Source organism: Dermacentor variabilis, unplaced genomic scaffold (genome assembly GCF_050947875.1).
Source record: "Dermacentor variabilis isolate Ectoservices unplaced genomic scaffold, ASM5094787v1 scaffold_13, whole genome shotgun sequence".
Lineage (NCBI taxonomy): Eukaryota > Metazoa > Arthropoda > Arachnida > Ixodida > Ixodidae > Dermacentor > Dermacentor variabilis.
Genome location: NW_027460291.1, coordinates 6,788,356 through 7,941,788, shown reverse-complemented (window position 1 = coordinate 7,941,788; position 1,153,433 = coordinate 6,788,356). Strand labels below are relative to the sequence as shown.

General features: G+C 46.6%; 1 protein-coding gene and 1 non-coding gene across 3 annotated transcripts; both read right to left on the bottom strand.

Moving 5' to 3' along the window:
* Nucleotides 1-628,049: 628,049 nt before the first annotated feature.
* LOC142566810 (cGMP-dependent protein kinase, isozyme 1-like) lies at nt 628,050-1,092,221 on the bottom strand. 2 transcript variants are annotated; one of them, XM_075677691.1, is made up of 15 exons: nt 1,092,085-1,092,221; nt 1,034,666-1,034,832; nt 926,357-926,470; nt 923,664-923,769; nt 902,222-902,285; nt 899,141-899,218; nt 830,039-830,133; nt 829,360-829,428; nt 788,185-788,268; nt 779,511-779,619; nt 700,471-700,700; nt 668,460-668,601; nt 649,143-649,492; nt 646,591-646,657; nt 628,050-629,949 (listed from the first exon to the last, which is right to left on the bottom strand). In XM_075677691.1, the coding sequence occupies exons 1-15, from the start codon at nt 1,092,192-1,092,194 to the stop codon at nt 629,854-629,856; spliced, it is 1,881 nt and encodes a 626-aa protein (XP_075533806.1). In that variant the 5' UTR covers nt 1,092,195-1,092,221; the 3' UTR covers nt 628,050-629,853. The 2 variants fall into 2 exon arrangements, with proteins under 2 accessions (XP_075533806.1, XP_075533807.1); XM_075677692.1 differs by lacking the exons at nt 1,034,666-1,034,832; nt 1,092,085-1,092,221 and adding an exon at nt 929,986-930,190.
* Nucleotides 965,193-965,378, bottom strand: LOC142566872 (U2 spliceosomal RNA). The gene has a single exon (XR_012825152.1). It is a non-coding gene; the product is annotated as a U2 spliceosomal RNA (small nuclear RNA).
* Nucleotides 1,092,222-1,153,433: the final 61,212 nt, after the last annotated feature.

Genomic DNA, 1,153,433 nt, shown 5'->3' with positions numbered 1-1,153,433 from the left:
AGGAAAATGTTGAGCGCCGTATAGATTGATCTGTGGGCTCTTTAGGAATGTGTGTCAGGAGTGGTGGCGAGGGCGGGGATGGAAAGGTGGGGGTAGGCTGCTTAAATTCGGGAAGAGGGGTGGTTTGTTAGTTGTTGAGATAACGTTAATTTTGCGAGCAAGAACAGTGTTTCTCAGAAATCATGTTTTAGGGTTCAATTGTCAGTCATTGAGCCAGATGCATAACTTCTAGAAATCTTCAGTCAACCTTTTCTTTGTAAATTATTCACGGCAAATACTCTACCTTTCTTAGTTGTCTTGCTTTTGAGTAATTGAATGAAACACCAGCGATCTTTATGTGACTCACCCACGTGAGGCTGGACTGATCATGTTTCTGACGCCAGCTATGGCATACCGGGTACCGCTGATTCTGGTGTAACTGGTGTATTATTAGTTATTTTGCAAACGTTCCTTGACCGAATTTTAAAGACATATATATATAAAAGCTTAATATGCAACCCCCCCATTTCACAATATATTTAAATAAAAGCTGTCTTGGGTAAATAATAATGTTATTACTCAACACGTAAAAGCTTTGCGTCTGGTACGTAGCGGTTGTATTGGTCGTTTCTTCCTATGTGAGTCGTCGTTCGTTTTGCGCTAATTTTCTTGGTGCATTTTTTTCTTTCTATTTAATAAGAAACGAGGCATACCAGTCTTTTGTGTGTAGCATGTGTACACGTCCACTTTTTCTTCAGAATTTGACAAAGTTTTAGAATTTGAACTGCGATGAACCATAATCAACGCTGTACATACAAACAAACAGGCTTCCTCCAACGGTAAGCAAAGCCATTTTTGTCGAATATTTAAAACTCTGAAAAAAAACTACAATCTGTTATGAAGCCACATCCTCAATTGAATAATAATAATAATAACAACAACAAAACTTCTTTCAACTTATTAGCTTTTCATGAAGAATTTCTGTCAAATCGGTGTGAAGCCAAGCAAATATCAAAGGCAGCAGGACAACTTTGGTACAACTTTTGAAGTATTTCTAACGCTCATTCCGGCCCGGCATTAGCAGGATATATTCGCTCTAAAAATTAGGTATTCATTGATATCTACATTAAAGAAACTTAGGGGATATGCGACCACACCACTGCATCGCGAATTCGTCCGCTTACTTCTAGCTTTGCAGCCATCTATTGCCCTACCTGGATACCACTGAGTCCCCTGTGGCTTGCCCAAAGTGTGCGAGCAGTAGGATCTACACAGGCACGAACTCTTTTCTGCTTGCTACAGTTTGGACGCTTTCGGCTGCAGTTCATTCAAAGGACAACTTCCCCTGGCTGCGTGTGCTTGTGCAGACACACATGGGCGTGTGCCGAACCGGCACATGGAGCATCATTGCAGTGGTTTACTCGTCATCGTTGTGGCGCTACATTCAGCTCTCCTCCTCTCAACGTGCTCTGGATAAAATACCGTGCTTCGCTTTCTGTATCGAGATTTGTGACCATACCACTACATCGCTAATTCTTCCTCTCACTTCTACGTGAGCGTTTTTTCACCTGAAGAAAAGACCTTGCTTTAGTACTGCGTGGTCGCAAATCCTACCTGCTTTCTTTCTGTGTCTAGTAAACGCGGATCGCTAATCATGGGCAACGTTCTTGCTAGTTACCGTTCTCATACAGGCAGGTTCACATGTTGTCACCGCAGAAACTACTTGCGCCGGTCAAATGTTTACACCACTTACATTTTGTTCTGCCCTGTTCCCAAAGCGTGCGTGATTCTGGCTGCTTGCCTTGTCACAAGTTTTTTGCTGTGCTGTGGTGATGTTGAGCCCAACCCCGGTACTGGTGATAGCAAAACCTTGATACTATTCTCGCCAAGCTAGATGTTTCAGTCGCAAGAAATATTGTCTCGGACAAAGAGCATCAAAAGTACACCAAGCATCACCTGAATGGTATTGCGGGAAAAATTGATCACCTTGCCAAACGCACGTGCACTCTTGAAACTGCCGTCAAACACGTGGACAGGTTGAAAATGCCTGTTGCCGAAACATCTTCGACGAATAATTCATTGCAAATAAAAAAGATACCACCAATTGTCAGGCAACCTGGATGACCTAGAGAACAGATCTAGGCGAAACAACATTATCGTGAACGGACTTCCAGAGGGGCAAACGGAGACTTGGGATGAAAACGAAAAAATTGTTCGAAATTTCTTTTCAAGCAAGTTGCGTCTCCAAGTAGAAAACATTGAACGCGGGCATCGTCTGGGGAGTCCGAAAAGTGGTCTCAACAGGTCGATCAACATCCACTTTCTCAACTTCAAAACCAAAGAGGAAGTTTTCGCGAACTCGACGAAACTGAAAGGCCATAGGGATAAGAAAGTGTGGTTCGAGGACGACTTCTCATCTAAGATGCGTGCAATCAGTGCGCGGGATTGGGATTTCGGAAAACCATTCCGCGATCAGGGGCAGAAAGTACGACTCAAGTTTGACAAACATTTAGCTAGCGGCCAAACGAACGTTTTTTGTTTATTCTGCCTCTGGCACGGTTGTCCCCTTGGCAAACATGTTATCTCAATCCACGCAACCCGCTGGCTTGCAAAGACATGACAAGGTGATGCCTGTAAAAATGTAAAAACAAGCCGAAAAACGTTCTTCCGCTCTCATTTTATCTAAGCAAGATGACCTTGGCTGTTCTATGACCGCGTGTGGACCTGACATTTTAATAGGCACTGAGACATGGCTCAGTAATGACGTACCAGAATCTGTATTGACTATTCATTCCGAGTTCAACATATACAATAAAAGACAGAAGTACAGCGCGTGGTGGCGGTGTTCTTGTGGCTATAGGAAAATAAATCTACTCTGGAAGTGTGCTTCTGTCATTACATTCTATCATTGTGCGCTCCACTTCATGACATTCTGCCGTTCTTATCACTGTTTTCTATCATCCTACAGTGCCCGATTCTAATTTCATTCCATGATTGACCTCTGAATTAGAAGATATTCGGAACAGGTTTCTTCGCATCCCTATCATTTTAACAGGAGACCTCCACTACCCTGGAATCGATTTGAGCAATAATTCCGTTTTCAGCTCTAGCTTACAAACAGGAATTCTCTTCACACTCTGGGGGCGGGGAGGAGGGAAGAATCGTTAGGCCTAGCACGACTACGGGCGCTCGCGGGCACCCCGGCCTCGCCCAGAGGGACGATGCAGCCTGGAACGGACAACCGCCCCGAGAACCGAGCCGATTCTAGACGGACAATGGACTGACAACCCAGGGACTTTTTAGACGCTCAAGAAATGGAGGAAGATTACCTCGACGCCGCTGAACTCGAGCTTTTAGCGGGCAGGGGCAACGAGGAGGCCGCCATGCAAGACCCACAACGCGGACCACAACGCGAAGAAAGCCAAAACTGGCAATCAGCCATGACTAAACGCCAGAGGAAATGCCAGAAACAAAACGAACGGAACCCCGGAAATTCTCCACCGGCCGCTCAGGGTGACCTCGGCGGAAAAAACCCGGCCGACGCTCCGATAAAAGCTGGCACGCCAGCTGCGACGAAGCAGTACGAGAAGCAGACGATGCGGCGGCCGAGAACGAGGCTGCCTCCGCTCCCGAAAGACGACCTCAAGATAATTTTGAGACCGAAAGGACCCATTGTGAGATCATTGCAAACCCACCAAGTCGTCCGGGCCGTAGTGGCGGCAACCAACTCGAAATGTAAAGGTGAAGACTTGAATATCAGACTTCGCAACGGCTCGAACATCATTATTATAAGCACGGATAACGAGGAAGCGGCCCAATACGTGAGACGCATCACCCATCTCAAGTTCAGAGAACGCACCCATGAAGTAAACGCTTACGTTGCAGTCGCCGAGGACACCCAACGAGGGGTAATTCACGGCGTAGACCCCGAAACATCGCCGGAGGAACTCAAGGCCACCCTATGGGTGCGGAATCAAGGACTCACGATCCACAGTGCCCGCATGCTTGGAAAGTCAAAATCCACCGTCATCACCTTCGACGGCCCCATAGCCCCAATGTAAGTCCTATACTACGGAGGAGACATGTGGTGCTACCCATATCGCCCGACGCGGCAGATTTGCTACATTTGCTGCCAGTAAGGACATCGATCGGACGTTTGCCCGAACCCGCAGACCAAGTCTGCAAACTATGCGGGACGCAGAATCCGGCAGAAGGACACCAATGCACACTCAGGTACCTGGTTTGCAACGGCGATCACGGAACCGGCACGAAAGAGTGCAAGCTGCGACTCAAGACGGCCGGAGAGCTGCGAGGGTGACCCCCGCAGAAAGGCCAGCGGCAGAGCCGGAGCCGATGGCGAGGCCCGAGATGGTCCAGTTCGGAGGGCGACAGGGGCCGATCCCAGAGCCACAACGGGGCCGGGTACGAGGACCAGTCACGGAGTCGAAGCAGCGGCAGGAGCCGAGGAGGGGGCCGAAGCCGCCGCGTACCCAGGGACGAGTCCTTCCCACCCCTGGGGAAGCAGAACGGTGGCCCGGGGCAGCAGAAGCAACAACAGAAGAAAGGCGGAGTCGAGGTGAGCTGGGGAGCAGGCTTCGCAATTCATTGTTTCCGCACTCAGGTGAAAACAACCAAACAAACAACGAAAAGAAACTAGCTGAGGAAAATAGAGCACTCAAAAAAGAACTTGAGCCCGGGCGAGAAGAAACGCGGCAGCTAAAGAAGAGAGTAGACGACCTAATAAGGGAAATGCAGTTGCAGAGGAAAGGCAGGAACTCGCCGGGGCGAACGCCGAGCCCACCAGTAGACCAGACCACACAACAATAAGAGGAACAGAGTCTAAGAAACGAGCTAAAAAGCTTCGTGCATACAATGCCGAATCAAATGTTACAAATGCAGCAGAAAAGTAGCGTTGCAAGACTAAAGCTTCCGCAGTTACGTAAAAAACCAAAGCACACAGAGAACCACTAATGACGCCAGAGAGAGGCTCTTTAACGAGAGAAGATTTGGACCAGAAAGCCAAAGTAACAACAACAATACATCATGGCAGGACAAAACAAACTAGAAATATGGCAATGGAACTGCAGGGGATACCGGCGAAAGGAGGGACTCCTACAGCAGTAAATAAACACTAGAGACAAACCACCAGACATTATTATGTTACAAGAAACTAATACAACACCCACCCTAAATTGATACACGCGCCAGGAGAGCGGACGCGCCGCAACCGTCATTAACAACAAGATAGTCACCATAGCACACAAAGGAATTGAGGACACGAAAATCAAACACATAATAACAAAGATAATACCCAAAAAGAAGCACAAAGCTAAAAGCACAATTATAGTCAATCTATACAGTCCCCCCAGGCACAAAGATGGCGACTACGGCAAACTCTTTGCAGAAACAAACAAGCTAGTCAAGTCAAACAACCTAATAATTGCGAGGGATTTCAATGCCAAAAGCCCGAGCTGGGGATACAAGAAAATCGGAAAGAAGGGGCAGCAAATATGGATTGCGGCAGAAAACATAGGCTGCGACCTCTTAACGGACGAAAATTAAAAAATTAAATTATAGGGTTTTACGTGCCAAAACAACTTTCTGATTATGAGGCACGCCGTAGTGGAGGACTCCGGAAATTTCGACCACATGGGGTTCTTTAACGTTCACCTAAATCTAAGTACACGGCTGTTTTCGCATTTCGGCCCCACCGAAATGCGGCCGCCGTGGCCGAGATTCGATCCCGCGACCTCGTGCTCAGCAGCCTAACACCATAGCAACGGAAAGGACGAAAATCAGCCAACGCGCCAGGGTAATAGAGTTAGCCCAGACACCTGCCCAGATCTAACATTTTTTAAAGGAGCAAAGCAGGCCGAGTCGGAGAACCTGCTAGAGAACATAGGCAGCGATCATTATGTATTGAAAACCACAATGGAAGCGGAGAACATAAAAAGAAAAGTCGGCACAGCCCATATCACAGATTGGGACGCCTTCCGTAAGCACAGCGAACAACTAAAAAGAGAAACCACCTCGATAGGGGACTGGAGCCAACATCTAAAACAGATACAATAATTCTACACACAGGAAATAGATAGAACAGAACAAGCACCGGAGGCGGACCGGCGCCTACTCGGGCTATGGGAGGCAAGACGCGGGCTCACAAAACACTGCTAAAGACAGAAGCTAAACAGGAAACTCAAGAACAAGGTAGGAGAGATCACAAAGAAGGCATTAGAGTACGCAACACAACTGACCAGCCAAAGGTGGCAGCAGTTCTGCAGCTCACTGAACGGCATGCTCAGCACAGCCAAGAAGTGGTGCATACTAAAAGCCCTCATGAACCCAACCAAAACGAAAACGGAAAGCGGAAAGCAATCCAGAAACTGGTCCACCAGCACGAAGGCTCCGACGAGGAACTACTGGAGGCAGTTCGTGTAAAATGCTACGGCAAAGGGAATCCCAAAGGCTACGATGGGGAGTATCTGGGGACAGAGAACCCCGACATGGACAGACCGATTACAAGAGAGGAAGTTTACGCGGCAATTAGAGCGACAACCAAACACACAGCCGCGGGCGCCGACAAGATCAGAAACAGCCTAATACGCAACCTCAGCGACGAGGCGATAGATCAGCTCTCAGCATACCTCAACACACTGTGGGCAGAGGGCACGATACCGAAGGAATGGAAGCACGCTGTCGTGGTGATGATACCTAAACCCGGCAAAAAGCTTCAAATTGAAAACCTTCCTCACCTCGTGCGTCGGCAAATTCTACGAAAGGATAGTCACCAGAAGAATCCAACACCACCTGGAGGACAAGGAGCTATACCCGCACAGCATGTTTGGCTTCCGGGTGAACCTGTCAACACAGGACATCTTGCTAAAGATAAAAGAAGAAATCATAAACACGTCAAACAGATAGTTCAGCAGAATGCGTTGGCGGGCTAGTTGGTGCGAATCCATGAATACTTTGTTTAGCACAAAACAAAAGGCACAAGAAAGACGACCAGGACAAGGCGCTACTCTCAATTGACATCATTTTATCGCGTCACTCCTTTATAGATAGCTGAAACTAGAGGAACATGCGCAGTGAGCACCATGTGGTGGAGCCACCAACATCCGATCACAAGAGCGCACTCACGCGACAGAATAAAAAAAATAAAATTCAGCGCTGTACAAGGGTAAAGAAGGCACACTAATGCACTGTGACCTCAATGACTGAATGAAGAATGCTTCCGATAACTCTCGGGCGCTGGTGTCCCGGCTCTTTCTCAAAATCATGGTATCACGAAATATGGGTTTGCACTTGCATATCTTACAATGCTGAGCCAAATGGGAACCTGTGCCTGTTGGTATGGATCACTCATGTTTTCTAAGGCGCTCGTTAACACAGCGGTCTGACTGCCCTACATACATTTTGCCACATGACAATGGCATATATAAGATTCATGACGTATGGTATATGATTCCCTTGCCATGTGGCAATGTGTGTGCAGACCACGCATCCTGACGCTATCTTTGCTAATGTTCTAGAAGTAATCAGTGATCACAAGGTAATAGAGTTTAATTACCAATTTAGCACTAATTTCCTCAAGAATGTAGTCCAGCATAAATATACTCATGACTATTCTAAAGCAAATACCCCCGCAGTCTGTAGGTATCTTAACGATTCCTTGTCACCTTTAGAGCATGACTTTAGAAGCCGTTCTCTTTAGGAAAATTGGTCACTATTTAAGCACATAATTTTGCGCGTAAGGGATATGTTTTTCCCAAAACTTTGTATTTGTCTGTGTTTGAAAAGCTCATGGTTTACTTGGCATTTCAAACGCTTAATAGGAAGAAGAAAACGTGTTTACCGCACTGCTATGCATGCTAACAAGGCTGGCGCCTTGGCTAAGTACAGAGATATTTCACGTCTTCATAAAACTGAAATAAAAACGTCTCAGGATTCATTCTGCCATAGCACCACTCCCAGAAATTCTAAAAATTAATGACAAGCACTTCTGGAAAATAGCTACCTGGAAAGTCTGTAACTAAGCCTAACTTACAGGACGCAGGTCAGCAACTCTCCCCCGTCAAGACGGCTAACCAACTCAATAAGTCATTTGCTGCGTGTTTGCAACTGAAAGGAACATGCCCCCATCATGTGTCTTGCCTTATTCTCTGTGTGTTAGTATGCCGGATATGGTTGTAACTGAGTTTTAAAAGCCACACACCGTCTTCCTAATAAATCGAGTCCTGGTCCTGATAGCATATGCTCTAAAATACTAAAAAATGCTGTTCCACACTCATCCGCTTTTCTGTGTATGCTTTTTCACCAATCTATAGATGACCCTGCCATATGACTGGAAACTCGCGCACGTCATTCCCATCTACAAATCCGGAAATCGCGACGACTTCGGTAACTACAGGCCGATATTATTAACGTCAATACCAAGCAAATCCTTGAGCGCAATCTGTACTGTAATATTATGTAACACTTAGTAAATACAAATCTGCTTTTTCCGAACCAGCATGGCTCTCAGCGAGGGGAATCCTGTGAAACACAGCTTTTCGAATTCATCACAGCTTTTCACTTGGTTATTCACTCAATAGGTCAGATTGATGCAGTGTTCATAGATTTTTCTAAAGCATTCGACCAGGTTCCTCAGCACCACCTACATGCACAACTTCAAATTTTTAATGTTAATGAAAGCATAATATGTAGGATTCATAATTTTTTAACCGATAGATCTCAGGCTGCCTTACTTAACAGCATTCTTTTTTTCACCTAGTGCTGTGAAATCTGGATTTTTTCAGGGGTCCGTCTTAGGCACACTATTATTTCTTTTGTGCATTAATGATTTCACCAATAGTCTTTCGTCGCAAATTCGTCTTCATGCAGGTAACTGTATCATGTATCGTCAGATTAATGAACCTAACCGTTCTCTTCTTTGCAGGCTTTTTGACTACATTATCTTCATGGTATGACATGTGGCTGGTGCATATAATTGTTAATAAACTCCAGGCATGCACTTCACGTCGCTTGAAATGATCATTTTTTCATAATAACAACAATGCTGCCATTGAGCCGTTCAATCAGTTTAAACGCCTCGGTGTCATCATGTCAACTAACTTAGCATGGAATCGCACCTAGAATACATCTCCAGCAAGGCGAGTAAAACACTAGGACTAATCCGTGAAACACTCTACATGGCTACGCCTGACACGAAGCATTTGGTGTACAATACTCTTGTCAGACCACAGTTGGAATATGCCTACATTATTTTGAATCCGCATCAGATTTAAATTAACGTAGTCACTGGAATTATCACCGAATCGTGCGATTAATTTTATAACAAGCAACTACACACGCGACAGTATTAGACACCTTCTAAACACTTTGAATCTTCAAGCATTTTAGCAACGGAGACGCATTTCTTTACTTCATTACTTCTTCAAACGCTACCACAGCATTTGTGCTTTCCGACTAGAACAAATACGCCCTGCTTCATACATCTCCATACGCACTGATCATCCATTCAAAGTATACCTATCCTATTGCAGGACCAACTTGTTCAAATTTTCGCCTTAGCATTCGGCTATTAAACTAGAATGAACTGTTGAAAGACTTAGCGTCTATAAAAAATTTTGATGCATTTTGTACCGCTGTACCTTCTGTATAAGCCTGCGCTTTTTTCGTTTTTGGTGTTATCTGTGAGTGTGCAATAATGATCCCCCGCCCATGTGATGTCTTTAAGGGTACTGTAAATAAATAAATAAATAAATAAATAAATAAATAAATAAATAAATAAATGTTCTTCAGGAACATTGCCTACTATCCCCGAAAGGGATGGTAGGCAGTATTGGTCAGGTTTCTTCAAAAGACAATTAAATAATTTAGCCAAGTTTATAACATTGCTATAAGGCCAGGAAGGTTAGCGATAACTGCAGTAAATACGCGTGTTATTCCAAATACGCATGTTATAACCCTCTCATCTTTGTCATCGGAAAGTTCTTGATAAATTCAGGTGGCTTCTTAAAGTATCATTTTTAATACGGTGCCCATTGAGTTACGCTTGTGCTTGGCGGTGAATTTCGACAGACGGCCGCAGTGGCTATGTCCAAAATTCCTGCCTATGTCAGTCAAATAAAAGCGTGTACTTCGTGCCGAAGCGACATGACCATGAATGTGGGCGCACAAAGCGTGTGAAAACTAATTTATTTCCGACGAATTCCTTGGTGTCCCGTTACCCATACGAAATAAATTGAACGTGAGGATGTGGGGTATCAAGGCGCCTTCCCACGCCTTATCGCTCGAGCCGCGCGCTGTGTATCACTCCGAGGGAACCGCCGCTCCAGTGGCAACGTGGCGGACACGGCTAGCGCGCCGGAGCTAATTCTCCGGCGCAAACAGTGCTTCTGCATCCAGGCGTCGAGTCACCGCGCGAGCACACGTCACCGGAGCCAGTGTGCCAGGTCGAACAAGGCTGCACGGTCCAAATGTAGCCAAACACAAAAAAGAGCAAACAGAATTCGTAGTCAAGTATAGCCATTCTTATTCGCAGTTTTATTTGTCTATACATTTGCGCATTCGGCTAGGGCAATCCCTTTTTTGCGCAGCGCGAAGTAACAAAGTCATCAACTACTGGGACATCACGCAAGCCCACAGAACACTTTTTGCTTGGCCCCTGAAGCTTAGATTCTGGTGAATCGCTACAGAGGGTGAACCTATCGAAATGAATCTCGAATGTAAGCGCGAACAAAAAACTTGGAGGACGCTTCGCTTTTAAGAATGGAATGCGATATCATTCAAAGATCCCTGACTGCTTCTTACGCTTCCCGGCAACTGTGCCTTATATAGCCGTAATGTTTACCTGCAAACGCTGGCGCCTAACGCTATGCACGAGCTTACTGGTTCTTTCTTTTTTGCCTTTCTGCCGCACGGCAGGCGCCACTGCTGCCGCGGATGCGAGCGCCATCCGGATGGTGTTGCAAGGAATCGAACCCACTAATGGCGAATTCGGTAAATCGCACCGCTGCATCCCGGAGCGCCCCAATTTCATCCAATCACCCCAGGGCAACCCGGTGAGCACCGTTGCGATTTGCTGAATTCGCCATGAGACACCTCAAAAAGCTGCTAGAAAAGGGGTTTGTGTTTGAATCCGACGCCATCATGTCTGTAGGTAGTGAGGAGGTGGAACGATTTTTCTGGCGAATTCAGTTACCTAAGTAACGCTTATGCGCTAGGCAGAAGGCCTGCGTGGTTCGGGATAATTTTTCTCATACGCGCAGCGACGACGACACTGGGCGCTGACACCGGGCTTTCGGCATCATGAGGCCCTTAACACTGTCGGGTTAAAACTCATATCGCAGTCAATGGTAGTAAAGCTTACCGTGAGAAACGGGGGCAAGTCGAAAGTGGCACCTAGCGCGATACTTCACCAAGAAATGATAGCCATCTATCTATGTCACCTATCCGTGCTTCCCTTCTTTCATGCCGGCGCTATGATTGCCCGACCCTATTTTATTTATCTCCCTTTCTTAGCATAGCCATGTTAGTACAGTGTACTGTGAAACACCCTCTACGCCCAGGCTCATTCCGATGCCCGGTGATCGGGTGTCTGATGACTGAAACCGACTGATGACTGATTAGACGAAGATGAGACGATGTTGCTGGCGCAGATGTAGCCTGGTGAAGCGCGGTGTAACTTTATCTGCATCAAAGGTCAAAGCCAATGGCTCAGACAAGAGTGCGCTGTGAGGCAATTTCGTGCGCGCACACACATACGGCCGCACTGCCGGCTCAGCCATTTAAACATGGCCTTCTAGATTTGGTTCTACACGATGAGAGTCACGTCTGAATCGTGGGTTAGGGAGCGACGTATAATCCAAACAAAGCCAAGTTGCAGATTTTCAGTATCCCAAGTATGGCCACATCGCCAAGTCGCCCAAGTTGACGCCAAAAATGTTTTCTGTAGCGCAATTTGTCTATACATATATAGCAAAACCTAGCAACACTGACCGGAGCGCTCCCTGATTAGCCTCTCGAGTGGCGGCCCCCGCGGCGCCCTCACCACCCGAACTCTCTACCTGAACTCTTCATCGCCGCGGCAGATGATCACAGGCCCGCAAAGAGTTGGTTACGTGGGGCCATTGTCTGGCGCCATCTCGCTCCCGCGCTTGGCGGACCACAACACGGTTAGCCCTAGCGCAGCGGGCGCGTGTACTCGATGGGCCTTGCGGTGAGCCTTTGCCCGTAAGTGTCGTGACTGTCGCACTGTGCTGTATCTTGTGTTCAACCTGTGCTTGTTGGCGATCTGACACCACAGTCTTTCTTCTCTGCGCCATCTCGGAGAGTGGAGGAAACATGCCGTAGCGCCTTTGTACGTTGCGGAGTGGAGGAGCGTGGCGCCCTTTCCTGACCATCGCTCGTAGGTTGAACCAAGTGCAAACCAATCTACACAGGGACGCGACGCTAATAAATAAAATGTGTTCAAGGAAGCCACATCTGGAAATTGGTTACGTGCACTGCAGATATGCTAAAATGGAATGTGTGACAGTAACATTCGTAGTATTTATGAAGAACATTCTTAAGAGAGCATAATAATTTTGCATAAAAAATGAGTTTGAAATCCGGAAACTGAAGTGAAAAATATATGCGATGGAACGCTTACCAAAGCTTACCTTATCGTCGCATTAAAGGAAGCATCAGTCCTTGTTCTTGTTCGTGTTCTCAATGGCGAAATGGCGTAACCCATTCAGGGGGATGACCATGAATCGGGCTGTGAAGAATCTGTTATCAATCTTTTAAAAATAAATTTGGGTGAAACGAAATAAGTATCTTCCAAATGGCATTTAAACTGTCTACGGTGTCAGATATATTACGGATACAATTATCAATTATCTAAGTATTACATACAGCGAATTTTGTGAGCGTTATAAGTATTAAGAAGAATTCTAGCATGCAATTCTGCTTTGCCATTGATAACTTCCGTCCAATCTCTCTCACATCATCCATAGGAAAGATCTTGGAGCACGTAATTCACCTACGCTTCTCCAAATACATCGAACATAATCACTTGTTCCCTTCGGAAATGACTGGCTCTCGCAAATATCTTTCTTGAGAGGATGTCATGCTAAGGCTCAAAGAAGACATTCATGAACCGAGCGACGCACGTGACACACAAGCGTTGCTCGGCCTCCACCAGAAGGGCGCCTTTAATAACGTGTCACACTTGACCATACTATGCGAACTTAGCAGTATAAACAGCAGGGAACGTATCTACCGCTATATACGCAGATTCCTCACGATGCGCACTGCGATGCTCCAATTAGGCAGCGAACAATCTGTTCAAATAAGTTTAGTAAGCACTGGCACACGCAAGGGGCAGTACTTTCCCGCCTGCTCTTCAATTTGGCTATGCGACCTTCAGCTTTCACTCTGAAGAAGATCCCTGACCTCCTATTCACACTGTACGCGGACGAAATTACGCTATAGAAGACCGGAGGCTCTACGGACACATCCAAGACACCCTCCAAGCAGCAATTGATGAGGTCGAACATGTGGGTCACGAATTGAATCTCAGGTGCTCCCCTACTAAATCACAGCTTCTCCTTCTGGCCTCCACGAGACGCTTCAGGACTTCACCCCCGAATATTCAACTCACAATTGAAGGGGGCCCTATACCCTGGGTAGACAGGATAAAGGTCCTAGGATTACACCTGCAACACAGCCGAGCAAATCAGCATACCTTTCAAGCACTACAAACAACGGTAGATGATACGCTACGCATGATATTGGGGATCTCCAACAAACACGGAGGTCTTCGAGAAAAGGAGCTAATTCAGCTAATCAAGTCTTTTGTCTTAAGCAAAATAACGTTTGCACTACCTTATCTCTCACTCTCTAGGCTGGAAGAGGATACTGTTAATTGCTTTATCCGCAAGATACACAAAGCCGCTCTTGGTGTTCCAATTAGAGCCTCCACAAAAAGGGTGGTGGCCACGGCCGCACTAATTACCCTTCAAGAATTAACCGAAGAACATGTATCATCGCAATACCACAGACTCACCACCGTTGAAGCGGCGCGTGAGATCCTGAGAGCACATCATGCTCCACCATTCAACGAGAGCAAGCGACGTCAGCTTCCTCCGAACATACACGACCAATACCACATCCAGCCCCTACCCAGAAACATGCACCCCAAATTTCACTTGAAACGCCGCAAACTTCGAGCCAAGGCGCTGCAACGCAGCTATGGGCAGGCTGTAGGAGTCTACTATGTGGACGCTGCAGCCTACACCGCTAGACATCGTTATGCTCTAGCGGTCGTAGACAACCAGGGCAACACTGCTTCTTCAGCATCAGTCAAAACCACCTCGGCGGGCGACGCGGAAGAAGCCGCCATTGCACTCGCATCGGGGCTACCCGATTGCGGCGTCACCATTAGTGACTTGAAAGACTGCTATCCGGAATTTCAGTAACGGCTACATTTACAACCTCGCGCACTCTCTACTTGTCGTTCACCCACCAGAATACGACATCACTCTCGTCTGGACTCCAGCCCATCAAGGACTCCAAGGCAGCGAAATGGCTCATGCCGCTGCTCGAGGATTCACGGACTGAGTGGCCGGAAATTTAGGCCTAACTCTAGAACCCAATGACTCCCAACAACACACCAATAAAGACACACTCGTCACATTCCATGAAATTTCCACACATTACAGACATCAACGCCTATTGTGTCCACCTCTCTCTATGCCTAGAACGCGCCAGAGAGAAATACTGTGGCGCCAACTAGAAACTCTCACTTTTCTTACCCCACGCACTTCGCACTTATTCTTTGCCGCCACATACCCGACATCCAAGTGTCGCTTTTGCCCTGTCCCGATAGCAGCTCTCCCATATCATGTGGCAACGCCCCATCAAAACTACCCCCCCCCGCCCCGCACGCTCAAACTATTTATTAGTAGCGAGGAGCTGTGGCAGACTGCCCAGCCCAGCTCCGATCCCACCCTACCGGACCGAGTCCTGAAGTGGGCTGAAGAAGTATCGGAGCCCTACCACGACTGGTAGACGGACGTCTAGCTACATAATATGGTGATGGACGCCTCGTCAAAATGGAGTACATAGACCTACCTCTGCCCCCCCAGCCCCTCTCCTCTCTTAAAAGGGGAATGAAGTTCATTCATTCAATCTTTGCCTCACGCAGACACGCAGGGGACATCACAAACATTCCTGTGGCTGTAACATAGTATGGTAGCCCTAAAGAAAACAATTAAAGGAAAAGTCAAATTCAAACCAAGCCTTTGGAATGCATAAGTTGATATAATGTTAACATGAAGGCCGCCGCCGTCGCCAGCGTCGTCGTGGCAATAATGCCGCCATCGTCTCTGTACGATCACTGTATTCCATGTTTCTTCAGGTAGATTAGTTTATGATGATGAATGCGCTTCTCGTAGCGCACTCATCAGTTGTCTGTCATGGTTGTCATCGTGTCATTGTTTCGAGTTGTTATGTGATTTGTGAATTAATTGTTAAAAACCGTCGCACCATGCCCGAACAAAAGCATGACGAACGCACGCACGCACACAACCACGATGGAACAAATAAGAAGAATAGGACAATTTTCGTCCTCATAGCTCTTCAAAAAAGTAAAAAAACAAAGCAAGCAGAAGAACACACTTCAGCGATTTCTATGTCGTTTAACTCATTTAGTGGAAGAGCTGCAGGCCCTAACAGAAGAGACAGCTTCTTTGCGAGGCGCACGACGTCATGTTCTCCTTTACACGCGCCAGACGTTCGCGGCACAGCGTTGTCCTTACAGAGAACAGTATGAATCTCAACAGTTCAACAACTTACATAGTTCGCCCGCTAGCAAAGAAGCTGTAGTGGATTTAGCGCTCGAGAAATTTTATGGGAGAATCCCAACACTTCAAGACGATGAATACTTCGAGATATTTGTTGCTACAATGACAAAAGAAATATGACGATATTACCACTAGAACAACATCGAAGACACTTGCAATGAAACTGAAAATAACGTGGCTTTATACATTGCGCATAGTGCTCCAAATGTGCACATGTTTGCACATCCGACTACTACACGTAGTTTGGTCCCGTATTAAAGGGTTCATGTGTACTTGGAAGCACGTACGAAATTTTATCTCTAGCAGGAGTCGCCTGTCTCAGCGGTAGACCACTTGTGGTTGATGGCACTGGCACCTTTCTACACACTTCTGTAATGCAATGAGACAGCTTCAGCGGGCACTTGCACCTATAGAGCGCCAGCAAAATTAGAGCCGCGCATTAGAGGTGTGAAGTACGGCCCTTTAACACTGGGCTGTACTTTACACACGTGTAAACGTGTTCAATAAGTTACAGGTCAGCAAGGATAGGAAGGCACTCTTAGCGCACATCAGGTGTCCCGCGCAGACAGTCGGGTCCTCCTATTCGTTGTCCATTGAAAATAGTCATCACGCTAAAATAAAGAAGCTGCGACACAAACCATTGCTTCAAATTTTCAAGTCCCGCAACGTCCCATCCGACCTTCACATGACATGGTACACGCACTCATGAGATTTATTTATTTATTTATTTGCATACCCTAAATGCCCCGAAAGGCATTACATACGGGGGGATACAATTCGCACATGATATGTCAACGCAATAAAACAAAAACAAAAAAACAAGAAAGAAAATAAAAAAAAATCAGGGTGAGAGTACACGGTACAATTAACATTTGCTATACATGGCACGCTTTAACAAGGTTACACGCGGCAGGTGGGTGTTGGAAAAATTCACATTGAAAACTTTAGATATATAGAAAACAGGCCTGGCAAGGAGAGGCAGCTGAACATCTTATACATTTAAATATGTGCGCAGGGCAGGTTGGAAGACAGACGGGTCAGTGATTGTTACGATATTATGGGGTAGGGCGTTCCATTCAGTCAATGATAACACCGAAGGAGAATCTTGGAATTTTTTGGTCCTAGCAAATATGGGATACACTTTGCATACATGGTCATTGCGGTTGGACAGATAATTGGCGGGAAAGATGGGAGCATATGAAAAAAGGTGAACCGCAAAAGTAAACGGAGTGACAAAAATATATACGTAGATATTTCCGTCGTGTGCCAAGATCCGCAAGATTAAGGGTCTGCTTCAACGCAGACACACTTTGGTATAGAGAGTAGGAGCGCAAAATAAAACGGGCATCCTTATTTTAAACTGATTCAATGCAATCAGATAGGTTAGCTGTGTGAGGGTTCCAAATAATTGAGACGTAATCGAGCGTTGCTCTCATAAGGGAAATGAATGCACGAAGTCTTGTGCCACTGTTGGCAAGGTACAGACGGCCCTTTAAAAAGGCAAGTTTTTTTAGTGCCTTGTTAGTAATATGCTCAACATGCATGTGCCAGCTTAAATCAGATGTAAGAATAACGCCCAGGTATTTAAAAGGAGAGGCTCGTTCGAGTATGCAATTGCGTAGAGTGTAGACGTTGGACGGAAAGCTTAACTTGGAAGAAAATATCATGACCCTATTTTCATCTGCATTAATTTCCATCTTCCGTACGCGACAGGCCTCAGCTAATTTGCTTAAATATTTTTGTAATATGGCAACTTCATCAGAGGTGGTTATCTCTCTATAAATTATACAATCATCGGCAAACAGCCGTGTTGTTAAAGTTATATTCATACCTATATCATTAATATATAATAGGAATAATAACGGGCCTAACACTGAACCTTGAGGCACCCCTGACCTAACGCGGCCGAAAGTAGATCGATCGTTATTAAAAATTACTGATTAAGAGCGACGAAATAAATACTCGTTATTCCACTGGGTAATTTTTTCATCTAACTTAAGGATGTTTATTTTCATAATTAGCCGTTTATGGGGAACACGATCGAAGGCTTTCGAGAAGTCCATAAATATTGCTTCAGTATAAAGCAGATTGTGCAATGAGTCATGTAGGTCAGTGGTTAGCTCGAACGACTGCGTATGGCAAGACCGTTTGTATCTGAAGCCATGCTGATTTTTGAACAACAGATTATTTCCATTAAGATGGCCCATAATGTGGGAGTAAATTATGTGCTCAAGGAGGTTGCAACAAACTGATGTCAGTGAAATTGGGAGGTCATTGCTTGCATATGAGGGATTACCAGAAAGCGTTTGTTTCATTCGAAACCTCAGCAGTCATGGAGGCATTACGGAATCAGGGCGTAGACGAGCTCTATGTAAAAACACTGAAGAATATCTATAGCGGCTCCACAGCCACAGTAGTCCTTCATAAAGAAAGCAACAAAATCCCAATAAAGAAAGGCGTCAGACAGGGAAATACGACCTTGCCAATGCTATTCACAGCGTGTGTACAGGAGGTATTCAGAGACCTGGAGTGGGAAGAATTGGGGATAAGAGTTAATGGAGAATACCTTAGTAACTTGCGATTCGCTGATGATATTCCCTTGCTTAGTAACTCAGGGGACCAATTGCAATGCATGCTCACTCACCTGGAGAGAAGGGTGGGCCTAAAAATTAATCTGCAGAAAACTAATGTAATGTTTAACAGTCTCGGAAGAGAACAGCAGTTTACGATAGGGAGCGAGGCACTGGAAGTGGTAAGGAAATACATCTACTTAGGACAGGTAGTGACCGCGGATTCGGATGATGAGATTGAAATCATCCGAAGAATAAGAATGGGCTGGAGTTCGTTTGGCAGGCCTTCACAGATCATGAACAGCAGGTTGCCTTTATCCCTCAAGAGAAAAGTATATAACAGCTGTGTCTTACTAGTACTCACGTACGGGGCAGAAACCTCGAGGCTTACGAAGAGGATTCTACTTAAATTGAGGACGACAAAACGAGCTATGGAAAGAAGAATGATGGGTGTAACGTTAAGCGATAAGAAAAGAGCAGATTGGGTGAGGGAACAAACGCCAGTTAATGACAACTTAGTTGAAATCAAGGAAACGAAATGGGGGCATGGGCAGGGCATGTAATGAGGAGGGAAGATAACCGATGGTCATTAAGCGTTCCAGACTGGATTCCAAGGATAGGGAAGCGTAGCAGGGGGCGGCAGAAAGTTAGGTGGGCGGATGAGATTAAGAAGTTTGCAGGGACAACATGGCCACAAGTAGTACATGACCGGGGTAGTTGGAGAAGTATGGGAGAGGCCTTTGCCCTCCAGTGGGCATAACCAGGCTGCTGCTGCTCCTGATGATGATGATAAGGGCTCACCAGAATTAAATATGGGTATGATATGGCCAGAATTCCAATCATCTGGAACACAGCCGGTATGCAGTGATTGCTGGAAAATTAAACACAGTAAAAACGATGATACCAGGGAAGTTAGTTTTAGTAGTTTTGAGCTTATACCATCCGGTTCAGGACAGCAGCTAAGTGGGAGCCTGTCAATAGCCCGTGATACACCTGCTGCAGTAACGGTGATGGGCTTGCTTGGGTGAGTTATCGTAGGAAGAGAGACGGTACAAAACTGGTCGAGTGGCGATTCGTCGGTAAAAGCTTCACTGAATGTATTGTTCAGGAGGTCACCACATGCTTCATTGGACACAATGCAGCCATCTGCGTCCTTTAAGGTTATTACAGTGTCCGTGTCTTAAAGGGTAATTACACGCCAAAACTTTTTTTGGGATCAGATTTTAGCAAAGTGGGCAAAGTTTGATTGAAATAATGATCCTTAGTCTCTTCAATTGTTTCTTGGGATTCACGAGCTAATTCTTTATATATTTTCCACGCATAATCAGTTTTGGTTCGCGAGGCCGTATTATACGCCCGTTTTTTATTCAGGCAATGTTGGAATTTTTTTGTAAACCAGAGAGCATTTGTTCTTTATGTGAATGAAACCTCAGGTATGCACGTATTTTCAATTTTGTTAAGGAAGTCATGGAACACTGTCCAATTGTCATTAGGTGTACGATTAATAAATACATTTGCAAAGCAGCTTGCAAACCCGGTAAGCATGCTATTCATTTTTTTCATAATCTGCCTTTTTGTAATTAAGTATGCGTTCTAGCTTTGTTGGCTTATTAGGAAGTGGGATGAAGCTTAACTAATGAGGGCTCTTCAAGATTCACACGCGCAGCTTTCATCTGCAGTCCTAACATCACTATTTGCTTTAAGAAGATGTCAAAATGAACTATATTATTTCATCCAGAAAGCACCAAACGCACGACTTATTCACAAAGGACTATAAGTGCCCCATTAGCGGTGACATCGGCTGCACACACTAAACCCTTCACTGCAACTCAGGCCTACGGCCAGACTACACCAACGTGAAGCGTGTCTCTTGTGTCGGTTGTGGCTGGCAGTTGCCTTCACGAAAGCTTATTCAGCAGTGATTGGAATGAAGAATAGTCCTGCATGGGATGTTTACGGATGCGAGGAGAACATCGACCACTTATTGTGCCACTCTCTTCAATTTCGAGCACAAAAAAAATATTTGGCCAACACATTGAGGAAACTAGATGATCCTCGTCAGAGTGAACAGACAGTACTAGAGCCCCGCCTCCACCGATCATCGGCTCAGAAGGCAGTGAAGGCACTTTTGTGCTTTCTGAGAACGTCTGCTTTCCACGAGCGGCATTCAATCAAGTACTGAGCGTGCACGTCGCTATACCCTCTCTCTCTCCACTTCCTCTCTTCCCCTTCTCCCTTCTCTAGCATAGGGTAGCCAACTGGAATCTTGAACGACCAAAAGCTGAGATAGTTGGTAGGGATTCATAATGCAAAGAAAGGCTGTGTCCGTGTCTGCACGCCTCATTCCTTTTCGTATCTCCCTGCCTGACGCCCTTCTTTAATGGGATTTTGTTGCTTTTTTATGGATTACTACGGTGGCTGTGGAGCCGCTGTAGATATCTTTTACTATGTTTACATACGGCTTCTCTACACCCTGATTCCGTAATGCCTCCATGACTGCTGGGGTTTCGACTGAATCAAACGCTTTCTCGTAATCAATGAAAGCTATATATAAGGATTGGTTATATTCCGCACATTTCTCTATCGCCTGATTGATAGCGTGAATATGGTCTATTGTTGAGTAGCCTTTACGAAATCCGGCCTGGTCCTTTGGTTGACAGAAGTCTAAGGTGTTCCTGATTCTATTTCCGGTTATTTTAGTAAATATTTTGTAGGCGACGGACAGTAAGCTCATCGGTACAAAATTTTTGAAGTCTGCGTCCCCTTTCTTATAAATTAGGATTATATTAGCGTTCTTCCAAGATTCCGGTACGCTCGAGGTCATGAGGCATTGCGTATACAGGGTGGCCAGTTTCTCTAGAACAATCTGCCCACCATTCTTCAACAAATCTGCTGTTACCTGTTCCTCCCCAGCTGCATTTCCCCTTTGCATAGCTCCCAAGACATTACTTGTGGGATCTCAACTTCATCTAGACTATTAATTCAGAGCATTGAACAGTCGTTTTCTTGTTAATGTTTGAATGATTGTTACACATTAATGTCAACTGTCTTCCTTGGCATACCTGGTGAGTGCAAGAACATGTGTTGCAGCAATCAGCTTAGTGATGTCATGCATCATACAGTTTGCTTAATTATGTCACTGTTTTGATTTATTAATGACTCTATCCCAATAGAGCAAGTGTAGCCCTCAGAGATGTGTACAGTGTAAGTGAGCTTCTTTAGTATTGCTTAAACTGCCCCGCAGGGGCGTCTGCATCAGCAGGCGTTTGGTGTGTTGCGACACACGAGGGCTGGACCCTCCCCCGTGTAGCCGTGCGCGGCTTAGCCGTGTCTGGCGAAAGGGGGATCCTGGAGGCTGAGCCGATGTCGGGTGTTTGGACCTTTAAGGCCCCCCGGCGGAGGCAACACACCTCTTTGGCCTCTGCTTCACATAGACGGTACCCCCGGACTGACCCACCCGGGGGAAATCGGCAATCGCCTTTTCCTGTCCCCCTCTTCAATTTATATTCTTTCCTATCATCTTTCTTTTACTGTCCTATAATCTCTTTTCTTCCATCACTTCCGAATTTCCTAGGGCGGCTAGGGTTAACCTTGTGTATGTGTCTTCCCTTGGGTATAATATATTACGTTATAGTGCCAATGTACGGTTGGCGTCTGCAGCCTTACGCGTTAAGATCTGCAGCGTCCCCATGTTGGGCTCCATGGTGGGTGGCAGCCATTGCTGCCGAAAACGAACCGAAATAGCATGGGAACACCCCAATTTCCCCGCCTACTTGATCGTCACCCTCAGAAGAGGGGACGCACCGAAGACTTCAGCACATGTTTGAGCCGAACAAAAGAGACCTACCCGAAATGCCATGTTGTACACATCGAGAACGCTGCGAAACAGGCCAGACTTATCTCACCATTCATAGTTTCCAAATCTTTGACCGAAGCGTTAGGGTCAGGTTATAAGGTGACAAAAATGGCAAGCGGAGACCTTCTTCTTGAGATGCCTAAAAAAAATCAGTACGAGAAGCTAGGCAGTCTGGTGACATTTGGTAACATACCCGTTTCCATCACACCGCACCGATCAATGAAAAGCTCACGCGGAGTCGTGTCAGAGGCAGACCTTCAGGATTTGACAAAAGCTGAACTCCTGGAAGGGTGGAAAGATCAAAATGTGACTGATGTAAAGCGAATTATCCTTAGACGGGACAACAAAGAAATTCTGACCAAACACCTCGTCTTAACATTTGCATCTATCGTTCTTCCGAAAACCACTGAAACAGGATACATTAGGCTAACAGTCCGACTATATATTCCAAACCCTAGATGTTGTTTCATATGCCAAAGGTTCGGCCATGGCTCGCAGAGCTGCCATGGTCAAATAACTTGTGCAAAGTGTGGAGTCCAGGGCCACCCCTCCGACAGTTGCAGTAGCGCACCCCACTGTGTGAACTGCAGTGGTGACCATCCAGCCTACTCACGCTCCTGTCCGAACTGGAAAATAGAAAAAGGAATGATCACCCTTAAAGTCAAAGAAAACATTTCGTTTGAGGAAGCCCGTAAGAGGTGCTCACCTTTCCACAGCACACCTTATGCTGATGCGGCGCGTCGGGGGGCAACGTCGCAGCGGCCATTCCCAAGTGCCCAGCCCGCGTGCAGCGAGCAGGTACCTTTGGTTCCTGCCCCCTGGGTGGAAGTAGGTAAGCCTACTCCCTCCAACCAGCAAGCAGGCCAGGCTACCTATCGGTTGCCGGCCCCAGAAGAGTTATCTGCGGCAACCTGCGCTACACGCAGCGATCCCACAGGAGCGCTAGCGGCCACGAAGGTAGGCGCAGCCGAGGCTGCCTCAAACTCCCCGGTTCCTTCCAGTGCTGGGAACAGTCGGCGCAGCCAAATCCCACAGGGAGCCCCATCGACCTCCGGGCTGGTGGGCGCAGGGGTCTTGCCTTCCGAGGTGAGACCCTTTCGAAAAACTTCTCGCTCTCAACAGCGCGTGTCCGGCGCCTCACAAGAGGCAATGGACACAACACCTATCCCCACGGCGCACCAAGCGCCCAAGGAGCGGCGAGGCTCCCTCGAACGCTTCACAAAAGGCAAAACCCCGGCTACAGGGCCTCGCAAGAGCTCTGTAATCTAATGCTTCACTTTTGTTTCCGTATACACAGCACCAAGTTACTTTAAATATGGATACACAAATCATACAACGGAACGTCAGAGGTATTCTCAGAAACCTTGATGATGTACAAGAACTCATTCACCAACACAATCCAAAAGTGCTGTGTTTACAAGAAACACACCTAAAATCAAAACACACAAACTTTCTCCGACAGTATATAACTTTTCGCAAAGATCGCGATGATGGTGTCGCATCATCGGGCGGTGTTGCAATTGTCTTCCATAAAAGCATTGCGTGCCAACTTTTACAGCTACAAACGCCTCTTGAAGTAGTGGCGGTTCGAGCTGTTCTCCTAAACAAACTTATCACTATTGGCTCTCTTTACATACCTCCACATTACAAATTAACGAAACATGGTTTCCAATCCATTATGGATCAATTGCCAGAACCTTATGTTCTGGGTGATTTCAATGCTCACAGCAGCTTGTGGGGAGACTCTCGTATCGATGTGCGAGGTCGTCTCCTTGATCAATTCCTTTTTTCGTCCGGTGCGTGTCTGCTGAATAAGAAGGAACCCACTTATTACTGTTTCGCAAATGTACCTTTTCTGCAATTGATCTTATCCTAGTTTCCCCGTCAGTGTTGTCTGAACTCGCATGGGAAGTTAACAACAATCCTTACGGAAGCGACCACTTCCCCATACAGCTAAGAACACCTAAAAAGGGGATATCCACCACAGGCTCCTAGGTGGAAGATTGACACAGCCGACTGGGAGAAATTCCGAACTCTTACTAGTATTTCATGAGATGACATGTCCTCGCTAGGAATTGATGCTGCTGTGGAGTATTTTACAGCCTTTATAATAGATGCCGCATGTAAATGTCTATCAGAAATAAATGGTTTGGCATGCAAACGGCGTGTCCCGTGGTGGAACGACGAATGTAGGATCGCTCGTAAATAACAGAAGAAAGCGTGGGGGTTGCTACGCGCTTCTCCCACTGCGGAGAATCTTATTAACTTTAAGAAAGTAAAGTCTCAAGGCAGGAGAACGCGCCGACAGGCCAGACGAGAGTTGGCAGAAGTTTTTATCGGGCATCAACTCACATGCAGACGAGGCCAAAGTCTGGAATAAAGTTATTAGGATAAGAGGGCCACAAACATATTCACTCCCTTTGGTAAACACACAAGGCGCTATTCTGCAAGACCAGGCAGACTCACTTGGGGAGCATGTTGAGAGCGTGTCAAGCTCAACAAATTATTCACAATCCTTTCTGAAATTCAAACAAATAGAAGAATGTAAGCCATTCATCAGAAAATCTCGACAGAATGAACCATACAACCGTCCTTTTGGCATTGCCGAGTTGAGAGCTGCCTTGAGTGCATGCAAGACCTCTGCACCGGGATCTGACAGAATCATGTATGAAATGATCAAAAACTTGCACACTGACACCCACGTTACACTACTCGCACTTTTAAACACCATTTGGGTTGTAGGAAGCTTCCAACCGCATGGAAAGAAGCCATTTTCGTCCCTGTTTTGAAACAAGGCAAAGACCCTACCTCAGTGGCAAGTTACCGACCGATAGCCCTCACAAGTTGCCTTTGTAAGGTATTTGAAAAAATGATTAATCGGCGGCTCATTCATTTCCTTGAACTGAGAAAAATGCTTGATCCCTGTCAGTGTGGCTTCAGGGAAGGGCGCTCCACAACTGATCACCTTGTACTTATTGAAGCAAACATCCGTGACGCATTTGTACACAAACAGTTTTTCCTATCCATGTTCCTCGATATGGAGAAGGCATACGACACAACGTGGCACTACGGAATCTTGCGAGACCTGTCAGAAATGGGAATCCATGGTAATATGCTAATCCTAATAGAAAAGTATTTGTCCACTCGTACCTTCCGGGCAAAGGTCGTCAATGTACTCTCACGTCCTTTTACACAAGAAACTGGTGTACCTCAAGGAGGCGTGCTCAGCTGCACGCTCTTTATCGTGAAGATGAACACGCTTCGTGCTTCATTACCACGTGCCATTTCTTACTCTGTCTATGTGGACGACATTCAAATGGGTTTCAAATCCTGTAACCTCGCAGTGTGCAAGAGACAGGTACAGCATAGTTTGAACAAGGTGTCACAATAGGCAGAGAAAAATCGATTTAAAATCAATCCTCACAAAAGTTCTTCTGTTCTGTTTACAAGAAAGAGAGGCCTGGTTCCGGATCCTTGCTTAGAACTCTGTGGACAACAGATACCTGAAAACAAAGAACACAAATTTCTAGGTGTTATACTTGACAACAGACTCACTTTCATCCCACACATTAAACATCTTAAAGAAAAATGTCTGAAAACAACAAACCTAACGAAACTTCTATCGCAGACTACGTAGGGTAGTGAGAGGACGTGCCTAATGAATCTCTATAAGAGCCCGATTCGGTCACGATTAGATTATGGTGCCGTGATCTATCATTCTGCCGCCCCGAGCGCACTAAAGATGCTAGATGCGGTCCACCATCTAGGAATCCGCTTAGCCACGGGAGCTTTCAGAACAATTCGCATTGAAAGTTTATACATAGAATCAAACGAGTGGTCACTTCATCTGCAGAGACCATACATCAGCCAAACATATTTTCTGAAAGTGCACTCTAATCCTCAACGTCCGTGTTTTAATACCGTTAAAGATATGACTTTTGCTACACTCTTTCGCAATCGTCCCTCCGTAAGGCAACCTTTCTTGCTGCGTGTGAGGGAGCTTAGTGAAGAAATGCATGTCCCACTCTTCGAGCTTCGGCTAATGCATCCAGCCAAGCTGCTACCTCCTCGGGAGTGGCAGCTTATACAATGCCATACATGTTTCACTCAAGTTACAAAGCACGCTCCAGAGATTGAAATCCAAATGCATTTCCTGGAACTCCAGTAGAAGTACGCCTGCACCGAGTTCTACACAGGCGCATCGAAGTCAGGCGAGGGGTGTCCTATGCAGCCGTCGGTCCATCCTTCTCGAAATCCGACGTACTGCATCCGGAAACTAGTATCTTTACGGCTGAGGCCTACGCACTGCTGTCGGCCGTAAAGCATATAAATAAATCAAAACTTCAGAAATCAGTTATATATACGGACTCCCTTAGTGTTGTGAAGGCCTTGATGTCTTTCTGTAACCACAAAAATCCGGTAATTAATGAACTCTACTCCGTACTGTGTAAAGCATATATACCTAACCAACATGTGATTATATGCTGGGTGCCTGGACATAGGGGCATCGAGGGAAACGTTCTAGCGGACCAGATGGTCACACCAATTTTATTGCATGCAGTTAATCCTACTGCTTCGGCCCCTGTCACAGACATGAAGCCTTTCTTAAGAAGGAAACTGCTAAAACACTGGCAACGTATGTGGGACGCAGAAGTAAATAACAAACTGCACGTGATAAAGCCACAGTTAGGTTCTTGTCCCTCCATAACAAAATCACGGCGAAAAGATGTCCTATTCTGTCGCCTCAGAATAGGACACACATTTGGCACCCATAACTTTTTACTAACTGAAAATGATCCTCCAAACTGCGGTAGATGCGGGGAGAGGCTGACCGTCCTCCACGTCCTCCTGGAGTGTCTGGCAGCCGAATCTGAGAGAAGGAAACATTTTTTCCTAGCATACCGGCAGCACATCCCCCTACATCCCGTAATGCTACTCGGCTCAGTACCGCTGTTTGACACCAACGCAGTCCTAAATTTTCTGAAAAATGTTGTGTTGGATGTTGTTAGCCCCACATGTTCGTAGCGGGTCCTCTCTTAAGAGGATGCCGCTGTGATAGCTCTTTCGTATAGCACATGCCTCTAGGCCCTTGTGTTTCAAGGGCTCTGGCGAGGCAGCAGTGCTCCAAGTAATTTTACCAGCTCATATACTTTCTATTTTGCATCATTCTTCTACGATGGACTTTAATGTTCATAATATTCGTCATTAATCATCGCCATAACTTTACAGCACGTACATTTTACGCACTTTACAGCGACTATTTTTAGGCCCCTTAACAGCCAAGTCACATCTTCTTCGCAGAACTCATCAATCTGCCGCAAAATCACTACCTGGCCATACCTGGCTCTTGCGCCACTAAACCACACATATTCATTCATTCATTCATTGCTTAAACTGGGCTTTAGATGACCTGTGAATTGGTGTAAACACCGGTGTGGCGATATCGTGTTTTCCTTGTATTAGTTTGGTTTGTTTGTTCCTCACACTCTTACTTTCTGTAATTCCTCTGCTGCAACAACTGTCTTTAGTACTCCAAATTATACTGTAAACATCTGTGTTGCGTGCTCCAAATTATACTTTCATGTGCGGGGCATTCTCCGCAGTTGCCCGCAACAAGGTGCTCCCTATACTGGGCATGTAGCAACTGAAGATCTGACGCCTATGTTCATAACTATTTTTAAACAATATAGTTTGGGCATAACTTTACTGTTTCCTAGCCTAAATTTTAATTTAATAAACAGTAATTGACAGGCTGGTAGTTGTCTTTAGTTTTGTGAAGCCACTGATGGTGTCGGTTCTTTTTCCTACACAATTGTGAGATAACGGGAGAATGGTGACTTAAACAGCTCTAAAAACAGTTTCACATGGCTGAACTTGCCAATGTTGAATGGCTGCTTGTAGTGTATAGACACCCCACAGAGATCCCAAGAGTGCTGCCAGCCATAAAAACTACAGTCAAATTCGACAATTCGGTGCTTAGCTGTGTTGATTGTAGGCGCATCCTGTCTGTACTCTTTCCTTGGTTGCTGTGTTTGTTGAATCAACCATGCTAGTGGAAGCAACAGTGTTCTAAATGTCTTCCTGGCGAAAATTTTAAGTTTTTAGGCAAACTAACTCTAACTGGCTCTTCACAGATTACGGTTTGCTTTGAAATTGTCATTGCTTGTCTGTTGTACTACGACAGTGTTAATTATGCTCTTGCAAGCCTGCCTCTTCCATTAATTAATGTTTTGCAGCTCACAAACAGCTTGAGACAACAGCAACGTAATCTTTATGTCATTCATGACTTTCAAGCTGCTCAGGCTCGTCCCTGCTTTCTCGTCAAGCGATTCATCTGATGAATGCCTTCAATGCAATCATTGTGGAACATGATGGCAAGTGTCCGTTTTTCAGGTAAAGAAGCCAGTGCGTGTGGTATATTCATTCCCGAAACCAACTATATGAGATATGCTGGCATTACTCAGTATTGTCCAGCACTGCCTACGGAATTTTGGGAAAATAGTATGAGATGCCTTTGTATTCCATAGTGCAGTTCAGTGTGATATCTGGGGATTTCAGGATATAACTGGTGTTGGTCTCAAGTACCGGAAGACACAAATTATGTCATTGTATTTTCTGTGCTGCGGCAGATTATTAAACTGTTACTTAGTAGTTCTTAAACTGTAAATTAAACTCAGTGGACTGTCTTGTGCACGTAAGTACTGTGCTATCTGAACTGAAATATTACATAATCTGCATAACGTGAATATTAGCTAATGTATTAATATATTCGAAAAATAGTAAACAATCTGTTTTATATGTAGAAATGCACACCAGTCAGTCAACCTTAAAATGTACCTTTTATCAGATTTCTGAGCATATAGCAGCCTCGACATCGCCATGGACAAAGTCGAAAGCTAAACACGGTAATGGCAGCAACGCAAATTCATACTGAAACCTAAAATGAGGTTTCTTTTCAGTGGTTCTACGCATTCTCCAAACTATTGAATGTGTTCTAACACGCGTGCAAGCGCAGCGGCTTATTCTGGTACTGATTTTTCAATGAATGTTGCTTTGAAGGGCAACGCTTGTCAACTAAGTCTGGTTTCTTATTCGATGACTGCGTCAGGTAAGACATGCTACGAGCAACCTGAAAAATTCGTGTTCTAAACTTGTTTAATGACGCGAGGATGCTTCGCGAAATCTGCGGATACGAAAGTCTGTGATCAAGAAAACGGCTGCTTGTCGGTGTGCGTATGCGAGAAAATTGATGATTCCGACAGGTGACTGGTTTCCCGTCGACATCGCACCAGTACTACGCTTCTGCTGCTGTTAAAAATACGAATATCCACTGTACTGTCCATGAGCCTTGCCGTGCGATATGAGCACCTGAGAATATTTGCCGTCAAGTGCCGCCTAATTACAACATCCTCTTACCATTTTGTGTGTTGTAGATTTTGCGGAGTTTCCACACTTGCGTAAGTATTTGGATCAATGGTAATAATATTTGGGGTTTTACGTGCCAAAACCACTTTCTGATTATGAGGCACGCCGTAGTGGAGGACTCCGGAAATTTTGACCACCTGGGATTCTTTACCGTGCACCTAAATATAAGCACACGGGTGTGTTCGCATTTCGCCCCCATCGAAATGCGGACGCCGGGGCCGAGATTCGATCCCGCGACCTCGTGCTCAGCAGCCCAACACCATAGCCACTGAGCAACCACGGCGGGTTGGATCAATGGTGTGCCTACTTCGTTTGTAAACTTATGTGCTTGATGTCTGTGTTCTGTCGCTACTAAAGAGATTCGCAGGTTCATAGAAAACTAACTAGTCGACGACAGTGCGGTCACGGGTGTAACCAATATTAGGAGGCCGTAATTCCTCAACAAATAAATGGCCAAATATACGTCAACCCATTTGCGGTTTAGTTTAGGCTTTTCATTTTATTTCCTGGAGTACTTCCATCTTGGTCTTAACGAAGACCTACCATACGAGTGCAGAGATTTTATTGAACACACGCCATTTTTGCACCAGGCCAGATTCTATAGGCTGCGGCGTGCTTACAATCTCGCATCTTTGCTCTATTGCTATCCCCTTCAAACCAATGCGCACAATTGGCACTGCTTCTTTGGCTATACATTATCACCACCGCTTCCGCATGTACAATAATAATATTCTTTGTAATGCTGACCCGTTAATTGTATTTCTTCAGCTGTTTATACCCTTGCACAGAAGCACCTGGCACGTGCACATTATGCTAAAGCAACGTCTGCATCACTTAAGCTTCTCGGGGTTGATTATATTAGAGAGCATACTGGAAGGCTCCAGTGCACTGTGGGAATCACTAGACACGAAGCTTCTTTGATGTAAATGCTGGAATTTATGCTAAACCTGTTTTGTTATGTAATGTTACGTTGTGGATGCTATTTTACATGTGTTAATAGTGTCATGTGGTAGTGACGCTGGAGAAAGCAGCCCACCTGCGAAAGACGAAACTAGCGTTTTATTGGGCGAACTTGTGCCCTCAAAAACAGGCTACACTCAAAGAATGGCGACAGCGGCGAACACAGTCGGCGATCGTCGAAAATCTGATCAGCGGGTCAAGCGCGTCGGCTTTTATATAGCAGTCGTCGAATTTTCCAGACTAATCGTTCGGACTCGCGTGCCTTCCACAAAGTTCTACACCATTCGCGTCACGCGATGAAATCAGATAACATAAGGTTCGCCAACAACAGACAGCGGATTGAAGCATCGATAACTTTCCAGAAACTTCGGATACATGCAGGCACGTCCCGCGCTGTGCGATAACATTTGTTAGGCGGCGAAACGTGGTCGCCCGATAAATATGCGTACACATGTCAATACCCCCCTCTTAAAATAGCATCGACCCGATGCTGCAAACGAACGAAAGTAATAAAGAAAAGCACTCGTAACAACGAAAACAAAATAAGGAAGTTCGTCAGCGTCCGTAAAAGGGTTTAAGGCGCACCCCGTGGACCACTTCAGATCGTGCGCGGCGCCGCTGTGAATGCGAAATGCTGTCTGGCACGACCTCATATTCCAGTGCGCCAATACGTCAGATGACCTTGTAGGGTCTGAAATAGCGTCGCAGTAGTTTCTCACCGAGTATTCGTCGGCGTATTGGGGTCCACACCCATACACGGTCGCCGGGCAGGTACTCCACGAAGCGTCGTCAGAGGTTGTAGTGGCGGCTGTCGGTCCTCTGCTGGTTCTTGATCCGCAGGCGTGCGAGCTGTCGGGCTTCTTCGGCGCGCTGGAGATAGGTGGCGACGTCAAGATTCTCCACGTCAGTGACGTGCGGCAGCATAGCGTCTAGCGTCGTCGTCGGGTTCCTGCTGTATACTAGCTTGAACGGCGTGATCTCTTGTTTCTTGCACCACCGTGTTGTAAGCGAATGTTACGTACGGCAGGACGGCATCCCAGGTCTTGAGTTCGACGTCGACGCACATTGCTAGCATGTCGGCGAGGGTCTTATTCAGCCGCTCCGTAAGACCATTCGTCTGTGGGTGGTAGGCCGTTGTTCTCCTGCGGGTTGTATGGCAGTAGTGCAGAATGGCTTGGTTGAGCTCTGCTGTAAAAGCTGTTCCTCGGCCGGTGATGATGACTTCTGGGGCACCATCTCGCAGCAGAATGTTCCCGACGAAAAATTTCGCCACTTTGGCTGCGCTGCTTTTCGGTAAAGCTTTAGTTTCAGCGAAACGGGTAAGATAGTTCGTCGCCACGACGATCCATTTATTTCCGGACGTTGATGTCGGAAACAGTCCCAACAAGTCCATCCCGATCTGCTGAAAAGGTCGGTAAGGAGCCTTGATCGGCTGTAGTAATCCCGCTGGCCTTGTCGGTGGTGTCTTGCGTCGCTGACAGTCTCGGCATGTCTTGACGTAACGGGCGACATCGGCGGTTAGGCGCAGCTAGTAATACATTTCTTGTATCCTCGATATGGTCCGGGAGAAGCCGAGGTGCCCAGCGGTCGGATCGTCTTGTAGGGCGTGTTGTACTTGTGGACGCAGCGCCGACGGCACAACAAGAAGGTAGTTGGCGCGGACTGGTGAGAAGTTCTTCACGAGTAGGTAGTTTTGAAGCGTGAACGAAGACAATCCGCGCTTGAATACAGTAGGGTCAACGTCGGTGTGCCCTTCCAAATAATCGACGAGGCCTTTTAGCACCGGGTCTGCTCGTTGCTGTTCCCTGAAGTCTTCCGCGCTTATTACTCCAAGGAAGGCGCCGTCATTCTCGTCATCTTGCGGCGGCGGGTCAATGGGGGCGCGTGATAGGCAATCGGCATCTGAGTGTTTTCGCCCGGACTTGTAGGTTACAGTGATGTCATATTCTTGTAGTCTGAGGCTCCACCGCGCCAGCCGTCCTGAAGGGTCCTTCAAGTTAGCTAGCCAACACAGCGCGTGATGGTCGCTGACCACTTTGAATGGCCTTCCATATAGGTAAGGGCAGAATTTTGCTGAAGCCCAAACGATGGCGAGGCATTCCTTTTCGGTTGTAGAATAATTGGCTTCCGCTTTTGACAACGATCGGGTAGCGTAAGCTATCACGTGTTCATGTCTATCTTTTCTCTGGACTAGGACGGCACCGAGGCCTAGGCTCTGGCGTCAGCGTAGATATTGGTATCGTAGTGCTCGTCGAAGTGCGCAAGTACGGGCGGCGACTGCATGCGTCGTTTGAGTTCTTGAAATGCGTCGGCCTGTGGCGTTTCCCACTCGAACTCGACGTCACATTTAGTTAGTGGTGTCAGCGGCTCAGCGATGCGTGAAACGTCCTTGACAAATCGCCTGTAGTAGGCACACATGCGAAGAAATCTACAGACAGCCTTCTTGTCGATGGGCTGCGGGAAATTTGCCATGGCAGCTGTCTTCTGTGGGTCGGGGCGGACTCCAGACTTGCTGATGACATGGCCCAGGAACAGAAGATCATCGTAAGTGAAGCGGCACTTTTCTGGCTTCAGAGTGAGCCCTCAAGACTTGATGGCCTCTAGTACTGTCGCAAGCCGCCTAAGGTGATCGTTGAAATTTCGGGCGAGGACGACGAGGTCATCCAAGTAAACAAGACAGGTCTGCCACTTCAATCCTGCTAATACGGTATCCATGACGCGCTGGAATGTTGCACGCGCCGAGCACAGTCCGAATGGCATGACCTTGAACTCGTAAATGCCGTCTGGCATGATGAAGGCGGTCTTTTCGCGATCTCTCTCGTCGACTTCTATTTGCCCGTAGCCAGACTTGAGATCCATCGACGAGAAGTATTTTGCGTTGCAGAGCCGATCTAGTGCGTCGTCTATCCGTGGTAGGTGTTATACATCCTTCTTTGTGATCTTGTTCAGTCGACGATAATCGACGCAGAAACGTAAGGGTCCGTATTTTTTCTTCACCAGGACAACAGGGGATGCCCACAGACTTTTTGACGGCTGGATGATGTCGTCGCGCAGCATTTCGTCGAACTGTTCTCTTATAGGTTCACGTTCTCGCAGCGAAACTCGGCAAGGGCTCTGGCGGAGTGGTCGAGCGCACTCCTTGGTGATTATGCGATGCTTGGCGACTCGCGTTTGTCGAATCCTCGATGACGCCGAAAAGCAGCCTTTGTATCGTCGGAGCAGACTTCTGCGCTGCTGTTGCTTAATCACGGGGAAACTTGGATTAATGTTGTAGTCTCGCTCGGGAACCATGGTCGTCGGGGTAGATGCGGCGGAACCCGAGAGAACAAACGCATTACTGGTTTCCAGAATTTCTTCGATGTACGCGATTGTCGTGCCCTTGTTGATGTGCTTGAACTAATGGCTGAAGTTTGTCAGCAACACTTCAGTTTTCCCTCCATGCAGTCGAGCGATCCCTCTTGCGACGCAAATTTCACGGTCGGGCAGTAGACGTTGGTCGCCTTGGATGACGCCTTCTACGTCAGCGGGCGTTTCGATGCCGACCGAAATAACCATGCTGGAGCGAGGCGGGATGCTCACTTGATCTTCAAGCACACTCAAGGCGTGGTGACTACGAGGGCTCTACGGCGGTATCGTTTAATCTTCCGACAGCGTTATTGACTTCGACTTCAGGTCGATGATTGCGCTTTGTTGGTTCAGGAAGTCCATGCCGAGAATGACGTATCGTGAACACTCTTGCCGGCTAACGAAGGTGACAGGGTAAGTCTCGTCATGAATGGTAATTCTTGCCGTGCAGATTCCAGTCGGCGTGATGAGCTGTCCTCCAGCTGTACTAATTACCGGGCTTTCCCATGCAATCTTAACTTTCTTCAACTGGGCTGCGATGGGTCCACTCATCACGGAGTAATCGGCTCCTGTGTCGACTAAGCCAGTGATTTCGTGGCCGTCGAGAAGCACGTCGAGGTCGGTGGTTCTTTGTCTGGCATTGCAGTTAGGTCTTGACGTCGGATCACGGCTGCGTCGTGTTGAACTGAAGCTGGAACGTCGCGTCATGAAGTCGTCTTTCGTTGGTGTAGTCTTGGCTGCCTGACTTTGTCGGGACGGCGGCGTGTCGTTATTATGTCGTCGAGATGGTCTCTTCGTCGTCTTCGTCGGCGGCGGAGGATGTTCGTCAGTTCGACGAACAGCAACCGCACCTCCATCGGTTGCTGCTTTTAGTTTTCTGGACATGGGCTCGTAGAGCGGCCCCGGGCTGGGCCGGTGTATAGTCGGCGCTGCGGCGTCAGGTAGTGGCCTGGTGACGGCGAACGGGACGGTCGTCGAGGGCTCCACTGAATGGCGGTGAGGTAGTCGGCGATATCGCGAGGTCGTTCGCTATTCTGAGGTCGCGGCGCGTTAACGGCGAACCCTCGAAGTCACATCTCCCGGTATGGGCATCGGCGGTAGATGTGCCCGGCTTCATCGCAGTGGTAGCAGAGCGGGCGGTGGTCAGGGGCGCGCCAAATGTCCGTCTTCCTCGCGTAGGCGCGCTGGGCGACGGCTGGTCGTGCTGGCGAAGGCGGCGGTGGCGGACGACGAAACTGCGGCGTGACAGGGCCCCGGCGCGGTCGCGGAGGGGGACCTTGACGGCGTGCGACGGCGGCGTAGGTCCTCGCTTGCGGCTCAGGCTGCGGAGATTCAGAGGCTACTCAGAGTTGTTGTTGGAGCTCCTCACGTACGGCGTCGGCAATCGAAGCCACTTGAGGCTGTGCTGACGGGAACAGCTTCTGTAGCTCCTGCCGCACGACTGCTCTGATAGTCTCGCGCAGATCGTCGGTGGCCAGAGATTGAAGTCCTGTGTAGTTGGTAGAGTTCGTGCGGTGGTTGAATGGCCGATTCCGCATTTCGAGTGTCTTCTCGATGCTGGTGGCCTCGCGAAGGAACTCTTCTACGGTCGTCGGTGGGCTTCGTATCATTGCGCCGAAAAGTTCTTCCTTCACACCACGCTTAAGTTGGTGGAATTTCTTCTCCTCGGGCATATCCGGGTTGGCGTGGCGGAACAGACGGCTCATTTCTTCCGTAAAGATGGCAACGTTCTCGTTGGGTAGCTGCACTCGGGCGTCCAGCATAGCTTCGGCCCTTTCCTTTCTCACGGCGCTTGTAAAGGTGCGCAGGAAGCCGCTATGGAACAGGTCCCATGTTGTCAAAGTTGACCCACTGTTCTCAAAGCACGTTCTGGTGACGTCTTCTAAGGCGAAGTATACATGCCACAGCTTCTCGTCGGAGTCCCAGTTCTTGAAAGTTCCGATTCGTTCGTAGGTCTCCAGCCAGGATTCCGGGTCTTCATTCACTGCTCCATGGAAGGTTGGTGGGTCCCGAGGTTGTTGTAGGATAACGGTGGACGCTGGGGCAGCCATTGGAGTTGTCTTGACCACGATGTTCTTGGCCGTCTGAGGTAGAAGCCCGTGCTCTGGGGGCAGTCCTTGCAGCCTGCGGCTAGCACGCTGGTCTTGGGCGATGTTGGTTTTTTCAGCGGGCTTCGGGCTCGGATCGCGGCTTTGCGGGGGCGTTCGGTACATGAACGCACTAGCACCTCCACCAGATGTCACGTGGTAGTGACGGTGAAGAAAGCAGCCCAACTGCGAGAGACGAAACTAGCGTTTTATTGGACGAACTTGTGCCCTCATTTCAAATGGCTCATAGTCTGCAGGGACACCCTTAATGTCAATTTTGTTTGTTCGAGAATAGAGTTCGAGGTCTTAGATTAGGTCGGTTAGCCTGCTGTTTTCCTCCTGAAGAGCTTGGTTGCTAGTCTTCGGTGACTTAATTTCTTTCATCAGTTCTCTGACCTGCATCTGACATCCAGCCACTGTATCACAGATATCGCTACAATACTGAACCCTTTTCTTAAGCGCTTTGAATTCAGCAAGAACTTCTTTGTGAAATTATTCATTCCTTGCCGTGAAATGTGGACGTCATCTGTACCTTCGCGCTTTGCCATCGGGGGCGGCATTTCTTAACAGGGAAGCTGGTAACACACCTGAAAACTGGTAGCACACTCACAAAAATGAGGAACAACCAGTACAACGGCTGTGTTCGGCAGCAGTGCAAAATGAAATGCAGCAGTGCAAAAAGCAGTGCAAAAAACACGTGCAAAAACTTTGCTTACCTGCAAAAAGCAGGAAATTCAATACGCGTGACCGTTCACACCATTGCCAAACTAAGCGTCTCCGGCTGTAGCAGGGTCCTTTTATCATTGATCCAGGTGGGGGTGATTTCGGCGCATGCTCGGTAGCAGGTCCGGGCTGATGGCAGTCGGCGATGAGAATTTATTTCTTGGTAAATTAGGATCCACCCCTTGGCAGTGCTGTCTTGTCCAGCACTGAAAACAAGCTTTCGATGCAGCGTCCAGCCACATTGTAGTCAAGCTTCAAAAAGCAGGAAATTCAATACGCGGGATCATGTCGCACAGCTGCCGAAGTAAGCGTCTTCGGCTGTAGCAGAGTCCGTTTATAATTGATCCAGGTGGGGGTGATGGCGCATGATCGGTAGACGGTCCAGGCTGATAGCAGTCGGCGATGACAAATTCTTTCTTGGTAAATTAGAATCCACCCTTGCCAGTGTAGTTTTGTGCAGCGCTGAAAACAAGCTGTCGATGCAGCGTCGACCCACCATGTAGTCAATCTTCAGAAAGCAGGAAAGTCAATCCGCGTGACCGTGCCGCTCCACTGCCGAAGTAAGCGTCTTCGGCTGTAGCAGGGGTGCCTATATAACTGATCCAGGTGGGGGTGATGTCGGCGCATGCTCGTTAGCAGGTCCGCGCTGATAGCAGTCGGCGATGACTATATATTTCTTCGTAAATTAGGATCCGCCCCTTGGCATTGCAGTCTTGTCCAGCGCTGAAAACAAGCTTTCGATGCAGCGTCCAGCCACCTTGTAGTCAAGCTTCAAATAGCAGGCAAGTCAATACGGGTCACTGGGTCGCAGAACTGCCGAAGTAAGCGTACTTCCGCTGTAGCAGGGTCCTTCTATAATTGATCCAGGGGGGGGGGGTGATTTCGGCGCATGCTCGGTAGAAGGTCCGGGCTGATAGCAGTCGGCGATGACAATTTCTTTCTTGGTAGATTAGGGTCCCCCCCTTGGCCGTGCAGTCTTGTCCAGCTCTTAAAAACAAGCTTTCGATGCAACGTCCAGCCACGTTATAGTCAAGCTTCAAAAAGCAGGAAAGTCGATAAGCATGACCGTACCGCACCACTGCCGAACTGAGCGCCTCCGCCTGTAGCAGGGTCCCTGCATAATTGATCCAGGTGGGGGTGATGGCGCATGCTCCGTAGCAGGTCCGGGCTGATATCAGTCGGTGATGACAAATTCTTTCTTGGTAAATTAGGTTCCGCCCCTTGGCAGTTCAGTTTTGTGCAGCGCTGAAAACAAGCTTTTGATGCTGCGTCGAGCCACCTTGTTGTCAAGCTTCAAAAGCAGGAAAGTCAGTACGCGTGACCGTGTCGCACCACTGCCGAAGTGAGCGTCTTCGGCTGTAGCAGCGTCCTTGTATAATTGATCCAGGTGCGGGTGATGTCGGCGCATGCTCGGTAGAAGGTCCGGGTAGATAGCAGTCGGCAATGGCAATTTATTTCTTGGTAGATTAGGTACCGCCCCTTGGCAGTGCGGTTTGTGCAGCGCTGAAAACAAGCTTTTGATGCAGCGTCGAGCCACCGTGTTGTCAAGCTTCAAAAGCAGATAAGTCAGTACGCGTGACCTTGTCGCACCACTGCCGAAGTAGGCGTCTTCGGCTGTAGCAGTGTCCTTTTATAATTGATTCAGGTGCGGGTGATGTCGGCGCATGCTCGGTAGAAGGTCCGGGCAGATAGCAGTCGGCAATGACAATTTATTTCTTGGTAGATTAGAATCCGCCCCTTGGCAGTGAGGTTTTGTGCAGCACTGAAAACAAGGTTTCGATGCAGCGTCCAGCCACCTTGTAGTCAAGCTTCAAAAAGCAGGAAAGTCTATACACATGACCGTGTCGCACCACTGCCGAAGTAAGTTTCTTAGGCTGTAACAGGGTCCCTATATCTTTGACCCAGGTGGGGTTGATGTCGGCGCATGCTCGGTAGCAGGTCCAGGCTGATAGCAGTCGGCGATGACAAATTCTTTCTTCGTAAATTAGAATCTGCCCCTTGGCAGTGCAGTTTTGTGCAGCGCTGAAAACAAGCTTTCGATACAGCGTCGAGCTACCGTGTCGTGAAGCATCAAAAAGCCGGAAAGTCAATACGCGTGACCGTGTCAAACTACTGCCGAACTAAGCGTCTCCGCCTGCACCAGGGTCCTCGATAATTGATCCAGGTGGGGGTGAAGCCGCATGCTCGGTAGTAGGTCCGGGCTGATAGCAGTTGGTGACGACAATTCATTTCTTGGTAGAATAGGATCCGCCACTTGGCAGTGCTGTCTTGCCCAACGCTGAAAAAGCTTTCGATGCAGCGTCCAGCGACCGTTCAGTGAAGCTTCAAAAAGCAGAAAAGTCTATACGCGTGACCATGTCGCACCACTGCCCAAGTAAGCTTCTTCGGCTGTAGCAGGGTCCCTGTATAATTGATTCAGGTGTGGGTGATGGCGCATGCTCCGTAGCCGGTCCAGGCTGATAGCAGTCGGCGATGACAATATATTTCTTGGTAAATTGGGAACCGCCCCTTGGCAGTGCAGTTTTGTTCAGCGCTGAAAACAAGCTTTCGATGCAGCGTCCAGCCACAGTGTAGTCAAGCTTCTGGAAGCAGGGAAGTCAATACGCGTGGCCGTGTCGCACAACTGCCGAAATAAGCGTCTTCGGCTGTAGGAGGGTGCTCATAGACCTCAGACTCCGCTCAGGCGGCGCTGCGAAAAACCCGTCACCAGCGCCCCCATCGGAGCCTTGGCGCGAACTGAGTAGTGCAAGGAGAGCTGTCCGCAAGCGAAGGTGCATAGGCCACAATGGACCCTTCTTTTTCGTTTGTGTTGAGGCACGGTTTCCTAAAAATCAAGGACCTGGAAAGCTTCTTCCGCCCATCCACGCTTCGGAAAGGAAGCTCAGCAGGGCGAATTACGCGTACAATGTAAAATAAAGTCTCAAGTGCTATTTCGGCGTGCTGCAACTCGCAAGTACAGAGAGCATCAGGTTTGTCTGTATGCATATCAGCATAAAAATCTAAGCATTTCAAGTTGGTTCATCTTGAATATGCCCTGAACACAAGTATTAAGTATCTCCTATAACTTTATGTATTTCATCGTAATGTTTTGTCGCGGAATTATTTACAGAGAGTAAATCCTTTCATAGCCTTTTCCAGGGCAGCAAACAGAAAACGTATTCCAAGGCAGCAAAGAGCATGCGATCATAACGAAAGTAAGCTTCCTACAGTGCCTACGCACTGTATCTTTCTTTCTTGCAGGAGCTACAGCATCGTTCAGTACCTTAATTTGAACTTTTCGGAGACGCTTCGAGCAACAAGCGCGGACAAATAAATGTAAATAAATGCGACGTTTTTTTTCTTTCACCAAGGGCGTTACTTCACAAGTACTCGTCCAGTGCTCCTGCAGCAACTTTGTTGGTCACATTTGAAAACCGCAGTCGAGCAGGCTCAGGACATCGCGAAGCGTGCTTGTTGTATCGGCGCACAACATACAAAATACCGAAAGTAGAAATGAGCTCGCGATACAACGATGCTCTAAAACAGGATTTTGAATTCATAAACCAACCAAATGTTTGGTTAAGCTGACCTGCCAAATCTCTCCGTTCCACCTGTTGAGTCAAGCGGAGGCGGACGTCTGTTAAAAGGTGGAGATATCGATGCACATAAGCAGGATGGTTCGCAACGTTGCTTTTCCTCTTACCAAAGAAGGGGCGGCTGCAGATTCTTGAGTTTTCGCTTAGTTATCACGGTCCTCCGTCAGGGCTTCGCAACAGAATTACAGAAGAACAAAATTGTCGCACTTTCTTACGCCAGCCGCTGTGTTGTGGGGAATGCAAGTAATCCGATTACCCAATAGGTTGTAACGGCCCGTATTCAGCGCTCTCGCCTTTTCCCTTCATACGATCGCGGTGAAAGTCGCCAAACTGAACGTTATTATTCCGTCCTTCACGTTTATGGCAATTTACAACACAAGAGTAGCGTCGATTGCGGCGTTTCTTCGTAGCGCACGGAGCTATCGCGGTTGCCGTTGTTCCAGCCATCAGTCTGAAGAGAGAGCCAGCAAGCGCTTTATGGCACTTCGGCGGCGCGTCCGACTAGCGTAGGAATTCATAGCTCTCTGTCTGGGTGTTACATGCGCAAAACAACAGTCGCATTATGGACCAAAATCTAGTTAAATCGTTGTTTCGCAGTCGCTAGCTGCATAGGCAACTTAGCAAGGGAATCGCGCTTCGCACTACTCAATTACTGCCTCTTTGCATCGGCAGGTGGCGCGACGCGTCTTGCAAAACTCCAGAGCCTGACGTCCATATAATTGACTCAGGTGGGGGTGATGTCGGCGCATGCTCGGTAGCAGGTCCGGGGTGATAGCAGTCGGTGCTGACATTTTATTTCTTGGTAGATTAGGATCCAACCCTGGGCGGTGCAGTCTTGCCGAGCGCTGAAAAAAGCTTTCGATGCAGCGTCCAGCCACCTTGTAGTCAAGCTTCAAAATGCAGGAAAGTCAATACGCGTGACCGTGTCGCACAACTGCCGAAGTAAGCGTCTTCGGCTGTAGCAGAGTCCGTTTATAATTGATACAGGTGGGGGTTATGGCGCATACTCGGTTGCAGGTCCAGGCTGATAGCAGTCGGCGATAACAATTTCTTTCTTGGTAAATTAGGATCCGGCACTTGTCAGTGCAGTTTTGTGCAGCGCTGAAAAAAAAACTTGCGATGCAGCGTCTAGCCACCGTGTAGTCAAGCTTCAAAAAGCAGGAAAGTCAATACGCGTGACCGTGTCGCACCACTGCCGGAATAAGCTCCTTCGGCTGTAGCAGGATACCTATATAATTGATCCAGGTGGGGGTGATGGCGCATGCTCGGTAGAAGGTCCAGGCTGATAGCAGTCGGAGATGACAAATTCTGTCTTGGTAAATTAGAATCCACCCCTTGGCAGTGCAGTTTTGTGCAGCGCTGAAAACAAGCTGTCGATGCAGCGTCGACCCACCATGTAGTCAATCTTCAGAAAGGAGGAAAGACAATACGCGTGACCATGCCGCACCACTGCCGAAGAAAGCGTCTTCGGCTGTAGCAGGGGTACCTATATAACTGATCAAGGTGGGGGTGATGTGGGCCCATGCTCGTTGGCAGGTCCGCGCTGATAGCAGTGGGCGATGACTATATATTTCTTCGCAAATTAGGGTCCGCCCCTTGGCAGTGCAGTCTTGTCCAGCTCTTAGAATAAAGCTTTCGATGCAGCGTCCAACCACCGTATAGTCAAGCTTCAAAATGCAGGAAAGTCGATACGCATGACCGTACCGCACCACTGCCGAACTGAGCGTCTCCGCCTGTAGCAGGGTCCCTGCATAATTGATCCAGGTGGGGGTGATAGCGCATGCTCCGTAGCAGGTCCGGGCTGATAACAGTCGGTGATGACAAATTCTTTCTTGGTAAATTAGGTTCCGCCCCATGGCAGTGCAGTTTTGTGCAGCTCTGTAAACAAGGTTTTGCTGCAGCGTCGAGCCACCGTATTGTCAAGCTTCAAAAGCAGGAAAGTCAGTACGCGTGACCGTGTCGCACTACTGCCGATGTAAGCTTCTTCGGCTGTAGCAGGATCCCTATATAATTGATCCAGGTGGGGTTGATGTCGGCGCATGCTCGGTAGCAGGTCCGTGGTGATAGCAGTCGGTGATGACAATTTATTTCTTGGTAAACGAGGATCCGGCCCTTGTAAGTGCAGTTTTGTCCAGAGCTGAGAACAAGCTTTCGATACAGCGTCCAGCCACACGGTAGTCAAGCTTCAGAATGGAGAAAAGTCAATACGCGTGACTGTGTCGCACCACTGCCGAATAAGCTTCTTCTGCTGCTGAAGGATCCCTATATAATTGATCCAGGTGGGGCTGATTTCGGCGCATGCTCGTTAGCAGGCCCGGGCTGATAGCAGTCGGCGATGGATATACATTTCTTGGCAAATTAGGATCCGCCTCTTTGCAGTGCAGTCTTGTCCAGTGCGGAAAACGAGCTTTCGATGCAGCGTCCGGCCACCTTGTATTGAAGCTTCAAAAAGCAGGAAAGTGAATAGGCGTGACCGTGTCACACCACTGACGAACTAGCGTCTTTGCTTGTGGCAGGATCCTTTAATAATTGATCCAGGTGGGGGTGATGCCGCATGCTCGGTAGCAGGTCCTGGTTAATAGCAGTCCGTGATGACTATTTCTTGGCAGATTAGAATGCGCCCCTTGGCACTACAGTCTTGTCCAGCGCTCAAAACAAGCTTTCGATGCAGCGTCCAGCCATCGTTTAGTCAAGCTTCAAGAAGCAGGAAAGTCTATACGCGTGACCGTGTCGCACAACTGCCGAAGTAAGCTTCTTCGGCTGTAACAGGGTCCCTGTATAATTGATCCAGGTGTGGGTGATGGCGCATGCTTCCTAGCCGGTCCAAGCTGATAGCAGTCGGCGATGATAATATATTTCTTGGTAAATTAGGATCCGCCCCTTGGCAGTGAAGTTTTGTGCAGCGCGGAAAACAATCTTTCGATGCAGCGTGCAGCCACCTTGTATTCAAGCTTCAAAACGCAGCAAAGTAAATACGCGTGACCGTGTCGCACAACTGCCGATGTAAGCATCTTCGGCTATAGCAGGGTTCCCCATATAATTGATCCACGTGGGGGTGATGTCGGTGCATGCTCGGTAGCAGGTCCGGGCTGATACCAGTCGACGATTAGAATTTATTTCTTGGTAAATTAAGATCCAACCCTCGGCAGTGCAGTCTTGTCCAGCGCTGAAAACAAGCTTTCGATGCATCATGGAGCCACCGTGTAGTCAATCTTCAGAAAGCAGGAAAGTCAATACGCGTGACCGTGCCGCAACACTGCCGAAGTGAGCGTCTTCGGCTGTAGCTGGGTCCCTTTATAATTGATGCAGCTGGGGGTGATGTCAGCGCATGCTTCCTAGCCGGTCCAGGCTGATAGCAGTCGGCGATGACACTTTATTTCTTGGTAAATTAGGATCCGCCCCTTGGCAGTGCAGTCTTGTCTAGCGCTGAAAACAAGCTTTCGATGCAGGGACCAGCCATCCTGTAGTGAAGCTTCACACAGCAGGAAAGTCAATACGCGTGACCGGGTCGCACAACTGCCGAAGCAAGCGTAATTCGGCTGTAGCAGGGTCCTTCTATAATTGATCCAGGGGGGGGAGGTGATTTCTTCGCATGCTGGGTAGCAGGTCCGGGCTGATAGCAGTCCGCGATAATAATTTATTTCTTAGTAAATAAGGATCCGCCCCTTAGCAGTGCATTCTTGTCCAGCGCTGAAAACATGCTTTCGATGCAGCGCCGAGCCACCGTTTAGTCAAGCTTCAAAAAGCAGGAAAGTAAATACGTGTGACCATGCCGCACCACTGCCGAAGTAGGCTTCTTCAGCTGCAGCAGGGTGCCTATATAATTTATCCAGGTGTGGGTGATGTCGGCGCATGCTCGGTAGCAGGTGCAGCCTGATAGCAGTCGGCGATGACAATTTATTTCGTGGTAAACTAGGATCCGCCCCTTGGCACTGCAGTCTTGTCCAGCGCTCAAAATAAGCTTTCGATGCAGCGTCCAGCCACCTTGTAGTCAAGCTTCAAAAAGTCGGAAAGTCAATACGCGTGACCGGATCGCACCACTGCCGAAGTAAGCTTCTTCGGCTGTAACAGGGTCCCTGTATAATTGATCCAGGTGTGGGTGATGGCGCAGGCTTCCTAGCCGGTCCAAGCTGATAGCAGTCGGCGATGATAATATATTTCTTGGTAAATTAGGATCCGCCCCTTGGCAGTGAAGTTTTGTGCAGCGCGGAAAACAATCTTTCGATGCAGCGTGCAGCCACCTTGTATTCAAGCTTCAAAACGCAGCAAAGTAAATACGCGTGACCGTGTCGCACAACTGCCGATGTAAGCATCTTCGGCTGTAGCAGGGTTCCCCATATAATTGATCCACGTGGGGGTGATGTCGGTGCATGCTCGGTAGCAGGTCCGGGCTGATACCAGTCGGCGATTAGAATTTATTTCTTGGTAAATTAGGATCCAATCCTCGGCAGTGCAGTCTTGTCCAGCGCTGAAAACAATCTTTCGATGCAGCGTCCAGCCAACACGTAGTAAAGCTTCAAAAAGCAGGAAAGTCAATACCCGTGACCGTGTCGCACCCCTGCCGAAGTAAGCTTCTGCGGCTGTAGCAGGGTCCCTATATAATTGATCCACGTGGGGGTGATGTCGGCGCATGCTCGGTAGCAGGTCCCGGCTGATACCAGTCGGTGATGACAATATATTTCTTGGTAAATTAGGATCCGCCCCTTGGCAGTGCAGTCTTGTCCAGCGCTGAAAACAATCTTTCGATGCAGCGTCCAGCCACCACGTAGTCAAGCTTCAAAAAGCAGGAAAGTCAATACGCGTGACCGTGTCGCACCACTGCCGAAGTAAGCTCCTTCGGCTGTAGCAGGGTCCTTGTACAATTGATCCAGGTGGGGGTGTTGGCGCATGCTTCCTAGCCGGTCCAGGCTGATAGCAGTCGGCGATGACAATTTATTTCTTGGTAAATTAGGATCCGCCCCTTGGCAGTGCAGTCTTGTCCGGCGCTGAAAACAATCTTTCGATGCAGCGCCCAGCCACTGTGTAGTCAAGCTTCAGAAAGCAGGAAAGTCTATACGCGTGACCGTGTCGCACCACTGCCGAAGTAAGCTTCTTTGGCTGTAACAGGGTCCTTGTACAATTGATCCAGGTGGGGGTGTTGGCGCATGCTTCCTAGCCGGTCCAGGCTGATAGCAGTCGGCGATGACAATTTATTTCTTGGTAAATTAGGATCCGCCCCTTGGCAGTGCAGTCTTGTCCGGCGCTGAAAACAATCTTTCGATGCAGCGTCCAGCAACCCTGTAGTCAAGCTTCAAAAAGCAGGAAAGTCTATACGCGTAACCGTGTCGCACCACTGCCGAAGTAAGCTTCTTTGGCTGTAACAGGGTCCTTGTACAATTGATCCAGGTGGGGGTGTTGGCGCATGCTTCCTAGCCGGTCCAGGCTGATAGCATTCGGCGATGACAATTTATTTCTTGGTAAATTAGGATCCGCCCCTTGGCAGTGCAGTCTTGTCCAGCGCTGAAAACAATCTTTCGATGCAGCGTCCAGCCACCACGTAGTCAAGCTTCAAAAAGCAGGAAAGTCAATACGCGTGACCGTGTCGCACCACTGCCGAAGTAAGCTCCTTCGGCTGTAGCAGGGTCCTTGTACAATTGATCCAGGTGGGGGTGTTGGCGCATGCTTCCTAGCCGGTCCAGGCTGATAGCAGTCGGCGATGACAATTTATTTCTTGGTAAATTAGGATCCGCCCCTTGGCAGTGCAGTCTTGTCCGGCGCTGAAAACAATCTTTCGATGCAGCGCCCAGCCACTGTGTAGTCAAGCTTCAGAAAGCAGGAAAGTCTATACGCGTGACCGTGTCGCACCACTGCCGAAGTAAGCTTCTTTGGCTGTAACAGGGTCCTTGTACAATTGATCCAGGTGGGGGTGTTGGCGCATGCTTCCTAGCCGGTCCAGGCTGATAGCAGTCGGCGATGACAATTTATTTCTTGGTAAATTAGGATCCGCCCCTTGGCAGTGCAGTCTTGTCCGGCGCTGAAAACAATCTTTCGATGCAGCGTCCAGCAACCCTGTAGTCAAGCTTCAAAAAGCAGGAAAGTCTATACGCGTAACCGTGTCGCACCACTGCCGAAGTAAGCTTCTTTGGCTGTAACAGGGTCCTTGTACAATTGATCCAGGTGGGGGTGTTGGCGCATGCTTCCTAGCCGGTCCAGGCTGATAGCATTCGGCGATGACAATTTATTTCTTGGTAAATTAGGATCCGCCCCTTGGCAGTGCAGTCTTGTCCGGCGCTGAAAACAATCTTTCGATGCAGCGCCCAGCCACTGTGTAGTCAAGCTTCAGAAAGCAGGAAAGTAAATACGTGTGACCGTGCCGCACCACTGCCGAAGTAAACTTCTTCGGCTTTAGCAGGGTCCCTATATAATTGATCAAGGTGGGGGTGATGGCGCATGCTTCCTAGCCGGTCCAGGCTGATAGCAGTCGGCGATGACAATATATTTCTTGGTAAATTAGGATCCACCCCGTGGCAGTGAAGTTTTGTGCAGCGCTGAAACAATCTTTCGATGCAGCGACCAGCCACCTTGTATTCAAGCTTCAAAACGCAGCAAAGTCAATACGCGTGACCGTGTCGCACAACTGCCGAAGTAAGCTTCTTCGGCTGTAACAGGGTCCCCATATAATTGATCCACGTGGGGGTGATTTCGGTGCATGCTCGATAGCAGGTCCGGGCTGATACCAGTCCGCGATGACAATTTATTTCTTGGTAAATTAGGATCCGCCCCTTGGCACTGCAGTCTTGTCCAGCGCTCAAAACAAGCTTTCGATGAAGTGTCCAGCCACCGTTTAGTCAAGCTTAAGAAAGCAGGAAAGTCAATACGCGTGACCGGATCGCACCACTGCCGAAGTAAGCTTCTTCGGCTGTAGCAGGGTTCCCATATAATTGATCCAAGGGGGGGGGGGGGTGATGTCGGCGCATGCTCGGTAGCAGGTCCGGGCTGATACCAGTCGGCGATGACAATTTATTTCTTGGTAAATTAGGATCCGCGACTTGGCACTGCAGTCTTGTCCAGCGCTCAAAACAAGCTTTCGATGCAGCGTCCAGCCACCGTTTAGTGAAGCTTCAGAAAGCAGGAAAGTCAATACGCGTGACCGGATCGCACCACTGCCGAAGTAAGCTTCTTCGGCTGTAACAGGGTCCCTGTATAATTGATCCAGGTGGGGGTGATGGCGCATGCTTCCTAGCCGGTCCAGGCTGATAGCAGTCGGCGATGACAATTTATTTCTTTCTAAATTAAGATCCACCCCTCGGCAGTGCAGTCTTGTCCAGCGCTGAAAACAATTTTCGATGCAGCGTCCAGCCACCTTGTAGTCAAGCTTCAAAACGCAGCAAAGTCAATACGCGTGACCGTGTCGCACAACTGCCGAAATAAGCGTCTTCGGCTGTAGCAGGGTCCCCATATAATTGATCCACGTGGGGGTGATTTCGGTGCATGCTCGGTAGCAGGTCCGGGTGATACCAGTCGGCGATGACAATTTATTTCTTGGTAAATTAAGATCCACCCCTCGGCAGTGCAGTCTTTTCCAGCGCTGAAAACAATCTTTCGATGCAGCGTCCAGCCACCACGTAGTCAAGCTTCAAAAAGCAGGAAAGTCAATACGCGTGACCATGTCGCACAACTGCCGAAGTAAGTGTCTTCGGCTGTAGCAGGGTCCCCATATAATTGATCCACGTGGGGGTGATGTCGGTGCATGCTCGGTAGCAGGTCCCGGCTGATACCAGTCGGCGATAACAAATTCTTTCTTGGTAAATTAGGATCCGCCCCTTGGCAGCGCAGTTTTGTGCAGCGCTAAAACAAGCTTTCGATGCAGCGTCGAGCCACCGTATAGTCAAGCTTCAGAAAGCAAGACAGTGAATGCGCGTGACCGTGCCGCACCACTGCCGAAGTAAGCGTCTTCGGCTATAGCAAGGTCCCTATATAATTGATCCAGGTGGGGGTGATGTCGGCGCATGCATTTAGAAGTTCCGGGCTGATAGCAGTCGGCGATGACAATTTATTTCTTGGTAAATTAAGATCCACCCCTCGGCAGAGCAGTCTTGTCCAGCGCTGAAAACAATCTTTCGAGGCAGCGTCCAGCCGCGTAGCCAAGTTTCTAAAAGCAGGAAAATCAATAAGCGTGACCGTGTCGCACCACTGCCGAAGTAAGCTTCTTCGGCTGTAGCAGAGTCCATCTATAATTGATCCAGGTGGGGGTGATGGCTCATGCTCGTTAGCCGGTCCAGGCTTATAGCAGTCGACGATGACAAATTCTTTCTTGGTAAATTAGGATCCGCCCCTTGGCAGTGCAGTTTTGTGCAGCGCTAAAACAAGCGTTCGATGCAGCATCGAGCCACCGTGTAGTCAAGCTTCAGAAAGCAGGACAGTCAATACGCGTGACCGTGCCGCACCACTGCCGAAGTAAGCGTCTTAGGCTATAGCAAGGTCCCTATATAATTGATCCAGGTGGGGGTGATGTCGGCGCATGCTCGTTAGGAGTTCCGGGCTTATAGCAGTCGGCGATGACAATTTATTTCTTGGTAAATTAAGATCCACCCCTCGGCAGTGCAGTCTTGTCCAGCGCTGAAAACAATTTTTCGATGCAGCGTCCAGCCGCGTAGTGAAGCTTCAAAAAGCAGGAAAATCAATACGCGTGACCGTGTCTCACCGCTTCCGAATTAAGCGTCTTTGGCTGTAGCAGGGTCCCTATATAATTGATCCAGGTGGTTGTGATGTCGGCGCATGCTCGGTAGCAGGTCCGCGCTTATAGCAGTCCGCCATGATAATTTATTTCTTAGTAAATTAGGATCGCCCCTTAGCAGTGCATTCTTGTCCAGCGCTGAAAACAATTTTCCATGCAGCGTCCTGCCACCTTGTAGTCACGGTTCAAAACGCAGGAAAGTCAATACGCGTGACCGTGTCGCACAACTGCCGAAGTAAGCGTCTTCGGCTGTAGCAGAGTCCGCTTATAATTCATCCAGGTGAGGGTGATGGCGCATGCTGGGTTGCAGGTCGAGGCTTATAGCAGTCGGCGATAACAACTTCTTTCTTGGTAAATTAGGATCCACCCCTTGGCAGTGCAGTCTTACTCAGCGCTGAAAAAAAGCTCTCGATGCAGCGTCCAGCCACCGTTTAGTCAAGCTTCAAAAAGCAGGAAAGTCTATACGCGCGACCGTGTCTCACCACTGCCGAAGTAAGCTTCTTCGGCTGTAACAGGGTCCCTCTACAATTGATCCAGGTGGGGGTGTTGGCGCATGCTTCCTAGCCGGTCCAGGCTGATAGCAGTCGGCGATGACAATTTATTTCTTGGTAAATTAGCATCCGCCCCTTGGCAGTGCAGTCTTGTCCAGCGCTGAAAACAATCTTTCGATGCAACGCCCAGCCACTGTGTAGTCAAGCTTCAGAAAGCAGGAAAGTAAATACGTGTGACCGTGCCGCACCACTGCCGAAGTAAGCTTCTTCGGCTGTACCAGGGTCCCTATATAATTGATCAAGGTGGGGGTGATGACGCATGCTTCCTAGCCGGTCCAGGCTGATAGCAGTCGGCGATGACAATATATTTCTTGGTAAATTAGGATCCGCCCCTTGGCAGTGCAGTCTTGTCCAGCGCTGAAAACAATCTTTGGATGCAGCGCCGAGCCACCGTGTAGTCAACCTTCAGAAAGCAGGAAAGTAAATACGTGTGACCGTGTCGCACAACTGCCGAAGTAAGCGTCTTCACCTGTAGCAGGGTCCCCATATAATTGATCCACGTGGGGGTGATGTCGGCGCATGCTCTGTAGCAGGTCCGGGCTGATACCAGTCGGCGATGAAAATTTATTTCTTGGTAAATAAGGATCCGCCCCTTGGCAGCGCATTCTTGTCCAACGCTGAAAACATGCTTTCGATGCAGCGTCGAGCCACCTTGTAGTCAAGGTTCAAAACGCAGGAAAGTCAATACTCGTGACCGTGTCGCACAACTACCGAAGTAAGCGTCCTCGGCTGTAGTAGAGTCCGCTTATACTTCATCCAGGTGAGGGTAATGGCGCATGCTGGGTTGCAGGTCGAGGCTTATAGCAGTCGGCGATAACAACTTCTTTCTTGGTAAATTAGGATCCACCCCTTGTCAGTGCAGTTTTGTGCAGCAGTGAAAAAAAACTTGCGATGCAACGCCGAGCCACCGTGTAGTCAACCTTCAGAAAGCAGGAAAGTAAATACGTGTGACCATGCCGCACCACCGCCGAACTAAGCTTCTTCGGATGTAGCAGAATCCATATATAATTGATCCAGGGGGGGGGGGGGGTTATGGCGCATGCTCGATAGCAGGTCCGGGTTAATAGCCCTCGGGGATGACAATTTATTTCTTGGCAGATTAGATTGCGCCCTTTGGCAGTGCAGTCTTACCCAGCGCGGAAAAAAAGCTCTCGATGCAGCGTCCAGCCACCGTTTAGTCAAGCTTCAAAAAGCAGGAAAGTCTATACGCGTGACCGTGTCGCACCACTGCCGAAGTAAGCTTCTTCGGCTGTAACAGGGTCCCCATATAATTGATCCACGTGGGGGTGATGTCGGTGCATGCTCGGTAGCAGGTCCGGGCTGATACCAGTCGGCGATGACAATTTATTTCTTTCTAAATTTAGATCCACCCCTCGGCAGTGCAGTCTTGTCCAGCGCTGAAAACAATCTTTCGATGCAGCGTCCAGCCACCACGTACTCAAGCTTCAAAAAGCAGGAAAGTCAATACGCGTCACCGTGTCGCACCACTGCCGAAGTAAGCGTCTTCGGCTGTAGCAGAGTTCGTTTGTAATTGATCCAGGTGGCGGTGATGGCACATGCTCGTTAGCCGGTCCAGGTATTAGCAGTCGACGATGACAAATTCTTTCTTCGTAAATTAGGATCCGCCCCTTGGCAGTGCAGTTTTGTGCAGCGCTGAAACAATCTTTCGGTGCAGCATCGAGCCACCGTGTATTCAAGCTTCAGAAAGCAGGACAGTCAATACGCGTGACCGTGCCGCACCACTGCCGAAGTAAGTGTGTTAGGCTATAGCAAGGTCCCTATATAATTGATCCAGGTGGGGGTGATGTCGGCGCATGCTCGTTAGAAGGTCCGGGCTGATAGCAGTCGGCGATGACAATTTATTTCTTGGTAAATTAAGATCCACCCCTCGGCAGTGCAGTCTTGTCCAGCGCTGAAAACAATCTTTCGATGCAGCGTCCAGCCGCGTAGTCAAGCTTCAAAAAGCAGGAAAATCAATACGCGTGACCGTGTCGCACTACTGCCGAAGTAAGCTTCTTCGGCTGTAGCAGGGTCCCCATATAATTGATCCACGTGGGGGTGATGTCGGTGCGTGCTCGGTAGCAGGTCCGGGCTGATACCAGTCGGCGATGAAAATTTATTTCTTGGTAAATTAAGATCCACCCCTCGGCAGTGCAGTCTTGTCCAGCGCTGAAAACAATCTTCCGATGCAGCGTCCAGCCACCACGTAGACAAGCTTCAAAAAGCAGGAAAGTCAATACGCGTGAGCATGTCGCACAACTGCCGAAGTAAGTGTCTTCGGCTTTAGCAGGGTCCCCATATAATTGATCCACGTGGGGGTGATGTCGGTGCATGCTCGGTAGCAGGTCCGGGCTGATACCAGTCGGCGATGACAAATTCTTTCTTGGTAAATTAGGATCCGCCCCTTGGCATTGCAGTTTTGTGCAGCGCTAAAACAAGCTTTCAATACAGCGTCGAGCCACCGTATAGTCAAGCTTCAGAAAGCAAGACAGTCAGTGCGCGTGACCGTGCCGCACCACTGCCGAAGTAAGCGTCTTAGGCTATAGCAAGGTCCCTATATAATTGATCCAGGTGGGGGTGTTGTCGGCGCATGCATTTAGAAGGTCCGGGCTGATAGCAGTCGGCGATGACAATTTATTTCTTGGTAAATTAAGATCCACCCCTCGGCAGTGCAGTCTTGTCCAGCGCTGAAAACAATCTTTCGATGCAGCGTCCAGCCGCGTAGTCAAGCTTCAAAAAGCAGGAAAATCAATACGCGTGACCGTGTCGCACCACTGCCGAAGTAAGCGTCTTCGGCTGTAGCAGGGTCCGTCTAAAATTGATCCAGGTGGGGGTGATGTCGGCGCATGCTCGCTAGTAGGTCCGGGCTGATAGCAGTCCGCGATGATAATTTATTTCTTAGTAAATAATTATCCGCCCCTTGGCAGTGCATTCTTGTCCAGCGCTGAAAACATGCTTTCGATGCAGCGTCGAGCCACCTTGTAGTCAAGGTTCAAAACGCAGGAAAGTCAATACGCGTGACCGTGTCGCACAACGGCCGAAGTAAGCGTCTTCGGCTGTAGTAGTGTCCGCTTAGAATTCATCCAGGTGAGGGTGATGGCGCATGCTGGGTTGCAGGTCGAGGCTTATAGCAGTTGGCGATAACAATTTCTTTCTTGGTAAATTAGGATCCACCCCTTGTCAGTGCAGTTTTGTGCAGCAGTGAAAGAAAAACTTGCGATGCAACGCCGAGCCACCGTGTAGTCAAGCTTCAGAAAGCAAGACAGTCAATGCGCGTGACTGTGCCGCACCACTGCCGAAGTAAGCGTCTTAGGCTCTAGCAAGGTCCCTATATAATTGATCCAGGTGGGGCTGATGTCGGCGCATGCTCGTTAGAAGGTCCGGGCTGATAGCAGTCGGCGATGGCAATTTATTTCTTGGTAAATTAAGATCCACCCCTCGGCAGTGCAGTCTTGTCCAGCGCTGAAAACAATCTTTCGATGCAGCGTCCAGCCGCGTAGTCAAGCTTCAAAAAGCAGGAAAATCAATACGCGGGACCGTGCCGCACCACTGCCGAAGTAAGCGTCTTAGGCTATAGCAAGGTCCCCATATAATTGATCCAGGTGGGGGTGATGTCGGCGCATGCTCGTTAGAAGGTCCGGGCTGATAGCAGTCGGCGATGACAATTTATTTCTTGGTAAATTGAGATCCACCCCTCGGCAGTGCAGTCTTGTCCAGCGCTGAAAACAATCTTTCGATGCAGCGTCCAGCCGTGTAGTCAAGCTGCAAAAAGCAGGAAAATCAATACGCGTGACCGTGTCGCACCACTGCCGAAGTAAGCTTCTTCGGCTGTAGCAGGGTCCCTCTAAAATTGATCCAGGTGGGGGTGATGTCCGCGCATGCTCGGTAGCAGGTCCGGGCTGATAGCAGCCCGCGATGATAATTTATTTCTTAGTAAATAAGGATCCGCCCCTTGGCAGTGCATTCTTGTCCAGCGCTGAAAACATGCTTTCGATGCAGCGTCCAGTCACCTTGTAGTCAAGGTTCAAAACGCAGGAAAGTCAATACGCGTGACCGTGTCGCAGAACTGCCGAAGTAAGCGTCTTCGGCTGTAGCAGAGTCCGCTTATATTTCATCCAGGTGAGGGTGATGGCGCATGCTGGGTTGCAGGTCGAGGCTTATAGCAGTCGGCGATAACAACTTCTTTCTTGGTAAATTAGGATCCACCCCTTGTCAGTGCAGTTTTGTGCAGCAGTGAAAAAAAAAACTTGCGATGCAACGTCCAGCCACCGGGTAGTCAAGCTTCAAAAAGAAGGAAAGTCAATACGCGTGACCGTGTCGCACCACCGCCGAAGTAAGCTTCTTCGGCTGTAGAAGGATCCATATATAATTGATCCAGGGGGGGGGGGGTTATGGCGCATGCTCGGTAGGAGGTCCGGGTTAATAGCACTCGGTGATGACAATTTATTTCTTGGCAGATTAGAATGCGCCCTTTGGCAGTGCAGTCTTACCCAGCGCTGAAAAAAAGCTCTCGATGCAGCGTCCAGCCACCGTTTTGTCAAGCTTCAAAAAGCAGGAAAGTCTATACGCGTGACCGTGTCGCACCACTGCCGAAGTAAGCTTCTTCGGCTGTAACAGGGTCCCTGTATAATTGATCCAGTTGGGGGTGATGGCGCATGCTTCCTAGCCGGTCCAGGCTGATAGCAGCCGGCGATGACAATATATTTCTTGGTAAATTAGGATCCGCCCCTTGGCAGGGAAGTTTTGTGCAGCGCTGAAAACAATCTTTCGATGCAGCATCGAGCCACCGTGTATTCAAGCTTCAGAAAGCAGGACAGTCAATACGCGTGACCGTGCCGCACCACTGCCGAAGTAAGTTTCTTAGGCTGTAACAGGGTCCCTATATAATTGATCCAGGTGGGGGTGATGTCGCCGCATGCTCGTTAGAAGGTCCGGGCTGATAGCAGTCGGCGATGACAATTTATTTCTTGGTAAATTAAGATCCACCCCTCGGCAGTGCAGTCTTGTCCAGCGCTGAAAACAATCTTTCGATGCAGCGTCCAGCCGCGTAGTCAAGCTTCAAAAAGCAGGAAAATCAATACGCGTGACCGTGTCACACCACTGCCGAAGTAAGCTTCTTCGGCTGTAGCAGGGTCCCTCTAAAATTGATCCAGGTGGGGGTGATGTCGGCGCATGCTCGGTAGCAGGTCCGGGCTGATAGCAGTCCGCGATGATAATTTATTTCTTAGTAAATAAGGATCCGCCCCTTGGCAGTGCATTCTTGTCCAGCGCTGAAAACCTGCTTTCGATGCAGCGTCCAGCCACCTTGTAGTCAAGCTTCAGAAAGCAGGAAAGTCAACGCGCGTGACCGGGTCGCACCGCTGCCGAAGTAAGCGTCTTCGGCTAAAGCAGAGCCCGCTAATAATTGATCCAGGTGGGGGTTATGGCGCATGCTGGGTTGCAGGTCCAGGCTGATAGCAGTCGGCGTTAACAACTTCTTTCTTGGTAAATTATGACCCACCCCTTGGCAGTGCAGTTTTGTGCAGCGCTAAAAACCATCTTTCGATGCAGCGTCCAGCCCCCTTGTAGTCAAGCTTCAAAAAGTCGGAAAGTCAATACGCGTGACCGGATCGCACCACTGCCGAAGTAAGCTTCTTCGGCTGTAACAGGGTCCCTGTATAATTGATCCAGGTGGGGGTGATGTCAGCGCATGCTCGTTAGAAGGTCCAGGCTGATAGCAGTCGGTGATGACAATTTATTTCTCTGTAAATTAGGATCCGCCCCTTGGCACTGCAGTCTTGTCCAGCGCTCAAAACAAGCTTTCGATGCAGCGTCCAGTCACCGTTTAGTCAAGCTTCAGAAAGCAGGAAAGTCAATACGCGTGACCGGATCGCACCACTGCCGAAGTAAGCTTCTTCGGCTGTAACAGGGTCCCTGTGTAATTGATCCATGTGGGGGTGATGGCGCATGCTTCCTAGCCGGTCCAGGCTGATAGCAGTCGGTGATGACAATATATTTCTTGGTAAATCAGGATCCGCCCCTTGGCAGTGAAGTTTTGTGCAGCGCTGAAAACAATCTTTCGATGCAGCGTCCAGCCACCTTGTAGTCAAGCTTCAAAAAGTAGGAAAGTCAATACGCGTGACCGTGTCGCACAACTGCCGAAGTAAGCGTCTTCGTCTGTAGCAGAGTCCGCTTATAATTGATCCAGGTGTGGGTTATGGCGCGTGCTCGGTTGCAGGTCCAGGCTGATAGCAGTCGGCGATAACAACTTCTTTCTTGGTAAATTAGGATCCACCCCTTGGCAGTGCAGTTTTGTGCAGCGCTAAAAACAATCTTTCGATGCAGCGTCCAGCCACCTTGCAGTCAAGCTTCAAAAATTCGGAAAGTCAATACGCGTGACCGTATCTCACCACTGCCGAAGTAAGCTTCTTCGGCTGTAACAGGGTCCCTGTATAATTGATCCAGGTGGGGGTAATGGCGCATGCTTCCTAGCCGCTCCAGGCTGATAGCAGCCGGCGATGACAATATATTTCTTGGTAAATCAGGATCCGCCCATTGGCAGTGAAGTTTTTTGCAGCGCTGAAAACAATATTTCCATGCAGCTTCCAGCCACCTTGTAGTCAAGCATCTAAACAAAGGAAAGTCAATACGCGTGAACGTGTCGCAGAACTGCCGAAGGAATCGTCTTCGGCTGTAGCAGAGTCCGTTTATAATTGATCCAGGTGGGGGTGATGTCAGGGCATGCTCGTGAGAAGGTCCGGGCTGAGAGCAGTCGGTGATGACAATTTATTTCTTGGTAAATTAAGATCCACCCCTCGGCGGTGCAGTCTTGTCCAGCGGTGAAAACAATCTTTCGATGCAGCGTCCAGCCACCACGTAGTCAAGCTTCAAAAAGCAGGAAAGTCAATACGCGTGACCATGTCTCACCGCTGCCGAAGTAAGCGTCTTCGTCTTTAGCAGGGTCCCCATATAATTGATCCACGTGGGGGTGATGTCGGCGCATCCTCGGTAGCAGGTCCGGATTGATACCAGTCGGCGATGACAATTTATTTCTTGGTAAATTAAGATCCACCCCTCGGCAGTGCAGTCTTGTCCAGTGCTAAAAACAATCTTTCGATGCAGCGTCCAGCCACCACGTAGTCAAGCTTCAAAAAGCAGGAAAGTCAATACGCGTGACCGTGTGGCACCACTGCCGAAGTAAGCTTCTTCGGCTGTAGCAGGGTCCCTATATAATTGATCCAGGTGGGGGTGATGTCGGCGCATGCTCGGTAGCAGGTCCGGGCTGAAAGCAGTCCGCGATGATAATTTATTTGTTAGCAAATTAGGATACGCCCCTTGGCAGTGCATTCTTGTACAGCGCTGAAAACAATCTTTCGATGCAGCGTCCAGCCGTGTAGTCAAGCTTCAGAAAGCAGCAAAGTCAATACGCGTGACCGTGTCGCACCGCTGCCGAAGGAAGGTTCTTCGGCCGTAGCAGGGTCCCGATATAATTGATCCAGGTGGGGGTGATGTCGGCGCATGCTCGGTAGCAGGTCCGTGCTGATAGCAGTCGGCGATGACAATTTATTTTTTGGTAAATTAGGATCCGCCCCTTGGCAGTGCCTTCTTGTCCAGCGCTGAAAACAATCGTTCGATGCACAGCCGAGCCACCGTGTGGTCAAGCTTCAGAAAGCAGGAAAGTCAATACGCACTACTGCCGAAGTAAGCTTCTTCTGCTGCCGCAGGGTCCCTATATAATTGATCCAGGTGTGGGTGATGTCGGCGCATGCTCGGTAGCAGGTCCGGGCTGATAGCAGTCGGCGATGACAATTTATTTCTTGGTAAATTAGGATCCGCACCTTGGCACTGCAGTCTTGTCCAGCGCTCAAAACAAGCTTTCGATGCAGCGTCCAGCCACCGTTTAGTCAAGCTTCAAAAAGCATGAAAGTCTTTACGCGTGACCGCGTCGCACCACTGCCGAAGTAAGCTTCTTCGGCTGTAACAGGGTCCCTGTATAATTGATCCAGGTAGGGGTGATGGCGCATGCTTCCTAGCCGGTCCAGGCTGATAGCAGTCGGCGATGACAATATATTTCTTGGTAAATTAGGATCCGCCCCTTGGCAGTGAAGTTTTGTGCAGCGCTGAAAACAATCTTTCGATGCAGCGTCCAGCCACCTTGTAGTCAAGCTTCAAAAAGTAGGAAAGTCAATACGCGTGACCGTGTCGCACAACTGCCGAAGTAAGCGTCTTCGGCTGTAGCAGAGTCCGCTTATATTTGATCCAGGTGTGGGTTATCTCGCATGCTCGGTTGTAGGTCCAGGCTGATAGCAGTCGGCGATAACAACTTCTTTCTTGGTAAATTAGGATCCACCCCTTGGTAGTGCAGTTTTGTGCAGCGCTAAAAACAATCTTTCGATGCAGCGTCCAGCCACCTTGCAGTCAAGCTTCAAAAATTCGGAAAGTCAATACGCGTGACCGGATCGCACCACTGCCGAAGTAAGCTTCTTCGGCTGTAACAGGATCCTTATATAATTGATCCAGGTGGGGGTTATGGCGCATGCTCGGTTGCAGGTCCAGGCTGATAGCAGTCGGCGATAACAACTTCTTTCTTGGTAAATTAGGATCCGCCCCTTGGCAGTGAAGTTTTGTGCAGCGCTGAAAACAATCTTCCGATGCAGCGTCCAGCCACCTTGTAGTCAAGCTTCAAAAAGTCATAAAGTCAATACGCGTGACCGTGTCGCACAACTGCCGAAGTAAGCGTCTTCGGCTGTAGCAGAGTCCGCTAATAATTGATCCAGGTGGGGGTGATGGCGCATGCTGGGTTGGAGGTCCAGGCTGATAGCAGTCGGCGTTAACAACTTCTTTCTTGGTAAATTATGACCCACCCCTTGGCAGTGCAGTTTTGTGCAGCGCTAAAAACCATCTTTCGATGCAGCGTCCAGCCCCCTTGTAGTCAAGCTTCAAAAAGTCGGAAAGTCAATACGCGTGACCGGATCGCACCACTGCCGAAGTAAGCTTCTTCGGCTGTAACAGGGTCCCTGTATAATTGATCCAGGTGGGGGTGATGTCAGCGCATGCTCGTTAGAAAGTCCGGGCTGATTGCAGTCGGCGATGAGAATTTAATTCTTGGTAAATTAGGATCCACCCCTTGGCAGTGCAGTCTTTTCCAGCGCTGAAAACAAGCTTTCGATGCAGCGTCGGGCCACCGTGTAGTCAAGCTTCAGAAATTAGGAACGTCAATACGCGTGACCGTGTCGTAACACTGCCGAAGTAAGCTTCATCGGATGTAGCAGGGTCCCTATATAATAGATAAAGGTGGGAGTGACGTCCCCGCATGCTCGGTAGAAGGTCCGGGCAGTTAGCAGTCGGCGATGGCAGTTTATTTCTTGGTAGATAATGATCCGCCCCTTGGTAGTGCAGCTCTGTGCAGCTCTGAAAAGAAGCTTTCGATGCAGCGTCTTGCCACCTTGAAGTGAAGCTTCAAAAAGCAGGGAAGTCAAAACGCGTGACCGTGTCGCACCACTGCTTAACTAAGCGCCTCCGCCTGTAGCAGGGTCCTTTCATAATTTACCCAGGTGGGGGCGATTTCAGCACATGCTCGGTAGGAGGTCCAGGCTGATAGCATTCGGTGATAACAATTAATTTCTTGCTAGATTTGGATGCGCCCCTTGGCAGTGCAGTTTTGTGCAGCGCTGAAAACAAGCTTTCGATGCAGCGTCCAGCCACCTTGTAGTCAAGCTTCAAAATGCAGGAAAGTCAATATGCGTGATTATGTCGCACCACTGCCGAAATAAGCGTCTTCGGCTGTAGCAGGGTCCCTATATAATTGATAAAGTCGGGGTGATGTCGGCGCATGCTTGGTAGAAGGTCCGGACAGACAGCAGTCGACGATGGCACTTTATTTCTTGGTAGATTAGGATCGGCCCCTTGGCAGTGCAGTCTTGTCCAGCACTGAAAACAAGCTTTCGATGCAGCGTCCAGCCACCTTGTAGTGAAGCTTCAAAAAGCAGGAAAGTCAATAATCGTGACCGTGTCACACCACTGCCGAAGAAAGCGTCTTCGGCTGTTGCAGGATCCTTTTATAATTGATCCAGGTAGGGGTGACGGCGCATGCTCGGTAGTAGGTTCGGGCTGAGAGCAATCGGTGAGGAATATTTCTTTCTAGGTAGATTAGGATCCGCCCTTTGGCAGTGCAGTTTTCTGTAGCGCTGAAAACAAGCTTTCGATGCGGCGTCCTGCAACTGTGTAGTCAAGCTTCAAAAAGCAGGAAAGTCAATACACGTGCCCGTGTCGCACCACTGCCGAAGTAAGCGTCTCCGCCTGTAGCAGGGTCCCTATATAATTGATCCAGGTGGGGGTGATGTCGGCGCATGCTCGTTAGCAGGTCCGGGCTGATAGCAGTCGGCGATGACAATTTATTTCTGGAGAGATTAAAATCCGCCCCTTGGCAGAGCTGTCTTGTCCAGCACTGTAAAAAAGCTTTCGATGCAGCGTCCAGCCCCCATATATAAAAGATTCAAAAAGCAGGAAAGTCAATACGCGTGACCGTGTCGCACCACTGCCGAACGAAGCGTCTCCGCCTGTCGCAGGGCCCCTGTATAATTGATCCAGCTGGGGGTGATGGCGCATGCTCGGTAGCAGGTCCGTGCTGATAGCAGTCCCGTGTTGACAAATTCTTTCTTGGTAAATTATGTTCCGCCCCTTGGCAGTGCAGTTTTGTGCAGCGCCGAAAAAAAGCTTTTCATGCAGCGTCGAGCCGCCGTGTTGTCAAGCTTCAAAAAGCAGGAAAGTGAATAGTCCTCACCGTGTCGCACCACTGCCGAAGTAAACGTCTTCGGCTGTAGCAGGGTCCCTAATTAATAGATAAAGGTGGGGGTGATGTCCGCGCATGCTCGGTAGAAGGTCCGGGCAGATAGCAATCAGCGATGGCAGTTTATTTCTTGGAAGATTAGGATCCGCCCTTTGGCAGTGCAGTTCTGTGCAGCACTGAAAACAAGCTTCCGATGCAGCGTACAGAAACCTTGTAGTGAAGCTTCAAAAAGCAGGAAAGTCAATACGCCTCAGCATGTCGCATCACTGCCGCAGTAAGCTTTTTCGGCTGTAGCAGGGTCCCTGTATAATTGATCCAGGTGGGGGTGATGTCGGCGCATGCTGGGTAGCAGGTCCGGGCTGAGAGCAGTCGGCGATGAGAAATTCTTTCTTGGTAAATTAGGATCTGCCACTTGGCATTGCATTCTTGTCCAGCACTGAAAACAAGCTATCGATGCAGCGTCCAACCACCTTGTAGTGAAGCTTCAAAAAGCAGGAAAGTCAATAATCGTGGCCATGTCACACCATTGTCGAAGAAAGCGTCTTCGGCTGTTGCAGGATCCTTTTATAATTGATCCAGGGGTCGGTGATGTCGGTGCATGCTCGGTAGCAGGTCCGGGCTGATTGCAGTCGGCGATGACAATTTAATTCTTGGTAAATTAGGATCCATCCCTTGGCAGTGGAGTCTTTTCCAGCGCTGAAAAGAAGGTTTCGATGCAGCGTCGGGCCACCGTGTAGTCAAGCATTAGAAAGCAGGACCCTCAATACGCGTGACCGTGTCGTAACACTGCCGAAGTAAGCTTCATCGGATGTAGCAGGGTCCCTTTATAATAGATAAATGTGGGGGTGACGTCGGCGCATGCTCGGTTGAAGGTCCGGGCAGATAGCAGTCGGCGATGGCAGTTTATTTCTTGGTAGATAATGGTCCGCCCCTTGGTAGTGCAGTTCTGTGCAGCCCTGAAAAGAAGCTTTCGATGCAGCGTCCTGCCACCTTGAAGTGAAGCTTCAGAAAGCAGGAAAGTCAAGACGCATGACCGTGTCACACCACTGCCGAACTAAGCGTCTCCGCCAGTACCAGGGTCCTATATAATTGATCCAGGTGGGGGTGATGTCGGAGCATGCTCGGTAACAGGTCAGGGCCGATAGCAGTCGGCGATGACAATTTATTTCTTGGTATTTTAGGACCAGCCCCATGGCAGTGCAGTTTTGTGCCTCGCTGAAAACAAGCTTTCGATGCAGGGTCCAGTCAACTTGTAGTGATGCTTCAAAAAGCAGGAAAGTCAATACGCGTGACCGTGTCACACCACTGCTGAACTAAGCGCCTCCGGCTGTAGCAGGGTCCTTTTGTCATTGATCCAGGTGGGGGTGATGAGGCATGCTCGTATCAGGTCCAGGCTGATAGCAGTCAGTGATGAAAAATTATTTCTTTGTAAATTAGGATCCACCCCTTGGCAATGCAGTCTTTTCCAGCGCTGAAAACAAGCTTTCGATGCTGCGCCGAGCCACCGTGTAGTCTGCTTCAGGAAGCAGCGAAGTCAATACGCGTGACAGTGTCACACCACTGCCGAACTAAGCGTCTCCGCCTGTGGCAGGGTCCTCTTATAATTGGTCCAGGTGGGGGTGATTTCCGCGCATACTTGTTAGCAGGTCCGAGCTGATAGCAGTCGGCGATGACAATTCATTCCTTGGTAGATTAGGATCCGCCCCTTGGCAGTGCAGTTTTGTGCAGCGCTTAAAACAGGCTTTTGATGCAGCGTCCAGCCACCGCGTTGTCAAGCTTCAAAAAGCAGGAAATTCAATAGTCGTGACCGTGTCGCACCACTAACGAAGTAAGCGTCTTCGGCTGCAGCAAGGTCCCTATATAATAGATAAAGGTGGGGGTGACGTCGGAGCATGCTCGGTAGCAGGTTTGGGCTGATAGTAGTCGGCAATGAGAATTTTTTTTCTTTGGAGATCTGGATGAGCCCCTTGGCAGTGCAGTTTTGTGCAGCGCTGAAGACAAGCTTTCGGTGCAGCGTCCAGCCACTGTGTAGTCAGGCTTCAAAAAGCAGGAAAGTCAATACGCGTGACCATGTCGCACCAATGCCGAAGTAAGCTTCTTCGGCTGTAGGAGGGTCCCTATAAAATTAATCCAGGTGGGGGTGATGTCGGCGCATGCTTGGTAGCAGGTCCGGGCTGATAACAGTCGGCGATGACAATTTATTTCTTGGTAAATTAGGATCCGCCCCTTGTCAGTCAAGTCTTGTCCAGCGGTGAAAACAAGCTTTCGATGCAGCGTCCAGCCACTGTGTAGTCAAGGTTCAAAAAGCAGGAAAGGCAATACGGGTGACCGTGTCGCACCATTGCCGAAGTTAGCGTCTTCGGTTGTAGCAGGGTTCCTATATAATTGATCCAGGTGGGGGTGATGGCGCTTGCTCGGTAGCAGGTCCGGGCTGATAGCAGTCGGTGATGACAATTTATTTCTTGGGAGATTGGGATCCGCCCCTTGGCAGTCAAGTCTTGTCCAACGCTGAAAACAAGCTCTCGATGCAGCGTCCAGCCACTGTGCAGTCAAGCTTCAAAAAGCAGGAAAGTCAATACGCGTGACCGTGTCCCACCACTGGCGAAGTTAGCGTCTTCGGCTGTAGCAGGGTTCCTCTATAATTGATACAGGTGGGGTTGATGTCGGCGCATGTTCGGTAGAAGGTATGGGCTGATAGCAGTCGGCGATGAATATTTATTTCTTGGTAGATTAGGATCCGCCCCTTGGTAGTGCACTCTTGTCAAGCGCTTAAAGAAAGCTTTCGATGCAACGTCCAGACACCGTATATACAAGCTTCAAAAAGCAGAAAAGTCAATACGCGTGACCGTGTCGCACCACTGCCGAACTAAGCGTCTCCGCCTGTAGCAGGATCCCTGTATAATTGATCCAGGTGGGGGTGATGGCACATGCTCGGTAGCAGTTCCGGGCTGATAGCAGTCGGTGATGACAAATTCTTTCTTGGTAAATTAGGTTCCGCCCCTTGGGACTTCAGTCTTGTCCAACGCTGAAAACGAGCTTTCGATGCAGCGTCCAGGTACCTTGTAGTGAAGCATCAAAAAGCAGGAAAGTCAATTCGCGTGACCGTGTCGCACCACTGCCGAAGTAAGCGTCTTCGGCTGTAGGAGGGTCCCTATATAATCGATCCAGGTAAGGGTGATGTCGTAGCATGCTCGATAGCAGGTCCGAGCTGATAGCAGTTGGAGATGACAATTTATTTCTTGGGAGATTAGGATCCGCCCCTTGGCTGTCAAGTCTTGTCCAGCGGTGAAAACAAGCTTTCGATGCAGCGTCCAACCGCCTTGTAGTCAAGCTTCAAAAAGCAGGAAAGTCAATACGCGTGACCATGTCGTACCACTGCCGAAATAAGCGTCTTCGGCTGTAGCAGGGTCCCTATATAATTTATCCAGGTGGGGGTGACGTCGGAGCATGCGCGGTAGCAGGTGCGGGCTGATAGCACTCGGCAATGACAATTTTTTCTGGGTAGATTAGGATCAGCCCCTTAACAGTGCAGTTTTGTGCAGCGCTGAAAACAAGCTTCCGATGCAACCTCCAGCCACTGTGTAGTCAAGCTTCAAAAAGCAGGAAAGTCAATACGCGTGACCATGTCGCACCCCTGCCTAAATAAGCGTCTTCGGCTGTAGCAGGGTCCCTATATAATTGATCCAGGTGGGAGTGACGTCGGAGCATGCTCGGTAGCAGGTCCGGGCTCATAGCAGTCGGCAATGACAATTTTTTTCTTGGTAGATTAGGATCAGCCCCTTGGCAGTGCAGTTTTGTGCAGCGCTGAAAACAAGCTTTCGATGCAGCGTCCAGCCACTGTGTAGTCAAGCTTCAAAAAGCAGGAAAGTCAATACGCGTGACCATGTATGTCGCAGCACTGCCGAAGGAAGCTTCTTCGGCTGTAGCAGGCTCCTTTATATTTGATATAGGTGTGGGTGATGTCGGAGCATGCTCGGCAACAGGTCAGGGCTGATAGCAGTCGGCGATGACAATTTATTTCTTGGTAGATTAGGATCCGCCCCTAGGCAGTGCAGTTTTGTGCAGCGCGGAGAACAAGCTTTCGATGCTGCGTCCAGCCACTGTGTAGTCAAGCTTTAAAAAGCAGGAAAGTCAATACACGTTACCGTGTCGCACCACTGCCGAACTAAGCGTCTCGGCCTGTAGCAGGGTCCCTATATAGTTGATCCAGGTGGGGTTGATGTCGGCGCATGCTCGGTCGAAGGTACGGGCTGATAGCAGTCGGCGATGAATATTTATTTCTTGGTAGATTAGGATCCGCCCCTTGGCAGTGCAGTCTTCTCCAGCGCTGAAAAAAAGCTTACGATGCAGTGTCCAGACACCGTATATACAAGCTTCAAAAAGCAGGAAAGTCAATACGCGTGACCGTGTCGCACCACTGCCGAACTAAGCGTCTCCGCCTGTAGCAGGGTCCCTGTATCCAGCTGGGGGTGATGGCGCATGCTCGGTAGCAGTTCCGGGCTGATAGGAGTCAGTGATGACAAATTCTTTCTTGGTCAATTAGGTTCCGCCCCTTAGCAGTGCAGTTTTGTGCAGCGCTGAAAACAAGCTTTTGATGCAGCGTCGAGCCACCGTGTTGTCAAGCTTCAAAAAGCAAGAAAGTCAATAGTCGTCCGGGTCCGGACAGATAGCAGTCGGCGATGGCAGTTATTGTCTTGGTAGATAATGATCGGCCCCTTGGGAGTGCAGTTCTGTGCAGCGCTGAAAAGATGCTTTCGATGAAGCGCCCAGCCACCTTGTAGTGAAGCTTCAAAAAGCAGGAAAGGCAATACGCGTGACCGTGTCACACCACTGCCGAACTAAGCGTCTCCGCCAGTACCAGGGTCTTTATAATTGATCCAGGTGGGGGTGATGTCGGAGCATGCTCGGTAATAGGTCCGGGCTGATAGCAGTCGGCGATGACAATTTATTTCTTGGTAGATTAGGATCCGCCCTTTGGCATTGTAGACTTGTCGAGCGCTGAAAAGAACATTTATATGCAGCGTCTGGCAACCTTGTAGTGAAGCTTCAATAAGCAGGAAAGTCAATACGCGTGACTGTCACACCACTGCCCAACTAAGCGTTTCCGCCTGCAGCAGGGTCCTCTTATAATAGACCCAGGTGGGGTGATTTCAGCACATGCTCGGTAGCAGGTCCAGGCTGATAGCAGCCGGCAATGGCAGTTTCTTTCTTGGTATATTAGGATCCGCCCCTTGGCAGTGCAGTTCTGTGCGGCACTGAAAACAAGCTTTTAATGCAGCGTCCAGCCACCTTGTAGTGAAGCTTCAAAAACAGGAAAGTCAATACGCGTGACCGTGTCACCCCACAGCCGATCTAAGCATCTCCGCCTGTACCAGGGTCCTTTATAATTGATCCAGGTGGGGGTGATGTCGGAGCATGGTCGGTAGCAGGTCCGGGCTGATAGCAGTCGGCGATGACAATTTATTTCTTGGTAGTTTATGATCCGCCCCTTGGAAGTGCAGTCTTGAACAGCGCATAAAACAAGCTTTCGATGCAGTGTCCGGCCACCTTGTAGTGAAGCTTCAAAAAGCAGGAAAGTCAATACACGTGACCGTGTCGCACCACTGCCGAACTAAGCGTCTCGGCCTGTAGCAGGGTCCCTATATAATTTATCCAGGTGGGGTTGATGTCGGCGCATGCTCGGTAGAAGGCACGGGCTGATAGCAGTCGGCGATGACAAATTCTTTCTTGGTAAATTAGGTTCCGCCCCTTGGCATTGCAGTTTTGTGCAGCGCTGAAAACCAGCTTTCGATGCAGCGTCCAGCCATTGTGCAGTCAAGCTTGAAAAAGCAGGAATACAATACAACGTGATAGACATCACGTTGAATTCAACGTGATGGACAGGTGATTGAAACAATGTCGTGGGGAAGGCCATTCCAGTCTGACGCTGCGCGACAAAAAAAAATGATGCAGAAGAAGTTGTGGTGCCACAACGGGGTCGGGTGACTTGAAGTGGATGGCCCGTGCGGGGGAAGTGCGCGCGGCGGGAGTAATGTAAGGAGGATGGCTGAAACAACTGTAATAAAACTTGTGGTAAAGTAATAGTGTGGAGCTGTTACATGACATTGTTAAAATGCTTGTAAAAGTAATTGTAATGGTATTTGTACTGCTTTATTATTAGCAATGCAATATCTCTAACGCGAACATCAGAGGGGCACTTGCTTTGGGGAAGTTTGGTCAGATAAATTCCTGAAGCAGCCCAAAGCGGCCGCAGCAAACACTCTCAAAAAGCTCTGTAATATAAAAAAACAATGTTGTCAGTTACTGGTTTCTAGTTTGGTGGTGCTTTTGTGTTGCACGATAAGTTGAATAATGGTTGATAATGTGTGTGTGACGTAATAGTTCTGCGGAAGCCCACAATGTGGAGAGAAATAATAAAGGGAAAATCAGACATCCACCCTTTCGTAGCAATTGCTACAAAGGAAACCTGTATGGATTCCTCAAAAGGAGAGCCTCAAATTGAAGAAAAATTGGTCCTGGTCCGGGACTCGAAACCGGGACTACCGCCTTTCTGGGGCACCCGCTCTACCATCTGAGCTAACCAGTGGGCTAGCAGATGGCAGGGCGAAGTCGAATTTGTCGACAACACGAAGCAAAGGCAAGGGCTTCACGTAATGTTTTTCCCCCTTTATTAATTACTTCTCTCCAGCTCGCGGGTTTCCGCAGAACTATTACGTCAGGCCCTTGCCTTTGCTTCGTGTTGTCGACGACTTCAGTGGCGTCGCTGTGATAGAGAAATGCCGTCTTGTACAATCTCATAGTCGAGTTCGCCAATACGTCGGATGATCTTGAATGGCCCGAAATAGCGGCGTAAAAGGTGCTCGCTCAGTCCTCGTCGGCGTCGGCGTCCAAACCAAAACACGGTCGCCGGGCTGGTACTCTACGTAGCATCGTGATGGTTGCCTTTTGTCGGAGTATTCTTTGCTTCCGGACTTCGTCGGGACGGCAGCGTGTCGTTGTTATGTCGTCGAGGTAGTCTCTTCGGCGTCTTCGTCGCCGGCGGAGGATCTTCGTTAGTTCGGCGAACAGCAACGGCACCTTTATCGGTTGCTGCTTTTAGTTTTCCGGATATGGGCTCGCACAGCGGCCCCGGGTTGGGCCAGTGTATGGTCGGCGCTGCGGCGACAGGTAGTGGCCTGGTGATGGCGAAGGGAACGGTCGTCGAGGGCTCGACAGAGTGGCAGCGACGTAGTCGGCGATTTCGCGAGGTCGTTCGCCAAACTGTGATCTCGGCGCGTTAACGGCGAGCCCTCGGAGTCCCATCTCCTGGTATGGGCATCGACTGTAGATGTGCCCGACTTCACAGTGATAGCAAAGCGGACGGTGGTCGGGGGTGCGCCAAACGTCAGTCTTCGTTTGAATGCTGCGTGGGGTGACGGGTTGGTGTGCTGGCGGCGGGGGTGGTGGCGGACGACGGAACTGTGTCGTCACTGGGCCCTGCCGTGGGCGCGGAGGGGGAACGTGACGGCGGGCTACAGCGGCGTATGTCATCGCTTGCGGCTGAGGCTGCGGCGATTCAGGGGATACTCCGAGTTGTTTGAGTTCCTCACGGACGGCGTCAGCAATTGAAGCCACTTGAGGCTGTGAGGAAGGGAAGAGCTTCTGTAGCTCCTTTCGCACGACCGCTCGGATAGTCTCGCGCAGATCGTCGATGGCAAGTGACTGAACTCCGGCGTAGTGTGTCGAGTTCGTGCGGCAATTGAATTGCCGGTTGCGCCTTTCCAGTGTCTTCTCGTTGCTGGTGGCCTCGCGAAGAAACTCGTCAACGGTCTTCGGTGGGCTCCGTACCATTCCAGTGAAAAGCTCTTCCTTCACACCACGCATCAGTAGGCGGACTTTCTTCTCGGACATTTCCGCGTCGGCGTGGCGGAATAGGCGCCTCATTTCTTCTTTAAAAATCACGTTGGTCTCATTAGGCAGCTGCACTAGGGTTTCTAATAGTACTTGTGCTCCTTCTCAGCGTACGACGCTCGTGAATGTCTGCAGGAAGCCGCTTCGGAACAGGTCCCAAGTCGTTAAGGTGGCTTCTCGATTCTCGTACCACGTCCTGGCGGCGTCTTCCAATGCGAAAAAGACATGTCGAAGTTTGTCGTCTCTGTTCCAGCTGTTAAATGCAGCGACCCTCTCATACGTCGTCCAGGGGCCCTATAACGTAAAACTATTCCGATATGTTTCTATTCCAATTTCCTGACGTCAGATTTGCGTAACCACCGACGCAAGCACCAGGCGGTCACCCGCAGGGTTGTCTTAACAGACCAATCAAACGCTCTCCTCGTTCATAGGAGGTCACTTTTGTTTTCTTGAAAAACGAATAACATTGCCTACACTGAGCGGCTTGTCGTATCTAATTGGCTGACAAGAGGCGAGGAGAACGCTCAAGTGGGAGGAAAATCGATAACCGGATGAAGAGGGTGGTGCCGGCGTCCGCGATTGGTCGGCTTTCCCTTACTTAGCTTATGGTGGCTGGTCGAAAATCGCGGCGGCATGCAACGAAAGCTTAAGAATGACGCTAAAACTGACCCTCAGCAAAGAAGAATTCGCAGAATAAGGTAGTAAACGTGCCGAAAGTGCTTGAAAACGTTACACGGTCGCGCAAGAAGTTTTATTATACGCAAATGCACCCACGTGCTCCGGCAGGTGCGAGTAGCCAGCGTCTCAGCGATCGGCGGCTGCCATCTTTTATTCCTTTCGGAACGGGGCAGCCTGCGGCTATTCCGAACAAAATTCAGTTTTGTTCGGCATATTATTGCATCTTTATCGCGTACACGTGAGTTTGACGCGTGAGTTCGTGCGGTTTTGTGACGTCGCGTGACGGGCAGGTGAAGCGGGTGCAACCCGAAAACTTTTTTCCAATAGCCGAGCGCTAATGGCGAAAAGGGGTCGAATGAGAAATAACTGTTTTTCTTTTTTCTGTCAAATCATGCATAATCAGTGTGTACAGATCATGTCAGATGGGGAGGTATTGCGGTTTTCGTGACGTCGCGTGACAGACAGGTGAAGTGGGGGTTGTCAAAAAATGTTTTGGCCAATCGCGGAGGGCTGATAGCACAATTGGAATAGAAAAGTTTGGAATAGTTTTACGTTATAGCGGCCCAGGTTTGAGGGTCCTGGAATGTTGAACCACGGAACGTCGGAGGCTCCCTAGGCTGCGGCAGCAAGATGGGGAACGCTGGGGCTGCATAGGGGTTGACTGGGTGACGATTTTACTGGTCGTCTCAGGCAAAAGTACGTGCACCGGGGTCAGTCCTTGCAGCCTGCGGCTACCTCGCTGGTTCTTGGCGACGTTGGTGTTGTCATCCGCGTTAGGGCTTGGGTCACGGCTTTGTGGAGGCGTCCGGTACATGAACGCAAACTGAGGTGAAACAGCGCGAAAAAGACGAGGACACAACGAAAGAAATACCACAGCGCTTGTCTGTGGTATTTGTATCCTTGTGTCCTCGTCTTTTTCGCGCTGTTTCACCTCAGTTCTAAGTATGAACCAACTAGCCCTCATCAAGATCTTACTTATGAACGCAAAGCACCTCCACCAGATGTCACGTGGTAGTGACAGTTGAGGACACAACAAGAAAACTGTGAATGGCGAAACTAACTTTATAGGACGAACCTGTGCCCAGAAAAACAGGCTACACCCAATGCTGAACAAAAACGGCGAACACAGTCGACGATCGGCGAAAATTTGATCAGCGAGTCAAGCGCGTTGGCTTTTATAGATCAGTCGTCAATGTTCCATGGTACTCGTGGGGACCCGCGTACCTTCCACAAAGTTCTACGCCATTTGCGTCGAGCATCCATGCAATGAGATTACACAAGTTTCGCCGACAACAGACAGTGAATAGAAGCATCAATAACATTTCTTAGACGGTAAAAGCGCTCACCGGTAAAAGATAAACGAGTTCACGTGTCAATATCCTTTTAGCTGTATGTCTTGCTACACGTTCCGCGAGAAAAGCAGAAACGCTTTGACCACCGTTATTATTATGCTTTCATGCAGACTTCCAACAGCTCTGCCCACACAGACTCTATGTTCTTAATTACATTTTTCTAAGAATTCACTATTGTATATTATATTATTGTGTTTTACATGTTTTTCTTTGATTTTTTTGGAGGGGGTATGCATCCTTATAATACTACAGAGAAAGGGACCTCAAAACAAAAAGCCACGAAACGTGGGTTAAAAGTGTATGAAGCTTGGAATTGTACACTCCATCTCCTAAAGTGCTGCCAGTAGAAAAACATTTCTAATTGCGTTTTTTATAAGCTGGCGGCCAGATACATAGTCCCCTTATGAGACTATGTTCTTTTTTCTTCTTTTGTCTGACTTGTTTTGTTGAATGTTCTCCTTGTTAGTTCAGAATTTGTTTTCTTGCCACCTCACGCAGTACTCCAACTGGAGCCTATGAGCTATGTGTACAATAAATAAGTTCCTGATGCATGCAACAAACCATGCAGCATAACATTTCAATGTGGCCAGTTTATAATGCTTCTCGAGTGCAGCGCAGCATAGAGCTTGAGGCTGAGCTCTTCAGATTTAAAAAAAAATATGCAAGTTATGAAAAGGTGGTACCACAAACTGCTGGTTACGCATGTCAGTCAGCCTGTTTCAGGGGTCACAATTGAAAATGTAACCAAAAGCTGGGCACGCTTGTCCCTTTTGCATGTGACACATGATAAAGCTTAAACTCTGCTCTTGCTTCTCTTATAGCAGAAGGAGCGCTCTCATCTTCGCGTCTTATTATTCTGTCGAATTGCCAATATGCATGACTAATAGAGACTTGGTTATGAGGTTGACTGCTGAAATTGGTTTATGTGTGCCTGAATAAATAGTGGTACCCTTGAAGCAATGCTGTACATTGCGCGCACGTTAATATGGTCAGATATGGTCAAAATATGCAATTGTCTGTGACAATCATAGGGAAACAATGTATTGTGCTGTGAATAATATATAACCAGTTCCCTAAAAAGGAGCAGAAACAATGTTTCCTTACCTAATAAAAGTGGTTAGGCACTCCATGGTCAAGGCATGCTTTCTAAGAAATAAAATTATAGCATGTTGTGTCGACCATACTTCTAAAAGTGCCAAACAAAGGACATAACACGCTTTAATTTGACTACAACAGGGGTGTTTGCCTAGCAGCACTAGTTCTAGGTTGTAGCGGTAGGCTTAAGCAGGTCGGTACTATCGCGAAACGGGGAAGCCAGCTATTCTCGTTGTCTTCACTTTCACAATGACTATGACCACCGCCCAGTGCCTTGAGTACAATCACTCCCCGCCGAAAGAGGAGCCATCCTGGCGACCTAGGGGTAGGAGAACACAGGGGGGTCATGGCACTGCTTCAGCCGGGAGACGTGGACAATTTCATGGCCGCGACGACGCTGGTCGGAAGTCGGTTCCATTCGCTCGATAAGGTAGTTGACCGCGGATGTTTGTTTCAGTACCCGATAGGGACCGTGGTACTTGGAGAGCAGCTTGGAGCAAAGGCCTGGAGGGGTAGAGGGCACCCACAACAGACCAGCGAGCCAGGAGCAAAGCACGTAGCCGTAGTGGATGAATCGTGGCGATGCTTTTGGTGCCACTGGTCCTGGGATGTGAACGAACGGGTGAGCTGGCGACGTTCTTAGGCGTAAGCAGCCGCTCTAGAAACAGTCGTCCACTCTTAAGCGTCCGGCCGGTAAGGTAAAATTGTGTCCATAGTACATGAAAGTTCGTGTCCGTACAGGAGAAGAAAAGGAGAGAAACCAGTGGTGCTTTGCGTGGCGGTATTATAGGCGTAGGTGACGAAAGGCAGAATGCGATCCCAATTCAAGTGGTCTGATGAAATATACATAGACAACATGTCGCCAAGGGTGCGGTTGAAACGTTCTGTCATTCCATTAGGTTGAGGATGATATGCCGTGGTAGTGCGGTGAATGATGCGACACTCCTTTAGCAATGCTGAAATGACGTCGGAGAGGAATACGCGACCACGGTCGCTCACCTCAGTAATTCTCGAGGTGCTCCATGGCGTAAAATCAGGTGTTCAAGGATAAAACTGGCGACGTCTTTTGCTGTGGCAGATGCAAGGGCTGAAGTTTCAGCGTACCGCGTAAGGTGGTCGATAGCAACAATAACCCAGCGGTTGCCGCTTGGAGTGTTGGGAAGCGGACCGTATAATTGAATGCCGACCAGGTCGAACACGCGCGCGGGGCATGGTAAGGGTTGCAAGGGGCGGAGGCATGTTGAGTTGGCATCTTACGTCGTTGGCATATGAGGCATGACTGGACATACTGTCGAACGAAACAGTACATACCGCGCCAGTAGTACCGAAGCTGGAGGCGAGAGTATGTCTTTAATACACCAGCGTGGCTGCATTGTGGGTCATCGTGGAACATAGCGCAGATGTCGAGCGGAGGTGTCGGGGTATAACAAGCAACCACTTGCGGCCGCTCGAATTGTAGTTGCGTCGGTACAGCAAGTTATTCCGAATGATGAAGTGCGCGGCTCGACGACGGAGCGTCCGAGAGGTCGGCGGTGGCGACTGTCTAGACAGGAAGTCAATGAGCGAAGAGATCCATGGGTCCTTGCGCTGCTCTGATGGCATGTCGGAAAGATTGAGGGCGAAGGCACGGCAGGTGGAAATAGACGAGTGGACAGGAACAGAGGGCAGGGGTGACCGGGATAGAGCGTCTGCGTCTAGATGGTTTCGGCCTGAGCGATAAACAATGCAGTTGTCGTACTCTTGTAGGCGCAATGCCCAACGGGCGAGCCGATCCGTTGGATCTTTTAGTGAAGATAACCCGCATAGGCCATGATGGTCGGTCACGATGTCAAATCGACGCCTGTACACATAAGGACGAAATTTTCCTCTAGCCCAAATGATGGCCAGACATTCCTTCTCCGTAACCGAGTAATTCGCCTCGGCTTTGGTAAGGGTGCGGCTGGCATACGCGACGACGTACTCTTCGAAGGCGTCCTTGCGTTGTGCAAGAACAGCGCCGAGCCCGACACCGCTAGCGTCTGTATGGATTTCACTTGGAGCAGAGGGATTGAAGTGTTGCAGTACTGGAGGACAGGTGAGACCGCGTCGCAGTTCTTGGAATGCGGCATCGCACGCCGCGGTCCAGGCTGCCAGGTCAGAACTTCCGGTGAGAAGCTGCGTCAAGGGGGCGATGACAGAGGCAAAGTTACGGACGAAGCGTCGGAAACATGAGCAAAGGCCGATGAAGCTGCGAAACTCTTTCATAGTGGTTGGTTTAGGAAACTCGGATACGGCGCTAAGTTTCGTGGGGTCCGGGAGGATACCGTCCTTTGAAACTACGTGGCCCAGAATAGTAAGTGTGCGAGCGCCGAAGTGGCATTTCTTCAGATTTAGTTGCAGACCTGTAGTGCAGAGGCACGCAAGGACTTGCTCAAGGCGGCTGAGGTGCGACGGAAAGTCGGCGGAAAAAACCACAATGTGATCTAAAACAGAGGCACGTTTTCCACTTCAGCCCTCAAAGAACGGTGTCCATCATTCGCTCGAAAGTGGCAGGCGCGTTGCAGAGGCCGAACGGCATGACGGTAAATTCATAAAGCCCATAAGGTGTTACAAAAGCAGTGTTTTGGCGATCGGCCTCGACCATTGGCACTTGTCAGTACCCGGAGCGCAGATCCAACGAGCAGAAGAATTTCACTCCCTGCAGACTGTCCAAGGCATCGTCGATGCGCGGGAAAGGATATACATCTTTGCGTGTTATTCTGTTAAGGCGGCGATAGTCGACGCAGAACCGAATGAAGCCATCTTTTTTTTAACGAGGACAACCGGAGATGCCCATGAACTGTTAGAGCGCTGGATGATGCCACGCTCCAGCATGTCGTCAACGTGCTGGTCGATGATACGGCGTTCAGCAGCCGACACACAATATGGATGCTGGTGCAATGGTGTTTGTTGACCGGTGTCGATACGGTGAACGACTGCGGACGCTCGGCCCAAGGATGGTTGGTCAATGTCAAATGAGGCACGAAAACACTGGAGGAGCTTGATGATTTCGGTGTGCTGCGCAGGTGCGAGTTCTGCGTCGATGGCACGAGCGAAGACGTCTACAGGGGCATCGGTCGCGGTGGGAGGAGTTACGGCACAAATCGGAAGTGATGCCGTATCACCAAGCATGGTGGCCGGGAGAACGCTCTCGAAGGATTCAGCGGTACCCAGGCACTCGCCACGGAGTAGGGATGATGGGTAGATGGACGGATTGCACACGTAAGGGGCAGCATAACCTTCCCAAAAAGTGACGACAGCAAACGGAAGCAGGAAGTTCCGGCGGCGCACCCAAGTGGCCGACGGCGTAAACAGAACAGATGAGTTCGCAGCAGATTCACATAACAGGGACGAGAGCCGCGGAAAAAGGTTCGATATTGATGTCAGAGGCGGCAACAACTTTAGGAGAAAAATGGTCGTCAGGAGTGCAGCGGTGGCGTAGAGGTAGAACACCCGCCTCGCGTGCAAGAGGTCCGTGGTTCGAATCCCGGCGCCGGCAATTTTCCACCGGATTAAAAAAAAATCCGCGTGTTGATAAAATTGCACAAACAGGCCTGGAGTGTGGCCTGATCCCGGTGACCAGAACTGGTAACGCACTCCCTCACCAGAGCAGGATTGGCCACCCTGGTGCAGTACTTGGCCACAACCTCCTATGAACACAACAATCAAACCCCGGCCCTCAGTCCCCAGCAGCTGCAAAGCAACTGACCACGGCGGCGGTCCGACCTGCGACGCAGCAGAGGGTGCTAAGAATCACTGGCTCCGGACAGGCCACCATTGGAATATGAACCTGGCAACGTTTAACGCTAGAACGTTATCTAGTGAGGCGAGTCTAGCAGTGCTATTGGAGGAATTAGAAGGCAGTAAATGGGATATAATAGGGCTCAGTGAAGTTAGGAGGCCAAAAGAAGCATATACAGTGCTAAATAGCGGGCACGTCCTGTGCTACCGGGGCTTAGCGGAGAGAAGAGAACTAGGAGTCGGATTCCTGGTTAATAAGAATATAGCTGGTAACATACAGGAATTCTATAGCATTAACGAGAGGGTGGCAGGTCTTCTTGTGAAACTTAATAAGAGGTACAAAATGAAGATTGTACAGGTCTACGCCCCTACATCCAATCATGATGACCAGGAAGTCGAAAGCTTCTATGAAGACGTGGAATCGGCGATGGGTAGAGTGAAAACCAAATACACTATACTAATGGGCGACTTTAATGCAAAGGTAGGCAAGAAGCAGGCTGGAGACAAGGCAGTGGGGGAATATGGCATAGGCACTAGGAATAGCAGGGGAGAGTTATTAGTAGAGTTTGCGGAACAGAATAATATGAGGATAATGAATACCTTCTTCCGCAAGCGGGATAGCCGAAAGTGGACTTGGAGGAGCCCGAACGGCGAGACTAGAAATGAAATAGACTTCATGCTCTGCGCTAACAAGGTGCTCGGCAAGGTGCGCTGCAGTGACCACAGGATGGTAAGAACTCGAATTAGCCTAGACCTCAGGACGGAACGGAAGAAACTGGTACATAAGAAGCCGATCAATGAGTTAGCGGTAAGAGGGAAAATAGAGGAATTACAGATCAAGCTACAGAACAGGTATTCAGCTTTAACTCAGGAAGAGGACCTTAGTGTTGAAGCAATGAATGACAATCTTGTGGGCATCATTAAGGAGTGTGCAATGGAAGTCGGTGGTAACTCCGTTAGGCAGGATACCAGCAAACTATCGCAGGAGACGAAAGATCTGATCAAGAAACGCCAATGTATGAAAGCATCTAACCCTACACCTAGAATAGAACTGGCAGAACTTTCGAAGCTAATCAACAAGCGTAAGACAGCTGACATAAGGAATATAATATGGATAGAATTGAACATGCTCTCAGGAACGGAGGAAGCCTAAAAACAGTGAAGAAGAAACTAGGAATTGGCAAGAATCAGATGTATGCGTTAAGAGACAAAGCCGGCAATATCATTACTAATATGGATGAGATAGTTCAAGTGGCTGAGGAGTTCTATAGAGATATATACAGTACCAGTGGCACCCACGACGATAATGGAAGAGAAAATAGTCTAGAGGAATTGGAAATCCCGAAGGTAACGCCGGAAGAAGTAAAGAAAGCCTTAGGAGATATGCAAAGGGGGAAAGCAGCTGGAGAGGATCAGGTAACAGCAGATTTGTTGAAGGATGGTGGACAGATTGTTCTAGAGAAACTGGCCACCCTGTATACGCAATGCCTCATGACCTCGAGCGTACCGGAATCTTGGAAAAACGCTAACATATACCCAATCCATAAGAAAGGGGACGCCAAAGACTTGAAAAATTATAGACCGATCAGCTTACTGTCCGTTGCCTACAAAGTATTTACTAAGGTAATTGCAAATAGAATCAGGAACACCTTAAACTTCTGTCAACCGAAGGACCAGGCAGGATTCCGTAAAGGCTACTCAACAATAGACCATATTCACACTATGAATCAAGTGATAGAGAAATGTGCAGAATATAACCAACCCTTATATATAGCTTTCATTGATTACGAGAAAGCGTTTGATTCAGTCGAAACCTCAGCAGTCATGGAGGCATTACGGAATCAGAGTGTAGATGAGCCATATGTAAAAATACTGGAATATATCTATAGCGGCTCCACAGCCACCGTAGTCCTCCATAAAGCAAGCAACAAAATCCCAATAAAGAAAGGCGTCAGGCAGGGAGATACGATATCTCCAATGCTATTCACAGCGTGTTTACAGGAGGTATTCAGAGACCTGGATTGGGAAGAATTGGGGATAAAAGTTAATGGAGAATACCTTAGTAACTTGCGATTCGCTGATGATATTGCCTTGCTTAGTAACTCAGGGGACCAATTGCAATGCATGCTCACTGACCTGGAGAGGCAAAGCAGAAGAGTGGGTCTAAAAATTAATCTGCAGAAAACTAAAGTAATGCTTAACAGTCTCGGGAGAGAACAGCAATTTACAATAGGCAGCGAGGCACTGGAAGTCGTAAGGGAATACATCTACTTAGGGCAGGTAGTGACGGCGGATCCGGATCATGAGACGGAAATAATCAGAAGAATAAGAATGGGCTGGGGTGCGTTTGGCAGGCATTCCCAAATCATGAACAGCAGGTTACCATTATCCCTCACGAGAAAAGTATATAATACCTGTGTCTTACCGGTACTAACCTACGGGGCAGAAACCTGGAGGCTTACGAAAAGGGTTCTACTCAAATTGAGGAGGACAGAACGAGCTATGGAAAGAAGAATGATAGGTGTAACGTTAAGGGATAAGAAAAGAGCAGATTGGGTGAGGGAACAAACGCGAGTTAATGACATCTTAGTTGAAATCAAGAAAAAGAAATGGGCATGGGCAGGACATGTAATGAGGAGGGAAGATAACCGATGGTCATTAAGGGTTACGGAGTGGATCCCAAGGGAAGGGAAGCGTAGCAGGGGGCGGCAGAAAGTTAGGTGGGCGGATGAGATTAAAAATTTGCAGGGACGACATGGCCACAATTAGTACATGACCGGGGTTGTTGGAGATGCATGGGAGAGGCCTTTGCCCTGCAGTGGGCGCAACCAGGCTGATGATGATGATGATGATGATGATGATGATGATGGTCGTCAGGGTCAAAGCACGTTACTGATAACGTAAGTTCGGCACGAACGCAGTCGATAAGAGCTTGATTGACAGATAGGAAATTCCATCCAAGGATAACGTCGTGCGAGGAACGAGGAAGGACGACAAATTCGATAACATACATATCGCTTTCAGTGACGACCCAGGCTGTGCACGACACTGAAGGCTGAATGCGATGCGAAGTTGCTGTACGCAGAGAAAGAGAGGTAAGGGGAATGGTCACTTTGTTCAAATTGCGGCAAACCTTTTCACTTATAATAAAAACGGCCGCTCCGGTGTCGATAAGTGCGTGTACGGTGACGCCGTCTACAGACAGTTCAATTTCGTTCGCCGGGGCAGAATGAGGCCTTGAAATGTTCGACGTAAACACAGTTCTTGCCTCTAGAACTGCGACTGTTAGTGTTCCTCTCGGGTTGGGCTGGGTCGGCGAACCATCGAGGAAATGGATCGGCGACGTGGGGAAGGCGACCGGCGTGAATCGAAGGGGTGGCGACTGTAGGAAGAGTCCGGAGGAAGGTTAGGTGGGTCCTGACGCGGAAGTAGAGCAGAGGTTGGCAGACCTGTAGCTTGAGGCGCCACCACCGTCATGTAAACTGCGGCTGCGACGGCGGCAGAATCGTGCTACCTGGCCAGGAAAATGGCAGTAATAGCATATTGGCCGGTTATCAGGTGTACGCCATGGGCTGGCAACAGGGTTTCCAGCGGCCGAGTAAGGGACGGCAATCGGACGCTAAGGTGGCGGCGGCACATGGAAGGTGCCGGTGGTCCTGTAGGCATCAAGAGCCGGAGGAACGTAAGGCCAGGCGACAACGTCAGCGTAAGTTAGCGGTCCGGCTGCAGGCTGCGGGGGAGGGGCAGATGGTAACGCCGCGCCAACTTGCGTCTCAATGACGTGACGAAGCGAAGCAGCCAAGGTTCTCGACGGCTCGGGTGTGCTATTCGCCAGAGAGAGCTCGTGTGCGACTTCCTGACGGATGAACTGCTTTATCTCTGGCAATAAAACAGGGATGTTGGCAGCGTCGCGGCCGAAGTCCAACGGAGATAGATCCGCGGAATCCTGCTGAGCAGCGCGTGTTGATGCGCGCTGCTTGCGCAACTCGTCGTACTGCTGACAGAGCTGTATGACCTCGGCAACCGTCCTGGGACTCTTTGCAAAGAGCATCTGGAACGCGTGGTCATCGATGCTTTTCATGACGTGCTTGATCTTGTCTGCTTCATCCATAGATGTGTTGACGCGCTTGCAAAGCGAGAGCACGCCTTCAATATAACTGGTGAAAGTCTCGTCCTGGCGTTCAATTCGGCCACGCAAGCTCTGCTCAGCGCGAAGCCGGCGAATGGCGGGACGGCCGAAGACCTCTGCCAAAGTTGTCGTGAAAGCCGACCAGGTGGTAAAATCGGCTTCATGATTGCGGAACCATAGGTTCGCCACGTCAGTCAACTAAAAGATGACATTTGTGAGCTTGGCGCGGTCGTCCCACTTGTTATAGGCGCTTACACGGTCCTATTCGGCGAGCCAGTCTTCCACATCGTGGTCATCTGAGCCGCTAAATATGGCCGGATCGCGCTGCCGGATGACACCAGAGCAAACGATGGGCGGGGGCGCGGGAGCAGCAGCCTGGGACGGTCCCGGTTCATCCACTGAAGGAGCTGGTGGTAGCGTCCGACTGCGGAGTTCCAGGATGTCGAAGAGAAACCCAGAAGCTCCACCAAATACAACGGGGGTGTTTGTCTAGCAGCACTAGTTCTACGTTGCAGCGGTAGGCTTAAGCAGGTCGGTACTATGGCGAAACGGGGAAGCCAGCAATTCTCGTTGTCTTCACTTTCACAAGTACTATGCCCACTGCCCAGTAACTTCAGTACATCACAATTAAAATGTGTGTGACCACCTAACTTCTAGCCTTAACCCCTTTTGTCGTAGACACACCATTTTGGTACAAAGGGAGCTCTATGTCATTAGCTAGCTTCTGGGATAAGTACAGACTGAATAGGCACTTGTGAAGATTCTGATGCAGCACCATACTAAGCCCCATCCAAAGTTTTCTTTTCTTTTTCCATTTCGGCCATCAAACCACTTATCTCTTAAAGCGAACGACAACCATTCAGAACGTAAATCAAGGTAGCTTCGCTGATGGGAAAATTGCGTCTCATATTGGCTGAAACGAGGACTGCTTTTCTCATTAGACAAGGAGTTGTCTTTTTGATACTTGACAAATAGCGAAAAATGACTTTTGGCACCCTCATCTCTCAAAAGCATGACAAAAAATAGGATGCCCTATTATGTTCCTTTCTATAAGTGTAAGCAGCTAATCGGCTTCTTTAAATATGTTGAAATGTGGTAGATTTCTTTCTTATAGAAGTTTTCTTTTCTGTAATTTGCGAAACGCAGCTAAATCTTCAATTCTTATGAGCAGAAAAATGTCATCACAGTTTCTGAATTTAACAGGGATAGGCGGGCTAGTTGGTGGTCGATGTTGGAATGCCTCACGTAACCGCGCAAACAGCAAGGGAAAAAGAAGGAAACATATCCGCGTCTGTCTTGTGTGTTTGTTGTTCGCGCGGTTACATGATGCATTCCAGTTTCTGAAGCAGGGTAGTGCATGCTGTAGCCCACTCTCGGAGACCATAGTGGCACTGTGAGAACTTGCATGTTGCTTTTTAGCGCAAAAAACTCGAACACAAAGAAAAGGCGAAAGAAAAGACCAGCGCTACACTTATAACTGTTTATTCCGAAAAACAGGGCATCTTATATATGTACAAAAATGCACCTTCTATATCCATACCACTGGTCGACCTCGCGTGAGTCAAAATTCTGTTATTATTTATGATTCGGAATTCGGATTGCTAAGCTTATAAAACTTGACAACAATACCTTCGGCTGACTGACATCCTTTGCTTGTTTTATGCGATTGCGCATGTGCATTATTGTGTATATGTGGGATGCTCTGTCTCTTGGAGTAAACAGTTGTAAGTGTAGCGCTCGTCTTTACTTTACTTTTGCCTCTCACTGTCTTCTTTTTTTCGAGTTTTTAGCGCTAGAAAGCAACATGTTAAATGAGAACCAACTTACCCAAGAAGAATTTATCCTCTACAACTTGCATACATAGCCGGAATAGGGCACCACAGACGCAGCAGCATATTATGGTAGCATTTTATTTCCGAGGGGTTTTTTGCAAATGGTTAATTAATGTTGAACTCATCCCTGCGAAAGCCACCCATCATTCTGCTTTCAGAATTAGCGAAATAGGCTGTAGGCATTGCTCTCACTTCTGTGTTGCTGGCGTAGGGGTTCCTATTTTTCGGGGGGAAATCCTGATCGAAAAATTCTGCTTACGAAATTTCTGCGTGATATTGTAATCGCTGCAGGTATAAAAACTTTCGAGTATGAATATTTATTTGGGCCACAAATGACCCAGCTCCTTAGAAATCTGTTGTCAGTCCCTTCAAAACTCTCCTGTTGCGTCACACATGGAGCATCCTATTTTTTCCTCCCTTTACTATGACTCCTGTTATTCAGTTTTATGTTGCATGGAATACCAAGGTACTTTAAACGAGGCAAAGGATAAGTGCACGGTTTGAATGCCTATAGGATGACTAGGTTCACATGACTCGGTAAACAAGCTTGCAAATTTCACTTTAAAGGAATGCTAAAGGGAAACACAAAATCATTTTAGATGGATTAAGTGTTCTGCGAGGACGCTTTCTCTACTAAATTTTTAATAAGATTTTAATTACGAGGAGATAAAGTGAAGGTCAAAATTCAATCTTTCAAATTGTGCGCCAGGATCTCACTGCCGGCATGCTAGGGCCACATCATGTATTCCAGACTATTTTCTTGTATTTTGGCTATTGCGGTTCAGTTCACCTGCTTAAAACTTGCTAAGTTCAGTTTCTGGCCGACTTATAATGCAATGTTGTGAACATTTCCCAAAGTCAAATTAATTAGACCCCTAGCAGGCTGCGTCAAAATTCAAGGCATCACGGCAAGCTGGTGCGGAAACTTCATTGTGGTTTCACCGTCTACCTTTCATTTTGTCTTTTTGACATATGAAGCCTCCTCTCTTGGTAACTATAGTTTTTGGTATTGTGGTAGAGTAATTTACTAATACAGCGAAATTATTATTTTTCTATGTATGGCCCTTTAAGGTTTTGCATAAATCATGTGGCATGAGATGACAGGGCCCGAAATTCAGTTGCACGTCAGCAGTTTGCGATATATAATCACCAGCACTGTTCTCATGTGCTCAGAGATGTCAAATCACTGGCTCCTCATTGTAATCACTCCCTGCAACTCCATAAAGAGGATCTATTTATTATGCTCAGCAGTAAGCTCACTCATACAGGAGGAATGACAAACCATTACAGCAGGAAAGCACTATATAACTCTGAAGATTGGCTTTTAAACATTTTAAAATCTGATATGCTGTATTCTCCAAAACATGTTGAGTGTGTGGGGAATGTTTCAGAACTTGTTTTTACCTCAACATTCGTGAAAAGACAAGTTCATCATTTTGTCTGCTGCATACTTGTACCTAGCTTGATCTCTGAAGTTGACTGTATGATTATTTTTGCATAAACATTAAGGTGATTTTCAATGATTCCACTTTTCCACAATACTCCATAACCACCTGTTTGTCCAAGTAATTGAACAAATGTAATCTTCTGTAAAACAAACTTGCTTTGCACAGCAAATCGAATAAGCCTTTTTCAGTCCAGTGGCAGGTATAGGATATTGGTAGAAAACTGTTTCATCAAGATGTACTGCATCAGAAGGTATGTTTTTTGCTCATTCTATCCAACGTAGCATTATCAGGTCTATGTTCCTTTCAGCTCTGTTCACAATGCATGCACACTAAAGATATAAGGAACAGGAAGATGTGGTGTTCACAGTGCACATATATCGAGGAAATAACAATCAGACAGAGATTCAAAGAGCACAGCGCTCTTTCATTGTGAGCACCATCAAAATGAACTCTTGCCAATTTTCCCAAGCTTCAACTGTTGTGGTTGGTGTTTTCAGTCTAGAAAATGCTCATATGCAATTCGTAGCACTGGCGATTTTTGTATGTATGAAAATGGCTTATACAATTACAGAATAATATCGGTTGTTGAAAACATGGTACGAAACTTGCCACTGTTTGTTTTAAGGGCTTTGTTAGATAGGAAGCTATTGTGCCATTCTTTATGGTGCCCTGGTGCACTAAGCTTCTGCAGATGCTTAAAGCTTGTACTATGTTGATGAAAATTAGGTTGAACAATAGAAGGATGATTATCGAAGTGTAATAATGACCTCTTGGTACACACGCTGAGTTATGCTTCTCGGGACACTTATTAGTTAACATTATCAGGTTATACCATTAGCCTTATGAGTGCTATATTGTTGCAGGACGTACAGGATGGCCAGAATTACAACATACATTAAAATTGTTATACAAGTCATTCAATGGTGTGGGGTTTGGCCCACCAAGTGACAGCCTTTGATTACACTATACCTGGGATCCGCCCAGCTTACTCAGCCAGGCAGACATCCATGTATAAGGGGAGGGGCATGGCAAAAAGAGGGCGTTCGATTAATTTTTCTGGCATAGATAGCTCATACATACAATATTTATTGGATGCTTTGTTGCTCAAAGTGAAGTTAGTTATTGGCACAATGTTTGCATTTCGTTCCTATTTATGCATAACCAAAGTTGCTTTGTTCAGTGTTACTCTTTATATTGTTTCGCTTGCGACACTAAGCTCACTTGTTTTATAGCTGCTATAGGTATGGCTGGACCTGGTGAAGAAGTGTAAGCAGACCATGCTATGTTGCTGATCTGCAACGACCTCCACATCCAAGTTGGTCCCGTTACAGTTGGGCACCACTGTGCCTTGCTTCATTGATAAGGTGATATAATATGGTGAACTTCTACCTCAAGATCGGTATTGAAAATACCTTAAGAAAAAAAACACCAGGGTTGCTCTTTATGATACATACACTCATGTTCTTTCCTGAAGGCGCTCTTTTGACACTGTTCTGAATGGATATATTTTTAGAAAACGCTAGCACCCCTTTATTGCAAACTGCCATGGAGCCAGTTTATGCATTAAAGTAGCACTCTTTACCCAAAAGAAAGCCTTATTTAAGCACACAATTCACAAGGAAGGAAAGGAGGCAACAGGAGAGAGCGCTACAACAGTTCAGTTTTATTACTCGCACAGTGATATCGTGCGAAAGGTAAAAGGGGGAGAATATATAAATCTGAATACATGCTGCTCGCACAAAAAACCAAAAGGACACATGACACTTGTTTTACAATGATAATAAGCAGTCTCACTATCTAGTGATTCTCTGCATGGGGAGCTAGTGCTAGGTTCACCGTCATACATATAAGAAAATCCTCAGATATCTCTCCAGCGCTTTTATCTTTATATTTCCACAATCAAGCAGCTTTCAAACAGGTGCATGCGCACCGAGAGCAGTGCACTAACAATGCTAACTGACCACGCATCAAGTTTGCTTGCTTATGCAGCCAGTCATTTATACATTGGCCGGTTTAGCCGTTGTAACATCTACTGCTCAAAACGGTATGTGATAGACACTGCACCAGTGTACTGTACGTGCTTTTTTGCATGCTTTTTTACAGATAGGGATGCAAGCATTTTTATTATTTACATGCCTACAAAACAAACCAAGCGTTATCTGAGCTTGGAAAGAATTGTAGGAAAAGCCAGCAAGAGGCAACTTTCCTCAGCACAAAACAAACTTGATTCGTTGGTTTTGGTTCATTGGTGCGATGGGTTTTGGAACCCATGCAGCTTCCTTGTTCGCACTAAGGCAGACAAGCTCGTAGGCGGGGCTTCTGCAATTCGTAGAGCACACTGACAGCAGGCGTGGGCCTCATCTGTGCGCTGACTGGCGGCACTTACCACGGCGCAGATGACTTGTGTTGGGCGAGGCACCAATGTTGATGTTTGTTCCCTTGTGCAAAACCGCAGTCTCAGGTTGAGAGTAGTTGTAGGAAGACAAGGTAAACATAACTTCCATGGCTTAGTGGGCTCATTTCTCTTGGGGCATCTAGTTTTTTTACTTGTAACTGTGCAGAGGTGCTTTTCTAGAGTCGGTGTGAAAATGGCATAGAATTGTGCATTCCGGAACTCCTGAAGAATGATCTGCTGTAGTTAGTGCTTTACGAAAAAATCCACTTTCTACCACGCCACTGATTTTCTGTTGGCATGCTTGTACTCGTGCTGTCAGTAATTTCTTGATCTTGAGGCCACACGCTGATGCTACCAATGTCTTTATGTGCAGACTTTTCAGGATCAGGTTTTTTGCTTTGCAAGTGTTGTTGAAGGGTAGGTGGCGCTTACAGGTAGCTATTCTAGATATTAGTGAAACGAACTGCCCCATCTTGCTTACGTCTTATCCATAATTTTGTAGGAGTTAGTCAAAGATTTAGAAAATTGATCTCACTGGTAACGTTATGATAGTCGCTTGGTCAACGACCACAACCTTGTCATCATGTTACTAGACTAGATGAATTTTAGTCAAACCTTCGACAAAATCTCCCACAGAACTTATAGATAAGACGTGCTGAGCGAGGCCGACTAGTTTGTCTTAGTGGCGCCCAGAATAGCCACCTGTATGTACCGCATTTCCTTTAACCAGTCTAGCAAAGCAAAAACCTTTGTACCGAGAAGTTTGGGCTTGGAGACGTTGGTGGTGTCAATGTGGGGCGTCAAGATAATTCGGCCAGCCAGGAAGAAATGAATTGAATCAGGAGTTCAAGAATGGTGACAGAAAATCAAGGGCTTGAAAACTGGCGCATTCTTCACACGGTGTCAACTAGACCAGGCCATTGTTTACATCTTTCAGGTGATACAGCTCCGTATCAACTTCACGGCAACGCTAAGAGACCACCTGTACGAACACTCGCAAGCAAGCTTGACGTATAAAAATCAATAGAGCCCATTCAAACCAAGAAGTTATCTTCAGCTGCTCTTCTGCAAGCTCACTAAATCTGGAACTGCCATTTTGTGCAAAGGGGTGAATTTAATACTGCAGAATGCTTCACCCGATCCAGGCAAAAGTAACCTGCAGCGTAGAACATGCCATCAGTCGGCTGCTTCTGAAGGAAAAAAAGGCCGACGAGCTTCTGCCATGGTGTGACCCAGAAATCTGGCTCTGCTATTGAATCTGAGTTTTTTCGTCTTGACTTGGTTAGTGGCCACAATTTCATCCCTATGAAACAATGCATTAAGAGGTTCAAACTTTGGGTAATGGTTTAATCTGCATGATTTTGTGGACAAAAACTGATGAAAGGAGACCCACAGTGACTAGTGAACCTGTACAGGGGTCTGTCTCATCAAGAAGTTTGAAACCCATTTGATGGGCTAATGATCAGAAGGCACACTTGTGCTGTTGCTTGAAACAATACCATGCACTTCTTCAAGGAATGGGATAAATCTTTTTAGCTGTATTCAACACCATGGATGTACACTGCCCCTATAATTTTGGTTAAAAGTAAAGAATATAAGGCAGAGTAGGGCATTTAAAACTAGTGGAAGTAATTGTGACTTTAGTAGATTGTTGCTGAAAACATCTGACCATATCTTGTTTTGGAAAGTATGAAATTGTAAATTTAGCTGGTGTCAGGTTATTTTCTATAAAATTTTGTCTTATGAATATAGTAATTGTATTAAAATAATTCAATCCTTGAGTTTTACATGCTAAAGTCACAATATGATTACGAGGCATGCTGTAGCGGGGACTCTGTATTATACATTAAACACTTCTGAACTCAAACCCTGATATCTCGAAATATAATAATAATAATATTTGGGGTTTTACGTGCCAAAACCACTTTCTGATTATGAGGCACGCCGTAGTGGAGGACTCCGGAAATTTTGACCACCTGGGGTTCTTTAACGTGCACCTAAATCTATGCGCACGGGTGTTTTCGCATTTCGCCCCCATCGAAATGCGGCCGCCGTGGCCGGGATTCGATCCCGCGACCTCGTGCTCAGCAGCCCAACACTATAGCCACTGAGCAACCACGGCGGGTTATCTCGAAATATCAGTCAAGTGAAATTCTTTTCCTGGCTCGGTGTTAACTCTATGAATATTTCACTTCTGATCCCGAAATGCTTTGAAGCTGTGCTCCCGATATCTCGAAATCTTGACTGCGAAAATGTAGGGAAAAGTCATCGCCCAAAGGTTTCCATACTTTTTGCGCAAATGTGATATTGCTACAAAGTGGAAAGATGGCGAATTGTAGCAAATTCCCCTTCATTCTACGCCACTCTTACCTACTGTTCACGTGCGGCTGCGATCTCATCATCTTGGCGGAGAGTTCCTCTGACCCCTTAAAAAGTGCGATGAGCACAAGAAGGCACACGTGACCTTCACAACATGCACGCTCACATGTGCGCTGCGATTTGTCAGCTTGCTGTGCTCTGTGGGCCGGCGCGCTACGCCATGCTTCGCGCTTCGCCAAATGTTTGGTATGCTATAGGTATTTTCTTTATTAATGAGTTCAGGGCTGCAGTTTTGTTAGAATGCCTTTTCCGGTGCCGTTTCTAATCGCACTTTGTTAGTGGCCATAGTGATCTCCAGCTACGTTATCAGTACGGGATAAGCCAGCCAAAAACGGTGGAAGAAAAAGTGGCACATAATCAAACGGATGGCATGGTTACAAAACCTCGGCTCTTGGGCAGTATTGCCAGTCGATTTCTTTTTTGTCATACGAGCAGTTTGGCGATAATTTGTTTGAATAGGCTTTGGACGTGTCAATACCTATGTGCAACAGTGTTTGCTATATGTGCAAGAATTGCCGTTGCCCGTAGATGCCCAACATGTCGGGTGCCAAATTGTAAAATACCTCGCAAAAGTGATCTACCGAAAAATACCGCTTCTGCTCTATTTAGCTTTTGCAAGAAATTTAGCGACTTGAAACGACCTTGAAAGGCTTTATATGGGCTTCGCATGGCCAGGGCCTTATACTTTTGTGAGTTTGCTTATCTCGAAATTTCCCCCCGTTTTTATAACTTCAAGTTGATGGGATTCCTAGCCTTCTTTAACGTGTACCCAATGAACCTTGCATAGTGGTTTTTGTATTTCCCTGCCATCGAAATGCAGCCATTGTGGCAGGGATTCGATCCCATGCCCTCTGCCTGAGCAGCGCAATGCCAAATTCAGCACACTATGGTATTTACTTTGCTGCCAGAAGGGTTTAGTTTCTGAGTAATTTATTATCTCTACCTGTCGGTGCAGTTTTTAAAGGCATTTCATGCTTGTATTTTGTTGCTTCAATACAAGTAATTGTTAATCAAACAATGTGTCCATCTTTTTGCTGTAACACTTGTTTCAGTAGCCTGCTAATTATGACAGCTTATTCTCCCACAGTAATCCATGCTCGCTTGAAACATAGGCAGTGTATGAAACCACATATTTTTCAATAAGGTTTGTTCATTATCTCTTATGTTTGGAATGCTGAACCTTTCTGATCTGTGCGAACATAGGCAAATTTGCCTATGTGTTAACCTGTTGCATGTGCGAAGATAAATTATTGGCTTTACTTTTTCAGGTGCCCTGTTCACTGTTACCCAAGCAACACATTCCAGCGCTCTTCTCTCGGCAGACTGGGTGCATCGAAGTACCTTTAGAAGGTCCAATAAACAGTGCTTGTGACATGTATGACATGCTTTTGCTGAAACCAGAAGACTTCAGGCTTAATGAAAGCTCAAGTAGGCGTAAAAAGGTACCTACGTAAAGTTTAGTTATCTTTTTCAGTTGCAAGTACATGCCAATACTTTGCCTGACATTTTCTACCCCAAGATTACGCTTTACTGTAGATTTGTGAACAAGCCATTGCAGCAAAAAGCGCTGCAGTAAGACGAGTACAAGTAATCAAAGATGCACTAAACTTGCAAGAATTACATTTCCTTGCTTGTAATAAATATGAAAATGACGGATAGTCTTTTTCAGGGTGCATTTTCTTCTAGGTCATGCATAGGGAACGTACTCGTTGGTCATACAAAACTCATTTGTAATGTATCACATCAGTGTTGGTAGTGCTAATCAATTTATGTCGAAGACAGTGTTCATCTTTGTATCAAGCAATGTACGAGGCAAAGCTACATATGAAAATGGCATTCTTGGAGCAAACATAATGCAGACCTACTAGTATTCAATGCTGATCTCAAATACACAAGTGTACAAAATAGGTTTAAAGAGTAAATTAAATTAAGCGACATCAATCCATTCTGAAAGAACCTGATATGAATGTAGCAAAAAATAGGTTTGAACAGGAGCAAACAGGTCTGGGTTATATAGGGCAGAATTAAATGGGTCAGGAATAAACAGGACTAATCAGGATATAAACGGGTCAGGATTTAGCAGGCTTAAACATGATTTAAACGGGCCAGCATTAAACAGGATTTAAACAGGTCAGGACTGAACAGGATCAATTTTGATCCTAATCAGGACTGAACAGGACCCTATTTGATGAAACCTGTTTGAAAATAAATAGGATTTTCTAGTAAGGAGGTACACCACGTTTTTGTCACTTTCTCATCACTCATCATTTTAGGGCACTTCCTCATTTGTGCCTTGTGTTTGTACTGACTTCGTAACCATCAGTCAGACATTCCAATTAGTGTCCTGATACGATCAAATTTAGACTCTGACTACTCATTTTTCCGCATATGACCACAACACCACACGAAATCAGACTTTTGTCACTACAGTACACATACCAGAGATGTACTGTTTCGGTCATAGCCAACCTTACTGGCCGAATGACAGTCGCAAAAAGTCGCCGAGAGCACAAACATCATAAAATGCATTTGCGATCACGATGTAGCTTGCACAGGTGGAGCCTGCAAAGTACAAAAACCATCGTTCAGCCTCTAAAATATTGGTTCCTGTTATACATCGGCTCTGGGGCAGTGCCAGGAAAGATGACACTAGTAGATTATGTCCATTGCTGACTATGAGAGTCTAGAACTTAATACAATGCACTTGATTTGGTCGGAGCAATAACAGCTGAAAAGCAGTTGACATCACTTGCAATTTCTGGTTGATGACAACATTGTATGGTTTTTTGGTAATCAGGCTTCAGAACTAAAGGCACACAAATGCATTGCCATATCTTTATACACACCAATGCAACGGTCATGTTCAAACACTTAATACTTGACTGCTACAACGTAATAAACCAACAAGGAAACCAAGCACAGCATAGGGAATTTGCTTGTACTCATTAATTGAATTAAAGAAACGGTAAATAAATTCAAATGAAAGTGGATGAAAAGACAGCTGGCCGCAGGTGGGCCACGAAACCACATCTTCGCATAACGCATGTGATGCTCCTAGGCTGTCCTTGATGTCTTTGTTGGGTTTTTATAACTAATGAAAATTGGACCCTTTGTTTCCTTTCTTATTGTCTGCTACAAGCTATACAGACATTTGCTATAGGAGTCAATACTCTTTGCGAGAGTCAACACGAAGATGTGCAGCAAATGACGCTGCTTTAAATACCACCTACATCATATGGAATTTGAACTATTCGCTTGGACTTGGACAGCACTCTTGTAACTTCAGTTTTTTTTATGCGTCCACCATTAAACAATAGCACGCTTTAAGTTTTTACACTTGCGTTTTCCCTTTGAAGGCACCCGGGAGAACTGTATGACTGTGCTCAAAAAGCACTGGTACATGAATACCTGACTCTTAGAGACTGAATCTGCGCAGGCTATGTATGTGCTTATAATCTTCACGGATAAACTGTGGCGAGCCAGCATTTTAGAACCACCCAATGTGTGTTTTGTGGTCACGAAAAGCTTGTATATATTTTGCATTGGTAATAGAGCTTTCCACGCAATAAGAAAAAGTTGCCTCAGTGTGACATTGTGGAGGGGTGTTCTTTTTCTCTTCATTCCTGCTGTCTAATCTTTTATTGTGCGACAATTTTGCTGTAGGATATTTAATGTGAATACCATCCGATTGCCTTGATGAGAGAGGAATCATTACCCAAGTGCTTTCTCTCCAGTATTGTGAGATTTTCACACCATGAAATCACTATTTATCCACAGGACTCATGGAAGGCGGCCATTCAGTTTAGAATGGGCAAAGTCCGTAAACTGATGGGCAATGTGCCTTCTGTGCAAGCGGCCGGAAGAAAATTTAGCTACAAAAGAAGTGTGCAGGACACATCTCGGACTTTGAAAGCATGCGACGTGGTTAGTCAAAAACTTTAATTTTCAGCACTCTTAAGTGTGCAGTTTCAAGGCTTTCTTTAGTAATGCACAATCCATTACATTCTTGTATGTGTCATGCAAAAACATTGACGAATGCAATTTTTACCTTCAGTATGCAAAAACTCGCGTGTGCAGCCATAGGTCATAGGTTAACCTTTCCCATAGGTTATATTTGCTTGCCTACTTCATGTTTTACAAATTATGTGTCGTGAATTTTGCCTGGCATGACTGATTGACGATTGACAGGCTACGATTGACATCCCTGATGATCTTGTTAACTGTGTGTCACTGGCTAGACATACAAGTTTCATGAAAGCAGAGATGAAGACAGGTGTCCCAGAACTAAAACTAGGAGACTCAATGAAGAAAACGCTGGCAGAAAAAAGAAATTGAATTAGGGATGCCAATCCATCGACTGTTCAGGTGCTAGAGAAATATCTGGCTTTAGCAGTCAGTGACATCGTAAGTACCTTTTCCCGCTTGTGCTTTATATGGGAAAACTTTTTGTTGTTTCGAAGCAGTGCAGTCAGTAACACATTCTATCTAATTTATGGTCTTGGGCGAAAAGATCGGCTGTCCTGTGGCTGCTGCCCATATAAATATTAATGAAGGGTAAATGAGACATCCACATTAACGTAGCGAAGTGCTACAAAGGAAACCCTTATGGGTTTCCTTTGTAGCACTTTTAGCAGCACTATTACGCCAAACTCTTGCCTTTCTTCCGAGTTGTTGATAAATTTCGACTTCGCCTGCCATCTGCTAGCCGTCTGGTTAGCTCAGATGGCAGAGCGGCTGCCCCGGATAGGCGGTGGTCTCGAGTTGGAGTCCAGGACCAGGAAGAATTTTCTTCAACTGCGAAGCTTTTCTTTCGAGGAACTCGTATGGGATTTATTTGTAGCACTTCGCTACGTTGGTGTGGATGTCTCATTTTCCCTTCATTAATTACTTCCCTCCACCTTGCGGGTTTCCGCAGAACTATATTACGTCAAACGGAGATATTGTTCACCGCGAACCTGCTAAACAGGGAACCAGCATCATAGCACGATTTTGCTCTAGGACAAAAAGGTCTGACTTTGCATCGAAAGCGCCAAAGGCACGATTCACTACGACCGCTTTGACTCCCGCGTAAGCCATCGACATCTATTTTTTTCAACCATTATCTAACACCGAAAAATAAGGGACTTTTTGCGCCGGCGCTAGATCTTAAAATTATCTAAGCGTTAGAAATTTCTGTGGACCGACAACTACACTATCAAGGCCAGAAAGTCGAAAGAGAGCCGTGCGCACCGCATCTCCCGTGTGACTGATCTAACAGTCTTCACGTAATCACATGTCGTTTTGTTAGCACGCTCTGATCTTTACAATTCATTATGGCTGTGTCTGTTTGTTCTCTCGATCAAACTAATTCTCTACTGAAAAAAACAGCCCACGCTATCTTTAGTACATCTTAACATCCGCAGTATTCGTAGGCACCACCAAGCTCTTGTCACGTTTCTTTCCATTCTGGACCACGCTTTCTCTTTCCTTTGCCTGTTCGAGACATGGTTGTCATCACACAACGGAAACCTCTACGGTCTTACCGGTTATACTTCTGAATGCTGTCATCGCGAAGGACATCGTAGTGGCGGCTCCGACATATTAGTAAATTCAAAACTGTTATTTAAATGCAGTCCTGACCTCACTCTGTGCACCTCTCTCTGCGAATCTGTCTGGTCAGAACTAGATCAAAGTAACCTTCAGCCACGCAAGAAGAAAGGGGGTTATCCCAGAAGCCCGATTTTTATTACTCATATCATAAGAAGTGAACAAACACTGAAACCGAGGACAACATAGGGGAAATTACTTGCGCCTAATGAATGAAATAAAAAGCGATAAATTAAGGCAAATGAAAATAGATGAAAAACAACTTGCGGCACATGGGGAACGATCCCACAACCTTCGCATTTCGCGTGCGATGCTCTACCGATTGAGCTACCGCGGTGCCACTTGCACATCCACTTTCTCAGGTATTTATGTTTCCTAGTAGAACCCTGGGAGTGTTAGCCAGCGCTACCAGTCACAGACCTTGGTGGCGGACGTGGAATATCCTTTCTGCCGCAGGCGTCACGAGAACGTGATCTTTTTTGGGGTGAAGGCAACCGGTCAATAAACCCATACATGCTACCTAAGGCATCAATGTTGCCGAATTCGAGACCCTCGTTATGTAATAAACGAGAAGAAAGGAGGTCAACCGAGGGGCCCGATTTTTGTTAGTTATAATTTGGTTAAACAGGAACTTGTTGCCGACCAATCGTAATATTATAATTGCGTCCATCTATCGCTCACCTTCGTCTTCTTATATTGAGTTCTGCAGAGAATTCGAGCAGTTACTGAACAATTTAATTGACTAGAACAAGGACATTATTATTTGCGCCGACATTAATATCAATATTATTGACCCTAACAGTCAGTCATGCTCTGAGTACGTTAGCACTTTTCTCAGCTATGGATTTTCTTTGCTAATTCATACGCGAACTCTAGCACAATAATAGATCATATCCTTTCCAGCTTACCTACTGATAACACCACCGCTGGTGTAGTAAACTATGATATAACAGACCATTATCACATATATTTTAGCGCAGGCTCAGTAACATCGAGCCTATCTAGAAAAAAATATCAGGTCATTCTTTGATTGAAATAAATTAATTCACCTAATTGGTGCGACTGACTGGACGGACGTGTTTCAGGAACAATGTGCAGAAAAAGATTTTGCATTTTTTGCAGCGAATATGTCACAGTGCACTAACCTATGGATGAGTAACTTCACCGTGACGCGCTGGTTCAGTACACCAAGGAAGCCTTGGATCAGGAACAGTTTAATGGGGTGCATGGTAAAAAAGACAAACTTCGCAAGAAGCTCAAAGCTTAGCCATTTAATAACACATTGCGTTCACGATTCAAACCATATTCAAAAGTTCTTGCAGCCACCCTAAAATGTGCTAATCGTAAGTACTACGTAAACAAGATTAGACAAAATGCAAACGACACCAGACGAAACTGGTAAGTAATTAAGGAATTTTTAAACACTAATACCACTGATAGTGGCATATCATACGTCAGCTACAATTCAGGTCATTTAACCGACCCTAAGGGTGTCGTTAACGGTTTCAGCAACCATTTTATTGATGTAGTTGATCTGCAGCATGAACCACGCTTACCCCGCAGTACCTATTCATTTTACTTATACCCTACAGTTTCACAAGAGGTTTGTAGTATCATAACATCACTCAAAACAACTAGGCCTGGCCTTGATCTCATCCGACTGTCAAGCTTTAGGCTTGTGCATAAAGAAATTTCACCGGTGCTTGCCGCCGCAATTAATAAATTAGTTAAAGATGGTGTGTTTCCTAAAAGCATCAAAATGGGTAAGGTAATATCAATTTTTTTAAATGTAATTGTGAATGTTTGACTAATTTTCGTCCTATTTACATTTTGTCTTTCTTTAACAAGGTAATTGAAAAACTAATTCACAAGCTCTTAACTAATTACTCATCCGAATTTAAGCTATTATCTCCTTATCAATTTGGTTTTAGAGAGAATTTGTCAACAGAACTTGCACCTAATAAGTTTACTGACAAAGGTAAATTAGCTATAGACAAAGGCCTATTAGTCGGTGCTCTCTTTATTGATTTCACTATAGCGTTCAATACGATTAACCACCTCATCCTGCTACACAAACTGGAATCTTATGGCATTTCTGGACCGCCTTTGCAGCTAATTTGTGACTACCTAACAGACAGACCACAAATAGTCATAGTCCAAATGAATAGTTCCTTCTCTTCACCTAAAATTATTAATAGAGGCATCCCTCAGCGATCAATACTTCTCTATGTTGATGACACAACCATTTTCGTAGCCGACAAAAATTCCGTCAAGCTAATAAACAAATTAAACAATGATCTCGCTAATCTTCACGCATGATGCCTGAAAGACACGTTACATATCAATCCATCGAAGACAACATTTATAGTATTTCATTCCCCTCAAACACTATTCATAGATTCCTTAGTTGTTTCACCTAACAGTCACATAATTACAAGATCTGGGTCTACCGAATTTCTAGGCATTATCTTAGATGAGCACTTAAAATTCAATCGCCATGCCGGATCCCTTGTTCCAAAAATTTCGTTTGGCATTCACGTCATTATCAAATCGCACTCCTTTTTTGAGCCAAGTATTCTCTTCTCTTTGTATTACGCGTATATTTATAGCCATGTTTCATATTGCCTCTTGTCATGGGGTAATACATACTTCACTCATCTCCACCAACTAGAAGCTTTAGAAAAGCAAGCGGTACAATTGATGACATTGCGACCTTTTACGTCTCACCCTGCTCCCATTTTTCGTTCCCCAAACCTTCTCCCCTTGCTCATGTTATGCAGTCAAAAGCTGTTGCTAATAATGTTCCGCCTTATAAATACGGAGCTAGGTATCGAAAGCTTTACCCGTACTGACCTCACTAATAATAATAACAGAAGCTTTTCCACACGTCACAATTTGCTCCTTCCTAAAATTCGAACTAACTATGGGAAATTTACTGTCAGGATTTCAGGCATATCATTGTGGAATTCAGTTCCGTCCGATATCAAATCACGTGCATTTGAAGCCTTCAAGCGCAAAGCTAAGGCGTATTATAATAAATCTTTACAGAAGTCCTAGTATTGTTATTGTGCGATGTTCCCGCCGTGGTTGTTCAGTGGCTATGGTGTTGGGCTGCTGAGCACGAGGTCGCGGGATCGAGCCCCGGCGGCCGCATTTCGATGGGGGCGAAATGCGCAAACACCCGTGTACTTAGATTTAGGTGCACGTTAAAAAACCCCAGGTGGTGGAAATTTCCGGAGCCTTCCACAGTGGCGTGCCTCATAATCAGAAAGTAATTTTGGCCCGTAAAACCCCATAATTAAATTAAATTATTGTGCGATGCAAACATTATTGACTATATTTCTATTGTACTGTTCCTAATTTTCTTTTTACATTTTTATTTTTTAAATTTATTTTGTCCCTGTCAACACTTTACAGCATTGCTTGTTCCCTACGCTACCACCCTCTAGTTTTGTATTAAAACGCTGTTCTTTGTTTCTTCCCGGTGAAGACTTTGCCGCGTTGCATGTTCCACACACTACAACCACACATTTGTATTCAAAGCTCTTTTTTTTCTTTTTTACCCAGTTTTTTTTTTGCTGACAAACACAACATCTGTATGATGTAACCTGCTACTGTTGCCTCAATTGTACTCACCCCCATTTGTTTCCTGTTTAGGAGGTCCCCCGACAGTTTTCACTTTGGGACCTCTGACTGTGCAATTAAAATTCACCTCATTGTACTACTGTTTGTACTACTGATGAAAATAAATTTAACGTTAATTTCAGCTACACCAGCAGTTTCAAGGTGTCCCTGATGCCAACCTTGAGCAGGAATTTATCAAATTTATCATTGTGTGCGGCGAGAGGTGTCTTTATTTAACAAAGACACTCAGCACTGCAAAAGGCACTCGATCAACGGTAGGCGCCGAGAGGGCCACACTGTAAGGCGATGCTAAGAAACGTACATACCAAGTTGTGTTCGTTGTATAGCGCGTGTGCGATGTATTACGAGTGCTCGATACAGATAAATAAAAGCGGCCCTAAAATCACATTCTAAGTCGACATGGACTGTTTAAGTACCGTTCCAGAAACCCTGCAACGCTTGTTTCGTGCCGTATATTAGAAAATTGCACCTGAAGGGTCTGAATACCTTTATCGCAATTCAAATTTCCCGCCACCCAACAGTGGAGTGATGACGTTGCATACGCCATCATCGCCCTTTACTGCCGTCGGTGGTTAAAACCGCGCCCGACAAACTGCAGTAGGGTATTTTGCATAAAACGCAAACATGCGGCCATAGCGAAACCAAGCCAAGAGAAGAGGCAAAGCGGTGGATTTGGTTCAGGCATCCTACTACATCTCGTGGAAGTGGAATTCTGTGCTACTTGCAGTTTATGTGGGTTGCATGTGGATCCAGAGCAGCAAACGGTGCGGACACACGCCAGGCTTGCTTAAGCAATAGACAGAGCAAGTCAGAAGGATGATCACGAGAGTGTCGCAAAGACGGAGCGGCACGAAGTAGGGGCACAGGATCAAGCTGGTCAGAAGCCTGGTGGTCAGCAGGGTCACGTACTCACTCCCGTATCACAAAATGACGCAACAAGAGAGAGAGAACAAGCCGCGACTATCATCAGGAAACCATACAAGACGGCGTTGCATCTGCCCAGAAACACGTCGAACGACACGCTACTCACGCTAGGAATCCATAGCACATTTGAAGAGCTCAAGGAGGCACAACTGGGTGCGCAGTGGTACAGGCTCCCCCAGACAACCACTGGCAGGGCGTTCCTTAAAAGATTAGGCTATAAAAACATAGAAGCAACGAAGGGTAGGATGGCTAACATACCGGACTCTTTTCGCTAGACACTGAAAGCTAGCCCCTACCGAGGAATATGGACCCGAATGTGCATGTGGTCAGAAGACAGGCGCGAGCAGAATACGTAGAAAAACACCTGGCCACTAAAAACAAAGTGGTATACACGGATGCAGCCCTATACCCGTGGGACCACAACACCAAAAAACATAGAGTTGCGGCAGGAACCGTGGATCACATGGGAGAGCTGATAAGCAGCGAAACCCTAAGGAGCTGCACGGTAACAGCGAGGGAAGAAGCAGCTGTGGCTCTAGCAGTGGCGAAGGGTTACCGTAGAAACAGATCCTTGATAATTCTTACAGGCTCCAAAGAAGCAAGCAGAAATTACACAGCAGCTCGAATCAACAAAGGGGCGCTGCGAATCCTCTTCGACGGAGGGCTGCCGAACGAAAAGATACTGCATACGATTTTCTGGGTGACGTGTCACACCGGAATAGAGGGTAACCAGAGGGCCGACAGTCTAGCTCGCGAGCTCACATACCGAGTGGTACAGTCAATGGACCCGGATACCATTATGACGACGGAACCAACGTACGCGGAAATACTAAACCATCACAGAGGCAAAAGGATAATATATCCACCACCCCACCCATCTTTAACACAATACGAAGCAGTCGGCTGGCGAAGGCTGAAGACAGGAACATTCTCCAATCTACACATCCTACATAAAATGTTTCCCAGTCAATACGGGGGCACATTCCCATGGTGTGGGGCCATCCCAACACTAAATCACATCACATGGGAGTGCAGAAATAACTTCTCTTTCCACAAAGAAAAAAAAACCCAGTGCGGAATAGTGGCAGGGCCTGCTCACCAGCAGCGTGCTCACAGTCCAAAAAGGACTGGTGCAACACGATCTCAAAGTGGCCAGGCTCAACGGTGCTCGAGAATACACAATCTACAGGAACATCGAGATTAAAGGTATTCCTAAGGCAACAAACGAAAACCTCGGCAACATACTTAGGGCTATTGGGGATACAATGAACGAACCAATTTCGGAGAGCGACATTGCGATATGCAACCGTGTACCAACTCGGGACGCCTCGCCACAGAATATTGTTGTCCAGTTTCATAGCCGTTGTAAACGGAATGCTCTGCTTGAAAAGGCACGAAAAAGCGCATTACCACCACTCACATCGGACAGCAAAGTTCCCAGCCCATATACGTAAACGAGCACCTTTACCCTGCATTAAAAATGCTGCTTAAAAAGACAGTAGCCAAAAAAAAAAAAGAGACGAGCTCGCGTTTCTGCTGGACTAAAGAAGGCAAGATATTCGTGAGGAAAACTGAGTCGTCACGTGTTCTTCGTGTCACAAAGCTCAGCGACCTTGATAATATAGCGTAAGTTATGCACGTGTACACCTTTCATTTCAACAACATGGAAAACCACCTATTATCGGTTTCAGAATTGCGCACGTTGTCGCAAAACAACAAATATTTATCTTCTCGGCTTCGCATTAATACCCATTACGCTAGAAATAAAGAGGAAGAAATACAGTGTTTATTTTTCCGTAGTGCTTATCAGCTTGATGTTGTGATGCTGACTGAGACATGGTATCGAGACGCTACAGAAGTGTTGCAAATTCCAGGATATACGTCTTACTTTTTAAACCGCGGCTCTAAATATGGGGGCGGAGTTATGATGCTAATTAAATGTAACATCAGCTGGGTTATTGTACAGGAATTTTCGAAAATCACCCCTGACTTCGAAATACTCACCATGAAAAGCGGTGCAGGTGCAAGAGTGTACAGCTTAATGTATCGTCCACCCAACGCGAACGTTTCCCATTTCTTCGCATTTCTGGAAACCTTCCTAAGCTATTTTAACAATATGGCCGACACTGTGATCCTTGGAGGTGAAATGAACATCGACTGCTTGCAACAATCATCAAATCATAACGAATTTTGTAGAATCCTGCATGCGAACAACTACATCAACGCAATTAGGCTACCGACACGAGTGCAACCAACTTCATCGACCCTACTTGACGTCTTTATTAAAATATTACCTCCGAGCATCTCAGTGCTGGTGTCATCAGCTCTCACATGAGCGATAACTTCCCGATTTTTCTTTTAACGCAGTACGCTAAACCACCCAACACATTAAAACTCCGGCCTGCCAAACCTTACAGACAGATAAATTCTTGTAGACTGGAATCATTTTTCTGTAATCTACGTCTCGCTGACTGCAGCCAAGTCATAGATTATACTGAACCAGAAGCATCCTATACAGAGTTCCTAAGGGTCTTTAAGGCGGCGTATGACCAAAGTTTTTCGTGTAAGTTAAGAAAACGAACTCGGAAAGCCCGTAAACCATGAGTCACATGGGAACACCTGCAGAGTATGAAAGAAAAACATAAGCTCTACCAGCGTTTCATGAAAACATGACACCCGACTGACCTGCAGGTTTTGAAGCGTTTCCGAAACAATCTAAAGAAACAGCTCTGAAAAGCAAAACGGATATACATGACCAATCTTTTTTCTCCCGAAGTGTGAGGGAAACCCCACCTAGTCTGGAAACGACTAAATACCGTACTGCAAGGCGACCCAAAAGAGGAATCAGTTTTATCAATCACCAATGGAGGCGAGTCATTAACAGATGCCCATTTAGCGAATTCCTTTAACGAGTACTTTGCATCATTAATCAAGAGTAAGCACGATCCGAAAAGCCTTGACTACTTAACAACACGAATATTAAATGGTGCATTTTTGTTTCCCACTACGGTGCACGAAATTGTAAGTTCCGTCATGTCCCTGCGGAACAGTATGTGTACCGATGCTTATGACTTCCAGGTACAACCTGTAAAATATGTAATCATTATATCGCACCTGTCTTAGAACATGTAGTCAACCTTAAGTTTTCCTACGGCACTTTCCCCAAAGTACTTCAGACATCAAACGTATCAGTGATTTTCAAGGGCGGTGATATTAACAACTTCTCTAATTACAGGCCAATTTCAATTATTCCAATGTTTTCAAAATGCATTGAAAAGTTGATATATGAACGCATGTCCAGCTTTGCAATAAAGCACAGCATTCATTATCACGCCATGTCAATACGGTTTTAAGAGAGGCTGCTCAACCGAAACGGCCCTTCTCAGCAAAAGAGAACACATTTTGCAGTCTTTTGAAAATCGACTACGCACACTAGGCATATTCGTTGATCACTCTAAAGCATTTGCCTCAAATAATTACCAGTCTTTACGTGAGAAACTGGAACATTATGGCTTTAAAGGCACTTTCCTAACACTTCTCACATAGTATTTTTAACATCCTTGGCAGCAAACCACTGTTAACGGTTTTCTATCTGAAGTAAAACCAATTCATGCTGCTGTGCCTCAAGGCAGTATCTTAGGCTCATTACTCTTAAACATATATGTGAACGATATAGTAAACATACAAAGTAACACAAAATTTATTATATACTCAGAAGAGACAAGTACTTTCATAACAGAGTGTGATCCGTCTAGCCTCATAGAAAAAGTCAACGTGGTGTTAAATAAACTTCATGCTTGGAGTGTCGCTAACTCATTAAACTTAAATGCTGCAAAGACGAAAGCAGTTTTACTTCGCCCTCAGCACAAAGCACTCAATATAACCAGCAGTCTAAAAATTGGGTATCAGATATACCAATATCGCGCGAAGCTAAAAGTCTTGGCGTCGTTTTTGAAGAACACGTGACATGGACAGTTCAAGTAAATGAAACATTAAATAAACTTTGAAAAACTGTAGGGGTTTTGTGCAAATATCGCCATACCTTGCCTCAGAATATGAAATTATTAATTTACGAATCCCCGTATTTGCCGAAATTATCGTACTGCTTTTTAGTCTGGGGCACGACAACACAAACAAACACTCCGAAACTACATAAACTACATTAACCAAATACTCAGAAACTTCAAAACATCGTTAATGCTGCATATGACACACACACGGAACCAATCTTTAAGGCCCTCAATCTATTACCAGTAAATGAGCGCTACCCTTTAATGTTAAATAAACGCTACAAATTGGAAGTGAAAAATAACAATTCATTTCTTACTGAATTGTCCGGACTACGCCGGCTTGAGCATGCCCGTACATTGAGAATGCGTGAGCTTTGGAAGGTGCCTACAACACGTACAAAGTACGGCACTCAGATGTTAAATAACAGATACTTGCGCTGCTTAATAATGCAGAGTTCCAAATATAACACAATGCCATACCTAATTGTCTTCTCTGCTTTACTGTGACGTTCTATTTGTCGGTGCTTTTTGCTTTCGCTATAGAATGTGTAATCTCATGCAGTATTCATGTACTCATTTGACCCTGTTGTGTGTTCAAGCGTATTTCTTTCTTATTTTATTATTTGCTTCTACACAATGATTTGCTCTTATGCTTCTTTTACTAGTATTTATGACAACAGCAGCTGATTTAAGAGAGTAAAAATATGCACCTGACTTGTGTACACTGTTCGGTTTATTTATGTTGGCGTGCTGTATTTGTTATGCGCCTTGTCTGCCAGTATTCGGGGGTGCAGACCTCGTCAAACCTGATGAATGGCTTTTTGTGTGTACCCACCAAGTGTCTTTGATACTGAAATAATTGATTGATTGATTGATTGATTGATTGATTGATTGATTGATTGATTGATTGATTGATTGAATGAATGGGGGCGCCTACCACTCAAGACGACGGAGACTTCAGTAAAACATGAAGACCTCTGTTAGCCGATGAAAGCTGTAAATAGAGCAATAAAGTTTTTCCTTCCTTCCTTCCTTCTTTCCTTCCTTCGTGAACCAGCAAAACCAGCGCAGCACTATGCGATAAGGAAAACAGCGAAATTCAAAAGCGTGGGTGGTGCAGAATACAGCGAAAACGAAACCTTTCGACCACCTGCATCGTCAAAGGTAATGTCAATGACTTATTTTTTCTAAACATGAAATAGGACTGGAGAAGTAGCATTGTCTTTCGTTTTATAATGCAAGGCAATGATGTTTTTATAAGGAGTGGTTGCGTACTAGTGACAGAATTTAAATGAGCAGTGTCTTTGTCATCGGGCGAGTACTTCAATGTCCCGTGGGCGTCTTTAATCGTGTCCTGCACTTACCTAAAGTTCTTGAATGCAAAGGCTGTCTTCGCCATAATATTGACTCCTTAGAGATTCTCAAGCACCTATCTGTGACTTTAGCTTGACTTAATATTTCTTTTAGTGTCCCTTTAATAACAAAAAAAGCAAATAGAATATAAACAGCATGCATTGAACTGTCTAGTGGGTGCCTCTTTTTGTGTACAAAGGGTAAATGACCGGTAATAATTAACCAAAACAAGTTATAATCAAGCCCACCGAGGTTTAGTGGCGGAGCTTACGGTAATGAAGATGTCATGTTAAAAGCTTTTCGTTTTTCTGAAAAGATACGGGCCGACCTACTTCAAATTATTTTTATTTCTCGGTGACTTCTTTGCGAGCAAATACTGTACGACGCGGCAAAACTGCGCCGAAATGAAAATGAACATTTTTGATATACCCAAACTTCACTGTGTTGATGTTGGGCCGTCTTCTTTTCTGATATGTAAGTGGGCACAAGAAGGGGACTTGCTGTTGGTGAGTTTTAACTTAACAGTAAATGTAGTGAAATTGTACGAATTAATGTTTCGACTTTTAATACCCCAAGCTATATGAAGCAACTGACGGACATTAAAAGGCAATAGAAAGTGAGGAAGAGTCAGGAATCATTAAAAGAAGGCAACGAAATCCGGCAGCCTGGAAAGCATAATCGCGACCGATGCTCTTGGGCAAAAGTGGTTCTTGTGTAGCCCTTGCTTGTGAATAAACCCCGTTACAGTTTATGATTTGCATTACAACATATTTAGTGGCTACAAACTATATTGCACTTGATTGCAAGTAGGTTGGACATAAAGATACATCAGTACTAAGATGTACTATGTGCACAATAGGAGATACACAAACTGGACCTGGCTTTTCAATGCTTTGTCTCTCGCTTGCGAGAGGCCAGTATCACCTACAGTATCTTTTCAGCTGCAACCCCAATATAGAGGAGGTCAACACTTACTTTTCATTAGACAATTCTGTTAAGCTTAGTTGCTGAATCACATCCTTATTAACAACTTTTTTATCAGAAACTTATTACCAGCTGGCTAGTGGTTTGAAGTTTCCTGTATTGCTTTCGAAAGCAATAATGAAAATATTTCTTCAATGAAAATAGGGGCCATGAAACCAGGATTGCACTGCTAAAACTGCTATAATTGTTTAATGTTAAGAAACAGCGAACTGAACATAGAACCATCATTTCACTGCACGATGTTGTTCCAGTTTGATTTTTTTTTGTAGATGTCGTCCTCTGCCACTCAAGCTGTTCCAAAATAAGTCGCGGCTGTTTAATGTAACGGAAATGGTTTCTTGTGACTAAATATACTTGCCGGAATATGCTTAGACGCACTGTTTTTTTAATATATGTCTGGAGTGACAAAACTAGCTGTCCAAGAAATAAGAATTATTGTTGCTGTCTACGGCTGCGAATACTTTTTTGTAATAGTGAGACATTGCTACTGTAGATAGATAGTATTTGTGGAATGTGTAAAAAATAGGTTGAAATTTTTAAAAATTCAAAGTTAGAAAATACATAGTTCTAAGAGTAGTATAATAACATTGTGCGGCATTTGTGGAACACAAACTTCACCTTAGTTATTTACCGACTGAAGAACTTTTTGACAAAATAAAATGTAATTCACCAATTGAGTCACCTGCTGTATGTCTATTAAGACTACTTCTGTGCATAATTTCTCCCTCCGTATGAAGCAAATTACAATTTTTATGAAACGTGTTGTTTCAAACGATAGTTTTCTCGCCACAGAGATAATTTTACTGTAGATTGTGCGTCTTGACATACTGCTCAATGCCAATAATTCCTATAAAGCAATTTTTTTTCCTGAATATACGCTGCACAAACATAAATGCCGCACTTCTGTTTTACAGAAAAAAGAAAGAAAACTAAAACTTTTGTGGGGCATATTTATCTTCAGTAGCAGCGTCGCAAGGTTGTTGACCTGAAATATTTGCTGTCATAAGTTTAACAATTGTTTTAAAATTTTCCTATAAGAGGCCTTTTTAGCCTCTGAGTGCAACATAGAAACACAGACAGACATCGTTAAAAATATTGAGCAGCGACGACTACCTTTATTGCGGATATTAGGTGTCTGAGCACACTATCTTCCACCGACACATATTTGAAATGATCCATTTGCATGCACTGCCCATTTTTTCTTATCATTGTCCTACGCGTGTTTCTATATTTTTCAAGGTAGTATGTTTTGTCAAGATTAATCGCAAATTGCTGTGTTGCGACGAACCCGATTGACATTTATTCACGGCATTAATCTCTTGTTCTTACTTCTCATTGTCCACTATGCTGTATCTTATTTGGGGTCTCGTTCAAGACTTCAATTTTTTCCACAGCATCAGGTTGCGTTAGTATTATCTTATTATTGCTTAATGAGCGCTTTGCTATTGGAGTGTTGGAGATGTTAACCTTCCTGGTGAAGGAAAAACCAACCTTTTCAGACGTGCTGGTAAGAAATGCTTTTGATTTTATCTTTTGCTCTTGTGTGCTTACCTATTTTAAATGTTATTACAGAATGTCTACCCGGCAAATATCAGCAACGATTCAGAAGAAGGAAGCATCTTGTATGCAACATTTGAAGGACTTCAACTAGAAGTTCTTGATTTATTAGGAGGATTTGTTCTCCCCATGGAACATTACTGGTTGTTTAATGTCAAGTACTCCCAGGAGAACAAAAAAAATTTGCGTTCGTTGAGAATTTCTGTGGATTGGCATCATCAAGACCGGCAACACTTGTTACTTTACAGGCAATTTCGGCCATTAAGAAGCTGCCCGAATGATTGAAAACAAAATTTAGTTCTACAGTTCGTGAAGTGTCTGCTTGGTTCCTCTAGTGAATTGCACTGAGGCATTTGATGTGTCTACGCCAATGCATAATTCCTGCTTTTTGCGTGTGCATAAGATCATAATAACATGCCTGGATCTAGTGATATTTACTAGCCTAATTTGGTAGGGATAATACTTACCTAATTAGTATTTCCAGCTGCTAAATGTGGTAGTGCTTTTGACTAGCCAGTTAGTATTTGGGTTAGTGCTATTTACTACTTTGTTAGTGCTTTCAACTGCCCTGAACGTAGTGCTTTTAACAACCCAGTCGGTGTTATTTACTAGCTAGTTAGTTCTTTCAACTACCCTAAATGGTAGTGCTTATCACTAGCCATTTAATGTTACTTATTAGCCTGCTAGTACTTTCAACTACCCTAGAGGGTAGTGGTTCTAACGGGTCAGTTAGTGTTATTTACTTGCTAGTTAGTATTTTCACCTACCCTAAAAGGTAGTGCTTTTAACTAACGTGCTCGTATTTAGGTTACAGTTACTTACTAGTCTGAGGGGCTTAGGTTAGTGTTCGGTACTACCTTTAGGAGGTAGTGGTTTTCACTACCACCACTTTTACAACCTGCATTTACTAACTGGGCAGTGCTTTCTGGAACAAGTAATGTGTTAGTATTTGGTTAATGATTATGCCAACCTTTATTTTAAGACTGTACAGCGTTGTTGATTTTCTGTTAGCCGAGTGCGGTGTATAAAACGCATTGGTGACACCAGCCACACAGCTTTTAAATTGGCAGCTTCGTGTTTGCGCACTGTTTAACAGCACTTGGTTGCCACAGTTCTATCACGGCGACAGCAACACTGTGCGCTACGTACTGCCGAAGACGTGACGAGGAAAACTAGCGCAAGCAGGAAGTTCAGCGGACATCGTCAGAGCGGTGCTACCCAGAGGCACCCCTCTCCCTAGAACACATGCGCGCCCCTTGCACCATGGGGCTCCACTCGGATCCCGTCTGCCGAGTGGCACGTTGGCCGGCAAACATTGCCGCGGCGAGGTTAAGTTCGCCATCCGCGTTGATCTTTCAATGGGCTGAGTGGAAATGAGTTTAATCTGCACGTACCGCGTCGCGCTGCAATCCACGCGTTACCGTCGATTACTTCTAGCGGTTGTGTCAACCGAGTTCTCTCGCCATTACAACCCTCTCGTCCTTTGCAGATATCCAAAGCCGAGTGGTTTACTGTAGGCAATGCGCAGCCCGGAGTTTCGATTGGCTACGCAGAGAAACCCGATATCATTGGCAGACGCCTCTTGAGTGTTTAAAGAAAGAGCTAAAGAGCCTCACACTCATTTCCGTTTTCTCGGGCATCGTCGGATAAAACGCATAAGGTTCGCAATAGAACATTACGATTATACCAACTTGTGGTGGAGAGCTAGTGCTCCGAGCCTTTCTGCCAAGAACGTGAACATCGCAAGGATTTCTCCCTCTTCGCCATGCAGTATAGATATGTGTTTTTCGCAGCTCTCTTCAGCGTAATCCTAGTGACCGGTACAACTTCGCGCCTCCCAGGTATGACCTCATGTTCTGGCCTTCTTGCTAGGGAAGGAACCTTTTTGATAACTCTCACTTACAGGGTGTTAAATTGTTTTTGCTGATATGTTGACATTGATCTATCCATTGAATCACTGATTGATTTAGACACAGGGAGAAAGATCATCGGCATTAGTAGAGGTTAACCTAGCGACAGGCTTCGCATGCTACTTCAGGCGAGATGGACAGGGATGAATTAAAGGGGGTGAGCAAACCAAAGCGAAAAGCGCACACGCGCTAATACCATGCGCATGAAATGCATCAGCACGTCGGCGCCGTAGTGGGTTCTAGCACCGCTTGCGATGCAACACACATGCTATATGAGAGACGCCGTATAGTGAGAGTGAGGGGTTCAAGTAAAATTTTGACCACCTGTGGGTTCTTCGGTGTGCGTGGTACACCAGCATTTTGTTGCCCTTCGCCTCCCTTGCAATGCCAGCGCAGAGGCCGGGCATCCAATCCGTGCCCTCGGAATCAGCAACAGAACGCCATAGCGGCTGAGTAACCGCATCGGGCATTGATTTATTGAGGAAATACGGGCCCTCGTTAACCTGATGAAATATACTAAGAAGCACTGTTCTATAGCATACTGGGTTCAATTTCTTGCGCCTTGTGCATTCCTAATCGAAGTTTTTTTTTATATATCTATAATGGTCACTACACTCGGAAGAACGTTAACTAGCTGTCGTCTCTATCGTTCCTTCTTTGTTGTTGTTGTAAACCCTAACAGTATGTTAGTGGTATTTTGGTTATGATATTTCACAACGTTCATATTTTCTTCTTGCGCTACATGCGTGAAAACACGGAGGCAGGAATACACAGACGAAAGAAAGCTTTTCGGTCTCCGGTTCTTCCGTGTATAGCGCAAGACGAAAGAACATGCAGAACCACCAAATATAGCCCCTTTCATCAGCCTTTTGAATTTCACAGCCTTCTTTGTGAATTGATATAACGTCCTTCACGCGGCGTTGATGATTGCCCAATTGCACGCTGATGTTATAAGCACGAAATAAACGGCATAAAACGGCAGCTTATTTGTGAAGCGATGAAATTGGCATCTGGTACCAACAAAACGAGAAATTGACAGCATCGCAGGTTTGCAGTTAAGTTTGCTGTATGATAATGACACGTGACATTTTATTATCACATCCACAAGACATTTTACAGTGTAGACCTCTTGCCAATGGTGTCAGTGAGATACTGGTGCTGTTAGCATACAATCCCAATCCAACTGGCATAGAATACACGCTAAGAATACGCGAAGTTATTGAGTTAAGACTACACGAAAAATATCCCTTTGAATTTTGTGGTTGATGCTACCATCCAGTGTAATACAATGTGCGTACTATTGCTATTATACTGCTGCCGTCGTTGTAACATTGGTTGGGAATAGAGAATGTACCTTTATGGAATCAAACGTAACATTTTAAAATTAATCGTAAATATATATTTTATTTTCGCTTCTGCACTGCGTGGTTGCAGTTATTTGTCGGACTTAATCAGTATGTAACTCGTGGAAACCTTCGCTCACGCGGGCGGTGCTTGTGCCATTCCATAGCGTCTCCAAAATTAGCCGACCGATATTTTCACGGGGAGTACTTTCGCCTTTCTTGGCGAAGTTGGCGGGGAGCTTATTAAGCTGTTGTAATTATCAGCGTGGGCTTTTTTTTTATGTCTGCATCGTTATAAACGCCTCGGATTACGGGTCCTATAACTCATGCACTGAGAGAAGAATCGTCTGATTCTTTCACTTACCCAAGGTAATTAGCCGAGCCTTTATAATTTAGTTGCCTAATTACTGTCTCGAGTCATTTTGAAAGGCATGTCTCCTTGATAAATGCAATCGCGAGGGAATTGCCTAGTCTTGCCTATATTTAGGGAATTTCGAGTGCACGCGCTGAAACACCCTGTATTATCACGTGGCTGCAGTTAGCGCGTTTCGTCACCACAAATGCCTCACAGCGATATCCGGCCGTATGCATTTCAATGCGTACCGCCATCCGCCTATCCACACTAACACGGCGATGGTAATAGCACCTATAATTCGATATAGTGGCTAACAGTGAAATCATTGTCCTCTTCTTCAACTTATTTTTTTCTTCCCTAGGTGCAGGGTAGCCAACCGGGCTCAGTTCGGGTTTACGCCCCTGCGTGAATTTTTGTTGTCCATACGTCTCTCTCTCTCTCTTTATGTGGCTCGCCTAACTGTTGCAGCCGCCCACTACAGACAGAGATGTTATGTCACACATGTGCAAAACACGCGTCGTATACTAAAGAATAGAAGTTTCCCGAAGACACATTGCCAGTTGTGCGCTCCCCCTGTCAGCATATAAATGCAGATAACTGTCCCTGCGGTGCCAAATTCATGCCGAATAAATTAGTTATACTTTAAACTGGCGGTCAAAAATGAGACCCCATAAAAAGTGTTGGCCGCTGTCAGACAGCCTTCTGGTTCATTATGCAAAAAGGAGGCAACTCGTGCAGACAGGACACAAGAGTAGGGAAGTGCACAACACGAATGCCGGCGTTCGTGTTGTCCACTTCTCTACTCTTGTGTCCTGTCTGCACGCCACAACGCTCGTGTTGTCCACTTCTATAATATTGTGTCCTGTCTGCACGCCTCCCCTCCTTTTTGCATAATGAATCGTTACCTACCAGCTCAGCTCTCTGTCGTTCTAAGTCTTCTGGTCTTACATTTCTTAACGATGGGGAAAAATTACGAATTTTAGAAGACGCGAGAACTGCGACCTACTGCCGCCTCTGTATGGCGCTCAAATTTACGTCTGGGGTCCCATCACTGGCCATATTGGACGTTATGCGTTGATTGTGCCTTTTGAGCATGCATCGCTTCGTGTTATGTGCCTTGGGACTTTCAAAAATTTACTTCATTCGATGACATTGGCAATGTAACACTTTCATCACCGGCTTTCACACTTAGATTGACTGGGAATTTAACAAGCTGGTAGTGAGTAATCGGCTGAACTCACAAAACCTTTTTTTCGTAATTGCATTTTGCCATTGGCCTGCTTTGTATGGTAAGGATATGGTCAGCATTAGGATTGGCAGGCATTTTCTCTTACGAACTGTATTAGCGTAAAAGCTTTTTGCGAATACTGGCCCATGTTACTGAAATGCTGGCGTGCAAACACAGGCACAAATAGGAACGAACAGGATCGCACAGACTCCGACTATCAACGGAAAGGCCGCGCAATGGCGGAAATGAAGGAAGCCACGCAACCTTATGTGCGTAAGCTCAAAGGAAACCAGTGTCAACCCGCCAATTATGAATAGGTGCGAGCACTCGCGAACTGTTTAGGCACGCCAACTTTTCATTGCGCAAAAACTCTGGGGCATTTCATTGTCAAATGAACAGACAAATATGACATGGTGGAGTAAGAAAATACATGCACGCAAGCCGGCACCCCCCCCCCCCCTTTTCAGGATATATTATCCTAATCTATCCTCCCATTGACTTCGGCGCACTACATTATTGTTCGGCTTGTCTGTTATTGCACGTCGGCGCCAATATGGCAATGTTAATTACTGCTTAACTGTTGCACTTTGCGGCTGCGGCTAACCAGTATGGAGGGAGAACGGCACATGCGTGCATAATTTACCAAGCATACAGAAAAAAACAGACGCACATTAAAAGCCCCTGCAAAGCGTCCTGACTTGCAGAGATAAGGCTGACATTGAAATTTATCGATACATTACGCGAACAACGTGTGGAAACATTTACTTGCGTGAAGCCATTACGTCCGGCTCTCTAGTTGTCTGATGCATGTTTGTTTACTTCTTTTTTCTTTGCAGTTTCATGTGACGTGGTGCGTTGCCGGGGTTGTCCCCGTGGATCCCAGCTCAACCCCGCGCCGGTGACTGCTGCAGATGCGTTGGTACGTAAATCTTATTTCTTACGTGATTCAACGACCGCGATAACGAAGTGGAAAGACAAGTCATTTGTTTGGTAGTACTCAGTTCTGCGGCACGCAATCGAGTCACTACTGTCTCCAAATACTCCCCGTTGCCTGCGCTTGTTGCTTAGTGGTTATGATGCTCGGCTGCTAAGGACGAGGTCGCGGATCGAACCCCGGCCACGGAGGTCGCATTTCGATTGGAACAAAATGCGAAAAACAACCGTGCAATTAGGTTTAGTGGCACGTAAAGAACCCCAGGTGGTCCGAATTATTCAGGAGTCCCTCACTACGGCGCCCCTCAAAATCAGATCGTGATTTTGGCACGTAAAGCCCCATATATATATATATATATATATATATATATATATATATATATATATATATATATATATATATATATATATATATATATATATATATATATATGGGTAATTCTCCCCTTAATGGGGGACATAAAGATATAATATACAATAATGGCAAGAGGGAGCACCGCTCTTTCACAGGTCCGCGATGCTTCGCTTGGACGGCGGTCTGAGAAGCGTGTCTGTCTTCTACACTTGCTGTGACATCCCATCTGTGCGTCACCGTAGAGGTGTGCTTGTACAGAGCAGAAGTTATCGATGGTGTGAATGTGGTAGAATTTCAACTCCTTTCAAGTCCCAGGAAAGAAATATCATGATGCACCTCGATGATTATTTTGCTCGCATTGCGGCATGGGGTATATGCAGCAAAAACGTTTGCACCATTAAGGGTGCTGCGTTGTCCCGTAGCTAACACCCTGGTTCTTAGGACTCTAAATTATTTTCCTGTGGATGACAGCAAAGTCAGTCATCTGCCATGAAATAAGCCTTATAGTTGAAAATTGTGTAATGATTCTGACCACCTTGTGCTCAACAAAATACCTCACACGAGAGTTTGACGTCAATAAAGTTTATTTCAAGCCACTTTCGTGTCATCTGCTGCAGCTATCGTCACGTTTACTTGGCCACGAAAATTCGCCAGCAAGAAAACTTCATTTTCCCCCATCATGACGACAGTTCGACAGTACGGCAGTTCGGTCGTATACCTTTTAGGTGAAGTTGTTGCCCGAAGGGTTAAACATGGGGCAAATCACAACCATTACATGTGAAAGTACTTCTACTGGAGCAAACATTTTTACTGTTGAAGGGGACAGCGAGTTCCAGCTGCCGCAGTTGTCAGTCACGCGAGGCGCTTAGTACCAGTTGCTATGTTCTCGTCACAACGGGCATTATTCCTACTGTGAGCGAAAAGCTGTTCTATTGCTCAGAATGTCTTAAACGGGAAATCCGAAAGCCTGCAGGTGTCTAGCTCGCAAATGAGGAGCAACACTGATGCGTTAGCGCCGTGTTCAGTAGCGCCACCATTAAGTAACTAGTGCTGAAAACTTGGTGAGTAGGTCACTGACATTATTGCACATGTTTATAGCTCCAAGGAAGAAGACAAACGAGAACTGCACAGGATAGGCACAACAAAAACAAAAGGATAGGTGCCTGGGTCAACCATCGTCCGTTATGCGCAGTTCGTGTTTGCCTTCGTAAATCCTCACACGCGTATCACAACAGTGATGCGTAGCGCGCTCGCAGAGCGAGTATTTGAACTTATATAAAGTGAAGTGGGGCTGGCCATTAACACATACGAAGCCGAAGAAAAAGACAACAAGAGCGCTTTCTTTAGCTTCGTATGTGTTGATTGCGCTCCCCTGCTGCACCATGGAATCATAGCAGCTCGCCCAAAAGTCTACGTTGAAGTCATCCGCCCATCCAGCGTCTTCTTTATTGAGACAAAAAACGAAACGCTGTCGTCGGAGTTATTCGCGGCCGCGGGATTGGGCAGTACGCCATTCGCGTGCTCGATGCGAGGCCGCTGTAGATGGAGGGAAATTGCGCGTGGCACGTGCACTGGCTTTGTTCCAGGCACTTACCCTGGCTGTATCCTTTCCTTCACAAAAAATAATATGTGCGCCATTAGCATCGTAAATCTCAACTATTGAGTACGAGGAGACGGCGCGTGCTGGGTACGTATTCTCAGATGATCACTTCCGGAGCTTCTATCGCTTTCGCTTGACGCAGAGCTCAACAAGCCAATTAGCTCATCCTTTATTTTTTTTAAATTTTTCCTCAAGCAGCCAATAGGCGCGCACTGAAAGTGAAATCGCCAAAAGCAATCGTAAGAGAATACGGGCCCTGGGGTGCTAGGAAGGATGCACCGAGTTTCTCGTTCACCCGAGTTTTGCCCGAGTTTGCTCGACGGCAGTCAGTGAACGGAGATAGCGTGGAACGCGCATAAGCTACAGGCAAAAAAATATGTAGAGAAAAAGCCGCGTATGACAACATGAGCGCACCCTGTGCGGCACGCTGCTTCCGCGTTTCAAGCGCATAAGGTACACAAACGAAACGCTCGAGCGCCGCGTATCGTTATCAACGGATTATCGCAACTGAGCAATACCATGACTGTTCCGTTGTCTTTCTGCACACCTGCCATGAGCCCCTTGCCACGCCTTTCCCGGGCGCGTCAAGGGAGTGCCTCCTCTTTCGCGCACTATCTTTTTATCCTCCATCGAATGCGAACAGAGTACATGCGGCGTATTCTTGCGCCTACACTTTCGCTCAAACGAATACGTTCAAATACAATAAATAAAATAACAAACATTTTTATTTCTTTAGGTATCTCTTTTTCGTTTTGAATGCTAGAAATTTCTGATGACAAACGGTGATCGAGCATATAATTAAATTTTTCACTTCTTGCCGCGAAAGGCGACAATGAGGCGAAAGCTTAGCAGCGGATACATTGAAGAGGGTCGCACGCACGAGGGAGTTCATATGGTGAGCAGTCGCCTAGGGTCGCTGCAGTGCTATTCTCAATTAAGTCACTCATGACCACTCTTTCTGTATTAAGGGAATGGAAACGCAGCGCTGCGGTACGGCTGTTCATCGCGAGTGCTTCACTATGGTATTAAGGCCCCCGCTTTATCAACTAAAACCGACGCACTAGCCTTAGATACGGGAGCAACGGCTGTCGCTGCAAGATGGCGGTACGTTATTGTAGGGTCCGTAGAGACGCAGTTCAGTGAAAATGAACCAGTTTATCTTTGTGGGCCAAGCCTCTGCGATGCATTTAGAAGAAGTGCGTGCTTCCCAGTGACACAATTCATCGCTTGTCATCGCTTGCCCAGTTAAGGTGCCTCTGAGCGCAGGCACGCAGTATATGAGTGTTGTGCACTGCAAGGTGCTTGCGGATTACGTCTGCTGGAGCAAGCAGCGATCGCAGATGGGTATCGTAACGACACCGCAGCAATCGCATTTTTGGCAGGTGAGGACTCTTGTGTGCAGCTATCAAATGAAACTTCGAACGGAGGAAGGTGTTGGAACTTTGGATTGCGCAGTGCTCGTGATGAAGAAATTCTATTTCACTGGGTCTAGAAAAGCGAGTGATTCTCGGACGCTGATCGCGTTTACGACGCTGTGGCTCCGATACATCACCGATGACAGAGCAGCCATCTCAAACGACTGCTGCGATACGCACTCCACAGCATCATCGTACCCCTCGGCGCATTGACGCCCTGCAAGCAGCTACACTGACGTGCCGATAAATATTTACTGTGTGCTGCGTCGCCTGAATGCAGGCAATGAAACCGTGTTGTGGGGCCATCTCAGCCCGAGAAGATATATGCATAAGCCAGCAACAGTGAACGCTTTGTTTTTGATAGTGGTGCTCAGTACATCACCGATGACAGTGCGTTGTGCTTGTTTTATGTCGGCGGTCAAGATTGTTGATGCCTGTCAGCTCGGCACCGTGTCGGCATTGCCGAAAAATAAGTTACGCGTGGCCCAACCGTGATGGGTTCGCGCACAAGAGTTACATGCCTCGCGAGGGCGTGACCTCTGGTTTTGATTGACAGGCGAACTTGTGCTAAACTCGTACTTCGCGAAACCCCCTGCAAGTTCAACTCGGGAACATGGCGGCAGTAGCAGCAGCCTGTGTCATGGCATCCAGCGGTAGCAAGCGTCAGTATGACCGTCTGGACCCGTTCACGTACATGACCGACATGGAGTTTCAGCGTCATTTTAGCCTGTCTGAAACAATAGTGCGCTGGCTGTGTGACGAGCTAGGCGAAAACTCTTCTGTGGAGACAGCGTGGCGGCCTTCATTCGCTCACCGTCGAAGAGCAAGTCCTCTGCGCCCTCCGTTTCTACGGGACTGGGAGTTTTCAGGGAAGCGTCGGCGCCAAGCGTTACATTGGACGTCATCAAACTACTGTGAGCCGCTGTGTCAGGGATGTGTCTGACGCGCTTATCGATGCGGCAGTGCGTACGCGGTGGCTGGCTTTCCCTAAGACGGCGGCAGAGCGGGCATATATAAAAGAACGCTTCCTACTTCGTGGGAACATTACGAACGTATTCAGGTGTGTCGACGGAGCGTCCGTAGGAATTAAGGCGCTTTCAATGTCAGCGTTACTGTGATTAGCATTGAAGCAATCTCTAGACACACTATATTGCCAAATTTGTCACTTGCGTGTAGCCGGCTTAACTTTTGTGTTACTGACATCTCACATGTGGCTGGTTATGATACTGACTTTTTCGCTGGTTGCTGACTTTTTGCAGATTATTCTACTTGTGTTTCAGGGTGTCTTCCAAATGGTTCAATTTCTTGGTAAAGAGGTTAATTAAGTATAAATAGATAAATAGATATCACACATTGGGTGAAGTACCCTACGAATGCTAATCTCATAAAAAGTTGAGGTTCTTCATTGGTGAAGTTACTTAGTAGGCATAATGCTGAATTTTGGTCATGCGTCATCTATCGGCCGCACTATGGAACAGCGAGGAATTGCACAATTCGTTGCATCGCGAGACGCGGATGTTGCGCCAAGCCGGTTGTGCCTATGCATTTGTGGCGAAATGAAAATGCATTGAGAATCTTAGTGTGCTGGCTTGCATGAAGAAAATACTTCAGAGTGTTTGCTCTGTTCACTGTTGATGCATGTGCCGGAGGTTCAGTGTATTTTTTGGAGGGGGGGCAGCATTGTTGTGGATGGACAAATCATATTTTCGTCTCATCATGAGGCTCTGACTCATAAGCAGTAGAACAATGCAGATCCAATTCTCTGCAGAACTCGGTGTGCGTGAAGGTGTCATGAACCACCAAGGTAAAATTACATATCGGGAGAAATGTGGTGCAGATGCCAATGAAAATTGTGTCCCTAACCCCCCAAGATAAAAATAAAAATTGCAGAGCGAATAGACCAGCTTTAGAACAATGATTACGCAAAACGTAATATGCTCAAACGTGTAAAAGCTTGCCGCAACGCCAAAGTAGGATGAGCGACATGCAGCATATCAGGTCAGGTCAGTTTATTTCCTTAAAGGCCCTTTTATCAGGGGTGTTACATAAGGGGTGGGGTACATCTTGTAACAAAAATTCAACATGATAACAAACGAAACATTTGAAAAGTGGTAGATACTTTGTATAAACAAGTGCATACTCGTGTCAAATTGTCAATTAGAATAAGAAAGCAACAGTTAATTTGGCCGAAGAGAAGAAACAGTGGCAATAGAAAATTCATTTCAGTAACTAGTGGAACATTTGGAAAAAGGTAGATACATTGCATACAATCAAAAACGTATGGTAGATGATGAATTTGTACAAAAAGGTAATTAATTTGACAAAATAGAAGCAACCTCTGCAATGAACACATGGTGATTATTTGTATACACAACATGGTGGGGAAGGGCATTCCAATCAGTTGCTGTTCGCGAAAAAAAAGAAGCAGAGAAGGTAGTTGTGTGTGAGCGTGGTTTTAAAACTTGGAGTGGATGACGAGCGCGTTGCGATTTTCTTGCAGGTGGAATGATGTATGGCACACGATTAAGGGAACTGTAGAAAAACTTATGAAAGAGACCAACGCTGGCTATCCCACGGCGGTGCGAGAGAGACTTTAACTCAGATTTCTCTTTTAAAGATGATGTGCTTACGTCATATGAGTAGGATGAATGAATGGATCTTACCGCACGATTTTGGAATCGTTCAAGTGCGTTAACGAGATGTTTTTGATATGCGTTCCGGATTGGGGACGCATATTCGACTTTAGGCCTGATAAGTGATTTGTACGCCACAAGTCTGACATCCTGAGGCGCAGGACGGAAGTGGCGCCTCATAAAGCCGAGTGTTTTTTTCGCCGATGATACTATGGTGTTGATATGCGTGCCCCAGTTAAGATCACTGGAAATTATGACGCCTAGGTACTTGAATGATTTTACTGTTTCAATCCGATTATTGGTTATTGTGTAAGAAGGCAAGAAGGGTGTACGACTACGAGTAAATGACAAATGTTTACATTTTTGGGGATTAAGAGTCATTAGCCAATGGGCACACCAAGAGTGTACATGGTTGAGATTTTGTTGCAAATTGTCTCCATCAGTGTCATTGTTAATGGTATGATAAAGCACGCAGTCATCAGCGAACATCCGAATTTTGCAAGTTACATGAAGGGGTAAGTCATTGATGTACATTAAAAAAAAGTGGCCCAAGAACAGACCCCTGAGGGACACTTGATGATACCGGGAGGTTGACGGAGGACTGGACGTTGACAGTAACGAATTGCTCGCGGTTAGTGAGGAACGTTTCTAGCCATTTTAATACATCCATCCATTCAAGAAAGAAAGCTTATGTAATAAGTGACGGTGAGGGTCTTTGTCAAAAGCTTTTTCATAGTCGAGGAAGATAGCATCAGTTCGTTTATAAAAGTCAAGATTCGCATGAAGGTCGTGAAGGAAAAGAGCTAGTTGGGTCTCGCAAGAAAAACCCTTACGAAATCCATGCTGAGCAGGATGAAAAAAATTGTTGGCGTCTAAATGGTGCATGATGAGTGAGTAAATGACGTGCTCCATTATCTTACATGGAAGACTTGTTAAGGAGATGGGGCGACAATTAATGGGTTATTCCTGTTGCCTCCCTTGTAGATAGGAATGACCGTTCCTACTTTCCACTCATAAGGGATGTAACCTGCTAAAAGTGACTGAGAAAATAAGAGACACAAAAATGCAGCTGAGGTATGTTTAGTATTTTTTAATAGTTTCGAGTTAATACCATCGACACCGGTGGATGAAGATAGTTTGAGGTTATCACTTACTTTGGAGATACCATCTACGGAGAACGCGATGGCCGGCATTACCGATACTATGTTACTAGACATTAATGGTAGGGGAGAACTCGTATCTTTAGTAAAAACTGAGGCGAATGCATCGTTGAACGAAATGGCGCAGTCGGTATCAGTCATGATATCTCCAGAATCGTCAGCGAGAGTTATGGCGCGAGTTTGAGGGGGTTTATTACTTCCCAGAATTTCTTGGGGTTGTCTTTGAGTATTTTCGGTAGATCGATGTTAAAAAAAGTATGCTTGGCGCAGCGAACAGCAGATAAGTACATTTTTTCGGCAGAATAATAGTTTTCCCTTGTGTTAGCATTTGTACTTTGCTTGGCGGATCGAAAAAGTCTTTTTTTCTTATTTTCTAGTCGCTTTACATGATTAGTGAACCATGGGTTCCGACGGTTTGGACGGAAGGTAATTTTCGGTATATGTTTGTCAGCTAATTCAATAATTTTAGTTTTAAACAGCGTCCAATTTGTACGAGTGGTTCGCTCGTAAAATCTAGATTGAAAGTGTGGTAGAAAGGCAGCCAGTTCGTCATTAATGGCTTCGAAGTTTCCTTTATCGTATAGGCTGATAGTTCTGCGATATGTTGCACGTGGTGCTGCGGAAAAGAAAAACGTAGCGTGAAGAACTTTGTGGTCGCTGATAGCAGGAAGGAAGGTTAATGATGTTGAGCTGTCGGGGTGATTAGTTAGTATAAGATCTAAGATGTTCGCACAGTCAAGCGATACACGTGTTGGTTCAGAAACAAGCTGTGAAAGATTAAAATTCAAACAGACATCGGTGAAGTCTCTAGCTTCAGCATTAGTTGATTCTGCTGAAGATGGGTCATGCCAGTCAATACCAGGAAAGTTAAAGTCACCGAATAAAATAATATGAGCGTTAGGATGTGCGGCAGTAACCTGGCATAAAATGCTGTTTAATTTTCCAGGGAAATCAGGGCTGTTTACAGGTGGTCGATAACACACACCCAGCAGGACAGCCTGTGGAAAGAGCGGATAAGTAGCCAGGCTATCTCAAGGCCAGTAGGAGGCGCGATTGGTGTAGAGGGCAATTGCTTGCTAAATGCTATAAGAACCCCCCCCCTCCTCGCGTTCCTTGGTGGTCACAGCGATGAACTTCGAAGTTTGGCAAGTCGGATAATACCTCATTATCACTGATCTCCGATGTTAGCCACGTTTCTGTTAAAATAAGTAAATTACTTCTGATGAAGAAACGAGACTTGATATGTCTTTGCGTTATCTGCTATTTTCACTACGGGAGTTAGTGAAAATGGCATATAAAGATAGATTATTCGTTATGGTGATATGGCGAGGGTTAGGCGAACCTCTATTGCACTTTGATTGCTAGTGAATCTCCTTTACGGTTTTAGATGATCCATCATTTTCCTAGCGTTTGGATCCTATGACAAGTGTTTTGAAACGTAGCTTGGAAGATGTTGCTTTGCTTTTGCCGAAAAGAACAAGATGTTTGCGGGCATTTCGAACAGCGGGTGAAGAGTCCTCGCCAATACTGCAGTTGCTCCCCTTTAACTTGCGATCATTAGACAAGACCAATTCTTTTGTTTTATAGAATGCAAACTTGGCAATGATGGGGCGGCTACGGCCAGGTGAATAGCGTCCTAGCCGGTGTGCACGTTCAATTTCTTTTGGATCGAGACTTCTGTTCATGTGCTCTTGAGTGTTATCAATAAATAGTTTTTCCAATTGCGCAAAGGTTTCAGCAGGGTTGAGGTGAGGAATGCCATACAATATTAAGTTGCTTCTGCGTGAACGGTTGTCAGTATCCTCTATGCGGCTCTCTAGGCTAGATACCAGGCGACCAGTTTCAGAGGTAGTAGCGTACTCAGCTTCTAATTCGCTTCGCAGGGGTATCAGTGCCTGGTAGTGTTGTTCCAGTTTCATAACTCGCTTATTTACATCTGTTAGTGTTGCATCGGTGCACGAGAGTTGATTCTTTAGACCTTGTACCTCAGTGATTAGCGTGCTTTGTCCAACTGTCAGCTTCTGCAGCTCAGCGAAAACGTCAGCTATACTAGGCCCCGGATTGGTTTGGACATCGCCCGACAGCAACAGCAATGACTGAATAGCATGCACACATTCACTAAGCATAGCGAGGCAGCACTGAGGGCTCGGGAGCTGCACCAAAGAGTAATTGCTACATTTCTTACTGAAAAGACTGTATTTTGCACTGACCTGCATGCTGAAAGCCAGCATGTTACGTGACAGCGTTGTGGCGCAGCCACCGAGCCCACAAGGCAGTCGCGATGGTTGCTGCTCCTTTATAGTAGACAGACTTGATAGTGTCATTGTCGATGCGTGGTCCCACGCTGGTTGGAGGGTTCAGTACCCGAGTGGCGGCCTAGGTTTCTTCAGCAAAGGCAAGGTAGGTGAGATGTCGATCTGGTTGGGGTATCGGCATAGTGATGGCGCATGCTCCGTTGATCCCGCGATGCAAGCCATCTACAGGGGAGGCAGCAGTACGTGACAAACAACGGCGGTGATCATCTGCATGGTGAAAGCCAGCATGTTACGGGACAGCGTTCTGGCGCAACCACCGAGGACACAAGGCGGTCGCGATGGTTGCTGCTCCTTTATAGTAGACGGACTTCATAGTGTCACTTTCGAGGCGTGGTTCCACGCTGGTTGGAGGGTCCAGTACCCGAGTGGCGGCCTAGGTTTCTTCAGCAAAGGCAAGGTAGGTGAGATGTTGATTTGGTTGGGGTATCGGCATAGTGAAGGCGCATCCTCTGTTGGTCCCGCGATGCAAGCCATCTGCAGTGGAGGCAGCAGCACGTGGCAAACAACGACGGTGATCATCTGCATGGTGAAAGCCAGCATGTTACGTGACAGCGTTCTGGCGCAGCCACCGAGCCCACGCTTTGATCATGTCTTGTAACTGCTATTTTTAATGCAAGCCTCGCTGTCACGCCTTTCCCTCCGGTACTCCCTTTACTGAAACGTGACACTGTCTTTCCATTGGTTTCATGATGATGATGGTAACAGAAGCAGTAAGGTTGGTTAATGCTTGCCTCTTTGATTTGATTCCTGTTAGTATAGTGGTAAAGAACATGGTAAATGCATACACCTTTGCTGCAAAATCTAACGCTTGTGGTGATTTTTTAGAGCTAATTTGTGTTGGGACACTTGAAAGATGTGAGTCATTGTGGCCTAATAACTAAACCATTGGCGAGGTTGAAGACTGGGTGTATTGGTATAGAAGCTTGCAGTTGAATTGCACAACAGTTCAACGGGAAACAAAGACGAGAAATACGCACAGCAGAACGCTCTGCTGTGTGTGTTACACTTCTTTGTGTGCCTTCGAATTGTGGCGCGATCCATCTTCAAATAAAGCATTGGGCTTCTTTAGTGCAGGACCGAGAAAGTGAGCTATTCAACAACATGCCAGTGCCTTGCCACATATTTATGGAAGTCGGAAGGTTTGTAAACAAAACATTGCTTTCAAATCCACCTGCTCATGTAATACAAGCACTGATTGAAAGAACCATCATACAAAAATAATGTTGAAACCAATAGCCTTTGCAAAGTGTAATTTGTATATTGACACTGTTGACATAATAGGTGCCACACCAGAGTCAACAATTGTACTGGACAAAGCACTTTGTTTCCTATGTGAAGCACAAGCTTCCAGTACATGCTGTGCAGATAACCAAGCTCCGATTGTTTTGACGTGGTACACAAGATTCACTGTAATCTGTTTTTGATTCTAAAGAAGTGCCAGACACCATCTCTTTTTCAAGGACGTCATGGGAATATTTGGCAAGACCTTTTTACAGCCCCTCATAATGGAAGTGTGGCCAGCCAGCTTTGATTGGATGCCTTTATAGATTTCTGTTCCTGATCATTGTGTGCTATCAAGTTGCTAAAGTCTATGCAACCGGTGCAAGGCATTACGTGATTCTATAGTCGGATACAACTTTAGGAGGCCTTGGAATCTGCACTTCAAAGGCAGGTGAAAAATAACCTCAGCAATGGGCACGCACTCTAGACTGATATGCCGCCAGACGCACTAATACCCGCTCGTTTGAGCGGGTCTATTTCTTTAGAAGTGGAGGCAATCGGCTGCTGCGCTTTGGTCATCTGGGCGGGGCCTCTCCTGTCTTCTGAAGTTGTATCCGACTGTATCGGAAGCCGCTTTTTTCCAACAAAAAAGGCCAAAGTGTACAATTACTTTGCGTATGAAATGGATACACCTCAAGTGAGCTATCCAAGGGCTTAAGCTGGGCGAAATTAGTACATGCAAATACATGACACTGTTAAAGAATACGTGGTATCGAACAGGCTTGTAATGGCACGTTTGAATCGGGGTGTGTTGCATTCATATGCACAGTCTATAGGTGATAGCATTATTAAGCTCCTGCTGTTTCCTGTCTTTCATTACGAATTACACCGTTCATCTTGTGGCTAATCAACGCGCACTGTATTCTTGCACATAGAAAGAACAAACAGCACAATGACGTGTATGCTGCGTTAGTGTATTTTTCATTTACATGGTCCAAGAGTGGCTCAGGTTGTCTTTAGTTTTTGCCCGTTTTGAAGAGACACCAAGTGCATGTTACAAGTGTCCTAACACGCACAGCACAATGTTTACTGCAATAATTTGATTCATGCTCTTGAATATTAAACAAAATAATAAACTGAAAACTACTTTATAAGGTGTCTTCTGGGGGCTCGACTGGAGAGAAGTGAGGGCACCGATACTGCTACTGCAGGGCAGCCCTCTGAACCTCTGCCACACTCTCAAGAGCACGTGCCTCACGATCGCCTACAGCCACCAGGCGCTAGAGTGGCTTCAGCAGCAGAATGTTTTGCTGCGAAGAAATGTGGATTGTTGGAATGAATCAACCGCATATAAGCCATTATTTACAAAGAAAGATGCTCGTTGCAATATTGGTACTAAGTGTCCTTAACTGTGGAAGTCTTTAGTGCAGGATGCATAATAAACCAATGTGTCGGGACAACGTTGCCTTATTTTTCATAAATAGGTTGACCTTTTTCATATCCAATTGTCATGTTGATTAGTGTGCCAGCAGCTGAGGTGTCCCCTCACCTTCACGAGTCTCTACTGTCAGCGCCACAAACCTATTTTTGTTCACTGTAAAACAAATGGCTCTCCCTACAATCCCGTCTTATGCGAGCTGATTGCATCCTATGCCTACAAACATCATATCTTTGTCCCATTACGCAATTTTCTACCATCCTCGGCTGTAGTTCTCTCTCCTTGACATCCATTCTGTCATGCTTATGTAATCACCTGTTATGAATTGGCAACAAGTGATCGAATACGTGCATGGCCTGCCTGCCGATTCCTTTTTTTTTAAATCTCAGCTAGCATATCATTTGCCACAGTTTACTACGCCACTGTCTTCCTGCTTATGCTATCTCCAACAATTTTTGTTACTTCGCTTTCTGCACAGTCCTTGACATCTCAAGTTTCTTTGTTAACCTCGAGGTTAATGTCTCATATTGCATAAACGGTAGAATGAAATGATTCTAAACTTTTTTCAAGGATATGGGTAACTTGGCAACCACGATGCGGTAACGCCTTCCATGTTCTGTTCAACGCGTGAAATGTTTGTACAAGTTTCCTGCTTTATATCTGTACCTGCTATTGATATTTCACTTGGATAAAGCTACTCTTCCATAGATTTCGTGTGCTTAATGTCACTCATGATTTTCTGTGATTTCACGAAGTTAGTGAAGGTTACCTTCATCTTTTCCATATTTTCGCGGGCCCATGTGCATGTAAAAGCACGGACACTCATTGGATCTCAATGCTATTTTAAACTGCTGGATATTCAGTTCGCTATTACGAAAGTGGCTTAATCCGTGCACTATTATTATGCTTAATATGAAACAGTAGAAATATACTTATCTGCAGTTTGTCGATGTCTCCTTCACTGTGTTGGTAGCGAAGTCCATCGTCGGCACCACCTCCTTCTCGCATCGTAGCTATATAGGCTGTCTTCCTTTTGCTCACACTATGCAATATTCGTGATGCTCGCAGTCCCGCAGAGTGGAGGAGCTCGGCGCACTCGAAGAAGCAGCACCGGACAAGTTGTTTCTTCAGCATTGCGCTGTGAACAGTAGTTGTGCGTTGCGATCTGTAAAATCGCCGAAGCTATCGGCACACTTACAGGGTGAGCGGAAAGATTGCTCACGGAGAAACAGAACTATCCAAGAAATAGGGGTCATCGTCGAGCCTGACCACTACGTCGCGCACTGCAAGCTTGGGGCGCTATAATGTAAAACTATTCCAAAATTTTCTATTCCAATTCTGCTATCAGCCCTCAACGAATCGCCAAAACCTTTTTTGGACGGCGCCCACTTCCCCTGTCTGTCACGCGACCTCACCGAAACCGCAATACCTCCCCATCTGATATGATGTGTAGACACTGATTATGCATGATTTGACAGAAGAAGAAAAACAGTTATTTCTGATTCGACCCTTTTTCGCCATTAGCCCTCGGCTATTGCTAAAACGTTTTCGCGCTGCACCCACTTCACCTGCCTGCCACGCGACGTTACAAAACCGCACAAACTCACGCGTCAAACTCACGTGTACGCGATAAAGATGCAATAATATGCCGAACAAAACTGAATTTTGTTCGGAATAGCCGCAGGCTGCCCCGTTCCGAAAGGAATAAAATATGGCTGCCGCCGATCGCTGAGACGCTGGCTACTCGCACCTGCCGGAGAGCATGGGTGTATCTGCGAATAATAAAACTTCTTGCGTGGCCGTGTAAGGTTTTCCAGCCCTTTCATCACGTTTATCACCTTATTCTGCCAACTCTTCTTTGCTGAGGGTCAGTTTTAGCGTCATTCTTAAGCTTCCGTTGCATGCCGCCATGATTTTCGACCAGCCACCACAAGCTAAGTAAGAGAAAGCCGATCAATCGGAGACTCCGGCACCACCCTCTTCCTCCGGTTATCGATTTTCAGTGCACAAGCTCTGCCCCAGTGAATCCCTCTCCACTTGAGCGTTCTCCTCGCCTCTTGTCAGCCAATTAGATACGGCAAGCCGCTCAGTGTAGGCAATGTTTTTCGTTTTTCAAGCAAAAGTGACCTCCTATGAACGAGGAGAGCGTTTGATTGGTCTGTTCAGACAACCCTGCGGGTGGCCGCCGCGTGCTTGCGTCGGTGGTTACGCAAATTTGACGTCAGGAGATTGGAATAGGAACATATTGGAATAGTTTTACGTTATAGGGCCCTTGTTGTACGAGTTTGCTACTCTGGGCCTCTTCGATCTTTAGCCGCCATGGTCGCCCGGTGAATGGATGTGATGACGTCACCCCAGCGTTCCCTCGTTGTTTAATGCGAAGCGTACTAAATTACAAATTATTCTAATACACATTCAGTCTGCATCTTGTAAGCTTTGAAGTGCTTCTAAACCACGGTAAAGTAACTAATATTATTGTACTAAATGCATTTGTTTCATTACTTGCTTGTGCATGTAATGCACGCGGTGGAACGACAAATAAGTGAAAGAAGGCAGGACCATGCACCCACGGTATGATCACGTGAGCAGCAGTTTGTCAACCGCCGAGAAGGCCACGCGCAAGGAATGACAGCCACCCATAGTGGATCCAGGTAAGCCAATGAAACTGGAGGCTTGTCGAAAGATAAACTGTGTCTCGGCACAATTTGTGCTTTCATCTTGGGGTGTCATTAGAGCTCGTGAAGATCCCGAGTTTCGCCAAACTCGGCCATCCTACATAGCACCCCTGGTCGCGACTTGGTGCTGACTGCATTAGACGCGTGGGCTCTCGATCGGCTATGAGATTACGCGCGGGTGAAGACGAGGCGAAGTGCAAAAGGGCTCTTTCACGGCACTAATTAATTGGAGAGTGCTTAAAAAGTAAAATGCCGACTAACATGACAGGAATATGGGCAAGTTGGTTGTACTTTGTTGACATTTTGGTGCACTGTTTTGAGAGACACAGGAAAACTTTGTGTGGTAGACAAAAAGTGGGACCTTAATCTTCGTCACTTCAGGTAGACTGTATTTGCTCGAACAGGCACGTAAGAGCTCAAAGCGCATACAGTAATGTCAAGTCTATATTCTCACAAAAAAATTCGCAAATTGACATTATGCGCGGATCGCCTAAAAGCTATGGATGGTGATTCTATAGTATGGCATTTTCAGGAATGGCTCTCAGACATGCTCTTTAGTTCCCTCCTTGTTTCTTCCATTTTTGGAGCACGTAAGATAAGTACATCACTGTTCGTGTTGAAATAAACGTTCGTAATTCGCGCTGTTTGTGCATCGTGCAAACTTCTCCACGTCGTCCAGGTTGCAACGAGAGCCCGCCAAAATTATAACATAGATGGCACCAGAAAATGCAACGATATATATTCCTTTTTTTCTATCTTTCTCTATATGTTTTTAAAGATTGGCAATTTAAAATGCGCTATGCCTAAACTGCTCTTGCTGCATTCTTAGAGGAACGAAGCGAGGGCGGTTTAGGCGGCCGATTAGGGTTCGTTCATAGGTTTGGGTTCATTGCAATCGAGGGGCGCGAGCGGGCACGACACGTGCTTTATTCTATCTTAATTTTTTATATTTCGTGCGCTTTCATTAGGATGCACAAACGAATATTATGTAAAAACTAAGAAGTTCAAAGCTGCCGCATTAGATCTTTCTTAGAACGCTCTAGACCTTTTACATGGAAACTTTTGCCCTAAAATAATTATTTGCGTAGTCTTGACAAATTAGGCAATTGAGTAGAATACAAAGAATAGTCTGACTTACTCCATACAATAGCCACCAAGATGCATATTTGGTCGTCTATCCTACAGCTCTTCGGCATATATTCAAGCCGTAACTACAGTTAGCAGGGACGCCCTATATACGTGTAACCCACAAGAACTGGCACATGTAGAAAAGAAAGTATATTCATTCATATATATTCATATATATATATATATTTATAACTGATGAAAACAGTACGGCGTACGTTGAATAAGCATAGTATATTGCACTGACGTTTCGGCTAGTGGTCCAGCCTTTGTGAAAGTAACATGTACATGCCTTTGGACTTCCTTATACACCCGCGACACATCAGATAAAGTTGTGCGCAATAATAAGAACAGGAAAAACAACATAAATATAGCGATACAACACACGTGAAGGACTGTGCAGAACTAACTCGTTCGTTTACTCAATATTACAATGCATGCAACTTGAAATAAACAAAAAATAAAAAAATAGTACAATAAAAGGAAACATGGAGATAATAAGGCACTGCGCGATAGTACATTCAGGGTGCAGGTGAATCGCACTGCTCAGTAGTCGTCATAGCAAGCAGGATGAATGATCAGGGCTCTTGTTGGTATGCGTACGATGGAATACAGTGTCGTATACAGACTATGAACATTATGTGACACAGAATTGACGCAACAGCGAAAAAAAAGGACAATAGAGGGTTCTTGAAAGAAAGCTGCGTCACAATGGCATACATAAGGAGACATGACTAATGTCAAGGATGCTGAGTAGGCACGCTGGTTAGTGTGCCTGTGCTTTTGTTAATGCCAGATGGCACGGTGTTAAACTTATATATTAGGTAAGACTCGTGCACTTCGCAATCGTGATGGGAATGAAAGTCTCATTCAAGTATAGTGGCCCTGAGTTTTTCGAAAGAATGCCCTGGTAAGCGAATATCTCTTGATAATGGTAGGTTAGGAAATGTATTAGCATGCGATCTGTGGTTATTAAAGCGTATTCGAAACGAGGTTTCTGCTTGGGCAATATACGGTTTCGGCAGACTGTGCACTCAAGCATGTATACAACATTCGAGGTATCGCAATCAAAAGATCTACGAAGTTTTAGGGTAAAGTCTGAGGACGTACTAATCGCTCTCTCTGTGGTTTGCATGTGCACACACAACTTGCAACGTGCTTTGTTGCATGGGGCGGAGCCAGGCGTCTTGTTGTGGTCTTTAATTTTGAGGATGCTCACATATCGCGGATGTTCTTACACCGTCGGTACACGACGCGAGGCGGTTCAGGAAAAATATCGAGATGTTCACTTTGGGAAAGGATATTGTGGTGGGGTGTCTATATAGAAAAGACTTTTGGCGCTGATGCCGAGAATGTTAGTACAAGATTGGTGCTGTTACGTTTCTCGGGTAACCGGTTTTCGCTAAGAATATCGGCTCTGTTTTATTGATCTGCTCGCCATATGTCATTGTGACGCAGCTTTCTTTCAAGAACCCTGTATTATTCTTTTTTTCGCTATTGCGTCAATTCTGTGTCACATAATCTCCGTAGTCTGCACTCGACATTGCCTTCACCGTAGGCGTGCCAATAAAAGCCCTGTCCATTCATACTGCTCGCTCTGACGACTACTGAGCAGTGCAAATCTCGTGCACCCTTAATGTACTATCGCGCAGTGCCTTATTATCTCCCCCCCATGTTGCCTTTTATTCTACTACTTCTTTATATTTTGTTGATCTAAAGTGGTTTACAATTGATATTGAGTAAACGAAGGATTCAATTCTGCACTGTGGGCCACGTGTGTGGTATCACTATCGCCAGTGGTATCGCTGTATTTATGTTGTTTTTCATGTTGTTATTATTGCGCACAACTTTATCTGATGTATCGCGGGTTTTTAAGGAAGCCCAAAGACATGTACATGCTACTTTTACAAAGGCTGGTCCACCAGCCGAAACGTCAGTGCAATATACTGTTCTTATTCCCCCAACCCCCAGCGTACCGTCGTACTCTTTTTCTTCATTTTAGTTCCGGGACCAGCGCGATTTCAAGCCATAACTGTGTGTTCGTGTGGCGTGTGTGCGTGCTTGTGTGCGCCTGTGTGCGTGTGCGGGGGGGGGGGAAACGGAGGCGTCCCATTTGTGTTAGTCACAACAATTTTAAGCCAACAGATAACGAAGTGACGGAAAGCAATGGGGGAATTATTTGGTTTTTATTTGAAAGACAGAAATGAAAAGGGACATGCAAGCAGAGGATGTGAGTTCCGCTCCAAGTGGCGGGCTTCTTCGTCTGCCCCATCATCTCTGCATTTCAAAGTTCCCCTGCGTTTTCCTTGAGATGTTATCTTGTGTAGGAACTTTTCGTAAGTAGACGGTGTCACAACTAACATGTATTAGGATTTAAAAACATGCAAATGGCACGCAGCTAGACAGAACCGAGGCTGTGCTGTTTGCTGTCGCTTAGAGGTACTTAGATTCATTCATTCATCATCAGCCTGGTTAAGCCCACTGCAGGGCAAAGGCCTCTCCCATACTTCTCCAACTACCCCGGTCATGTACTAATTGTGGCCATGTTGTCCCTGCAAACTTCTTAATCTCATCCGCCAACCTAACTTTCTGCCGCCCTCTGCTACGTTTCCCTTCCTTTGGAATCCATTCCGTAACTCTCAATGACCATCCGTTATCTTCCCTCCTCATTACGTGTCCTGCCCATTCCCCCCCCCCCGATTTATTTTTTTTCATTTCAACTAAGATATCATTACCTCGCGTTTGTTCCCTCACCCAATCTGCTCTTTTCTTATCCCTTAACGTTACACATATCATTCTTCTTTCCATAGCTCCTTGCATCGTCCTTAATTTAAGTAGAACCCTTTTCGTAAGCCTCAAGGTTTCCGCCCCGTACGCGAGTACTGGTAAGACACAGCTGTTATAAACTTTCCTCTTCAGGAATAATGGCAACCTACTGTTCATGATCTGAGAATGCCTGCCAAACGCACCCCAGCCCATTCTTATTCTTCTGGTTATTTCAGTCTCATGATCCCGATCCGCCGTCACTGCCTGTCCTAAGTAGATGTATTCCCTTACCACTTCCAATGCCTCACTACCTATCGTAAACTGCTGTTCTCTTCCTAGACTGTTAAACATTACTTTAGCTTTCTGTAGATTACTTTTTAGGCCCACCCTTCGGCTTTGCCTCTCCAGGTCAGTGAGCATGCATTGCAGTTGGTCCCCTGAGTTACTAAGCAAGGCAATATCATCAGTGAATCGCAAGTTACTAAGGTATTCTCCATTAACATTTACCCTAATTCTTCCCAATCCAGGTCTCTGAATACCTCCTTTAAACACGCAGTGAATAGCATTGGAGAGATCATATCTCCCTGCCTGACACCTTTCTTTATTGGGATTTTGTTCGTTTCTTTATGAAGGACTAGGGTGGCTGTGGAGCCGCTATAGATATCTTTCAGTATTTTTACATACGGCTCGTCAACACCCTGATTCCGCAATGCCTCCATGACTGCTGAGGTTTCGACTGAATCAAACGCTTTCTCGTAATCAATGAAAGCTATATTTTTTGAAATGAAAGCTATATAGTTTTTTTTTCATTCCGCCTAATTACATAGTTAGTCTTAGTTAATCAGTCAACCTCTCAAATATTATAGTTACATTAAAGATGTCAATGGGAAAATTGTAGAGCAACAGGAAGAACTCTCGAGACAGCTTTCTGCTGCTCAATACGTGCTATAAAAAGTGTGTTCCGAGCGTAAAAGAAATCCAGGACTACACGCAGTGCCTCGAGCGGCCAGTCGCACGGCAATTTTGTGTGTATTCGTGGGCTTCTTTCATGCTCGCAAAAGTCCTTTTATGTTACTGCAGTGGATTAGTCTTTACTTTCAGAGTAACAGCATAAAAGTTTGCGTAGTCGAAATGAAGCCACGGCTCCTGCACCGACGCACACTTCCGGACCCCTTGATGACGTCGGCTAACAACATGAATTGGGGGTACAAGTACGCCAAATCACCTTCAAGTGCATTGTCACGTAGAGCAATTTGAACCTTTCTCACAGCAATATTCAAGTCTGCAACAAAACTGTTAATAACAGCCTCAACACAGCAAAGTGTTTGTGGTAATAATCGGCTCGCATTATGCCAAGTTTCCCAGCGGGTGATAAGAGAGAGAGAGAGAGAGAGAGAGAAATCAAGGAGATGAAAGGCAGAGAGGTCAGTCAAGCGAAGGACCGGTTTGCTATCCTATACAGGGTATAAGAGAAAGGGGGAATACCAAAAGAAGCAAAATAACGACATGACAAAGAAGCAAAAGAACTTTTAGGCTCTCTGAATCCAATATAGGCAACATCGAAATAGGTGTTTATAGGCATGATCAAGAAGCCCACTATATTATTTCTAGAACCACAGTTTATGCTTCTGTGTTAAATAGGCACGGTAAGGACGTAAAGAAAAATTAGGCATTTTACCGAAATTTCTGGTCTCTAGTGACTACTCCGCATCGGGAATTGGCCCGTGACACAAACCGAGTACAGCACCGACGTCCCAATTTGCAATCTGTATAAACCATTAAAAAGGCATCCCTTTGTTCCAATACCAAAATATTGTTATGGTGAAGGGAAGGAAGAAGTTGGATTGGACAAGAGGAAGACGAAGTCTGGCAGTTGCCTGAACGCCATTAACCTCAGTTGTAAATACACATTATTTTACATTCGTGGGCCTGCTTTGTTCCTGCAACATTTTGGTGGAAGGTGCGGGGTACAATCACGGAACTTCGCAGAGGACGTCATCTACCTGCCGTCATAACGGCAAATCAACCGACACAAGCGACAACGCCTCAGCAGCCCGTGCCAACGGTCATCCTCACTCATCCGCGGCACCCAGGGAAATTTTGTGGCACGGACAACGCCGACGTCGAGGACTGGCGTACGATGTACGAGTGAGTGTGCGACAACAACAGGTGGAATCCAACAATGATGCTCGCAAATGTGATATTTTATCTAAGAGGAACTGCGAAGCAATGGTATGACACACACGAAGCTGACCTAACGAGCTGGGATGTCTGCTAAGAAAAAAATGCGAAACGCGTTAGGCAGACCTGTCGGTCGTCAGCTGGCAGCAAAAAAACAACTCGCGTACCGCGCTCAGACGTCCACAAAATCTTATGTCATGTACATACAGGATGTGCTGGCCCTCTGTCGCAAGGCTGATAACAACATGACCGAAGCAGACAAGATTGGTCACATACTGAAAGGTATTGCAGACGATGCCTTCAATCTCCTGATGTGTAAGGATTGTGCCACTGTGGATGAAATTATAAAGGAGTGTCGGTGCTTCGAACAAGCGAAGGAACGCAGCGTCGCTCAAACTCTCGACACATTGTATAATACCGCCTCGTCATCTTCTTGCGAAGACCCGCCGCGCTTCGTTCAGCTGACGGGACCGGAAAATATAAGGCGTATCGTTCGCTGTGAGCTTGAGCCCATGGCTCCGGCTCCAGTTCGTCCCGACTGTCGGGAAAGCGTGCCCGCTATCTCCCTTATACAAGCGGTCGTTCGGGAGGAAATAGCAAGTTTGGGCATTCCATCTCTCTACTCGGTGCGCCATACAAACTCCTACCAGATTTCTCCGGCCGCTCGCTCCCAGACGCAACGCTTTCCGCCACCCCGTCGCAACCCAGCTGACTGGCGCACAACGGATGATAAACCCATCTGCTTTAGTTGTTCCGGTATTGGACACATCGCCCGTCATTGCCGCAACCACTGGTCGTCGCCTCCTCGGTGGTCGCCTCCGAATCACTACCGTCAAGTACCAGACAATCGTACTTTCTCGCCCTACACGCCGACTAGGAACATCAACGCCGACAGTGCTCCACCAAGACCCAGCCGCTCACCATCTCCGCAAGGTCGTAGGTCCCGTTCGTCTCTCGTTCGCCGCTCTTCGTCCCCTTCTGCAACCGGTCGCTTCGCTTCGGTAAACTAGGCGGTGCAGCTCCCGGAGGTGAAGCTGCAACTCCGACTCGGCCCACAAATCCTCTGTTGACCCTGCCTACATGTGGAAACCTACTGGACATTGAAGTTCATGGCATTCCTCTTAGATCTCTCCTTTATACAGGAGCGCAGCTTTCAGTTATGAGCGCTACTCTCCGCCGAAAGCTCAAAAAGGTTCTAAAACCCGCCATACCAGGCACTGTGCGAGTCGCCGTTGGGAGTACTTCACCTGTCCCTGGAATGTGCACAGCACGTGTGACCATTGTGGGCCATTATGCCGTTGTTCTATTTATCGTCCTTGAACACTGTCCGCATGACCTAATTCTCGGTCTCGACTTCCTTTCGAAACACTCTGCCCAAATTCACTTCTCCGCAGGTGTTGTACACTTGCATCTGCCGCTTCCTGCCGACGCAACAACTTGTGCTTCACACCGCTTATGTTCTGCTGACTTTGCAAGGCTGTCTCCACAGGCGGCTACAAATGTCCTCCTGACGCCCTGTCCTCCCGTACCTGATGGCGAGTACATCGTGTCGCCGCTTACTGACGTGGTTTTGTGGCGCAATATTGCCCTGCCGAGCACCTTCATCCGGATCCGAGAAAACTGCACTCGCGTGCCCATCCTCAATTTTGTATTTTCGTCACATGTGCTGCCACATGGTATAGCCATAGCGCATATCACTCCTTTGGAAGAATTTGAGGTTTATTCTTTGACCTCTGAATCCTTCCTCAGTACCAACGGACCTTCCTCACCCACTCCTCCGTACTCGACGCCAGCGGACGATGTTTCTAAGATGATTGCCCCTGACCTTCCTTCAGAGCAAAGAGCAGCTCTTCGTCACCTCCTCTCATATTATCGGGATATCTTTGATTTGGACGAACATCCACTTGGCCAGACATCTGTTGTCACTCATCGCATCAACCCCGGTGACGCCAGCCCCATTCATAGGCGGCCATATCGTGTATCCGCAACAGAAAGGGCCATCATACAAAAAGAGGTAGACAGGATGATGGTTAAGGACATCATTGAACCTTCCAGTAGCCCGTGGGTATCACCGGTTGTCTTAGTAAAGAAAAAAGTCAACTCGTGGCGCTTCTGCGTTGACTACCGCCACCTCAATAGGATAACAAAGAAGGATGTTTATCCCCTGCCTCGCATTGATGACGTTCTTGAGTGCCTTCACGGATCCCAATATTTTTCATCAATTGACCTCCGCTCCGGCTATTGGCAAATTAGCGTCGATGTGATGGACCGCGAGAAAAGCGCCTTCGTCACACCAGACTGTCTGTACCAATTTAAAGTCATGCCCTTTGGATTATGCAATGCACCAGCTATATTCGAGCGCATGATGGACTCTCTCTTGCGCGTCTTGAAGTGGTCTACATGCCTCTGTTACCTCGACGATGTGATTGTGTTTTCTCCGGACTTTGAGAGCCATCTGCGGCGCCTCAGAATCATACTCTCCGTGTTTCGGAGGGCTGGCCTTCAGCTAAACTCCTCCAAGTGCCATTTCGGTCGCCGTGAAATTAACATGCTCGGCTATCTCGTAAACGCCGCCGGAATCCAACCTGATCCAGAGAAAGTTCACGCCGCGCAAAATTTTCCTGTACCTTGTTCAACAAACGACGTCCGTAGTTTTCTGGGCTTATGCTCTTATTTCCGGCGATTTGTGAAAAATTTTGCCGACATCGCTCACCCTCTCATTGACCTTCTTAAGAAAGACGTCTCTTTCTCATGGGGACCAATGCACGAGAAAGCGTTCTCTACCCTGATTGAGCGGCTTACACGTTCCCCAATTCTGTCACCCTTTGACCCTTCTGCGCGAACTAAAGTACGAACTGACACGAGTGGTCATGGCATCGGCGCTCTCCTCGCTAAGCGTCAGCACGGCCAAGACCGTGTCATCGCTTACGCCGTCCGCCTTCTTTCCACGCCCGACCGAAATTACTGCATTAATTAGAGAGAATGTCTCGCGGTCGCATGGGCGGTCGCGAAATTTCAACCGTACCTTTTCTGTCGGAGCTTCTGCGTCGTAAACTATTATCACGCCCTCTGCTGGCTCTCTTCTTTGAAGGAGCCAACTGGACGACTTGCACGTTGGGCATTGCGTCTACAAGAATATACATTTTCTATTATGTATAAGTCAGGGCGCCTGCATAAAGACGCTGACTGCCTGTCCCGCAATCCCGTGGATCAACCGGACAATACGGCTCCAGACTCGGACATCAGTGTTCTATCCCTCTCCGGCTTCCTCGATATTGACGATGAGCAGCGCAGAGATCCTGTTCTTCAAACACTTATGGAACGCCTAGTCTCCTCGCCCAATGACCCGTCCCTCATGATGTTCACCTTGCGCGATGGAACTTTATTCCGTCGTAGCGTTCGTCCTGACGTCCCCGAGCTCATCTTAGTCGTTCCCAAGCACCTCCGACTAGCCGCTCTCCAGCTACTTCACGACGCTCCTACTGCTGGACATCTGGGCATCACTCGCACATACGACCGCCTGCGGCGACGCTTCTTCTGGCCCGGCATTTATCGCTCTGTGCGCCGTTATGTCGCTTCTTGCGACCTGTGTCAGCGCCGGAAGACGCCTGCTATGCCTCCCGCTGGTTTGCTGCAACCAATAGATATCCCTACAGAGCCCTTCTTCCGTGTGGGCCTAGACCTCCTTGGCCCCTTTCCAATTTCCATCAAAGGAAACAAATGGATTGCTGTACCAAGATTATGCCATGAGATATGCCATAGCACGAGCGCTACCAACCAGCTGCTCTAGAGATGTCGCCGACTTCTTACTATACGACGTCATCCTGCACCACGGCACCCCTCACTAGTTGCTGACGGATCGTGGCCGCTACTTTCTATCGAAGGTCGTCGATTATCTGCTCTGCTCCTGTTCTACAGAACACCAGATTGCTGCCGCGTACAAGCCTCAAACGAACGGCCTCACCGAGCGACTCAACCGCACGCTAACTGAAATGCTGGCCATGTCCGTTTCCGACGATCACCGCGGCTGGGACGTCGCTCTACCATACATACTTTCGCATACAACTCGTCCCGTCATGACACTGCCAGATTTTCAGCATTTTACCTGTTGCATGGCCGCGACCCACCTTGCCCTTTGAAACGTTGCTACCTTCCGCAGCACTGGGGCGCTATAACGTAAAACTGTTCCAAACTTTTCTATTCCAATTCTGCTATCAGCCCTCCGCGATTGGTCAAAAACGTTTTTCGACCACCCCCACTTCACCTGTCTGTCACGCAACGTCGCGAAAACCGCAATGCCTCCCCATCTGATATGATGTGTACACACTGATTATGCATGATTTGACAGAAAAAATAAAAACAGTTATTTTTCATTCGACCCCTTTTCGCCATTAGCCCTCGGCTATTGGTAAAAAGTTTTCGGGCTGCACCCACTTCACCTGCTTGTCACACGATGTCACAAAACCACACAAATTCACCGCGTCAAAGTGACGTGTACGAGATAAAGATGCATTAATATGCCGACCAAAGCTGAATTTTTTTCGGAATAGCCGCAGACATCCCCGTTCCGAAAGGAATGAAAGATGGCTGCCGCCGATCGCTGAGACGCTGGCTACTCGCCCCTGCCGGAGAGCATGGGTGTATTCGCGTATAATAAAACATCCTGCGTGACCGTGTAACGTTTTCAAGCACTTTCGGCACGTTTACTACATCATTCTGCCAACTCTTCTTTGCTGAGGGTCACTTTTAGCGTCGTTCTTAAGCTTCCGTTGCATGCCGCCGCGATTTTCGACCAGCCACCACAAGCTAAGTAAGGGAAAGCCGACCAATCGCAGACGTCGGCACCACCCTCTTCATCCGGTTATCGATTTTCAGGGCACTGGCTCTGCCCCAGTGAATCCCTCTCCGCTTCAGCGTCCTCCTCGCCTCTTCTCAGCCAATTAGATACGACAAGCCGCTCAGTGTAGGCAATGTTATTTGTTTCTGAAGCAAACAAAAGTGACCTCCTATGAACGAGGAGAGCGTTTGATTGGTCTGTTAGACAACACTGTGGGTGACCGCCCGGTGCTTGCGTCGGTGGTTACGCAAATTTGCCTTCAGGAAATTGGAATATTTTTACGTTATAGGGCCCCTGGCTACGCTCGCTATGCCATTGACTTAGCCCGCCAGGCCCGAGAAGTCGCCCGTCATCGCCTCACAATCTTGCAAGCTTCTCAAAAGCGACGCTACGACCTTCGGCACCGAGACTCCCATGTTTCACCTGGTTCCCGTGTCCTTCCCTGGACGCCTTCACGTCGCGTTGGCTTGTCGGAAAAACTACTTTCCCGCTATTCTGGTCCGTACCAGATCTTACGCCAACTGTCCGACGTGACATATGAGATCACCCCAGTCGGTCAGCCTTCAGTGCTTCCCAACGTCACCAGCGATGTTGTTCACGTCGCCAGGCTGAAGCCCTATGTCCCCCAGTAAGTGAGGCTCTATAACTTGCTCCGGGACGGATCTACTCCGCCGGGAGGGTGATGTTACGGTGAATGGAAAGAAGAAGTTGGATTGGACTAGGGGAAGACGAAGTCTGGCAGTTGCCTGAACGCCATTAACCTCAGTTGTAAATATAGAATATTTTACATTCGTGGGCCTGCTTTCTTCCTGCAACAATATTTCTGGATCACTCAGTATCTATAGCTGAAAACAAGGTGACATATACTAATCTTGTTTCGACTGAATAAGTATACCTCGTATCGTATGTATTTTCCTTTCAGCTCAAGTCGACTGCCGCACCGTGTTCTGTGACCCGTGTCCTAGGGGAACAATCCTGCGCCAGGGACCCGGAAACTGCTGCGAGTGTGTGAGGCGGAACATAGGATAAGACAACGATGGCTGCTTTCCCAAAAGACACTGACGAAGAAATGTTGTCGAGGCCAGTTGCAGACGGCGCTTATGTTTCTTGAGTATGAGCAAATAATGACACTGAAGCAAGCTTTATCAAAGGCTGCTATGCCTCATAACAACAAAAGCACGAAAACGCTTTTAGAAGTCTCATCCGCCAGCCTACCGTAGCTGCAACTATCGTGGCTAGGTCATAAGCGCGACTCGCTTTAAGGCCGGCTCTGCGTGAAAGAATTTTCCTGATTTGAGCTCTCGGACGATAAGACAAAATTTTCAGCACTTGGCGTTCGCACGGCTGGCTCGTAAATTATTAAAATAAGTTACTGAAAGCCAACACATTGCAGCTTTCCGGGTCACGCTGCATTCCCCACCAATATGAACTTGTTCGCCGAAACCATAGAGAGAATAAAAGAAAGCAAAATAATGGGAAAATAACGACCCATAGTTCTAGAAAAATGGCTATGCATGATCTGCACTGAAAAATATCTTAATGAAAAGCTGTTGTGCTGCATTATGGTTGTAGCTTTTCGCTGAAAAGTGAAACATACCGCGCCTTCTATCGTTTCCGATGGGAATAAGTTGACCGATTCCGACTTGCAAGATACGAGTATTCCCTCGTCTTTAAAAAAATAGAAACACCCAGGATGCCCTAACAGAAGCAAGGTAGTTTGATCACGCCAATATAAACTGCTTGGTGCATCCCGATAGTCAGTGAGATAATTGTCGAGTTTACTCTAAATACCTTTTTACATATACTGTGTTTACGGCATAAGTTTATATGCAAATTAGAAGCATTTCCCTCTCAAAGGCCCTTCATATGGTGAAAACTTATCAAACCTGGCCGGCGAGATATTTGGAAACGAAAACATAGCATTTCATCAGCCTGACAATCGCACTGCGCAACCCACCATGGCGATGACGCGATGCACGCAGGCAAAATTATAATTAAGCCAATCACTTTATCGACGCGTGCACCTTGCTTACTCACGATGTATATACTTTTCTCTTCGCTGTCATTAAACAGTTGTTAGTCTGCGGTTCATGTGTTTCTAGTCTCCAACTTTTTTTACATTATTGTTCACAGTGTTGCTTCGCAACACGGTGCTCCGTCAAGTATCATCGTTCGCGTAATACAGAAACGAAAGCAAGTTATGCGAAACCAGTGCTTTCACTCGTTTGAGTCAATAATGAGGAATAAAAAGAATAATGAAACACTATCATGTGACGGTAAATAAAATATTTGGTACAAATTGGGCAAATCAAATATTAACTGCAAAGTTATTCTTGCCCCTATATATAACCCTATATATTGCCCCTAATATAACTCGCTCGGCAACCTGTTGAAAATATCAAGCCTGTCTAACTTGTTTGCTGCTGAGATAATAACCCGTAAAGCAAAGAGTGCCATCAGCGGCGCTATAACGTAGAACCATTCCCAAACTTTTCTATTCCAATTCTGCCATCGGCCCTACGCGATTGGTTAAAACTTTTTTGGACCACCCCCACTTCGCCTGGCTATCACAGGACGTCACGAAAACAACGATAGCTCAACAACTGAAATGGCCTGTGCACACTGATAATGCATGATTTGACTGAACAACGGCAAGAATGTTATTTCTGATTCGGTGCCTTTTCCCCATTAGCCCTCGTATATTCGTCAAAAGCTTTGGGGCTGCGCCTACTTCCCCTGCCTTTCACGGGACGTCACAAAACCGCAAGAACTCACCGCGTCAAAGTAGCGTGTACGCGTTAAAGATGCATTAATATGCCGAAAAAAACTGAGTTTTCTTCTGAATGAGCGCGGGCTGCCCCGTTCCGGAAGGAATAAAAGATGACTGCCGCCGATCACCCAGGCACTGACTACTCGCACCTGCCGGAAAGCATAGGTTTATTTGCGCATAATAAACTTTTTGTGTGGCCGCGTAACGTTTTCGAGCCCTCTCGACACGTTTACAACCTCGTTCTGCCAGCTCTTCTTTCCTCAGAATCCATTTTCGCGTCATTCTTAAGCTTCCGTTGCATGCCGCCGCTTTTTTCGACCAGCCACTGCGACTTAAATGAGGCAAAGCGGACCAATCACAGACGCTGGCACCACCCTCTTCATCCGGTTGTCGATTTTCAGTACAGTGGCTCGGCCCCATCAAATCCCTCTCCATTTGACCTTGCTCCTCGCCTCTGGTCAGCCAATTAACACTCTAAAAACTAGGTACGCTATCGCAGGAGTGCAGCGGCCGATTTACTCTTCAAATCGTTCTTTTACTCTCGCAAAATGTTGAGTCGAGTGAAATGTATTGTTCACTCCGTCACCAAGGAAAGAGTGAAATGCGCTTTTCACTCTGTCCTTCTGAGAGAGTGTAGAATGCCCGTTCTACTCTTGCGGCAATAGAGAACAAAACGTAGCGTAATATTCTGCTTCAACTGTTGGAAGCTGGCCCCGAACATCGTAATGTATCACTCACGCACGCTGAGCAAAGAGCACACTGTTCTGCTTCTAAGCGAACAGGCAGCTACAGTTGAAAGAAACGCGGAGCGAGCGCTCTACTTTTTTACTCGGAGTTACTCCACTGCGTGCGCGCTCAACCTCGCGGAACAGCACAGTACCGGAAAAAGGTGATCCGTCCAGCGAGCAGCAACGGAGGCCATCCAAGGGAGAAAGTGTGTCAGGCACCTCGCGTCGCCGCGAAAACACGACAGTCGTTCGTCATTCGTTGGATATAACAACAAATGCTCCACGGTAAGTGAATTCTGACTTAGGTGCACATTCTGCGTATATGACATGCTATCGCCAGGAAGTCGTCGCGGCGCTTAGCCGACGCGATAGACAACGGACTAGGCAAGTGCGCTGTGTCTCGATGTCAATCGAAAAAGCCAATCGTCGCGATAATTGCACGTGATTTTATCACTGGCCTCTATCCGTAAGAGCTTTCAAAATCGCAAACGCTGCCAGAAACATGGTATGTTCAATAAGACGTGAGGCCAGAGGACGCTTAAAATGGTTTGTTCACCAGAGCATGTTTCCGAACCTATGAGGAGCGTGCTTAGCGTACGTTTTGTGTGTTTAAATTTATTCAGTTTGGCAGTCTACTGTGTACGGAACGCTGTTGAAATAAGGAGTCGCATAACAGTAGGCGTCATTTTGCTTACGGCATGCTTTCGTTATAAATAAGCCGCGTGCTTGACGGTGTCTCGCCTATTGGTAATCTGCGAGCACTGAAGTACCGTGCAGCACCAGTGCTAGTTACAAACTTTGCCGCAAGCATTCAGCTGATTCAGCTACATGCTGCAAGGCGTCAATTGGGCGCGTTATCTTGAACTTATTGAAAACGCATGAGGAATCCATGTTTTATGCTGAATGAAGCATAAACCCCATATAAGCGATCTTGCGCGCGACAGCTACAAGCTATGCGATGGAGATGGCTATCGCGTTCGCTCGTCGCCTTCAAGTCATGCTCCGGGCGAGCGACGATTTTGAGCGACGCCTCCCCGGTGTTGCCGGTATGAGGGCTGCCAATACGGATCGAAACTAGCGTGACGCGTGCTTTAGTAAATTAAGTTGATGTATTTTACTGCCAAAAGTAGCATAAAATATTTCCGAAGGTCTTTCAGTAGGTTCTTATCCTTGCACGTATAAAAATTCAATCGTTTGCTCGTTCCGCGAGACAATCGGTAGTATTTTAGCGATGTACATACATCCAGTTCCGGCTTTGCGCTATTGGCTAGTCCCTCATATCACTTCTGGGAGACGAGCGACAATTTCTAGATTCCAGAACCAAGCGATGTGTTCAAGCGACCGCCCGTTTTGTCGCTCAAAGCCGTTGCTCGTCGCCGTCACGCACTAAATCGCTCTCATGGTGTTTAGCCCTAAGACAGAATTGTTTTTCCTCATGTATTGAAATGGTGTGATTATATGTCTGATTTTATGTATCCTCTGGTGGTTTTCGAGCCCTGTGCGAATCTGAAAGGGTGCTTATGTCTAGGAACTCGGTGAATTGTCAAGCATGCAGTTATGCATCGGCATCGAATATAACAGCTGCTGTGTGGAATTACAATTGCAGGGGCGCTTTGCATACGCTTATTGTTTTGGACATGCCTGTGCATTTGCTAATATGAGTTGGCGTTTCAGAGTTATGTCATATGAACAGCTAAAGCACCCTTCCTCTGGGAGTTACAAGCATAATGTGTGCCTCCTACCACTGCATGGCGTATCAAACTGTTTACCGTTTTAAATATTTTGTAGAGAAATAAAGTGTGAAAATAAAACGTTGCTATAATTCCGTGTTACCAGTCGTCTGTCGTACACAAAACAAAGAGTTGGTCTGATAAACTAATAACTGCAGTCTAACTGCAACATTTAGATGCTTCAAGAATGTGAAATGCTAGATTTCAAACTGCAGCAGTAGTTGAGTCTCTCGAAAATGAGCTCCACTGCGTACCTCATAAATGAAAACAAGTTTGTGCCTTTGTGTAAGCTTAGGTCCAGGCCGCAGTGAACTTTCTTGTTATAATTGAAATGTGGGTAAGCAAGCCATCAGAAGCCTTGTTGCCCTTTCTTATAGGCACATCCAGTCATACCTATTGAACTGGAGGACCATATTTTCATCTCTGCTGAACATCATGTTTGCAGATATGATCCTCAAATTATGGCTTGAGCAGTGGCACAACCAAAGATGGTGCGGGGGGCACACTGGGCACGTGTTTAGGATGTTTCAGAAGTGGTGTTTGCGACACACCAGACTAATGACAGACCTATGACATCTGAGAATGACCAATATTCTGTTTATTTGCAAGAGTATTTTAACATTGGTGCCGAACGAGGATGAACTGTCGGATATTTCTTTTTTGTTTAAATCTAAAAATGGAAGTTAGTTTAGCAGTAGACTGTTGCAGTGATTAAGATGTTTCCCATACATTTCAGTAGGAAGACTAAGAGCTAAGAATTTATTTTAGTGTCATGACCTTGACTGTCTTGATGTTGTTTTACACCATGTCCTCGTGTTGACTTTTTCACAAGATCTTTTTCAGGCACCAGCTTTATGTAACACGCAAGAAGGCAGCAGCAAGGACACAAGGATGTCAAAGAGCCCAGCCCAGCGCGACTTCACGTAGTGCAGAGGAGGGCAGGCCAAAGAATCAAAATACACTGCCATGCAGTTTGGACAAGAAAACTAGATTGTGGGCATACTGGGTGTACCATTTCACTAAATGTCAACAAAATTAAAATAGATTATGTCACACCAAGATGAAAATTCTCATGTGCTCTAGGCAATTATCTTAACATGGTATACTTATGTAACGTCTCCGATGGGAAACTCAAAATCAAGTATGCTCTCTGGAGACAAACACATAGGAGCAAGTGTCATTGAAAACTTAGAAATGTGTTTAAAAAAAGCTGATTAGCTGTCACAAGTGACTGCTTTCTGTCTTGCCTCTCAAAGGATATATCCATCTGATAAAAGAATAGTAGTGCATTTAAATTGCATACTTGCATAGCGACATGATACATACTTGCAATGAACATAGTGCCTGTGTTCACTATAAAAAGCAACAGCTCATGCTTGGTTAGGTGCCTACATACATTTAACAGCTTTATTATCTTACATTTAACAGCACGTGAATGCAAGGGTGCCAATACAAACCACTGATTCTGTATTTTAAATGCTGACATAAAGCAGACATATTTTCATGTATTCCTGTTTATCTAATTTTTACACTTAATTTTAGAATTATGGCTTCCTTTGAGGTTCCAGAAAATGGAAGCATTGGGGGCAGAGAATCCCACGTTTAAGAATTCATTATCGTTTATGTGCATGCTCACGAAACCAGTTTATTAGAACCGCTTGTGCCTCCCGAAGCGAAAGCAAGGAGCAATTAGGGCCTTTAACAGTGTACACCGTGCTGCAAACCTAACGTCTTAGCAGCCGGAGAGTCCCTTAGAATTGACAATTATTATGAAAATGTAAAATTGTGGTTTCTTCAATCTACTTGCCAACCAAGTGGAGGTAGAGATGCATTCAATGCAAAGAACTGTGAGCATCTGAGTGGAAGACTTGTTCATCAATTGGCGGATGTGAACATATAGTGTTAAGCAAAAGCCCCTTAGTTTCATGGCTTCTGTAGACATTATTCTTCTGGACTTAAGATAGAGTGCCACAGTGAAGCAATGTATTAATCTTCCTAGATACATATGTACTTGATTTGACACGAAGATTGTGTGAAGTGCAATACTTTTTCTTTAGCGCATCTTAACCATATCAGTAGGAAAAAAGCTTTGGCTTAAGGTAGTTGGTTCATTGTGCAAGTATATGCTTTGTCCCATGCAAAACTCATGTCCATGGAAGGGATATGTGAAAAGGGATGGTGCCGTTCTAAATTTATATTTTGCTTCATTGTTTTGCTTTTTCGCACACTTTCCTGCCTGTACTTATGTTTATGTCACCTTTGATGCATCATATTCATCACATGTGATTTTTGGTTCCCATCTGAAGCCACGCTATACTTTAGTTAGATTGCATATTCAATTAGCCACAATAATTGATCATGTAATTATGACAGCTGCTCCTCAGAAGTATAGCATTCTTACCGTAATTGGAATGAAAAGCTACCATATATGACAGGAAATTTGATGCGCAAGATTTTAATGCTAATGATCCTTGCAATTTTATACTCATTTGCTACGCACTAGATTATATTGTAAATTTTATTTCATTTATTTGTGAGAAACTGTAACGGATGAATCTCAACAGCGCCAAGAAACTACTTTCGTTAGAAGGCCAACCGAATAAGAAATATAATATGCATCTGTACCGGTTTGAGACCGCACAGGATATTGCTGCAGAACCACGACAAGACACACTTAGAAACAATGGGGTGCAGCCCATACATGAATAACATTGTGTAAAATATAAGGAAAGCTAGCTAGACCTGCACTCTCATAATAATATACAACACATTTCTAAATGCACTGTACTCTCCGTCAAGTACATCGAAACGCTGTACAGGATGTTATCAAATGAGCTGCTGTTTTAGAAAGTGGCAGACAAAAAAAGTTTCCTGCACAATTTATCTACATTACCAGCCCCATTCTTAGCAGCTCATCTGGTAACGTCTTCGATATAAGCGCATGCGTTTTGTGCCAGAAATGCGTTTGCTGGCCGGTAATGCGGCTCATATTTCTCTTCAATCATAGTGTCAATACTTTGTGAGTTTGCACATGTTTGTTCTATGTTTAACTATCTATTTTATACGTTATTTTGGAACAGAAGGATCCAATTTAAATTAAAAGTTATTTCTACACTGCAATACTGATTAAACTTTAGAGAATATTCGTATGTTTTATTACAAGATCTGTTCTAAAGTCATGGGCATCATCGTAATCTGATTATATGTGTTTGTCAGTATATTTCTCAAATTAATATTCAGTTTGTCTTGTGATTCATCAATAAAGATTTTGACCTTTGTAGAGAAAATGTTTCATTTCAGTAACTCGGCGACTACAGATTACATCCCATTCACCAAGCATAAATGCAGGAGCTGCTTATGAAGGAATCAAACATTCCCCACATGTAAGTATTGCGAATCCCTTCAAACGTGACCATGGATCTACATCGTGCTATCACACTATTAGGAAGAGTACTAGCACTCTGTTGTGAAGGAGTACAAGTACCCTGTTCTGAAGGAGTACAAGCACTCGGCTTGGAGGAGTAGAAACACTCGGCTTGGAGGAGTAGAAATACTCGCTTTGCAGGAGTAGAAGCACTCGGTCTGGGCCCGTACTATTACCCTGTGAGGAGAGTATTAGAACACTGCGGAAGTGTACTAGCACTCCCTTGCGGTGGAGTAACTAAAGTCTGTCGGGAAGAGTTGACCTACTCTCTCTCAAGGTGGGTCGATCTGCTTTCGAAAAGAGTGAAATATGGGACAAGCAGATACTCTCTCAAAGGGAGTGCCCGGAACTCTCTTTGGTTTTAGAGTGTAAGACAAGCCGCTCAGCGTAGGCAGTGCTATTCGTTTTTCAAGCGAACAAACGTGACCTCCTATGAACGAGGGGAGCGTTTGATTGTTCTGTTCAGACAACCCTGCGGGTTACTGCCCGATGCTTGCGTCGGCGGTTACGCAAATTTGACGTCAGGAGATTGGAATGAAAACATTTTGGAATAGTTTTACGTTATGGGGCCCCAGATGCCACTAATTTCTTTTATTTATTTGGGCACAAGTTAATATGAAGGAAAAAATCATGCCTTCACGTGACTGCTAGGAACATTACTATGGAAAGAAGCAATGATACTAGTCCTGCGGCGAAAGTGAAGGGTTATGGTTGCACTCATACTGTTTACGACACCAACAGAGAAAACACAAAAAGAAACTCAGTGCCCTTCCACTCTGCGGAAAAGGATGACCAGCGAAGGTCATGTGGGCCCCTCAATGGCGAAGTGCACCTCCGCCGCGGGTTGGCTAGGCATTTCGCTGTCTTCGAGATCGGCCCACGTATGGGGAGGGGGGTGTGCTTAAGGGCCTAAACATGGTCAATCCGCCCGCGTGCGGACGCCCAAAAGGCGGGTGGTTTCGCAAAATTCGGTGCACGCTCAATCCACACGAGCGGATCGCAAGCGCACTCCTATTGGGCGACGCGGCATGTTGACAGCTAGCAACCATTCGGCGGAGCAAAGGTGTTCAAGGTTGTCAACTACCTTTCACAGCAGACGACACTGGCATATTTTTGCAGAGGTGGTTTCAAGTTTCCGCGTCCCGGTGAAAATGCGACTCAAGGCTGCCACATTCTGTTCTGCAGCCGCATGTGCTTGCATTGGCACCGTCATCCATCTTGGAAACACTGCACAGTCGTCTTATCTGTGCCACCTTTTACAGATGTATTGCAATCGTATCACGTCGTAGCATGCGACATATTATCGGACGATTAATTTCCGTGCGCGTTGCCTCGGCTGCTTGAATAGAACCTCTCGAATGATCCAACGTGCTGCGTTCTACGTCACGCGGAACTGATAGTGTCGCCGGAGGCGATTCGTCCGAAATTCCCGTGTTTGGCGCGGTGGCGTTGTTTCTGTCGTGCTAGTGCCAGCTTGCAAGAATACTGAATACACGCAAATCTGTCGCGGAATACAGCTGTGTGGGTAGCCAAGACATGCGTCTTTACCACTTAGCACGCTTGTGAGGCACGTAGGACAGCTTGCCGATATGGTTAGATGTGCTTGCTCATGGTTTTTTTTTTCACACTGCCAATTTTAAGAGTGCGTAAAGCACTTGTATGCACGAAATGCTTTTTTTCTTTTTTTACGTATATAAAGCCACCAAAGATGAGGCATCAAACATGCATATTAGAAATGTATTACTTGCTGCTTGTAAACTTTCCAAAAAGATATAGCCTTAAATGATGTGCTCAGCGATGAATGAAGTTCTCACTGTGAAAAAAGGTTGTGCATAAGTGGTAAACTTCATGCAGCAAGAAATTGAAGGTTAGGCAGCGAGTGTACAATTCATTATGACTGGCATAAAATCAATATGTATGTATAGTGGTGACCTTATGCAGTTATATACTCATGAGATGTTTCCAAGGGGAGCATTTATTTGAAAGCGAATAATTTTATTGCTGATAAGAAAACTTATTTTGAGTGAAATCAAACAATTGCATTCTTTCTTGCCAGCCTGGGTGGCCAATTTTTTGCCACCTTACTACTTAGACATGCGTAAATTAACATTTCAACAACGTAGAAAATATTACCAAAGTGCAAAAAATTAAGCAGTACTATGACGGGCATGCTCTCTCTCTCACCCATGACAGCAAACATGGATGATCGACTTCAGACTCTTTGATACTGTCAGCATCATACATGCGTGTTCTATTTTGATTGCTCTACATATAAAAAATGAGCTCACACAGGATGCACTTGATACATGAACTATTGTAAGCTCTACTCAGGTTATTTAAGTTATTAGGGCATGGGCTGCATGTTGTTTATGTGTTTATGCAGTGACAACCTTGCTAGCTGATGCACAGTGCCATATTTTAGGAAAACGAAAAATACATAGCATAACGTAAACTGCGGGCTAATACCTGTATTTTATTTGAAAACAAACCGAGATTATCAAATGACTTGACTTAGCAGTGAGTTCAGTGACCTCTTGTGGTGTAAAAAGGTTGATGTAGTTAGTGGTTTTGTGTTCGTCTTTCTTCATTAGTAGCTGCTTTAACATGCACATGATAAAGAAATGAAGGCTCATATGGCAGAAGAGCGGGCCGCAAAAAAAGTGAGGAAACACTCATTGCCATTTTTTTTATTTGCATAACAAACCAGCAAATAGTTCCTTATGTTCAGTTTTGTGAATGATGCACAAGCTGTTCTGCGTAAAACTTTAAGATTGTTGTGCTCCATTATCTATTCCCTATTCGGGTAGCCAAATGAATGATACTCCCATTAGCACTGCGAGAGCACAGAAATTTGCAGTCAAGAGGCCGTAGTGGCTCAGCCTCTGTGCCAAATGTGAAATTGTTCCAGAAGAAAACATGCATACTGGTGAATTGGGTACCGTTGCTCACCATTGTACAGACTTTGTTTCAGCGCTGTGTGTGTCCAGTAATATAACTTGGTAAATCAAAGCTGTGGTTATTCAGTACCCTGGAAGCAACTTTGCATGTGCGTTAGGCAACATAATGCTCCTACATATGGGTCAACTTATTATTATCAGCCGCTTTGTTTACTAGTTCACTGTTACGCCTGAACTATTCGGTGCCACTGGATAATGCTATATTCCTGCAGGCATGTTAGAACGGCTTGGCCATGCACTAACGACCCTTTACATTGCACTTAAATTAAGGTGGTGTAGATTCGCTGTCACAGTGGGCTTATAAGCATAACTGCCGAGCATTCAAAAAAGTGTTTGAAATGTAAGGGTGGATGCTCAGGTTTGCAAGTGTGACATGTTGCACTTATAGTGCAAGGACACATCGATAGACAGGAAGGATACCACACAAATCCTCGTGTTGTTACCTCGCAGTCACAATGCAAGTAGTTTTCTGTGGTTTTTAGGGAAAACATGTGAAGCAATCTGTAAATTCAAAACTATAATAAGTAGACTGAGACACCATGAAAAGTAACATAACACTAAGGCCCAAACAATGAAACGTTGCTTTCCTTCTAGCGCTTCCTAACCTTACGTGAGGCCTCCTCACAGCGAGTACCGATGGAGGAAGCAAGCGTAGTCTGAAAGATCCCTTCACCCGTCCTCACGTAAGGAGCAGTGGTTGCCGCATGCCTGGGTTCGAGATTATCTCTTAATAGCTTTCCGCGAACACCATTATTCAATAAAAAATGTTGTATCGTAGCACAATCTTTAAATTGAAGAGCTAATACAGAGAAGCGTGGACGCTTTCTTCTAGTTTCGTTTACTAAACTTAAAAAAAAGTTGCGCATTACAGTGCAAAACTTGATTTGCTCCATCAACGCTGACACACCGGCGTCGTGCAACGCCTAGCAACGCCTAGCAGCTCTTTCATGCCGCCTGCGTGCCTGAAACGCACATGCCTGGCAAGACGCACCGTGCTCGCGCTTCTCCGCAGGTAGGCGACAGCACGCATGCGCAAGCAAACGTCACGTGGTTAAGCAGTGAGGTGAAGCGCTCGTTCAGGGCCAGGAGTGGCATAACGACGTATGAAGGTAGCTTTGGAGCTACCTTATGCTGACGAAGCACCAAGGAAGCCTTTACCGAGGGCCCCTCAGTAAGGAAGCTTTCAGAGTGACATAAGGTAACCTCACCGCAATGAAGGCTTCCTTACTGAAGTAAGGAAGATTTCATTGTTTGGCCCTAAGGTGTACACATTTCTTTGTCACATCAGATCTTTGTGGTGCAGGTCAAATATGTATACACGCTATTTGTAGCTGAAAACAGCATGCATTTCAAGTTTAGAGCTCAGAATGTTCAATGGAAAATATTTTTAATGCGTGAGACATACATATGGTACATTGTCCAATGCTTTGCACAAAGACAGCTATATTCGACACAACTTCAGTAGCACATTCAAAAGGGACTACTACATGCAAAATCCATTTTGCACCTCTCCTTTGATATTCGACCCTGCCCCACACAAGTACAGAGTGGAATTTTTCTTTATGTTAATATTCAAAAGGCAAACAGGTTTTTCGCATCACAGGTCTCAATCTTCCACACAGGGCACTTATTGCATGTTCTGAATGTGCATTCGTTGCCGATGGTATATCTTCTAATATGAAAAAAGTTTGTTTGACATAGTTTTACCTGTATGTTTTTGAACTAGCCCATAAGTTCTCTGCCCTACTTGTATATGCCTCCTTCAGTACTGGCATCTGTGCTGTGCCTTCATTAGCGCAGTAAATGTTATGAAAGCTGTTAATTCACAAAGTAAGAAGCATATCCAATCTAAATAATAAACTTCCAGGCAATGTAATCAGGCAAAACCAGCTGAGATGATGGCAGTATTCTACTTGTTTTCGCTTGTGATAGCACAAGTGTTCCCACTTGTGCTGCCAGATGGTTGTGACCGATATGCTCACGAAGGTTTGGGTCATTCACATTTCAAGGGATGAGTAACTGCTACATACGTGCAATATCTTCCTCTGAATATATCAATGACTTAACTGAATATGGGAGGTTTAGCTGTGTGATCATTGGTCTAGCTGAAGTGATGTATCACACGTAGTTTGCGTACACTACCCGATTGGCGAAAAGCATGCAGGAATTGGACTTTGAGCTCTTGGTACAGTGGTGACTGTCCACTAAACTGACTGTTGGAGAGGCAGATTTCGCTTCATCGAAAGACCCATGTGAAAATTAGCCTAGAACTCACGACGCCAAATACAGTCACCTTGTGTGACTGAAGAACAACACGTGACAGAACAATGAGCAGTGGAATTCATCTCACTAGTATACAAAGAATCACAGTTGAATTCAGTATTTCACTGCTGGTATACTAAACACAAACCTTTATATGAGTTGTTTGGATGGCATAATCAACAAGATCCCTCTAATAAGCTGTGGCAAAAGCTAAATTAAAAGCTGCTACCTCAGTTACTGCATTGGCCTAAAATATGCATTCTCACATGCAGTGGATACAGTTCCAAAGTGGTTTACATACAGGTATGAAATGTTGTAACTGCACCACGTGATAAAATATCAATAAGATCAGCTAAATACCACATAGAACATCTTTAATGGGGTGGTGCAATAGTTGGTGCAACATGCCTTGATATGAGAAGTTATGCTGTTTTATTCACAAACACAGGCACGTAAATGCAAGGTACACATAAATTTGTATTTACGTGTTACTGTGTGCATCAAATGAACAGTGCCACTTATACAAGCCATAAAGAAAAATGATTTTTTCGTAGCAGTCTAATTTCTATTAGCTGCGCATTGATTTTTTTCTCACATGCAGCAACTCAACTCCGTGCAGAAGTTAAGCTGATGTTGCTCATCTAAGCTAGACATGGGTGTCATTTCCACAATGTGATAAAATAAAGAAGTGACCACGTGTATGGGCCTAAAATTGATGGTTTGACAATATATTATCTGACTGGGTAGTAAAGTTCTGTCAAAAAAGAAAAATTTAGCACACGGACAAAGCAGTGTGGCTAACAAACACTCTGCCGGCAGAGTCACTTGAAAATTTTGCCAACAGTTCGTCCTCATTGGCTGGCTTCGATCACGTAACTAATGCTGACATACCTGTGAAAAATTGTGTTCAGGATAAACTCATAGCAGCCAATAGGCACGTTTTATATTGTGATAGCAGCTGACTTCTCAGGGGCAATGCACTGTGTCCATGAACATGCTAAAGAATGACAAGTGGCGAGGCCCCCCTTTACATAGCCTGGTAGCGCAGCTGAAAACGGTTCAGTTAATGAGTGGAACCATGGCCTGTGCAAAATAAAGATCAGTGAGATAGCCACTTATAGCGTCCAACATCCTACACCAACGAATGACAGGTAGCAGTAAGCTTACTGGCAGATGAAAGTGCGCCGGAAAAAACATTTATTGGACATACTTTGCAGGCCCAAGTAAGTTTAATGCACATTATTTGCTAATGACTGTTGGCAAAATAAACACGAGGAAAGCAAATAAAGTACTTATCAGGTACATAGTCCTGGTACTTGTGCTATTGTTCAAATTAAACTGAAGGCTCGTGCCAAAACAGACGACACGAACTAGATAACCAAATAGGGTGGATATAGAAAGTAACGGCAAACTTTCGCTTATCCAATTCTGCGTGCATTAGTAACGTGGCCATAGCTAGCCAGTGAAGAACTCTGGGCAAAATTTCTTTTATGTAGTTCTGCTGGCTGCTAGCAGAATATTATATAACACTATACCTGTGACACTTAATTCTTATAACTTATCTTACGTGTTCATTTTTACATTCATATTGTTTTTTGTCACAAAACGTAAAATTTTTACGTAATAAGAAGGAAGTATCCAGTTTTCACCTATGACATATTCATCTACCATGCCACTGGTGTCTTCACAAACAGACTTTGTGCTTAATCACTAGTCAAAAACAAGCAGCAGGGATTTTTGGCTGTGTAAGCTTTTTGCATCACAGAATATAGAGCAATTTACTTCGTGAAATCTGGAAATTATTGTTCTTCACGCTAATGTCCACATTATAAAAATCAAGGCTGCCAGAAATTTGCATTCACGACATTACTGCTCTCAGGCGCGTCCACATTTCACGACAGCGCTGAACGTCTTGACGTATGCAGTTATTATGATGTTCCCTAATTTCCTCCCACCGATAGAAACATCTTCAACCGTGCAGTAACAACTTTTGAAAGAAACGATAGATGCAAGAAGCAGAAAAGGCCGGTGTGATAGGGCTTATCTGCAAGGGTACTAAATAAGAAAACGCGATCGGCAACACTTCTGCACAGTTCACTTCTGAGCACAGGCACATCGCGTAGAACGAGCACTTCCACACCCAGCAACGCTGCGACACACCGCCCATACATATCACGGTTTGTAGATTGCAAACACATTTCATAACAGCAAGAACACATCTCGAACATCGCGGTCACCTCGGCTTGTCGCAGCAGGCAAAACGGATCACACGCATTATAGCACACGCGGAATGGCAGCGATAACAAGGCGATAAAAACTTATCGCTACTGATCGTATCATTACTTCTGAAAGTTTCGAAGGGCAGGCGCTCACCACTTCGCGGCAACGAGCCGCATACACAGAACAGAAACCAATCGTGTTCGCTGGGTGCGCTAATCGGCCGCTACTTATTTCGCCACGCCTTGAACATGTGTCCTTCTCAGTATGCACGTGTATGTGATGGACTTTCGTTTGCGACGGGCACGCGAAGCATGGAACAAAAAATCACCAAGTCGACGGCTTCAAATATTTCTTCCGACGCTACCGTAAACACAACATACTTCGTGCGCTCTGTTTGTTTCTTTCGGCGACCGCACGCTCTCACGACGCCTGGAAAGGTGCACCGGTTTCCTGCCTTCGGTGAATATCTCCGTGGATGCCAGATAACTCTAGTAAAAATCATAAGAAGGAGAAAAATAGACTGTTTCTTACGCGTCTGTAGCTTAGGTCTCGCGTCGCCCGCTTCGCTTCGAGTAGGCGCCATTTTTGCTGTGACGACACCCGACACCGTGCGCCCGTCTCGGACGAGCCATGCTAAATTCGCACGAGTGGATCGCAGGCGCAATCCTTTGGACGACGTGGTCTGTTGACAGCTAGGAACCATTCGGCGGAGCAAACGGTTGGCAACTATTTTTGACAGCAGACGACACGCACATAGTGTAAAATTACCCCTGGATAAACTTTTGTTGCACAAATGGGCAGCGTAAACTAAAACATAGAGAGTAAGAGAGAAAGATGAGAAACAAAACCACCAATATACAGGGCAGAGCGCTTCTTGGCAGATGCCGAAATTTCTTTCCCGCAATAGACCTTTCGCTAACACACAAGATTCACCAATAGCCATACAGTTGGTTTTGAGAAATGTGTGTATGCTGTACAGACCAGCTTTGCACTTTAGCTTTCCGCCTGCACCTTTCCAGTGCCTTTCAAAACCATTGTATTCAATCCACACACCCTTCAACACTGAGGATTCCTGTGTGGTGGCCAAAATTGGCGTACATGGCAAACACATAAGAAATAGGATTGGCCAATGGGTAGCTTTAACACTGAACCCAGCCCATACTCTACAGCTGCACTGGAAACTGTGAGGTGGATCCATTGTGTGCGCAGCCTTATTTAATGCCACATATTTTACAAGCAAATGCTGTCACATTTCAAGAAAAGGTGGAGGGGGAGGAGTCAGCTTCAGTTCCTTGCATAATATTTTCAAAGCTCAATAAGAACACTTTGTTTCGCTCTGTACTTGTGCGGTAATGCAAAGCACTGCATTTCATAATGATGTTTAGTGCCACATCTGAGAGTGAAAGTGTGAATGCTTTCAATGTGTTCGGCGAAGTTGCGCAACCTCTGTGACAGACCATGCTGCTTAGCTGCGATGAGTGGTTTAACGTCTCAACCCTGCTGCATATAGCACGTGCTGACAAATGTAAAAACTATGTTTTGGTGTAGCTCCACTTATCAGAATTGCTGTGAAAAATATTTTCCTGCAAAGGAGCACCCTACGTCAGTGGCGACCAATACGCAGAAATGAAAATATTACTGTGAGCTACTTCAATCCTCTCAACATGTAACGCAATGGTGAGAGTACCAAGACGATAAACTCAATCCTAGAACGTTTTCGTATGAAAGCGAGAGTAGTAAGGGCACAATTTCGTTTTTACGTAGACATAGGAGCACATATAGCGCCCCAACCTGCGAGCAACTAACCAGAAAGCACCCAGACCATTTTCGAAAACACCACACGGCATACGCGCCTCTTTTGTGAGATCATTGTGGCAGCAGAAGGGCGATAAAACTTCTTTTTGACAAGCCATCGTCTCATTGGCTGTTTCCACACCATCCGACAATGGAGCAGGTGAAGGCGACATTGCCATTTGTTGGGCGTGTAGGAAAACTGAAAGCATATTTAGCGCCAGCAAACAAGGATGGAAGGGAGACAGCGCATTGTGGTGTCGTCTGCCTTCCGTCCTTGTTTGCTGGAGCTAAATATGCTTTAAGGCGACATGTTTACCAACAAATTTAGATTTCTCTGAAAGCGCAGCTGCTGAGTGGCATCTGCACTGATTGTATTATTTCTTTCACATTTCTTATATTGAGATGCAATGGTAGATTCTTGTGGGTATGTGCCATTATGTTGTGAAATGTGTAAAGAAAGAAGCAGTGTCTTGTTTTCATTTAATACAGCACCAATGCTGCAAATAGGTGGCGAGTAACCAGGCAAGCCTGATCGCTCAATGTAACCTCTTTCACTGTAGCGCACAGCATGCCCGCAGGGCACTGTGACATTGCGTGAGAAAAGTCTATTCACGTCCCCTCTGTAGGTTGTTCCATCTAGGTGGGGTCCAGCAAAGTGCTGATGTAGCATGCATGTTACTATTACTAAAACAGAGCTTTAAGTATATACAAGTGCTGTGGTACAGTAATATGGCAACATGTGCTGCCACTGGGTTACAAAGGGTTGAACTTGAAATCATGACACAAGAGCCTTCCCTAATGACCAGAAAAGAAGAGCTGTGGGGCTATATTTACATAACATTTAGAATGTCAAGCCACTCTTTCCCAACACCATGCAATTTGTCTATGTTTCTGAAGATTAGTAATTCATGTGCTCACGATAGCCAGGACTACATGTCTTGCATATTGCATAGCAGCTGATGTCTATGAAATTCTTCTTGCATGTGGCAAAGTATTACACAGGGAATATTTTTAATTTTTTAATTATGGGATTTTACGGTGCCAAAACCGCTTTCTGACTATGAGGCACGCCGTAGTGGAGGACTACGGAAATTTTTACCACCTGGGGTTCTGTAACGTGCACCTAAATATAAGTACACGGGTGTTTTCGCATTTCTCCCCCATGGAAATGCGGTCGCCGAGGCTGGGATTCGATTCCGCGACCTCGTGCTTAGCAGCCCAACACCATAGCCACTGAGCAACAACGGCGGGTCACAGGGACTATGGGCACTGACAAAATAACATTCGGGGAGCATTATAAATATGTCAAAAGAGGATATCTTGGTTGGCTGACTCTGCATTGTGACGCATGTTTCAAACAAGCCTTGCTGTGTCCAGGCGCAAGTATTAAATGGATGATCATTGCGGCGGAAAGAAACAGCAACTTTGGGTCCTGATTATGCAAGGAAGTGTGCCACCTGCATAACAAAAGTGGTTATCATTCGTCAAGTCAAGTTTGCACATGGTGTCCTTGGACTAAGCGTCAACATTTTGTGTTCACGTATCATAGGTTAATGAGGCCTACCATTCACCTCAGTTTGAACAAAGAAAGAGTAAAATTGGTCAAGAAGGAACAGGTCAACCTAGAGGCAGACAAATTCAGGCCGGAACTTGCAAACAAATATGCAGCCTTAGAACAGAGAGATGATAATGATATAGATGTAATGAATGAAACCGTAACTTGGCTGGCTTTAGAGGCAGCAATTGAAGTGGGAGGCAAGGCACCAAGGCAACCAGTAGGCAAGTTGTACCAAGTAACAAAGGATCTAATAAGGAAATGACAAAGAATGAAAGTATCCAACTCAAGAGATAAGATAGACTCCGCGGAAGTGTCAAAACTGATCAAGAAGGCAAAAATTAGGGATATTCGAAATTATAACTTGAGAAAGACTGAAGCAGTAAAAAACTAACGTAGCCTGAAATCAGTGGGAAGGAAACCTGGCAAAGGACAAACCAAGGTCTATGCACTGAAAGATAAGCAGGGTAATATCTGCAATCTGGAAGGCATAGCAAAAGCAGCGGAACAATTCTATACTGACCTGTACAGAGCCCAGAGGAGTCGGGATACCTCCATTAGAAACAGTAATGAGAAGGATAGAGAAATTCCTCCTATAACTAGTGATGAGGTCAGAAAGGCCTTGCAAGACATTAAACGAGGAAGAGCGGCAGAAGATGGAATAACAGTCGATTTAATCAAAGATTGAGGAAACCTAATTCTTGGTAAAACTGGCGGCTCTTTATAGAAAGTGTCTGTAGAGTGCAAGGGTCCCAGAAAACTGGAAGAATGCAAACATTTTGCTAATCCACAAAAAGGGAGACGTTAAAGAATTGAAAAATTATAGGCAGCTTACTCCCTGTATTATATTAAATATTTACCAAATAATCTCCAATAGAGTAAGGGCAACCCTGGACTTTAGTCAACCAAGGGAACAAGCTTGCTTCAAAAAGGGATGCTCTACAATGGATCACATCCATGTCATTAATCCGGTTTTTGAGAAATCCGCAGAGTACAATAAGCCTGTCTATATGACTTTCATAGATTACCAAAAGGCATTTGAATCAGTAGAGACACCAGCAGTCATAGAGGCATTACGTCATCAAGGAGTACAGACGTACCCACTATAAGACATACGTGTGTAATTTGACTTATTCAAATGAAATGTGTGACATCGTGATGACCGAATCTCTTGTAGTATACTGCAGCGAGCACAAGGCTACTCTGCTCGCTTGCCAAAAATTTACTGTTGAAGTTTCCGATGTTCAATAAACATGTGCTTCACTGCCAACAAAGTGAGGACAGTGGCAGATTACATTCACGTTTGAGTGCTTTTCGCTGCGGTATTGCACTCAGGTGAACGTACCCTCTACTATAAGATGGATGTGTATAATTTTACATATGCCAATGGCATGTGTGACATCGAGATGACCGAACCTCTTGCAGTATACTGCAGCGATCACAAGGCTACTCTGCTTACTTACAAAACATTGAGCGGTGAAGTTTCTGATGTTCAATAAACGTGTTTCACTGACAACTTGTCTTCACTGATGTCACCAGTATCCACACAATGCACATCTTGTTAATCACAGAGGCATCTTCAAGAAAACATAAAGTTCAACGCAAAGGAGACGGTTAGTTATACAAATGCACAAGCTTCACTTATCATCCATCTTCACGGAGTGTAAGGGCCGGCGATTTTTTAGGGGACTTTAAATATTTCTTCTGACAGCCATCCCTATTGCAAAAACCAGCGTCTTCCAGTGTGAAACCAGCGCGCTTGTTGGCGCTGGGTCGCACTGGGTACGCTGGCACTCGCTGGGACTCACTGGGACACAGTGAGAACGCTGGATAAGAGCTGGGTCACACTGGAAGAGACGCTGGTTCCACTGCCATGACGCTGGGACGCACTGGTTTGTGCTGTACAGGCGCTGGTTCTCGCTGCAGTTCGCTGGTTCGCACTGGAAACTGCGCTGGTTGTGTTTGTGCCGCGCTGGTTCCAGTACACAAGGACGAGCGCTGCTGAATATTAAACGCTTTATACAATTTTATCGCTTGATACTAGTCTCTTGTCCTAAATAACGCTATACCTTGGGGTTATAAAAGCCTTTTTTAGTGTCACAGCTTGGAATAAAGGTGCATGAGCTGCCCTGTTTATCCATGCACATTTGAAATTGAAAATCACTTTCGTTTTTTTATTTTACCTTTTGACTGGACGGATAGCTAAATTCTTGAACGAAACCACGTAAACCCATAGGACGCCGCGTTTTTTAGTAGTTCGCACGTAACGTATGACTGGAAGTTGTCGCCGTTGTCGCAGTGTTGTGGAGTGGACATGAAATGCGGTAGTCGTTCAGACGCGCGCGAACGGACCCCGAGTTCGAAGCCTATCGCTGACGGATATTATCGCACCGCTAACAAAGCTGAAGTGATTCGTGCGCTTCCACTTTCCCTATTGTACTAAAAAAAGTTCTGAGGCTCAAATACACACATTTTAGCTTTCGCCAGCTACCCGCGCCGAGATCGGTCCCCACTGAAGCTTAGGCCTAGCGTATCGAGTCCGTCCTCACGCTATCGGCGCGTCTAGGCTCAGGAATCAAGAAATATAACAAGGATAAATCGCTCTATATTTTTGCTTTCGCATCGGTGTTCCTAAATAAACAAATTTTTCATGTAGTGCCAGCACGAGAAGCGATGACCGCTGATGTGACGTGTCATAAACACAGGTATATGTGCTATGGCCGAAGGCTCCCAGCACTAGCCTGCGCTTCTCTGACGAAGATATATGACTAGACAGGCGTGTTGACTGAAAGGCATCACTGAACTAAGGAAACGTTGCACATCCTTTGCGTGAAGAACAAGAAACGGCTATCGAAATCGGCAGTAACAGCCCATACACCGACCCGGGTCGGCGGTTCATTTAGGGCTTTTTTTTAAAGTTAAAATAGCAATCGCAACTGGAAATCGATGGTGTGGCACTTCCAAGCATACTGCTGAATACGGACAGGAACTTTTTCTTTCTGGTACAGGCGTGAGTTTCAGTTGCTGGGCGATTGCGCATCAACCATGCCTGTACAAGACGTAGCTTTGCGAAACAAACTGCTTCTCGGCTTTGACATGGCAAATTATCATTGTGCTTCTGCATGCCGGCGTGGCGTAGCGGTAAAGTGCCTGGCTTGGGATTTGTAGGTCGGACGATCGAATCCTGGTGGGAGCGGTTTTATTTTTTACGTTTTTTTTTCTATTTTTTTTATTGCACTAAAACGCTCCTTGTTGCTTTCTGTATTCAAAAAAATATATACGGCGTCCCGGCACCATATATTTACCACGCTAGAGCTGTTTTTCGCGCGAGTAGCCAGTGCCTCCCAGCACGCTGCGCCTTCCCAGCGCCCCAGCATCCAGCGCGCTGCACTGGGCCCATAATCCGGCGCACTGGGTCCCAGTGGCACTGGGTTTTGCAATAGGGATACGGATATGAAAATCATATGGCCAAGCTTTATTCGTCAGTGTTGTTTCTTTTTACATGCATATGACCTTCTATCAGTAAAGGCATAGTGGTAGGACTCAAAATCAAGCATGCGGTTTTAAGGTCTGCTGCCATAAGGTCTGCTGCCATGTCACTGGTGTCGGCACAAACAGCTTGTATTCTCGGGCACCAGCAAAAACCAGACCGCTTAGGTTCTCGTTTATGAAAGACGCTTGCATCCCCCAAATGTAAGGTCATTTGTTTCAAGTAATCTTAAAATCTATATCACAACTGTTGCTCTTCAATCTAATGTCCACATTATGAAAAATTAAGGCTCTCAGAAATTTGCATTCATACCATTAGTGCTCTCAAGCGCGTCCACATTTCACGACAATATTGAACGTCCTGACATATGCAATTATTATCATGTTCCCTAATTTCCCTCCACCAATACAAGCATGTTGAACCGTGCTGTAACAACTTTTCAAATAAACGATAGATGTACGAAGCAGAAAAGGCCGGTGTGATAGGGCTTCCCTATCGGGGTACTACATAAGAAAACGCCATCGGCAACGCTTATGCTCACTTTACTTCTGAGCACACATACATCGCGTAGTACGACCACTTCCACACCCAGTAATGCTGCAACACATCGCACATATATATCACGATTTGTACCTTGCAAACACTCTTCATAACAGGAAGAACACAGCACGAACGTCGCGGTCACACCGGCGTATCGCAGCCGGCAAAACGGCTCACACGCAGTGTAGCACACGCGGAATGGCAGCGATAACGAGGCGATAAAAACTTACCCCTACGGATCGTATCATTACTTCTGAAAGTTGCGAAGGGCTTGCGTTCACCAATTCTCGGCAAGGATCCGCATACACTGAACAGAAACCGATCGTGTTTGCTGGGTGCGCTAATCGCACGCTACTTATTTCTCCACGCCTTGTGTGCTGCTACAAATGCACGTGTATGTGGTGGAGTTCTCGTCTGCGACGCACACGCGAAGCATGGCACAAGAAATAACGAAGTCAACGGCTTCAAACATTTCTTTCGACGAGCGCGTAAGCACAACACACACTTCCTGCGCTCCGTCTATTTCTGTTGGTGATCGCGCGCACTGATGAGGTGTGGAAGGGTACACTGGCTTGCTGCCTTCCATGACTATCTCCGTGGGTGCATGATAACTCTAGTAAATATCACAAAAAGAAGAAAAAATAGACTGTTTCTGACGCGGTTGTAGCTTAAGCCTCGCATCCCCGCTTCGCTTCGAGCAAGCGCCATGTTTGCTGTGACGACACCCGACACCGTCCACCTCGAACCAGCCAATGAGAGACGAGCAGTCGTGCGGACGGGAGAGTTGCGACCACTCGCCCCTCTCTACCAGAGAGCCATCGTCACGCGGGCGAACGAGGGTGGAACGGACTGGCGGATTGACCATGTTTGAGCCCTAACGCCTGCTTCACCTCCGTCGTGGGTCGGCCTGGCATTGCGCTATGTTCGAGATCTTTTTCCACACGTGGACACGATTGGGGGGCAAGTAGCCCTTAACAGGTCCGCTGTAGAAAGAAATCAATGCGTATTTGTGAATACTGTGTTAGAGCATATAAGTAGTTGCTCTATATTCCACCAATGCCTTATAGCAGCCATTGGACCAGTGCCGTATAATCGGCCACAATTATCCACGTACAGCGTGACATTTGAAGTTAACCGCTCTGGCAAATCATTTGATATAAACTAAACAAACTAGCGGTCCTAATATTGAACCGTGTGGCACCCCGGAAGTCACGTCAACATACGAAGGACAAGAACCCATTTGGGACAACAGACTGCTTTCTACCACATAATTAACCACTCAACGAAACAAGAACAAAATCAAATAGGCATATAAATAAGAAATGTAACTGAGTACGAGGGTGGAGTAACGGAGTATGAGGGCACCTCTCCGTCTCGCTTGCTGTGTGTTGTCTTTTTCGGCGCAGCAACCCTATTCTGTAAATATAAATAACAACTTGTGGAAGAACAGAGCATATATAACAGTATCGATTGCAGTTTGAAAACCTACGAATATCGAATCAACTTCTGGCCCCCTATCGCATAATCCTAAAACATCATGAGAAAATTCACGCAGTCGTCTAACGCACGATAAAGCGGACCCAAAACCATTTTTAAGGTAATAGAATGGAAAACATTATTGACATTCATTGGAACGTGCACTAGCACTAAGTGGGCCGCTCCCACGTCGGGACTGAAAGACCTAGCCTCTGCGCCACGTCACGGGCCCGTTGGAATACCCATAGTTGGGCTTCAAATCGGACTGCGTAGGGCAGCCTCTCACTTGGACGACGTAACGTCTTCGTCGCCCTGTAACGCGGGGCACCGTCAGAACATGTGCTCTAAGTTGGCAAAGTCTGAGCAAAACACACAAGTGTTTGACGTTTGAATTTCATAGCTGATCCGGTGTAAGAGGGCGGGGCTAGCGTATGCCCCGACTTGCTATAGTCTGAGTGTCAATATCTGAAGCTTGTTCAGTTTACTGGGCGGCGGCGGATACTTTCGCCTCCCTTGATAAAAGTACATTCTGAAGTAGCAACGCTACTTCATGGTCTTTTCGATTGTTGTCTTTGTTTTCTTTGTGCTGCTTGAAGTTTCAGTTTCTGAGTTCGTTTTACGAGGCAGTGTGATATACCCGCCGTGGTTCCTCAGTGGTTATGGTGTTAGGCTGCTGAGCACGACGTGGCGGGATCGAATCCCGGCCACGGCGGTCGCATTTCGATGGGGGCGAAATGCGAAAACACCAGTGCATTCAGATTTAGGCGCACGGTAAAGAGCCCCAGGTGGTGAAAATTTCCGGAGCCGTCCACTACGGCGTGCCTCATAATCAGAAAGTGTTTTTGGCACGTAAAACTCCATAATGTTTAGGCATTGTGATCTCTATTATCCGGAACTTCTGCGCCATGTCACCCGGTAGCTGCGCGATCGAACACTCCTCGAGCAGCTCTGTGAGTCGACTAGTTGAGGCTGGACGGGGCGCCCTTGATCTGTCTCATGTGAGCGGGGAACCGGATGATCGTGTGTTTCTTGATTTACTTGTCCCGTAGGATGCCCAAGATCAGTTTCGAAACGGTGCCCTTGGCGAATGCTCGGACCGCCGATGTTGAGTCGCTGTATGTTGTCGTTATCCCGTAGTCCAGTAGCCCAGTAGGTGGTGGTGTACAGTGCCGTTATCTGGAACATCAAGGGGCACGTGATTTTCCCTGCTTGATCAACGCTCAGGGTAGCGAACTCCTTTCTGTCGGGTTACCGGGCTGCATCGACGAAACAGCAACTCCGGGCGCGTGGGCCGGCCTCTTCCAGGAGGGCTTTATCCTTAGCCCGTCGTCTGTGCACAATGTACTCGGGGTGGCGATTCCAAGGAAGGGGGGCAACGGTAATGCGCTCTCTCTGTTCTCAAGGCAGGCTATGGAGACGGGCCTCAATCTCCGTCGGAGGAACTTCAAGCTCTCGCAAGATGTTTCTCCCGACACTGGTGGTAGACAGTCTGGTAAACTGCGCCCTCTCCTGTGACTCCGCTATCACCGCCGGAGTGTTCTGCATGCCGAAGTGGAGCAGTCGCTCCGCGCTTGTGTACATTGGAAGCCCGAGGGCTCTCTTGACCATCTTTCTGATCAACGTGTTCAGCTTGTCCCGTTCCGCCCTCTGCCAGTTGTGCATGGCCGCGAGGTAGGTAAAGTGACACATCACGAAAGCGCAAACCAATTGGATGACGTGGTCCTCGCTCACTCCTTGCGGCCGGTTGGTAACCCTTTTTATCAGCCTGATGGCATTGTCCGTTTTCATACGAAGCTTCAGTACCGTCTGCTTATGGGAGCCGTTCGATTCGACTATCATACCCAGAACCCGCAGAGAGTTCATCCTGCGGATTAGACAGCCCTCGCTTGTCCTTAGAGTGATGCCGATGTCCTCCATAGGCTTCCAACCTTTCGGTTTGAGGCCCCTGTGCTTGGGCCTGCACAGTAGTAGCTCTGATTTCTGCGGTGAGAATAGAAGGCCGCTTGGTCTTAGGTAGTCTTCTGTGACTTCGATGGCTTCTTGAAGCGCAGCCTATAAGCATCCGTCGCTGCCACCGGTGCATCATATGGTGACGTCGTCCGCATGTATCGTGTGGTTAATGCCGTCGACCTCGGAGAGTTTATTTGATAGACCGATCATGGCGAGGTTAAAGAGGGCCGGGTATATGACTGTCCCCTGTGGCGTAGCTCAAGAACCGAGCCTTACGGAGTCTCATGCGAAGTCTCCAAGTTGGACGATGGCTTCTCTGTCCACCAGGAAATATATCGTGAAGTCATGAAAGTGCTTGCCCAAACGAAGGCTCGAGATTGCTCCCAAGACAAAAGAATGGAGGTTGTCGTCGAAGGCCTTCTCCAAAAATAACGTTCTGCGCGAAGGACAAGGACTGCGAGAGACGACCTACACAACGCTCCTCCATGTCCAGCCCAAGTATGGGTATTGTATCTCTCTTGTTGCGATCGATGACCTGATCCTTGATCAGCCTCTTGGGGTCTTGCTTTCAAAGGCCCGATCTGAAGCCTATCATGTTGTGGATATAGATGTCATTGTCTTCTATGTACCGGCAGACCCTGTTGTGGATTTCGTGCTGCGCGACCGTGCCCACACACGATGTGAGCGAGATTGGCGTGAGATTCTCGAAGATGGGTGGCTTGCCGGGCTTGGGAATGAGGATGGTGGTGGCCCTATTCCGCATTCCCGAAACTTTGCCGCTGCTCCACGCCTCATTCATTATCTTGGTCAGGTATTGATTTTTCATCCAATTTCCTCAGGGCCTTGTTCTTGATCTTTTCCTTACCGGTGGTAGCCGTGTAGCGTGTAGGGCCCGTCTGGCTTCCTTAACCCTAAACTCCGCGTCCAGCTCCGGGTTGTAGGACTACCCGTAATTCTTGAGGGGGATAGTCCCCGGGCCTGAAGCCACCGGTAGGTAATTGTTTACCAGCTTTCCTAGGACTTCGCTGTCCGAGGATTTCTGCTTGGCTGTGTGCAAAATGCATGCCAGCGTGATTCGTTTGTTCAACTTGGTATTCGTCTCGTCTAACAAGTGCTTGAGGAGGTCCCAAGACCCCCTTTGCGCATTCGACCGTCTATAGAATTGCAGTCATCGCAGCACTGCTGTCTGGAAAAGACCTTGCAATACTCCATTTTATTGTTGACGTCGGCAATTTTTTTCCTGAGCCTTCTGTTGAGACGCTGCCCCTTCAACCTGGACAGGAGGAACTGCTTGGCCTCGAGCAGATGGGCGAGTCTTCTGTCCATCTTCTCGACCCAGAGGTTGCGTGCTAACTTCCTTCGTGGCGGCTTTTATATCTCGTCCGATCTTTTCGGTCCCGCGCTTGAGTTCTGGCTTCTCCTCTAGGTCTTCCGCATATTCCCCCCTAATTTTTCGAAACTTGTGCCAGTCGGTGACTCTGAACTTGCGCGCTCTTCTTTGCTCTACCTGCAGAGCTGTGGCCAGGATGTAGTGGTCAGTGCCCAGTCCTATGTTGAGGTTGGCCCACTTAGCTTCCACCGCTTCTCTGACGAAGGCAGGTCCGGAGTTGTATCTCTGCTGGCTAACGTACTGCATCCAGTAGGGAATGACGGGTCGGCGGCGAGCATCACGTCCCGGTTGTGCGCCTCACTCCAAAGGTCTTTCCTTTTGTGGCTGTCATACGGGTAGACCCAGCTGGATTACGGAGCGTTAAAGTCGGCCGCAATGACGAGGGTTGAGTCTGGCAAGCATCGCTGTTTTGGAGACGAGAGTCCTGAATGGCTGCCTCCAGTCATTCAGGCTGCTGTACACGTTCAAGATGGAGGAGGGCGGATATCATAGAAGCTGCGCTGTTCGTACGTAATTTTTCAGCCGAAAACTTCGATTGTGGCGTCGTATGAAAGTGAGGAGGAAGCAAAGCTCAGAATAAACAAGAAATGAAGTAAGCGCGGTCAACTGATACCTATAGAGTTTCACAGAATAATTAGTAGAGAGAACTTTGACGCTGCGATCACTAAGCTATCATGAGAACGATTGGAAGTGCATGGCTTTGTCTGATCTTCGTACTTGTTTCTTCAGACATTCTTGCGGCTTTGATTATTACGCTTTTTCTGCCTTCTTCGTCCTAAACTTCGAAGCAATCTACGCTTTTCCAAGTGCGCAATACTTTGCGAACACGCACAATCGACAGTAACTGCAGTGACCTGTCGGGATGGCGAAATTTAAATGCACCGAGCGTTTCAATGCGCTCGCTCCCCGTGAGAAATCGATAAGGGGGTTCTGTGCCGCTTGTCGAAGCATGCGTCCGTGCCGTAATGGTTTCAATATCAGGCTTGTGTGCTAGAGGTCCTGAGCTCGAATCCTGCCATCGGACAATTATAAGAATTTTTATTTAAATAATTATCAGGCAGCAATTTGGTCAAAAATGATGAATTTACAAAGTCGTGGAGCCAGTTGAAGCCAGAAAGACGATGTTTAGGCAAATCCATGTACTTCTCATAATTAGCTCCCGTACACACTGGCGCTGGAGTTTTCTTCAGTAATTATTTTATAATACTCTATGCTGATAGCATGATCGCCCAGCATGGATCTGTAATTGAGGCTATATTCTTATGGCAAATGACTACACACCCCCATTCGACAGTCTACATTTCCGGGCGCCTGCTACATCTCCGACAAGAGCGCAATCGCGTTCGCCTGTACATAGCGCTGCCGTCTAGAGAATGGCAGTGGAATTGTCACGCATTCTTATTATATTTCTGCGAGACACCGCAATGATGAACACATGATGACATATTTCGCGCAGAAAGAGACATAAAGGCAGAGCATTGTCACTGCGATCGCTAAACTATCATGCGAATGATGGGAAGTGCATAGATTTGTCTGATCTTCATACTTGTGGATACACGCCTGCTGCCAGGCTAGCCCTGTCAGCAGGAAATAACCACCTCCACCATCACCATATTACAAAGCGACTAAATAGCTTTAATTCGATACTAATTCTGGACAGAAAAAAATTCACCGATGATTACGGCAGTCTCTATACGTAACTCTATACGTGTTTTTATTTCGCGATATTATGGCTCGCGCAGACAATCTGTCACGTGCGGCACGTTAGAAATGGAGCGAAGTGTGGAGCGACTGCCTTGCTAACCGGGAAATCGTGAGAGCCAGTGCTTGGGTGAGTGCGATTCACAGCAGCCGCCGTCTACAGACCTCCCAGACGACATGCGCTACTCTGGCGCCATCTCGTAGCCATCGTCGCCACACTAGGCTTTTTTTATTTATTATTCGAAATACCCACAAAGACCCTCATTACGAGGGTATTACAAGGGGGGGGGGGCGGTGATCACAGGCACTGATCATAGTATGTGCATACTACAAACAAGATAATGTAACAGTAGTAATAATACAGTGAAACATAGGTAATATATAGGATAATTAGGTCACAATCATTACAGAGAAAACATTAGTACATATTAGGAGAACATAAGGCCACTGCAATGAAAAACTCTAACAAATATCGAAAACACTGTAAAAGTCCCAAATAATAATAATAATAATAATAATAATAATAATAATAATAATAATAATAATAATAATAATAATAATAATAATAATAATAATAAGATTAGTCGACAAGTCATGAGCGAATTAAATGTTGAAACTTAGTCAAGTCTGGTTCCGTGGCAATCACTGATGGTAAGGCGTTCCATTCTGTTATTGTGCGTGGTAAGAATGAATATTCATAAAGGGAGGACTGGCAGTTAATGAGTTTGACTTTGTACGGATGGCTACGGCGTGGAAAAATAACTGGTGGTGACTGAAAGAAAACATCGTGAAGTGATGGATGGTGATAATGCTTATGGAAAAGTGCTAGGCGAGCAATTTTGCGGCGAAGTGCTAAGTTGCCCAACTCGGCTTTATTTTTTAACGAGGTGACGCTGGCGTAATGTGAATAACCAGAAAATATAAATCGCGCAGCACGGTTCTGCAAGGCTTCGATGTTACTGATGATATAAGTTTGTTCGGGATCCCATATGGCAGACGCGTATTCTAGTTTAGGACGGATTAATGTAGTGTATGCTAGTTGTTTAACATGCATTGGGGCTTCTTTTAAGTTATGTTTAATAAGTCCGGAGTACGGTTTGAAGAGGCAAGGGTAAGATTAATGTGATTATTCAATGATAAGTTAGACCGCACATTGATGCCAAGGTACTTGTAAGTAGTTGCGAGTTCCACAGCGTTGTTATCAAGGGAGTAGGTGTTTGGAATTCGTGGCCTGTTGGTGAGAGATATGAGTTTAGCTTTGGAAATATTTAATGGCATTAACTAATAGGAACACGATGCACATATTACGTCCAGGTCAGTTTTTAGTAAGTGACTATCAGTGTTACTTGTTACACATCAATAAACAACACAATCGTCTGCAAATAGTCTGATTTTGGATGACACGAAACTGGGTAAATTAATAATATAAATTAGAAAGAGTAAAGGTCCAAGTACGCTGTCTTGTGGAACTCCAGACGTAACATCAGCATAACATGAGTTGGAATTGTTAACTGATGTAAACTGAATGCTAGATGAGAGAAAATCGGTGAGCCATGCAATTATAGTAGGGTGAATGTTAAGCTGGTGAAAATTTAAGTAACAACGTATGGTGTGGAACACGGTCAAATGCCTTAGAAAAATCTAAAAATATTGCGTCAACTTGGAACCCGGGGTCTATTAGTGCGTGTATGTCGTTAATAAATCCGGCAAGTGGGGAGTCGCATGAGTAGCCCTTGCGAAAACCGTGCTGATGCTTAAAAATAATGTTATGGTCTTCAAGGAAGTTCATGACTTGACTGTGTATGATATGTTTGAGTAATTTACAAATAGTGCTCGTCAAGGAGATGGGACGATAATTAAGGGGAGAAGCATGATCACCTGATTGGAAAATGGGTATTATTTTAGCAATGCGCCAGTCATTAGGAATACCACCAGTTGATGGGGACTGGAGAAATAGAGCGGTTAAGATAGAAAAAATACTATGCGATGTATTGTTTAACACTGTATTATAGAAACCTAGATGGTCGGCACTAGATGGCATTTTAAGATTGGTTATAAGAGATAGAACACCAGCCTCACTGGTGACCACCTCATGCATTGTGATTACCACTGATGGCTAAAGTTGGCAATGAGTTAACGTTTTCATGAGCGAAAATTGTTACAAACGTATCATTAAGAAGTTGAGCGCAATCTAAATCGGGGATAGGAACACCATAAGAATCAGAAAGAATAATGTCAGTGCAAATTCCAGGGTTCAACACACACCAGAAGCGACGAGTGTTATTTTTTAGCATGGATGGTAAATCATGAGAAAAAAAGTTATGGGGAGTAGACTTTAGCAATGCCTTATAAGCCTTTTCACACGCTTTGTGTTTATCATGGGTACTCGCTAGACCAGTCAGCTTTGCCTGCCTGTAAAGTCTCTTCTTTTTGTTATTAAGCCCCCGAAGCTTGTTGGTAAACCAAGGAAAGCTGCTTTTGCAGGAAATGAATAACATAGGAATGTAGGTGTCAATGAGGGAACTGAGGGTGGCTTAAAAGAGGAACCAGTTCTGTTCAATGGAGCGTCAATAAAAATCATGCAGAAATTGACCTGAAAATGTTGTTACTTCACTGTTTATTGCGTCGAAATTGGCTTTACCGTAACACCTTATTTTCTATGTGGTAATTATTCTTTTGCTTACGCAAAAGTTAATGCATCCAGTTATAACTTCATGGTCAGCGATGCCTGCTTCATGAGTTATGTAGGAAAATATATCAGGATTGTTAATTAAAACTAAGTCTAGTATATTGGCGGAAGTTTCAGTGGATCGTGTTTGACTAATAAGTTGGGTTAATGAAAAGTCAAGACAAGTGCCGAGAAAGGTATGTGCGGCCGCATCCGTGGTCGATACGGAGAGCGTAGATCAGCCGATATTAGGAAAATTGAAATCAGCAAATATGATAATTGCCGACCTCGGAGAAAGCACGCAAACCTCGCTCAGCACTCGATGATACTCATCGGAAAACGCGCCAGACATGTCGGGTGGACGGTAACAAACGACAATGATCACACCAAATGCAGCACCTCTCAAGGAAATCTAAATACATTCAAGAAAAGAATCGATAATGAAGGTTGTGGCAATGAATTCTTCCTTTATCTCGATGACCACACCGCCCCGTCTACGCTGTTGCCTATCACATCGAAAAAACTTGAAAGTGGATTCACTCGTAAAGATGCTGTTATCTTGTATGGTGTTGTTATGCCAGGTCTCGGTAAGTAACACTAAAGAAGCCTGGAGTGAAACGATGAGCGATGAGAGTGCAATACCATTAGCGACAACACTTGTAGCGATGGTGTATAAAAAGAGAAATTTGTTATCAGTGCTACAGTGCAATTTTACGGGTGAGCTAGTAGAGGAACTTGAGCTTAATGAAACAATGGAGCAACATCATTCATTCCTGCGCCGGGAAACAAGGACAGCCTGGCCTTCATTGGTGTTACACTCGTAAACGTCATTGTTCAAATGCAGTTTGCTGAAAACAAGTCGCACACGATCTCCGTCTTTCTTTATAGTTCGCGACAAGTGGAGACGCTTCCGTCGCTTTTCGCGAACTGCTTCCGAGTAATCTCGCGAGATGCTCAAGTTAGTATTCTTCAACTTATGGCCGCGGCTCAGAACCAGTTCAACTTCCTTCTCATTGAAAAATTTGGCCATGATAGGCCACTTCTTCTCAGACGAAAAGCGGCCCACACGATGTGCTCTCGAGATTGACGTCTTGGTAAGCCCAAGTTTTTCGGTACAGAAATTACTTACGAGTCGTTCTGACTCTTCCTAAGTTTCAGACTTCGCCGAATCTGCTAAGCCATAAAAAAGAACGTTAGATAGCCTACAGCGATTTTTCAGGCCGTCAATTTTTTCCGCTACGCCTACGAGACCGTTGTCAGTGCTCGCGATGGACTGACCACATGTGGCTGCTGCAAAATTGTGCTCTAGATCAAGGACACGCTTCGTCAGTTTTTCTAAATCATTCGTTAACTCTACATGCTTTGATGCACCTTGTTCACCGATTCTTGAAGTACTGAATTGCTAGCTTCAACACGCCAGATAGAGCAAGCTACAAGGTCTAGCTTTTCCTCTTGAGCCTTGGTCATGGGTCCAGGGTTTAGCTCGACATCACCACCCAAAACAAGCCGACACAACAGATACGATACACACGGGTGAACACTTTTCAAAACATGAGGTGGCCACGACACCGCTAAAATACAGACATCATCGTCACGATAGGAATAAGAGTCATAGTAGCTAACCTGTATAAGCATCAGCGGTGAGCGTAGGATTGCAGTAGCGGTGCCGTGGCCCAGGGTGGCGTCGCAATGCGCGCACTGTTGTACTGCCCGCTCAGCTGACTCAGTCCCACTTTGCCAGATGGAAAAAACTGCGGCGTCCAGAAGTGGCGGAGTATCCAGGAACGGTGAAGTGACCACAAATGGTATTGATAGGCCGCAGTCCAGTGAAGCTTGTATCGTTGTGCCATTCCCACATGGGTGTCATCGGGACCGGCCGCATCGAAGAAACGGACCATGGCCGGCCTAGGAAAATCAGCAACAGGACCTGTATAAACGTCCGCGGTGAGCGTAGGATCGCAGTAGTGGTGCCGTGGCCCCCATGTCTTCTCACGATATTGCCCTCCTCCTCTGCCTACCGCCTCATGGTTCTGGCGCACCCTTCACTGCGCTTTCCCCCTAGCGTCTTTCGTTCCCCGCTGCGCTCCCTGTTCGCTTTCATCCTTCGCTGTGCTCGTTCACTCGGTTACGCCGACGCTCGCTGCAGGAACTGGCGATTGAGAGCTGCCCTCTAAAAAAGAAAGCTGCATAATAAATGGCTCATATTGCTTCAAGGAAAGGCGACCAGCACCCGTCCATCGGTACGTGATCGCACTGCACATGGTTGGAGATGCGGTTCTAATGCCGTGGGTGAATATCCACTCGCTCCGCAGCCGGTACCGTCCAGTGTGCTGGACGACGTTGTCGAAGAGTGCCAACAGACTACGGAACGCGAACTCCCTTCGCCTAGGGTCCATGTCGAAGGCACAGATGGCTCTTAGGTTAGGTCTGAAAGAAAAATGCAGAAAGAAGTCTTGTCTACCAAGACTCACAAAATTATGCGTTAAAATTTTCACTACGTAACATCTGCATGTGCAAATTTCGTTGCCTATAATACCTTGACATCGTATAAGCGTTCATCGCTTCTTCTTGGCTTCTCCTCAGCTCTTAAACACGATGATTGCTCGTACCAGGTCTAGAATTTGTTTTACACGTTCAATTCCGCTTTCCGACAGAGACAGGTTAACCATGATGGCTTACATGTCCCTGATATTGAGCGCGCAGATGTCATGAATTCATATTTTTCCTCCGTGTTCACCCACGAACCTGCACTTCGTATTCCCCCAATACCCGAAACTAGTTTTTCCCTAACGCCACCAGTTTTTATAACCCATGAAGGTATCGCCAAACTCATCGACAACCTTAAGTTGTCAAGCGCTGCTGGGCTAGACAACATAACTGCCAAAATATTGAAGGGCACCGTGAGCATTTCTAGCCGTAATTTGCAAATTATTTTTCAGCAGTCTGTTTCAAACGGCGAAATACCAAGTGATTGGAAAACTAGTAAAGTAACCCCAGTATTTAAGGCAGGCAATCGATCCGATCCTTCTAATTACCGCCCAATTTCATTAACAGCTATTCCATGCAAGCTACTGGAACATATTTTATATTCGCAGATCGCATCACACCTCGACAATAACGCTTTCTTTTATGAAAAACAGCACGGTTTTAGATCAGGCCATTCTTGCGAGTCCCAGCTTTTCCAATTCACCGCAGGCCTTCACTTAGATTCTTCTTTTCAAACTGACGTCATTTACCCAGACTTCTCCAAAGCCTTCGATCGCGTTCCACATCGGCGTTTAATGGCAAAACTGTCCTGCCTCCACATTAACCCTTTAATCTTGTGATCGATTGACTGCTTTCTCCGCGAACGCTCACAATACACAGTAATAGGGAACCACAGATCGCAAAATACTACAGTCATCTCTGGTGTCCCCCAGGGATTGTTGCTGGGACCACTCCTTTTTCTGATATTTACAAATGATCTTCCTAATGCCATATCATCTTGTATCCGCCTCTTCGCAGACGATTGTGTCCGTTACCGCCGCATGTCTACTCGCGAGGATCAGACTCTGCTTCAACGCGACTTAAATCTCATAGAAACCTGGTGTGCGTCATGGCTTATGCAACTGAACATTTCCAAATGTAAGTTCATGCATGTATCAAGAAAGCGAAATAACCTCAGCTATCCGTATTCATTAAATTCTACACCACTCTCTGAAAAAGAATCATCTTTGAATCATCTTTGAATCATCTTTGAATCATCGTGAACAACAAACAGGGTATGAGCACATTGCAAAACTTTGTGCAGATGCTTCTACGTTGCTTGGGTTTATCAGACGATCCCTCGCTTTTTCACCTCGTTCTGTCCGTCAACTCGCCTACGTAACATTCATCCGTTCGAAACTCGAATATGCCTCGGCGATCTGGAATCCCCATCAGAACTATCTAATCGATCAGCTTGAAGCCATCCAAAATCGCGCGGCCCGTTTTATCACATCGCAGTATGACAGACGACACAGTATAACTCTTATCAAGGCATCCCTTTATCTTCAACCCCTCGCAATTCGGCGTAAAATTTCACAGCTTTGCCTATTTCACAAACCGTACTATACCTTCCCACAGCTCAGAAATTCTGTATTACACCCGCCGCTTCGCACCTCACGCCGTCTTTTCAACTCTTTCAGTTTGCAGCGCATACATGGCTCCACAAACTCATTTAATAAATCTTTTTTACCTAGCTCCATTACATTGTGGAATGACTTACCCGATTCCATAGTTACTGAAACAGAACCTAATAAATTCAGGCACTTATTAACAGCACATTTCAAGGGCTGAGTTATTTTGCCGTGTTTTTGAATGTGTATGCGTGTTTTGTTTTGTTTACAAGCTGTTCTTGAGCCGCTTTGTCTATCTTAGTGCTGATGCTTCTGATGATGTTAATGTTGAACATGAACCCTGCACTTTTTATTGCTTTTTTGTTGTTACCGACCATCGTATATGTAGCGACTGCTCCCCCTCCCTTATGTAATGCCGTAAGCCAAGGGCCTTTAAGGGTAAATAAATGATGATGATGATGACGAGATGCACAAAGCCACGTACACTTCAATTTTGGAGACCGGTAATAAATTATATACTGACGAAAGCTGGACCTAGAGCCGCTGATTACACTGTATGTCATAGCCTAACTGGCGATTCATAGAAGTCAAAGCTAATCAGTAAACATCACCACAATGATCAGCACCAACATTTCCATAAATTTACCGGCCGTATAGGAACACACGTTGAAGTGCACGTCAGAATACTTCACAGCACGATATACGAAGCGCATAACGGTTCAATATTCTTGCTTGTTTCGGATCAAAGCGGTTCAAGTCATCAATCTTTCTACACTGATGCACCTTTTTCCGCGAAGTCACTGCACATATAGCACTACGACAAAGTGGTATCCAAGAAGTGCGACAGGCACTACACTCTAAACATATGAATGCGACCTCACAGTACGAAGCTAACTGGGCCTCAAAAGGAACAGTGGGTTCAAATTTTGACCGAATTTTGTATGTTGTAAAACGTCATCAGCGTTCCCTGCAAGGCGGAGGCCTCTGCCAATGATCTCTAATTACCCGTGACTTGCGATAGCTGATCCTTAACATTTTCGTTCCATCACTCGTTTGAGCGGCTCTAACTTAAGCTTCTTTGTTAACCTCCAAGTTTCTGTAAAGTGGAAAGTTGGGCTAATTGGTGAGTAATCATCATACCTTGCTGGTGAAGCAGTGCACTGACACGGAAACAGTCAAGACACACAAGAAAAGACGACACTCGCTGCACTTGCAACTATATTATTTCAGAACACATACTTCATATTTATATACCTGCGCACCCTCAGGCGTCAAAGAAAATCAAGGCAAGATTAAAAACATTCTTTTAAATATCATTTGCCCGAGCATACTCTTGCGTCAAAGATATGGCACCTATCTATCATGGTGTGCAATCGTATCGTATTTGTTACAACCCTAACAACCATTTTTATTACACATTTTTTTATTTTAGTGTACTTCGAAAAAGGCAACCTCACCATGGCTTAGATGTACAGATGGCTGACTGACACAACCCTCTCCCCTCTTGTGAATATGAAAGGCTTCGATTATTTCCCTGTTTTCCCTGATTCCCTGATTTCCCTGATTTGTTCCCTGATTATTTCCCAAGTTTCTGCCCCAAATGTTCTTACTCATAGAATGCAGCGATTGTACCACTTTCTATTCAACGACAGCGTTGAACTCCCGGCCATGATTTGGTGATGCCGACAGTATGAGCTCCAGCCCATCGTCATTTTTCTGTAAATTTTCTTGTAATAATCAGGGTTCCCTGTCGGTAATTTATCTAGACAAACTTACTCCTACACAAACACTGCAGGTGGGCTGCAGAGCATGAATTATTGTTCGCTTGAGATCCATTGAACAATACCTTTGTCTTCTGCATATTATTTTTCAAGGTAGTCTCACACTTTCTTGATTAAGGTCCTCATTCAATTGTTGCGCGGTATCCCCAGAATAGATGAAGAGGATAACGTCATCGGCAAGCTAAAGGTTTTTGATTTATAGGGAACTGATCGTCGCTTCTAACGCTTCTCAGTCTAGTAGCTTGAACATTCCTTCTAGGCACGCAGTCAATATCATTGGAGAGATTGTAATGTCTTCTTGCCTGAAGGCTTTCTTGATAAGCAGGTTGCCACTTTTCTTGCGGGTAACTAAAATATATGAAGCCGAAACTGTTCCTAAGGCAGAGTCCGAGCGAATCTGAGGAGTTGCGGATACGTGCACTGTGGTTTAACGTAAATATGGAAGTTACACATGAATGAAATATTTCTCAGTTGGCCACCGAATTCAGTAAGCACCACGATGTTGATGTGAAGCTGATTACATCCTTCAAAACAATCCATATTATATAAGCTCATAGCGTTAATTAGTCACAAAATTGTAGCTTCGTCCCAACGCACTGAATTAAGCGATCGAACTGTACACCGCCGGGAGAGTACACCAGACTGCATAACTTGAGCGAATATAAATGCTTATCTTGCTGATGCGACGTGTTTTAATTACCACACTTCACGTCGTGCAAGGCTTACATTGTTCATTTCGCGATACCAAGCTATTGTGACGGCCTTTTTCGTGCCTTCATGTTGAACGGAGTACTGCACGCGCGCAGCAGGAGCGGAGCACCGCGAGAGAGTCGCCGTCGGGAAGAAAGCTCTTTCGCTGAATTCATAAGCGTCTATGAATTGTTTGTTAAGTATAGAGGAGAATATAGAACGAACATCGCACGAAGTGGCTGAAAGACGTGAGTGACGTGATTTAGCCAAGCAGCGATGCTAGGCTGGGGATTAGAATAAGCATTTCCAGCCCATTATAAAAGGACGATGGCTGTCGTTTGCTGTCACTTTTCCTTGTCGTCTGATCGTCCCATGGCCTGTTGCCTTGTTACTCGATTTGCACATGCAAAGCAAAACATAGTGGTGTCTTCGCGAGCACTATGCTGCGCACTTTCTTTACAGAAAACGAAGTGCCTTCGATCATGTGCGCCTGTGGGGTCATTTACAAAAATTTGCTTGTGTGTGTAAGCGTGTGTGTGTGTGTGTGTGAGTGGGAGTGTGAGTGTGTGAGAGTGTGTGAGTGTGTGTGTGTGTGAGTGTGTGTGCGTGTGAGAGTGAGTGTGTGAGAGTGTGTGCGAGAGAGTTAGTGTGTGAGGGTGTGAGAGTGAGTGTGTGAGAGTGGGTTTGTGAGAGTGTGAGAGTGTGTGTGTTAGAGTGTGTCTGTGTGTGTGAGAGTGAGTGTGTGAGTGTGTGAGTGTGTGTGTGTGTGCGTGTGAGAGTGAGTGTGTGAGAGTGTGTGCGAGAGAGTTAGTGTGTGAGAGTGAGAGTGTGTGTGTGTGTGTGAGAGTGAGAGTGTGTGTGTGTGTGTGAGAGTGTGTGTGTGTGTGTGTGCGTGCTTGTGCGTGTGCTTGTGCGTGTGGGTGTGCGTGTGGGTGCGTGTGTGTGTGTGTGCGTGTGTGTGTGCGTGCCTGCGTGCGTGCGTGCGTGCGTGTGTGCGCGCGCGTGTATATGTGTCCTCATGCGACAATTATGCAGTCCGTTCGTGAGGTGTATTTTATTTCAGAGCATTGCGCTTGTCAAGCAGTCTGCATGATTTTCGTATCAATCGTAGTACGTGATCTTATTCGCCATTTCATGTCATTCTATGTCATCGTATTGACGGCCCGTTTCACGTCGTCCCGCCGTCCATTGTGCGCATACGTTCGCTCACACCGTAGGCCACCGGATGAGCAAAACCGTTATCGCGGACACTTCTTCGCTTGAATTTACTGCTAAATTTAAAGTAAGAGCGATAAAATAGAAGACGGAGGCACACATCACGGAAGACGACAGCAAGTTTTTCAATAGCAACAAATTTTTATAATTAGAAACGTATGGCTGTTTTTCCGTTCGTTAGCCTCGCATGGCGGACCACTAGACCGAGAAGTCAAGTGGTCTCCCGACTGTTTTTCTCGTTCGATACTTCTTTTGGTGCAGCAGATGTCTAACAAATATCTTCAGGAAATCTCTCTCAATCACCACCCTTCCTCCCTCGTGGAAAGTTACTTCAATTCTGCAATCATGTAAGTAGGGTAACGTTCAATTGTTATCAAACTATAGGCCAATCTCTTTAACAGCACACCCATGTAAATTACTCGAACACATTACCTTTAAACATATTATGGAATTTCTTGAAACTAACAAAATTTTATGCACTTTCCAGCATGGTTTTAGACGCGGCCTTACCACTGTAACTCAACTGACAGAATTCGTTCATGACGTCAGCAGCTCTTTAGACATAGTTGACCAGATTGATGCTATTTTTATAGACTTTTCAAAAGCCTTCGGCACTGTCCCACACCATAAACTTATGGACAAGCTGTTCGCTATATTAAAAAAAAATGCATCTTTGGTTGGCTGGATATCGGACTTTCTTTCCCAGCATTCTCAATACGTATGTCTAAGCTCTACCAACTCACCCTTGATGCCTGTTTCATCAGGGGTTTTTCAAGGCTCAGTACTGAGTCCTCTTTTATTCCTGCTTTATATTAATGATCTCCCCGTATACACCTATGTTGATATACGCTTTTTTGAAGAAGATTGCGTTTGATATTATACCATTAATTCTCCTACTGATAATGTTGTCCTCAACAATTATTTTGCTGACTTCTGTAACTGATCCAACGCACGACAAATGACTATCAACTTTTCCAAAGCTGTCTCCATGTCCTTTACACGACGTTCATCCCCTTTCTTCTTTGCCTCTGCCTTTAACAATATTACTTTAAATAGGATATCATAATTCCAATACATAGGAATGCTACTAACACACGATTTGTCATGGTCGAAACAAATTGATGTCACCTGTAACAAGGCCCTTAAAAGACTAGGTTACTTAATTTTTTAATATTTGGGGTTTTACGTGCCGAAGCCACTTTCTGATTATGAGGCACACCGTAGTGGAGGACTCCGGAAATTTTGACCACCTGGGGTTCTTTAACGTGCACCTAAATCTAAGCACACGGGTGTTTTCGCATTTCGCCCCCATCGAAAATCGGCCGCCGTGGCCGGGATTCGATACTAGGTTACTTACATCGCATGCAGCGTCTTGCTCCTCAAGAAACTGAACTTCTTACTCGTAAAACCATCACCGCCTCATCCTCTAGTATGGCTCATTTGTTTGGAATCCATACAAACACTGTGACGTAAAAAAACTAGAATCAGTGCAAAAAAAGGTCGTGCGTTTTATTTGCAGAAGATATGACAAGGAACTTTCGCCGTCTAACTCTCTTCCCCTACTTGGTCTCACTCCTCTTGCATAGCGTCGCAAATTTGAATGTCTAAAATTCCTTCTCATGTTAATGAATTCTCCTCGCCGCTTCTCTCTAGGTAACTATTTGACTTTTTCCAAACCCTCATGTACGAGGAGTCAACATACTCTAAATATCTCAACCTTTTTTGCCCGCACTGATTCGTCTAAACACAGCTTTTTCCATCAACAATTGAAGTCTGGAATTCACTACCGGGTAGCTTCCGTTCACTACCACTAAAACCATTCACGCAAGCTTGTTTATAAATGTTTCTATGTTTAATGCTCCTCCCACTCCTGCAATAGCCTCATTGAGGCTGCAGTATGTATAAATAAAAAACTAAACCTCGAAAGCGTCGGGAAAAATAATAATCCCCAGTCCTATGAGTGCGAGAAAGCTCAAACTAGAAAAAGAAACTATAGGAGTGCTCAGAAAACATTATTGGCAAACCTGGTGGTTGTCAGCGACGAACACCAAACTTCCATATGCTACCACTCAATAGAGTGTCATGACGAATATGAAAAGTCTGGGTATTGCACGCATAAGAAACACAGCTTCTCAGACATTAAGCAGAAGTTCGCAGAACAGCATTAATACGCCCAATACAATTACGTACTAAAACTGCGCAATGGGCTTTGAAGTGTATAATAATGTTACGATGAGTTGCGAAGGTATGGTTTTATTTACAGGAGATGGACGATGGTCGTAGCGTGATCGCAGCGCAGCCCGGCCTCTCAAACTCCTCGTTCTCTTCGTCCTCTCTTCCTTCGCTTCTTGTCCGTGCCTTTCGTGTCTGTTACATTTCCCCGCAAGCAGACGAAGCCCGTGGGGCGAGTCAGGATGGACAAGGAGGGTAGAAAGGCTTCAGGCGAGCAATATGAGTCCGTTGAGTTCTGCTTGATCGCCGACCATTGCACAGTAGGCGAGCTATGACGTAAGTGAGTTCGCTCAGGCGGTCCACAACTACATATGGGCCTGAATATTGTGACAGTAACTTTTGGCACAATCCACGCTTGCGTTGCGGTGTCCAAAGAAGGACTAAGTCACCTTTTTGCAGCGATACGTGTACGCGACGGTCGTCGTATCGCTCTTTCGAACGACTTTGCGAGGCCAGAGTACGAATACGAGCTATTCGACGGGCTTCTTCGGTGAGACACAAAGTCTCCGATACAGAATCATCACTGTGCAGAACGAAGGGTAAGAAAGTGTCCAGAGGGCTTCGCGGTAACCTTACATACAGGATATAAAATGGGCTATAGTTCGTGGTTTCGTGCTTCGCCGTGTTGTACGCATAGGTGATGAAAGGTAGCACGTCGTCCCAGTTCTTATGATTGGAGGAGACGTACATGGCAAGCATGTTAGTCAGCGTTCTGTTTGTCCTTTCAACGAGGCCATTGGTCTGTGGATGATGCGGCGTGGAATGACGAAACTGTGAAGTGCACAAACGAAGCAACTCTTCAATGGCATCAGCCGTGAACTGGCGACCACGGTCGCTGATGATGACACGTGGTGGGCCATGACGAAGGACCACGGAACGGAGCAGGAACACCGCCACGCAAGCAGCAGTGGAAGACGGTATGGCTGCAGTTTCTGCATACCGTGTAAGATGGTCTACGCAGACAATTATCCAGCGGTTCTTGTTGTTGAATAACGGGAATGGACCCAAAAGGTCAATGCCTACTTGCTCGAACGGCGTACTGGGCGGTGTCAATGGGTGGTCGGTCGCTTGTGACATTGGCACGTTTCACAACTAGCGACATAGCGCTTGGTTGTTTCGTACATGTTGGGCCAGTAAAAGCGCTCCTGCCTGCGGTGCAGCGTTCGTACGAAGCCGAAATGGCCGGATGTCACATCGTCATGCATGGCGCGTAGAACGTCGGAACGGAGACTCTCGGGGACAACCAGCAGAAAACGCGCTCCATGCCCGGAGTAATTAGTTTTGTACAGCAATTTATCACGGACAGTAAAGCGACCGCTGCCTTTAGAAGTACGGGCGGCGACAAAAAGCGGATCAAGGGTAACATCATCCCGTTGTTCTCGCTCAAAGTCTGCCGCGTCAGGGAACGTAGGAGTAACAGCAGCGAGACAGTCGTCAAAATTCTCAGCATCGCAGTCGGTAGTCGCGAGAGGAATCCTAGAGAGGCAGTCTGCGTCAGCGTGACGACGGCCACTCTTGTACGACACCACAAAGTCGTATTCCTGGAGGCGCAGCGCCCAACGTGCGAGGCGACCAGAGGGATCACGCAAACCGACCAGCCAGCATAAAGAATGATGGTCGGTGATAATCTTAAATGGTCTACCGTAAAGATAACAGCGAAACTTTTCTACGGCGAAAACGGCTGCCCGGCATTCCTGTTCCGTAACCGTATAATTGCGTTCAGATTTGCTCAGACAACGGCTGGCATATGCGACAACATGTTCTGCGCCGCTGTGACGTTGTACAAGCACCGCTCCTATCCCGATTCCACTAGCATCAGTGTGAACTTCAGTCGGGCAAGATGGATCAAAGTGACGCAAGAGGGGTGCTGACGTTAGTATAAACTTCAGTTGAGAGAATGATGCGTCACACTCTGGTGTCCAATGGAAGGATGCATGTTGTCGCAAAATACTTGTCAATGGGTAAACGATGTCGGCAAACCGGGGAACAAAACGACGAAAATACGAACATAGGCCAATGAATGAGCGAAGTTCTCGTGCTGACTGCGGTGGCTTGAAGGAGCTCACTGCTTCAATCTTACGAGGATCGGGTCTGACGCCATCCTTGTCGACTAAGTGTCGCAGGACCAGTGTTTGACGTTCGCCGAACCAACACTTTTTTGAGTTTAGGACCAGTCCAGCTTTCTCAATGGAGTCGAGAACGAGGCTGAGGCGTTCGTTATGTTCTTCAAACGTGCGTCCAAAGATTACATCATCGAGGTAACACATGCATATCTCCCACTTGAGACCACGTAGTACTGTGTCCATGAATCTTTCAAAGGTGGCAGGAGCACTGCAAAGGCCAAAAGGCATAACATTAAATTCGAATAGGCCATCTGGAGTCACGAAAGCGGTCTTTTCCCTGTCGGCAGGGTCCATAGGTATTTGCCAATACCCCGATCGCAAATCAAGTGTCGAAAAGTAAGAAGCAGCGTGTAAGCAATCAACGACGTCATCTATTCGCGGTAGTGGATAGACATCCTTCTTCGTCACTGCGTTTAGATGTCGGTAATCCACGCAGAGTCGCCAGGAGCCATCTTTTTTTCGGACCAGGATTACTGGGGCTGCCCATGGACTAGATGACTCTTGAACGACACCTTTGTTCATCATCTCCTTGACTTGCTCGGCAATAACTTTGCGCTCGGTCGATGACACTCAGTAGGGCTTCTGGCGGATGGGGTGTGCTGAGCCGGTGTCTATTCTGTGACGAGCGCGGGACGACGGTAAATGAAGGGGTGCATCTCCATGCGTGAAGTCGAATGCAGCCTCATGCCTGGCAAGGACTTGTACCAGTGCTTGCCGTTCCGATGTACTGAGAGCCTTGCTGATCATGCCAAGCATTAGCTCTTCAGAATGGCGATTATCGCAAGGAGAGCAAGCTGCAGAGACGCCCGCAGTTAGTGCCGCTATTGAGCTACATGCGGCTTCATCGAAAAGCGCGATTTTCATACCGCGAGGAAGGACAACCGGCGTGGCGGAACAGTTCAGCACCCACAATGTGGCGACTCCTCTCGTCATGCACACGACAGAGCAGGGCATGAGTATATTTTTTAGCACAGTTTACGCGGAGAGGCTTAACTACAAGGTCAACACAATCAGCATCAACAGTAGTGGTAGAAACACGAACGGGCGTCAGGCACCACGATGGTGCAATCACTTCATCAAGAACACTGAGTGTGTCTGTGTCCCCGTCTTCACCACCCAAGCTTTGTTCGGAATGTGCTGATATAAATAACTTGTTGAATGAGATTTCGCCACAACCGCAGTCCACGGACGCTCCGCACTGTTCAAGAAAATCGATACCAAGAATAACGTCGTGCGAACAACGAGAAAGAACAAGGAATTCCGACACAAACACTTTCCCAGCCAACAAAACACTCACAGCACAAACACCAAGGGGATGATGCCACTCGCCGCCTACTCCACGAAAGGTAATACCGTCGTTCCAAGAAAACATAACTTTGTGGCCTAGCCGGTTTTTGAAAGCGAGGCTCATCACAGACACAGTCGCCCCAGTATCAACTAACGCCATGGTCGGTATTCCGTCAATCGAAACATTCACTTTGTTTTGAAACATCACAACAGGCAGAGGTATTTCTTGCGAAGACCGTCCGGCGACCACACCTCCACTGACCGCGGATGCTAGTTTGCCGGCGGCGGTGAGGAAGAACGGCGCCGAGGGGACGGAGAGCGACGGGGACGGTTATTTGGTGGTGTCAAACTCCGCTCAGATGCTGGCGAATCGCTGCGCCTGGTCTCATGTAAGAAATGGTCCATTGGGGGCAAATCGGTCGTCCGCAAGTCATATGAAGTACGGGTTCTGGGTGGGAGAACATCGGTGGTGTCCTACGTGGTTGACGGCCTTGGCCACAATACCGAGCTATATGGCCTGTGGAACCGCAATTGTAGCACACGGGATGGTCGCGGTTCACAGCGTCTTCCTCAAAACGAATGGTAGGCGGCTGCGGTCGGCGAGAAAGTTCGTTGTCATGTGGATAACGTGTCTCTGCTGCTTGCTGAGGTCCGTTATATCGTGCATAAGTCGCGTCGTGGTAATAGGGTCGGTGCTGTTCTTGTCGCGGCCTGACGGAAGTCACAGGGCCTCGGAGGTGAAAACGCGGCTGCTCTCGTTGTGGCCGAGCGTCATAGGTAGGGCCTCTGTTGTAGAGACGTGGCTGCTGTCGGGGCGCGAGTTCATAATCCTCAGTGCCTCTCGCCGCAGGATACGGGGAGAAGGATGCTACGTTAGGCTCGAAATCTGGTGATAGGCGGCAGCTATGAGTGCCTGGATGTGTCACTTGCGCGTGCAGGCTTAGCTCTTCCCGAACTATTTGTCGGATCGTTGACGCCAGATCGAGGGGCTGGTTGGTGTCCACGCTAGCAACTGTGGTCACATTGGCTAGCCTGCCAAACTTCGGCGTGACGCGCCTTGTCTTCAGTTGCTCGAAAGTACGACAGTGCCGAATGATGTCAGCGACGGAAGCCAGGTTGTCTTTTGCGATGAGGAAGTTATAAACATCCTCGGCAATTCCTTTTAGGATGTGTCCGACTTTGTCTTCCTCGGACATTCCAGAGTCCACCATCCTACACAGTTTTATTACTGCCTCCATGTAGGTCGTGCAGGTTTCGCCTGGCACTTGCGCACTTTGCAGTAGCGTCTGTTCTGCCCTTTTCTTTTTCGTCGCGGAGTCGCCGAATCGTTCTTTGAATTCCGAAACAAACCCTCCCCATGTCGTGAACGTTTCCTCGTGATTGTCGAACCACAACAACGCAGTATCCGTTAGATAGAACACGACGTTCGAAAGCTGAGAAGCGCTGTTCCACTTGTTAGCGGCACTCACCCGGTTATAATGGATGAGCCATTCCTCGACGTCTTCGTCCGATCTTCCGGCGAAGGGAGGCGCATCTCTCAGTTGTAGAAGGGAACTGGTCGGTGCAGCAGTTGGAATGGGCCGTTGTTCGTCTGCGTCGTGGGACATATTCAACACCGGTGGATTCGGTGGGAGTCCAGCAAGGCGACGGCTCCGTCGAAGAACTTGTGATTCAGCCTCCGTCTTCGGGTGTCGATTACCCCGCACCTTACAGCACAACGGTTACGATGAGTTGCGAAGGTATGGTTTTATTTACAGGAGATGGACGATGGTCGTAGCGTGATCGCAGCGCAGCCCGGCCTCTCAAACTCCTCGCTCTCTTCGTCCTCTCTTCCTTCGCTTCTTGTCCGTGCCTTTCGTGTCTGTTACAATATATAAGCAAGCGCCATTCTCGGCTGTCAGTTTTGGCCTCTGGTCAATCGGCCGCAACAGGGCGTTCCAGCGCTTAACTGTGTTAGCTCGAGCAGCGTAGACAGCAATGGTTATGTTCGTAAGACTTCTACTCCCTACCATAGAAATTGGTCCTTACGCCGGCAGCTGCGACGGCTGGCGATGTTTTGTGAATAGACCTACGCTTACTGATGTCGCAAATACTGAGGTTTGCATCTGTGCTACCATTATATATACGCCTTTTACAGCGAAGCTGTTGATGGCTAGGGTTCCCTGGATTTTTCAACACCGTGATCAAATGTCCTGATGACAGTGCACAAAAGGTCCAAGCGCAATGGCACATATGCCTATGGACTCCAGGTAGTGGGCTCCGAGACATGTAACGCGCCCTTGAACTACCTTGGTCACACCTGAAAGAGGTCCCAGCCAAAAAATAAGATATTTTATTGGAATGTTTAGAACACAAGTAACACGGAGAAAAGTTTGAAAGTTTACAATAAGTTTACTGACGGTGAGCGACGTGGCGCTGGCGCGAGTGCATCTTAGCCCAAAAGGCCGACCCACGTCGGCGACGTCTAGGTGCGCGCCGCCCTCTCTTTGTCGGCGTTGCAAGCGCTTGCGTATCTAGTTTCGTTCTGCCCTAGTGTAGTGGCGGTGTCGTCTACACGTCACGAATGTGTATATATATATATATATATATATATATATATATATATATATATATATATATATATATATATATACAGTGAAGTAGACGCGCGTATGCAGCGGTTTATTGACGTTTCCGCCGGGGCCCGGCCTTCATCAGAATACATTGCATGGTGTCAGTACAGTTAATATACATGTCCCTATCAACCAAATGCAGATACGTTTACATGAAAAACGAATAAAATGGGCGAACAAAATGCATCCGAATCATTCAAAGGATAACTGACAAGTGTACATACCGATGGCGATTGCAAACATATCATCTAAAATACACAGCATAAAGACGCACCGAAATAAATTGTAAAAACCAATGGCCACGTGACAACAAAACGTGAATATGTGCTCAATATGTGTTACGTTATCAAGCAAACATAGACACCGAAAAAGGGGAATAGCGACGTACTAGTAGAAGAAGGGACAAGTGACGGGCTACAAAGACAGGCAACTCAATTTTCCTACACATTCATTCCTACCACACGCGACGGATAGGGAAGGATTCGCGGGCTTCTCTATTATAATTCGAAAAAAATCCAGATTCAAGCAACGTGACTCTCAGTTTATCAAATGAGTGGTAAGGATGATGCAGGTTGGGTAACGTGTTAGCGTGGGATTTATGATTGTTAAAGCGGAATCTAAAAAACCCTTCTGTTTGTCCGATGTACCGTTTTTTGCAGAGCGTACATTGAAGCATGTATATTACGTTTTTTTGTGTCGCAGTCGAAATCGCCTTTCATTTTTAAACAAACGTTTGAAGACGTACTAGTAACCTGTTGCGATGTCACCATGTAGAAGCATACTTTACATTGCGGTTTTCGACAAGCACGGCATCCGATGGCATCAGGGCAGTCAGTCTTAGATGATGATGCTAGTATGTCTCGAATATTTCTAGCTTTACGGTATACTGCTTTAGGCGGATCACAGAATATGTTTTGAGGTGTTGACTTTGCATTAGAATATTGTGGTGTTCTTTAATACATGCGAAACACCTGAGATTGACGCAGAGTGGGTTAGGACAAGATTTGTCTGGGGTGAGGCAGTTGGTTTGTTCTTAATACAAAGAAGCGTCCTTCGGTCATGCACGTCTGAGCATTTTATTGCATCGTCAATTAATTGTGGTGGGTAATTTTGTTTGGCTAAAGGGTTTTTTAGGGTACCGCAATTCTTTTGAAACTCTGATTGCTCAGAACAAATTCTTTTAAAACGTAAGGCTTGGCTATAAGGAATGCTAGTCTTGCAATGTTTAACGTGACTGCTATCGAAGTGCAAATATTGACAGCTATCTGTCGGCTTTTTGTATAGGGCAGTAGATAGTTTATCATTTAGCACTGAAACGCTGACGTCAAGGAAGGTAATAGCAGATGCAGAATACGCGTGAGAAAATGATATGGACGGATGGGCATTGTTAAAGTATGATATGAAAGAAAGCAGTTCCTCTTCCCCATGAGGCCAAATCAGAAAAACATCGTCAATGTAGCGTGTGTAATAAAAAGGTTTTAACGTCCTGGTTAGCAAAAATTTTTCTTCTAGCTGACCCATAAATATACTGGCGTAGTACGGGCCAATTCGCGTACCCATACACGTCCCGCTAAATTGCACATAGTGCTGTCCTTCAAATTCGAAGTTATTTAGTTCTAAAATAAGGGCTAGCAAAGTTGCCAATGTGTCGCTATAGATGAGTTTCTCGGGTGATAGACATTAGTGGCAATTGACGACTGCCATGATGCCATCAGAATGTGGAATGTTAGTATAGAAAGATGCTACATCAAGTGTGACCAAAAGAGAACCTTGAGGAATAATGAGATCGATTACATCCGACAGGAAGTGGGTAGCGTCTCTTACGTAAGAGGCAAACGTAGCTGGGATATTACTAATCAGGGAACCTACGTAGCTGGACCAATTTTCTGTGACTGTACCTATACCAGAAATGATGGGACGACCTGGGTTGTTTATCTTATGTATTTTAGGTAAAAGATAAAAACGACCAGCAACAAGACTCAGTGGAATTAGAGAATGAAGCGCATTGTCAGGCACCTTTTTCTTCTTGAAGAGATCTAGCACTGTGCTTTTGATCAGAGATTTATATTGCTCAGTGGGGTCATGATCAAGGCGTTTATAAAACGTCGCGTCCGCTAGCTGTCTGTGGGCCTCTGCGGCGTAATCGTACTTGTTCATTATGACAACGGCACCACCTTTGTCAGCAGGCTTAATGACGATGTCTTTGCGAGAGGACAGGGTATCTAGTGCTTTCATTTCGCTGGCGGACAAATTACGGCGGAAGGGTGCTTGTTTTTTATACAATTGCAGAACGTCTCGTTGTACTGCTTTGATATACATGTCCAAAAATCTATCTCGCTGCGTAGGAGGGACCCAGTGCTTGCCAGAGGGTAATGCTTGTTTCGAATCGCTTGAATTGGTGCGGTCATGGAAGTATTCGCGCAAGCGTAAGTTACGGGCGAAATTATCCAAATCTTTCAGTAGTTGAAATTCATTATGTCCACCTGTTGCTGGACAAAAATTAAGACCACGACGTAGAACACTGCACTCCTCAGCTGTTAGCTGAATGTCCGAAATATTAACAATATTATTCTGCTCCTGATGGGCAAACCTACTAACAGAGGATGACGAAGAAGTGCCGGAGTGTACTTCTAGAGGTTTGGTTTGAAGAGGGGCAGAGTTGATTACCTTGTCCTGGCTTCCAGAAGAGCACACAACACCATCTCGGGACAGTTTCTTGGCTTTCATTGGGTAGATTTCATTCCGTTTTTTGGTTGCGAATGCCTCTAATGCGGCGGATTGGCTAGAGGACAAGTTTAAACTCGAAGCAATTTGACTTTCTAGGTTCATGAATTTCTTACTGGAAGAACGATAGTGATCTAACACGACACGGGTGAGTTGTAGTGAAGCATTTGTTAGTATTTTATCCCATCTAGCTATATTGCGCACAGATATGTCCGACCGAGCTGGTTTTACAACAATACGGAGACCCTTTCATCGGATGCCATCCTTGTCGAAAACCACAATGTAAAGTATGCCCCTACATGTGACATCGCAACAGGTTACTAGTACGTCTTCGAACTTTTGTTTAAAAATGAAAGGCGATTTCGACTGCGACACAAAAAACGTAATATACATGCTTGAATGTACGCTCTGCAAAAAACGGTACATCGGACAAACAGAAGGGCCTTTCACATTCCGCTTTAACAATCATAAATCCCACGCTAACACGTTGCCCAACCTGCCCATCTCAAGACACGTGCATCTTCCTGACCACTCATTTGATAAACTGCGACTCACGTTGCTTGAATCTGGATTTCGTTCAAATTATGATAGAGAAGCCCGCGAATCCTTCCTTATCCGTCGCGTGTGGTATGAATGAATGTGTAGGAAAATTGACTTGCCTGTCTTTGTAGCCCGTCAGTTGTCCCTTCTTCTATTAGTACGTCGCTATTCCCCTTTTTTTTGTGTCTGTGTTTGCTTGATAGCGGAGCACATATTGAGCACATATTGACGTTTTGTTGTCACGTGGCCATTGGTTTTTACAATTTATTTCGGTGCGTCTTTATGCTGGTGTATTTTAGATGATATGTTTGCAATCGCCATCGGTATATACACGTGTCAGCTTTCCTTTGAACGATTCGGATGCATTTTTTTTCGCCCATTTTATTCGTTTTTCATGTAAACGTATCTTCATTTGGTTGATAGGCACATGTATATTAACTGTACTGACACCATGCAATGTATTCTGATGAAGGCCGGACCCCGGCCGAAACGTCAATAAACCGCTTCATACGCGCGTCTACTTCACTGTGAATATTTACCTGGACCCAGAACTGCTTTTTTCTGGTATATATATATATATATATATATATATATATATATATATATATATATATATATATATATATATATATAGTTTTCTCCGGCGGCTGAGGGCAGGGGTGTCGTTCTCGTCTCTGTTCCTGCCGTCGCTATCCATAGGCACTTTGCCCCTCGGGAGTCCGGACTATTTGCGAATATGATGGCATTACTATATTAATATCACAGGTGATACGAGAATGTGTGTAGGTGACGATGGCCACCGATCAGAAGAATAAATATGTTGGTACCTTTGGTAAAAATTCTGCACTAGAAAAGAAACTTGGGCGAGTTAGTGGTGATTCATGTTTCGGAAATTAACAGCGTAAAACAGACAAACTGACGAAACTGACGAGACAGCACCAGTGCCTTGTTCTTGTTTCCCTTCGTGCTCGTGTGTTTTGCGCTGTTGATTTCCGAAAAATTCTGTGCCACTTCTGCGTGATGCACCAAGCAGCTTCACTGGTCATCCATCTCCGTAGAGTAAAATTCCTCATGGGTTTATTTTCTGCTTTTTTGTTTTTTTTTCTTTTACAGCGCAGCAGTATATGTCTACTCCCCCATAAATTTTGCAGTGCCCCTGCTTCAAGATTACCGCGCCCTTGATGAGGAGCCAATGCAAACCAGTAAAGCATGTACTGACACCTGGCGTAGCAAGAGGAGAGCTAAGGAACTACCCAATACATGCTTTCATACAATAATACTAGAGGAAACTCTGGCGCTATTATTTACGGCAGCCGCGAGGGGGCTAGCTTAGCCAGCATGAGAATTATGTGAAGTACATTGATTTGCTTAAAGTTCGTCCTTCAGGCTTTAAACGTCTCTTCGACTTTGTAAACTCGTCATTTTCAGCACAGTACTGTGTAACGAATAATTACATCAACATTATTCAAATGACTCGCAGACAGGATTCGAACACAAGTACTCTAGCGCACAAGCGACATTGAAACCACTACCCCGCGGACGCATCTTTTCTTTATTGCATGGAATTATGAGTAGTGCAATTGGAAAATTGTTACATTACATTCGGGCACAGATGAAAAGCAAATACACATGCTATGCAGTCCAATGAAAGTTCAAAATTCTGACAAACAAACAGAAGCGTCCAGATGCGAAATCCATTCAGGAGCCGGAACAAAAGTTGCAACCACACTACGGACTTGAGCAGCCTCTTCTCGAAAGACAGACATTGTCTAGCTAAATGGCTCGTCATGTCTGCCGATCACTGGGCTTCTCAATAATGAATAGAGTCCTTATAACATAAGCAAATCATATGGTCTATTGCTGGCTGTCTTTTCCATCGACAAGCGGCACAGAACGTCCTTATAAATTTCTTGCGTGCAAGCCAGTGTTTTGAGATGCTTGGCGCGTTAGTAGCGCTATCAGCACAGATTGTGCGTATTCGCAGAGTATTCCACAGACAGGGAATGGGAATGCCACTAAACAAGTAAACTTTTACACTAAGTGGCGCACTTTGTCTTTTTTACAGCTCCGCTAGTAGCTCACTCTCAGAGCGGAATGGCTGCGAATTTTTCGACTACAGCGCTCGTATTTGCAGCGGCGGGCATCGCAAGCTTGCTGATTTTAAGAACAGCTTTAGCTTTGTGAATGCGCTTTGTCTTTGTAAGATGTTTCTTACGCCAAAATTAGTAAATTAGTGAATTCCACCCTGGATCTGTAGTTAGCGATGCTAGTTTTTTTTAACGCTCACCCGCCTTGGTTGCTTAGCGGCAATGGTGGTGGGCTGCTCAGCACGAGGTCGCGGGATTGAATTCCGGCCACGGCGGCCGCATTTCGGTAGGGGTGAAATGCAAAAACACCCGTGTACTTGTATTTAGGTGCATGTTAAAGAACCTCAGGTGGTCCAAATTTCCGCATTCACCCTTTACGGCGTGCCCCATAATCAAATCGTCGTTTTGGCTCGTAAAACCATATAATCTAATCTATTTTCATACATAAGTATGCGCACATCATTCGAAAAGTTCCACTCAGGCGGTAGTTCGTGATCTTCTAGAAATAAAACCACATAGGAACAAAGGGCGCCAAGGCGCTTGCACATCTCTTCAAATAAGTGTTTTTATTTATTTATTTTATTTATTTGCAATACTGCTAGTCTCAGTGAGACCAGCAGTATTATTATCTGTTAATCTGTTGTCATGCAAAATGAAAACGCCCCCGCCACGCGCATCGCGATCCTTGCAATAGACGTTTACATGAGATGGGAAAAAAATGACCGACGATTACGATAATTCCTAATGGGAAATTTGAGAGCACAACATTACGTTTTTTTATCTCGCGATATATTGTACGCTGGCGCGTACAATCTTTCTCGTGCGGAACGTTGCAAACGGAGCGAATTTTGGCGCGACTTCCTCGATAAACGGGAGATCGTTAGGGGCAGCGCGTGGATCACGCGTGGGCGTGATTCACAGCATCTGTCTCAGACAGATACCTCCCAGACGACACGCGCTTCTATTGTGCCATCTCTTAGTCATCGTCGCAGCACTACTCTTTTCTCCTATCTCCTCACGCTTTCGCCATATACCTCCTCCTCCTCTATCCGTCTCGTGATTCCGCTGCGCGCTCCTCCTCCGCTTTTGTCTTCGCGTTTATCATTCCACGCTACGCTTCGCGTTCGCTCTTTCATCCTCCGTTGAGCTCGTTGGCTCGGTTACGCCGACCCTAACGCTCACTGCCGGAGCGGGCGCGGAAGAGCTGCCCTCTTAAACTCCTCTCCATTGTAAGTGCTACCGTCGAGCCACAACTTGCTTGCTGCCTATAATGATATAGCTATTCGTAGTAGCAGAGTCCTTCAGTGCTTTTCTGGCCACGAAACTCCGCCATAACGCTATGGGAGAGCTTGCTATGTTGCCGCAGCTGCCAGACGATGCGCGGGGAGCACGGTGGGGCCTAGATGAAAGCGCTGCGTCAATTGGTTATTTATTCTATGGCAGTAGTCCGGCGGCATCGCCAGTCGCCGTTCCTATTTTAAACAGGTAATGTTCTTATCTCACGGCTTTGAGCATTGTGTACGAGGACACAGGTATAGCGGACGTGACCGACGATGCCGAAAACTTGCTGTGTACCGTGTTGTCACTCCGACTACAGTGGTACGAGCGAAAAGGTATTTCTATTTCGAAAAGGTTGTTTTCTTTGCCTAGTGACGCTGATGAGCCAGAGAAGTGGAAACGCGCAATACCACGACAGGAAGCTGGCAGCTTCGACACTCAAACCGTCAGAGATGTGAAAGGAGACGCTGTGTCGTTGCTCGACGCCGTTCCGAGGCTGTTGGAAGGGCTGCCGGTATACTAGGCATCACGGCAAAAATTGTGCATTTTTTCCTCAGATGTCGTCCGCATTTCTTCACAAGAGAAAAGAACAACCTTGCACGTGCAAGTAAGTGCGCAACAGGTCCAGCCGTCGGGGGCAAGAAAGGGATGTGCTGAATTGCTGCTTTAATGGCTTCAGCCAGGCAAACAATCAGGAGTTCTTTCTTTCACTGCTTTTTCTACACGCGATAGATAATTCTAAAAAAATCCATTTGCTCTTTACATTCACTAATATGTCAACCATATTCATTTTTCTATTTTTAAACTACTTCAGTAGAACTAATTCGTGCTAGATGTGCTAGCCTAGGCTATAGATCAGCGTTTACTCACGCGACACACGGACGTCGCTTTAGAAAAGCTTCGTCGTTCCCGTTTTGAAGTGTTGCCGACGCTCTCTGCGATAGGCTGCAGAAGAGTGAAGTCAGATTTTGTAAACTTTAAACTCGAGAAATCTAGAGCTTTTCTGTTTCGTAATGCAGTAGAAGCAAACTCCGTCGGCGTAGACGGTCTCATTGGAAATAGCTAGCGCGAACGGCGCGGCTACAGTCTCGCTGCGAGGCTAAAATTTGCGAGTTTCTAAGGCTCGCATAATGTCAAAAGCCCGACCTATTCTTAAATATATAATCTCATGCTCCCCTGCCTAAGATGAGTAACTGTGGTCCAACGGCACACGCATTCAATATTGCTGCGTCGGCACGACCGTCTCCATCGTAGCCTCGCTATCCTGCAAAGGTAAGCGAAAGGAACTTTTTCACACGCAGATGCGATCCCCACGGTGTATGTAAGGCGAAATATGAGTGATAGTAGAATGTTAGCTGCTTGATGAAAGATAAACAATTGCCTCGAACCGGTATGGGAGTTTCGGCCCAGTTTGATGCGCGCGAACGCCGAATGCCCCAACGCTAACGGCAGCTGCTGTCCCTGTATGAAACTGCGGGCGGAGTTTCGCGACAGAAAATCATTGAAGGACTCTGGTTGAGTGCCAGAAAGGCATCGTTTTTATTTCTTCTACCACGACAGTTCAGAACGACACAGACAAATTCTTGCTGATTGCGCCTTTGGCGTTGCAAGTGTGGATTGTTACTGATGCAAAAGCATTATAGGCACCATTAGGCGAAGATCCAGCGCCTAGTCAGCGGCGTGAAGAAATTATCGTACTAAAAATGGCCGATAGTGCAAAGAGTAAAAACACGTTTATAAATGATCGACTTGACGTTACATTTCTCAGGGAGGTCCCTTTGAACAAATGAAATTATTAGCCTTGAAAAGAAAGTTTGGCAAACTTCGGTCTAGGTGGGACGCTTCTCCGATACCTCGGCGGCTCCACGGTTCTCGCTGACTGAAGGTGTGCCTGCCTAGTGCGTGCGTCATTGCATGCGTCACGTCGCACCCATCTGCCTGACTAAAGGTGCGGTCTAGGCGGGAGTCATTCGGCACTTGATGAGGAGGTGGTGGCGCCATGAGTACATGAATTGAGTGCATAAAGTAAACAGTAGTGATTGAAGGGCGCTGAGCGTCCTTTGAGTTAGGAACTACTGGTGGGCAAGCGTGCTCGGTGAACTGCTTGGCGCGTTTTCATTTGGCCTTACCGAGGCCATGGTGTAAGATATACAGGGTGCTTCAGCAAACACTTTGAAAAATGTTTAAATATTGCTTGTGGCGGATGGAACATTTCTAGTCTATGAGTTAATCCACACGAAGGGTCGGAGGTTACTTGCACAAAAAATTCAAGTGCAGATTGGACTAATTAGCAAAACTTATTAATTAGATTTTTTACCTAGTTAACTTATGGCACATATTGCAAGTTACGAAATCGAGCCGGAGAGTTCACAATGTGGATACACTTGGAATCAAATCTCAGGATGACGCTAATTTTGTTAGGAAAGTAATTGGAACGAGAGCGCATTTTTAATGCAAGTTTGACGGCGCATATATCGTAAAAGGTGTCACCAACATAATTATTTACAAGTGCATGCACCTTACAGTCTTACGGAACACAATTTGTAAGTTGCAATATGTGCCACAAGGTAATTCCTGAAAAACCTATATTGGGTAGTTTTTATTATTTAGTCGAATATGCAATTCAATTTCTCGTGCATGTCCATCTCTTCGCGTAGATCAGCTCATGGAACGCAATCGTGCTATCTGCAAGAGCCAATTAAAAATTTTTTTTGGAAGTGTTCATTGAAACACCATGTACACTCTTGGGAACACTTCTGAGTTTGCCTTGACAGGTGCCATCGACATTGATCAAGAAACAAAGTCGCGCACCGCTCGGTCCACTGCAGGTAGCGGCTACCTATGGGCGGTACGACGCAACTTCAAGACAGAGAAGGTATTATCTCCCTCTGGTATAGCAACCGGCGCTTGGCGAGGCATTCGAAATGATTGTGTGACGCGCGAAAGTAGGTGACCCTGGTGAGGGCTCAATGCTTCGATGGAGCCGAGACGGCGACGATACGGAGCGTGCAGACGCTTTTCTCTGGTTGCTTGTGTTATACGCGCGTTCCTTGTCAGCGTCTCGCCTGGGCTGCACTTACGTAGTCCAGCCAGTACATATCCGCGGCCGTCACCGGACCGTGGGCCAAGCGCGCCTCGCGAGTGTCCTTGCTTAAATAGTGGTGCACCACATAGAGACGAAAATTCAACAGCGGACACTCCCATCGAGCCCAGTGGCCGAATAGACTGCAGCACCCCAAGCAGCCGACATTAATACAACACTTCTGGTTTCCGTTTTGGGCGCGTGCGTCTTGAAGGCTAGCTGGAACGCGTTACACGCTGATCGGCACGGCATTTGCTTTTTGTTTCACGGCTCAACCGTGCGCGATCTTGGTGCGCAATCGTTTTACTATTAACTAAAATGATGGCGAACATCTTTACAAGCATTAATCGAATGTGTGCCACGTGCAATTTCATAAAGAAGACGCAAGACACCTTGTGAAAAGAGGAAATGCTTATTTTAGTGCATATAAATGCTCGTTCCGGGCTTTTTGTGCATTCATCTAATGTTGTGGCAACGGGTAAGCAGCAGCAGTAACCCTATGAAGCTCCACCGGAGAACGTCAGCTCAAAAAAGCAAATTAAAAACATGTCTCAAATTGGAATTAACATCTAGGGATAATGCGTGTTGAGGCGAAACGTGTGAAAGTGGGGAATGGGCAGCATTAAAAACAAGAGCAATTCGCTTTTACATACATAGCGTAGAAAACACCCAACTAATCCCAAACAATACCGTAAACTATGAAGAGAACAACCGATTTCCAAGCATTCTCCCACTCCCGGGCGTTATTTCTAGCAAAAATACACGAGCGACTGCGAGTTTCCAAAAGAACTTGGCTTCAAATGGCGCGATATTACGCTACGTAGACAGAGAGGTGGCCACAACACAGGCTGTCAACCAGACCATGCTCGATGCTCGCAGGTTTCTATCTACTTGCACTCAAGACAGATGCTTGGGTGAAAAGCCAGCTTTAGTCGCTCAAAAAACACAATTTTCGAGTTACAAGTTCCTAGTGTTTGAGCTCCTTGGCATTTTGCGCGTTCTGCCGGTGCAAGCAACACATTCGCGTGTATTCACTTTTGGCAATATCTCGTCGCGTTTTCGAGAAGCGTGAGTACTGAAACCATGTATATCTTGTTACGGGGCCATAAAAAGCCTCACAAACTTGTCCCACTAAGATTCAGTATACGCCAGACTAACTTTGTCCCCACGACCGAGCTGCTTTACGCTGCGTGACGACGACAGGCGGGGCGGCTGTGCCTGAAAACTATCCCAAAATGCAACGAAATTATTTACAATAATGCTGGGGGTCAGAGAAAGCCTCAAGAACTTGTGCCAGTAAGATACACTACTCGCAAAACTAAAATGCGTCACATGGGCGAGCTGCTTTTCACTAACTGCGTCACAACGCCGGGTGCGGCGGGCGCGCCCAAAACTACCAAAATAAGTTACAATACTGTTAGGGCTCATAGGAAGCGTCGCAAACATCCCACAGTACGAGTCATTAATTAATGAACTGCACCGGGACGGCCGAGTCGTTTTTCGCTAACTGCGTCACAAGTCTCGTTTTGTGCCGCAAGCGCAACGCTTCTTGAAATGCGTCGCAGACTGTCAAAAAGAAAAATCTCACGTTGCCGTAGTTCAGTAGAGCAGTGGTACTGTGTCGAAATGCAGAAGGAGCGCAAGAACAGAACGGTCGCCCACCAAACAGGGCTTCATGCAAAAAGGGAACGCCGAACAGGTGAACTTCACAGGTGCAGCCGCGGACCGCGCCAGCTTCGGTGGCGAGTCTGCGCATGACGCATGCATCTGGCGCGTCATTAGTTTGTCTCTAGGTAACGCAAGAAAAGTAGCGAATTATAACTTTATTTATACGTAGGTATTTTTAGTTTTGCCGGGAAAGAATAAAAAAGAATAAAACAATGTCAGTTAACTTCATTTCACATACTTAGTTTTCGATGCTAGCGGAAGCAAAAGGTCGACTTTAATACTAGCGTGACGTATTTCTTGTAGCCAGTTTCTGCCGAGTGTCCCCTCTTGCTGAATTTCTTTCTCTAGGCTTACAGCCTGGTCGAGGTGCATTTAGAAGGCAGGCGAGAGCTTGCGCGGACAAAGCACGCGCGGGAACGAAAATTTCACCAAAGGCACCATAATGCTTTCACATTCCCTCACTTAACCTATCCTAAATGTATCAGCCAAATTTGGGAGCATTTCCACTTCCTCACTGGAGAAATTTCAAAATGTTGCCCCCTGTAATGAACTTATTAAAGAGAAGATCGTAAGTTTCATTGTGGTTCGTCGCAAATGCGAGCAACTTTTTCTTTCCAACCGGATGCATCTGAGGAATCTTCACTTATTAACTTGCTGGTACCTATTAGTTTGTGTGCATTCACAAGTGCATATTTTTTCCTTTGGAGGAACGAAGTTGTGCTACGATGGGACATTTCCTTGTAACAGAAAAGCGGCCTATCCTGTGATCATCTTACGTGGACACGAAAATGATCTGCACAAAATAAAAGTGTTTGACGCTATTGGGCCGCACTACGTGCCTATCATCCAGGCAATGGGGGCTCCCTTCGCACCCCCCCTCCGCGTTCTTCTGAAGTGGTTACCATTGTACTGGCTCCAAACATCCACTGGCGATCTTGAAAGTTCCCCGAGATTTCTCAACCCTTTCCGAGGGTTGAACTGAGGAATCCGTGGGCACAGAACACCACGACGAATCCACTAACAGCCTTCAAACTTCCACAGAACTGCTTAACCCTTGCTGTGTAGTACGGTGGTATGCAACTTGGACTTCTCCCGCGACGAAAGAGGAAGGCGACGCGATTGACGTCAGCTCCCGCCTCGCCAAAGGGATTTAAGGCAGAACCGGCCCATTGTTAGATCACCACCAGTCGCCCCCTCAGTCTGATGCACACTTATCGCTACGTGAACGCTAGCTTCTATCTGTACATATTGAATAAAACTTTTCGTTTCCTCTTCGTCTGCTCCGAGAGGCCGTATTTCGACCTCCACTCCGATCTCTCAACAGTAGATGACAAGCTATGAGATTCTAAGCCGGATAGCGCCCGCTATATCGCCCAACGGCAGCCACGAGATCGACTTGCGCCAAACAATTTGGCGGGGTGAGTTCTCGACGTTTGCCTTTCACATCGCCAGACCTTTGTCGCACAAGTAAATGCTAATGACATTTGGTCAAGTATTGTGAAATGGGATTGTAGCGAATTTTTTGTCAGTTTGTTTCAAGGCTTGCATAGATTTGCGGCTTCGGAAGCAAGGCTTATTGAGAGTCAAAACCGTGGACGAGCCATCATATCACGATGGAGAAGCTCAGAATACAGGTTTTTCTTGATGTTTGTCTGGAGATGGGAATTTCTGTTGCCGCGGCAAGGCGAAAGCAAGCGATTCTTGATGTTATGATGGCCCAAGAGGTAACTGAGGAGGAAGTCGAAGAGGTCTCGGGAGATATTATTGAAAACAGAAACGAGATAAATATGCGCAAGTAGGCAGAAGCGCTGAGAAGGCCCGAGGAGGCAGAAGGGCAGAAAAGGCGCGAACAACGAGAACATTAGCTTAAAACGAGACAACTAGAAATCGAGCAAAGCCGAGTAAGGTCGGCACGTTCAAGTCGTGCAGTTTGTGGAGGAGACGATACGCCAAAACTCAGAATGCAGGACCTAATCTACCGCGCAGGACAGATGGTGATATCGCCATTTTTTTTGTGAATTTCGAAAGTACGTGTGAAAAAAATTGGGCTGGACGAAAGTCTTTGGTCCCAAAAACTTTTTTCCCGTTGTCCCAGGAGAGGAGTTCTCGCACGCTTGCCAGAACTATGGGAAGATAAAAGCCACGTTTCTTCGTAAATACCACCTCCCTGCCGAGACCACATGAGAATTCCTGGGCGGGTCACCTCGGTATCCAGAAGACAAAGACTAGGCTAAGGTAGCATTTCTACTGGCCGGGACGCTGGAAAGAAGTTTAAACTTTTGTTCAGTCGTGCGACGCATGTAAACGAGTTGGTAAATCAAATGGCAAGTTGAAGGCCACAATGAAATTGGTGCCCATTATTACAGAGCCGCTGGGGAAGCTTCTCATAGATGTGGTAGGGCCCCTCCCGGAATCCCGTTCAGCTTGCCGATATATTTTGCCCATACTGTGTGTGGGAACAAAGTTTTACGAGGCAATTCCACTTAAAGAACAAAGGTCCCCGTGTATTCTCGATGCACTATTGTCTACATTCTCCCGTGTTGGCTTCCCGGTGGAGATACAAGGGGACAACGGGAGCGTGTTTACTAGTTGCTTGACAACAACGTTATTTGAAAGCTGCGGGATAAAGATGTCATAGCTCTATTTATCGTCCTCAATCGAATCCTGTTGAGCGGATGCATTGCGTACTTAAGCGTGTAATGAAAGCACTATGTTTTGGGAACGACGAGAACTGAGAGGTTTGCATCACAGCAGCCCTGTTCGCAATAAAGTCCGCTCCCACGAGAGCACTGGCTTTAGCCCCGCCGAGCTGATTTAAGGGCGTAACCTAGAGTCACCACTGAGACCATTTAAAGATGCTTGGGAGAGTTACCACCGCGACCCCCGTGTGGTAAACTACGTGTTATACCTGCTGGAAAGGCTCTAAATATCAAGGAACTCGTAGTGGACAATGTAAAGGTTGTTCACAGCTCATCAAAGGCTTACTACGATAAATGATGACGAAAGCGCACGTTGCGCATCGGCGACGAGGTAGTGTTGCTAAGACAGTGAAAGTAGAACAAAATGGATGTTAAATTTGAAGGGCCAGCTAAAGTGGCGAGGCGTCCTGACACGAACTACGAGGTGAAACTCGGCAGAAAGTCGCAGATAACGGATGTAATTTTTAAAAAGAAGCGTATTTCGTGGAAGTAATTTTCGCGACACGAATCCTCTGGACGATATTTAGCTCGTCAAGCTCTTCTCCTTGTTCCATTAAATTGTAGAGCGTGAGCGATGTATGTCGTATTTCGTTTACGAGAGAGGAGAGCGTGTGTGTGTGTGTGTTTGTGTGTAGGCGCTTGCGAATAAGTTGCCTCAGACTGCGACATCCTACAAACCGATATCAATTCGCTGCATCGTCGCCATGAAGCTGTCAACGCATATTATCTTTTCATGCTGGCAGAGGATGTGTGAGATTGAATCAATTTAGGAGAACTTGAAATGAAGCCGTTAGCGCTGTTTCTTTGTGTTTTCCTTCTTCCTCAAAGCAATCCTCTTTGTAACCATTGCATGCCGTATAATTGAAACAGGGTACATTCACTTCGGACAGGCCGCCATTGGAACCTGAACCTGGCAACGTTTAACGTTAAAACGTGATCTAGTGAGGCGAGTCTAGCAGTGTTATTGGATGAATTAGAGGGTAGTAAATGGGATATAATAGGGGTCAGTAAGGTTAGGAGGACAAATAAGCATATATAGACCTAAAAAGCGGGCACGTCCTGTGCTAACGGGGCTTAGCGGAGAGACGAGAACTAGCAGTCGGATTCCTGATTAATAAGGCGATAGCTGGTAACATCCAGGAATTCTATAGCATTAACGAGAGAGTGGCAGGTCTTGTTGTGAAACTTAATAAGATGTACAAATTGAAGGTCGTACAGGTATACGCCCCTACATCCAGTTATGATGACCAGGAAGTCGAAAGCTTCTATGAAGACATGGAATCGGCAATGGGTAAATTCAAAACAAAATACACTAAACTGATGGGCGACTTCAATGCCAAGGTAGGCAAGAATAAAGCTCGAGACAAGTCAGTGGGGGAATATGGCATAGGCTCTAGGAACAGCAGGGGAGAATTATTAGTAGAGTTTGCAGAACAGAATAATATGCGGATAATAAATACCTTCTTCCGCAAGCGGGATAGCCGAAAGTGGACGAGGAGGAGCCCAAATGGTGAGACTAGAAATGAAATAGATTTTATACTCTGCGATAACCCTGGCATCATACAAGATGTGGATGAGCTCGGCAAGGTGCGCTGCAGTGACCATAGGATGGTAAGAACTCGAATTAGCCTAGACTTGAGGGTGGAACGGAAGAAACTGGTACACAAGATGCAAATCAATGAGTTAGCGGTGTGAGGGAAACTAGAGGAATTCCGGATCAAGCTACAGAACAGGTATTCGGCTTTAAATCAGGAAGAGGACCTTAGCGTTGAAGCAATGAACGACAATCTTAAGGGCATCGTTAAGAAGTGTGCAATAGAAGTTGGTGTTAACTCTGTTAGACAGGATGCCAGTAAGCTATGGCAGGAGACGAAAGATCTGATCAAGAAACGCCAATGTATGCAAGCCTCTAACCCTACTGCTAGAATACAACTGCCAGAACTTTCGGAGTTAACCAACAAGCGTAAGACAGCTCACATAACGAACTATAAAATGGATAGAATTGGACATGCTCTCAGGTACGGTGGAAGCCTAAAAGCAGTCAAGAAGAAACTAGCAATTCGCAAGAATCATGTGTAGGCGTTAAGAGACCAAAGTCGGCAGTATCATTACTAATATGGATGAGGTAGTTCAAGTGGCTCGGGAGTTCTATACAGATTTATACAGTACCAGTGGCACCCTCAAAGATACTGTGAGCGAGAATGGTCTAGAGCAATTTGAAATCCTACAAGTAACGCTGGAAGAAGTAAAGAACGCCTTGGGAGCTATGCTAAGGGGGAAGGAAGTTTGGGAGGATTAGGTAACAGCAGATTTGTTGAAGGACGGTGGGCACATTGTTCTAGAAAAACTGGCCACCCTGTAAACACAATGCCTAATGACCTCGAGCGTACCAGAATCTTGGAAGAACGCTAACATAATCCTAATCCGTAAGAAAGGCGACGCCAGAGACCTGAAAAATTATAGACCGATCAGCTTTCTGTCCGTTGCCTACAAAGTATTTACTAAGGTAATCGCAAATAGAATCAGGAAAACCTTAGACTTCTGTCCAGCAAAGGACCAGGCAGGATTCCGCAAAGGCTACTCAACAATAGACCATATTCACACTATCAATCAGGTGATAGAGAAATGTGCGGAATATAACCAACCCTTATATATAGGTTTCATTGATTACGAAAAAGCGTTTGATTCCGTCGAAACATCAGCAGTCATGGAGGCATTACGGAATCAGGGGGTAGACGAGCCATATGTAAAAATACTGAAAGATATATATAGCGGTTCCACAGCCACCTTAGTCCTCCATAAAGAAAGCAACAAAATCCCAATAAAGAAAGGCGTCAGGCTGGGCGATACGATCTCCCCAATGCTATTTTACAGCGTGTTTACCGGAGGTATTCAGAGACCTGGAGTGGGAAGAATTATGGATAAGGGTTAATGGAGGATACCTTAGTAACTTGCGATTCGCTGATGATATTGCCTTGCTTAGTAACTCAGGGGACCAATTGCAATGCATGCTCACTTGCCTGGAGAGGCAAAGCAGGAGGATGTGTCTAAAAATCAATCTGCAGAAAACTGAAGTAATGTTTAAGAGTCTCGGAAGAGAACAGCAGTTTACGATAGGTAGCGAGGCACTGGAAGTCTACTTAGGGCAGGTAGTGACCGCGGATCCGGATCATATGTCTGTAATAATCAGAAGAATAAGAATGGGCTGCGGTGCGTTTGGCAGGCATTCTCAGATCATGAACAGGAGGTCATCATTATCCCTCAAGAGAAAAGTGTATAACAGCTATGTCTTACCAGTACTCACGCACGGGGCAGAAACCTGGAGGCTCACGAAACGAGTTCTACTTGAACTGAGGACGACGCAACGAGCTATGGAAAGAATAATGATGGGTGTAACGTTAAGGGATAAGAAAAGAGCATTTGGGTGAGGGAAGAAACGCGAGTAAATGACATCATAGTTGAAATCAAGAAAAAGAAATGGGCTTGGGCAGGACAAGTAATGAGGAGAGAAGGTAACCGATGGTCATTAAGGGTTAGGGACTGGACTGGAGGGAAGGGAATCGTAGCGGGGGCGGCACAAAGTTAGGTGGGCGGATGAGATTGCAGGTACAACATGGCCACAGCTAGTACATGAGAGGGGTTGTTGGAGAAGTATGGAAGAGGCATTTGCCTTGCAGTGGGCGTAACCAGGCTGATGATGATGATGATGACGTTGACTGTATGCTATCAGCGGCTACAAAAGCGAATATATTTATGTGACGCTGTGGGAATTGTATCCTCGATAAAAGCACTAAATGTTTCAAATGGAGTTGTGCTCTACGTTCTCGTAATGTGAGCGGTTGAAAAACGTAAATTTACGAGCATAATCTTGATCTTGTGAATTTTCTTCAGTTCGAGAATATCGATAGTACACAAGTCACTTGCACGGTAAGTTATTTCAGTCCTAATAAATTTTACTTACGCTGCTATCTGCATCGAAAACAGCCCCATTACACTGCGGAGTGATTGTGAACCTGTTGCTCATCTCCCTGCAAGTACAGATACATCGCTCAGAAAGCTTGATTCAGAGGTGTCTCCAAGGATTCAAGATGACCTGAGAAGCATCCAGCTACTCAATACCTTGATTACTTTTTATTCTTTTGGATTCCATTCTTGCCCCATGTCTTTATTATTTTACTTTTAAATAAAATACTTGTTCGGATGCTTCAGACTGCATTGATCTACGGATATATAGCATTGCTGGTGATGTATTTAGCGCCTGTTTAGCACTCCCACCCAGGCAGTGTGGGAGCTCTCGAACACTAGCTCTTTTGTCAGGCGTGTTTGTGTAGACTGCTCAAATAAATAGGGGGATCTGCAGTACAGAACGTACAAATGGTTGAACATGCCATGTGTTGATGCATAATTGCCACGACCGAAAGGGATGTCACTAAACTTGTGACAGTGTGTTCTATGACATTATTAAGAAGAAAGTGCACTAGATCACAAAAAAACATTTGTAAAAGTTCTCGATCGTGGATTCAGCTACTGCCACTAGGGACAAGAAACACGTGATGCGAAGTAAGGCACCCATGTAGACTGGCCCAAGCGGCTCCCACGCAAAAGGACGCCTTCCAAACTCGGGGTAGCAAAGAAACACAACATTCCACCTTGAAACGTAATTTGACTCTCACAACAACATATACTACCGTAAACAGCTAGGGTCGTAAAACACTTGGCTCGAGACGGAGGGAGACGCCTGCGGCCAGCGAAGGAGGTCGGACCGGAGGTGGCGGTTAGGCTGTAGGCAGGCAGACCGCCCCTTGCGGCACTGTCTCCGCAATGTCTTTTAGACGCCTCTTTTTCTGAGAAAACAAAGCCTGATGGTGGCAGCGTTAGTTGCCTATACATTGGATCTAAGCAATTGTGGCTTTTACCAAGGAGGATGTTTGCAATTTTCTGCTAAACACGAATGCAATAGCTGACAATTTTGTGGACAGAAAGTCGGCATTGAGTGTCTGGCAAGAGAAACTTAGACAACGCCGCTGAGTGTCAGTAAATTCAGAATTCATTCATATATGCGGAAGCACTTCTGTTTTTACTAAACGAGAAAAACCGTGCGTCCGTCTGCCCGTCTGTACCGTATAACAATCGCTTTAAAGATAGCGCCCGCAGCAGCGAGCGAGTTCACCTTCGCATTGCCTCTCGTTTCAACGCGAGCTACGCGGCGTCACCACAGAGCACAGAGACTAGCCGCACTGAGCCGCCATCACAGCCTGCTTTCAAGTTTGGGGCCAACGCATTTCTGTTCAACGCAATGTCAGCGGCGAGAACAGAGAGAAAACTAGGCAGTCGGCACTCTCTGTCGCCATCGCTGACAGATTTCAAGATAGGGCAATAGAGAAAGAACTTCAACAATAAGGGGCACTGGATGAAAACAGACAACAGGAAATATGCCACACTAGTACTGATGTCAGGCGTCAGATGACCCGAGCATCGAAAAAAAAAAGAATGTGAAATGAACTTAACAACAAAGTTCTATTTTTGAATTCTCTTTCGATAAAAGTAAAAAAAAAGTTTTGCCCATAAATGAACTTACGATTGCCGACTCATTTTCCTTGCGCTACCCAAAGACAACACAATAACACGCCAGACGCCAAGATGCATGATCCATGCGCTCGACACGCCAACGAAGCGAGCGAGGCCACCTGCGCATATGAGCGCTTGCTTGTTCGGCGACCCGTCGGTCTTTTTTCACAAGAGGGCGCTAAAGACCCCGCGTCGGAGAAAATGCGCTGTCGGTGTCGGCGGCGCTGTCCGTTAGAGAAATATTGTTGCGGTGAAAGGAAAGAAGAATATGACATGTACAAGACGAAGACGAAGTCTGGCAGTTGCCTGAACGCATTATACACCAGTTGTAAATATACACGATTTTACACTCGTGGGCCTGCTTTCTTCCTGCAACATTTTGGATGAAGGTGCTGGGTACAATCACGGAACTTCGCAGTGGACGTCATCTACCTGCCGTGACAATGGCAAATCAACTGACAGAATTGACGACGCCTCAGCAGCCCGTGCTGACGGTTATCGTCACTCATCCGCGGGACCCGGGGACATTTTGTGGCACAGACAACGCCGACGTTGATCACTGGCTTGCGGTGTACGAGCGAGTGTGCGACAACAACTGGTGGGATCCAAAAATGATGCTAGCAAACATGATATTTTATCTAAGAGGAACTGCGAAGCAATGGTACGATACACATGGAGATGATATAAGGGGCTGGGATGTCTGCAAATAAAAAAATGCAAGACCTGTTTGGCAGACTTGTCGGTTGTCAGCTGGCAGCAAAAAAAGAACTTGCGTGCCACGCTCAGACGTCCACAGAATCCTATATTGTGTACATACAGGATGTGCTGGCACACTGAGGCAAGGCTAAAACAATATGACCGAGGGAGACAAGATTGGTCACATACTGAAAGGTATTGCAGACGATGCCTTCAATCTCCGAATGTGTAAAGATTGTGCCGCTGTTGATGTAATTATAAAACAGATCCGGCACTTTGAACAAGCGAAGGGCCGCCGCGTCGCTCAAACTTTCGACAGATTGCCCAATACCGCCTTGACATCTTCTTGCGAAGACCCGCCGCGCTCCGTTCAGCTGACGGGACCGGAAAATATAACGCGTATCGTTCGCTGTGAGCTTGAGGCCATGGCTCCGGCCCCAGTTCGTTCAGACTGTCGGGAAAGCGTGCCCGCTATCTCCCTTATACAAGCGGTCGTTCGGGAGGAAATAACAAGTTTGGCCATTCCATCTCTCTGCTCGGTCCGCCATACAAACACCTACCAGATTACTCCGGCCGCTCGCTCCTCGACGCGAAGCTTTCCGCCACTCCATCGCAACCCAACTGACTGGCGCACAGCGAATGATAAACCCATCTGTTTTAATTGTTCCGGTATTGGACACATCGCCCGTCATTGCCGCAACCACTGGTCGTCGCCTCCTTGGTAGTCATCTCCGAGTCACTACCCCCAAGCGTCAGACAATCCTACTTTCTCGCCCTACACGCAGACTAGAAACATCAACGCCGGCAGTGCTCCGCCAAAACCAGCCTCCGGAAGGTCATAGGTCCCGTTCGCCTCTCGTTCAGCGCTCTTCGTCCCCTTCTGCAACCGGTCGCTTCACTTCGGGAAACTAGGCGGTGCAGCTCCCGGAGGTGAAGCTGCAACTCCGACCCGGACCACAAATCCTCTGTTGACCCTGCCTACATGTGGAAATATATTGGATATTGAAGTTGATGGCGTTCCTGTCAGATCTCTAGTTGATCTCTCGTTGAAAAAGGTTCTGATACCCGCCGTACCGTGCACTGCGCGAGTCGCCGATGGGAGTACTTCACCTGTCCTTGGAATGTGCACAGTACGTGACCATTGGGAGTCATTATGCCGTTGTTCTATTGATCGTCCTTGAATACTCTCCGCACGACCAAATTCTCGGCATCGACTTTCTTTCGAAACACTCTGCCCAAATTGATTGCTCCGCAGGTGTTGTACAGTTGGATCTGCCGCTTCCTGCCGACGCAACTTGTGCTTCGCACCGCTTATGTCCTGCTGAGTTTGCAAGGCTGTCTCCACAGGCGGCTACAAATGTCCTCCTGACGCCCTGTCCTCCTGTACCTAATGGCGAGTACGTGGTGTCGCCACTTACTGACGTGGTTTTGTCGTGCAACATTGCCCTGCCGAGCACCTTCATCCGGATCCACGAAAACTGCACTCGCGTGCCCATCCTCAATTTTTTATTTTCGTCACATGTGCTGCCACATGGTATCGCCATAGCGCATATCACTCCTTTGGAAGAATTTGAGGTTTCTTCTTTGACCTCTGAATCCTTCCTCAGTACCAACGAACCTTTGTCACCCACTCCTCCGTACTCGACGCCTGCGGACGATGTTTCTAAGATGATTGCCCCTGACCTTCCTTCCGAGCAAAGAGCAGTCCTTCGTCACCTTCTGTCATCTTATCGGGATATCTTTGGTTTGCACGACCATCCACTGGGCCAGACATCTGTTGTCCCGCATCGCATCAACACCGGTAACCCCAGCCCCATTCATAAGGGGCCATATCGTGTCTCCGCAACAGAAAGGGCCATCATACAGAAAGAGGTAGACAGGATGATGGACAAGGACATCATCGAACCTTCCTGTAGCCCTTTGGCATCATCAGTTGTCTTAGTAAAGAAAAAGGACAACTCGTGGCACTTCTGCGTTGACTACCGTCCCCTCAACAGGATCACAAAGAAGGATGTTTATCCCCTGCCTTGCATTAATGACGCTCTTGACTGCCTTCACGGATCCCAATACTTTTCATCCATTGACCGCTGCTCCGGCTGTTGGCAGATATGCGTCGATGAGATGGACCGCGAGAAAAGCGCCTTCGTAACACTGGACGGTCTGTACCAATTTAGAGTCATGCCCTTTGGATTATTCAATGCTCCAGGTACACTGGAGCGCAAGATCGACTCTCTCTTGCGCGGCTTGAAGTGTCTACATGCATCTGTTACCTCGCAGATGTGATTGTGTTTTCGCCGAACTTTGAGAGCCACCTGCAGCGCTTTACAACCATACTCTCTGTGTTTCGCAGGGCTGGCCTTCAGCTAAACTCCTCCAAGTGCAATTTCGATCACCGTGACATTAACATGCTCGGCCATCTCGTAAACGCCGCCGGAATCCAACCTGATCCACAGAAAGTTCACGCCATGCGAAATTTTCGTTTACCTTGTTCAACAAACGATGTCCGTAGTTTTTCTGGGCTTATGCTCTTATTTCCGACGATTTGTGAAAAATTTTGCCGACATCTCTCACCCTCTCACTGACCTTTTTAAGAAAGATGTCTCTTTTTCTTAGAGACCACTGCAGAAGAAAGCCGTCTTACCCTGATTGAGAGGCTTACAACTTCCCCGATTCTGTCACACTTTGACCCTTCAACGTCCACTGAAATACGAACTGACGCGAGTGGTCATGGCATCGGCGCTGTTCTCGCTCAGCGTCAACAGGGCCAACACCGTATCATCGCTTACGCCATCCGCCTTCTTTCCACGCCCAAGCGAAATTACTGCATTAATTAGAGAGAACGTCTCGCGGTCGTATGAGCGGTCGCGAAATTTCAACCGTACCTTTTCGGTCGGAGCTTCTGCGTCGTAAACTACTATCACGCCCTCTGCTGGCTGTCTTCTTTGAAGGAGCCAACTGGACGACTTGCACGTTGGGCATTGCGTCTACAAGAATATACATTTTCTATTATGTATAAGTCAGGGCGCCTGCATAAAGACGCTGACTGCCTGTACCGTATCCCGTGGATCAATCGGTCGATGCCGATGTGGACCCGGACATCAGTGTTCTGTCCCTCTCCGGCTTCCTCCATATTGGTGACGAGCAACGCCACGATCCTGTTCTTCGAACATTTATGGAACGCCTAAGCTCCTCGCCCAGTGACCTGTCCCTCCGTACGTTCACCTTGCGGGATGGAACTTTATACCGTCGTAGCTTTCGTACTCATGGCACGGAGCTCCTCCTAGTCGTTCCCAAGCCTCTTTGACTGGCCGTACTCCAGCAACTTCACGACGCTCCTACTGCTTGACATCTGGGCATCACTCGTACTTACGACCGCCTTCGGCACCGCTTCTTCTGGCCGTGCATTTATAGTTCTGTGCGCCGTTATGCCGCTTCTTGCGACCTGTGTCAGCGTCGGAAGATGCCTGCTATGCCTCCTGCTGGTTTGTTTCAACCAATTGATATCCCTACAGAGCCCTTCTTCCGTGTGGGCCTTGACGTCCTTGGCCCCTTCTCAATTTCCATCAAAGGAAACAATTGGATTGCTGTAGCAACAGATTATGTCACGAGATACGCCATCGCACTCGCGCTACCAACCAGCTGCCCTACAGACGTCGCCGACTTCATACTATACGTCATCCTGCACCCCGGCACCACTCGCCAGTTACTCACGAATCGCGGCCGCTAGATTCTATCGAAGGTCGCCGATGATCTGCTCCGCTTCTGTTCTACAGAACACCAGCGTGCTAGCGCGTACCACCCTCAAATGAACGGCCTCACCGAGTGGCTCAACCGCACACTAACTGAAATGCTGGCCATGTACGTTTCCGACGATCACTGCGACTATGACTTCGCTTTACCATACATCACTTTCACATACACCTCGTCCCGTCACGACAGTGCCGGACTTTCACCATTTTACCGATTGTATGGCCGTGACCCTACCTTGCCCTTCGACACGTTGCTACCTTCCGCAGTACAATCACCCAGCCCTGGTTACGCTCGCGATGTTATTGCCTTAGCCGCCCCGACCCGAGATGTCGCCCGTCATCGCCTCACATTCTCGCAAGCTTCTCAAAAGCGACGCAACGACATTCGGCACCGAGGCCATCTTTTTTCACCCCGAGCAGTGCAGGCCATCCGCCTGGCGCATAGGCGTTGTTCATTTATTTACTTATTTGAATACCTTCAGGGCCCACAGGGCGTTACAGAACGGAGTGGGAACAATAAATAGGAAATAAAAAACACAAAGCAAAGGTTAGGCAACACATTCATGCGCATTTTTAATGTCACTGGGGTCGGTAATAGATGCAATGGAGGTGGGAAAATGGTTCCAATTATTACAAGTTTGAGGGATGAAGAATGAAAGTGTTGATTAGTGTGACAACGAGGAACAAGCACTTTATAAGGATGGTCAAAACGAGGTGATATGCATGAAGGGTTAGAAATAATTCCTGCTTAAGACGAAGGTTATGGTAGTAAATCTTATGAAATAAGGAGAGACGTGGAGGGACGACGAGTGGAAGCTGTAACGCTGTTTACACAGAAGAAGCACTGGAAATACAAGCGTAGTTGGAAAAGATGAAGCGTGCGCTACGATTCTGCACAGTACAAAGGTGACTAATAAGACTTTGAGTGAATGGATCCCACACAGCTGATGCATATTCTAGTTGAACAAAGGGTTTATAAAGAAGGAGTTTAAGACAAGAAGGCGCCACTGAAAAATTACGGCGCAGGTACCCAAGCATGCGGTTAGCATTACTGACAATATAAATAATGTGTGGTTGCGAAGACAGGTTAGAATGAATGTGGATGCCTAAGTATTTGTAAGTATTCACTTAATCGAGAGGGAAACCATAAATGCTATACTCACAAGCGTTAGTGGAAAGTTTACGAGAAATTTTCATTTGTTTGCACTTCGTTTGCGTTGAGTTTAATTTTCCATGTGTTACACCAGTCAGAAATATTGTTAAGGTTAGCCTGCAGTAGCGATGTTTCATTACCAGAGGGAATCATGCGATATTCAACATAGTCGTCTGCAAAAAGAGTAATAGAGGAATTAAGAATATCAGGTAAATCGTTTATGTAAATCAGAAAAAGAAGGGGCCCCAGGACAGAACCTTGGGACATCCCTGAAAGGACCTTACAGAGACAAGAATCTTAGCCATTAGCACTTACAAATTCCTATCGGTTTAACATAAAGTTCTTTATCCAAGCAAGAATGTTAGAGTCAAGATTTAGTTTACTGAGCTTAAGATAAGGTAGTCCATGGCAGACAAGGTCAAACACCTTAGAGGAATCGAAGAATACACAATCAATATAACATACCAAATTTTGGGATACTAATAGGTCATTAGTAAATGAAATTAATTGAGTTTCACAGGAGAATGTGTGATTCTGAACTCAACTAATTGAATTTCCCAAAGCAAAAGGCGTCGAAAAATTTCTAAACCGTGACTTACGCATTTTATTAACGCTGGTATGAACCCTGCACACGTTGCAATCGGAAACGATCACAGGTTTTCCACACCACGTATATCAAGCTCACTTTTTTTCAAACTGACATGTGTGGGTGAAGTACGTGATCTTATCAAGACATTAAAGAATGATGTTTCAGCTGGCGTAGACGGTATCAGTCCTATTCCGGTTAAATATGTGTCACACGAAATAGGGCCAGCGCTCGTGCATGTTATATACTTGTCTCTTAGCACAGGCGTTTTTCCAGACGAGCTCAAGGTAGCGCGTGTCCCACGAATTTATAAAGGGGGAAGTGCAGACCAATTGAACTAGAGGCAAATTTCAGTTCTTACGGTATTTTCAAAACTTTTTGAAGGTGTTATCTACGCAATATTATCAAATTTTTTACGAATCACAACGTTATTGCGCAATGCCAATACGGTTTGAAAAAAGAATAAGTCAACTGAGCGAGCTTTACTGGATATTAAAGATCGAATAATTGGTAACATCGAACCGAAGAAGTTAACGCTTGGCCTGTTTTAGGACCTGAGATAGGCGTTTGATTCGATTGGCCACTATATCCTAACTGAAAAATTGGAAAGATACGGAGTACGAGGCGTTGCAAATGACTTGATAAAAAGTCATATACGTAATAGAAAACAGTTCGTGCAGCTGGGAACTACTGCATCTGACATGCTTACCCTACATCAAGGTGTCCCACAAGGTTCAAAGTTAGGACCGTTACTATTTCTAATTTACGTTAATGATATTACAGATTTATCACGTTCACAAACATTGGCAATGTATGCAGATGATACAAAGGTGTTCTTTACAGCTGATAACACAACAGAATTACAGCAGTGCGTAAATGAATATACAATTCTGTTATCTGACTGGTTGGCGACCAACAAACTCCAGCTGAACTCAACTAAAACAACCTACATTACATTTAGGGCGCCTAATAAAATAATTGACGGTAGAATACTAGTAAAATTTAACAACTACCTCATTAAACAGGTAAAACAACAAAGGTTTCTGGGAATACATTTCAGTGAAGAATTGTCATGGAATACACATGTAAATTCCCTTTGCGGTGAATTGTCAAAAAACATCGGTGTAATCTGTAGAATTGCACACCTGATCCCTCTACGGCTGAAAAAACAACTGTATAATGCACTTATTTATTCAAAGCTTTGATACGGGATATTGGTTTGGGGTACAACCACCAGAACCAATTACACGAAATTCATTACCTTACAAAAAAGAGTTATCCGCTTATATGCAAATTACTATGGCCGTTTTTCAGATCTAAGAACCGGTCCACTATTCCAAAAATATGATATGCTGCGTGTGGACAAGATATATTATTTGCAAATTCTTCTAGAAATCCGAAAGAGAAATTTAAGCGCTCAATGTAGTGAATGTAACCTCTCCGGATACTCCTTGTGACACAGCTCACGACACACACCAAAAGCAAGGACCAATTAGGGGAAACAAACATCTCTCTATCAGTCCACAAAAATAATGAACAGTTACAGTGCATCTGTATCCTTAAACACTTCTTTACATACATTTAAAGAAAGAATAAGAGATTGGTTAGATAGGGAAGACATATATATTAAAATTGAATAAATGCGTGTAATAAAATGAAAAATGTTTCTGCAATGAATCACATATTTTCTCTTTTCAGGATTCACATGATTTCATTTAATATCTATTGTTGGGTTTTGTATTAACACAAATATGTTTGCATCCACGTACTGTTCCCAGCATTTTATTACTTTTTGCACACAATTATGTTTTATTTCTTTTCGCGCATGTTGTTGCTCTATATTGCTCCATAAGTTAGCCGCCGTTTATTTGTTGTATAATTGTACAACTTTAGCATACCATTAGCATCTCAAATGCTTACTTGCGCTTAGCCGTTGCTGTACATTGTACTATACATTTGAAGAATCGAATGACCATGGACATTGCTACCATGAATTTTCACAGTAACCAACGCTGTTGTAACGCGCAAAATTGCGCAAATGTGTGTGACCTGCTGTCAAAGCTGTCATTCGTGGGGGCTGATACCTTTGTCAGGCTTTATGCCTTTAGTCTCAGTCTACCCTCGTTTGAATGCGCCAGAAATAAAATTCAATTCAATTCAACCTGCAGCCATCATAGCATCGGACTGCAATTTGAATATGCGCGAGAACATATTTCTGTTACGCGAAAACTCAAACTTCTTTTCCAGCTACCGTTAGAAGTCTCTCTTAGTTCGCTTGGTTCCTGCAACCCTATTCAGGTGGCGCTCGCCTCCGCAGCCCCGGTGGCGCCCGCGGCGGGGCCCTCGCCCTCCGTTCGCCTCCAGCGTTTCTAGGAAAGCAGTCACATAAGCTGCAGTTGCCGGGAACCGTGAGGGAGCTTTGAATGCTATCGTGCTCGAAATTTAAAGGCCAAACGTAAGCGTCCTCAAGGCCTTTTTTTTATGCTGCGCGAAAGAAGCACCGAAAAAATAAGAAATCACAATTCGTATATGGGTTGTATGGCATAAAATTCTAGCTAGCAAGGCGGAAAACTCCCAAGTAATCCCTATTGCCTCGCAAGCAGACTTGTGAAAGATTGTGTAATGATATATAGACTCTTAAATGCACGCCCTTTGAGGTGTATATTTGCCACACAACAATATACGTCCTCTATCTTGCTTGCCTTTGATTTCTTGAAAACACTGTATTCGCTCCTTTACTAAAGGGAATGCTCTGTCATGCTGATAACGCGCATGCCGTTCGTGACTTGGAAGTGCCGGGCTCGCAGCGTTAAAGAAAGGAAATGCGGACAAGATAGAGGACGGTTATTGATGTGTGGCAAGATACGATCTAAAGGGTGTGATTTTGTTTAAGAGTGTAGTTGATCGTAATGTTGACTTTAGGCCATGATGTTCAGCGCTCCCAATGCAACCGGCACCTTTGGAGGAATAACCCCCGTATTCAGAAATGCACCTCGACTCAACCCTCCACTCGAAATGCTCCTTGAGTGTGGTTTTTCGTTTCACAAATCGCCCTCCACTCGAAACGCGCCTTTAGGGAAGGAAACATTGAGCGTTTTACTCGAGAATATTGAGGTAGCCTCACAGCTACCTTGAATCGCTCCTTGAGTGAACTTAGTGCGTAAACATGGCGGCCTTGTTATCTGTCACTCGCCTTGTCAGCTTTTTCGGATGGACGCCGGTTGCCTCTGTAGCTTTTTTTTAGTTAACGATACTAGGCATATTCAAAGACTTCGTTTTTGGGACCGGTGAAATCCTCTGGAGCGCTTCGGCAACGGAATTATTCCACTGCGGCGCCAAGATAGATCGGCCGTCCTGTCAAGAAGATCGAGAGCTAGTGCAGTGACTTTCGTATTACTCCTGGCATGAGCCAGTTGTTGACGTGCAAACAGGTATTCTTCGCGCGAGTGCTCCAAAAATACTATTGGCGCCGGATCATTCACGTGTTACTCGCCGCTGATCGTACAAGGCCTCATCACTTCAAGCACGGCGCGATACATAACTCCGGCAGACTTCAAATCTATGAAAAGGAAACAACGACGAAGATTGCTACGATTAGTGCGTGTATTATTTTTGCAAGCGCCGGCAGTCTCCCGCGTTCGCGTGGTTTGTACTTGGGTAGATCGTCACTGACTACTCAAATCCAAGGACGGCGAAGCACACCGCAACAAGGCGATCATCTCTATAAACGTGCTGGTGCGTTCACTTTATTTTTTTATTTTTCTTTAATTCCATGCAGCTAGTTGGGCTAGGGAAAACAATATAAGATACTGTAATTTTGCATGGATCATGTGCAGTTGGTGGAATTTAAAGCCGTAACCAATAATTAGGTGAGCCTTGCTTCAAAATATTCAGTTTAACTATATAGCTTATCATGCCTCTGAACATCCGAGCCCAACGAGGAAGTGGCCAGTTATGAAACGTCATTCGTTACTAAACCTGCATGTATACACAGGCGAATATAATGTTTTATTTGTAGAAAAACACAATAACAATACAACAGAGTATACTTTTTGCACATCACACAATTTTTATTGTGATAGGGAATGCTGTAGCAGTGCAGTGACTGCTCCTAGTGCAGACATTACTAGCAACCGGTAGCAGATATATCACGCATATCTTTGTTGCGAACATTCCAGCTCTGTAGACGGTTCAGTATGTAAGTGTTAGATCGCTGTATGTCGATATGGCTGCGCAAGCGGCAAACCAGCTAAAAAGTGTTTCTTTAAAAATATAAATAAGTAGAGTATGAGCTTATTACAGCAACAAAATCGCCCTCTAGAACATAAAAGTCCTAAACAAATTTAATTATTACGAAAAGTAAACTAAAGAAAACGAATGCAGTACCAAAGCTTCTTTTCATGCACCCTTAACATCAATGTATATTTATCAGCAACCCCTTGTCTTTCGCAGGAACCAGGCTGCCAACACAAGCACGCACAGCAACTGCCTTTCCAAGTGTGCTGTCTGTGATGCGCTTGCATTGGTGTGCAAGTGAAGAGCTCCAGTTAATGTGTCCTGCTGCACTACAATATTTTTCACAATATTCTGGCTAAGATGTATAACCTATCGCATCTGACATCCTAGCAGCTGAAACGCCCCTTAAAGCAGTTTGACTGCATGCATTTGCCTTCATAGACACGTTGTAGCTGAAGGAATTGTATTTTTTATCCAGTTTTCTTTCTTCAGTCATATATATTAAAATAGTATGTACCTCTTAATAATTTCTGGTCAATCGAAGTGTCATTATTTTTTCTAAAACAACTTAAAATTATGATCGTCTTTTCGCACTTTGATAGTATCTCTCATCTAACGCACCATCGATTCGGGACACTGGATATACATATTTGCGGGTTATTTTGTTCAAGGCGCGGTAGTGTACGCAAAATCGCACTGAGCCGTCTTTCTTGCGAACCAAAACGACAGGTGACGACCAAGGACTTGAAGATGGGCGTATTATGCTACGTTTCAGCATGTCGGCAACGTGGGTATCGATGATCTGTCGTTCAGCGGAAGAAACCCGATATGCCGCCGGCGCACGATGGTAGTTCCATCTGTGTGTATGCGATGAGCCGTCGCAGAAGTCTGTCCCAGAAGAGGAGAGTGGACATCGAAGCAGTCTTTATGCTTGGATAACAACTCCAGTAACTCCCCCGTCTGCTGTGGCGTTAGATCGGAGCTGATGGTACTAGCGAGATCAGAAGCAGGGACCGGATCCATAGCTGGGGGTGGTTGTGAAACAGCAGTTAGTCGAGGTAAGCACAGAGACAGGCTGAGTGTCCAAGACGCACATGAGAACGGCGCCTTTAGAAAGCAGGACTGGCTCATTGGTTGTGTTGAGTACAGCCAATGTGGCGATGCCGTTGGTGAAGCGAACAAGGCATGGTGCCAGAGCAATCCCTTTGGATAAGCAACGGGCTGACGGTACAACTAAAACGTCACCATCGGTGATGTCAGAGTTGTTCGCAACCAGGGGGCACCATACAATCGTCAGCAGTTTGTAAGCGAAGGCGCGGTTCGTGCACGTCGTCGGAATTGTCTGTCTCTGTCAAGTTAACGAGGCGTTCACGGCACGAGATGAAAGCCGACGCTGATGAGAGAAAGTCCCACCCTAGTATAAGCATGTGAGCACAGGACGTCAACACTGCGAACTGGATATGTTGGCGCATCCCGTGGATCGAAACTCTAACGGTGTATTGCGCCGATGGCCGAATCACAACATTATTTGCACCACGAAGAGGTGCTCCACTGTAAGGTGTCGTAACTTTGCGTAGACGAGCGCACAAACCATCGTCAATAATAGAAGTAGCTGCTCCCATATCAAGCAATGCTAGGACTGGCACACCTTCTACGCATACGAATAAAGTATTGGCCGGGCACGCTGGAGGAATTGTAGTCTGTGCGAGCCATGCAGCTTTCCCTCCAAAAACTGCACCATGTAGTTTTCCGATCGGTAGTCAGGAGTGCGGGTGGCCGGTTGCAGGGGTGATGTAGGGCGTCGGAGAGCGGCGGTGCCCTGGACGGTAGTTGCGAAGCGCATCGGGAGGTGGAGAAAGTGAGCGTGGGGAGAGCAGGCGCTGGTAAGGACTCGGAGGAAGAAACGGGTCTCCCTCATAAATATCGTAGCCACGGCGTTCGTCCTATTGTAGTCTTCGGAAAAAACGCGATATCTGACCGCGAATACCACAATAATAACAAATAGGGCGGGGTGTAGACCGGGTAGTGTAAAATCCTGTGGCAGGTGGAAGGGGTGGTAGAGTCGCCATATGATTGGGGGCCGTAGCAAGAGGAGGAAGCGCTGTCCGAACGAACGCTGGTTGCATAGCCGCCACCTCAGCATACGAGGTGGATGGCAAAGGAGGGCCACAGCTCGCAGCGCAGGTCATGGAGGATAGCTCCTCTTTGATGATGTCGCGCAGCCTAGGAACCGATGGCTGAAGCTGGAGAACGGGAGGACTGAGCAGGCCACACGCTTGGAGCTCTTCGCGTGTGAGAGTCCGAATCAGCATACGCAGGTCGGTATCTGACGAAGCAGGCGCGTCACCGGCGACAGGTTGTAAACGGAGGGCCTGCAGTGCGTCCAAGTGTTGGCAAGTCGCGATCACATCGTTAAGGGTATTAGGATTCTTGATCGCCAGTGCGTTGAACGCGACATGAGCAATGCCCTTTAGGATGTGATGAACACGATCAGATTCCGTCATGGTGGCGTCCACAAGGCGACAAAGGGCGAGGGCGTACTCGATATAAGATGTTTATGTTTCCCCGGGATGTTGCGTGCGTCCATCAAGCTTTTCCTTGGCGACCTCAGAGAGGACGTTGGGAGCGCCAAAAATCTGCCGAAGTTGGTGTTTGAATGCCGCCCAGTCAGGCAAGGTGCTCTTGTGGTTGAGGAACCAAGTCCTGGGAATATCATCCCACCGGTTAGACTCACTCACGCGGTCATAATTGTCCAGCCAGTCATCAACGTCGTCCCTACGAAGGCCAGCGAACATGGTGGGATCGCGCTGCCGCGTGCTGACGGTCCATGAAGAAACGGCCGGTGGGGAAGAGACGGTGACGCCGGGGGCTCCTGGAGGATCTTCTTGGGGCATCCTGGAGGAAAGGTGGAGCAACCGGTGGCCTGAACGAAGCTCCAGGGGAACTCGAAGGCGTAGATGACCAAGGGATCGAAAGCAGCCTCCACCACTTGCAAGACAGCTGTTAAGCCTCAACGGATTATTGCGCCGGTCGCGCCCTGAAGACGATGATGCTGGCCATGATGATGAATATATAAAGAGGAAGAAGATGAAGGGGTAATATAATGCTCACAGTATGCAAATACAGCGTTAACTCTGATCTTGCAAACAGAAGCAGTAGTATTGCTTGCAAATATATTCTAGAATAAAACTCCACCTATAATCTAGTAGCCTGTCGTGTGTAGGCACCCGACAGCGTGTAATGGTAAACCCTTGCGCAATATATGCTGTTTGTGCTCTGGTTCTAGCTTCAGCTTAAGATGAATTATGAGGGTCGCAACAATAAATTTCTTGCAGTGGATAGCGATGACAGCTGGCTTCCATGGGGCTTGCAGAACTTCACTACTTGAACGAGGAACAAAGCGCAGGATAGCAGCGTGTCTTGTAGGATCCCAAATTAGGGCAAATGATGCAGCCTGTCACAATGACGATCCTGAAAAATGCAGTATAGAATGCATCGCTACCGCTAATTCAGACAAGCTGCGTTTAACCATAAAATTATGAAATATTTCTTAATGTACACTAGCTCATGCTAAAGTAGCTTCAGCATACTAAAGTGCTGGCTACAAATGCTACAAAACTGCCGCATCACTAATTGTTGGCAGTAAGAAGCTCACATCGCAATCACAACGCATCATGGGCAACTGATGACTTCGCACATCATAATAATGAATATATTGCCTCCAAAACAAGCTTATATGACAGTTGAACAAGAATAATATATGCATATGATTTCATTATGGTATGGCTGCTTCATGTTTGTGGTTCGAAATACCACAGTGTCTATTTCGCCATTTTGTCAATGTAGTGAGACGTAACATCAATATTATTACAAAGTTGGTGAAAATAAGCACAGACTAAGTACCGAGTAGGTTAGTCAAGTACTTCTTGAGCACCTAGTTTCTTTCAGGGAAGCTGGCTGGTGCAATTCCAACAAGTAAGGCACCGCATCTATCGATATTTCCAGGTCTGCCACAAGCCTTGCTGTGCAGCACAGACATTGAGTTTTTCATCAAATGGTCCTTCCAAAGCCCACATCCTGCACCAGAATGCCAAAAGGTTTATGTACACTGGGCGTTCGCGCGCTAAGTAAAATCAGTGTACCTAAGCAACGGAAATGAAAAGACATAGCGCAACTAAAGAAATGTGGCCACAGTGTGAGCTTAAAGCACAGTTTATGGAACACGTATGAGATGCTACCACATAGCACATTGAAGGAGGTAAGCAGAAGAAACACAAATGCTGGTGATTAACTATTGACAAGTGAATTTGCAGAAGATTAAAACATTGCGCAGCGTGTATGTGAAGACAGGAAGCACTGGAAATGCAGGCACCATGCTAGTTCACTGATTATGTGTGCTAGAATTTGAACAAACCGACTAACCACAATGGTTTCTAAAACGAAGCACAGGACTTAAAAACGCTTTTCTTCAACCTGCCACTGTTACGCACACATCCATATGCATTCTTCCCCGTGTATACTATGACGGCTTCTCCTCAGTACTGAAAGATTTCATACGCGATACCGGCATGAACGTTGGACCTAGGCGCCGATAGGTACATTCTGCACTTTTGTTTAAAAAAGCGGAACCAATAACAGACTGTCATGCCGAATCTCCCACAAGCTCTGATTAGTAAAAAAAAATGTTTTGCGCAAGCTTATGCTGCCTCAAATATGCTTCAGCTGCTAATGTCCGTAACACGAAAAACACTCAGGCTTGAGCACATTGGAAACGTTTTATCGACAGCGCCGCAGCAACCTCGCGAAAACCACGTCCACATAATGCGCTTCTATGAAAAAATAGTTCACTCAGCCGTATTTTCTGTCCTCTTGTTGCTTTCAGCAAACTTTCAGCACCAATCTGTCTTGAATCTTGAAGGTAAACAAAGCTGCTCATCGGCCGTACCATCTGTGGCCTCCTTCGAAGTCAATTCGGCTCGGTCACCATACACACACGGACAAAATCACCCATAATGACCGCGATTAACAACCGCAATGTGAACCACCAACAAAGCACTTGGAAACAAAGAGTAGCGGAGAGTTGCCGGCGCAAATTTTCTTGGTTTTCAGCCATGCGCCATGCTCTCAGCTGTTGGGGTGCAATTGTCGCCAGACATCAAACACAGCTCCTGCTTGATCTATCAGTCGAATCCTCAAAGTGGCAGCGTTACCGAGCTGAAGTTGTGCATTGGGCCATGTAGTTGTTTGATTAGGAAGATGAATTAACAGAAAAACATATTTATCCTAAATAATTGTACCTCTGATAAGCAAATTTAGGAATAGTCTCGATATCAGAGGCTTTTCTCGGTAGGTGCACTTCAGTCGAGTCAAGGACGCACATTTCAAGGCGTTCCTTGGCGCAGGAAAGGTGGAGTAGTGTTCATGAAACGCAACGGCTCCGAGACTGAAGGAGGCCCCGTCGCCTCGACTTGGCTGAGTCGAGGAGAAGCTTCAAGTGAAGGCGTGCTTAAGAATAGGGGGGTAAGAATCCCTGGTTCCGGATAGGCGGCCATTGGAATCTGAACTTCGCAACGTTTACCGCTAGAACGTTATCTAGGGAGGCGAGTCTAGCAGTGATATTGGAGGAATTAGAGGTCAGCAAATGGGATATAATAGGGCTCAGTAAAGTTAGGAGGACGAAAAAAGCATATACACTTCTAAAAAGCTGGCACGTTCTGTGCTACCGGGGCTTAAAGGAAGGCAACATACAGGAATCCTATAGCATTAACGGGATGGTGGCAGGTCTTGTTGTGAAACTTAATAAAAGGTACAAGTTGAAGGTCGTACAGCTCTACGCCCCTACATCCAGTCATGATGAGCAGGAAGTCGAAAGCTTCTATGACGACGTGGAGTTGGCGATGGGTAAACCCAAACCAAAATGCACTATACTGACGGGCGACTTCAATGTCAGGGTAGGGAAGAAGCAGGTTGGAGTCAAGTCAGTGGGGGAATATGGCATAGGCTCTAGGAGTAACAGGGGAAGATATAATTAGAGTTTGAAGAAAAGAATAATATGCGGATAATTAGGACCTTCTTCCGCAAGCGGGATAGCCGAAAGTGGACGTGGAGGAGCCCGAACGGCGAGACTAGAAATGAAATAGACTTCATACTCTGCGCTAACCCTGGCATCATACAAGATGTGGACGTGCTCGGGAAGGTGCGGTGGAGTGAACATAGGACGGTGAGAACTCGAATTAGCCTCATGGGCTAATTCGAGTTTCGAACTCAGTGCCTCATGATGTATCCATAAGAGTGTTTGCTGATGAGTGTGCTCTTTTTAAGAAAATATCATCCAGAAATGATCATTTCTTGTTGAAAAACACTCTTTCGGCAATGGATGATTGGTGTATGCGTTGGGGTATGGCGCTGAATTCGGAGAAAACTGTACTTCTGAGTGTCACAAAGAAAAAATGTCCTAGTTCTTTTTCTTATCAGCTGCAAAACGAACCTGTATTAGAAGTTTCCCAATATAAGTACTTAGGTGTGACTCTAACTAATAAGCTTGCTTGGTCGGTCATATATTGGACATTTCTTCATCAGCCCACCGGGAGCTGTGGTTCCTTAAAACAAAACGTAAACACGCTCCAGTTAGTACCAAGATGTTAGCTTACAATACATGTATTCGATCAAAACTAGAGTATGCTGCTGAAGTTTGGGATCCCCTTTATGAAAAGGATGTTATGCAACTCGGAAGAGTCCAAAGAAAGGCAATAAGATTTATTTTTGATAGATACTGAAAGCACGATTCGCCATCCTTATTGATGCAGAAGTACAATGCACCGACTCTCGAGGTTCACCGGAAAATTGGTCGTCTTGGCTTTCTTCACAATTGTCTTGAAGGGAAAACTAAATTAATACTTCCCAATTGCATAAAACCTTTAACTACAAGGACAAGTAGACACAGCTATGAATACTCTTTATCGCAAATTTTCGCTAGAACCAACGCACACAAGTACACTTTTTTCCCTCGAACAGTGTCCGAATGGAATTCCTTCCCCCGGCAAATTTTTTAATCCGCCGACTTTAAAAGGCACTCGAGTCACATATTGTAAACTCCGATCGATGAACATTGCTAAGGTCTTTGTATTCTGTTGATTTTTGTTGTTCTTGATCTTCGTTACATTGAACGTATCCTTTGTAGCACCTCCTGCTAGGGCCAAATTACTGGCCTGCAGTGTTGTGTAAAAAAAAATAAGAAGCCGATCAATGGGTTAGCGGTAAGAGGGAAAATAGAGGAATTCCGGATCAAGCTGCAGAACAGGTATTCGGCCTTAACACAAGAAGAGGACGTTAATATTGAAGATATGAACGACAATCTTGTGGGCATCGTTAAGGAATGTGCAATAGAAGTCGGTGGTAACTCCGCTAGACAGGATGCCAGTAAGCTATAGCATAAGTCCAGAGATCTGATCAAGAAACGCCAATGTATGAAAGCATCTAACCCTACCGCTCGAATAATACTGGCAGAAATTTCAAAGTCAATGAACAAGCGTAAGACAGCTAACATAAGGCAGTATAATATGGATAGATTGAACATGCTCTCAGGAACGGAGGAAGCCTGAAATCAGTGAAGAAGATACTAAGAATAGGCAAGAATCAGATGTATTCGTTAAGAGACAAAGCCGGCAATGTCATTACTAATATTGATGAGATTGTTCAAGTGGCTGTGGAGTTCTATAGAGATTTATACAGTACCAGTGGGAACCACGGCGTTTATAGAAGAGAAAATAGTCTAGAGCAATTTAAAATCCCGCAAGTAAGGCTCGAAGAAGTAAAGAAAGCCTTGGGAGCTACGCAAAGGGGGAAGGCAGCTGGGGAGGATACGCTAACAACGGATTTATTGAAGGATGTTGGGCAGATTGTTCTAGAAAAACTGGCCACCCTCTATACGCCATGCCTCATGACTTCGAGTGTACCGGAATGTTGAAAGAAAGCTAAAATATTCCTAATCCATAAGAAAGGGGACGCCAAAGACTTGAAAAATTATAGACCGATCAGCTTACTGTCCGTTGCCTACAAAGTATTTATTAAGGTAATTGCAAATAGTATCAGGAACACCTTAGGCTTCCATCAACCAAAGGACCAGGCAGGATTCCGTAAAGGCTACTGAACAGTAGAACATATTCACACTATCAATAAGGTGATAAAGAAATGTGAGGCATATAGCCAACCCTTATATGTAGCTTTCATTGATTACGAGAAAGCGTTTGGTTCAGTCGTCAGCTCAGCAGTCATGGAGGCATTACGGAGTCAGTGTGTAGACGATCCGTGTGTAAAAATACTGAAAGATATTTATAGCGGCTCCACCGCCACTGTAGTCCTCCATGAAGAAAGCAACAAAATCCGAATAAAGAAAAGCGTCAGGCAGGCAGATACGATCTCTCGAATCCGATTCACAGCGTGTTTACAGGAGGTATTCAGAGACCTGGATTGGGAAGAATTGGGGATATATAAGAATTAATGGAGAATACCTTAGCAACTTGCGATTCGCAGATGATATTACCTTGCTTAGTAACTCAGGGGACAAACTGCAATGCATGCTCACTGACCTGGAGAGGCAAAGCAGAAGGGTGTATCTAAAAATTAATCTGCAGAAATATAAACTAATGTTTAACAGTCATGGAAGAGAATAGCAATTTAGAATAGGTAGCGAGGCACTGGAAGCGGTAAGGGACTACATCTACTTAGGGCAGGTAGTGACCGCGTCTCCAGATCATGAGACTGAAATAATCAGAAGAATAAGAATATCCTGGGGTGCGTTTGACAGACATTCTCAGATCATGAACAGCAGGTTGCCATTATCCCTCAAGAGAAAAGTGTTAACAGCTGTCTTAGCAGTACTCACGTACGGGGCAGAAACATGGAGGCTTACGAAAAGGGTTCTACTTAAATTGAGGACGACGCAATGAGCTACGGAAAGAAGAATGATCTGTGTAACGTTAAGGGATAAGAAAAGAGCAGATTGGGCGAGGTAACAAACGCGAGGTAATGACATCGTAGTTCAAATCAAGAAAATGAAATGGGGCATGGGTAGGACATGTAATGAGTAAGGAAGATAACCGATGGTCATTAAGGGTTATGGACTGGATTCCAAGGGAAGGGAAGAATTGCAGGGGGCGGCAGAAAGTTAGGTGGGCGGATGAGATTAAGAAGTTTGCAGGGACAACATGGCCACAATTAGTACATGACCGGGGTAGTTGGAGAAGTATGGGAGAGGCCTTTGCCCTGTGGTGGGCGTAACCAGAGTGATGATGATGATGATGTTAATAATAATGATGATGATGATGATTGTAGCTCTCTCAACATAACAGAACTTCATTTCCCATCAGCGAATATCAAACTCTAGACGTGAATGCGTGGCATTGTGTGTGTCCACTTAATTAATGGAATTACAGGGTCTTTTTGATTTCTCTTGCACTCTTCAAATTACACCCTTTGGGTCGTATCTTGCAACACAACAACAATCGTCATCCGTTTTGCCCGCTGCGAGCCCGGTACTTCCAAGTCACAAACGACATGCGAGTTATCAGCATGACAGAGCTTTCTCCACAGGAATGTAGCGAGCGCAGCTTTTCATGAAAGGAAACGCAAGAAAGGCAGATGACGATAATAGTTGTATGGCAAACATACAACACAAAGAGTGTAAACTTTTTTGAGAGTGTAAGAGGTGAAGGCGAAAGGTAGACCATTATAGCTCTCTCAGCATAGCAGGATTTCATTTCCCATCAGAGAATCCATTGTGGTCTTTACAAGCCGTCGTTAGACATGTTGGTCATGTCACAGTCTTTAATCTGTCGTCATGGCATGATGACGCTTCGGCGTACACTCCTGCGGTCAGGTCTGCTGACACAAACTTCACCATGAGCTTAGAAATGCTTTCGCCTTAATTCAGGAAAGTCGGGCGCGGAACGGAAACGTCGTTAGGAGAGCAACACGGGCTCTTTATTGACCTGGACCTATGTAAGCATATTCGTGGTATGCAGTATACCTGAGGGAAATTTTATATCTTTTCTGGGAAACTTAGAAAACAAATTTGAATATGGGACAGATACAAAACGTAAAGTGGCAACCTGTGGGGCTTTGAACGTTGACGTTGATGACCATTCAAGTGCACAATTCGGCATCTACTTGTGTCCTATAGTTTTTAGAAATAATATCACACATGATGCGGGTGTAACGGCAGCTACATCGTCCATAATCGACCACAAGCAAAGAAGCATCAAAATGACAAACACTCATTCCGCATCTCTGAAAGATCATGTCAGCGGTCATTTCCCGCGTCAATTTGTATCCCCATAAACGATGACTGGGCAAGGGAGTCAATCACACGCACTTTTTGCCGGTTGGATGACCGGGCTGCCTACCATGATTTCCGGGCTGCCGAATTTTCCCCGTTAGAAAATAGTGATATAAATACGACATCAGAAAACTATTTTTTTGCAAACCTGCAGCCTGCCAGTACCAAAAAAAGTGTACCTCGTGCCAAAACGCTTACCTACCAAATCCTATATGGCCTTGGATGAAGTACGCTATCTTAAATGTCATCATCATCATCCACCTGGCTACGCTCACTGCAGGGCAAAGACCCCTCCCATACTTCTCCAACTACCCCGGTCATGTGCTAATTGTGGCCATGTTGCCCATGCAAACTTCTTCATCTCATCCGTCCACCTAACTTTCTGCCGGCCCCTGCTGCGCCTCCCTTCTCTTGGAATCCAGTCCGTAACCCTTGATGACCATCGGTTATCTTCCCTCCATATTACATGCCCTGCCCATGCCAGTTCCTTTTTCTAGATTTCAGCTAAGATGTCATTACGTCGCGTTCGTTCCCTCACATAATCTGCTCTTTTCTTATCCCTTAACGTTACACCTATCATTCTTCTTTCCATAGCTCGTTGCGTCGTCCTCATTTTGAGTAGAACCCTTTTCGTAAGCCTCCAGGTTTCTGCCCCGTACCTGAGTACTGCTAAGACATCTGTTAACACTTTTCTCTTGAGGGATAATGGCAACTTGCTGTTCATGATCTGAGAATGCCTGTCAAACGCACCCAAGGATATTCTTATTCTTCTGATTATTTCAGTCTCTTGATCTGGATCCGCGGTCACTACCTGCCCTAAGTAGATGCAGTCCCTTACCGCTTCCAGTGCCTCGCTACCTATTGTAAATTGCTGTTCTCTTCTATGACTGTTAAACATTACTTTATATTTCTGCAGATTAATTTTTAGACCCACCCTTCTGCTTTCGCTGTCCAGGTCAGTGAGCATACACTACAATTGGTCTCCTGAGTTACTAGGTTAGGCAATATCATCAGCGAATCGCAAGTTACTTAGCTATTCTCCATTAACTCTTACCCCCAACTCATCCCAATCCGGGTCTCTGAATAGCTCCATAAAACACGCTGTGAATAGCATTGGAGAGATCGCATCTCAGTGCCTGACGCCCTTCTTTATTGGGATTTTGTTGCTTTCTTTATGGAGGACTACGGTGGCTGCGGAGCCTATATATAGATATTTTTGAGTATTTTTGCATACGGCTCGTCTACACCCTGATTTAGTAATGCCTGCATGACTGCTGCGGTTTCGGCTGAATCAAACGCTTTCTCATTATCAATGAAAGCTACATAGAAGGGTTGGTTATATTTCTCACACTTCTCTATCACCTGATTGATAGAGTGAATGTAGTCTAATGTTTAGTAGCCTTTACGCAATCCTGCCTGGTCCTTTGGTTTACAGAAGTCTAAGGTGTTCCTAATTCTACTTGCGATTACCTTCGTAAATACTTTGTAGGCAACGGACAGTAAGCTCATCGTTCTATAATTTTTCAAGTCTTCGGCGTCCCCTTTCTTACGGATTAGGATTTTGTTGGCGTTCTTCCAAGATTCTCGTACGCTCGAGGTGATGAGGCATGGCGTATAGAGGGTGGCCAGTTTTTCTAGAACGATCTGCGCATCATCCTTGAGCAAATCTGCTGTTACATCTTAAATGTAATAAGTCTCAAAGAGTTACCGGGCTGTGCAAGACGAAACAAAATCGCGTAAACACCTACTACAATTAACAGTACAAGATAACGAGGAATATATCGCTCTCACTTATGCGATGACGAAACGCCGAGTATTATAGCAAGCCAATATTGCAAGTCGACAGCAAGTCGAAAGAAGTCTGGCGTATAATTAATTTCGCAATTAAACTAACCGAAAGACACGCTATTCTACCTGATCTGTGTATGCTAAAATACGGTGAAGCGGATCTTGCGAATAAGCTTAATAATTTCTTCTTCAGTATAGCTTAAAATCTTTCTACTACTACTAATGTTGATTGTTCTTCTATTCTGCCACCAATCCATGATAACACATTCGCGTTGAGAGAAATTACTTCAACTGAAGTAGTAATGAATGCCGAAAAGATGGCAACGAAGAAGACGGTTGGGCACGACGAAATAACTGTTAACCTATGAAAACACAACGTCAAATTGCTTGTCACCATCTGGGGAACATATTTAATCACTCCTGTTCACATGATTCATTCGGACGTATTAAAGCATGGAAGAGTAGTACTACACTCTAAAAAAAGTTTACACCTTTGGGGCTTATCTCGGCCCCAAGCAATAATCGTCATCTGCCTTACTTGCGTTTCCTCTCCTGCAAACTCGGCGCTCGCTACGTTCCTCTCGAGAATGCTGTGTGAAGCTCATAACGCATAAGCAGTTTGTGACTAATAATTACCGGGCTTGCAGCGTTAATGAAAGGAAATGCGAACAAAACAGATGGCGAATAATGTTTGGGGACAAAATACAGCCCAAAGGGTGCAAACGTTTTTTTAGAGTATGGTATATTAAACTGGTTCCAAAACGCTCTACCTAATTATCATGGAATTACTCTACCCTCCTGCAAAAATGCGCTCTTTCGAAATACATTTAGGCAAGAGAATTATTGAATTGCATGAAAATATAATGTCTTAACTAAACACCAACACAGTTTTCGGGGCAACCTTTCCACTTTCTGCAGCTGTTCGCTCAATGCCAGAAATCAATAACCACCCATTGAACAGCAACAAAATTTGTTTGGGCATATTTGTTGAGCATTCGATTCTGCTTACCACGATATTCTCTTGCGTAAACTTGAGCTGTATGGATTCCGTGGTCCGCAATTAGGTTTCTTTAGCAGTTGTCTGAGTAATCGTGGACGATACACACGAATAGCAGAAACAAAATCTGACGCTAAGCTCTTGACAGCCAGAATCACGCAAGGTTTCACATTCGGACCTCTTCTGCTTACCTTGTTCGTTAACGATTATTCTACGTATTTTGCGCATTCAAAGGATCTACGCAGATGACACTGCCTTTCTGATAGCACACCGCTCATTAGAGTCAGCGGAATGTTCTCGTGAATGAGGACCTAAATAACTCGACGAAATGTTTTGCTAGCAATAAATGAGTCATAAACACATACAAAAGAAAAGTGATTGTTTTCGCATCAAATCTATGTGTGTGCCACCAAGTAGTTGCAGGCTCCGCCCTATTGGAGTAGCCATACAGCGTGCCGATGCATATAAAACTTTGCAGTTACACTTTACACGGCTTTTCTTTGGGTATCCCACTCTGACCACACATGTAACAGGTTAACGGTTGTTTGTTTGGAAATAATTAGGGTTCGACGGCATTTTATTCAGGAAGTACTGCGGCTAATATATTTTGCATTTTCCACTGACATATGACCTATCGAATAAAATGAAGAGGTCACCATTACACTTCTAATTACGCAACTGTAAGCACTTTGCAGAAGCGAGTAACTAGACTTAAGAGCTTTTCGCCCACAAATGTTCCATCAGCTCAACTCTTTGAAGATTTGAACCTGATACCATCCATTAAGACTCGTAGTTGTAAAACTTCAGTTCAAATTCACAACACAGCTAACACTAACATTGCCTTTCCGTGATCGTGCCTAAAGTTGCACCAACGTAACTAACACAAGGCAGGCGAAGTGCATGAATTTAGATTGCGCAAAAGCCAATGTAACGTGTACGGCCGTTGTGTGATGTCATTTGCTGTCCCCAAAAGCTGGAATGAGATACTCCTGTGGATTAGGCATACCTGAAATTTTACATAACTTTCAAGAAACCACATAATACCAGAAAATTATAATAATAATAATCTTTATATCCATTGGGATGATGAATGAGGTTGTGGGTAAAAGCTGTTCGTGAACGGCAGCTTGACAAAGGCCCACAGCCCCCCTCTAAAGGACAACAGCAGCAAACCAGGGAAAGACACACACAAGTATACATGACTTTGACTGACTTTGACTGACTTTATTGAAATTTAGACAATATACAGTTGTCCGGGTGAAGGGGGCTAAAGGTGACACGCGTGGTCACCTGACTAGGCCCTAGACACCCTGAATTCACGCAGGCACAGTTTCGACATGGTAAGTTACGAAGTACAAACAATTTTTTTATAGGAAGACTACAATAATTCATATGCAGCAATATACATACATTGTACATTCAAATGAAACTAATTAAGAATATATAATAACTACAAACATGTTGAATTGAGGAAAAAAAAACAAAGGAAGGAATCCAACTGGATCTTCTATAGGACAATAAAAAAATTTAAAAAATGTTCACATGACAAATATGTTCACTTGACAAAAAAACAGAGGAAAAAAATTCTAACTGGTTTATACACGATTTAAGAAAAATCTCTTTCGAAAGCAGGCAAAGAGGAACAGTTTTCCATGATGGCAATCAGAGCAGGATAAAGGTTTAACAGATTAGGAATTTGCCAACTTAACAGCTGTGTGCCGTAATTCGTCCTACAGTTAAATTGATGAAGTTGGTTCTCCTAAACTCGTAATGGGATTCATGTTTGGTATACGTCAAAGAGAAGAGATGTGGATCAATTTTGAAATCTGAATATGCAAGCTCTGATAATCGCAGTTTATATACGGATTCAATGTCCAGGATGCGATTCTGCAAAAAATATACAGATGTTGATTCACGTTGTGGTAGATTTTCAATAAAGCGCACACTTTTTTTCTGTAATCTATGGAGGCTTTCCATGTTAGACCTTGTAGTGGTGCCCTAAAAAAGCAGGCAGTAATGCAGTCGCGAATGAACAGTATTAAAATACAGTTGACGTCGTATATAACGAGGCAACAATAAGCGAAACTTATTAAGCGTACCAATGCAATGTGCAATATTGCGCTTAATATAGTTAACATGGCAAGACCAACGAAGGTTTTCATGAAACTGAACACCTAAAAATTTAATTTGTGTTACCTTTTTTAGCGGTCGCGACTCGAATGTCACATCATTATTAAATAAACAGGTCTGTTAACAGGGGTAAAAACAATGTACTTAGTTTTGTCAACTATTAATGAGAGTTCATTTGTAACAAGCCAGTCAGATAGATTCTTAAGCCATAAGTTTACACGCGGAATCAAGGAACCTAAATAGTCACCAGAAAAAAAAATACACTTGTGTCGTCAGCGTAAAGGATAATAGAAGGGGTTTGTGGGATCGATACCATGTCATTGATGTATAAAAGAAACAGAGTAGGTCCTAGGATTGACCCCTGAGGAACCCCAAATTTATTAGCTCAGAATTAGACGCGGCATTATTAATAACACCATACTGGGAACGACCGGAAAGGTAGTTCTGCAATAATTTAAGTTAAGTGCCTCGTATTCCATAATACGGTAGTTTGTTAAGAAGTATATTATGTTTAATAGAATCAAACACTTTGCTGAAGTCTAGAAAAACACCTAATGTGTACAATTGATTTTCTATGTTGTTAATAAGTTTGTCCTTAATACTGAGCAAGGCAGATTCAGTTCATTTCTTCCTCTGTAATCCGTACTGGCTGGGAGAAATTAACTGGTGCTTGTTAAGATAGGCAGTAATCCGTGTATTAATCACTTTTTCTACAATATTGGAAAACAACAGTAGAACTGATATAGGTCTATAATTACTAATTATATTAGCAGCACCGCCTTTAAACAATCTCTAATCTCTCCTAAACAATCACTAACATAATCTCTTCGCAATGTAGCAGAGTCAAAGATAACAGGATCATTTTACAAATATAATAAAATATAAACAAAGAAAATAGAACAACAATCAATACAATAATTACAGAGGGTATAAAGCAGTACAATAAACACAGGAATAAATATACACATTATAGGAATACAGGTGGAGTTTTTAAGAATGTGTGCAGTGAAGCTGTCGTATTTCATGTTTAGATAGTTCAAGTAGGTAAGTCCCAGATTTTTTATAGTTGTTTAATAGAGTTTGAAGTTTGAAGGATAATTTTTCCATTGCGTAGTTGTTTCTAGGAGTTGGTACAACGCACTCTTCTTTATGACGGGCAGGGTAACACACAGTGCTCTTTTCCAGTATTGACAACTCACGCAGAGATTCAAGAGGACATTTTAGTTCGCGCTGGAATGCAAGTGCTAGCTTATAATTGTAAAGATTGAATACTAATATTATGTGAGCGTTGGAGAAAAGACCTTGCGAGTGGATGTTGTATGGTAGATTAAAAAGTATTCTGATAAGCTTTTTTTAAGTATAAAGATCTTTTGCGGATTTGTATACGTGGTTGTGCCCCAGACCAAGAAACAGTAATTAAGATGAGATTAAGACAGGGAATTATAAAGCAGCATTTTTGCTTGATAGGGGAGATATGATCTGTAATAGGAGATAATGCGGACTGTACGAGCTAACTCAGAACAGCATCAATGTGACCATCCCATAGCCTGCTCTGACAAAATGTAACGCCCACAGTATTTTTTGTGATTTCTATTGGTGCATCACCATAACTTAAGCTTACATGAGAATTTAGCTGCCTCGATTTAGGTTGAAATATTACAGCTTTCGTCTTCTTAAAATTTATGTTTAAATGGTTCACTATTGACCACGTTTTAAGCTTGCTAAGGAGAGAATTCACGTCGTTGTGTTAGATACGGGAATCTGGAGCAGATAGAAATATACTAGCATCGTCGGGATACAAAACATATTTAGGCTCAGTAGAGAGGTTAGTGATATCATTGATGTAAATTTTAAAAAGAAGCGGACCAAGAATGCTGCCCTAAGGAACTCCTTTAACACCAGAAAATTCCTTGTGTTATTAGCATTAGAGGTCAATGCATACCCCATGGAATCTATGCGTTACATTGAATAAATATTGCATATATTTAGGAATATCTGTTATAAATTCTGTACCCACTATCCAAGTATACAGTTTCTTGTTTTATAAAATATTTTTGCGATGTGGGTGCCTGTTCCTCCTACTGCCGCTTTCTTCTGTCTGAGAATATTTTATGTAATGGGTCCATTACTAGCCTAACTGGCTAAGGCTCCACATCGGTGATTCAAACATTGTTGTGCCATTTATGCTTGCCAATAAAAATATTTCAGTTCCTTTCCTATCAGAATAACACTGGAATATGCCAGCACCTGTTCAACTTCTCTACATGCATAATCTAAGAAAAAAAATATCCGTCAGTTCACTCATGTGATGGTGGTCGGTCATAGAAGCCGAAGATATGTGGGGCCTAATGTAGGGTAACTTGTCAAACACTGGTCGCTTGATGGGATCCTATTACGCACATTGCTCTTGAAGGAAATATATGATACAATCACACGTTTCAATGCACGTTTACAAAGCCTTTGTATTATTTATTACTTTGAAATTACTGCTTTAACTGCTATGTGGTCTGTGTGCTACACAAAGATGTTTGCGTTCTTATTTGAGAAACGTTTTTGGTGACAGTTAAAGCGATGCATGATCTGTGTAGGGTAGTTGGTTGAATCGGATAGTTGAAGTAACCGAGGCGAAACGCTTCCACGAAGTGCGTTTACGCTACGTTAATGTCTCCGACAACCACCACCGGCGAGGAATTGGCGTATGTTTATGAACGCGGAAGTGCACGCGCCTCGTCATGAATCATGTCATTTGACGGCTGTTTTTTTATTTGTCCGTTTCGTATTGAAACGAAAGCGGCGCCGTATGTTCGCTTCACGCCTTACGCCGATATTGGTCATTGCTTCCTGCCCCTGCACTCCTACCGGGATCGGCCACTGAGTTTTCTGTCGATGTGATGTACGCGAAGCATCCCGGGATACCAGCCATAGAGAGCGTCGGTTTAAAAGTAGCATCTGCGCTAGTGTTACTACCCCAAATGATCCGGCAGCGTGTGCCAGTACTTTTGGTTTCTTTCTGTAACAGATTCTGCGGAGAAGTAGTGTACCGTCGAGCGCCCCTACAACGAAATGACTATTATAAAGAAGCAACAAAGATTTCCCAATTTTAATGTGAGCGGTGCGGTGCGCGACATTATCAGCGAAGTCACCTGTGTAATGAATTAGTTTTGAGGCCCCACTCTTTATTCCGAAGGTGCTCGACTGCATATTGCTTGTGGTCGCAAAGGCTTCACATTTGCCCAAATGTGGAAGAGTAGAAAAATTTGGCAAATATTAACCGTCTCATGAAGATCTTTATGTTTTGTGTTGACCAGCATATACCAGCGCGGATAAGAATGCAGGACTATATTCAGTAGTGCACTTAAGTGGGCACGCTTCATCTACGTAACATTCACTTCATAATCACAGAAGGTTTTCCGCCAATTTATGCAAGAGAATATGGTGTAGCGCTTTCAGGCGTACGTGCTTCGAGGCGTGTGAGGTTTTAGTTGCTGTAGTCGATGTGTCCGGGAACCGTCAGCTCGTGCAGTGTCGGTTGCAGGGCGCGTTCGCGGCCCAAGTCCGCTACCCGCCTCGTGTAGAGATGCGCTGGTTAGTGTTGCCTGCTCACTGCAGATTCGCTTAGACCGGCACCCACAATGCGTCGGGTATGTCCGACCTTCAAGAAAATGGCCGGTGGAGTATCTGATCTCCATGGAGCAAACAATAAGAGAACAAATCGGACGTGCGCAGCCGTTGTCAAACTATCGTAGTCACACTGTCGTCGTTACGCTCTCCTCATGCTGCCTTGGTCAAGCTGTCGTCGTCGTCTCGCCGTCTTCACCTCGGGGTAGTCACCCATTGTCGTTGTTACGCTGGGCTACCGTCCGCCAAAACAGACCCACGATGGCTTCCGCCGCCATCATGAAACACCGCTATCGACGTCTGTAGCATATATTGCAAGCAAAGGTAGTGTGTTCATTTCATTTCTGCGACCCGCATAAGTGATTCCTTGAATAGAAGTCAATGTTTGATGGTGTCTCGGCGCATTCTTCTTCATTTTCTCAATTAACATTTACTCATTTTTATTTTTTCACATGTTGGTATTTTATTTTTTTTCTGGTGGACCACTATGCTTCCATCCATGCGACCAACACAGAAACTTGCGATCGTATGGCATGTCGAAACCTCGGGCAGAAAGCTTACACAGCGGTTAGTTCCTTGCGGCTCCTTCATTAATTCGTCAGTGCCTGCATCTCTTACTTGAGAAGCAGATTATTTGCTATGCATAATAATGCAAAGTTCAGTGAGCCTTCTCAAACATAATTTGTCACGGCGACTAAAAATAGCGAGACTCAGTTGATGATGAAGAGGTAGCAGAAGTGCAGAGCTCACGGACGTGATCGTGCAAGCGGCTGGCCGATTTCAGTTTCCTGTCGTGAGGAGCTGCGCGTTCCCTACTGTCACCCTGGCCACTTCCAGAGCATATAAATTGCCGAGTGACGGTCAGCATTGCCTCGAGTAGCTGCGGCACTTGTTCGCGTGCTTTTCGCAAGCCGAGGACGGCTCGAACTGCTGTGAAAATTGATCGCGTGCTCTTTTGCTGCCCAGGCATGTAAAAGCCTGGGCCGCAGGGAGGAGGAGCCGAGTAAGGGAGGGTGGTTCACTTTCCCTCACCCGTAACAGTGCAAAAGAAAGAACCCGTGGCTGAGTGGGTGCGGAACCTGTAACTATCTTGAACCTAAAAATCTATCGATGAAAGGTCCATAGTTATGTATTCTTCTAAAGGTCTGTCTTTGTGTAGTGATGTTATTCATTTTTGAAAAATCTATATATTTAATTAACCTCTTTTAGCCACTGATGGCAGGTTGCTACTTGTTATACGCTAGTAGTGACAAATTCTACTGAAAAAGTAAAGGTCTTTTTTAATTATAAGCCTTCAAAGTGTTCTGCGAGATCTTGAAGGGGTGCTTTGTACTATGTTGTAGTTTACCACACGGTGTTACTAGAAGTTTTTGCCATTATGATTATTTAGAAGCCCTTTTACCTTGTTCTACATTTCCGATCTGCTGTGTTTGAGAACGACTGTGTTCATATTTACAGTGTCGGTGGTATAATATTTATTTTAATGATGTACTGTAAATGTTGTGAATTCTAAAATAAAATTGTACTGCACGATCTAAAGTCTGTTTTGATATCTAGTTATTACGCTGCAAGAGCTTCCTTTCGCACGTGCTGTGGCTACGTTTAAGAATGTGACCGTTGACCTGGGCAGCGAAATTGCGATGTGTGACGCTCTTGTGCAGGCGTATGCAGATATCAAGAGTGCTGGGCTCTATCTCTCTAGGCGAAATCAGAACTTATGGACAACGTCTTCCACGCGATTAAGGATCGGTATCACAATGTGTTTAGCTCTGGTTTGTACGTTGATCAGCTGCCAAACGGAACAATTACATCCCCACCCAAAACTGGTTGGTCGAACTACCTTCGAATGCGAAGCGCGGGAACGGCTTGCTGCTCTTTCTCCTAAGATACGCGGAGTAATTTCGCCGCTCTAATTGGCGGTTGCTCAAATTGATCGTCTTCCGTTGCCGCAGCGCAGAACAAAAGTAACGCTAAGCTGCAAAAACAAGAACAAAACACTGAACCGGATTCTTCACGACGATGTGAAAACGCCTAGAAACCGATTTTGACAGCGGTTTCGGTGAGATTCTTTGGGTATTTGGAAACGCCGTCACTAGACGGAGTTTTTTGCGACGTTTTTAAAACCAGAACTAGACCCTCTCTGGAAAGAGTTCAAGCGAGACATTAGACTAGGTATGCGCCATTTTCGAGAGTTTGAGCATATATTCCGCGTCTTATTTTGGGCGTTGTCATTGTCTGGGATAAACGGTAATAAAAACGTAATGAATCCCTTTCGCGCTACCTCAGGAAGATGAATCCGCTCGCTGCTTCGGGTCTTATCTTGAAAGCGATAGTCTTAAATGACGGACGAATGAACGGGTTTCATTTTTGGGTAGGCAAAGAAATGCTTCCATATTTTAAAAAAGATGACATTCTACCACTGCATAAGTTGGGCTTAGGAAGAGTCTCCTTAAGCCGCCGTCGCATTGCGGTTGATCACGGTTGATAATTATTCGAAGCTAAAGAATACGGAGCTAAAGAGCGATTACGGGTTATAATTATCGTAACGCAATCAGCGCACCTGGCGCTGCCACCTGCAGTACTTTGCTTGCGTCAACAATTCACCTGGCGTCGCCATTCACAGCAGTTCGCGTCGCCTCAGCACTGTCGTTTGTTCTTGTCGGATCAAATTGCATAACATTGGCGATTCCACCGGGCCCCATGGAGATGAGGAAGTTGCACAGTGCTCATCCATACTTAGACAACTCTAAGAGGAGTTTCTACGCGAATTTTCTTCGTGTGCTCAATCGTAAGCATATGATCTTAGCGCACTGCAATGTATGGCCATTTTTGGTCTGATTTTCGCTTACCGATGCATCGTTAGACTCTTTAGTTGCACTGGTGAGCAAGGAATTCTGTTTTCTTTGATGGCGGTGGTTATACTGTTGCCTTTTAATGCTTTAATTCTGTATAAAAGGTGAGAAAAGGTGTATAAAATGTGACTTAGGTGAGAACAAATTGTTTCGAAATTTGGTATGCTTAGAAACATTAGCTCTTATGAAAGATCTTGTTACGGCCTATTCTGGCGATAGTTGGTACGGCATAGCCGAAAACCAGCAGTAAACAGTACATAGTTTCATAAAAGCAAATGTCCGTCATGAGATTTTTTTGGTCTTTTGATAGCTTTCTTTTAGCTGTGCAGCGCTAATTTTCGACAACATTGCGAAAGAGCACAAATACTGAAAACCACTGATTTTCAAGCCTACAATAAAACTTGGAACTGCAATGCTCTGCGAGAGGTATGGCGCAATATATATGTCGCCAGTGGCATAGAATTCGGCCCTTTCTGGAAGCAGGGAGTGTATTCCTCATCTGCAAGACATACCATGGCAAACTCTGCTTCAGAACAAAACTCCACTTTGGAGCTCCTGCGTCGACAGAGTAAAATTATTTGCGAGAGAGGTAAGCTTCGTGGTAAATAAACTAAACGCATTTGAGAGGAAGCCCTGACCAGGGGGAGGCCCGCCTTTTGTCACGCATGCGCTCGCTTGAAAGCACGCGGTGGTCTTGACACAGGCGCCGACTACGGGAGGGGGCACAGCCCCTCCCCCTGGTGGTGCCAAAGAAACCCTCACGCCCACCCCCGCCTCGAGTGTCCTTACCAGAGTTTTCTCACCCACAGCATTTGAGGTTTCTTGTGGCTTGCCTTTACCTGTTCACTTAAATTTAACAACTGAAAGGCTAAAGCTTAAAGCTAAAGCTGAAGCTTACTTCAAGGCCACATTGTTGGCGTGGGCGTGCTCGGCTTTTCGTTCATACTTTCGCTTTATTTCTGCAAATCCTGGCAATAGGACGACAAGCATAGTATAAGCACCAGCGGCGGCTGCCTCATTCGTGTTTTCTCACTTCAACATTGTTTTAAAATTACACAGTAAGCACCACGCACATACGCAATATATATGCTCCGCCGTAGTTGCTCAGTGGCTATGGTGTTGGGGTACTCAGCACGAGGTCGCCGGATTAAATCCTGGCAACGGCGGCCGCATTTAGATCGGGGAGAAATGCGAAAACACCCGTGTACTTAGATTTAGGTTCACGTTAAGGAACCCCAGGTGGTCGAAATTTCCTCAGCCCTCTACTACAGCGTGCCTCATAATCAGAAAGTGGTTCTGGCACGTAAAACGCCACAATTTAATTAATTAATACACAACATACTTAAAGGTACACGCAGGAGAAAGCTTATCATATTCTTGAAAGAGATTGAGACAGGCAATTAAGAATTACTTCTAAAGGTGCGAATACCCTATGCCTAGGGAATGAATATTTTGCTGCATGTTTAGCTCGCTTCAAGTTTGCTTGCATGCTTTTCTGACCGTGTAAAAAACAAGCAAACTTCAGTGACCCTTCGGAAGACTCTTTCGTCAACGGCCGACGAAATGTACCTGAATGATATGTGTCCCAGTATTGATTCTCTTCCCAGTAAGCAATCATAACGGCTCATGAAAAAAAGCTCTTCTAATGGTTCACAACATTTATTAGGGATGTAGCATCGTCACTTGCATGCATAGGTCATAAATATATACAAGTTGTCAGATTAACTACCATGCACCCAGATTTAAAATAAAAGAGCAATTGCGTTACTCAAAAAAAAGCTTCGTGCAATTCGTTTCCTGTACAATGGAGTAGCAGCCAGTTATCTTTTTTTTCAATATTGAGACTTAATTACGTAATTGTAATTAATTATCTAAGTCGAGATGTACTATTGTAATTATCAAAGTGCCAATGAGGCATATGTAGACATAGACAAGGGACATCTAATTGTGGCACTCTCACCGACGTACTAATGACGTAATAATTTTTTGCAAGTGATAACCAAAACCCGCGAAATATAAAATACACCACGTAACTGCGCTCCCAACCGCATCATGAAGCAGCGCTCTCGAACAAGGGCAGTCTGAGTTAGTCAGAACGAAATAAAGAAAACATCGTGATCGAGCTGGTCCCCAGAGCCTTACCAGCCCTGCCCCGGCCGAAGTAACACGTCGCGTTAGTGTTAGTCGGAAACAAGCTGTAATATATCTGTTGTCTTTGCGTAGATAATGTGACCGGATGTTTTTTTTTTCTGACACCAAACCTATCACCACAAAAGCAAATTGGTAATTTTAGTGCAAATATTTAAAGGTGCTCTTCGTTTAGTACCAGTCGCCATGTGCTCTAATCAGCAAAAGGAAAAGATGATCCTTGCCTAGGGAGCTCCAAATAGCAACACGAGGAAGTCCGCAAATATACACCAGTCATCGAAGTGTGGCTGTATACCAAACGCATCGACTATCATCAGAAATCATGAAAACCTCAGATAGACCGGTAGCTTCTCGAAACAGTGCCGCAGGACTGCACCTTTTGAGTCCTAGCCTACTCACGGATGTTCTAGCATTTATGGCCTCCAGCACTCATGCTAGGATGCGGGACATTGCCTCAACACGTTCCGCACCCTCAGCACTGTGTTGTTTGATAATTTGCATTTATTCAGTTGGGTAACAAGGTAAAATTCAAAGCACACCCCGCGTATTGATTTGACTACTCGAGAGAAATACAGTTTTATAGGCTCACGGAACTTTACGCTCTCCTAAGGTCTGGTGTGTGCCCATGTCCATGACAAGTATGAAGTAAGGAACGAAGTCAGCGTTTGCATACGCTGAAAGTAGGACTCTTCTCTTTGCTTAATACGGAAGAGAACCTTTAATGAACGAAGCACTCCTTAAAACAAACGAAAGAAGACGATGAAGGAAAAAATCGGCGTCACGCGCTTTGACCGTTTCTTTAACTGCCTCGTGCCACGTTCTTCACTGCACGTGCTTGTATTCTCTGGGTGGCCTTTTGCTGCTGACTCCCTTGTAAAGCTTCTCCTTTGCCACGGCCATTACGACTGCAGGCAACGCCATTTTGTTCTGTGAATTGCCTGTCAGAACGAGCTCAATGAGCGACGAACAGTACGATGTCGATATCAAGGCTGCCAAGAGAGCGCACCACAGAGACGTGGAACGGCATAGGAGGAACGTTATTAAACAAACTTTCACGAGCTTGCGTGAGGCCGGGCCAGGTCTACAGCTGCAGAAGGCATCCCGGGCTCGGATCCTCGAGCGGACAACCGACTACATCGAGTCCGTGCGGCGGAAGAACAGTGAGCGTCTGCATTCCATCGAAGAGCTGAGGTGAGAGGAGCTTATCGACATCGAGGCTTTGAAGAAACTCAAGATGACCAGGAGTGCTAGCACCTCGGCTGACTGCACGCTCAACCCATTGGACCGGGAGTGCGACTCGGCCTCCGATGGAAGCTCTGATTCCGCCGCCCAGCCTTGTGGCTCATCTGACGCAGCGGCTCCCCGAGCTTCATTTGAGAGAAGCGACCAATAGTAATAAAAAACACTGCAGAATGAACTATGTCAACCATTTGATTCTTGAACAAAAGATGTCCTGTGACACGTACAAAGGCGGAAGATGCAGACGCGTAGGTGGCATGGCAGGTTTGATGGCAGTTGGACGCCGCTGGGGCATGAGCTTAGAACATTGGGCAGGAGTGTAAAGGGTGTGCGTCTCCAGTTCCGTGCTCGAGGTGTATAAGGAGCATAAAAGTAAAAGTTGTTTAGATGTGAATTTCAAGGCTGCATTATTTGTGTCATTTTATAATATTCGCTTTCTGTAATATAATTTCTTGCAGCATTCTATTGTTGATTTTTTTTACCCGTATGCATTTCTTTTATACAATGTTCAGTATTGTTCGCTTTTTTTTCTCGTTTATCCATTATGGCATGTTTGTGTTCTCTTTATTGGGCACAGTGCCATTTCTGTAGGGGGGTACAGACCCCGTCAAGCCGAATTAATTTGGCTTTTTGTCTGTACTCCTGTCATTTGTACATGTATAGATGCAAATAAAGTTGAATTGAATTTCGTCAGCTTGCTCGACTAATAAAACTAACGCCGAATGAGTCATAATTCATCGAGCCACAGCAATGAACCTTGGTAGTTTACACAGTGTAATAAGAGGGTGCTCGTGCTTTCCATTTATAATACTTTCCAGTTGCAACTTTCCAGTTGCAATACAACACATCTAGCAATAGTTGAAGCCCTATTTGTATTGTATCGACTACGAAGCTGCATTGATCAACGTAGATGGTGCCCGTGAAATGTTGTACTTCTAATGATACTCTTGCAAGTTCACTGAAGTTTTGTGATGTCGACAACAGGACCGGTACAATCTTTATTTTTTAATGTGGCCCTGGCGGTTTCCTGCATCGTACCGAACAGGGAGAGATAGAATATATATGTAAAGAGGTACGCAGGCTAACGAGATAACCATCCACTTGGCTACCCTACACTGTAAACACTGTAACGTATCTTAGACGCGCACTTTTTAAATTAAAAAGTAATATCAATACTGATACGTTTCAATACAGGTAACTTTGTCACGGTTGGGTGGTTTTCATTGATTTTTCATCTGAAAGCATCAAATTGCTCATTGAGCGAAAATACTGGCGCCTGAGAAACAGCAGTGAAATTCCCATTGGCCGCGACGCCACGTCATGTACGCGCCTCCACGGAGCAGAATGGGCTCAAGACCCACACTGGCGCGCCAGGCGTTGCGTGGTGGGAGAGGGAATCGCCGCGACGCTACATCACCCTCGCTCTCAGAAGCCTGCGTTGTCCGCGCAGCCCTCGTTCGCACAAGCTTTCGCCTACTTTCTAACTTCTCCTCGGTAATCGTTGTAAAAAAATTAAGCATGAAAATCGGAATAAATTCGAAATGAAAAATGTTGGCACTAATGGGGCTCGAATCTAAGACACCATGCTCAAAAGCTGAGTGCCTTAACCACTGGGCTAAACCAGCGCCTCCTAGATAGGAGCCTGTGCACCCTGCTTTGCAACATCGTCCTACTTGGATCGTATCGAAATTTCCATTGCCGAGCCTGGCGGGACGAAAGCGCTGGTGTGAAAATTACCGCGGCCGGGTTACTCGGGAGCGTGCTCATTAGATTTTTAGGCAGTCGGGCAAGGTAGCGTGACGTCACGGATTGAAGTGCGCCGGCCTTCTGCTACCAAGGAGGCGTCTCAGAGTCTCAAAGCGCTCGCTTGCAAGCGAGGAGTTCATTATTTGAAGGACCGCTCAGCGGCGTTCAATTGAACATTATGTACTGAAGGCACTGGGCAGTGGTCATGGTGCTACTGAAAGATTGGTTGGTTGGTTAAATGTGGTTTAGCGGCGCAAAAGCGGCTAAGGCTATGCTGCGCCAAACACGAGCTGTTTTATAATACTATTTAAGAGGAGAAAGGCCATGTTAATCTATATTTTGTTTAAAAAGCCAGTGTCGTCTAGGAATTTACGCAGGTCAGGTAGTGGGATTATCGAATCATCTCCTAAAATTAAAGAAGGATGTAAAGGTATGTGCATTTGATATAGGTTGTGCAAAAAGTTTTGTCTTTGTACTTCAATGTGTGGGCATGTGAGTAGTATATGCATGACTGTTAGTCGTTCTTGGCATTTTTCACATGTTGGCACGTCTTCTTTTGTAAGTAGATAATTGTGTGTGAGGTGCGTGTGCCCAATGCGTAGTCGGCATAGAACTACTTCAATGAAGCTCTCCTGATGGTTGCACGACTTCCACTGACCAAGTACGGGTTTAGTGAGATATAGCCTGTTTTCTCTACAATAGTCCCATTCGTGTTGCCACTTTGACGTTAAGGCCTTCCTAATGGCACGGATACTATCTTTATATAGAAGTGTTGTGTTTATTATGTCTTTGAATGCTGCCATCGATGCACATCTATCGGCTCCTTCGTTACCCGATAACACAACATGACTTGGTACCCAGCATAAGCGGATTGATCTCCCATATTTGTTAAGCGCGACTATGTTTAGTATGTCCCCTAACAGGGGTTCACACTCAGATTTCAGGTTTAGAGCCTTCAGTGTACTTAAGGAATCAGTGTATATGACTGTGTTTTTGTGCTTGCCAGTGATAATCTTTTTAACTACAGCCCATACAGCATAAATTTCAGCAGTGAAAACAGAAGGATGTATTGGTAGACGGATACTTGTTTCCCAATTTTCTGTTACGGCCCCTACACCCACGTGTTATTTTGTTTTGGAGCCATCCATGTAGAATTCCATGTGATTTCGATACTTGTCCTGAAGAGCACGGAATTCTTGTATGATGTGTTCGTGTGGAGTGTTTCTTTTCTTTAAATGTGTTAATGTCCAGTCGCACAACTGTGTGAAATTGTACCATGGGGCCAACCATTGTGGTTTCTTGGCAACCTGGAGGACTTCGTGGGGGATGTCATAATCCCGACAGTATTGCTCGTACCGCAGGACAAGTGGCCTAATCATGTTCGGTTTATTTGTGTACTGTAAGCGTGAGTTGCACTGTGTGAGGATGTTGTAGCATATGTGTTGCGGTGACGACTGAATTCTGAGTAGGTAAGAGAATGTTAGTAATGCTCTGCGCTGCTGTAATAAGGTTTCATTACACTCAACATATAAACTTTGAATGGGTGACGTTCTGTAGGCACCACTTGCCAGTCGCAATCCAAGGTTATGTACTGGATCAAGTAGTTGGATGTAGGACTGCCTGGCTGAGCCGTAAACCACGGACCCGTAGTCTAAAAGGCTACGCACAAGAGACCGGTAAATACGTAAAAACAGGTTCAGTCGGAACCCCAGTGCTTATGGGATAAAACTTTCAGGATATTCAATGCTGTATTTGCCTTAATCTTTAGTGTTTTAATGTGGGCCAGGAAGTTTAGTTTTTTGTCAAAGATTACTCCCAGGAATGTATATTCTTGTTTTACCGGCAGCGCGACATCATTCAATTTTAGAACCAGGTCTAAGTACAATCCTCGTTTTTGCGCGAATACCACTGTAACGGTTTTTTGAGTAGAGAAGCGGAAACCATTTTTCTCAGCCCACTCGGTTAGTTTATTAATTGTTATCTGGAGCTGCCTTTCACATGTTTGTAAGTTTGAGGAGCGGCACGCTATTTGCAGATCATCGACGTATATGGAGTGCATAACAGAGGAGGGAATGACTTTGTTAACAGAGTTCATTTTTGCTATAAAGAGTGTTGTGCTTAGTACGCATCCTTGTGGCACACCATTTTCCTGAATGAATACACGCGACAGCGCTGTTCCTAAACGCACCTGGAATGTTCGGTCCGACATGAAATCGGCTAGACATTTGAGCATTCTGCCTCGGATTCCTAAATCTGCTAAGTCCCTTAAGATACCAAACCTCCATGTTGTGTCATACGCCTTTTCTAAGTCAAAGAAAACAGTGAGACAATATTGTTTGTGTAGAAAGGCCGCACGTACCTCGTGTTCTAGCCGGACTAGGTGATCTGTTGTGGAGCAACCTTTCCTGTATCCACACTGATGGTTGTCTAGCATGTTTTCTGTTTCAAGGACGTATGTCAATCTTATGTTGATGATGGCTTCATAGGACTTTGCAAGACAACTTGTGAGTGCTATCGGTCTATAGCTGGTTGCTGTTGTGGGAGGTTTTCCAGCTTTCAAGAAAGGGATTATGATAGCTTTCTCCAATTTTTGGGCAATTTTCCCGTTTCCCAGATTTTATTATAAAAACGAAGCAAGGTTTCAACTGCATTAGGAGATAAATGAGCGAGCATCGCGTAATGTACTCTGTCCGGACCAGGTGCTGTTTTTTGTCAGTTGTGAGTACTCTATTGATTTCCGGCAGCGTTAAAGCGGCATTATACAGTCTTTCTGAACATCCTGTGGTCGGAAGCTTTAGTTTTTCTGCTAATTGCTTATGTTTAAGAAATGCAGCTGACAAGTTTACCGAGCTTGATATATCATGGAAGTGTTGCCCTAATATGTCTGCTTGTTCTTCTATAATTGTTTGCGCGCCTGGAGGTGATAGTATGGGGATAGTATAAGAAGCGTAGTCGCCTCTAAACTTGCGAACCTGATCCCACATTCGTTTGGATCTTATTGAGTTATTTATAGACGAGACATAATTTTTCCAGGACTGTCTTTCGGCTTGTCTGCGTGTGTACCTGGCTTTCGGTTTTGCTTTTTGAAAGAGAGTAAGTTATCTTGTGTTGGGTGTCGCCGAAAGATACCCCACGCTTTGTTTTGTAGTTTTTTTGTTTGTGTACATTCCTTCGTCCACCAGGATTTCAGGTTTTTTCTTAAGAAGCCAGAGGATTGTGGGATTGTTTCTGCTGCTGCAGCAGGTATACAGGCTGTGATCTTCTGATTCGTTTCGTCTATTGTTAGCTCATCTGATATGTTATCCAGAGTGGCCTTCTCTGTAAAGAGAGGGCAGTCTGCTAGAGGGAGTTTCCAACGGGGTGGTCTTAATGGTGTGGTAGGAGAAGGAGATGTTCTTTTAATAATAGCAGGCATATGGTCACAACCATAGGGATTGTCAATAACACTCCATTGAAAATCGTCGCAGTTCGATGGGGGCGAAATGCGAAAACACCCGTGTACTTAGATTTAGGTGCACGTTAAAGAACCCCAGGTGGTCGAAATTTCCGGAGTCCTCCACTACGGCGTGCCTCATAATCAGAAAGTGGTTTTGGCACGTAAAAACCCATAATATATATATATATATATATATATATATATATATATATATATATATATATATATATATATATATATATATATATATATATATATATATATATATATATATATGTCAATTGTTAGGATAAAATCTTCAAGCGTTTGACCCCTGGTGTCAGTTGTTTGACTACTCCACAACGTGTTATGTGAATTAAAATCGCCGGCTACTAAAGATGGTTCGGGTAGCTGGTTTAAAATTAACTCTAGGTCTCTTACGGTAAAATGTAAATGCGGCGGAATGTATACTGAACAAATGGTGATGGTTTTATGAGCTAAAGCGGTGACAGCAACGGGTTCTATGTAAGTACTAATGGGAACTTCTCTGGCTGCTATACCACCTGGCAGGACAATGGCTACACCACCTGACAGCCGGTTCACCTGAGTATGGTCGCGCCGTACAGCAGTGAAACCTTTCAAAATGTTTTTGTGTTTTTCGCCTAGGTTTGTTTCCTGTAAGCACAGGGCTACAGGAGAGAAGTTTATCAATATGTCTTTAATGTCACCTAAGTTGTGTAAAAGCCCTCTACAATTACAGTGGATAATAAAAGCCACATTAAAATGGAAAGATAAGAAATGGTACTACGGAAAGGTTAAGAGGTGTGGTATAGGTGACATGGATTTAAAAAGGCGAATACAAATGAGCGATAACCTTTAGGTTAACGCTTTCTTATTTTGAGTTGTTATTGGGATTTTGTCGCTCTTACCGCGCTCAAGAGAGCGCTTGTCCTTCGGTGTCAATGACACCGGGGTTTTTGTGTCAACCTCCATCGCTCTCTCTGAGGCGCTGGAGGACCGAGAGTTAGGCGCCGAGACACGTGCCTCGGGCGTCGGGGTTCGTTTGATTTTAGGGCCCTGCGGGACTGGTGTCTGCAGGGCCGTCGAAAAGGGTGGAGCAGTACTGACTGCTTCCACCAAGGCGGCGGGAGGAGTCACTGCGGCACCACTGCGCGTGGGCTCGGAGGACTCCGGAGGCCTCTGTGACGCTGCCCACGCCTGCGTCACATCGGCATAACTTCTTCGGGGAAGATACTACAGTCTCTTTCCGGCTTCGAAGAACGAGATTTTTTCTTTAACCGTTAGTGCAATGACTTCTTTTTCGTTTTTCCAGCAAGGGCAGCACCGCGAATAAGCTGGGTGATCTCCCTTGCAGTTAACACAATGTGGGGAAGAGGTGCAATTCTCAGATTGGTGTTCGTTGGAGCTGCATTTAGCACAAGTTGTTTGTCCTCGGCATGCATGTGAAGCGTGTCCAAACCTTTGGCATTTGAAACATCGTCTGGGGTTTGGGATATATGGTCTCACATTGACTTTGACATAACCGGCATCGAGAGAGGTAGGCATTACGCTTGTTCCGAATGTGAGTATAACATGTTTGGGGGGGATTTCTTGATCGTTTCTGCGGATTACTGTTCTTTGTACTTTGGTGACATATTGTTCCTGGAAACCTTCCAGCAGTTCCTCGTCGCTTAAACCAATAAAGTCTTCTTGAGATATTACTCCCCTGATTGTATTAAGTGTTCTGTCGGCTGAAACAGTCACTGTCGCCTCGCCAATACTGGTAAGTTCAGACAGCTTATCTGCTTGATCTTTGTTATCCAGTTCTAGGAGGAGGTCCCCGCTAGACATTTTTGAGGCTTTGTATGTTTGTCCGATTTTATCTTGCAGGCATTTGGCTACCAGGAATGGAGAGAGTTTTCTAACAGGCGTGTTGCTTTTACTGTGGACTGCATAGTATTTAGGGAAAGATGGAGCTTTGCTTCGAAAGCAGAATTGAAATGGTACTTCGGTGCGGCATCTTTTCAGACGCCGATCATGGACAACAGAGATTTGAGCTGTCATAGGAGAGTGTGTCTGTTCGGCAACAGCGCCGACCCCCCACCACGGAGCACAACGAGGGGACGTGGCAGAGCTTGTGTACAAGCCTGCACGACGCCAGCCGTACACCATCACTATAAACCAATATGGTGTACCCAAGGTAGGATATCCACACAAGGTTAACCCTTGCCGCCGTGGAGAAAGGAAGTAAATGGAAGAGAGAAGAAGACAGGAAAGATATAAAGTGAGAGATAAAGACGAAGGTTTGAGAAGAGAGAGACAGGAAGAGGCGACTACCGATTTTCCCCGGGTGGGTCAGTCCGGGGGTTCCGTCTACGTGAAGCAGAGGCCAAAGGGGTGTGTTGCCTCCGCCGGGGGGCCTTAAAGTTCCAAATACCGAACATCAGTTCAACCCCCAGGATCCCCCTTTCCCCAGACACGGTTAAGCCGCGCACGGCTACACGCGGGATGGTCCAACCCTCGTGTGCTCGGGTACGTGGTGTGGCAACACACCAAACGACTGCTGACGCAAACGCCTCTGCGGCGGTGTTACTGAAAGAAGACGACGACGAGAAGTGCTGGCTCCCCGGTTTTGATATAGCGCCGACCTGTTTAAGCCTACCGCTACAAACTAGAACTAGTGCTGAATTATTCTCCTGAAGTTGTTGCCGCCTCTGACATCGATATCGCACCTTTCTCCGCCGCTCTTGTACCTGTATCATGTAACTCTGCTGCGAACTCATCTGTTCTGCTTATGCCTTCGGCCACTTCTGCGTGCCGCCGGAACTTCCTGCTTCCGTTTGCTGTCGACACTTTTTGCGACGGTTCTGCTGCCCTTTACGTGTGCAATCCGTCCACCTGCCCATCATCCCTACTCCGCGGCGAGTTCCTGGGGACCTTTGAAGCATTCGATTGCGTTCTCCCGGCGACCACGTTTGGTGACACGGCATCACTTCCGATTTGTGCCGTCACTCCTCCCGCTGCGACCGATGCCCCTGCAGACGTCTTCGCTCGTGCCATCGACGCAGAACTCAAACCTCCGCAGCACGCAGAAATCGTCAAGCTCCTCCAACGGTTTCGTTCCTCATTTGACATTGACCAACCATCCTTGGGCCAAGCGTCCGCAGTCGTTCACCGTATCGACACCGGTCAACAAACACCATTGCGCCAGCGTCCGTATCGTATGTCGGCCGCTGAACGCCGTATCATCGACCAGCACCTTGACGACATGCTGGAGCGTGGTATCATCCAGCCCTCTAACAGTCCCAGGGCATCTCCGCTTGTCCTCGTTAAAAAAAAAGATGGCTCCATTCGGTTCTGCGTCGACTATCGCCGTCTTAACCGCATAATGCGCAAAGATGTTTACCCACTGCCGCGCATCGACGATGACTTGGACAGTCTGCAGGGAGCGGAATTCTTTTCATCGCTGGATCTGCGCTCCGGGTACTGGCAAGTACCAATGGCAGAGGCCGATCGCCAAAAGACAGCCTTTGTTACGCCTGATGGGCTATATGAATTTACCGTCATGCCGTTCGGCCTGTGCAATGTGCCTGCCACTTTCGAGCGAATGATGGACGCTATTCTTCGAGGGCTGAAGTAGAAAACTTGCCTCTGTGATTTAGATGATATTGTGGTTTTTTCCACCGACTTCGTTTCGCACCTCAGCCGCCTCGAGCAAGTCCTTGCGTGCTTCTCCATTGCAGGACTGCGACTAAATTAGAAGAAATGCCACTTCGGCGCTCGCACGCTTACTATTCTCGGCCATGTACTTTCAAAAGATGGTATCCTCCCGGACCCCGCGAAAATTAGCGCCGTATCAGAGTTCCCTAAACCAACCACCATGAAAGAGCTTCGCAGCTTCATTGGCTTGTGGTCATATTTCTGACGCTTCATCCGTAACTTTGCCTCTGTCATCGCCCCATTAACGCAGATTCTCACGGGCAGTGCTGACCTATCCGCCTGGTCACCGGCATGCGATGACGAATTCCAAGAACTGCGACGCCTTCTCACCTCTCCTTCAGTACTGCGACACTTCGATCCCTCTGCTCCAACTGAGATCCATACGGACGCTAGTGGAGTCGGGCTCAGCGTTGTTCTTACACAACGCAAGGAAGGCTTCCAAGAATACGTCGTCGCGTATGCCAGCCGCACCCTTACTAAAGCCGAGGCGAACTACTCGGTTACAGAGAAGGAATGTCTGGCCATTATTTGGGCTATCGGAAAATTCCGTCCTTATGTGTACGGGCGTCCATTTCACATCGTGACCAACCATCATGCCCTATGCTGGTTATCTTCACTAAAAGATCCAACTGGTCGGCTCGCCCGTTGGGCACTGCGTCTACAAGAATACGACATCCGCGTTATTTATCGCTCAGGCCGAAAGCATTCAGACGCAGACGCTCTATCCCGGTCACCCCTGCCCTCTCGTCCTGTCTCCGCGTCTATTTCCACCTGAGGAGCATTCGCCCTCAACATTTCCGACATGGCGTCAGAGCAGCGCAAAGATCCGTGGATCTCTTCGCTTATTGACTTCCTGTCTAGCCAGTCGTCCGCGCCGATCTCTCGGACGCTTCGTCGTCAAGCCGCACACTTCATCATTCGAGATAACTTGCTCTACCGCCGCAACTACAATTCGAATGGCCGCAAGTTCTTGCTTGTTATACCCCGACAACTACGCTCCGACATCTGCGCCACGTTCCACGACGACCCACAATGCGGCCACGCTGGTGTATAAAGACATACTCTCGCCTTTATCCTCGCTACTACTGGCGCGGTATGTACTGTTTCATTCACCAGTATGTCCGGTCATGCCACATATTCTACCGTCGATAACACAGAGCTTAATACTTTCCTTCTTGATTTTGACATATTTAGGCGGGGTCGTGTAGGCAAACGCGGAGGAGGTGTTCTGATAGCTGCCCATCGCAGCCTTTGTTGCTCCATTATCAATATCACTTCACCTCTAGAAATCTTATTGGTATTGTGCAGTTCTTCATACCTACAAACTATTATCGGTGTATGCTATCGACCCCCCGATGCAGATGCTTCCTTCACTATTCACTTCCACGAGGCACTGCAAACTGTTACGAAGTCATTTAATCATGCGCAACTACTCCTCTTAGGTGACTTTAACTTTCCTGATATAACATGGTCCGAACCAGCCATAACACTGTCTAAAAATAACCTTGAATGTAATTTTCTTAACACATGCCTTACCTTTGGTTTGACGCAGCTAGTGTCTACCCCAACGCGGAAAAACGAACAGTGCTCTAACATACTCGACCTTATCCTAACATCCCTTCCCGACAGTGTTTCTTCTATAACACATCTACCAGAACTAAGTGATCACTCGGTACTACATGCAGAATTATCCTGGCAGCTACCTCATTGCAAAAAATCAAAAAAGAAAATAACACTCTACGATAAAGGTGATTACATCAGCATCAACAATGCACTAACCGAGTTTTACAACTGGTTCATTATAGATTTCCCGAAGCGCACAGTAGACGCCAACTGGACGCTTTTTAAAAATAAAATGATCGAACTCACTACGACTTACATACCAACCATCATTTTAACAGAGCGACCTTCGTCCCCATGGTTCAACAACACATTAAAACGACTAAACAATAAAAAGAAAATATTGTTTCGTAAAGCCAAGCGTTCCAATACCGCTCCGGCCTGGGAAAAATATTACGTCACTGAAAAGGAGTTTGATTCCTCAGCCGCAACAGCTAAACGAACCTTCTACTCAACTACACTCCCTAACATGCTGCGAAACAATCCCAAACAATTCTGGAAATACATTAACCCAAAAAACCGTAAACCATTACTATTATATGATAACGATAATAACCGTGTTCCAGACCATAAAGTATCTGAAGTACTAAACTCTGTCTTCTCTTCCGTGTTCACTTCTGAACCTAACACTGACCTCCCAGACTGTCCTTACCTCAACAACCCAACGATGCCTGACATAACAATCGAAGCACATGGTATCACCAAGCTAATTGAGTCCCTCAAATTAACATCCTCAGCCGGCATCGACGGCATCAATTCCAAAATGCTTAAGAACACCGCGCACATCTCTAGTGTATTTTTGTGTCATATCTTTCAGCAATCATTATCATCTGGAGTGGTGCCGCAAGACTGGAAAATAGGTAAGATAATTCCAGTACCAAAAAAAGGATCATCATCATCGTGCCACAATTACCGTCCAATTTCCCTCATCAGTGTTTGTTCTAAACTAATGGAGCATATAATTTATTCTCATATTGTAAACTTCCTAACATCCGCTAATTTCTTTAATCCAAATCAACACGGTTTTCAGAAAGGCATGTCCTGCGTGACTCAACTAGCCCTATTCGTTAATGACATCAGCTCGCATCTTGATCAAAACATACCCGTAGACGCCCTCTTCCTAGATTTCCAAAAAGCTTTCGACAAGGTTCCTCATGAACGGCTCTTTCTAAAACTATCATGTCTTAATCTTAACCCTCGTGTTCTCCAATGGATACGCAACTTTCTCACTAACCGTCAACAGTTCGTTTACGCTAACCAATGCTCGTCTACCTTATCACCCGTTATCTCTGGCGTGCCACAAGGCACAGTCCTGGGACCACTACTCTTCTTAATATACATTAACGACTTACCTATAGGCTGTTCTTCCAAAATTCGTTTATTTGCCGATGACTGTGTAATCTATCGTCCTATTACTAACGACGCTGATTATCGCGCCCTCCAGTCCGACCTTAACGTCATTGAAACTTGGTGTAACAATTGGCTAATGTCCCTCAACGTCAAAAAAACATCACTACTTTCTTTCCATCGTCGCCAATCATTTATGTCAGCTAATTACACTATCGCCGGTTCGGAAATATGTGCTGTGACTTCATATAAATACCTAGGCGTTAACTAGTCCAATAACCTCAGTTGGTCCTCACACATTTGCAACATTAGCAATGATGCCAATCGTGTACTAAGCTACCTGCGCCGTAATCTACGTCTTGTCCCGCACTCAGTAAAACTACCCGCATACTTAACAATCGTTCGACCCAAACTAGAATACGCATGCTCAGTATGGGACCCACACCAATCTAACCTGGTAACAGCACTAGAATCCATACAGAATCGTGCAGCAAGGTTCATTCATTCTCACTACTCTTACCACACTAGCGTTACTAAACTTAAATCATCTCTGAAACTTCCAACCCTCGAGCAGCGCCGCAAAACAGCAAGACTGTGCCTCTTTTACAAATTTTATCACTCTCTACTTCATCAGACCGACATCACGCCTGCGCATCGCACTTCATCCCGTCATGGCCATTCAAAGGCTGTTTATCCCCCTCCAGCTCGCACCTCCGCTCATCTTAACTCTTTCTTCATTCAAACAGCGAAAGACTGGAATCATCTACCTTCTGAAGCGGTGCACCACTCTAGTCATTCATCGTTCAAGGCATTTATTGAAAATATTATGTAAATATGCCCACCCCTCATGTAAAACCCCAAATGGGGTATTTGAGGTACCAATAAATAAATAAATAAATAAATATGCCAACGACGGAAAACGCCACCTCAACATGCCACAGGCCCCTTGCAACCTCTAACATGCCCGAAACGCGCGTTCGACCGCGTCGGCATTGACCTATACGGTCCGCTTTCCAACACTCCAAACGGCAACCGGTGGGTTATTGTTGCTATCGACCACCTCACGCGGTACGCTGAAACTTCAGCCCTAGCATATGCCACAGCAAAAGACGTTGCCAGGTTTATCATTCAGAACCTGATTTTACGCCATGGAGCACCTCGAGAACTACTGAGCGACCGCGGTCGCGTTTTCCTCTCAGATGTCATTTCAGCGTTACTGAAGGAGTGTCGCATCATTCGCCGCACTACCACGGCATATCATCCTCAAACTAATGGGATGGCAGAACGTTTCAACCGCACCCTTGGCGACATGTTGGCCATGTATGTTTCATCTGACCACGCGAATTGGGATCACATTCTGCCTTTCGTCACCTACGCTTACAATACCGCCACGCAAAGCACAACTGGGTTCTCCCCTTTCTTTCTACTTTATTGACACGAACATTCATGCACTATGGACACGATTCTACCTTAACGGCCAGACACTTCGGAGTGGACGACTGTTTCTAGAGCGGTTGCTTACGCCGAAGAATGTTGCCAGCTCGCTCGTTCGTTCACATCCCAGGACCAGTGGTGCCAAAAGCATCGCCACGATTCATCCACTACGGCTACGTGCTTTGCTCCTGGCTCGCTGGTCTGGTTGTGGGTGCCCTCTACTCCTCCAGGCCTTTCCTCCAAGGTGCTCTCCAAGTATCACGGTACTTATCGGGTAGTGAAACAAACATCCGCGGTGAACTACCTCGTCGAGCCATTTGAAGCGCCTTCTGACCAGCGTCGTCGCAGCCCGGAAATTGTCCACGTCTCCCGGCTCAAGCAGTGCCATGACCCCCTGTGTTCTCCTGTCCTTAGGTCGCCAGGATGGCTACCCTTTTGGTGGGGAGTGATTGTACTGAAGGCAGTGGGCAGTGGCCATGGTGCTAGTGAAAGAACACGACGACGAGAAGTGCTGGTTCCCCGGTTTTGATATAGCGCTGACCTCTTTAAGCCTACCGCTACAAACTAGAACTATTGCTGCTGGGCGAACACCCCAGTCGTAATTATTTCAAGGAACCGTTGAACATCGAGGGCGAAAAGTCTTACGCGCACGAGGTGTGTCGACGGGTGACTGAAGACGAGGGAAGCAGGTGACGACAATGACAAGATGACAAGTCAGCACTCGCTCTATACCGTCAACACAAATGCAACATTGCCGCCCCGCGGTTGTGCGACAAGTTTGGGACGCTCCTTGCTGTTCGAAGTGAGGGCGGGATCGAGCCCTTCGGACCATTGTGCTCATGAAAACGTACAAAAATGCTGTGATTGGTGTGTTGTACTGCGCATGCAAAAGTACAGACTGAACGATCGAACACGTATGGCTGAGTGAGTGAGTGAGTGAGTGAGTGAGTGAGTGAGTGAGTGAGTGAGTGAATGAGTAAGTGAGTGAGTGAATAAACTTTTAATACGTGCAGCAAAACGCGATGAAACGCACACCCGGCTAATTCCACGACGGGACTGACAGATCTTGTCTGCCGGCCCGATTGCGGGCGCGCTGGACGGCCAGGATTTGGTCCTCAAAGACGGCACTTTCGTAGGAGCGCGTCCCACTCTTCCTTCGTGAACTTCGGGCCCAGCAACCCGCACTCCCAGATCATATGCGGCAAAGTAGCTACCTCACCACAGGCCACGCAAGAACAATTCGGATAAATCTCTGTATATATGCTGTTAAGGGGCGCCGGATTTGGGTAGGAGTTCGTTTGCAAGAGTCTGAGCGTGGCCACGTGCGCCCTGCTTAGCTTAGAGTGAGGCGGCGGGAAAACCCTTCTAAGTAAAAGAATTTAGTAAGTTCATTGTGCGTGATAGGAGCATCTCTTTATCCGGGGAGAGCGTCAACCAATCCGAGGGCAGCGCGGTCGGTGAAGCCACGCGCAGCCTCGTGGGCAGACTCGTTGAGGTTCAGAGGAACCCCCTGAATCCTCCCGACGTTGGCAGGGAATCAGAGGATGGAAGGTATGCAGGTGTCACCGTGTCTGCGCCTTTCGGCATTTGAATTACCTGCTGGGCTAGCCGGCCTTTCTGGAAAACCCTGATGGCCACTTTCGAAACGCTATACACCCTTTCACTGCGACCGTCTTGCATGGCGAGTGCAATGGCCACTTGCTCGGCCACCTCGGGGTTCGTCGTCCGGACAGAAGCACAGTTGATGACTTAGCACAGTTGACCTAGCGTGTGCACGACGGAAACCGCGAAAGCCTTGCCGTCTCGGTATGCAGCTGCGTCCACGAAGCTTGCTCCGATCTTTTCCTTGTTTATTTGCCTCAGTATATTCAATGCTCTTGCCTTGCGACGACCTGCGCTGTGAACAGAATGAACGTTGCGGGCAAAGGGGCGACCATGATCTTCTCCCTTATGTCTCTGGGGATTTGGGTGTTTTCAGCCAAGTTCTGGGTTGGTGCGAGTCCGATCTCCTTGATGATACGCCTGCCAGCCGGCGTGGTGGACAGCCGAATTTGTTGGGCCCGTTCCTGAGCCTCGGCTGTCTCCTCCATGGTGTTGTGTACGCCGAGCCCAAGGAGGTCCTCGGTATGCGTTCTGACGGGCAGCCCGTCGGCTCTCTTAAGAAATTTTCTAATAAGGACATTAAGATTTTCCCGCTCGGCTCTGAGCCAGTTGTGCATGGCCACCGTGTAGGTGAAGTGACAAAGCACAAAGGCGTTCATGAGCCGAAGGTAGGTTGTCCTCCTTGAGGCCACGATGTCTGTTCGTGACCCTTCGCACAAGGAGAAAAGCACTGTTGGTCTTCGCATTTATCTTGCTCAACGCAGTGCCATTGCCGCCTCGTGATTCGATGGACATACCTAGGACTCTGATGGTGTCGACCCTGGGTATCGGGTCACTGCTCCGAGTGAACAGGTGAATGTCACTTTCCGAGACCGGTTTCCAGCCCTTGGGTCTGCGGCCTTTTTCTTTTCTATAAAGCAGAAGCTCGGATTTGGTCGGGGAGCATCTGAGTCCGGTGGGTAGCAGGTAGTGCTCCGTGACGTCTACCGCCTTTTGCATGGCGCTTTCCACTTGCCCTTCGCTTCCGCCGGTGCACCAGATCGTGATCTCATCGGCGTACATGTTATGTTTGATACCTTCAACTTGGGCCAGATTCTTCGAGAAGCCGATCGTGCAGATGTTGAAGAGAGCAGGCGAAATGACCGAGCCTTGTGGCGTTGCCCGTGGGCACCTGAGCACCTCCTCGGAGACAAAGTCGCCGATCCCCAGCTTCGCTTTCCTCCCCTTCAGGAACGAACGAACGTAGTTAAATTGTCTGGGGCCCAGCTCGAGGTCTGCGACGGAGGCCAGAATGTATTCGTGGAGAACGTTGTTAAACGCTTTCTTGAGGTCAAGTCCGAACAGGGCGCTGGTGTCCCTGGTACTGCCGTCGCTGATTTGATGTTTGATCATCTTGATGGCTTCCTAGGACGAGCGGCTGGCACGGAAGCCAATTATGTTGGGAGTATAAATGTTCTCTTCGAGATATCTGTTTAGTCTGTTGAGGACGACGTGCTCCGCCACTTTCCCAACGCAGGAGGTGAGAGAGATGGGTCGTAGCTTGTCCACGTTCGGAGCTTTGCTGAGTTTGGGGATAAGGACGACGTTGGCGGTCTTCCATTGCTCTGGGACGCTGACGTTTTTCCACGTCTCGTTGATCTTCTCGGTGAGGTATCCGATCGAACTGTCGTCAAGGTTCCGCAGCATCTTGTTGGTGATTCTGACGACACCTGGCGCACATTTGCTGTTGAGCGCAAAAATGGCTTGTCTAATTTCCCGCACGGTGAAGTCTTCGTCCAATTCCGGACGGGCTGGGCCAAGGTGGTGGGGAAACTGGTCTTCCTCATCTCCGTGATTTACGGTATGGTACTTCTGCATGAGCTTCGCAGCCAGCTCGTCCCCAGAACAGGATGTGGTAGCTTCGTGCAGGGCTCTGGCGAGCGTGTGTCTCTGACTGGATCTGGTGCTGCCCTCGTTGAGGAGTTGTTTTAGCATGTCCCAAGACTTGCCGGTACGCATCTGCCCGTCGATCGAGTCGCAGACCTCGCCCCATTGCAGCTTGCCGAGGGTGCGACAGTGATCTTCGATGGCCTTGTTAAGCTCGGATATCTTTTTCCCCAATCATCGGTTAAACCGTTGCCCCTTCCATCGGAGAAGCAGCACCTGCTTGGCCTCGATCAGATGGGCTAGCCTGCTGTCTATCTTCTCTACCTCCAGGTCGCGGACGATCTTCTTAGTACATGACTCGGCCTCTCTCTTAGTTCGCTCGCACCAATTTTCCAGGTCATTGGGGACGGGTGTGCTGTCGTTGCCGCGGAGCTTGCAAAAAAGGTTGCAGTCCGTGATGGTGAAATCTCTGGATTTACTTCGGGCGACTTCGAAGCGGGTCTCGAGCACATACTGGTCGCTACCAAAATACATTGCAGTGTTACTCGACTAGGCTTCCTCGACGTTCTTCACGAACGCCAGATCGGTGGGGAATGCCTTGTCCGTGATGGGCGTGAGGTCCATTTCGTTGGCGTTTTGCCACAGACCCCGGCCCTTGTTCTTGTCGTAGACGTACCCCCACACTCCGTACGGTGTGTTGAAATCCCCGACGACGACCAGGGGATGGGTGCCGGCCAGGTCAACGAACTTCTTGAGTATCGTTTTGAACTGCTGTCGAGAGTCCCTAGGATTGCTGTACATGTTCACTATAAACACGTTGTGTCTCCACTGGTTGCGTTGTCTCGTGTTGAGCAGAACCTCCGCCATGACGTATTCGACCTTGAACTCCCCAGCTTCAGGTCGTGAGACAAGTGTGTAAGCGCCCTGTCAACTAACTTGCATACTCCCCGACCACCGGGCTGCGCAGAAAGGGCCCGATAACCAGAGAGGGATGCCATAGAGACGAGGGTTTCCTGTAATGCTATTATTTGTGGTTTGTTAGCTAGCTATATAAAATATTGCTGCAACGGAGGCGGCTTATTGGAGTGTCCCCTGCAGTTCCATTGCCAAATTTTGAACTCCTCTTTGGAACTATCTATGATTAGACAAGTTTTCCGCTGTATCCTCTGTAAGCACAGGTGTACGTAAAAAGTGCGCCCCACTCTGACGCGCCGATGTGCTCATAGCCCTAATTATAGTCCCCGACGCGTTTGGTACAGGGACCTGCATCGGAGTTACGGACGTATTATTTGTGATCACCAGACGCTCGAGGCCGTCCATGCGATCGTCCAGCGCGCCTAGGCCTCTCTTCAGGTCTTCTAGGGTGATTTGCACCTGTGCTAAGCCTTGCTGTAACTACTGCACGCTCTTAGTGAGCGTGGCCAGCATGCCTTTGATCTCATTCGTTTGCGAATCTGAATGTTCCTTACTACCCTACTGCAAAACCCAGTACCACTGGGTCCCAGTGCGTCGGATTATGTGCCCAGTGCCGCTCGCTGGATGCTGGGGCACTGGGGAGGCGCAGCGTACTGGGAGGCACTGGCTACTCATGCGAAGAGCAGCTCTAGCGTGTTATAGATGGGGTGCCTGGACGCTGTATATATTTTCTTGAATACAGAAACTAACAAAGACCGTTGTAGTGCAATAAAAAAATTAAAAAAATAAACCAGCTCCGACAAGGATTCCATCGTCCAACCTACAGATATCAAGACTGCCACTCTACCGTTACGCCACGCCAGCAGATGGACAGAAGCGGATAATTTGCCATGTCCAAATCGAGAAGCAGTTTTAGTTTCGCAGAGCTACGTCTCGCACAGACATGGCAGATGCGCTATCGCCCAGCAACTAAAACTCACGCCTGTACTACAAGGAAAAATTAGCTGTCCGTATTCAGTAGCATGCTCGGAAGTGCCACAACATCGATTTTCACTTGCGATTGGTATTTTAACTTAGAAAAAAGTCCTAAATGAACCACCGATCCGGGACGCTGTATGGGCTGTTACTGCCGATTTCGATAGCCGTTTCTTGTTCTTAACGCGATTGATAGGCAACGTTTTCTTAGTTCGCTAATGCCTTTCAGTCAACACGTCTGTCTATCATATATCTTCGTCAGAGAAGCGCAGGCTAGTGCTGGGAGCCTTCGGCGATAGCAAATATACGTGTGTTTACGACGCGTCACATCGGCGGTCATCGCTTCTTGTGCTGGCACTGTAGACATGAAAAAATTGTTTATTTAAGAATACCGATGCGAAAGCTGAAATATAGTGTGATTTATCCTTGTTAGACTTCTTGATTCCTGAGCCTAGACGAGCCGATAGCGTGAAGACGGACTCGGCGGGTACGCTAGGCCTAAGTTTCGGTGGGGACCGATCTCGGCGCGAGTAGCTCGTGAAAGCTAAAATGTGTGTATTTGAGCCTCAGAACTTTTTAGTACAAAGGAAAGTGGAAGCGCACGAATCACCTCAGCTTTGTTATTGGTGCGATAATATCAGTCAGCGATAGGCTTCGAACTCGGGGTCCGTTCGCGCACGTCTAAATGACTTCTGCATTTCATGTCCACTCCACAACACTGCGACAACGGCGACAACTCCCAGTCATTTGTTATGTGCGAACTACTAAAAAACGCGGCGTCCTCGGCATTTGCGTGGTTTCGTTCAAGAATTTAACTACCCGCCCAGTCGAAAGGGAAATGAATAGAAAACGAAAGTGATCTTCCGTGTCAAATGTCCATGAATAAACAGGGCAGCTCGCGCATCTTTATTTCAAGCTGCGACACGAAATAGGGTTTTATGACTCCAAGATATAGCGTTATTTAGGACAAGAGAATAGTATCAAGCGATGAAATTGTATAAAGCATTTAAAATGCAGCAGCGCTCGTCCCTGCGTACTGGAACCAGCGCGGCACAAACACAACCAGCGCAGTTTCCAGTGCGAACCAGCGAACTGCAGCGAGAACCAGCGCCTGTACAGCACACAACAGTGCGCCCCAGCGTCATGGCAGTGGAACCAGCGTCTCTTCCAGTGTGACACAGCTCTTATCCAGCGTTATCACTGGTGTCCTAGTGAGTCCCAGCGAGCGTCAGCGTACCCAGTGTGATCCAGAGCAAAAAAAAAACGCGCTGGTTTCGCACTGGTTTTTGCAATACGGTAGAAACTACCCTACGCTTGGCGGCGCCGGCCGAGTCGCGTGCCGGAACTGGTGTTTCTGTGGCGGACGGAGCAGACGCGTTGGCCGAAGCACTCTGACTGATTATCAATTTCTTAATTTCTAGCATTTCGCTTGCCATCTTTCTGACAATTTCTTTTAAGTCCGCGTTTTCCATCTAAAAGCGCGCTACCTCGGCGTCGCTGGCTTGCACTGGAAGCGGGTCGTGTGTGCCCTGGGAGGGTCGCGCTTCGGCGCCGCCAGCAAGCCCATCTGCCCACGATAGGGTCGACTTTCTCTTCCTCTGCTGGCCGGCACTGGACCCATACCGGGCCCAGGAGTCAGAGCGGCTCCTGGAGCGGCTACATGACCTGGCGCTGGGCATGAATCTGCCCCTGGATCTGCCCCTGGACCTGGATTTCCCCCTAGACCTGGAGGGCGCCCGGAATGCGGAGAGGGGCTCCTGGATCTAGAGCATCCGTGAGCCGGGGAGCGAGCGGCGACGGCCCCGACCTGTCACTCGCCCATGTCAAAGGCCGGAGACTTGCTTCAATTGACTCGGGATCGGCCCCGCGCCTGCGTCTGACGAGCTATGGCGTCTGGTACCTCTGCTTGCACTCTTTCGCAGCGGTGAAGTGTCGGTCACCGCCCAGCCTGCATATGGGGTCGCACTTGTGTTGTTCGTCCGGGTTGGCGACGCCGCATCCCCTGCATATGGCTTCGTCCGGCGAGGGGCAGACGTCCGCTCGATGCCCGAGGCAGCCACAGGCATAGCACACCACCACTTGCTTCCTATATAATGCACACTTGACAAGTGTGCCGCCGTACGACAGGTAGTTTGGGACCTTGTAGCCGGCGAAGACGACTACCACGGTGCCCGTGCTCTTGATTCGTTTGGCTCCCAAGGCCAGTGGGTTCTTCGTGTTGACAATCTTGCGGTCGAGCTCCTCCGGGCCGTCACTCGGTGCGATGCCACGGATGACGCCTTTGCATGTGCAGTTGGGCGCCGCTTCGTACGTGTTCACCTCATGCTGCTGACCGTCAACGGCAATGAACTCGACCCTGACGTAGCGGGTCGCATTCTCTCTGCTTGGGGTACTGATGAGCACGATATTTTGTTGGAAATTCGGTCACATGGTGTCCGAGTTGCGCTTCGCCGGGTCGAAACCGACAGCGTTCCAAATGGCCTCGGCCACAACTGTCGGCCCCACCTTGCTGATGTTCAGTTCAGACCACTCCTCGAGCTGATGATGATCTTCGCGTCTTCTTTGGCCAGCGGAGGCATCCTTCCATCCCGAATATTCTTTGCTTTAGCGCTGCCGTGGTCTCGGCGACCCTTGGAGGTCACGTCATTTGGCTTAGAGCCGATAGAAATGGCACCAACTCGCTCGAAGGGCGCCGATTTGGCTCCGGAGCGTCTGGCAGCAATTGTTTGCCATCCGAGATCCTTGGTAAATTCCTCAGGAGTCAGAAACTCCCCTTCCACTTCACATTCCATCAGTGCAGACACAAGCGAGAAAAGCTGGCGCCGCAGCAGCACTTCGCCGCGCTAATCCAAGCGCAGCTAGGGTTTGTGTCGCAGCGGCGTGGTCTTGAAGGAGAAGGCCGATAAAATCGTAAAAAAGCCACCCAGCTTCAAGAGTCGGGTGTCTACGCGATCGGCACAATATGACGAGTCCGTTGGCACTAAAATCGTCGACCTGGGCTTAAAATAAATCACCGAAATCATTTTCAGAAGTGGGAACCGACCTTCGCCGCTTACTCGCACGTTCGCCGTCGTCGTCGTCTTCACCCACGTGTGGTTGAACTGCAACAAACTAGGCGGCCCATCATGGCGAACACAAGCTGTGAAGTTGCGTTCGGTTTCGCAAACACGAATGGGGCACTCGACACCAGTGCTGCAGCGCTGTTCAAGCCACGCCTTGAGTGGTGGAGAAGAGCAACGCTCGTGCTGATAGTTGCGTAGACCAAGTGGTCCTTAGGTTCCATGGAGGAAGCAAATAACAGAAGGGAGCATGCCGCAACGCGAATGAATCCGTTGCGGCGTCCCAACACGTGAGAAAAACGTCAGAGCGCTCGGTAGGTTTTAGTACGCCCGGCTGATTTCTTGTTTTTTTTTCGATACACATTCTAAAGCATTCGAAACTCTTCAAGTAAGCAAAACTATGGCTACCACCGCGGCAGTTTCGCTTTATGCCGCGCTGAAGTTTCTTGATTGTGGCGTCGAATCGCAGTGTTGCGCTATGGATGTCCGTTAGGTGAGGCGCATGAAAGGGAATGCCTCTTAAGCGTGTCGGAAGTCGAAGAAAGCAAATGTTGCAGGCCTGTCCGAAAGGTGCGCGGCGTTGCTACACTGCTGACTGTTTTTGCGGTAAGTTTGCACTGCAGTTGGCGTTGCAGTAAATTGCATAGTAAAGTCTGTTGTCATTTCAGGCTAAGCACGCATATCTGTTACTTATAAAGGGCAGGTAAAAACTTTTTTGAAGCTGGTCAGTTCTTGTGTGAGGGATAAAGCAAAGTTTAGCTTGCGTTGGAGCACACCTTTCTCTGTCGTTCACCGATACCTGTTATGATTTACCCGTCATGGTTGCTTAGTGGCTATGGTGTTGGGCTACTAAGCACGAGATCGCGGGACCGAATTCCGACAACGGCGGCCACATTTCGATGGGGGCGAAATGCGAAAGCACCCGTGCACTTAGATTTAGGTGCACGTTAAAGAACTCCGGGTGGGCCAAATTATTCCGGTGGCCTCCCTGCGGCGTGCCTCATAAGGAGATCGTAGTTTTGGCACGTGAAACCTCATTTTTTTGTTATACGATCGTATGCGTTCGATGACCTACCGCTTGTTCGTGTTTGCAGTACGCTGTGTTCGAAGCAGGGCCAGTGCTTGGGAACATAGCGGAGACCGCATGCCCCGGCCGTATAACGGCCTCAAACGCTAAAAGCTGGAACAAGTGGTTTTTGCTCCTTTTCTTGGGATCAGATAAATTGACAATGCACCGCATTTCACGAGAGAACAGTGTAGTATGTACGTAAGAAATGCAACTCACCGTTTCTTGCGAAGGTCAGCATTATCTGAGTCAATAGGCTCCCTCGCGTTTGGCCTGCAAGGATGACTCCGCTCCCGCACTACGATCAATCGCATGCATGAAAACATGCATGAAAACCCTCATTCGTAAGATGCTACTGATCCAGCAACAACTCAAGTCAATTAAGGTCGCATAGCAGGGCAACGTACACACGGGCAAAGGCTCGGTCAAAAATGTGGCAAATAATTATCTCTCTATACCGCTCACAACGGTCTGTTTACTTCGGCCGAAGTATACCTGTGGCCTAGGAGCGCTAATCTTGGATTGGGATCCTCTCACAACTAGTCCGAAATGCGCAACACATGCCTCGCAGGAAACGACCGAAGAGAAACAGGTGACCAGGGATACATGGCTGATTAGCCATGGAGGCCTCCACCTGAGCAGCTGCTGGCTGCCGGCTGAGCACGCGCCGCACAAAAGCTACCGGTAGCCAAACGTCTCTGCAAATCTCGAATTTCCTCCGTGGTCTTGACGCGAGAGGTGCCGTGTTGGGCCGCTACTGTGGCTTTACAGAACGTTCGCGTGCCAACGCTGGCAGCGTGACGTTAATCTCCCTGCTATCTTTTTCTTCCTCCACGTTAATTTCCCTCCCCCCTTACTTGTGGGTCATGCATGCTTGCTTTCCTGTTTATTTAGGTTTTCTTTGTCTGTGTTCTTTTTCTTCATGGCTTTGGCGTGCACTTGAAATTCTAGCCGGCTTTAGACGTAGTAGCCGTATTGCATCGACATTATCATAACCACTTTCGCGTTCACAACTCACAAAAAGTGCGTATGCCCCCTCGGATTTTCACAGCGTAGCTGTGACGGGCTCATTCCTCCAGGAGCCTGTCCGTGTGCAGACACAAAATCCCGAACATAGTGCGATGCCGGACCGGCCATAGTGGAGGTGAAGCCGGCGTTAAGCACGCCCCTACGTTCGCGAGCCGATCCTGAAGATAGTGCAATGCCGGGTCGACCCGTGGAGGGGGTGAAGGAGGCCATACGTGTGCAGATCCCGAAGATAGTGCAATGCTGCGCCAACCCGCGGCGAAGGTGCAGTTCGCAATTAAGGGGTCCGCATACACAGCTTCACTGGCCCTCTTCCCAGAGTGGAAGGGCACCAAGGTTTATTTTGTTATCGCTGTAGGTAAGACTACAGAAATCCACATTTCGGAATATATATATTTATTTATTTCAAAGTACCTTACAGGCCCCAAGGGGAGCATTGAGTAAGGGGGGCATCATTGAACAAATGACAAGAGAAAACAGATATATGAGCGCTAAAAAAATGTGAGAGTCAAAAATGTTTGTAATGATCACATGCTTCCAAAACAGTGTTAAAAAACGCTAAATCAATACAAAGAGTTATCGGGAAAGGAATGAAAAGTACATTTCACCCTAACATAAAAGGCGATGTAACACTTGCGCAAAATAACGTACATAGCGCGAGTACATAAAGCAAACAAAATTGAAACCACAATAACAAGAAAAAGAAAGTCACGCATTGTATGACATGACATATGTACAGATGAAGATATTTGTTATGATGAAGACTGTAGGTTCAGTAGTTGTCTAAATTTATCATTGCTCATTTGAGCGACAGTGCTATTAGGAAGCGAATTCCATAACCGAATCGCTCGTGGTAAAGCCGAGAAGTTAAATGCGTTAGTGTTGCCATAAATGCGAGTGAGACTTAAATCATTATAAAGTCGTCGTGATGTGCAAGACGCTCGTTCCAGTGGCAAGTTTGGTGGCTTGATTTGGTGAACATATCTATGGAGCAAGGACAGGAGTGCTATGTCACGTCGGCTACTCAGTGATTGAAGGGAAAGGTCTAGTTTTATTTGAGTAATGCTTGACTGGTAGCTGTAATTTCGGGAAATAAATCGACTAGCTCGGTTTTGGATGGCTTCTATCATGTGGATTAGGTATTCATGGTAGGGAGACCATATAGGGGACGCGAACTCGAGCTGAGGGCGTACAAATGATACGAATGCTAATTTACGGATGTTAGACGGGCTATTACGCAAGTTGCGGCGAATATACCCAAGAGATTTGGAAGCGTTTGCGCATATGGTTGCAATGTGAAAGGCCCAGGAAAGGCTCGGTGTAAGATTTACGCCTAGATATTTATATGCTGATGCCTGAGATATTATATTTGAGTTCATATAATAGGAAAACCTATGAGTTGATGTTTTTCGCGTGAATGTCTTTAGTTGGCATTTAGATGAGTTAAGTTTCATTTGCCAGTCTTCACACCATTTTGTAACGAGATGAAGGTCCTCTTGAAGAGTGTGATGGTCATCAAGGCTGAGAATTGGTCGATATAATATACAATCATCGGCGAAAACACGCATGCAGGATGAGATGTTATTGGGCAGTAAACGAGAAGACTGTTAACCGAGGTGCCCGATTTTTATTAGTCATATCATGAGAAGCCAACAAACACCGACACCAAGGACAACATAGGGGAGATTACGCGTGCTTAATAAATGGAATGAAGAAACGATAAATTAATGGAATTTAAAGTGGAGGGAACAAACGCGAGTTAATGACATCTTAGTTGAAATCAAGAAAAAGAAATGGGCATGGGCAGGACATGTAATGAGGAGGGAAGATAACCAATGGTCATTAAGGGTTACGGACTGGATCCCAAGGGAAGGGAAGCGTAGCAGGGGGCGGCAGAACGTTAGGTGGGCGGATGACATCAAGAAGTTTGCAGGCATGGCATGGCTACAATTAGTACATGACCGGGGTTGTTGGAGAAGTATGGGAGAAGCCTTTGCCCTGCAGTGGGCGTAACCAGGCTGATTATGATGATGATGATGATGTCATGTGAATGAAGCAGCTTTTTCGCACGATAAATGGGCGCTTATGGTAGATTTTTGGACTGTAGTTTAAGATGCGCTGCAGCGACTAGCATTTGCAAAAAGATACTCGTGAAATGCATGAAGTGTCGGCCTCACCACGAGCCACGTGCTTTTACAACCAAATGGCACCCATGGAGATGTGAGCAATATTGAAATTAAAAGGCGGAGTGCTGGAAATTTCATCCGCACTACTATGATTATTATGTAATCGCACAAAAGCTGCGCGTCTTCTGAGTAATACTGTGTGCTTTGAGCTAATCTGATGGCTAATCTACAAGCAGTTGCTTATTTGTTTTACTGATCACACATTGTCGAAAGCTTTCTATCAATAAGTTCGTCTTGAAGTGCTTTAATTTAAATGTTACCTGTTACTTTAGGTGCAGTAAAGTTTGGAATGGTACTTCTCATTCAGTGAAAGATATACAATTTTGACATCTGTGGAGTTCTGGTGGGAACCTTTTCGAACACAACCGGCTAATTTCATACCTCGAAGACAACGAATATTTTCCAAACACCATGTTCGGTTTCAGGCAGAACCTGTCAACGCAAGATGTTTTCCTTCTACTCAAGGAAACCTCATGGACCACCTGAGTACCATAGGCAAATAATCGATTTTAGCCATTGACAACGTAAAGGGAGGTTTTGACAACGTCAGTCATGAAGCTATCCTCTGCTACCCCGAAGACCTGGGCTGCAGGTCTCGGACATACCACTATGACAGAAATTTCTTCACGGGCCAAGAAAAACGCCTACAGGAAGCAGTAGATAACATCGAGAGCTATTTGCACAAATGCGGCCTCCGCTGTGCTCACGAGAAGTCGGAAGACCTCATTCTCAAGTCAAGAACGAAAGGCAGACCACCCGAAGCACCGCAGCACTCCAATCCCCTACTCCTGCATGACATGGGTTCCTGCGCACGAGGGGCTGGAGGGGAATAAGGCGGCCCACGCTGCGGCCCGAGGCCACTCCTGCCAGGCCAACCCTTCCTACTCTCGAGACGCCTGGTCTGCGTCAGTGGGGGCAGAGACCGTAACCATCACCTACTCAGGGATCCTTCAACATCATAGACTGGAACGCAGGGTGTACCCTGCGTTTAACAAAGCTTAACAAAGAAGAAAGCACTACACTAAGAAGACTACAGAGTAATGCTTACGCCCACGGAATCATCATGCATAGACTATAGCGAACGCTACAAGGATACCACTGCCCAATGTGCGGCGTACCGGACAGCTTAGCTCACCTGATCCTCGAATGTCCATGGTATCTAGACAAAGACGCATTGCTTCACCGAAATACTGTTGTAACGCCAGAGAACAAAGCGAAGACCTCATAGAAACGGTGGAGGCCAAGCTCGTCCCCGAGAACCTGGAACAACAACGACGCCTCGTCGCCAACGCCAAGGAAGCAGCGAAGGCCAGAAGGTTCCCGGAGTGAGGAGACCTCCCACGGAGAGTAGAACCGGGGCTTACCCCGTGGTACTGTTTCAACATTGAAGTTTATTCCTCCTCCTGATCGCGTACTTCATTCAGAAAACTTCTACACATTTTTGAGACCAGGACCTCGCCACTTTGCAGCGTTTCATCCTTTTGCCCTTTTCAAAGCTTTCAGTTTTGTTTTTAAGAGTTTGCCAGGAGTAACGGACTCTGCAGTGCGCAGGAAAGTTGGAGGTCATCCGAATGCACACCCGATACTACAAGACTAATGGGGAGATGAACCTAAACGTTGACGGCCAGGCCATTGCCGAAGTTTCCAAAGCCCGAATCTTGGGCTACTAGATCCATAGGAATGACAGAGCCACATAAACGGTCGCCACACTAAACACTACGTCCAGGCAGGCTGCCCGAATGATTAGGCATGAAAGCACAAATGAGGGAGACACTGTCAGATTTGTCCAAGCATTGGCCATGTGCAGGGTAGCGTACAGTTTACCCTGTCACACGATCACAAGGACTGAGGATCACAAGGATCACAAGGACTGATGCTATAATCTGAAACACGAGCAAGACGGTCCTAGGGTATTGGCGCTACAGGCCGAATGAGAGACTGCTAACCGTCGGCATACACAATACGTACACCGAGCTAAATAAGGCGATATTGATCTCGCAGAGGGACCGATTGGGCAGCACATCTGCGGGTAGAACATTATTAAGCAGGGTTGGCATCCCACCCTATACGCAGCACCTAGAGGAGAGGAGGTGCTGGTGGACCCGCCGAGAAAACCCGATGAAACCCATTTCCGTGGCTCTGCTGCCGAGAAACATTCATCCGGAAAGGCAGAAAGACAGACGAATCCCCATGGTAGAGCGGCTACGCAAGCAGATGGAATCGGAACCTAATACAAAGTGCATACGTCTACGCGATCAGGTACCACGAAGGTGACTGAGGCCACGTCATTACGGCAGTGAACGGAATACTCAGTTTGCGAACGAGCTCGCCGATGCGCACCGCTTCATCAGCGGGGGCAGAGGCAACAGCAATTGTCCTGGACATCAGAGAACGGTAGTGCGAGGTAAGGTCGTCCATAATCACTTTTGACTTCCAAGACGCGTGCCGACCTTTACGGCGGGTCGTGGGCCCGCAGCCTCGGCGCGACCACCCAAACCCACGCCAACCACCGCTTGGTCTGGTGCCAGCACCACGCGGGACTTGACAGCAACAAAAGGGCTGACGCGCCAGCTCGCGAACTTTCTAACTGAGCAGCTGCGGTGGACGGTCCCTCCTAATCGCCCGCGAGCAGTATAGCATTCCGTGTTCCTGAAATTCTAGATTCGCGCGTCAAAAATACGGTGCTCTTCACAAGTCCCTTTCGGGGGAAGAGGTTGTCGACCTTAAGGCCCAACCACTGGCGCGCGTCTGCAAGCTACGGCAGGCACTAATGCGTCAAAAGCGTCTGTCGGGAACAGGGTGACCCGTGGCGACGCGCAGAGGTTTTGTCGATTACCGATGCTAGAAGCTCGCCGACTCGTGGTGACGCTTCGCCGGCGTGCGCCAATCAGAGACTGCGATGCGTCGCCAGCGTCAAGCAATCGGAGGCTGCGAGGCCTCCCGCTGCTATGCCTATGATGGCTGCCGATGCGAAGACGCCGACACCAACAATCATTCGAGTACTTAGGATGCGCGAAGCACGCGACAGTGTTCCTAAAAGACTGTTGTGACAGTAGGCCGACAAAGACACGAACGACGACCGTAGGTTGTGGCAGTGCGACGTGGATCCGAACAGACTTCAAACGCAGCCGACAAATACAACGTGCCCACTCTGTTCCGGCAGTCTCAGTGCTGTCGTCTGCTAAAACATCCAACCGAATTACTGTTGCCGAACGTCTGTGCTTATTGTACGTGTATTTTGTTGCGCTCGAAACAAATGGAAACATGCTTCCGAACTCCACAGTCCGGATAATAAGCGCTCGCCTACCGCCAATTTTATTTACGTTACGCTTTGGTCTAGCCCATCCTTCGAGTTCGTAACTGGCGAGTGAAAAAGCGCAGCTGAGAAACTCTGTCGAATGAAATGGAGTTTCAGTTCCTTTTGGCTCTGCTGCTATTTAAAATATGGCAATCCTGACTTCGCGTGCTGTTTGATGTGGTGAATGAAGCGTGTGGAACTTTGGGTGGTCAACCGCGGCGTGTTTTGTGTGGTCTCGAGTGATTCAAGTTTAACGAGCAAGATCTGCGCTGTTTCCAGTGGCAAAGATAACTTTCAAAAGTGAAAGACATTAGTAGCCGAACAATCAGAAATATGCATATATCATCAGCAATGCCACCCGCTTCAGCTGACGGTGCGCTCTTCTATTCGTCATGTGAATCCAGCTCACTGTACTCCTTCACTTACTTCTTTCAAGGGCATGCGTCTTTTGGGCTAGTTGGGGATAAATCGTTCGTCCAGCACTGAAGAACGCTGACGCACTCAAGGGAACGTGAGACAGCGCAGTCATGTTTGAGTCAGTGTGTCCTTATACTTGAGCAGTGCAAAAAGAAATGATCGGTTTGCAATAGGTGCACGGTGTGCAATGGACAGGAGGAGCTGCATCATGCAATGCCTATGCATGCAGCCGCGTATACTTGGATTGCTTCGATGGCTGATTGAGATGCAGCATGTAGTGAGTCAGTGAAACTGTAATTGGCTTTTGATCTCTTTTTTGTTTACGGAAAGAGTAGATGGTATGAGTGCATTGCGGAGAAAGTGAAAAGGTGTCATCCTTCCCGCTGAGAACAAATCAATGAGACAAAAAATCCTTACTTGGTAATGTACTCAATAAGAAAATAGCTACAATAATATATAGCCAAAGAGTATCTGATCTATCTGGTCTCGTAAATAAATACCTTCGGAGAGAACACTGCCAAGGCTTGCGACATACGTTTTATAAAAAGGAAAAACCAGCGCACAAACTACGGCACCCAGAAGCTTGGTTATTTAATACCAGATATCTTACACAAACAGCCTATTGCATTATCCATTATCAAAAGAAGCACTGCTGTCCACGCCCTGAAAAACAACTATGCATACCTACCTATTATTATTTCAGTAGGGACAGACTATGTAGGCAAATGATCACCTTTGTTTTACCGAATTGTTGTTGTCATATTTTCAATGTTATTCATTATATCGTGAAGTGTTTGTATAGTGACCGTTTAAGTCATCATATTTGACATATATTGTGTATCCTTGCAGTTATATGTGGTTTTCACTACTTTTCCAATTTTATTAAACTATGAATTGCCGTTTTTTTACTTTTCTCTTTTTCTTGTTATTTTTGTTGTTATATTTTTCTTGTTATTGAGCGGGCACGGCGGACCATCGACAAGCATGTGGCTTAAACCGTTTTACTACCTCGTGCAGGTGCTTGCTCATGACCTGGCCGGATCAACGATACTACAATTGCCGCAGCCTGACCAGTCTTCAAGAAATGCAATCGACCATCCCTATCTACGAAACTTCGCCACGTGCACTTCGACCACAACTAGAACACCAATGCCACGTCACTGCTTTCATGATGCCAATTCTTCGCTGTTTTGGGACGCGTCACTTGAGGCGCCACCTATTCTTCACGTGACGTCGACGCACTGGTTTATAAAGGAACAGCTCCAGACGTACACTTTCAATAGGCACGGAGGACCATCAACAAGCATGTGGCTTGAACCGTTCTACTACCTCGTGCAGGTTAGTAACTGCTATAGCACGATGAGAAGTGATTGTCGAGGTCTTTTGGTCTTGCCGTGCCCCCTACGGTGTGCTTCTATTGTCCATGATGTGTACTGCGTGTGCTTGCTGCTGATGTGCGGTGACATTGAGTTAAATCCCGGCCCCACTGACGGTAGTGGGGCTTCTATCGAATCCATGCTGGAAGAGTTGCTGTCTGGTCAGAACAGGTTGGCAGCGGACGTGGCTGCGCTCAGGGAGCAACGTATGTTGAATTCCAATGGCGGAGTCGGAGCAAGTTTTTCTGCTCGTTTCGGAGCAGGTTTGTTCCAATGACAGAGTGAGGGCGGGAGTAAGGTGTTCCAATGAGAGAGTCAGAGGGGATTCAGAGCGGGAGTCACAGCGTGGAGCAGAAAAAGATGCTCCGCCAAAATCGGCGGAGTGGACCAGAACTCTGCGTGACGTATTTCCTTTACCACGTTTGTCTGCTGGGAGGCGCCACCGGTCACGACTCGCGAGGAAGCAAAAGCTGCTGCACGCTTGGCGAGATATCCATTCCGCACATTAAAAAAAAAACAACAGCTGAACGGCGCTGAAGAGACAAGTTACCAGTGCGGCGGTGCTGGGAGCAAACAGCGGAAGGAAATGACAACACGCAAGGCATCCTGGGTAACTCGGAGATAGAAGTTCCGCTTGCGCCTTGCTCCAGCGGCGCAGGTTGTGTTCCACTCGCGGATTTGGAGGCGTTGCTCTACGCTGAGTCGAGTGCTCGCTCGCGGAGTCCCTCGGCTGCTCCGACTCCGCCATTGGAATTCAACAATAATAATGTGGTAAACGTTATAGCTGATTGGGGAGCCAGATTCGTTGAATTAGAAAAACGAGCCTCGCGTGTAGATGACCTTGAGCGTACAGTGAGATCACTGCAAGCAAAGTTGACTGATCTGGAGGATAGGAGCAGGAGATCCAATCTGGTAGTTCTTGGCATTCCGGAGGATGCCGGCGGAAATGAACCTATTCTTAAAAAGAAAATTCTTGACGAGGCGTTTACTGCAAAGCTTGCTCTTCCTTGCAAATCTGTCGGCCGAATTCATCGTCTTGGTAGCAAAGGTAACAACAGACCAGTCATCATTTACTTCCAGGATTTTACCGAAAAACAGCTTGTCTTAAATAGTGCGTGCAAATTAAAGGGTAGCCGAATGTCGATTCAAAACGATTACTCGCTCAGCACACTAAGGAAACGTAAACTCTTGTGGGATAGTGCTAAAATTGAAAGGGAACAAGGCAAGAAAGTTCGCTTAATTAATAATAAGATGCCTGTTAACAATGAGCTTCTCGCATGGGATGACAGTAAGAACTTGAGGATTAAAATTGACGGCCATGTAAATACTTCGAAAAATGACTGACTTCCCTCCGCTGACACTTCCCCTGGTGCTAAAGAACTGAGAATTTTAAATATCAACTCCAGCAGTGTCGTTAATAAATCAGAAAGCCTTGAGGCAACTATCATGGGTTACAATCCCCATGTGGTAGTGATAACAGAAACATGGTTGCATGACAATATTGGAGATGCTGTTCTGTTTCCTCCATCTTATCGAGCATATCGCCGTGACAGGTGTACTAGAAGGGGCAGGGTGGCAGTTTTGGTAAAGAAAACTATATCCACTACTCTGTTATATGAGGCCGATAACTTGGAATCTGTTACAATAAAGCTTACTTGCTGGGATAAATCATTCTTGCTATTTGGAGTTTATCAAGCACCTGACTCGCCCCCAAAATTCTTTCCTGATCTTTTTGAACACATGGTTTCATTCATAAGCGATAAAACACTACTTATAGAGGAGTTTAACCTACCAGATATTGATTGGGAGAACGGGTTTATCTGCACCGGGATAAATTCACACTTAGGTTACTTGCATGACATCATTCTGTCTCACAATCAACAACAGGCTGTGAGACAGCCAACGCGCACCTATTGTAAGTCAGCAACCATACTTGACCTCGTTTTTGTAAGTCGTTCATTAGAAAACTTTTTTGTTTCGGTTGAGCCTGGAATTTCTGATCATAGTCTAGCATATTTTTCTTGTTCTTTGCAAGTGCTTAACACCAAAAAATTAAAACAAACATTGTTAAAGGTTTTTCTCGTGCTAGAGACGAATGTGTCTTGGATTATCTGGAAAAATGCCTTGATAGCTTTCACAGTAACAATACTACTATGCTTTGATATAAATTTAAAGAAATTATCGCCCACTGCCTTAGCTACATTATTCCTAATAAAACAGAAACCTTCCAAGACTACTCCATGGATAACGAGAAAGATCTTGCACCTTAAAAGAAAAGTTAAGCGCTTGAGACGACGATGTGCCTCACATGTTTCAAATCACGAAATCCAAAATAAACTCAACCAAGAAGTACAGCAAGCTAAGCGCTCGTAGTTTGATCATACATTGCCAAATTTTATTCAAACGGCACCCCCAAACTTTTGGGTTTTTCTAAGCGCAAAAACCAAGCCAATTGACCAAATTGTTCACGAGGACCATGTAGTTCTCGAGAAATAACGTATTGCAGAGCACTTCAATAATTATTTTCAGAGTGTTCTTTTTTTTCAAATTTCTATGGTGTTATAAACCTTAAACGTATGTCATGTAACTTGACTTCTGATATTATTTCGCAACCTGGTGTTTTGTCGATGCTGCTGAACCTCAAAGCTAAATTAGCTCAAGGACCAGACAACATACCGAATGCTTTTCTGCGCAGATATGCTGAAGCGTCAGCCCCTTTTCTAGTAGTTATCTTCCGTTCCTCGTTAACTTCGACTAATCTTCCTACAGACTGGCTTACTGGCCCGTGTCGTTCCCATACCAAAAAAAGGTGACAAAACCCTAGTAACTAATTATCGTCCGATATCTTTAACTTCATCACGTTGCAAGTCAATCGAACATATTATAGCTAATGAAATAACCAAATTCCTAAGTGACAAAAACATACTGTCCCCTCATCAGCATGGTTTCCGGGATGGTTTCTCTACTGTGACACAATAAACCACAATTATTCACAACTTTGCAAGTGCTCTTGACAATTCAAGCCAAATTGACGTAATATTTTTACCTTAAGAAAGCTTTTGACCTTGTTCCTCACAATAAACTTATATAAAAACTACAATCGAGAGACCTTCCAGCCTATACTATTAACTGGGTGGCGGTTTATCTTTCTAATAGCAAGCAGTTTGTTTGAATTGATAATTACTCTTCTAACGAACTTTTAGTAACCTCTGGAGTACCTCAAGGTAGCGTGCTAGGACCGTTACTATTTCTTATAGACATAAACGACACTACTAACGAAATTTTTCATCCTGTTCAAGTTAGACTATTTGCTGACGATTGACTGTTGTTTAACAAGGTTACTTGCCACGAAGATCAATTAATGCTAAACTCTGACCTTCAAAACATTATTTCCTGGTGCAGTCGGTAGGGCATGGAATTGAACAGAGAAAAGACTGTTTACATGTCCATAACATAAAAATAAATAAAATGTCGTTTTTCCATAAGCTCGACTCTGAACAGCTGACCAAAGTCAGCCAGTATAAATATCTTGGAAGCACAATAACCAGTGAAGTCAGCTGGAATAGCCACATTTCTAACGTATGTAACTCGTCTTTCAGGAAGCTTTGTCTCCTCAGGCACAAACTAAAGCACGCTCCCTCTCGTACAAGATTACTAGCTTACACTTCACTCATCCGACCGAAACTAGAATATGTATGCATTGTGTGGAATCCCTATAAGAAAATTAACACTAACGCTTTAAAGATGGTCCAACGTAAAGCTGTCAGGTTTATTTTTTCTAAATATAGACAGAGAGACCCTCCAACTAGCCTAATAATCAACATAATATTCAAACGCTACAACTATGCAGTAAAATACAATGACTGACGCTACTTGCTTAAAAACAACTGTTTGTTTCTCGACCCATGGGCATATGTTAAACCCCTTACAGCGCGCCGAACACGGTATCGACACGCTGATTCTTTAACAACTTATAACACCCGAACTAACCTCTTTAAGTTTTCCTTTTTCCCACGCACTGTAACAGATTGGAACAGCCTGCCATTATCACAATTGATAAACACCGATTATATAGAACGCATGTGTCTTTAATACAAATGGTATTTCCATGTCGGCAAGCCTTGTTACTGTTTTCTTTTTCTTTTTTTTACACGCTGCATTTTTTTGATACTTTCCTGATCTTCCTTGTCATATTATTTTCAGTATTTTTCTATGGTCGCTCGTTCAACTTCTGGTATTAGTTCTTTGGTTTTTTTTTTCCTCTCTCGATAGTGGTTGTAAGTGCTCATATATGCGTGTGATACTGTTCTAATGTTTGACGCGTTGTCTTCCTTCAGTGTACCTTGTCTTAATCGTATTATCGTCGCTTTCTTTTTAGTTTTCTTCTGATATTTACATATGTTGCATTGCTTTTGTATTTCCTTTTCATCTGTGCGTGTGTATGTATATATATACGTACACATGTATATATTTATATATTATGCCCCTCCTGCTTGGGCCCTCATTTGGGCCTGCAGTATTGTGTATATGAATAAGTAAATAAATAAATAAATAAATAAATAAATAAATAAATATTCCCACTGAGTGTTTGTGCTTATGGGTAGCTGGCGATTTGTCAGGCATTTATTTGCCTTTTCGCCCGTGTCTACGGAAAATCTGTACATATTATCGTCCGAAATAAATAAACGTCTTGGTCTTCTTTTAAAAAATGAGTGTTTTGTGCAGTTGTTATGCTTAAACTGCATAAATCTCTTCAGCTGCCACTACAATCTTTCTTGCAGCGATACTACAAAGTGTAGTCAGGAAAAAGATCAACTCAAAATCAGGTTCCTAATGCATCTTCGCAGAATGTGTTTGATTAACATGTTAACACTTGCACTGGAATATTATGCTGATGTGCAGCATTTGCGCTTGAAATAAATACATTCCGTAAAGGTGAAAGACTGGGCTTTCAATGACAAACTTTGTAGAAGCACTGCAAGAAAGTGCTGCCATGCCTATCAGCCACAATAAAACTGCTTCCTGTGCAATCTACTTCCTAGGAGACGCTCCTATGGAGACCTTTAGGGCCCTTCCCATTCTAGCTGTAACAATCAGCCCATCTCCTGACTTTTCCGTACATGTCAACAGCACCACAGGCGGAGAGTTTTCATTTTTCCCGGGAGGGGGGGGGGGCGGCTGGTACTCAACCAGCTTTCCGAAAGCCATATATATATATATATATATATATATGCATTTGAAGAAACTTCATTTGGCCTCGAAGAATTGAGCGCTGAGGTGACGGCGTTATGTGAGTATATACACGACCTCATAGTAGGAGACAGTTCATTTTCACAGCCTGAGTCCTCTCGGTGGTGTAATCTCCCTTCATGTAAGTGTTTCCTACTTGGCTATCACACTGCTCCGCCTTTCCGGCGAAAGTGCCGCCTCTCTACCTTTTTTTCTTTTTCTGTGAGCGCTGCTGCACATGACTGCTGTTGATTCTTATTTCGAGTAAATCCGGCTTGGCCTCATTTCGGTTACGAGGGAATTATAGTGTTCCCCAACTACCATGCACCAAAACTTAAAAAAAAAGAACAATTGCGTTACTCGAAGAAAACCTAGTGAATATTGTTTTCAGTACGGTGGAGTAGCCGCCAGTAATTATTTCGTTTATGAGATTTAATTAGGTATTTTAAATTATTTATCTAATTCGAAATGTACTGTCCTAATTTTCAAAGTGTCAATGAGGCATTTGTAGCCACCACAAAATGACATCTAACTGCGGTGTTTTAGCACCGTACTTATGGCGCACAATTTTTTGCGACTGGCAAAGATACCTCACGAAGTATCAAAAATACCACGTGAGTGCGCTCCCACACACATCATAAAGCACCGCCCTCAAATTAGCTGATTGAAAGCAACTGCATTGCCTAAGGCAAACCCGAAGAGAGAGCGCATCGCCTTGATAATGGTACGGAAGGAGCACCAATGGCAGGTTTCGCGGCTTCGCAGCTATTCCTTCCTCTAATTTATACGTCACACTTATTATCCGTCTCTCAAGACCGACTGATCACATTGATAACAAAAGCCCCTTGATAACGCGGCCGAAGCGCCGCTCTGACCACGCACGAAATGCGAAACGCAAAGAAGTAGGCATAGAATGTTTCAAAATCGCGGCTTTACTCGCACCGCACCGGGAGCATCGAAAAATGTACGCGAAGCTATATTTCGCGCCAGAGACTTTCTTCGGTAAAGCCAAATAAAGTGACCGTTTTATTTTTTTTTACAGTGTATAGGCGCTGCAAAAACAGGTTTCTGTCAAAAAATAGAAGCTAAACAGTCCGACCGGGAAGCGACCAACGTGTAGAGAAAAGGCAAAACTGATGTGTTCAAAAAATATACCACTTCTAAATGAGCCGAATTGGCAATCAGGACGTCTGCACAAAGAAGAAGAAAAAACTTTATATTTCAGTGTGCCCTTATTATATACGAATTCGTAAACAGCGTTGAACACCAGCCGAGAGGACGTGTTCAAATACGTCTTTTTTGCAGCTACGCAGCATTCTGTCCGTTTTATCACATCTTCGGTGGCTTTCTTGGTGACCGAGGCTGGAATTTTACGGCAGACATCCGTTATCCTTGCCTTGAACTAATATGAAAAAAAAATATAGGGTTTTACGTGCCAAAACCACTTTCTCATTATAAGGCACGCCGTAGTGAAGGACTCCTGAAATTTCGACCACCTGAGGTTCTTTAACGTGCACCTAAATTTATGTACACGGATGTTTTCGCATTTCAGCCCCACCGAAATGCGGTCACCGTGGCCAGGATTCGAACCCGCGACCTCGTGCTCAGCAGCCCAACACCATAGTCACTGAGTAACCACGGCGGGTGACTAAGCTGACGTCCGTCTCGATCAGGTGAGCACGATCTTTGGCATAACCTCAAAGAAAGAAATTGAAGAATTAGCATTAGGTTAGCATTAGCATTAGGTGGCGTTAGCATTAGGTGGCCTAGCCGGCCAGTTCACAGGTTTGTGCCTTCCAATCTATTGCGCATGAAAAGTCGCATCCAGCCAGTTTGTGCTCGGCTGATGCTGTGTACAGGTGCCCCATCTTGCTGATACCACAGAAGTGGAAGACGTGACAGTGGGACTTTGCAGAGAAACTCAGCCATCAATCCTTCAAGGATTTAGTTCACGAAACGCTGTGCAGTCAGTGTCTGATCGAAGATGAGACCAATTATAACACTGGCGTAAATCTCGAACTGCACATTGAGCGCCCACTGGTACTGCTGCCGATTGCGCTTTAACCAGTGTAGATTGAAGTCGTTCCAATAGTGTGCCTAGACGTTTTGCGAAAATTGGCTTCATCTTTGCACACGGTGTTGCTCAAAAGTCCGGTGACTCATTGGCTTTTGTGAGGACTTAGTTCGAGAAATTTAGACAATTCTGCCGGTCCCTACGTCCAAGCATTGCAGCTGTTGAAGGTGATACGCGCGAAAGGCCGTCATTTAGAATCCTGCAAACTGATCACTTGGAAAGTGGCACTAGGGCAGCCACTCCCACACGCCAGCGTGAGTGTTTGAAGCTATAAATGCTAGAACGTCCATGAGTAAGCTAGGACTCAAAGATGGAGTCCTTCGCCGCTGTTTCTTGAAGCTGCTAGTTTGTGTCGGGTTTTCAAAATTTCTGATGATAATCGATGCCTTTAGACTACCGCCACACTTCCATGACCAATGTATCTATTTACCGCCTTCCGCTTGTTGCCATATGCTGATCCCAAGGCAAGGATTATGTTTACGCACCTTTAAACCTGTGCACTGACGTTGTCATCGCTTTTGTGGCGACTGGTTTCCTGGCAGAAAAAACAACAACAGTATCCGTGCTCTTTATTTACGCGAAGACAACAGCTATCACAAATTGTTTCCAACTAACACCAAACGCGACGCGTTACTTCTACCGGGAAGCGGCAGATAAGGCGCTAGCTCGATCACGATGATTTTCTTTATTTCCTGTACTTCGTTGTAGATAACTCGGAGTGAGCCTATTCGAGGGCGCTGCTTTACCATGCGGGTGAGAGCCCAGTCACGTGGTATTCTCCACACTTCGCGGGGCTCATTTATCAGTCGAAAAAACTTAGTACGCAATTAGTATGTCGCTTAAAATACCGCAGTTAGATGTGCCTTGGCTGTGCCTTCAAATGTCTCATTGATACTTTGATAATTAGGATAGTACGTCTCGAGTTAGATAAATACTTACAATTACCTAATTAAATCTCAACAACGACACAATTACTGGCAACTACTCCACTGTATACTGTAAACCATATGCAGTAGGTTTTCTTCGAGTATCGCATTGCTCTTTTTTTATCGCGTTGCTGTATAGTTAATTTGGACACCCTGTATACATCCATTACCTTTGCATGCAACTGACGATGTTTCCATCCCTTATATATGTTGTAAATTATTAGGAGAGTTTTTTTATTAGTCGTTAGCATTGCTTACTGGAAATAGAATCAATAATGTGACACAACATTCGCGTGCATTTCACACGCTATTGATAAAAGTCTCAGTCGAAATGGTCGCTCAAGTCTATAGGTTTTTTTCAGTTGTCAAAAAAGGATGCAAAGGAATTTTAAGAGTGGTGAACATACCGCAACATATTGATTCTGTAGGCATAGGGTATCCGTACCTTTAGAAATATAATTTTCATTGGCAACCTTCATTTCTTTCAAAAACATAATACATTTTATCCTGTGTGTGTCTTTAAAGATATTGTTTGTATGCATAATGTTTGCAATGAAAATATAAAACAATGTTAAGTGAGAAAATACGGATGAGACCGCCGCCGCTAGTGGTTCTGCTACGCGTGTCCTCCTATTGTCAGGATTTGCAGACATAAAGCGGAAGTATGAACTGAAAGCCGTGGGCGTCCGGGTCAACAAAGAAGCGGTAAGCTATTAGCCCCAGTAAAATTTTAAGTGAAAAGGTCCAGGAAAGTCAAAAGAAACCTCAAATCATGTCGGTGAAAAAGCTCTGATAATGGCATTTTAAATAAGTGCGTGTGTGGGGCTGTGAGGGGGAGCATCTGCATCGCCCGGGGGGGCCCGGTGCCCCCCCCCCCCGGACAACTCCGGAGAGGGATCGGACCCCGCAGCCTCGCCGTAGTCGGCGCCTATGACGAGCACTGTATTTAAAGATTGTCGCACTTCTGAGGTTTGTGTCCCGTGTCTCCCTTCCCTGTGGAACTTAGGCTTTCCGAGCACTCTACACTTCTGTCATTCTGCCACGGCTTGAGTACTGCATATCAGTATAGTCCCTCTACCAAACTCACGTCGCTGTCAAACTTCAACTTGTTCAGCACCGGGCAACACACACCCTCTGCTCCCGTCTTTTCAATCGTCGCAAGCTCATGCCAGCCTACGAGGATTGCCTCAAAGCCGTCGAGTGGCATACCCTGCAATACCAGCGCAACATTGTACTAGTCTGTCGATTCTGCAGGTTGCTTGAAGGGTCTCTGGACAACACTCATCTTCTTCAGTTTGTCTGAACAAGCGGTCAGCATAGGACGAGCCGCATCACGCTTGTACGGACCGAAACCGTGAATTCGTGCTTATATCTGGCATACAGGGCTTTCTCTCCACACTCCTGGCCATTCGGACTCCCCTTTTTTGTCAGCAGACGGAATTGGCATTCCTGCGTTTTATGCACCGGTCGACTGCGTGCATGTGTGCAGTACTCTCCGATTGAGCAAGTGTGTGTGTGTGTGTGTGTGTGTGTGAGCAAGTGTGTATGCTAAGTGTGTGCATAATTATCGCCCCATTTCTATCATGCCTAGTGTAGCAAAAGTTCTAGAAAAACATGTTTCTTAGTAATGAACAGCTTTACTGACAAAGCGGGGGGGTTCCCCGACTGTCAATACGGTTTTATTGAAAAGGGGGCACTCAGGCTTTATTAGAAGAATTGAGTACCCATTTATTTTCTTCACTTGAAAAAAATCTTGTATGTTGCGCACTTTTTTTAGATGTGGCAAAAGCCTTTGACACGGTATGCCATTCGATTATGCTAGAGAAACTCTTCAATTTAGGTTTTCGAGGACCTTTCTTCCGATTGCTTCGCAATTTCCTTAGAGATCGCTCCCAGATTGTTTCCATTTCAGACATTTGCAGTTCCCGTGTTTTTCTGAAGGCCGGTTTGCCACAAGGTTCCATACTGTCTCTCTTACTTTTTAATATATACGCTAAGGACATGTGCAACGTGCTATCTGTCTCCAAGTTATTTCAATATGCGGACGATACTGCAATTTTAGCCACACATGTGAATTTTCCAGACGCATTCTCTATCCTTCAAAATGACGTCGGGAAATTGATGGATTATCTTGTTGCAAATGTAATTGACATCAATCATTCTAAATCAAAGTTGGTTTGCTTCCATAGCCCACTCAAGCGTCTTTCACTTTCTTCTTCACTTTATCTGCACAGCTCTCGATGTAATAATTGTTCCTGCCCTCCAATAAAATTTTCGGACTCTGTGAAGTATTTAGGCATATGGTTTGATTCTAGTCTTCTTTTTTCTACTCACTTATCTTACATATGTGGCAAACTTCGTAAAATCGTCTGTTTACTGTACCGCATCAAAGTGATTTTACCCTTGTCTGTTAGGAAACTTTTGGTCCACTCGTTAGCCTACAGTGTGCTCAGATATGGTATTACAATATTTGTACATTGTTCGAGTACCTGGCATCACCGTGTAAATACGTTGCTAAAGTGTATGTTAAAAAGTGTTACTTATGACGTATACAAACCAAAAGGGATGAACGTTTTTCAGATGCTTAAAATGCCGAACATGCGCTCACTGTTTGTTCAAACAGTGGTACTGAAACACTTCTGGACGGATACCTTTAAAATACCCGCTGTGCCTTGCCGTCCTTTACAGCGTGCACCTGCTTTTTCAGTTCCTCACACACGAACCAGATTTGGCAGATATACTCGAGCCTTTTATGTTCCAGATATATTCAATGCCCTTCCTTCTGAAATTTCTTCCTGTAAGTCAGTACGCGACATTCGCAAAACTTTAAGGGCATTGTACACAGAATGATTATAGGCGTCGTATCTTTATTTTTCTTGTCATTGTTGAAACGTCTTCGCTCGGCGGTCGTTTCTTCGCTTTTCTGTTTTCTTTGTTGTTGTTTTTTCGTGATTCTCTTTCTTTTTCCTTGTACTTTATCACTCACTACCTTAGTTTTCAATGTCTTTTTGTTTTTATTTCTTGCAAAAGAAAGAAAAGTCAGTTTCTGGCTGAGTCTTGTTATTGACTGCCGGGTTTCGCGTGACAAGCCACTTTGATGGCTTAGGCGAACCCGATTTCTGTACTTATACTCGCAGATTTGATAATAAATTATTATTATTATTATTATTATTATTATTATTATTATTATTATTATTATTATTATTATTATTATTATTATTATTATTATTATTATTATTATTATAGGTCATAGTTGGGCTGCCCTCTGCGAGGCAACAAGCTGGCGACTACAACGACGGTTGCTGCAGGACGTGGACGACGTCCTCTCATTGACGAACAGTAGGCACGCGCACGGCTCCTTTTTTTTTCCGCAAGACTACTGCAGCACTGCCCCGGGCGGCGCTGGTGTGCGTGCGTCGCTGCTTGCTGCCCTCAACGTAAAAGCGCCTGCCTCGCCTCCCTGCTCGTCATAGTTGGGCTGCCCTCTGCGAGGCAACAAGCTGGCGGCTACAACGACGGTTGCTGCGGGACGTGGACGACGTCCTCTCATTGACGAACAGTAGGCACGCGCACGGCTCCTTCTTTTTTTTTCCGCAAGACTACTGCAGCACTGCCCCGGGCGGCGCTGGTGTGCGTGCGTCGCTGCTTGCTGCCCTCAACGTAAAAGCGCCTGCCTCGCCTCCCTGCTCGTCATAGTTGGGCTGCCCTCTGCGAGGCAACAAGCTGGCGGCTACAACGACGGTTGCTGCGGGACGTGGACGACGTCCTCTCATTGACGAACAGTAGGCACGCGCACGGCTCCTTCTTTTTTTTTTTCGCAAGACTACTGCAGCACTGCCCCGGGCGGCGCTGGCGCGCGTGCGTCGCTGCTTGCTGCCCTCAACGTAAAGGTGCCTGCCTCGCCTCACTGCTCGTCATAGTGGTCGCCTTGGGCTGCCCTCTGCGAGGCAACACAAGCTGCCAGTTCCAGTGACAGTTACGGCGCGCCGCTAACGATTGCTGCGCTTCGCCTGGTGAGCGATACTAGCTGTGTAGGTTTCGACAAGAATTCCTTCAATGAACAGTTTTCCCCTTCTAACGCCTGTTTTGTTCATTAGTTTCCAGGCTGTAGTATATTAGCATGTTTATAATATATAACTAGTTTGCTGCGAACAATGGGAAAAGACGACAGCTGCATTTCCTGTCATAAGGCTCTGCCTACTGATGGAAAAATAATGCTGTGTGCTCATTGCAAATATTCGTATCATTTAGGACAGTCATGTTCTGGAATAGCAGCTAACACTTTCACTACTATGGGGAATGCTAAGAGAGATGCGTGGGTCTGTAAAACGTGCAGAAGTAACAAGAAACTAAACAGCGGCACAGAGGCTGAACTGGAGGATAACAGTGGTTCTGAGTCATCACTGTTGGATGAGCTAAGGGAAATCAGAAAAAGCTTGCAATCATTGCCGATTCTGCATAAGAAGGTTGATTCTCTCCTACTGCTGCAGGAAGAGTTCACGGCTATATCGAAAACAGTTAAGGAACTCGAAGGATCGGTGTCGTTGTTTTCCAAGAAGTATGATTCTGTTTGGAAACAACAACAGGACATTCAGGAACGTCAAATGTCTGATTCTGCTAAACTGGAAGCTCTAAAAACAACGGTGGTAACTCAGGCAGCAGTAATACAAAAGCTAGAAGAAAAGCAAAATGAAAGTGAGCAGTACAGCAGACTAAATAATCTTGAGATTCACGGTTTGCCAGTGAAAAGTAATGAAAGCCTAACACAATCAATCACGCAAATGGCAGCGAATCTGGACCTCTCGGGGTTTTCATCTGACGATATTGCAGCCGTACACCGCTTAAAAGTCAAAATCAGCGGTACACCTGTGGTCTTGGTGCGCTTTAAATCTGTAATTTGGAAGGAAAAATGGCTTGAAGCGCGGGGAAAGTTGAAGAAACTACGTGAAAGTGCATCTTTTCCAAAGATCTACTTCAATGATAACTTGACCAAAGTTAACCGTGATCTCTTCTGGAAAGCGAGAACGAAGGCAAAAGAGGAGGGTTATCAGTTTTGTTGGACGAAAGGAGGCAAGATCTTCGTGAAAAAGAATGAAACTGCGTCTCTTGTTCGAATTGGTAAACAAGCAGACCTGGAAAACATTGCTTAGCCAACATGCCTTTTTCTTTCAGTGAACTACCAGACTTCAGTTCATTTAAAACAGAATTTCTGTGCAGATCTGATGAAGATTTTACCATTATGAGCGTTAATATTCGCAGTCTGCGTAAATACTGGGACGAATTTAAATTTCAGGCTGAATCGGCAGCTAACTTTGTAGACGCATTTGTGATTACAGAAATCAATGTTTCCCAGGCTTGCCTTGATACGTTTACATTACAGGGCTTTTCCGCACATTTTGTCACACGAAGCGGGCGTCGTGGCGGGGGCTTGCTCTCTATGTAAATGAGAACTGTGAAGTTTCTTCTATTGATGCATCTTTTGTACATGCCGAATCTATGATGGTCAAAGTTTGTAAAAGGTCATTTTCTGTCCATATCTTATCGATTTATCGACCACCCTCATGCAGCCTTTCACGTTTTCTTGTTGAGCTTGAAGAAGCTCTGCGGCAGTGGAGTTCAGTGGACCAATTTTGCTTGATCGGAGACTTGAATATCAATATTTTATGCCCTGAAAAAGTGACTGTTTGTGATTATTTATCTACGTTGTCCGCTTATGGTCTGGAATGTACAATTGCAGCTCCTACTAGAGCGGAATTAGTTAATAATAGCCTAGTGCAATCTTGTTTAGATCACATAGCGGTCAGAGCTCCCGGCTGTTCATTTAGGTCATGTACTATTCTGCAACGCATGGCGGATCACTATTTCGTAGCATGTCGTCTAGTTCTACCAGACGCGTCTAGAACGTTATCGGTGGAAACTGGATCGGGGCAGCGTAAATGCCTTGTCCCTACTGTTAATCAATCCAAGCTTGATAACCTTATCGTTTCGTTTGACTGGTCATCCTTAGCCAAAGAAGATTCTGCGGCCAAAGTATATGAAAGGTTCTGCATGCAAATCAAAAACTTTGAATTGCGTTGCACACGGCTGATAGCTAAGCCGATAAGGAAGGGTCACTGCTGGATGAACACGGAAATTCTTGCTTCCATTTCGTATCGAGACAACTTGTGGAAACGCTGCAAAAGAAATCCCAGAAACCAAAGACTGCGATTAGAGTACAAGTCGGCAAGAAATAGAGTTGTTTTTTTTGCGTGGCGCCAAACGCCGTTACTTTTTTTATAAATTCCAACAATCTTCAAATAATGTAAGCAAAACTTGGTCTTTGGTAAATCATCTCAGAGGAGTGAGTTCCAATAGCCGTTCTATTTTCGGTGTTTTTCAACAACCTCCCACAGACGTGGCTGATGCTTTCAACAGGCACTTCGTTAAAGCGTCCCAAAGGGCCGTCTCTCCATATACAAGCACTTCACCGTTAGGGCATTCCGTATCTGCGTCGGCTTTTCTTCCGAAAATTTTGAAGGGTGATCTGGAGGCCATTATTTTCAGTTTCCGTCCTAATAAGCCCGCTGGATATGATGGAATTTCTTTACACACCATCAGAAGGAATTTCAATGCGCTGTCAGATATTATCCTGCATATACTGAATGGTTTTTTGGAAGGCGACGAAATTCCAGAATGCTTGAAAACTGCAGTTATTGTACCACTACATAAGTCAGGGAAGAAAGATAGTATTGAAAACTATCGGCCAATTTCAATATTGCCGATTATTGCTCAGGTCTTAGAAAAATTTCTTTTCCACACTATCTCTTCTTTTCTTAACAAATTTTCTATCCTGACCAATCGACAGTTTGGCTTTGTTTTAGGGCGTGGTACTGTGGCACTGCTTGAGGAATTTTCAGATGAACTGTTCTCGGCATTTGATCAGAATCTTTTCACATGTGCGCTATTTTTAGATGTAGCGAAAGCGTTTGACGCCCTGAATCATCAAATCTTGTTAAGTAAACTGCATTTTTGGGGATTTCGTGGGCCTTTTTACAAAGTTCTCGAAAATTATTTGAGCAACAGATTTCAGGTGGTCTCTACCGATGATAAGGGCATATTTAGTTCTAAGCTGTCGGTAAAAGCTGGAGTTCCTCAAGGGTCCATTTTGTCGCCATTGTTGTTTAATATCTTTGTTAACGACTTCCCTTTGGCAATTTCGAAATGTTCATTATTCCAGTATGCTGACGACACTGTATTATTAGCGAAACACCTTTCTTATAAAACATCCACTGAAATGTTGCAAAATGACGTGCACAAGGCAATGCTTTGGTTCTCTAATAATGGAATTGTTGTAACTGCCCAAAAAACAAAACTTGTTTGTTTTCGCTCCCCACTTAAGACTACTGTTATTAACTTGCCTCTCTACTTGCATGAGTCAGACTGTGTTCATTGTAAATGCGCACCTATTCCATACGTGGATTGTGTGAAATATCTCGGAATCTATTTCGATAGTAATTTATCGTGGCAACATCACTTATCACTTATTTGTTCCAAACTGAGGTCAGTAGCCTGGCTGTTATTTAATATCAAAAGTATTGCCCCCTTGTCTGTAAAAAAGATTATAGCACAGGCACTAGGTTACAGTGTGTTAAGGTATGGTATTACAGTCTTAGGCTTTTGTTCGGATCGTTGGAGATGCAGGGTTGACCGGATTATAAAAAACATTCTTACAAACGTTGCGTACAATTCCCCAATAGGAACATCTGCAAACATCTTCCGTGAACTTGGGCTACCAAACTTCCATTCATTACTTATAGAAACAGTTGTAGTTAAACATTTCTGGAATTCCGCTTTCAAACAAAAACGTGCCGCCGCAAGGGAGCTTAGAAAACATGTCCGTTACGTAGTTCCGCATTCAGCCACAAGGTATGGCACGGCCAGACGCTGTGCTTATGTGCCTGACATATTTAACAAATTACCAGAAGAGATATTTAACGCGACATCAAAAAGAACGCTCAAACACATCTTAAAGCAGCTAGAGTAAAATTACCCGCTTGTACATTGTTTTTTTTTTGCATCGCAATATTTACCTCTTCAATTTTGTTATATGTAGATAACTAAATGTTATCTTGTTCTTCTTAATGTTTTGCCTTTCATTTTTTTTTCATGCATCTCATCAATTCTTGTACATCTTTCTGCCTTGTCTGTCATTTTCATTGGCACGGTCCTACAAGCCAACTAAGGCTTAGACCGGCCTGCTTGTGCTGTTTTGTATATTGTGTGGCAATAAACATTATTATTATTATTATTATTATTATTATTAGAATTATCGCTATGACAACAGTGAATGTGTTGAAGCAAGCATGGCAGGTAATTCAAAATATTTCTGAAGCGTCGTGCGGTCTCACTCTTCTAAAGAGAGCGTCAAAGATGTATGTCTTCTTGATATAAATGATGATGTTATCTCGAACACTGCTGATGTCTTTGCAGAACATTTCTGTTCTGAATATTGTGTAAAAGATGCTTCAAGTGGCAAATCACCTTCCTTCTCAGTCTGGCATGGTGTGTACGCTATCAGTCAATGAGCACTTTGTTTTCAAGTGAATGAAGCGCCTCAAACCTTCCCTTTTGTGTGATGCTGGTGGTTTTTCTTCTGCAGTGATTAACCCTTTCAGATGTTCTCTGCACCATTCTGCACATCAGGATAGTTCATCAACAGCAAAAGCGCTGATGTAATAATGATATTTAAAATGTGTTGCTTACATCTTGAAACACTTATAATTGGAACCATGCTGCAGTTTTGAATAACGTGCAGAATATTGAGCAAAATGAGTGGGAAGGTAGATGGTTGGGTGTTTTTACTCGATATCAGTATGTTTTTCACAATGTCATGCACCAGGAATAATTCTCAAGTGGCTGGATAAGTGCTTTTCAAGCTTTGGAAAACACGAAATATTTTATGTTCTCATGTTTGACGTTGCTGTATTGAGTTTTCGCATGGAGTCCACATTCTGTAAACATGACAAAACTCCATAAACTGTTGACAATTCTTAATCTTTTCTGCAGCTGTACACTCTCTATGATTATGAAGACGCATAAAATGTGGGGAAAGCAAGTTTTTCAATTAATGGGATAAAGTTGCACCTGAAAGAGTCAAGATGCATGGAAGCATACTTGTTCCCTGTTCTCACAAGCAACTTCAAAAGTTCTCTACAGTCTAGCACATTTTCTAGTACTCAGAAAGTAGCATGGATATTGCCCGTCCACAAATTGGGTACTAGCCGTACAGTTGCCGGCCTATATGTGTCCTCTGCACTGCGTCAAAGTGTTTGGATCGGTATCGCATTCTTTGCTTTCCCTTAGTGTTGAAAACGTTTTCATAAATGAACAGCACGGTTTTATGTGCTGAAGACTTAAAGGTATTTCAGACGGTCAACAGTGTTCACCCCTGCATCGACCTCCAAAAAGTAATTTTTTGAATGCGTCCAGAATAAATTCACTTATATCTTCAAGCACCACTTTTGCCCTTCTGGAGACCATTGTTAAGCGTTCTCTAATATACCTCAACTTGCACCTCTAGACTCAAGGCTTAATTATTCAGACCTTTTGTTACTGTATACGGTGGTCCATGGCACCATATTTTCCCCAAAGCTTCTTGATCGTACGCAATTTTTCGTGCTGCAACAATACACCAGGCAGCCTTTCGCATTCTCGGCCTGGATTGACCCAAATAAAGACTGTCCTATGTATGGCTTGACTAAAGAAAATTACAAGAATTGTGTCTGTATTGGCCTATTTTTGAGGGCATTTCCTGTGTTTTGTATCGTAATCAGCCTACTTTATATACACGGCAGGACGAAGGTTTCTCCCTGCGATATCCAATTACCCTTGGCCTCCGCCAACCAATTCCCTCTAGCGCCTGCAAATTTACTTCCTTTTAACTCCACATTACGCTTCCTCATTTCTTTCTTCCTTTTTTGTTTCTCTATATCACGTTGTTTAGGCTTCCGCATTTATGTTCTCCGTATATTTTGGTTCGCATATAGCTTTTTAGGTGCAGCTGTACGAAGGCTCTCTAGCTGTTCACGGGCATTATAATGAACATTGATTGATTGATTAGCGGATTATTATTCTAGTATGAAATTGTGTTTGTTTAAGTATGAACTACTATATTATTTCAGTGCAGTAACTTTTGTGAAATATTGCTATGTGCGGAAATTATACAAGCATAAATTAAGAAAGTGCAATGAAATGCTATGTGAATTGATCATATGCACTCTGCTGTTAATTTCTTCTGAAGTTTGATAAAGGTTGACTACCGTATCCACCGCTGTACCATAAAATCATATGCCACAGCACTTATTGATTGCCTCGCAGAACATAATGAATAGATTTCTGAGTCAAAACAGCATAGTAGGCTGAAAACAACAGAGTGGTATTTTTGCGTGTGGGGACTTGCAGTGCAAAAGCCTTGAAACTAACCTCTCTAATACATATTTATATATATATATACATATATATATATATATATATATATATATATAGAGAGAGAGAGAGAGAGAGCAAATGAGTTGCGACTACTATTCATTTTAATAACTACTTCAATAGCACCACTTGGCAAAGGACAACAAAAACCACCCATTAAAACCTCCCTCTTCTCAAGTTTGCATTGTCAGACGGTATGTCATTTCATTAATGTGGAGAAATACAGACTTGACGCGTTGAAACCAGTTATAATAGACAATGGTGTTTGCAGAGTACACAGTTTGTAGCAATACATTCAATGCCAGTCAATGTGAAGCTCTCCCGATGTGGCGTTGATGCTTCAAAACAATCTAGAAAAATAAATGAGGTGCTCCATGGGCAACATTACAAAAGAACAAAAATTGGGAGGAGACAAGCTACAAAATACGTAAATTTTACCGGTTCTAAATGTTTTTCTTTGTGTGAACGCTACTGGCGTTTCCATTCTTTTCGCTTATTTTCTCTCAACCCACTTTTTCAACTTTCTTTCATACACCAACAAGCATAACTATATTGACACGCATACTTATTTACCTGCACCTGGTGACCGTATTTCACCAGCGAACGAATATTAAACGTTATTGCTTGGCGCAGGACGCGCCTGCACGTATCGGAAGTTTCGCGAATGTTATCAATGGATCTATCCGTTGTCTGTAGCTACGGCCTTTTATAATCTGGTTGCATGCACGACACGAATTGTTTAGTCGTTTCTGGAAGGAGCGTGAGCACCCGCGAATACGCCGGAACTTTCGACGACTGACATATGAAAGCCGACGCGCATGACCCGCAGATGCGATTTTCGACGATCGCTGACCTTTGCTCGCTGCTTTCATTGCGATTGAGCGTCACTTGTTTTGCTGGGCACAAGTTCGCCTAATAAAGACTTAAATTTGTAAATTCCAGTTTTGACTATTCATCATTCTTCGCCGTCACTTTAACGTGAAATATTTCTAATACAGATTTTTCAATGATACTTTGCACGTCTAATTCTTAGATAATTGGCTGTACAATGAGCCACCAAAAATGAAATCATACGACAGCTTCTGATATGTTATGGCATAGTCGTGCAGGTGTTTGGAAAGCAATTTCATAGGCAGACAACGACGACGCGAGCGCTGATGCCTATGTTTGGGGCACTATTGTTACTACAAAGGTGAAAAGAACCCGTTGCTGCCGGCGCAAATTCGTTGATCAAACTTCTTTTTTAAATCCAAATGAGTATAGAGATCACAAAACTATTGTTTCAAGCTACGTTTAGAGGAGGCTGTTTTAGGCCGGACTTTGACGGATGAAGACGAAACAGTCGAGCAACAGTGCGCCGCAGCTGAAGAGTGGGCGTTGGCGCACGTCAGAGCGTTTGTCAAGTGGTTGCGTGGCCATTTCCTCCTACGGAGGTGGAGCGACGCATTCGCTTGTCGGTGCGTGGCGAAGCGTACCGACGCATGCGAGTGGTTGGGTCTTTAGAAAGATTCAGGTGGAAATTTACGCGCATTTGCTAAAGCCACACGTCCTACATCCGACGCTACGCCCAAACTCCTGTCCGTGGGATGAAGGCAGGGCCACACTACTACATTTCGTGGGGGTGTGAGAAAAAAACCATAAAGCCAGGCAATTAATTACCTCGGAAAAGCATTAATCGCAGTGATAGTTACAGCAGCTCGACAGCTCGGACCCAGAGGTTCAGATTGTGCTTCTGAACCATGTCCGGCAGGAAGCCTAGACCATTGAAACCTAGGACCTGTGGATCCACCCAAAGGATCTCCAAGACCGTCTTCTTACTTCAGTAAGCGTGTTCTCCATCATCATTATCGGCTACGCGCTTGTCTTCCTAAATTTAGATTAGGCTGAAAACTTTCCGCAGCTTGAAGTGGAATGATTGCTTCTTACGCGGAAAATTTGGCGTACATGATTAAATTTCAGCATCCATGCCAGTCAGAGCTTATGGCACTTCGCAGTAGAGCCTAGTTTAGAGAAGCAAATTCACGCAGTGTTGGACCCTACAGTTTTCTTCACTCAGTGTTTACGGTGTCACGTAGTTACTCAATTAGCGTCAATAGCTGTGGCACACTACAATGCGCAGACGCAGTGTACTTAAAATCATCTTTAATGGGTATCTTATTCCACTGGCGAGGTTCTCTGGCTAAAGGCTAATCAATGCACTTTGAACACGGAACAACTCGAGTTCTGTGAACAAACCTCGTGAGCCACTTTACGTTGAGAGGTAGAGAGAGATGTGTGTCAGATGTGACATTCCGGTTTGCAATCCCGCACAGAGGTGTCAGACATAGGGGTTGGAAAGAAAGAGAAGCAAAGAAAGAAAGAACAAAAAAAGCAATACTCGACATTATTTGCAAAGTTTTATTTGGAGGCACGGTAAATACTTTTAACTGAAATGCCTCAACTCAAATTCTACTTCTGGATTTCTAGCAGTATCTTAGAAAAATTTATATTTCTCTTAAACGGCAGATTCCATAGAATGTAAGATCAATTTAGATATATACAAAATTGTGAAAAATGCGAACTTATACTGCAATTTACCCTGTTGGAGTAAACTTCTAAATTGCTAGCGTTTATCTGAGAGAAATATATAATTCTCTAAACAGCCCATTCCTTAGAATGTAACATCTATCTGTATGTATACAGAATTGTGCAAATACACACTTTTATTTTGAGTTACCATGTGAAATTGTACACAGGGAAAGTAGCAGGATGGCGTAGAAAACGGAGGATCTGTAAACACCTGTAGAAGTTGTCGCTGCGCGAGAAAACAATAAAGGTACAGCACGCAACCACCATCAAAACTGTCACACAATGTAGGTGAAATAATATGTCGCCTGAATTTTTGTACTCGCTAAGTGACACAAAGCTAACTTCCACATAATTTGCATTGATGCACTTCAGTTTATTGGGTAAATTTGGACCCTTTGTTTTTTATGCTTTTTATGCCCTGGGAAATTTTGTTTTTTCCCACATCCTCACATTTCTTGTTACAGCCAGTAATTGGAAGTTTCTTCATGCGGGAGCATCTGCACCTACGATAAACTTAATACATCGAGAAACATTTCACATTATTAAAGTCATTTAGGCGAACACTACATAGAAACAGTGTGAAGATTAGCACTTCTGCGAAGGAAAGATCAGCTGTGAATTCTCTATCCTTTTTGCAACATTTTTGTGGCATGCTATGACTAGTCCCATTTTGACATACTTTTTCATCCCGACCAAGTCCAAAACTACTGTGTTATCAAGTGTCAGAATAACCTATTCACATTTCAGATGGAAAATTTCACTCGGCAAGTAAAATATACAGGGACGATTTAGCGGTAAACCCGAGAGAAATGCGCTAGCAATACGTCACAATTCTTTGAAGTACCGAATCCATGATTTAAACCGCATTCACCACATTGCATAGTGTTGTGCAGGAGCTCACTCGATACACGTCTTGCATCTTTGAGGAGCGAAGTGCAACTGACGGTGGTCCGGAGCAGACCACCATCAGTAGCATAGTATATGGTGAGACTTCTACCAGGTGACCAGCTTCCGACACTTCACAACCCTGCTCTTCTTAGCACTTTTACGCTTCTAATGCTAACACATTAAAATTATCAAACGTGACATAGACATCGGCCCACTCAACACACATTAGTCCATTAGCCGTCTACAGAATGGTTTGACAAGTCTTGGCAGTCATTTAATAACGTCTACGGTATTTTTCTAAACATTTGCCAAAATATCTCATAAGTATTGTAGCCATCTTGACGCAGTTTTGTCAGATGCCTTAAGAGGTCTTTTAGTCATCTTAACGCAACATGTCGGATGTTTAGGTCATCTTAAAAACGTATCTTGAAAATGTATTTTCGATGGTTTAAATAGACTCACGAAAACCAAGGTATGCCACCTTCTAGTCTGTATTTATGTAACAGAGCCTTACATTTTGTTGAGTGACAGGGCATTTAGGACCGCAAGGTGACATACAAGGCGTTTCAATGCTCTTGAAGAAGTGGTGACACAGTGTCTAGCCAGGGCTGTTTAACATTCATAAAACCGTCAACACTTCAAAATATAATTCAAAAGCACCACTCCTTCATTGGACGAGTGAGTAGTTGCATTGAGGAGAGCAAGATCTACCAAACATGTCAATTCACAACAGGAACAGCGTTGTCAAAGGAAGCACTAGCACGAAGGTGATGACATTTTAAATAGCCTGTAGGAATAAAAATTCCGCCACATCGGTGCAATCCAGATGATCTGCTTCCTTCCGATGTGAGGGGTTGTCAAGCGAAATATTTCTTAGCTACAGTGATCTAGCTAGAACTGGCATACACTGCACCTATGCAATGGTGTGGGAAAACCCAAGATCATTTTACTTACTTTGTCAGCGTTGATCGAGATTTGTAGATAGAATACTCTAAAGGACTCAAGCACAGTTTCACGCAAGTTTTTCTTAGAAGGTTGTTTCGCATACGCTCAAGAATTTAGAAAAGCAAAACACGCTTCCGTTAGTAACATGATGGTGACGGTAGTTGGTTAATCTTTGCACCTATGCTCAAACAGCACGACTGAAACAAGGACACACAAAGGAACGAATATCGCAGAAGCCTTCCACTAATTTATTCGTTATAAAGGAATTGAGCATCTCCCGCTTACTTCTAAATGGACAAGGGAAGGGGGTGTTCGTAATTATATTAACATTGAAGAAAAACGTATCTTAGACCCGTTGCGCAGGTTGATTCACCAGCAGAAAATTCAGCTTGTTTGGAATGATGCTTGTCCTGAGATAAGGCAGCAGCAACTAGATGGTAAGACAAACTATATTACCGAATAGGTTACAGCAAAACCTCGTTATAAAGAAACAATATATAGCGAATTATTCGATATAACTAAGTGAAGTCTCCTTTGAAGTCCTTAAAATTTTACGTGTATTTATAACTTCGCTTGTCGGACACGCATGTTCCTCTAAAAAATAGGCTGGTGTGGTCTGCATATATAGAAAAGTAGCTCTATCGCTAATTTTAACAATGTCGTCAATATATAATTGAATAGTAGTAAGTTTATTATCAGATAATAGATCACTGACAAGTACCTGTTGAACGAGATGTTAAATAGGATCGCATTGAGGTAATGAAAACATCCTAGTAACCATATACACGAAATTCGGCAAGCAATGTATACTGGCTAATCCTGTCGAGTGCTTTAAAAAAGACCACGTAAATACCTAATGCCAAGCTTCTAGTTCTGCTTTAGCTCGGTACGTCATTTCATTTCGCGATACATTGGGGGAGGCGGGCAATCTGTCTCGTGCCCCACGTTGCAAACGGAGCGAAATGTGGCGCGGCTGCCTCGCTCATCGCGAGAGGTAGCGTGTGGGCGACGCTTCGGCGCTATTCACAGCAACCGCCACAGACCTCCTCTCAAGCAGCGCTTCGTTTGCGTATGCCTGACGCGCACTATACTGTGGCGCCATCTCGTAGGCATCGTCGCTGCCTTGCGAGGCACTGCGCTTCCCACTTATTCGTCACGCCCTCTTCCACCGTTTTCTCTCGCGTTCTCTTCGCTATCGCCGGCTTTCATCACGCGCGGTGCTCCGCTTTCGTTGTTCTGCGACAAAGTACGGGAGGAGAACGCGGCAATACTATGTTCCATCCATATTTAATAAATTGCCAATGCCTGTGTTAGAAGCAAACACAAGACGTGGGATTAAGAAACTACTTAGAATTGTCGATGTTTAATGTAACATTTTGTATAACTGTTCAACATTTTGCTCCGACCCGCTGATAGCTAACTCCGCTATTAATCCTGTGCAATTTTCTGTGACCTGACTATCAGGCACTGCCAGTCAAGCCCTCTGAGGCTTTAGTAGGCCTGCTATATGTACATTGTTTTCCTTATGCACAATAAAGATTGTATTGTATTGTATTATATTGTATTACTGTAAAGGCAATCGTGTCAGGTGGCAAGAAATCGACTGTTGCGGACTACGAAGTTTGTTTTTTTGATGTTTCATTAAAATTTCAGCGCGCATGTAGCCTTGTAGCGATTCTTCGCGCCACACGGCCTTTTTTTGTGCATGTTAAATTTTTTTTGCTCGGCATTACGCATATATTGCTGTGAAGTCAAGGGACTGACGGAGAACCGTCTGTCCAAGTGAAGTCATAGTAGGGCAATTATAATTGTTGTCAATGACCAAAAAACGACGAAATTGACGTTTCGGTGCCTGCACATTAACCTTGTTCAGAAAACACAAATGAAATGGCTATCGATGCATGAAACAGTTTATGTATTGTGGGGACCTCTCTTGGACCCCTGTCTCCTGTTCATGCGCGACTGGCCATTCGCCCGCGCGATCGCTGGGGACACGCGGTTCTAAGCCTTATTTTGGATAGCGTACATTCCCCGCGGCCGCTGGCGCCGGCGCGATGAGGAGCCTGCTGCTTGCGCGCGCTGCTCACGCTACGCCGTGCGCCGCGCGCAAAAACAGTGCCTGAGGAGCGGGCCCCTCTCGCCCTCTCTTCGGCTTCTCTCTCCTTCAGCATCGGAGGGGCGCGGGCGCCTTCGCCCGGACAGATTCACTTTCGGCACTCTTGGCTGTCGGACGTGCGGACCCACTTGGTCCCGCGCCCCTCTGAGCAAGGCGACCCCCTTCTGTATGGCGAACCTGCTCGAAACAGCCAGCGTGGCGGAGCGGACTTCCCGGGAGCTTTCACCCGTAGTCTGCGACTGCCACCCCAGTGCCGTATTCCTGTACTGCACGCTCATTTTTTACATTACAGCGAATAAACCCCCATTCGTTGGTGCCACGGCTGGAGTCGTCTCTACGCCTTGCCGGTGAGTCAGCGAACCCGCCGCGGCGCCCTTTTGCGTGCGCTGCGGAGTAGGGACGAGCTACGTCTCTCCTTAGACCTTAGCTAGCCGGGTCCGGGCACGTTAGCCCGAAGCCCCACAGTATTTACTCATGAATATTTGACGAAGTGACTTCGCATTAGATGGTGTTAAGATTGTCGTCCATTCCAGTAAGGGTGTTTTGAGTAGATTGAATAATAATTGATTCTAGATGAAGGGGGCCGTGGTGAAATATTTCTGTTGGCCGCCAACACGCTAGCGCTGTCCCAACAAATGGTTGGTATGACTGCTCGCGTGAGCTCCGCTAAGGTCTTTGTCGACGTGTTTTCTTTCTTGACGTCATTCTCGTGCTGCTTCAAACATGTGTTTAGATTTAGAGTCACACCTATACACACACATTTCAAATCTGTGCGTGATATCTTGTACACTACCCCAGTAAACTGGCAACGGAGCTGAGCATGCTTCACGTTGACGAGATCCTGTAATCGGCTAGTGCGCTATACCACGTGCAAGCTGTGTTTTAGAAAAACGTGCTCGAGTACTTCACTTATCTGTGCCATATACAGGTACTCTTTAGCACACTTTTTCGAAGCGCGGTTGTGAATGCTTTTGTTTGACGTTCCCTTGGAGGCGGTTCTCGTCACCTTCTAAATGAAGTACTTTGGGTACCGACTTCGCTTGAGATAATCTTCTATCTTTTTCAGTTCCGCTCTCAAGGTGTCCTTCTCAGAACACGTCAGCACTGTCACTTTGGCTAGTGAAGCCCAACTGAACGCTTGGGAGACGTAGGTCGCACCGATTTGAAGTCGAGGTCTCTATCCAAAAGTGAAGGCTTTCTGTACACAGAAAAGGACAGATCACATGATTTCCGCTGTACCAGTATGCCCAGGAACGCAATACAACCATCGGCTCTCGACTGTGAACTGTAAGAACGGTTCCACGTCGTTCAGGTGCTGCAGAAAATGCTGAACGTGTCTTCTGACTAAGACGCAAAAGCATTCGTCCAATTACCGAAAACACAGCTTTGACCTAGGGTTGAATGGTTCCAGGGCCGTTTTTCTGCCCTCCATCGTTATGGTGGCCGTTCTTACGAATATAAGTGCCGAATCTTTGCTGGTAGAAGTCAGCCTTAACGTAAAGTACGGGCTAGTCAAACGGAAGCGAAGAAGGGCACAAAGCCCTTCCAGGTCAAATGGTTTAGGGTCAGGTTGGGTGCGGTCTTTCTCAAGGAGCTCTTTGTAGGTTTAAACACGAAAGTTCGCACTAAGTTTCACGACGTTTTCTCGTGAAAAGCGAGTAAATGCTGAAGGAAACGCGCGCATTGTCGTTGTGCAGGGTCGATCCCTTCACATTGTCGAACTAGGTTCGAGTACAAGCACCGAAACGTCACTTTCGTCGTTTCTTCACCAGAGACAAGAATATTAATGGTAATATATATTGCAATGAAGAGAACTAAGGAATACCATGAATTTCGGCTGCCCCTTAAACTCCATTATCAAGACATTCGACTGCATATGGCTAATAAGAGACCCACTCATTTGTGCAGAAGCCTTGTTCGCTAACAGTAACTGTTCGATATACAAACTAGGCATCTTGTCCATGCAGACGGAATAATGTCATCGCTGCGATTCAGTGCTTTTCTGTAGCCTGAGTAGCAAGCAACCGAGCTACCGCCATGATATCCAGTTTCTTTCTTGTCGATAACGAAAACCTTTTCCGTGAAGGTTATTCTAGTGATTAGAGGCTGCCACATCCTCCACAAGTACGTCGCAAGTGACATTTTGGTTTTCTCATCATAGACACACTTTTACAAACACATTCGAAATTGCACCTTTTTGTTGATGTAAACGTAGAGACAGTTTGCACAGGGTATGTGTGCGAGTATACCATGCCGAAAAATCGTTCCTTCTGCAGCCTGTCCTTCATATAGACGAGTTAATGATGCAACTTGCAGACGGGAACATGCGCCACGTTGACTTCATAAATTTTCAGAGCACGTGCCAGGGCATCACTTCTGGGACATAGCCAATGGCAGCTTTAGCGCAAACACGCGCGGCCAAGCGAAGTTACTGGCCTGTTATAATGATGTTCCACGCTACGGATAAAACTTTCAGAGTAGGCGCACTGAGCAAGTCCGCGGCGTCTACAAGCGTCCTGATTAGAGTAAATCTTCCGGGGCTCGCTGTTAGATTTTATTTCCATAGCAGTTATAGGGACACTCCAGGCGCATTTCTGCTACCGCCGTAGCCGGCATGTTCCTCATGAACTCCAAGGGCAATAACATCGTCGCCGCGTGCCGTATGTGAGCGTGTGCTAGGGTTAGCAGATGATGGCTGCTCGATGTCACGTCTGCTTGGGGAGCAAAGCTTGGATGAAGCGCGCCGTCTTACGGGCTAAGCGCCGGAGGGATCAGAGGGGGCCTTCTACTCCGGCGGCTGCTGCGTATGGCGCAAGGCTTATCTTGAGAGCCAACTGCGATGTGCACAGAGTCAAGATGCATGGAAGGCTCACAGCTTCGGTGCGCTTTGTCTTCGGCGCTTAGTTCACGTTGAAGCGAGACGCAGCACAAAGCTCAATTACCTGGCTGCTGCTGCCTGGTTTCCTCATGGCAGCGTTTTGACAGCGACATTCCGCGCTCATGAAGGGAGATGTGTTTATGTTTGCTTCGGCGCATATGACATAATGCTTGTTTGTTTAGTTAATAAGCTAATGTTCACATATTTATGCCGCCTATAAACTGCTATCGTTAGTTCGTATAGCTGTCTAATAAGTCGCTATCGCAATCGAGGCTTCGCCATTGAGACGAAACTGAGATTTTTTTTTGCTTTAATCCTGACAACCTATTCTCTGACAGTGACCTGCAAAGAGCTGGTGCATGTTAGAATAAACCAAATTTTCATTTGTTACGTGTTTATTTCCTTAGGGAGGCCTGCTACATTGCATTCCTTTCTCCCTCAAGCTAGCACGACTATTCCCTGTGCCCTTTGAGTGAGCGGGTCCTCGGTACATGTCCGGGAAACCTATGCTGTCAATGAAGCCAAGGTTTCCGCCCACTAGTTGCTGCATGAACTGGCAAATGCGAAGATGCAGAAGAAGGACAAGTTTATAGATGCTGTATGCAGAATACTTTACATCGGCGGAAGCAGTACTTTCGAAAGCGCTTGAAGCAATATACGTATGTATGATGCGAAATAGAAGAAATAGAAGTGAATTAGAAGTGAAAAAAAAAGAAAAGAACCCGCTGCAATGGCTTAGCAGTTATGGTGTTGCGCTGCTAAGCACGAGGCCACGCCGGTCTGGATACAAAACGCCCGGTACAGCTTTCTGTTGCTCAGTACGTGCGACATAAACAATTTTTCCGAGTGTGAAAGAAGCCCTGGAATACAAGCAAACTGATTCGAATGGCCAGTCGCGCGGCAATATTGCGTGTATTCGTGGGCTTCTTTGACGCTCAAAAAAAAAATACTTTTATGGAGCACGTATTGAGCACCAGAAAGCTGTATCGGGAAATTTTTATGTGACTCTACATTTGATTTTATTGACGCTTTTTCATCTGATAATAATATTTGAGAAGTTGATTAAGTAATTAAGACTAATTATCTATAGCCGGAATGAAAATAATAATCTGAGTATCATCATGCGATGGCAAACAGCATTACCTGGGTTCGATACAGCTACATGGCATTTGCCTATTCTTTTTAAATCTTGGTTCGTGATAGACGGGACACCTCTATAGCGCTACGTTAAATGTCTGAAACCTCTTTAAAATGGCAATTTGCGTTCGCATCCAGTGAGGAGCGTTGTAGTAAATACCTATAGGATAGTAATATTCCAACGGCAAGCGCATTAAACGCTGATTAAAAATGCGGTAAACAATAAGCGAAGCAGCAAGGAACAGCTGCGTGCAAGCGCGTAGCTGGCCTGGCGACATTTCTGTAAGACATGAAACCATGACAGACTCAAGGAAGGGACGTGCTGTACCTGCGTATGTGTGCACCGGCGAAAAATTCACAGATTAAAGAAACGTCCATCCGTAAGACGATTGCACATGTGTCGCGGTTTATAGCGGCGACGGTTATACGGCACAGCATCTATCGTAAGTAATACGTTCCTAACGTTTCGTTCTCGCGTCATATTAGTTCGAGTTCTTTTCAATGTTATTCGATTTCACGAGAAAAAAAAATTTAAATTAAATTATGGGGCTTTACATGCCAACACCACTTTCTGATTATGAGGCACGCCGTAGGGGAGGACTCCGGAAATATTGACCACCTGGGGTTCTTTAACATGCACCTAAATCTAAGTACACGGGTGTCTTCGCATATCTCTCCCAGGCAAATTGCAGCCGCCGAAGCCGGGATTCAATCCCGCGGCCTCGAGCTCAGCAGACGCACACCATAGCCACTGAGCAACCACGACGGGTACAGAAAAGAAAATGGTTGGTTCATCTATTGCACAACACAATTCCGTATCGTGAATTATGCCAATAAGTGACCCTGCTACTAATGGTCCACAAATAACGCTCTCTCCAATGAAATAAGCCATGTTTCTGGAATAATCCATCCCAGTCGAAAGTTTTAAATTAGACTGGCACACGAATTCTCAAAATCTTGGGCAAGCATGCGTGCTTGGCACATAGCGGGCAGTCGCTAATTGCCTGTCATTGACTAATGTGCAATGACTAATTACGTATATAATAAACTGCTTGCACTATTGTCAGCACAAGTTTAATGGGTCAAAAATTGTATGCAAAAACAAAAAATAAATTCTAGGACGCTTAACTTCGCCTTCAAGCCGTCGACCCGCCAAGGGGTGTAAAACAATGCGCTACGGCGCAGCGATCACTCACGAGGCGCCCCGCATCGAACTTTGCGCCCACCAACCACGCGGTGAGCATCGAGAAACGCAGCGTTCGGCGCGGCAACGAAACGTGCGCCTGAGCAAGCGCAACGAAACAAAGAACTCGGTGTCTCGGAACGTCGTGATCTGGCACGGACAACCGGGCGGCGACGGGCCACGCACCGGCCCCCGCACAGCCCCAATGCGCGCGTGGCGTGCGACCTGTCGGGGCAGCGCCGTACATTGCGAGGAGGGGGTCTTCTATATTTGCCGCAAGATGGCTCTGCGTGTGCGGAAAGCGCAGAAGAAATGTAGCGGAAACGTACTTCGCTACGCGTTTACCTGCGACTTCTGTAATTTACATGCTCATAATTACCGATATACAATGCAGTATAACTTTTTACGGCACGTTTGTAAGTCAACACCGCATTCACTAGAGGCATTTTTGTCCCACTTTGAACGATTCAACTCATGGCTGAGTGCATACACTTCCGGCCGCGAAAGCCTACGGACGTGTTTTTGGTGTGCTCCAACGGGGTGGTGTTAGCGGCCTAGTTTAGCGGCGGAAACAGGGACGACATGGAAGACAGCCAGGACTACCAAGTGCTCCTGTCTCATTTGCAAAAAGGTCGCATTGTTTTGAATACACTTTTTTTTTTGCACGGTGACCTACGAGCAAGGCCGTACAGAGTTGAAGACTACCGGGATGCCCTTGGACGTTTGGAACTGCTGCCTGAGGTTGACGCCTTAGGAGAATTTCAGATGAATCATGTGTGGGCTGTTGCGTTCAAGAGCCATGAAAGCATGAAGAATTTGTTGACTACGGGGAATATTACCGTGAAAGGCAGAAAATGTCGGGTAGTAGACCCGAATAACCAAGATGTCCGAGAGAAAATCCACTGGGTCCTCCCTAATGTGACGAACGACGACATACGTGTGGCCTTTGAGCCATACGGCGAGGTTATGGAAACGACAGAGTAGCGCTGGCGTGTCCTTGGCACTTCTGAAAAAGGTACGACAATGCGCGTGCTGAACCTCAGCTGAAGGCCGGTGTCACGACTGAAGATATTCCATATCAAGTACGTGTCCCTGGGGAGCCTGCTCTCGTAGCTATTCCAGTAAAGGCGCCACTTTGCTTGCGCTGCCAGGGTAGAGGGCATATGTGCCGCGACTGCCGGATCCCGCGATGCTCACGGTGCCGACGCTTCGGCCATAACGAATGGGAGTGCGTGCCCACGCACGCAAATATAACGGGCCACAGAAAGGACGCTCACATAATGGATAATATCATGGACGAGGCTGAAGCTGAAGAAACAGCTGCCTTGGTGACGAAGGAACAAAAAGCTGTGGAAACGCCTCCGGCAGCGCTGCAACAACGTGAGCCAGCTAGTGAAACAATAACGTGTGAAAAAAGTCTGGCCGGTGCAAACAGTGACGACGTGCACAAGAAAATGAATGGAAAATGTCATCAAGGGAAATCTTCTAGTGAAGCTATGGTGACGTCGCCAAATGAAAGACCAACAGTGCAGTGTCAAACAATAGAAGGCGTTGTAGAGGTGTCTGCAAAGCGCGTGCACAGTGACAGTGTCGGCGAACCGGACCATCTGGGTGGGGCACGTGGCGGGGGCCCGCCTTTGAAAACAGCGTTCACGCGACGAACGCCGTTAAAGCCGAAACCTAACATTCCTCCTGATAGACGCCCGGTGGATAAACTGCCGGAATAAAGGCGGGGACTCGCTTCCCCTTGGTGAGTGAGCAAGATGGGACCGAATAAGCGACGCCGCCTAAACGATGCTGTCCCGTCCAGCTAGCGAACTTCGGTTGAGGAAGCAGGCGATGGGCAGCGAGTTCATCCTGATTCACAACTGAACTCCGCTGCATCCTTGGCTTCTGGGGTGAACACTGCCCGATCCGAGTGCTCTTCACAAATTAAGGACGAAAAACTTGCTCTTCCCTTACGTGTTGCCACTTTGAATGTACAGGGATTGGCGACTAAGAAACGGCAAAATCAACTTAACCGACTTTTTCTGGAAAATAACTTATACATAGTAGCCGTGCAAGACACAACGATAGAAAGTGAGGACCAACGGATCGAATGGTGGGAACTTTTCGAAGGCACTTCAGTGTTTGTGTTAGCGATGCGATAGGCACCTCTGGTGGTTGTGCAGCTTATATAATGAACAACGTGGGCAATAAAGGTGAACAAGTAGTTGCGTCAGAGCCGGGACGGTTGCTTGTTGTTGACTTTTCGTACTGCGCAAGGGAATGGCGTGTTATCTCTATATATGCACCAAACATCGATTATCAGCGTGTTGTTTTGTTTGAAGACTTAGAACAATTTTTAGAGAGTGATAAATACTTAATTTTGCTTAGTGATTTAAATTGTGTATGTTTGGCTGAAGATCGAGCCAAAAACACCCCTGTACAAGATAAAAGTTCCTTAGTGCTTGTTTCACTGCTCCAGGAATATTATTTAGAAGACCTCGGTTATTTATTGCTAAGAGGAAGTAACCCTATCTATACGCATTAACAGCGCGGAAGCTGTGCTAGGCTGGACAGAATCTATGTCACAGTTGAGCTTGCAAGAGATTACGGCCACTATGAAGTGAAAGATGTGTCTTTCAGCGACCATAGCCTTGTCATGACTACACTAGGAAGCAACCTCAGAAAAAGCCGTTTTAATTGGGCTTTGTGGAAGTTCGACGTGAAACTTTTGCAAGATGAAAAATTTATGGAGTGTGTTACAAAAAGATTTAAACAAATGATATCCAGAGGGCCACATGGGTGGGCAGCTGAGTGGGAAAATTTTAAGAACGATGTCAAGATCATTGCGATTGAAAGGGGAACCATTATTAGTCAAAAGCAAAAGTGTAATGAAAAAGAACTCCAGTGCCAACTCGATTTTCTTATATGTATGGAAAGCGGCAATCCCGGCATGTATATAAAAGTAATTCGCGAATTGATAAGCAAACTAGAAGTAATTGCAACCTAAAAGTACAGATTAGCAGTGATAAGGGCCCGAGCCGAAAAGATATGGTTGGGTGAAACGCCCAACAAGCGAGTGATGTGTGACGAAAGAAAATACGCGGCTCAAAACGAAAAACGACAGATCAACTACCGTAACGAACAGACATCAGACAGGAGTAAAATTGAGCAGGTATTTCTATAACATTACAGCGAATTATTTGCGAATAAAAGAGGCGATAAAACTGGGCTGAGAACAGAGGTTATTAATCTAATGCCTAAGCTCGATGAAGAATGTAAGAAGTGATTAGAACAGCCAATAAGTATAGAAGAAGTGAAAAGTGCCAGAAGAGAATTAACTCCAGGAAAAACACCTGGGCCGGACGGAATAGGAGCAGCCTTTTACGAAATATTCATTGAAAAAATCAGCCCAATTTTGCATAAGGTTATTACCAAAGACTATGAGGAAAACCGGTTACCGCCTTCCTTCCGCGCTGCCCATATTGTTTTGATACCGAAGACAGATGATCCAACTAGACTGCTATCAGTAGGGGCCTATCGCCCAATAGCTCTTACAAATGTGGACTATAAGATCTATACAAATATTTTAGCTAAACGTTTGCAAAGCGTTATTACGCTTCTCGTTGGACCGCACCAGACATGTGGAATAAAAGGACGTTCGATATGTACAAATGTGCATGTAGCCCGCAGCGTTCTAGAATGTTGTGATGCCATCTCGGGACGAGTTGCCATGTTACAACTCGATCTCGCCAAGGCTATCGACCGTGTCGCACACGATGTTCTTTTCTCTGTGCTTGAACATGTCAATATTGGCAAAGGGTTATTAGAAGGTTTAAACATGGCTTATAATGATTGTACTGTACGCATTATAGTTAAGAAGAACCTCACAAAGAGTATTGACGTCCGGTCATATATAAAACAAGGATGTGCGTTGTCATCGCTGCGTTTCGCTCTTTATATTGAACCCTTCTGCTTCACTCGTATTATTAATGAAAAGGTACATGATTTCAGGCTTCAGACGCATCATGTGAAAATCCTTGCCTACGCTGATGATGTAGGAATCTTTTGCACTGACCGCAATAGCATAGAAGAAGCCATAAGCGTCACCAAAGATTTTTGCAAACAGATAAATTCCGCGATAAATTGGGAAAAAAGTGTCGGTTTCTGGCACGGAATATGGGACTTTAAATCAGAAAGATTTGCGACCATCACGTGGGCGAGAAGACCTTCTACGTATTTAGGCGTGCCTCTCGAGCAATATAAACGAACTGCAGATTACTGGGATGACCTGACGCCAAGGGTGAAGGAAAAAGTTGGAGGGTGGCAAGGCCGCGAATTATCGATGTTTTCTAGGGCCAGTGCGTGCAATGTTTTTTGATTGCCAAAGTGTGGTATGGTGTTGCTGTTTTTGTCATTGTCACGCGTCAATGTGCACAAAATGCACCGAATATTTGCGTTTTTTATTTGGGGCTCCAATTGGGAGAGAATCAGCCGCACTAATCTGTTTCGCCCAGTGAAAGACGGAGGCCTCTGCTTTCTCATCTGTTCATCCGACAAATTGTGTTGTGTTTTATGTTCCTGCGGGACGAGAGAGACCCGTTTTTGAGAGCGATGATGCAAATGCGCCTTAAGAATGTATTGGCCGAATTTTTTGCGTCTAGTGCGGCTGCAATCCACTGTGGTGTAACAGGTTGCTTGAGGGAATTAGTCACGCCATTTAGTATACTTAAAACACGGTTCTCATTCGAGTACCGAGAAAGAAACTATATAAAGATTCGAGCCTTGTACCGACAAAGAAACTATATAAAGATTTAATCGATGTAATGATGCCAGTACCATTATACAGATCGCCAAACATTGCAGGCCCAAGGCAAGATGTATTAAAAGGAGCTCGAAAAATGACTGTTAGAGGAGCTGTTAAAACATTATTTTTCAAATTACACACAAACACACTCCCTGTAAAAACATGGCTCGATGAAAAGGGAATATTTGTACCGTGGACAACAAACTGCCTCTTGTGCAAGAAAACAGAAACAATTGAACACACGTTCATTGATTGTTTGGATCCAGTCCTTTTTTGGGATGTTTTGCAACGAACCCTGAAGAAAGAGTTACCGATAACACCACACGGAATTCGATATCTCTCAGTACAGAATGAAAACAGCTTTCCCTATGACATGATCATGATACTGGGGCTACATAGCCTTTGGATCTCAAGGATGGAAGACAGGCACGCGGACCCCAAAGCAAAGTCAGCCAGAGAAAACTTTATAGAGAGCATAACCTACATGCGCGAGGTATATCGTACTTTAACGGAGCCACCAGATCGGATTCTGGTACTTTATGAGTTGGTACGAATGACAAATTTTTAATTAACCACACTGGTCAAGCAGACCAAGGTGGGTTTTATGTATGTACATGCCTTTTCTGAATCAAAGTAAAAAACTCATGGCTGAGTGGTAGCGTCTCCGCCTCACACTACGGAGACCATGGTTCGATTCCCAGCCAGCCCATCTTGCAAGTTGTTTTTATTTATGTATTGCCTTCCGTGATTTTTCGCTCACGGCCAACGCCGCCGACACCGAAGACACCGGCTTTTCTGCGACACGAGCTCCTTAACGCTGTCGCGTTAAAAGCTCCAAGGTCCCACGCACTGTGGGAATCGATGTCATGCGAAGCACTGTGCGGGGGAGCCTAGCACGTGAACGAAACGACAATGAGAGCACCAAGACGTAGGCGGCTGTTTCATGACCTACATGAAGCATGTAATGACATTCATGTCATGACCTATGATTTAAGTTCATCATACAGTCTTTCATACTATGCGAATTTTGGACATACCAGGTTTACGAAATGGCCATTAGAGCACCAAGACGTAGGCGGCTCGATGGATAGATAGATACCTAGACAAGTAGATCGATAGATAGATCCTGTCAAAGTGGCAAATACTCGCCAAAGAAATGCTTCGCATTTACAAAATTCTCTCTGATGAATTCGACGAATCGTTTGTCGGCTCGATGCAGCCACATGTTACGATGGGGTGCGTTAAGCGTGTCCCTCACGTGCTGCCCTTGGCTTAAAAGGTCCTCTCAGGTACATGGCAAGCCTGCAATCGTTCTGGGGATTAGAGAGTTATAGCTCAGCGGTTTTACGGGCTCGCGGGACTAGCGGGCGAGTGGAGATGCCACTGTGCATGTGCACTACTCTGGGTGAGCCGCTCGCTCGCTTGTCTGCTCTCCAAAGCGGAGCGCGCGCAGCAGACGAGCGTTAAGGAGTCCATGTCGCTGAAAATTTCGTGTCGGCGTTGCACATCGTTTCGGCAAAAAATATTTTCGAACAGCGCATACTCAAGCCCTCCATGTGACGCAAGGAATTTACTGAAGTAATTGAATTTATCAAGCTAAAATACGTGGAAAATTGTAAACTGCGACTTACACACATCCCAAAGAAAGGATAGCTCTCAGATTGTAAATTTATTGTACGAGAAAACACATGGCGCGACCGGTTCCTTGCAATTCCTCCAGCTGGAGGTATGCAGCTGGGCAGCGTTTCTACAAAAAAGCCCGGCATATCTATCGCGGCTAGCGTTTCCCGACAAACATTATGATTACATACGCTCCAGTTGCCGGGAAGCGTGGGAAGAAGTCAGGAATCTTTGAATACTATCGCGTTCCACTCTTAAAGGCGAAGCTTAAAAAGCGTCCTGAAAATTTTTTGAGAAGCAAATATGGCGACAAACATCCCTACATATCTTCAAACGGGGCGCTGGCTCGCCTGCAGGTGAAATAGCCTTGGAAGATTCACCACTGAAGAGAACGGCTCTGCCCTACGAGAGGTTTCAGTAACGAGGCCATCTGACGATGATTTCAAGTAAATGACTGCGATCAAGACTGAAGGCGAGCACTTGGCCGCGAGCTGACGCTTCGTAACAGTAATTCCGACCTAGTTCGACAGATGGCGCAGCAAAGCACTCCTCTCTAAAACCGTTTGATAATTTTAATGTAGAGCCACTCTGAACTCTGCCGCAGCCGCGCGACCTCCTCACCACTTCTTCGGCCCTTGCCTGCCCCCCCCGCCCCCTACCCCCGCGGGAAGCGGTCTTGCGCCCGTTTTCCTGTACGACGTTTCCCTGCCGTTGCCCTCGAAAACACGCGGATCTTGCGTTGTGCTCGTGGTGTTATTTTTTGCCCGCGCCATTTTTCTCCTCAGCTCGGCTGGCTCGGCGCTTTAGCTTGGCTTAGCGAACGTTGTACGCTGTGCTTCCAGCCCTCTGTGCTATCGCTATGCCGTGCTGTTGCGCATATAACTGCAGCAAGAAGCCTGATGATGGTTAAGCAGTTTTTATGATACCAAAAGGAAAGCGTGACCTCTTGTCTATACAAGATTGTCCGAAAGAAGTTTGTTCCGACAAAGAACAGCGCTGTTTTCGAGGTGAGGCGTCTTCATTTTTGCCCGTATCAATGCATCCCCTACTACTGCATTTTTTTAAATTCTTCCGGCCTGCTCACCAGCGTTTTTGCTGCAGCAATTTGTACGTTGCATAAAAATAGGATTGTGGATGCGAGGTGATGGAACCATCACCTCGCGCGTCACCAAATGTTGCTATTCAGTCGGAAATTCAGCACTATAGATTCTGCTTTCCGCTGTGAACATTTATGTGCGAAGTTATAGCCTCTCGATCGCCCTTTTCGCGATTGTTAGAATCCGTTGCCTGTTCTCATCATCATCATCATCATCATCATCATCATCATCATCAGCCTGGTTACGCCCACTGCAGGGCAAAGGCCTCTCCCATACTTCTCCAACAACCCCGGTAATGTACTAATTGTGGCCATGCTGTCCCTGCAAACTTCTTAATCTCATCCGCCCACCTAACTTTCTGCCGCCCCCTGCTACGCTTCCCTTGCCTTGTGGTCCAGTCCGTAACTCTTAATGACCATCAGTTATCCTCCCGCCTCATTACATGTCCTGCCCATGCCCCCATTTCTTTTTCTTGATTTCAACTAAGATGTCAATAACTCGCGTTTGTTCCCTCACCCAATCTGCTCTTTTCTTATCCTTTAACGTTACACCTATCATTCTTCTTTCCATAGCTCGTTGCGTCGTCCTCAATTTGGGTAGAACCCTTTTCGTAAGCCGCCGGGTTTCTGCCCCGTAGGTGAGTACTGATAAGACACAGCTATAATACACTTTTCTATTGAGGGATAATGGCAACCTGCTGTTCATGATCTGAGAATGCCTGCCAAACGCACCCCAGCCCAATCTTATACATCTGATTATTTCCGTCTCATGATCCGCATCCGCCGTCACTACCTGCCCTAAGTAGATGCAGTCCCTTACCGCTTCCAGCCTCGCTGCCTATTGTAAATTGCTGTTCTCTTCCGAGACTGCTAAACATTATTTTAGTTTTCTGCAGATTAATTTTTAGACCCACTCTTCTGCTTTGCCTCTCCAGGTCAGTGAGCATGCATTGCAATTGGTCCCCTGAGTTACTAAGCAAGGCAATATCACCAGCGAATCGCAAGTTACTAAGGTATTCTCCGTTAACTTTTATCCACAATTCTTCCCAATCCAGGTCTCTGAATACCTCCTGTAAACACGTTGTGAATAGCATTGGAGAGATCGTATCTCGCTGCCTGACGCCTTTCTTTATTGGGATTTTGTTGCTTTCTTTTTGGAGGACTAGGGTGGCTGTGGAGCCGCTATAGATATCTTTCAGTATTTTTACGTACGGCTCGTCTACACCCTGATTCCGTAATGCCTCCATGACTGCTGAGGTTTCGACAGAATCAAACGCCTTCTCGTAATCAATGAAAGCTGTTTTACTGAAAATTTAAATAGTGGCTTGTAGAGTAGATATTATATTCCGCTTATGTCGATGTGTGCGACATTCATACAATGAATGCAGGGCCTGCCCTGAAAAAATTGTGGCAAGTATACCCGTGCTTTTGAAGTTTATAAGTGCTAGCTAGTCCACATTGCCGTCTTAAGTTTTAAGGCGAAATACTTTACATCTGTTTGAAGGTGGCGTTGCGAACAGAAAATATCATGTGACCCAGGAAGGCCATAAGCGACCCAAAACATGACCAGCCATATATACGAGATTAGTGTTTAGGCAACTTAATGATTCATTAGTGGTTGGATTAAGGTGGAATGGGGAGAATTAAGGTTGATTAGGGTGTATTAAGGTGGATTAGGGTGTGTTAACAGGATTAGGGTGGATTAAGGTGTTCTTACGTCTCAACAGCACCAAGGTTGGTAATTGAACGTTTGCCACGTATCAATCCACCACACCTTTTATCCAGACGTCAAATGCGGCGTGGGCAACCGCTGAAAGTTCTCACCCCACCATTACCTTGAAACCGGAGAAAAGCATGAACGGGAGGGAACCACTGCATCAAATGGACAGGTGCAGTTAATTAGTCCTGTCAAATCACCGCTCATCTCTCGGCACTTATCCCGCCGTTAAGACAGCCTGTAAACCGGCGGTTGCACGGTTCTACGAAAGGACGTCACCGCCCTTTCAGACTGAGCGAAGAACGGGGTGTGCAACTACGAACGAACCAAGTACCGCCGGATGGTTTCTTTCTTCCACAGATTCCAAGCCAGTTTCTTCGAGCCGAAGTAACTGCGGGTTAAGGATAGCATTGGCGTGGTATCGCAAAGGAGTCGACGATGGTGACTTCCTGCTGGAGAGTGTTCAGATTGCTTAGTCGACTCACCTAGGAAAGACAACGGGATTAAAAGCAGAAACTTTTCGAGAGTGAGGGCAGGGGGTCCTCATGTGAACTGAGAACTTGCTACTGCAGGCAGTGGGTTTCTGTACTAAGCGTAACTAAGCTAATAAACCCTTTTCCCTTTTTTTCTACAACTTGACGTCGTAGTCGATGGGCTTGTTGAATTGTATGCCCAGCACGCCACCCTAGCCTCAGCAGTGTATTAAGAGGACTATGGTGGAATAAGGTAGGTGAAGGAAGATTAAGGTGGATAAAGGAGGATTAGTGTGAAAGAGAGGGACTAAGGTGGATTAGGGTTTATAAAGGAGGATTAAGGTGCGTGAACGAGGATTAAGGCGTATTAAGTAGGATTAGGGGAGATGAAGGAGGATTAAGGTCGATTATGGCGGGTTAAGTTGAATTAGGAATAATAATGAAGGATTAAGACCTATTATGGTGGATTAAGAATTAGATTAAGATTAGGAATGTGGATTAAGGTAGATTAGGGTTGAAGGAGGTGGATCAAGATGAATTACAGTAGGTTTTAGAATACTTTCGCATTCGCGTGCCCTAGGCAATACTTAAGGGCGCCCTGGTTTTTGGAATTTCCTTTGAACTGTACTTCCACGCACGCACGGGTGGCGGCGATTTATTTTTCGTTTTCCCATGGTTACAGGCAGGGTGCAGGGGGTGTTCACATCAATGTGCACGCTTTCTATTGATACCGTCATCTAGGCGGAGGCCGGAAATCTTTGCTTTAATAGCGAACGTTTTATATATATTATTCATAATAACTGTTATTTCTTTCCTTTCACAGAATATATAATGAGAGCCGACTTAAGGGTAAAATGCGCATGCAGTGGTTCGAGAAAACACCATTACGCTCCACGTGACAGTATGACGAGGAAAAAAAATGGCAGCAGTGGCGTAAACAGCACTGGATCATTCGCAAGGACTGACAGCAGTATCTTTTTGCTGCAGGTTCGGTAATCAGTTCATTCTGATCACGCGTTTTTTCCTATCTACGTCCTGTGCCTACCTGCCAGGTGTGGTCAAGTTTCTTCCTTCGGCCGCATTCCGAGCAAAGTGCTGACCCTAAGACGAAACGTGCGGACTCTTCCTAGCTGCTGGTTTGCTGAAGCATCTCTACGTGATCAACTAAAAGGCTACAAATACCCGGACCTTCTCGGACACCGACCAAATGGCTGCAGTGGCGTGAACAGCACTGGCCCCCGTATTCACAAACGCACCTCGACTTGACCCTCCACTCGAAATGCTCCTTTTTTTCATTTCATTTCATTTTTCATTTCACAAATCGCCCTCCACTTGAAACGCGCCTTGAGTGAAGGAAAGCTCGAGCGCTTTACTCGAGAATCTCAAGGCAGCCTCGCAGGTACCGTGAATCGCGCCTCGAAGTTAGTGCGTAAACATGGCTGCCTTGCGATCTGTCGCTCGCCTCGTCAGCTTTTTCCGATGGACTCCAGTTGCCTCCGTAACTTTTCTTGGGTTAACCATGCTGCGCATTCTGAAGGGCTACGTTTTAGGAACTGGTGCAGTCGTCTGGAGCGCATCGGCAACGAAATCGCCCCACTGCGGCGCCGAGACAGATCGGTCGTCCTATCAAGAAGACTGCGAGCTTGTGCAGTGAGTGTCGTCTTACTCCGCGCAAGAGCCAGTTGATGACCTGCACACGGGTATTCTTCGTGCCAGTGCTCCGAAACTACTATCGGCGTCTGTGCATTCACGTGTTTCCCGCGACTCATCGTAGAAAGCCGCATCAGTTCAAGCACGGCGCGATAGATAACTGCGGCGGACTTGAATTTGTAGAAAGAAAACAGCTACGAAGATTCCTGTTATTAGTGCGCGTATTGCCTGTGTGCGTGTGTTGCTTGCGCGAGCGCCGGCAGTCGCCCCGTCGGCGCCGTTTTTACTCGGGCAGATCATCACTGCCTACGCTAATCCAAGGACGGCGAAGCACACCGCAGCAAAGCGAACATCTCTGTAAACGAGCAGGTGCGCTACCTTTTATTTTTTCAATTTTCTTTAATTTGATGCGGCTAGTTGCGCTAAGGAAAATAAGAAATGTACTGTAATTTCGCGCTCGCCGTGTGCAGTTGGTGCAATATAAAGTCATAAGCAATAATTACGTAATCCTTGCTTTAAACCATTCAGTTTAATTAGCTTGTCATCCCTATGATGATCCGCACTCAACAAGGAAGTCGCCAACCATGAAATGGCATTCAGAATTATACCTGCACGTACACACAGGTTAATGTAATGTTTTGTTCGAATAAAAGAGACAGAATAACAATACAACAGAGTAGAGTTTTTGTACATCTCATTATTTTTTATTCCGATAAATAAAGGTGTAGCAGTGTAGCGAGAGCTCCTAATACAGACAGTGCTAGCAAGTGGTAGCAGATGCGTCTCGCCCGCCTTTATTGCGAACATCCCAGCTCTTTATAGGGTTCATTATGAAAGTGTTAGATCGCTGTTGTTGGTCGGTAGACCAGCTGAAAAATGTTTCTTTGCAAATAAAAATATATAAGAACAGTATGAGCTAATTAATGTAAAATAAATCGCGCTCTAGAACGCAAAATTTTTAAACGAATGTAGTATTACGAAATGTAAATTAAAGACAACGAATACAATACCTAACCTAGTTTTCATGGACCTTTTTTAAAGTCATTGTATGTTTATTACCAACCTTTTCTCTTATGCAGGAACCCAGTTGCCAACACACGCACGAAGAGCAACTGAATTTCCAAATGTGCTGTCCATGCTGCGCTTGCATTGGTGTGCAAGTGGAAGACAGGTCCAGTTAATGTCCTGCTGCACTATATTAGCCGTCGGAATATTCTGCTTAAGACATCTATCACTTTTCTGACATCCTACCCCCCCCCCCCCAACTCAAACATCACCACTAAAAGCAGTTTGACTGCACGGATTTGCCTTCATAGACACGTTGTAGCTGAAGTCATTGTATTTTTCATCCAGATGTCCTTTCTTCTGTCATATTTATTAAGACAGTATGTACCCCTTATTAATTTCTGGTCAATTCAAGTGGCAATTTTTTTCTAAAACAATAAATTAACATTATTCTCGCCTTTTTGTACTTTGATAGTGTGTAATAAAGCGTGAACTCTTATCCTACAAACAGAAGCAGTAATGAAGGAGAAATAAGAAAGGGGGTTAGCCGATGGGCGTGATTTTTAATAATCATATCATGAGAAGCCAACAAGCAAAGTCACCAAAGACAACATAGGGAAAATTATTTGTACTTACTAATTTAATTAAAGAAATTATAAATTAATAGCAATGAAAGTGGATGAAAAAATAACTTGCCGCAGATGGGGAATGATCTAGTTCTTGTAGTAGTAGCAGTAGTACGTTCTAGTAGTAAAATATAAATACACAAAAAGTGGATGGGAAAACGGCGCTGCGGTAGCTCAATTGGTTAGAGCATCGCACGCCTATGGCAAGTTGTTTTCTCATCCACTTTCATCGCCATTAATTTGTCATTTCTTTAATTCAATTAGTAAGTACAAGCAATTTCTCTTATGTTGTCTTTGGAGTCTTCGCTTGTTTGTTTCCAAGGTTATAAACAGAAGGACTAGTACTGCTGACAAAGATATTCTAGGATAAAACACCATCTCTGTTCAAGACAGTAGCCTGTCGGATGTAGCCACCCGACGGCATGCAGTGGTAACCCTGCTTCTAGCTTCAGCTTAAGATAAATTATGATGGCCCGAGCAATGAGTTTCCTCCATTGGATGCGGATGTCAGTTGGCTTCAATGGGGCTTGCAGAACTTCAGCTATTGACCGAGGTACAACACCCAGGGTAGCAGCGTGTCTTGTGGGATCCCCAAATAGGACAAATGGTGAATCAGACTGTCACAATGACAATGCTGAAAAATACACTATAGAGCGCATTACTACCGTTATTTCAGAAAAGCTGAGATCAACCATCAAAGCTATGGCATATTTTTAACCTACACTTGCTCATGCTAAAGTAGCTTCAACATGCCACTAAATACTGAAGTGCTGGCTACAAATCCTACGAAAGTGTTGCATCACAAATTGTGGGCGGCAAAAAGCTCCTGTCGCAGCTGCAACGCACCACGTGCAACTGATGACTTCGCCCATCATATTCATGCTATTTAAAACACAACTTATATGACATCTGGAGGGGAATAAATAATTTGTTTGATTTCATTAGGATAAGGCTGTTTCATTTTTGTGGTTCTAAATAACACGGTGCCTATTTCGCCATTATGTGAAATAACGTAACAGGAACATTTTTACAAAGTTTATGAAAATAACCACAGACTAATTACCGGGTAGGTTAGTCAAGTATTTCTTCAGTGCCTAGCTTTCAGGGAAGCGAGCTGCTGCAATTCCAACAGGCAGGCACCATATCTATCGATGCTTTCAGGTCTGCCAGAAGCCTTACTGCGCAGCACAGGCGTTGATGTTATTATCAGATGGTCCTTCCAAAGCCCACATCCTGCCCCAGAATGCCAAAACTATTATGTAGACAGGGCGCTCGCGCGTTAAGTAAATTCAGTATACCTAAGCAACGAAAATGAAAAGACGTAGCATAACTAAAAATATGTCGAAATTGCGTGAACTTGAAAGCACAGTTTATGGAACGCGCATCAGCTGCTGCCAAAGAGCACACTGAAAAAGTTAAGACGAAAGAACAAATGGCGGTGATGAAGTATTAACAAGTGATTTTTCGGAAGATTAAAACATTGCCTAGCACATATGTGAAGTGAGGAAGGACAGGAAATGCAGGCACCAGTGTTGGTTCGTTGACCATATGTGCTACAAGTTGAGCAAGCCGACTGAGCACCACGTCTTCTAAAACAAAGGACAGGACTCAAAAGAGGCTTTTTCCCCAACCTGCCGGAGCTACGCACTCAACCATATATGCATTCTGCCACATGTATACTATAACTGCTTCTCCTCTACCGAAATATTTCATACGCGATACTGGAATGATAGTTGGATGCAGGCGCCGATCCGTACCTTCTACATTTTCGTTTGAAAAAGTGAAACCAACAACAGATTGTCTTGCCAAATCTGCCACAAGTTCCCATTAGCAAAAAAAATAAATATATGTTTTGCACAAGCTTATGCTGCCTCGAATATGTTTCAGGTACTAATTAATACCCGCAGCATAAGCAAGTGGAGTCAACCATGCTTGTGCACATCGGAAACGGCTTATCGACAGCGCCGCGGCAACCTCAAGAAAATGGCATTAACATACTGTTCTTCCATAAAAAAATGGCTCACTCACCCATATTTTATGTCCTGTTGTTGCGTTCATCAAACTCACAGCACCACTCCCTCTTGAAGGTAAACAAAGCTGCCCATCGGCCGTTCCATCTGTGGCCTCAGAAGTCACTCAGGCTCGGTCACCATACGCAGAAAGACAGAATCACCCATCATAACCGCGTATAACAACCGCAACGTCAGTCACCAATGAAACGCTAGGAAACAAACAACAGCGGACAAATGGCGGCGCAAATTATCTTGGTTCTCAGCCATGCGCCATGCTCTCAGCTGTTTGGATGCGATTGTTGCCAGACCTCAAACACAGCTCCCGCTTGGTCTATCAGTCGAGCGCTCACAGTGGCAGCGTTGCCGAGATAAAGTTGTGCATTGCGCCATGTAGTTGTGTGATTAGGAAGACGAACGAGCTGAAACACATATTTATCTTAAATAATGGGGCTTTTAATAAGCACATTGAAAAACAGTCTCGATATCAGACGCTTTTTTCGGTCGATACATTTCACTCAAGTCGACGGCGCACTTTCAAGGCGTTCCTTGGCGGAGGAAAGGTGAAGTAGCGTTCATGAAACGCAACGGCGCCTTGAGTGAAGGAAGCCCCGTCGCCGCGACTTGGCTGAGTCCAGGAGAAGCTTTAAGTGAAGGCGTGTTTAAGAATACGGGGGTGCATCATTCGCAAGGACTGACACCAGTATTTTTTTGCTGCAGGTTGGTGAAATCTGTTTACTCCTTTTGTAAGTTCATCACTACACTTGAAATTGTGCCGCGCCACTGCTGCCATACGATAGCATATCAGTGCTGTTGTCACTTGCTGTTGGTGCAAAAATAAGTAAAAAATTGGTAAGTGCCCTTGAGGACCTGCAAAAAGAAATCAGGATCAACCTCAAGAATTTGAAAGATTCTCAGGAAGGAGACTTTCGAAATGAACTCAGATAAATTAAAGCTAATCTCAAGTTTATTGATGACAAATTTGAGGATATGGTAACCAATCTGAAAGCAATTCTAGAAGAAAATGAACGTTTGAGCAGTGAAAATGACAACCTAATGTCACGTTGTGATCAGATAGAAAGTCAAACGAAATCGAACGAGTCTCGAATCGTGAACTAAGAACAGTATTCGCGAAAAGCCAATAGAGAAATAAAAGGAATACCAGAGAATGCTAATGAAGAGCTGACGGAAATCATGATGAAGCCTGGTGACTGTATTGGGGGAACCCATATAGCCGTCTGATATTGACGTGTGCCACCGGCTTTCAATACTAGGAAGCCAAACTGGAAAAAAACATTATTGGCTAGATTTCACTCCGAAGGAAACGAAATGCAGTGCTGGAAAAAGGAAGACGAAAGAAACTAACGGCTAGCGAACTTTCTGAATCTGTGCCCATTTAGGTGAATGAGCACCTGTGTCCTGAAAAGAAGCGCCTCCTTGTGCAGGCCATTGCTAAAAAACGTGATACGAGCTGGAAGTCTGTCTGGGTGCGTGATGGGTACAGTTATGCTAGCAAATAAGAAAATAGTGCCAGACTAAGGATCACTAGCACAAACAATTTGAAAAAAATGAGCTAAAAACATGGATGCCCCCTGAGCTGCCTCGAACTTCCTTCTGTCGCAGATCTAGATACCGTTTACTGTGAAAATAGCGTTGCTGTTTTTCATATGAACTGTCGTTCTGTGTGCAGCAAGGCTAATGAAATACATAGGCTATTTACTTCCCTTAATTCTTCGTTCCATGCAATAATGTTTACTGAAACCTGTAACAGCGATGATTCAACATATTTTGTACTCACTTTGCCAATAACAGGCAAACTGGAAGAGTTGGCGGTGTATCCCTGCAAATTGTGAATTCACTTCCTGCAACAATACTTGAAAAATTCACGTTCTGCACTCGAAACTGTGAAGTGTTAACCATTCAGAGTGACAAAAACATCTTTTGTGTTGTTTACTGCCCAAGATGGAAAACTTGCAATTTTTCTCATTGTTATAAGCCCTTATGATTATGTGTCTATAAATGAGCATGTGCTATACCGTTCCGGTGATATGAATATTGATATGCGAACCACGTCATCAGAGGAGACAGAATTTGCTTCTTTGTTTGATTCTTACGCTCTTTTGAATCTAATTACTGTACCAACGCGCGCAAATTGTTCCACTTCATCTACTTTAGATTTAATTATCACTAACAAAAATAAAAGCACTATAACTTCCGTAACTTTGACAACTGACATCAGTGATCATTTTCGAGTATTTGCCTTTTTTGCTAATACCAACCCTAAACATACACCCAAATCATTGGCGTGTTATTATCATGGCATTGATTCGAAATCCCTTGGCAGCTTTCGTAATGAAATATGTCCTGCCGACTTCTCCCATATATTGTCACTCTCTGATGCAGATGTTGTATACGATGCACTAATGACCGAGTTAAAACACATATATCAAAACTGCTTTCCTTTAAAGTGCTGTCGCAAATTAAAATCGAGGACACTATGGATTACGAACGCCTTGTTGAAGAAAATAGAAAAAAAACGAAACTATATGCGCAATTCATTAAATCCAGGGATCCCGTGAAACTGTCTCAATATCAAAAATATCGCAATAACTTGAACAAAGAACTACGTCAAGCCAAGAACGAATACTTCAGCTATTCGTTTTCAGATAAATTTAGCACGACCCCTCAGCATCCATGGCATCAAGTAGGTAAACTACTTGGACGCCACTACAATAGTGGTCCAGAATTCATTATGAGCGATGGCGCTGTGCTGGCAGGGCGAGATCTCTCGAATGCGTGTAAGAATTTCTTTGTGAATATCACAAATGCTGTACGTTCTCCTATTCATTCGACAAACACGTCAATTCACCAAGCACCAGGAGTCTCGCTGTCGTCCCCTACAACCGAAAATAAAATGATTTCTGTATTCAGAAATAGCATGGCATTAAATATAACGGCTTCAAATAAAACCTCTAAAATATGTAATTTATTTGTTAGCCCCAATCTTAACATATTCAACCTTTATCTCTGTAGTGGAGCATTCCTAAGCAAATGCAGATTGGAAAAGTTTTTGTGATACACAAAGGAGGCGATATCTCCGAATTGTGAAATTATAGGCCAATATATACTCTACCGGTAATGTCTAAAGGTATAGAGAAAATTATTCACAAGAGAATAACTAATTTCTTAGTTCAAAATTCTTTCAAAACTAATTCAAAAACTTGAACCTGAAATCTCGCAGCTTACGTCAGACAGAAAAATATGTGGTACCTCGTGTGTACACAAACTACGGCAAGAGGACTCGTGCTTTCTACGTGCCAACTAATTTCAATAAATTGAATGAGAATGATATCGCGGTAACATTTAAACAAATAAAATCACATTTAAGGTCATGTGTGATACGTAATGCCCATATTCCTTGAAGTTTCCTTCGGGATTTGAAGCATGCGAACCTGATTGTGAAGTCATCTTTAATGTCAATGTGTTTTTCTTTCCTGTTGTTGCAATAGTATCTCTTGTTCAAATAATATATTTTTTCATTTTTTTGCAATTTCATTTTTCCGACATTTTTATTTATTTGTACACATATCAGTACTACCAGCTGACTGCCCAGCCTCGCACACAAGCAATGTTGCTTATGTGGGCTGGATCTGTAACCATGACATGACTGGATGCAATAAACATTATTATTATTATTATTATTACTATTATTATTATTATTATTATTATTATTATTATTATTATTATTATTATTATTATTATTATTATTATTATTATTATTATTATTATTATTATTATTATTATTATTATTATTATTAAGACCGCCAAGGAACAAGCCACGTCTAGAGATGCGGAGATCAACGCCCTCCGAGCAACAGTTCAGACACAAGCCGAACAGCTAGAGCGCCTGCAGGTTGACATGAATGAGAGCGAGCAATACAGCCGCAACATGAACTTGGAAATCCATGGTCTCCCAGAAAAAGAGAATGAAAATCTGAAGGAAGTGCTTTACGATATCGCTGAAAAACACCTCCAAAAATTTTCCGTGCTGGATGTTGAGGCGATTCATCGTCTGCCGGGCAAACGTAACTCTATTCCGAGGGTCCTTGTGCGTTTCACTTCAATTGCTGCCAGAAACATTCTGTTCGATGCCCGAGGAAAGCTTCTACAACTCTGCGAAGCTAGTTCGCTTGAAAAGATATTTTTGAACGAAAACCTGACAAGACTAAACCGTGACCTATTCTGGCGCGCTAGGATTAGAGCAAAGCAAATGGAATACAAGTTTCCCTGGGTGAAGCGTGGCAAGATTTTTGTGAAAAAGAGTGAAGGATCGTCGCTTCTTCGAATAATCAGACATGCTGACTTGGACAACATTGTGTAGCTATCATGGCCAACATGTGCTACCAGCTTCCACATTTTCAGTCGTTCAAGGACACTTTTGGTGTGAGCGTTGATAATGATTTCACTATTGTAAATACCAATATCAGGAGCCTTCGCAAATACTGGGAAGAATTCAAGCTTGTCGCTACGTCAGGAATTGGATTCGTCGATGTATTCGTGCTGACAGAAATCAATACTTCAGATGCCTGCTTGCGTACATTTTCAGTGCCAGGCTATCAAAGTCGTTTTGTGATAAGGCCTCATCGTCGAGGCGGTGGAATCGCCATCTTTGTAAGTGATAAATTTGATGTCTCATCAATGGACGTGAACTTCGCGCATGCGGAATGTTTAGCGTTGAAGATAACCTGCGGCGCCCGGTGTTTAAGTTTCTTGGCCGTATATCGGCCGCCGTGCGCTAGTATCACCCGATTTCTGTTAGAACTGGAAGAAATATTGCACCTCTGGAATTCCGTGGAAGAAGTATGTTTAGTGGGCGACTTAAACTTAAATACATTGTGCCCTACAATGGGTACCGTTTCCGATTACTTGTCTGTCCTGTGCTCATGGGGTTTAAAAATACGACAACATTTCCTACTCGTCAAGAAATGGTTAACGATCATCTAACGAGTTCATGTATAGACCACATTGTCTTACGTGCTCCTAACTACACGTTTGCCTCCTGTGTTATATTACAGCGCTTCGCGGATCACTATCTGGTTGCTTGTCGTTCGTCTCCATCTTTTCCTTTATCAAATGCTTCACGAAACGCTGTTCCAAATAACCTCATCTATATTACAATAACGGACCATGGAGTCTTAGATAGCTTAATTAGCAATTTTAACTGGTTAGCAATAACTGAGTCTAATTCACCGGGGAAGGTCTATAGTATCCTCTGCGACCAAATAAGGAAGTTTGACAACAATTCTAAACGCGTCGTAATAAAAAAGCGCCGAAGAGAATAACTGGTTGACCCCCGACGTAATCCGTGCCATTTCATACAGAGACATACTTTGGAGACGGTGCAAACGGGTACCAAAAAATCAAGCCTTACGACTGGAGTATAAAGCCGCAAGAAATAGGGTGGTCGCTCTGCTAAGGTCCACGAAACGCCAGTACTTTTCTCAAGAATTTCGCCAGTCGTCAAGGAATGCCGCTAAAACGTGGTCATTGATAAACCACCTTCGGGGCAAAAATTCTGCAAGTACCTCCCCGCTTTCTTTCTTTCCGGGCGATTGCGTTGAAGTCGCAGATAGTTTTAATCATTTTTTGCGCTCGCCTCAGAGAAATCATCTTCCAGTCAGGCATACCAATACACGTTGAAGGATTCAAACTCTGCGTCCGCTTTTCTAGCCAGCATTACCAAAGAACTGCGTGATATAATCTTTAGCTTCAAGCGGAATAAACCACCTGGTATTGACGGCTTGTCAGCAAATTTGCTCCAAAGAAACTTCGAGGCATTGTCTGATGTGCTGATCTTCATGTTAAATGGTTTTCTGCGCACTGCGTTTTTCCCGGATGAGCTTAAAACTGCTTTAGTTAAACCGCTATTTAAAGGAGGACAAAAAGACATGAAAAACTATCGACCCATCTCGATCTTGCCTATACTTTCCCACATAATCGAGAAATTTCTTTCGAGATCTATGTCATCCTTTGTTGAAAAATTTTCCATTTTGTCAACCCGCCAGTTTGGTTTCGTTCCTGGTCGTGGTACTGTAGCTCTTCTCGAAGAGTTCTCTGATCAACTTTATTCAGCTTTCGATCAAAATATGTTTAGTGTTGCTTTGTTTTTAGACATTTCTAAAGCTTTTGAAACAGTTCATCAGGGTATTTTATTACAAAAACTATACTCCATAGGCTTCAGAGGTCCGTTTTATGATGTGCTCAAGAATTACCTTTCCGGTCGTTCACAAGTGGTTGTTTTAGACGGGATGACAAATGTAAGTAGTCAACTTCCAATGAAGGCCGGGGTTCCACAGGGCTCCATATTATCACCTCTTTTGTTCAATTTGTTCGTTAATGACTTATCTCACGTTATTTCCAAAGGTCTATTATTTCAATATGCTGACGACACTGTTTTGCTTTCCAAGCACTTTTCTTACAACATGGCCATTACTAATCTCCAGAATAATATACACAAAACAATGACTCGGTTCAGTAATAACTGCTTGGAGGTTAACCCAATTAAAACGAAACTCATTTGCTTCAGATCCCCACTAAAACTAACAGCTATAGATGCGCCCGTTTTTCTACATGTTCACGGCTGTTATCCCTGGCAGTGCATGCCTGTCGCCTACGTGAATTCGGTAAAATACTTGGGAGTCTTCTTCGACAGTGATATGTCTTGGCACAGCCAGCTATCACATGTTTGTGGTAAGCTTCGGAGCGCGGCCTGGTTGTTTTTCCATATAAAATCCATTGTTCCTTTTCACATAAAAAAAAAACATTGCGCATGCTCTGGTGTACAGCATTCTCAGATATGGGATTACTGTTTTTGCTTTTTGCTCAGCCAGATGGCAAAACAGAGTTGACACTTTATTAAGAAACGTAGTAAGAAACATAGCATATAACGCCCCCTTCTCTGTGTCTGATAATATTTTCACAGCCCTTGGTCTTCCATGCTTTCGAACACTCTTTCTACAGACTGTAGTGGTACAACATTTCTGGGACAGCAATTTCAAATCACGTCATACAGCCTCCCGAAGCCTGCGTAGTTCCATTCGTTTTAAGGTGCCGCGCTCCTCAACAAGGCATGGGGAAGCCAGGCGCTGTGTTTATGTTCCCCAAATTTTTAATGACTTACCAGAGGAAATGTTTTCCGCAACATCAAAAAAAGTGCTAAAAATCATGGTTCACTCATTGTAACACGGTTCCTATGTGCCTGAAAAATGTTCATGATCAGGCACGAATTGTTAAAATACTGTTCCCTGCTCTTTACTTTTCATTTCTTGTTGATGTTACATTTCCTAACTTTTTTCACCTCGGTCACTATTGATTTCATGTTAGTATTGTGTTGATATATAGTGTTTATATTATGTTCATATTTTATGTTTTACTGCCCGTCCGTCTGCCGACTTTGCCGGGCCAAGTCCCTCAAGCCACTAGAGGCTTTGACAGGCCCGTTTCATTGCCCTGTATACGTTATGTGCAATAAAAGATTATTATTATTATTATTATTATTATTATTATTATTATTATTATTATTATTATTATTATTATTATTATTATTATTATTATTATTATTATTATTATTAGATAAGCATTCCGTTTTGTCGAATGATCAGTTCGGGTTCAGGCCAAAAAGATCCACATAGTTGGTACTGCTCAAGCAAAAGGAACTCATTATAAATTCATTTGAAGACAAGTTCCTTGTCCTCGGAATTTATTTTGGCTAGCCTTTTAATTAATCAGTTATGACTTGTTAGAAAATGAACTAAACCACTATGGTATGAGGGGGAGTCTCTTTGATACGGTCATACCTGCAACATCGTAAACAAATTGTAGCACATAATGATGCTCTATGATGGCCCATACATAAACTCGGGCGTGTCGCAAGGCAGCCTCTTAGGCCCTTTGTAGTTTTAGTTTACCTTAATGATATATTTTACAGCAAACTACCGGTGAACCTTACTGACTAAGCTGATGACCTTACGGTGCTCATTACGGGTTGAAGAGAAAATTACTTTTCGTCTACAGGTAATCAGTGTTTGCATTACATGTGTCAGTGGTCGCAGGAAAATTACCTAAAAAGCCGAACTCAAGCAAAGCTAAAGCGATGGTATTTCGAGCGAAAATGAAAGCTGTATTTTTACAGCTGTTACGCTTAGGTTTGGGGACAACAATATTAAAATCGGGCGTAGTATCAAATGTCTGGGAGTAACCTTCTCGGGATCGCTTAATTTAGATGCCCAAATTTATAACATGCGATCAAAAATGAACAAAGTGAATGGGGTGCTATGTCGTCAACGGTATGTGCTATTAACAAGAATTAAACAATTAATCTGCAAAGCATTCTTAGATCCAATAATTAACTATTGCCGCACTCTCTGGGGCACAAGTACGACGTATAATTTATTCAAGATAATTGTAGCTCACAAACGTGCGATAAGGTTAGTTGCTAACATACCATGGTATGACCACACAGAAAACTATTACTACGAGTTTAACATTATTCAAGTGGCTAATCTTTATGCCTTCAGGCTAATTCTTATGTACAAGAATGCTATTAGAACAAACAACGCAGATATGTTGACACTACTGAACCTTCAAAGCCATGTACCCATGTACTACGTACGCCGTTGCACCGTTGGTCTACACCGTTTTGTCCGTCTTTGCACCGACTTCAATCAAGCGCCTATAAACTTCCCTGTTACCTTAACACACTTGAACGGAATAGCATCACACTGTAAGAAACATTGAAAAATAAGTGTTTGGCATTCTTGCACTAATGGATGGTGTTTTATTCTGTTTTTGTATGTTTTGTTATCGTTTGTTACATCACGCAATGTTGACAAATGCTTTAAGGCGGTGCTCAATTTTGCACGCATATTTCTTACTGATCCCTACTGTAAGTATTTTTGCCCCTGTAAGTTCGCAAATTCAGAATGTATTCCAGTGTTTCCAGTATTTCTCTGCGTTCGCCATGACTAAGCTGTTTCCTCGTCCTACTCTCATGTGGGGCGTAATGGCGTTTTCTCAAGCCGCGGCTTTTATCCTTGCGTCCGCTCTCATTAGGTAAAGCACTTTTGTGCGGTTTCGTTCTGTGGGAAAATTTTTCCATTGATTTACCACGAACTGAAACCATTGCATCAACGCGCTTTGATTATGAAGGTTGAGCAATGAGTCATGACTGTGGTCATAATGTAGTAATGCAGAGAATATTCTGCAGACAATAATGTTTAGCACTGCAACGTATTTCACCGTAATGCACAACAATCTACCTTCATCCTCCTTCATCGACCTTGATCCTCCTTATTCCACCATAATCCTTTATCTATTTTAATCCAGCATAATCGTCCTCAGTGCAGCTTATTCCTGCTTTATCCACCCTAATCCACCTTCATCAACCTTAATCCACCCTAATTCTCCTTAATACATCTTAACGCATCTTAATACAACCATTTATCAATTATTAGTTTACTTTGCTAATCAGTAATCATCTCTTATACATGGCTGCACATGCTTTGATTCGCTTCCGGCCTTCCTTGGGTAACGTGATACTTCTGTACCTCACAACGAGACCTTGAAACCGATCTATGGCTTTTGCTTAATAAGCCACATACAGAGGAATGTGCTACAAGCAATACTAGATAAGACGCACAAAGTACACCATCTCATCACGTGGCAGCAAAAATTGTCTGGAGTATAGAACTCGCCTTAAAGCTCCTTTTATATCAGTGTTCCCCGTTCATACGGCTTTAAGAAAAAAACAAACCTAGTCATAAATGTTGCCTTCACCATAACCGATGCTGTTATCAGCATTTCTAATAATTTTCGACACCACTGGGGTGCGCAACTGGCCCAAAATAATAACGCGCCTCCATACAATCTGCGGCCCGTCCTCGGGAGTGCAGGAGAAAAAGCGTACTGTGCGCAGCCGGCGGGCGAAGATAATCGAGGAGGAAAGTGCCACGGGGAGGAGAGTCTCCCTATTTTCAAATTACCAAGGGAATTTACTTCGCTCTAGTGTTCCAGTATATGCTTCCCCAGGCAGCAGAGTGGCGCATAACTTTTCCGGTGCTGCTCGCACCGCTTTTCGCCCAGCGCTATTACGTGGTACAAGATGACGTCAAACGTTGAACTGCGCCGCTGCTAAACCAACTTTGGGCGCAACCCCTACTCGTCGTTTCCGTCAGTAGCATCGACATTGCAATAAGCGGACCATCGAGCGTGCAATGCATTCATTTGCTCCGGGTTGCAGGCACCGGTATTCGACGATATTATGTCAAGAACCATGGGGAAGTGCTATGATACTCATCATATTGACACTTTTATTCCAGTATAACAGAGTGCAGCGCACCTACTGCACGAAGCACCCTGAAGGCGGCAAAGCTGTACGGTGCGCACTGAGAGACCTGCGCCGGCGAGTGGCGTGGCTACTGCGTATGGGCCGAGAGCAGCCGGCTCCGAAATGGACCAGGATATGCGTGGTGGGTTTGCTTTGTTTATGTGTAAAGAAACATTTATCTCGAATAACAGCCCTGTTAACGCTGAGATTACTACGCCTAGCGTAAGAGGTTGTTAATTTTGCGATTTTTGCGTATATGTCCAGCGCAACACAGACACGACACAAAGGATGAAGGACACGTCTGTGTCGCGCACAGGGTTTGTCCGCAAAGTATTGTCAGTGGTTCTATGGTGCCGCGACTATACGTCGCAGTGCCCTCGGACTGGATGGGATTCGCGGAGGGGGAGGTTAGCGGGCCCACGCGTGGTAGCTCAGTTCCCTGCTACAATCTGGAGAGTAAGGACGTGATTTTTCGTGAAATTAGGTTTCATTTCCCGTGCAAACTGTAATGCACAGCTGGTGAGAACAAAGGATTGCTATCATGTTTTCTGTGAAATCCAGCAAGTCCCCACTGGAAACTTTCCCTGTGACAAAGACGACCTTTGGTGATAATTGTTTGTCGGATCGTCACGTCTACCGGTAGAAGAAAGCCTTTTTAGACGGTAGTGAAGAGGTCAGCGATGAAGCTCTAGCTGAATGGACATCAACGACAATCACCAATGAAAATGTCACGCGTGGAGATATATTTTGAACTCAGATCGTCGTTTGAGTATCCCTTTAGTGGCGTAGGCATTAAACGTTCCAAAAGCTACCATTCACGAGATTTTGACGAAAAATTTTCAGATGTGAAAAGTGTGCATCGAGATTGTGCGCAAAGTTTAACAGACAACCAATAAATCTTACCGAGTTTAAACGTGGCAAGAAATGTGGGACTTGTGTGAAAGTGACCGCCACTTTTTTAGACAATGTCATCACAGGTGACGAGTCTTGGTTGTTTGAATGCGACCTCGAAATAAAAAGGCAACGTGCCGAGTGGCGCATCTCAGGGTGTCCGCCCCAAGAAAACCAGAATGAGCATGTAAAGGTCGAGATCATGCTCTTCGTGTTCTTTGACATCAGGGGACACCACAAGTTTTCAGCACATCGTACAACCGTCACGCCCAATTCTACGTGGAAATGCTCAAGAGATTCAAACGAATTAAGGCTACATCGCGTCCGGTCTGAAATCGTGGACGATCGGAAACTTCAACATTAAAACACCGCCGCCCACAGCGTCTTACTCATGACCCGCTTCCTGGTCGATTCAAAGGTGCCAACATTTTCCCAGCTGCCCTACAGTCTTGACTTGGTAGGCCAGGCTCGTTTTCGTTTCTGCACTTGAAAACTCCTATGAAAGGACATCCTTTCGGGACAGTTGACTAAGTTAAATAGCCTTGCACCAAGCCTATGATTGGCATTCCGGAAGAGGCCTACCGTGACAGCTTCGATTCCCGAAAATTTATTTATCTTTCATTTATCAATACTACAATCCCCATTGGGGATTTTAGCAGGGTGAGAAACAATACATATATAAAGAACACTATAGCATAGGCATCGAAAACAATACAAATCAGGTTAACAGAGCTTGAACATAGCAGTGGCACAGCAAGATAACAAATTGTTACTCAATACTTGAAACAAACGCCGAAAGTGATGATTTTGAAACTTGGTCATTGGTTAGATGATTCCATTCAACCACTGTTTGGGGAAAGAGGGAATACTTAAATCAATTATTACGTGTACTAAATGGGGTGATTGTTTGGCTATGTCACTGCCTAGTAGCATAACCAGATGAAAAAGTAATTATTTCCGTGAGATCTGTCTATTAATGACCGTTAATAAGTTGAAAAAGGATTTTTAGTCGTCATACACGATTTTTTTTTGCATTAATGGTGGCAGGTTTGCTTTTCTTAAGAGGTCGCTCACTGAAGTGCGTCCGGAGCTGTTATGAATTAAACGAGCTGCTTTTCTTTGCACCATTTCTATCTTGTTAGTGCAAGCTTTAGTAAAAGGGTCCCAAATTACACATGCACAGTCTAGCATCGGCAGAGTTACAGCTTTGTATGGGAGTAGGCTTACAGTGGGAGTAGAAAGTTTCAAAGCCCTCCTTCAAAAAAAATAAAGCTTGCGGTTAGCATAAGCTACTACATATGCTCACTGCAAATCTTGCTGGAAGCGATGTTTCGACGCAAGGGGAGTCTATTTTGCAACTTTTTAATATGTTGTACTGATCTTATCAATTAATTTGTTTTAACCGACTCATTGACATTACTTTTTGTACATACCCAGTGCACGCCAAGAATGGTAACTTAGCAACCAGCTCAATTTGATTTTACCATTGTTCTGACTATGTGGGTCTAGAACAGTGTGCTAGAAACAGAGTAATTACTAGCAAATAGAATTTGTCCGCTCCACCTTGGTTTATCTCTACCCGGTGTTTAATTGCATTTTTTGTCGTCGTTCTGATTTTACATGTAAGGTTGATTGATGTGCTAGTGATGATTGTTTTGTAATAAGTGAAAACCTCGCACGCTCTGGCTCATGAGACACTTGTGATAGCTTCAGCATTTACCGCCCGCATTATCTTGCTTGTTCAACCAGCCTTGCTGGACATGAGGAACATAATATTCTGCCTGTATGTTTAATGACCGCTGTGTTAACGTAAATTTACCCGAGTAGTATGAAGAGATAAAAAAAACATGTGCGCTCATATTACAGTCTGCAATATGTGAATAATTATTTTACAAGTTTGCTCTCTTGATATGATTAGTGCAATAAAAATAACCTGTAGATGCCCTTAGTAGCTTGTTGCCTTTCCAGTTGCTTTGAATTCTGCACCGCGAGCTTCGCAGAACCAGCACTCTTGCCCTGCGGCCAGAAACCATTGGTTATCGATTCCCTTGCACGAAATAAATTTTATATAGAAGATCCTGCATCTTGAATCTTTTTGCACTTGCAGATTTTCTGCTACGAAGCAGCTGTTTGATTTGCGGTATGAATGAATCATAAAAATAAGCATTGCACAAAATGTGCTCATCTGAACATTTGAAATGCCTTTAAGTCTAGGTGTCTGAGCCGCATATATTAAAAACATGCAGACGCTGTGAACGATAGTTAATGATAAATGACCCTCTCTTAACGGTTGCTCACATAACTCAATGCACGATCGTTCGCTCGGCGACGATCATCAATCGGCTGATTTCGACAAACGAAAATGCGTCACCTAATGATCCACCTTATATGTGTGTACGTTTCTTCAAACACCTTTGACAGATTTCTTGCCTTTCGGCCTCGGGAAGAAAAGTTCATGTGCATACGGAAAAACATTGCACCGCATTTTGGTGGAATGTGCTGCGTGTGTGCACGCGAACTTTCTGGCTGATCAAAGCACGGGCGTAGTCAAGATATTATTTAGGGGGATCGAGTGGAGTCCTAATCTCTATGCGCACGTTCGTGGGTGTATTTGTATGTGCGCTGAATACATGTACATAAAAACTAAAAATTTCGAGGCGTTGGAACCCTACCCCCCCCCCTGTGGCTATGCCAATGGTTCGCGCATAGCCTGTATTAAAATAACCATCTCGCTCAGCGCTTGGGAAACATTGCCGCATGTAGCTCCCGAACAACAGAGAAAAAAGCAACACCACGCGGCTGTTGCCTCTTGCGCGACCGAGGAGTGGCTTCGCTGCATATCTGGAACATAATGCCGGATCTATGCGGCACTCTGGTCCTTCCGGGACCATATACAGAAACACAACTATGCTCTAGACTATATCCTACCAAAGTGAAAGCACATACAGGGACACTACTCTGCTCTAGAGCATATGTTACCAAAGTGGTAGCCTATACAGAGACACTACTCCGCGCTATAATCTATGCTACCAAAGTGATAGCATATACAGGTACACTACTCCACTCTAGATTATATGCTAGAAAACTGGTAGCATATTCAGAGAAACTATTCTGCTCTAGAGTACGTTACCAAAGTGGTAGCATATACAGGAACAATACTCTGCGCAAGATTATATGTTACCAAAGTGGTAGCATATACAGGAACACTACTCCGCTCTAGAGTATGCGCTACCAAAGTGGCACCATGTACAGAAAAAATACTCCGCTCTAGAGTATATGCAACCACAGTGGTAGCATATACAGGGACACGACTCCGCACTAGAGTATATGCTAAAAAAATGGACATATACATGGATAGTACTCTGCTGTATAGTGCATGCTACCAACGTGGTAGCATATACAGGGACACTTCTCCACTACAGAGTATACGCTACCAAAGTGGCACCATATACAAGAACCATACTCCGCTCTAGAGTATATGCAGCCACAGTGGTAGCATATGCAGGGACACTACCACGCTCTAGAGTATATGCTACCAACGCGGTAGCAAATACAAGGACCCTACTCCGTTGTAGAGTATATTGACACCAAAATCAGCGCCATGAATGACGATGAAGAGCGTAAGCTGCACGCTCTTGTTCTGGACCGCCATTAAAGAGAAGCGTCTATTTTGCAAGACTCCATCTCCAATCTATGTTACATTTTTCTGGTGAAGCAGCTGGGTGCATGCTACCAGTCCCAGATCGAACACCGTCTACAAGTCCAGTGCGAAGTCTGGTCGAGCTGACCCTTGTTCCCGTAGGGACAAGCCGCCGGCTTCAAGGAGTGTCACCTGAGCACGAGCCTCTACGCAATCAACTCAGAAGGATGAGCACATCGGTTCCATCTCCTTCCTCAACCGTGCCTACCGAGGTCGTGCACAACCAGCGGCGAATCTCCACGTCCTTCCATGGGGTCACCTTCGAGGATGTATAGAACTGGCTCGATCACTTTGAGCGTGTCGCAGATTTCAGCGGCTGGACTCCAGAGCGCAAGCGACGTAACATCTACTTTTCCCTCGAGGACTATGCGCGGACATGGTTTGAGAACCGTGAGGCCACCCTATCGACATGGGACGAATTCCGACGGCGGCTAATCGGCACATACGCTAGCCTCGATCGCTAGGAGCGAGCTCAATCTGCAATTCAGGCGAGAGTACTGAGGCCGAACGAAAGCGTGGCAATGTTCGTCGAAGATATGTGCCGACTTTCATGGCTGAAACACGACCCCCCCGCAAGAGCGACGTATGGCGCACCGCAGACCGGAGGCCCTTGTGTTTTGTTGCAGGTGTAGCCGATCACCTCTACAGGGCGCGTCCTTACCGGCGAGCTGGGCTCCGTGAATTTTCAATGAATGCGCCGTGCCCGCGCAATGGTGAACGCCCCCTTGTCGCGGACTCCAGGACTTCGTTTGCCACACGGTTCAGTGAACCCCAGTCACCGTCACCCGCCCGAGACAGGTCTTCCAGTCCCCTATTCCGGCCGAGAGCAACGAGGCGTCGCTCACCCAGCCCAGCCTCCCGGGAATACTGAGTCTAGCAACCGGCGGAGGTGATGTCGCTGACGTTGCGAACTCTGAAGATCCTCCACAGAGACGAACGCGATATGACGTAATTGAGACGCAAAGAAAGCAGTGTAGGGCCGTGTCAGTATCCTGCGACGTACAGTTACCATAGATGACCACGAAATCACGGCGTTAATCGACACGGGTGCGGACACGTCTGATATCAGTCAGAATCTCGCGCGTATAATGAACAAAGTTTTGACACAATGGACCTCAACTCAGATTCGTACTGCAGGAGGGCACCGCGTAACTCCAATGGGCCGGTGCACGGCACGAGTGAACATTCGGCGCTTCACGTACATCGGCGCCTTCGTCATTCTTCCCGAATGTTCAAAGAACCTTATACTCGGCATGGATTTCCTTCAGGCGAATGGTGCCATCATCGACCTGCAAGAGTCTAGAGCCAGCTACGCTACTACGCAAGCCATAGCGAACAGTATTGACAACGACCATGACATCGCGCTTCGCGTAGCGGACGATCACGTCACGTTGCCACCCAAGAGCAGCGTGCTTACCCTTGTCCGATGCGACATATAGGATGACGCCGAAGGAATTGCTGTGGCAAACATGCCTTGGCTTTTTCAGCGCCACATTTGTATAGCCAGAGGGCTTCTTCAGGCGCGAAACAAATGTTCAGTCGTTTTGCTTACAAACTTTAGCAACGAGTGTCGGTATGTACCGCGAAGAACGACTATCGCATTTCTTCGCGAAATCATTGATGTTACTGGCATTGCCACATTGGAAACCGCATCGCGCCAGCAATCTGAGTTACCCAGACTAAAAGAACGGATTCACGTTCACTCTGCTCTGCCAGACCATCGGAAAGACCGTCTACTGAGTCTCGTGCATGTATTTGCGGACTGTTTTCCACATCATCCAAAGTACGGCGCACGTCCATCACAAAGCACCGCCTTATTACCGACGAGTCCGCACGTCCTGTTCGTCAGCATCCTTACAGAGTGTCTCCAGTGGAAAGAGAAGCGATCAACCATCAGGTGAAAGAGATGCTCCATGACGACGCGATCTAGCCGTCCACCAGCCCGTGAACCTCCCCTGCAGTGTTAGTCAGAAAGAAAGACAACACACTACGCTTCTGTGTAGATTACAGAAAGTTGAACCGTGTCACCAAGCGCAATGTTTATCCATTGCCACGCATCGACGACGCATCGGATCGTCTACAACATGCCAAGTTTTTTTTCTTCTTTGGATCTTAAATCAGGGTACTGGCAAATCGAAGGTGATGAACAGGATCGTGAAAAAACAGCGTTTGTGACACCTGGCGGGCTTTATGAGTTCAAAGTTCTTCCTTTCGGTGTCTGTTCCGCACCTGCCACCTTTCAGCGGATGATGGTTACCGTGCTTGCTGAACTCAAATGGCAAACCAGCCTCGTTTACTAGGGCGACGTCATCGTATTCTCGAGCACGTTTGACGAACATCTCGCACGACTCGAGAGTGTCCTCGCGGCGATCCAAACTGCCGGCCCCACCATCAAGCCTGAAAAATGCTACTTCGGGTTCCAAGAGCTCAAATTTCTTCGCCATGTCATTGGTCCTCAAGGCGTCCGACCAGACCCCGACAAGTTAGCTGCCGTCACCGACTTTTCGCCATCCACATACAAAGAGGCTGTCCAACGCTTCGGTTGTTTGTGTGCATATTATAGGCGCTTTGTCGAGGGATTCTCGAGAATTGCTGAGCCTCTGACTCGGCTTAAACGCGACGATGCGCCTTTCATTTGGGCGGACGAGCAGCAGCAGTCGTTAAATGAATTGCGCAAGCGTGACAAGAGGCCCCAATACTTGCTAATTTTGACGAGGACGCTCACACGGAAATTTATACTAACGACAGCAATGCGGTTCTCGGCGCAGTTCTTGGGCAGTAGCAAGCTGGTGCAGAACGCAACTTTGCTTATGCAAGCCGCAGTCTCACCAAGGCTGAGAAAAACTACTCAACCACTGAAAAACTATGCTTAGCGGTTGTGTGGGCAATTGGTAAATTCCGACATTACTTGTACGGTAGACCCTATAAGGGCTGTCAGCGATCACCACGCCTTGCGCTGGCTTGCCAACCTCAATGATCTTTCAGGCAGACTCGCCCGTTGGAGCCGGCGCTTACAAGAGTACGATATTACAGTTGCCTACCGATCTGGAAGGAAGCACAGTGACGCTGGCTCTTTGTCGCGTACACTACTGCCTACGACACCATCGGACCCTGACCATCACTTGCCATTTGTCGCCGTTATCGAAGCCATAAAGATGGCTGAGCACCAGCGCACTGACGCTGAGCTGCTGCCGTGGTTCGAGTACCTCCAAGGAGTTGAAGGTGTTTTACCCCGCTTGCTCGTGCGCGGCTTATCATTATACTACTTGCACAACAATGCCCTTTACAGGAATAACTGCGGAAGCGGTCCCAATACGTACCTCCTTGTCGCGCCGTCGGCGCTACGCCTAGACATTTTGCAAGCCTGCCATGATGAGCTATGCGCGGGACACCTGGGATTCGCTAAGACATTAGCAAGGATACGAAAGAAGTATTACTGGCCCCGGCTTTATTCTTCTGTACAACGGTACGTGAAGACCTGCCGCCATTTTCAGCGCAGCAAGAAACCACCAGTTAAACCGGCTGGTTTTTTCCATCCTGTGAACCCTCCTCAAGCAGCGTTCCAACAAATAGGAATGGATTTACTCAGGCCATTCCCAGGGATCTCTTCGCGCAACAGATGGAAAGTCATTTCTACCGACTACTTAACCCGGTACGCCGAAACCGAAGCTACAGAGCAAGGAAATTCATATGAAGTGGCCAAGTTCTTTGTATGCCACATCGTCCTACGACATGGTTCACCGTCTGTCCTCATCGCCGAAGGCAGTACAGCATTTACAGCGGAACTGATGCAGGACGTTCTCCAGCTGACGCATAGCTGTCACCGCAAGAGCACTGCGCAACACCCTCAAACCAATGGATGAACGGAACGTCTGAACAGAACGCTGGCTGATATGCTCTCCATGTATGTCGACGTAGAGCACAAGACGTGGTACGAGCTTTTACCCTATGTGACTTTCGCGTATAACAATGCTGTACAAGAGATTACAAAGTTTACGGCGTTCGAACTTGTATACGGGCGCCACGTCACGTCAACATTTGACTCTATGCTACCTCTGGCTGAGAATTGCCCGGCCAGCGAACACGTGGAAGAGTTCGTACAAAGAGGCGAAGAGGCACGCTATCTTGCTCGGCCTCGTATCCGGAGCCAACAGCATACCGACACCCTTCGATACAACTGGCTTCGACGCGACATGCATTACAACACCGGCACCTGCGCGTGAGTCTGGACGTCCGTACGTCGCTGTGGACTCTCGAAAAATTTGATCCGCCGGTATTTTGGTCCCTACAAGGTTACACGCCACCTCAGTGACGTGACCTACGAAGTTGTCCCCTGCAATTCTGACACAGGTTCGCTCCGTCGTCGTCCTCGCGCTGAAGTTGTTCATTTAGCGCGCATGAAACCATACTATGCGCGTACGTGAACGCCGAGATGCACCGGAGGAGCTCCATTTCTTATGTCGCTGAAAGAACTTTTTGACGTGACCGATACGGTTGCTTTTCGCATGGGGGCAATTCACACAAAGATGTGGGGCTCCCGCACCGCAGGATGGCGCGCGCAATGGCCAGCGCCACGAAAGACGACGAAGTCCGTAAGCTGCAAGCTCTTGTTCTGGCCCGCTAATAATGAAACGCGTCTATTTTGCAAGACTCCGTCTCCAATATACGTTACATTTTGCTACCAAAGTGGTAGCCTATACAGGTACACTACTCCGCTCTAGAGTATATGCTACCAATGTGGTAGCATATACAAGGACACTATTCCGTTCTAGAGTATATGCTACCAAAGTGGTATCATATACATGGACACTACTCCACTATAAAATATATGATACCAATATGGTAGCATATACAGGGAAACGACTCCGCTCTAGAGTATATGCTAACAAAATGGTAACATATACAGGGACAATACACCGCTCTACAGCATATGCTACCAAAGTGGTAGCATATGCAGAGACACCACTTCGCTCTGGAGTATATGCTACCACAGTGGTAGCATATACAGGGACACTACCCTGCTCTAGAGTATATGCTAACAAAATGGTAACATGCAGGGGCATTACTCCACTCTAGAGAATATGCTACCAAAGGGGTAGCATATACCGGAACGCTACTCCGTCTCTAGAGTATAAGCTACCAAAATGCTAGCATATACAGTCGCACCACCTTGCTCTACAGTATATGTTGCCAAAGTGGGAGGAAATACGGGGACACTACTTCCTTCTCGAGTATATGCTACCAAAGTGGTGGCATATACAGGGATATTTATCGACTCTAGAATATATGCCGCCAAAGTGGAAGTATATGAGGGCACACTTCTTTGCTCTAGAGTATATACTACCAAAGTGGTAGCATATACAGGGACACTATTCCTCTCTAGAGTATGCGGTACCAAAGTACTAGCATATACAGCGACACTACTCCGCTCTAGAGTATATGCTACCAAAGTGGTAGCATATACAGAGACACTATTCCTCTCTAGAGTATACGCTACCAAAGTAGTAGCATATTCAGCGACACTACTCCGCTCTAGAGTATATGCTACCAAAGTGGTAGCATATACAGGGACACTACTCCGTTCCTGAGTATACGCTACCAAAGTCGTACCTTATATAGGAACCATTCTCCGCTCTAGAGTATACGTCGCCACAGTGGTAGCATGCAGGGAAACTACTCCGCTCTAGAGTATGCCCTAACAAAATGATATCATATACAAGGACACTAATCTCTCGAGTATAAGCTCCCAAAGTGGTAGCATATGCAGAGACAGTACTCCGCTTTAGAGTATATGCTACCAAAGTAGTAGCATATACAGAAATACCATTCCTCTCTAGAGAATGGGCTACCAAAGTGGTATCATATACATCCACACTACTCCGCTCTAGAGTATATGATACCAAATTGGCGGAATATACAGAGACACTACTCTCTAGAGTATAAGCTACCAAAGTGTTAGCATATGCAGAGGCACTACTCCCCTATAGAGTATATGCTACCAAAGTGGTAGCATATACAGCTATGCAGTATATGCATAGCTGTATGGTAGCATATACAGAAATGCCGTAGTCCTGGTGTCGAGTCCGCTTCCAAGACGAACTTTTCTTCAACTGGAAGTGTTTTCTTTCGAGGAACGCGTATGGATTTCCATTCTAGCTATGGCTACGAATGGGTGGATATATCATTTTCTCTTAACTAATTACTGCTTTCCCACTTGCGGGTTTCCGTAGAACTATTATGCCAAACTCTTGCCTCTGCTTCTAGTCCTGACAAATTCGACTTCGCCCTGCTCTCTGCTTGCAGCCTGTTTAGCTTAGATGGTAGAGCGGCTGCTCCGGTAAGGCAGCGGTCCTGGGTTCGAGTCCCAGACCAAGAAAAATTTTTGTTCAACTTTCGGCTTTTCCTTGTGGGAACCCGCATGGATTTTCTTTCTAGCAATTGCTAGGAATGGGTGGATGTCTCATTTTCGCCTAACCAATTAGTGCTATCCACCTTGCGGGTTTCGGCAGAAATATTATGACAAGCATTTGCGTTTGGTTCTAGTTCTGCCAAATTAGAATCCGCGGAAAGGCAGTGGTTCTGGGTTTGATTCGCGGACCAAGACGAATCTTTCTTCAACTGCGAGGCTTTCCTTTCCAGGAACCCGTATGGGCTTCCTTTCTAGCAATTGCTAAGAATGCGTTTATGTATGATTCTCCGCTAATTACTGCGCTCCACCTTGTGGGATTCGACAGAACTATTATGTCGAACTGTTGGCTTTACGTCTAGTTGCTGACACATTCGACTTCGCCCTGCCTTCTGCTTGCCGCCTGGTTAGCTCAGATGGTAGAGTGGCTTCTCCGGAAAGGCTGCGGTCCTGGGTTCAAGTCCCGGACAAAGACGAATTTTTCTTCAACTGCCAGGCTTTTCTTTCCAGGAACCCGTATGGGTTATCTTTCAAGCAATGGCTACGAATGCTACGAATGGATGTATGATTTTCTGCTATATAATTACTGCCCTACTCCTTGCGGTTTACCGCATTACTATCATGTGAAACTCTTGCATTTGCTTCTGGTTATGACAAATTGGACTCCGCCCTGCCTTCTCTTAGCTAACTGGTCAGCCCATGTGGTAGAGCAGCGGCTCTGGAAATGCCGTAGTCCTGGTTTCGCGTCCCGGACCAAGGCGAATTTTTCGTCAACTGCCAGGCTTATTTAGAGGAACCTGTGTGGATTAGCTTTGTTGCAATTGCTACGAATGTATGGATGTATGATTTTTCCCTAACTATTTACGGCTCACCACGTTGTGGGTTTCCTCAGAACTATTACATCAAGCTCTTGCCTTTGCTTCTAGTTGCTGACAAACTCGTCTTGGTGCTGCCTTCTGCTAGGCGCTTGGTTCGCTCAGATGGTAGAGCTTCTTCCCCGGAAAAGCAGTCTTCCTGGTTTCGAGTCCTGGACCAAGACAAATTTTTCATCAGCTGCAAGGCTCTTCTTTTGGGGAAGCCGTATCGGTTTACTTTCTGGCAATTGCTACGAACTGGTGAATGTCTGACTTTCGCTTATTTAATCACTGCTCTTCACCTTTCGTGTTCCCGCAGAACTATGTTGTCAAACTCTTGCATTCGCTTTTACTTGCTGATATATGGACTTCGGACTGCCTTTTGCTAGCCGCCTGGGTAGCTCAGGTGCTAGAGCAGTAGCCCAGTAAAGGCGGTGGACCTGGTTTTGAGTTCCTAACCAAGACGAATTTTTCTTCAACCCGAGGCCTTTCTTTCAAGAAACCGGTATGGATTTCCTTGCTAGCAATTGCTACGAAAGGGTGGATGTATGGTTTTCCCCTAATTCAAAAGTGTTCTCCACCTTGCGGGTTTAACCCTCTCATGCATACGGGCCTCGTATGAAGACACATATTTATCCTGCTATAAAAGTTGTCCAGTTGCTGGCAGCGAGTCACTAGCTGCCTAGTGTCCTCATTTGAGGACATGCCAAGGTTTCTAAAGTGTTACACAGATGGCGCCTGCTGTCCATGTTTTTTGAAGCGCCAGGCTCCAAAGGAGAGTAGGCTTGTTCTAGGTCACTGAATGTTCGTAGAAAACAAAAAAAATAATTTCTCGACAGCCTATGGTGCTCTTAGACTGTAAAAATATCTGCCCAAAGAACAACTTTTGATCCATATTATCTGCTTTTGTTGCCGTTTTTTCTTGGCTATGGGCTCGGTAGAAGGAAAAGAACACGTGTCCTCAATTTTGGACACTATGCATGAAAAGTGTAGCCTTACCTGCAGGGCCCCCAAACAAAAATGTACCCGCAGAAAGCCCAACCTGGGCTGAAAGTGCGTGCATTTTCCCGCGCTCTTCGTGCGCGGTTGAGGCAGCTTTTTGCGGGATTTTTTCGGTGTGTATAAGTTCCGCATTTCCGTAGACCGTGGGAAAAACAATATTTTTCCAAGATGTCTTCAAAGCGAGGGCTTTTCAGAGAGCAACTCGATGCTCTTTTGGACCTCTCATCTCACTCTGATGACGATTCCGAGGCGGATGATTGGGAGCAACTACTCACCAACCTTTACACTTCAAGCAGCTCAGAAGAAGGGAGCATGACCGTGATCCTGTGTGTGCTAACGGCGCTTCAACAAGCTCTGCTGCAAGGGCCCCTCGAAGACATCTGCCGCGAGAACGGACAGCACAGTGTGGATCGGCGACAAAGACAACGACTAGGCAGGAAAGCCTCCTGATTTTCTTGGTGAGCATAGAGTCCACGTGCACGGCACACTTCCGATCGACTACATCCTCGCCGAATTTCTAGACTCATTGCTGGAGCACTTTGTTTTTCAAACAAATTTGTATGCAGTGCAAAAAGGCAAAGATAACCTACAGTTCACTTTGCCAGAGCTAAAAGTGTTTCTTTGCATGGTTTTCGTAATGACTTACATTAAATACCCAAGAATCAGGAATTACTGGTCCACAGAATCCAGCCTTAGAATGGACATTGTTGCCGATTCAACGCCTATAAATCGTTTTGAGGAGACTCGAACATTCCTTCACTTGATAGATAGGACCAGTCCTCTGAGCTTCCAGAATGACCGCGTGGCTAGGATTACGCCAGTCATTGATGCACTCAAGGAAGCATTTTGCTCGGCAGTTGATTCTGAGGAATACCAATCCGTGGACGAGATGGTGATTCCACTCAAGGGGCGCTCCTCCATAAAGCAATACCTCCCAAGTAAGGTGGAAGTTCAAGGTGTGGGTGAGAGCAGGAATGTCTGGCTACATTTATGGCTTTGAGGTATACCAAGGGGAAACTGGCTGGCGAGCCAAAGTTTCAAGCGAATTTGGTATCGTCGGAGACGTTGTCATCAGGTTGTCCGAGGGACTTGACGGGAAAAATATAAACTTTTAGCCGATAACCTTTTCACATCTCTGGCTCTCGTCCGGAAACTCAGAGACGACGGAATAATGTTTGTTGGGACATGCCAAGCAAACCATCTGCAAGCAGCGGCTAAAAAGCGAAAGCCCTTGAAGGAGCTCAAAGCAGACAGAAAGGAAAGCACACCAATTTGCACCTCAGCAGACAACATCACAGTGACAAGGTGGCTGGACAACTCGCTTGTTCACGTTGTTTCCTGCTATGCAGGACGGCAGCCCGAAGGCACTACCAGAAGGTACAACAGAAAAGAGAGCAAAGTAATAGATGTCACCAGACCGTACTCCGTGGAAGGTTACAACAAACACATGCGAGATGTTGACCTCATGAATTCCTTGATTGCAAGGTACAGAAATGACGTCCGGAACAAAAGGTGCTACTTGAGAATGTTCTTCCACCTACTAAATGCAGCAGTTGTGAGCACCTGCATTGTGTGGCAGTGAGACAAAGGTGCGGAGCATTATATGGACCAACTTGTGTTCCGAAGTCGCATTGCCTAGGCGCTGATATCTCGTGGCGAAACAGCACAGAGCTCGAAGCGACAAGGAGGGCATCCAACGATTCTTAGCCATCGCCTATACGAGAGGGCCCCACCATGTGCCCCTGGAAAAGAAGTTGGACGGCGGGCGCCATTTCCCAAAGAAGAGCGACCAAAACTGCGCCAGCCGCTGCCGAAGTCTCGCCTGCCGCAGGAAGACAAGGTACCTCTGCGGTCGCTGCAACGACCCTCTTTGTCCTGAGTGCTTGGTGTCCTTCCACAGTGTTTAAGTGGAATTTGCAAGACTGATGGTCAGCATTTCATTTTGAATTGTAATTGTTTCTTTCAGTGTTCTAGTATGCACGCTCAATAAGTTTTAGTGACTAATGTAGAGACTAATGTAGACTAATGTAGGCTTACAGCATGTTGTATTCATTTGGGGACAGATCGTAAATGTGATGCAGAGACTCTTGATTCCATGCAATACAATTTTATCATAATCTTTGTGGCGTCTAGTAATACTTCTAAGGAAAAAATAATTTTTTATCCTCTGGATTTAATTCAGGCATGAGAGGGTTAATAACTATTACGTCAAACTCTTGCCTTTGCTTCTAGTTCTGACAAATTCGAATCCGCCGTGCCTTCTGCTAGCCGCTTGGTTAGTTCAGATAGTAGAGCGGCTGCTCCCGAAATGCCGCAGTCCTGGTTTCGAGTCCCCGGCCAAGATGAATTTTTCTTCAACTGCCAGGCTTTTCTTTCGAAGAACCCGTATGGATTTCCTTTCTAGCAATCGCTACGAATGGGTGGATGTATGATTTTTCCCTAACTAACTATCACGCTCCGCCTCGCGGGTTTCCACGGAACTATTATCTCAAAGTGTTGCCTTTGCTTCTGGTTATGACAAATTCGACTCCGCCCTGCCTTCTGCTAGCCAACTCGTTAGCTCAGGTGGTAGAGCGCCTGGTCAGGAAAGGCGGTGGTCCTCGGTTTGGGTCCCGGACCAAGACGAATCTTTCTTCAACTACGAGGCTATTCTTTCCAGGAACCCGTATGGGTTTCCTTTCTAGCAATTGCTACAAATGCGTTTATGTATGATTTTCCGCTAACTAATTATTGCTCTCCTGCATGTGGGTTTTCGCAGAACTATTATCTGAAACTCTTGCCTTTGCTTCTGGTTATGACAAATTCGACTCCGCCCTGCTTTCTGCTAGTCACCTGGTAAGCTGAGTTGGTAGAGTGCCTGCTCCGGACATGCCGTAGTCCTGGTTTCGAGTCCCGGAACAAGACGAATTTTTCGTCAACTGCCAGGATTTTCTTTAGAGGAAGCGGTATGGATTACCTGTCCAGGAGGGGCTACGAACGGGTGGAGGTATTATTTTCCCTTATTATGTATTGCTCTTCAACTTGCTGGTTTCCGATGAACTATGGCGTCTTACTCTTGCATTCACTGCTATTGCAGACTAATTCTACTTCACCCGGCATTCTGCTAGCCACTTGGTTAGCTCAGATGGTAGAGCGGTTGCTCCGGAACGGCGGTAGGCCTGGGTTTGAGTCCCGGACCAAGAGGAATCTTCCTTCAACTACGTCGTAGGTTTTTATTCCGGGAATACGTATGGGTTTCCTTTCAAGCATTTGCTACGGATGCGTTTGAGTATAATTTTCTCCTAATTATTGCTCTCCACGTTGTGGGTTTCCTCAGAACTATCACGTCAAACTCTTGCCTTTGCTTCTAATTCAGACAAATTTGACTCCGCCCTGCCTTCTTCTAGCCGCCTGGATAGCTCAGGTGGTAGAGCGGCTGCTCCGGAAATGCCGAAGTCCTGGTTGAGAGTCCCGAACCAAGAGAAATTTTTTTTCAACTGCTAGGCTTTTCTGTCGAGGAACCCGTATGAATTTCCTTTCTAGCAATTGCTGCGAATGGATGGATGTCGGATTTTCCCCAACTAATTATTGCTCTCCACGTTGCGGGTTTCCGCAGAAGTATTAATGCAAACACTTGCCTTTGCTTCTAGTCCTGACATATTCGACTGCGTCTTGCCTTCTCCTAGCCGCCTTGTTAGCTAAGATGGTGCACCAGCTGGCCCGCAAAGGCGGTAGTCCTGGTTTCGTGTGCACGGACAAGGCGAATTTTTCTTCAACTGCCAGGCTTTTCTTTCGATGAATCCGTACGGATTTCCTTTCGAGCAACTGCTACGAAGGGATGGATGTTTGAGTTTCCCCAACTAATCATTGCTCTGCACCCTGTGGGTTTCCGCCAAACTATTATGTCAATCTCTTCCCTTTGCTTCTAGTCCTGACACATTCGACTCTGTGCTGCCTTCTCCTTGCCGGCTTGCTATCTAAGATGGTGCACCAGCTAGTCCGGAAAGGCGGTGGTCCTGGTTTCGAGTCCACGGACAAGGCGGATTTTCCTTCAACTGCCAGGCTTTTCTTTCGAGGAACCCGTATGGCTTTCCATTCGAGCAATGGCTACGAATGGGTGGATGTATGATTTTGCCCTAAATAATTACTGATCTCCACCTTGCGGTTTTCCGAAGAACCATTATGTCAAACTCTTCCCTTTGCTTCTAGTTGCTGACAAATTCGACTTCGCCCTGCCTTCTGCTTGCCGCCTGGTCAGGTCAGGATTACACTATGTCGGATGATCTTGTACGGTCCGAAATAGCGACGCAAATGCTTCTCACTCAGTCCTCGTCGGCATATAGGGGTCCAAACTCAAACGCGGTTACCGGGCTGGTACTCGAAACAGCGTCGTCGGAGGTTGTAGTTTCGGCTGCCGGTACGCTGGTGGTTCTTGATCCGTAGGCGGGCGAGCTGTCGGGCTTCTTCGGCGCGCTGGAAATAAGGCGCGACGTCAAGATTCTCTTCTTCGGTGACGTGTGGCAGCGTGGCGTCGGGCGTCGCCGTCGGGTTGCTGCCGTAAACCAGCTTGAACGGCGTGATCTGTGTTGTTTCTTGCACCGCCGTGTTGTAAGTAAAGGTTATGTACGGCAGGATCGCGTCCCACGTCTTGTGCTCGACGTCGACGTATATTGCTAGCATGTCGGCGAGGGTCTTGTTTAGGTGCTCCGTGAGACCATTCGTCAGCGGGTGGTAGGCAGTTGTCCTCCTGTGGCTTGTATGGCTGTACTGCTCAGTGGCTTGGGTGAGCTCGGCTGTAAACACTGTTCCTCTGTCTGTGATGAGGACTTTTGGGGCACAATGTTGCAGCCTAATTTTCTCAACGAAAAATTCCGCCACTTCGGCTTCGCTGCCTTCTGGTAGAGCTTTAGTTTCAGCGAAGCGGGTGAGATAGTCCGTCGCCACGACGATCCACTTATTTCCGGATGTTGACGCCGGAAACGGTCTCAACAAATCCGTCCCGATCTGCTGAAATGGTCGGCGAGGAGGTTCGATCGGCTGTAGTAATCCTGCTGGCTTTGTCGGTGGTGTCTTGCGTCGCTGACAGTCTCGGCATGTCTTGACGTAACGGGCGACATCGGCGGTCAGACGCGGCCAGTGATACCTTTCCTGTATCCTCGACAGCGTTCGGAAGAATCCGAGGTGGCCAGCGGTTGGATGGTCATGTAGGGCGTACAATACTCCTGATCGCAGCGCTGACGGAACAAGAAGGTAGCTGACGCGGACTGGCGAGAAGTTCGTTACGAGGAGGTTGTTTTGTAATGTGAACGAAGACAATCCGCGCTTAAATGCCCTAGGTACTCTGTCGGTGTTCCCTTCCAAACATCGACGAGGCCATTTAGCTCCGGGTCTGCTCGTTGCTGTTTAGTGAAGTCTTCTCGGCTTATTATTCCGAGGAAGGCGTCGTCATCCTCGTCGTTTTCCGGCGGGGGACAGATGGGGGCGCGTGATAGGCAGTTTGCGTCTGAGTGTTTTCGTCCGGACTTGTAGATTACAGTGACGTCATATTATTGCAGTCTGAGGCTCCACCTCGCCAGCCGTCCTGAAGGGTCCTTCAAGTTAGCTAGCCAACACAACGCGTGATGGTCGCTGACGACTTTGAATGGCCTGCCCTATAGGTAAGGGGGAATTTCGCTGTAGCCCAAATGATGGCGAGGCATTCCTTTTCAGTCGTAGAATAATTCCCTTCCGCTTTTGACAGCGACGGCTAGCATACGATATCACCCGTTCATGTCCGTCTTTCTTCTGGACTAGGACGGCAGCGAGGCCTAGGCTACTGGCGTCAGTGTGGATTTCGGTATCGGGGTCTTCGTCCATGTGTGCAACTACCGGCGGTGACTGCATGCGTCGTTTTAGTTCTTGCAATGCGTCGGCCTCCAGCGTTTGCCACTTGAACTCGACATCAGATTTGGTTAAATGCGTTAGCGGCTCAGCGATGCGTGAAAAGTCCTTGACAAAGCGCCTGTAGTAGGCACACATGCCAAGGAATCTGCGCACTGCCTTCTTGTCGATGGGCTATGGGAACTTTGCGATGGCAGCTTTTTTCTGCTGGTCGGGGTGTACTCCAGATTTGCTGATGACGTGGCCTAGGAGCAGAACCTCATCGTAAGCGAAGCGGCACTTTTCTGGCTTCAGAGTGAGCCCTGATGATTTGATGGCCTGTAGTACTGTCGCAAGCCGCCTTAGGTGATCGTCGAAATTTACGGCGAAGATGACGATGTCATCCAAGTAAACAAGACAGGTCTGCCACTTCAGTCCTTCTAACACCGTGTCCATGACGCGCCGGAACGTTGCAGGCGCCGAGCACAGTCCGTATGGCATGACCTTGAATTCGTAGAGGCCGTCTGGCGTGATGAAGGCAGTCTTTTCGGGATCTTTCTCGTCGACTTCTATTTGCCAGTAGCCACACTTGAGGTCCATCGACGAGAAGTATTTAGCGTTGCAGAGCCGATCCAAGGCGTCATCTATCCGTCGAAGGGGGTATATATCTTTCTTCGTGATCTAGTTCAGTCGACGATAATCGACGCAGAAACGTAGGGTTCCATCCTTTTTCTTGACCAGGATAACAGGAGATGCCCACGGGCTTTTCAACGGCTGGATGATGTCGTCGCAGAGTATTTTGTTGACTTGTTGCCTATTAGCTTCACGTTCTCGCGTCAAAACTTGGTAAGAGCTCGGGCGGAGTGGTTGAGCGCACTCTTCGGTTATTATGCGATGCTTTGCAACTGCTGTTTGTAGAATCCTCGATGACGTCGAAAAGCAGTCCTTGTATCATAGGAGAAGACATTTGAGCTGTTGCTGCTTGCTCATGGGGAGATATGGATTTACGTCGAAGTCTGGTTCGGGAACTATGGTCGTCGGGGTAGATGCGGCAAAACCGGAGAGAATAAACGCATTACTATCTTTCAGAATTTCCTCGATGTACGCCCTTGTTGATGTGTTTGCACTCCTGGCGGAAATTTGTCAGCAACACATTAGTTTTTCCTTCGTGCAGTCGAGCGATCCATCTTGCGACGCAAATTTCACGGTCTAGCAGTTGACGTTGGTCACCCTCGATGACGCCTTCTACTTCGGCAGGTGTTTTGGTGCCGACGGAAATGACAAGGCTGGAGCGAGGCGGGATGATGAGTCCGCACCGATAATGACGTCCCGCGAACACTATTGGAGGATAACGAAGGTGGCAGGGTAAGTCCGGTCGTGAACGGTAATTCTTTCCGTGCAGATATCACTCGGCCTAATGAGGTGTCCTCCAGCGGTCCGTATTTGAGGGCACTTCTATGCAGCCTTAACCTTCTTCAACTGGGCGGCGATGTGTCCACTAATGACGGAGTAATCGGCCCCTGTGTCGACTAAGGCGGTGACTGCGTGGCCGTCGAGAAGCACGTCGAGGTCGGTGGTTCTTTGTCTTGCATTACAGTTAGGTCTTGGGGTCGGATCACGGCTGTGCCGTGTTGACCTTGACTGGTATGGGACGTCGTCAGCTCGTCTTTCGTCGTTGTATTCTTCGCTTCAACACTGCGTCGGGAGGGTGGCGCGTCGTTATGTCGTCGAGGTAGTTTTTTCAGCGTTTTCGTCGGCGTCGGAGGATCTTCGTCAGTTTCACGAACAGCAACCGCACCTCCATCGGTTGCTGCTTTTATTTTTCCGGATATGGGCTAGCTGACCGGCCCCGGGCTGGGCCAGTGTATGGACGGTGCTGCGGCGAAAGGTAGCGGCCTGGTGAGGGTGAACGGGACGGTCGTCGAGGGCTCCATTGAGGAGCGGCGAGGTAGTCGGCAATGTCACGAGGGCTTTCACCTTCCCTCGGCTGCTGTGCGTTGACGGCGAAGCCTCGCCATCCCAGGTCGCGGTAAGGGCACCGGCGGTACACATAGCCGGCTTCGCCGCAGTCGTAGCAGAGCGGGCGGTGGTCGGGGGCACGCCAAATCTCCGTTTTCCTCGCGTAGGTGCGCTGGGCGACGGGTGGCCGTGCTGGCGGCGGCGGCGGCGGCGGACGACGGAATTGCGGTGGTACAGGGCCCTGGCGCCGTCGTGGAGGGGGACCTTGACGGCGTGCGAAGGTCATCGCACGCCGTCATCGAGGTCATCGCTTGCGAGGTCATCGCTTCTGACTAGGGATACGGTAATTGAGGTTGCACCTCAGGAACTCCCAGCGATCGCTGAAACTAATCTATCACGATGTCAGCGATTCAAGCTACTTGAGGCTGCAACGAAGGCAAGACCTTGCGCAGTTCTTCGCGCACTATGGCCCTGATGGTCTCTTGGAGATGAACGGAGCCCAGCGCTTGGATGGCGCACTGCCACAGTGACAGCCCATGCAGAGACACTACTCCACTCTAGAGTATACGCAAACAAAATGGTAGCATATACAAGGACACTAATCTCTAGAGTATAAGCTCCCAAATTGGTAGCATGTAAAGAGAAACTACTCCTGTCTAGAGTATATGCTACCAAACTGGTAGCATATGCAGAGACAGCACTCCGCTTTAGAGTATATGCTACCAAAGTAGCAGCATATGCAGGGACACTATTCCTCTATGGAGTGTGGGCTACTAAAGTGGTAGCATATACAGCGATACTACTCCGCTCTAGAGTATATGATACCAAAATGGCGGAATATACAGGGACAGAACTCTCTGGAGTACAAGCTACCAAAGTGTTAGCATATGCAAAGACACTACTACACTCTAGAGTATATGTTACCAAAGTGGTAGCATATACAGTTATGCCGTATATGCACAGCTGTATAGTAGCATATACAGAAATGCCGTAGTCCTGGTTTCGGGTCTCCGGCCAAGACGAATTTTTCTTAAACTGCCCGGGTTTTCTTTCGTGAAACCCGTATGGATTTCCTTTCTAGGAATTGCTACGAATGGGTAGATATATCATTTTCCCTGAACCAATTACTGCTCTCCCACTTGCGGGTTTCCGTAGAAATATTATGTCAAAGCCTTTGCTTCCAGTTCTGACAAATTCGACTTCGCCCTGCCTTCTGCTTGCCGCCTCTTTAGGTAAGATGGTAGAGCGGCTGCTCCGTAAGGTCCTGGGTTCGAGTCCCGGACCAAGACGAATTTTTCTTCAACTTCCAGCTTTTCCTTGTGGAAACCCGAATGGATTTACTTTATAGCAATTGCTACGAATGGGTGGATGTCTCCTTTTGCCTAACGAATTACTGCTATCCACATTGCGGGTTTCGTCTGAACTATTATGACAAACCTTTGCCTTGGCTTCTAGTTCTGACAAATCCGAATCCGGCGTAATAGGTAAGATGGTACAGCGGCTGCTCCGGAGAGGCGGTGGTCCTCGGTTTGAGTGCCGGACCAAGACGAATCTTTCTTCAACTACGAGGCTCTTCTTTCCAGGAACCCGAATGGGCTTCCTTTCTAGCAATTGCTGAGAATGCCTTCATGTATGATTTTTCGCTAACTAAATACTGTTCTACACCTTGCTGATTTCCTCATTAGTATTATGTGAAACTCTTGCAGTTGCTTCTGGTTATGACAAATTGGACTCCGCCCTGCCTTCTCCTAGCCACGTGGTTAGCCCATGTGTTAGAGCGGCTGCTCCGGAAATGCCGTAGTCCTGGTTTCGCGTCCCGGGCCAAGACGAATTTTTCGTCAACGGCCATGCTTTATGTAGAGGAACCGGTAAGGGTTAGCTATCTTGCAATGGCTACGAATGGATGGATATATGATTTTCCCCTAACTAATTACTGCTATCGACGTTGTGGGTTTCCTCCGATCTATTACATCAAACTGTTGCCTTTGCTTGTAGTTGCTGACAAACTCAACTTGGTGCTGCCGTCTGCTAGGCGCTTGGTTAGGTCAGATGGTAGAGCTTCTTCCCGGAAAAGCAGTCTTCCTGGTTTCGAGCCCTGGACCAAGGCATATTTTTCATCAGCTGCGATGCTCTTCTTTCGAGGAAGCCGTATGGGTTTAATTTCTGGCAATTGCTATGAACTGGTGAATGTCTGATTTTCCAATAATTAATCACTGCTCTTCACCTTGCGGATTTCCGCAGAACTATGTCGTCAAAGTCTTGCATTCGCTTTTACTTGCTGATATATGGACTTCGCCCTGCCTTCTGCTTGCCGCCTGCATAGCTCAGGGGCTAGAGCAGGAGCCCCGTAAAGGCGGTGGACCTGGTTTGGAGTCCGGAACCTAGACGAATTTTTCTTCAACCCGAGGCTTTTCTTTCAAGCAACCGGTATGGATTTCCTTGCTAGTAATTGCTAGTAACGAAAGGGTGGATGTATGGTTTTCCGCTAATTGAATACTGTTCTCCACCTTGCGGGTTTAAGCAGAACTACTACGTCAACCTCTTCCGTTTGCTCCTAGTTCTGACAAATTCGACTCCGCCGTGCCTTCTGCTAGCCGCCTGGTTAGCTCAGATGGTGGAGCGGCTGGTTCGGAAATGCGGTGGTCCTCGGTTTGAGTCCCGGACCAAGATGAATCTTTCTTCAACTACGAGGCTATTCCTTCAAGGAATCCGTATGGGTGTCCTTTCTAGCAATTGCTACGAAAGCGTTTATATATAATTTTCCGCTAACTAATTACTGCTGTTCAGCTTGTGGGTTTCCGCAGAACTATTATCTGAATCTCCTGCCTTTGCTTCTGGATATGACAAATTCGACTCCGCCCTGCTTTCTCCTAGGCACCTGGTAAGATCAGGTGGTAGAGCGGCTGCTCCGGAAATGCCGTATTCCTGGTTTGGAGTCCCGGACCAAGAGGAATTTTTCGTCGACTGCCATGCTTTTGTTTAGAGGAGCCGGTATGAATTACCTTTCTAGGAATTGCTACGAATGAGTGGATGTATGATTTTGCATTATTAATCACTGCTCTTCACCTTGCGGGTTTCCGATTAATTATGGCGCCATACTCTTGCATTCACTTTTATTTGCAGACAAATTCGACTTCGCCTTGCCTTCTGCTAGCCACCTGATTAGCTGAGATGGTAGAGCGGCTGCTCAGGAACGGCGGTGGGCCTGGTTTGAGTCCCAGACCAAGACAAATCTTCCCTCAACTACCTCTTAGGCTTTTCTTTCCAGGAACCCGTATAGGTTTTCTTTCTAGCATTTTCTTCGAATTCGTTTGCGTATAATTTTCTCCTAAATACTGCTCTCGACGTTGTGGGTTTCCCCAAAACTGTTACGTCAAACTCTTGCCTTTGCTTCTAACTCAGACAAATTCGACTCCGCCCTGCCTTCTGCTAGCCGCCTGGTCAGTTCTGGCGGTAGAGCGGCTGCTCCGGAAACGCCGAACTGCTCGTTTCGAGTCACGAACCAAGACACATTTTTTTTTTCAACTGCCAGGCTTTTCTTTCGAGGAACCCGTAGGGATGTGCTTTCTAGCAATTGGTACGCATGGATTTATGTCTGATGTTCCCCAACTAATTATTGCTCTCCACCTTGCGGGTTTCCGCAGCACTACTAATGCAAACTCTTGTCTTTGCTTCTAGTCCTGACACATTCGACTGTGTCCTGCCTTCTCCTTACCGCTTTGCTAGCTAAGATGGTGCACCGGCTCGTCCGGTAAGGCGGTGGTCCTGGTTTCGAGTCCACTGACAAGGCGAATCTTCCTTCAACTGCCAGGCTTTTCTTTCCAGTAACCTGTATGGATTTCATTTCGAGGAATCGCTACGAATGGGTGGATGCATGATTTTCCCCTAAGTAATTACTGCTCTCCATCTTGCGGTTTTCCGAAGAACAATTACGTCAAGCTCTTGCCTTTGCTTCTAGTTGCTGACAAATTCTACTTCGTTCTGCCTTCTGCTTGCCGCCTGGTTAGGTCAGGATTCCACTTCCGGCTACCGACCGGGACGGACGTGTATGTTATGGTCTCCGTAGGAGCGGCTTCAGCGGCCCAAACGGGCAGCGGTAACAGGATTTCTGCCTCAGACAACGAGTATCAAGTTGTTTTGCCTAGTCTGCCAACAGGGCGTTTTGTTTTTAATACGATTTTCCTACACTGTGTTATCAGGGCCCACCCATACAGGGTGGAAGATTTTCGCGATGCGCTGGCTCAGTTATCGCTCCTGCCGAAAGTGTCTGCTCTCGGAGCCTACCGTATGAGCCATGTGTGGGCCGTGACCTTCCAGTACAACCACGCGGTGAAAAAGATCGTTAGCGTTGGAGAGCTACAGGTAAAAAAGGGCAGGTGTCTCGTCATTGACCCCGCCAACCAGAACATACGCCTGAAAGTGCATTGGCTGCTGCCCAGCGCTCCTGACGAGGACGAACGTCTTGCCTTCGCGCCATTAGGAAAGGTCACGGACGTTGTCCCAGTGCGCTGGCGGGTTCACGGCGTGGCTGGTAAGACCTCAACAAGAAAGCTGGTTACGCTAAAGTTGAAGCCGGGCGTAAAGCTCGACGACCTTCCGCATCAGGTGAGCGTCGCCGGCGAACTGGCTCTCGTGTCGGGCAGGGCTCCTCTCTGCCTACGCTGCTGCGGCACGGGCCATGTTTGTATCGAGTGCCGTATTCCACGGAGTGGTGCCTGCCGACACTTCGGTCATGACGACAGTAAGTGCGAGTGCACGTACGCTAGCGTGACCGGACCCGTGGGCAACGAGGACAACTCTGCCCTACTCATGGACGAGGCGGACATGGCACACACGTCGTCTGCGACGGGTGAAGCAGCTGACGTCGTGGCAAAGTCGGCGGTACGGCTTGAACAGGAGGAGAAACAAGTCGCTCAGGCTGTCGCCACAATACACCAACAAGCGACTGTAGAGGGCATTGCGGCCATGCCGAATGCTGAAGTGAAAACGCCACCTGAGACGGAGGCGACCTCCTGCCTCGTTGAACCTGAAGGCATAGACACCCTTACCGGCTCGACTAGCCGACCGACGAGGAAACGGCCCCACCACCAGACCTTTAGCCGGACGGCGAAACACGACGGCAGCGGCGGAAACGAGCCACCACCCAAAGCGCCAGGTATAAGAAGGTCGACCTTGAAGCCACGGCCGAACATTACGGTCTATCCACGGCAGGCGGGTAAACCGCCTCGTAATTCTGTGCTGACGAGCTCGAGTGTGGTTGGGGGGTTGGTGAGTGCAATGGCCGGCATCCTGAGCGCTAGTTTTTCAGAACCTTGCCAGGAAGGGGGGCCCAAGTTACACTTGAGTGCCCTTTCCGGAAGGTCGAGCTGCGTCTCCTTTAGAGGCATTCGAAGTGGTTATCGGCGCACCTTTATGAGCGCTGATCCTTGTGTAACTGTGATGGGCACCAACCTATCGTTTAGCCATGGCGGTTAATATCGAAGGAACGCTACGTGTAGCTACGTTAAATGTACGAGGATTCAGTGCAAGAAGAAGGCAATGTCAGCTAAGTCCTCTCCTCTTGGATAATGGCTTACACATTGTAGGAATCCAAGGAACAAAAATTGAGAGTCAAGAGCTAACCGATAATGGTGTCCAATTTTGGAGCTCACTTTGACGTGTACGTTTCTCACGCGGTTGGTGGATCAGGCGGCTGCGCTATATTCCTGCTAAATAAGTTTGGCATTTGTGTGCAGTCAGTGTTTTCGTGTGAAACTGGGCGTCTCTTAGTGGCTGATATTTGTTGTGGTGATGTGCATTACCGTGCTGTTTGTATCTATGCGCCGAATATTGAAACGGACTGGCGATCTTTCTTTGAGCGCCATGAAGTGTACGTAAACTCTTCCAACGTGGTAATACTGCTGGTTGACTTTAACTGTGTATGCAGTGCTGAAGATCGAGCAAAATGTCGACTATAAGAAACGTCGAGTATAAAATATTCACGAAAGCTTTGGCCAAACGACCGCAATGTGTAATTTAAACATTGGTAGGGCCGCACCAGGCTTGTGGCATTAAAGGCTGCAGTATCACAAAAAATGTACACGTGGTTCGAAGTGTGCTTGAGTGTTGTGAGGCGATTGGCGATCACGTCGCGATGATGCAGATCGATTTGGCAAAGGCCTTGGATCTCGCCTCGCACAAGGCTTTGTTCTGCATACTGGAACATGCGAACGTTGACAACGTCATAACTGAAGGCGTCAAGATGGCGTACAGAGAATGCTTAACGCGCATCATTGCTAATGGGGAGCTCACCGATAGCTTTCGCGTGCTCTCGTTGGTGCGGCAAGGATGCCCGCTGTCGCACCTTCTATGTGATGCGTATCTAGAACCACTCTGTTTGGCATTTGAAATTGACAATCACATAGCATGCTGTCGACTGCAGGCAGCGCACGTAAACATTTTGGCATATGCCGAAAATATCGCCATTTTCTGCGCAAACAAAGCGAGCGAGCACGACTGTCGTTGAAATGTTTTGTGATTCAACTGGAACCCAGATAAACTGGAATAAAGAGTTACGGCTTCTGGCATGGTAGTTGGAAAGAAACGCCGGATATCTTTTATCGACTGAAGTGGTCGTCGTCACTTACGCAGTACTTGGGTGTGTCACTCGGAAGGTAACGTGAGCCTGAATCGTACTGGCTCGATCAAGTTTCGAAAGCAAAGGAAAAGCCTGACGGGTGGCGAGGAAAGAAAATCTCAATGGTTTCTAGAGCCACTGTCTGCAACATCTTTTTAGTATCTCAGATATCGTACGTTATGAATGTGTTGTGTGCTGCGAGGGTAAGCGCACAAAAAATTCATCGAGTTTTCGCTATCGTCATTTGGGCGTCTACCTGGGAGAGGAGGAGTCGAACGAACTTGTTCCTCCCTGTCAAGAAAGGTGGGCTTGGTCTAGCTCATTTGTTTCTGCGAAAAGTCGCGTCACGTTTTGTGTTATGACGGGATCGAAACGATCCTTTTCTCCGAACGGTGATACAGGTACGGCTGTGTAGACAAATTCCAGGATTCATTGTTTCGACTGTTCACAATATCCAGGAGCCGTGACTGGTTACCTGCGTGAAGCGGTATTGGTATGTTCATATAGGATGTTGAATGTACGTTTTTTACACCAACACCTGTCCACCGTCAAAAAGGAAAAAAAAAGTATACAGAGATCTCGTGGACATGATGTTCCCTGCACCTTTGTACCGTTTTCCACACCTTGGAGGCCCAGGACAAGACGTTCTAAAGCGAAAAAAAATGCCAATACGGCCGTCAGCTAAATCTTTCTTCTTCAAATTGCACACAAACACACTTCCCGTTAACATCTGGCTTCATGAAAAGGGTATTTTCATCCCCTGGAGCCCCGACTGCTCATTATGTGTAAAACCGGATACAATAGTACATGCATTCCTAGACTGGTGGAAGGCAATCTTTTACTGGGATTTTCTGAGGAGAACATTGAAAAAACACTTACCCCTAGACCCACATGGAATACGCTTCTTAACGATTGATAACACCGAGGATGTCCCGTATGACGTTATTGTGGTCCTGAGCCTACAGGCCGCTTTGGAATTGAACCTGGCAACGTTTCACGCTAGAACATTATCTAGTGAGGAGAATCTAGCAGTGCTATTGGAGGAATTAGAGGGCAGTAAATGGGATATAATAGGGCTCAGTGAAGTCAGGAGGACAAATAAAGCATATACAGTGCTAAAAAGCGGGCACGTCCTGTGCTACCGGGGCTTAGCGGACAGGCGAGAACTAGGAGTCGGATTCCTGAATAATAACAATATAGCTGGTAACGGAGAGGAATTCTATAGCAGTAACGAGAAGGTGGCAGGTCTTGTTGTGAACCTTAATAAGAGGTAGAAATTGAAGGTCGTACAGGTGTACGCCCCTACATCCAGTCATGATGACCAGGAAGTCGAAAGCTTCTATGAAGACGTGTAATCGGCGATGGGTAAGGTCAAAATAAAATACACTGTACTCATGTGCTACTAAATGCCAAGGTAGGCAAGAATCAGGCTGGAGACAAGGCAGTGGGTGAATATGGCATAGGCACTAGCAATGGCAGGGGAGAGTTATTTGTAGACTTTGCAGAACAGAACAATACACGGATAATGAATACCTTCCTCCGCAAGCGGGATAGCCGACTGTGGACGTGGAGGAGCCCGAATGACCAGACTAGAAATGAAATAGACTTTATAATTTCCGCTAACCCTGACATCATACATAATGTGGACGTGCTCGGCAAGGTGCGCTGCAGTGACCATAGGATGGTAAGAACTCGAATTAGCCTACACTTGAGGAGGGAACGGAAGAAACTGGTACATAAGAAGCCGATCAATGAGTTAGCGGTAAGAGGGAAAATAGAGGAAATCCGGATCAAGCTACAGAACACAGGCTTTAACACAGGAAGAGGACCTTAGTGTTGAAGCAATGAACAACAATCTTATGGGCCTCATTAATGAGTCTGCAATAGAAGTCGGTGGCAACTCCGTTAGACAGGATACCAGTAAGCTATCGCAGGAGACGAAAGATCTGATCAAGAAACGCCAATGTATGAAAGCCTCTAACCCTACAGCTAGAATAGAACTGGCAGAACTTTCGAAGTTAATCAACAAGCGCAAGACAGCTGACATAAGGAAGTATAATATGGATAGAATTGAACATGCTCTCATGAACGGTGGAAGCCTAAAAGCAGTGAAAAAGAAACTAGGGATAGGCAAGAATCAGATGTATGCGTTAAGAGACCAAAGCCGGCAATATCATCACTAATATGGATGAGATCGTTCGAGTGGCTGAGGAGTTCAATAGAGATTTACACAGTACCAGTGGCACCCACGACGATAATGGAAGAGAGAATAATCTAGAGGAACTTGAAATCACCCAAGTAACGCCAGAAGAAGTAAAGAAAGCCTTGGGAGCTATGCAAAGGGGGAATGCAGCTGGGGAGGATCAGGTAAGAGCAGATTTGTTGAAGGATGGTGGGCAGATTGTTCTAGAAAAACTGGCCACCCTGTATACGCAATGCCTCATGACTTCGAGCGTAGCGCCATCTTGGAAGAACGCTAACATAATCCGAATCCATAAAAAAGGGGACGCCAAAGACTTGAAAAATTATAGACCGATCAGGATACTGTCCGTTGCCTACAAAGTATTTAATAAGGTAATTGCAAATAGAATCACGAACTCGTTAGGCTTCCGTCAACCAAAGGACCAGGCAGGATTCTGTAAAGGCTACTCAACAATAGACCATATTCACACTATCAATAAGGTGATAAAGAAATGTGAGGCATATAACTAACTCTTATATATAGCTTTCATTGATTACGAGAAAGCGTTTTATTCAGTCGAAACCTCAGCAGTCATGGAGGCATTACGAAATCAGGGTGTAGACGAGCCATATGTAAAAATACTGAAAGATATCTATAGCGGCACCACAGCCACCATAGTCCTCCATAAACAAAGCAACAAAATCCCAATAGTGAAAGGGGTCAGGAAGGGAGATTCGATATCTCTAATGCTATTCACAGCGTGTTTACAGGAGGTATTCAGAGACCTGGATTGGGAAGAATTGGGGATAAGAGTTAATGGAGAATACCTTTGTAACTGGCGATTCGCGGATGATATTGCCTTGCTTAGTAACTCAGGGGACCAATTGCAATGCATGCTCACTGACCTGGAGAGGCAAAGCAGAAGAGTGGGTCTAAAAATTAATCTGCAGAAAACTAAACTAATGCTTAACAGTCTCGGGAGAGAACAGCAATTTACAATAGGCAGCGAGGCACTGGAAGTCGTAAGGGAATACATCTACTTAGGGAAGGTAGTGACGGCGGATCCGGATCATGAGACGGAAATAATCAGAAGAATAAGAATGGGCTGGAGTGCGTTTGGCAGGCAGTCCCAAATCATGAACAGCAGGTTGCCGTTATCCCTCAAGAGAAAAGTATATAATAGCTGTGTCTTACCAGTACTCACCTACGGGGCAGAAACCTGGAGGCTTACGAAAAGGGTTCTACTCAAATTGAGGACGACACAACGAGCTATGGAAAGAAGAATGATAGGTGTAACGTTAAGGGATAAGAAAAGAGCAGATTGGGTGAGGGAACAAACGTGAGTTAATGACATCTTAGTTGAAATCAAGAAAAAGAAATGGGCATGGGCAGGACATGTAATGAGGAGGGAAGATAACCGATGGTCATTAAGGGTTACGGACTGGATCCCAAGGAAAGGGAAGCGTAGCAGGGGGCGGCAGAAAGTTAGGTGGGCGGATGAGATTAAGAAGTTAGCAGGGACGGCATGGCCACAATTAGAACATGACCGGGGTTGTTGGAGAAGTATGGGAGAGGCCTTTGCCCTGCAGTGGGCGTAACCAGGCTGATGATGTAGATGATGATGATGATGATGATGATGATGAACGTAATGTTTAACAGTCTCGGAAGAGAACAGCAATTTACTATAGGTAGCGAGGCACTGGAAGTGGTAAGGGAATACATCTACTTAGGGCACTTAGAGACGGCGGATCCGGATCATAAGACGGAAATAATCAGAAGAATAAGAATGGGCTGGGGTGCGTTTGGCAAGCATTCTCAGATCATGAACAGCAGGTTGCTATTAGCCCTCAAGAGAAAAGTATATAATAGCTGTGTCTTACCAGTACTCACCTACGGGCAGAAACCTGGACGCTTACGAAAAGTGTTCTACTTAAGAGGAAGCTTTAGCTCGGGCCCAACTCCGACGCGACCTATTCAAATACATGTTAAACGCAAAAAATGTTTTTGATGATATAACCCTTGGACCGATTTTGATGAAATTTCTTGCATTTGAAAGAGAAGGTTAAATTCTAGTAACTGTTTCAAGCGGAATTTCGATTCAGGCCTTGAATTTTCTTAAAACGATTTTCAAATATTTGACCGTTTGAAAAAAATAGAAGCACGAAGTTTACAAATTCATAGCTCTGCATCAAGAAATGACATCGCGGTTCTGTAAACGGCATCCATTAGTTCATTCAAAAGGGACAAATTCAATATATCAATTTACATCTTACGGGAATTTGTTCCGATGGTTACAACGGTTTTGCAAAAGTTTTATTTCCGTATGATTAAATTTTTTTATGTTCATGTGTAACATATCAATTTTGTCCGCTTTAGATGTACTATTAGGTGCAATTCACAGAATTATATTATCATTTTTATTCACGAATGGGTGGATGTATGGTTTTCCCCTAAGTAAATACTGCTCTCTACCTTGTGTGTTTCCGCAGAACTATTATGCCAAACTCTCGCCTTTGCTTCTAGTTCCTGACAAATTCGACTTCGCCCGGCCTTCTGCTTGCCGCCTGATTAGGTCAGATGGTAGAGCAGCTGCTCAGGAATGGCAGTGGTCCTGGGTTCGATTCCATGTCCAAGAGGAATCTTTCTTACACTACGAGGCTTTTCTTTCCAGCAACCCCTATGGCTTTCCTTTCTAGCAATCGCTACGAATGGGTGCATGTAAGATTTTCCCCTAATTACTGCTCTTCACCTTACGGTTTTCCGCAGAACTATATTGTCAAACTCTTGCAATCGCTTCTAGCTGCTGACAAATTCGACTTAGTCCTCCCTTCTCCTTGCCGCCTGGTTAAGTCAGATGGCAGAGTGGTTGCACCGAAAAAGCAGTGATCCTCGGTTAGACTCTCTGATGAAGATGAATATTTCTTACACTACCATGCTTTCCTTTCCAGCAACCCGTATGGGTTTCCTTTCTAGCAATTGCTACGAATTGCGTTTATGTATGATTTTCCCATAAATAATTACTGCTCTCCACCTTGCGGGTTTCCGCTGAAATCTTATGCCATACTCTTGCCTTTGCTTCTATGTATGACAAATTCGACTCCGCCCTGCCTTCTGCTAGCCGCCTGGTTAGCTCAGGTTGTAGAGTGACTGCTCTGGAATTGCCAAACTCCTGGTTACGAGTCCCGGACCAAGACGAATTTTTCAACTGCCAGTCTTTTCTTTCGAGGAACCCATATGGATTTCCTTTCTAGCAATCGCAACGAATGGGTGGATGTTTGATTTTTCCCTAACTAAATACTGCTCTCTACATTGCGGGTTTCAGCAGATCTTTTATGTCAAACTATTGTCCTTGCTTCTAGTTCTGACAAATTGGACTCCGCCCTACCTCCTGTTAGCCGCCTGGTGAGCTCAGGTGGTAGAGTGGCTGCTCCGGAAATGCCGTAGTCCTGGCTTCGAGTCAGGCTTTTCTTTCGCGGAACCGGTATGGATTACCTTTCTAGCAATTGCTACGAGTGAATGGATGTCTGATTTTTCCTTATTTACTGCTCTCGAACTTGCGGGTTTCCGAATTGTTCATTACGTCAAACTGTTGCCTTTGCTTCTAATTGTTGACACATTCGTCTTTGCCCTGCCTTCTGCTTGCCGCCTGGTTAACTCAGTTATTCCTCTTCCGGCCACCACAGTGAACGGTCGTGCAAGCATGTGCTCCCCCAGAGTGGTTACAGTGGCCAATGGCCGCGGAATCAGGTCTTCTGACAAGCAGGCTGAAGATTACCAAGTTGTTTTGTCGCATCTACCCACAGGTTATTCTGTTTTGAATACCGTTTTTTTTGCATGCTTGCCAAAGGGAAAGGCCGTATCATTGCGAGCATTTCCGCGACGCACTGGACTGTCTTTCACTGCTGCTGGAGGTTGTTGCCATCAGGGCATACCAAATGAATCACCTGTGGGCAGTGACGTTCAAGGACGAGGGCTGCAGACACCTTTAATGTCAAGAATGAGCGCTGCATGGTTATAGACCCTTGCGATAGAGGAGTACGCCTGAAGCTCTACTGGCTACTCCATGGTTTGCCGGACGACGATGTGCGAACGGCTCTGGCGGCGTTCAGAAAGGTGATTGAAATCATAAGAGAGAAATGGAAGGTGAAAGGCTGGTACTGACAAAGGATCAACAACGCGCTCCGTAACACTAAAGCTGAAAGTGGCCGTCACCATCAAATATTTGCCTCATGAATTGCGTGTTGCTGAAGGTGTCGCACTCGTTCACGTTCCAGGCAGAGCTCCGCTCTGCCACCGGTGCCGTGGCATCGGCCAGATACGTCGGGAGTGCCGTGTTCCACCTTGCGGGCTCTGTCGTCGGTATGGCCACGACTAGACCCAGTGCGTGCGCTCTTACGCCAGCGTAGCAGGCCCAGCCCGGAGGGATTTGGTTTCCGAGCACATAATGGACGCAGTTGATGCTGAAGAAGCTAGCAGAGAACATGGCGAGGAAGGAAAGACTGAGGCAGCAGTGCCTCTGCACACCCCAGGCGGAGACCCCGACGATAGGAGTAGCGAGGTAGACCCTGGGCTTGTCGCTACCATAGCGAGCCAGGACACACCGAAAGAAGACGCAAACATCACCCAAGACCACAGCAGCGATTCTTTTCCTCAAAACACGAAAGCCACAGGGGAAATTTCCGCAGATGTCGATATGGCAGCGTCTGGCAGCGGACCTGCAAAGAGAACCCGAGAGGAAACTGGAGACACCTCTGCCAGAGGTGATAGAACGAGCACCGGAGTACCTCCCACAAAGGCTGCAACGTCCAGACGGCAGCCTTTCAAGCCAACGCCAAACCTTGCGCTGGCCCGACGGAATTCAAAACTGTCGGCTTCTTAGCGGCGGCTTTTTTCTTTTTCTTCTTTTGTACAACCACGCTCAGTCAGCAGAGTACTTGTTCGCGTTAATACCCTGGAAAGGCCACATATATGGAAGCATTGTCAGCTCATGCCCCTGTTTCACGAAAAAAGTTGAATCGAAGTTCATCGAAAATGTAAAAAAAAACTTCCTGTTTTTGTGACTATGTATTTTTATTCTTGCCAACCCTTATGTAATGCTCCATTTAGTGGAGCCTTTAGGGTAATAAAATGAAACGAAATGAAATATTGGCAATAATCCCAAATTGATATGGCAGTAAACTGGAAAAATGCCTTGCGTATCGCAACATTTAAATTAAGACGCCTTTCTGCACCAAGACGGCAATATTGTCACGTGGTGGTGACGTTGAATAACACAGTAGCAATACTGTGAACGACAAAACTAACTTTTATTGGGCGAACCTGTGCCCACTAAAGAAGCTACACTTATAGCACAACGATAGCGGTGAACACGCTCGGCGATCGTCGAAAATCTGATCAGCGGGTCAAGCGCGTCGGCTTTTATACAGCAGTCATCGAATGTTCCAGACTAATCATTGGGACCCGCATGCCTTGTACAAAGTTCTACACCATTCGCGTCAAGCGATGAAATCAGATAACACAATGTTCGGCGACAACAGAAAGCGGAAAGACGCATCGATAACTTTCCAGAAACTTCGGATACATGCAGGCGCGTCCCGAGCTGTGCGATAACATTTGTTAGGGGGCAAAACGTGTCGCCCGATAAAGACAAGTACACGTGTCGATATCAACTAAGTCGCATTCTCTTAGAAAGTGATACAAACCTGTCAGCGGTCCAAGAAACCAAAATCGAGAGTGAAGAACTTACTGTTAAAATGGTTGAAGTCTTCCGTAGCAGATATAATGTATGCGTGAGTCATGCAGTTGGTAGGTCCGGCGGTTGTGCTATCTTTATTCGAAAAAGCATTGGGATTATTGAATCTATGCCTAGTAGTGAAAATAGACGGCTATTATTTTGTGATTTTGTTTTCGCTGAAATTGCTTGGCGTGCTGTAAGTGTCTATGCACCGAATAGAATGAATGAGCGGCAAGATTTTTTTAATACTGTGCGACCTTGTCTAGAAAGCGAAAGGAGTGTATTACTGCTTGGCGACTTCAAATGCGTATGTCGACCTGAAGATCGATTTAGTTACAGAAATCATAGAGATAAAAGTGCAGAAGTATTACGCGTAATGATTGAGGAGAATAAACTCGAAGATATTGGCTTAGTGTTGACGCATGAAGACCAAGCAAAATACACTCACTTTCAGAATGTGTCTCATGCAAGATAGGATCACATTTATGTGCCTGCTGAATTTCTACCTTTGTGTTCCCAGTACCATACGCAGCATGTGAGCATTAGTGATCACTGCTTAGACACGATTACTTTAGGTGCAAAGAAAAAAGTGTCAAAGTTCAAGTGGGAGTTGTGGAAATTCAACAACAAGTTACTACAGGATGAAATTTTTGTTGCAAAGATAAAGGAACATATCAGCAGTATGCAGCTGAAACAAACATGTAATTTTATACCGGTGTGGGAACAGTTCAAGATTGACTACAAGTCGCCGCTTTGGAAAGAGCAAGTATTTTAGGGCAGAACGAAAAACAGCAAGAAAAGGAGCTGCATATTGCGTTAGATTACATGGTCAGCGCAGAGAATGCTGAGCCCGGGTTGTTCTCTAAAGAAATAAAACAAGTAAAGGCCAAGCTTGAGATCATAGAAACAGAAAGGTGTCGCGGCGCAGAGATAAGCACGCGGTGCGAGCGGCTATGGTTGGGCGCTCAGCGATGAGAAGAGACATGCAGTATCGAAGGAAATTAGTGAAATCAATTTTCAAAATAACGTTACTCGAGAGAACGAAATGATAGAGTGTGCCTTTGTTCAATATTACAGAAAACTTTTTAGTCATAAAGCATGCGGTACTGAAAGGTTTCGAAGCATTTCTCTGCCACTCATGCTTAGTCTTGATGACGAGACAGTACAGTCACTTGAAAGACCAATTGCAGTTGCAGATGTTGAGCAGGCCATAGGCGATCTCAGTCCTGGTAAATTACCTGGCCCAGATGGTCTCGGGGCAGCTGTATACAAGTTCTTGAAAAGTGAAATGGCAGAATTTCTACACCGAGTTATTGAAGAGTGCTATGAAACTAACACCAGCGTCCTTTCGAACATCCCACATCATACTCATTCCGAAAACTAATGACCCGGTGAAACTGCTTTCAGTAGAAACACACCGACCGATAAGTTTAACGAATACTGATTACAAGGTCTTCATGAAAGTTTTGTCTCGCAGTTTCCAAAGTGTTGCAAAGTCTCTTGTAGGTCCGCATCAGACCTGCGGAATTAAAGGAAGACCTATTCGTACGAATATCCATGTAGCAAGAACTTTTCTTGAATGTTGAGATGCCATGCAGGATCGGGTTGCTATGCTTCAACTAGATTTGAATAAGGCATTCGACAGAGTCGTGCACGAAATATTGTTCCTTATACTGAAGCACGTCAATGTAGGATCTTTAGTTCTAGAGGGCGTGAAAATGGTGCATGACAAATGTACAGTGAAACTTGTGATTAATAAGAAGCTGTGTGAATGTATTTGCGTTGAAACTTCTGTAAAACAAGGCTGTTGTTTATCATCCCTCTTTTTTGATCTTTACCTCGAACCCTTTCGTTTAATAGTACTTGCAAATCTGATTATTCGGGGCTACACTTTTTCCAATACTGAAGTTAGGGTCCTTGCTTACGCTGACGATATAGCAGCCTTTTGCGAAGATGAAAGAAGCGCGCGTGAAGTTGTACGAGAGGCTAAGGATTTTCGTACAGCAACAGGAAGCGTGATTAGTTGGTCAAAATGTTTCGGCTTCTGGCATGGCAACTGGCAACACGCTCCAGATACGTTTTGCAACATACAATGGAACTCCACTCCGGATAGCTATTTGGGAGTTCCACTGAAACACTTTAAGGACTAGGGGGCAGATGAAGCATGAAGAGTTAAGTTACAAACAGAAAAATGGGGGGACAATATTTTTCAATGTTTTCAAGAGCCGCTGTTTGTAATGTGTTTCTTATTGCTAAGTTGTATTATGTGCTGCAGGTGATAGGAATTACTGGAGTTTTTATACAAAAACTGCATGGGTCCTTGCAGTTTTCATCTGGGGGTCCACTTGGGAGCGCATGAGCCGTTGCAACCTTTTTCATAACGTAAGAAACGGGGGCTGGGGACTATCACATTAATTTTTCAAGCAGATTGTGTCGAGATTTTCTTTTTCTTGCGTAAAGAGGCTTACGTTTTTCTTCGAACTGTAATTCAAGTGCGGTTACAGGATTCCTTGCCAGACTACGTAATATCAACATATTCTTTGAGACCGGCAGTCTTATCTGGCTACCTACGAGAAGTTGTATCTTCTGTGCAGATTCTTAGGGCAAGATTCTCTTAGGGGTACCTAACGTGTGTGACACGTAAGCGTTTATACAAAGATCTGCTTGATGTTTTTTTGCCGATTCCTGTGTACCACGGTTTGTACCAGCTGGGCTCTGAGCGTGACATCCTCAAGCGTATTAAGCGAATGCCGGTGAAACGCTCAATGAGATCTTTTTTTTTTCCAAGTGCTTACCGGCACACTACAATGTGAAGCCATTGTTACACAGCAAAGGCCTTTTCGTTCCATGGTTGGACAATTGCCCAATTTTTATAAAAACCAGAAACAATTGAACATGTTTTTCTTGACTGCCAAGATGCGATGTTCCTATGGGATGTACTTCAAAGAACTTTAAAAAAAGACCTGCCTTTAAGCCCTTTCGTTATTCGGTACTTACCTTGTGCTAAACCAGGTGTACCTAGTGATATGTTCATGGTAATGTGCATGCACAGCATCTGGCGAACAAGAATGGACGTCAGACATGCGCATCTGTATCCCCAATCGGCAAGACACTATTTCGTTGAAGCTGCCATATATATTGGAGACGTTTATAAGGCACTAAATGACCCTCCTGAGTCCATTACTGTTTTTGATGAATTAGGCAAAATTAAGCCATTTTAAAACATACGAATTAGCCGAATGGCCAGGGATTTGATGTATATTTTTTGCTGTTCTGTTTGTGCAATGTTCATCACAAGGTAATGAAGAAAAAAAGCCTACTTAGCTCAGATGGTAGGGCGGCTACTCTGGAAAGGCGGCGGTCATGGATTCGAGTCCCGGACGAAGACGAATTTTTCTTCAAGTGCCTGGCTTTTCTTTCAAGGAACCGATATGGATTACCTTTCCATCAATTCCAACGAACGGGTGCATGTATGATTTTTCCCTAATTACTGCTCTCCCTCTTGCGGCATTCCACTGTACTATTATGTCAAACTCTTGCCTTTGCTTCTAGTTGCTGACAAATTCGACTGCGCCCTGCTTTCTGCTTCCCACCTGGTTCGGTCGGATGGTAGAGCGGCTGCTGCGGAAAGGCAGCGGTCCTGGGTTTGACCCCCTGACCAAGAGGAATCTTTCTTACACTACGAGGCTTTTCTTTCCAGTGACCGGTATGGGTTTCCTTTCTAGCAATTGCTAGGAATGTGTGTATGTATGATTTTCCCCTAACTAAACACTGCTCTCCACCTTGCGGGTTTCCGCAGACCTATTATGCCAAATTCTTCACGTTGCTTCTAGTTGCTGACAAACTCGAATTCACACTGCCTTCTCCTAGCCGGCTTCTTGGCTCAGATTGTAGACCGGGGGGCCCCGAAAGGCGGTGGTACTGGTTCGAGTGCAGTGGCAAGATAATTATTTCTTCAACTGAGAGGCTTTTCTTTCCAGGAACCCGTATGGGTTTCTTTTCTAGCAATTGCTACGTAAGGGTTGATGTATGATTTTCCTTCCCCCAATTGATTACTGTTTTCCACGTTGCGGGTTTCCGAAAAACTATTACGTCAAACTCTTGCCTTTGCTTCTAGGTGCTGACAAATTTGACTTCGCCCTGCCTTCTGCTTGCCGCCTGGTTTGGTCAGGGCAGAAAGGTGGAAAGGCATCAACCTGTCCATTTTCGCAAAGGCAACTGTGTGTAACATGTTTTTTTTACGAAGTTGTGGTACGTCATGCAAACGTCGTACAGTTCAAAGGTAAAGGTGCAAAAGCTGAAAAGAGTGTTCGCGGTTTTTATCTGGGGCTCTCCGTGGGAAAGATTAAGCCGAACAAATCTCTTCAGGCACGTGAAGGAAGGGCGGCTGGGCATGGCGCATCTGTTTCTACGGCAGCTTCTCAAAAGATTTTTTTTTGTTTTTTTCGGGATGTGCGTGATCCTATTCTGCGTACAGTATGCCAGCTAAGTTTGAGAGGCGCTTTGCCGGCACTTGTCGCGAGTACGCATTGCATGCCGGGAACACTTCATTGCTATATGAAAGAACTTGTAGATAGTGCACGCTTTATTTCTGTGCGTTTTTCTTTTGATTATTTATGCGACGTTAAAAGGAAAACATTATATAAAGATGTTTGCGACGTTGTATTTGCAGTGCCATTGTACAGAGTGCTATACAGCGGAAGATCAGGACAGGATGTCCTTAAACGAGTGAAAACTAGGGAGGTGCCTACAGGGGTAAAGACATTCTTTTTTAATTTACACACAGGAAAACTCTCAGTCAAGACATTCATAGATAAACATGGCTTCCTTGAATTCTGGGTTTCGCACTGCCTGATTTGCAAGCAACCTGAAACAATAGACCATGTCTTTTTGCATTGCTGGGCCGGGGTGTTCTTTTGGGATGTCCCACAAAGAACAATGAAGAAGGAGGTACGGTGAAATACGCATGGGATCAGGTACTTAGCGGTAAGGAATGACGAAGGGGTTCCCTTCGACCTAATAATGCTCAAAGGCCTTCATAGTTTGTTACGTACAAGGATGTCTGTGTACTACTGCCACCCGGACGCTAGGCGTGCGCGTACTTATTTCCGAGAAAGCATGTCTACTTTCACTGAAATAAAGAAAATACAAGAAAGTGTACCCGAATGGCAGTCGAGGATAGAACCTCTGACAGCATTGAAAGAACTTTAATTAGACAACGCCAATTCTTAGAGGATTGATTGCATGTATGTCCATTCAAAAAGTTTTTGTAATTGTTAATTGTATATTGTAATTTTGTTGTGTATTATGTACTCTGTACAATGTCGAAGACGGGCACTAAATAAAAAAAAGCCTGGTTAGGCCAGATGGCAGAGCGGCTACTCCACAAAGGCGGCGGTCCTGGGTTCGAGTCCCAGAACAAGACGAATTTTTCTTCAACTGCCAGGCTTTTATTTCGAGGAAGAGGTGTTGATTACCTTTCTAGCTATAGCTACGAATGGGTGGATGTATGATTTTCCCCTAACTAATTACTGCTCTCCACATTACGGACTTCCGAAGAACTATTATGTCAAACTCTTGCCTTTGCTGCTAGTTCTGACAAATCCGAATCCGCGCTGCCTTCTCCTAGCCGCCTTTTTAACTCAGATGGCAGACCGGCGGGACCCGAAAGCCGGTGGTTCTGGATTCAAGTCTCGGTACAAGACTAATTTTTCCTCAACTGTGACGCTTTTCATTCGAGGAACCGGTATTGGTTTCCTTTCTAGCAATCGCTACGTATGGGTGGATGTATAATTTTCCCTTATATAAATATTGCTCTCCACCTTGCGGGTTTCCGCAGAACGATGGCATCAAATTCTTGTATTCGCTTCTAGTCCTGACAAATTTGACTTCGCCCTGCCTTCTGCTAGCCGCCTGTTTAGGTCAGATGGTAGAGCGGCTACTCCGGACAGGCGGTGGTCTTGGGTTCGACTCCCGAACCAAGATGAATATTTCTTCAACTGTTTTTCTTTCCAGGAACTCATATGTGTTTCCTTTCTAGCAATTCCTAGGAATGTGTTTATGTAATATTTCCTGCTAATTACTGCACTCCTTATTACGGGTTCCCACAGAACTATTATGTCAAAATTTTCCATTTACGTCTAGTTGCTGACATATTCTAGTTTGCCCTGCCTTCTGCTTGCAGCCAGGTTAGCTCAGGGATTCTGCTTCCGGCAGCTGAGCTGTACGGACGTGTGAATGATGGGCTGCGAAGCAGGGGCTTGTGCGGCCATCGGGCGCGGTAATAGCCTTATCGACGATAACGAGGAAGTGAGCTACCAGTTCATTTTGCCACCACTGTCCAAGGAATATGTCGTGAAAAACACCGTGTTTTTACATGGCGACGTGCGAGCGAAGCCCTATAGGGTCGAAGACTTTCGAAATGCGCTCATCCCGACTGGATTGCTGCAGGAGGTTATTGCCCTTGGAGCCTACCAGATCAATCGCGTACGGGCAGTCACCTTCTGGAGTGATGAGCAACGAAAGGGATGTTGGCGTTGAAAGAGCTCAACGTGAAGGGGCTTCGTTGCGTAAGCGATGACCCTCAAGACCACCAGGTACGCCTCCGCCTTCATTGGCTGCTGTATTGGGTCGCGGACGAATATATAAAAGCATCGCTGGCGGCCTTTGGCTAATTCGTTGATGTGGCGAGAGAACGAAGGCGGGTCAGAGGCGTAGGCGACAAGGACTCAACGTGTCGGACCGTTCTGTTGAAGTTGAAGAGCGGGACGAAAGGCGATGACATCCCGCACCAAATCGCAGTTGCCGGTGAACTGGCCCTTGTCGTAGCGCATGGACGGCTGATGCAGTGCCTACGATGCAAGGATGTCGGACACGTCCGTGGCGAGTGCAAGGCACCACGATGCGCTCGATGTCGCAGCTTTGGACACTCAGAAGATCAGTGCATGCGCAGGTACACTGCAGCTGTGGGGCCACCAGCGAACGAAGTCTTCACGCAGATGACGATGGATGCAGGTGAAGCCGAGGACGCCGCCAAGGGGGCTGGTGACCGGACAGCGCCAACAATGCGGAGGGGAGGCAATGAAAGATACGAAAGATGTTTTCGTTACCCCTGAAAAGAAAGACTGCGCCACGATGGGTCCTGGAGAAGAGCATGAGAAAGGAAAGGAAAACTGCGTTGTAGTTAATGAAGCCGTAGGCGAGGGAGAAGGTGGGTATCCGCGCTCAATCATCGACCCTAGTGATACGAGCGGCAACGCCACCTTTAGGAGGCCACTAGGTGCTATCGACGATAAAACAACTACTAAGAACCACACCAACGGGCCGCCTGCGAATACATCTATAGCGAGAAGGAGCAACTTCAAGTCCTCTCCAAACATTCATCGGGATAGGAAGGCCGGCTATGGGCAACAGCCGTCTACGGACCACACCAGACCACCGGACGACCCCGGAGGCGTCTAGCCGCTGGCTAGACGTTGTGGTGAGCACCGTGCTCCAGGCCTCTCTTACTTCCCGTATTAGCAACGGCAACCAATGCCACGCTTAGCTTAGGCACGCTAAACGTGAGAGGTCTGGCCGCCAAGCGTAAAGATAACCAAGTGTACCGGATGATGGTGAACCAAGACCTCGTTGTTCTGGCCGAGCAAGAGACAAAGGTCGAGTGGGAGGCGGAGACCCGGGGCACGGTACTAAGGTTTACTCCTTTTATTACGCGATAATGAGCCATGATAAAGAAGCGTCGGCGGGCGCTATTTTATTTATTAGGAAACGGCCCCGGGCTGTCTATGGAATTATATTATTCGTGCCCTTCAGGCAGATTAGTGTATGCTGACTTTACATTTGGTGATGATTCGTGGCGTGTTTTCTTTGTATATGCATCCAATGTTTGTGAAGAGCGAACTTTTTTTAATCCTTAAACACACACATTTGCCTGAATAGAAATATTATTATTCGGGGGGATTTTAATTGTGCACCAACAGATCGAGATAGAACAGGCCGGAGAACAAATGACAAAAGCTGTCATGTACTTACAGAATTATTGTGCGACTTAGATGACGTGGAAGATGACCTGGTTGGAACACGCGAGGTTCAGTACACGCACTTTCAGGGCAATAGTCACGCTCGTCTAGACAGAATGTACGTTTCACTAGACGTAATACCCTATATCACAGCTATGGTGTCGTGCCTCTTTGATTTACTGTTCATTGTTTCGGCAAGACATCTGTTGGACGTATAGGAAAACGCAACACGTTCACGTGGGAAATGTGGAAAATGTTTCCAAATTGTTAAAGGATTAGGTTTTTATAGGCAATGTACAGGATCATTTGAAGAAACTTGAAAATAACAACGTTGCGCAAGTCACCGAAAAGTGGGAAAATTTTAAACCACAAATTAAACTAGCCGCAATCGATCGCTCCTGTAAAAAAAGTACGAAGACAAAGATAAAGAGAAGGTACTAAGGACGGTGTTGGAAAAATCAATGGCTATAGAGTGCAGGCAACCGTGTACATACAAAGACGATCTGCGCAGCATAAAAGCGAAATTGAAGCTTTGCTGTGAAGAACGATATCGAGGAGCGATTATACGCGCAATGGCCGAGGCATTGACAGCAGATGAGGCGCCAACTAAACGCGGGCTGGGGCTTGAGAAGAGGCATGCACGGCGTAATCACATAGATGTAATTGACGTAGATAATCGCGAAACAACCGAGTGCGAGGACATAGCACAAGCGTTTTTCCAGCACTTTCAAAAACTTTTTGCATCGAGTACTGTTGACGTATGTGCCTTTAGAGTGACGTTTTTTGGACGCATGCCACAACTCAGCGACGAGACGAAGAACGGACTACAGGCACCGATATCAGCACATGAATTTGAAAACGCAATTGATGATTAAAAAACAGGAAAATTGCCTGGTCCGTATGGCATTTGTGCCGCTTTTTATAAACAGTTAAAATCAGAATTGTCCCTTCTGCTTGCTGACGTCTTTAACGAAGCGTATCAAGGAAATGGTTTGCCATATTCTTTCGGGGAAACGCAGACTGTGCTCATCCCTAAGACCGACGAGCCAGCGAAAGTAAAACATGTCACATCGTACAGACCAATATCACTTACCAACAATGATTATAAAGTATTCATGAAGATAATTCCTGGCAGGTTACAATCAGTAATGGAAACCCTAGTAAATAGGCGTCAAACATGCGGTATCAAGGGACGTACCATTAGAACAAACATACACATAATGAGGTCAATTCTGGAATGTTGTGATGCATTAAGTTGCTATTAAGTTGCTATTCTCCAACTTGATTTGGAGAAAGCTTTTGACAGTGTTGATCATGTTATTTTACTTGCGATTCAGAAGCATATAAACGTCGGGTCCGTAATTACTTACGGGGTAGCCATGGAGCACCGGAACGGCACTACTAAGCTTACAACTAGCAAGTCACTGGGGGCCCCCATCAGCATTCAACGTTCCGTACGTCAAGGCTGCCCAGCCAGCTCACTTTTGTTCTGTATTTATCAAGAGACTTTATGTTTGGCACTGTTTGAAAACAAATGTTTTCATGGGTTTACGATGCTAGCGTCAGAAGCCAAAGTCCAAGCCTATGCGGATGACGTAGCCGTGTGTTGCAAAGACTTGGAGAGCGATTTGCAAACCATAAATTGTGTTGAAAACTTTGCTCAAATCAATGGAAATAGAGTAAAATGGAGCAAGTGCCTAGGTATTTGGCATTGTTGAGTGGCCTGCAGCACCCGCTACATTTTCCAATGTCAAGTGGTCAACAATGCCAGCAAAATACTTGGGCCTACCAGTTTAAGCTTATAAACAGAGCGACGAATACTGGCAGTGCGAGCTCAAAAGCGCAAAAGAAAAGGCCGAAGCGTGGAAAGCCAAACACCTTTCGGTAATTGACAGGGCTACTGTATGCAACCTGGTTTTCGTAGCCAAGCTATGGTATGTCATATAATGCATTTTCTGTAACAGGGCCAATGTGCAAAAATTGCACAGAGTTTTTGCTGTGTTTGTATGGGGTTCCGGATGGGAGAGATGTAGCCTCAACAATTTGTTCAAAAGGGTGAAAGATGGAAAACTTGTTTGTGAGGCAGTTAGTTGGACGATTCTTTCACTTCAGAAACAATGATGATCCATTTCTGCAAACAGTCTGCAAGGTTAGGCTAGCGCATTTGCTACCCGAGTTTATTATATGCTGTCAAAGTGTACCGGGGGCAGTGTTCGGTGCCTATAAGGAAATTGTGCTGAGTGTTCGGTTCCTTGCTGTACGGTTTTCCAAAGAATGCTTGTTTACGGTCACAAGAAAAAGGCTGCGCAATTATTTATTGGAAAGCCTTTTCCCCGACCTCTGTACCGAACTATATACAGTCAAGGCCCAGGCCAGTATGTTTTGAAACGGGTTAAAAAAATGCAGGTACCGCCTGGTATGAAAACTTTCTTTTTCAAACTACACATTGGTACACTCTCAGTTGCAACGTTTTTAAAGGGGATTTTATATGCCATGGAGCTCACAGTGCTTCCTATGCAAACAACCAGAGACAATAGACCATGTTTTTTTACACTGCTGGGCGGGAGTTTTCTTCTGGGATGTTCTACAGAGAGCAATAAAGAATTTGCTCTTGATCCAAAGGGCATAAGGTATCTGAGGAGAGATGACGATGACGGAACACCTTTCGATCCGATAATTTTAACTGGCCTCTACTGTATATTGACACCTGTACTTATATTTAGCGGGCGACCACGTTTCGCCGCCTAACAAATCTTATCGCACAGCTCGGGACGCACCTGCATGTATCCGAAGCTTCTGGAAAGTTATCGATGCTTCTATCGCTGTCTGTTGCCGCCGAACCTTGTGTTATATGATTTATTCGCGTGACGCGAGTGGTTTAGAACTTTGTGGAAGGCACGCAGGTCCCAACAATTAGTCTGCACCATTCGATGACTGCTGTATAAAAGCCGACGCGCTGGACCCGCTGATCAGATTTTCGACGATCGCCGACCGTGTTCGGCGCTATCGTTGTGCTATAAGTGTAGCCTGTTTTTCTGGGCACAGCTTCGCCCAATAAAAGTTAGTTTTGTCCTTCACTGTATTGTTACTGTGTTCTTCAACGTCACCACCACGGGACAATATGGCGAGCCCGCATGGCAGGCTTTTGTTGCGATCCCGATGCAAGATCAGCGCGTGTTTTCTTTCGAGAACAAATAACAAGTTTTCTTGATGTACTTGCTACACAAGAGTGTCCTCCGCCTTGGATGGCCAGGATAGAACCCCTGGTCAATCTTAAAGAATGTTAGATATCGCCAGCCTAACTAAAACATGAGGCTCTTAATTCTTAATTTGTTGTAACTGATGAAAAGTTCGTCTATTTTTGTATATATGTTCATTATAATGCCATTCTTTTGTACTGCTGATTACTGGCAAAAAAGGAAAAAAAAGCCTGGTTATCTGATATTGTAGAGCGGCCTCTCCGGAAAGGCGGCCGTCGTCGGTTCGAGTCCATGACCAAGACGAATTTTTCCTTCAAGTGCAAGGCTTTTCTTTCGAGGAACACATATGGATTTCCTTTCTAGCAATCGCTAAAAATTGGTGGACGCATGATTTTCCCCTTACTCATTAGTGCACTCAACCTTGCGGGTTTCCGAAAAACTATTACGTCAAACTCTTGCCTTTGCTTCTAGTTGGTGACAAATTCGATTTCGCCCTGTCTGTACTGGCCGCCTGGTTAGGTCAGATGGTAGAACGGCTGCTCCGGAAAAGCAGTGGTACTGGATTTGACTCCTTGACCAAGAACAATCTTTCTTACACTACGATTCATTTCTTTCCAGCAACCAGTAAGGGTTTCCTTTCTAGCAATTGCTACGAATGCGTTTATGTATGATTTCCTCCTAACTAAAAACTGCTGTCTAGCTTGCGAGTTTTCGCTGTAATTTTACGTCAAATTATTGCCTTTGCTTCTGGTTGCTGACAAATTCGACTTCGCTCTGCCTTCTGCTTGCCGCCTGGTTAGGTCATATTGATGAGCGGCTGCTCCTGAAAGGCGGTGGTCCTGGGTTCGACTCCCGGACCAAGACGAATCTTTCTTCAACTACGACGCTTCTCTTTCCAGGAGCCGATATAGATTTCCTTTCTAGCAATTGCTAAAAATTCTGTAATCTATAATTTTCCGCTAACAAATCACATCTAGCACCTTGCGGGTTTCCACTTAACCTTTAGGTCACACTGTTGCCTTTGCTTCTAATTCTGACAAATTCGACTCCGCCCTGCCTTTTGCTAGCCGCCTGGTGAGCTCAGATGGTAGACCGGCTGATCCGGAAAAGCGGTGGTCCTGGGTTCTAGTCCCCAACGAAGACAAATTTTTCTTCAACTACGAAGCTTTTCTTTCGAGAAATCCGTATGGGTCTCCTTTCTAGCCATTGCTACCAATGGGTGTATGTACGATTTTGCTCTAATTAATTATTTCTCTTCACCCTGCGGGTTCTCCAGAACAATTTCGTCGAACTCTGGCCTTTGCTTCGTGTTGCTGACAAATTCGACTTCGGCCTGCCTTCTGCTAGCCGCCTGGTTAGCTCAGATGGTAGAGCGGCTTCTCCGGAAAGGCAGTGGTCCTGGGTTCGAATCCCGGACCAAGACGAATCTTTATTCAACTAAGTAGCTTTTCTTTCCAAGAACGCGTATGGGTTTCCTTTCAAGCTATTGCTACGAATGTGTGGACGTATGATTTTCTTCTATTTACTGCTCTCCACCTTACGGACTTCCGAAGACCTATTATGTGAAACACTTGCCTTTGCTTGTAGTTATGACAAATTCGAATCCGCACTGCCTTATCCTAGCCACCTTGTTAGCTTAGATGGTAGACCGGCATACTGCTTCCGGCTCGCGAGCTGAACGGATTACGGTATAATGAGCTCCAATGGAGCGGCTTATGCGGCTGTTAGCCGCGACAACAGGCATTCGACGGAGGAAGATAAGGATTTCCAGATTATTTTGCCTCGGCTACCTACAGGACGCATCGTTTTAAACACCGCTTTTTTTTTGCACGGCGACGCTCGTGTTCGTCCGTTCCGTGTGGAAGATTTCCGGGACGCGCTTAGGGCTGTTGGTATGCTCTCTGGCGTCGTCGCCCTTGGAGCGTACCAGATCAACCATGTATGGGCGGTAACGATGAAAACACCCGAGACTGCTCAAAAGCTGGCGGCACTAAAGGAGCTGTAAGTGAAGGGGCGTCGCTACTTGGTCATCGACCCCAAGGAACAACAGATGAAGCTTCGTCTCCACTGGCTTCTGCATGGGGTGGATGACGAAGACGTGAAGACCGCGCTGGCATCCTTTGGCAAAGTGACCGAAGTGACTCGCGAGCGCTGGCGAGTAGATGGCGTTTCCGACAAGGCCTCGACGATCCGAGCAGTGCTGCTGCAGCTGAAAACTGGGCTGAAAGTTGACGACCTGCCCCACCAGACCGGTGTCGCCGGCGAGCTTGCGCTGGTGGTAGCCCCTGGTCGTCCCATGCAGTGCCTGCGCTGTCGGCGCTCTGGCCACGTTCGTCGAGAACGTAAGGTTCCCCGTTGCTCCCGGTGCAGGCTTTTCGGAGACAACGACGCGGACTGTGTACGTTCATCCGGAGCAGCCGCGGGTTCGGCGGAGAGCAAGCCGTCGACGTTAGACCACATGATGGACGTGACCGAGGCGGAGGAAGCGGCCAAGGGAGCTGGAAACGGCAACGTGGCGGCAGAAATGAGCAGGACGACCATGCCGACTGAAGCAGGACCGAATAATATCCCTCCTCCCGAAGAGCCAGAAATCACACTAACCAGCGTCAGGGTGGCACAGCAAGAACATGGGAGCCGCCAGCCGGCTACTGATACTACGGAGGCAGCGGAAAATGACAACGCGACTCCTGCTAGCGCCCGCGTCGAAAGCGTCTCGGCACGGGGGAAGAGGTCCCTGCAGCAGGAGGAGAAAGTCGACGGAAAGGCCCGCGGTCACTCCGAGGCACCGCCCGCTAAGACGCTACCCCGAAGGCGCTCCACCCTCGAGCCTAAGCCAAACCTGGAGGCTGACCGTAGGCTCACCCCGAAGCCGAGCAAAGACGAACTCGGGCGACGGCCACCGGATGACCACGGCAGCGTCTAGCGGTCAGCTAGACGTAAGGTGACCACCATGCTCCGGGCCTTCTCCCCTCCGGTTTTCATCAATAATGGCTACCAACCCATAGCTTAGCCCTCGGCACGCTAAACGTTCGAGGTCTGGCCACCAAAAGGAAACAGAGTCAGGTTTACAAACTACTAGTGGTCCACGACCTCGACGTTTTAGCCGTGCAAGAAACCAAAGTGGACGGCGACGAGGAGACTGGGAGCGTGGTGCAAAGGTTCGCGTATAACTATTATACGGTAGTGAGCCACGCCTTAGGGATTTCGGCAGGGTGTATGCTGTTCGTGAGGAAGCTCCCTGACCTTGTCACTGATGGTTACTTCTCGTGCACTTCTGGACGACTTGTCTATTGTGACTTCAGCTGTAGCCATGTCCAATGGCGTGTGTTTTGCATTTATGCGCCGAATACTGTGCAAAAGGGGGCAAATTTCTTTTCCAGTTTAAACCATCATATCCATGTGCACAAAATGATAGCCTGTGTAGGGGATTTCAACTGCGTATTGAATGCTGAGGATAGGTCTACGCGACGCGTAGTTTATGATAAAAGCAGCGATATCCTGGCACAGATTATACATGAATTCCAATTAGAAGATGTGGCTGAGTGTTTTTGGGCTGACCAAGACGTGATGTACACTGACTTTCAGGGCACAAGTCACGCACGAATAGATCGGATCGATCTTTCATACGATTTAGTAGTAAAATGCCAGTGCTATGCAGTCACGGCCATATTCTCGGACCACTGCCTGGTAAACTGCAGGGTAGGCAGTAAGAACGAACGAAACAAATTTGTATGGGAACTGTGGAAAATGAATGCTGAGCTGCTACGGGATGAAACAATTAATGAAATGGTAGTGACTGCTCTGAATTGCTTAGCAACAGACAGTTCTGTAACATTTGGCGAGGAATGGAAGTTGTTGAAGCAAACCCTTAAAATGAAAGCGATTGAAAGACGTAGCGTACTGCGTTATGACGAAAAGGCGAGAGAAAAGGATTTAAAACATTGCTGGTAAAATTGGCAACGCTGGAATGCAAGCAACCTGGCGCTTATCAAGACGATATGAGCGCAGTTAAGAAAAAGCTCGAAGTGTTCGGCGAAGAGCGCTATCGCGGCGCACTCGTGCGTGCTAGATCAGAAAGACTAACATGCGGGAAAACGCCAAGGAGAAGAGCACTGGGACTAGAAAAAAAACCATTCCAGACGTAAGCAGCTTGAGGACATTGCATATGAAGGGGTGGTATTAACCGTTAACAATAACATAGGGCATGCGTTCTTTGAACATTTTTTTTTTATTTGGGGTTTTACGTGCCAAAACCACTTTCTGATTATGAGGCACGCCGTAGTGGAGGACTCCGGAAATTTTGACCACCTGGGGTTCTTTAACGTGCGCCTAAATCTAAGCACACGGGTGTTTTCGCATTTCGCCCCCATCGAAATGCGGCCGCCGTGGCCGGGATTCGATCCCGCGACCTCGCGCTCAGCAGCCCAACACCATAGCCACTGAGCAACCACGGCGGGTGTTCTTTGAACATTACCAAAAGCTTTTTGCATTCAGGCATGTCAACATGCCTGATTTCAAGCATCTATTTTCGCAGCGAATGCCACAGCTGTCGAGCGAAGTTAAGGAAACGTTAGAACGATCAATAACAGAACATGAAGTGATGAAGGCCATCGAAGACCTGAACCCTGCCAAGTCACCAGGTGCAGACGGCCGTTGTGCCGCTTGGTACAAATCGCTTAAAGGCCACATAGGTCCTATCTTAACCGCAGTTTTCAATGAAGCCTACGAACTGAAAATATTCCCACCATCCTTTGGCCAGTCCCATACAGTACTAATACCGAAAACAGAAGAGACCGAATAGCTCAAACAACTTTCCTCCTACAGACCCATAGCGCTTACTAACTGCGACCACAAATTATTGATGAAAGTGCTGGCACGGCGTGTGCGGTCAGTTATTAAGGAAGTAGTCGGCCCACATCAGACGTGTGGCATCCGCGGCGGAACCATTTTTACTAACATTCATAATATGAAGTGTGTGCTGGAGTGTTGTGACGCCATGTGTGATGCAGTAGCGATCCTCCAGCTTGACTTGGAGAAAGCGTTTGATTGCGTTCCTCACGAGATATTGCTCACCATCCTTGAACACGTTAATTTTGGCCACATAATCACTGAGGGGGTGACCATGGCATACCGGAGCCGCTATACCAGACTTATAATTATTCAGACGCTGGGGGCCCCCATTAACGTGAAGCGCTCCGTTCGCCAAGGTTGTCCACTCCAGTTTTGTGTTTACGTAGAAACGCTGTGTCAGACCGTCATCGAAAATGAATGCATTAAAGGATATTGTCTTAAATCAGCAGAGGTGAAGCTATTGGCATACGCTGACGATGTGGCTGTGTGCTGTAAAGATAAGCAAAGTGTATTGTACACTGTGAGCATATTCAGACAGTTTGGTAACGCCACTAATAGCTTCGTGAATTGGCAGAAATGTTTGGGGTTTTGGCAGGGGAGATGGGCGGCCACACCAGACCACTTTTCTAACGTAAACTGGGTCACGACGCCGGTTAAGTACCTTGGAACACCCCTTGATGCCTACAAGGACAGTAGCGAGTACTGGAAAGAGCGTACAAAAGAATTAAAAGAAAAAGCCGACCGATGGAACGCCGTTCACTTGTCAATGTTCGCGAGAGCTACAGCGTGCAACATGTTTCTCGTGACAAAGATCTGGTACGTAACGCAGGTCGTACAGTGCTCTCGTATTAATGTGCAGAAACTGCATCGCGTGTTCGCTGTATTCGTTTAGCGATGCAGCCGAGATAATCTCTTCCGACGTGTGAAGGATGGTGGTCTGGGGTTGGCACACCTCTTCTTGCGTCAGCTGGTGAATAGATTCTTCTTCTTTCGAGATACAAACGACCCATTTCTGCGCATGGTGATCCAAATGAGGCTGTCATGATCACTTGCAGAATTTATTTATTTATTATTACCCTCAGGGCTTACAAGAAGCATTTTAGAGGGGAGGGGCTTTAGTATATCAGAACATATAAAATAAATACAAGGAGAAGTGAGGAACAGTTACACCGCAAATAAGATATAGCAAGAACAGGTAAATGAACACAAAAGTAACAACGGAAAAATGAACACTCAAAAATCAAATAACAAGAATACAAAACGAGAACACGGAATAATAGTAATGAAAGGAAACGATACCAGTAGGTCACAACATTAGTGACGCAGTTTTGAAGTAGGCTTATAATTCGTTTGATAGTGCTGTGCGAAAACGGTGTGTATCAGTGATAGCGACTAGTGACGCAGGCAGGTGCTTCCACTCAAGACACGTTCTCGGCAAGAACGAGTATGAGTAGGTAACTGTGCGCCGCGCAGGTACATGAACTCTGAAGCGATGATCGATACGTGCGGAGACATAAGATGCTGGTGTAATGTAACGGAACTTGAGCTCATGGTTATGGTGGTAAATTTTATGAAAGAGGGAGAGACGAGATAATTTTCTTCGGGAAGAGAGAAGGGAAATGCCAAGAGCAAGTTTCATGTTAGTAACGCTAGAAGTACGGTGATAATTGTTAAGAATGAAACGGACCGTTCGATTTTGCACGCTTTGAAGGATATTTATTAGAGTAGCATGCCAAGGTTCCCATATCGAGCATGCGTATGCGAGGTTAGGTCTGACATAAGTGACGTAGAGTTGTTTTAATTTCGGTGGAGCTAAAGAAAAGTTACGTCTGAGATAGCCTAGCATGCGGTTAGCTTTCGACGTGATGTATTCGATGTGTCTTTTCCATGAAAGATTGTTAACAATATGCACACCGAGATATTTGTAAAAAAGTGCTGGGTCAAGGAGAGTATCATTAAGTATGTAGGCGGGGCAAGCTGACTGGTTACGGGAAATTCTCATTGTTTTGCACTTAGAAGTGTTTAGTTCCACAAGCCAAAGCTTGCACCATGCTGCAGTGTTAGTCAGATCATCCTGAAGTGTTAAAGTATCGTTGGTGCTTTCAATCTTGCTGTATATGACACAGTCGTCAGCAAATAGACAAATGGAACTTGCAATTTGGTAAGGAAGATCATTGATATAAATTAAGAAAAGTAAGGGCGCTAAAACAGAGCCTTGAGGTACCCCGGAACCGACCTGAACTTCAGGATAATCATTATCAATTATGCTTACATATTGTGTACGGTTAGAAAGAAACTCTCGAATCCAGTTGAAGACCAGGGGATCAATATTTAGCTGGCCGAGTTTTAGTAGGAGTAAGTGGTGGTTAACTCTTTCGAAGGCTTTTGCAAATTCTAAAAATATACAGCCTACTATAAAGCCAGCGTCTAGAAAACTATGAAGATCGCTACAAAATGTTAACAACTGCCTTTCGCATGAGAAGGACTTACGAAACCCATGTTGACTGTTATGAAAAAACCGGTTTGATTCCAAGAAGGTGACAAGATGAGAGAAAATTATGTGTTCAAATATTTTACATCGTACTGAAGTCAAGGAAATAGGTCTGTAGTTGTATGGGTTATGGGTGTCGCCTGACTTGTGAAGTGGAATCACCTTTCCTTTTTTCCAGTCTCTGGGCAAGGAGCTATTATTCAGAGATTTTGTAAAAATCAAGTTTAATATAATGGAACTATATTCGGTAGTACCTTGCAAAAATTTGGACGTAATGCTATCAATACCGCACGAAGAGGACCTTTTTAGATTGTTAATAATAGAGCAGATATCAGATGAATCGAGTAAAATCGGTTCCATTGGAAAGAAACTAGGTGCTATGAATGGTGGAGAGCTGCCAGAGTGAGTGGGGCAAAATGAATGGGTGAAAGCGATGTTAAGTGTAGACGCGCAATGAGGGCTTGGGATTTTCTCACCTAATTCATTAGTAAGATTTATACCTTGACTATCGCGGCTTTTCACGATGTTCCAAAAGCGTCTGGGATTCGTTCTGAGTAACGATGGAAGCGTGGTGTTATAGAAATTAAATTAAGTTTCTCTTAAAGCATTGGAGTAGACTTTTGCTGCGACGGCATAAGCGGACCACTTGCCAGTAGTTGACGATTGTTTTGCAGCACGGAAAAGTCTAGCTTTTTAGAGCGCAGCTCTGTGGCGTCCGTTCCTGGGTTTCGCGTCGTCGTCGGCGTTGTCGTCGGCCTCGTAACCAGCTCCGCCCCCCTTTCATCCCCCCAGCGCTAGCAGCGACCGACTGATACCGCTGGATGCCGCTGACACCGCTAGAGAGTCAAGATAACGTGACTGCATAGAACACCGTCGCCGCCATGCAGAAAGAGGAGGAAAGGGTCGCCCCCCCCCTGTTCTTGTGTGGCGGATAGGGTGCTCTTCAGTTGCCGACGCGCCGGTTATTTCACGTAGGCCCCGGCACGTCGACGAATACGTGACCACCTTCCCACGGCTAGACCTGGTTCTTAGCGCTGCGGAAGCGAGGGTATCATATTGTTTGTGTCGGCATCGGCGGCGTTGTCCCTGAAACCAACTCCGCAGCTGGGGTTGACTCACTATCGGCGTCAGCGGCATCAGTCAGTCGCTGCTATCTCTTCCCTCCTCCCTTTATCGTGTTGTCCGCTTGCTGCGCGCGCTTCTGCCCCCATCGTTTGCCGCTGGGTGTACACGCCGCCCCCCTCCCCCCTCTTCCTGCGAGTCTCCGGTTGTCAAAGCGCCGGCTCGAACTTAATTCCTTTCTTCGCTCCTCCTCCAATGCAACCCCTGTGCGGTGGCAATCAGAGAGCCAGATCGGTGGCGGCGGATCTGTATATGTGCACCGCCCGAGCCGAAATTGCCGCTGCCGTTCGCCCTGTGCGGTGGCAATCAGAGAGCCAGATCGGTGGCGGCGGATCTGTATATGTGCACCGCCCGAGCCGAAATTGCCGCTGCCGTTCGCCACTGCGAAATTATCTGCCAGTTCTTTCTGAGCCATGAGCGAGACGACTGATGGAAGTCCTCCGTCTGCTGCTGCTGCTGCTGCTGCTAAACGAGCTGCCAGAGCAGAGGCCCTGCGCCGTCGCCGTCAGAATCCAGAGGTGCGTGCCGCCGAAGCAGAAGCTTACCTAGTGGAGTCTTTGTTAAAGGAATACGTGTGAAAAATAAAAAAAAAATTCTGTGATAGCGCATACATGTGTTGCTCGATTTCTTTGCCTCAATCTATCGAAAAGGTGAAACAGCTTATTTGCTGCGCTCAAATTTCGCATTAGGAAGTAACGTAATCGTCGGTAATTTTTTGTTAGATAGTCGGTTAAGGTGTCTGGTGTACCACGGCGCGTTAGATGATTGATAAACCTTTCTTAAGGGAATGTATTTGTTTATTAGATGCATTGCTTTAGCTTTAAATGATGCGCACAATTCTTCGACTGATGCGTCAGTGTAAGATATATAAAAACTGTCGAGGAAGGAAGAAAGGTCGGTGTTGATAGCGTCACAGTTAGCTTTATTATAATCTCTGATAAGCTTAAGGCGCTTGTTCCTTTTAGCAGTTGGTACAGAGATAGAAAAATGTATCACGTTGTGATCACTGAGCCCTGGCGGGTGAGTTATTGTTGATACAATTTCAGGTGATGACGTTACTATCAAATCTAGTAAGGAGGATGTCGTAGAAGTAACACGTGTAGGAAGGCGGACTAGTTGCGATAAGCTGAAATCCAAGCATGTGGCTACGAAGCTACTAGTTTCGGCGGAAGCAGGTTCTGCAAACGGACATAAATGAGACCATTGGATTGATGGGAAATTAAAATCACCTAGAAGAAAAACTGGTATACCGGGAAATCTGGCTGAAATCTGGCTTAGACAATCATGAATTGCCTCGCAAAAAGAGCTGTTGGAGTTAGGGGGCGGTAACAAATTCCAAAAACCATTTTTCTAAAAGCAATGGTTATACAACACCACACTATTTCTAAATTACATTGAATGTTCAAAAGAGTGCATTCAAAGCATTCATTCACGACAATGAGGACACCGCCACCCGTTCTCTTAGCGCGGTCACGACGATATACGGTGAATCTTTTCTTGCACTGAAAAAGTTCACGGGCTGAAATTTTGTCAGATAGCCATGTTTCAGTCAGCAATTTTATACCAACATCTGTATCATTAATGAAGGCGCTTAGATCGTCTGTTTTCGGGATAAGACTGCGAATATTTGTAGAAAGCATGGAAAGCACTGACGGGTTGCCACCACCCCTCGCACTGTTCTAGCTAGTGGCAGAGTAGGTACGGCCTGAGCGGGTCGCCCTCGGGGAAAGGGCATCGGCACTTGTCGAAGTGGTGTCGGATTGTAAGGAAGGAGTTCTCGAAAGCACCATACATGTAACACTTTTATTTGCATATAGCCGTTTGTACCGCAGCTTGAAAGGAGTTTTGAGACCAAGGCCAAATTCCACCAGTTTTTTACGGGCATGGCGAGTTGGTGCGGAGAAATCTTCAGTAATGCTGATGCCGGTACCCCGCAAGGCAAACCGCTTAGATAATAAGAGTTCTTTGGATTTGAAGAAGGAAAATTTAACAATGAATGGCCGACCTTTGCCTGCCACATATCTGCCTATTCTGTGGGCACGTGCTATGTCTTTAGATGACATGTGCATGTCCAGCCCGTCACGGGCCATAGCGATAACTTTTTCTTCAGACTGGCGGGCGTTCTCTTCTGAAGTGTCCGATATGCCGTGAAACAACAAGTTGTCCCGTCGAGACCTATCTTCCGCTTCGTCAAGGCGGGCTCGTAGCTCAGCCGCCTCTTGTTGCACGCGGTTTAGCGATTGACGTGTCTTAGCTAGTTCTTGCTGCAGATTTGGAAGATCGGTAATACTGTTTTCTACAGTTTGCAACCGCACGGTAATGTCGGTCACAATAGCAGAAACCGTCTCGTGAGAAATCTTAAGATCCGCCATTGCCTGTGACATACTGGGTTGGTTAGATTTGATCGTAATACAGCGCTCATTTGTTTCTTTGACCATCTGAATTAGTTCCGCCACGGCCTTGTCAGGCCCCGGATTTCATTCAATGTCGCCATAAAGCAAAAGCAGCAAAGAACAGAAGGGTTTCAACGATGCTTTTGGGCACGGAAGCACGACCGCAAATGGGTTGTCTGTCCTGTAACATCTACAATGTAGGAGAAAGGTATCACCAACCTACACAACAAAAAAGATGCGCTGTGAGTATTTCATTCCACTTGTGCCTCCGTGCCCACTAGCGTGGTAGCAAGCGGTGCGTGCTTTTAAACTGTCCGTTATCGTACGTGACGATGTCGCTGACGTTGGACAACGTTGCTCGAGGTTCGAGCAAGGAATGACGTCAGAAGGGCCTGGCGCTCTGCTCTCTAACGTACGTCAAGATTCAGTGGCGGCGCAGGTGATAGCCAGGCGTGTGGATGTCGAGCAGCAACAAGGGATTTGGACAGCAGGAGGCGTTCGATGATACGGGCCATTGCTTGAAAGGAAGCCCAGAAGCTGCACAACAAAAAAGATGCGCTGTGTGTCCTTTCCACTTGTGCCTCCGTGCCCACTAGCGTGGTAGCAAGCGGTGCGTGCTTTTAAACTGTCCGTTATTGTACGTGACGATGTCGCTGACGTTGGACAACGTTGCTCGAGGTTCGAGCAAGGAATGACGTCAGAAGGGCCCGGCGCTCTGCTCTCTAACGTACGTGAAGATTCAGTGGCGGCGCTGGTGATTGACAGGCGTGTGGATGTCGAGCAGCAACAAGGGATTTGGACAGCAGGAGGCGTTCGATGATACGGGCCATTGCTTGAAAGGAAGCCCAGAAGCTGCACAACAAAAACGATGCGCTGTGAGTCCTTCTTTCCACTTGTGCCTCCGTGCCCACTAGCGCGGTAGCAAGCGGTGCGTGCTTTTAAACTGTCTGTTATCGTAGGTGACGATGTCGCTGACGTTGGACAGCGTTGCTCGAGGTTCGAGCAAGGAATGACGTCAGAAGGGCCGAGCACTCTGCTCTCTTACGCACGTGAAGATTCAGTGGCGGCACAGTTGATAGCCAGGCGTGTCGATGTCGAGCAGCAACAAGAGATTTGGACAGCATGAGGCGTTCGATGATCGGGGCCATTGCTTGAAAGGAAGCCCAGAAGCTTCACAATAAAAATGATGCGCTTTGAGTCCATCATTCCACTTGTGCCTCCGTGCCTACTCAATTCGTTGTAGGTACGGAAATAATGGCAGGACCAGTCCGTGGTTTCTTTCGGGAAATAGTTCAGAGTGTTTCTTTTTTGCGTGTTCGTTTTTCAAGTGCATATTTGTGGAGTGCACAACGGAAAAAGCTATATCGTGATTTGAGTGACAGTGTCTTGCTTGTACCCATGTACATAGCCGTGTAGAGTGGAGGCCCAGGCCTAGACGTATTGAAAAGAGTGAAGATGATGCCAGATCAGCCAGCCACGAAATCGTTCTTTTTCAAATTACATACCGGCACATTACCTGTAAAAATCTTCCTGGAACATCTCGGGTTCTACATGCCATTGGTAACACATTGCCTTATTTCTAAAAAACCAGAAACCATAGAACATGTCATCATCCACTGTTGGGAAGGGGTTTCTTTCTGGCACGTGCTGCAAACGACTCTAAACAAGGAGTTACCGATAGATCCCCACAGAATCAGGTTTCTGCCGGTAAATGACGAAGGTTTCCCGTACGACGTCATCATGCTTACCGGCCTCCACTGTTTATGGCGCACAAGAATGGCAGGCTACCATTGTGACCCGGATGCCCGACCAGCGCTTGCATACTTCCGGGAATGCATGCAACGGTATGTGGAAGTGCACAAGTTGAAACAGCCTGTTCCTGAGTGACTGTCCAGGATTGAACCCCTGACAGCACTAAAGGGATTTTAATAAGACAACGTCACTCCATAGTAGCCGACGGCAACGAATGTGATATCACTGTTTCTTGTTCGACTTTTGTATTCATTCCTGTTTTGTTTCGGCTTTTTGTATATCATTTAAGGAATTTTTGTTGATATGCCGAGGACTGGCAATAAAGAAAAAAAATGGTAGACCGGCGGGTCCGGAAAGGCGGTGGTCCTGGGTTCGAGTCCCTGACCAAGACGAATCTTCTTTGTACTACGAGGCTTCTATTTCCAGGAACCCGTATAGGTTTTCTTTCTAGCAATCGCTACGAATGGGTGTATGTATGATTTTCCGAAAACTAATTACCGCTCTCGACCTTGCAGGATTCCGCAAAACTATTTTGTGAAACTCTTGCCTTTGCTTCTGGTTATGACAAATTTGACTCCACCCTGCCTTCCGCTGGCCACCTGGTTAGCTCAGGTAGCAAAGCGGCTGCTCCGGAAATGCAGTAGTCCTGGTTTCGACTCCCGCACCAAGAAGAATTTTTCGTCCACTGCCAGGCTTTTGTTTCCACGAGCCCGTATGGGTTTCCTTTCTAGCAGTTGCTACGAATGGGTGAATGCATGATTTTCCCCTAACGAATTATGCTCTCCACCTTGCGGGTTTCCGAAGGACTATGACGTCAAACTTTTGCTTTTGCTTCTAGTTGCTGACAAATTCGACCTAGCCCTCCCTTTTTCTTGCCGCCTGGTTAGGTCAGATGGCATAGCGGCTGCACCGGAAAAGCAGTGATCCTGTGTTAGACTCCCTGACCACGACGAATCTTTCTTACACTACGAGGCTTTTCTTTCCAGCAACCCGTAAGGGTTTCCTTTCTAGCAATTGCTACGAATGCGTTTATGTATGATTTTCCCCTAACTAATTACTGCTCTCCACCTTGCGGGTTTCTGCTGAAGTGTTATGTCAAACTCTTGCCTTTGCGTCCAGTTATGACAATTTCGACTCCGCCCTGTCTTCTGCAAGCCGCCTGGTTAGCTCAGGTGGTAGAGCGGCTACTCCGGAAAGGCGGCGGTCCTGGGTTCGAGTCCCGGTCTAAGACGAATCTTCATTCAACTACGACGCGTTTCTTTCCAGGAAGCCGTATGGGGTTTCCTTTCTAGCAATTGCTACGTAAGGGTTGATGTATTATTTTCCCCTAATTGATTACTGCTCTCCACCTTGCGGATTTCCGAAGAACTATTACGTCAAACTCTTGCCTTTGCTTCTGGGTGCTGACAAATTTGACTTCGCCCTGCCTTATGCTTGTCGCCTGGTTAGGTGAGAGCAGAAAGGTGGAAAGTCATCAACCTGTCCATTTTCGCAAAGGCAACTGTGTGTAACATGTTTTTTTATTACGAAGTTCAGGTACGTCATGTAGACGTTGCACTGTTGAAGGGTAAACGTGCAAAAGCTGCACAAAGTGTTCGCAGTTTTTATCTGGGGCTCTACGGTGAGAAAGCTGTAGCCGAACAATTCTGTTCCGGCACGTGAAGGAAGGGGGCTGGGCAGGATGCATCTTTTCCTGCAGCAGTTCTTGAACAGATTTTTGTTTTTTAGGGATCTGCGTCCTCCTATTCTGCGTACGGTATGCCAGCTAAGTTTGAGAGGCGCTTTGCCGGCACTTGTCGTTAGTACGCATTGTATGCCGGGAGCACTTGATGGCTATATGAAAGACGTGTTAGATAGTGTGAGCTTTCTTTCTGTGCGTGTTTCTTTTGATTATTTATGTGCCGTTAAAAGGAAAACATTATATAAAGATGTTTGCGACGTTGTATTTGCAGTGCCATTGTACAGAGCGCTATACAGTGGAAGATCAGGACAGGATGTCCTTAAACGAGTGAAAAATATGGAGGTGCCTACTGGAGTAAAGACATTCTTTTTTAAATTACACGCAGGAACACTCTGAGTGAAGACATTTATGGATGAACGTGGCTTCCTTGAACCCTGGGTTTCGCACTGCCTGATTTGCAAGCAACCTGAAACAGTAGACCATGTCTTTTTCCATTTCTGGTCCCGGTTGTTGTTTTCGGATGTCCTACAAAGAACAGTGAAGACGGTTACCGTTAAATTCGCATGGGATCAGGTACGTAGCGGTAAGGGATGACGACGGGGTTCCCTTCGACCTAATGCTCAAAGGCCTTCATAGTTTGTGGCGTGCAATGATGTCTGGGTACTACTGCGACCCGGACGCTAGGCGGGCGCGTACTTATTTCCGAGAAAGCATATCTAGTTTCATGGAAATAAAGAAAATACAAGAATGTGTACCCGAATGGCTGTGGAGGATAGAACCTCTGACAGTATTGAAGGAATTTTAATTAGACAACGCCAGTCCTTATAGGTCTGATGGCATCTATGTCTCTTCAAAAATTTTTGTAGTTGGCAGTGCGCCTGGTCCTGATGGCATTACCTATTCTACCTTGCGCCATCTAGGCCCTCGAGCGACTGAAGAGCTCCTGGCTTTATACAATCTCTCGTGGTCCTCGGGAACTGTGCCTGCGCATTGGAAGACAAGCAAAATTGTGGCATTATTGAAACCAGGGAAGACACCCCATGCTATGCTTTCCTACAGACCTGTGGCGCTGGCCAGTTGCATAGGTAAAACCATGGAACGCATGGTTTTGACGCGCCTGGAGTGGTTTTTGGAGAAGCGTAATATATATCCAGACACAATGACAGGTTTCCGAAAGGGTAGGTCGTCAATCGACAGCGTCATTGACCTAGTAACAACTGTTGAACATCAGAAACGTCGCCGTCGATTAACGGCTGCTGTCATTCTAGATATCAAGGGTGCTTTTGACAACGTTCTCCATGATGCAATTTTAAATGCCCTAGAAGAATGTGGCGTCGGGGGACGTATGCATCAATGGATAGCCAGCTATCTTCAAGAGAGAACGATATTCATGACAACTCCAGACGGGGAAACAAAGAACCACCCCGTCTATCGTGGAGTGCCTCAAGGAGGTGTATTGAGCCCAACCTTATTTAATATCGTTCTCATCGGACTGGTCAAAGAACACGCAGGCGCAGTCTCGGTCTCTGTGTATGCAGACGACATCTGTATATGGACTACGAGCTTAACGCGCTTACAAGTGCAAACGAAGCTGCAGCACGCGGTGTCAATAACGTCGACATACCTAAACAGTCGCGGACTGCAGCTCTCACCGGAAAAAAGTGCAACCATGGCATTTACACGAAAGTCAATGGCCTGCTACCACGTTATGATTGATGGGAAGATTATACCTTCAGTAACCCACTACAAGTTTCTCGGAGTCATCATCGACTGTGACTTATCTTGGTCGAAGCACCTCTCAGGATTAAGAAAAAAGCTAGACAGCTTTACTCAGATCATTCGACATATGTCTGGAAAATCATGGGGGCCATCCAAGTCATCTCTTCTGCAGCTCTACCAGGCACTTTTTGTTGGCTACTTCCGCTACAGTGCGCCTGTACGTTCTCGGGTTAGTACAACTGCTGTACGCACACTTGAAAGTCCTCAGGCTCGCGCACTGAGAATTTGCCTAGGACTACCACGATGTGCGTCTACTTGGGGCACTATTGCAGAGGCACGTGCGTGGCCAGCTCGAGTTTATCTGCAACATGAGCCATTGCGTGTGCATCTAAGGGTACTGACTAGACACAGGAACCATCCACTCACGAACGTCACAAGCGTACGGCCTGTGTCCGCCTACTCAGAAGCCGTGTTGTCGCAGCAAGACTTATTGCCGTCGGACTTCGAACCGTATGACATACCCGAAGTTCCACTCTGGACAATGGCAAAGCCAACGGTGAGGCTCTCAATCCCTGGAATAACGAAGAAGTCGAAGATGCCGCTTGCTGGCCTCAAGCATTTCGCGCTATCATACATTACTTACATGTATGGATATTACGAACATATTTTTACAGATGGTTCTGTGACACAGACCTCTTCCGCGGCGGCCTACACTGTGCCAGGAATGGGGATCGCACAACGGTTCAAGATAGGACACAGGACGTCGTCTACAGCAGCTGAGTTGACCGGAGTTCGAGAAGCAGTTCGCTGCATACTGCAACAAAGTCTCGAGAAGTGGACAGTGTTCTGCGACTCAAAACCAGCACTGCAACTCATCAGCAATTATATGAGTGACAGAACCGCATATAGTCCCCTGGTTTATGACATCATGTATCTGCTTGCTGAGGCGTCTCATTCCGGACATACCATCGTGCTGCAGTGGATTCCTGGCCATTGTGGAATAGCTGGAAACGAACAGGCTGACGCAGAAGCAAAACAGGCGCACACTGACGGAACTATTATACAAATCCATTTTTCCCGGTATGCCATTAATGCCTTGCTCCATACCTCCCTTAAAACTTCTACGGCGCAACATTGGGACAACCCCGAACATCGACAAGAGCGCCTCCATAGACTTGACGCTGGATTACAATTCCGGCATACACTTCGGTTGCGGAGAAGCCAGGAAACGCTCATTCATCGATTACGGCTGGGTGTGGCATACACCAATCGATACCTTCACAAGATTGGACAAACACGGGACCCTGAATGTAGCGTCTGTCACACTCTCGAGACAATAGCTCACGTACTTTGCGTGTGCCCTCAATATGCGGCCGAACGAAGAAAACTCAAATCTACAGTTGACAGCTTGGACTCCCGCCCCTTTTCAGAAGAAAAGCTTTTGGGCGCGTGGAGGAGTGTTGACTGTGCCCAACGTGCCATAAAAGCACTTTTGAACTTTTTAAGTGAGACTGGTTTAGACGGTCGCCTCTAGAAGCTGTGAGACGTGTAGTCAGTGAGAAATGTGTTTGCGCAAAAACTTTTTGTGGCAAGATTACTTTTTGTATGGAAAAGATTACTCTTAGTGTATTGCGTCTCCAGTGCGCATCCGCATATTGGACAACGTGTATATAGTATCTCATTGTATCATATCATAATCATCCGCCACCTACCTTTCCCTGTATTTCCCACTTCCCCATTCCCCAGTGAGGAGTAGCAGGCTAGAGACACGCTCTCCAGGCCAACCTCTCCTCCTTTCTCTCCATTAAAATCTACTCCTCCTCCTCCTTTGTAGTTGGCAATTGTGCATTGTAATTTTGTTCTCTCTGATGTGCTCTGTACAATGTCGAAGACCAGCTATAAATAAAGAAAGCCTGGTTAGCTCAGATGGTAGAGCGGCTACTCCGCAAAGGCGGCGGTCCTGCGTTCGAGTCCCGAACGAAGACGAATTTTTCTTCAACTGCCAGGCTTTTGTTTCGAGGAACAGGTATGGATTACCTTTCTAGCTATTGCTACGATTGGGTGGATGTATAAGTTTCCCCTAATTACTGCTCTCCACCTTAATTGTTTTCGAAGAACTATTACGTCAAATTATTGCCTTTGTTTCTAGTTGCTCACAAATTCGATTTCGCCCTTACTTCTGCTTTCTGCCTGGTTAGGTCAGATGGGAGAGCGGCTGCTCCGGAAAGGCAGTGGTCCTCGGTTCGAGTCCCGGACCAAGGTGAATGTTTCTTCAACTAGGGGGCTTTTCTTTCCATGAAGCCGTATTGGTTTTCTTTCTAGCAATTACTATGAATGGGTGGATGTATGATTTTCCCCTAATTCTGCTCTCCACATTGCCGACTTCCGTAGAACTAATATGTCAAACTCTTGCCTTTGCTGCTTGTTCTGACAAATCCGAATCCGCGCTGCCTTCTCAAAGCCTCCTTGTTAACTCAGATGGTAGGCCGGCGGGACCCGAAATTCGGTGGTCCTGGCTTCAAGACCCGGTAGAAGACTAATTTTTGTTCAACTGCGACCCTTTTCTTTCGAGCAACCGGTATTGGTTTCCTTTCTAGCAATTGCTACGTATGGGTGGATGTGTGATTTTCCCCTATACAATTACTGCTCTCCGCCTTGCGGGTTTCCGCAGAACTATGGCATGAAACTCTTGCATTCGCTTCTAGTCCTGACAAATTGGACATCGCCCTCCCTTCTGCTAGCCACCTGTTTAGGTCAGAAGGTAGAGCGGGTGCTCCGGAAAGGCGGTAGTACTGGGTTCGACTCCCGAACCAAGAGGAATATTTCTTCAACTGCTTTACTTTCCAGGAACTCGTGTGGGATTTCCTTTCTAGCAGCTGCTAGGAATACGAATACGAAAACTCTTGCCTTTACTTCTAGTTGCTGACATATTCGACTTTGCCTTGCCTTCTGCTTGCAGCCTGGTTAGCTCAGTGATTCTGCTTCCGGCAGAAGCTCACGGATTCTGCTTCCGACGTGTGAATAATGAGCTCCGAAGGAGCGGATTTTGCGGCCACCGGGCGCGGTAACAGGCTTATCGACGATAGCCAGGAAGCGAGCTACCAGTTCATTTTTCAACCACTGTCCAAGGGATCTGTCGTGAAAAACACCATGTTTTTACATGGCGACGTGCGAGCTAGGCCCTATAGGTCGAAGACACTTGAGATGCGCTCGTCCCGACTGGATTCCTACAGGAGGTCATGGCCCTTGGAGCCTACCAGTCAATCACGTATGGGCCGTCACCTTCTCGAGTGAAAAGGCAACGAAAATGATGCTGGCGTTGAAAGAGCTCAACGTGAAGGGGCGTCACTGCGTAATCGATGACCCTGAAGACCACCAGGTACGCCTCCGCCTTCATTGGCTGCTGTATTGGGTGGCGGACGAAGATATAAATGCATCGCTGGCGGCCTTTGGCAATGTCATAGAACTGACGAGAGAACGATTGCGCGTCAGAGGCTTAGGTGACAAGGAAGCAACATCTCGGACCGTTCTGTTGAAGTTGAAGAGCGGGATGAAAATCGATGACATGCCGCACCAAATCCGAGTTGCCGGTGAACTGTCCCTTGTCGTAGCACCTGGATGACCGATGCAGTGCCTACGATGCAACTGTGTCGGACACGTCCGTCGCGAGTGCAAGGTACCGCGTTGTGCTCGATGTCGCAGCTTTGGACACTCAGAAGATCAGTGCGTGCGCACGTACGCTGCAGCTGTGGGGCCACCAGCGAACGTAGTCGTCGCGCAGAAGACGATGGATGCTGCTGAAGCCGAGGACGCCGCCGAGGTGGCTGGTGACAGGACAGAGCCAACAATGCGGAGGGGACTTCGGAGGCAATGAAAGATAAGAAAGATGTTTTTGTTACCCCTGAAAAGAAAGACTGCGCCACGACGGGTCCTGTAGAAAAGCATGAGAAAGGCTAGGAAAGCTGCGTTGTAGTTAATGAAGCCGTAGGTGAGGGAGAAGGTGGGGATCCGCCCGCAAGCATCGAGCCTAGTGATACGAGTGGCAACGCCACCTTTAGGAAGCCGCTAGATACTATCGACGAGAAAACAACTACTAAGAACCACACCGAAGGGCCGCCTGCAATGACATCCATGGCGAGAAAGTGTAGCTTCAAGCTCTCTCCAAACATTCATCGGGATAGGAATGCCGGCGACAAGCCACAGCCGTCTGGGACCACACCAGACCACCGGACGGTCCCGGAGGCGTCTAGCCACTGGCTAGACGTTGTGGTGAGCACCGTGCTCCGTGCCTCTCTTACTTCCCGTATAAGCAATGACAACCAACCCAACACTTAGCTTAGGCATGTAAACGTGAGAGTTCTGGCCGCCAACCGTAAACAAAGCCAAGTGTACCGGATAAGGGTGAATCAAGACCTCGATGTTCTGGCCGAGCAAGAGACAAAGGTCGAGCGGGAGGACGACACCCGGGGCACGGTACTAAGGTTTACTCCTTTTATTACGCGGTAGTGAGCCATGCTAAAGAAGCGTCGGCGGGCGTTATTTTATTTATTAGGAAACTGCCTCGGGCTGTCTATTGAAAATTATTATTCGTGCCCATCAGGCAGATTAATGTATGCTGACTTTACTGTTGGTGATGATTCGTGGCGTGTTTTGTTTGTACATGCACCCAATGTTTGTGAAGAGCGCACTGTTTTTTTGAATGCCTAAACACACACATTTGCCTCAATAGAAATATTATTCGGGGGGATTTTAATTGTGTACTAACAGATCGAGATAGAACAGGCCGGAGAACAAATGACAAAAGCTGTCATGTCCTTACAGAATTATTAGCTGAGTGCGACTTAGATGACGTAGCAGACGGCCTGGTTGGAACACGCGAGGTTCAATATACGCACTTTGAGGGCGTAATGTACGTTTCTCTATACCTAATACCCCTATGTCACAGCTACGGTATAATGCCTCTTTCATTTTGCCTCTTCCATTTACTGATCATTGTTTGGTCAAGACATCTGTTGGACGTAACAAAAAACGCAACACATTGAAGTGGGAACTGTGGAAAGTCAATTCCAAATTGATAAAGGATGAGGGTTTTCTAGGCCATATACAGGATCATTTGACGAAACTAGAAAATAACAACGTTGCGCAAGTCACCGAAAAGTGGGAAAGTTTTAAACCACAAATTAAATTAGCCGCAATCGATCGCTCCTGTAATATAAAGTACGAAGACAAAGCTAAAGAGTACGTACTAAGGGCGGTGTTGGAAAAATTAACGGCTAAAGAGTGCAGCCAACCGGGTGCATACAAAGACGATCTGCGCAGCATAAAAGCGAAATTGAAGCTTTGCGGTGAATAACAATATCGAGGAGAGATTATACGCGCAATGGCCGAGGCATTGACAGCAGATGAGACGCCATATACACCCTCGTTCGGTCTTTTGAAGAGGCATGCACGGCGTAATCACATAGATGTAATTGACGTAGATAATCGTGAAACAACCGACTGCGAGGACATAGCACAAGCCTTTTTGCAGGACTTTCAACAACTTTTTGCATCGAGTACTGTTGACGTAGATGCCTTTAGAGTGACGTTTTTGGGACGCATGCTGCAACTCGGCGACGAGACGAAGATCGGACTAGAGGCACCGATATCAGCACATGATGTTGAAAAGTCCATTGATAATTTAGAAACAGGAAAATCGCCTGGTCCGGATGGCATTGGTGCCGCTTTTTATAAACAGTTAAAACCAGAATTGTCACCTCTGCTCGCTGAGGTCTTAAACGAAGCGTAGGAAGTAAATGGATTGCCATATTCTTTCGGGGAAACGCACACTGTGCTCATCCCTAAGGCCGACGAGCCGGCAAAACAAAAACATGTCACATCGTACAGACCAATGTCACTTACCATCAATGATTATAAAGTATTCATGAAGATAATTGCTGGCAGGTTACAATCAGTAATGGATACCCTAGTAAATAGCCACGAAACATTCGGTATCAAGAGACGTACCATGAGAACAAACATACACACAATGGAAAGTTGTGATGCATTAAGGTCGCGAGTTGCTATTCTCCGACTTGATTTGGAGAAAGCTTTTGACAGGGTTCCTCATGTATTTTTACTTGCCATTCTGAAGCATATAAACGTCAAGTCTATAATTACTGACGGGGTAGCCATGGTGTACCGGAACGGCACTACGAAGCTCATAATTAACAAGTAACTGAGGGCCCCCATCAACATTCAACGTTCCGTACGTCAGGGCTGCTCAGCGAGCCCACTTTTGTTCTATATATATCTAGAGACTTTATTTTGGCACTGATTGAAAACAAATGTATTCATGGGTTTACGATGCCAGCGTCAGAAGCCAAAGTCCTAGCCTATGCGGATGACGTAGCCGTGTGTTGCAAAGACTTGGAGAGCGATTTGCAAACCATAAATTTTGTTAAAAACTTTGCTCAAATCAATGGAAGTAGAGTAAAATGGAGCAAGTGCCTAGGTATTTGGCATTGTTGAGTGGCCTGCAGTCCACGCTACATTTTCCAATGTCAAGTGGTCCACAATGCCAGCAAAATACTTGGGCGTACCACTTGAAGCTTATACACAGAGCGACGAATACTGGTAGTGCGAGCTCAAAAGTGCAAAAGAAAAGGCCGAAGCGTGGAAAGCCAAACACCTTTCGGTATTTTCCAGGGCAACTGTATGCAACCTGTTTTTCGTAGCCAAGCTATGGTATGTCATGCAATGCATTTTCTGTAACAGGGCCAATGTGCAAAAATTGCACAGAGTTTTTGCTGTGTTTGTATGGGGTTCCGGATGGGAGAGATGTAGCCTCAACAATTTGTTCAGAAGGGTGAAAGATGGAGGATTAGGGCTGGCCAACTTGTTTGTGAGGCAGTTAGTTGGACGATTCTTTCACTTCAGAAACAATGACGATCCATTTCTTCAAACAGTCTGCAAGGTTAGTCTAGCGCATTTGTTACCCGAGTTTATTATATGCTGTCAAAGGGTACCGGGGGAGTGTTCGGTTCCTATAAGGAAATTGTGCTGAGTGTTCGTTTCCTTGCTGTACAGTTTTCCAAAGAATACTTGCTTACAGTCACAAGAAAAAGGCTGTGCAATTATCTATTTTCCTGATCTCTGTACCGAACTATATACAGTCGAGGCCCAGCCCAGACTGTTTTGAAACACGTTAAAAATGCAGGTACCGCCTGGTATGAAAACTTTCTTTTTCAAACTACACATTGGCTCACTATCAGTTGCAACGTTTTGAAAAGGGGCTTTTATATGCCATGGGGTCACAGCGCTTCATATTCAAACAACCAGAGACAGTAGACCATGTTTTTTTAACTCTGCTGGGCGGGAGTTTTCTTCTGGGATGTTCTACAGCGAACAATAAAGAAAGTATTTCTTCTTGACCCAAAGGGCATAAGATATCGGCCGATAGATGACGAGGACGGAACACCTTTCGATCAGATATTGTTAACTGACCTCTACTGTATATGGCGAGCCCACATGGAAGTCTTCTCTTGCGATCCCGATGCAAGACCAACCCTTGTTTTCTTTCGAGAACAAATAACGGGTTTTCGTGATGTGCTTGCTACACAAGAGTGTCCTCCGCCTTGAATGGCCAGGACAGAACCCCTGGTTAATCCTAAAGAATGTTGCATAACGCCTGCCTAAATAAAACAGGAGGCTCTTGCTGCTTATTTTTGTTGTAACGGATGAAAAGTTCGTCTATTTTTGTATATATGTTCATTATGTTGCCATACTGATGTACTGCTGATTACTGGCAAAAAAGGAAAAAAGAAAGCCTGGTTATCTTAGATTGTGGAGCGGCCTCTCCGGAAAGACAGTGGTCCTAGGTTCGAGTCCACCACCAAGACGAATTTTTCTTCGAGTGCCAGGCTTTTCTTTCGAGGAACACATATGCATTTCCTTTCCAGCAATCGCTAAGAATGGGTGGACGCATGATTTTCCCCTTACTCATTACTGCACTCAACCTTGTGGGTTTCCGAAAAACTATTACGTCAAACTCTTGCCTTTACTTCTAGTTGGTGACAAATTCGACTTCGCCCTGCCTTGTACTGGCCGCCTGCTTAGGTCAGATGGTAGAACGGCTGCTCCGGAAAGGCAGTGGTCCTGGGTTTGACTCCTTGACCAAGAACAATCTTTCTTACACTTCGAGGCATTTCTTTCCAGCACCCTGTATGGGTTTCCTTTCTAGCAATTGGTACGAATGCGTTTATGTATGATTTTCTCCTAACTAATTACTGCTGTCTACCCTGCGAGTTTCCACTGTAATATTACGCCAAATTCGCCCTGCCTTCTGCTGGCATCTTGCTTCGCTCAGCTGGTAGAGCTTGTGCCCCGCAAAAGCAGTCTTCCTGGTTTCGCGTCCTGTGCCGAGAAGAATTTTTCTTTACCTGCGGGCTTTTCTTTCGAGGAAGCCGTATGGTTTTACTTTCTAATAAGTGCTACGAATTGGCGAATGTCTTATTTTCCTTTAATATTTACTGCTCTTCAGCTTGCAGGCTTCCGAAGAACCATTATGTCAAACTCTTGCCTTTGATTGTAGTACTGACAAACACAAATCCGCATTGCCTTATCCTAGCCGCCTCTTTAGCTCAGATGGTAGACCGGCGGGTCCGGAAAGACGGTGGTCCTGGGCTCGAGTCCCGGTCCAAGAGGAAGCTTCCTTTAACTACCAGGCTTTTCTTTCCATGAATCCGTTTGGCTTTCCTTTCTAGCAATTTCTACGAAAGGGTGGATGTATGATTTTACCCTAATTGATTACTGCTCTCCAACTTGCGGGTGTGCGAAGAACTATTACGTCAAACTCTTGCCTTTGCTTCTAGTTCTGACAAATTCAAATCCACCCTGACTTCTGCTAGCTGCCTGGTTAGCTCAGGTGGTAGAACGGCTGCTCCGGAAATGCCGTTGTCCTGGATTGGAGTCCCGGACCATGGCGAATTTTTCTTCAACTGCGAGGCATTTCTTTCGAGAAACCCGTATGTGTTTACTTTTTAGGAATTTTATCGAATTGCCGAATGTCCTATTTTCCCTCATTATTTACTGCAATTCACCTTGCAGGTTTCCGAAGGACTATGGCGTCAAACTCTTGCATTCGCTTCTATTTGCTGACAAATTCAACTTCAGCCGGCTTTCAGCTAGCCACCTGGTAAGCGCATATGATAGAGTGGCTGCTCCATAAAGGTTGTGGTCCTGGGTTTGAGTTCCGGACCAAGACTACTCTTTCTTCAACTGCGACGCTTTCCTTTCCAGGAGGTTTCCGTGTAGGTTTCCTTTCTAGCAATTGCTAAGAATGCGTTTATGTATGATTTTCCGCTAACAAATCACAACTCTTCACCTTGCGGGTTTCTTCAGAACTATTATATCAAACTCTTGCCTTTGCTTCTAGTTGCTGACAAATTTAACTTCTCCCTGCCTGCTTCTTGGTGACTGGTTTGGTCAGATAGAATGGCTACGCCGGGAAGGCGGTGGCCCTGAGTTCGAGTCCCTGACCAAGTTGAATCTTTCTGCAACTACGGGCTTTTCTTTCGAGGCACCGGTACGGATTACCTTTCTAGCAATTGCTACGAATGGGTGGATGTATAATTTTCCCCTAACTAATTACTGCTCTCCACCTTGCGGGTTTGCGAAGAACTATTACGTGAAACTCTTGCCTTTGCTTCTAGTTGCTGACAAACTCTACTCTTGCCTGCCGCCTGGTGAGTTCAGAGGGTAGAGCGGCTGCCCCGGAAAGTCGGTCGTCCTGGCTTCGAGTTCTGGACCAAGACAAATTTTTCTTCAACTTTGAGAATTTTCTTTCGTTGAACCCGTATGGATTTCCTTTGTAGATATACCTAAGAATGGGTGTAGATATGATTTTCCCCTAATTATTGAAAGCTCTCCAACTTGCGTTTTCCGCACAACTTTTACGTGAAACTCTTGCTTTTGCATCTAGTTGTCCACAAATTCGACATCGCTCTGCGTGCAGCTAGCCGACTGGTTAGATCAGGTGGTAAAGTGGCTGCTCCGAAAAGTCGGTGGTCTTGACTTTGAGTCCCGGACCAAGACGAATTTTTCTTCAACTGCGAGACTTTTCTTTCGACGAAACCGTATGGGTTTCCTTTGTAGATATACCTAAGAATGGGTTTATGTATGATTTTCCCCTAATTAATGAAACCTCTCCACCTTGCGTTTTCCGCACAACTATTACGTCAAACTCTACCATTTGCTTCTAGTTGTTCACAAATTCGACTTCGGCCTGCCTTCCGACTGGTTAGCTAAGGTGGTAAAGCGTGTGCTCCGGAAGGGCGGTGGTGCTGGGTTGGAGTCCTGGAACAAGATGAATTTTTCTTCAACTGCGAGGCTCTACTTTCGTGGAAACCATATGGGTTTCCTTTGTAGCAATTGCTACGAATGGATGGATGTCTAATTTTTCCCCTCATTATTTACCGCTCTCCACGTTGCGGGCTCCCGCGTGATGATTACGTCGAACGCCTGCCTTTGCATCTAGATGCTGACAAATTCGACTTAGCCCTATCTTCTGCTAGCCGCCCGGTTAGCTCAGCTGATAAAGCGGCTGCCCCGGAAAGTCGGTGGTCCTGGCTTCGTGTCCAGGACCATGAGGAATTTTTCGTCAACTGCTAGGCTTTTCTTTCGTTGAACTCCTAAGGGTTCCCTTTCTAGCAATTGCTACGAATTGGTGGATGCCTTATTTTTTCTTTATTATTTACTGCTCACCACGTTGTGGATTCTCCAGATAATTACATCAAACTCTTGCTTTTGCGTCTTTTTGCTGACAAATTCGACTTCGGCCAGCCTTCTGCTAGCCGCCTGGTTAGCTCAGACGGTGGACCGGCAGGTCCAGCAAGGCAGTGTTCCTGGGTTTGAGACCCGGACCAAGACGAATCTTTCCTCAACTGCGACGCTTCTCTTTCCAGGTACCCGTATGCGTTTCCTTTCTAGCAATTGCTGCGAATGCGTTTATGTATGAATTTCCCCAAACTAAATACTAATCTCTACCTTGCGGGTTTCCGCAGAACTGTTATATCAACCTCATGACCTTGCGTCTAGTTCTGACAAATTTGATTCCGACCTGTCTTCTGCTATCCGCCCGGTTAGCACAGGGGGTAGAGCGGCTGCTCCGAAAATGCCGTAGTCCTGGTTTAGAGTCCCGCACCAAGACAAATTTTTATTCAGATGGAGTGTTTTCTTTCGAGGAAGCTGTATGGATTTCCTTTGTAGCAATTTCTACGAATTGGTTGATGTCTGATTTTCCCCTAACTAACACTGCTCTCCAGCTTGCGGGTTTCCGCAGGACAATTATGTGAAACTGTTGCCTTTGCTTCTAGTTGCAGGCACATTCGACTTCGCCCTCCCTTCTGCTTGCCACCTGGTTAACTCAAATAGTAGAGCGGCTGTGAGGGAAAGGCGGCGGTCCTGCGTTCGAGCCCCGGACGAAGACGAATTTCTCTTTTCCTGCCAGGCTTTTCTTTCGAGGAACACGTCTGGATTTCCTTTTTAGCAATTGCTACGGATGGGTGCATGTGTGATATTCCCCTAACTAATTACTGCTCTCCACCTTGCGGGTTTCCAAAGAACTATTACGTCACACTCTTCCATTTCTTTCTAGTGTCTGACAAATTTGACTTCGCCCTGCCTTCTGCTTGCCACCTGGGTACGTCAGATGTTAGAGCGGCTGCTCCGAAAAGGCGGTTGTCCTGGGTTCGAGTCCCGGACCAAGATGAATTTTTCTTCAACTGCCACGCTTTTATTTTGAGGGACCCGTATGGATTTTCTTTCTAGCAATCGCTAGGAATGGTTGGATGTATGATTTTCCCCTAACTAAATACTGATCTCCATCTTGCGGTTTTCCCCAGAACAATTACGTCGAATTCTTGCCTTTGCTTCTAGTGGCTGAATAATTTGACTTATAGCTGCCTTTTGCTGGCCGCATTCTTAGGTCAGATGGATGAGCGGCTGCTCGGGTAAGGCAGGGTTCCTGGGTTCAAGTGCTCGACCAAGGAAGAATCTCTCTTCAACTACAAGGCTTTTCTTTCCAGGAGCCCCTATGGGTTTCCTTTCTAGCGATCGCTAACAATTAGCGAATGTATGATTTACCCTTTATTATTTACTGCTCTTCACCTTGCAGGTTTCCGCAGAACTATGGTGTCAAACTCTTGCATTCGCTTCTAGTTGCTGACAATTTCGACTTCGCCCGGCATTCAGCTGGCCACCTGGTTAGCCCAGAATGAAAATCGGCTGCGCCGGAAAGGCGGTGGTCCCGGGTTTGAGTCCCGGACCAACACGACTTTTTCTTCAACTGCGAGGCTTTTCTTTCCAGGTACCCGTATGCGTTTCCTTTCTAGCTATTGCTACGAATGCGTTTAAGTGTCATTTTCCCCTAACTAATGAGATCTCTCCACCTTGCGGGTTTCCGAAGAACTATTACGCCAAACTCTAGGATTTGCTTCTAGTTAATGAAAAGTTTGACTTCGCCCTGCCTTCTGCTTGCGCGTGGGTAGGTCAGATGCTAGAGCGGCTGCTCCGGCATGGCAGTGGACCTGGATTCGAGTCCCGGACCAAGAGGAATCTTTCTTCAACTACGAGGCTTTTCTTTCCAACAAACTGTATGGGTTTCCTTTCGAGCAATTGCTGCGAATGGGTGGATGTATGACTTTCCCTTAACTATTTACTGCTCTCAACGTTGTGTGTTTTCGCAGAACTATTACGTCAAACTATTGCCTTTGCTTCTAGTTGCTGACAAATTCGATTTGGCCTGCATTCTGCTAGCCTCCTGGTAAGCTCAGATGGTAGAAAGGCTGGTCCGGAAAGGCGGTGGTCCTGGGTTTGAGTCGTGGATCAAGGCGAATCTTTCTTCAACTACGAGACTTTTCTATCAAGAAACCCGTATGGGTTTCCTTTCTAAAAATTGCGGCGAATGCGTTTCTGTAAAAATTTCCACTAACTACTCTCCACATCTTGCGTTTCTGCCCAACAATTACGTCAACCTCTTGCCTTTGCTCCTAGTTGGTGACAAATTCGACCACGCCCTACCTTCTGCTAGCCGCCTGGTTAGCTCAGATGGTAGAGCGGCTGCCCCGCAAAGTCGGTGGTCCTGGCTTCGAGTCCAGGACCAAGACGAAATTTTCTTCCACTGCGAGGCTTTTCTTTCAACGAACCCGTATGGGTTTCCTTTGTAGATATTCGTAAGAATGGGTGTATGTATGCTTTTCCCCTAATTACTGAAAGCTCTGCACCTTACGTTTTCCGCACAACTATTACGTCAACCTCTTGCTTTTGCTTCTAGTTGTTCTTAAATTCTACTTGGCTCTGGCATCACCTAGCCGACTGGTTAGCTAAGATGGAAAAGCGGCTGGTGGTAAAAGGCAGTTGTCCTGGGTTGGAGTCCTGGAACAAGACGAATTTTTTCTTCAACTGCGAGGTTTTTCTTTCGAGAAAGCCGTACAGGTCTCCTTTCTATCAATTGCTACGAATGGGTGTATGTATGATTTTCCCCTAATTTATTACTGCTCTCTACCTTGCGGGTTTCCGCAGAAAAATGGCGTCAAACTGTTGTCTTCGCTTCGAGTTGCTGACAAATTCGACTTCACCTTGCCTTCTGCTTGCCGCCTGGTTAGCCCAGAATGAAAATCGGCTGCGCCGGAAAGGCGGTGGTGCCGGGTTTGAGTCCCGGACCAACACGACTTTTTCTTCAACTGCGAGGCTTTTCTTTTGGGGAACTCGTATTGGTTTGCTTTCTAGCAATTGCTACGAATTGCTGAATGCTTATTTTCCCTTTAATAATTACTCCTCACCACGTCGCGAGTATTCGCAAAACTAATGTGTCAAAGTCATGCTTTCGCTTCGAGTTGCTGACAAAATCGACTTCGCTCTGCCTTCAGCTTCCCGACTGGTTACCTCAGATGGTAAATCGGCTGCCCCGGTAAGACGGTGGACCTGAGTTGGAGTCCCGGAACAAGACGAGTTTTTTTTCAACTGCGAGGCTTTACTTTCGTGGAACACGTAACGGTTTCCTTTGTAGCAAATGGTACGAACACGTGGCTGTCTGATTTTCCCCTAAATAAATACTGCTCTCCAACTTGCGGGTTTCCCCCGAACAATTACATCGAACTGACGCCTTTGCTTCTAGTTGCTGACAAATTCGACTTCGGCCTGCCTTCTGCTAGTCGCCTGGTTACCCAGATGGAAAAAAGGCTGCGCCGGGGATTCGGTGGTCCTTGGATCGTGTCCCGGAACAAGAAGAATTTTTTCTTCAAATGCGAGGTGTTTCTGTCAAGAAACCCGTACGTTTCTACTTTCCAGCAATTGCTACGAATGGATGTATGTATGATTTTCCTCTAATTAATTACTGCTCTCCACCTTGCGGGTTTCCGCAGAACTAATGTGTCATTCTTGTGCCTTCGCTTCTAGTTGCTGACAAATTCGACTTCGCTCTTCCTTCAGCTTGCCGACTGGTTACCTCAGATGGTAAATCGGCTGCCCCGGTAAGACGGTGGTCCTGGGTTGGAGTCCCGGAACCAGACGAACTTTTCTTCAACTGCGAGGCTTTACTTTCGTGGAACCCGCATGGGTTTTCTTTGTAGCAAATGCTACGAACGGGTGGCTTTCTGATTTTCCGCTAAATAAATACGGCTCTCCAACTTGCGGGTTTCCCGCGATGAATTACGTCGAACTCATGCCTTTGCTTCTGGTTGCTGACAAATTCGAGTTCGCCCTGGCTTCTGCTAGCCGCCTGGTTACCCAGATGGAATAGCGGCTGCCCCGGAGAGGCGGTGGTCCTGGGATCGTGTCCCGGACAAACATGGGTTTTTCTTCAACTACAAGGCTTTTCTTTCAGGGGACTCGTACGAGTTTGCTTTCTAGCAATTGCTACGAATTGCTGAATGCCTGATTTTCCGTTTAATAATTAGTGCTCTCCACGTTGCGGGTATCCGCAGACCTAATGCGTCAAACGCGTGCCTTCGTTTCGAGTTGCTGACAAATTCGACTTCACTCTGCCTTCAGCTAGCCGACTGGTTCGCTTATATGGTAAAGCGGCTGCGCCGGAAAGCGGTGGTCCTAGGTTGGAGTCGCGGAACAAGACGAATTTTTCTTCAACTGCGAGGCTTTACATTCGTCGAACCCGAATGGGTTTCCTTTGTAGATATACCTAAGAAGAGTGTATGTAAGGTTTTCCCCTAATTAATTACAGCTTTCCACCTTGCGTTTCCCGCACAACCTTTACGTCAAACTCTTGATTTTGTTTCTAGTTGTTCACTAATTTGGCTTCATCTAGCCGTCTGCTAGCCGCCCTGTTAACTCAGATGATTAAGCCGCACCCCCGGAAAGTGGGTGGTCCTGGCTGCGGGTCCCGGACACCACAACGAATTTTTCTTCATCTGCGAGGCTCTTTCAGGAAGAACTCTCATGGGTTTCCTTTGTAGCAATTGCTACGAATGGCTGAATGTCTTATTTCCCCCTGATTAATTATTGCTCTCCACCTTGCCGGATGCCGCCGGATGTATACATCAAACTCTTGAATTCGCTAACTCATGCTGACAAATTTGACTTCACCCCGCCCTATGGTAGCTCCCTGGTTAGCTCATATGTTAGAGCGGCTTCCCCCGAAAGGCGGTGGTCTTGGTTTCGAGTCCCGGACCAAGACGAATTTTCCTTCAACGGCGAGGCTTTTCTTTGGAGTAAGTCGTATGTGTTTCCTCAGTAGCAATTGCTAAGAATGGGTGGATGTCTGATTTTCCCCTCATTAATTACGGCTCTCCAGCTTGCGGGCTCCCGCGGGATGCTTACGTCGAGCTCTTGCCTTTGCATCTAGTTGCTGACAAATTCCACTTCGCCCTATCTTCTGCTAGCCGCCCGGTTAGCTCAGCTGATCAAGCGGCTGCCCAGGATAGTCGGTGGTCCTGGTTTCGACTCCCGGACCATGAGGAATTTTTCTTCGACTGCAAGGCTTTTCTTTCGATAAACCCGTATGTGTCTCTTTTCTAGCAATTGCTACGAATGGGTGCATGTATGATTTTCCCTAAATATCTACTGCTGTCCACCTTGCGGGTTTTCCCTGAACAATTACGTCGAACTCTTGCCTTTGGTTCTAGTTGCTGAAAAATTCGTTTTCGCGCTGTCTTCTGCTAGCCGCCTGATTAGCCCAGATGGTAAAGCCGCTGCCCCGGAAAGGCGGTGCTTGTGGGTTCGAGTCCCCAACGAAGAAAAATTTTTCTTCCGCTGCGAGGCTTTTCCTTCGGCAAACTCGTAAGGGTTTGTTTTGTATCAATCGCTACGAATTGGTGAATGTCTGATTTACCCTTTATTAATTACTGCTCTCCACCTTGCGCGTTTCCGCAGAAATAATGCGTAAACTCTTGCCTTCAGGTCCAGTTGCTGACAAATTTGACTTCGCCCTGACCTCTGCTAGCCGTCTGGTTATATCAGCTGGTAGAGTGGCTGCCTCCGAAATGCGGCGGTCCTGGTTTCGAGTTGAGGACCAACACGAAATTTCCTTCGACAGCGAGGCTTTTCGTTGAAGGAACTCGTAGGGGTTGAAGGAACTCGTAGTAATTGCTACGAATGGGTGGATGTCTGATTTTCCCCTCATTAATTACTGCTCTGCACCTTGAGAGCTCCAGCAAGATGATTGGATCAAATTCTTGCTTTTGCTTGTAGTTGCTCACAAATTTGACTTCGCCCTGCCTTCTGCTAGCCGCGCGGTTAGCCCAGATGGTAAAGCGGCGGCCCCCGAAAGGCGGTGGTCCTTGGTTCGAGTTTCAGACCAAGACCAATTTTCCTTCAAATGCGAGGCTTTTCTATGGATGAAGAAGTACAGCTTTCCTTTGTAGCAATTGCTACGAATGACTGTATGTGTGATTTCCCCCTAAATAGTTACTGCTTTCCACCTTGCAGGTTTCCGTAGAACAATTACATCCAACTCTTGCATTTTCTTTTAGTTGCTGACAAATTCGACATCGCCCTGCCTTCTGCTAGCCATCTGGTTAGCTCACATGGTAAAGCGGCGGCTCCCAAAAGGCGGGGGTCCTGGGTTCGGGTCCCGCACCGAGACGAATTTTCCTTCATCTGCGAGGCTTTTCTTTGGAGGAACTCGTATGGTTTTCCTTTGAAGCAATTGCTACGAATGGGTGGATGTCTTATTTCCCCCTCCGTAATTACTGGTCACCACCTTGCGGGCTCCAGCAGGATGTTTATGTCGAACACTTGCCTTTGCTTCTTGTTGCTGACAAATTTGACTTTGCCCTCCCTTCTGCTAGCCGCCGGCTTAGTTCACATGGTAGAGCGGCTGCCCTTGAAAGGTGGTGGTCCTGGTTTCGAGTCCCGGAACAAGACAAATTTTCCTTCAACAGCAAGGCTTTTCTTTGGAGGAAATAGTATGGGTTTCTTTTGTAGCAATTGCTACGAATGCATCGATGTCTGCTTTACCCGTCATTAATTACTGCTCTACACCTTGCGGGCTTCAGCAGGATGTTTATGTCGAACACTTGCCTTTGCTTCCAATTGCTCACAAATTCGACTTCGCCCTGCCTTCTGGCAGCCGCCCGGTTAGCTCAGATGACAAAGCAGCTGCGCCGGAAAGGCGGGGGTCCTGGGTTCGTGTCGAGGTCGAAGACGAATTTTTCTTCAACTGCGAGGCTTCTTTTGGGAACTCGTATGGGTTTGCTTTGCAGCAATTGCTACGAATAGGTGAATGCCTGATTTTCCCTTTAATAATTACTGCTCTCCACGTTGCGTGTTTACGCAGAACTATTACGACAGGCCGCCATTGGAATATGAACCTGGCAACCGCAAAGGCCTTCGATCTCGTATCGCACAAGGCTTTGTTCTGCATACTGGAACATGCGAACGTTGACGACGTCATAACGGAAGGCGTCATGATGGCGTACAGAGAATGCTTAACGCGCATCATTGCTAATGGGGAGCTCATCGATAGCTTTCGCGTGCTCTCCTCGGTGCGGCAAGGATGTCCGCTGCCGCCCCTTCTATGTTCTTCGTATCTAGAACCACTCTGTTTGGCGACTGAAAATGACGAGCACATAGCATGCTGTCGACTGCGGGCAGCGCACGTAAAAATTTTGAGATATGCCGACAATATCGCCATTTTCTGCACAAACAAAGGGAGCATTAAGGACTCCACGACTGTCTTTGAAAAATTTTGTGATTCAACTGGAGCCCAGGTAAACTGGGAGAAAGAGTTACGGCTTCTGGCATGGTAGTTGGAAAGACACGCCGGAGATCCTTTATTGATTAAACTGGTCGTCGTTACCAACGCAGTACTTGGGTGTGCCTCTCGGAAGTTACCGTGAACCTGAATCGTACTGGCTCGATCAAGTTTCGAAAGCAAAGGAAAAGGCTGACGGGTGGAGAGGAAAGAAAATGTCAATGGTTTCTAGAGCCAGTGTCTGCAACCTCTGTTTAGTGTCTCAGATATGGTGCATTATGCATGTGTTGTTTGCTGCGAGGGTAAGCTTAAAAAAATTCACCGAGTTTTCGCTATATTCATTTGGGCGTCTACCTGGGAGAGTGTTCCTCCCTGTCAAGAAAGGTGGGCTTGGTCTAGCTCATTTATTTCTGCGAAAAGTCGCGTCACGTTTTTTTGTTTTTACGCGATCAAAACAATCCTTTTCTCTTAACGGTGATAGAGGCACGGCTGCGTAGACAAATTCAAGGATTCATTGTTTCGACTGTTCACAATATCCAGGAGCCGTGACTGATAAGCTGCGTGAAGTGGTAATGGTATGTTCATATAGGATGTTGAATGTACGTTTTTCACACCAATACCTGTCCACCCTTAAAAAGAAAAAAACTATACAGAGATCTCGTGGACACGATGTTCCCTGCACCTTTGTACCGTTTTCCACACCATGGACGCCCAGGACCAGACGTTCTAAAGACAAAAAAAAATGCCAATATGGCCGTCAGCTAAATCTTTCTTCTTCAAATTGCACACAAACACGCTTCCCGTTAACATCTGGCTTCATGAAAAGGGTATTTTCATCCCCTGGCGCACCGACTGCTTACGTTGAAAACCGGAAACAATAGTATATGCATTCCTAGACTGGTGGAACGCCGTCTTTTACTGGGATGTTCTGCAGAGAACATTGAAAAAACACTTACCCCTAGAACCACATGGAATACGCTTCTTAACGATTCATAACACCGAGGATGTCCCTTATGACCTTATTGTGGTCCTGAGCCTACAGGCCGCTACTGGAATTGAACCTGGCAACATTAACGCTAGAACGTTATCTGGTGAGGCGAGTCTAGCAGTGCTATTGGAGGAATTGGAGGGCAGTAAATGGGATATAATAGGGCTCAGTGAAGTTACCAGGCCACAAGAAGCAAATACAATCCTAAAAAGTGGGCACGTCCTGTGCTACCGGGGCTTAGCGGAGAGACGAGAACTAGGAGTCGGATTACTGATTAATACGAATAGACCTGGTAACATACAGGAATTATATAGCATTAACGAGAGGGTCACAGATCTTGTTATGAAACTTAATAAGTAGTACAAAATGAAGTTTGTACAGGTCTACGCCCCTACATCCAGTCATGATGACAAGGAAGTCGAAAGCTTCTATGAAGACGTGGAATCGGCGATGGGTAAAGTCAAAACAAAATACACTATACTGATGGGCGACTTCAATGCCAAGGTAGGCAAGAAGCAGGCTGGAGACAAGGCAGTGGGGGAATATGGCATAGGCAATAGGAATAGCAGGGGAGAGTTATTAGTAGAGTTTGCGGAACAGAATAATAAGCGGAGATTGAATACTTTCTTTCGCAAGCATGATAGCCGAAAGTGGATGTAGAGGAGCCCGAACGGCGAGACTGGAAATTAAATAGACTTCATATTCTGCGCTAATCCTGGCATCATACAAGATGTGGACGTGCTCAGCAAGGTACGCTACAGTGACGATAGGATGGTAAGAACTCGAATAACCCTAGACTTGAGGAGGGAACGGAAGAAACTGGTACATAAGAAGCCGATCAATGAGTTAGCGGTAAGAGGGAAAATAGAGGAATTCTAGATGAAGCTACAGAACAGGTATTCGGCTTTAACTCAGGAAGAGAACCTTAGTGTTGAAGCAATGAACAAGAATCTTGTGGGCATCATTAAGGAGTGTGCAATAGACGTCGGTGGTAACTCCGCTAGGCAGGATACCAGGAAACTATCGCAGGAGACGAAAGATCTCATCAAGAAACGCCAATGTATGAAAGCCTCTAACCCTACAGCTAGAACAGAACTGGCAGAACTTTCGAAGTTAATCAACAAGCTTAAGACAGCTGACATAAGCAAGTATATTATGGATAGATTTGAACATGCTCTCAGGAACGGAGGGAGCCTAAAAGCAGTGAAGAAACTAAAAATTGGCAAGAATCAGATGCATGCGTTACGAGACAAAGCCGGCAATATCATTACTAATAAGGATGAGATAGTTCAAGTGGCTGAGGCGTTTTATAGAGATGTATACAGTACCAGTCGATCCCACGATGATAATGGAAGAGAGAATAGTCTAGAGGAATTCGAAATCCCACAGGTAACGCCGGAAGAAGTTTAGAAAGCCTTGGGAAGTACGCAAAGGGGGAAGGCAGCTAGGGAGCATCAGGTAACAGCAGATTTGTTGAAGAATGCTGGGCAGATTGTTTTAGAGAAACTGGCCACCCTATATAGCAATGCCTCATGACTTAGAGCCTACCGTAATCTTGGAAAAACGCTAACATAATCCTAATACATAAAAAGGGGACACCAAAGACTTGAAAAATTATAGGCAGATCAGCTTACTGTCCGTTGCCTACGAAGTATTTAATAACTTAATTTCAAAAAGCTTCAGGAACACCTTAGACTTCCGTCAACCAAAGGACCAGGCTGGAATCCGTAAAGGCTGCTCATCAATAGACAATGATCACACTATCAATCAGGTGATAGAAAAATGAGCGGAATATAACAAACCTTTATATACAGCTTTCATTGATTACGAGAAAGCGTTTTATTCAGTCGAAACCTCAGCAGTCGTGGAGTCATTGCGGAATCAGGGTGTAGACGAGCCGTACGTAAAAATACTGAAAGATATCTATGGGGCTCCACAGCCACCGTAGTCCTCCATAAAGAAAGCAACAAAATCCCAATAAAGAAAGGCGTCAGGCAGGGAGATATGATCTCTCCAATGCTATTCACATCCTGTTTACAAGAGTTATTCAGAGACCTGGATTGGGATGATTTGCGGATAAGAGTTAATGGAGAATACCTTAGTAACTTGCGATTCACTGATGATATTGCCTTGCTTAGTAACTCATGGGACCAACTACAATGCATGCTCACTGACCTGGAGAGACAAAGCCGAAGGGTGTGTCTAAAAATTAATCTGCAGAAAACTAAACTAATGGTTAACAGTCTCGGAAGAGAACAGCAGTTTACGATAGGTATTGAGGCACTGGAAGTGGTAAGGGAATATATCTACTTAGGGCAGATAGTGATGGCGGATCCGGATCATGAGACGGAAATAATCAGACGAATAAGAATGGGCTTGGGTGCGTTTGGCAGGCATTGTGAAATCATGAACAGCAGGTTGCCATTATCCCTGAAGAGAAAAGTTTATAACACCTGTGTCTTACCAGTACTCACGTACGGGGCAGAATCCTGGAGGCTTACGAAAAAGGGTTCTACCTAAATTGAGGACGACGCAACGAGATATGGAAAGAAGAATGATGGGTGTGACGTTAAGGGATAAGAAAAGAGCAGATTGGGTGAGAGAACAAATGCGAGTTAATGACATATTAGTTGAAATCAAGAAAAAGAAATGGGGGGGGCATGGGCAGGGCACGTAATGAAGAGGGAAGATAACCGATGGTCATTAAGAATTACGGAATGGACTCCAAGGGAAGGAAAGCGTCGCAGAGGGCTGCAGAAAGTTAGGTAGGCGGATGAGATTAAGAAGTTTGCAGGGACAACATGGCCAGAATTAGTACATGTCCGGGGTAGTTGGAGAAGTATGGGAGAGGCCTTTTCCCTACAGTGGGCTTAACCATGCTGATGATGATTATGAAGATGACGATGATGATTACGTCAAACTCTTGCCTTTGCTTCTAGTTGTTCACAAATTCGACTTCACCCTGCCTTCTGCTAGCCGCCTCGTTAGCTCATCATTCCACTTCTGGCCACCGCAGTGAACGGTCGCGGAATGTCTTGCTCCCCAGGATTGGTTACAGCGGCCCTTGGCCGCGGTTCCCGGTCAACGGAAAAGCCGTCTCCGGACTACCAGAGGATTCTATCACAACTGCCTTCAGGTGCTAGTGTTTTGAATACTATTTTTATCCACGGCGAAGTTAACGCGCGGCCTTACCGTGTTGAGCACTTCAGGGACGTGCTTTCAAGACTGATGCTGCTGCCGGAAGTGCTGGCCCTCGGGGCTTATCAGATGAATCATGTGTGGGCCGTAACTTTTTCGAACGAGGCGGCAAAAAAAGAAGATACTTTACGCTGAAGCACTTCTTGTTAAAGACCATTGATGCGCAGTCACTGACCCGTGCAACGAGGGTGTCAGACTCAAGCACTTCTGATTGCTGCATGGTGTTCCTGATGAAGACGTCCGAACAGCGTTGGCACCGCTCGGGAGAGTGACGGAAGTGACGAGGTTCAAGTGGAAAGGACAAGGCTGCACCGATAAAGGAACCCCGACACGGTCTGTGGTCCTGAAACTCAAGCCCGAATGACAACGGACAACCTACCACATCAGCTTCGGTTAGCGGAAGACCTGGCTCTCGTCACTGTCCCGGGCAGGGCGCCCCTCTGCCTCCAGGGCCGTGGCACCGGACACATTAGACGAGAATGCCGGGTTCCACGCTGTGGGCTGTGTCGTCGCTTCGGCCACGACGAGATCCAGTTCGTGAGAACGTACGCCAACGTTGCTGGTCCAGGCAGGAGCGAAGACACATCGGAGCTCCTTATGGATCAAGAGGATGCCGAGGAGGCCACTAAGGAAGTACCTGAAGGGCCGGATGCTAAGTCTACATCTCTGGAACTGAAGGCTGAAAAGGTGAACGTGAAGGGGACTGATAAGGTCAACGTGTCGGCTTCTGCGCCTTCATCCGCCAAGGTTCAAGTCACGGAAAGTGGTGTTGAGGCGACGTGTGCGTCTTCAACTATCCAAGCACCCCCAACCACCGCGGTTGACGAGACAGTCAGCATCTCAGAGAGCATTGTCATAACTTCCGACGCTAAGGGTGCGGGATAGCGGTTGCGCGACCATGTTGAGGACCACAGCCGAGACACCAATGGCGCGGGTACCGAAACACCGGCACAGAAAACCCAGACAGGCCGACGGTCGACCTTGAATGTCAAACCCAACGTACCGCCAGACAGACGGCCATCACACGGGCCACCTCCACCTTAGCGGAGGTGGTGTCCCGTAAAGAACTTCCAAAACGCGACCTTTAATCGGGAATACGCCTGCGACTACGTGGGTTGGCAGTCGTCGTCTCGAAAGGGAGGGCTATGTTCAACGAGCATCACTGCATACCAGAAGCCGTATATTTCCTAAGAAAGATTGTGTAGGGGCGTACTATAAATATATCTAAAACAATAGTAGACACCATTAACCTCACCAGTCCACTTTTTTTGGCGACATTAAACGTCAGAGGGTTGTTACAGAGGTAAAGAAAGCGTCAGATAAATTGCATGTTACTAGAGAAAGACATTGATTTGATGGTCCAAGAAACAAAAATTGAATCTGAAGAAAAAACGGCTCGATTGGTTGAAATTTTCGGAAATAAGTACAACGTATGCGTTTGTCACGCGAGTGGCAATTCTGGTGGCTGCCTTTTGTTTATTAGAAATAGTATTGGGATAACAGAGCAACAAGTTACTTCATGTGAGGGGGGCGTTTGCTTATTTGTGATTTTTCTTTCTCTGGACTGCTGTGGTGGGCGTCTGTGTATACGCCCCTAATATTGCTCAAGAACGTGAATAATTTTTTGTTTACCTGAGGTCTTTCTTGCGGTGTGAAAGACACGTTCTAATGTTTGGCGACTTCAATTGTGTGTGCCGGCCTATAGATCGATCGAAAAAGCCACTTAGCCAAGATAAAGGTGCCGCACTTCTGCATGAAATGTTGTATGATGTTGATCTAGAGGATGTTGGGAGTGTTCTTGGTTCTTACAGTCATGTGCAATATACACATTTTCAAGGATACAGCCACTCGAGGTTAGAACGCATCTATGTTCCTTTTCACTTAGCTATGCTACTTTCTGAATATGGTGTAGAATGTATCAGTTTCAGTGATCATTGTTTGGTAATGGTTACGATAAGTATGAAAAAGAAAGAGCAGAAATTTAATTGGCACCTATGGAAACTTAACGACAACCTTTTGCAAGATGAAGTATATCTTAAAAGAATAAAGGAAAAATTAGACGCTGTTCTCCTTGAGGATGAAAAAAATGTTTTAGAAGCTTGGGAGCAGTTCAAAACCGAAATGAAAACAATTGCTTTAGAGAGCGCATGAGTGTTGCGGCAGAAACAAAAGCAAGAAGAAAAGCAACTGCACTGCACGTTAGCATACCTGTTGAACATGGAAAGCGGCGCGGCTGGTATATTTGCACATGATATCAAAGAACCTAAAGCGAAATTTGAAGTGATTGATGAAGAGAGATATCGTGGCACAGATTTAAGAGCACGCGTTGAACGTGTAAGGTTGGGTAAAAGGCCCACCAAGCGAGCTTTAAGAGAAGCGAAGAGGTACGCTATGGGGGACCAAGGAAGTAAAAGAAATTGTTTATTAAGGGCAGCTTAGAAATGACGGGGAAATGATAGAAGGCGCTTTCGTTGACTACTATAGCACGCTGCTATATCTACGCGTTTAAGCGATATCTACGCGTTTAAGAGTGTATATTTAATTTACCTCTGATGCCGAAAATTGATGGCGAACTTAAGGATGCCCTTGAGAGGCCGATTTCTGTAACAGAAATTGAAAGGGCTATAGATAGTCTTAGTGCAAAGAACTCGCCTGAACCGGACGGACTTGGGGCAGCGATATAATAAATTTTCAAGGTTGAAACGGCTGACGCTCTCCACCGCGTCTCAACCAAGTGTTACGAACAAAAATGGACGCCTCCTTCTTTCCAACGCACACATGCAGTACTGATACCTAAATCAACAGACCACCCCAAACTTCAATTCGTAGAAGCCTACCGGCCAATAAGCTTAGCAAATATTGATGATCAAGTACTTATGAAGGTGCTCGCCCATCGCCTTCAGAGTGTAGTGAAATCCCTAGTAGGTACACATCAGACATGCGGTATACAAGGTAGGACTACATTCAGAAGTAAACATATAGCGCGAAGCACACTTGAATGTTGCGATGCGATGGGAGATCATGTAGCTATGCTACTGCTAGATTTAGCCAAAGCTTTTGACAGGGTGTCACACTAAATCGTGTTTATGCTTCTTGATTATGTTAATGTCGGATCAGTCATTTTTGATGGGGTGAAAATGATGTATGATGGTTGTACCACAAACTTAACTATTAACAAGAAACGGAGTAGGCGGATTGCATTAATGTCTAGCATAAAGCAAGGCTGTCCAACCACGGCCTTGATTTTTGCACTTTATTTCGAACTTTCTGTTTAAAGTTACTACGTAGCCATAATATTCGCGGATACACAATCCTTGGTAGAGAAATAAAAGATTTAGCGTATGCCGACAACATTGCAGTGTTCTGTCGCGATAAACAGAGCATTGCAGAAGTTGTGAGAGAAGCCCAAGTTTTTTGCAATGCTTCTGGTTGTGCCATAAGTTGGTCAAAATGTTTAGGGTTTTGGCACAGGAATTGGCCAGATGCACCAGAAGTCTTTTGCATATTGCAGTAGAGTGTATTAGCCGGCATTTATCTTGGGGTTCCGCTCAGTACCTACCGTCAGCTATTCGAATACTGGACTAGCGAGAGAGACAGAATGAAAGAGCAAACTAACGAATGGGGGGGGGGGGGAGACCACAACTATTCTATGTTTTCTAGGGCCAAAGTGGTGTAATACATTTTTAGTGGCTAAAGTGTTCAACGTCCTGCAGGTGCTATGCGTGAGCCGATCTTCAATTCAAAAAATACACAGCGTGTTTGTAAAGTTTATTTGGGGTTCGGTGTGGAAACGCACGAGCAGAAGAAATTTGTTTCACACATTGCGCAATGGGGGACTTGGTTTAACGCATTTGTTTTTCAAAAAACTTGTGTCGAGATTGTTTTCTTCGCAGACCAAAGCGATGGGTTTCTGCGGATGGTGATTCAAGTCAGATAGCGCAACGCTCTGCCCGATTTCGCTGTATCGTCGCACGCAAACAAACCGATTGCACTAAAGGGCTATCTGAGCGAAGTTTCTATGGCGATACGTCTTCTAAACGCTCGTTTTTCGAAAGACTACTTGGTTGCAGTGTCATGAAAACATTTGTATAAAGATCTTGCCGAAGTGTTTGTACCTACACCAGTGTATTGTTCTATGTATTACTTAGGGCCTGAACGAGATATTTTCAAGCGAGTGAAGAATATGCCTGTAAGAGCTAACGCAAAATCATTCTTTTTCAAAATGCATACCGGCACACTGCCTGTTAAGCTATGGCTAAGAAGCAAGGGCTTGTTTGTCCCATGGTCAGAAAACTGTCTTATATGTAACAAGGAAGAAACTGTCGAATGTATTTTTCTTGACTGCCACGATGCCCGCTTTCTTTGGGACATGCTGCAAAGAACATTAAAAAAAGAGCTTCCTATCACTGCGTTCGGAATAAGGTTTTTGCCATGTGCTGAACCTGACGGTGTGCCGGTGGACATGTTTATGCTATTGTGTATGCAAAGCGTGTGGCGAGCTCGTATGGCTATACGCAATGCTGATGTACATGCGAGGTCAGCAATGTATTATTTTATTGAGAGTGTTAATTATACAAGCGAAGTGTTGAAACTGCTAAGTGATCCACCAAATTGGCTTTCAGCGTTGGAGCGTTTGGCTTCGATGAAGCCATTTTAACATGACACGTCAGTCTTACTAACGACAAATTACGTCAAATTCTTGCCTTTGCTGCTAGTTGTTCACAAGTTCGACTTCACCCTGACGTCTGCTTGCCGCCTCATTAGCTCAGATGGTAAAGTGGCTACCCCGGAAAGGTGGTGGTCCTGGGTTTGAGTGCCGGACCAAGAGCAATTTTTCTTCAACTGCGAGGCTTTTCTTTCGAGGAACCAGTATGGATTTCCTTTCTAGCAATTTCTACGAATTGGTGAATTCCTGAATTCCCCTTTCTTCATTTAATCTCTCCACTTTGCGTGTATCCGCAGAACTAATGCTTAAAAGGCCTGCTTTACCTCCGCTGCGGGTCGACACGCATTGCACTACCTTCGGGATCGGGCCCCGTATGGAGAGTTATTACCACGTGCTTACCGCGTCTCGGCTCGCATTGCATAATCTTCAGGATCCGCCCATGTATGGTGAGTGCTTAACGCTTGCTTCCCCTCTCACGCTGGCCGGCTTGTATTGCACTATCTTCGGGATAGGACGGTTAAAACTGTGACGGCGCTGACCAATACGATGCTCACGTTCAATGTCTCCAACGTTGACCTTCAAATGAGTGGAACAAAATTCCTTCACAATGGCTTCGGATTCGGCGTATCCTTCATGGTCCCCTTCTGGGATACCCTAATTTAGAAGGTTGTTGCGCCTCATTCTGTAACTTATGTCGTCCACAACATCGACGAGGTTTTCATTTGATTTAGATATGTTTGTCTTGACTTCCTGAATGGAATTCTTGACAGCGTCAAAGAAGTTTTTTTTTTCAATGGTGGTGACCCGGGTATTTAAGCTTGCAATTTGTTCGTTATCTTGTTTTAAATCGGATGAAATTTCTTCACTAAACTCTTTCAGAAAGGTAAGCACATCCCCCCCCCCCCCAATGTTGGGCCTGAGGTTACTCTCCACGTCTCCACCTCGAAGCAAGAGCAGAGCGACACAAATTCACAGCAATGTCAATGAGGGTCTGTGGCTAAGCGCGCGAATAAAGCACGAGCTGTCATATAAAACTTCAACCCCGCTGTGACTGCGGCATGCGAACAAAACAAACCGTGCTGCGTATGTGCACAGATCCTGTTCCATTTGAACATCTAAAATGGAACATATACGAGAGATCCACGGCCACAAAAATCACCTAGGCCTAATCGAACAACTCAAACTTATTGCTGACAAATGACAGGAAAACGCACAACTCAGTACAGGCTGCTTGTCGTCGCAAATCCCAACGAGTTGCTGCAGTGCTGGTGCCTTTATAAGGCCAGGTGGCGCTGCTTCCGATACCGGCGACGCAGACGCAGTGAAGTTCACTGCGAAACGAAGTTAGGCTTAAGGTGATGCAGAACTTTGGTTTTTGATGATGGGTGCCAGGCAGCACACGGCGGCAAGCACGAGTCAACCTTTGACAGGAAAACGCACAACTTAGTACATGCTGCTTGTGGCCGCCAATTCCCTGCCTAAGTAGATGTATTAGGACAGGGCCTGCCTAAGTATATCTTTGGGATCGGGCCAGGTACGGGGAGCGCCTAACGCCTACTTCACCTCGGTAGCGGGTCGACTCGGCATTGCACCATCTTCAGGATGGGGCCACGTATGGGGAGTGCTTAGCGCCTACTTCAGCTTCGCCACTTGCCGGCCCGCATTGCACTACCTTCGGGATCGGGCACCGTATGGGTAGTGCTTAAGGCCTGTTTCCCCTCCGCCGCTGGTTTATCCGGCATTGCAGCATCTTCGGGATCGGACCCCGTATGGGGAGTGCTTAACGCCTGCTCACCGTTGACGCGGGTCGGCTCACATTGCACTATCCTGGGGATCGGGCAACAAATCGGGAGTGCTTAACACCTGCTTCATCGATGATGCGGGTCGGATCGCATTGGACTATCTTCGGGATCGGGCAACGTATGAGGAGTGCTAAGCGCCTGCTGCACCTCCGGCGCGGGACAACCAGGAATTGCACCAGCTTCGGGATTGGGCCTCGTATGGGGAGTGCTTCACGCCTCCTTCACCTCCGCCGCAGGTCCACCAGGCAGTGCACCATCTTCGGGAATGGGCCGCGTATGGGGAGTGCTTAACGCCTGCTTCACGTCGGCCGCTTGTCGGCCCGCATTGCACTATCTTCGTGATCGGGCCACATATGGGAAGCGCTAACGCCTGCTTCCCCTTCGAAGCGGGTCTGCCCGGCATTGCCCCATCTTCGGGATCGGGCCACGTATGGGGAGTGCATAACGACTGGTTCACATAGACAACGCGTCGGACCGCATTTCACTATCTTCGGGATGGGGTCACGAATGCTTAACGCCTGCTTCGCCTCCGCCGCCGGTCGACCCGGCATTGCACCATCTTCGGGATCGAGCCACGTATGGAGAGTGCTTGACGACTGCTTCACCTCCGCGGCGGGTCGACCCGACATTGCACCACCTTCTGGATCCGGCCACGTATGGGGAGTGCTTCACGGCTGCTTGACCTCCGCTCCGTGTCGGCCCGCATTGCGCCATCTTCTAGATCCGGCCACGTATGGGGAGTGCTTCACGGCTGCTTCACCTCTGCTGCGTGTCGGCCCGCATTGCGCCATCTTCGGGATCGGGACCCGTAAGAGGAGCGCTTAGCGTCTGCCCTACATCTGACATGGGTCAGCTGGCATTGCACTCTCTTCGGGATCTGGTCCCGTACATCAGGTATTGTATCGGGGAGGCGAAAGCCCGTCACACTGGATATCTAGATTTTTCTCTCCCGTTCCCACATCCTTATATTGGAAAATAAAGGCATTAAAATTATTATTATTGGGAATGCTTAAGGTCTGCTTCACCTTCGCCGCGGGTCGTTTCGCGTTCAACTATCTTTGGAACCGAGACGGTTATTGGGAGTCCTTGAGGCCCGCTTCACCTCTGACGTAGGTCGGCTCGCATAAAACTAACTTCGAGATTGGGCCACGTATGAGGAGTGCTTAACGCCTGCTTCACCACCCCCGCGGGTCGACACGGCACTGCACCATCTTCGGGATCGGGCCCAGTATGGGGAATGCCTAACCCCTACTTTACCTATGACGAGGGTTGGCTCGCTTTGCATTATCTTCGAGATACGGCCCCATATGGGGAGTGCTTCACCTCTCATTCACCTCTGACGCGGGTCGGCTCGCACTGCGCAATCTTCAGCATCGGGCAACGTATGGGGAGTTCTTAACGCCTGCTTCACATTCGCCCCGGGTCGACCCGGCATTGCACTATCTTCGGGATCGGGCCCTGTATGGTTAGTGCTTAACGCCTGGTTCACCTCCTTCGTGGATCGACCCGGCATTGCAACATCTTCGGGGTCGGGCCCCGTATGTGCGGTACTTCATTCCTCCTTCACCTCCGATGCCTGTAGACCCGCATTGCGCTGTCTTCGGAATCGGGCCACGTGTGGGAAGTGCTGAACCAATGCTTAACAACCGCCATGGGTCGGCCCACATTTCATCATCTTCGGGATGGAGCCGCGTATGACAAGTGCCTACCGCCTCCATATCGTCCGCCACGGGTCGTCCCATTATAGCACTACTACTCGATCGGGCAATGTATGGGGAGTACCTAGGCCTGCTGCAGCTCCACCACGGGTTGGCTGGCATCGCACAATCTTCGAGATCGGGCCACCTATGGCCAGAGCTTAACGCCTGCTTCAGCTCTGCCGCGGGTCGATCGGGCATTGTACCATCTTCGGAATCCGGGCCCATATGGGGAATGCTTAACGCCTGCTTCACTTCTGAAGCGGTTGGCTCCCATTGCACTACCTTCCGGATCGGGCCACGTATGCTTAAAGGGAAGCTGAAATGGTTTTCAATTACCATGAATTGCTGGGTTTGGGAAGAACAGACCTATTAATTTACGGTTCTGAAATTTTTTCTTTGTATTGCCAATATAAGGGGCAGAAATCGGTTTCTAAATCCCCCGCGCGGACACGCCCCCGTCGCTTCCTGGAGCGCCGGGTGAGGAGGCAGCCCGAGGAGAGAACCGGCGAGAGTGACGTCATTCCCGGGGACCGCACTGCCGGACCGGCGTGCTGGCATGTGCTGACATATTTCTTTCCGTCCTGCGCTTTACTAAACGATGCTACGAGAGGTCTGCCGCCGCTAACGTTTGTTTTCTTTTGCGGTTTTCGTGAACTGTGCTTCCTTTCTGTGCTGCGTGAGTGCCTACAGCCAAGGGCACCCAACATGCCCTCGTTCTGTGCAGCATTCGGCTGCGCAAACGCAGGCGGGCGAGACGATGTGGTGTTTCACATGTTCCCGTTGGACAAGAAACTTGCAGCGCAGTGCGGTGAGGAGAGATAATTTCTTGCCGACGAAATCAAATGTGCTGTGTTCGCACCATTTCCGCTACAGTGATTATCATCGGAGCTTGACAACGATGCGGGCAATCGGTATTCCAATTAAATCGGCGTGACTGAAGGCCGGTGTTGTTCTGTATATATTCTCCCACAAGAGAAACACCTCGCCACTTCCAAGAGCGGCCTTCGCCAAGAGGAGAAAGGGTGAGGTAAGGGTTTTAATGTGCACACGGGCAATTTTTGAACGGGTGGTCAGCTGAGTGTCGAACAAACGGCCTTACAGCGGCCTATGATAAAGCGAGGTGGAGGCGCAGCCGGGAATATGCACATGCGTGCAAAGTGCTTGCCGTTTTCATCCTGTTTTTCGACTCCGCTTTGTCACGGAACACTGTACTACGGCTGTTTGTTCGGCGCTGTTTTGGTACGGTGAAATAACTCGCCGGGGGTACGCTTCAGTGATATTTACTATTCGTCCTACCCCGCGGTGCCCGCAGGTTTAGCTGTTCAACATTCGTGTTTATATCGCACGACATAAGGCGTTACAGTAATATTTTCATGATCGCGTTAGAGTAGTTGAACTCGGCGTGTAAAAACTTCGTTCCGTAGATTTCGCACTCAGAGCTTGCTACCAGCAGCGAAATGCCGCAAAAACGAGCGTCGGCACAGCCACGCCCGTGGCAAGGCGAACGGGCTCAAATAATGAAGTAACGTTGTGAGGTATTGAACTTGTGAGCGTTCGACGTGGTCTAGCCCAATACAGGCATCGCTGCTGGAGAAAAAAATGTTTTCTTGCCTCTAACTGGCTATGCATCACGCATGAGAAAATTAATATTTGAAAGTAAATATAATACATTACTCATTGCTTTCTTATTCGCTCATTGATTTGAGATACATTACCAATTACCGCTCTCAAAAAGTAATGGTATTACTTTACGATTGCTCCCAAAAACTTTTCATGCATACAAGAAGCAAAAAGCAAAGTATAAAGGGACGCCAACCTTTCTTCAAGGTTGGCGTCCCTTCAAGGTTGGCGTCCCCAAGTAACATGTACTTGCCAACATTTCGTGGCCCCTCCCCCCCCATGTGTCTCCACGACACCTCACGACACTACCAACGTTCTGGCGCCGTACACAGCTTACTGGTGCATATTTAACGCATATAATAAATTACTTTAGCCATGAAATTACAGACACCAAATAATTCACATTAATAAATCACCAGACAACTAATCCATCACATAAATTACTGAAGAAGTATTTCAGTTACTGTAAGCAATCCAACTGCTGTCATGTTTGCTGATATGCATGATATGCTGAAATTCATGACATCCTTGCCTTGCACTCATTCAGGTTCTAGCAGAGCACCTTGAGAACCGAGCCCCTGATGAACCTGTTCCACTACCATCACCAATCGAAGAGTTTAAAGCAGCCAGTGTGACACAGGCAGATAATGTGGAAGAGTTTGAAGTAGCCAAACGCGGCACTTATGTTCGCGATCGTGTATCAACACGCAAAAAACCACGGAACTTTAGACAACAGCGGCAAGGTGCAGGACATCGCGGAATTGCACCCGTGTTCACAGTCTAATGAGATGTTAGTGCTTCGGCATTCTTCCAGCAGCAAGTTCCCAGTGACACTTTAGTGCGTTTTTTCTCCCGTCATTGGAACGTGCAGCTACATGAAAAGACATATGTACAAGCTAAGATTTCCAACGCGCGAGAAGGTGCACACATCGCTCTCGCTGTTGGCACACTCAACATCGTCGTTGCCCCCGTCGCCGCCGTCGTTTTCTGTATCGGCTGTCGGTTCGAACAAGTACGGCGAAAATACAAGCTCTGCGAGACAGCGAGAACGTTCCATAATGCTTACAACTCAGCTGTGAAGCCAGAACAGAACAGCGTGCTACGCCATAGAGAAGGCTACGCTCTGAAAGGGCGACGCCTACCGGCGATCCCCCTGAATGACGTCAAAGCGGTCCCGACCAATCACGGGCAACAGCGGCGTTCTCGCGATGCCCTGAGGCGCTGGTGCGCGTTTTGTTGCAAAAAACAGCCGCTTGCGTTTGTTTCTGCCCTTTTTAAACGAGATATTCGTGTTCAGTCGACTGAAAACTGTAGAATGCCACAGGGAACTCATTTTTTTCGAAAAGTGTTTCAGCTTCCCTTTAACGTCTGCTTCACCTACAACGCCGGTCGGTACGGATGGCGCTATCTTCGGGACCGGACCACGTATGGGGAGTGCTTAACGTCTGCCCTACATCTGACGCGGGTCGGCTCGCTTTGCCCTAACTTCAGTATCGGGCCACGTACGGGGAGTGCTTTACGCCTTCTTCACCACCGCCGCTTGTCACCCGCATTTCACTAACTTCGGGATCGGGCCACGTATTTGGAGTGCTTTACGCCTGCTTCACCTCCACCGCGTGTCAGCCCGCATTGCGCCACCTTCGGGATCGGGCCCCGCAAGGGGAGCGCTTAACGTCTGCCCTACATCTGACCTGATTCGGCTCGCATTGCACTCTCTTCGGGATCTGGCCCGGTACATCATGTATTGTATCGAGGAGGCGAGAACCTGTCAAGCTGGACATCTAGATTTTTCTCTTCCCCTCCCACATGCTTGGCTTGGAAAATAAAGGCCTTATTATTATTATTACTGGGAGTTCTTAAGGCCTGCTGCACCTCCACCGGGAGTCGGTTCGCATTCAACTATCTTCGGGACCGGGACGGTTATTGGGAGTGTTTGACGCCCGCTTCACCTCTGACGTAGGTCGGCTCGCATGAAACTAACTTCGACATTGGGCCACGTATGAGTAGTGCTTAACGCCTGCTTCACCTCAACCGCGGGTCGACCTGGCACTGCATCATCTTCGGGATCGGGCCCAGTATGGGGAATGCCTAACCACTGCTTCACCTCTGACGAGGGTTGGCTTGCTTTGCATTATCTTCGGGATACGGCCCCGTATGGGGAGTGCTTCACCCCTCACTCACCTCTGACGCTGGTCGGCTAGCATTGCGCTATCTTCAGGATCGGGCAACGTATGGTTAGTGCCTAGCGCCTTGTTTATCTCCTTCGTGGTTCGACCCGGCATTGCAACATCTTAGAGATCGGGCCCCCTAGGTGGGGTACTTCATTCCTCCTTCACTTCCTATGCCTGTAGGCCCGCATTGTGCTATATTCGGCATCAGGCCACGTGTGGGTCGTGCTAAACCACTGACTAACATCCGCCGTTGGTCGGCCCACATTTCATCATCTTCGGGATCGGGCCGCATATGGCAAGTGCCTACCGCCTCCATATCGTCCGCCACGCGTCGTCACATTATAGCACTACTTCTCGACCGGACCGCGTATGGGGAGTGCTTAACGCCTGCTTCAACTTGGCCGCGGGTCGACTAGGCATTGCACGATCTTTGGATCGGGCCCCATATGGGGAGAGCTTAAGGACTGTTCCACCTCTGAGGCGAGTCAGCTCGCTTTGCACTACCTTAGGGACCGGGCCACGTATGGGGAGTGTTTAACGCCTGCTTCACCTCCGCCGCGGGTCGACCCGGTATTGCACCAACATTGGTACCGGGCCTAGTATGGGGAGTACTTCACGCCTCCGTCACCTATAACACGGGTCGGCTGTCATTCCACTTGATTCAGGAAAGGCCATGTATGGGGAGTGCTTAATGCCTACTTGACCTCCGCAGTGCGTCCACACGGCATTGTACCATCTTCGCATTCGGGCAAAGTATGGGGAGTGCTTAATGGCTGGTTCACCTCCACAACGCGTCGGTCCGCATTTCACTGTCGTCGGGATCGGGCAACATAATGTGAGTTCTTAGCTCCAGCCTCATCTGTGAAGCGGGTCGGCTCGCATTTCACTATCTTCGGAATTGGGCCACACATGCTTAATGGCTGCTTCACCTCCACCGCGGGTCGTCCCGGCATTGCACCATCTTCTTGATCGGCCCCGTATGGGGAGTATGGGGAGTATGGGGCCCCGAATGGGGCTGCTTCACTTCTGCCGCGGCTCAGCCTGCGTTGCACATCTTCGGGATCGGGCCACGTATGGGTTGTGTTTAACGCTTTCTTCACCTTTGACGCGGTTAGGCTCGCATTGCACTATCTTTGGGATTGCGCAATGTATGGTAGGGCTTAACCGCTGCTTCACATCTGCCGCAGGTCTACCCGGCATTGCACCATCTTTGGAATCGAGCCCCGCATGGGAAGTGCTTAACGCCTGCTCCACATCTGCCAAGGGTCCGCTGGCATTGCACTATCTTCAGGATCGACCCGCATATAGAGAGCGCCTTACGCCTCCTTCCCCTCCGCTGCGCGTCGTCCCGGTGTAGCACTACATCGGTATGGGCCACGTACGGGGAGTGCTTCGCGCCTGCTTGACCTCCGCTACGAGTCGGCCCGCATTGCCCTATCTTCGGGATGGGGCAACGTAGGGAAGGGCCTACCGCCTCCATACCGTCCGCCACGGGTCGTCCCGTTATAACACTACTTCTTGATCGGGCAACGTATGGGGAGTGCTAAACGCCAGCGTCACCTCCGCCGCGGGTCGACCGGGCATTGCACCATCTTCCCGATCAAGTCCCATATGGGCAATGCTTAACGCCTGTTTCACCTCTGAAGCGCTCGGCTCACATTGCACTATCTTCGGGGTCGGGGCACGGATTCCTAATGACAGCTTCACCTCCGCCGCGGGGAGACCCGGCATTTAACCAATTCCGGAATCGGGCCCCGTATGGGGAGTGCTTAACGCCTGATTCACTTCCGCCGCTGGACGGCCCGCGTTGCACCATCATCGGGAGTGAGCCCTGTATGGGGAGGGCTCAACACCTGCTCAACTCCCGCGGCGGGTCGGCCCGCATTGCACTATATTCGAGAACTGTCCCCGTATGGGGAATGCTTCACGCCTCCTTCACCTCTGATGCGGGTAGGCCCGTACTGAACAATTTTCGCCGTCGGGACACGTATGCGCAGTGCTTAACCATTGCTTCCCCTCCGCCGTGTCTCCGCCCGCATTTCACCATCTTCTGGATCGGGCCCCGTATGCGGAGTGCTTCATACCTCCTTCACTTGTGATGCGGGCAGGCTCGTGGTGCACTATCTTCGCTGATCGGGCCCGTATCGGGTGTGCTTAACGCATGTTTCACCTCTGATGCGGGTGGGCTCGCGTTGTACTCCCTTCAGGATCGGGCCACGTATGGGGAATGCACAACGCTTTCTTCACCTCCGCCACGGGTCGGTCCGCATTGCACGGTCTGACGCGGGTCGGCTCGCATTGCACCATGTTCGGGTTCGGGCCACGTATAGGGCGTGCTTAACTCCTGCTTCAACGCCGCCGCGGGTAAGCCCGCATTGCATTATCTTCGGGATCCGGCGACCTATGGGGTGCTTAACGGCTGCTTCACTTCCGCCGCGGTCCGACCCTGGTATGTATCCTTAACGACTGCTTTACCTCTGCAGCGGCGTCACCTGGCATTGCACCAATTCCGGCATCGGGCCCTGTATGGGGAGTGCTTAACGCCAGCATCACTTCCCCCCGCTGGTCGGCGCGCATTGCAGTATTTTCGGGATCGGGCCCCGTATTGGGAGTGCTTCACGCCTCTTTCACCTCTGATGCGGGTAGGCCCGCATTGCACTATTTTCCGGGTTGGGACACGTATGGGTAGTGCTTAACAATTGCTTCACCTCCACCTAGGGTGGCCCGCATTTGACCATCTACTGTATCGGGCAGCGCATGTGGAGTGCTTCCCACCTCCTTCACCTGTGATGCGGGCAGGCTGGCGTTGCACTACCTTCGGGCCCGGGCCACGTATGGGGAATGCATAACGCCTCCTTCAACTCCGCCGCGGGTGAGGCCCGCATTGCACTATCTTACGCGGCTCGGCTCGCATTGCACCATCTTCCGGTTTGGGCCCCGTGTGGGGCGTGCTTGACGCCTGCTTCACCTCGGCCGCGAGTCAGCCCGCATTGCAGCATCTTCGGGATCGGGCCTCGTATGAGGCGTGCTTGAGCCTTCATTCACCTCTGATGCGGGTCGGCTCGCATTGCACTATATTGAGGATCGGGCCGCGTATGGGAAATGCTTCACCTCTGCCGGGGGTAAATCCAGCATTACGCCATCTTCGGAATCGGGCCACGTATGGGGAGTACTTAACAACTGCTTCACCTCCGCCACAGGTTGGTCTGCATTACATTATTTTCGGGATCGCGCAACGTATGACGAGTGCCTAACACCTGCTTCACCTCTGGCCCGGGCAGTCCTAGCATTGCACCATCTTCGGGATCGGGCCGCGTATGGAGAGCGCCTAACGCCTCGCCTAACGCCTCGTCATCTCTGACGCGGCTCGGCTCACTTTGCACTATCTTTGGGTACGGGGCACGTATGCGGAGTGGTTAATGCCTGATTCACCTCTGACGTGGGTCGGCTCGCTTTGCACTATCTTCGGGATCGGGCCACGTATGGGAAGTGCTTAACCACTGCTGCACCTCCGCCGTGGGCCAACCCTTCATTACAACATCTTCGTGACCGGGCCTCGTCAGGGGCGTGCTTAACGCCTGCATCACTTCCCCCGCTGTGCTTAACGCCAGCTTCACCTCCACCCCGTGTCCGCCCGCTTTGCGCTATACTCAGGATCAGACCACGTTTCGAGAGTGACTCAGGATCAGACCACGTTTCGAGAGAGTGACACCTTATTCCCCTCCACCGCGGGTCGATGCGGCATTGGACAAACTTCGGGTTCCGGCCCAGTATGGCGAGTGCTTAACGCCCGCATCACCTCTGACGCGGGTCGGCCCGCATGGGACTAACTTCGGGATCGGGCTTCTTACGGGGAGTGCTTAACACCTGCTTCATCTATGCCGCGATTCGACTCGACAATGCACCATCTTCGGGATCGGGCGACGTATGGGAAGTGCTTAACGACTGCTTCACCTCCGCCGGGGTCGACTAAGCATTTCACTATCTTTGGCATCAGGCCCTTATGGGGAGTGCATTACCGCCTGTTCCACGATCTCCGGGATAGGGCCACGTAAGCTTAACGACAGCTTCACCTCCACCGCGAGTTGACTCGGCATTGCACCATCTTCGGGATCGGGACCCGTATGGGGAGTGCGTAACAGCTCTTTTGAATCCACCTCGGGTCGGCCCATCATTGCATTATCTTCTGGATTGGGCCCCGTATGGGTTGTGCCAAGCCCGATTCACCTCCGTCGCGGGTCTACCCGGCATTGCACCATTTTCGGTACCGCGCCCCGTAAGGGGAGTGCTTAACGCCTGCTTCCCTAGTGATGCGGGTCGGCTCGCATTGGACTATCTTTGTGACGGGATCACGTATGGGGAGTGCTTCGGGCCTCCTTCAACTCTGACGCTGGTAGGTTCGCATTGCACTATCTTCGGGATCGGGGCACATATGGAGAGGGCTTAGAAGCTGCTTCTCCTCCACCACGGGTCGACCGGCATTGCACCATCTTATGGACCTGGCCCCGTATGCGTTGTGCTCAAGGCGTGCTTCACCTCTGACGCGGGTCGGCTTCCACTGCACAACCGTCGGGAGCGGGCTACGCATGGGGAGTCCTTAACGCCTGCTTCACCTCCGCTGCGGAACGGTCCCATTGCACTATATTCGGGATCTGGCCACGTATCGGGAGTGCTTAACGTCGGTTTCCCCTCCACCACGGGTCGACCCGACATTGCACCACCTTCGGGATCGGGCCCAGTATTTGGAGCGCTTCACGCCTCCTTCACCTCTGATACAGGCAGGCTCGCATTAAACTCTCTTCGGAATCGGGCCGCGTACGAGTAGTGCTTATTCACTGCTTCACCTCCGCCGCGGGTCAGCCTACTTTTCACCATCTTGCAGATCGGGCCGCGTATGGGGAGTGTTTAACCCCCCCCCCCCCATCATCAGCGCCGCGGGTCGGCCCGCATTGCATTACCTTCAGGATCGGGCAACGTATTGCAAGTGCCTACCGCCTCCATACTGTCCGCCAAGGGTCGTCTCGTTGTATCACTACGTCGGCATCGGGCCACGTATGAGGAGTGCTTTACGCCTGCTTCACCACCGCCATGGGTCGGCCCGCATTCCATTAGCTTCGGGATCGGGCAACCTATGGTGAGTACCTAACGTCACTTTCCCCTCCGCTGCAGGTCGTCCGGCATAGCACTACTTCGGCATCGGGCCACGTACGGGGAGTGCTTTGCGCCTGCTTCACCTCCGCCGCATGCCGGCCCGCATGGCAAAATCTTCGGGATCGTTCCCCGTAAGGGGACTACTTAGCCTCTGCCCTACATCTGACGTCGGTCGTATTGCACTCTCTCCAGAATTCGACCACATATGGGAAACGCGTAACGGCTGCTTTACCTGCCCTACAGTTTCGGCCGAATTCCACTATCTTTGGGATCGGGCCCGATAGGGGTTGTACTTAATGCCTACTTCACCTCCCCCGCGGGTCGAGCCGACATTGCACAAACTTCGGTATCGGGCCGCATATGGGGAGAGCTCAACGCCTGCTTCACCCTAGACGCGGGTCGGCTCACTTAGCACTATCTTCAGTATCGGGCCCCGTATGGAGAGCCCTTTAAGCATCATATCCTCCGACGTCGGTCCACCCGGCATTACACCATCATCGGCATCGGGCCACGTATGGGGAGCGCTTAACCACTGCTTCACCGCCGCCATTGGTCGGACCGCAATGGATTATCTTCGGGATTGGGCAACGTATGGCGAGTGCCTAACGCGTCCTTCTCCCCCGCCGCGGACCGTCCCGGTGTAGCACTACTTCGGGATCGGGCCTCGTTCGGGGAGTGCTTAACGCCTGCTTCCCTTGTGCCCCAGGTCCGACCGCACTGCGCTAAATTCAGGATGAGACCACGTTTTGGGATTACTTAACACCTGCTTCCCCTCCGCCGCAGGTCAGGCCAGCATTGAACCATCTTCGGGTTCGGGCCCGGTATGAAGAATGCTTAACGCCCGCTTCACCTCTGACGCGGGTCGGCTCGCAGTGCAATGTTTTCGGGATCGGGACCCGTATGGGGAGTGCTTAACGCCTGCTTCACCTCACCCGTGGGTGGGCTTGCTTTGCAGTAACTTCCGGATCGGGCTACGTATGGGGAGTGGATAATGCCTGCTTCACCTCTGCCGCAGGTCTGCCCGCAATCCATTATCTTCGGGATCGGGCCACGTAGGGGGAGTGCTTAACATCTGCTTCACCTCCGCCGCTGGTCGACCCGCATTGCACCATCCTCAGAATCGGGCCCCGTAGGGGAGTGCTTATCGTCTTCTTCACCTCTGACGCGGGTCCGTTCACATTGGATTACCTTCGCCATCGCGCAACGTATTGGGAGTGCTCAACGCCTGCTCACCTCCGCCGCGGGTCGATCCGCCATTACACCATCTTCGAGATCAAGCCACTCATGGGCAGTGCTTCACGACTGATTCCCCTCCGTCCCTGGTCGGCCTGCATTGCAATATGGCGAGTGCCAATATGGGAACGTATTGCGAGTGCCTACGCCTCCAACCCTTCCTCCGCGGGTCGTCATGGATTAGCACTACTTCGGGATCGGGCCTCGTAGAGGGAGTGCTTAACGCCTCCTTCACGTCCACCGCGGGTCGGCGCGCATTGCGATATCTTCGGGATCGGGCCCCGTAAGGGGAATGCTTAACGTCTGCCCTACATCTGACGCGGGTCGGCTCGCATTGCACTATCTTCGGGATCGGGCCACGTATAGGGAGAGCTTAACACCGGCTTCACATCCGCCATGGGTCGACCCGGCATTGCACCAACTTGGGGTCGGGCCCCCAAGGGGTTGTGCTTAACGCTTGCTTCACCTATGCCCCGGGGCGGCCCTGATTGCACTATATTCGGGATCTGGTCACGTATGGGGATTGCTTAACGCTTGTTTCACCACCACCACGGGTCGACCCGGCGTTGCACCAACTTCGGGATCGTGCCCCTTATGGGCAGTGCTTCGCACCTCCTTCACCTCTGATCTAGGCAGGCTCGCATTAAACTCTCTTCGCATTCGGGCCACGTATCGTTAGTGCTTAACCACTGCTTCACCTTCGCCTAGGGTCAGCCTACACTTATTTATTTATTAGTACCTCAAAGGCCCCATTGAAGGGGTATTACATGAGGGGGTGGAATTTCAGCAGTACATTGCTTTTATGGACGATCTGAATGACGTTGAGTCGATCTGATCAACGATGGCGTTTGGCAAGTCCTCCCAGTCCCTTGCTTTATGGACGAAAAATGATGGCAGATGCGAAGAAGTGCGTACAGGGGGAGGGTAGACGGCCTTGCCGGAGTTTGTTGACAGACAGGGTCCGGAAATTTTTCGGTGGTTCGGTGAGGTTGTGAGATGAGGATTATGTTTTGGTTCAGTTACAGTGACATGATAGTTATAGGCGGAGAAAATGAAACGAACTGAGCGATTTTGTACAGATTCAAGAGCAGTGGAAAGGTTATTTTGATGAGAGTCCCAGATGCATATTCAAATTTGGGACGGATAAGTGTTCAGTAAGCAAGATATGCAGTAAGCAAGTAAGGAAGCAAGTGCAGCGGTGGCGTAAAGGTAGAACACCCGCTTCGCGTGCAAGAGTATGGGGAGTATGGATGAATGCAAGAGGTCCGTGGTTCGAATCCCGGTGCCGCGCAATTTTCCACCGGATTAAAAAAATCCGCGTATTTAATAAATTGCATAAACTGGCCTGGAGTGTGACCTGATCCCGGTGACCAGAACCGGTAACGCAATCCCTCACCAGAACAGGATTGGCCACCCTGGTGCAGTACTAGGACAACCTCTTATACGAACACAACAATCAAACGCCAGCCCTCAGTCCCGAGCAGCTGCGAGGCTCACGAAAAGGGTTCTGCTTAAATTGAGGACGACGCAACGAGCTATGGAAAGAAGAATGATAGGTGTAACGTTAAGGGATAATAAGAAAAGAGCAGATTGGGTGAGGGAACAAGCGCGAGGTAATGATATCTTAGCTGAAATGGGGGGGCATGGGCAGGACACGTTATGAGGAGGGAACATAACCGATGGGCATTAAGAGTTACGGAATCGATTCCAAGGGAAGGGAAGCGTAGCGGAGGGCGGCAGAAAGTTAGGTGGGCGGCTGAGATTAAGAACTTTGCAGGGACAACATGGCCACAATTAGTACATGTGCGGGGTAGTTGGAGAAGTATGAGAGAGGCCTTTGCAATGCAGTGGGCGTGTAACCAGGATGATGATGAAGCAAGGTATTTGACTGATGGGGGTGTTAGTGGCGTGGTTTGTCGAAAGTAACCAAGGACGCGATTTGCTTCGTTAGTATCCTGTGATTTAGATCCACTGATTTAGATCCACTGAGACCAATTTAGATCAGTTGTCGAAGGGATGCCTAAATACTTGTAAGTTGAGATTGAAGCGATTTCTGCATTCCCGATTAGATATCTTTAAGATACTTGTGAGTGGCGTCAGTGGAATGATGGCAGAGATGTTTTTTTTATTTTGGCATTTAAGGACATTAGTCAGTACGTGCTGAACGTCAGACTGTAGAAACCAAATGTCCTCACTGTTAGTAATAGGCCGGTAGATAACGCAATCATCAGCGAATATGCGAATGTTAGAACATATTTTAGCTCGCAAATCATTATTATATACGAGAAAAAGAAGGGGCCCAAGGCTGTGCCCTGAGCTACCCCACATATAACAGAGGAATAAGTAGATGAACATTTATTAGCAAAGACAAACTGCTGCCGATTAGTGAGAAAGCTGCATATCCAATTAAAAACATGTTCGTTAAGATTGAGACGAGAAAGTTTAAGGAATACTCGTTTGTGAGGATGTTTGTCAAAAGCTTTTTCCAAAATCGAGGAAGAGGGCATCAATAGGAATGTTAAGGTCAATGCTAGAGCTGAGGTCGTTAATGAAGAGGGCTAACTGTGTTTCGCAAGATAAACCTTTTAAAAAGCCAGGCTGGGGTTGGAAGAAGTTGATGGACACTAGAAATGTTATAATTTGAGAGAAAATTATGTGTTCCTTTAGCTTAGAAGTGATACATGCGATAAATATTGGGCGATAATTATAGCGAGAAGATCAGGGCCCTTTTTGGGGACTAGGACGACTTTGCCTATTTTCCACTCATGGGGTATAATGGCTGATGAAAGGGATTGCTGAAAGTTATGAGAGAATAAGGTGCTAGTTGCATGTTTTCAATTTTTTAACACTGTAGTATAATTTCTGTCAACACCAGCGGAGGCGGTTAATTTCAAAGAGTCGATTATTTTGCCAATACCATCAGGTTCGAAGCTGAAGTCCGGCATACGCGGAAAGTTAAAGGAAGGGAAATCGAGTAATTCGTTATTCGGTTCGTGAGTGAACCGAATTCCACTGACGCCACTCACAAGTATCTTCAAGATATCTAATCCGGAATTTTGCCACATGGTCGTGTTAATATTTTTTTGGCGGTTCGGAAAAGTCTTTTCTTTTTGTTATTAGGGCGTTTTAGCACGGAATTGAACCATGGTGATTTATGGCGCTCAGTCACAGTGATGGTAGGTATAAATTTTTCAATTAGAGCGTGCATTTTGTTTTTGAACACTAGCCAATTAGTTTCAGGAGTGCGATCATGAAAATTCGTTAGTAACCAAGTTAGGAACGCATAAAGTTCATTGTTGATGCATTCATAGTCTCCTTTGCCATAAAGTGGGATTGCTTTGGTGATTTTTGGGGGTGCGGTAGTGGTTGAAAAACGATTCCCGGCAGATTCAAGAGTGATAACAAATTTTCTGTATGTGATGTTAGTATTACGTCTAATAAGCTGGATGATTGAGCATTCTGCCTTGTCGGGCTGGTGATGAGTTGGGTCAAACCAAAAGTGTGACAAGTAATCAAGAAATCGCGCGCGCAAGAATTGGTCGTGTCAGGTGGGTTCTTCCAATTATTTTCGTGAAAGTTGAAGTCGCCTAGGACAAAGACAAACGCGTGGAAGTTCCGAAGTTATCATACGAACGGCGTCGTGGAAGGAAGGAATAAACGAAACATCACTGTCTGGAGCACGATAGCAAGCCGCGATTACTGTCGGCGGAAATCAAGCTTTGGAACAGATGAATAATATTTCGATGGCAGATTCAATCGGCATAACATGAAATTTCAGGATACAGTGTGTTGCTATTAGAACGCCACCGTCTCGTTTACGGATGCGGTCGCAGCGGAAGACATCACAGTTGCGGAATGCGATCTGTACTTCGCTATCCGTTATGTTCTGATTTAACCATGTTTCTGTTAGTACGACTACATTGCTTTTTGTGGTGTTGATTAGGCTAGATAGAGCACCGCGTTTAGGCAGGAGGCTTCTAATGTTAGTGTAAATGACTGAGAGCGAGTTGGGAGTGTTTTTTGGTCTGTTTGGATGGTAACTATGGCGTTCGAGGTAACAATTTTTGCGAATGCGTGATCGAATATGTACGTGATAGTACTGATTACCATCCTGTCGTGTCGAAGGGTAAACTTTTTTTGATGACTTTTAGCGTAATCTATGAGGTTTTTACGGGCAATACGAGTGTTACGGGAGTAGTCTTGCGATACGCTGTGAATTGTACCCTTACAGAGTTTTGCGTTTGAAAGAACCAGTTCCTTGGTTTTGAAGTGTGCGAATTTGAGAATAATAGGCCTGTTTTTATTATTTTATTTATTGATACTGCAATACCTACCGGGATTTTAGCAGGGTGGGTTACAATACATGAGAGAAAATACAACATAATGGCAAACAAAATATATGTACATGCCTAGTTCCCAGTCAAGAAAGAACAAAAAAATTAAGCGAGACATTTATCAAAAGTGCAAATGAAACAGAGGAACACTCAACGCATATATCATATAGACAGTCGCTATAAAATAACCAATTATGTTTCAGCCATCAAGAAGGGATGCGAAAGCTGACAAATATTCTGCTTGAACGATAAAGCTGCTGAGGTTATTCCAGTCTCTGACTGTTCGTGAAGACAAAATGAATACTTGAAAGAGTCATTATGGGAACGAAAAGGTGTTATTGTTAGTTCATGTCTTTGACGTGTTGAATAACCGGAAGAAAATGTAATCCATTCGCTAACGTTGACTTTATAGTGCCTTTTACCTAACTGATTTAAAAATTTTAGTGGTGATGAGCGTTTTCTATCGGATCACGGGATTAGGTTAGCGCCAGCTGGTTGTTCAGTGACTGACCTACATTGAAAGTTGTTTTAAAGGAACTGAATGGCTTTTTTTTGACATTCTCTAGTTTCACAATATTACCTTTTGTATAGGGGTCCCATATTATAGCAGCATAGTCTAAGACTGGGAGGACAATGGATGTGTATGCTAATCTTCTTACAGCAGGGGTAGCCAAAGTTAACGTTCTTCTCAAAAAATAATATTCTATAAGCATTCGCTGTAACGTAGTGAATATGTTTGTTCCACCTAAGGTTGTTTGAAATCCATAGCCCAAAATATTTGTATTCAGACACTTCAGACAAAAGCACATTGTTAAAATTATACGGAAAAAATAAGGGCCTCTTCTTTCGAGTGATCCGCATGAAAATTGTCTTGTCGAAGTTTATACACATCTGCCGCCGCTTACGCCAAGATGCTGCACGCTGAAAATCAATGTTTAACAATGCCTGATTAGATTGATCATTGGCCTCCGTATATAGAACACAGTCGTCTGCGTAGAATTTTATTTTCAGAGATGTCTTCTACCATGTCCTTTATATACATAAGTAAAAGGAGTGGCCCTAGGACCGAGCCCTGCGGGACACCTGATTTCACTGGTAACTGGTTAGATTGATGGCCTTTGAATGCAACAAACTGGTGGCGATTGTTCAAATACGCTGATATCCAATTGACAAGTTGAGAGTTTTTAAGCAGACTATTTAATTTAAATAACAATTTACTGTGTGATACTTTGTCAAAAGCTTTCGAGAAGTCCATATAAATGGCATCAATTAGTTTTACGTTATTTACAGATACGGAAAAATCATGGAAGGTAGCATCTAACAGTGTACAAGTTGAGTACTCTTCTACGAAATGCATGCTGGCATTTTGATAAGATGTTATGCGTATCTAAGAAATCCACGATATGTTTATGCATTATGTGCTCTAATAATTTGCAGGAGTTAGAGGTTGAAGAGACCGGACGATAATTCTTTATAGACTGTTTGGCGCCGTGTTTATGAAGTGGTATTACTCGGGCTGTTCTCCAATCATCCGGAAGTTGACCTTCTTCTAAGGAACGTAAAACCACAATGTACAAGTATTTCGACACCCATTCGGCATACCTTTTTAGGAAACTGTTGGGTATATCGTCTGGGCCTGACCTTTTCTTTTCATCAAGTTTTAAAAGCATGCTGAATATACCCTGTTCGCTTATTGACACATCAGAAATAGGAAGCAAACAATTCTCAAACGTAGGTAAGACACCATCATCACAAGTAAAAACGGAGTGGAAATGCTCAATAAATAAGTTAGCAATTTTTTTTCGTCGTTCAAGTGAATACCATAAACTTCAAGTACGCCGCATTAATAATGTTTCAGTGACACCTCCCGCCAAAATCTATCTGGTGACCCTGTGATGAATTTAGGCAATGATTCTTCATAGTAACGTTGTTTCTCAGTAGATAGTTGGATCCGAAGTTTGGATGAAAGAGAGAGAAATTTCTGCCGTTGGTCTGGTAAGGCACTGCTTGATTTTTTCATTTTATTTTAAACCTCTTGAGCTGCCTTTCAATCTCAGCGTCTTCCGAGAAATCCAGGGATTCTTTTTCTTATCTTAACAATAGTTGGTACATATTTTTCAATGCATTCATTACCAAACCCTAAAAGCGTTCCCATAGTTCCTGCACGTCTACAATATTCTCTGAAAATGAGTCTACGTAAAACGAATGCCTATCTATAATCCGGACATCATCAGCTCGGAAGAAATCACGGAATCGGACAGCGCTAGAGCTGTCTTTCCAATTCATATTATTTATTATTAGTAACACAGCCTCGTGATCCGATATACCGGGAAACACATCGCACTTAGTGTGACTACTTATGGTGCCACTAACAGAAAGAGGTCCAGGAGTGTTTCAGAATTACCCTGTGTTCTAGTACAGGTAACCAGTAAGTGTAATAAATTAAAGGAAAAGGCAATGTCCAGCATTGCCTCCCCTAAGCTGTCGTTATCGCTTTTGACCGTCATCGTTTCCCCATCAATGCTTGGCAAGAGAAAATCTCCCGATAGAATAATGCGGTCAGCGGGTTTAATATGCTCACTCATGCATAGCTTCAAAGAATCCGAAAATTCAACACCAGACTTAGGAGGTCTATAAAGACCAGCTATGACATATCGAATATTTTCATGGTAGGCCTTGCAAAAAATGCATTCATCATCTAATAAATCAGGCATTTTTAAGAGCCTAATGTTATCCTTGAAAAGAATGGCTACACCTCCGCCCCTGCTACCTGTCTTTTCTGAATGCGCTATACCCAAGTGGAATGAACTCGATATCACATATTTCTTCATTTAACCATGAATCCCTCAAGACAACCTTATCTGGGTTATATCACAAAAGAATTCACTCTAACTGTGCACACTTGTTTATAATGCTCCCACAATTTACGTTATGTATTCCGAAATAGCCACGCTTGCACATAGTCCGTCAATTTTGAGGACTTGATTTTTTCAGCTTATAACGGCATCTTTTTATCAGCATCCCAACCAAACAAAGTGCCGTTGATGCTCAACTTATCGTAATGCAGCTTTGCTTTTATGTTTTTCTGCCTTTCTTCCTTAGAACTCTCCCATAAAAGACTCCGTGTGTACGTACTCGCTTCTATATACATTCAGTACATGCAGTACATTTCAGTACATTCTCAGTACTGAAATTACCAAACCGGTGGGCCCGTTCTATGTCCATAGGTTGGATTGTGAAGTTTATCTCGGATTTGCAAATATCTATTATAATATTCTCGGATTCCGCCCAGGTTTCGCCGTCAGTATCCTTCAAAGCAAAGAATACGAGATTGGAACGACGGGCCCTGTCCTCGCTGTCGTCTAGCTTATGTACAAGATCTGACAGATTGTTTGCGTTTTCTTGGGTGAGGCACTGGACGTCCTTAACTTCTGTTGCGACATCAGGATTTCTGCCATTACGTCAGACATGTCTGTTGCAACTACATAAACGTTAGGAACTTCCGCAGTACAACAGAAATTTCTGCAGTTGAGACAGGAATTCCGGCTGTCTTTTTGAACTGAGAACAACAGAAGCTTGTAGCATCACATAATTTCAATGCACTTCGGTTGTCATCATTGGGTAAATGTTGCGACGATAGGTTTCTGTCCTACAACAACAATTCTCTGTAGTAGAACAGAAGTTTGTCGCATTACTTCAGGAATCCTTCTGTTATGACAATTGGGGGTCCGTTGCAACGATAGGTTTCTATAGTACAACATTTTTATGTAGTACAACAGAAGTTGGTCGCATTACTTCAGGACACTTCTGTTGTGACAATTGGGGGCCTGTTGCCACATAGGTTTATGTAGAATTTCAACAGCTCTCTTTAGCACTGCAGAAGATTGTCGCATTACTTCAGGAACATCTTGTGTTGGGAAAACAGGGTGCCTGTTGTGATGACAAATTTTTCTGTTGTATTACAATAATCTGTTGCATAGTTTCAGCTTTCTGTTGTAACAATAGACATACGAAAGACTGTACTTCTGTAGTCACAACAAGAATGTCTGTTGTACATCAGAAAAGTCTGTCCCTCCATCAGGAATCTGTAGTTACTACAGAAAAATGTTGTACAACAGAAATTTCTGTAGTACTGAAGGCAAGCTCTGTTGTCATTTTCAGCTAGGTAACGCCTCCTTCCTCTCTGGCGCGGGTCGTCACGGTATAGCACTACTTTGGGATCGGGCCTCCTACGGGGAGTGCTTAACGCCTGCTTCACCTCAGCCGCGGGTCGGCCCCCATTGCGCCATATTCGTGATGGGACCACGTTTTGAGAGTGATTGACACCTGCTTCACCTAAGCGGCGGGTGGACCCGGCATCGCACCATCTTCGGGATCGGGTCCCGTATGGGGAGTGCTTAACGCTACATCACACCGCCGTGGGTCGGCTCGCATAACACCATTTGTGGGATCGGGCCACGTATGGGGCGTGCTTGACGCCTGCTTCACATCGCCCGCGAGTTAGCCCACGTTTCAGCATCTTCGGGATGGGGCCTCGTACGGGGAGTGCTTGACCCCTTATTCACCTCTGATACGGGTCGGCTCGCATTGCACTATCTTGAGGATCGGGCCGCGTATGGGAAGTGCTTCACCTCTGCCGGGGGCCGGTCCGGCATTACGCTATCTTAGGGATCGGGCCACGTAAGGGGAGTGCTTAACGACTGCTTCACCTCCGCCTCAGGTCCGTCCGCATTACATTATCTTCGGGATCGGGCAAGGTATGACGAGTGCCTAACACCTGCTTCACCTCTGCTTCTTGTAATCCTAGCATTGCGCCATCTTCGGGATCGCGCCGCGTATGGAGAGCGCCTAACGCCTCGCCTAACGCCTCGTAACCTCTGACGCATCTCGGCTCGCTTTGCACTATTTTCCGGTACGGGCCACGTATGCGGAGTGGTTAAAGCCTGCTTCCCCTCTTACGTGCGTCGGCTCGCTTTGCACTATCTTCGGGATCGGGCCACGTATGGGTAGTGCTTAACCACTGCTGCACCTCTGCCGTGGGGCAGCCCTTCATTACACCATCTTCGTCGATGCGGCATTGCACAAAATTCGGGTTCGGGCCCTGGATGGCGAGCGCTTAACGCCCGCTTCACCTCTGACGAAGGTCGTCCCGCATTGGACTAACTTCGGGATCGAGCCTCTTACGGGGAGTGCTTAACACCTGCTTCACCTCTGCCGTGATTCGACTCGACAATGCGCCATCTTCGGGATCGGGCGACGTATGGGGAGTGCTTGACGACTGCTTCACCTCCACTGGGGTCGACTAAGCATTTCACCATCTTCGTGATCAGGCCCCGTATGGGGTCTGCATTACCACATGCTTCAACTCTGAAGCTGTCGGCTCACATTGCACGATCTTCGGGATAGCGCACGTAAGCTTAACGACAGCTTCAACACCGCCGCGAGTTGACTCGGCATTGCACCATCTTCGGGATCGGGCCCTGTATGGGGAGTGCGTAACACCTGCTTCACATCCACCTCGGGTCGGTCCGTCATTTCATTATCTTTGGGATTAGGCCCCATATGGAGTGTGCCTAACGCCCGATTCAGCTCCGCCGCTGGTCAACCCAGCATTGCACCATTTTCGGGATCGCGCCCCGTATGTGAGTGTTATACGTATGCTTCCTTAGCGACGCTGGTCGGCTCCCATTGGACTATCTTCGGGACGGGATCACGTATGGGGAGTGCGTCGGGCCTCCTTCAATTCTGACGCTGGTCGGTTCGCATTGCCCTGTCTTCGGGAACTGGCCAAATATGGGGAGGACTTAGCAGCTGCTTGTCCTCCGCCACGGGTCGACCGGCATTGCACAATCTTATGGATCGGGCCCCGTATGCGTTGTGCTTAAGGCGTACTTCACCTCTGACGCGGGTCGGCTCGCGTTGCACAACCTGCGGGATTGGGCCACGCATGAGGAGTGCTTAACGCCTGCTTCACCTCTACTGAGGGTCGGCCCCATTACACTATATTCGGGATCTCGCCACGTATTAGGAATGTTTAACAACGGTTTCCCCTACACCGCAGGTTGACCCGACGTTGCACCACCTTCGGGATTGGGCCTAGTATGTAGAGCGCTTCACGCCTCCTTCACCTCTGGTGCAGGCAGGCTCGCATTAAACTCTCTTCCTGATTTGGGCCACGTACGGGTAGTGCCTAGCCACTGCTTCACCTCCGCCGCGGGTCCGCCTACTTTGCAACATCTTCGAGATCGGGCCGCGTATGGGGAGGGTTTAACGCCTGCTTCATCACCACCGCGGGTTCGCCCGCATTTCATTACCTTCAGGACCGCGCAACGTATTGCAAGTGCCGACCACCTCCATACCGTCCGCCATGGGTTGTCCTGTTGTATCACAACTTCGGGATCAGGCCACTTATGGGGAGGGCTTTACGGCTGCTTCACCACCGCCATGTGTCGGCCCGCATTGCATTAGTTTTCGGGATCGGGCAACGTATGGCGAGTGCCTAACGTAATCTTCCCCTCCGGTGCAGGTCATCCCGGCGTAGCACTACTTCGGGATCGGGCCACTTACAGGAGGTGCTTAGCGCCTGCTTCACCTCCGCCGCGTGTCGGCCCGCACTGCAAAATCTTCGGGATCGGGACCCGTAAGGGGAGTACTTAACGTCTGCCCTACATCTGACGCGGCTCGGCTCGTATTGCACTCTCTCTGGAATTAGGCCCCACATGGGAAGCGCTTAGGGGCTGCTTTACCTCCCCGGCGGGTAGGTGCGAATTGCAGTGTCTTTGGAATGCGGCCCCATATGGGTAGTGCCTAACGCCTGCTTCTCAACCGCAGGTCGCCCTGCCTTGCACAATCTTCGGGATCGGGCCCCATATGGGGCGTGCCCTACGCCTCCTTCACCTCCGCCGCGGGTCGACCCGGAATTGCACTATTTTCGGGATCGGGCCACGTATGGGGTGTGCTTAACACCTGCTTTAGATCTGATGCGGGTCGACCCGGCATTCGACCATCTTCGGGATCGGGCTCCGTATGGGGAGTGCTTCACGCCTCATTCATCCCTGGCGCAGGCCCGCTCGCATTGCAATATGTTCCCGATCGGGCGACGTAAGGGGAGTTCTTGACGCCTGTTTCACCTCCGCCGTGGGTCGAACCGGCATTGCACCATATTCGAGATCGGGCCAAGTATGAGGAGTGCTATAAGCCTGGTTGACCTCAACCGCGGGTCGGCCCGCATTGCACTATTTTCTATTTGGAGCAACATATGGGGAGGGCTTCACACCTCAGCCACCTCTGGCGCGGGTCGGCTCGCATTGCACGATGTTCCCGATCGGGCCACGTAAGGGGAGTGCTTAACCCCTTTTCACCTCCGCCGCGAGTCAACCCGGATTACACCATTTTCGGGATGGGGCCACGTATGGGGAGTGCTTAACGACTGTTTCACCTCCGCCGTGGGTCGGCTCGGTATAGAACTACTTCGGGTTCGGGGCTCGTAAGGGGTTAGCTTAACGTCTGCTTCACCTCCACCGCTCGTCGACCCACATTGCGCTATATTCAGGATCGGACCACGTTTTGTTAGTACTTCAAACCTGCTTAACTTCCGCCGCGGGTCGACCCGCATTGCACTATCTTCGGGATCGGGACGGTATGAGGAGTGCTTAACCAATGTTTCACCTCCGCCCCATGTCGGCGCGCATTGCACGAGCTTCTGGATTGCGCCACGTATGGGTGTGCTTAATGCCTACTTCATCTCCCCCGCGGGTCGACCCTACATTGCACCATCTTCGGGATCGGGCCCCGTATGGGGAGAGCTTAACGCGCTGCTTCACCCTAGATGCGGGTCGGCTCACATTGCACTATCTTCGGGATCGGGCTGCGAATGGGGCGTTCTTAACGACTGCTTCACCTCCGCCGCGGGTCTACCCGGCATTACACCATCTTCGGCATCGGGCCACGTATGGAGAGCGCTTAACGACTGCTTCACCTCCGCCGTTGGTGGGCCCACAATGCATTATCTTCGGGATCGGGCAACGTATGGCGAGTGCCTAACGCCTCCTTCTCCCCCCCGTGGGTCGTCCCGGTGTAGCCATACTTCGGGATCGGGCCTCGTTCGGGGAGTGCTTAAAGGGAAGCTGAAGAGTCTGTCGAATTCAATAAGACGCTCATATACGGATGCGGGAACCTTACAAACCATGAAGGTATAATTTTTTTTGGGGGGTGACTTTTCACTTAGGAGCGACGGAATCATCGGTTAAAATTGCGCTGTAGCTCCGCCCCCCGTCGCGCGCCACGCGCTGCTGCTGACGCTGACGATGCGAGCGGAGACTGGAAACCGCGGCTTAGTGACGTCAACACTGGTGTTGCGCTCCTTCGCTGTCTCCGCGACCGTGCCTGACCGGGCTTATTTCTGCGTGCGTGCCGTCCTAATCTGCTTCGCTCGACCCTACATTCATTTATTTGAATGTATTTAGGAGTTGTAGTTGACGTGCGCAGCATCAATTGAACTTATAGGCCGATCATTCCGGCGTTCTGTGCAGCCTACGCTTGCACAAACACCAGCTGCGGCGACGATGTTCCGATGTTCCATTAGTTCCTGCAAGACAAGAAGCTTTTAGCTAAGTGGGAGTCTGCTGTGAAGGGCAACAACTTCAAGCGCTCAAGAACAAGTGTTGTGCTCTAACCACTTCCGTGACGATTACTACCGGAGGGACGATTACTACCGGAATAATGCGTGCTTTGGATTCTCCTTCGTGTTAGCACGCTGAACGGATGGTGCACGTTTATCGCCCACCCTTGACGCAGGTTTCATCGCCAGGCGCCGCGAATTTATTATTCGCACGTGTGCTGTCAACAGCCTGCATGCAGCGACCATAACGCAGTGCAAGCGCAAAGTTTGCATGTGTTGGAAAGCTTGCTCACGCCAAGACTCTGCTCTTCCCCTTCTCTCGCACACACAAGAAACCGACCATCTCACGTAGGCGACAGAATTCGCCGGTTACCAGTAACGTGCGGATGGTGCGCTGATGAAGGATCTATACTACACGTGCTACAACAGCCGGTAAACTTTTCCCGCGTTTAAACCGTCTGTGTAGATTGCCGACAGCTTTGGGGCAGCGCAGAAATGCTGAAGATCACCGCTTACGTTCTACGAGGAGGCATGCAGGAACATAACACTACAGTTGTTTGACCGGAAACGTACTCACTGGAACGCTGAATGCAGCTTAGCAAAAAACATACTCGCCAAAGAACATTTCCAACACAAGGAGATGCTAACACTTCGCCTTCGTTCGCGTGGAAAGCAGTGCTTGCACCAGCATTTTTTGCTTCTTGGAGAGGCCGGCTCTTCGCAATCGGCTCGTACATGTAGTATGTGCAAGTATGTACGTACGTGTAGTATGTACAAGTATAAACCCCTTACAAGTGATCTTGCACGCGACAGCGACAGTGCTACTAGCGAGGCGATGGCTGTCGCGTTCACTCGTCGTCTGCAAGCCGAACTCCACGCGAGCGACGGCTTTGAGCGACGACTTCCCGGTATGAGAGCAGCAATATACGCGCCGAAACTAGCGTGACGTATGCTTTATCAATTTAAGTTGATGTATTTTACTGAAGAAGGAGCATAAAAAATTTCTGAAGGTCTTGCACTAGTTTCTTATTCTTGCACGTGTACAATTCAATAGTTTGCTCGTTCCGTACGACAAACAGCAGTATTTGAGTTATGTACATCCAGTTTCGGCTTCGCACAATTGGGTAGTCGCTCATAGCACTTCCGGGCGACGAGCGACGAGTTCTAGATTTCTTGAAACGAGCGATCGAGCGACAACACCGAGCGATTTATTCAAGCGACGGCCCGTTTTGTCACTCGAAGCCGTCGCCTGTCACCGTCGCGCACAAAATCGCTCTCGTAGAGTTTGGACATAACGAGGAACTCCTCAGAGAAACGCAAACTCTCGAAAATTTCCATGACCGTCTCAGCAAAACACCACCAAACTACCTTGCACCGTGCTTCGTGTGTAGCGGCAGCAGTCGGTCCGGACGAACACCATTGTTGACGTCACGAGGCGCCCGACCAATCACAGGCGAAAACGAGGCGCTCGAGCTGGGCTTGTCTGCTGCTGCACTTTTCGTCGAAATAAAATATGTTTGCGCTTTATTCCGCTCAATTTCGATGCAATATTCGAATTCCGAGGGTTGAAAACCACGGCGTACTGCTCTTTACTCATTTTTTCTGGAAAAGCTATCAGCTTCCCTTTACCGCCTGCTCCCCTCTGCCCCGGGTCGGACCGCATTGCGCTATATTCAGGATGACACCAGATTTTGGGAGTACTTAACACCTGCTTCCCCTCCGCCGCGGGTCGGGCCAGCATTGCACCATCTTCGGGTTCGGGCCCGGTATGGCGAAAGCTTAACGCCCGCTTCACATCTGACGCGGGTCGGCTCGCCTTTCACTAACTTTGTGATCGGGCAACGTATGGGGTGTGCTTAACGCCTGGTTCACCTCCGCCCCGGGTCGTCCCGCATTGCAATATCTTCGGGTTCGGGACCCGTATGGGGAGTACTTAACGCCCGCTTCACCTCTCACGCGGATGGGCTCGCTTTGCACTATCTTCCGTATCGCGCTAGGTATGGGGAGTGGATAATGCCTGCTTCACCTCTACCGCAGGTCTGCCCGCATTCCATTATCTTTGGGATCGGGCCACGTAGGGGGAGTGCTTAACGTCTGCTTCACCTCCGCCGCTGGCCGAACCGCATTTCACCACCTTCGGGGTCTGGCCCTGTATGGGGAGTGCTTCTCGTCACCTTCACCTCTGACGCGGGTTGGTTCACATTGCATTACCTTCGCCATCGGGCCACGTATGGGGAGTGCTTAACGCCTGCTTCGCCTCCGCCGTGGCTCGATCCGGCATTACACCTTTTTCGAGATCAAGCCACTTATGGGGAGTGCTTCACGAGTGATTCCCCTCCGTCCTGCGTCGGCCTGCATTGCAATATGGCGAGTGGCAATATGGCAACGTATGGCGAGTGCCTACGCCTCCTTCCCTTCCTCGGTGGGTCGTCATGGTATAGCACTACTTCGGGATGGGGCCTCGTACAGGGAGTGCTTAACGCCTACTTCACCTCCGCCGCGGGTCGGCCCGCATAGCAACATCTTCGGGATCGGGCCCCGTAAAGGGAGTGCTTAACGTCTGCCCTACGTCTGACGCGGTTTGGCTCGCATTGCACTATCTTCGGGATCGGATCACTTATGGGGAGTGCTTCAGGCTTCCTTCAACTCTGACGCTGGTAGGCTCGCATTGCACTATCTTCGGTATCGGGCCACGTATGGGGAGAGCATAACACCTGCTCCAACTCCGCCATGGGTCGACCCGGCATTGCACCGTCTCCGGGATCGGGCCGCGTAAGGGATGTGCTTAACGCCTGCTCACCTACGCCGCGGGTCGGCTCCGATTGCACTATATTCGGCATCAGGTCACGTAGGGGGAGTGCTTAACGCCTGTTTCACCACCACCGCGGGTCGAACCGGCGTTGCACCATCTTTGGGATCGGGCCCCTTATGTGGAGTGCTTCACGCCTCCTTCACCTCTGATGCAGGCAGGCTCGCAATAAACTTTTCTTTGGAATCGGGCCACGTGTCGGTAGAACTTAACCACTGCTTCACCTTCGCCGTGGGTCAGCCTACATTTATTTATTTATTTATTTATTAGTACCTCAGAGGGCCCATTGAAGGAATTTTACATGAGAGGGGGAAATTTCAGCCGTACATTCCTTCTATGGACGATCTGAATGACGTTGAGTCGACATCCCAATGGCGTTTGGCAAGTCATCCCAGTCTCTTGCTGTATGGACCAAAATGAGGACAGATACGTAGAAGTTCGGGCGGGGGGAGGGTAGGCGGCCTTCCCGTGGTTTGTGCGATTGTAAATGCGATTGGCAGGGCTGATAATGGAGTTCAGAGATGGATGAATAAAGAATTTATGAAACAGACACAGTCTGGAAATTTTTCGGCGGTTCGGTAAAGTTGTGAGATGAGCATTACGTTTTAGTTCTGTTAAACTTACATGATAGGAATAGGCGGAAGAAATGAAACGAGCTGTGAGATTTTGTACAGATTCAAGAGTAGTGCGAAGGTTATTTTGATGATAGTCCCAGATCGCGCATGCACATTCTAATTTGGGACGGATAAGTGTTAAGTAAGCAAGATATTTCACTGATGGGTGTGCTAATGGCAGAGTTTGTCGAAAATAACCAAGGACGCGATTTGCCTCATTAGTAACATGTGATATATGAAAAGACCAATTTAGATCAGGTGTCAAATGAATGCCTAAATACTTATTAGTTGGTACTGAAGCGATTTCTGCATTCGCGATTAAATATCTTGAAGATGCTTGTGAGTGACGCCAGTAGAACGATAGCTAGTGGAAGGACATTAGACATGAATTATACCAGCTTAGTACGTGCTGAATGTCAGACTGAAGAAACGAAATGTCATCGCTGTTAGTAATAGGCCGGTAGATACGCAATCATCAGCGAATATACGAATGTTAGAACATATTTTAGCTCGCAATTCATTAATATATACGAGAAAAAGAAGGGGCCCAACGCTTTGCCCTGAGGTACCCCAGCTATAACAGAGGAATAAGTAGATGAACATTTATTAGCAAAGACAAACTGCTGCCGATTAGTGAGAAAGCTGCATATCCAATAAAAAGCATGTTCGTTAAGATTGAGACGAGAAAGCTTTAGGAATAGTCGTTTGTGAGGAACTTTGTCAAAAGCTGTTTAAAAATCGAGGAAAAGGGATAATAGGAATGTTAATGTCAATGCTAGAGCTAAGGTCGTTAATAAAGAGGGCTAACTGGGTCTCGCAAGATAAACCTTTTAAAAAGGCATGCTGGTTAGGGTGGAAGAAGTTGACGGACACTAGAAATTTTATAATTTGAGAGAAAATTATATGTTCCATTAGTTGAGAAGTGATACATGTGATAAATATTGAGCGTTAATTATGGCGAGAAGATGAAGGCCCTTTTTTGGGGACTCGGATGACTTTACCTATTTTCCAGTATTGGGGTATAATGGCGGATGAATGTGATTGCTGAAAGATATGAGACAATATGGTGCTAGTTGCATGTTTTGAATTTTTTAACACTTTATTATTATTTCTGTCAACACGAGCTCAGGCGTTTAATTTCAAAGAGTCGACTATTTTTACAATACCATCATGTTCGAAGCTGAAGTCCGGCACAGGTGGAAAGTTAAAGGAAGGGAAATTCGTTAACCGGTTCGTGAGCGATAACTGAGATGAATGATGAATTCAAAACTTCCGCAACGTCATGATCTTCAATTGGATTATTATCATCGTCACAGTTTTCTATTTCTGATGGGGTTAGGATTGATACAGTTCCAGAATTGACGTGGGTTTGTACGAAGCATGTCGGGTAGAGTAGCAGAAAGAAATGGGTGTTTAGTTTCGTATATTTCTGGGCTATAGGATCTTTCGGCTTCGTAATAATGTTGCCACGTAGTCGGGTTATTAGTTTTTTTTGGCAATTCCTAACATTCTTTTCTCTTTGCTATTCATGCGTTTTACCACGGAATTGAACTAAGATAATTCATGGCGCTCAGTTACGATGATGGTAGGTATAAATTTTTCAATTACAGCATGCATTTTGTTTTTGAACAGTAGCCAATTATTTTCAGGAGTGCGATCATACAAATTGGTTAGAAACCAGGTTCGGAACGCATCAAGTTCACTGTTGATGCTTTCATAGTCCCCTTTGTCGTAAAGTTTGTTTGTTTAGCGATTTTTTGAGTAGCGGTATGTGGTTGAAAAACGAGGCGTGTATATCTGAGTGGTCACGGATTCCCGGCAGATTCAAGAGTGATATCAAGTTATCTGTATGTGATGTTAGTATTAGGTCTAATATGTTCGATGATTGAGCTTTCTGCCTTGTTGGGCTGGTGATCAGTTGTGTCAGACCAAAACTGTGACAAGTATTCAAGAAATCGCGCGCACAAGAATTAGTACTGTCAGGTGGGTTCTGCCAATTAATTTCGGGAATGTTGAAGTCACCCACTACAAAGAGACAAGCTCGTGGAAGTTCCGAAGTTGTCATATGAACGGCGTTGTGGAAGCAAGGAATAAACGAAGCATCAGTGTCTGGAGCACGATAGCAAGCCCCGATTACTGTCGGCGGAAATGAGGCTTTAGAACAGATGAATAATATTTCGATGGGAGAGTCAATCGGCATAACATGAAATTTCAGGGAGTGCTGTGTTGCTATTAGAACGCCACCGTCTCGTTTACCGATGCGGTCGCAGCGGAAGACATCACAGTTGCGGAATGCGGTCTGTACTTCGCTATCCGTTATGTTCTCATTTAGCCAGGTTTCTGTTAGTACGACTACATTGCTTTCTGTAGTGTTTATTAGGCTAGATAGAGCACCGCAGCAGGCTTCTAATGTTAGTGTAATGGACTGAGAGCGATTTGGGATCGTTTTTTTGGCTCTGTTTGGTTGATAGGTATGATGTTCGAGGTAACAATGATTGCGATGCGTGATCGAATGTGTACGTGATGGTACCGATTACCATCCTGCCGTGTCGAAGGATAAACCTTTTTTATGACTTTTAGCGCAATTTATGAGGTTCTTAGGGCCAATACGAGTGTTACGGGAGTAGTCTTCGAAAACGCTGGGAATTGTACCCTTAAAGAGTTTTCCGTTTGAAACAATTCCTTGGTTTTGAAGTGTGAGAATTTGACAATAATAGGCCTGTTTTATTTTTTTTATTTATTGATACTGCAATCCACACCGGCCTTTTAGCAGGGTGGCTAACACTACATGAGAGAAAATACAACATAATGGCAAACAAAATATGTGTACATGCCTCGGTTACAGTCAAGAAAGAACACCAAAAGTAGAGCAAAACATTTATAAAATGTACAAATAAAACAGAGGAACACTCAACGCATATATCAGATAGACAGTCACTATAAAAAGCCAATTACGTTTCAGCCATCAAGAAGGGATGCGAAAGCTGAGAAAGAGTCTGCTTGAACGATACAGCTGCTGAGGTTATTCCAGTCTCTGACTGTTCGTGGAAAAAAAATGAATACTTGAAAGAGTCATTATGAGAACGAAAAGGCGTTATTGTTCGTTCATGTCTTTGACGTGTTGAATAAACGGAAAAAAAATGTAATCCATTCGCTAACGTCGATTTTATAGTGGCTCTTGACTAATTGATATAAAATTTTTAGTCGTGATGAGCGATTTCTATCGGATAACGCGATTAGGTTAGCGCGAGCTTGTAGTTCAGTTACTGAAGTACATCGAAAGTTGTTATAAATGAACTGTACGGCTTTTCTTGACATTCTCTAGTTTCAGAATATTACCTTTTGCATAGGGGTCCCATATTATAGCAGCATAGTCTAAGACTGGGAGGACAATGGATGTGTACGCTAATTTTCTTACAGCAGGGGTAGCGAAAGTTAACGTTCTTCTTAAAAAGAATAACTTTCTATAAGCATTCGCTGTAACGTAGCGAATATGTTTGTTCCACCTAAGGTTGTTTGAAATCCATAGCCCAAGATATTTGTATTCAGACACTTCAGACAAAAGCACATTGTTAATATTATACGGAAACAATAAGGGCCTCTTCTTTCGAGTGATCCGCATGAAAATGGTCTTGTCGAAGTTTAAACACATCTGCCACCGCTTACGCCAAGATGCTGCACGCTGAAAATCAATGTTTAACAATGCCTGATCAGATTGATCATTAGCCTCCGTATATAGAACACAGTCGTCTGCGTAGAATTTTATTTTCAGAGATGTCTTCTACCATGTCCTTTATATACATAAGTAAAAGGAGTGGCCCTAGGACCGAGCCCTGCGGGACACCTGATTTCACTGGTAACTGGTTACATTGATGGCCTTTGAATGCAACAAACTGGTGGCGATTGTTCAAATACGCTGATATCCAATTGACAAGTTGAGAGTTTTTAAGCAGACTATTTAATTTGAATAACAATTTACTGTGTGATATTTCGTCAATAGCTTTCGAGGAGTCCATATATATGGCATCAATTTGTTTTACGTTATTTACAGATACGGCAAAATCATGGAATGAAGCAACTAGCTGCGTAAAATTTGAGTACCCTTTCCGAAATTCCTGCTGGAATTTCGTTAAGATGTTATGTGTATCTAATAAATCCACGATATGTTTATGTATTATGTGCTCTAGTAATTTGCAAGTGTTAGAGGTTAAAGAGACCGGACGGTAATTCTTTATAGACTGTTTGGCGCCGTGTTTATGAAGTGGAATTACTCGGTCTGTTCCCCAGTCATCGGGGAGTTGACCTTCTTCTAAGGAACGTAAAAACACAATGTACAAGTATTTCGAAATCCATTCGGCATACCTTGTTAGGAAACTGTTGGGTATATCGTCTGGGCCTGACCTTTTCTTTTCATCAAGTTTTAAAAGCATGCTGAATATACCCTGTTCGCTTATCGACACATCAAAAATAGGAAGCAAACAATTCTCAAACGTTGGTAAGACACCATCATCACAAGTAAAAACGGAGTGGAAATGCTCAATAAATAAGCTAGCAATTTTTTTTCGTCGTTCAAGTGAATACCATAAACTTCAAGTACGCCGCATTGGTAATGTTTCAGTGACCCCTCCCGCCAAAATCTATCTGCAGACGCTGTGATGAATTTAGGCAATGATTATTCATAGTAACGTAGTTTCTCAGTAGATAGTTGGATCCGAAGTTTAGATGAAAGAGCGAGAAATTTCTGACGTTGGTCTGGTGAGGCAGTGCTTGGTTTTTTCATTTTATTTTTTAACCTGTTGAGCTGCCTTTTCAATCTCAGTGTCTTCCGAGAAATCCAGGGATTCTTTTTTCTTATCTTAACAATAGTTGGTACATATTTTTCAATGCATTCATTACCAAACCCTAAAAGCGTTCCCATAGTTCCTGCACGTCTACAATATTCTCCGAAAATGAGTCTATGTAAAACGAAAGCCTATCTATCATCGAGACATCATCAGCTCGGGAGAAATTGCGGAATCGGGCAGCGCTAGAGCTGTCTTTCCAATTCATATTATTTATTTAAAGTAACACAGCCTCGTGATCCGATATACCGGGAAATACATCGCACTTAGTGTGACTACTTATGGTCCCACTTACAGAAAGAGGTCCATGAGTGTTTCAGAATTACCCTGTGTTCTAGTACAGGTATCCACTAACTGTAATAAATTAAAAGAAAGGGCAATGTCCAGCATTGCCTCCCCTAAGCTGTCGTTATCCCTTTTGGCCGACATCGTTTCCCAGTCAATGCTTGGCAAGAGAAAATCTCCCGATAGAATTATGCGGTCAGCGCGTTTCACATGCTCGCTCATGTATAGCTTCAAAGAATCCAAAACTTCAACACCAGAATTAGGAGGTCTGTAAAGAGCAGCTATGACATATCGAATATTTTCATGGTAGGCCTTGCAAAAAATGCATTCAACATCTAATAAATCAGGCATTTTTAAGAGCTTAATGTTATCCTTGTAAAGAATGGCTACACCTCCGCCCCTGCTACCCGTCTCTTCTGAATGCGCTGTAGCCAAGTGGAGTGAACTCGCTAGCATATATTTCTTCATTTAACAATTTCTCCATCAAGACAACGACATCTGGGTTATACGAGAAAAGAATTCACTCTAACTCTGTACGCCTCTTTATAATGCTCCTACAATTTACGTTAAGTATTCCTGAAGAGCCACGCTTCCACATAGCCTGTCAATTTTGAGGACTTGATTTTTTCAGCTTATAACGGACTTTTTTTTCAGCATCCGAACTAAACAAAGTCGCGTTGATGCTCAACTTATCGTAATGCAGCTTCACTTTCATGTTTTTCAACTCTCCTATAAAAGCCTCCGTGTGTCACTTACTCGCTTCTATATACATTCAGTACATTCAGTACTTTTGAGTACATTCTCAGTACTGAAATTACCAAGCCAGTGGGCCCGTTCCGTGTCCATAGGTTGGATTGTGAGGTTCATCTCGGATTTGCAAATATCTATTATGACATTCTCGTATTTGGCCCAGGCTTCGCGGTCAGTATCCTTCACACCAAAGAATACGAGATTGGAACGATGGACCCTGTCCTCGTCGTCGTCTAGCCTATGTACAAGGTCTGACAGATTGTTTGCGTTTTCTTGGGTGAGGCACTGGACGCATTCTTATTCAATTTTTGCTAGTCTTGATTTCATCCCCTTAAACACTTTCTCTTATTGAGCCAGTCTTGTGTGAATTGATTTCATCTCGATTAGAAGGGTTATTTGGCCATTTTTGAACTTTTTTAATTTTTTTAACAATTCTTTGTGCGAATCTGTATTGCCTGAGCGGGTGTTAGATCCAGGTCCAGGATTTCTTTCAATGTCCCCACATAGCAATAGAAGGTGGAAAATGAAATGTGTGCTGTCAATCGCAGAGGAAATACAACAGTGCACTCGAAAGCACTATAAAACCAGCGTAACGTGCACGCTTCGCAAAAAGAACGTAAGTATTGTTTACCAGCACGAAGTAAAGGCGAGTTATTTTGACGTGACTGTCTATGGAAGTGCTGCCATGACCACTGAAGGGGGTTTTGATTACCGGGGGTTTTATACTTGGTGATAGCGGTCTAGATTGGGATGGCGTTAGTCCTGGGAGCCCGATAGGCAAGCTGTATGGCTATTCCGGGTGTGGCGCTGCGGGGCAGGAACGTCGGTCCTTCGGTAGATCCTGTGCCGGTGCAGGACGGCGCAGCTGGCACCGTGTGTCCGCGATGGTAGCAGGATTCCAGGACCGCGAAATTCCGGCGTTCGGCACGGCAGCGCGGCAGGTGTAGGAACCGGGTGACCATGAACAGGCAAGGAATAGCAGCTGCACGTAGAGGTAGAACACCCGCCTCGCGTGCGAGAGGTCCGTGGTTCGAATCCCAGTGCCGGCAATTTTCCACCGGATTAAAAAAAATCCGCGTGTTGATAAAATTGCATAAACAGGCCTAGAGTGTGGCCTGATCCCGGTGACCAGAACCGGTAACGCACTCCCTCGCCAGAGCAGAATTGGCCACCCTGGTGCAGTACTTGGCCACAACCTCCTATATGAACACAACAATCAAACCCAGGCCCTCAGTCCCCAGCAGCTGCGAAGCAACTGCCCACGGCGGCGGTCAGACCTTCGACGCAGCAGAGGATGCTAAGAATCACTCGCTCCGGACCGGCCGCCATTGGAATATGAACCTGGCAACGTTTAACGCTAGAACGTTATCTAGTGAGGCGAGTCTAGCAGTGCTATTTGAGGAATTAGAGGGCAGTAAATGGGATATAATAGGGCTCCGCGAAGTCAGGAGGTCAAAAGAAGCATATACAGTGCTAAAATTGGGCACGTCCTGTGCTACCGGGGCTTAGCGGAGAGAAGAGAACTAGGAGTCGGATTCCTCATTAATAAGAATATAGCTGGTAACGTACAGGAATTCTATAGCATTAATGAGAGGGTGGCACGTCTTGTGAAACTTAATAACAGGTACAAAATGAAGGTGGTACAGGTCTACGCCCCTACATACAGTCATGATGACCAGGAAGTCGAAAGCTTCTATGAAGACGTGCAATCGGCAATAGGTAGAGAGAAAACTAAATACACCATACTAATGGGCGACTTCAATGCCAAGGTAGGCAAGAAGCAGGCAGGAGACAAGGCAGTGGGGGAATATGGCATAGGCACTAGGAATAGCAGGGGAGAGTTATTAGTAGAGTTGGCGGAACAGAATAATATGCGGATAATGAATACCTTCTTCCGCAAGCGGGACAGCCGCAAGTGGACGTGGAGGAGCTCGAACGGCGAGACTAGAAATGAAATAGACTTCATACTCTGCGCTAACCCTGGCATAATACAAGATGTGGACGTGCTCGGCAAGGTGCGCTGCAGTGACCACAGGATGGTAAGAACTCGAATTAGCCTAGACCTCAGGAGGCAACGGAAGAAACTGGTACATAAGACGCCGATCAATGAGTTAGCGGTAAGAGGTAAAATAGAGGAATTCCAGATCAAGCTACAGAACAGGTATTCCGCTTTAACTCAGGAAGAGGACCTTGGTGTTGAAGCAATGAACGACAATGTTGTGGGCATCATTAAGGAGTGTGCAATGGAAGTCGGTGGAAACTCTGTTAGGCAGGATGCCAGTAAACTATAGCAGGAGACGAAAGATCTGATCAAGAAACGCCAATGTATGAAAGCCTCTAACCCTAAAGCTAGAATAGAACTGGCAGAATTTTCGAATTTAATCAATAAGCGTAAGATAGCTGACATAAGGAAGTATTATATGGATAGAATTGAACATGCTCTCAGGAACGGAGGAAGCCTAAAAACAGTGAAGAAGAAACAAGGAATTGGCAAGAATCAGATGTATGCGTAAAGAGACAAAGCCGGCAATATCATCACTAATATGGATGAGATAGTTGAAGTGGCTGAGGAGTTCTATAGAGATTTATAGAGTACCAGTGGCACCGGCGACGATAATGGAAGAGAGAGTAGTCTAGAGGAATTCGAAATCCCACAGGTAACGCCGGAAGAAGTAAAGAAAGCCTTAGGAGATATGCAAAAGGGAAGGCAGCTGGGGAGGATCAGGTAACAGCAGATTTGTTGAAGGATGGTGGGAAGATTGTTCTAGAGAAACTGTCCATCCATTATACGCAATGCCTCATGACCTCGAGCGTACCGGAATCTTGGAAGAACGGTAACATAATCCTAATCCATAAGAAAGGGGACGCCAAAGACTTGAAAAATTATAGACCGATCAGCTTACTGTCCGTGGCCTACAAAATATTTACTAAGGTAATCGCAAATAGAATCAGGAACACCTTAGACTTCTGTCAAGCAAAGGACCAGGCAGGATTCCGTAAAGGCTACTCAACCATAGACCATATTCACACTATCAATCAGGTGATAGAGAAATGTGTGGAATATAACCAACCCTTATATATAGCTTTCCTTGATTACGAGAAAGCGTTTCAATCTGTCGAAACCTCAGCATTCATGGAGGCATTGCGGAATCAGGGTGTAGACGAGCCGTATGTAAAAATGCTGAAAGATATCTATAGCGGCTCCACAGCCACCGTAGTCCTCCATAAAGAAAGCAGCAAAATCCCAATAAAGAAAGTCGTCAGGCAGGGAGATACGATCTCTCCAATGCTATTCACAGCCTGTTTACAGGAGATATTAGGAGACCTGGATTGGGAAGAATTGGGGATAAGAGTTAATAGAGAATACCTTCGTAACTGGCGATTCGCGGATGATATTGCCTTGCTTAGTAACTCAGGGGACCAATTGCAATGCATGCTCACTGACCTGGAGAGGCAAAGCAGAAGAGTGGGCCTAAAAATTAATCTGCAGAAAACTAAATTAATGTTTAACAGTCTCGGAAGAGAACAGCAATTTACTATAGGTAGCGAGGCTCTGGAAGTGGTAAAGGAATACATCTACTTAGGGCACTTAGTGACTGCGGATCCGAACCATGAGACGGAAATAATCAGAAGGATAAGAATGGGCTTGGGTGCGTTTGGCAGGAATTCTCAGATCATGAACAGCAGGTTGCCATTATCCCTAAAGAGAAAAGTGTATAATAGCTGTGTCTTACCAGTACTCACCTACGGAGCAGAAACCTGAAGGCTTACGAAAAGGGTTCTACTCAAATTGAGGACGACGCAACGAGCTATGGAAAGAAGAATGATAGGTATAACGTTAAGGGATAAGAAAAGAGCAGATTGGGTGAGGGAACAAACACGAGTTATACCCCTGTCACACGGCAAATCTAATGTCAGTTACAACGAATGACATTCGCTGATAATGCCATTTGTTTGCTGTCACAAGGTAAAACGTAATGACATTCGTCGAAAATGACATTTACAAACGAATGAGTTCGCCAAACTCATTCGCATTCGTTTGGAACCGAATGTGTATCCTCGACACCACGAGTGTACCAGTGTTTCGCAAACAGTACATGCTTCTTTTTTTGTTTTAACAAAAATCACTATTATTCTATCAATTTTATTACCTAATTATTGCTTTAACGACATTGAAGTCCACCGCGTGCGTAAATACAGAAAACTACTCTCAGTCGAGTGACCAGACAGCCGTCTTTAGCTCTCGCTGCAGCAGTCGTGTTGGTTCGCACCGGAGCATCGGCCGCGGCCGCTTCAACTTACTTGGCGTAAAAGCATGCGCGTGTTTTCCTGTGGCACGCGCCAAGAATGAGGATATTAGAAGCCCGCATGCACATCAGAACGGCGATGACATGCAACTGCCCTTCTCGTACCACTTTAGCAGATGTAGCGGACGCGCCTATCGTTCTCTTCGCCCTGTTGCTTGCCTTAGCTTTGGCTTGGCTTGGCTCGACTCGACTTCGTTGGCAATGTCAAATAGTTGGCGATCCAACGCTACGGTTTGAAAGCAACGATCACATATTCTAGTGGAATTTAGCATATTGGAAAATAATTATTAGACAAAAGTGGGTTTGAGGCGTGTCTTCTTTTTTTTACTATCGTCATTGTCATCATTTTCAAATGACATTAGTTTTCACCGTGTGACAGCGCGCTGTGATAATGACATTAATCGCAACAAATGTCATTTGTTGGAAATGACATTAGATTTGCCGTGTGACAGGGGTGTTAATGACATCTTAGTTGAAATCAAGAAAAAGAAATGGACATGGGCAGGACATGTAATGAGAAGGGAAGATAACCGATGGTCATTAGGGTTACGGAGTGGATTCCAAGGGAAGGGAAGCGTAGCAGGGGGCAGCAGAAACTTAGGTGGGCGGATGAGATTAAGAAGTTTGCAGGGACGGCATGGCCACATTTAGTACATGACCGGGGTTGTTGGAGAAGTATGGGAGAGGCCTTTGCCCTGAAGTGGGCGTAACCAGGCTGATGATGATGATGAAGTAAAGGTGAGTCATTTTGACGTGACTGTCTTCGGAAGTGCTGCCGAGTTCACTCTTTCATCATCATCATCAGATTTCATCAGTTTCGGCATCGGGCCGCGTATGAGGAGTGTTTAACACCTGCTTCATCAGCGCCGTGGGTCGGCGCGCAATGCAATATCTTCTGGATCGGGCAACGTATGGCAAGTGCCCACCGCCTCCATGCCGTCCGCCACGGGTCATCCCGTTGTAGCACTACTTCGGGATCGGGCCACATATGGGGAGTGCTTTAAGCCTGCTTCACCTCCGCCATGGGTCGGCCGGCATTGCATTATCTTCGGGATCGGGCAACGTATGGCGCGTGCCTAATATCCCTTTCCCCTCCGCTGCAGGTCGTGCCGGCATAGCACTACTTCGGGATTGGCCACGTACGGGCAGTGCTTATCGCCTGCTTCACCTCTGACGCGGGTGGGCTCGCTTTGCACTATCTTCGGGATCGGGTCACGTATGGGGAATGCTTGATGTCTCCTTCACCTCTGACGTGGGTCGGGTCGCATCGCATTATCTTCGCGATCGGGCCACATATGGGGAGTGCTTAACACCTGCTTCACCTCTGCTGTGGGTCGTTCCGGCATTACACCATCTTCGACATCAAGCCACGTTTGGGGAGTGCTTAACTTCTGATTCCCCTCCGCCGCTGGTAGGCCCGCATTGCAATATCTTCGGGATCGGGCAACGTATGTCGAGTGCCTAACGCTTCCTTCCCTTCCGCCGCGGGTCGTCCCAGTGTAGCACTACTTCGGGATCGGCCCTCGTAAAGAGAGTGCTTAACGCCTGCTTCACCTCCGCCGCGGGTCGGCTCGCATTGCGCTATATTCGAGATCAGACTGCGTTTGGACAGTGCTTAGCACCTGCTTCACGTCCGCCGCGGTTCGGCCCACACTACAATATCTTCGCGATCGGGCAACGTATGGCAAGTGCCTACCCACTTGAACACACAACAGGACATTTTGAGTCTGTCGTATTTTGGGACGTTGTTTCTGTAGTTCTGTTGTCTGACGTCCTGTAGTCGAAAGTTCTGTAGTTACTGATCACTATTTAGTTATAAATTGACAGAAACCTCTTTAAGGATATGTAAATTTATTAGTACAATAAAAGAAAAACCTTCCAGCCCGGTATTCGAACTGGGGACCTGAGGATCCCGAGCGCAGCATTTTGCCACTGCACCACGCTGAAGATGGCGGTCAGAGTACATTTTGGCTGTGTGAGTAGTAAAATCGCTGTCTGTGTTGCCGTTTACATTTACATTTTAAAAGCCAAGATGCGCTTTTACTCCACTGCGTTATCTGCCGCATCTCTAGAATAGCAGAGATGTTGCTACCATCGACGGGTACATCGTGGAGTGCTAGAACATCGATTTTGCTGTAATGACATCCATAATAAATAAGAAATTCAGAAATATACAAAGGTGACCGGGGACATGTAGGGTTGTTACTGCTAATTTCGACAGTTGTCTCTCGCTCTTTGCACTTTTGAGCGCGCATATAATTTGTGTGTTCAATGTGAAATAGCTACATAAACCCTCGTGGATGAGTCTTCATTCTGACAGGGTACTGGCTTCTCACGGCAGCGCCGTACCAGAATAAGTTTTAAAAATTATAATATGGGGTTTTACGTGCCAAAACCACTTTCTAATATGAGGCACGCCGTAGTGGGGGGCTCCGGAAATTTCGACCACCTGGGGTTCTTTAACGTGCACCTAAATCTAAGTGCACGGGTGTTTTCGCATTTCGCCCCCATCGAAATGCGGCCGCCGTGGCCGGGATTCGATCCCGCGTCCCCGCACCAGAATAATGAGACCCGAGGGAAACAGCTTTTCACGCAACTTTGGGGAACAACCCAAAACTTCTTTTCCGCTTCGCATAAGCTTGTGCAATATTTCTAGGAAATTAACTAATGTGTCAGTGTAACCGCACATGTAAGTCCACAGGCCTGTGTGCCACATCTTACCAAATAAAACAAAACGGATACGCAGCCATTCCCACAAATAGTATCATTTTGATCAGCGGCCGATTTTGAGGAGGCCGGTAGGGCGTTGCTGGTGCCGCGTCGTCACGGCACAATTATAACAATTGGCCACGTCGACTATAATACCGGTGTCGGTGCTATCAGCCCTGCCGGCTTCAGAGAAGCACGATTGAATACCACGCAAGAGAAAAGTACAGTGTACATCACCGATGCGAAACTGAAACACAGTTTTAAAGGGCCGCTACGGAAAGCGCTTCTGTGCAGACTTCAGAACTCTTGGCCTTCGCCACCGAATGTTTCTGTTGCGACGTCAATATTGCTGTCGTAACGTCAGTGTCGCTGTCATGATAGAAAGTTGTTGATTCAATTTCAGAACTCTTGTTGTCGCGACAGAATGTTTCTGTAGCGACTTCAGAACTCTTTTTCTTCGCGACAGAATGCTTCTGTTGCGACATCAGGATTTCTGCCATTACGTCAGACATGTCTGTTGCAACTACATAAACGTTAGGAACTTCCACAGTACAACAGAAATTTCTGTAGTTGAGACAGGAATTCCGGCTGTCTTTTTCAACTGGGAACTACAGAAGCTTGTAGCATCGCATAATTTCAGTGCACTTCTATTGTCATCAATGAGTAAATGTTGCGACGATAGGTTTCTGTCCTATAACAACAGTTCTCTGTAGTACAAGAGAAGTTTGTCGCATTACTTCAGCAATCCTTCTGTTATGACATTTAGGGGTCCGTTGCAACGATAGGTTTCTATCGTACAACAGCATTTTTATGTAGCACAACAGAAGTTAGTCGCATCACTTCAGGAACATTTCTGTTGTGACAATTCTGGGCCTGTTGCCACAATAGGTTTATGTAGTATTTGAACAGCTCTCTTTAGCACTGCAGAAGATTGTCGCATTACTTCAGGAACATTTTGTGTTGGGAAAACAGGGTGCCTGTTGTGATAACAAATTTTTCTGTAGTATTACAATAATCGGTTGTAGAGCTTCAGCTTTATGTTGTAACAACAGACATACGACAGACTGTACTTCTGTATCACAACAAGAAATGTCTGTTGTACATCAGAAAAATCTGTCGCTCCATCAGGAATCTGTAGTTACTACAGAAAAAATGTTGTACAACAGAAATTTCTGTAGTACTGAAGGCAACCTCTGTTGTCATTTTCAACTGGGTAACGCCTCCTTCCCCTCTGCCGCGGGTCGTTCCGGTATAGCACTACTTTGGGATCGGGCCTCCTACGGGGAGTGCTTAACGCCTGCTTCACCTCCGCCGCGGGTCGGCCCGCATTGCGCCATATTAGGGATGGGACCAAGTTTTGGGAGTGTTTGACACCTGCTTCACCTACGCGGCGCGTGGACCCGGCATTGCACCATCTTCGGGATCGGGTCCCGTATGGGGAGTGCTTAACGCTACTTCACCTTCGCTGTGGGTCGGCTCACATAACACCATTTGCGGGATCGGGCCGCGTATGGGGAGTGCATAACGCCTGCTTCACGTCCGCCGCGGATCGGCCCGGTATTGCACTATCTTCGAGACTCCGTGTCTACACACGGACAAAATGCTGGTCCAGCTAGCCCTTAGCAGCTTTGCTGTAAAAGAATCAAGTCAAGCATTGACGCATGCGCAGCTCTTTCGGTGCAAGCCAGTCATATGCTGCTTCCATCTTTCGCGGTCACGAGTACTCGAAGCGACTCGTCCATGCACATAAAAAATACAGGGTACGAAAACCACCAAGTTACGTGCCGTTGCGTGTATTTACGCTAATGCATTAAGAATCGCTGTGGAAGTTACGAAGTCGACACGCGCACACGAACGCTTTCTGCGTAGCTTTCTTTCGCATCCAAAACGCAGTTTTGTATACGTTTTGACCTCCGTGGGCTTTCCGTTCTGAAAGTGAACCGAACAGACGCAAACTAACGACGCCGAAAGGTCTTGAGCGGCACTGTTTGGCTTTTATCACAGGCCCACGGCTCGGTAAGGCGAGACACTCACTATCGCGTAGTCCACAATACCCTCCTCATTTCATGGGTACCCAAATGGGTTCCTCTTTTTTATATTTGACAACGATTTGCAGAATGGAATACTCGGTTGGAAGCACGTATTACCCGTTTGGGCAGATTGTATTGTCCGCTTTGCGCAAGAGATGGCGCGCTAAGTCTTGCCGTGGCTGCCCCATCTCCAGTAAAACATGGCTTCCTCTTGCCCGCACGCGCGTTTTCGGCCCCGCGGTAAGTAAATTTTCTTGCGCTGCCTTGCGGCCCTCCTCCTAAACTTTGTTGCTGTGATAGCAATGAAGACACACCACAGACCTTGCTGGTACATGGTTAGTACGAGCATTACACGAAGTATTGATACTAGGTGAAGTTTCAGATACACAATTGGGTACTTGGGGATTCAGTTGTTCTCTGTTGATTTAGACAAAATTACCTCACGGACGAAGAAATTGAGGCTCTTTTGGAGCAGAGTGATGCGGATTTGTCAGACTGTGAAGAACGAGTGCTTCGACAACGTGGCACAAAGCTTAGACTGATCCGACCAAGAAAGCAGGTCTGACGATAGTGAAGATCAACTGAACCAGCCTTAAACTGCGGACTGCATGTGGAAAACTAAAACGTAAGTGTATTTATTTTCTAATCTTTACATTTTAGCACTTGCATTATGCACTCAAATGGATATCTCCCTTAGTTACAATAAACAAAAATATTTGTTCATAGCAATTTTTTTCAGTTTCACAAGTATGAAAATCGCTCAAGTTGCAGCTGATATCAGTGGGCGAGAGCCAAATTCTCCTTACAAGTACTCAGCATACATCACTCAAGACTTTTCGAATGAATGTGCGTTACCGACCAATCTGTACTATGTTCAAGAGAGAGGAGGTAGATCCGTAAAGACAAAGACAGCAGAGCTGCGCACCTTAGCAGGTATCCATATTTTAATGGGTGTCCTGAAGATACCCCGAGTACCAATGTACTTGTCGCGCCATCTCAGTGTAGAGGCAATCACGAATGCAATGCAGCGAGACAGGTTCTCTGAACTTCGAAACCACCTACACTTTGCTGACAGGCTGTCTGTAACTGATCAAGAAAAATCAGAAAACAAGCTTTTCCTCGTAAATCCAGTTACCGAGTTTTTCATAAAAGCTTGCCTAGAGCTTCCGCGTTCAAGAGAGCTCTGCGTGGACGAACAAATGATCCCGTTCACTGGAAGGTGCCTAATGCGACAGTGTGTCCTAAGCAAACCAAACCCTGTCTGGCTAAAGAATTTTGTGCTGGAAGCATCGGACGGCTTGGTTTTCGATTTTAGAGCGCAGCTCTTTGGCGTCCGTTCCTGGGTTTCGCGTCGTCGTCGGCCTCGTAACCAGCTCCGCCCCCCTTTCATCCCCCCAGCGCTAGCAGCGACCGACTGATACCGCTGGATGCCGCTGACGCCGCTAGAGAGTCAAGATAACGTGACTGCATAGAACACCGTCGCCGCCATGCTGAAAGAGGAGGAAAGGGTCCCCCCCCCCTGTATCGGCGTCAGCGGCATCAGTCAGTCGCTGCTATCTCTTCCCTCCTCCCTTTATCGTGTTGTCCGCTTGCTGCGCGCGCTTCTGCCCCCATCGTTTGCCGCTGGGTGTACACGCCGCCCCCCTCCCCCCTCTTCCTGCGAGTCTCCGGTTGTCAAAGCGCCGGCTCGAACTTAATTCCTTTCTTCGCTCCTCCTCCAATGCAACCCCTGTGCGGTGGCAATCAGAGAGCCAGATCGGTGGCGGCGGATCTGTATATGTGCACCGCCCGAGCCGAAATTGCCGCTGCCGTTCGCCCTGTGCGGTGGCAATCAGAGAGCCAGATCGGTGGCGGCGGATCTGTATATGTGCACCGCCCGAGCCGAAATTGCCGCTGCCGTTCGCCACTGCGAAATTATCTGCCAGTTCTTTGTGAGCCATGAGCGAGACGACCGATGGAAGTCCTCCGTCTGCTGCTGCTGCTGCTGCTGCTAAACGAGCTGCCAGAGCAGAGGCCCAGCGCCGTCGCCGTCAGAATCCAGAGGTGCGTGCCGCCGATGCAGAAGCTTACCGTCGCCGCCGTCGAGATGATCCAGGAGTACGGGAAATATAAAAAAAAATTCTGTGATAGCGCATACATGTGTTGCTCGATTTCTTTGCCTCAATCTATCGAAAAGGTGAAACAGCTTATTTGCTGCGCTCAAATTTCGCATTAGGAAGTAACGTAATCGTCGGTAATTTTTTTCCATTTACCTTGGAAAGGGAGCTGTTCCTGATGAAGACGAAGGAACTGGGCCTTGGGGGAGCCGTTGTAAAGAAACTTACCAATGCAGTGAATCGAGACGATACAACTTTTCTCTTCACAAATAGATATTTCATGGGAATAAAGCTTGCAGACTTCTGGCTCAGGGAGAACATATATATTACTGGGACCACGATGGAAACCGCACCGGTAGCCAGGCAGTCCGAATGCTGAACGGCAAGAACATGAAACGTGGAGAATGTCACGGCAGAGTACGCAGTGATGACAAGCTGTGCATTGTAAAATGGAAAGACAAGTCAGTCATTTTTCTGTCGTCTGCCTTTGGGACTGAGCCAGAGGCCAAGTGCCGAAGATGGTCGAAAGAAGAAAAGAAAAGAGTTGATGTAACTAAGGGATATCTCCCTTAGTTACAATAAACAAAAAATATTTGTTTGTGAACGACAGACACCCTTGCCGTTTTTAACTACTGCGGAAATATCCCTTTTTCTAACATTAGGTTACATATGTGCACCAGGACGAGCGCAACTGCGTTAGTAGGTATCGACAGGTATGTAGCTTATTATAGCATCATGGTGCGAAGTAATAAGTGGACTGTGCGCGTTTTCACCCATTTTTTGGACCTAGCCTGCTGCAACAGTTGGGTGCAGTACATGAGGGACTGCGAAAAGGCCATGCTTCCAAAGAGGGATCGGCTAGATTAGCTGAGCTTCAAAACAAACATTGCTCATGTGCAATTAAATGCAGACCTTCGCAATTCACACCAGCCTAATTTCGGCGCAGTAGGCTATCAAGAGTCGACACATCCCAAGAGAACCAAGGTGATTCCTCTACCGCCAGCCGAGGTGCGCTACGACAGGAATGGACACTTTCCAGAACATGAAAAGCTGAAGTTCCACATGAAGTGTTGGAACCCGCAGTGCAAAGGGAAGTCGCGAGTACCGTAAATGTAACGTGTTTTTTGCTTGCGAAGTAGGAACGGTTTCCTGTAGTTCCATACAGCCTAACTTCCAGAGTACCCAATTGGTACCAACAAAAACCTACCTTTCGTTCGAATTTCTCACCCGAAACATTTTTTATCAGTTGTTGTGCTGTATTTAGCGTTTAATAAACAGGCTTTACCAAAATTGTTCCAGAATTGATGTTTTAGGACTGAAGAGGATAACCAAACGAATATTGCTCAACCGAGCAAGATTGCTGGGCACGAAGGCTTTTCTACATAGAGCCACTATGGTATAGTGTCGATTCTCAGGCGCTGAAGGAACCTTGCGCACACCGCGAATTCTCTCCACACAAAGACAATCTTGTGTCCGCGTCAACGTCAATGGTAGGGCTATTACATGAACGCTTGTCTCATTCGCTGGTTGTTAGTGCAGCCAGCGGCGGCAGGGTGCCCCTCGGACATAAAACCATTGTACTACAACCCGCTCAGAAGATTCGGTAAGAAAACGTCTAGAGTAAACACCTCAGCACATGTGTCAAGAATGTGAAAGTCTTTACGCCAGCATAGCGGGTGGCTGGAAACGCTAATCTTAATGACTATTCGCATGACAGTGCTTGGAACGCCGGAGAGCTCTCGACACGGGAGGACAGCGATCAGAAAGAACCAGCTGAACGTACGGCGAAGAGTATTCATTGCCTTTGACCAGCTTACGAAGAAGCTACAGGTATGAAGGCTGTTATGCCTATTAACCCGCATTTCTAGCGCAGCGTGTACACTAGGTGTTGGCAGAGTTCAAGAGACCAAAACAAGCTGCTCTGCAGAACATCAGACCCGCAGGTGAAGGCAGAGCGAGAGCGTGTTCACGAAACGCCAACTCTCAACGCATTCGGTCACGTTATAATTCTAGGCGCCGAGATGACGCCAGGGCCGTCGAGCATGGCGGCATACAGCATAAAGAAAAATATGAGATTTGAAGTGCATGCACGTGTCATTTCAATGAGGGCTGTCTGGTCAATTTAGGCGCTAAAATCTAACCGTACGAAACTCAGGAAACCAACAAAATGAATGTTTTACACTTATATCCGAATAAGGATCAGCACAGATATATTCTGATGGTTTTGCAATTTTTTGGCTATCCTACCTATTCATAAATGTGAGTTAAATAATGCAACATAGCATTCTTATTACAGAAAATATAAAGAGAAAACACTGAGCCATTTTTACGAATTAGCATTATGAAACATCGTTCCAGCGCACAATTGAACAAGGACGAGAAGAGAAAGACAACACGAACGCCGGTTAGTCCTTCACAAATTAGCCCTTCAGTTGGACTGGTCTTACGTGTACCAGGAAATAATCCCTAGTCTTTGTTATGATATATTCTTGAAAAAAAAATTAGCGATATACGAAACTGCTTTTCCACGGACTCGTCGTACTAAATACAAAAGGTCGAGAAAGCCCTGGATAAATATGGAACTATACAAAAGAATTGTTCACAAAAACAAACTTTTCGCCAAGTTTTACAAAGTTGAGATTTAATCTTACTTCATACTTACAAAGTAACGAGAAATAAACTAAGTTCTGATTTGAAGAAAGCTAAGCAAGAATATTAAAGCAAGTTGTTCTTTGAGAAACATACCCCCGAGCAAATATGAAAAGCTTTCAATAAATTGCGTTCGAAAGCCAACCCATCAATACCAAACGAGACCAAGATCGGCGGAACGTTTATAGCGGTGCCTCTCTATCAAATAAATTTAATGATTACTTTCTAAGTGTATGTGCTAATAACAGTGTCACCTCTACCAGACCAGGCCCTACTGACTATCTGCATACTTGTTCGGCAAGTTTACTCTATCTCAAGCCGGTGACGCCATACGAGATGCAAAAGTACGTGTCATAAGTAAAGAATAATTCTTCTACTGAAGCTGACGATATTAGAGTGGAAGAAGTGAAAACAATAACCAATGTAGCTGCACCCGTCTTGGTGCACATATGTAACCTAATGTTAGAAAAAGGAATATTTCCGCTGCAGTTAAAAACGGCAAGGGCGTGTGTCATTCACAAAGGTGGGAGTCATGATGATCTTAATAATTGCCGCCCAATCTCAGTTCTATCTGTTTTTTTTTCCAAAATGGCAGAAAATGTTATCAAGAGCCGATTAACATCTTACCTAACTAAAACATCAGCAATAATAATTGATCAGTACGGAGTACGGTTTCTAGGAAGGAAAATGCACTGAAATGGCACTTATAGAAACAAAAGACAAAATTAACATATATAAGTTAATAACATTTCATCAGGCAATAGAGGCTCATTGCTTGATCCACAGCAAACCCAACCTTAGCTTTTGTTCAGTTGCACGGCCTGATGCTGTTTATCAACTCCGATATGTCTCTCGCAAAATTCCTGAGGTTAGAAGGAACTATGGGCTTCAGACCATTGAACATACCATTATATTTTTTCTTGAATGACAACAAAGATATCGAAACGCTAATAGACGAGTTCCCAAGTAAAATATTTTATAAAAAAGAGTTGTGGATCTATTCTTAGGTCATAACACACAACTTATACCTACTGTAGTCTTAATGTGGCAGATTATTTACAACATTGCTCAATAACGGTGGTTTACTTAATTGTTCATTTTTGTGTGCTCTCTTTCCTGTTTCTTTTCACAGCTGTAATTTCATAAAGTACTATCTCGAAACATTTATATACTGGACAGAATTGTGAATGTTCTTTTTTTGTGAGATTGTAATATTACTTTAGAGGAAAGCTTGTTGCCATAAATGCACTGTTTGTCACTACGAGTAGGATAGGCCTCGTCAGGCATATACAGCATTTAGCCTCCCTCCTGACGTGGCGATGTATGTTTGAATGCTGTATATAACGCTGAAAAACAGAATAACATTGAAAAAGAGAATAAAAACGAAACCATTATCAAAACTTGTTAACAAGATGTAAACAAAAAGCAGCTTAACAATACATCGTCCACCCGTCTTTCGCTAGGCGTCTTCTAGACATGCATACAATAACTTTTGTAGCCGTCTTACAATAGATGTTTTGGTCAATTTTGGTTGGTTAAAGACGCCTACAAAAGCAATCGTGTGCAGGGAGAAAAGGGGCACATAGTGGGCGCGTCGCCGTCATATGTAATCTTGTGTTTGCATCGCCTTTTCGTTTCTCTGCTATTTTATTTCATACTTTACAAACTGGACAAATGTTCAGTTTCCAGATAAGCAGTTATTCATGAAAGAAATTAAATTAAACTAATTGGTTTTAGGTCATTCGACGCTAATTATACCAGCGTTTTTTCAACCGTCACAGTTACAATTGAAAGAATTTCCGCGTTTCTGTAAATTCAGTACTGATTCTCCCTGTTAGTTTTCTTCCCAAAAATCTTCTAGTATATTAGGCGAAAATTTAGTGTTCTTGCCCAGTCGAGCCAGAACGCACCAATCAACAGGTTTTTTAGAGGCACATTGTATGATCCAGTGGTTCAAATGGTGTGTATAGCAAGATAATGTAGCGATGTGACTGCCAAAGCAACCAATACTACAATATATTTGATCACTTCGAGTGGTTATAAAAGGGGAGGTGGTATATCAATTTTTATAAAGGAGAATGTACAGTATGAAGTGCTGAGCGACCTGACTAGATGCGATCAAGTTATTGAAAGCCTGTTCGTCAAATTGTCGAACGTCACGGTTGGCGCAATCTACAGACCGCCAGCAGGCAAATCGATGGAATTTGTCGACTTTATCGACAGTGCTCTTCGCACTTTACAGACTAACAAAATCATTTATACTTCTTGGTGACGTCAATATAGACACCATATCAGATAGTCCATGTGCAAGAGACTTTCATGACATACTAAATTCCTATGCCTGTTCTAATCTGATATCACTGCCAACCAGGGTCACAGTAGATACTGCCACGTGTGTTGATGTGTGTGTTACCAACATAGATGATGCAAATGTTACGGCTGGCGTTCTCAGATATGACATCAGCGATCATCTGCAAGTGTTCTGCTTGGGCTTTCCTTCCGAGAAAAATTATGTTTTTCCTCAAGAAAAAATTTTGTATCGAGCAATAACTAATGAAACCTTGATGACGTTTCATAACTATATAGCAGAAGAGAACTGGGATGATGTGTTCAAGCAACGCAACGCCACACTGGCTTACCAGGTCGTTTTGATGAAATTTCAGCATTTCTACGATTTGGCCTTTCCACTCCGAGAAAGTGCCCAGAAAAGTAAACGGATTAGAAAACCGTGGGTTACTAGGAAGCTGTACTGAAGAATAAAAGAGAAAAACCGAAAATTTCAACAGTTTCTTAAAACCCGAGATCCATGCGTACTGAATGAATTCAAACAACTGAGAAACAAATTGAACTCGGATCTAAAATACGCAACGTCCAATTATTTCTAAACTAAATTCCAGGACGTTCAAAATGACAGCTAAAAGACATGGGAGCTACTAAACAACATATTAGCAAGAAATCAAGCTGACTATGGTGTGAAGGAAATCTGAATTGGCAATGTCCTTCTAACTGGGAACGATTTAGCAGAAGCAATGAATCGGCATTTCGTCAAAGTAGGTGTTTATTGAGGACGGCATGGCACTTCCAGTGACAGCGTACATATATATAGCTTGATGGAGTCAATCATGCTTGCCCCTACAACGACTCATGAAATTGAACCCCCCCCCCCCAATATTAGGAAATATAAAAAACCATGTCGCTTGTGGAGACGACGGGATAAAAGTTTTGCCTATTAAGCATGTGGTATGCTTTATAAGCCCCATATTATCGCATATAATAAATCAGATGCTTCTTAGCGGAGATTTTTCAGACGATTTGAAGATCGCAAAAGTTACACCTGTCTACGAAGGCGGTGGTGAGAGCAACATTAATAATTATAGGCTAATTTCAGTTCTGACAGTGTTTTCAAAGGTATTTGAATACGTCATCAATCACAGGCTAAGCGGTTTCTTTAATAAACACCGAGTAATAACAGAAGCTCAGTACGGCTTTCAAGCAAATAAATCAGCAGAGATTGCTCTCGTTGACATAAAGGATAACATAATTGAAAATATAGAAAAAAAATTGCTCACTCTTGGCTTATTTATAGATTTCATTAAAGCCTTCGACACTGTTCAACATAACATATTGTTAGGAAAATTGGAAAAATATGGTATTAGAGGAGTAGCAATAAAACTAATCCGGAGTTATCTAGAGAAACGTTATCAATATGAACGTGTTAACAATTTGTCCTCCAGCAAACTCGAAGTACAACAGGGCGTTCCCCAGGGCTCTATTCTGGGACCCTTACTTTTTCTTATCTATATAAATGATATTAGAGCAATACATGGATCCTCGCACTTAATAATGTATGCAGACGATACTAATGTTTTTGCCACCGGAGAAACCATGCAATGCTTAGAGACGTCTGTTAATGACTACTTATTACAGTTATCTACATGGCTTCAAAGAAATCGCTTGAGTCTAAATATAAATAAAACAAAGTACGTTATTTTTAAGCCAATTAATAAACATGACTGCTACCCGGTTAACATTAGATTTGAAGGACGCTTGCTGGAACAGTTTACTGAACAAAAGTTTTTAGGTGTCTGGTTTAACCACAACCTCTCATGGAATATTCACGTTATTCAACTAAAATTATGCATTTCTCGCACCATTGGGTGCATTTATAAAGTACAACATCTAATACCCAAACGTTTAAAGCAGGCACTATACTATTCGCTGGTTTACTCCAGAATGAGTTATGGAATCTTTACTTGGGGAACAACAACAGCTACTAACTACTACAAACTTAATGTATTACAAAAGCAAATTTTGCGCATACTGAAAAATTTTAAAGGCAACAAGCAGTTATTGAGAACACAGCTGTAATTTACCAAATATAACATGTTAAAGGCTGACCAGGTGTACTAATTTAAGCTATTGCAATGGATCAATAAATACAAGATACATATTCCCACAGTGCCCAGCTCAAGTTCATACAGTACCCGAAACCCAAAACGAAAAATGCCGCAAGTTAGGACCAATTATGGAAGGCAAGCATTATCTTTTCAAATAACCAATGCTCTAAACAGAAGAGATATGCAAGTCGACTTTAATAAAGGTGTACATACATTTAAGAAATACTGTAGGAAGTTTCTTGTGAACAGTGACATTATGTTGTCATTATTGTAAATTACCTCAAAAAGTGCGCTTTGTTCTCCCTTGCCATGCTCCTCTCAGGCACTGCAATTTTAATACACGGCTGTGAAATTGTGCTTGGTTTCGGTGTCTTGGTTTTCGTGATGAGTGCCATGGCTATGAATGATGTTAAATGAACGTGCTGGACTGATCACTGAATTGCTGTGTTCTGTATTTACGTTACAGACATTATGTTGCGTATGTAAATATTTTGTACCAATTATTTGCTGACTTCATATTCAAGTAGTGACTAGTCTCCCTTTTTAATATTGCCCACTGTCTGAACCTCTGATGTCTGTCTAACTGAACTTTGTTGATGTATTTTGTCTGTGTATATTGTGCAAGGGGGCCGAGGCCCTTGTCAGGGGCTCTGTCGCTTTAGCCTCGGCCCCCTCTTAGACTGTGTCTGAGGAAACAATGAAGAAAGAAATAAAGAAAGAAAAAATCGATAAAATTGCAATGTTTGAATTTTTTTTGCAACACAGGAAAACTCAGAAGGTGGAAATTAAAGATAGAATTGTAGTCCGGTTTACAGCAGCAGCTGCAGCTGCTGCTGCCGACGCCGCCGCCGCCGCTGCTGCTGCTGCCGCTGCCGCCGCTGCTGCTGCTGCCGCTGCCACCGCTGCCGCTGCCACCGCTGCTGCTGCCGGTTCTGCTGCTGCCGCTGCGGCTGCCGTCGCGGCTGCTGCCGCTGCTGCTGCCGCCGCTGTTGCAGCTGCTGCAGCTGCCGCTGTCACCGCTGCCGCTGCTGCCGCTGCTACCGCTGCTACTGCCACCGCTGCCGCCGCTGCTGCCGCTGGCGCCGCTGCTGCTGCCACTGCCGCCGCTGCTGCTGCTGCTGCTGCCGCCGCCCCTGCTGCTGATGCTGCTGCTGCTACCGCCGTTGCCGCCGCTGCCGCCGCTGTTGTCGCCGCTGCTGCCGCCGCCGCCGCCGCCGCCACCGCTGCTGCTCCTGCTACCACGGCTGCCGCCGCTGCCGCCGCCGCCACTGCTACCACTGCTGCTGCTCTCTCTCCTCTCTCTCTCTCTCTCTCTCTAGGAAAATGCACTCCAGCATCGATTCATTGTCGTATTGCATTCCACATAAGCTCTTCCTTTTTGCTGCTTCAAAGCACTGTTTCATGGCAAGCTGCTGTACTGGAGGTAGTGATTGTATCATTGCTGCTAATGCTTGTTCAGTACTAGCGAAAGATTCATTTTTCAGGCCCTGAATGTGTTCTTCAAGGCTTCCCAGCCTCAACAACAGCCTCTTGGTCCTGCGCTTGCGTACCTTTAGCTTCCGCTCGGCACTTGCACATGTGTTAGCCGTTGTTTTCCTGCGCTTCTTAATCACGACTGCCGCGTGGGAAGGACTTTTCTTAAATACTTGCAGGTGATGCAAGTCGTTCCCTCATTTTTCGAGCTTCCAAGGCACTTAATGCAGAAAACAGACCCACACTTGAACTGTTTTTGGCCTTTTAAGTTTGTAATGAGGTCGCTCAACAAGGAATCGGGTTGAGTAGCTGCTCCTTTACACAAGTGCAGTGCGCATGCTTGACCCAGAATGGTTTCCACATCCCGCATTGTAACTGCTGCCGCCTCTACTATGAGCTTGCTGAGCACAAACGTTCTCGAGTTGAAAGCACCATCGCTGTTTACTGTGGAAAACACTGCCTTTTCTACGCTGACGTTCCCTGTGCCGGCGTTCAAGGAGCAAGACGTAAAACAAGCACCCCTAGCATTACGTAGCTCATGAAACATCCAGTACTTATCAAGCAGTCTCGCTCCTTTCAAGGAGGCAACCGTTAAGGTACATTCACACCGAAAGCGGAGCGTCTAAGCGGACAAGCGGATTTTCAAAGCGGCGAGGCGGCGAGCACCCGCACCTGTTCAGACCGGCCGCGTTGTCTGGCTATCCTCGCCGCCGGGAAGGAGGGGCATCTCACAATTTCTTTAGCAATTTCAGGGACGTGCCGCCATCTCGCGGCACTTTGGGTTTGTGCGCGCACTTTCGATATTTTTTTCTTCGTGGGTCGGCGCGCTCCCGTGCGCTATCTACTTCTGCAAAATGATGAGCTCAGACGAAGTAGACGAGATCGTTGGCATTTTACTCGCCACTTGTCTAGTCGATTTTCAAGATTTGTTACAGCGCAACACAAGACAAGGACAAAAGAAGGTATAAAGCGACGACACGGCGCCGTGTCGTCGTTTTATACCTTCTTTTGTCCTTGTCTTGTGTTGCGCTGTAACAAACCTTACTATGAATCCCAACCAACTGGCCCAACTTGCCGTTTTGACGCTTTTGAATAACAGAAGCGAAAAGCCCAGAGAAAGACATTCGTTTACATTCCTTCACCAGCGCTTCCGTAGTGTCGGGTTCTCATTGGCTGCGGCCAAAGCGGCCAACTTATCCGCGCGGAAAAAATCGGTCCGGGCGCGATCCGGCCAAGCGGCCGCGTATTTTCCGCAAAGCGGAAAATCCGCGGCCGCTTGGCCGGATCCGCTTGTCCGCTTGTCCGCTCCGCCTTCGGTGTGAACGTGCCTTTACAGCGGCGCCTTTGCTTGTCGTGGAAGTAGTTGGCTAATTCTATCACCTTCTCCAGTACATCTCCAACTTGGCACGACACACCTAGTGCAGGGCACACGCAGCCTGCTGCAACTCAGTCGGAGCGTACTTCAGCTGCAGCGGAACGAAAAGCCAAGGCTATGCGAGCCTACTCGGCGGCTTCGGAATCCGCTGACGGGCGGCCAGTCCTGCTTCGGTAAAGATCTAAGCACACAATTGGTGCTGCGTTTTTCCAATTTGCCTGATGTGTCATATACGCTACGCTATACTTTAAGCCTCGCAATGCTAATGTAAAAGCTGGAAACCTAAATGCGAAGTCTATAGTTACGGTATTGATAGGGAGGATCAAAATGTCAGGTGTAGATAGCTCAACCGAAGTAGTGACGTTTTACAGGAATAAAATTTTCCTGTTTTTAGTACAAATGTACTCGCTATGGCCAGAAATAAAGATCAACAAGTTCCTACACGTTTATTCATTGTGATACTTTGTTTTTACATTACAGGGTTAAGAACAGCTCGCAGCAGAGTAATGAACAATTATGTGGCTTCAGTCATGCTCTCACCTGAGCGGAACTGTAGTCTTAATGAGTGGAAATACAAAGGATGATCACAAGACTAGATACTTGCCATCAGCAGAATTGGACTGTAGGTAAGCGTGAGGTGGACAAGATAGACAGAAGAAACACACCGCACTTTTATTTCACCTGTCTTTATTACCAGTATTTCAGCTGTTGTATCAACACATCCCCTGGAAAGCATGCAACCTGCTTGTGCCAGCCAAAATCGAAGCTTAGCAGTAGTTTATGAATGAACATCTGCATTTGGCTATGTTTGAACGTTCATACTTGTTATATGGTGCACATCCCTCAGTACGACAGGAATGGAGACATTACTTATCCTCTTCGTTTATTCCATCCTCTTTTTCCTCCCCCTTGGGCGGCTCCCAGCGCGCGCCTTCTCATGGCGCTGCGGTAGTCAGCGACGCCTTATATAGCATATCCACTCGTGAAAAAAAATTGTCCGTTACCTCCTGATGTAGTCATGCAGCTTCTTTGGTGTCTTCTTGTTGCGGGCGCTTCTCCTCACGCGCTCTTCGCATCTTGGCAAATCACCTGAAGCTTGTTGCGTGCGCCCTCGAGCAGGTGGTTCACGATTCAGGGGTGCATTATCTGCGCTTGACGTGCCAGGTTGTGACGAATGGCTTACAGCCGCACTAGTTGAGTGATCGGATGCCGGTGACCAGTTCATGACAGCCGTGGTACCTAATTTCATTCTGCTGATAGTTTCAGGGTGAACGGCCGTTAATTTGGAAGCACTCCACACCCGCCCATCTTCCAAGAGGTAAGGGGCGGGTCCGCGCTTTCCAATGATTTTCTAGGGCGCAGAAAACTGTGAAGATAACTTACCATAAACTGCAGGTAATTTAACCCGCACGTAGTCACCCACGGCGAAGTTGGGTTCCTTGGCACTGCGTTTTTGATCGGTGTAGCGCTTCGACGTCATTTGCTTGTTCTTGATGCGCTCTCTCAACTGCTGTAGTGCCTTTGAAGGGTCATTGGTGAAACATTTGTCAGGAAATCCCACAATGTCAAGTCTGGTGCGAGGTTGGCGTCCATGAAGAAGAATAGCGGGTGCAAAACCAGTAGTCGCATGAGGCGTACAGCGATATGTTTGTAGGTAATCAAACATCGCTGTTATTATCGCACGACGTTCTAACAGGGCTAATTGAATATAGAACTTTAATACCCTGTTAAATCTTTCCACTAAACCGTTAGCTTGCTGGTAATACACAGAAGAGTTGTAATGGGTGATTCCGCGCTCTGTGAGAAAATCTTCAAAATTCGCTGAAGAAAATTGTGGTCCATGATCGGATACGATACCACGTGGATATCCTTCTCTTGCGAAAAGTTCAAGTAGGAATTTGGTCACTGTAGACGTGGTCGCATCGCGTACGAAAGTCACCTCTGGCCACTTGCTGTAATAATCAATAAGCATAATGGCAAATTGACAGTCAGCTGGAGGTTGCGTGAAAGGGCCCACACTGTCGATAGCAACTTTGTCCCAGGCTTTCTCGGGAGGAGTGACGGGTTGCATTGGGGCTGCAGATGTACGCGCTGATTTGTCACACGACTGGCAGGCTACAAATGTGCGTACAAGTTCTTCAATGTGATTATCCATGCACTGCCACCAATATGACTCCCTAAGACGAGCCTTGGTACGAGTAATTCCTGAGTGTGACTCATGAGTCAGATCCATAAGACGGCGGGTCAAAGCGGAAGGCACGACAATCCTGTCACCCCGGCAAAGAATGTCGCTAACAACAGAGAGTTCAGATCGCAAGTGAGAGTAAGGTAGCAGCTCTTTTGACAAGGATTTCTTGTCAGGCCAAGAAGTAGTGTTAAACTGCTTAACTTGAGAGATAGCCTGATCGGCGGCACTTGCTTCTTGAAGCTCTTGCATGGTAACTACTGGGGACAAGAGACATATAAATTCTTCTTCGGGTGCATCATGGGTGAAACTCTGTACGGGCTGCCGGGAGAATGCGTCAGCCACGACGTTTTCACTAACCTTCCTGTATTCCATGCTGTAGTTGTACCACAGCAACCGTGATGACCAGCGCGCAATCCTTAACGGACGGTGACCTGTGCCTTTCGTTGAGAGGGGCGTAACCAAATTATCGTGGTCTGTCCGCAAGGGGAAAGGTCGGCGCCACAGGTAAAAGTGCTAGTGCTCGCAGGCCCAGACGCAGGCAAGAGCCTCTCGTTCACCGACGGAGTACTTCCGTTCATGCGGTTGAAGAGTACGTGAGGCGAACGCGACAGTTTGCAGTGATGTTCCGTTATCCTGCTGCAGTACAGCACCTAATCCATATCCCGAGGCATCAGTTGTAACGTACACGGCTAACTGAGGATCAAAAAGGTGAAGAACTTCGCAAGATGTTATCAACGTTTTCAGCTGCTCCAAGCCGGTTTGGGCTGCCGCAGTCCAAGCGAAAGGCGCGTTTCCTCGAAGCAAAACATGCGTTGGCTCCACGACATCAGAAAAATGCGGATGAACTTGGAGTAGAAGCCTGCGAGTCCCAGCAGCGAGCGAAGTTCATTAATATTTGTAGGTGATGGCGCCTTGGTTATCCCCTCGATAGATGACATCAGTGGGAATAACCCTTTGGCGCTGACAACATTGCCTAGGAAAGTCAACTCAGTGAAGTCAAAAACACATTTATAGTTGAGCCTGAGGCTAGCGTCAGACAGCCGTTTCTAAACAGTGCGCAAATTGACCAAGTGTTCCTCTCTGGAGCGTCCGTACACGACTATGTCGTCAATGTAAAACAACACGCTTTTGCATCCTCGGAGGATCATGTGCATCATCTTCTGAAACGCTGACGGTGCCGATGCCAGTCCGAAGCACACCCTCCTAAAGCGAAATAGCCCGTCGTGGGTTATAAACGTCGTAAGATCACGACTCTCTGGACTTAGTGGTAACTGATGGTATGCAGAAGCTAAATCTAGCTTGGAGAATCGCTGTGCACCAGCCAAGCTGTTCAAAAGTTCATCAGTTTGTGGCAGGGGAAAACTGTGCTCTACTATAGTTTTGTTTGGCTCTCGTAGGTCTACGCACATGCGAATCGAGTCATCCTTCTTTCTGGCTACGACTACTGGCGAGACTCACTCTGAAGAATCGACGCGCTCGATGATGTCCAGAGCTTCTAATTTCTGTACTTCTGCCGTGACTTGCTCCCGAATGACGAGTGGTAGTCGTCTCAGTTTGCTAGCCACTGGTTGAACAGATGCGCGAACTCTGACCTTGTGAGTGAAACCTTTGACAGTTCCTAGCTACTTTTCGAACAAGTGCTCGAACTCGGAACGTAATTCAGGAGGGAGCACAGGAGTTTCTTTCGTCATTAGCAGACACCTGAGAGGTGACCCTTGAATCTTCATATCCAGAGCCGCGATACCATCTAAACCAAGAATTGTTGTTCCTCCCGACACAACGTACAGAAGGACAGAAGTGCAACGGCCATGAAATAAAACTGGAGCAATGAAACACCCTTTTATAGGAATTGCTGACGTAGAATAATCGAGGAGCTGGACAGATGTTGATGTCAGAGGAAATACAGTATCGAAATCGCGTCGGTAAAGTTCTTCGGCTAGGATTGAAACCGATGATCCAGTGTCAATCAGGAACGACACGGAAATTCCTTCAATTTCCAACACTGCATAAATTCCCTTCTTACGACTCCAGATGTGAGAAACACTTATGTGATCGTCCGTGTCAGCTGTATGTGCGTCGCCTTCCGTGACATGCTGAATTTTCTTTTCAGACTTTCGGGAAGACTTGCACACTTTTCCCAGATGGCCAGTCGTTACACATCTGCGACACTTATGTGTCTTAGCTTTGCAGTGAGGGCTATTCGCCAGATGGTCCAAAGAGCCACAACGATAACATTTTTGCTCTTTCAGAGCTCGACGACTTTCAGTTGGCGTCTTATAGCGCGTGCAGGAGCCACAGTGCTTTTCTCTCATATTTGACGTGTTTGTGTTTTTAACGTGATGCACTTGTGCTTCATGTCGTGCAAGTTCTCTCGCTTCTCTAGTCGCCTGATCATGCTGTCTCCTAATGGTAAGGGCCCGAGAAAGCGTAAGAGACTCTTCCAGTAAAAGACGTTCACTCAAATATTCGCTAGTAGTTTTTTCTATAAGCTGGTCGCGCATCATGTCGTCCGCCAAGTCACCGATGTTGCACGCTCCTACGAGACCTCGTAGCGCGGTGACGTAATCGAGCGCAGTCTCACCTGGGGCTTGTGCACGTCGACGGAAACGGTGACGCGCTGCGGTGACATTGACAGTGCTCTTGTAGTGACTTTCAAGTGCCGCAACAGGGCAGTCGAACTCATCTGGGGCAGGAGTCGTCAACGACCCTCCGGTAGCGCTCGAAGCCAAAAAGCGCGGGTCGTCCTCCGACGTGAGAGTCTGGAATATGCGTTGTCTTTCCAAGCCCAAGCAGTTGAGCAGAATCGCCTTCCGACGCATGACAGGTAGGTCGGAGGCGCCCGACGCCACCATGTAGTTCTTGAACGCTTGAATCCATTGCTCCCATGGGATGACGGGGTCTCCAGGTGATGACAGGAACGAGGGTGGCGGTTGTAGCCCCGAAATGCTCATCGTAGAGGATGATATGCAGCAATTGACGGCACAGATGAAGGGCAACCCGGTAGCACATGGGTTGTTACATCCTCGTCGCCAATTATGTTATATCGTGCATATCACTCAGTACGACAGGAATGGAGACATTACTCATCCTCTGCGTTTATTCCATCCTCTTTTTCCTCCCCCTTGGGCGGCTCCCAGCGCGCACCTTCTCATGGCGCTGCGGCAATCAGCGACGCCTTCTATAACAATACTATTGTGAGATTGTGTGTCTCACGTTTCAGAAGTGTTGTAAAAGTCCAATCCAACTAATGCTTCTGTCATGCTTATGTACCACATAATGTTGAACAGCAATGTATCTCTCTTATGCAGAAGGCGACACACATGTAGTGTCGCCTGCAGTATCTATCCTGCATGGGATGTATCCAGACGAAAATGACGACCCAAGCATCCATGCACACTTGGAGAATTTCATGCCATCTAGACCAGACAGCTGTTTGAGTGCTGTTACCAACAGAGCTGACCAACAAATGAATGAAAGGAGGCACAGCACCATTTGTGGGTATGGTACCTGTGGCAGCAACAGCCCTCAAGCATGTTGTCAGGGTGTAAGTAGTGTAAATGAACCCATTAAAGCAGGTATGGTTTAACATATCATTTTAGGTGTTATACTTTCCCATGCAACCATGCTGCAAAAAAAACTGTGCAGTGACAAACTGTGAGGTGTCAAACCCTAGGCACGTGTCAAGCAAAATATTTTACACTTGTGTCAATCACTGAAACCTAGCATCTTTGTTGCATTCACATTTGGTAGTGTCCTTCTACCCAGAAGAAGCAAATTCCAGCTAAAGTGCAATCACACTGGCAACTTGAAGAGGTTGTGCGGCCATTTGCGATTGGCGACAAAAAAGTGACTGAATCAGACCGATGCTCACACCGGCAAGCCCGGCTGAGCGTGACCTGCAAGTCGGAATCCGGGACATTATTTTCCTCAGCGAAAACTGTATAGGGATCTATGCAGTTCGCGCACACTTCGCTGGTTTTGTGTTCCGGCAACAGCTATGGATTTTCATTCGACCAAAGAGAAAGTTGTCATCCCTGTGCTGATGTGCTATGCCATGGTGTCAGCTATATCACCGCGAAAGCCTCTGAAAAAGCGACAATAGTGCGTACGCTTGTGCCTCCATTCGCGATAAGTGGCTGGCCATGCGAGCCACATCCTGGCAGAATTCCAGGTGCATGACGAGGAGTGTTATTGAGAGTAAGTTCTAATTTCTAGTTCACCTTGCGTGGGAATTGATGCGTACTTTTTGTGCATTATTTTGCAGCTGTTTAGCTCCCTGTGAATGGTACTGCGTACATTCAACACATTGCTGTAACTGCTGCACCCCAGCATCACGAGGCAAGACACCAACTACATTCCTGGGAAAACACAGAGGAGGCGGGATATGGCAATTCAAGGCGATGAGATAAAGAAGAACAATGTGAAAGCAGCAGCCAATGTTTTCGTACAAGAATCTATGGAAACGTTGGCTCTTGCTTTCACCTTGTTCTGGTTTTGCTCATCAACTGCATTCCTGTAATTCATCATGGTGGCGCAAACTTTGTAAATACATTCCTGTAGTCTACTGTGGTGGCGTCGACTTTCTATTTTTTGCGGCCTACGAGGATGCCAGATGAAAACACACGCTAACATAACTTTTACCGCAGTGCTCAATGGTTGAGCAGGAAAACATATATAAGCACAGGGTGGCTAGCGTCGCTGTCAGCGCTGCTATCTTTAGCAAGCACGCTTTGATCCTTACTGAGATGTATGTTCTTTTGCATCAAATATACTGAAGAATATTATGGAAGGAGCAATATATATAATAGGTAGAAGTGTAATTAGAACTTACATTCTTGTACATGTACAAAAACTAAACACTGCTGAATGTGCCTCTGGTGGCTACTTTCAAAACTCGTTATTGGCCTTGTGACACAACCCGAATTTTCTTGAGATCAAACTCCCTTAAAGAGTCTAGTTCTCACTTATACTAAAGGAGTTTGTGGGTGCCCGTGTGACATGGGTATAAGGGAAGCAAAATAATGAGTGTCTTTCAAGAAACTGGGCTTTGGAAAATATTGTGATACTCGACGGAAGGTGAGGGTAAGAAAGTATGTGACTAAGAATGGCAGCCAATGGGACGCAGAATGATTCTCACACGAAAATAGTTACAGAGGTGTCTTTGGCAGCAGAACAAATGAATGTTGCCAATGCCGATGCCCCATCCGGAGCCAAATCATATAAAAAATACAGTGCACCGCGGTAGAGTCCAAAGCGCCGACTCCCGATAAATTGTCCGAAGAAAACCGGCAAGTGCTTGTGATGTTTTGGTCCCTTATACCTACCCTTCGGGAACTTTTCAGCAAATTGCATATTGACACGTGTACTTATATTTATCGGGCGACCACGCTTCGCCGCCTAACAAATGTAATCGCACAGCGCGGGACGCGATGTATGTATCCGAAGTTTCTGGTAAGTTACCTATGCTTCTATCCGCTGTCTGTTGTCGCCGAACTTTGTGTTATCTGATTTCATCGCGTGACGCGAATGGTGTAGAACTTTGTGGAAGGCACGCGGGTGCCAACGAGTAGTCTGGAACATTCGATTACTACTGTATAAAAGCCGACGCACTGGACCCGCTGATCAGAATTTCGACGATCGCCGAACGCGTTCGCCGCTATCGTTGTGCTATAAGTATTGCCTGTCTTGTGGGCACAGGTTCGCCCAATAAAAGTTAGTTTTGTCGTTCACAATATTGCTACTGTGTTCTTCTACGTCCCCACCACGTGACATCTGGTGGAGGTGCTTTACGTTCATGTACCGGACGCCCCCGACAAGCCGTAATTCAAGCCCGGACCGCAAAGAGAACACCAACGTAGTCCCGGACCATCGAGCAACCCGCCGTCTTCAACAGCTGCCCCCGGAGCATGGACTTCTACCTGAAAAGACCAAGAAGATTGCTAACAAGGCAACCCCAATGGCAGCCCCAGCGTCCCCCATCGTGCTGCAGCAGCCCAGGGAACCACCGACATTCCGCGGTTCCACATTTGAGGACCCGGAAAGCTGGCTGGAAACGTGTGAGAGGGTCGCTACGTTTGACAGCTGGGCGAGCGATGACTGGCTGCGACCTGTCTATTTCGCACTGGAGGACGCCGCCAGGACGTGGTTCGAGAATTGAGAAGCCACCTTGACGATGTGGGACCTGTTCCGAAGCGTCTTCGTGCAAACATTTACAAGCGTCGTGCGAAAAGAGCGAGCCCAAGCTCTACTGCAGACCAGAGCGCAGCAGCCGAATGAGACGATTGCGATCTTCACTGAGGAAATGACCCCTCTGTTCCGCCACGCCGACCCGGAAATGTCCGAGGAGAAGAAAGTCCGCCTACTGATGCGTGGTGTAAAGGAGGAACTTTTCGTCGGAATGGTAAGAAGCCCACCGAAGACCGTCGACGAGTTTCTTCGTGAGGCCGCGAACATCGAGGAGACACTGGAATTGCGGAACCGGCAAATCGAGAGGCGCACCGAGCCAACAAGCTACGCCGGCGTTCAATCAGTGGCCACCGACGACCTGCGCGAGACCATCCGGGCAGTCGTACGAGAGGAGCTTCAGAAGATCTTCCCTTCATCGCAAGCTCAAGTGGCCTCAATCACCGAAGTTGTCAAAGAAGAAGTCCAGCGATCGCTCGGAGTTCCCGAGGTACAACCACAATCATCGCAGCCCCAGCCAGAAGCGATGACCTACGCCGCCGTCGCCCGCCGTCAAGGTCCCCCTCCACGACAGCGCCAGGGCCCTGTAACAACGCAATTGCGTCGAACACCGCCGCCGCCGCCAGCACGCCCACCCTTCGCCCAGCGCAGCTACCCGAGGAAGACAGACGTTTGGCGCGGTCCTTACCTCCGCCCGCTCTGCTACCACTGCGGGGAAGCCGGCCATGTCTACCGCCGATGCCCATACCGCGACCTGGGATTGCGAGGGTTCGCCGTCAACACACCGCGCCTTCGGGTAGGGGAACGCCCTCGTGACATCGCCCGCTACGTCGCCGCTACTCAGTGGAGCCCTCGACGGCCGTCCCGGTCGGCGTCACCAGGCCGCTACCTGTCGCCGCAGCGCCGTCCATACACTGGCCCAGCACGGGGCCGCTCTGCGAGCCCATATCCGGAAAACTAAAAGCAGCAACCGATGGAGGTGAGGTTGCTGTTCGTCGAGCTGACGAAGACCCTCCGCCGCCGACGAAGACGACGAAGAGACCGTCGCGACGACATAATAACGACACGCCGCCGTCCCGACGAAGTCAGGAAGCCAAGACTACACCGACGAAAGACATCTTGACAACGCGACGTTCCAACTTCAGTTTAAAACGACGCAGCCGTGATCCGACGCCAAGACGCAACTGCAACGCCAGACAAAGAACCATCGACCTTGACTTGCTTCTCAACGGCCACGCAGTTACCGCCTTAGTGGACACAGGGGCTGATTACTCCGTAATGAGTGGACACATCGCCACCCAGTTGAAGAAAGTTAAGACCGCATGGGAAGGCCCTCCAATTCGGGCCGCTGGAGGACACCTCATCACGCCGACTGGAATCTGCACGGCAAGAATAACCATTCATGACCGTACTTACCCTGCCACCTTCGTTATCCTCCAACAGTGTTCACGGGACGTCATTGTCGGTATGGACTACCTGAACCGACACGGTGCACTCATCGACCTGAAGTCGAAGTCAATAACGCTGTCGGAAGATAAAGCGATACCGCCGCATAGACCTCGTAGTCACCACGCCTTAAGTGTGCTCGAAGATCAAGTGAGCATCCCGCCTCGCTCCAGCATTGTTATTTCCGTCAGTACCAAAACACCCGCTGATGTAGAAGGCGCCATCGAAGGCGACCGATCTCTACTGCTAGACCGTGAAATATGCGTCGCAAGAGGGATCGCTCGACTGCATGCAGGGAAAACTGAAGTGTTGCTGATAAACTTCAGCCAGGAGTTCAAGCACATCGACAAGGGCACGACGATCGCGTACATCGAGGAAATTCTGGAAACCAGTAATGCGTTTGTCCTCTCGCATTCCACGACATCTACGGCGACGACCATGGTTCCCGACTCAGACTACGACATTAGTCCAAGTCTCCCCCTGATTAAGCAATAGCAGCTCAGAAGTCTCCTCCGACGATACAAAGGCTGTTTTTCAACGTCATCGAGGATTCGACAAACACCAGTCGCCAAGCATCGCATAATCACCGAGGAGTGCGCTCGACCACTCCGCCAGAGCCCTTACCGAGTTTCCCCGCGAGAACGTGAAGCTATAAGAGAACAAGTCGACGAAATGCTCCGCGATGACATCATCCAGCCGTCGAAAAGCCCGTGGGCATCCCCCGTTGTCCTGGTAAAGGAAAAGGACGGAACCCTACATTTCTGCGTCGATTATCGTCGACTGAACAAGATCACGAAGAAGGACGTATACCCCCTCCCACGGATAGACGACGCATTGGATCGGCTCTGCAACGTTAAATACTTCTCATCCATGGACCTCAAGTCTGGCTATTGGCAAATAGAAGTCGACGAAAGAGATCGCGAGAAGACCGCCTTCATCACCCCAGACGGCCTTTACGAGTTGAAGCTTATGCCACTTGGACTGTGCTCGGCGCCTGCCACGTTCCAGCGGGTGATAGACACGCTTTTAGCAGGATAGAAGTGGCAGACCTGTCTCGTTTACTTGGATGCCGTCGTGGCCTTCGCCATAAATTTCGACGATCACCTTAGGCGGCTTGCAACAGTACTCGAGGCCACCAAATCATCAGGGCTCACTCTGAAGCCAGAAAAGTGCCGCTTCGCTTACGATGAGCTTCTGTTCCTAGGCCACGTCATCAGCAAGTCTGGAGTCCGCCCTGACCTGCAGAAGTGAGCTGCCATCGCAAAGTTCCCGCAGCCCATCGACAAGAAGGCAGTGCGTAGATTTCTTGGCATGTAGGCCTACTACAGGCGATTTGTCAAGGACTTTTCACGCATCGCTGCGCCGCTTACACAGCTAACTAAATGTGACGTCGAGTTCAAGTGGGAAACGCCGCAGGCCGACGCATTTCAAGAACTCAAACGACGCATGCAGTCGCCGCCCCTACTTGCGCACTTCGACGAGCATGCCGATACCGAAATACACACTGACGCCAGTAGCCTAGGCCTCGGTGCCGTCCTAGTTCGAGAAAACATGGGCATGAACACGTGATAGCTTACGCTAGCCGGTCGTTGTCAAAAGCGGAAGGCAATTATTCTACAACGGAAAAGGAATGCCTCGCCATCGTTTGGGCTACAGCGAAATTTCGCCCTTACCTATATGGCAGGCCATTCAAAGTGGTAAGCGACCATCACGAGATGTGTTGTCTAGCCAACTTAAAGGACCCTTCAGGACGGCTGGCACGGTGGAGCCTCAGATTACAAGAATACGACATCACTGTAACATACAAGTCCGGACAAAAACACCCAGATGCTGATTGCCTATCACGCGCCCCCATTCACCCACCGCCGCAAGATCACGAGGATGACTACGCCTTCCTTGGAATAATAAGCGCAGAAGACTTCGCCGAACAACAACGAGGGGACCCGGAGCTAAAAGCCCTAGTCGAGTATTTGGAAGGGCACACCGACGTTGTCCCTAGGGCATTTAAGCGTGGATTTTCTTCGTTTACGCTTCAAAACAACCTACTCGTAAAGAAGAACTTCTCACCAGTCCGCGCCAACTACCTTCTTGTTGTTCCGTCGGCACTGCGTCCAGAAGTACTGCACGCGCTACATGACGATCCGACTGCTGGGCACCTCGGTTTCTCCCGGACGCTATCGAGAATACAAGAAAGGTATTACTGGCCGCACCTAACCGCCGATGTCGTCCGTTACGTCAGGGCATGCCGAGACTGTCAGCGACGCAACACGCCACCGACAAGGCCAGCGGGATTACTACAGCAATCAAGCCTCCTTACCGAACTTTTCAGCAGATCGGGATGGAGTTGTTGGGACCGTTTCCGACATCAACTTCCGGAAATAAGTGGATTGTCGTGGCGACGGACTATCTCAGCCGCTTCGCTGAAACTAAAGCTCTACCGAAAGGCAGCGCAGCCGAATTCGCGAAATTTTTCGTCCAGAACATCCTGCTGCGACATGGTGCTCCAGAAGTCCTCATCACCGACAGAGCTTTTACAGCAGAGCTCACGCAAGCTATTCTGCAATACAGCCAGGCAAGTCGCAGGAGGACAACTGCCTACCAGCCGCAGATGAATGGTCTCACGGAGCGGCTAAATAAGACCTTCGCCGACATGCTAGCAATGTACGTCGACGTCGAGCAAAAGACGTGGGATGTGGTCCTGCCGTACGTAACATTCGCTTACAACACGGCGGTGCAAGAAACAACAGAGATCACGCCATTTAAGCTGGTCTACGGCAGGAACCCGACGACGACGCTCGACGCCATGCTGCCGCACGTCACTGACGAGGACAATCTTGAAGTCGTTATCTATCTCCAGCGCGGCGAAGAAGCCCGCCAGCTCGCCCGCCTGCGGATCAAGAGCCAGCAGAGGACCAAAAGCCGACACTACAACCTCCGACGACGCTTCGTCGAGTGCCAGCCCGGCGACCGTGCTTGGGTATGGACACCGGTACGCCGACGAGGACTAAGTGAGAAACTACTCCGATGCTATTTTGGACCTTACAAGATCATCCGACGTATTGGCGCACTGGACTATGAGGTCGTGCCAGACAGCATTTCACTGTCACAGCGGCGCCGCTCACGACCCGAAATTTTCCACGTTGTGCGACTGAAGCCGTACTACCAGCGTTTATGAACTTTGGGTCTTCGCGTAACTGACCTTTGGACTTTGTTTCTTTTCGTTGTTTTGTTACTTAGGTTTAATAAGTTTCCTTTTGGTGTTTCGCTCTCTTTTATTTGCAGCATCGGGACGATGCTTTCTTTAAGAGGGGGGTATTGACACGTGTACGTATATTTATCGGGTGACCACGCTTCGCCGCCTAACAAATGTAATCGCACAGCACGGGACGCGCCTGCATGTATCCGAAGTTTCTGGAAAGTTATCGATGCTTCTACCCGGCTGTCTGTTGTCGCCGAACCTAGTGTTATCTGATTTCATCGCTTAACGCGAATGGTGTAGAACTTTGTAGAAGGCATGCGGGTCCCAACAATTAGTCTGGGACATTCGATGACTGCTGCATAAAAGCCGACGCGCTGGACCCGCTGATCAGATTTTCGACGATCGCCGACCGTGTTCGCCGCTATCGTGGTGCTATAAGTGTAGCCTGTCTTGTGGGCACAGGTTCGCCCAATAAAAGTTAGTTTTGTCGTTCAGAGTATTGCTACTGTGTTCTTCTACGTCACCACCACGTGATAATATTCTGTCAGCGCGAAGTGCAGTGCATGTACTGGATGGTTTTATTCCAGTGGATGCAACTCTTGAGTGAGCCCCATAGCTCAGCTGCAGCCTCCTATTCGCACAACGACCACTGGTCCTTTAGTTGTCCCAGATGTGATCAATGCAGATCACCAGCTATAGAACTCGACTTTGGTGTCATGGTGCTTTACTGCACACAGTCGTCATTTCCTTCTTTTTCTTCTTTCATTTCCCTTTCCCTCACCCTCAGTGTAGGGCAGCAAACCGGACGTTTGGTTGACCTCCCTGCCTTTTCTCTCCTTGCTATCTCTCTCTCTCTCTCTAGCACATTCCCATTGCACTCTGGGTGTGGAACAGAGTAAACTGCAACAATTGCGCACTGTAGAGGACGTGAGAACAGCACATGAACTTCATTTTAAGGTAGCGTTCACCACAATAACGATAAAACTGGAAGTAGGCTAAACTTAGATCACCAAATGATGGTGTGCCCAAATGTGTGAGACAAACTGATGGCCACACGATGTAAAAGTAGAGGGGTAATGCCGTGGCTTTACAGAAGCGTATTGTTGAACCATTTTCAGCTGTTTATTGTAATGCATTGACAAAACATTTCCGTAAGAATGCGTGCCTTGAGATATACTCTTGTGTCTAGGCACTACTCTTAACGAAGACAAAGACTATTTCAAGGAGCCTTTAAGCTGTCCCTTGTTATACAACTGTTCCATTATTCGAAGTGGCAAAACCCACCATCTTATTTTTGCTACGTTTCTCTTACGAGCTTGAGTGCACCTTTTTATTGATTTTATTAATTTATTTCAAATAGTTTCAATGCCGGAATGCATTACAGAATCCTGTGGGTGAACAGAACACAAAAAATTGTGCAAGATACAAAGACATATTCAACATAGCGTTTCATGAATGGTGGTTTTGAAGGTGTCGGTATCCAGGATGGCTGCAACGGTGGCGGGAAGGTGGTTCCAATCTTCGCTTGTGCTAAGGATGAATGTATTACTACTAAGTATAGTACGTGAAGACGCCACACCAACTTTGAAACTGTGGTCAGAACGAGATGATACGTATGACGGTTGGGTGATAAGCTGTTCTTTCAACAAAGGGTTGTGGTGGGAGATTTTATGAAAGAGCGAAAGCATCTACGACGGAAAGAAGGTTCTGGCTAGCTATGTGTTGTTTTCGTTGAGGAAACGCTAGCATATTGGGAGTAATTCGATAAGATGAAACGCGCTGCACGATTTTGAATGGCTTCTAAGCTGTTTATGAGTGCAATGTTAGCCGGGTCCCAAATGGCGCATGCGTATTCTATATTGAAGATAACTAATGTTTTGTAGAGAGTTAGTTTCAGTGACGATGGTGCAGATGGGAAGTTTCGGCGCAAACAGCCCAACATGCAATTGGCATTGCTACATATAATGTCGACATGCATGTGCCAGGAAACCTTGCTGGTGATGTGTCGTCCAACGTATTTGTAGGATGAGACAACTCAGAGAGGGCTGTTATTGCGGAAATATGTGTACATATTAGTAGTATTAGTACGCTGTCATACGCGCATCCATTTACATTTGCTTACACTTGGCCGCTATTCAAATCTGAACCTGGCAACGTTTAACGCTAGAACGTTATCTAGCGAGGCGAGTCTAGCAGTACTAGCCTCTAGCAGTCTAGCGCCCAGCTTGATTGTGATGGCAGTCGCTGAAAGCCTGCTACAAAAAATGAAGAGTGCGGCTTTGAGAGCTGGGGAAGATCCCCGTCGAGAAGAGGTGGTGAGGCCTGTGGTGGTGCCCTATGTACACAAGATGACCCACAATTTAAAGACCGTTGCTAGCAGGCATGGGGTGCCGCTTATATTTTCAGCCCCCCGAAAGCAAGGAAGCCTTTGTTCTCGTATGGAAAAAATACGAGATGATAAAAATGAATGCGGCACCAAGCATGCGCGACCGTTTATGAAGTGCACCGAAGGCGTCGTGTACAAAATCTCCCTCTCATGCAGCCGCTCCTACATAGGGCAAACTGGGCGCTGCGTTAACGACCGAATTAGGGAACATGAGAGAAATGTAGAGCAAGATAAAGAAGGGCCAAACATTCCCAAGCACATAAGTCCTGCCCGTCACGCTCTATTGAGTCATGTTTTGCAGGGGCGCGAATTCTGGCAAAAAGTAAAAATCAAAAAGTTCGTGCAGTAATTAAAGCTTTCTTTATCGGAAAGAAAGGAAGCATGGGCGTCAGCGAACCGTCAATATCTTTCCGTCAAATATATTGCCTAATGGCTGAAAAGAAGTATTTAACCAGTTCACTTCCATATCAATCTTGATGTGATTGTGGTCCTTGCGTCTTAGACGGGTATATAAGTTTGTGCGTTGCCTCCGAATAACACCAGTTGTAAGTGGCGCTCTTACCGCCTACTTCCTTGTGTCGTGTGTGTTTTCGCGCCTAGTACCCAAGATGACTTCCTTTAAAACTTCAGCCAACTCTCTAGCAATTACGTTCTAACAACTTAAATTATGTGCTGTTAAGCAACGTTCCTTCATATGTGTTATTTTAGACTCCTACTTAAGATATTCTATACTTATTTAGCACAAACGAAAAAATGACCTATGGGCTGATAATCCTAATAAAAGCACGACAATACTATGGCCACCCTACGTTACTATCATTGTACTACACTTTCATTCACAGTCATTTTACTTACTATGCATCATCCTGGTGTAATACGTGTCCATCCAGTAAATCCACTTAATCATTTCAGTTATTTCCATCCCAACGCCCTTGCACTCCTTCAGGAACATTAAATCCCTCCGCGAATGCTTATGGTTAAATCTTATGGCTATGACTTATGGTTAAATATAACTAAATATCATGCCATTCAAGAATATAAACAACCTCATTCCAATTATTCTATATGAACAGGTATCCCTTTACGATTCCAATAACACGCTTTCAATAACAGCTTTTTGCTATCAGAAGTATGCAGCAACTATGAAAAACATGGCCCAATTTGCAGCTGGAATACTTTGGAATAACCTGCCTAATGATTTAAAACTATGCGCATGCCCCATTACATTTAGGAAAAAGCTAATCCTGTTTCTAATAGAAGGTTGAGTTGATGGTCCTAGTGTTTACAGCTGCTATATTGTGGTATATGAATTATGGTTAATAGCTGTGCTTTCATCTCATTGCTAATGTGTATTCACTATTGCTGACTCACTTCATGTACTTCAAAACAGGAGGTCGCCTTGCAGCTATGTGCTATGGGACCTCTTTCCGTATGTTTCATCGAATATGTATCACCTTTGCAAATAATATACATTCTTTGATTTGATTTAAAGACACACTGCAGTTCCCATGTGGCATTTTGCCAGGTCTGTTGTTTAGAAACCAGCTGTTGTGCTTGTCAAGACGTCAATGCGCAGAAGATGCAAGTATATATGAATGTTCCATCTGCAGGTCTGACAGCACACAATTACTCCAACATCTGTTTTATTCCTGCCGAAATAAAGTGGCCCATTGCTTCACCGGGCTATACCGTATATTCATTGCTATAGCCAAAGCATGACAGACATGCACATATGAAGTTTTCCTGCAAAAAATTTTCCACAGCCCGATGCCCGTTTCCCTATTTCTATTTTCCCGTGACAATTTAGGTTGTCTCAAGCCAGTGGTTGCCACACTAATTCTCATGCAACAGTGATGCACTATTCTTGACTAATGGGCTGAAAAGTGGCTCTCTTTTACGATATCTCCATGTATTTGAACTGTAAGGCCAACAACCTAAGGGTCCAGTTTCAAAGCACAAATATGTGCACTTCTGTGGCGTTGTACAGCAAGCCTGATGTGTACAAGGCACAAATAAAACCAATGAGCGCTTCAAATGCCAATAAACATAGTTCGGAGCTTTCAGTAATCATAAATGAAAGGCGCTACTTTGCCATTAAGTAAATAAAAAGATTGGTAAATTTGGTACCAATATCTGAAAGCACACCGCAAGTAAATTAACACAGATGTTCAATTACCTCTGCAACCAGATGCACACAGTTTCTCGAGCTTTTGGATTGCACGCACTTACCCACATCATGACGTCGCCCCTTGGCAAACTATGCCATTTGGGCACATCATAGCTTGATATTTTTGCACGTAGTGCCTCTTGTGCCCTCAGTAGTTTTCTGGCTGGTCCACCGTTGGGCGACAAATCTGACGTGCCGTCCCATCGATGAAGGCTCAGACATTATCAAGCAGGGCACCCTTTGCTTGGACAGCCTGAGAAAAAAAATACCAGCCGAAAATTGAGCACAGGAGGAAGGTTGAAAAGATATGTTGTTGCATAGAAGTTAACGGTGGTAAAGCGAGCACGCCTTGTCAAACTGAGTTCCTCAATTACAATGCTAACATCTGGCATGAATCGTGTCAAGGGTCGTTCGAGGAAATCAAGAGTACGTTGGCATCATCCTCGATCCTGGCGCATTACGACCCATGTAAACCTTTGCGAGTGGCATGTGGCGCTTAACAATACGGTGTGGGCGCAGTACTTTCTCATGTAACTCAAGATGGAAGCTCTCGGCCTGGGTTTTTTGCGTCGTGCACATTAACTGAGGCCCAAAGGAGTACAGCCAGCTAGAAAAGGGAGCGCTGACCATTATCTTTGCCATCAAAAAGTTTCATTTCTACATCTATGCAAGATGTTTCACGTTGATTACGGATCACATGCCATTGCAAACAATTCTGGGGCAGAAAACAGGCATTCCACTACGAGCCGTCATGGAATAAACCACGTTTGGTTTTGCTTCCTTCGGCTGCGGTTTCCCCTCCCTCCACGAAAACAATCAGCATCATCATCAGCCTGCTTACGCCCACTGCAGGGCAAAGGCCTCTCCCATACTTCTCCAACAACCCCGGTCATGTACTAATTGTGGCCATGTCGTCCATGCAAACTTCTTAATCTCGTCCGTCCACCTAACTTTCTGCCGCCCCCTACTACGCTTCCCTTCCCTTGGAATCGAGTTCGTAGCCCTTAATGACCATCGGTTATCTTCCCTGCTCATTACATGTTCTGCCCATGCCCATTTCTTTTGCTTGATTTCAACTAAGATGTCATTTACTGGCGTTTCTTCCCTCACTAAATCTCCTCTTTTCTTATCCCTTAACTTTACAGCCATCATTCTTCTTCCCATAGCTCGTTGCGTCGTCCTCAATTTAAGTAGAACCCTTTTCGTAAGCCTCCAGATTTCTGCTGCGTAGGTGAGTACTGGTAAGACACAGCTATTATATACTTTTCTCTTCAGGGATAATGGCAAGCTGCTGTTCCTAATCTGAGAATGCCTGCCAAACGCATCCCAGCCCAATCTTATTCTTCTGATTATTTCCTTCTGATGTTCCGGATCCGTGGTCTCTACCTGCCCTAAGTAGATGCATTCCCTTACCACTTACAGTGCCTCGCTACCTATCGTAAACTGCTGCTGTCTTCCGAGACTGTTAAACATTATTTTAGTTTACTGCAAATTTTTTTTAGACCCAACCTTCTGCTTTGCCTCTCCAGGTCAGTGGGCATGCATTGCAATTGGTCTCCTGAGTTACTAAGCAAAGCAATATCATCAGCGAATCGCAAGTTACTAAAGTATTCTCCATTAACTCTTATCCCCAATTCTTCCCAATCCAGGTATCTGAATACCTTGTGTAAACAAGCTGTGAATAGCATTGCAGAGATCGTATCTCCCTGCCGGACACCTTTCCTTATTGGGATTTTGTTGCTTTCTTTATGGAGGACTATAGTGGCTGTGTAGCCGCTATAAATGTTGTTACGTGTAGCTGATGTACAAGTCTATATACAATATATTTACACGTAGACCAACGGTGGCAAAGATGGCGACGCTATATCAAGCGGGGCCACGTCGTATTCTTCCTCAGCGCAGCCACACTGTGGCGGCTGTTCCGTAGCGTCACTCCCGGCAGTAGAAGCACCGTCCCGGTGCTTAATCTACACATCCGCGGTGAAAGGTGTGTGGTATGGCTTTCGTCCTCGCCACGTGAACGATGTCACTTGCAGCCGACGATAACGCTGAGAGGTTGGCGGGGATGACATCACACGTGACATCGGTCACTTGTCGCACCACACGGTATGAGTCAGTGTAGTGCGACAGCAGCTTTTCGGAAAGGCCCACACGTCGAATGGGTGACCAGAGAAGCACCAGAGAACCCGGAGTTAAGTGCACGTCGCGATGGTGGCAATCATAGAGGCGTCTCTGACGCTCCTGCGAGGCCTCGAGACGGGTGCGGGCGAGCTGGCGCGCGTGGTCGGCGTGTGCGACCGCGTCGCGGGCGTATTCCGTGGCTGCACGTGTGGCCGAGGGCAACAAAGTGTCTAAGGGCAACGCGGGTTTTAGGCCACATAGGAGACAGAATGGTGTATAGCCGGCGGTGTCGTGACGTGATGAATTATACGCGAACGTCACATATGGTAAGGGAAGATCCCAGTCGCGGTGGTCGGTCGCACCTGCTTGGATAGCATGTCGGTGATGGTCCGGTTGAGGCGCTCCGTGAGGCCGTTGGTCTGTGGGTGGTAGGACTTGTTGAACTTGTGCTTAGTGGAGCAGGAGCGGAGGATGGCCTCGACGACTGCCGACAGAAAGCTGCGGCCATGGTCACTGAGTAATTGGCGCAGAGAACCGTGCACTTAAATGATGTCATAGAGTAAAAAGTCAGCAACGTCAGTAGCACCACTTGTCGGGAGGGCCCTGGTGATCGCGAACCGCGTAGCACAATCAGTAGCGACGGCGACCCATTTATTCCCGGAGCCCGAGAGAGGAAACGGTCCAAGAAGGTCTAGACCAACACGGGAAAATGGTTCCGGTCTGATGTCGATCGGCCGCAGACATCGAGCTGGAGGTGTGGAGGGCTTCTTCCGGCGCTGACAGGGCTCACAAGCGGCAACGTCCCGCAGCACGGAGCGGGCGAGACGCGGCCAAAAGGATCGACGGCGTACACGGTCGTATGTGCGCGAGACGCCCAAGTGTCCAGCCACGGGAGCGTCGTGAAGTTGTTGGAGGACAGTCGAGCGAAGGTGTGTTGGAATTATGAGCAGAAGGTCAAGGCCGTGTGGATCGAGATTGCGGCGGTATAGTGTCCCCTCCTTAAGGAGAAACATCCGGAGAGAGGCGTCGCCAAGCGTTGACTCCAGGTGGTAGATGAGGGCTCGTAATGAAGGATTGCGGCGTTCCTCGTTGCTGATTTCAAGCAACTGGGACAAAGAGAAAACGCAAGCGATGGAGTCCGCATCAGCCGGATCGTCGACGGGGTAGCGGGACAAACAATCGGCATCCTGGTGCAAGCGTCCTGTCTTATATACAACGGAGAATGTATATTCGTGCAGGCGTAATGCCCAGCGAGCGAGTCGTCCCGTGGGGTCCTTGAGCGAGGATAGCCAGCAGAGCGCGAGGTGATTAGTGATGACACAGAAGGGGCGTCCGTACAAGTATGGACGAAACTTGGTAACAGCCCACACAAGAGCGAGGCACTCGCGCTCTGTGATTAAATAATTGCGCTCGGCGGGGGATAGAAGTCGGCTGGCATAGGCTATAACGCGATCATGTCCGCGCCGGCGTTGTGCTAACACTGCTCCTATGCCGTGACCACTGGCATCAGTTCGAACTTCCGTTGAGGCAGACGGGTCAAAATGGGCCAGAATCGGAGGCGTGGTAAGGAGAGTAGTGAGCTGCGAAAAAGATGCGGCATGGTTAGGTCCCAAAGAAAATAGGACGTCTTTCTTCAAGAGGTCGGTAAGGGGACGCGCGATGGTCGCAAAATCATTCACAAAGCGTCGGAAATAAGAGCACAACCCTACGAAACTACGAACGTCCTTGGTAGACTTCGGAATAGGAAAGTTCGTAACGGCGCGAATTTTGTCCGGATCAGGTCGCACGCCTCTGGCGTCCACGAGGTGTCCAAGGACGGTGATTTGGCGGCGAGCGAAGTGACATTTTCAAGAGTTCAACTGGAGACCGGCGCGGCGGAACACGTCAAGAATCGCTGAAAGACGGCCTAGATACGTGTCAAATGTGGGCGAATAAACGATGACGTCGTCCAGATAGCACAAACAGCTGGACCACTTGAACCCCTGCAGTAAAGAGTCCATCATTCGTTCGAAGGTGGCGGCCGCGTTACAGAGACCAAGAGGCATCACCTTGAACTGATAAAGGCCGTCAGGGGTAATAAATGCAGTCTTCTGTCGGTCCATGTGGTCGACGGATATCTGCCAGTAGCCGGACCGTAAGGCTGATTATTTAGATACACTATCTAAATGGGGAATTGAAATCACAATCCATGCAGCAACTCGCGAGGAATTCCTATCTCAACGTCTTGTTTCATCCTGCATTGATCATGTAAATGTTAGAGCCCGTAATCTGGAAGTAAAATATACCATTGCACCAGCTTGAGCTTTCTGACCACTACTTCGTCCGCTGTTCACTGAAACAGGCTGCGAATCCTTTGTTATCAGAGGCTATTAACTCTGCCAAACAAATCTGTATAATTGATCCAAGGCTTTTCGATAAAGTAGTCCAGAAAAATGATTGGGATAATTTTTTATTTACTGTGTCACTGGAAAACATGTACCGCGAATTTATAGCTGCCTTCGATGATTTTAGGCAGGCGGCAACACACGTTGTCAAAATCAGGCAACGTAACCTGAGCCAGAAATGAATGACCAGTGAAATCTTAGCTGCTATAAAGGAAAAAGACTTGTTGTGGACTAAGGCCAAGCGGTCGTCAAACTGCAATGACACAGCCTTAAGATATAAATGCGCCAGAAACAAGGTGAATGCAATGATCAGACTTGCGAAGCGCGTTTATTTTAGAAAGAAATTTCAAGAAGCTCGATCTGACATAAAGAAAACATGGTCCCTAATCAGTAATCTCAGAGGCGTCAACATTTCAACGCTTAAACAGCGCCTTTCATCTTATATTTCTGCAGATGACGAAACTGTGGCAAACTTATTTAATCAGTTCTTTTCAAGTGCCTCGGGATTGAGGACACGGCGACCATCGGTGTGTACTTTAACAGATAGCTTGCTAGATTCCGCATATCTTCCTTTACTATCGCTTGATAAATTAAGGTTCATTGTCTTCAATCTTAAGAAGAACAAATCACCTGGCTTCGAAAAAATCTCTGTCAGTGAACTCCACATAAATTTTGACGCAATCAAAGAAGTATTGCTATCTGTTTTAAACTTTCTTTTAGATCGTGGTGTGATTCCAGTCGATATGAAAACCGCAATTGTAATTCCGCTTCATAAGCAAGGTGCAGGCAAAAGTATTGAAAATTACAGATCTATTTGGATAATTCGCTACATAGCTCAAATGTCAGAAAAACATGTGGCTCTTATGGTAACACAGTTTCTAGATAAGCATGATGTAATATCATCACATCAGTATGGATTTGTACAGGGTGAGGGTACACAAACAGTGTTAAATAATTATGGGGTTTTACGTGCCAAAACAACTTTCTGATTATGAGGCACGCCATAGTGGAGGACTCCGGAAATTTTGATACCTGGGGTTCTCTAACATGCACCTAAAGCTAAGTACACGGGTGTTTTCGCATTTCGCCCCCATCAAAATGCGGCCGCTGCGGCCGGGATTCGATCCCGCGACCTCGTGCTCAACAGCCTAACACCATAGCCACTGAGCAACCACGGCGGGTATACAAACACTGTTGGAAGCTTTCTCTGATCTTTTAAACGTGACACTAGACCGTAACCGGGTAGCATGTGCCCTCTTTATAAATGCCTCTAAGGCATTTGACAGTGTTTGTCATGACATTTTGTTGCAGAAACTGTCTCTCCTAGGCCTTCGTGGATCATTCTTGAATTTATTAACTTTCTTCAGGGTAGACGACCGTGTGTAAAGGCGGGAAATGGTGTGAGTGTTTTTTCGAATATTCATTCTGGAGTCCCTCAGGGTTCAATATTAAGCCCCTGCTTTTTAACATTTATGTAAATGATTTGTTCAGTGTAGTAAGTTATTATATATATCAATATGGTGATGATACTGTTCTTGTATCCTGTGCAACTAATTACTCTGATGCAATCCGCTCCTTGCAGAATGAGGCAACTAAAGATATGGACTGGTTAGCGCCTAATTTAATAAGCATCAACCCTTCTAAAACGCCACTTGTCTGTTTCCATAACCCCATGAAAAAATCCTGCCTACGACATCATTATTCTTATACTCATCGCACTGTTATGAACGTACATGTCAACCTGTTAAAAATGCATCTTCTGTTAAATATCTTCGGTTGCTTTTGACTCTGATCTTTTATGGAACTCGCAATTATCCCACCTCTGCAAAAGGCTGCGCGCGGTCTCCTGTGTATTATACAATATGCGATATCTTATGCCAATCTCCGCTCGAAAAATTATTGTCCATGCTTTAGTCTACAGTGTGCTACGTTATGGCTCGACTGTGTGTGGCCATTGTACTCTTAGGTGGAGCTCAAGAATTAATTCAATTTTACGTTCACTGCTGTCAACAGTGGCTTACGATTTGTGCCAAAGCAAGATGCAGACATCTTTACGTTCTTGAATTTCCCAAACTTCACTTCCCTGACTGTCGAAAATTCGGTAATTAAACACTTCTGGAATAATGATTTTAAAACACGATATACGCCTGTCAGCTCCTGAAGACCGAAGGAACCCTACGTCATCCCCAAGACTGCGACAAAGTACGGAAGGAAAACGCGGCAATAGTTTGTTCCAGCCATATTTAATAAATTGCCACCGCCTGTGTTAGAAGCAAACACAAGACGTGAGATTAAGAAACTACTTAGAATTGTCGATGTTTAATGTAACATTTTGTATAACTGTTCAACATTTTGCTCCGACCCGCTGATCGCTAACTCCGCTATTAAACCTCTGTAATTTTCTGTGACCTGACTGCCAGGCACTGCCAGTCAAGCCCTCTGAGGCTTTGGTAGGCTTGCTATATGTACTTTGTTTTTCTTTATGCACAATAAAGATTGTATTGTAATGTATTGTTTTGTAACATAACCGCCTTCCCTCTCTCCCCAATTTTTCTAATGTGCAACCAGAACATTTTGACGCCCATCTCTGATGTGTTAAAAATGGAAGCAGACAAGGTGAAACAGCTTAACAAACTTATTTGAGCGATATCCTCAAGAAAATTAAGCTTAACTTTTTTGCTTCACGCATGGTGTGCACATTTGTGTCGTCATTTGTTTTGCCCGTCATGTGCAGTGGTAGCAAATAAAAAGCAACGTGCATCCAACTGTGGGTGTAATGAGCAACCTGCATCCTTTCACTTCCATGTGCTGCACATAGCTACAGGCAACCATTCTGCCGACGGCACTGCCAATTTCTCGAACGTGACTGGCTCCATCCAGCGAGTAACGCAAAAAAGCCAATCTCCCTCGAGAATTTCGAAAGAGGCTGGGCTTGATTTCGATTGAGTGCCCGTGAGGCCGAGGTATCGGATGGCGCGTCCAAGGTGGCCGCGCTCGACAGAACTTTTCGTTTCTCGTAACGCTTGTCAAGCGCATGTACTTCGAGCTGTTGAATGTTATGCACAAAAGCAACTTTACTAACTGCACAACAGATAGACTGTAATTATGATGATTCATTAGGCAATGCACAAACCAACATCTTACTGCACGTCTGTTTATGGAGTGTCCGGTGCCTTCTAATAAAGTTGCGTAAATGTGACTGATGTATCGACAGTCCATCGTGATTCGCGCCTGAAGGAGTAGCACTAGACCCACTCACCTCGCAGAATTTCTCGACGGCGAGCAAGTTTAGCCACTTGTGCGTATTCATGCCAGCCAGCAGGTGGTCCGATATGAGCTAGCACTGAACACACGACGCTTGATAGCGCATAGCTATGCCTGCGAAACAAGAGATCCAGCTCGCACACACGGTTGGGGTAGGCCAGGCGTCGAAGGGCCATACAGAGCGCCTCATTGCCTGGAACCCGGACGCGCTGGGGGCTGACGATCTCTTCGGGCATTAGCAGAGCCGATGCAAGGTATGTGAAGTCAATGTTTTGAAACTGAAACAAATGATAAAACCCGTCGCTGTCCATCGTCTCCACATCCAGCAAACTGCGGTCGTGTAACTTACGGCGTGACGCTGGGTGCGGTTGTTGGAGTAAAATGCCATCTATTTCCCTGCATGGCAGAGAGCGCATTAGGAGATCGTCGTTAAACAGGCCGTGATGTGACATTTGCACTTAGTTTACTCCACCTATGCCATGCCCTAAGAGAAAACCTCGAAACAACGCAGACTTTCAACGCGGTTCTGCAGAAGCCTAACCATGTACAGTGAGCCCTCGCATTGACCCAACAGCCAACCGGCGAACCACGCGCGCATGCACGCACCTATGAAACAAGGCTTGGGCTTGACAACAAAATCAAATACTGCAGTGAAAGGTTTATAGATGTTTTGCATATATATTGCTACGAAACAGCCACCACAGTGTGGCTGCACTGAAGAGGAGGAAGACGACGCAGACCCGCTTGATATAGCGTCGCCATTGTGGCCTTCCGTTAGCTTCGTGTGAATAAATGTATATAGCATTCGGCTACAGCTACACGTAACATTAATTTGGTGGAAGTGGACGTTCCCCGTACCCGTCATGAAGCTTCGCAGCGGTCGCAACGGCGACAGTGCAACTTTGGCTACTGCTGGCGGCACTTCATCTACACAACCGTCTCCGCCTGCAGCCCCGACCTACGTCGCCGTTTCCCCCCCTCGGGATCCTGGTGTTTTCAACGGAGTCGGAAGTCCTGGTGTTGACGACTGGCTCCGCTTATACGAACGTGTTAGCACCAGTCACAGGTGGGATCCGACTATTATGCTTGCGAACGTTCTTTTCTACCTCGAGGGAGCTACACTTGCATGGTTCCAGACTCACGAAGAGGAGATCTCGAGCTGGGATCTCTTCAAAGAGAAGCTCCGCAACCTTTTTGGCAATCCGTTCAGTCGCCAAGTCAATGCCAAAAAAGTCCTTGCCACACGTGTACAGACGTCGACCGAGTCCTACGTGTCGTACATTCTCGACGTCTTCGCCCTTTCTGCCAAGGCTGACCCGACCATGTCTGAGGACGAGAAGGTTAATCACGTCCTCAAAGGCATTGCTGACGACGCCATCAACTTACTGGTGTTTACGAACGTCACCAGCATCGATATGATGCTCAAGGAGTGCCGCCGTCTCGAGCTGGCTAAAAGCCGCCGGGTATACCACCACATCACGCGACTTCCCAACACAGCTGCTACGTCATCCTGTGACGACCTCTTCCACCAGCCGTCGCGATGTGACAAGTTGATCCGCATCATTCGTGGTGAGGTCGAAGCGGCACAACCGGCGGCCCCTTCGTTCCCATCACCTGATCATTCTCCGGCGACAATCTCCTTGATACAGGCCGTTGTCCGTCAAGAGTTGGCCAACGTCAGCCTGCAATCCATTCGTTCCGTACGCTCAGAACCTTTCTCTCCACGCACGTCCCCACCCCGCTCTCCTTACTCTTATGAACAGCGCAACCCCTCCCAATGGCGAACCGTGGACGACAAGCCGATCTGTTTTTACTGCCGACGCATTGGACAGGTCGCTCGCCATTGCTGCAGCCGCTGGACTTCTCCGATGCCCTATTCATCTGATTACCACCCTCGCCCCTCTAGCGCATCCTTTTCCTTCGCCCCTTCTATGCCCACTGCATCATCTGACCCTGCGACACCTTTGACACGACCCCGCTACTCCCGCTCATCTTCTTCCTCCCGTCGTCAATCTCGTTCGCCCCCGTCACGCCGTGCTCCTTCTCCAACCTACTCGCCGCACCCCCGACCGGAAAACTAGATAGTGCAGCTTCTGGAGGTGAAGATGCAATGACGACATTGGCACGAAATCCTCGCTTCACATTATCCACGAACAAGAATCTTTTGGACGTTCTCGTCGACAATGTTCCTGTGAGCGCGTTGATTTACACCGGAGCGCATGTGTCCATTATGAGTGCTGCTCTTCGGCGTCGGCTCAAGACAGTTCTGACGCCCGCCCCGAACCGAGTTGTACAAGTCACCGACGGAGGGACTGTCGCTATTGTTGACATGTGCTCAGCCCGACTCACTATTGCTGAGAGACACACCGTCGTTCTCTTCACCGTCATCGAGCATTGCCCTCAGGAACTCATTCTCGGTCTGGATTTCCTTGCCAATCATTCTGCCCTCATTGACTGTTCGGCCGGCTCGCTTCACCTTGACTTGCCTCTTCTTGCCGACCCTGTGGACCCGCCTCCAAGCTGTTTGAGCTGCATGGATTTTATTCGCTTACCGCCCCACTCTGTGATACACGTCGACTTGTTGTCCTCAACAGCTGTACCTGACAGTAATTATGTGGTCGCACCAATTCCGGCACTTACACGTGGGGTTACCGTGCCGCACTCTGTGCTGACAATTACTGGCAACCGCACCTGCCTTCCCCTTGTCAATTTCGCACTAACCGCGCAAGTTCTGCCTCAGGGGATGTCATTGGCTGTAATTAGCGCTTTACTGGATGATGAGATCGAGCCATTCACCGTGGAAGATCGTCCCAGCTCAGCCCATACCGTGACGTCATCGCACGGTACTGACGTCGGCATTGAGAAGATGGTTTCCTCTGACCTTACACCTGCTCAAGCTGATGCTCTTTGCCGCGTTCTTGAAGGCTATGGCGACATTTTTGACTGTGACAATCGACCCTTAGGTCAAACGTCCGTCGTGACCCATCGCATAAACACTGGCGATGCCAACCCTATATAAACTAACTATCTTGGTCTCGGCAAGCCGCACATTTAATTTGCAATAGACACGATCGTCATAGTCATACTACTGTTCCGTGTCGAGCAACCTGCACAGCTTAAACATTTTCGGTCAACGCGGTACGGTAAGATGGAATGGTAATACCGTACCGGATACCGTACTTTCCGTAGCACTGCTAAAAGACGCTATTGCCGCTGCTGTTCTACTGCTGCTGCTGGGTGCGCCGCCGCCGGTGTGCGTACAGTGGAGTTCTAAATATATTGCCTCGGCATCATATTTGTCATTTTGAATAGTGAAAAGGAATTAAATACGTTTCTCCCCCTATGCAGGTTCTCATGCCTGTATTCGGAGTATGCAAAAGTTTACCATACTGAAATGTTCTCCAAAGCTATATGATTCACAAGAAATGTGCCACTGCTACAGAAGGTAGTAGAACTATGGTAATTGAAGTATATGCGGTGAAAGAGAAGTAACATCAGTAGTGCAGTTTTACACGTTCGCCTTTGGTGCTAAAGCAGTGGCCGTTTCAACCTGTCACGTCTGCTGGATGGGGCTTCGCACCATGCTTCTTAACGAAGAGCAATCGGAAGCTTGTTTCACATATGACAAGGGCATGAGAGTCAGATTTTAAGGGACTGCCCTTTGCACTTACGCATACGTGTAAGGTCATTGCTTATTCCACGGTCCCCAGTGTACGGCATATCAGGCGTCTCACGTAAGTTTATCTAAGCTTTAGGAAATGTTACAGTAATAGAGATCAGCTGCATGTTTTTAGTAGTCCACATTTTAGTAGTCGTTATGAGTTACCCAGAGCGTTTTTTGAAGTGTGATTAGAAAAATTACTGCACAATCAGTCCGTGCGGATGGTTAACTAGCAAAGCTGAAACGTACGGCACCGGTGTTTATCACTCGTTTAATCTCCCGACGTTTCAATAAACCTCGGCTTGGTGGGCTGCCTGATGCTCGGTACGCAGCTGATCCTTGCGCTCGGCTGCACGAGCACGTTCTTGCGCCCGGGCTGCAGTATCGGCATGGCGTAGACGAGCTCGTTCCCGGTTCTGCTCGCGGCGTTGCTGATCGAAAATTACCTGCCCCTAAGGAGTACGTATGACGCCTGGCATACCCATTTCGGAGCCGGAGAGCAACTGCTGCACGCGCGCTCGGCTGCGATGGAGAGCAACGACGTCACTACTTGTGCAACTAACCCAAACCACCTGATAGCTCAAGGCCTTTTCACTCCGGTCCATGACGTCATGTTACCTGGCCCGAGTGCCATATAATCTAATGGGGATGCTCCCGAGTAAGCGACTGTGATTTCAACGTCACCGCTTTCATCAAGCCAGCCCAGTCAATGGAAATTTTGGGCCAGGTAGCGTGACGTCATGGATCGGTGTGAACAGTCCTTGTGCTATCGAGGTGGTGTTGGCTAATCGCACGCCTCTCTTCCTCCCTTTCTTTTTGTGCATGCCCATGGAGTTGCGCTGGAGAAGTTTTCGGCTTACAGGCAACCGACAGACGGACGAGCGGACGAATCGGCTAGCCATATACAGATTCGCTTTAAAAAGAGCCAAATATACCAGCCATAACGACGACTGGTAGTAAAATTGCTTATTTTTCTTCCACAATTATAGACCGTGTCATAGTTGTTCGAATAGCAAACTACTACAGCTAAAAAAATTACAACAGAACATCAATACGGATTTCAAAAAAGAAAGTGTACTGAAAAGCTCTATTATCTGTTAAAGATCAAATGATTGAAAATTTTGAGCAAGAGCGTCACACTTTTGGAATATTTATTGATTTTAAGAAAGTTTTTGATTTTATCAAGCCTGCCATTCTTTTGCAAAAGCTGAATGAATATTGAATAAGAGGTACGCCCCATAATTTAAGAAAAAGATAACTTACTATTTGGTTTCGGTAGAGGGATATGCAACCCTCAAACCCAAGAATGGGAAAGATAAATTACGGCGTCCCACAGAGGTCTATACTTGGCCCACTTCAATTCTTATTTTGTATAAATGACATTGTAAATATACCTCTGGCGCCAGATATAGTATTATAGGCAGATGACTCTAAAGTTATTTTCGGGTAAAGATATCTGTAGTCTAGAAAAAGAAGCGCACCTTTGGCTAAGCAATTCGTATTTATGGCTCAGAACAAACATGCAAGAATTAAACGCTAAGAAAACAAAGTGCATTATTTTTCGACCACGAAACCATTGTATTCTCCGCAATAGGCGGCCCAAATTACGAGTAGCTTTCATTGAGTGCCTTCAGACTAAAACTTTCCAAGCCGTTATCTTTCACGAATCACTGAGTTGGTCCAACGATATAGAAAAACTTTGCTCACACATATCGCGGTCCATTGGTATAATTGGGAAAAAATCCTATGCGTATTGCCGCTCGGGGTGAAAACGCCGCTTTATACAATTTAGTTTATTCGCACATACATTACTTCCTAATAATTTGGGGCTAAGCAACAAAAAGAAACAAACACAGTATTCACGGGCTGCAAAACAAGAATGTTGCTTATACTCGAAAATGTTGCACGAGGAACAACGCGTTCTGCTCCACTTTTCCATGAGCACAGCATCTCAAAATGCCAAAGTATCCTTTATAAAAAAGCTAGCGACAGTTCTACACAATCAAATTAATTTTAACACAGATACATTTAAGGATAATTACTCCCGGTAGACACACACATATAATTTTAGACAGACCACTTATTACAGCGAAAGTATTCGGATCAAATATGGTAGGCAAGGAATAACACACCTTATTCATTTATTTCTAAACTCTAACAGTAGGGCCACGAGCATAGTAAATGAAAGCCGGCCAGCAGCATTTTTTCTAAAAAGATGGACGCTTCAAACATGACATCTTTTTTTTTCTCCTCTGTGTAGGCTTGCTTATCTTGTACACATTTTTTAAAAGTATATTGCCCTAAAATTCAGCCGTGAAATTCTCTTCAGGATAAGTGTGTTCTAGTTCACTTGTTAAAGCCACTACTTAGTTTCTTGTTTTATATATTAGAGCACCAGGTTGAGCGTTCTGCAATATTTTTGTTGTTTTACTTTTCAGTGCATTCGTGCATTACATGAAGCGAAATGCTGAGTGCTGTGCAATGTCGTGGCCTGGGCGGGGATTGGCGCTTTGTCAGGCATTCAGTTGCCTTTTCTTCATTCCTTACTGCTGAGCCACAGTATAAGATATGGATGCTTGAATTGGTGGAATAAACTTCCAACTTCCAACTTTTGTACTAAGTTTTGCGCGCACGGTAAAAAATACTCCAAGTAGTGCAAGCCTAATCTGGAGCCCTTCACTACACGGCACGTGTCATAGCGGCAGTGCACCTTCGGGACGCAAAGCTCCATCAGACGCACCATAAGCTATAGTCGGGTATAACTTTAGAAAAAAGGGGTCGTTTACTCTTCCGAGCATCCGGCCACTACACGAGTATCCACCAATGTGCGCGCAGTCTGGACTGACATTATCAGCCGGACGGCTGGTGACCCCGCCGAAGGAAAAGACGGCCGCCCGCGCTTCGAACTGGGCGTAAAACACCTCGATCTCTAAAAGTAGCGCCAAACACTTCCCTCCTCCTCTGCTCGGCGCGGCCTCGACGGTGGCGCCGCCCGTGCTGGCCCTGCCGTAGCAGACGAATGCTTACACGCTACCGGAGGAAATCCGTGGAAAAGTTCGTTCGAGCACTGCGGAGCAGTTTTAACGCGATAGCGTTAAGGAGCTCGTGTCGCAGAAAAGCCGGTGTCGTCGGCGTCGGTGTCGGCGTCCGCGGCGTTGGCCGTGAGCGATAAATCATGGCAGGCACTTTATAAATAAAAAGCAACTTCGAAGATGGGCTGGGTGGGAATCGAACCAGGGTCTCCGGAGTGTGAGATGGAGACGCTACCACTCAGCCACGAGTTCGATGCTTGAAATCGGTACAAACGCGCTTTTAGTGAACGCGGTGTTGCCTTAAAAACGTGCCGTAGAATGTTATACTGCGGTGTATATCGGTAATTATGAGCACGTAACTTACAGAAGTCGCATTTACACGAATAGCGAAGTACGTTTCCGCTACATTTCTTCTGCGCTTACCGCACACGCAGAGCCATCTTGCGGCAAACACAGAAGACCCCTCCTCTCAATGTACGGCGCTGCCCCGACAGGTGGCAGCGCCATGCGCGCATTGGGGCTGTGCTGTGCGCGGACCGGTGCCAGGCGCGTTGCGGCCCCGACTCCCTCTCCTCTGGCGACGCTTCGCGGTGCTCCCACGCGGGTTGCAGAATCAAGCGCCGTTCCTTTCTTTAGATTACTATCTGTCTATCTCTCTGCCCGTGCCGATCACGACGTTTGGCTGGCGTAGATCGTTTCCCCCTCCGAGACACCGAGTTCTTTGGTTCGTTCCGTTTGCTCAGGCGCACGTTTCGTTCCCGCGCAGAACGCTGCGTTGCTCGACGCTCTCCGTGTGATAGGTGGGCGCAAAGTCGGATGCGGGGCGCCTCGTAAGTGATCCCTGCGCCGTAGCGCTTTGTCTTACACCCCTTGGCGGGTCGATGGGAACGCTTTCGCGTTCCACTCTTGAAGGCGAAGCTTAAGCGTCCTCCAATTTTTTTCAATCGAGATCTTGCTTCTTCAGTCGGTAACTGGCCTTAAGAGTGTCGTGTTGGAATTGCGGAAAAATGGAGAAAAGGACTATTGTTAAAGGCGGAACCCACGTGCACGTTGAGAGTTCGTGGTGCTGAAACACGACGCATGCACGAGGTGTGCTCTAACACGGGGATAATTACTAGAGTTTCAGTATTTGACAGCGGAAAGTACGTGGTTTCTTAGGTTCACATACAGTGCATATGACACATGCGATACCCATTTATTTAATCGGACGCATAAAAATGTTAACTTTAAGAAGTAAAAAATGTTAATCCTTATCAGCGGGCCTGTGGCCCTTTGCGGCCTTTCACGGCCAATATAATCCTGCACACAAAACGTGCGAGTAGCCGCTGCTCATGCCTCCAGTATTGAGGACACGTCCGGCAGCATACGGGATAGAGGCGAAATGCAGGAGGTCCGTGGGTTGTATCCTCTTTGGTGTTCCGTAATTCTCCTCGCGCGGGCGCGGTATGCTGCACCAGTCGCGGGGCGCTTTTTTCGTTCTGGGGTGCTTTGGTAATCGCGACGAGAGATTGTTTTTTTACAAGTACTTCTCCAGGAGGGCACATGTAACGGCTCACAGAGGCGTCTAGAGAGCACATTACATTATAAGTGTTCCGATTGCCGCTTTGGTGCCCTGGAGGTGCCGTCAATAATAGGAAATAATGACAGGTTGTTACAACTAGTAAATAAAATCTAATAAATAAACACAATCTGACTAATCGCTGTGTTTTCTGTCCTTGCTTCTTGTGTTGTTGCCGCAATGTCATTAACCAACTTGCTCAGCACAAATTTTGATCGCCTATGAAAGCAGAAAGGTTTACAGATACATTTTCTTAAAAGCGTAATGTGGGTTGCACAGTAACTTTGCCACTTACCTCTGTTCATGTTTATGCATCAGTGCATGTGGTAGCTCGCCAGAAGTGCACATGAAAGGGTGCGTATTGCAAAACAGCACCTTGCTATGCTGTTGCATTGTTGACGCTTTCTGCTTTAGTAAACAGGCGGTTTCGCTGCCTCCTGTCACATATGCTGGTAAAAATTTTCAACACGAATAACATTGTGCAGTGGAGTGTCATTTCCTGTCTGACGGCTTCATCGTTACAAGCCCATTTTTCAGTGAATGGATACCAGCCAAGCAGTGCACTCAGAACTTTTGCAACTTTCACCATTTATTACTTCATCAATGTCATTGTCTGAACTTGGCCGTCACTATGCCGGCGACTTGTGAATTAAATAATTGCCTCATTAAAACACATTCAACTTTACTCAGCATTCTTAGTTCAAACAGTTCTAGCAGAGCTATTCAGGGTGAATAATTCTGCATACATTCGTGTTACTTGCCCTGACACATAAGCAAATACAACAATGGCTGCGGCATGACTGCGATTTGATGTGCAGACTGCAAACGATGCCTTTTAGGCGTGCCCTCGACTACTGCTATTAACAGCTACCCAAATGAGTTTTCTGGGCCTCACTAAGCTAATGATGTTTGATAATTGTTCTTTTATTCGCATTACTTGCCTGGGCCAGATAACCAAAATAAAGAATGAAACCACATGACTCTGCTTTTGTATGCAAGTTGCCAACAGTGGTTGTCATTTTCGCGTTGATTCCTGCCGTTTCACAAGCAATGGCTACGGCATGACTGCGCTTTGACGTGCAGACTGCTGATGGTGTTTTGCCAGGGTTCGCCGACTACTTTTATTTCATTACAGGGCCCGTCATGTTCAATGGTACCTGCCCAATAGAGTACTTTGGGCTTTCTGACATTCGCATTATTCATCTCAACAGGCTGGAAAAAACAGTAGTGACAGCACAACTACCTGGAAGCAGGCTGGCTAACAGGGGCATGCTGCTCTACATTGCACTTATTTGTTCAAGTTGCTTGATGAAATTAAATGACTTTGCGGTGGAGTAAACCGAGCCGACGGTGTGTTTTTGTTATTGCTTGGATGCATGTATTGGGCCTTTAGGGACATGTAAACTTGACGATGGCTCCAACACGACTGCTATTTTCCTTTCGACATGCAGGCTGCCAACATTGGCTGTCAATTTCGTCTTGGCTGCTGCTACTTCACCATAGGGCCCGTCTAGTCGAGAATGGCTGCCCGAGTGAGCACTTTGGGCCTCACTAAGCCAATGATGTTTTATAACTGTTACCTTATTCACATTATTTGCCTGAGCCAGATAAACAAGATATACAATGCAACCACAGTTATGTGCGTTGGCGTGCAGGCTGCTAAGAGTGGCTGTCAATTTCACGTTTACTACTGCTTATTCGTGTGAAGCTGGAAAGTGGCTGACCGAATGATCATCTTGGGCCCCACATAGTTATTCAGGGCTAATAATTGTATTTGCATTCAGATTTTCCAGCATTTAAGCACGTTTGCATGCCAATACCTACACTGAGCTCGATCTGTGCAGGCTTGACACTCCCAGACGTGCCAAGCCTGAACTTTGCCTCCAGGTCATTCGCGTGCGAATGTTCTTCCTCCAATCTTCCGCCATGACCTGCTTGATTTTTCCCCTCAAGACGTCTTCGACCGTGGACAGCTTGCAGTCTCTGTTGTCCGCAGCGATGCCATTTTTCACCTTTGCCCACACCTGCTCGATAGGATTAAATTTGCAGTGGTACTTGGGAGCCTGAGTAAAATGCAACCGGCCCTTTCAGCTGCATTGTCTACGATGTAGCTCAGAAAGTGGGGCTTTACAGATGCTACCAACTCCAGCAGCTGCTCTTTCACCATCCTTTCGCTGTAGGTGACGTTTTTTGTCTTCTGAGCCACTCCTGTATATTTTTCCTTCTTCCAAGCTGTCTCGTCAATTTCTCTTGTCGCCGGGAATGGTAAGATGCATTGTCCAAAACAATGACGCTACCAGTAGGCTACTTCTGCAGAACATCATTAAACAATCCCTCGAAGCAATTGCCATCCATTTCTTCGTGGTATCTAAGCAGCCCTCGATGAAGCCATCATCACTGCCGATGTGCGTCACAATCAGGCGCTGGGCTTTTCCAGGAGGTTGCTTCAGACCCGTCGACAGGCCATTTGCTCGAGCTTATAGGCTTCCGCACTTCTGCACCACGGTGTCTGTCCACACGATTGACCGAGTGTGTCCCGCTGTCACCCATGTCTCGTCCAGGAAAAAGATCTTTCGGCCTTCCACCCGGTAGCGCTCCATGTCACGAAGGTAGCGATTCCGCCATTCAGCGATGTCATCCCTGTCGATAAGCTGCGAATTGCGGCTCCTCTTCTCGTGCTTCAATCCGATCTAGACAAACAGGCGACGCACAGTACACCGGTTCAATGGTGGGAGATCCATACGCTTCGAGAATTTGTTAGTTATCTTTTCGACTGTCGGTATCTCGATGCGGCGAAAGAAATCGTGCGCCCATGACCTCTGCGCGCAACACGTGAAGATGTAACACTTCGTGCTGCGTCTTCTTTTCTCCGCATTTCGTGGGCGCTTTCGCGAGGGCGTCGATAGTTTGCCACCAGAAATACGCGAAGCTTTGACCTCCGCCCTCACCTTGAACACTGTGCTTCCCCTGACACCGAGCATCTCGGCAAGAAGCTTGGTCGTGGCCTCCACTCTGTGTTCAGATTCCCTGTTACACCAATACGTGTAGCAGTGGAGGATCATGTTGCGTGAATCACTGTTCAAGATGTGACCATTGTTGTTCATTTTGTCGAGGCTCCTTGGTGGTGCGGACATCGAGGCGACACAAGGCGCGTTCGGCAGCAAAGGATCGCATTACGATATCACCTCGCTGGGTTCCAAAGATTGCCTTGCGCGAACTGGCGAGATTGCAGGCTTGCGAAGAAAAGTGAAAAGAGAAAAATTTGTGAAAACAAAACGAAACGAAAGAATATCAATTTTATGCTATTTAAAACGCAGGGTATTTATATAAAACGATGAATGAAGCATTTTTGTACCTTTGCTGCCTCGAGTATTCACGTCCCAGGTTTTTAATGGTTGCCTTACATTGTTTTATATAAGTACTTGTTCAATAGCAATTGATTAATTTTAGGCTGGGAAGAGAAGTTGTGAATGTGCCGCGTACATGTAAACAAGCGCAAAATCCATGCGGAGCTGCTCTTTCTACTTTTGTCAGTTGCGCATTGAAGCTAAAGAGCAGAAGACGGGCAGCGTTGTGGAAGGCACGGGGATATTTTCCCGTCGCGACCCGGCATGTGCTGTAGCACATGAAAGTTCTGCTAAACCAGTCATCAAAATACAAAAGTCTTCATTTATAATGCGAATTGCGCGTTTCAGAAGCACAATTTTTTGAGCGGAATTATTTTATTCGCCTAGGCAACGTGCTGTCACTCTTCGGTCATCTGGGCGAGGCTTCCTCTTTTTTCTAAAGTTGCATCCGACAACAGTTACTGATACCTTTAGGTCCTGTTACATGTCATTAAATACTTTCTTTCTCCTTTCTTTGCAGCGAGAGGTTGCAAAAAGAAACCAGGTGGTTTCGATGTGAAAGAAAAAAAATTGAAGCTCATAACGCATCGGCCAGAGGCCGCAAGTCTTGCCGTCTACTACCGGTTTCCTTGCCACGTTCTTCAACGCTTTGCTCCTTGCCATGGATTTCATTATGTCTGGCACCGCACACCCGTGCATCGCGTTTTTTGGAGCCGAGGTCGCCCCAGTTAACCTAGCACTGCTCGGTCAATTCAATCATCTCCCCAGCGCGATCACGTACTCGTGCCATTACACGGAGCTTTCACGTCACGGAGAGGGTTTGCTAATCCCAGAAGTCGTGACCAATCAGGAAAGTTTGCGGAGATACCGCCACTGTGAGACAGTGCCTATGTCAATTAACTCATTTTCATTTTGTCGTGTTTAAACATACTAGTGTCTTCTGCATATATAGTAAAAGATGCCTCAAATATGAAGTCCAGCGTCTGCGGATTCGACAAGATACGGTACCATGCCCTGCTCAGAGATGCGGTTGTTCACAACGGTATCGGGTTCATGGAATATGAATTCAGGAAGGAAGCAACGAGAGAGCAAATACAGTTTGTCCAATAGGCTTCAAAACACACCTGCACTGAAGAACGTGCCCCTCAGCGCGCAGAAGAAACAACGTTTGCTTTTGTTTCCGAATGGCGCGAAATGATCCTGACGGGCTCGCGCTCCCAGGAGTACACTCGAAACGTACACCGCATCGAAACAAGTACACCGAAGTTAAGTCCGTGTCGTTCTACCTGCTGTCCTCGTCAAAACCGTGCTGTTCTGTTTCAAATATGGCTTGCCAACTCGCCCAAACGTCCGTTTTAACTAAGGGAAACCGTCTCTCTCATGTATGATGCCCATACAGCTACACACACGCGCGCACTAAAGGACCAGGCGGGACTCGCTCATCAAGGAGTACACGTGTTCATGATTACATTGCGCTCACGATTTTAAGTGAAAGACAGGACGTAGACGTACGTAGCGCAAGCTACCAACTGTTTAATACTGTTAAAGAACGCGCTTATATACAAGTAGATATGGCGCGTGGGGGGAGATGTAAAAAAGATATGACAAGGTGACGACATGTGATCATACTTTGGGCCAGGCATAGACCGTTCACTGGCACTCGTTTGCCCTGCCAAACTCGACCTCAGCTTCGATAAGCGCGATGGACGGAATGCTCATGCACATCTCTTTTGCTTTAGCTGTCGCAAGCGTCTCCCATATTTCTCGCTTCGTTTTTGTTATTGATGTGCCAATGACTGTGGTGCTTTCTAGTAGCGGAGAGCATTTGCATTGTTTACAGTGTGCAGCCAAGTTGCTAGGTGCTGTCAGAAGCTGGCACGTGTATTTGTGCTCCCGTAACCTATCATTTAGACAACGTCAAGTTTGCCCAATGTATACTTTCCCGCAATCTAGTGCGATTTAGTAAACCACTGAAGTGGGACATTCCACGTAATTTTTCACGTGCTTAGTCTGACAAACCATAGCGTTTGGATTGCCCTCTTTTGAATCCTGCGTTCACCCTCTTTGGATCCTGCGTACACCCTTTTAGTTTTTGCGGAGCGGAGAGCAATACTTGAACATCATGGCGTTGGGCTGTCTTTTTTATCCTATGTGCTTCTGACAGCACCCAGCAACTTGGCTGTACAATGCAAACAATGCAAATGCTCTCCGCTACTAGAAAGCACCAAAGTCATTGGCACATCAAAAACAAAAACGGAGCAAGAAATATGGGAGGTGCTGCGATATCTAAAGAAAAAGATATGTGCATACGCACTCCGTCCATCGCGCTTATCGAAGCTGAGGTCGAGTTTGCCAGGGCAAAAGGGTGCAAGTGAACGATGTATGCCTGGCACAAAGTATGATCACATGTCGTCACCTTATCCAATCTTTTTACATCTCCCCCCCCCGCGCCATATCTCCTTGTATATAAGCGCGTTCTTTAACAATATTGTACAATTGGTAGATTGCGCTACGTACGTCCGCGTCCTGTCCTTCACTTAATATTGTCAGTGCAACACTAAGCGCAATATAATCATGAACATTCACCAACTAGCCCCCTTCATTCCTTTACTGAAAGTATCCATGCACACAGTAACAAGGGAATGCTGCTGCGGCTAAAAACGGTATGGTACAGTAACGGGCCAGAGAGTTGTGGAGACCGTTTATGTTGCCTCTGTCAACCAACTGCTCCCCCTGTGATACCTCCTCCGCGATCACTGGAAATTGCAAGTTCTGTAGCACCTTGTTCTTGCGGAACACAAAGGCCACAAGGAGTGAACTAGCTGGCATCTGCGGAAGGTGTCAAAAGGTCAAGCGCCTTCCTCCATCCTGCAGCCTCTGAGTGGACAGGCACGCATCCGGTATGATGGCTCGCTGTGCATTATGCATACTCCGCAGAGCTGAATGTCTAACGTCACTTCAATGCGAAGCACGAGCATCACCCGCGGGATTTAGTTTCCACGAGAGATGGGGGCTCCGTTGCGTGGCACTTAACCCATTGCGAGGGACATTGCTCCCAAAGGTAGAGTCCCTACGATGGGGTGCTGCAACGCTTCTATTGCCTCTCAGCACGTGGTTGAGAAAGGAAGGGTGCTACAGCGCACTCGTTAATTTTATTTTGAGCTGCCAGACAAAGAATGAGTGGTTACAGAAGGCAACACCTCCAACAAGGGTTATACTGTGCTTGTGCGTTCAGGGAAGTTCAGCTGTAGGTTACGCGAATTGCCACTTCCCATGCGACGTAGATGGTCATCCACATGCATTGCATTGAAATATTGGCGCGTGTACATATTTATCTTTTTCTTGGCGACTGCATTTATACCGTTAACAACTTAATGTTATCGCTTAGCGCAAAGCGCGCTTGCATGATTTGAAACTTACTCGAATGCTATCGTTTATTCGATCTGTTGTGTACGTTCTCGCCGAACCTTGCATAATGCGATAGCATATGCGAAACGAATTGTGAAGTCGTTTCCAGCGATCAGCGTGGAACCTTCGACGAGACAGGCATAAAAGCCGACGCGCTTGACTCCCAGATCAGATTCTCGACGCATGCCAACTTTGCTCGCCGGTATCTTTGTGCTGCTGTGTTAGTTGTTTTGCTAGGCATAAGTTCACCCGATATATAGTTAACTTTGTAACTCGCTGTTTTGACACTGTATTGTTCTTTACCGTCATTACAACGTGTCGATATGGTAGTTTATAGAGGCCGTATGTCGCTTTCGAACACGACAGTTTGACAGGCTTCGGATGCAATGGAATATCTCATTATTCCTACACACGATAATATCACTTCGAACACACACGAAGGAATTACGGTTTCTTCAATATGGTTTGTGTACTGCCGCATCGGCTGCAGTGTTGCCTGAAATCGTATAATGTCCTGGTAGCCACCAAACGATAGTGTGCGTTACGCTTCCTTTAAAACAGCGAGTTCCTTTGCCTCAAAAGATATCACAGCGCTCAATGTTTCCGTGCTTGGGGAGATTATGATAGTGAGCGATGGTACTATGAGATGTGAGTGACGCCTGGGAGTTCCTGAAGACTACCCACTTACGCAATTATTGCGTAGAAGTCATAAATTGATTCCAACTTTTAGGCTATCAAATAGTTTACGCGTTTTCTCTTTACTAAATTACCCGAATTGCCCTATAAGATTCTTGTTTACTGAACTAAAGCGGGCGAATGCCTAAGCATAGGGTTTTTAAGACAGGAGCTATATACGAAAAATAGCAATGAATAGCGCCCACAGGACGAGACAGTAAAATTCAGACACACGCGAGCAGTACTAGCGCTAACTTCTAACCAAGGAAGGACTAGTATGTGTGCTGAGTACCGCATGTATCGAATCTTTATTTTTGTTTTTACAGCAATAACCGCTACGGGCTAAATCGTCTAGTATTTACTTCTAGCATCGCGGATCGCCAGTGTTCTACATTGTACGCCATTAGGCGTCGTAGAAATCCCAATGTTTCCCGGAGGTTCAAGGACAAAAACAAAAAACAAAAACAAGGGAATGCGCCGCCACCTGCTATGCATGAGGCCACACTATGTATTTTAACTCTAAACCAGCACGAAATTGATAGAACACAAACGAAGCCCGCCGAAAGAAGTGCTAACCTAAATACAGAGTGATAAGATAGGAAAGACGAAAAAAAATGTGCAGATCCCACGCACTGTGGGAATCAATGTAAGAGAAGATTTGTCTGCTGTTTGCGTTCATGGATGTCAAGCGGAGGTGATATAATGATGGTATGCGACAGCCTTGACGTGATGTGAAATGCTACCTTGCCTGCTCCATTGTGTTTGTTGTCCTTGCTTTGCTCGAGCCTTTATGCTCGCCTCCGTCTCGTCAGCACTAAGTGCCGTCATTCTGCGTTGCAGCATTGCAACTCACAAAACTGACTTCCCCCTCTCTCTATTCCTTCTACAACATTCTCGCCACCTCCTCTCTCTACTGCCGTTGCTGTTGCGGCTGAGCACGGAGACAAGCGCGGCAGCCCCTGCATTGCATTTGTGGCGGGTGACGCCTAGTTACAGCGTCCAGAGGGCATTGTGCACATGGGACGCCGCATTTTCTAGCATTTTGGCGTAAATTTGTTGTTCTTGCTCAGCTGAGCCAGAAGACCTCAATCAGTAATTCTTTGAAAGGCACATTGTATGAACCAGTCGTTCAAACGGTGTGTGTGCGAAGACGATGTAGCAGTGTGACTGCAAAAAAAAAAAATCTAAGCCCCTTTCTCAAAAAAAGATGGTCGAACGCGACGCTTTCCTCCAATACAAACTGAATCAAAGTCAAGGCCAACGACCACGCAACGAGCTCAAGGAAAGCTGAGCGACCCGATGCTATGCACATGTGATATGATTGCTTGTTTAGGATTGTATTTTTTGAACGTGGAGGGTGAACGAAGACACATTTCGTTAAGTTGCATAGCCTTTATTTTACATCACGTAGCAGTTGATTACACGCAGACACTCACAATTTCAAGAACGGCTCTACACTTGCACAGTATTGCCTTGACATCGCTGTGGTAGGCGGTCTAAGGCTATGCCATCGTAATGTGACACAGCCTGCTTGCAAACTTTAGATCAGTGCAGGAACGTTGTTTCAGTGTTGCGCTGTGGGTATCCGTAGCGCCTTCAGTTTCAACGAGTAGCGTTCTAGCATGAATTGCTAGATCTAATCGCCGTGCTCTTTCGCTACATCAATGTTAAGGTCACCGCACACGAGTATCGGCGTACTATGTTGCTTTAAGATCTTCATTGCTTCTGCCTGGAACGTTTCCGCGTCACAGCGAGATGCGTTTGGTCTTATGTACACACAGACTATGAAATACCAGTAAGCATCTCGACTGCACAAGCGTCTCCCACATGGCATCTGCATGCCATTTCCGATACACGGGATCAACCTTACGGGCACGATCACGCTCGCTCTTACGTTCCCGTACGGCAGCCTTCTGCCACACTCTGCACCCGCGGCCTATCCATGGTGACGGCCGGGAGTAAATCGAGTGACGCGCGTAATGCAATGCAGATATATACATTCGTCTGAAGAGCGTGGCGTTCAACGATCTTTCTTTAAGAAAGGGGCTTTGATTTTTTTTTCCAGACCCTGAGATCAACGCGTGCTCACGTGCACTTGCTGTCTCTGATAAGCAGGGAAGCTCACTTAATCGCGACAGGGGAGGTGTCACGCCTAGCAGACGCAACTTACGCTTCAAGTTATCTATTCTGAGTTCGTCGCTTCGCCCCAGGGGTGAATCTCCGCACGGCTGCCCTTGGCTGTTTTGAAGCAGACGCTCTTTCGACGCTAGTGCCAAGGTCCCCTTCAGTTACGGCTCTAGCAGGAGGGCGATGCTTTGGCAATATGGCGGCGCACACGATTGTTTACGTTGTCATGGCAACAGGAAGAGCAGCCGCGTGGCGCCTGCTCACGCTAGCGCTCTTTGGTTTTTCTTTTTGTTTTTATAATGACGACCCGCTCCGCTCCCTCTCCAACCCTCCCCATGCCCCGCGGACCTTCACTTTTGCTTTCTTTTTGCCTCTCGGCGGCGTGTATTTTCTTTATCACGCGCACGCGCTACCGCAGGCATTGTCTGTGACCTGGCGCGTGGTGCGCCGCGGGTTCTTTATGCGTTAGCACGTGCGCAGTCTTGTCCGTACTTTGAGTATGCCAGCATATGGCAGAACATATATAAATTCCTCTTTTAACACAACGCATTTTTGGCCTCGTTTTATTGACTTCCGTTCCCGAAAACAAATATTTTCGCATAACTTGGTATGATACACGCTCAGAAAATGAACAAAGCTGAAAAATGGAGGACATGTACATGGCTAAAAGCAACACAATAGTTCAGACAGTGAAATTAAAAATAATACTCAAGAAAACGTGAAGGCTCTTTCATGCACACACATATAAAATATTTCTATATAATGCCCTAAAGATCAAAGTCTAGAAGAACTTCTGATATGCGAACTGAGAGCTTCTGATATACTCACTGAGATATTGCATAGAACTGGTCGACGAGTATAGCATAGTCATGACAACTAAAGAAAAGGAAAATTCACTGGTAATGGCAAAAACGCTGACACGCTAAGTACCTAAAAATGGAATAAACTACTAAGATTGTTTTATTGACAGCCACACTAAAAAATGAACTGACTTATAAACCTGCACAAAAGTATATGAAATGCGTGGCATGTTCATTACTACTGAACAAAATGAAAAAGACATGGCAAAAAAAGACAACACAAATAACATTGTACTGAAAACGGAAATGCATATTACCACATTATTTGGCACTTCGCCACAGCTTGAATATTGGTGGCAAGGGGGAGCTTCTGCTCCCCCTTCGCACCAATAATTACTGAAGTTGTATTTACTCATATAATTTTAATTTATGTGGGGTTTTACGTGCCAAAACCACTTTCTGATTATGAGGCACGCCGTAGTGGAGGACTCCGGAAATTTTGACCACCTGGGGTTCTTTAACGTGCACCTAAATCTAAGCACACGGGTGTTTTCGCATTTCGCCCCTATCGAAATGTGGCCGCCGTGGCCGGGATTTGATCCCGCGACCTCGTGCTCAGCAGCCCAATACCATAGCCACTGGTTGTTCGCGCGGTTTTCCCATCGGCGATTACTGAGATAATACACAAACACGAACAGTAATTTTTCCTTTCCTAGTACGTTTCACGAGCGGTGACAGAAAAAGCACTGAGGGCGGTATGGACAGCTGGGCGAGTTACAGAAGTTGCAGAATGAGACTTGGCCCCGGAAAACACAAGTCATAGACCAGGCGACAATGAGGAGGAACATCTTTTTGTCAGCTTTCTCTACCGGTAAGAGGGAAGTGTAGCACCATCAAGGAGCAAAGACGTCCGGAGACTAAAGGAGCACACACAAGAACTGGGCCGTGTTCGTCTACATGGACCTTCTAATGTCCTTGGGTCTGCGCGCTCACCTTTTGTCTTTAGTCACGCGGAACAAACTTGCAAGGCTTGTTTCTGAGACATTCGTGCGCCACTGCACGATGCGCGAGTGGTGCGAGTCGTGAAACATCGCGGAGCACAAGCACACAACTATCGAGGACCACGAAACTGACGGAACTCCGCACGCCGGTCAACGCGCAGCAGCTCACGCTTTCCAACAACAGCAGATAACGAAACATGAAACGTCATGGAGTGGGCTAAGCGGCAGCCGGGCCGGCGGGCGGGCGCGCAGACTGACCGGCCGGCCAGTCGAAGCTGGCGTGGTACTGCGGATGTAAATCGGTCCCTCTGGTTATGCTCTCAAACATTTTATTCGAAACAAAACCAAGAAGCAGCATCCCAAAAACCCGTGGATAACTAGAAAAATTATTTATCTAGCGCGGAAGGTTAAGCGTATGAAAAAGCGCTCCTCAATAGGTTTCTTGCTTCATAAAATAAAAGGAATGCTTTCTGAAGAAATGCAGTCTAGCAAACACGTTTTCTATTCGGTAAAGTTACTTCAATTCCGTAAAAGTGATGCCATGAAGTTGGGGCACCACATCAAAACTAACAAACAAAAAATTTGGAACTGCATTAAAATCGGCGATCAAATAACTCAAGGTGAGAATGAAATAGACACAGAGTTTAACCATTATTCTCACTCTGTTTTTTCGAACGCTTGTGTGTTCGAAAGTGACAATGGTAACAGTATAGAAATAAATCCTGATTTTATAACATTCGAAGGACACTTTTCCGTGCTTCTAAAGATTAAAATAAAATCTTCTTGAGGTCCGGATAAAATGCCAAACGCATTTTACGTCGCTGCGCTGAATCGCTTTCCCGCTCCCTCGTCGCAATCTTTCGCTTATCTTTATCGCAAGTTATTTTACCAACAGACTGGCGAAACGCTCGAGTAATCCCTGTATTTGAAGAATAATACCCCATAACCAACTACAGACCGATCGCTTACACGCACCTCTTCTATAGTGTTGGAACACGTCATTTCAAATTAGGTGACCATTTTTTGAGAAGCACACAACATTCTACCGCTATTGCAACACGGTTTTCGTAAAGGTGTTTCTACAACTACCCAACTAATTTCTTGCGTCCATTCCTTCTCCTCTGTTCTAGATAAATAAGGCCAAACCGATGTTATCCTCCTTGACTTCAGCAAGGCTTTTGATACGATACCCCACTCCAAACAAATTTATAAACTTAATCTCATTCATTTCCCTTCTACCATTGTTAACTTGGTTTCATCGTACTTAACATCTCGCACACAGTTTGTTGACATAAACGGCGTATACCCTAGCCCTCTCCCAGTTAACTCCGCAGACCCCCAGGGAAGCGTCCCAGGAGCGCTATTGTTTTTTATTTAAAATAGTTATATTACAACATGTGCTAAAAAAGGTATTGAAATGCGTTTGTTTGCTGCTGATTGTCTTCTATTCCACTCTATTGACTATATAGAGGACCAAATAGTACTGGACCAATCTGTCGATGAAAGCACTACCTGTGTGACTGCGGGGGCATGAATTTAAACCCTGATAAAACTGTATTTATGCGTATCTCAAATAAGAAACAACCATTTATTTACCAATACAGTATCAAAGGAAACCCTAATTTACTAACAGACGGTTATGAATATCTTGGCGTCACAATCATCAGAAAACTCACATGGGCCTCCCACATTGAAAAAAGTTGTTCGCCTGCACGCAGGAAATTAGGCTTGCTAAGGCATAAACTAAAAAGCTCTCCCCCTAGAACAAAACTCCTCGCATATAGTACAATAATATGGTCTAGCTTGGAATATTCATCTGAGCTTTGGGATGCGCACACTAAAATGATAATAAAAATCTCGAGAAAACCCAAAGATTAACCGTTCGTTTTGTTTTCAACCGCTTTCTGCCGCTCAGGCTGCCCAACTGAACTAATGAATAAAAATAAAATTCAATATTTAGAATGTGGAAGGAAAATCGCAAGAATAAATTGTCTTTACCGCCTATCTTGCAAAAAATGTATCCTAGATCTAACAGACATCCTTGCTCCGTTATCCTTGCGTCCCACTAGACGATACCGTTCACTCAACTTCACCCTCACCCTATCTTTGCCCGTACTAACAATTTTACTCTTTTTTTCCTCGCACGATAATAGATTGGAGCAACTTGCCGCCCCAAATTCTTTCCTTCCGGAAAAAATTTGGGGCGGCAAGATTGATCGAAATTAATTGGCGGCTAAATTGTTTGATAATTATTGTGAACTGTGATTTGTTTTTGTACTTTACTATGTTACATACCTGTCTGTTCTTTTGCCACAACGGTATGGTTATGTATTTGGTTGTGCAAATTTTTTTTCTGTAAGGCCGCCCACTCCTGCTTGGGTCATTCCTTGGCGTGCAGTATTTTCTTAATAAATGAATAAACTGTAAAGTTCTACGCAGATGTGTAGAACTTTCTACGCAGATGTGTAGATGTGTAGAAAGGCGTTTTAAGCGCTCAGGGAGGAATGAGTGAGACATAGAAAGCTTCGATTTAATAACTAATACCTTAATTATTTGACCACTTGGAGTGCTTTGGGCACGGGCGATAGTCGGTAAAATTGCAAAATTTGAATTTTCTTCTCCGAACGCAGGAAAATTCAGAAGGTGCAAAATAAATATGGAATGGTAACCCGGTTAATTTAGTATAGCCGAAAAATATTCGAAGCTTTGAAGGTTCAGTAGATCGCCTGAAAACAAACCCTAAAGTTGCAACTTTTTGCAAAAAGCTTCTTGTTGAAGGTGGAAAAAGTCACTATTGTGGTCGCTCTAAAAATATTGGATACATCCATAGTTGTATGAGGCAAAAGTACTTAGTTCTCTTTTATTGGGTTGCTTAGTGTGATTTTTTTTCTTTCCTCCCTTTTTCCTTTTATTTATATAGTTATTCCATGTGCGTATTTTTGCCCACAAGCACCACTTTCTGCCGCTACATTTATGCTCTTTCAGAGAGACAATAGCTCACTGACCTCTCGGGGAACAGATAGCCCGCTGCCCCCCGGCGTCGTCCAGGTCTCAAAAACACGCGGCCGGTGACCGGCTGAAACCAATGTGCTTCCTCAAATTGCTCCACCGACGTTGATGAACGCACCTTTCTTTTCCTTTATGCACCCTTGCTCGTTGCCTCGCCCACCTGCATTACCTCGTTTCCACTTTAGAAGCACCATATATATATATATATATATATATATATATATATATATATATATATATATATATATATATATATATATATATATATATATATATATATATATATATATATATTGTTAATGAAAGGAGTCCGAGAAACTGTTCAACAAACTGTGACTGGCTTTTCTTGTTTACCTATACGAACGCAAGCGATGTCAAGCGACGTAGCGTCGACTCGTATTTTTTTCCGTGAATGGGATAAGTGGACGACAACCACGTCTAAGGAAGTCATCCTGAACAGGCGATGTATGAATTCTATGGCCGACCATGTTCGGCTAGGCCGTCGAATAGCGATAACGCGCAATACCATGTAGACGTCTTTGTTGACGTTCATGTAAGATTTCTGTTGTAATAATAATAATAATAATAATAATAATAATAATAATAATAATAATAATAATAATAATAATAATAATACTCATTACTTCTTTATTTCCATAAGTGATTGAGGATACTGCGGGTAAAAGTCGCTTTAGAGGCAAGCGACTTGACTAGAGCTCGCAGCCACCTTTACAAGGCAAACAGCGATTGAATTGGACACACACACACACACACGTATATATATATATATATATATATATATATATATATTGTAACCAACAGTTACAATAGCCGTTTGTACGAAAGCTGATTTATGCTGGGCGAACCTGTGCCCGTCAACAAAAACCGACTGAGCACTCAACAACAACAAAAACGTCCCTCGAGCTTCGCTCCTTCGAACGTCGTTCTCCTCTTTGTCGCCGCCTGCCGCGTGCCAATCGTCCGATTCTCGCGCACGAGCCGCCGGCCTGTCAGCACCGGCCGAGCGTTGCCTTGCGGTGCTTTGCTTGACGCTCGCGGTGTGGCGGCTACGCAGTTGGGATATGTCGGTCGTCTTTGTCTTCTCGCAATGCTGGCGGCATTAGCCCCCTCCGAAGAAGCATCGTCCCGATGCGTAGGCAAGGCCTAGAGAGGCCAACTGCTTTGGAAGGACAGTGGTCAGAGGATGGCCGGTGCTAGGCTTGATCGTATGTGCAACTTCTGTTAATCAATGTCTTTCATAGTATGGCTTCATTCGTACTACATGTACGACCTCTGGGCGAGTCCTGCGTCGTGTGGAGCAGACTTGGCCGTCAGGAGTTACCTCGTAGTTTAAGGGACTTAACCGGCGAAGTACTTTGTAGGGGCCAAAGTAACGGCGCAGTAACTTCTCCGAAAGACCGGGTGTACGTATAGGCGTCCATACCCACACTTTGTCTCCGGGGTTGTACTGTACCTCTCTTCGCCCTAGGTTGTACCGGTTTGCGTCCACGTGTTGCTGTTGTATGATACGGTGCCTTGCCAACTGCCGTGCTTCTTCTGCCCTTTCTATGTATTCGCTAACGTCAGGGTCGTCTTCGGTGCTGTTGTCTACAGGTAACATCGCGTCCAGTGTCGTTGTTACTGTCCGACCGTAAACAAGTTCAAATGGCGTGAAATCTGTCGTTTCTTGTACTGCAGTATTATACGCAAAGGTGGCATATGGTAGAATACTGTCCCATGTCCGATGCTCGACGTCCACGTACATTGAGATCATGTCAGCGAGCGTTCTATTGAGCCGTTCAGTCAGACCGTTTGTTTGTGGATGGTACGCCGTGGTTTTTCTATGAGCAGTATGTGTTAGTTTCATAACAGACTGCATCAAACGGGCCACAAAAGCTGTTCCTTTGTCTGTTATGAGTACCTTAGGTGCGCCATGTCGTAATACTATGTGTGTGACAAAAAACTGAGCCACTTCAATGGCGGTTCCTTTTGTAAGAGAACAGGTCTCAGCATACCGGGTCAAATAATCGGTTGCTACCACAATCCACCGCTTTCCTGAGGTTGAGACTGGAAATGGTCCAAGTAAATCCACTCCTATTTGTTCAAATGGCGCTGTTGGTGGCTGTATCGGTTGCAGAAAACCTGCTGGTTTGAGTGGCGGTGTTTTGCGTCTTTGACAATCTCGGCACGATTTGACATAGTGCTGCACTGAATTCATCAACTTCGGCCAGTAATATTTCTGGCAGATTCTCGCCAGAGTCCTACTAACGCCTAAGTGGCCAGCTGCAGGGTCATCATGGCAAGCTTCTAAGATTTCAGCTCGCAGCGATGATGGTACGAGAAGTAGAAACGTCTCACCACTGTGCTCGAAGTTTCGTTTGTAGAGGACTTTGTTCCGGAGGACATACGAACACAATCCGCGAACGAAAACTCGAGGCACTTTCACTTGTCGACCCTCGAGGTACTCGATGAGCAGGAGTAATTCGTGATCAGTACGCTGATGATGAGCCATTTCCGTCGTGTTCACAGCCCCAAGAAATGGGAAATCTTGCTCGTATTCAGGTGACGTAGTTTCGATTGGTGCGCGTGATAAGCAGTCAGCATCATTGTGCTTGAGACCGGACTTGTAAACGACCGTGATGTCATACTCCTGTAGACGCAAACTCCATCTAGCGAGTCTTCCAGAAGGGTCCTTGAGGTTCGCCAGCCAGCACAATGAGTGATGGTCGCTTATGGCTCGAAACGGTCTGCCATATAAGTAAGGCCGGAACTTACTGATGGCCCATATAACCGCCAGGCATTCCTTTTCTGTAGCTGAGTAGTTTGTCTCGGCTTTCGATAAGGTACGGCTTGCGTACGCAATGACTTTTTCTTCTCCATTCTGCCACTGAATAAGTATGGCACCGAGACCAACGTTACTCGCGTCGGTGTGGATGTCCGTTTCGGCATTTTCATCAAAATGGGCAAGTATAGGAGGACTCTGCAAACGCTGTCGTAGTTCAGAGAAGGCGTCTTCTTGTTCTTTCTCCCACGAAAAAGGGACATCTTCTTTTGTCAGTCGCGTGAGTGGTTCGGCAATTTTAGAAAAATTTTCTACGAAACGCCTGTAGTAGGCACACAGTCCCAGGAAACGTCTAATAGCTTTTTTGTCTCTTGGCTTCGGAAACATTTCTACTGCAGTGATCTTCTCAGGATCGGGACGGACGCCTTCAGCACTGACAATGTGTCCGAGAAAGCGGAGCTCGCGAAAGCCGAAGTGGCATTTTTCAGGTTTTATGGTCAATCCTGCCGTGCGAATAGCATCCAGAACTGCTCTCAGTCGCTGCACGTGCTGCTCGAATGTAGTGGAGAAGACCACCACATCATCAAGGTAGACGAGGCACGACTGCCATTTCAGTCCGGAGAGAACAGTGTCCATCATCCGTTGGAATGTGGCTGGCGCAAAACACAGACCAAATGGAAGCACCTTAAACTCGTATAAACCATCCGGTGTCACAAATGCCGTTTTTTCGCGATCTCGCTCGTCCACTTCTATCTGCCAGTATCCGCTTTTGAGATCCAGAGAAGAGAAGAAGTAAGCATTGCGTAGTTTGTCCAAGGTGTCGTCGATGCGGGGGAGTGGATAAACATCCCGCTTCGTGACGAGGTTGAGTTTCCTGTAGTCAACACAAAATCGTAGGGTGTTATCCTTCTTTTTGACTAGGACTACCGGAGATGCCCATGGACTATTGGATGGCTGTATTACATCGTCCTTGAGCATTTCCTGTACTTGACTTCTTATAGCTTCTCTTTCCTTTGGAGCTACTCGGTACGGGTGTTGGCGAACTGGTCTTGCAGGTTCTTCGACCACAATGCGGTGTTTTGCGACGGGAGTACGACGGACTTTCGATGAAGTCGAAAAGCATTCCGCAAACTCTGTGACCAAGTTCACAATCTCATCTCGTTGTAGTGATGACAGCTCTCGGTCAATGTCGATAGAGGTAAGAAAACTGTCTAAGGTGGCAGAAGCTGGTGATGCTGCATCGAGGGTTGACACATCCGCAAATTGTGCATAGTCATGAAGAGACGCTATGGCTGTTCCCTTCGCCACTTGTTGTGCCTCATTGCCAAAGTTAGTCAAAAGGACGTCCGCATATCCGTTACGCAGGTGAACTAGGCCTCTTGCCACGCATATTTGCTTTTCCAGTAGCAGCCCGATATTTCCGTCTGCAAGTCCCTCATAGTCACGAAATATGTCGCTCCTTACAACGACAGTCATACTGCACCGTGCCGGCACCGTCACGTCTTCATCCACAATACGGAGAGAGGAAATATGTGGCTCTTCTGTATCAGAAATGGTAACAGCATTTTCTGTGGAAAACAACACGCGTGATTCTTGCAAGTCGATAATTGCGCCATTCGTTCGCAAAAAGTCCATGCCCAGTATCAGATCACGGGAACACTCAGGGAGAACAATAAAGGTGCTGACGTATGTAGAGCCTCTAATTCCGATTCTTGCTGTGCACATTCCTACGGGGTCGACTAAGTGTCCCCCCGCTGTACGTATTGGAGATCCGGTCCAATGGGTCAATACCTTTTTCAGTTTTCTGGCGAGTACACTGCTAATAACTGAATAGTCCGCACCAGTGTCTATCAATGCAGTCACTTCGAAGTCGTCGATGATGACGCGCAACTCGGAAGTAACGGTGTCATCACTGCACTTGTCCGTCGTTTCGTCACTGCCGTCGTCTTGTCGGATTGGCGATGGAGGGCCTTCGGTGTTCCGGGCGTCAGCGGCCTTGCCTCCACAGGTCGCTGGCTCTAGTTTTCCCGTCGCGGACTTTGGGAGCGTCGCCTCGGTGAAATGGAAGCGGGACGCGGACTGGGCGACCTATAACGCATAGGTGCTGCTGATCGAGGTTCATGTTGCTGGGTGTTCCGACCAGTTTGGCGCGTAGATAAAAATGCCTCAATCTCATAAGGGCGCTCACCGTTTCGAGGGCAAGGTGCATTCACAGAGAAGCCACGCAGTCCTACTCGGCGATACTGGCATTCCCGGTATAGGTGACCAGCCTCTCCACAGTGGTAGCAGAGGGGACGCCGGTCTGCAGTGCGCCATACATCGCTTTTACGTGGGCTTCCTTCTGGCATGGGCTGCACATTGCGAGAAAGTACCTGGGGTATTGTGGCCGTTCGTCCAAAGTCGGCGCGTCCTAGGTCCTGACGTAAAGCTTGGGCGTACGATATCCGCGGCTGACGCTCTGGCTGTGCGTGGGGCCGTACCTGAGGCTCTGGCTCACAAATTACTTGCCGGACTTCTTCACGTATAACATCAGCGAGTGAGGACACCGTAGGAGGGCTTTGGGCCAGCTGCAGTTTCTGCAGCTCTTCCCTTACGACGGACCTCACCATTTCGCGTAGGATGTCCATGTTGTTGGGGAGGGCTCCTGACCCAACGTCAAATGATGCGATGCATACATCTCTGTTGTACTGCCGCGCACGCTGCTGCAGCGTCTTCTCCATCGTCGTTGCCTCTGATCGAAATTCGGCTACAGAGCGGGGCGGATTACGAACCAGGCCGGCAAAGAGTTCCTGTTTCACACCGCGCATTAGGTGCCGCAATTTCTTGTCCTCAGCCATGTTTGGATCGGCTCGGCGGAAGAGGTGGGTCATGTCTTCAATGTACATGGTCACACTTTCGTTGTTCCGCTGGTTCCTCGCCTGAAGAGCGGCTTCTGCCCTCTCTCTGCGGTCCGTGCTCGGGTATGTAGCTAGCAGCTCTCGTCGGAAGTCGTTCCACGATGATAGCGACGCTTCGTGGTTCTGAAACCACGTGCGGGCAGATTCCTCCAGCGCGAAGTACACATACCGGAGTTTCTTTGTCTCGTCCCAACCGTTACACCTGGCGACACGCTCTAAGTTTTCGAGCCAGTCCTCGGCATCCTCAAATGTGTCTCCGTGGAAGGATTCTGGCGTCCGGGGTGAGTCAACGACGACGTGAGAAGGGGTTATTTGAGTAGCCATCGCACTAGTACCTCGGCTGGCTGCCGCCGCTGCCCTTGGTGAATCGGCGAGAGGACCAAACTCGGGGGCCTCACCTTGTATGCGGCGACTCGTGCGTTGGTGGACAGGCGTTAATTCTGTTGGTTCCAAACTTCGGGGATCCGGGCTACCTTCCCTTGCGTGTGTGGGGCTTGGAATCATACCCAGCACCTCCACCAGATATGTAACCAACAGTTACAATAGCCGTTTGTACGAAAGCTGATTTATGCTGGGCGAACCTGTGCCCGTCAACAAAAACCGACTGAGCACTCAACAACAACAAAAACGTCCCTCGAGCTTCGCTCCTTCGAACGTCGTTCTCCTCTTTGTCGCCGCCTGCCGCGTGCCAATCGTCCTATTCTCGCGCACGAGCCGCCGGCCTGTCAGCACCGGCCGAGCGTTGCCTTGCGGTGCTTTGCTTGACGCTCGCGGTGTGGCGGCTACGCAGTTGGGATATGTCGGTCGTCTTTGTCTTCTCGCAATGCTGGCGGCAATATATATATATATATATATATATATATATATATATATATATATATATATATATATATTGTCATGGGGTCGTGACGTCAAAGAACACAGTAGTAATACTGTGAAAGGCAAAACTAGGTTTTATTGTTATATTGTATATGGCAGAAAACCTGTCAGGTTTTCTGTCATATACATATCAGATTGGACAGTGGGCAAGCTCTTTCTTTTTGCAAGCCATTGTACCTTGATTTCTAAACGCGTAAAGCGGACAATAATTGTAGGAATCTTATCAGTTTTAGACGACAGTCTGTGGATCGCGGAGACGACACTTTGAGATAGTGGAAGCTTGGAAGTCAAAGATAGTCAAGCTTGGAAGCAATCTTGTTTATCTCCGTCATGAGGCATTCATCTTCTTGCCGCTTCAAGCAGTGAATTTCTATGTTGAGCTTACGAAACTCACGGTCATTAATGGCAGTCGATAGCCTTTGTACCTCGGTGTTTACTTTGGTCTCTCCAAGCTTTGTCACCCTAGAGTCGGTATTCTTTAATTGAGTGTCCAATATGCACTGTTCCATATGGACGCTGCCCAGCTAGAAGGAGGAAACTGCCTGAAAGCCGCCCGACAAGCAGTGAAAGGCGCACTGCCTAGCTAGAAGAAGAATGAAGGGAATTTTGGGGTTTTACGTGCCAAAACTACGATTTCATTATGAGGCACGCCATAGTGGGGGACTCCGGATTAATTTTCACCACCAGGGGATTTTTAACGCGCCCTAAATTCACGGGACCACGTGCGTTTTTGCATTTCGGCTCCATCGAAATGCGGCCGCCGCGCCGAGATTTGATCCCACGACCGCAGCCGAACACCGTAACCGCTGTGCCGCCGCGCTGGGTAAAAGCGCCTGAAGGAGGCGCCACGCAGCGTGGCGTCATCTCTCGGTACAGCGCAGAACTCGCGCACCACTTGCGTTCAGCCTCAGCGCCAAAACTTGACACAGAAGTGCATAGTGCCCTTTATCTGCTTTGGAACGTCGCTATTGGAAATCGCAAATAACATTTCAGCGTACTAGAAGTTACAGCTTGATTGATATAGCGAACGAACATTAGAAAAAACTGAGAAGCAATATTTTTGGTAACTTGTTTGGGCAGTCACTAGCGTACAAAATGCCGTCCTGTACGAAGGGTTGGGGGCCACGACCGAATTCTTGCAAGTTTAGACTGGTTGCCTAGGCGATCTCATTTTGTACTCGCAACATGTGCTATTCCTTATATTGTATATTTTATCCCTCCCCCCCCCCCCCATCGCCCAGTCAGCCCCGGTGTGTGTGGTTCAATGTATAGGATGATGGGGCGATGAGTGCACGTGGCCCCTCCGGGGTCCTCTTCCCATCTAACAACGTTCACACCACATTTGTGAGCGTACCTGCGGGTGAATAAATTTCCTTGTCAACTTGCCTTAATAACGCCTCTGGCGTTTGGCTCACAGTAACTTGAAGGTTGCCGACAACGGGTACTAAAAGCATTTCCTGATTAAAGAAACGCGGCGGATGAAGCTGACTTGGAATGAGTGCTGCCAGATAAATTTCAGTACCTTAAGAAAAGGACGGGAATAGCGTCAAAATGTCGTAATTAGAATGTGCTAGAATAGTGTGGAGTGGGACGAGTAGCCGGGGCAGGCTGCGATCGAAGAGGACTGGGCTAAAACAAGCTCACGCCGTTGGAAACTGCTGGCGATACTGCTAGGCGGGGTCGTTCGTGCTACTATGCGCTCTGGTATTTGCAATCGGGCGGCTCAAATGGTGTTTCTAAGTATATATGACCTGTATTATTGCAACATCAATTATATGGACATTCCAGGCGCACTGCTGTTGTAGCCGTGATGTTCCTTGTAACGTTCAAAGGCGACAACAATGTCTCCACGCGCCGTGTATGCGCGAGTGATGCGGGGGTGAGCCGTCCATGCTTTCGCACCACGGCAGTCGCGCGCGCAAGGGAGCGGGCAGGAAGCCCGCCGTCTGTCGTCACAAGCCACGACATTCTACTCGGACGGTTGCTGTGTATGGCGCGGCCGCGCGGGCCCTGTCTGAAAAGCGATCTGCGACGGACACAGAGTGCTGATAGCTTTGTACGCGCTGTGATCTCGTCGCTCAGCTTTCCGTTAAAGCGGGAGGCAGGATGAAGGTCAATTCGCTAGCTGCTGCTGCCCCGCTTCCTCATTCCAGTGTGTTGAGAAAGAGTGCAGTACTCGAGTGAGATGCGCTCATCCTTGCTTGAGCATGCGTGACGTCATGCTTGTTATATTTGTTAGTAAGCGATTGCTTACACGTTTATATGGCCGATGAAATACTATCCTTACTTTGTATAGCTGTCGAATAATTTCTTAACGAAATGGATGCTTCGCCTTTCAGGCGAAATTGAGCCGTTTTTATGTCTTAAGAATAAATGTATTCCTTTTTTCTTCTTTCTTATGCCTCGCGGCCGATGGCGCGCATAGTGGCCGCAGTGTCCACTTTCTAGGCTATTGTAGTTGCCTCTGAAAATTGATATTTTGCTTGTTCTTCAAGCAGCATGTGTTGCTTGCGTGCATGTTTGCAAATATAGTTTTCCGTCCCTACGTCTTGCGAAACGCAAACGGAACAACTTATGTAACCTTTTTATTTGGCGCTTTAAGCCAATAAAACATACCTTGCGCCCCATCCGGCATCCTGTTGTCGCGAAAACAGTTTACCGCGGGCCCCTTTTCTTTCCTTCCGCGAATATCGTGGCCTCCTCCATACGGGGTAAGGTTTTGAGCAGAAATGACAGCGACGGCGCCTGGGGCTCCCGTCCGGCCGACGCCGCCGCATCCGAGGTGTCATTGCGTGCACGTGTCGCGCCCTCTTCTCACGCTCGGCTGTGTCGGGCGTCCAAATTGATCAGTTATAGGCGAATTAATTTTGAGTGCCGAGTGTTTACGCGACCATTTTTGGTCTTAAGCTCTGGCTCTTGTTCGATGCTGTCAGCCTGCCTGATTGGTCGAAATAACCCATTGGTACAGAAACCTGCACCTCTCGCCGGACCGCGGGTCCCTTGAATGCTGCAGAAACTCATTTAAGGACTGGTTTGAGTAGTTTTGAAGAGAGAGTGAGGAGCCAGCAGTCCACGGCGCCACTTCAACAGCGGAGACCAGGCCGGTCAGGCTTGGTCTCCATACATACATACATACATACATACATACATACATACATACATACATACATACATACATACATACATACATACATACATACATACATACATACATACATACATACATACATACATACATACATGTCATATCCGTCGACGACGGGTATGACATGTATGTAATTATTTGCACAGTGTGAACTTAAAGTTAAGGCCAAGTTAATAAACCTAGTTCTTTCAATGCTACTTCTTGTCGTCGTACCTGCGGATCTGCACTTGGCCTTGCCGGAGCTCATCCCCTTCATCTTTGTCTTCCTGGTGAGCAGATGTGTCAGAACTCTAACAGCTGCGTCACATGGCTACAAAGTGGTAGAGGGTACTGGATAGCGAAGACTCCGCTCCACTATCATTAGCCATGATAACAAATCTTCAGGAAGCCCCCTCTAATAGTTATACTAGTACCGAACCCCATGCAGTTTTCGCCACTATGTCTACCCCTTTTATCGCACCGCCAACCTTCAGAGGCGCGCCAGAAGAATCTAGCTTCTAATAGCAGCTTTGCTACGAACATGTAGCGTAACTTAACAAGTGGAGTCAAGCGACAAGAATAAATTTTTGTATTTGGCATTCGATGGGAACGCAAGAAAGAGGCACACCACTCAAATTTTAACGGGAGCCCCTAACTCATGGGATGAGTGGGTGACATTACTAAAAACGTCTTTCACCAGTCGCTACTCAATCGAAATCGCATATTTGCGGCTGCAAAACCGGACCCAGCTACCATCAGAGTCCCCAGAACAATATTACTATGATATTATGCAGCTGTGCGCCAAAATTAATCCGTCTGTGACGGAAAAGGAGCGTTTGCGGCACCTCATGCGCGGCTTGTATCCGGACGTGCTGGAAAAAATCCATATTGCAAACCCGGACCCCTGCTCTGCCTTCCTCCAAATATTACAGTGCATTGATCGGTGCACTGTTTTTGATGGTGCATGCGTCCCAGCCACAACTGATCGGCACCCATTTCTCTGCCGGCCAGCAGTCGTGGCACCCATACGCCGCGGCACCTTGCGCCGGAGTGACACCCGCTGTAGCAATAATGCAGCCGCCTCCGACATGTATCGCTACCTGCGCTGCGGCAGAGCGTGATTTCCCGCGAGAGGCCACGGACCACGATAGGGACTTGAGGAAGATCGCGGACTCTATAGCCTCATTATCTGAGCACCTGAAGGCTATTGAAGAAGATAAACGTCGTCCTCCAGTGCCTTGGGCAGCCAAAGTACCCGTTGCCAGCTGTGCTGCCAGCTGTGCGACCGCATCGGCCACATCGCGCTCCAGTGCCGGCAACGGTTCCAAGAAAACGGACCCCAATGGAAGGAGCAGCGCAACGCTCAGGATGAGCAGCTTGAATGACCGGGCATAGGAGACCCGTACGGCCGACCACTTGGCAGTTTGCCGAAAAGTCGGCCCCTCTCATCGCCTGTCCGGGCGAAGGAGATTGACGTAGAGCTACGGCAGCGCTCTAACTTTGAGCAGAGAGAGTCCAGCACGCTTTCCCGACTTCCACATGATTCCGCACCTGCAAGCGAAGAAAGCCCCTTATTGTTGCTCGTGCTGGATCATGTAGACATTGGGGAAAAGCAGAGGGAGGATTCATAAATGAAAGAAGTGATACAACACCTAGAGCAGCCGAGTGCGCCCGTTGTCAGGAAAACGAAAAGAACGGCACGGAGCTTTCGGTTGATCCACGGTGTGTTGTACAGAAGAGCGAAAGGCTGTCAAGAAGATCGCGTAGCACTCGTTGTCCCAAAGTGTTTGAGATCGGAGTTTGTAAGGCACTGCCATAGCGACATCACGGCGGGCCACCTCGTTCTCAGGAGCACATAGGAGAAAGTTCGCCGCCGTTATTTTTGGCTGAAGATGTTCTCTCATGTCAGCAAATACGTCCACTCCTGCTCTGACTGCCAGAAACAGCGGCTAGCCCTCAGAAAGCCAGCCAGTGTCTTCATGGCCTCCAAGGATGTGCCGATACTTGAAGTTGACAAAGGCAAAAAAACGCAACGCGGAATCCAGGACGCCAAGAAAGTGACCCACCAAATGGAGCCTCCTCGGAATAGTAAACGAAACCAGCAAAAAGCGCGACGTTGTTAACGTTGCGCGGTTAAAACCGTGCCACGTCAGACAGTGCTCCGATGATAATGACGCAGACGACGAATCTGCTACCGAACGTCCGAAGCAAAAGAAAATATGTGATGTTCCTTGCATTGTGCACAAACGTAGTTCGTGTGGTGACCGGAGGCTTGCCTCGTGTGATCGTGTGTGTGAGACGGAGAGCCGTGATCAAGTGGGACAAGCCGAGAACTCGGACGGGACTGAACTTTGCTCCAACTGGAGGACATTTCTTAGCGAGGCCGAACCTGGAACCATCGCTCGGTACGACACGGACACTGATATGTACTACTGTACAAGTCAATAAGCTTCAGTGTTAATTTTTTTGTGTAGCGCGTGTCAATGTATCTTCAAGAAAAGTAATTTTAATGTTACTTTTCTTGATTTTCATGATGTTCCGGGTTTCCGTTTTGTAAAACGTGATTGTTGTTTTGCTTTTAAGTTATTTTCTATGTTCTTCTATGAAGCACTAATGTACGCGTTTAATTCCTTCAGCCCCCTTTTCTTTTCTAATAAGTGCTTTATAACGAGTGGGGCACTCTTTTTCATAGGGAGGCGGTGTCGTGAAAAGCGTTTACCGCGGGCCCGTCTTCTTTCTTTCCGCGAATGTTGTGGGCTCCTCGATGCGGGGGAAGCCTCTGTGCAGAAATAAAAGCGACAGCGGCTCGGGCATGTGCTCCCGTCCGGCCGACGATGCCGCACCTGAGACGTCACTACGTGCACGTGTCTCGCCCTCTTCCCACGCTCAGCTGTCTCGGGCGTCAAAAATTATCAGCTATGCGTGAATTGATTTTGTATGCGGAGTGCTTACGCGACCATTTTTGGCCTCTTAAGATCTGGCTCTTATTGGATGATGTCGGCCTGCCAGGAGAGGAGGAGACAAAGGAGAGGAAAGACAGGGAGGTTAGCCAGTGTAAGTACCGGCTGGCTACCCTGTGCTGGGGAAAGGGGTAAAGGGAATAAAAGGAGAAAGAAGAAGAGGGAAAAAACGGAAAAAAAAGAGAAAATTCACACAGTAACGCGAAACTACGCGCTACAACGTTCAAAGGCGGTCGCACAATTCGCAGTTCCTTAAAAACTTCAACAGAGCCCTTAAGGCCTTCAGTGCCGAAGCCCGTCTGGACCAATGTCCTAGAGCTTTTTCCTCTGTAAAGGGGCGATTGTCCAGTTTTGCGAGAGCGGTCACGAGCACTTTTCTTCGCACTGCGTAACGGGGACAGTCACATAGGAGGTGTTGAATCGTCTCCTCGCAGCCGCAGGTGTCACAAGTAGGGCTGTCGGCCATGCCAATGCGGAATGAATATGAGTTCGTGAATGCCACGCCGAGCCACAGGCGGCACAGAAGTGTTGCTTCCGCTCGTGGCAACCCTGGTGGTAGGCGGAGTTGCAGACGTGGATCCAATTTGTGGAGACGTGCGTTCGTGAAATCACTGGTGTTCCACAGATTCTGCGTAAGCTCGCGGGCGAGGGAGCGAAGACTTGTGGCTGCGTCTGTTCTTGACAGCGGTATGGGTATAATCTGGGCACCATCATGAGCCGACCGGGCAGCGTCATCCGCACTGTCATTTCCTGAAATTCCACAGTGTCCCGGTATCCACTGGTAGATGATGTTGTGTCCCTTGTTGATTGCGTGATGGTGGAGCAGTCGGATGTCTGCGACTAGGTGCTCATTTGGTCCATGGTTGAAAGGAGACATCAGACACTGAAGAGCTGCCTTTGAGTCACATAAGATGGACCATGAATGTGATGATTTGTGAACTATAAACTCCAGAGCAGCACGGATAGCTGCGAGTTCTGCAGCCGTCGATGACGTAATGTGAGATGTCTTGAACTTGAGGGTGACGCACTCTGCGGGAATCACCACTGCTCCAGCAGAACTATTAGAGGATACATCGGCCTGCCAGATTGGTCGAAATAACTCATTGGTGGAGATGCCTGTGCCTCCCACTGGTACTTGAATGCTGTAGAAATGCTTGAGTGCTCGTTTAAGGAATGGTTTGAGTAGTTTCGAACAGAGAGCAAGGAGGCAGGCAGCACACGGCGCCACTTCACCAGCTGAGGCCAGGCCGGTCAGGCAGGCCGTCGACGACGGGTATCACATCGTTTTGCATAATATTTCAGTACACTGTAAACTAAAAGTAAATACCCAGCTAATAAACCTAGTTGCTCGAATGCTACTTCGCGTCGTCGTACCTGCGGATCTGCACTTTCCCCTGCCGGAGCTCATCCTCCTTCATCTTCTTCTCACTGGTGAGCTGATGCGTCAGACCTGTAACAGCTGCGTCACATCGCTGCACTGTATTCAGATTTATGGTGAAGTATATGTACAGAGAAAAAAACACTTGCGCCACGGCATTCTGTTCATGTTTGGGTATTCCTCGCGTAATGGAAGGTCGGAGTAATTGGTACGGGGTCTTTTATTGCGGTCGAACCTCGGCTCAGAAAACAGTTTCATTTACTCATTCTCTACATGAACTTTTGACCAGTAAGCCGTGTTCACATTTTTGCACTCTTTGTTAAAAAAAGAAACCACAAGAAAGTCCGCCGTGCTTGCTGATTTAGTGGCTTTAATGGTTACGAGGCGTTGCATTGCTAAACTCGAGGCCCCAGTTTCGATCCTGGTCGCGGCGGCGGCATTCGATGGAGGCGAAATCGAAGACTCTCATGTACTTATATTTTAGTGCGCGCTAAAAGACCACAGGTGGTAAAAATTACACCGGGGCCGCCTTCGATACTTCAAAGTGCTGCTAAGCGTTTCTTTTGAATAGGAACGACTATCAACAAATTGTAATAGTGAATTCTGATATCAAATGCGATCTGAATAGCAAATACCATTTGAATAGACTTATATATTTCTACTTCATTTCACGGGCTGGCACGCTCGAGGACATCGCATGACCAGCCTTTGATAATACATTCATCTTGACTTCGTAGTATCCCTGGTTCAGTCTGAGGGCGTAGGTTCCTTTCTCTAGCAGTGTTGTTCACATTAGCGTGCACTGATTCCCGACTGCAAAGTTGCACTGATTGCAAAAGCCCATTGGTACACGTCCGACTTGCTCCGTCTAGAGTGTACTAGGCTTGTTGCATACTATGGTTCCACCTGTGATAAGGCCTCCAGCCACATACCACCGCTCGAAGCTACCGTGCGCGTTCCTGTGAGCGGGCCTCTTTACTGGAGAATGGCAGGCGGCACAGCATTGCAACGCACCTGTATGCAGTTGCATGCTGCGAGTCGTTGCTCGAACCCTTGCACGTCAGCACACTCGGAAGAAATTTTTGTCCTCCGAGGCATTTGGAATGTGAGTCCTCTGGAATCTCCAGCGTAGAACCTTGCACCAACACGAACACGGAAAACCACCCAGGCCGTTGCCATCGCCCGCGTGGAGTCACGTTCGCCTGAATTGGCCGCGTGTGCGTCCGCCGGGCTCACGTGAAGGAGCGAGCTTCGCGTCGTTTTGTTAGAAATCCCGAATGTTTGCACACTCTTTGTTACCGTTGCTGTATCACCTCGCCTTCTTCGAAGCGCGCCTGTCGGATAACTTATGCAGTACTTACGGTGCAAAGTATAAAATTGAATCCGTACACCGTGTTTCAGGTTAACCACCTCATCCTATGGAGCGATCAATGCTCAAATAACAGAAAAAGTGCAAGAACCTCTACACTTTCCGGTAGATGCGGTAGATTTCATGGCTTCACATGCAGAAAGTTATAGTACATGGCGCCGTGTTTGTTTGCAAGCATGCTTATTCTGGTCGAGAGCTTTCCCCTTTTCGATTAGTACATTTATGTTCTCTGATAATTTCGTATCATATATATACGTATCAGTATATCGTGAATACGTCTTTACCGCTTTACTTATTGACCGAGAAGTTTAGTCGTCCGCTTCTCCTCCTCGCGCCATGCAATTAAGAAACCTGCTTTAGTTAAATATAATATTGTTTTCTTTTATTGTTGTCACTGCTTTTCAATATTCCGTCATGAAGAAGAGAGCGTGAAACAACAAGATACCAATAAAACTTTCTTTTGTAGCATCGTGGTGCAGATCAGTTGCTGCTGTGACAAAATTACGAGCTACTTTTAGAAAACAGTGTTGAAGACAGCAGTTCACCGGGCTAAAATTGCAATGGGTAACTGCCGATAAGAGTCATGGGCTGGCCGAAGTTAATGAAGGCATTGAAAATATTCACTGTATAAACTTCCCACAACAAAAACGGGGCGTCTGCGCAACGAATGCTGTCTCATTGACAGCAACATTTAAAACATCATGCTGCATAATGCATGCCTCAAATATATATACGTGGCAAAAAGGGAGGAAATATAAATTTGCACTTGAAGTAAAGCCCCATTCTAAGAGCGTACACGCCAAATCTGTGTCAGCGTCCGCAGTGAAAGTATTGTTGTGGCTCTGGGTGGCGTAAGGGCATGCAGTCCACCAAGGCCATCGACGAATACGTACAGTAGAAAGGAAGGAAATGGGTTTATTTGACATTAGTTACACGGCTCCAGTTCAGGAAGCCCGAGCAATTAAACATCCGACTTCACACCAGGACGCGTCGGTCCCACTGCGCGAAAGGTCTCCGCTTTTCATATTGTCGTATTCCCTAGGCGATTCGACTAGGAAATCTGATGACTGTCGCGGCCAATCACAATCGTCGAATTGGTTACGATACCACGCCCATGATGTCGCATCGCCCCGCCGTACTCGTGCCTCCAATGCACCCACACCTTCGATGGTATGGAATACGGGACATGATAGCAACCTGGGAATACAAGGTCGCCACGGTTCTTCGGTAGCATTTGACGTTGCTCCTTTTCATCATTAGACCAGGCTCTCAGGTAGTGGTGTGGGGGGGGAGGGGGGTTGCTTTTGCGGACCCGTCAGAAGTAGGTGCCAACGCTGCGTTGACTTCTTGGTGGGCGCTTAGAGATGGGTGAAGTTGCCTCGTGGAAAACGTTTAATTAAAGCCTTTGGCCATATTTAGACGCAACAGCACGTTGAACGTGCCGCAGAGCGTGTGTCCACCCCAATCAATTCCGCTCGCCGCGTCTTCGCATAATTTTTCGTCACTTGGCGCCTCAGCGGGAGAGCGCCGTTCGGCCCACTCAACTCTAGCCGAAATACAAATCAGTTTGTTGGAAAATAGCGGATGCAACAAACTAAGATAGTAGGCGTCTAGACAGACGTCGTCAATAATGTCGAATAACGAAGCAATTATCCAAGCAATTACGCTGCTTGAAGCAGAAGTTTCCAACGTATCGATAGCTTGAATGACTCCCTAAGGCTCAAGAAAGCTCAGGTCGAAGTTAGCGGGGATTAGCCAAGCAAGGAAACTAAATACAGGATAATGAGCACACGAGTGAAATCGTCCGTGCCTGAAAAAAAAAACCAGGCAGCTTATGGAATACACAATCCGCTAGCCAGGCGATAAATTCAGTCGAGAAAAATAAAATGATACTGGTCCAAGAGTTCCAAGAGTCTTAAACTGGTCATCACTGCTAAAAGGCGCACCTCGATAATCTTCGACCACACAATCTGACGTTTACTAAGCGAAGCTTCAAGGCGGCTTAATGATGACCCGCAGCTCAAATGTAGACACTGGAGTGGAGCAGTCGAGAAGCGAGTGATTGAACCTGCGAGTCTGCAATCAGAGCATCCAACCTTCTTGCATGATCCTAATGCAATCAAAATTAAAAGTGCAGTCCTTGCCAATGTACAGTGAGGGAGGGCTACATATCTCGCTGAGGATTGCTTACGTTACACCAAGAACGCAATGATCAAAGAAATATCTAATTGAAATTGAAGTGCACCTTGCTGCTGTTTTTGATGCATATTATATTGGCGTTTTATGTACAGCTCCCTCTGATTTTAACTTCAAAGCTTCGTTGACAGAATCGTTAGAGGGACAGCTTGACGCCATCTGGAAAAGAAAGGACATTGTCTGATTTTTTTATTATTGAAATTATTATTAGGAGAGGTTTGGGCCTGGTATGGTGGCACCAGCTGCTCCTTGTCACTTGGCAAACGAAGCACATTTGCGTAAGAAGGAAAAATAGTGACACAAAATATGACACTCACTAGAACACTGGATGAGTAAAAAATATACAGTCCAAAAGCACATGACTCACAAAATTTTCTGCATGAGTTCAGTAAACGTACGCATATATAGTCAGATATTTTTAACAGCCAAAACACACAGCACAAGTAATAAACTGCAAGTACAGAACAGAATTATACATATCGCGCAAAAGTTGCAATCACCACATAAATCAATTTGGAACCCAGAACAACATTTATGTTACTCATTTAGCGCATTAGGATCATCTGAAACCTAATATTTCCCCGAATTGTTGGTGTCCTCTAAAAACTTTTTCAGAGTAAGAAGTGCTCTTTTCTGAAGGCCCGCAGCTGGCCATGGGCCAAGTATCTTTTTTAAGGTGAATGGTCTTCTGTCTAATGTCAACAAATTTGTTCGCAGTACCATTCTTTGTGCATCGTATTTCGTGCACTCGAGGAGGAGATGATGCACATCTTCGTCTGGATGGCCACAAGAACACTGCGGCCTAGAGACACGTTTTATCCTGTACAAGAAGTGTCTCGTAAATGCAGTACCACACTGTAAAAAAGTTCTTAAGTTTACGGTCAAAGCTGAAGGTAAAATGTTGCCGGACACTTTTGAGTAAGTGAAAAACGGCGTTTCCGTAAAACGGACAGGCCGTAAAATTGATTTCCGTTAAATGGAAAGCGGTGAGCTGTGTAGTTGTGATCAGAAAATTGTACATAATTTGCAACTAAGAAAAACGGCGAGTTCCGTAAAACGGAAATGCTGTAAATTGAGCCCGGTGCTTGTGATTACAGTACAAGGCCGTACTTTGGTAATAAAAAAACGGCGACTTGGAAAGCATACAGACCATGGTAAGGAAAGGTATGCACATGAAGACACAAAAGGAATGAAAAAAATGGAAACAAGATTTTTTTCATGCTTCTTGTGTCCACGTTTTCTAAGCTTGCATTTCCATACCATGAATCCATATTAACTTGATCAACTTTGCGTTGCTTCGTATGGACAGGTGCAAATGCTGTTTGCAAAATTTCTATATTTTATAAATGTTAATGCTCGTGTTCTCCTGCCAACTTGTCTCGTTCATTGGAATAAGTTATTTTGGGCAATGAACCACTCAAGTCGTACAATACAACTTGGATAACTTGCAACATTTAAGAAATACCGCAGAAGTCATAGCACACAAGACATACACCCCACCAAACGTGCTCTGTTTGCGTGTTTCCTCCTAGTGTCGTTGTTTTCTACACCACTTATTCTTCGTGTCAGCTTTGTCATGTTGCCCTTGGGTTCTACACGACATGTACACAGCATACATAAAGATTCGTGTCCGAGAAACAACAAGCCACTTGAATCTGAACAAACCTGTGTTTATTCCGCTTTGCTGAAAAAAAAGGAACTTGCATGACTAGACACTAGAACAAGGTGTGAGACCGGGCTAGTTATGCCATGCTGAAGTGACTAGCGTAAGAGTGGACTTGGGAAACTAAAAATGTCACAAGGACAAGTGCAAACTTCCAACTGGTGTTTACTACAAAAAGGTATGTATATATACTCTTGCGCACTTGATCATAATCAGTTACAGTCGTGCAAGTCAACATGGTCATCACAAATAAACAAGAGCGGACCAAGGCCGCGCGAAGGCCTCACGCGGCATCCCACATACAGACCCCAGGTATGCAAATTCTTTAACGTCAATGCGAGGGATGGTTTGCTAACGCAGTTGCCATCTGCGATAGCCACTGCCTCAATGATGGGCCTAGTGTTTTCTTGCGCGTTGCTTGCTATTATTTCTGTTTTTCAAATAGTGGATTACATTTGCGCTAGGAGCAATGAATTCCAAGGGAACCCTCTCTCCCTTTTTGAACTTTCTGATTATGTTCATGTAGTCTCATGTTTAGGCACCTTCCCATTTCTCCTACGTAACGCTGCCCACAGGAAAGAGGTATGCTATACACTACTGCCCTTGAGCATTTGACGAAACCCTTTCTGTGAACAATGTTGGATGATACTCATTGCCTACTGACAGGGTTGGTTTTGGCGCATAACTGAGATAACTCGTGGGATGCGGAAAAAACGACTGAAACTCACGCCCTTTGGCCTATTTTCATTAGTTTATGCAAGATAACGTGAATGTATGTTACGACTGCTAGATTCCTGCGAACAGTATCACATGGGCGTAACTCCAGTGCTACCAAGCTATGACAGTAAATAAATTATTTTGAATTCATCGTCATTTCAGGCTAATCGAGTTAATTTTTTTAGATCACATGAGAGAATGGTTAGAAAAAATATTGGAATCAGTCAACAATGTTGAAGCAATTTTATGACGGCCTGGATATAGAAAAGAGAAGGAGACAGGGGAAAGGGGAAAGGCAGGGAGCTTAACCAGCAGGGAAGATCCGGTTTGCTACCCTGTACCTGCAGATTGAAGTTGTTGAAATAAGACAAGGGGCATGGCGAGAAACGAGAAAGAAGTGTGATTAAAAAATATGGGGCCTGTGATGTGCAAAACAGCAGATGTAGGAGATGGAGACCCTCAGGTGGTATTTTGCATTGTTGTTTCGTGAAATTGTGTCAAGGAGCGTGTCTCCTTAATTATATTCATGTAACTTTGAGTAACGGATGGCATAAATGATATAGTACTTGTTGACAGTTTCATAGTGAGTCATAAACATGATACACGCGGGAGTTAAAGAAGCACCTCTAAGAAATGCTATAGATACTTGCAGAAAGCAGGTCGAAAGCAAGTTTCTATAGTCTCTCACAAGACTGAGCTTCGCCTACAAATGTGGTAACATTTCCTTGCAACGTGTAGCACTGTTTTCACAGATATAATTTAAATCACTGTGTCACAAGCTTTCGAAACAAAAGTGCATAAAGGCTAAACAAGCACATATGATGCCCTGCCTCTACTGCACAGTCACTTTATCTACATCAACACTTATAGATGGATTATGTCATCCGTTTGGTAGCCTCTGATCATGTGCCAAAGCATGAATCTCATAACTGCCAATTCCGCAAGAATGTGATACCTACGGATTACTTGGGGACCGCACGAAAAGACGGGAGAGGGCTAGACAACAGGAGCGCAGGCTAATACTTTGGTTAAATGCACACGCATACACACACACACACACACACGCACACACACACACACACACACACACACACACACACACACACACACACACACACACACACACACACACACACACACACACACACACACACACACACACACACACACACACACACACATAAATATTAGGCCTATTTTTCCTGCCTTGTTTCTGCTGCAGGACAGCGGGATGTTGTAATGTTGTAAACAACCACACACTTGAACTGCTGCATGTGCATCTCAAGGCCTGGTCTGATTCACCTTTTTGAACCCAAATTATTTAACGTGAAAAATAAAAGTTCTAGCTCTCCCAACAGTTTTTTTGAAACTGTGACTGACCTTGTGCATGTGATCTAACAGAGGTCACCCCACTGTAGGCCAATGTTAGACCTGAGTATAGAAGCTACTCTGTGACAGAGCTTCACAGTCAAAGAGTGCGCTGATGCGAAAGGCAGAATTCCCTCATTTAAAGACGGACATAGATGCAGTGCACATGACACTCACCAAAGAAAACACTGGGGTCCAGAAAAGGAAGATCACTACTTAATGGTAATTTTCGAATAGAACAGGTTGCGGGGCTACTTGGTTCAGAGCTTTCCGAAGATGAAGAGCAAACCGAGATAGCACACTAAGAAAGAACAAAGACAGGACAAGGCGCTACTTGCAACTGTTTATTGAGGTCAAAAGCGGCTGTATAGCCATGGGGAGAAGGGGAAGAAAAAAAAAAGAAGCACTGATTTTCCGAAGGCGCACGAGTTGAGAACACAAAAGATGAATATAAAGGGAATCACAAAATTAGCCAAAATCTAAAACTTATCTAAAAAGATGCATTGATTTGTGTAAATATTCAGAGAGGGGGTGCTAACACAGGCGTCCTCTCGATTCCTTATCTGGTCGGTCTCCAACAGTTCACGCGCCATAGTGTCTTTGCATTTAATGAAAGCAGCATTCCGGGCAAGTTGGTAATCCATTACTTAAATGATATTGCGCGACAAAAAAAAAAACGACACGGACGTGAGAGAAGACGACACACCAAGCGCAAACTTTCAACTACGTTTACTGCGCCACTGCGTCGATTTTATACATGGGAGGCAGTGTATACCACGCATGCGCTTACAAGAAAATGAAGTGCGAATTCATGTAACATAGTTACGAGTCATGTGATGCCGGGTCCAAGAAACTTAATCAGTTTTCTGTGAGAGCCAGAGACGGGAAGCTAACACACTTATCACCCAATTTCGCGATCATCTGCGCTTCAGATATTTCACGGATGAGCTGCGTGCTGCCACGGGGAACAATCGTGCATTGATCCAGAAGAGGATTGCATCCATGATCGCAACAGTGGATCGCCAAGAAACCACCAGAGCCGTTTTTTACATTGTTGCTGTTTTCGCGGAGCCGATCATTGAGGAAACGCCCAGTTTGTCCGATATATTTCTTCCCACATGAAAGCGGGAGGTTGTACACCACCCGGTGGACACACTCGACAAACTTTTTGCGGTGATGCTTTCTGCACTTATCGGAAGGGACAGCATTTGGATCCGTCAGCCTGCAAAGCCTGCCGAGCTTGTTGGGAGTGCCAAAAAGCATAAACCCGGTGTTCCGTTACGGGTTATTGTGTCAGAAATTGATACTTGGCAAAAGCCGTTGGGGGTGTTTTTACAACAAATGTTGGGCTCATATCGCCTACGCGTCTCAATGTATTCCATATGAAATCAGTACAACATACGCTACACTTTTTATCACATGCTCGCAATGCTGCGGCTTTATCAATACTGATTGCCAAGCGGGAATGTCGTTACAGGGCATGCTCACACAACACAGTTGAGCCGGTCACTGGCCATCGCAGTGCATTTCGCACGCGCGACGTGCACCAACAACGAAAAATGACACTTAAATCACTTACTTGCGTAGGAGTCCATCGTCGATTCTATTCACAGAGTGAAATTCCAAATGGAACAGGTATACCACCTCCGCACTCCGCCATTTCCAGTCGCTGTCCACTCTGTACTGTTGTGCCGGAAAATGCAACCCGCCGTGTAGGAACGATGAAGGATGATAAGCAGCGCCACCGCTGAAACTCTTCCGTTTGTGTGTGTGTATTTGCGTTTAGACGATGAATAATGTTCAAACAGCGTTACCTATGGTGATATGAAACTGCTGGTGAGCGTGGGCCTCGTCTTTTCTTTATACTCTTTGCGTGTTGATTTTTCTCTCTTAACATGCTCAGTTTCCCCTCACATGAAATTACGGACAGCTCTCCGTATTTCAAAAGCAGAGCTCACATCCGCTTTTTTTTTTACGTAGAATGCCGCCATTTTTCATAAAACTGACCGGTCTACGTAATTTTTACGGCAGGTTTGACCGTAAAATTGCGGAATTCTTTTACAGTGCAAGACGCAGGCGGTGTACCAATGTTTCAAATTTTCTGTTGTCTCTTAGATTTTCCGGCATTGATAAGTTTACACATGGGTCCATAAAGAATAACTCCGAGTTTTTAGCTTCCTGATAAAACCAGGTAGTTTTGCTGAGGCGAGAGGAAATGTGTCTCAGGATAAAATGGCCTTCACTACGCTATAGGGGAAGATTGGTTGTGTCTGCGTCATTCTGGGCCCGATTTGCAGCAGCGCCCGCTGCAGTATTACCAGAAATATTGTAATGCCCAGGTATCCACTGAAATGCAATTAAGTGGTTCATTGAGCTTGCTTTTGTAAGTTCATTGAGCATCTCACACAATAGCAAGGTGTTCAAATAATTTTTCTTATTGCTTTGTATTAATGTAAGAGCGGCTTGCGAATCGCTAAAGATAACCCCTTTTTGCGAATGCTTTTCTGATGTTATGAAACGCAAAGCACACAGGATTGCAAACAGTTCTGGCACTGTGGAAGATGTCTCTCGGGATAATTTAAATGTTTGCTCTAGCGCTAAATGTGGAATGACCAATACTGAAGTCGAGAAATTTCTATGACACGAACCATCTGTATACACGTGGATGGAGTGGTAATATAATTAGTAAATTTGGAAGAGTGCCAGTTGTTCTGCGGCTACTATGAAAATGTATCTCTTAGATATAATCCGTCAACCGATAATTCTATTTTAGGACATGTTAACATCCAGGGATGGTAGCTAACATCCACTTTGCAGAATTCAAATCTTGGTAATAATGCTTTACGTTCTCGAACTACATCGTAAATTTTGCTTTTGTTAATTTTGTTTACTTCGGTAAGCACGAGGTTTAATGGATGCTTCTCGTCTTGGGTTAAGATGCGATAAAGAAGTGGGCGTTTCAACCGTTCGTATGACTGGAAATGGTGGGTGACGAGCTTCAGCAATTACTAACGAAATCGAGGTGGCCTGCGGAACTCCAAGACACACTCGCAGACCCCTTGGCAAAAGGTTGAAGACGTTCCTCAGAAGTTTTCGATAAACCAAGGAGAATAGGTACCGAGTAATCAATTTTTTTTTGTTTTGTGAGTGAGTTATGGGGGAACTTGTAGTAGTGAAGAGACTGATCCCCCAGGTTGTGCCAGCAAATCGCCGAAGTACGTTTATTACAGCATTGGTCTGCTTTTCAATGGTGCCGATGTGTGATGCCTATATCAGCTGGCGGTCAAGAATAACTCCAAGAAATGTATGCTCTTTCACAAACATCAAAGCTTGCCCATTAAGCGTAAGTTGGAAATTATTTAGCTGTCATCTAGTGAAAGGAAGTACGGCTGTCTTTGTGTATGAAATACTCATGCCTCTTTCTTTCAAAAAGGTTTGAATACTATGAAGACCCTCTTGCAGCGTTGCTTGAATGTCTTGTATATGAGATCCAGAGGCACATCTGCATATGCCGTCTGCGTACAGAGAATACTGTAGACCAGACGGGAGTTTTTATGGCAAGGCAGCCATGACACAGTTGAAGAAAAACGGACTGAGAACACTGCCTGCGGAACGCCTTGCGTGATGCTGTGATAATTACTCTCTCATTCAATTGTTTCCACAAATATTTTTCTATCTTTCAAGAAATTTGATACCCATCGCAGTGTTCGACCATTTAGGCCCAGCTCTACATACCAGCAACGACGTGTATGTCATTTACAGTGTATAATGATCTTGCAATGTCTAAGAATGCTGCTACTGTCACATTTCCACAAAATCGTTCATGTTCGACGCACGTGGCGATGTCAAATAATGCATCTATTGTGCACCGATTTTGTAGAAAACCGGTCATGTAGTTGGAAAACACATTTGTGTGTTCACACCACGATTGCAGTCGACTGTCTATCATTTTCTCAATTAGTTTGGAAAAACAGCTTGTGAGACTGACGGGTCGGTAGGATTCAAGACAAAGGAGAGTCTGCCCTGGTTTCAATACTGGAATTACCCGAGCTAATTTCCATGAATCTGGAAGAGTCTCTCTTATCCAGATATCACTGAATGTGTCCAAAAGAGTCATTCTTCCTGCTGGACCTAGGTTCTTTAACATCACATACGTAACACCATCTAGGCCTGCGGTTTACCTTGTACGGCATGACGAAAGAGCACACTTCAATTCATATAAACTAAACACACAGTCAAGTTCAGGATGTTGTGACATAAAGCACGCACGAACCTTCTGTTCTGCTACTGTTGTCGTACTTGTCATTTGTAGGCAAGTAAACGGAATTCCTGGTCTGGATATAGGTTGACAAGATTCGTCAGCAACAGATGTTTCCGGAGTGCTTCGAGATACGGCAAGGGCTCGGAAGGGATTTGTCTCAATAACTGAACCACTAAAAGATCAGACAACTGAACATATTCTGGGAACTGGAGTAAAAGTAGACAACGACGCGCAGGATTCGCGCCATCTTCTCGTATCTAATTTCTGTAAGCGTCTGCGCGAATTAGGCTGAACTTTCTGTGCTATTTTGCAGTCATCCAGTTTTCCACTGCAGCGGTAAGCACGTTCTGCGCGTCTTCTAATTGCTTTGAGACATTCATATTTACAGTCGACTGCAGCGTATTGATTTGTAACAATGACTTGCTTTGTGTAGATTTTGTAAGACTCACACAATATATTTGCAAAACCCTGAAAGTTTGGATTTTCGTCTAATGAGTTACTTAAATAGTGACGAAAACTTTGCCAGTTAGTATATTTTGAGTAGCGCCGGGTCCCTTCTCTCCGTATGAGACGATGTTTTGCCAGAATCAGAAAATGATCACTACGGTGCGTTTCTATGTGCGTTGACCATTCAACGCCATCAAGAAGTTCTTGTGAGCAGAGCCTAACATCTGTACAGCTTGAGTAACAAAACCCCCGCAAGAACGTTGCAGAACTGTCATTTAACACGATCAGATTACTTTTTCTGCGGCAGACTCTATAATGTTTCCGGGGGGAATCATTAAATTGTCGCGTATTTCGTATGTCGCGTAATTGTCGCGCTGGAGTATACAAGCTGAATCAAGATACAGGCGGTTCCACTTTACGAAAACGCAAGCGGCGACACGCGATGCCGAGACGAACTTCGTTCTCCTCTTCTTCAGTTTCTTGCTGCGCCACACCATGTGGCATTACCCATTCTTCAAAAAAAAAAGAAAAAAAAGAAGGAAAGCATGCATAGGCTTCACCTGAGAGCGCCGAGATGGTCTAGGACGAACACATAGGCTATAGTCACAATCACTGTGGTGTGCGATATAGTCCCAAGGCACTGATGGACGAGCAACCCCAAAAATAACCGAAGTGGCTGAAAACGTCGAATATTAGGGGCTATAGTACGGTTTCAACCGCACAACGTGCACAATCTCAGATTGTTGTTGTCGACGTCGGGGAGGCTGACTTCCGTCAGGAAGGACTTCGTAGTTCACGTCACTAACTCGCTGCAACACTCTGTAAGGTCCGAAGTAGCGACTCAAAAGCTTCTCGGATAGTCCTTTTCGGCGCGCGGGAGTCCAGACCAAACCTTGATCACTAGGTTGGAACTCGACATGTCGATGGAGGAGATTTTAACAGAGCGCATCGATGCTCTGTTGATGGTTTATGTGCACTCGGGCAAGCTGACGGGCTCCTTCCGCGCGTTGCACGAAAGGTTCGGCATCTTGGGCGAGATCGAGATGATCGATGTTGTCGCACGGCAGCATTGCTTCTAACATAGTCTGCACTTCACGGCCGTAAACGAGGTAAAAGGGCGTGAAGCGTGTTGTTTCTTGCGTAGCAGTATTATAGGCAAACGTTACGTAATGGAGTATCTCGTCCCACGTCTTGTGCTGTGCGTCTACGTACATTGTCAGCATGTCAGTCATCGTTTTGTTCAGTCGTTCGGTCAAGCCATTTGTCTGCGGATGATAGGCAGTTGTCCTTCGACGGGTCGTGCAGCTGAGTTTAAAAACGTCTTCAATGAGCTGTGCTGTAAAGGCTTCGGCTCGATCTGTGATGACGTGCGATGGAGCGCCATGCCGTAGGACGATGCTCTGTATAAAAAACTGGGCAACCTCGGAAGCTGTGCCTCGAGGCAGCGCCTTTATCTCAGCACATCGCGTTAAATAATCCGTGGTGACGATTATCCACCTGTTGGCAGAAGACGAAAGTGGAAACGGGCCCAGGAGATCGATGCCGACCTGGTCGAAAGCTTTGCCAGGTGGGTCAATCGGATTCAGTAATTCCGCAGGCTTCACAGCTGGCGACTTTCGGCGCTGGCATTCACGGCAGGCTTGGACGTACCGCTTAACACACTCGGCCAGTCTCGGCCAGTAGTAAGATTTGCGCACTCTATAAGCGTTCGCGTAAAACCCAAATGGCCAGATGGAGGCTCGTCATGACAGGCGAACAAAACTTCGGCACGGAAGTCTGCTGGAACGACTAAAAGGTAGGTCTTGTTGGGGGCAGCGGAGTTCTTCTTGTATAAGACGCCATGTCATAAACAAAGAGACGACAATCCTCGAGCGATATGCCGGGGTATTGATGGGTTTCGTCCTTCCAGATGTTCCAATATAGGCCGTAGTGTGTCGTCTGTGCGCTGCCGTGTGGACAAATCAGTAACGCTTACGGCCCCAAGGAAAGCGCCGTCGTCCTCAATGTCGTGATCGGTAGTGTCGATAGGGGCGCGCGAGAGTGCGTCAGCGTGTTCGTGTATGTGGCCCGACTTGTACACGATGGTCACGTCGTACTCCTTCAAACGTAGACTCCATCGTGCCAGTCGTCCAGAAGGGTCCCGGAGTTTTGCAAGCCAGCATAACGAGTGGTGATCAGTTACAACTTTGAATGGGCGGCCGTAAAGGTAAGGTCGAAATTTGGCCAGCACCCATACGACGGCAAGACACTCTTTCTCCGTGCTGGTGTAGTTGGTCTCTGCACGCGATAGCGTGCCACTTGCGTAGACGATCACTCTTTCAATACCTTCCTGCCGTTGTACAAGGACCGCACCAAGACCAACGTTACTGGCGTCTGTATGAACTTCCGTGTCCGCCTCCTCGTCAAAGTGGGCCAAAACTGGTGCTGACACCAGACGCTGTCGAAGCTCGGTGAAAGCAGTCTCTTGCTCTGAGGACCAGACGAGCGATATATCGTCCCTCGTGAGGCGAGTCAGCGGCTCCGCCATCTTCGAAAAATTTTCGATGAAACGCCGGTAGTATGCACAAAGGCCCAGGAAGCGTCGGACACCTTTCTTGTCGGTCGGTGTTGGAAACGAGGCTACAGCGGCAGTTTTCGCAGGATCGGGGCTAACGCCTTCCGTGCTGACCACGTGTCCGAGAAACATCAGCTCCTTGTAGCCGAAATGACACTTCTGAGGCTTAAGGGTGAGGTTAGCCGATCGGATAGCTTCGAGAACTTGCCGCAGTCGTTTGAGGTGGTCGTCACATGTCGCCGAAAAAACAACCACGTCGTCAAGGTAGATGAGGCAGCTTTGCCACTTCAGACCAGCGAGAACGGTGTCCGTCATTCGCTGGAAAGTTGCTGGTGCCGAACAGACACCGAAAGGAAGTACTCTGAATTCGTAAAGGCCATCTGGAGTGACGAAACCAGTTTTTTCACGGTCTCGTTCATCGACCTCAATTTGACAGTGACCGCTCTTTAGATCGAGAGACGAAAAATACTTAGCTCGCCGCAACCGGTCTAAAGAGTCATCGATACATGGTAGTCGGTACACGTCCTTCTTGGTGACATCGTTGAAGCGTCGATAATCAACACAGAAACGAAGCGTTCCGTCTTTTTTGTTGACTAGAACGACCGGGGAGGAGCACGGACTATGCGAAGCCTGAATGACACCATCATCTAGCATCTCCTTGACTTGGGCTTTATTTGCCGCACGTTCTTTCGGCGAGACACGATAGGGCTGTTGTTTGATGAGACGTGCGTCGGCGGATGTCGTTATTCGGTGCTTTGTGGTCGGCGTTTGGGCCACCTTAGTAGCCCGAGCGAAGCACGCGCGGAATTCGTTCAAGAGCTCCTGCAGTGCGCTCTTTTGGTCGTCCGTAAGCTCGGAGTTTACATCGATGTCTCTGAGCGAACCGTCGTCTGTGTCCACCTCAGAAGCAAAGCACTCGACGATGTCCGTTGATGGTTCGGCGTAGGCGATGGCAGTGCCACGAAAAATGTGCCGATGCTCAAAGGTAAAGTTGGTAACGAGGACCATTGTCTGGCTTTCACGAAGTTCCACAAGGCTTCGTGCTACACAAATACCTTGTGCCAGCAACATAGCAATGTTGCCTTCGACAATGGCTTCACCTTCTTGTAGTTTGTCGGACTTGACCAGAACCACAACACTCGCACGCGGCGGTATCGTGATGCTCGCGTCCGAAATGCGAAGTGCGGATCTGTGTCGAATGGCGTCGGTCTGTGTTGCCCTTTATGTCTAGAAAGTGATGCAGCGCTCGCGGAGGTCAATAATGGCGCCATATTCCCGGAGAAAGTCCATCCCAAGGATTAAATCGCGGGAACACTCGCGCAGAACCAGACAAGTGGCGAGAAAAGCAGCACCGCGAATTTCTACTTTGGCCGTGCATAGGCCAAGCGGTGCGACGACGTGGCCACCTGCCGTACGAACTGGTGCCCCGTTCCAGGGCAACGTAACTTTTTTTCAGAAGGCTCGCCAGTTTTCCACTAAGAATAGAGTAATCGGCGCCGGTATCTACAAGTGCACTCACTGTTTTGCCGTCAATCAACACAGGAATGTCCTGTGAAATCTTGTTCGTGGAAACTGGTTCTGGCGTCATCGTGTTTTCGTTATTCTGCGGTCGGCACGATACGTGGTCTTCAGGGCGCTGAGTATCAGCGGCCCCGCTTCGGAAGGTCGCTGATGTCAGTTTTCCTGGCGTGGACTTGGTGATCGCCCTTGCGTCGTCCTCGAAGTGATATCGCGAGCAGGGAAATATCGCTGCGGTGAGAGTAGGCGTGAATGTCGCTGCGATGGGCCCGGGTCTGCGCTGCTGTTCGCTGCTGGGATGTCGGGTGGCCTTTAGCCGAACCTAGGTCGAGGTGAATCGATAGAAAAATCCCGCAGTCCGAGTCGTCGGTAGGGGCACTCCCGATACACATGACCACCTTCGCAGCCGTGTTAGCACAGCGGTCGTCGATCGGGTGCTCACTAAACCTCTGATTTCCTCGCCGGTGTTCGGCGATCGTCGAAGCACAGTAGCGGAGTTGTCGGAGTGGCTTGCGCCGATTCCAACGCAACTGGCGGCGTCACATAAGTAGGTGCGAAAGCTTGGACGGGCTCAGTAATGTTTCTGCGTACGTCTTGCGCCGGGATTCGCTTGGCAGAGGGGGTGCTTCGCTGCTGGAAAGAGATGCCTGCAGTGCCTGCTTTACTTCGTTACGTACGATGCTGGCGAGGGAGCTGATTGGAGGTGGCGACGTACTGTGGTGGTTCTGCAGCTCGTCGCGAACCACTGAGCGAATCAGCTCGCAAAGCAAGGCGACGTCACACCCTAAGCCTACCGGCGTATCCGGAGTGCAGGCGGCATTTCCTTGTCGGTTGTACAAGTTCGACCGTTGCTGAAGGGTCTTCTCCATCGCGGTGGCTTCGATGAGGAACTCCGCAACATTCTTGGGCGTATTCCGAAAAAGACCGCCAAAGAGCTGTTCCTTTACGCCTCTCATCAGATGAGGCACCTCACCTCATCGCTGAAAGAGACGCGTCATGTCCTCCACGTACATCGTGACGCTTTCGTTGGGATTTTGGACGCGTGACTGAAGGGCCCGTTCCGCTTTTTCTCGGCGATCGGGGCTGGAGTAAGTCTCCAGTAGCTTGCGCTGGAACTCAGGCCAGGATGACAGGGCACTTTCGCGGTTCATAAACCACGTGCGAGCACCATCCTGGAGGCTGAAGTAGACGTTCCTGAGTTTGGCGTTGTTGTCCCACTCGTTAAACGCAGCCACGCGCTCGAACTCCGCCAGCCAGTCTTCCCCGTCTTCAAATGTGTCGCCATGAAAAGCCGTCGGCACTTGGGGGTTCAGCAGCGTTAGTTAAGTTGGTGTCACCCGTTCCGTAGAGGTCGCAGTGGTCGCAGTCATCACTTTTTCCTGGAGGTTTCCAAATTCTGGGACGAGGCGTCGGATTCGCCGGCTTGTGCAGTGAAGTGGAGTCAACTCAAACTATGGGGCGAGGTTCTTGCTGCCCAGTGGGGTCTCCTGCATAAGTTGAGCGTACCCAGCAAGCTCCACCAAATGGTTGCGAATACCCTGCTGGAGTATACAAGCTCAATCAAGATACAGGCGGTTGCACTTTACGAAAACGCAAGCGGCGGCGCGCGATGCCGAGAGAAGCTTCGTTCTCCTCTTCTTCAGTTTCTTGCTGCGCCACACCATGTGGCAATATTCACTGCCCCAGATGACGCTATGTGCGTTGAAGTCCCCAAAAACCAGCACATGTGAGTTTACGATACCAAACACATTCACCAAGCTGCCTACTGATATTTTGCTAGAACATTGTAGATGAAGACTGATCACTGTGACGTTTGTATTTCTAAACGATATCTTGCTACGAACTCCAGCATATCTAAATCGCTCGACTGCATTAAATAGGACGGCACGTCATTTCTCACGCACAACATCGCTCTGCTACTTCGAGCACTGTACGATGATTTGTATATAACATAGTTTGAAAGACGAAAGTCATCTCGTACGCCTGGCTCCTGTATACATAAAACCGGAAAGTTATACGAGCTAGTAGTTTGCAAAAATCAGCAGACTTATTTCGAAGGCTATTATCATTCCACTGAAACATGAAAACATTGTTGTAACTTGTAACTTGTTGTAACTGAAAACATTGTTGTAATTATTCATTGTAAGCCTGCTGTGGAGCTGTTGGTGGTTGTGGAAACACCCACGATTCCATAGAAAGCAGTGCTTTTACCTCTGGTTGGTTGTTTGCGTGTGGAATGGCACTGAGAATGGCACGCAGAGCTGTCAATAGCATGGGCTGGATCATCTGTGCCCCGGATAAAGACGCCTAATCACCAAACGACGCTGAAGCTCCTTTGGCTCGAAGCAGGTCGCGGAACAGTTGACTGAGATGGTCGCTGGGATGACTGGTGTGGTTGAGGCGAATGCTGAGGTAGTCGCTCAGAGGTTAGATGAGGTTGCTGTGTCAGCGACAGTGGACGTAGATGAGAAGGTCGGTAAATATCACTTGATGCCTGCGCAAGATGAGCAGTATTCTCTGAAGATGGATCGTGTCACTCGCTGTCAGAACGTTGTCGATCTAAGTGCTTTAGTGCTGCAGCATAGTTCAAATTGACCCCTTGCTCTTTTTCTTTGTTGGGAGTTGGAGGCGCGTACCTTACAATATCAAGGTTGGGTGGCGGCGCATTACGAGGAGGCTGCCTTCCGTATTTCAACTCATGTCTGCGTAACCTTGAGGCAGCTCTGCTCTGAGGGCACGCGGAGTAGGAAGCTGTATAGTTTCGCGTACATCGAGGAAATTTTGGAAACGAGCAATGCATTTGTCCTCTCAGATTCTGCCGCATCTACCCCGCCAACCATAGTCCCCGAACCAGACTTCGACGTAAATCCAAGTCTTCCTATGAGTAAGGAGCAACAGATGAGAAGTCTGCTCCGACGATCATATCCAGCTTTAGTGGACACGTACCAACTAGCGCCCCAAGCGACCCCGGCACGAACCTAGCGCGTTTTCAATGGAACGAGCGGGTTTTTCGCAAATAACAAAAACTGCAGGTCGATTATCGAAAAAGGCAGGTGACAGACGTGTTCTGGAAGACAATGCACACGAGCCAAATGCAGTGATCACTCCATGGCACGTAATAGTTTTGTTCCCACAGCGGTTAAAGATTTAGCAATGGAAGCCTATGGAAACGACAAAAATTTGTACTCGATTTTAGAGGCAAGAACCGTCTGTGATAATACTACGGCGTCTATCGTAATACCCAGTGCAGCGTATGTAGTCCGGAGACTCAGCGTTCGATTGATGCCTATCTCGACTCTCCACACATTGCGTAACAGTGTTCCCAAAAGCGTTTTTGTAACACTGGCGTGAAAATTCACGTGGTATCTATAAAGAGATGAGCGTACCTTTGAGCGCAGCCTCGGCAGCCGTGGCCGAGTGGTAGAATTACGCGCACCTTTAGTCCCGCGTCGCGGTGGCCGCGGTTCGCTTCGCGCTTTTTTCTTTAAGCCGCATACGACCTAGTTTTGTAGTCTCTCAGTATGTGGCAGAAACAGAAAAGCCAACATTTGCTTTCGGTTCTGGTTTTTCAGCGGAGCAGTTATTTTTAAAAGCTGCATAGGACTTATTTTTATAGTCTCCCACCAGATGGCAGAAACAAAAAACTCATGATTTGATGCCGGTTCTGGTTTTCCAGTGGTTCTCTTGAAATATTATGTTTTCTATTTTTCCTTCTTAAAACATAACAGTGTCGTGTTCATTTGTTAAGTCATCGCGTTTACGAAGATCTTATTCATTGGACATCATAATAAGATGCCTGCGCATAGCTTTGTTTTATGAAAAAAAAAACACTTTCGCGCTTTGTAGCGTGGAACCTGGGAGAACAAAATGGCTAATCTTATTGCGTTCTTCAGAAAGGTCCGTTTCCTTCGACTTTCGCCTGTCTTTAATGGCACATACTCTGAGCGAATCAGGTCCACCTGGGCCACAATGCCACCCGATGGCCAGTGCCATTCCTATGCAACATTCGTTTTGAACAAAGGGTGAGCTGAGTCGCTGCCCGAACGTTAATTATTTCTAAAGATTCCTCCAAATAAGAAATGCACCAACTAGGAGAAGATGTGCAGCGTCTGGATTAATAGCTACTGCTAATGTGTTCCCTACAACCAAGTGGTATGAATCCGTAGGTGTGGCCGTAAAAAACCATTTGAATAAATGTACCGTGTTGTGTGTGCCCCGGTCGCTCTACAGAGAAGCTAGCTTGGCTAGTCGTAAGTATTTAGGATCAACACATGGCGTCGCTCGCTCGGTGCATTTGCTTTTACTGCGCAGCATTCACTGGCGAGTACCCCAGCAATTTGGTAGCAAAATCGTGCAAAATCGTGTCTGTAACGGCAAAAAACTTGGCGTATTTCCCATATGAATACATAGGTCTTTATAAAAAGGGTTGGGGTGGCCAACTTGAAATTGGAAGTGGCATCAGCATAAATTTGGGCGTGATACAGAGATGGGCGAAGTTGAATTTGGTAGTGATATGCAAGTGGCCCAACCTAAATTTCAGGTAAAATGGTAATGAGCCAAGCTGAATTTGAGGCTGATATGGGAGTGGCCCAACCTACACTTGAGGTGATATATGGGTGGGTAAGCCTAAGTTTGGGGGAATATGGGGGGTCGGCCAGCCTGGCTTTGGGGATGATAGGGGGGTGGGAGAACCTAAATTTGGGGTGGATATGGGGGTGGGCCACCCTAACCATGGGGGTGATATGGGGCTGGGCGAAGCTGAATCGGGGGTGATATGGGGATGGACTAACCGAAATGTGGGAGTGATTTGCGGTGGGCCATCCTAAATTGGAGGTGATGGAGGGGTAGGGCAGGCGAAATTTGGGGCTGATATGGGAGTGGGCCAACCTGGATTTGGTGATGATATGGGGGTGGGCCAACCTAAATTTGGGGGTGACATGGGGACGGGCTAACCTAACCGTGGGGGTGATGTGCGGCTGGGCCAAGTTGAATTGGGGGGATATATGGGTGGACTAACCTTAACTCATGGGTGATTTGCAGTGGGCCATCCCAAATTTGAGCTGATCGAGGGGTGGGCCAACGGTAGTTTGGGGCGGATATGGGGGTGGACCAACCTCGATTTGCAGGTGGTATTGGAGTGGGCCAACCTAAATTTGGTGGTGTTGTGGAGGCGGGCCAATCTGTATTTGGGGGTGATGTGGGGTTGGTCCTACCTAAATGTGGGGGCAATCTCGGGGTCGGCCAATCTCAATTTGGGGGCGATATGGGGGTGGGCCAACCTAAATTTTGGGGTGCGTCGACTCGAAATTTGGAGGACAATTTATGGAAATTCGTGCGTGGACTAACTTGAAAATTAGGGGTGGCCCAATTGAAATTTGGGATTGAGCCAGCTTGAAATTTAAGGCTGGGCGAAAAGAAAATCGGGCGTGGCCGACTTTAAATTTGGGGGTGGGCAAATTTAAATTTGAGGGTGTGCCAACTTGAAATTTGGGGGTGGGCCTATTTAATGTTTGGGTGGGCCAACTGAAATTTGGGGGCCTGTTTACGAATAGTTAGACAACACCAGTGGTGTTTCTGCATATTTTTCATCATCGCAAAGCACGTGAATCAATAATTGTTACCCAATGCCCCTCAAGGTGAGCTACCACTCGAGCCTTCCCAGCCCACTGAGCTAATAATGTCACAGGAATGCTCTCATCGTGACGACTGTGACGTGCAATGTGGAGATCTACGGGAATAAATCGCAGACCGAGCTGACCATTTTCGCACCACTGTCATCGCTAACACTACTCGCTCGTGCAAAGGCAACACAAGCTTACAACGATCATAACTCAACTTTCCATCACACGCTAGTCGACACGTTCTCAGTGAACAACTTCGTCAATCATCTGGATAGGAACCTTGCTGGATCTTTTACTGTTATGTTGCGTCGTTTTTCACGAAAGCCTTCTCCCGCAAAGAGAATACATTTTTGAGATTGACCAGGCAAGCTAGTATGTATGTCATACGAAGCAAATGTTTGTTTGGATGTTTCGAGCAATCCCGTAGCATGTGCTAGAATGTGGCCGTCTCCCTGCAGCACGCTCAGCTCTTGTAATGGGGGTGCGATTCTGGGTACATCCTATGTAATAGCCCCGGGCTTGGAAGCATTCTCGTTTGTAGTTGCCTGAACAGCGCGGCCTGCAACCTGCTCAGCCCTTTGCAGGGCGGCGGGAGAAGTCTGCGGGCCAGCCGAAAGCCTTGGTAAGTTCGTTATAGCTGGTCATCTGGTCTTTGGCGCTGAACCACAGAGGAAAGCCGTTGCCTTGGGCGCGGTCGGTTAGTCCTCGCGCTCGGGCGTGTGCCGTTTCGTTGCGATTGGCATGCTTCTCCGACGCTTGTCCTGCGTGCGCCGGGACCCACTTGATTCGAGTCCTCTTGTCGCGGTCTGCCTGTAGGAGCAGGACGCGTGCCGCCGTTGAGGCAATTCTTCCTTTGGCGTAGTTCCTCACTACCTGGCTGGAGTCGCTGAGGATCATGTGGCATCCTCGGTCTACGATGGCCAGGGCGATGGCTATTTCTTCTGCTTCCTCCACTTGCTTGCTCGATGTGCTGGCGGTGGCCCGCACGTTGCCTCCACAGTCGACCACCGGGATCGCGAAGCCGTTGCGGCCGGCATATTCGGCTGCATCCACGTATCTGGCGCTTGTGTCTTCCGCGTGCAGGTCCGTCAGTGCCTTGGCTCTAGCGCGTCTTCTGCCTTCGTTGAATTCCGGGTGCATGTTCCTCGGCAAGGGGTCAACCCGCACGTTCCCTCGGACGTGGTCCGGGACGGGGCATTTTGGTCCCTGCTGTTCGTGATAAGCGATGCGTAGACTGCACATGATCTTTCTGCCGGCCTTTGTTGGTGACAGCCTTTCCAATTGAGCGGCTCTTTGCGCTTCGGTGATCTCGTCGAGCGTGTTGTGTTTGCCCAGCTGGAGGAGACGTTTCGTGTTGGTAGTTTCGGGTAGACTGAGGGGTGCCTTGTTAGCCCTCCGGATTAGGATGCCTAGCTTGTTTTTTTCGCTTTTCATCCACTTGTCGAAGGCTGCTACGTACACTATGTGGCAGAGTACAAAGGAGTGTATAGGTCTGATAAGTTTTCCTCCTTCATGACTCCCTTCTTGGTGGTAACGCGCTTGAGCAGTGTGGTGGCGTTGGCCGCCTTACCCATGATGCGGGGGATGGTGTGTTCGTTCCTGCCGAGCGCTTCGATCGTCATGCCCAGGACTCGGATCTTTGTGAGCGTCGGTATTGTGTTACCATCCCTAGTGCGGATCTTGATCTTTCCGTGTTTTCTTTGCTTCTTGATTCAGTGCGTTTTGATCGTTTGGTAAAGCAGGAGCTCCGACTTACTTGGGGAGCAACGCAGTCCCATACCTTCCAGGCTTTCTTCGATCGTGTCGACGGCCGTCTGTAGTGTGGATTTTATGCGGGCATCACTGCCCCCGTCCACCCAGAGCGTAATGTCGTCCGCGTATATCGTGTGCTTCAGTCCGCCAAGGTGGCATAGTCTTTTGGCAACTTGAACCATAACAGGGTTAAATAGCATGGGTGAGATGACGGAGCCTTGGGGAGTGCCCTGGCTCCCTAATGTCTTCTCGTCCATCTTCAGGTCGCCGGCTCTGAGCCCAGCCGTTCTGCCGGTGAGAAAGTGTTTGAAATATTCGTACGACCTCTCACCTAGGTTTAGATGGGATACCTGCGCGAGGATGGCTGAGTGCGTCACTTTGTCGAAGGCGCTTTCTAGGTCGAGCCGGAGGATGGCTTTGGTGTCCCTGGTTTCGCCGTCGATAACCTGAGGTTTTGTATGTTAAAAATCTCAGTGCCCTCCCACTCTGTGAAGAAACATGACCAGCAACGCTGTGTATGTGGGCCCCTTAATGGCGAACTGCACTTCCACCGTATGTCGGCCCCGCATTACACTGGTGGCGTTCGTATTCGGGATCGGCTCACGTATGGGGAGTGCTTAAAGCCTGGTTCACCTCCACCGCAGGTCGGCCTGGCATGGCGTTACATTCGGGATCAGCCCACGTATGGGGAGAGCTGAACGCTTGCTTCACCTCCGCTGCGGGTCAGGCCGGTATTACGCTATCTTCGGGATTTTGCTCTACACCCGCCCTCGATAGTGGGGAAAGTAGCCCTTAAGAGGACCCTTTAGCTGTGGTGGTCCTATATATATACATGTAAAAGAAGAATTTGTTTTTCTCCACAACCACTGCATCAAATTTTACAAGGTTTCTTGCACTTAAAAGAAAAAACTTAATACCTAGTGACTGTTGGTTTAGAATTTTTTTGATTTAGGTCATAATTTGTTTATTCAAAACTTGCAAAAATCGCAAATTTTCAGAAAACGAAACCATCAAGTTTACAACTCTGTCTTTCGGCAATGAAAACTGATATCACAATTCTGTACATTCCATCTAACAGCACATCTAAAGCAGACAGAATTGATATATTACATATGAATCTAAAAGCATTTAGTAATGTGGAAATACAGCTTTTCCACAACGCTTGTTCACAAAGTAACGACATCACGTAAGATATAAATCGGCATATTGGATTTGTCTACTTCGAATTGTCTAAAGGATGCTGTTTACAGGACCGCGATATCAGTTCTTGATGCGGAGTTATTAGTTTGTAAACATCTTGCTTCTGTATTTTACGCACTTTCGAATTTTTGAATATCTTTTACAAGAATTGAAGCCCTAAATAGAAATTCCGCTTTCAATAGTCACTAGAATTAACCTTTCTCTCCCGAATCCAGTAAATTACATTAAAATCGGCCCAAGGGTTATCTCCGAAAAGCGTTTCGGCGTTTTACATCTATTTGAATAGGCCGCGTCGGAGTTGGGCCCGAGTTAAAGCTTACTCTTAACGACTTCGTTGTAAAAAAAGCAATAAAAGAAAAAAAAACGCCTCAGCCGTCAATATCGCCGTCTCAGATTTCGTCATGATGGCGCCGCCACCATCGGCACGGCTCCGTGAGCAGCTACCAAGCTGTTCACTTTCGTTATCTTCCTTCCCTCGGCGGCAGCGCATTGTCTTGATGCCAGCGACGCGCTAAATCTGCACAATCATTCCATCATGCATCACTTCTGCGACCAAGCAAGCTTTCGGCGGCACACGTTCACTGCTGTATTGACACTAAAACATTAAAATGATTGCCTTCGAGAAAGCAGCATGAATAAAAATGGAACGCGACTATGTGGCCATGGGGAACGTATTCACTGGGCCATACCATTGATGACAGAATCAAAAAGGCTAGATGTGGTCAGGTTGACTTTACAGGTTTGGAAGGGATGACTGACGGGCTAGTTGCTTCATTATCATATAAAGCACAGCGCTTAAAGTTAGCGCAGTTTGTGTGTGGTTCCTCCTTTGTGTCCGGTCGTGAAGTGCTGTTCTTTGTGTGACTTTACAGATGTTCTTTTTCTGCGTCTGTTACGTCTTCCAAGAGTGTTTACTTGGAAAATTTTTGTTCGCATGGCTCTTACAGAAGCATGTTTAGTCAAAATTTTTTCGCTTGGATGCATAATCTCGAGGACGGGCTGCAAACTGCTCATTTCCTTTAGCCACGTAGGAACCATTGCTGAAAACTTAATTAACGGAGCTTTGTTAATTACGGAAACAACTTCTCAACTTACTCCGCATTTAGAGGTTGCCAATCTGAACACTCGAATTATAAAATGATGTTAACATTGTTTGTATCGTTTCAATAGTTTTGTTTCGTGCAGTCAGTGGCGTAGGTGGGTCGTCTGGCACCCGGGGCCCATAGGTCTTCTGTCACCCCCCCCCCCCTGATGTAGTCGAGGAAGGCGAGGATGTCGACAATTTCCGGGTTTCAGCACCAGTACAGCCGCCTTGGATACCGCGCACGTTCCCCGGGTCACCCTCTCCTTCGCTTTCTTTCAGAGAGATTGCGAATGCAGCAAACATACACGCTGTTTTTCCTGCGCCAAATAACACAGGGTGCTGCACTGATAACGTGTGATGAGCCCATGTGCACATCTTTTGTCAGACTGTAAGGCTTGGCATCCATTACAAATGCGGCATCGTGGAAAACATGACTCACGTCACAAGTAACAAAAAATATCTTTATAATAAAGCTTCAATTACCAATTTTAGCGGCAATATTGCAGTTGCAAAATTGAAGCCCGACATTCATATCTTGCCCAACAACAACATCACAAAAATCGTCGTAGGCACTATGGCACGCAGTATTTTGTCTGTGGGCAACCCTGAACGAAAACGAAAATTAAATTGTTTGTCAGTGACGCTGATCTCCCCACCCTATTAGAAAACGCTACCTGCCTTCCCGCTGCCCGGGCGCCAATGCTATGACAATTACGAGTTCTCTTCATTCTGATCAATAAAGTTTTGTTTTCAATTGCTGCTATACGGACAAACGTGATTATCCGAGTTGCGGTACCACCGCAAGATTGGGAACAGAATAGAGCACACCTGGCGTCGATTCTTGGCGTCACCATAAAAAAAGAAAGAAAAGGCCGCGATGAAGCCCGTGCCAGCGAAAGCTTGCACTGCTGTTGGTCTGCACTCGCAATGGAGAGGATTAAGGGATCAACGTTACTGGTCCACTATTTCATATTTCTTTCACTGCTCCACCCGCAGTGCCAAAGTACTGTAGGTTTTAGCACACAAAACAATTTTGTTTGAGACGTTTTTGTTGAGTTAATAATATGACTTTGAGTCCTGAATTCTCGAATTGAAGTGCTTCCTCTATAAGTACTGATTACGGGATTATTAAGGATATGGTTATTACTCATCTGCCATATTTTTCGCGCAACCGAGTTCCTAGTAATCACAAAAAGACATAATTTCATGGAATCTCGATCGGGAAATATCCTTACAAAATTCACCTTTCTTTCTTTATAAAATTCTGTGCAGCTGATACAGACACTGTGCTTGTGACATGAAGTCACGCAACAACAACAGTTTTCTGAAGCTTTCGACGGTAAGAAAGAAAGCGTGAAACATAACGGCAGGTTTCGCAGCGGTTTCTCGGAGTGAGCAGAAGAGGGGAAGTAAAAGCGAGCCGGACATCGCGGCGGGCCCACGACTACAGCCTGTCGAGTCATACACCACCAAACTCTTAGGCCGAACCGAGTCTGAACACGATCCAGAGCATCCCATTCTCGACTTCTGACGGCCCCCCTTATGCAACGTCGCTCTGAACGAACGCCTCACTGTAAATGCGAGCGCCGGGCGCGCTGGTTGAACGCCCTCTTGCTGCTGTCTTTGTTCGTCTTCGCTGCGCTTTCTGAACGGAAGAGGGACCTAAGAGCCCCAACGCCTTACAATGCCTCACTGTATGTTTAGCGACTCCTGCTCCCAGCATGAACGCACAGCACGAGCGCACCCCACATGAAACGTTCCGCTAAGGCGAGTAGTTTAGCGACCATTTCGCGAATTAAATTTTTTAGCCCGCACATTCGTGCAATTATTTCGTGGGGTGTTGATAGAGCTGCAGTCGACAATTATGCGGCGCAACGCATCGGGCGCATGAGCTCGGGCTACTGGATACCGGAGCATTCTTAGCAATTTGCGCCCAGTCAAGCCGGCGGCAAGAGGGGTGTCTTCGGGCGTATATGACACCTCCCCCCCCTGGCCCCTTGCACCTGGGGCCCACGGCCCCCCGGCCCCTCCTGTTGCTACGCCACTGCGTGCAGTTAAAAGCAGCCGGAATATTGATGGTGCTGTAGAGACTTCTTATAAAGTAGGTGCGAAAGCTTGGACAGGTTATCTTGGCACAAATAAACTTCATGAGCTTAAGCGCATGGCCCAACCTTGCACGTCTGTCTTTACAACCGATTCTCATACATTATACAAGAAGCACCTCAGCGCAACGGTACATCCCAAAAGGTGTGCGAGAACATTGTGCGCGCTCCCGATTAGGTTTCTGAGCGTTGGTGGCATCAGGCTCGGTTTCCTGGCATCATAAGGAATAAACACAGCTTCCTGGAGGATGCCTGTCCACGCTTGGCTTCACCTACCATCAGCAACAGGACCCCAAACAACCGATCCCGACCGACATCCGTAGCTGGATCTACATAGACCCTATCCCTAGAAATATGCACCCTGAATATAACAGGGCCCGGCGCCAAGCTCGGGCCGGAGCTATCATAAAAGCCCTTGCCCACGTACCTGGCGTCACATTTGTTGATGCAGCCCAATACTCCCATGGCACACGATTTGTGGCCGTCGCCACACGCGATGGAGCCCTACACCACGCCTGCAGCGTCACTACCCCCACTTCCGAGACGGCTGAAGAAGTGGCCATTGCCCTGGCCACTTTGGATCCCACCTGTCACACCATAGTGTGTGACTCTCGCTCAGCCGTTACTAACTTCAGCAAAGGCCGTATTTCTCCCCAAGCTCTTCGCATCCTCTGCCAGGCACCACACTCTAAAGACAGCATAATCTCCCTAACATGGATCCCGGCCCATGCGGGCCCTGTCCACCCACACCTCCCCAATCTCAACGAGGTCACCCACTCCATTGCGCGAGGTCTAGTAAACCGCGTCGGAGTCACTGGAGATGAGTTGGACACCAGGGACAGTCTGACCACTTATAACGATCTCGTTAAGGCATTTCACCTCAGTCGCCGAATCTTCCCCCCGCCTCACCCAAAGTTCAGCCGGGCGCAGGCTACCACCCTGCGTCTACTACAAACAAACACGTACCCTTCACCCGCCCGCCTCCACCTTATATTTCCGGACGTCTACACTACCCCCAACTGCCGGTGCTGTGGAATTCACCCGGCTACGCTTCCGCATATGCTATGGGAGTGCCCAGCACAGTACACCCAGACTAACACCACGACTCTCTCGTCGAGGTTGCATGAGGCTCTGCGGAGCTCCGCCCTCGACGACCAAACCTGGGCGACCCAGCACGCCCGCGAGGCGGCGGCGAGGCAAGCCCTCGACGTCCCTTCGTGGGAGGCTTAGGCCCGGCCATCATAAAGTGCTGGTTCTACAATAAAAGTTTATTCCTCCTCCTCCTGGAGGAAAGCATTGGGTACATCTTCAGTACGTTGTAACATATGGATCAGCACGGATATGTACGTTAGAACGAAAAGTACTTAAATATTGGGGTGAGGGTTTCTCTGGATGTACTTCAGCTGTATAATTATAAGATCTAAAGAAAAAAATAGTGTGATTTTGTGACAAATATTGCTGACGCGAAATATGAGCTGCGACACAGTACCCGTAGTGGATCTGGCCCCTGGACTACAGGGCTACATTGAACCATGATATGCTGTTTTGATAAATACCAGTAATTGGAAAGTGGTTCGCTCTTGAATTTCCTGTATGTCGGCCGCTGTGCAGTGTTGGGAGCCCTTTTTAAGCCACAAGTACTATGCTTCAGCTAATATTGAAAGCAACTGTATTCTTTAAGGGGGAGGGGGGGGGCTTTCGTTAGCGTCTAACCACAGTTACAAAGTTCTCAGCTCAAGATGCGCCTGCATGTGTTTCTAATATCCAGTATGTTGTCACGGATTCAATAGCGAAAGGGCGTTATCTTATCAGAGTGCGCGCGTGAAGCGAATACTGGCGTACATTCTCCATCACATTTGACGACCCGAGATTGCGCTGCAATGTACGAGCATTCCAATCTGACGAACCGACGCCTTGATCCGTAGATCGGAATCAGAGGAAGCACTTTGCGCGCAGCCATCGTTATCTTTGAATGCTATTTTCTTTTCCAGCACAAGCTCATCTTATAATGACTAACATTCGTGAGTGACACTTTTGGAAGCGTTTTGTTCTTGACATTATTACAACGTGAGAGTATAGAGGTGCTCCATCTTCATTGACTGAATACTGGGAAACGGACTAGGCCTTTTCTTGCGTCTGCGTTTACACATTTACCGCACCAATTTATTTTCATACCTTCCTTTTTTAATTTAGGGGGCTGTAAAGCACAGCAACCTTTTATTAACAGGATGTTTTAATAGCACAGAAAATTTTTATCCTTATTAGTCGGCTTTCACCTCATGGTAAGGAATTTCAATAAAGATATACTTATGATAATTAAAAGCTATCCATTTGACAACGTTTCTTCTGAGTTCCCCTTTGCAAGGTAATACAGTCTTGCAGGTGGCGAATATCGGGGACCCTCGACATATGTCCAACCGCCAAACAAAGGGTTATTCTGAATGTTTCATTTCAGGAAGGCATGTTACCCTCCTGTCTTTTATTCCCGTTCGCAAACACGCATAATACGAAAGTACTGCGTGAAGAGCGTCGTTAGTTTAAGCCAACGAGCTACGGTAACTCACCTCGCCTATATCGCTGTCTCCCCCACCCCCATTTAGGCTTATACAAGAAACATATCTATTTTAAATCGACGCATCACGAATTCAAAAAGAGCTGCCCTCGACCAGCCCAGCTAGGTTTTTTTCATTTCGCACTTCGTCGTAGCGGCTAATCGTAGCTCACGAAGCAGAGCACTGAGTGTGGATATGGCAGAGAAGGTGTTCTATATACTGTCTCGTCACCCACCCAAAATTGCCCGCTGTTGCTACTGGTCATTGCTAGAAAATTGTATATGTGACGCCCAGCCATTTGCAACACAGCAACTTTGTTTTGCGATGGGAGAGTCCAGGTGAGAGACAGGGTGGTTATGGAGATAAAGACACGCTATTTTCTGCAGTAACTTAGGAATGCATGAATGAATGCCTTCATTTATTGAGAAAAAGGAGGAGCAAGCATCAGTGGAAGCACGTCTCAGCAGATTGGGAAAGAAGCGGGCGACAAAGAGGAAAAGCTGGGGCCCGGGTGGCAGGCGAAGTCGCAGCTTAGGGGCGAGAGAATATAAGGAAGAGTTGGTGAAACTAGTATAATTCCAGTGTAGATGTGTGATGTGGAGAGTAAATAATTGGAGTCACCGCCCAGCATCCGTCCTATGCGGCAGTATAAGCTCCCGCCGTTCTTGGTAACAAACCTTTACTGGAAACCAATCTTCGCAATTACTTATTCATCAGCCATGCCTAGCCACGTGTTCCTTAGCGACAGGGTCTGTGGATTACAGCGACGCTGTCCCGACAAGTTACAACCATAACGTGACGCTTGCGGTTACGGATGTCATACTCGTGACTCTTACTATACTATTACAATACTGCGCGAATACTATAAACATGGTTTACTGCACAAGTTAATGAACAGACATTTTCGAACCGCGTTTTTCGCCTTACATACGCTCAACGCAAGCACCATTGCAGCATGTTACGGTGCGCGTCCCTTCAAGACAGAGACGCAAACATAAGAAGACAGGGTCTTGGGCCTCGTGCCAAACATGTCCAAGCCAATAATATGTTAACAATCATGCCGTCGTTTCTATGCAAAGGGGTTATGTATGTAAACTTCTGGAGTGACAGTCCAATTCGGCACACACACACACACACACACACACACACACACATATATATATATATATATATATATATATATATACATATATATATATATATGTGTACAAGGGAGCCCGTGAAGCCGCCGGGCGCCACATTGTTAGAGGAAAACGAGCGCGGCCACAGTACGTGGCTGCGGCATACGCGCGTTGCAGCCTGTGCTTGCGGTTCAGGGATGAAGAGATAAGATTAAACCCCTTTAGGAAGTATATCAGTCCGCCATTGTGTGTCGCTGTTGTCAAAAATACAATGTCATGGTGGTGGGTGCCTTGTGTTCCGTGTACAATATATTGCGAGAACGGAAAAACAGTCGTTGCATGTTTTCGTTATTCAGTAACCTGCCGCGTGCATCGTCACTGTGATGCCCTTTCGTCGATACGTGGTGTCGACCCGTATTGACACAACGACATGACTTCGAAATACAGCATCCTTATGCCATTTCTTTAAAAAATCACTATTTGTATAAATTAGCGTTTTTGGTTTAAACCTAGAACACAAGAAAAAAAATATTCAACGTTAGGTCTCATTTTTGTCCGGCATTTCAGTTCTAGTTGAAAAGAGTCGGTGAAAGCAAATTTACAATAAAGCTAAGGCGACCCACAATCTGCACGCAGCCGCAAGCCTACATGCGCTCCAATGAGAATAACCTGCCAAAGTTAAGGTCATGTGTCAGCTGGCGGCAGCAATCTTAACATTTTTTCTTTTCTGCATCCGTTTTGCCTGCGTCTGCGGCAAAAACGTCAAGTCGGAAGGCAGATAAACAGATATTGGTGCAGGCAGGTGGTAGCGTAATGGCTAGCGTGCCCATCTCCCAAATGCAAGATGGTGCATTTGGGAGCTGAGCTCGAATCCTGGTGATTTGTTTGTGCAGACAGTTTTCTGTGCTCTCTGGTGACTGCGAAGCTCAGAATGAGGTGGCAGCCTGACGACAACGGTCGCCGTCAAAGTAACAGAATAAGCGGGCGTGTAAGGTCACACCTAAAGCCGAAAGGACATTCAGAGGAAATACACTATGCTCTTGTCGACAAAAAAAAAAAAGACGTGGTGACTAACGAGCGGTGTTATTGAGCGAGGCTGTAGACCGATAATGTCACCATAGACAGGACCACGCTCCAGTCCCGGTGCTCAGCGGAAATATGCATCGACAGCATGTCAACTAGCGTGTAATTGATACTTCATTAAGGTCGTTGCGTGTTTGTGTTGTGTCTAGCAGGAGCGAGTAGTGTAAGAGATGACATTGGAGAGAAGGCGGTGAGCGAAGTCCGCGAAAAGTAATTGAGGATAGCCTTATTGAACGTCGCCCAAGTTGCCCAGCCGCCAGAAAGGCTTGAGTGGTAGCATACCACTGGGCGTATTTGGTAACCGCAGCGATAAACACACACTTTGCGGAAGTAAACCGAGGAAAGGGACGCAGTGAACTGGCCGCTCTTTTCAAGCTCTGGCATAGTTTAAAGAATTAATGTGGCGAAGTATGACGTGTGTGTAGTGACTTTTGAAGGAGAGGAAGAGAGAAGTGCAGTGCCGTAACTGTCTCTCAGAGGAGGACACCTCAACAGCACTGCACAGGACGCACAAAACAGTAATAATAATATCTGGGGTTTTACGTGCCAAAACCACTTTCTGATTATGAGGCACGCCGTAGTGGAGGACTCCGGAAATTTTGACCACCTGGGGTTCTTTAACGTGCACCTAAATCTAAGCACACGGGTGTTTTCGCATTTCGCCCCCATCGAAATGCGGCCGCCGTGGCCGGGATTCGATCCCGCGACCTCGTGCTCAGCAGCCCAACACCATAGCCACTGAGCAACCACGGCGGGTCGCACAAAACAGTATATGTCAACCCAAATGAATCAGCGTGGTCATACTTGCGCGACACGCCATGGTGGCTTGCCACCAGGACATCATGAAGTTGCAGCGATGAGTGTTTTATTGGGTACTTGAGAATAAAAACGAGCACATCAGAGACGTACGAGGGACATTTCTAAGGTACAAGAGCACATCGCCACCCCCCCCCCCCCAAAAAAAAAAATCTGGAATATAAGCTTGCGAATAGGGACATCATAAGATCGAGCAATACGGCGCTTGTTGATCTTGTTTAGGATGACGTCAGCATTTAATTCACCGTTTATTTTTGAGAAAATGAGTTGAAGTTCCGTTTATTTGCATCACAATGGCAGGCGTAATCAGGTGAACATTGACAGCATTTCAATGGAGAGTGCACGTCTACTCTGTGGAGATTACGTATGACAATGACAGCAAACACAGAAAGCTTTGCTTACATCGATTCGCAATTACATGGGATCCGCATAATTTTTTGACTGTCAATTTAAATGCTTAGGAATGGCGCTCATTAACGCAATATTTCCATTCACAGTGAGCAAAAGCGGCTGTCGTATTCACAGTATAATTGATTTAAATGGCTTTAATCCCATGGTCATTATACCGTTGCCAACTTCCGTGGAATTGGAGTCGTCAAAATGGGATACAGTTGACATGGAAATCAGAAGGTTGATGAACGGCAAGAAGGCAGAAGCTTCCACAAGACCTCCGGGATATCAAATGACCTTTTGAGCAGCTTGGTCAGGGGGCCACGCAATGGTTTCCACGTCTAATAAAGATGCTTCAAGATATAAACAGAGGTCGACAAAAATGCGGGCATATTGGGAAAGATGAAACCGCTGGAAATTTCAGGACAGCGTTAGCCTAAATATAAAAGATGACTTAAAAATAAGAAACCATAACGTTGACAGGGCGGCCAAATTTTGGCACAAATAAATTGGCTGTTGAAGCAGTTCAGCTGAAAGGCAATGGTGCGAAATAAGGCGAGAATTTCGGCAAGTGTTGAACAAAGGTCAAGTAGGTCCTGTGGCCGACGCCAGCGCTCGGCAGCTGTCAAGCGACCGCACGTATTAGCGAGATGCCTGGTCGTCAGTAGTTACAGTATGATTCGGGTCTGAAAAATTGGACCCGGACTCCGTCACATTGAATACAGTGCATTATACGGTGTCATTCTTCCACAGATGGCACAGATTCTCGCGCAATGAGGATGGGAACAAATTGTCTCACGTGCAGGCTGTCACCTTCCTCCTACTGCCAACATTCCTTCCCCTCCGTAGTTGCTTAGCTTTAATTGGGTTCGGCTGCTAATCACGAGGTCTCTAGATCGAATCCCAACCACGGCAGCCGTATTTCAATGGATGTGAAATGCGAAAACCCGCGTACTTAGGGTTAGGCGCACGTTAAAAAATCCCAAGTGGTCTAAATTATTCCAGAATCCTTCACTACGGCGTGCCTCATAATGAAATCGTGGTTTCGGCAAGTAGAACCTCATGTTATGTAACATTCTTTAAGGATGTCCTGGGCAGTCGCGCAACTCTTGAATACAATTAAGTGTCAGGAGTTATGCGCGAGGTCTTTGAGTAAGTGGATAGCCTTTATGGCGTTCGATAGCTCCTAGTCTACATTGCGGCTATATACTAAAGGCTGAACGGCAACATGGTAGAGAATGCGGAGAACGTACAAATCCCGCATATATTACTGCACAATCATTTTAAATAGCGTTCTTGCTTCACGCACGTGGATAACCGCCATAGGAGACTACTTTGGAAACTAACTGCAAGTACTGTATACGTCGTACCCAAGGGTGTACCTGGCCTAGTGACCAGTAAATGCGACGTAATATTGCGAGCAGCTTCGGCAGTAGCATAATAACGGACGACGACACAGACTGAAGTGACTAGCGCAAGAGTGCACAAGGAACACTAAAGACGCTGCAAGGACAAGCGCCCAGTTGGAAGTTTGCGGTTATCCTTGTCGCCTCCTTAGTGTCCCGTGTCTACTCTTGCGCTAGTCATTTTAGCATGGAATACCAACTAGCCCGGTCTCACACCCTGCGACGACATAGGGACAGTTTGCTCAACTGTTGTGTTGAGACTTTTGCGTCAAGGTGAAAAACCAACTTATCCATGTATATGTCTTAATATGTCTAGATTTGCAGCTGCGGCGGTAGCCCATGAGTGCGCATTGTAAATTCGCTAGTGAAATAATTGTGTGCACCTTAATGAATTGGAGTTAGAGTTGGAGTCGATAGGGCAAAATCAAAATCCGTCCACGACGGCGTCTCTAGTAGACGCTGTGCGATGCTCGGACGTCAGCAACGTGTGCCGACTGAAGAAATAATAATAATAATATTTGGGGTTTGACGTGCCAAAACCACTTTCTGATTATGAGGCACGCCGCAGTGGAGGACTCCGGAAATTTTGACCACCTGGGGTTCTTTAACGTGCACCTAAATCTAAGCACACGGGTGTTTTCGCATTTCGCCCCCATCGAAATGCGGCCGCCGTGGCCGGGATTCGATCCCGCGACCTCGTGCTCAGCAGCCCAACACCATAGCCACTGAGCAACCATGGCGGGTGACTGAAGAAAGGCTGCCCCGTAGTGCTTGTGACGGTTAGGCTAGCTTCTTTACTCCGCAGAATGAAAAAAAAAGAAAAAAAAGGAAAAGAAGAAAAAGAAGAAAAAAAGAATCACATCAAAAGCCCAGAATCCGCCATTGCCCGTCGCGACTAAACACTCTTAGGATGACGAGTAATTTCCAGGCGACGAGCGAATACGCTTTATCAAGAACACTGATAACACTGGCGGGACAAGCATTGTGGCAAAGTTCAATGCGCAGGGACAGCTTTTATTTCTTCATTTTTGTTTAGTTGACGTCATCACGCGTCACCGCGGGAAGTTTGAAAAGTTTAAGGTCAGTACGCCACGTGGTGGCACTCACGCGAACAAAACCCTTGTGTCCAGAAAAGCTGGATACGACAAAGACTGCTTTTCGACGTCATCAAGGATTCGACAAACACCAGTTGCGAAGCATCGCATAATAACCGAAGAGTGCGCTCCACCACTCCGCCAGAGCGCTTACCGAGTTTCGACGTGACAACGTTAAGCTATTAGGCAAGAAGTCGACGAAATGCTGCGCGACGACAACATCCATCCGTCGAAAAGCTCGTGGGCATCTCCTGTAGCCCTGTGAAGAAGAAGGATGGAGCCCTACGCTTCTGCACCGATTATCGTCGACTGAACAAGATCACGAAGAAGGACGTATACCCCTTCCACGGATAGACGACGCATTAGATCGGCTCTGCAACGCTAAATACTTCTCGTCGACGGACCTCAAGTCTGGCTACTGGCAAATAGAAGTCGACGAGAGAGATCGTGAAAGGACCGCCTTCATCACACCAGACGTCCTCTACGAGTTCGAGGTCATGACATTCGGACTGTGCTCGGTGCCTGCAACGTTTCAGCGCGTCATGGACACGGTGTTGGCAGGATTGAAGTGGCAGACGTGTCATGTTTACTTGGATGACGTCGTTGTCTTCGCCGGAAATTTCGAAGATCCACTTAGGCGGCATGCCACAGGATTACAGGCCATCAAGTCATAAGGTCTCACTCTGAAGCCGGAAAAAAATCCGCTTTGCTTACGATGAGCTTCTGTTCCTAGGCCACGTCATCAGCAAATCTGGAGTACGCCCTGACCCGCAGAAGACAGCTGCCATCGCAAAGTTCCCGCAGCCAATCGACAAGAAGGCAGTGCGCAGATTGCTTGGCATGTGTGCATACCATGGGCGCTTTGTCAAGGACTTTTCACGCATCACGGTGCCGCTAACACATCTAACCAAATCTAATGTCGAGTTCAAGGGGGAAACGCCGCAGCCCGACGCATTTCAAGAACTCAAACGCCGCATGCAGTCACCGCCGGTACTTGCACACTTCGACGAGGACGCCGGTACCGAAATCCACATTGACGCCATTAGCCAAGGCGTCGGTGCCGTCCTAGTCCAGAGGAAAGACGGACTTGAACAGGTGAAATCTTATGCTAGCCGGTCACTGCCAAAAGCGGAAGGCAATTATTGTACGACTGAAAAGGAATGTCTCGCCATCATTTGGGCTGCAGCAAAATTGCGCCCTTACCTCTATGGCAGGCCATTCAAACTCGTCAGCGACCATCACGCCTTGTGTTGGCTAGCTAACCTGAAGGACCGTTTAGGACGGCTGGCGCAGTGGAGCCTCAGAATGCAAGAATATGACATCACAGTAATATAGAAATCTGGAAGAACACACTCCGACGCCGACTGCTTATCGCGCGCCCCCATCGATCCCCTGCCGCAAGACGATGAGGATGACGACGCCTTCCTTGGGATAATAAGCGCGGAAGACTTCACTAAACCGCAGCGAGCAGACCCGGAGCTAAAAGGCCTCGTCGAGTATTTGTAACGGAACACCGACGTTGTCCCTAGGGCATTTAAGCGCGGGTTGTCTTCGTTCACGTTACAAAACAACCTGCTTGTGAAGAACTTCTCACCAGTCCGCGCCAGCTACCTTCTTGTTGTACCGTCAGCGCTGCGTCCAGAAATACTCTACGCCCTACACGACGATCCAACCGCTGGGCACCTCGGATTCTCCCGGACGCTGTCGAGAATACAGGAAAGGTATTACTGGCCGCGTCTGACCGTCGACGTCGCCCGTTACGTCAAGACATGCCGAGACTGTCAACAACGCAAGACACCACCGACAAGGCCAGCAGGATTACTACAGCCGATCGAACCTCTTCGCCGACCATTCCAGCAGTTTGGGATGGATTTCTTGGGGCCGTTTCCGATGTCAACATCCGGGAATAAGTGGATCGTCGTGGCGACGCACTATCTCACCCGCTTTGCTGAAACTAAAGCTCTACCAAAAGGCAGTGCAGCCGAAGTGGCGAAATTTTTTGTCGAGAACATCCTGCTGCGACATGGTGTCCCAGAAGTCCTCATCACCGACAGAGGAACGGCTTTTACAGCAGAGCTCACCCAAGCCATTCTGCAGTACAGCCAGACAAGTCACAGGAGGACAACTTCCTACCATCCGCAGACGAATGCTCTCACGCAGCGCCAGAACAAGACCTGTTCACGTACTCCAAAAAGCACGTAAAATGCGCTTATCAACTGAGGACCTGGGTTTTTCACATACTTGGCCCTGTTGATCAACGAACACCTTTGTCCAGTACTAAAACGAGTACTTGGCATGGCTATTGAACAAAAGAAAGCAAAAGGGTGGAAATTTGTCTGGACAAGCAATGGCAGGGCTCTTGCACGGAAGGATGAATCGTCATCGATTCTGTACCTTCGCAATGCTCAGGACGTGGAAAAAATGGTTTAAGTGTCTTCACTTGTTTATATTTTGCATCTCGCCTGTAAAATGGCTCAGTCTCCGCACGACATAAACACCACATTTAATACATCGAGGAAAATCGGCTTGAGATCTTTTCATCTGAATATTAGATCAGCAAGGCATAAAGAAGACGAGCTTTCTATTCTTCTAAATGAATTTGTTTTTGACTTCGATGTTGACAGAAACGTGGTATTCATCGGATACAGAGGTTTACAGGCGTGATGGACATAATAGTTTCTTCCTAAACAGACCTAATAAACAAGGTGGTGGAATTGAAATCCTCTTCAAAAATAATCTAGAATGTGAAATAATTCCTGAACTGTCTCAACTGACTTAAGATTTTGAATGTCTATGCTTGAAATCCAGAAAATACATCTACTGTGTAGTCTACCGACCGCCAAACAGTCAATTCAATCAATTCATTTCCCACATTGAATTGCTATTCAACTACGTGAATGTAAATAATTTGGAATTACTACTTGCGGGCGATTTCAACATTGATGTGCTAAAATCTTGCCCTGCGCAAGAGACCTTTCTTTTGGCAGTAGAAGCAAATGGTCATGCTATCACTACTAAAACTGCAACCCGTGTTACAATGTACACAGAGACTTTGATAGACCTTTTTATCACCAACATTGATGTGAACAATGTAATATCAGGAGTTGTATGCAATGACATAAGCGACCACTTTCCGATATACCTTTTTGTTGAATGTGAAGATAAAAGAACGCATGCGCAAACTTCGATGACAGTAACTATCCAGAACATCACCCCTGTAACATTGGAATCTTTCTACTCGAGTCTTGTGAATGAAAACTGGGATGGTGTATTCCATTGTGACACTGCAGATGAGGCGTATGAAACATTCATATCCATTTTTAAGCGAATTTACTGTGAACAATTTAGAGAAATTATTTTCAAGACACATCATAACAACCGAAAGCCCTGGATCAGCCGTGAGTGTTTAAAACGAATAAAAAAGAAGGGTAGATTGTATAAAGAATTTGTCAAAACGAGGTAAGTTTTAGATTTGAAAATATTTAAGCAATATATAAATAAGCTAAATTCCTTCCTGAGAAATGAAAAGCGGCGCTTCCTGCAGCATCAGTCCCAACAGAAAACCTGTAAGGATAGCGTAGACGTGTGGAAAAAACTAAACAAGTTGCTAAACAGAACCCCATCATCGCTAGTTATCAAAGAGCTCGATTTTCAGGGCCGCCGCATACATGGCACAGAGCTTGCCGAAGAATTTAACACATTTTTTAAAGATGTTGTAAGCAGTTCTCAAAACCCTCAATCTCTGAGCAGCACTATTCCTAGGAATAACCGCAGGATTTATTTTGATCCGACACATGAACGCGAGGTATGTAATATCTTCAATTCGTTGAAAAATAGCAAATCACGGGATATTGATGGCATACAAATTATTCGAGTTAAATATGTGCTGAATGTTATTGCCCCCTACTGACTTATATATCTAATCTGGCGTTATCAACAGGTTGCTTTCCCAAATTAATGCAAATCTCCAAAGTAATCGTACTTTTCTTTCTATTCTGCCAATTTTTTCTAAGGGCCTAGAAAGAGTAATTAATAAAAGACTCATGAACTTTTGCAATAAGTTTAACCTCATTAATTCGTCACAACATGGTTTCCGCGCAAACAGGTTCACTGAAACAGCCTTACTAATGCAAAAAGAGATCATCCTCGAGGCACTTGAAAACAGGGAGATATGCATAGGTGTTTTTGTGGATTTCTCGAAGGTTTTTGATCGCCTAAACCGTCAAATACTGCTCACTAAACTAGAAAGATATGGAATCCGTGGTACTGCAGCTTGTCTACTAAAGTCCTACCTACAGCATCGATATCAATGTGTAACAATAGATCAGCATGTTTCAACCCTTCAACCTATAACCACTGGAGTTCCACAAGGAAGTATTTTAGGACCGCTACTGTTTATTATATAAATAAACGACATAACAGATATCAGAAACCTTCCAAAATATCTTCTGTATGCAGACGATACGAGTCTCTTGTTTAGGGGCAATAACATTCCATTGCTCATTTCAAACATAAACAGTGTACTAGAAAGTTGAAATCATGGAGCACAGCAAATTCCTTGATAATAAATAGTAAGAAAACAAAAGCAGTACATTTTTCATTACCGGCAGAGCATTGTTTCATCAGACATTAGCCTAAAAATAGACAATTCTATTAGAGGTGGTAGACACTGTAAAAACACTAGGAATTTTCTTTAACAAGAACATGAGCTGGGATCCTCACATTAACTACACTTTAACCAATATATCAAAGTGCGTCGGAATGCTCGCGAAATTTCGCTCCTATCTACCTGTATCCATTAAATTAATAATATATAACACATTATTCATGTCATATGTTAACTACTGTTTTCTTGTTTGGGGCACTACTACTCAAACTAACCTGCACAAAATACGCATGCTGCAAAAGAAAGCAGTACGTTACATAGCAAATGTCGATTACCTCGCACACACCGAAGAATTGTTAAAGCGATTCAAAATCATACCCGTTCATAAGCTATAGGAATTTTTCTTAGCCGTAAGATATAAAAAATCCATTTTTCAGAATGACAACTTCTTGATAGCATTGTCATCCCTCGAAGCAAACTCAACGCCATACTCGTTTCGAAAACACGAACGTTGGATCATTCCCTTTTGCCGTACAGAACATGGTCGACAGATGATGCGTCATGCAGTTCCAAGGTTACTAAATAAATCCATATTCGAACGTTTTTCTCTTGAAACATCTAGTACACAAACTCTAAGAAATCATTTTTTGTAAGCCGCTGTATCCCCTTTGCATTAAAGTCTGACACGAATGACATTTTCATCTCTGTTCACACCTATATGCATTGTGTATTAATGAGCGTGTACCAAGAGTTTATATCGACTGTTCTGAATTTCTTGTATTATATTCTGTTATGTAGTGTGTGTGGATCTTGTACTTTTTTTTAACTTTTGACCTTGCTGTACGCCATGTAGGGGGGCTCGGGCTCCCTCAAGCGAAAATTGTTCGCTTTTTTGCCTGAGCCTACCCACATCATAATGATTTAAATAAAACTGACTTGACTTGACCCTCGCCGGCATGCTAGCAATGTACGTCGACGTCGATAACAAGACGTTGAACGCGGTCCCGCCGTATGTAACCTTCGCTTACAACACGGTGGTGCAAGAAACAACACAGATCACGCCATTAAACTGCTTGACGGCAGGAACCCGACGACGATGCTCGACGCCATGCTGCCGCACATCACTGACAAAGAGTATCTTTTCGTCGCGACCTATCTCCAGTGCGCCGACGAAGCCCGACAGCTCGCCCGCCTACGGATCAAGAACCAGCAGCGTACCGACAGCAGACACTACAACCTCCGGCGACGCTACGTCGAGTACCAGCCCGGCCACCGTGTTTGGGTTTGGACCTCGATACGCCGACGAGGACTGAGTGAGAAACTATTGCGACGCTATTTCGGACCCTACAAGGTCGTTTGACGTATTGGCGCACTGGACTATGAGGTCGTGCCTGACGGCATTTCGCTTTCACAGCGGCGCCGCGCCCGAACTGAAGTGGTTCACGTGGTGCGTCCTAAACCGTTTTACAGACGCTGGCGAACTTTCTTATTTTGTTGTTCTCTTTGCTGCGGGTGTTTTCCTTTAATACTTTCGTTTGCAGCATCGGGTCGATGCTTTTTAAGAGGGGTTATTGCCACGTGTGCCTGTTTCTCTTTATCGGGCGACACGTTTCAATGCCTAACAAATGTTATTGCACAGCGCAGGAAGCGCCTGCATGTATATTAAATATCTGCAATGTTATCGATGGTTCCATGAGCTGTCTGTCACCAAACTTTGTGTAATCTGATTGCATGTATGCGTGACGCGAATAGTGTAGAACTTCGTGGAAGACACGCGGGTCCCAGCGATTAGTCTGGAACATTCGACGACTTCTGTATAAAAGTTGACGCGCTAGACCGGTTGATAAAATTTTCGACGATCGCCGACTGTATTCGCCGCTGTCGCCATTCTGTGGGGGTAGCCTGTTTTTGAGGGCACAAGTTCGCCCAATAAAACGCTAGTTTCGTCTTTCCCAGTTACGCTGCTTTCTTCATCGTCACTACCACGTGACAATATCTTGCAGCGACGTGGACTGCGACAGTTCTTTGAGAAATGTCTAAATCTCTGGTAGTTGTAGCATCTCAGATCACGGCCACGGTATTCTTCTGCGGGATTTCTTGTGAAACCTCAATGCAATCGTTGCGGCATTGATTTGTCTTCTCTGAATTGGAGAATGGGGCGAATGGCGTGATTCTACGGCTCCGTCTTGGCGATTGTAGCGCGCCTGACGACGGGCAGATGTCAAGCCAAGATCCTTCAGGCAGTCAGCCACCTGTTCTTCCGTATACTGAACTGGCACATGGCGTATCTTGCCAACGTTCTTGGTATAAGATGCCGGACTGGACGGCTTGACTCCTAAACCAGCCAATTCACTCATCGACAATAGATGTCTTGCAGATGAGACTGAAGTAACGTCGACAAAAAAACTTCAATCTCTATTCATGCAGAATGACTGTACCTTTTCCTTTCCGCGGAAACAATTTCCGACGCAGCGCGGTTTGGATTCACCTGGCAGAAGTTGTGTCCTTCCTGTGAGCGTCGAAAAACAACTGAAATTCCCCCAGGCCGCTTCTTTTTATACATTACCAAGGAGAACGGCGTTTCATCGCAGCCTATGTCTTCTTCTTCACTTAGCTCATAGGTAAATGTCCTGTAGTCATCAATTCCAGTTTTTATGGCATGCACCCATATAAGGCGATGAAATGGAAGCTGTTTTTGCGAAGATTGAAAATGGACCAAATGTGGGTGCCGCGTACTGCCCCCGTAGTTCAGTGACAAATGTTCTTCGAAAATTTGAATTGGTGCTAATCAATCTGGAACATCCATACCGCGGAGGTTTTCTGGTTCTTGGCGTCTTTAATATAGATTTGTTGTGTGTCATGGAATACTGAAAATGATTATACACTGCTTCTGAAATGGTTTCGTATGTGCAACCTCATAAATGACGAAGGTGAACATACTCCGCAACGGTTAAGCGCAAAGATGACGATGACGCGAAAGAAGATCCACACAAAAGCATACATGCGCCGTTCAACCAAGCAGTGCTTGCACGGGCGATAGCGCTTGTGTGTATTGTTTCACGTGCTGGTGATATTTGCGCTTAACCGTTCCTGAGATGATAAATGAACCTACGCGAATAGCCTACTCACCGAGTACCGTAATCGACCCGGCCTTTGTGAATATTGACATTCGTGTTTGTGTTGGTGCATATACTGATCGAACAGCAGACCACTTTCGCAATTTCATTTTTTAAAGCGAATATTTTCTGTGCGAGCATCGCTGGTTTCTCTTGACCGCGGGTGCTGCGTGGCTGTTCTCTAGCCGAATAGACGAACAAATGGCAGCGGAGGGCACGAGTGACATCACCGCCACTGGGGTCCTTGCACCACCACCAGATGGCGCTCGCCTCCGCGCATTCGATTGCCATGAACTGGATTTCGTGGCGAATGGACATGCTTTTCAGGGCTCCGTGGCGGCGACGGAACCATAGGTCATTGTGCATGCTTTGAGCTTCCTTCTGTTTACTATTTCCTGATTTTTTTTGCTTTTTAATAGTAATTTGGTGGTTTTCATTTTGTCTCCTTTATTTTGTCTCTCGTATTTCGGGTGCGCGGGTGTGCTTCGTGTACATTTGGTTTTGCAGGATGGTTAGCGCGTCCTTTCACGCCACGTGCTTAAACACGTTCAGCTGGGAGGGACGTTGAGTGTTTGTAGTCTCTAAATGGTAGCTAGAAAGTGGCAAGACTAATAGCTATCAGTGGTTTTACTGTGCGTGTTTTGGTAGGAAAGTGAGATCGTGGCCGCGTGGTTGAGTGCGTGCGAGAGCGTGCCATACCTTCGGTCTCCGCGGCAATGATTGCTTTTGTAACAGCGATGAGAGTTACTTTGCGACATTTTGAGGATTTGGATTCTGTGCGCATCGGTTTTTGGTAAAAGGCACGTGCTCTGCATTTATATAATATAATAGTATTTGCAAAAAGCCGTGCAATACATGGCGAGAAAGCCGCGAAAGTTGGCAGTGCGCGGGGGCTGCCTCAAGGCAGATGAGAAGACCGACGAGAATGAGAGGGCATTGAATCAACCGGCACACAATCTGATGCCGATACTAGGCTGCAGGAAATGGAGGCTTTCCAGATAGAGCTTCTCAAACAAGTTCAAGAGCTCAAAAATGAGCTAAACAGGGAGCGTGATGCACGGAAGGTATTTGGAAAGAGACTTGAAGCAGCCGAGGAAAAGCTGAACACGACGCCATTGTAAACGAGAATGTGCGTGACAATGGAACGCACGCACGCGACAGGCGAGGGAGTGTCAGCAAAGTACGTGGAATGCATGCAGCGTGATGAAGGGTTAGCTGGGAAGAGCGGCACCAACCTTGAGGCCGCCACGCGGAAAAAGCAGGAGCCCAGGGGACAATGCCTCTTGTCGCGTCCGAATCAGGCGGAAAAGGACAAAGGGAATCAGAGAGAGGTAGGAGAGAGTGAAAGGGTGATTATCGCCGTCGACTCAAATCTGGCTGCGTGCTCAAAAGCAAGTGTGGAGAGCGTGAAAGGAGATAAACGAGTAGCGGTAGGGACATTTCCAGGGTGGACACTCGGTTCTGTCATGGAGTGAGCAAAAGAAAAGCTCGCGCCAAATTCCCACTTGCGCAAACTTGTCATAGTAGCAGGTGGGCTAAATGACGTCCTAAACAGGAAAGGGACTGGACTAACTCAGAGCTTGGCGAAGGGGGTAGACGACTTGCGTGAGCTATCCCCTCAGGCGCAGGTCGTGGTGTGCACGGTGCCGGACGTGTCTGTATGTGATAGTCACGTACAAGGAGCCGTAGTGGCTGCTAATGAGGCAATATGGAAAATGAGCCGAGAGAAAGTCTTCGAGGTTGTCGAAATAAACAGGGAAGTGAGAAGGTGTGGTGGCTGTAAACGAGACCGGATCCACTTCAATTACAGGCTGGCATGAGAAGTGGGCTGGCGACTTGGTGGTAGCGCTGTTGTTTTTAGGGGGCCCACGAGCGTTCAAGGAGCCAGACTAGATAGTAATGAAGAAGGTCCCCTAGGGGAACTTCAGAAGAGCATCGCCGTCGATAAGAGAAAAAGGAGGAAATCGGGAAAGACAGCTCGCCATGCAATAACCTACATAAACATGCAGCGTGGCAGAAGAAAGGAAAAGTGGGCAGAGATTGAGGAATAGTTAAGTAGAGAACAAATAGGGGTGAATGCGGTTACAGAAACGCACCTTAGAGACTCGGAAGAGCCGCCAGTTTCTGAGAATTATGTTTGGGCAGGGTGAAACAGAACTAAGTCTTGAAAGAAAGGGAGGGGGAGTCGGAATGCGCATCCATGGGGGAGCCAAATGAAAAAGAGTAAGTTGAAAATGTCAAGAACGTCTTTGGTTATCAAGCACAATGAACGGCAAAAAAACTTAGCTGGGCGTTACGTATTTGTGGAGCGGAAATATTTGCACAAAGAAGAATAAAGAGAAAATAAATAAAGGGAATGGTGCTGAAATTGTCCTATTACGTGACATGAATGCCCACATACAGGATTTAGATGGCTATATCGACAACAACGGGCAGTCAATGCTTGACCTTTGTAAGCAACATAACCTCGTTGTCGTGAATACCGGGCCTAAATGTGAAGGGCAGATCACGTGGGAAGTGGGAAACTGGCAATCGACCATTGATTACTGTCTGATGACAGAAGGAATTCGTGATAGTATGAGAGAAATGGTCATCGATGAAGTGTTTAGCAGCATAGGGAGTGACTGCAAACGCATCATATTGAACATGGGATATGTAGTTGGGAAAGAGAGCAAGGAGCGCAGAATGACCAATCCAAATTTGAACGCTGAACAAATAGCAAATATAGTGACTAGAGTCGAGGAAGAACTTGGCAAATGGCGAAGAGTGGGAATATGGTGACCTTCTAAGTGTAATAACGACAGAAAACGTAAAGAGAAACAACATGTTCGTTGGAAAGGACGAAAGAAACCTAAAGACTGGTGGAACAAGGAGATAAGAGAAGCGATCGCCGAAGGACAGAAAGCATCTCGAGAGCACAGGCAGGAAAAGAAGGCGCAGTTGCCGCAGGATGAAGTAATCAGTAAATGGGAAATATACTGGGAGAAAAAGTATAGGGTTCAAATAGTAGTGAAAGCAAAATTAAAAGGTGAAAGTGAACGTTGGTTGTGATAATACGTGAGAAAAGAAGGACGCACCTAGAATATCTTGAAACTACATAAAATTACTAGACAGGAAGCCAACAACAATACAACAACATATCCTAGACGAAGATGAAAACAGACTGGAAGGAGAAGCGGCGATAAATTCCATCCGAAAAATAACAGCCGAATCTTTCCAAGGCTATGACGAGGTTGTAATTGAAGAAAAAAAAGAGCATGGAAGAGACTCAAGTGGAAAAAGGAACTGGTGCTGACAAATTTCAATTGGAAGAAAGCCGAACAGAACATTCCTAAGCGCACAGCCACTGGGCTAGACGATGTTCCCGTTACGCCGAATAATGATCTAGGAACAAAAAGTAAGGAAGCTCTGGCGAAACAGTGGAAAAAGCTTTAAAAGATAGACTAATACAATAAAGGGGAGACAGTTGGCGACAAAGCAGAATGAATTTAATTTATAAAGGTAAAGGGCAGAAAGACAGAATTCACTTGTATAGACAGTTGACCATTACAGCGGTAATATACAAGGTAGCAATGCAGGCAATCAAATTAACGCTTCAAGCATGGGCAGAGAATAATGGCATTTTGGGAGAACTTCAGAATGGCTTCAGAATAGGTAGGCGTTTAGATGATAACTGATCTGTTCTTAGTCAGTGTACTGAAATATCCAAAGTAGAAAGCAGACCATTATGGGCCCTGTTGCAAAAACCAGCGTCTTCCAGTGTGAAACGAGAGTGTTTTTTCGCACTGGATCGCACTAGGTACGCTTGCGCTCACTGGGACTCACTGGGGCACCAATGAGAACGCTGGATAAGAGTTGGGTCACACTGAAAGAGACGCTAGTTCCACTGCCATGACGCTGGGGCGCATTGGTTGTCTCTGCAGTTCGCCGGTTCGCACTGGAAACTATACTGATTGTGTTTGGGCCGCGCTGGTTCCAGTACGCAAGGACGAGCGCTGCTGAATATTAAATGCTTTACACAATTTCATCACTTGATACTAGTCTCTTGTCCTAAACACGCTATATGTTGGGGTCATAAATCCCTATTTCGTGTCGCAGCTTGGAATAAAGGTGCGTGAGCTGCACTGTTTATTCATGGACATTGGACACTGAAGATCACTTTCCTTTTCTTCAATTTCTCTTTGGCTGGGCGGATAGCTACATTCTTGAACAAAACCACGCAAACGCAGAGGATGCCACGTTTTCTAGTAGTTCGCAATTAACATATGACTGGGAGTTGTCGCCGTTGTGGCAGTGTTGTGGAGTGGACATCATATGCAGAAGTCGTTCAGACGCACGCGCCGGGACAACGACTTCGGAGCCTATCGCTGACTGATATTATCGCACCGATAAGAAAGCTGAGGTGATTCACGCGTTTCCACTTCCCCTATTGTACTAAAAAAGATTATGAGGCTCAAATACACATTTTTCAGCTTTCGCCAGCTACCCGCGCTGAGATCGGTCCCCACCGCAGCTTAGGCCTAGCGTATCCGCCGAGTGCAGCGGTGGCGTAGAGGTAGAACACCCGCCTCGCGTGCAAGAGGTACGAGGTTCGAATAGAGGTGCCGCGCAGATTTCCACCGTATTAAAAAAAATCTGCGTGTTGATAAAATTGCGTAAACAGGCCTGGAGTGTGGCCTGATCCCGGTGACCAGAATCGGTAACACACTCCCTCAGCAGAACAGGATTGGCCACCCTGGTGCAGTACTTGGCCACAACCTCCTATATGAACACAACAATCAAACCCCGGCCCTCAGTCCCCAGTTGCTGCGAAGTAACAGAACACGGCGGCGATCAGACCTGCGACGCAGAAGAGGGGGCTAAGAATCCCTGGCTCCGGACAGCCCACCATTAGAATATGAACCTGGCAACGTTCAACGCTAGTACGTTATCTAGTGAGTCGAGTCTAGCAGTGCTGTTAGAGGAATTAGAGGGCAGTAAATGGGATATAATAGGGCTCAGTGAAGTTAGGAGGCCAGAAGAAGCATATACAGTGCTAAAAAGCGGGCACATCCTGTGCTACCAGGGCTTAGCGGAGAGACGACAACTAGGAGTCGGATTCCTGATTAATAAGAATATAGCTGGTAACACACAGGAATTCTATAGCATTAACGAGAGGGTGGCAGGTCTTGTTGTGAAGCTTAATAAGAGGTAAAAAATTAAGGTTGTACAGGTCTACGCGCCTAAATCCAGTCATGATGGCCAGGAAGTCGAAAGCTTCTATGAAGACGTGGAATCGGCGATGGGTACAGTAAAAACAAAATACACTATACTGATGGGCGACTTCAATGCCAAGTTAGGCAAGAAGCAGGCTGGAGGCAAGGCAGTGGGGGAATATGGCATAGGCACTAGGAATAGCAGGATAGAGTTATTAGCAGAGTTTGCGGAAAAGAATTATTTGCGGATAATGAATACCTTCTTCCGCAAGCGGGATAGCCGAAAGCGGACGTGGAGGAGCCCGAACGGCGAGACTAGAAATGAAATAGACTTCATACGCTGCGCTAACCCTGGCATCATACAACATGTGGACGTGCTCAGCAAGGTGCGCTGCAGTGACCATAGGATGGTAAGAACTCGAATTAGCCTAGACCTGAGGAGGGAACGGAAGAAACTGGTACATAAGAAGCCGATCAATGAGTTAGCGGTAAGAGGGAAAATAGAGGAATTCCAGATCAAGCTACAGAACACAGGCTTTAACACAGGAAGAGGACCTTAGTGTTGAAGCAATGAACAACAATCTTATGGGCCTCATTAATGAGTCTGCAATAGAAGTCGGTGGTAACTCCGTTAGACAGGATACCAGTAATCCTTCGCAGGAGACGAAAGATGTAATCAAGAAACGCCAATGTATGAAAGCTTCTAACCCTACAGCTAGAATAGAACTTTCGAAGTCAATCAACAAGTGTAAGACAGCTGACATAAGGAACTATAATATGGACAGAATTGAACAAGCTCTCAGGAACGGAGTAAACCTAAAAGCAGTGAAGAAGAAACTAGTAATTGGCAAGAAATAGATGTATGCGTTAAGGGACAAAGCCGGCAATATCATTACTAATATGCATGAGATAGTTCAAGTGGCTGAGGACTTCTATAGAGGTTTTTACAGTATCAGTGGCACCCACGACGATAATGGAAGGGGGAATAATCTAGAGGAATTCGAAATCCCAAGGGTAACGCCGGAAGAAGTGAAGAAAGCCTTGGGAGATATGCAAAGGGGTAAGGCAGCTGGGGAAGATCAGGTAACAGCAGATTTGTTGAAGGATGGTGAGCAGATTGTTTTAGAGAAATGGCCATCCTGTATACGCAATGCCTCATGACCTCGAGCGTACCGGAATCTTGGAAGAACGCTAAATAATCCTAATCCAAAAGAAAGGGGACGCCAAAGACTTGAAAAATTATAGACCGATCAGCTTACTGTCCGTTGCCTACAAACTATTTACTAAGGTAATCGCAAATAGAATCAGGAACACCTTAGACTTCTGTTAAGCACAGGACCAGGCAGGATTTCGCAAAGGTTACTCAACAATAGACCATATTCAAACTATCAATCAGGTGATAGAGAAATGTGCAGAATATAACCAACCCTTATTTATAGCTTTCATTGATTACGAGAAAGCGTTTGATTCTGTCGAAACCTCAGCAGTCATGAAGGCATTACGGAATCTGGTAGTAGACGAGCCGTATGTAAAGATACTGAAAGATATCTATAGCGGCTCCACAGCCACCATAGTCCTCCATAAATAAAGCAACAAAATCCCAATAAAGAAAGGTGTCAGGCAGGGAGATACGATCTCTCCTATGCTATTCACAGGGTGTTTACAGGAGGTATTCAGAGACCTGGATTGGGAAGAATTGGGGATAAAAGTTAATGGAGAATACCTTATAACTGGCGATTCGCTGATGATAGTGCCTTGCTTAGTAACTCAGGGGACCAATTGCAATGCATACTCACTGACCTGGAGAGGCAAAGCTGAAGAGTGGGTCTAAAAATTAATCTGCAGAAAACTAAAATAATGCTTAACAGTCTCGGAAGAGAACAGCAATTTACTATAGGTAGCGAGGCACTGGAAGTGCTAAGGGAATACATCTACTTAGGGCACTTAGTGACGGCGGATCCGGATCATGAGACGGAAATAATCAGAAGAATTAGAATGGGCTGGGGTGCGTTTGGCAAGCATTCTCAGATCATGAACAGCAGGTTGCTATTATTCCGCAAGGGAAAAGTGTAAAATAGCTGCGTCTTACCAGTACTCACCTACGTGGCAGAAACCTAGAGGCTTACGAAAAGTGTTCTACTTGAGAGGAAGCTTTAGCTCGGGCCCAGATCCGACGCGGCCTATTCAAATACATGTTAAACGCAAGACACGTTTTTTATGAGATAACCCCTGGACCGATTTTGATGAAATTTGTGGCATTTGAAAGAGAAAGTTAAATTCTACTGACTGTTGGAAGTGGAATTTCGATTTAGGGCTTGAATTTTCTTAAAGCGATTTTCATATATTTGACCGTTTGAAGAAAATAGAAGCACGAAGTTTACAAATTCATAGCTCTGCATCAAGAAATGATATCGTGGTTCTGTAAACGGCATCCATTATATCTTTCAAAGCGGACAAATTCGTTATGTCATTTTACATTTTACGGGAATTTATTACGTTGGTTACAACGGTTTTTCAAAAGTTCTATTTCGCTATGAAGAAATTTTTTTATATTCATGTGTAACATATCAATATTGTTCGCTTTAGATGTACTATTAGGTGCAATTCAAAGAGTTGTATTATCATATTTAGTGCTTATGTTACAGAGTTGTAAACTTGATGTTTTCGTTTTTTGAAAATTTTCGATTTTGCCAGTCTTAATAAAGAATTGACGAAATTGACGATCTAACTCAAAAATTCGAAACCAGCAGTCACTAGATTTTAAGGTTGTCTTTCAAATGCAGCAAACCTCGTCAAATTTGGCGCTGTGGTTGCCGAGAAAAACGAATTGTCCTTTTACATGTATTTAGATAGGAGCACTCGAGCTAAAGCTTCCTCTTCAATTGAGGACGACGCAACGAGCTATGGAAAGAAGAATGATGGGTGTAACGTTAAGGGATAAGAAAAGAGCAGATTGGGTGAGGGAACAAACGCGAGTTAATGACATCTTAGTTGAAATCAAGAAAAAGAAATGGGGCATGGGCAGGATATGTAATGAGGAGGTAAGTTAACCGATGGTCATTGAGGGTTACGGACTGGATTCCAAGGGAAGGGAAGCGTAACAGGGGGCGGCAGAAAGTTACGTGGGCGGATGAGATTAAGAAGTTTGCAGGGACGACTTGGCGACAATTAGTACATGATCGGACTTGTTGGAGAAGTATGGGAGAGTCCTTTGCCCTGCAGTGGGCGTAACGAGGCTGATGATGATGATGATGATCCGCCGAGTCCGTCTTCACGCTATCGGCACGTCTAGGCTCAAGAATCAAGAAGTCTAACAAGGATGAATCACTCTATATTTCAACTTTCGCATCGGTGTTCTTAAATAAACAATTTTTTATGTCTACAGTGCCAGCACAAGAAGCTAGGACCGCCGATGTGACGCGTCATAAACACACGTATATTTGCTATCGCCGAAGGCTCCCAGCACTAGCCTGCACTTCTCTGACGAAGATATATGATAGACAGACGTGTTGACTGAAATGCACCACTGAACTTAGGAAACGTTGCATATCCATCGCGTGAAGAACAAGAAACGACTATTGAAATCGTCAATAACAGCCAATACAACGTCCCGGGTCAGCGGTTCATTTAGGACTTCTTTCGAAGTAAAAAATATCAATCGCAAGTGAAAATGGACGTTGTGGCACTTTCGAATACGGATAGCAAATTTTTCATTGTAGTACATGGGCGAGTTTTATTTGCTGGGCGATATCGTATCTACATTGTCTGTGCGAGACGTAGCTCTGCGAGACTAAAACTACTTCTCGATTTTGACATGGCAAATTATCCGCTTATGTTCATCTGCTGGCATGGCATAGCGATCGAGTGCCCGGCTTGGGATCTGTAGGAAGGACGATGGAAGCCTGGTCGGAGCAGTTCTATTTGTACCCCTTTCTTTTCTTTTTTTTATTGCACTAAAACGCTTTTAGTTGCTTTCTGTCTTCAAATATATATGTATATATATATATATATATATATATATATATATATATATATATATATATATAAACAAAGGTAACTCATATATGGAAACACAGGAAAAAACAATAACAGTGAGGAGGACGAGCAATGTCAGTCACAATGAAGTACAGAGCGCTATGGGGATACAGTAGGTACGAGGTCCTCCGAGGTATGTGGAAAGGTGTAATGGTTCCACAACTTACTTTTGGAAATGCGGTTGTTTGCAATATATCAGGGATACAATCAGGACTCGATGAGAACCAAAGGTGAGTGGGGCGGATCGCATTGGGCGCTCACGGGAAGACTACAAATGAAGCTGTGCAGGGTGATATGGGCTGGACTAGTTTTGAAGTGAGGCAAGCTCGCAGTAAAATTGAGTATGAAGAACGTCTGGGGATTATGGAAGAAAGTAAATAGGCTGGGAGAGTGTTCAAGTATCTGTAGAGGAAAAATATTAATTCACACTGGAGGAAAAGAACTAGGAAGCTTACCAGCAAGTATGCGGCCTGTAGGGTGGGCAACACAGCAACAAAGAAGGTCAAGCGGAAAGTCAGAGAGGCTGAAATATTCTCGTGGGTGGCGACAATGGAAAAGAAACCAGCCATGAGTAACTACTTAAGAAGAAAAAACGATATCAGGAAAGAAAAAATTTATCATAACTCAAAGGGAAGCTCATTACTTTTCGAAGCGAGATCGGGAGGCCTTAGAACACGCACCTATAAAGCCAGATACAAGACGGAAGAAGAAGCATGTGCTTGCTGCGGTAAAGCGAGGGAAACCATGGATCACGTTTTATTATAATGTGAAGACGTCTGCCCAGCGGTCGATTTAGGCACCACCGGCCTCCTGGAAGCCCTTGGGTTCAAGGAGCGCAGTGGAAAAGTAAACAAGTCCGCAATAGGCATTAGTAAGAAGTGATCGGAGGATTAGTGGAAGAAAAGTAGGGAAACCACAAGGATGCAGACTTACAAAAGCCCAGTTCGCAATAGGGGATCAGAAAATTTGGGTATGGTAGTTCATAGTGTTTTTTTTCTTCTTTTTATTGTTTAACCTAGGTAGGACATTAGGCAGTATAATAGGAAGAGTTTGGTGGCGCAACTCACCACCCCGTTTCAAAAGGGACGCTCATAACATCTATCCATCCCATCCATCGATCTTGCTGGTGTAACCCACCGCTCCCTTCCAAAGAGCACGCTGATAACCTCCATCCATCCATCGATTTGCCCACCTGATGCAAAGGGCCAATCCCAGTAACAGTTTCTCATCATCATCATCATCATCGTCATCAGCCTGGTTACGCCCACTGCACGGCAAACGCCTCTTCCATACTTCTCCAGCTACCCCGGTTATGTACTAATTGTGACCATGTTGTCCCTGCAATCTTCTTAATCTCATCCGCCCACCTAACTTTCTGGCGCCCCCTACTACGCTTCCCTTCCCTTGGAATCGAGTTCGTAGCCCTTAATGACCATCGGTTATCTTCCCTGCTCATTACATGTTCTGTCCATGCCCATTTCTTTTGCTTGATTTAAACTAAGATGTCATTTACTGGCGTTTGTTCCCTCACCCAATCTGCTCTTTTCTTATCCCTTAACGTTACACCCATCATTCTTCTTTCGATAGCTCCATCATCATCATCATCATCATCATCATCATCATAACCGAGGAGAAATAGGTGTGTGCGCGGTGACAGGAACGGACTTTAAAGGCTGAGAACAACCACCACTGATAGAAAATCATGTTTGGTAAGCGCGCAAAAGAACTACATCGGAAAGAGAGCGAATGGGAGTCCAAAAGCTCATACAGCAGAAAGCCAAATGGGAAACAGTAAGTTCAGTGTCAAGAGCATCTTTGGTTGTCAGGCACAGTGAGCGTAAAGGAAACTTGGGTGGGCGTAACGTATTTATGGTTGGCATAAAATTGCAAAGAGAAGAACCAAGAGATAGTAGAATGCCTTAGTGCTGATATTAAGAGTTTTGGGAATGATGCCGAAATCATCCTTTTAGGTGACATGAATACCCACGTACAGGATCTAGACGGTTATACCGACAACAACCCAAACTTAATGCTAGATCTGTTTGAGCAACATAACCTCGTTATCGTGAATACGGGGCCTAAATGTGATGACCGCATCACATGGCCAGTTGGAAATAGGCAATGAACGAGTGATTACTATTTGACGACAGCAGGAATTTATTATAAGTTGAGAGAAATGGTCATTGCTGAGGAAGGGTAGAGCAAAATAGGGAATAATCATAAGCGGGTCATTTTGATAATGGTTTATGTATTAGGGAAGAGAGCAAGGATTGCGAAATGGCCAGTCCAAATTAGTCACAAGAGTCGAGGAAAAACTTTGCAAATGGCCACGGAAAAAGTGGGAATATAGTGCGTATCTAAGTGTTATAACGGCAGAAATACGGAAAGAAAAACAACATGTTCTTTGGAAACGAAAAAAGAAACGGAAAAGCTGCTGGAACAGGGAGATACGGCAAGCGATCTCCGAACAACAGAAAACATCTCGAGAGCACAGGCAGGCAAACAAAAAAGCGCAGTTGCCACAGGATAAAGCAGACAGAAAATGGGAAATTCACCGTGAGAAAAACTATGGTTCTCATACTTATTCAAGCAAAGAATAAAGGTGAAAGTGAACGTTGATTAACACAAATAAGTGTGAAAAAGAAGGCCACACCTGGACTATTTATGAACTGCAGTGACTTATTAGGCAGGAAGTCTGCAACCAATGCAACATATCATTGACTAAGATGAAAGCAAGCTGGACGGGAACACGGCAATATATTACATCCGAAAAATAACAGCCGAATTATTTCAAGGTAATCGGGGTGCTTTCCGAGCTAAAAAGAAACGATATGAACGAGAACCAGGTGGAAAAGGGGCTGGTGGGAAAATTTTCGGCTGTAAGAAAGCGTAACATAATATTCCTAAGCAAACAGCCACAGAGTTAGACGTGGTTACCAATGAGCAGAATAATAAAGCAAAACCATAATATAACTAAGCTCTACTGAAAGCAGTGGTTGAAACCACAGCTTCTCGAAAATGTAAAATGAAGTTAATTTATAAAGGTATGATAAGCGCTATTACCATTACATCGGTAATATACAGGTTAGCAATGCAGGCAATTAAATTAGAGCCGCAAGCATGGGCAGAGAACGACGACATTTTGGGAGAACACTATTGTGGCTTCAGAATAGGTAGAAGTCTACATTATTATTAACTTGTTCTTACTCAGTGCATTGAAACATCCAGAGAAGAAAGGAGACGGTTACATGTGGCATTGTTAGACATTACCGGAGCGCGTGAGAACGTAGACTGCAACATATTGTGGGATATTTTGGAAGGGGAAGGGTTGGGCGACGATTGCATAAAGCTTTTGAGGGAGATTTAACTTTGCATTGAATAGGAATTGATGGAATGGGAATGGGCCCACAGAAAAGATACACAACGTTTTTATAGCGTTTATTTGAGACGATAAACACGGTTTAACGGAGACGCGAGTAAGACAACTTCGTTGTTGAAACGTCGTATATGTCTGCTAATTTCCGGCTTAAATACTGTTTTCAGACTATCTATACCAGCTCTTGAAAACGTGTTCGAAAAGCTGGCCTTCAAATAGGATTGGGAAAAACAAACAATCCCTTCGCCTGGGCTCTTCATATATGATTTCTAAATGCTTTTAAAGTGTTATCAAACAGCTGGTCTAAACGTAGTCTCGAAAGGTTTACAATAATCTGAAGCTCGTTTTCTGCGGTTCGAGATGAGTCGAAGCGTCCGTGTCTAGTGCTATGGCCTGGCGCACTGTTGCCTATAGAGGCCGATGCATCACCGACAAAGTCACCTGAAAAAGAACATGTCGGTGAAAATGACTCCGCAATGCCGCCTTTGGCGATGATGTTTACAACGAAAATGCGAACGACATCCGGCTAAGAAATCGTGACAATCGGTCCGGCCCGGAGCTTGGTGCCAAGAGCGCGTGGAATGAGAATATCACAAGGTAACACTTTATTGACAAAAATTTTATTCAAGGTTTCAGTACAACATATCATAAATGCAAAGTAAATCGAATTAAGGTACATAACGAATGACTAAAAATTCCAAAAACAATTCTATAAAAAATAGCAAATGATCAACGATGAATAGAACAAACATATACGAAATTCGTGAATGCACATACAATGAAGAACAGAAATAACACGGAATCTCGTAAATTTTCTTATTTTGCACAGTAAAGAGCTCATGCTACCACATGAACAAACTATAATTAGTTTTAATTGATATCGCAGCAACTGCAAGAACTAGAATAAAAATGCGAAATTGAATCGCACGGTAGTTGCGTACAAGCAATGTTACGAATAATCTAGCAGCTTGAAAAGAACACAAAAAGGAATAACGACACATACCATCAAAATAAATCCTGTATACAACCTCACAATGGGAACATGTTGAAAATGAAACTATTTTCTTCAGGGTACATCAAATACAGCAATGGTGTGAGAATTAAAGGGGCCGTAAAAACAACTAAGTGAAAAATAGTACATAATACTCAAACAAGGAAATCTGTGAAAGAAGTGAGCACCACTGTAATGTAGACTACGATGAGACCGAACAATGCTACATAACTAAAATAGTCGTAGTACTCTAGTAGACGAGAAATGAATGTGTAAGCCTCATAATTAGAAGCTCGTATAAACCTGGAAATGAACAGAAATCCACAGGATGCTGTGTTTGAGTTACCAAAGAAGCAATGATCATAACAAAGACGAATCGGTTTATCGAAAAATCATTGTACAAGAGGCACGTAATGCCCCACTCTTGCGAGAACAGGCGTTAAATCGCAATGAATCATTTGCAAATACATAAATACATTAGTACACTTTGCACACATCTACAGTCTCCTAAAGTGAGAAAATTAATCAGCTTGCTATCTTCGCCCTGCGAAATTGGATGTCCAGAGAAGCTGTTCAAAAGCACCACTACAACTGCTGGTGCGGAAAGCTTTTGGAGTGATGGTCATTCCGACAGCACGCCGCCTCCCGTAGCGCTGCTACATTGACATCAGTAGCCAGGCTGGTTATTGAAGTTGTCTTCAAAGCCATAACGTTTTACGTCCGCACAACATGTATTTATAGCAAAACATTCCACATCCACAGCAGTTTTATCCCTTTCCCAGATAATCAACCATGCATTAGAGAAGATTAAGTTAGTAGCTGCAATCGTCTTAGACCTAGAAATCGCATTCGATACCGTGGATAGCCCAATACTGAGAAGTAAACTAAAGACATATGGCGATCGTGGCAAAGCTTTTGAGCTATTTTCAAGCTACATGGAGGCACGCGAGCAAACAGTAATAATAGGCGAGTTTATGTCTTCGAAAAAGACATTAGTAACAGGAGTTCGGCAACGATCTGTATTAGGTCCTTTATTTTTCTCATTATACGTAAATGTCCTACGATTACACTTACACTATGCAGAAATTATCATGTATGCCGACGATACCTGCATGGTATTAACAGCCGACAACCTTACAGGATTGGGGGCAAAAGCTAAATTTGATCTAGGCAGAATTGCTAGATGGTATTTGCTGGTTATCTCACCGTCAATACTAGAAAAACAAAGAAAGTTGTGTTCTATTCTCCACAAAAAAATATATCTGTACTGCCAAAGTAGAACTATTAAGATAAGCCTTCTGGAGCAAACTAATTCATATAGATATCTTGCAGTAATTTTTCATAAAAGTATGCAGTGCCACAAGCAGAACCAGAGCTGTTTGCTCAAAAATAGTATCTAGATGCTAGGCTTTGGTACAAACACGGAACTATCTTAAAATGAATATATAGCGCATTGTTTGTACTGCCCTTATTTACAGTCACTTATTACACTGTATCAAAACTTAGGGACGTATTAATAAAACGTATATTGATATTTTCACGTGGTAGTGACCTTAAAGAACACAGTAGCAATGCTGTGAAAGACAAAACTAGCTTTTATTTGGTGAGCCTATGCCCACAAAACAGGCTACATTTAAAGCACAACGAGTGGCGAACACAGTCGGTGATCGTCGAAAATCTGATCAGCGGGTCAAGCGCGTCGGCTTTTATACAGCAGTCGTCGAATGTTCCAGACTAATCACTGGGACCCGCGTATCTTCCACGAAGTTCTACACCATTCGCGTCACGCTATGAAATCTGATACCACAAGGTTCGCCGACAACAGACAGCGGATAGAAGCATTGATAACATTCCAGATACTTCCTATACATGCAGGCGCGGCATGCGCTGTGTGGTAACATTTGTTAAGCGGTGAAACGTGGTAACCCGAAAAAGATCAACATGTAATGATAATGACGCCATGGATGGGAGAGCACGTGGCTATGGGTTGTGTATATAAGTGTACGTATGCCTTCGAATAAAGTTAGTTGTGAGTTCAGCGCTGTCCTGTGTGTTCCTGCCTTCTGTCATCGTCTTTTTGCGCTGCCCCTTCAAGATGTTCAACCAGTACCAACTCGCCCAAATGTCGATCCTTCTACAAAACCTTGGCTTGGCGGTTCATTTACAATATATATGCGTTTCTTTCCATAAACGTACACTTTATAGGGGATTTAAGAAAAAAGTCGCTCGCAGCAATTTGACGGGCCTTAAATCCGGTCTGAGGGCAGCAGCAGAAGGCACAGGCACTGATTTAGAACCGACAAAAACAATACATAAGAAAAACAATGACAAGTTGGCTTAGACAGTATGCCAGCAAACAGAAATCAAATGAAAAAAGAAACATTACAAACCATAAAACAACGCAATCCACAGTGTACACTAGAACAACAAAAGCAGTGATAGATGATCAAAGTAATCATTGTAGGAAAGAATTAGACATGACTGAGCCGTTGACAGAGGCTAATATTGAACGGAGATGTGTGACGACAGTCTACTTCCGAGAACAGTAACACAATCACAATTTTTGATATCTAAATGGCAGGTACCAACTGCTTCCTTCAATTTCTAATTAGGATGAGCTGTCGAAAATTAAAATTTGGTTAATAATTGCAATTATTAACTCATTTCACCTGCCTTCTCATTAATTTTAAAAAGCCATGCTTTTACCTTGCAAAACCTACATACAGGGCTTTCTAAAGTGAAGCTATCAGTAACTATTAACAGCTACGCTAACTATGAAAATGCTGCTTGTGTATGTGGTTTATTCACTTTGTCAAACACAATATTTACACACAAGCGCAGTCAGACAATTGTATTCGAAGACAATTGCACCTTGTTTGATACCTCTAGAGCAATTGTGCGTCACAAATCAAGCTCAGATTGACCCTTGGCCCACTAATCAATCAAGCTCTAAGCTTTCAACGACTGTTAGTTACTAGAGCTGCACCAGAGCTTTCCCTGTGTCAAGGGATGTCACAGCAAAGAATTACACGCGTTTTCTTAGATCTAAGCAGATGCAGCACATTCATTTGCATTGAAGTTCCTGATACTTTCTAGTCTTGGGTGAAAGGGCACAGCATGGCACAGTGCATGCTTGGTATAGGTAAGGCTGCTTTGTTCCTTAAAGGGTTCCTTAAAGCATGCATTGTAGGCTCTGCTCTTGTCAGCTCAAAATGGCCAGACCTGGCGAGGGGCCCTTTAAGCTGAATCAGCAAGACAGCTGCTGATATTTTCGCAAACCTTGCTCTATTTCCTAATCATTCCTGGATCAAAAATTTATAAAATGAATCTGTGCCTGTGCTATTGTTTCACATGGGAACATCGGGGATGGAGTCTGCGTGGAGGAAGGGCTGCTCAAGAGGCTGCGCCTAGATGCGAACAATTCAAGCTCGCGGTTCGCAAGGGGCCTCCTCAAAGCTATGTTTACAAAAGAAGACCACGAAGGGAGGTCCCTCTTTGGGCGTACCTCAAATGCACACAAAGGACTTCCTCGAAAGGAGCCATTGGGCAGCAAGAAAGTGAACGCCATACTGGGTACATGTGTGAAAAAGAAGCATCTTAATATTTTTTTGCACTTTTCAACAAAACTCTTTTCATGACAATTTAAGCTCTATGTTAGGGTAGTGTTAGCTTTCATGGTAAAATAGCTATTAGCCTGATTAACAGCATACTTTTGTCGCAGGGTTGTGACGTTGACGAACACAGTAGCAATACTGTGAACGAAAGAACTAACTTTTATTGGGCGAACCTGTGCCCACAAAAAAAGCCTACAATTATAGCACAACGACAGCGGTGAACACGGTCGGCGATCGTCTAAAATCTGATCAACGGATCAAGCGCGTCGGCTTTTATAAATCAGTCGTCGAATGTTCCAGACTAATCGCTGGGACGCGCGTGTCTTCCACAAAGTTCTACATTATTTGCGTCGCGCACACATGCAATCAGTTTTCACAAGGTTCGGTCATAGACAGCGGATGCAACCATTGATAACATTCCATGAACTTCCGATACATGCAGGCGCGTCCTGCACTGTGTGATAACATTTGTTAGGCGGTGAAACGTGACATCCGATAAAAACAAGTACACGTGTCAATGCACCCTCTGCCAACGTTACTAGATAACTCATTTGTGATAGAGGCCTTGGGCATATGACTGCACTAAAGCTAAGCTGTTTAGTAGCAAGCTCACATTGACAATGTCTGCCTGCACAGCAAAAGCATTTTATAATCATGCTGTAGAACGTTCATAATGCCTGTTCAACTGCTTACGTGTTGCTTGTATCATATCGTGGTCCTTAAGTGCTGCTCAGTTAAGAGGAAGCTTGAGCTCGGCCCCAACTCTGAGACGGCCTATTCGAATACATGTAAAAGGCAAAAGCGCTTTTGTGAGATAACGCCTGGACCGATTGTTTTGAAAGTTATTGCTTTTGAGAGAGCAAGTTAAATTCCAGTGATTGTTGGAAGCGGAACTTTGATTTAGGGCCAGAATTTTGTTCCAAAAATTTGAAAGTTTGAAAAAAGAATAGAAGCACCGAGTTTGCAAATGAATAGCGCTGCATCAAGAACAGATATCGCAGTTTTGCAAACGTAATTCATTATATCATTCAAAGCGGACAAATTTGGCACATTAATATATTCCTGAATTTCTTACGTTGTGTACAAGAGTTCTACAAAAGCTGTATTTCTATATTAATAAATTTTCGAGATTCATGTGTAACATCAATTTTGTCCGCTTTAGATGTACCATTAGATGCAATGTGGTCTCATTTTTTATTGCTGAGTTAGAGTTGTAAACTTGATAATTTCGTTCGCTGAAAGTTCGTGATTTTTGCCAATCTTTAATAAAAAATTGATGACCTAAATCAAAAATTCGAAACAAACCGTCTCTAGATTTTAAGTTTTTATTTTCAATGAAACAAACCTCGTCAATGTGGTGTAGTGTTTGCCGAGAAAAACGAATTCTCCTTTTACATGTATTTAGATAAGGGCATACGAGCTAAAGCTTTCTCTTTAGTCAACTCGTCTGTGTACCTGTGCCCAAGCAAAGCTGCGACACAGTTACGACTGGCACCTTGCCTTTCCTAAGATAATGCACACACATGAAACTTTCATGTACTGGTCAGGATAAGAACGTAGAAGTTCATTAGACTTAAGTTGATTTGCAGCTTTTGTTTGTATATGGCAATTGGTATGATAGCGCTTACGTGACTTGCATCTGTTGGTGCTGCGCACATCTATCATGCTCCCAGTTCTAATGCACTAATTCAGCCATTTCATGTACTTTCGAAGGACTTTGCACGAAACAGGTGGAGACGATTAGAGCTAACAGGGTTGAAAGCTTGCATCTTGTGCACTTACTTTCTCAGAAACAGATGTGTGTATGGTCTGTTGCAATGTCACAGTAGCAAAACCAATATACTGCGTTCTTTTTTTCTCTTTTCTAGACTACACAACGCAACACTTCAGTGTGCTGCCAGGTCAGCTCATAAACTCGTTATCATCATTCTTAGCCAGGGGCTATTAAATGGCTGTGTTCAAGCACACATGTGAATCTGTCTTCTTCTGTTGCATGCTACACCTAGTAATTATCAATGTACGACACCCGCCTTTGTTTAGTGCCTGCTTCTATGAGGGAAACAATTCCTGTACGTAGTCACTATATACCTTACAATGGCCAGCATTCTAAAGTTTCTTGGCAAATTTCAGGGTAAAGCATGCTGCATTATTAGGTACATTAGGTAGCTTTCATTAAAGCTTGCATGCAATATATATATACTAAATAATTACTGCAGTCAGTTGAATGGTACATATATTTTAAAACGGCAACACATGTGCGTTACTCAGAACGTCATTATAGTGCTCATTGAAGTCTGGCAAGGAGTTCTTGGATTTCAAACAGGTTTTTAGTTGCAAACAGGTTTTTAGTAAGTATATAAAAATTATATTCAGTGGATAATAAAACATATGTAAATGCTTGCAACATATCTGTGGCGAACAGTTGACAGGATGTTACTACTAAGTTTATAGGATGTATAAAAGTGCTTAATAAATAGTCTCTTTACACTTTTTAGGAAGTACATAAAATTTTATTCATAGATAACAAAAGGGTATTTTTGTAATATTTACTGCAAAAGTATCTATATCTGAATAAAATTTTATATACTTCCTAAAAACTGTAAAGCGACTATTTATTAACCATCATACATCCTAACTAGCAAGTTGTTGGGATGTATAAAGGCGGTTAATAAATAGTCGCTTCACAGTTGACACATTGTACCGACGTAAGATAATAAGCAGTCGAAAAGAATTTTGTCGACATTTTATATCTATACTTTCAATTCAATATCGGTGGTCAGTAGTCGGTAGGAGGTTACTAAGAAGTTGTTACGGTGTCTAAAGACGGTTTATAGAATGTCGATAGGTTCTACTAACATTTGTGTAAAGACGGTTTATAAAATGTTACTAAAAATGTTTGTACGGGGTAGTTGTTTTCGGGCTACTGCGCTGGCCGACGGGCTTGGCATCCGACGATAGGATCAGCACTCTACACCTAAAGCTTTCGTCGGCCTCTAAAGAAAGCATCTTTTGTGCAGGGGCGCGATTTCAACAACCGTACGGCTGGCCTTTTCCTACATCGGATTCCGCGCTGAAAGCTCAAAACGCCCATCAAGCCGAATGGAGGGGCATTTGAATATATAGCTCCATAGGCAGGCCAACAAAACAAATTTCGCGCCTTCAAAAACAAAATGACGTCACTTCTGCTTTTAACGGACATGTCATCACATTATTTTTCCTTCCGCCGGAAGTGTTCCCACCACATACACATGGCGCTAAGCCCCATGAACCGCCGATGGACAACCATGTTTTGAACGTATGGGTTCCTATGGAAGCATCGCTACCAGGTATATTTACCTTGGCGTGTACCTGGGAAACGGAATGAGTCATCGTATATTGGCGCCAACGCGCTTGTTATCTCAAATGAGACAACATACGCAACGTACCAGTTGTGATAGCGCACAATCTAGAGCGCTCAACCCGACTCGGTTGGCTGAGAAACGGCGGACTATCACCGATCGCGTTGCGCGCGCCAGAGGTATCGGCTTGCGCGACGCAAGCGCCGGCGCTGCCATCTCTTGTTCACTTCGCTGCTTACTCGCACCGTGTGAGGAAAGTTGAAGGCGCCGCCTCGCATAAATTTTTTTTCAGTAAAAAAAGAGCCGCCGTTGTCATAACCTGTGATGATGTGAAAACTCATTATTCTTGATTACAATGCAAACACAGCAGTGAAAAGTGCAAAAAGTCACATAAGGTTTGCAATGTTCAGCCTGTTGTGTTTATTACAAATAAGCGCGTTCTTTTAAAGAATGATGGCCTAAAACACAAATGCCCACACCACCCGAGAGGGATGTAAATGCTGTGGGCACGCGTTATGAACAAAAGAGTTTCATGGCCCCAAACGATGGGGAAAATGCTGCAATACGTGTGCCTCTCAGTGGACATTTCATATGGCCGCTCATTGGAATAATTTGCGCGTCATGTCTCACCACAAATTATGGCGGAAAATCTCTGCCCTGTGGCCCAGCGCAACGTCACGCAACGTCACATTGACTTTACAAAACGGCCCTTCCTGCGACGCGCCCCACGGCACATTCCTTTGGCCAATTAGCAAGCTGACATGGCGCCTAACTTGGATCGCCACCACGTATTCGCGAAATTGCAGAAACATTGCACTGTATTATGTGCGCTACCGCTAATTTTATTTTTGAAGCGCTAACGTCGCAATACAGCTGTCACAGGCCAGAAAACTGTATTAGTTGATAAAATTTGCAGCTCCACATTATGTTTCGTCATCTTCACGAAAACTCAAAATAGCATTTTACAAAACATCCGCTTCCCGGCACCAATTTCAAGACACGTGAGCTCTCGACAGCCCATCAGAGAGCAACATGGCCGATAATCGCCACCGTGCAGCCGCCATGCGTGTCGAGAATACAGCCTCTAGTGTGTGAAAGCAGACAACCGGGTGGCATGCTTTTGGTAGAGATCCGCCGCAAGAAAAGGGCCAGTTGTGTCTGCGATTGGCTACACAAGGTCGCACATTCAAGGGGCGCACGTGGCAAGAGGACTGACGAGAAAAAACGGATGATTCGCCATTAAAAGCTCTCTGTCGGCCACTATGATCCTGCTTGGAGGAATGTTTAAGGACCGCTTAAACAGGGGACAGTGCGTCTTCCTCCGTAGTGCCTAGGTAAAGGCAGATCTTGCGAACCAAGGAGTCCTCAGCAAAAGTCGCCTGGAGACTCATTGGTTCCCTGGGGAGTCTTAGGTCGGGCAAATCGATAAAGAAGCTGTCGTGTCTAACGATTTGATGTGCGCCATCGTCCCACACGTGAAATATTAGAGGTCACGTGATCAAGTGCGCCCAAGCAATTGGGCGCAAGGGGGCAAGGCCCGGCTGTGACTGTGAAGAGCGTAGATGAGCGTGCGGGGGAAGACAAACCAGACAGACGCTGGTACCCGGTGTCCGCAAATTATATTTTTATCCGACCCCGCTCAATCAGGCCGAAGCCTGATTCCGCCAATTGCCCTGCTCGCGAACCGTCAGCGTGCTGGTAGTGTCATCATCGTCTTTTGTGACCGGACCATTGTGGCACGTAGTAGTGCGCCACAGGGCCCCCCTTCTAGCGACGAAGCCGTAAGCTCTAAGATTGACATAGCGCGCATAGCGGTGGTGCGAAACGTACGTGGCGAGTAGAACTGGCCAGGTCGGGAGGGAAAGTGACAGCAGAAGTGGCTAAAGTGTCACACTCCAAGTAGGCAGGCTTCACATGGTTGACGGGGACCGTAACTTCCCGGCCGTTGATGAGCAATAAAAAGTTTTTAGGTGCATATGGCGGTCGTAAGCGAGGACGCACATCGTCGCAGCGCACAAAGACCTGCATGCAGTTCTCAAGGACAGGGTCGACGTATACACGCCGGGAAGAACGTCGTTGTTGGGGCGGAACGACAGTACGCATAGCGCTGCGTAGACGGTAGCCGTAGTCAGAAACGTCAGCAGGTACGGTGGGCGAGTCGTCGAAGAATTCTCCAAGGACTCGTAGAGTGCTGCCAAACATAAGTTGGGCGCCTCTGTTAGAAGAGTAACTGCAATGAACGGAGCGTATGCCAATCATAACGAAAAGAAGGCGCCCGATTCATGATTAAGGAAAACTCGAAGCCATGACTGAAGCCTTCAGTTGGCTATGAAAACGTTCGATGGTCCCACTCGATATCGGGTGGTGAAAGGTAGGCTTGATGCGATTGATACCGAATAGCCGGGATAGATTGGCGAAAAATGTTGCGTCCAATTGACGACCACGGTCAGTCGTAATGGTGAAAGGGACACCGTAGCGGCTAATTCCGAGTGTGATGAGTCCTTGAGCTATCGACTTCGCCGTTATGTCCAGGAGGGGCATCACTTCAGGTCATCTGGTGAACCTGTCAATGCAGGTCAACTGGTAGCGATTGTTCCCGCTTCGACCAAGGGGCCAAACGGTACCGACCTGCAGATGGCTGAAGTGGGACGGGAATGTGCCAAGAGGAGTCGCAGTAGGGCGATGCATTTCATACTGTTGGTAGCTGAGGCACGCGCGTCACCAGCGACGAACGTCTACGTTGACCCTGGACCACACAACGAAAAGTGACGAGTTGCAGTATTGCGTGAATGCCAGGATGAGCCAAAGAATAGAAGGACAGCAAAGACGGCCCGGCGGTATGGGCGTGGAAGAGGACGTCCGGTCGACGTACGACAAACGAGGGGCACGTCGCAGTGAGGAAGCAAGATATCTTCGAAAACCAGAGAGGTAATTCTCGTGCTGAGCAGCTGGACATCGGTGTCGACACTCTCTGCAGTAGCCATAGCCGTGAAGTCGATGACCGGTCGGCTGTGCTTCGTTGCATGGATGGCGGCGTGAGAAAAATCGCCGGCGAGGGCGTTGTATTTTCCGCTGACGTGAACAATGTCGCTGTTGAAATGAGAAATGTAAACGAGCTGTCTGATTTCACGGGGATCCTAGGAGCTGCTGCTGGACGCAAGGGCAGAAGTGAGTGGTTTATGGTCGGTAAGTATATAAGAGGAGCGTCCCTGGAGAAAATATCGAAAGTGATTCACAGCCAAAAAGATGGCGAGCAGCTCTCGGCCGAACGTGCTGAAGCGGAGTTCAAAGGGCGGAAGCTTCTTGGAAAAGAAGGCGATGGGCTGCAAAGCCACAGGAACTAATTGCTGCAAGACTACACCGACAGCGGTGTTCAATGCGTAAGCCATGACAGATGTTGGGACGTCGCAGTAGTGCGGGCGAGGAGCGTCGCGCCGGCAGTGGCTTCTTTGATGCCAATAAACGCCCGGTCAGCGGTGTCCTTCCAACCCACGAGAGTATTCGGTGTCTTGATACCCGACAGAAGGTCGTGTAAAGGCTGAGGTATATTTACGAAGCGTGGAACGAAGCCGCCGTAATAGTTGGCGAGGCCAAGAAATTCGCGCAGTTGCCTGGTGGTGTACGGCTGAGAAAACTCACGGATGGCTGCGACGTGGGTCCGACGTGGGACCGATGGCCGAGGAAATCCAACTACGTAACGCCGAACTCGCTCTTCGGACCATTAATAAGACCAAGCCTGCTGAGACTTGCGAGCACTTGACGCAGATGGAGGTTGTGAGCTTCAGCGGTAGTGCTGTAGACGAGGATTTCGTCAAGATAGGCAAAGCAGCACGTCAAGCCACGTATTACCTGGTCAACAAAACGCTGGAAGTTTTGGGGCGCAGAACAAAGACCAAAAGGCATGCGCAGATACTCGAGCAGGCCGAAGGGTGTTATAATGGTGGTCTTGGGAATATCTGAGAGTTCCACAGGAATATAGTGGTAGGCTTTCATCAGGTGGAACTTGGTAAAAATGGTGCAGCCGTGCAATGGCGATGTAAATGTGAGCTATTGGTTACCGGTCCGTGACAGCCGCTTTGTTGAGAGCACGGTAATCGCCGCCGGGGTGCCAGTCACCGGTCTTCTTGGGCACCATATGGAGTTGCTAAGCCCAGGGACGGGAGGAGCAACGAATGAGGCTAAGGTCAGGCATGCGTTCAAACACCTCTCTGGTGACAGCTATACAATGCGGCGCTAGGAGACGAGCGTGAGCAAACACGGGACGGCCAGTCGTGACGATATGATGTGTGACACTGTGAGCGACCCAGACCTGAAACAAGTCGGAAGATGTCGGAAAACTACGCAAGGACGGCTGACGAAGGGTCCCGAACGGTCATGTGCGCCTGGAGAAGCCTTAGTGGTGGAGCGCAACAAGCAATTCCTTGGACTGTTAAGCTCTTCTGTGAGTCCAAAATGCGCCTGTACCGCACGTCGACGACGAGCTTGTAGTGCCAAATAAAGTTGGCTCCGGGGATGGGCAGCGTGCGGACGCGATGACAAAGATTGAGCGAAAGGTACGTCTGAGGCCGATGTCAAAAGTCAGTGACTTTTGTCCGTAGGTCCCGATGGTCGGTCCGTTGACTGCGATGAGAGGAGGCGAGTCGGAAGGATGGCGGCGCTAAGACAACGTAGGAGGAAAGACGCAAATCTCGGCGCCATTATCGATCAGATAGCGGACTTCGGTAGAGCAGTCGGTGACGTGGAAAAAGCGACTAGATCTGGGGTCTGGAACAGGGGCCACCGTCATTGTTCGGCCCAACCGTTTCCCGCGTAGGAGTTGGGCTGGCGGCACTGGTTTGCGCGAGAGCCATAGCGGCGGTGGCACCAGCAAAGCGTAACGGGAGGAGGAGAACATCGTTCAGAGTGACTAGGGCTGGGGCGGTGAGGTCGTGACAAAGAGCGCGGCTGGTGTGTTCGGATGGCAGTGACCTGTGCTGTCAGTCGGGCTACATGCCGTGTGAGCTCCTCGTTAGCTTCGAAGAGACGCGCGTAGCTGTCGCCAGCTGTTGTGTCGTGGTACGGAGGGTCAGGAAAGCGATGAATTGTGGCCATGGAGGGAAAAGCAACATCAATAATCTTGTCGGCCAACTGGCCCAGAGATTACAATGTTGAGAACGAAGGCGCGGTGAGGATCATGAGCACCTGCGGTAGAAGGCGCTGCAGGAAAAATTCTCATAGAAGTAAGCGGTCAGCTGAAAGAGCCAGGTCTCAAGCCAATGTTTGCATGCGATGCAATTAGTCGATAGGTGTGCCGTCGCCAAGCTCCTGCAATGTAGGAAGTTGCTGTAATTGATGCTCCTCCTTTTCAGTGGTGCGCTGGCTGAGCGTCGCCGTAAAAATGTATAGCGGTGGTCGACAGGCGGGGAGCGTTGAACATCGCAAACAATCACAGCAGTGGAAGCGCTCCAACGACGTGGTCAAACATGGTCAACTGTAAGCTGATGCGGTGGTGACGGAACAAGGATTCTGTGGTAATGAACAAAAGTTCCGAGTCCGACGACCACAACTCCAGGAACTTGAGAGCGGCGAACTTGGGACCACAGTATAGTGGCGCTGACGGCAGTACTTGATCGGAAGAATCGGAGTCACCAATTTGTGGGTGAAGAAAAACCAGACAGACGCTGGTGCGTGAAGTCTAAAATTATATTTTTAACCAAACTCGTTCAATCAGGTGGAAGCCTGGTTCTACAGATAGCAGTGCTCGCATACTCTGAGCGTGCTCGTCGTTTGGTCGTCGTCTTTTGTGACTGGACTCCATGTGGCACGTGGTAGTGCGCTACGAGAGCATACGCAGCCCGCGCGCACTATCTTGGAGGTAAGCTGCAGTGGGTGCTAGCTTTGGCCGAGCCGTGATAGCTGGTTTGTTAGGGTCAGCCGTCTTCACGGGTGCCTAGTGTTGAAGGCGACATAATCTCCATTTTCGGAAATGCGTTGAACCCGCTACTAGCGAACTTTCTCACGCCAGGGCTGTGACGGCGAGTATTCACGGTCATTGAGTGAGATCTGTCCATATTTTCCTGAGCGTGACACCATGCTTGGTAATTTAATCAGTAACTTAATGCTTACAGTAATATATATGGCCGTAAAACTTCGTGTTGTTCATCAGTAATTTGTATATCTCTGTGAATGCTTCGCCTTCCGGCCGAAACGTCGACTATTTCTCTTAATCTGGATACGCTGTTTCCTTTGGTTATCCTCCCATTCATGACGCAAGTCCATGTCCGACCACATGGCTTTTCTGTCAAGCTCAAACAGCTTTGTGGTGAAATACTTACCATGAATTACTTAGAGGGCACGGTAGCTGCTATAGTTTAAATGAAGCGGAAAAATGTTACTTGAAAATTTCATGTGGTGTACAGAGCAAGTAGGGGGTGGTTTATTAAGGCTAAAACCTAACACGCCCCTGCAGCGAAAAATGCGGCATCCGTCCGGCGTTAACGTACGATGGTACCAAAACCCATGTGACCAAGTGATTACGTTGGATTACCGGCGCTGGACCTGCTGCGGCTCGTACTGCGAAATCTCACAGTTAAAAGCCATGGCTTGGGACCGACACCGTGGCTTTTCCCCTATGTTCTCTTTGTTTCATTGTTTGTTGGCTTCTTATGAAATGGTTAATAAAATCGGGCCCCTCAGTTAACCCCCTTTCTTCCCGTTCATTATATAAAGAGGGTCTCGAATCCGCCAACATCGATGCCTTCAGGTAGCATGCGTGGGTTTATTAACGAGTTACCTTCGCCCCAAGAGATCGCGTACTCGTGACGCCTGCGCTAGACAGGATGTTCCACATCCGCCGCCAAGGTTCGTGAGCGGTGGCGCTGGTTAACACTCCCAGGGTTACTTCTTGTCATCATCACCATCAGCGTGGTTATGCCCACTGCAGGGCAAAGGCCTCTTCCATACTTCTCCAACTACCCCGGGCATGTACTAGTTCTGGCCAGGTTGTCCCTGCTAACTTCTTAATCTCATCCGCCCACCTAACTTTCTGTCATCCCCTGCTATGCTTCCCTTCCCTTAGTATCCAGTCCGTAACCCTTAATGACCATCGGGCATCTTTCCTCCTCATAACATGTCCTGCCCATGCCAATTTTTTTTAATGATTTCAACAAAGATGTCATTAACTCGCGTTTGTTTCCCACCCCCAATCTGCTCTTTTCTTATCCCTTAAGGTTACACCTATCATTCTTGAGCTCTTGTAGTAAAACATAAATACCAAAGAAAGTGGAAGGGAAAACGGCGCCGCGAACGCCACTTGATAGAGCATCGCACGCGTAATGCGAAGCCGTGGGATCGTTCCCCGCCTGCAGCAAGTTGTTTTTTCATCCACTTTTTTTTTCCATTAATTTATAGTTTCTTTAATCCAATTAGTAGCTACAAGTAATTTCCTTGTGTTATCCGTGGTGTCATTGTTTGCTGGGTTCTTAGCGGATCTGCAAGACACGTCGCAGCATTTTCAATAAAAAAAGCACAAGGCAGCTGTCAAAACCACATGATACATGATAAGGCGCGTTCGAACAATGCGAATCACGCAGCGCTCGCCGCATGCGTTTCACGGTAAAGGTTGCGGTTCCATAAGCTGTAGTTGCTGGGAAGCGGCAACTCTAGCATACGAAGCAAGGAGTGACGCCACTACACTTTCATATGTAAAAAAAGGTTTAAGTGCTATTGGCGGCACGCATATCTGAGGGGACGATGATGCACAGAAACACACACACACACAGAGTGCTGTGAAGCAAGAACAAGACCAACGTGCAACCTCAGCCAACTTCATTTAGCCCTGCCTGTGTGTTTCAGTGCCTCTTGGTCCCGTATTATACGCGCTACGCCAGTGGCTTTTAATACTGCGCACCACCAAGCCCAACGTGCAACTTTACCAAAAGACGAACTCACCTAGCAACGGCTTTCATTTGTGTTGTACTAGTGGTATGGGAAGGCCACGCATAGTTTGGACATCTGAAGTGCAGCGTGAAAACTATAAGCAACGAAGGAAACAGCAACATCAATATGCACAAAGGCGTCGTGTCCATTCAACTGTCTTGCTCGCCATCATTTCATGCAGTGCATTGCTCAATCCTTCAAGGCTATGTCGCATTGGTCTGTTGGAACAGGTGATACTACATATTCGCTGGCCAATCACCTTCAAAGGGTTGATTGGAGCCAATTTTTTTTCTGTATTGCGTGTGCGTTCGTTTATGCTGTCATGTTCGTAGCATCCGAACGACGCTTTTTAAGAGCGAGGCATAGAAACTTGTACTTATTTATGCTTTTTACTGGAACGGCATTTCACCCCTTAACAACTGGGTATCGCTCAGCGCAAGACGCGCCTGCATGATTTGGAAATTCCTCGAATGATATCAAAGGAGTGTGTGTTTCTGTGCCTCTTGGTCCTGTATTATAGGTGCTACGCCAACAGCTTTTAATACGACGAACTCCCTGTATGTTCTAACCAACCTTTCTTAATCATATTGTGTGCATGGCACTAATTGTGTAGCACTTTCTGGAAAGCACGCGGGAACCAGCGTGCTTTCCAGGAACGCCATGCAGGAACGTTCTACCTGTCATGTATAAAATGCGACATGTTTGAGCCGCAGATGAGATTTCGACAGTCACCACGTATACTCGCCGCTATGTTTGTGCTTGAGTGTTTGTTGTCTCGTGGGTACAAGTTCGCCCAATTAAGAGCTAGTTTCGTGATTAACAGTTCTCGCTACTGTGTTCTTTTACGTCACTATAACATGATATCAGGTGGAAGTGCATTTGCGTCCATGTACCCGACGCCCCCGTTAAACTGTGAGCACATACCAAAGCATGAACAGAACGGCGGAGCGCCATCGAGGTAGCCGGAAGCAACAGAATTTGCCTCCGGAGCACGGGCTTCTAACCGAGATGACCAGGAGGAGCGTAGTCAAGTCATCTACCACCATGGCGAACCGAGCATCGCCCTGCAGCCATGATACTGCAAAAACTCAAGCACGCCCAATAAAGAGCAAGTTTCGTGATTAACAGCTTTCCCTTCTGTGTTCTTCAACGTCACTAAAACGTTATATCAGGTGGAGGTGCTTTTAAGTCCATGTACCGGAGGCTCCCATTGAAATGCGAGCAGAGTCCGAAACGTGAAGAGAACGGCAGCGCGCCATCGAAGTAACCGCAGGCTACAGAATATTCCTCCGGAGCACAGGTTTCTACCCGAGATGCTCAGGAGCAGCGCAGCCAAATCGATCTATCACCATGACGAACTGAGCATCGCCTGCAGCCATCATACTGCAAAAACTCAAGTTCGCCCAATAAAGAGCTAGTTTCGTCATTCATAGTTTTCGCTACTGTGTTGTTTACTGCAACTAAAATGTGATATCAGGTGGAGGTGCTCTTGTGTCCATGTACCGGACGCCCCCATTCAACTGCGCTCAGAGTCCGAAACATGAAGAGCACGGCAGCACGCCATCGAGGTAGCCGCAGGCTACATAATTTGCCTCCGGAACACGGAATTCTACCCGTGTTGACCAGGAGCAGCGTAGCCAAGTGATCTACCACCATGACGAACTGAGCATCGCCTGCAGCCATCATACTGCAGAAACTCAAGTTCGCCCAATAAAGAGCTAGTTTCGTGATTAACAGTTTGCGCTACTGTGGTATTTGATGTCACTATAACGCGATAATATGCGGAGCTGCTTTTGTGTCAATGCACCGGGCGCCACCCATTCATGTGCGAGCAGAGCCCAAAGCGTGAAACGAATGGCGGCGCGCCATCGAGGTAGCCGCAGGCTACATAATTTGCCTCCAAAGCACGATCTTCTACCCGAGGTGAACAGGAGGAGCGTAGCCAAGTCATCTACCACCATGACGAACCGAGACTCGCCTACAGCCATCATACTGCAAAAACCCAAGTTCGCACAATAAAGAGATAGTTTCATGGTTAAATGTTTTCTATACTCTGTTATTTAACGTCACCATATATCAGGTGGAGGTGTTTTTGTGTCCACGTACCGGACGCCCCCCATTCAACTGCGCGCAGAGTCCGAAACGTGAAGAGAATGGCGGCGCTCCATAGAGGTGGGTGCAGGCCAAACAATTCTGGCTATGCTCTGTATCGCCATGATCGAAGCATCCGGAGAGCATGGGGCGTTTAAACAGCTACAAAAACACCTTCTCATCTTCCGTGATCAGCCGGAATGATAATCTCGAGTTATTGTGGACATGCGCTTACAACGGTACTGGAAAGACCATTTTTGGCGTGTGCTTTAGGCCGCCGGACAGCCATCCGTCATTATGCGATATACTCCGTAAATCACTAACTGTCATCACGGGCAAATTCCCTAACGCACCTATTCACCTCCTTGGCGACTTCAATTACGCTAACATTAACTGGCCTAAACTTTTTGTAATGAAGAAGTTGCCGTTATCCGAAGCCATACAATTTATTGATCTTATTCTAGACTTCAACCTGCATCAGGTGATATCATGTCCTACAAAGGGGGATAACACCCTTGACTTTATGCTCATGTGTTACCCTGATACCTTAAAGAGCGTTACCACAGTGCCCGGTGTTAGCGATCATAACCACATCCATATCTGCATGACAATAGCGCTTAAGAAAAAGTCACCCACAAGAAAAATAATTAAGGATTACGAAATGGCAGAATCTGACCTCATAAATAACGAACTACAAATTTTTTTAAAGATTTTCAGCAGTCTTAAATATCAAGAACTGTCGATAGCAACTTGGAACTACATAAGAATATATTGCTCAACTTGTAACCTAGATACATACCAACAGTTCTCGTGAAATCGGACTCTAACAATGAATGGTTTTATAAGCGGCTCCAAAGCTCTTCTTACTAAAATAAAAGGGTTTACAGAAAAGCCAAACTTACAAATAACTCAGAAACATGGGGAAAATCCGTACTGTGCGCTAACCAATATAATCAGGAGCTTACAATAGCCAAATATAACTTCCTTAATCATGACCGTCTGACCATTCTACGATAAACCCCAATAAATTTTGGCGCTTACTTTCAGTAAAGGCTTACACTTGACAGATTGAACTAACAGATCCGGACGGTAATCCCATTACCTCGAGCAATGCGCCTCAACTCTTAACGACTACTTCATCTCAGTTTTCTCCAACACCAATGGCGCTCCGATTGAACCAATACCACCACTTTCAGTAAAATTAATGCCAGCCATCAAGATCAGTCCTCATGACATATGTAGTCTAATTATTTCACTAAAACTAACCACCTCAGCTGGGTGTGATGGAATTAACGCCAAAATACTAGTTAAAACGAGTAACATTTCTAGCCATGTACTACACCTAATATTTACGCAATCCTTAAAGAATGAAAGCTTGCCCGACGGCTGGAAAAAGGCCCATGTCGTACCAATCTTTAAGACTGGCGACCGCTCCCGTGCTATAAATTATTGCCCTGTTACTCTGACCAGCATTCCTTCTAAACTTCTAGAACATATAAACTCATCAAACCTAATGCCTCACCTGGAATCAATCAACTACTTTTACCCTCGCCAGCACGGCTTCAGAAAACTATTTTCATGCGAGACCCAACTCGCCGAGTTCACCCGTGACATTCTGCATTTCATGGACCTCCATTTGTAGATTGATGCAATTTTCTTGGATTACTCGAAAGCATTCGGCCGCGTTGTCCACAATCACCTACTTCAAAAACTCGCATCTATCAGAATTCCAAATAGCTTGCTTACCTGGCTTGAACACTTCTTAAAAGGGTGCACACCAGTTTACCTCTGCAAATAACCATAATTCATCTCTTAGCAGCGTAACATCGGGTGTCCTACAGGGCGCTGGCTTATCGCCTCTACTTTTCCTCATCTAGATCAATGACTGCTAACCAATGACCTGCTAGCATTAAGAATAAATTACTTCTTTTCGCGGATGACTGCGTCCTGTATTCCCCTATCAAAGGCTCGAATAACATCACCGCACTACAACAGGATCTCGATTCCATCGCAGTATGGTGCGAGAAATGGTTCATGCCGCTTAACCCTAATAAATGCGAAGCTCTCTCATTCACCCGCAACCACAGCTTAAGAAGTCCCACCTACACAATAAGTTCAGCTCCTATCAATCATGCCCGGTCTTACAAATATCTCGGTGTTCACATCACATCGACACTAACATGGACAACTCATATTGGCACCATCTGTTCTAATGTTTCACGCAGCCTTGGGTACTTAAAACGCAACCTGAAAGCCGCATCACCAGAAATCAAAAAGCTAGCATATCTAAAAGTCGTACGTCCGCATTTAGTATATGCGTCCTCTATCTGGCACTCTTCCCAATCATATCTTACCTATGACATAGAACAAAACGTGATCACGGTTAGTGCAGGAGCCAACGTTCCGACAAGTGTACTTGTCTTCTTCAAGGCGACGTACGCTTTCCTCGGCACAGTATATATAGGTGGGGTTCTTTTTAAGGGGAGAGGGTGTGAGGCGGGAGGGTGCGGAAACGAGGGAAGGTCGGTTGGCGTGTCGAATTGAGAGTAAAGGAATGCTGTGCACAAGGTCAAAGTCGCCCCCCCCCCCCCGTTCTGTCAACGCACACTTGTTAGCCGGCGTGTCAAGGGCGTCTGACACGCTGGCTGAAAAAAGCAAAAAATTGAATGGAAAGGGAAAAAAAGAGGGGGGGGGATACGCCACAAAATCAAACTCAGTGTTGTTGCCTATAGCTTGAAGTTTAGCATAGTGAATAGATTCTAAAGCTCCCTTTGAAACGTTTATGCCTATTGGTTGCAATGTCTTGAACTTATGGATAAAATATAATTCTGTGTATTTTCTTTCTCGTTCAGAACGGAAATTTGACTGTAAGATGTAGAGTTTAATTTCATCAAAGTTATGACCTGGTTGGTTGAAATGCTCGGCGACGGCTTTGGGAAGGTTTTTAGCTGTGTCCGCGCGATGTCCGTTTAATCTGTCGTTCATTGCTTGTCCTGTTTCACCGATATATTGTTTCTTGTAGAAGGAACATTCAAGCATATAAATCACTTCCGAGCTTGTACATGTGAAGCTAGATTTGACTTCATGTGTATAACTATTTGCGGGGGAAGCAGTCACTACAAGTACAAGCACGAACACTTCCCACCAGGTCAACACTCACCACACAATAGCTTTAAGAGCGGTGACACAAAACACACCATCCGAGACCTGATTACTGCAGCACCACAGCACATCACACATTTCGTCATTCACTGCGGGACTAATGACCTTAACCACGACACTGGTGGCAATACAGTTGAGGCCATGAAAACGCTCATAAACGATTTGCACACCAACAGACCAAACGCAGAAATCACCCTGACAACAGTACTTCCCAGGCTCGCAAACAAACACAGACCACTTATTCAACAATCAGCGACACTCCTAGCTGAAGCAATAGGGACACGTAAGCTCAATCATTTTCTTCATGGCATTGGAAACCAACACGAAAATGTTGATGTCATCCACCACGCTGAAATGCACCAGGACCCAGACATTCTGCTCGCCCGGGTAGGATTTCGCCCCAATTTTTTTGGCGTCAAGGTAATGGCTAACAACATCAAGTACAGGCTCAGCAACTCTTTTAAATCGACGCAACCTACAACACCTACAAATCCTGCGTCCCAGTCTGCTTCAACACCGAAACACACGCCTGAAATTTTCAACACCAGCTCTCACGCACGTTCCACCGAAGCTAGAACCCAAGAAGCATATAGACAGACGGTGGACGCGGAACCAATACCACCTTTACAACATCCGCGAACACGGAAGCCCACAACCACTCGTAAAGCTTTCACGCAAACAGCTACATACATTAACAAGCAAACCTATAAGCAGGCAGACATCGGTGCAGGCCTCGACAAGAAAATTAAGCGTAAAAACACACCACCTGAAGATTTTTCGTCCCGGAGGTCTCCCCGAACCAAACAGAAATGACTACCACGCGCTAGAGATAGCACACGCAAGAACAAATCTTGCCCTTTCCTCCAATCCCGCAAACTCGTCGCCAAACAAACAAAAATACAGATTTCTTCTAAAAACTTACACTAGCTGCTATAAACAGAGGAAAATCCCAAAAGATCTCAGGATTAAGGTAAGATGCGCACTCGTTTCCTTACCTTCCAGGCTACTATTAAAGTGGGATGCTGTCCCAGATATTGCATCCTTCTCCCTTACTGACATTTTCGAAGAACACTGCAAGGAACAACTTATGATAATCACTGATCAACTCGAGAGCATAAAGTTATCTGAACCAGAAAGATGAGAACTTAAACAATTCGTCCAAACTAAGAAGGATAAATTACTAGATAAATACCAGCGCAAAGATATTACAGCTGCAGATCCACCCAAAGAAACTAATGTAACCCTTGCAGCACGTAGCTCCACCGACAGTCCTACAGGCGAGCATCCAGAGCCCTGCAGCAATGTAGTAGACATATCCAAGAGTCTAATCCCCGAAGAAGTTGACCTGCTGAAACGTGGTCTAACGTTTTGTCCGACGAACAATGCAGTAAACGAATACGAACTCCACAAAGATATAACAGAGTTTTCACGACGCCTGCGCATCAAGGAGTTCTTTTTCGATAGACCAGACGTAGGAAAAAACGATAGAGACTCTCTTAGACCACCTAGTATGTGGACACCGGAAAGCGAAGGGTTCCCAGACCTCGATTTATACATAAAACTGATATCGAAGGAAATTCTAGAGTCAACGCTGCATTCCCGAAAACGCAAAAATTTGGCCCCCGCTCCACACCAAATCCTTAAAGAACTTGCGAGACGGAATGATATTGTAATAAAACCAGCAGACAAAGGCGGCAGTATCGTAATCTGGCCTATATAAAAGTACAAGAATGAGGCCTCTAAACAACTGAGCAACCACACCCATTACAGAAAACTCGAGTCTAACCCAAACTCAGATTACAGCAGTATTGTGATAAACACAATAGCGGAGCTCCTGTCCAGGGAACCAATCACGCAATGTGAATATCGCTTCATGATGCCCAAGAACAAAACAGCAGGCTGCTTTTATCATCTTCCTAAAATACATAAAGTTCCAATCGAAGAAATACTCACAGCAGAAATCTCAGGTCGGCCTATTGTGTCTAATAACAACACACCTACTGAGTCAATATCTAAATTCTTAAATCACCACCTGTCAAACATACCCACCACACTCCCATCTTTCGTTCAAGACACGCCGCACTCCCTTCGAATTATCGACGGCATCAACGCCAAAGAAATCCTTTCCGACCGCGCTATTCTAGTCACTTTGGAAGTTTCTGCCCTTTACAACAACATTCCCATGAGTGAAGGAATTCAAGCCGTTTCAAGATCCCTCGCAATCAGTCCCCAAGCGCACGCTTCTGAAGTTTACTTATCGCTCCTTAGGTTAGTTCTCACGCTCAACTATTTCTAATTCGATTCTATACACTACCTGCAAATTTTCGGCACTAGCATGGGTACGCCATTCGCTCCCACGTATGCGAGCACTTTCATGCGACACCTTGAAGCAGACCTGCTGAAATCCTACCCTCTAAAACCGCACACCTATCTTCGTTACATTGACGACATATTTATAATACGGGAACACGGCACAAGCGCTTTAACCGACTTCATTAGCAATTTCAATTTCTTTCACCCGAGTATTAAATTTTCTACTCAACACTCCCCTAGTCATATCGACTTCCTGGACACGACGGTCTACATAGAAAGCGGAAAACTGAGAACGACACTTTACCGAAAGCCTACAGATAGCCAGCAATATTTACACTACAGCAGTCATCACCCGCGACATTGCAAGCAAGAAATTTTTGTCGGACAAGCGAAACGTATAACAAGAATCTGCAGCGAAGACCACGATTATATCCACCACCTAAATGATCTTAAAACAACGCTGGCAGAAAGGATCTATCCCAAAGCTGCTCACTATAGAGCTTATGATGCCGCGTGAAGATTGGAGAGAGTCGGAATTGGCGAAGAGACAGCCCACACTAGAATCTCACAGACCACCGACCTTTGTAACAAAATATTCCAATGCACTCCCAAACATAAACAACATCCTAAAAAAATACCACCCAATATTATCAAGTAATGAGCGTCTGCGAAAAGCGTTCCCGGATGTACCTAGGGTTACCTATTATCGAAACAGGAACATTAAAGACATGTTAGTGCACGCAAAAGTCAGCCAACAGCATTCCCCCGTAATAAAAGAATGTTGTCGCCCTAGGTGCAAAACCTGCAGGCACCTTTAAAGTGACATTAAACTTAAAAGCACCGCCAACAGTTATATACATGAAGTCAAATCTAGCTTCACTTGTACAAGTTCGGATGTGGTTTATATGCTTCAATGTTCCTTCTGCAAGAAACAAAATATCCGTGAAACAGGACAATCAATGAACGTCAGATTAAACGGACATCGGGCGGAGACAGCTAAAAAGCTCCCTAAAGCCATCACCGAGCATTTCAACCAACCAGGTCACAAGTTTAATGAACGTAAACTCTACTTCTTACAGTCAAATTTCCGTTCTGAACGAGACAGATAATACAGAGAATCCTACTTTGTCCATAATTTCAAGACATAGCAACCAATAGGCATAAACGTTTCAAAGGGAGTTTAGAATCTATTCGCTATGCTAAACTTCAAGCTATAGGCAACAACACTTAGTTTGATTTCTTGGCGTATCCCGCCCCTTTTTTCCCCCTTCTTTTCCCCTTTATATTCCTTTTTTTCCTTTTTTTCAGCCAGCGTGTCAGACGCCCTTTACACGCCGGCTAACACGCGTGCGTTGACAGGCCGGGGTGGGGTGTCCCCGGCTTTGACCTTGTGCACAGCGTTCCTTTACTCTCAGTTCCACACCCTAACAGACCTTCCCTCGTTCCAGCAACCTCCCGCCTCACACCCTCTCCCCTTTAGAAGAACCCCACCTATATGTACTGTGGCGAGGAAAGCGTACGTCCCCTTGAAGACAATCCACTTGTCGAAACGTTGGCTCCTGCATTCACCTTGTTCACGTTTTGCTCATCGTCTTGAATTTCCATCTCCCGCATTCCCCGTGTTTTCTCTCTAGACATAGAAGCAAAACAACATCGCGCTGCTCGGAGGAGCGTTGCAATTAACGCCAAAATACTAGTTAAAACGAGCAACATTTCTAGCCAAGTACTACACCTAATATTTACGCAAGCCTTAAAGGCTGAAAGCTTGCCCGACGGCTAGAAAAATGCCCATGTCCTACCAATCTTTAAGACTGGTGACCGCTCCCGTGCTATAAATTATCGCCCAATTTCTCTGACCAGCATTCCTTCTAAACTTCTAGAACATACACGCTCATCAAACCTAATGTCTCACCTGGAATCTATCAACTTATTTACCCTCACAAGCACGGCTTCAGAAAACTATTTTCATGCGAGACCCAACTCGCCGTGTTCACCCGTGACATTCTGCATTTCATGGACCTTCAGTTGCAGATTGATGCCATTTTCTTGGATTACTCGAAAGCATTCGGCCGCGTTGTCCACAATCACCTACTTCAAAAACTCGCATCTATGGGAATCCCAAATAGCTTGCTTACCTGGCTTGAACACTTCTTAAAAGGGTCCAGAAAGTTTACCTCTGCAAATAACCATAATTTATCTCTTAGCAGCGTAACATCGCGTGAGCCAAAGCGCGCTGGCTTATCGCCTCTACTTTTCCTCGTCTACATCAATGACTGCTAACCAATGACCTGCTAACATTAAGAATAAATGACGTCTTTTCGCGGATGACTGCGTCATGTATTGCCCTATCAAAGCCTCGAATAACATCACCGCACTACCACAGGATCTCGATTCTATCGCAGTATGGTGCGAGAAATGGTTCATGCCGCTTAACCTTACTATATGCAAAGCTCTCTCATTCACCCGCAACCACAGCTTAACAAGTCACACCTACACCATAAGTTCAGCTCCTATCAATCATGCCCCGTCTTACAAATATCTCGGTGTTCACATGACATCGACACTATCATGGACAACTCATATTGACACCATCTATTCTAATGTTTCACGCACCCTTGGGTACTTAAAACGCAACCTGAAAGTCGCATCACCAGAAATCAAAAAGCTAGCATATCTAAAAGTCGTACGTCGGCAGTTAGTATATGCGTCTTCTAACTGGCACCCTTCCCAATGATATCTTACCTGTGACACAGAACGAGAAGAAAGGGGGTTAACCGAGGGGCCTGATTTTTATTAGTCATATCATAAGAAATCAACAAACACTGGCACCACGGAGAACATATTGGAAATTACTGGTGCTTAATGAATGAAATAAAGAAACGATAGATTAATGGAAATTAAAGTGGATGAAAAAACAACTTCCCGCAGGTAAGAACCGAACCCACAACCTTCGCATTCGCGAATGCGAAGGTTGTGGGTTCGGTTCCCACCTGCGGTAAGTTGTTTTTTCATCCACTTTGATTTCCATTAATCTATCGTTTCGTTATTTCACTTATTAAGCACCATTAATTTCCCCTATGTTGTCCTTGGTGTCAGTGTTTGTTGATTTCTTATAGATATGACTAATAAAAATCGGGCCCCTCGGTTAACCCTCTTTCTTCTCGTTCATTACATACCGAGGGTCTCGAATCCGGCAACACTGATACCTTCAGGTAGCATATGTGGGTTTATTTACCAGTTGCCTTCACCCTAAAAGATCACGCTCTCGTGACGCCTGCGGCAAAAAAGACGTTCCACGTCCGCCGTCAAGGTCTACGAGTGGTGGCGCTGGCTAACACTCCCAGAGTTCTACTAGGACACATAAATACCCAAGAAAGTGGATGGGAAAACGGCGACGCGGTAGCTCAATTGGTAGAGCATCGCACGCGAAATGCGAAGGTTGTGGGTTCGGTTCCCACCTGCGGCAACTTGTTTTTGCATCCACTTTATTTGCATTATTCTATCGTTTCCTTATTTCATTTATTAAGCACAAGTAAATTCCCCTGTGTTGTCCTTGGTGTCAGTGTTTGTTGGCTTCTTATGCTGTGACACAGAAGAAACACAAAATCGCGCTGCTCGGTTTATAACTTGGAAATTACTCTCGTGAAACCAGCATAAGGGCACTAAAACGTACACTTGAACCATCATCGCTTGCTTCTCCGCAGATCATCTCTCGTCCCTGCTTGCTTCGCACCTTTTATTTCCGCCCACATTCCAGGCATTCCCTATCGAATCCACCCTTACGTACATCCTCTCGCTTAATCCACAGTCGTCGCATAGCAAACATTAACACCCGATCATCTGCAAAGAGCACTTCAGTCTTCCCCGACGCAATAACTCATTGGAATCATCTCCCAGAAGATACCGTGTCATGCACTGACCGTAAAACGTTCCGCAAAATGTTAAATAACCACACTGCTTAATTACCAATCCCGCCTGCCCTTACTCTAACACGACATTCCCATTTTTTCACAATTCTTCCTGGCTTGTTTTTGTTTATTGTTGTTTCTTTACTGTTCTGTACATTTGTTCTAACATTGTCACAATGATTAAAGCCCTACCTTATGTAATGCATCCGGGCCTTTAGGTCAAAAATGAATGAAACGAAATTTACCGCCGGAGCAAGGGCTTCTACCCAAGATGACCTGGAGCAGCGTAGCGAAGTCATCTGCCACCGTGACGAACCGAGCATCGCCTGCAGCCATCATACAGTAAAAACCCAAGTTCGCCCAATATAGGGCTAATTTCGTGATTACCAGTTTTCCCTGCTGTGTTCTTTACCGTCACTATAATGTGATATCCGGTGGAGGTGTATTTGTTTCCACGTACCGGACGCACCCATTCAACTGCGGGCAGGGTCCGAAACGTGAAGAGAACGACGGCGCGCCATCGAGGTAGACGCAGGCCACACAATTCTGGCTATGCTCTGTATCGCCATGATCGGAGTATCCGGAGAGGATTGGGCGTTTTATTAGCTATAAAAACACCTTCTCATCTTCCCTGGTCAGTCGGAATGATAATCTCGAGCTATTGGGGACATGCGCTTACAACGGTGCTGCAAACACAATTTTTCGCGCGTGCTTTAGGCCGCCAGACAGCCATCCGTCATTCTGCGATCTACTCAGTAAATCACTAACCATCATCACGGTCAAATTCCCTAACGCACCTATTCACCTCCTTGGCGACTTCAATTACCCTGACATTAGCTGGCCTTTACTTTTTGTAATCAACAGGTTGCCGTTATCCGAAGCCATAGAATTTATTGATCTTAGTCTAGACTACCACCTACATCAGCAGATGTCACCTCCTACAAGAAGGGATAACACCCTTGACCTTATGCTCACGTCTTGCCCTGATAGCATAAACAGCGTTACCACAGTACCCTGTCTTAGCGGTCATAATCTCATCCATATCTGCTTGACAATAGCGCTAAAGAAAAAGTCACCCACAAGAAAAATATTTAAAGATTACAAAAGGGCAGACTTTGACGCCATAAATAACGAACTCCAAAATTTTTTAATGATTTTCAGCAGTCTTACTTATCAAGAACTGTCGATAGCAACTGGGAACTTCATAAGAATATATTACTCAACTTGTAACCTAGATACATACCAACAGTTCTCGTGAAATCCGACTCTAACAATGAATGGTTTTATAAACGGCTGAAAGCTCTCCTTACTAAAAAGAAAAGGCTTTACAGAAAAGCCAAACTTACAAATAACTTAGAAACATGGGGAAAATACGAACTGTGCGCCAACCAATATAATCAGGAGCTGAGAATACCCAAAGATAACTTCTTTAATCATTACCTTCTGACAATTCTACGATAAACCCCAATAAATTTTGGCGCTTACTTTCAGTAGAGGCTTACACTAGACAGATTAAACCAACGTATCCGGACGGTAATCTCAGTAACTCTGAGAAATGCGCGGCCACTCTTAACGACTACTTCACCTCAGTTTTCTCCAACTCTAATGGCACTCCCATTGAACCAATACCACCACTTTCAGTAAAATTAATGCCAGCCACGATGATCAATCCTGATGACATATGCAGTCTAATTATTTCACAAAAAATAACCACCTCAGCTGGGTGTGATGGAATTAATGCCAAAATACTAGTTCAAACGAGCAATATTTCTAGCCAGGTACTAAACCTAATATTAACGCAATCCTTAAAGAATGAAAGCTTGCCCGACGGCTGGAAAAATGCCGATGTCGTACCAATCTTTAAGACTGGCGACCGCTCCCGTACTATAAATTATCGCCCAGTTTCTCTGACCAGCATTCCTTCTAAACTTCTAGAATATATAAACTCATCAAACCTAATGCCTCACCTGGAATCAATCAACTACTTTTACCCTCGCCAGCACGGCTTCAGAAAACTATTTTCATGCGAGACCCAACTCGCCGAGTTCACCCGTGACATTCTGCATTTCATGGACCTCCATTTGTAGATTGATGCAATTTTCTTGGATTACTCGAAAGCATTCGGCCGCGTTGTCCACAATCACCTACTTCAAAAACTCGCATCTATCAGAATTCCAAATAGCTTGCTTACCTGGCTTGAACACTTCTTAAAAGGGTGCACACCAGTTTACCTCTGGAAATAACCATAATTCATCTCTTAGCAGCGTAGCATCGGGTGTCCTACAGGGCGCTGGCTTATCGCCTCTACTTTTCCTCATCTAGATCAATGACTTACTTGCTAACATTAAGAATAAATTACGCCTTTTGGTTGATGACTGTTTCCTATATTCCCCTATCAAAGGCTCGAATGAGATCACCGCACTACAAAGGAATCTCGATTCCATCGCAATATGGTGCGAGAAATGTTTCATGCCGCTGAACCTTACTGAATACAAAGCTCTGCCATTCACCCGCCACCACAGCTTCACAAGTCACACCTACACAATAAATTCACCTCCTATCAATCATACCCCGTCTTACAAATATCTCAGCGTTCACATGACATCGACACTATCATGGACAACTCATATTGAAACCATCTGTTCTAATGCTTCACGCACCCTTGGGTACTTAAAACTCAACCTGAAAGCAGCATCACCAGAAATCAAAAAGCTAGCATATCTTAAAGTTGTATTTCGGCAGTTGGTATATGCTTCTTCTATCTGGCACCCTTCCCAATCATCTTACCTGTGACATAGAAGGAACACAAAATCAAGCTGCTTGGTTTATAACTTCCAACTACTCTCGTGAAACCAGCATAACCGCACTAAAATGCACACTTGAACCACCATCGCTTGCTTCCCGCCATAACATCTGTCGACCCTGCTTGCTTCACATCTTCTATTACCACCCACATTCCAGCATTCCCAATTAAATGCACCCTAACGTACATCCTCTCGCTTAAGCCGCAGTCTTCCCATAGCAAACATTACCACGCGATCATCTGCCATGGGCACCACATTATTCCCCGACGCAATAGCCCAGAAGATGTCGTGTCATACAGTGACCGTAAAACGTTCCGCAAAATGTTAAATAACCACATTGCTTCATTACCAATCCCGCCTACCCTCACCCTAACACGACATTCCCCTTTTTTCACAATTGTTCTTGGCTTATTTTTGTTTATTGTTGTTTCTTTAGTATTCTGTGCATTTGTATTCTTTAGTATTCTTGTATTCTTTAGTATTCTGTGCATCTAACATTGTCAGAAGGATTAAAGCCCTACCTTATGCAATGCCTCCGGGCCTTTAGGGCAAAAATAAATGAAATATTTGAAATGAAGTTTGCCTCCGGCACACGGGCTTCTACCCGAGTTGACCAGGAGCAGCGTAGCCAAGTCAACTACCACCATGACGAACTGAGCATCAGCTGCAGCCATCATACTGCAAAAACCCAAGTTCGCCCAATAAAGGGCTAGTTTCGTGATTAACAGTTTTCGCTACTGTGTTATTTACCGTCACTATAACGTGATATCAGGTGCCGGTGGTTTTGCGTCCATGTACCAGACGCCCCATTCAACTACGAGCAGAGTCGAAAGCGTGAAGAGAACGGCGGCGCGACATCGAGGTAGCCGCAGGCTACACAATTTGCCTCCAGAACACGAGTTTATACCCGAGGTGACCAGGAGGAGCGTAGCGAAATCGTCTACCACCACGAAGAACCGAGACTCGCCTGCAGCCATAACACTGCAAAAACCCAAGTTCGTCCAATAAAGACCTAGTTTCGTCATTCATATTTATCGCTACTGTGTTCTTTATTGCCACTATAACGCTATATCAAGTGGAGGTGTTTTTGTGTCCATGTACTGGACGCCCCCAATCAACTGCGGGCCGGGTCCGAAATGTGAAGCGAATGGTAGCGCCTCATCGAGGTAGCCGCAAGCTACACAATTTGCCACCGGAGCACCGGCTTCTACCCGAGATGACCAGGAGTAGTGTAGCCAAGTCATGTACCACCATGACGAACCGAGACTCGCCTGCAGCCAGAATACTGCAAAAACCCAAGTTCGCCCTATAAAGAGCTTGTTTCTTCATTCATAGTTTTCGCTACTGTGCTCTTTAACGCCACTAAAACGTGATATCCGGTGGAGGAGCTTCTATGTCCATGTACCGGACGCCCCCATTCAATTGCCAGAGAGTCCAAAGCGTGAAGGAAATGGCAGCGCACCGTCGAGGTAGCCGCTGGCTACAGAATTTGCCTCCAGAGCACGAGCTTCTACCCGAGATTACCAGGGCGAGCGTTGCCAATTAATCTACCACCATGACCCACTGAGCATCGCCTGCACCCATCATACAGTAAAAACCCAAGTTCGCCCAATAAAGCGCTAGTTTCGTGATTAACAGTTTCCGCTACTGTGTTCTTTAACCTCACTATAATGTGATATCAGGTGCAGGTGGTTTTGTGTCCATGTTCCAGACACCCCCATTTAACTGCGAGCAGAGTCCGAAACGTGAAGAGAACGTTGGAGCGCCATCGAGGTAGCCGCAGGCTATATAATTTACCTCCGGAGTATGGGCTTCTACCCGAGATGGCAAGGGGAGCGTAGCCAAGTCATCTAGCACCATCACGAACCAAGACTCACCTACAGGCATTATACTGCAAAAACCCAAGTTCCCCCAATAAAGGGCTAGTTTCGTGATGAACAGTTTTCGCTGCTGTGTTCTTTATTGCCACTATAACGCGATATCAGGTGGAGGTGTTTTTGTGTCCATGAACCAGAAGCCCCCATTCCACTGAGCGCAGAGCCCAAAGCATGAAGAGAATGGTGGCGTGCCATTGAGGTAGCCGCAGCTACAGTATTTACCTCCGGAGCACGGATTTCCACCCGAGATGACCAGGAGCAGCATAGCCAAGTCACCTTCCACCATGACGAGCTCAGCATCGCCTGCAGCCATCATACAGTAAAAACCTAAGTTCGCCCAATAAAGCGCTAGTTTCGCGATTAACCGTTTTCGCTACTGTATTATTTATCGTCACTATAACGCAATATCAGGTGAAGGTGTTTTTGTGTCCATGTACTGGACGGCCCCATTCAACTGCGAGCAGAGTCCGAAAGGTGAAGAGAACGGCAGCGCGCCATCGAGGTAGCCGCAGGCAACACAATTTACCTCCGGAGCATGCGTTTCTACCCGAGATGATCAGGAGCAGCGTAGCCAAGTGATCTACAACCATGAGGAACTGAGCATCGCCTGCAGCCATTATACTGCAAAAACTCAAGTTCGCCCAATAAAAGGCTAGGTTCGTGGTTAGCAGTTTTCGCTGCTGTGTTATTTAACGTCACTATAACGCGACATCAGAACGAGGTGCTTTTGTGTCCGTGTACCGGATGCCCCATTCAACTGCGAGCCGAGTCCAAAGCGTGAAGGGAACGGCAGCGCCCCATCAAGATAGCCGCACGCTACACTACTTGCCTCCGGGGCACGGGCTTCTACCCCAGACGACCAGAAGCAGCGTAGCCGAGTCATCTACCACCATGACGAACGGAGCATCACTTGAAGCCATCATACTGCAAAAATCAAAGTTCCCCAATAAAGAGGTAGTTTTGTGGTTAACAGTTTTCGATACTGTGTCATTTAACGTCACTATAACGCGATATCAGGCGGAGGTGCTTTTGTGTCAATGCACCGGGCGCCACCCATTCCACTGTGAGCAGAGTCCAAAGCGTGAAGGGAATGGCAGCGCAACGTCGAGGTAACCGTAGGCTACACAATTTGCCTCCGGAGCATGGGTTTCGACCCGAGATCACCAGGAGCAGCGCAGCCAAATCATCTGCCCTCATGACGTACGGAGCACAGCCTGCAGCCATCATACTGCAAGAACTCAAGTTCGCCGAATAAAGAGCTGGTTTCGTGATTAACAGTTTTCACTTCTGTGTTCTTTAACGTCACTGTAACGTTAGATCAGGTGGAGGTGCTTTTGTTTCGATGCACCGGACGCCCCCATTCAACGGCGAGCAGAGTCCAAAGCGTGAAGAGAACGGTGGCGCGCCATTGAGGTAACGGAAGGCTACATAATTTGCCTCCGGAACACGAGCTTCTATCCGTGCTGACCAGGAGCAGCGTAGTCAAGTGATCTACCACCATGACGAACCGAGCATCGCCTGCAGCCATCATACTGCAAAAACCCAAGTTCCCCCAATAAACAAGTAGTTTCGTGGTTAACAGTTTTCGCTACCGTGTTATTTAATGTGACTATAACGCGATATGAGCTGGAGGTGCTTTTATGCCCATGTAGCGGACGCCTCCATTCAACTGCAAGTAGAGTCCCAAACGTGAAGGGAACGGCGGCGCGCCATCGAGGTAGCCGTAGACTACACAATTGACCTCCCGAGCACGGGTTTCTGCCGGAAATGACCAGGAGCAGCGTAGCCAATTCATCTACCACTGTGACTAACCGAGCATCCCCTGCAGCCTTCATTCTGCAAAAACCCAAGTTCGCCCAATAAAGAACTAGTTCCGTGTATAATAGTTTACGCTAATGTGTTCTTTAACGTCACCATAACGTGATATTAGGCGGTGGTGCTTTTGTGTCCATGCAGCGGACGCCCCCATATGGTGCGAATAGAGTCCAAAGCGCGTAGAGAACGGCGGCGCCCCATCAAGATTACTATTTGCCTCCGGAGCCCGGAGGCAAATAGTGTAGTTATAGTAGTTATAGTAGTTGTAGTTATAGTTATAGTGTAGTGTAGAAGTCTGCGGACAGACTTCTGACCCGAGATGACCAGTAGCAGCGTAGCCAAGTCATCTACCACCATGACGAACCCAGCATCGTCTGCAGCCATCATACTGCAAAAAAAACAGATTTCGCCTAATAAAGAGTTAGTTTCGTGATGAACACTTTGAGCTTCTGTGTTCTTCAACGTCGCTACAGCGTGACAGTAGCGGCTTCGAATTATAGGTGTGGCAGCTTGGAATACCCCCAATAAAAGGAGATGCGTATCCATAGGTTCGATCGAACCTGGCTCTTCGAGCATTTGCAGTACAATTCTCTATCCATCAGGTGACGATCAGGCGCACGCTTATGACAAATCCAACTATCATCCTGAAATTTGCTGCATGTGCGTCACGCGCCCGTTTTTGGTGTTCATACCTGGTGACAGACTGCGCTTCGACGTGCTGTCTTAGACTGCACTGTATTCAGGATTGGTCAGTATTTATCAGCCCTTTCCTCGGAACAGCTAACGCTACGTAGAAGCTATGAGAAATCGTACCGCTTTCATGATAGGCGGAGGTTGAACAGGTTTCTTTACCGAGTTGAACAGAGTTGAACAGAGGTTTCTTTACCGTAGTACAGACTTCATCGCAGCTTTAAGGTGCACGGATGGAGATAACAGACAGAAATAGTAATGTGAGACCTATCCCGCTTTGTCGCAGGTGGCGTTACGTTCTGTCTTCTAACACACAGCAGTTCAGCACCTACGTATGTCTCGACAATCAGTCCATATCCTAAACTGGCGCCGAATTGCAGAAATTATGCCATTGACGTCAAACTATCGTCACCGTCGTCATTGCAGTCTTGGTGCTACCGTCACATACACATACATGACTGCTCAAATTACACAAAAATATTGCTCGACCTAGTGCTCGACCCCAAGCGATGCTAGATGGCGACTACCAAAATGTTTGACGTGACATTGATTCCACGATCCGTGGGATCTATATATTGTTTATATTGTTCTTGTTTAAATACTCCTGTCCAAATGTGTTTGACACCCACCCCATGTTCCCCGTCCCCTCTACCCTCTAAGAAAAATAAACCTGAATTTTCGTGCAGCCACAGCTGCTCATTCGCACTAAGGCTGTTAGGAATACACAGTGGCGCTCTCAAGTTCGGACTTTTTAGCAAGGTCGCGACGACATTACTCGTGAGAGCCATGTTTGAAGAATTAATCTGCACAGGTACGCATGGAGGTGTCTGATAAGCATGTAGGCCAGTGAAATATCTGACATTAGATGACGCCCTTTTTAGGACAGGTTTTCCCAGTTTATTTGTGCAAACAAAACAACCTTGAAAAAACAATATCCACACGCACAGCGTTTTTCATGAATACAATCAACGTACTGCGTCACCTTGGTTTCTGACAGAAGTGTTGCACATGTGCATCTTGTGCTCTTATAGTTCCTGTGGTCAAGTAAAGAAGTATACGCGGACAGATTTACAGAAAAGGAGGCAAAGTTTGTTAGTACTGGAAAAACTACTGTGGACAGATATGGTGCTGAATTTTTGTGGCGATGAAGCATTTCCTTCTGACTTCGAGGACACATTCTGGCATAGCGGTTATCGGGTGACGATATTTAGAGCATATACACTTCGCGTTGGTTCACTTCCTAGTGACAACTCATTAGCGTTCGAATGCGAGTAACGCAAGTGAGTCACGTCTATTTAAGTTGTCTGAAGGCTGCTAACGAGGCGATTCAAGGGACTACACATGACTGGAATAATCGTGAGCACGTTAGCTTACCTAATGAAACTGCAAACAGCGCACTCGTTGTAGCTGCGTTTGATGCGTAAAGTGCACTGTCTGTGGCAGTTGTTCATTTTTAAAGTGCTGCGCGTCATGTAATGTCTATGGTAATAGCCGCGATGAACGGGATAACCTGCGCCAAATTAGAACGCTAATAAATGTCGCGCGTTGATAAGGATTCGAAACACGCACTTCCTATCTACGTACAACAAGGCACCCATTGCCATCGTCCTCGCGCATGTGTTGTACTTGTTCTTGGAGCGCGTAAATCTATCAGTTGCAAATAATATGATGGCGCGATCACCTACTATCTGATCACACACAATACTTTCTGACTACAGGAACCAGCCACCAGCATCTCACAGCTGCTGCCTTCGATTAAGTTGGTCGTTTTATAGAAGAGATGAAAAAAGCGTTCATCCACCACAAAGCTCCTCTATATGCCATGTCACGCAAGAAACTCCTGATCCCATGCCAGCGCTTGACCTTCACGGCACTGACGGTGCCTACACTACAGGAAATACTGGTGCTTACGAAAAATAAACTGTCTGACTGTAGCTATAAATAAACTTTTTAGTGCGTTGATATAGGCCACGGAACACGTATAATATTGAGCAAAAAAGCAGGACATCAAGATATGATCAACAAGGAGGCGGTAACTAGGTTCCACGACATCATTTGTCGTTATGAAACGCAACTACCGCATTCAGCGCACATGCGAAGACACAAGGACCGGTGCTTACGGCAACCTGTCAGGCTAAGTAGATCTCGCTTGCTATCTTGGCACACTAACTCATTCGTGGCATTCAAATCGATATGGTATCTCTTTGGGTCCCAAGTCAATCATATTCCTATGCAAAGGGCACTGGCTTTGGCATCAAATACAACCGGGAATGCCCGTCGAAAACATGCGCACGCACAAGAGGCACAACTCTGTTGTACTATTAGACACATACATACATAAATAGATAAAACGACAACTAGTAGATGTAAGTGCAGGAGTGCAGCCACTCAATAACGTTGCTTCTTTTTGCTGACCGTCGTGTGAGTGAATATTAATTGCCTTTGAACGGCGTAACGTTCCTGGGTGATGCATTGCTTGGCAAGCCTGAAGAAACACTTCTGACTGCAGCATAAAGTTCGTAAACAGGGATAAGGTGCCTCAGAAAGACATCCCTGTTTACAAACTTCATAGCACAGTATGTTATTTCATCTGTCAGCCCCTTTCTTGATTTTGAACTTCTCTCTGCAGTGGTATTTATGGGGTGCTCAGACGAGGTGCGGGAAAATGTCTCGTGTTAAAAGTCCTCGTCCCATCCGGAGGTTTCATCAGGTGGGATTTCAAAGTTTCGGGGGTAAACATCGAAGTTTGAGCTGTCTGCGGGTCCTCGGATCTGAAAAAAAGACAAATAACACATTAGGTTAGGGCTCTATTGCAGACAGTCATAGATGCAGAGGGGTACCATATTCTAAAATGAAACCGGCAGTCCGATTAGATTGCAAATTATTCGCCCACCCATTCTAACTGAAAGCGTCTGACCTAAAAGTGCCAGAGTAATAGGTTTCAGACAGAATCGTTTTTTCTTTTGCTGGTGACGGAACAATTTTTGCAACATGTTTCAAGAAAAAATTCTTGTTTTCCAAATATAGATGGGCACTGCCAACGGAAAAATATTTGTCAAGAGTTCATACCAATGCCTTGACACTAACGGCAAACTAGTAAAACAGCAACAATCTTGGCCTGAATACCAAAGCTTTTCGTTCGCTCGCCCATAAAGAATTGTTTGTCATTGACCAACCACGATTGCTAATAGTCACCATTACAGCAGGCTGGCACCGGGCTGTAAGAACGAAATGTCTTTTGAATACGAGCAAGGGCTTTGGTATCAAAGACCGAATCAGTTTTTTCCGTCTTTTTAGATAATTCCTTCAATTCGTTAAATGAAGAAAAAACAAACAAAAAATGTAGACGAAGTAAAAGAGCGCACTGAAGTTCTTCCAATAAAGTGTGTAAGTGGCATCTTTCAGATATAGAAAGTATTACACTGTAACTGTACAATTAACAAAGGTGAAAAGCATATGCCACGGCTTGAAACTGAAGAAATGTGCTGTGCTTAACTTCTAACCTAGACGCAAAAACTAAACCGCAGTCATACCGCGAGAGTGAACGCTTTTTTACGCACGCAACAGGGTCTAAAGCATAATAGCAGCAGCGGCAGCTAACCTATAGCGTCGCTCACGTTCGTCCTTCTACTGATTGCAGCTACTAACATCGCCGATACGCCCGTGAAGAAATTCGTCTTGGTGCTACCATCGTTCATTTTTCTGGTGATCGGCAACGGTCATCTGTGACGTCATTCCGATAAGCGACTGTGCCACCAGAAGACATCACTATATCAACAGGAACAAGAGGCCGGCATCCTTCACTTGGCAGCAGCGGCAACTAACTTACAGCGTCACTCACGTTCGTCCTTCTACTGATTGCAGGTTTGCATTTTTTTTGTAACCGCGATTTATTCGCATATATAGTTTTCATTGCTGCTCCTGCCACTGAAGTGTACTGTCCTTGCTTTTGTCATGAGCTTGTTGGGCTCAGAAGAAAACAAACTTGTAAAGGATCTAAAACATGACCTGTCTGAAATGCGCCAGTCGCTCGAGAGGGAACTGCGGAAAGAGCTCCGCGAGGTCGAGGCTTCTCTTGATTTCATGAACAAAACCTTTGAAGATATGCCCAACCTACTAAAAGAAGTTGAAACAGAAAATACTAAATTGAAGGCCGAGAACAGCTCCCTCTCGGCTGAATGTACCATCATGAAGGATAAGGTGTCCGAAAATGAACTGAGAATCGTTCAACTGGAGCAATACTCCAGAAACAAGAACATCGAGATTAAGGGTATTCCTAAGGCAACGAACGAAAACCTCGACAGAATACTTAGTGTCATTGGCGATACAATGAACGAACCAAGTCCAGAGAGCGACATTGAGATATGCCACCGTGTATCAACTCGGGACGCCTCGCGACAACATATTGTTGTCCAGTTTCGTAGCCGTTGTAAACGGAATGCCCTGCTTGAAAAGGCACGAAAAAAAGCGTATCACCACCGCTGACATCGTACAGCAAAATTCCCAGCCCATATACGTAAACGAGCACATTTGTCCTGCATGGAAAATGCTCCTTGGAAAGACAGTAGCCAAAAAAAAAAAGAGCTGGCGTTTCTGCTGTACAAAAGAAGGGAGAATATTCGTGAGGAAAACTGAGTCGCCACGTGTTCTTCGTGTCACAAAGCTCAGCGATCTTGATAAGATAGAGTAAGCTACGCACGTGTACACCTTTCATTTCAACGACATGGAAAACCACCTTTTATCGGTTTCAGAATTGCGCACGTTGTCGCGAAAGAAGAAATACCCATCTTCTCTGCTGGACAATAATACCCAGTCCGCTAGAAATGAAGAGGAAGAAATGCAATTCCTATTTTTCCGTAGTGCTTTTCAGTTTGATGTTGTGATGCTGACAGAGACATGTTATCGAGATGCTACAGAAATGTTGCAAATTCTAGGATATACTTCTTACTTTTTAAACCATGGCTCTAAAAATGGGGGCGGAGTTATGATGCTAATCAAATGTAACATCAGTTGTGTTATTGTACAAGCATTTTCGAAAGTTACCCCTGACTTCGAAATACTCACCATGAAAAGCAGTGCTAGAGTGTACAGCGTAATGTATCGTCCAACCAACGCGAATGTTTCCAATTTCTTTGCATTTCTGGAAACCTTCCTAAGCTATTTTAACGATATGGCCGACACTGTAATCCTTGGAGGTAACACGAACATCGACTGCTTGCAACAATCATCAAATCATAACGAATTTCGTAATCCTGCATGCGAACAACTACATCAACGCAATTAGCCTACCGATGCGAGTGCAACCAACTTCATCGACTCTACTTGATGTCTTTATTATCCATATTACCTCCAAGCATCTCAGTGCTGGTGTCATCAGCTCTCACATGAGTGATCACTTCCCGATATTTCTTTTAACGCTGTACGCTAAACCATCCAACACATTAAAACCCCGGCCTGCCAAACCTTACCGACAGATAAATTCTTGTACACTGGAATCATTTTGCTGTAATCTGCGTCTCGCTTACTGGAGCCAAGTCATAGATTCTACTGAACCAGAAGGATCCTATACAGAGTTCATAAGGGTCTTAAGGCGGCGCATGATCAAAGTTTTCCGCATAAGTTAAGAAAACGAACTCGGAAAGCCCTTAAGCCATGGGTCACATGGGAACACCTGCAGAGTAGGAAAGAAAAAGATAAGCTCTACCAGCATTTCATGAAAACAATACACCCGACTGACTTGCAGGTTTTTAAGCTTTTCCGAAACACTCTAAACAAACAGCTACGAGAAGCAAAACGGATATACATGACCAATCTTTTTCTCCCGAAGTGTGTAGGAAACCCCACCTAGTCTGGAAACGACTAAATACAGTACAGCAAGGCGACCCCAAGGAGGAATCAATTTTATCAATCACCAATAGAGGCGAGACATTAACAGATACCCAATTAGCGGATTCCTTTAACGAGTACTTCACATCATTAGTCAAGAGTAAGCACGATCCCAAATGCCTTGAGTACTTAACAACACCAATAATTGATAGTGCGCTTTTGTTTCCCACTACGGTGCATAAAATTGTAAGTTCCGTCATGTCCCTGCGGAATAGTATCTGTACCGATGCTGCTGACTTACAGATGCAACGTGTAAAATATGCAATCAATATAATCGCACCTATCTGAAAACATGTAGTCAGCCTTATGTTTTCTATCGGGACTTTCCCCAAAGGACTTCAGACATCAAAAGTGTCAGTGATATTCAAGGACGGTGATATTAATGACTTCTCTAATTACAGGCCAATTTCAATTATTCCCGTGTTTTCAAAATGCATTGAAAAGTTGATATATGAACGCATGTCCAGCTTTAAAATAAAGCACAGCATTATCACGCCATGTAAGTGGGGTTTTAGGAGAGGTTGCTCAACCGAAGCTGCCCTTCTCGGCCAAAAATAACACATTTTGCAGTCCTTTGAAAATCGACTATGCACACTAGGCATATTCGTTGATTACTCTGAAGCACTCGCCTCAATTAATCACCAGTCTTTACTTGAGAAACTGGAACATTATGGCTTTAGTGGCACTTTCCTAACACTTCTCACATCGTATTTTCATCATCGTCGGCAGCAAACCACTGTTAACGGTTTTCTATCTGAAGTAAAACCACTTCATGCTGGTGTTCCTCAAGGCAGTGTTTTAGGCTCATTACTCTTCAACATATTTGTGAACGATATAGTAAACATAGACAGAAACGGAAAATTCATTATATACGCCGACGATACAAGTATTTTCATAACTGGTTGTGACCCGTCTAGCCTCATAGAAAAAGGCAACGTGGTGTTAAATAAACTTTACGCTTGGAGTGTTGCTAAGTCATAAACTTAAATGCTGCAAAGACGAAAGAAGTTTTAGTTCGCCCTCAGCAGAAAGCACTCAATATAACTAGCAGTCTAAAAATTGGGTCAACAGATAAACCAATATCGCGCCAAGCTAAAAGCCTTGGCGTCGTTTTTGAAGAACACATGACGTGGACAGTTCAATAAATGAAACATTAAATAAACTTTCAAAAACTGTAGGGGTTTTGTGCAATTATCGCCACACCTTTCCTCAGAATATAAAATTGTTAATTTACAAATCCCTGTTTTTGTCGAAATTATCGTACTGCTATTTAGTCGGGGCCACGACCAACACAAACAAACACTCAGAATCTACATAAACTTCAAAAGAAGGCCCTTCGCAACAGCGTTAATGCTGCATACGACACACACACGGAACCAATCTTTAAGGCCCTAAATTTATTACCAGTAAATGAGCTTTACCCTATAATGTTAAATAAACGCAATAAATTGGAATTGAAAAATAACAATTGATTTCTTACTGAATTGTCCGGACTACGCCGGCTTGAGCATGCCCGTACATTGAGAACACGTGAGCTTTGGAAGGTGCCTAGAACACGTACAAAGTACAGTACTCAGATGTTAAAGTACCAGATACCTGAGCTGCCTAATAATCCAGAGTTCCAAATATAACATAGTCCCACACCTAATTGTTTTATTTGCTTTGCTGTGACGTTCTGTTTATCGGTGATTTTTGCTTTCGCAATAGAATTTGTAATCTCATGCAGTATTCATGTACTCATGTAACCCTGTCGTGTGTTCAAGAATATTTCTTTCTTATTCTATTATTTATTTCTACACAATGGTTTGTTGTTGTGCTTCTTTTACTAGTACTTATGTCAATAGCAGCTGATTTAAAACCGTAAAAAATATACAGCTGACTTCTGTACACTGTTCGGTTTATTTATGTTGGCGTGCTGTATTTGTTATGCGCCTTGTCTGCCAGTATTCGGGGGTGCTGACGTCGTCAAGCCTGATGAATGGCTTTTTGTCTGTACCCACCAAGTGTCTTTGATACTGAAATAAAATTGTCTGATTGATTGATTGATTGATTGATTGATTGATTGATTGATTGATTGATTGATTGATTGATTGATTGATTGATTGATTGACAAACAAGTCCGACAGCCAATTTTAAGAAAATTGAACCCATGAAACTCATCGTACACTTTATGTTATAACGTCTCTGGCGTTCCTTCTCTCCTGGAAAAAAAAGACCAACGGCGACAGCAGTACGTAAAAGCAATCTTTTCGCCGTGCTAACTTGAGTTTATTATAGCGATAGTATTATACGCCAATCGCGCGAAAATTTGTTGTAGTCGGCGGCGAGACCGAATGAGGGCACAAAAAATGGCCGATGACGCAAACAATAAAAACAACTCATAAAATGCTCGGACTGACGTCAAATTTCTCAGAGACCTTCCTGCAAAGAAAGTGAGCTAGCACCTTCGAAAAGAATATTAGGTAAATTACGGTCTCGCTGGCAATCGAGTCCGGGCCTCCGGGGTGCGAGACCAGCACTCTTCCCCGACGTCACAAGGGCTCCACGTTTCTGGTTTACCAAACGTGTGATGAGTGCGCGCGTCATTGCGCAGGTCACTTCGCAACCACTGACTAAATGTGTGGCCTAGTGCGTGCGTCATTAGGCACGTAACGACGCCGCTAATGGGGATGTTGTGACGCCACGTCCTGAGTCTATAAAATCAGTGCTTAAACTAAAAAGCCTTAATGTCTAATAGAACTCCGCTGAGCGGTCCTTCGAGTAAAGAACTCCTCGCGGCCAAGCGAGAGCATTGAGACGCTCGGCGCGTTTTGATTTGGCCTCATCGAAGCACAGTTACATTAAAGGCGAAAGCGTGCGAACACAATGAACACTTCACCAAGGGAAATATAATGCTTTTGCAATCCCATACGTAAGCAGTCTTAAGTGTCTCTACCGAATTTTTTCTCAGCTAGGAGAATAAACAACAAAAGACGAAGCCTAACGAGGTTCATAGCTCCGAGTACAGTTTGGCAGTGTGGATCTCCGGTTTACAAAATGAAAAGACCACAGAACACTGTGCCAGCGACAGTTCGTACATAGGATCGACGAATGACATTGTACAATTCAAGGGGAAGAACAAGCGCAAGAAAAAAAAAACATATTTTAAACAGGGTAAGTACATTACATGGGAAAAGTTTTTCGCAATTGGAAATAGGAGTGGTTCCCCACAGTAATATACCGCATGCTATTCTTTGAATAAAGTTATGCGTTATTGAGTGTTTATTTCACCGTAGCGGAATAACTGAGTTCAATCACGCTGCAACTGAATATTTCCTCAGTTCACCTGCCAATCTCGCTATGTGGACATCCCAGGATAGATTTCTTTCAACCTGCCTCAGAATTTCTGGCATTTAATACGTTCTAATACAGGGCCTTCAAAGCGTACGTTGAAGTTTTTAATTATTGGTTTGTTAGGTGGAGCGAATATACTTGGTTTTGTTAGTGTTTAGCAAGAGCTGGTTTTTGCTTAGCCAAGAGAATAGAAAACATAAACATTGTATTACCACGGAAGCTGGGCGGGTTGGTGATTGAACATGTTCCTAAGGGTGGGCAGCGCAACCCGGACGAAATACAAAAGGAAGTACACGATACGAGCGCAGACCGTATCACGCTCGTATCGTGTACTTCATGTTGTCTTTCGTCCGGGCTGCGCTTCTCACCCCTAGGAACATAAACATTGTAACATTTCGAACTTCAAGGATCGAAGCGCCAGTGCCATTAAAAAAAAAGATTCGTACAGTCAGCATATATAGCCGTTTTGGCCATGTCGGTAATCCATTTTTACGTATGTCATTCAATAAATAATAAAACATTGTTTAACACAGTCGACAGTGGTTGCCAATGAGGCCGGATGGCCCGAACGAACAAACTAGCGAGCGAGCAAGCGAGCGACAGTAAGCCACCGAGAGAGACCGAGAGATAGTGAGCGAGAGAGCAAGCGAGTCAGAGAGCGAACGAAGGAAACTTTTCAAGCCGAGTTCGACCACCGAACATTGGCTACCAGCAATGAAACGGCCAAAAGAAACAAATATTCGCCTTAAACAACAGGTCTCAATATAGATCCATGTGGCACACCTTTTTTATCCTACTTGCAAGGAGACATTTAAGTATTGATACCGCTTGCTTAGATAATTGCGCATTAGATCTAGAGCACTTCTAGGGAGAAGTAGATGTTGAAGGAAGGGGAGAGAAACCAACATTGAGCTGTCACCAGATCAGCCAAGCATGCGTTTGGAGAGGCTGTTAATTCTTACAAGAAAACCGGCGAATGAATGTCCATTCCTTTCTCCTGTGTGAGCATGAAACAAAATACGGGGCGTCATGACGACACATAACGTAGAAGACTGTGGTCATGCTCGACACAAGTGAATAAAATTTGCATCTGAATCAATAATACGCAATTCAGAGGATAAGAGTTATGCCCACTCCTCGAATCAAGGTGGAAGCATTCTTCGCCCCGCCTCAAGGTCGACCAATGCTAGGAAGAGCTGCCGCGCAGTACACACCCTGTGAACGGCGCAATGAGCCCCCCCGACCTTGCTGTGTTGAGGTAGTGGCTTTCCCGAGGACGCGGGATTGAGTGCCGGCCGAGGCTGCCACATTTCCGTCGGATCGAAATGCCAAAACGCCCGCGTACCCTGCATTGGGTGCACGTTACAAGAACCCCGTGTCGTCAAAATTAATGCGCCTGCCTACACTACAGCATGTATTGCAATAATGTTCCTAAGGGTGTTCTGTTCGTCCTGTGTAATGCCTCTTACCCACCCACAATAATCGCAGTCTGCTATCGCCCCCCTGGTAATGATCCTAACTTTGTTGCTGAATTCCACGAAACATTGCGTTCGGTAACTGAATTGCATCACCACTCTCCGATGTTACTGTTCGGTGATTTTAACTTCCCCGCCATAAACTGGACTAACCTAACATCAGCAACTTCGCAACACAGTACCGAAAGCGATTTTGTTAACTCCTGCCTAACCTTTGGATTAACGCAACTTGTCACTGAACCTACACGTCAAAGTTGTAATTCTTCTAACATACTCGACCTCATTTTTGCTTCTGATCCTGACAAAGTTTATGCAATGACGCATTTGCCTGGTCTTAGTGATCATTCTATAATCCATGCATCGTACTCCTGTCAGCTTACACAACCTACAAAGATAACCAAAGTGATCAAACTGTATGACAAAGGAAATTACTCGGCAATTAACTCGGAACTCGCACATTTTGCTGCTTCATTCCACGCCAGTTTTTTTATGCGTTCTGTCGAAACTAACTGGCTGCTTTTTAAAAACAAGATGCTCGATGTGTTCGCGAGATACGTACCCGTTATTACCCTAACCGAAAAACAGTCATCCCCATGGTTTAATATCACACTAAAGCGTCTTAACAATAAAAAGAAAAGGCTTTTTCGCTCGGCTAAACAATTTAACAACGCAGGCGCATGGAATAAGTATTACCTTGCAGAAAAAGAATTCGAAGCTCTAGCAAATAAAGAAAAACGCACTTTTTTTTCGCAAACGCTGCCGTCTATGTTAAGAAATAACCCCCAAAAATTCTGGAAAGTTATTAACCCTAATAACTTCCAACCATTAGCTCTGTTTGACGATCAAAACCATCGTATTCCCGATTGCGAAATTGCTGAACAACTTAACCGTACTTTTTCTTCCGTCTTCACAACTGAACCTGTTAACATATTACCTCGCTTCCCTCTTTCGGATCATGAAGCCATGCCTGATATTACCTTTTGTCCTTACGGCATTGAGAAACTAATTGATTCATTAAAACTTACATCATCATCTGGCGTCGATGAAATAAATGCTAAAATGCTGAAAAACACCAAAACAAATGTGAGCGCGATGTTATGTGCTATTTTTCAGCAATCATTGTCATCAGGAGTGGTGCCGGAAGACTGGAGAGTAGGCAAGATTGTTCCAGTCCCCAAAAAAGGTCCTCCATCGCTGTGCTCTAGTTATCGCCCCATTTCACTCACCAGTGTTTGTTGCAAATTAATGGAGCATGTTATTTACTCTCAGATCGTAAACTTTTTAGTATCCAATAACCTCTTTCACCCAGCTCAACATGGCTTCCGTAAAGGTCTTTCATGTGACACCCAACTAGCTTTATTTTTTCATGATCTAAGCTCTAACCTCGACTTGAACGTACCTGTAGATGCTATTTTCTTAGATTTTGAAAAGGCATTTGACAAAGTTCCACACCAACGGCTACTCCTAAAACTTTCCCGTCTCAAGATTAATCCATTTGTACTAGACTGGATACGTAGCTTCCTCACTAACCGACAACAGTTTGTATTTGCTAACACACAGTCATCTAAAAGATCTTCTGTCCTTTCGGGCGTACCACAACGCACAGTTCTCGGACCACTACTCTTTCTAATTTACATTAATGATCTTCCTACTGAGATCTCTTCTAACATTCGATTATTTGCAGACGATTGTATAGTTTATCGACGCATAACTAACACTTCAGACATGCATTTGCTTCAAGATGACCTAAAACGCATTGAATTATGGTGTAACAAATGGTTGATGTCTTTGAATACTAAAAAAACCTCGCTAGTTTCTTTCCATCGCAGACAGCATCACCAATCGGGGAAATACACCATATACGGCGCCGAAATCTCATCCGTAGACTCGTATAAGTACCTCGGCATAACCTGTTCTACTACCCTAAATTGGTCACATCATGTCAATAACTTAGCCAATGCCGCGAATCAAACCCTCGGTTTTCTCCGCCGGAATCTAAGGCTTGCTCCCCCATCAGTAAAATTGTTAGCTTATGTTACATATGTCCGCCCTAAGTTAGAATATGCATGCTCTGTCTGGGATCCTCATCAACATAACCTATCTAATACACTGGAATCAATTCAAAACCGTGCAGCCCGGTTTATCAACTCTGAATATTCTTATCATGCAAGCGTGTCTGAACTAAAATCCCGTGCCGGTCTTACTAATCTAGAATCGCGACGTCTTATTTCTAGACTGTGTCTTTTTCACAAATTCTATCATTCACCACTCCACATTTCAGCTATATTACCAGCTCATCGTCAGTCCAGCCGCATTAACCACAGCAAAGCTGTGTATCCTCCCCCGGCGCAGACTACCTCTCATCTACGATCATTTTTTGTGAAAACCGCCAGGGACTGGAACGGTCTGTCTGCCGACATCACGCACCACTCCGACGCTCATCACTTCAAGGCTGCTCTCAAAACACTGTTTTGTTAAAGCCCATCCCTCATGTAATACCCCATCTCTGGGGCCTTTGAGGTATAATAAATAAATAAATAAATAAATAAATAAATAAATAAATAAATAAATAAATAAATGGTGGCATTGGCACGTAAAGCCATGGAATTAAAGACGATTACGGGTGTAGCGGTGGCGTAGAGGTAGAGGATCCGCCTCGCGTGCAAAAGGACCGTGGTTCGAATCCCGGTGCCGCGCAATTTTCCACCGGACTAATAAAAAAATAAAAATCCGGGTGTTAATAAAATTGCATAAGCAGGCCTGGAGTGCGGCCTGATCCTGGTGACCAGAACCGGTAACGCACTCCCTCACCAGAGCAGGATTGGCCACCCTGGTGCAGGACTTGACCACAACCTCCTATAAGAATACAACAATCAAACCCCGGTCCTCAGTCCCCAGCAGCTGCGAAGTAACTGACCATGGCAGCGGTCACACCTATGATGCAGCAGAGGGTGCTAAGAATTCCTGGATCCGGACAGGCCGCCATTGGAATCTGAACCTGGCAACGTTTAACGCTAGAACGGTATCTAGTGAGTAGAGTCTAGCAGTGCTGTTAGAGGAATTAGAGGGCAGTAAAGGGGATATAATAGGGCTCAGTGAAGTTAGGAGGCCAGAAGAAGCATATACAGTGCTAAAAAGCGGGCACATCCTGTGCTACCGGGGCTTAGCGGAGAGACGAGAACTAGGAGTCGGATTCCTGATTATTAAGAATATAGCTGGTAACATACAGGAATTCTATAGCATTAACGGTAGGGCGGCAGGTCTTGTTGTGAAACCTAATAAGAGGCACAAATTGAAGGTCGTACAGGTCTAAGCCCTACATCCAGCCATGATGACCAGGAAGTCGAAAGCTTCTATGAAGACGGGAATCGGCGATGAGTAAAGTCAAAACAAAATACACTATACTGATGGGCGACTTCAATGCCAAGGTAGGCAAGAAGCATGCTGGAGACAAGTCAGTGGGGGAATATGGCATAGGCACTAGGAATAGCAGGGGAGACTTATTAGTAGAGTTTGCGGAACAGAATAATATGCGGATAATGAATACTTTCTTCTGCAAACGGAATAGCCGAAAGTGGATATGGAGGAGCCCGAATGGCGAGACTAGAAATGAAATAGACTTCATACTCTGCGCTAACCCTGGCATCATACAAGATGTGGACGTGCTCGGCAAGGTGCGGTGCAGTGATCGTAGGATGGTAAGAAGTCGAATTAGCCTAGACTTGAGGAGGAAACGGAAGAAACTGGTGCATAAGAAGCCGATCAATCAGTTAGCGGTAAGAGGGAAAATAGAGGAATTCCGGATCAAGCTACAGAACGGGTATTCGGCTTTAACTCAGGGAAGAGTACCTTAGTGTTGAAACAATGAACGACAATCTCACGGTCATCATTAAGGAGTGTGCATTAGTAGTCGGTGGTAGCTCCGTTAGACAGGGTGCCAGTAAGCTATCGCAGGAGACGAAAGACCTCCTCAAGAAAAGCCAATATATGAAACCCTCAAACCCTACAGCTAGAATAGACCTGGCAGAACATTCGAAGCTAATAAACAAGCTTAAGACAGCTGACATATAGAAGTATAATATGGATAGAATTGAACATGCCCTCAGGAACGGAGGAAGCCTAAAGCAGTGAAGAAGAAACTAGGAATTGGGAAGAATCAGATGTATGCGTTAAGAGACCAAAGCCAGCAATATCATTACTAATATGGGTGAGATAGTTCAAGTGCCTGAGGAGTTCTATAGAGATTTATACAGTACCAGTGGCACCCACAACGATAACGGAAGAGAGAATAGTCTAGAGCAATTTGAAATCCCACAAGTAACGCCGGAAGAAATAAAGAAAGCCTTGGGAGCTACGCAAAGGGGGAAGAGAGCTGGGGAGGATCAGGTAACAGCTGATTTGTTGAAGGATGGTGGGCAGATTGTTCTATAAAAACTAGCCACTCTGTATACGCAATGCCTCATGATCTCGAGCGCACCGGAATCTTGGAAGTACGCTAACAAAATCCTAATCCATAAGAAAGGGGACACCAAAGACTTCAAAAATTATAGACCGATCAGCTTACTGTCCGTTGCTTAGAAAGCATTTACTAAGGTAATTGCAAATAGAATCAGGAAGACCTTAGACTTCCGTCAACCAAAGGACCAGGCAGGATTTCGTAAAGGCTACTCAACAATAGACCATATTCACACTATCAATCAGGTGACAGAGAAAGGTGCAGAATATAACAAACCGTTATATATAGCTTTCATGATTACCAGAAAGCGCTTGATTCAGTCGAAACCTCAGCAGTCATGGAGGCATTACGAAATCAGGGTGTAGACGAGCCATATGTAAAAATATTAAAAGATATCTATAGCGGCTCCACAGCTACCGTAGTCCTCCATAAACAAAGCAACAAAATCCCAATAAAGAAAGGAGTCAGGTAGGGAGATTCGATCTCTCGAATGCTATTCACAGCGTGTTTACAGGAGGTATTCAGAGACCTGGATTGGGAAGAATTGGGGATAAGAGTTAATGGACAATATGTTAGTAACTTGCGATTCGCTGTTGATATTGCGTTGCTTAGTGACTCAGGGGCTTTCAGGGACGGTTCAACGCGTCGTGACCCTGGCCAAGCGTCCGACCCGTGGTTATACCCTTCTCTGCAATAGCCCAATTTGGCCCGTTTGTAGTGGGTCATGAGGCTTGTGCTTTTCGAGCGCACCCCGGGCCTGCTGGACGGCCCATAGTTGTGAGTCCTTGTCTGCAGACTGCAGTGCACCAGGAAGTTTGGGCGGGTAAGTCGTGGAGGTAGCTGTCGTCGGGAACCTGGCACAGTCCCACATGATGTGCTATTGGTCCGCCTGACACATTGCACAAACACCGCACAGCCCAGTCGGATAGAGCTCTGGGTGATGCTCGTGCGGCATTGCGGGGGCGAGGAGTGACGCGGTCTGTATTTGCCTTAGGATTACGGCCTCCTCCGGGCTGAGTGCCGGCTGGGAAGGCCGCATTGTCCATCGAGCTAAGCGGGAACACTTGGTTACTTCGGCATAACTGGTCAATCTGTCCTTGGTTTCGAACCACCATACGGAACGGTCACTCTCGGGGGCGCGGAAAGTAAGCGCTCTCGCCGCCGAGTGGGCCGTCTCGTTGTGGCTCGGTGAGGATGCACACTCGCCGGCGTGCGCCGGGAACCACTTGATACGGACGGTGCTTCCGCGGTCTTGAAGTTGGAGCTTGCCGATAATGGCGGCCGCCGGCGCACATATTCTCCCATTGGCAAAGTTGCACACGGCATTCCTCGAGTCGCTGAGCACAGTGCGACACTCCGCCTCGGTGATAGCCGGAGCGATGGCAACCTCCTCAGCGTCTGTGGCGTTCGTGCACCGCACGCTCGCTGCCGTTGTCTTGGTGCCGGTAGCCGCCGCAACGACCACTGCCGCGAAGCCTTCCCGCATGTATTCCGCTGCGTCCACGTACCGGGCGTGAGGGTCTTGGGCGTGTTGTTCGGTGAGGGCCTTGGCCCGCGCCTGCCGCCGTTCTTGGTTGTACTCTGGGCGCAGGTTTTTCGGGATGGGGTCCACGTAAATGTGGGCCCGCGCCTCATCTGTGATCTCGCACGGTTGCTCGCTGGGGAGCTTGGGGATTGTAACCCAGGGACGTCAGTATACTGCGGCCAGTCTTGGTGGTAGAGAGGCGCTCGAATTGCGCGGTGAGCTGCGCCTCGGCTATTTCTTCTAGGGTGGTGTGGACGCCGAGCTGCAGGAGCCGAGCCGTACTCGTGGTCTCCATTAAACCCAGCGCCGTCTTGTAAGCCCGTCTGATCAGCGTGTTGATCTTGGTCCTGTCAGTGAGGTGCCAGTTGAAGTAGGCAGCCCCAAGGCGATGTGACTAATCACGAACGACTGGACCAGGCGCACGAGACTGCCTTCACGCATGCCCGCCCATCGTGTAGAGACTCGTTGTATGAGCCGGATGGCGTCCATTGCCTTGGCGGTAAGCTTGTTGATGGTCTCATCGTTGCGGCCGCTCTTGTTGAGCAGCAGGCCCAGGACCCTGATCTTTGGAACTTCGGGGATACGTTGCCCCGATGCAGTCAGAATCTTGAGGTGGCCACACTCCCGAAGGGGAGCGCGCTTCCGTCCCGGTCAAAGCGGTGTGAGGAGGAACATCTCGGAATATGCAGGCGAGCACATTAGGCCTGTGCCGTCAAGGTGCTGCTCGATGGCGGTAACCGCCGCTTGCAGCTGTTGCTCGATGCTGGCGTCGGTGCCGCCGGCCGCCCACAGGGTTATGTCGTCGGCGCAGATCGTATGCCGGACGCCGGTCCCCGCTACTGCCCTCGCTACCTCGATCATGACGAGGTTAAAGAGCAACGGCAAGATGACCGAACCCTGTGGGGTACCCGTACTGCCGAGCTTGTGTTCGGGGAGCTTGAGGTCTCCGGCGTGCAGTTCCAGCGTGCGGTTGGTCAAGAAGTCTTGAATATAATTGTAGCTCCTTACCCCCATGTTGAGTCTTGATACTTGTGCTAATATGGCTGAGTGTTTGACTTTGTCGAATGCACTTTGTAAATGGGCACCCAGAAATGCGTTGCTCTCTTGTGTCTTGCTGTCGACGATTTCTTGTTTGAGTTGTAACATGGCTTCTTGTGTGCTGAGTCTGCGCCGGAAGCCAATCATCGTGCCAGGATAGAGGCCTTCGTTCTCTAGGTATTCCTGCCACCGGTTGGCGACCACGTGCTCCAGCACCTTGCCCACGCAGAACGTCAGCGAGATGGGACGCAGGTGGCCGATGTCCAGTGGTTTGCCCGATTTCGGAATCAGGATCGTTCTTGCGTTTTCCACTGTCGGGGAAGCTTACCCGAATGCCAGCATTCATTGAAGTAATGGGTTAGGGCCTCTATAGAAGCATCGTCCAGGTTGCGTAACATGTTGTTGGTAGCGAGATCGGGGGCGGCTGCTGAGCGGGTGTTGAGCTCGTGCAGCGCTACTCGTACCTATGATATTGTAATGTCTCGGTCGAGCCACGCGTTGGGCAGCCCCCCGTACGGCGGATGGGTTTCCATTGGCGTGTCTGGCAGATACTTGGCTTCCAGGCTCCTGATAACAGCGTCTTTTCCTTGCTTTTGTGTGATGGTATGCATGAGGCGGGCTAGGCGGTCGCGCTGGTATGACTTGGTCTTTCGTCTAGGAGGTGCCGAAATAGATTTCATGTACAACTGCGATGCAGTTCCCTGTCAGCTCGGTTGCAGATTTCGTTACACTGCTGACGGCACAGGAGCATGAAATGGTGTTCAATGGCCCTGTTTAAGTCAGCCACCTTCTTCCTCAATTCGCGATTCAACCGGTGCTGCTTCCAACGCGCCTGTATCGAATGTTTGGGCTCAATGAGATGGGCCAGGCGGCTGTCCATGATGATGACGTCTTCGCCTGTTTCTATGGTCTTTGTGTCAACCCGGACAGATTGACAGATGTGATAGCTGCTCTAAGACCAGCATTCTTTATGTTATCTGCCGCAGTTGCTCACTGCTCTGTCGTCCTGCTACTGATCACGAGGCCACTGTGCCGGGGGAAGAGACCTCGCGCTGAGCAGTGGTCGCATTTTGATGGCGAATAACAATTGTTCACGTGAGCAGGTTTTTGTAAACCACAGTCGGCAGGGCAAAAAACAAACACAAACACGGCGCATTTCAAAGCCCAGCATTGAAACCTTAGGCCACGATACACAATCAATTAATAAGTAAGTCAACCAAATCCTTAATTGTGCTAGCTACCCTCTGTACTCAGTTCTTGTTCCACTCACGTCGCGCATAGTGTTTCGTCCTACCGTGCCATTATTCGCCCGTCTCAGCGTGAGCCTGGCCCATCAACGTCAACGGCCCGTCAGGGACAAAGGAAGCCAAGTGTTCGATTCTGCTAAGAATGGTGGCTAGAAGGTTCTTCTTACGTAATAGCAAGCACTTGATTCTTAAGAAGTACTTCCGTATATAGGCGAGGTGGTTTCCATACTAAAGAAAGGGGTCACTGGAAAATGGAGAATGGAATAAGAGCGAACTGGGACCCCTTTAATAACAGCGTACGAAAGGATGCTTCAGCCTGGAGCAAATGTTCCAAATAAGATTAGCCTCCGTCAGGGCCAGCAACTGTTTGCCTGAAGGAAACAGGCCTCTTCGTTAAGACGCCGGCTCCGGACTAAGGTTTTAAACTAGAAGGCACAATGTATGGGTACTACCTGGGGTTCGAAGGGAGGCTGCAGTGTCCGCGCTTGTAATCCATCCCAGTCAAAGCCCTGGAACCACCTGTGAAAAAAAATATTGACTTGAAAATTTTATTGTAACAAATATTAGATAAATAGCGGCATGTCAATGTCATTTTCTACCGAGATTTAATAAAGTATTTTTTTAGAAGTGTTCACCCCACTTGTTCGGAGCTCCCGCAACTAATAATACGTTAATACAATTAATAATTCGTTAATCGTTTTCGCGAAATGAACACTTGTTTCGAAAATTGCGTGACACTTATTAGCATTAGGTACAGCATTATGTCATTGCAGAGAAGAGGCAAATTAGAAAAAAAAAATTTGGCTTAACCTTGTTCCTCGTTGTGAATAGGGATTCCCAAAAGCGCAGCTTTTGCCCAGTAACCACAGCGCTGGTGCGTCGAGTGTAAAGACACGGACTTGAAATCATTTTATTGGTTTTGGACAATTCTCTCGCTGAGAAAGCTCTCGAAGCGTGCAACATTGATTCTTTGGCTCCTTTCCATACGCGGCAATCTTAAACATAAACAACAAAATAACTACCTGCAGACGCTCTCGAAACCTGTCACATCAAGGGAAGCTGTCGCAAAAAGAAAGGGGGCTTTACGAAGCCTCCGCTCACAATTAAAGTAAATATTTTGCTAACATTAAAAAAAATACGGGACCGTATTTATTACAAGCACATACTGCAAACAGTTAAAACACACACTTTCATTATAAATTCTTGAATTCTTGTAGCAGCGGTGCATTTTCTAACCCCAACAGCATAGTTTCAGAAAATATATGCAAACATTTACGCAGCAAATTCGCATGGGCTTTCGAGGTTACCGGTTCGATAAGACGCCGCATCCAAGTTACTGCAGAAATTAGACGGCATATGTCATATGTATGTATGTATGTATGTATGTAATATGTATGTAGCATATGTATGATACTTTAAGTAGACTAATGCCTAGCTAACGAACAGACGAAAGCTTATGCAAATCTCGGATTGCCCTTATGGTTTGTTGCGTGTTAATTCTGGTGTCCCTGTAATGCTTTGGGACCACTATACTGGGTCTAACTTGCATAAATTCCTTAGTAGATCTAATTCGGCATGGCATGTATTCGAGTATTAGCACATGATTGTGTTGTTCTTACATTGTTAATGATCACACAATTTAACAAGAACATTTATGTGGTTGTGAAGAATAGTGTGCTCGTTGGGACTTAAAACTGAGCATAACTGTATCTGTGTTGTTAGGCGTAACACGAAAGAAGGACCGCAGCGTGTATGTACATATTCAGTTAGTTAACGCCAGATACCGGAAGTTCCCCGGTACAAGTGTCTCGGTGTTACTTTCTGCAACAGTCTAACGTGGTGCTCGCATTTATCTTCTAGTAGTGCTTCCGCAATACGTAAGGTTTGGTTCCTTATAGCTTACATGGCGACTGCTGGTTTTAAAACTAGCCCACTACTTTTGTATTAGGGAAAAACTCGACTATGCCGCTATATGTTTGGGACACAATTCCGAAAAAGAGAAAGAAGAAGAGGTATCAGAGGGCGAGAGCACGTTCAAAGCTAAAAAAGTATCGTCCCTTTTAATAAATACGAACGAGCTATCATAGTATTTATTTAATTGATTCAACTGGCTGATTGGTTTAACGACTCATCGCGACAATGAGAGCTACGAGAGACGCTTTCGTTGAAGGCCCAGAAATAATTTCGACCTACAGGCGCTCTTTATTCAGCACCTAAATACATGAAAACAGGAGCTTCTGCGCTTCAGCCAAATGGAATTGTGAGCATCCAGCTCGCGACCTCGTGCCATTGCTATATCCACTGCGCCACCGCCGCGGGGGGGGGGGGGGGGGGGGAGGAGACAGCGTGATATTCAGTAGTTACAATTGCGCAGAAAAATGAGTTGATTGTGGTTGTTGTTTAACTGCCTTACGTATTGCATCACACTTGAGAAAACGAGTTAGGCCTCACAACAGCAGGGAAATGAGGCGCACTCGTGAAAAATCACTCGCACCAATTTTCACTAGGAGAAGCACATGTAAATACTACTTTTTCTCCCTGGAAGTGTTTCAAAGTGGGACAAATGAGTGTGTTTGCGAATTTTTGTTAGTTCATGTAGATTTTCTATTTCTATTTGTGTTGCCCAGTCTTCATTTATTTCTCGGTTGTCATACGTTGTTACCATGTCTCTTAAATGGCCTTTCTTGCTTGGACGCCAAAGTGGGCTGCAATATTGTAAAATATAAAAAAAAACCAAATTTTCCAGGATTACGACTAATCAATCCAGCTTAATTTGGTATTCCTCCTTAGCGTCACTTTAATGCATCGCATGCTTAGCGGTAAGCACTCATATACCATAGCCGCCCCCAGTGAATGTCCCGAGCGTAGTACTCTTGCTCACGTAACGAAGTAATGTATCATGTTGATGAAGGAGCTGTATATTTTCTGACGAAGAATGCACTCCGTAACAGAGCGCACAACTGAAAATACAGCGAAAGCTGTACTATACGTGGCGTTATCTCACTTGTGCTTCTTGATATCCATGATGCCACCCTTCTGGTAGCCGAGCCGTTCGGACGGGTTCTCGCGGCAGAGCCGCTTAATGAGCGACACAGCGTTGCGCGACATTGTGCGCGGGAAGTCGAGCATGTCGATCCCGCGCAGGATGACGTTGTACGTCTTCATCGGGTCGTCGGCAGCAAAAGGTGGTGCGCCCGCGAGCAGCTCGAACATGAGCACGCCCACAGACCAGAAGTCCACCGCACGGTCGTGGCCCTTGTTTAGCACAACCTCCGGGGCCACGTACTCGGGTGTGCCGCAGAATGTCCACGTCTTCTGGCCGGCTGGAACGCGCTTCGAGAATCCGAAATCCACCTGGAAAAGGAAATGCGGTTGAGTTCCCGCGAATATATACGATGGAGCTTAATGGCATACTTTGTGGTCACGCGCCCACTAAGGTAAGCGGGATAGCGACGAACAGCACAAGAAAGGGTTGAGCGTGGTTGAAAATAAGATCTGCAGGTAAAGTAAACTGTGCGCATGTGTACATACCTTTGTACACATCCGACGCTCAGGAAATAATCAGCGCTCGTAGCGCCCACTGCTGAAAGGTTCCCTGTTTTCAATGGGACGTGCTCATATTTCGGCAATAACAAAAAATTCACCGACGAATAGATTACTGCCTTATGCGAAATTTGAGGGCAGCTCGATATGTGTTTTCTTATCGCGATTGATTGGTTGGCTTGGACAATCGGTCCCGTGCAGCACAGTGCAAACGGGGGGAGGTGCGGCGGAACTGCCTCGCTAATCTTGAGATCACGAGAGGCAGCGCGTGGCGTGCGTGACGCATGGGCGACATTCACAGAAGCCGCCGGCTACAAACCTCCCAGACGACGCGGGCTACTCTGGCGCTATCTAGTAGCCAAAATCTCCTACCTATGCTTTTTTTCACCCTTTCCTCGAACCCTCCTCCGCTTTCTTTCTCGCACCTTTTCTGTCTGGCCAATTTTTTCATGCCCCGCAGCGTTCGCTGTCCTCTTTCGCTGTGCTCGTTGGCTCGGTTACTCGGGGAACGCTAACGCTCGCCTCAGGAACGGGTGCCCCGTCGTCGGAAACTCCGCCGTTTCGGTGGCAGAGGTAATTTGAGCCAGAAATCGGGAGGACGGGAAAGCAAATCCGCTTCCTTTGCTGCACGGCCTCCTGGATCGGCGCGCGCCCACGCGCACAGATCTAGGAGGCCGTGCCCTTTCGCCCCTCCTCTCACCTGCTCACTCTTTGCCTACCCGCGCAACTCCCTCACCTTTGACTGGCTCCGCGCGCGCCCGTCGGCTAGGCGGCAACTTAGCCCGCTGCATGAAGTTTATGTTTCGTTCTCTACTGTTATCGGGACGAGTGTGTTGTTATGCGTTGACCGTCGTGGGCAGTTTCGTCAGTTTCGTGGTCCTCGATAGCGGTGTGCTTGTGCTCCGCGATGTTTCACCCGTTTCACCACTCGCGCCGCTCGTGCAACATGGAGTGGTGCATAAATGCCTCCAAAACAAGCCCTGCAAGGTTCTTCCGGGTGCCTAAAGACAACCGGTGAGCGCGCAGACCCAAGGACATCGGAAGGCGCGTCTACACGAACACGGCCCTGTCCATGTGTGGGCTCCATGAGTCTACGGACGTCGTTGCGCCTTGATTGTGCTACACTTCCTTCTCACCGGTAGAGAAAGCTGACAAATAAATATTCCTTTTGATTGTCACCTGGTCTATGACTTGTGTTTTTCTGTGCAAAACTTCATTCTGCAACTTCAGTAGCGCACCCAGCTTTCCATTCCGCCCTCAGTGCTTTTTCTGCGTGTCACTGTTGTACAAACGTAGCAACATCTGAAAAATTGCTGTTCGTGTTTATGTATTATCTCAGTAATTGCGGATGGGAAAACCGCGCGAACAACCTTCATGTGTAGGCATGATACGCTTTTTTTTTCTTCTGGAAAGTATGATTGTTGCAAGTGACCCATATGCATATTTTTGCAGTTCATGTTTATTACACAAAGGAGTGCCAAGGAGGTATGACTTAGTGCCTTAAGTTATGTAATTTTACTGCTGAACATTGCATTCGTGGTGAAAGAAAAGTAGTGTTGTTGGCTTATTTCACGTGTTTTTTTTTTCATTGAGGAATAGACATATATGCGAATGTTTTCTATGTGCTGCTGCAAAAGTTGTCCACTTGAGTAAACTTACCCGCCGTGGTTGCTCAGTGGCTATGGTGTTGGGCTGCTGAGCACGAGTTCGCGGGTTCGAATCCCGGCCACGGCGGCCGCATTTCGAAGGGGGCAAAATGCGAAAACACTCGTGTGCTTAGATTTAGGTGCACGTTAATGAACCCCACGTGGTCAAAATTTCCGGAGTCCTCCACTACGGCGTGCCTCATAATCAGAAAGTGGATTTGGCACGTAAAACCCCATATAAATTAAGATTATAAGAGTAAATTTGAGTAAATACAACTTGAATAATTATTGGTGCCAAGGGGGAGCAGAAGCTCCCCCTTGCCATCAATATTCAAGCTGTGGCCAAGTGCCAAATAATGTGATAGTATGCATTTTCGTTTTCAGTACAATGTTATTTGTGTTCTGCCATGTCTTTTTTCATTTTGTTCAGTAGCAATGAACATGTCACGCATTTCATATGCTTTTGTGCAGGTTTATCCGTCAGTTCTTTTTTTTTTGGTGTGGCTGTCAATGAAACACTCTTAGGATTTTATTCTATTTTTAGGTATTTTGCGTGCCAGCGTTTTCGCCATTACCAGTGAATTTTTCTTTTCTTTAGTTGTCATGGCTATACCATACACGTCGTCCAGTTCTGTGCAATATCTCAGTGAGTATATCAGAAGCTCTCAGTTCGCATATCAGAAGTTCTTCTAGACTTTGATCTTTAGGGTATAATATAGAAATATTTTATATGTGGTGTGCATGAAAGAGCCTTCACGTTTTCTTGAGTATTAGTTTTTTTTATTTCACTGTCTGAACTATTGTGTTGCCATGTACATGTGCATGGCCATGTACATGTCATGCATTTTTCAGCTTTGTTCATTTTCTGAGCGTGTATCATACCAAGTGATGCAAAAATATTTGTTTTCGGGAACGGAAGTCAATAAAACGAGGCCAAAAATGCGTTGTGTTAAAAGAGGAATTTATATATGTTCTGGCATATGCTGGCTTACTCAAAGTACGGACAAGACTGCACACGTGCTCACGCATACAAAACTCGCGGCGCACCTCGCTACAGGTCACAAACAATGCCTGCGGTAGCGCGTGCGCGCGATAAAGAAAATACACGCCGCGGACAGGCAAAGAGAAAGGAAAAGTGAAGGTTCGCGGGGCATGGGGAGGGGTGGAGAGGGAGCGGAGCGGGTCGTCATTATAAAAAACAAAAAAAGAAAAAAAAAAACAAAGGCGCTACCGTTAGGAGGTGCCACGCGACTGCTGTTCTTGTTGCCATGGCAACGTAAACAATCATGTGCGCCGTCATTTTGGCAAAGTATCGCCCTCCTGCTAGGGCTGCAACTAAAGGGGACCTTGGCGCTAGGCTCGATAGAGCGTCTGCTTAAAACAGCCAATGGCAGCCATGCGGAGATTCGCCCATGTGGGGTGCCTAAAGGCTGATTCCCACCGGCGACTGACAGCGGTCGCGTGACCAAGTTGGCCGCAAAGCCGCTAGTAGCAAATAGTGGCTTTTATGGAAAGCCACTATTTTGTGCCCGTCGCTCACTGCTCGATTTTTTCACTCGCGTGAGCCTGGTCGTAAAACTGCCAAACCAATCAGCGGCGCCGAAAGTTATATTATCATGTGTTGTCACCCGGCGTTCTCCGGCGTCGTGTCAAATACAAACTCCACGCCACCATGCCAGACTGCGGGCTTGTAATTGGTGTCTTGTTTCCTGATGTTGGAGCGCAGCAGTTCCAGTAACGTGTCGAATGTATGCGGTAGAATTCGCAGGAAGCTAAACAGCCGCGAAAGCGAGCACAAATATTAATCACCGATTTCCTCGCAACGCGTTCTAGAAATTACAACTTACTGTCGGTAATACTCCTCGTCATGCTCGCATAGTTCGGGCGAATGGGGGTTCGCGTGGCCGCCACTTATCGCGAATGGAAGCACTAGCGCTGATTTTTCTTCGGAGGCTTCCGCTCTACCACAGCTGACATCACGGTAGAGCAATTGAGCACAGTGACGACGACTTCAACTTCGCGCGAATCAATATCCGTGGCTGTTGCCGGAACGCAAAACTGGCGAAGTACGCGCGAACTACGTGGACCCGTAGAGTTTTCACTCAGGACGATAAACTCCGGGACTGCCACTTCCAGGTCGCGCTCAGCCTGGCTTGCCGGTGTGACCATTGGTCGCCTTTAGTTGCTTTGTAGTCTGCAGTCGGCGTCCGACGTCCTCGACTTACTGAAGTCGCCGGTGTGATTGAGCCTTCGGAGTGGCATTCTCAAAATCGTAGAGGCGCGAATTCCACAAAGTCCGTAGAAAGGCACGGGAGCTGTACCGCACTTGACATATTCACCAGTGTCACCATCGGGACCTGAAATTCTGTTCCCATGACGTGTAATGTTTAAACAATTAGACTCTTAGAAACTGCTAAATTGGCGCCTAGTCGTTCAGGACAAAGACGGCCCCCTTTGAAAAAAACTAGACAGAAACCTCAGAATTGCTCTGAGATACAAGTAGTAGTCACCCATAGCTTTCGTTTCAGCCTGTTATTATGACTTGGCGTGCAGAAATAAATGTTGCAGTTTCGCTCGGAATGCGAAGGAACGATTGCGAGAGTAAATTAGCGGAAAGCTATACGAAGTAAAAAGACGAGTTTCAGCGGCCGTATAAGCTTGTAAACATAGGAAATACCAACTAAATTAACAAGCATGGTGTCACGCGCGCACAAGCAAACATGAAAACATTTTACTCGATGACCGCGGAAACTCACTGTCGAAACGCTGGAGTAAGGAAGCGCGGCAGAAGCAGCAAGCAAACTGAATTTTGTGTTGCGTCTCGAATCAACGTGAACTAAGCCGTGAAAACACAGCGCGCGGCGGGCTCTGTCCCCGTTGCAGATGGCTTTCAAGGTGCAGTGGCTTTTGGCGCGTAAAACCCCAAATATTATTAAGGTACAGTGGCCCGCCCTTCTACCCCTCACCCGAAGCCTTGCGGGCGACAGAAGACGGCGCGCTGCTTTCCTGTCTTGCGTGAACGAGACGGAGCCACGGTCACCGGCTCGCACGCGTTCACTCACACGTGCAGCGTACGGCAACGATTGTATCGCCCTTGGACGACTTGATGTGGAACCTCACGCCGACGGTGACAGCAGAAATATATATATATATATATATATATATATATATAGAGAGAGAGAGAGAGAGAGAGAGAGATGGATAGATAGATAATTGATATCGCAATAAAACTCCTGCTTAACTCAAGTTTTCTAAACGCAGTCACAACTTCGACCGTAGTAATTTGGAAATTCCCACCGTAACATGGCCTAATTTACCTAAGCCTTGGCTGGGTGATCGAAAGGGCGTACCGCCTGTCTCCACTTAATACTTACGACCAGATTTCGAATCACAAAATCCTGTTCCGATTTTTTTTACAGCATCACTTAAAATCAAGTTGTTTATTTTTTCGCTGAAGGGCGTCAACCAAACTCTTTCTCGCAGTTCCGGTTTCACTGGTGGAAAAAAGCCAGTAAAATTTTCACGTTTAAATATTTCTGATTACGAAACTTATGCTGCGGTCTTTTGGCGAGTGTCGAAGATGAAATACAGCAACACTCCTTGAAAAAGCTTCAGTCTACCTTTAGGTCATGTGCCTGTGCTTGTAAATATCTTTATAAGCTTCTTCCAGTGACCTGTAAATTTCATAAATAGCCAAATTATGCTATGGTGCTAGCATGCGGATGTTCTTGTAGCATTATTATTGAAATGCGCACAACTTAACCTCCACTGAATGCATTTCTAGTAAAACTAAGTGTATTTGAGGAGTCTGATGAATACGCGCTGGGACTCCCCAAGAGCACCGGGACAGAGCTTCAGATGCAACTGGGGGTACACAATACCCCACTTGAAGAAATCGCCGAAGTTCAAGAACGGGCTGAAATGACAAGACTCTCTGGAACCAAACCAGGTAGCGAAATCCTAGCCAAGCTTGGGGCCCTGTAACGTAAAACTATTCCAATATGTTTCTATTCCAATCTCCTGACGTCAAATTTGCGTAACCACCAACGCAAGCACCGGGCGGTCACCCGCGGAGTTGTCTGAACAGACCAATCAAACGCTCTCCTCGTTCATAAGATGTCACTTTTGTTTGCTTGAAAAACGAATAACATTGCCTACACTGAGCAGCTTGTCGTACTTAATTGGCTGACAAGAGGCGAGGAGAACGCTCAAGTGGAGAGGGATTCGATGGGGCCGAGCCACTACACTGAAAGTCGATAACCGGATGAAGAGGGTGGTGCCGGCCTTTACGATTGGTCGGCTTTCCCTTACTTAGCTTGCGGTGGCTGGACGAAAATCGCGGCGGCATGCAACGGAAGCTCAAGAATGTTGCTAAAACGGACCCTCAGCAAAGAAAAGTTGGCAGAATGACGGGGTAAACGTGCCGAAAGTGCTCGAAAACGTTACACGGCCACGCAAGAAGTTTTAATATACTCAAATACACCCATGCTCTCCGGCAGGTGCGAGTAGCCAGCGTCTGAGCGATCGGCGGCAGCCATCTTCTATTCCTTTCGGAACGGGGCAGCCTGCGGCTATTCCGAAGAAAATTCAGTTTTGTTCGGCATATTAATGCATCTTTATCGCGTGCACGTCACTTTGACGCGGTGAGTTCTTGCGGTTTTGTGACGTCGCGTGACAGGCAGGTGAAGTGGGCGCAGCCCGAAAACTTTTTACCAATAGCCGAGGGCTAATGGCGAAAAGGGGTCGAATCAGAAATAACTGTTTTTCTTTTTTCTGACAAATCATGCATAACCAGTGTGTACACATCATATCAGATGGGGAGGTGTCGCAGTTTTCGTGACGTCGCGTGACAGACAGGTGAAGTGGAGGTGGTAGAAAGAAGTTTTTGACCAATCGTGGAGGGCTGATAGCAGAACTGGAATAGAAAAGTTTGGAATAGTTTTACGTTATAGCGTCCTTGGTCATGACACCAAAACAATCGAGAATCTATACGAAAGCGTTCCGACGGACTCACGCAACTCCTACACGGTTCGCCCACTCCCGCGGAACATGAACCCGGCGCACCATCAACCCAGAAGACTGGCACGCGGATCGTTCATCCTGCGCGAAATACGTGATAAGAAGATCCTAGCCTGTTTCGTAGACGCGGCACAGTACCCGTCCAGGAAGGCCTTCGTTACCACCACGGTCAGGAGGCAAGGTCAAGTCACAAAGGCTCTCACAGTCAAGACCCACAAGTCCAAGATCGCAGAACAGGTCGCCATCGCACTCACGCTCAAAGACCCGACCACCACCCACGTCTACAGCGACTCACGCTCCACCGTCAAAGCCTTTCAGAAAGGAGCTGTTGCAAGACAAGCACTACAAATAGTCAATACATCCGCACCGCTGCAGCATCACACCATCTGCTGGTTCCCGGCACACGTCGGAGAGATCGACGACGCCTCTCTAAATCACTCTGAGATGGCAGTCAGGAGCGCGCGAGACCTAACGCTCCGCGACGTCAGCTATTCTGGTCGTGACCATCCCAGCGAGAATCGGGACCCTCCCTCCACATACAACGAGATCACAAAGCACTTTTATCTAGCCCGTAGAATATACAGCACACCTCACAATAAGCTCACCAGGCCTCAAGCCCTCACGGTCAGAATCCTTCAAACCAACACGTAGGCCACGCAGAACTGACTACATCACTACATGCCTGAGCTATACACAACATCGCATTGCGAAAGTTGCCATAGCACACTAGACGTACATCACTTGCTCTGGCCGTGTGGTCGGACCATGCAAACAAGAAACTAGACTCCGCTAGGCTACAAGAAGCATTACGCAGCACGGACCTGGCGAAGCAGCTCTGGGCCATTCAGCGAGCCCACGATGCGGCCAGGGAGTTAAAACTCCTGGCCCCAGCATTTGAGTAGCCCGCACTATGGGGTCTTACGCCCCGTAGCACGCAGGACCTTCCAATAAAATTATTCCATCCATCCATCCATCCATCCATGTATACGCGTCGTTTCGCTCAGTGAGACAAAGAATATCATAAAAAAACTAAGCAATATGAAGGGAAAAAACTACACTCATGCCGGTCTATTCGCGCGAGTGAAGTGCATGTTCAAGAGGCGCGATCCCGGGCGTCGTGTTCAATGTGCTTTTACTGCAGGTTTTGTGTGTTCTTACACCGTTCTGCTTTTTTTTTCTTTTCTTATATTGTAGACTGGGCTCTCAGAATCTGTGAGGTGAATAAATTTAATTTAGCTATCCATTTTTTCTGCGTGACTTCAAATTTTGTGTCGATGAGTGTTAAAGCAATGTCTGCTAGCAGGCGTAACATTCGACGCACAGCCGCTCATATTTTGCCTACAACCTTTCTGTGTTGCAAAGAATTCGTACTGATATTTTGTTGTTCCTGAGTAGGTCTGCTACCCTCCACAGTGGCCTAGCGGTTATGGTGTTGCGCTGCTAAGCACGAGGTCGCTGGATCAAATCCCGGCAGCGGCCGCCCCATTTCGATGGGGGCGATATGCAAAAACAGCCTTGTCCGGTGCGTTGGGGGCCCGTAAAAGATCCTCTGGTTGTCAAAATTAATCCACAGTCCCCCACTACGGCATGCCTCATAATGAAATCTCGGTTCTGGCACCTAATACCCCAGAATTTAGTTCAATTCAGTATCTTTGCTGTGTTGTTGACTCACGTAGACGAATTTCGTCAGAATATGTTAAAGCCTTCAAAATCATTTGCTACCAGACATGCATGAATTCGGGGTACAAAGGGCTCATTTATTTCACAGAAATCGTCATGAAAAATTACACCAGTACACATAAGAAATTGTCCCGCTACGGTAAGTTAATCATATTTGCGGCGACAATGACAGCCTACTTAAGCTAACGTGAAACAACCGCACGATGAAGCGTGATTGAGGCTGCGATCACAACGGTGGAATACAGCATGGGGCTAAGTGTGTAATTTTCAAGATATGTCCTCAATTAAGCTATGCTTACGTATATATTTTCTAACATCGTGCACTTACCTGTCTCGCCACTTGCCAATCTCGCGCGCAAGAGAGGAAAGTGGGAGCGGGCGCATGTCTTCCATCGGGCGCATGTCCCCGGGGGACGGCGCTGTACTCTGGCAGCAACTGCGTATTCCGTGGCCGCACGTGCTCGCGCGCGGCCTATCTTCAAAGCGATCTGCAGAGTGTAGGGGTGCTATAACGTAAAACTATTCCAAACTTTTCTATTCTAATTCTGCAATCAGCCCACCGTGATTGGTCAAAAACTTTCTTGAACCACCCCCACCTCACCCCTCTGTCACGCGACGTCACGAAAACCGCGATAGCTCCCCATCTGATATAATGTGTGCACACTGATTAAGCATAATTTGACCGAACAAAGCAAAAATAGTTGTTTATGATTCGACGCCTTTTTTCCATTAGCCCTCGGCTATAGGTCAAAAGTTTTGGGGCTGCCCCCACTTCACCTGCCTCTCACGCGACGTCACAAAACGGCAAAATCTTACCCGGTCAAAGTGACGCGTACGTGTTAAAGATTCATTAATATGCCGAACAAAATCGAATTTTCTTCTGAATGGCCGCAAGCTGCCCTGTTCCGGAAGGAATAAAAGATGGCTGCCACCGATCGCTCCGGCACTGGCTACTAGCCTCTGCCGGAGAGCATGGGTTTATTTGCGTGTAATAAAACTTTTTGCGTGGCCGTGTAACGTTTTCGAGAACTTTCGGCACGTTTACAACCTCGTTCTGCCAACTCTTCTTTGCTGAGGATCCATTTTAGCGTTATTCTTATGTTTCCGTTGCATGCCGCCGCGATTGTCGATGAGCCACCGCAAGCTAAGTAAGAGAAAGCGGACCAATCACAGACGCCGGCACCACCCTCTTCATCCGGTTATGGATATACAGTGCAGTGGCTCGGCCCCTTCGAATCCCTCTCCACTTAACCATGCTGCTCGCCTCTCGTCAGCCAATTAGATAAGACAAGCCGCTCAGTGCAGGCAATGTTATTCGTTTTTCAAGCAAACAAAAGTGACCTCCTATGAACGAGGGGAGCATTTGATTGGTTTGTTCAGAGAACCCTGTGGGTCACCGGCCGATGCTTGCGTCGGTCGTTGCGCAAATTTGACGTCAGGAGATTGGAATAAAAACACATTGGAATAGTTTTACGTTATACGGCCCGAGGTCTGCAGAGGGTTTATACTTTTCGGCGTGCTGTGTTCTCACCACTCAATTTGCGTGGGGGCAATAGAAGGCGCTCACTGCTGCTGCCGCGGTTCCTCACGCCAGGTAAACATGAACAAATTATACTTGATGACCGCGGACATCAAAACGCTGGCGTCAGAGAGAGCGGCAGCAGCAGCGAGCAAATATCCCTTCGTGCTGCCTCTCGCTTCAACACTAACTAAGCGACGACAACAAGCGCACATGAAACCATCAGCCCTCGGCGCACCTAGACTCTGTACCGACAGCAGATTGCTTTCAAAATAGGGCCCGCGCGTCCACGCTCAACCGCACCTAGCGCTGCTGCTGCCAAAGAACAACTCCCCCCTCCCCTGCTTTGTTGCGGACGATGGAAGGCGACATGCGTCCTCCATAGATTCCTTCCTTGCGCGCATGACATTGAGCCACCATCCTCGCCTCACCCTCGCACGCTTTCAGTCACACCCACAGCATACAGCGCGCGCCAACGATGTTATCGCACATGGACTTGACACAGAACATACCGGCGACGACAACGCCGACGGCAGAAATTCACATGGCAATGGCATATGATTTATTTCGCAAGAAAAAGAAAAATTTGCCCATTGCCGATCTGGAACCATGTGCGGCGTATCAGCTGCATTCCTTTAGCTTATATTTAGGAACTTGGGATTGGAAGCGGGGGGGGGGGGACTTTCCTGCATATTATCACTGCTTCGTCTACTCGAAATAGTGCTCGATGCACATATGTCCCTGCGCAAGTATGTGCAATATGCTAAATTAATTCGGACATTTCGATGACGATCATTGTAGCTTAATTTGTGTAACAAAGGACGTTTGTGGGAATCCTTCTAAATTTGAATTACAATATAGATTTAAAGTTTGGGTCAACTTTTGGCCAAATGAGTGAGAAAAAGCATTTTCAAACGCTCAAGTTAAATTATATCATGAGGTGAAAGCATCGGGAGCCAGCAATTGCCACTTCAATGTCTACTTTAAGGCGCTAGCCAGCGGTCACGTATCTTTAGATTTTGGAGTACGATCTGTGGCTGCTGCGCTGAGCTACATGAGCTCGCAACCTAGCGCCAACTGCTGTTCGCCTTGTTCCTGTTGAGCTTAAGTTACCATGAAGTTATGCATACCATATTTCACTAGTTTCATCCTGCATGGGTAAGGTAAACGTAAATGAGCAGTACATCGGGGCTGCAATGACAATGCGTCCATTGGGGGTACTCTGCTTTAGCGGTATGCACAGGTTTTCCGAATAGGATGCCCCCTCCCCCCTCCATAAGTGGTGCCTGGTATAAACTTTTAGTCTGCTTGGCTTCAGCGTGATACATTACTGCATAAAGTTCACTTTCAAGCATCGCGGAAGGTTCGTAGAAACACAGTAGACAGCTTCATGCTGCTGCCCACCTCGGCCTGCGTTATTTCGAAGCAGCGTAGTCCACTCACGAAGCGCTATGGGATTACTAGAATGATGTTCGGGAGATGTAATTGTGTAGAACGCCGCCGTAATGTAGCTGCGCCGAGGACTTCGCATACACGTATCCCACATATGGGGAAAACAGCCAGATACATACGACGTACGCATAACCGTTAAAACTGAGCTGACCCATTTATTGCATCTCTTCAAATAATAAAGAGAAAGCACGTCAAGTATTTACACACTAGGAAACGTAAAATGAGCGCTGGAAATCGTTTGTCACGTGTATACAACTCTACTTAAAGGGTGAAGCCGAGCATACAAAACCATATTTCGGTAAACTGTACTTCTGGCGAAATGCTTCGACGAGCACGCCACTTGTACGCAACCATTGCAAAGCTTGGAAGAAACAGCAATCGTCGCTGTTTCATGCTACGCAGGGCTACGAGTGCAAATTTCTCGGAAAATTCACACATATTTTTGTTGCCAAACTTGTTTCAGACAAACTACCAACTGTTGTCACCGAAGGCATCCCAGAATGCCTTCTACCTTTTGATACCTTCTTTTCTCACAAAGTGAAGTCGATCAATGAAAGGGCCAGTGTGCTATTTATCTACATGAGAGAAGGCTACGCGCGCACCTCCCATGAACTAAGTGGCTAGACACTCCGTTTTATGTGGGGCATTAAGTTTTACAGTCGCGCAACCGCAGTCCCGTCGACGCTGTTTTATCATTTCATCCCACTTTTCGGTGGCAACCACTGCAAACGCGCAGATTATCTACCGACAGGGTCACGTAGGCGCGCAGCGGCCTTCATTGCTCCTCAATAAAAGCGGAGACGTCAAACACTGCAGAAGTGTGACAGGCGATGCCTGCCTGCTCAGTTGCTGCAAGAAGACTTAAGCGTGCATGATCTCGAAGGTCAGGTTCGAGACCCTGGAAAGCATTGGCGCCCGCAGGCCTGAGACACATGATCAAGATCCGCGCATGCGACCACCGTCAGAAGCGAATTTGTATAGGTTCTCTCACGCTTACAGTCCACTTCGCATGGTTTCGAATAAAGAAGCAAGGAAGCAAGGCTGCACTGGCATCGGAAGCCTAAGAGTAACATTCACACAACACTCGTCTGACGACTCGGAGCAATGAAGGTTGCGCCGACGGTGAAGTGGAATACTTGTTATTGCTCTTGTGCAAAAAAGACTGCTGTTGTTGCAATATTAAAAAGATTGAGCTCGTGTAGTGTGGGAAGCTGTCACTCATCGAAATTTCGAGGCGTGCTCGTCACTATCATAAAGGAGCGCGAGCGTTTATAGCAATGGCCGCAATGCCGTCGCCCAACCAACACTGAGAGTGCAAGTCCATGCAGCAAGTTAGGTTTGACTTGATTCGTGGGGTTCAACGTGCCAAAGCAACTCTGGGCTATGAGAGACGCGCTAGTGCAGCCGTTTGGATAAATTGTGACCACCTGGGAGTCTGCAACGTGCAGATAAATGCAAGCGCACTAGCCTTTTCGCATTCAACGTCTGACCAAACTACGGCCCCCGGGACCAGGAATCCAGCCAGCCACCTCGTGATTAGCACTAGAACACTATAGCCACTGAGGCAAGCCAGGTTAACGGAGGTTCCGTCCCAGATACCAGTGTCTGCTTAGCGCTACGTGGGCGACATTATGTGCAGCGTTGAATGGTCAAAGTCGCTGGTGCGGTCAAATGGATGATTCCGGCATGTAAGTGACAGTATGCAGAGCTAACGCATAGCAGGTCACATGGAAGATAGTGTATATGGGCTTGAAACGTACAACATAATCAGACGACACTCTCACTTTGTGAAATATTACTAAATGAGAACGGACGCAGTTCCCGTGTAGTTACCTTTATCTAACATTTATATTCTGCGTGAACTTCACCCAAGAAAGCATGTCAAAGAATTCGGGACATCGACTGTTAGCGTCATTCAGTTGGGAAAGTCTTAAATATTGACCACTGCGGAAAGCTACTTGATGAACTCAAATCACATTACTGATGAAACCTATACGACATTCTCTCACAAAGAACAAAGTCTGGCGTTGTGATAGAAAATCATCTGGGTTCAATGGCCACTTCTATATGCCATTGAAACTCATAATATGTTAAGAAAGTTGATATAACAACAATGCGCATTCATCCGCTGAAAGCCTACTTGCGTAACAACTACGATATACTCCTGGCGTACGTCAAGTTTCTCTGTGTAGCGGAAAGTCGTAAAGGGTCAAAAACATTTTTTTGCAGAACACTCAGCAATGAAGCAGTATCGCAGGGACATGAATCTGTATTACAATTGTAGGTCGTTTGAGAGCGGATTAGTCTTTCTTGAAAAGGACAAACAGCAGAGAAAACTGTACTCGAAATAGCTGCGTGAAAAAGAACACTTTCAATCGACATTGGGCAATAAAGTGACTCCGACGCATGATGTGTTTATGAAGAAAAATATTTCCGTTAGAACTTTTCATCCCCTGCGTCAAAGATGCTGTGGCCTCAACATAGGCCTAAAATTAGGTGCTGCGGAAGTTTTTTTCAAGGCTAACCGATAAAATTCCACAGCTTCTGTAGCAGACCATGAAAGCGTGTAATGGTACACAGCTGAATAAATGTAGTTAATGTGTTCTAAGTGGAGTCACCTATAAGTCTCTGCAATCAGAAATGAGAAAAAAGATGGCGCTGAATTCGCTAGATTTGTTGCCTTCGAAAATGTCAAAATTCTGCAAAGCCGGTAGCTTCATGCTAAAATGACACTCGTTGTTGTAATCAATGACAGAGAATTAAGAAATGTTGAAGGAATAAATTAAAACATAATACAAGATCTGATATTTTTATAATTTACGGTAAGAAAAACTAGTTGTCAAACAAGACAGTCTTATTACATTGAGGAGTACCAGTGACTAAGCTGAGGAGAATGTTCGAGGGAGATGTGGAAGCGGTACACGCGAACCGAACTCGACGTCCCTAATTCGGGTTTATGTAGTAATAATTATGGAGCAGACAACGCTGCATAGGTATTCATGTATTCTGAAACCGCTAATTCTGAGCTTACAACAAAACGACTGAGCTTTCTCAGAAGTGCACGAAGAAACGAGTTCAAAAGTTTGTTCTTGTGAAGCGAGCCGAAGCAGGCACCCCGAGACTAATGCGCTTTGAATGACTTAGTGTGCTCTCGGCAAGATTTTTGACCGGAGCTCAACACCATTTGCAGGGCCCTGTTAACGTACCGAAGCTGCGAATCGGGTTATATGCGACGACATGGTGGGGTGCTCCAAATTATTTCCGTCCCTAGCGGTTCTTTAAAGTGCACCCATATCACGGTGCGAGAGCATTTTTGCATTCAGCATCCACATTATTGCAGCCGCTGCGGCAGGGATTTGAAACAATGACCTCGTGCACAGCTGCAGAACGCTTTATTCACTGAGCCATCGTGGCGTGTGCTGACAAAAACTAAAAAAGTAGTCGACCAATATTTCCATTTACTTTGGTGGCAGAATGTTTGAAGCACGGGCGCTATAAAGTAAGGCTATTCCAAACTTTTCTATTCCAAGGGCGCTATAACGTAAAGCTATTCCAAACGTTTCTATTCCAATTCTGCAATCTGCCCTCCGTGACTGATGAAAAACTTTTTTGGAACACCCCCACGTCGCCTCTTTGTGACGTGACGTCACAAAAAATGCGATAGCCCTCCTTCTGATATGACGTGTACACACTGATTATGCATGATTGGACCGAGCAAAAGAAAAATAGTTCTTTCTGATTCGATGCCTTTTCGCCATTAGACTACGGCTTTAGTTTTAGAGCTGCACCCACTTCACCTGCCTGTCACACGACGTCACAAAAGGGAAGTGTACGCGTTAAAGATGCATTAATATGCCGAACAAAACTGATCTTTTTCCCGAATAGACGCAGGCTGCTCTAAGTAAGAGAAAGCCGAGCAATCGGAGACGCCGACACCACCCTACTCAGACGGTTATCTATTTTCAGTGCGCTTGCTCTGCCCTGTCCAAATCCTCGCCATTTGTACACACTGATTATGCATGATGGGACCGAGCAAAAGAAAAATAGTTCTTTCTGATTCGATGCCTTTTCGCCATTAGACGTCGGCTTTAGCTTTAGAGCTGCACCCACTTCACCTGCCTGTACCACGAGGTCACAAAAGTGACGTGTACCCGTTAAAGATGCATTAATATGCCGAACAAAACTGATCTTTTTTCTGAATAGACGCAGGCTGCTCTAAGTAAGCGAAAGGCGACCAATCGGAGACGCCGACACCACCCTACTGAGACTGTTATGTATTTTCAGTGCGCTTGCTCTGCCCTATCCAAATCCGCGCCATTTGAGCGTGCCCCTCGCCTCTTGTCAGCCAATGAGTTAAGACATGCCGTTCAATGTAGGCAATGTCATTCGTTTTTAAAGCAAACAAAAGTGACCTTCTGCGATTGTTTGGCAGTTTTTGAAACGACGCCGCTGTCAGCCAGAGATGTCGCCAAGGCTACCAGACAGGACAAAGTGCTGTGCAAGGTTGCTGAACTTACCCTTAATGGATGGCCACTGCAAGTAGAAGCCGAGCTACGGCCATACCACACCAGACGATTGGAACTATCGCTAGAGAAAGGATGCGTGACGTGGGGTAGCAGGATCGTTGTTCCACCCAAACTGCAAGAATATGTGTTGGCATTCCTGCATGCTGAGCACCCTGGAACAGTCCGAATGAAGATGTTAGCTCGCGGCCTTGTATGGTGGCCTGGTCTTGACGCAGCCATCGAAACCATCGTGAAAAGTTGCAAAATCTGCCAGGCCACGCAGAGTAGCGCTCCCCGCGCCCCTTTGAAACCCTGGTCATTTCCCGCTCGCTGCTGGCAAAGAGTACACGTTGATCTTTTTCGAGTGCGAAGGCTCTTCATTCTTTCTGTTTGTCGACTTTTAATCGAAGTGGATTGATGTCTTTCACACGAAATCGACAACGGCCTTCAACACCATTGAACGGCTTCGTACCCTCTTTGGCGCATACGGGTTGCCGGAACAGCTAGTGTCAGATAATAGACCCAGTTTACGGCCTAAGAGTTCAATGATTTTCTCGAGGCATGGGGAGTGCGTCACACGTACAGCCCACCTTATCACCCGCAGTCTAATGGAGCAGCTGAGAGGTGTGTGTAAACAGTAAAGAAAACTTTGCGCAAGCAACTACTCCATGTTAGCGCTTCCGGCCGCCACTGGACCCTACGAGAACGCCTAGACCATTTTTCCCTTGCCTATCGGACAACTCCATGCGCAGTAACGGGCCTCTCACCAGCCGAACTATTTCTAAAAAGGGCGCCGCGTACAAAACTGTCGCTGCTGAAGCCATCATTTCAAGAAGACATGCTAAAGGGGCAACAAACGTGCAAGGCTCAACACGACGGAGGTCGCTCTCCGTGGCGCTTCTTCACGGAAGGGGACCGCGTCTACGTTAAAACTGTCAGAGGGGAGAAAACGGCATGGAATGGAGGTCGAATAGTGAAGGTCATTAGCCCTGTGACGTACTTGGTGGACACGATGAGCAAAGTGCATTTCGTTCACGTTGATCATCTGCGCATGGCCAGTTATTCCCAGCACGCAGATACGTCTACCCCATGCCAGTCATCCCAGCCAGCCATTCCAGAGCACCTGCCGTACGCGGGCCCCCAGACAATCCCGGCGGGTATGCCCGGGAGCACGACGGGTCCGCCCGAGCGGGACCAGCCCATGGAGGGAGACCGTCAGCCAATGGGTCACCGAAAGCATCTTCAAATACATCCCAAGGATGAGGCAACCGGTCAGCCCACGACCCCCACGCCAGCATGGCCCCTATGCCAAGCACCCGTCCAGCCCACGTCACCCGAGCCCCCTGCCGTACCACGTAGAAGTTCACGACAGCGGCACCAACCTGTTCGTTACGAGTCGGAGGACTTTCGCAAAGGAACTTAACTTGTGGGGGAAGGAATGTGATAGCACCGATAGGCGTTGTTCACTGTTTGTTATCACAAGCAGATAAGCAACCGGCAGCGCGCATAAGAAGCACGCGCTGTTCCGAATAAGGCATTCTCTGTTCCGGAGCCCGTTGGTCTACTTCCGGAGCCCGTTGGTCTACGCTGCACGCCTGCGAGCGTCACTGTCCGCGCAGTACGCAACAGAGGGCGCTCGATGGGTCGCTCGAGACAACCCTATCGGTCGCCGCCCAATGATTGCGTCAGCGGTTACACAAAATTTGACTCCTGGAGATCGGAATAAAAACATATAGGAATAGTTTTACGGTATAGGGCCCCAATTCTGCAATCAGCCCTCCGCGATTGGTCAATAACTTTTTTGGACCTCCCCTTCGCCTGTCTCTCACGCGACGTGACGAAAACCACGATAGTTCGCCATCTGATATGACGTGTATACACTGATTATGCATGATTAGATCGAAAAAAGAAAAATAGTTGTTTCTCATTCGCCGCCTTTTCGCCATTAGCCCACGGCTATTGGTCAAAAGTTTTCAGGCTGCAACCACTTCACCTGCCTGTCACGCGACGTCACAAAACCACAAAAACTCACAGCGTCAAAGTGACGTGTACGCGTTAAAGATGAATTAATATGGTGAACAAAACTGATTTTTTTTTGCTGAATAGCCGCAGGCTGCCCCGTTCCGAAAGGAACAAAGGATGGCTGCCGCCAATCGCTCAGGCAGTGGCTACTCCCACCTGCCGTAGCAGATCAGTTTACTTGCGTATAATAAAGCTTTCCGCGGGGAAGTGTAACATTTTCGAGCACTTTCGGCACGTTTGTGCCCTCGCTCTGTCGACTCTTCCTTGCTGAGAATCCGTTTTAGCGGCCTTCTTCACCTTCCGTTTCACGCCGCCACAATTTTCTACAAGCCACCGCAAGCTAACTAAGGGAAAGCGGACCAATGGTAGACGCCGGCATCACCCTCTTCATCCGGTTATCTATTTTTAGTGCGCTGGCGCGGCCCCATTGAAACCCTCCCCACTTGAGCGTGCTCCTCGACTCCAGGCAGCCAATTACAAATGAAAAACCGCTTAATCTAGGCAATGTTATTCGTTGTGAAAGCAAAGAAAAGAGACCTCCTATAAACTAAGAGAGCGTTTGATTGGGCTGTTCAGGCAACGCTGCGGGTCACCGCCAGACGCTTGCGTCGGTGGTTACGCAAATTTGATGTCAGAAGATAGGAATAAAAACACATTGGAATAGTTTTACGTTATATGGCCCCAGACGTCCATATAAGCCTGAAGTGTAAAGGGAATGCGGCACAATGGACAGGGGACTATTGAAAGACACTGCGCCATTTCTCTACTCTCGCATTTTTCTTATTCACCATGCGCTTTGACATTGCAGTTATGCGCAAGCTTGTCTATCTCAGCGCACATCCCAACATAGGACGCATACGGCAAATTTTAGTATAATAATCAAAGGCTGTTACTACAAATCGTTCTAAGGGACACAACAGCAAGTGCTGTCTTACAAGTTTTGCGTATCCAGTAGAGTCCAAGACCATGTTCTCCGGCTTCAGGTCTCGGTAGACGATGTTTTTGTCGTGAAGATACTGCAAAGCTTCCAGAACGCAGCCCGTGTAAAATCTTGTCGTATTCTCGTCAAATGCTCCCCTGCGTCGAAGAAAAGTAGTCTTGGTTAAGGAGACACCAATAACAATTCAAGATATTACAGCACAATGCGTTGACGGGCCAGTTGTTGCGCATCCATGAATACTTTGTTTAGCGCAAAACAACATACACAAGAAAGACGACCCCCCCCCCCCCCCCCAGGACAAGGCGCTACTCTCAACTGACATCATTTTGTTACGTCACTCCTTTATAGACAGCTCAAACTAGAGGAACATGCGCAGTGCGCCCCATGCGGTGGAGCCACCAACATCTGATCCCAAGAGCGCACTCATGCGACAGAATCCAAAAAACCAAATTCAGGGCTGTACAAGGTTAAGGAAGGCACACTAATGCACTGTGACCCTAATGACTGAATGAAAAATGCTTCCGATAACTCTCGGGCGGCGGTGTCACGGCTCTTCTTCAAAATTGTAGTACCGCGATACATGGGTTTGCACTTGCATATTTTACAATGCTGAGCTAAAGGGCAACCTGTGCCTGTTGGTATGGATCGCTCATGTTCTCTAAGGCGCTCGTTAACACAGCGGCCTGACTGCCCTATATACACTTTGCCACATGACAAGGGAATCTTATAAACCACATCGACGCTGCAATCTACAAACTTCGCGTGGTACTTTTCACAATCTGGTTTTTTACTTGTTTTAGAAATACGGCTGCACAACATTGACAGTTTCTCAGGAGCGGAAAATACTACCGGAATTGGGTATCTAGTGGCGACATTCTTTAGATTGTGAGCCACTCTGTGGCAATGAGGCATAACTTCAGGACTCTTCTTTTGTGTGATGCAGTTACTTTTGTGCCGCTTCCTTTGCTGTTTCTGAAGCAATACCTCCGAGACTGACGTCACCACCACACTTGGGTAACCAGCAGCCTGCAGCCTATTTAACTGTGCAATGAAACTCAGGTTCGCAGAGTGATGACAAGATTTCATTAAAGAAGATTCTAAACACATGAAAGCAATCACGCGTTTCACAATCTTTGAGTGCGCAGACGCATAAGGTAAAAGTTCCTTACGTGCACGTGGTGAGTGCATCCAACAGGCGTGGCCTGTTTGTAAGGATAGCTGCAAATATAAAAACTGGAGTTTACCGTCCCTAGACAAGTTTACCTAGTTTACCGTCCACTTAGAGAACATGAGCGGTCCATACCAACAGGCACAGGTTCCCATTTGGCTCAGCATTGTAAAATATGCAAGTGCAAACCCATGTTTCGTGGTACCACGATTTTGAAAAAGATCCCTGACACCACCGCCCGAGAGTTATCGGAAGCATTTTTCATTCAATCATTGGGGTCAAAGTGCATTACTGTGCCTTCCATAACCTTGTACAGCCCTGAATTTGGTTTTTTTAGATTCTGTCGCATGAGTGCGCTCTTGGGATCGGATATTGGTCGCTCCACCGCATGGTGCTCACTGCGCATGTTCCTCTAGTTTGAGCTGTCTATAAAAGAGTGACGCACTAAAATGATGTCAGTTGAGAGTAGCGCCTTGTCCTGGGGGGGGGGGGGGGGTCGGGTCGTCTTTCTTGTGTCTCTTGTTTTGCGCTAAACAAAGTATTCAACAATTCAAGAGCCCAAAAGTGTTCATGTTGAAAGAAACTACTTAGTTTCGTAACTCCCACAACTCAAGTAGGAATGAACACAAACCTCTATAGTCACAGGCCTCCCTTATCCATAAATCAATCAAAATTGATTTGCCCTTGCGATGAACCTTCCCTTGCGCAGCGAGCACCGTCAAGCGCGCGGAACTTGCTACTATGGCAGCAGCCACAATGAATGTCCAACAGTGAACGACTTGTTCCTAGGAAGGTTAACTCCAAAGAATACATGTTAAGTATATCATATTATCTGATCCCATATCACAGCTTTGCAATGACGCACGTTCGGACTGCGTAAATGTAACGCAGTGTTAACAAGCAATAAAACAACTAATATTACAAGAATATCGTATGGTGGAGTGGAGCTGAAGGTTAGACGTTTCAACTCCGATATCCTGTACTAGCCACGTTCTGTGAAAAATGAATTGAGGCTGATGACTTAATTTCAAACGCCTAATTTTTTTCATGCGAAGTTTCTGTGTGCTTTCGCATTACCAGCGCGGCGGAAGCGCGTCATGAGCCACAGCTGACTGAGCATTCCTCATTTGAAGAAAAAAAAATATACCGAGAGAGAGAGAACAGCCCATATACCTACAAAGGGTTTCACATAGCTATGAAACCTGACATGCAAATCAGGTGGTACGTCGGACACGGATGTAACCGGTAGCGTATTGCTGGCGATGGTTATACTCTATTCGATCTTGCCGTTGAGTGCGGCAGTTGGCCGGCGCTGAGGAGGACTATGCGAACTGAAGGCTTATTTACATTATTTGTAATATTAACACAAAATAATGAGCAGTCATAAAGTCATCGACGGCTGGCAGCAAATCGGACGCTGCGGCCCGTGGCAAGAAGAAAGGCAAAAAAACTCTTCTCCCTGTCTCTCGATTCTAACCCCTTCGGTCTCTCAGGGTCACGTCATTTTCGGCCAATCGTCGAGCCAGCTCAGGTGTCGTCATTTTCCTCCAGTGGCAGGCGCCCGTGCAAGTACCGTCATATTCGGCCAATGCTCCAAGGGCTCCATTGCCCGATGGGTGACTTGCCACCGGCGGCGCCTCCTCACTGGAAGCGCTCAGCTGGAGGAGACGGGTTGTTTTCGAACGACCTTCCAGAGCCGCAAAACAGCTTTTCTGTGGATCAGGATCAATTACCTGGAACCGTGCCAGCCTCCCATTGCACTTTTGGGAAGAGTCAAGCAGGGGGGAGGCAATATTTCGCCGTATGGCGCATGAGCTAGGGTCGCCAACCTGTCTGACGGGTCCGGCAATGGGGATTACGCGCCCTGGCGCACCCTAATTGGAGTGCGACGGCGATTGGATGTGGTCGGGGAACGAGAGTGATGCCAGGAAAAGAGTCCGTATCCAACAGCACCTCCTCGCCCCGGAAATTCGGAATGGCCGGTGAACTCAATTCGCTGGCCATGAGGAACGCTGATGGATTATGTAGTGTACTGGTGACGAGCCTCGTGCAACGAATTTCTGGAACCCGGGCCCTGGAGAACGTACGTAAAACAAACAAAACAACATAGAGCTTCACCACATGCAAGTGCAGGCTCTTTACCACTGAATGGCCAGGCTATTACTGTGCCAAATCAACTCTGGGTTTTTTTTTCCTTTTCAAAATTTATATAAACAGTTCCAACCACCTTTCTAAACAGCTTTTCATATATCCCCGAATCCCGACAAGGCCAGAGTGATATTGTAGTTGCAAAAGAAACGGGAGAAAATTAAACAATTAATGAAAACAACTTTTATATCTATACACAAGCAAAGCTTTGAAACTACAAGTGTGACTTCCAGCGCATAGCAACACGTCCTACTTCGTTAGTCAAAGGAAGGAAGGTAATACGCCGGTTTACCGAAAGTACCGGCAACCGAAACCATCCAGGTTCCCATTAACTTGCCCATTTTTAACGGACGGTGAGGTTATATTCCTGGAGAATTAGACTCCATCTCAGCGAACGTCGGTTCTTCGGGGACATTGGTCTGAGCCAGGTCAGAGGACAGTGGTCGGTGTCGAAAGTGAGTTTCGCTCCATACAGATATAAAGATAATTTCTGGACAGCCGAAACTAAGCAGGCGCATTCTTTTTCGGAAGCGTTGTACGCCTCCTCTCTGAACGTTAATGTTTGGCTAGCATACAGTAACGGATGCTCCGCCGCGTCTTCGCCCTCCTGGTTGAGGACGACTCCTAACCCTCTGTCGCTAGCTTCGCACTGCACGATAAATTCCTTAGAATAATCGGGGCTCCGCAGCACTGGTCCTGAGCTCAAAACCTCTTTCATGTGCTGAAATGCGCTTTCTTTGCTCTCATTCCATCGAACTTTTTCGGGCTCTCCCTTTCGGAGGGTGTCTGTCAGAGGTCTTGCTAACTGTGAGAAATTTGGCATATACCGCTGGTAATATCCCGCAAGCCCCAGAAGGACTCTGTTTCATAGCCTGTTTCACATGATGCGATTTTCGTCGCACCGGAAGTGCAATTTTCATCGTTTGCAACGAAAATGGCAATCGCAGTGCCAACCGCCCGATTTTCGGCAGCGACCAACCGGTTGGTCGCGCAGTCGCACAGTCGCAGCGATCGCTGCGATTTTCCGTCGAAATTGCGCGGACAGCTATTTCGCCGGTTTGGTTTGGGAAATTGCGTCTCGCTCAACAAGAGCAATGCGCGGAGACGTGGATTACCGAATTTGGTATGTACGCGAAGGGAGAATAAAAAAACTTGTACCGCAGATTCCATTCTCCCTTTTCTACGCGCTCGGTGACGCTACCCAGCAAATGAACTGCATTTTCACGTTTGCTTCGTACACCTTTGCGAGTTGCCGCGAAACGACATGGCCTTTTCGGTTCTTCAGAATTTTCTTTTGTTGAATAGCATACAAAAATCGCGCGTACGCAGCAGCTTAAATAATTTCAACCTCGGCAAGGGCAAATGAAAAGACAGAAAAGTACGCGAAGTTTCAACGTTGTGCTGAACGCGGTATCGTTCAGTTGCATTTTCTAGCCGCTTTTCAAGCGTGAATTTTCCGTTGCATCTTGAAAGTTTATCTTACCTCACTTATTAAATGTGACAGTGCAAAAGTGTAGACTACCGTTAAGAATTTTCTGCGTTAGCATTAAATCCGTGGCTTGAATAAACAGTCGTTAATTTGTTTTCGAATATTACATGCACGTTAGGTTGCACTTTTTCTCTGGAGAATTCTTTTTTCTTGCGCAGAAACAATTAAACATTTAATACGTTGCGGACTTTGTATCCTTACTGCACCTGTATTAAAATTTTCCTTGAAAGCTAATTACCTCTACATCTAGAAGGCTATGTTATTCGCTTACTATAGTGGCACAGTCACAACGTATTCCCTGCACCTTCATGTAAAACTCGTGCAAGAATGCGAAAAGCAGGCAAGCAGCCTGTTCTTGTGGGGATAAAACAGCAGAAAACGACACGTTAAAGAAAAGTAAATCAAAACTGTACAGTGAAGTCAGCCAGTTGCATCACTTCCTGTGAAAATTTGAATCTTTTAAGTACAAGCAGTTCTTGCATGTTCAAGCTGATCAAGTGCGTAGAAACATTCATGCCTTACATGTTCATAATAACAGTTGCTAATAAGTTTTTCGTCACATATATTAGTGTGTAAACCCATATAACGATATCCGCTATGTATTACTATCTTTATAAGTAATGAAATACCATGCTGCTTGCAAGAACATATCACCAGGAGATTTAGGAACAAATTCCTGCATTTCAAGTATACACAACATGTTGTTTATTCAATAACGGGCCAAAAACTGTATTGTTTTGCAATGACACACTTATTGCAAGTTTTACCTACATACAGGCAAGAAAAAAAAACATCTGCAGACAAATTGTTCAATTTATTCGCCTGCACTGTGGCTATAGCATTCATCGGCTGACACAAGGCCAGGGGTTGAATTGCCAGCCATGAAAGTCGCATTTCCATGGGAGTCGTAGGTTAAAAAAAAGGTCTTCCACTTAGATTTAGTTCATCATCTTTTATTGAACCCTTAAACTTCCAAATACTATTGCATAGGGGGGCATGCTTATGTGTAATCTAACACCAATCGAAGGCAAAGGGCACAATTGTAAAACAACCATCTTTCGTGATAATTAGAGTGTGTAAACGTTCATTGCATCAATGTGTATTGTTCAAAAGCACTGCACAAATAAGCATAATCAGGAATAGCAAGTAATCTGTCAGGAAGCTGGTTCTACAGATGTAAAAATGTCTAGACATGAATGCTGATACTACATCGCACACACAGCAAAAAAAAAAAACATTTTTCAAGAGTTCTCCCTTCTGGCAGATATGAGTGGGCCATAAGCAGCAGAAACTTTATTGTGGGGCATTGTCTAATACCGTTTATGAAAGAATGAAGAGAGTGAAGAGGCTTTTAACAGCAGTACCTCATGCTACTCTAACAAGAGGAGCGATGAGCAAAAAATTCGGTTAGAGCATTTGAGTTAAACTGTAACCTTTTGAAAGACAGAAAATTCTAGGTGAGAGTTGGAGGTACATTTGGCACACCCCCACTAACAACAGAGGAATAATACAAGAAGTACTACAGCCTATGGTGTACTACAGTCTATGGGAAATCTGTCGTATACAGTAATCGAGAATGATGCAACAAGCTCTCGACAACACTACAGACTTTCTAGGCCAGTCTGGCCTCTCGCTTTCTGATAAGTCAGCTTACATCGACGTCGGAAAAAAGTCTAGAATCAAGAACTACCCCAGATTGCACATTTTGCTCCACATAGCTGGAGAAATATATCCGCAGGTCAACATCCACAAATGCTGCACAAATATACCCGCATGTCAACATCCACAAATGATGTACATCCACAAATAGTGTAGGACCATGACGGCAGAGCCAGCACGTGGGTGAAACAATTATGCGATGGTTGGACGCAAATTCCATACCTGATGAAAATTATCTTGAAATCATGGGGGTGGACGAGTGGATACTATGGAAAGTCGCAGACGCTGTGTTTATCTCCAAGGTATCGTAGAGTATGAATTACCAGCAGCACAAAAAAAAACAACTCATCGAATACAGGCATCGGGTAATAACAGGTCTTTCTAACATTACCATGCTTGCAGACCTCTATGAGAAAGAGCAAACGAACAAGCACCTAGACGCAGTAGAGTTGCAGCCTGCAGCGCAAATTTTTTGCCTGAAGAGCTAGGAACCTGCTCCTAAGATATGATGCCAACTAGCATATCAGATGCAAAAACGACTACCCCTCTCTTCAGAAACAACCTCGGTAGCACCTGAACTTGCAACACAACAGGCCCATACCGTGCAAATGAGGGCAAACAATTAGGCCACAAGAGTGTATACTGCTGCCAAACACACAGAGAAGGTTGCTAATCATGAAGATGCAAGCAAACATCAGGCACATATAGTACACTGATGTGGCAATAGCAGTGTAAAAGTAGTAAGATACTACATAAAATTAAACTCCATATAAGTGAGTACCATTCCAGGTCATCCTACACCTAGAAAAAATGAACTGAAAGCAATAAAAGCAGCACTTGTAGTGCAAATTACACCCAGCACAACACCCTGCACACCTGCACGATGTTTCTGGGTTCACCACAAACAGTCTGGGCCTGCACATCACACGAGATTGTCGGGAAAATCAGGAGGTTGACACGCGACTTGCAAGCACATGACCAAAAATTACATTACAGGATACATAGCCATGCAGATATTCCAGAACACAAGCGGGCTTATAAGCCCGACATAAGAACTGAAAACTGGACGAGTTGGTGTGTATTCATTATTAACTAAAGTGCAACAGATAGGCAATCGACAAACACGCACACGCACACACACATACACACACACACACACACAAATGTTGCAAGGGTGCATAGCATGAAGCAGTATCAACAGGATGACACTAGAGATGGATGAGGACTAACTTTCAAATAAGGTTGATTGTAAAAATTTGGCGATTTATACAAATTACCAAAGATATATATTTGAAGGCTAGATAAAAATTGGTGCTTGATGCGGCCAAACATAAATAAAAATGCTACAGAAAGAAAATGCAGAAAAATTACAAGTGCAGGAAAAAAATCATTACAATTGCCAATCCTGCATGTCCGCACTTTTCAAGAAACACTGTTCCTATTCCAATAGACAGATTGACAGCTTGCTTATGCAAGTACACTTTTCCAGTTCCATGCCATTGGAAAAAAACGAGTTTCTTGGAAGGTAGCCACATGCGCACTTGTTATCGCAATGTTTTTTTCCCCATGGTCTTGTATATCTATATGTATTTCCTCCCTTTCCCGTTTATAGGTTTGATTTCAGCAAGCACTAGATTTATCAGGTTTAATTGCTGTACTTCTTTCTGGTAGCCTTTATATGTCACAGCATTTTCACAATAAACCTTTTAATTAGAAGTTGCGTACCCTGGGGCGCTATAACGTAAAGCTATTCCAATTCTGCAATCAACCCTCCGCGATTGGTCAAAAACTTTTTTGGACCACCCCCATTTCGCCTGTCTGTCAGGCGATGTCACGAAAACCGCGATAGCTCCCCATCTGATATAACGTGTACACACGGATTATGCAGGATTTGACCGAACAAAAGAAAAATTTTTATTTCTGATTCAACGCCTCTTCGCCATTAACCCTCGGCTATTGGTCAAAAGTAATCGGGCTGCGCCCACTTCACCTGCCTCTCACGTGACGTCACAAAACCGCAAAAACTCACCGCGTCAAAGTGACGTGTACGCGATAAAGATTCATTAATATGCCGAACAAAACTGAATTTTCTTCCGAATAGCCGCCGGCTGCCCCGTTCCGAATGGAATAAAAGATGGCTGCCGTCGATCGCTCCGGCACTGGCTACTCGGCCCTGCCGGAGAGCATGGGTTTATTTGCGTGTAATAAAACTTTTTGCGTGGCCGTGTAACGTTTTCGAGCACTTTCGACACGTTTGCGCACTCGTCCTGCCAACACTTCTTTGCTGAGGATACGTTTTAGCGTCATCGTTAAGTTTCCGTTGCATGCCGCCGCGATTGTCGACGAGTCACCGCAAGCAAAGTAAGGGGAAGCAGACCAATCGCAGACGCCGGCGCCACCCTCGTCATCCGGTTATCGATCTTCAGTGCAGTGGCTTGGCCCTATCGAATCCCTCTCCACTTGAGCGTGCTCCTCGCCTCTAGTCAGCCGATAAGATAAGACAAGCCACTCAGTGTAGACAACGTTATTCGTTTTTCAAGCAAACAAAAGTGACCTCCTATGAACGAGGAGAGCGTTTGATTGGTCTGTTCAGACAAGCCTGCGGGTGACCGCCCGATGATTTCGTCGGCGGTTACGCAAATTTGACGCCAAGAAATTAGAATAAAAACACATCGGAATAGTTTTACGTTATAGGGCCCCTGTTCAGCTCCACAGTATACGTTGTCGCTACATTGGCCAAATAAAAGATTTTATAAGGTACACAGCACCATCATAAGGGCCATTAAAGTGACTTGTTGCAGTTTAAAAAATTAAAAAATAGCCCGGCTGCAAACGGCACCAGAGAACACATAGGACGAACAAGAAAACCGAGATGATCTAACAACCAAAAGATTAATGTACACACCGAGTAAATGCTGGCTGACAAACAATAAACCGAACATACACAAAAAGGAGAAGCAAACATTAATGTGTATTTCCTGACAGGGAATGCATTCATTTCTAGCGGAGGCCATGCTGACAAGATTTTCCCAGCAATTTTGGATCTATAGGTTGCATAATTTCTCTAGGCAGCCGACCTTCACAAAATGCTATCTTCTCCCTCTACAATGAACGCTCAGATCTCGAGGATGCATTCTGGAGGAAGAAGCTAGCATTCTGTGGGAGATCAGCAGCCTAGAGAAATTAAGGAAGCTGTAAATGCAAAGACACTGGGGTAATCTTGTTTCAGCATGGCCTCTGTTACACTTTCAGAGATGGATGCGTTTCCTGTTGGGATCTGTAAGGACACACAACAGATTTTGCTTCTGCTTTTTGTGAAACTTCGAATTATTGCTTGTCGGCCAGCATTTACTCGGCATGTTCAATAAACTTTCATTTGTTTATAGATCTCATTATCATCTTGGTCTCTAGCAGAAAGGTGTTCATTCTTTTCACAGTGAAGCTGTATATGCCTAGGCGAAACGCTCGTGGTCCTACCACAGGAACCCTACTGCGGGGGTATGAGCCGTTGTTTAGGGAGTATGAGCCATTGCATTCATCTTAGGTGACGGACGGACAAATTTATCGTTGGGTAGGCGCAGAGATGATTGTGCATTTAAAACGTAAACATTTATCTAAGTATTTTTGCAGGGAAGGGACATAGAGCGGGACGGGGTTAAGGCAAAATCATGATGACATAATTATATTGCAGCAAAGGTGTAGCGGGCCATTGATTACACCGATTGTGAGGTGGTTTCTTTCTCGCAGCAAAGTGCGCATGCAGAAGTGTCTCTCCGACATCCCAATAGGTATAAAAATGTGTCCCTGTATTTATTTAATTGAAATGTGCAGCTCTGGTGTGTCACTTCGTAACTACAGCGCATAACCGAGTCATTAATACTGTGATTAACATATTACAAAACACAAATGCGCAACATAATTCATAGAGACATTGATGCACCCGCTGGATTAACCCAATGAACCACTCATTGTCATTTCCATGATGGTGATCTTGTGAAGCGTGATGTGCGGCATTCCAAATAAACAATGTGATAAACCCAAGATAAACGTGTGCGTAATCTCATTAAGAAACACAGACATAACCAATAATATAGAAAGACTTGACTAAACCGTCCGAATAAACCCACTGTGATAAACACCGGAGCTGCACATTTCAGCTTCGCTGATTTACCATCTGTACAGGGTGCATGGTACTAATTTTTTAATGTCATTGTTTGTTAAGCATTGCACAATGTTGTGCCAGGAAAACACGTTGGGCTAAATGGTGCATTGTATTCGTGCCGCATTCTTGCAGTTTTTTTTCTTAATGTTGTGCCCTTACTTTTGTAACTACTTTTTTATTCCCCCTGACCTAATACTCCAGCCTTGCAGCCAGCGAAGTATATAAATAAATAGGCACGTAAGCACATGTCATTCATTCATCTGCATACACCTCGCCCCATTTCTTGCTCAACAAACCTCACTGTGTTGATGTCTCGCAGTGTGCATCTATATTAACTGCCGTTTGCCTATCAGTATAGTTTGTGAACAGTGTAGTTCATAAACATTACATGACATTAAGGTTATGACCTATGCGGTGCATAAGCAAACGTTGCGAAAGGTGGCATGTTGGATTGTTGAAAATACGACCAATTGTATTTATGGCAGTTACTTTACCAGCATTTAATTGACCCCTTGACAAAAACTTCACTTCGCATAGATTCCAACACGTACACTGAATCTGCAGTTTTTTTTTTGCTTATTATTGTGGTCGTTACTGCATGGCCACATTGTATATTTCAAAGAAAAGATAAAAAAATTCATTTGTTGCAATATAAAATATGTGTAGGTCACTGCGATTGCAACACCAGAACTTGATACAAGCCCACTATAGGATGCAGACAGATCATCATCATCATCAGCTTGGTTACGCCCACTGCAGCGCGAAGCCCTCTCCCATACTTATCCAGTTACCCCGGATATGTGCTAATTGTGGCCATGTTGTCTCTACAAACTTCTTAATCTCATCCGCGCACCGAACTTTCGGCCGCCCCCTAATACGCTTCCCTTCTCTTGGAATCCAGTCCGTAACCCTTAATGACTATCGGTTATCTTCCCTCCTCATTACATGCCATGCACATGCCCATTCCTTTTTTCTTGATTTCAACTAAGATGTCATTCACTCGCGTTTGTTCCCTCACCCAATCTGCTCTTTTATAATCCCTTAACGTTACACCCATCATTCTCCTTTCCATAGCTCGTTCCGTCTTCCGCAATTTAAGTGGAACCCTTTTCGTAAGCCTCCAAGTTTCTGTCCAGTAGGTGAGTACTGGTAAAACACAGCTGTTATACACTTTTTTCTTGAGAAAATAACGGTAACCTGTTGTATGCCTGCCAAACGCACCCCAGCCCATCCTTATTCTTCTGATAATTTCAGTCTCATGATCAGGATCCGCAGTCACTACCTGTCCTAAGTAGATGTATTCCCTTACCGCTTCCAGTGCATCGCTACCTATAATAAGCTGCTGTTCTCTTCCGAGACTGTTAAGCATTACTTTAGTTTTCTGCAGATTAATTTTTAGACCCACCTTTCTGCTTTGCCTCTCCAGATCAGTGAGCATGCTTTGCAGTTGGTCCCCTGAGTTACTAAGCAAGGCAATATCATCAGCGAATCGCAAGTTACTAAGGTATTCTCCATTTACTCTTATCCCCAATTCTTCCCCATCGAGGTCTCGGAATACCTCCTGTAACCACGCTGTGAATAGCATTGGAGAGATCGTATCTCCCTGCCTGACGGCTTTGTTTATTGGGATTTTCTTGCTTTCTTTATGGAGGACTACGGTGGCTGAGCCGCTATAGATATCTTTCAGCATTTCAACATATGGCTCGTCTACACCCTGATTCCGTAATGTCTCCATGACTGCTGAGGTTTCGAGCAGACAAATGCTCAGGAAAATCTCCAGAATGTTTGCATCCTGATACTTATGAAAGTGAAGAGTTTGATTCCATGGCTGTCACTGAGAGGGAGAAAGGAAATTTAATTGTGTTCCTGGAACAAAAAGGCATTGATAAGCTTAGAGATATAGTCATTTCTTAACACTTTCGAAATTAATAATTATAGCTTGCTATCGACATTGAAGCATCCTTTTGAAAGTAAGAAAGGAATCAGTTTTTGCAGCTCTGAAGATAGAATTGCAGGCAATGAAAGCAGGCATAAAATTCTGGCATATAATCTGTTAAGGAATAGCAAATTCGAATAAACAATGAGGATTTCATTTGTACTTTCTCTGGCTAAGCAATCTAGTTTGAAATGACTGTCATAAGCATGTCGTAACAATGTTGATCTAATACAGGTTGAATTCATGCCTAGCTTAAGAAATCTGAGTGATTGCTATAAACTACAGTGAAGAAACTATAATATCTAATAACAACAATTAACTAATAGTAACATTTATTTTCACAAAACAGGCTAAGGTGAGGGGCGTGCGAGGCTGAGCAGAAAGCTGAGAAACTCTACAGCAAGTGCGCCTGCCGTGGGGCCTACGATGCAGCATTATGGATAGCGCGTATTGATATGGTCTTCTTGTTAGTACCTGTGGGTATACTACCAGCGTGAGACACAGGGCAACAAAGTGAACGAGGAGCGTGTCTTTTAGGATGCTATGTTGCAAAGTACAGGTTTCTACAAATGTGCACTGTAACTGCTCAAAACATTTGATGCATCGGCTTTTGCGGCTTTATAAATGTTTATAGAGGACTTCCATACATATTTATAAATCCGCAGCGCACGCACAGTGATGGACGAACTAGGTTAGCGCAGAAGTTTAATGTCGCAACACAATTTTCGTTCCACGTTCAGTAATCACACAGATCATTTGCGGCTTCGTTCTGGGTCACACGGGGGCTTTCTGGTTGGTGCTTGTTGTTGCGTTTGGCGCAAAAATATGGCTAGGAGGAGGAACCGCATATGTACAATCACGAGCAATGTACACACATCATTTCTCTAGAAGCTGACGCGGAGCACAGGTGCCACGAGAATACTCTTGGGCTGACGCGACGACTTCGTGGCAGCCGAATTCCGAATACTTCATATGCGGTAAGCGCAGCTATATGAACTTGTCGATAGGTCATCTTGTAGATTGTTGCAGGGCAGGCGGAACGAAACGGTCATAGAAGGCAGATGAGACAACACACAGCGCTGAACCACCTGCGAACAGCTGTTTACGTGGGCCATGTCACACCGAACTTCAGAAACCGCCGTTGGGCACTCCAAAACAAATCATAACTAGCACATTTTTTAAATTACCAAACGTACATATTATTTGCTCCTAATTAAGAACAGTCAATAATATTATAATCGAAACGTTTTATTCATTAGAATAAAAGAATTGTGCAGCGTGTGCCACGAAACCTGGCAGTAAGCAACCCTGGGCGTTGCACCAGTCACATTGTTGAAATCGCAATCATGTGAAATGGACCCTCTAAAAATAGCATTGCGACGCGTGCGACTGCACTGATTTTCCTCGTTCCAGTCGCAGCATGTGAAACAGCGTTTAGTTCGTTGTTCAGGAAAGTTCTTCATTAGCCCTATCTTTAGTTCAGAGGGCCGCCGCTTTCCTTGTCCTGTGACATGTCCTACGAGACGCGAATCTCGTAGACCTGCCAGACTTTCCTTAATGCTCCATGTGATCGTTCCAGCTGTTAGGAAACATGGCCACATCATCTGAGTAGGGGATCGCGTAATCTTGTAGGTCTTTCAAAACAATATCCATTAGTTTGGAAAATCTAAACGCGGCGTTCTTAAGCCCGAAACTTAACATTGCTGGTCGAAATGTGCCAAGCGGGGAAGTCAATACTGCGCAGCGACTTGAACATTCTGACATGGGCACCTGCCAGTAACCCCTAAGTAGATTGTTGAAATGTACTGGGCTCCGTCCACCCGTTCAGCTCGTTCTTCTATGATAGCTATAGGGTAAAGTTGGCCCCTTGTAGTCGCATTCGATTTCCTATAGTCCACATATGGACGCGGCTCTTTCCCGCTCGCCTCTACGAGAATCATCGGGGAAGTGTAATCCCTGTCTTTTGGCTCAATGATTCCCTAATCAAGCATTCGTTTGATCTCTATTTCCATTATTTCTCGCTGACGAGGTGAGACCTGGTACGGCTTGGATTGGACGGGCTCGTCTGATGTCAACTCAGTCTCACGAGTAATGTGCGTCGTTCTCCCCGGCTGGCTACTGAAGCATTGGCGAAATTCCTCAAAGAGTTTCCGGAGGTCGCTTACTTGATTGGCCTCGAGAACCAGCCATTTTACAGACAGATTCAGATTGTTCTCATGGAGCGTTCCGCATCTGTCACTGTCGCTAAAACTGGAAGTTCAACCGCTACTTCTTCAGACCTGTTTACCACCATGTTCACAACCTCTTCCCTTCTGCAATAAGGCTTCATTAAATTGCAGTGTTAAATGACTCCTTTATTCCTTTTTCCGGTAACTTCTAGGGTGTAGTTAGTCTCTGATATCTTGGGGGTAACCTTTACGGGTCCGTCCCACTGTACCCCAACTTTGTTTTTTCGGGAAGACCTTAGGATCATGACCCTGTCGCCTACCCTAAATCTTCGCTTACGCGCATTTCTGTTATAGTGCGCCTTCGCGGCTTCCTGGGCCTATTTTAGGTTTTTTTTTTCAACCAGTTCTTGTGACACACTTAAGCAATCCAGCAATTTTAAAACGCAACTCACCACCGTCTGGCTTTCACCCTGTTCCTTCCCACATATCTATTAACATTCTGAGGGGGGAACGGATCGTCCGACCGTACACCCGCGCGGAAGGAGTGAACTCCGTTGCCCTATGTATGACCGTTCTCAACGCGAATAGGGTTGCGGGTAAACAGACCTCCCAGTCTGATTTGTGTTCATGGCACAATGCACATAACACTCCTTTAAGCACCCAGTGCATCTTCTCAACGCTGTTTGATTGTGGATGGTACACGGAGCTGTGTATCAGCCGCACACCACACTTTTCTAGGAACGTCGTGGTTAGAGCACTTGTACATACCGTCCCCTGGTCAGCCTGGATCAACGCAGGAAAACCGATTCACGCAAACGCGGACAACGGAGCGTCGACTATTTCGGCGGAGCTCAATTTTCTGAAAAGAATCGATTCAGGAAACTTTGTCCCGGGACAGAGCATGGTCAAAAGGTACTTGCATCCTGATCGGCTTTGCGGCAAAGGCCCGACTGTGTCGATCGCCAGCCGACGGAATGGCTACGTGATTAAGGGAACCAACTTTAAATGTGCCTTGCGTTTGCCTCCCGGCTTCCCAACTAGCTGACACGCCCCGTCTCAGGACCTTACATAATCTTCCAGATCCTTAAATCTTCCTGGCCAGTAATATTCTAACAAGAGCCTCTCCTTTGTTTTGTTGATTCCTAGATGGCCCGACTAGCCATTTCCATGACACAAAGGCAGGAGACCTGCCTGATACCTCTCCAGAACGATTAACTGATCGAGGATACGGCCCCTGCGATCTCAATAGTGCCTATACAGCAGTCCTCCCTTTTCGTGGATGGTAACATTGCGCTTATATATTCCCTTTTCGCGTTGTAGTCTAGACGTGTCAGAGTCTGGTCCCTCTGTTGTTCCACGCTGGGCGACGCCCTGTCCACCTGGAGAAGCCTGCGAAAGCCCCCAGAGGCAGGTGAATGTACAGAGCTGCTCTCGCATTCTGTTACTTCCCCTGACGACCTTTCTTCTCTACGCGAGTTTTCTAAGGGGATCATTTTAATTGGCACCTCTGCTGTCACACTGTTTTCTAGTTCCTCCGTTGTCCGAGGTTCTACTAGGGGATGCTCCTTCGCATTCCGCCACCGCTGCGCTGGGGTCGTCGGTCAGTTGAGCGGCGATTTGGCGTGCTCACGAGCGGATTCATGCCTGCACCCTTCCTTCTATGAACTCATGACCGCGCTCCCGTAACAAACGCTCTGAATGGTTTGAAAAGAGATACGAGTAGTCCATTGGTAGCGCCTTCGAAACGCCTGCCTCTGTCTCTAGTTCTCCCAAAGGACCGGAAATTGTGACTCGTGCTATTGGCAGACACATGCTGTATACCTCTAGCGCTGACTTGACCCAAGTTACCTTCCCTGTATATTTCTCGGCGTTTACAAAAGAAGTGTGAACCAGGTCGATGGTTACTCCACTATCCCTTAACACCTTACCGGTTTTTCCGCTAATCCATAGCTCCTAGAGGTATGGACGCAGAAGCTCCAAGCTTTCGTCACTTCCACCGATGTAGCAAAGCACTACCGGATTTTTTTTTTGCAATACGAGGCATAGTGACCTAGGCCCTGGCACTGATAACATCGGACCGGTCGCCTCTTCTTGAACTCTCGCGTATCAACCTTATTTGTCCCCTTCTGAGTTTTTTTCATCGAGTCGGCCCTCTCGGTAGCATTTAGATGTGTCTCTTTCTTGTGTGGATATACCTTCTCGGATTCTCCCTTCTATGTGAACGCTACTCGTCGGTAGTGAATTTTCGTCCCATTACGTACACCTCAGCTAGCCGAGCCGCCTTATCTACCGTACCTACGGTATCTCTATCCTGCACCCAAAACCTGATTCACTTTTGAAGGCTGAGGGAGAATTTTTGAGAGAAATACACTCTATAACTTTGTCTCTACTTTCGTAGACTTTGACACCCTTAAGTCATTCAACAAGATTTGTTTTCAAATGTTACGCAAACTCTGAGTAGCCCTCGTCGCTCTTTTTGCTCGCTTCTCTGAATCACTGCCTAAATGTTTCCAGGGAAATTTGGTACCTCCTCTTCCGCGTCATTCCTCGTTAATCTTCGGATTACGTTCGCTGGCTCATTAGGCAACAAAACCACCAACCGCTGTGACCAGGTGCCCTGAGCGAAATTACACCTTTCACAAGTTCTCTCAAAATGAACCTAGAAGAAGGCAATGTCCTCTCCAACCTTGCACGGTTTCATCCACTGGTTCATCTGACATGGTTCTACCTCACTTGATCTACTACGGGTGTCCCCTCCCCTGCCCATCGCTCGACGCGATTTCTGAAATTCAGCCTGAAGCTCTGCCATCTCTTTCTCGTGCTTTTCCCGTTCTCCCTTACGCTCACCCTCACTCTCACGTTCTTGACGCTCACACTCCCGTGTTTCTTCTATCATCTCCCAAGCAGTCTTAATGCTTTCGCCATCATCGCCACTATCTTGAATTGCCTTTTGGATAGCTGCATTTTTCATCTTTTCGTCGGCCTGAACTCCCTACTCGTTGCACAATAACAACTCTCATTTCATGAACTTTCTAAGATCCGTGGCAGCTGCCCCAACTGGTGGTTAGAACTGTTTTCCTTAATACTTTGTACAAACACAAAATATGCAACAAATTGCCGATTCCTAGAACCATAAAAATAAACACGCAAAATTAGAAGTCTGGTGAATCAAAAGGAAAAAACCACGCGCTCACTCACGGATGCAGCGCCACGCCATATGGTTCATCAGTCCGCTGTTCCCGGTTCCTCAAGAGTGCCTGGGTCGAAGCCTCTTTCTGCGCTGTCCAGTTCCTCAGGACTTCTTTGGACGAAGGTTCATCCCACCGCTGCCACTAGTAATTACATCTTGCCGTTGAGTGCGGGAGTTCGCCGACGTTGAGGAGGATTTTGTGAATGAAGGGATATTTACATTATGTACAGTAATAACACAAAGTAATGAACAGTCATAAAGTCATCGACAGCCGGCAGCGAATCGGATGTTGCGGCCCGTCGCAAGGAGGAAAAAAAAACTCTTCTCCCTGTCTCTCACTTTTAACCTTTTCGGTCTCTCGGGGTCACGTCATTTTCGGTCAATCGTCGAGCCAGCTCAGGTGTCGTCATTTTACTCCAATGGGAGGCGCCCCTGCAAGTGCCTTCTCATTCGGCCAATGCTCCAAGATGCCAATGCTCCATTTCCGATGGGTGACTTGCGACCGGCGGCGCCTCCTTCCCTGGAAGCGCTCAGCTGGAGGAGACGGGTTGTTCTCGAACGACCTTCCAGAGTCGCAACACAGCTTTTTTCGGGACCAAGTTCCACTATATGAAACCGTGCCAGTCTCCCGTGGCACTTTCGGGAAGAGTAAAGCAGGGGGGAGACAACAGCTCGACGTCCGGCGCATGAGATGGCAGTCGCCAACCTGTCTGACGGGGCCGGCAACGTGGTAGACGCACCCCGGCGCACCCTAATTGGAATCCGACGGCGATTGGATGTGGTCGGGGAACTTGACTGATACCAGGAAAAGGGCCCGTATCCAACAACGCGCTACCGGAAATATTTCTTGCACTGGTCACCGTTCCCTTAATTGGTCCCTAGTCAGCATTGTTCCCGTGTCTTTTATGTAGCTCTTTTACCTGAACCTTAGAATAGCCTAAATTGTCTAAGACTTTTGAAAAGAGAAAGATGTCACTGATCTCTTGTGTGGCACCGAAAGTTAGGAGAGAGAGAATAAACATTTATGTGGCAAAACCAGTAAGAAATTTTCCTCGATGAGTGGGGTCCTCTGTACAGGGCTCCATCGCCATGCCCGACTTCGCGAGCCCGCTGGATGAGCCGTTGCTGTTCCTGCCAGCTTGTGCTGAGCAGCAGACTCCAAAGAGCAAAGGGTAGGGTTGGGTATAGGAGGAACACCCGACGGGTTAGGGCATTCCCATGTGGAGTGGTACGACGTGGGTTTAGCCCCACAGTGGGGACAATAGGAAGGGTATAGGGTGGGATGAAAGATATGTAGCATGTGAAGGCAAGGAAAGGCATTGATTGGTCTGCAGTTGCCGCCTGACAGCGGCATCTGCCCTAATAAGTGAAGGATGAGGAGGGGGATAGTTATGGCGGCTTTGTCGGTAGTATTCGAGCATCTCGGTGTAGTGTAGGGGCTCTGGTGGTGCGTCGTCGGGGTTGGACAGCTCTTCCAATGGTGCCCGGCCAGTCAGACCTCGAGCTACCGCATTAACGCGTTCACTGCCATGGAGGGAGGCGTGTCCAGGAGTCCAGACGATAGGCACCCTGCGTAACGCGGGAGGGGCGACGGAGGAGAGAAATCGATGTGTGTGTGCAGTCACAAGTCCTTGCGCGAAGGCCCGGTAGGCAGCCTGCGAGTCCGTCACTATGGTGAGGGGGGTGTCATGTGCGGGAAGGGTCGAGGCGTGGACAATGGCCAAGGCGATAGCTCCTTCGTCTGCTGAGCAGCTGTACGTTGTGAGAACTGTGGCAGATACCCTGAGCGCGTCTGTGTTTTCGGTTACAGCTAAACACACGGCCTGCCTCCCTGGGTAGCGGGCCGCGGCAGTGTACAAAACCGGTGTCACTGTGGTGCCATCCACAAAAATGGAAGTAGCGCCTTGTACGTCGTACATGATCCTCCTTTAGTCCGCGTCGTCGTAGAGCTCATTTCTTCAAGTATGCGTGCCAGGGCCCGAGTTCGGGCGCGTCTTCGGCTGGCATGTCGGTCGGGATGCATATTGCGGGGAATCGTAGCTATTTGTATGCTAGCGCGTATTGCAGGAGAGAGGCGATATTGTGGGACATGTGTGGCTGTCTCAGGTACAGGGTAACCAAGGCGAGAGAGCATAGCGCTGCCCTGACGGCTGCGTCTGAGACGTTGGATGAGCCGTTATGATGAGCCACGACAAGCTCTCCGACGGTGTTGTGGATACCAAGCTGACGAAGCAGTTGTGTGGAAGCACGTGGAGGCAGCCCAAGAGCCGCTTTCACTTCCGCAGAAAAGCGTCCATGCTATGAGTCTGAATGAGGGTGAGATAATGATATGGGAGCTGATAGGTGAGCCGACTGATTATCAGAGCCTGTACTATGTGGAGGACGTCTTTCCCGCGAAGGCCTCTTCCACGATTAGTAATGCGGTTTATCATGTGTGACTTGTGCTATCTGCTGACCCAAAAGGTGCATTGTGTGCGAGGCTTTGCCATCAGACTGAATGTGGAAGGCCAAGATTCGGAGTCTAGCTACCTGAGGGATGAGGTTGACGTGTAAAAATAGGGAGATAATAAGGGATTAGTCGGTTCTGTTGCGCCACCTGTGCACGAGGAGCAATTCGTACTTTTCGTCTGCACAGGTAAGGACTCCCGTGGCTGCATAGTTATGCACGACATGCATAGCTGCTTCCTGGAGAGCATCCTGGATGGCCCCGTAGGGTCTCTGGGTTGCTCAGATCGTAACGCTGTCTGCGTAGAGAGCGTGCCGGATGGTAGGTATCTGGTCTAGTAAGGGGGGCAGCTTAGCCATAGCCACGTTGCAGAGGGTGGGCGATAGGATCCAGCCATGTGGTGTTCCTCTACCCGTGAGTGTGATAACGTCCGACCGGAGCTTTCATATGCCAATAGTGCCTGTGCTGTCTGCCAGGAAAGCTCTGACGTAGTTATAGCTACATGTGCCGCATGTGCCGCAGCCAGAATGTCGAGAATTAAGGCGTGGGAGACGTTGCCGACGGCCCCCTTGAAATCCAGGGCCAGAATACCTCTGGCTTGTGCCGCAGTGGGGCCATCCACAGCGCCTTCCTTAAGCTGCAGCAAAACGTTTTGCGTAGGGAGGTTAGGGCGGTAGCCGAAGAGTGTATACGGAAAGAATTGGCTGCCTTCGAGAAAGGGCTGTAGCCTGGAAAGAACACGCTCGAAGAGTTTACCTACACAAGAAGTTAAGATATAAGTCGGAGATTCTGGAGGGACAGTGGCTTCCATTGCTTAGGAATTAGTAGGATGTCCGCATGGTGCCATTCCTGTGGAAGCGTGCCGTTTGTCTAGTGGTCATTGTAGAATGCAGTTATGTACTGAATGGCCCGATCATCTATGTTGCGTAGGAGTGTATTGAATCCCATCAGCCCGGATGCAGTGTTGCGCCTAATGCCCTGCAAGGCCGCCCTATTCTCGGCTTCTGTAATATCGGCGTCAAGGCGTGTGGCGTCTATGTGTGGGTAGTCTCTGTAGGTGGGGCGGGTGCATGTAGCAATGTAGCGTTGATGTAGAGTGTGAAGTAGAGTAGTTTCGCTGAGACCTGATTTGTTGACGATGGGGCGGACTCTGTTGCTAGTGTGTATTTTGGTTTGCGTAGGGTTCAACAATGCGCGGAGCAGCGATCAGGTCCGAGGTGTGCTTAGCGTGCCGCTGAGGCGATCGCAAAAGCCAAGGCCAATTTTTGTTACTGAGGGTGTTCGCGTAGTCATCTGCCTCCGTAGTTAGGCGGACGATACGTAGACGAAGTTTCCGATTATGTTTTTCCGTCACCACCGCCGGGTCAGGCCTCTGAGGGCCTCCTATAAATGGAGCAAATGGAGACACAAATCGGGCGTCTCTGTTGGCACAGTGGTGCGTTGATTTGCAGTTTTTCGATCAGTTTGAAGCTTTTTCTTCCACTCCTGAATGAGGGTGGGGGTGTCCTGAGGAGTTAGGGAGGACTGGTTACGCCTAAATTTAGCCCAATTTGTTATCTTAACAGTACGTTCAGGAGTGCGTGTTGGTTGTATCTGCAGTTTAGTAGCTAGAATGTATGGTCGCTGCCGAGGTTCTCCGCGAGATTGCTCCAAGAGTGTTGACCTACCGCTCTGACCACCGTGACGTCAGGGCACGGGTCTCTGTTTAGGCTGTTGCCTAATGCTGTTGGTTAATCTGGTTTGTCAGCAGTCATGCGATGGAGCGCAAGAACCTAAGCAAGCCGGCGTCCTTTCGGTGTTTCTGTTGGGTAACCCCAGGCCAGTTGCGGGGCAGTGAAGTCGCCTACAATGACCATCTAAAGAGTTTTGACATGAGTTCATGCTTCCGCTCCTATTCTGCAACTGCTTTTATCGAATACCTCTAAGCCTGTTATGTAATGCATTTTGAATGTGGCTCGTGGAATGGTGATAATCACTGAAATAAATAGGTACATATTTACCTAATTAATAAATACTTACGTAGATCCAACCAACATCCTGAAAATCTATTGAAGCGAAGTGTTCGTGAAGCGATCATTAAAACGCTACCAATTTGCCCACTTCATTGCTGCGTGTTAGGCCTAAGTGAAACTGGCACGCGCGCATGCGGTATCGCGTACCCCTGCTACGCTATGTGAAAAGCGCGGTGATCATCCCAAAGTGCTAGTTGTGAATTGGCACGTGTGATTTTGTCGTGATAGCATGCCTGCCAATCCTCCCTAACATGTCGTAGAGTTACCAAATTGGGGCTCCTTTTACTACTTTACAAAGGTGGTATCACGTTTCATAAAAAAATTAATTCTGCTCGCGATACATATTCCCTTGTCGGCCTCCAAACTTTCAGTTGGAAGTTCTTTTTTTAATGATGAAATGACGCCACAGGGCTGCCTGCTTCGAACAAGTTCCTGAAGCATGTAAAATTGGCAACACGAAATTTGCTGGCGAAGTCACTGTGATCTTAACACAATGTGTTGCTTGTCAGTGTCTGCCATTCTAATTTTGCAGCTGGTTTTAGCTGGGTCTAAAAGCGAAAGGTTGTTAATGAAGTGCGCATGCGTTCCTTAAAAGGTGTGTATTCAGAGGAACCCGAAAGAAAAAAAACTTCTAGCAAGAAACCTCTAAAATCGCTCCTTCTTCGGTGTCCAGAGGTATTGCGAATTTTAAACTTGGCAGGTTGGCAGGTATGCTAATGGTTAGAGCATCAAGCTGCTGGGATAGCGAGGTTCGATCCAACGATGAAGCCCGTACTTGAGTCCAGCGTTAGCCTAACTGATTCATCTGGTTTCAACGCTATGTTCCTTTACGAGTATAGAAAGTACAAAGACGGGTGATACATGAAAAAGATCGATACACTCACCAGCTTTAAAAGTCTGCTTCGTGGTTCGATCAGACGCACGCTAGATGGCAAGACTATAACGGTATTCTACAAGATACCGGCAATGCAGGAGAAGATTGTTTGTGTGTTGGAATATGCGACTTGTTCGTCGGTTACGAGCGTTCAGCGTGCAGTACGCAAATATGGAAATGCTGTACCTGGTCATCAAAGCCTTTTGCGTTGGTTTCGGCAATTTTGTGATACTGGTTGTCTGTGTAAATGGAAAAGCACGGGGCGAACGCGTGTCTCAGAGGAAATCGCGGAGCACGTGAGACAGAGCTTTGTGCGCAGCCCTCCAATATCAACCGTTCATGCAAGCCGTGAACTGGGCATTCCGGAAAAAAAACAGTGTGGAATGTTTTTTTCGGAGGCGTTCTTATTTCAAACCCTACCGATTGTAACACATCACTCCAGATGATTATGTCCGCCGATTGGAGCTTTGTAACCGAATGCAGGAAGCTATGGAAGATGATAATGAGTTTGCAGGGAAAGGTATTCAGCGACGAGGCGATTTTCCATCTGTCGGGAAAGGTGAATCGCCACAATGTGAGAGTGTGAGTTATCGAACTGCCGCATGTCTGTGTGGAGTTGGAAAGTGGTTCGCCAAAAGTGAATGTCATCTGTGTCATATCCAAGAAAACGGTGTATGATTCCTTATCTTCATCGGGCATACGGTGACAGTTTCCGTGTACTTAGATATGTTGCAGTTGTGTTTATTGCCACAACTTACTACCGACTTCTCGACTTTCATCTTTCAACAGGACGCGGCTTCACCTTACACAACTGTACGCGCTATTCTTAACAAGGAACTGCCACGTCGCTGGATAGGTTCCGCTGGTCTCGGCAACAGTACTCTGTTGCCATGACCGCCCCCTCCCCCCAGCACCAGATCTCACACCGTGTGATTTCTTCATGTGGGTTAATGTTAAGGACAAAGCTTATGTACCCTCAAGGTCAACAACGCTGCAATAACTGCAGGAACGCATTATTCCTGCTGTATATGACATTGACGGAACTGGATTACCGTTGGGATGTGTACCGGGTGACCAATTGGGGCATACACATTGAACATTTGCTGAATTCACCAGAAACTGGGTGAATGTATGTGCCTTTTTCATGTATCACCCGTCTTTGTACGTGATGTACATGTAAATAAAGAGTGCTTTGAAACCCGATGGATCATTTAGGCCTGACCCTGTATATTTGTTTTAAGTATTCGGCAAGACATCAGCGTCCATCAGCCACGGTCAGGCAAGTCCGGTAGGGATCGCGATCTAAAGTCTTGTCTCAAACGCTCTCAATGAGGTTTGCGTCATCTGCACCAAGTGCCCCACACGTATCGCTCGACCATCTCGAGTTTTGCTTTGCAAAATAAAGGCTGTTTACTGCGTTCTTCAGAGAAGTGATTTCCCGAGATATTTTGCCGAAAAAAGATTGTCACGTGACATGCTTTCAAAGGTTGCTGAAGCAGGAAAAATATGGTTCTGCAAGAAAATAATATAGAAGTTATTTCAGGCGCGTAACACGTCATAAATCGCCTACTCGACATACAAATATTCACCTTCAATATCTTAAGGTGCTTTTTGGTAACTTTGGTCCCAAGGAGTTGATTAAGAGTCCCAAATTCTGGCGAAACTGAACCGAATGCAGCATTTTTCCTGGCCCCACTACTATTGATTTGTTTATTGTTATTATTATTTCACTATATGGTTTCAAAAATTTATATTACAGTAAATTTCTTTAAGCGTCAATGCATTGTAAGAATTTTCTGAAATACCACGCCAAACATGAAAAAGCGTCAATTTTCCTCCATTTTCGTCCATGATTTTCGCAGTGAGGTATTCCTCTAGAAATATGACACCAAGTGCATTAGATAAGCCGGCCTATTGGTATTCGAGTTTCGTCCTTATATAACTTCGCTTTTTTATTTTGCGCGATATAATGTAGTTATTTTTTATATTTGCCGTTGCGCTGCGCTCGGCATAATCATGTGCTAACACTACAGCGCTTTGCGCAGTTGCTTTCTTGTTTCGAGAGATGGAGCGCACAGTTGCGTAGTTCAACGTGACCTACCTAAGCACATGAAGGCTGTACACATGCCCGATCCCATTACCTCTTACATTATTTATATTTTGTTGTCTTTTGCTTGTGCCTCCCAGACTGCGCAAGGAGCCGAGAAGTCGGGCGGTAACTCCCAGAGTTCACCTCTTTTCTCACGTCTGTCGCGTGAATTTTTATTTCTTTACGTTGCAATTTACGCGCCTATGTGTGAAGTTTTAAAGCTCACATGTTAGAGCGCATGAACGAGCAACTTCTTTACAAATACAGTGTTTATTTCCGATGAACAAGTAGAAAGCGGTAAAACAGTGCTGTGAATTCTTAAGCGCGCGTCTGCGATAAAGACATGATGAAACAGCGTGTATCGGCAGTTAGGCGAACGCCTGCGGGTGCGGTAATATCGCCATATTGTCGTATTTAAGACAGTTTGCAGGATCATCGCCGTCATTGTCATTATCATTGTCATTGTTTGCCTATTTTTCAATACAGCCTCACCCATATTTTTCTAAAGAACTGTGTCCTATGCTGAACGAATAAGACACTACAGGACTAATGAGGACTACAGTGCCGCAAAATTTTCTCCCTTTATTTAACCATCTCTAATGACAGCTTTATTACAGACTTGAAAATTCGAATTCCATTTGTTAATCAGTTAGAGAGAGAGATAAAGGCGCTCACTATTTAAGAAAAAATGTGCATACAATAAAGGCAACCCCAGTGGTTATTGGAGCGAGGAGCCTAAATTAGGATAATCCTTTCACTCCCAGATAGGTAGGGCAACAAGCTGACGTATACATATCGCTTTGCCGTGGGCAGAGGTCCCTCTTGTAAGCATCCGGTCGTTCAGTGCAACGACTGAGCTCCGTAGCCCTGCAAGGCAGATTCTTCGCAGTGAGTATAGGCCAGGACATGTCCAAGCGGATGGCTCGTCCGTGCCTCAAGCTGTGCAGGCTGGGTCCAGCGACTTGCCAAGCTATTGGGCTCTGAACGCAGGCGTAACCACCCTGGCGCACGGCCCGGCGTGGAAGCCCACGATGGGGCCTTCGAGCCGAAGCGCTTGCACAGCAAGCTTTCGGTGCTGTCAGAGCTGTAGGTGAGCATCTACAGCGTCTACATCTTCTGGCGATCTGGCTGCAACGGAATCGGGGCATGGAGAAAGGTGGGTGCGTAAATGTGCTCTCCGCGAGAACGCGTCCGTTCGCTCATTCCCTCCTGCGCCCATATGACTCTGTGTCCTATGAATGTCGAGCTCACTTCCCTTGTGCCGCAGAAATCTCGCCTCTTCGTGGATGGCGGTCAATCCATCTGAGTTTGCCTACGGATTCCTGAGAATCCGCGTATATGTGTACAGGGCTGCGATGCTCGAGGTGACCATTTTTGGCTCCTTGGACAACCTCTGGAATCGTTCGTAGGTCTGCACCGGTCGTACTTAATGGTGTGCCACGACTATTTGTTGTCGTGTTACTAACGTCGATGATACTTCTTGCAGTTCTGGCGCGATTGCGTGAAACAGTAGCATCCGTGTAAATGCAGTGAGCTGTATTAATGTTAAGGACGGCTCTGCGGTGATGGTAACGCCTCCGATTTTCTTCATTTTCTCTCACATTGGCTGTAAGAGGGTCAACAATGGCCGCCAGCACGGACAGCCATTGCACCAAAGGTGTTGCGACAAGAGTAGCTTGTGGAACCAGAAAAGTTTATTTCAAGTCAGCTTTCGCGAAGCGACGTTTTTATTTGGACACTCTGTATTAAGCCTTCCCCGAGTGCGATGCTGGCCCCGCCACTCTAGCGCAAAGCCCACGCCTGTGATTGCGCACTAAGATTTGCGTAGCTAACGCAACTCGCACTGGAGTTTTCGCATTCACCGTAAAGTACATGTAATACCCAATATCCTGCTTGACACAGTACTGAGCCTAAATATACACCTGTCGGCAGCGCGTCTCAGGCGTCGTTTGATACTAAGAGGAAAAGAAGACCACGCGTCGGTAATAGTGCGCAGTTTAATTGTTCGGTAGGAACACCTCAATGCGGCTTCCAATACAAGAAACTATGCATATCCCAAGTACTGTGGGAATCGATGTAAGCGAACACTTTTGTGCTGTTTGCGTTCATTGACGACATTTGGCGGTGATGTTCATAGCATACGACAGTCGTGAGGTGATGTTAAACGTTACTTTGTGTATGCATCACTTGCGTTTGTCTACGTAGTGCACACCAGAAAAAGAAACTGCGAGTTTGCTCGAGCCGGTGTTGCACATTGTTCATAGCGTGTGAGTAGGTTAGCACTGCCATGGCTTTACATGGCCCATCGCATCGTGACTGAAGTCTTGATTAGCTTGCGTATTATCGTCCTGACGCTGCGATGCTTTGATGAGGCTTTGCGTCTGCATGCCCTGTATCAATTGTCCGCACGGAGAAACTTGCAGGCTGTTTATTTTTGAGAAATAGCAGAAACGTGCGTTGCCACACCTAGAAATAATTTTTTTTTCCAGTTTGTCCGCAACTTTAGCCATGCATAGTAGTAGCGGTTGCTTTACTATGAGAGTAAGCGAACCATGCTTTCTGACGGCGCCTTTCCCTTCCCTTGCGATCCTCCCATGTATACAGGCTGTCACGAGCGCAGAGTGACAACGTTCTTATTCACCCGTTTCGCCGACGCGTTTCCTTCACCAGTTCTCTTTCTCCTCACTCTCTTTCATTTCTACTATTGTACCTTCATATCTACCCGCGGGGCTGTTGCGCATGATCTCAAAACTAAGCGTTGCAGCTTCAGCAATGCTTTTTCGAGCGCGCCATTGCAGCCGTCCAGACGGCATCCTGTCGACGGCCGCAGAGTTCCCGGGGGCATTGTGGCGACGCTTGTGGTCTTATTGACCCATCTCCCGAGCACACGTCGCGGCCTGCCAGGCAGCAGCAGCAGTGGCGAAGTCCAACGGAGTGGGAAGCTTTAAAGGACAGGCACTCATCTTTATTTTTTTATCTTATTTAGAAAATACTGCGGGCCTTGTAGTGGCCCTTGCAGGACGGGCAGAAGTACAGAAAAAAACACCAAGAAAGCGGAAGAGTACGTGAGTAGCAAACAGAAATAACAACAATTAATTACATTGGAATGATTGCAGGAAAATCAAAAATAACAATTTCAGAAACACTGCAACAAAAGAAGATAAAAAGAAGCAAAGAACACTTTTAAACTGTCGCGTGTTCAGCTGTCAACGCAGTCAATACTTTCTGTGTTAATAAGAAGGGATATGGGCAAGTTATTCCATTCAGTTATTGTGCGAGGAAACAAGGAATATTTAAAGGTGTTGGTCCTGGCAAAATACGGAGTTAATGACCTTGCGTGCCGCTGCCTTGTGGTTGTATGTATTGGTGCGGATTGTATGTATTGTTAGAGGATTGAGTTCCTCTATCTGAAGCAGATAGAGGAACTCAAGCAGATAGAGGAACTCAATCCTTTGAATTTTCCTTCGCACTTTTAGTGTTTGTATATTATTCTTTTTCATTAAGGCTGAGGGAGAGTCAGTTGGACAATATTTAGAAAATAAAAAGCGCACAGCTTTTCGCTGAGTTTATTCTGATACATCGATGTTGCGTTTCGTGTACGGGTCCCAAACAATTGCCACATATTCAAGTGTAGGCCTTATAATAGAGTTGTAAGCCAACAGCTTGGTATCCGGAGTTGCCATTTTTAATTTATGCCTGAGCAGACCAAGTTTTCTCAAAGCAGAAGCACATGTAGCAGAGATATGTTTAGTCCAGGAAAGATCATGCGTTATGATAACCCCCAGGTACCTATATTCCTCGACTTCGGATAAAGGTTGTGATGCAAGATCACAAGTAAACGGTAAAGGGTGCTTTTTTCTAGTAATTCTCATAGAAACTGTTATATTAATGTTGAGCTCCATGTTCCACTGCTGTCACCAGGAATGAATGCTCTGAAGGGTAGAATTTAAGAGGACGTGATCTTCGTGGCATTTAATTTCATTAAATAAAACACAATCATCAGCAAACAATCCTAATTGATAGGGTGAGCAATTACTTCTACAACATCATTAATATATATTAAAAATACCAAGGGGCCAAGCACGCTTCCTTGAGGAACACCGGAAGTAACTGGCACTTCATCTGAAGGGCAGTCGTTTATGCTCACGAATTCTGTGCGCTTAGTTAAGTATGAGAGATCCAGCTAAATAAGTATGGCGGCAGTTTTATGATTTCGAGTCTTCTCATTCGTGCGCCCTCTACTTCGCTTTTGGTTACAGCTGCGCACGCAAGAGGTAGTCTCCTCTACTCGGGATGAATACCCCACGCGAACCAGTTTTCTCGCACGTGTGTTCCATTTGTCGTTTCTGAGGCAGCAGTGAGGGATCAAAAAAGAAAAGGCGTGACAAAAGAAGTGAACGCCCAGTGTTCTCTCGGAACCTCTGAGCTCCTTATATGGGAGGTACGACAAAAAGACAACGCTATTCTAATAGTTCATAAAAGTGGGCAAGACAGTCGAGCCTCACGTGCTGGGGAGCATCGTGTTAAGGCCAGAATACATGGAGCGAATATGCGACGAATAGTCGGCGTTCGACGCCCGGCGGCGTACGCGCGACGCGCGGCGGCGGAGAAAACGTCGTTCGCCGCCGATCCAGCCGGCGCAGAAAAGTTCGTCGGGCGGCGACGATACCGGAAGCCGCAAACGAGCGGCGCCCCAAAGCGAGCCAATCAGGTCTCACTATCCGCCCCGACTTCCGGCTAGGCTTCCCCGCTTGTCCGTGTATCCCGATCCCGCTGTATCGTTCACGCCGGTCTCCCGCTTTTTGTATTCATGGCATCCAAAGTGGTGCGGCTGGAATTTAACAAGTTAATAACAGCCATGGTTAGACAAGCTCACGTGCGCTACTTTCGGGTCTGCTTGCTTCGGCCGCGCGCGCGTTGAGCCACAGAACAGAGCCGCGGAGTTGGAGGAGCCGAAAGTTGTTTACCCACCCAGTGTTGCCACAACGCATAGCATCGCCGCTTTCTTTAAACTACACCGGCACATGAATGTCTCAAACACATAAAAAAGACTAGAAATCATTTCTAAACAAAATTTTACGCGTTTTTAGAGTGTTCCGTAATTCAAAAGCGATAATAATTGTCGGTAAAGTTCTTTTTTTGTCATGTGTTTCACGACAGCGCATTTGCCTCGTCTAGCCACACTGGTAACAACGCAGCGACTCGCCGGCGGCGGCCGGCCTGTCTTCGCTCCATGTAGCGAAGCCCGGCGAACATACGGCGTCGCGCCGCGGCAGATTTTCTGCCGCCCGAACTTCGTCGTGAAAGTTCGCTCCATGTATTCTGGCCTTTACGCTGCGAAAGTGCGCGCGCCGACTGCCTGAAGCAAGATCGCCACTGTGCTTTGCGGTGAAGCGCTACCACGGAACTATGCCGACTGTTGGCACAGGGGCCAAATCTAAAAATCCATTTCGCGATTAAAACAAAAAATGCAAATTAGTTGGCGGCGGTAGTAAAACACAAATAATTATTCCCGTCTAATGCACTGTGTTTTATATGTTTTACGACAAATATCTCTTTGCCAAAATTGTTAATAAAAGCGGGACGAGAGGCAAATTTTTTGTATAGTCGGCATGAAATTTACGATAATACCACAGTTATCGCGGATTAAATATATTTAGTGCAATAAAAATCAATGCAACAATCGAATTAATCAATTAGAATAAATAATTAGTCATTTTTTTGGTGCTAAACTTGTCCACTTGGCACATATTTTAGCGAATTGCGGGAAAGACCCGCCGTGGCCAACGCGAGCTCTTTCAGACGCGCGTGCGGTACAAGCAAGAGCCTATGCGCACCTGACAGGTTCCACTGAGCCAAGCACGCGGGAATGAAACACGCGAGTGACAGTCACTCTTACCACTGTGTTTAGCACGCGTCACTTTTCATATGGAGAGAGCGAGAGGGAGATTTGATTGATAGGAAAGACAGAGACGTCTAACTCAGCTAGTGCGCTCTAGCCTGATATGTTCTGCACTAGGGAAGAGGGAAGAAGTTGCTTATACAAGCAGTGCCTCCAATCCCCCCCCCCCCTCGTTTGCGCTGCCTTTGGGATCGGTCCGAGTCGTAATGAAACCGGTCGTGACGTTCCTTCTCCAGAGTACAAAAAATCAGTCGTCATGCCAATGTCGCCATACTAACATCATTGTCTCGCTGCTGTCTTGAGCACACGCTCTGAATCGCGCACGCAATTGGTTCACGTGCACAATACTTCCCACAGTGTGTTGCGGTGTGCATAATTTTTCTTTTTTTTTTCTTTTTGTACCTATAGTAGCTGTACGCACATGTAAATACAAACCCCTAAATTATCAGCGCACAGCAAGTGCTACAAGTCAACGTCTCTTTGAACATAATGCCTTTGGCTGCTATCTCTAATCGCATGTATGTATGTATGTATGTATGTATGTATGTATGTATGTATGTATGTATGTATGTATGTATGTATGTATGTATGTGTGTGTGTGTGTGTGTGTGTGTGTGTGTGTGTGTGTATGTATGTATGTATGTATGTATGTATGTATGTATGTATGTATGTATGTGCGTAATCTAGAGTTACAAGCGAAGGTGAGCGTGAAGTACAGCACGTGTTCAGTACTTGGAGCGCTAAACCTGTGGCCTTGTCTCACCTGTCCCTGAGCAGCGACCAGACCTCCCCGCCGAGGCATGCCTCCATGAGCATGTAGACGTACTTCTCGTCTCGGAACGTCTTGTACATGCGACAGATGAACGGATGGCGGCAACTCATCATGAGCGCCTTCTCGCTCAGCACGTGCTCCTGCTGTTGCGTTTCCACGATGTGCTTCTTGGTTAGGCACTTGAGCGCGAACGTCCGGCTGCGGTCCTGTACATACTGCACCTGCAATCAACGCGTGACACGTGGTGTCACATGACGGGCAAGGACTGCTCTGACAACCGCGAGCACCACGTAACCATTACACAAATATACCTTAACAAGGCCTGGACTTTGGCGAGTTCGTAATCCAAAATAACACTGTGGCCTGTCTGGTTTCACGAATGCTTGGCCATATGACAGGAGCCGTATTTCGAAACAGCTCAATAGCCGCGTTTACACGAATGCGACAGTGTCGCATCGCGTCGCATTTCTAGAGCATCACATTCACGTAAGCAGCAGTAAGGCGCTAGGAAGGCGCACCGCATTTATGCGCCAGGCGAGGGTAGATTTACTGGCGCGAGTCGACTCTCGTGGAGCTTGTAAGCGCAGGATCGTCGCATTAGAAATTATGGGAAGGAATTAGCCACCAACATGGCGGCGGTCCCGGCTGCCCGCTTAGAATTGAATTTGGCGTTGCTTTTGTAAAATGCACTTCGTTCACAGCAAATGATTGTGGAAACGGCTTTCGCTTAGTCTCAGGCCGCTTCGACGACAGAGTATTATGGATAACCTTGTGGTCTTTTCGAGATCGCTTCTCGTTTCGAACGAGTCGAAGCCTAACGAAAGAAACATTCGAGATGTCAGCGCTAGCTATCGCTAGAGTCGGAAGATAGCCACAACGATGGCATATGGCCTCTGAGATCCGAAGATCTCGCTGGCCAACGACAAGTGTAAAAAAAACGTGCGCTGCTTCGCGTACGCTACACTATAGCGTATAGCGTAGGCTGTAAGTTGCGTATGCTAAACTAAATCTGTCTATTTCTCGGCACTCAGCCACCAACGTGCACTCGGCCCACTACCGGAAACCAGTTACACCGGAAGTCAGCTGCACTTCTCTGATACGACACCATGTGGCGCTACGTTCTCGCGAGAGTTCATGTGCTACGTGTAAACGGCGTCGCATCGCTTTTCCCAAACGCGCTTGGAAATGCGATGTGCCACTCGCATTCATGTAAACGGGGCTAATGATGCAGATCACTAGGATCACTGGAACACCCATTTTGTATAGATTCTATCTCTTCCAAGACGCAGAACTTTGTTCTACAGTGGCAAGGAAAATGTATTTTCTATTCGAGGAGGCACAAGCAAGTCAATCTTGTTCTTTAACTTATTATTATTATTATTATTATTATTATTATTATTATTATTATTATTATTATTATTATTATTATTATTATTATTCCTAAGTGTATCGTTCGTCGGCACGCAGTATTCAAGTGACAAGGTCAGAACCACGTCAGAATTTCAGATTAAGTTTGTGGATCAAAAGAAACTTGACAGTCTCATTGTGAATTTTACCTGGTCTTCGTTGATTGACGGTAAGCCCCCAGAGCAAGTGTACGATTGCTTTTGCGAGCGTTTAGCAGATTTCGAACGGCACTGAACATTTTTCAGGAATAAGAAGTGTAGGAAAAGCTATCCATGGATTAATTCGGATATTATGCAAGCCCTATCTCACAGGGATTGGCCTTGGAAAAAAAGTAAACGCACGCCTAACAATAAATACGTCCAATTAGAATATAAGATCGCAAGAAATAACGTAGTTGCTATTCTCCGCGCTGCAAAACGTCGCTTTTTCTTACACAAATTAAATCGTCCAAAAGTGCTGTCAAAACTTGGTCGCTGATAAACAACCTCAGAGGGAAATCCGAGGCTGTAAAATCTGTGATAGAACATTTTGCCGGAAACCCTGTCGAAACAGCTCACTTGGGGCCCTATAACGTAAAATTATTCCTATATGTTTTTATTCCAATATGCTGACGTCAAATTTGCGTAACCGCCGACGCAAGCATCGTGCGGTCACCCACAGGGTTGTCTCAACAGACCAATAAAACGCTCTCCTCTTTCATAGGAGGTCACTTTTGTTTGCTTGAAAAACGAATAATATTGCGTAAACTGAGCGACTTGTCTTATCTAATTGGCTCACAAGAGGCGAGGAACACGCTCAAGTGGAGAGCGATTTGATCGGGCCGAGTCACTGCACTGAAAATTGATAACCGGGTGAAAAGGGTGGTGCCGGCGTCTGCGATTGGTCCGCTTTCCCTTACTTAGCTTGCGGTGGCTCGTCAACAATCGCGGCGGCATGCAACGGAAGCTTAATAAAGGACGCTAAAACGGATCCTCAGCAAATAATTATTAGCAGAAAGAGGTGGTAAACGTGCCGAAAGTGCTCGAAAACGTTACACGGCCGCACAAGAAGTTTTATTACACGGAAATAAACCCATGCTCTCTGGCAGCTGCGAGTAGCTGGTGTATGAGCGATTGGCGGCAGCCATCTTTTATTCCTTTCGGAACGCGGCAGCCTGCGGCTATTCAGAAAAAAATTCACTTTTGTTCGGCAAATTAATGCATCTTTAACGCGTACACGTCACTTTGACGCGGTGAGTTCTTGCGTTTCGGTGACATCGCGTGACAAGCAGGTGAAGTAAGTGCAGCCCAAAAACTTTTGACCAATAGCCAAGCGCTAATGGCGAAAAGGCGTCGAATGAAAAATACCTATTTTTCTTTTGTTCCATAGAATCATTAATAATCAGTATGTACATGTCATATCAGATGGGGAGCTATCGCGGTTTTCGTGACGTCGCGTGACAGACAGGCGAATTGGGGGTGGTCCAAAAAGTTTTTGACCAATCGCGGAGGGCTGATTGCAGAATTGAAATAGAAAAGTTTGGAATAGCTTTGCGTTATAGCTCCCTTGTTGAATCATTTGTTCAGTCAGGTTTCAAAAGAGGCGTTATCTAAGCCTCGGCAGGATGTGACGCTTGGATATTTTTTGACAGCATCTGCATTTTTACCGCGGCTTTCGAAATCGGACCTTGCCCGGATCATTTTCAGTTTTCGAACGAATAAACCACCGGGAGTAGATGGAATATCAATAGGCTTGCTGAGAAGAAACTTTGAGGCGCTTTCAGATAGTGTACTTTTCATGTTCAATGGCTTTCAAGATAGTGGAACTTTGCCACAAAATCTACGAACTGCTTTAGTTAAACCACTCCATAAGGCAGGCAAGAAATATATTATTGAAAACCACCGGCCTATATCCATTTTTCCAGTATTAACTCAGGTTATAGAAAATTTTTTGCTTGAGGTTATGACTTCTTTATTTCAAAAGTTTTCAATTTTGTCTTCCGACAATTTGGTTTCGTGCAACGCCGGGGTACAATTTCGCTCCTGGAAGAATTTGCAGATGATTTGTATTCTGCTTTTGAACTCAATCTCTTTAGCTGTGCTTTGTTTCTCAGACGGATCCAAAGCCTTCGATTCAGTTTGCCATGACATATTACTTCGCTAATTATATCTTACTGGTTTTAGCGGCCCCTTCTATACTCTACTTCAAAACTATCTCACCGACAGGTCTCAAATGATTGTTATAGGTACCAAATACTATAGCCGCAAATCATCCCTTGGTGCTGGTGTCCCTCAAGGGTCGCGTCTTCTGTTTAACATATTTGTGAACGATTTCAGTTCAGTAATCCCAAATGGTAAAGTGTATCAGTATGCAGACGACATCGTCCTTCTAACAAAGCATGTTAATTAAAAAAGGCTGTTGAATATCTGCAGCAATCGGTGCATAAAGCTATGGCCTGGCTTTTAAAAAACACACTTACCGTCAATCAAAAAAAGACAAAAAATATATGTTTCAAAAATCCCCTAAAGATTGGAACCACGGTCATTCCAGTGTATCTTCATACCCAAGACTCCTTGTCCTGTAAGTGTGCTCCTGTCGAAAATACAAATTCAATTAAATATTGTCACGTGGTGGTGACGTTCAGAAACACAGTAGCAATACTGTGAAAGACAAAACTTTTATTGGGCGAACCTGTGCCCACAAAAACAGGCTACACTTATAGCACAACGATAGCGGCGAACACGGTCGACGAGCGTCGAAAATCTGATCGGCGGGTCAAGCGCGTCGGCTTTTATACAGCAGTCGTCGAATGTTCCAGACTAATCGTTGGGACCCGCGTGCTTCCCACAAAATTCTACACCATTTGCGTCACGCTATGAAATCTGATAACACAAGGTTCCGCGACAACAGACAGCCGGATAGAAGCATCGATAACTTTCCAGAAACTTCTGATACATGCAGGCGCGTCCCGCGCTGTGCGATAACATTTCTTAGGCGGCGAAACGTGGTCGCCCGATAAAGATAAGTACACGTGTCAATATAACGGCATTCATTTAGATAGTGACTTGTCATGGCATAATCATGGGGCGCATGTATGCTACAAACTAAGATCTGTCGCATGTTTACTCTTTAACATTAAAAGTTTGGTGCCGTTTCAGACTAAAAAGAAATGATAGTACATTCCCTTGCATACAGCACCTTAAGGTACGGTGTAACAATTTTCGCTTTCTGCTCCCAACGTTGAGAGGACAGATTTGATAACCTTTTAAAAAATTCATTGAAAAGTGTGGCGTATAATCGCGTGACACCATCAAACAAAGATATTTTTCATGATCTCGGTTTCCGGTCTTTTCAATCTTTATTCATTTCTACGGTTGTGCTGCGCCATTCCTGGACGGATGAAGTTAAGCAACCGCACGCCTCCCCGCGACCGCTGCGCAAAGAAAAGCGCTTCATTGTACCGCGCGTATCTACTAGATAGGGAGCAGCAAGACGCTGCGTGTATTTCCCCAATATATTTAATAATTTGTCAGACAACTATTTTTCTGTGGACTCTCGGTCTAAATTCTGTGCACTCGCGGTCGTTCTTTATAACCCCCTTCATACATCTAACGACACAATCGCCCTACAACACGACCTTGATACTATCGCTTCTTGGTGCGAAAAATGGCACATGCCTCTTAACCTCACTAAATGCAAGGTAATATCTTTCACGCGCAAACACACCACCGTACACCACACTTATCGCATTAACTCTGTTCCTATTGACCACACGTGTACTTACAGATATCTAGGAGTTCATATGACGCCATCACTTTCATGGGTGAAACATATCCAAACAATTCGCTGCGAAGCTTCACGCACACTAGGGTATTTACGACGTAACTTAAAATCTCCATCGTCTGAAATAAAAAAACTAGCATATTTAACGTATGTGCGACCCAAACTTGAGTACGCATCATCCATCTGGATTTCCTCACAAGCTTATCTCGCCGATGACTTAGAAGCCATACAATACCGCGGTGCTCGCTTCATTACGTCACAATATTCAAGACATATCAGCGTAACCACCTTAAAACAAACTTTGTCTCTCCCATTGCTTGCTTCACGGCGCGTAACTTCTCGTCTTTGCCTTCTTCACACTTTCTTTTACTTCACCCATTCAGGACCCGCCCTCTTAAAACGCCCGTTCAGAACATCATCCCGTTTATCTCATACTCGCCCCTTGGCGGCGATAAAGTGCCGGACGACGGCGATGAGCAGCTCATTCTTCCCCCATGCCATAACACTTTGGAACGCACTCCCGGATGACATTGTTTCGTGCAGTGACCGCAAAACATTTTGCGAAACACTAAACGATTTTGATAATGCCAACATAAACACATGAATACCAAATCTATTTATTTGTCGCCTTGTTGGTACTGTGTATATGTTCCGTCTTCTTCTTTTTTGAAATTTTCTTTTTATGTACCTATTACAACTAATGTGCACTTTATTATGTAACTTTCTTATGAAGCTGTTCGACTTTGATGCACGCCCCCCCCCCCTTATGTAATGCCTTCGGGCCCTTAAGGTTGAATAAATGAAATGAAATGAAATTAAAGGGTCTATTACATATGTAGTAATACAGATGTATGTACTTATTTTCCTTTTGTTTGTCGCAGTTGTGATTATGCTTTTGTTTCGATGCCTTCGAAACCTGATCTACGTTTATCACGCTCATTTGTTTACCTTTTTCTTTGTTGGTTTTACATTTGCGCATGTACACTGCAGCCACATTGCTTAGCTGACGATGCCGGGCCACGTCACACAAGTCACCATTGGCTTAGATGGGCCCGCTTTGGTGTACTGATTTTCTTGGATGCTTAATAAAGATGGTTATTATTATTATTATTATTATTATTATTATTATTATTATTATTATTATTATTATTATTATTATTATTATTATTATTATTATTATTATTATTATTATTACTACTACTACTACTACTACTACTATGCAGTTGTTGCTCCTGTGTCATTGCTAGTTTCCGTCAAAAATTAATCTCATTCTTATTACTGGTGCCTCGTGCAAACTTCACACCATAATAAAGGAAAATAGAACGTTCAAAGTCTTACATTATAAGTAAATGAGCCTTTTTTTTCTTCAATTGGGCCACGCAGACTACATCCATTTACCTCTCAAACGCCACAATTATAATGTAATGAAAACATTAACCCCGATATGAGGAAAAATTTCTACTACTTTCTATGCGAATTTCTTTGAATAACTCTGCAATCCCCATCTAAACGTCTACCTACAGAGCAGAGCAGCGCTTCAGCTCTTTTGACAGCAGTGACCGACTTTGTCCTTACTGTAATGCTTACTATCCCCTCAACGGATTTACAAGGTTCTGCAAATTTTAACCGCTTATTTCCACGGCACGGACATGCAGTCTGGAAAAAAGTGATGTGAAGCCTTGGATATATTATGCCACAAACACACCGTTGTGCTGCTTTACTCGCTTCAGGCAAATGCTGGAATGCAGCTTTCCCGAGAAATTCACGCGCCGTAATCTTTGACGTCGATGGTGCACCAAACCCCGTTCTTAGTTTACATTCTCTACATTGGGAACGCAAGTACCCTCGACATCATTCGAAATTATATTGATTGAACAGAGAACTGGTTTTCCACCACGGTTATCCATTGATAAAGCAAAAGTTATATCCGCCCATGCTCGCATACCTCCCTATTTTTGTTTGCATTTCTTCTTGTCCACTACCCTCCGGTTAAGGGGCAATGCGGTCTAAGCCTTGCCATCGAATAAAGGTGCATCACGAACGTGATAGTAGTGTTCTTTCATACAGGGCTCCCGTTCGAGACGTATGCAGTGACGCTAAAGAACATTAGGGAGCCTAGACGCGCACGCGGCAGCGCCTTTTAGGGCGATGACATCTCCAGACAATGTTGCCGTATCGTAGCAAAAAACGGCTACTAAACGGCCATTTTGTACCCCAATTTGGCTAGAAGTCACATTCACGAGACGTTAATTTGAGGGTTCGCCAGGCGTTTGTGCGCAGGCGCGAGTAAGATCGGGCGCGAGAGAGAAAATCTGGGGGCTTTTGCTCCTTCAATATATGATTCTGCCTAGGCACAACGGAGGAGGTTTCTTAGCGCGTGTTGTCTACGTTTGTATCTAGACATGCCGGAATTGCGGAGTGGGGTCGAGTTTGTTTTCGCTCGGACGCTGGCTGCCCGCGTGGTGGGGCAGTGGGCACGGACTGAAGATATGGCGGACAGACTTTCTAGCGCCTGCGGCGCTGGTGCTTAGTCAAGCATGCCTGATGAAACCTTTCTTGCTCCTTACGGCACTATACCGTCAAAAAACATCACTGATTTTTCCGGAGGAGCAGTAGGGGCCGTAGTAGAGGCCAGGCCAGCTCTCCTGGTGTAGCATCTTCTCTCTTGGCAGGCTTTTTGTATGCTGCTGTCCGCAGCATTTCAGGGTCATTTTTTAGTGTTCCCCTTTGAGTGAAATAAACGCACAGCGCCTTAGGAACCAAGTTAAACGTCGCTTCCTGATCTCACGCCGTGAGGATTAATTGTTTTGCGTCTCGCCTACGTTAGGTTACGTTAGCTTAGGTTACCTTGCTTTATGTTACGGTAGCGTAAAAGGCGTCAGGGTGGCGCGGTGTATTCCCACAGCGGTTACGCCGTCAGGATTATTCTTTTTTCGACTCAGCCATTAACTCCTATTCCCATATTCTTTCCCATCAGAGAGCTGGATTGGAAAGAATTGCGGATAAGAGTTCATTGAGAATACCTTAATAACTTGCGATTGGCTGATGATATCGCCTTGCTTAGTAACTCAGCGGACCAATTGCAATGCATGCTCACTCACCTGGAGAGGCAAAGCAAAAGGGTGGGTCTACAAATTAATCTGCAAAAAACTAAAGTAATGTTTACCAGTCTATGAAGAGAACAGCAGTTTACGATAGGTAGTGAGGCACTGGAATTAGTAATCTACTTGGAATCTACTTAGGGCAGGTAGTGGCCGCGGATCCGGATCATCAGATTGAAATAATCAGAAGAATAAAGATGGGCTGGGGTGCCTTTGGCGGGCATTCTCAGATCATGTACAGCAGGTTGCCATTATCCCTCGAAAAAAAAAGTGAATAGCAGCTGTGTTTTACCAGTACTCCCCTACTGGGCAGAAACCTGGAGGGTTACGAAAAGTGTTCTACTTAAATTGAGGACGACGCAATGAGCTATGGAAAGAAGAATGATAGGTGTAACGTTTAGGGATAAGAAAAGAGACGATTGGGTGAGGGAACAAACGCGAGGTAATGACACCTTAGTTGAAATCAAGAAAAAGAAATGGGGGGGGGGGGGGGGCATGGACAGGACACGTAATGAGGAGGGAAAATAACCGATGGTCATTAAGATTTACGGACTGGATTTCAAGAGAAGGGAAGCGTAGCAGGGGGCGGCAGAAAGTTACGTGCGCGGATGAGATTAAGAAGTTTGTAGGGACAACATGGCCGCAATTAGCACATGTGCGGGGTAGCTGGAGAAGTATGGGAGAGGCCTTTGCCCTGCAGTGGGCGTAACCAGGCGTATGATGATGGTCATGATGATATCTCTGCCACGTTTGCTGAGGTTAGCGTTAGGTAAGGTTAGCGTAAGAGGGGTTAGGGTAGGGCGACATATTCTCATAGCGGTTGCAGGGGTGTCGAGCGTCACCGGCAGCTTTTCAGCCACTTGCGTTCAAAAGCGGTTGCTAATGCGCTATCACGTCTAGACTTTCAATATATGCCACCCCGCCTCTGCTACATTTTTTGCTGCTTAGAACTGAGGGTAGACAGCGCGAAAAAGACGAGGACGAGTTGCCAGTCAGCGCTTGTCTGTGGTATTTCTTTCCTTGTGTCCTCGTCTTTTTCGCGCTGTTTAACCACAGTTCTAAGTATGAACCAACTAGCCCCCATCAAGATCTCCCTACCGCTTCCACGTAAACATATGTGATGTTATTTCCAAGGTATGTCACCCTAACGCGCGAGAAAGCTATGGATCCGGCACGACTGACATAGAGCAAGCTTCGCAGGTGCGAGACAGTCGGTCGGACACAGCGGTCGCCAAGTGGGGCGTCCGTGCTCGCTGCTTCACCTGTTTTGCCGCGCCGGCAGCCCGCAGGCGAGCGTAAAGACGCTCTACCCCGCTCCGCAATGCCAGCACTCCTAGGGACAAACGCACACAACGCGTGCTAACAAACCTCCTCCGTAGTCCCTAAGCAGAGTCATATATTCAAGGAGCAAAAGCCCCCACATTTTTCTCTCGCGCCCGCTCTTACTCGCGCCTGCGCACAAACGTCGGGTGATCCCTCAAATGAACGTCTCGTGGCGCATTCCTACCTTATGTTGCTACGTATTGACATGTGCCGATGATGTGTCGGCACATGTCAATACTGGAATGAAAATAATTAACAAATTATTTGCAATGCGTGCAGGAAAGACGTATGCACCATCGAATATGTGTTAGCCTATTCTTTTATTTGCGCACAGTAACATTATTTCATTGTATTCGCAAGGAATACTGAAAGAAACAAATTGTGGAGCACTGTGCCACGCGCACAGTAACTACATGATGGAGTAGCGCGCGTATGTGGGTTCCGATAGAATTAGTATCAGCTGAAGGCTCACTCAATGCTCCCCTCAGCACATCGACTCTCTGCGTCAGCTAGCGTGTGATCCGTGGAGCGTAAGTCGCGTAACTCCGCTTCTCGCCAGTAGATGGGGCCAACGCGTCACAAATTCTCTTGTCCAACTATTTTTTCCCGTGCCGTGTTCTGCTAGTTCAGCGCTCTGCGTGTTCCCCAACTGTAATATGTTTTTCGGCGAACACCTTAATTTTTTTTTAAATTGCCTGTAGCGATAGCACAATTCTAGTCAATGAGCTGGTCTAGTCGAGGAGGCCTGCATAACTTGCCAAAAAATTGAAATGCAAATCAACTAATTACCAAAATTCAGTAATTAGGTTTTTCACTAATTTACCTATATGGTATGGCACATATTGCAATATGCAAATTCTAGCGGGTGAGACTGCAAGGAATTGCAGACTGCAGACTGCAACTGCAAACTTGTAAGGAATTGCGTGGATGACACAACTTCACGAGATATGCGCCTTCAAATGGGGGGTAAAATTGCCTAGTCGTTCCACTTACTTTCTTAACAAAACTTCGTTTTACGCATTGAAGAACAAAAGTAATGGAGTGCGAATGAATTTTGCCAGAAAGTTGGGCAAATAATATCTCGAAACTGGAGTCCTCCCGAGAATTCGTACCAAGTGGATCCGCTTTGCGAACTCCCCGGCTAGAATTTGTAAATTGTGATGTGTCTTAAGGGACTCTGAAATGATTTTGACGATTTTCTACAAACGTACTGAGTCGTTGGAGTAGGTCCTTCTGATCATTAATTGACACGTCTAAGTGCTCCGCGTAAAGTGTGTAATTTATTATAAGGTTTTAAAAATGCACATCGCTGACGATCGCAGCCCACTGCTCGGCGGAATTCGGAGCCGCCCCCACCCATATGACCGAAATCACCCATATGACGTCAGTGGGGCGAGCGATCCGATTGGCTGACCAGGGCGCGTGATCGATAACTTTCCAACTTTATGGTAAACAAATGATGTTTGGAATGTTAGTTAATTTGTTTTTATAAAAAGAAAGTAACATAAAGAGAATGCACAAGAACAATTTTTTTAGTACACTTAAGCACTTCCGGCACACAGCAAGTGTCGTCTGCTTGTGTTACAATGTGTTCCGTCTTTGACGAGAGCTCCCCCGTCAGTGTCAGTTTGTCTTTTCGCGAGCACTACGATTCGACTTTGTTGCGTTGTGGACTGCAAACGTAGCGACTGCCAATATGTCAATCTGCGACATCGCGACCCTCTGCAAGCCAGTAGACGAGCGGACTGGCTGCAACGCATTGGACAGCCGCTATCCGATCGGCGCCACGATTAGTGCGATTGCGGCGGTCACTTTACACCGGAAGATTACTAACGCAATAGCGTTTCGCGAGTCCGATATTAGGGTAAACATAAGCGCAAGGGTACAGGGCCTCGCTGTGTTCCCTTGCGTGTCGTTTCAGGGGATGAACAGAAGCTCAAATATGAATGGTCTGCACGGTGCAGCCACCTGGTGGCATAGACCTCAACCACACAAGGTAGCAGTAACAAAATGTATTCTTCTTTGCTGCTGGTGTAAATTTATCGCAGGAGTGTAATCGTTAACACGATGTTTTTGTAAATGTTTAAAATGTTTTACACTTGGTTAGAGCAATATTAGCTCTTTCTTAGGCTGTTTAAGCTCTGCGCCACGGGTGGCTGGACCGTGGAGACCGATCAGGCAGCTCACGTACGTCTACGCTAAAGTTCCTTCATTATGCAGCTTGAGTTTATGCCTCCACCATTCCATCGAAATATTCAGGTAGTGTTTGATTACCGGAATACCAGACACGTTCGGTGCTACGACAGAATGCTCGCAACGCACGCTGCTTCGATAGCTCTCGCTTGGGTCGACGGCCAAGCGGCTAGCGGAGAGGTTTCTCGCGGGCGGGCTCCAATGCAACCGGAAGTGGACGATGTGACGTTGCATCGTGATGCAGAACCAGTGAAGGCGGAGCTTAGGCCCGATCGCTCGGCGAACGAGTTGAGGAGGAAAAGCATGGCTAGGGAGGACGGTAACTTGTAATCGCTTGTAGCTCCATTAATACGTAACGCTTCACTTAAATTGTGGTGCGAATGTTCTACTTAAGCTGTACCCTACGCGTTTACAAAATTTGTCCGAACCGTTTCAGGGGCCCTTTGAGGTAATTAGTTAAAAAATAATGATTATTTTTGTTAATCTGTCAATTCTGTATTGATTTTTCTTGCGCAAGTAATTTCGATCTCTTCCAGTAGAGCAGCTCATGGACTAGAAATGTGTCATCTGCCACAGTCAATTAAAAAAAAAACGTTTGAACGGTTGCTGCAACACCCGGTAATAAAGCACGAAACGTGTATGCGCGCCACTGAGGAAGGTAAATTAAGTTGCTTCAATATCTTGATGCGCCACCCACACTGCCCGAAATTGCTCTCATAAGAAATTCAACGAAACAAACTAAAACAAGCTTGAGCAAACGAGCAGTTGTACTGCCGCCTTTGAAGGCAGCGTAATTCCGTATGCGGAGCTCTCTTATTTGTAGACGAACGTTCTGGCATCAAGAAAAAAAGCTCAATGAGAGAGTTACGAAATTCCTGACAACTAAAATATTTATATCACGCAGTTTTACATCCTAACTTCTAAGCTTTTAATGTCCTATTTCTTTTGGAGGTGCACAAAACATCATAATAAAAGAAACCTACCACTTAGTTGTTCCTGCGGGCTTTTGCTGAAACATTCAAACCATACATTGGAAAATTTCGTTGCGCTGCGGCATTTCTCGAAATCAGCATATCGCAGATTCACAGCATGGGGCATTGGCTCCTACTTCGACAAATACTAAAGGTATATGCAGCACCGAACCCAAGGAACAATTTTCTCGTTCGTTTTTCCCCCCAACACTGTCCATTCTACCAAAACGAAAAAATTCGACCTTGCTGTCTCAACTGCTGACTGGAAATAATATAGTTGTATGAGTTTTTTGCATGAGGGAGATGTACAGGCTTCACTGAAAACAGACGAAAAACCGTGTGTTTGACGTAGTAGTTAAGCGGAAACCCGCAAGGTGGAGAGAAGTAATTGATAAAGGGAAAATCAGACATCCACCAGTTCGTAGCAATTGCTACAAAGGAAACCCAAACGGGTTCCTCGAAAGAATAGCCTCAGAGTTGAAGAAAAATTCGTCTTGGTCCAGGACTCGAACCCGGGACCACCGCCTTTCCGGGGCAGCCGCTCTACCATCTGAGCTAACCAGGCGGCTAGCAGATGGCAGGGCGAAGTCGAATTTGTCGACAACACACGAACCAAAGGTGATTGTTTGACGTAGTAGTTCAGCGGAGACCCGCAAGGTGGAGAGAAGTAATTGATAAATGGAAAATCAGACATCCACCAGTTCTTAGCAACTGCTACAAAGAAAACCCAAACGGGTTCCTCAAAGGAAACCCAAAGGAACCCGTTTGGGTTTCCTTTGTAGCAATTGCTACGAACTGGTGGATGTCTGATTTTCCCTTTATAAATTCTCTCCACCTTGCGGGTTTCCGCTGAACTACTACGTCAAACACTCACCTTTGCTTCGTGTGTTGTCGACAAATTCGACTTCGCCCTGCCATCTGCTAGCCGCCTGGTTAGCTCAGATGGTAGAGCGGCTGCCCCGGAAAGGCGGTGGTCCCGGGTTCGAGTCCTGGACCAGGACGAATTTTTCTTCAACTCTGAGGCTATTCTTTCGAGGAACCCGTTTGGGTTTCCTTTGTAGCAATTGATACAAACTGGTAGATGTCTGATTTTCCCGTTATCAAAAACCGTGTGCCTTATACAGTCAGGCTGTTTGCAGCTGTGCGGCGTGTACTTTATTAGAAGTCATCCAATAAAGAAACTTCCGCATCGAATGAGTATATTGTCCAAGTAGCTCATTGTCGCCGTCGCCTGTGTCAGCTGCTGGTTTGAGACGGGGCCCTGAATGGGCTGGATGGGCTGCGCGAGGAGTGGCCACAGCGGGGAGAGATTCTGGCGGTGTGGTCGGGTGACCTCTGTTTTGTCAACTTTCGAACATCGAATCAAATTTCTAGTCTGCCGTATATTCCAAGTGCCACTTTACTCGGAGTTTCTCGCGGTTAAGGCTGTAATGCATGCATTTTAGACTGGATTATTTGAGGTTCAGCTGAGCCGGACTCCGCAAGCAAACACTTGCTAGCAACGGCTCGTTGCAGAACAGAGCATAGACGATGGCCCTCAGCGTTTTTCGTACCAACCTGGAGATACAGCGAGTGCTGCGAGGATCATTCCACCTATAGATATCTACAATATCTGTCTCTCACAAGGCCAATTCCCAAAAAGAATGCAGGTGGCAAAAGTGCTTCCGATTTTTAAAAAAGGTGATAAAACACTTATTTCGAACTACAGACCCATCTCCATACTTCCGATTTTTTCCAAAGGACTAGAGAAGATAATATTTTGTAGGTTATCCTGTTTTCTTGACAAACATAACTTATTAACCCCACATCAACACGCTTTCCGCAGGTTCATGTCGACTGAACTAGCACTCCTTAAGCAGAAAGAGCTAATCCTTGGAAATTTTGAGGCACGTTTATTAACGTTAGGCGTTTTTGTCGACCTATCTAAAGCCTTCGATTCTATTGATCATAAACTTCTGGTTCATAAACTAACTTATTATGGCATCCGTGGCATTGCTCTCAGCTTACTTGAATCTTACTTGAATCACAGAAAGCAATTTGTGTATGTAAATGGATTATCATCCAGTGTCCTTCCTGTTCATGTGGGTGTCCCACAAGGAAGCATCTTAGGCCCTCTCTTGTTCAATATTTTCGTAAATGACTTTATTAACATTGATTCCGCCACAACGTACATTATGTATGCCGATGACACCACACTTCTTTTTTCATCCAAATGTCTGGATGACCTGGCCTTACGTGCTAACAGCATGCTCTCGAAAGTACACCAGTGGTCCCTTGAAAATGGTCTCACAATCAACTCCGCAAAAACCAAAGCCTTGCTCTTTCATGCAAGAAATATGAATGTCGTGCTACCTGGAGATATTGTCCTTAACTCCAGTACTATTGAAGTTGTCCAATCAATTAAATGTCTGGGTGTTCACTTTGATCATGATATGACATGGCGCTCTCATGTAGATTTTCTCATAGGCAAACTGTCACAGGTTTTGGGTGTTGTCTATTCCTTTAGATACCTCCCGCAATCCGTTAAATTGCTGATTTGCAACTCACTTTTTTTCAGTCATCTAAATTACGGCTGCCTCGTATGGGAGACAACTTCAGCCGCAAATATTCAAAAGCTGTTTGTTATCCAGAAGAAATTTCTTCGTGTCATTTGCAATAAGCCTCGTGATTTTCATTCCGCTCCTCTTTTCAGCGCGCTTAAAACCCTTAAATTGCCTGCCCTAATAAACCTGCGCTTGTTGACAACCTACAGAAGATATGAGAAAAATATTGGTGCCCTCAGCTCTCTCGCTAATCTCACAAAACGAGAAACCCCCTACACAACTCGAGCTCCTGAGACTTGGTGTGTTCCTCAACTTCGGACTAATTATGGCCAGCAAATGTTATGCTACTGGCTGCCCAGTCTACTCAATGATCTGACCAGATGCAATATCGATGTGTTGACTTGTTCCGCGAAAAATCTGCGTGATATGTTCCTCCATTCTTGACTGTGTACCGTTGTACTTAGTGATCTTTTGCCCTTAGTGCTTTTGCTCTTTTCTCTTTTCTTTCCTTCTTTTCTTCTCTTTTTTTTCCCCCTTACCGTGTCCCATCTGCCCTGCTGCTGCCATTGTAAACGGAACCTGGGGCCAGTCAAGCTGCTTCTCCGAAGCTTTTTTCCCCTTGTTTTTTCCGCCACAACCATGTACCTCCTTGCTTGTGGAAACAAATAAATAAAAAAATAAATAAATAAAATAGCTGGTGGAATGAGTGCAATAAGCAGTTGTGCCCGCCATTGTGGGAACAATTAGCATCCGCCTAAGGGTGTAAACAGAATGTCTCCAGTGTCACATCGAGGGTATCGAACGCAGCTTCGTTTCAACATACGTTTAATGAGCTCTCCCACTGTTGAAAAGCGACAATCGTTAATATAGCTATTGTAACATATCTGCGCTTTTAGTGAAATGATGTTTATAACGAACAGCATTTCTTGTCCCCATCACTTCGTCATAACGAGGGTCTATTGTACTCTCATATATAAGCAAATAAAATGTCACCGACTCGCCTACATGGAATCGAATTTCGAATATATTCTCAATTATAAATAAAAAGAAATAAAATATTTGTACGGAGTATGGCAAAAACAGAGGCTCACCTGCAATATTTGGTTCATGCATGTAATAGCGTTAACAAGTGGACGTTTGGTCTACTTAGGAACTTTTCAATGACGGACAACTGTATTGAGTTACCTTGCATACCCCGAGAATGACTGTAATGAAAACATGAACACGACCAGGTCCGAGTATATTGTTTTGTTTGTAGAAGGAGAAGAGTGTGATATTGCAACACCGCGCATTCATTTAATTGTGTTCTCATCTGTTTAGACTGAATAAAACATTATTTGTGTATACCGAGTAAACAGATATGTACATAGGCTTCTCAGAAATGAAGCATTCTGAATGGATAACTCACGTGTACTTTTTTTTTCAGCAAAATTTATCTGCGCCGTGTGATCGCGAACCCACGGCTTTCCTGCAGCTGAATTATCCAATTGAATCCTCACTTATGCCGATCGCTCTCCCTTGTTGTGAATCGGGTGTCCGCGCGGCCATGGAGGTTCCATGAATGGCGCCGTGCCAGGTGCCGGGTGAAAGAAAGGGTTCAAGCGATGATCAGGAGGTGACATAAGGGCTTGTAAAGTAATGTACATGATTGAGTTTTAGAAAAACGGCTCCATCTCTCGGAGCACACTACATGCCAAAGTCTTTGCATGCCCGAGCCTCTCTCTCAAAGCAGTCCAGATCCGCTTTTTATGCGGTTTATTTTCCTCTTTCACTCTTCGAGGGAATTCACGGGCCAATCACAAACGCCCAACCACTCACAACCTTCCGCCTCCAAAGTCCCGTTCCTTTTTGCCGAACTCCTACCCCCTTGGCAGCTCCCTTGTCTCAAAACGTTGCACAATACGAGGCAACCACGTGGCAAACTGAATCGGCCGTCGACGCGTTCTCATGGGAGTTCTGGACAGTGGCCTCTTCGTGACAGTCAATCTGTCAGGATCGGAAGACTGGCCTTCGCCGCAGTCGGAGGGTGTCGCTGTGGTCTTGAAGTGAGCTGTCATTGTTCAGGCGTGCCCGTACGCGCCACGTCCCGCCGTAGTCCGGACTCGCCTGTCAGCACTGGGCGGTGGAAAAGCCGAAAATATGGAACATGACTGCTTCTCCGTAGAACTCAGGTGACGCTGATGTAGTCGCCTTGAGTGAACGAGGATATGTGAACAGCACCCTGGACAGCTGTACGTCCACCGGTGAAGCCTCCTTTGTTCCGAAGGGATCGCCAGGCACAACGCCCTCGAGACTCCCAATAAGTGCAGTTATCGCTTCCATTCGAACAGTAACGCATATTGGATAACTGCTACTGGCAACTTCTTGAACCGTATGCAAATCAAATAGCAATGACTATCCGATTCTTATTCAAAACTTCGAAACATTTACACACCCGTATACCCGTGCTGCGCCAGTGTACGGTGCTGTCAGTCCTGACGTCCTCAGTTGAAAGAGGCCCGTCTCCTAGACCCCGCCAATAGGATAACTTCCGTGTCCTTTCTTGAGGATCAAGTTTCATATGTAAAGATGTCTCTTAAATATACATTACAGTCTCAACGCTTCCACTGTGGCATCTCTCATCGATCGTTTCAGGATATCTTCGTCAACTTCCCGCCATTTTTCAATTGTTGCTGCATTTTATGCACGACAACGGCCCCGCGAGAAGAATATTGGCCAAGGCTCGCAGTGTAAACATAATAGCATGCCCTTCCTCTCTGCTAACTTGATGTTATGTTTCACAAATATTTTTTTTAAATGCAACAAGTGTAACTTAAAGGTTAACATGCCGAGTCTTGATGGAACCGCGTGAGAAGAAAAACACGCAAAGAAATTGTTTGTTTGAAATCAATATGGCAGCCTCCCTGTAGCCACGATATAGCCTTGTAGACACTGGCCGACTTCTTTTGGGCGCACCCCGCTAGGCTGATCGCACCGAAAGATAAAATTGCAAGTGCAGAGAGGCTGAAGCCAAGACGTGAAAGGGCTTTGAATGGCGGGGAAACATGCGCTCGGAGCGACTGCAGTTTTCGTTTCACTCGTGCTTACTGCGATCATGTACATTATTTGACATGAGATTTGGATAGACCTTTCAACGTTCCTGCCTGCCATAGCCAACACTAAACTGCGCATAGAACACGAAGTCTTTATTACACTTAGTCCGTATATTTTGATATTATTCATAATTATCCTTTATGTTTGTTTTATTTATTTTCTGACGTTATATGCCCAACTGTTCTCTCTTTTTGGTTGCCTTTCCCCTCTCTTTTTTTGTGGGACGATCATCGAGTGACAGTCTCGTTCCTGAGACGACTGGGGTGGAAATTCAGAATAAACCACAAAAAGAATACAAAAATAGCATAGTGCGAAATTCCTAGATTTAATTAGAGATACAATATGAGAGCATAAGTTTACCTAGAAGTTCAGTTACTGAAGTATCATGAATAATTTGAATTAATTAGATATCACTGATTACCGCACACCAAAGCACAGAATCGTAGATATGAGAGACCCGCCATGTGAGCATGACTTTGCCGAAATTTCTAAAAACTCGGAAGTAGAAAGCGTACGTAATGACGTCACTAATGAGGTCACACAGAAGAAGGTGGCATGATATTTGACAAGCTGATTAATGGAAAACCGTTGCCTCCGAGTTGTCTTCGTGCGTTGTGTTCGCCTAAAGTTAACCTAAAGAACACCAACGCCGAGGTTCTAGTGTCACTAAGAGACACCCGTGTCAAATATTAGGGTCACATGCGATTTATTTTTACTTGCATTGCCTTGTAGCTGTTTTCGTTTACAAGATTTTTTGTGCTGCACCCGTGCTCTACCATTTATACTTTAGGGGTGCCTCTGGACCCTTTAAAGGGCCACGAAAGGTCCTTCCAATATTCTCAGCTTTTTATTTTAACGGAAAGTAGAGGGGCCAATATGGTTATAACACGCAGAAAGTTGGGCTTTTGGCGCTGCACATTCGAAATGAAAATTTCAATTTGAAATTTCCGCCTCAAAACCCCTCCCACCGAGAGCTGCCGCCATTTTGGCATTGTGCGACGTCAGAAACGGCGGCGCACCGCGAAGTGGGGTCGACGTTTTGTAGAAACAAAAACAGTCAGAACCCACAGCGGACGTCTGGCTCTACACGGCCTGGCAAGGCGCCGTTTCATACTGGCTGATATTCTTTTCTTTCGTGCAATAAAAGAAGCACAAACCAGAGAACGCCCCCAGAAACTGTCTCGGGCTGAGCGCCGAGGTGCACATGCGAAAACAAAATAACGCCTGGCGACCATGACGTATTTTCACCTCCTACAATCGCTTCTGAGGCTTGCAGAACACAAGAGTTTCGCGATCGGCGTCCGCAATTGCGTTAAGCATGGTCCGGAGTACGCGAGAATATACAAACTCCCGTTATCGCGCTTTAGCGATAAAACCGAAATCTAGGCATTCCGCTGTCAAACTAGCATTCTAAATAATAATAAATTCTGGGGCTCACATGCCAAATCCGCCATCTGATTATGATGCACGCCGGAGTGGAAAGGGAGGGAGCTCCTCATGGTAATTAAATTAAATGCCAAGAAATAGCCGAAGCAGTGTTTTCATTTAAAAAATATTGAGCTAATACGATGATGAAGGGGAAGCGGAACGCAGCTATATTGAAACGTAGAACACTCTGAGCCTATAATACATAAAAATGGTGCGAGGAATTTGAGAAAAAAAGAACGAAGAGTCATGGTGCAAGCGCTTAACGTTGGGAAATGCAATTCTGTGCTTAAAAAATCAGAGATTCTCTTGTTATTAGAAGTTAAGTGGACGTCGGTGGGCCTGCTGGCTTTGATGGCCCACAGTGAATTCACTAATGAGACAGTGCAGGGCGACATGTCTTGGGCCTCATTTAACATCAGACAAGCACAAATTAAAATTACAGTTCGGGACAGACTAAGGATCAGGGATGAAAATCAATCGGTAGCTAAATAGCACAAATAAGTGGGCCTCAAAGCTCGAATACGGAACGAAGGAAAAGGTCAAGAAAGTGAATATAGGCAGCCAAGAGGGATAGCAAAGCTTGAAATAGAGATGGGATGCAAAAAATGGAAACGAAACGACCATGCGGATTTACTAATACGGCACGGAATGAATCAGGAGGGAAAATATTGTGGAACGCTGACGAAGAAGATGTTGTCAGCTTGGTCGGAAGAAGACGACGCTCGGAACTTCGCGCGCTGTCTACATTCTTGTCAGCCGCTACCGTTATTGTAAATATCCTATAAATATACATCTGACTGTTTCTAACCCCTTACATTTTTGGAGGAGGTTGCGGGACCATTATCAAGACGGATTTACACAGCGGGCGCTCCTTGGCTGCATCTACAATGCCAGCACAAGGCGGCGATGCTTTGGGCCCGTCGGCACCCTCGCCCACCGTCATTCTAGCACAACCCCGCGACCCAGTCACCTTTTCTGGCACCGGCGACACTGATGTTGAAGACTGGCTTCAACTATATGAGCGCGTTAGCTCCAGCAACCCCTGGGATCAGACCATCATGCTCCCTAATTTGATATCTCGTGGGCACGGCACGCGTATGGTTTCAGACCCACGAGGAGGAATTTACCAGCAGGGACATTTGTAAACAGAAGCTGAAAGATTTGTTTGGCAAGCCTGTTGAACGTCAGCGCGCCGCCCAAAAAAGACCTCGCTTCGCGCATCCAGACGTGCACTGAATTCTACCTCACGTACATCCAGGACGTACTCGCTCTGTGCCGCAAACTGGATCCAAAAATGTCCGAACCTGATAAAGGTGCACACGTCGTTAAGGGCATAGCAGATGATGCCTTCCACCTCCTTGTTTTCAAGAATTCTTCCACTGTGCAAGCGATTATTACCGAATGCTGGCGGTTTGAAGAAGCGAAGAGTCGCCGCACTGCCCCGCCTTCCAAGCACCGCAGCTACGTCCACCTGCGAGGACCTCCGCAGTCCGCCGACGTCCGATCGCTCTGATCACGTCCTACATATCATCCGACGTGAAAAAGAAGCCGCATCTCCTGTCACAACCCCAACCCATGGCCCCAACAATTGCCAGGCGACCATCTCACTGATACAGTCTGTAGTGCGCCAGGAATTGGGCAATATTGGCTTGACCAACGTCTGCTCAGTTAATCGACCTGACTACACGCCGCGCAGCACTGTCATAGGCACCCGCAGCCTGAATGCCCCAACGCGGTATCGCAATCCAGCCAAATGGCGCACTCGAGAAGACAAGCCTATATTTATTTATTTATTTATTTATTTATTTATTTATTTATTTATTTATCATTCCCTCAAGGTACGGTTGTACATTGCAGGAGGGGGGGGCAAAGTAAATACAGAGGCAAATCACAAAATAAGGAAGGAAGGCAAAAAACATAGAAAAAAAATCATCGTAAACAAAATAATAAGAATGGAAATTAGACACTTGTAAGCGTGGCAAAAATACATGGCGTAACAAAATAGAAAGGAAAGAACAGAGCATGTAATAATACAAGACATACCTTAACATTATGGCATAAAAGCAGTTATTATTCAGAACAAGCAAGCGCAACATTAATTTATAGCATGAAACTTTGAAGTGTGCTTTTAAAGTTATTGGTGTTAGTTATGCTTGTAAGTAATGCGGGTAAGTTATTCCAATCTTTGCTCGTTTGGGGAAGAAATGAATATGAAAAGCCGACGATGTTGCAGTGCGGAGTGTTTACCTTTTGGCGGTGGTCAATGCGAGATGAAATGTATGGTGGCGGTTGAACAAAGATAGAACGTAAATATGTGTTGTGGTAGTAGATTTTATGGAAAAGACATATGCGAGATAGTTTTCTACGGGTTGATAGCAGTGGGAGGTGTAGGAGAGCTTTCATGTTAGTGACACTCGCAGTTCTTTGGTAGTTGGTGCGAATGAAACGGGCTGATCGATTCTGCATGCTTCACTTGTGCCCCTATTGGCCATATTTCACGCCACTGCCGGTCTTCGTGGATACCTCCCATCCCACCACCCTCATGCTGCTCCTCGGTTTCCCCCGCAAACGCAGCCAGTACATTCTGGCGACACTTCTCTGCCTACCCGTTCTAGCCGCTCTCCTTCGCCACGTCGCCGCTTCTCCCGATCGCCCCCATCTCGCCTATCACCGTCCCCTAGCTCCTTGCGGCGCACCCTTCCGGAAAACTAACGGGTGCAGCACCTGGAGGTGATGCTGCCAAATCGAGCCAACGCAAAAATCCTCTTCTGACCTTGCCCACACATCGGAACCTCATTAAAGTGAACGTGGATGGTGTACCTGCTACGGCTCTGATTGACACTGGCGCGCACATATTTCTGATGATTGGTCAGCTTCGGAATCGTCTCAAGAAATTCCTTACTCCTGCCCCGTCGCCTTTGGTCCAAGTCGCCGACCGTGGAACACCAGCCGTTATTTTCATGTGTGCGGCTCGCGTGAGTGTTGCCGGACATCATACTTCTGTTTTGTTTTATGTTCTAGAGCAATGCCCTCAAGACCTCATTCTTGGCCTTGACTTTCAGTCTACACATTCCGCTTTGATAGACTGTTCTGCTGGTGTTGTGCAACTCGCTCTACCTGCTGCTATTGACCCTCCCGATAGCGCTCCGATGCGGCTATGTTCCACAGAGCATATTCGCCTCCCTCACTGTGTCGTTACCTACATAGGTGTCTCCCCCGTTTCAGCTGTCCCAGACGGTGACTACATCGTATCTCCTAATCCGGATGTCCTGCTCTCGCATAACGTCGCTTTCCCTAACACCGTCGTTACCATTTCAGACAACACATCCTGCCTTCCGCTTGTGAACTTTGGACTCTGTACACAAGTACTCCCGCGCGGAATATCCCTGGCACAAATGACGCCAGCCAGAGACTGCCACATTCCGGCTTTAACTTGTGACAGCTCCTCGTGTTCAACTCTTGCTTCGTCCGCTGTCCCTTGAGACTTGATTGCCCTAACAAAAATGATTGCTCCCGACCTTCCGCCCCAGCGTGCTAATGAACTACGTTGCCACCTTGCCTCATACTGGGACATATTCGACCTTGGAGAGCGCCCTCTAGGACAAACATCTACCGTAAAACATCGAATAAACACCGGTGATGCGAGCCCGATCCATCGGAGACCCTACCGCGTCTCACTTTCTGAGCGACAAATCATCCAACATGAAGTTGACAAGATGCTTTCTCGAGACATCATCGAACCTTCTTGCAGCCCATGGGCATCCCCTGTTGTACTAGTTAAAAAGAAGGACAACAGTTGGCGATTTTGCGTGGATTATGGACACCTCAACAAGGTAGCCAATAGGGACGTCTATCCGCTACCACGCATTGACGATGCCCTGGATTGCCTGTATGGAGCACAATATTTTTCGTCCATCGACCTTCGCTACGGCGACTGGCAAATTGCCGTCGACGACATTTACCGCGAGAAGACAGCATTTATTATTCCCGATGGCCTGTATCAGTTCAAATTTATGCCTTTCGGTTTATGTAATGCCCTGGCCACATTTGAACGAATGATGGACGCCTTCCTACATGGTTTCAAGTGGTCCATCTGCCTATGTTACCTGGACGACGTGATCGTTTTTTCTCCCACTTTTGCGACACACCTCGAACGCCTATCGACGATCCTATCTGTTTTCCGTCAGGCGGGGCTACAATTAAATTCGTCCAAGTGGCTCTTTGGTCATCGGGAAATCTCTGTGCTCGAGCATCTCGTCGATTCTTCTGGTGTACGCCCTGATCCCGATAAAATACGGGAAGTGAAAAACTTTCCCGTGCCAACATGTGCCAAGGATGTTCGCAGCTTCTTGGTCCTTTGCTCCTACTTCCGTCGGTTTGTCCGAAATTTTGCGAACGTTGCGCGTCCTCTCAATCAGCTCCTCAAGAAAGACGCCGCATTCATTTGTGGCCCTGAGCAAGCTGGTGCTTTAACCGAGCTGATTGGGCTGCTTAAGTCCCCGCCCATTCCCGCTCACTTTGATGCGTAAGCTCCAACAGAAGTCCGTACCGATGCCAGTAGCCACGGTATTGGCGCTATCTTGGCACAGAAACAACAACGGCGACAACGTGTTATTGCCTACGTCAGCCGCTTTCTTTCCTCTGCTCAGCGCAATTATTCCATCACCGAACGCGAGTGTCTGGCTCTCGTTTGGGCAGTGGGTAAATTCCGCCCCTATTTGTACGGCCGCCAATTCACAGTCAGCACGGATCACCACGCTCTGTGTTGGCTTTCGTTCCTCAAAGATCCTTCAGGGCGCCTTGGCCGCTGGGCCCTGCGCCTTTAAGAATACAACTATTCAGTTGTATACAAGACCGGCCGGTTACATCAAGATGGGGACTGCTCGTCGCGCCATCCTCTCGACCCTCCTGACGTTTCTGCGGCCGGCATACCTGTCACCGCTCTCTCTCTCTCTGGCTGCTTTTCGCGATATTGGAGCCGAACAGCGGGACTCCTCCTTACAAGACCTTATTCAACGGCTCACATTCACGACGCCCGATCCTTTCCTTCGCATGTTTGAGCTCCAAGATGGTATATTGTACCGCTCTAACATGAGCCTGGACGGCCCTGCCCGACTCTTCGTTGTGCCTGAGCATCTGCGTCAGACTGTTCTTGCCCAGCTTCAAGATGTCCCGAGTGCCGGTCACCTTGGCGTGTCACGGAGCTATGACCGCGTTCGTCGACGCTTCTATTGGCCTGGTCTTTACCGTGACGTCTGCCGTTATGTCACTGCATGTGGCCTTTGTCAACGACGCAAAAAGCCGACCACACTCTCTGCTGGTCGCCTTCAACCACTTGATGTACCATCAGATACATTCTTCCACGTAGGTGTTGATCTTGTAGGCCGTTTTCCTACGTCTGATTCGGGAAACAAATGGATTGCTGTAGCAACAGGCTACGCCACCCGATATGCAATCACACGGGCTCTTCCGACAAGCTGTGCAACCGATGTCACCGACTTTCTCCTAGAGAACGTCATCCTTCACCACGGCGCCCTCACCGCCCTCACCTTTCTAATGTTGTCAACGACATTCTGCACTCGTGCGCGACTAAACACAAACTTGCTACTGCTTACCATCCGCAAACTAACAGTCTAACCGAGCGCCTTAACCGCACCCTTACTGACAAGCTGTCCATATATGTTTCCACTGCCCATCGCGACTGGGACGTTGCGCTGCCGTTCGTTACATTCACCTATAATTCGTCTCGCCATAATGCCGCCAGCTTCTCTTCATTCTTCCTCTTGTTTGGCCGCGACTCTACACTACCTTTCGACCCCATTCTGCCTGCTAGCCTGAATTCCACGTCTGAGTACGCCCATGAAGCCATACTCAAAGCTCAAGAAGTACGCCATATTGCCCGACGTCGACTTTTGGAATCGAAGGACAATCAGCGGCGCTTATATGACGCCCGCCGTCGTGACCTCCATTACACAATGGGCACCCTGGTTCTCCTTTGGTCGCCGTCGCGACGCGTTGGCTTCTCGAAGAAGTTACTTTCATGCTACTCTGGTCCTTACCGTGTCGTGCGTAAAGTAACTGACGTCACGTACGAAATCGCCCCTCTTGAGCCAACCGTGGCTCAGCATGGCTCCGACGTGGTTCATGTCGCGCTTCTTAAGTTGTATCACACACCCGCCTCCTAACCAGCACCGAGCCGATGCTTCCACCGCCGCGGGTCATGTGACAGGCAGACGAAGAATATGTTGTCATCTTGGTCGGAAGAAGACGACGCTCTGGAGTTCGCCCGCTGTCTACAATCTTGTCAGCCACTACGATTATTGTAAATATCCTGTAAATATACGTCTCACTGTTTTTAGCCCCGTAAAGATATTACGATAGGACAAAGCGCGGCGCTTTGCAATATGATCCTTACACGGACAGAATGGTACATGGAATTTTACGAAGTCTATCAAGAGGTAATGGCTGACTTTCGACCCAGGCGCTCGTGGCAGATAGCCCTATTGACCTTGCAACATATGTACAGCACCAGAAACATCTGAAGCGAATCATCATCATCATCAGTCTGGTAACGTTCAGTGCAGGGCAAAGGCCTCTCCTGTACTTCTCCAACTACCCGGTCATGTACTGATTGTGACCGTGTCGTCCCTGCAAACTTCTTAATCTAATCCGTCCCCCTAACTTTCTGCCGACCCCTGCTACGCTTCCCTTCCCTTGGAATCCAGTCCGTAACCCTTAATTACCATCGGTTATCTTCCCTCCTCATCACATATCCTACCCATGCCCCCCATTTCTTTTTCTTGATTTCAACTAAGGTGTCATCAACTCGCGTTTGTTCCCTCACCCAATCTGCTCTTTTCTTATCCGTTAACGTCACACCCATCATTATTCTTTCCACACGTCGCTCGCTGCGTCGTCCTCAATTTAACTAGAACCCTTTTCGTAAGCCTCCAGGTTTCTGCCCCGTACGTGAGTACTGGTAAGACACAGCTGTTATACACTTTTCTCTTGAGGGATAATGGCAACCTGCTGTTCATGATCCGAGAATGCCTGCCAAACGCACCCCAGCCCATTCTTATTCTTCTGAATATTTTAGTCTCCTGATCCGGATCCGCGGTCACTACATGTCCTACGTAGATGTATTCCCTTACCACTTCACAGTGCGTCGCTACCTATTGTAAATTGCTGGTCTCTTCCGAGACTGTTAAACACTACTTTACTTTTCTGCAGATTAATTTTTAGACCCACCCTTCTGCTTTGCCTCTCCAGGTGAGTGAACATGCATTGCAATTGGTCCCCTGAGTCATTAAGCAAGGCAGCATCATCAGCAGATCACAAGTTACTAAGGTATTCTTCATGAACTTTTATCCCCAATTCTTCCCAATCCAGGTCTCTGAATACATCCTGTAAACATGTTTTGAATAGCATTGGAGAGATCGCATCTCCCTCTCTGACGCCTTTCTTTATAGGGATTTTGTTGCTTTCTTTATGGAGGACTACGGTGGCTGTGGAGCCGCTATAGATATCTTTCAGCATTTTTACATACAGCTCGTCTACACCCTGATTCCGTAATACCTCCATGACTGCTGAGGTTTCGACAGAATCAAACGCTTTCTCATAATCAGTGAAAGCCATATATAAGGATTGTTTGGTATAAGGGTTCTCTATCACCTCACTGATAGTATGAATATGGTCTATTGTTGACAAGCCTTTACGAAATCCTGCCTGGTACTTTGCTTGACAGGAGTCTAAGGTGTTCCTTATTCTATTTGCGATTACCTTAGTAAATAGTTAGTAGGCAACTGACAGTAAGCTGCACAGTCCATAATTTTTCAAGTCTTTGGGGTCCCCTTTCTTATGGATTAGGATTATGTTAGCGCTTTTGAAGATGCCGGTACGCTCGAGGTCATGAGGCATTGCGTATACAGGGTGGCCAGTTTCTCTAGAACAATCGACCCACCATCCTTCAAGAAATCTGCTGTTACCTGATCCTCCCCAGCTGCCTTCCCCCTTTGCAAAGCTCCCAAGGCTTTGTTTACTTCTTCCGACGTTACTTCTGGGATTTCGAATTCCTCTAGAGTGTTCCCTCCTCCATTATCATCGTGGGTGCCACTGGTACTGTATAAATCTATATCGAACTCCTCAGTCACTTGAACTATCTGATCCATATTAGTAATGATATTGGCGGCTTTGCCTCTTAACGCATACATCTGATTCTCGCCAATTCCTAGTTTCTTCTACACTGCTTCTAGGCTTCCTCCGTTCCTAGGAGCATGTTCAATTCTATCCATATTATAGTTCCTTCTGTCAGCTGTCTTTCGCCTGTTGATTAACTCCGAAAGTTCTGCCAGTTCTATTCTAGCTGTAGTGTTGGAGGCTTTCATACATTGGCGTTTCTTGTTCAGATCTTTCGTCTCCTGCAATAGCTTACTGGTATTTTGTTTAACGCAGTTACCACCGACTTCTATTGCACACTGCCTAATGATGCCCACAAGATTGTCGTTCATTGCTTCGACACTAAGGTCCTCTTCCTGATTTAAAGCCGAATACCCGTTCTGTAGCTTGATCCGGAGTTCCTCTATTTTCCCTCTTACCGCTAACTCATTGATCGGCTTTTTATGTACCAGTTTCTTCCGTTCCCTCCTCAGTTCTAAGCTTATTCGTGTCCTTACCATCCTATGGTCACTGCAGCGCACCTTGCCGAGCACGTCCACATTTTGTATGATACCAGCGTTGGCGCAGAGTATAAGGTCTATTTTTTCCAGTCTAGCTGTTCGGGCTCCTCCACGTCCACTTTCGACTATTCCGCTTGCGGAAGAAGGTATTCATTATTCGCGTATTATTATCTTCTGCAAAGTCTATTAATAGCTTTCCCCTGCTATTCCTAGTGCCTATGCCATATTCCCCCACTGGCTTGTCTCCAGCCTGCTTCTTGCCTTCCTTGGCATTGAGGTCGCCCATCAGTATAGTGTATTTTGTTTTCACTCTAGCCATCGCCGATTCCACGCCTTCATAGAAGCTTTCGACTTCCTGGTCATCATGCCTGGATATGGGGGAGTAGACCTGTAGGACCTTCATTTTGTACCTCCTAATAAGTTTTACAAGACCTGCCACCCTCTCGGTAATGCTATAGAATTCCTGTATGTTACCAGCTATATTCTTCGTAATCATGAATCCGACTCCTAGTTCTCGTCTCTCCGCTAAGCTCCGGTAGCACAGGACGTGCTCACTTTTTAGCACTGTATATGCTTCTTTTGGCCTGGTAACTTCACTGAGCCCTATTATATCCCATTTACTGCCCTCTAATTCCTCCAATAGCACGGCTACGCTCGGCTCACAAGATAACGTTTAGCGTTAAACGTTGCCAGGTTCAGATTCCAAAGGCGGCCTGTCCGGATCCTGGGTTTCTTAGCAACCTCAGCTGCGTCACAGGTCTGACCGCCGCCGTAGTCTGTTGCTTCGCAGCTGCTGGGGACTGAGGGGTCGGGGTTTGATTGTTGTATTCATATAGAAGGTTTTGGCCAAGTGCTGCACCAGGGTGGCCAATCCTTCTCTGGTGAGGGAGTGCGCATTACTGGTTCTGGTCACCGGGATCAGGCCGCACTCCAGTCCTGTTTATGCAATTTTATCAACACGCGGATTTTTTTTAATTAGGTGGAAAATTGCACGGCACCGAAATTCTAACCACGGTCCTCTTGCACGCGAGGCGGATGCTCTACCTCTGCGCCACCGCTGCACGTGTATCACTGCGGCCTCATTCCTTGATGTTAAAGGTGCGTACGACAATGTCGATCATCACGCGATTATGGAGGCCTTAGCAGCCATAGGGATTGGTGGACACGCCTTTCGCTCGGTGCGCAAGTATTTGAATAGATAATCTTTCTTTAGTTTGACTGAAGATGGAACAACGCCATCTTGCTATAGCAGTCGTGGTATACCGCAAGACGGAGTACTCAGCCAGACCCTGTTCAACCTGGAGGTCATTGGTCTCGCCAATTCGTTACCTCAAACCGTTCAGCTCTCTGTATATGCAGACGAGTTTTGCATATGGACTTCAGGAGGGACACGCGTCCAAGTCTGCGCACGACTTCAGAAGGCTTCAATTGCCGTGTCAACATACCTAAGAAGGCAAGGCCTGGTGCTTTCCGCTGAGGAATATGCACTCGTTGCTCTCACTCGTCAAGTATGCATTGCGTATTAATGACCAAACTGTACGATACAGCCGAACGCACCGCTATCTTGGCGTCATCATTCATAGGGACTTGTCTTGGAGCCCTCACGTCCCGTACATGACAAAGCGTTTGGCCGGCATCCTGCATCTTGCGTTTGTCGGTGGGAAGTCCTGGGGGCGCAACAGTACCATCAATATTGCAACTATCTAAATCACTGTTTTTGGGCTTCCTGCGGTACAGCTTACCTGTACTAGGAAATACTTGCACTACAAATATCCGCAAACTCCAGAGTGTGCAAGCACAAGAACTCAGAGCTTGTCTTTGTCTCCCCAAAACTATGTCATCGATTGCGACAATGGCCGCTGCCGGAGACGCTCCTTTGACAGTCTACATAGATGCAGATGTCCTGAGAGCACACATCCGACATCGGACCCGGATTCCCTCACACCATCGTGCTTGTTTGCCAGCAAAGAGGCGATATTCAGCTTTTGCCAAAAGTGTTGCAAGACATCAGTCCTACTTGCCATCACAATTTACGCCTCCTACACGATTATCAGACCCATTGTGGTGTCTGCCCCGGCCGCGACTGCAATTGACAATTCAAGGCATCAGAAAGAAAGCTGGAACGCCGTTGCAAGCGTTGAAACCAGCAACTTTGCAAGACATTCACAACGTACACAGATTCCGGCAACATGTCTACAAGGTTGGTTCGGTAAAACTCAACAGCTTAGCTGCTGCAGTCATCATCCAGGCAAAATCTGTCGAAATGAAAGTAAAAACTTCATGTGTGACCAAATTGACAGGTCCTGAAATTGCGGCACTCCGTGCAGCAGTTGATTTCATTAATAAGGAACCACTACAACAATAGACAGTCTTTAGTGACTCCAAGGCAACCCTTCGGGGCAAACAAAGCCCAATGCACCACGCACCCAATGAACAAATGGCCTCAGAAATTCGACACATGTATTTACTTACACAATACTGCAGGCAGCAATGCCCAAAGAGGAGAGGAGGAGGAGAAACTTTATTATTGCAGAAACCGTTGCGCGGTTTATTCCTGGGTGGTTCCCTCTGACAGGGCTCCACTGGCGATCGCGGCTCGCCGGGCCTGGTCGAGGGTCGCCAGTTGGCTTCCCAGGTCCAGTTCGGAGAGTCTCGCCTCCCAAAACCACGTAGTGAGTGTGTGTGTTGTGACTCGTGGCAAAATTGCGTCGCCCGGACGGTCGGTGCATTCGTGTGTTATGTGCGCGAGTGTCGCTGTGTGGTTGCTACACCAGGGACATGTTCGGGACGTATAACTGTCTGGGTAGATTGCGTGTAGACGAGACAAGTGTGGGTATGTGTTAGTTTGCAGGCGGCGCCAGTCCCTTGCCTGGAGTTTATTGAGAGCTTTGTGTGGGGGAGCGTATTGCGTTCTTCCGAGCCGTTGGTCCTGTAGTATTTCGTGACCTGTCGTTAATAACTCGTGGGTCGCTCGTCGGTCTGTCGGGGGCTGCCACTCGGCTAGTGAGACCTCGAGCTGCGCAGGGTTTACAAAGCATGCTTTTTCAGCATGTTTTCAAATGAAACATATGATGTGAATTCAACAACACATTCCGGTAAATGATGCCATTCTTCACTCGTAAGTAAAAAAAAATATTTCTGAAAGATTTTAGTGTGGGCAAAGTATGACTGAACTACTTTAGAAAGAAAAATAAGTTACGACCTCTGTGGAGCATGGGTAATATATGCGGCATTTGCTAAACCTGTTTCATTATGAAACAACGAGTAAAAAAATTTCAGCCTGGCAATTTTACGGCGCACATGGAACGGATCTAGTCCAAGTAGGCCTAACATGCCAGAAACAGATGATGCTGTTTTGCAATCGGAGAAAATAAACCGTGAAGCCAAGCGCTTAATTCGCTCAAGTTTATCAATTTCCTTATTAATGAACGGGTCCTACACTATGGAAGCATACTCTAGGCCTGGGCGAACGAGGGAACGATAAGCTTGCAGCTTGACAGATGAAGGTGACTTTTATAGCTTTCTGCGTAGAAAGCATAGTTTTTTGAAGGCTTTCTTGCATATGGTGTTAATATTGGTGTCCCTTTTGAGGTTACTGTTAATTGTTATGCCTACATATTTGAAAGAGGTAATAGACTCAAGGTTCCGATTGACAATGTGGTAAGTATAATGTAGTGGTTTTTGTTTCGGTGTTATTGTCATTAACACTGTTTTGGAAAAGTTGATTTGCATTCCTCTGTCGTCGCACCAGTCCGTGAGTTTACAAAGACTATTGTTGAGTGTATCCTGGCATGAAGTACTCCTGACAGCAGAATAAATGACACAATCATAAGCAAACAATTTCACCTTGACATTAGGATCCAAATTTTTGCAATATCATTTATATAGATAAGAAACAGTAGGGGTCTCAACACTGACCCCTCTGGGACACAGGATAAGACAGGGAGGCTATTAGGTTTCAAACCATCGACTTCCACAAAGTGAACACGATTCGCTAAATAAGCTTGGATCCAATGCACTATATTTTCTGTTAGTCCAAGTGATTAAAGAGTTTCAATTAGATTTGCATGTGGCACACGTTCAAATGCCTTTCACAAGTCTAGAAATATTGCGTTGATCTGCAGGCGGCCATGTATGGCACTGGCAAAGTCGTGTACAATGGATAACAATTGAGTTGAGGTTGAAAACTTCCTACTAAAGCCATGCTGAAAATCAACAAAAACATTATTCGCTTCGAAGTGGTCAGATATGTGATTAGCGATAATATGCTCCAAGAGCTTACAACATGTGCTTATGAGGGAAATAGGTCTTTAATTATTAGGAACAAGTTTATCACCTGATTTAAACACTGGTATTACCTTGGCCGTGAGTCATTATTTTGGAAAAGAGCTCTGTTCAAGGAATGCATTAAAATAATGTATAGGAATTAAGAAGTTAGTTCGGAGTAGCGTCGAAAAAAGTTATAAGGCAAACCGTCGGGTCCAGGCGATTTTTTCGTCAATAACAAGAAACATAGAATTTTATCGCGACTAATTGAAATGTCAGGAATATATTGAGATGCAAATAGCGTATGTGATTTACAATGGGCGCTGAGAACTTAAGGTCGACTGAATGTTTTACAAAACGTGTCATTTCATTCATTGACGATATCATTACGATTAGAATTTACGCTGTAGTTTATTTTTAGCTGCTGAACACTTCGACTAGAGTCGGACAGGAAACGGCAAAACTTGTCTGCAGAGTTTTTTGGGAATGTAATAATAGTCTAATTATGAAATTTGTTACGACGTTACGTAGTTTATTGAGTAAAGCATACCTTAAAGAGCGGAATTTGGTACTCTGAGCAAGCTTATACTTGCGTTTGCGCTTTATCCTACGTTTGAGATGAATGATTTCTCGAGTAATCCATGGATTATGACGTTTAGTGTTCTTTCTGCGCGTCGGTAGGAATTTATCAATACAATACTTAACAACAGAGTTAAACTTGTCCCAGAGAAGCGTGACACATCATCCTGTTTAAATTCATTGAGGTAAAGGTGTACGCAATCCGAGACGGATTCGTCATCAGCCGATGAAAAGTCTAGACAGGACCGCGTGGTGGGTGTAACTTGGACGATTTTTTATTTCTAAGTCCACATGTACAAATTTGTGGTCAGCTATACCTTGAGTTAAAATAACAGTAGCATTTTCGGACAAGCCTTTGATAAATACAACATCAACAATTGATTGGGTCAGGTATGTGTCACGTGTTGGATGTAGTACAACCTGTTTAAGATCATGAAAGAACATAGAATCAAGAAGGACGTGTGCACTGTCAGCATCATGAGAGCCAGATATTGACAGCTGCTCCCAATCAACGCTAGGTAGATTGAAGTCACCGGCCATAAAAAATTTAAGATTAGGTCGGAGCACACGCTCTAGGTAGACGGCGACAAATTCCACGTATGACACTGGGCCTTTCGGAGGCATCTACACGACGCCGACTGAAATAGAAAAATCTCGATATTTAAGGCCACGCCAAATGTTTTCGTGCTTTGGTATGTTTGGAAGCTGGACACAATTTATCTCCCTTTTTGCGATCAAGGCAATACCTCGCCCAGTGCGGTCGTGTCTAATTATGTTGTGGGATGGGGGAATTATTTCGGAGTCATTTATCTCCGGTGTCAATCAAGTTTCTGTGACTGCCAAAATGTGTGGGTCATAGAGGATGAGGATAGCTTCTAATTGACTTGAGTTGTTGGCAACACTACTTGCATTAAGTAAGATAAAACGGAGTCTCTGTATGCAATCAAGGGCCAGCTCTAGGCAAATTACTCTGAGGTAGCATAACAGGCTGTGAGGTGGCCTCATCCCAAACGTAAACGCTATCGTCTACCCGAAGTCGCTCTAGTCCAGAGAAAATTTATGGACGGTAGCTTTAAACTGTTTGCCATGTTGCCACAGTTTAGAACGTTTTTTTTTAAGTGACCACACAAAAGTCGTGGCTAACAGAAATAATTGGGCCTTTCAGTTTGAATGAATTATGTAGGACGAGCAATTTTTCATTGTAATCAAAGAAGTTCATTATAACTCGTCTAGGTTTATTAGGCCGTTTTTTTTTAATTTATGCACGCTTAAATTTTTCAAGCCAAAGACTTGAAAAATTATCGACCGAACAGCTTACTGACCGTTGCCTACAAAGTATTTACTAAGGTAATCGCAAATAGAATCAGAAACACCTTAGACTTCTCTCCACCAAAGGACCAGGCCGGATTCCATAAAGGCTACTCAACAATAAACCATATTCACAGTATCAATCAGGTGATAGACAAATGTGCGGAACATAACCATCCCTCATATATAGTTTTCGTTGATTACGAGAAAGCGCTTGATTCAGTCGAAACCTCAGCAATCATGGAGGTATTACGGAATCAGGGCGTAGACGAGCCATGTGTAAAAATACTGAAAGATATCTATAGCGGCTCCACAGCCACCGTAGTCCTCAATAAACAAAGCAACAAAATCTTAATAAAGAAAGGCGTCAGGCAGGGAGATACGATCTCTCCAATGCTTTACATAGCGTGTTTACAGGAGGTATTCAGAGACCTGGATTGGAAAGAATTGGGGATACGATTTAATGAAGAATACCTTAGTAACTTGTGATTCGCTGATAATATTGCCTTGCTTAGTAACTCAGGGGACCAATTGCAATGCATTCTCACTAACCTTGAGAGGCAAACCGAAAGGGTGGGTATAAAATTAATCTGTAGAAAACTAAAGTAATGTTTAATAGTCTCGGAAGAGAACAGCAATTTACGATAGGTAGCGAGGCACTGAAAGTGGTAAGGGAATACATCTACTTAGGGCAGGTAGTGACCGCGGATCCGGATCATGAGACTGAAATAATCACAAGAATAAGAATCGGCTGGCGTGGGTTTGGCAGGCATTCTCAGATCATAAACAGCAGGTTATCTATCAAAAGAAAAGTGTATACTAGCTGTGTCTTACCAGTAATCACGTATGGGGCAGAAACCTGGAGGCTTACGAAAAGGGTTCTACATAAATTGAGGACTACGCAACGAGCTATGGAAAGGAGAATGAAGGGTGTAACATTAAGGGATAAGAAAAGAGCAGATTGTGTGAGGGAACAAACGCGAGGTCATGATATCTTACAGACTGGGATACATAGCGCAAAAAATGACACCGAGAGAAGCAGGCACACAGGACGAGCGCTAACTTTCAACAATTGTTCAAAGTTAGCGCTCGTCCTGTGTTCCTGCTTGTCCCTGTGTCATTTTTTGCGCTATGTATTCCAGTCTGTATGTATACCAACAACACGCCCAAACTTCTTCCCTGCTAACATGACACCTTAGTTGAAATCAAGAAAAAGAAATGGGGGCATGGGCAGGACATGTGATGAGGAGGTAAGATAACCGATGGTCATTAAAGAGGTGGAGACATGAAAATTTTCGTTCATGCGTTCTTCAATTCAAGCGTTGCGTACTGCGTCTGGAAGCTCTATACAGACCGCACTATAATATATACCCGATAAATAATTTAATAATAGCATTATTATACCGAGCGATTTCGGTTTCGTTTTCTGGGCTCCGGGTGGTGTTATGACGTCATAGGGGAGGAAACACAACACGGCTTCGTCACGTGGGTCAAAAGAACAGTGACGTAAAACTACGCTGCGTCGCCTGCTTGCGCATACGCGTGCTCTGCCAGCAGAGGTGAACTGGCGATTTGAAGTGCATATTGCGATTATTATAATTATTGCGAAGAGCGACAACAACGGTTAGAAAATGTTGCGGCTTGTGAGAGTCGGTGATTCATTCCGAAGTGCCGTAACCTTTAGCTTTGAAGTGAACCGGAAACGGTCTAGTGACGATATCGGCGGCGCGAACGTCAGAGGCTGCCGTCGGCGCCAGATTGACCACTCCTTGATCGCTGATTGGCCGCTTCGCCGTACGACTGCCGCACAAATGGGTCCCGAGCCCGTCCTCTCTACGGCAAGGAAATCTCGCCGTTCGCGAGTAAAACCGCCGTCGCACGGGGGTCCGCGTAAGGCAAACGGCGTGCGGCGAGTTTCCGTACCGGTGACGCGGACGGGCCTTCACATTGAGAAAGGCCAAGCGAACCAGAGACCGCTCCGAGCTACCGAACTATGCCACTATGCGAGGAGAGAAGCGGACAACACGAACACCGCATATCCTGGTCCCTTTCGGAGTTGGCCGGCTAGTGTTACACTTAACCACGGAACAAGGCCCGTCCGCACGGCAACTCGTCGCACGCAGTTTGCCGTTCGCGGGCCGCTGTGCGGCATTGGTGTTGTCCCCTTCTCTCCTCCTGTGTCCGTGACTGCACGCCTTACCCCTTCTTTGCATTCAGAAAGGATTTCTATATGCCTGTAGCTCGGTCATAGTGGAGGCTATGCTTGGTCACTCGGCTCAGCAGGCTCCGTAATCGGCATTCCATCGCTACTCATCAAACGTCACGTTTTTGTGCTAGTCTGCTATGACGTCAATATTTCGTTACTCCGCTGTGACGTCCTAGCTGCAGCGCTAGCGATGGGTCTTGACCAGGAGAAGGAGCTTTTATTGACTTTTTAGAGCTGAATTAAAATTATTTTGAAATATTTGTAGTGTCCAATACCTCGTTGCGGGTGTCCTTGCATACGGAAGCAGCCTACAACATACTTTTTATAGCCTCAAAATTTGGTGTCTCAACCCCGTTAAGGGTTACGGACTGGATTTCAAGGGAAGGGATGCGTAGCAGGGTGCAGCAGAAAGTTAGGTGGGCGGATGAGATTAAGGGAAAGGTGCTAAGGGAATTATTAAGGGAATTCTTTGCGCTAACGTTGTCTAAAAATGTTTCTTTCAAACATTTTTAGTCTACGTTAGCGCAAATAATTTTCGCCTCATCTGCGGAGAAGATTTCAATGTAGATGTCACAGGGGATAGCACCGTAACCCAACGTTTTCTTATTATCGTTCAGTCGACTGGTTTCATGAATTTAATCAACACACCTACACGTGTTACACAGACTACTTTATCCTGTATTGAACTCCTCATTACCAATATTGAAACTATCGTCAACCAAGCTGGTGCCATTACCTCAGATATTAGCGATCACTGTCCTGTGCATATGTTCTATTACACAGATCCGAAAAATTGCAGGCGTCCTGAAACGCCAATTTATGTTCAATATATATCAAATAGCGCTCTGGAAACATTCAAGTACAACATTAGTATTCACGATTAGTCTCACTTATAAAGGATAAAAGACACAGATGTTGCGTACACAAAGTTCATTTCCCAATTCATGACAATATACTCTTCACATTTTCCTTTCAAAGAAATTAAACACTAAAAAAAAATCAGAAAACGGTTGGTCACACCCGCACATATAAAAATGATAAAGAACAAGAATAAGCTTTACCACGCTTTTCTACGTACTCAGTCGCCAGAAATTTTGATTAGATTCAAAAGCGCACGAAACAAATTAAATGGTGGGCTTAGACATGCCAAGCGAACATATTATCAGCAAATATTTTCTGAATTTGCAAGGAAACAGCCCAGTGTAGTTTGGAAATTGATAAATGACGTTATAGGCCGCGGCAGAAAGAACGAGTCAGTAGGAAGAATAAACTATAAAGGAAGTGAGCTATCGGGGAAAGCACTTGCTGACCATTTCAATAGTCATTTCTCGAACATTGGAATACCGGTAAATCAGATACCGAATTCAGAAACGCCGATGAACACATGCGCCGACAGTGTTTTCCTTGAGCCCACCGACAAATTAGAGGTTTACAGGACATTCATGAACTTAAACAATAGCAAGGCCTTAGACATAGATAACCTTCAAATAAAACCAGTTAAGTATGTCATAGAATTCATATCTCCTGTGATTGCTCATATTTTTAACCTGATTATAGAAACTGGCGTCTGTCCTGTTGAAATGAAGAAAAGTAGGGTGACCGTCCTATTCAAGGGTGGTGACAGAAACGACAGAAGCAATTATAGGCCAGTCTCTGTGATTCCTACCTTTTCCAAAGGATTAGAAAAGGTGATATTCACTCGTTTGTCTAAATGTTTTCATTGTAAGAATATTATAGGTGACGCCCAATTCGGCTTCCGGAAAGGGCGATCAACCGAAACCGCCCTGCTAACCATTAAAGAAATCATTGTGCAAAATATTCAAGACAACCTTTTCAGTCTCGGCCTATTTATCGATTTTAGTAAGGCGTTTGACTGTCTCAACCATAATATTTTAATTTACAACCTTTCACTTAGTGGATTCCGCGGAACACCTTTAGGTCTAATAAAGTCTTACTTAGAAAACAGAAAGCAGGCAGTATATATAGATAATCAAGAATCCTTTTTTTTACCAGTGCAAAACGGTTTACCACAAGGCAGCGTGTTAGGGCCTTTGCTTTTTAATATATATATATATTAATGATATTGTGAGCATTGATTCAACCGTAAAATTTATCATATATGCGAACGACACCTGCATATTAATTGCGGGTCCTAATGGAGACGATCTAATCATCAAATGTAACCAAATACTTGACAAATTACACCTCTGGTCCAATTTGAATTCCATTAGAATAAATCCAAAGAAGACGAATGTAGTAATATTTAGAGCTAAAAATAAGATAGTCAAAACATGCCATGCTGTTAGATGCCAAGAACAAGAAGTTCAAGTAGTGAATGAACACAAAATTCTCGGGGTTAGGTTTTCTTCAAACTTAAGTTGGGATAAACACCTAGAAGATGTTTGTAGAAAACTAGCCGCAGTGATAGGGATCTTACCTCGTTGCCGACATCTTCTTCCAACACAGGCCCAAATCCAAATTTGTCATGCACTGCTTGCTTCATATATTAACTACTGTGGTCTAGTATGGGCTACAACGACAAAAAGAAACGTTGCAAAGATAGGTGTACTTCAAAAGAGGATCATGCGACATATTGCAAATCTTGATTACCAGTCTCCCATGCCAAGTGCTTTTATAAGCTACACTATAATTAGTGCGGAATATATGTATCTATATCGCCTGCTCCGCTCTGTTTACTTTTCTACTGTAGCTTTCCATGATTTGTTAATGAATCTAGCATCTCTAAGAAAAAGACATGTTACACTAACCCAACGATGATGTTTGGCTTCGCCCGAAATTTCGAAATAATTAGAAAGTTCAGTCATTAAAGCATAATCTGCCTATTATTCTAAATGAGCATAAATGTGTGATTAGTTACGGCGTAAAAGGACTGAGAATGTATTTTCTATCCAAATAATGAATGACTATGTATGTTTGCCTTTTGTTTTGCAAGTACTGTTTCACATGAACATGTAGGTATAGTATTTTTCTTTATATCCTGGTGTTTTAAACTTTCTTTGTATTGTCATATGTTCACAAATACAGATAAGGTTATTACACACATATTGAAATCATATGCGGTATACATATTAATTAATTTCCCTTATGCTACTGTATAATTCATTGTTCTTCGCATTCCTTGATGTTATGGAAACTACCTGTTGCTGTACATCAATACTGCCTTGTAGAGGGGGTCATGGGCCTAGTCAATCTGTCGATACAGCTTTTAGCTCTTGACCCTCTCCAGGACCTATTATTTCTGGAAAAATAAAAATTGAATTGAAATTGAAAGAAGTTTGCAGGGACAACATGGCCACAATTAGTACATGACCGGGGTAGTTGGAGAAGTATTGGAGAGGCCTTTGCCCTGCAGTGGGCGTAACCAGGCTGATGATGTTGCACCATTTCCACAGTAATGACCGATAATCCTAGCTTTGCGCGTATGAGGTCTTCAGTAATTGCGAGCTTTAAAGTGCTCGGACTCTCGCGATCAGATTCAGGAAGGCCAAAAACGACTAAATTGCGGCGCCGACTTCTGTCTTCGAAATCGTCCAATTTCTTTTGTTGCGCATTCATCACTTTTTTAGAGAAGCAACTTCACTTTTTATTTGGTTGATTGCTTCGGTACGCTGCGCGAGCACTTTTAGCGTATCATTTAATTCATTGAAACGGGTGCTCATCGATTTTTTGAGATCGGAATGCGACGTAGCTACGTCATTAATAAATGCTTGTAAGGATGAGGACGTATCGGAAAGAAGCTTAATCTTATCCTTAGAAGGTCCGGGATTCTACTCCATATCACCAGCAAGCAACAGCAAAAGCACACCGCATGCGTCATCAAGTAAAGAAAGGCACTGTTCAGGGCACGGTAGGATGATAATACACCTATGATAAGCACCTCTGATGACGTTACCATATTACAAAAAGATTTAACCACATTAGCTGAATGGTGTCGCGTATGGAAGATGGAAATTAATGCAGATAAAACTAAGGTCATGACATTTTCTTCCAAGCTAACCTTTCCATCTAACGTGTACATTCTACGCAATTGCATACTCGAACGAACCTCTTCCTTTAAATATCTGGGCGTTATTCTTAGATCTGATTTAAGCTGGGCCATGCATGTGGAGAAAATTACTAACAACGCAATAAAAAAACTTGGCTTTTTAAAACGCCGTCTGTACCTTGGAAACAGTGACACAAGACTTCGTGCATGCATTTCCCTTATCAGAACAACCCTCGATTACGCCTCAATTATTTGGGACCCTCACACAGCTAACCTTTCTGATTGTATCTAATCAATTCAAAATAAGGCTGCCCGCTTTATTTTGCGCTCCTACTCTCTGTATCAAAGTGTGTCGTCATTAAAACAGACCCTTAATCTTCCGGACCTTGACACACGACGGAAATATTTCCGTCTGTCTTTTTTTCACTCCCTTTACTATTGCGATTCATCTTTTTCATCTGCTCCCATCTAACCCGCCCATAATCTGTCCACCCGCAATGACCATGTATGCAAAGTGTCTCCCATATTTGCTAGGAACAAAAAATTCCAAAATTCCCCTTTGGTGTTATCACTGAATGAATGGAACGCCCTACCTCAATATATTGTAACAATCACTGAGCTGTCTGCCTTCCAATCAGCCCTGCGCACATTTTTAAATGTATAAAATGTTCAGCTGCCACACGTTGACTGGTCTGTGTTTTTATATATGTATAATTTCTAAATGTACATTTACCCGCACCCACCTGCCACTTGTGCCTTGTTGAAAAGCGCCATGTACAGCAAATGTGAATTGTACCATGTACCCTCACCCCAATTACTTTTCGTTCTTTTTCTCTCTTTTTCATCTTTTTTTTACAAAGTGTTTCTTTTACCGAAATCTGTGCTTGATTGTTGCCTTCAGTCATTTTTATTACGCTGAAATATCAGGTGTGAATTGTATCCGCCCCTATGTAATACCTCTCGGGGCCTTTAGGGTATTGAAAATAAATAAATAAATAAATAATCACTACCAAAGCAGCGACAGGAATAATAAAGACGAACCAGTACAAAGAACATAAAGCGGTTCATGGCTGCGTCTGCGTTGGTCTCGCCGTGCCCTCTCGCGGTGCGCTTGAGTTGCCCAGGTATTTGCATTGTGAGCGGCGGCGCTGAAGGTCGGGGCTGATGAGCAGATTGCGTGACCAAGCCTCGGTTGATATCGGCAGCCACGGGGTGGACAAGAAGAATTCCGTCATCACGACTACAAGATGAGTTGACCGATGGTCCGCACAGGAATGAAGTGTACAGCGTGACCTGTACAAAAGGCGGTTCATGGTTGCATCTGCGATGGTCTCGCCGTGCGCTCTGAAGGTGTGCTTGACTTTCCCGGGTATTGGTACAGTAAGCCGTGGCGCTGAAGGTCGGGGCTGATGAGCAGGTTACGTGACCAAGCCTCGGATGATATCGGGAGCCATGTGGTCGACAAGAAGAATTCCGTCATCACGACTGCAAGATGAGTTGACCGATGGTGCGCACAGTATTGAAGTGGACAGCGTGACCTGTACAAAGAGCATAAGGCGGTTTATGGCTGCATCTGTGATGGTCTCGCCGTGCCCTCATCCGTTTCTCTCTCTGTATCATTGCAGCCGTGACAAGGAATACAACATAATGTTTCAATGGCTTCCAGGACATTGCAGCATCAGCGGGAATGACCACGCCGACGAAGCTGTCCGATCTGCACATGAAAGCTGTCAACGTGTCTTGATTCCGCTTTCGTTAACAGGCGCTGCGACTGGGACAGAGACAAGTGCTGTGCAGAGTACTGGACCACTTGAACAATCGTCCACGATCAGAACTCAAAGCATTAGGTAAGTACTCCCAAAGAAAATCCGCGCTTAAGGCTTTACTCGCGTTTTTGGGGTCCTGCGGTATACGGGGCTTCACGATAGGATTTAAGAACGCCGGCCCCTCGTCTCTATTCCTTTCTATCTCCCCCTTCCGCTCTCTTTTTCTTTTTATCCCCGTTCACCCTTCCCCCCCGTGCAGGGTAGCCAACCGGAACTGCCTCTGGTTAACCTCCCTGCCTTTCCATGCATCCTTTTCTCTCTCTTGAGGCTCCTGCTGCTTCGGGGTACCAAAACATAGCGGAGCAAATATTCGCCGCAGAGTGAGGCATGTGTCTGCTGCAAATTTAGTCCGAAAACGACATAGCACATCGTCATGGAATGCCAAGATATTCACCCAACAAGACCTGCCGAAAACGTCCACGTTCTGAAGCGCTGATTGGTATAGCGGCCCTGCTGGAAAGCCGTTGGTGCCGCGCTCAATCAACGCACCAGGAGGAATTTTTCTTCAACTGCGAAACTTTCTTTCTCAAAAACCCGTCTGTGTTTCCTTTGTAGCTTCGTGCTACACTCGGATGGATCACAATCTCCCCTTCCATGAACCTTGCTCGACCTTGAGGGCTTCCGCTGAACTTACGCGCTCTATATATATGCGGGCTGTTTGGCTACTTCGTTTGTTAGGTGAGCTGCGTACAGCGGTGAAGTGCACCGCACGATCTTCGCATGAACCCGCCGTGGTTGCTCAGTGGCTATGGTGTTGGGCTGCTGAGCACGAGGTCGCGGGATCGAATCCCGGCCACGGCGGCCGCATTTCGATGGGGGCGAAATGCGAAAACACCCGTGTGCTTAGATTTAGGTGCACGTTAAAGAACCCCAGGTGGTCAAAATTTCCGGAGTCCTCCACTACGGCGTGCCTCATAATCAGAAAGTGGTTTTGGCACGTAAAACCCCAAATATTATTATTATTATCTTCGCATGAAGTGCGGCTGCATGCACACACAGCATCTCGCTGCGCGGTGCTTCCGCCATGCGTGTGCTCACTGGAGGGCGCCTTGAACTGTGCTGAATCGATGCATCGCGCCTTGAATGAATGTTTGGTGTTTAATGGCGCAAGGGCCATGTATGGCCAAAGAGCGCCATGCCGTGTCCCCCCCAAAGAGTGCCACGCCATGAAAAAGAGCGCCATGCCGTGCGTCGTGTCTTAAGCGTTTAAACGAAAAGTAAAATGAACGCACGCATTGGCTGTATCGTACGGATTTTACGCGTAAGCCGGGCGGGTGTCTCCACGCAAGACAGACGTGCCTTCAGAGATGTAAACCAGAAGTGTACGGCATATTCATCAACATGTGTTGACAGGCGCGGTTTGCACGTGTTCATAAAGTTTGTTATGGCATTTTAATGGGTGAATAGAAATTAAACAAAGAGGCCACACGCGTTGTATCTGACTGCATGTCGACAGTTCGAGAAATTATTTTTCCTTTATTTGTTTGCTCCTTATCGTAGAACTTTTTTTAACCTCCATGTGCTTAGCAGAACATAAACAATTAAATTGTTTGCATACGACGACAAGGTCACACATGTTTTCGCGTTGCCGCATGCGCTGCAGCATATGTTTTCAGAACTGAGGTTAACAGCGCGAATAAAGCAGGGACACGAGGACACAAATACCACAGACAAGCGCTTTCACACGATTGATGTTTTCATGTTTTTAGAAGCCACAAAACGAGTTGAGACATACTTAAATATAGCTAGCTCAAACTACGCTATAGTGGCTAAAGATACACGCCATGTCGTCGCAACAGCGGGTCTGTTTGCACACGTTTAAGCGGCCAGTCAGCAGCATCACAAAAAGTGCTCTCTCTGCAGTCTTCCTATACCCGCAGACGCCGTGGCTACTATTGTTGGAGCGCTGCCAAACGTCAATTACGACACTGGTATCGAATAAGGCTGCGATGACGCAAAGAGTGTTTCATTAGTTGCTCTTTCGTGTGTAACGCAGTGCTAGCGGGTAAGCAAACGGCATCTGCAAGACACTTGCTCCTGCTCCAAGACCTGAGATTTTTTTATGCTTTTTACCATTTCACCGCGACTATCTGAGATCACAGGCATTCAGCGTTAAAAGATTTCTTCTTCATTCACCGCATTTCTCTTTTAGATTGACTGCGCTGAGTACAAGAATCAACAGGAGATGCTGGTGCCGGAAACCACTGCCAAATTCGATTTGCGGCCTTGCACAAGGAGGAGGGGGCAAAATAAAATGTAGAAGAAATGCACCGTCCTAAGAGTAGGAGCAAACGGGTCAACGAAATTAACTAAGCGCGGTACAAGTCGTTTGTTTTCTTTGGCATGTTTCCCCGTAGAACTTAACAAAGGAATTTCTCGTCAGTCCTAACGAGTATGTGCAAACAAGGCCGGAGCGGACGCCCAAGACGTCCTTCTACCAGATGAGCTCCACGTGATGCTGTTTAATTAACCGACGCTGCGACATCAGCGAATGACGGGTAGCGCGTAATGGTGTCCTGTGGAAGGTGGGAGAAATCTTGCATCATACTCCTACTTCCCCACGGCCTATACATTTTTACCCAGCTTGGGAAGCACACGGCTGCTCCATCAGGCAGCAGCCATGTAAAACCATGTTCGAGCGTACAACGACGCGGTCGGAGCAGACGCGCACAGCGTGCTCATGCGCTGCTCAAATAGCATTCAACAGGACCAAAATGATGCTTTGTCCAAGCAACAGAACCATGTGAGTCATGTAAGCACGAACACCTCTATCTAAAGAAAATTCAACAGCGTGTAAAAGAGACGTACGAGACACGGGACTGGGCTGTTCTCTCTCATGTGGAGGACATATTTTTGCGCTATTTCAAGTGATTACCTACAGCAAATCAACTCGACAAGGAAAACCTTGTGTTAAGCCTTCTCGTTTCCTTCTTTGAAAACTCGGCACTCAGTACTCTCCGGTCTAGAATGCTTCGTCACACTGACAACGGGCAAGTCGTTCGTTAATGGGAAATACCGGGCTCGCAGGGTTAAAGAAAAGAAACGCAAACAAGGCCAATCACGATAATTGTTGCGGGACAACTATTACACCCCAAAGAGCGCAACCGTTTTAAGAGTGTAGGGTCTTGCGCGGTAATCAATGCGGCAACTGCACGGCGCGCGTCGCGTCTGGTGCAGTTTCCTCCATTCGCAAGCTTCTGTAGCGACTTGGCAAATACGTGTTCTTCCTACCCCGCCCCTTTCTTTACTTCACTCGTCAAAAAGTTTACGCCCTTTACAGTGTATATTTTTCCCAGAACAATAATCGTCATTGCCCGCTTCTGCTGCCGCGACAAGAAAACCGAATTTCTGCGTAAAGCGAGAAAGGCTCGCCTACAAACTAGCCAAATTGGTTTCTCAGGCTCCACTCCACCCCCAGCTCCAGTCTTTGTAAATGACCATTTAACTCCCGACAACAAGAGGCTTTTCGCGAAGGCACTCGCGCTAAAGAAGGATAGCAACTGGCAGTTCCTGTGGACAGATAATTGCCTCATTAAAGCTCGTAAGACCAGTGACAGCAAAGTATTCCGCATTTCATCTGAGGCGGACCTGCGCATCTTCACCTAACCGTCTTTCATTCATCTTTCCTTGCGCGTGCGCACCTTAATCTGCCATGTCTTTGATATCCCCACAAAGATTTAAGTATCAACTTTCAAATAATAATCGTTCACTGATCCATTTTAACGCTCGAAGCCTTAGGAGGAATCATGCTAACATAAGTAACTTTATCAACAATCTTGATCACTCTTTCTCGTTTATTTGTGTTTCTGAGACCTGGCTTTCTGACAACGATTTCAATTTATACGGTTTTCCATCTTACATTTCTGAGTACTGTCATCGTTCGTCTAATAATCATGGAGGTGCTGCTATTTTCATTGCTTCGGACGTCACTTACACCCGTAGGCACGATCTTTCAATAAATGTTAGTTCCTGTGAGGCTATTTGGATTGAGGCTGAACAACCTTTCTTTGCACATAATCGGAAAAATCTTATTCTTGGTTCCATCTATCGCTCCCCGTCATCTTCTGTCACTGACTTCCTACTTGCTCTTGACGTCATACTTAACAAATTATCGTTCGAGAACAAGAATGTTTTAATCGTTGGCGACATTAACATCAACTTACTCGATACAAATACCAGCGCATATTCTGCCTACTCGGACTGCTTTTTCGGATATGGCTACGAGTCGCTTATTAACTCCCATACCAGATGTAGCCATAACGGAACGCAAACACTTCTTGATCATGCGTTATCTAACATAACACCGTCCCCTGTGTCGGGAGTAGTGCGTACTGATATAACCGATCATTTTCCCATTTTCGTTACATTTAACAGTCTAATGCCAACCCCCAACATCTCTTTCAGTACATCAGTATTTAACCAAGATACATTTATTGACACCATTAGCAATACTAATTGGACTCAGGTCAATCTATTCGAAGATCCGGCAGCAGCAGTTGATAAATTCTCTGCATTGTTTTTACATGCCGTATCAATAAGCACTCGGACCGTTAGGTGTAAGAATAAATATAAGTATGCCTGCAACCCGTGGATGACGTCCGCATTACTGACCAGCTTAAGGAAAAAAGATAACCTATACAGGAAAACTAAGCGGCAACCTTTTAACTCTAAGCTGGCTCTGCGTTATAAAAAGTATTGTTATGTTCTTAACACGCTACTTAAACAGGCTAAAAGGCGCTACTATGATAATGAATTTAATAAACACAGCAATAATCCAAAAAAACAATGGAAGCTTTTGAACGAATTCATGAATAAATCTTCTACGCCTGAACAATGTTCTAAAATTAACCTGAATGGTACAATATACCGCGAGCCCACTCATATTGCCAATGCCTTTAGCGACTATTTTGCTCTGACACAAATAAATAACAGCCCAGTCACTCAGCCAACCTTGTCTAGGTTACCTCACTCATTTTTTCTTTCCCCTGTTACTGTTCCAGAGGTGTATTTAACAATCTGTAGCCTTAAAAACACAAGTCCAGGTTTAGATAACATTTGCGCACACCATTTAAAGTTAGTTGCTAATATTATTTCTGAACCAATATGTATCATAACTAATCGCATTTTCGAATCCGGCACTTTTCCTCTATGTCTAAAGAAGGCTAAGCTTATTCCCGTATTTAAGAAGGGTACCAAAGACCTAATTTCTAACTACAGACCAATATCTATTCTTTCGTCTTTAAGTAAGATTATTGAACATTTATTAGTTAAACGTTTAAATAACTACCTTGAAAAATTTAGTATAATTAATCCCTGTCAGTTCGGATTCCGTTCCGGTAGTTCTACTTGCTTAGCATTGCTCTCTTTAACCGATTTTATTAAGAAATCTATAGATTGTGGTAAATTCGTTGGCTCTGTCTTTTTGGATTTCACCAAAGCTTTTGACACGATTAACCACAGCATTTTGTTCACTAAACTTGAAGCATACGGTATTACTGGTCCCGCTTTAACTCTATTAAAAAACTATTTGTTGGATAGGCAGTACGTGGTTTCTGTAGCAGGTGCCCTTTCTCAAACTAAAATAATTAACTTAGGTGTACCCCAGGGGTCCATTCTCGGTCCATTACTATTTATTATTTACATTAATGACTTACCCGACCTTTTACATTCATCTCACTGCGTTTTATACGCCGATGACACCACCTTATCATTATCAGACACATCGTTAATCTCATTAACATCAAAGTTAAATACTGCACTAACTGACGTTATAGAATGGTGTCTCAGTAATTACCTCATTATTAATCCAGAGAAAACTAAATATATTATATTCAATAGTGGTCACAGGGTCCTAACTACTCCACTAGCGTTAACACTTGGTGCTCATCAAATTCCACCCGGTGACTTGGTTCTATTCCTCGGTGTTCTCCTGGACGCTAACCTCAAATTTGACTCCCACGTTAACAATATTAAGAAAAAAACGGCATTTGGCATTCGCGCTCTAATAAAAGCACGCGCCTTCTTTTCTCGCAAGGCTCTTTTATCACTTTACTTTACTTTTATCCATAGTCATATTAACTATGGAATCGCTGCCTGGGGCAATACGTACAATTGCCACCTGTCATCAGTTCAGCATTTACAAAATCAAGCCATTCGTATCATTACTAGCAGTCCTCGTCAGTCAAATGCATCCATTTTGCTCCGTCAAAACCTCATTTTAACGACCGTGAACTTGTTTCAATATAATTTAACAATCTTATTTTTCAAGTTACTTAACAACCAATTGCTTTACGAATTCGTTAACCTAAATGATTTACATAACTACAATAGAACTAGGTTTGCCTTTAACAGAAATTTTTTACTGCCTCGTGTCCGTACCAACTATGGTAAACTAACATCATCTTTCGCTGGCATATCTTTATGGAATCACTTACCATCAAACATAAAATCACTCACATCATTCTATGCCTTCAAAAAATCCCTTAAAGAGTTTCTTTTGACGCAGTGACGCAATATTGGTTCCAAATGTTTTATTTATTGTCACTATTTCTGTTATGTTTTGCTGTTCACATGCTTGCTTTTGCCTTTAGTCGTTTTGTTCATATTGCTTCTTTTTATGTATTCTCATGTTTTTTGTGTCTGTTGAAATTTTGTATATGTATATTTCTAGCCCACTTATATTTTTACTTCATGTTCATCTCGGCCTGCCGATCATATTTTTCTCTATTTCGTTCTGTCCTTCTTTACATAATTTACAGGTTGTGTTGTACGCCGATATTATTTTTATTTTTTGTTAGTAGTACTGTACATTGTAATCATATTCACTTTTCTGTTGTTGCACTAGAGCTCTTCGTTTCTGTAAGTGTACATTCTATAAATTTTATTTCTGTCCTGCCACCTATGTAATTTTTTTTCTTATAATTACCCACCGAGGGTCCCGGTTACAGTCTTCGACTTTGGGACCCTCGTCTGTAAAACGAAAATGTAACCGTTTCTTTGTGTGTAATGAATAAACTTGATTTGATTTGATTTGATTTGATTTGATTTGCCTTGATTGTGTTTCCTTCCTTAAAAACTCGGCCCTCTGTAATTTCCTGTCGAGAACGCTTGGTCACACCGATAACGCGCAAGCTGTTCGTTACTGTGAAGTACAGGGATCGTAAGGTTAAAGAAAGGAAATGAAAGCAAGGCAGATGGCGATTATCGCTGTGGGACAAAATATACACCCCAAAAAGCGCAACCGTTTTAAGAGTGTAGGGTTTTGCGCGGTAATCGGTGCGGCAACGGCCGGGCGCGCGTCGCGTCTGGCGCAGTTTCCTACATTCGCAAGCTTCTTGAGCGACATGACAAATGGGTGTCCTTCCCGCCACGCCCCCCTGTTTTTTTTACTTCACTCTTGAAAACGTTGATACCATTTGCAGTCTGTCTTTATCCCACAATGATTATCGTCAGTTGGCTTGCTCGCGTTTCCTTATTTGAAAACTCGGCGCTCTGTCCTTTCCTGTAGAGAATGCTGCACCACACTGATAACGCGCGAGCAGTTCGTTACTAGGAAGTATCGGGCTCGCAGGGTGAAAGAAAGAAACGTGAGCAAGACAGATGGTGATTGTAATTGTGGGACAAGATATGACCCAAGGGGTGTAAGCTTTTTCTATACTGTTCGAACATTATAAAAGCCCACAAATTTTACTCGAATCCGAGGTGCTATAACATAAAACTATTCCAAACTTTTCTATTCCAATTCTGCAGTCAGCCTTCCATGATTGTTCAAAAAACTTTAGGGCCGTCCCCAAGTAGCCGGCTTCTCACGCGACGTCACGAAAACTGCCAAAGCACCCAGTCTTATATGATATATGTGCACGAATTAAGTGTGATTATCAGAGGTGCTGCAACAAAAACGTATTGCAAATTTTTCTATTCCAAATCTGCAATCAGCCCTCCATGATTGGTCAAAAAATTTTCGCGCCGCACCCACTTCGCTTGCGTCTCTCGCAACGTCCCAAAAATCGCACGAACATCCAGTCTGATATGACACATGCACACGAAATATTCATGATTATCAGAGATGCTATAACATAAAACCATTAGAAACTTTTCTATTCAAAATTCTGCAATCAGCCTTCCGCGATTGGTCAAAAAATTTTCGGGCCGCCCATAATACACCTGACGTTACGAAAACCGCGAAAACACCCAGTCTGATATGGTATATGCACACGAATTATGCATAATTATCAATGGTGCTATAACACAAAGCTATTCCGAACTTTTCTACTCCAATTCTGCAATGAGCCCTCGATGATTGGTCAAAAAATTTTCGGGCCACCCCTACTTCGCCTGCCTCTAATGCGACGTCACGGAAACCTCAAAAACACCCAATCTGATATGGTATATGCACAAGAATTATGCATGATTATCTGAAGCGCTATAACTTAAAGCTATTCCAAAATGTCTATTCTAATTCTGCAATCAGCCTTCCATGACTGGTCAAAAAATTTCGGCCCGTCCCCAATTGGCCTGCCTCTCACGCGACATCACAAAACTGCGAAAACACCCAGTCTGGTTTGATACATGCAACCGAATTATCCATCATTAGCAGAAGTCCTACAACATAAAACTATTCCAAACTTTTCTATTCCAATTCTGCAATCAGCGTTCTATGATTGGTCAAAAACTTCCGGGCAGCCCACCAGCCTCTCACGCGACGTCCCGAAGATCGCGAAATCATCCAGGTTGACATGATATATGCAAACGAATTATGCATGATTATCTGAGGTGCTAGACAAAAGGTATTGCAAACTTTTCTATTCCAGTTCTGCAATCAGCCCTTCATGATTGGTCAAAACGTTTTCGGGCCATCCGCACTTCACGGGCCTCTCAACTGATGTCCCGAAAACCCCGAAAACACCTATACTGATGTGATATATGCACACGTATAATGCATGATTATCAGAGGTGCTATAACATAAAGCTATTCGAAACTTTTGTACTCATAATCTGCAATCCGCCTTCCATGATTGGTCAAAACATTTTCGGCCCACCCCCATTTCCCCTGCCCCTGACGTCACCTCCCGAAAATCGCAAAATCATTCAGGTTCATGCGATATATGCACACGACTTATGCATGATTAGAAGAGGTGCAATAACATAAAACTATTCCAAGCTTTTCTATTCCAATTCTGCAATCAGCCTTCCAAGAATATTCAAAAAATTTTCAAGCTGCTCCCAGTTTGCTTGCCTCTTACGCGACGTCACGAAAATCGCAAGAACATGCAGTCTGATATAATATATGCACATGAATTATGCATAATTATAAGAGGTGCTATAACATAAAGCTATTCCAAACTTTTCTATCCAATTCTGCAATCAGCACTCCATGATTGGTCAAAAAATTTTCGGACAGCCCCCCTTCACCTGCCTCTCACGCGACGTCACGAAAGCCACGAAAACACCCAGTCTGATATGATATATACACTGGAATTATGCAGGGTCATCAGAGGTGCTATATTTAAAGCAATTCGAAACTTTTCTATTCCAATTCTGCAATCAGCCTTCCACGATTGGTGAAACAATTTTCGGGCAGCACACACTTCTCCTGCATCTCACGCTACGTCACGAAAACCGCGAGAACACCCAATGTGATATGATATATGCAAACGAGTTATGCATGTTTATCAGATGTGCTAAAACAAAGCTATTCCAAACTTTTCTATTCAATTGTGCAATCAGCCCTCCATGATTGGTCAAAAAAGTTTCGGACCGCCCCGACTTCACCCGCCTCTCACGTGACGTCACGAAAACTGCGAAAACACCCACTCTCATATGATACATACAGAAGAATTATGCATGATGATCAAGGTGCTATAACATAAAGCTATTCCAAACTTTTCTACTAAAATTCTGCAAACCGCCTTACACGATTGGTCAAGAAATTTTCAGGCCACGCAGACTTCACCTGCCTCGGACGTGACGTGCCGAAAATCGCGAAATCATTCAGGTTGATGTGGTATATGACACAACTTATACATGATTATCAGAGGTGTAATAACATACAACTATTCCAAACTTTTCTATTCCAATTCTGCAATCAGCCTTCCATGATTGGTCAAACAATTTTCGGGCCGCAGCCACTTCGACCGCCTCTCACGCGCCGTCACGAAAACCGCGAAAACACCCTGATATGATATATGCACACGAATTAGGCATGATTATCATATGTGCTTTAACATAAAGCTTTTCCAAACTTTGCTAATCCAATTCTGCAATCCGCCTTCCATGATTGGTGAAAAAATTTTCGGGCCACCTTCACTTCCCCTGCCTCGGACGTGACCTCCCGAAAATCGCGAAATCATTTAGGTTGATGCGATATATGCACACAACCTATGCATAATTATCAAAGGTGCAATAACATGCAACTTTTAAAAACTTTTCTATTGCCATTCTGCAATCAGCCTTCCATGGTTCTTCAAAAAAATTTTAATACTGTTAAAGAACGCGCTTATATACAAAGAGATATGGTGCGGGGGGGTACATGTAAAAAGATATGATAAGATGACGACAAGTGATCATAGTTTGAGTCAGGCATACATCGTTCACATGCACCTGTTCGCCCTGGCAAACTCGACCTCAGCTTTGATAAGCGCGATGGACGGAGTGCTTACGCACATCTCTTTTTCTTTAGCTATCGCGAGCGCCTCCCATATGTACCCACCTCGCACCATATCTCCTTGTATATAAGCGCGTTCTTTAACAGTATTAAATAGTTGGTAGTTTGCGCTGCGTCCGTCCACGTCCTGTCCTTCCTTAATATCGTGTTTGTAAAACTGAGCGCAATATAACCATGAACGTTCACCAACTAGCCCCCTTCATTGCTGCACCCCCACTTCGCCTGCCTGTCACGCGAAATCCCGAAAATCGCGAAAACACCCAATCTCATATGATATATACGCACGAATTACGCATGATTATCAGAGGTGCTATAATATAAAACTATTCCAAGCTTTTCTATTTTCTATTTCTATTTTCTTTCTCTAACGCGACGTCACGAAAATCACGAAAACATTCAGTCTGACATGATATATGCACACGAATTGTGCATGATTGTGAGAGGTGTTAAACATAAAACTATTCCAAACCTTTCTATGCCAATTCTGCAATCAGACCTGCATGATTGGGCAAAAAACATTTTGTGCCGCCCCCACTTCGCCTCCCTCACACGCAACGTCCCGAAAACTGCGAAAACGACAAGTCTGATATGATATATGCACACGAATTATGCATGATTATTAGATGTGCTATAACATGAAACTATTCCAAAATTTTCTAATCCATTTCTTCGATCAGCCTTCCATGATTGGTCAAAAAATTTTCGGGCCGACCCCACTTCGCCTGCCTCTCAAGCGACGTCACGACAACCACGAAAACACCCAGTCTGTTTTGTTATATGCACACGAATTATGCATGATTATCACAGGTGCCGTAACATAAAGCGATTCCAACCATTTTAATTACAATTCTGCAAAAGGCCTTCCTTGATTGGCCAAAAATTATCGGGCCGCCCCCACTTCGCCTGCCTCACGCGACATCCCGAAAATAGCGAAAACTTCCAGTTTAATATGATATTTGCACACGAATTATGCATGATTATCACAGGTGGTATAACATAATGGCATTCCAAACATTTTCTATTCCAATTCTGCAGCCAGCCTTCTATGATTGGTCAAAAAAATTTTCGGGCAGCCTCCACTCCGCCAGCCTGTCATGCGACATCACGAAAGCCAATAAAACACAATGTCTGACACAATATATGCACATGAATTATGTATGATTATCAAAGGGGCTATACGATAAAGCTATTGCAAGCATTTCAATTACAATTCGGCAACCAGCCTTCCATGATTGGCCTAAAAATTTTCGGCCGCCTCCACTTCGAATGCCTTCCACGAGACGTTACGAAAGTCGCAAAAACACGCAGTCTCATATGATATATGCACACGAATTATGCATGATTGTTAGAGGTCCTATAACATAAAACCATTCGAAACTTTTTCAATTACAGTTCTGCAATCAGCAATCCAAGATTGGTCGAAAAATTTTCGCGCAGCCCCCACTTCGCCTGCCTCTCAAGCCACATCACGAAAGCCATGAAAACACACAGTCTGATACGATATATGCACACGAATTATGCATGCTTATCAGAGGTGCTATAACATAAAAGTATGCCAAACTTTTCTATTACAATTCTGCTATCAGCCCTCCATGACTGGTCAAAAAATTTCGGGCCATTCTCACTTCGCCTGCGTCTCACGCGACGTCCCGAAAATCGCGAAAACATCCAGTCTGATATGATATATGCACACGAATTATGCATGATTATCAGAGGTGGTATAACATAAAGCGTTTACAAACTTTTCTATTACATTTCAGCATTCAGCCCTTCATGATTGGACAAACAATTTTCGGGCCGCCCTCCCTTCGCCTGCCTCTCACGCGACGTCACGAAAATCACAAAAACATCCAGTCTGATATGATATATGCACAAGAATTATTTGTTAATATCAGAGGTGCTGTACCATAAAAATATTCCAAACTTTTCTATTCCAATTCTGCAATCAGCCTTCCATGATCGGTGAAAAATTTTCGGGCTGCCACCAATTCGCCTGAATCACACGCGACGTCACAAAAACCGGGAATTAACCCAGTTTGATGTGATATATGCACACGAATTTTCATGATTGTGAGAGGTGTTATGCCATAAAAATATTCCAAGCTTTTCTATTCCAATTCCGCAATAAGCCTTCCATGATTGGTAAACAAATTTTCGTTCTGCCCCCAGTTCGCCTGTCTCACGTGACGTCCCGAAAATAGCGAAAACGTCCAGTCTAATAAGATATATGCACACGGATAATGCATGATTATCAAAGGTGCTATAGCATAAAACTATTCCAAACTTTTCTATTCCAATTGTGCAATCAGCCCTCCATGATTTTTTTGTAACTGAATTTGTGAATTTATTCGGCAATACAATACAATTACGAAGAATATTGTAATACAGAAGGAGGTACCAAAGTAAAAACTGTCAGGGGGACCTCCTGTTACAACATGTACAAAATATGTAATATAGGATTAGCAGCGAGGGTAAGAACAGCGTGATAATACAATCAACACATTAGAAGTAATTAATGAAACATCGGGTAGTTGAAGATTACACAAAAATTAGCAAGAATAATTCCATATTGAAATACACATGAAGGTACTGTCATTACAGTAATCAATAGAAGTAATATGATTATGAACAAAAGTGCGCAATCCAAAAGTGCAACAAAATTAATTTACAAACGCCTGATAATCTATGAACATAAATCGAGAAAAACAATGAAACGTGGCTACACAGTACTAAATGTATACACACATGCATACATAGATACATACCTATATATAGACACACATATAAACGTATGTACACTTGGCCAATAATCAGGTGAGGTATGTTGTTAGTAAGAGCTCCTTTAGAAGCCGCCGGAGACAGTGTATTTAAGAGCATGATTTAATATTTAATGGCAGTGAATTCCAAAATGAAATTGCGGAAAAAGAAGGCCGTCATTTTACCGTAGTTAGTGTTGACTTTAGGAAGCAAGAGATTATTATTTTCAGAAAACCGCGTATTATTTGAATTGAAAAGTTGCGTTGGGGGAAGTAACTCAGTTGCAATGTCACTGTTTCTACTTCTATACAGTATAAGACCTAGTTTCAGCTGAAATGAGCAAGTTAAGGGTAGACTATCAAGAGTGCGAAAAATGGGCGCTGCTGATGCGATGTATGAACTGTGGGTAAGTATTCGGACCGCCCGGTTCTGAAGGTGAAGGAGGCTTGTCAGATGTGCAGGATATGTGTTGCCCCATGATGAAATGCAGTAAGTAAGGTGACTGTTAATGAAAACGTAGTGAAGTGATTTTAGTATATATTGCTGAAAACAGTGTCTTGTTCGAATGAGCACGCGGATGCCAAAAGCAGTCTTCTTAGTGACAGAGTTTACGTGAATGTTACACTTAAGTTGGGGGTCTAATGTAACACCAAGGAAAGTAATAAAATTAGATGGGGTAATGACGTAGTTACTAATGTATATTTCAGGGGTTCTTGTAGGCGTTTTCAGGGGTTCTTGGCGTTTTTTGTAAAATACCATAAACTTTGTTTTAACAGGGTTTACGTTTAGGAAGGTATTTTCACACCAAGACACAGGATTCGTGACATTGGCGTTTAACTTTCTAAGTAGACTGTTAATGTCTTTATCACTTGTGAATATCGTTGTATGGTCAGCATAGAGGATGCACTCAGAACTGTTAAGCGATGATGGTAACTCATTAATGTAAATGAGGAATGACGGAGGAGCCAAAATCGATCCTTGTGGAACGCCCTGGTTCGTTGTTATTGGAGTGGATAAAACGCTTCCATATCTAACAACCTAGGTTCTGTTAGTAAGGTAGCTTTGCAAAAGAGCTAAAGCAGGTCCACAAATTCCAAATGATTCAAGTTTAGAGTACAAAATGGAGTGGTTAATAGTGTCAAAAGCTTTAGTTAAATCAACAAATGCCGCTCCCGCCCATAGCCCATTGGCGATAAAATGCTTTAGGCTGTCAGTTAGTTTTATCAGTGCTAATTCGGTTGATAAGTTAGCACGAAAACCAAACTGCTTAGAAGTCAAAAGGTTAAATTTTGTTAGGTAGTTCGTTAGGCGATTAACAAGGAGCTTCTCAATGACTTTACTAAAAATGGCAGTATCGTTATAGGGCGGTAATTAGAAAAGGTATTTCGATCGCCTTTATTAAATACTTGAGAGTTACTTTTCCTTGTCTGAGACACGTTGGAAAAACGCCGGTACGAAATGCAGTGTTAATAATATCAGAGAGGGCAAAAGATAACTCACGAGCAACAAGTTTGATTTGAGATGGATGAATTGAATCTAGGCCACAGCCTGTGGTCTTGAGCCCAATTATAGTGCGATGAACTTCATTTGGCGAAGTGGGTTTTAAGAAAAAGAAGTGAGGCACGCGGGGCAACTTGGGCAAGTTAGGTACACCGGCTGCAGAGCTCTTGAAGAATGATTCATTAAATGAATTTGCGACATCTATAGGATCAGCTAGAGTGCTGGTGCCGTCCGTAAACTCTGTCACAGGTGTGTCCTGTTGATTGAGATTTAAAAATTCTTTAATTACATTCCAATTCTTTCTCCAGTCATTCCCATTTTCGAGCACTTTATTTTCATAGTAGGTTCTTTTAGCCTGTTTATGTAAGACGGTGAGAGTTTGTGAATATAATTTGAATGGAGCCTTAAGGGCGACGTTAAATGGTGGGAGTTTTAATTTTTTTGAAGAGGCTATGTTTTTTATTTATAGAACGCAGTAGTCCTCTAGTGATCCGCGGATGCCTGGGGGTGGAGTACCAACGTGTTATGGAGGATGCAGACGTACAAGTATTTATAATATCTGCTAGTTTTTCATTTAAAGTGCTGAATGCTTTGTTAAAACAAGATTCCTCGGATAATAGGCCCCTGTAAGCCGGACACCAAATCCACAAATTTTCCTGAATGGAAAGAGCTCTTAATAACCATTTTATTTTTACAAGTAGTTTGAGTATTTAGTAAGAAAAAATTGGATAATGGTCTGTCAGATTAAAATTGACCAACACAAAAAATTTTTGGGCCGCCACCTCTTCGCCAGCCTCTCACGCGACGTCACAAAAATTGCGAAAACATCCAGTCTGATATGATATACGCACACGAATTATGCATGATTATCAAAGCTGCTATAAGATAAAACTATTCAAAATTTTCTATTCCAATTGTGCAATCAGCCTTCCATGATTGGTCAAAAAATTTTTGGGCAGCCCCCCCTTCGCCTGCCTCTCACGCGACATCACGTAAGCCAAGAAAACACACAGTCTGATACGATATATGCACAAAAATTATTCATGATTATCAGAGGTGACATAACATAAAGCTATTCCAAACTTTTCTATTCCATTTATGCAATCAGCCCTCCATGATTGGTCAAAAATTTCGGGTTGCTACCAATTCGCCTGAATCTTACGCGACGTCACGGAAACCGGGAATAAACCCAGTCTGATATGATATATGCACACGAATTTTCATGACTGTGAGAGGTGTGATACCATAAAAATATTCCAAACTTTTAAATTCCAATTCTGCAATCAGCCTTCCATGATTGGTCAGAAAAGTTTCGGGTAGCCTAAACTTCGCTTGCCTCACGCGACGTCCCGAAAATCGCGAAAACACCCAGTCTAATATAATATATGCACACGAATAATGCATGATTATCACAGGAGCTATAACATAATGGTATTCCAAACTTTTCTATTCCAATTCTAAACTCAGCCTTTCATGATTAGTCAAAAAATTTTCGGGCCGCCCCCACTTCGCCTGCCTCTCACACGACATCACGTAAGCCAAGAAAACACAGTCTGATACGATATATGCAAACGAAATAAGCATGATTATCAGAGCTGATATAACATAAAGTTATTCCAAACTTTTCTATTCCAGTTCTGCAATCAGCACTCCATGATTGGTAAAAAAAAATTCGGGCCGCCGCCACGTCAACCGCCTCTCAAGCGACGTCCCGAAAATCGCGAAAACATCCAATCTGATGTGATATATACACAGGAATTATGCATGATTATCGGAGGTGCTATGACATAAAACTATTCGAAACTTTTCTATTAAAATTCTGCAATCAGCCCTCCATGATTGGTCAAAAATTTTGCAGCTGCCATCATTCTACTTGACTCTCATGCGAGGTCAATAAAACCGCGAATACACCCAGTCTGATATTATATATGCACACGAATTATGCATGATTATCAGAGGTGCTATGACATAAAACTATTCCAAACTTTTCTATTCAAATTCTGCAATCAGCCCTCCATGATTGGTCAAAAATTTTGCAGCTGCCATCATCCTACTTGACTCTCATGCGAGGTCAATAAAACCGCAAATACACCCAGTCTGATATTATATATGCACACGAATTATGCATGATTATCGGAGGTGCTATAGCGTAAGACTATTGTAAACTTTTCTATTCCAATTCTACAATCAGCCCTCGATTATTGGTCGAAAAAGTTTAGGGCCATTCCAACTTCGCCTGCGTCTCACGCGACGTCCCGAAAATCGCGAAAACATGCAGTCTGATATGATATATGCATACGAATAATACATGATTATCAGAGCTGGTATAACATACAGCTTTTCCAAACTTTTCTATTACATTTCTGCAATCAGCCCTTCATGATTGGACCAAAAATTTTCGGGCCACCCCCCTTCGCCTGCCTCTCACGCGACATCACGTAAGCCAAGAAAACACACACTCTGACACGATATATGCACACAAATTACTCATGATTATCAGAGGTGATATAACATAAAGCTATTCCAAACTTTTCTATTCCATTTATGCAATCAGCCCTCCATGATGGGTCAAAACATTTTCCTGCAGCCCCCACTGCGCCTGCCTCTCAGGCGACATCGCGTAAGCCGAGAAAACACAGTCTGATACGATATATGCAAACGAAATACGCATGATTATCAGAGGTGATATAACATACAGCTATTCCAAACTTTTCTATTCCAGTTCTGCAATCAGCACTCCATAATTGGTAAAAAAATTTCAGACCCGCCACTTCACCCGCCTCTCAAGCGACGTCTGGAAAATCGCGAAAACACCCAATCTGATATGATATATAAACACGAATTATGCCTGGTTACCGGAGGTGCTATGACATAAATCTATTCCAAACTTTTCTACTCAAATTCTGCAATCAGCCCTCCATGATTGGTCAAAAATTTTGCAGCTGCTTCATTCTACTTGACTCTCATGCGACGTCAAGAAAACCGCGAATACACCCTGTCTGATAATATATATGCACATGAATTATTCATGATTATCAGAGGAGCTATACCATAAAGCTATTCCAAACTTTTATATTCTAGTTCTGCAATCAGCCTCCATGATTGGTCAAAAAATTACGGCCCGCCCGCACTTCACCCGCCTCTCAAGCAACGTACCGAAAATCGCGAAAAGACCCAGACTGATATGTTATATCCAAACGAATAATGCATGAATATCAGAGGTGCTATAACATAAAACTATTCCGAACTTTTCAATTCAAATTCTGCAATCAGTCCTGCATGATTGGTCAAAAATTTTCCCGCTGCCACCACTTCTACTTGACTCTCGTGCGACCTCAAGAAAACCGCGAATACACCCAGTCTGATATTATATATGCACATGAATTATGCAATGGTTATCAGACGTGCTATACCATACAGCTATTCCAAACTTTTCTATTCCAATTGTGCAATCAGCCCTCCATGATTGCTCCAAAAATTTTCGGGCCATCCCCACTTCGCGTGCCTCCCACGCGACATCCCGACAATCTCGACAACATGCAGTATGTTATCATATATGCACACGAATTACGCATGACTATCAGAGGTGCCTTAACATAAAGCTTTTCCAAACTTTTCTATTCCATTTCTGCAATCAGCCCCCCCCCCCCGATTGGACAAAATTTTCAGGCATCCCACGTCGCCTGCCTCCCACGCGACGTCACGAAAATCGCGAAAACATCTAGCCTGATATTATATATGCACACAAATTATGTGTGAATATCAGAGGTGCTATACCATCAAACTATTCCAAACCTTTCTATTCCAATGCTGCAATCAGCCTTCCATGATGGGTCAAAAAATTTTCTGGCCGCCCCCACTTCGCCTGCCTTACGCGACGTTTCGAAAATAGCGAAAACTTCCAGTCTATAATATGATATATACACACGATTTATGCATGATTATCAGAGGTGCTATAACATAATGGTATTCCAAACTTTTCTATTCTAATTCTAGAATCGGGCTTCCATGATTGGTCAAAAAACTTTAGGGCAGCCTCCACTTCGCCTGCCTCACACGCGACATCACGAAAGCCAAGAAAACACACTGTCTGATACGATATATGCACATGAATTATGCATGATTATCAGAGGTGATATAACATAAAGCTATTCCAAACTTTTCTATTCCAGTTCTGCAATCAGCCCTCCATGATTGGTCAAAAAATTTCGGGCCGCCCGCACTTCTCCCGCCTCTCAAGCGACGTCCCGAAAATCGCAAAACATTCAGTCTGATATGATATATGCACACGAATTATACATGATTATCAGAGGTGCTGTAACATGAAGCTATTACAAACTTTGCCATTCCAATTCAGCAATCAGCCCTCCATGATTGGTCAAAAAATTTTCGGGCCGGCCCCACTTCGCCTGCCTCCCACACGACGTCCCGAAAATCGCGAGAACATCCATTCTGATGTGATATAAGCAGAATAATTATGCATGACTACCATTGGTGCTATAACATCAAACTATTCCAAACTTTTCTATTCCAATTCTGCAATCAGCCTTCCATGATTGGTCAAAAAATTTTCGGGAACCCCCACTTCGCCTGCCTCTCACGCGACGTCACGAAAATTGCGAGAACGTCCAGTCTGGGGCGCTATAACGTAAAACTATTCCAAAGATTTCTGCAGTCAGCCTTCCGCGATTGGTCAAAAACTTTTTTGGGCCACCCCCACTCCAACTGTACGTCACGCGACGTCACGAAAACCGCGATAGCAACCCATCTGATATGACGTGCACACGCTGATTATGCATGATTTGACCGAACAAAAGAAAAATAGTTATTTCTGATTCGACGCCTTTTCGGTACTAGCCCTCGGCTATTGGTCAAAAGTTTTGGGGCAGCACCCACTTCACCTGCCTGTCTCGAGACGTCACAAAACTGCAAAAACGCACCGCATCAGAGTGACGTGTACGCGTCAAAGATGCATTAATATGCCGAACAAAACTGAATTTTCTTCTGAATAACCGCTGGCTGCCCCGTTCCGAAAGGAATAAAAGATGGCTGCTGCCGATCGCTGATGCACTAGCTACTCGCACCTGTCAGGGAGCATGGGTTTATTTGAGTGTAATAAAACATTTTGCGTGGCTGTGTAACGTTTTCGAGAACTTTTGGCACGTTTACGACCTCGTTCTACCAAATCTTCTTTGCTGAGGAACGGTTTTAGCCTCATTCTTAAGCTTCCGTTGCATGCCCCCGCGAATGTCGACGAGCCACCACAAGCTAAGTAAGAGAAAGCGGACTAACCGCAGACGCCGGCACCACGCTCTTCATCGAGTAGTCGATATTCAGTGCAGAGGTTCGGCCCCATCGAATCCCCCTCCACTTGAGCGAGCTCCTCGCCTCTTGTCAGTCAATTAGAAAAGACAAGCCGCTCAGTGTAGGCAATGTTATTCGTTTTTCAAGCAAACAAAAGTACCCTCCCATGAACGAGGAGAGCGTTAGATTGGTCTACTTAGACAACCCTACGGGTGACCTCCCTATCCTTGCGTTAGCGGTTACGCAAATTTGACGTCAGGAAATTGGAATAGAAACATATTGGAATAGTATTACATTATAGGGCTCCTGATATAATATATACACTCGAATTGTGCATGATTATCAGAGGTGCTATAACATGAAACGATACCAAACTTTTCCATTCCAATTCTGCAATCAGCCCTCCATGATTGGCCAAAAATTTTCGGGGTGCCACCACTTCTATGTGACTCTCACGCGACGTCACGTAAACCGCGAATACAACCAGTCTGATATTATATATGCACACGAATTATGCATGATTATCAAAGGTGCTCTAAATAAAACTATTCCAAACTTTTCTATTCCAATTCTGCAATCAGCCCTTCATGATTGGTCAAAATTTTTTTGGGCTGCCACCATTTAGCGTGACTCTCATGCGACGTCACGAAAACCACGAAAACGCCCAGTCTGATATGCTATATGCACACGAATTATGGATGATTATCAGAAGTGCTATAACATAAATCTATTCCAAACTTTTCTATTCCAATTCTTCAATCAGCCCTTCTTGATTGGTGAAAAATTTTGGGGCCGACCCCACTTCGCCTGCCTCTCACTCGATGTCACGAAAACCGCGAGAACACCCAGTCTGATATTCTATATGCACACGAATTATGCATGATTATCAGAAGTGCTATAACATAAATCTATTCCAAACTTTTCTATTCAATTCCGCAATCAGCCCTCCATGATTGGTCAGTAAGTTTTTGGGCCGCCCCCACTTCCCCTGCCTCTGACGCGACGTCCCGAAAATCGCGACAACATCAAGTCTTATATGTTATATGCACATGGATTATGCATGATGAAACCGAACGAAAGGAAAATTATTATTTCTGATTCGGCGCTTTTTTCGCCGTAAGACTGCCATTGATCAAACGTTTTCGGGCTGACGGCGCCTGTCTGTCACGCGACGTCACAAAACCGCAAAAACTCACAGCGTCACATTGATGTGTACTCCTAAAAGACGCAATTATATGCCGAACAAAACTGATTTTTTCATGAATAGCCGGAGACTGGCCTGTTCCGAAACGAATAGAAGATGCTTGCCCGCCGATTGATGGCAATAACTACTCGAAGCTGCCGCGGAGCATGAATTTATTCGGACATAATAAACATTATTCCATGGCACAATAACGTTATCGAGACCTTTCGGTACGTATGCGACATCTGTCTGCGAACTCTTATTTGCTCAGAATTCGTTCTGGCCGGGTTTTTAACGTGCCGTTGCACCCCGCCGCGATACTTGTCCAGCCTCCTGAAGCTAAGTAAGGGTAAGCGAATCAATCCCCGGGCGCCGACACCACCCCCTTCATTCTGTTGTCTACTTTGACTGTGCTGGCATTGAAACTCTTTCGAATTGAGCGTGCTCCTCGCTTCTTGTCATTTAACTCGATGAGTAAATCTGCTCAATGCAGGCAATGCTATTTGATTTGAAAGCACAAAAAATGACCTATAAACGAGCAGCCCGTTTGATTGGGTTTTTCAAACACTGCGAGATGCCGCCCGATGTTTGCGTCGGTGGATAAGTAACTCGGACGTCAGAAGATCGGAACAAAAAGAGATTGGGATAGTTTTGCATCCTAGGGCCCAAAGGCACTACAGAATGCTTATGTGCCCAGGCGGGGAGCGTTTGCGAGAAAAACCCAAGCAATAACTGTATAAAGGAATTACTTTAATTATCGTACCCTTTACAACCTATACGGCACTTGTTTATATTGTAATGTTAAAGGAAATTGTTTAAAATCTAGTTTCCTGCTTCGGAATTGCAAAAAGGCCCATGTATATTGTAGTAATTAGCCTCAAAGTATTTGTTGACCTTACCTGATTACTCACGCAGCACTGTGAACGGCGGCTCACCATGCAACCCTCCTGTCACGTAGCAGGGCGGTGTAAGATGAAGCTGTAAGGCTTCACTCCTGCTGCTGAGGTGGCTATGCAGCCCATCGAGGGTTTCGCGCCACGACAATCGGAATAGGATTGCGGGAAGGGGGAGTGCGATGGCAGTTTCATTTTACGCCAACCTGCTACGTCACAGGGGGGTTGCGCTCCTAGCCGCTCTCGGCAGTTCTGCGTACGTAATCAGGTAAGTTTCCGGTTCACGTGGCTGAATCGAAATGTTGAAACGGGGAACTAGACTTTTATGATGCTTTTCTTTAACTTTTCGACGTAAACTTGTGCCATCAGTGACTCTGCCATCAGTCAGCGAAGTGTATTCGTTGATTTTTCTTGTAAATGATATCCGCCTGGACACATAAATAATCTGTCGCGACGTTATTTCCGTAGCTTCCGTGGGCTTTTTCTTCATTTAAATTTTAAAATACAAACACACACACACACACACACACGCTGTAGAACGGCCAATAAAAGTGAGGAACCGGAGAGCAAGCTTGTTGATGTGGACATCTTCTCCGTACCTCTTTGTCCTCTTCTCAGTAAGGCCAAAAACGACAAAAGTAGCCTGAAAAGTATTCAGCGTTGTCCAAGCCAACCACATCTCTCGGGTAAAAATAATATGGCTTCCACTGTTTACAAATTGAAATTCTCAGACCTTACGTGCCTAACTACATCTTTATTATGGGGTACGCAGCATAGTGGGAGACTCCGGATGGACTTTGACCACCTGGGGTTCTTTAACGCCCACCCGACGCACACGGTACACGAGCGTTATTGCATTCCGCGCTACCAGAATGCGCTGGAACTCGATCTCGCTACCTCGTGCTCAGCAGTGCAACACCATGTCCACTGAGCTACCGCGGCTGTTGTGCCAAACAACCGCACCATGGCTAGTCTAAACCCGCACAGGAAAAGCACTTACTAAGGTGTAATTCTTAGGCGAGGTGGCTGTGAACTGCAGGCCAACCTAGACGGGCCCAACCAGGAATTGCTCCTACCGTGACATCACTTGTTTAAAGTAGGGGCAAAATCGCAATAAACACGAAATGGATAAGGTAGGATTGCACCCCACGAACACAGGAGTCACGGAGGACTTGACTGGAAAGGCTAAGCAGCGAGAAATTATAGTGGAAAACGCAGAAAGTCGCAACACAGCCTCGTACATTGAGCCGGATGAATCGCTGTGCTGCGTCTACTTACTTTTACAAAAAACAAATTCAAAGTTTCCAACAATTAAGAAATTTACGAAGTAATATAACTACATACCAACATGACCAGTAATTGCATGACCCCAAAGCAACCGCATAGGGAACGTCACTTTTCAGCGTCGTTTCAACAAGAAAACCTCCCGTTCTGCACGGCCTAATTACAGAAGTATGTCACATATATATATATATATATATATATATATATATATATATATATATATATATATATATATATATATATATATATATATATATATATATATATATATAATAAACGGAAAACGAGACATCCACCCAAATGTAGCTAAACGCTACAAAGGAAACCCATACGGGTTCCTCGAAAATAAAGCTTCGTAGTTGAAGCGAAAAAACGGCCTCGTCCGGGACTGGAACCCGAGACCACAGCCTTTCCGGGGGAGCTGCTCAACCATCTGACCTAACCAGGCCGTTAGCAGATGGCAGGCGAAGTTTCACCTGCCATCTACGTTTCTCTTCCGTTTATTAATGACTTCTCTCCACCTTGCGGGTTTCCGCAAAGCTGTTACGTTATATATATATGGTTTAAGTTCCCACTCTTGCTACGTGGGCTATAAGAGTCACCGTAATGGAGGGCTCTGGGTTGATTTTTACCTTCTGGGGTTTCTCAGAGTGCTGTCTAGCATTTGGACCCATCATAATGCGGCGCAGCCTCAGCCGGGAACAGAATTTAAAATCTCGTGCTCAGCAGCAGGGCGCCATAGCCATTCAGCCATCGTGAAGATTAGGAAAAAGTAAAGTGAGACCATTAATCCCCGAAATGTGCGATTAACGTTATTCCGCGCAAGGCAAGGAAGCGCTTCAGGCGTGCAAAAGTAGATGTGACAAAAGAATCGTGGAAACATTCGCTTCTTGCCTCACTTCCGCTCTGTAAAAGGTAGGAAGAAGTTGGGTAGGTTAATTACAAGTTAAATCCGGTTTGCTACTGTACTATAAGGGTGGAGGGTAGCAGGTTCAAGATGGAGGAAGCGAAATGCGTATAGTTGAATACGCTGTCAGGCGGGAGTGCCCTTTTTTGTTAAGACACGAACAGTTTGTGCGTCCTTTTCGTAGAGTTGTCACGGTAGCGTTAATAGTGTTGGAAAAATCGCCATTGTTTAACGATTCCGCGGCGTCTCTTTTGGTCGCCGGGGTGCTAAATCGGTAGTTGCGAGAAAAACGATAAACAAGTGAATCACTTGAGTTGGGCAAAGTCTAAATAGTCTAAAATAGTAGAAAAATATTACCGCTCCCTTTCAAAGCCGATTGTTTTCGTGCTTTGTCACTTGTTCGAATGGTGCTCTCTTACGAGATCGTCGTGATCGTTGGCAACGCGGGCAATGCACCGGCACGACCATTGGATCCGGCGCAGGATATAAAAGCCCACCACAACCGCTCTCTGCTGGGCACGACGACGCTACGACAATGGGATGTTCACCGCTTCTGTTGTTGCAGGTTAGTTACCAGGACAATACCAGCGGCTTTACGTGCAATAATTGCTGTCTAATAGCGGTGTCGTGCCCAATTGAGCTCTATGACAGTGTCAAGCGCACGCTGTGCTGCTATGAGTGACTTCATGCTTATTTCTGTGTCTCGTTGCGATTTATGCTGTCGGGGGATGCCGAACTTAATCCTGGACCTGAAGATTCTGTGTTAAACATTGTACGCAGGATAGTAGCAGGCCAAGCTGCAATTTTGGTGGAACTTAAGAGGATAAAAGAGGACGCCACAGATCTTGAGGTGAAATGCCTTAAGGACAGAATGGCCACTCTTGAGCCCACGCTTAGCCTACGTGAAACCTCTGGGACAGACACACCTGACAGCATCCAGTCATTTTCACGCCAGGTAAAAACCATAACGTCAAGGTGCGAGGACACCGAAAACAGACTACGTAGATCAAATTTACTTTTTTTCGTATCAGCGATGAGTCCGGTGAAGATTGGACGGCTTCAGAGCAAAAAGTCATCAAACTCTGCGCTGAAAGGTCGCCGCTTACTTTATCAAGCGATCAGTTTGAACAAGTGCACCGAATTGGTCGATTCGCTAATGACGAATGCAGGCAAATGTTCCCTAAGCTTGTCATATTTAAAGACAAACGGAACATTTTGGCTTCTGCAAAGAAGCTAAAAGGCTCCCGCTTATCTGTTCGCGAGGTTTTTGCGCCAAGCACTCGCTTATCAAGAAAAATACTGCCAGAATATTGACACGTGTCTTTATCGGGCGACTTGTTTTACCGCATAACAAATGTTAAAGCACAGCGCGGTACGCGCCTGCATGTATCCGAAGTTTCTGGAAAGTCATTGATGCTTCTATCCGCTGTCTGTTAACGCCGAATCTTGTGCTATCTGATTCCATCGCTTGACGCGAATGGTCAACTTTGTAGAAGGCGTGCGGGTCCCAACGATTAGGCGGGAACATTCGACGACTGACTGTATAAAAGCCGACGCGATTGACCCGCTGATGAGATTTTCGACGATCGCCGACTGTGTTGGACGCTGTCGCCGTTCTGTGAGTGTAGCCTGTTTTTGAGGGCACAAGTTCGCCCAATAAAACGCTAGTTTCGTCTTTCTCAGTTTGGCTGCTTTCTTCACAGTCACTACCACGTGACATCTGGTGGAGGTGCCTGTGCGTTCATGTACCGAACGCCCCGGCAAAGCCGCGATCCAAGCCCGAAGCCCGAGGACAAAACCGACATCGCCCAAGACCAGCGTGCTAGCCACAGACTGCAAGGACTGCCCCCAGAGTACGGATTTCTACCTGAGACGACAAAGAATATCGTGGACAAGACAACGCCAATGGCTGCCCCAGCGTCCCCCGTTATCCTGCAACAACCTCGGGACCCACCGACCTTCCACGGAGCAGCTACTAAAGACCCGGAATCCTGGCTGGAGACTTACGAACGAATCGCCATTTTCAACAACTGAGACTCCGACGACAAGCTGCAGCATGTATACTTCGCCTTAGAAGACGCCGCCAGAACATGGTTTGAGAACCGGGAATCAACCATGACAACATGGGGCCTATTCCGTAGCGGCTTCCTGCGCACCTTTACGAGTGTCGTGCGCAAGGAAAGGGCGGAAGCCACGCTGGAGGCCCGAGTGCAGCTACCTAACGAGAACGTTGCCATATTCAGGGAAGAAATGAGCCGTCTGTTCCGCCACACCGAGCCGGATATGCCCGAGGAGAAAAAAGTCCGCCTTCTCATGCGTGGTGTGAAGAAAGAACTTTTCGGCGCAATGATACGAAGCCAAACGAAGACCGTAGAAGAGTTTCTTCGCGAGGCCACCAGCATCGAGAAGACACTCGAAATGCGGAACTGGAAATTCAACCGCCGCGCTGACTCTACCAACTACACAGAAATTCAGTCGCTGGCCACCGACAATCTGCGCGAGACCATCAGAGCGGTCATACGGAAGAGCTGCAGAAGTTCTACCCTAGGTCGCAGCCTCAAGTAGCTTCAATCGCCGAAATCGTCAAAGATGAGCTTGAGCGATCCCATGGAGCTCCTGAGATACAACCAGAACCACCGCAGCCCCAGCCGGAAGCGATGACCTACGCCGCCGTCGCCCGCCGCCAAGGCCCCTCTGCACGACCACGCCAGGGACCTTTAACGCCACAATTCCGTCGTCCACCGCCGCTGCCGCCAGCACGCCCGCCCGTCACCCAGCGCCGCTACGCGACGAAGATGGATATTTGGCGCGCTCCTGACCACCGCCCACTCTGCAACCATTGCGCAGAAGCGGGTCGCATCTACCGCCGATGCCCATACCGGGAAATGGGACAGCGAGGGTTCGCCGTTAATGCGCCGCGACCACAGCTTGGTGCACGACCTCGCGATATCGCCGACTACGTCGCCGCCACTGAGTGGAGCCCTCGACGGCCGTCCCGGTCGCCGTCACCAGGTCACTAACGTACACTGGTAGCCTGGCCCCATGCTGGACCAGTGTGGCCAGTATGGACTGGCCCCGTGCTGGGCCAGTCCATACACTGGCCCAGCACGGGGCCACTCTGCGAGCCCATATCCTGAAAACTAAAAGCAGCAACCGATGGAGGTGCGGTTGCTGTTCGTCGCACTGACGAAGATCCGCCACCGCCGACGAAGACGCCGAAGAGACCATCTCGACGACATAATAACGACTCGCCACCGTCTCGACGAAGTCAGGAAACCAAGAATACACCGACGAAAGACGGCTTGACGACGCGACGTTCCAGCTTCAGTTCAACACGACGCAGCCGTGATTCGACGCCAAGACCTAACTGCAACGCCAGACAGAGAACCACCGACCTCGACGTGCTTCTCGACGGCCACGCAGTTACCGCCTTAGTAGACAAAGGCGCCGATTACTCCGTAATGACTGCATGGGAAGGCCCTCAAATTCGGACCGCCGGAGGACACCTCATCACGCAGACTGGAATCTGCACGGCAAGAATTACCGCTCATGACCGGACTTATCCTGCCACCTTCGTTATCCTCCAAAAGGGTTCGGGAGACGTCATTCTCGGCATGGACTTCCGGAACCAACACGGCGCAATCATCGACCTCAAGTCGAAGTCGATAACGCTGTCGGAAGATCGAGCGATACCGCCCGAGAGCTCTCGTAGTCACCATGCCTTAAACGTGCTCGAAAGTCAAGTCAGCATCCCCCCTCGCTCCAGCATTGTCATTTCCGTAGGCACCAAAACGCCTGCGGACGTTGGAGGCGTCATCGACGGTGCCCAACGTCTACCGCTAGACTGTGAAATTAGCGTCGAAACAGGGATCGCTCGACTGCATGGAGGGAAAACTGAAGTGTTGCTGACAAACTTCATCCAGGAGTTCAAGCACACCAACAAGGGCACGACGATCGCGTACATGTAGGAAATTCTGGAAACCAGTAATGCGTTTGTCCTCTCGCATTCCGCCGCATCTACCCCGACGACCATGGTTCCCGAACCAGACTACGACATTATTCCAAGTCTCCCCGTGATTAAGCAACAGCACCTCAGAAGTCTGTTCCAACGATACAAAGGCTGCTTTTCGACGTCATCGGGTATTCGACAAACACCAGTCGCCAAGCATCGCATAATCACCGAGGAGTGCGCTCGACCACTCCACCAGAGCCCTTACCGAGTTTCGCCGCGAGAACGTCAAGCTATAAGACAAGTAGACGAAATGCTGCGCGACGACATCATCCAGCCGTCGAAAAGGCCGTGAGCATCCCCTGTTGTCTTGGTGAAGAAAAAGAACTGAACCTTAGGCTTCTGCGTCGATTATCGTCGACTGAAGAAAATCACAAAGACCGATGTATACCCCCTACCACGGATAGACGACGCATTAGATCGGCTCTGCAACGCAAATTACTTCTCGTAGACAGATCTCAAGTCTGGCTGCTGGCAAGTAGAAGTCGACGAGAGAGATCGCAAAGAGACCGCCTTCATCACGCCAGAGGGCCTCTACGAGTTCAAGGTCATGCCATTCGGACTCTGGTCGGCGCCTGCATCGTTCCAGCGCGTCATGGACACGGTGTTAGCAGGATTGAAGCTGCAGGCCTGTCTTGTTTACTTGGATGCCGTCGTCGTCTTCGCCGAAAATTTCGACGATCACCTTAGGCGGCTTGCGACAGTACTAGAGGCCATCAACTCATCAGGGCTCACTCTGAAGCCAGAAAAGTGCCGCTTCGCTTACCATGAGCTTCTGTTCCTAGGCCAAGTCATCAGCCAGTCTGGAGTGCGCCCCGACCCGCAGAAGGCAGCTGCCATCGCAAAGTTCCCGCTGCCCATCGACAAGAAGACAGTGCGTAGATTTCTTGGCATGTGTGCCTACTATAGGCGATTTGTCAAGGACTTTTCACGCATCGCTGAGCTGCTGACACATCTAACTAAATGTGACGTCGAGTTCAAGTGGGAAACGCCGCAGGCCGACGCATTTCAAGAACTCAAACGACGCATGCACTCGCCGGCCGTACTTGCACACTTCGACGAGCACGCCGATACCGAAATCCACACTGACGCCAGTAGCCTAGGCCTTGGTGCCGTCCTAGTCCAGAGAAAAGATGGACATGAACACGTGAAGGTTTACGTAAGCCAGTCGTTGTCAAAAGCGGAACGCAATTATTCTACAACCGAAAAGGCATGCCTCGCCATCGTTTGGGCTACAGCGAAATTTCCCCCTTACCTATATGGCAGGCCATTCAAAGTCGTCAGCGAACATCACGCCTTGTGTTGGCTAGCGAATTTAAAGGATCCTTCAGGACGGCAGGCGCGGTGGAGCCGAAGATTGCAAGAATATGATGTCACTGTAGCCTATAAGCCCGGACGAAAGCACTCTGATGTCGTTTGCCTATCACGCGCCCCCCTTGACTCGCCGGCGCAATCGACGAAGATGACGACGCCTTCCTTGGCATTTTAAGCGCGGAAGACTTCGCTGAACAGCAGCGAGCAGACCCCGAGTTGAAAAACCTCATGAGTATTTGGAAGGGCACACCGACGTTGTCCCTAGGGCATTTAAGTGAGGATTGTTTTCGATCTCGCTTCAAAACAACCTGTTTGTAAAGAAGAACTTTTCACCAGTGCGCACCAACTACCTTCTTGTTGTCCCGTGAGGACGACGTCCAGAAGTATTGGACGCCCTACATGACGATCCGACCGCTGGACACCTTGGATTTTCCCGGACACTATCGAGGATACAGGAAGGGTATTATTGGCCGCACCTGACCGCCGACGTCGCCCGTTATGTCAGAACATGCCGAAACTGTCGGCGACGCAAGACACCACCGACAAGGCCAGCCTGATTACTACAGCCAACCGAGCCTCCTTGCCAACCATTCCAGCAAATTGGCATGGACTTGTTGAGACCCTTTCCAACGCCAACAACCGGAAATAAGTGGATCGTCGAGGCGACAGACTACCTCACCCGCTTCGCTGAAACTAAAGCACTGCCGAAAGGTAGCGCAGCCGAAGTAGCAAAACTCTTTGTCGAAAACATCCTGCTGCGACATGGCGCCCCAGAAGTCCTCATCACCGACAGAGGAACGGCCTTTACAGCGGAGCTCACCCAGGCCATTCTACAATACAGTCAGACAAGGCACATGAGGACAACGGCCTACCACCCACCGACGAATGGTCTTGCGGAGCGGCTGAATAAGACCCTCGCCGACACGCTAGCAATGTACGTCGACGTCGAACGCAAGACATGGGATGCCGTCCTGCCGTACGTAACATTCGCTTACAACACGGCGGTGCAAGAAACAACACAGATCACGCCGTTCAAGTTCGTTTACGGCAGGAACCCGACGACACTCGCTCGACGCCATGCTGCCGCACGTCACTGACGAGGAGAATCTTCACGTCGCAACCTATCTGCAGTGCGCCGAAGAAGCCCGACAGCTCGCCCGCCTGCGAATCAAGAACCAACAGAGGACCGACAGCCGACACTACAACCTCAGAGGAAGCTTCGTCGAGTACCAGTCCGGCGACCGTGTTTGGGTATGGACCCCGATACGCCAACGAGGACTGAGTGAGAAACTATTGCGACGCTATTTCGGACCCTACATGGTCATTCGACGTATTGGCGCACTCGACTATGAGGTCGTGCCAGACGGCATTGCACATTCACAGCGGCGCCGCGCACAACCTGAAGTGGTCCACGTGGTGCGTCTTAAAACCCTTTTACGGACGCTGACGAACTTTCCTTATTTTGTTTTCTTTGCTACGAGTGCTTCTTTAATACTTTCGTTTGTTTGCAGCATCGGGTCAATGCTTTTTAAGAGGGGGTATTGACACGTGTACTTGTCTTTATCGGGTGACATGTTTTACCCCTTAACAAATGTTATCGCACAGCGCGGGACCCGCCTGCCTGTATCCGAAGTTTCTGGAAAGTTATGGATTCTTCTATCCGCTGTCTGTTGTCGCCGAACCTTGTGTTATCTGATTTCATCGCTTGACGCGAATGGTATAGAACTTTCTATTAGGCATGCAGGTCCCAACGATTAGTCTGGAACATTCGACGACTGACGTATAAAAGCCGACGCGCTTGACCCGCTGATCAGATTTTCGACGACCTCCGACTGTGTTCGCCGCTGTCGCCGTTCTTTGAGTGTAGCCTGTTTTTGAGGGCACAAGTTCACCCAATAAAACACAAGTTTCGTCTTTCTCAGTTTGGCTGCTGTCTTCACAGTCACTACGACGTGACAATATGTAAGAGCACAGGTCAAACCGTGCAAATTCACTTGACAAAATGAGCATTAACAAAAAGGAATACATGTACGATGTTGATAGAGACACCATCGTATTATGTAGCAGATAGCTAAATTAATCTACGGGTGCACAGCTCCCTAAACTGCCCCATTATACTCACTGATCTCGCTTGCTCACAATAGCATACACTAACATACGTAGCATACTAAATAAGCGCGATTTATTTTGTTCCTTTATAGAAGATAGCAATCCTGACATTCTAGCCCTAACAGAAACATGGAAACATGAAATTTTTACAGAAAGTGACATGTAGAGCATTTATTGGCGTGACTGCAATGACAACAAGGTCGGTGGTGTCTTGCTTGCAATAAATAAAAGGATTTCTTCTTATGAAGTTGACACTTCATCATCGCTTGAGATTATCTGGGCTGCTTGTCAAACCATTTGTGAAAACATATTAGTTCGTGTCTATTACTGCAGCCCTGAACTGTCCGTTCCATTTGTTTATAAACTACGCGAAAGCATAGTTACTGCCATGCAGAAATGTTCAACTCGTTATGTTTATCTGCTTGGCGAATTCAATTTTCCCCAAATCAATTGGCCATGCTTGTCATCATCGTGCAAGCACGCAACCTATTTCATTGAATTAACCTTGAATTTAAATCTTTCTCAGGTAATCAATCAACCCACCCATGACAATAGCCTTTTAGATTTGGCATTACTACTGCGCTTGAAACCGTGTGTCCTGTGTTAATTTCAGACGGTTTTAGTGACCATAAGCTGCTGCAGCTTAAGGTCACAAATACCCATGTTATTTACTGGATTTCAGTATAAAAAATTCAGGATTACAACAAAGCTAACTACGTTGCCATCAACACTGAACTTCAATTATTTCTCAGTTGCTCATTCTTGCCGTCTTTTTCCCAACGTTCCGGTAACGAAAACTGGATACTTTACGCAGACAATTTACTCGCTCTTGCTGACAAATATATTCCGTACGTTCCGGCAGCCAACGACAAGTCTAAACCATGGTTCAATAAAAAACTTCGAACACTACGTAATAAAAATAAAACGTCTGTACCGCAATGCTATAAGCCTTGCAAGCGAGTCCTCATGGAGCAAGAACAAAAGTTTTCTTAGTGAGTACACTTAAGCTTTACCCACTTCTAAAGACAAGTACTTCGCTCACGACTTACCTTCGCTCCTGAAGACTAATCCGCGAAAATTTTGGCAAACGTTAACACCCGATCACACTTCCGATATTTCCCTGCTAGACGACAAACAACAACCTTTTTCAGACGGGGAATGTTGATCGCTATTTAATGCATATTTTTCTTGTGTTTTTACACGAGAACACCATTCTGATATTCCAGTGGTTGCTGATTACGATTACCCATTCATGGCACCTATATATATATCTCAACTGAAGGCATTGTTAGCATCATTAACGAACTTAAAACCATACCTGGCTGTGCTATTGACAATACTAACACCAAGCTATTTAAAAACACAGTATCTATCTCAAGTGTCATTCTGTATCATGTCTTCAAGCAGTCCTTGTCGTCTGGTGTCTTGCCCGTTCACTGGAAGATTGCGAAGGTTGTCCCCTTTTTTAAAACTGGAGATAGACATAAGCCTGAAAACTATCGCCCAATATCACTAACATCTGTGTCATGCAAACTATTGGAACACATAATCGCCTTGCACATTTACACGCACCTAGAAAAAAATAACTTTTTCTTTCAGAAACAGCATGGCTTCACGAAAGGTCTATTTTGTGAAACACAGTTACTGGAGTTTACCGACGATCTACACAGCACTATGAGCAACAGTCAACAAATAGACGCCATTTTTCTGGACTTCACAAAGAATTCGATCGCGTGGCCCATTGCCGGCTTATTTCTAAAATATCTCATCTAGGTATCGACTCACTAACCCTTTTTGGCTTAGAAACTTTTTATCGCTTCGTCGCCAATTTACCGTTGTTAACGACTGTCCTTCTCCTATCACTGAGGTCACGTCTGGTGTACCTGAGTGGAGTGTGTTGGGGCCTCTGCTTTTCCTAATATATATTAACGACCTACCTTCAAACATTTCCTCTTGCATACGACTGTTCGCCGACGATTGTGCTGTTTACTGACCGATTAATTCCATTACCGATCATACTGCCTTGCAGCATGACCTTCACATTATTACCAACTGATGTAACATATGGAAAATGTCTCTTAACCCTTATAAATGTAATAATATATCGTTCTCACGCAAGCGCACTAGCTCCATTTTCGCATACACCATAAATAACACGAATCTGTCACGTACCACTACTTACAAATAACTTGGTGTAAACCTCACTAGTAGCCTTTCTTGGTATTCGCATACCTCTACAATTTGTGCAACTGCATCTAAAACGCTTGGCTTTCTGAGGCGCAACTTGCGAAATTCATCTGCTGACGTGCGTAAATTAGCATACCTGACGTTCGTACGCCCGCAATTAGAATTTGCATCCGCTGTATGGTCACCCCACTAAGAATATTTAATAACTATGCTGGAACGCATCCAGAACAGAGCTGCCCATTATATAACTCGGAATTTTGATCGAAAGTCAAGTGTAACACAGATTAGGCTCGATATTTCTTTACAGCGCCTACACATCCGCCGCAAGGTTGCTTTTATCTCTCTATTTCACAAATATGTTCTTTTCCGATAAGCCATGCATATTACCCATCGAAACCCCCGCCCGTACGTCCTCAAGATTACATAATCATTTTAGCTGCAAGCTCATTTTCGGTAAAACCACTGCTTTCAGTTTATCTGCTGTACCTCGTGCCATATCCCACTGGAATGGTCTTCCCGATGAAATCGTCTCCATAACTGATCGCAAAATATTTCGTGAATGCCTGTGCGTGCTTTTTAGATAATCTCTTTCCTCTTTTATATCTGCTATGCTTGAGCATTCTGTGCTTTGTTTTGTTTTTTAGTTCAGCCACTGTACAGTTGTCTTAAGTTTATTTTTGAGTTGTTTCCAATGTACTTCACAGCTCTTTGTCACTTTGCTCCCTTACTCTATGCCCGACAGGGCCTGTAAGGTGTTTTCTAAATAAAATAAATAAATACATTATCGAGCAGCGCGGTGGGCGTTGAGAATGCGATTAAATATTGTCACAGCCTAGTAGGAGACGGGAAAGCCGGTGTCGAGGACGCGTAAAAGCACTTCATCAGCTCAGTCAACGCGACGTCATTGTCGTCTCTGTTTCTCTACTCGCGCGCTACTTCAGCGTCGTTTTCATCGCCTGGCACATACCCGCGGCGACCATAGAGGATGTGGCAATATACTGAAATGAATAGTTGTGATACGTCGTGTTTATTAAGACGTCGCGTGTGAGAGAATGAACAACCCAGCCATTTGCCGTAAGTTCAGCTCTCGAGTTAAGCCCACATACAACATTTCATCGACGATAACGGTCTTCTAACGAGTTCGACGGCAACGTATTTTGAGTGTAAGTGCAAATAACCCACATCTTACCAACTGTTCAAGTGGTTACAACTTGCTTTGTTTTTCAGTACGAAACAAACAAATTTACCATGGATCCAATGAACAACATACAATGTGAGTTTCATAAATACATTCTGATCGAGAGCTACAGCTCCTAATTTTCTAGGCTTAAACCAGTTTCCCTGCTATCTTTTTGTTAAATTGGCATTTCTCCCCTCATTTACACCAGCCTTTCCCATCATTGCACTCTTTTTGTCAAAGTGGAAGAAGCTGAGCGTCAGGACTATGTGCGTGAATGAAAGTTGAGCAGTTGTGTCTCTCCCGCGGGGATGCAGCAGCGTACTACCACCTATGGCTTGTTGAGCCATTTACTAACACCTATTCTTCTATCTTGGAATCATCCTTTCACAAATGTGCGACACCTGTGAGTCTGAAGAAACTATGAACACTTGTTGCGAACTTGCTCTGAATACAACATCGAACGCATCTCTTCATAAACTGGCATTAAGCCGACTGTACTCTAAAATTTCCCAAACGAAGATCCTGGGACTCTGGCCGCATTCACTGACGGCGCAGAAAAGCTATCGGTGCTCTACTGCAATTTTTGAAGAACACCAGCCTCAACGACCGATTGCAGTCCTGATGTGCGTCCTACTGTGTACGTGGAGTGCTTGCTATCTAACTCTCTCGCTCGTTTCCTTTTTCCATTCCCCATTTCGGCCCTTACTCACTGCGTAGGGTAGCAAACTAGACGCTCGTCTGGTTGACCACCCTAGCTTTCTTCCCCTTGTTCTCTCTCTCTCTCTCTAAATAGTATTATCTGTAGTGTTGTGTACTAAGGGCAACTATTTTCCATTTTACAAATTTTATTTAAATACACGGCGTTGGTCTGCATTAATCCGACACATGCGAGCTGTGCAAAACAGAAACCTGCGGCTGCAGCAAAGTCTGAAATGAATAATGCTAAAAAAACAGCTATCTACGCCTTGATTGCCGGGCTGAACCCACGTGAATGCATACAATCCACCACAACCGCTATAGATGTGTGCCAAACGGGCGGGCAAGACACGCTCACCAGTTCAACGCGGCCAAAGCCTCCAACGCCAAGTGTGGCCAGCACTTCGAGATCGTCCAGCTGAATAGGCTTCACCTCGGAGTCCACTTCCAGAGCTTTGCTTGTGATCCTGAGCAATGGAAAGGGCGCGTGAGCTCGGCATAGTGTGTGCAAACTACGTGGACATGGCACTTCAGCGATGCGAAGTTTAAAAGCGCAGCAAGCGGCAGCTGTTACGTCGTAGTTTACGGCTAGAAAACAAACGAAGTACTCTGCGCCAGCTAAGCAAGCAGACGCCACTTTCAATCGTTTTCGTGTACCAACTAAATTTATATTTAAATCATGGGTATACAACGCAGAATAGGTGCGATATCGCAACACACATAGAAAAGAACAAGACTAAAAAAATTAAATAATCAACACCTGGACGAGGTTGTCATCAAGGTCAGACGTCAGTGCGAATTGGCAGCACAAGACAAAGTATAATCAAAGGAGCCGCTCGTGCCAAGATAAAAACAAACGTGTCTTGTCAAAAAAAGAAAAACAAAACAAACAAAAGAAGCAAAAAAAAGGACTTGCAACGAGTTAACCTTCTGGTGCGCTGTGATCTGGCTGTCTTGTTGTAGTATTGTTCTTTCGACTTCCCTTAATGACAGAATTTTATGAATTTCGCTTACTTTGTATCTTTTCTCAGATTTTATGATACAGCATTTGAGGCATTTAAGATAAGGTAGACAAAATACATGGACGATAGCTTCCTGCAAGCCCAACAGATGTCGTCGGCTTCATTGAGCACATAACATAACAAGTAGGACCATCACCGATGCTTCATTGGTGGCAGCGACGGCCGTAGCAAGCACTGCCTCACATATTTTTCTCTGACTATGCAGGTAAGGTCTGTTCAATCTTGCCTAATTTTTTGCGTGTGACCTGTTCGCTGTCGCTGCTGCTACAGTTTGTTTTTTCCTTTGTGCTCTTGTGTGTGAAGCTGTTTGGTTACCGCTTTGTTGCGAATCCAAAATACCGACAAATTCAAAGCTTGTCAAGATGATTGAAGCAATTGAGACTAAATTGGAAACTGAATTCAGCCAATTTGCTGAGGACATTCTCGGTAAATTTCTGTTAAAGTTGCTGCCCACTGGGCATGATGCTTTTAAACTAAAAATCAGGTTGAAAACCTGGAAGCAAGTATGGGAGTCTTAAAGAACATCGTTGAAAAAATGCCGGATGAAAAACTCAAGCTTACAGCTGACAACAAAAAGCTCATCTCACGGAACAAAGCACTTTCTGAAAGGGTGGCTGATATGGAACAATACTCTAGAATGAACAATGTTGAGGTCAGGGGCGTCCCCTTCACCCAAGGGGAGGACTGCATCGCAGTCGTGCAAAACATCGGCACTAAAATTGGGTGGCCGGTAACGGCTGCTGACATCGATGTTGCTCATCGGGTACCTACAGAAGTGCAAGACAAAAGCATCATGGTTGAATTCTGATTTCGCACAAAGAAGGATGAATTTGTCAGCAAGGCACATAAGGCTAAGCTTCACCTAAGTGACATCGGTGTGCAAGCTTTTATTGACAGTGTGGTGTGCGTTAATGAGTACTTCACGCCACGAAATAAAGCGCTCTTTTCAAAAGCGCTGGCTTTGAAAAAACAACCAAATGGCAATTTCTCTGGATCAGTAACTGCCAAATCAAGGCTAGAAAAGCCGAGAAAACCAGAGTGTACTGCATTGCTGATGATTCAGACCTAGTGGTCATTAACTAATCGGCATTAAGTTCGTACTTCCCTTAACCCCTTTCTTCCATCATGGCGTCATATTACACAACGAGCGAGTTAAATGACTTCCTTCAGAATAGTTACAGCTCTCTTATTCATTTCAATGCGCGCAGCCTCCGTAAACATCTCGATGACTTCCAGAATCTGCTTTCAACACTTTCTTTCACGTTTTCAATCATTGCAGTCTCAGAGACGTGGCTTAGCCAAGATGATAAAAACTTGTACTGTTTCCCTCCTTATAAATCAGAGTATACACACATACAGTCCAGTAACTACGGTGGTGCAGCTGTCTATATCTCGTCTGGAATCACGTACAAAAGAGGAGTCGACCTCACGTTGAATATTCAAAACTGTGAATCAGTATGGTTGGAATTCGATCCTAACTTTCTTAACACCGATGAAAGAAACTTCATCTTTAGTTGCGTTTACCGTTCATCTTCCTCTTCAATTCCAGACTTTTGTATTTCTCTCGAACAAATAACGGCAAAGTTATTCGCGGAGACTAAAAATGTCATAATTATGGGTTATACGAACATAAACTTAATAGAGTCATCCCCAAGCTCTGTCAATTATTCGTCTATTTTGCACAGTTTTGGTTACGAATGTCTTAATAATATACCTACTCCTTCAGTTCTTGGGGGTTCTAACACTCTAATCGAACATGCACTGTCTAATCTTTTGAATCCACCTGATGCAGGAGTACTTCAAACTGACATTACTGACCATTCTCCCCTTCTTCTGCGCACTACATCTGCACATTGTTGCTATTCCAATTCTTACACCACACTTGTTTTTGATAAAAAATTGTTCTCAGCAGCTGTATCTCAGACTGACAGGTCTTTCGCTCTTGACACCAATGATCCGCTGGTAGCCTTCTCGCGATATATAACAAAGTTGATTTCATAATATTATACGTACTGTCAGATAAGTAAATGCAGAAAAAAGTGGCTTCACCTAAAAATCCCTGGGTCACCGATAGTTTGCTATAGGCCTAAAACTAAACACTAAAAGAATAAAAGAATAAAAGACAACCCTTGAACATAAACCTACATACGCGCTACAAGAAATTCTGCAACACACTTTCTTCACGGCTTAAAAAAGGCTAAAACCAAATATTATGAAGAAAAAATACATAGATATGATTCTGATGTAAAGAAAACGTGGCAAATAGTAAAGTAATTTTTGAATAGGAAACAAGGAGCTGATAGCATAGCTAAAATATCCCACGATGGTAATACTTATTTCGAACCTCTTAAGATTGCGGATGCTTTCAGTAATTTTTTTTTGCTAATAACTCCACTCAAACTCAACACAACTTATACTCACCAAAGCGCCTTCCACATACATTTTATATGTTTCCAACCACTCCTGATGAGCGGGTATCAGTAATGAACAATTTAAAAATAGCTAGTGCTGGACTGGACAACATTCATCCTGGTAACGTTAAATTAATTTCTCAACCAATATAATTTGTACTGTCTGAAATTATTAACATCACGTTTACAACGCACCTTTTCTCGCGAGCTTAAACGTGGTAGGGTTATTCCAGTTTTTAATTAAGGCGATCGCTCATTACTATCTAACCATAGGCCAATCAGTGTTTTACCCCTTTTTTAGCATGGTCATCGAGAAAATAATCGAAAAACGATTGATGAAATACTTAACCAAATTTATTATTCTTTCACCTGACCAATTTGGATTTAGATCCGGTTACTCTACTGACCTAGCACTTCAATATCTTACTGATAAAATAAAGAAAGCCATTGCTAACGGTAAATTCGCAGCATCTTTATTTATAGACTTTTCAAAGGCATTTGACAGCATTCACCGCGAGATTCTTTATCTTAAACTAGGTTCAATAGGTATCACAGGTCCTCCTTTACTACTATTACGCAGCTACGTACGAGACAGACACCAGGTTGCTAGTGTTTCCGATGCTCGTTCTAAACCTAAAATGACTAATTTAGGTGTACCACAAGGATCCATATTGGGCTCGTTACTCTTTTTACTTTATATTAATGATCTACCTAACTGCCTCACATCTTCTAAATCTATACTATATGCCGATGATACAACAATTAATAATTCTGGCGAATGTCTGTCAACTATAATTACCAAGCTTAATAGTGATCTTTATAACTTGTTAGAATGGTGCAAACTGATTAGATTACCATTATTTCCACTAAAACTAAATTTATTTTTTCTCATCCCAAAATAAATTATCACTATGCATTCCGCCCATTTCCATTGGTGACCGTTTATTATCAGCAAGTGAAGAATGCGCATACTTAGGAGTTATTATTGACTGTAACCTAAAATTTCATCGCCATATAACTCATAATAAAAATAAGTTATCACATGGAATACGCACTCTCATCAGGGCGCGTCCATTTTTTTCACGACCTGTGTTGCTCTCACTCTATTTCCCGTTTGTACACTTTCACATTAACTATCACATAACCTCCTGGGGTAACACGTACACTACTAACCTAAAGCCCATACGAACCATCCAAATCCAGGAAATTAGAATAATCACGTCGAATCCACACACCGCCAATGCTGAACAGTTACTACAAGCAAATAACATTCTAGACGTTGCAGCCCTTGTCAAGTACAACCTTGCCACTTTTCTTTTCCAACTAATAAATGACAAAATCTCATTATCACTAATTCCTATATCATCTCGAACAAATACTAACTCAACTCGTTTTGCGCTGCACATTAACTTCATTCTACCCAAAGTGCGTACTAATTATGGGAAACAGACAGTTCATTTTGCAGCCATTTCATCATGGAATACATTACCATTTGTCATAAAGCTCATGAAGCCCCATCGATTTTGTGATGAACTGAAACATTTTCTGTTATGTGATATGTAAGATACGTTACGCACTGTATAATCCGATTTTGCTTTTAGACCTGCCATTCTTATGTACTCCAACGTGTAATTATTTTTAAAGTTTTTTTTCTCTTCCTTCCTCTTTTACTTTAGTTTTAGCTAGTTCCGAAATATTGCTTACTGCCGATAGATTGTCTATTAATTACTTCATCTACTTGGATTTGTATCTCCTTATTTATCATTACTGCAACTGTACCAATTGAGCTGCTCTTGCTTGCCAAATGAACTTTTATGTTAACCATGAACAGGAGGTCCTAATTCAGCTTGAAGTATGGGACCTCCTTCTGTATACCACTATCTGCATATTATTTTTATGTAATATTAAAACTCATTTATTTATTTATTTATTTGTTTGTTTATTTATTGTCTTTATTTATTTGCTTTACGACCCCCACCGCTAACTTCTGCCTCGGACTGGGCCACGTGAAATAAAGTTACTTTGCATTTCCCGACTGACAGAATAAACCAATCTTGTTTTTTCTAGCCATGCAATGGCCCGAAGATAATTCCGCATTAAGGAAAACTGGAACGAATCTAGCAGCTTTAGTTCTGGCCATGCACAGTACATTTGTGTAAAAAGCAATAAAATTTGCTTCAGACAAAACTTCTCTATTATAATCATTAATTACTAGTTTGTTGAACTAACCACTGGTCAAACTCCATTGCAGCATATCAAAAATGCAACCATGGGCTCCACGTTGTTTCTGGTGCTTAAATGAGCTTTTTGACGCATCACACTCGGCGTAGCACATTAGACGCATTGGGCATTAGAGATTGTAGACCTTGTCTTCCTTGTGCAGAGTGATTCGTCTGCTTTGCAGCCCTACAAAAGCTTCGAATACCAATATGAACATCATTGAACGCTGGTAAAAAGAACAGGCGCACACAATAGCTGTCCGTTGCTTGTTCATAGTGTGGTGATTTAAATAATATATCCCAAGCAGACACAGTAGAAGGCGTGCCCCAAAGTAATAGTCTTGCCGTTCGATAAAGGAAATGTCAGCTGAAATAGTAGCGACTGCACTAAATGAATGGGCTCGCAGTCACGCCACAACCCAGGCATTTATTTTGCCTCAAAAGAAGTTGACACAGCCTCACCTTCACGACGCCTCGTTTTGCAGCTTGTCGGCACACCGTCACATGGTAAGTTGGGTAAAAACTTCGGCCAGCACGAGCCAATGGCATCGCAGTGGAAGAACACGTGATTGCTTTAAATGTATCACGTGACACAAAACCGGCGCATGTGGTTCTCGCTCAGCTGGCAACATGCCCGCCGGTTGCAGCATACTTTCGTGCAACTTACACTGGACTATGCACGCCCTAAGCAGCAGCGCCGCTGGGCTACATTTACAAGTTTTCGTTGCAGTACAATAAACTGCCATTAACGATGCCATTAACAATGAATTATGAGTTTTACTCAAAAATTCTTCAGAAACTTTGACGAACACTCTGTGCAAACTAACTGGGAAATGTTCACGGCCAAAGTTCACGAACTCACTCAAAAATATGTTCCAAGACGCACGATCACTTCTAATCCTCAAGCCCCATAGTATAGCACCCACATAAGACGCCTATCTAACAGAAAAAAACCGCGATATTGTACAGCCAGACTATCACGATGTAATGCACACTGGGACGCTTACAAGACTTCCGCTGATGCCTATATAACTGCGCTTAAGCAAGCAAAAGATAACTTCCTTTCTCACGCTTTACCATCGATGCTATCTACCAACATTAAAAATTTTGGCGCGTCATCAACCCGCATATCGAAGAATCTATTACCTTAACTGACGCATCAGGGGATCCTATTCCGGCTCATTTAGGCACATCAGAACTTAACGAAACTTTTGTTCGGAACTTCCCGCGCACATTCAACCCCAAACATCCCGTTCCACTCCGGTATAATTTCCTAACTACGCTTCAAATTTTTATCGATTCATCTGGTGTTGCTAAACTTAATAATGCTCTAAAATGTCATTCATCGCCCGGTTTTGAGTGCATTCATGCTAAACAAAAAAAATACAATTGTCTTCAGTTCCTCAATACAAACAAAGATATTTCAGCAGACTCTCGATAGTTCTTTTCTGCCAACACAATGGAAAGTCGGGAAGGTGGTTCTATTATTCAAATCAGGAAATAGAACATCCCCTACAAATTATCGCCCCATCTCGCTCACTAGTACTTGTTGCAAACTATTAGAACATGTCATCTTCACTGACCTTGTGAACTTTCTCGCGTCTAATTCATTATTTATTTTCGTAGGTCCATTTCTTGCGAAACACAACTTTCCAGCTTCACTATCAAACTTCACCATATTTTAGATCGCGCATCAGAAGCTGACTGCATTTTCCTAGATTACTCGAAAGCATTCGACAAGGTATGTCACCGCTTATTATTTTTAAAGCTAACCCAACTGAATATCGACTACAATGTTCTGAAATGGATTGAATACTTTCTTCTGAACCGATCGTAGTTCGTTTACGCTAATAATTTTAACTCACCTTTCAGCGAAGTTTGCTCGGCCGTGCCACAAGTGTCAGTGCTTGGACCGCTTTTATTTCTTATTTACATCAATAAGCTGCCTTCCATTGTATCATCTAACATTCTTTTCTTTGCTGACGACTGTGCTGTTTTCCGCGAAATAATATCCTCCGACGATGCTAACATTCTTCAGCGTGACCTCCCTAACATTTCTCTTTGGAGTAATGAATGGCTTATGGAACTTAATACTAATAAGTGCGAAATTATGCGAATATCAAGCAGTGCCAACTCTCCGCCTGTGTACTACATAAATAGGGTTGCGTTAGAAGAGGTTAGTTCATATAAATACCTGGGTGTACATATTTCTGCTGACCTTAACTGAACGCGTCATATTAAGTACATTACTTACAAAGCTAACCGCATCTTGGGCTACGTGCGCCGTAACTTTTCCGAAACCCCATCTTCTTTGAAATTATTCCTTTATAAAACATTAATACGTTCTAATCTGGAATATGCCGCCGCGATACGGGATCCGCATTATGAAAAACTGATAACTTTACTCGAGCTGGTTCAAGATAACGCTGCTCATTTTATCCTGTCCAAGTTCAACCGTACCGCAAGTGTAACACGCATGAAAGCTAGCCTTTGTTTACCTCTTTTAGCATCGCACCGGCAGACAATTCGTTTGAGACTTTTTCATAAACTATACTATCACACCATGCTACGCGATTCCCTCAGTTCTTCCCCCAGATACCTGTCAAATCGCATTGGTCATCGTCAAAAAGTTGGCATTGAAACATGTAACACTAAAACTGCATTACTGTCTTTGTTGCCTCGTACATCACGTGAATGGAACCACCTTCCCGCAGATATCGTTGACATAATTGATAACCAGCATTTTTGTCCTGCACTAGCTAACACTGTATAGCAGGAGGATAATACTTGTTCTGTAATATGCATTGTATCTATTTATGTATTTTTGTCTTGTAACCACTGCCCTCTCCAACGCCTTTGGCCCTGAGGGTTCAATAAATGAAATTAAATGAAACTTTAAGAAATGAAACGTAACAGCTTTGGATGAATGACACACAGCTGTAAGTATTGTTTACCCAACAATAACACTTACTAATATAGGAACTCAAAAGCACAGACTAATGTCCAGCTAAATGTTGATATCTTTTTTTTTACCAAAAGTGCTCCGTATGGTATAAAGTAACAAAAAAGAAGGCTGAAATAGTTGCGCTTGCACATTCGCACATCTATAAATACGAATTCGCGATGACTATATAATAAAACTCTGATCGAATGCTAGCGAAACACAAAATATACGCAGCTACTGCGCGATCGTTGAGCAGCTGCTGAGGCTATCCACAACGGATAGATTATAACAGGAATACCATTCTTGCAGCGTCCGAGAAGCCAAAAGGCGCCAAAAGTACTTCTGGCGCCTGAAACGGTTGAAGAATGACTGAATTAGCTCTTGAAAAACTCAATCGTAGCAGAAGGCCACCGTGGCGATAGATTAAAATCGTTACCTCTGTGGTGGTCTTAGCTGGAGTCTGTCGTCGTAGTGCTTGTCCTGCAGCTCTCTGAGATCTCCGATAAGTTGGATGAAGGATCTGCAGTTAAACATGACACAAACACACACAAACGCATCAAGAAACTTACTCAAGCCGCTCAAATAATAGCTTCCCAAGCGGATTATTTGGCAAACGCTACAATGAACATCTTCCATTTGAAATGACGCTTTTATATTTCACTGGAACCGACACGTTATGTGCGCACGCACGCCTGACAAGCCTATGATGACGTTCGCCTTTTCCGAACGACATGCCTTTTCCGAAAGTGCGCTGCTAGAAATGCAATGATTCATTTCGCTCGATTCTATTGTTTTTTTGTAACATCTATTGCTGGTAGAGGGCCGATCCCGCTGCATGATAACGTTAGCGGAGAACTAGGCCGCTCTCACTACTGACGAAATGCGAAAAATGAGTAGCATTGGATTAAAAACGTTTCATTATAGTGGTCTTTTGTTTGTCGTAGTAACGCATCACTTTCGGCGACAGATGGGTGGATCGATGGATGAATGGATGGATGCATGGATGGATGGATGGATGGATGGATGGATGTTAAGAACGTGCCCTTCGAAACGGGGCGGTGGGTTGCACCACCAACCACTTGATATTACACTGTCCTACCCAGGATAAAAAAAAGCAAAAAAGACACCATCACCTCCCACAACCAACTTTTCTGCCCCCTATTCTGAAATTTGCTTTTGCACGTCTCCGTTTTTTGTCGTTTCCCTACTTTTCTTCCACCAATCTTCCAATCGCCTCTCATTAATCTCTTTTGCGGACGTGTTTACTTTTTCCCTGCTCTCGCTGAATCCAAGGACTTCAAGGAGGCCAGTGGTGCCTAAATCGACTGCTGAGCAGATGTCTTCACATTATAATAAAACATGCTCCATAGTTTCCCTAGCTTTACTGCAGCAACCACATGCTTCTTCTTCGTTCTTATATCTCGCTTTTAGGTGTGTGTTCTAAAGCTTCCCGATCTCGCCTCGAAAAGTAATGAGCTTCCCTTTGAGTTATCATAAATTGTTTCTTTCCTGATTTCGTTTTTCCTCTTAAGTAGTAACTCATGGCCGGTTTCTTTTCCATTGCCGCCACCCATGAGATTATTTCAGCCTCGCTGACGTTATTTCTTGCTGCATGACGTTATTTCTTGCTGTCTTCCCCACCCTACAGGCCACATACTTGCTGGCAACCTTCCTAGTTCTTTTCCTCCACCGTGGATCAATGTTTTCTTGTACTGATACCTCAACACTCTCCCAGCCCATTTACTTCATTCTATATTCCTCAGTCGTTCTTCATAATCAATTTTACTGTGAGCTTCCTCACTTCAAGACTAGTCCAGCCCATATCACCCTGCACAGCTTCATTTGTAGTCTTCCCGTGAGCGCCCAATGCGAGGCATCCTATTGACCTTTGGTTCCCATCCAGCGCTGATTGTACCCCTGATTTCAAGCAAACAACCGCATTTCCAAAAGTAAGTTACACCTTCACACAATTACAGCTTTCCACCGGAGCACCTCCTACCAATTGTATTCCCATAGCGACATGTACTTCATTATGGCTGCATTTCTCTCCCCCTTTGCTGGTATTGTTTCTTCCTGCGTTTCCATATACTCTCTGCTGCCTTCGTTTATCCACCATACGAAGGTATTGATATTGGCTTCATTCAATACCATTACACCTGATTTCCTACACTCAAATTGAAACCTAAATTCTCGCCTTCCTGTCAACAGACGTCAGCCAGACGTTGCAAATCACTTTGCTTGTTAGCTAACAACACAATATTTTCCGCGAAAAATAAACCTGCAAGCTGCTGAAACAGGCGGGTACTTTTGTATACCCGCCTGTTTGTATGAAAGATTAAACCCGACATTACTTGCTTCTAGCGCCGTCTCTATCTTTACCATGAACATCATAAATAGCAGTGGAGATAAAGGGCACCCATTCCTGAGTCCCTTGTTGATATCAACTTTCTCCGCGCTGCTAATCCCTGAACACTCAACGCAAACGTCATTTTCTAGGTAAATCTCTCTTAAAAGCTGTAGACAATAGTTACCTAAGCCTTCCCCTTCTAGAATATCTCAGAATATGTTGCGGTTTTTCGTTGTCATACGCTCCTGTAATGTCTAAAAAGGCCACATATAACGGTTTGCTTTCTACTCTTGATATTTCAATACACTGAGTAAGAACAAATAAGTTATCATCCAAACGCCTACCTATTCTGAAGCCATTCTGAAGTTCTCCCACAGTGCCATTGTTCTCTTGCCATGCTGGCAGCTTTAATTTGATTACCTGCAATGTTAGCCTATATATTACCGATGTAATGGTAAACTGTCTATACGAGTGAATTCTATCTTTCTCCCCCTTAACTTTATAAATTAAATTCATTCTACTTTGTCCCCAACTGTCTGGTATTCGTCTAAGTTTTAAAGTTTTTTCCGCTGCTTTCACCAGAGCTCCTTCACTTTCTGCTCCTAGTTCATTAATCAGTCTAACGGGAAGCTCATCTAGCCCTGTGGCTTTTTCTCTTCGGCTTTCTTCCAGTGGAAATTTTTGAGCACCAGCTCCTTTTCCATATGGTTCTCTTTCATGCTCTTTTTTTTCTTCAAGTACAACCTCGTCATTGCCTTGGAAAGATTCAGTTGTTATTTTTCGGGTGTAATTTAATGCCGCTTCCCCTTCCAGTATGTTTCCATCTTTGTCTAGGATATGTTTTATTGCTGTTGACTTGCTGCCTAATAATTTCATGTGGTTCCAAAATATTCCAGGCGCGGCCTTCTATTTCTCCCGCATTTCTGACAACCAACATTGATTTCACCTTTTATCTTTGCTTGAACCGATATTTAAACCATAGACTTTTCCTCCCGGTATATTCCCCATTTACTGGCCATTTTATCCTGCTGCAACTGCACCTTCTTTGCCTGCCTGTGCTCTGGTGATGCATTCTGTGGTTCAGCAAACACTTCTCAGGCGCCTGCATGACCGTGCGCCTGTCCCTGAGATGCGCGCTGCGATCGGCTCGTTATACCTTAGTCGGATATAAAAGCAACGCTGCCCAATAAACCCGCGTTCTACTTGTTCTGGCTATCTTGCTGTTGTCACGTCCTTCGCGGCTCCGATACATGGCGTCAGAAGTGGCTACGGCAGTCTAGCTTTGGCAGCGGTGGAGTACGAAGCATGGAACGGCTGCAGGCACCGGAGCCCCTGCGTCTGGCGGGGAACGTCTCGGCATCGTGGAAGCACTTCAAGCAAACGTTTGAGCTCTTCCTGCAAGTCACGGAAGTGAACGACCAGCCAAAGAGTGAGGCTTCGAAAGCTGCACTCCTGCTGAGCATCGCGGGTGACTAGGCGCTCGGTGTATTCAACAATTTCAAGTTCGAGCCGAACGAGAGCAAGGATGACTACAAGACCTCAATACAAAAGTTCGACGCCTACTGCACAGAGGTGGCCAACGAAGTGCACGAAAGATATCTCTTTCGCACGAGGACCAAAGCGGAAGGAAAACCGTTCGAAAATTTTCGACGTGACTTAAAGAAACAAGCCTCGCAATGCAACTTTGGAGCACTGCACGACTCACTGGTAAGGGACCAAATTGTCTTTGGTACGAACAACGCTAAGCTACGGGAGAAGATGCTTCCCGAGAAAGAGCTGGCGCGATTGAAAGCGGAAGATACGTGCAAAATTGCAGAGTCAATCGCACAACAGAATGAGGTGTGGCGCAAAGCAGACGGCTGCGTCAATGCCATTTCAAGGCGCACAAACGAGAGCAAGGTCGGCGGGGAACAGTTGCAGTGCCGGCGTTGTAACCGCAAGCACAGACCGAAGCAGTGCCTAGCATTTGGGAAAAAAAATGCTATCTGTGCCAAGGTGTCAATCACTTTGCTATATGCTGTAGCAAGTCGAGAAAAATGAGTGAAGTCAACAAACGTCAAGAGAGCGACTTTGATGTCCTAGATGTCTGCAGTAAAGGTGAAAAAACCAATGAGTGGACTGTAAAAGCTGAAGTTAATGGTCAGGGAATTTTCTTCAAGATAGACACGGGATCACAAGCCAGCCTTTTGCCGTTTTCAGTCTATCGGAAACTACCATCAAATTAACTACAGCCGACAAGCACAGAGCTGCGGGCGTATAACGGCGGTATTATAACGTGCTTTGGGACAATGTCGAAAATTGTGCGTGTTGGAAGTGCCCACACTCCGCTGAAATTCTTCATTGTAAAAAATGGTTGCCAGCGCATACTGGGACTAGAAGCCAATGAGTTCTTGGGACTGGTTTACCGTGCTGTGGATGCTGTGAACACGGCTTTATATGGTCCTCTGAAGGATTTCAGACATGTCTTCGAGGAACTTGGTTACCTGAAGCAGCCCTATCACATGGTCCTGAAACCAGGAGCAGTGCCGGTTGTCCGGCCAGCTCGTCGTGTTCCTTTGGCCCTGGAGGAGCCTCTCAAAAATCAACTCGAAAGAATGGTGCGGGCTGAAATCATCGTGAAATAACAGGAGCCTACTGACTGGGTAAGCCCCTTGTACTTGTGAAGAAAAAAGATGGCAGTCAACGAGTGTGTTTGGATACTAGGAATGTCAACCAGCCGGTGAAAAGGTAGCATTTTCCCCTCCCTAAGCGTGAAAACTTGGAAGCAAAGTTAGCGGGCGTCACGTACTTCAGCTGCTTCTATGCCAACTCTGGCCACCCCCAGATAGCTTTGGATGAGTAAACCTCGAAGATATGTACTTTCTCGTCGCCTTTGGGGAGATACCGATTTTCGCGTCTACAGTTTCGAATATCGTCTGCACCAGAAGTGTTTCAACAAACAATGACTCATGTTTTAGACAGTTTACCGGGCGTACTAGTATACATGGATCACATTTTGGTGTGGGGTTCAACGCGGCGAGAGCCCGACGAGCCCCTAGTATCTGCCCTAAAAGCAGCCGAAAAAGCTGGCTTAACTTTTAATGCACAAAAGTCACAGAAATCAAGTTTCTTGGTGACATAGTAACCTCAAATGGTATATTACCGAACCCAGAGCTCGTTAAAAGTATGATTGAAAGGCCGGAACCAACAAGTAAGCCCGAAGTTCAACGCATGCTGGGAGTGCTAAACTACATCGGAAAATTTGTGCCGCGTCTGCCTGAACGAACAGTATTGTTGAAAGATCTTATGAATTTACGCTCAGATTTTCGGTGGAATGAAAACCACGCTAGGGAGTGGAAGAGCATAACACAAGATTTGGCCACAGCTCCCGTGCTTGCCATCTTTGATGTTTAAAAGGAACCCAAGATATCGTGCGACGCTTAACGGGACGGTGTAGGACCAGCTCTGCTGCAACGTCACAGCTATGAATGGCGACCCGTAGCATACTCATCACGCGTTCTCACACAGGCAGAACAGAGATGCGCTTAGATTGAAAAGGAGGCCCTTGGAATTTGGTTAGGATGCGAAAAAATTCATCAATATATCTACGGGCGAAAGCTACTCATAGGAACTGACCACAAGCCATTCGTGCCGATAGCGTAAAAAGCAATTGATGACATGCCGCCCCGACTGCAAAGGTTTTTTTTTTTCTTCATCTGTTTAAGTGTGACTTTGTTTTACGCTACATTCCGGAAAAGAACCTAGTTCTTGCCAGTATGTTATCACGATCCACGGCTGATAACTGCAGCAGACAACACACAAACATGGACGACGTGTAAATTCACACCGTGCAGTCCCTAGGTTACATGGTGACACCAACGACAGAGCGCGAGCTTCGGAAAGAAACTGCGCGCGACAACTACCTGCAGGTAGGGGTGAAACGTTTGTCAAGGAGCCAACCCGTTGAGGGTGAACTCAAGCCTTTGCGCGAGAACTATGTGTTGTGAATGGGATACTTTTGAAAGGCTCCAAAGTAATCGTACCCCAGAGCATGCGAAAGAAGATTTTGCCCAGAATTCATGCGGGACATCTTGTTGTTCAAAAGTGCAAAGAAAGGGCACGCCGCCTTGTTTCTTGGCCAGGCTTTAACAGGGCACTTGTAGCGCTACATGCAAGCTGTTCAACCTGTAAGAAATATGCTTATGTGCAAGCAAAAGAACCTCTACTGATGCGATCAGTTCCCAGATGCCCATGGTACAGGGTTGGAGTGGACATATTTTTCTTTGCTGGAGACTCCTACCTTGTCGCTTATGATGCCTTCTCGAACTTTCCAGAGGTCCAAGAACTCCAGGACACTACCTCAAGTACTGCGATAGCTGCACTAAGCGCTATCTTCTCAAGATATGGCGTCCCGTTAGAAGTTTGCACGGACAATGGACCTCAGTTTTCGAGTTATGAATTCACCATGTTTGCACGAAACTATGATTTTTCACATGCAACTTCTAGTCCTCATTACCCGCAGTCACATGGGTTGGCAGAAAAAGGTGTACAGATAGTCAAACGCATCTTGTGTGTGTGTGTGGTTTTTATTGACGCAAGGGCCACGTATAACCAAAGAGCGCCAAGCCAGTGTTGTTGAATTCGCAGTGTGGTTAAGAGTTCAATGAGGTTGATGTGACGTGGCTGTAAAGGGGCCTTAAAAATAGTTGCTCTAGAGTGCGTAAAATCTATCTGTTATAAGAATATGTCGATGATAATGACATGTTCTATGAGCAATAAAATCAATCGTGAAAGAATGATGCATTATAAAAGATATGTGAGATAGTAAAATTACCTGGAGCACTACTGCCTCGCCAGAACCCTTGAAACACAAGGGCCTGGAGGCATGTGCTATACAGTATGACTATCTCAGCGGCATCCTCTCAAGAGAGGAAACGCTACGAATGTCTGGGGCTAATAACGTGTAGGACATCTCTGAGGAAACCTAGGACTGTGTTTCTATTAAAAAGCGGTTCTGGACCGAGAAACATTACAGGATGAAGAGGAATGTGTTGACGGTATGCTAAGGAAACATGTCTCCTTCCCTCAGATTCGGCTTTCCCACACTCCAGGAGGACGTGGAGCACGGTCAGCCTCTCTCCGCATCTGCCGCAGATTGGAGGGTCATTTCCGGTGAGTTATGGGTGCCAAATGTGTGTCCTATTCTAAGACGACAGAATAGGACATCTGTCCGGCTTGATTTTATTGCAGGAGGCCAGAACATTAATTGTGGCTTTATTACGTGCAGCTTATTATTTGCTTCCCTGTCCCACAAGCGTTGCCAGTAGTTTCGCAGTTTCCTGCGCAAGAAGGGCCTCAGATCTGTGACAGGGACTGCAGCGGTAGGATGAACAGAATACGATGCAATTGATGTGACCATCTGGTCCGCCAAAACGTTACCTTCGATGCCCCTATGACTCGGCACCCAGCATGCTGGTTACATATAAACGCCTTACATAAGACGGAATATGGTTCATTGATTACTGGATTTTTGTGCTTACAAAATGACATCAAAGCCTTAACAGCGCTTAGGGAGTCCGTATATATAACAGATTTTTGAGTTTTGTTTTCCTTATATGCTTTACAGTCGACAATACTGCGTAGGCCTCAGCCGTAAAGATGCTTGTTTCCGGATGCAGTACATCGGATCCCGAGAAGGATGGGCCGACGGCTGCATATGACACAACCTCGCATGACTGTGTAGAACTCCGTGCAGGAGTGTTTGTATTGGAGTTCCCGGAAATGCATCTGGATTTCAATCTCTGGAGCGTGTTTTGTAACTTGCATAAAAGATATATCACATTGTATCATCTGCCACTCCCAAGGAGGTAGCAGCTTAGCTGGAGGCATTAGGCGATGTTTGAGGATTGGGACATCCATTTCAATACTAAGCTCCATCACACGAAATGAAAAGGGCTGTCTTACAGAGGGACGATTACGAAACAGCGTATAATCTGTCATATCGTTAAGGGTATTAAAACACGGATATTGAGGATTAGAGTGGATTTTCAGGAAATATGTTTGGCTGATGTATGTTCTCTGGAGATGGAGGGACCGCTCATTTGATTCTACATGCAAACTTTCAATGGGACTTGTTCTAAAAGCGCCAGTGGCCAGTCGGATTCCTAAATGGTGAACCGTATCAAGCATCGTTAGTGCGCATGGGGCTGCAGAATGATAAATCACGACACCGCAGTCCAATTGTGATCGAACGAGGCTTTTGTGAAGATTCATCAAACATTTTCTGTCGCTGCAGCATGTTGTATGGGATAAAATTTTCAGTAAGTTCATTGCTTTTAAGCATTTCACCTTGAGATACTTTATGTGTGGAATAAATGTTAGTTAAGAGTTAAGTATGATACCTAAGAACTTGTGCTCTTTGTTCACCGGGATTTGCTGGCCATACATTTCGATATTGGGATCTGCAACGAGCCCTCTCTTTCTTGCGAAAAGCACACAAGAACTTTACTTCAGGTTCACTTTAAATCCGTTTTCGTCTGCCCATTTAGACACTTTGTTCAAGCCCTGTTGTACTTGCCTCTCACACACTGTAAGGTTGCAGGATTTGAAACCTATTTGTATGTCATCTACGTAAACAGAATAGTAAATGGCTGGCGGTAATGAAGCGCGGAGCGTGTTCATCTTAATGATCAAGAGAGTGCAACTGAGTACGCCTCCCTGGGGTACACCAGTTTCCTGTGTGAATGTACGCGACAGTGCATTACCTATTTTCACCCGAAATGTACGGTTTTGTAGGTAGCTTTCGATGTTTAATATATTGCCGCGGATGCCCAGCGCCGACAGCTCGCGCAATATTCCGTACCGCCAAGTTGTATCGTACGCCTTTTCCATGTCAAGAAATACGGATAGGAAGGATTGTTTATGTACGAAAGCATCGTGAGTGTTTGATTCGATGCGCATGAGATGGTCGGTTGTAGATCGCCCTTCCCTGAAGCCACATCGAAGTGGGTAAAGCATATTGCTGGACTCTAGAAAATGTACGAGAAAGCGATTGATCGTTTTTTCAAAAAGCTTGCAAAGGCAGCTCGTAAGCGCTATAGGACGGTAGCTGGTCAGCAGTGATGTATCTTTACCGTGTTTCAAAGCAGGAACAACAATAGCTTCTTTCCATTTAGATGGGAGGTACCTGGCAGCCCATATGGCATTGAAAAGTGCAAGTAGCGTTATGTGAGTATCGTTGTGGAGATGTTTAAGCATATTGTACATGATCCTGTCAGGTCCAGGTGCAGAGCTCTGACATGCAGCCAAAGCAGCTGTCAATTCGGCAATGTTAAAATACTGGTTATATAATTCGTTCAGTCTGCATTTGCGTTTTATAAATTTTTGGAGGAATTTCTTGTCCCTTTAGCCTTCTAAGCCCGTCCCACACTTTAGCCTCTTGAGTATACGAATTTATAGCTGAAAGGAACCTCTGCCAGCTTGCGCTCTTTGCCTGTCATCGCGTTCGTCTTCTCTGGGATTTAATCTGTTTAAATTCTACTAAATTTTGGGCGGTAGGGCATTCACGTAGTTTGCCTCAAGCTTTATTTTGTTTCCTCCGTGCCTCTCTGCAATCGTTATTCCACCACGGGACCCGTTTTTTCCATGAAGTGCCGTTTGTCTGAGGGATGAATTTCTCTGCTGTATCAATGAAAAGAGCGGTAAAATATGATTCGGCATGATATATGCTAAAGTCACTTATAAAATTTGGTAATATGCAGGTGGATTCCTTAAAGCATTCCTAATTAGCCTCGGCTCGTTTCCAGTGAGAAACAGGCGGAGGGGAGTCATGTTGTGTTACTAGGTTTAGAGTTAATGGGAAGTGATCATTTCCAAATGGAATTTTAATTACAGACCACTCTAAATCAGGGAAGATAGAACCAGAACCGATAGACAGGTCTATTGAGGAGTATGAATTATGCTGTGGATTATAGTAGGGCGGTTCTTTCTTATTAAAGAGGCACGCACTGGAGTTTAAAAGCAAATTTTCAATGAGTCGACCTCTCGCGTCGCATCGTGAGTCTCCCCACATCGGGTTATGGGCGTTAAAATCGCCCACGAGTATGTAAGGCTCGGGCAGCTGGTCAATGAGGTTATAAAAGCCTGTTTTTTCGAGGCGCTGGTTTGGCGGTATATAAATGGAACACACTGTTACTAATTTGTGAAAAAGAATGGCCCGAACTGACACTGCCTCGAGCGGCGGGTTAAGGGCGACGGGTCTGCAAGCGACACATCTGTGGGCTACTATTGCTACACCGCCAGAGGCGGTATTCTCATTGCGGTCATTCCGAAATATAGAGTAATTACGAAGGAAATTAGTGTTTGTAGGTTTCAGATATGTCTCTTGAACACACAGCAACCTTGGATTATGTTTGTGTAACAGTCTGTTAATGTCGCCGAGGTTACGTAAAAGTCCTCGTACATCCCATTGTAGTATTTGTGTTTCCATTATGATAAATGTGTTGTGTGCTGTGTGTTTAAGAGAGAAGGATTAGCTCACGGGCCTTTTTCAGGCGCCGTGACGGGAGTTTTGTCTCTTTTGGAGCGGTCGAAAGTGCCTCGCCGCTCCTTAGGCGCTGGTGGTGCCGTCTTGCTGGTGGTTGTGTCCATCGCCTCTTGCGAGGCGCTGGACAGGCGCTCTTCCGAGCGCTTTGTTTGGCGTGAAGGCCTCGACACGTTGAACGAGGCCTTTGAGGTCACCTGCCCGGAGGTAGATGGCCCCTTCTGCTGGGTTGGCGTAGCAGCGCTAGCTGCAGCCGCAGGGGGGGGGGGGACGTTTCTGCCGCCTCACTGGGTGTGAGTCGGACAGCCGCCAGATACCGTTGTGGCGCGGCGCCCTGACGCGCCACTTCGGCAAATGTGTTTTTGGGCAGGTAGGATGCCCGCCTGCGTGCCTCCTTGAAACTAATATTTTGTTTTACTTTTATCGTCACAATTTCTTTTTCTTTTTTCCAGGATCGGCACGACCGCGAGTATGCGGCGTGCTCCCCTTCACAATTTACACAATGGGGGGTGTTCTTGCAAGCTTCAGAAGTATGCTCATGGGCACTGCACTTGGCACAGGTTTGACGGCCTCGGCAGCTGTGCGAACTGTGGCCGAAACGTTGGCATTTGACACATCTGAGCGGATTTAGCACATATGGCCTAACACGGAGCTTCATGTACCCTGCCTCGATTGACTCGGCCAGGACACTTGATCCGAAGGTGATTATCAAGTGTTTGGTTTGGATTTCTTTGCTATCTCGCCTCATCTTAGTTCTTTTGGCATTGATTACATTCTGCTCACCGAAGCCCTCCAAGAGTTGAGCCTGAGTGAGCTCCAGCAAGTCATCGTCCGACACAACGCCGCGGGTGGTGTTCATAGTACGGTGCGGGGTTACTGTTAGTTGGTTATGCCCAAATGACACTAGCTTAGGCAGTTTCTCGTATTGCTTCTTATCGCGGAGCTCCAGGAGGAGATCACCGCTTGCCATACTGGTCGCCTTAAAACAGGCTCCAAAACATCAGTCAAAGTCTTCGATAGAAGGAAACGTGAAATGGTGCGCACTGGTTAGCCTGGTTTTTCCGAGTGAACAACATGGAGACGTGGGAAGTTGTGGACTTGGCGTCCGAAAAGCTGAAAAACTTCATCGGTGCGCCCTCTTTTCTGAGGGCGTTCAGGGAGTTGAGGAAAGGAGCTATCCATAAATATATGTGATACTTTGGCAGTAACGCCAGCCACCAGCCATGGAATCATACAAGGGGACGCTGCAGGACCTGTGAAACACGGCCTGCAAACGCCAGCTGTACATTACCACTATAACCAAATATGAAATAACCTAGGTTGGCTATTCACGCAAGGTTAACCCTTGCTGCCTGGAAAAATTGGAATAAAAGGAAGCCAGAAGAAGACAGGAAAGGTGGAAAGTACGGAAAAGACGAAGGTTGTAGGGAGAGAGAGACAGGAAAAGGCAACTACCAATTTCCCCCGGGTGGGTCAGTCCGGGGGTGCCGTCTATGTGAAGCAGAGGCCAAAGTGGTGTGTTGCCTCCGCCGGGGGGCCTTAAAGGTCCAAACACGCAGCATCGGCTCAACCGCCAGGATCCCCCTTTCCCCAGACACGCCTAAGCCGCGCACAGCTACACGCGGGAGGGTCCAACCCTCGCGTGCTCCGGTACGTGGTGTCGCAACACACCAAACGCCTGCTTACGCAGGCGCCCCTGTGGGGAACGCATCTAAAAAAAAACCAGAAGCCCGGGGGCGATTTCTGGCAAGGACTACTGGCTTATCGCTCAGCTCCACTTGAGGACGGGCGATCCCATGGCGAACTGTTGCAAGGGAGGCGCCTGCGAGCCAATCTTCCCGACTTACATGAAGTACCCTGCACCGAGGTGAAGAAGCACTGCCAGCACGAACGAGGCAAACATTTGCCGTGGCTTTCTTGAGGGGACGTAATACGGCTGCGAGGAACGATAATATGGTCCTGGAAAGCGAGGGTAAGAGGCGTGCAAGCTCCAAGGTCCTACCAGCTGGTAACTGAAAATGGGCAAGTTCTGCGGTGCAACCGCAAACACCTCATACGAACCGATCAGCCGTACGCTGAGACAAGCAGCGAAGACGGAGACGACACAACCGAAGTGAGCGCGCCTGTCGACAACCCTCAGGTACCTACAATGCATTCTTCGGCCGGGTCAACATCGCAGACCTCGTAATCGTCACGAATGACTGATGCGGTGCAACAGTGCACAGCACAGGCCAACACAGGATCCTGTGCAGACCCCAGCTCCGAGAAGGTCGTCCCGGAACACTAGACTCCCGCCACGCCTTCACTATTACGAGGCATTTAATGAAATTGCTTAACTAATCTGTCAAGAGTATGTTTTGTTTGATCACTCGAAAGGATGTATTAGGCGCGTGCATGACCATGCGCCTGTTCCTGACATGCGCGCAGCGGTCGGCCCGTTATCACTTGGTCGGCTATAAAAGCAACACTTTCCAATAAACTTGCGTTCTTCTTGTTCTGGCTATCTTGCTGTTGTCACGTCCTTTGCGGCTCGGATACAGTATCTCCCTATTCCACTAGCTTTTCGGTTTCCTTTTTCTTTTCTTTCCGACGAACATGTTCTTTGTCTTTCCGTATTTTCGTGGATATTACACTTAGAAGCTCACTATATTCCCACTCTTTACTTGGCCATTTGCCAAGTTCTTCCTCGGCTCTTGTGACTATATTTGTTATTGACTCAGCATTGAAATTTGGACTTGCCATTTTGCATTCCTTGCTCTCTTTCCCAACTACATATCCCATTTTAAAAATGATTTGTGTATGGTCATTCCCTATGTTTCTATATCCTTCCTCGAAAATGACCATTTCCCACAACTTATTATGAATTCCTTCTGTCATCAGACAGTAACCAATGGTCGATTGCCGGTTTCCCACTTACCACGTGATCTGCTTTTCACACTTAGGCCCTGTATTTAAAATAATGAGGTTATGTTGCTCAAAAAAGGCTAGCATTGACTTCCGGTTGTTGTCGGTATAGCCATGTAAATCTTGTATGTGGACATTCATGTCACCTAATAGGATAATTTCGGCATCATTCCCGAAACCCTTAATATCAGTACTTATGCATTCCAGTAATTCTTTATTCTTCTCTGTGCTATTATTTCCAGTCCAGAACTACGCGCCCAGCCAAGTTTTTTTCCCCCTCATTGTACCTGATAACAAAAGTGCTCTTGAAATTTTAAACTTACTCTTTTCCATTTGGCTCCCCGATGGATGAGCATTCCGACTGCCCTTCCCTTTCTTTCCAACTTAGTTCTGTTGCACCTTTCAAAAACATAATTCTCAATCACTGGTGGCTCTTACGAATCTCTAAGCTGCGTTTGTGTAACGGCATACACCCCTATTTCTTCTCTATTTAACTGCTCCTCCATCTCTGCCCACTTTTCCTTTCTTCTGCCACCCTGCATGTTCATGTAGCCCATTGCATGGGAAGCTCTAATTCTTGTTTTCCTCCTTTTTCTGTTATTGACGGCGATGCTATTCTGAGGTTCAATTAGGAGAACTTCTGCATTCCTGCCCACTGTGGCCTCCTGAGCGCCCGTAGGCCCCCTAAAATACCAACAGCGCGACCCGCAATCGCCAGCCCACTTTTCGTCCGAGCCCGTAATTCAAGTTGATCCCGTCTGGTTCGAAAGCACCACACCTTCTCACTTCCCTATTTACTTCGACATCCTCGAAACCTTTCTCTCGGTTCATTTTCCATATCACCTCCTTACCAGCCACTACGGCTCTTTGTACCTGACTGACGTACAAGCGCCTCCGGCAGCGTGCATACCACGATCTGCACCTGAGGGAACAGCTCGCGCAAGTCGTCCACCACCTTCACCAAGCACTGGGCTAGTCCTGTCCCTTTCCTGTTTAGGACGCCATTTAGCCCCCCTGCTACTAGGGCAAGGTTGCACACGCGGGCATTTTCCGCGAGCTTGGTTTTTGCTCGGTCCCTGCCAGAACCCAGTGTCCGCCCTCGAAATGTCCCTACCGCCACTCTTTCATTGCTTTTCACCCTCTCCCCGATTGCTTCTGAGCACTTAGCCAGGTTTGAGTCGCCGGCGATAATCACCATTTCACTCTCTCCTACCTCTCCTTTCGTCCCTTTGTACTTTTCCGCGTGATTGGCACTCGGAATGGGGCACTGACCCCTACGCTCCTGCTTTTTGTATGCGGCGACCTCAGTTTAGGTGCCGCTCTTTCCAGCTACCTCCTCCACACGATGCACACATTCCACGTGCTTTGCTGGCACTCCCTGTCCTGACACGTCGGGAGACTGCGTTCCATTGTCACGACCATTCTCCTCCCCAATGGCGGCCCTGTTCAGCTTTTCCTCAGCTGCTTCAAGTCTTTCTTCCACTGCCATCCGTGTTTCACGCTCTCTCTTTAGTTCAGTTTTAAACTCTTCGACCTGTTTGACAAGGTCATCCTGGAAAGCTTTCATTTTCTTCAGCCTAGCATCGACATCACAGTGTGTGCCGATTGACATGATTCTTTCCCCATTCTCGTCCGTCCCCTCATCTGCCTTGAGGGACTCCCTGCATACTGCATGGTTTTCCGGATTTCTTGCCAGATATTGCACGGATTTTTTAATGCAAATACTATGGTACTATAATATTATAATAATGCAGGGCACGCGCCTTCTAGCAAAAGCCGTTACGCACAGGATCTAAATCCTGAAAATGCTGGAAAGTAATTCTCACCAATGCTTTAAGAGCAATCTATGCCGCACAGACTTAAGGTATGACACGTTTTCGCACGAGTTCTACCATGCGGCCATGCTCTCATTTTCCTACCAAAACAATATTCCCGATACCAAAAACACACAGTAAAACCACTTATAGCTATTAGTCTTGCCACTTCCAAGCTACTATTTAAAGGCTATAAAGACTTAACGTCCCACCCACTTGCACGTGTTGAAGCACGTAGCGCGATAGGACGCTCTGACTATCCTACGAAACCAAACGTACACGAAACACACCCGCGCACACGAAAAAAGAGAGACAAAAAAATTAAAACTACCTTATTATTATTACAAGGCTAAAAAGATCAGCATATCAAAAACAGAAGCAAGCTCAAAGCATGCAAAAATAAACTTATGATTTCGTTGCCGCCGCGGAGCCCTGAAAAGCTTGTTAATTCGCCACAAAATCTCGCGCTTTGTCACCAGCGCCGCCTGACCGCAGGGGCGGAGTGGGCACGTGAGCGACATCCGTGCATCGTACCCTACAGATCGCGCTTCTTCAGAGTCGCCAGGCAATAGCCCGTAGCAGGTTTCGACTGCCGGGCGGTTACGGCTTAATTCAGAGCCCGCTACTGGCACGAAAGAAAACCTAATTCGCAAGCTTCGACTGATAGGGCCCTACCTTGAACGACTGCTCGGGCAGTGACGTAATTTATCTCGGTGTCGTTAACAGATGATCTTAACCTCTTGAGTTGTTTAGCTCAGATTCTTCGAGGAACTATCGCTTGTTAGCTGGCATTTAGGTGGCTAATATTTTGCCGGCTACCGCTTGCTGGCATCTTGTGTATCAGGAGTAAAATAAGTATCTTTTGCGAGACTATTCATGCGTTATTGTACTTTTTCAGATCCGCCAGCGAATTATCAGGGAGTGTAGCTCTAAGCTTTGAAAATCAGTGCTCGCTTATCAGGAATATTAGACACCCAAATCATGGTAGGAAACCTTGATAATAGAAGTCGCATAATGAAAGCACACATACCTCCGCCGTATCAGAGCTTGAGCCAGCGAAACAACAACAAAAGAAAAGAAACAAGGAATAAAAGAAGAAAAAATGAACGCTCTCCTCCCAAGAACTCAAAAGTGCGAAGCATCCTTCCCCGCAGTAGCTTGATATTGCACCCTTGAATTTCAGGATGAGTGAGGAAGATATTAGATTGTAAAAGTTTTTTGTCATTTGTATGCTCCAAACGTTTTTGCAGTTGGCTGCACATGAGACTGCAACGTGCACTGCAGTCCTCATATCAAGAATTCCGGAAGTGCACAAGTCATACGCATTCATCAAAAAGAGTTGTTTCACTTAGGCAAATCGAAAAAGAATCACACTTCCTATTTCACAGATTGTTTCCAAGAAACATGTTTCGGCTCCGCGTTACTGGAAAGATACCAACTATTACAGGCGTTACAAATTCCATTACTAATAAAGCCGTCCATTAATATAAGTGCTTTCATAAGTAGTAGTTATCCTTGTTCGCGAATGATGATTTGCGCTAGAGCGGTAAGTTCCATCGAGTGAACACGGACGCTCACTCGATGGGCTTGTAAGACTATGCCGTACCTTTGCCTGAAGCTCCGCAAGCGCTGACGGTGCTCATGTCAACAGTTCCCACAGCGTTCATTAGCGGCTTGGGAGGCTTACGGCTCCTTCTCTTCCGGGAAAGAAAGTCTAAAGCGCTGATTTGGCTTTTTCGGACGACGGCCGCGAGGAACCCTTCGCCGTTCAGTTCAACGAAAAATCGGCTATCCTCACAAAAAGTGTGCTGTCTGAAAAAAGTCGTTGGGGCACTCCTTATCTGAAGCACACAAAAAAACAAAAAATAATAATAATAATAATAAATAATAATAAATAATAATAATAATAAAAAGGAATGATAGGAATGAAGAGTCAACACTAAGGGACAAAACTGAAAAAAATGCTATACTTCTAAGCCCTCAGAATGAAATTAGATGAATGCATAAGCGACAGCAAGCCTTTTTACAGAAAGGTGTAAAGGTTATTCGAGCACATCGTATTAAAGGATGACATATACATCAAAAAATATCAAAGTGGTGACGCGTGCTTATATGCAGATACTTGGCGAGAAAAAAAGGAGAACGCTAATTGCGTTAACAACTGCAAGAAAAAAAAGAAAGCTAGAAGCAAGAATAGTTTCTTATTTGCTTATTGAATATGACACAGTAAGGAGTGGTCGACGAAACGCGTTGCGAACACGAAATTTTCGCTTGAGACAGGAAATTTGTACCTGGGCCCTTATTGAGAAAACTTTCTTAGCTAAAAGCGTTCGTGCCAGCCTACAGTTATGTGGGACATATTATTAGCGAAGGCAATCAGCCAATGAAAAACAGCACTTAAGAACAAAAAACTTTGTGAATTCGGCCCCCTGATCCCTAAAGAAGAAAATAAAAACGTCCATTTTCCAATTGTTTGGTCTCGGTAATAAAACGCAAAAGGAAGCTAGCAAACTTTTTGCGAAATTATCGCATGCGTCTTATATATACGAATAGTTTATGGAGGTGAGCCGGTAGAAACAGAGAGTAATGCGCAGCGGTGCGTGGGGGAGGCAAATGAAGAAGCGGCTGGCCGGTTACGGGAGCCCCACCTACTGCGCGGGCTAAGCGACGCCAATCTTGACCCCGGTGAATTAGGGCCTGACCAAGCAGGTGACAAATCATCGCGAGTATCATCAATCGACAGTAATCAATTGAAGAGTGCAATTGTCTGCCAGCGTCTTTTGCTGGTTGTACAAATGTAAATGCCTTGGTGAATTCTTTGTGAAATCAACAGTGGGAAGAAAGCTCATCTTATCGGGATTGTTCATACTCAAGGGTAAAACGGGCGCCTACCAAAGTCATAAGAAGAAAATTTAATCAAATTATGGGGTTCCACGTGCCAAAAACACGATCTCATAATGAGGCACGCCGTGGTGAGGTACTCCGGAAAATTGGACCATCCGGGGTTCATAAACGTGCACCTAAATCTAAGTACACGGGCGCTTTCGCATCTTCGCCCGTATAGAAATGCGGCCGCCGTGACCGGGATTCGATCCCGCGACCACTTGCTTAGCAGCCCATGATCATAGCCACTAAGCAACCACAGTAGGTTAAAAAGAGAAAAAACTAAAACGTTTCGGCTCCCATACGGGCGCCGTGTTCCCTTGTGACCAAGGCCTCTGTCAGGAAGCCCGAACGTCTTGGTTTCTTTTGATTTGTTTGGTCGGCGTTCGTTTTACCCTTGAATATGGATTCTTTGTCATTGCACTTGATGTAAAAAAAAAGAAAACGAAAGAAAAACTCTTCTGCTTCCCTGCAGTATCTCCAAATAAATGAAATAAATAAATACTGAAGGCACATCCCAGTTTGCAATTACATGCTGTCGACGTATCAGATAATCTACACTTCTCTGTCGAGGAGGATGTTGCGGGTGGATCTAGCCTAGCAAGGCCCACCCATGCGCCTCGTTTCGGGAAGGATTCGTGCAGCGCGAGACGGCTGACACGACGAACAGATGAAACAGGACACAAGCCTGTGATCCATCTCGCGCACAGTGCCGGACAATATTTCAAATGCTCATTTAAATGCTTCCAAATATACCTTTGTGGCCAAATTTGCTTCTTTGAAGCTCCATTTAGAGCGTAGCTGTCCACGTTTTGCAACGCCGTGCCAAAGCATTTGATAGACCAGCGATTTATCAAAGCCGCGTCAGACTCCCGCCGTGTGCGCACGAAAAGCGCTGGGCGAGTTCCGCAAACTACATCTTTTTTTACCAGCAAATCAGCCTGTCAGCGTGATTTTTTTACTGTGATTGAAGACAACAATCATGCGAGATTCGTGCCCATGAAGCAGGCAAGCATCTTCTATGCCTTGCACACGGGTGACGTGTGTACCTGTGCACGTACAAAGAAGAACAAAAGCACAAAAAAACAGAGAGCAAGATAGTACGAAATAAATATTACCCAAAGATGGCGTATCACAACAAGAATAACACCTATTGATTCATAGGAAAGCTGCCCGTGCGCGCGTAAGATAAAATATGACTCCCTGAACAGTCATCAACAGGGAAATATTTCTTTTCATTTCTCTCTTATATGGCGCCGAAATACACTTGGAGGTGGCAATTCGATAGAGGAGAAATGATTTTCACCCATTCTAGCTTAACTCAACATCTTCAGTCAAATTAAGAAAAATAAAAACGTGCGCAAATTTTTTAGTGAAGCTGCAGACAACGTGGGACATCGAATACAGAAAAAATCTGCAAAGGTATGTGACTAAAACTGCAATTTTATTTCACACTTGTTTTTCAATGCATTGTTTTAAGCAAACTGCGCTATAGCACGTTTGCTTGAAATTTCTACAAGGAAAAATAACAATAGGAAGGCGATAGTGCGTTTTCTATACAGAAGAAGAAAATGTTACCCAGGTTTTACTGTCTCTTTCTCTCTCTATCTCATTAATATAGGCTATGGTACAGTAATCTTGCTGAACAAATGAACCCATCATGAATTTCTTAGTCAGTTGGGTTTCGTCGTGATCTGAAGTACGAGATAAAATCCCTCGGGACTCTGAACAAGCGTAGAATCCCGCTTCGAGGTCCGTACGAGATTTGCTGCATACAGAAAGGGACAAGAACAGATTGACGGTAATTTATTTCAAAGAAATTTACAACACGCAAGCCCCATTCCCCCGAAAAAGAGAACTTGAAATTTCAATGCTGCCTGTGATATTGCTGCCTACTAATTACAGATTTCAACAGCCTTTACGAACGAAAGGCAATGGCAATTCGGCTACTGGGCTGGTAGCCGTGGCACGATTTGTATGCTAGAGTGGCTCTTCAGAAGAGACACAAGGCACACGAGATCGCGGACATAATAGTGAAAGTGGCCGTCCAGCGACAAACGGTTCTGACGGAAGAATAGCTTTCCAGCGTCGGCGACTTATAATCGGTAGCTGCTATAATGTAACAATTCGCTCCATTATATTCCTGCCTTGTCAACCAGCGTCCGCGACCGACCAATCATGATGATGACATGGGCGAAGCACCGTTCGGACCACTCAAAAAGAATGAAAATGAATGGCTTTGGAACAGAATCATAACATTAAACTCTGGTCAGATAATGCATTAAGCTCAGCATACAGTATAGTAAACCATAGCTTGACAAGTTTATTTCCCATCGCAAGGCTTGCAGAGGATGGTTGGAAAAAGGTCAATTAACGAATACGGAACGTAAACTATAAGGTGAAAGCTTGAAGGGTAAAAAGAAAGGCGACAAAAATGTCACGGAATGAAAGCGAAAAATATAGAAGTGAAAATTAAAAACAAAACAAAAGCAACGCCAAACTGACCAAGGAAGAAATAAAGTGGTACAAGTAAAGCGATAGCAAAGAAAAAAGGAAACATGGAACAAAGACACTTGTTTCTGCCACGTCACCGTGATGAAACACCAAATGAATACGTAGAAATTGCCTCTTTGGGCTATCGAAACTTCGTCGAAGCAGGCATCTGCGTGAAATTCTACATAACCTGAGTATATCAGCTAACATGATTGATCTAGTAACAAACCTTTGTTGCCCGAGTTTCTGCCAGCTTAAATATGCTCAAGGTAGCATTTTCCGTGCACTGAACCCTTATAGAATTCGACATAGTCTCCCACTTAGGCGCCGCGATTCTGTAGCACATTAATCGTGGTTTAAGGACAACAAATAAATACATACGTACATAAGGCGACCTTTAGGAAGCCGAACGCCTACCGAGCGCCTATGTCAATATCGCGAACAAGAAGTGTAAAAGGAGAAATGTCGGCCCAGGGAATTCGATCCGAAGCGTTCGGATGTTACGCTGTTATCGAGTTTGACGGAGGAACGGCGGATATAGATTAGGTTTTTGGAAGGACACGAAAAAAAACGCAAAAGAAGAACTCAACGTTCCATTTGGAACCGTCAGTAAAAGTGAAATTCAAGGCCAATAAACAAAATAGCGGCTGAAGAGGTGGATACAAGCGTGAGTGAACAGCGCAACGCCTACCCATGGTCGTTAGCGTCTCTCGTGGGATGCGCAGGTCACTGCTAAAACGATAAAAAAGAAAAGTGATGTTCAGAGTGAATCATCGAAGGAAAATAAATGGAAGATTCGCGAAATCATCGACCTGCTGTCACCATTGATGCATGGCTGTGTGCAGTGCGCTGCGGCATTCATATCGCACGAGGCGATAAAGCTGCATCCTTCAACTGCATGATATTGTCGCGTGGCGGTGACGTTGAAGAACACTGTAGCAATACTGTGAAAGACAAAACGAACATTTATTGGGCTAACCTGTGCCCACAAAAGAGGCTACACTTACAGCACAACGATAGCTGCGAACACGGTCGGCGAAAATCTGATCAGCGGGTCAAGCGCGTCCCCTTTTAAACATCAGTCGTCGAATGTTCCAGAGTAATCGCTGGGACCCGCCTGCCTTCTACAAGGTTCTTCATTATTCGCGTCGCGCACACATGCGATCAGATTATACAAGTTTCAGTCAGAGACAGCGGATGAAAACATCGATAACATTCCAGAAACTTCCGATACATGCAGGCGCGTCCTGCGCTATATGATAACATTCGTTAGGCGGTGAAACGTGTCGCGCGATAAAGACAAGCAAGTACCCGTGTCAATACCCCCCCCCCCCCCTTCTTGAAAAGCATCGACCCGATGCTGCAAACAAACGAAAGTAATAAAGAAAAGCACTGGTAACAAAGAAAACAATAAAATAAGGAAAGTTCGTCACCGTCCGTAAAAGGGTTTTAAACGCACCACGTGGGCTACTTGAGATCGTGCGCGGCGCCGCTGTGAATGCGAAATGCCATCTGGCACGACCTCATAGTCCAGTGCGCCAATACGACGGATGACCTTGTAGGGTCCGAAATAGCGTCGCAATAGTTTCTCACTGAGTCCCCATCGGCGTTTCGGGGTCCAAACCCAAACACGGTCGCCGGGCTGGTACTCGACGAAGCGTCGTCGGAGGTTCTAGTGTCGGCTGTCGGCTGTTGGTTCATGATCCGTAGGCGGGCGAGCTGTCGGGCTTCTTCGGCGCGCTGGAGATAGCTAGCGACGTCAAGATTCTCTTTGTCAGTGACGTGCGGCAGCATGGCGTCGAGCGGGTTCGTCGGGTTCCTGCCGTAAACCAACTTGAACGGCGTGATCTGTGTTGTTTCTTGCACCGCCGTGTTATAAGCGAAGGTTACATACGGCAGGACCACGTCCCAAGTCTTATGCTCGACGTCGACGTACATTGCTAGCATGTCGGAGAGGTTCTTGTTCAGGCGCTCCGTGAGACCATTCTTCTGCGGGTGGTAGGCAGTTGTCCTCCTGTGGCTTGTCTGGCTATATTGCAGAATGGCTTGGGTGAGCTCTGCTGTAAAAGCCATTCCTGTTTCGGTGATGACGACACTTCGGCGGCACCATGTCGCAGCAGGATGTTCTCGACGAAAAATTTCGCCACTTCGGCTGCGCGCTGCCTTTTGGTAGAGCTTTAGTTTAAGCGAAGGGGGTTAGATAGTCCGTCGCCACGACGATCCACTTATTTCCGGATGTTGACGTCGGAAACGGCCCCAACAAATCCATCCCGATCTGTTAGAATGGTCGGCGAGGAGGTTCGATCGGCTATAGTAATCCTGCTGGCCTTGTCGGTGGTGTCTTGCGTCGCTGACAGTCTCGGCATGTCTTGACGTAACAGGCGACGTCGTCAGTCAGACACGGCCAGTAATAACTTTTCTGTATCCTCCACAGCGTCCGCGAGAATCCGACGTGCCCAGCGGTTGGATCGTCGTCTAGGGCGAGCAGTACTTCTGGACGGAGCGCTGACGGTACAACAAGAAGGTAGCTGCACTCGGGCATCCATTATAGCTTCGGCCCTTTCCTTGCGCACGACGCTCGTAAAGGTGCGCAGGAAGCCGCTACGGAACAGGTCCCATGTCATTGTCGACTCCCGGTTCTCAAACCACGTTCTGGCGGCGCCTTCTGATGCGAAGTATACATGCCGCAGCTTGTCATCGGAGTCCCAGTTGTTGAAAGTCGGGGTTCGTTCATAGGTCTCCAGCCATGATTCCGGGTCTTCAGTAGCTGCTCCATGAAAGGTCGGTGGGTCTCGAGGTTGTTGCAGGATAACGGGGGACGCGGAGGCAGCCATTGGGGTTGTCTTTGCCACGATCTTCTTTGTCGTCTCAGGTAGAAATCCGTGCTCTGGGGGCAGTCCTTGCAGTCGGTGGCTAGCACGCTGATCTTGGGTGATGCTGGTTTTCTCCTCGGGCTTCGGGTTTGGATCGCGGCTTTGCGGGGGCGTTTGGTACATGAAGGCACAAGTACCTCCACCAGATGTCACGTGGTGGTGACGTTGAAGAACACAGTAGCAATACTGTGAAAGACAAAACGAACTTTTATTGGCATACCTGTGCCTACAAAAACAGGCTACACTTATAGCACAACGATAGCGGCGAACGCGGTCGGCGATCGTCGAAAATCTGATCAGCGGGTCAAGCGCGTCTTCTTTTATACATTAGTCGTTGAATGTTCCAGAGTACTCGCTGGGACCCGCGTGCCTTCTACAAAGTTCTACATTATTCGCGTCGCACACACATGCGATCAGATTATGCAAGTTCGGTCACAGACAGCGGATGAAAGCATCGATAACATTCCAGAAACTTCCAATACATGCAGGCGCGTCCTGCGCTGTACGATAACATTTGTTAGGCGGTGAAACGTGTCGCCCGATAAAGACAAATAAGTACACGTGTCAATATAGTTTGTCCGTTACAGAGAGGCCATGCGTGCGTGAGCTACTTCGTTTCTACGAGTATCGACGGCAAACGAGAAAAGAAGAGGAAAAGAATGAGAAATTCATTATTCCGGTCATACCCACATGGATATGAATGTCATCCGATAATTTCGCTCCGTTAGGCAAAGAGCACCAATCAGGGAACATGTTCTCAAATCTTTTAAGTCGCATGTGATATTCGCGATTGGTTGGTCGACTTGGCTAATAGTATGTCCGACACCAGGACTAGCTAGAACTCGTGCTTAAGAACAATTATGTCGTCCAAGGTATTTTTGTTCACATGCGGTGCCCAGAAGTATAATCTGTGACCCCCCCCCCCCCCACAAAGTTCTGTCCAGTAGCATAACTCTTTAGTTCCCTGTGATCAGTGTTGACGGCGCCATTCCGGGCATGAGTGCATTATGAATGACGCCCGAGTTAGCGCTGGCAGCACGTGCCTTGGCCAACACTCACGTCATGGCAGCCACGTTTCGTTACCGCTACAGGATTTATTACAAACATTACGGTTCGCTTTCCTTCTCCTACCATTCAAGCATCTTGGTTTTAAAAAAATAGAGCCTACATCACCTTCGATATCTTCTTGCCTGCACAGACCGATTTCGGCTCTAGAATGTAAAGGGCGGTCACGTGATGCGTAATAAATATGCGCCCATTTTTTGCTTTTGATCCGTGAAGCGAAAATCCTACCTCAAGTTCCCTAGCTGTTCCCCGTCCCGGTCGCGCCCATCTCCTTTATCGTTCGTTCCACTCTGTCCGAAAGGAAAGCAACGCGCGCAAGTGCAAGCATTACCTGAATTTCTCGCGAGCATTTTTCAGTACTGTTTTGATAATCGAGCAAATAAGACGCGTAAGCAGTGGGTATGTTGGAACAGACGCTGTTTGTGTACAAAGCTGCAATTTTCTTCGCCGTGAGGTCTGAATATCTTTGAAACACGTGTGTCAAACTGTAGCGCAGGATAAAAAAAGAGATAGAGAAAAAGCATATCCTTACCATCTCAATGGAAGGAGTGATGCGAAGTCTTTAAAAATGTAGTATATATATATATATATATATATATATATATATATATATATATATATATATATATGCACATGGAGATAATGCTTGCCCTTGGGCGTCATGTTCATGAACGCTTCTCCGGATGCCGTTCATGTGGATGGGGTGAAACTGTGCCACCGTTCGTCCTTCAACTCTCTACGATATGCTTCGCCTACAAGTCCCAGGCGCTTGGGCTACAGAACGTACTCTGAAGCAAATTTTGTTGGCGTAATAACTCTAGCATGCACAAGGCCACCAAAGCGAATGCGCTTATTGAGGGCAACTGGACTACAAAGGTGCGCGTGGCAAAACGTGAGCGAGCTATCATCTACGGTGGTGTCTGAAGTGACCCTCTCTGTATTTCTTCTTTCTTTTTCCCTTTCCCCGGAGAGAAGTCGAGCCAACCGGCGGCCATCATGGTTGCCCTTGCCGCTTTCTTTTTCTCTAGCCAACACTAGAGCGACACGTCTGCATGGAAGCACCGCTAGTGCACTACCGTTTTAATCCGAGCTATTTGGTTAAGCAGCCGCACCGCAGGAAACAGCCGCGGGGCAAGTGGCATGTGTGTGTGTGCGCGTCTGCGTGCGCGTGCGTGCGCGCGTGTGTGTGTGTGTGTGTGTGTGTGTGTGTGTGTGTGTGTGTGTGTGTCTGCGCGTCTGCGTGTGTGTGTCTGTGCGTGCGTGCGTGCGTGTGTGTGCGTGCGTATGTGTGTGTGTTTGCGTGTGCGCGTCTGCGCGCGTGTGTGTGGTGTGTGTGTGCATCTCGTTGGCCCTATCGTTAGCGCTGTTCCCTGAGGCCATGTAACGTGAAACTCTTCCAAAGTGACTTTATAATAATCTCCTGACATCGAATTTACGTAACAACCGACTCAAGCATCAGGCGCTGACCCGCAGCGATGTTTCAAGAGCCCAATCAAAGAAATAGCATTGCCTACTCTGACAACTTACTCTGACAGTTAATTGACTGACAAGAGGAGAGGAGCACGCCCAAGGGCAGAGCAGTTCGGTGGATCCGAGCTAGCGCTGCAGTGAAAGTAGATAACCGGAATATGAAAGCGGTGCCAGCGCCTGTGAGTGGTACGCTTCTGCTTCGTTAGCTTGCGGTGGCTGGTCAAAAATCGCGGCAGCGTGAAACAGACGATTAAAAATACCGCTAAAACGCATCCTCAGCGAACAAAAGTTGACAGTGCGACGTCGTATACGTGCGTGAACGGCTCAGCAACGTTATACTGCCCCCTCCCCTTCGTCCCCACCCCAAGTTAAAAAAAATATAAGCAGAGAAATGCATTCTTCCCCGCAGCTCCAAGTGGCCAGTACCAGAGTGATGAGTAGGTGACCATATTTTATTCCTTTCCGAACGGGAAAGTGCCCTCCTATTCCGACAAATTTTCTGTTTTATTCTGCATTGCATAATCAGTGTGCATCGTCATATCACGTGGGGAGTTCTTGCCGTTTTCGTGACGTTGCGGGACAGATAGGCGAAGTGGGCGCAGCCTGAAAACTTCTGTACAATAGCGTAGGGCTCATGTCGAAAACAACGTAGAATCGCAAGGTATTCTTTCTTCTTTCGTTCGGCCTAACAGTGAACGTAATGAGTGCGCGTGCGCCCTATCACTTGGTGATTTTCCGCGGGATTCGTGGCGTCGCATGGCATACAGGTGAAGTGAGGGTGGCGCGAAAAAAGTTTGACCAATCGTGGAGTGGCACAAATGGAATAGAAACAGACTGGAATAGGGGCCCTCTAACGTAAAACGATTCCAATGTGTTTTTTTTAATCTCCTGACGTCAAATGTGCGTAATCGCCAGCGCAAGCGTCGGGCGGTCACCCGCAGGGTTATTTGAGCAGGCCAATCAAACGCTCACTTCATTCATTGGAAGTAACCTTTGTTTGCTTAAAAAAACGAATAACATTGCCTACACTGAGCGACTTCTCTCACTTAACTGGCTGACAAGAGGCAAGGAGCACGTTCAAGTGGAGAAAGATTCCATGGGGCCGAGCCACTGCACTGCATATCGACAAACGGATGAAGAGTGTGGTGCCGGCGTCTGGCGACAGGTCCGTTTTCTCTTACTTAGCTTGTGGTGCCTACTCAAAAATCGCCGCGGCATGCAAAGGAAGCTTAAAGTGACGCTAAAATGGATCCTGAGGAAAGAACAGTTGGCAGGACGAGGTCGTAAACGTGCCGAAAGTGCTCGTAGACGTTACACGGCCTCGCAAAGCTTTATTATACGCAATTTGGCGTATTATACGCAGTTTGGCGTATTAGCTCTGACTATGCCAAAGAAACACTAGATATACGCAGAAAACTGTGGGAAAGCGCAGCCGCAGACAGGGCCAAGAAAGCAAAAGTCCTGCTCGTTCATGATAAACTTCGCATAAACAACGATACATATTTTTGGGATCACAACCGCAATGAACGCTGCCTGCTGTCTAAAAGCTTAGGGCATAGGGCTGATAGCAGACAACAGCACAGGTCAGATCGTCCAAGTGGCACTGATGATCCTGATACCATAGGCAACACCTCGGGCTCGTCGTCACAGATATAGCTACGCATTTTAAGTTTGAACGCGCGAAGTATTGTAAATAATAATAATAATAATAATATTTGGGGTTTTACGTGCCAAAACCACTTTCTGATTATGAGGCACGCCGTAGTGGAGGACTCCGGAAATTTTGACCACCTGGGGTTCTTTAACGTGCACCTAAATCTAAGCACACGGGTTTTTTCGCATTTCGCCCCCATCGAAATGCGGCCGCCGTGGCCGGGATTCGATCCCGCGACCTCGTGCTCAGCAGCCCAACACCATAGCCACTGAGCAACCACGGCGGGTAAGTATTGTAAATAGGACTACACAATTAGAATATCTGCTCCTTTCACAAAGCCCACATGTTGTGGTAATAACAGAAACGTGGTTACATAAAAATGTATCTGATGACTGTATTGTTCCTCCCGGCTATAGAATGTTTAGGAAAGACAGGGACACACGTGGAGGGGGCGTTTGTATCATATTAAAAAACTCTGTATCTGCTGTATTGATTGATTGCGATGTTGCTGAAACGATTTGGTGCAAGATTACATTTCATGGTATTACCTACATTGTTGGCGCCGTGTATCGCGCACCTTCTGCCTCGCCTGGGTTGCTGGAAGACCTAAACACTTTCCTACGTGCAAATGTCAAAGCAGACGCGACATTAATAATGACCGGCGATTTTAATCTTCATAACATAGATTGGCAAAACCCATGTACTATTGGCTCCGATTCATCTAGAATAGAGAAGCTATTGGAACTTATGTTCATATATAATCTAAACCAAATTGTTCAAGAAGACACACGAGTAACGGCCACATCGCGGTCATTGTTGGATCTGGTGTTTGTGTCAGATAAAATAGGTGCTTATACTGTTCACGTTGCGAATGGTATCTCTGACCACAAGATGATTATTGTTACAATCACAGTGGGAGCAAGAGTTTGTTTCAGGCCTTACATCCCTGTACGCATTAACGATTATGGACGCGCGGATGATGTTTCCATCCTTGACTACTTGGATTCTGCATTTGCTGACTTTGAAATTGATTTCCATACTAAAACAGTAGAAGAGTTGTGGCAGAACTTTAAGGTAATTGTACAACACTGCGAGGACACCTATATCCCTAAACGCGTAAAGAAGACAAAGCACTGAAGCCCCTGGATGACCAGGAACATAATTCATATGAAAATAAAATAAAAAGGCTACGTAAAAGCAAAAATAAATCTACTCAGGTTTCGCGACTTCGAGCTGAGATGAAGCAAGCCCTGCACGATTCTAAAAAAAAATTCTTCAGTGACACGCTTAGCCGCTTCCTCAGAACATCACCGCAAAAGTTTTGGCGATATTTCAGTGAAAGAAAGGAAGAGGTACAGGAAATCAGGAAAGAAGATCAAGTTCTGATAAACAAAAAAGATATTGTAGAACACTTTAATAACTTCTTTCAGTCCGTGTTCACCACGAACGATGATGACGTCGATGTTAGTTCTGAAAGCACAGAGCCAAGCCAAATGGATGACACCATAATTACACAGGAGGGCGTATTTCAGCAGCTCTTGAATTTAGATGCAAAAAAAGCGTATGGACCAGATGACATAGCGACCCAGTTTCTTCAAAGATATGCTGAATGGGCGTCGCGTTACTTGACCCTTATATTTCAAAAATCATTGCAAACTCATTCTGTACCCCAAGATTGGCGCAGTGCAATAGTTATTCCGGTGTTTAAAGGCGGCAATCGAACAATAGTGAATAATTACCGACCTATATCTCTTACATCCATTTCTTGTAAACTTCTGGAACACATAATAGCTAAGCATATCATTCGCCATTTAGAAAATAATTGTTTACTTTACCCATGCCAGCATGGCTTCAGAACAGGCCTTTCCACGACCACACAACTCGTAGAGGCAATTCATGATTTCGCAATGGCGATTGATGCCAGAGAGCAGATTGACGTAATCGCCATAGATTTTTCCAAGGCTTTTGACAAGGTGCCACACAAGAAGCTGATTTACAAACTGGAAATAACCGGCCTTAATGCCACTATAATACAATGAATTAAAGCTTACTTAACGAATCGCAACCAGGTGGTCAGCATGGATGGCCATGTCTCCGGCTCACTGGCAGTACTCTCGGGAGTCCCGCAGGGACCTGTCTTGGGACCGCTTTTATTTTTGGTGTATATTAATGACATTTCTGCTGTTATGGAACCAGATGTACATCTTAAACTGTTCGCGGATGACTGTTTATTTTATTCTACAGTACGAAACACGGCCGACCAACTTAAGCTTAATAACTGTCTAAAGGCGTTAAGCGGATGGTGCAACAAATGGAGCATGGAAATAAATTATTCTAAATCAACATATACACATATCACCACACGAAAAAGGGGCCGTCTTTTGTTTTCATATACTATTGGTGACAGGTGTCTGGTGAATACAAGTCAGTTTAAATACATGGGAATAACGATAACAGAAAACTTATCGTGGAGTATACATATAAATAATCTTTGTTCAAAAGCATACGGGAGGTTATTTTTCTTGCGAAAAAAATTGGAGGGTGCTACATGCGATGTACGACTCGCCGCATACAAAACTTTTGTAAGGCCACTTCTTGAGTACGCGTCAGAGGTATGGAGCCCTCATCAAGGTTATTTGAAGAAACAACTAGAGAAAATTCAGAGGTACGCGGTGCGCTTTATATGCTCCCGATATCGAAGGACTGATTCAGTCACAGAAATGCTCCGTTTTTCTAAACTGGACCCGCTAGAAACACGTAGACAAAAACATCGATTGAAATTATTATTCCAAATAATTCAAGGCCAAATAAATATTAGGAAGGAAATATACATAGTAGCACCTGGCAAACGGAGCTCCAGAACCAACCATAACCGATCTATCCAAGCTTATACCACTCACACTAATATATTCAGGCACTCCTTTTTCCCCCACGTGATTGAAATGTGGAACAAGTTACCGATGTGTGTAGTGGAACATACTGATCTGTCCCAATTCAAAAAATCTCTGGATGACTATCCGTGCGAATGCGCCGCTTGATTTCGATGTATTCTGTGTTTGTGGTTATTGCACTGTTCTTTTCTTTTATATATTCTTTTTCATAACCCTCTCTGTAAGGACCCTCGCAATGGGGTTGACAGTATTGTTAAATAAATAAATAAATAAAAAATAAATAAACGCATGCTCTAAGGCAGGTGCGAGTAGCCAGTGCCTCAGCAATCGGTGGCAGCCATCCTTTATTCCTTTCGGAATGTGACAGCCTGCGGCCATTCTGAAGGAAATTCAGTTTTGTTCGGCATATTAATGCATCTTTAACGCGTACGCTTCACTGTGACGCGGTGAGTATTTGCGGTTTTGTGCCGTCGCGCGTGACAGGCAGGAGAAGTGGGTGCAGCCCGCGAACTTTTGACCAATAGCTGAAGGCTGATGGCGAAAAGACATCGAATGAGAAAGAACTATTTTTCTTTTCTGCGGTAAATCATGCATAATCAGTGCGCACACGTCTATCAGATGGGGAGCTATCGCGGTTTTTGTGACGTTCTCACTCTGATGAACACGCATGTCTGTTTCGAATACCAGCCGAGGTTGAACAAGCAGTTAATTTCATACGACCCTGTACACTCCAAGCTAGTAAAAAGAGGAGTTGCAATGACTTGTCTAAAAGAGGTTCTAAATAAATCTTGCAACTACAAAGTAGAAAACAGTTTCAATAACCAAGTTTCAAGGCTACGCCTAGCCGGTTTCTCTTAACTCTTTATCTCTAGCGTCTGCGATAAGCTTCTTCAAAAGATCAAACAGGCAAGAGAGGGCACTAACACAAAAAAGCCATTTGATAGGAAAAGATTACATATGATTACTTATTGGCACAGGGTATCCCACAACCTCAAGAAGGTGGCGCAAAGGCACAGTGTTAATCTTCTCTTCAGTGCACCGTGTAAGTTGGCGAAGATATGCCCTATGTTGACAAAGGCAAAACCCGAAACATGCTGTAAGAAACATGCAGCGCAGTACACGGCTTGCAAAAGTAATGCCGCGTATGAGATACCTCTAAGTTGCCAACAGGTTTATATCGGTGAAACCGGACGGTGTTTTAATGAAAGGACGCTTGAGCACAATTGGGGCGTAAATAACAATGCGGGGGGCCACCTGGCAGAACACTGTAAACGTCACAATTGCCGTCCGCACCTTCGTGACACCAGGTTGCTGGCACGGTCTAGAGATAGACTAGAACGGGAGATATTAGAAGCTTTGTACATTTCAAAGGCCGAAGGCACGTGCATTAGCTGCCCTTCAATCACGCTTACCGAAAAAGAGATAGCTTTTCTAATGAGATAGGGAGGTCGTGATGTCACGATGGGCCATTCTAGGTTGTACCAATTTAAAATCCTGTTTCTTCAAAAAAACATTTAGTTGGAAGTAGCGCCTTGTCCGTTGTACGTGTTCCTCTTTTAGTCCGTGTCTTCGTAGCGCTCTTTTCTTCAAGTATGCAAAACCAACTCGCCCACATCAAACTTCTGCTGAGCAGAGATAACCAGGAAACCATGACCAGATGCCGCGAAATCGTCTACGGAGAATGTTTCAAATATTCAGTGGACTTATTTACCAGCAGGAACGCCCAAGTCCCAGCAGCAATGAAATGCTACACTTCAAATCGGATCCAAAAGTGAGCTTCACGGCATTTAGTAACGCTTATCATTTGCGCATAGTGCTTGTACATACCAATAACTCCCTTTCCTCCAGCGCACATGTCCATCAAGTTGGTAGAGGGGCTGCTGATTTCCTCACAAGTAAATGAGCGAAGGAGGATGAAAATTTTAAAAAGCAACTGTTAGTGGACATAAGCAATGTGTGAAGGGCTGCAGAGAACTCACTGAAGAAGCCAGGCGATCTAGTTTTCTTTACTGGACCTGTGCAATGTTAATAAGCGTTCGTATGAAAGTAGCATAGAAGTTATAGAATACAATTCGGAACAATTCCTCTATTAATTTTGTGGGTCACCAATTGGTAACTCTAATCAACTTCATTTTACAATTAGATTTTGCAATCACTTACTTTTTTTCAGCAACGTTTAGAACTCTGCTCTGAATGCACATATTACAATCACTGATAACAGAAAACACTACTGTTGTCGTGCCGACAGCAGCGCTGCCTGCGAGGAGTCCATCATACAGCCGCAAAAAGTGGTGCGACGCCGGTACCACGCTTTCTCACTGAATAGAAATCAGCAAACTAGACAACCATTTTACGATGCTTGACAGCTCGGTTGCACATTTTCCTCTGTTTTGTTGCATCATCAAACATACGGGGGGTCTCGTTCAATTTTTGCACGATTACGTTGTTCAGCTGTAGGCCATAACCGTTCACAGTAGCTCTATCTGTACTAGCAGCTGTGTTAGTCAGGTAACTGCTGCATGATTCGTAATGTAATCACGACATGGTAGGACAAGAAAAAAAAGAAGCCTACAAATTTTTTGCACGTACATGCTGCGGCCCTCGCACTGATTGACTGGCCGTCACGTAGGGTAATAAAAATGCCTCACAATGAAGCTTGGAAGGAAAAGGACGCAGCAAGTTAGCATACAGGCATGCACGGAGCAGAAATAATTCTCCCATAATTACCGCAATAAGGCTGAAATTGATCCCAGATGGGCAAATCATGAAAAATGTGCTGTCTAAAAATGTTAGCCGATCCCGAAGGCTGTGCAGTCTAAACGAACGACAGGGAACACTATTACACCTCAGAAGCTCTTGTCTTATTTCTATGTTAGCCGCTCTTAAGTCGCCTTTTTCGAATGCAAAAATCACATGACAAGCACCTTTTTTTTAATGCGTAAGCATTTCTATGCCTGCCCAACAAGGAAAGAAGTCCGTTACGTAAGACGATCGTTTTCAAAATGGCGCCCGCAGCAGCGAGCTAATTCACCTTCGTGCTTCCTCTCACTTCAACACGAACTAAGCGGCGAGAACACAGCGCACACGAAGCTATCAGCACTCAGCGCACAATGTACCCATCGCAAACCGCTGCCAAGATCGCGCGGCTGTGCCATAGGCCGCTGCCGCCGGAGTGTTCCTGATCACGGTGGATCGGCTTGGATGGAGAAGGCGCTAAATAGCGATAGCGGCTTATCATGAGCGAAGCGTGATCAGTGCGCCTGGCGCCACCACCTGCAGTAGTTTGCTTGCGTCATCAACTGACATTGCGCCGCCGTTCGCAGCAGTTCGTGTCACTGCAGCGCTGTCGTTTATACTGGTGCGATCGAGTTACATAATGTTGATCATGCCACTGAGCTGCATCGAGCGGAGCAACTGGCGCAATGATTTCGTATACTTAGACAACTCCCGCATGAGTTTCTGCGACATTTCTTTCTCGTATTTTGAACTCGTTCAGAGTTCTCGATTGACGTGTTTCGGCAGATGGTGCGACCACGCCATGAGCCAAGGAGGACTCAGGGCTAAGCGACGTCTGAGCAGATACTGCGGGTACTTCTATTCGTTGCGAAGAAATGGAAAAGCTAACATGGCTGATATGTGTTAAATCTCCAATAAAGTGGTCCTCGAGTCGGGACACATAAAGCGAGCAGAGCATGTGGGATCAGCGCAGGATGACCACGATTGTTCACGTCGCGAAAAGCTTGGATCCTGCGAACGTGACGCGTAGCAGTGCCTCACAACCTTCGATCGTTTTACGCGAAAGATGACGGACCTCGGCACAACCATGCTTACCATAAAAATAGCTCTAACGCACACCGGACTACAGCATCCCAAGACTCAAAAGAGCTGTGGAAGAGGCTGTACAGCCGTCCATCCACAGGGATTACCGGAACGCGGAACTTCAGAAAGGCTTCGAATAATGCGCGACGTAAGCAGGACGTCTGGAGCGAAAACGTTCCCGGCGTAGGCGTCGCACTTTTATTGCGTTAGCATCAGCAGTCTCAAGGTGGAATAAAGTAAATGTGAATTGTGGGAAGCCGGTGACGTGGTAGACGTATATGTATAAATATAGCGGAACAGACGGGGGTCTGCTCCGGACGACAGTCGGTTGCACTTTGCTCCTCGAAAAGGCAGGACGTGTATAGAATGAGAGAGAAAGACATTTATTACGGTAGAATGGTTGAGCTGTCGGCCTGAATCAAACGTCTGGCCTGCTACTCAGCATTGGGAACGGGAGACGGCAGTAAAGAGAGAGAGAGAGGCGTTCAAGATCAGGGCGAATATGGTGGCGAGTGAACGAGTGAGCTCCTCAACAACACCTTACGATGTGATAAACGCTCTTTAAATCATGGATCCGGCAACTCAAAGTGGTGCGACGTAATGCCTAGCAGAGTTCTGTCGCATTTACTTTTAAATCGCTACTGACATTTTTTTTTCTTTTTTGTGACAACGCATTTCTGAGTTGCAGCTGTATGTTTACGTTGCGCTGCATTTTAGCTGCCTCTTCGCTTCATCTTTCCGGAACGTTTGGTGAGCTTTGAGACATTATTGGCACCAAGGACTAAGGTTTATGTACTAAAAAGTCACTGGGTGGCTTTCACGTGAAACTGGCAGTATTCCGAAAGCGATTCCTCGAGAATACGTCCATTGGGCAAGTAAGATTTCTGTCGAAGGAACCGGAGGTCGGTTTTACATTTCTCGCATGGCCAAGCGGTGGCTGAATTTTTAACGCTATGCCATCGCTCTGCATAAATTACCAAGTCATAGAGATGCCGCTGTCAAAACCAAAAAAGCGTCTTTTTATGTAGTAAACCTTCATGTCTAAGCATTCTCAGGCATCTTACCCAGGAAATCTGTCCGTCGGGCAGTTTGTCTGCCCGTCTGTGACGCGTAACACGATGTGCTCCGCAATGAAAAACAGAACCTACGGCGCCACGCGTTTCTTACCCAGTAACCTGAACACCTACTTATTTTTCTTTATTACATGGGAGTAGAATTCTCAGCAAAACAAGAAAAACAAAGCGCTACAGAAATTCAAGGTGGTCTAAAACACATTCAAAAGACAGGTAAGCACGTGCAACAGTCCAATGAAGGCATAGAGTCCGGCGCTTTTTCTTGTGCAGCCTACACACTACGAATGTAGCCAACAAATTCCCGAAGAAATGACCGAGTGCTTCACGGCAACTCAGCGTGCCTGTCACACATTCTAATGGCCAAAGGGCATGTAGACCAATTACCATGTTCAACATGTCAAATCGTGGGTCACAGGGAAAGGTAGGAAACGAATTGTGCATGATGTGATACCATGCACATCATAGACCTCATGCAAGCGAGGGCTAAACGCCCACGCTTGCATGAGGTGAATATATCTGAACCACATGAATGTGTGAAGTACCATCGGTGCAAAACAAATGTCAAACGAAAACAGCTTATACCAAGGGTTTGGAAAGATTTGGGGATTGTGGAATAAAAGCCACCTTTAAGACCACACGTAGAGGCGACTTAGACCCTCGTAGTCATCACGAAGTTCGTGGTTTTGCGAAATTTAATGCCAAACACGCCACATACAGGATGCGTGTCAGTGATCGCGGGATGCACCTTCCGTTAGGGTGTTCCTTGCTTCACCGACAAAAATGACAGCGATCTCTGAGGGCTCATGGGCTTCGCGGCTCGCAACACATACAGATAAGCAGTCAATAAGTTGATAAAATGATAAAATGATAAGGTGTGATGAGAGGTTATATGGGTCTCAGCATGGTTGATAATGGTTCGGCAATGATGAATAAGTAGCTAAAGAGTGATAAGGGCTTATAATGGTCGTATAAATTTCAATAAGGCTGAGAAGGATCGATAAGGGTTGATAAGGGTTGCATCAAGCCTGATAAGGTTGAGAAAGAAACATAAGAGCACGATCATGCCCGATAATGTTGATAATGACCGGTAAAGGTCGAATCAAATCCGATAAGGTTGATAACGACCGATAAGGGTTAAGAAGGGTTTGTACTCGTCGCATCAAATTTGATAAGATTGAAAATGACACTGGGCTGCGGGGAGATAAGCAAGTGGCACGACGTCCACACATACGTGGACAACTCTATTTGAGTTATTTCATAACTTTTCGAACTCCCCTAATTATATATTTCCAAAGTCTAACGCACATTTGATCAATGTTTTTGCCATCAACGTCGAGTTCACATTAACGCAGTGAGTGATAACCGGGTTACAGCACGCAAACTGCGCGGCGCCTCCTATTGAATTTGCACGGCTCGTCTCTCAGTTTTGCTCGTTTACAATCACCTCCATTGATGTTTTGGGTATATTACAGTCGTCGGTGGTTGCCGCAACAAAATTAACACAAACAGGAAAAAGCCCGAAGGACCGGGAAATGCGGAAAATCAAATTGTCCAGCTGTCTGTTTGCGCAGTTTCCTTGTATTTCTGAAGTTATTAAGCCCTTCGCATAAGTATTCAGCATCCTCTTGCTTCAAGTGAAGCAGCCTTAATCGATAAGGTGTGTGCAATGCACTGATTATGTCAGATTTTCTGCACTAATTCAAACTGTTTTTATTATGCTGATTATTTGCCAGGTGAAAGAATCAAATTATCTGGCACCTTTCTCCCGATGATTTTCCTTCTGCGTTTCTTTATATTTTTTTTTCCTTTTTCTGATGCTTCGAAACCAGCACTGATTTATAGACGGCCTCATGCTAGAATGTATGGCAGAAAGGTATTTTCTCTGTCTTTCTTTTTTTTTGCTTTTACTTGTAGTTGTCCAAGTCCTGACGCCATGGAGATAGATTGGAAACTGTGGAGCGCAAATCACGTAACACGCCTTTGCTTTTGTGTTGAAGTTCCGGGTATCTATGGTCTGCTACAATTGTCCTTCTAATTAGAACTTTCTCGATGTAGTTGTATCGCATAAGCTCTTAGCAGTAAACGTGTTTTTAAGTGTATGCAAAGATTCAAAATGTTGAATTCAAATTGAATCATCTCCACTCTTCGACTGACATTCAATTGGAGAGCTCCCTATTACATATTGTCGAATATTCCTTTATTTTGAATATATAAGGGGAAAACAAATTTATTGGGAGGGTACTGGTTCGGGCTAGGTGGTAACAATTCACGACAAATGTTATTTGAGCATCACTACAAACGGGGACTAGGAAACGACAGACACAAGGGCCAACTTACAACTGATTTTAATGGTAGGTAGTCGAGTATGTACGTAAAAAACCACTCTAGTTCTTACCATTAAAACCACTTGAAAGTTAGCGCTTGCGTCCTTCGTTTCCCAATCCGCGTTTCAAGTGGTGCGCAAACAAAATTTATCATGAACACTCATTAAAGTTTTGAGGGAGAGTTAATTAAATAAATCCCTAGGTTTTACGTGTCAATCAAAAAGCACGATCCGATAAAGGAGGCACACCGTAGTCTGGGTTCATTTTAACCATCTAGTATTCTTTTGCACCTACATCTATGTACACCAGGATTCTGGCATTTCTGCCCAATCGAAATGCGGTCGCCGCTGCCAGCATCGAATCCGCGACCCCGAGCTGAGGAGTGCAACGCCCTAGACCCTGGGTGACCACGCCGGGTAGGCAGAGAAAAATGGAAGCGAGAATTGTTCCAAACGGTCATGCTGCAGCAGATAACTGTTGCTGCACAGAGGCACCCATTTCTGAGCCAACATCAGCTCGACAATTTCCAGTCATTTCGAAAGGACGGCTGTAGGAATTGGGAAAGGGGAATTGGTTGATCTTAATATTTCATGTGGCCAGCTTCATCCCCTTTGGCTCCCACGAAAGAACATACGGTGCTGTAGTATCGCACTTCTAGCCTTTAACGAACACAACACCGTACCTGACACTGGTTACATGCTATTTTCTGGCTTCAGCACCGTCATTGACGCAGTTCCCCGGATGACTGAAAGCTCTTGTTTCTCATTTCGAAGCTCCCCTGTTGTTCCGTCGTCCAACTCCGAACGATACTAAATAGACGTCTCAAATAACGTATTGACACGTGTACATTTTTCCAGAAGAGTGTTGCAGCGCCGAAAAAGAGAACACATAGCAAGCGAGACGGGACACGCGCCCGTCTCGCTTGCTATTCGTTGTCTTTCTCGGCGCTACAACCCTCTTCTGGAAACATGCACCAACTAGCCTCCCAACAAGTATTACACGTGTACATGTTTATCGTGTGACCACGTTTCACCGCCTAACAAATGTTATCGCACAGCGAAGGACGCGCTTGCATGTATAGGAAGTTTCTGGAATTGTATCGATGGTTGCATTCGCAGTCTGTCACCGAACCTTGTGTAATCTGATTGCATCTATGCGCGACGCGAATAGTGTTTAACTTTGTGGAAGACATGTGGGTCCCAGTGATTATTCTGGAACGTTCGACGACTGATGTATAAAAGCCGACGCACTTGACCCGCTCGTCAGATTTTCGACGATCGCCGACTGTGTTCGCCTCTTTCGTTAAGCATTTAGTGCAGCCTGTTTTTTTCTGGGCGCAGGTTCGCCCAGTAAAGGTAGTTTTGCCATTCACAGTTTTGTTGCTGTCTCCTCAACCGTCACTACCACGTGAGAGTATCTAAGCCTGATTTTTTTTATTACAAAACGGACTCGTCTCGAACTTCTCATTTAAAAATAATCGTGCGATTCTTACAGACTCTCGAATCGACGGCGCCTTACTTAAACCACAGAATGCCCCCCGTCTTGCAATGCATGGGCCTAGTGCAAGAATATTTTTTCGTTCTTAAGTGCTCTTGGCCGCCGGCCAAGCCATCTTCCCTTAACATTACATTCACTACAATGATTGGCAGGCGTCTTCCCCCATGAATATTTCTAGCATAGGGAACGTTCTCGCATGGCCCATTAGCAGCGCTTACAAAAATGCCACAGCAGAGCAACGTAATTTGCAACGCATTAACCTTAATGCGATTCGCGTGCCGTGCACACGCGCTATGCAAGCGACATCGCCCCTCGCCCTTTCTCTTGACACATTAAGGCAACGCGCCTTCGTAGCGCATTGTTCCCGCGTAAATGAATTGGATGGGCTAGATTGTTCGCGTATGAATTTGTGGTGATAGTACCTGTTAGCTACGTAATAAGACGTCTCTTTTCTGAAGCCATCTTTTAAAAAAATTTGGCTCTTTAATTTATACTAGAGAATTTTGGCTTAGCGGAATAAAGCACGTCAGTTTCCAGCTGCACTCTTATATAGGCGTCAGAATAAAAGCGTCATTCGATCTTTCCCCACCAGGGGTGACATAATTGCGGAAGCGGTGGGAAAACAAATTCACCTAAATGCATTCAGCCGTATGTGAAGACGACGATCGATGCTTCTACGGTATATTTAATGCCTGCCTTAAAAAAATTGTGGCACCATCCTCAAAATTTTCCAAAAGTGCTCTCGCCGACCAATAAACTGAGTTTATAAACCATCCTAATCTTACGAAAAATTGCCGCGCCTACGGCCTCGAAAGTGACACAGAGCGATGGAAGCAAGCAGCCAGCCGACGCTTCCTCTTTCAGCAAAGTTGCTTCCCTGTAATGTACACGTGGATGCTCGTGTACATACGGGGGTTACTAAGAGCACATTGTTCCGGTGACGGCGGCCCCGTTAGTGCTCGCCGTACGCAGGAACGCAGTAGCTGCGACGGCAATCTAGGAGTTGAATTGCTCATTCGCGTCCACAGACCGCGATAAGATGCACTGCTGCGATGGACTGAATGGCGCAGCGAGCATTACGAGCGTTGGCGCACGACTTTGTGGGCTGTTACGCTGGCGACGGACGTTCCATTTGTGCCCCGAGAGTCATCCACAAAGAGCGGGGGCGAACGTATGCCGCCTACTACAAAAGCAGCACTGCCTCTCAAAGCGGCCCGCGCCAGCCATTCATTCATCGAAGTATTCCAGTGTTTCTGCGATCTCTTTTCTTTCACCCACACTTCCGTGATAGGCATCAAAAGAATGTTCATTCTATATGAATTATCCTACGTGTTGCGATACTACGTGTTCGCAGGCTAGAAGGGTAGCGGACCTCGAGCAGTATGCTCGTACAAACAATGTCGAGATCAGGGGTGTGCCGTCCACACAGGGCGAGAATTGTGTCGCTGTTCTGCAAAAAATCGGCGACAAGATTGGCTGCCCTGTGGCGCCATCTGACGTAGACATTGTTCACCGCGTCCCTGCGAAGAAGGATAAACATATAATTGCACGCTTCTGTTCCCGCACTAAGAAGGCTGATTTCGTAAATAAGGCCCGGAAAGCACGACTAAACACTAAACACTAATGTTTCAGTCTATAATTGCGTACGAGATACATCCGAACAGACCAGTATAATACCAGTGTGCTGTTGCAGAATCTTACTTTCTGCACGTTAATTATCACATTGTCACATACACAGCACGGATGCCGTGCTTCGCTTTTATGTACAGCCAGCTATTGTAATTCACTGGGTATCGAGATTTAAATTATGCCATATGTCTCGTGCACCTTCTGAAGTGAAAAACAACGCACATTAAAAAAGTTTATCCAGGAAAGTTATACCTTACACGAGAAACCATTTGACTAACTTCAGGTACAGCGCCTTCATTTCCGAGATAGCTGAAATACACATTATGCGTTCCTACTGAAATGCAAAACACTTACTCTCGGTCCAGGGCCAGACATTCAACACCGGGCTCCAGTGAGACAACATTTGCAGTCCTCTTGTCTTCTCTGGCAGGGGGGAGAAAGCAGCACATTTGTGTATGCAGGAAAAGCGCTTTTCTGTTCAAGAGCTTATAATCTCCAAAGAAAAATGATACAGGTGGGGCGGAGGGCTCATTTGTACTAAAGGCCGACCACGAATTGTAAAGTGGAGATCGCCACATTTATGAACTCGGCGCAAGCGTAGCGAGTGGTCGTGTCAGCCACTCAGCCACGAGAGCCTTGTTCGAAAAGAGTCCACTCTGCGTTGCGATCCCTTCCCTGGCGCTCCCATTGAGTCGGAGTCGCACTATCAGTGGCGGATGAGTATGTCTGTTTCTCGTTCAGCCTTTTGACCTGACGCTCGAAATGTGAACTGCGGAAATAATGGAAGTCGTAAGCTGTCGAACGCTTTCAGGAGTCACACTATTTAGGGGGCTCGATGGCCTGAAGAGACATGCATCCCCTCGTTTTACATAAAGGGCCGCAGAGATCTCGCGCTATACACTTCTGGGCCTAAACTCTACTCGAGACTTCTTGGCCCTGGGCATCTGCCAGTACGTTGTCCATCCACCACGATATTCAAACGGCATAGGTTCTCGCCGTCTTCCATCTCCAAGTTGAACCTTAGCAAACTTACCTCAGCAGCGCTTGCTCACCGAAGTAGTCTCCCCGGCCAAGAACACGGATCTGCTCCTCCTGGTTGGTGCCCTCGATCCGCTGCGTGACCTTCACCTGTCACGCAGGAGGAGCCACCGATTACTGATTTGCTCTTTTTAGGAGCACCTACGCGATTTCTTATCTTTGATGTGGCAGCTTAGTTGCAGCTCCCACATTTGCATCAAATGCAGACGATAGATAACCTTTGAGTGCCTACCGACTGAAAGCACAAAGTGAGTGGAAACAATTCGCCCTCGGTCCATTTTTGAGAACAATAACAATGACAGCATTTTTAGCGACCTGATTTAATTATTTCTTATCATCCTTCCTCTATCGTAACTGATATTGGGGATAGCGGGGGAGTGGTTTTATAAGAGTCAATTACGAATGATACAGTGACTGAAAATGCAAAAAAACTATCTGCAAAACATGGCCGTCTGGCTGGAAATACTCAAAGGCAGCATAGTTTCTTCTCTTTCCTTCACTGGAGAAAAAATGCCACTTCTCTTTTGCTTTGGAGCAATAAAGAGGGACGAAAAGGCATAAACACGTATAAAAAGCGTGACAACTGTTTCTCTGCATCCCAAAGGACGGCAAATCACTTCAAGCTAATGAGGACAAAACGCCGAGCCAGCGAATTTTATCATTTCAAAGAGCTCACATAGTGCTCGCAGCAACCTGAGAGTGGCGCCAATCAAACACAGCGTTTCCTTCGTAGTAGCTTTGAGGAAAACTTTTTTCCCCATCCCGTCAACATGTACAGATGCACATAGGGGATATGTAAGCACATTGTATAGTGTATGAACGCTGGGGAACAGTGGCAGTGTGACTCGCTATGAATCTGCAGATAGCCGAAGTTGTTTCGCATATATAAAATAAGCAAACGAGTTGAGATAGGTGCGTAACGGATCGACGTTGGGATAGTTGGTGTTCGAAACGCAAGGGCAAACAGGGCGTAAGACGAGGACAAACATCCACAACACTAACAACGTTGTCTTTATTGCAACAAGGCAATATATAGAACCAGGACAGCACCCCACACGTGTCGAGGATATTTGCAGAGGTAAAATATTTCCGAAATTAAAAGCTTTATGTCGAAGGGCGAATCATCTAATTAAAAGAAAAAAAACGATTTTTCCACAACAATGGTCTAGCTGCTAAGAATGCGATTTCTTTTTTCTTTGGAGCTGTCAAACCCGTATGTGCTCACACGCACTGCCACCTTTATCAATCACGTGTGCTACGGCTATCAAACACGCGCCGACTTGTCTGTATCTGCCAATAGCCCTACATGCGCGAAAGTCTGGTGTGCATGCACAATTGCCACAATATAGCGCCGAGTTGCTTTCGTGTTCTGCCAGGCGAACATTGAAGCATCGTGCGGTTTGGTCTATGTACGTCTTCTTGCAAAACAGGAGAATCTCGTAAACGACTACGACCGTACAGTTCACGCGCGGTTTCTTGTACGCCTTAATAGTGCATTCATCCGTTTTGGGTCCTTCGTTTTTCACACGTCTGCAGAGCCGGCCTAACTTGTTTGGGGATGAAAAAAACGACAGCAACTCCTACTTACTGAGCGACTTCCTTTATAAAAAAAGGAAATCATGGGCATTTTAGAGGCCCTAAGGAAAGAGAAGGCAGTAATGCGCGTTCGTTTTTGACCAGGCAAGGGCATTCCGGCTTTATTTCCAGCGCATGTGTTCTCCATGTGTCTTTGACAGGTACATCTATCGCACCCCTACTCAGAGAAGTAAAAGAAGAATTAAAGGTTTTGATAGATGCCACAATGTGATCACTGTCACCATACTGAAAGACTGCAAAATTTCATACGATTCGACAAGCCATGCCGTTGCTTGGTTGCATTATATATGTTGTACGGCGGCCATGCAACCTTCTGACTGTGTTGCTACACGTCTTCACGAAGCGTCGTCACTCGTTATAGTATTGCCGGAGCTAGAATTTTCTAAAATAAGGCAAGCGGAGTTGGTATATAGGGCAGAGGCTCGGCAAGGGTTCTGCATTTCCTCTTTCTGCAGCACAACCTTTGACAGGAGGGAAGAAGGCTCAATACTACGCACACTAGTGCTCACTGCTTGAATTCGGAAGGAACAGCGCCAACTAAGACGATCACGAACGGGACGACGACACAGGACGAGCACCGCTGTGTCGTTCTCGCTCTCGTGATCGTCTTAGTTGGCGCTGTTCCTTCCTAATGCCTGTATGCACCATCTAGCCAAAATGAATGTTGTCCTGAACTATGCTCACTGCTCACCACGTTCTTGCTTTTCTATCTATCTATCTATCTATATATATATATATATATATATATATATATATATATATATATATATATATATATTGACACGAGTACTTATCTTTATCGGGCGACCACGTTTCGCCGCTTAACAAATGTAATCGCACAGCGAGGGACGCGCCTGCATGTATCCGACCTTTCTGGAAAGTTATCGATGCTTCTACCCGGCTGTCTGTTGTCGCCGAACCTAGTGTTATCTGATTTCATCGCTTAACGCGAATGGTGTAGAACTTTGTAGAAGGCATGCGGGTCCCAACGTTTAGTCTGGAACATTCGATGACTGCTGCATAAAACCCGACGCGCTTGACCCGCTGATCAGATTTTTGACGATCGCCGAGCGTGTTCGCCGCTACCGTTGCGCTATAAGTGTAGCCTGTTTTGTGGGCACAGGTTCGCCCAATAAAAGTTAGTTTTCTTGTTCACAGTGTTGCTACTGTGTTATTCAACGTCACCGCCACGTGACATCTGGTGGAGGTGCTTGTGCGTTCATGTACCGAACGCCCCCGCGAAGCCGCGATTCAAGCCCGAAGCCCGAGGAAAAAACCGACATCGTCCAAGACCAGCGTGCGAGCCGCAGACTGCAAAGACTGCCCCCAGAGCACGGACTTCTGCCTGAAACGACAAAGAAGATAGTGGTCAAGACAACCGAAATGACTGCCCCAGTGTCCCCCGTTATCCTACAGCAACCTCGGGACCCACCAACCTTTCATGGAGCAGCAACTGAAGACCCGGAATCCTGGCTGGAGACGTACGAGCGACTGGCGACTTTCAACAACTGGGACTCCGACGACAAGTTGCGGCATGTATACTTCGCCCTACAAGACGCCGCCAGAACGTGGTTCGAGAACACGGAGTCGACCTTGACGACATGGGACCTCTTTCGTACCGGCTTCCTGCGCACCTTTACGAGCGTCGTGCGCAAGGAAAGGGCCGAAGCCATGCTGGACGCCCGAATGCAGCTGCCTAACGAGAACGTTGCCATCTTCACGGAAGAAATGAAACGTCTGTTCCGCCATGCCGACCCGGATATGACCGAGGAGAAGAAACTCCGCCTTCTCATGCGTGGTGTGAAGGAATAACTTTTCGGCGCAATGATACGAAGCCCACCGAAGACCGTAGAAGAGTTCCTTCGCGAGGCCACCAGCATCGAGAAGACACTCGAAATGCGGAACCGGCAATTCAACCGCCGTACAAGCTCTACCCACTATGCAGGAATTCAATCACTGGCCACGGACGATCTGCGCGAGACCATCAGGGCCATAGTGCGCGAAGAACTGCGCAAGGTCTTGCCTTCGTAGCAGCCTCAAGTGGCCTCGATCGCCGACATCGTTAAAGAAGAGGTGCACCGATCGCTTGGAGTTCCTGAGGTACAACCAGAATCACCACAGCCCCAGCCGGAAGCGATGACCTACGCCGCCATTGCACGCCTTCAAGGCCCCCCTCCGCGACCGCGCCAGGGCCCTGTGACGCCGCAATTCCGTCGTCCGCCGCCGCCGCCGCCAGCACGCCCACCCGTCGCCCAGCGCACCTACGCGAGGAAGACGGACATTTGGCGAGCCCCCGACCACCGGCCGCTCTGCTATCACTGCGGAGAAGCCGGCCATGTGTACCGCCGATGCCCATACCGCGACTTGGGACTGAGAGGGTTCGCCGTCAACGCGCCGTGTCCACAGCTTGGAGAGCGCCCACGCGATATCGCCGATTACCTCGCCGCTACTCAGTGGAGCTCTCGACGACCGTCGCGTTTGCCATCACCAGGCCGCTACCTGTCGCCGCAGTGCCGACCATACACTGGCCCAGCCCGGGGCCGGTCAGCGAGCCCATATCCGGAAAACTAAAAGCAGCAACCGATGGAGGTGCGGTTGCTGTTCGTCGAACTGACGAAGATCCTCCGCCGCCGACGAAGACACCGAAGAAACTACCTCGACGACATAACGGCACGCCGCCGTCCCGACGAAATCAGAAAGCCAAGACTACACCGATGAAAGACGACTTGACGACGCGACGTTCCAGCTTCAGTTCAACGCGACGCAGCCGTGATCCGACGCCAAGACCCAACTGCAACGCCAGACAAAGAACCACCGGCCTCGACGTACTTCTCGACAGCCATGCAGTCACTGCCTTAGTCGGCACAGGGGCCGATTACTCCGTAATGAGTGGACACATCGCCGCCCAGTTGAAGAAGGTTAAGACTCCATGGGAGGGCCCCCAAATTCGGACCGCTGGAGGACACCGCATTACGCCGACTGGAATCTGCATGGCAAGAATTACCGTTCATGACCGGACTTACCCTGCCACCTTCGTTGTCCTCCAACAGTGTTCACGAGACGTCATTCTCGGCATGGACTTCCTGAATCAACATGGCGCAGTCATCGACCTGAAGTCGAAATCGATAACGCTGTCACAAGATCAAGCGATACCGCCGGAGAGCTGTCGTAGTCACCACGCCTTGAGTGTGCTCGAAGATCAAGTGAGCATCCCGCCGCGCTCCAGCATTATTATTTCCGTCGGCACTGAAACACCCGCTGACGTAGAAGGCGTCATCGAGGCCGACCAGCATCTACTGCTCGACCGTGAAATTTGCGTCGCAAGAGGGATCGCTCGACTCCACGGAGGGCAAGTGGAAGTTATGCTAACCAACTTCAGCCAGGAGTTCAAGCACATCAACAAGGGCACGACGATCGCGTACATCGAGGAAATTCTGGAAATCAGCCATGCCTTTCTCCTCTCGGATTCAGCCGCACCTTCCCCGATGAGCATTGTCCCCGAACCAGACTTCGACGTGAATCCAAGTCTTCCTATGAGTAAGCAGCAACAGATCAGAAGTCTTCTCCGACGATACAAAGGCTGCTTTTCGACGTCATCGAGGATTAGACAAACACCAGTTGCAAAGCATCGCATAATAACCGAAGAGAGCGCTCGACCACTCCGCCAGAGCCCTTACCGAGTTTCGACGCGAGAACGTGAAGCTATTAGGCAACAAGTCGACGAAATGCTGCGCGACGACATCATCGAGCCGTCGAAAAGCCCGTGTGCCTCTCCTGTAGTCCTGGTAAAGAAAAAGGACGGAACCCTACGCTTCTGCGTCGATTATCGTCGACTGAACAAGATCACGAAGAAGGATGTGTACCCCCTTCCACGGATAGACGACGCATTGGATCGGCTCTGCAACGCTAAATACTTCTCGTCGATGGACCTCAAGTCTGGCTACTGGCAAATAGAAGTCGAAGAGAGAGATCGCGAAAAGACTGCCTTCATCACGCCAGACGGCCTCTACGAGTTGAAGGTCATGCCATTCGGACTGTGCTCGGCGCCTGCAACGTTTCAGCGCGTCATGGACAAGGTGTTAGCCCGACTGAAGTGGCAGACGTGCCTTGTCTACCTGGATGACGTCGTTGTCTTCGCCGGAAATTTCGATGATCACCTTAGGCGGCTTGCGACAGTGTCAGAAGCCATCAAGTCATCAGGGCTCACTCTGAAGCCGGAAAAGTGCCGCTTCGCTTACGATGAGCTTTTGTTCCTAGGCCATGTGATCAGCAAATCAGGAGTACGCCCCGACCCACAGACGACAGCTGCCATCGCAAAGTTCCCGCAGCCAACCGACAAGAAGGCAGTGCGCAGATTCCTTGGCATGTGTGCCTACTATAGGCGCTTTGTCAAGGACTTTTCACGCATCGCGGAGCCGCTAACACGTCTAACCAAATGTGATGTCGCGTTCAAGTGGGAAACGCCGCAGGCCAAGGCATTTCAAGAACTCAAACGACGCATGCAGTCGCCGCCAGTACTTGCACACTTCGACGAGGACGCCGATACCGAAATCCACACTGACGCCAGTAGCCTAGGCCTCGGTGCCGTCCTAGTCCAGAGGAAAGAAGGACTTGAAAGGGTGATATCGTATGCTAGCCGGTCGCTGTCAAAAGCGGAAAGCAACTATTCTACGACTGAAAAGGAATGCCTCGCCATCATTTGGGCTACAGCTAAATTACGCCCTTACCTCTATGGCAGGCCATTCAAAGTCGTCAGTGACCATCATGCATTGTGTTGGCTAGCTAACTTAAAGGACCCTTCAGGACGGCTGGCGCGGTGGAGCCTCAGACTACAAGAATATGACGTCACGGTAATATACAAGTCCGGAAGGAAACACTCCGACGCCGACTGCTTATCGCGCGCCCCTATCGATCCCCCGGCGCAGGACGACGAGGACGACGACGCCTTCCTTGGGATAATAAGCGCGGAAGACTTCACTAAACAGCAACGAGCCGACCCGGAGCTAAAAGGCCTCATCGAGTATTTGAAAGGGAACACCGACGTTGTCCCTAGGGCATTTAAACGCGTGTTGTCTTCGTTCACGCTAAAAAACAACCTGCTCGTGAAGAAGAACTTCTTACCAGTCCGCGCCGGCTACCTTCTTGTTGTACCGTCAGCGCTGCGTCCAGAAATACTGCACGCCCTACACGACGATCCAACCGCTGGGCACCTCGGATTCTCCCGGACGCTGTCGAGAATACAGGAAAGGTATTACTGGCCGCGTCTGACCGCCGACGTTGCCCGTTACGTCAAGACATGCCGAGACTGTCAACGACGTAAGACACCACCAACAAGGCCAGCAGGATTACTACAGCCAATCGAACCTCCTCGCCTACCATTCCAGCAGATTGGGATGGATTTGTTGGGGCCGTTTCCGATATAAACATCCGGGAATAAGTGGATCGTCGTGGCGACGGACTATCTCACCCGTTTTGCTGAAACTAAAGCTCTACCAAAAGGCAGCGCAGCAGAAGTGGCGAAATTTTTCGTGGAGAACATCCTGCTGCGACATGGTGCCCCAGAAGTCCTCATCACCGACAGAGGAACGGCTTTTACAGCAGAGCTCACCCAAGCCATTCTGCAGTACAGCCAGACAAGCCACAGGAGGACAACTGCCTACCATCCGCAGACGAATGGTCTCACGGAGCGCCAGAATGAGACCCTCGCCGACATGCTAGCAATGTACGTCGACGTCGAACACAAGACGTGGGACGTGGTCCTGCCGTACGTAACCTTTGCGTACAACACGGCGGTGCAAGAAACAACACAGATCAGGCCGTTTAAGCTGGTTTACGGCAGGAACCCGACGACGACGCTTGACGGCATGCTGCCGCACGTAACTGACGAAGAGAATGTTGACGTCGCTAGCTATCTCCAGCGCGCCGAAGAAGCCCGCCAGCTCGTCGCCTGCGAATCAAGAGCCAGCAGAGGACTGACAGCCGACACTACAATCTCCGACGACGCTTCTTCGAGTACCAACCTGGCGACCGTGTTTGGATCTGGACCCCGATACGCCGACGAGGACTCAGTGAGAAACTACTGCGACGCTATTTCGGACCCTACAAGGTCATCCGACGTATTGGCGCTCTGGACTATGAGGTCGTGCCAGACGGCATTTCGCATTCACAGCGGCGCCGCGCACGATCTGAAGTGGTCCACGTGGTGCGCCTTAAACCATTTTACGGACGCTGACGAACTTCACCGTTCTTGTTCTTTTCTTTGCTACAAGTGCTTTTGTTTATTACCTTCGTTTGTTTGCAGCATCGGGTCGATGCTTTTTAAGAGGGGGGTATTGACACGTGTACTTATCTTTATCGGGCGACAACGTTTCGCCGCTTAACAAATGTAATCGCACAGCGAGGGACGCGCCTGCATGTATCCGACCTTTCTGGAAAGTTATCGATGCTTCTACCCGGCTGTCTGTTGTCGCCGAACCTAGTGTTATCTGATTTCATTGGCTTAACGCGAATGGTGTAGAACTTTGTAGAACGCATGCGGGTCCCAACGATTAGTCTGGAACATTCGATGACTGCTGCATAAAAGCCGACGCGCTTGACCCGCTGATCAGATTTTCGACGATCGCCGAGCGTGTTCGCCGCTATCGTTGCGCTATAAGTGTAGCCTGTTTTGTGGGCACAGGTTCGCCCAATGAAAGTTAGTTTTCTTGTTCACAGTATTGCTACTGTGTTATTCAACGTCACCACCACGTGACAATATATATATATCCTTCTATCTATCTATCTATCTGTCTACCTATTGTTTCTTTTTGTCTTTCTTTATATCTTTCTTTCTTTCTTCGTCTATCCGTAAGTCACCCTGGCCACAAACCGCAATATCACCGCGTGGTACAAGATGGTGTGCTTACTGCAACACTGCGACTACTGCAGCCGGAACCAGATTAAATCCACTGTCCTACGTCTACGAAGACCCGGAAGACTGCAGAACCACACGGGATTACTGAACTGTGCAGGGAGCACAGGCAGTATGTGTCCTGGGAGCACGGAAATTGCTGGCAGACAAGCGCATTGTTTGTGCGCATTGCAACCCGTTGACATTAGGCCACCAGAGTAGCCGGCAAAGGAAGCAGGCAGCCGGGCGCCTCAGCCTGGCTAGCAATGGTGCATGCCCGACGCAGGTGCAGCCTTGGCCGCAGAGGTGCAATCGACGCTCTTTTCCTCCTCGTCCGGCCCGGGACGCTGGAGACACTCGTAAGACCGTTTAAATTTATAAACCATGTCTTTTGATACTCTGAATGCGTTAATTTCGTGGAAAGAGGTTGGTTACTAGACGATAAAATGCAGGCCATACTTCTGCTTTATTATTATTATTATTATTATAGCAACGAGACGCTTCAGCATCGCAGATGGAGTGTAGCCAGACACGGAACGGCAGTTCTGTGGAGCCATCCTTGGCTTCTGAGCTCAGGACCATAAAAGACAGTATTGCTTCTTTGTTAACTCTGCATGCAAAAGTGGATTCCCTGCTTCTGCTGAAAACTGAGTTTACTAAGCTTTCCATGACTGTTAATAACCTAGAGGAATCGGTCTCATTTGTGTCTAAACAGTATGACTCAGTACTGAAGGAGATGAAAGCTAACACAGAACGCGGAAAGGCCCAAGAAGAGGAAATTTTGCGCTTGAATGAAGCGGTCAAGGCCCAAGCGATACAGCTTGATCTTCTGCAGGATGCACAGAATGAGAACGAACAGTATAATAGAAAGAATAACTTGGAAATTGAAGGCCTTCCACTGGAACAAAATGAAAACCTCAGGCATGTTTTATCAGAGGTAGCCATTAAGCTAGAGCTAACGAACTTTTCAAGCGCTGATATAGAAGCGGTGCACCGCTTGCCTAGTAAACGTAAAACAATCCCGACAGTCCTGATATGATTCACTTCTATAGCAGCGAGAGAAGCTTGGTTTGATTCACGAGGAAAGCTGCGGTGATTACACCAGAACGGTTCTCTACCCAAATTGTTTCTCAACGATAACTTGACAAAGGCAAATCGCAGTTTGTTTTGGCGTGCAAGCACCGTGTCTAGGGAGAACGGGTACAAGGTTGCCTGGGTAGAAGGTCGTAAGATTTTTGTAAAGAAGGACGAAGATGCACCTTTGATCCGAGTAATCAGGCCAGCTGATATTGCTAGGATTGTTTAAGCAGCATGGCGTCTAGTTTCTGTGTGGTTCCTGATTTTATAAGTTTCAAAAGTACGTTTCGCTTGAGGTCACAACGTAATTTTACTTTCGTCAGCGTAAGCATAAGAAGCCTACGAAAGTACTGGAATGAATTTAAAGAGATAGCGGAAGCGGCTAGCGATTACGTTGACGCTTTTGTTCTCACTGAGATAAATCTACCACAAGTCGCGGCTGATATGTTTACGCTGTCTGGTTATCGTTCACATTTCGTGACCCGGCCACGAGGACGTGGAGGTGGTTAAGCGATTTTTGTTCGTGACATGTATGTGACGTCTGGAATAGATATTACGTTCGTTCATGCGGAATGCCTGGCCATAAAAATAAATCTTTCAAATATAGATCTAATCCTACTTTCGATATATCGTCCACCATGTAACAGTATGAGGCGATTCTTGGTAGAGCTCGATGAAATACTGGGCAAATGGGGTTCAGCTGTGCAGTTATGCTTAGCTGGTGATTTGAACATAAGTACGCTATGCGTCACGTCAACCACTGTTTCCGATTACTTATCCATTTTGTCTTCTTATGGTTTGGAATTCATCATAAATCATCCGACTAGAGAAGAGTGCTTAAATAACCGAATCGTAGCGTCCTGCATAGACCACACTGCGGTGCGCGCATCTGACTATTCTGTGGCTGTTTGCGTCATAAATCAGAGATTAGCTGACCACTACTTTGTGGCATGTCGCCTATCGAAGCCTTCTCTATCTGTAGAACATCAATCGGTTGGGAACACAAAAAGAAATAAAATGAAAATTGAAATCACTAATACAAAAATGTTGGACCAACACATCACTAATTTTGCCTGGTCTTTGATAATTGATGGCAGTGCACCCGACAAGCTATACGAAAAGTTCTCCACTCAACTTAAACACTTTGAGCGCATAAGCACTTATACTGTCGTGAAAAAATGCAGAAATAATGTTAGCTGGCTTAATGCCGATATTATGCGTGCCATATCTTTGAGGGATTGGCTCTGGAAGCGCTGCAAACGCTCTCCTAAAAATGAGAGATTAAAAGCTGAATATAAAATGACAAGAAACAGGGTAGTCGGGCTCTTGCGAACAGCAAAGAGAATGTATTTTTTAAATAAATTCAACCAGTCGCGCAAAAGTCCCGCGAAAACGTGGTCTATAATAAATAATCTTAGGAGAGGAAGTGACATGCCTTCTAATCCCATTGACACATTTCTAGATGACAAAATAGTGGTAGTTAACGCATTCAACCGCTTTTTCTCGCGTGCTTCTGAAAACGCTTTATCCAAACAGGAAAATAATTGCACATTGAAGGAATCTGTGTCGGCATCCGCTTTCTTGCCTAGCTTATCGACACCTGACCTGAAAAGGATTCTTTTTAGTTTTCGGCAAAATAAACCAGCAGGAATAGATGGCATATCTGTAGCCACTCTGCGAAGAAACTTCGATGTGCTTGCTAACATCTTGCTTTTTTTAATCAATGGCGTTTTAGAAACTGCAGTAATTCCCGAGTCTCTGAAAACGGCTATAGTTAAGCCACTATATAAGGGAGGCAGGAAAGATAACGTTGAAAACTGTCGACCAATCTGAATTTTGCCGGTACTTTCCCAAATACTAGAAAAATTTCTTTACGAATGCATGACGTCTTTCTTAATGAAGTTTTCGATTTTATCGCCGAGACAGTTTGGTTTTGTTGTGAATCGAGGTACCACAGTCCTATTGGAAGAATTCTCAGATGAAGTATATTCTGCATTTGAAAACAACTTATTCACCTGTGCGCTATTTCTAGACATAGCGAAAGCTTTTGACACAGTGAATCATAACATTCTACTAGAGAAACTAACTTTAATGGGATTCAGAGGACCACTCCACAAGGTACTGCGAAGCTACATGTGTAGTAGGTCACAGATAGTTATGGGCGACAAGTAAACCGTCAGTAGCAAGCAATGGCTTACAGCCGGTGTTCCCCAGGGCTCAATTTTATCACCTCTTTTATTTAACGTAGTCGTAAACGATTTTCCTCTAGTAATTTCTAAAGGCACTATCTATCAGTATGCTGACGATACGGTTATATTAACAAAGCATAAAAGTTATGAAAAGGCTGTGGGCGCCCTGCAAAATACAATACACAGTGCAATGCACTGGTTTGCGAAAAATTGTATTAATGTAAATATCAGAAAGACACAGTTAATATGTTTTAGAAATCCCTTCTCGAGCACAGCAATAAACATTCCAGTATTCTTGCATGACCAGCACTGCGTTTCATGTACATGTACCCCTGTTCAGTATGTAGACTCTGTGAAATATCTCGGTTTATTTATTGATAGCAGCATGTCGTGGCAGCATCATCTGGCATATCTGTGTGGCAAACTTAGGAGTGTCGCTTGGTTGCTTTTTAATATAAAAGGTTTCACGCCTTTATCGGTAAAGCAAAACATAGTGCATGCACTCGCATACAGCATCTTGCGATACGGAATCACCGTTTTCGCTTTCTGCGCATTGAGATGGCAAACGAGAATTGACAGTTTACTAAAAAATATATTGAAAAGTGTTGCCTGTGGCTGTGGCCAGATGTCGGGTGACAATTCATTTTCCGCTTTAGGTTTTCCTTCATTTCAATCGTTATTTAAGCAAACTGTTGTTCTTCGCCATTTTTGGAACGACCAATTCAGAGAAAAATATGTAGCTCCTCGACTTTTGAGGTTCAACATTCGTTTCAATGTTCCTCGTTCATCAACCAGGTATGGCGAAGCACGGCGATGCGTCTATGTGCCCAAAATCTTCAATGATCTACCTGACGAATTTTGCTCGGTTCAGACAAAAAAGGTTTTAAAGAAGATGTCATCTTCCATTTTAGTTTTTTTATGGGTATGTGTTTACTTGAAGTAATTTGGTTGTATTAACCTTTATATCTTTATGAGCACACAAAAATGTTCATTACTTTGCCATAACTTGTTTTTAATTTTTGTTTTTTGTTCTATGTAAGCATGAAAAAAATGTTCACTATGTTGGACTACCATGTATTAAATTTCTTTTGTTTTTCATCTATATAAGCGTGAAAATATGTTCACACTACATTGTATTAACATGTATTTAATTTTCGTTTTGTTTGCACAATGTTTTGTCGGCACTAAGGTTACGCATGTATGTACATACAATGACCTCATCGCTGTTGCCGGCACTGCCGGGCCTAGTCACACAAGCCATTTAGGCTTCGACAGGCCCGCTTACTATGTATTATTTTCTTGCGGAGCATAAAAATTATTATTATTATTATTATTATTATTATTATCATTATTATTATTATTATTATTATGTGGCTCATTCATTGGAGCGCCGGTACGTCGGTTGTTCATCATCATCAGCATTTTATTTTATGAAACCAATACAACAAAACATGATTGGACCAACAGCCAGCTCGGCCAGTGAAAGGTCCAAATACAAGATATTCACTAAAGAAATAGCAGACATTCAAACTACATGTTCAAAAAGACGTGAGATACTACAATAGCGGTATTGAAAATATGTCAAGCGCATACATATTCTGAAAAACAAAAAATAGGCTTCTAAATATACAAAGCCAAACACAAAGGTATTTTTTTCCAGAGTTCTGCACAGACAAGAAAAATATTTTCCAACAAGGCCGAAAAATTATGTTTGAGTTTGATCTCATCGGCAGTCTCATTCCATACCTTAGCACCATTGTACTCTAATAGCCTTTTATCGTGTAAGAGGAAATGGATCATTACTTCTTATTACTGTGTTTATTATTTGAGCTATCTTTAGTTTGTATGCAACTGATACCGGTAATATTCGCAGTTCTTGAAAGAGTGGTCGACTAGGGTCGGTTGTCTTTGCGAAGGTTATGGTACGAACAGCACCTTTCTGCAAGCGTAAAATTGATTCTAAGTACGTTTTATAGGTACCGCCCCATGTCTCTCGGCAGTAACATAAGTGACTATGCACAAACGCGAGGTACAATATGCGTAAAATCGGGGCATGAAAACATTCCCTCGCCCTTATTAAGATAAGACAGCCATAAGCTAATTTAGAGCAAACATTTTTAATTTGTTGCTTCCAATACATGTCCGATTCAATGACTACGCCCAAGTACTTGGTGTGGGAGACTATAAGCAAATAAGTACTGTTTAAGTTTTAAAATAAATCATCAGATCTAATATTCTATTTCCTTGATTAAAATAAAGTACAGTTTGTTTTCTCGGCGAGCCGATTGTTTGCGAACCATTGCGAAATTTTCTCGTCAATTTCGCCCTCGAGATCCTCTAATGTATCTCCTGTAAAAAATAGCGCAGTGTCATCAGCGTATATAACAGCTTCCGAATAGTTCAGAAACAATGGAAAGTCATTGATGTATATAGAAAAAAGGCGGGGTCCGAGTACAGAGCACTGCGGCCCGCCAAGTGTGATTTTTTGAAGAGCCGAGCTATCATCATCATCATCAGCCTGGTTACGTCCACTGCAGGGCAAAGGCCTCTCCCATATTTCTCCAACAACCCAGGCAATTGCTGACTCTGAAGCCCGCCTGCTTAAGGTTTCATTCATTACCTCTATGTGATCTTCATCTCTCTGTTGTAAGGCTGCATATTAGTTCTCAAGTACCAGCCTGAATTTGTCTGCTTTTACCCTTACTCCCTCTGGGTTGACCTGTTTCTTCTTGACAAATTTTAGTATTTCTCTGTTCAATTGAGGTGAATCCTAGCCCTCACTAGCCTATGATCACTGCACTTTATCCTACCTATTACTTCTACATCCGGCACTATTCTGGCATCGGCAGAAAGTATGAAATTAGTTTCTTGTTTCATCTTTAGGGCTTCTCCAGGTCCACTTTTTCTTGCTACGCTTCCTGAAAAAGGAGTTCATTATTCGAAGTTTGTTCCTTTCTGCGAATTCTACCAGCAACTCTCCTGTAGCGTTCCCAGAATCGACGCCGCAGTTGCCAATCGCTTGCTCACCAGCCTGCTTTTTCCCCAATTTTGCATTGAAGTCGCGCATTACTGCAGCATACGGAGTTTGCACTTTTCTCATCGCTAAATAAACATCTTCGTAAAACTGATCTACTTCCACATCATGGTGACTGGATGTTGGAGTGTACGCTTGTACTACCTTTAATCTATACCTCTTATTTAGGTTGATTACGAAGACTGCTGCCCTCTCATTAATGCTGTAGGATTCGTCAATTTGTCCCGCTATGTCCTTATGAATTAGAAATCCCACCCCATATCGCTTCTTATCTGGGAGACCTCTATAGCAGAAGACACGGCCGTTATTCAGCAATCTATAGGCCTCGCAAATTCTTCTAATGTCACTAAGGCCGATGATATCCCAAACAAAGTCTGATAGTTTCTCAAAGAGTCCTGCTAAGCTAGCCTTACTCGACAGAGTTGGGCCCTTAAAGGCTCACAGGGTCAGTTGGCGGCCTGTCCTGACCCGGAGATCTTTAGCACCCTGCGTTGTTCATCTATACTGAATTCAAATATACGGGCCCAATCAAACGCTGTCAAAATGTATGAGCTTACAGCGAGACGATGTGAAACTGTAACGCGACGTCGCCCTCCGTATTTTGTTCACCCTTTTTTTGTAGCCCTGCAAAGCATCCTCTCCCATTAAGAGCGACCTTGCTGGTACGAATGCCGAAAGGTAATTTGCTAATATAACTCCAATTATTATTTCTTTTCCTGAGCCACTCTTCAAACTTTCTATGTTATCGCCTCGAAAAAAAAAATGAGCAAGCCACAGCTGCCGACAGTTTGTGTCCAAACCGCAGGCTTGTTCGTTAACAAACAAATAAGCAGCGGCAGAAGCGCCGTCCATTTCCGGCTGATCTCTTCGAGCCATCGTGGATCGCCGAGTCTCATTCCTGCACGCCACTTTCCCGGGAGCGGTTTCTGTCGATGGGATGCGACTCCCTGCGTTTCACCGCGCTGCTGTGTAAAGTAACAAGTGAGGCGGGGGTCTCTCTCGAACCTCACCGAGCAGATGTCCCTCGAAGGCTCGTACTGTTCGTGCTCACCGGCAGACGGCGCTCCTCTATGCACTCCGGGCCGTGTCGTGCCGTGCATACCAGTCTTCGTTACCGCGAAGGCGCCCATCTGTCGCTCCACTGTGGCGGCGTCTCCTCGGAAGGTGACGCCGGTTGAAAACCTCGACGTCGGTTTTGCACTGGCACTTCTGCTACTGTGACCTATACACGTTGAATCATCATGTGGGAAGACGGGCGCGGAAGCATATAGGAGGGCTCTGTTTTTTTTCCTTTTTTTTTTTCTGCCGCCACTGACTCAAGCCTTCATCCCATTGCTCTTGCACTTTAATACCTAACGCATAGCCCGTGTTCGCATTCTTAGACATCAACAGAAGTTTGCTTCCTTCACTACATATCTCAACTTCTTGTCTTGCTGATTGTCTCTGTGTGCTCGCTGAGCCTCACGGGTACGCTGGCAGGCCTTTAGGAATGCAGGTAAAAAACAAAATATTTTTAGTTGGCGTTCAACTCTTCTCTAGCTTTTTTTTACCTCTTTCTTATTTTTAGTTTGCATATTGCATTGTTGAAATGTTTCTCAGCTGTTTTCCTTTCCCCGTGATCGATAGAGACTGTCTCCCGCCGACTGTCCTCACCACGGCAACGCCATGAGAAGAAAACAATGCGCGGAATCTCTACAACTATTGATCTTGAGAGACACCGCGCAATATCCCATTTTGGTTTTCGCTGTTATCTTTCTTTCCTTTTTCAAGCGATACAGCAGCGTTTTGCACCACCGAATAAGATTCTTACGTTTGATCGTGGTGTGCCAACGTTTCTGACCTACGCTTCTGGCAAGTCCGCTTCCATTCTTTATATGCGCCACAAAGCGGATATATACGTGAAAAAGAAAGAAAGGAAGCAACATTGAGCCGCCAGAATACCATGTCGCTGAAGCACCGTTTACTGTCCGGGCCGCGCCAGCGCAGCCACACCTCCGATGTAGTACAGATAACGTTCTCGGGAGGTGGCTGGCGTGGTGACACTGTACCAGAGTCAGCTTCGCCAAAGCCGGCTTGACATCGGCGTCGCCATACCAGTGGCGAGCGCGTTACGCAACGCACGCTCTTGGGCGATGCAGTTCCCACCAACTCGGGCTTCCTGATCCGCCACAACTTCGCTTCTGCTGGGCCATCTCCTACACGGTCTATCACCAGCCTACTCCTCCGGTCGAACCCACTGGGCCCTACCCGCCCGGCTTCTCTGATGCTGCTAGGACGACCTTCTACCTTTCTCCCTCCTACCTTTACGCCCATCTCCGCCACACTGCTGGCGCTGAGCCGTGCTCCCGCATGGGTTGCAGAGGATAGTGCTAGCTTTTCCTCCTTTCCCCACAAGAACCACTTCTCTCTCTCCAAGAAGTGCTCTTTCACGCACGTGCCCGAGAGGCACGGGTCCCGGCGAGAACTTTCACGGCTCCTTCGCGGGCATTTAGATTTACCTTGCGTGACAGACGCGCTCTTTTCGCCGTAGAATCTGAAGAAGCGAAGCGGCAGCACGAGATGGCACACACACCAGGACCCGTTCCATACATAGCAGTCAACGCTGTGGAAGCTACGCAAGAACTTCGGTCAAGAAAAGTTATCACTCCGCGCGTTCCGCATATGCTTCGGTGCGCGCCAACAGCGTTCGCTTGCGCGACCATGCAGGTGAGTCTCTTCGTGACGGGCTGTAATTTAAAAAAAAAACTAAAAAACAACAAAAATGAAAATAATCTTAAGCAAAGCAGTAGCAACCGTATATCACAATGTGTTTGTTTCTAAAGATTAAAACATGTTTCCTTCAATACTGAGCCTATGTAAAAAACAGTTACGGACAATTACGGTCAAAGAACAATGAACTATATTCCAGTGCGAAGTCGCTGCCTTCACAGCGTTGACTGCTATGTATGGCATGGAGGATAGCCGGCAACGTGTATCTGCCTCGTGCCCTGTCATGACGCTTGTACCCATTGATTCATCGCGTTGCGTAACGACTTGTCCGGCGTGCAATGATTACGCATGAGCACTTTCACTATAGTAATGCGACCGTCCGTCACATGCCATCCGAGTTGTTGCTGTACACGCTCAAGAGGAACGATCAATCGGTGCTTGCCTACCAGACGGCTGGAGGCAGTCTCGTCTTTTCGGATAGAAGCGACCTGTTGCGTCTGCGCCACAGACGCGGGCTGGCTAGCTGCTCGGGGTCATTCGCACATGCTGGGGGCCGTTCAACGGCTGTTGGCTGCGTTATAGAAGGCAGCGTCGTCTCACCGACGGGCGGTGCTGACGCGGTCAAGAAATTGGCTTGAGTTGTTATGGTGACCGGCCATGCTTTCGGTACAGTATATAGTAAACGTCGCATGTAGGCGACCCTATAGCACAAAGCTTTCGAGTAGCCGAAACCAGCTACTTCAACTCCTTCTCTAGCCTTCTTACTACAAAATGCCTCCCGCACATTCTGCGCGAAAACAACTGAGATAAAGCGCTAGAGCGCTTTGAATGATCGAAGAATTCGTAGCAAAAAGTGAGCTGTAAGAAACCTAGAGCAGATAAGTATTAGCAGGCGACGGCTGCTATACGTTAACATTTCCGTCCACTAATAAATAGGCTTGAGCATAGAGTTTCTCACTACATTACCTAGAGGGAAATCTGGCGCTGCTGCACTGTGGTATGCATGGGAATGCCGGTATATTGTGGATTCGGATTGGCATCGTTCTCGTAGAGACAGGACACCTTAAAGACGCGCTTGGCAAGTACCGTCCTTTCTGTCACAATCATTCATTTTCTTCTAGAAAAGCACGTGAAAAGCTGTTTTAGCTTTATTATTACGCGAAAACATGTTTTGCTTAACTATGAGAACTTGTTATTGTGTGTACGACTACATGTTACGTAAAATGTATCAGCGGGCCGCTAAAGTTGGAGGACAGACGACAAGGTTCACGCTCGCTTTGTAACAGTTGGTCCTCTGTTCTTGCTTTTCTTCGCTTGGTCATGCATCGTGGGTGAGTAAAGATGTAATATGCGTGAATGGAAACATTTTATGAAGATTTTTCTTTGAGAACGCGTTATTTATGTAGCCATATCCACGTTTTAGACGAAGCCTCTTACAACACCAGCCAACACGAGCCTCGCAGACACATATACCGTCATTCCCATGACGGCACGGTGCCCCCTTAAGAAACTCCCATAGACGGTGGCGCCACATTACCCTCTAGGTGTTATAGTGAGAAACTCTATGGGTTTGAGCGATGCGAGGTAGGTTACCGCGGGATGCCGTCTAATTGTGCGCATGCGCGTTCTTATCCATGGTCTACCGCGTTGCCATAGCGGCGGGTGCCGTCAATTACATGATTGCGTAATACCATGGCAGCGCCCAGATCACGAAATTCGATCTGTATTCGCTCCTGCAACTTTGTTTTCTTCATGACTGCGAGAAATAAATCGTTAAATGAGCAATTGCTCAATCTTATCTCACCCTGGGGACAAATTTTTAGAGGTGCACATCGCTGTTATTAAGATGACCTGTTTGTTTTGACGCTGCTGGGCCTAGACAGATGCCACCGAGCCGGGAAATTGTTGGATTTCTACCAATCAAACAGTGCGACGTCAATAAGTTCGTAATACATCGTCGATGCGGAATGCTCTGACTGGCTAATTCTTCACTGCATCGTTATTTAATGCGACACTGTAGAATGGTACGCATGACGGGTTCCTAAAAATTATGGTCTTTGGCCAAGTCTACCGTGGTTCCGTTGTGAGGCGGCGCATGCGCAAGAAGCCTAACGCACCACGCTGACATATCACGTATCATGCATCAGCCAGATCAATCTAATACTACGTCATCGAAAAAAAATTAACTTTTTTTTAATGTTCGATGCACTGCGGTATAGAACTTATTGTCGCAAATTTATTGCAATTTATCTTTGTAAACCGCACTATTTTTCTCATTTTCCACCCGTCTGCAGTATACTGCTTTGTCAGCTCAGGTTGCGACCGGAATGTTTGGCAAACGCAGGTTCTAAAAAATGATTTGTGGGCTAGACACCTCTACGGCGAAAGCCGTGTAAATGACGCAAGTGATCGCATGACAAGACTCGCATGGGGTGGTGAGCGTGCACTCTTGTCTGGAATCGGATTGTGCTGAACACCTCTGTAGAATAGTGTTGCCTGTCTGAACTCCTGCACGTGCACGCAGGATTGCTGAAGCTTGAAAAACAAACAAATATTGAATTCAACCACTCAAACAAGCTTTACTGTAAATTATTCCTTACTCCGAAGTGACTCTTCACACAGTAGTGTAGGACATGCTAGTTTGAGCGGGCTGCAACAAACAAACAAAGAAACAAACTAACTAACTAACTAAATAAACAAATAAAGAGCCTGTGAGGTAAATGAATAAATAAATACAAACACTAGTTAGTGAAGCGCGATAGTTCGGTGACGTAATTACGAACGAAGTCATTACTTGTGGGTGTATACATCCGGTTACCATTTCCGGAGCTGTCGAAGCATTCGTCTCACATAAGTCCGTGTCTTGTGATCGTCTTGGTTTTTATTTTTTCTCTGGCCCTGATAAGAAACGGACAACCACGCTTGCGCGCGATGCATGCCAACAAACTAACCAAGTCCTTGAACGGCGGATGCGGCAACTACGGCCGGCGGCGCAAGACACTTTCCGTCCCGGCAAAGAATGCGACGCGCGACACTTCGTGCGATCAAGTGATCCTACCGCGGCGGCAGCCAAACAGCGCCGCTCTGTTGGGCAAAATCAAATAGTTGGGATCCCGTCTACCCGCCGTGGTTGCTCAGTGGCTATGGTGTTGGGCTGCTGAGCGCGAGGTCGCGGGATCGAATCTAGGCCATGGCGGCCGCGTTTCGATGGGGGCGAAATGCGAAAACACCCGTGTGCTTAGATTTAGGTGCACGTTAAAGAACCCCAGGTGGTCAAAAATTTCCGGAGTCCTCCACTACGGCGTGCCTCATAATGAGAAAGTGGTTTTGGCACGTAAAACCCCAAATATTATTATTATTGGGATCCCGTCGTGGCAGGTTCCTTCCAAATTTACTGGCGACTCGGGCGTGTTTTGTCAGTGCCGCGGCCGCCTGAGTCTTCGGCTCCTCCGAACTGACGAATGACGTCAGCTTTGCGACCGAAGGCCGCTTTTCGCGTTTAATTGTAACGCTTTCTCTTTCGCGTTGCTTTCTTTCTTTTCAATATTTTCTTTGTGAAAGGTTCCCCTTGTAACCATCTTCACAGATCGATATTCACATAGGTCTTATACCTTCTGGTCTGGTGTGCTCTCTGTCCGCTATGGGTCGCTGCAGAGGCCACAAAAGGACAAAAAAGCATGGCCCATTGATCTTCCTCTTTTTCTTTCAATCAGTCACGCTCTTTCCGTCTATTCTCGGCTCGAAAATCGAAAAAGCTATACCTCTCTCTTTCCCTTCCCTAATTTCCAACCAATCTTTTCTTTTTTTTCCCCTAGAAAACGACATTGTTTGCCAGGAAGTAATTTATTCGTGCTCACAGCCTGCCCTGTCAGTGCAAAATTTAAAAGAATGAAAAGATAATTTGAATTTTCAGCAGTCGGGAGAACGCGGCGCTGCAAAGGCACAGTGTTTCAGTGGAATTGGTAGGACCACCAGAGAAATATGGTAATGAGACACTTTTCAGCTGCGAAGCGTGATATTATCAGGATAAAACTGCGCGCTTCTCCAAGAAGAGAAAATAGAAAGCATCGCTTCAACTTGGACAAGTTAGCGCGCTTTTTTTTCTTGAATTTCTTGAAGATTGCCTCTGTGGTTGTCGTAATATCCGTTAGGCTGGGCTCTGAAAGGGCCTTTCAAGAACAGGAGGACCACAGGCCTGAAATGCCATTCGTATGAAGAGTAGTGGGAAGCCATTACCGATGCGCGTATTACATGAACTTCACGGGCTAGTCAGGACAGGATATGGGGATCACAACAGAGCCATGATTGTGTGATGCTCAAAGAAGATATTCGCCTCCTTTGTTTTGCGGCGTTTCGCGTGCAATACCGCTCTCTTGGTTTTTTGAGGCAAATGCAAGGACGAACTCCGCAGATTACACTCACGTACGTACATCAGAGATGAGGTGTCGTTACGGCACTAAGTGCGCAAGATACTTAGCGTTGATCTTGCTGTCTGCGCTTGAATGACCCTTAGATATATTGCTGGATATATTCAGCGAACACGCAAAGACCACCAAGTCACACTCACCTAGACTTAATGTTATTGCGATTAAGAGACTTGGATGGACTAGTTGGGCGCTGAGTGGATGGAACATGGTTATGACGGCGCGTTTTGAGGACGGAGCACAGAAAGAATGCACAGAATACATTTGCCGAACTTAACTGAACTTTACTGCGGAAAAGAAATTACACGAGCTGCAGTTATTGCATGCGCAGAAACAACGAAAACAACATTGCCACAGCGCACATTGTCAGCAAAAAAGCAGATCGTCATGTCTCACATCGCTCTTGAATGTCCTGATATGTGTAAGATTAAAGACCCGTTTCTAAAAGGAAGGAGAAGGTTGCATTAGCAGCACGTCACTTAATTTGTCAAGAAAAGAAGAGCTATATTTGCACAATAAGTTTCAAAATCCACAGCGTAGGATGGTGTTACAGCGTGGTTTAGAAACGTTTCTTTAATCTTGTGTAGATCAGGACATTCGATAGTGATGAGAGAAACGATGATCTGCTTTTGTGCTGAGAATGTGCGCTGTGGCGATGTTATTTCCAATGTTTCTGCGCAGCGACTGCTGCTCGTGCAATTTTCGTCCGCAGTAAAGCGTCTTTGAAGTTCGGCGACTGTCCTGTGTGCATTCTTTCTGTGTCCCGTGATCAAAACGTGCCGTTATAACCCTGTTCCATCAAGCTAATGATATTGCGCCAATGCATTGCTGGGAGTCTAATGACTCGAGGTATACGTTGTAGCAAAGTGCGCGCTCTTTATCAGGCGGCCGCGCTAACTCTTTCCGTCACCGCACGGGTGAAGTCAACCCGCTACCACGCCGTAGCCACAAACCAAGAGACCTATGCTATAGCGTCATCGCGGTCGCGAGTGCAGACTCTATGCTCGTAGGAGAAAATTGAACAATCATAAAAACATGACCCGGCTTTAAGATGCGAAGCGCTCGCGAACCTCTCACAAGAACTTTGCAAGCTACGTAGTATTTTTGTTAAGCTCTAAGCGAAGGGTGCTGTGAAGAGCACACGAACACGTTTTGTTGTTTCAGGGAATTAGTCATCTGCTGTTACAGAGTCCTTGCTAAAGATATTACTTTGGCACAATGCGTGTTGCATAAAAATCGGTGTTTCAGACAAAGAGGAAGGACCCTTACTGAGACCGATATTTTAGGGTGCCGAGAATCCCACCCCCTCCATTGCTATAGGGCATGAAAATAGTCTCTCTGCGCTACCGTGGGTTCGCACTCAGAGGACCTCCTTCCCTCCCTGTCGTTTCTTTGTTTACATCCCTTAAAGCCCTTCACACGTTGCAGAGCGGACGTGCTGGAGCTCTCTTTGCTTCCTCCTCTTCCTCTCATCAGCGCGACGCTTTGGTAGGCGGCACCAAGCGTCGAGTGCCAGATCAAAACGGAAAAGTCAATTTCCTGTTACTCAAGTGGGAGACACGCAATTCGATAGCCTCAGTGATTGATTCAGCGATGTCCTTTCTACCGGCCGCGAACACTGTCCTTTTCTGGCGATTGTTTTGTAAAAAGCTCCTTATTAAAGTTTTCTGGTCCACTCGTAGGAGCTGGCTCTGGGCTGGAGAGGACTATGTACGAACAGTGCGCGATTTTAGCCCCAACGGCTAAACTGCCAGCAGGACGTGCACCGAGGGCCCTTATATCAGAACAAGCTTATTGTGGTATTCAAAGCAGTAAGCTGTACAGTAAGCTTACTAAGTTCTTTATTGGAGGGTCGCGTGTGACAAGGTTATGAATGGTGTCGCACCACCTGCCATTTGCATCAATAAACTTATCTGGGTAGTTATTCAGGAACAAGCAGAAGGAGCCACTGGCTCGTACAGAACATATTGACACGTGTACTTATCTTTTTGGGCGACCACGTTTCGCCGCCTAACAAATGTCATCGCACAGCGCGGGACACGCCTTCATGTATCCGAAGTTTCTGGAAAGTTATCGATGCCTCTATTCGCTGTCGTCGCCGAACCTTATGTTATCTGATTTCATCGCCTGAAATGGTGTAGAACTTTGTGGAAGGCACGCGGGTCCCAACGATTAGTCTGAAACATTCGACGGTTGATGTATAAAAGCCGACGCGCTTGACCCGTTGATCAGAATTTTGACGATCGCCGACTGTGTTCGCCGCTAACGTTGCGCTTTAAGTGTAGCCTGTCTTTGTGGGCACAGGTTCGCCCAATAAAAGCTAGTTTCGTCCATAACGGTATTGCTACTGTGTTCTTTAACGTCACTACCACGTGACATCTGGTGAAGGTGCTTTTCGTCCATGTACCGGACGCCCCCAACAAGCCGTGATCCAAGCCCGGACCGCAAGGAGAGCACCAACGTAGTCCCGGACCATCGATCAAGCCGTCGTCTACAACAGCTGCCCCAGGGGGCACGGACTTCTAACTGAGAAGGCCAGAAAGATTGTGAGCAAGACAACCACAATGGCAGCCACAATGTCACCCGTCGTACTTCAACAACCCAGAGAGCCCCCTATCTTCCGTGGATCTACGTCGGAGGATCCGGAAACCTGGCTCGAAACCTTCGAAAGGATCTCTACCTTTAACAACTCGACATCTGAGGATAAGCTACGACATGTGTACTTCTCCTTGGAAGATGCCGCGAGGACTTGGTTCGAGAACCGGGAGTCCACCCTTGCAACATGGGACCTGTTCCGCAGTAATTTCCTGAGGACTTTCACGAGTGTTGTCCGAAAAGAAAGGGCCGAAGTTCCGCTGGAAACCCGAGGCCAACTACCCATTGAGACCATCGCAATCATCACAGAAGAGATGACTCGTCTTTTCCGGCACGCCGACCTGGAAATGCCGAAGAGAAAAAATACGTTTCTTGATGCGAGGCGTAAAGCAAGAACTTTTCGCCGGACTAATCCGAAACCCACCGAACACCGCAGCTGAGTTCCTGACAGAGGCTACGACGATTGAGCAAACTTTGGAAATGGGCACTAGGCAATATAACCGTCAAGTGCTCACGCCTCAGTACGCCATCCAAGCACTGGGCTCCGTTCATCTCCAAGAGACCATGGGGGCCATTGTGCGCGAAGAACTGCGCAAGGTCTTGCCTTTGTCGCAGCCTCAAGTAGCTTCGATCGCTAACATCGTGAAAGATGAGGTTCAGCGATCGCTGGGAGTCCGTGAGGTGCAATCTCAAAAACCGCATCCCCAGCCAGAAGCGATGAGCTACGCCGCCATCGCATGCCGTCAAGGTCCCCTCCGCGACCGCTCCTGGACACTGTGACGCCGCAATTCCGTCGTTAGCCGCCGCCGCCGCAAGCACGCCCACCCGTCGCCCAGCGCACCTACGCGAGGAAGACGGACATTTGGAGAGCCCCCGACCACCGCCCTCTCTGCTATCACTGCGGAGAAGCCGGCCATGTGTACCGCCGATGAACATACCGCGACATGGGACTCAGAGGGTTCGTCGTCAACGTGCCGCGTCCGAAGCTTGGGAAGCGCCCACGTGACATCGCCGATTACCTAGCTGCCACCCAGTGGAGCTCTCGACGACTGTCCCGTTCGCCGTCACCAGGCCGCTACCGGTCGCCGCAGCGCCGACCATACACCGGCCCAGCACGGCGCCGCTGTCCGAACCAATACCCGGAAAACTAGAAGCAGCAACCGATGGAGGTGCGGTTGCTGTTCGGCGTACTGACGAAGATCCTCCGCCGCCGACGAAGACGACGAAAAGACATTCTCGACGACATAATAACGAAGCGCCGCCGTCCCGACGAAGTCAGGAAGCCAAGACTACACCGACGAAAGACGACTTGACGACGCGACGTTGCAGCTTCAGTTCAACACGAATCAGCCGCGATCCGACGCCAAGGCCTAACTGCAACGCCTGACAAAGAACACCGACCTCGACGTGCTCCTCGACGGCCATGCAGTTACCGCCTTAGTGGACACAGGGGCCGATTACTCCGTCATGAGAGGACACATCGCCACCCACTTGAAGAAGGTTAAGACTGCATGGTAGGGCCCTTAAATTCGGACCGCCGGAGGACACCTCATCCCGCCCACTGGAATCTGCACGGCAAGAATAACCATTCATGACGGGACTTACCCTGCCACCTTCGTTATCCTCCAACAGTGTTCACGAGACATCATTTTCTGTATGGACTTCCTGAACCAACCCGGCGCAATCATCGACCTGAAGTCGAAGTCAATGACGCTGTCGGAAGATAAAGCGATACTGCCGGAGAGCCCTCGCAGTCACCACGCCTTCAGTGTGCTCGAAGAACAAGTGAGCATCCGGCCTCGCTCCAGCATTGTTATTTCGGTCGGCACCGAAACACCCGATGACGTAGAAGGCGTCACCGAAGGCGACCAACGCCTACTGCTGGACCGTGAAATTTGCGTCGCAAGAGGGATCGCTCGACTGCATGGAGGGAAAACTGAAGTGTTGCTGATAAACTTCAGCCAGGAGTTCAAACACATCAACAAGGGCACGAAGATCGCGTACATCGAGGACATTCTGGAAACCGGTAATGCGTTTGTCCTCTCGGATTCTGCCGCATCTACCCCGACGACCGTAGTTCCCGAGCGAGACTTCGACATAAATCCAAGTCTTCCCACGATTAAGCAACAACAGCTCTGAAGTCCACTTCGACGATACAAAGAGTGTTTTTAACGTCATCAAGGATTCGAGAAACCCCAGTCGCAAAGCATCGCATAATAATCGAAGAGTGCACTCGACCTCTCCGCCAGAGCCCTTACCGAGTTTCACCGGGGGAACGTGCAGCTATAACAGAACAAGTTGACGAAATGCTGCGCAACGACATCATCCAGCCGTCGAAAAGCCCGTGGGCATCCCCTGTTGTCCTGGTAAAGAAAAAGGACGGAACCCTACGTTCCTGCGTCGATTATCGTCGTCTGAACAAGATCACGAAGAAGGACGTATACCCCCTCCCACCGATAGACGACGCATTGGATCGGCTCTGCAACGCTAAATACTTCTCGTCGATGGACCTCAAATCTGGCTATTGGCAAATAGAAGTCGACGAAAGAGATCGCGAAAAGACCGCCTTCGTCACCCCAGACGGCATCTACGAGTTCAAGGTTATGCCACTTGGACTGTGCTCGGCGCCTGCCACGTTCCAGCGCGTGATGGACACTGTTTTAGCAGGATTGAAGCGGCAGACCTGCCTCGTTTACTTGGATGACGTAGTTGTCTTCGCAGGAAATTTCGACGACCACCTTAGGCGGCTTGCAACAGTACAAGAGGCCATCAAGTCATCAGGGCTCACTCTGAAGCCAGAAAAGTGCCGCTTCGCTTACGATGAGCTTCTGTTCCTAGGCACGTCATCAGCAAGTCTGGAGTCCGCCCCGACCCGCAGAAGACAGCTGCCATCGCAAAGTTCCCGCAGCCCATCGACAAGAAGGCAGTGCGTAGATTTCTTCGCATGTGTGCCTACTACAGGCGATTTGTCCAGAACTTTTCACGTATCGCTGAGCCGCTGACACAGCTAACTAAATGTGACGCCGAGTTCAAGTGCGAAACGCCACAGGCCAAGGCATTTCAAGAACTCAAACGACGCATGCAGTTACCGCCCGTACTTGCGCACTTCGAGAAGCACCCCGACAATGCACACTGATGCCAGTAGCCTAGGCCTCGGTGCCATCCTAGTCCTGAGAAAAGATGGACATGAGCACGTGAAGGCTTACGCTAGCCGGTGGTTGTAAAAAGCGGAAGGCAATTATTCTACAACCGAAAAGAAATGTCTCGCCATCGTTTGGGCTACAGCGAAATTTCGCCCTTACCTATATGGCAGGCCATTCAAAGTGGTCAGCAACCATCACACGTTGTGTTGGCTAGCTAACTTAAAGGACCCTTCAGGACGGCTGGCACGGTGGAGCCTCAGACTACAAGAAGACGACATCAATGTAACATACAAGTACGCACGAAAACACTGAGATGCCGATTGCCTATCCCGCGCCCCCATTGACCCGCCGCCGCAAGATGACGAGAATGACGACGCCATCCTTGGAATAATAAGCGCGGAAGACTTCGCCGAACAGCAACAAGGAGACCTGGAGCTGAAAGCCCTAGTCGAGTATTTGGAAGGGCTCACCGACGTTGTGCCTATGGTGTTTAAGCGTGCATTGTCTTCGTTCACGCTTCAAAACCTACTCGTGAAGAAGAGCTTCTCACCAGTCCGCGCCAACTAACTTGTTGTTGTTCCGTCGGCCCTGCGTCCAGAAGTACTGCACGCCCTACATGACGATCCGACCGCTGGGCACCTCGGTTTCTCCCGGACGCTATCGAGGATGCAAGAAAGGTATTACTGGCCGCACCTAACCACCGATGTCGCCCGTTACGTCAAGACATGCCGAGACTGTCAGCGACGGAAGACACCACAGACAAGGCCAGTGGGATTACTACAGCCTGTCAAGCCTCCTTACCGACCTTTTCAGCAGATCAGTATGGACTTGTTGGGACCGTTTCCGACATCAACTTCCGGAAATAAGTGGATCCTCGTGGCGACGGACTATCTCACCCGCTTCGCTGAAACTAAAGCTCATCCGAAAGTCAGTGCAGACGAAGTGGCGAAATTTTTCGTCGAGAACATCCTGCTGCGACATGGTGCTCCAGAAGTCCTCATCACCGACAGAGGAACGGCTTTTACAGCAGAACTCACGCAAGCCATTCTGCAATACAGCCAGACAAGTCACAGGAGGACAACTGCCTACTATCCGCAGACGAATGGTCTCACGGAGCGCCTGAAAGACCCTCGCCGACATGCTAGAAATGTACGTCGACGTCGAGCACACACGTGGGATACGGTCCTACCGTACGTAACATTCGCTTACAACACGGCGGTGCAAGAAACAACACAGTTCACGCCATTTAAGCTGGTTTACGGCAGGAACCCGACGACGACTCTCGACGCCATGCTGCCGCACGTCACTGACGAGGAAAATCTTGACGACGCTTCCTATCTCCAGCGCGCCGAAGAAGCCCGACAGGTCGCCCGCCTGCGGATCATGAACCAGCAGGGGACCGACAGCCGACACTACAACCTCCGACGACGCTTCGTCGAGTACCAGCCGGGCGACCGTGTTTGGGTATGGACCCCGATACGCCGACGAGGACTCAGTGAGAAACTACTGCGACGCTATTTCGGACCCTACAAGGTCATCCGACGTATTGGTGCACTGGACTATGAGGTCGTGCCAGAGGGAATTCGCATTCACAGCGGCGCCACGCACGACCTGAAGTGGTCCACGTGGTGCGCCTTAGCACTTTTACGGACGCTGACGAACTTCCTTATTATGTTGTTTTCGTTGCTACGAGCGCTTTTCTTTATTACTTTAGTTTGTTTGCAGCATCGGGTCGATGCTCTTTAAGAGGGCGCGAATGACACGTGTACTTAACTTTATCGGGCGACCATGTTTCGCCGCCTAACAAATGTTATCGCACAGCGCGGGACGCGCCTGCATGTATCCGAAGTTTCTGGAAAGTTATCGATGCTTCTATTCGCTGTCTGTTGTCGCCGAACCTTATGTTATCTGATTTCATCGCCTGACGCGAATGGTGTAGAACTTTGTGGAAAGCACGCGGATCCCAACGATTAGTCTGGAACGTTCGAAGATTGATGTATAAAAGCCGACGCGCTTGACCCGTTGATCAGAATTTCGACGATCGCCGACTGTGTTCGCCGCTATCGTTGCGCTTTAAGTGTAGCCTGTCTTTATGGGCACAGGTTCGCCCAATAAAAAGCTAGTTTCGTCTATAACAGTATTGCTACTGTGTTCTTTAACGTCACTACCACGTGACAATATAAATAGCCCGTACCTTGACATGACTGCGGCCACTTGGTTCCTGGCAGCGATTCAGTCCAGGCAGGTCATTGTTTCAGTGTGATATCATGCCCTTGCCGGCCAAGATCTGCCTGCATCATTCCTGTATCAAGAAAGCTGGCTTCCTTCCAACAGGTCAGCAATGTTCAATGTTATCGCCAGCGTTCATAGTGAAAAGCGTTGGTACAGTCCAATGCTTGCTTTGGACACTGCCTAACTTTGCCTTTTTGTCCGGCCAAGTTAGGCGGTGGCCTAACTTGCTCAGTGAGACTTTTCAATGAACAGTTGACCTAACAGTATACCCACTATTAGTCACAAAATAGTAATTCTCGTTGCCACCTGCATGTAGAGGTAGTAGTATTAGTGGAAATACCATTGCAGGCTTCGATGTACTAGGACTAGAAAAACAGCGAAGCCTTCATGTACCACGGCTACTAACGGAGCGATTGGTATGACTTGGTTTGATAAGCGATATCGCGATCATAGACGGCACTTGCTGAGTGTAAATATTATATTTTACTATACGCATATTTTGAAGATATTTACGCTTCACAAGCGTAAACGCCATAACAATGGTTTGACTAGATAGCCGTTAACAGTGAAATGCCCTGGACATTTAGAAAACGATTGCGGTATTTGATGATAGTTGTGCTAGGTGAAGCACGAGCTTGGTGATATTAAGTAGCTTTAACGTTTTCATTGTGCGCCTACTCTATCTCATTTACCCTGGAATTGATTAGGAACGCACAAAAACATACATGTACTAGAAACGGAAGCGTTAAACCATGATGTACATTTGATTTATTCAAGAAACGGTGGGGACAGGGGGCTGTGTAAGACGCTATTGGGAGGAACATGAGCCTATATTACAGATGAGTATACGAGAGAGTACGATGTAGCATGGCTGTGTAGTCGGCTGGCAAGCGCGTTGTAGCCTTAAATACTAATGATGCGAGAATGAATTACGCTGTCAGAATGCACCACCCCTTCACTCCTTGCCTCCTTCCTGACTAGATTGCAGCCTAAATTAAAGAAGTAGTGTGGAGTAGGGATAGGGCATAGGGCTCCTGCACTGGAGGTACTCCGTTCAAATTCAAGTGACTACATGTTTTTGAGGCTCATAATGGCACCTGAACACCCCCGCCCCCCAAAAAAACGAAGATGTGCGAAGGAAAAAGGCAGGGGGCAAATTTGCAAAACATTTACTTCGTAAGTGCGCTTTGCTATTGACCATCCGCCTTCCATAATAGTCTCTCAAATCAAGATTGGCTGAAATTGTCGCGGGTTTACTTGGACCCTGAACAAGTGTGAAGAGGAAATGAAGGAATGAATTCTGAGGTTTCACGTGCCAAAACCCCGATCTGGCCGTGAGGCACGCCGCAGTGAGCGGATAAACTTTGGCGACCAGGGGACGCTTAGCGCGGTCCCAATGCACGGGACAGGGGCATGTTTCGCATTTCGCCGCCATCGAACGGCGGCCGCCGGGAATTTATACCGCGACTTCTAGCTTAGCAGCACAGCACCATAGCCGCTAAGCCACCGCGGCGGGTCGTGTAAAGGAAAAGCCAAGGAATCAGAATCATTGCACCGCCTGAAGGATTGCCGAGTTTCGACAATCAACGGAATAAATGCATGGGTCACAGTTATTTGCTGGCCTCGAGCAGACCCGTGCTGCAGGACGCTTAAATTTACGCTGGCTTTAATATATGAGCACCATACTTATACACAAGTATTGTTTCAACCGGGCAGCTTGCGCCGCAGTACAACTCATTTAGGCAGGACACACTCCTTTACCTGCGATGATAGCAAAGTGTGTAGTACGGAGTGCACGTTATTGAGATGTCATGAAATGCGAAGGCTGACAAACACGTATATGTGTAAAAGAATTCAACAATTTTGACCAGCCACTGAGGATTGCGGAAGATTGGGTGGATTAGGGATAAGAACAGAGTGGAATAATTTTGCGTTATACCGAGGCAGCTGCAAGGAACGAACCAATCATTATTCTGGCGGAGTTTTTATGCTTCCAGTGCGTGTTTTACCCTGAAACTTGAAAGAGTTTCAGGGGGAAACACATCGTGGGCACGACATCGTTGAACGCAGGATGCTTATCGCTTTCCTAACCTTCCAGATGCTGTCTTACTGGTCTTGTGCTGGTACATGCCCTACCCCAGAACCCTTTCTGCAAGCCGGATCACCTTTCCTGAAAGCACCACAACCCTGGGCTACCCGTCCGCATCTCGCCACGGAAGCCGTTAAGATAAGTCCAGATTTAGCTGCAGAAGCTTCATTCACCTGGCAACACCCTACGAAGACGACGTCACCAGTCACAAGGTCAAGCCAGGCTGTATTTAATCGGCGTGGCAAAGCAGATCAGCTGGGGCACAACACCGTTGAACGCCGGATGCTCACCGCTTTCCTAACCTTCCAGGTTAGTTACTTAAAAAATACTAAGGAATTTCGTAGCGACAATCGTTGTGTCTTCGCGGTGTCGTGCCCCTGTAACTTGAAATGGTGTAGAGTTGTGCGTCTGTACTATGAAGCTGTTGCCTTTGCGCTTCTGTCCGATCTAATCCTCTTGCTCTCCGGAGACGTTGAACTTAACCCAGGCACTGGCAGAAACACCGTTTCTTCCCTTTCCCAGACGATCAAAGAATTAAAGAAGTAATTTCTGAAATACGTACCAATATACGTGAGCTCAGAGAAGCCAACATTCACAAAGACAACACCGTTGCTGCACTGACAAAACGTATTTCTGTGCTAGAAAGCAACCATCAGGACGAAGTAATTGCGACTCGACAGAATGATGCTATCAAAGAGATAGCGCTGCTAAAAGCTGAGAGCCCTGACACAAACAACAGAATGCGCCGTAATAACTTGATCTTCATTGGACTGGAAGACAATGAAAAGAAACATGGAAAGAGTCTGAGGCAAAACTCATCAATTTCTGCGCTCAAGCTGGAAATGCATCTAGAGCCAAGCGCTATTGGACGTGCTCACCGCATAGGCAAATACCGTCCTGAAAGAAAACGCCCGATAATTATCAAGTTGGCTCATTTCAAGTCAAAGGAAAACATTCTGGCCTGTAGGCGGAAACTAAAAGCAACAAACTTCGCTAGACGTGAAGATTTCGCTCTTGCTACTCGCATCGCACGTTCCAAATTGTTCAAGTTCATACGACCACAAAAAAGTGTGTTCAAACTACACGTAGACAAGCTGCTTGTAAACAATAAGCGCTATGACTACGACCATACTTCTGACAGCGTGATTGAGGCTACGAGGCCTTCATAAAGGCGCATCGACGCAGCGCATTCCAAATAACAAGACAGGATAACGTGCAATGACGGACAACGAAGCCTATCACTTTAACCTCATCCCGCAATCTTCCCTCATATTTACCTCTCCTTAACATAGCTTTCACTAACATGCGCAGTTTGCTACCCAAACGAGAACAACTTCGCAGCTTCACTCACGACATCGATGCCGATATTATCGTATTAACTGAAACGTGGCTAAACGGAGACGTAAGTGATATTGAAATTTTCCCTCCAAATTGCGGCTATGCTCTGTATCGCCATGATCGGAGCAACCGGAGAGGAGGGGGTGTTTTATTAGCTATCAGATGATAATCTCGAGCTATTGTGGACTTGCACTTACAACGGTGCTGGAAAGACAATTTTGGGCGTGTGCTATAGGCCGCTGGACAGCCATCCGTCATTCTGCGATTTACTCCATGATGCACTAACCGACATCACTGACAAATTCCCTAACGCACCTATTCACTTCTTTGGCGACTTCAATTAACCTAATACTAACTGGCCTCTGCTTTCTGTAACCAACAGGTCACCGTTATCCGAAGCTAAACAATTTATTGATCTTATTCTAGACTTCAACCTGCATCAGGTGATATCACGTCTTACAAGAGGGGACAACACCCTTGACCTAATGCTCACATCTTGCCCTGATAGCTTAAAGAGCGTTACCACACTACCCGGTGTTAGCGATCACAACCTCATGCACATCTTCATGACAATATCGCTTAAGAAGTCAGCCACAACAAAAATATTAAAAGATTACAAAAGGGCGGACTGTGACGCCATAAATATCCAGCTCCAAAATTTTTTAACTGATTTTCAACAGTCTTACTTATCAAGAACTGTCGATAGCAGCTGGGAACTTCATAAGAATGTATTGCTCAACCTTGAAGCTAGATACATACCAACAGTTCTCACGAAATCCGACTCTAACAATGAATGGTTTAACAAACGGCTCAAAACTCTCCTTACTAAAAAAAGAAAGGCTTTACAGAAAAGCCAAAATTAGAAATAACTCAGAAACATGGGGAAAATACGAACTCTTGCGCTAAGCAATATATTCAGGAGCTGACGATAACCAAAGATAACTTCTTTAATATGACCTTCGAAAGATGCTACGATCAAACCCCAATAAATTCTGGCGCTTATTTTTAGTAAAGACACATACTACACAGATCAAACTAACAGATCCGGATTGTAATCTCATTAACTCTGAGAAAGGCGCGTCAGCTCTTAACAACTACTTCACCTCAGTTTTCTCCAACACTAATGACACTCCAATTGAACCAATACCACCACTCCCAGTAAAGATAATGCCAGATATCAAGATCAACCCTGATGGCATATGTAGCCTCATCAATTCACTAAAACTAACCACGTCAGCCGGGTGTGATGGAATTAACGCCAAAATACTAGTTAACACCAGTAACATTTCTAGCCAGGTACTACACCTAATATTTACGCTATCCTTAAAAACTGAAAGCTTGCCCGACGACTTGAAAAAGGCCCATGTCCTACCAATCCTCAAGACTGGCGACCGCTCCCGTGCTATAAATTATCGCCCAATTTCTCTGGCCAGCATTCCTTCTAAACTTCTAGAACATATAACCTCATCAAACGTAATGTCTCACCTGGAATCTATCAACTTCTTTTACGCTCGCCAGCACGGCTTCAGAAAACTATATTCATGCGAGACCCAACTCACCGAGTTCACCCATGACATTCTGCGTTTCATGGACCTTCATTTGCAGATTAATGCCATTTTCTTGGATTACTCGAAAGCATTCGACCACGTTTTCCACAATCACCTACTTCAAAAACTCGCATCTATCGGAATGCCAAATAGCTTGCTTAACTGGCTTGAACACTTGTTAAACGGGCGCACACAGTTTACCTCTGCAAATAACCGTAATTAATCTCTCAGCAGCGTAACATCGGGAGTGTCACAGGGTGCTGGTTTATCGCCTCTACTTGTCCTCATCTACATCAATGATTTACCTGCTAAAGTTAAGAATAAATTACGTCTTTTCGCAGATGACTGTGTCGTATATTCCGCAATCAAAGGCTCGAATGACATCACCGCACTGCAACAGGATCTCGATTCCATCGCAGTATGGTGCGAGAAATGTTTCATGCCGCTTAACCCTATTACATGCAAAGCTCTGTCATTCACCCGCAACCCCAGCTTAACAAGTCGCACCTACACAATAAATTCAGCTCCTATCAATCATGCCCCGTCTTACAATTATCTCGGCGTTCACATGACATCGACACTATCATGGACAACTCATATTGACACCATCTGTTCTAATGCTTCACGCAGCCTTGGGTACTTAAAACTCAACCTGAAAGCCGCATCGCCATAAATCAAAAAGCTATCATATTTAAAAGTCGTACGTCCGCAGTTAGTATATGCGTCTTCTATCGGGCACCCATCCCAATCATATCTAACCTATCACATAGAAGCAATACAAAATCGTGCTGCTCGCTTTATAACTTCCAATTACTCCGTGATACGAGCATAACAGCACTAAAACGTACACTTAAACTACCATCACTTGCTTTCTCGTCTCTGCTTGCTTCACACCTTTTATTACCACCCACAATCCAGGCATTCCCTGTTAAATCCATCCTCTCGCTTAAGCCACAGTCGCCCCATAGCAAACATTAACACCCGATCATCTGCCATGAACACTTCATTTTTTCCCGACGCAATAACCCATTGGGATCATCTTCCACAAGATATCGTGTCATGCACTGACCGTAAAACGCTCTGCGAAATGTTAAATAACCACACTCCTTAATTACCGATCCCACCGACCCTTACACGATGTTCCCCTTTCTTTCACAATTGTGCCTGGCTTGTATTTTTTTTTCTTTACAGTTCTGCACATTTGTTCAAACATTGTTACGAGGATTAAAGCCCTCCCTTTTGTAATGCCTTCGGGTCTTTAAGGTGAATATAAATGAAATTAAAAAGAAACGCATTATAATTTCCTATTTCTTTTATTTTTTTTCTGTTTCTTTCTGGTTTTTTTTTATTTTGCTGGGGGCGTATTGTTTGTGGGGGGTTTCCGCAAGAGGAGTTCAGTGGTGGAGGAGATGCCACCTCGGGCGCCTTAAATGTAAGCGAAAAGTCGCTTATTTCGGATCAAGCTCAAGTTTAAAAGATTCACACGCTAGTATACATATTATTATTTTTAGCCATTTAGCTAGAGCAATGCCTAGTACTTTTGTGCGGAACTGATTTCTTGGTGTATTTCGACGTTGCTCGAGGGGCATCAAAGCACCTCCCTTTTTACATTCGTCATCATTTTCGCTCTTAATTAAGGAAGCGATCAGTTCACGGCTCGTTCTACTAGCTCCCTCTGAGACTTCTTCTGGTTTTTTTTTTCGCCCTATGTTGAGCTGTTAATTAACACAGCAAAAATAAGCACCAAACAATTTGATCAGAGGCACGCTGAAGTCTGCCAAGCTGGTGACGTATACGTTGCATAAGCTCTTCTTTCAGTGTGTTTTTGCTCGCTCATTTTATAGCATTTTCACAGAACACTGCACCGAAAGAAGAAAGTCCTGAAAAACGAAATAAACACAAGGAGGTCCGCCAGTTTTCTTAATGTAAAAAGAACCTCGAAAGAATCTCGAAATGCTAGCCTGATTTTTCTAGTAGAATTAAACTGATTCGGAGGAGGTATTGCTAATATTTCGCGATCGGATCTACTTAGAGAGACAACTAATTCGCAGAAACGCTAGGAGGTCTACTTATTCCGCGATATGAAATATAATACCCTTTTAAGTAAAAGCAATAGTGTCTCACCACACTGATTTGATCAGTGTAAATTCATGCAGCTACTACACAGTAATGACACCTACAAAAATCACGTTTCAACGGAAGTGGATTCCGCCGGAACGCAGTCTTGAATACTTCGCGCTTGATCACCAGCGGATCATGTCGTCTTTAAGCGATACATCTATAACTTGCATCAAAGTTAGAAGAAAGAATCTATACAGTTAGTCCTCAGGCGTTAGGAGATGAGGATACCGAGCTCTTTCTAACGTCCTTCTGTAATCGCTGCTGGAAGCAATACTCACACGGGTGCTTATAATTAGGCTATGTACCGTCAAGAGCTCTAGTCTGATACCACCGTTATCGTCAGAAACAAAAAAAAAAGGAAATCGGGAGTTACACGTGCATTTGTAGAAGGCGCACGGTGGCTACCGTACGCTTCATGCTAAGAATACCATATGGAGATCTTGTCACTGAGTTGGTATGCGCCTCAAACATGGCTGTTTGCTGCAGCACGGAAAAAAAAGAAGGCGCTACTTGGATTTGTCGAAGCAACGTCTGTGCAGTGGCTTCAAATGGCTTGGGGTAACCTTAAATTGTCCCTCTTCAAGCTCATTTATCTTCTCAAATTACTTGACAAGAATTTATCCCACTTAGTGCGCGGCTTCTAGTTTTACGGTATTTTCAGATCATTACAAACAAACATGACCGCCCTACGATATACAAAAAGCGATTACGCATGGAAACGGTTGATGATGTTTACCAAACAACATCAAAGATTCCAAATTTAGAAGTTCCGTCATTTTTTTATTTTGAGCGCACAATGGTGGGCACATAGATAACCCGTTAACACTCAATATCTATTATGGCAGGAGATCTTCAGTCTAATGCATCGACAAAATAAAATTAATTTGCATTCAAAGTGCCTGAAGGTGAACTTGTCTCGAGATTTTATTAACTCTACTGTACGAACTATATGAGCTGTGCGTCAAGGTAAACAGAACTTCGGCGTACCTCCCCACTAACAGCGGGTTCTAGACTATACATATAATTCGCAGGCATGATAAGCTACCATGCTGATGTATCTTCGATTGACGGCACAAAAAAAGGAAAAAGAGCGGTGTTTTCAGGCCGCCATTAAAGTAATAACTTTAGTGCGTTTATTCGTTGTTTTGTTGTTGCTTTTGCAGGAGGTTCGGAGCCCAAGCAGTGAGCCCTCATCAAGAGGGCAGCGAATTTTCTGCATTCCATACGAACCGACTATATGGCGCGCTGGTCATTAGCCGTGCTCTTCGTCATTTCCCGCAGCCGCCTGAACGCACACGGTGATTAACCAATATTCTGCGGCCCACTGATGCAGCAGAGATCATTAAGGCTAATCGATCTGGCGAAAATGTGTCAGCCAATCAACTTGACTTGCTATAAATAAAACTGTCCTAATAAATGCTGCTAAGGTAAGCGAAAGACCAGCAGGCGGATCAGAAAAAAAGGGGGTCATGCCTTATCAAGCTCTCTGAAAATTTCAATCCTGCATTGTAAATTGAAAAATTAGAAAACATGCTCGACTTTGAAGCGTAGCATAGGCGTGTCTCTCACCCTTGTAGATTGCGAGGCGTGGTCGTGCTGTGCGAGCTTGATTCAGGCTCGCTTCGGTGTGCGAAGCAAATGAGCTAGTCCGCGTCGTGGCGTTTACATGTGTGCACAGCTTCTTTGTGTGTACAACAGGTACGTGGTGACTTCCGTCTCGGTAATTGCATAATAATTAAATCCTTTCCTCCAGCTGGAAACAGTAGAACAATGCTCTGCGTCGGAAAATATTTACCTCTCACCGCCTTCCATCAGGCAGATTTTTCTGAATGTGTAGCCTGCAAGGAATAACTCGCAAAACTATGTGTAACAGCCGTAAGCATATACCTGCAAGCATCGAGACGTATCACGATTGATAAGTTGGTAAATATTTTTTGCATCAGTGGATCAAACAATATCATATGTGGCGGTTTTAACGCAAACAACCTACCATGGCAAAGTAATCACTGGGATGCCCGTGGGAATAACCTTCAATGCGTCGCGCAAAGATGCGATCTGTCAGTATTGAATGATGAGTCTGTCACATTTATGCGGGGATATCGATGCGCCAGTTTCATAGATGTAACACTGTGCTCTAATGATCTTTTTACCGAGGCTGGGTGGACAACAGACGCAGAAACACGTAGAAGCGATCACTTCACAATCCTTATATCCGCGTTTGAAAAGTACTGCGAAACGAAGATACGGGGATAAAGCAAACTTGCCGCTCTTTCGTCAACACTTGCCCAGTCGAGTAAATTGCGAAGCTGACGTTGAAAAACTCACATCAGCGATACAAGAAACAACGAAAATCTGTACAAAAGTGCCCATTCCTGACGAGTACACATCAGCTGATGGAGAACATGAACATTTGAGAGCTGTAAAAAGAAGAGCTGAAAGAGCATATCCATGGAGTCGAAATATAGAAGCATATAGAAAATCGCAGCAAATGCACTCAGTAATACGGAGACGACTACAAAAGTTACAATAACTTTGCAATACATTGTCTCCCCTGACGCCAGTTCCACGAGTATGGATGACTATGCCTGGTTTAAGCGGCCCTGTTGTTCAAACACAAACATTTCATGCTCTCGCAATAGCCAAGAATACTTCAGAATTAGCGATTGCTGAGAAATTCTGCACAGTTATAACTATAGAACAAATGTATCTATTACTAGTGTTCCAATGCTCGGTTTAAATGGAAAAACAAAACGTTCTTTTCTGTCTTAAGTCGCAGCATGTGCAATTACACTAAGAATTCTCTATGATGTAGCTAAAATGTGCACTTGCGCCTTGTAAGACAAAGACTGCTGCAGATCCAGATTTTATTGCATACGGTATGTTGCAAAACATGGGACCTAATGGTCGACTGGCACTTTTGGAATTACTCAATGACTTGTGGAAAAATGAGTCTGTCCGTGACTCTTGGAAAACGGCACGTGTGATACCTGTATTGAAGCCTGGCAAAACATATCTTTCTCTTGTTTCATCCTGTGAGTCTGACGAGCTGTTTATGCAAGGTCATGGGGAAAATGATTGACACTAGGCTGCAATGATGGTGTGAGCAAACAGAACTTCCCGATCACATGACAGGATTTCGAAGGCGATGATGTACCGTGGATGTAATTCTGGACATCGTTACGCATCTGGAACACGAAAGAGCTAAGGGAAATGCCACATTAGCGGTTTTTAAACATCAAACGAGCCTTCGACACAGTCAGCCATGCTCATATACAATGTGGCCTGCTGGAACTGGGAGTCTCTGGAAGGGCGCTACGGTGGATATGCAACTTCTTGAATGGCAGGTAAATAATTATTCAAACAAGCGAAGGAAAAAGTTCCTCCCGTACTATTATTCAAGCAGTTAAACACGGCAGTGTCTTAACTGTGTGATGTGTTTAAATGTGTGATGGCGGATTTACCGCGGAGATTTCTACCTGCACTACACTACTCTATATATGCAAATGATGTTTGCATTTGGGCTTCTGGTTCGAGTGCCAGCCTTGTTTAATCAACTTTGCAGAAAGGCCTAAACATTGTGGACAAATTCTTAAAGGAAAGAGGAATGGAACTGTCTCACCGTAAGAGAGCTGTGTTGCCTTTCACCAGAGGATATCTGAAGAATCTTCTGTTGTGCCTTGAAGGACAACCTTTAGACATAGTAAAACAACACAAATTCCTGGGGGTTATACTATCCAGGCGACTTCTTGGAATCCTCACACTAAAACCCTTGAAGAGCAAATCAACTCATTAATAAATGTTCTTCGCCGCGCAGCAGGAACGACATAGGGAGGGTTGGTTTCATCCTTACTAAAAGTACATAATGCACTTATAAAGCGAGATATAGCCTATTCTTCACCTGTTCTGCATGGTATCTCTCGTTCATCTGAAGAAAGGCTCCAACAATTAATAGCTAGGAGCCTTAGAGTATGCTTAGGCGTTCCTCGAGCAACCTCAAGTTACTTAGTAATTGCAGGGGCTCCTCATCCTCCATTTCCTATTATGAGGACGGTTGAAACCTCTCGACACTACTTTCGCATTTCAGTGCAGAACAAAAGGCACCCACTAGCAAGTGCACTAGTTGAGAGAGACAGGTGAACAGCCATTCGGTGATTCAGCTGCACAAAGATCTACTACCACATCACTAATTTTGGTTCTCGGATATCTCATGCCCTCCATGGCAACACGTAGCTCCAAAAAAAATGGAACTTTCGGTTGGGCGAATTATTCGCTAACGAGATGTCTTTATACTAGTAGCACAACAACTGGCGCTACACCAAATATACTTTCGATACCCTGGCTATATTCAAGCGTATTCAGGTGGTTCTTGCCAAGCAAATTCTACAGCCGCCTTTGTCATGCCAGAATGGAACCAAATACAAACGTTTAAACTGTCTCACATGACGTTGTCAACAGCAGCAGAGCTTCTTGCAATATTTTCTTTGCTACGCTACATAATTTCAATGCAGAAAAGGGAACGATGGGTCATCCTTTGTGACTCGCAGGCAACGTTGTGTTCACGTCATAGTGACATCAGCAATTCGAAAAACATGGCGTTCGTTAACGAGATACTTAAGGACCTCGCAAAAGCAAGTGAAGAAAATCGCACAATAATGTTCCAATGGATACCTGACCACTGCACTTTCCCTGGCAGGCACGTACCCAAGATTTTTTTCGGGAGGGAGGGGTCAACCCAAGGTGACATTTATATGCAAATGAAGGGGAGCAGGTACTTTTGCAGGCGCAAATGCGAATAATGACCGCCATTCGCCATGCAGCCGCGTAAACCCGCAAAAGAGAATTGAAATGAGCTGTATCTCACAGGTACGCCTGCGAAATACACCTCTCCTTTACTTGCCAAACAATGAACCACATCAAATGGACTCCCGCATGAAGAAGCGCAGGAAGAACACTGCCAAGAACAAGTAAGCAAGCGTAAGTGTAGAAAAAAGATTTCTTGTAGCGCTTTTTTAATTAGCTCTCGAATAATTTTAGATAAATATATAGTTGTGGAACAATCACATTTCTTTCGGATCCCTCGTTTACTGCTATACCAAGTGGCAAAACTGACTCGTGTTGTTAGTTGGGATGTTACGTAATGCTGCTTGGTCAGCAGTCGCGTAGAACTGCTTAGAGTGCAGGATGCTGCGGTTCTAGACATATTGCGTGGCTCGATTGGTAACTGTAGAAGCGTCATTAAAAACACACACAATTTATTAGAGGAGTTTGCTGGGCCAGTTGGTGCATGGTTAACGTGTAATGGTTTCCAGCAAGTACGGACGCGAGCACAAGTAAGTAGAAACGGACAGGACAACGCTGGACTTACAATTGAAGTTTATTGTGAAAACATTCCACAAATATCCGCCACGCATGCGTATACAACCAAGTACAATAACAAGGTTTGTATTCAATTATCAACAAAAGTTATACACGTACACAAAAGCGAAGTCACACCCCTTCCCGACAAAGGCAACAAGACGTGGATTAGCATGATAAATTTAGAAATTGAAGTTCTTTATCATTGATATGAACCGAAGGTTCACTCACACATGTATGCACGCCCAACTTTTGCATGTGGAATGCTTCGCTAATTTCTCTTTCCAGTTTACTACGCTCTCTCCACACTATCGACACACTCTCAAATACTGGTCGGCATTCGTGCTTTTTGCAATGCAATGGCAAGTTCCTGTACCTGTACCTGTACCTGTAGGTAGCAAATAGCGATGCTCACGCATGCGGTCATTAATGCAACGAGCTGTCAGGCCGATATAGGACAGTCCCCATGAGAGAGGTATGCGATACACAACCGAAGATGCACAGTCTTTGTGAAAAAAAAAGTGGTCTGCTTTTTTCCACAGCAGCAGCAGTCGTATCTTTCTTCTCTCCTGTGATGCTTTTGCACAACCTAACCAGTTTCATACACAACACAGGCCTCACAGCACACATATAATACACATATACGCATCAAGAATTATGCCTTAAGGGCAAGTCTTTATCGCAAAAAGAAACCTAACCAGTTCGCTCGGCGCAAACACACAATTATTCTCCACTTTTAGCGGGCTTTTCTCTCCTTCCTTTTTAAATAAAAAGGTGTTGATCGATAAATATTGAAACGGGCAGAGATATAAAGTTAAATGTTTGTTTACTCTGCAGAAGGTATGGCAGGCACAACCACTATGGCCGAACGTTAGGGTTAGCCCCACTACGTCTTCTCTTTCATCTTGTTGGTGATCGTCGTCTTTGTCCCTCTCGGGGCACCGTGACATTACCCCCGGCGGCGATAGCGCCAAACCGGCGCCTTCTGAATGGAGGCCGCATGATATGGCTTGAGACGACCCACGTGGACGATATCAGATGACGTGGACGACGGGGAAGCCTCGGCTGGAGCTATTTCATAAATCACTTCACTGAGCTGTTTGGTGACGCGGTAAGGGCTAGAGTACCGGGAGAGGAGTTCTTCCCAGAGGCCCACAGGCCGTGAAGGTGTCCAAAGAAGGACGAAGTCGCCGGCAGAGAGCTGGACATCATGATGACGTTTTTCATAAAGAGACTTCTGTCTTGCCAGCTACTCATAAAGGCGACGATGGGCAATCTGGCGTGCCTGGGCGGCAGTAGCTATAGCATCGCGAGCGTACTCAGACTTGAGAGCAGCTGGCAGGAGCGTGTCGAAAGGCCTTGTCGGGTCACGACCAAAGAGGAGATAGAAAGGGAATAGAGAGCGGTGTCATGACGTGACGAGTTGTACGCGAACGATGATCTGAGGAGACATACATCGAGAGCATATCTGTAAATGTTCGGTTCAGGCGTTCAGTGAGGCCATTCGTTTAAGGGTGGAATGCTGTCGTGAACTTGTGTTTCGTGGCAGAAAGCGAAGTGGATCTGCAAGAACCCGAGATAAAAGGTAGCGGAACCTGTCTGTGAGAAGCTGGCGAGGAGCTCCGCGGTGTAAGATGACGTCTTGGAGCAAGAAGTCTGCGACGTCGGTAGCACAACAGGTCTGGGTGGCTCGTGTGACGGCACAGCAGCTTGAGTAATCCGTTGCAACGGCGATGTACTTATTGCCATCACTGGAGGTAAGGAAAGGGCCCAACAAGTCGAGGCCAACACGATAAAATGGTTCGGTGGGCATATCAATTGGCTGGAGGGTTCCAGCTGAAAGCAACGCAGGATTCTTACGATGTTGGCTTGGTTCGCAAGCAACGACGTAACGTCGCAAGGTACGGTAGAGTCCACGCAAGGAAAATCGTCGCCGGACATGGCCTTAGGTCCTGGAAACACCCAGATGGCCAGCGGTGGGGCATCATGGAGTTGCGCGCGTACAGTTGCCCGGAGGTGAGAAGGAACGACTATCAGCACTTCATGTCCTTCTGTGCGCAGGAACAAGCTACGCGAAGGGTCTGGCGGGGCGGAACGGAGTCGGCTGATGAGGTCGTGCAAGGATTAATCACGTGCTTGCTCCTCGCCGATGTGGTGCAAGGCAGACAGCGTGAATATTCGAGCAGTTGCATCACTGGAGTCAGGAGCGTCGACGGGGTGCCTAGACAAACAAACGGCATCCTGGTGTAGCCTACCGGCCTTGTGCACGACTGTGTAGGTGAATTCTTGAAGACGTAGTGCCCTGCGACCTAGATGACCCGTTGGATCTTCAATTGTGGAGAGCCAACCGAGAGCGTGATGTTCCGTGGTAGCAGTGAAAGGTCAGCCGCATAAGTACGGCTGGATTTTTCTCACGGCTCATGCGAGTGTGAGGCACTGGGGTTTTTAATGAAGTAATTGCGTTCAGTGTGTGGAAGAAGGCGACTTGCGTACCCAATAACTTGCTCACGCCCACGTTGACACTAAGCTAAAACCGTGCGAATTACATCGCCACTAGCATCTGCACGGACATGTGTTGGGCAGATGGGTCGAAGTGAGCAAGAACAGGCGCAGTAGTGAGAAGTGTGATAAGACGTTGGAAGGCACCCCATGAAAAGGGGGCGCTTTTCTTCAGAAGTTCAGTCAGAGGTCGAGCAACGTGCGCAAAATTTGTGACAAATCGACGGAAATAAGAGCCTAAGCCTAAGCTGAGGACGTCTTTGGCATAGGTCGGCACAGGAAAATCGAGAACAGCATGAACTTTTGCGGGATCAGGCCGGACGCCTGATGAGTCGAGGAGATGACCAAGGACAATAATTTGGAAACGAAGAAAGTGGCACTTCGAAGAATTTGATTCTAGCCCAGCAGCACCGATGCCGGAAAGAGACGAAACGCGTTCCAGGTGTGTCGCGAAGGTTGGCGAGAACACCATGACGTTGTCGAGGTAACGAAGGCATATAGACCACTTAAAGCTGTGCAAAAGCGTGTTTATCATGCACTTGAAAGGGGCTGCAGTGTTGCACAAGCCGAATGGCATGACTCGAAACTGATAAAGGCCATCTGGAGTAACAAATGCGGCCTTCTCACGGTCCATATCATGGACGGCAATCGGCCAGTAACCGGAGCGCAGGTCTATCGATGAAAAATACGTCGCACCGTGTAAGCAATCCAACGCGTCGTCTATGCGTGGCAGTGGATAGACATCCTTCTTTGTTATCTTGTATAGATGGCGGTAATCTATGAAAAATTGACAGGTGTTGTTCTTCTTTTTTACCAAAACAGAAGCCCACAGGCTCGATGATCGTTCAGTAATGCCCTTGGTAAGCATCTACTCAACCTCCTGTTGTATTACTAAGTGTGACACATGATAAGGCCGTCTGTGAATGGGCGGTGCATCGCCTGTATGTACGCGATGCTGAACTATGGAGGTTTGTCCCAAAGGCCGACCATCAAGGTAAAAAATGTCGGAATAAGATGTGAGCCGATAACAAAGATCGTCGGTATGCGTGGGGGTAAGGTCCAGGGCTATCACCTTGGAAATGTTCGTATAAGGGGACATTGCATTAGCGCGTAAAAAAGGACAGGGACAGGAACATGAAAACAAACACACCCAGCGCTAGCGGACAGGAACACGAGCATAGACACGGAAGGGAACATAGACACGGACAGGAACAAGAAAAAAGACACCTGTTCGTGTCCTTTTTCACGCGCTAGTGCAATGTTCCTTTATATGAATAACCACGAACTAGCCCAGCTTTCTGCCTTAAATTGGACATGTGCGCAAGAGCAACGTGGAGGAGAATCGCAGGTGGCGGAAGAGCTGGAGGTAGACGGAAAAGACGAGAGGGAAGAAAGGTCGCACTCATGCGACGGCGACAGTGTGGCCAGAGAGATCCGTTTGGGTAGTACCTGAGGGTAGAATCCGAAATTCAGTAGCGGAAGGTAAGTTTTGTTAGCGGATACGGTCACTACGGTGTGAGGAAACGATACGCCGTGCGAAATTAAGGCACTGACACAGGGAATGACGACACAGTCACCATCTGGTACACAAAGTCCGGTACACAGGGGTTGGGCACAGCAGTGATACAGGTCAGTGCCTGCGGGGATAGACGAACAAAGTCGGTGCAGCAAAGCTTGATTGGTAGGGTGTCGGTAAGGTCGGTAAAAGCAAGGAAATCAAGTTTGAGTACACCAGCCGAGAAGTCAATTATATCTGAGTGAGCGGACAAAAAATCAAAGCCGAGGATCATTTCATGAGGGCAATGGATGTGCGGCGACCGGCGATGCTGACACGAGCGGCACACATTCCCAGCACAGCGGGACTTCCCCCATCTGCGACTCATACGACAAGGGACTCGGCAGGAGTGAGCACCTTCTTGGGCCGCTTCCGGAGACCAGCGCTCATGGCCGAGATGTGTGCGGCGGTGTCGATCAGGACAGTGACAGGTAGAGCATCAACTTCCACGGCGATTAGGCTCTGATCTGTCGGCAAAGTAAGCAGAGGATTTGCAGGTCGAGAGTCCAATGCAGCGTCACCTCCGGGCGCGGCATCCGTAAGTTTTCTGGGGATGAGCGTACAGATGGGTGATGCGATGAAAAATTACGGGGCAGGAGCGAGTGGGACCGACGATCGCGTGGCGACGGCGAACGGCTCGAGCGTCTGAAGGATGCAGAAGGGTCGCGGTCACGGTATATTAGGTCAGTTGGAGCATGAAATTGCTGGCGCTGGTTCTCATTGTGGCGGTAGCAGAAGGTGGAGCATGAAAACGAGCGCTGACGACTCGGCAATAGCGAGAAATGTGCCCCACACAGCTACAATGGAAGCATAAGGGCTTATCGTCTGGTGTTCGCCATTGGGCCGGATCTCAATAGCGTCGAAACGTCGCTGGAGGTCGATGAAGAGGGCCAGGGCTAACCGGAGGGCGTGTTATTGAGCACACGGGTTAAAATTACTGCGTTGGCCAGTTTTTCGCGAACTACGTGGATGATGGAGATCGCCGATTGCGTATCCCCAGAAGGGCGCGCCACAGAAGATGGAGACGCAGCTTCAATTTCGCGCTGCACGATTCGGACAACGCTTTCTGGAATGGACGATGGAAGGCCCGAATGAGCGTCTTCGCACGACGATGTAGTGGCGGTGTTGAGAAGCTACACGAATTGTCCGGCAATACAATGGCTCTTTGCGTCTTCGAAATGTCTGCACTCATCGATAATTTCGTCTTCTGTCGAACAGTCTTTAAAAACGAGCAAGTTAAACGCATCATCGGCGATGCCTTTCAGAATGTAACTCGCTTTGTAAGCCTCGCGCATACTTGCATCGACGCGGCGGCAAAGAGTTCGTACATCAACGATGTACGCAACATACGATTCGGTAGCTGTCTGAGCCCGACAGGATAGGTCTTTCGCAGCGGTGCACTTGCGACCAGCGAGCTTGCCCAAGAGATCTGAAGTGAAGGCGCTAAAACGAAGGTGGACGAAGAAGGAACACACACACACACAGGGTGACCTGTGTGTGTGTTCCTTCTTCGTCCACCGTCGTTTTAGCGCCTTCACTTCAGATCATGCTTAACTGACACGCCCAATCATCCATCCTAATTGCCGAAGAGGTCACGAAGTTTTTGCTTGCATGCGTCCGAGCTGGTCAACTCTTCTTCGTTTGTGTCATACCAGGTGCGTGTTGGTTTCTGGAGGTAGAAGAGAAGATTTGCGAGCATCACGGTCGGGTACAATTGATTGTGTGCAGCGACGCGTTCGTATATGCCAACCGTTTCTTCGATGTCGACTTTATCGGTGCCGTTAACCAGAGTCCGTTTAACCAGAGAGTCCGTTTAACGTCCGTTTTAACCAGAGAAGGTGCCGGGATCACGCGAATGGGGGAAGATGAGTGACGGTTGCGGTATCGCGCATGCGGACGGCCCGGGTGGGACGGGTGCTGACGCCGTCCTTAACCCAGTGGCCTGGTCGTCTGTCAGCATGGTAGGACGGCCGAGGACACGCCCGCTGTAGAGTTCCGTCTTGTGCAATACACGGCACCTCCACCAAAAATGAAACGGGCAGAGATATAAGGTTAAATAGGACCGTGTTTACTCTATGGAAGATATGGTCGGTGAAATCAGTATGGCCGAACGTTAGGGTTAGCCCCACTACGTGGTCTCTTTCGTCGTGTTGGTGATCGTCGTCTTTGTCCCTCTCGTGGCATCATGACAAGATTATCGTGCATAACGGTTAAATTTGTTAATTTTCGCGTTTCCTTCCTGTTTGCCTGCAGCCTTGGCTCTCTCCCTTAGTATATCGCTTAATTGCTCAACTCCTTGTGACTCTTCTTTCCAGTTGCCAGCTTTGCGCGATAAGTGCTGTACAATTAGGGAACAGCCACACGAGGTAATGGGTGACAGTCATATTGCTTACGTGTTTAATGGTTATTGCTGAGTCTGATGATGGACACTGTTTAGCATTATTTTCTACCTTATCTAAGCCATTTCGCAGGATTATGATTTCGAGGATCTGCCAGCGTAGCGGCAAGCCCTCACTCCAGGAAATAACGAAGCAAAAGGAAAGGCTAAACGCAACTGGCGTTTTCTCCGGCCGCAACTAGTTCCACGAACATACAGAACAAGTGACTACTAATAAAATCCCTTTCCTGTTACCAAGATCAGCCTAAAGAAAGACGATTGAAATAACTAAGCAAGAGCGATGCGCGTGTTCGTTGAATAGATGGTGACAACTGAACTCATCTCGAGCTAATCGCGCGGGCACCGAATCGATGAGAAAGCTAGCCTTTACACCCCAGGAGATGCCTACAACTACCGCCCTCCAAAAGGAGTGAAAAGATTGACAACCATTCCACTTTGTGAAGACGCAATGACAGCGAAAACTGACGACTCTCAAAGCTCTCAAGCAAAAAGCAAAGTGCTTAACCTCCTCCGCGGGTCGTCCCGAGGATAGTGCAACACCAGGCCGAACCCCGGTGTAGGTGAAGCAGACGTTAAGAAACCCCCATACGTAGACCGGTAACGAAGGTTGTGCAATACCGGGCATACGCGCGGCAAAGGCGAAGTAGGCGATAAGCGCTCCCCATACGTGGGCCGATTCCCACGGTAGTACAATGCCGGGCCCACACGCGCCATAGGTGAAGCAGGCGTTAAGCGCTCCCCATACGTGTGTCTAGCCCAAAGATAGTGCAATACCAGGCGCACCCCCACCGCAGGTGAAGCAGACGTTAAGCCCTCCCCATACGTGGGCCGATTCCCACGGTAGTGCAATGCCCGGCCGACCCGCGGCATAGGTTAAGCAGGCGTTAAGCTCTCCCCATACGTCAGTCTAACCCGAATATAGTGCAATACCGGGCACACCCCCGCCGGAGGGGACGAAAGGCGTTAAGAACTTCCCATACGTTGGCCGATTCCCACTGTAGTGCAATGCCGGGCCGACACGCGGCATAGGTGAGGCGAGCGTTAACCGCCCCCCATACGTGGGTACAAACCGAATATAGTGCAACACCGGGCACACAAGCGCCGGAGGTGAAGCAGGCGTTAAGCACTCCGCATACGTGGGCCGATCCCGAAGATAGTGCAATACCCGGCACACCCCCGCCGGAAGTGAAAGTAGCGTTAAGCCCTCCCTGGACATGGGCCGTTCCTGAAGATCCCGAAGGGCGCGTTACAGGTTCCCGAGCACACAGGGGTATGTAGTATTGAACTTGGACCCTTTCAGCATCATCACCCGGACGCCGAAAAAAACTACTGAAGGTATGTCATACACAGCTTTCACTGTAACAGGCAGCAAAATCTTCACCGCCGACTAGATTGATTTGTCCAGGCTTTAGGAATGTGCGTGAGGAGTGGTGGCGTGGGCAAGGAGGGGGAATATGCCGCTTAATTTCGGGAGGAGGGAGGGCCTCCCTGGGCGCTCCCTCCCCCTTGGTGTGCCTGTGTCCCTGGCAATGCTGCAGCAGATAAGGGAGCTGGTCAAGCGCATGTTAATAATGCCACACATGGTCTCCCCCTAACACAAGGCGAATTGCGCCGCATACAAAGACAGATATTAGACCGTGGTTGCAAAGTGACATGGTTTGAGCAGAACTCAAGATCTTCTGATTTCACATTCCCCCATTATTTCACTTTAAAATACCGTCCACATTAAATACAACCCAAAGCCTTTGAAACTCTAATTCACTGTCTTCGGCTCGGTACCGCGTACAGAAAACACTTTCTACCTAAAATTTCAAGAGCTGATAGAGTAGAATCTACCTGTGTCCACGCTGATGAAGATGTACAGCATCGTCTGCTAGAATGCCCGCGACGCGACACACACCGGCAACGCTTAGCACTTAATTTAGTAGCATTAGCTCGCAGGCGCTTCAGCCTCAGGAAGATCTTATGTTCTTGGCCAACATACCCATTGCAAAGACGACCGTTACTAGCCCTTCATAGGTTTCCAGAAGCGGGCAATATACTCGGAATGTATTGATCAGATTGTTTAAAAGTGATAGCTCATTCTATCTTTTCGTTTTGCCCGACTTTGGCCAATCCAATTCCTGGTTTTTGCAGCTTCATAAGAATTTAAACCGTGAGCTGCCATCCAGTGAGAGCATAGTTCCCAATGACTACGTGTTGTCGGCGATCTGGCAGCGCATGCTCTTCTTCGTCTTCTTGAGACAGAACACGTCTGGGAAACTATTTAACGCGTACGTATGTGACTCCTCGTCTGGCCGCCTCGCTCTTCCTTCCTGGCTACAACATGGTGTCAGAACAGGTTCTACCAGTCCTCCTCCGTGCAAAGGACAATGTTAGCAACGAAGCGCCGGTGAGGTGCTCCCTATACGCACATCTCGGTACTCAAGCAACGTTGCAGGCCATGGCGTCATTCGTAATTCATCCACCGGACGCCTTGAACGTTTCGTCGCCGAACGAGTGATGGAAGTGGAAACAAAGATGTGAACGTTTCCGAACCTCTTCAGGGTTGTGCGTTAAGCCTAGAAGCATCAAGTAGACGTGCTAGTCTACATCATGGGCGAGCGAGCCGACGAAATCTAGCCCACTTTTCCTCTCTCTGAAGAGAACTCCGAGAAATTCGACGCAGTCGTGGAGCAGTTCGACAAATACTTTATCCTGCGACGCAACCTAATCTTTGAACGAGCTAAATTTAATACCAGAGTGCCACAAGACAGTGAGTCGGCCGAAGATTTTGTTACTGTGCTTCACACACTTTCGAAAGACTGCGAGTTCGGCGCTCTAGTTCTTGCGAGACCGCCTCGTAGTTGGGATAAAAGATAAGCAGCTATCCGGCAGGCTACAGCTCGACGCAGACCTCACTCTTCAGAAAGCTCTTGAGTCCGTCCGCCAGCTCTAGCGCGTCCCTCAGCAACAAGTCGAGCTCCGCCAGGAAGTACCATGCGTGAACAAAGTTGCGTCCGCTCCGCAATCCACTTGGGGTACTTCGAAATAGGACAACAGCGGCAGCTATTCAAGTGGGGCAAACAAGCCATCTTCGTCCTTAGGTAAAAACTGGATGCAGAGACCATGCCGTTGGTGCGGTTAAGGGCGTCACCCTCGTACTATGTGCCCAGCACGCTCGGACGTCTGCAGGAATTGCCGGGAAAAGGGTCATTACGCCTCTGTATGCATCACGCGGCACCCCGATTGCGTCGAAATGCAACAAGTCAATTTAGGAGCAGGATTCCTCGGAGTAATGAAGACATCAGATGCTGGAATGTGGGAGGCAACAGTCTTGGTTCAAGGTCAGCCAGTAGATTTCAAAATTGATACTGGCGCCGACGGAACAGTCCTCCCGAATCAAGTATTCCAGACGCTCAAGGACAGACCTTCTTTCTCAGGTCCTCCTCGCCAGCTACATGGTCCAGACGGAAAGCTTATTCCAGCCGCAGGAGTGGCACAACTCGAGCTCAGCTACCGCGACCGTACGACTACTCAGGATGTCTACGTCTTAGATAAGGCCCTCACTCCGTTGCTAGGCAACCCAGCGATCAAAGAGCTCCGTATGGTGACATTTGTAAACGCCATTGCTGAGAAAGTGAATCCGAAAGAAGAATTGCCAGCATTGTTCCAGGGACTCGACAAGCTGCACAAGAAACACCGAATTCAACTGCAAGCACGAGTGAAACCTTTGACGCTAAGCTCTCTGAGGCGCATCCCAATTCCTGTATACAAAAGGACAAAGTTGGAACTACAACGAATGCACAAACTCGTCGTCATATCACCTGTTGACGAGCCGACTGAGTGGTGTGCACCAATGGTAGTCGTCCCAAAGCCCACCGGAGACGTGAGAATCTGCGTGGACTTCACAGAACTGAACCGCCACGTTCTGAGAGAATGACATGCAATCCCTACCGTGGAGCACACTCTCGGACTCCTTTATGGAGCTAAAGTGTTGTCCAAGCTGGACGCTGACTGGATTTTGCCAAATTCCACTTTTTGAAGGTTAACAACACGTGCAAGGGGGTCATCAGAGGAGTGGACCCTGAAATCAACGAGTCCCACCTTCAGGCCATGATGGTGAACCAAATAAATCCCAAGGCCTTGGAAGCCAAGCGGATCAAAAACACCTCGACGGTGGTAGTGCTCTTCGACGGCATGAAAATGCCGAACTATGCGGCGTAAGTCATGTGCGGCGTAAGCCATGTGCGTAAGTCATGCGTGGCGTAAGCCTAATACGCTGCATGCTATACAGGCGGCAGAACAACGTGTGTTACGGGTGCGGTGTCTTGGGCCAGAGTCTACGTCTGTTCAGATCCTGACAAGAAGAGGTGCCGCGGCTGCGGAGTCAACCATCCGGCTGAAGACCACCAGTGCTCACCCAAGTGCGCCCTCTGCGGGGGCCAATACCCGACGCCGGACGGCAAGTGCAAGCAACGATTCCAAATCCATTACGTCGTGCGGCGCAGGAGGCGCCGACGCAGAAACGCGAAGAAATCGCAGCTGCAAAGCCAGCCGCAACAGCTGAAGAGTAGATCACGCGATTCCAGCGTGGCAAGCGGCCCCAGACGGCGACGTTCGACAACGCCGACACGAGGACAGCGCAGCCGATCGAGAGGCCGCTCCCGCTCCCAAGTGAGCATTCAAGAGGGGCCGACCTGGGCGGACCGGGCCAAGCCAAAGCCAAAGCCGAAACCCCAATCAAAGGTTACGCAAGTAGCATTGCCAAAGTATCAAAAGGAAGACCCTAGAATAGCTCAGATAGCTGAAGAAAACGCGCGTCTCAAGGCGGAGATTCAGCAAATGAGTGCGGATTTCGAATCGTTTCGGAAGCAAGGTTCCTTTTCCCAGCTAGTCGAACAACAGAAGCAACAAGTGCTGCAAAGTACACCGACCCCGCAAGGGGAGCATTCGGTTCGCTCGGTCAAGCGCAGGGCCCCTACCCTGACGGCGGAGGGAAACCTGGCGGAACCCGAGTACAGTAGCATCCTATTGGGAATTCAGCAGTCGATCAGCTCTTTGCAGCTAATGGTGCAGCAACTAGTGGAAAGCATGGTAGCGCTCGCGGCAAGACTGACGCGTATCCAAGCACACATGGCGCCTACAGGTGCTAAACAAATCCAAGGTATCAATCACGGCGAACAACTCAACTAGAGAGCTGTTCGTGAGGCACGGAATTGCGCTAGCTTCAAAAAGCGCAAGGCTAAGCTCCTACAGTTCGTTGCCTCACAGGCGGACAAACCGCACGTGATAATCTTACAAGAACCTTTGGGTAGCGAGGCGACCCTGCCCGGCAAGCGGGTCGCCTCGTCGCAATTCGAACACGGTAAGCGCGGAGTGGCGATCCTCGTCGCGAACATGTGCTCTTTCCAGGAACGAGATTTGAAATTAGCCAACGCGAAAGCGGAGGTAACCGCGATCGCAATCATACCGAACGGTTCGCTGAAAAACAGCGTATTCGTAGTGAACGTCTACAGCCCGCCCTCTGACCGCAGAAAGTCGTTCGCATCGATAATAACGAAGGCGACCTCAATGGCAAGGGGGGCTCCCCTAATATGGCGGGAGATTTTAACGCGCCCCACGAATCCTGGGGTTACGCAAGGCCGATGCCTAAGGAAGAGCGGCTATTGGAGACAGTCTCTATGTGCTCGCTAGAGCTGGTGACTGACCTATACGACTCGACTAGGCACGTCGGTGGCGCGGGACACGACGCCTGACCTGAGCTTCGTCAAAAACGTGTCAGGGGCCGAGTGGAGCAACCTGCACGAGAACCTCGGCAGCGACCACCACGTACTGGCGGTGACGACGCGGCACCACCGAGAGAATTTAAGGTCACCGACTGGGACGCCTTCCGCAAAATAAGGAAGGAAGACACAAGCGAATACGCGGACCTAGACACATCTCTTCAGAAGGCTCAAAGAGCACGTTAGCACCGCGACGAGGGTCGTCCAAACCGAACTGAACATGGAAAGGATGGATGCGAGATTGGCACACCTATTAGAGTCAAAGAATTCCATCATGGCCAGTTGGAAAACGCAGACTGCGAAAGAAAGTAGCGGCACTAAACCGGGAAACCGAAGCGTGCTCGATCGAGCTTTCCAAGCAACAGTGGAACGAGCTGTGCGCGTCGGTAGACGGACAAATGAGAACCGGAGGCAAATGGAACCTCCTAAAGGAACTGTTAGATGACAGGCAATCCAAAGGCAATCAGAGATTGGCAATCGATAGGATTTTACAGAAGCAAAAGGAGCAGGGCCAAACGGAGAGCGAGATCCGAAAGTAGCTGGCAGAGACGTATCTACCACGGGGCCCGTCAGGCGACGGTGACTACCCAAAATACGCCGGTGCAGAAGTCGAAGAACTCGACGCGCCCTTCACGAAATCATAAATTTGGGATGCCATACAAGGTCTCAACGGACGCTCGGCGACGGGCCCGGACGGGGTCTCGAACAAACTGTTGAGGAACCTAGACGGAAAGTCGGTCGAGAAGCTCACCGAAGACATCAACAAAGCGTGGGAAACGGGACGAGTACCAGAGGTCTGGAAAGAGGCCTCGGTCATACTAATACCGAAACCCGGTAAACCACTTGCGGCGGAGAACATGCGGCCGATATCGCTAACGTGGGCAAGACGGCGGAACATGCCAAACATAACCGCGTATGGCGGTACACAGAGAGAGAGGGCCTGTTCCCACATAACATGGTGGGCTTCAGACCAGGCCTCTCCACACAGGACGTCATGTTATTACTCAGGAAGCATATAATCGGTGGCATGACCAGAGACACTAGGGGCATACTGGCCCTGGACCTAACGAAAGCATTCGACATGGTCAAAGACAGATTTCTAATGAAAACGATCTCGGTGATGGGGCTCGGACGGAAATTCCACTCTTACACAGGCTCCTCCCTCAGAGACAGGAAGGCCACGATCAAAATAGGACAGCCCACGTCCGATTGCTACACGCTGGGCGCGAGGGGCACCCCACAAGGGGCAGTGCTCTCCCCACTATTATTCAATGTAGCAATGAAAGGGCTCTCGGACCGGCTGATGAGAGTGACCAATGTCAATCACGCCCTGCACGCAGATGACATTACGGTGTGGTGCCCGGTAGGGTCCGACGTAGAAATCGAGCGGGCTCTTCAAGAGGCGCTGGACACAACAGAAGGGCACCCGGAGGAAACGGGACTCCGCCTGTCACCCAGCAAATCGGAACTGTTGCTGTAGAGGACCTCGAAACAAGGCATGATGAATTTGACGCCGATCGATCAAATACTGATCAAATTACAAACGAGCGACGGCCAGCCGATCCCCAGAGTAGACACTATACGAATCATTGGGCTGCTAATTGAGGCTAAAGGTGGTAACACGCAAATGGTTATGAAACTCGCGTCCAGAACGGAGAACATGCGCCGGTTGATCCTCAGTATGACCAACCTCAGGGGAGGGCTCAGCGAGAGCAATATCATCAGTCTTTACCACGCCTTCCTCATGAGTCACGTAAGTTACGTAGCCTCGGCTCTAAAATTGACCAAGAGAGACGCGGCAAAGACAGAGACACTGATGCGCAAGAGCATCAAAAGGGTGCTAGGTCTTCCAATCACTACAAGCACGGAACGGCTCAATCGGTTAGGGGTCCACAATTGGCTAACTGAAATCATCGAAGCACCGACCAAGGGTGCTAAGCAGGATGCGCCGAGTTTCTCGTTCACCCGAGTTTTACCCTAGTTTGCTCGACGGCAGTCAGTGAACGGAGATAGCGCGGAACGCGCATAAGCTACAGGCAAAAAAATATGCAGACAAAAACCCGCGAATGACAACATGAGCGCACCCTGCGCGGCACGCTGCTTCCGCGTTTCAAGCACACAAGGCTGCACAATGAAACGCGCCAGCGCCGCGTATTGTTATGAACGGATTATCGAAACTTAGCAATTCCGTGACTGTCCCGCTGTCTGTCTGCACACTTGCCGTGAGCCGCATGCCACGCCTTTCCCGGGCGCGTCAAGGGCGTGCCTCCTCTTTCGGGCACTATCTTTCTATCCTCCATCGAATGCGAACAGGGCACATGCGACGCATTCTTGCACCTACAGTTTCACTCAAACGAATACGTCAAACTACAACAAATAAAATAACGAAAATATTTATTTCTTCAAGTATCTGTTTTTCGTTTTCAATGTTAGAAATTTCTGCTGACAAACGGGGCTCGAGCAAATTATTAAACTTTGCAGTTCTTGCCACGAATGGCGACAGCGAGGGGAAAGCTTAGAAGCGGATAGATTGAAGAGGGTCCCAGGCATGGGGGAGTTCATACGGTGAGAACTAGCCTAGGGGCGCTGCAGTGCTATTCTCAGTAAAGTCACTCATGACCCATTGAGGGTCATGATCACACTTTCTCTATTAGGGGAATAGAAACGCAGCGCCGCGATACGGCTGTTCATCTCAGGCGTTTCACTAGGCTATTAAGGCCCCCGCATTACCAACTAAAAACGACACTTAGTCAGAGATACGGGAGCAACGGCTGTCGCTGCAAAATGGCGGTACGTTATTCTAGGGTCCGTAGTGACGCTGTTCAGTGAAAATGTACCAGTTCATCTTTGTACGCGAAGCCTCTGCTATACGTTGCGAAGAATTGCGGGCTTCCCAGCGACACAATTCATCGCTTGTCATCGCTTGCGCAGTGAAGGTGCTTCTGAGCGCATGTACGCAGTATTTGAGTGTGCTGTGCAGTCCAAGGTGCTTGCGGATTACCTCTGTTGGAGACAGCAGCGATCGCAGATGGATATCGCAACGACACCGCAGCAATCGCATTTTGGCAGATGAGTGCTTTTTGTGCAGTTACGAAATGAGACTTCCAACGGAGAAAGGTGTTGGAACTGTTGCGTGCGCAGTGCTTGTGATGAAGAAATGCCATTGCACTGGGTCTAGATGAGCGAGCGATTCGCGGACGCTGATCGTGTTTACAACGCTGTGGCTCCGATACAACACCGATGACAGAGCAGCCATCTACAGCAACTGCTGCGATACGCACTCCTCAGCATCGCCGTCCCCTTAGGCGCATCGACGCCTTGCAAGCAGCTACAGTGACGTGCCGATAATTATGTACTGTGCGCTACGTCGCCACAATGCTGGCAATGAAACCGTGTTGTGGGGCCATCTCAGCCCGAGAAGATATATGCATAAGCGAGCGAAAGTGAACGCTTTTTTTTTATAGTGGTGCTCGGTACATCACCGATGATAGTGCGTTGTGCGTGTTCTATGTCGGCGGTCAAGATTGTTGATGCCTCTCAGCTCGACACCGTTGCCGAAAGATAAGTTGCGCATGGCCCAACTGTGGCGGGTGCGCGCACAAGAGTTACATGCCTCGCACGGGGCGTCACCTCTGGTTTTGATTGACAAGCGAACTCGTGCTAAACTCGTACAACGCGAAACCCCCTCCGAGTTCAACTCGGGAACATGGCGGCGGCAGCAGCAGCCGGTGTCATTGCATCCAGCGGCAGCAAGCGTCAGTATGACCGTCTGGACCCGTTCACCTGCATGACCGACGTGGAGTTTCAGCATCACTTCTGCCTGTCGAAAACATTAGTGCGCTGGCTGTGTGACGAGCTAGGCGAAGACTCTCGTCTGCGGAGACCCGTGGCGGGCTTCATTCGCTCACCGTCGTAGAGCAAGTCCTCTGCGCCCTCCGTTTCTACGGGACCGGGAGTTTTCAGGGAAGCGTCGGCGCCGAGCGTTACATTGGACGTCATCAAACTACTGTGAGCCGCTGTGTCAGAGATGTGTCTGACGCGCTTATCGATGCGGCAGTGCGTAAGCGGTGGCTAGCTTTTCCCGTATACTGCGGCTGAGCGGGCATATATAAAAGAATGCTTCCTACTTCGTGGGAACATTACGAAGATAGTCGGGTGTGTCGACGAAAAGTACGAAGGAATTAAGGTGCCTTCATTGTTAGCGTTACTGTGATTAGCATTGAAGCAATGTCTAGACACGCCATATTGCCGAATTTGTTACTTCTGTGTAGCTGGCTTAAATTTTGTGTTACTGACATCTCGCATGCGGCTGCCTGTGATACTGACTTTTTGCCGATTGTTCTACTTGCCTGTCAGAGTGCCTTCAAATGGCTCACTTTCTTGGGAAAGAGGTTAATTAAGAATAAATAGACAAATGGATATTACAAATTGTGTGAAGTAACCTATGAATGCTAATCTCATAAAGAACTTGGGGTACTTCATTGGTGAAGTTACTTAGTATGCATAATGCTGAATTTTGGTCATACGTCCTCTATCAGCCGCATTATGAAACAGCGAGGCATTGCACAATTTGTTGCAGCGCGAGATGTGAACGTTGCGCCAAGCCAGTTGTGCCTATGCATATGTGGCGAAATGAAAATGCACTGAGAATCTTAGTGTGCTGGCTTGCATGAAGAAAATACTTCAGATTCTTTGCTCTGTTCACTGTTGATGCATGTGTCAGAGGTTCAGTGTATCTTTCTTTTTTTGGGGGGGAGGGGCCGGCAGTGTTATTCCGGATGGATAAATCATATATTTACGTCTCATAATGGGGCTCTTATTCTTAAGCAGTATAACAATACGGATCCAACACTCTGCAGAACTCGCCGTGCGTGAAAATGTCATGAACCACCAAGGCAAAATTACATATCCGGAGGAATGTGGTGCAGATGCCAATGAAAAGTGGGTCTTTAACCCGCCATGATAAAAATAAAAATTGCAGAGCAAATAAACCTTTTGTACAGCTTTAGAGCAATGATTACACAAAACGTGATATGCTTAAACGAGTGAAAGCTTGCCGCAATGCCAAAGTAGGATGAGCGACATGCAGCATATTTTTGCTTGTCTTGTAACTGCTATTTTTATTGTAAGCCTTGCTGTCACACCCTTCCCTCCGGCACTCCCTTCACTGAAACGTGGCACTGTCTTTCCAGTGTGTCATGATGATGATGGTAACGGCAGCAGTAAGGCCGGTTAATGCTTGCCCCTTTGATTCCCGTGAGTTTAGTGGTAAAGAATATGGCACGTGCATACACCTGTGCTGCAAAATTTAACACGTGATTTTCTGGAGAGCTAATTTGTGTTGGGACATTTCAAAGACGTGCGCCATTGTTGCCTAATAACTAGGGCATTGGTGAGGTTGAAGACTGGGTGCATTGGTATAGAAGCTTGTAGTTGAATTGCACAACAATTCGACGGGAAACAAAGAAATACACACAGCAGAACGCTCTGCTGTGTGTGTTACTCTTCTTTGTGTGCCTTCGAATCGTTGCGCGATCCATCTTAAAATAAAGCATTGGGCTTCTTTAGTGCAGGGCCGAGGAAGTGAGCTATTCAACAACTTGCCAGTGCCTTGCCACATATTTATGGAAGTCTGAAGGTTTGTAAACAAAACAGTGCTTTCAAATCCACCTGCTCATGTAATACAAGCACTGATTGAAAGAACCATCATACAAAAATAATGTTGAAATCAATGGCCTTTGAAAAGTGTAATTTGTCTATTGACACTGTTGACATAATAGGTGCCACACCAGAGTCAACAATTGTACTGGACAAAGCATTTGTTTCCTATGTGAAGCACAAGCTTCCATTACATGCTGTGCAGATAACCAAGCTCCGATTGTTTTGACGTGGTACACAACATTCACTGTAATCTGTTTTTGATTCTAAAGAAGTGCCAAACGCCATCTATTTTTCAAGGACATCATAGGAATATTTGGCAAGACCTTTTTACAGCCCCTCATAATGGAAGTGTGGCCAGCCAGCTTTGCTTGGATGCCTTTATAGAGTTCTGTTCCTGATCATTGTGTGCTATCAAGTTGCTAAAATATATGCAACTGGTGCAAGGCATTACGTGAACCTATAGTGGGATACACCTTTAGGAGGCCACGGAATCTGCACCTTAAAGGCAGGTGAACACAAACCTGCACCAATGGGCACTCACTCTAGACTGATGTCGTGCTGCCGGACGCACTAATACCCGCTTGTTGGAGAGGGACTAATTCTTTAGACGTGGAGGCAATCGGCTGCTGCGCTTTGGTCATCTGGGCTGGGCCTGTCCTGTCTACTGAAGTTTTATCCGACGTAGAGGATGCCGCTTTTCGTACAACACAAAAGGACAAAGTGTACAATTATTTGGCCTATGAAATGGATACATCAGAAGTGAGCTATGCAAGGGCTTACGCTGTGTGAAAATTAGTACATGCAAATATATGACACTGTTAAAGAATATAAGGCATCGAACATGCATGTAATGGCACGTTTGAATCGGGGAGTGTTGCAGTCATATTCACAGTCTATAGGTGATAGCATCATTAAGCTCCTGCTGTTTCCTGTCTTTTCATTGTGAATTACACACACCGTTCATTTTGTGGCTAATCGGCACGCACTGTTTTATTGCACATAGAAAGAACAAACATCACAATGACGTGTATGCTGCATTAGCGTACTTTTCATTTACATGGTCCAAGAGTGGCACAGGTTGTCTACGTTTTTGCCTATATTGCTCCTCATAATGGAAGTGTGGCCAGCCAGCTTTGCTTGGATGCCTTTATAGATTTCTGTTCCTGATCATTGTGTGCTATCAAGCGCACAATGATCAGGACAATGTTTACTGCAGTAATTTTATTCATGTTCTTGAATAATAAACAAAATAATAAACTGAAAGCTCCTTTAGAAGGTGTCTTCTGGGGGCTCGACTGCAGAGCAGTGAGGGCACTGATACTACTGTTGCAGAGGAGCCCTCTGGACCTCTGTCACACTCTCAAGAGCACGTGCCTGACACTCGCCTTCTGCCACCAGGCGCTTGAGTGCCTTCAGCAGCAGAATGTTTTGCTGCAAAAAAAGTGGATTATTGGAATGAATCAACCGCATATAAACCATTATTTACAAAGAAAAATGCTCGTTGCACTGTTGGTACTAAGTGCCCTTAACTGTGGAAGCCTTTAGTGCAGTAGGCATAATAAAATAGTGTGTCGGGCCAACATTGCTTTATTTTTCATAACTGTGGTTGTCTTTTTCAGAGCCAATTGTCATGTTCATTAGTGTGCCAGCAGCTGAGGTGTCCCCGCACCTTCACGAGTCTCTACTGTCAGCACCACGAAGCTATTTTTGTTCACTGCAAAACAAATGCCTCTCCCTACAATCCCGTCTTATACGAGCTGATTGCATCCTATGCCTACAAACATCATGTTTTTGTCCCATTACGCAATTTTCTACCATCCTGGGCTGCAGTTATCTGTCCTTGACATCCATTCTGTCATGCTTATGTAATCACCTGTTATGAATTGGCAACAAGTGATTGAAGACGTGCATGGCCTGCCTGCCGATTCCTTTTTTTTCTTAATCTCAACTAGCATATCAGTTGCCATGGTTTACTACGCCACTGTCTTCCTGCCTTACTGCTATGCCCAACAATTCTTGTTACTTCGCTGTCTGCAGAGTCCTCGACTTCTCAACTTGCTTTGTTAACCTCCATGTTTATGTCCCATATTGCATAACCGGTAGAATGGAATGATTCTAAACTTTTTTCAAGGATATCGGTAACGTGGCGATCACGATTCGGTAATGCCTTCCATGTGCTGTTCAACCCATGAAATTTTTGTATAAGTTTCCTGCTTTATATCAGTACCTGATATTGATATTTTACCTGGATAAAGATACTCTTCCATAGATTCCGCGGGCTTAATGTCACTCATGTATTTCTGTTATCTCACCAAGTTAGTGAGGGTTACCTTCATTTTTTCCATATTTTTCGCGGTCCCACGTGCGTGTAAAAGCACGAACACTCATTGGTTCTCAATGCCTTTTTTAAACTGCTGGACATTCAGTTCGTCACTATGAAAGTGACTTAATCCCTGCACTATTATTATGCTAAATATGAAACAGTAGAAATATACTTATCTGCCGATGTCTCCTTCACTGTGTCGGTAGCGAGATGCACCGTCAACACCACCTCCGTGTCGCATCGTAGCTATATAGGCTGTCTTCCTTTTGCACACATTATGTAATATTCGTGACGCTCACCGTCACTCCGAGTGTAGGTAGTCAGCGCACTCGCAGAAGCAGCACCGGACAAGTTGTTTCTTCAGCATTGCGCCGTGAACAGTAGGTGCGCTTTGCGATCTGTAAAATCGCCGAAGCTATTGGCAGTCTTACGGGGTGAACGGAATGATTGCTCACGGAGGAACAAAACTATCCAAGAAACAGTGGTCATCGTCGAGTATGATCCCTACGTCGCGCACTGCAAGCTCGTTGTACGAGTTTGTTTACACTGGGCCTCTTCGATGTTTAGCCGCCATGCTCGCCCGGTGAATGGATGTGATAACGCCACCACAGCGTTCCCTCGTGGTTTAATGCGAAGCGTACTAAATTGCAAATTAGTTTAATACACATTCAGTGTGCATCTTGTAAGCTTTAAAATGCTTCTAAACCACGTTAAAGTAACTAATAATATTGTAATAAATGCATCTCTTTTATAACTTGCTTGTGCATGTAATGCACTCGGGGAAACGACAAACAAATGAAAGAAGGCACGACCATGCACCGACGGTATGATCACGTGAGCCCCAGTTTGTCGACCGCCCAGAAGGCAACGCCCAAGGAATTATAGACACCAAGAGTGAACCTAGAGAAACCAATGAAACTGGAGGCTTGTCGAAAGATAAACTGTGTCTCGGTGCCATTTGTGGTTTCATCTTGGGATGCCGCCAGAGCTCGTGAAGATCCCGAGTTTAGCCAAACTCGGCGCATCCTGCATAGCCCCCAAAGGCACATGCCGTGCGGCTGTCGACCACCAGGGCCGGCAGACGCATCCTAGAAGAAGCAGGCATAAATGCAGAGGCAGAGTGCAACGCACGCAAGTTCGCGCTCAGCGCGGCGGCCAGGGGCGCTTTCAAGGTAGAACCGCTTCTGAGAAACTTCCACCCATAATTCAACGAGGAACGCCGAAAGGCGAGAGCCCGAGCACTGGTGAAATCGACCGCCAACTATCCGGGACTGGTGGAATTTGTAGACGCGGCCCGGCCCGCAGCGACCGGTACGCGGCCGTCTCGATACGCTGGGATGGGATGATCATTAACGCGGTATTGGTCAAGGGGGTAACGTCCGAAGTGGCCGAACAGGTGGCAATAGCCATGGCAATGAGGGATCCCGAACGTCCTTACGTGTTCACAGATTCACGATCGGCGGCCAGAGCATTCGCTTCAGGCTCGATATCGCGGAAAGCGGCGGCTGTGCTCGGCAACGAGGGAGCCGCGAGTCATCACATCGTCAAATGGCTCCCAGCCCCCACGAGGGCTGACGTGCACGCCCACTTTCCTATCGCCAACGAGCTGGCGTACGGCCGCGCGCGAGGACTCACGCACCGCGGCGATCGTGGCAAGCGAAGTGGCGGGTAGGGATGGAAGCACCCAGACCCGCGGATCACCTTCAACGAAATAACAACGCACTATCAGAAGGGTGCAAAACCAGGGGGACCTTCCCGCTCCCCCACGCTAAACTCAATAGACCACAGTGATCAATACTCAGAATGCTTGAGACAGGGTCGTTCCCCTCGAGAGGCAGACTGAGCCTTTATTCGCCAGAGGTAGAGCCGCAATGTCCGGATTGTGGCGAATTGTACTGCTCGCTAGCGCAGATGCTCTGGCAACGCTCCGCGTTAAGCGGCACCGTGTTCAGTAAAGAAGAAGACTGGGTGGACGCCCTGCGAAGCGACGACCGCCAGACCCATCTGCAGGCCGTCCAGAGGGCTCACAAAAGGCGGAGGCTCACGGGCTTCCCGTCCCAACGTGGGAGCGGCCCGCGACGCCTGCCGACCACTAAACCAAGAGTGGCTGGTGAGGGGTTCCTCAGGACTCAATAAAGTTATTTCCTCCTCCTCTAAAAAGCTCACCACATTCATCTAACCATTTGGACGCTTCTATTTTAACCGGTTACCATTTGGAATTGCGTCTGCTCCCGAACACTTCCAGAAACAGATGTCATGCATTTTGCAAGACGTCAGTAGGGTTGTCTGTCACATGGACGGCATCCTTATGTGGGGTTCGAAGGAGCATGAGCAAAATGAAGCCCTCAGAAATGTGCTGCAGCTACTCGTCAAGGCTGGAGCCCAAGAACCAGGACCCAGGTGCAGAGAATTCTCGGAATGGCAACGTACCTCGCCAGATTCGTTCCCAATCTCTCTGAAGTCCTGCAACCGCTTAATATTTTTCAGTCAAAGAAGAAACAGTTTGCTTGGGATGCTAAACAACAGCAGGCGTTCAACAGATGGAAGTCGGTGCTCTCGTCTCGCGCTGCCCTTAGAGTGTACGATCCATCGAGAGAAACGATCGTCACTGCAGACGCATTGCACTTCGGACTTGGTGCATTAATCCGGCAGAAGCGAATGAATGGCAAGTTTTCTGTCATCGCTCATGCTTCACGATTACTCTAACAGATCGAAAAGTGTTGCGCTCAAATCGAGAAAGAGGCTCTTGCTTTAGTTTGGGCATGTGAAAAGTTCGGCGATTATCTTGTCGGCAAGATATTCAAGCTGGAGACGGACCATAAGCCGTTGGTTCCCATCTTCACTTCGAAGAGCCTTGACGACCTGACACACAGATTACAGAGGTTAAAAAGGAGAATGATGCGATACCAGTACGAGATTGCATACGTTACAGCCAAATACCTCCTAGCCGCAGACACTCTTTCCTGAGCGCCTCTGCAAAAAATAGAAGACACAGAGCTAGAAATACCCAGGGAAAGTTTCGTATGCACTTTCCAAGCCTCTTTTCCCATAAAAGAGCACTGCCTTCAATTGTTAAAGGCGTCCCAGCAGACAGACATTGTTTGCACACAACTTCGCCGGTGGAGCAAGAAAAAAGAGTGGCCGTCCAGGCGAGATTTACCAGTGGACCAAAAGCCCTCTTACGAGCATCGACACCAGCTCACGCTGGAGAACGGTTTACTCCTCTGCGCTGCTCGAGTTGTCATCCCTGCCTCTTGCCAAAACCAAATCCTACGACTCTTACATGAAGGACGCTACGGCATAACAAAGACGCTTGCTCGAGCCAGACTTTGTGTCTAGTGGTCCACTATAGGAGCTGATGTCAAGTCCCCGGTGAAGCAATGTCAGCAATGGGTCGAAACAACAAGTAACAGGAAAATGCCACTAAAAGTTTCCGAATTTCCAGAAAGACCCTGGCAACGCATTGCGAGGGACGTGCTTCACTATAAGAGCCAGTGGTGGTTGATAGCAACACATTATTATTCAAGATACCTTTAACTGGCTCGGCTCGAGAAGCTTACGTCCTCAGCTGTAGTCAACCACTGCAAGTCATTTTTTGCACGCTACGGAATTCCTGAGGAAGTGGTTTCCGTCAACCGCCCGCAGTTTTAGTCGACTGAGTTTTTACTCTTCGCTCAGGACTACATAGGGACTACAAACACGCTACCTCTAGCGATCACTATCCTCAGACCAATGGACATGCTGAGGCTGCGGTAAAATCATCAGGACTTCCATGACAAAGACGAAATACCCTTACTAGCCGCTTCTAGCTTACAGGTCGACTCTTTGGAAGAATGGGTATAGCCCTGGGGAACTACTGATGGATCGTCGGCTAAGAAGCAAGCTTCCTCTTAGTTCCACCAAACTGACACTCCAACTGCTGGATCAAGAGAGCCTTCGGAAGTTCGAGGAACAGTACCGGAAATGTCAAAGGATAGGCTTCGACAGACGTCATGGAGTCCGCGACCTGCCCGAGCTATTCTACGGAGACACCGGCTGGTTGACAGACCTCAAGTGCAAAGCGACAGTACAAGCCCAAGCCGATGAGCCTCGGTCCTATTGGGTTAACTCCGACACTGGTGTTGTGCGCAGGAACAGGCCCAGCTTGTTCGCTATTCCCCTGCTCAAACCAACGAAGAAAGCGTTGTATCAGTGACGGTGTAGCGGACGTCCGTTCGTGTAGCTAAGACACTTCCCACATGCATACTAGAAGTGGGAGGTGCGTGAAGCCACCTGCTGCAGCGAACTTCGCTTGGTCTGTTGGGAAGATGTTATATATGCTGCCATCTCTTGAAAGCAGGGAGACATAGTTCCCCGTGACTGCGCGTGGTCCGCGATCTGGCAGCGCGTGCTCTTCTTCTTCTTCGTCTTCTTGAGCTAGAACACGCCTGAGAAACCATTAAACGTGTGCGTTTGTGACTCCTCATCTGGCCGTCTCGCTCTTCCTTCCTGGCTACAACACTTCAGCCTCAGGAAGATCTTAAATTTTTGGCCAACATGCTCATTGCAAAGACGAACGTTACTGGCGCTTCAAAGGTTTCTAGAAGCGGGAAATGTGCTCGGATTGTATTGAGCATAGTGTTTAAATGTGATAGCTTATTCTATTTTTTTTTCTTTTACCCGAATTTGGCCAATCCAATGCCTGGTTTCTTGCAGCTTGATGAGAATTTAATCCGTGATTTCTTATGTGCCCTTATTTTAGTCTTGCTAAGTGATCGGACTTCGTGTTTAGTGCACATACGTGACTGGAGTTTGTGTTGCTGTGTTTCTGAGTTGACTTTCAGTTTTAATGTGGCATTAGTCTACTTACGTGACTGGACTTTGTGTTTTTATAATTTGGAGTTGTCTTTCAGTTATAGTGTAACATTAGTGTACTTATGTTACGGGAATTTGTGTTGGTATGATTTCACTATTTCTTTATGATTTATTCTTTTTCTTTAAATCCCTATGTGAAAAGGAGTAGCTGGCGGCAATTAAAAGCGACATCTCCTAAATACCATAAAAAAACGGGGGCAGGACAAACGACTGCAGAGCTCCCCAACTCTCTGTATCGAAGCCAGCCTCTATGTGTTTCTAATATGCTGCAGCGCGGGCACAACCACACGGACACAGCAGACACACGCGACAACACGCAGGGATTCCTAGCGCTGTCTCATTGACGCATGCGCCTTCTGGACGTGTCCGAAGTCGTTGTGCCTGCGTTACAACAAAATTGGTGACTTACCAACAAGCCCGGCAACCACACACGAAAAAATATGTGCTTTTGCAATGATACTCGCTGGCGACTGTCTATTGCCACATTAATCTCTCGCCTCAGATTCCTTGCTGGAAATCACTCGAGTTAAAAACAAAGAAATTGGAAAATGATTCACGTCACGCAAAGAAACTTACAGCAGCTTTACGTAATCAAACATCTTGTATCTAAGGTTCTGTGTTTTTGGTGTACACCTTGCCGCCAAGGTATACACCAAATTTATATGCATTTATATTTCTTAAAATGTATATCTGACAAGTTTAGCGTTTTCCTGCTCCCGCCAATCATGCCTTGAGAAGTAATTTTCAAAACGAAGAAATACAAGAAGACAGCTGCATGAACATACCTGTCCAGCATGCTAATATTCGCCGGTGGCAGCAGGATTTACTGGCAGTCTCCCCCTAGCTTATTCAAGTACATACAGAGTTACTTTCCGAGGTTATGGAGACTGATCGCAAAACGTTCTTTTCGACCTATGGCCTCAGACAATGCGCCAGATGGAAGAAAAGTTAGCCGATTCAATAACACAAAGCGAATGACAAGGTCACTGTGTCGAGCATCCATCGTACTGTCACCCGTAATGTAACCGGTAAATGGCCATTATTATTCTGTTTTGTTCCCAACCAGAAAAGAAATTGAGCCAACGAGCTCGCAGATATATGGCGTATTTCACCACCTCTTACTTACTTTTTATAGCATTTTTTTTCTGTTCCAGTGTATTCCGTGGTACGGAAGAGAATAGCAAAGGTTGACTGCTCGCGTGGCATACACCACAGTCCGAAAACTTGGAGCTTTCTGCGCAAAAGCAGAATGTATAAAACGTTGACTTTGAAGTTTTTTCACTTTTCCGCCAATTTATGCGGTTTTCTAAAAAAGGAAAAAAAGACAAATAATAAGAAAGGGGGAAAGACGCACATTTCTGTGAACTCATAATGCCGCTAGTGGCAGTGCTGCATGACTTGTAAATAAAACACACAAAGTTTGGAGACGCCTACAATTCCCGGGGCGAAGTATTTATGGAGCTAAGACATAATTGTGAGGCCATCAACGTTTTCAACGTATGTTGACAGTGTCGACTATCTGTGACAGAAAAGCACCTTGCTAAGAGATATCCACGTTACAGTGTCGTTGACGACCGATGATTGAGAAGTAAAGCCATTTGAGCCTATGTGGGCAATATGAAGTAAAATGCCCACTTGAATGTGAAGACATGGTACTGATAGCTTGATATGCTAGTTCAAGAGCGAAGTGTGCTTTATACTTACATTTCCGTGGCTGATTATGAAGAAAGTATCCCCTGAAGTCCCTTGTCGGATGATGTAGACGCCAGGAGGGTAGAAATCCTGCACGGAGCGCACGCGTGCTATAAGTCATTGTTCTGTTTGCGCCCATCTTACGCCTTTTCAATGACACACATTTGTGCGCGCAGTTTTTGTTTTCGGCAGTTGCATGCTACGGTGGCAAAAAGACAGTCACACGCGTCAAACTTAAGGTAAATTCAACCACCCGCGTGCTAAATGCGAGCGCATTTCACTTCAGTGCACTGACTATGGGAAGCACGTGACCAATTTGCTAGAGTCACCAAGTCTGACGGGTTATTCGACGTTCTATATTCAGTTAGCAACAGAGAATCAATTGAGATTTTCCTTTCTGGCGAGGTATGCAGCCAATAGATTTTGTTATGGGCGTGCTTTGATCCGGCTTTTCGATTCTGTTTGGTTGAAAACGTATTCTGCCAGAATAAATCGTTATTTTATTTCTCTGTCATTGGGAGGACTCGCTACGAAGTGCACAACGCATTATCCTGTCACTGACTTTTCTTTATGCAGTGTGTAGCGCCTCGGAATAAAATTATGCCACTTTAATGCATTTATCGACAGTTCATCGTAACTCTTGACTCAAGGGGTCATAGTGGTCGCTGATTCAGCCCTGTGATACACGAGGGTAGATGCATGGCTCAACCCGCCGTGGTTGCTCAGTGGCTATGGTGTTGGGCTGCTGAGTACGAGGTCGCGGGATCGAATCCCGGCCACGGCGGCCGCATTTCGATGGGGGCGAAATGAGATAACACCCGTGTACTTAGATTTAGGTGCACGTTAAAGAACCCCAGGTGGTCAAAATTTCGGGAGTCCTCCACTACGGCGTGCCTCATAATCAGAAAGTGGTTTTGGCACGTAAAACCCCAAATATTATTATTATTAGATGCATGGCAGTATCAGGAAGTTTCGAGACTGGCTGTGTTTTAAACAAACTGATTTATTACGGTGCATTCAAACACTGTCTCTTTAGAAATAGTCCCATTGCGCAGCGTACAGCACTATGAGCGTTCCTGACACTTTGCGAATATGTCCTGCAAGTCTTCTTTCCCAAAGGATTTGAGCACCCTAGCTTGATTAACTCTAGCTTGATTAAGGCAATTGTGCCAAAATGGCGAATTTCGAGGTGGTTTTTCTTTAACATTGAAAAACGACTGAAATAAACGAGAGTCAAATCTGACGAAGAGGGTAGGCAGTTTGTTTCCGACGAGAAATTCTCGTATAGGCGGAGTGACAGGGTGCGTTGTCGTTGTGCACGCAACTAGGCTTTCGTGCGCTCCTCATCGGGCCCTGTTCTCCGAATGGCCTCTTCAAGACGCCCTATAAGTTGGCAGTAACACGCGTTCCTCATATTCTGATCATTCGGGGCGAATTCCTGAAGCACAGCGCCATGAATGCCAAAAATAACGATGAGCAAACACTTTGTGGCGTTGAGGACACGCCTATCCCCCTCCCCCTTTTTTCTTCTTTTTTCTTCGTGGAGACGTCGCACTTTTCCACCGCAACGACTGTCGCTTCCTCTCGGAGTTGTACCCTACACCTAAGTCTCTAATTATTATCCTTGACGTTAAAGGCAGTGGCACAGCCACCTGATTTGGCAGCCATTCGTCACGTTGAGCTCCCGCTTATTTCTCTCTCTTATCAAAATTAGAGACCCAGATCACATGTGGCCGTTTCACCGGGCTTATTTAAATGAAACTCGAATCGCAAGTTTGGAAAAGAGACTTCCAGGACTCAAAGAATCTGGGAGACCTGTATTGTTGTGCTGGAGAACTTTTTTGATGCTGAGAGCGTTTGAATATACACATACAATAACTTTCTTCAAAACGGAGCCAATCTCGAAGCATTTTGATCGTTTGTGGTCTTAGCAAGGCGTCACAGTGCGGACACGACAAGACGGAGGCTGCAGGCAACGCACAGCGGCGCGCGTCGTCATCTATGATTATCGTCGTGTCCTTTTTGCGCTATGAATCATGTGGTGCAATTTTGTGCTAGTAACAACATGACAAGCCCTCCTACTGACTGGACACTATTATGGTTTCGAAGCCATTTAAACGTACCGTTAACTTGCCAAGAAGCCATCGCGTGTCAACTCCAAACGCAGAAAAAAGGAACTGAGGTGAGTATTTATTGCAACGCACGAACAATGTCTATTTTTGCGAGCGAGGTAGAAAAACATAATCAAAATAAACATCAAGTCGGTGAATTGCTTCGGGAAGCACTTAGCTTGGGGTTGCCGAACTTTAGCAAGCTCCCCCTTACACAGCTATATTGAGAAGCCAAGCTAGGCAATATGTACTCAATGACTTAGACTACAACACGATTTGTGGACCTTTCTGCGCCGGTAAATTTCTGCTTGCATTCAACGCATTGTGGATGAGCAGTTGGATAATATTGTTGGCTGCCGGCGCATCTAGCCTCGCTGGAATGGCAGAGAATTGCTCCGGCCGAGCGCCACGCTTCAACAGATTTTGGGGAATGTGGAACCTATTCAAACTAGAAATGTATCGCTCGGTGCTCCCAGTTACTTTGGCTTACCTGAATTGGCATTTAACATACTCACATGAAGAAACAGTCGCACGTTCCACAGGCATAAAAGGTGGACACATAAGAACTCTAAGCCGACCTTCGCCTTTTCATCCTGCTTGTGCTTTAGATTTCGATGCACAAGAAAACATCTCAGGGCCAGCATTCGCTGACGCTGTGGGTAAGCAAAAGCAATTCCCTTGTTAGAATTGGCGCCACCCTACTGCAGTGATTAAGAGGCGCGATCATGTGAGGCGAAAAGTGTGACTAAATATTGGGCAGCGACTTTGACACGTCACTGTCATCTAAGGCGCCAATTCTCCCCTCTGGAAGGCATGACCCACATCGCGAATCTGATCGAACTACGAACAGGTCACGCCCGTTTTTTGTTCTTCTTCCCAACCAACGCTGGCGCAACAAATGTTTTATTGATTATAATACAGCACTCCCATTTATCTGCTTTTACGATCACGGCACACTTGCAAGAGACACTGCGTAGCATACCACTTCGAGTACGTCCGACATCTTGGCCAGGATCTCGTTGGAAAGTGTTTGAAGAAGAGGGACGCTGCATTGGAAACAGAGAAAACGATCAGCCAGTTGTCGGCAACAACAAGATGAAACTCCAGCGCCATAAAGACGATGCTAAAGAAGGTGCTTAGCTAATAAAAGAAACGAGGTACATTTCGCAAAATACCGAGAAGTCATTACTATTTCATTATGCAACATGCGAATTGTATCTCAGTCTGTTGGACACTGTTATATATTGAACGGATAGCAGTTTCCTGTGTGATGATTCAGAGCATGCGCATCACTATACTGAATGGTGCTACGTAGTGAGGACTTTACTAATGCGAATACGAAATTAAGCTTCATGCCTCGATTCAAGATACAGGTCTGTGCAGTACAGTCGCACAAATATGAATGCCGCCGTCTCAACTTGAAAGCAAATTCTCCAGATTTATTTAGTGCGTTTGTGCTAATCCCTATTTACAATCTAGATAGGCCCATTTCCCATTGAAAAATGAAACAAAGTGACACCACGCGCATTTAGTTGAATTTGCAGTGGTACGCCGGCATGTTTTGAACCCGCTGTTGTCCATCGAAGACAGTGAAAGCTAAAGCATTAGGCTAATTCTGAGAGCGCTATTAACTGCCATGTTCACAGACACTTTTGGTTGACGAAAAAAAAAAAAAGTACTTTATTCGTGCAAAACATCATTCCCCCTAATTGCTTGCGCAATTCCCTAAAGACTCCAGGCGTCAGTGGCCCTTCGGTGGAAGGCAAAAAGAAAAAAAGAAAGAAAAGAAAAATAGAACATCTCTTTGTTCATTTTACGTCTTCACTGCATTGCGTGACGTGATGCAGTGAAGACGCACGGAACAATGCTGGCAGATCTGAGCATAACGATTCTACAGGCTGTTTCGGTTGGCGTGTAACACCCCTGGTAAAAAGGATGCTCAACCATCATGCTTCATCGAAACGGAGGATGGTTTCCTAATTTGCTATGGTTGTCTCGAGTGGTTGCTGCTGTTACCGTTGGCGTGCAACAGCCCGGGCAAAAACGGTGCTCGAAAGACCCTGCTCAACTGAAACGGAGGTTGGATTCCTAATCTGTTCTCTCGAGTGGTCCCCCGCCTGGCGGACGCCCCGCAGTGTTTACAGGTCCCTTTGTGTGGGTGCGTGAAAACCATTTCCGCGAATTGTCCGACTCTAGGGGAGACCCCTTTCCGCGAACCAACGTCGCCTAGGAAAGTCGGAGCAGCCGCAGAGCACAAACGGGGACGTGCAACATCGCCAAGGAAAATGGTAGCAGCCGAAAAGCGCCGAGGGGGACTCAGTGCATGTCACATGACGAGACGTGAGCAAGATCCCGCCTACGATTTTGGTGGGCCTATTTAATGGGCCCCGCAATTTATCTTTCAATTCATTCATTCTCTTCTCATCTTTCACCACCCTTTGAATAAACAATGCAAGTTTCGCACTAGAAATTGTCTCGTCCCTGCCTGATCGCAATGGTCTACCGGACGCCTGCAGCCTGCCGACAACGCCACGCTACCCAATGGTAACGCCGGTCGACCTTCAAGAAACAGGCGTTGCAATAAGGCACGGCAGCTGCAGTAGCCCATCATGTAGCCCATTTAATAGTGGATAACTACCGCTCGCAATAAAACAAAATGTTGCTACTACCTGAGTCCATGTGTAATTTTGAAAAACACTATATCACCGTCACCATCTTCACCATCATGAACCTATGTCTATGTCCACTGCAGGACGAAGGCCTAGCTCAGCGAAGTCCCGTATATATATATATATATATATATATATATATATATATATATATATATATATATATATATATATATATGTCCGAGGGCGAATCACAAAGTCTGTGCTCCCATTCTTTATTAGCCAAAATAAGGTACATACAGATAATTACAAATATCGGCACTATTCTACGTACATTACTATATTTTTCCACATTCACATTTGTCCCATGGCCGCACTATATTTGGGATCCCTCTGTGGTAGCATTCGTCCGGCTGACTGCGGAACCGCCGTCGGACTGCGGTCTTGGCTTCATCGTTGCATGTGAATCGCTGTCCTGCCAGGAACTGCAGCGGACCAAAAACGCGGAAATCACTTGGGTAGGTCCAGACTCTCCCAGTGAAATGACCGGAGCTGATCGGCGGTTCTGATTTCTACGTGTTGCCTGGCATCATCTTGGAGCATAACCGCGCTGTCCGCATCGAGAATCCCTCAGCGTTTTCGCCTGCTGCCAGCCAGTAGACGTGACAGCGTGGAACAATAACTATCAGCATTGATGGTTGCACCTTGTGGCATGAAATATAGCGGGAGCGGTCCCCGACGATCCCACAGGACCATTAATTTCACTTTCCCAACAGATGGCACTGAACGAATTTTTTTTTGTGACAAGCAAACCTGGATGTTTGCACATCATGCTATGCTGCTTCAATTCCGGCGTGAAATGCAGTATAACGTTTCATCACCAGTAAAAATGCGGTTCGGGAAACTTTGACCCTTCTCGCAAACCGTTGCAGATGATTCAGTGAAGCAATCATTCACTTGCCTTTCACCATGTTATCCAACTTCTTAGGCACCCACCTACAAGGAATCTTCCGGTACCCAAAGGACCCATGAACGATATCGTAAACGCTGCTATACAAGATGCCAAGCTCCGGGGAAATGCCCTTGAGGTGCACACGCCGATCCGCTATCACCATTGCATCCACGCAGGAAATGTCGTCAGTCAGCGACTCACCGCCTTTTGAGAACTCACAACACCACCACCTCACACTCCTAAAAGTGAGACCTCTCCCCATACATGGGCTGCATTTTCTTGTGGATTTGGATGGACGTGGGTCCCTTGCTCTATGAAAAACGAATCCCAGTTCGTTGCTCGTACGGCGTTGACGTGTCAAGTCATGGAGGACGGAAACTGAGGAGAGGCTCTACCCCCTCCGCGCGCTAGGAGAAATGTGTGGAGGAAATGGCGTAGTAGGTTATCCTTTTTCTTGCTGTTTTTTTATTTCTTTGCTGTAGCGGCCACGCCTTTCTGGCCACAATGGCGGCTTTGTTATGGTTCTGTGCGCTCGCACGTGTTGCTCCGTAGGTTTCGTACCGTGGAGAAGGCGCCGTGCGGACAGGTTTGTGTAGGTCTCCGTGTTTTGTTGCGCTGCGTTATCTGGACCGTGCTCTCCCGGATGTTGCTGCCGCCAGATGGGACAGGAGGAACTAAAGCTCGTGAAATGAACGTTCATGCAACTGTGTACGCAATGTACCGCGCCACGGCAATGGCAACTGACGAAGGAATATCCGCGGGAAATTTTGCCCTCTTTGACGGAATCATGCTAACGTGCCATCGCAGGCCGACACCGATGCGCTTGAGGATCTGTACAATGAACGCCTTGTAGGTCAGTGATTCCTGCATTTGACAGCGCATATGGTGCATTTGCGGAACGTAGAAGGTACGTTATCAATGCATAGTTCATGTTCAGTAACAACTTGCTTTTGTGCACATTAAAACACATGTTGCTTAGCTGTTGCTTGTTCCTCGCTGTACTCGCGACAGCACGAAGTCTTCTAAGCAGAGCGCGTCCGAGGTTCATGCGCACCTGCACAGCTGTAAACCTCAATACACGTGCTGACAAAGCGTTACGCAGAATATGTGCATTTTGCTGCCCTCGGCACCGTGCACCTTCCAGCCGACGCTTCATCCCGGAAGATAGGAAAGAAGCGGCTGCTTTGACTAAAGGAGCGAATCCTCCCTACCGCAGGCGTATCCTATCTGTGCTCGCGAGAAGCGCAGGGAAGTGATGGATAGCGGATGCGCTGCAAAACTCGGCAAGGCTCCATAGAACGTACTCCTGCGAACACATGAAACGGCTGTTCCATGGTCGCATGTAGGCCGGTTAGGACCATGCGCCGGCTATCGCAAAACTTTGGTACCGTGATGCTTCACTTACCATAGTAAGAAGCCACCTCAGGCCGCAGTCAACATGAATCTAAACGCGAAATGACATTCTGCCTCCTCGCCGGCGCGCTGTCGCAGTGATGCGCGGCCACCCGAAGTTTGTTCAATAAAGCACGGTGATTCCTCAAGCGATAATGTGTTTGTGCTCATAAGCTCCAAATGGATCGCGAATGGGTTGGTGTGTCGTACGTGTCTCCAGTGCGTTCTTGCAGTGCAGTGAGAATGTGTACATTTTATTTTATATCGCCAAACGTCCAGCTCACGAGACCTATAGCCCACGCAGAGACAAGTAAGTACATTTTTTTAAACGCGCAAGAACTGGGCAGCGGCCGGTACCTGCGGTTGATGAGAACAGTTCAGCTGGCTGGCCTTATAAGGTATGTTTATTTTCATAAGAGCCACTAAAACAGCCGATTCAACGTCACGGCCCAATTTGCGAAGTTCATTATCAACTTCTTTTAACACGACTTCTGCAACGGTAAGGAAATAAGACATCGCGAGTGTTTAGTATTTCTGCGGAGCGCGCGCGTCTGAGCAACCCGGTTACGCGCAGCGTGACGTGGTTTCGCGAGAAATGTAAACAAGAGAGGAGAGCTGGCCCGATAGGCGGAGCAACGTCATGAGCAACGCCAAATTCCGGCTTCACTTTAGCTTCACAAAGAGTGACGTCAGGACCTCTACGGAGTTTCCTTCCTCCTTGTGTCAAGCACAACCGCCATGTTTAACAACTGCCAGCAGCGCCGTGCCGCAGAACTAGCGGCAGAATGACAGATAAGACCAGGCAGGTCCAAGAATAGTCAACCGCTAGGAATATATATCTTCGCATTTACATCCGTAATTTGGCTAAAAACATTATTATGTCAAATTCGCCTTCACACACGCACACACACATATATATAACAAGGCCGGAACTGGCTATAGTTACCGTGGGCACGGCGGACGCGGACTGGCAATGACGCTAACCAGGACTCTGTTCTGCGTTCTGCAGGGAATTTTCCAGATCGGCATATCTACGGCAACGAGCGGCTACACGTGCCGGGATAGAAGCGACATCGTCGACGTCTATCAACTTCGTCCGGATAACACTGTTGGCCAGATGACACCATGGTTATTTCCTGGAGACCTGGCTCCACTAGCGACACTACGTAGTAGTCGCGGTGTGACGTCACCTAAGAACACCACCATAAAAGAAGCACCTCACCGGTTCATCTTCTGTGGGCACGGCGGATGCGGACTGGCAATGACGCTAACCAGGACTCTGTTCTGCGTTCTGCAGGTTAGTCCTTACAGTAGTTCCTCACGGACTGATTCTCGTGGAATATTTGTCCTTCCATGCCCACAGAAGTGTTTAGACCTTGCCTATTAATGTCTTCTTGTGTGCAAGTTGCTTCTCTGTGGGGACATTGAATCAAACCCAGGTCCCACGCAGAAGGAATTGTTTGAAGAGTTGCTTCATGGTCAAACTGCTATCTGTAACGATATTTCAGAAATGAAAGTCTAACTGTCTAACATTGAAATATTGATAAATAACCTTCAACAGACGTACACTCAACTTGACCAAAGGTTATCTGAATCTTCTCCGACGGAAGGGGATCAGGTTCAAACTTATCTGAAGTCTATAGAAAATTTTATTGGCTTCCAGTCAAAGAAACTAGCTGACCTCGAAGATGGAAATAGGCGGTCAAACGTAATTATTCATGGCGTTTCTGTTTCTGACCACGAAATGGAAGCAGCCCTCAAAGAAAAAGTTCTCACCGAGGTAATGAGGGTTAAGCTGCAAGTACAGTGCAAATCAATCGGCCGCATTTACAGGCTCGGCCGATAAGGCAGGAAACGACCGGTCATCATCTATCTGCAGGGTTTTAACGAAAAGAAACTTATATTTGAAAACTTCAGCAAGCTCAAAAATTCAGGCATCTATGTACAAAATGATTACTCGCAAGCAACGCTAAAAAAACGGAAGCTTCTGTGGGAAAGCGCGAAAAATGAGAAACTGCAGGGTAAGAAAGTACGCCTACTTCATGATAAACTTAGGGTCAATAAAAATTTGTTCTTTTGGCATAAGGCAAAAAAACATGCGCGTCAAAATAAACAATCAACGCTCTCAGCAGTCCGAGCCTTGACGCCTTTCCAAAGAATGTGACAAGCACTTGCGCATAATCACCCTAAATGCTCGTAGTGTAGAAAACAATACGGAACCCCTTGAGGTTTCTTTACTAGAACATGACCCACATATTGCCGTCATAACCGAGACGTGGCTGCGGACTGAAATAGCCGACGAGGATGTCTTCCCTAATTGTTACCAAGTTTTTCGTAGGGATCGGCCTTTCAGAGGAGGCGGCGTTGCAGTTCTAATTAAAGACCACATACAGGCTATTCTCTTGGAAGAAATTCCCGGCCGTGAATGCTTGTGCGTAAAGATCTCATGCTGGGGCCATACCTTCATTCTGCTTGTCATTTACAGACCTCCTGATGCATCAGCTGATTATCTGTTAAAGCTGGAAGAGCACATGCCTCGGTTCCAGAGAAACAAATTGCTGCTTATTGGTGACCTAAACCTGGCAGGCGTTAATTGGGAGCGTTTTGAATCCCTTCCTCAAAACAGCAATAATTTAAACAGTGTACTTAACATAATGTTAACACATGACCTAATTCAAATAGTTCAGGAACCGACACGTGTACAAGGAACTAGCAAATCTGTACTGGATTTGGTATTTTTGCCAAGAGGATTACCTAATTACACTGTTGAAGTTGTGGAAGGCATCTCTGACCACGTGCTTGTCAGTGTTCACTTACTCATTATCGCTTGTACTCTACCTAATAACACCGTGAAACATTGTTCTTTCAAAGATTACTCACGTGCAGATGAAGCATCCACTATAGAACATTTGGAAACATGCCTTATCGACTTTAATGATACTGATTTGAACACGCTTTGGCGCCGGTTTAAAGATATGTGCCACTACTGTATAGATAAGTTTGTGCCGAGCAAACGTAAATTTTTTTGTAGACGAACGCCGTGGATGACGCGTGAAATAATCCACTTAGAGCGAAAGATAAAAAGGTTAAAGAAACAGCGCTTGCATTTAGGTCATTTAAACAATTTAAAAGAATATCTTGCACGTGCAGTACACTCCTCGAAAGAACATTATTTTAATACAGTGCTGCCAAAATTCATTGTAGAGGAACCAAAAAAGTTTTGGAATTGTATAAGTGAAAAAAGGAACCGGTGTCACAAATTTTGGTTGATGGTTCTGTGGTTACCGATCACGGGGGACATTGCGCACCACTTCAATGACTACTTTCACAATGTGTTTTCTAAATCCGGTGCTTGTCCATCCGATGACGCAGTGTTTCACCCCTGTGATCTAAATTTTATTTCATACCCTGGCGTAGTTTCTATGTTACTAAATTTAAAAACTAAATCATCATGTGGTCCCGACAACCTTCCTAACGTGTTTATGAAGAGATATGCGGAATCTGTTGCAAAGTTTCTAATTATTTTATTTCGTATTTCATTACTTCATGGAAAATTACCGTGTGAGTGGAAGATAGCCAGGGTTGTGCCAATACACAAGAAAGGTGACCGCACATTATTACAAAATTATCGTCCAATATCACTTACATCATCATGTTGCAAACTAATCGAACATATTATTGCCAACCATACTAATGAATTTTTAGATGCACACGCAGTCCTCTCAAATTTCCAGCACGGGTTTAGAAAAGGATACTCAACAATTACACAATTAGTGACAGCAATGCATTCACTCGCTTCATGTCTCGATAGGAACGGGCAGATTGATGCAAGTTTTCTTGACTTCAGTAAAGCTTTTAAGAGAGTTCACCATGACAAACTAATTTTACAACTCAGGCGCATTGGACTCCCAGAAATCTTAATCATATGGATATCAAACTATTTAACCAATCGTTACCAATTTGTAACAGTTAATTAGCAGCAATCAGGTTGCCTTCCGGTCGGCTCGGGCGTGCCCCAAGGAAGTGTGCTGGGGCCATTATTGTTTTTATTACATAATAATGACATTACTGCTGAACTTGATCCAAATGTCCAAATCAGGTTGTTTTCGGATGATTGTGTGGTTTTTCAAGAAATAACTTCAATTAACGACCAAATCCATCTTAACTCCTCTCTTGCTAAGATTTTTTAATGGTGTGAAACGTGGGACATGAAACTTAACACTGATAAGACCGTCTTTCTTCGCTTCTCTCGCAAAAAAGCTCCGCTTTCTTTTAACTACAGGCTTGGTTCGTCACCTTTACTGGAAGAGACTAAATATAAGTATTTGGGTGTCACACTAACTAATACTTTATCTTGGAATTTACATACAGATAACATCTGTTCTTCCGCACTCCGCAAACTGTACTTTTTAAGACATAGGCTAAGAAATTATCCCGCTAGCGTAAAATTACTTGCTTAAAATTCACTAATTAGACCTAAACTTGAATATCCATGCGTTGTCTGGGACCCATTTAATAAACACAATATCACCCGCCTAGAAAAGGTACAGAGAAAAGCTGTAAGTTTTATTTACTCTAAATTTTCCTCGTATGACTCACCCTCTGAAATAATGCAGATTAACGTATACAATGTCTTGAACAGTGAAGAAAAAATTTACGTTTGCAATTTCTTTTCTTGCTTTGGAATCAAGATCTAGCAATTAACTCTTCTCCATGTCTGTCGCTTTCAACGTCAAGGCATACACGCCACCATCATCCTAATTCCCTGACGTCGTATTTTGCGCGAACAGATTTATTCAAGTTTTCATTTTCCCTCGCAATGTAACCGACTGGAATCATTCCTTATTCCCTTTCGCCACACTTTGATGTTTTTTTGTTTTTTTTTTTACTTTGCTTTTATTGTTTATTGTATTGTTGCCATTTGACCCACTCTGCTTGGACCTGTACAAGGTTTGCAGTATTGAATAGAGACAGAAAGAAAGAAAGTGAGGAATTATCGGGAAGCATTTCATGTGCTAAAATTATGAAATGAAAATCACTTCCATTTACCTTCATAGGCTCATAACCTTGTTTTACAGGGGCCTTTGGATGATTCTGTGTCTCTCAGCCCTGTTGGAATTTAATTTTCTTGCCATTATTTTGATGTCAACGCGATGCTGCACAGACGTTTAGCAAACTGAGTGGTCATGATATTTGGAGCAAAGACATCAGCTTATTCGCAGGAAATATACACCTCTGGTTTTCCCCTTACTTGGTGTGGAAACATCCTGCACTATAGACGTATTAATTGTAACGTATAGATTTTTTTTATTCTCACGAGGCGATGAGTAGCTCCATCTGCATTAGTACGCTAACTAGTATTATTAGCTCATTGCATAGGCAATAATAGCAGTAAAAAATTACATTAAGCGTGTCAAAGCAAGACATTGGTCTTGCAGATGCGACGTTTCCGTTTCTTGTATAAGCAGCATAGGTCCGTGTCAAGGCATTGATGTCATGAAAATGATGACGAGGTAAACATCGTTCATCGTGGCATGAAAAGCTAAATCGAGGTAGGACAATATCCATGTCATGCTCTCTTTCCATCCCATCACACGCACGCACAGACGGACGCCATTCCTTTTGACGCGTTCATATGAGGGAACCAGGCCGCTATGAGAAGTTTAAAACTTTGATTGCACTGCAACGCACTGGCCCCTATTTGAGGAAGCCCTATGGTCCATATGCCTGCCGTATATGAAGTCACAAGATACTGGTTGCTGCGTCCGACAGGCCACGCATACAGAAGAAGTGCTATACCAAGTCGACTACCGCTATTATTCTTTATTCTGGTCTTTGTCGATGCAGGAGAGCAATATTGTCCAGCAGACTTCGGCACGCTGAGTCTCTGAGCGCGGGCAGCAGTAAAAGTATATTTCGTTTATGCCAGGTGGTGAATTATTTACGTTCGTTAACCGATGCATTATATTTTAATAGAACGAACCGCACTGACTCTTTATTATTATTATTATTATTATTATTATTATTATTATTTGTTTTGCACACATATACACAGTAAACATGAAAGGGAAAGCGACGAGCAGGCTGGCAACTGCCACCGGAAGGGGAACAACGCCTGCCTGCTCTTCTGAAGGGAGGTGACAGCAACACAGAAATGGGAGATAGGAAGGAGGGGAGGAGAGAGGAAAGGAAGAGCAACAGGACAAATCTAAAGACTAAAGTAGAGCACAGTACACTACGCACTTTGTTCTGCCGAGTTTCGACTCTGCAGCCGGAATTAAAGTGACGCCGCGTCGAACAGCCTCCACAATTATTAATTACATTCATGGCTAGTTCGCAGTGCGGCTAATTGTGCGCTCCACGATGAGACTCCAAGTACAGCTGCACGCAATCATGGTTTCACCGGTAGTCGGTTCACAATATACACTACAAGGTGTTTGAATCCGCCACCTCCCATCTTCGAAGGAAAAAGCGTTAGAACACAGCACAGATCACACACAGTAGGGCCGGCCACTGAAGGTCACGCTACTACAGAATGTTGAATGTTCACGCTACAAACGTGAACCTAAGTTAGTTAACTCTAGAAAGGTTAGTAGGGCGCGATGGGCCTGATCACGTTTAGATGCATAACCACTGGGCTATAAACATTCCTCGAGTGTCGCAGACCACAGGCCAAGGAGATGATAGTTTCTCACTAGCGACATGCGCTGCGCACTGAAAGCGGGACACTCAAATATAAGGTGCTGAAGTGTCTCGTAGCAGCCACAAGACGTACACAGTGGACTTGCCACACGCCCTTGTCGGTATAAACGTTCGTGCACGTTCACGCAACCAACCCTCAGCTTGAGCAGTTCTGCTCTGGCGCGACGAGGCAAGCCTCGACCGCGGGCACGGGGCGGGAACGTTCCATTTTCGACGCGCTCATCTGGATGCTGCTTGACTAGGTGGCGAGGAATCAGCAGGCGAGCGTCATCAAGCTTGCACAAAATTTCTGGGCAGTCACAGTTGTTATGAGCGCAACTTGAAGCGAGCCGATCAGCCTCTTCATTTCCGGCGATTCCTACGTGTGAAGGTATACATTGAGCAACGAGAGATACCCCACGTGATGTAATTTTGCTCGTACAGTCAGTAATGCTATGCACAAGTGGACAATTAAGCTCACTGCGTTGTAACCTGCTAAGGGCAGCATGGGAGTCCGTAAAGATGACAACCTTCGATGTAGTTAACTCCTCTTGCACATATCTCATCAGTGCAACATTAATAGCTGCTAGTTCCGCAGTTGTTGACGAAGTTGGATGATGTATTTGAAAGATACGTCGTACTTGAGTTGATGGGGAGAAAAAAGCTGCAGAGGCGCCTTGACCGTCGTTGTGTACAGATGCATCTGTGAAAACTTGAAGATAATCTGGAAACTTGGAGACTGATCCAATTGGAATATTGCCGAAAGAGCCATATCAGACTTTCTGTGCATGTCAGGGATTGTGAGGTAAATGGGGAATACGTGCTTCAGGATACCTTTTGGAGGCGGAGACGTATCTGAAGCAGCATGTACAGAAATGGTAGTGATATCCATAAATAATGCCGCCATTTTTCCCATGCGAGATAACGGGCGGTGAATGAGACGATCAAGGAGTGATTGATCATTCGATGCGCGGTGCAGACGCTCAATCTCATACAGAGCTCTCCGATCTGCTTGCAGCCTGAGTGTTAGCTGATGCGCTTCAGTGAGTAATGCAATAGATTGCGCCTCACGAGGTAACCCAAGCATTAGTCAAAGGGCAACGCGATGATCTCGCTCCAGTTGGGCCATAAAACTAGGTGGTATGTTCAAAATTGGTAATGCGTACAGCATGCCTGAGAGTACAGATGACTGGTACACCTGAAGAGCCGTTGTTTGGTCGCAGCCAGCACATCGAGCAGTCAAGGCGGCCACATATGTAAGGAGGGAGTGCGATTTGCGTCGTACACATTTAACGGCAGGACGCGAAGAGATGCGGTCATCCACAATTAACCCCAAATAGCGGTGTTGTCGCAGCTAGTTTATAGGCGTTTCGTTAAGATACAGTCGGCTCATTGTTCGACAAGCACGTTGTTTAGGGTGATATGCTATTGCAGCCGAATTAGCAGGTGATATGTGCGGGCCAACTTCCCCCAAGTACTCCGAAAGAGCGTTGAGAGCTCTTTGCATGCTTGCACGAAGCCGCGGACCAAGGTGCGAAGGGCGGCTTATCCACAAAGCAATGTCATCTGCGTAGACAGCTATGATCACAGGGAAGTCAGTGTCCCGAGGCAAACGACTTCGAAGCGCGGCGAGTACGGTGTTAAACAAAAGCGGCGATAATACGCTGCCCTGTGGAGCAACACACTTCAAATTTAGGTATTCACTAGTAACTCCTCCGACATGCACTTTCATCCGGCGCTCCGATAGAAAATTATGCACAAATTGGAGCAGACGACCCGAAATTCCCGCGGTTGCAAGAGCGAAAATAATCGCCTTATGCGGAACTGAATCGAAAGCTTGCTGTATGTCTAGGAAGAGCATGTAGGCGGAATGCTTGTTTCCTTTAGCAAATTCGAGCGCTGAGACAAGGTCTGATATCCTGTCCAGAGCTGAACGGCGGAGACGAACGCAACTCATGACATCAGGGAAAAAATTCAGCTCCTCTAGCCTGACATCTAAGCGAAACAAGACTATTCGCTCCATTAACTTGATGACATTTGAATTTAGGCATATTAGGCGGTAGGATTTGAGGTGCCTTGCAGGACACCCGGGCTTTAAAATGGGTATTACCTCGGACGATTTTAATTCAGCAGGGATTACACCGGTTCTCTATACTGCAATATATTTGTCCAATATACGGTCATGGAAACTCTTATCAACGTTCCGCAATGCTTGATACGTCACACCATCTTCGCCTAGAGCAGTGCGGCGTTTGGAGATGCTCAGCGCGTGTCGCAGCTCCTCAAGAGTAACATCTGCCTCGTTCATCTGGCAGGCTGGACCGTAGGTAGCGGTTATGATGCGGTGACTTGTCCAAGAAGGAAGGTCGCTAATTGTGGTGTCACTGTATGCAGGAGAGACGAAAATTTCGGCAAATGCCTCTGCTATTACTTTTGGTGACTGGCCAATCGCTATGCTCAATGCAGCAGTAGGATTCTTGCAGATTTCAGAAGTGCGGAGAGCCTTCAGTATGCGCCATTCATTTCCAAAACCACTTCCAGTATGCAACGAACTACACAAAGCTTCCCAGCTCTTGCGACGAAGCTGTTTTGTATGCCGCCGTATGGCTGCATCAATGCGATTATATACAGTCCAGTCGGTGCGTCGTTTAGAGCGCTGTGTCCGTCTATAAGCGCGCCGACGACATGCGCGGTGCCGCAAAAGCTTTAGGTCGGGATTTGGTTTGCCGATACTCCGTCGACGTTGTATTGTAGCTTTTCGTAAGCACTCACTCATAAGTTTAAGTAGGCTGTCTTGAGATGGTGCCTGACTCTTTGGGAAGATGTGCATTTTTCCAAAGACCCGCTATAGCCTGCAATCGAAGTCCGTGCTCTCGCAACTGGGATGAAGAAACCTGCGGGCGGATCCGGCTGGCGTAGGGTAACAACATCGCATTAATAAGCTGGCCGCAAGCGGATCAGTTGTTGCTAAGGGAGAAGGCGTATGAAGAGGTCGCAGACACAACTTTTGAATCTAGCAATAGCAACCCGTTGTACTGGGGCGCACAGCGAGAAGCGAAACAAAAGTTTTTGCTCAAGTCATCTTCCGGGCCACGTGCTTCAACGCGGCTCGCGCCACCCGCGCGATTCGCCTATACTTAGTTTTGGCCCGGCAAAGAAGGGCGATCGCGCTCTGCGAAAACAAACAGGTGCAAAGTCTCCTTCGAGACCTGCCTCATGGTGGACGTCTCTGCGAGCACCAGGTGTCGGAGGAGCGGGTGTTTCCCTCGAGAAAAAGCGATCGCCGATAACACCCACTCTCCGCGGGCAACGCGCAGCTGCTGCGCCCAGAGCGTGGAGGTCACGCAACGACTCGGGCCGAGTCGGTGATGCGACGGTCGGTCAGCACCAGCTGGGGCTGCAGCCGGTGACTCCCGTATATGCTTGCAACAGACATGTGGAGAAAATCTGCAATTTCAGCCACTGCTAACTGGCAGTATAATTGTTGTGTATACTCTATAGGCAGCGTGGTGCGCAGTCAATTTTATTGCGTGCTTCTTTTTTTGCTTTTTTGTTGCGATTGTAAAGTGGAAAACTGAGAAGACGAGGCTATGTTAGTGCTTCAGGAAATTGTTGCGCAAGTACAATACAGATAAATACGCGCTAGGTTTGCAGAAATAAACGTTCCACACAAATCATCGGAATTTAAACTCTGAGTGCAAGTGGTGCAACGCTTTTCAGAACTTCCCTACCCCCATCAGGTTGGTATATTTCCTGCGAAGGAGAGACCTGCGGTGGCCATGCTTATCTAGCATATAAGCTTTACTTGTGGGCAGTCGCAAGGATCCCAGTATGAGAGAAAAGAGAACGAAATAAACGAAAACAGCACACTCACTCCCAGTCATCGGAAGCTTTAGTCATCTCTGACCGCATAAAGCTTGTAAAGACGCATGACTGCGATTATCGCCTGTTTATGGCAGTCATGTTTTCGCATATTCTTAGAACACGGAGCCCTGTTAAAGTACCATTGCAGAAAAAGGCCTTTCGCGCTATTTTGTGTTCCGCAGCTGAGAAGGCACGACTGCGGTTCTTCTCAATGGTTTAGGCCGTGCTCGGCCCCGCCGAGCGGCTTTGTCCGGACTTGCTCCGACAGCCGCCGGCCGTCGCCGCCCACAAGAGCCTTCGCACAAAGGCACGCGCCAGTCTGCGCACATGGCTACGATGTTCTGTAGTCGCGGAGGTTTCGAGGCCGCTGCAGCCGCATTTTCCACTGGGTGGATTGATAAATAACTCACTGAGTTCTAAGCTATTACGTGCCACACTACGATCGGATTGTGAGGCACGCCGTACTGGGGGACTTTGCGCGCACCTAATGCACGTTACGCGAGCGTATTTGCACGAAATGTGGCCGCTGCGGTCGTGATCGAACCCACAAGCTCCACTTTAGCAGTGCCACACATAGCCACTGGGCTACCGCTGCAGACTTCGATGGGGTGGAATGCTAAAAAGGTTCGTGCACCTTGCTTTGCGTGTGCATAAAAAAAACGAGGTCAAAATTTATCGGGAGCCCTTCACTACACCGACTGTAAAGTTCAGGAAGGTACATCAAAAAACCTTATTCAGGAACACGCAAGTGACTCGTTCGTGACATTTATTCACATTCCGAGGAAGTGAAGCCATAAAAGGCGAACGTTGATTTGTGTTCAAGCAATTTGTATAGTATCAGTGGCCATTTTAACGGGATGCTAAAGACAAAAATAGTTGAGCTGTTTAGTAAATCACGCTTACCCAATACCAAAACAAAAGAAAAAGAAATACTGTTGCCGTGAGAGGAGTAAACCGGAAAAGACGCAAAAACAATAGACGTTTGCCGGCGCGGCCTTGGAGAGATCGCACAAGGTGGCCGTGATATCATACAAGTTGACAGCATCTGCTGAGACCTAGCTAACTATTTATTGGTAAAGATGGAGTACATGGTATTCTAAAGAAGCGCCAGACAGAACTCGGAAAGTTTCGGAACCTTTTCCCGCGCCTTCCCTCCCCCTCCCCCCTCACCCGCATACACACACACACACACACAGATGTACGCACACAACAGCATAGATACGAAAAAAAAAAATACTTTCAAATCCCTCAGAGAGAGAGAGAGAGAGAGAGAGAGATGCAAACGAGAGGAAGGCAGGGAGGTTAACCAGACTTAAAACGTCCGGTCTGCTACCCTGCACTAGGGGAAGGGAAAGGGGAAGTAAAGACGGAAAGAAGAGCGTAACAAAAATAAAAGAAAAAATATGAAAAGGGACGAAATGGGGTCATTACAGTGTTTCTAATAGGCCACTGTCACGTAGAAAAGTCAACAGAGCCTTGACCGACTTTTGCTGCGAAATCCCTGAAATCACGTTGGACGTCCCGGCGCTAAGATATTGGCGCGAAATTAAAAAAAAGCGGGGGGGGGGGGGGGGCGGGGGGGCGAGTTTTGCTCCTATTTTCTCTTCAAGTAGTCAGTTTCTTTTCTCGAGGATATAACGACATGGTTTGAAACGACTACTTTATCTATATCAATTCATTTTGTGTTTGTGTAAAAGAGTCAAGCCAAGCCGAAGACGTTAAGAGGCTACGGTAGCTGTTTTCTTATAAATTAGCGCATGCACTTCCTTCATGACTGGTCGCAATTCACTCCACTCGAAACATGAGAACAAGGTGTTGATAAGAAATTGAGAAATCAGATACAAATGCCCTGCTTATTCGACTAAAATATTTCGTAAAACGTGTGCCTCAATGTGGTTTGAAGCTGGCAGAGCGTATGCAGAAACTAAACTCAAAAGTTTCAGAAGCAATTACATTCAATATAAAGGGAAATCTATGGTTCCCTCAGATTGATGAATGAATTAAGGGATATGTTATATGACCACACTAGATTGTTCGCTATCGGGATTCAGGATCATGTGCTTTTCTACGATACCTTCTTCGCCAGCAAGTTATTCACTCATCATCCTGCATTTACCACATGCTTTAGAAAAACACAACAGCCTGTTACGTAAGTGCATGGCCTGTGAACGAGAGCCAGCCTCCAAAGTGCTGTTGCAGCATTGCCGTTCACCCGCTTTTCATCGGACGTAACAAGCTCATCCAAGTTGCGCGAGGTCTCACACGCTTCTGCGAGAGAAGTCTGAGCGTGCACGAAAGCTAAGCTTCATCTCATTTACGCTGCCGTACGCATTTTTTTCCGCTCTAGTCGCGAGCGCACCCCGCTCGTCAGTGCGCTTAGTAGAAAGGAAGCCCAGGAACGCTAGTGCCATCAGACTATCATGAACGGACAGGAACGATCGAAGCACTGATTTAACTTCAGACGCTGTTGCCCTGCTCGGCTTGAACCAACTAGCCGAAGTTAGCACTCTTTCGTAATCAATGATAGATCAGAGAAAGTCATTTGTTTTCACAGAGCTCGGGAGAATGGCTTTAAACCCCGCTGTTTTAATGTCCCAAGGCAACTCACGGGCTCCGCCATACAGTGGGAGGTGACGAGACCTTCTCCGTCTTTCTTGAAGATGAGAGCGTTTTTGCCGTCAGCGCCCGTCGGAATGCGGCTACATAGTGAGTTTAACAACTGATTCGGCATTAACCTCAATTACTGGCAACTTCTTTTCGGGCTTGTCTTGCGCAAACGGAATGTAAGCAACGCATCATTAGTAAAGCAATTATAGAGGAATCGAAGGGCTCAACTTTTCATTAGCTACAACCACACGAAGCCAACAGATTTGAACAAAGCTCAGGAACGCATAGGAAAAAGAAGAAATAAACATTTTTCTCAAATTCAAACACATAAATAATAGGAAAAAAGGAAACGAAAGTTAACAAGAACACAGCTTTCCACCGGTAAGAGCCGCATCATCCGCATTGCTCGTGAGATGCTCTTCCAACGGTGAAAGCTGTTTCCCGTCCACTTTCATGGGTGTAATGTTTAGTGTTTACAGGATCCAGCCATAACAGTGTTAAACCGCACCATTTGCGGTGGAGGTGGATCATCAATTTAGCCACAGGCATCCCGTGAAACGTGAACCTCAGGGCGGTCAACTGGCCGATGCATTCTGAGGAATAAAAAAAAATCATATTTCCGCTGCTTCCCCAGATTGACCGTACACAGCAGAAATGATCAAGCACCGGAAACGGGTGTACCTCGGCCTGCCTTGGTTAAAGCTGGTTTAGTCTTATCACATTTAGCAGAGCGTTTAATATTCTAATATGATTTACACGCAAATATACATGAATGAACTGGGGTGAAACGTTAATGAACAGAAGACAAAGATACCGTTCAATAGCCTGGCAAGGTAACACGGATTCCGGATCACCAGTCAGACTCTACACACAGTCTCTACAAGAGAACGTTTACATGGGTCAATTACTCTCAGGGGACCCTAATCATGAGGAGGCCACTTACAGAAGAATAAAAATACAATGTAGTGCATACGGCAGGCATTAACAAATCATGACTCGGAGCTTACCACTCTCGTTACGTGGGCGCTCCCCAAGCTGTTGACGCGGCGCGTTGACACCGAACCCTCTCAGTCCCAAGTCGCCATATGGGCAACGGCGATAAATGTGCCCGGTTTCTCCGCAGTGATAGCAGAGCGGGTGGTGGTCAGGGGCTCGCCAAATGTCCGTCTTCCTCGCGTAGGTGCGCTGGTCGATGGGTGGGCGTGCTGGCGGCGGCGGCGGCGGACGACGGAATTACGTCGTTGCAGGGCCCTGGCGTGGTCGCGGAGGGGGACCTTGACGGCGTGCGACGGCGGCGTATGTCATCGCTTCTGGCTGGGGCTGCGGTAATTGTGGTTGCATCTCGGGAACTCCAAGCGATCGGTGCACCTCTTCTTTCACGTTGTCGGCGATCGAAGCCACTTGGAGCTGCGACGAAGGCAGGACCTTGCGCAGTTCTTCGCGCACAACGGCCCTGATGGTCTCCTGAAGCTTGTCGGAATACAGTCCTTGGATGGCGTACTGCGGCGTGAGCCCCTGGCGGTTATATTGCCGGGTGTGCATCTCCAGAGTTTTCTCGATCGTCGATGCCTCTGCAGAAAACTCAGCTACGGTCATCGACGGGTTACGAATAAGTCCGGCGAAATGTTCTTGCTTTACGCCCCGCATCAGGAAGCGGACTTTTTCTCCTCCGACATTTCAAGTTCGGCGTGCCGAAAAAGACGGGCCATCTCCTCCGTGAAGATCGCGATCGTCTCATTTGGCAGCTGCACTCTGGTTTCTAGTGGAGCTTGGGCTCGTTCTTTTCGCACGACGCTTGTAAATGTTTGCAAGAAGTCGCTTCGGAACAGGTCCCACGTCGTTAAGGTGGCTTCTCGATTCTCGAACCAGTTCCTGGTGGCTTCTTCCAATGCGAAATAGACATGTCGCAACTTGTCATCGCTGTCGCAACTGTTAAACGTAGCGACCCTCACATACGTCTCTAGCCAGCTTTCCGGGTCCTAAACTGTGGAACCGTGGAACGTCGGTGGCTCCCTGGGCTGCTGCAGAACTATTGGGACAGCTGCGGCTGCCATTGGGGCTGTCTTCTTGGTCATGTCTGGACGATCTTCTCTGACGATCTTCTTGGTCGTCTCTGGTAGAATTCCGTGTTCTGGGGGCAGCTGCTGTAGCCGGCGGCTTGCTCGATGTTGCGGCACGACGTTGGTGTTGCCCTTCAGTTCGGGCTTGAATTACGGCTTGTCTGGGGCGTCCGGTACATGAACGTACCCAGCACCTCCACCAGATGTCACGTAGTAGTGACGGCGAAGAAGGCAGCAAAACTGTGGTTATAGAAACTAGCGTTTTATTGGGCGAACTTGTGCCCTCAAAAGCAGGCTACACTAAAAAAAAAACGATAGCGGCGAACACACTCGGCAATCGTCGAAAATCTGATCAGCGGGTCAAGCGCGTCGGCTTTTATACAGCAGTCGTCGAATTTTCGAGACCTAATCGCTCAGACCCGCGTGTCTCCCACAAAGTTCTACACCATTCGCGTCACGCGATGGAATCAGATAACACAAGGTTCGGCGACAACATACAGCGGATAGGAGCATCGATAACATTCCAGAAACTTCCGATATACATGTAGGCGCGTCCCGTGCTGTGCAATAACATTTATTAGGCGGCGAAACGTGGGCGCCCGATGAAGGTAGGCAAGTTCACGTGTCAATATATTGACCTGCAGCGTTCTTCTAGGTGGCCTCCCTAAGCGAACGGTGAAGACTAAAACGCGCGCCTTGGTACAAGTTACGAATATTTAAACAACCTTCAACCCTGCCGCCATGACGAGTAATATCGTATACATTCGTGTAAGAGCTGCACTATTTAAAGCGAGTAGCTTTCTTTGCCGCTTTGGCCCGCTTTCATGGTTGGTCTGTGGTCGATGGTTCGTGGTCAGTCTCGGCAAGAAAGACCTTCGTTGGTTCGTTCTTTCGTTTGTTCTTTCCTTTGTTCGTTCATTCGTTCATTCTGGCTATTTGCTTACACAGACATTCATCCTGGATTCATTATGTGCAATTTTAAACCGGAGCTCTCCTTCCCTAACATCTTATGCTTTCACCTAGGTCGCTCGGCTCGTCAGTAGTCGGGTTCGCACCGAATAGGTTCATTCCCACTCTTGAACAACAAGCAAGAAAAAACAAACAAACAACAAACGCGTCCGGCGGCAGGATTCGAACCTCGGCCACCCCCCAGCAGCAGCCAATTGTCAAGCCATTCGCCCACAACTGCTTTCTTTTTCTTTTTTTACTGCCATTGTTGACTTTTTAGCTTCCTCTGAATGGTTCTCTCTCTGCACTCGTGAATTTATATGCGCAACTGCACGTACATTTCTTTCGTGCTAACATCAACTAGCTCTTTCAGATGGTTGCCGCGTGTTTATTATAATGACGATTGCACTACATACCCTCAACAGGAAATCGGCCAATAAGTGGCCGGTATATTTCAAATAAATAATGAGAAATGAAGAAATACAAGCCAATGTAATATTTTTGACATCGTGAAGCAGGGCTGTGCAATAGCACATAGGCACACCAGTTTCCTTCACGCTAAGTATGTGGGAACGAAATGGGCAATTTTATGGCGTGCAATTAACCGCTTCACAAAAAGAGCTTCGCCTCCCATAGATTCGAACATGTGCATTCGATCTGCATAACGTTATTTTGGCGGTCTTGGCTAGATTCGGTGCTTCTCTTTTTCATATCGCATTTATTTGCTCGCGCATGCGCGCCACGCAGCGGGCGCCTGTCCAGCGCCCTCGCTGTCTAGGCCTGGTGTTCGGCAGCACGCTCACCTAGACGTCCCAAGTGCCATCTGTGGGGTGTTTGACGCAGTGGTTGACGTTGAAACCTTTCACAACGATGCACGAAGAGAGAGCACGCTTCCGAAACGAAAAGGTTGCACACAAGCTGCACTTACACTCTCTCTTCAATTTTAGTTGTAAAGTTCTTTTTTTAAGTTTTGGGCTGCCAAGTTGGGATCCAGCTGCTACATGAGTGTGAACCTTGGTCCAGTGTAGACGGTATGAAAGCCCACTGTCCGCTTCAGTATTGGTATCGCCAATGCGAAGCGAGCACATCTTTCAGAGCCGAGAGCCAGACGAGTTGAAATAACACGCAGGCTTAAACGGTGCTGTTCGCGTTTGTTTTTTATCGATGCCATGCTCCCTACAGTGAGAACATAGCTCACCAGCGGAATACGGCGAAAAGAAGACCGAGCACGACATTGCACTACAACCTCAAATTGTAGTTAATAAAAAAGACCCAGCATATACACACAGAATGAGAGGAAATCTTAGAGACCTTCTGAGGAATTGGATGTTCTCCTCCTGCCTCTGAAGTCCGGTTTTCATCATGATCGCCTGGAAGACGCGTCGGTCCAGCACCCACACTTTGGCCTTCGTCACCGCTACAGGAAAAATGAGTAACAAATAAACTCCATGAAAGTGACTGAAAAGAGATACCTTGGTGTAATATATCCGGTTTTCGTTCATTGAATTCAAGCATATTTCTTTTTTAAATTGCTTGTGCCAAATATCACTTGTTAGAGTTGTTTGCGCGTCTTTATTCACATTTTTGTCCTTAAAGGGCTGCGGTGGACCTGTTAGGGTTCTATTACAATTGGATCACTTGAACATCCGGACACCATTTTCTACGTCAAATGGCCATTTTCACGGAGATAATAAACAAATACTGCTCTTTCAGGTGCAGCACTTGAAGAGCCGGACACCGTTTTGTACTTTAAATCGTAATGTTGAAACATTGAATAAAGAAGTATATCACGATTATTTTTTTATTTATTCTACTCGGGGGCACGTGCTGCTATAGTCAAATTAAAGCAGGGCAGCATTTAAATTTTGTCTGCCTAGCATAACTCGTAAGACTAGCACCATGTTGCAGTTTGCTAAACTGCGCGAAACGAGACAAACTACGGCAAAAAAAAAGGGGGGGGGGGGGTAACGTAGACAAGCACTGTTCGCGTCGCCCCCATTTTGTACCATTGTTTGTCTCTCTCGCGCTCGTTAACAAGACGCAAGACCAACTAGTCCGGCCCTGTTACGTTGCAGCCCCCGTATCCAGCTCTGTTTGAGTTAATATTTTCCCGAATGCCTTGCTCACGCAATACAGGGGAGGGAAATGGAACGCAAACGTTGTGCATAGCAGATTTTGGGGTGGATATTAGGTTTTACGTCGCATTCAGCCGTTCACAAGGACAAGTTTAGTCCACAGGGAAGACAAATGTTTCGGCTCAAGCCTATCTGCCATTGCAGTTATGTGAACATCACTGAATTTCACGCCGTTTTAATGCTTACCATTGCATCACAGGATGTAAAATGAATATTTATGAATTGCGGAAACACCGTTAGTTACCTGAGTGAACAATACGACTTGTCGCGCACGTCTAACTGTTCAAGTATTTACCTAAATATATTGTCACACGTACATCCATTGCCTGTTCTTGCTGTGAAAGTTGTTCACCAAATTATCACCGCTATCGAGTATCGTTCTTTGTGAGACGCGCCTTCAGCATGCGAAAATTCTTTAATTTTGTGGCCAATTCTAAAGGCAAATTGCGCCCATGACACGAGTGCTGTTGCGAATGAAATGAAAGTAAGCACGAGTGATGATTCATAAGTGCACGCTCGTCCAATAAAGAGTTTCATTACCGCTGTGCAGTGCGAATCATCAACAACGCTACAACTCAATATTGAATTGTCAAAGGTGATTTCTAAATATCTATTTGAAGATAAAATGAAGCGAGATTGAAGCGAAATGTATTCAAGATTATAATTAACTTATGGCCGCACTAAATCCAACGCAACGGACAAGAAGAACGTCAGCTTGAAAGCGGAAGCTGTGAGAAAAAATAGCATAACACCACAGCTGTCATAATCATGGCCTCATCATCCTAAGTGCTCGAAAACGTTTATATAATACAGGTGTCGCGGCTATCATACACGAAACCTAAAAAGAAAGAAAGACACAGACGAATTTGTGGACCGAAATAGAACCAAGTGTGTCTTGTTTGGAGTACTGTAGAAAAGCCGACAGTAACTTTTAAGTTCTGCCATCCAATAAGTGATTTAAAAGTAATTTGATAACTTTTTATTGCTGATCTCGGTGTCAACATAACAATTATTGAGATGTAGCAAATTGTAAACGCGTCATAATCAGATATTTCCAGCAAGATACACACCACGTGGTGCTTTCTTTAAGAGGAAGCCTACGAAATCTGAAAAATGCAATGCGAATGCGCACGCTAGAGTTGCTTTACAATTCAGTAACTCTAGTGCGCACTAAATAACCGCGCCATCAAAGTATCAATGCGAACACAAGCTGTTCATTTGTTATTGGACCGAGCGGCTAGGATAGCAACGTGCGTATTCTTTCAACACAGCAGTTTACTTCAATGCATCTTACGTTTCTCTAAAACTCCTTATTTGACATCTTGACAATAATATGAACAAATGGAAAGTTGGCTAACTGATTAAAAATAATTAGCTGATGCACTAAAATTTTTTCAAATGTAGTTAGTGGATGTCAGGAACTGTAAATTACTGATGCTTTCGTAACGAGCTTCCGAAAATGCACTTAGTCCAGATGAATCTTCGTTCATAATAGCTGGGACACCCTGAATGTAGTGAGGATAAAGTCTTACGTCGCATTTAGCCTTTCACGAAGACGATTCCTGTCCATAGGGACGAAATAATTTCTTTGAGTTGTAATACGAATTCGCATACGTTAGTGTTTTAGATTAATAGATGGAGTGAAGGCATCAAGGGCTTGTTGCTGCTCAACACACATTTGTGTTGCGTACCAGTTCACTTCCTTTAAACATTATTTATTTCACTTGCGTCGTCTATCTCAAGTGCAGATTACTTACCTCAATATCCCTTTCCTTGATTCAAAACAGCCTTTATTTAGCAAAACAATAAATCAAGTTCCCTCGCTGAGAAACAAACATGTGGCATACCGAGGAATGGCGAGCGATCTACCTTTGACGCTTGCCGTGCGGGTGCAGTTGTAGAGTATGGCCAACTCTCCGAACGCCTTGCCGGGTCCCATGCGGCCCAGCACCTGGTCGTCTTTTTCAACCTCCAGCTCCCCCTCTGAAAATGAACAAATGCATAAACAAATAATCAAAACACCACATGAATTGGTGCACGGCTCTGAAAAGCCTGATGGCCTTCTAGTAGCAACGCATGCAGCATTGTAAAGCAAAATATAGCTGTCTGTGTGTCGGTAAAGGAAAAGTGCATGAGTGACTAGACACGTACACAAAGCAACGATATAGGCAACGCGAGGTAGTGAAACGCGAAGTGGCAGTTTACTATGCACGAGCAACAATTTCTAACCTTGTACAGTGCGATCCATGTCATCCTGTTATGCCTTCGTTGGAGCTTTTTTGGAGTGTGCATACAGTTTTCCAAGCTGGAGTACAAAAAACTGTGCACGTCGCACATTGCTACTACAATGTACAGTATACATTGTTACGCTGTTGCTACAACGTAATGAGGACGCAGGATTTGCGTGCTTCAGTCGCCCAGCGAATAAGATACTTGCAAAATAAGTTTTCTCGTTCTCCGTTTCGCGATGAATTAGGTCGTACCACTAGAACTAGAATCATCATCATTGTCGGCATCATCAGGACGGAAATATACCACAGAGGAAGGAAACTCAGGAGAGGCCCTGACGTCACTCTTTGTGAAGCGAAAGTGAAGCAGGAAGTTGGCGTTGCTCATGGTGCTGCTCCGCCTATCGGGCCAGCTCTCCTCTCTTGTTTACATTTCTCGCGAAACCACGCCGCCCTGCGCGCAACCGTGCTGCTCGGACCCGCGCGCTCCGCAGCAATACTAAACAATCGTTAGCACGTTAGCATGATTCCGCCAAAGAGGGTAACATTTCCCGCGGATATTCCTTCGTCCGTTGCCATTGCCGTGGCGCGGTACATTGCGCACAGCGTTGCATGCGCGTTCCTTTCACGAACTTTAGTTCCTCCTGTCCCACCTGGCCACAGCAACATCCGGTAGAGCACGGTCCATATAACGCAGCGCAACAAAACACGGAGACCAACGCAAACCTGCCCGCACGACGCCTTTGCCACGGTACGAAACCTACGGAGCAACACGTGTGAGTGCACAGAACAATGACAAAGCCGCCATTGTGGCCCAAAAGGCGGGGCCACTACAGCAAACGAATAAAAAAGCTGCAAAACAAAGAAGAACCTACTACGTCATTTCCTCCACACTTTTCTCCTAGCGCGCGGAGGGGGTAGGGCCTCTCCTCAGTTTCCTTCCTCCATGAAATATACAGTCTTCGTTCCAAGCGACACCGTCGCTTGGAACGTCGCACCACCTAGCGTCGCACACCGTCGCGACACCGTCGCACCACCTAGCGCCGCGCTCTTGAAGCCCGCGCGTTGTCTCGAAATGAATAGCGCCCCGTTTCGTGGGAACACTGAGAAATTATTTCTCCACGCCCACGGGAAACACTAAAGCACCACAATCGCATTTCTTTTCCTTTACTACAGGGAAGCAAAACGGTAATACTCCCGGTAATCAGATCATAAGATAATAATGAGGCAACCTTAAACACAAATACAACAAGTAAAACAAGTCAAGAGATTATAAAGAGCACTTGTATATCCCGCGTATGCGAAATATTTCTTCCTGGAAGACTTTTTCATTGTTCTTAGTGTTTAGGTATCTATATCTATCATTCTTGCTCCCCAGAGACTATGCAATCCAATAAGAAAATGAGGTCGTATGGCGATTGGTTCTATTTTCGGTCACACTGAGGTATCTGGTAGCGATGGCAGTAATTTCTATACGCTTTTTCAATGTTCGCTATAGATTATCCCAAAGAGACACAGTGTCACAAAAATCAATGAAATAATGATCAATGGTTACTAGCTCTTTACACAATCTACAATTTGTGTCCTAAAGAACAAACAATCTCTTAGTCTTCTACAACGTCTTTACAGGAAGCGTCGAGGTATGAAGTAAAAAGAAAGCATTTCTATGTGAGATACTCCAGAGCCGTGTCTCACTTGGTCTGCCTTTACTTTTTATATCTTTCTTTGCTGAAAACTGTTCTCAGTATGGGTTCCAAAACGAAATTGTTGATGGTGCTTTATTTCTTCTGACCGCATCTCCAACAGCTCATTTAGCTCAAGTCGTACAGCGTTGTATGCTGTTGTACATTTGGTAGTCATCAATTGTCCCATGTGTTGAATCCCGTTAAGAAAACGTGTATTTCTCTAGGCCACAATCACATGTATACCTATTCCGCGTAAACGTAAACCAGCTCTTTCAGATGGTCGCCACCTGTTGACTATGATGATGATTTCCGTAATCTTCCATATGCCCACAACAGGGGATTGACCAACAAACCTGCGGTATATATCGTGCCAGCACAAGCTAGCTCTTTGAGATGATTGCCGCGTGTTGATGATGATTTACATACTATCGCACATGCCAACAACAGGGGATCGGACAAGAAGCGTCTCTTCGTGTTTATTATGATGATAATTTCCATACTTTGGCACACTCGCCAAGAAGCGGCCCGGTACATTTAAAACATGGAGGAAGGAAAAAAAGCTGAGGAGTGGCCCTACCCACTCTGCGCGCTGGGAGAAAAGTGTGGAGGAAGTCACGTGGTATTTTTTGGCCATGTTGGGGCACAACGGCGGTTTCCTTATGGTGGTATGTGGCCTTGCGTGTGCTGCGCCATAGGTCTCGTACCGTGACATAGGCGTCGTATGTGCAGGATTGCCTTAGTCTCCGTGTTTTGTCCCACTGTGTTATCAGACCGTGCTCATCCGGCTGTTGTTGTGACCAGGGGTGCGATCGGATATGGTTGTTCGGCGCGTTCGTTCGGTTACCGGCGCGCGCGATTGGCCTACTCCACGCCGACGTCGCCAGCCGCGGGGCGCGGCCACGTTTTTGGTGACGTCAAAATGACGACACGCTCCAGTCAATCATCCCCCCACCGAGCATTTGGTCTGCTAGGCGCCGAACCCGACGGGAGCTGGGTAGTTTGGAGCGATCATACGGCTTCGCATGACGCGTCTGCTGGATTGGATCCAACCGGCGGCTGCGGCATGGCACGTTTGGATCCAATCGCTAGTTTAATTCGAGAAAATGGCGCTTCTGTTTGGAACTTAGGTTGTTTCACTGGTGTTTCTAGAGGAAGGAGGAGAGCGGGTGGTGGTGCGAAACGCGTTTGAAGAAATAGCAGAAAGTTAATTCCGGCGTGTTTTTCGTTTCTCGAAACAAATAATTCGTTGGTTGTACAGCGACATCGACCCCATCATCGGTGCCAGCGAGCCACTGGAATGTCGTCGCTGCCTCTTGAAAAGTGCGCCACTCTTGCCGTCGTTTCTTTTTCTTTTTTTTTTCTCGCTCTGCTCGACACCACCTAGGGACGACACAAAGAAGCGAACAGTTATAAATTGCAGTAGTCACACGAACTACTATATGAAAGCGTGTTTAAGCTAAAGATAAAAAAATACATTTTTTAGATAAAGATTTCATTCATTTGGAAAACGAGAAACATTTCGTTTTGTAGTATACTGTCCGCGAGCAGAAGAAAAACGACGGAAGTAAACTTCCGGGCAGCTCACCGCTTCCTGATTGGCTGCTCTCTCCGCCCCGTTGTCACAAATTTTGCATACTGCCACATTGTGACGTTGCAGCAACCGAACAGAATGCGTATCGAACAAAATATCTCCGATCACGCCCCTGTGCGGCTATCTTGTACACGTTCGAAAAGCCAGCGTTCGATTTCGCCTCGCGCGACTGTCCAGGCCGCGCCGATATCGCGGCATAGGCCAATCTAGTCCAATCGCATGAGGTTAAATCGAACGTCGGCTTTTCGAACATGTGCAAGATAGCGGCCCAGGGGTGCAATCGGAGATCGTTCTTCGGCGCGTTCGTTCGGTTACTGGAGCGCGCGATTGGCCTACTCAGCGCCGACGTCGCAAGCCGTGGGGCGCGACTCCGCTTTCGGTGACGTCAAAATTCCGACACGCTCCTGTCAATCATTGTGCAACCGAGCATGTCTTCTGCTAGGCGCCGTATCCGACGGTTGTTGGGAAGTTTGGAGCGATCATACGCTCGTTATGAGACCAGGTTCGCATGACGCGTCTGGTGGATTGGATTGAATCTAACCGGCGGCTGCGGCTGCACAATGGCACGTTCGGATCCAATCCATAGTTTAATTCGACAAAATGGCAGTAGCGTTGGCAACTTAGGTTGTTGCGCTAGCGTCAGGGGGGGGACACTCCGTATACATCCCATTGGCCATTTTCGAGCAGACGCTCTTTCGACGCTAGCGCCAAGGTTCCCTTCAGTTACGGCCCTAACCAATGGGCGACGCATTAAGCAAAATGGCGGCGCACATGATTGTTTACGTTGTCATGGCAACAGCAACAGCAGCCGCGCGGCACCTCCTCTCCCAAACGTTTTTCTTTCCTTTTTGTTTTTATTATGCCGACCCGCTCCACTCCCTTTCCCCCTTTTTCCCATGCCGCGCGCGCCGCTCACTTTTTTTTTTGTTTTTACCCGTAAGCAGCGCGTTTTTGCGCTTGTTACCGCGCGCCACGCGCCAGCTCGCAAGCAATGCGTGCGCTACGCCGCGCATTGGCATTGCTTGCGAGCTGGCGCATGGTGCGCAGTGGGCTATGCGTTGGCACGCACGCAGTCTTGCCCATACTTATATTATACCAGCATGTGCCGGGACATAAAAAAAATTCCACTTCCAACACAACAGATGTTTAGTCTCGCTTTATTGACTTCGTTTCCGAAAAGAGATTTTTCTTACAACGTGGTGTGATACACGCTCAAAAAATGAGCAAAAGTGAGAGGTGCATGACATATACAAGAGTACTAAAGACAAGAGTTCACAGAAGGTGAAATAACAAAAGAAAATGCTAGAAAACGCGAAGGCCATTTCATGTACACACATATAAAACAAGATTTTTATATAACGTCCTCAAGACCTAAATGTAGACGAGCTCCTGATATGTGCACTAAGATATTGCACAAAATTGGACGACGTGTATGACATAGTCATGACAACTATAAAAAGGGAAAACTCACTAGTAATGGCAAAAACAATGACACGCAAAATACCTGAAAGATAGAATAAAATGCTAACATTGTTTGATTGAGAGCCATACCAAAAGAAAGCTTACTTATAAATCTGCCCGAAAGTATATGAAATGCTTGACATGTTCATTACTGCTGAACAAATTGAAAAAAAACATGGCAGAAAAAAATAACATTGTACTAAAAACTGAAACACACATTATCACATTATTTTGCACTTGGCCACAACTTGAGTAACGGTGGCAAGGGGAACAGAAGATAGTCGGCTTTTGCAGCAGCACATAGAAAACATTCGCAGAAAGGCTTATTCCTCAATCAAAGACCAGGTAAAACAGGCCAACACGACTTTTCTTTCTACCCGAATGCAATGCTTAGCAATAAGATTACGTCACTTAAGGCACTAAGTCGTACCTACTGGGCTCTCCCTTGTATAATAAACACGCACTGCAAAAATCTGTATGTAGGACACTTGCAATGCTCATGCTTTCCAGAGGAAAAAAAAGCGTATCATGCCTACACATGAAGGTTGTTCGCGTGGTTTTCCCATCGGGGGTTACTGAGATAGTACACAAACACTAACAGTAATTTTTCAGCTGTTAGTTGGTTTGTAGAACGAGATACACAGAAAAAGCACTGAGGGCGGTATGGAAAGCTGGGCAAGTTACTGAAGTTGCAGAATGAGACTTGGCACAGAAAAACACAAGTCACAGACCAGGTGACAATAAGGAGGAACATCTATTTGTCAGCTTTCTCTACCGGGAAGTGGCAAGTGTAGCACAATCAAGGCGCAACGACGTCGGGAGCCTCATGGAGTACACAAATGGACAGGGCTGTATTCGTGTACATGCGCCTTCTGATGTCCTTGGGTCTGAGCGCTCACCTGTTGTCTTTAGGCACCGGGAACAACCTTGCAGGACTTGTTTTTGAGGTATTTGTGCACCACTGCACGATGCACGAGCGGTACGAGTCGTGAAACGGGTGAAACATCGCGGAGCACAAGCACACAGCTACCGAGGACCACAGAACTGACGAAACTAGCCACGTCCGTCAACGCACAGCAGCGCACGCATCTCGATGACAGTAGATAACAAAAATAAAGCGTTACGTAGCGGAATAAGCAGCAGCCGGGCCGGCGGGGATGGCACGGCGGCGCGGGCGCGTAGACAGTCGAAGGAGAGGGAGTTGAGAGGGTATTAAGAGAGAGGGCGTAGGGAGAGGAGTTGGCCGGGGGGAAGGGCTTGGCCACCTGGATCGGCGCGCGTGCGCGCGACGATCTACGAGGCCGTGCAAGGGAAACGGATTTTTGCGTCGCCCATTACAGAGATGGCGCCAATTTTCTGTGCCACCGGAACCGGGGAGTGTCCCCCCCCTGCTAGCGTTGCTCGAGGAGGAAGGAAAGCCGGTGGCGGTGCGAAACGCGTTTCAAGAAATGGTAGAAAGTGAATTCCGGCGTCGCTTCCGTTTACTCAAACAAATAGTGCGTTGGTTGTACAGCAAAACCGATCCCATCATCGGTGCCAGCGAGCCACTGGAATGTCGTTGCTGCTTCTTGAAAAGTGCGCCACTGTTCCCGTCGTTTCTTTTTTCTTCTCGCTGTGCGCGACACCACCTAGAGACGCCGCAGGGAAACTGATGGTCATAAATTGTAGTAGTCACACGTACTACTATTTGAAAGCGTGTTTAAGCTTGAGATGGAAAAAAAATACATTTTTTAGATAAAGATTTCATTCTTTGGAAGACGAGAAACATTTCGTTTTGTAGTACAATGTAAGCAGACGACAAACGAGGGAAGTAAACTGCCGGGGAGTTCACCGCTTGTAGATTGGCTGCTCTGACCACCCTGTTCTCAGAAATTTTGCATACTGCCACTTTGGGACGTTGCACCAACCGAACAGAACGCATATCGAACAAAGATATCCGATTGCGCCTCAGGTGGGAGTGGAAGTAAAAAGCGTGAAGCGAATGCCCATGCAACGCCGTACAGCACGCATAACGTCACGGACTAAGGACAATCTGGGAATATATTTCTCGTCTGCGGTGGATTTATGCTAACATGTCATCCCAGACTGAAACCGCGGTGCTTCATAATAAGTAGAATAAGCGCCTTGCTGGTCACTGGCAGCTGTGCAGTGTTGCTGCGTTTGACAGCGGACTATGCATTGTGGCAAGTGAAACAACCATGCAGAAGTATGGGAAAGAACCGGCCGCTGTGATTAACTAAGGGACGAACCCTCCTAACCACAGATATATTATCTGTGGTAACTATGACTGTGGACTGTGGTATTACTTAAATGCTATTCCGAAATTACGTGCAGTATTTATTTAAAGAGGGATCATGTTCCAAATTTTAGTTCCACTGAATTCTATTCATCTTTCGCTATAAACTTTACGGCATTTGGTGGAGGTTAATGTTACCGTTTGAAGCATGATGCGTATTGCATATAGGAACGCAATAATCTTATTTCGATAGCAATTATATGGCCACTGCAAGCGCATCTCTGCCGCGGGCGTCACCTTAGGGTTCCGTGCAAAGTGCGAGGGCGATAATATCGTCACCGTGCACCGTATGCTGTGCGTGGGCGCGCAAGTGTGCGAGGGTGAGGCGGCGATCGCGGCTCATTGTCGAGCACGAAACGGTGGAAAGCGGGGAGGAAGCGCTCCTGGGGAAGAGTAGGGGGGAGTGTCCGGGCAGCCACGCGCGGCAGGTCGGGCCGCTGTATCTTGAGAGCCACCTGCGACGAGGACACAGTCTGCCGCGCGCTGCGTTTTCGCGGCTTAGTTTACATGGGGGGGGGGGGGGGTATGTGAGACGCAGAACGAAGGTCAATTCGCTCGCTGCTGCTGCCGCCCTTCCTCACTGCAGTGTTTTGGCAGCGAGTTTCCGCGGTCATCGAGTGAGATATGCTGATGTTTGCTTGCGCCCGCGTGACACCATGCTTGCTAATTTAGTTCGTTGCCTATGTTTACGAGTTCATACCGCCAATAAAGCTACTATTCTTAATTCGCATAGCTCTCGACTAATTTGCTATCGCAATCGTTGCTTCGCCTTTCGGGCGAAACTGTAACTTTTATCAACTTCCTCCATAGTCAAACTCAATAAGAATTAAAAAAAACAAGCTTATACAAGATTTGTCATATTGCGAGGCACTTTTGTGCGACAGTACATACGCGTGCCAGTTTTCTTTATTCACAAGAGGAAGGAATGAAATGGACACATTTATAACACTTCATTAACCAGTTCACTAAAGTTCACATAGATTTGGACATGTAGGTTGGATATTCATATTATTGTTTGGTCGATGTTCTTCAATGTGCTATAGACGAGAAAGATTGACTGCAGAGGCAGCAAGATCTGCCCGCTCTCGCCACTGGTGAGTTGCAACAGAATATTTTGGCCGAAGTACGCATATCGATGTAATTGAAATGCGCAGCCTCATTTAGAAAACGAATTGGACGCTTCCGGATTACCTATGAGAAGAACGAACGCAACCAAGGCCATCAAATTGGACCTTTTCAGAATCGCACATTTCTAATTTACGCGTGTCCTCGCTAGATATATGGATAAGCACTATTTTTAATATTGTGACAGCAATTCTGTAGACACGCCAGCCGAATTTGCATCGTCGGCGTCATCGTGATGTTCCGCATAAAGTTCTAGCGAACATGGCTGCCGCGAGCTGTAGGTGCGAGCGAAAGGTTTCGATGGTGCGCAGAAGGGATGGTGGCTCGATGTCGCGCGCCCGAGGGCAGCGAGGAAGTCTAGCGCACAAGGTAGCAGGCGGGCGTTCTCCTCGGGCGGCGGCGTATGACGCGGGTGAGCGCGGCTGCTTATCTTTAAAGCCATCTGCGCTGCATGCGTACAGGGTACAGAGTCTAGGGGTGCCGAGGGCTCCATGTGCGCTGTGTCCTCGCCACTTAGTTCGCGTTGAAGCGAGTTGTAGCAGGCAGGGCAAGTTGCTCGAAGCTGCTGCTGTTTTCTCTCGCTCCAGCGTTCTGACAGCGATGTCGGCGGTCATCGAGTGAGATGGGTTCAGTTTGACTGTGCGCGCGTGAAGATGTTATTGTTGAAGTAATTAGCAAGCGAATGCTTGCAGTAATTTATGCAGCCGATAAAAACGACTAACCTTACTTCATATATCTGTCCCATAATGTGCTATGACAATGAATGCTTCGCTTTCGGGCGAAACTGTGCCTCTTTTTCGCGTGGTTTCTTTATAGTTTTCAGTACCTCCAACTTTATTTTACGTAGATTTTGTGGAGCAGGAGGCCCCATCACTTCATTTCCAGACTGATTTCCTTAACTAATCACACTCCTTTCCTGTCTTTTTGCCTTTTTTTCCTTTCGGCGCTCTGTCAGCGCAATTTCGCTGTGACCAAATCTAAAACGGTGATAAACAAAATGAAGAAAAACAAGAAACGATTGTTATGTGTTTCATAACTTTGATCGGCGTTTTTTTTTACAGGAGGTCTGTGCGCGTGCATGTGTTGGAAAGAGCGGGGAGAGGTGAGACTACGCGCGAATTGGCGGCTAATGACTGCGCTACGTCCGCTCATCCGTCCATCATCTCTTCCCTTCCGCCGAGCCGCTCTAGTTAATATTGCGCCACGTCATCGGCAAGAGTTAATCGGTTAATTGGACACACGGCACTAATTTGCTGGGATGCCAGTCGCTCACTGCGCTACAGTGGCCCAAGGGTACGAACGCGACGGTCTCCGTGGAGCGTCACCTCTATAGCACGCCACTCCTGCCAACGAAAACTGCTTGCTGCGATAACGAAGCAGTGCAACTTGCAGCGCGAGTGCCGGGTGTTCGACGCTCTGCGAGCGTTAGCTCGTCTACATACGCCGAGGCTCACTGGTGGAAGGTTAGACAGTCGCCTTCACTCTGACGGCAATGGGCAGCGAGAAGTACGCTGCCTCCTGCAGATAAGATTAGAAAAAAAAAGATGCAGATCGAACGTGCACGTTGCAATTTGAAGCGAAGCTATCGTGAAGTGGTTAATGATATAACTTTACCGATTTCATTACAGTGTCTTTGGCGTAAGGGAAACTGGCACGCGCATGCGCTCTACCGTATCCGTGCTATTATATAGATAATTATATAGATTTGTGTTTCTTAGTCTCTTCTTAATTATTTCATATGTACGAGCCTCTTCTTAGCCAGCTCCCCGTTGTGAGCATGCGCCATGGTATGCAAATCATATACATCATCAATGGCAACCATTTCAAAGAGCTAGTCAGTTTTGGTGGCTAGAAAAGGAGGTGGGAACATCGCGTCGGGCAGCGCGGCACTCCGTGTACCAGAAAAGCATGAAGACGATAGATGGCGCTCGCGCGGCTTCTTGTGTGTCTGTTTTTGGGTGGAAACACAGTAGCTGGCTATTGTGACACGGGACTTGCCGTTGTCTCGGCGACTGCCGTCGTGTCAGTTCGTTTAAAACAACTTCGATGCACTATAAAGACAGAAGCGATTATGGATAACTCTTTACAACACCAAACACATTGCTTTGAACCAGGTCGTACGCTCGTGTAAGCCGTTGTTCGAGTCTTTTAAGGTACACGTAGAAAGTAATGCTGTAGCATGCCAACTTCTCTTGCTTCATTCGTCCGGATGGTGATGTGTGCATCAGTGACATCTCTGTTTGAACGCGTTTGGTGCTCTTCACTGTGCGCAGGCCTGACAAACAGGGGGGCCGTTATTTTTTTAACTGGTGAATTCGAATAATTTAATAATCGATATTTAGTCATTGGTAACTTGGTAATTCTTAGTAAGTAAATATTGAGTACTTAATTTATTGGGTAACCTGCTCTGTAGCCGAAGGAATGATCAGCAAAGCCAGCAATGACGAGTGCACCGTACTATTTGCGACGCGCTCGCCCAATTCGCACGCCGAGAGAGTAAGGGCAATCTAAGTAGTGACAGCAGCACCGCCGCAACTGGCGTGATCTGCTGCTGAGCTCCGCAGTCACTAATTCTTGCACGTCTCCTTCAAGCCACCTTAGTGTTGGTAAGATAGGCACAGCTCACTTCTTGGTCAAACCCACGTTGTGGGTATGCGCCATTGTACGTAAATGATCATCATCGTAATCAAACAGCGGACACGCTTTTTGGTCGATGTCCAGTTGTGCGTACGTCATACGGTATAGAAATTATGGTCATCATGAACCTGCGGTGATCATCTCAAAGAGCTAGTTGGCGCTGCCAAGAAATAAGTTACATGTGGCTACCTTGCCATAAACAGGGTATTTCAGCTAAATTTAGCCAGATACGAAAAATATGCCGATGCTCTCAAAGACGACGCGACCAAATGAATGCTGCTTACTTTTGTATGTAGTGTGTGTGGGGAGCACACGCGCCCATATTCCTCCGCGCCGTCCCGTCGAGACAACACCCTCTGGTCGAGAGCCGGCATAGACAGGGGAGAGGCGCACTATACCCTCTCCCGATTCTCCGTCGCTCTCGTGACACGCGCGCGCCCTTCCTCCCCGACTCGCGGGCAGGTAGCTGACGGCCGAGGATGACGTTCTCCTCGCCCAGGTAAAAAGGTACAAAACAGAGCGACCGGGGGAGACCCTCCCTCTCTGAGGCCGGACCCCTAACCTGCCGGACTGGAGTACCTGCCGTAACCAGTGAGTGACCGCGTTGCTTGATTATCCCGGGCAACGAGGCCAGCCTATTTGTTACTATTACAGAGAGGACGTCCCTGGGCCAGTGTTCTTTATTGCCGGTAGCAATAAACGTTCTTACAGTTGACGCCACTGGTTGCCTTATTCGTACCAACCCGACGTAGCCGCAATTCCCGCGCTACGGGTTGGGGAGTAACACAAAGCGACTGCGTGGGGCTAGATCCGGAGCTCGCCTTCAGCCCTAGCCGCACGCAGAGTGGAACCCCTACATTTGGCGCTACCAACGTGGATCGAATTCGGCAACACGGCTAGTCTTCGGGTGTGTGTTGGCGCTAGGACTACCCACGTTTCAGCAAACAATGGCGGCTGGCTTGTCTGACCTCTCAGATTTGTTCATGTTGTCAAATGTAGCGACGCAAAGTCAGCAGTGTTTGGATCCCACCGCTGCCACCAGATGTTTTGATCGCACCGCTGGTACGATCTGTTGGGAACTCGGCGCTGACGCCCGTGGTTGTACCTGGGTCGCAAGCCCCAAGGGTAGCGTTGGCCTGGCGGCCTGGGGTACAACTGGAAGCATCCGAAGGTCCCGGCAAAGCATGAGTCGACTGGTAACAACAAAACAACTTGTTTATTTTAACATCGCAAAGAGTTGGCGGTCAGGTTGACCGAAGTAGAGAGACGGGAGAGCACTTTACTCAACAGAAGAAATCGGAGCCCTCCTTTTGGCGTCCGGGGGCAGCTGTTTTTATACTCTCGCAGTTGAGGGCAAGAAGGAACCCCTCAAAAGACGAGCACGTGAATGTACAATGGGCTAATGGTGACGCACACTGTCGTAGCGCTGCCGTAGCACCATATCGTAGCACCATATCGTAGCACCATATCGTAGCACCCTGTCGTAGCGCTGCCGTAGCACCCTGTCGAGCACGATCTCGTAGCACCCTGTTGTAGCGCTGCCGGTCGGGCACAATGACTGTAATGAGATGATAATCCCTGCTTTCGCATCGCCTGGTTCTGGCACAATGACTGGAATGCGAGGGTGATCCTTTGCGGTCGCATCGCCGCAGTCGCGCCTGGAAACACCTGCCGATGAGCGTTGCGGCGACGACGATCGGGCCAAAATGTCTGCCGCCCCGCCGCAGTCGCGCCGGCAAAACCACGTGTCGCAGGCGAAACGCAACAGACCGCCCCGCCGGGGGAAGGAGATCCCGATGGACAGGGGACCGCATCCGCTGTCCGGAGGGATGTCGCTCGATGATGCTCATAACCGAAGTCGGGCGTCCCTCGACGTTTCTTGAGCGCAGCGCACAGAGAAGGCCTCGTTCTCTAGTTCAGGTTCGCACGGGACACTGCAAAGTGACTTCGGGAGAGTTCACATTTTTGTTCTCGTTCCCGGCAAGCGTTAGAACTACGCTGAAACTCAACCGCTCAGTCAGCAAGCACGGCACAACCCTCACTAAGCCCTGCCAGGCTCTTTCCCCTTTTTATACCACTGCCTAGTTCCTTACAGTAGTCTAGCATCACTCAGAACGCGTCCACAAATTGAAAAATTGCACTAGAAAGCATATCATCACTTTGAAACACTAAACAAAAGCAATATGTTAAAAAAAATCCTGCCTCAGGAAGAAAAACATCAGTAACAAACAATTTTGAGGCTGATTCCTACGTTAGGGGCTACGACTTAAGCCATCGGCGTTACCGTTGAGACTCCCCTTTTTGTAACGCACCTCAAAGGAATATTGTTGTAAAGCGAGGCTCCAGCGCAGGAGGCGGCCATTTTTGGGAGAGATGGTCTGCAGCCATTGGAGAGGGCAGTGATCCGTCTCAATGATAAACCTCGAGCCGGCTAGATAGCATGACAATTTCTGAACGGCCCACACGAGACACGCACACTCTTTCTCGGTGGCGCTATACGCCTGCTCACGACTGGACAGCTTACGACTAGCATACAGGACGGGGTGTTCTACTTCTCCATTTTCCCGTTGGCACAGTACAACGCCCATGCCTCGCTCACTAGCATCGCACTGAACAATGAACCCTTTTGTATAGTCTGGCGATCGTAGCACAGGCTGGTTTGTTAGGGCACTCTTTAGGGCGCTAAAAGCTCTTTCCTTTGTCTCGTCCCAGACGACTGTTTGAGGCTCTGTTTTTCTTAGAGCATCCGTCAGGGGAGCCGCGATATCAGAGTACCTAGGGATGTACCTCTGATAGTAGCCGGCGACACCTAAGAACGACCGAATATCGGTCTTTGTGCGCGGTTGCGGAAAGTCTCGCACAGCGGCCACTTTTATTTCAGAGGGGCGGCGACGACCCTGACCAATCACGTGACCGAGGTAGACAACCTCGGCCTGTGCTAACTGGCACTTAGGAGCCTTTACTGTCAAGCCCGCTTCGCGCAGGCGGGTTAGCACTGCCCGCAAGTGTGCCATGTGCTCAGACCAGGATGCGGAGAATATCGCTACGTCGTCTAGATACGGTAAAGCGAATTCTTGCTGTCCCCGCAACACTTTATCCATGAGACTTGAAAAACAGTATGGCGCGTTCTTCAAACCAAAACTCAACACTTTAGGACGGAATGTTCCCATTGGTGAAATGAATGCCGCATACCTACTAGCCTCTTCTGTAAGTGGAACCTGCCAATAACCCCTGACAAGATCTAGGGTGGAAATAAACTGAGCGCTACTAACTTTCTCAAGGCGCTCCTCGATGTTAGGGATCGGATAAATTTGATCCTTAGTGACGGAATTAAGCCTGCGGTAGTCGACGCAAGGACGAGGTTCCTTGCCCGGTACCTCAACTAAAATCAAAGGGGAGGTATAATCACTCTCACCTGCCTCAATAACACCGAGCTGTAGCATTTTCTTTACCTCAGCCTCCATAATATCGCTCTGGCGGGGCGACACCCGATACGCCTTGGATCGTACTGGCTCTGGGGAGGTAAGTTCTATATCATGAGTAAGTACAGAAGTCCTACCAGGCCTCTCAGAGAACAGACCTTGAAACTCTTGTAATAGCTGGTGTAGTTCGGTTTTCTGCTCGGGCGACAGCGGTGCTTTACTGATAAGGTCACTAATGACTTGACCGGTGTCTTCCCTGTTCGTCACTGAGCCTAGTCCTGGAAGCTCGACCGGAAGCTCTTCAGGAACGTTTACCATCATGCACACCACTGCTTCCCTTTGTCTATAAGGTTTGAGCAGATTACAGTGGTAAACTTGCTGTGCTTTCCGCTTTCCTGGCAGACTTACCACGTAGTTAACGTCCGACAGTTTCTGAACTATTCGTGCTGGGCCCTCCCACTGCACGTCTAGTTTGTTGTTTAGCGATGTGCGCAATATCATGACCTCATCGCCAACCTCAAAACGACGGGCCCTGGCTGTCCGATCATAATAAACCTTGGCCCTCTGCTGGGCCTTTGTCATTGCTTCACCTGACAACTCCTGTGCCCTTCTTAAGCGTTCGAGGAGCTTAAGCACGTACTCCACCACGACTGGGTCGTCGCCCCTACCTTCCCACGATTCTCGAAGCATGCGAAGCGGAGATCGAAGCGAGCGACCGTACACCAGTTCAGCTGGCGAAAACCCCGTAGCCGCATGCGGCGCGGTCCTTAAAGCAAACATCACCCCAGGCAGACACAGCTCCCAGTCAGTTCGATGTTCAAAACACAACGCTCTCAACACGCGCTTCATGACGGAGTGGAGCTTCTCAACGGAATTCGACTGTGGGTGGTACACTGAGCTGTGTAGCAGCTTTACCCCACACCTTTCGAGAAAAGTTGTCGTCAAAGCGCTAGTAAACACTGTGCCCTGATCTGATTGGATTTCCGCAGGGAAACCAACTCGCGCAAATATGGACAGTAGTGCATTGACTATCTCAACTGAGCTGAGTTCTTTAAGCGGTACTGCTTCAGGGAACTTTGTCGCTGGGCAGATCACAGTCAAAATGTGTCTGTACCCCGTGGCTGTTACCGGCAGAGGTCCCACTGTATCAATAACGAGCCGTCTAAAAGGCTCCGTAATGATAGGTACCAATTTCAACGGCGCCCTCGATTTCTCCCCTGGTTTGCCCACCCGCTGACAGGTGTCACATGACCTTACGAAATAATCTGCGTCCCGAAAACACCCTGGCCAATAGTACTCTTGCAAGAGACGGTCCTTAGTTTTCTTAACTCCTAGGTGTCCGGACCACGAACCCCCGTGTGACAAGCGCAACAGATCCTGACGATAGCATTGAGGCACGATCAGCTGATCGAACTCCACTCCTCTGCGGTCTAGATACTTCCGGTACAGGACTCCACCTCTTTCCACAAAACGCGCAGTTTTCCTGGCGATACCTTCTTTGACATTGCAGCGCACGTTTTCCAGGCTGCCATCCTTTTTTTGCTCGGCTATCAAAGCCGTCCGGCTGACTTTTAGCAACCTATCAAGTCCGTCTGACGTAGGCGCGATGAGCGAATCAGTAGATAGCTCTTCTAACTTTCCCGCGTCGGGCGTTTCCTCTCCAGTATCTGGCGCCTTTAACGTTACAGACTCAAGTTTATTCAGTTCGGGCGTGCTCGGAATATCAGCTTGCTGCGCCTCTGACCCTTTTTCGTTGTTTGATAACGTCGGCCCCGCAACTACCGCCTTTGCAGCGAGCTCCCGAACCTTCGATCTGGTTAAGGCCTGAACACTAGCTTCACCAAACAAAAGCCCCTTCTCGCGCAGGAGGTGATCGGACCTGTTTGAAAATAGGTACGGGTACTGGGGTGGCAGCATAGATGACACTGCCGCCTCCGTCTCAAGCGCTCCGAAAGGTCCTTCAATAAGCACCTTTGCTACTGGCAGACACACGCTATGAGCTTCCACGGCTTGCTTGATCCATGCGCACTCGCCCGTGAACATATGGGGTTCTACGTAAGACGGGTGAACTACATCCATCGTTGCTGCGGAATCGCGAAGCACTCGGCACTCTTTCCCGTTCACGAGGAGGTCTCGCATGTAAGGCTCGAGAAGCTTCATGTTCTCGTCAGTGCTGCCTATTGAAAAAAACACAACTTTTGGTGTTGTTTCCGGACACTGCGCCGAAAAGTGACCCGGCTTCTGGCACGTATAACAAACGCGCGCTTGCCTCATCTCGAACCGCTTTCTGCGTTTGGCTTCGGCTGCCGCCGTCTCCTTAGGTTCGGTCGCACTGCTTCCACTCGCATCCGCACTACGCGTGTTCCCCTTTGCTCTCATGGGTGTGAACTTCGGCCTCTCAAACTTCGAGCCAAATTCACCCTTTTGACCGTCCTTAGCTCCGCGAGCCCGACGCGTCACAAACTCCTCGGCTAGCTCAGCGGCTTTAGCCACCGTACAAACGTCTGGCCTATCCAAGACCCAGTATCGCACGTTCTCCGGTAACCGACTATAAAACTGTTCTAGCCCGAAACACTGCAGAACTTTATCGTGGTCACCAAACGCTTTCTCTTCTTTGAGCCACTCCTGCATGTTCGACATAAGCCTATACGCAAACTCTGTATATGACTCACTTCTGCCTTTCTCATTTTCCCGAAACTTCCGACGGAACGCCTCCGCAGACAGCCGGTACTTTTTTAGAAGACTCGATTTCACTGTGTCGAAATCCTCTGCCTCCTCTCTATCCAAGCGAGCGACTACGTCGGCCGCCTCGCCGGGTAACAAAGTGAGCAAGCGCTGTGGCCACGTTTCCCGAGAGAACCCCTGCTTCTCGCACGTTCGCTCAAAGTTAACCAGGAACAAACCGATGTCCTCTCCAAGCTTAAACGGCCGCATCAGGTCAGTCATTTTGAACAATACGCGTTCTCCTGCACCGTGTGCCTGACTTCCATTACGAGCGCGTTCCATCTCTACCTCAAGACGCTTCATTTCCAAAGCGTGTTGACGGTCACGCTCTTGTTGCTCTCGCTCTTTCTGTTCTTTACGTTCACGCTCTTCTTTTTCTTTCTGTTCTTTAAGTTCGCGCTCTTCTTTTTCTTTTTGTTCTTTACGTTCACGCTCTTCTTTTTCTTTCTGTTCTTTAAGTTCGCGCTCCTGTCTTTTTGCAGTCTCCCTCTCTTCAATGGTCTCAAGGCATTCCGACAGCTCGTCATCCTCAGCCTCTAACTCAAGAATAGCCTTTATCAGTTCTGGTTTTCTGAGTTTGTCCGAGACATCCAGACCCAACTCTCTTGCAAGCTCCAACAATTTCGGTTTGCGCAACGACTTCAAATCCATGGCTGCTCTGAATGCTGCTTTCTCTACTGCCTATTATTGTCTTGCCGCAACTAACCCGGCAGCAACGACAACCACAATTACCAGCTCTGTTTCTAACACTAACAAAAGCCTGGCAAAGCTCAGAAGAAGAAAGTCCCGCACTCACCAAACCTCGCAGGCAGGAATTCCGCGCAGTCGTTCCGCTGCAGGCAACCAGTCGTCACACAGGGCTCGTTGCACTGCTCCCGGATCGTTGTTGAGCTGTTCAGCATACAGTCAACTGCATCTCTTCGCTGCTGGCCTCCGTTGTCGCGATCTCACCGCTGGCAGACAGTTGTTTGAAGTCGGAGGCGATCTCACCGCTGCCAACCAGATGTTTGGATCCCACCGCTGCCACCAGATGTTTTGATCGCACCGCTGGTACGATCTGTTGGGAACTCGGCGCTGACGCCCGTGGTTGTACCTGGGTCGCAAGCCCCAAGGGTAGCGTTGGCCTGGCGGCCTGGGGTACAACTGGAAGCATCCGAAGGTCCCGGCAAAGCATGAGTCGACTGGTAACAACAAAACAACTTGTTTATTTTAACATCGCAAAGAGTTGGCGGTCAGGTTGACCGAAGTAGAGAGACGGGAGAGCACTTTACTCAACAGAAGAAATCGGAGCCCTCCTTTTGGCGTCCGGGGGCAGCTGTTTTTATACTCTCGCAGTTGAGGGCAAGAAGGAACCCCTCAAAAGACGAGCACGTGAATGTACAATGGGCTAATGGTGACGCACACTGTCGTAGCGCTGCCGTAGCACCATATCGTAGCACCATATCGTAGCACCATATCGTAGCACCCTGTCGTAGCGCTGCCGTAGCACCCTGTCGAGCACGATCTCGTAGCACCCTGTTGTAGCGCTGCCGGTCGGGCACAATGACTGTAATGAGATGATAATCCCTGCTTTCGCATCGCCTGGTTCTGGCACAATGACTGGAATGCGAGGGTGATCCTTTGCGGTCGCATCGCCGCAGTCGCGCCTGGAAACACCTGCCGATGAGCGTTGCGGCGACGACGATCGGGCCAAAATGTCTGCCGCCCCGCCGCAGTCGCGCCGGCAAAACCACGTGTCGCAGGCGAAACGCAACAGCAGCCTATTGTTAACGCGGCGGCAGCTGCTGAACAAACCGGCTGCTTTGATTTTGAGTGTTTCACGTGGAACAGTCAGGCTGGCACAAATGCCACGTGGACAGAGGTTAACCCTGATACGAGGCGTACCACGTCGAGCCCCTCGCCGCTTCGCGACGCGGACACAGAGGCACACATGCCACTAAATAACTCGACCCGGGCGGCGGAGGCATCCGGCCCTTTGGGCGCGAATTTGCCGTCGAGCGAGGCAATGCTGCAAAACGCGTTGCAAATCATGCAGAGCTTAGCCGGCGCCCTGCAAGGCACAATGCAGGCCTCGTTGCTGAGCGAGCGACCACGGATTAAGGTAAACATGCCTACCTACAGTGGGTACCACGATCGCACGAGTGAAAGTGGGTACCTCGACCGTCTGCTGTATTACCAGCAGGCAACCGGGCTTTCAGACGCCGAACTAGTCGCGCGCGTGATCCCGGTTTCATTGACTGACTTGGCGGCTCGATGGTTCCGACTGACCGGACACCGATGCCGCACGGTAGAAGAGTTCTGTGCGAACTTCCGCGAGGAATTTCTTCCGCCCAATTACGAGTGGCATTTGAGGAGAGAGTTGGAGCTTCGTACCCAGCATCCGGACGAGTCCCTGCTGGAATATGTTCGAGCGATGAACGACCTTTATCCTCTCGTGAACCCTCACGCCACCGATGCAGAGAAAGTTGAGCGTGTCACACGGCAGGCACACCCCACTTTCGCGGCCTACTTCAGAGGATGTAGGTTTACAGACCTGGACGAACTCGCCGCCGAGGCGAAGCGCATCCAGGGGGTCGCGGCGCGAGCATACCTTCCGCCTCCACCCGCGGGGCTGTCACTCGAGCCTCGCTGCGCGTGGAACGGCGGCGCGATCACTTCCCACTCGCCTAGAGTCGACGCGTCGGTATCGTTCGCGGAGCAGCAGGTCCAGCGTAGTTGGGAGTTATCAGACCGCGCTTTGGACCCGTACGCCTACGCGCTGAGAACAGCACTGAATAAAGCGGGAAACACATGGTGCGATTTTGGGTGCGATCGGTCGTACGACCATTCGCATCGGCAACCGCACTCAACAGGTTGTCAACCAAATCCGCCGCACGCGGCGCGGAATCACACGCCGCGCATGCGACCGATTTGCTGAATATTGTCGTGCGGCTGCCGCATCGGTCGGGCGACCGCAGCCAATGACAGCGCCGGTAGCGTGAACGTCACGGCCACGTCGTAGACCCGACGGGGCAGAGCCGGCGAGCGAGCGCCTCGCCGCTCCGATCATGACTGTTCTTTTTTTTCTCCCTGGCCGAAACGAAGGCCTCTTTCGCCGCTGACGGCGGCACATAACTAAGCTGCAATTTGTTTCTGACACGATATAGCTTATAGATTAAAGTGGCGTCGAAAGAGTGCATGTTGTAAAACGTTGTGCGACATAGTAAATCGTTGGCGTGATTTGTAATCGGACGCGGTCAGCGCAGACGCGCCAGCAATCGTCTATACGAAGCGGCTCGCCTGACTGGCGTGTTTACTCATCGCTACTAACTGCACCAAGAAAACTAACCGTATTTTCCCTTAAGAGAAACATAAATGTTCAGGCATTGATTGTGCTGATGAATTTAGGCGCTTTATTACGAGCTGCGGCCGCATCGGCATGGGCCCTCAGCCTCGGATAGACGGCCGGCGAGCTAGGCCTGCACAGTCTCCCAGCGATCGCAAGCTCGTCTGGCATGCACGTTCGCTTCCGTCGGCGCCAATGAAATCAAATGTGCTGCAATTTAAGCGTGAGATAACTGTGTACATGTTTTGCCGACTAACATAGGCGCTTCGTTATACGAGCTGCAAGCGATCGTGTCACAAGCGCCACCGGTGTCGGATTCGATGGCCGAGCGAGCTATGCCTGCCGACTCCTATAGCCATCGGCGGCTGTCAAAGGAGCCGTTACTGCTAACGCGGCCTTGCGGAAACACGTCTACAGTGCTTCCATAGGCGTGTTTATATTGTCACCGTTTCTTCCGAACAAGAGAGCTGTGCAAATACGTTTGCTTTCACTTTCTGTTCGAAGTTATGCAGCATTCCGAACTTCCACGCAGGGGCGCCCCGGTTCTGGGCGGAGCTACACGCCGCTGTCATTCGTACCATGTGTCCCGAATCGCCGCATGCGGCAAGTCGCACACGACGCGCCGTACGACAGATCGCACGGAAAATCGCACCATGTGTCTCCCGCATAATGCCGCACTCAGCGCGCCGCGACAGGAACGAGAGGCCGATGCGAGACTGGAGGAGCGGCACACGCCGAACGCAGTTCAAGGAAGCTACGGCGAGCCGGAGTGGAGCGACGGCCGCCCAAGCCACCGAGGCTTCAGCGGCCGCTGCTACCAATGCAGCCGACCAGGGCACATCGCCCGTGACGGCCGCCGCACGCCGGGCCGAGGCCGAGCGCGTGGCTCGGGAAACGGGCGAGGCCGCCGGTGATCCACCTTGGGTCGCGTGCGGCGATGTGGAACATAGCCGGTGGTATGGAGTTACTTGCAAGCCTTCGGCTTGTCGCGCAGGAGGTGTTGCGGACTAGCAGGCGCCGTTCATCGAGCTACCGATAGCCCGAAAGAAATTCGCTGCATTATTGGATGCCGGAGCAAGCGCTTCATTAATTGGTGACGAGGTGTTTCATCATCTCCGCGAGAACAATATCCGCTTGAGAGATAATGACACCACCTTCCGACTTGCTTCCGGCACAGCACAATCGAGCGGCCCAGCTAGGTTAGTGATGCGTTGGGAGAAACGTGTCAGGCGACAACGCCTCGTACATCTCCCGGGTTTATCAGTGCCTGTTATTTTGGGTCGAGACTTTCTCATCAAGTCGGGCATTGTAATAGACATCGGCAACGGAGGTTACCGAGAGAACGGAACGGGTGCGTTAAAGCTTTTCGCAAAAGCGCCCGTGTCAGCGGAGACTCGCCAATCTGGGGGCGCGGCACGAGTGGGCCATACCCGGCCACAGCCAAGCGAGCGAACCATAATCGGCGCAGGCGAGGAGAGAGACACCGTGACACAACACTGCGCCACTGTTCTGCGAGGAGTAACGCACCCGCTTTTGTCAGAGGTCAATATGCCGGAGAGAGAACGGGCACGACTGTCGTCGCTGTTGTACGAATACGACGCGATTTTCACTGACCGTCCGGGCCGCACTACGCTAGTCAGACACAGGATATACACGGGTGACGCGGCACCATGGAAATGTAATCTTCGGCCGATTAGCTTGACTAAGCGGAAAGCACTTGATAGCGCCTTAGACGATTTCATCGACACAGGCGTGGTGGAAAGGTCGAACAGCCGATGGGCTTCCCGGTTGTTCTAGTCCCGAAGAAGGACGATACCTATCGCCTTTGTGTAGACTACCGCAGGCTGAATGATATTATGAAGAAGGATGCGTACCCTCTACCTTCCATTTCCTCTTTAGTGTCTAACCTAAGCGGGGCGAAGTACTTTACAACGCTCGATGCTAGTCGTGGATACTTTCAGGTCGATATGAACGAGCGTGACAAAGAGAAAACGGCTTTCACTTGTCAGCGGGGGCTCTTTCAATTTAAGACAATGTCTTTTGGTTTGGTCGGAGCTCCCGCTACATATCAAAGGTTGATGGACCAAGTGCTAGGAGACACGAAGTGGCAACATGCCCTCGCATATCTGGGCGACATAGTAGTTTATTCGGAAACATTCGAGGAGCACTTGCGCCACTTGAGAGACGTCCTAGACAGGCTGAGGTCCGCGGGTATCACGCTGAACCCGAACAAAGCTCCGATAGCTGCGAGCAGAATGGCGCTGTTGGGATTCACGCTGGACAACGGCCGCATCCTGCCGAGTAAGGATAAGCTCGAGGCTATACTGAGGTACCCGTCGGCGAAAGATATTGGCGAACTAAGGCGCTTTCTGGGATTGGTGAACTTTTATCGCCAATTCATTCCAGACTGCGCGGCAGTGCGAGCGCCTTTGACGAAGCTCTTGAGGAAAGACGAACGGTAGACTTAGGGTCAAGAGCAGGAGGCGGCACTGCGTGGCCTCACGAAGGTGCTCGCTGACATGGCCGAATCGCAGCTGCCCGATTTGAATAGGGAGTTTGCGATTCAAACAGACGCAAGCGGCTTAGATGCAATTTTGCTTCAGGAGCACGGAGGCACTCCCGACCGATTGCGTTCGCGAGTCGTTCGTTGACGCCGGCAGAACGGAACTACTCGGTGACAGAGAAGGAGTGCCTCGCGATAGTTTTCGGTCTGCGAAAGTTCGACTATTACGTCGATGGAGTGGCATTCAAGATTGAGACTGACCACATGGCTCTCACTTGGTTGAGGCGCTTGAGCGAGCCGAGTGCCCGCCTGGCGCGTTGGGCACTGCTGCTGCAGCGTTACGACTTCACCGTGCGCTACCGCAAAGGAAAAAGCAATGCCGCAGCTGACGCACTTTCGCGAGCGCCAGTCCGAGGCAATGGAGAGGCCCAAGTAAGGGACGCGGAACAACCGTCTATCCTGGGCGGGAGCGTGAACCACGTAGATGTTGTCGGTTCCGCAGGTGTCGTCTTCAGCAGAGAGGAGCTGTTCGCGGCTCAGCAGAAGGACCCGTTTTGTCGAAAAGTGCTCGACGAGCTCCGGGAGCAGGGTGGCGCGGCCGCCGCACACATGGAAGCAGCTGGTATTGCTCTCGGTGCTAAGTGCTCGGGATCAGTTGGTAATGCTGTGAGTGCGCTGGATTCTTATCTGCTGAATTCCGACGGCCTCCTGCTGAGGTATATTCCCACCGAGGACGACACAAGTGAGGCGTTTAAGGTGTTGATACCGCGCACGTTGCGAGGAGCACTGCTACGCCACTTTCACGACTCGTGTATCGCTGGGCACGCAAGCGGCCCCAAGACTTACGTTAAGTTGTGTCGCCTCGCTACCTGGCCAGGCATGAAACCGGACGTGATGCGCTACGCCCGCTCATGTCATGTGTGCCAAAGCGTGAAGCCCCGAGGTGGACGACCGCCCGGCCTCATGCAGCCTATCGACAGCCAGACTCCCTGGAAAATCGCGGCGTGTGACGTCATGGGAACGTATCCCACCACACCGAGCAGGAACAAATTCTTGCTTGTAGTCAAATATCACTTCAGTAAATGGGTCGAACTTTTCCCCTTGCGAAAACAGACGGCACGAGTGATCATGGATACGTTGATCGAGGTTTTCACTAGATTTGGCTTTCCGGAGCAGTTGATAACGGACAATGCGTCCTACTTCACTGCGAAGGTTTTCGTCGACTCGTGCGCTGCACTTGGAATTAAGCACAAGAAAACGACAACTTACCATGCTCATCCGAACCCCACTGAGCGGGTCAATCGCAACATTAAGCACATGCTTGTCGCGTTCTCTGAAAGACATAAGGACTGGGATACCTACCTTCCAGAGATCGGGTTTGCATTGCGATCGACTGTGAACCACTCGACCGGGTATGCGCCTTCTTCTCTCAACCTTGGGAGAGAGCTGCCGAATCCGATGGATAGAGTTCTCGCGGATCGCAGCAGAATATCGGTCGCGCCGGCAGCACGAGCTGAATACGTCACGCACCTAGGTGGCAAGATGACGGAAGCTCTACACAAAGGGCGCCGTAATATTCGCACTGCTAGGCTGCAACAGAAGGCGCAGTATGACCGCTCGCATCGGAACGGCCGCTACGAAGTGGGCGATCTGGTGCTTCGACGCCAGCACGTTCTCAGCGATTCTAGCAAACAGTTCGCAGCCTCGCTGGCGCCGAAGTGGGCCGGGCCGTATCAAGTGCGAGAGAAGGTTTGCTCGCATGTTTACCGGCTCGAAAACATGAAAGGGAAGCCGATCGGCGGGCCGGTACACGTATGCGACCTTAAACGCTACGTGCCACGTTATGAGTAGTGGGATTAAGATCAGACACTCCCTCAACCGCGGTCTGTGAGTGAGAGCAGCCAGAATCGCACGGCGAGCCCGCGGCCGCGCTACAACTTGCGTAGCAGGCGGAAGTGATCCGACTGTTATATTTGCATAGCCTGATGACTGCGAGGACCATTCGTAAGTCCGAGCCGTGCTTGCACCTTGTTAGTTCCTGCCGGGAAGCGAACGTCTAGCGACAGCAGAGCGCCGAGTATTGACGACGAGTCGTCTTCAAGTCTTCAAGCAACCACACAGACCACGACGGGAATGTGTCGTAAACAATTCAACGTGTTTGCATACGATGAGCATTGACCAAAGACTTGCAAGGGCCAGTGCGGCGATTATCCTGTGTTGGGAATCGTTGATGGTGCGGACGACCACTCACGTCGTAACGGGCGTTGACGGTGTTCCCGGATCCGGCCAGTCATGCTGCTTATCACAATTTCGTACCCTGCAGTGGACTAATCCAATTTTCTGAACAGGAAATAAGACAGGGCCGTGCGAATTGCCTGCAATACTCGCCGGTACAACTGACGCACCGGCGGCGCTGACGGCGCTACGCTGGCCTTGCAGCTGCACGAACCGCTACCCGGCGCCCATCAAGCGACCTCCCGGCTTGTGCAGCCGAAACCTGGGGCGCGGCACGGGGAGCCGCCTTCGAGCCGGGACTACGATCCGCCTCGCAAGCCCGAGCAGTGCCACTGACTGGGCACCTTCGAGTCGGCATCAAGTATCTGCCAACTGAGGGCTACAGCTACGCAAGCCCGACGCTCAAAGCCGGCGTGTGCAACGCTGCCTTGATCGCGAACCTTGGCGGGAACTTTAGCAAGCGGGCGCCCGAACCCCTCGAGCGTACCTAGGTGCCAGCATCAACGTACGGGGGGCTTCTTAAGGGGAGGAGGATGTGGGGAGCACACGCGCCCATATTCCTCCGCGCCGTCCCGTCGAGACAACACCCTCTGGTCGAGAGCCGGCATAGACAGGGGAGAGGCGCACTATGCCTATCCCGATTCTCCCTCGCTCTCGCGACGCGCACGCGCCCTTCCTCCCCGACTTGCGGGCAGATAGCTGACGGGCGAGAAGGACATCCTCCTCGCCCAGGTAAAAAGGTACAAAACAGCGCGACCGGGGGAGACCCTCCTTCTCTGAGGCCGGACCCCGAACCTGCCGGACTGGAGTACCTGCCGCAACCCGTGAGTGACCACGTGGCCTGACTATCCCGGGCAAAGAGGCCAGCCTATTTATTGCTATTACAGAGAGGACGTCCCTCGGCCAGTGTTCTTTATTGCCGGTTGCAATAAACGTTCTTACAGTGGACGCCGCTGGTTGCCTTATTCGTTCTAACCCGACGTAGCCGCGATTCCCGCGCTACAGGTTGGGGAGTAACACAAAGCGACTGCGTGGGGCTAGATCCGGAGCTCGCCTTCAGCCTTAGCCGCACGCAGAGTGGAACCCCCACATGGGTCACGCTTAATTCGATTTTGCCTAATTTGATAATTAGTCAATACTAATTAACAATGTTCTGCAGCAACGAAGTTAGGAAAAAAACTCAGCGCCCTTCCACTCTGTGACGAAGAATGACCAGCGAAGTTATGTATGTGGGCCCATTAATGGTGAACTGCACCTCCGCCCCAGGTCGGCCTGGCATTGCACTAACTTCGGCATGGGCTCACGTACGGGGAGTGCTTAATGCCTGCATCCCCTCCGCCGGCATTGCAATAACTTCGGGATCGCCCCACGCATGGGGAGCGCTTAACGCCTTCTTCACCTCAGCCCCAGGTCGGCCCGGCATTGCAGCAACTTCGGGTTGGGCTCACGTATGGTGAGGGCTTGATGCCTGCTACACCTCTGCCGCTAGTCGCCTCGGCATTGCACTAACTTCGGGTTGTGTTCACGTATGGGGAACGCTTAATGCCTGCTTCCCATCCGCCTCGGTTCTGCCCGGTATTGCAATAATTTCAAGATCTACTCACGTATGGGGAGTGCTTATTGCCTGCTTCCCTCCGCCACGGGTCGGCCGGCATTTCACTGACTTGGGTATCGGCTTACGTATGGAGAGTGCATAATGCCTGCTACACCTCCTCCGCTGGTCGGCCCGGCATTGCTCTAACTTCGGGATCGGCTCATGTATGGGGAGTGCTTAATGCCTGCTTCCCGGCATTGCGCTACCTTCGGGTTCGGCTCACCTATGAGGAGTGTTTAATGCCTGCTACACCTCGACAACGCTGTGGCCGGCATTGCAGTAACTTCGGGTTGTGCTCACGTATGGGGCGCGCTTACTACCTGCTTCCTCTCCGCCGCCGGTCTGTCCGGCATTGCAATAACTTCAGGATCTGCTCACGTATAGGGAGTTCTTAAAGCCTGATTCCCCTCAGCCGCGGGTCAGCCCGGCATGGCACTAACTTCGGGATCGGCTCACGAATGGGGAGTGGTTAATGCCTGATTCCCCTCAGCCTGGCATTGCACTAACTTCGGAATCGGCTCACGAATGGGAAGTTCTTAATGCCTCCTTCCCCTCAGCCGCGGGTCGGCCCGGCATTGCACTATCTTTGGGTTCGGCCCACGTATGGGCAGTGCTTAGTGATTGGTTCCCTCCACCGCGGTTCGGCCGGCATTGCATTGACTTCGCGTTCGGCTCACAAATGGGGAGTGCGGAATGCATGCTTTCCCTCCGCCGCTGGTCGGCCCGGCATTGATCTATCTTCGGGATCGGTTCCCGTATGGGCAGTGCTTAATGTCTGGTTCACCACCACCGGGGGTCGGCTCGGTCTTGCACTAACTTAGGGATCTGCCCACGTATGGGGAGTGCCTAACGACTGCTCCACCTGCACCGTGGGTCGCCAGGCATTGCACTAACTTCGAGATTGGCTCATGTATGGGGAGTGCTTAACGCCTGATTCCCCTCCACCGCGGGTCAGCCCGGCATTGCACTAACTTCGAGTTGTGCTCACGTATGGGGAACGCTTAATGCCAGCTTCCCCTCCACCTCGGGTCTGCCCGGCATTGCACTAACTTCAGGATCTGCTCACGTATGGGGAGTGCTTATTGCCTGCTTCCCTCCGCTACGGCTTGGCCGGCATTGCACCGAGTTCGGGATCGGATCATGTATCGGGAGTGATTAATGCCTGCTTCCCCTCCGCCGCAGGTCGGCCCGGCATTGTACTCTTCCGGATGGGCTCACGTGTGGGGAGTGCTTAATGCCTGCTACACCTCCACCGCTGGTCGGCTCGGCATTGCTCTATCTTCGGTATCAGCCCATGTATGGGGAGTGCTTAACGCCTGCTTCACCTCCACCGCGGGTCGGCCCAGCTTTGCAATAATTTCGGGGTCGGCCCACGTATGGGGAGTGCTTAACGACTGCTTCACATCCGCCGTGGGTCGCCCGGCATTGCACTAACTTCGGGATTGGCTCACGTATGGGGAGTGTTAACGCCTGATTCTCCTCCGCTACGGGTAAGCCCGGCATTGCACTAACTTCAGGATAGGCTCAGGTATGGGGAGTGTTTAATATCTGCTTCCCCTTCGCCGTGGGTCGGCCCGGCATTGCACTATCTTCGGTTCGGATCCGGTATGGAGAGTGCTGAACGCCTGCTTCACCTCCACAGCGTGTTGGCTCGGCTTTGCACTAACTTCAATGTCGGCCCACGTATGAGGAGTGCTTAACGCCTGCTTCACCTCCACCGCGGGTCGGCTCAGCTTTGCACTAACTTCGGGGTCAGCCCACGTATGAGGAGTGCTTAACGCCAGCTTCACATCCGCCGTGGGTCGCCCGGCATTGCACTAACTTCGGGATTGGCTCACGTATGGGGACTGCTTAATGCCTGCTACACCTCCGCCGCTGGTCGGCCGGGCATTATAATATCTTCGGGATTGGCTCACGTATGGGGAGTGCCTAATGCCTGGTACACCTTCGCAGCTGGTCTGAACGGCATTGCTATATCTTCGGTATCGGCCCCCGTATGGGGAGTGCTTAACGACTGCTTCACATCCGCCGTGGGTCGCCCGGCATTGCACTAACTTCAGGACCGGCTCAGGTATGGGGAGTGCTTAATATCTGCTACCCCTTCGCCGTGGGTCGGCCCGGCATTGCACTACCTTCGGTTCGGCTCCCGTATGGGGAGTGCTCAATGGCTACTTCATCTCCACCGCGGGTCGGCTCGGCTTTGCGATAACTTCAAGCTCGGCCCACGTACGGGGAGTGTTTAACGACTGTTTGACCACCGCCGAGTGTCTCCCGGCATTGCACTAACTTCGATTTCGGCTCACGTATGGGGAGTGCTTAACGCTAGATTCCCCTCCGTCACGGGTCAGCCCGGCATTGCACTAACTTCGGGAGCGGCTCACGTATGGGGAGTGCTTAATCCCTGCTTCTCCTCCGCTGCGGGTTGGCCGGGCATTGTATTATCTTCGGGATCGGCCCACGTATAGGGAGTGTTTAATGCCTAATTCCCCTCTACCGCAGGTCAGCCGGCGTTGCACTAACTTAGGGATCGGTTCACGTATGGGGAGAGCTTAATGCCTGCTTCCCCTCCGCCGCGGGTCGGCCCGGCATCGTAGTAACTTCAGGAAAGGCTCACGTATGGCGGGTGCTTAATTGATGCTTCCCCTCCGCCGCGGCTTAGCCCGGCATTCCACTAACTTCGGGATCGGCTCACGTATGGGGAGTGATTAATGCCTGCTTCCCCTCCGCAGAGGGTCAGCCCGGCATTGTACTCTTTGGCATGGGCTCACGTATGGGGAGTGCTTAATGCCTGGTACACCTTCGCCGCTGGTCGGGACGGCATTGCTGCATCTTCGGTATCGGCCCCCGTATGAGGAGTGCTTAACGACTGCTTCACATCCGCCGTGGGTCGCCCGGCATTGCACTAACTTCGGGATTGGCTCACGTATGGGGAGTGTTTAACGCCTGATTCTCGTCCGTCGCGGGTCAGCCCGGCATTGCACTAACTTCAGGATCGGCTCAGGTATGGGGAGTGTTTAATATCGGCTTCCCCTTCGCCGTGGGTTGGCCCGGCATTGCACTACCTTCGGTTCGGCTCCCGTATGGGGAGTGCTCAACGCCTGCTTCACCTCCACAGCGGGTCGGCTCGGCGTTGCACTGACTTCGATGTGTGCCCACGTATGAGGAGTGCTTAACGATTGCTTCACCTCCGCCGTGGGTCACCCGGCATTGCACTAACTTCAATATCGGTTCACGTATGGGGAGTGCTTAATGCCTGCTTCCCCTCCGCCGCGGGTCGTCCCGGCATTGCGCAATCTTCGGGTTCGGCCCATGTATGGGGAGTGCTTAATGCCTGCTACACCTCCGCCGCTGGTCGGCGCGGCATTGCTCTCTCTTCGGGATCTGCTCACGTATGGGGAGTGCTCAATGCCTGCTTCACCTCCACCGCGGGTCGGCTCGGCTTTGCAATAACTTCGGGCTCGGCCCACGTACGGGGAGTGTTTAACGACTGCTTGACCTCCACCGAGGGTCTCCCGGCATTGCACTCACTTCGGGAGCGGCTCACGTATGCATGGGAGTGCTTAATGCCTGCTTCCCCTCCGCCGCGCGTCGGCCGGGCATTGTAATATCTTCGGGATGGGCCCACGTATAGGGATTGCGTAATGCCTGATTCCCCTCTGCCGCGGGTCGGCCGGCGTTGCACTAACTTAGGGATCGGTTCACGTATGGGGAGAGCTTAATGCTTGCTTCCCCTCTGCCGCGGGTCGGCCGGTATTGCACTGAGTTCGGGTAGGCTCATGTATGGGGAGTGATTAATGCCTGCTTCCCCTCCGCCGCGGGTCAGCCCGGCATTGTACTCTTTGGGACGGGCTCACGTATGGGGAGTGCTTAATGTGTGCTACTCCTCCGCGGCTGGTTGGCCCGGCATTGGTCTATCTTCGGTATCGGCTCACGTATGGAGAGTGCTTAACGCCTGCTTCACCGCGGGTCGGCTCAGCTTTGCACTAACTACGGGGTCCGCCCACGTATGAGGAGTGCTTAACGCCTGCTTCACCTCCGTCGTGGGTCACCCAGCATTGCACAAACTTCGGGATCGGCTCACATATGGGGAGTGCTTAATGCCTGCTACACCTCCGCCGCTGGTCGGCCCGGCATTATACTATCCTCGCGATTGGCTCACGTATGGGGAGCGCTCAATGCCTGCTTCACCTCCACCGCGGGTCGGCTCGGCTTTGCACTAACTTAGGGCTCGGCGCACGTATGGGGAGTGCTTAACGACTGCTTCACCTCCACTGTGGGTCGCCCGGCATTGCACTACCTTCGGGATCGGCCCACGTATAGGGAGTGCTTAATGTCTGATTCCGCTCTGCCGCGGGTCGGCCGGCATTGCACTAACTTAGGGATCGGTTGACGTAAGGGGAGTGCTTAATGCCTGCTTCCCCTCCGTCGCGGGTCGGCCCGGCATTGTACAAACTTCAGGAAAGGCTCACGTATAGGGGGTGCATAATTGATGCTTCCCCTCCTCCACGGTTCAGTCCGACATTGCTCTATCTTCAGGATCGGCCCACGTGTGGGAAGTGCTTCACGCCTGGTTCACCCGGACGTTATTAATATCGTAGGTTATAATCCAGTTTACTTAAATAGGAAAATAAGGACAGGAGGTGGCGTATGCATGTATGTGAAACATGAGATGAGATACGAATGGCTTAAAGTGTGATCTCAATGCACGTATGATATTGAAATTGTATGTCTCAATGTAGACAACTGTGTTTGTTGCAGTATACAGAGCATCCGATGGCAGCATAAACAATTACATACAGTTTTTAGATAACTTTTTTTCCTTCGGTAATGACAATGGATATAAACTCGTGTCGGAGTTGACTTAAATATTGATATGTTAGCAAGCACAAATACGCAAAAGAATCCTTGGGCACTTCTTGATTCCCACTTTTTGTCGAATGTTATTGTCACTCCTACTCGTATTACTGACTAGAGTGTAACGTTAATAGACCTATTGACAACAAACTTTCCCTTTGATTCCGTGCTTTCTGGCACTATTTGTTCCCCTATCAGTGATCAACTACCTATATATTTTATTGTACACCAATCCCGCTGCACACCTAGACAGGCTGCTCCTGGTATGTATGATAGGTTTGTAAATTCAAACTCTCTTTCGCGCTTTCGTGATGAAATTGTGCAAACGCGAGGGGATGACTTATTTTCTTTCTCCTGTGCTGACTTAGCTTACGGTTATTTTATGCGAACGATCACTTCAGTTTATGATAAACATTTCCCACTTCAGGTTCTTAAAAAACCGAAGCGTGGCCGCAAGCCTCGGATGACTACAGAGATCCTAAAAATTATGAAGAAGAAGGATGGGCTTTTTCATGCATTCCTTGTTAACCGAAATTCAGATACTTTGAGGATGTTTAAGAAATGTAGAAATTTGATCATTAAGTTAGAACGGCAAGCAAAACAGAATTATTATTATAACATGTTCGAGAGTGTCACAGATATCAAACAAATGTGCATTAAGTTACACTCCATCATATCTCCAGGAAGAGTTAGAAATGGTTTAGAAGAAATTGTAGTTAACAATGAAGTTATCAAAGGCAAAGAGTTAACCGACAAATTCAATGAATACTTTACATTTGTAAGTGAGAGCTCACATTAATCTAGTGCCTTTGATTACTTACCCATGCCGCTCAAGGAATCAATATTTCTTTGCCAAACGGATGAAAATAAAGTATTAGGAGTATTTAAAAACTTTAAGATGGAGTAAGACCGAGGACGCAAATGGACTAAAATGGAGTCGTGTAATTATATTATTCATCAACTTAGCCAGTGTTTTACACCTATTTACAACATTTCTTTACGAACTGACATTTTACCACAGAATATGAAGAATGCTAAGGTGACTCTAATATATAGAAGTGAAGATAAAAATGTTCTCGGGAATTGTAGACTTATTTCAATCCTTCCGTTATTCTCCGAAGGACTTGAAAAAATTATTCATCTTAGACTCAAGCTTTTTTGACAAACAATCCATCATAACAAATCGCAATGCTGATTTAGAACAGGTTTTTCAACAGAAAGTGCTCTACTGTTTCAAAAAGAATTGTTTCTTAAAAATATTGAAGCAAAAAAAATTCACACTCGGCATATCTTTAGATATGTCCAAGGCCATTGATAAAATTATCCATGAAACATTAATAGGAAAGCTGCAGTGTTATGGAGCTCGTGGTGTTGCCCACAATCTAATTTCAAACTACTCAGCAAACAGATATCAATGTGTACCGATAAGCAGAAACCTGCCTTCTATGCCACCTGTTAAATACGGAGTTCCCTAAGGCGGCATATTGGGGCCGCGTTTGTTTAACCTATTTGTTAATGATATTGTAAATGTTGGCCATTCAGCTTAATACACAATCTATGGTGATGGTACGTCTTTTCAGGATTAAATATGCATGATCTCGTGAATCTAGCTAAGTTGAAATTAGAAAAGAATATACGGCTGGATACTTAGAAATCCTTTACAAATTAACAGCTCAAAATCTCTCCTTTTTCGCTCTAACTCTCCACTTTATGAACTTACAATCTCCACTTTATTCTTACAATCTCATGTTGAATAATAAAATAGAATTTTCTTCTGCAGTAAAATCTCTAGGCGTAATCTTTCACGAATATATGAAATGGGATCACCATACGGAACATTTACAAAACAAACTTTGCAAGGTCTTGGGCGTACTGAGAAAATTTTAGTGTGTATTGTCAGTTCCTCAAAAGCTTTCTATACTTAAGGAACTCTTCTCACCACGGAACACAGCAATCCATAAATCTTGTTAGCCCACAAAAATATGCCCTAAATTCTGTTGCAAACCTGCCATTCAATGCACATACTTCAAAACTATTCGTTAAATACAATGTAATTATATTAAACGTGCTATATAAATACACTTTATCACTGTCCTTTAGATCTCATACTGTAAATAATCGCGGTTGTATACGTAGTGTAGCTAATTTGCAACTAAATCCTTCTTCGCGCCTAAAGAGACACTAGGAAAAATGCTATGTGCCACGTCCGCCCACAAACTATGGCTTTCAAACATTAAGTTATCCCCGCGTGCCTAAGACATTAAATAAATTCAATATTTCTTATGAAAGCGTTCGCACACTCTCTAACACTTCTGTTTTCAGCATGCTGTGTTAAATATGTTCAATTAAATTTCAGTTTTTGTAAAATATGTCTTCTGTGCATATCATGTTGTCTCATTAGAGATAGACGTTGAAATGTATTTTTCTTTTATTGCCATGCTGCCTTAGTCAACGGGGGACGAGGAGCTAGTCAAGCTTTCTTTAATGCAGCATTCTTTCCTTCGTCCCAACCACTTATGTGAAACTCGATGTATGTGGTAAATAAATGAACTTGAACGTGAACCTCCGCCGCTAGTCGGCCCGGCATTGCACTATCCCAGGGATCAGCCTACGTATGGGGAGTTTTTTGCTTACAACGACACGAAAATTTCCTTGGGCGGTAGAGGTATACAGCTTCGTTGTAAAAAAATTCCAATTAGAAAGTCGCAGAGCGCTTTGCAAAACATCCGAAGAAGCAGTTTCTGTCTTTCTATCTATTAAGTATTAGTGTCTTTAGCTTAGTGCTTGCCCTCGAAATACAAAAAAAACACCATGTGACATGCCCGTTTGCGCGTCATGAGTGCACTACTTCCAAGCGTTCCGCGCACGAACGAACATAGCATTCAGACGCGTGTGCTGCCGCTGTGTCTGCTTATCGCCATCATGAACCGCCTCGAGGGGAGCACATTGCTATCGTAAATCGCACAGTCAACGCCTTCGTCCCGGTCCTGTCGCCTTTTAAGCGGCAGTACGCCCTGCTAGATTCTGTGTTCGTTTCTACGCGGACAGTTTGGGAGCGCTGCAATCACGGCACGCAAGCGGGTATGTCACGTGGTATTTTTGTTATTTTGTGGTCCATCCGAAGTAAGTTGAAAAACACAAATACTTGATAAAAATTTAGAAACTGTCTAATTGGACGTTGTGCAGCGGTCTAGAACTTTCTAATTTGAATTTTTGCCTAACTTCCTTGCTTCAGAAGTTGGTTAATTAATCTTGCCTAATCATGAAGTTGGGCAGAATACAAAAATAGCGTGACACACTACCTATTACAGTGAGCAACATGCTTTTGGTCACGTCGTCTTAGCGTGCATCAGCATATTTTTAAACTGCGGCTAAAGTTGGCTGAAACACCCTGTAAAGAAAGGCGGTGTGGAGCCCGCATGGCGTTGCAGTGCTGACACGAATTCTCGCCATTATTCATAAGGAACACCAAGACGTTTCGGTGATATGCTTGTCCATTGTATGCAACTATCGTGAGTCTCTCTCCCGTTGTGCATCCCCATAAATCAAACCAGAGAACTGAGCTTTTTGATCAATTTATCTGGCCACCAGAAGCAATACCAAATTTTCCGAGTAAATAATACAAAAAAATTTTACGTACCGCAGATTGTTCATTGTTACAGGACTTAGGCTCATAGTTTTCACTGAATATTCGCTACTCTTGTGTGGTGATATCCCTGTGAGCATATGAGGTGAGGCAATATCTTTAGACCCATATGTGCACGTGAACTTGGTCTCATGCATCTACTTGTGATTGATTGTAGTTTCTCGCCTTTTCGTCATGTTGCACGCCCAATGCTACTATCACTCGTACAATTTCATTTATTCAAGGATTAACCCAACCTGGTAGTTTCATTCAGATGTTCTGAGCCTCCTTGTTTCTAGGGTTTTGTGCATGGAGTACATTTCGCTGTGCAGTTTCTCTTGATTCGGTAATATGCTGAATATCTTTAGACAGTGTCGAGAAAACAACTATATAAACATTTTATGCTAATAAATTTTCCCATCTGCCAGGGCATGAAGTGCTTCAGCGAGTCCGCAAGATGCCTTTATCACCAAGCCCAGAAACATTTTTATTTAAATTGCACCATGAAACGCTACCTGTGAAATGTTGGCTGAAAAAAAAGGCATTTTTCTATCTGCCGTAAATGGTCGGCTTTGTTGATCAACCTCAAAATATATAGCATTGCTTCACAAGTTGTAAAGACGCAACATATTTTTGGTATGTGCATCAAAAGACTGTTAATGACGACTATTTTGACTCAGCATACCATTCGATACTTCACTGAACGCCACGAACAAGACGTGCCATTTGATATGTTTTTCCTAATTCGACTACATATCTTATGGCATACATGCATGTCGGACTGTAGCTTTGAGTCCATTGTTTCGTAGAATTCTTATTGCGCTCAAAAAATTGGTCAAGGACATGTATGACCTAACAGACTGTTAACCAGAGTTGTACCACCTCGTGATAAGTTGCTTGCGTTGCCACTCTTCTAAGCGCAAAACTTGTTTTTCTGAGCCACACGACAACAAGGTAAAAGTGGGAGCCAGTGTTTCGTCAAGCGAACTTGTCTTTTTCAACACGACATATGCTTTCCTTGGCACAGTATATATAGGTACCGTTCTTCTAAAGGGGAAGGGGGGTAAGGCGGGTGGGTGAGGCAACGACCGAGGGTGTTTTTTTTTTCATTTATTGTACCCTCAGGGCCGAAGCATTGCAGAGGGGAGTGGTAAAAAACATTTCTATGAAAAGATACACTTATATATGGAGTTACATAATGTACCAATACAAATACAATACTCTAATTAACAAATCAAATCAATAAGTATTACCAAACTACAAAACAATGTAAAATGACTAGATTATAGGGGTAAGTAAAGCAAACAAGATGAAAAAACCAGAAGTAACATGAGGTAAAGAGCTAATTAGTTACTGTGAAAGCATTTTCGAAACGTTGATGGTGTGCAATTTCTGCAGTAATGGTAGGAAGATGTTAGCGGCGAGGGCGTAGCACGGAAAAGAAAGGTGCGCGGTGCAAGGTCCGTGCGTCAGCCGCTTGACGCGCAACTGCAGGTTCCTCTTTTCGTCGAAGGGGCGTGGATGACAAACTAATAACATGTTACTGATGGCTCTGTCGCTGTCTGCCAGGCACTGCCGTTCAAGCCCACTGCGGCTTTGGCAGGTCCAATTATTCCATTGTATGATTCTCAAGTCATCAATAAAGTATTATTGCTATTTATTATCATTAATTTGCAGATTCCAAGAAAGGTTAGTGATTGTCACTCCTAGGTACTTGTAACTGGTAACCTGTTTCAAATGAAGAGGTGTCAGGTTATAACTATATTTGAGAGGAGCTTTCTTAAGCGTTACACAAAGATAAACGGTTTTATCGGTATTAACAGTCATGCCAAAATCTGTGCACCACTTAGATACATTAATGAGATTAGAATTCAACTCAACCTGATGATGTACACCTCTGATTTTACGAAATAAGACAACATCCTCTGTATATAACCTAATTTGAGTTCCGGGAGTAATTACGGAGACAATGTCATTTATATATAAAAGAAACAGCAAGGGTCTCAGAACACTTCCTTGAGGCACACCTGATGTTACAGGAAGATTGCAGGAATCAAAACCGTCAATTGAAACAAACTGCGTTCGGTTATGTAAGTAATCGGAAACCCAGGAGACCAAAATGTCGGGAAGGTTAATATTTATGAGTTTATTGAGCAATTTATAATGAATATCTCTGCCAAATGCTTTACTAAAATCTAAGAATATCGCGTAAATTTGTCCACAATTATCTATGCATGCTGCAAATGAATGTACTACCATGGCCACTTGTGTTGCAGTAGAGAAATTTCTTCTAATACCGTGTTGAAAGCTTGAGAGTATAGAGTTTTCCTCAAGAAATTGAGTGATGCGTTTTGATACAATGTGTTCTAATAATTTACAACAAGAAGATGTTAAGGATATTGCGTGATAATTTTCTAATAATAAACGGTCACCTTTATTATAGACGGGTATAGCTTGATCCGTCTTCTATTCATCAGGTAGCCTCGCACTTAATAGTGAACATCGAAACAAGATCACAAGAAACTTAGCGATAGTTTCGGAAAAACGACGAAGAAAAATATTGGGCAAACCATCAGGACCGCAAGTCGATTTTGTTTTTAGATTTAACCGCATTGAGACTACACCGCGATATGAAACAAAATCAACCTAGGATGCTGAAAATGCCCCGTGATGCAGATTCACGGTTGTACTTGCCTCTGAAAACACTCCAGTAAAATAAGTATTAAAATACTCAGCGATGACTTGTGGATCTGCAATAGAAGCGCCATCAACCGAAAGCCGCGCCGCGTGCCTGTCAGCATCGCTCATGTAATGCAGAAATTTTCCCGATTCATTATTCATAATGTTGGGCAAAGTTGTTGTGAAAAAGAAGTCCTTAGACTCGTGAATGCAACGTGTGAGATAGCTTTTGATAGAAAGACGCCCTACTTCTCCTTCATTTTTCTCCTCCTCGCCGCGGACTTCTATAGAAAACACGTGGTCAGTATATCGAAGGTTGGCTCTCTTTTGTTGTTTGAACGCACTATTCACTTCCACTTATTAGCACCACGCGATTCTCGGCTACACGCTGTTCCCGGCGCATGCGGAGTATTTTCACAGTGCAAAACGCGCTGCACGAGGCAAAGTCACTTGATTGCAAGGCAAGTTAGACGACGAGGAAGGGCGCTAGCAGGCGGAACGGATGTCCCTAATACATGGACCAATCGAGAGCTATTACTCTGGTGGTGTCACGTGCATCATCCTGGCGTCACGAATTGCGAAGAAAGGACAAAAATACCCAGGCATGAACCAATAAACCCTCTTTTATTAATTTTACAACGAAGATGTTTACCTCTATCCACCGTATGCATCCCTCGTATGCGTTCCAGGGGGAGGGAGGGGGGGGCGGTTTGTGGACAGGAATGCCTGGGCCCATCCCGGAGATAGTGCAATACCGGGCCGATCCGTCGCGGAGGTGAATCAGGCTTCAAGCACTCCGCCAAATTTCAAAAGTAAGTTTAATATCTTGGGTCCCAACAGAACTGCATACATTTGGTGTTGTATTATAACCACAACATTATATATATATATATATATATATATATATATATATATATATATATATATATATATATATATATATATATATCCCAACAAAGCCCAAGGTATCACTTTTGATATGCTGAATTTGATGACTGAAAACCCTCATTTAGTTCTGTAAGCCCAAAGTACCGATCATGCTAGCCGTTTTGATAGTCCGTATGGACTGCTCAGTTGTGAATAGTTTAGCAAAAAAAAAATTATTTAGGTAATTGCCATATTCATCAACTTTAACTCAATTATCGTGTTGCGGTATTTTTTACGCCAATATACTCTCTGTGGCCAGAAGTACGTGTGAGCAACAAGTTGTTCTAATTTTACTACGTACGGGATGGTGTCCGGGCTTTGTAGGGATATATATATATAAAGAAATTGCGCTCGCTGAGCCAGTTGGCCTTCATGCGCTTTATTTGTTGTAAAGACTGTTTGATAAACAATGAGAAGGGGAAAAAGTATGGCGACGGCGCGCCTGTGCACGTGACCTGCACTTCGGTGGTTATGACGTCACGCGCTTCACAGTTGCCGGCGCGGCTGCAGCAGCGGTTGCGGCAGGTGCATCGGAAATGCGGTGACGCGGCGGCGCATGCGTGGGTGTAGTGTGGTGCCGAGCGAAAAGAAAATGTATGATTTCATAATTGTATGCAGCCCATGTATGCTGCCTAAACAGCTTCGCTGGTAATCTGTCCCCATATGCATGTTGCGGCCCCACGAATGTTAATTATCACAGGTAGTTTACGGGTACTTAACGCAGGTCTCAAGAAGGCTTGCCTGTACTAATTCTTTCCACCGACTCCAGAGCACCGAATCACATTTATGAATTTATTACTGGATCAACGCAAGATATTGTTCACTTTCGGAAATTATTCGCTATCTTGTTCACCAGGAACTATATTATTGTTCACCAGGAACTATATTATTTTTCACCAGGAACTTCTTTTACTTACTGTGTTCATGAGTTATATCAGTCTCCTCTGTATATAACACCTGCGGGCCTTGAAATTACTAATAAATAATATGGATAAAATGAAAGCAGCTAAAGCAGTCGTGGCATATCCGCCACTGTAGCTTGGGCTATCCCTGACGCGCCGCCCGCATATACACGGGGACCAAGCGCGAAAACACCCGTGCACTTACATTTTGGTGCGCATCAAAGAATTGCGGGTCGTTCAAAAAATGGCGGAGTCTCCCATAGTCAGGTCGTGGTTTGGGCACGACCCGGCAACGTGATTGCAGCATAAAACACAGGCGGTCTTTCGTTGAGTGCGCAGAAGGTGCAGTGTATCAAATTCCTTGGAGGTGCGGAAAACTGTACGTTGGCCAAACTGGCAGATGTGTTCACGATAGGTGAAGGAAGCACGCAAACAACGTAAAAACTGCGCGGGAAGGAAAATATTTACAAGGTTTTCTGACAAGTCAATGCCAGACTTGCAAGGACTGCTCAGCCGGCATTGCAAACATTTCGGCTATTATGAGTAAAACGCGTGTGACACGGGAAATTGCAGAATCTGAACGGACTTCTAAACTCGGGGAGGGATGTGTCAGCATGGCGTCGATCACGCTTTCAGACAAGCAGCTGGCATATTTTCTCATGCGCAGATGACAACCCATGGCTCAGAGAGCATGTATATATTTGTGAATCATTCACAATAAAAGTTCTTGGAAGTTTAGCGCTCGTCCGTGTCTTGGCTCTGCCCATGTATTCTTTTTGTGCTGCTAGCTTTTAAAATACGACTCCTTCTTGACTTTTGACAACGGAGATATCACGCGATAGTCTTTTTACTGCTAATGTGAAGAAAACGTAATGATTGTCGAACTTTCGCCAGCGCAGCCGACGCTGTTTAGTATTCTGCCTCTAACTTTGCAGCGCGGAGTGTGGCTTGAATCGTTAAGCCGCGATTTGTGATTCTAGTACGTTCGCTGTGACACCCCTAAGTTGAACATGTGGCAGGTCGCCAAAGCCAGCCTCACCAGCGCTACCGTAATTTCACTACGGTAGCTTTGGTTCAATGTAAACGTCGCATGCTCATGCGGGTAACAAGTAATCAGACGGTGCTGCCAGAGAAACTATCGGGATTGAAACACATTTTGTGGAGAAGTCTAGTAATGTGGGACATTCGTATTTATGAATAGGTCACGTGATCTAGGAGACAAGCTATTTGTTGCGGAGTAAAGTACTATTTGGGGGGAATGACCAACATCCTGATATACGGGCTCGTACGGAACATTTGTTAGGACTGTAAGTCTAACGACAGAGAATGTTTAATGATGCGGATCATCCAACCATCATTAAATGTGCAGTCCGTCTGGAGATATCTGAATGTCCATTGGTGCATCTTACACCATGTTCGATATTCGCTCCTTTTGGGTATTCAAAAGCAGAAACCGCGGCGGCGCAAACGAAGGCGACAAAGACGCGGCCAATTGAAGCGTATGCTACGGTCGGTGCCACTGTAACACTTCGTCTAGACGATCACTCGAGACATCTGCCACAAAGTGGCCTCAATCCAATACTTTTTTCCCTTCACGCATGCAGGCGTCACCGTAGATTTCTTGACAGTGTGCATTGGTGAATGGAGAATAACAATTCTAATTAGGTCGCATCCCACCTCCCCCTGTTTTCTCTGCATGATTTGAGTGTATTTGTACGTGTCTCTCCTTCTCCGTGTTCCGATTTCTCTCGTGGTTGTTTTTATTTGTGTGTATCTGAATAATGAAGGAATCTACTCACCAAACAAATGCTTGTGGGCCTTGAGTAATATTCGCAAACATGACACTACTATTATTAGTAGCTTAAAGTTTGCAAGCGTCAAAACGGCCATAAAGAGAGAAAAAAGAGAAAGAAGGGTTGTCTGGCAAGCGTCACCAGCACGGGGCGCATCGCCTGGTGTGGCGGGTAAACAAACTGCGAATAAACACTCAAAATGCGGCGAACTCGAACTCGCCTAAGAGGCAGTTTGAAAATCCCGAGAAAGCAAGGCAAAAATAAGCACAAATTGAAAAAGTGGCTGAACGGCAGGAGAGAGTGCGCCTACGCAAGCATGGAAGCGCAAACTATTGCAACATCGCTCCTTCCGAACGGCGGGCGCGCGGCAACAACCCAGCATGTAAACAGCATTCGAAGTGATTCGTGCTTGCACCGTGGTGAGGTGGGCCACGTCTTGCAAGACCCGAGACACCGAGGACAAAAAAAAAGGTCCTACAAGACCTCAGAGCGCACAGAACGGCAGCTGTTCTTGCTCGAAGAGAGTTGAACTACGAAGCAAAGAAAACACACTCGCTAAAAGTTCGTAAATAGAAGAAAGATGTCTTGAGGTTTCTAGAACGGGATCGGTTCCAACCATAATCGTTCTGTCTCATCGGTTCGCTCCGGTTCGAATCGAAACGAAGCACGGGGCTCGGTTGACGGGACGTCGCGCGTGTACGTTTCTACGAAGGCTAAGTAACATTTACAAGTTTGAAATAAAAGGCCGTTTCCTCCGCAGAAACCTTGTCAGTGGCAGCAACCATGGGGTAGTGGATAATACGTTGTAATTAGTCGCTAATTCAGGCGCAAAAAGAAATATTAAGTGAACTCTCAAACTCTTAGTTTCACGGCACACGTTGTATTTGTGAAACTGAAGCGAGCTCTCCTCTGAAACCATATGAACTTTTGGACCTGCAAAACTTCGGTTACCTAGAGAATTGTGGCACAACGGATTTCGGCTATCCAAGCACGCAAAACTGAAAATGGGAGGCTGCAGTGAGTGCGAAGCCGCGCCTGCGGGGAGCACGGAGCCGCAGCGTGCTTACTGTCTGCTGCAGGGTGACATAAGTAGAATGTCGCGTGAAGAAGCGAGGCTTTGCGCTCGCTGCAGCTTCCCAATGTCGCTTTCGTGCGCTCTGACAACCGGATATCCTCGTGTCACAGTTGTGCGGATGATCGCATCTTTCCAGGTCCAAAAGGTGATACGGCTTGTACGGAGAGCTCGCTTCAATTTCCCCAATTACGATGAGCCCGCTGAAACTAAACATTTAAAAGTTGATTAATGGACGTTTGTTAATTAGCGACCAATTACCACGTATCACCGGTCAACCCAAGGTAGCCACCGTTGAATGTATGTTACAAAAGAAACCATAATTTCATTTCAAAACGGCTATTTTTAAATATTACCTGAAATGTTCGTAGCAACACCCTGTATAGTTCAACTCTTTACTTAAAAATATTTGTCGAAGCATTACAAAGCAAGCTGCAATTACGTGCTAAATTTCGACGTCCCTGTAGGAAAGAAACGACCTAATGGGGAAGTCGTCGCAGAATCATTTACTTAGGATAACGAAGCGTTAGCGATGGCCTTAAGAAGATGATTACTCGAGAACGAACATTAGCGATATTGTGAACGCAAATATGTGCAATTAACAAGGTGTCCTTAGAGTTTTGGCATAGCATAAGTGAACGGTAATAAGGTGGAAATATTGGAATGTACAGTCGGGTGCGAAAGTCCAGGAACCACGGCTTAAAAAAAATTAAGTTTCTTGCTTAAGTGCATCGCGTGGGTTGATGAGGCGCACGTAGGTAGTGACACTTGATTTTAGCCATGCATGCCTATGCGAACTTTGAAGCGCCTGTAAGTAGCGCCACAAAAGTTGAACATGTTCAAAAATTAACAGAAGGCCCCGGGCATACGGACGATCTTGTGTTACTATAGCGGACAGTCCAAGGGAATTTACCGAGACTTGCGATCATAAGCGGCAATGCAGAAATCGATAATTACGAACTTTATTGAAGACACCAGTAATTACGTGGTGTCAATGCAACAAGGGACTCAAGGAAGGGACGCAGTCAAGCAATATAGATGCATGGGTGTAGGCATAAACGAAGGAAAGACGTACACGAGCACCCACCAAGCCAAAGTGAAAGGGAAGCGGAATGCCGCAATACGGAAACATCGAGCACTTCGGGGCTACAATGAACACGAGGTGGTGCGAGGAATCTGGAAAAGTGTAATCGTGCCAGCGCTAATGTTTGCAAAAGCGATTATACGCTTAAAATCAGATGTCTGAGTTGGAGACTAACCAGTGGGCGTTGGGCCGGCTGGCTTCGGGGGCCCACGATAAACGAGGCCGTGCAAGGCGACATGGCTTCTTTTGTAGACAGAGAAGCTCGGAGTAAAATTAGTTTTGAAGAAATACTAACGAGCACGGACGAAAAGTGATGGCCGACTAAAGTGCACAAGTATCTGTACCTCAAAAGCGTGGAGAAGGAATGGAGGAAGAGGTCAGGTAAGTTGGCAACCAAGTGCCGGGTAATCGAAGGTGTGTACAGCAAACCAGGAGTTATAGAAAGAAAATTGGGATAAACAGGGACGGTACGTTGGGTGCAAACGATGGAAACAGACAATACCACAGAGATTTACAAAACGGCAAGAAAGAAATCAGGTCCTAAAATCGGTATGATAAATGAAAGGGCAGTTCTTTGATATTTAAGGCTTCAGCCGGCTGCCTAAGCCCAAAAATACACAGTTAAAAATATGCGCCACACGATAAGGCATGTGTGTGCAGTAAAACGAAAAAATAATGCAGGAAACGACTGGTCACATCGTAACCGAGTGCCAAGATTTTCGCTCAGCGAGACCCGTAGAGAGTGCTCAGCTTCCAGGAGTGTTGGGAATTCAAAGTAGGCACCAATGTCAACAGTCGAGATAAGTAAGGGACGATTAGTGTATTTGTGAAAAAGAAAGCAGGGAAGAGATTGAAATAACGTGAGTCATTGCAAGTGTAGGTAGTGGTGCAATATAGACGGTTTAAAAAGTAAAGTTGGGATTGAGATCAGATAGGCTAGATGGCGATAGATGTAGCGAAACCTGAATGCATCAAGCAGGCTCAGAGTGACCATTTGCATCCGTGTTTTTTCCAAGCGAACACCAATAAAAATCTTCATCATCATGGCGAGTGTGTGCCAAGGAAATGCACGCGTCTCTAGAAACAAGCGGCTTATGAGTGTTTAGTGTCTCTGAGCACTTTGTATGGCCTTGCTAAGGAAACGCAAAGGTCTCTCTTCGAACGTGATGCTGCCTTTAACGTCGGCCACATTGTACGTCGAGGAATTGCAGAAACGGCGACGGCCGTTCAGTCTGTTTGCTGGAAAATGGGAAGCGTTGTCTAGTGATAACCGCGTATACAATAAAGGTTGAAGTATGCCGCAGAACAGGGTCTGTACCTTTTGTTTTGTCGTAATGTTCGAAAGTATGCGTACAGCGGTTCTTTGAAAGCACAGCACCTGCCAAGGGTGAACTAAGCTAGTCGCCTTCAGTACACGTACTGACGACGAGAGGCCACTGCTCTACTTTAGTTGTGCATGCTTCTTAAGAAGTGTAAAATTACAAGCAAACATGAGACGTACTTGCAAAGCTTTTCGTTTTTAAGTGCTGTTTAGCACAGAAAGACAGCCTTTGTTAATATAGTACTTTCGACATAGTGACTAGCTGGCATTTGTTAGCATAAACCGTTCTAGAGCAAGTATTTTATTGTGAATATTGGCCCGCTTAATTACAGGGCCAAATAAAAACACCCCCGCTAGGTGACAGCGTGGGCAATCTTGAACGTCAATGCGTGCGATAGTGTTTTCACCTGTTATGGCGCTATTTAGTGAAATCATAACTCGTTAGGGTCCTCTTTTTTTTAAAAATAATTTTGACTAAAATGTATATTTCGAAGGAATATACCATTCCTTTTCAGCAGCCTTCATACGTTTAGAATTTTCAGCAGTGTGTCGCACTTAACTGTCAACAAAAAAAACTAAAATAAGTGACGTATAAACACTGAATGCAAGCACAAAAGAAAATGGCCCCAGAATTCTTCTTTTTTGCAATTCTCGCCGCGCATCGCTGTTTTTCGTCGCCCCCATTGCTGCCAATTCGGTGCTTCATCGCTTACTTCATTCGCTTCTTAACCTTCACAAAATAATGCAGGCTTATTTTCACAGACATTCAACAGCGTTTGCACTGTTACACAATCAATATGAGGTCATTCTTCCTCTGTCGATCGTTTGTTGCCATTATAAAATGCACTGAAAGATGAAGAAACACCATACGCCGGGAACAAATCATCGCTGTAGAGCTTCGGGGAAAATCCGCAAGGCGGTACAGCGTATCTGGAGCAGACACATGAAGCATGTGTTTGCTGCATCAAACATCTGGTAACCACTTAGCGCATCCTAATGCAACGCGAAGGTATTCAGCCAGTGAGAGTCGTAGGTAATGTACACCTTCCAGAAGCGCTTGGATTCATAGCGGATGGAAGCATCAATTGGTCAGCATTCGAGAAGCAAGAGATGGTCAGAGTATTGGTTGAAAAAAAAAAAAGAGATTGATAGGATCGGGTCCGTCAGTGCAAGGTAGATATAGTAGTTTAAGTAGGTGAAAAAGAGAAACAAGATTAAGGAGACCTAAATGAAATGAATCAAAGACATATACAGCATACCTGATGAAATTCAGCGCGCCAGATCCATATTTGCCACCACCCCGCTTCAAAGGGGATCACCATCAGTGTGCATAGGCAGGGGAAAACATTTTTTTACGGCACCTGTGGTGTCTAGACTATCGCTCGTGACTGCACGTACACTTGGAACCGTTTCAACGGAGCTGGGATGGAGCAGAATATTTAGAAGCCAGTGTACCTGTCCTGCATTACTGTGAAGCGTAAAACGCGCGATGTACAGGGCTATAAGAAAGAAAGGAGTGTCTGCCAACCTGACAAATAAATCACTCGATAACAGAACGCAAGCTACTATAGAAGACTTCCTGTGCACTCAGGTACTTTTATAGGGGCGTTATTCTCAGTTTTTTCAGCAACCACTGAAAAGATGAAAAATTCATGCAGCAGACATCATCCCATGCACAAACGAGTGTAAATAACACTAGGCGTAGAACTGATGTTCCATTATGGTTCTACATAGCCCACAGATGCGGCGAACTAATCTTCATACCAAGAAAAAAAAAAGAACGGGTTTTAAGTTTCTGGCAGCGCGTTCCACTTCGTCAACATGTGTATAGCGTTCCCTGTCAGCATTTTTTCTGCGCCGCCTCATATCTGCTCCATGCTCCACGCTTTTCTTCGAGCAGCCATTTCCCTCAGCCACAAATTGAATCCATTAATATGAGCCGGAGTGCTTCATTACTCGGAACTGGGTGGCACTGCGTATCTCTAGTGTGGAAGGCTTGATGCTTTGCGCGCGCTCTCACAAGAGATCCACGCATTTCGCCGAGATTCGCTCTCCCGTGGCGTGCGCGTTTTACAGCCGATAGTCTGCACACGAAAAAGTCCAGCCGCCGCGAGAGTCTGTGCGTCCGCTACGTCAGTTGGCAACATTGAGTGCGTCGTGCCGCAAAGAGTAACAGTGCTCTAGCGTATTTTGCTTCTCCTTGGGTGCTCGTACCCTTAACTGTGCTCTCGCAGGTTTGTTTATTTAGAGGCGCTTGGGGCCACCTGCGTATGTTTGCACTCCTTCGTGGCTGCATCACCCTGTGGCGCTTTCCCATGTGTGCGTGAGCGCGTTTGCGCAGCGTGGTACCAAAGGCGAAGCAGCGCCACTCACGCTGTAGAAGCGTCGCGGCTGGTAGAAGAGCAACACTCTGCACAACTATTGGTCAAGCAGTAGTCGAAGCAACTGGAGCCTAGAGCTTCGCTTCATTGCCATTCGCCAGCCGCTTTCGAGAGTCCGGCTGCATTGGCTGTAATTTTCCCTGACGAGCAATTCTATAGCAAGATGTCTCTGTGAATCTGGGGTTTATATTCACATGAAAACGTTTCTTACGTTAAAATAGTAGGTGGCAGTAGATTTTAGCCAGTCGTTTTGGGGGGCATATAAGCTTGCTACGAAGGAGATCTCCGAATGGTAGAGAGCGTAAGAACAAGAAGCTTTGCAAATTCAGCCCATAATTATCTGTGACCTTCGTTGCCAGACAAGAGGTTGCAATGTAACGAAGATCAAGTACGCAAACACGAGGGAATGCTCTTCATGTGCACCCTATACATTGTTTGAGAAATGGGACAGGTAGAACAGCCTAAATTAAATGCCAGAAAACAACAGAATGCAAGGTGCAGGTACTGAGGGTAGCACTTACGCGCTCATGCGGCCAACCTTAATTTACAAACGCGCCCGTAGTGCGCGTTTGTAATAGTAGTGCGCGTAGTGCGCGTTCGCGCGTTTGTAATTGTTCCGGAATAATTTTGACCATCTACCGGGGTCTTCAACTTGCACCGAAATCTGCAGGTGCACGAATGTTTTCGCATTTCGCCCACGCCGAAATACGATGGCAGCGGCAACGAGTGCAACTTGCATACAGCAGCGCGACGCCATAGCAACTACGCTGTTGCGGTGGGTCATTCACTGTGTGATAGGATGGGAATAACTTTATGAAAATGCCGGCAACCAACGGTTAAACGCGTCGTTGGCCGAGCGTCGACCCGGGGCTATTCGAGCCCAGTTCGGCTTGCTTGTGGTGGGGCGCGAGGCTTGTGCTTTCCGAGCGCACCCCGGGCCTGCTGTGAGATGCTTGTGGAGGGAAGAATACCTGATGACAGCTGCTTGACACAGAAAAATACGACACGTACCGAGCAAATCCAGGGATTCCATACCGCTCGTACCACAGTGGGACAAACCAGTTCTGCACAACTCTCCAAGAATGGGCGCATTTCCAGTGGCACATGCATACCCGAAGACTAAATGAAGGAGGGTAAAGTAAATCAAAGATTATGTTAAATATAATCCACTATGTATTTGTGAGCTGACAGAAGTTGTTCAGGTTTTATGCAGAAATGTATCATTATTATTGTTATTTGTTGTTACGCAGAACCGACGTTCGCTTACGTGCACTACTTTTTTGGTAAGCATATAACATCGTTGGCTGGTAATTTCATTCAGCACGCATATAACATGTACATATATATATATATATATATATATATATATATATATATATATATATATATATATATATATATATATATATATATATATATATATATATATATATATATATATCACCCAATATATTCGTCGAGATACTGATCAACCCATCCACAGACAGCCTCTAGCAGCCACGCACACCCGGGAGCATAGGCAAAGAAAGATTCACATAAAACACAAATGGCCTTTATTGGACTCCGATCGGCGGTCGCTGACATTACGCAGAGTGAATTTCGCACGGTCACTTCCTTCATACTCCCTGCATCTCGCCTGCAAGCTGCGCTGCAATGCAACGAAGCAGTCTTCACCGCCGGTGTCCTGTCACTTGGGGTGCCCCATCAGCACAATTATCTCGATCTGAAACGTTGTTCTGCAATGCACGCAGAACTTTCAATATAATTGAATATGATATTCAGCGGTATTGCTGGCATTTCTTTTAGCGTATGTTTGCGTCTACAAGCCGCCACTGCGTATGATTCCTACCCCCAATCGTCACAGCCCGGAGAAAAAAAAGGTATCCGCTCGTGTAGTGTGCACGGAAATAAATAGAAAGCACAACGCTCAACTATCTCCAAAAACGGTCTCCACTAGCGCATGCACAACTCGTCAGTGTCGTATCTATGGCAAACGGCTCTGTTCCCCCATGCTTCGGCGACGCTGACAAAGCTGGATTCGCACCGCGGGCGGTATAGACAACTAATGGGTCACGTGATATTTGACGTGAATCGGATCCCTTCGCAGCTCGCACGACACTGGACGACAGCGCGGACAGAGGAGGCCTCGCACAGGCAACGCCAACAGAGCAAACGCGACGAAGCCGAAAATCCCAGCGGTGATTTGGTTCAGCGCCATAATCGCCTTTGCGCGGACCGAGGGGGCGCCGCGCGAACGGGTGACGTGGAGCTTGCCGACACCACGTGCGCCATTCGCGAACCACGAAACGCAAAATGGCGACTCATAAAGAGGAAGATAATGGGCAACCATGAAACAATCTCTGTGACTGACGAGGACGCACACATGTAATTCTCCATCTTCCTCAGGGTTCGAACCATTGCAGGAAGTCATCTTGTGGAAGCGGCAGACTCCAGAGGCGATCCCTTTCTTCATAGCTACGTTTTTTAAACTGTGTTCGAAGCGTCGGTTTTTCTAAACAATATCCTAGAATTTCTGCAGTCAAGCTCATTCCGGGCAGCTTCATCCGCTTTTTCGTTTCCCAATATACTGGAGAGGCAGGCATACCCTGGAAGATGATGCAATGCCCTGGAATGTTGGCATTGTGGTGAAGATACGCAAAGGCAAAGGCTGGTAGTTATAACGCCTATTGCTGTTGCACATACTTTGTAGGACTGCTTTGGAATCCCTGGACCAGCGCCTTGGTGGCTGTCGAAGCACGTGCATAAGGCATTTCTATTGCCATATAGCTCGGCTGACGTAGATCATCTCGTGCTCTCAAGATTGAATGAGAATCAGTGCCCAGTAGAAGGCAAAATAAGTCCGCAGGAACAGCGACGATTATTTGTAGAGCCATCCATGTAAATGCGGGCTTCGGCTGCGTACTCTTTAGGAAGTTATTGCAGAGCAGTTTGATAGATCGCTGGTTGAGCCGTTTTGTTTTTTTAAACTTATTCCGGGGATATATGACACAATTAGGAGGAGGGACAGTGTCCGGGGTGAAATGTTTCCTGGCGTATTCTGCGACATTTGAGCCGGAATAGAGATACATGTGCTTCCGTCGGCCTGGCCAAAGTTATACCTAGGACGGGTTCTTAAGATGTGCTTTGCAACATTGCCCTTAGCATCAACGACATGTCGGTGATCAATCCCAAGGGTTTCCCGCAATGAAAGCACGTTGAGAGGCAGGCATCCAGCTTCTACAGTTCCTCAGTTGGGTGACTCCTTGGCCAAGTGATACCCGATGACAGTTGTTTCGTGCCGCCGCCAGTTTTATCTTGCGGTTTGTATGATCGGAAGAAAATTGTCTATGATCGGAAGAGAGTAGCGTGTTGTTTCCGTGAACGTATGCCTTATGAATGGGCACCACTGCTCGGCAATTGCTGTCCCACTGCGATACATGGGACGGCGAGGAAACGTTTTCACACACTTTCTTCGCTTGAGGTCTCTGGGGGAAAAGTAAACTCTTACTAGGCCACGTGATTGCGTTAGATAGTGCAGGCTCGAGAGGCAGGCGTCTGTGGCCGCGCAAATAAATAAATAAAGAAATAAAAGCACCCATGTCCACAGTTAAAGTTGTTTAGGGCCACCACATGCGCCGTCTATATGCCGTCCACGAAGAGGATGTGTTAGTTCAATCAAGACTGTCATAAATATGCTGGGCCTTGAGGCGTACTCTATACGGAAACGCCGCCGTGTACAAGTGCCGCTTACTGTGAAACTTCAGATATCTCGGAAACCGAAAGCAGTGATGTGAAATTTAAGAAGCAAGTGCTGCAAGGAGAGATGGCCTTTTCGAAGTTGTGCCGACTAACTTCTGGTTTCAGCTGCAGATGCGTATAATCTAGCGCGTTGCTGGCGTGGCCTGATGCAGACTGTTGGCGGCGCTTCGTATGGAGGCATGTGGCGTCGTTTTAGAGCGCAGCTCTTTGGCGTCCGTTCCTGGGTTTCGCGTCGTCGTCGGCGTTGTCGTCGGCCTCGTAACCAGCTCCGCCCCCCTTTCATCCCCCCAGCGCTAGCAGCGACCGACTGATACCGCTGGATGCCGCTGACGCCGCTAGAGAGTCACGATAACGTGACTGCATAGAACACCGTCGCCGCCATGCAGAAAGAGGAGGAAAGGGTCCCCCCCCCTGTTCTTGTGTGGCGGATAGGGTGCTCTTCAGTTGCCGACGCGCCGGTTATTTCACGTAGGCCCCGGCACGTCGACGAATACGTGACCACCTTCCCACGGCTAGACCTGGTTCTTAGCGCTGCGGAAGCGAGGGTATCATATTGTTTGTGTCGGCATCGGCGGCGTTGTCCCTGAAACCAACTCCGCAGCTGGGGTTGACTCACTATCGGCGTCAGCGGCATCAGTCAGTCGCTGCTATCTCTTCCCTCCTCCCTTTATCGTGTTGTCCGCTTGCTGCGCGCGCTTCTGCCCACATCGTTTGCCGCTGGGTGTACACGCCGCCCCCCTCCCCCCTCTTCCTGCGAGTCTCCGGTTGTCAAAGCGCCGGCTCGAACTTAATTCCTTTCTTCGCTCCTCCTCCAATGCAACCCCTGTGCGGTGGCAATCAGAGAGCCAGATCGGTGGCGGCGGATCTGTATATGTGCACCGCCCGAGCCGAAATTGCCGCTGCCGTTCGCCCTGTGCGGTGGCAATCAGAGAGCCAGATCGGTGGCGGCTTGACATAAAGACAAACAGCAATTTCCTAACACTTATGCGGGAGAACATCCCGTTCCTCTCGCTCGTAACGCGTCCCACGGCTGTGACAACCTCGCGAGGCACTTGTATAGATCTCGTCTTTGAGAATCAAGCATTGGTGTACCAAGTCGAACATATATCAGTCTATTTCTCCGACCACAAAGCTTCCTTCATGACTGTCAAGAACTGTTAGTGGAGTCCTTGTTAAAGGAATACGTGTGAAAAATAAAAAAAAATTCTGTGATAGCGCATACATGTGTTGCTCGATTTCTTTGCCTCAATCTATCGAAAAGGTGCAACAGCTTATTTGCTGCGCTCAAATTTCGCATTAGGAAGTAACGTAATCGTCGGTAATTTTTTCTTTAATGCTTCTTCGCTGTGCCTGCAAGGATACTTGAGACGATTTCCGGCAAGACGGACGAACCCGTCCAACGGCACGCAGCCGAAACCCACCGGATCTTCAACGTAGGGAAGCCTCCTGAAGACTCTGTCCTGGTGCCGGGTTACCGAAGGAGACCCGCTATTTATTGGCTCCACCGGGATCTATCTTTTATCCCTTTCACATCCTTCCCCTCCACCTCCTCCCCCCAATTGGCTCGTATTTTTTTGCGGCGCACGCCCTGTGCTTGCCGCTCATGAAGCCAGCATAGGTGCAAGCCGCAGCGCTGGTAACTACATCGTGCAAATCTTTCTTTAAGCATCGCCTACATAATTATTATAACCATTGGCGACTGTGTTTAACTTATCTACTGGAGCAAAGAACTTCTTATCAACGCGACATTCACAACGGAAAATGTTTTGTTTGGGTTTCTGAAAAATATGCTCATAAGGCTCAGTAATCCGCAGATTTCGCAGTAGTTGAATACATTTCTCCTGAAGTTGATGCTAGACTTTAAACACACGCTCAAACAAACGCGTATAAAGGCGCCTTTTTTTTCCCGATGCATCCTTGTTCGACGTCATCACTGACGTTAGGACAATCACCTCTTTCTGCTGCCCGGTGCAGTTCCGTTACCGTGTGGTGTTCTCTTGGTCGCTTTTATGTTTGTGGAGAAAAATGACGATAATGTCTTAGAGAGTTTGTTGTCTGAGACCAGTCCCTAATGTTTCAGTTTTTGTCTCCATCTGATAGCCTTTAAAACTTTTTTTGTAATATGTACTCGCCGTGGGACGACCTGGAGGTTCCCGCCCACCAGGAGAAGCACATCAAGAGACCATCTAGGCGATCTGAGTCGTATTCACCCCGACACGGAACATCACCACCAGATGCTGTCCACGCGGCGTCAGGAACCACCGCCTAGCCCCGACGTGGTTTTCACCGATACGCCAGACCACTCCAAGGAACAATCACGACAAAGTCAAAAGGCATCTGGTAACACATACGCACATGCTGTCAGAAAGAAACGCGAGAAGCCCGCGACCTCATCGCCTCCTTCGAAACTACCACACCGTGTCGCACAAGACTTACCAAACGACCCCTGCCGCCATCAGCCTCAGGCGCCACAACGACAGGACACAACGACAGAATGACCTGTGAAAGGCAGCAACACGGAGGCACCGAGGAAGACATAACACGCTTACTGATTCCGATGTTGCTTACAGCCCTCAAAGCTCTGGTCCGTGCCAACCTCTCGTCAAGGTGTCTACCTACCTACCTACCTCAGAGACCCGACGACTACCAGCAGCATCGACGTGACCTTCGTAACGAGTTCAGTTGCCCGAAACTTTACCAGGTGTACCGACTTGGAAACATGCAGGAGTGACCATTACTCAATTCTTATATCGGCTGTCTGTATGCAGGTGTAACCAAGGAAATTGCTTACAAAATTTACTGATTGGGACGCATACCAGGACGCTGGAAGCAGGGGAATTACTGCTGCAACCCAGGACTAGGAATTACTCACGACAAGAACTCATTGTCTGAGGAGATGCACACGAATTTCAGCTAAAAAGGACAGCTTACCGCCAAATAACGAGGAATTTTAAAGACTGTGTGTCATTCGCAGGCGAGATGAAAGGAAACGTTTACGCACTAAATGCCTTGAAGACCTGTGTGCCTGCCGACAGATACAACGTCGTAAGCGGCGATACCTGGATAAACGTAGGCGGCAAAGATGGCACGACTTCTGTTCCACTTTGCATGTGCGTCAACCTGTAGCCAAAATATGGCGGATCCCTAGAGGTATGCGCACGCCGCCCCAACAGCTTCGCCCCTTTGCTGCACTATCTCAGTGTGAATGAAATTCCCTCAAAGTAATCTCAGAATAATACTTCAGACTACTATCAGCGGGTTCATAGCCTTCCATTTCCTCCACAGACAGTCAGCCTGGAATCCCAAAGACGGCAGTGCCAGCGTTGGATCTGCCTTTCAAAATTCAAGAGCTCACTACCGCTATCGCCAAATCAAACAGGCACACATCCCCGGACCATGACAAAATAAGCTATGAAGCCATCTCAAAGTTGCCCCGCACGTCCCGCCTACGACTCCTGGGACATCATAATTCTTCGTGGATGTCTGATGAGGTCCTAACGGAATGAAAGCTGGAAAAAATCATGCCGATTTTGAAGCTTTCTAAGTATCCAAGAAGCTACGCGTCTTTCCGGCCGATCGCCCTATTGAGCTGTGTAGCAAGCTTATGAAGCGGATGATGTACAAACGTATACATGCTTCCTTGAAAGCTACAATGAGGTTCCCCGAGAAATGAACGGATTCCGTCAAAGCAGGTCTGCTATTGATAATGTCATGGCCCACGTCTCTTCACTTGAAGAGGACATTCACGCTAGGCGCATACCGACAGCTGTTTTCCTTGACATCAAGGCAGCTTTTGCTGTTTTTCACCACGCCATTCTTGCAGCTTTGGCCAGTCTTGACCTCGAAGGAAAGCCATACAATGGATAGAAAACTTTGTAATAGAGAAGAAGATACTCAAGAGTACTCTGAACCGTCCTACACAGTCTTACGCAGTGCAGAAAGGGCGTACCCCAGGGTGCTTTGCTCAGCCCTCTCCTGTTCAATCTCACCCTGATACACATAAGAAGGAACCTACCGCGAGGAGTACACATCACATTCTATGCCGCTCTGGGGCGCATCACTATGGCGCTATATCACCAAACAACGACTTCAAAAAGCATTGCTGAACCTCTCCATGTATTTGGCTACCCGAGGTCTGTACCTCTCGCCAGAAAAAGCACAGCCATGGCATACACAAGAAAGAAAATGGCCAAATATCCGCTCCTATTCGGTGGACGACCGCTGCCATATGTATGGTCTCAGCGATTCCTTGGAATTGTGATAGACAGAAATCGCTCTCGGTCACCTCAGGTAAAACAAACTACGTGCGAGGATTGCTGCAGCATTGCAAGTTTTCAAATTCATGGCGGGAATACGACGCGGCTGCAACTGCCGCTCAATGATACTACTTGAAAAAGCCTATGTTGAATGAACATTGCACTATTTATTTATTTATTTATTTAATTATTTATTTATTTATTTATTTTTATTTATTTATTTGTGAGACCCTCAAGGTACATAGTTGAACACTGCGAGGGGGCAAGGACGAGAATTCATTCCAAGAGTAAGAAATATAGGATTATTTCTAGGAAATCACAGTGCAGGGAACAAAAGAGATATAAAAAACCAGTAATGGTATTCATAAGAAATAAAAAAGACTTACATAATGTGAAAATACAGAAATAGTACACTTTACCAAGCAGACAATGTTTACGAATAAATACGTAATTATGCCATTTGCCAGCATACATTATTTCATGTTGATTAGTGCATTCTTAAAAAGAGTAGGGTTACTGATGCTTACTAATGATGTAGGTAGATTATATGAGGGATTGTAGGAGGGATTGTAGGAGCACGAGACGGTGTTATGGCGGGGTACGTTAACTTTATGTACGTGATCACGACGATGCGAATAATAAGGCGCAGCTTGGATCCAAAGGGGGTGAGGAGATGCGTTGTGGTAGTAGATTTTATGAAAAAGGGAAATGCGTGATTCCTTTCTGCGAAGAGATAATGTTGGGATTTGAAGGGTACTCGTCATTAATGTAACACTAGGAGTGTGATGGTAATTAGCTCAGATGAAACGAACAGAGTGATTTTGCACTGATTCAATGTAGTTATTAATGGGATCTGATCAGGATCCCAAATGGATGAGGTATATTCTAATTGGGGGCGGAATTAAGTTGTGTACAACAGCCGTTTTAATAAAACAGGTGCAAGCGAAAAAATTACCTTCAAGGAGCAGTATCTTATGGAGCAGTTAGAGAGACAGAGGAAAGGGGAACGGCGGGGAGGTTAACCAGAGTGCAAGATCCGGTTTACTACCCTACGCTGGGGAGAGAGAGGAGGGGGAGGTAAAGTGATAACGAAGCAGAGAAACAAGAAAGAAAGCAGCATAGACATACAATGACAGTCCGTCACTGTCGCCGCATACTCTCACCGAACAGCACTGTAGTACTTGCAGCACTATAAACATCTGTTCAGGCCATAGAGACTATAGAGGCTATAGAGAGGTTTAGGTTATAGAGAGTTCGACGCCTACGGCGACTGTGATGTGCCATCGCGACGATTAAATATTTTTTTCTTCTAAATTTTTGGACATTTCAATATTATTTCTGAAGTTTCGTCGCACTTTATGTTTATCAGTCTTCTCAGCGTGCAATATCCGTCTGTTTCTTTTTCGGAATCCAGTGCAATATTTCATAACACAATTGCAAACATGACCATATGCCATGCCTTCTTTTTAATGTGCGTCTTACCGCTCCCTTTCCTTTCCAGTGAACTTGCCAGTATCTCGCATCAACAAGTTTATAGACCAAACCGTCATGACATTAGCCGGGCAGCGGGCGTGGGCGAGCGTCTCAGTGCGCGTTTTCTGCTAGTCAGCGAACATCGCGGACTTCCGGCACCGTAGCAGAAATCGTCCTCGCGTCTGTGCTTGCTGCGTACCCGAGTTGTAGCCGATGGCTGTCTGCCGGTTCTAAGTTTCGTGAGCCAAGCTTCACGCTGCTCCTTGTCCTGTGACTACGTGTGAATAAGGCTGACGCTGGGCTCCGTTGAGTGGGTCCGGCACTGCGGCACCGAGCAGTAGTCTACCATGCTGCACGCCTCCAAAAGCAGGCACTACCTATTATAGTACTTTCATATGTTGTCAAGCAGACACCCAAGGCGGGAAAGCCTCACCACTTAATCAGAACTGGGGTGCAGGTGGGACTTTAAACTTTCTTTTTCAGCTCGCTTCGGCGCTTCGGAAGCAGCCGACCGGACGCTGTGTCCACGTGATCCCTCATGCCACGTCACGCCGACGGTGGCGCCAGCTTTTCCAGTGGTGGAGCTGGCACCCACTAGAATAAAAGATTACAACTCTCGCACTATCCCCTGTAAGTACCGCATCTACACATATAAGGCCCACTCTCGTGTAAGACCCGCATTCCCGCCTCCCCAATGTGCTCAAATTTCGAGGGGCAAAAAAAGCTTCACCAAGTGTCACGCACATAGCCAGGCTCAGTTTCATTTCCGCAACTAGACGGCACTAGCTGTCCTGCCGACGAGGACACTATTTCGTCCCCGAATAACCGCATCCCGCACTCGAAACCAAAGTGGAACCCTGGCCGCCGACAGCGACAATAGGGCACGGCGGCGGCACTGGTTAGGGCTCGCCGACGGGAGCGGCTCGCGGCGAGCTGCTGCGCGAAGTTCGCCCTTGAAATGTTTGTACCACAAGAATACATAGGCGATCGGGCGCAGGATCACGGGCCCGAGCTAGACTGACAGCCACGTCTACGTGAGGCGGCGCTTGGGTCCGCGGGCAATCAGCAGGGAAGCGAGAATATCTACCAATAAGTTCGTGCGTCGACTTACTGGATGGAATAGCGTAGGATGTAAGGCCACGTGTGGCCGTAAAGCCGATAAAGCTCCAAGATGATCTCGCGCAGCACAGCGTAAACTGACAGTGCCAAGAATCACCCCCACATTCTCAAACCACCCTCGACTCCAAGTTTTACCTCCGCTCCACTGAGCTGAGCACAACGCCACCCCTCAACTGAAAAAGACTGTATGCGTCTGAAGAATTGCGCTGGAGCGTCAATCAAGTACAGTGGACACTTCTGTGGAGGGGCGGCACTGCCATCAACTTTATTACGAGGTACATAGAGAAGGTTTGAGGAAGACAACAACTTTTAGGAGACGTATACAAAAGTGCTAGAACGAAAAGCTTGCATGCATGCCTATTTGATGATTATTTGTCACGTTTCCAACAGAATACGAATAAATCATCATTGCCGTCATCATCGTCATCCTGAGTCTAGGTGCTCTGACAAGTGGAAAGACGTTCAAGAATACCGGTGTGAAGGTCGCGAGGCATTGCTGCTCCGCAACGACCCGCGACGCACATCAAGCCGCAAGGATGAGCGCTAAGCACTACCGGCCGTGACCTCATCCGTCACTATATTTCAAGTAAACTTTATTTTAATACAGAAAAACACTGAGATAAAGTCTGTATACTAATTTCCTGCTGTTCTGGCGCTCTAAAAAAACAACGAAAATTATTTTAGCCTCACAATTAGCTTTCAAGTACCACCCGATAAGAACGCCTCGTGTAAGGTTTTCCCCCCGGTAAAAATTGAGGATCAAAACGTGCAAACCTTACAAGCGTAAAAATCCCTATATTCGCGCACACCTACAACAAAGCCCGGCACTACACTAACGGGCACCGCCAGCGTAGCTATGAAGCCTGCTTGAGTGGTAGACTTGATTTACCTCGGTAGAGAAAGTTCGAGGCGGCTGTAGCCTCATTCTACCGTCTAGAAGCGCCTGTAGAGCCTTTTCGCTAAAAGGCTCTACCAGCTCTAGGCGAGGATGTGTAAGGTTTAGCTCTGCATGGCTGTAAGAAAGAAAAAAAGTGTCCGACGAGTACGATATTCGCTAATGCGAAATTTGATCGCCCCTGTATGCGTGTTTTCATTTCGCGATATACTGAGGGCAAAAAATTGAGACCGAAATCACCGCACCGACTCGCAGTGGGCCAGCCCCGTCAGCGCCTTCACAGAGGGAGTGTAATATGGGAACGCTGGCTTGATGAACGGCATCTGAGCCAGCTGTGGGTGGCGACGAACGCAGTGGCACGAACGTGTTCGCGTGGTTACGGTGAGAGACGCCGACGCCAGGTGTCTAATAGCTGCACTCTGAAAGAAAAAAAAGGGGGAAAGTGGTCTCTTTGGTTCGTTGCTTTGGGCGCACATCTCATTTGTTGGGCACGTGGCATAACGTGGCGTTTGCTTCATATTGTTATGGAGGAAGACGCAGACGAAAAGCTATGTACAAGTATATTTACAAGAAAATACGCTGCGCTTGACCAAGAGGCAACAGCCCGCGCTAGCTTCAAATCGTCGTCGTCATCTTCTTACTGCTCTGCTCTTCCTCATTGGAAATACTATCCCGTAGCACTACCCCCGGCGGCTAAAGCGCCGTGCCGGAGCGAATAAAGGCCGGAGTCTGAAGCAGTGTACTAGGTCTTGAGCCTACTGACGTGCACGACATCAGTAGATGCAAGAGTAGATGACGAGGTTGAGCTCACAGGAGCAATTTCGGAAGTGACAGGCGTCACCTGGCGCAGCACGCGGTAGGGCCCTGTGTATCGCGAAAGGAGCTTTTCGGAAAGTCCGACGTGACGAGAGGGCGACCACAGGAGCACGAGTGCACCAGGCGAAAACTGTACGTCACGGTGGCGGGCGTTTTACTGACGCTGCTGCGTGGTTTGCGAGTCCGTCAGTCGAGCACGGGAAAGCTGGCGTGCATGGTCGGCAAGGGCGATGGCGTCGCGCGCATACTCGGTTGTTGAGATCGCAGCAGGAGGAAGTACCGTGTCAAGGGGCAAGGTCGGTTCGCGACCGTAGAGTAGATAAAATGGAGAAAATCCGGCGGTGTCGTGCCGGGAAGAATTATAAGCAAATGTGACGTAAGGAAGGGCAACGTCCCAGTCGTGGTGGTCCTTCGAAACGTACTTGGACAGCATGTCGGTAAGAGTACGGTTTAACCGCTCTGTCAGGCCATTGGTTTGAGGATGGTATGATGTAGTCAGCTTGTGTTGAATAGAGCAGGAACGCACAATGTCGGCGATAACTTTCGAGAGGATGTTACGACCACGGTCAGTAAGCAGCTGTCGCGGGGCGCCATGCACTAAGATAATGTCACGCAAGAGAAAGTCCGCGACGTCAGTGGCGCAACTGGTAGGGAGAGCTCGCGTGATAGCGTATCGGGTGGCGTAATCAGTTGCTACGGCTACCCATTTGTTCCCAGAGGATGACGTGGGAAAGGGACCGATGAGATCTAATCCAACACGAAAGAACGGTTCCACAGGGACGATGATCGGCTGTGAATAACCGGAAGGTAGCACCTGAGGTGTTTTCCGACGCTGGCAGCGATCATAGGCAGCAACATAGCGTCGGACGGAGCGAGCGAGACCACGCCAATAAAAGCGACGGCAACGCGGTCGTACGTGCGGGTTACCCCAAGATGTCCTGCATTGGGTGCGTCATGCATCTCAAAGAGCACAGTCTGTCGTAGATGTTTTGGCACGACAAGAAGAAGATCAGGGCCATCAGGGAGGAAGTTCCTTCGGTATAGAATGCCGCCCTAGAGGGCATATCGGCGAACGGATGCGTCGGTAGGTGTAGAGCGCAGACGCTCGATGAGTACTCGCAGCGATAGGTCTCAGTACTGCTCAACGGCGATGTTAGCGAAGGCAGACACAGAGAAAATGCCGTCGGCGGTACTACTGTCGGCGTCGTCAGGCTCGTCTACCGGGTAGCGAGACAGGCAGTCAGCGTCCTTGTGTAGTCGGCCAGATTTGTAGGTGACAGAGAACGAATATTCTTGGAGGCGTAAGGCCCAGCGACCAAGTCTTCCTGTAGGGTCTTTCAATGAGCATAACCAGCAAAGCGCGTGATGGTCTGTGACAACGGAAAAGGGTCGGCCATATAAGTATGGGCGGAACTTCGCAACCGCCCAAACTAGGGCCAGACACTCACGCTCAGTGATGGAATAGTTGCGCTCCGCGGGCGAGAGGAGCCTGCTGGCGTAAGCGATAACACGGTCGTGGCCACGCTGGCGTTGTGCCAGTACTGCCCCAAATCCGTGACCGCTGGCATCAGTACGGACTTCGGTAGGCGCAGAAGGATCGAAATGGGCCAGAATGGGAGGCGTTGTGAGAAGTTCGATTAGATGCGAGAATGCAGAGGCCTCGTTATCGCCCCACTGGAAAGGGGCGTCTTTTTTCAAAAGCTCGGTTAGTGGTCGTGCTATGGCCGGGAAATTTTTCACGAAACGGCGGGAGTACGAGCAAAGGCCGATGAAGCTGCGCACATCCTTGACACACTTTGGAACAGGGAAGTGCGTAACAGCATGGATCTTGCCTGGGTCCGGTTGCACTCCGTTCGCGTCAACGAGATGTCCAAGGACGGTAATCTGGCGACGGCCGAATTGGCACTTCGATGCGTTGAGTTGCAGACCGGCTCGCCGAAAAACGTCCAGGACTGCTGAGAAGCGCTCGAGGTGCGTAGCGAATGTTGGGGAGAATACTATAACGTCGTCCAAGTAGCACAGGCACTTGGACCATTTGAAACCGTGAAGAAGGGAGTCCATCATGCGTTCAAAAGTGGCAGGAGCGTTACATAGACCGAACAGCTAATCGAATAGACAGTAAGCTGATCGGTCTACAATTTTTCAAGTCTTTGGCGTCCCCTTTCTTATGGATTAGGATTATGTTAGCGTTCTTCCAAGATTCCGGTACGTTCGAGGCCATGAGGCATTGTGTGTATAGTGTCGCCAAGCTTTCTAGGACAATGTTCCCACCATCCCTCACCAAATCTGCTGTTACTTGATGCTCCCCAGCTGCCTTCCCCCTTTGCATAGCTCCCAAGGCGTTCTTTGCCTTTTCCGGCGTTACTTGTGTGATTTCAACTTCCTCTAGACTATTCTCTTTCAACTTATCGTCGTGGGTGTTACTGGTACTGTAATAAATCTCTATAGAACTCCTCAGCCACTTGAACTATCTCGTCCATATTAGTAACGATATTGCCGGCTTTGTCTCTTAACGAACACATTGTATTCTTGCCTATTCCTAGTTTCTTCTTCACTGCTTTTAGGCTTTCTCCGTTCCTGAGAGCCTGTACAATTCTATCCATATTATAGTTCCTTATGTCAGCTGTCTTACGCTTGTTGATTAACTTAGAAAGTTCTGCCAGTTCTGTTCTAGCTGTAGGGTTAGAGGCTTTCATACATTGGCGTTTCTTGTTCAGATCTTTCGTCTCCTGCGATAGCTTATTAGTTTCCTGTCTAACGGCGTTACCACCGACTTCTATTGTGCACTCCTTAATGATGCCCACAAGATTGTCGTTCATTGCTTCAACACTAAGGTCCTCTTCCTGAGTTAAAGCCGAATACCTGTTCTGTAGCTTGATCCGGAATTCCTCTAGTTTCCCTCTTACCGCTAACTCATTGATCGGCTTCTTATGTACCAGTTTCTTCCTTTCCCTCCTCAAGTCAAGGCTAATTGGAGTTCTTACCATCCTATGGTCACTGCAGCGCACCTTGCCGAGAACGTCTGCATCTTGTATGATGTGAGGGTTCGCGCAGAGTATGAAGTCGATTTCATTAATAGTCTCACCATTCGGGCTCCTCCACGTCCACTTTCGGCTAACCCGCTTGCGGAAAAAGCTATTCATTAACCGCATATTATTCTGTTCTGCAAGCTCTACTAATAACTCTCCTCTGCTATTCCTAGAGTTTATGCCATATTCCCCCACTGACTTGTCTCCAGCCTGCTTCTTGCCTACCCTGGCATTGAAGTCGCCCATCAGTATAGTGTATTTTGTTTTGACTTTACCCGTCGCCGATTCCACGTCTTCATAAAATAGCTGTCGAATAATTTGGTACCGCAATCAATGCTTCGCCTTTTGGGTGAAACTGCGACTCTTTTAAGCATATACACGGAGTGTTTTCTTTCAGCTGCACTTAGTTTTTTAAAGATTGCCGAACCAATATAGTACAATTCTAACCCTTCATCTGAATTACTTGATGAGATCGCGATTACTCCTACGAGAAATCGAAGTGTTCAATTAAATAATTAAGGTAATTAGGATAAAACTTTTTGAATTAATTACTTTACGCCAGATATTTCAACCTATCAATATTTATTTCAACGTATAATATATATATATATATATATATATATATATATATATATATATATATATATATATGTATGTATGTATCAGGGGCGTAGCCAGGGGGGGGGGGGCTTATGGGGCTTCAGCCACCCCCCCTGAAATTTTTGCGTGCTGTCATGAGCCGCCGACCAAAACAACTCCCGGAGCCGGAAATCATGCTCTATTTTGTCTAGAATCTCCTTTTCGCGCTATAAATGACAATGTAGCGTCAACGTTGCGAAATCGGGCTGGTTATAGCGGCAGCGCATATGCATCGGGAGTCACACATTGTAACGCAAGGTCCCCCCACCGAGCACAAAATTTTAAGGGCATTTTGATGGCGAGCGGGCTCATCTCGGCATCTCGCGGAGGCGGCGGAATCTTCGGAGCAATTGGATTTCAATTCTGAAACTTTATGGGCATAATGTTCTCACAATCTTTTTATGTGAAAGGTGCATTGACATTTCCAAAGTCGTGGACTAGATTTTCAATTGCGGAACTTCGTGGGTTTAATGCTGTTATAAACATTTGACGCCAAAGGTGCGTTGACTTTCCTAAAGTCGTAAATCGGACCATACAAAGAGCCAAGCCAAATCAACACAATATCAGACAAGTTCGCAAAGCACACAGCGAGGTCCGATGAGACGAAGCGTTGTGGTGGTTCATTTGTGCCGTCAGCTCACTGAAAAGAATATCAACATCTTTTTTTCACTTGCGCCAAAACATCCATGTCAAGACACTAAAGTCAGCAAAGAAACTATGTTCTTACTTATTTTTCTATATGGACTTTTCTTCGCGGGGACACATTGTGCTTCTCTTTCTTTTCTTTATTTTTTTTGTTGTCGCTACCCGCGGGCTGCCAATCCAGCCAGAGCGCATGCATTTTTCTCGTGCTGCATCGACCACCGCGCGGTGAACTTCGATGCGCGTCGAGAAGACGCGCATAGCAGACGACAAAACAAAACAATGCACAGTGGCTAGCCGCCAGCGCTGCGGGGACTCGACGGACTGCAACGCGTTCGCTTCAGGGCAACCTCTCCGGAAAATTTTGTCAAGCCGGTAGGATACCGAGCAGTATGCGTATGGTTCTCTATGAACTAAGTGTCTCTACGTTTTCTTTGATATTCACTTGGTAGCCACATTAGGGGTCCAAAGTAGGCATACGATTGTAGCCAGCATGCTTTCCTTTGCGTTATTTCACTTCGGCGCCCACACCGCACCCCCCCCCCCCCAAAAAAAAAAAGACATTGTTGCGGCGCAGCGAATTGTCGCATGGTGAAAGTTCGATTTTGCGGAAAGTAATGGGACACGGGACGCTTCAGGTGCCGGATACTCCTGTTATATTTTTGCGATAGCAGCTATGTGGAGACTCCAGGCGCACTCCTGCCGTCACTGCCGCCCTCATGTTCCGCATAAATAAAGTCCAAGAGCGATAACGTCGTGACCGCGCGCCGCATGCTGTATGTGCGAGTAAAAGCCAAAGGGGGGAGGGCGGCATGGGTGAGCCGATGATGGCGGCTCAGTCTTGTGTGCGCGAAGGAGAAAAGCTTTCAGGAAGCGTGCCGCCTTTCGTCGCGCGCGATACATCGGGGGAGTGGAGGGAGGGAGGGGCTGTGATCTGTGAATGTGTGGTTGCGCAACATGTTTATTTGCCTTGTTTGACGCATCATATATAGTGACTTTTTCTTAGATACGTAGATTTATTGGAGGCGTATACGTATATTTAAATATTTTGTTGCGAGGTTTTGTGTATATGTGCAGTGAACTTTGTTTCCAGTGGCACTTTTTGCCCTTTATCAACTGTAACTTCATTTGTATATTCCATTGTATCTTCGCATTTCTAATGTACGAGGGCGCGTCAAATGAAAGTGAGCCCACCCACCCCTCGCAATAATGGTTCCGTTCATTATTTGCGAGGCATGCGCGCAGCACATAGGCATCTCATTTACAAAAGCGACATGCAGGGGGAGGATAAATGTTCTTTAATGCACTCATAAACTAGGTTGAACATGGTTGCGGGACATAATGGACGCTCCAAAAGTTGAACAGCGTGGTGTGGTAAGGTTGACAGATGAAGATGTTTACCAAAAAGAAATTAGTCGCCGTATGGCCGCCGTGTGCGTTGCACATTGCATTTCATTGGCCACAGTGAAGCATTGGAGCAAACGGTTCAAAGAAGGACGTGAAAGTTGCAAAGACGATCCATGGCCGGGCCAAATCCACTATGCAATCATCCCCAACGCAATTACAAATGCTGATTAGACAAGAACGGGGGATAAGCATCGATGAATTGGCAGGGCGTGGGAACATCACTCACGGTTCGGATCACACCATAGTTCATGAACATCTCGGTTATCGGCTCTTGTGTGCGCAATGGATGCCCAAGATTTTGAACCATCGCCAGAAGGCGGAGAAGTTCGGCGCTGCCTTGACTCATCTAATCTGGCAGCACAATGAGGGTGACGACATTTTGTCTGCAATTATGACCGGGGACGAATCATGGTGCCACTACTACAAGCCTGAAACACGACGGCAAAGCTTACAGTGGAAACATCTGAATTCAGCAGCCCCAAAGAAAGCAAAGGCCTTCATTTCTCCAAGAGAGGTGTTGTTGACTGCTTTTCGATCGTCAGGGGCCATTATTGATTTAATTTACTAAACCTGGAAAGAATATCAATCGTTTCTGATATTGAGAAACGCCAGATCGGCTGCATGTCAGAGTCAAGAACAAACGACCTGGAAAATTGACGAATGGATTTATCTTGCTCCACGATAATGCCCCTCCCCACGTCGCTGATGTGGTTAATACAAAACTGGCAAAGTTCAAGCGGGAAACGCTGCAACATCCGCCATACAGCCCAGACATGTCGTTTTGCGATTTCCACAATTGGGAACATTTGAAAATGCTCAAGGGAACCAGATTCGTGTCGGACGATGACGTATTGTCAAATACAGATTTTTGAAGCAGAAACCCAAGGAGTTTTATGAGACGAAAATTACGCGACTCGTTAGTCAGTGTACAAATGTCTAAATACTCATGGAGATTACTTTTAAATGAAGTACCCCGTTTGTCATATATTCGCATTGGCTCACTTTCATTTGACTCGCCCTCATATATTTTGCAGAAGTACTGCTATTTATAGGTGCTCTCTGTTGCGACTATAATTTCGGAGCAATTACTCGCAATACACGACCGGTGACAGCTTCTCCTGCTCAATACATTCTAACAAAGGACAGCGTCATTATGGTTTTGCCCTGGTCGTTGCGTATGTACAAAAATGTAAACAAGGTTCTAGAAAGAGAGAGAAAGAGAGAGAGGTATGCAAATGAGAGAAATGCGAGGAGGCTAAAAAATTTTCATTAAAGAATTTGTCCTCAACTTGTACATTTCATAGCCTTCAGTTTTTCCTATCAGCGGCATGCACTGCTTTGCTAGTTTCAAACTGATACAGTTTTAAAGTTCGTGTGACGTTTGCTTCACTTATTAAATATACGGAAAACATGGAAGCATGGATATCAGTTATTTCGAGCACAATTTTGAGACATACGAGTATATTCTTTTATGAAAAAAAAACATTCCTGTCTTGAACTTGTTTGCAGCATCTTTGGCAATGACAAATCAGTTATTATTAATGTTCAATGTATTTGATCTCTCGATTATTTCTATAAGGAAGAGGCCGAGCTGCAAAGTGCCCCCCCCCCGCCCGAACGAAATTTCTGGCTCCGCCACCTATATATATATATATATATATATATATATATATATATATATATATATATATATATATATATATATATACAGTGCAGCGTGGCGCAGACGTAGAACGTCCGCCTTGCGTGCAAGAGGACCGTGGTTCGAATCCTGGTGCCACGCAATTTTCCACCAGATTAAAAAACAATCCGCGTGTTGATAAAATTGCATAAACAGGCCTGGAGTGTGGCCTGATCCCGGTGACCAGAACCGGTAACGCACTTCCTAACCAGAGCAGGATTGGCGACCCTGGTGCACTACTTGGCCACATCCTCCTAAATGAACACAACAATCAAATCCCGGTCCTCAGTCACCAGCAACTGCGAAGCAACTGACCACAGTGGTGGTCAGAATCCCTGTTGTCCGGACAGGTCGTCAGCGGAATCTGAACCTGGCAACGTTTAACGCTAGCACGTTATCTAGTGAGGCGAGTCTAGCAGTGCTATTGGAGGAATTAGAGGGCAGTAAATGGGATATAATACGGCTCAGTGAAGTTAGGAGGACAAATGAAGCATATACAGTGCTGAAAAGCGGGCACGTCCTGTACTACAGGGGCTTAGCGGAGAGACGAGAACTAGGAGTCGGATTCCTGATTAATAAGGATATAGCTGGTAACTTACAGGAATTCTATAACATTAACTAGAGCGTGGCAGATCTTCTTGTGAAACTTAACAAGAGTTACAAATTGAAGGTCGTACAGGTCTACGCCCCTACATCCAGTCGTGATGACCAGGAAGTCGAAAGCTTCTATGAAGACGTGGAATCGGCGATAGGCAAATTCAAAACAAAACACACTATACTGATTGGCGACTTCAATGCAAGGGTAGGCAAGAAGCAGGCTGGGAGACATATCAGTGGCGGAATATGGCATAGGTGCTAGGAATAGCAGGGGAGAGTTATTAGTAGAGTTTGCAGAACAGAATAATATGCGGATAATGAATACCTTCTTCCGCAAGCGGGATAACCGAAAGTGGACGTGGAGGAGCCCGAATGGCGAGATTAGAAATGAAATAGACCTTATACTCTGCGCTAACCCTGGCGTCATACAATATGTGGACGTGCTCGGCAAGGTGCGCTGCAGTGACCATAGGATGGGAAGAACTTGAATTAGCCTATACTGAGGAGGCAAGGGAAGAGACTGGTACGTAAGAAGCCGATCAATGAGTTAGCGGTAAGAGGGAAAATAGAGGAATTCCGGATCAAGCTACAGAACAGATAGTCGGCCTTAACTCAGGAAGAGGACCCTATAGTGTCGAAGATATGAACGACAATTTTATGGGCATCATTAAGGAATGTGCCATAGAAGTCGCTGGTAACTCCGTTAGACAGGATGCCAGTCAGCTATCGCAGGAGACGAAAGTCGCAGAGTGGGCACGGCGGCAACGCCAGGACTATGGCCTCAAACCTATTTCTGTTCTTCGTCCACGGTTTTAGTTCGCTGTTGCTGATACCAGGACCGACAACGGAGCATGCCACACCGCTGATTCACTTCCCGGCTCCCGACGGTGACTGGGTGACTCGTCCGATCAACTGCCTATTATCGAGAGCCAAACCAGCGCTCCAAGCGGCACCAATTTTACAACTTTGGAACTGCAAGCCCGATTCTCAACGGCAGCAACCAGTATAAAAGACGGGCTTCCCTGTAGCTTTCGGCCGTGGGCACGGCGGCAACGCCAGGATCATGGCCTCAAATCCGTCTCTGTTTTCGTTGAGGTGAGCAGACGATATGGAAAGTGTTACCGCAGTAATGATGTTTACCTGCTCGTGCTGCCGTGCCCACGGCCTGTTTTTGAAATGTTTTGTAACCTGCGGTTTTTACTGCTGCGCGGAGGAGATGTTGATTAAATCCCGGTCCGGGGGACACATCGCTAGAAGCCCAATCGAAAGCAATCGCAGCTGACATACAAGAAATTAAAAAGGGCAAAACAGTAACCAACCAAAAATTATCCGCGATAGACAAAAAACTTGAGAAGATTGGGGTACTTGAAAAACAAGTCTCAGAGTGCGTGAAGAAGATGACCGTACTTGAGCAACGCGTGGACACTGTGACCAAGAAACTTGATGATCTTGAAAATAGGAGTTGTCGGTGCAATCTGCTTGTTTACAGCTTGAGTGAACCTGAGGTGGAATCCTTTGAAACGCTTCAGGAGACAGTCGTAAATGGAATTCTGAAAGACATTCTTGATGTTGACATCGCGGGAATAGATGGAATTCATCGACTTGGTAGACCAAAACTAGATGACGGGACTTTTATTAGACCGGTCATTTTTAAATTGCAGGACTACCGAGACAAATCGAAAATCCTTCAAAATTGGAACAAGCTGAAAAATACCATGTATTCTTTTGGTGAGGATTTTTCACGCAATGTTCGCGACATAAGGAAAAAGCTTTGGAATAAAACTAAAGAAAATCGAGACTGGAAAGAGAAGGTAATGTTAACTTACGATAAAGTTCGCATAGCTGGCCGCCTTTCTACACGGGACGCAGATAGCGACGATATGGTTGAGATAAAACCAAAAAAAAAAACGACGAAAAATCTAGCTCAGACCGCAGAACAACGCGATCTTACCGAAAGTAACCCTTCTGAACTTAGAAGCGCAAAGTCTTGTCAACAAAGTGGAAAGTCTGGAAGCTTTATCGATAGCACTGAGTCCGGATGTGGTTAACTATATCCGAAACGTGGCTTCGCTCTCAGATGATGAAGTCGTTCCCCCAGGTTATGCTATTCTGCGCAAAGATAGAGCCTCGAGAGGCGGGGGTGTGGCTATTATCTTGAGGGATGATTTATCTTTCATGCCTATGCCTCATGTACCGAACGTCGAAAGTATTTGGTGCAAACTAAACATAGAAAGATACGTCCTGCACGTTGGCGCTGTCTATAGGCCACCAAACGCTGATCCAGAGTACCTGGTTCCCTTACTCGAGAACATGCACCGGCACATATAAGGTGACAAAATTATTTTGGCTGGAGACTTTAATATTTCGGAATCGGACTGGAGGTCTAGAATCCCGAGATCACTTTATAATAATGTTTTCTCGGATATATTTGCATTTAACTTGAATCAACTTGTCCACACACCTACACGCATTCAAGGGTCGTCCATCTCGATACTCGATTTGGTTTTCCTTAGTGATTATTTTTCATCAACGCAACAGACACCTAAATACTAGAAGGTTTGTCAGACCATACGCTTGTGTTGTGTACTCTGCCTTTCCCTGTTCCTATGGCTATCAAAAAAGATAGTTCGTCAATTTTAGCATTTGGAAAGGCAAATGACACAGCCATTATAACATATCTTGTTCATGAATACGCCAATTTTCCTGAACTGTGTATGAATGATTCGTCAACCATTGGTCAGGTGTGGGCATGTTTTAAGGTGAAAGTCAAGCATTGCACTGATAATTTCATTCCCACTGTAACGAAATCCACAAAGAAAAAGAATCCATTGATAACACGAGATGCTATTCACCTCAAGCGTAAAATCAAAAGACTGAGAAAATCAAACAAAATGCGCCCGGTTCCAAACTGCCTTACTCGCCTTCACTCTCTAACTAGCCTATTAAAAAGTACAATTAGGACTGCTAAACTGACTTGTTGTAATAGCACACTTAATGGTTTCATTAAATCAGCACCCAGCAAATTCTGGATATACCTAAGTTCCCAACGCACAAACAGCAATACAAAATCTGCCGGAGGAATTGACGCTGACACCTTTAACTCACACTTTCAGTCAATGTTCACACATGACAACGACTGCTCTAACCTAGCCCTCGAATTCGAATGTAAGACCACGCTGACAGGTACTCCACTAATATCCGTGGCGGGAGTGCTTATGATGTTGTTAAACATGGATGATAAGAAATGTGATGGAACAGATGGAATCCCGAACAAATTTCTCAAACGGTATGCCGAGCCTATAAGTAAATACCTCTGCCTCATATATCAAAAATCAGTCGACGAGTGTAGACTTCCTGCTGAGTGGAAACTAGCGAAAATAATTCCGGTGCATAAATCTGGCAATGTTTTCTCGGCAGCTAATTATCGGCCAATATCACTGACATGCTGCAAATTGCTGGAGCACATGATTTTGAAATTTATGACAAATTTTGTCGAAGACAATAACATACTCTACAGAAGCCAACATGAATTTCCTAGTGGCTGGTCAACCGCTACGTAACTAAAAGAAATTATGATTGATTTTGCACAAAGCCTCGACAATCAGTCGCAAATCGATGCCCTTTTTCTGTATCTATCGAAGGTTTTTCACCGAGTCTCTCATACTAAACTCCACTTTAAAATTAAAACGATATTTCGCGATGGACCACAGGTACGAGGGATTTGTAATTACCTCTCTGATCGTTATAAATTTGTGCAATACGACCATCATACCTCCAAGTTAGTACCTGTTCTTTCAGGAGTACCTAAAGGTACAGTTTTAGCCCCGCTGTTGTTTCTACTCTTTATTAACGACATATCAAATGAACCTGATGTAAAAATGCGACTATTCGCGGATGACTGCGTGCTATACCAAGAAATAAAAGCCTCTAATGACCAGGAAAAACTTAACAACGCTCTAGGAAAAATTGCAGAGTGGTGTAACAAATGGCAGATGGTAATTAAATTTCCAAACAAAGGTCTCTACGTCCAATAAAAGGAAAAACGTGTAAATTAGATTACGTATACTCTTGTAATCACGTCAATATCAGTATTATGACTGAATATCGGTACTTAAGTGTAGTCATCACTGCTGACTTAAACTGGACTACGCATGTTCAAAGCATAGCTAGCAAAGCAATGAACAAGTTATTTTTTCTTAAAAGGGCCCTTTGTAATTCTACATCTGATACAAAACTTCTAGCTTACATCACCTTTATCCGTCCGGACTTAGAATACGCTAACATAGCTTGGTTCTCCTACACTAAAAACAACGTTTAAACACTCGAAATGGTTCAATAGAAAGCCGTGCGCTTTAACTTGAACTGCTATGGACGCACACATTCACCCACAGATCTTTTACGCAAGGCTAGGCTTCACACATTGTCCAGCCGTGCTAAATTACACCGTCTAAAGTTTTTGTATTTACTGCTTAATAGGCAATAAAGATGTCTCCCACAGATTTTGTTCCTACAAACACTACAAGACGATGAGAAAAACGTGAGCAAGGTGAATGCAGGCGCCAACGTTTCGACGAGTGGACTTGTCTTCTTCAAGTCGACGTCTACTTTCCTCGCCACAGTATATATAGGTGGGGTACTTCGAAAGGGGAGAGGGTGTGAGGCGGGAGGATGCGGGAACGAGGGAAAACGTGTTACCGTATCGAATTGAGAGTAAAGGAACCCTGTGTACAAGGTCAAAGCCAGGGTACCCCCCTCCCCCCCCCCCGTTCTGTCCATGCACGCGCATTAGCCGGCGTGTCAAGGGCGTCTGCCACGCCAGCTGACAAAAAAAAAGGAAAGGCAAGGAAAGGAAAAAAAGGGAGGGGGGTGGATACGCCAAGAAATCAAACTAAGTGTTCTTGCCTATAGCTTGAAGTTTAGCATAGCGAATAGATTCTAAAGCTCCCTTTGAAACGTTTATGCCTATTGGTTGCAATGTCTTGAACTTATGGATAAGGTATGATTCTCTGTATTTTCTTTCTCGTTCAGAACGGAAATTTGACTGTAAGATGTAAAGTTTAAGTTCATCAAAGTTATGACCTGGTTGGTTTAAATGCTCGGCGACGGCTTTGGGAAGTGCTTTAGCTGTTTCCGCGCGATGTCCGTTTAATCTGACGTTCATTCATTGTCCTGTTTCACCGATATATTGTTTCTTACAGAACGAACGTTCAAGCATATAAATCACATCCGAACTTGTACAAGGGAAGCTAGATTTGACTTCATGTGTATAACTATTTGCGGTGCTTTTAATTTTAATGTCACTTTGAAGGTGCCTGCAGGTTTAGCACCTAGGGCGACAGCATGCGATTATTACGGGGGAATGCTGTTAGCTGACTTTTGCGTGCACTAACATGTCTTTAAAGTTCTTGTTTCGGCGATATGTAACCCTGGGTACATCCGGGAACGCTTTTCGCAGACGCTCGTTACTCGATAATATTGGGTGGTATTTTCTTAGGATGTTGTTCATGTTTGGGAGTGCATTAGAATATTTTGTTATAAAGGCCGGCGGTCTGTCAGATTCTAATGTGGGCTGACTCTTCGCCAATTCCGACTGTCTCTCCAATCTTGACGCGGCATCATAAGCTCTATCGAGAGCAACTTGGGGATAGTTCCTTCCCGCTAGCGTTGATTTAAGGTCATTTAGGTGGCGGATATAATCGTGGTCTTCGCTGCAGATTCTTCTCATACGTTTCGCTTGTCTGACGAAAATTCCTTCCATGCAATGTCGCGGGTGATGACTGTTGTAGTCTAAATATTGCTGGCTATCTGTAGGCTTCCGGTAAAGTGTCGTTCTCTGTTTTCCGTTTTCTATGTAGACCGTCGTGTCCAGGAAGTTGATCTGACTAGGAGAGTGGTGAGCACTAAATTTAATACTCGGGTGGAAGCAATTAAAATGACTAATTAAGTCGGTTAAGGCGCTTGTGCCGTGTTCCCATATTATAATTATGTCGTCAATGTAACGAAGATAATTAATTAAATTAAATTGTGGGGTTTTACGTGCCAAAACCACTTTCTGATTATGAGGCACGCCGGAGTGGAGGACTCCGGAAATTTCGATCACCTGGGGTTCTTTAACGTGCACCGAAATCTAAATACACGGGTGTTTTCGCATTTCGCCTCCATCGAAATGAGGCCGCCGTGGCCGGGATTCGATCCCGCGACCTCGTGCTCAGCAGCCTAACACCATACCCACTGAGCAACCACGGCGGGTTATAACGAAGATAGGTGTGGGGTTTTAAAGGGTAGGATTTCAGCAGGTCCGCTTCAAGCTGTCCCATGAAGATGTTCGCATACGGGGGAGCGAATGGCGTACCCATGCTAGTGCCGGAAATTTGCAGGTAGTGTATAGAATCGAATTCGAAATAGTTGAGCGTGAGAACTAACTTAAGGAGCGATAAGTAAATTTCCGAAGCGTGCGCTTGGGGATTGATTGCGAGGGATCGAGAAACGGCTTCAATTCCTTCACTCATGGGAATGTTGGTGTAAAGGGCAGAAACATCCAAAGTGACTAGAATAGCGCGGTCGGAAAGGATTTGGTTGGCGTTGATGCCGTCGATAATTCGAAGGAAGTGCGGCGTATCTTGAACGAAAGATGGGAGGGTGGTGGGTATCTTTGACAGGTAGTGATGTAAGAATTTAGATAGTGACTCAGTAGGTGTGTTGTTATTAGACACAATAGGCCGACCTGGGATTTCTGCTGCAAATATTTTTTCGAGTGGAACTTTATGTATTTTAGGAAGAAGATAAAAGCGGCCTGCTGTTTTGTTCTTGGGCATCATGAAGCGATATTCAGATTGCGTGATTAGTTCCCTGGACAGGAGCTCCGCTATTGTGTTTATCACAATATTGCTGTAATCTGATGAAGGGATAAAACGAGTTTTCTGTAATGAGTGTGGTTGCTCAGTTGTTTAGAGGCCTCATTCTTGTACTTTTCTATAGGCCAGATTACGATACTGCCGCCTTTGTCTGCTTGTTTTATTACAATATCATTCCTTTTCGCAGCTTCTTTAAGGACTAGCGCCAAATAGAAGGGACAAAGACACAGAAGACCACAGGACGAGTGCTAAATATGCTTCTCTGTCTTTGTCTCAGCTATTTTGAGCTAGTCTTTTGAATAATGATGACCCACCAACTAGCCCAGCTTTCTGCCTTCATTCTTTAAGGATTTGGTGTTGAGCGGGGGTCAAATTTTTGCGTTTACGGCAATGCCGCGTTTACTCTAGAATTTCCTTTGATATCACTTTTAAGTATAAATCGAGGTCTGGGCACTGTTCGGTTTCCGGTGTGCACGTGCTAGGCGGTCTAAGAGAGTCTCTATCTTCTTTTCCTACATCTGGTCAACCGAAAAAGAACTCCTTGATGCGCATGCGTCGTGAGAATTCCGTTATATCTTTGTGGAGTTCGTATTCGTGTACTGCGTTGTTCGTCGGACAAAACGTTCGAACACGTTTCAGGAGATCAACTTCATCGGGTGTTTGCGTGAAGGCTTAATTCACGGGTAGTCGTGCGCTTCCGTGTGCGCGGATGTTGTAAAGGTGGTGTTGGTTCCGCGTCCACCGTCTGTGTATATGCTTCATGGGTTCTAGCTTCAGTGGAACGTGCGTGAGAGCTGGTGTTCAAAATTTCAGGCGTGTGATTCTGTGTTAAAGCAGACTGGGACGCAGGATTTATTGGTGTTGTAGGTTGTGTCGATTAAAAAGAGTTGCTGTACCTGTACTTGATGTTGTTAGCCATTACCTTGACGCCAAAAAAATTGGGGTGAAGTCCTACCCGGGCGAGCAGAATGTCGGGGTCCTGGTGCATTTCAGCGTGGTGGATGACATCGACGTTTTCGTGTCGGTTTCCAATGCCAAGAAGAAAATCATTGAGCTTACGTGTCCCTAGTGCGTGAGCTAAGAGTGTCGCTGATTGTTGAATTAGTGGCCTGAGTTTGTTTGCGATCCTGGGAAGTACTGTTGTCAAGGTGATTTCTGCGTTTGGTCTGTTGGTGTGTAAATCGTTTATGAGCGTTTTCATGGCCTCAACTGTGTTGAGGCCGCAAACAGCTACATACAATAGCAAGCAAACCGATACGCAGACAGACATCGGTGCAGGCCTCGACAAGAAAATTGAGCGTAAAAAGACACCACCTGAACATTTTTCGCCCCGGAGGTCTCCCCGAATCAAACAGAAATGACTACCACGCACTAGGGATAGCACACGCAACAACAAATCTCGCCTTTTCCTTTAATCCCGCAAACTCGTCGCCAAACAAAGAAATTACAGATTTCACCTAAAAACTTACACTACCTGCATTAAACAGAGGAAAATCCCAAAAGGTCTCAGAATTAAGGTTAGATACGCACTCGGTTCTTTACCCTCGCGGCTATTATTAAAGTGGAATGCTGTCCTAGAAAATGCATCGCTCTGCCTTATTGACATTTTCGAAGAACACTGCAAAGAACAACTTATTATAATATCTGATCAACTCGGCAGCAGAAAGTTAACTGAACCGGAAAGAAGAGAACTTAAACAATGCGTCCAATCTAAGGAGCAAAATTACTAGATAAATACCAGTGCAAAGATATCAGAGCTGCAGATCCACCCAAAGAAACTAATGTAACCCCAGCAGCACGTAGCTCCACCGACAGTCCTACAGGCGAGCATCCAGAGCACTGCAGCAATGCAGTAGACAAATCCCAGAGTCTAAGTCCTGAAGAAGTTGATCTATTGAAACGTGGTCTAACGTTTTGTCCGACGAACAACGCAGTAAAAGAATACGAACTCCACAAAGACATAGCAGAGCTCTCACGAGGCATGCGCATCAAGGAGTTCTTTTTCGGTAGACCAGATGTAGGAAAAGAAGATAGAGACTCTCTTAGACTACCTAGCACGTAGAGACCGGAAACCGAACAGTGCCCACCTTCCAAACCCAACTTCAGATTACAGCAATATTGTGATAAGCAGAATAGCGGAGGTCCTGTCCAGCGAACTAATCACGCAATCTGAATATCGCTTCATGATGCCCAAGAAGAATACAGCAGGCCGCTTTTATCTTCTTCCTAAAATACATAAAGTTCCGGTGGAAAAAATATTTACAGCAGAAATCCCAGGTCGGTCTATTGTGGCTAATAACAACACACCTACTGAGTCACTATCTAAATTCTTAAATCACCACCTGTCAAACATACCCACCACCCTCCCATCTTTCGTTCAAGATACGCCGCACTTCCTTCGAATTATCGACGGCATCAACGCCAACCAAATCCTTTCCGACCGCGCTATTCTAGTCATTTTGGATGTTTCTGCCCTTTACACCAACATTCCCATGAGTGAAGGAATTGAAGCCGTTTCTAGATCCCTCGCAATCAATCCCCAAGCGCACGCTTCTGAAGTTTACTTATCGCTCCTTAGGTTAGTTCTCACGCTCAACTATTTCTAATTCGATTCTATACACTACCTGCAAATTTCCGGCACTAGCATGGGTACACCATTCGCTCCCCCGTATGCGAACATCTTCATGGGACAGCTTGAAGCGGACCTGCTGAAATCCTGCCCTTTAAAACCCCACACCTACCTTCGTTACATTGACGACATATTTATAATATGGGAACACGGCACAAGCGCCTTAACCGACTTAATTAGCCATTTTAATCACTTTCACCCGAGTATTAAATTTACTGCTCACCACTCCAAGTCAGATCAACTTCCTGGACACGACGGTCTACATTTAAAATGGAAAACTCAGGACGACACTTTACCGGAAGCCTACAGATAGCCAGCAATATTTAGACTACAACAGTCATCACCCGCGACATTGCAAGCAAGGAATTTTTGTCGGACAAGCGAAACGTATAAGAAGAATCTGCAGCGAAGACCACGATTATATCCACCACCTAAATGACCTTAAATAAACGCTAGCAGAAAGGAACTGTCCCCAAGTTGCTCTCAACAGAGCTTATGATGCCGCGTCAAGATTGGAGAGACAGTCAGAATTGGTGAAGAGACAGCCCACATTAGAATCTGACAGACCGCCGGCCTTTATAACAAAATATTCTAATGCACTCCCAAACATAAACATCCTAAGAAAATACTACCCAATATTATCAAGTAACGAGCGTCTGCGAAAAGCGTTCCCGGATGTACCCAGGGTTACATATCGCCGAAACAAGAACTTTAAAGACATGTTAGTGCACGCAGAAGTCAGCTAACAGCATTCCCCCGTAATAATCGCATGCTGTCGCTCTAGGTGCTAAACCTGCAGGCACCTTCAAAGTGACATTAAAATTAAAAGCACCGCAAGTACTTATACAAATGAAGTCAAGTCTAGCTTCACTTGTACAAGTTCAGATGTGATTTATATGCTTGAATGTTCGTTCTGTAAGAAACACTATTTCGGTGAAACAGGACAATCAATGAACATAAGATTAAACGGACATCGCGCGGGCACAGCTAAAGAACTTCCCAAAGCCGTCGCCGAGCATTTAAACCAACCAAGTCATAACTTTGATGAACTTAAACTTTACATCTTACAGTCAAATTTCCGTTCTGAACGAGAAAGAAAATACAGAGAATCATACCTCATCCATAAGTTCAAGACATTGCAACCAATAGGCATAAACGTTTCAAAGGGAGCTTTAGAATCTATTCGCTATGCTAAACTTCAAGCTATAGGCAAGAACACTTAGTTTGATTTCTTGGCGTATCCACCCCCTCCCTTTTTTTTCCTTTCCTGCCCTTTTCTTTTTTCTTTCTCAGGCGGCGTGTCAGACGCCCTTGACACGCCGGCTAATGGGCGTGCATGGACAGAACGGGGGGGAGGGGGGTACCCTGGCTTCGACATTGTACACAATGTACCTTTATTCTCAATTCGACACGCTAAAACATTTTCCCTCGTTTCCGCATCCTCCCGCCTCACACCCTCTCCCCTTTCGATGAACCCCACCTATATACACTGTGGCGAGGAAAGCACACGTCGCCTTGAAAGAGACAAGTCCACTTGTCGAAACGTTGGCTTCTGCATTCACGTTGCTCACAATTTGCTGATCGCCTTGAATCTCCATCTCCCGCTTTCCCCGTCTTTTCTCTGAAACACTACAAGACTAACACGTAAAAAGCGTGCAATCACCCTTGAAGAATATTTCTGTCACAGTAATACTTTCCGATATTCTATTTTTCCCGCAAGTTGTCCGAGAGTGAAATCGCTTGCATCCATCAGTCACGGCCCAGCGCACCATAGAAAAATTTATTACCCTCGCTGAGGGTTCCGTGCTTACCTTCCTCTCAGCATAACCTTGTTTGTAATCTTATATTGACACGAGTACTTATCTTTATCGGGCAACCACGTTTCGCCCCCTAACAAATGTAATCGCACAGCGTGGGACGCGCCTGCATGTATACGAAGTTTCTGGAAAGTTATCGATGCTTCTATCCGCTGTCTGTTGTCGCCGAACCTTGTGTTATCTGATTTCATCGCGTGACGCGAATGGTGCAGAACTTTGTGGAAGCCACGCGGGTCCCAACGATTAGTCTGGAACATTCGATGACTGTTCTATAAAAGCCGACGCGCTTGACCCGCTGATCATATTTCCGACGATCGCCGACAGCGTTCGCCGCTATCGTTGTGCTATAAGTGTAGCCTGTTTTTGTTTGCACAGGTTAGCCCAATAAAGCTAGTTTTGTATTCGACCGTATTGCTGCTTTCTTCACCGTCACTACCACGTGACAATATTATAGTGTTCCTCTCAGTGTAATTATTGTATTCAAGTGCCATCATCAGGTTTATTTATTATTGTCATGTCTATTGCATGTTTCGCCTTTATTTTTTTTACATTTAAAAATATGTATGTTAGCACTGAACCTGTATTTGTATGTTTTGCCCTCTCCTGTAAAAATCCCAACAAGGGATTGACAGTATTCCGAAATAAATAAAATGTGATTAAGAAACGCCAATGCATGAAAGCCTCTAATCCTACAGCTAGTATAGAACTGGCAGGACTTTCCAAGTTAATCAACAAGCGTAAGACAGCTGACATAACGAAATATAATATGGATCAGCGAATCAGGGGACCAACTGCAATGCATGTTCACTGACCTGTAGAGGCAAAGCAGAAGGGTCTAAAATTAATCTGCAGAAAACTAAATTAATGTTTAACAGACTCGAAAGAGAACAGCAATTTACAATAGATAGCGAGGCACTCAAAGTGGTGAGGGAATAGATCTACTTAGGACAAGTAGTGACGGCGGATCCGGATCACGAGACGGAAATAATTACAATAATAAGAATGGGCTGGGCTGTGTTTGGCAGGCATTCTCAGATCATGAACACCAGGTTGCCATTATGCCTCAAGAGAAACGTGTATAACAGCTGTGTCTTACCACTACTCACCTACGGGGCCAAAACAGGAGGCTTACGAAAAAGGTTCTGCTTAATTTGAGGACGACGCAACGAGCTATGGAAAGAAGAATGATACGTGTAACCTTAAGGGATAAGAAAAGAGCAGATTTGGTGAGGGAACAAACGCGAGTTAATTACATCTTAGTTGAAATCAAGTAAAAGAAATGGGGGGGGGGGGGACATGGACAGGATATGTAATGAGGAGGGAGATAACCGATGGTCATTAAGGGTTCCGGACTGGATTCTAAAGGAAGGGAAGCGTAGCAGGGGGCGGCAGAAAGTTAGGTGGGCGGATCAGATTAAGAAGTTTCCTGGGCCAACATGACCACAATTAATACATGACCGGGGTAGTTGGAGAAGTATGGGAGAGGCCTTTGCCCTTGAGTGGGCGTAACCACTCAGGTGATAATGATGATGATGATGATGATGATGATGATGATGATGATTATATATTTTAAAGGGACATTAACGTGAGCCGTAAGCGCGTGTGTGACGACAGCAGCAAGACGACGATGAAGATGATCGTATCACAATCCTAATTTATCGTAGCACAGCTTAATTTGCATTCCCAGTGTTGGACGTGAGTTTATGGCATGCGAATTGTTTGGTTCCACATAGGGACTGGATGGCCCTTAGCAAGAGAAACGCATTCTGATGTTATATGCGACTAAAGGTCTCTTCACGTTGGCTACACTTTCTGCCCTATTTCCATTACGATAGAGTGCAAGGGCAGCAGAGTGCAGTGCTAGTTCCCTCCCCCCCCCCCGAAAGCTCGAGTGCAGTACTTACACTAGCGCTGCACGTTTAGTTAAACAATAACAGAAAAGTGCAAGCGTTGTGGTCCGCTCTGCGCGTTTTTTTTTTTTTTTTTTTGCACATTGCGTCGCAGCGTCTGCTCTTGTCGCCACCGCCCTCTATGGGCGCTCTTTGACATGGTGCGGCTCCTCACGGTTTGAGATATGCTTTGCTCGTGTAACTAAGCTATGCTCAAAGTTTGGCTGCTCTGCAGACATTTATTTATTTATTTATTTATTTTTATTTAAAAATACTGCTGTCTCAAAATTGAGACATAGCAGGAGGGGGTAAGTACATCAAGATGACATACATTGAACATGTCATATGTAAACGAACTTCGTCTACAAAACGCTCAAGTTGCAATTTTCGGAGATTAGTATGTAGCGTTTTCCACAATTCAATGGCAAATGGCAAGAAAGAAAATTTGGAGCTATCTAAGCGAGCTCGAAAGGGAACAATATTCAAGGGATTGGCTCTTCGCGTTACACGTGCCGAGGAGCCAACAAATGTCACAGGTACGTCGACAATGACAGAAGCATGTAGAATTTTGTGAAACATTATAATCCTTTCACACGTGCGCCTATGAGCCAACGGCTCAACTGATAGCAGGTCAGTATGCAGAGAAGGGGAGAAATTGCAATGGTATCGATGATAAATGAATCTAATAGCTTTCTTCTGCACAGCCTCAAGCTTTGACACATCAGATACGCAGTGGGGTGACCAGACAACAGATGCATATTATAGAGTGGGCCTCACGAGGGATCTGTAAGCTGCTAGTTTGCATTCCTTGGTTGCTGGTTTTAGTGCTCTTTTTAAATATCCAAGTCGTTTTAGAGCCCTGGAACAAATGAAGTCGACGTGTTTGGGCCATTTTAAGTTGGAAGAAAAAATTACACCAAGATATTTGAACTCGGTGACAGAAGTCAAAATCTTCTCATTATTACTGTAGGCAAATTTCAGGGGTTTCTTTTTGTTCGAAAAGGTCATTGATACCGTTTTATCGAAGTTGATTTCCATTTGCCAGGTCTTACTCCAGTTGCCGAAGGCATTGAACGTGTTATTCAGCATCTCCTGGGCATTGACGTTGACGATGTTAGAGTACAAGACACAGTCGTCTGAATACAAACAGAGCTTAACAGCAGTGTTAGTAACAACACTCTCGACATCATTAAGGTAAACAATGAATAAATGTGGTTCCAATGCGGTGCCCTGTGGGACGCCGGAAGAAATACCGACTGAAGTGAGTGCGCCTGATTAAATGAGACAAACTGGAACCGCAGATGCAAGTAGTCTCTTATCCAGCCAAGCAAGTGATTGCCGTGTATGCCTCTGAATAAAGAGTCAAGCTTCATAAGTAACTTAGCACGGCATACCTTGTCAGACGCTTTGGAGTAGTCAACAAATATGGCGTCAATCTGGCCACGATTATTAAGTGTAGTAGCAACGTCGTGAGTGAATTCAATTAGTTGCGTAACCGTGGAAAAACCCGATCTAAAACATTGCTGATGATGTGAAAGAATGTTGTTATCGTTGAGGTACTTAATAATATGCTTATGAATTATGTGTTCTAGTAGTTTACAACAAGTAGATAATAACGAGATTGGTCTATAATTGGAACTTGTTTGCCTAATGCCAAATTTGTGTATCGGTACAACTTCAGCAACTTTCCAGACACTGGGAACAGTTTACGATTCGACAGGTTTTTGAAAGATGATAGATACCGCACACAGTATTCAGCGTATCTCTTTAAAAACGTGCGTGGAATGTTGTCTGGTCCTGCACTTTTACTAGTATCAATATTTAACAAGAAGCCGTGAACTCCGCTAATCGTTATCTGAAGTTTTGGAAAACATGCAGAAGCACTACCACTGTGAAACGCAGGGATAATGTCATTATCTTCCAATAAAACAGATTTTAAATATGTATTGAACGCTTCAGAGATCATGACAGCATTTGAACACGACTGTCCGTTAATGACCATAGAAGTTGAGTTGGACACAGGAGGAACAACTGTTTTCCAGAATTTGGATGGGTTGCCTTTTAGGAATGTTGTCAGAGTGTTGTTATAGTAGTAGTCTCTAGTGTGCTGCAATTTAGTCTTAAGAGTTTGTCTAAACGATGTTAGTATTGAGTTTTCTCGGGCATTCTGAGTGCGAGAGCCATGGCGGAAGCGCTTTATCCGGCGAATCAACTGTATAATCTCTCTAGTGTACCAAGGGTGCTTCGGGTTCCGCTTTACACATTTTTTGGTACGAAATTAGGTATGCACTCCTTGACAATGTTGTGAAACATTTCAACTAACAAGTCAACACCTAAGGCATCACTCGAAAATGTAAACTCATCAAAATGTGATGCAAGCGAGTCGACGATAGAATTGTCGTCAGCTCGAGAAAAATCATGGACAGTACTATATGTTGGGCTCTAGAGCAATATCTAGGCGGACAATCATCGCCTAGTCATCGGAGATGCCCTCCACAACGTCACATTCACTATACAGGAGCCCATCACATGCTTCTGAAATATTGCAGCATCTCCAATCAGCTTAGCGCTGGTCTGTGAGTGGGCACGTCAGCCGGCCTCCCGTCCGGATCATGAAACCCGCTGCTGCTTTTTTCGCAGATTTTGCTCCTACAGAAAACGGAAGCAACCGCTATTGACAGCGCTTCTTCATGGCTGGCTCTCTGCGCTGCCATACACAGCGCTTGCGCACCTGATACGCCCACATATCGGCTCACGTGGATGCCACCACCTTGATGTCCTTCGGCGCCTGCCTTTAGAAGATCGTCGCTAAGAGATCACTTCAGTGGGCACGTCAGCTGGCCTCCCGTGCGGATCATGCTAAACCCGCTTCTGCTTTTTTCGAAGGTCATTAACACTTGTTCTACGGCTAAAACGAGTAATCGTTGCTTAGTTCAGCTGACGTGCCCCTATAGTGTTTTATGCCTTTGTTTGTACGTGCAAAAATTTTCATTTCACTGCTCATGTTGTGTGGTGACATCGAACCCAACCCAGGCCCCACTACGGAACAGTTGCTGAAACAGCTTATTGATGGTCAAAAGAGCATTCATCAAAGATTCGACAACATCGAAGCTAAACTAAAGGAGGTCGAGGCGTCTGTGGCTATAGCGAAGGAAGTGGGGGCGAAAGTTTGTTGCCTAGAGAAAGCTATACAAGACGTGGAGAGAAACCTACTGGTCGTAGAAGACAGAAGCCGCCGAAATAATCTTATTCTCTTTCGCATTTCTGAGTGTACAGAAGACACAACGGCATCCCTGACAGATACCGTGGTTACTGACTTATTTATGAACCCGCTCGGTGTTCAGGTATCCTCGGTTGAGCGAATACATAGGCTTGGCAGGAAAAGATTGAACAAACCACGACCAATAATATTGAAGCTAATTGACTACCGAGATAAACGTGTTGAGAAACAGCTCCAAGCTAAAGGAAAAGAAGATATCCATATTGGAAGATTTTTCTGCTACCACTAGGTCAATTAGGAAGAAACTTTGGGATAGCATGGCTCAAATTAGGAAAGAGGGTGGCAAAGTAAAACTCGTCTACAACAGAATTAAAATTGGCAATGATATGTTTCAATGGGACAGTTCCAAAATGCAAAGAGTAGTGCCTTCAGGGAAGCACCCACTCACGACCAGACGCCATGACCCGCGAATCTCGCAACATTCTGTTGCCTTAATATATATGCTAGAAGCATAGTTAACAAGAAGGGCCGACCTTGAAAGTCTCATTATTGCACACAAACCACAGTTATCACTGAGACATAACTACATAAAGATATTGCCCATTTCGAGAGAACACCTACTGGCTACGGCCATTTACAGAAAAGACCGAGATTCCAGAGGTGGTGGTGTTGCAATTATTATCCATGCGTCATTAACTGTGCCTCGGTTGCCTGATATTGCAGGAATTCAATGCGTTATCTTGAAGGCCAACTTGCAGAATTCGTGTTTAATTATCGGAGCCTTTTATCGCCCTCCAACCGCTGGAAGCAATTTATTTGAAAGCCTAAACGAGTTTTTGTGTGGGAACAGGAATCATTCCAGTTAGATTTTGTTAGCCGGCGACTTTAATGTTCCATATGTTAACTGGTGAGATAAATTTCCCGAGGCACTTTGACCAACGGCCGAACACCTGGTCGACATCGTTCTGCTTCACGATCTGTCACAATTGGTCAAACTGCCTACACGAGTTCAGAGCGGATGTTCATCAACTTTAGATTTGTTCCTCGCCAATTCAAAAACTCTCTCTCGCGATCCAATTATCAGCATTTTCGATGGAATATCTGACTATAAAACAGTGTGCCTGACAATGAAACTAATTCCTGTCTTCAAAGAAAAACACGAAGAAAGACTCGTTCCTGTGTTTACACGCGCCAGCGATACAGATATTTTAGATACCCTGGACAATTCCTTTTCCAATTTCGTTTCTGAGTATCAAAACAACGCCTCTGTAAACGCTTTATGGAACCGCTTTAAAAATCTGGTTACTTTGTGCATAAATGACTTCGTTCCGACAAAACGCTACGTGAAACGTCCTTCTAATGACTGGATGACGCGGGAGGTTGTTCGTCTAAAGCGCAGGGTTAAAAAGGCTCGAAATAATCACCAGCTACGCCCTTCATCGTGTACCGTTGATATGCTGTCCCAGCTGCGCGTAAACTTGAAAGATTCCATTAAAAAGGCGAAAGACCGCTACCAAGCCGTTCGCTTAAAAGGATTTCTTGCTTCCTCGCCGAAGAAGTTCTGGCGTTATCTATCTCCCAGGAAAAAAACCACCCATCAGTCATCTTTTACGAGAAATAGCTGTGACTGATCAGGCGCTAATCGCTGATGCGTTCAATGATTACTTTTGCTCGATTTTTACCACTGACAACAACGTTCCATGCTCCCCTGGTTTCGACGATAAACCACCTATTGACGATGTTCATATAAGCGAAGAGGGCGTTTTTTCGCTCCTTGCTCAACTGGGATATCAAAAAGTCGCCTGGTATTGATGCTATTCCTACTGTCTTTCTCTACCGATACGCTGAATGGTGCTCGAAATACCTATGCCTAATATTTAGAACCTCGCTCGCCAGCACTGAACTACCCCACGATTGGAAACAAGCCATCATTACTCCCATTCCAAAGGCAGACGACAAGTCACTTGTGTCATCGTATAGGCCTCTTTGCTTGCTCTGCATACGTGCTAAAACACTTCAGCATATCATATCCAAACACCTGTGGACATTCCTTGAACGAAACGACATAACTGACAACAGTCAGCATGGCTTTCGCCAGGGTATGTCTACCATTACTCTGCTACTCGAAACTATTCATTACTTTACGTGGGCCATCGACAAGTGCAGTCGAATTGATATCATATTTTTAAACTTCGAGAAAGCTTTTGACCGCGTCTCTCATTCTAAACTGCTCTCAAAATTAAGACAAATATTCAAGAATGATTCGTTACTTGCATGGTTTGCAGCCTACTTATCCCACAGATCCGAGGCAATAACCGTTGGCCACAAAACTTCTAAATCTGCCCCTGCGCAATCTGAAATCCCTCAGGGTACTGTACTAGGGCCTTTATTGTTCTTGACTTTTATAAATGATTTGGTTAGGGATCTTCCTGTTGTGGCACGGCTTTTCGCAGATGACTGCATTATTTATAAAGAAATCCGCACTCCGGCAGATCAGGAATTTTTAAACAACGCGTTAAATTGCATACAGGCATGGTGTTTCCCGTGGCAAATGAGTATTAACATTAAGAAAACAGTGGCAATGCAAGTAATACGTGAGGTTCAATCTTTTAAGTTCACTTACATCCTCAATGGCACCAGTATATCTGAAGTATCGAGTTACAAGTACCTAAGACTACTAATTAATCACGATCTTCGTTGGAATAATCACGTGACCTACATAATTAAGAGAGCTATGAAACGCTTAGGATATTTACGCAGATCTTTAGGTACATCAACGACAGAAATTAAACTCTTGGCCTACAAAAGTTATGTAAGACCGATCCTCGAATACCCCGCAATAATGTGGGACCCCCATACAAAAACTAACATTCAAGAACTCGAGAATGTACAGAGGAAATCGGTTAGATTTATTTATAGCTCTAAACGTTGGAAAACATCCCGTACAGCCCTCTTACAGACAGCCAATTTGCAGATCTTGGAGACAAGGCGGTATCGTTATAGACTAAAATTCTTCTATTTACTGTATCATGACAAATTAGGAATATGTAAAAATTTATACTTTCAACCATTACAGCGACGGCAAAATCGATCCTTCCACTCTAGGAAAGTCGGTGAATATTTTGCCAAAACTTTTAAAGCTTTTAAAGCTTTTAAATACTCGTTCTTCCCGCGTACAATCCGTAATTCGAACGACCTGCCCACTGAGGTGGTCGAAGGCCCTACTATTTCGTCTCTCATGTGCGCGCTTGACCATTTGCGATAAGTAATTGCCTTCTATTTATCAAGCGTTTTCTGTTCCTGCGTTTTTATTCATGTGCGTTCGTTCCTGAGCTGTAACATCGAACACTCTCTCTGTTATGCGCAGTGCCGGGTGCTGTCATACGCAACGTTAGGATGATGTTTATACGGAATTTTTGTTTCCTTCTATTCTTTCACTTATTCTTGTATATTCTTTCTTGCTTTACATATATGAGTTGCGATATCGAATGCTCACTTCGTTATGCTCAGTGTAGAGTGTTGTCACGCGATATGTTAGGGTGGTGTTGATAAGGAATTTTTATTGCGAAAGCAATACTGCTCGCACTTTCAGCCCATCGGTGGTCGGGGCGCCTCCTTACCCAGCTGCGCGTCACGTGACCGTGTGATGTCACGCCAGACCGAGATACGGGGCCCCAGCTCGCGGCATCGATCGTGGAGGCGAAGCCTTGCGCGCCGCCGCTGCGGCGCTACCGAGAGAGGGCGCTCGCTGGTGTGACGTCACGCTAGGAGGATAAATGGGGCTACAGCTCGGCTCCTCGCAGTGGTTGGCGCGCTGCCTTGCGCTATGTCGGATGATGTATAGCCATAAGTTTAACAAAGGGCAATCATGTCCTTACCATCAGCCGAACCAAGGCGCAGCCAAGAGTATTGCTTTCGCAATCTTCCAGGCTTCACCAAGCTAAGCCTTCAGCCAATTTTTTGTACCCTTGTATTGATCAATTATTCTTGTATTGTTTTATATATACCCACTCCTGCCCAAGGCCTGACACTAAGGCCGGCAGTATGTACTAAATAAATAAATAACCATTTCTACAAAATTCCATGTAGCATAAGGCAGGGTACGTTCTCATGGTTATCGTAATAATCACTATTGTGATAGTACTAGGTCATGAAAACGGAATGATGACGTGGATATTGGTTGCTCTTTAGTTAGAGTATGCGTTCCAAGAAATTTAGGGATTGAAAGCAATTTAACACGTCACACGACTTTTCTAACCTGTGTTCACAACCATTTGTGTATCGAACTTGCACTTCATATTCTTCTGCCAGCTATAGGAATTGTTGTAACCAAAGCGGCTGACATTTACGTCCACGCAGCATAATTAAGCTAGTGCTGCGCCGTGTGGTCTGCTAGCGAGTTTACACGATGCCTGCACTTCCAAACTGGCAAGTGCTGCCTCACTGCGAGCTCGCGCTTGCCTGGTACGAAGTGGCACCACAGAGCGCAGGACGCGCGGCGTGCGATTCACGCTAAAATCGAAGACAAAAGTGCTGCCCTTTCCGAACTAGTGCAGAAAGTGCAGTCAATTCGGAGAGACCATAATTGTTATCCTGTGTACCTATGTCTCTCTCATGTGATGCATGTTAAAATGACGATGGCATTTGTACTCCAGCGAGGAAACGTTAATACCTGTTCGACCCAGGCCAATCGCGAAGGCAGTTAAACTTCGCGCCACTTCTAGGCAGCGTTAGTTGCCACGACGAAAGAGTTGGAGAATGTGGGCCATTCCCGATGGAGATGTAGCCCATGGCGTCTCGATGCGCTAGCTGTCAAGACGAAAGAATGCGAGAACCTGGCACGCCACGCACTCGGAAAACATCTCAAAGAGCCAGTTGGATACCATCGTCATTACTCCAGCTTCGTCTTGCCATTGTTCTCATGCCGCCTTTGTTGGGACATCGTCGTCATACAGTAATCGTAATTACAGCATCCACATTACATTGTCACCATGCCATTGTAGTCACGCCGTTGTCGTCATTTTTTCGTCTTCATGTTATCCTCGCCATCTCATCGCCGTCATTGTTTCGTCATGTGGCCATGGTCGTTGCATGGTCGACATTCCTTCGTAGTTATTCCATTGCCGGCATCCCATTGTCGCGTTGACGTCGTTATGTAATCGTCGTTATGGCAATTTCGTCATGCATCTGTGTTTGTTCCTTCATCGTCATCCTATCGTCATCTTTGCGTCGTCGTCAAACAGTGAATTCGTCATTACCATCATCCATTCGTCATGCTTCGATCAATCAATCAATCAATGTTATTTACCTGGAACAAAATCAACTGGAGGAACACCAGGGCAAAAAGCTGTCGCAGCAGCTTGACGGAGGCCCAGGGTACATGGCCGTAGCACTCACATGATATATACAGAGAAGTCTTTATGCACAATAAACGCCGTTTAGTCTGCACTTGAGAAATATATGATCTGTTGGTGAAAGCCGATTACCGTTCTCGATATACCATAGGATTTTCTTTTGAAGTATTACCAGCTTTTGCAAGTTAGATTTAGATGTTGTAGCCTAGACAAGGTAAGAGTAATTTATATACGATAAGAAGAGACCATACTATATTTGAAGTTTTGCTCTCGTAGGTAGAAATGCGCGGCAACGTGCCATAGCACCGGTAACCGCAGAGAGTTTGCCGCAGAGATGTTTGATATGCTCATCCCAACGTAAATTAGAAGAAAAATATACTGCAATAATTTTAAATTCTTCAAACAGTGCATTGCGTTAGTTCTGAAAATAAATAGCATGATTAATGTTATGTGGTTTATTTCTCGCGCGAAATGTTACAACTTTCATTTTCTTTGAATTTACTTTAAGCTTATTTGTCTATGTCCAATCGGACAAACTTGCCATAATTTTATTACATTTTTGCACAAGTTCATTCGCATCAGGACCTGAGACACACAATGTGCAATCATCTGCGTACATAATGAATTGAACCTCATTGTTTATGGTACAATATCATTTATAAATACGTTAAACAAAAGTGTCCCAAGAATACTTCCTTGAGGCACACCACATACAACAGGCAAGAAGACGGGTTATGTTAATTAATAGAAACGAACGGGGGGGGGGGGAAACGTCGATGTTTGAGATATGATTTGAGTAATTCTAGCGGTTTCCCACGAATTCCTTACAAAGAAAGTTTCCGAATAAGGATATCGTGATTGAGGCTGTCAAAAGCTTTACTAAAGTCTATAAAAATGCGGACTGTGTAGTAGTTATTTTCAAAGCTCTGCAAAACGTATTCTTTCAGCGTAAGAAGAGCCGCTTCTGTGGATATGTTTTTTTCCGAAATCCGCATTGTGAATCAGTAATACACTTGCATTAAAAAATTCCGTCATTCGAGCAAAAATGAGCTTTTCCATTTCTTCTGAAAAATGGGGAGCACCGATATCGGTCGATAGTTAGACGCAGTATTTCGATACCCACCTTTATAAATAACCGAAACTTTCGCGTGTTTCATTGCACCTGGAAAAACTGCAGACTCTAAAATTAGGTTGTAAATGTGCACAAGCAGAAGTACAATAAATTGCAAAACATATTTTTTAGGTTTAGTCTGCAAATTATTTAGATCTAAAGCATTACTGTTTTTCAGCCCCATGTACACATTGTATGCTTCATATTCATCAATAGGCGCAAAGAATGCGCTTTTGCGAACAACATCGCTATGACAAACCGCCCCTATGCTATCATTGCCTTCAGGAATATGGCTTTGTGCAGTTACCAAGTGATGGTTAAAGTAATAGGAAAGCGCTGTGCGTTAGTAAGATCTTAGAACTGAGGTGAAACAGCGCGAAAAAGACGAGGACACAAGGAAACAAATACCACAGACAAGCGCTGTCTGTTATCCGGTGCCTGTTATCTCACGTGAGTCAAGCTTCATCCATGTCAGGTGCGTATCGCCCTTGCGGCGACCTAGAACAAGATTAATCGTTTGCCACCCCGCAATCTCTGGGCGTTGTCTAGAAACATTTGCAAAAAAGTCCTCATAGCTATGAGGACTTTTTTGCAAATGTACTAGTATGCCGCCTTTGCCTTTCTTAGTTCAGCATTTAGCCTGTTTCAAAATTTTTTGAATGTTTGTAATGCTAATTCACACCGCGTACACAAGAAGGAATGATAGAGATTATTTTTTCTTTTAATCGTTTTTGCAAGCTCATGAGTAACCCAAGGCTTTCTAACTTTTTTGGAATGTTTAGCTGTCCTCATTGGAAAATTGCTGGCGTATAGATGGGTTGTTACGTTTCGCCTCCGACGTGCGGTATAGCCGGCGCGGATGCAACGGACGCCGGGGCTTCGTTCACAGCGGCGGACATTTTGGCCAGTTCAGCGCTGTTCCAACGCCTCCTGCTGTGCGCGTCCAGGGATGTTTCAATGCCACGTGTCTTCGTGTGTGTGTGTTGGTGCCCACGCTTGTCAAAGCGCGGCAGCCGGGGAGAGGAGCTCCCCAACTGCGAAGCGAGGAGGTCTGATCGGCGCCGGCCCGGCGGATACGTCACTTCTTGTCACAACGTGTCCGTGCGCCGCCCTCACGTGCGCCTCTTGCGCGCCGTTCGTTCTTGCCCTCGCCTCCGAGAGTATAAAAGCAGCTGCCCCCGGACGCCAAGAAAGAAGCTTCGATTTCTTCAGTCGAGTAACGTGGTCTCCCGTTTCTCCACTTCAGTCGACCTGACCGGCCGCTCTTTTGCGATGCTAGAATAAACAAGTTGTTCTGTTAGCAGTCGACTCATCCTTTGCCAGGACCTTCGGATGCTTCCAGCTGTGCCCCAGGCCGCCAGGCCAACGCTACCCTTGGGGCTTGCGACCCCTGTGCAACAGGGTAAACGTTCTAATAAACTTGTTATTTGCCTCATTTGCATCTGTTTTGTTCAATACATGTAAACAAGTGTGTGTGTGTGTGTGTGTGTGTGTGCGCGCGTGTGTGCGTGTGTGCGTGTGTGTGTGTGTGTGTGTGTGTGTGTGTGTGTGTGTGTGTGTGTGTGTGTGTGCGTGTGTGTGTTGATTTTGAAGGAGATGAAAAGTACAGTGCCGTAACTGTCTCTCAGAGGAGGACACCTCAACAGCACTGCACAGGGTAAGGGGAGAAAAAGATCAGTCAGAGAAGGAAAAGAAGGCGGAAGAAAATAAAAAAATGGCTGAAGGCTTAGCTTAGTTAAGCCTGGAAGATTGCGAAAGCAATACCCTTGGCTGCGCCTTGGTTCGGCTGATGGTGTGGGCATGGTTGCCCTTTGTTAAAACTTATGGCTATACATCATCCGACATAGCGCGAGGCAGCGCGCCGACCACTGCGAGGAGCCGAGCTGTAGCCCCATTTATCCTCCTAGCGTGACGTCACATCAGCAAGCGCCCTCTTTCGGTAGCGCCGCAGCAGCGGCGCGCAGGGCTTCGCCTCCACCATCGATATGGTGTCTAGAAGGGAGAGTTGACGCCAACGGTGGATGGAAGCCGCTCCTCCATTTCAAGCCGGGCGTAGGTGGCGCTGTTGGTCGTAATGCGATGCATGGTACGCGCCGCTGGCTTTGAGCACACGCAAGGAGGCAGGCCTGCCGTGCACGCAACGCGTCGGCCTAGTCGAACGTGACTACGGCTGACAGAATGCAATTTTAAGCCGTGGTGGTGCAGTGGTTAAGGCGCCCGATTGTTGTGCCCAAGGATGAGGGATGGCATCCCGGCCGCGGCGGCCGCTTTTCGATGGAGGTGAAAAACAAGGCGCCCGTTTGCTGTGCGATGTTAGTACACGTCAAAGAACCCCAGGTGGTCGAAATTTCCAGAGTCCTTCATGCCTCCACTACGGCATCTCTCATAGCCTGAGTCACTTTGGCACGTGAAAATGAAAATCGAGTGGTTGCCTCTGCAATACATCTGCTGCGTAACACATCGGCGTATATAAAGCGTTATTCGCGAATCCTTTCAGTTTCAGGAATTGAAGGGTCCGAATGAGTCCCGTGTGGTCAAGATAGTGCATGACGACAGTAGGAGACACAGACGAAAAGAATTAGGATTGAAATATGTTTCGGGTCCGTTCGATTGCATTTTCTAAATAACGTTGTTTATTGCCTTAGGGCATAAAGGAATATGTAAAAAGGACGTTAAAAGGGGTATTAAATGAGAGAAAGAAAAGTTGGCTGTTCTTTTGCCGGTGTCTTCCACTCCTTAAGTTTCAGTAATACGAGCGTCAGCTTACTCCTAGAAAATGTCAATGGGGTTCAGAACAGGTAATACAAAGCATAGCAAAAATTTATTGCACATCGTAGTAATAGCAAAGCACTGCACATCATACATTCACGGTAATTCAAAATACAAGATATCACATTTACACATGCTTCTGTGTAATTTCAAAGAAAAACATTAAACATTGAACACCCACTAAGAAATGGGGAGACAGGGATATCACTTTCCACTAAATAAAAAACTAAGACGTTCGACCTTGAAGAAATATGCAACTTAGAGCACCCTCCCTGCTGCCTCGACGATACATAGCCGGACGTGCAGCCAGGGGCGAAGCAGTGACGCTGCCTCGAGTTTTTTGCGTTGGAATTCATCTGTTCGGCGAACTCACATTAACATGTCAGCAGCGGAACACATATTGCCATAAACGAGAGAACACTTTGGCAGCCGCGAAGAAACAGGAACGCTGTCGCGCTGGCCAGACACCGCGGGAAGCTGCACACGCGCGCAACCGCGTGACTGTATCGCCAAGCTTACCACAGTGCCACCGCGGCCATTGCGGCAGCGCATGAAGAGCGAGAGCGAATCGTTCAGCGCATGAACGAGAGGATCGCGCCTTCTCGGCGGATATGCTGCCAGCTGGCGTCACCTCCCCCTTCTAGCCACCATACCATCGATGCCGCGAGCTGGGGCCCCTAAAGCCCCTGCATCCACGCGCCACCGCCGCTTTCTTAAGTAGCGAAAACCTTTGTTGTGCGCCGCTTTTCCCCTCACACCAAATCCGGTTCCGGCATTTCCGGTTTAAAAAGTTCCGGTTCCGGCATTTCCGCTTCCTGGAGTCCTGGAGTTGCGCTGCGGGAATTACCGCTTTGACTAGAACTTGTTGCTGGGCGAGTTGGTTGGGATCTGAAGAATACATTGTTGCGCCAAAAAAGGAAAATAAAGACTGGAGAAGGAAGAGTACGAAAAAGACAGATTGAGCGCTGAACTTCAAACGATTTTATTCTTACAGCGGGGCAGGGAGAATGAACAAACGCGCATGCGTACATCAGTGTTGCCTAGAGTGAATCCAGTGACGTTTTTAACAGTTGCAACTCATTTTCAAACAGAAAAACAGACGTGTCACTAATACAACTCGTGCCTCTCTTTTTAATGTGATATGCCTCCAAAAGTTCTCTTGCTAACGTATCACCACTCCTGCCAAGTATCTTTATCTCACGCAGCAGTGGCTGGCATCTGCCTTCCATGCAAACCGTGCAATGCGCAGGTAAATGCGCATTACCGTTATTGATTACAGACAATTCATGCTCCCGGGCCCGGTCGATGTGTTAATGACCGGGCCCGGGAGCATGAATTGGAGCAAGACCGCTTTGACTGTTAGACGATGGTGAGACGCCCGCGCGTGCTTAGCAGAGCTGTGGCAGTCACCATAAGAAGAATGCAAAGGGGACAGACAAGCTGTTGTATTCCGCTGATGTAGTAGTTCGCGGTCACTGTTTTCCAAATGCACCAAAAACGGCAGTGGTCTCCAAGCGCCCAGGCACTACATTCCACGGTACGTTGTCGCTCGTGCCACAACCGGTCGCAGGTTGACGCGAAGCAGCGAACACGAGCAGATCGCTGGTTACAATAGGCGGTGGTTCTTGGACGGAATCGCATTCACAGTTTCAACCGCAGCTGGTGCTATTAAAGCCTCTCCAGCCACGCGAAAGTAAACAACGCTAAAAAACAAAACGTCACTTCCACTCGGAACAGGAAGCTGCAGCTACGTAAGTTCCGCTTGGCGCCGGAAGCTAAGGGGGTGAGTGGGAGAGGGGCGTGGAGGAGGAGGGCAAGTTGGCGGTACTTAACCTGGTCGGCGGAAACGTGTATGGAGGGGCTTTAGGGGCCCCGTCTCTCGGTCTGGCGTGACGTCACACGGTCACATGATACGCAGCTGTGTAAGGAGGCGCCACGACCACCGATGGGCCGAAAGTGCGAGCAGTATTGCTTTCGCAATAAAAGAAGGTTGAAGAAGCGATGCGGGGCTTACAGCCACGCTCTGAAGTGTGTAGCATAACAAAAGTCAAGCAGGGCAGCAAGCACTCTCTTGACAATGGAGGGGTGGGCTGCACGAAAGAGAAGTGCTCCTTCCGAGTAACAGGGCAGTCCCACACGACGATAACATGCACAGAGGGCAGTGCGCTCAACATCGAAGGCCGGCCAGCGCAGCAGAAGGTGCTCGAGCGTCTCCGCTGGATTCCACGAACGCGGGGCTGCCTCTTGCGTGCAGCCTGTGGAGTCTGGCGTCCGTGTTGTAGCAGCCGACGCGCAGTCGAAGCAGAAAGGAGCGATCCCAGCTCGTGAGGCCCGCGCGGGTGAGGAGGCGAGGGGGCGTACCCGCCGCAACTCGCAGGTCCCGGTGTTGCGCGCGGAGGATGCGCAGTATCGGCGTGTTGGCCACGTCGAAACGGGTGACGGAGTGGCGAGGGGAAAGCGAGCCGAGAGAACTTGCATCGCGAGGGCGTTGGCCGCTTCATTTCCGGGCAGGCCGAGTGCGCGGGGACCCACTGAATGCCAAGTCGCAGCCCTGATTGAGGAGATGGCGCAGTTTCGATGCCACCCGCTGCACAAGCGGAACACCAGCATAGTCCTTCCTCAGCATGCATCGAGCCGCGCGCGAGTCTGACATGATCGCAGCAGACGAGACTCCGCTCTGCTGAAGAAGCAGGTCAGCCGCACGGTCGATCGCCGCGAGTTCGGCCACTGTCGACGAGGCAGGAAAACGAAGGCGGCACTGTCGAGCCGCAGGAATGTCCGGTGCCGTGCACGCGGTAGCAGCGGAGCCATCACTGGACACGGAGCCGTCAGCGTAAACTAGGAGTCGGTCGCGTAGGCATCAGCTGTTTTCTTAGAGTCATCGGTGTAGAATAAAAATACAGGGCCGTGGTCGCTTATGTCAGACACCAATGTGCTTGTGTTGCATGCAGTAGTAGAAATATCAACAATGAGTAAGTCAAGTAAAGAAGATGTATGACTTGTAATGTGTGTTGGTCTGGTGATTGTATTTACAAAACCTGCACACTGAAGGCACGTGTTCAGTTGGAAAGATTAGTTATTCTGTTTAAGTACATGTATATTAAGATCGCCGCCACACACAAGCTTTAAATTGTTGATGCTTACATAATCTAGGAATGGTTGAAAAAAACTTAGAAAAGTGACAACATTGCCGCTCGGTGGGCGATACTCCAGAGATATCCTGTTTTTACTCTTTACAGTGAGCATTTCGTGGTCATCTGTTACTCTCGTAGTGTCTGGTACTAATTCATATTTTGCATAGCTTTCAACAAAAAGTGCAACACCATCGCGTTTTTCGCTGGGCCGATTAACAGAAAAGCGGTGATGACCTCGTAAAATCAGCATAGCCCAGTTGCTGTAGTACCAACTCCGATATCATGATCACATTAAATTTAAAAGTAAATTGCGCCAAAAAATGGATGATATCGTCACTCTTGTTGCATGCTGACCGCGCATTAAGATGCAAGACAGCCGTGGCCGATGCATCCTGCTTATCAATGAGATGCGGGACAGCAAGCTCTTTGAAAGTCATTTTGACGATGGTGAGCAGCCAAAGTTACCCGGTACATAAATTCCCGTTGCTCCCTCACTTTACACCTGCGCCTGCCCCGGCGTTATCTTCTCGACGTCACTCTCGTTTCTTATCTGCAGAACGGGCGTGTCGTCAGTTTGTCTTGCAAAAATTTTGCCGTTAATCGACCACACCGATTTCCAATGATGCGCGTGTTTTCTTTTCACGGCCATCGCGAGAAGCTTCTTCAGGGCAGGGCAAAGGGGTTCATTCACATACACCGAAGAAGAGCCTTCCTACCCAAGATCTGTGTTTGTGAGACGCATTTTTCTGGCTTTGTAGAAAATGCTATTATTATTATTTACATATACTGCTATCTTGCAGAGCAAGATATTGCAAGAGTGAGTGCATACATATGTCAATCAATTGAAGAATACATTTGAGTGACAAAAAGAAAACAAACAATAGAAAAAAACAATATCAGGGAGAGCCAGTTGATTAATGAACATAATTAGATAATACGTTGGCAAATACATCACTTAATAACCCGCGCAAGGACCCCTCAAAGCAACTCCAAATCGGAATTGTATGCGGAAAAAAGGAAAACCTAAAACAATCAATCGTTGCATTCAAAGGAACAATGTTACGACGATGACGTCTTTTGGTGGGCCGAGAAGAAGGGTTAGTGAAAACAATAGGTGCATTGGCATAAGTTTTCCCATGAACAATTTTATGTAGCAGAACAACATGGTCACAAGTACGTCTGTGGGCCAGTGGCTTTAGTAGTAGCTTACTCGCACGTGATGTCGGTGAGAAAAGGCGGTCATAACGATTATACATAAACCTTATGGCCTTTTTCTGAATAGACTCAAGCATGTCTATGTCTTTGGAATGATGTGGCGACCACACTATCGACGCGTATTCAAGTAGAGGCCTTATTAGTGATCTGTATGCCGTTAATTTACATTCTTTAGTTGCATCTCGTAAGTTTCTTTTAAGAAAACCCAATTTTCTCAACGCCTTGTTGGTTATACAGTCAATGTGAGCATGCCATTTCAGATCAGAGGAGAAAGTTACTGAAGCAGGATTTGGGTGCGGGTTAGTTGGTATTCCATGGTATCAATCGTCACTTACAGCGCATACATATACGAGGGAAAACAAGGACGACGAAGGCAAGCGTCGTCCTTTTTGTCCCTCGTCTATGTATGCGCTGTAAGTGACGATTGATAGCAGAGAAAGTAACACCAAGGTATTCGAAGGTGAGGACGCTTGCAAGCTTGTGCACTTCATTAAAATATATAAATTGTAATGGTTGTCGTTTCTTCGAAAAAGTCACTGATACGGTTTTCTTAAAATTAAGTGACATTTGCCATATTCTGCTCCATTCGTTAAAACGGGCGAAGACTTCATTCAACTCCAACTGATCATGATTATTACTTATAGTAGAATAAAGGAAGCACTCATCAGCATATAGTCTTATTTTGACGGAAGGGCCCGCAGTTACTTCAACGACATCATTTACATAGACAACAAACAGCAAACGACCCAAGACAGACCCCTGTGGTACACCGGGTGTAACGTTGACACGAGATGAGTGAACATGGTTAAATGCAACAAACTGGGTTCTTGTACTAAGGTAGTCCTGTATCCAACCTAGTAGTTTATCATCATTTATTATTGCCTTGAGTTTAATGAGAAGTTTTTATGACACACTGTGCCAAAAGCTTTACTGTAATAAATAAAAATGGCATCAAGCTGTCCTCTAAGGCTAAGTGTGGATGCAATATCATGGGAGAATTTTAGAAGTTGTGTTACCGTCGAGAATCCAGAAAGGAAGCCAAGTTGAGCATGCGAAAGAACATTATGTTCAGATAAGTACTCAATTATATATTTATGAATAATGTGTTCCAATAGTTTGCAAGATGTTGATATTAAAGAAATAGGTCTGTAGTTAGACATTTCCTGCTTATTACCGTCTTTGTGAATGGGAAGAACCTTAGCACATTTCCGAAGTATTGGAACAGTGGATGATTCTACAGATGTGGAAAAAATTAGGGACAAGTACCGAGAGTTCCATTCAGAATATCACCGTAAAAACATATCTAGTATATTATCTGGCCCAGTACTTTTCATAGAATCTATCTTTAGTATAAGATTACGTGGCCAGCTGAAGTAATTACCATACTAGGAAAAGGTCATGACGAAAGAGCAGTGCAAAACGTGGGGGTGCGTCCAGCATCACAGGTGAACACTGATTTAAAGTAATTATTAAAGGCTTCAGTAATGCTAAGATGGTGCTAAGATGGTGCTAAGTAAGGCTAAGAGCATGGTTGATTGGCAATAATGAATGAAGGAGAGCTCCGACTTGGTGGACTGATGGTTCGCCAGAACTTTGATGGTTTGTTTTAATGAAGTATGGCAAGGTGCTATTAAAATAGAAACTTTTCGCATTTGACATAGCAGATGTTAAGTTGTTTTTAAGCGTGGACAAAACTAAAGCTTTCACTGGATTGTTTGCATAGAGTTGTTTGGGCAGACGCCTGATGCGACGAATTAGGTGTATAATTTCACGTGTGTACCAAAGGTGCTTGAGATTAAGCTTTATACACTTGGTTGGAATGTAACCAGTTATACATTGATTGACAATTGAGCAAAAACGACTCACTAAGACGTTAACACAGGAATGGTTCACGCAACTCGAAAACTCATCAAAATAGCATGCGAATAACTCAGTTATGGAGTTGTCATCAGTACGTTCAAAGTTCAATACTTTCTGACGTGAAGGAAGCTAAGGCGCAGTTGCTAAATTGAAATAAACAATGACCCCTTATGGTCCGACATACCTTCAACAATATTGCAGTCGTAACCATTTTGTCTAAGTTGCTCATTTATGAAAACAAGATCTAAAATTGAGGTTTCGAGGGTTGCGGTACTCAAAATTTGCGTCACATCGAAAGAAATAGTCATGTTAATCAACTAATCACAAATGGCTTTGTGACGGCCACTAGCAGATAGCGTTGGGCAATCTATGCCAGGGGTATTGAAATCACCAGCAAGTAACATTTCACAACAGTTAAGTTTATGTTTAGTTATATAATCGGTAAGATCACAAAAGACACTGAGATCCATGTCAGGGGGTCGATAAACAGCCCCTAGAGCCACAGTGAATCAACAAAGCCTTATTTTCCACCACACAGATTCACAGTTAGGAACGTCAGGCAGTACTGTAAACTCAATGTCTGCGTTTACAAAGAGTGCCACACCACCACCGCGCCGGCCTCTTCTATCTTTCCTGAGGACGCTGTAACCTGGTGGTAAAATTTCAGATTCTAAGATGTGTTCACCAAGCCAGGTTTCAGTCACGCAAATCAGAAAAGGATGATAAAATGCAACGAAGTGATAAAAGTCTTGAATTTTGTTAAGAAGACTGCGGGCATTAACGTTCACCAGCAAGAAATTAGTATCGGAATGCAGTCAAGTTTCATGTACTGCAGAGGTTTGCTTTTTTGTTTTTAATCATTAAATCACGTCATTCATTCAGCACATAGCGTACATTATCAGCAAGGAATTATATTGCAGACGAACCGTACATGCATTTTCCCCTTGATTTACAGAAAGTCTCCAAATAGTTTTGCGTATCTTTCGGACCAGTTCAGAGAAGTCCTCATTTATATATATTTCTGTGCCTTTAAGCTTTAGGGCATTCTTTAATATTGCAAGCTTTGACCTGTAGTCCAAAAATTTGAACATAGCAGGACGTGGTTTATCACCTCTACGCACCCCAAGCCTGTGCCAACGTTCAATGTCTGCACACTGAACACTAAGTTTATCAGATATTTTGCGAATGCATCAAGTAGCTGCCCGGAGGGCTCAGAAATGGGTTCAGGTAATCCATAGACAACAAGCTTATTTCTGCGGGACCTGTTTTCAAGATCGTCAGACCGACTTTCCAGCTTCAATACCACGTTTGTAAGATGAGCGACAGTTTTTTAGAAGTTCCTGAACGCGCGTTTCGCGCGACTCTTGAACTGGACGATTATATTGGTCCGATCACTACTGCGTGTAGGTACACGATGGTACGTTTCAGTGTCCGATACAGCGATTGGTTCATCGACCGTCGAGCCAAGTTCGGAAAATAGCACTCATTCTCGGTCCTCACCCTGAATCTCTAGGTTGGTCTTCCGAGAGTATTGCGCAGTTTGCACGAGTCGGTTTTCTAAGCTTTGAACAGTGCTTTCTAAAAAGGAACACTTAGCGTGAAAAGCCGCGTTTTCACTCTCGAGTTTAGCATTCTTTGCAGTACATTCCATCAGTCTTGTTTTCAGTTCATCAATTGCGTGAAAAGCAAAATCCAGACTTTTTCCATGTTATTCTGCTCATTTTTGAGCTCGCGGTTTTCTGTTCGTAGATCTCTGTCTAAACCTTCATGAAACAATTTCAGTTCATGCCACATCTCGTCTCTTACTTTAGCAAAATCAGACTTTAGTTCATCCCTCATCTTGGCCAGTTCTTTCGACATAGTTTGGCAGTCGTACTTAGGAATAACAGGCGAGAAAAACAGAAATTCAACAAGTAGACCCAATAAACTTCACGATACTCGGCAGCAGCGACGAAAAACGCACGACCATATGCAGATACAGTAGCTTTGCACTAACCTGCAGAATAAGCAGAACGATGCTTAGTGTCGTGCACTGTACTTCCAAGTGAAGGCTTCGGGGCTTGAGTGGCTTCTTTTACACGGAGAGACCAGTGACCTACGCTCTGTCGTTTGAAGCCGCAGGCGCAGACGATGTGCGTTCCTTGCGACGCCAAACATTTCCTTTGTAGTACCCTGTGCGCATGCGCTGTAGCTCAGCGCTTATCGGGCTCGATGCTGAACCGTCCAGAAGCACACCTGCAGAATAAGCAGAATGGTGCTTAGTGCCGTGCGCTGTAATTACGCCGCTACTGCCAATTCATCATTCATCCGTCTCGCAGGACGCCCGCCACTGCGCTATCCACTGCGCTAGCGTCATGCATTCATAGTAATGCCATGGATGCAGGCTCCATTGTCGTTGTAATAATGTACTTCATTCGACTCTCATCATGCCATCGTCGTCGTGCCGTCATCATGATGCCATCGTGGTCATGCCGTTCATGGTAGTGCCATCGTCGATGCCTTCGCCGTAATGCATTCGTGTTCTTTCCGTCGTCCTCATCCAGCCGTCATCATTCCCCTGTCGATATGCCGCCGTCGTCAGTGCGTTGTCTTCACACAGTCGTTGTCATTGAAGCGAATAGTCAACCTAAAGTAGTCATGCTATTGTCACGCCGTCTTTGTTATACCGTCATCGTCATTCCAGTATTGTTATACCTTTGTTGTCATGTCGCCGTCCTCATCATGTCATCAGCGTCAGCCTGGCATTGATATGCCATTTTTACATGCCCTTTTGCCTCGTTGAACGACCTACATTTTTGTGCCTTTTGCGACTCGCTACAACGCTTTGAAGGGGCGAAAACGCGATCCGGAGATGGTACCGTTCCAGAAGGTATAAAAGGTGGCTGCCCTCCCTGGCACTGGCTACATGGAGCTGCCGGGGAGCATGGATTTATTGCTGTATAATAAAAAAAAATTGCGTCACACTATACCGTTATGGAGCCCTTTCGGCAGGCATACGACATCCCTCTGCCAACAATTTATTTATTTATTCAAAATACCTAACAGGGAAGGGGATTGAGTAAGGGAGAGGATCCATTGAGGACACCTTAGGATCCATTGAAGATCCGTTTAAGCGGCATTTTTACTTTCCCTAGCACGCCACTGAAGATATGTTAACCAGCTACCGCAAGCTAAGTAAGGCAAAGTGTACCAATTGCAGACGCCGGCATCACACTCCTCCTCTAGTTATCTACTTTCACTGGGCTGGCTCGGCCCCACCAGAACTCTCTCAATTTCAGTGTGCTTCTCGCCTCTTGTCAGCCAATAAGATCAGAAAAATCGCTCAATGTTGGCAATGCTATGCGCTTTGAAAACAGACTAAGTGGCCTCGTGTAAACGAGCAGAGCGTTTGATTGGGCTCTTCAAACAACGCTCGCGTCGGTGCCTACGTAAGTTTGACGTCAGGAGATGGGAATAAAACAGATTGGAATAGTTGTACATTACAGGACCCCCCCCCTTTTTTCTGCAAAAATAAAAACGTGCGTTTTGTTTCGTACTCAAACTTGCGGGTGGATTTTTGTAACCCATTAGAATATAGGAAACACGCCTACATCTACAGCTACATACATGATCAACGTATTTGGTACTTTAGGCCTATGTAAGAAACTTTACCTCTGGTGCTCCTATCTAAATACATGTAAAAGGAGCATTCTTTTTCTCAAAATTTTACCAAATTTGAGGAGGTCCGTTGCATTTACAAGAAACATGTGAAAGCTAGCCACAGTTTTGAATTTTTTATTTTTGTCCTCCATATTTATTAAAAATTGGCGAAAATCGCCAATTTTCTGAAAACTACACAATCAAGTATACAACTCTGTAAATCAGCAATCTAAATTGATATCCCAATTATGTGAACTGAATGTAATAGTACATCGGAAGCGGACAAATGATATGAAGTGCCTCATAATCCGAAAGTGGTTTTGGCACGTAAAACCCCAAATATTATATTAAATGGTATGAATGTCAGAAAATTTAATAATATGGAAATACAGCCCTTTCAGAACCCTTATACACAATGTGACGAACTCACGTAAGGTAAAAATTGACATACTGAATTTGTACACTTTGAATGTTCTAATGGATGCCGTTCACAGAACCGCGATATTTGTTCTTGATGTAGATTTGTTAATTTTTAAACTTCGCGCATCTATGTTTTTCAAAGTTTTGAAATTCTGAAACTTTTTAAAAGAAAGTACAAGCCCTAAACAAAATTCTGCTTCCAACAGTCACTAGAATTTAGCTTTTTCACTCAAAGGCAACAAATGTCTTTAAACTCGGTCGAGGGGTTATCTCAGAAAAAATTGTTTGCGTTTCACATGTATTTGAATAGGCCGCGTCGGAGCTGGGCCGGAGGTAAAGCTTCCTCTTAAGCGGAAGCTTAAGGTCAGGGTCAAATCAGGGTCAGGGAAACTCAGGGTCTCCTATGTAAATACATGGGAGAAAAGGAATTGTTTCTTTAGGCAACCAGTGCACCAAATTTGATGATGTTTGTTGGATTTAAAAGCAAAATTACACCTATAGTGACCGCCTGAATCGGATTTTTTTTAGGCCACCAATTTTTATTAAATTTGTCTAAAATTGCGAATCTTCATAAAATGACACTATAGAGTTTACAGTTCTGCAACTCGTCAATGAAAAATATTACAATTTTGTGAAGTGAACCTAACAGCACATCTAAAGCGAACAAATTTGATGTATTACACATGCCTCTCACATGCACCACTAATTTGTGAGTAGGACTTTTGCGGAACCTTTATAAACATTAACCAATTGACGTAAGATATAAATCATGCATAAAATTTTACCGCTTTGGATGTTCTGACGGATTCAAGTTACGAAACTGCTATAGATTTATGAGTTCTTAAACTTCGTACTTCTGTTTATTTCCGGACTTACCAATTTTCGCCACGCTTTGTTAAAAAATCAGGGCCAAATCAAAATTCCGCTTGGAACAATCACTAGAATTTAACTTTTTCTCTCAAATCTGCCACATTTCATTGAAATCGGATGAGGGGTTACGTCAGAAAATAATTTCTATGTTTTACATGTGTTTGAATAGGCGGCATCGGAATTGGGCCCGAGCTAAATTTTCGTCTTAATGAATAGAATAAGAGTTCTCGCGCGCGAGGATATTTATCTTTTAGTACTAGCATCGTACCACCACCCAGGGTGTTACATGCTTATGTCTGTATGTCTGTCTGTCTGTGCAATAAGTAGACTGATACTCTTTTGGGATATTTTTTGCATGTCTTGTATTAGAATACATTTGGCAAGACGTGCATCAATATCCGTATATTCAATGCATTCACTAAGGTATCATGTGCCTGAGGATGCAAGATAGACTTGTCGCAGAATCGAGAAAGAGACGTAGAGCCACTGAAGGCTTCAACATTACCCCAACTAAAGCATATTTTTGGAGATGAGAATGTCAATGTTATGTTAACTTATTCTTCTAATACCTCAACATGACCAGGAAAATCAATATTGTACAACAAAGGGACACCTTTGAAACTCCACACTTTACATATTTAATAATTGGTCAAGCACATCGCTACTTTAATTTGCTTCGAAGGTAGGCTGTTTTGCGCCGCAACAGTTTATCAAAAGTCAGAATCGGCGAGGTGAACGAAAGTTAAAATTGATTGCCGTTGTTCGATAGAGCAGTACATGATCATTCAGCTTAAATTTGAGGACATGTAGCTACTCCCCTCTTCTGATTTCCTTTTTCCTGTTCGGTTTAATGCCTTATAGCAGTTCATGTTGAGTAAGCGGTTTCTTTATCTCTAGCCTGAGGTTTACCGTTTCCTCTACTGCTGTCCACACCGTTAACGAAATATTTACTCGTTAGTTTCGTAGCTCATTGTCTCCCTTGTGAGTAAGTATTTTTCGAAATTTGTCGACTCTCTCGGTAGTTTTTACAACGCATTCTCATAAATATGCATATTGGTACTCCAGCAAGGCTATAGTGCTTTTCCGAAATAGGGGGGCGTTCGGCGATTCCTCCTACCCCATTGGCGGAGCCTATGTTCTGGAAATTTTTATCGAAGAGCTTAGCATAACTGATGTTCGTCGGCATCCTAACTTATGTCTAATACCACCTGCTATTGCATTTATACTTCTGACGGGAACATAGTGAAAGGTGCGTGTTTTGCGAGGTCATTATCCACTGCTCATACAGCTGCCCCTCGAATGATAACATTCACCTAAAAGTCACGCGCACTCTGACAATTAATGGCAACCTTCTATGCATTACCATTCAAGCCAGGTTACAACCAGGTAAAAATGGGAAGTCCATAGTCCGGTGTATTATTGATCAACATGACCATAGAAAACATGCCAAGCTATTTAATTCGTAACAGAAGCTTGGTGTGAAGCAATTTCGAAACTTTGCTATCTATCTATCTATCTATCTATCTATCTATCTATCTATCTATCTATCTATCTATCTATCTATCTATCTATCTATCTATCTATCTATCTATCTATCTATCTATCTATCTAATGAGGGCCGCCCTACTACAGCCGCGGCTGCGTATAGCGCGGCTGAGTGCAGCCGCTCGTGCCCCATGTTGAAAATAATCTGCGATGGGCGCAGATTCTATGCACACTGTTAGTTACCCGCCGTGGTTGCTCAGTGACTATGGTGTTGGGCTGCTGAGCACGAGGTCGCGGGGTCGAATCCCGGCCTCGGCGGCCGCATTTCGATGGGGGCGAAAACACCCGTGTACTTAAATTTAGGTGCACGTTAAAGAACCCCAGGTGGTCGAAATTTCCGGAGTCCTCCACTACGGCGTGCCTCATAATCAGAAAGTGGTTTTGGCACGTTAAGCCCATAATTTTTTTTAACACTGTTAGTTCTTGCGCACTGTGTTCAAATCACGCCTTGCCACCTCTGCCGCCTGCTCCCCTCCACCCCCAAGACCAGTGGGAGACGCGGCTGTCCAGCTGTCGCCTATTACAGCAGATCATGTTGGTTGAGAGGGCGGTCACAGCCAAGACGGCGCATGGATTCCCGCCAAGAGAGAATTCCTCCTGGAAATCAAGCCATCCGTATGCCTATTAAACATGTTTTTTTTTCTTTTGCTCTCTCTCACGCTGATCAATTCGTGTTGAATCGAGAGGTCGCACAAAGGGCCATTCCCTCGCTGCTGCTTCCGCTCTCCCTCACGCCAGCGTTTTGACAGCAAGTGTCCTCGGTCATCCAGTGAGATGTCTTCAAGTTTGTCTGTGCGCGCGTGACACCACGCTTGTTAATTTAGTTCGTAAGCGAATGCTCACAACTTCATACGGCCGATAAAACCTACTATTCTTACTTCGTATAGCTGTCTAATACTTTGCTATCACAATCGGTGCTTGGCCTTTCGGGCGAAAATAAACATTGTTTCAAAATAGTCAATCGCGTTTTATTCATTTTATTACTTTTATCAGCTGGGACAGATGATCATTAAAACTATTTAAGCTGTTCAGCAAGCCCCCTTTATAAAAAGGAGCATTTTTTTTTCGCTGTCAAGGGCCAGAAGACAGCCCAAGAACGATTGCTTTAAAGTGGACATGCTTTTCTGCAGCTTTTGTAAATGAAAGCTATTTCAAATTTGGAATACATTCAAAGGCCAAGTTTGAATGGGTCCCGTCCACACGCTGCCCCTGTTGCAGAAACGCACCGCGACCGAACGGCTGCCGATTAGCAGCGATGTGCACGCTCCCTCGAGTATCCAGTGTTTTCAGGGTGCCCGCATTCGTTGACACCGCAAGACAAGCATCGTGTGTAAAATAAAATGAGTTAGTACACACTCCAGCACCGCAAATAAGGTAACCCAGGTTGGTGAGGCGCAGTGCGGTAGCGCCACTGCCTGCATTGTCACAGGGTGCCTCGATTCCAGCGGCTCACGCGGTATTTACGCACCCTACGTTGTCAAGACCTATCGAAGAACCACTAGCACCATGTTCTCCTAGACAATCTGCCTATGCTGCCTCTTATCCCTGGCTAACCCTGTGAGCGGAGAAGCTCTTATTCCAAATTTTTAGGGGCCCTAATCAGCTAACCCTACTAATACAAGAAGCAGAGTCTTGGGGGAGCGCTGAGTTAGTGCAGATTCGATGTGGATACTGCGATGTGAAGCGGCAGTCACGTATGAACTCACTGTCGTTAACTGGTCGCCTATGCACACATTACTTTCGCTATCTTTAGTCGCCCACGCGTGTTGCTACTATGCAGCGCTCAAACTACTTTGTGAATCCGGGCCCAAGCTTTCTGTCTGCATCTTTCCAAAGCCTCCTGTCATTCTTTTTCCTTTTTGTTTATACACATTGGCGTCGTATCGTACGTGACTTAGTTTGTACTGATAAATTACCGCACAACTTCATTTTAGAATCAGCTGGACATAATCCTTGTGCCTTTGTGCTGTTTTCTTCTGTGAATAATTTATCCACTAGTGCTATGAAGTAATGTGGATGAACGCCAACTAGCCTAGAAGAGCTCTTAGACCATGTGGAAAGTTCAAGCCGCTCACCCGCGGACACGTAGAGGTGCGAGCCGACGTCCCCTTCCCGGATGACCAGCGTGCCAGCGTCTAACACTTGCGGGTACATGCAGTCCACCACCTCTCGCACCTGCGACGAGTCCAGGTTCTTCAGGAAGTCGTTCTCCATGATGGCATCCTTGATCAGTTGCTTTGACCTGCAGATGCGCGTGGAGGCAAACACGCAGGCATGAGCAAAATCGCTTTCAACGAACAGTATATGGCAGTCTGATTATGGTGGAAGTGTTTAAATTGGGAATGCATTTCTGTGAAAAAAATTGATGTGACGACACGCAACCACTGGTTTGCGTCATTTCATTTTCTTTCATTCCTTGTGAGATGATACACAGTGATCCGCAAAGTCAAAAATTGCAAGGAGGACTCTTGGTTTATCTTTAATGCTTACGAAAGAACGCAGTCTGCAACTGCGTCATTATCTCGTGCCGGTTTGCTCTAACTCGCAACGGAGCATAGAAATAGCCAGGTTGAAATTCTTAGGCCAACTGTATAACAATAAATTCAATTTGGACTCCAGAATATATTTGCGTACCCCTGGTCGAGTGTCCCCACGTACAGGTCACCCTCATGCTTTAAGGCCGTCTTGCTATGCGTTGATGCCTTCAAATTTTCCTTTCTTGTGAAACTATAATCGATTGGAACAGCCTTTATGCAGATGTATTTATTCAAAACACATACAACTGAATCATTTGAACGTAAATTGTCATTATGTTTGCTGAGTGCATTGTTTGTTGCGGAACTGGCGTTACGTGTTTGTTGAAAATTCTCTTCCCCCAACCCTGTAACAGCCCGCAAGGACTAACAGTATTGGAAATAAGTAAATAAATACATAAATAAATAGAAAGCCACTCTGCACCCAACCTTGCCAACCCCCTCTATTGTAAATAATTGAAAAGGTGTTTGAACGCTAAAGCTAATCGGGATTCCTGAAAACAATTTTACAGCAAACATCATTTATGAGTTAACGAGTGGACGGAATGTGTCCATGCCTTCGAAGAAATTCTAAATCTTTTCAATGAAAAAATAATTGCAGTGTGTCGCAGGAAATAGAACCAACGTTTATAGGGCTCCTAGCCGAACCCTCTAACTACTAGTTTTCGTTTTTTCTTGTTCTTGCATGGCGTTTATTATATCGATGGCAATAATCGCATGCAATATTTCCACAAGCACAAACGCCGATGGTCTAAAAATGACTAGGAAAGTTCTATCTGTAGACCCTACAAGCTCTCTCGCAAATTAAAGAGTCGCAGCTAAAGGCAACTTAGCAAGAGATGGTGCCAGTCCCGCTAAAACTCTGTTATGTTATGCATGCCCTTCAAATAAAGAAATCGTTTCATTAAACTGAAATACTGAAGAAACAACGAGCTCTGCATTGCGGTCTAACATAACCTCTTCCATATTTTTCTATCAGCAAATTCCTATAAAATGTCACCTTATCTTCATGGGGTGCAACGAAATATCGGATGGTTATGCTGATACAAATTAAAGTACTTCTTACGATCCCTTGGTTGTATGTCCCAAAACAATGTGACGTCCTTAGAACTTAGAACTTGCACGTGCTAGTGCTTAGAACTTAGCACGTGCTATATATTATCAGGTACATTGAAAGGGTGACAATACACAGAAGATATAAAATTACCTTTATTTATGCAGACAACTTGGTAAAAATGGCACAAAACGAAATGGCAAATGAGACACTATGACAGCACAAGTGCCTCCTGTCGTCTACTCTTATTTCTCGTCTTGATTTTTGCCATTTCTAAAAACATGAACCTGTTTTAAAATGCCGACAACAGGTGCTACTTATACTGATAATTTTTGAAACCTAAGGTTTAATTGCGTAATTTAAAGAAAGATCTACAGATTTCACACATGTGTCGGAATGAGTTATAGTATAAGTTTGATGTTTACAGACACATCTTCACTTCGCTTTTATGTAGCTCAACGCTCCTAGCTCAACCCACACTCTGGACCCATTTTCTTGATTTCTTTCTTTAAACAAGCTGCTTCGGTCGACAGCTTCTTCACTTCTCTGTAGCTCACTGCTTTGATTTTCTGCCACCGACTTTCTCACTTCTAGCCTCTCGTTCTGCTTGTCTATTCGAACGCCTTCCCAGTGGCATATACCGGGCGACTGGCCAAGAATGTTCGTATACGCAGTGCCGCATGCCTAAAACTTCTCACGTAGCGTCTAAGCAGTAGACGCTGCAGCCCACTTCCCGCCTCTCGGAGCAGATCATGTTGGTTGAGAGGGCGGTCGCCGCCAAGACGGCGCGTGGATTCCCGTGAATAGCGAACCACTCCTGCAAATGAAGCCATCTTTAGGCTCATTAAAGATGTTTTCTCTCTGTCCAGTTGCACAAACTCAAGTTGTCTATTCCGACATATACCGGGTGGCGCGTGCCCCGTTGCACATATCGAGAAGCCCAGGTTGTGTATTCGTACACGTACCCAGTGTCACATGCCCAATGGCATAAACTCAAGCTTCCCCGTACAAAAATTACTGTTGATTAACCATTCATATTTTATTGGACAATTGTTGAAACAACGGACTTCAACAAGTTTTCAAAAGCTATTGAGTTCACTCAACACTTGCACAACAATATTACCGTTGAGTGTTCTCAGTAAATATTTTTATTGGGTAATTTGCGTTGATTTTTGCAGTTGTTGTTGTGTGGTAGTTGAGTCCAGTATACAATAATTATGACTCGCATATGAAGACATTCGAAAAATTTAATGCGGAGCGTTCCAGCCTCATTCTTGTCACTTTGCGGCAGGTAGGTTCTTCTTTCACCTCGCTTTCATTAAAAGAAAATGTGTTTCCGATGGGGTGGAATCGAACGCCGGCCGCTGAGCCCGGTGCTCTAACCATTAGGCCACGAGCGCGCGCATACTTCTCTCGTTCGGAATCCAGCAAGCTCTGAAATGCTTGGCGCGCGCGCCGCGTGCCACTTCCTCATGCTGTCGCTACAGCTGGCGCTTTGAAGCGTCTATCTCCAGGACCACCACACTTTCGTAGCTGTTTTCGCTAAGTAGAAACTGCAGCGTTAGACTAGCTTCATGACCGCCAAATTCATAACGATTTAGCCTTTCTTCGCCGGTGTACAAATGCCATCGTCGTTTTAACATACACTAGATGACATAGCCATTGGTACGGTCCAAAATGAGCACGTTTAAGGGAGCAGAAGAATGCGAAATTCACTTGCAAACACGGTGACTACGCGCATGTGGAGTTCCCCAAAAGTAGAGACGGCGGCAGCGCGGCCGGCGATAAGACAGGCGCCGACGCGCGAAGACGCTACCTTCGAGCATCGGACGCGCTGTGGGAACCGTAGGATGCAAGCGTGCACACACGTGAGAAGTCTTCAAATTTCCTGCGACGCATCCTCTGTCCGGAAAGCAAATATAGTTTTTTTTTATCCAACGGCCATCGTACTAGAGATCACACAACGAACGCGCTTTGAGATCGCAGCGCGCAGCCGCTATGACCATTCACTTCAGAGAGCTTCGGATTCAGCAACAGCCGCAACAGTATCACAGCTAATCGCTGTATCTGCGGCTGCTCCCGACTCTCGCCTTGCAGGAAGCATGCGATTTATTTGAGCCTCGCCGAACTGTCATGCTCTCGTCTCCCAAGCCTTCAAGTCTCGTACGTTCTGTTAAATAGAAGATGGCCAAAGGCAAATGATAGCAATACAGGTAACGAACTCTTATCATACCTTACCTGTCCCCTCGTCATCTGCAAAGGGGCTATAAACTATTTTAGTAGTGTTACTTTTCGTAAAGATAACGAAATGAGTAATTCTTTTTATTTTTAGGTAGCGCTACAAACGTCAAGGTAGCGTTCGGGTGTGTGTGTGTGTGTGCGCATGCGGTTGTAACCGTTGTAGCTTCGTTTCGCGCACACTTTTGCAACAGTACACATGGTTACCACTAGTTTCGTAGTCGCATTTTTTTGGTCGTTGTATTTATTCTTTACGCCACAAATTAGGTTCTTAAAAAATTATAAAGGTTAGTAGATGAAAAATTATTACTTATGAATTAGCAATTTTTCACGACAGTTATTTTGTGTTTGAAAGGTTTTTACAACTCAATACGATAGTGAAGCTGTGAACGGCTTTCGGACTCAGTCACTTGGTTGCAGTTGTGCGGTGATTCACGCCTCGAGCCTTTTGATGAAAGTATTTTTTTTTCTGACATCATGACGCACATTTTAGTGAAATGCTTTAACGACAATAAGTGGTACGTTTATCCGTTGAAATCGTTGGCTGACCCAGCTACTAGTCTTCGATTGATGTGCGAGCCTCGCTGTTTTTATGACTTGCGCGGCAGACGTCATGATGCCTGTTGGAAAGAAGGCACCCTGAAACAGTCGCAGTCGAACTTCTGCACATCGGTAAGCAATCTCGTTTTCTTGAGCACGTAGCCTTTCTTTTCTATTTTGACATTGATAAGCGTGAGATGTTAAGCACACCGTTCACTTTGTGCAGGCAAATCACATGCCCCGGAGCGAAAGCGCGTGATACTAACGCTTGCTGCCGCCGTCACTTCGTGTGAAACAATGGTAGGCGAAGAGGCAGCGGCGCCCCACGTGCGTAAGATTGCATTGCTTCATTTGTTCCTGTCTAATAGCGTTTCCTTAATTTGCATGAGAGAACACAATTGGAGCATAAGGATCAGCTTCTCTGCGCAGTGAAAATTTTGTACAGTGGCCACATCATCTTTCATATGGGCTCACGTGGGTCATCTAAGCGCTTGTTGTCGTGTTCCGATACGTGAGGGACGCGCTGCCTTTCAAGGTATTGTCGCGAAAATAGTATACCACGGGCCTCTTGGCTTTCTTTCCGGGAATTTTGTGGGGAAACCTTTGTACACAAATAACCGCGACGGCGGCGCGGGCATGTGCTGCCGACGCCACCGCGCCTGACGTCACACGTGCACGTGACGCATCCTCTTCCCACGCTCGGCTGTCAAAAGCTGATTAGTTATGGTCAGAGTGCTTTTGTGTGCGGAGTGTTGACGCGACCATTTCTTGGCCCCTTAAACTCTGACGCTTATTGGATGATTTCGGCCTGCCTGATTGGTCGGAGTAACGAAATAACCCATTGGTGGAGAAGCCTGCGCCTGCCGCCGGTTCGCGGGTCCCTTGGATGCTGGGGAAACTTATTTAAGGAATAGTTTGGGGTAGTTTTGAGGAGTGAGCAAGTAGACAGCAGCGGACGGCGCAACTTCACCACGGGAGACCAGGCCGGTCAGGCAGGCCGACGACGACGGGTATGACATCGTTTAGTTTGTAGATATTTTGTACAGTGTAAACTTAAGGTAAATTACCAAGTGAATAAACCTAGTTGTTCGCATGCTACCTCTCGTCGTCGTACATGTGGATTTGGACTTGCCCTTGCCAGAGCTCATCCCGCTTCTTCCGTCTCCCTGGTGAGCTGATGTGTCTGATATCTGACGGCTGCGTCACTTCGCTACAGTACTTAGGCAGGCACTACGAGCTCAGGGGAACCGCGACAAATAATTGTACAGCAGGTGTGCAGCTGTGCTACGCTTGTACCACACTCGTACCAGAAGGCAGTGTTGCACTTCACGCTAACGCATTTCGTAACTATGGCGACCGCCGTGGCAATTTGGGGCTCGAGGTCGTGGATACGATCCCAGCAGCGGCCGTATTCCGAAAGGAGCGGAATGCAAAAAAAAAGAACGCTCGTGCATTTGCATTGTATGCACGTGAAAATTTTCAAGGAAGTCAAAATTAATACGGAGCTCCCAACTACGACCTGTCTTGGTTCTTGGTTTGATCCTTGGTTTGGGACGTAGGATATCGGAATTATTTTTTTAATCCGTAGTGGCTAATCGTATACCATACGGTTAGCGTGATCACCTTTTGTGCCGTAGCGGTTAAGCGCGCCTCGATTTAGGTTGCGGCTAATGATGCGGCGCACCACCATATATATTTCGCCTCTTCAGGATTTCTGGACAACGGCCAACTGATAAGTCGCAGCTTCCGCGCGGTGACTGCACACGGATACACAGCGCAAATGAACAGAGGTGGGGTGAAGATGTCAGCAAAGAACACAGCCGCCGACAGGCTCGCCTTATCACCTGTCCCCACCAAAACTACCGTAGTAAGCATCTTTATTTAGCGTTGCCGTTGAAGGCCTATTGTACAATTTTATTAGGCGATAACCGAAACATGCCACCGCTCACTGCCGCCTCTTTGAGCTGGCCCAATCCGAATGTAGTACGTTGCTTGCAGAACCGAAAGGAGCGCCAATCGGCGCGTTGTCGCCTCGAGCTAAACGTCGCACTCGAGCACCGTTTGCGCGGGAAGAATGACGTGTGCATGAAGCTAGCTCGCTGCGAAGACGCTACCGCGCAAAGACGTGTACGCGACGTTCTGCGCACAAATCGCGTGGGATGATCGAAGCCACGCCGGAGCGGCCATAGAGAAAGAAATTCAACAAGAGGGGACACTCTTCAAAAACTGGCAACAGGAAACACGTCACGCCTAGTTTCACCTCCATCCGTTAGTTGACGCGAGCATCAGAAAAAAAAAAGAATGTGAAATAAACTTCCAGACAACGTTTTATTTTTCTATTCTTTCGCACTAGAAGTGAAAAGGTTTTGCATGTAAATGAACTGATACTTTGCAACTTCTTGTTGCGTTGCCTAGCAACAAGCTAGCCCCCCGCAGACGCGCATGTATACGTCATGCGCCAGACAAGCCGCAGGAGTGAGCGAGGCCGGTTGCGCATGTGAAGCTCGCGTGCTCGACGACCCGTCTCTTTTGGATGTCGCCCGTTTCTGGAGGCTCCCGGCGTTCTCTTGTGTTCCGTCTGCATTTTGACACGGCACCGCTGGACTACAGCAACGTGAGGAATCTTGTTTGACAGTCTACGACGCACTTCAAGCACATTTAGGCTTACTGCGCACAACTGAGCCTATGTAGTGACGCAGTTATCGAAAAACAACTCCGCAGTCCAAGCCTAGTTAATGAGTTAATTACCCGCACTGGGAAGTGTTTGCGACGCTTTCTATGAGCCCAAGCATAATAACTTATTTCGGTAGTTTTTGGGCACGCTAGCCGCACCTGACTTTCTGACGAAAAGCACCTTGGCCGTGTGACGCAGTTTCGCGTGTACTGAATCTTACCGGGACAAGTTTTGGCGCTTTTTCTGACCCCAGACATTATTGTAACTAATTTCACTGCCTTTTGGGGTACTTTTCAAGCACAGTGGCCGCGCTCGGCGTAGTGGCGCAGTTAGCGAAAAGCAGCTCGGCTGTGTGCCGCAGTTAGTTTCGCGTGTACTGAATCTTACTGCTAGAAGTTCGTGACGCATTGTCTGACCCGAAAAAGTATTGTAATTTATTTGGTAACTTCTTCGGGTATCTTGAGGCATGCTCGCGGCGCCTGGGGTTGTGAAGCTGTTAGCAAAAAAAGCAAGCCGGCCATAGTTAGTTTTGCGTGCACTGAATTTTGATAGGGCAAGTTTGTGACGCATTTTATAGCCCTGCAACAACATATACCTTATTTCGGTACTCACGCTTGTCGAAAACGCGACGATCGATCGCAGAGAATGATAACACGGGAGTGTTGCATGCGCCAGCAGGATGCGTAAAAGATAACATGTAGGAGCAGCTCAAGAACATGACATTTATTCTGAGCGACTGAAAACAGGCTTTGCACCCACGAAAATGCCTTGAGTGCGACTAGAAGGCATTCTGCGAGCGTGTAACATGGTCTGGCTGAGCCTGTGTTGTAGTCACCTCTGTGTACTTGGCGTACCATCGCGTCGACTGAGGCCAAGTTGTTTTGGAAACGCTCCGTCACCCGTGTATTCGGGCATTTAAAGTGCAGAAAATAATGCACGGGAAGGGAGGGGTGCTTGAAAATCGGATGTTTTGTTCAGATTTTCTGGCATTGTTTCGGAGGAGTTTTAGCTATGAAATGTACTATCGGCCAAAAAAGTAAGCGGACCATGGCTCAAGTGGCCGGAGTGGCTGCGGGTCCACACCGGGGCGCTGCTATCGCGCTCCGCGCGCTGACGACGAGAGTGCCCCGAGTGACGCCAGACTTCGCCCTCACTCTCACGCGGGGCTTCGTCATGCTTGATAAATTTCTAGTGCGCCGTTCGGTTGCTCTGCTACTGACGGTCGCAACGAAGGCGACCGTGCGTCGCCGGTAGTCCAGCACATGGCGCTGTCGTGCAGTGGCGGGTGGCCGCAGCGCATCAAAGCGCGGCACTTAAAAGGAACGAAGGCCCGTTGTGATTGTTGTTTTGATTATATTCACCTTGTGTTTTATATTAGTGCATGTCGCCGGCTTCCACCACTGCTCGATTTTAGGCAGCATAAGCAAAACAATCAGAACGGGTCTTGATTCCTTCTGAGTCACGCGCTTCGATGCGCTGCGGCCGCCCGCCACTGCACGACAGCGCCATGTGCTGGACTACCGGCGACGCACGGTCTCCTTCGTCGCGACCGTCAGCAGCAGAGCAACCGAATGGTGCACTAGAAATTTATCAAGCGTGATGAGACCCCGCGTGAGAGTGAGGGCGAAATCTGGCGTCACTCGGGGCACTCTCGCCGTCAGCGCGTGGAGCGCGATAGCAACGCCCCGGAGTGTCCCCGCAGCCGCTCCGGCCACTTGTGCCGTGGTCCGTATACTTTTTTGGCCGATAGTACGTATAAGTTAATTTATCTGTAATGCCGCTCATTCACCACTTACGCACGTTTCGCCTCTACACGCAATACTCATGTTAGGCCGATATACCAAAATGATACATGCTTGTAATTTACTTTCTTTCAGCTGATGGCATCCGGTGGAGCTTCGTACGGCAACGACTGCTGCTCATCTGGTGCCCCTACTTTGGATGAATGTAGAAGCCCGGAACGAGTATTTATATAGAGCAAAATGAACATTTCATCATTTCAGAAGGCTTCTTGCGTTTTCTTTATGAAATTGCACCTGACGGATTCGGCGGAGTCTTGTAAAGGTCGTTCGCAAACATTTTCACTAAATAATGAAACGATCCCCCGCCAAGGCCACGCGGGGTTCAGCAGAAGCAAAAACAAATTATAATAAAATAAATGCCGCGCCGAACAGCGGAGCCCGCCCGGCCTGTACCAACTGGTGTTCAAAAGGCGCGCGCCCAAAACCGAAACCGGAAGAAGGTAATACCATCCGCTTGGTGTGCTACAGTTAAAATTCGGCCGCAGGGCTCTATGGGAGTGTCCGCTCTTGTTGAAATTTCTTCCTCTATGGAGCGGCTACTAAGCTTCAAAGAAGTGGTACGTTCTTACTCGTACAGGCACGCTTGCATCGCTGTCGGCGTATCTTTAGGTCATTGCTGCTCCTGGACCTCTACACAAAGATTCGATATCTGCTCGGTACCGGCTATGCACTGTCACTGGTATTTGGTTCTGCGAGAGAGCCGGGAATATCTTTCGCCGCTGTGAAACATCGCTATGCGTCTTTTAGTTAACATTTACCGTGGCAACCTATTTCTTCCTTTTCTCAACGGCACTCGTAAAGAGTCGCAAATTTTTACTAGCCAGTATAGTGTGTACTTCTATTTCGTGCGTAGTTAAGTGCAGTGTGAGGTAGAGTATTTATCCATGTAATCTCATTTTCTGTCCGCATCCCCTTCTCACAGGTTACGTATGCAGTAAATGCCTAGATGCTGAAGTGTTCTAAGTCAAGAGCAGCTTGGCGTCGTGCAAGAGACACCCGTTGATGTGGCTGATTCAGTAGGAAGCTTGCATCTCTGTTACCGCTCACCATCAAGTGGGATTTTTAACTATTTTTTGTGCTGCTCTGTGGTGCACTAGCTGCCGCGTGGACGCTGTGAAGGCTTACATTCGATTTGCTCTGGCTTTTAGTAGTGAAGGATGGGTTACGTTTTGAGGGGAGGTATTTCCTTTTGCTTGTAAGAATGCTTACCAGCCTAGCCAAGTGATACTTGCGTACTGGTAAGAGCAGCGCGAACAGAGGCGGACGACGATATAGGAAAGAGCACACACGAGCGCAAGCTCAACTAAAAGTTTATTTTTGAAGACAGAGGTATTAGAGACACTGGTCGACTTGACAAAGGTACATAGGCGTGCATGCCTGGCAAAAACAGCCACGTGCGGCAAGAAAAAAAATATGAAAAACCCACGTCATGTAGAATAAACGTGCGTGAAAAACGAGAACTTTCGGACAGATTTTTTGAAAAAGCGAAAGATTTGTCCGATAAGTGATACTACCCAACGAGAAATACTCTTTTGAGAACTCAACTCTTTCCCACTAGGGGCAACAGATACCTTGGTTATGCATTTGTTTCGTTTGTGATCAATAACTATTGCTTATGGAACTTAGAACGACTCAAAGCTGAGCTAGTTGGTAAGGATTCATTATGCAAAAAAGAAGTGAGGCGTGCAGACAGGCCACAAGAGCAGAGAAGTGGACGCGTTGTCCACTTCTCTACTCTTGTATCCTGTCTGCACGCCTCACTTCTTTTTTGCATAATGCTTCTGGAACACCTCTGGTGTTGCGGTATAGGGCGTAAAAAACGATTGTTTTATCACAAAGGCCAGAACACAAGAGGACTTTGGGAGTATTATTTAGTGATCGCGAAGAAAAATTCATAAGCAAGATTTTTGTGACCTTTAGTGGGAAAGAGTTGCTGCAGTGTTTCTCTTTAATATCGCTTACAGGACAAACCTTTCAGTTATTATGTGTTTTTGTTAGTTTTTTGACGCACATGTTTATTCTACAGGACATGTCTTTCGGTCCTTTTTTTGTTGTGCCGCGGCGTTTCTGCTGCGCATCCATGGCATTTCCTATGTGAAGTTGGCCAGTGTGTTTAAAATCTTTGTCTTCACGAATGACCTTCTAGTTGAGGCAGCGTTCATGTGTGTTCCTGCCTTAATTCATCCTTCTCGTCTCTGTTTGGGTGGTTGCCAAATATATATGTACACCGATTTCCCGAAGTGTCCATAGAAGTGATACAAGAAGTAATTTGCGCTGTTTATTTCAGGAAGAACGCTATAGGGGTTCTGCAGTAAGAACGAACCGCGCTCCAGGTGACGAAACGAAAGCCCCCCTGTCTTTATTCAGCTGGCCCATAATATACACTCGGGGGTGGGGGTGGTCACGTGTTACAAGTATCTTGGCACTAGCAGTGGTCGCCCAGCTATCTGTCGTGACGTCACACACCACAGACAGGCAGGTGATAACAGCACATCCCTCTTTTTCAAGCACAGGACCATCCGCACATACTTGGTAGAGAATATGTTATGTTAGAAAAAAACAAAACAGCAAACCACTCAAAGTCCAGTCGTATTGATTTCTTCACCACTCAGGAACATTCGCAAATTCAAGGTAGAGAACATATTGTCTACTAGAAAAAGACTAAACACCAAAGCAGTACTCATCAATGCCCAGTTGGATGGCTTTCTTTACCACTCTGCCAAACCGCGTTACAGTGGGAGTGGGGTCACTATTGGCCACAGCGCTAGTGGGAGGCACCGCTGAATCTGTTGCTGTCGCGCCATCCTGGCTTTGAGCCAATTGTGCTGCGCTCGGCTGCTCTGCGTCTTCTGGAAATTCGTAAGTTTCCATGTGCGTCCTTCCTTTTGGGAGACGGTTAAGCATTCTCCTGTTTCGGCGGAGGAGAACGCTGTCGTGTGTTCGCACTACATATCACCGCGGTTTCAGTGCTCGTGAGAGGACTGTGGCCTTGGATTGCAAGTCTGTCAGCCAGACCAAGTCACCTGCCTCTAGCTAGGGAAGCCGTCCGGCACGATGGCGTCGGTTGTAGTAGCGGCACTGCCGTCGCCTCACCGTCTGGTCGCTCGCCACGACTTTCGGGCTGCTTTTTCCCCGGTTTCGATGACGTGGTAGCATTGGGACTCTTGTCCTCAGTCGCCTACCCATAAGTATTTCTGCAGGACTGACCCCAAGAATGGCGGGCGTCGCCCTGTAAGCCTGCCAGATAAGGGTTTTAGACTTTAGAAGGAAGTGCTTAACCGTCTGAACCTTTAGCTCTACTTCCCCGTTGCCCTGCGGGTGCCTCGGACTGACGGTGACATGGCGAAACCCATAGGATATAGCGAACTGTTCGAACTCAGTTGCCACGAACTGAGGACCGTTGTCGGTCACCACGCACTCAGGGATTCCATGCCTAGAAAAATACTTTTCAGTCTATCAATGACCGTTCCCGACTTTGTGGAAGGAAGAATGGCTACCTCAGGGTAACGGGAAAGATCATCCACGGTGACAAGATATGCCTGGCCGTTGATTGCGCACACATCTACTCCCTCTCTCTCCCAAGGAAACGATGGTGTTGCTGTTACTATCATGGGCTCGGCTGGTTGCTGGGCATGTTGTGCGCAAACAGTGCACTGATTCACGAACTTTGCCAGTTCGTCGCTCAATGCTGACCACCAGACGGAACCTTTAGCAACATTGCGACAACGCACGATACCCTGGTGCCCATCATGCAGTCTGCACAGCACTTCTGTTCTTAGAGACTGTGGGAATACAAGCCTTGTTCCTTTCAACAAAAGACCATCAATTATGCTAAGACATGCTCTATCTTGCTAGTAAGGCATGAGGAAAGAGCGAACATTCGGTTTGCTTGGCTAATTGGTTTTGCACAGTCTGCGCAGGTGTTTGCAAACGGGATCATTAATTTGACATTCTTTCACTCTTGATGAAACATTGTCCCCCGTTACCAAGCCAAGGAAACACGCTTTAGAGTACGCTGTGATATCTGACACACTCGAGCCTTTTTGAGAATCGCTGCCTGCTACAGGGGATCGCGAAAGGGTGCCGGCTGTGACTATCGATTTCGCGGGAACGTACTGAACCGTGAAAAGATAGCGCATTAGGCGTAGCCGGAAGCGTTGAATTCGAGGGGGCATATCATCAATAGCCATCTGTCCTAGTAAAGACACTAAAGGCTTGTGATCAGTTTCAAAGGTAGCGTTTAGGCCACGGATGTACTCGTCAAATCTTTCGGCTGCCAATGTCAGCGCTAACGCTTCTTTTTCTATCAGGGAGAATCGCCGTTCTGCGTTCGTGAGAGCGAGACGCGAAAGCTATTGGTCTACAGTGACCGTCTTTCTGTGTTTGAAAAAGTACAGCCCCCAGTCCGAAAACTGTATCAATATTGCTGTGTGCTGGATTAGTGCCTTATGAGATAAGATACGAATGGCTTAACGAGTGGTCTCAATGCACGGATGATATTGAAATTGTATGTCTTACAGTAGAAAACTGTGTGTTTGTTGCAGTATACAGACCACTCGATGGCAGCATCAACAATTTTTTAGTTTTTAGATAACATATTTTCCATCGTTAATGACAATGCATAACAACTCGTGTTGGGAGGTGACTTGAATATTGATATGTTAGCAAGCACAAATAAGCAAAAGTATCTTTCGGCACTTCTTGATTCCCACTTTTTATCGAATGTTATTGTCACTCCTACTCGTATTACTGACAAGAGTGCAACGTTAATAGACCTGTTCATAACAAACTTTCCCTTAGATTCCGTACTTTCTGGCACTATTTGCGCCGCTATCAGTGATCACCTACCTATCGATTTTATTGTACACCAATCCCACTGCACACCTCGACAGGCTGCTTCTGGTATATATTATAGGGCTGTAAATTTAAACTCCCTTTCGCGCTTTCGTGATGAAATTGCGCAAACGCAATTGGATGACTTATTCTTTTTCTCATGTGATGACTTAGCTTAGGACAACTTTATCCGAACAACCACTTCAGTTGATAATAAACATTTCCCTCTTCAGGTCTTTAAAAAACCAAAGCGTGCCCGCAAACCTTGGATGACCACAGAGATCCTAAAATCATGAAGGAAAAGGATTGGCTTTTTCATGCATTCCTAGTTAACCGAAATCGAGATGCTTTGAGAATGTTTAAAAAATGTAGAAATTTGATCATTAAATTACAACGGCAAGCAAAACGAAATTAGTATAATAACATGTTCGAGGGCGTCACAGATATCAAACAAATGTGGAATAAATTACACTCCATCATATCTCCAGGTAGAGTAAGAAGTAGTTTAGAAGAACTTGTAGTTGTTAACGAAGTTATCAAAGGCAAGGAGTTAGCCGACAAATTTAATGAATACTTTACAACTGTAACTGAGAGCTCACATCAAGATAGTGCCTTTGATTACTTACCCGTGCCAATCAAGGAATCAATATTTTTTTGCCCAACTGATGAAAATGAAGTATTAAGAGTATTTAAAAACTTTAATATGAGTAAGAGCGAGGACATAAATGGTCTAAAAATGGAGCCGATTAAATATGTTATGATCTGCTTAGCCCGTGTGTGACACATATTCATAACCTTTCCTTAGAAACTGGCATTTTCCCTGAGAATATGAAGAATGTTAAGGTGACGGTAATACACGAAAGTGGAGATAAAAGTATTCTCGGGAATTGTAGGCCTATTTCAATCCTTCCCCTATTCTCCAAACAACTTGAAGAAATTATTCATCTTAGACTGTCAAATTTTTTTGACAGACAATCCGTCATAACTAAATCGCAATACGGATTTAGATCATGTTTTTTAACAGAAAGTGCTCTAGTGTTTCAAAAAAAATTCATACTTAAAAATATTGAAGCAAAAAAATTCACACTTGGCATATTTTTAGATATGTCCAAGGCCTTTGACAAAATCATCCATGAAACATTAATAGGAAAGCTGAAGTGTTATGGAGTTCGTGGTGTTGCCCTCAATCTAATTGAAAACTACTCAGCAAACAGAAACCAATGTGTATCGATAAGCAGAACTCTGTCTTCTATGCAACCTGTTAAATATGGGGTTCCCCAAGGGAGCATGTTCGGCCCGCTTTTGTTTAATATATTTATTAATGATATTGTAAATGTTGACCATTCAGCCCAATACATAATCTATGCTGATGATACGCCATTTCTTTTCAGGAACAAATATACATCGTCTCGTGAATCTAGCTATCTTTAAATTAGAAAAAATATGCTGCTGGACACTTCAATTCTTTACAAATTAACTGCTCAAAAACAAAAGCTATTCTTCTTCGTTCTAAATCTCCACTTTATGAGCTCTCTCATTCTTACAATCTCATGTCGAATAATAATAAAATTGAATTTTCTTCTGCAGTAAAATCTCTAGGTGTAATTTTTCACGAATATATGAAATGGGATCACCATACGGAACATTTACAAAACAAACTTTGCAAGGTCTTGGGCGTACTGAAAAAATGTCAGCGTGTATTGCCCGTTCCTCAAAACTTTTCGATATTTAATGCACTCTTCTCATCACAGCTGCGCTATCGTAACTTAATTTGGGGTAGCGGAACACAGCAATCCATAAGTAATCTTGTTATCATACAAAAAAGGCCCTACGTTCTGTTCCAAACCTGCCATTCGATGCACATACTTCAGAACTCTTCGTTAAATCTAATGTAATTATATAAAACGTGCTATACGAATACACTTTATCACTTTCCTTTAGATCTGATACTGTAAATAATCGCGGTTGTATACATAGTGTCGCTAACTTGCAACTAAATCCTTCTTCGCGCCTAAACAGACACTCGGAAAAATGCTATGTGCCACGTCCGCCCACAAACTATGGCTTTCAAACATTAAGTTGTCCCTGCTCGCCATCAAATAAATTTTATATTTCTTATGAAAGCGTTCGCACACTCTCTAACACTTCTGTTTTAAGCATGCTGTGTTAAATATGTTCAGTTAAATCTCACTTTTTGTAAAATATGTCTTCTGTGCATATCATGTTGTCTAAATAGAGATTGACGTTGAAATTAATTTTTTTATTGCCATGCTGCCTTAGTGAACCGGGGACGTGGGGCCAGTCAAGCCGTTTTTAATGCAGCTTTTTTTTCCCCTCGTTGCAACCACTTATGTGAAACGCCATGTATGTGGTAAATAAATGAACTTGAAAGAGTCCGCTGAAAGGATTGTAGGAAGCGTTGCGTTGTACATGGCCATACGCTGCGCAGAACAAAGCGCTTTCAACTCGTTCAGCGCTTTTGCTTGGTCACACGCTTAGACCCATTCGCTATCTTTGTGGAAAAGTGCACGCATCGGAGCGGAAGTTTGCGCGAGGTGAGCCAAAAAGCGACCTAGGTGATTAGCCATGCCGAGCAAGCTTCTCAGTTCGGTGACAATTTTCGGTGCGTTTAAATTCTTAATAGCGCTGGCCTTCGTTGGATCAGGCTCAATTCCATTCTCATTCAGAATATGGCCCAAAAATCTCAGTTTATTAACGCGAAACAGGCACTTTTTTTTGTTCAGAGTCACGTTTGCGCTAGCTAGGCGTGACATAACATAAGCTAAACGTTCGTCATGCTGGGCTTTCGTATTACCGAACACTAAATTGTCATCCATGACGTTGACAACACCTCGCAGGCGACATAGGATTTCGGACATCCTTTTCTAGAAATACTCCAGAGCGTACGTAATTCCAAACGGTAGTCTCGTAAAACAGTACCTCCCGAACGGAGTCAAGAACGTAGTTAATTCTTCAGAGTCCCTACTTAGTCGGACTTGATGGAACCCAGAGAAGGCATCAAGCTTCGAAAACCATTTCGCACCCGCCAGAGAGCCTAATGCTTGATCGATCGTAGGTAGCGTGAAACGCTCACGAACGACGCACTTATTTAACTTTGTAAGGTCGATGCATACTCTCACTTCCCCCGACTGTTTCGTTACCAGGACTATTCCTGCGCACCAATCCGTGGGGCCGTCTACCTTCCTAATTCCCATGCGCACGAGTCTCTCGATGTCGTGCTTTAGCCTTTCCATGAGCGGAATCGGCACTCGACGCGGAACGGTTATGGCATGTGCAATTGCGCCCGATTGTAGCCTGATAGTGTATTCTCCAGGGATAGTGCATTGACTACGACCCATGTGCGGAAAAATTGTCTCATGCCGTTGCTTGTCTGCAGTAAGCGAGTCGGCAAATGTAACGATACCTAAAGCCTCTAAGGCTGGCAGCCCAAGAAGTACGTCGCAAAGAGGGTGAACGACATAGCATGTTTGTCGGGCAGTCCTCTGTTTTGACGCAATCTCTGCGACAAATTTGCCTAGACCATTAAGCATGTTCCCGCCAGCCCCCTGTAATACCTCGTCTGGGTTGTCCAGGTGGATCGGCAATCCTGGAAATCTAGAAGGTAGAACCGACACTTCTGCACCCGAATCAACTGTAGCAAACATAGGCACAGAGTTTATCAGAACCTGCACATAGCGCGCTTTACCGGCCGCGTCAATCGTGCCAATGAGTTTCTCAGGTACCATGTTCGACCGCCGAGACGCGTGTGCTGTTATCGCCTGCCTGTGTGCGGTGTGTGACGTCAAGACAGATAGCTGGGCGACCACTGCGAGTGCCAAGCTACTTCTACCACGTGACCCCCCCTCCGAGTGTATATTACCGGCCAGCTGAATAAAGAGGGGGGGGGGGCTTTCCTTTCGTCAGCTAGAGCGCCGCTCGTCGACTGTTCCTTTCGACACGCATACGCGTCACGTTTGTATGCCGTGTCACGACATGGTGTCAGAAGTGGGATGTGGTCAACTATCTCGCTGAAACCGTGGATGGCAGCATTTCGAGAAAATGGCAAAAAAGCCCGCAACGGTAATTCCGGGGCTCCAGCAGCCACCACCGCTGGACTTTGACAACATGTCAGAGCGGCCGGCGTTGGTCAACCACTTCGATCACTACCGCTTCGCCACAGCTCTCAAAGAACGTTCTGGAGAGGCCCACGCACGCAGGCTACTTTACACAATGGAACGCCAAGCCTGCGAAATCTTTTCCACATTTGAGCGGACCGATGATGAAGCAAAAAGGTATGATTTCGTCAAGCAGAGGTTCGACAGCCATTCCGTCAAAGAGCGGAACATTGTTTATGAAAGTGCCTGCTTTCACAGACGCCAGCAACGGCCAGAAGAGTCGGTGGATCAGTCCGCAACCGCACTTCGCGTGCTGGCAGACCACTGCGACTTTGGGGATATGAAGAAGAGACTCATCCGGGACAGGTTTGTCGTCGGGCTCCGGGACGTGCAAACTATCCGAGGCCTTGCAGGTGGATCCGCAGCTGACATTGGCTACGGCGCTGACCAAGGCTCGCCTCAAGGAAACCGTGCGTCAGCAGCAGCAAAGCCTTCGACCAGAGGGTGTCCACATCGGGAGCCCGCAAGAACTTCAGGACCAAGGCGCCATCGTGTACGCCGTAGGACACCAGAAACGCCCGCAGCACAAAGAGGGATGGTGCCCCCACTTCGTCGGCGACGCGAAACCGAGTTCGACGTGCCCAGCCAAAGCTTCCAAGTGCCACTACTGTGGTAACAAAAACATTTTGCGAAAGCCTGCATCAAGAAAGTTGGGTCAGCGCAAAGAAAGGCACGCGTTGTCGTGACACGGCATACGAGCGTGATGCGTATGCGTGTCGGAAGGTACAGTCGATGAGCCGCGCTCCAGATGACGAAAGGAAAGCCCCCCCCCCCCCCGTCTTTATTCAGCTGGCTGATAATATACACTCAAGGGGGGGGGGTCAGTGTTACAAGTATCTTGGCACTCGCAGTGGTCGGCCAGCTATCTGTCGTGACGTCACACACCGAACACAGGCAGGCGATAACAGCACATCCCTCTTTTTCAAGCAGAGGAACATTCGCACGTACATGGTAGAGAATATGTTATACTATAAAAAACAAAACAGCAAACCACTCAAAGTCCAGTCATATGGATTTCTTCGCCACCCAGGAAAATTCGCAAATTCAAGGTAGAGAACATATTTTGTACTAGAAAAAGACTAAAAACGAAAGCACTACTCATAAATGCCCAGTTAAATGGGTTTCTTCACCACTCTACCAAACCGCGTTACAGTGGGAGTGGGGTCACTATTGGCCACAGCGCGAGTTGGAGGCACCGCTGAATCTGTTGCTGTCGCGCCATCCTGGCTATGGGCCAATTGTGCCGCGCTCGACTGCTCTGCGTTTTCTGCAAGTTCGTAAGTTTCCATGTGCGGCCTTTCTTTTGGGAGACGGTTAGGCATTCTCCTGTTTCGGCGCAGGTCAACGCTGTCGTGTGTTCGCACTACATATCACCGCGGTTTCGGTGCTCGTGCGAGGACTGTGGCCTTGGATTGCATGTCTGTCACCCAGACCAGGTCACCTGCTTCTAGCTCGGGAAGCCGTCAGGCACGATGGCGTGGGTTGTAGTAGCGGCATTGCCGCCGCCTCACCCGTCTGGTCGCTGGCCACGACTTTCGGACTGCTTTTTCCCGGATTTCGATGACGTGGTAGCACTGGGACTCTTGTCCTCAGTCGCCTACCCACAAGTATTTCCGCAGGACTGACCTCAAGAATGCCGGGCGTCGCCCTGTAAGCCAACAATGCCAGATAAGGGTGTTTAGACTTTAGAAGGAGGTGCTCAACCGTCTGAATCATTCGCGCTACTTCCCCGTTGCCCTGCGGGTGCCTCGGACTCAAGGTGACATGGCGAAACCCATAGGATATAGCGAACTGTTCAAACTCGGTCACCACGCACTCAGTGATTCCATGGCTAGGAAAAATACTTTTCTGTCTATCAATGACCTTTCCGACTTCGTGGAGGAAGAATGGCTACTTCAGGGTAACGTGAAGGATAATCCACGGCGACAAGATATACCTGGCCGTTGATTGCGCACAGATCTGCTCCCACTCTCTCCGAAGGAAACGATGGTGTTGCGGTTGCTATCATGGACTCGGCTGGTTGTTGGGCATGTGCGCAAAAAGTGCACTGATTCACAAACTGTGCCAGTTCGGTGCTCAATTCTGTCCACCAGACAGAACCTTTAGCAACATTGCGACAACGCACGATACCCTTGTGCCCATCATGCAGTCTGCACAGCACTTTTGTTCTTAAAGACTGTGGCATTACAAGCCTTGTCCCTTTCAACAAGACTTATCGCGTGTCACACTGCATTTTCATGAGTATCGCTTGTCAGCCACGCAAGCAGCAATCGGCGGATCACATATTCACCACCCTATAAAAGGGGCACTGCATCCAATAAACCTTGTCTGTTCCACCCTGGGGTCCGGCTGATACGCTACAATTGGCGACGAGGAAGCGGCCGCGATGGCCGTCGGCAGGATCGGCGAGTATAGTCTGGGCACAAACGCGTCATGGGACGAGTACGTCGAGAGACTAGAAATGTTCTGCGAAGCTAACAAGATAGCGAAAGAAGAATAGAAAAGAGCCGTCCTGCTGAGTTGTTGCGGCGAAGAAGCGTACGGGCTCATAGTAACCCTGGTGGAGCCGGCAAGACCGACAGCATCCACCTACGAGGAAATTAGGACGGCGGTTCGCAAGAACCTGCATCCAAGGCCTTCAGAGCTGTACGCAAGGTTTTGTTCTACAAGAGAAACCAGGCTGCCGAGGAATCGGTTGCGGACAACGTCACGGCGCTTCGGAAGCTAGCCGAATACTGCGGTTTCAGGGACGAGAAGCTCCCGTTGGACATCATGATGCGAGATCGTTTCGTATGCGGCCTCCAGAACGAAGCCGTTCAACAGTGACTTCTCGCAGAACACGACCTTACGTTTAACGTTGCGTACGACATGGCCGCGACCGCAGAAGCGACAGCCAAGCAACAGCGAGATATACGCATGCAAGGCCGAGACGAGACGAAGGACTGCCAGGGCATGATACAAGCAACCCGCACGAAGCAAGGCACCAGGACAGAGGGATCCAGTTGCTACCGTTGCAACCGTAAACACGCTCCGCATTTATGCAGCTTCAGAAAAGCGGCATGCTTCAAGTGCAAAAGGGTTGGACATATAGCGAGGGCTTGTCGTTCAAAAGACGAAAGTAGAGCGGCCCAGAAGACGCCTGAGCAAAACAGGAAAGTTGAAAAGAGCAAGGGCGTGTACGAAATGAGTGCATTGTTTTCACTCTGGGAAGTGAATGAGCAAGAACAGAAGTTTATGGTTCAAGTACAGATACAAGGACAAGAATTCCCGATGGAGGTTGACTCCGGGGCCTCATGCTCAATTGTGAGTGAAGATACACTTCGAGTAATCGAGAGGACTCGGGGTGAAATACCACTCCAAGTTTCTGGAACAACTCTCGTAACCTGGTCAAAGGAGCCGTTACCGCTGCTGGGTCGAGCAACCATCTTGGTAGAATTCAAGGGCCGGAAGGTAAAGCTGCTTTTGTTGGTAGTAAAGAATCGAGGCAACAGCCTGATTGGGCGAAACTGGTTTAGGCCGTTAGGCATTTCCTTGCGGGGAATTGTGCAAGTAAACGCGGAAGACGTGCCCTCACGATTTTCCGATGTGTTTCGCAGGGACCTTCCTGGCTTCAACGGACCACCAGTTCACATCGAACCGAAAGACGACGCTCAACCAGTGTTTCTGAAAAGTCGACCAGTTCCACTGGCCCTCCAGGACGACGTTTACAAGGAAGTGGATCGCTTGGTGCAACAAGGCGTATGGGAACCCGTCGCGTACTCCAACTGGGCCACGCCACTGGTAGTGGTAAGAAAAAACGACGGAACTTTACGCCTATGCGGCGACTACCGTAGCACCGTAAACAAAGCTATGAAAAGCAGCGGGTATCCTTTGCCCACTACCGCTGAAATGCTCGCAGCTCCGGGTTGAAGCAAATTTTTTACAAAGCTGGATCTAGCTCAAGCTTATCAACAGCTAACGCTAGATGACGAGTCGGCTGAAGTGCTCACAGTTAACACGATAAAGGGACTGTACAAAGTCAAACGGCTGCCGTTTGGAATTTCAATGGCGCCGTGGGTGTTTCAACGAGTCATTGACACGCTGTTAGCAGGCATTTCCGGCGTGAAAGCCTATCTTGATGATATCTTGATTTCTGGCCGTAACGCGGAAGAGCACGCCGAGAAATTAGAAACCGTGCTATCGCGTCTGCAGAATGCGCAGTTAAGAGTAAAGACAGACTAGTGCGAATTCAACCAGCAGAGCATTGAATTCTTGGGTCACAGGATTGACGCCACGGGAATACATCCGAGCCGAAGCCAGACGGGCGCCATCCATAAAACGCCCGCACCCACAAGCAAAAAGGAGCTGCAAGCCTTCTTGGGGTTACTAAATTTTTACAGCAGTTTCCTCAAGGGCAAGACTGAAGTAGCAGAACCACTCTATCGACTGCTCGACCATAACCACGAATGGAAGTGGACAGGTGAGCACCAACGTGCGTTTGAGAGACAAAAAATTGCTTAGCTCCGACTCTGTACTTGTGCCCTATGACACCAAGCGTCCTTTAATTTTGTGCTGCGACGCATCTCCTGTGGGAGTGGGGGCAGCGCTAGCCCATCGTACGACTGAGAGGAAGGAACAGCCCATAGCTTATGCTTCCCGGACGCTTGGAGCCAGTGAACGCAACTATGATCAGATTGATAAACAGGGCTTGGCTGTTGTCTTTGGCGTGAAACTGTTACACCAGTACCTTGCTGGACGAGAATGTACGGTCATAACAGACCACAAGCCGCTACTGGGCCTGTTTAATACGGACAAGAGAGTGCCTGAAGTTGTGTCGCCCAGAATGCTCCGTTGGATTTTATGTTTCTCTGCCTATAGCTACAGCCTTCAGTACAGGCAAGGCCAAGAAAACTCCAACGCCGATGCACTTAGTCGTCTGCCAGCTCCGGGAGACGAAGACGATGATGATATGTGGTTTTTAATGGCGCAAGGGCCAGTTATGGCCAAAGAGCGCCATGTCCGTGTTAATGAGTTTGCAATGAAATCATGAGTTCGATGAAGTTGGTGTGACGTGGCTGTAGAGGGGCCTTAAAAATGTTCGCGCTAAAGTGCGCAAAATCTGTACGATAAGATTATGGCGATGTCTTATGACGTGTACTATGAACATTTAAGGTGCATTTAAATAGAATGATACGATGTGTAAAAATATATATGGTTAAAAGATATGCTAGAGCACTGCTGCCTCCTTAGAGCCCTTGAAGAACAAGGGCCTGGAGGCATGTGCTATGCAAAACTGTTATCGCAGTGGCATCCTCTGGAGCGAGAATGCTCTACGAATTTAATGGGCATATAACGTGTAGTACGACATCATTTAAATAGTTGAGGATTGCCTTGGTGTCAAAAAGCGGTTCCTCGCCGAGAAACATAGCCGGGTGTAGAGGGATGTTATAATGGTAAGCAAGCGGAAAATGTTTCTTTCTTTCCGTTTCGGCTTCGCGACACTCCAGGAGCACGTGGAGGACGGTAGGCCTCTCACCGCATCTGCCACAGGTTGGAGGTTCACTTTCAGTAAGCAGGTAACTATGGGTGCCAAATGTGTGTCCTATTCTGAGGCGACAGAATAGGACATCTGTTCGCCGAGATTTTGTTGGGGAGGGCCAAAAACCTAACTGGGGCTTTATAACGTGCAGTTTGTTATTTGTTTGCGCGTCCCACGTGCACTGCCAGTGATGTCGCAGTTTATTTCGTAAGAAAGGCCTCAGGTCTGTGACAGGCACTTCAGCGGTAGGGTGAACAGCTTGCGATGTGATTGACGTGGCCATCTCGTCCGCGAGAACGTTACCTTCGATTCCTCTGTGGCCAGGGACCCAGCATATTATGATGTTCTGGTTAGATGAGTACGCTTTACACAATACCAAATACAGATCATTGAATACGGGATTTTTATGCTTGTAGAGTGACATTAGGGCCTTCACGACGCTTAGAGAGTCTGTATAGATCGCTGCTTTTGGAAGTTTTGTTCTTCTTATATGCTTCACAGCAGAGAGTAATGCGTAGGCCTCGGCCGTAAAGATGCTTGTTTCGGGATGCAGTACATCGGATTCCGAGAAGGATGGGCCGACTGCTGCATAGGATACCCCGGCATTGGACTTCGAAGCGTCTGTGTAGAAATCAGCGCAGGAGTGTTTGTACTGAAGTTCCCGGAAATTGTACTGAAGTTCCCGCGTGCTTTGTAACTTTTATAAAGTATATGTCACATTGTATCACCTGCCACTCCCAGGGAGGTAAGAGCTTGATTGTGTGCATTAAGCGATGCTCGAGGAGTGGGACATGCATTTCATTGCTAAGCTCCTTCACACGCAGCGAAAAAGGCTGTCTTATGGAGGGGCGATTGCTGAAAAGTGTAGCGCACGTCATATCGGTAACGGTATGAAAACATGGATGTTCAGGATTGGAGCGTACTTTAAGGAAATATGTAAAGCTAATGTATGATCTCTGTAGGTGGAGAGACCATTCATTCGATTCGGCATATAAGCTTTGAATCGGGCTTGTTCTGAAAGCGCCAGTAGCTAAGCGGATGCCCAAATGGTGGACAGGATCCAGCATCCTTAGCGCGCTCGGGGCGGCAGAGTTGTACACTACGGCACCATAATCCAATCGTGACCGAATTAGGCTCTTGTAGATATTCATTAGACACTTTCTGTCACTACCCCACGTAGTCTTAGATAGAAGTTTCATTAGGTTCATGGTTTTTAGACATTTTTCTTTCAGATATTTAATGTGTGGAATGAAAGTGAGTCTGTAATCAAGTATAATACCCAGAAATTTGTGCTCTTTGTTGACAGGTATTTGGTGTCCACACAGTTCTAAGGAAGGATCCGGAAACAGGCCTCTCTTTCTTGTAAAAAGAACGCAAGTGCTTTTGTGGGGGTTGATTTTAAATCCGTTTCTGTCTGCCCACTTGGAAATCTTGTTCAAGCCCTGTTGCACCTGTCTCTCGCATACTGAGAGGTTACAGGATTTGAAGCCGATTTGAATGTCGTCAACGTAGACAGAATAAAGAATGGCAGGTGGTAGCGAAGCACGAAGCGAGTTCATCTTCACGATGAAGAGCGTACAACTCAGCACGCCTCCCTGTGGCACACCTGTTTCTTGTGTGAAAGGTCGCGACAATACGTTGCCGATTTTCACTCGGAAGATTCGATTCAACAAATAGCTTTCAATTATTTTCAGCATATTGCCACAGATGCCCATTTCTGACAGGTCTCGCAAGATGCCGTAGCGCCATGTTGTGTCATATGCCTTCTCCATGTCAAGGAATATTGACATGAAAAACTGCTTATGTACAAATGCGTCCCGAATATATCCTTCAATGCGTACAAGGTGACCTGTTGTCGACCGGCCTTCTCTGAAGCCACACTGATAGGGATCAAGTATATTATTGAGTTCAAGGAAGTGTATGAGTCTGCGATTAATCATTTTTTCAAAAACCTTACACAGGCAGCTTGTAAGGGCTATTGGGCGATAGCTTGCCGCCATGGATGGGTCTTTCCCCTGCTTCAAAACAGGGACCACAATTGCTTCTTTCGATGCAGTTGGAAAGTATCCCGCAGCCCAAATAGTGTTGAAAATTGTGAGTAGTGTAGCTTCGGTGTCATTGTGTAGGCTTTTGATCATTTCATACATAATTCTGTCAAAACCCGGTGCGGAGCTCTTGCATGATCTCAAGGCAGCTCTGAACTCGGCAATACTAAATCGACAGTTGTATGGTTCATTCTTTCGACATTTTCCTATGAGTGGCTTACATTCTTCTATTTGTTTGTATTTTAGAAAAGATTGCGAATAATTTGTTAGACTTGACACGCTCTCAAAATACTCCCCAAGTGAGTCCGCCTGGTCTTTCAGTGTATCACCCTGTGTGTTTACCAGAGGGAGTGAATATGTTTGGCGCCCTCTAATCCTATTCACCCTGTTCCAGGCTTTGGCCTCATCTCTAAACGAGTTAATACTCGATAAATACTTCTGCCAGCTTTCTCTTCTGGCCTGCCTGCGGGTTCTCCTGCCTTGAGATTTTACTTTCTTAAAGTTAATAAGATTTTCTGCAGTGGGGGAAGCGCGTAGCAACCCCCACGCTTTGTTCTGTTTCTTACGAGCAATCCTACATTCGTCGTTCCACCACGGGACACGTCGTCTGCATGCCAAACCACTTCCTTCAGATATGCATTTAGATGCGGCATCTATTATGAACGCTGTAAAATACTCCACAGCGGCATCAATTTCTAGAGAAGACATATCAGCCCATGAGATGCTAGATAGATTTCGAAATTTCTCCCAGTCGGCTGTATCTATCTTCCACCTAGGAGCTTGCGGAGGAGATTCATTTCCTTTGGATGTTCTTAGCAGTACGGGGAAGTGATCGCTCCCGTAAGGATTGCTCGTAACTTCCCATTCGAGTTCGGGCAGTATAGACGCGGAAACTATACTAAGATCTATTGACGAAAAGGTTCTGTTTGCAAGAGAGTAATATGTGGGTTCTTTCTTATTTAGAAGGCACGCACCTGAAGAAAAAAGGAACTGTTCAACGAACGAACTCGCGCGTCTGTACGAGAGTCGCCCCACAGGGAGCTGTGCGCATTGAAATCGCCAAGAACAACATAAGGTTCTGGCAATTCATCTATGAAGGACTGAAATTCAGGTTTGTTTAGTTTGTAATGTGGGGGTATGTAAAGTGAACAAATAGTGATGAGTTTGTTTAGCAGGACAACTCGAACCGCCACTGCTTCGAGGGCCGTTCGTAGCTGCAAACGTTGACACGCTATGCTTTTTTGAATTACAATGGCAACGCCACCCGATGATGCGAGAGCATCATCGCGATCTTTACGAAAAGTTATGTACTGTCGGAGAAAGTTTGTGTGTTTGGATTTTAAGTGTGTTTCCTGTAAACACAGCACTTTTGGATTGTGTTGGTAGATGAGTTCTTGTAGATCATCGAGATTCCTAAGAAGACCTCTGACGTTCCATTGGATTATTTGTGTGTCCATATTGGAAGTAAATAAGTGCTGTGTGTACGGAAACGGTGGTTATGTCTTAGGTTACAGAGCTCTTTCGAGGCCCTGTAACGGGAGTTCTGCCCTTTTTGGAGCGTTCGAGGGAGCCTCGCCGCTCCTTAGGCGCTTGGTGCGCCTTGAGGATAGGTGTTGTGTCCATTGCCTCTAGTGAGGCTCCGGACACGTGCTCTTGCGAGCGAGAAGTTACAAGAGAGAGTCCTGCCTTGGAGGGCAAGACCCCTGCGCCCACCAGCCCAGAGGTCGATGGGGCACCCTGCGGGATTTGGCTGCGCCGGCTGTTGCCAGCGCTGGAAGGGGCCGGGGAGGTTGAGACAGCCTTGGCGGCGGCCACCTTCGGGGTCGATGGTGCCTCATTCTGGGTCGACGGAGCAGCGCTAGCTGCAACCGCCGCGGGGGCAGATGGCGTAACTGCCGACTCACTGCATGTGGGTCGGACAGCCGCCGGAGGCCGTTGTGACGCTGCCCCCTGACGGGCCACATCGGCAAAGGTTTTCTTGGGCAGGTACGATACCCGCCTGCGTGCCTCCTTGAAACTTATATTTTCCTTTACTTTAACTGTTACAATTTCCTTTTCTTTTTTCCAGGATGGGCACGCCCGCGAGTACGCGGCGTGCTCCCCATCACAGTTGACACAATGTGGAGTCTTCTGGCATGTTTCGGAGGAATGTTCAGTGTCACTACACTTGGCACATGTCAGCCGGCCTCGACAGTTCTGTGAACTGTGGCCGAACCTTTGGCACTTAAAGCATCTGAGAGGATTGGGCACGTATGGCCTAACACGAAGTTTGATGTAACCGGCCTCGATGGACTCGGGGAGGACACTTGAGCTGAAAGTGAGTATCAGGTGTTTTGTTTGGATTTCTTTTCCATCTCGCCTAATCTTGATTCTTTTGACATTTATGACATTTTGTTCACTGAAGCCCTCCAAGAGTTCAGCCTCAGTGAGCTCCAGCAAATCATCGTCCGAGACAACGCCTTGGGTGGTATTCATCGTGCGGTGCGGGGTTACTACTACTTGGGTCTCTCCAAATGATATTAGTTTAGGCAGTTTCTCAAATTGTTTCTGATCGCGGAGCTCCAAGAGGAGGTCACCGCTGGCCATCCTCGACGCCTTATAACCTGGGCCAAAAACTTCGGTAAGGGTCTTAGATACAAGGAAGGGGGAGATTGTTCGGACTTGTTTAGCTGGTTTTTCTGTGTGGATCACATGAAAACGAGGAAAATTGTGGACTTGGCGTCCGAAAAACTGAAATACTTCTTCGGTGCGCCCTCGTTTCTGAGGGCGATCAGGTAGTTTAGGAAACGCGTTTTCCATAGGTACAGTTAGGTTTTCGGCCGCGATGCCGACCACCCACCATGGAGCCCTACAGGGGGACGTGACAGAAGTTCCTGGAAGGGAAACCCTGCCAACGCCAGCCGTACATCGCTGCTATAACCAAATACAGCATAACCAAGGCTGGCTAGCTACACAAGGTTAACCCTTGCCGCCGGGAAATTAGGAAGTGAGGAGAAGTGATGAGAAGACAGGAAAGATGAAAAAGGGGGAGAGAGAAAGACGAAGATTGGAGAGGAGGACAGGAAAAAGCGACTGCCGATTTCCCCCGGGTGGGTCAGTCCGGGGGTGCCGTCTACGTGAAGCCGAGGCCAAAGGGGTGTGTTGCCGCCGCCGAGGGGCCGTAAAGGTCCAAACACCCGGCATTGGCTCAACCCCAAGGATCCCCTTTTCCCCGGACACGGCTAAGCCGCGCACGGCTACACGCGGGAGGGTCCAACCCCCGTGTGCTCGGGTACGTGGTGTCGCAACACACCAAACGCCTGCTGACGCAGACGCCCCTGCGGGGGGGAGACGAAGACGATCCACAGCCACCTGGGGACGTGCTCCTGTTGGAAGCGGTCGAGTGCGCACCGCTGCAGGCGGCAGACGTCGCTGCGCTGATGAGGAAGGACAGTCTTATCCGTGGTAAAAGAATGGATTTTTAGTGGCTGGCCGTTAGCACAACTGGACAACAAGTTCGCGCCTTACGAGGTGAGGAAGTCGGAGTTGTCGTTGCATCGTGATTGCATACTCTGGGGGAATCGAGTTGTATTCCTAGCGCAGCAAGAGAAAGTGTGCTTCAACTCCTGCATGCAAATCACCCTGGGATGAGTGCCATGAAAGTGTCAGCTAGAGGGCCCATGTGGTGGCCCAAAATGGACCACGAAGTTGAAGAGTTTGTACGGCACTGTCAGCCATGTCAGAGTTCCCGGCAAAGCGATCCCAAGGTTTCAGTGTATTTTTGGATCAAGCCAGATCAACCTTGGAGTCGTCTACACATTGATTTCGCTGGTACAGTTAATGGAGAAGTATTCTTAGTCGTGGTAGACGCGTACTGCAACTGTACTGAGGCCGAAATCATGCCATCCATGAAAGCTACAGCTGTCTTCACCAGCTTAAAGAAGCTGTTTGCGACACACTGTGTGCCAGACGTTATCGTTTCGGATAATGGCACAGCATTCACTAGCTCGGAGTTGCAAGCGTTTTTAAAGTGCAATGGTGTGCGTGCTATTTTCACTGCACCTTATAATCCCGCTAGTAATGGTAGGGCAGAAAGAATGGTAAGAGAAGTTAAAGAAGCGTTAAAGAAACAACAGGAAGGTTCGACGCAGTCCAAGATTTCGCGGTTCCTGTTTAAACAGCACACAACGCCGTATTCTGTCGCGGGAAAATCTCCGGCAGAATTAATGATAGGACGAAGGCTGAGGACAGCCTTGGACAGACTTCATCCGGACCGGCAACGCGCCGGAACCGCAACGACCGGAGATTAAGAGGTTCCGTGTCGGTGACGCGGTCTATGCTAAAAGCTTTTGTCCAGGTCCAAGGTGGAAGGCGGCCAGGGTTGTGGCAGTCCGAGGCCCGGTGTCGTACATCGTCCAGCTGGACAACGCCGAGCGCCATCACAGGCACCGGAACCAGTTGAGGAGCGCCTGGATGAGGCTCGAAGCCGATCTAGTCAAAGTGCAGGCTACCACGTCAGGCTGCCTCCTACAGCCAGACGACTACAAGAGCTGCCGGTCAGCACTGAAGCAGCCACAGGGGCAAGTCCGGGCCAAGCTACGCAAGACCCGGTCGAGCCGCGAAGATCACGCAACACGCGTTAAGGCCAGAATACATGGAGCGAACTTTCACGACGAAGTTTGGGTGGCAGAAAATGTGCCGCGGCACGACGCCGTATGTTCGTCGGGCTGCGCTACATGGAGCGAAGACAGGCCGGCCGCCGCCGGCGAGTCGCTGCGTTGTTAACAGTGTGGCTAGACGAGGCAAATGCGTTGTCGTGTAACACATGACAAAAAAAACTAACGATAATTATTATCGCTTTTGAATTACGGAACACTCTAAAAACGCGTAAAATTTTGTTTAGAAATGGTTTCTAGTCTTTTTTTATGTGTTTGAGACATTCATGTGCCGATGTAGTTTAAAGAAAGCGGCGATGCTATGCGTTGTGGCAACACTGGGCGGGTAAACAACTTTTGGCTCCTTTAACTCCGCGGCTCTGTTCTGTGGCTCAACGAGCGCGCGGCCGAAGCAAGCAGACCCGAAAGTAGCGCACGTGAGCTTGTCTAACCATGGCTGTTATTAACTTGTTAAATTCCAGCCGCGCCGCTTTGGATGCCATGAATACGAAAAGCGGGAGACCGGCGTGAACGATAGAGCGGGATCGGGATACACGGACAAGCGGGGAAGCCTAGACGGAAGTCGGGGCGGATAGTGAAACCTGATTGGCTCGCTTTGGGACGCCGCTCGTTTGCCGCTTCCGGTATCGTCGCCGCCCGACGAACTTTTCTGCGCCAGCTGGATCGGCGGCGAACGACGTTTTGTCCGCCGCCGCGCGTCGCGCGTACGCCGCCGGGCGTCGAACGCCGGCTATTCGTCGCATATTCGCTCCATGTATTCTGGCCTTTAGACGGCCTATCGCACGTTATGGCATTGATGACTAACCAGACATTTTGCAACTGTGTACCGAGTCTTAGGAGAAAGGAATGTTGTATACTTATAGCGTGTCACATTGCATTTTCCTGAGTATCGGTTATCAGCCACGCAAGCAGCAGTCGGCGGATCACACTTTCATCACCCTATAAAAGGGGCACTGCATGCAATAAACGTTGTCTGTTCCACCCTGGCGTCCGGCTGATACGCTACGCGATTCACGCTGTTCACACGATTCACGCTGCTGTTGCTATCATGGGCTCGGCTAGTTGCTGGGCATGTTGTGCGCAAACAGTGCACTGATTCACGAACTGTGCCAGTTCGGTGCGCAATCATGGCCACCAGACAGAACCTTTAGCAACATTGCGACAACGCACGATAACCTGGCGCCCATCATGCAGTCTGCACAGCAATTCTGTTCTTAGAGACTGTGGGATTACAAGCCTTGTTCCTTTCAACAAGAGACCATCAATTATGTTACGACGTGCTCTATCTTGCCAGTAAGGCATGAGCAAAGAAGGAACATTCGGTTTCCTTGGCCAATTGGTTTTGCACAGTCTGCGCAGGTGTTTGCAAATGGGATCAATAATTTGACATTCTTTCACTCTTGATAAAAAATTGTGCCCCGTTTACAACCCAAGCAAACACGCTTTAGAGTACGCTGTGATATGTGACACACTCAAGCCTTTTTCAGAATCGCTGCCTGCTAGAGGGGCTCGCGAAAGGGTGTCGGCTGTGACTATCGATTTGCCGGGAATGTACTGAACCGTTAAAAGATAGCTCATTAGGCGTAGCCTTAAGCGTTGAATTCGAGGGGGCATGTCATCAATGGCCATCTGGCCCAGTAAAGACACAAAAGGCTTGTGTCCAGTTACAAATGTAACGTTTAGGCTACGGACGTACTCGTGAAATCTTTCGGCGGCCCACGTCAGCGCTAGCGCTTCTTTTTCTATTTGGGAGTATTGCCGTTCTGTATTCGTGAGAGAACGAGACGCGAAAGCTATTGGTCTACGGTGACCGTCTTTGTGCGTTTGAAAAAGGACAGCTCCCAGTCCGAAAGAGGATGCGTGCGCTGAAAGGATTGTAGGAAGCGTTGCATAGTACATGGCCATACACTGCGCAGAACAAATTAGCCCTTTCAACTCGTTCAGCGATTTTGCTTGGTCACACCCCCAGACCCATTCCCTACCTTTGTGCAAAAGTGCATGCATTAAAAAAAAGTATGGGGTTTTACGTGCTAAAACCACTTTCCGATTATGAGGCACGCCGTAGTGGAGGACTCCGGAAATTTCGACCACCTGGGGTTCTTTAACGTGCACCTAAATCTAAGCACACGGGTGTTTTCGCATATCGCCCCCATCGGAAAGCGGCCGCCGTGGCCGGGATTCGATCCCGCGACCTTGCGCTCAGCAGCCTAACACCATAGCTACTGAGGAACCACGGCGGGTGAGTGCACGCATCGAAGCGGTAGTTTGCCCCAGGTGAGGCGAAAAGCGACCTATGTGATTGGCCATGCCGAACATGCTTCTCGGTTCGGTGACATTTTTCGGTGAGTCTAGATTCTTAATAGCGCTGGCCTTCGCTGGATCAGAGTCAATTCCATTCTCATTCAGAATATGGCCCAAAAATCTCACTTCATTAACGCCAAACAGACACTTTTCTGTGTTCAGAGTCACGTTCGCGCTAGCTAGGCCTGATATAACATCAGCTAAACGTTCGTCATGCTGGACTTTCGTATTATTGAACACAAAAATGTCATCCATGGCGTTGACAACACCTGGCCGGTCATGTAGGATTTCGGACATCCTTTTCTGGAAATACTCCGGAGCGGACGTAATTCCGAACGCTAGTCTGGTAAAACAGCACCTCCCGAATGGAGTCAAGAACGTAGTTAATTCTTCAGAGTCCCTACTTAGTCGGGAAGACACATCTTACAGGAGCTGGGCGTTCCCCCCACAGTAATCAAAACAAAGTTCTGCAGCATCCCTCGAGAGCAGCGGGACCGCATCACTGTCACCCAGATCCCACGAAATGTCCATCCAGAAAACAACTAGGGAAGACGTCGGGCGCGCGCGAAGGCTCTCCTGGAAAAGGCTCGTGAACGGGCTTCGGAGAACAGTTTCGTAGACGCACCGCGCTTCGCCGACGGGCAGGCCTTCACTGTAGTTAGCGTAGTACATGAAAGGCAAATAACGAACGCAATCTCGATTCGTACGACGTCCTCTGAAATCGCAGAGCAGGCTGCAATAGACGACCGCACGCCAAGTTTCATCCTAGACGCCAGCGCTCGTTTCTCCCCTGGCGGAACGATTTCATCTCCAACGGGTGTAGGCTTCCGGCGCCGCTTCCCTTCACGCTCGCGCGCGCGTTCAGTTCGCGCTGCGCGCGAAACGTCTCGTGTTCGCGACGGCGCCTCTTCGGATGACCGGAAATTATTATTGTGTTGTTAACTGTCACGACAGCAATGTAAATACGAAAGGGTTCATTCCACCAGTGAAATTCTGCCGATTCACAAGAAAATGGTACGAAAAATGCAGACGACAGACATGGATTACTGCGGTGCGCCGAGCGAAGTAAACAACTGGCAAACGAAGCGACCTCGTTCATTGATCACTCCTGAGTGTATGACGGTTTTTATATGTAACCCACATAAATTTAATAATTACTCGGTACATAATCCTTTTATTCATATAAAAACTAAGTTGTTCGACGAGCGCTTGTCCTGTCTTCTTTCTCGTGTTTCGTTTGTGTGTGCGCTGCCCAAGAATGAAAACTACTTCTGTTGTATGCGCTAGCAGTGGCCGAAGCTCACGCGTCCTGAGAAATTGAATATGTGCACGATGCATTGAACATGACCAGAGTTCGTTCCCGCTTCACCACTGCACCGATCGATCGAGTTACTGGACGATACGCGCCCGCGTCTTGGTCGCGTCGGCATTGGTGAAGCAGGAATGATTACTAATACTTTCAACTTCCGTCTCTTGAGCACTGTTAAAAAATGGCCAAGCTGTCTACATTGCTGTCTATATTCCATATTGTAGGGGACGTACTAGTTAAAGTTGTGTGCGCATGTCGTACTTGTGCTATGCAGCGATATATTTTGTTTATTTCCGCACAGTGTCGATGGAAGTCCGTTGTCGCCATCAGAGGCAACACAGATTTGTAGCAAACATATTGTGAGAAACTGCAAAAATGACTTTTTCCGGCGGCACATACTGACGATTTTTCCGGCGGCACATACGATGTCGTTTCCAATTACCTGCTCAGCGTCACTTACATGGTTAAGCAGACGCTGCCCTTTCGCCGCATTGCAGCCATAAAAATATACGTCAAGCGTACCCATCTTCTTAAAGGCAAATAGAAGCGTGTACAGTCTGTTTCACACTTAAGGGAAAACTCGGAACGTATTGCATCGCGATGCGGCAAGGAATTGAGTCGTGCGGCGGCAGCAGCTCGAGCAGCCGCAGACGCTCGAGAGGCGTAGTCGTGATCTGCGTCGTCTGCTACGGCGGCGCGCGCTGGCCGCATTGTCGGGAAGCGTGCTACTGCCAGGGGCAGTGCACCGATTTCATCGGTACTGCGGGAACTGAGCTGATATTCTTTACTAAACGTTGTGCCTCGCCAAACTCTGAACCTTCATCGGCGATAAAGGAGTTCCACAAACTTCTTTTGACAGCATGCTTCGTTTGTTCTTTCGAATGGCCGGGGTACTGAGCGCGTGCACGTATTTCTTCACTGTTTGTGCTACAGTAATAAGCAGCGACAAGACGCACTAAGATGTGCGCGCAACGTGCTCAGTCTTTTGTTTGACTCGAAAGGAAAACAAAGCACTCAACAATGATAACTGTGGGGGTCGAACACGATAAAACAAACGGATACGATTAAAGGAAAGGTTTAGGTTAAGACAATGAGCTGGAAGTGATTTTTCTCGGCAATCATTCGCGGCACCAGACAGACTCTGCTCGCCGGCGGGGAATTGGACACTTCACGCTCGGAACTTCAGTTAGTATCTCGTCATGTCCCCAGCGGCAACGATGACAGCGCTCATCCTGGAAGGCAGTGAAGTGTAAAATGACTTGATCAGGGATGTGTTCATTCGCAGCACGTCTCAGTCGCTGACGATGGTGGATCGAACCCTATCCGCGGGCGACTGATAGAGGGGATGGTGCGGCAGCGATAGTTTCAACGAGCCCCAGACATTTTAAATGATGTTGGCGCCCGGGGATCGAGGCGGCCACTCCAAGAGAGTGACTGCGCGCTGCTCTTCCAGCAGATCTTGCACAACACGAGCAGTGCGGATCGGCCACCTATCGCGTTAGAATATATAGTCGTCTTCCAGAAACGGGCCGTCAAGAATGTATGGAATCAGTACGTCATCTATGACTGCCCTGCAGCGATGAACTTACCTTCGAGGCGTATCAGTGGGCGTCGCACAACGCTTAGTAAAACATACTGGCTCATTTCACGCAGTAACGATGAGATCGGCGCCCTGAAACTGACAGTAGAACGCTTCCCGACAAATGCGGCCAGCGCGCGTCGCCGTAGCAGACGACGCCGTTCAAGATCCCGCCCCTCGAGCACCTGCGCGAGCTGCTGCCGCCCCCTGACTCAAGCGCTCGCCGCATCGCGATGCAATGCGCTCCGAGTTTTCCCCTAAATGTGAAACAGACTGTACTACACCCTTCGAATGAAATGTCCACGCGCGCACACGTAGGCACACACCGCGCGCCGCACGAAACGTGCCCAAACACGCGCAGTGCAGGAGGCAATCAAGGCGGTGCGAACGAGAGGTGGGAGAGGGGTACCACCCGCTAATAGAATTTTGCTTCGCATGCGGCGCTCTCAACGCCGGCGCAGCAGCGCCGCTCTCGGTGCCGTTCTTGTCCATAGCGATGGCCTTATTGGATGACAAGAGGACATCAATCTACAGGGACTCGATATCAGCTGTTAGGGCATTTGCCAAAGGAACCATATCCAAGCAAGGCGATCACGCCAGGCACATTGATCTGGTTTCCAGCCCACACGGGACAGATCGAGGGTGCCCCGCCCAACCTCAATGAGTCGACAGACGGAGCTGCCCGAGGGATCATGAACAGCGTAGCTATCGGGGAGCGTGACGCTGGGGGTACTGACAATCGGGACTCTGATTACTTGTACACCGAAATTACTGAGCACTTTTCCATGGCTCGGAGGGTCTAGCACCTTCCACATTGCAAACTGAATAGACATCACGCTTTGACACTAAGGCTTCTACAGACGGTGGCATACGCAAACCCCCTACTTCTTCACAAGATATACTCCGAAATTTAGACAAGTGCATGTGAACTATGCAATGACTTAGCGAACCTACCTCACATACTCTGGCGATGTGCCGCGTTATGCGGCGATGAAAGCAACACTTCACGCTGGGATGCGGTCTTACACAGCCCCAACCTCAAAGAACAGTTATGGGCTGTCCAACGGGCCCGCGACGTGGCGGAGAGGCTCGGCCTCTCTGTCCCGACATGGGAGCGGCCCGCTGCGCTCTAGTGCGCGCCCTAAAGGACCCTAATAAAGTTTTTCATCCATCCATCCATCCTACTTAGTCGGACTTGATGGAACCCCGAGAAGGCGTCAAGCTTCGAACACCATTTCGCACCCGCCAGAGAGCCTAATGCTTGATCGACCGTAGGTAGCGTGAAGCGCACACGAACGACGCACTTATTTAACTTTGTGAGGTCGACGCATACTCTCACTTCCCCCGACTGTTTCGTTACCAGGACTATTCCTGCGAACCAATCCGTGGGGCCGTCTAACTTTCAAATTATTCCCATGCGCACGAGTCTCTCGATTTCGTGCTTTAGCCTTTCCATGAGCGGAATCGGCACTCGACGCAGAACGGTTATGGCATGTGGAATTGCGCCCGATTGTAGCCTGATAGTGTATTCTCCAGGGATAGTGCCTAGACTACGACCCATGTCCGGAAAAGTGTCTCATACCTTTCCTTGTCTGCAGTAAGCGTGTCGGCAAAATTAACGATACCTAAAGCGTCTAAGGCTGGCAGCCCGAGAAGTACGTCGCGAAGAGGGTTAACGACATAGCACGTTTGTCGGGCAGTCCTCTATTTCCACTCAAGCATCTGCGACAAATTTGCCTGGAACATTAAGCTTGTTCCCGCCAGCCCCCTGTAGTACCTCGTCTGCGTTTTCCAGGTGGATCGGCAATCCTGGAAATGTAGAAGGTAGAACCGACACTTCTGCACCCGAATCAACTGTAGCAAACATAGGCACAGAGTTTATCAGAACCTGCACATAGCGCGCTTTCCCGGCCGCGTCAATCGCGCCAATGAAAGTTTCTCCGGCACCATGTTCGACCGCCGAGACGCGTACCTGTCTTTGCGCTGACCCAACTATATTGAGGCAGGCTTTCGCAAAATGTCCTTTGTTACCGCAGTAGTGGCACTTGGAAGCTTTGGCTGGGCACGTCGACCTCGGGTGCGCGTCGCCGACGCAGTAGGGGCACCGTCCCTCTTTCTGCTGCGGGCGTTTCTGGTGGCCTACGGCTTCCACGATGGCGCCTTGGTCCTGAAGTTCTGGCGGGCTCCCGATGTGGACACCTGTGGTCGAAGGCTCTGCTGCTGCTGACACGAGATAGCACGGTTTCCTTGAGGCGAGCCTTGGCCAGCGCCGTTGCCAATGTCAGCTGCGGAACCATCTGCAAGGCCTCGGATAGTGTCACGTGCCGGAGCCCGACGACAAACCTGCCCCGGGTGAGTCTCTTCTTCATATCCCCAAAGTCGCAGTGGTCTGCCAGCACGCGAAGTGCGGCCGCGAACTGATCCACCGACCCTTCTGGCCGTTGCTGGCGTCTGTGAAAGCAGGCACTTTCATAAACAATGTTCCGCTCTTTGACGAAATGACTGTCGAACCTCTGCTTGCCGAGATCATAACTTTTTGCTTCATCGTCGGTCAGCTCAAATGTAGCAAAGACTTCGCGGGCTTGGCGTCCCATTGTGTAAAGTAGCGTGCGTACCTGGGCCTCTCCCAAGCGTTCGTTGAGAGCTTTGGCGAAGCGGTAGTCATCGAAGTGGTTGATCCACGCCGGCCACTCTGACGTTTTGTCAAAGTCCGGCGGTGGTGGCTGCTGGAGCCGCGGAATTACCGTTCCGGGCTTGTTTGCCATTTTCTGAAAATGCTGCCGTCCACGGCCTCGGCGAGATAGGTGACCACATCCCACTTCTGGCTCCATGTCGTGACAGGGCATACGAGCGTGACGCGTATGCGTGGCGGAAGGAACAGTCGACGAGCCGCGCTCCAGGTGACGAAATTCACCTTTACTCAGCTGGCCGATAATATACACTTGGTGGGGGGGGGGGGGTGTCACGTGTTACAAGTAGCTTAGCACTCGCAGTGGTCGCCCAGCTATCTGTCGTGAAGTCACACACCGCATACAGGCAGGCGATAACTGCACATTGTCTTCCTTGTTTTTAACGCTGATGTACATTTTCTAGTTCAACTTCAAGGAGTACTGTGAGCAAGCCAATAACAGTGATGGTAACTTAATTTGTGTGTAAGATTTATGAATTTCGGCTATTGAAGGCATGACGTGTCACATGCCTGTTTGTAGGTATGCAAGCATTCGTAGTTTTTGAACATAGTAAGCCCTTTTTTTCGGTTCTCATGGCGCTGCTTTGCATTGTGCTGCATTCTCCAGGCGTAGAAACCTTTTTTTATGCCGTAAGTGCATGTGGTATTTTTGTATATATTGGAGAACAAATTTTCATGAGCTTAAATATGCATGTATATCACTTTCCTTGTAATTTGTTTTTCAACACGGATGCTGTATCTCCCTCCGTCTTTGTAATTGCTTCGTCCCAATTTTTATGCAACTTTTATGTATCTTATGCAATAATATTATGGTAGCATTTTAATGACATTTTACCTGTGCAATATAGGTAATTGGTGTTTCGTATACGCATTTATTTGCGTTTTTCACTGTCTCACCAATCTGGCTCTCCAGTCATTGGAATCTTTTCTCATCCTTTATGACTATTTATGGGGTACTTGATACTGCAAGTGCAGGTGACCATTTATTTGGCTGTTTGGAATTGTGTTAACCATGTGTTACTACCAATTTTCTGTGCTAAATAATTATTTTTTCTGTCGTCGTTCAAGGTGCCTTGCATAATGCCTTGCCTTATCTCTTTATTGAGTGAGGTACCACTCAGTTGCTGTCTATAGTGAAAAAGGCCCCAAAAAGTGCTCTCGTTAGCTTTGTGCAAGTCCAGAAAAATTTACTGAAAATGAGCTCACTAAATTGAGGAAATGCCACCAACAAACTCTTCTGTACCCAAATTAATATAATTAAATGGCTTACTGTTTGTTCTTGACTTGTGCCAGGGAGATAAGCTGCATTCAGTACACAAAAGCTTTACACGTTTATTTATGAACAAAGCAAGCCTGGCTCGTCAGAAACATATGATTCAGGTGTTCACCATGCCCGACAACTTTCTAAATGATGTCTCGCCAATTAATAGCTATGTTGAGATATGTTATTTTATAAAATATTTGGGCAACTCTGATGATATATACATCTCGAAGACAAAAAGCTCAGCGAAGTCTACTTTGGTACTTCATAAAATTTTAATCGTGGTGAAATACGTGTGCTAAAGCTTGTATATATTTACGTGAAGTCATTTGTTTCAAGTGTATTTGTTATTTTGCCTTCTCACAGTCAGCCGTAACTCTTCCTGTGATGTGTTGGTATGCGAAACGTTTTAATGTAACGTATTTTGATGTCTGTTGTGTATTCACACATGCAAGCAGCTTCAAGTGTTCATATGTTCAAAGTTGCTTGTTACAAGGGTATGCTTAAGCCTGCCTTTCGAGTCGCTCTGCCTTGTAGTCATAAACTTAAGGCACAAGTGAAGACTACAATGATTGTTTTGATGTCATTCAAATGTATAGGTTTTTTCAGATGTATTTACACTGTTAAGGGTGCTGTAGGTACTAGCCTATGTCTCCAGGTTCCATGTAGTGGCTCCTTACGTACTGTAGTAATGTTTCATGTGCACGCATCTTTAGTGTAAATAAAGCTATTTCAAATTGATCAATCTCCTTTGCTTTTGTTTGTGTTTGGAAATGTTATGAGCAGGCACCGGAACATGCAAGTGTGAATAGCAAAGCAATTTCAATATATGAATAAAAATCCACTAGCCCAACAAAATGTAAATCATATTTCAATGACGACTTCTGTAATCTCAAAGCCATCTCAACTGGGCCACAATGAACTTTTCAGTGCTGTGGCAATAATAACTCAACAACAGGTCAACGGAACTACCACAACGTCAGTTCAATGCAGCATCAATGGTAACCCAACAACCATTCAACAAAACGAACACTATGAGCCGTCTAAGCACAAATTTCAATGGTAACTACACAATTATTTAACATTGAGATACCCAATGGTGTTCCAATTAAATTTCAGTGGCCAATATTTAAGAGCCCTGAACACCGAACCCAACAATTCTCCTCCAAACTCTCCATGGTTCCTCAATACAAAACTCAACATTGACCAAGGATATTTCAATGTCTTCTCAATAATTTTTTTTGTAAGGGCCATACCGACACATTCCCCAGTGGCACATGCTCCGTTGAACCAATCGAGGAGCCGAAGTTGTGTATTTTTACACATGCCCAGTGTCACATGCCCAATGAATGAGCGAGTGAAGAAACGTTATTGCATGCCCAGCGAGGACGCGCACTCGTCTCGCACCCGTCTAGTCTCACGTCAGGACCGGCAGGTCTAGCCCACCGGCCCGGTCGCAGGCACGCTGAAAAGCCAGGATTTGCTTGTCTAGAGCGGGGCTACACAGAAGCGAGTCCCACTCCTCCTGGATGAACTTGGGTTATGTCGACCCCCGCTCCCAGAGCATGTGTGCTAGAGTAGAGGTAGGCCCGCAGGACGGCGGGCGCCGTCGTGATATGCGTCGGAGTAAGCCTCATGATGAACGGAAAGACGCGGATATATGCTGGTCGATAGAAGTGTAAGCGAAACGGCTTGCGCCCTATTCAACTTGGGGTGAGGGGGTGGAAAGACCCTTCTATACATGATGATTTCATAACCTCGTTGTGGGTAGCGGAAGCGTCCCTGTGGCCGTAGGGAGGAGGGGAGTTGGCACTCTTAACAGAGGAAGCGCGGTCGGTGAGGTCACGCTCAGCCTCGTGAGCAGACTCATTGAGGTTCGGGGTGCACCCTCGACCGAGCCTACGTGAGCGGGAAACTAGTGAATCGAATGATGCGTGAGGGCATAACGACTCGAGCCGCTAAGAAGACGAGCAGCTCGCTTGGCGATGCAACCCTTCTGAAAAGCCCGAATGCCGTTTTGAAATCGCTCTAAATCTCGGACCCACGACCGTCTAGCAGGGCGAGAGTGATGGCGGGTTGCTCGGCGACTCCGGGGTTTGAAGTGCGAATCAAGGCGCTATTGTAAATCTTGGCGATGGAGTCGACCACAAGGACGGCAAATGTCTTCTCAACGCTGTACTCCGCGGCGTCGACGAAGCTTGCTCTAGTGTCTTGTTTCTTGATCTGTTTGAGGATCGCTGCTGCTCTGGGATTGCATCTGCCCTCGTTGTGGACGGGATGCACGTTTAGGGGCACAGGGCGACGTCGAACTTGTCTCGAATGCACCTAGGGATCGGGGGTACTGACCATCGGGAATCCCGCATCGTGGTAAACCAGCTCTTCGAGGATGCGTTTACCTGCCGCTGTAGTGGTCAGGTAAGTGAGTTGCACGCTTTCTTGGACTTCGGCAATCTCCTCGGCAGTGTTATGTATCCTGAGCTTGAGGAGATTCTCGGTATGTGTACTGTTGCCCGAGTGTCCTCTTGACTACTTTGCGGATGAGAGCGTAGAGTTTGTCTTGCTCCGCTCTGAGCCAGTTGTGCACAGAAATGATGTACGTGAAGTGGCATAGTACGAAGGCATTGATCAGCTTGAGGAGATTGTTTTCCTTCATGCCTCGGTACCGGCTTGCGATTCGGCAAACGAGGCGGAAACTTTGCCCGTCTTTGCGATGAGCTTGCGGTGAGCTGTTCGGTTACGGGCATTGAATTCTACAAACATGCCCAGGACACGAATAAGGTGAAGCCTGGGTATCACCTCTCCCCCGTCACAAGTGCGAAGGCTGATGCTGTTTGGGAGACTCGCTTCCAATCTTTGGGTCTGCCTCCCTTCTGTAAAGCAGAAGCTACGATTTGGCGGGGTGGTCCGGTGGGGTGGAGATATTCCTCGATCGCGTCGATTGCCTCCCGCATGGCTTCTTCGCCCTCGGCGCCGCCGGGGCACCAGATGGTGATGTCGTAGGCGTAGATAGTGTGCTTGAGGTCCTCGACACGTGCCATCCTCTCGGAAAGACCAATCATGCAGATATTAAACAGTGGGGGGGGGGGATGACGGCGCCCTGAGGAGTTCCCAGCCCTCCGTGGGGCCTAGTTCCACAAGCTCAAGCTCTCTATACCGACACATTCCCAGCGGCACATGCCCCGTTGTAGATATCGAGGAGCCGAAGTTCTGTATTTTTACACATGCGCAGTGTCACATGCTCAATTCCACAAACTCAAGTTGTCCATTCCGACACACACCCACCGGCACATTTCCCTTTGCACATATCGAGGAGCCAAAGTTGTGTATTCGGACACATGTCCAGTAGGACCTGCCCAGAAACTTGCATAACGCATTTTGACCATACTTAGCCCTTGCGCCACAAAAAATCATCGTCACCACATACCCAGTGGCTCAAATGATATAATCGGTGAAGCATAAGCAGCCAGCACCAGCATATTCAGGGAATTGGCAAAGAAAGTTTCACTTTAACATGTTTTATAGCATTGCATTCTTAGTGTAATTCACGCTCTTTTCGGTGCGTGCGTGCGTGCGTGCGTGTGTGTGTGTGTGTGTGTGTGTGTGTGTGTGTGTGTGTGTGTGTGTGTGTGTGTGTGTGTGTGTGTGTGTGTGTGTGTGTGTGTGTGTGTGTGTGTGTGTTCAGTGGTATATGGGCAGCACATGGGGCTGCTGTGTTGAAGCAGCTGGGTTCGAAACCAGCCAACTTGGGTCTCTGAGTATGTGACAATGTTCATATACGTGCCGCTTTTCAACGAGCCGACATAGGCCACTGTAGATGCGGGACTGGGTATTGTACCGCTGTTCGAAGAAACTCTTTGACGCCGACTTTTAGTACTGTGTATGCGCTACTCGCCCTGTGCTGGGAGGGTCTTTGATGCCTCACGGGGTATGTGCCAGCAGATGTGTGCCGTTCTTCAATGAACATCTTTGACGCCAAGATCGGTAAGTAGTTATGTGATACTCGGAATGTGCCACCTCTACAATGAAGAGAAAGATCCCTTAACTTTCTCCGATGCTGAGCGAAATCGAACCAGCGCTTTACCAGGCTGTGTCAGGAATGCACGGGATATGTACCGCTCTTCAATGAACGTTTCTCCAAGTTTTGTTACTGAGTATGTGTCACTGAGTATGCGACAAGCGAGGGAACAATTCTTAGCATTAGCAGGCGACGGCATGCCACGCTTCTCGCCTCAGAGGCCACGTGCGGACTTGTCGGCAGTGCCACTAGATGGCACCGCATGTCCAGAAAGAAGCGCGAGAGGCGAGAGAGGAACCCGGTTGCAGGTTGCCCCCTTTCTCAGTGTTCACACGCGCTGGTGCGCCATGCATTTCGGACGCCATGCGCAGGCTTTGCGGCGGCGGTTCAAGATGGCGCCAGTGTTCTTAGGGAAGTGCGAAAAATGAATCCCGCTGCAGTACACGCCTCATAAAAGCTCGTTTCGATGGTGACAATATGTTGTGTCACTATATTTTTCCAATGCTAAACGCATTACCGTCAACAGTCATCGTGAACTGCGTTCTGTCGCAGTTCACGATGCGTAAAAACAGCGATAAAAAAGGACTAAAGAAGAGGGTAGAGCACAGTGACTTCTGTGTTCTCGTTTATTGCCGTATTAATGGGGCCCCGAACCGCTTTTTATCGAAGTCGATAAATGTATTTGAAGTTAAAATAGAATATTTCAGAAATCCTTTTCCGCAAGAAGTACTTTATTGCGTGTAGCCGAAGCGGAGTTATTGGCAATGAAACATCCTCTTCGCGGCGCTTTCGCTCCTTCTTCAATGACTTGCGCTGCTAAGGTTGTGGCGAAGCGGGGCGTGCCCACAACGCCCCGACTGAGCGTCGCCGTGGAGCGCAGTTCAAATTTGATTTTGGATGTTCACGTAGACGACACTACTTCCGATTTTGGTGCCTAAGACGCGCCAAACATGGTGTCCTCAGCGAGCCGCAGTGCGCTCAGCCATCGGACATGTCGCAGCACTTCGCGGCGGCCTCCGTACCTAAGCTATGCAGCAGATCTCAGCGACCCGCAACTATAGGGGGCGAGGAGTTACGGAGTCGCCATCTGTCGGAATCCCTTGCGTAGTATGAGGGATCACGCGGCTCGCTTCCTCATAGGTTTCGCTTGCGGCGCTCAATAAAAACACCACGCGGCAGCCCTCCTGAACATTTATGTAGGTACTCGGAAAACGAGGGAAGTTTTCTACTGTAGATATGATAATCTTGGGCAAACTGAAAGCCCAGACTCGTTTACAGACGTTATTTCTTTACCGAATACGTACAGTGAACGCCACGGCGAGCGGTCGTCGCGATGGAGTCTGCAGAACCGGCTTATTGCGTGAAAGGTAGGTAAACGCTGAGAGTAAATTCTGTGAAATATGTTCTTATAATGGGCTGTCTGTGTAACTAAATGGGGCATAACGAAATGAAGCCTCAATGCAGAGATCGCACGGGTGTTCAGCGACCGACTGCGCGCCTGCATGCACGTCCGCACACAATGTTTTGCTTTCGTTGTGAGCGCGTTTTGGCACCGTGCCGTGAGGTTTAGGCCGCAGCATATGAGCATTTGACAGCACAAAAGCAATCATTGTTGCGTCGACACTATCACAACTGTTAAAAAATAATTTCGTTATGCAGACTTCGACGCCTACGGCGACTCTAGCGGCGATTCAATCTTCTTTTTTTTCTTCGAAATTCTTGGACATTTCAATATTACTTCTCAAGTTGCGTCGCACTGCATGTTTATCGGTATTCTCAGCGCAGGATATCCGTCTGCTTCTTTTTCGTAATCCAGTGCAATTAATGTGTTGGTGAGGGTGTTTAAAAATATATACAATAAAAAACTAACCAAAAAACAAAAGAGAGGGGGAACAAAAACATGAATAACAAATAGGAGGGTGACTTCTGCAGAAGCGGGCGGGGGTAGGGGTGCATGGGAAAAGGGGGTCGTATAGTTGATTAAAACGTAAAAAGACGAAAGAGTGTATTAAATTGAGTAGTAGGCTGGAAAAAATTTCGAAATGGAGGAATAGGTGAGGTTAAGAATTAAAGCTAGCTGGTGGAATAATGTGTTTTGTGTCTTGGTTGATGATATGAGGATTTCGGATTTAAGTTACCGCTTTGAAAGATTCTAGTTGCTACGTGCCAAATGAATACCCGTCGGGTGTAGGCAATTAAACATGTGTATGAGGTATGATCCCATATATTTCCTTTCGCGAGGTGAACGGAAATTTGTTTGTAGTATATACAGCCTTAATTTGTCAAATATATGACCATGTTCATTAAAGTGGCTGGCTACGGCTTTAGGTAAATTTTGTTTTGTGTCCGCGCGGTGACCGTTGAGTCTTGTATGAATTTGTTGTCCAATCTCACCTATATATTATTTGCTACAAGCGGCGCATTATAGACAGTATACTAAGTTGCTTGATGTGCAGGTAAATTTATTTAATTTAATTTAACCTTGTTTGCGTGATTCGACGCTGTACTTTTTACTGTAGTAGCAGATTGAATATGTTTGCATGTAGAGCACCTGGGGCGGCCACAGTGAACTGTCCCCAACTTCGTATTTGTCCTGAGTTTGACATGCACATGAATATCTTTAAAGTTAGTGTTGCGTTAGTGATCTACTCTGGGCGGGTTGTGAAAAATCTTAATTTTCTAGTTGCAGGTGAGTATTGGTTAGTATTTACTCAGGATGTAATTCACGTTTGGGAGTGCGTTTGAGAATTTAGAAGTAAGAAGAGTCGTTGTTGCTCTTGCGATCCTCAGGCGGGGCTTGAGGGCGTCGGCTCGATCAAGTTTGGTTGCAGCGGCGTAGGCTTTTTGAAGGTCACTGTTTGGGTGGTTCCCGTTCGATAGTGTTTCTTTAAGGTGATCAAGTCTATCTGTGTAGTCTTGGTTTTCAACGCAAATGCGACGTAGTCGTGTGCCTCGGCCTCTAAAGAGGCCTTGTTTGCAATGTCTGGGATGGTGGCTCATATATTCTAGGTACTGTTGTTTGTCGAAAGGCTTCCTATACAGCGTTGTCTTTAGCGCCCCATTGTCAATGTATATTGTTGTGTCCAGACAGTTTATGCGCTCAGTTGAGGATTTTAGTATGAATTTTGTTGTAGGATGAAGAGTTTAGACATGCTACATATTTATCGAGACTGTCTTGATCATGTCCCTATATTATGAATATGTCGTCTATCTATCGTGGGTATGTGTGGGGCTTGTCAGTGCAGCGCGATAGGAAAGCTGTTTCTATAATCCCCATAAATATGTATGAGTAGATTGGTGCAAAAGGCGTGCCCATGCTTGTATCATGTATCTGTAGGTAATAAATCTCCACAAATTCGAAGTACTTATGACTTAGAACTAATTCAAGCAGAGACAAGTAGACTTCAGTAGAGTGTTGTGCATTGTGTTTAGACAGCGTCTATTTTATCCCAGATAAACCATCAGGGATAGGAATGTTGTTGTACAGGGCCGTGACGCCTAGTGTTGCGAGAATTATGTTGTGTGGTAGTGTGCCTTTAGTATGAATGGCCTCCATGATAGTCAGCATGTGGGGCATATCTTGTACAAATGACCGAAGTGCTTTTGGCAAGTCACCAAGGAAGTGGTGAAGGAATGTTGATGCTATCGGTGACCTGGGATAATAGCGGTGTTCAGTGGATTCAGTAGTTCAGTAGATGGAATTTTGTGAATATTTGGACGCACGTGACGTTACTGCACTAACCATTTAAAACTAAAATGCCGAGGATGACGAAGGTATGTCCTCCAATCGAAACGTTGGCCAGCATTTCTGAACCACCTTATCGCTGTTTACAAACTTTATACCAGAGTGTGCTATTCCATCTGTCAGCCCCTTTCTTGATTTTGCGCTTCCGAAGGAAGCCGACAAGGGACTGGAACTTGTGTGCCTTGCCCTTGTGTTAAAACCTCGAGCCCCTCAATTTCCCAGAAGTAAGGCCATTCTTTGATATTTCCGCCACCACGCTCTCCCCGACGTTTCCTCCTCCACGCCTCCTGTCGCCCAAGCCTCATCCGCTCCCCCATTGGCCAATCTGTGTCACGTGGAAGCAGACGCCGCGCTTTTGTATATTTTTCTTTCCAACGCAGAGCCAGGCGCCATGCTTTTGACATTTTTTTTACAGCGCACACCGACCGTCATTGCTGGCCCTGCGCGACGAAAGTACGCGCAAACGGACTGATCGAGTGCGTTAGCGGAACACATCGAGTGTGTTAGGGACCAGAACTTAATTGTGATGCCGTGCAGCTGCACCTTTGGTTGCCGCAACCGACACAGCAATGGCAAAAGGATCTTTCCCATCCGGCGAACGCAACGAACAAAGAAGAAACGTGTGGATACATAGTGTCACGTGATGGTGACGTTCAAGAACACAGTAGCAACACTGTGAACGACTAAACTAAATTTTATTGGGCGAACCTGTGCCCACAAAACAGGCTACACATATAGCACAAGGATAGCGGCGAACATGGTAGGCGATCTTCGAAAATCTGATCAGCGGGTCAAGCGCGTCGGCTTTTATAGATCGGCCATAGAATGTTCCAGATAAACCGCTGGGACCCGCGTGTCTTCCACAAAGTTCTACACTATTGGCGTCGCACATAGATGCAATCAGATTACACAAGTTGCGGTGAAAAACAGTGGATGGAACCATCGATAACATTTCAGAAACTTCTTTTACATGCAGGAGCGTTCTGCGCTGTGCGATAACATTTGTTACGCGGCGAAACGTGGTCGCCCGATAAAGTACACTTGTCATTACCGCATCTTAAAAAGCATCGACACGATGCTGCAAACAAACGAAAGTAAGAAACAAAAGCACTCGTAGCAAAGAAAACGACAAAAATAAAGAAGTTCGTCAGCGTCCGTAAAAGGGTTTAAGGCGCACCACGTGGACAACTTCAGATCGTGGGCGGCGCCGCTGTGAATGCGAAATGTCGTCTGGCACGACCTCATAGTCCAGAGCGCCAATACGTCGGATGACCTTGTTGGGTCCGAAAAAGCCTCGGAGTAATTTCTCACTGAGTCCTCGTCAGCGTATCGGGGTCCATACCCAAACACGGTCGCCGGGCTGGTTTCGACGAAGCGTCGTCGTAGCTTGTAGTGTCGGCTGTCGGTCTTCTGCTGGTTTTTTTATCCGCAGGCGGGCGAGCTGTCGGGTTTCTTCGACGCGCTGGAGATAGGTAGCGACGTCAAGATTTTCCTCGTCAGTGACGTGCGGCAGCATGGCGTCGTGCGTCGTCGTCGGGTTCCTGCCGTAAACCAACTTGAATGGCGTGATATGTGTTGTTTCTTGCACCGCGGCAGGACCAAATCCCACGTCTTGTGCTCGACGTCGACGTACATTGCAAGCATGTCGGCGAGGGTCTTGTTCAGGCGCTCCGTGAGACCATTCGTCTGCGGATGGTAGGCAGTTGTCCTCCTGTGACTTGTCTGGCTGTATTGCAGAATGGCTTGCATGAGCTCTGCTGTAAAAGCCGTTCCTCTGTCGGTGATGATGACTTCTGGAGTACCATGTCGCTGCAGGATGTTCTCGACGAAAAATTTCGCCACATCGGCTGCGCTGCCTTTCGGTAGAGCTTTAGTTTCAGCGAAGCGGGTTAGATAGTCCGTCGCCACGACGATACACTTATTTCCGGAAGTTGATGTCGGAAACGGTCCCAACAAGTCCATCTCGATCTGCTGAAAAGGTCGGTAAGGAGGCTTGATGGGCTGTAGTAGTCCCACTGGCCTTGTCGGTGGTGTCTTGCGTCGCTGCCAGTCTCGGTATGTCTTGACATAACGGGCGACGTCGGCTGTTAGGCGCGGCCAGTAATACCTTTCTTGTATCCTCGATAGCGTCAGGGAGAAGCCGAGGTGCCCGGCGGTCGGATCGTCATGTAGGGCGCGCAGTACTTCTGGACCCATCGCCGACGGAACAACAAGGTAGTTGGCGCGGACTGGTGAGAAGTTCTTCTTCACGAGTAGATTGTTTTCAAGCGTGAAGGAAGATAATCCGCGCTTAAATGCCCTGGGGACAACGTCGGTGTGCTCCTCCAAATATTCGATGAGGCCTTTTAGATCCGGGTCTGCCCGTTGCTGTTCAGCGAAGTCTTCCGCGCGTATCATTCCATGGAATGCGTCGTCATTCTCGTCATCTTGCGGCGGCGGATCAATGGGTGCACGTGATAGGCAATAGGCATCGGAGTGTTTTCGTCCGGACTTGTAGGTTATAGTGATGTCGTATCCTTGCAGTCCGCGGCTCCACCGCGCCAGTCGTCCTGAAAGATCCTTTATATTCGCTTACCAACACAACGCGTGATGGTCGCTGACGACTTTGAATGGCCTTCCATATATATAAGGGCGAAATTTAGCTGTAGCCCAAACGATGGCGAGGCAATCCTTTTCGGCCGTAGAATAGTTGCCTTCCGCTTCTGACAGCGACCGGCTAGCATAAGCTATCACCTGTTCGACTCCGTTTCTCCTCTGGACTAGAACTGCACCGTGGCCTAGGCTACTGGCGTCAGTATGAATTTCTGTATCGGAGTACTCGTCGAAGTGCGCAAGTACCGGAGGCGACTGCATGCGTCGTTTGAGTTCTTCAAGTGCGTCGGACTGCGGCGTTTCCCACTTGAACTCAACATCACATTTAGTTAGACGTGTCAACGGCTCAGCGATGCGTGAAAGGTCCTTGACAAAGCGCCTGTAGTAGGCACAAATGCCAAGGAATCTATGCACTGCCTTCTTGTCGATGGGTTGCGGGAACTGTGTGATGGCAGCTATCTTCTGGGGGTCTGGGCGGACACCAGATTCGCTGATTACGTGACCTAGGTACAGAAGCTCATCGTAAGCGAAGCGGCACGTTTCCGGCTTTAGAGTGAGCCCTGGTGACTTGATGGCCTCTAATACTATCGCAAGCCGCCTAAGGTGATCGTCGAAATTTCCAGCGAAGACAACGACGTCATCCAAGTAAACAAGACACGTCTGCCACTTCAAACCTGCTAACACCGTGTCCATCACGCGCTGTAAAGTTGCAGGCGCCGAGCACAGTCCGAATGGCATAAACTTGAACTCGTAGAGGCCGTCTGGGGTGATGAAAACTGTCTTTTCGCGATCTCTTTCGTCGACTTCTATTTGCCAATAGCCAGACTTGAGGTCCATCGACGAGAAGTATTTAGCGTTGCAGAGCCGATCCAATGCGTCGTCTATCCGTGGGAGGGGGTATACGTCCTTCGTGATCTTGTTCAGACGACGATAATCGACGCTGAAACGTAGGGTTCCGTCCTTTTTTTCACCAAGACTACAGGAGATGCCCACGGGCTTTTGGACGGCTGGATGATGTCGTCGAGCAGCATTTCGTCGACTTGGTGCCTTATAGCTTCACGTTCTCGCGTCGAAACTCGGTATGGGCTCTGGCGAAGAGGTCGAGTGCACTCTTCGGTTATTATGCGATGCTTTGCGACTGGGGTTTGTCGAATCCTTGAGGACGTCGAAAAGCACTCTTTGTATCGTCGAAATAGACTTCTGAGCTGTTGCTTAATCGTGGGGAGACTTGGATTTATGTCGAAGTCTGGCTCGGGGTCTACGGTCGTCGGGGTAGATGCGGCAGAATCCGAGAAGACAAACGCATTGCTGTTTTCCAGAATTTCCTCGATCTATGCGATCGTCGTGCCATTGTTGATGTGCTTGAACTCCTGGCTAAAGTTTGTCAGCAACACTTTCGTGTTTCCTCCGTGCAGTCGAGGGATCCCTCTTGCGACGCAAATTTCACGGTCGAGCAGCAGACGTTCATCGCTTTCGATGACGCCTTCTACGTCAACGGGTGTTTCGGTGCCGACCGAAATAACAATGCTCGAGCGAGGTGGGATGCTCACTTGATCTTCGAGCACACTCAAGGCGCGGTGACTAGGAAGGCTCTCCGGCGGTATCGCATGATCTTCCGACAGCGTTATTGACTCGACTTCAGGTCGAAGACTGCGCCGTGTTGGTTGAGGAAGTCCATGCCGAGAATGACGTCTCGTGAACACTGTTGTAGGATAACGAAGGTGAAAGGGTAAGTCCGGTCGTGAAAGGTAATTCTTGCCGCGCACATTCCAGTCGGCGTTATGAGGTGTCCTCCAGCGCTCCGAATTTGAGGGCCTTCCCACGTAGTCTTAACTTTCTTCAACTGGGCGGCGATGTGTCCACTCATGACGGAGTAATCAGCCCCTGTGTCGACTAAGGCGGTGACTGCGTGGCCGTCGAGAAGCACGTCGAGGTAGGTGGTTCTTTGTCTTGCATTACAGTTCGGTCTTGGCGTCGGATCACGACTGCGTCGCGTTGACCTGCGGCTGGTATGTGACGTCGTCAGGTCGTCTTTCTTCGTCGCATTTTTTTCTTCCAGACTTCGTCGAGACGGCAGCGTGTCGTTATGTCGTCGAGGTAGCTTCTTCGGCGTCTTCGTCGGCGGTGGAGGATCTTCGTCAGTTCGACGAAGAGCAACCGCACCTCCATCGGTTGCTGCTGTTAGCTTTCCGGATATGGGCTCGCTGACCGGCCCCGGGCTGGGCCAGTGTATGGTCGGCGCTGCGGCGACAGGTAGCGGCCTGGTGATGGCGAACGCGACGGTCGTCGAGAGCTCCACTGAGTAACGGCGAGATAGTCAGCGATATCGCGAGGGCATTCACCTTGCTGTGGGCGCGGAGCGTTGACGGCAAAGCCTCGCAGTCCCATCTCCCGGTATGGACATCGTCGGTAGACGTGACCCGCTGCTCCGCAGTGACAGCAAAGCTGGCGGTGGTCAGGAGCGCGCCAAACGTCTGTCTTCCTCGGGTGGCTGCGCTGCGCGACGGATGGACGTGCTCGCGGCGGTGGCGGTGGTCGGCGGAATTGCGGCGTTACAAGGCCCTGGCGCGGTCGCGGAGGAGGACCTTGACGGCGTGCGACGGCAGCGTAGGTCATCGCTTCTGGCTGGGGTAGCGGTAATTGGGGTTGCACCTCCGGAACTCCAAGCAACCGCTGAACCTCATCTTTGACGATGTCAGCGATCGAGGCCACTTGAGGCTGCGACGACGGGAAGATCTTCTGAAACTCCTCTCGTACGACTGCCCTGATAGCCTCGCGCAGGTCGTCGGAGGCCAGTGATTGAACTCCGGCATAGCTCGTAGAGTTGGTGCGGTGGTCCGATTGGCGTTTTCGCATCTCGACTGTCTTCTCGATGGTGGTGGCCTCACGAAGAAACTCGTCGACGGTCTCCGGTGGGCTTCGTACCATTCCGGCAAAAAGCTCCTCCTCCACACCACGCATGACTAGGCGGACTTTCTTCTCCTCGGGCATTTCAGGGTCGGCGTGGCGGAATAGACGGCTCATTTCCTCTGTGAAGATCGTGGTTGTCTCAGTAGGTAGCTGCACCCGGGTTTCTAATAGCGCTTCGGCTAGTTCGCGGCGTATGACGCTTGCGAATGTCCGCAGGAAGGCGCTTCGGAACGGGTCCCAGGTTGTTAAGGTGGCTTCTCGGTTCTCGAACCACGTCCTGGCGGTGTCTTCCAATACAAAATAGACATGTCGCAGCTTGTCATCGCTTGTCATCGTGTCGCAGCTTGTCAACGTAGCCACCCTCTCATACGTTTCCAGCCAGCTTTCCGGGTCCTCAAATGTGGAACCGCGGAATGTCGGTGGTTCCCTGGGCTGCTGAAGAATTATTGGGGCCGCTGCGACTGCCATTGGGGATGTCTTCTTGGTCGTTTCTGGACGATCTTCTTGGACTGTCTACTTGGTCGTATCTGGTAAAAGACCGTGTTCCGGGGGCAGCTGCTGTAGCCGGCGGCTCGCTCGGTGTTCTTGGACGATGTTGGTGTTGTCTTTGCGGTCCGGGCTTGGATTATGGCTTGTCGGGGGCGTCCGGTACATGAACGTAAAGCACCTCCACCAGATGTCACGTGGTGGTGACGTTGAAGAACACAGTAGCAATACTGTGAACGACAAAACTAACTTTTATTGGGCGGACTTGTGCCCACAAAACAGGCTACCCATATAGCACAAGGACAGCGGCGAACACGGTCAGCGATCGTCGAAAATCTGATCAGCGGGTCAAGCGCGTCGGCTTTTATAGATCGGTCGTCGAATGTTCCAGATTAACCGCTGGGACCCGCGTGTCTTCCACAAAGTTCTACACTATTCGCGTCGCGCATAGATGCAATCAGATTACACAAGTTGCGGTGAAAGACAGGGGACGGAACCATCAATAACATTCCAGAAACTTCTTTTACATGCAGGCGCGTCCTGCGCTCTGCGATAACATTTGTTAGGCGGCGAGACGTGGTCGCCCGATAAAGTACGCGTGTCAATAGGATCGGGCAGGCTAACTTCGAGGAAGTGGCGAAAAAATTCACGGCTTTGTGAAGTGCCACGGTTCATCACCACTTCTCCTTTTGAGTCTAGTTCACGCCTGCCGCTTCGAAAAAATGTATGTGCTCATGCTGTGCGTGCTTTTAGCGCGTTGAAGTTTATTTTTTTCGAATGTGCTCTCTTTGTTTCATGTAGATTCGTCTTGCGGCGAAAGTATACGCATCTGCCGCTGGCCTGTGACATAAAAACGACTTTATTCATGCTATGTTTTGAGCTCCACCAGAAGTTAGCACATTCTCGACGCTTTTTCAACGTTCACTGAAATTTACGGATGCAGTCGTTTAGTTTCGAGTGTACGCCCGCATGTATTGATTTGGTTTGTGGTGATTGACGTTTTTAACGTCCCAAAGCGACTAAAGCTATGAGGGAGTTCGTAGTAGATGGCTCCGGATAAATTTATTCAGGTCGCCTGCGGATCTTTAACGTGCACTTTGATCGTAGATGTAGGTGGGCGGATAAATTCCTCGTTGGCGTTTCGTAATTCGCGGCGCGGGTAGGGTAGCGCTGCGCCAGAAGTTGGCGCCTTGGCATGGTTGCATTTCTTTATTAGATTTTATCTACTAGTTGGAACAACGTGTCATTATTTCGTAATATTGACGGCGCCTCCAGGACACCAAAGCCGCAACGGGAACACTTGTAATATCACGCGCTCTCCAGAGGCCTCTGTTAGCCGTTACATGTCCATGCCCTCCTGGAGGAGTACTTTACTTAACTGCGATTACCAAACACCCCGCAACAAAAAGAGCGCCCCGCTACCGCTGCAACATACCGTGCCCGTGCGAGGATAATTACGGAACACCAACGGGGAATCCTAGCTCCACGGGCCCCTTGCATTGCGCCTCTATCCCGTCTGCTGCCGGACGCGTCCTCAATATTGGAGGCATGAGCAGCGGCTACTCGCACGTTTTGTGTGCAGGATTATAATAGCCGAGAAAGGCAGGAATGGGACCGTAGGCCCGCCGATAAGGATCGATTAACATGTTTACTGCTTAACGTTAACATTTCTATGCGTCCGATTAAGTAAATGGGTATCGCATGCGTCATATGCACTGTCTGTGAACCTACGAAACCACGTACACATACTTTCAGGGTGTCAAAACCTGAAACTCTGGTAATTGCACGCGTGTTTGAGCACACCGCGTGCATGCGTCGTGTTTCAGCAACACGAACTCTCAACGTGCGCGTGCTTTACGCCTTAAATAATGGTACTTTACCATATTTTCTGCCGCGATTCCAACACGACATCCTCAAGGCCAGTTACCAACTGAAGAAGCAAGATCTCGATTGGAAAAACTGCTCCGCGGGGCTCGAACAAACTTTTCCGCAGATTTCTTCCAGTAGCGTGTTAGCCGTCGTCTGCTACGGCGGGGCCGGCATGGGCGGTGCCACCGTCGAGGCCGCACCGAGCGGCGAGGGAGGGTGGAAGTAGTTGGCGCTACTTTTGGAGATTGATGAGTTTTATTAAAACCGGCTCCACATTTTCATCAAGACCGTCGCGCGTTATAGTTTCAGAAGCTGGCCTCGGAAACTCTGCCGCTTCCGTGGCAGAGGTAATTGGCGCCATCTATCGGGAGGGCGGGAAAGCAACTCCGATAACCCTGCACGGCCTATTAGATGGGCGCGCCGATTTAGGAGGCCGTGCTGTTTCGCCCCTCATCTCATCTCCTCTTGCTCTCCCACGTAACTATATCACTTTCGACTGCCTTCGCGCGCGCCCGCCGGCCCGGCGCCAGCTTAGCCCGCTGCATGAAGTTTCATGTTTCGTTAACTGCTGTTATCGGGAAGCGTGCGCTGCTGTGCGTTGAACGGCGTGGGCAGTTTCGTCAGTTTCCTGGTCCTCGATAGCTGTGTGCTCGTACTATGCGATGTTTCACCCGTTTCACGACTCGCATCGCTCGTGCATCATACAGTGGTGTACGAATACTTCAAAAACAAGCCCTACAAGGCTCTTCCGGGTGTCTAATGACAACAGGTGAGCGCGCTGACCCAAGGGCATAAGAAGACGCATGTACACGAACACGGCCCTCAGCATGTGTGTGCTCTATGAGTCTTCGAACGTCGTTGCGCCTTGATTGTGCTACACTTCCCTCTTACCGGTAGAGAAAGCTGACAAAATGACAAAAATATGTTCCTCCTCATTGTCACCTTGTCTATGACTTGTTTTTCTGTGCCAAGTCTCATTCTGCAACTCCACTAACTCGCCCAGCTTTCCATTCCGCCCTCAGTGCTTTTTCCGCGTGCCACCGATCTACAAAACGTACTAACAGCTGAAAAACTACCGTTCGTACGAGTTTATGTATTAATTCAGTAATTGCCGATGGGGAAACCGCGCGAACAACCTTCTAGTGCAGGCATGATACGCTATTTTTTCCCTGGAAAGCATGAGTATTGCAAGCGTCCTATATGCAGATTTTTGCAGTTCGTGTTCATTACGCATAGCAGTGCCCAGTGGGCATGACTTAGTGCCTAATTGACGTAATTTTATTGCTAAGCAATGCATTCATCGTGAAAGAAAAGTCGTGTTGTTGGCTTATTTTACCTGGTCTTTGATTGAGGAATAGGCCTTTGTGCGAATGTTTTCTATGTGCTGCTGTAAAAGCTGACTGCCTTCTCTTCCCGCTTGCCACCGTTACTCAAGTTGTGGCCAAGTGGACAATAATATGATAATGTGTTTTTGCGATTTTAGTGCAATGTTATTTTTGTTATTCCATGTCTTTTTCATATTGTTCAATAGTAATGAACATGTCACGCATTTCATACACTTTCGTGCAGGTTTATAAGTAAGCTCTTGTTTTTTTGGTATTCCTATCAGTCAAACAATCTTAGCATCTTGTCCTATTTGTTATGTATTTTGCGTGTTATTGGTTTTGAAATTACCAGTGAAGTTTGCCTTTCTTTAGTTGTCCTGACTATGTCATGCACGTCGTCCAGTTTCGTGCAATATGTCTGAGTATATCAGAAGCTCTCATTGCTCATATCAGAAGCGCTTCTATACTTTCGTTTTTAGGGCATTATATAAAAATATTTTATATGTGTTTACATGAAAAGGCCTTCGCGTTTTCTGGAGTTCTATTTTCTTATTTTTTTATTTCACTGTCTGTAAGCATATGGGTTGTTTAGTAGTCATGTACATGTCATGGCTTTTTCACTTTTGTTTATTTTCTGAGCGTGTATCACACCAAGATATGCAAAAATATTTGTTTTCGGAAACGGAAGTCAATAAAACGAGGCCAAATAGCTGTTGTGTTGGAAGGGGAATTTATATACTTCTGGCATACGCTGGCGTACTTAAAGTACGGACAAGACTTCGTGCGTGCTAACGCATGAAGAACCCACGGTGCACCACAAGCCTGTTCACAAACAATGCCTGCGGTAGCGTACACGCACGATAAAAAAGAAAAATACGCGTCGCGGACAGGCAAAACTAAAGCAAAACTGAAGGCGCGTGGTACATGGGGAAGAGCGAAGAGGGAGCGGAGCGGGTCGGTATAATAAAAACAAAAAATGTGCTAGGGAGAGGAGCCGCCGTGCGGCTGCTGTTCCTGTTTTTATGAGAACGTAAACAATCGCGTGTGTCGCCATTTTGCTAAAGCGTCGCCCTCCTGTTAGGGCCGTAACTTAAGGGGACTTTGGCGCTAGCGTCAAAAGAGCGTCTCCTTCAAAACTGCTAATGGCAGCCATGCGGAGATTCACCCCTGGGTCAGAAGCTCGACGGGCCTTCGGCCGCGACCTAGGCAGCACCAGTGCAACTCCTGTGCAACTTGTACTAAGCACGATAGTACCTGTAGAGCCCTGCGCGTTGTGAGGTTCCCAACAAAGTAAATTCGACGTCAATGGAACGGTGCCTGCGAGCATGACGCAAGGGCGACCCACCTAAAGTCCTTGGGGTGGTGCGACACGTCCACTTCCAGCACCAGGGTGCGGCAGGTGGCGCTCTCTCCCGAGACGCCCTGCTTCTTCTGCAGGGTGCTCTGGCCGGCCATCGAGTGGTGCTGGTGAATGGTGGCCAGCAGGTCCGGACGGCCATCTTTGGACGTCGCCTGCAGCACCGACTGCGCAGACACAGCGAGGCTTGTCTACAAACCACCTCTCCGCACTCTTGTAGAAAATCTTGCATCACATAAATATAACGGCACAAGTTGATATTGCGAGGAAGAGAAACAATGTTAATTAAAAGTAAAATTTTAGTACACCCTTGAAAACTCTTTATAGGCGTACAACAAGAAAAACGTTGGGTAATAGCACACTCCTAAGCAGCTGCAAGGACTTGCAATTTCGATGAAAATCGAGTCTTCACCTGACGTTGCAGTCGCCACAGAAATCACCAAGGGCTGGTAAAGTGGATGCCTGAAGGCCATTGGAAACGTTAAAGTAGATTCTACGCCGCGGCTACTGCGGTACCCACCCGTCCTGTCAAGATTGAGTTCAAATTCGTTAAGTATTAGGAGGCTTTAGAAAGTTCTGACACACTCATTCTGGTGGTTGGTAGTATGTGGCCTACTTGGAGAGGCGATGGCTACATTATTATAAGTGCGTTATCCACTAGTAAGACAGTCTACACCATACGGGGTGTATTTTTTACCCGCAACAATGATCGTCATCTATCCAAGCTGCCTGTCTTATATTTAACGCTGGCTGCCAGTTACTTCCAGGTCACACACGGCTTGCGCGTGATTAGCTTAACATAGCATTCTGTACAGCAAAGTAGCAAGCACAGAGTTTTCAAGAAAAAAAGTGAAAGTAGGGCCGATCCAGCGCGGTAGACCAGTGGCCAAGGTCGCGGGTTCAATCCCGGCCGCAACAGCCACACTGCGATAGCGGTGGAAAGTAAAAACCATGCAAGTACCATGCATCGGGTGCACGTTATAGAAACACAGGTGGAGAACAATTATTCCAGGGCCCTCGCTGCGGCGTTGCTCATAATAATATGGCGGCTTTATCACTTAAAACCCAAGAATTTCATTTTATATGTCAAGGTAGATTACGTGTGTAGTTGTTAGACACTTATGAGCCCCAAAGGCTGTAAACTGCCTTTAGATGGATGATTGGGAACGTCTGCAATCGACTGTATTAGGCTGACCTCACTGCATGTCAACGCGGTTCGCAATTTCCAAGGAGCTATGAGACAGCGCCTCACACACACTGTGTATCCCCAGAAAGGGCGGAGAAACGGCGTGTACATCCCCTATTTCAATCGCTGTTTCGCGCTACAACAACACACTGTAGTGCGCCCCATAGCTATTTACTACACGCCGAGGCAAAGGAGAGAGAAATGGTGGCCTCTACAAGATAAGCAGATAGCGGCATGGTGCATGGCAAATAATGCTTTGAACATGCAGTAGACCTGCGAAGGGATATGTGGCAAAATAGATCAGAGGAAAACTATTATAACACTAAGCACTCAAGTGAAGTCATCGATAACACTATCGTGCTCTAGCATCCTTCTTGTAGTTTTCCGGAGTACGCACAATGAATCCTATGCCACCGCGATAAAGAACTTTGTACCTTAAATTCACTCTAGTTGAATAACTCTGCCGGCGAATTTTCGAACTGACGACATGGCAAATGCGGTTATTTTTCTGACGTGTGCAATAAAAACTCGGGCATACCTTAGATGTTGAAAGTATTTTCTCCGCTACATGCACAAACGATATGACAAGAGTTTAGTCCGGCGGTGGGCACGCTAGTGTGCCTTTAGAACGACAGAAAGCTGAGCTAATTGGTAAGGATTCATAATGCAAAAAAGAGGTGAGGCGTGCAGACAGGACACAAGAGTAGACAAGTGGACAACACGAACGCCCACTATCAACTGAAGGGAGCACTGAGGCTCCCCGCTGCTACCTCTGTAAGTGAGCAATTTAAACTTTATGGAGGAGGATTAAAGTTTACAAATGAATTTCCTCAGCGACGCGTAATTCCGTTTCTTCACATTTCCTTGGTCTTCGAACAAAATCACGTTTGTTGGCAGTACTCCCCGAGATCTTCGAAGCCGTAGATAAACTTTCAATCCAAGCATTCCAAAGTAGTAAAAAACGGAATTGACATGCCGTGCCTTAAATCTTCCCTCACCAGATCCTGCAAGCACAAAATGAACGCAAGTTTTAATGCACAGATCCGGCGCCTATTAGAAGCAGATTGTCCTAGTGTAGCAGTGGCCAATGTGGCTGAGCGCCTAAAGAAGTCGGTTTCGAGGGGGACGGACGTGATTACAGAAACCAGTAATAACAAAAAAAAGAGCAGTGGCTATTCCGTACATTCATTCAGTGTCGCACAGGCTTAAAAAAGTTGCAAGTAGATATGATATTAATGTTGCTTTCACTGCTCCCAATAAGGTAGGTAAGATATGCGCTGCCGTACAGCGAAAAAAGGAGCGGGTAAAAGGCAAAAAACAAACAAATATTTGTCCAGTGAAGGACAATAAGAACAACAGTTTTACTGACTGTCGCAGGGGTGTGGGTTATAATATTCCCCTTAGCTGTGACCAGTTCTACGTAGGGCAAACGGGAAGGGGTATCAATCAGAGGCTAATGGTACATAAGAGGTCGTTAACCTGTGGATCGCCTTCTAATCTTTCCCTACATTGCCAAGATTGTAACTGCACGCCAGAGTTAGATGAATGCGCGATATTGTACAGACATAAGAATGAAGTAACGCGTCTTATGGTAGAGGCATGGCATATCTATAATGGTGGAAGTGCATGCGTGAGTCAGCCTACGATTACTTTACATAAGGAAGAGATTAAGTGCCTTAACAGTTATCTCTCACGTAGACCGGCACATGTACCCGATTGACACGTGGTGATACCATTCTTGAGCTTGCGCAGATGAGTTTTGTGTCTTCTTTCTTTTTTCGCCTCAGTGCTCCCTTCAGTTGTTAGTCGGAGTTCGTGTTGTCCACTTCTATACTCTTGTGTTCTGTCTGCACGCCTCACCTCATTTTTGCATTATGAGTGTGCGTTTACCTTTTTCGCGAGTAGATGGCGCTTGCGCGCGTTTAAACACGAGCTTGATTTATATTTCGTCACGAGAACTGCTGTTATGAACTGCGCTCAGCTGCAGCATATACATTATTTGCATCATTCTATGTTCCCACGTTCATAATGAATTACGTTGAAAGTGCACAAAACAACCCGAAGGCAGACGCCGTAGCAAGTGTTGCAGTGGCACAGAACTGCCTTCGCATTAGCCATGTCTACCGTCGCTGCTGTTTTATTTAAAGTCCATTGAAAATAGTGGTATGACATCGTATCCTGGTTGACGTGTAACGTATGTGGAAAAGACGGCCTCTTTTAATAAAGGCTTACGAAAGCACTCCGAGAGATGTAATTTAAAAATAGAACTTCTAGGCAACAACTACCGTTGTTGGTACGTGGTTTTTGTCCACGCTTTTTGGGAACGAACGTACTTGGCAACTCGCTTACTAATTTGATTTCAATGGCCTTTTTCATTTTATTGATTCATCTCTTCTTCCTTCTTGCCGAGTTATGCGGTGGTCGGTCCGCTCAGCGGCCATCGCATCCCATTTTTAAAAGCTCATAAAGGAGAAGAAAATGGTAAAAAAAAATGTTACCTGTTATTATTAGCTTTTCCTCGCACAATTCTTGGTAGTTAAAATTTAAAGTACATGCTATCCTACCCACAATGGTGGCAAGGGAGAATTTCGCCACCGTGAAATTTCTCCCTTGCGGATTTGGATTCTGTGCTCTTGTAGTTTTATTTTCATGCCTAACGCTGTAGTTTATAGGAAGAGTCCATCTTTACTGCTTCCTTTGCGCACGCATATTGTAAGCTATGTTATTTCTGCTCGTCTAATCGCATGCGTTGCCTGTAGGGGTTGTACAGGAAAATAGGGAGGTACATTGTGCATGCCTCTACATGTATGTCTATACTTAGACACAGTAGCGGAAGCAAAACAAAAATCTTCCCAAAAAACCGGTACCGCGTGCTGAGAACACGAAGTGGCGGTAAATGCTGCGAGTGCAGTCGCCACCTGAAAGGAGTAGGAAACGCACTCAGCGTTGAGGTATTATTTATGACAGCCCTGTTACGAGGCCGATTCACTCGGCGAGAGTGCGCATCGCTCTGGAGGCTTTTTTCTCTTCAGGCAGCGTGCGCGCGAGGTTGCTGCCCATTTACTCATTGCAAAACTAGAGCCCTATCCGGGCGCAATCTCAAATTTCAAAACGCAAAGCGATATCGTCACTTTAGGTTTTCTTTTTAACTGTGTGCAGCTTCAAAGAAGTGGGAATAAGTACGAGGCCTTCCAGGTAAGCGTAATCGATGCGCCGTGGCAGAAGAGTTTCACTCAATGTATACCCCCCTCCCAACTCCCTCTGGAACAAGAGGACCCGCTATTCTGTCGAAAATGTCCTGGAAACTCGACGTAATTGAATCTTAGTGGTGGAGTGCATTCCCCTTTCACCAGGCAGAAAGGCGTGCGCGAAACGTTGAGAGCCCCGAAGCAAACATGCGTCAAGCGATGAGAGGCGTGATGATTGAAAGGTCGGTATCGCTGCTAGCACCATGGACATACGTAGCACATGCATGTCAGGAAACAGGAGCACTCTAAGTGGAGGAACGCCTTCGCGGAGTTTGTCTCTGCACGTTATGATGCACGATGTGAAGATTATAAATTGCATCGACAGAGTATCTTTCAGGCATATCATCAGGAACTTTGTGGTAACCCTTGAGGCCTTAAGAAAAGTCCGTCTTCTTTCGCGCCCATATCTGTCTGCAGTGGATATTCCGTAGTGTGAAAAAATAATAAGAGAAATATCATGAATGTCCCCTAGTTACAACAGTGTCGCTTCTCCAGTGGTCACGTCGGGTTCAAGTTAATTAGCATAAATAGTTACAAAAGAATGACTTAACTACACAAAGCATACCAGGAATGCCATAGCGGAATACATTTTGTTACTTTCGGTCCCCTATATACATGTATAGCGTTCTTTACCTTTCATCCAGAGCCAGGGACTCAATGTATTCACTATGTACATGTCAGTTTTCTTATTCCATGAACGGCACTGCAATGAATTAAATATTCATTGCACATAATGGACACTGCACTCTCCATGACCAGTCATTTCGAGCCGTTCTAAATGTTATACGTATCTGTCACTACATACAGGGTAGTGTCCCAGATAAAACTACCCAAGGTTTTAAAAACGATGTAGTGTGCTAGTGGGCTGAAACCAGCTCAGTGGTGCTGAGAATGGCGCGACCTAGTCTGCATTATTTTTTGTACTTGTAAGTCAGGTAATTAGCATAACTCATCACCTTACTTTTTAAATATTGGCTTCCCCAAGAAAAATGCAAATACGAAAGTTGAAGATCACATTTTACAATGCCCGACTGAAATGTTTGCAACTAAGTACCATTTACGACGCTTCTTGTATTTGCTTTTAAAGAAAGTCCGCGAAATACAAAAACAAGCAGGTGACAGCGTCACTATTTCAGCGCTCCCAGACGACCGATCAAAAACGAAATCCGTTTGTCTCTGCAGCGCAGTCCGGGACGGGCTTGGCGTTTCCGGTGGCCGCAAGATATGTTCCAGCAACTATCGCTAGTAAGATGTGATGACGAACGAATAGAAGAACCTGTTAATTGCATTTTCCTTCCCGATTAAACAGTTCTGCGGTCCACTTTTGCTTAAGACCGAGCTATCATAATATTTTTTTAGAGCGCAGTTATTATTGTGCGGTGAGCATCGGCGTCGGCCTCGACGTAACCGAGCGAACGAGCCGGACAGCGAAGGCGAAAGAGCGGACGTGGATGGTGAGATGAAAGACAAGGTCGATCCAAATAGGTCGCGAAGCTTCGGGCGAAAAGCGGTCCAGTACAGATTGTCACCGACATCAGCATGGGGGGTTATGGGAGCAGTGATTGAAGCGAGACTATGTTTGGAGGGAACAAACACTGGGAAAGAAAAACGCGTTTTTTAATTCAAACGAGACACAGTTAGATTCATTCAACGAAAATAAAATTCCTAGACAATTTTATATATTCGTGACGAGTTAAGAAAATACAAGTTTAATTTTATTACTATTAATAAATGCATTTCTTTTCAGCGCCCATTGCTACAGGGGGCGTTGACGCCGCTATCACTCGCAATGCAATGCACGTCTTGAAATGGGCAGAAAGGCGCACTCGTAATGTTCACCTGTTGAAATACGCCCCCCTCACAGTTTGTGCTTTATTGCTTGTCGAAGTTTGTCTGAATTTGGTGACGCGGGTAGCTTCATCGCTTCTTAATCTGTTCAGTCAAAAGTAGTGACTTACGACCGCCAGATAATTGTGTAGTTGTTCTCGTGCGACTGCGCTGGCCGACGGGCTTGGCATCCAGCAATAGGATCAGCACTCTACACCTAAAGCTTTCGTCGGCCTCCAAAAAAAGTATGTTCTGTGCAGGGATGCGATTTCGACAACTGTAGGGCTGGCCTTTTCCTGCATCACTTTCCACGCTGAAAGCTCGAAACGCCCATCAAGTCGAATGGCGGGGCATTTGAAAATATAGCTCGAAATGAAGGACAACGAAACAAATTTCGCGCCTTCGAAAACAAAATGACGTCACGTCTGCTTTTAACGGACAAGGCGTCACATTATTTTTTCTTCCGCCGGAAGTGTTCCCACCACATACAGATGGCGCTAAGCCGCATGAACCGCCGATGGACCGCCATGTTTTGAACGTATGGGCTCCTATGGAAGCTTCGCTACCAGGTATATTTACCTTGTGAAAGATGCGTATGGGGGGCGGAGACCAAAGTGAGCGGCCGCTTCAATGACGTGCGCGCGGGAAAGTGGTGTCACGCGGACCCGCCCAACCGCTCGATGCGTACTTGTATCCGGTCTCAGCCGGACGACTCATTTCGTACTATTGTCTGCTCGCCTCAGCTTTAGCTCGCGCTTGTTTCGATTGTCATGGTTTGATGTTGTTTTTCACAATGATGAGTGTTAACCGAGGCGTCCTGGTTGAGACAGTGCCCCATATATGATACTGTACTACAAAATGGACCCTGAATATAAGGACACGGAGGCGACACCCAGTTCCTAATTCTCTTTGACATTAGAATGCGGCTACCCCACAGCAGAAGAGAGCACATTAATATGATTATGCTCAGTGGGAACGACGTCGTCATCTTCGTAAGACATGGTACTCGTTATAAACGAAGGACGAAGAACGTAAACACAGCGCTGTCAGCAGATGAAGGGGAAAAAAAACGCGACACCTCGCACCGAGATAGCGGAGGCGAGATTTTCGTGCTGGCACGTGACTGCCGCAGCGGCTCGCCGCCAATTAGTGTGGCAGCTCGGCCGCGTTGTAACGATGGCGGCGCCCGAGTAGCGCGCGTCGTCTGTTCGCCGATGACGCCATCGATGCAGGGAGCGCGTCGAAACACGGCGCTGCACGAGTGTGCGGCGCACGCGCTCCCTCTAGCATTCTCCCGATTAGCGAGGCAATCGCGCCACATTTGGCTCGTTTGCAACGTGCCGCATGAAATAGATTGTCCGCGCCACCAATATATCGCGAAATGAAACCATGTATACAGCTGCGCTCAAATTTCGCATTAGGAAGTATCGTAATCGCGGGTGAATTTTTTTTTTGTGTGTTGACATGTGTGCTCGGGCTTCATCCACAAGTGGAGCGAATGATATGTTTATGGCACATGTACCTGTGGGTGGGCATAATGTTCAATCACCCGCTCGCCCAGCTTGCCGTGTTAATTCAGTTTATGGCACGTGACGTCGAAGCGCAACATACCTTCATCACCGCCGCTCGCCTGTGCGCCCAATCGCGACGTGACACGCGAGTGGCGTTAAAAAAAAGCATGCAAACAACAAAGGGACCTGTTGACAGAACGGCATCTGTTCATTTTGTTTTTCCAAGTTGAAAAGAATCCGCTTTACAAACTAGCAAGAGGCACATATGGAACTTGCCTCGAGAGCAGCGGGTGCCAATAGGAGAAAGGCCTCAAAGTTATACCCGTCTTGGCACTGTGCATGAAGACCAACTGCATCCACTATAATCAACACTTACCAGACGCTAAGGCAGACGGGGATGTTCAAGAAGTCAAAGCACAGGACTTCACCTATAAGTGAAGACGTCGAGACAGACACCGTGGCGTCCATGGCTGTGGACCCTCACGTTACCGTTCGTAACGTACATGCAGGCGCACAGGTATCAATGTCAACTGTCTGGAGGGTCATAAAGAAGGCGAGGCTTCATCTGTATCATCTTCAGCTCCAACCGGAAATTAGAGGAACATGATTTCCAAAGCCGACTGCATTTCAGCAACTGGAATTTGATCAAGTGCGACGATGAGCCAGGCCAATTCAACAACATCCACAGAACGGAGGAAGCAAACTTTTTTCAGACACGCACAGGCCCATCTCCACAACGCCCATTATTGGGACGTGTAGAACCCGCACTGGTTGGCACAATCCCACCACCAGTCCCAGTGGTCATATAATGTCTGGTGCGGAATATTCGACAGCTGAATTATTGGTCCCGCCTTCTACGACGACCTGCTCAACGGACAGCGCTATCTCGACGGAATTTTGAAATGCGCAGTGGACAGTTTCTGCAATGACCTTCCCCTCAAGGCTCTTCGAGACGTATGGCTGCAGCATAATGGTGGGCCCCTCACAGCACTATTCAAGATCGAGGCTGGATTGACAGGGCCTTCACGAGTACAGTGGATCTGGCGGCACGGACCATAGTCATGGCCTGCAAGACCTCCGGACATGACCCCACTCGACTTCTTTTTGTGGGGATACGTCAAATACCGCATATATCGAACCGAGACCACCACACCAGACGTGTTAAAAAGTAAAATTGCCCATGTTTGCAGCGAAATTCCCGAAGATGTGGCCAGGAGCACAGCGGAAGATGTTTTGAAGCGGTGTCAGTGCTGCATCGCTTCAAGAAGACTTGTATGACCATATCTTGCAATGTGGAAAGACTGAAGTGAGGCGCCTGTCAAGACTCATTTCGAAAAGCCTACACGTACACAGAGTATGTCCTTCATGACTCCTGCTGCCATTTCTGCCGTGAACCTAATGCCGCAAGACGGCACCGAACCTGAAAGACCGGATGCCGCGGCTCCTCCGTATTTTGTTTTCGGCTAATGACCATAATGCATGGTTCGCTCTTGATGTTTTATTTCATTGTACATTTTCTAGCCCAATGTCCTGACTTTGCAGTCGGTAAATAAATTCACGTTCTATTACTTGCGCTCACCATTTAAGGCGGGCTCGCACGGAGCTTTTTCGCACGCGAACCACAAGCGCTGCCCAAGCGGTGCTACCACGCCGGTGCACGCGGGCAGCGCGGCCACGCACGTGTCACGCGACGTGCGTTTTCTCGTGCGAAAAAAAAAAGGCTCCGCGTGGGCCAGGCTTTGCTTCCTACAGATGCTTTTCCTGACGCGTCAGCAGTATGTGGCGCATACCAGCTATATTCTTATTAATCAGGAATCCGACTCCTAGTTCTCTCCGCTAAGCCCCGGTAGCACAGGACGTGCCCGCTTTCTAGCACTGTATAGGCTTCTTTCGGCCTCCTAACTTCACTGAGCCCTATTATATCCCATTTACTGCCTTCTAATTCCTCCAATAGCACTGCTAGACTCGCCTCACTAGATAACGTTCTAGCGTTAAACGTTGCCTGGTTCATATTCCAATGGCGGCCTGTCCGGAGCCAGTGATTCTTAGCACCCTCTGCTGCGTCGCAGGTCTGACCGCCGCCGTGGTCAGTTGCTTCGCAGCTGCTGGCGACTGAGGGCCGGGGTTTGATTGTTGTGTTCATATAGGAGGTTGTGGCCCAGTACTGCACCAGGGTGGCCAATCCTGCTCTGGTGAGGGAGTGCGTTACCGGTTCTGGTCACCGGGATCAGGCCACACTCCAGGCCTGTTTGTGCAATTTTATCAACACGCGGATTTTTTTTTTAATCCGGTGGAAAATTGCCGGCATCGGGATTCGAACCACGGGCCTCTTGCACGCGAGGCGGGTGTTCTACCTCTACGCCACCGCTGCAGACTTGCTTTCTTGGGCGGGCGCAAAGTACATGCGCGAAGAACGCATGGCTGCAAAGCAGCTGGAAGAAGGTGAACAATATTATAGCATTTATTTAGCCGATTCATGAAAGCCTCGCTTCATATACGCGGCGTTTTTGGCGGCCACACAGATTTTTAAAATGATTTGTGGCATATAGCGTAGTTGTATTCCTTGAGCTGAATTAGTCAAAGCAGCGTACATTACTCGCACGAGAAAGGGAAACGCATATTCGACTAATTAACAAACGTGAACTGGTTAACTTTGCATAATAATTACTTTAGGGCACATATTGCAATTTGCGAATTGCAGCTGGGAAGTTTACAAGGCATATCTGCTTGAAACGATTTCTACCGATTGCACGGGTTTAGATATGTGCGCACTGAAGCTTGCGATCAAAATGTGCTATGGTGCCACCTTATTGCGAATTATAGGGACCCTCGGCCACGGTCGACGGCGTCGCTGTGATGCTGTGTATAAAGTTAACGACATCGTGGCTTTGCGCCCTATGTTGCAGGCGCGAGTGAAGGCATGCGAGAGTGGTTCGCGCGCAAGGCACCAGGGCGGGGGCGCTCGGCTGCGTATGGCGCTGCCGTGCGAGCCCTATTCGGAAAGTGAATCAATGAATGTGTGGTTTTTATTGGCGCAAGGGCCAGGTACATTACCAAAGAGCGCCATGCAAGTGTTAGTGATTTCTTAGGGGAGTGATGGGTTCTATGAAGTTGATGTGACCTGGCGGTAAAGGGGCCTAAAATATAGTTACTGTAAAGTGCGTAAAATGTACGTGTAATAAAATTATGGCTATGACAAATGATGAGTACTATGAGCATTTACGTGCATTGCAAAATAATGGTACAATATAAAAAATGCACAAGTTTCTAAAATTCACTAGAGCACCATGGCCTCTTTAGAGCCCTTGAGACACAAGGGCCTGGACGCATGTGCTATATAAAACAACTATCACAGCGGCATCCTCTGTAGAGAGGATGCGCTACGAAACCTTTGGGCTAATAACATGCAACACCACCTCTTTTCAAAAACCTAGGATAGTTTTGGTGGTAAAAAGCGGTTCTTTACCAATAAACATAGCAGGATGGAGAGGGAGACAATAGCGGTATGCTAGAGGAAAGTGTTCCCTTCTTTCTCTTTCGGCTTCCCGACACTCCACGAGGACGTGGAAGGCGGTGAGCCGCTCATCACATCTACCACAGGTTGGAGATTCATTGCCAGTCAATAGAAAATTGTGAGTACAATATGTGTGTCCTATTCTGAGTCGGCAGAATAGGGCGTCAACTCTTCGTGATTTAGTAACGGAGGGCCAGAAACCTAACTTTCGCTTAATCAGATGGAGCTTATTATTTGTTTCGCTGTCCCACGAGGGTTGCCAGTGTCTTCGCAGTTTGGTTCGCAAAATAGGCTTGAGATCTGTGATAGGTATAGCAGTGGAAGGATTGATAGCTAGCGATGTAATTCATGTGGCCATTTGGTCGGCCAGCACATTACCTTCGATGCATCTATGGCCAGGAATTCAGCATATTATTACATCTCTACTAGCTGAATAAATATTGCTCAAATACGAGTAAAGCTGAATAAGAACAGGATTTTTATGTTGGCTTAACGACATGAGCGTTTTACGACACTTAACGAGTCCGTAAATATAATTGCTTTTTCTAGTCCTAATTTCTTTATGTGTTTAACGGCAGACAGTACTGCATGGGCTTCTGCGGTAAATATACTGGTATGGGGGTTCACTACACCTGATTCAGAAAAAGAGCAGCCAACAGCCGCGTAAGACACGCCAACATGCGATTTTGATGCATCGGTGTAAAATTCAGGACAAGGATACTTCGATTGGAGTTCATGGAAATGCATCCGAAGTTCGAGTTCGGATGCATGTTTTGTAAGCCCTACAAAAGATATATCACATTCAATGACCTGCCATTCCCACCGAGGTAGATACTTCGCTGGAGGCATCAAGCGATGTTCGAAGAGTGGGACATCCATTTCCACGCTAAGCTCCCTCACGCGCAGCGAAAAAGGCCTTCTCACTGAGGGGCGATTGCGGTAAAGGGCAGTGTACATCAAATCACTAATGGTTTTAGAACACGGATGATCAAGATTACAGTACATTTTAAGAAAATATGTGAAGCTGATATATGATCTCTGCATATGAAGTGACCACTCATTCGATTCTACATATAAGCTTTCGATCGGGCTAGTTCTGAATGCGCCTGTCGCCAGACGGATACCAAGGTGGTAGGCGGGATCCACCATCTTTAGTGTGCTCGGGGCGGCAGAGTTGTATACTATGGCACCATAGTCTAGCCGTGATTGAACAAGGCTCTTGTAAATATTCATTAGGCATTTCCTGTCGCTACCCCATGCTGTGTGAGATAGCATTTTCAGCAAGTTCATTGTTTTAGACATTTAGTTTTGAGATATTTTATGTGCGAGATGAAAGTAAGCTTACAGTCAAGTATTACACCTAGAAATTTGTGCTCTTTCTTGACAGGTATTTGCTCTCCACATAGTTCCACGCTCGGGTCTGGAGCCAGGCCGCTCTTTCTTGTAAAAATAACACAAAAACTTTTGTGGGGGTTGATTTTAAACCCATTTTCGTCTGCCCACTTAGATATCTTGTTCAATCCCTGCTGTACTTGTCTTTCGCACACTGCAAGGTTACAGGATTTAAAACCTATTTGTATGTCATCTACGTAGACGAAATAAAATATAGCTGGTGGTAATGAAGCGCGGAGTATGTTCATCTTAACTATAAAGGAGGTGCAGCTGAGCACACCCCCTTGGGGTACACCAATCTCCTGTATAAATGGACGTGAAAATACACACCCGACTTTCACGCAGAATGCACGGTTGGACAAATAGCTTTCTATTAGAGCGAGCATATTGCCACCGATGTCCATTCCCGACAAGTCTCTCAAGATTCTGTAGCGCCACGTTGTGTCGTACGCCTTTTCCATATCGAGGAACACGGATAGGAAATATTGTTTATGTAGAAAGGAGTCACGAATGTTTCCCTCAATGCGCACAAGGTGATCGGTTGTGGACCGCCCTTTTCTGAAGCCACACTGAAAGGGATCAAGCATTTGGTTTAATTCCAGGAAATGTATGAGTCTCCGATTAATCATTTTCTCAAACAGCTTACAAATGCAACTTGTGAGGGCTATGGGGCGGTAAGTTGACGCCAACGAAGGATCTTTACCTTGCTTCAGAATAGGGATCACAATCGCTTCTTTCCATGCAAGTGGAAGATATGCAGCAGCCAAGAGAATGTTGAAAAACGCAAGTAAAGTCAGTTGTGTATCAGTGTGTACGCTCTTAATTATGTCGTACATAATTCTAACAGGTCCTGGTGCAGAGCTCTTGCATGTGGTCAAGGCAGCTCTCATCTCAGCAATACTAAAGGTAGGGTTGTAAGGCTCATTCTCTCGACTTTTTCTTGTGAATGGCTTACGTTCTTCCATTTCTTTATATTTGAGAAAAGATTGTGAATAATTGGTTGAATTTGACACGCTCTCAATATGCTCCCCAAGTGAATCTGCCTGGTCTTGCAGGGTATCGCCTTGTGTGCTTACCAAAGGGAAGGAGTATGTTTGTCTCCCTCTTATGCTATTAACCCTGTTCCACACTTTGGCCTCATCTGTATACGAGTTGATACCTGATAAAAACTACTGCCAACTCCCTCTTCTGGCCTGTCGGTGCGTTCGTCTGCCTTAGGGTTTTACTTTTTTAAAGTTGATAAGATTCTCCGCAGTGGGAGAGGCGCGTAGCAACCCCCACGCTTTGTTTTGTTGCTTACGAGCGATCCTACAATCGTCGTTCCACCACGGGACACACCGTTTACATGCCAAGCTATTTACTTCTGATATGCATTTAGATGCAGCATCTATAATGAAGGCTGTAAAATACTACAAAGCCGCATCACTTCCTAAAGAAGACATTTCATCTCATGAGATACTAGTGAGAATTCGGAACTTCTCCCAGTCGGCTGTATGGATCTTCCACCTAGGAGCCTGTGGTAGATATTCGTTTTCTTTATATGTTCTCAGCAGTATGGGGAAGTGGTCGCTCCCAAAAGGATTGTTCATAACTTCCCATTCGAGTTCAGGCAGTATAGACAGGGAGACTATGCTTAGATCAATCAAGGAAAAAGTTCTGTTTGCAAGACAGTAATATGTGGCTTCCTTCTTATTCAGAAGGCACGCACCAGAAGAAAAAAGGAACTGTTCAAGAAGACGACCTCGTGCAATCTATACGAGAGTCGCCCCACAGGGAGCTGTGCGCATTGAAATCGCCAAGAACAACATAAAGTTCTGGCAATTGATCTATAAAGGATTGGAATTCATGTTTCGTTAATTTGTAATGTGGGGGTATGTAAAGAGAGCTAATGGTGGTGAGTTTGTTTAGGAGAACAGCTCGGACCACCACTTCTTCAAGAGGCGTTTGTAGCTGTAAAAGTTGACACGCAATGCTCTTATGGATAACAATAGCGACACCGCCCGATGATGCGACAGCATCATCGCGACCTTTGCGGAAAGTTATATACTGTCGGAGAAAGTTTGTGTGTTTGTCGTTTAAGTGTGTTTCCTCTAAACACAGCACGTTTGGATTGTGTTTTTGGATGAGTTCCTGCACATCATCAATGTTTCTAAGAAGACCTCTGACGTTCCATTGGATTATTTGTGTATTCATATTGGAAGTCAATAGGTCCTGTGTGTATGGAAACGGAAGTTATGCCTTAGATTACAGAGCTCTTTCGAGGCCCTGTAATCGGGGTTTTGCCCTTTCTGACGCGTTTGAGGGAGCCTCGCCGCTCCTTAGGCGCTTGGTGCGCCTTGAGGATAGGTGTAGTGTCCATTGCCTCTTGTGAGGCGCAGGACACGTGCTCTTGCGAGCGAGAAGTTACCAGCGAGGGTCCCGCCTTGGAGGGCAAGACCCCTGCGCCCACCAGCCCGTAAGTCGATGGCACTCCCTGGGGGATTTGGCTGCGCTGGCTGTTGCCAGCGCTGGAAGGGGCCGGGGAGGTTGGGGCAGCCTCGGCTGCGCCCACCTTCGGGGTTGACCTTCTGTTGGGTTGACGGAGCAGCGCTAGCTGCAACCGCCGCGGGGGCAGATGGCGTAACTGCCGACTCGCTGGTTGTGGGTCGGACAGCCGCCGGTGGCCGTTGTGTTGCTGCCCCCTGACGCGTCACATCCGCAAAAATATTCTAGGGCAGGTATGAAACCCGCCTGTGTGCCTTCTTGAATGAGATATTCTCGTTTACTTTGATCGTTACGATTTCTTTTTCTGTCTTCCAGGATGGACACGACTGCGAGTACGCGGCGTGCTCCCCATCACAGTTTCCACAGTGGAGAGAATTCTCACAAGCTTCACAGGTGTGTTCATGCGCGTTGCATTTCGCACAAGTTTGGCGGCCTCGGCAGCTCTACGAACTGCGGCCAAAACGCTGGCACTTGAAACATCGGAGGGGATTTGGCACGTACGGCCTAACACGGAGCTTGATGTACCCCGCCTCGATTGACTCGGGCAGGAGACTCGAACCGAAGGTGATTATCAAGTGTGCGGTTTTCATTCCTTTGCCATCGCGCCACACCTTAATTCCTTTGACATTTATAACATTCTGTTCACTGAAGCCCTCCAAGAGCTAAGCCTCAGTGAGCTCCAGCAAATCATCGTCCGAGACAACGCCGCGGGAGGTATTCATCGTGCGGTGCGGGGTTACTACTACTTGGGTCTCCCCAAATGATACTAGTTTAGGCAGTTTCTCGAACTGCTTCTGATCGCGGAGCTCCAAGAGGAGGTCACCACTAGCCATCCTCGACGCCTTATATCCTGGACCAGAAACTTCGGTAAGAGACTTCGATACAAGGAACGGTGAGATTGTTCGCACTTGTTTAGCAGTTTTTTTCTGGATGGATCACGTGAAAACGAGGAAAATTGTGGACTTGGCGTCCGAAAAACTGAAAGACCTCTTCGGTGCGCCCTCGGTTCTGAGGGCGATCAGGGAGTTTTGGAAAAGCGTTTTCCATAAGTACAGTTCGGTTCTCGGCCGCGATGCCGAGCACCCATCATGGAGCCCAACAGGGGGACGTGACAGAAGTTCCTGCTAGAGAAACCCTGCCAACGCCAGCCGTACATCGCTGCTATAACCAAATACAGCATAACCAAGGGTGGCTCGCCACACAAGGTTACCCCTTGCCGCCGGGAAACTTGAAAGTGAGTAGAAGTGATGAGAACACAAGAAAGATGAAAAAGGCGAGCGAGAAAGACGAAGATTGGAGAGGAGGACAGGAAAAGGCGACTGCCGATTTCCCCCGGGTGGGTCACTCCGGGTGTGCCGTCCACGTGAAGCAGAGGCCAAAGAGGTGTGTTGCCTCCGCCGGACCTTAAAGGACCAAACACCCGGCATGAGCTCAACCTCCAGGATCCCCCTTTCCCCGGGCACGGCTAAGCCGCGCGCGGCTACACGCGGGAGGGTCCAACCCTCGTGTGCTCGGGTACGTGGTGTGGCAACACACCAAACGCCTGCTGACGCAGACACCCCTGCGGGTGATTTTGAAAGTGATCTGCGATCGGGACACAGTGTGCCGAGTGCTGATAGCTTCGTGTACTCTGTGGTCTCGCCGCTAAGTTCGCGTTCAAGAGAGAGGCAGCACGAAGGTCGCTCGATGCTGCTGCCGCGCTTCCTCACGCCAGCATTTTCACAGCGAGTGTCCGCGGTCATCGAGTGTGATGTTTGTACGCTTACCTGCGAGCACTGACACCATGCTTGTAAAGTTAGTGAGTAAGCGAGTGTTTACAAATAAATAAATAAGTAAACAAGACGCAATCTGCGGGATCATCTACGGGAAAACTTCCGTCATACGGCCGATCAACTACTATCCTTACTTATTTTGGCAGTCCATTAATTTTCTATCGCAATTGATGCTTCGCCTCTCGGGCGAAGCTGCGACTTTTTTAAAGATACCGCCGTTTTATGCATTCAAGCATTTAAGTATACCCATGTATTTTGCTGCACAAATTGGCGGCGAATATCTTGAAACTGGTGCCGTACTGAAAATTAGCTTGCAAATTATTTCGGTTCTGCGGCATATTCTTGAATTGTTCAATTAGAAGTTACTGACATTCATATTTACGTAAGAATCTTTCACGTAAGCATTTCGGAATTTTCATTTCCGCTTGTGACTAGCGTAACTTGCTCCGCGTGCGAAGCGTAAACTGTACGTGCTGCACGACCGTGCAGCACGGATTTCCTACGAAGTGACAAGCCAGTGTACTCGTAGTAGAATACACCGGAAAGAAGGCATTCGTATTGCCCAGCCAACATTTTATTTAGATAGCCTTTAGGCTATGCGCGATGCACGCCGACGCGCCCGTTCTTCGCTTCTGACAGCATATTCTAAACGCGCCTGCTGCAGACAGCGACGCCACGCAGCGCCAGCGCGGACAGAACCCCCTCTGCGCCCGATCGCGGCCCAGTGTTGTAACACCCCTGTGATGAGTGCCGCCATAGTGCGCTCCGGAAAGTGTTCTGACGCGCATTAGCATTGAAGCTAAATGAGGAAAAAGTGTAGGCGTTTATACACATAGGTTACCGATTTACGTAAAAACTTCTTTCACGAACGCCACTTGCTTAGGTGAATAAAGACTTTCGCATGAGACTTCTGAGCAGTACCCTCGAACCCCGACTCGTGAAATATGTTCCTTAGCTAACGAATGTGTCCTTTCCGTGAGAATGGAGGAAGAGAGCGTTCAGGATACATTTGCTTCCCTCATGCATACTTCGCGGTAAGGAAGCATGAAGGGCTCCTCACGTTAGGTTAGGAAGTGGCCTCGAAGAAGGAAGGCTTCAGAATCTGGTCCTCGCCAACTATCCTATTTGTCGAGTTGCGATTACGAAGTCGGAATTACGAGACTGGACTCTGCATTCACTTCTTGGTCTCTTATGCGGAGTATGTTTTTGCTAAGCATTGTGAGCAAACTGAATGCAAATGGGCTGGAGTGCATACGGCAGGCATTACCAAATCCTGACTGGGAGCTTGCCACTGTCGTTGAAAAGTAAAGTGTGCAGTCATTGCATTCTACTTGTGCTCATATACAGGGCAGAAACTTGGCGGTTAACAAAGAAGCTCGAGAACGAGTTAAGGACCGTGCAAAGAGTGAGGGAAGTAACAATGTTAGGCGTAACTTTAAGAGACAGGAAGACAACGGCGTGGATCACAGAGCAACCAGGGATAGCCGATATTCTAATTGACATTAAGAGGAAGAAATGGAGCATGCCAAGTCCTTATCTTATCCGTATCTTTCACTAACATTTGAAGCCTACTCCCAAAACGCGATCTGGTGTGTTCTTTTATCGGAGGCAGTCATTCAGACATAATCGTTTTGACAGAGACTTGGCTACGACCCGAAATAACCAACAACATTTTTCATGCTTGACCTGTGTACAACGTATATAGGCATGACCGCACCGACAAAAGAGGAGCTGGCGTCTTAGCAGCTGTTAATCGAAATATTTCATCGCATATTATAGACACTAACTCAGCCCTTGAAATTATCTGGGTTGGATGCTCATCCTTATCTGTCAAATTATTAATTGGTTCTTGCTATCGTCCTCCTGGTTATGCCCAATCGTTTGTAGAAATACGTTACAGTATTGACAATGCAACAAAACAATATTCTGCTGAGAATATCTACATATTCGGAGACTTTAACTTTCCGAACATTGATTGGCCGCAGCTATCATCCCCTTGTCACAAGTCGGATGAATTCATAAGCTTAACCTTAGATTTCAACTTATTTCAAGTTGTCATAGAGCCCTCTCGAGGAACTAATGTTCTAGACCTGATTTTCACTAACGCTCCTAAAACTGTCGGTCCAATTTCTTGTCTAGATGGTTTTAGTGACCATAAACTGCTTCAGTCACAAATTAACGTGTCTTTAAAATTTATGCGAGTCACGGTTAAACAGATTCGCGATTATAATTAGGCTAACTATGCTAAAATTAATACTGACCTGGATGCGTTCTTTAATGAAACCTTCTTGCCGTCCTTCCAAAATCGTAACATTGATGATAACTGGGCACTCTTTAAAAACGCCAGTTCAGCGTTAATATTCAAGTACTTTCCTCTAGTCACCCAATAACGAATGATAAATCTAAGCCCTGGTTTAATAAACATATTCGTACTCTACGTAACAGGAAAAAAACACTTATACAATCGTGCTAAGAAATCGCACGATTCTAATTTTGGGGCTGAATATAAAAAGTGTTTAAAGAAGTACTGCGCTGAAGTAACTTCGGCTAAAGACAAGTACTAGTCCCGCGACCTACCTTCATTACTTGCCTCTGATCCTAGATAGTTTTGGCAAAACATGGCTCCAGACAGCACTATCCATCACATATCGCTACAAAAAGATGACCAAATCGAGCTGTCAGATCAAGAAAGCGCATATGAATTCAATAGGTTTTTTTCATCTGTGTTTACTGTTGAAGATCATTCCAAACTGCCCATTATTCTTGATCATGAATTTGGATACATGGAGCCCATTACCATCACAAGTCAAGGAATCGCATGCCTCATTACTAACTTTAAGGTATCTTCCTCTGCTGGTCCCGATAACGTATGTTCTAAAATTTTGAAGACTACATTGTCTATCTCTAGCAAAATATTAAATCACATTTTTTCACAATCTTTATCAACAGGCCGTCTTCTACTTGATTGGACAGTTGGAAAATTAATTCCAGTGTTTAAAAGTGGTAACAGAAATATGGCGGAGAACTACCGCCCTATCTCCCTCACTTGCATATGTTGCAAAATGCTTGAGCATATTATTGCGTCAAATATTTATAACCACCTCGAATTGAATAACTTTTTTAATAATCAGCATGGGTTCCGGAAACCTTTTTCGTGTGATACGTAGTTACTGGAATTCACCACTGACTTGCACTTTAACATGGATAATAACCTCCAAATTGATTGCATCTTTCTTGACTACTCAATAGGGTTTGATCGCGTTGCTCACTGCCGCCTCATCTCTAAGCTATCTGCTCTTAGACTTGACTCCTTAACGATATCTTGGCTTCGTAAGTTTCTATCTTTTCGCAAGCAGCTCGCCGTCGTCGATAATTTTGCTTCTTTTTCTGATGTCAAATCTGGTGTTTCGCAGGGCAGCTTGCTAGGCGCTTTGCTTTTTTAAATTCATATTATTGAGCTGCCTTCTAACATTTCCTCTTGCATGCGACTATTTGCTGACGACTGCATTGTATACCGTACTATTGAAAGTCATCATGACCATTTCATCCTCCAAAAGGACCTTAACCTCGTTTAGGCCCGGTGTGATAACTGGCTTATGACGTGGAACTCGAATAAGTTGAGTGGGCATGCAAGCAGCACTCGTTGCACTATGCCTCATGCGCAACTTTTCTTGCTAGAAGTGTGTTTCGCAAACCCGTGGAACTTGAATCGCTCATCGATAGCTGTAATGCTGGTATCATTGCTTTAAAAGAAACGTGTCTACAACCCCATGTGCAAGATTGTGAAATCTCTGACTTGTCTCGATTTCGTACCTTCCGTTGCGATCGCAATAATCGCAAAGGCGGAGGCGTACTACTCCCTATTTCAAAATCCCTGCAAGGTCATTAAGTCCACTTATACTGTAACCTGGAAGTTGTGTGCGGGTGCGTTGATATCGGTTACGGTAAAATTACGATTGTTGTCGGCTACCGCGCTCCATCCTACCCATCCACTTTCCCCACTGAGCTTCAGGACGTGCTTAACACCCTTACTTTGCGGCATCTTTCGAACCCCATTATATTATTGGGGGATTTCAACTTCCCCAACATGTGCTAGACTACTGAACCTCCGCACTGTTATCCATTTTCTTCGCAAAGTAACGACTTTCTTGATCTCTGCTCTATGTTTTCCCTAACACAATTAGTTTTAGAACCAACGAGGATCTCGGAAAGCGCTGCTAACCTCCGTGACTTAACATTATGCTCTCATCCTGACATAGTTACCAATGTTCCATGCTTACCGGGCTTAAGCGATCACCTGGGTCTTTCTTTCAACATATTATCTCCTGTGTTAAAACCAATTGTTGAAAAAAAATTAATTTACCGGCAAACTCCTCCCATACAACATGGTAGGGTTTCGACCCCACCTATCCACTCAGGATGTTATGTTACTCCTAAAGAGACAGATCTTCGACGTTAAAACAAGAGACGTTCGAGGCATCCTCGCCCTCGATCTCACGAAAGCATTCGATACCGTCTCGCATCGCTTCGTACTGGAGTCTGTTGCAGGCCTCGGCCTCGGCCAGAGATTTCAGGAGTACGTACGCTCCTTCCTGAAAGACAGAGAAGCCCGACTGCGAGTCTTAGAACTAAAGTCGGACCCTTACACGCTGGGCTCCGTCGGAACACCTCAAGGCTCAGTCATCTCTCCATTACTATTTAATATAGTGATGAAGGGACTCGCAGACAAACTACGAGACATCCCGAACGTAAACTGCGCTTTATACGCAGATGACATCACCATTTGGAGCCCGGGAGGCTCCTTGGCAGACATGGAGCAGGCATTACAGTCTGCCCTAGATGCCACGGAAGACTACCTACTAGACACAGGCATGAAACTATCCTCCAAGAAATCGGAACTCTTACTATTTCGCAAGTCTTGCCAAGGAGTCCGCTACCTAACACCTCTAGACGAACTTCCGATAGCACTACACACAAGAGACGGACAACAGATTCCGCGAGTCGACCACATACGCATTCTTGGGCTTCTAATCGAAGCCACCGGATGCCACGGACACACTATCAAACATTTAACCGCCAAAACCGAAAACATGATCAGACTCATCCACAGAGTCTCGGGGCGCAGAAAGGGTCTCTGCGAGGATAACCTTTTGCGCGTATACCACGCATTCCTTATGAGCCACATTAATTACGTCGCCTCTGCCCACAACTGGACGAAAATAGAAAAGACGAAACTCAACACACTCATTCGCAAGAGCATCAAACAGGTCTTGGGCATTCCACAAAGAGCAAGTACATCAAAGGTTGACCAGTTAGGCATGCACAACAACATCGACGAAGTGATCGAGGCTCAGACTATGGCGCAAATACTACGCCTATCCTCGTCCAAAGCCGGTAGACTAATCCTAAACGAAGCTAATATCTCCCCATCTCCCTATTTCGAGCATGCGATTACCCTACCGAGCGAAATTAGAGAGAACTACAAGGTCTCACCATTTCCTAGAAACGTCCACCCACAACACAACGTGGGCAGGCGCCGGGCCCGCGCCCGCGCGATTCTCGATCGCACCGACGCGGATCGTGAAGCCACCGCATTTGTGGATGCGGCCCAGTACGGCAACACATCCACTTTCGCGATAGCAGTCGTGGACGGTAACGGAACCTTACGATCATCCGCATCGGTTAAAACGACCACCAGCGCTAAAGCAGAACAGATAGCCGTAGCCATCGCCATGGCAGACCCCACATTTACTCATGTCCTCACGGACTCGCGTGCCGCAATTCGGGCCTACGAAAGCGGCAACGTATGTAAAGAAGTGGCGCACATCCTACTAGCGAGCTCAATGGAGAGCAAACGACGCCTCTCCTGGTTCCCCGCTCACATGGGGAAAGACATTCACCCGCGGAAACCAAACCTCAATGAAACGGCCCACGACCGTGCGCGAGAACTTGCCCGCCGCGACGGTCCTACGGCCTCAGAGGGGCTGGACATTCAGTTTAATGACCCGCTACTCACTTATCACGAAATCACCTCATACTATCGAAAAGGCAGAATGAAATATCCGCTCCCGCACTCCAAACTCGAACGCGCGCAGGCGGCCGCGTTTCGAATGCTACAAACGGACTCGTATCCTTCACGAGGCCTACTGAGTCACTATAACTCAGACATCCCGGCAAATTGCCCAGACTGCCAAGAACTCTATTGCTCACTCTCGCACATGCTATGGCAATGTACCGCGTTACCAAAGGGCCCTCTCTCTAGTGAGCCCGAATGGGAAGAAGCCCTGAAAAGCCCGGACCTCAAACTCCAGCTCAAGGCCGTCCAGAGGGCCCAAGAACTGGCGGAGCGTCACCACGTTCCCGTCCCGACTTGGGCGTCGCCTACGGTTTTGGCCCGAGGAGCTCCCCGCATGGGATCTCTAACGGCTTAAAACTCCTCAGGACCTCACTGAAGTTCTTGACTGACTGACTGACTGACCGGCAAACTTTGACGATATTAATATTAAACGAGCTAATTTTCTTGATCCTTTCTTAAGCCAATTTGATGATCGCACGGTTGATGAAAACTGGACCGTTTCCAAAAATAAAATACATGAGCTCACCGACAAGATTATTCGATCAAGCGTAATATCCTGCAATGTTAAGAAACCCTGGTTCAATGCCAAGTTAAAAAGGCTTTCCAACCGAAAAAAAACGACTGTATCGAATAGCGAATAAAAGTTCACTGGCATCGAAATGGGACGCTTATAAGCAGGCAAACAGTACTTACACAGAAGCTATTAAACTTGCCAAAATGGCATTCCAAGTACACACTTTGTCCACAATGCTTGCGAATGACCCTAAAAAGTTTTGGCGTGTTATTAACCCTTCCAAAGATAATTCAATCACGTTGATTGATTCCAATGGTTCACCGATACCCGAAGATGTATGTCCCCATATCCTTAACTCTGTGTTCTGTAACAACCTTATCGTATGCAGTAACCCTGTGCTTCCAACTCTCGAGTCTTGCAATTACCCACCGATGGACTTTATTATCATTGAACCTCTTAGGGTCGAAAATATAATTAAAGGTCTCAAGTTGTCATCAAGTCCTGGTGCTGATTTGGTTAACGCGAAATTCCTGAAAAATACTGTGGTTTATTCATCTTTTCTGCTTTCGAAAAGGTTTCAGCAATCCTTAGATACCCATCGGCTACCTGCAGATTGGAAGGTCGGGAAGGTGGTCCCACTTCATAAGTCCGGTAACAAACATTCGCCCCTCAACTACCGCCCCATTTCCCTCATAAGCATTCCATGCAAGGTTCTTGAACATATTCTATACTCACATTTAGCAAAGCACTTACACAATAACTCATTTTTTACAAAAGCACAACATGGTTTCCGAAAAAAACTTGTCATGTGAAACCCAACTTCTTTCTTTTACTCACAGTCTTCATCTTATTCTCGACAAAGGTTCTTTCGCAGACTGTGTTTTCTTTGATTTCGCCAAGGCCTTCGACAAAGTGTGTCATAAATTACTTCTATTTAAACTTAGTAAACTTAACCTTGATCCTCACCTGTTTGCATGGCTTCAACATTTTCTCTTTAATCGGTCACAGTATGTTGTGTTAAAAAATCATATGTCCCCATCTAATCCTGTAGACTCTGGTGTGCCCCAAGGATCAGTTATAGGCCCTCTCCTTTTCTTAATTTACATTAACGATTTATTCAATGACGTTTGTTCTAATACTTACCTTTTCGCAGATGACTGTGTTAACCTCCGTGAAATCTCGGACAAATCTGATCACAAATTCTTAGAATACGATATAAACGCTATCTCTAACTGGTGTGACGTATGGTTAATGCAACTTAACGTAACTAAATGTGAATGTATGCGTGTAACTCGCAGCAATATTCCTCCAGCGAACTATTACCTTAATGATACTCCCCTGGAGGTCGTAACCTACTATAAATACCTAGGCGTCCACATAACCGCGTCACTTTCCTGGTCGTTGCACATCGACAACGTAATTAACAATACTAATCGCATGCTAGGTTATCGTCGCCGAAATTTTTCTTCTGCTCCTACATCATTAAAAGTATTCCTATACAAAACGCTTATTAGGAGTAAAATGGAGTACGCCTCATCCATCTGGGACCCGCACCTCGAAACCCTTACTCAATCACTTCAACTAATCCAAAACAATGCCTCACGTTTCATTCATAGCAATTACAGCCGTACATCAAGCGTAACTGCCATGAAAAACTCTTTGCTCCTTGCTCCTCTCTCAGCCCGGTGTAAGTGCTTTCGCCTTGCTTTGTTTCATAAACTATATTTCCACAATTTGTTTCTACGCGATAACCTAATATCATCTCCTACCTACATTTCCTCTCGCATCGACCATAGCCATAAGGTTGGAATCATTCAGTGCCGCACCAGAACCTGTAACGAATCATTTATTCCTAGGACCTCTCAGGAATGGAACCACCTTCCCGGCGCAGTTTTCGCAATCAAGGACAACTCAAACTTTCGTTCGGCCTTATCAGACATCATTACTCCCTGATGCAAATAACTAATCAAGTTTGCTGTTAATTGCTGCTGTGTTTATTTGTGTATGTTTTTTTACCCACTCCCCTCTGCAATACTTCGGTCATGAGGGTACAATTAAATAAAATTTATAAAATGAAAGCAATTTCTTTAATCGTAAACAGTCACTTTCTAACTTCACGTATTCTATAGACAACGTTTCACTGCCCCGTGCAGTGTCATATAAGTACTTAGGCTTGCATCTTACATCCGACCTTTAATGGAAATTTCATATTACCAACATATGCGCTAAGGCGTCACAAACGCTGGGTTACTTGCATCGAAATTTGCGTCATTACTCAGCTCATACACGGAAATTGGCATATTTAACCTTCGTCCACCCACAGCTTGAATTTGCTTCATCCATCTGGTCGCCTCATGAAAAGTACTTAATCTCATTGCTGGAAGCCGTACAAAATAGAGCCGCTCGATTCATTTCATGTAACTATAACCGCCATTCCAGTATAACAAAAATTAAGCTAGGCATTTCACTCCAGACGTTAAGTATTAGTCGTTCTGTTGCTCTTTTATGCTTAATACACAAATATATTCACAGCGTAACGGCATTCCCACTGGCACTTGAAAAGCCATTACGTACATCCAGGCGCCTTCATAATCACCTCAGCATCAAACTCATATTTGGTGAAACTAAAGCTTTGAATTCCTCGGCTTTGCCGCAAGCCATCGCACTTCGGAACGATCTTACAGATGCCATTTCATAAATCACTAACCGCGAACATTTGCGTGGGCGCTTATATACAAATTTTACAAAGTGAGACTGCATAATGACGCATTTTTTGTTCCACTTACTGTTACTTTTCTTTGTTCTTGCTCATGCTCATCATATATTTTATTGTCTAATCCCCCACCAATCAATGCTCAGAGCGGAGCCTGTGATGTACCTTAAAATAAATAAATAAATAAATAAGTCATGTAATGCGTAGGTTAGCTAACCGGTGGACCATTAGGTTTACAGAACCGGTGCCAAGAGAAGGGGAGCGTAGTCGAGGACGGCAGAAGACTAGGTGGGGTGATTAGGAAATTTGCAGGCGCTAGCTGGAATCGGTTGACGCAGCACAGGAATAATTGTAGATCGCAGGGAGAGGCCTCCGTCCTGCAGGGGACATAAAATAGGATGATGCTGATGATTATGATGATGATTCAACTAACCAACAAGACAAAAGATTTATCGGAGCACAACGTAAAGCCCCCAAAGCAAACGCGCCCGGTCACACACTCCTATGGCAGCAGCCGGAATAAAAAAAATAATACGACAGAACCCATTTCACGATGACTGTCCAGGTTAATGCAATGAGCACTTGAACAATGTAGCGACCCGCTGTATTTCTCAAGTCAAGTTTGCGTAACATCTGTACTTGCCATTCTCAGACTTCCTCTGCCATGGGACGAAACCCGGTATCCTGCCATGCTGCAACGTCACTAGCTCGCCAAGCTCACCCTAAGGTCCCTAGATAAAACTAGTTTTCAAGGCAGCACCACTCCTCCTTTCCTACCTGTTTTTCCCTAAGCATTACTGTACAACGGCACCCCCAGGAAAGCTCAAAACTAATCAGGGCATGTGGGAAAATAGCAATATTTGTTATTTACTTCCACGTGGATTTCAAAGGAGCACGCATATTGGTTGTGAACTCGAACCTCCGTGCGCACTTACAGTCCTAACTCCTGCCCCGCTCGCTGTCGTCCGTGTAGCGGACGGTGGATTTCCAGCTGCCACAGGGATCTGCGCTGCCCGTGTCACTGTAGCCGCAGGCCATACTTGTTTTATGTCTTGTTTTATGTCTTGGAGCAGTGCCCCCACGAAATCATCTTAGGCCTTGATTTTCTGTCGACACATTAGGCTGTTATTGACTGCTCTGTAGGTGTCGACCAACTCGCCCCACCGCATGCTGATGACCTTCCTGATCCTCAGCCGAGTCAACTGTGCTCCACCGATTACATTCGCCCACCTCACTGAGCGTTACCTATATTGCCTTTTAACCCGATCCACCTGTTGTCGACGGTGATTACATGATGTCGCCCAACGCCACCGTCCTCCTGTCGAAGAACGTCGCATTCCAGCACACGGTTGTCTTTATAAAAGACAATACCACCCGCCTTCCTTTGGTGAATTTAGGTCGATGCCCTCAAGTGCTACCTCAGGGCATATATCTTGCAACCTTGGCCTCGGCTTGCGACTAACATATTTCTGTCTCAATGGCGATACTGCGTCGCTTTCCTGTGTTGGTGCAGGCCGCACAAGCCGAGTATTAAAACCTTTCAGGACATTGATCGCTCCTGACCTTGCGGCCCAGCATGAGGACGCACTTCGTTGCCTTCTCACTTCGTAGCGGGACATTTTCAATCTCGATGACCGTCGACTGGCTCAAACGTCCGTAGTGAAACACGGATACACACGGGCGACGCCCGTCTGATTCACCGACGGCCCTTCCGCGTCTCCTCTTCTGAGTGCCAAGTCATACAGAAGGGGCCGATAAGATGCTTACCCGAGATATCATTGAGCCTTCTTGTAGCCCTTGGCCTCCCTGGGTTGTGCTCGCCAGAAAGAAGAATGACAGCTGGCGCTTCTGTGTCGACTACAGCTCTCTCAACAAAGTAACAAAAAGAGACGTGTACCCACTGCCGCGGACAGACGACGCCCTCGATTGTTTATACGGTTCAAAATATTTTTCTTCTACAGACCTTCACTCCGGGAGCTGGCAGATTACAGTTGACAACATGGACCGTGAAAAGGCCGCTATAATCCCAACTGATGCCTCTACCGGTATAAAGTGATGCTGTTCGTGTTATGTAATGCCCCAGCTACATTTGAGCGTATAATCGACGCTCTCCTTCACGGTTTTAAGTGGTCAATCTGCCGGTGTAACCAGGATCACGCTATTGTATTTTCACCAACATTTATCCCGCCCCTCCGCCAAATGTTAAGCGAAAAACAGGTTAAATATATTTGCAGGTATTTACAACGCATTCGCTGGCATACAAGATGGAAGACAGTCGGCGTGACATCTGCGACTGTCGTCGTCTTCTGTACTGTCCTCAGCTTGGTCTCTAGCTATGTTAGGTAACAATAGTTACTTCTTTCATGAAAGCATTATTTTAGGCAAAGAGTAAGTATTCATTTACTTTCCAGCATAGGTATAGGGACCGAGGTTAGGTCCACTGCAGCAATGTGTGAGTCGGCGAGTGAAAGCTTGAGAACCATTCGGACCGATGGCAGCAGTAGAAGCTCTTTTAAGGCGAAAGCCTTAAATGCCTGATAGCTCCGATGGCCATGAAAAAAGAATGCATTGCCCGATCCAATGATGCAAAAGATATCATCATCACCTATTGCTCATACCCTCTAAAGCAAGCAAAAATGCAATGCTTCATCCCTTTCGTATTGAAGAGGCTGCAAGCACACACCAAAGTGAACCGTACAGTGCATGCATTGGTAGGAATCACGCATACAGCGTACAGAAATAGGACATCCTATCGAGTGGTACAAAAAAAACGTGACCTCAACGGTTCATAACCCCGTAAGCAATGGTACATACCCCCATAAGGCTGAGGCTACAAGCGCTAAGCAAAGTGAAGCGAACAGTGCCTACATTTATTAAAATGACCAATACAACACACAGAACAGCATACATTTCAATCACTTGTTGAGAGGAGGCAACGTAAGGTCGAAGAGAAATGTTGGTAGCGCAAGTCTGACCCCGCTATACGAACACGCGAAGCCGCAGGTAAGCGTTGAAAACGAATCGAAGAAGCCGAACTGCGAAAGCAGCAACGCGGCGATGCGCGACAGCGCATTACCAAGTCAGCAGCAGGGTTTAGCCTTCACGTGCTACAGGAGTGTAACATGCTGCCGAGCGTCTTTATTATTCTTCCCTTTTTTCTAACATAGCCGCTCGCGGCACGAAACACACGTGCCGGAGCGCGCCATATATGAAGGATGCCGAGCAAGATGACGATGCTTGCTAGAGAGCCCCCCGCCCCTTATAGAAGAGCAGTGGTGCAGCGGCGACCCAGAAAGATTTGATGCCAGGCTATGGGGCAGATCCGTCGTTTCATCGGTTGTAAAGTCGTTTAGAGCGGATCTCTATCTCACTCTATATTTCTCTCTCTATCACCACGACTTCTTCACGTCGATTGAGGTCGATAGTGACAGTTTTTTCTGTCCGTTTTAATAATTTGAATGGGCCGTCATAGGGAGGTGTGAGAAATAGTCTGATGCCTTCACGCCGTATAAAAACGCATGAAAACCTGGGTCTTCAATGTATCCTACGTCCACGGTGAACTGGGAGGTAAAATTGAGGTGCCGTATCTCGTGCGGTATGAGTGATGTGATTACCGCGAAAAGCGAACGTCAAAAACTTATGATCCACGAGGACGCGGAAGCTTGTTACCTCCAGCATGTGTCAGAAGTGCCGAACGCTCAAGTATAACGTAAACAGCTCGTAACCAAACGTACTGCAGTGCGTTTCTGCAAGCTACAGCTAATGGGAGAAAAACCAGAGTGGGCACCAGGAGTTGCGCTGGAATTGTAGTAAAACGGCTGCGACAGCCACGCTCACGCATCTGTGATAAGATGCATTAGTGCAAGATGCACGAGATGCACCAGCAGAGTAGCATCTGCCAATTCGTTTTTGGCAGCTGGAAGGACTCTTTGGCGTCGGACCTACAGGACGGTGGAGCGGACGGAGCTTCAGTGGTATTGAGAAGCTCGGTCAGTCTTATAATAATTCGGGCGATGTTGGGAAGAAAACGGCGGTGGAAGTTGAGCAACCTAAGGAACTCACGGAGCTTTCGCAGTGACGTTGGGCGAGGAAAATCGTCCAAGGCTTGAACTTTCTTTTCCAACGGCCTGGTTTCATTGGAAGTCAAGCGGTGTCCGAGGCACTCAATGTCGTGGACACGAAAGACACACTTTGCAGGGTCGACAAAAAGGCCGTGTTCCTGAGTCCTATAATAGAGCAGGCGCAAATAGTTGCTACGTTGCTTGTGGGAAATACTAGCCACCAGGAGGTCAGCAAGGTATGGAAAGACGAAGGGACCTCGTTAATAAACCCCTGGAACGTCTGATCAGTGTTTCTCAGCCCGAACAACATGCGCACGTACTTGAAAAGCCAGAATGGTGTCCTAGCCTTTGGGATTGGCTCGGTAGGGATTCGATGGTAGGCCTTCACTAAATATAGCTTGCTGAATATTACCGTGCCAGGTAGGTTGGCTGCGAAGTCATGAATGTGAGCAAGTGGATAGCGATCAGGGACGGTGCGCACGTTGAGTGCTCGGTAGTCTCCACACGGGAGCCAATCCCCTGGGTCACGCTTTATTGCCGTGCGGAGAGCTGAAGACCTGCTCGACGAAGGACGGATTATGCCATGTTGCAGCACGTGGTCGAGCTCTCGGCTTGCGATTGCAAGGCGTCATCAGTGAGGCGTCTGGGTTGGCAGAACACTGGCGGGCCTGTGGTGACAACATGATGCGTGACGTTCTGACGTACTGGCAGCTCAAGATTGGAAGGTTTCGTGATCACTTGCAAGTCTGACAGAATGTAGGCGAACACAGATGATGGTGTCTGTTTTACCGTTGTAGGGGTTGATGCCTTGTATAAACATCCTAGTCGCCGTGTCCATGAGACGACGAACTCGGAGGTCAATACTAAGGGCAAAGTAGGTCAGAAATTGCGCGCCAAATATGCCCATACGTACGTCTGCAACAATGAGCAATGAATCTGCAAGGTGCGTCGGAGACCCAAGTCGATGGTAAGAGATCGCTGGCTACATGCGTTGATAGAAGAGCGGTTGGTACTTGACGGGACGTAGTTTTTTTTGGCACGCTGCCGGTCTAGTAGCGTGGCAGGAACGACGCTGATCTCTTCACCTGTGTCCACGAGAAATGGTTGTCCAGAAATCCTGTCCGCGACGTAGAGCAGGCGCCATGTCGTACAGCAATAGTCACCGGCTGCCATGAGTCACTCTGCGGCATGTTTTCTTGCCATTTGCAAAGGGAACGGCACTGACGTGCGCGGGCTCCGAATTGGATGTGATACCAGCAGTATGCGCCGCAACGAGGGCCAAAACGGCAGCAGAATCAAGAAGGGAATCTGGAACGGTAATCGTGGTCGCGCTGACGATGGTGTGGTGATGACCGTAGTGGAGTAGTGGTCTCAGCAAGTTCGGCAATCATTTGCTCAAGACGAGACTGCCGATCTTCGAGGTTCGACAGCAGACTAGTTGTTTTTGTCACAGTACCTCTTTCTGAATAGTCGGCGATGCGGGTGGCCAGTTCGGCAAGCTTGTCATGGGACATGTCTTCTGGTATGGTAACCAAGGTGATCAACCGATTCTGCGGCAGGCACTGAAGAAACCGTTCACGCAGCAGCGGGCTGTTTGCATCCAGCCTACAGTCACTGAGAAGCCACCGCATACGACGTAGAAATCCGACGGTAGGCGGTCACCGAGCTCCTCTTCGTTGAGAATCTGCTGGGTGCGCCTGCGCACAGACACAAACTTGCGTTTCGGCACCGTCGGTTTGAAGTGGTGATTGGAGGTGGTGTCGGGGGGTACGTCCACAACGTCTTGGAACTTCTCAATCACCTCTGTAGATAGTGCTGAGACAGCGTGGAGAAAGCTCGTGCGCTGCGAGGTAGCGCGCCGAAGGTCCAGGCTGCAGGATTTTGTCGCCACAAGGAGGGCAGGTGAATCTGTACCATGGCGAGGCCTTCAGCGCTGGTAATCGGTCTCTCGTTTATGGCGTCGTCCATGGCATCGTGCTCGCTTTACGACTACGTGCGGGTCACCACGAACGAGGTTAGATCCATTAAAGAAATGTCTCAGTCAGCGAGCGACAATCTGAGGACCGTTCTGAGCAATGGCAGGAGCAGAAGCTTTCTTATTCTCCTTCCATTTTTTTCTAACCTAGCAGCTTAGAAAAAAGGAAAGAAGAATAAGAAAGAGCTTCTACTTCTACTTACTGAGCAGTAATTGGAATGGCTGACAGTGCTGCATGTGATTTCTGCGGCAGCGAGGAGAAGATTTACCATCTATTGTGCCACTGTCCTCAGTTTGAAGCACAAAGACAATGTAAGTCCAACGCATTAAGGAAACTAAATAGATGATCGTCTTCTGAGTGAGCAGACAATACTACAACGACATCCCCCGCCGACGATCGGCTCAAAAGCCACTGAAGGCACTACACAATTTCATAATTTCTTAGTAAAGATACAGAAAATTACATGTGCGTAGTGTACAGAAGGAAGACCCATAGTGGAAGACTGTATGCGCGTTCTGAGAACGCCTGTCTTGTGCGAGCAGCTTTGACGCTGTAGTCTTATTCGTGCACGTTTTTCTACCACCATCTCTCTTTCTCTCCCTTCTTTGTATTATCCTTCTCTCTTCCCCAACCGCAGGGCAGCCAATCGGACTGGTTAACATCCCCGCCTTGTTTTACATCTCTCTTCTGTCTCTCGCGGCACGAGGCACGCGCGCCGGAGCGTGCCATATAAAAGGCGGCCGAGGAAGATGACGACGGCTGCTAGAAACGTACGTTTACTATATAAATAGGCCCAATCAGTGCCAGGTTGTGTTTTTAAAAAACAGCCATCGCGTCTCACATGCTCCCTCGCATGCGCCTGCTTCGATCCAAATTCACGCTTGTTACTTGGTCCCCACCCCGACGGCAAGCAGTTAAATGGTGAAATCGGCCATTACTTAATCTTATCTCACGCTGAGGGCCGGACATTAAGTATGCCTTTTCGTTGTTATTGAGAGCAGCTGTTTACTTTGACCCTATTAATCGTACACAGGCGATGCCGAGGTGCAATAATGGTTTGACTGACGTAACAGGTGGTGCCACAGCGGTGGCGATAGTGACGCGTTTACTATGCGGTACGCTGTAAGAGCGTAATTGTGCAGTGCATCATTGTTTCACTGCTCCGCTATTCCACGGCACCCGCGGACGGCGACGAGGAAACGCCAACTAGATCAAGGAGACGCGGCGTGGGTGAGCATATTCAGAGGTACGTTTCCCCTGGTGTAGGCTCAGCAAACCTCAAGGAACTGCTGAGAAAGAGTGTACTGCACAACAGCCAAAACCTCGGCATTCACGTAAACACAGCCAATAGTTCAATTCGATTCAGTCTTTCTTTTTCTCTTGGACAGAGAAGGAGACAGGACTAAAAGCTCGTAAGCTTGACAGAAGTCCTGCCCCCTTTATAAACTTGGCAGTAGAGTACACAGGCAGATACTTTGTTTTCCAAATAAACAATGAAACAAAATAACAAAAATATTTGTAAAAAGCAGCGCTTTGCATTGCAGCACAGACATATGTATTAGAAAAAACAAATAACAGGTCATGGGGAAACGAAAAAAAAAATAACAGGTGTAGCTTTAAACTGAATGCAATATTACGTAATCTTGCTAAGAAAAAATCGCCTAATAGCATCACTTGAATGCTGAAAGGGGTCAATCAATTCTTTGTTTAATTTATTTAATAATACTGGAAGAGTATAAGAAAGAGACTGCTCGGTATAATATGCCCTAGGCGTCGGCACTAACCAATTCTTCTTATGTCTAATCTGCAGGATATGCGTGTTTTTCTCAAGTTTTGCCAGATAAAAAATATAGTTCGACGTAGTAGTTCTGCGGAAACCCGCAAGGTGGAGAGAAGTAATGAATAAAGGGAAAATCAGACATCCACTCATTCGTAGCAATTGCTACAAAGGAAACCCATACGGGTTCCTCGAAAGAAAAGCCTCATAGTTGAAGAAAAATTCCTCCTGGTCCGGGACTCGAACCCGGGGCCACCGCCTTTCCGGGGCAGCCGCTCTACCATCTGAGCTAACCAGGCGGCTAGCAATTCGACTTCACCCTGCCCTCTACTAGCCACCTGGTTAGCTCAGATGGTAGAGCGGCTGCCCCGGAAAGGCGGTGGTCCCGGGTTCGAGTCCCGGACCAGGAGGAATTTTTCTTCAACTATGAGGCTTTTCTTTCGACGAACCCGTATGGGTTTACTTTGTCGCAATTGCTACGAACGGGTGGATGTCTGATTTTCCCTTTATTGAAAAAATATAGTGTTCATCACTTTGTGAAGAGCGTTTACAGATGATTAAAAGTCTATAATCGTATAAACTATAGATTGGCAGGATCTCACATTTTAAAAACAAGTCATCTGTGGCAGAACGATAAGGAAGGCCAGCAATGCATTTTACAGCTCTTTTTTGAAGAAGGTGAAGCTTGGATAACATTGTGACATGCGTAGTGCCCCAAACGGTACAACAATATTGCAAGAGAGAGAAAACTAATGAGTAGTATAACAATAGCCTAACCTCGACAGGAAGGATACCGTGCAGGCGCAACATGACACCGACAGCTGAAGACACTTTTGATCTGATATAGTCAACATGATCATCCCAAGTTAAATGCTTTGAAAATACAACGCCAATGCTTTTAGTAGAAGCTACAATTTCAACAGTATTAGAGCTTAAGAACACGTTCAACGGCCTAGAAATCATCTTTTCTTTTGGAAAGTACAATATTATTTTTGTCTTCTTAGAGTAATTCTTAAAACAATTTGATTTTGCCCATGTATTTATTGCATTCATTGTTCTGATTGCTTTTTCTTCAATATCACTTCCTGATCTCCCGAGTATGAACACCGAAGTGTCATCAGCGTAGGATACAATCTTTCCGTCGGTTACACATTGCACAATATCATTTATATAGATTAATAATAAGAGCGGTCCCAAAATGCTTCCTTGGGGGACTCCTGCACAAATATTTGTATTGAAGACAACGAATTTTTAAAATCTACAGATTGTGTTCTGTTCGACAAATAAGATTTCATAAGGTCGTGAGCTTTTCCTCGGACACCATAGTTTGCCAGTTTATGTACTAAAATTCAGGGGTTTATCAAGTCAAAAGCCTTAGTAAAATCTATATATATGCCTGCACCTATTTCCTTATTTTGAAACATATCTATTATGATTTCTTTTTGAATCAGTAATGCTGTTTTAGGGGATCAATTCTTTCGAAACCCATGCTGAAAGTCAAGGAGCAGGTTATGTTTTTCAAAGAAGGATAGTACCTTACCATGCATTAATTTTTCTATACCTTTCGAGAACACCGGCAGTATAGAAATTGGACGATATTTACTAATCAAATTCTTGTCCCCCCTTTTAGAAACTGCTATCAATCGAGCCATTTGCAGTGCCTTTGGAAATACAGCGGTAGATATGAGATTGTAAATATGAGTAACAGCGGGGCATATTAGGTGAAGAACATGCTTAATGGGTGCTATTTGGAGACCACTTGCATCTACTGACTTGCTATTTTTAATTCTACTTATGCACAAGAAAACTGTGTAGCTCGCGGGCGCAACGAAAAGGGACAGCTGCTTCCCTTCATGGATTCAATGTAATTATGGCTGCACTCTACCTGACTCTCAGATGACTGTAATATAAAGAAATTGTTGAAACCGTCAACTAAACAGGTCCCATAAATTTATTTTCCTTCATGCTGCAGGTTTTCGGAAGTATCACGGGTATTTTGTTGCAACAAGCAATTCAGTTTCCGACAGATTACATCCGATCGCTGTTCATCTGGGCTCCAAAATATATTTGTGAAATAGGCCTCTGGAGCCAATTTTAGTTTTGATGTTAGATTATTTCTGTCCTTTCTGAATTGCCGAAGCAACTCTTCATCTTTTGATTGTACAAACTGTGCGTACAATCGGTTCTTGTGCTTGATCATTTGGAGCAAGTCGGACGTCATCCAGTGTTTCCGTGCTTTTGATGGCGTGGCTGTCTTTCTTAGTGGAAAATGCGCGTCATATATAATGTAGTGATGAAGTTAAGGTAAGCGGTATCACTATTATCTGGCTCAAAAACGTGGTTCCAGGTCCCTTGGCTAATCGCAGAAAGAAAGGATTCAAGATTTTTTTTTTTTTAGTTATAGATCGTGTACAAATTTGCTATTTGTGATTAACATGAACAGCCTTATCAGCTATCCTGACGATCCCAAGATAATCACTAATATATCAGTATAAACTACGTCTGCAGTTACTAAATTACTGTCAACATTTGTAAGGAGTACATCTAATAAAGATTCACTTTCTAAATTTACCCCGCCGTGGTTGCTCAGTGGCTATGGTGTTGGGCTGCTGAGCACGAGGTCGCGGGATCGAATCCCGGCCACGGCAGCCGCATTTCGATGGGGGCGAAATGCGAAAACACCCGTGTGCTTAGATTTAGGTGCACGTTAAAGAACCCCAGGTGGTCAAAATTTCCGGAGTCCTCCACTACGGCGTGCCTCATAATCAGAAAGTGGTTTTGGCACGTAAAACCCCAAATATTATTATTATTATTCTAAATTTACTCGCGTCGGCTTTATTATGCTAAAAAACCATCACCACCAATTAAATATTGTAGTTCTTTTTGGGATTGGGTCAATGAAAGTATATTTAGGTTAATGCCGCCACCTAGGCCCGTATCTCTAGATTGATCAGATGCATAGCTAAAAATTGTTTCAAGAAATTCAAAGAAGCGATTAATGGCAACAGATGGTGGCCTGTAAATAACACAGAAAAGTTTGTTGGAACTTCGTAAAGTGAGAACCTCGTAATCAGCATTTGTCGTGTATTCTACGACTATTTCGCACGATAATGTTTCTCTAAGCACAAGTGCGAGGCCGCCTCCCCTTTTATCTTCGCAGTTTTGATAGCAGCACTGATAGCCAGGACGGGGAAATACAATCGATGCTGGTGTGTACCAGGTTCCAATTAAGATTATTGTTGTGACACTCCGAAAGTATGGAGTAGAACAGCTAATTCATCTTCTTTGTTTGTTAAGGATGTGACGTTTAAATGAAAAACGAGCAAAACAGATTTTTTTTTTTCACTATACGCTTAATTTTGTGTGGCTGATAACTCATGTCGTGAAACAAATCTTATGTGCCTGCAGGTATAACTACACAATTTGATGCAAATCATAAAACTTGGTGATCGCTATGACTGCTGAGGAATCCGTTCTGCGCACAAATATTTTACCATTCCAAGTCCATGTATATTTCCACTGGCACTCCTTTTTCTTTGCATTTGCCGCACCCAACAGTTTTTTTCATGGAAGGACTCAAGCGCTCATTAATGAAGATGGGGGTTTTGGGATCGAGTTCAATGTCCTCTGACGTCATCCTCAGCTTTCGAGCTTTCTCAAGAAAGCAGTCACGGACAGACCTGCGAGCGAACTGCACCACTACATTTGGAGCTTCTGTATTCCCCATAGTTCGAACGCGGTGACAGACCTCGATGTCTCGACTTTCAAGGGGCATCATAATAGCCTTCGCTATCTTTTTGTGATCTCCATGACATTCTCATCTTGCGTCTTCGGAACACCTTTCACTTCAACGTTGTGCCACCGCATGTGCTGTTCATATTCCGGAGGTTTCACTTCATGCTCTCGAACTTGAGCGTGCGAAGCGTCTCGTTCCTTTTATAGTTTTGCTACGAATGTTCTTAGCTCTCCATTTTCCAATTCAACGCGGTTCACGGACGTTTTCACTTCTGCATAACCCTCATTTATGAAGCTTAGGCTGTTCTTTATCTCGCGGATGTCCTTTCTTATGTCCCTTTCGAGATTTTCCCGAAGTTCACGGAACTCTTGTTTAAATTCTCGTTTCAGTTCAAAAAATTTTACAAGTTCCTTTGACATTGCCACTGGGCAAAGGGGAAAATAGGCTTGCCGTTCAGATAACACAATGAGAACAACAGTTCGCAAAAGCAAGTACAAGCGATAGTTGGCATGCAGCAGCAGCAGTCACGGCAAACAACAGAAAAGCGCGCAGGCTAGTAGGGCAAAATTTCACCAACCTGAGAATGTACAGCAAAGCGCTTAGGAAAGCGTGCGATCGCCGTGACTGCTGCTGCCAAGTGAGGCGTCGATGCGTTCTTTGCCGGCTTTTCTGCTCTCCGCCAGGAATCCACGCAGGCGCCGTGCGCTAGGCCAGGAAACGCCTTTGAAGTACGTGGTTCGATGTTGGTCGTTGTGTTTAGCGATCACCGAAGTCAAACCGCTCGCAGATATAGCTTCGCTGGCACCTTACAATATACAGCAAAGCGCTTAGGAAAGCATGCGATCGCCGTGACTGCTGCTGCCAAGTTACAGCACCGAAATATTTGTTGCTGTGATGCGTCACCGATGCCGGCGTCCGGCTGCGTATTCGACCCGATAACCCCGGCATACAGTGGTTTAGCGGGCGCGAAGCGGGCTTCATTTCGCTCTGAAGAAGTCTTTGAGTGAACATTATGCTCTTTTTCATAAGCAGCGTTTAGCAGAACCAAGGCTGCGTGGTGTGGAAACACAGGCGCGTGCGCAAAGTGAATATAATTCGCATGTCTGCTCGAAGGCAACATTTACGTAGTGTTGCGCAGCGATGGGCGCTGTGGCCCTTAGTATGCTATGGGCACCGGTAGTAGAAGACAAAAGGCGGACGAAAACATAGTGATGGGTTCGCCTTCCTCATTGGCCAAGGCACCGACAGCACCCACAGAGCTTCGCGGATCTTCTGATACAGACAGTACAGCGTGGTGTGCCTTTTTATGCATTTGCCGGGGCGCACTCTAAAACGCCGTCATATGTTTTGGCAACCACTACCCCTTTACTTCCGGCAAGAGATAAGACCGTATCGTTGGCGCATGCGGTCTAGTTTTGAACCTGCTGCAAAATACTGAATATCACCGCCAGCCATTTAGAACAACACCTACAAGAAATGCCCCAATCACAGACGATAATAAAGGATAATAGAGAAAGTAAGCTCGAGAGTAAGGAGCGTGGCGTAAAGAAAAATGAGCCCTGCTAACTTGGAAACAATTTTGTCTAGGGATCTGAGGTCGCCCATGAGCATGGCAGCATGACAACGATTTTATGACGCCGATGCACTGAGGCCTTTAAAATATCAAACAAGGAATTACGTCGATGGAACGACCAAGGTGGAATGATGACAACGGCATTACAAATAATGGTGTTTTACATGCGAAAACCACGACCTGATTATTAGGCACACCATGGTATGCTTTGGATAACCTGGGGTTTCTTAACGTGCACCTAAATCTAAGTCCACTGGTGTTTTCGCATTTCGCCCCCATCAAAATGCGGTCGCCGTAGTTGGGATTCAAACCTGCGACCTCGTGCTTAGCATTCCAAAACCACAGCCACTAAGGAACCGTGGCAGGTTAACCGCATGACGACAGTGAGACACAATTCTTAAATGATGACGATGGTATAAGGACGCCAGGGTGACGTTGCGGTCATGAGGACAATTAGACGACGGCGGGTGTATGACGACCATGATGTAACGAAGATGATATGATGACAACCAAGCTACGTAGCTGGAATGACAACATGGCACGACGACGATGGGATGGCGATGAAGGTCTGACAACGGATGCACTATAGCGATCGTCTGACGATGGTGCAATCATGATGATGTCATGAGAATAGCAGCATAATCACGATTGAATGGTCACCACATATTTGAAAGTGAATGACGAAGAAGGAACGACGTTGATGGATCGAAGAAGGCGGTCGGATGACAATGGGATGATGTTATTGAGGGACCACGATGGTAAAACGACGAGGTAGCGGCGAAGACAATGCATTGGTGTGACCACGACTGACAATGGTATGAGGATTGCATGACAAGGGCGGAATGACGAAAGTCGGATGACGCAGTTAGACTGACGACAATGGAACGACCACAATGGCATCACAATGGTATCTCAACGAATGCATCAGGTTGACTGTACGATGACTACGCAATGATGGCAATGGCATGACTACGGTATCAGGACAGTATAATGGCGAGTCTATGAAGAGAATGGTCTGAAGACGACTGTATCACGTAGCTTATACGACAACCATTGCCTGATGAAGACGGCATAACGAGAGTTGGATGACGAAGCTGGAGTGACGACGAGTGCTCGACGATAGCGGCTAGACGGCCGACGCAGTGACGGCAGTGGAATGACGAAGAAGAAATTAGTCTGAGGGAAAGACAAATTCAGGTGTAACGACGACGGCTTGACGAAATGGAGACGTGGATTCTTAAATGAGGAGAACAGCATAACAACGGCAGCCTGACGATGAAATAATGAGGACATTGAGGTGACGACGAGTGTATGACAAGCGTGGCGAAACGACGACGCTATGGTGACAACCAGATGACGAAGCTTGAAAAACAAGTTTGTAATATCAGCATAATCGGTGTAATTGTGATATCGGTATAATCACAATTGAATGATAACAGCGTGACTACAATCGAATGAAGAAAGAATGACGTAGATGGATTGACGAAGGCGGTATGACGATTACGGCATGACAACGATGATATGACGCAACTGAAGTGCTGGCGAAGGTAAAACTACAGCGTTACGATGACGGCATGACGAAAATAACATGATGACAACTGTGCGACGACGATGACTGACGACGACGGTGCGACGACAGCCGAATGCCGAAGTTATAATGACAATGATGGAACGACCACGACGACATCACGACGACGGTGTGACAACTAATGCATGACGATGACTTTATGACCACGAGGCAAAGAGCGCGATGGCATGAAAAATTACCTGAGGAAAATGGAATGGCAACGAGTGTATGATGACAATGGCAGAATGACGACTGTATTCTAAACCATGTATGCCGACAATGGCGTGGCGAGGATGGCGTGACGACGAAACCATCAAGAGAGTCGGCTGTCGAAGCTTGAGTAATGACGATGGCACGACCATGACGACAATACGAAGATGGTCTCACAAGCGATGCATGACAGCGACTGTCTGACGACGATGGCATGACAATGGCGGCATGATCACGATCGAATGACATCAGTTTAATTGCAACAGAATGACCAAGCAAGATTGGCATCAGTGGAACGACGAAGGTGGCATGACGACGACGGCTTGACGACAATGTTATCACAACGACAGCATGATAAAAGTCGGATGACGAAGATAGAATGACGATTATGGAACGACTTTGGCGGCATCACGATGGCAGTGTGACAATGAATGCATGGCGTCTCTACGATGACCATGATCGCATGACGAGAGTCGCCTCGCAAATCTAGATAGACGACGATGCAACGACCGCGAGGGCATCACGACCCCTAGCACATACCTAGTGACCCCAATCTATTGGACAACTTGGGCCACTGGGTCGGAGTTGAACACGGGACGACGATGGGATGACGAGAGTCTGATCATGAAGCTACAGCTACAGACAAGTGAACAATCTGGACGGCGTTACTATGGCGGTGTGACAACGAATGCATGACGAATGTAGGACGACGGGCGCGACGGTGACCGCGTGACGAGAGTCAGTTCACAAAGCTGGAATTCCGACGATGGAATGAGCATGACGGCATCATGACTCCGAGGCCATGTTTAGCGGCTCATGCAACGGACAGAGAGCTAGCTAGATACAGACACAGACAGGCAGATAGCTAGACAGACAGACAGACAGACAGACAGACAGACAGACAGATAGCTAGATACATAGACAGACAGACAGACAGGCAGATAGCTAGACAGACAGACAGACAGACAGACAGACAGACAGACAGACAGACAGCTAGATACATAGACAGACAGGCAGATAGCTAGCTAGACAGACAGACAGACAGACAGACAGACAGACAGACAGATAGAAACGGCTGCAGAAGGCAAAGAATATTCATCGCATTAAAATACACACTACGTTCCATTAAGAGGAAGATTTATCTCAGGAGCTCCTACCTAAAGTACATTGGAGCGGGGAAAAGGTTTCTCTCGGCATCCACTGCACCAATTTTAATGACGTTTGGTGTGTCCGCCAGAAACAGTTAGACTACCAACTGTATGGGGCACGTTTCCACTTTAGGCCGTAAGTTGCTAATGAATTTTTTTAATATATAGCTAGACTGAAAAGAATGTACGAAATATAAAGCTTACTTGTAATATGGAAATTAAAACGATATGCCAGACGCCGGCATTGGATCTACGCCGACGACATTACCCCGTGAGCGGCCGGCGGCACCGACGCCAGCATCGGGCAACAGCTGCAAGTGGTGGTTGCCGCCATCGAGCAGCACCTTGACGGCATTAACCAAAAAGGCCAGCCCGAATAACAGGGACACAGACAGAGAAGACGACAGGACGAGCGCTAAACATCAACTGAGGTTTTACTGCGAGAGAAGGTACATATATACATTTCGTTGGTGCATGCGCACTCAGGGTTAAAACAGTACAAGCACAATCTAATCAAAATGTGGCAAACTATTCTGTAAGTACATTTTTTTTTCTTTTTTGGACAAGGCAAGTGAAGCCGTACTGACACAGTTATCACCTTCCCTGTCCATATGATATGCCTCACAAATCTCGCGCCCCCACCTTGTGTCGTACCTGTGTCAGCACGGCTCCCCTTGCCTTGTCCAAAAAAGAAAAAAAACGTACTTACAGAATAGTTTGCCACATTTTGAGTAGATTGTGCTTGTACTGTTTTAACCCTGAGTGCGCATGCACCACCGAAATGTATATATGTACCTTCTCTCGCAGGAAAACCGCAGTTGATGTTTAGCGCTCATCCTGCCGTCTTCTCTCTCTCTCTCTCTCTCTCTCTCTCTCTCTCTCTCTCTCTCTCTCTCTCTCTCTCTCTCTCTCTCTCTCTCTCTCTCTCTCTCTCTCTCTCTCTCTCTCTCTCTCTCTCTCTCTCTCTCTGTGTGTCCCTGTTATTCGCGCGAGCCTTTTTGATTATTGATGACACACCATCTAGCCCAGCTTTCTGCCTTGATCACCTTGACGGCACCGGCCTAATGTGCTCGCCCGTCAAATCCGAGCTGTTCGTCCTCACAACGCTGCGACTGGGACGGAAACGCGGTCCCCCTCGGCAGTGCGATCACATCAAGATCGTGACTGCATCGTGGCAACGCATCCCCGAAGTTCCCAAGATCAAGGTCCTGGGCCTGCTGCTAAGCAAGAGCGGCCGCAACGACGAGACCATCAACAAGCTTACCCCCAAGGCAATGGACGCCATCAGGCTCATACACCGAGTCTCGACACGACGGGCGGGCATGCGTGAAGACAGTCTCGTGCGCCTTGTCCAGTGGTTTCTGATCAGTCACATCACCTGCGTTGCGGCCTAGCTCAAGTGGCACGTCGCTGACAGGACCAAGATCAACACGCTGATCAGACGGGCTGACCAGACGGCGCTAGGCTCAATGGAGACAACGAGTACGGCTCGGCTACTGCAGCTAGAATAAATAGCCGAGGCGCAGCTCACCGCGCAAATGGAGCGCCTCTCTACCACCAAGACGGGCCGCAGTACACTGACGTCCCTAGATTACAACCCCCAAGTTCCCAGCCGGCAACAGTGCGAGATCAACGAGGTGGCGCGGCCCCTTATACACGTGGACCCCTTCCCGAAGAACATGCACCCCGACTACAACCAAGAACGTCGGCAGGCGCGGGTCAAAGCCCTCACCGAACAACACGCCCAAGACCCGCACGCTCGGTACGTGGACGCAGCGGAATACAAGCGGGAAGGCTTCGCGGCACTGATCATTGCGGCGGCTACCGGCACCCGGACAACGGCAGCGAGCGTGCGGTGCAGGACGCCACAGACGCCGAGGAGGTTGCATCGCTCTGGCGATCCACAGGCCAAGTGTCGCACCGAGATCAGCGACTCTAGGAACGCCGTGCGCAACTTTGCTAAGGGGCGAGTATGCGCGCCGACGGTCGCCATCATCGGCAAGCTCCAGCTCCAAGACCGCTGCAGCACCATCCGTATCAAGAGCTTCCCGGCCCACGCCGGCAAGTGCATCCTTACCGGACCACAGGGAGACGGTCCGTTCGGCGGCGCGTGCCCTTACCCTCTGCGCCCCCAGAAGTGACCGTTCCGTGTGGTGGGTTGAAACCAAGGACCGAGGGACCAGTTATGGTGAAGGTACGAAGTGTTACCGCTTAACTATAGTGACAATGCTGCCTGCTCTCCCGACACTCAGTCGGGTGGAGGCCGTCATCCTAAGACAGATACAGACCTGGTCACTCGTCGCCCCAGCAGTACAAGTGATTGACCAAGAACTCTATCCGAGGGCTGTATGCAGTGTTTTTGCCGCGGGCCCGGCGGACCAATGGCACATCATGTGGGACTGTGCCAGGTTCCCGACGGCAGCTACCTCCAGGACTTACCCGCCCAAACTTCAAGGTGCACTGCAGTCTGCAGACAAGGAGTCACAACTATGGGCCGTCCAGCAGGCCCGGGTTGCGCTCGAAAAGCACAAGCCTCGGGACCCACCACAAACGGGCCGACCCACCACAAACGGGTAGTGCACAGTAGGGTATAGCCCCGGGTCGACGCTCGGTCAGCGTCACAACGCGCTGAATCGTCGGTTGCCATAATTGTAAAATGTTTCTTCCTATCCTCTCCTTAAGCGATATTGCAAATCTGGAAATTACGCTTATTTAGATATCTAGAGCAGACAAAATTAATGTAGTATACGTCGTTGACGACTATACTACTAGTTTGCATGTAGGGCTTTTGAAAAACACTCGTTTTATCGCAACAAGTTTACTGTAAAATTATGCATCACTTGTGCTGAAATACCATGCTCTAGCGGATGCACCCCACAGAATTGCGATATATGTTCTTGGTGCAGAGCTACCAATTCCTAATTAGCTTGCTTCCACTATATTGGAACTGGCTCATATTTGCGATTTTTTGTAATAAATCTAAGGTCTTTTGAATAAACATTCAACTTCCAGAGTCAGTAAAGTTTTGCTTTCTCTCTGAGCGATGAACGCTTTCGGGTGTCTGTGCGTGAGTGCTGTGGAATTTACATGTTTGCTTTTTTCTTGCACTCCCCTTTCCGCAGATCAGGGTTCCCGACTGCTGTCAACAAGATTAACCTCTTCGCCTTGCCTTTATCACTCCTTTCTCTCTTCTTTATTGCAAAAAACAAGCCTCAAATCGGATCAACCGTTCTTTAGTGAGCGGATATCTGCGTTTCACATGCATTAAAAAGGGAAATTGGAGTCAATCCCAAGCGGTCACATAATATAATTTTATAACCTAACGCAATCCATATTGTCCCACTTCCGCATCACGCCCTTGGCACGCAACCACGTAGGAGAACGCAACAAGACATCTTTGAGAGATTGAAGCCGACATACGAATAAAGAGTATTATTTTGTGACAGTTGGTATACTTGCGAATGCCCAATCTATAAATCAAAACAAGCCAAACTGGTCATGATCCGCGGTGGTAGCCCGGCGGCTATGGCGTTGTGCTGATGAGCTTGAGGTCGTGGGCTCGATCCCCGCCGCAGAGGCCACGTTTTGGTGGGAACAAAATGAAAAAAGAGACGCACTTTTGTTTAGATTTATAGGACGCGTTGAATAACCCCAGGCGGTCTAAATTAATGCGAAGTCCCCTACTACGATGCGCCTCATATGAATAATGTGGCTTTCACGCACAAAACCCGCAGAATTTGTTAATTTTATGCTGGTACTTCGCACTCACATTCAGCTTCCAAACTAAGACATACGCAAGTGTTAAAACAAAGTACAGCCTTCGTATGGCGTTATAGGTTCTGGCCAGTGCAAAATGTTTCAGGAAATTTCATATTCTAGGCTTCAATAAAATGTGAATTGGAGCAAAAAATAGACAAAAAGAACAAATAATCGGTGCTTAAGAGAATGGAATTTCCACATTAGTGGTATGCGCAGTTATTTTAGATAAGAAACAAGCAAGTTATTAAAAAAATATTCGTTTAGTGTCAACATTTTACCGTATGTAAAATAAAGGATGCGCGACTGATCAACTGCTTACTGTTTACTTTCGATCTTATTCTTTTCTCTCTTCCTTTCCTCTTCTCTTTGGACCGGGAAATTGCATCCTCCGGGTCTCTTATTACCATGCTTCCGCGGGTGGTAAGGCACTAGGTTGCTTACACTTGTAACTTCTGTCTTGTCCGCTGGTTCTTCCAAGTGCACAAATTTCAGTATACCGTGCTGCTTCACCATATTCAGGAGAACATAAGGGCCCGTGAAAGCATTTTTCGAACGATCAAGACTTCTTCGTACTAGCACCTTTCTCCAGCTTTTATGTTGGGCATGTGGGTTGCATGGCCCGAGTCGTAGTATTTCTTCGTTGTACGTTTATACCTATTGTATTCCTCTGATGTCTGCCTGCTTCCTGGAATATATCTTCCCTACTACGCCAAGTTCGTAATCTGCTGGTAACCGCGTCGTCTTCTGAAAGGCAGCAGTCTGAGGGCTACAGCCAAGTCCAGCTGTGTGAGATTGATTGTGATGCCTAACCGTTGCCTCAAGAGCACTCTTGCATCCTCCATGAAATTCTGCTTATATAGAAATGAAGGCCTTCAAGTCACGTACGAGGCGTTCCGCTAGGGCATTTCCTTCCGGGTGGTATGGTGGATTGTAGGTCCGTTATCAGAGACAGTCACCTTGGTGTGTCTAAATGTCCCTCTTTCCATCATTGCAATCACACTGTTTGCGTCTTCCGGGTTTGGCTGCCGCCATACGTGTGCACTTTTCCCCAGCCACTATAGAAGCCTGAGTCCTGCGCACGCCCTCCCCTTTCTTTTTGAGTTCCCCGAAATCGAGATGAACGACTTCGAAGGGGACATATGAATACAAAGGAATGACCATCTGGTTTCTTTTGGGGCAGAATTTGGCTTTGGTAGTCTGACATTAATGACAGGTCTTGACGTAATCCTCTACATTGGCTTTCATGTTCTTCCACATAACACGTTTTTTAATCTTACAGTAGGTGCGCGAAAATCCATCATGCCCTACTTAGTGTGGACTGTCGTAGTAGAGCTGCAATAACTTATATATGCAGCTTTACGTCACAGCAAACATTCCGTGGATTAATTTTAGCTCTTCAGTGTCTTCCCATACACTGCGATGTGTGCCCCTTGATAGTTGTTTATTGGCGGTACGCGCAATAATGATAACCCATCCCCGTCAGGTAGCTATTCACCAGTTCTGTGGCTAATATCAAAGCTGAACTGCTGAATTTCGCTAATCCATCTTCCCACTCTTCCCTTCGGTTGTGTAAGGCTCAGAAGGTATGTCAAAGCCTGATTGTCCGTGAAACGCTTGCGCTGATGGCCCTACAAATGACTCTTGAAGTCTCGCAACGCGACCACTCCTTCCAAAGCCTCCTTTTCCATGGTCGTGTAATTTACTTCTGCTTTTGAAAAGGTGTAGGAGTAATAGCCAATGCCCTTTAACCGGTGGCGTCGGTCTTGGTTTCAATGTCGTTGGTATAACACTGCTCTTGTGCCATAATTCGACGCGTCAGGGCAGAGCTCGAAGGGTTTGGCGAAATAGGGTAATAGCAGGATTGGATCTGAAGATATTACGCGCACCACTTCTTCATATGCATAGTCGTACTCGTCGCTCCACACAAATGGAACTTCCTTTTCAGTGAGCCTTATAAAACACTTGGCTATCGCCGCAAAGTCTTTGTGAACCCCCTAAAATGTCCTGCTAGTCCTAAAAACACACGGAGAAGGTGAACATTGTAGGAGGCTTATGCAGTTATTTGATTAGTTGGACGAACTGTTCCTTTGTCGTCTTCGTGAAGCCGTCCAGGACTCTGCCACGGAACACCACATTCCCCTTAAAGAATTCACTTTTCCCTTGTTTATATTTAAATGCAATTTGCTTAATGCTTCTAGTGTATGAGAGCCGTGAGAACAGTGGTCTTCCTCTGTACGAAAGTAAATTACGATGTCATTCACATAAACATTGCAGAAATCTCCTATGAAATCGTTAAGCACACCGTACATCATGCGCAGAAACCAAGCGCCCGAGTTCTACCAACGGAATGGCACGTAGTTGTACTTATATGTATCAAATGGCGTTATAAATGCCGTGTACTTTGATTTTCATGGACGGCTACCTGCCAGTAACCTTTGCACAAACCGATTCGTGAGAACCATTGGCATCTTCCAGTATCATTAATGATGTCGACTATGAAAGGCATAGAGAAAGGATACAGCTCTGTTTGGGTGTTTATTTGCCTATAATATCTGCACAGTCGCAGTGAACCATCTTCTTTAGGGACAATAATTATGTGAGACGCAAAAGGTGATGCTGAGGGCCTAAATATTCCAGCGTTCAGCATTTGTTGCGGCTCTTGTTTCAGCCATGTTTTCTTTTCATGAGTAATCCTGTAGGCTCTCTTCCGAACAATAATCATGTCACGAAGTTCAAAAGGTACTTATGGTACAGAAGCTCCAGGTGGATATGTATCGAGGCATATAAGTTCTGAAAAAATTGTCCATATATCGTTAGCGCATTTGGCAGTTATATGTGTCGGTGTTTGGACACTTGGAACCCGCGAGTCTAGAGTAACTTCATCTTTCCAAGAAATCTTCATTCTTAGCTTCTTCATATTGGGTCTTGAGCGTATGAATAAGAATTGAAAATGACGCATAACCAGCGCTTCTACTGTGAAGTCTTCCCGAGCAAAATGTATATTGACTTTAGTCCAGGTGCGCAGTGTTCGAGATAATCCATTATAGCTCTTAATAGTTATCACTTAAACTTGTCGCATGTCATCTGCCTTCATCATGGTTTGATTAATCAGACTCACTGAAGCTCCTGTGTCGACTAGAGAACTTGCTTTCCCGTTAATAAGGAATGTCGTTTGGAAAACGTTTGATCGAATCAAGTAGACAGCCTCGTCCAGATTACACGGGTGGGGCTGTGCACCTACGTTTATTTGTTTTTTGTCTCCTTGACATATCTGATCCTAAGGGAATAATCAGAAGCTGCGCTTCTGGTGGATGCTGTCATCGTTGTCGCTGTATGATCCGCATGAACTCTGGCTGAAAGGGTGTAATTGTACTGTGCAACGGGCCCAGAGCCTTCACGGCACACATCCTTAATGCTCCTCCAGTAGGTCTTCAATTGTCTTGGGCGACCTTATTTGCACTTGCCTTTGGCATTCCTTTGTCATACCGTGGATGACTAATAGCACAATGGACAACTCTGGTAAAGTTGGATCTGCTACTAGTAACCAGCCGTATATTCTCGTAGAAATAGTCAATTAGTAAACTTGAGCGTTGTTTGAAAAATATGGCTTTGTCTCAACGGTCGACCAGGTTTTGGTCAAAGTCTGAGATGAAATTTGCTCTCCATTGATACCAAGCGTCTTCCTGACGGACGTTGTGCGGAGCTCATACAGTTTCTTGGCATTGTGTACAAGGAAAAATCTCATATTTTGCACTTCATCACGTGATGCCACCCAGCAGTTCTTTTCAGAAGAACTTCAGCCAAGTGGTTGCCAACGCGGACGTCTCAACAAACATTTCCAGTTTTACTAATTCACCTTTGGGCGCGCAGAGTTTCTGTTAGCAGTGCAAGCAATTGCGCATGTTGCGCAATTTGTGACGCCTGCACTTCCAACATCTGCTCCATAAGCACAGCAATGCCCTGGCTATTGTCATTTCGAAAGGTCTTACTACTTGATAACTGTCTGGAGTGCTTTCCATACTCGGACATTTTGATATTTATCTTCCACATACCTCGGCGGACGAGATTAGCCTCAGTGACTTTAGCCTTACTTGCGATGAACTGGAGCAGGCTCGGTGACGTCGCTGTCTCCTTGACTTCGACTTGTTCTTGATATTCGGCTTGGTATGTACGGTTGTCCCGCTGTAGTAGTACCAACTCGTACTTCTATCCACATCCTGTCGGCTGTGCCAAATGTAAAATAAAGGATCCAAAACTCATCAACTGCTCACTGTTTACGCTCGATCTTCTTTCTCTTCGTATCCTCTTCTCCTTTTGACCGGGACATTACACTCTGCAAGCTATTAGGCAGAAAAAGGGGAAAAGATGAAGTAACGAAGGCACGAGGGGATCCAAACTGAATGACTGAGTGCTTATGACAAATCTGCCCGCTGCAGTATTTAAACCTATAACTGAGCAACAGAGACAAAATACCGCTGAGCAAAAAAAAAGAAGAAAAGTACTTTCTTCTTTTTTGTGCATATGCCTTGAGGCAAATATACAAATATCGTGAATTAAAAAGAAGGAGACAATTGCCACGCAGCACAGGTTCGTCATAAAGTCAATGAAGGCTTTCGCGGTAAGCCAGATTGCGCATCGCATTACCTCTGCACGTATGACGATGAGACAACGGTGTATATGCACTCATGAAGTTGCTCCTTATCTCTACTTATTGTTCCTACTAATAATTACCCTGCTTCTGAGAAGCGTAACCAGCTACACAGTCTGATTAAACTTGTAGTCGCTCGCTTGCGTGCCTGCCCGTTCTCTCGTTTTGGCGGGCAATACATAATACGCATCGTTGCTCTTCATAACGCATAATACGGATAATACGCATTGCATCGTTGCCCTTTAGAAGACGAATCGAGAATTCTGTGTGTGCGTTATTCTTTGATGCAACCCAGTTCCCAATATTTTATGTGTCCGGGAGCCTTGCATGTTTTGGAGTTGCGCTTCACAAAAAGGACAAAAGATCGTCAAGCCGTGTCTCTTTTCCCTGGTTCGGCGCATGTTAATGGGCGGTAGGTAACACTGACAGGATTAAAGCAACGTGCAGAAGGTACAGCAGGCAATTACCAGAGGCTCAGCTTTGGGTTATTCCCTTAGCAACAAATACGTCAAGAAGTAAAAAATCGAATAAAACTGGGTTGACAAAAATAAGAACGATGATATATATATATATATATATATATATATAATATATATATATGTGTGTGTGTGTGTGTGTGTGTGTGTGTGTGTGTGTGTGTGTGTGTGTGTGTGTGTGTGTGTGTGTGTGTGTGTGTGTGTAAACTAGGGTGAACTGGCAGATCAGGCAGCGCATTACGCACCGGCTTGCCAACGCCACGCCCTCTGTGCCATGGACGGAAGATAAGGGAGCGTGAAACTATGTGACAGTCTTCTGTATTTTAATTCTACATTGCAGCTGACCCTCATTCATGATCCGGAGCCCGCACCAATATGCTGAGAAGAAGAGATAGTAAAGAAACGAAAGAAAGGGAAAAAAGACAGCGGAATAACATAGTGACGGACATTGGCGTCCGAGAAAAACTTGCCCGTTATAGGGAAGGTCTGTTTTTGGCGCAAGCCGTCCCAGCGGGTTGCGCGAAATAGGCGTTAATCTTGGCTAGGGAGACAAAGGCCACACAGTGCCCGGAAGCTTTCGCCTTCGTTAAGGAGGCTGCCAAAAACATGCGCATATATTGCGACACGGCTTTATGAAGCTTGCCGGCAGTTTTTGCTCGGCACGCTGAAACCTGCTCCATAGAGTGCGTCGCTGCGAGAAAGCTCCCAGAAATGATCGCGGCCGCTATCGACGAAGGCTGCGCAGTTTCCACCGATGGTGGTGCACTTCTTGGCTCGGCACGAAGATCCTCGCCTGCATATTCCCCTCCGTGGTGCACGAAGGCCGCCGCTTCTGCTGCAAACCCCGGAGGTTGCTGCCATCGCTGAAAGCGGGCATTGAGTGCATTTCCCGCTCCTTCCATACCTCGATACTAAGCTTAACGTCTAGGTTTGCGTCACTTCCCCAGTGTCTCTCTTTCCCTCTGCTTGTTTCTGTGTTTCACGAGCGTATGCCGCCGTGTCGGAATTCGTGACGCAAACCGTCAGAATGGGCAAGTAGACAGTCCACATAGAGGCAGCGTACAGCGCACCAGAATATTTGCACACATCGCTAAAAAAGCAAAAGCGAAATACTTCGCATGCAAGAGGCCACCGCTGCACGTGTAGTCGAGATATTGTTCTCAGAAAAAAAGAGCCGGCCGGCGTGCTGGCTGTGCGCTCCTAGGAGATGGAGATGCTGCCGTATACCGCGGCGATAGAGGCTATCATGTCTCTCTTAGCTCTTCATCAACAAAACACACACCGCAGCTAAGACAGCGGGTAGCGAAAATGCTTTGAGAAGCTTTCCTTCTGGGCTCCTTGTACGGAGCCCGCCTCCGAATAGTGTAGCACCTCGAATATATAAGTCTACCACTGATATGACGAGAGTGGAGAAGTTTGTGAACAATGGCAAGGGAACGAGAGAGAAATAGAAGATGGGAAAGATAGGGAGGTTAGCCAGACGCACGTTCGATTTGCAACCATGCACTGGGGGAAGGGGTATAGGGATGAAAAGGAACAAAGAGAGAGGAGCGCAGTTTCGCGCACTTTTAAAGGTTTGCACCGAGTCTACACACGGTCGCCAAGACCTGTCGACTTGGAAGTACTGCAACAACGTTTTCATGGATTTCAGTCCTGTAGACGCATACGACCATCATCCAAGAATTTTCGTTTTCGAAAATGATCTAGAGTCCAGCCGGTTCTATGCTGTACAGAGAGCTCCACACTCGACGTCGTACTGGGGATAGATACATAGGATGTGTTCAATCGTTTCCATAGTTCCACAAGAGTCACAAATGGGCGTATACCACATTCTAGTGCGGAACGAGTAGGCCTTCGTAAATGCCACTCCGAGCCAGAGGTGGCACAATACCATCGCCTCAGAGGGGGAAATTTGAGATGGCACATGTAGCTTTAGGAATAGATCAAGTCTATGAAGATGACACTCCAAGAGGTTGGGAGAAAGCCAGTATTTTTGAGTCATACCTTTAGCCACAATATTATCACGTGGTGGTGACATAGAAGAACACAGTCGAAATACTGTGAACGACAAAACTAACTTTTATTGGGCGAACCTGTGCCCACAAGACAGGCTACACTTATAGCACAACGATAGCGGCGAACACGGTCGGCGATCGTCGAAAATCTGATCAGCGGGTCAAGCGCGTCGGCTTTTATGGAGAAGTCGTCGAATGTTCCAGACTAATCGTTTGGACCGGCGTGCCTTCCACAAAGTTCTACACCATTCGCGTCAGGTGATGAAATCAGATAACATAAGGTTCGGCGACAACAGACAGCGGATAGAAGCATCGATAACTTTCCAGAAACTTTGGATACATGCAGGCGCGTCCTACGCTGTGCGATTACATTTCTTAGGCGGCCAAACGTGGTCGCCCGATGAAGATAAGTACACGTCTCAATACGCCCCTCTTAAAAGGCATCGACCCAATGCTGCATACAAATGAAAGTAATAAAGAAAAACACCCGTAGCAAAGAAAACAAAAATAAGGAAGTTCGTCAGCGTCCCTAAAAGGGTTTCAGACGCACCTCGTGGACCACTTCAGATCGTGCGCGGCGCCGCTGTGAAAGCGAAATTCTGTCAGGCACGACCTCATAGTCCAGTGCACCAATACGTCGAATGACCTTGTAGGGTCCGAAATAGCGGCGTAATAGTTTCTCACTCAGTCCTCGTCGGCGTATCGGTGTCCAAACCCAAACACGGTCGCCGGGCTTGTACTCGACGAAGCGTCGTCTGAGGTTGTAGTGTCGGCTGTCGGTCCTCTGTTGGTTCTTGATCCGTAGGCGGGGCGAGCTGTCGAGGTTCTTCGGCGTGCTGGAGATAGCTAGCGACGTCAATATTCTCTTCGTCAGTGACGTGGGGCAGCATGGCGTCGAGCGTCGTCGTCGGGTTCCTGCCGTAAACCAGCTTAAACGGCGTGATCTGCGTTGTTTCTTGCACCGCCCTGTTGTAAGCGAAGGTTACATACGGCAGAACGGCATCCCAGGTCTTGTGTTCGACGTCGACGTACATCGCTAGCATGTCGGCGAGGGTCTTATTCAGCCGCTCCGTAAGACCATTCGTCTGCGGGTGGTAGGCCGTTGTCCTCCTGTGCCTTGTCTTACTGTATTTCAGTATGGCTTGGGTGAGCTCCGCTGTAAAGGCCATTCCTCTGTCGGTGATGAGAACTTCTGGGTCGCCATGTCGCAGCAGGATATTTTCGACAAAGAATTTCGTCACTTCGGCTGCGCTACCTTTCGGCAGTGCTTTAGTTTCAGCGAAGCGGGTGAGGTAGTCCGTCGCCACGTCGATCAACTTATTTCCGATTATTGACGTCGGAAAGGGTCCTAGCAAGTCCATCCCGATCTGCTGGAATGGTCGGCAAGGAGGCTCGATTGGCTGTAGTAATCCGGCTGGCCTTGTCGGCGGTGTCTTGCGTCGCTGACAGTCTCAGCATGTTCTGACATAACGGGCGACATCGGCGGTCAGGCGCGGCCAATAATACTTTTCTTCTATCATCGACAGTGTCCGGTTAAATCCGAGGTGTCCAGCGGTCGGATCGTCATGTAGGGCGTGTAATACTTCTGGACGAAGCCCTGACGGGACAACAAGAAGGTGGTTGGCGCGGACTGGTGAGAAGTTCTTCTTCACGAGTAGATTGTTTTGAAGCGAGAAGGAAGATAATCCGCGCTTAAATGCCCTGGGGAACACGTCGGTGTGCCCTTCCAAATATTCGACGAGGCCTTTAGCTCCGGGTCTACCCATTGCTGTTCAGCGATGTCTTCCGGGCTTATCATTCCAAGGAAGGCGTCGTCATTCTCGTCATCTTGCGGCGGCGGGTCAATGGGTGCGCGTGATAGGCAATCGGCATCGGAGTGTTTACGTCCGGACTTGTAGGTTACAGTGATGTCGTATTCTTGTAGTCGGAGGCTCCACCGCGCCAGACGTCCTGAAGGATCCTTTATATTCGCTAGCCGACACAACGCGTGATGGTCACTGACGACTTTGAATGGCCTGCCATAAAGATAAGGGCGAAATTTAGCTCTAGCCCAAACGATGGCGAGGCATTCCTTGTCGGTCGTAGAATAGCTGCCTTCCGCTTTTGACAGTGACCGGCTAGCGTAAGCTATCACCTGTTCGACTCCGTTTCTCCTCTGGACTAGAACGTCACCGAGGCCTAGGCTACTGGCGTCAGTATGGATTTCTGTATCGGCGTACTCGTCGAAGTGCGCAAGTACCGGCGGCGACAGCATGCGTCGCTTGGGTTCTTCAAATGCGTCGGCCTGCGGCGTTTCCCACTTGAAGTCAACATCACATTTACTTATTCGTGTCAACGTCTCGGCGATGCGTGAAAAGTCCTTGACAAAGCGCGTGTAGTAGGCACACATGCCAATGAATCTACGCACTGCCTTCTTGTTGATGGGTTTCGGGAACTGTGCGATGGCAGCTGTCTTTTGCGGGTCTGGTCGGACAACAGATTTGCTGATTACGTGGCCTAGGAACAGAAGCTCATCGTAAGCGAAGCGGCATTTTTCCGGCTTCAGAGTAAGCCCTGACGACTTGATGGCCTCTAGTACTGTCGCAAGCCGCCTGAGGTGATCGTCGAAATTTCCAGCGAAGACGATGACGTCATCCAAATAAACGAGACAGGTCTGCCACTTCAATCCTGCTAACATCGTGTCCATGACGCACTGGAACGTTGCAGGCGCCGAGCACAGTCCGAATGGCATAACCTTGAACTCGTAGAGACCGTCTGGGGTGATGAAGGCCGTCTTTTCGCGATCTCTTTCGTCGACTTCCATTTGCCAATAGCCAGACTTGAGGTCCATCGACGAGAAGCATTTAGCGTTGCAGAGCCGATCCAATGCGTCGTCTACTCGTGGGAGGGGGTATACGTCTTTCTTCGTGATCTTGTTCAGGCGACGATAATCGACGCAGAAAGGTAGGGTTCCGTCCTTTTTCTTTACCAGGACAACAGGGGATGCCCGCGGGCTTTTCGACGGCTGGATGATGTCGTTGCGCAGCATTTCGTGGACTTGTTCTCTTATAGCTGCACGTTCTCGCGGCGAAACTCGGTAAGGGCTCTGGCGGAGTGCTCGAGCGCACTCCTCGGTGATTATGCGATGCTTGGCGACTGGTGTTTGTCGAATCCTCGATGACATCGAAAAGCAGCCTTTGTATCGTCGGAGCAGACTTCAGAGCTGCTGTTGCCTAATCACGGGGAGACTTGGATTAACGTCGTAGTATGGTTCTGGAACCATCGTTGTCGGGGTACATGCGGCGGAATCCGAGAGGACAAACGCATTACTGGTTTCCAGAATTTCCTCGATGTACGCGATCGTCGTGCCCTTGTTGATGTGCTTGAACCCCTGGCTGAAGTTTGTCAGCAACACTTCAGTTTTCCCTCCATGCAGTCGAGCGATCCCTCTTGCGCTTCCCTCCCGCTTGTTTTCTTGCTTGAGACAGCATACGCGACCTACCAGTGGTGATGCGCGCACGTTCTAGGCAACGTTATCGCTATCTCGTGAAACGCAAGTGACTCAGTCGGACTCGGCTGGCTGAGAAAAGGCTGAATATCACCGATAGCGTTGCACACGCCAGAGATATCCACTAGCGCGACGCAAGCGCCGGCGCTGCCATCTCTTGTTCATTTCGCTGGTTACTCGCACCGCGAGAGGAAACTTCAAGGCGCCGCCTTGCGTACATTTCTTTTTATAAACTAGAAAGATGCCGATGTCATAACTTCTGATTGTGCGAAAAGGCATTAATCTTGATTACAATACAAATGCAGCAGTGAAAAGTGGACAACATTGCCGAACGTTTTCTATGTTTAACCAATATTATTTCGTATAAACGCGTTCTTTTAAAAAATGATGGCCCCGAACACAAATGCCAACACCACCCGAGAGCGACGCAAATACAATGAGCACGGGTTATGAACAAAAGATTTTCGTGGCGCCAAACGACGGGGAAAATGTGGCGATACGCATTCCTCTCGGCTGCCATTGCATATGGCTGCTCATTAGCATAATTCGCGCGGCTCGTCGCAGCAAGAATTATGGCGGAAAATCTCAGCAATGGCGGCCCAGCGCAACGTCACGGATCGTCAAAATGACGTTTACGAAACAGCCCTTCCTGTGACGCTCCTCACGAGATATTCCTTCAGCCAATCAGCCAGCTGGCATGGCACATATCTTGGATCGCCACCAAGATTCGCGCAATTGCAGATGCATTGCACTGGCTTCTGCACGCTACCGCTCGCATTCTTTTTGAAGCGCTAACATCACAATATATCTGCCAAGGACCAAAAAAATGTATTAGTCCATAAAATTTGCAGCTCCACGTCACGTTTCGTCATCTTGATGAAAACGCGAAATGACGTTTCGCAAAACTTCCGTTTTCCGGCACAAATTTCCAGGCACGTGAGCTCTACACAGCCAATCAGAGCGTAAACATGGCGGATAATGGCGGCCGTGCAGCCGCCATGCGTGTCCAGAATAGCGCCCTTATTTAGCTTGAGGTGGCTGGTGGACAATCGCGGCCGCTTGCTACGAAAGTTTAAGAATGCCGCTAAGACGGATCCTCAGCAAAGAAGAGTTGCCAGAGCGAGGTCATACACGTGCCGAAAGTGCTCGATAACGTTACATGACCACGCAAAAGGTTTTATTATACGGCAATAAACCCATGGTTTCTGGCAGCTGCGAGTAGCCAGTGCCAGAGCGTTCGGCGGCAGCCATCTTTTATTGCTTTCGGAATGGGGCAGCCTGCGGCTATTCAGACAGAAAGTGAGTTTTGTTAGGCATAATAAAGTATCTTTGACGCGTACACGTCACTTTGACGCGGTGAGTTTTCGCGGTTTTTTGAAATCGCGTGACAGGTGGGTGAAGTGGGTGCAGCCCGAAAACTTGACTAATAACCGAAGGCTAATAACCAAAAGGCGTCGAATCAGAAATAACTCTTTTTCTGTTGTTCGGTCCAATCATGCATAATTAGTGTGTACGCATTTCAGATGGGGAGTCATCGCGGTTTTCGTGACGTAGCGTGACAGACAGCCTAAGTGGCGGTGGTTTAAAAAAATTGACCAAGCGCGCAGGGCTGATTGCAGAATTAAAAATTAAATTAAGGGGTTTTACTTGCCAAAACCACTTTCTTATTATGAGGCACGCCGTAGTGGAGGGCTCCGGAAATTTTGACCACCTTGGTTCTTTAACGTGCACCTAAATCTAAGTACACGGGCGTCCTCGCATTTCACCCCCATTTAAATGCGGCCGCTGTGACCGGGATTCGATCCCGCGACCTAACAGAATTAGAAACGAAAAGTTTGGAATAGCATTACGCTATGGCGCCCCCCATGTAAGAAAAGCATTTGGGAAAGCACGTCGGCCGAGTAACTATTTGTGAAAAACGTTTCCAAGCCCAACTGCTTCTTCTAATGAAATTCTCGAAACACATGGTGTCTTCATGGCCACCATTATCTGCCAATGTTGGCTGTAGGATTGGCCATCGAGAGGTCATATTTTTTTCATGTTCGTGGCGGGAAGCGCGAGCTTTGCAAAATGCGTCTCTGCGCTTTCATTAAGATGACCAAACGTGACGTGGAGCAGTAAGCTTTCTGAAGCGTTTTTTCTGCTTCCTGACCACTATGTTGTGATGTTAGCGCTCAGAAAGGAAATTAAACGGTAGCACGCAGACGGCCCTGGCAATGTAGGTGCAATTTCGCGAATCCATTGGGATGTTCTGAGACCAATGCAGCTTGACAACTGGATGGTTTCATCCACCTCATTACATATCTTCAAGGACCGATCATCGCTTCAAGGTGGGGCTACATTCTTGTCGCGCAAAATTGTGCAATGACTCTTTTGTTCCTAGAACAAGTGTCGCATGGAACCACCTTCCCTCAACAATCGCCAGCATAGCTGATGACCACCAGTTCAAGATCGCTTTACAAAACGCCTTGTAATATTTTTGTTTGTTTGTTTGCTGCACGCCTTGCCATTTCTTCCTCACTACTTTCTGTAGTGCCTTTGGGCCCTGAAAGTATTTTAAGTAAATAAATGAATAAATAAAATTAAAAGAAATGTCACGCGAGTGATGCCGCAGAAAGGCCCGTTTTGTAAAGGTCAGCAGGGCGTTGCGCTCATCCCCTAATTTCAACAACTTGCCAGCGTCCTTTCTGGTGCTACCAGCCGCGCGAGATTTGATAAAGAGCGCTCATATGCAATGTCCCCGAGAGGCACGTGCAGCGCAAATTTTCGCCGTTGTTTAGAGCCATGAATATTTTTTTTCAGCTGTGCCTCGAACATCTTTCCGTCTCAGACGTTTAGTCCTTTCGTTACTTTATTTTTTCCTGTACCTTCCTATATACTTATCCATCAATTTTGTAGCATCTATAGTCTGCACTAATGTTATGTTTAATAAATAATTGTTCTAAACAAATCATGTGTGGGCTCACACACCATTCATTGTCCGGGGACTGGTAGCTTATCGCAGATGGCTAAGTTTTACTTTCTTTCTTCTTTTCTTTTTTCTTTCTTTGTTTGGTTTTGTTTTGCCCTTTGCATTGGGGTGATTCACAAATTTAAGAGGCGATTTTGGCAGTTGTACGCTTCCTGTGTAATGCGATGATGCCGTGTAATATTTGCCGGCATCTGCTCGTGCGTAGTTTTTCCTGTACTTAGTTTGGTGCTGTGTGCTATTGGGTGGGCATTGTGCGAATGATGCTATTGTTAAGTAATGCTTTGCTTTGTCCTGTTTAACAACGCTTGTTCATTTATTTATTTATTTAATACCCACAGCGCCCATTCAGGCATTACAGCGGGGGGAGACAGAAGAAACAACAAACATAAGAATTGCAGGTTTGCATAAATACGTGTAAGTAAAAAACGAATTATTATACGCCGACACAAAAGCACGCAGCCGCGTTGCACGCAGCCACGTCGGACGCAGGCACGTGGCACATTTGACATCTCACATGTGAAAAGAAGCACATAAAGCACAATGATTATAAAGACTCGTAATGAAAAAGCAAAGAATAAAGCGAATAATAAGTAGCAAGAAAAAGAATGCGGTGATTAACATACAGTACATCAAGGTGAAAAAAGAGGCACTAAACGAAAAGAATGTCATTTACAAATGAGATTCTTTATAGGTCATGATGATTGTTAGACGCACACATGATATTTATAAAGCCTTAGGGATCAAATGTTTCTATCGCTTTTATTGCAGAAAAAAACTTGTTAGGACAAGCAATTGCTACAACTGAGGAAGGAAGTAGGTTCCACTGACTGACGGTTCTTGGGAAAAAAGAGCTGCTAAAGGCCGGTGTATTACATTTCTATTCTCTTGTGTTCATGATCTTGGCGTGCTGATGCGTAGTGAGGCTGGTTTATGTACACGTCACGGATATTCGAGCATGAGAATGATCTATGCTGTGTAAAAGCTTCAGTTGAAACGACGCTCTTCGGTGCTGGAGAGATAGTCAGTTTAGCATCGCCTTAGATTTAGTTGCACTAAACTGCCTGTCATACATTGCTATATCTAGTATATATCTTGCCGCCATGGACTGAACTTTTTCTAGTCTTTCTTCGTTATATATTGATGAAGGCTCCCACAGAGAGCATGCGTATTCGAGCGCAGATCTTACGTATGATCGGTGCAGTAACTCTCGGGTTTGTCGCGGAAACGCACGTGCATGTCGTCGTAAAAATCCGAAGCTCCGACAAGCTTTGCCGACGGTGTAATCCACACACCGATTACGTGATAAAGAGGGGCAAAAGTAAACGCCTAGGTATTTACATTCACACACCGTTTTTACTGGAGAGTATTTTATCGTGTATTCAAATTTTCGAGCATTTCTTTTTTCTGGAGAACTCATGCACACCGTTTTCTCGAGATTCAGTTTCCCATCGCTCACACCACTCGTGTATGGCACATAAGTCGCTTTCAATTACGAAACAGTCACTTTCAGATGTAACGTTACGGTATAATATACAGTCATCTGCAAATAACCTAATATAGGGCTGCACATTTTCATTAATGTCATTGATATAAAGTAGGAAGAAAAGGGGTCCCAGAACGGATTCCTGACCCTTGACGTAACATTAGTTATTGCAGATTTTTCGCCATTTACGACTACAGATTGTCGCTTCTCGCG

Excerpts from the sequence above, each read along its gene's own strand:
- LOC142566810 (XM_075677691.1), bottom strand. The coding sequence starts at position 1,092,194 with ATGGCCGGCCAGAGCACCCTGCAGAAGAAGCAGGGCGTCTCGGGAGAG. Across the intron at positions 899,219-902,221 it reads TGTCGGACGTACTCGAAGTG|GATTTCTACCCTCCTGGCGT; the intron begins GTATGCTACGCA and ends CGCTCCGTGCAG. Across the intron at positions 830,134-899,140 it reads TCATAATCAGCCACGGAAAT|GTGAAGGTCACGCAGCGGAT; the intron begins GTAAGTATAAAG and ends CCTGCGTGACAG.